Raw genomic sequence first — 1,088,253 nt, 5'->3', positions numbered from 1 at the left:
TACCTCTAGCTATTACAGGAAAGTAAGGCTATATGTGTCCTCCTACATAACCGCACCACCTCGTGGTGTGTTACAGTAAAAGCAAATCTAAAACAGTTATCTATATGACAAGTTTATTAGCAAGCAGGGCTTCTGGAAAGCTTGGAGAAGTTCTTTCTCTGCTCCTAAGTAACCCCACAAACACCTTGACTAAAAAGTTCACAGTGAAGCAGAAGCAGTGATACTCTGAAAGCAGAATTAAGAAACCTAATTGCTTGGTTGGATCAGGCCACAGTCATAAACGTGTGTGGAGTGCTGGAGGGGGAAGGTACAGGGGCAAGGAGATCTCTAGACCTGAGGTACTATAAGAAGTCATTATTTTGCAGGATCTGCCAGATTCTTACACCTCATTTCATGCATTTTGCCTCTAAAAGTCTAGACAACCACCTACTTTTCAGGCTGCGTTCATCAGTGAAAAATTACTAATATCCCTTATGCTGATGAACACTCTGGCGTATATTTAGATAAGTGTTTAAAGCATCTGCCTAGCCACCTGATTGAGGTGCTTCAAATACTAACTTACCCCCAGAACAAGATTGAAGTTAAATTACACAGCACACATGCATTACACAGTTTATATTTAAAGTATTTTAAAGTAAATTATTGCGTAATAAGTTAACAGTCAACAATAAATTCTCCCCATCTTTTGCATTACTTTTTTTAAAATCTGATTGAAATGGACTATTGGCCTCTATCTATTCTGTGCATTGAACACTTAAAGGCATGATGGGGCTGGGTTCCGTGGCTTACACTGTAATCCGAGCACTTTGAGAGGCCAAGGCAGGAGGATCACTCAAGGCCAGCAGTTCAAGACCAGCTTGGGCAGCATCGCAAGGCCCTCCCCCGCGCCCCCCATCTCTACTGTCAAAAGAAAAAAAAAAGCATGATGGAATAGCTATTGGATCAGGTTACAAAAAACAATTTTTAAAAATAAGCTAACATCTAAGAAACATCATTTTGCCTATACTCCCTCCCCCAAAATCCTGTTTTTACTCAGTGAACACCTAAGCCCACTCAGAAATGTTCTGGATTGTCATTTTCTCACATCCTTTAGCACCTCCTTAGTTTTGGGGAGGAGCTCTGAAGGCCTTGCAAGAAGTGGGAGAGAAAAGGACCAGCGTGTGAACAGTAGGGACAATTTTAAGTTTATTACAAATAAAACATTTTGTGACTAGTTCGTTGGTGAATCTCAATTGGGTTTTTATATTAGTAGGTTTGATTACAATTTTAGAGATCAAAAGTAATTTTAGAAACTAAAAATTTGGAGGCCGAGGTGGGCGGATCACCTGAGGTCGGGAGTTCGAGACCAGCCTGACCAACAAGGAGAAACCCTATCTCTACTAAAAAAAAAATTAGCCAAGCGTGGTGGTGCATGCCTGTAATCCCAGCTACTTGGGAGGCTGAGGCAGGAGAATAGCTTTAACCTGGGAGGTGGAGGTTGCAGTGAGCCGAGATCACGCCATTGCACTCCAGTCTGGGCAACAGAGCGAAATTCCCTCTCAAAAAAAAATAAAAATACAAAAATACAAAAATTAGCTGGGTATGGTGGTGCACGCCTGTAATCCCAGCTACTCTGGAGGCTGAGGCACGAGAATCTCTTGAACCCGGGATGTGGAGGTTGCAGTGAGCCAAGATTGTGCCACTGCACTCCAGCCCGGGCGACAGAGTGAGACTCTGTCTCGAAAAAAACTAATGCCAAGATAAGTTCAAAAGAAGTTTTAAAATTGCTGTTTAAAAATATACACAGGCCAGCCGCCGTGGCTTATGCCCCTAATCCCAAAACTTTAGGAGTCCAAAGTGGGAGGATCGCTTGAGCCCAGTAGTTTGAGACCAGCCTGGGTAACATACAGAGACCCCGTCTCTACAAAAATTAGAAAATTAGCCGGGCGTGATGGCGCATGTCTGTGGTCTTAATCACTTGAGAAGCTGAGGTGGAAGGATCACTTAAACCCAGAAGGTCGAGGCTACGGTGAGCTGTGATTGTGCCACTGCATTCCAGCCTGAGTGACAGAGCCAGACCCTATCTAAACAAACAACAACAACAAAAACCCTAAAAATTAAAGTATACACTAAAAAAGGACTGACAATCACTTTTGAATTACTGGATCTCTAAATACCTTGTAGAAGAGTAAAGGGAGAGGGTCAGAAGGCAAGGTGCTAATGTTAGAAGCAATAGAAAAATGAAGAGCCAGCATCTGGAGTTATACTTAGGTGGTTAAGTATCAGGTTTGCCAGTAATTAACCGTAGGAAGCTTGGTAAGTTAATTGTGTTCTCTGTATCTGGATATTTTCATTGCTAAGTGGGAGAATAACACTTATCTCATGGAGTTGTCTTTTTTATTATTATTTTTTGAGATGGGGTCTTGCTGTGTTGCCAGGCTGGAGTGCAGTGGCACGATCTCGGCTCACTGCAACCTCTGCCTCCCGGGTTCAAGCGATTAGCCTGCCTCAGCCTCCCAAGTAGCTGGGACTACAGGCGCACACCACCATGCCCAGCTAATTTTTTGTATTTTAATAAGATGGGGTTTCACCATGTCAGCCAGGCTGGTCTCGAACTCCTGACCTCGTGATCCGCGCACCTCGGCCTCCCAAAGTGTTGGGATTACAGGCGTGAGCCACCATGCCCGGCCCTCATGCCGGCGTGTCTTAATTATTAAGGTTGAATTAAATGAGTATAAAGTTTCTCAGTAATTTTTCAATAAATGTTAAAACTTTTGTGTTTAAGGCCAGGCATGGTGGCTCACGCCTGTAATCCCAGCACTTTGGGAGGCCGAGGCAGGTGGATCACCTGAGGCCAGGAGTTCGAGACCAGCCTGGTCAACATGGTAAAAGCCCCATCTCTACTAAAAATACGAAAATTAGCTGGGCGTGGTGGTGCACGTCTGTAGTCCCAGCTACTCGGGAGGCTGAGGCACGAGAATCGCTTGAACCTGGGACACAGAGGTTGCAGTGAGCCAAGATCGTGCCACTGCACTCCAGCCTGGGTGACAAGAGTGAAACTCCGTCTCAAAAAAAAAAAAACTTTTGCGTTTAGTTTGAGATACTTGTGGAAAACAGGGTCTCTGAAAGTCCAAAGAGTGGCAGGTATCTGCCCCTGTAAGTGGGATCTTCACTCTAATAGTGGCCTTAAATGTCATTAGTCTTTCTTTTTTTTTTTTAAGATGCCCATTCTAGGTAGTAGTATACTAAGCAAGCTAAATGGATATGAACTGTTTTCTTCAGGGCAGTATTGCAAGTTTAGAATTTGTAATCATTGAGTTGCTACCATATTACCATTTCACAATCACTTCCCTTTCCATCTCTCCCAAAATGTTTTCTTTCCAAAAAGAATTTTATTTTTATTTTCACATATTTGGAGGCTTTTTTGACATCCTTTGACACAATTAGAGTTACCTTGTTGGCTGCAAATATAGGGATGGTTAACTGCTTTTCCAGAAGTTAGTTGACACTGGCCAGCCTCCAGGATTTGCTACAGGAAGCTGGGGCAGTGAGAAGTTTCTAAAGCAGTTTCCAAGAGGACCGTGAAGCACATCTCGTTCCAGCTGTGTGTAATGATTCCTTCTCCTCCATAAGTGGAGCCGCCTTACCAGAAGGTGTTATCAAAAAAGAGATGGGGTCAGGCAGGGTGGCTCACACCCGTAATCCCAACACTCTAGGAGACCAAGGCAGGTGGATCACTTTAAGGTCAGGAGTTCCAGACCAGCCTGACCAACATGGTGAAACCGCATCTCTACTAAAAATACAAAAATTAGCGAGGTGTGGTGGCAAACATTTGTAATCCCAGCTACTCGGGAGGCCAAGGCAGGAGAATCGTTTGAACCTGAGAAGTGGAGGTTGCAGTGAGACGAGATTGCACCACTGCACTCCAGCCTGGGTGACCAAGCAAGGCCCTATCTCAACAACAACAACAACAACAACAACAAATGGATCAGGAAGGCGAGGATTTGGAGGCCCTTGTTGGATGTGAGGGTCAGGAAAGGCATCCTTCGGTGCTTCTCTTGCTAGTTCCAGAGTCATCCTTCCCCGTCAGAATGATTGGCAAGAATTTGTCTCACTCTGAGCTGCACCTGCCCTATACTGTCATTCATGTCATCAACTGACATGACCTCTGGCTGGTGGAGTATCAGTGTCCCAGGCTTTTGGGTTTGGGGAGGGTTGGAAAGTAAGTGGGAACCCAACATCAATGACTGACATGATTTTGCCATGGTAGGAACAGTGGAAATAAAAGGCCACTCTTGGTAACTTGTTCCCCTAGACTGTACATCCCACATTGACATATCTGAGGGCTCTTGTCAAAAGCCAACCCTGCCCCAGTATGTGGCAGCCAGAAGTGCCAGGAAGTTAAGACCTGGGAAGCAGCTTTCAATCAGTGACACACAGAGTCTGTAAATATGGTCCCTGCTCCTGCCTGGGGTTTGCTTACTCTTACATGTATACTTACACTTTTGCCTAGAGCTTCTTCACCAGATCAAGCATCTGTCCGTCACAGCGGTAGCTGGCTTTGTAACCCTTAATTTTTTGGCTACATTTCCTTACTGGGGTTCCCTTTGCCTCCCAGATAAACTACTTGTACTTACATCATCATCATAAGGTCAGCTTCCAGGAAAACCTGAACTGAGGACTATCAGTATAGTTTTATAAAACAAGTGGTATTTTATCTGTTAACAATAACATAGCTCAGAATTTTTAAAAAATGAATAAATTTAACTGGAAGAACTCTTAGTGTTCTGTCATTTTGTCACAGATATGCACCAGCCAGTGAATAATGTTTTCAGCATAATTTCAGTTAGTCTTGGATGTAAATTAACACTGGTGAGTGTGTGTTCACTTCCACATGGCCATAAGCCTGTTATCATCTATTTTCTTCCCTATCCTTTATGTTCTGGCTGATGGTTCTCAGCTGTTGAATCCTGTTCTCTTCCTTCATGCCTCTGTCCCAGATCCTTTTTAGTAAGATCTCCTTATTTTTTAAAAACACTACTTTTTCCTCTTCATAGTCCTGAAGTCTCTGGTGGTGTAATCACTCCTAACCACACAGCATTGCCTCTGTGCCGTGGCTACCAATATCTGGAAGAACTGGAGTGTCCAGTTTGCAGCATTTTCTGAAAATCTCAAAAAAATCCAATAGGCAGCCTTTCTAACAACATGATAAATTCAGAATACTATGCCAGTTCTTTTTAAAATAATTGCTATTCTTATACAAATTGCTAGTTGGGGGTGGGGGGTATATTTTTTCATATATTTTCATAGGGTTCAAATGGAAGTGGTAAGGAAATCTGAATAGCTAATGAAATAGCTGTGTTTTGTAAAAAGAAATGTAAAAGCTATTAAAATGTTACATTAAAATCCACTTGAGATGCCTAAAATGTACTCAGCAGCTCTTTGCATGTTGTAATTTTCATATCAAAATGCTTTATTTACATTGGAAGAGAAATTTCCATTACAAAACAAAAACTGACATGATCGATTATTTCAAAATAGTATTTTGTAGCTAATTTTTAAAAATTTGGAGCACTATTATAAACACAAAGATGACTCACAAGTTATCTCTTTTATAATATTTTAAGTACTCCAAATTTAAATATTTAAGTCTATGATATTGATATTTATTAAGGTAATGTTTTTAGGAGTGGAGATATAGGAAATACAAGGCCAAAAAATCTTAAAGGCCCACTTTCTCATGGAAAAATAATCTCTTGCTCAGGTTTTCTCAACAGGAGGGAATGAAATGGAAATGTACCAGAGTTTCAAAACTAGAAATGTACTAGAGATGGAAGCAGTATTCTTTACTAAAGGCATCAGCATTACTGTTAACTTCCAGGCTTCCTGCAAATAATGCGTGTTACCACTCTCTCCTTAACTTTTTGACTCTGTCCAGAGAAGGCTCATGTTTCCTTCAGGTCTCTCCTCTAGGTCAGGAGCATATCTAGGGACATCTGTGCTTCACTCAGTCTAGAAAACCTGGTTTTCATAGCCAAGCCACTGCTGTGAGCTCCTGGCCTCCAGTTTAGAAGGAAACCTGCTGTCCAAACTAAGATGCTGTCCTGACAGTTCCCAGCTTGCAGCTGCTGGTCCACGCTTATGTTCACCTGCCAAACTCCACTCCTGCTGTTTCTTCTCTGCTGTGACACCCTCCAAGGCTGCAACTTTCATCTGTAATGGATTCGTTTACACTTGGTCAAGGCTCTCGACAACAGTGGGACCAAAACCCAGAGGTTCACAGAAACTACAATAGTCGCCATGAGTCAGGCCAGTCTGCTCAGAGGATGGCCTGCAGGACTGCCCACAGCATTTGGAGGCCAGGCCTCAGCTGCATCTCTGAAGCCCAGGCAAAGGCGGCACTGGGGAAGGTGGAACACCAGCATTTCTACTGATGCTCTGGGGTCCTGCAGAACCCTGACTGTGCCACAGATCTTCTGTACCGTGTCCATTTCCATATAATCTAATAAATCCTTCTTACAAAGGAATCCTGAATTAGTCTGTTTTTTGGCACCAGGGAGAGAGAAAGGGAAGTCTGACATTTGGTTTAGGATTCAATCCCTAAAAACTGCCTAAAATGCTTGTATGCTGCCCTGCCCCAACTCGGGACTCAAATCATCAAACCCTGGTGGTTTTGTTTTCTAAACATTTCCCCAAAATCTGCCCATTCTGCTCAGCCCCCCTGCCACTGTGCCCATCCCAGCTGTGCCCATCTTTTACCTGTTCTGTTAGGGGTTGAATTGTGACCTCACCCGAACCTGCCTCGGAAAGATATGTTGAAGTCCTAAACCCGGGTACCTGTGAATGCTGACTGCATTTGGAAATAAGTTTTCTGCAGATGTAACTGAGTCAAGATGAGGTCATTAGGTTGGGTCTAATTATACAATTGGTACTTTTATAAGAAAAGTGGACAGAGACAAGGAGAGCATCATTGGGTGACAGATTCAGAGGCTGGAGGGATGCAGTTGCAAGCCAAGGAATGCCAGGGATCCACGGCCACCACCAGAAGCTGAGAAGTGGCAAGCAAGGGTTCTACCCAGAGCCTCAGAGGGAGCAGGGCCCTGCCAATGAAACAGGAAATGTCCCCTTGTCCCCCTTGCAGGGTGTGTGATGGGAGTGTGGCTCGCTTCTTCGGTGCCCCGCTGCTCAAAACCCCTAGGGGGAGCAGGCAGACAGGCAGGTTGTGGGGCTTCGACCCCACGGCAGTGGCTAGGGGTGAATGTTTACAGCTGAAGCCGCAGTGGGCATGTGCTACAGGGTGCTCTTTCAGTTTGGCGGCTTGTGTTAGCTCAATTAGACGCCCCTGCCTTATGGCAAGGACAGAGGTCTTTCTGTATCCTGGGTTCTTGCCTTGGTGTACCAGAGGAATCGGATCACACGTGGGCTTGGAGAATGAGTGCAAGGTTTTATTGAGTGGAAGTAGCTCTCAGCAGATTGGGAAGCCAGAAGGGAGATGGTTTTCCTCTGGAGTTAGGCTGCTTAGCAGCCTGGGCTCTCCTCCAACCACCCCAGCCAAACTCCGTGTCATTCCACAAGTCGATGGCCCGCTGGTGTGCTGGCGTCTGTCGTGTGCTCTTATGCCGGCGTGCTCCCCTTGATGGCTCCTCGACGTCCAGCCGCTTGTGTCTTCTTCCGCTGATGTGCTCCTCTGGATGTCCAGCCGCTTGTGTGCCTGCCTGCTAGGGTCTCAGGGTTTTTATAGGCAAAGGATGGGGGCGTGGTCGGCCAGGATGGTCTTAGGAAATGCAACATTTGGGTGCGAAGGCAGGAGTGCCTGTCTTCACCTAGGTCCATGGGCACAGGCCCAGGGGTGGAGACCTCGCCAGGGACCTGCCCTTCTCCTCCCAGCACCTCCCTGCCCACCTTCCGTATCACCAACACCATGAGTTTGGACTGTCAGCCTCCAGAACTGTGAGACAATAAACTTCTGTTTTCAGCCAAGCAGTTTGTGGTGCATTGTTACAACATCTCTAGAAAACTAAAGCAACAACTTTGAAGCTAGACTCTCTGCCTCCATCTACCCTCGAATCCATTTTCCACACAACCTTCTACCAGGCGAGTTTTCTATCATTTTCCATCACGGGTTCCCCATTGCAGACAGGTTCCATATTTACGTGATCTTTGCGACCCCACATGATGTGGCCCCAGTTCACTCCTCTGACTTATTGCATGCATTCAGTCTCGGGTCTTTGCTCCAACCCAACCTAACTGCTTGTAGCTCATGCCGTATGTTTCTCGCCCTTCTTTGCTGATGCTGTTCCTTCTGCATGGAATCCTTCAGATAGTCAGATCTGAACCTCAGTTGTATTTGTAAAGTGGTGATAATACTCTACCTCATAGAATGTTTGGAGAGCCAAATGAGATCTTGAATGTAAAGATCTTAGCACCATGCTTACCTCATAGTAAGTATTTGGTATTTATTAGCTAAATAAAAATATTAATCTTCCAATACTCAATTCACGTACCTTCAAGAAGCCAACCTTCCTCCCCAGAGTGCCAAGCTAGGTTAAGTACCCTTCCTCTTTTCTCATACTAACTTCTCGAATATGTCTCTATCACTGTACTTGCCACAGTCTATCACATTTGTATTCATGATTCCCTACTAGACTGAATTCATTGAGGGAAAGACTGTTTTATTCATCTCCATATAATATTCCCAAATGTCCATCATGGTGCCTGATATATATTAGGAACTTGATAATTGTTTTTAATGAATTGAATAAATGAAATTCTCAACTTTTGGCAGCTTTCAAATTAATGATTAACCCTTTATTCTTAAATATCTTTTTCTCCATTGGATTCTGTATCAGTCAAAGCTCAGTGGCAAAAAATAGAAACCAGCACAGTGTTTTCAAGCAGAGGAGGTTTTAAATGCTTTTTAAATTGTTGAAAGCGCTGAAAGAGCTTGCTCTAGATGGGCCTTCAGGAATGACTCCAAGATCACAGCAGATCTGACCCACCAGGGGAGCTGCTACTGCTCATACATCAGGAAGATGAGAATTCAGGAGGCTTCCCCTGGCTGGAACCCCTGACTTCAGCAACATCTTTGCCTTAACTGAGATCCAGAGGTCAGGAAGCTACCGCAACTGAACCTTGTGCTAGAGCCACACAAGCTAAACATGGATTTCCAGCCCTGCTCCTCTTGTTCCCCATGAAGCTAATGCCTGGATGCAGAACCTCTCTTCCCAAAGTCCAACAACTCCATGACCTTAGTTGCCAGCAGAAGTGACCAGAAGTGCTATCTACATCTTCTCTCGAGTCTCATTCAAAAGCATGTGATTCACAGAGTCTAAACCACGTCCACACTCTCCAGCTGCAAAGGAATCCAGGGAATATAGTTTTCAGCTCTCCAGCCTCTATAGTACAGAAAGACATTCCAGACGCAGGTGGAATGGATATTGAGCAAGTCATTGCACAGTACTTCACAGCTCCTGGGTCCTGCTGCTGTCCTGTCCTCCCCTTGCCTCAATTCTGTCTTCTTCACTTGAGCCTCCCTTCTCTTTCTAGCACTCTACTCCGTCCAATATAATTTGGCCCTTAACCATCTTCTCTTTCCCCCTAAACAGCCTTGCACAGCGAATGATCTCCTACTCCAATGCAGATAATCATGAACCCTAATTCCCAGCCCTGCCTGACCTCCCTGCTCAGGTTAAGGTGGTTCTGTTGGCCCACCTGCCTGTCAGGTGTAGCAACGGGCACACCCTGCTAGCACTTCCCACTCAATCTGAGATTCACCTTATCATTTACACCCCCAAAATCAACTCCACCTTTTGACATCCCCATCTTTCATCCCGCCACCATTTCACTCATCCATGCTTAAAACAACAGCAACCATTCTTTTTTAAATTTTCTATTGCACACGCAGTATCCAAGTTTCATGGTGAGGAAGCTTCTTCTGAACTGATTCTAGCCTGTTTTCTGCTGCTTCTTGCAGCAGCACACCACAGCTGAAACACCTCTTGCTTCAGAAGATTGAAACAGTCTCACAGGCAGATCACTTGAGGTCAGGAGTTCAAGACCAGCCCAGCCAACATGGAGAAACCCCATCTCTACTAAAAAAAAATACAAAAATTAGCTGGGCATGGTGGCAGACACCTGTAATCCCAGCTACTCAGGAGGCTGAGGTAGGAGAATCACTTAAACCTGGGAGGCAGAGGTTGCAGTAAGCCAAGATTGCACCACTGCACTCCAGCCTGGGTGACAGAGTGAGACTCTGTCTCAAACAAACAAAAAAGCAAACAAACAAAAAACAGCCTCAGCCAGGAGCAGTGGCTCAAGCCTGTAATCCCAGCACTTTGGGAGGCCAAGGCAGGTGGGTTTCTTGAGCTTAGCAGTTCAAAACCAGCCTGGAAAACATAGTAAGACCCTGTGTTGATGATAGCTAGATGACATAGATAGATAGATAGATACATAGATACACAGATAGATGATAGATTAGATAGATTAGACAGATGATAGATTAGATAGATGATAGATGATTGATAGATTAGATAGATAGGTGATAGATTAGATAGATAGGTGATAGATAGATGATAGATAGATGATAGACAGATAGATACTCAGCCTCGGTTGCCTTCTTGCTTTGAAGGCTCACTCAATTCAAACGCCACACAGGCCATCATGTAAGGAAAGCAACAGTGTCACTTAGACTTTGAGCTTTCCTCTGCCTAATTCCTGAGTTTTCCTGTTATAGGATCATGCATGAGTGATCCCCACTCAAATCCTCAAGACATGAGAAAGATCCACCCCCAAACTCCCAGTTCTACCTGGAAGTTTTCCTGATTATAATTTTCCTGTTATCTCCCTTCTGCCACCTCTCTTTCTCTATATCAATGGGAGAATATCAGAAATATGGGACAGAGACATCTGGAAGCCTGAACAAATACATACTCATATGTTGGGTCTCACTCTGTCACCCAGACTGGAGTGCAGTGCATAATCACAGCTCACTGCAGCCTTGACCTCCTGGGCTCAGGTGATCCTCCCACCTCAGCCTCACGGGTAGCTGGGACTATGGGCTTTGCTCCACCACACACAGCTAATTTTTTGTAATTTTTGTAGAGATGAAGTTTCACCATGTTGCCCAAGTTGTTCTCAAACTTCTGAACTCAAGCAATTCACCCACGTTGGCCACCCAAACTGCTGGGATTACAGACATGAGCCACTGCATCCAGCTGCTAGCCACTTCTTATGAAATATATTTTGAGACGGTGTCTCGCTCTGTTGCTCAGGCTGGAGTGCAGTGCCGCAATCAGCTCACTGCAGCCTTGAACTCCTGGCCTCAAACAATCCTCCTGCCTCTGTCTCCCAAAGTGCTGGGATTACAGGCATGAGTCACCACACACAATCTGATCTAACTCTTACCATCTAATGCATGGACCCTGCTCAAAACCTTTTGTTGTTTCCCCATAGCTTTCAGCTCATGGAGGCCTTTAAAAGGAGATTCATCGGTCGGGTGCGGTGGCTCACGCCTGTAATCCCAACACTTGGGGAAACCGATGCGGGCGGATCACAAGGTCAGGAGATCGAGGCCATCCTGGTCAACATGGTGAAACCCCGTCTCTACTGAAAATACAAAAATTAGCTGGGCATGGTGGCACATGCCTGTAATCCCAGCTACTCAGGAGGCTGAGGCAGGAGAATCGCTTGAACCAGGGAGTCGGAGGTTTCAGAGAGCCAAGATCACACCACTGCACTCCAGAGTGAGACTCCGTCTCAAAAACAAAACAAAACAAAGGAAACAAACAACAAAAACGGAGATCCATCAACCGATTTTGACTCAAGGTAGATGAATACTTGTGACCTAAAAAAAGGAAAAGGAAAATATTACATAACATCTAACACTTTTTTTTCATATTCAACAGAGACCCAAAAAATGCATGTAAAACTTTTGAATAGTTAGGTTTTTAATGTAAATCAGAGTTTCTTTCTCTTATGTGGAGATACGACTAATAAGAATGTTGTTAAGATTTATTTTATCTCTAAGCTTTGATGAATTTTGAAGCTTAGTGGTAACTGCCTTTGCAAATTTTTATCCTGGCCTAGGGAGTTCTAAAAAATTTCCTATATTCAATAGAGATACAATTATAATAGCTATCATTCGTTGTGTTTACTATGTGCTGGGCACTGTAGCTGTATATGCATAGCTCCTTTAATCCTATTGTGGTTATTATCCTCTGAGACTGAGAGAAGGAAAGAATTCTGTGAATGTTGCACAGCTCCTGAGTACATGGCCAGGGCTACAGCCCAGGTCTGTCTTCCTCCAGAGCCCAAGCTTACAACCACTGCTCCATCTGTGATGTGTCCTCCAAAATGAGTTCACTGAAATCCATGTGCTGTGCTGCATGTGAAGAGAATTATTGCTTTAGTTTAACAGTCAATTCTTGCAAAAAAAAGGAGCCAGCAGTTTTAATTAAACACAGAGAAACTGAACAAATAAGCAAATATATTGGAGATAATTGGAGTCAGGTTTCTCATTCTCAGGCAGTGTAGTTACAAATATGGAAAGAGGAAAGGCTAAAATAAACCCCATAGTGTTGAACTGGCTTTGCAGGTATTGATGTGAATGCACAGTTTCTAACAGATTTATGTGTGTACGTATGTGTATGCAAGCATTTATCTCTAAGCTCTGTCCACTGAGAGGGCCTAGAAGCAATGACAATCCCTAGTAATGAACATACCTAGGGCCTAGATATTGGTTACTGAGTATCATCCTCCACTAAAGGAACCAGGGCTCTTTGGAGAAATGGCTGATGATAGGCTGGGAGCAGGGAAAGTACAAGATTGATTTGGTACATCTTATGTCCCAGAAAGTAAGAAAATGCCCCCAAAATTACGAAAACCTGCCAAAATGACAAAGGAACCAGTCTAAAAGGCCTTCTAATGGCTAAATCTAGGACAAATTGAGCACCAAAATAATATTGATAGTCATAGATTGTGACTCATTGAATAAAAGACAATCTTTGAGGCCATACTGATATAAATTAATACATGAATTAAAAAGAAGGAAAAGATGTAATTCACAATTAAATTACAGGTAATAAAGACAGAAAGAATGATGGAGTTTTAAAACTACATTTTGCAATTACACTAATAATTGATTCAGGCAATAATCATCAATGAATTCCACAAATGAGTGAGTGAAAATCTGATGAGAAACAGCATGTGTATGTTGTCTTATAGTACCTTTCCACAAGATACCTAACCTTTATTTATTCAAAAAGTACAAAATACTTTTCAATTAACTTTAAAGTATTTATTCAAAAAGTACAAAATACTTATCAATTAACTTTAAAGTAGAGGAATTTGGCAGATATCATTTTAACCAATGGATAAATGTTAACCCTAGTCCTAGTCATGGGACAAAGACACACGTGTGCCTCCTCATACAATACACTGAGAAATCATGGCATTTTGGTGTTCCTGCCAAAAATGCATAACCTGAATTTGATGACAAGGAGACATCAGACAATCCCAAAGTAAAGAGCATTTTATAAAGTAACAGGCGTGTACTCTTCAAAAATGTTAAAGCTATGAAAGGTAAAGAAAGACAGACATTTCCAGATCAAAAGTGACTTCAGCAACAACAACAACATAAGATCTAATATGACATATACTCCTGGGTTGGCTCCTTTGCCTATAAAAGACAATATTGGAACAATAGGCAAAGCCAATGGGCGTCTGTGAATTAATTGGTAATGTATCAATGTTAATTTTTTGATAGTTGTACTCTCATTAGGTGGGATTCTGCTCCTGTTAGGAACTACAGACTGAAGTTTTTTTGTTTTTGTTGTTGTTGTTGTTGTCGAGACAGAGTTTTGCTCTTGTTGCCCAGGCTGGAGTGCAGTGGCGCGATCTTACTCACCACAACCTCTGCCTCCTGGGTTCAAGCAATTCTCCTGCCTCAGCCTCCCGAGTAGCTGGGATTATAGGCGCGTGCAACCACGCCCAGCTAATTTTGTATTTTTAGTACAGACAGGGTTTCTCCATGTTGGTCAGGCTGGTCTCGAACTACCGACCTCAGGTGATCTGCCCGCCTCAGCCTCCCAGAGCGCTGGGATTACAGGCGTGAGTCACTGCTCCTGGCCTTAATTTTACTTTAAGTTCTGGGATACATGTGCAGAATATGCAGGTTTGTTACATAGGTATACATAAGACTGAAGTATTAAGGGGTATCAAGGTATGTCTGTAATCCTCAAATAACTTAGGGGGGAATATATATAATATAACATAATATATAACATATGTATGTGTATATATGCACATGAGGTACACATAAAAAGTTAACAACTGGCAAATTTGTGTAAAGGATATTTGGGGATTCCTTGTGTTGTTCCTAATAATTTTTTTATGAATTTGAAGTTACTTCAAAATACAAAGGTTTTAAGAAACCATATGTAGACAACTTTGGGATGATCTCTGTTCCTTCTGCCTGCCATTAACACAAAAAATATAACAACAATTATGACAGTTTAAGGAATCTAGTCATAGCTGTGCCATAAACCAGAGCTATGACATTCAGCAGGTCAAACAGTAACAATGGTGTCTGTCTACTGAAGTCTTAGTCTTTGTGGAAACAGTGCCCAAATCAGTTTATAAACACTACACCATCCTCCCAACAGAGCCAGGAGGCTCAGGGAGCTAAGCACCTTACCCAGGGCCACACACATTTATTAAGGGGCGGTGGGAGGCTGTGAATTAAGGCCCATCTCATGCACTGCTCAGGCTAACTGCCACTCTGTTACACTAGTTTGTAAGAAGACCAAATTTCCCTAGATGACTGCTAATGCTGCTTTTGGCACGAAGATTCTATAAGATGTATTGTCAGGTTTCTTTTCTGGAGACTGTGATTCGTTTGGTATGGTGGCAAGGGAGGACTTGAGAGTCTATGTATTGTTGCTTAATTTTTTTTTTAGAGACAGAGTCTCGCTCTGTCGCCCAGGCACAATCAGAGCTCACTGCAGCCTCACAAGTAGCTGGGACCACAGGTGTGCACCACCACACTGGCAGATTTTTGTGTTTTTGTAGAGACAGGAGTCTCCCTGTGTTGCCCAGACTGGTCTCAAACTCCTGGCTCAAGAGATCCTCCCGCCTCGGCCTCCTAAAATTTTGGGATTACAGGCATGATCCACCACGTCTGGCCTGAGATTCTATATTTTAACAGTTGTCCCAGCTGATTCTTGGAATCAGGCCTCTCACTTGCTGTGGTCATGTGTGTGTGAAGCCTTGGCTAGGACTAATTTGTTGAGGTGACATATGAATCCCTCACCTGCTATTTTCTCTTAATCTGCATGTAGATGACCAGTGTCTTCTTCTTAGCTGTGTTTTGTCACACAGCAGCACTTCTAGTTCTAAAACATCGGCACTGCTATCTTAAGAGGGAACCAGGAAACGGTTTTCTTCATCACTTACATGCAGTGACCTCACATCCCTGCTTGCTTAGAACAGTCCCCAGTTATGCCTGCTCTCCTGCAACAAGTATTGATAGCATCCCCTTTTATTCTTCAAAGGGTCTCTGTTTGGATTATATCAGGCTGCTGCTACCCCCATCCTGATGCTAGCTGTACCCACCTCCCGGGGACAGCCTGTCTCCTATGCACCCTCCGATTTGTTTCCATCTCTAGTCAGCAGATCGCTGACTAGACCATGGCGAACTTTGTGCCCAAGACTTAAAAGAACCACCAGACCGTGAGAGCCATTTATAGTCTCACTAAACACCAGTACAGAACTGCCTGCACACTGAAGTAGCTTCACGCATTCTCTCCCTCTTAAAATCACATACACATCGATATTGCTCTTCATGTGAAATTTTCAAGCCCAGTTGCTTCCTTGTCAAAGACAGTGCATGTTTGTTTATGTAAAGCCGAAGCACCTTATACTGACGGCTTCTCTCTGTGTCATAATCATTTGACTGTGAAATATAATTCTCTGTAATCTTGCAGCTCAGACAGGTTCTCAGCCTGTGCCCTCATCCTCTCTTGATAATGACGTCATCACTCACCCTCCAGATGGAAGTGACAAGGGTTGTCATGACAAAACAAACAGGCTTTGCTGGCTGGCAGAGGCTTTTGTACGCGAGTGTGTATATCCTCTGAGTCTTTGGCTCTCATGGCTGATGAAATCGGCCAGTCTGACATCCTGGAAAGAACAATAAAATTAAAATGTCACAGGCAACATGTTGAGATGTTTTAAAAAATACATGAAGGCAAGAAGGCCAGGAAAACAAGGTCCATATTCATGTTTCTTGAGCCTGAGGAATCTAGATATTTAATTATATAACATTTTCTTCTAATTCAAGATACAAGTTTTACTGGTAACACTGAGCTCTGCCAAAGAATATGATTTTTCCTTCTGTTCCTCATCCTCATTTAATTTTTCTGTGAATCAAAATATGACAAGAACCATTTAAGTAAGCAGAGAGTCAATAATATAATGAATAATAACTACCATTTTTAAGGACTTACCCTGCACCAGACTCAGGGACTTTGTATGAATCATTTTAAATCCTTACAACCAATGGTAGCGTTAAGTATCATTATTCCTATGTTGGAGATGAAGAAATTGAGAATTGGAAGCAATTAAGGTAGGTTAGTGCCAGAGCTGGGATTTAAATCCATGTCTCCAAAGCCTGGGCTTTGGGCTTATTTTTGCAGAGAAAGGAGTCTCTACAAAAGACCCGGGCCCCAAAGCCTGGGTTCCATCTACCAAGCACAGTGGAAGGAGAGTACGCTCCATAGCTAATCCTCACTATTTGTGCTTGACATTTTAGGGATGGGTTGGAAAGAGAATGAAAAAAAAAATGATTTGGATACCAAGGGAGACGTACACTCCTGCATTCACCTCCGCCCTGAGATCACTTAATGAATAAAGCCAGCACAGAAAATCAGCAGGCATGGGCTATAAATATTAACTTTGTTCCTCATTTTGTTCTCTCATGCTGTTCCCATGGAGACATAGCTCCTCCATGTATCTGGAATTCAGGCTGCCCAGGGGACATGATCGAGAGCTGCGAGAGAGGCCCAGTGGAGAGACAAGCGCTGTGTAAAGCCTCCAAGCCCTGTCTGAGCAGACTCCTTCCTCTTCCTTCTCACTCTCTTTTTTCCCTTTCCTATTTTCATTAGAAACGGGACATCAACTGGATTTTGTAATGAGATATAGACTCAAAAAACTACTTCTCCATTTGCAAATATTTTCAAGGCGAAAAAGAAACCTCTACAGGGACCACCCATTTGTAGGCAGGGTGCAGCAGCCACAGCTCTCAGCAAGGCGATTCTCTCAGGGCTAGGACACATCCCTAATCTGGCAGACATCACTGATACCCATGGGGTCTAATTAGGCCTTCCACACCTATGCTTGGCACTTGCTTAATTAAAACATTTATGCTGCTATTTTAACACTGAGATATATTCGATTTCCCATAAGCAATAGGGATTTCCGGAAAACAGAAATCATCTTCAGATAAAACACTGTGATCCAGTGTGCCTCCAAATGCTGCCTAGCATTCTACCCCAAATGGGGGTTACTAATTTGGCCAGTCTGGCACTACTTTCTGCCTTATTTCTAAAGATAGATAATGGGGAAAAAAAGTTTTAAATGTAGGTCAGAAAAAACTTAGGCTCTCTCTCAAAAGGTCAATACTCAGAGTAGAAAAAACTTCCAATAGAAAATGCAATGGCTGTGCTGCTTGGGAGGCTGAGGCGGGAGGATCACTTAAGCCCAGGAGCTCCAGGCCAGCCTGGGCAACATAGTTAAGACTCCATCTCTACAACATTTTTTTTGTTTGTTTGTTTAAATTAGCCAAGCATGGTGGTGCACACCTGTGGTCCCAGCTACTTGGGAGGCTGAGGCGGGAGGATCACTGGAGTCCGGAGGTTGAGGTTCCAGTGAGCTGTGTTGGCTCCAGCCTGGGTGACAGAGTGAGACCCTATCTCAAAAAATTAATTAATTAACTAATTAATTAATTAAAGGGACTATATTTAGGATATTCTCTTCTAATATAATAAAGTGCCTGGCACAGAATAACAAAACAAAACTTGGCTCTCCTTCCCTCAGGGACGGTAACTTAACTTCTATGAGAAAGTTCCACCAACTTCATCTTTTAATATTGCAGCTCCACGGGCTTGAAAGTCTCCTCACCGCAAGCTGACTGAGCAATTCTGTGGAAAAACTGGCACACACTGTTCACTGTGAAGCTCTCTCCCTCTGCCAGATAACTCCTTCCAGGCCTCCCTCTGAGCCCTAATCCTATTCAAGTCCACAGAAAACAGGATTAAACAAAACACAGCCAGCAGAGACATCCTAACCTTCATTTTAACACTGGACATTTTCTGAACATAACCTATAATCTTTGTTAAGTACTGTATGCCCTCGAAATGGCTCCTCTGACACTGAGATTTATCCTCTCTGGAAATGTATAACAAAGGGTAGAATGAGAAAGAGAATATAAATGGACTAAGTCCGCTATCCAAGCTTTCAACCTAAATGAAAATCAATCAGGCCTCCACAATTACATCAGGTAACACTGGCTATGTTGAATCACGTGCTATGTAAACACGGATTTTTTTCAAAGACCAGAGCTGTACTATCTGGAGGTCTCATAGTACATTTTTTTTTTTTTTTTTTTGAGACAGGGTCTTGCTCTGTATCCCAGCCTGGAGTACAGTGGCATAATCTCAGCTCACTGTAGCCTCAACCTCTCGGGTTCAATATGGGTTTTGCTGCATTGCCCAGGCTGGTCTTGAACTCCTGGCCTCAGGCAATCCACCCACTTTGGCCTCCCAAAGTGCTGGGATTACAGGCTTGAGCCACCATGCCAGCCCTGTAAGACTTTTAAATACATGCATTATAGTTCTAGTCATTAAGAGGATCTCGAAGTACCAAAAGCCAATCCCGTACGGGCTCTAATAGTTCTCAGCAGTTCGGTAACGTGGTTTATTGTCAGCTGGAGTATGTTTTGCTTTCTGAGGGTTATTTCAAATGAAGAATCTGTGTCCTTTATTCCTGCAACCACGTCGTCATTATATGCTCTTCCTTCTTTTCACTCCTCTTTCTTGTACTTCTTGTCTTTCTCTTCTTCCTCCTCTTTTTCCTCATCTACCTCAAATTTTATTTTTTTATTTTTTTAGAGACTCAGTCTCATTCTGTCACCCAGGCTGGAGTGCAGCGGTGTGATCATGGCTCTTTGCAGCCTGGAACTCCTGGGCTCAAACGATCTCCCCGCTCCAGCCTCCCAAGTAGCTAAAGCTACAGGTACATGCCACCATGCCTAGCTATTTTTTTTAATTTTTATTTTTGTAGAGACGGCTGGCAGTGGGGTGGCAGCAGGGGTTAGGGAGATGTCTTTCCATCTTGCTCAGCCTGGTCTCCAACACCTGGGCTCAAGCTATCCTCCTGCCTTGGCCTCCTAAAGCACTGGGATTATAGCATGAGCCACTGCACCTGGCCTTTAGATTTTATTAAACTCCTTTATACCATGTAGTTAGTATTTATTGGTTGTAGTTTGTGGCATTGTACCATTTGCCCACTATTTATCCCTCCCTTTTTATACCCTCTCATAAATTAATACCTTGTTAAGACTCTCTGCAAGTTAATTAAAAACAATATGTTACATTAATATAAATGTTAAATCTTATTTCAGAAAGCAAAAGGCTTGCTTCATGGCATCTAACACAACTTAAAACATTTTCAGACTTTACTGCAAAAGCAATTTTTAAAAATCCAGAAAGAAAGTGAGCCTCTTATGGAGTGATTAAGACACAATACATTTCACCTCAAAAGAAAATTCAAGCTTTTGCTCACTAAGGACTTCAACATAAGGTTTAAAAACTTTAAATGTTTTGACAGTCAGGGAGTGATTTTATTAGGACGTGAAAAGCTTTTTCTTTTAATTCTCACTGGTGATTATCATTGCATCTGGAGCCAGTCACACAGATCCAAATGAGGCTAAAGCTGGAATCAGACTGGCAGAGACAAGCACCCTATAGGTTGCTGAAGCAGTAAGACTGCTGCTGCCACTAGGTCATGATTAAGAGGATCTGGAGTTCTGACCACACCACTTAACAAGCTCTCTGCTAACTTCTCTGTTCCTTAATTCTCATTTGAAAAATGACTATAGTAATAGTACCAACCTTCTAGTGTGAATAAGGACTAAGCAAGGTAAGATGTGGAAAACACTTACAATAGTTCTTGACATAAGTATTAGCTATTATTATTGTTGTTATTTCTACTCCTCTTACTATTATTAGAACAACAAAAGGAAGACTGAAGCCGTTATCCTCTGCCTAGGGACATAGTATTTGAATTTGTGGGAGTGTTTTGCAACGATCATTAGCTTGGGTAAAGAGTGCATACCTAATTGTCTTGCCTAGGATTTTATTTTATCTATTTATTTATTTTTTAGGGACCGGGTCTCACTATGTTGCGTAGGCTAGAATGCCTTGGCTATTCACAGGCATGGTCATAGCGCATTGCAGCCTCAAACCCTTGGCCTTAAGCGATCCTCCTGCTTCGGTCTCCCAAGTAGCTGGGACTACAGGTGCATGCCACTGTGCCTGGCTTTGCCTAGAATTTTAAAAGACAAAGTAATTTTTACCTTTTTGTATTGTGACATATAACGCAAATGCAGAAACGTAAGTAAAATATAAATTACAGTTTTGTTTTTAAATTACCACCTGAATTAATTAAGATAATGTAGATTTTAAATCTACATTAACATGGGCATTAACCCATGTTAATACCTCCTATGTCAGAGACAATTTCACTAGAACCTCAAAAAGTCTTCACATGCCCTTCCCAAAACACAAATTCCTGCCTCCTTAAAAGTTACCACTATTCTCTTTTTTTTTTTTTTCTGAGACAGAGTTTCACTCTTGTCACCCAGGCTGGAGTGCAATGGCATGATCTCGGCTCACTGCAACCTCCACCTCCCAGGTTCAAGCGATTCTCCTGCCTCAGCCTCCCGAGTAACTGGGATTACAGGCATGTGCCACCATGCCCCGCTAATTTTGTATTTTTAGTAGAGATGGAGTTTCTCCATGTTGGCCAGTCTGGTCTTGAACTCCTGACCTCAGGTGATCCACCCGCCTCGACCTCCCAAAGTGCTGGGATTACAGGTGTGAGCCACCGTGCCGGCCATTACCACTATTCTTACTTGTACTCTTTAAGCCTTTAACCTCAGTGTGCATGCCTAAACACTATGCTGTCTTTGTATAGCAAGTGTAAATGGAATTCTACAGTATGTATTTTTTGTGTCTGGTTTCTTTTGATCAATATTACATTTTTAAAATTTCACATTTATTTGTGATGCTCTGTTGTATTCCACAGTATGAATATACCACAATGGAGCTGGGGTGTAGTGGCAGGCAGATCACTTGAACTTAGGAGTTCAAGACAAGCCTGGGCAATATGGCAAAACCCCATCTCTACTAAAAATAGAAAAATTAGCTGGGTGTGGTGGCATGCGCCTGTAGTCCCAGCTACTTGGGGGGCTGAGGCGGGAGGATCGTTGGAACCCAGGAGGTCGAGGCTACAGTGAGCCGAGATCACACCACTGTACTCCAGCTGGGGTGACAAAGCGAGACCCTGTCTCAAAAGAAAAAAAAAAAGTATATATTATTTCTGCTCTTAATGGATATTTGTGTTGTTTCCAATTTGGGGTTATTGAAAATATTGCTGCTATACACATTCTTGAACACATGTGTCTGTGTACACACACATCTATATATTTATTTGAGAGACTGGATCTCACTCTGTTACCCACACCGGAGTGCAGTGATATGATCATAGCTCACTGCAGCCTTGAACTCCTGGGCTCAAGTGATCCTCCTGCCATCACTTTCTTAGTAGCAGTGTGTGCTACCATGCTGGCCAATTTTCTTTATTTTTTGTAGCAATGGTGTCTTGCTATGTTGCCCAAGTTGGTCTCAAACTCCTGATTTCAAGTGATCCTCTAGCCTTGGCCTCCCAAAGCACTGGACTTACAGGTGTGAGCCACCGGGCCCAATCAACTTACACATATCTTATATACCAGGAGTGGAACTGCTTGATGACAAGAATACAAATGTTCAAATTTAGTTGACAATGCCAAGGCATTTTCTAAGATATATTTACCAGTTTATATTCTAACCAGCAGTGATGAGATGTCCTGTTATTCCACATTCCCATCCCAGTCTTATTAAACTTTTTAATTTTGGCCATTTCAGTGGGTATACAGTGGCATCTCATTGCATTTCCTTGGTTACTGATGAGATGGAGCACTTTTTTATTTTTAATTGGCCATTTGGATATTCATGCCTCTTGCTAATTTTTCTTGGTTTTCACCCCACTTTTTTTTTTTTTTTTATATGTAACACATGGCCTTTACAATTTGGCCTTCCAACTTAGATTTCTTTCTTTTCTTTTCTTTTGAGATGGGGTCTTACTCTGTTGCCCGGGCTGGAGTGCAGTAATGTGATCACGACTCACTGCAGCCTCGACCTCCTAGACTCAAATAATCTTTCCACCTCAGCTTTCTGAGTAACTGGGACTACAGGCATGTGCCAGCATGCCTGGCTGTTTTTTTTTTAAATTATTTTTTAGACACAGGGTCTTGTTATATCTTCCAGGCTGGTCTTGAACTCCCAGTCTCAAGTGATGCTCCTGCCTCAACCTCCCAAAGTGCTGTGATTACAGATATGAGCCGCTGCACCTGCCCCCAACTTAGATTTCATATAAACAAAATTACGCTGCTTTTCTGTCCTAAACAATAGTGTTGCAACAAACAAATCCCTTCCACAGCTTTTCACTAGGTACTTGAAACAGGATTCCTCTTTAGACATAAGTGGGAAAAAAAAAAAAAACTCAATTCAAGCTGGGCGCAGTGGCTCACGCCTGTAATCCCAACATTTTGGGAGGCCGAGGCGGGTGGATCACCTGAGGTTGGGAGTTCGAGAACAGCCCAGCCAACATGGTGAAACCCTGTATCTACTAAAAATACAAAAATATTAGCCAGGCGTGGTGGCGGGCGCCTGTAATCCCAGCTACTCGGGAAGCTGAGGCAGGAGAATCACTTGAACCCCGGGAGGCAGAGGTTGCAGTAAGCTGAGATCACACCAATGCAATCCAGCCTGGGTGACAAGAGCGAGACTCCATCTCAAACAACAACAACAACAACAACAACAAAACTCCTCAGTTCATGCCCAGGAAAAAATGTTAACCCCCAAAGTTCAAATTCTCATCAGGTTTCAGCGGATTTTCAACACTAGAAACAGATGACTTCACATTTCTACAGAAGTTTCAGTGTTGACCAAGACACACGTTTCTCATTAGATTTTATTTTAATAGTTCTCAAAATTCTGTGACAGATTTTTTGCCAAGTCGTTTCCACTTATTTATTATTTTGAGACAGGGTCTTGCTCTGTCACCCAGGATGGATTGCAGTGGCACAATCATGGCTCACTGCAGCTTTGACTTCCCTGGGCTCAAGTGATTCTTCTGCCTCGGCCTCCCGAGTAGCTGGGACTACAAGCATGTGCTACCACACCTGACTAATTTTTATGTGTGTGTTTTATGTAGAGATGGGGTCTAGCTATGTTGCCCGGGATGGTTTCAAATTCCTGGGCTCAAGTGATCCGCCTACCTTGGCTTCCCAGAATGCTGGGATTACAGGTGTTAGCCACCATGCCCAACCTAAGTTGTTTCTATTTAAAAGGACTGATTTTAAAAACTAATAACTTAAAACTGACACACACACAAACACGCACACACACACACACACATTGTGTGGTGTGTGGTCTACAAAATATTCTCCTTTCTTTCTGAAGGTTTTACAGTGCATTTTTATCATTAACCAGTCTTTTACTATCAAGCTTAAATGGCCTATTGAGACAAACAGTTCTGAGACCATTCTTCCACCACTGATTAAGATTGGGGGCAGGTATGAGGGATACTATTCATTTAGCCTGCTGAGCTTTCCGGGCAGACTCAGTGACTTTGCCAGCTCTGGCAGGCTTCTTGGGCACTGCTTCGATGATACCCATAGCAACTGTGTGTCTCACATCATGAACAGCAAAACAACTCGGAGGAGAATAGTCACAGAAGCTCTCAGCACACGTGAGCTTGCTAGGAACCACATCAATGACGGCAGCATTAGCTGAGTTCAAGAATTTGGGGCCATCTTCCAGCTTCTTACCAGAACAGCAATCAGTCTCCTTTAAGCTCAGCAAACCTGAGATCATGCCACTCCAGCCTGGGTGACAGAGCAAGACTCTGTCTCAAAAAAAAAAAAAAATGGTTTTTACTGTGGATTTTTGTAAATAGCCTTTATCAGTTAAAGAAAATTCTTTTCTAGTTCCAGTCTCCTAAGAGTTTCTATGATGAATCGATGGTGCATTATTTTAACAGCCTGGAAGACACAGGGCTTGTACTCATAAAGATCTATGAAAGTAAAACAGAGGCCTGTGTAAGTATGTGAAAGAAGGTACCTTTTTACTTTGTCCTTAGTTGAAAATGGAATAGACTATAGATCACAAAATATCTATTCTTTTTTTTAGAGACAGGGTCTCACGCTGTTGCCTAGGCTGGAGTGTAGTGGTGCAGTCTTAGCTCACTGCAACTTTGACTCCTGGGCTGCAGCTAGGACTACCAGTGTGCACCACCACACCCACCTTATTTGTAAATGTTTTGTAGAGGCGGGGTCTTTCTATGCTGCCCAGATTCAAAATATCTATTTAAACTGAACAAGTTGAACAAAAGAGACTCCAGGTACCAGTTATCTGTTTTCCTGTTATAAAAATGACATTAAAAAGAACACAGTGTTTTTTAAAGCCTTCAAACTACAATATCTTGATAGGATTTTGGTTGTTTTTATCCTGATATTAATTTCCAGTAATGAGAATGGTGAAAGGAAATTAGAAAGCTAACCATGGCAAACAACAACACTACCATGTCTCCAAATCTCCAGAAGGTGGAGGCAGTGAGCCACTGAGATTTCAGACCAACAGGTTTTTCTGCCTTCAAAGGCCAGTAACCAACCTGAGTTGTGCGGAGAAGTTGGCCTATCTAGCCATTTTATCCTCTTTCAATTATTTAATGTGTAGCGCTCCCAGGCAGAAATAGTCCTCACTAAAGCAGTGTTTTGTAAGGGTGCTTCTTCCCTGGTTTTGATCTCACTGGTCTTCAATGCTTGGATACGGTCCACTCCATCCATGTAAATATAACAATATCTGCCGGGCATGTTGGCTCACACTTGTAATCCCAGCACTTTGGGAGGCTGAGGCAGGTGGATCATGAGGTCAGGAGTTTGAGACCAGCCTGGGCAATATGGTGAAACCCCGTCTCTACTAAAGTTACAAAAATTAGCCGGGCGTGGTGGTGCGCGCCTCTAGTCCCAGCTACTCAGGAGGCTGAGGCAGAAGAATCACTTGAACCTGGGAGGCGGAGGTTGCAGTCAGCCGAGATCGTGCCACTGCATTCCAGCCTGGGTGACAGAGTGAGACTCCATCTCCAAAATAAATAAATAAATAAATAAAAATATCTGGAAGGGCTCTTCACTTTGGACGAATGGCAACAGGCTTTATTTGAAACAACTAACCTCACACCATTGAATGAGTGAGTAAACGTGTAAGTGTATTGCTATACAATTGCCTCAGTCTGCTCAGGCTGCCATTACAGAATGCTATGGACTGGGTGGTTTAAATAATAGAAATTTATTTTCTCACAGTTCTGGAGGCTGGGAAGGCCAAGATCAAGGTGCCAACTGATTCAGTTCCTGATGAGGGCTCTCTTCCGGGCTTGCAGATGGCCCCCTTCTCACTGTGTCCTCACATGTTAGAGAGTGAAAGACAGTAAGCGCTCTGTGTTGTTTCTTATAAGGGTACCAATCCCATCATTAGTGCCACACCCTCATGACCCCATCTAACCCTAATTACCTCTCAAAGGCCCCATCTCAAAATACCCTCACATCAGGGTTTGGGGCTTCAACTTATGAATTTGGAGAGGGGAGCATAAGTGTTCAGTCTATAAAACAACAACTAACTGCAAAGATGTATAGTGGGTTGCTCAGGAAGGAGCTGGCAAAGCTCTTAGCTCTACTGAAGAGAATTGATGTATTTCTGGTCCAGTGGGGATTCTTTTCTTCCCTGATTCGCTGCTGTGCATCTGAGCCTTTTTCTGTCCTCTGCCATCTGTCCTGAACCTGGAGAATTCCTTTATCAAGTTTCTTATCCCTTATAACAAAAAGTTTTTAATCTTCCTTCTACCTAGTCTCAGATATCACTTTAAAGTAGAATTTTAATCACACTGTGGCTAAGTGGGTTTACTTATTCCAGAAACTTTGCAAAATCCAAACCACCTACTTTTCTTGTTTTTCTTGGTCAATAACTTTTATAGCTGTTGTTATGGCTCGTTTTTCACGGGCTATCAAAGTTCACTTAATTATAATCCTTGGTCATGACTCATTTTTTTTTTTCAGATGGAGTCTCGCTATATGGTCCAGGCTGGAGTGCAGTGGCATGATCTCAGCTTCACTGCAACCGCTGCCTCCTGGGTTCAAGTGATTCTCCTGCCTCAGCCTCCCAAGTAGCTAGGATTACAGGTATGTGCCACCACCCTCAGCTAATTTTTGTATTTTTAGTAGAGATAGGGGTTTCACCATGTTGGCCAGGCTGGTCTCGAACTCCTGGCCTCAACTGATCTGCTCACCTCGGCCTCCCAAAGTGCTGGAATTGCAGGCGTGAGCCACTGTGCCCGGCCAGCTCACTCTTATCATTGGCTTATGAATGTCCATTTCTTCCCCTCTCTCTCTCCTCATCCTTGTATTATTATTATATAATAAGCAACCATGAATCCATCTCTCATTATAAACACTAAGACTTTGACAATATCTTACATTTACTTATGTTCTTTCCTCTTCTCTTTTCTTGCCTTCCTGAGGTACCACAATCCAAAGACTAGCATTCATCAATCTGTTGCTTTCTTTCTATGCAGTTTCTTCACTCAACTATAGGAATTTCTAAAAAACATACTTTTCCATTTTATGAAAAGGATAGCATGCTTTATGTAAATATGCTGAGATTTTTTTAACTTCATATTGGTAAGATTCATCCATATTGTTGCATGTTGCTATATTTCATTCATTTTGGTTGCTTTATTCAAGACTGCAGTGAGCTGTGATAGTGCCACACCACTCCAGCCTGGGTGACAGAGACCCTGTCTCTAAAAAATAAATTTAAAAAATTCCCGTATATGTTTTATGTATGTTTTGCTAGAATTTTTTTCTAGGCTCCTAATAGTCTCTGAAGTATTACAAATGAGGTCTTCTTTCTAATTTCAATCTCTAGTTGTTTGTTGCTGGTGTTTGGAAATGCAACTGTCTTGCTAATTTGCTAACCTTTCCTATTTTGAATATATCACCTGTAAATTCTTTTTTTTTTGGTGGGGGAGGGGAGTAAGGGTAGGATGGAGTCTTGCTCTGTTGCCCAGGCTGGAGTGCAGTGGCACCATCATAGCTCATTGTAGCCTCAAACTCCTGGGCTCAAGAGATCCTCCTACCTCAACCTCCCCAGTAGTTGGGACTACAGGCATGAACCATCGCATTTGGTTAATTTTTAAGTTTTTTGTAGAGACGAGGTCTTGCTATGTTTCCCAGGTTTGTCTCAAACTCCAGGACTCAAGTGATCCTCCTTGATCCACCTGGATCCACCTCCAGGTCTCAAGTGATACTCTCGAAGTATTAGGGTTACAGGAGTGAGCCACCATACCTGGCCTATAAATTATCTTATTTGTTCTGTGTAAATAATAATGCCATCTATAAATAAAATGGTTTATCTTTATGATTCTAATTTTTTATTGCTATTGAGGAGTGGTAAGAGTGAACATCTCGTTTCATTTTTGCTTTAAAGAAGATATTTCTGGTGTTTTCCCATACAGAACGATGTTTGCTTAAAAGCTTTTTATAGACATTTTTATGAGGTTAAGGAAACTGGCTATATTTTTGATTTGTTAAAAGTTTGTATTATGAATTTATATTGGATTTTATCAGCATAAACTTGAGATCATCACAAATCTTCTCTTTTCTTAATCTGCTATTATGGTGAATTATATCTATAGTTTTTCTGATATTAAACTAACATATGGATCCCTGAGATAAACCCAATTGGGCAAGGGTATCACCTTCCCTGTGCATTGTTGAATTTAATTTCCTTTTTTTTTTTAAGGATTCTTGAATCTACATTTATGAGTAAAATGAGCCTATAGCTTTTTACTCTGATAATGTCTTTTCCTGGTTTGGTAACAAAGTTATGCTAACCTTTAAAAAGGACTGGGATGTATTCCCCTTTATAGTACAGCAATAAATACGTATTTGTGTATTACATATATGTTACTTCCAGTGTTCATGTTGACAATATTGTTATCAATTTGATTCTTGTCCCATTGTCTGTGATATGCTCTACTAGAGAATAAAGGAGGAAGAGCCCCTTCTCTAAGTGCCATCTGTCAGCCTTGGGGGTTTGTCCCAAAGTGCGGGGAGGTGACTATTCCAGGTAGTCATTCTCCACCTCAGCTACCACCCCTTCAGAGTTTGTGCAGTCGACTGATTTTACTCCTGAGGACTGATTTTACTCCTGCAGCAGCAGTTGGAGTCACTACAGGTGCGAGGCAGGCATTGACTGCCCAAGAAAAAGGAGGAGGAAAAGAGATTGTTCTCTTGGGTTCTTCTCTCTTTCCCTTCTCTATTTTTTCTCCATGTATTTATTTATCCTCTCCTCTCTTTCTTTCTCACTTTCCCTGAAAAGTAAATGCCTTTTGGATGATAACAATCTTTTCCTGACTGTGGTCTATCAGGAAGCATGCCGCATCTTCGAATCCTTTCAGGTTCTCTAAATGGAGCAATGCAAGGAGAATCCCCACCCAAGAGGGAGGGCAGGGGCAAGTTTCCTGACAGGCAGTCAGCTTTGTTTCACCATCTCCTCCTGGGTATCTCTGTTGAATCACCAATGCCACTTCCCTGTAGACTCTAGGGAAGCTTGACTCACCTACAGATACTGCACAAGTCCTTTAAACCTCTATTGTTATTAATTCCTTTTGTGTTTAGTCACTTTATTGGCTACTCCTACAATTTATAATAATAGTAATGATAATAGTAGTTGTGGAGGTAGTAGTACTAGTAATAGTGATAGTATTATCCCTATATTATTATTATTATTATTTTGAGACAGGGTCTTGCTCTGTTGCCGAGGCTGGAGTGCAGTGGTGCAGTCTCGGCTCACTGCAACCTCCGCCTCCTGGGTTCAAGCGATTTTCATGCCTCAGCTTCCCAAGTAGCTGGGATTACAGGTGCCTGCCACCATGCCCGGCTAATTTTTGTATTTTTAGAAGAGATGGGGTTTTACCATGTTGGCCAGGCTGTTCTCGAACGCCCACCTCAGTCTCCCGAAGTGCTGGGATTACAGGTGTGAGCCACTGTGCCAGGCTAGTATTACCCCTATATTATATTGAGGGGTTACTCTGTTCCATACACTATACTAAGTGTTTTACATGGATTATTTAATTCACATATATGTATGAATTTAGAACTTTTTGGATTTTAGTTAGGTAATATATTGCATATAATATATAGTATGGAACTCAATCAGCAGGGTCTAGGTAACAACTTGTAATCAAGTAAATGTGTATATCTGCAGTGAAATGTGTGACTATACTAAATTACATAGAGACTACAAGTAGCCTCAAATCATTTCAGATCAGGTCTGTGACCAAATGAATCCAGGTATGGTTGGGTTTTGGCACAAAAAGTCTTAGAAAGAAACTTGCAGTTTTTAGAGAATTTTCGATTTTGGATCCACAGGTAAGGAACTGTTGGACCTACAGCATAATTATTTCACAGATGATACAATTAAGACCACAAAAGAGCAGTAAAGATCAGGTGGTAGTAGTAGTAATCAATCAAGGTTTTTTCCTTTCCATGTGTGTAACCAGTTGTTCAGCACCATTCGTTCAAAAAGACGTTCTTTTCCCCATTTAGTTGTCTTGGTGACTGTATCATCTCCAGGCTGTTTATTCTGTGCATTGATCTGTCTGTCCTCACACCAACAGCACACCGTCATAACTACTGTGGTTTACAGTGAAATCTGAAATCAGGTGGCGGCAGTATGTTTTTCTTTTTGTTTTGGCTCTTCTAGATTCACTGCATTTTCATATAAGTGTTCAAATCAACTTGACAATTTCTATGAGAAATGTATTAGCTATTTTTGGATGATATGATGGTGTGCCTGGAAAACCCTAGAGAATTAATGATAAAATTAATTCAAACAATTGAACAGAGTAGCAGAATATAACAACAGTATGTAGAGATCAGTAACTTTCACATGCGCAGGCAGTAACCATCTAGAGATAGAATGACAGAGAAAATCCTCATTATAACAGCAACAAACAAGATAAAATATTAGGGATACATTTAATAAGAAATGTGCAAATCTATATGAGGAAAACTTTAAAACTCTGCTAAAAGAGACAGAATTAACTTTGACAAAAGAAAGGATATCTCATATTTTGATAGGATGGCTTACCATCATAAAGATGTCAGTTTTCCCTAAATTAATTAGTAAATTTAACTTAGTCTCCACCTCCACTTCAAATTCTAACTTTTTTTCATGAAGCTAGACAAGTTGATACTTAAATTCATATGAAAAAATAAACATGTAATAACAGAGAACACTAGCTGGGAGCTGTGGCTCATGCCTGTAATCCCAGCACTTTGGGAGGCCAAGGCGGGCAGATTGTCTGAGGTCAGGAGTTCGATAACAGTCTGGCCAACAAGATGAAACCCCATCTCTACTAAAAATACAAAAAAAATTAGCCGGGCATGGTGGCATGCACCTGTAATCCCAGCTACTCGGGAGGCTGAGGCAGGGGAATTGCTTGAACCAGGGAAGTGGAGGTTGCAGTGAGCCAAGATTGTGCCACTGTACTCCAGCCTGGGCGACAGAGCGAGACTCTGTCTCAAAAAAACAAAAACAAAAAAAAACAAAAATCAAAAACAAAAAACAAAAACAGAGAACACTAAAAAAGAAAATCTATGAGAAGGGATGAGCCCACTAGCCCTCCCAGACTGAAAACACACTATAAAACCTTTATAATTAAAACTATATGGTACTGGCACGTGAATATGCGGGGACACCAGTGGAGTAAAATAGATAGTCTAGAAGAATACCCAAGCTTATATGAAACTTTAGTACTGTAAATGATAAAGGCACCATTTCAAGTCACTGGGACCAAGAAGGAATTTTAATAAATGGTGTTAAAACAACTGGTTAGGCCAGGTGTGACGGCTCACACCTGTAATCCCAGCACTTTGGGAGGCCGAGGTGGAAGGATCACCTCAGGTCAGGAGTTTGAGACCAGCCTGACCAACAGCGAGAAACCCCCATCTCTACTAAAAATACAAAAAATTAGCCAGGCATGGTGGCACATGCCTGTAACCCCAGTTACTCAGGAGGCTGAAGCAGGAGAATCTCTTGAACCTGGGAGGTGGAGGCTGCAGTAAGCCGAGATGGCGCCACTGCACTCCAGCCTGGGCGACAAGAGCGAAACTCTGTCTCAAAAAAAAAAAAAAAAAAACAAAAATTAGCCAGGTGTGGTGGTGCATGCCTGTAATCCCAGCTACTCAGGAGGCTGAGGCAGGAGAAGCACTTGAACTGGGAGGTGGAGGTTGCCGTGAGCTGAGATTGCGCCATTGCTCTCCAGCCTGGGCAACAAGAGCAAAACTCTGTCTCAAAACAAACAAACAAACAAACTGGTTAACCATTTGGAAAAAGATAAAATTAATTTATATTTCACATATATAAGAATAAACTCCAAATGGATCAGAGATCTAAATGTAAAAAATGAAAAGATTTTTCATTTCATGGGTGTTATCTTTACCTTTGGTGTTGGGAAAGACTTTCTCACTGTGACTGAAAGTCCAGATGCAGTGAAAGAAAAACAGACAAACTTGATTACATAAAAATAAAAACTGGCCAGGTGCCATGACTCAGGCCTGTGATCCCAGCACTTTGGGAAGCTGAGGCAGGAGGATCACTTTTGCTACCCTGCACTCCAGCATGGATGACAGAGTGAGAACCTTCCAGAAAGAAGAAAGACAGAAAGAAAAGAAAAAAGAAAAAGAAAGAAAGAAAAGAAGAAAGAAAGAAAAAGAAGAAATAGAGAAAGAAAGAAGAGAAAGAGAGAGAGAAAGAAGAGAAAGAATAGAAAGAGAGAGAGAACGAAAGAGAGAAAGAATGAAAAGAAAGAAAGAGAGGAAGGGAGGGAGGGAGAGAGAAGGAGAGGAAAAAAAGAAAGGGTTGGGTGCAGTGGCTCACATCTGTAATCCCAACACTTTGGGAGGCCAAGGTGGGCAGATCGCTTGATCCCAGGAGTTCAAGACCAGCCTGGGCAATATGGTGAAACCTCGTCTCTACAAAAAATAAAAAATAAAAAAAAGAAGCCATTTGCATGGCAAAAATTCTGTAAGCAAAGTCAGGCTGATAAACTGGGAGGAAATATTTGCAATATATATCATAAAGGTCCAATATGCCTAATATATTAAAAACTTTTCTAGAAGTGAGAGAAAAAGACATAAAAAATATGAAGAGACAATCCATTAAAGGAAAGATATAACAACAGGCTGGGAGTGGTGGCTCACGCCTGTAATCCCAACATTTTGGGTTGGCAAGGTGGACAGACTGCTTGAATCCAGGAGTTCAAGAACAACTTGGGCAACATGGTGAAATTCCATCTCTACAAAAATTACAAAAATTAGCCAGGCATCGTGGTGCATGCCTGCAGTCCCAGCTACTCGGTGGGGGTGCTGAGGTAGGAGGATTGCTTGAGACCAGGAGATCCAAAAAAAAGATATAACAACAGTCCTTAAACATGTCACTTCTGTTTCTTTTCCTACTTCTCCTCCTCCTCTTCTTCCACCTCCTTTTCATTTTCCTTTTTTATTCATGGTCAGGAATGTCCAACTCACCTGGTCCTCTGCCATTGGTCCTGTGCCTTGCCTGGGGTGGTGAGAAGCTATATCCCTCTTCACTATATATTTTGATGTAGAAAAGATAAATTAATCTGCCATTTCATAATGACTCTTTTAGCAAGAATTTCACTAGGGGCAAAAGTGGCCTCTGCAGAGAACCTCTATTACATTAAATTTTAGCAGAATTTAAAGTATTTTACATATTCAGTGGAGAGCTATGGGCTTACTGCAAAAACAAAAGAAAGTATAGAAACAGTTCTAGATTTGAAATTCTCTAGGAAGGCAATGATCTGGAATCTTCTACATCAACATTTTTCCATGTTGCTTATAAAAATGGTCAGTCTTAAAAGGTATGCTGTCTCTCTCTGTCCTTTTAAGAGACAGGATCTTGCTCTGTTGCCCAGGCTAGAGTGCAGTGGCACAATCATAGCTGACAGTAACCTCCAACTCTTGGGCTTAAGCAATTCTCCCACCTCAGCCTCCCAAGTAGCTAGGACTACAGGTGTGTGCCACCTAATTTTTAAAATGTTTTGTAGAGATGGGGTCTTGCTATGTTGCCCAGGGTTGTCTTGAACTCCTGGCCTCAGTGATCCTCCTACCTCAGCCTCCCAAAGCACTGGGATTACAGGCATGAGCCACCGTGCCCAGCTGGTCTGCACTCTTAAAAATTATTTATCAGTATTTTGAATATCTATCTACATAGTTTTAACATCAAAAACTAATGTGAAGCCTACCTACTTATGCTGCTGGCCCACAAATCCACCATAATAGTAGAAAACAAATGGCTGCAATACACCTTTTCAGAATATGCCAAGTTTTTGGAGCTCCTAGCATTTTCCACTTAGGAAGAATTCAAGCCCTAAGATATATGAAGCAGTAAAACAGACTTCATTGAATGAAAGTTTAGTCTCAAAGACTATGTGTCAATGTGTGTTTGTAAGGGTACCTGTGTATGAAGTCCTGCATCTGTGTATGTGAAATGTAAGAAGTGGGCTGACCTACCAGACTTGATTTCAAAGCGGGGAGTGGGGGCAGAGGGGACTTGCAGATCTTTACTGTGGCTCGTTAGTGCCACAGGCCACTGCTTTTAAAAATATGTTGACTGTCAGTGGCTGAGGATGAGGAAAATGGGAAAGTCACTCGGAGATGGACAACAAATGAGCACCTAGTATGAAGTAGTAAGAAACCGTCAACTGAAGGTGCCAAGCAGAAGGCGGGGCCATTGTTGAAAAAAGGCAAAGAGGCACCTTAAAAATCAAATGTTTCTTTAAATAGAACTGGGATAATCAAAATTTCTCATCATTTTGGGAAAGTGAATGTTAAACGTAGTTTTGAAGTAAAAAGCAAAATAGGCAAGGAGAGGTAGATATTCTACTTCATTCTGATAAAAATTGGGGCATTTACTAGTGGGTAACAGTAGCTCACATAACTAAGGTCCTTGCATTGACCAAACAGCCCTAAAAATGGAGGGCCTGTGGTGACTTCCAAGCCCCAAAGGTTACAGTTGAGTGTAAGGCAGGGCCAGCATATTCTTTCTGCAAAAGGCCAGATAGTAAATATATCAGGCTTTTGCAGGCCATCTGTTCTCTATTACAGTTATTCAATTCTGCTGTCGTATGACAAAAGTAGACATGTGCTATACCTAAATGAATGAGCCTGGCTGTGTTCCAATAAAACTTTATTTACAAAAACAGGCTGCAGGCTAAATTTGGCTCATGGGCTATAGTTTGCCCACCCCTGGTTTAAGGCAACATTTAGCCTAGACTTAACCTTATATGTGAATATTACTTTTTTTGGAATTTTCTTTTTTTTGGGGATGGAGTCTTGCTCTGTCACCCAGGCTGGAGTGCAGTGGCACGATCTTGGCTCACTGCAACCTCCACCTCCTGGGTTCAAGCAATTTTCCTGCCTCAGCCTCCCGAGTAGCTAGGATTACAGACATGCACCACCATGCACTGCTAATTTTTTGTTTCCTTTTTGAGACGGAGTCTTGCTCTGTTGCCCAGGATGGAGTACAGTGGCATGATCTTGGCTTACTGCAACCTCTGCCTCCCAGGTTCAAGCGAGTCTCTTGCCTCAGCCTCCCAAGTAGCTGGGATTACGGGCATGCACCACCATACCCAGATAATTTTTGCATTTTTAGTAAAGATGGGGTTTCACCATGCTGGCCAGACTGGTCTGGAACTCCCAACCTCCGGTGATCTGCCCTCCTTGGCCTCTCAAAGTGCTGGGATTACAGGTATGAGCCACTGTGCCTTGCCTTTTCTGGAATTTTCAATATCCTTCACTTCATTCTAGTTCTAAAAATGTCTGATATCACAAGCATTATAACAAGCAGGCCATGCCTCCTTTCCAGAGTGCCCAGTCTACCTTGGGTTGTCACTAGATTTCAGAGCACATTATTCTCTGGGTAGTGGGAGAGGTTGAGCCCTTAAACAACAGAACTATTGAGTACTCAGTTGGCAAGGGCATTAAGGCAGTGCTCCATTTATTCCACTTACTTCACAGAGAACAAAGAGACATTGCTGTTGACAATGGTCAGTCAGAGGCAACTGTCTGCGGGCTGTTTGGTTTAGTTGGCTGTTGAATTTTCAACTTGAAGTGTGAGAGAGAGTGAAAAAGTCCTACCTGATCAGAAAGCAGAGCTGTCTTTCCAGGATGGAGTGCCACTTCACCTGTCTTCCCAGAATGAACTAAAATGACATTCTAAGCAGTGGGTTTTTACTGTAAAATCATTCCTAAAGCTGCATCAATTAGAATGAACTGGGATTTACGACATTTAACTGCATGGGCAGGCAAAAACTTCTCACCTGCTCTTCAAGCCACATGCCTCAGGTCTTTGAGGGTTTCTGGTTTGCTTTATTCTCAATCTCCTCCCACTGGCCACCTAATCTCTTGCCCATAACTCCTTAACTCCTTTTCAAACTCTGCTACTTTTCAAACTCAGTGTGTGGCCCACACGCTGCCTCTGCCCCTCCTTACTGGAGAACTTGCTGGTATAGATGTTTGCTTATGACACTACCTCTAAACCTTGGTGGATGCTGGGAATGACTTTCCCCTTTCCATGCTTCACTGGCTCCAAAGGAAAGAGGGGAGGGCTGTGGTTCCATGCAGATGTTGGGAGGGGAGAGGAGGAAGAGGATGGCAGGTGCTCAGATTTCAGCTCAATTCTTTCCATCAGTGGAATCCTCAAGGCCTCCCCACCTCATGTTGCATAGGGACACACAACTGCCATTGCAAATATTGTTTCCATTTTTCAGATTCATCATATTCCTCCTGTTAAAACGACCATGATCCTGTCAAATAACAGCCCTAGCCTATTGTGTGAAGGAACATTTGACTATTCTGCTTATTTACAATATAAGAGCCATTTAATCAACCAAGAAATGGGTCTATTACAGTGGTTCTTAAACTTGAATGTACATTACAGTCACCTGGAAGGTTTGTTAGAACATGGAATGCTGGGCCTTATTCCAGAATTTCTGATTCAATAGTTCTATGGCGGAGTCTGAGAACTTCTGTTGCTAACAAGTCCCCAGGTGATGCTGTTGCTGCAGCGTCATTTCCTCGAGGACCATTTCCTCGATTAGCATTACTGGGATGAACGGGAATACCCTTCCTCTCCTGGAAGAAGGAAGAAGGACTATCTCAGTTCAGCCTCTTGGTAGTAAGTCACTTTGAAAATGCTGTACAACTCATCAGTACGTTAAAACAACTGGCTTGAGTACCACTGTTATAAACCGTTTAGTGAAGGGAGGATACACATTATCAAATATACATATATACACATATATCACAGAGGCAAATACAATCACTTGGGCAGAATGCCAGCATTAGTATCTTTCCTGAGAGGCAATCAGATCTTTTTGAAGACCACCTCTTGAAAATCAAATATTTCCTTAAATAGAACTGGGAAATTCATTTGCTTAGTCCCTCATTTTTCCTGAAATATGCAATGACAAAGAGTGATGTTTCAATGAAATACAGATTATACCAGTTACTTGATGGGAGCCTGGGTTTCAACGAGATAATTTTCTATTATTTATCTGTCATAAGTGTATAATACTTCATTTCTTCAAATACCTCATTTATTCTTCAATAAATATTTGTTGATTGAAGAATGAATATTCAACATTATGAAAATGAATATAATCTTGTATAACACTGTCAACTAAGCAGGAAGAATGACATAGTCCCAGGAACCCCAAGTTGTTGAGGGCTGAATAACAAAGTAATAGGTGTTCAGAAGGAAGGGCGCAGTGGGGAGAGGTGTTACTTTGCCAAGGAGCTTCTGGCAGGGCCTCTATTGTGCCAGAATGTATAGCCAAAGGCTCAAATAGGGCCGAGCTCCAGCCTGCACCCTGCTCGCCTGCTCTTCGAGCCACAAGCCTAAGCGTGGGGATGCCTCAGCCTGAGGAAAGGGTAAGTTTGTCTCATCTTCTCAAAGACATCTGATGAGCTATTGGCAGCTCAACTTACCTGTGTCTTGATTTTTCCCTGGAGTCATCAGTCATGAGTCAGCCTGTGAACATTGGAAGGAGCAGAGGATAACTAGTTTTTTCACATGACATTGTATTTATGGAACCACACTGTGGATTTTCAAGTCTTTCTTGTCATTCCCCATGAGCAGAGGCCTAAGATCTTTTCTGAAAACTTTCTGTGAACATTGGGGGACAGCTTTACTTTGTAGATTCAGGGTCCTGGGAGGGCATAAAAAATTATCCCCATAGGAATCCTACCCTATTTAACAACTGAAGCCTGACATTCCAATTTAATTTAATATTTTTAGTCCAATTATGTTGAAATTAAAAAACTGTGAATGATTTTGCTGTTAGCACATTGCTTTTAGCATTCTGTTTATGTATGTCACAGAACTTAGTAAATATTACTGTACGGATTTACTTTGCTGAGCCATTTCCCTCAATATAAGATCTCTGGAAACAGGCTGACTGTCAGTTCAGGTTGATAGAATGAATTGCCATAGGCTGGGTGGCTTACAAACAAAATAAACATTTCTCACTGTTCTGGAGGCTGGCAAGTTGACATCGAGTGCCACCATGGTCCAGTTCTGGTGAGGGTCTTCTGGGTTGCAGGCTGACAACTTCTCCTTGTATCCTCAAGTGGCAGAAAGTCCAAGGAAGGGTAGTTTTGCCTCATCTTCTCAAAGACATCTGATGAGCTATTGGCAGCCCAACTTATCTGTGTCTTGATTTTTCTCCAGGAGTCATTAGTCATCAAGATAACTAATTTTTTCACACAACACCATTTATGTGGTTTCATAAATGCAGTGTTTTCTGCAGTGTTCTCTAGCGGGACAGAACTAATAGGATAGATGTATATATGAAGGGGAATTTATTAAGGAGAATTGACTCACAGGATCACAAGAGGAAGTCCCACAATAGGCCATCTGCAAGCTGAGGAACAAGGAAGCTGGTCCGAGTCCCAAAACCTTAAAAGCAGGGAAGCTGACAGTACAGCCTTCAGTCTGTGGCTGAAAGCCCAAGAGCCCCTGGCACACCACTGGTGTAAGTCCAAGAGTCCAAAAGCTGAAGAACTTGTAGTATGATGTTTGAGGGCAGGAAGCATCCAGCACGGGAGAAAGATGAAGGCCCGAAGACTCAGTGAGTCATCTCCTTCCACCTTCTTCTGCCTGCTTTTTCTAGCCTGGTTGGCAGCTGCTCAGATGGTGTCCATGCAGTTTGAGGGTGGGTCTGCCTCTCCCAGTCCCCTGACTCAAATGTTAATATCCCTTGGCAACACCCTCATAGACACACCCAGGAACAATACTTTACATCCTTTAATCCAATGAAGTTGACACTCATTAACCATCACAGTGCATTTTCAATAATTCTACCAAAAGCTAGGTAGTTCTCTGGGCTTTTCTTATAAGGGCACTAATACATTTATGAGTGCCCCACCCTTATGTCCTAATTACTACCCAGAGGCCCTGCCTCCAAATACCATCACATTGAGATTAGGTTCTCAACATAGGAATTTTGGGGGCAACACAAACATTCAGTCCATTGCAGGGGTCTTGTCATATTTTTGGCAGTCTCTTTTTCCCCAGTACTTAGTACAGTCCCTGTTACACAGTAGACCCTCAGCAAATGTTTACTGAATAAAACAACAAGGATACTATCCTATTATTTGTTCTGTGACTTCAGGAAAATTAAGACTTTATGTTCATAATCTTACAAAATTTATTCATTCTTAAGGAAGACTGAAGAATAATTTGATTTCTGATATTTCTGATCTGGATTCTAAATCCAAATCAGTTCTTTACATCGTCAGATCTACAAATATCATTTGGAATAAAAGTTCACAAAATTTTTTATGTCATCACCATCTGTTTCTTTAATTTGATTCCTTGTGTTTATTTTTCAAAAAACCCTAAGATTCTATTCTGGCAGATATTATTTTCATTGCTTTATTAACATTTTGGGCATTTGCTCTGGTACTATCAAAATAGGTCCTTGCGCCATATAGAGCAAATGACAGTTTACCCAGGACCATTTGCCAGTGTCTATTGCATCAAGATGTGTCCATGTTTATTGCAATAAATGTGATTAGAAATGTCTGCTACTCCTAGGTTAAGGATATTAAAAAGAGGTATGTCTCCTCCCTGATCTGTCCTCCTTTTGCCAGCTAGTACAAGGCAACAATGAGGCCACAGGAAGGGTTAATCTTTTTTTTTTTTTTTTTGAGATGGAATCTCACTCTGTCGCCCAGGCTGGAGTGCACTGGTACGATCTCAGCTCACTGCAACCTCCACCTCCCGAGTTCAAGCGATTCTTCTGCCTCAGCCTCCCAAGTAGCTGGGACTATAGGTGCATGCCACCACGCCCGACTAACTTTTGTATTTTTAGTAGAGATGGGGTTTCACCATATTGCCCAGGCTGGTCTCGAACTCCTGACCTTGTGATCCGCCCACCTCGGCCTCCCAAAGTGCTGGATTATATGCGTGAGCCACCGCACCTGGCCAGAAAGGGTTAATCTTATTTGTACCATGCATGGATTGTTTGGCACACTGAAGAATGCTCTGCATCCCTTCTCAGAATAACATTTTATTTATTATTTTTTAAATTTTAATTTTTATTGTTTTACAGACAGAGTCTCACTGTGTTTCTCAGGCTGGTCTCAAACTCCTGGTCTCAAGTAATCCTCCTGCCTCCGCCTCCTGCATGGTTGGGATTAGAGGCACAAGCCACCATGCCTGGCAAAATAATGTTTTAAAATGCATAAAACAAAATAATAGATTTATAAAGGAAACAAATTATAATGAATACAATTATAAAAACATTTAGAAAGTTAGTGATACGGGCTGGGCGCGGTGGCTCATGCCTGTAATCCCAGCACATTGGGAGGCCAAGGTGGGTGGATCACCTGAGGTCAGGAGTTTGGGACCAGCTTGGCCAACATGGCGAAACCTCGTCCCTACTAAAAATACAAAAAACATCAGCTGGGTGTAGTGGCGGGCGCCTGTAATCCTTGCTACTCAGGAGGCTGAGGTAGGGAGAATCACTTGAACCTGGGAGGCAAAGGCTGCAGTGAGCCAAGATTGTACTATTGCACTCCAGCCTGGGCAACAAGAGCCACAGTCTCTCAAAAAAAAAAAAAAAAAAAAAAAAAAGTAAGTTAGTGATACAATGATATATGTATACACTAGCTCTCTATTGATATATAATAAATTCTCTCCAACCTTAGTAGCTTAAAACATTTATTCTCTCACATTCCTGGGGGTCAGGAATCTGAGACCAGCTTAGCTGGGTGGTTGCGGCTCAGGGTATCTCACAAGGCTACAATCAAGATGCCAACTAAATAGGCAGTCATCTGGAGGCATTACCTGGGGAAAGGTCCACTTCCAAGCTCACTCAAATGGCTATTGGCAAGCTTCAGTTCTTTGTCATATTGACCTCTCCACAGACTCATGGAGTCACTCTCCACAACCTCTCAGTTATCTCAGGACATAGCAGTTCACTTCCCCTGTAGCAAGTGCTCGAAGAGAGGGTACAGAACATAGATTCAGTACACTTAATCTCAGAAATGACATCCCATCATTTCTGCCATATTCTGTTACTGGAAGGGGATTACACAAGGGTACGAATGCCAGGAAACCAGGATCACTGGGAGCTACCGTAAAGGTTAAGATAATATGCTTTTTAAAAAATACATTAAAGTAGAGGATCTAGAGGCGGGTATACAACTACTATAATTTTGAAAGCATTCCAAGTAGAAACGACTCTTTGAAAGATCTACAAAACAATTTTTTTTTTCTGCGACGGAGTCTCGCTGTGGCTCTGTTGCCCAGGCTGGAGTGCGGTGGTGCCATCTCAGCTCACTGCAAACTCTGCCTCCCGGGTTCAAGTGGTTCTTCTGCCTCAGCCTCCCGAGTAGCTGGGACTACAGGCATGCGCCACCACATCTGGCTAATTTTTGTATTTTTAGTAGAGACAGGATTTCACCATATTGGCCAGGCTGGTTTCCAACTCCTCACCTTGTGATCTGCCCGCCTTGGCCTCCCAAAGTGCTGGGATTACAGGCATGAGCCACCATGCCTGGCCTAACAGTAATGATTTTTTAAAAATCGGTGATTTTTATTTATTACAAAGTCATAAGTACTGGTAATACTTCTGTGGTTTTGCCTACATTCATAATTAAGGGAAATGATAAATTTCAGTTTGAAGTTAACAAGGATGTAATTTTTATTTTTTTATTTTTGAGACAGAGACTCTTTCTGTTGCCCAGGCTGGCGTGCAGTGGCACGATCTCGGCTCACTGCAACCTCTGCCTCCTGGGTTCAAGTGATTCTCCTACCTCAGCCTCCCGAGTAGTTGGGATTACAGGTGCCTGCCACCATTTCTGGCTATTTTAAAAATATTTTTAGTAGAGACGGAGTTTCACCATGTTGACCAGGCTGGTCTCAAATTCCTGACCTCAGGTAGTCCGCCCGCCTTGTCCTGCCAAAGTGCGGGGATTGCAGGCGTGAGCCACCACGCCCGGCCCCAACAGGGATGTAATTTTTCCCATACAAATATAGCGACATCTCTGGGAGGTTGGGAGAGGTGTGAGGGATACAAGACTACATACTGGGTACAGTGTACACTGCTTAGGTGATGGGTGCACTAAAATCTCAGAATTCACCATTGAAGAATTCATCCATGTAACCAAAAACCACCGGTACCCAAAAAACTATTGAATTAAAAACAACAACAACAACAACAACAACAAATTATAGTGACAGCTCTGAATTCTATCCACGGATTCTTTGGGAATTGGTAGACCCCTGAGTTCTATCCATGGAGTCACAAGATGGCTTAGGGCCCTGAATCACTGCATGGAGAAAATACTTACCAACCTAATTCAACTGTCTTGGACTGTTTGAGAAAAAGCTTCTATTGCATGTAAGTCATTATGTATTCTGGAGTCTATTTGTTACCACAGCCTAGTTTATACTATCTTTGCCAATATACATTTGCTAATTACTGTATTATTACTACTGTCTTCACTTTGTCCTTCAACATACATTTTTGAGTAAAATGTCAATTTCCCTTTGTGTTAAATTTCATATATGTATCTATTATTATAGAGCATCTCATACCACTAGCAAGTAATAAATTGTATTGAATATGTATCAAAGACATATGGAGACTAAATTATATTTTTCCAGGGAATTTTACTCTTTTTTTCTTCCAATTTTCAGTTTTATGCACCAGATGGTTGTCAGCTGGATCACTATGAATAAATTATAAATGGCCAATAACAATAAATATTTGTATAGTTCCTGCTCCTGAGCAATTTTTAAGCATGTGAATGAATTTGTTTTCAAACAGTAAGCATCTCATCATGGGGTGAATAGATCATCTCACATGCCATTGACAGAAATATCTCCCTGGAATATATAACAAAGAATGAATGTGTTTACGAAAAGCTACTGGATGGGCTTGTGTGGGTAGAAATTAACCTCATTACAGTACAAAGTTAAGCTTAATAATGTAGATTAAAAAATAATGGCACAAATACTAGAAACACAAAGTCAGGTCTGTGCTTTCACTATACTCTCTAAAATGGAACTTAAGAAATCAGCCAGTGGTGCTTTTAACATAATTAGCCAGACCCTAATATGACAAATAGAACTTTGAAAAATAACTGTCTTGCAAAGGATTAAGCCATTTTTAGATCTATCTATCACAGTTGGTTGGAATTCAGTGTAAAGTTTTCTTTTAAATGGAAGCAAACAATTTTATATATGTTTTTCTCTTGTTGAACCAAGTACTCCCCTTCATTGCTCGACAGAAGATTCATGCAGCTAAAAGAGGACTATAGAGCACTCTAGGAAAAAAAACCCCAAAATCCCACAAAAACAAATCTAAAAGATTCTCTCTGGAAGCAAATATTCTCCTAGCAGCAGTTTATAATTAGGCTTATCAAGATTGTGATTTAGTAATGGATATTTTATTATGTATATATGTATGTTTGTATTTTTTAGAGGTAGGTTCTCTCTCTGTCACCCAGGTTGGAGTACAGTGGCTCACACAGTTCAAATTCTGGGTGTAAGTAATCCTCCCTCTTCGGCTTCCTAAAGTGATGGGATTACAGGCATGAGACACCATACCCATCCTTATTCTTCTTGTTTATTAAATGAGAGCTTTTACGCTTGATTTGGAAGAACCATACACACACACACACACACACACACACACACACACACACACAAACTTGCTGGGCGAGGTGGCTCACGCTTGTAATCCCAGCACTTTGGGAGGCCGAGGTTGGCAAATCACCTGAGGTCAGGAATTTGAGAACAGCCCGGCCAACATGGTGAAACCCCGTCTCTACTAAAAATACAAAAATTTGCCAGGCGCGGTGGTGCATGCCTGTAATTCCAGCTACTTGGGGGGCAGAGGCAGGAGAATTGCTTGAACCTGGGAGGTGGAGGTTGCAGTGAGCTGAGATCGTGCCACTGCACTCCAGCCTGGGCAACAGGGCGAGACTCTGTCTCAAAAAACAAAAACAAAACCAAAAACAAAACCTCTCAGTTTTTAGGTCTTCATTATCTTACACAATTCAAATAAAATTCAATGGTCTACATTTTAAAAAGTTTTTTAATATTAATATTATGAAAGTAATTTTTATTGTAGAAATTTTAGAAAATACAGAAGAGCAAAGGAAGAAAATGTTTTAAAAATTGCCAATGATGTGGCCATTCAATATATACACAGAACAGTATCATTTTGAGGTTGATTCTTCTGTTTCTACATAGATAGATAAATTTTTAAATGAGATTTTTAAAATGACTTATTTATTTATTTTTAGAGATAGTCTCCCTATGTCACCCAGGCTGGAGTGCAACTTCAAGGGACCCTAAGCCAGAACCACCCAAATAATCACTCTCAGATTTCTGATCCACAGGAGCTGTGAGATAGTAAACATTAAGCTGGTAAATTTGGGGTCCTTCATTACGCAGCAGTAGACAACCAATACATTTGATTTCACTTATTTCCTACTTCATAGGCTGTTCTCAGTCTCCTTTATTGGCTCCGCCTCCTCTTTTAACAAATCTCTAAATGTTGGGATTCTTTAGGGTTCACTCCTAGGCTGTCTTCTCTTGTCTCCCTATATTTCTCATCCTGTGATTTTATCTTATTTTATTTTATTTTATTTTACAAAGGGTCTCGCTCTGTCACCCATGCTGGAGTGCAGTGGTGCAATCATGGCTCACTGCAGTCTCAACATCCTGGGCTCAAGAAATCCTCCTGCCTCAGCCTTCCAAGTAGATGGGACTACAGTTGTGCACCACCACACCCAGCCAATTTTTAAACTTTTAATAGAGACGGGGTCTCCCTATGTTGCTCAGGCTGGTCTTGAACTCCTAGGCTCAAGCCATCCTCCTGCCTTGGCATCCCAAATTGTTGGGATTACAGGTGTGAGCCAATGCGCCAAGCCTCATCCAATAATTCTAAATATAATCTTTTTGCTTTATCTCTTGGCTAGAACTCACCTCTGAACCACGGATGCACACATTTAACTTCACACCTTGCCTCTGTACTTAAAAGTTTCACACACATATCAAGCCTAATATATTCAAAATGGAATTCCTGATTTCCTTCCCTTTTCCCAATCTGTTTCATTCTTCCCTTCCCTATCATCCTCTCTAATCTTTCCAATTATTATAATGGTATCAGGCCGGGCGCTGTGGCTCACACCTGTAATCCCAGCACTTTGGGAGGCCGAGGCGGGTGGATCAAGAGGTCAAGACCATCCTGGCTAACATGGGGAAACCCAGTCTCTACTAAAAATACAAAAATTAGCCGGGCGTGGTGGTGTGCGCCTGTAGTCTCAGCTACTCGGGGGGCTGAGGCAGGAGAATCGCTTGAACCCGGGAAGCGGAGGTTGCAGTGAGCTGAGATCGTGCCACTGCACTCCAGCCTGGCGATAGTGGGAGACTCTGTCTCAAAAAAACCAAAAAACCAAAAAAACAGAAAAAAAAAATCACGGATCATGAGAGAAAAGCAAATAAAAACCACAATGAGATATCATCTCATACCAGTCAGAATGGCTACTCTTAAAAAGTCAAAAAAATACCAGATGCTGGTGAGGTTGTGAAGAAAAAGAAATTCGATATACTGTTGGTGAGAGTGTAAATTAGTTCAGCCATTGTGGAAGGCAGTGTGGCGATTCCTCAAAGATCTAAAAACAGAAATATTTGACCCAGGCAGGGCACAGTGGCTCACACCTGTAATCCCAGCACTCTGGGAGGCCGAGGTGGGTGGATCATGAGGTCAGGAGTTCAAGACCAATATGGTGAAACCCCATCTCTACTAAAAATACAAAAATTAGCCAGGCGTGGTGGTGCGCACCTATAGTCCCAGCTACTCAGGAGGCTGAGGCAGGAGAATCATTTGAACCTGGGAGGCAGAGATTGCAGTGAGCCGAGATGGCGCCACTGCACTCCAGCCTGGGCGACAGAGCGAGACTCTGTTTTTTTTTTAAAAAAAATTAAAATCAGCTTACTAATTTATCTCAGCATTCTTTTTGTATCTTTTTAGCAGTTTGGTCATTTGTTTACAACTTGTATTTCTTCTTGAGATAATGTTCTATTTTTCTGCAATGCCCATTTGTTAAATGGGCTCTTTTTTCCTCTGCTCTTTTCGGCGTTTGTATTTTAATAGGAAAAAAAATTTATTACAAAGAATGAATCCGTAATGGTGGAATTTCAGGTTTTGAAAATAAGAATGTGCATAAAACATCTAAATTCAAGAACCTCCTACTTTGTAGATTGGGAAAGCATCGCGTATCAAATGGATCTATTTCAAGGGAAGTCTGTATAACTTCCACTTACTAAAGGCTTTGTTCCAAAGGATCTCCTTTGTTACTACCTCATGTTATGTAAATAAAATCATAATCAGTTATATTGCCTCAAATAGATGACTTCATTTTCAACACATGTGCAATAGAATTGCAGAGGGAGGTCGAATATCCTAGCCTGCAATTTGGGGTATTTTGAATAAATGAATAACAGCATGTATTGGGAGCGCCCCGACTCCCAATACATGCAGAATAGCAGACGTGTATTGAGCCCTTAGTTTTTTTTTTTTTTTTAAATATAGTTCATTCACTCAACAAATATTTACTGAGAAACTGCGAATGCTTGGGACATCAGGGCACAACAAAAAGGCCAAAGATTTCTGTGTCCACATCCTGAGGTGGTAATGGGGTGAGGGACAGACTGTACAATAAAAAACCTACGATTCACTCCATGAAAATGTTGTCGTTTTTCTAGTTCAGCTGGTAAACTGGACTGTGAAGAAAGAATGCTCTAAGCACAGTGTTAAATTCACAACCAGGGCCCAATCCTAGTTTCGATTCACTCACTGACACCCTGGTTGCTAATTACAAGTCTGAAATCCATCAAGGTAGTTAACATCTCTAAACATCAAAGCAATAGCGGTTTTAGGCCCTAAGAAAGCGCAGCCCGGAGAAGTATTAATGCAAAATGTGCTACGGCTATTATTTAAATTCTATTCAAATCGAATGTGGCTTGCCTATTTATAATCTGACTTATAATTCTGGACAACCAAGCTACGTTGGGCTGTGTTCCTCGGCTGCCACAAATCATCGTCACAGGCTGAAAGCTCAACTGCTTCGTGCTCTTTATTTTTTCATGCCTATGCCAACGTTGCCGATGTGGTAAAGCTGTCATCACGCCGCCAGAAGGGCGGCCTTCTTTGGCGCGAGCAGCCTAAGAGGTTTCCGGCTGCTGCGGCTTGAGCTTCGATTTGATCAGACGCCACGAAAGGGATTTAGATCGTGGCCATTTTTCAACTAAGTGCGTCTGCCGAATTTAATAGCAAACCAAAAGCCACATTTTCTAATCTCCAGTTAGGCGTCCAAGAGGAAAAGTGGCGCTTGCTGGCTGAGGGAGCAGCGTGTCTGCAATTACAGCCACGTCTTGCCTCCTGGTCTTTTCCTCAGTGTGGGATTGTCTTTTTGTTTTTTGCCTGGTCTGAGCCGGCCCCACAGAAAGAACAGACCAGACGAGCTTACTGAGGTAAAACGCAGGGGCGGCGGTGAGGTCTAGGGGGTCTACTCAGAACGAGGCAGAGACACCAGCGAAAAGCGCCCTATGGCGAAGCTAACTCAGGCCTGACAAAACACCCACCCCACTCTACCGCCTCTCCGGCCAAGGCTGTCGCTACGGGCCAGAGGGCGGAGCCGTCACATCTTCGCGCGAGACCAGCCACGCGACTTCCCAGAAGGCCGCAGGCAACATCTTAATAGCAGCCAGGAAGCCGGACCGGAGCGGAAGGGTGGGCGGGGCTTGCCCGCATATTTAGCGGCACCCGAGGCCACGCCCCAGATCGGAAGTGACGGAGACGAGCTAGCGCGTCGAAGGTAGCTCTATGGTTTTCCTCGCGTTCTTGAGTCGGGAAATGGCCGCTGTGTGGTTGCAACGGAGATAAATCCCCGGAACCGCGATTCGGCGTGTCAGGTAGGCCTCGCGCTGTATTCAAGTTACTCAAGGGGCAGTGAAGACCGAGGACAGGCCATATTTTTGACTCTTTTGTGGGTGGTGTCGGGTTGGCGGCGAAAGGAGAACCAAGGAGACGTTGCGCCGTTATTTATGCGTTTTTTCGTTAGCTTCCCTCAGGTTTTCGAGGCACTACGGGCCGAAAAGGCCGGGCGGGGGCGCTGAGCAGTGCTAACGGCGGGCGCGCGCGTGTTTGCGAACCTGCCTCGAGACCCACAGCCCGCGCGGCCTCCCGTGCGCGTGCGCATATCTTCCTCTTCCACCCTTCCCCCATTTCTTCAGCCCGTACCTCTGCGCGCGCCCGACTGAACGCTCCGCGCACGCGCGCTCGTTCATTTTTTCTCTCCCCCGCCTTTGGCGCCGACGGCCGCTGGAGGTGCAACTTGTGTCCGCCTCTCATTGGCTGGGACTGCCACCTTTCTTCGTGGCCTGTGGGGTTTTGAGAAAATAACTGTGACCCGCAGCAAAGTGCGTTGAGTAGGTCTACCCCTTTTCGCGTGGTCTTTAAAACTGCCCTCCGGCTTCAGACCACCCGTCAGTTAATGCCTCGTTTTTGTGATGCTACTAGGTTTTAGTGCTCTGTTCTGCCTCTCGCTGCTGACCCTGGTTCTCTGGAGTTAATTTCGGTACCCCCGGCAACCTGCTGTTTTGAAGCGAGCGCGCGCTGTTGACTGGTGCTGGTTGCCTAGTTACGGTTCCCTAGCGAGAGGATTGGGTCTTAGCTGGTGGTTCTGAGCGTGGCCCTGCCCTATCCGGCTGAAAGTGCGGTTCTTCATGAGTACTAGCGAAGCCGAGTCTTTTCAAGTGATTCAGCCCATTTAGTCGTGTCAGAAATGTTGCAGCCACGATTGGTGGACAGCTGGTGTGAGAAATGGGTGGGAGTGGCGAATTGGACTTTGCCTTCATTTTAAATTCATGAGTTGGCTTGATTCGCATTTAAGATTTATTTCTTCAGAATCAAGCTGAAGTACCAGCAGCTACTTTGCTACCTCAGACTTTTTTAAAAAGCATTTTAGAACTGGAAAAAAATTAAGACTGAAGTTGAAAGCAAGTGTGGCTAACACTGACGAAAAAGGTGAGCTACTTCAGACTTGCACCTCACTGCAACAGCCTCTTAAATTTTTTGGTGTTACAAAGCAAAACAAAATTTCTTGTTCCTCTTGTGAATTCTCATTTCAGTTTGACTTTAGTTGGAATGGTTAGGATACTGTTCAGGCAGTAAATAACCTTTACGTAGGAAAAACTGCTGCAAGGCTTTTGTATTTTTGTTTGATCATGACCAATTCAGGATAGGTAATTTGATGGGAGGGAAAAAGTGGCCCCTCGGCGGGAGTTTGAGGCTGCTGTGAGCTGTGCTCGTCCCACTGCACTCCAGCGGGGGCAACAGAGCGAGACCTTGGTCACTTAAAAAAGGTAGCTCATGGTAAACAACCTTGGAGCACCTTCTCTTAGTGATTTCATATTTCAACCAGTACATTGTGGTGAATACTGAAATATCTTGTTTAATTCAGGTAATTAAAATGGTGGCAAAGGAAACTGTTTAGCCAGAGCCCTTCTTGACTTTGAGGAACAGTGGTAGTATAAGACTTGGTGACAGACGTGTAAAAAGTACTACTCACTGGTAGGCTCAGGTCTGGTTGATTGACTGATTCTTGAGACGGAATGTCGCTCTGTCGCCTAGGCAGGAGTGCAGTGGCCCAGTCTCGGCTCACTGCAACCTCCGTCTCCGGGTCCAAGCGATTCTCCTGCCTCAGCCTCCCGAGTAGCTGGGACTACAGGCGCCCGCCACCACACTGGGCTAATTTTTGTATTTTTAGTAGAGACGGAGTTTCACAATATTGGTCTCGAACTCCTGACCTCAGGTGATCCACTCGCCTGGCCCACCCAAAGTGCTGGGATTACAGGGATGAGCCCCTGCGCCTGGCCTCGGTTGAATTTATTAAACAACTTTTGTGGGCAGCAAGCTGTACGAGGTTAACTATGTGATGAGAAGACTTAGAAATGGAGAAAAGTTTTATCAGTTCTACATAGGACTTAGTTTGGGAGTTGCTGGAAACTACGTTGGAAATCAGTAGTTGCACACTAGCTGAATTCAGCTGTGTAATTTACAGTGATTTGTTATTTACCAAATAAGTAGAAGAGGGAATTAAGAAGCTAAAATCTCTGGGTACTTGTTTGATATGAATTTGTTAATTGTTTATACTCAGGTAATAAGTGTTACCTCAGTCATAACATTTAATATTTTATCTGACTGTCCCTAAGGCTGAAAACCAACGAATATACTAACACGAAGATAATACTAGATTATATTTGTGTAATATTTTAGAGTTTTCAAACACTTTAATTTTATTTATTTTTTTGAGACAGAGACTCGCTGTGTAGCCCGGGCTGGAGTGCAGTGGCGCCATCTCGGCTCACTGCAACCTCCGCTTCCCTGGTTCAAGCGATTCTCGTGTCTCAGCCTCCCAAGTAGCTGGGACTACAGGCGCCGGCCCGCCACCATGTCCTGCTAATTTTTTTTTTCTTTCTTGAGACACAGTCTTGCTCTGTCGCCAAGGCTGGTGTGCAGTGGCGTGATTTTGGCTGACTGCAACCTCTGCCTCCCAGGTTGAAGTGATTCTTGTGCTTCAGCCTCCCCAGTAGCTGGGATTACATGGGATTACAGGGGCACACCACAAAGGCCGGCTAGTTTTTCTGTTTTTGAGATGGAGTCTTGCTCTGTCACCCAGGCTGGAGTGCAGTGGCATGATCATGGCTCACTGCAACCTCCACCTCATGGGTTCAAGCGATTCTCCTGCCTCAGCCTCCAGAGTAACTGGGATTACAGGCGCCCGCCACCACGCCCGTCTAATTTTTATATTTTTAGTAGAGACGGGGTTTTGCCATGTTGGCCAGGCTGGTCTCGAACTCCTGACCTCGGGTGATCCGCCCGCCTCGCCCTCCCAAAGTGTTGGGATTACAGGTGTAAGCCACCGCACCCAGCCCATTTTATTAAGCATGTCTAGAAAGACTTCTAAATGATGCTGATTAATGCTGTATCAAAAATATTAGGTAACCTTACATGCAAGAATCATTTTAAGTAAACGTGGTTAGCTTGCAGAAAGGCTGCCTAAACAAGGGTTACCAATAATGATGGCTAATGCTAGATTGTATACCACGGGCCAAACATTAAACTAAGCTGTTTACATGCCTTACTTAGTTCATTTAACCCTGTACTTGTAAGGAAGTACCATTAGTAGTCTTTAAAACAACAACAACAAAAAAACACCTGCAGAATTTGAAGCTGACAGATTAAGGTAACTTGTTCAGTGTTGGGCAGCTAGTTAATGGCTGAGCCAGGAATTGAATCTAGTCTACTGGAATAATAGTCATGGGCTATATTTTTAGGATTTGAAAAGATGGAAATAGCATTACTTTGTTTACAACAATCTGGGGACCAAACTCCTTGAGCCTGCTAAAATGAAGACTGGGATCAAGTATGCTTGAAATAGTAATCTTAAAGAATTCATTTTGGGTGGCTTTGTCTTGGGTATTTTGTTGAACCCAGTTACTTTGCTCTGATCATTTTTTTTCTTTTTTTGAGACAGCCTCTCTCTTGCCCAGCCTGGAGTGCAGTGGTGCAATCTTGGCTCACTGCAACCTCCGCCTCCTGGGTTCAAGTGATTCTCCTGCCTCAGCCTCTGGAGTACCTGGGACTATGGGCGTGCACCACCACGCCTGGCTAATTTTTGTATTTTTAGTAGAGACGGGGTTTCACCATGTTGGCCAGGCTGGTCTCAAACTCCAAACCTCAGGATCCGCTCACCTCGGCCTCCCAAAGTGCTGGGATTACAGGCGTGAGCCACCATTCCTGGCCTGATAAATTGTTTTCTAGCTGGTTTCTGATCACTTATGTTCTAGCTGGTCATTATGTATTATTTCATGAAAGATAGGCTCTGTTTAGATATTTAAGAACCTTATTTTTAAAAATAAAACCTGCTTTATTTTATCCTGTGTTCCTCATTGGTTGGTCTGTCAATTGGCCAAAGATACATATGGCAATTCATTCCTTATTTCTGTATACAAGTGGGAATCTATTAACAAATGATCTTGGTTGTAATAAAGGGAAGATTAATTTGGCATTTTCAGTTTTGTATTTGGGTTTTGGAAACATCAAGCACCTTTTAGGGTATTGAAGAGAGAGCACCGGATTTGGAGTCAGGAGATTTCAGTCAAATTTTGGATTAACCATTTACACTCCGACTGTGGGCACGAAAAACGGCAAACACATCTTTTGTTTTCTCTCCCAAACTTGTCCTTCTCCCAGATGCTTGAATCTAAAACCTAGAATTTAAGGGCACTAGTGATTTTTCATTTTTCCTCACTCTCTGTACTTCACACCCCTAACAATCCATTAACAAGTCATTTTGACAAACCACATCTTGGATTTGCCTCTTTTTTTCATTGCTGTTTATTTTTTATATAGCAGCCATCTTAAAATGTAAATCAGATGAGTGACTCACCCAAGCAAAAACCCTGCAAGGGTTTCTCAACCGAGTAAAATCCTGATCCCTTTTGATGATCTACTAGATGCTATTTCATCTGGTCCATTCCTCCTCCTGCTGCCCTATTTCATACCCTCAACTCCTTGATCACGTTGTCTCAACCTTCTTATTGGTCTTTCTGTCCTGAATTTGCTAAGTTTGTGTCCTCTGCCTAGTATGCTCTTCCCTCTGTGAATCTTTGCAGTGTTCCCTGTCTTTAGGCCCAAATGTTACCTCCTTAAAGAGGGCCCAAGGATCCACCTAAGTAAGTAGTCCCCCTGCCCACCTCCTCTGCATGTTAGCTTGTACTTTTTCCCCCCCTCCAATGTGGCACTTGCCACTATTTGATTTTTTTCTTGTTTTCTGTCTTCCCCTCTCTGAAAGCTTCAAGAGAGTAGGGAGCTTAAGTCTTAACTTAAAATGCTGTATTCTCAACGTTAGAATAGTAGTGCCTGGCATGTAAGGCACTTATCTCAAGTTATCTGGAAAGTTTAGGGTTCTCTGTATTTGAAAGATGGGATTAATATGTAGCTCATGAGATTATCAGGATCAAATATGAGATTATTTTATTTACTTTAAGTCACCTAGCACAGTTCTTGGCACATGGTTGGTATTTAGATGTTTAGTTTACTATGATTTGTTGCTGATAACTGTTCTCGATTTGGTTTTTGGAAGGCAGGGACCACTTACATAGATATATTTCCTGTAGTAATTAGCATTGTGCTTTGTATATAGACTTTCATTTTTTAAAAATTAGTTGAACTAATCAGTCTTTGATACTGACTTATTTATTGTGTGTTACATTTTGTGTATTATTTGAGTTATTGGTGTGGATACTTGAATATATTTATAGATTGTGAATAGGAATGTATATCCACTGGTCTAACAGCCTGTATTCCCTGTTCTGTCAGTTTTTTATATCTAGTGTTTATTTTCTTTGAACTTCAAAATACCATGACGGAGTAAAGAGATCTGGCAGTTGGGTCTTCTCTGGATATATATATACACACACACACACACACACACATATATATATGTATATATATATAAATTAGCCTTTTGGAATTGTTTAGGGAAGTGTTAGCTAAAATGAGCCTTGTACCACTTCTAGGAGTGAATCAGTAGTAATGACTTTCCAGGTCAGAATAGTTTTATAACAGTACTCCAGTTTAGAAGATTGCCATTTTTTTCTCTGGCCACTTGGGGTTTTGATATTTTAAAAACTAAACTTATATGTCCTTTAGAAATCCTTTGTTTTTGTACCCAATCTTGCTTGGCTTTTTGACTTTGCTACTTTTTTAGTGTTTCCCTTAATAGGTTCCGATTCCTCCTTCCTAGGCTGAACCTCAAATCTCTCCCCAGTTGGAGGGCCATGGATATTTTACGAGACGCTATTCTTGATTCACCAGTTTAATGTTACCATTACTTCTTTGTATTTCCAGTCTCGTTTTATTTTTAAAATTGGATCTTGGTAAGAGTTACAGATTTCCATTTAAACTTGTTCATGAATTCTTTGAGTGCTGATGTATATTAATCTTGTATTCCTTAGTTTCTGTTCGCCTGGTGCTTTTGACTATCCTTTGCACATACTTGATGTGAATATACATAAAGCTAAACTTTTCAGTATTGGTAACTTGAATATTTTGTGCAAAGTTTATTTACAGATTAATGAAAAATTATTTTAGGAAGAATATTGACTTTCAGTAGATAAAAGTTTCATTGCTGACTGTTCTTTTATTTGAATGTAGATGTATCAAGATGCTTTTAGGCACAGAATTTAAAGTTACTATGATGGCTGTTAACGTGGATTTAAAAATCAGTTTCACATGAAACTAAATTGTGTGAAAGGAAGTACCGAAAGAGAATAAGTAGCAGGGCATTAAACTCATATTTTAGATGTTATAAAGTAGAGCATTATGAAAATTAACTACAGATTACCTTTTTTTTTTTTTTTTTTTTTTTTTTTTTGAGATGGGGTCTTGCTGTGTTGCCAAGGCTAGAGTGCGGTAGCTAGTCACAGGTGTGATCACAGTGCATTGCAGCGTCAAACTCCTGGGCTCAAGTGATCCTTCTGCATCAGCCTCCCAAGTAGCTGGGACTACAGGCTTGTGCTACCTTGCCCCGCTACCAAGATGGCATTATGTTAGCTACGTTGGAATTTTCTGATGGAACGACATATCATATGTTTTTTAAGGCTCAAATTACTAAAATTAGAATTCAAGTAGTTAAAAAGATGCTGTCAGTTTCATGATACGCTACTGCATTGTGGTTTACAAAAAAGTTGAATTTTAAGCTTTTACGGTTAAAAGTTTCCTATTTCCTGAATTAGTTTTTCCTTCCCTGAAATTGTAAGTGCGTTTATTAGAGTTTATGGGAGTGCCCATTATATGCATTGTAAATAATGGTTATTTAATTTAACATAAATCACAATAATGGTTTTTTTGTCTTTGCTAGGAATTCGAATTTAGAGTTTAATTTCTCAGAGCATTCTCTCCAGGAAGAATTTTTACAGTATCTCAAAGACTTCACTTGACTTCTTGATCCTGCATAAACCCAAGGTAAAAGAGCATTCATTTTTCTAGTTTTCACTTTTGACTTTTTTGAGGAAATGTCACTACTGAATTGATGATTCAGATGGAGCGATTAAAAATGATGTGGTCCGAAGCTTTGTTTTTTGTTTATTTTGGTGGCTTGTATGAAGTAAGTCAGATGTTAAGTTAGTTTTAGGAAAAAGGTTCTTTTTCTGTCTTCTTCCAGGTTGTGCTCCTGCTTTTTCTATTTCTATAAACACATCTACTAAAAGACTCAGGACATACAAGATAGACTGCTACTTAACCCATTTCCCTAATGTAAACAAGAGGAGATTCATAACTTGTTTCTCTCTACTGTAGTGTTTAGGTAATTCAAATTGATTGCTAATGTGTTAGATGTATTAAGTGAATTAAGTTCATCAACTCATTAAGTCCACTACAAGTCTGTGAAGTAGGTACTGTTATTTTCTTCGTTTTACAGTTGAGGAACAGGCTCAGAGAGCTTAAGGAATTTGAATTCATGTAGTTTAAATGCAGAGACCATGTTCTTAGCTTTTTCCCTGTTTTTGCAGTAGAGCAGAAGATATCAATCCATTTCTTTTGGACTGCTAACTATTTGATAGGCATGCTTTCTTTCCGTTAGTTTTTGAAGTTTCAGGTGTAGCTTAAAGCAAAACGCAAACCTTTAAAAATGAACTTGCTGCTTTAAAAAATGTCCAGGTTCTGGGGAATGCATTCATTTTATAGTTATTTATTAAATACCTGTTGTGCTCGTGTGCCACAAGCCCAGCTACATCCTGGTGACTGAAAAAGCCTACAGAATTCCTGAATCCTTTAACAGAAATTACCATCCAAAAAGCCTCAAGAGCAAAGAACAGAGATTCTGGAGATACAGCACAACACAGCATCTGTAGCTCTTAGTAAAATAGTGTTTTATTTACTGATTAGTACAATGAAAAAGGATGTTGTCTTATTGCTGGACTGGATCTCCAAAATCATTTGCAGCTCTGGTTTCTTTTTATAGTGTGTCTGATTATCTCAGAGTGGGATAAAAATAAATATCTTGAAGTAAATTCGATCAGAATGAATGTAAATTACGTATTTATATTCTTTTAAAAACTTTGGGAGGGACAGAATTTTGAAATCAGATGCAAGAGAATGTCACAGTTCCCAGTGGCCAAGATTCCTTCCTTTACAGGCTGTAAATGTGGTTTTTGCCAATTTCATTATGTTGTCAAAACTACAGTTGCTAAACCAAATTTGTGTTCTACAGGGTGTCAGATCTCCTTATGTTAATGCCAAATTTATTTCTTGTGTGTTGTGGAATTCTTACTTTGCCTTTTTGAACCCTGAACCTATGTTTTGTTTCTGTCTTTATGTATTTCTTGCTTACTTGGGATTGAGAAGAAGAGTGAGAGAAGACAAAGGTGGTAGTCTATTAGAGGATAGTTATGTTTTATTTTGAAATAAGCATTTATCTCAAACATCTTGAATTTGTTATTTATATTGCTTGATGAGGAACTATCCAAGTATTACCATTACTTCTTCTATAACGGAACTCATCTTAGTACCTCCAAATACTATTTTATTATACCGAACAAAGTCTAGGTAGGTAAAATAAGTGCCTTCAAAAATACTTGGTTGTAGGAGATACTATTTAAGTATTATGGGAATTGCAAGGTGTTAGAAGTTTAGTAAGTTGATTTTTATTGAAATGAATACTTTTTGAGTAAGTTAGTGTAAATTTGGAAATAGTTCTATGCAGCAAAAACAAGCTTGAGAGGCTAAGATATAATCTCATTAATCATTGAAAAGTTGAAAATGTGACATTTGGGATATGCATGCAGTGATTTGCTATATGTGTATGTTTTTTCAATCAGTAGATCTTATAAATCAATTAGTTTTGACAGTTACTGATTTCTGTACCCAATGAGGTCTAATTATAGCATTGGATACCATGTAGTGTTTAGAAAAGTTAAACTACTGGTGCCCAAGTTTTTTTTCTTGTAGTTCTAATAAATCTTTCTTGAAGTAATCCCTCCAATTCTTTTATCTTTTATTCTTTTTAAATCTTCTTAACAGAAAGCTTCAGGGTGAACTAGGCATTGTCACATAAGTCCACTTTATTCTGGAGTCATGAGTACTGAGAGCAGAGCCATGGCTCCAGCTGTTCAGAAACTTAGTGTCCTGTATTGTTCTAGGATACTATCTAGTACCACTCCAGACAGGATTGTGTATATGGAGTGGTCAGTTCAGTCTCATTTGCAAGGCCATAAAGCACTATGATAACAGCCTGGTAGGTTTATTTTTTGTTAGTATTGTGACACTTTATTTTATTTCAGTTGCCTTATCTGTAGTACCTTTATTATTTATCTTTCTTACAGGAGGGGTAGGCATTTGTATTGGGCGTGGAATAACACATAACATGCTGCTGCAGTCTCATTGCTTTTTCTGGCTTCTGCAGCTGCTGCCTTTTTGGATTGAGGCTCATAAGTGGGGCAGTCCGTAAAAATCTTCAGTTGTGTCTTTAATCGACAGTACCTGTCATGCAGGTGAAAACAGTTTTAGTCAGGGATAATTGACTTGTCTTCTGAATACTGATTTGAAAAGGATGGTGAATAATAGCCTTTGAGAAACTTGTAAAAATCAAATTTTATCTGAAAATAAGTAATAATGTAAAATTTTAAATATCATATTGTAATTTTAACCTTTTTTTGCCCTATCATTTGATTAGGAGAAAAGAAATGGGTCGCTCCAATTCTAGATCACATTCTTCAAGGTCAAAGTCTAGATCACAGTCTAGTTCTCGATCAAGATCAAGATCTCATTCTAGAAAGAAGCGATACAGGTGATTTAATGTGCTTTAAATTTTTTAAATAATTATATCAGTTAATACTTGTTGAATGAGTATCGTAAACACAGTGCTAAACCCCAAAATGTATTTTATTCTCAAAGAACCCTGTGAAATGGATCTATTGTTATCCTTATTGTAAGCGAGAAAATGAGAATGTCCAGGTAACAAGCTCTAGTAAATGGCAGAGCTTGGATTGAAATCCAGTTAGTCTGACTCCAGGTCTCAAATTTTACTGTATAATATATGGTAGGTTTCTTTGTATTTGTCCACAATGTTAAGAGATGAATTGGGTAATGCAAGAATTTGACAGTAAACAATCTCTGCATATTGTTTTATAGTTTCTCATTTCTGACTGTGAATCTTTGAATTCTAACAAAATAATTTTTTTTGTTAAAAAAATTAACAACTCTGGTTATTTTTGTTAAAATAGTAATACATACTTAGCATAGAAAACAGAAACCAGAAGTTGAAAATACAAATGACCATAATACCATTAAGAATTAATAGTAGTTGATGCTCATTCTGTTTCCCCCACCAGGCTTAACTTTATATTATGTATGTATTTAATTAATAGTATCTCACTGATAGTTTTTTGTAATCTTTTCCCCCATTTAACTATATATTATGCCATGCCATTAAATATTCTTTTACAATATCAATTTAAGTGCTTGCCTAGAGGTACTACAATTTGTTAATATGTCCTAATGCGTGTGATATATATAACACACGCACGTGTGTGTGTGTGTGTGTGTGTGTTTTGTGCCTTCATTTGTAAGGTCTTTAAGGTATTCTCTCAGTATTTACCTTAGGCTTTTTGATTGGAAACCATAAACTTTTGTACAGATGAGTTTTTTAAAAAAGTGTATTTTTACCTTTACTGTTTATTTACATGTTATATTCAACCAGAGTATTTAGAATGGTAGCATGGAATACTTTATTTTTCTTGCATTGATATTTATTTCATTTTTAGTTCTAGGTCTCGTTCCAGAACATATTCAAGGTCTCGTAGTAGAGATCGTATGTATTCTAGAGATTATCGTCGCGATTACAGAAATAATAGAGGAATGAGACGACCTTATGGGTACAGAGGAAGGGGTAGAGGGTATTATCAAGGAGGAGGAGGTAGATATCATCGAGGTGGTTATAGACCTGTCTGGAATAGAAGGCACTCTAGGAGTCCTAGACGAGGTCGTTCACGTTCCAGGAGTCCAAAAAGAAGATCCGTTTCTTCTCAAAGATCCAGAAGCAGATCTCGCCGGTCATATAGATCTTCTAGGTCTCCAAGATCATCCTCTTCTCGTTCTTCATCCCCATATAGCAAATCTCCTGTTTCTAAAAGACGAGGGTCTCAGGAAAAACAAACCAAAAAAGCTGAAGGGGAACCCCAAGAAGAGAGTCCGTTGAAAAGTAAATCACAGGAGGAACCGAAAGATACATTTGAACATGACCCATCTGAGTCTATCGATGAATTTAATAAGTCATCAGCCACATCCGGTGATATTTGGCCTGGCCTTTCAGCTTATGATAATAGTCCTAGATCACCCCATAGTCCTTCACCTATTGCTACACCACCTAGTCAGAGTTCATCTTGCTCTGATGCTCCCATGCTCAGTACAGTTCACTCTGCAAAAAATACTCCTTCTCAGCATTCACATTCCATTCAGCATAGTCCTGAAAGGTCTGGGTCTGGTTCTGTTGGAAATGGATCTAGTCGATACAGTCCTTCTCAGAATAGTCCAATTCATCACATCCCTTCACGAAGAAGTCCTGCAAAGACAATCGCACCACAGAATGCTCCAAGAGATGAGTCTAGGGGCCGGTCCTCATTTTATCCTGATGGTGGAGATCAGGAAACTGCAAAGACTGGGAAGTTCTTAAAAAGGTAAAAACTAAAATACAGAATCTAGATTATAATATTGTTTTTGTTCTTTGAATTCTGTTTGGAATTATAAACGTAAAATTGTGATATGTATTTAACTAGCGGTTTTTACTCCAAACCGCTAAATAAAATTGTGATATGTATTTAACTAGCGGTTTAACTCCAAATTGTTTTTACTCTTATCTGGTGAACTTTGGAAGCTAAGTGTTTTAATAAAAATTAATTTATCCAGCTACTCAGGAGGCTGAGGCGGGAGGATCTCTTGAGCCCAGGAGTTCAAGGCTGTGGTGAGCTATGATTGCGCCTACTGCACTCCAGCCTGGGCGATAGAGCAAGACCCTGTCTCTTTAAAAAGAATAAAAAAAACCTAATTTCTATTCCTCCTCTTAATTTTACCATTTTCGGTCCAGAATTAAAAATACAGATGAGGAGAAGTTGAGTAGCTTAGAGCATAACTAAATGATATATGTTGCTAATAACTGTAAACCTTTTAGAAATTAAGTTTCTTAAAGCATTGAAGGCTTATTTTGTTCTTTTCACTATTAGAATGTGACCTACATAAATAATGCAGCTATATTGCATGTTCTTAGGTGGCATAAACAGTCTGGCTGTCAATATTTAATGATTTCAGCCTGACTATACAAAAGGTAATGGTATTTCTCACTGACTAATGACATTTGAAACAGATACATTGTTTAAATTCTGATTTCAAGTGTTGCTGAAAGTTGCTAACAATGAAAATTGGTTGCTTCATGTATTGTGATTTGACTTAAAAGTGAGAAAATAGAGGAAACATGCTGTTTGTGGAATAGCACTGCACAATCTAGAATTTATGATTGAACTGATCATTAGTTTCTATGAAATAGTGCCAGAAATCATTATTTTTCTAGAGCAAGTTTATATGAACTGTTCTGTGATTTTCATAAAGTATTAAATTACTGCAGTGGTAATTAAATCCATTTGTGTGAACTCTTGTTTATATTAATAGATAATATTATCTGGAATTTTGGGGATAATTATCAATAGAATTCTAACAATGTATTAGTGGTTCTTAGCTTCAAAAATTAAATTTAGACAATCTCTAGAAGTTCGTGTTAGTGCAGAATTGTGGATTGTGACTAAATAGGACAGGTTTTTGTGATTGGCTTTGTGTTTTAAACTTCAGAAGTCAAATGTAAATTTATTTTAAAAGTTAGTACATAAGTTCTATATGGATGCTTTCAATGATTTTTAAAAGTGGAATCTGAAAAAGCACTTTTCAATAGGGTTATTTTCTCTCTTGCTGGTCCTGAGGGATTGGGCAACACATTTAAATATGGAAGCGATCTACAGTGAATGCAATCCAGAGTTACTATCCTCTTCTTTGCTTATTCGCAGGTTCACAGATGAAGAGTCTAGAGTATTCCTGCTTGATAGGGGTAATACCAGGGATAAAGAGGCTTCAAAAGAGAAAGGATCAGAGAAAGGGAGGGCAGAGGGAGAATGGGAAGATCAGGAAGCTCTAGATTACTTCAGTGATAAAGAGTCTGGAAAACAAAAGTTTAATGATTCAGAAGGGGATGACACAGAGGAGACAGAGGATTATAGACAGTTTAGGAAGTCAGTCCTCGCAGATCAGGGTAAAAGTTTTGCTACTGCATCTCACCGGAATACTGAGGAGGAAGGACTCAAGTACAAGTCCAAAGTTTCACTGAAAGGCAATAGAGAAAGTGATGGATTTAGAGAAGAAAAAAATTATAAACTTAAAGAGACTGGATATGTAGTGGAAAGGCCTAGCACTACAAAAGATAAGCACAAAGAAGAAGACAAAAATTCTGAAAGAATAACAGTAAAGAAAGAAACTCAGTCACCTGAGCAGGTAAAGTCTGAAAAGCTCAAAGACCTCTTTGATTACAGTCCCCCTCTACACAAGAATCTGGATGCACGAGAAAAGTCTACCTTCAGAGAGGAAAGCCCACTTAGGATCAAAATGATAGCGAGTGATTCTCACCGTCCTGAAGTCAAACTCAAAATGGCACCCGTTCCTCTTGATGATTCTAACAGGTAATTCCATATTGATGCCCAGTAAATAATCTGTGGGCAGTCAGTATTCCAGTTAATTATCTTAAACTTTCTGAACATACCATTTTTATATTTAAACCAATGGTATATTTTGTGTGTGTGTGTGTTATCAATATGTTCCAGACCTGCTTCCTTGACTAAAGACAGGCTGCTTGCTAGTACACTTGTCCATTCTGTCAAGAAGGAGCAAGAATTCCGATCCATCTTTGACCACATTAAGTTGCCACAGGCCAGCAAAAGCACTTCAGAGTCATTTATTCAACACATTGTGTCCTTGGTTCATCATGTTAAAGGTATGCTTAGTATGTTTAGTATCGTGAATTAAATTTCTCTTGCATGCAAATAAAAAAATGTGTAATTATGCTTAATAATTCATGTACCCCAGGGCTAGCAAATATACATCCAATATTATTAAAACTTGGAGAAGTAGTTTCATAGAAGAGAATCCCTAGTCTTGCTAGCATTGAAACTTATGAAGATAGTTAATAAAAAGTAATTGAAATGCTGGAGAAACCATATGCTAAAAATCTGTATCATGGTAGAACATGATGTAGATTTGTTGAATGCTAAAAGTGTTTTTTAAGTATGTCATTGTAATGTACTTGAAGTGCAGAAGGCTTACAGATAGTCTTTCATTGCATGCCTATGGCTTGTGATAATCTTGGCATAGATTTATAACAAAGACAGTATTGTTATTGAATATTTCTAAGAATTTCTTTTCAACTTTTAAAGAAATCTGAAATGGTGGAAAAACACTTTTTTTGCGCTTAATTTTTTATACATAAAAATCTTAAAATGATAAAACAAGAAAATTTATCAGGATTTTTAAAGGAAAAACGTTCAAGGAATTTAGAAGTATATTATATAAATACTGATTACATGAATAGTGACTAATTAGCATAATGATGACACTTCTTTAGGTCCTAAAGATAAGGTTGTTTATTTCAACTAAAGTAATGATTTTTTTTAAAAATTTTTACCAGTATGTAATTTTAGTTGCAGAGTTACTAATAATTTTCGAAGATTTTCAAGTATGTCTTTTGGGCAGTTAGGTTAAGTTTTGTTTTTGTTGTTTTGTTTCTGTGTTTAAAAAGCAACTTACTATGAGACATATTCTTTCTCAGGAACTTCAAAGACTGTTGGCCTTTAAAATTAATCCCCTCCCCGCTTTTAAAAAATCTGTCGTTTGACATGAGAACAGCTCACTGTAATAGATGAAACTTGCCTCTAGCAGTTCTTTATGCAGTTGATACATCAGAACAGTGAATAGTTAGATGAATTTCTTTTGGGCTGTAATTATTTAAACACGGTAACAAGACAGTTTTGCTATTTGGCTCTGAGTAGGTTTGTGAACCAGTTTATGACCATATTACTGTGGTACATAAAATATGAAACATTCTTTTTTTTTTAATTTTTTAATCTTTTTTGGCCTAGCTCCACATTTTACAATTTATTACTGAATTTTGAGATCAGGTTTTGATAAATTTTTTCCTTTTTCTTTTTTCTTTTTTTTTTTTTTAAAGAACTGTAGTGATGTTTCATAATTGGTATTGTGCAACCGATCTGAACAGCTCTTACTTTATATAGAGCTGAAAATGCCCAGTGATGTTTTCTTTTTCATTGTAACTAGGTCCTGGAATATGTTTTGAAATGGCAAAATCCATGTTTCAAAGTAAAATAGCTGTTGAAAGATACAGGCAAAGTTGAATCTTCTGTCTTCCTGGCAAAAATGGCATAAAAACTGAGTTGCTAGCTCAAATTCCTGGGTTTCATGGAATTATGATTGAGGCACTACCCTTGTAGTGGCCGTTTCAAGTTTTAATGATTGGTTATGAGACATGTGCTGGATATTGGGCGGTAAGTTGACAACAGATGTATGTTGACCTGTTAAGCAGATAGCTTGCTTCATAATGTGACATTTCATAGCTCATGACTTTATACGTCTTTCTATTTTACATTTACAACATATCTTGAACTGGTTTTAAAAATAATCAGTATTGATATTACTAGTTTGAAAATTGTTTAAAGAGAGACAAAACAGCAGTATCAAATTTGCTGTTGGGTTTGCCAAGATGCCAGATTTTTGGAGTAATTATTGAATGTTAATTGATTTAAAAATATTTTTCCAATTTGGGTGATAATATTCAGTGTTTTTATAAATCCATTTTTGTTGATATGGCAGCATATAGTCACTGATGAAATTTAATAGTTGACCCAAACAAGCTTTTTAGTTAACTCCATATTTTCCTGTTTTTTGTTTTCTGCAAATGATTACTTGAAGTAATGTCATTGGTTCATATTGGCAAGGTATTAGAGCATCCATAGATTATGTTCCTTTTTGTTTTGAGGAAGTAGTGTATTAATGAAGTGGAATTAGAGACTCTTGATTTAATCTATTAATTGCTCTTGGATTAGGTGTAGTATTGACAGGGACCTGTAAGCAACTTTCGAAACACTCTCCTGTTGAGGTACAAGAAATTGAAAGGGTAGGAGTTCCTTGTAACACTTGATTCTCTTTTGCTAGGTTTCTTATTTTTATTTTCTTTTCACCTGCTACATGCCCTTCTGTCACAAACAAATCTCTCTTAAAGTAAAGTTAACTAATCGGACAGTATTTCTTCTAAATCAACAGAGCAATACTTCAAGTCAGCTGCAATGACCCTAAACGAGCGGTTCACTTCGTATCAGAAAGCCACTGAAGAACATAGTACTCGGCAAAAGAGCCCTGAAATACACAGGTATGTATCCTGCTGAACTGGCATATAAAAACGTTGTTTTGATAGGAAGACACTGTTAAAACAAGATTGTATTGGAAGTTTGTTTTTGTCATTGATACAAGTATTATTCCTCATTTATACTTTAAATAAATATATTTCAAAGTCTTGAAAATTCTATAATTCTTGATTTTCAGCTTAGTTGAAACTGGTTGTTAGAACTTGGAATATTAACTCTTATTACTTTGCAGTATGGAATTAAATAGTTATCAATTAGTTTGGTTTTTGGGAGGGGCAGTGGAGGCCTAGAGTTACCTTCGAATTTCCAGTGAAATAAATGTTTGGTGAGAGAGAGAGAACGAAAGCATGAGCATTGAAGTCAGATAGTTGTGTTGAAATCCTGACTTTGTCTCTTCGTTGCATTGTGATGAACAACTTAATCTCTGGACGTAAGTTTTTTCATATACGAAATGTGGATAATCATGCCAGTTTTGCAGGGTGGCAGTGACAGTGATATTGGCTATGAAGTATCTGACTTGGTACTTTGTACACAGTTGGTGTGATTTTGGTGATGACTGCTAAAGAAGCACTGGGTAGTTGCAGCCAATACTGACTTAGAAAGGAAAGGCGCAGAATAAAACTAAAGGGCACTGAATATCTAAAAATACTGAAGACAGGAGCAAATAATCCTATTCATGTGTGTTTGTTGATGCTTAAAATCATATCCAGTTTAATCGAAACACATTTTTTCTATTTTTGATGGCTAAAATAAGTTTGATGTTTTAAAGGCCAGACTTCACTTCTATATAAAAATATCTGGTTGGAGCATTTTAATTCATTCTTTGTGAATATTTTTTCTTAATTGTGTATTATAAACTAAATTAATAGTCTTGGTGTGCTAAATTAGTTGATTGGGAGAGAAATAACTGTCTTAGGAAAATGGATAATCGTGTGGATGTTTTTGAACCAAAAAGTTAATAATATGACTAAAAATATATTTTATTTTACATTAAGGAGAATTGACATCTCACCAAGTACCCTGAGGAAGCATACCCGTTTAGCAGGGGAAGAGAGAGTTTTTAAAGAAGAAAATCAAAAGGTATGTTTTTGAATGTAATTTTTTTTCATGTTAAGTTCAGCTTAGTTAATGATATTGTACCAAATATAGTTTCTCAAGGCAAAATGTCTATAGATATCTTCTACTTTTAATTCATAACTATATTACGGTAGTGTACATACTGTTTCTTCCTGGAAGAAATTAAGGTGACACTATACTAAGTGTCTTAAATTTAAACCAAGAGTGTTTTTTCAAAACACTAATGAAAGGAAAAAAAATAGTCCTAAGAAAAGTGTAAAGAATCAGTGGGTAGACAAAGGGAAATTATAAAATCAAAGATACAAATTAGAATTTTGAGATGAGATTCATTAGCCAGAGTAAATATTTCTCGATTTGTGTGTCTAAATTAATATCTCTAGGTTCTTCACAGATAACAAGAAATAATCCCCATGCTACTGAGCATTTTTGATGTGGATTAAGAAATAAGCATTCTAAGAACTGGTTTACAAATGAACGTTTGGAACAAAGACTTGTCACTCTTGGAATGTTTGGGGATTGGGGGAATGTCTTTTAAACATGAGAGAGGAGCCTGTGAAAGATATTGAGGGGTCTTGGTGAGAATGGAATTCAGTGGTTAAGGGGTCTCCAATATACTCTTGACAATTCAAAATGACCTTTGCCAGGTAGACTAATCTATATCAGGCCATAAAATGTCTAGTAGTAGAAATGTGGGGAAAGGCAGAAAGGGAGCAACTGTTTTGAAGAGATTAGGGGACTTGGAAGTACTGCTTGGTTCCAATTCTGGTTGTCACTAAGTACTATCTACATGATATTTGGAAAATAACCTCTTGAACCTTGCTTTTCTAATTAGAAAAATGAGAATGCATCTGTTTTGCAGAGTTGTTGAATAATTGGGTTATTTTGAAAATAGGCATGTTTGTTACTAGAAGCTGTTATGGACAGTGGTAGTATACAAGTTTAATAGGGCATGCTATTAACTTACTAGATGTGGAATCTAGAGCTTACAAACAAGGTTTTTTTTTGTTCTGTTTTTTTTTGTTTGTTTGTTTTGCATGGGGCTTATTGATCTTGAAAGAACAGATTCTGAGTAGTGAATACTTTTTTTGGTTTTTAACTTAAATAATATCTTGGGTTCAAAGTTGTTAATTTAGTTTTCCCAACAGTTTAGTCTGTCCTCGTGCTCTGACAGTGAGTATCTTCTCTCCTCATTACATAGACCAGATTTTGATCCAGAGGAGAAAAAGTAGAGATAATTGATGAATAGACAAGAGGATATGCCATTGGTTTTTATCCTCCTGTCTGGATGAATAACACGTTAATATGTAATTATGTATATATCGTTTGTAATTTACAAAGTAGTTTCACTTACATTATCTTGTTACTTGTGGACTTGGTAATACCTAGGTGAATAGGAAGGTTTTTTTGCTCTTGATTAGATTTTTTTCTTTGTGACTCTGGGAGCAAATAGGTGAGTAGTTGATATCATTTGGAGATACGTACTTTCAGTTTTATGAATGCTTATGAATATTATAGCCAGACTTCCCAGAGTAAATACTACTTATTGTTGAATACTAGCAAGGATGTCCACATTGCTTAGCATCTTACTGATGTATAATTTCTCTTCATTCCTAGATGCCTCTTTCCATCTTCCTAAATTATATAGTATTTGAAAAAGCAATGGAACAAGAAGGAGGTGAATTGTGACCCAGTTAAACTAATGTCCGTTGCAATACCTGAATTGAGAAAGGGCAGTATATGGCCCAAGATACTGAGTACAGGATTGCGAATATCTTTCTGGCTTTGTTTCTACCCTTGTTCAACCAATTGGTTTCATTAATAATACTTTACGTGCATGTTATGGAAATTATAGAATTCTTACTTTTGAAGTTTTTTTTTTTTTATTGGGTTGGTCAGATTATTTGGGAAGAGCTTGATCATAATGAGGCTTAAGTAATGAGAACCAGTATGTTAGGATCTCTTTTATTTAGGTAGAAGGCTACATTACAACTACAGATTATAACATCTGTCATTGTTCAACTATTGAAAACAGCATTTGGAAGGATGAGGGATAATAAGGATGTGCTGAGTGGAAAAAATATTTGTATCATTTACTGTACAAAAATTTATTATAGATTGTTTTGGATAAAAACCTGCAAAATTCTCAAGATAATTAGCTTTTAATAATTTCCCCAGTCCCACTGCACTTTGTATACACAAATGTTTAGTAAAAATAGTCAAGTACATTTTTTAACAAAAACTAAGTGATAGTATCTTATATGATTCATTATTTTCTGATACTAAAATGCCAGTTTAGAAGCTGGCATAAAATTTAACTCTATAATATGTGTATATATATTTTTTCTATTTCTCCCCTGAAATCTGTATTTTATATCTGTCTTTTATAGGGAGATAAAAAATTAAGGTGTGACTCTGCTGACCTTCGGCATGACATTGATCGCCGTAGAAAAGAAAGAAGTAAAGAACGGGGAGATTCCAAGGGCTCCAGGGAATCCAGTGGATCAAGAAAGCAGGAAAAAACTCCAAAAGATTACAAGGAATACAAATCTTACAAAGATGACAGGTAATTGTTCAAACTGACTAAGATAGGTTTTAGCTTCTAATTAGCCTTTAATAATTGTCAGCTTAATTGCTTTCAATTTTGACTGTGTAATCGAATGTTTAAATTTAAACAATTAAAATTATTTGTTTTACAGCAAAAATGTATTTGTCTTTTACACGGCTTATGGTGGATGAGGACAAAAACTTTGGAATAGCAAGCTAACACTGAAAAAAAAAATGACAAATTAATGTGTCCTATTATCCAGGCTACATCAGGAGGTTGGACTTCAATGCAGTGCATTTCTAGAAACAGTTTGTGTAAGAACTTTGGTTCGTTATGCTTGATTCCGCACTTTTTCAACTCATAACACCCAGAGTACAAGAATTTTAAACTGATATCTAGTGGTTTAACATGGGAGAGATGGGGGGGAGGAAGGACTAGAAATAGCAATGTGTATTAGTCTTTCAAAATAATATTTCCTTGGAAACTGTTAGCAGTGGTAAGAGTTAACTACAGGTATGACCTTTTCGGGTGTTGCATTAAATCATGTAAATTTGATCATCATAGAGTCAAATAGGAACACAAAGTATTATAGATAATCTTTTTCCTTGCTATTCATTAGGTAAATGGTGGATTTTGTTTGTGTTATTAAATTTATGGCTGTTATTTGTAATGTCATATGCTTTTTATTTGCTATAATGGTACTATAGCCCAAACTATACCAACTATTTTCACCCAGGGTGTACAAACTGCAGTCATTTTGAAACTTGGCCTTAAGAACATCCTTACTTTTTCCTACTCTTCTCTTCCTTTCATTAAAGTAATAAAAGATATAAGTTAATTTAAAAATACTAAAGAACTGAACCTTATTCTTGACCTTTACAGACTACTATTTTCTAACTGGCAGGCCCTAGCATGTTTTTCATTATTGATGTAAAACACATATTGAAGGAGGATGGAAACAGACTGTGTCAAAGTTTAACACCCAATTATTTTATTTACATAATTTTATTAGGGGATAGTGTTGTTGACTTGAAAAATATCTCTTCTGTTGTAAGATTCAGCAGGGTCTTTATCTTTTTAAAAGTAGCACATTTTTTGTTTTCTTTATTTTGCAGTAAACATAAAAGAGAGCAAGATCATTCTCGATCTTCATCGTCTTCAGCATCGCCTTCTTCTCCCAGTTCTCGAGAAGAAAAGGAGAGTAAGAAGGAAAGAGAAGAAGAATTTAAAACTCACCATGAAATGAAAGAATACTCAGGCTTTGCAGGAGTTAGCCGACCACGAGGAACCTTTGTAAGTGAAAAAATTATCTTTGATTGTTTGGTAGGAGTTTATCTTAGAGTACTGTACATAAGAAAGGTCATACACATGATTTAGAGATTGTTATGTGTGTCATTATTCCTAAAGTCAGAGATAGTATTGAAACATGAAGTGGTGTTTGAAGTGCTGTCTTCATTTAGAAATGCCATTTTGAGATCTAGAAGCATCTGTATAAACTAGATACTTTTCTTGACTTCGAGATCAATAACTGTACCTAGTCCTTAAAGACCAAGAGTCAAGGAAAGTTACTGATTGGTAATAACATTTCTTTAATCACTTAGTTTTTGAAAAGGTACCTTAACGCCTTAATAAAACCCCTGTATGTTCATCTCTGTATTACAGTTACATTCATTTTGCCTGCTTTCTTCAAATCCTTGCTTATATGGGTATCAATCATAGAAATCATATAAATACTTCACATAGCATATACATTATCCCCATGTTTCCATAAGTCGTTATAATTATTAATATAATGACTTCATGGTAGTGCATCTTCTTGCCTGTTTAATTTCGAGATCCACACTCCTACCTTGAGCGAGTATCTAGTTGGGTTTTGGTGGAGTTCATTTATTAGATAATTTGGGAAAGAGAAGAGCTTTGCTTATATGGTGATAGGTATGGCTGAATACTTGGGGCTTCTATGATAATTCAAAGAAATTAGACAACGTTTGACTAGTAAAAAGGAAAAACAACTTGATTATTTAAAAATATTAGTTCAGTCCATGAAAGTACAGTATTCTAACACTTAGGTTGATCATTTCTTAACCTACTCAACTTTTAGTTGGCAGAAATTTTTTGCCTATGATATAAAATGGCCATCCTTTTCATCCTCAATGGCCATGAGATTTAGATAGGAAATTAGGGCATATGTTTTTTGTTACTGCAGTAAAATTAGAATTTGCATGTAACTAAATACCTTTTGATTGCATCACTAAACAACTTTGTTAATGTTAATCAGTTTCGAATTAGAGGCAGAGGAAGAGCCAGAGGAGTTTTTGCTGGGACAAATACTGGTCCAAACAACTCAAATACTACTTTTCAAAAGAGACCGAAGGAAGAGGAATGGGATCCAGAATATACCCCAAAGAGCAAGAAGTACTTCTTGGTGGGTGTTAGACATCTGTGTTTATTTGGTTTGCATTAATTTTCGAAGCATACTAGGTGAATAAATTTGAGTACAGATAACCACTACTATAAGAAGATTCACCGTTATGTGGGAAACCTTTTTTAAAATAATTACCCAGATGATTTGAAATTTTGAAAAATGTGGGTCCCTTTAGTCCTGTTCATACTTTCTTGATATTAAACATAGGCTGATCAGGGTAAGCAAAAAATACACCTGATTTGTTACCCACATTCAGAGAAAAACATTATATTATAGTTGAGCTTAATGTTTGTTTTATATCTGTCTATAAGACAGTTGTAGAAACTTCACATTAAGATGTACCTTCCATTATCATAGCTATTTGTTTAAATGAAAAGGAGAATAATTTTTTCAAAGTACGTGTAATTAAGAATTTTAGGGAGGCTGTCAACTTTCATTGGAGAAAAAAGATGATGAAAAATTACATTACAGAAAAGTTGCTGCTAGATACACTAATTTGGTGCTTCCTGTGGTAGAGGTGCTTTTCCCTCTGAAATAGTTTTTCAAGGATGAAGCTAGAGGTGGTAGGTCCTGAAGGATTCTCTAGATAAGGATGGGCATTTTCTGCTGTTTGGCATGGGGAAAAGGGTCCCTCCTGCATTATAGAGGTGGACAAGAATATACCGAAACTATTACCAGAAGTATTCATTTTTTTGTCATGGCTTTTCAGAGAATTTATGCTTCAGAGACTAGTTCTGAAAACTAGTTGCTTCCATGGAGGAAGATTGTATTGGACTTGAGGAATTGTTGACTTTTTCAGTTGGCTTTTTATGAGTATATTTGAATAAACCTGAATGTCCATGACATACCTACTTAGAGGTTATAGCTATAGTTTGAAGTGGATCTCTATTTTGTCTGGAAAAACAATATATATGTTTCAAAAATATATTTCCATTTGCCTCTTTTTTGGCATGTTAATGACCAAGAACCAAAAAAAAAAAGTTATAGAGTGCGTTATGCATAATGTTTTTTCAGTTTATGCTTCTTGAGTGTCTTGAATTGACATTCTGGAAAGTAAAAGGCATTTGATGTATAGAAAAATTTGAAAGATCCATCTACTTGGTTCAAGAATTTATGTATTAACAGACTCATGTTTATGCTAGGTACTAAGGATGGAAAGACAAGTAGGATGTGATTCTAATTTTTGACTTAGAGACTGCTAGTAGTAGAGAAACAAACATTCTAAATATATATGGTGGCTTTTCACTTTTCCCAAAGAAGAAATAGGTGGATTTTTGCAAAGGAGACAGTGATTAGGAGAGACTTTTGTAGAGGAACTTGACCTTAATTTTGAGGTTAAGAGGTAGGCAAGTGTACTGCACATAGCAGAAGGAGTGAAACAGCATGGTATAGATAACTCTAGTACTCAGATGGCTAGATGGTTGGTATAAGTGTGGGAAAATTGAGTACAAGGAGTCAGTGTGAAAGGTCTTAATACATTTAAGAAAATAGAGTTTTAAGCAGAGTTTACAAAAATCATGGGAGTTAAAAGTTAAGCAATTTGAGAGAATATAGTGTCTGAACTAAGGGGCTAGATTTGAGAAAGTAACATTTATGGGGACTTGAATTCAGGGAGTTGGTAGTGAGAGGAAGGAATCTAAATCTGTAGGAAAGAAGCTCCTTTCAAAAGATTAAGTTCTGTTCTGAACAGGTTGAATTTGAAGTGCCTGGGAGAAATGGAGCTGTCCAGTGGATAGTTGGTAATTCAAATTTAGAGAAACAAAAAAATCTAAGTGCTCTAATTTTATAGGTCACCATTAAAGCTGTGTTAAGATCACAGAAGAGACGAGATAAAGACCAGCATTTCAAAGGTGGGGTGAAAAGTGAGAGAGAGTAAAAATGCCAGAGAAGTAGACCAGGTATGATATATAGGTCAGAAGGTTGAGGGAATGAGGGGTGAATAAGTAGATAGTAATTGTTTAACACTTTTAACAATTTACAAATATTAAATTTAGGCCGTTTTTCTATGGCATTCTCTTGAGTCTGCTAACCCTTAACAAGTACATACTCATTTTGGGTTGGCGTTTACTTAGGCAGTAGTTTCATTAAGAACTGTCTTATTTTAAGAATTTAGCCACTTATAAGTAGCAGTAATATTTTTACATGTTGCTTTTCTGGGTTATATTTAAAAATCTTGGTCTCTATAAAACATAAACATTGATTTGCCACAGACTGATGATGCTCACTAGAATATCAAGCAAAATTACACACTTTTTCCTTATAAATCAGTTCCCAAAGTTAATTATTTTGGTTTTTACTTATGAGCCATTGAAATGGCAACTTTGGTTTTCACATGAATAGTTAAATTTAAAAGATTTTGTATCTTATATGTAAAGGAATGTTGAGGGAAAAGAAGGAAAAATACGATTCAGAAGAAAAGTCTAGAACTAGACATTCGTTCCCTTAGGTTCTTTCAGAACAATTGACCAGTTTAAGAGAGTTTGCACATTTGGATGAAACATTAATACTTAGTAACTAACAGGCCAGGCACGGTGGCTCACACCTGTAATCCCAGCACTTTGGGAGGCCGAGACAGGCGGATCATGAGGTCAGGAGTTCAAGAACAGCCTGGCCAGCATGTTGAAACCCTGTCTCTACAAAAAATACGAAAATTAGCTGAGCGTGGTGGTGCGTGCCTGTAGTCCCAGATACTCGGGAGGCTGAGGCAGGAGAATCGCTTGAACCCAAGTGGTGGAGGTTGCAGTGAGCCAAGGTTGCGCCATTATACTCCAGCCTGTGTGACAGAGTGAGAATCTGTCTCAAACAAATAAAAAAGCTTAGTAATAATAGATAACATTTGTTAAGCATCATGTACTATGCTAGGTGCTGTTCTGAGTGTTCTGTATGTATGAATACTTAAAAAAGCCTTTTGAGTTGGGGCCATTATTCTATTTTTGTGGATGGAAAAAACTGAGGTACAAAGGTGGAGTAGCTTAACCAGAGTTATGTGGCTAGTAGCAATGGGGTCAGGATTTATGCATTGGGCTCCAGAGTCAGGGTTCTGAAAGTCTTGTTTGTACTATTTGTTGTCCAATACTGAGTTATAGTAATCTTTGTTGCATTCTTTTTAAATTTTCCTATCTCTAAGCTTTGTTTTATGCAAAGGTGTGGTAATGTTTTCAGTAATAAAAATTCCAGGAAAGATACTAGTTTTAGTTAGAACCTGAAATTCTATGGAGGGGTGAGTGTGAAGAGTTGGAGCAAGTGGGAAAGTACTGAAGTAGGCAGGTTCTCAGTGTTGAGTTGCTGTCTTCAAAGGAAGAGAAAATCGCTGGTGGGGAAGGGGGTTCAGGATTGGAGTTTTGGTTATTATTCCTTTGAAACGTGATCCTTGTATGGAGAAGAGAAGATGATTCAGAAGGTCTTTGTTTCTAATACAGACTCCTTTGTTAACATGTTCTTAGCTGTGTATAAATATCTAACTTCTGGCCCTTTTTAATCTGAGATAATTAAAAATTAAACATTTTAATAATGAGATTGAAATCTTCGATATAAAACTTGAGTATTAAGAATATGTTTAGCATCAAAAATCTCAATTAAGTAGCTGCCAGGATGCCCTACGAAAGGCACAGTTTAATTGTTTAGGTGCTGTTGTGTTTACCAAGTTTCAGATGATTGTATATTAAAAGCAATGGCTAGTTTAACCCTAGTGTCTAGCTTTGCTCTTGGCTTTTCTATTTCTGCTAACTCTTAGCTACCTGGTGTGGTAATCATATACTGTCACCAAGATATCTGGGAAATGTGTTTTATGGGTGATGGTCACAAGGGGTGGAAGAAAGGGCTAGCTCTGTGACCTTGGGCAAGTTACTTAATTTCTCTGTGCCTCAGTTTGTTTATTTCTAAAATGAGGGCAGTAATAGTATCTTAGAGGGTTGTTGTGAGGATTAGTTGAATAAATACATGTGAAGTGTTCAGAACAGGGCCAGATCCATATTACACACTATAGAAACATCATTTTTGCCACCGTTTATTGAGTGCTTGCTTGTCAGACACTGGGCCGGGCACTTCCTGCTGATCTGTGTTCCCTCAAGGCACACATTATCAAAATGAAGTGAATTCTAGAGAGGTTGCCCAAAGTCACACAGTTTCTGATAAGATTTAAACCCATGCTTCTATTCCAAAACCTCTTCCCAGAATCCATGGTGTATTGTGTAAAAATCATAAAAAAACACAGCCTCTGGAGTTGGGTATGTTAGTGTGATAAGGGAGCATGAAATTATGTAGTGGAGTGGGCATTATTTTTAGTGGCAGACTATTTTAAAGTAGTTTATTTTGGGTTTGTAATAAACTCTGCCGTATTTAAATTTACACTTTTGATAGTTCCAAAATTCATTCATTATAGAGTCATGTACACCTCTACCTAGTAATCTTTCAGTGGTTTGGTAAAGATAGATTATTAGCAGTTGGTAAGTTCTCTTTCATATGGTCTGTTAGTTACCCATATAATTGAACTTTTCAAGTCATGAAGGGGGTTAATCAGTTAAATGAATATATCCAAAGGCACAGTCTTATGTTTTGGAAAAAAAATACTCATGCCATATTATGTAAAAAAAAGTTTTAGTGGCTTTTGGATGGTTACTCACTACTGGTACTCTATAGATTACACAACATTTTGTTTGCATTATACCCCTTTTCTAATAAAGGGGCATTTTGCTTTATTTCCCATTTTTGTGGGTGACAAAGTTAATAAGTTAGCTGTTAATTAAATTACATACAGGACTCCCTTGGCCTTTTGTATGAATATAATACCCATCTCTACTCATCTACAAAGTCAAGTACTTTTCAGTTTTGCAGATTGTTTTGCTTAATAGAACAATTTCATAATTTGGGGATCATCTGTATTTGAATACAATTAATGATTAAAGCTGGGATGTGATAACTGCAGTACTTTGATGAAGAAGAACTGAGTGAGGTGTTAATTCTAGGGACCATGTCATGATTTACCATTGAAATTCTCTAGCCCAGAACATCGATATGTACTATACATTGATCTAGATTTCAATCTCAGTAGATTTAAAATCTACTTTTATATGTAAAGTATAAAATTCATACCACCAGTTTCATTTTAGTGAATGTTATAATATTTTAATGATATTTTTATGACTTTCTGCTGCATCTTTATGACTAAGGTAATTTTGGGAAAAACTTAATTTTATCTCATTGCATTTGGTGTAATAATAAGTGGACTTGGATTGACATAATAAAAAAACAAAACTCAGGATTCTAAAAATCAGTGGTAATTTAGCAGTTGAGATCTTCCAAATGATTGTCTGGGTAACCTTCAGTGCTTGGGTTGCTAAGTAGTAAGATGTAGTTATTCTCTTGATGATGGAATATATTTTTGTTGAAAAATTCAGTTTTACTGGTTTTGTTTTATTGTGTTTTAGAGAATATTACCAATCTCATATACCCAATCTTCAGAAGATTAATACTGAGATTTATGATTGGAGAAATGATCATCTTTACAAGAAACATTTCATTGACAATTGTTTTTAACCTTTCTGTAGCATGACGACAGAGATGATGGTGTGGATTATTGGGCCAAAAGAGGAAGAGGTCGTGGTACTTTTCAACGTGGCAGAGGGCGCTTTAACTTCAAAAAATCAGGTAGCAGTCCTAAATGGACTCATGACAAATACCAAGGGGATGGGATTGTTGAAGATGAAGAAGAGACCATGGAAAATAATGAAGAAAAGAAGGACAGACGCAAGGAAGAAAAGGTATAAAATTTCAACTTGTGATTCTGACAGATTTTTTTTGATATAGGTTTGGTGGGTGAATTAGTTAATTATTTCATTTTTAGGAACAATTATTAATATGGTTCCTTTTCACTCTCCGCATCTTTTGTTAATCTTTAATTTTTTCTCTCTCTTTTAGGAATAATAAATATGAAGTAAGATTACAACAGAGCAGAACTTGCACCCACCATTTTTTTTACCTGATTTTTGTTTTCAAATAAGAATGTAAGCATTTTACTTAAATTTTACTGTTTGCAAGTAGTCTATAGAAATTTTGTTTTAAGTCTTCAAATATCTTGAGAAATAGTAGACTGTATGTTGAAAATTGTACTGAAATAAAGTAGAAAATTGTTACCTACCATATTTGTAACTATCAACTTTTAAAACTTAACGTTTTTGTTACATGCATTGTAATTCTGATTTGTCTATAAGATATGGTCAAGTACAGCTCTGTGAAAGTTCTGATTCTCTTCCTTCCCTGTTTGTCAATGTTTTATTCTGAAGTAAACGTTAGCTCTACATATAAATCCTGGAACAGAAATTGTTTATAGAGACTACACTAATTATTTTAACTGTATACATCTGTTTAATTTGAACACACTACATCGTAGGGTGACTGATTTTTGAAGTATACCACAGACAAAAAGTTGTTACTTTGGTAAACTAAGCTAGTTTAACACTTGAGCAAATGCTTAAGAAGGAATTTAAAAAAAAAAAAAAGCTTTGCCAATAGCTAAAAAGTACAAGCTATTAAAAATCAGATTGAAAAGTTTTGAGAAAATGTTATTTTTACTGAAAGCAAGCAGTGGCCTATAAAGAACATTCTTAGGAGCCTTTTCTATTTGCGTTCAAAACTGTGTGTTCTCTTTCTATTCCTATTTGATAGTTTGAGTCATGGTCTTAGATATTAGCTATTTGTGAGAGGAAACTGGTTTGTAACAATACTGCAAATAGAAACCCCATTTCTACTGAACATCCTAGTTTTAAACAGAAGAAAAACTGTAATCCTGGGGTTGGTATGTAGGAGGTTTATCCTGCAGAATAAGTTGATACATTAGTACCTGATCTCATATCTTACATATTTATTTGAGCTGAACATTAGTTTGTAGTGTAACTATTAGTAAAAATAGAGAAACACAGCATACTGTTCATTAATAGTATTTTTAAAAAATTGTTTTTCAAATGTCACCAATAAAAGTTTTGGCAGGAAGCTTGTTGCCGCATTGATCTAACCTTTTTCCCCCCCATTTCAGTTGCAGTTTTTGTAGAATGGGTTTTTCTTTTTCCTCTTAAGAGTTCTATTCTTCAGGTAGATAATTTTTCAAATGTGAATTATCTTTTGTGTCTATATTGATAGCTCTTAAAAGGAGTGAAAATCTAAAATAGTAAATTTCAATGTTAAGTCTGTCTGCTTTATGGGCATATATAAAAGTAGACACATTTCATTTGTTAATTTAGTTGTGTGTGTGTTAAAAGGAGCTAATGCTTATTCTGTTAATGTAAACTTTTGAAGATCTTAAGTGTATTGCTCTTTCATCTTAAACACTTTCGAGGATTTGCAGTGCGTCTAGCACCTAGATTACAGCCAGGAACATTGGTTAAGAACTGTTGGAAACAAAACTAAAAGCAAACTCAACATATGTGATGTTTATGGCCCTCAGATCCTTAGTATTGTGTGATTTTCCCCCGTTAACATGTCTTTCTAAAATTGTCTATTAAAGCAGAGGAAATACCTGCCAAAGGAAGTATGTATTGCATTAATCAGGGCATAACTAATATTCTCCTGTTCAGAATAATACTTATTTACGTGTGAAAGCAACATGGATGTGATTCCCAACACAGAATTTTCATGACCCTTTTATTGTATACAAATAAATACCATAACAGTTACTTGGTTAGACATCAAATCTGTGTGCATGACTGTGCTTATCCACTTAAGACAATAGGTAAAAGGGGATCTGAGAAATTATGTAATAGGGAGTGGGAATAAAGCTACTTAATTCCTGTGGGCAGGTTATATTTTAAGTTCAAATGCATTGCTTTAACCTTTGGTTACTTTTATTCTGTTAAACAAAATTGAGGAAAGAGTATTATACCAGAGTGTAGTAGACTAGGGTGATTGTAAGAACTCTGTAATAGAATGTCATTGTGGATGTTACCTTTTTCAGATCCAAGCATATAAAAAGTAGCCTGTATATTTTTTTAAAACACATCTTAACTCCACGCTTTACGATATTATAAAAGTTGAATGGTTCCTCTTGGTAAGGATATTTGCTTACAAGTGCTAGGAAATAACTCATTGATACCTGCGTTAACATACTTTGTTTTGCCTAGAGAGGGGCAATAAAAATGAACCAAAGGATATTTCCAGAAAGGATTAAGAAAGCTGTTTAAGAAGGCCATGACTCTTTAGGTGTGTATGTGTACCTTTCAGCATCCTAGGAATTTTTATACTAAAAGCAAAATTTTTTTCCAGTTACAGTCTTCTTCAAGGAATTACTATTGTTCCTTTTGTCACAGGTAAAATCAGTGTTGGGAATTATAATTTGAGAAAAATATTACCTAGTAACATTGAATGTAGATGGCTAAACGATTCTTACTCAGTGTGATGTATAATGATGCAACAGGGACCCTTGTAAATTGTCATACGCCAATAAAATGTCACAAGTAATAACTGCTGTTGTTTGTTTACCTGTGTCTATTTCACACATCTTATTTCTATGGCCTATTTTAGAATATCAGCGCATCTGTTAGGAAGATTACTGGTGTGGTAAGGCTTGATAAATGCTTTATAAACTCCCTCAAACCTTTCTTTACTGTTTTTTTGTTTTGTTTTGTTTTTGTTTCTGTTTTTGTTTTTTCCCTTGTCTCCCCTGGGAAAACAGGAAATTTTACAGTTGGTAAATCTAAGCCATTATTTTGAAATATAGGAATTCTGGATTTCCAGTTTAGTCCTCGTTTTCTTAGGTTAATCTGGGACCTTATCACCCATAATAATATGGTGATTACTTCTCTTTCTAAAAACATAGTAGCTAGTAAATAAGTAAAAAGAATTGTCTTTTCATTCACTTTAAGTAAGATGTGGTATAGTTCTTACCATGTGCCATCCTTTCAGTTTTAACAAAGCATTTTCACAGAAATTTGTGTGCTAAGACAAACTGACACATTTTGACTCATACAAATGGCAAATTAGTCCTTAAAAATTCTGTGAGAGAAATAACTCTGTGTGTACATATATATGCATGTAAAGTGTTGTGTAAGATCATTGGTAGCTTAATTATACTGGATAATTGTAATGTTATATACAAATTTCTTATATAAAAGTATGCTGCATTATTAACATTTATTTAACTTTTCTTATTTTTCTTTTTCTGGGTTTCAACTGGAATCCCATTGGTGGGGATGTACCTTAAGTTTCCTTGTGGAATAATAGACTTTCACATCCAGAAAGAGAAGTTCAGAGGCCTTTCTCAATTTACAGAGTTGAAGAGGAAAGGCAAATGGAGGAATAAACTTCATTGTCATTGGGATTAATTTGGCTAGACTCAATCTCTTGAGCCTTAAAATGAGAAAGTAATATCCGTTACATGTTTAGAGTTCTCAAATAGTTGATACTATTATTAAATGTTTCAAATTTTATTGGGGTAGATACTAAAAATTAGTATACTGTCCTAATGAAGTTTAAATGAACAAGTTTTACATTTCTTAGGATTCAGGAATATATGGAATCTAGTTGTATTTAATTGACTTGAGAGCCACAGAGATTGTGTTGATTTATGAGCTGAACTCCTATGGTTTTAGAAACATGCAGTAATGATTAACTTGTGTCAATGATGGTAATGAGACCAAACTTGTACATTTAATTAAGGGTACCAGTTCTTTTTATGTTACTAGACTATACCTTGGCCTTTAAAAATGAATCTCACTGAATAAAGAGAACAGGCATTATTAGGACAGCATTCCACCACAACTAGAAACATTCAAATAATGTGTCTTAATTGTAATCTGTATATAGGAAAATTTTTCCTATGGATATTTTTGGTGTTTTACCACAGTGAACTGATTTGTAGCACTTATGAAGTGCAGAAGGTAATATTCTTGAAAATAGAAAAAGGTTGGGTGAGCAGGCTTTAATGCCTTTCCCCCAAGAATATACATCGAATTTTTCTTAATCTTTTGGGGTTGGCCAGCTTCCAGTTAATAATGAGCTCTGCCTTTAATAAAAGTACATGATCATAGCTACACCGTATGTTTAGGTGGTGTGAAATGATTTATAATCACAGCATGAACTGTGTTTGCTTGGTACTGTCATAGTGATTACAAATTTCATGGAATGCGAAGAGCAACAATAAATAAAAAATACCACTCACCCTCCAGAATAGTGGATTATTTGCTACCTTATGAGTCCTTCACTATGGAAAATAATTTTTCAGTCTCGTTTGTACTAGAAGGGAAAACTAAACTTTCTGTTGAGTTCTCAGGATACTTGTAAGGTGGCCGTGAAAAAGAATGTTAAATGCACTTCGATTTATTTATTTATTTATTTATTGAGATGGAGTCTTACCCAGACTAGAGTGCAGTGGCTCGAGCTCGGCTCACTGCAACCTCCGCTTCCCAGGTGCAAGCGATTCTCCTACCTCAGCTTACTGAGTAGCTGGTATTACAGGTGTGCACCACCACACCCAGCTAATTTTTGTATTTTTAGTAGAGACGGGGTTTCACTATGTTGGCCAGGCTAGTCTAATTCTCGGCCTCCCAAAGTGCTGGGATTATAGGCGTGAGCCACTGTGCCTGGCCAGAATTTTTAAATCTTAATTTACTTCTCACATATCCAGCCTGCAGGATTAATTTATTTTTTATTTTTTACCTTACCAAAAGATTTCCCCACTCCAGAATTGTTTTTGGAAGAAGTTGAATATCATTACCAAATGTACTTTAAAAAAAGATAGGCCTGTGTGTGGTGGCTCACGCTTGTAATTCCAGCACTTTGGGAGGCTGAGACGGACAGATCACCCGAGGTCAGGAGTTCGAGACCAGCCTGGCCAACATGGCGAAACCCCACCTCTACTAAAAATACAAAAATTAGCTGGGCTGATGGCGCTTGCCTGTAATCCCAGCTACTCGGGAGGTTTAGGCACCACAATCACTTGAACCTGGGAGGTGGAGGCTGCTGAGCGGAGATGATGCCACTGCACTCCAGCCTGGGTGACAGAGCTAGGCTCTGTCTCAAAAAAAAAAAAAGATTACAGTAATTAACTGATTAATGTCAGCATACTATTCAAATGGCTTGAAGATACAGACTTGTAGAGTAATACCACCTCAGCATATAACTGAGGAATCAGATTTCTGAGTAATCGTGTTCAGATACTGCAGTAAGGGGATTTGTCAGCTGGGAGAAATGACTTTTAAAACTTAATTTGTACTTTTAATTGGAAAATGGGATGTAAAAGTCATGAAAGTCTGATAGAACTTGGAGTGAAAAATCGATAGCTGCTTATTTAAAAGGAAAAAATTAACAGTTCCATTCATGACTTACTGGAAAACTAAAACACATTGTTTTTGGAGTCCTTTCTAGATTTCAAAGTATACTTTTTTCCCTTGATATAACCTTAAGATAATCTTCCATATTTATATAAACATGAATATTTGTCCTTTACAAAAGATAAGGTTCAGTTAACAGAACTGAGTTATATAAAATGATTCTGGAATCTTAGCTTTTAGTATGTAAAGCTCTAGTTGAGGTGTGGGGAGGTCAGAGAATTGGGGGAAAAAAAGCATATGGCTTCTCATGTTACAGATTTAGCTGTCTGGCCCACTCAGGACAATATTACATCTTGATTTTGTTCTGTATTGTCAACTTGGGCAACACTTTAGGAAATAAGTATTTGGCTAGTCTGTCACTAAAGGAAAAAGATTCCGAGCTTGAATTGGCCAATAGTAGCTACATGAAAAAGGGAAATAAGGTGTATGCAATTTTCAGTGTCAAATGAAACCACTTCTGGGAAGCATAACTATTCCTGCTACCAAATATTGAGATACTTGTCCTTAGGTTTTCATTTAGATGTTGCTGTTCCTAGAATAAGTCTTCCTAGAATAGGAACAGGTTTTCAAATGAGTGTTTCTTGCAACATTTTTTTCTGGTGGCTGAGGGCATGATGCCAGAGTGTAACAGTAATAATAAGAGGCCTTAAAACCATCTTATCTGAATATGGTAGTGCTCCAGGTATTAGGAATATCTAGCAGAGTAATTGGATTAGGATGTATATTGTTAAAGCAACTGTTCACATGGATATAACTTGCAGTTTTAAAGTTCTATGTTTCACTAGTTAAGTATGAGCTAGGCACTAGAGCAGCAACAAGATAAGGCTCTGTCCTTTTCTCATTTTTATTCTTGCACTATAATATGTGAAAATATTTTCTTGCATTATATAATATATTCATAGGCTCTAGTTTTTGAATGAGCTAGCTCCAAATAATGGGGTATTAATATGCAAATCAGGATTCTTGTAATAACTCTTTGATACTTTTGAGGATCAAGTTCTCTGTCTCTCATTCAGAGTTCATCTATTTAGACTTGCCTCTTTCCTAAACACTGGGAAGCCTAAAAATTTTAGACACATGGTATGTTGACATTTTTTTAACATAATTTTTTGGTATCCTGGACAAATGTGAGTCCTGCACTGTGTTACACTGAGGGAATAAGTTGAAAATGAGATGTATTGATACAACAAAGCAGGTAAGGAGCAGATCCTTTATGGAGAAATTTCAAAAATAGTTCTCAAACAACACTGCCCAGTAATAAATTTCATATATATAACAGCAACAGTCTGTTTTGAATGTACCGTTTGCAGAAGCCCTATGATAGTCTCAGTCGCCATTAAGGAAAAGGACAGCAGAACTAAAGTTAAAATACCATAGTGGGTTGAAAAGTCAAGGTAAGTCCCACCTGGCTAAGTAATGTTTAGGAGTATCACTGCATAACAGAACAACACAATATCATAGTGTTAATCCTAAGTCATAAAAGATTAGTTGGAAATGTGTGGTTATATTTAATAAAAATTTTGATGAAAAAGCTTTAAAGTGTGACAGCTGTCTAAAGGGTTAAATATCCATCTGAGAAAATCTAATACCTCAGAATCCCCTGATAATGCCAACCCAGTGCTAAATTGTTTAAAACTCATCAAGGAATATGACTGCCTTACATAAGAGGGATTTTAGACAAAAATGGATCATCTCCTGAGCTAATAGAGTTTCTGGCATAAGGTATTATGTATAGTAGGATAAGGTGTAGGAGAAAAGTGTAAGTGATCAAACTAAACCTCTCAGTGCTAACTATTTTCTTTTTTTTTTTTTTCGCGACAGAGTCTAGCTCTGTCGCCAGGCTGGAGTGCAGTGGCACAATCTTGGCTCACTGCAACCTCCACCTCCCGGGTTCAAGTGATTCTCCTGCCTCAGCCTCCCAAATAACTGGGACTACAGGCGCTGGCCACCACGCCAGGCTAATTTTTATATTTTTAGTAGAGAAAGGGTTTCACCGTGTTGGCTAGGATGCTCTTGATCTCTTGACCTCATGATCCACCCGCCTCAGCCTTCCTAAGTGCTGGGATTACAGGCGTGAGCCACTGCGCCCGGCCTAATTATTCATTTTCAATGTCGAACTTTCCTCACATTATTTTAAATACCACTTTTATTCAAAATTTCCAAGCTTACCATTATACAAAGTTCTCTTGCCATTTTAAACCATTTGAATATTCCAGATATTCCAAAGGATAAAAGATAACAACCTATTGTTTAAAAGGAAGTAGAAAGGCAATACAGATTTCAGATGAAGCCCTGAAAGTAATTGGAACAGCCATAAAGAGTTTTCATGGTGCTGTCATATTTCAGGTTAGTGTGAAACATGTTCTAGCACTTCAAATCCAGCTTTTCACAGCTACTGTCTCTGGCTAAGTTTACAAAGGGGGGGGGAGGGAAGCAAAAATTAGTAAATAATAGTAAATAACATTGGTATGTGGAAGGAACAAGGATGGAAGTACTTTGTGAATGACAGGTTTTCAAACATTTTTATCTAGATGCTGGTAACTCTGAAATTTACCTCTTAAACTTCTCTCCTGAACTCCATTTTTTCTCTCCAACTCTTCCCTGGATAGTTCTGCTGGAACTTAAACACTCCAAACTGTCATCATCTGTACCCCGTCCTACTGCAAGCTTATGTTCTTTATCCATTAAGCTAGTTGGACATCCCTATAAAGTGTTCTGTCTTCTCTCCACTGCCGCCCCGCCATCCCCCCTCAACCCCCAATAATAGATGCTCATCACTATCCCTAGCTGCTGCATTGGTCTCCTAGCTTGGACTCTACCCATAAATTTCATCTTTATATTGCCATCTCTGGGATGTTTTTCAAGTGCAAAATTACAATCATTTTAAAACCAAAATTTACGCATTGATGTCTTCCTGTTGTCTGAACCTCAGTCATGATGAACTGTAGGAACTCCCTATGTACTGTTTTTGGCCACTTTGCCTTGTGCTACTCCTTGTTCACTTACCTATCTTAAAGTCTTACACCCTAGCAAAAAATTTCCAATTCCTCTTTTTGCTCTGGGGCCACTGAATGCAGCACATACCTTTAGGCTAGTAATTCATTCCATTTACATGTCTCCACCAGAATAAAATTTTAGCATTTAGTATTGTGCATGGCATACATACTGTAGTTATGTAATAAATGGTCCTTGAGTGTGTATAAATGAAAGAATGATAATTGCGTATTTATAAAGGCTTGATTTAATTTTATGGCTGCTGCTGCTGCTTGAAACAAATACAATCTGGGCTGTCTTAAAAATGTGCTGGGATTGCAGGCGTGAGCCACCGCTCCCAGCCAAGATAGGTTCTTGATTGCTGTGTTCAAATCCTTAAAAGGCTTTGCCAGAGAAGAGACATGTTCAAATCACATAGGATCAGGAGACTGGTATTTGATACTTGTCCGATCTCCTCATTTTAACATGTTACATATTTAAAGGACAGAAATCAGAGTCAGTAGGTAAAAAATCTTAGGGACATAGACTTACTAGCTCAATATAGTGAGCTAATTCAATATAATGAGCTAATACTTGACAACTAGATACTTTAAAAAGTGTTAACATGCAGCTTGTGAATAGCAAGTTTTCTACCTGGATCAAACTGGGGGAGGGGAACACAGGAAAACTCCAGAAAGCAAGCCACCATATTTTTGAACACTACTCAGAGACAACAGAAAAGCTAGCTTTGTGATGTCAGAAAAGCTTTCTTGGACCCTATCTCATTCTAAGAGTTCAGGAAAATCTAATTTCGTGTAAAAATGAGCAATGGAAAAAGATGTCCAATCACATAAAATGTTTTTGTCAAAATGGAATTATGAATGCTTTAGTAAACTGGAAGAAATATCTCTGAAGAATTTAGAAGAAAGTTGTCAGCAAAGCATTTATGGATGTAGTATTTGACCTGGGTCCTCCTTGCTACTTAAATCAGTTGGAATATTAACCTATGTTAATAGTGCAGCTGGAACAGTAGTGGTTCCGTTCTCATTCTGGAGGGATGTTTTCATTCTGGCCCTGTCTGTTTGCTGTTTGATAAGAGAGTGGGAAAGGGAGGGGGTTATAAAGTCGTGATTTATTCACAAGGGCAAAGGGAAGGACAAGGAACTTGAGAAAATTACTCCATCTAGGGTTTCTGATCCATCATCATCCTTGTTCTGCACTCAGCCGTATCCAGCTCTACTGGGCATATCACTATTATTGCTATCAATTGTTTTGCTAGTTGCTTAGTCCCAAATCATTATCATCTTTTCTGTCATTCCACATTTAGGTATTTTATTCAACAAATAGACTGAATGCCTATTATATACCAGACACTCTTCTAAAGCACTGGGGAAGAGCATGGATCAAAACAACTTCCTGTTCTCCTGGAGTCTACAATTTTGTTTGGTGGTAGTGGAAGCGTAACTAAATATATATGATAAGTGCTATAGAGAAAAGCAAATTAGGGTTAGAATGGAACGAGATGCCCCACTGGCCTGTAAGCTCCAGGAGGACGACGACCTGCCCTCTCATTAAGGTATTTTCCGTGCTTAGAATGGTGTCTGCTACGTAGTAGATATCTATTATTGGTTGAATGAATAAGTGATGTTGACCATAGATAAATTAGTTCAAAACTTAGATTTTCAAATTATGTCAGTAGCAGGCACACATCTTAAATTGTTATATCACTCCAGTGCACGTCTTGCTGAAATTCAGAAGAGGAAGCTATTTCGTATGAAGCCAATAACCTCAAATCAGAAATGAAAACTGGGATATCACCTGTCATATCACTTGCCATCCTCGGCTAAGCCAGGAGAGTGTCTGGCCCAATAATATTCGGTAGCCTGGATACGTAGGTGTATTTAGTGAACGAAAGAATGAATCCTAGCCACTGCAAAACTGCAAAACCCTCGGGGGTAGTGCTTGGCTTCTGCCAGTTCCACAAGTATTTTAATATTAGCTGAACAAATGAAATGACCAAAAAATAAATCGCGATTTTGTGTCAGATGAACTTGGGAAGGCGGATGCGCTTAGGGTCCGGCTGTAGCGAGTAAGACACTCCCTGCGAAGAGTTCTGTGGGGTACGAACTCCGGACTGTGAGTCCAGCTCACGAGTTTGTACCTAAAACCTTGCCCTGCGGGAGCGACGCTGTCCTAACGCGACCTGCCCTGCCCGTCAGCTCCTATTGGCTGACTCTCGGAAGACCCGCCTCTTGAGAAGGAAAAGCAGTCGCTTCCCGAATTGCCTGACATCATGCAATGACCAATCAGAAGCAGCGATCTTCAGTTTTGCCCAGTGAGGCTGGTTACGGGTCCTGGCCCGCGGAGTTTGATTTCGTCCTGGGATGCGGAAGTAGCAGTCCTGTCATGCGGAAGTAGCAGTCCGGTCCTAGGGACTAGCAGGTGGGTTGGTTGGGCGCAGGAGGACGGGGGCGCGCTTCCCATAACATTACCCTGGCTGAGCGTGAGGCTCCAGGGCTGGGCACCGGGTTGACCTCTTATTCCTCGCTGAGGGCATCGTTACCGCCTGTGGCTGCAAGCCGAGGCGCGCGGGTGGAAACTGGGTCGAGGTCTGGGTAGACGTCTGAGCGATCTGCACAAGGAGTGGCGCAGTCTGGAATTTGAGGATTCCTAATGCCCTCCGCTTGATGATCTGGTGATTCCCGGGGGCTCGGCTTCGGAGGAAGGTGAGCAAGGCTACCACGCTGTGTTTGGAGAGCACCAAGAAGCTTGTGACCAAAGCGAGGGACGCGATCCGCCTCTGGTCACGGCCTGTTACTAGATGGGTGACCAAGTCACGTCCCGTATCTGGAATTCATGCTTCTCATTTTAAAAGAGTGAGGAGGGATGGGCATTCCACATGGCTGGGGAGGCCTCACAATCATTGCTGAAGGCAAATGAGTAGCAAAGTCACATCTTACATGGTGGCAGGTAAGAGAGCTTGTGCAGGGGAACTCCTGTTTATAAAACCATCACATCTCATGAGACTTACTCACTACCACGAGCATAGTATGGGGGAAGCTGCCCCCATGATTCAGTTATCTTCACCTGGCCCCACCCTTGACACGTGAGGATATGTGTGTGAGAAGAGCTACTGTTTATTTTTTAAAAAACTGAGTCGTCCCTTGCCTGCTTTCAAGGGTTGGCTAAACTCACCCATCTGCTAAGATTCTCAGCCCAAAGCTTTCAGGAAAGAGCGAGCTTCGCTGTGGCATGTAACTTGAAGCCTTGCCTACTAAGTAGATGTCCAGTTTGTTGTTGATTGGTCTCTATTAACTAGGCCCCTTCTTGAGCTCAAACATCCTACGAGGTTTTAATGTAATCTAACGAATTAGTTGAAATTTCCTTTACAACCCTCTCTTTCCCCAAGACTTCCCCTTCCTTTTCTTTTCTTTGAATTAAAAGAATGCTGGCTAGGAGAAATTAGTTGACTGTGTCGTGTATCAAGAGGACTTTTCCAGGTTATGTAGTACAATTTGGCATTTATTTGTCAAGAGTAACATTTTCTAAAATTTTCCCCAAAGGCACCAAGAAACTGATAATGTTCCTTTGAATTGGCTTCTGTATTTGCTTCATCAATGTCTCTCATACTGAATATCTTAAGAGAGATGCTGGAATATTTTGGCGTTCCTGTAGAACAGGTAAATGTCGTTTTGGATTGGAATGGATCTGTTGTATTTGTTCTTGGGTTTCATTTTGAAAATGACTTATATGTAATCATTTGATTTAAGGCAAAATTGTTGCTTCTTTTTAGTTGGAACAAAGGTGAGTTTGTAATAGTATAGCTTTGATGGTTTGAGTTAGAAGAGGGATAAGATTATTGAGAACATATTTACCTGATAGGACAAATGCCAACAGAAGATACAAAGGAAGCAAAATATAGACATGACCTTCACAGAATTACATTTATTGCACAGATACATTAAAACTTCTATTCAAGGTAATTTATAAACAAGTTCAATATTTAAAGCTCAATAAATCCAGAATAAATCTAATGGAAAGAGGATGATTTAGGCCTGAGAATTATAAGCTGTATTAGTCTGTTCTCATGCTGCTAATAAAGACATACCGGAGACTGGGTAATTTATAAAGGAAAGAGGTTTAATTGACTCACAGTTCCACATGGCTGGGGAGGCCTCACAATCATTGCTGAAGGCAAATGAGTAGCAAAGTCACATCTTACATGTTGGCAGGCAAGAGAGCTTGTGCAGGGGAACTCCTGTTTATAAAACCATCACATCTCATGAGACTTATTCACTACCACGAGCATAGTATGGGGGAAGCTGCCCCCATGATTCAGTTATCTTCACCTGGCCCCACCCTTGACACGTGAGGATAATTACAATTCAAGGTGAGATTTGGGTGGGGACACAGCCAAACCATATCATAAGCAAATCAAATTTTATCTACTTGTTGAAAATCTGCTGTATCTAAGACAATATGCTTGTTTCTGCAGGTAATACAGAGGAGTAATACACGGTTGTATTCATAATGCTTAAAATATGAGGAATAAGAAACAATAAAGATAACTGTAATATGAGATTGTAAGGAAGACGGGTGGGGTGAATTAGAAGAAAGTAGTCAAGGATAATTTAAGATTTTTTTAAAGCAAAAGTAAGTTGAAGAATCATAGTACCATTATTATAAATGGGCATCTTAGTATGAGAAACTAGTTTGAATATGGAGATGAGGTGAGTCAGAGGTGATGTTAGAACATATAAGTAGAAATATCCTTCAGACAATTGGATATATATATGGTTTTAGTATGTAGGAAAGAAAAAGATTCAGTTTTGGGAGTTATCTGCTTTGTTTTGATATTTAAAGCCATGGACTTCGATAATGGCAAATGTCATTAGATGTGATTGAAACATTCTAAATATCAGTAATCGAGAGATTGAAGATAACAGCTGAACATTTGTTTATCACTATTAGGTTATTGGTGACCTTAAGAATTTCTGTAAGTGGAGAATGGGACTGTGTTGGAGTAGTTTGTAGAATATCAGGAAGGGAGGTGGGATCAGCAACCTTCTTTTGAAAAGTTTGCTTGTGAAAAGAAATTGAGAGAGGCCATCAGCCTGAAGGGGCCGCAGGATGGAATTTTTCTTTTTCTTTTAAAGTTAGAAGTAACTTCAGCATATTTGTCATCACTCTGGAAGAAACAGACAGGAAGAAATTTAAGATCCACATGAGAGAGGATTGAGCACCACCTTTGAGAAGGTAGTTGGGCAAGGGATCTAATTAAATAAGTCTTGGAAAGGAGAGAGACTGTCCTGCCTTAAAGAACAGAATGAAAGTGAGAGAGAGTGAAAAGAGATTTTTTTTTTAAGATGGAGTCTTGCTCTGTTGCCCAGGCTGGAGTGCAGTGGTGCAATCTTGGCTCACTGCAACCTCTGCTCCGAGGTTCAAGTGATTCTCCTGCCCCAGCCTCCCGCGTAGCTGGGATTACAGGAGCCTGCCACCAATGCCCAACTGATTTTTATATTTTTAGTAGAGATGGGGTTTTACCACGTTGACCAGGCTGGTCTTGAATTCCTAACCTCAAGTGATCCACCTGCCTTGGCCTTCCGAAGTGCTGGGATTACAGGCGTGAGCCCCTGCGCCTGGCCTGAAAAGAGATTTTGAATGGAGCTAAGTAAGAGAAGTGAAGTTGAGGTATGTCAAGTTGAAGTTCTCGGTTTTCTCAGTAAGAGCAGAGACAAGGTCACTTGCAGGTAATGAAGTGGTGGGATTTGAGAAGGGATTTCAGAGATTGGAGACTGCTCTGGGAAATGTGGTATAGAATGTAACATGTTATGAAGGGATTTCAGAATACCTGTGAGAACCCAGCTGAAGTCATCATGGAGCTGTAGTTTTTCTAAATATTGTCGTTTTGTGATTTTTTTTCCTAGCTAAGAGTAATTACAGTAGTGTATTCATTAGCAGTGTGGGAGCACATAATATCAAAAGAATGAACCATTTTTGAGTGGCATTGAACATATTACTGAAATAATTAACCAGAAAATCCATGCTTGGTAGGAAAATTAGTAAAGTCAAAATGTGGGTACTAGACCAGGAATAGAGGGAAGATGAAATAATAAGAATGGTGAAGATGGCCAGATGTGGTGGGTCGCCCCTGTAATCCCAGCACTTTGGGAGGCTGAGGCAGGCATATCACTTGAGCTCAGGTTTTCAAGACCAGCTTGGGCAACATGATGAAACCTCGTCTCTATAAAAAATATAAAAATTAACCAGGCATGGTTGTGTGCACCTGTGGTCCCAGCTACTCCAGAGGCTGAGGTAGGAGGATTGCTTGAGCCTGGGAGGTGGAGGTTGCAGTGAACCCTGATCATGCCCTGCACTCCAGCCTGGGTGACAGAGTGAGACCCCATCTCAAAAAAAAAAACCTCAAAAAGCAAACAACAACAACAACGAAAATGGTGAAGATGGCCAGGGGCAATGAAGGAATGAGAGGAAGGACAAGAGTTTATTAGGAGGGAAACTGCCGAGCAAGATAGGAAGGTATCATTTAAATTAACTAAGAGCTAACCCAACTCTTGGGTGACTGTATATGTCGTAGGTAGCCGTCATGGTAGCAAAGCCTCTATGCCTGTTGTTCTTAGCAGGGGTACGCAGATGAATGGTCTGTAGAACACTTTAAATATAAATGCTCAATCCTCCAAATATTCTACTAGTAATAGGTCTGGGATCTATATCCTCTAGGCTGTGCAATCCAGTATGATAGCCACTGGCCACATGTCACTTTTAAGTACTCAAAATATCTGAATTGAGATCTTCTATAGGTGTAACCTATATAAGGGATTTTGAAGACTGAGTGTGAAAAAAATGTAAAATAATCTTAGCAATTTAAAAATATTATCGGTTGAGCATCACTCAAAACCTGAAATCTGAAATGCTCCAAAATCCCAAACTTCTTGAGTGTCAGCATGACACCACAATGGGAAAATTTTACACCTGACCTCACATGATGGGTCACAATCAAAACGCAGGTGCACAACCCACAGTTTATTTAGCCTGCTGTTGTTGGTTGTTGCTGTTGTTTAACAGCTGAGACAGGCTGTTTATTGGTTGTTTTAACGAGGATGCTAATAGGAGGCTACCTGTATCAGTTGGGATCTTAGGAAAAATGTCCAATTTATTATGTCACATCTTTTGGCTGGTGGGGGAGAGTGGTTCCTGTGGCAATGGTTTACACTAATTTGGGAAGCCCACACTAAAGGATGAAGTATTATTTGAGCTATAGTAGCACATTATTACTTCTAATGCCTTTTCAAGAGCTGACTGCCAGCAGGTATATTTCACTTTATGTAAATAACTCTGAATTGTCTAGGACCTGATTTATTTATTCCCTTTTTTATTTCTCCTTTAAAGGAAACTACATAAGTATACTCCATATCACCTCGTTGCTTGATAATTTGAAATTGTCTGTTTTTGGTTGGGCCAAAAAGATGGGATTTGTAGCTGGGGGAGGGGATGCAATTTTTTTGAACAAAGTTTCTCCCAAGGTATTTGGACATTATCAGAAATAGAACAAAATGAATTGTGCTTTTTAAAAGATCTTCCTGGAATGTATATATGTTTACTACCATCTTTTTTTTAGACAAATACTCACAAAGTTCTATTCTTTGAAGAAAGGCTCTGCCATTCTATATTTCTTTTTAAAAATAAATGTTATTTTACAGGACTCCCTGTATTAAAAAAAAAAATGCCACTGCGTCTTTTTTACATCTCCTTTTTTCATACTTATATAAATATGCTTAATCAGAGTGCATTTTAATTCCTACTTTATGTTTAAAATAGGTTTTGCTGATTTGGGAAAATAAAGACTATGGATCAGCTAGGAGTATTGTTCGTATTATTGGGAAAATGCTTCCACTGGAACCTTGTCGAAGACCTAATTTTGAGGTAAGTCAGTCAACATAAATTGTTTAAGTACCAAGTACAAAATAATCCTAGGTACTCTTACAGGTATGGGGTAGAACAACAAAGGAAGAAACATTTCCTGCAAGCCAAAAACCTGTAGTTTACCCTTGGGAACAAGCCATTTCATATATGTTTTTGTGTTTTTGTTTATTTAAATACAATCATGCATCGTTTAATGATGGGGGGATACATTTTGAGAAAAGCGTTGTTTGGTGATTTTGTCATCGTGCAAACATCACAGAGTGTACTGGCACAAACCTAGATGGTATATGGCCTATTATGCACCCAGGCTATATGGTATGACCTGTTGCTTCTAGTCTGCAAACCTTTTCAGCATGTTACTTTACCGAATACTGTAGGCAGTTGTTACACAATGGTAAGTGTTTGTGTGTCTAAACATAGAAAAAGTACGGTAACAATGCAGTAAAAATTAGATAAAAAATGTTACGTCCGTATAGGGCACCTACCATGAATGGAAGATGGGAAGTTGCTCTGGGTGAGTCAGTGAGTGGTGAGTGAATTTGAAGCCCTAGGACATTACTGGACACTACTGTAGACTTTATAAACACTATACACTTAGGCTACACTAAATTTATACAAAAACCCTTTCTTCAATAATACATTAACCTTAGCTTACTGTAACTTTTTTATAAATGTTTTTATTTTGTAAAAATTTTTGACTCTTTTGTAATAATACTTATCTTAAAACACACATTGTACTGCTATACAAAATATTTTTATATCCTTATTCTATAAGCTTTTTATGATTTAAAAATTTTTAAATTTTTTATACTTTTAAAATTTTTTTGTTAAAACTAAGACACAAGCACACACGTTAGCCTAGGCCTACCCAGGGCAGAATCATCAAGATCACTGTCTTCTACCTCCACATCTTGTCCTACTGGAAGGACTTCAGTGGCAATAACATGCATGGAGCTCTCATCTCCTATAATAACAATACCTTCTCCTGGAATACCTCCTGAAGGACCTTCCTGAGGCTGTGGTATAGTTAACTTTTTTTTTTTTTTTTTTTTTTTAAGATAAGGTCTTGCTGTCGCCCAGGCCGAACGAAGTGCAGTCGCGTGATAACGGCTCACTGCAGCCTCAACCTCCTGGGCTCAAGTGATCCTCCCACCTCAGCCTCCTGAGTAGCTGGGACTACTTGGGAGGTGTGCACCACCACACCTGGCTGACTTTTTTTTGGTCTGGTAGAGACGGGATCTTGCTATGTTGCCCTGGCTGGTCTTGAACTCCTGGCCTTAATTGATCCTCCTGCCTTGGCCTCCCAAAGTGCTGGGATTACAGGAATGCACCACCATGCCCAGCCAACTTTTCTTTTTAAGTAGAAGGAATACACTCTAAAATAATAATAAAAAGTATAATATAGTAAATACTAGGTGATAGGAATATTTCAGTTTCATTATAATCTTATGTGACCCCATGTATATGCAGTCCATGATCGACCTAAATGTTACGTGGTACATGTCTGTAATGACATTCACAGATGGGCAAGTGTGAACAATAACTGAAGAGCTTAATTTTATTTTGCATTTTGTGATAGATGAAATTAACCAGGGGAGAGAATATTGCTTAGTGCTTAGACTTCAGCATAACATTTTCCCCAGTGTTCTTTCATGCTAACAGGTACATGTTTTTCTATTGAATATTCTTTTTCTTTCTTTTGGATTGTTAACTAATTTAATACCATGGGGCATGTGTCTTCTCCTGACTCCCTGCAGAGCTCTGACTATTTGTTTCTTTTTTTACTTTAGTTGATCCCGCTCTTGAACTCTGTAGACTCGGATAATTGTGGATCTATGGTTCCATCTTTTGCTGATATTTTGTATGTGGCAAATGATGAAGAAGCCAGTTATCTCAGATTTCGGTAATTTTATATGCTTACCTTGGGAAGTGGGCTATAAACTGAATTCTTGCATGTGTCGAAGCTTGTTAAGATTGATTGAGCTTTTTTGTTTTATCTTCAAACTGTGCTGTGCCCTACTGTATCTTCCTAATAAAGAAGACGGGCTGCTTTTCATTTTTTTAGCCAGTTGTTTTTTTTTTAGTGCACATTTAAACCTAACACCAGGCCTAGGAGGGAGTGGTTATTAAAGGGATATTAGAATCATATATTTAGCCAAAACTTATATACTGTTTACTGTGCACCAGGCAATGATGTTAAATGTATTTCAAAATTTGGATGTGTTACTCCTAGGGAGTATTACTTTACATGTTAGTATATTCAGATACAGGCTCTAAGCACATTAAGTGTCAATTATTTAAGTATTCTGGCTGATTTTATTATGTATCAACCTGGCACCAATTTTCAAATAGTTAAAATAACATACATTTCACCCTAACATAATCCTGAATGTAAGGCTCTTTATTAACTTATATAGAACTTCTAAATAAATTAACTTACCTGTGTTTAAAGTTAATAAGTAGAACAATTGCAGGTAATTATTTTGGTTTTATAATCTAAAAGCAAAGTTTGTTTTGTTCATTCCCTGGTCACTGACTGGTCCTCCATTGGAGGCTATGTTCTGTTTATATTGGGAATACAAAGCTAAATAAGATATTTTCCTTGTCCTCAGTGGTGACTCTAGAAACAATCATGGGGGATAGAGAGTAGGTTTTTTTTGTTTTTTTTTTTTGAGACAGAGTCTTACTCTGTCGACCAGGCTGGAGTGCAATGGCACGATCTTGGCTCACCGCAACCTCTGCCTCCCAGGCTCAAGTGATTCTCCTGCCTCAGCCTCCTGAGTAGCTGGGACTACAGGGGCATGTCATCACACCCGGCGAATTTTTAAAAATATTTTTAGTAGAGACAGGGTTTCGCCATTTTGACCAGGCTGGTCTCGAACTCCTGGCCTCAGGTGATTCACTGCCTCAGCCCCCAAAGTGTTGGGATTACAGGTGTGAGCCACTGTGCCCGGCCTGAGAGTAGCTTTTATTTTGTTTTATTGTTTTTTGATTTTCACGTAGGAGTGTAAGAGTTTATACCTCTTTTGATTGGAAATATATCTTCCCTCCATTTCATTTTTTTTTTTCACCCACAGAAATAGTATATGGAAAAATGAAGAAGAGAAAGTGGAAATTTTTCATCCTTTGCGACTAGTTCGGGATCCACTGTCACCTGCTGTAAGACAGAAAGAAACAGTGAAAAATGATCTGCCTGTAAATGAAGCTACAATTAGAAAAATAGCTGCCCTTGAAAATGAGCTGACTTTTCTTCGCTCTCAGATTGCAGCAATTGTGGAAATGCAGGAACTGAAAAATAGTACAAATTCTAGTAAGTAACACTAGGATTTTTGTTTCAGTTAGATGATACTCATGGTATAGCCTATACCAACCTGTACAGCATGATACTGTACTGAATATAGTACATATAGTAGCATACAGGAACATCTAGTATTTAAGTGAGTACAATTCTGAATAAGTACCATGAAAACATTAAATGTACATAAAAGGATGTTGAATATACAAAATTATTATATCTGATGTTTATTCAGGATAAATTAAGACACATTTGTAGTGAGGGGATGGCTTTGATTTAAAGAAGAACTAGCTTTACTATACTAGAAGATTGTATTTTTGTATTAAAAAGTCTGTTGTCTTCTAAGTAAGCTTTTTTTTTTTTTTTTTTTTTTTGAGACGCAGTCTTGCTCTGTCGCCCAGGCTGGAGTGCAGTGGCATGATCTTGGCTCACTGCAAGCTCCCCCTCCCGGGTTCACGCCATTCTCCTGCCTCAGCCTCTCGAGTAGCTGGGACTACAGGCGCCCGCCACCACGCTCGGCTAATTTTTTGTATTTTTAGTAGAGATGGGGTTTCACTGTGTTATCCAGGATGGTCTCGATCTGCTGACCTCATGATCTGCCCGCCTCGGCCTCCCAAAGTGCTGGGATTACAGGCGTGAGCCACCGCGCCTGGCCCTCAGTAAGCTTTTCTAACTCTTCATGAAAGCATTGGATATTAAAGAGGAAGAATGCATTGGTTTAAAAGAGGATATAGGTTTGAGGCATCATATGTTTATAGTTTTTAGTTATTGCTGCTACATTTCCACCAAGTTGAGGTGAGTCATGTTTTCCAGATGATTGTTTTATAAATTTATAGAGATACAACTTGCTTTAAACATATGCACACACATACACACAACATGTATGTATGCGTGTATAAAATGTAAAGCAATCTAGGTACTGAATGCTTTTCACAACAGATTTGGCTGTAAAGGGCTGTGTGTAAATATAATTGCTAAAAATTTTAAAATACATATGTATATATACAAATGCATAAATACACATATAATTTAAGATATTTATACAGTGTATATAACATTTACATATGAACACATTATATAATATACAATAACTTATATTTATACATAATAAATAAAATGATATATAACTATACACAGTTTTCTTAAGCAATCGTGTTTACCCACAGTCCTTTACGAGCAAATCTTAAAGTGGAAAAGTTAAATACTCAGTATCCATCTTAAGCTTTGCTTAGAAAATAATATGCTTATTTCTCCAATGTCATTATACAGTGAATACATCAATTTGTGTTTCTAACTACAAGTTGTTGATTTCTGTTTTAGCTTTTTTAAAATAGAGGATGAAGTTCAGAGTGTATGTGAATTACTGAAAAAACTCTTTTTTTTTTGTTTGTTTAAAATGCATTCTCCTCCCCGCTCCGCTCTTGGACCTGCACTGAAAATTCCTAACTGGATTAAAAATGAATTCACAATTTGACTTGACTCTTAAATTACTAAGCAGATGGGATTGACACTCTTTCCTTGCTACCATATCGCTACTAGCATTACAGAAATTGCTCCTGTTTTGGTTCTAATTAGTGTTGTTAATATATATTACGTTAGAGATAATTGTGCATGATTTTGTAATAAACCACTTTGTTTGTAGGTTCCTTTGGCTTGAGTGACGAGCACATTAGTTTGGGTCAGTTGTCATCGTCGCGGGCTGCCCATCCGAGTGTGGAGCCCGATCGGTTTCCAGGTTCAGTGCTTTCTCCTCCTCCTCCACCACCACCACTTCCTCCTCAGTCTTCATCTCTCCAGCCACCGTGTTTTCCTCCCATACAACCAGGATCTAATAATATTTGTGACTCGGATAATCCAGCAACTGAAATGAGCAAACAGAACCTGGCTGCTAATAAGACCAATTATAGTCATCATTCAAAAAGCCAGAGAAATAAAGATATTCCAAACATGTTGGACGTTCTAAAGGATATGAATAAGGTTAAGCTTCGTGCAATTGAGCGGTATGTTGTTGTAATTTGAAAAGTGAACTGAAATTTTGTCAATTTTATGTTTAGAAAAATTATTATGTGTATGAAAATTAACATATATGTCTTTTTTCTTATTCTTCCTCACCCCTGAATACTTCTCCCAGAGATAATGACATTCAATTATTTTTGACTATTTCTTCTTCTAGTCTCTTATCACCATATTTTTGAAACAACATACTTATTTGCTATTTCTTGATATTTTAATTATGTTGACTTCCAATTGTAGGATATTAGGAATATATTTTCTCAGATACTCTACCCAGGACACACACACACATCTTGCCACATCTTCCTGAAATAGTTAAACCACAATCTTTAGTTAAATGAGTATTCAGAATTAATATCCTTATTATAACAGTGAACATCCACAGTAAGCCATTTCTCATATTGTAACCCAGGCTGGAGGGCAGTGTTGAAATTACGGCTCACTGCAGCCTCGACCTCCTGGGCTCAAGTGATCCTCCCACCACAGCTTCCTTAGTAGCTGGGACTATAGGCATGTGCCACCATGCCTGGCTAATTTTTGTATTTTTTTGTAGAGATGGGGTTTCGCCATGTTGCCCAGGCTGGTCTCCTGAGCTCAAGCGATCTGCCCATGTTGGCCTCCCAAAGCGCTGGGATTACAGGTGTGAGCCACTGTGCCTGGCCCCATTTCATATATTTTGACTACATTTTATTTGTTGAATAATTTTTTTAGAGTTAATAATTGCCTCTCTGAGTTCCATTTGTGTGTGTGTGTATGTGTGTGTGTGTGTGGTGAAAAAACATAATGAGCTCTATTCTGTTAACAAATTTTTATGTGTATAATACAGTATCGTTAAGCACAATGTTGTACAACAGATCTCTAGAGCTTTTTCATCTGGCATAACTGAAATTTTATACTCACTGAACAGTAATCGTTTCCCTCTCCCCTCATCCCCTGGCAACTGCCATTCTTCTTTCTACTTCTATAGTTTGATTACTTTATTTTTTATTTTATCATATTAAAAAAATAGAGACAGGATTTCACTGTGTTGCCCAGGCTGGTCTTGAACTCGGCTCAAGTGATCCTCCTGCCTCGGTCTCTCAAAGTACTGGGATTACAGGCAAGAGCCACTGTGTCTGGCCCAGTTTGATTACTTTAGATGCCTCATATAAGTGAATCATGCAGCATTTATCTTTTTGTGACTGGCTTATTTCACTTAGCATGCTGTATATTGTATGTATATATCCCATTTTTTAATCCATTCATCTGTTGATAGACATTTAGTTTGCTTCCATGTCTTGTCTATTGTAAATAGCACTGCAATGAATGTGGGTGTGCAGATATCTCTTTGAGATACTGATTTCACTTCTTTTGGATAAGTACCCAGAAGTGGGATTGCTGGATCATAGGGTAGTTCTATTTCTAATTTTTGGATGACCCTCCATTTAGTTCTTGGTGATTCTCCTCGAGGATCCCTCTGTGCCTGAAGGATTTCCTTCGCTTACCTCTTGAGCATTCTTGCCCCCTTTTTTCTATGCTGCATCACTGATTTCCTAAATGTCATATCTTCCTATAGCTCCTGAGAAACATAAAGCGTAGATTAGTTTACTACTTTGCATGTCCAAAAATGTTCTTTTATTCTTTTTTTTTTTTTAGATGGAGTCTGGCTCTGTCGCCCGGGCTGGAGTGCAGTGGCATGATCTTGGCTCACTGCAGCTTCTGCCTCCTGGGTCTTGGTTCAAGCAATTCTTTTGCTGCAGCCTCCCGAGTAGCTGGGATTACAGGCACGTGCCACCATGCCCAGCTAATTTTTGTAGTTTTAGTAGAGACAAGGTTTCACCATGTTGGCCAGGCTGGTCATGAACTCCTGACCTTGTGATCTGCCGGCCTCGGCCTCCCAAAGTGCTGGGATTACAGGTGTGAGCCACCACACCTGGCCCACATTTTTAATTTTTAAGAGCTGTTTCTTTTTCTTCAAATGCTTCTTTTTAAAATCTTTTTGGTTTTGTTGGTCTTATCCCACTGACAGTATTAAAAGTGTAGGTTTGTTTTAAGTTTCCTCTGTTCTTGAATTACTGTATTTTTTGTGAGTTTCTTTTTTCCTTTTAGCTTTGATCTCTATCTTTAGTTTTGTAGCCTTGTGTAAGCATCTGGTGATTCTTATTTAAAATGAGGCAAGGAAAAGCTGATCGCATGTTCTTCGTGTGAGGTGGGCTTATCAACTTGGGAGCTTCACAGTTTAGTGATTAGGGAGAGGACCATTTTGTTGGCCACACCCCAGAGCTGTATGTCTTTTCTTTTGGGCTACAGGATTTTCCTTAGAAAGTTCTTCAATCTCCCTTGTGGTCAGGAGGGATGGGGATTACACAGCGGGTGCAAGCCAGGTCACTGGAGAGCTGAGTGGGGAAAGAGGAGCAAGAGAGAAGTGTCTTATTCAGCACACGCCCTGTGTTCAGCAGGGCGCCCACGCCCCACGCTCTCACTTTCATCAGCTTTCCAGCTTCCAGCATCTGGTTGCAATTCTTACCTCCTGTCTCCCCTTCTAATCTCTTTGTCCTTGTGGATATATAGATCTTTTTCATTTCTTTACTGTCATTTTTAGTAGGATTTCACAAGGGATTTGCCATGCTTACTTGGAAATCCCTCAGTGAGGTTTTCGGTGAGAAAATAGATATATTTTCTGTATGATAGTCCTAGGACAGATAAGTCAGTTCTGTTTTTAATGAGGTTGTGAGTTTGATCCTTGCAACGATGCAGAAGGGCTCATTTTAAGTGAAATCCTTGTGAAGAGGAAAGAGAAGGGAAACCAGTAACCACAAGAAGAGCATGAGGCAGCTTGTTGAGAAAAATCTCATGGCTGTAGGTGCATGCTTGGTCCCAACTAGATCTTGTACTTGTGTCATCGGGCTTAGTCAGTATCAAGCAGCAACTCTGTGACTGTTACCATCACTGGAAAAACAACTAAAAGGCCAGTAGCCTCTGCCTCCTGTCCCCCTATTCTCTCCTGAGTTGCCTCTACAGCTAACTTTGTTTTGTACATTGCTGGGGAATCAGATGAGCTCTCTCACCTCTTTACACCTACAGATTCCCCATGCAGATTCTCTGCCTTCCATCTTGCTGTTGGGAGCCAAGTGTCATCATTCATGGCCAGGCTCTTCCTTTGGTTACTGGTTTCCCTTCTCTTTCCTCTTCACAAGAATTTCACTTAAAATGAGCCCTTCTGCATCACTGAGTCTTCCTTCTTTACCTCATCCTTCTCCTCACACCTGAGTGCTTCCCACCTTCAAAACACATGTACTCTCAGCCATTGTTCTGTTGTTCTGCTCCCCTTTCTGATATGAATTCTTGAAGTCGTCTATAATTTGTTTCTGTCTATTGCTGCTGCCTTCTACCCATGAAAACTCCATTGAAAACTGCTTCACCAGTGATTCCATGTGGCTAAATCCACTGGTCTCTTAGCATTGCTCGTCTTACTTGACCTCTTGGCAGCATTTGATACAGCCTATGGTCCCCACCTCCTTGGAGCACTTTCTTTTGTTTTTGAGAGGGAGTCTCGCTCTGTTGCCAGGCTGGAGTGCAGTGGCGTGATCTCGGCTCACTGCAACCTCTGCCTCCTGGATTCAAGTGATTCTCCTGCCTCGGCCTCCCGAGTAGCTGGGACTACAGGCATGTGCCACCATGCCCAGCTAATTTTTGTATTTTTAGTAGAGATAGGGTTTCACCGTATTGGCCAGGATGGTCTTGATCTCTTGACCGCATGATCCGCCCACCTTGGCCTCCCAAAGTGCTGGGATTACAGGCATGAGCCACTGCGCCTAGCCTGGAGCACTTTCTTTACTTGGTTTCTGGGAAAGCATACCCCCAGGTTTCCTCTGACCTCATCAGCTATTCCTTCTTATTCCTTAAACTCTTCCCCCTGGGCCTGGTCTTTAAATGTTGAAATACCTGGTTCAGACCTCAGCCCCCTCTCTTCTCTGTCCATGCTGTTTCCTTTGGTGAGCTCACCTAGTCCTATGGCTGTAAATACCAGCTGTATGCTTATGACTCAAACGTTTATTTTTCTAGCCCTGACCTCTCCTCTTGAGCCCAGATGCACATACTGAAATGCCTACTTGACATCTTTATTTGCCTGTCTCACAGGTATCTCGTTTCACAGGTCCAAAACAGGACTTTTCCTTCCTACCTGTTCTTTTCCGCCACCTTGAAAACCTGTTCTTTCCCATGTCTTTTGCATCTTAGCAAATGGCAACATGATCACCCGGTTGCTTAAGATCTAGGAATCAGGCCAGGTGCGGTGGCTCACACCAGTAAACAGCACTTTGGGAGGCTGAGGTGGGCAGATCACTCGAGGTCAGGAGTTCGAGACCAGCCTGGCCAACATGGTGAAACCCAGTCTCTACTAAAAATACAAAAATTACCCTGACATGGTGGCGCACACCTGTAATCCCAGCTACTAGGAGGCTGAGGCAGGAGAATTAATTGTTTGAGCCCGGGAGGCGGAGGTTGCAGTGAGCCACTATACTCCAGCCTTGGTGACAAAGCGAGACTCTGTCTCAAAAAAAAACAAAAACAAATATCTAGGAATCATCCTTCATCTTTATTTTCCATTCTATCTCCCACCGTTCCCATCAGCACATAGCTCAATTCTGTGGACCTCTTGACCTCCACTGCCAACTCCCCAGGCTAAGCCCATTCTTATCTAGCTTAGACTTCCGCAGCAGCCTCCTCAGTGATCTGTTTTCATTCTTGCCTCCTTATTTATTCTGCAGATAGTGACCAGAAGTCAGATCAGGCCATTCTCCTGCTTCAGACTCTTCTGTGGGTTTCCGTTGTGCTTGAATCAGTTCTAGAGCCCTTGCTGTGTCCGCAGGTCCCTCCAGGAGCCAGCCCTCACTTCTCTTGCTGAGCTCCTCTCCTACGTCCCGTGTTTGCCCACTGCACTCCAGCTGCAGTTGCTTTCCTTTTTCCATTTCTCACACATGCCAAGCTCCTTCCTGATGCAGCCCCAGATGTTTACACTAAAACTGACCCCTTGTCATTTTCTTAAAGAGGATGTTGCTTCCTTAAAGAGGCTTTTTTTCTGATCATATCTCATCTAAAGTGCTTCTGTCCCTAATCACTATTACATTTCCCTATATTTTATTTTTTAATTTAGTTTTTTTTTTTTTTTTTTTGAGACAGGGTGTTGCTCTGTCACCCAGGCTGGAGTGTAGTGGTGTCACGACTTGCTGCAGGCTTGACCTCCTTGGCTTAAGTGATCCTCCTGCCTTAACCTCCCAAGTAGTTGCCTGGCTAATTTTTAAATTTTTTCTAGAGATGGGGTCTCGCTATGTTACCCAAGCTGCTCTCGAACTCCTAGGCTCAGGCAGTCCTCCCACCTTGGCCTCCTAAAGTGCTGGGATTATAGGCATGAGCTACCGTGCCCAGCTTCTGTTTTGTTTTATTCACAGCACTTATTACCATCCAAATGATCTTACTTGTATATTGATGACAATCTTGCTGTAAGAATTGGGAGCAGAATACTCCCAAAGCATAAAATGGAGTTGGATGTAGTAGTGGGCATTCAATGAAGATTAAATGAATGAACGACCAAACAAATGAACAATTTGTGTAATTTTTTTTTTTTTTGGCATGAACTCTCGTCCTTTTAAAAGTTCTTATTTATTTGAATTTTCCTACCCATTAGGAAATTAGAAAATTACAATAATAATCTTCAGCATAGTGACATCTGACAAATCTCAGGTCATAACAAGGTTATGGCACAGTCTCAAGTCACATGGGTTCTTGGTTTTCTGATTCTTCATTCATTGTGCCTTCCTTATTTCATTGCAAAAATTTCTTGAAGATTAGATTATTTTCAATCTCGTGAAGACTAATTAAATTGTAAGTTATTATGCTTGTATTCCTGCCATGTTTGTCAACAAGGAGCTAAAATTACATCCAAGTTTTAATAAATTCAATTTTTTTTAAAAAAAAAATAGGTCACCTGGCGGTAGACCCATTCATAAGAGGAAAAGACAGAATTCACATTGGGATCCAGTTTCTTTAATATCTCATGCACTTAAACAGAAATTTGCATTTCAAGAAGATGATTCTTTTGAGAAAGAGAATAGATCTTGGGAATCTTCCCCATTTTCTAGTCCAGAAACTTCCAGGGTAAGCTACACTAATGTAAAATTAATTTTTCAGTTTTTCTCAGATGTGTTGTTTATGTTACAGCTTTGTGTTCGAGTTCTCTTGAAGTAATTGTGCAGAATGGGCTATATAATTGTTTATTGATGCTGCTAATGTTTCTGGGGTTTTTTTTGTTGTTAATTTTATATGCTCATTTTCACTTTTAGCCTATCATGAGCTCTTTTGAAATAAAATACTTAATTTGAAAAATATTTGTGCATATGTTTATAATGACTTATCTTAGGTGCCAATTTGATGTTGCCATCTGCAGTATGAACTGGGTGTCTGACAGTTTGAGAGGGCCAGGGAAGAATGGTGCAATAGATTCCCCCTAACCATATGGAATGTGAATACGCCAAGATTTTTCTCTGTCAAATATACAGACTTTGGATATTTTGTTGAATATAATGTTAACTCTGCATGTAAAAAAGTGAATGGGATTATAGTTATCTTTAGTGACAGCACTTACTGGATGCCTAGGATGACAAACACTGGATTTTAAGCATTTGAGCCTTAAGATTACTCCTTACTTGAAGTCTCTTTTCTTAAATTTAGAAGTAATTCTAATTTTGGGGTGGTTTTCACATGTCTTAATTTAGTTGAGGTAGTATTAACACATAAGAATAAGCCTTGAGAATGACAGGAGTGTGGAAGAGGAACAGCATCTAAAGTCAGCTAGATAGCACTGAGGAAGGACAGACGTCAGCAGAGGAAGAGACTGGAAAACTCAGATGCATTGAGCCCTCCAAGAGTGTAACAGGGCCGGGCGTGGTCATCCCAGCACTTTGGGAGGCTGAGGTGGGCAGATCATGCATGAGGTCAGGAGTTTGAGACCAGCCTGACCAACACGGTGAAACCTCGTCTCTACTAAAAATACAAAAATTAGCCGGGCGTGGTGGCACGCATCTGTAATTAATTCCAGCTACTCAGGAGGCTGAGGCAGGAGAATTGCTTGAACCCGGGAGGTGGAGGTTGCAGTGAGCCAAGATTGTGCCACTGCACTCCAGCCTGGCGACAGAGCTAGAGTCTGTCTCAAAAAAAAAAAAGAAAAAGTGTAACAGAGTGGAGGGACTTGTCACACACACACATTGCCACTCCAGTGTGTGCAGCCTCTGTGCTCACCATTGTGTGTGTGTGTGTGTGTATATCTGATGTTTAGCATGTTGACTTAGAAAATTATATTCTTTTAACTATTTAAGAAGACACTTTAGAACTATTACTATAAAAATGCAAGTGTGTCTAAAATAAATGTTTAATTTTAACATTTGTAGAGCAGTTTGTAACTTGCAAAGTACCTTTTTTACTCATCTCACTAGATCTTCACAGCAGTAATCCCCTTTTCCCTGAAAATGTGAGGGAAATGATCCCTGTAGTGCCTATAATCCCATATCTAAGGGGCAGAGCAGAGACTAGAACTTGGTTTCTTAAAATTTGAGGATGTTTGAAAACCTGCATTTATGTAAGAAGTTCCCGTAGGTGGAACACACTGTTTCCCAGTGATAGTGGATAAACGAAGTGTTACTAGGTTGTCATTTACTGCTTGCTATTAGTTCAGTGTCTCTTAGCACTTTTTCCAGCCAATTACAAGTATTTTAGATAATCTTCTTTTTTTTTTTTTTTTTTTACATAGTTTTTAGCACTTAATTTCAGGCTGGGCACATAGGGACTCAAATTTTAGTTGCCTAAGAGCTCAGTCTGTGCCGCTGAGAGTGTCTCGTTCACTTTTGTCCTTGGCTCTGAGCGTAGTACCTGATACATAGCCAAATAACTATGTATTATAGTAATAAATACAGTAAATAAATATTGTGAATGAAACCTCAGAGGGTCATCTGGCCTTTGTCTTGCCATTCTTTTTTTTTTTTAACATTAGAATAATTTCTGTGTTAAATATTTGCTTTATTTCAGTTTGGACATCACATTTCACAGTCAGAAGGACAGCGAACTAAAGAAGAAATGGTCAACACAAAAGCTGTTGACCAAGGTATCAGCAACACAAGCCTTCTAAACTCAAGGATTTAAACTCAACTTAAGGTTGAGCTTTAAACTTCCAAAACTTCTTCCTGGATGATAAATTATTCTTAGAAACTGATTTGGACTGTTAAAGGCTAAAAGTAGATGTATTTAAAGACTTCTTGACACATTTTGCCTACACTTGCTATGTAAATATGTATGCCTGTCATTTTTGTTTCCTTTGTTCCTTTTTACGTTTATACTCTGTTCTTCTGTACATAGAGCTTAAAATAAACATTCCTTTTGAACTTGCTTGTGTTTTGTAGCAACTGAAATTCATGTTTTCTCACCACATAGTCTGACCTTTTTTTGTTGTTGTTTTTTGTGAGGATTTCCATAGGTAGAGTTTCTTGGATAATAGAAATGAAACATAAGTTTGCAACAGATATTTTGTCCCTCTTCTCCCACATACTAATGTGATATGGAAATTTACATGTTTCCCTGGACCCTTCAGACTGTGTGCAACAGCCAGGGAGCTGAGGTCACCATTGGAATGGACTCAGCCCCACCCATTTTGCCAAGCTCTTCACTTTCAGCAAAGCCCAGGTTTCCTACAGTTTTCTTGTTGTTGTGGCAGAGAGTTGCTTGCCTAGCCCCACCTCCATTCTCAACCCTTTCTCCTGGCCATATTCCAGTTAGGAGTGGCTGTGTGGCAGTTATGACCATGAAGAAAAGGGTTAGAATCACAGAGATGACATCACTGAGCTGTTGAACCAACATCAACAAGTCCTGTTTGCAGACTTCTTAAAGAAAGATATATGAGAAAAATATGCCCTGTGTGTTTTCTGTTACATGTAGCCAAAAGCATTTGTAATGATACAGCAAGTATAGTAGTGTAATTTTTTTTTTTTTTTTTTTAGAGATAAGGTCTCACTCTGTTGCTCAGGATGGGGTGAGTGGCTCAGTCATGGCTCACTGCAAGCTCAAATTCCTGGGTTCAAGCGATCTTCCTCCCTCAGCCTCTGAAGTAGCTGGAATATAAGTGTGTACCACCATCCTGGCTAATTTGTAGAGACAGGGTCTCACGTTGCCTAGGCTGGTCTTGAACTCCTGGCCTCAAGTGATCCTCCTGCCTTGGCCTCCCAAAGTGCTAGGATTATAAGCGTGAGTTGCTGCACCTGTCATAGTGTAGTTTCAATGCCTGCCTGTTATTTGTTATTCCTTCTGTGATTTTTTTTTTTTCTTGGAGACAGGGTCTTGCTCTGTTGCCCAGGCTGGAGTGCAGTGGTACAGTCATGGCTCACTGCAGCCTCCAATTCCTGGGCTTAAGTGATCCTCACACCTCAGCCTCCTGAGTAGCTGGGACTACAGGCACATGCCATCATGCCTGGCTACGTTTTGTATTTTTTGTAGAGACGGGGTTTCACCATGTTGCCCAGGCTAGTCTCAAATTCCTGGGTTTAAGTGATCCACCCGCCTCAGCCTCCCAAAGTGGTGGGATTACTGGCATGAGCCACTGCACCCAGTCTGTGATTGTTTTTGACATTTCTTATCTAGCTACCAATAGTTTTTGTTCTTGCTGTTGTTCCTGCCCCTCTTAAACGTTTTCCCCACCCTGACTTTTCTCATTATCCTTGTAATAAGAGTTTGTTTTCTCTTGAAATAACTTTTTTTATTTCCCAAGTAGGTAGGCTTGCATTTTCAGTGTTCTAGTTTCCTTGTTCAAAAATGTGTAATCAACAATCCTTCAACAACCAGCAGGAATCTTTGGAAGATACTATCCTCTGCCAAGTGAAGTATATTATTTCTTGACAAACCCCAAGTTGGCTTTTTGGTGGGCTTTTTTGCTCTTCGTTAGAATGGATTTCCTGCCTTCCCAAAGCACATTTCAACACCAGTGGTGCATTAGAATTGAGTTGACTTTATGCTTCCCTGTGTTTCGAAGTATAACTCCTGGTATCTGGGAGGACATGACCATATGCCCTAAAATCTGCAGCGGCCTAATTTTGGGCTCCCGGTAACTGTTGTGTTCACTTTAGAATTCTTGAGGATTGGGGATTCAGTTTAGGCCTTGCTTATGAGCCTATACATAAATGATCTCATGCCAAATGTTATAAAATCCAGATTTGATTACTTTAAAATTTGATGAAATTACTGTAAGTGCTGCAGCTTTCTCTTGCAAGTTATGTTAGTAGCTTCTTTTCCTGACTCTGAAACACTTCTCTCGCTTGCCCTGGAAGAGTCCCTTCTCCCACTTCCTCAAATGCCTTTGAGTGGGTTTCATTTCCCTCCAAACTGGGTGTTAGTTAGTGCCCTCAAACTAAGGTGTTTGAGCAAGGATGTTTCACAAAGCATTCTAATAGTATTTTATATTTGGAAAAATTTTAAAAAGGGTTTTATAATATAGACTGCAAGAAGTTAATGTTCAAAATCTTGACTGGTTGATATGCAGATGATAGTGGTTTTCAAAGCAGGGAGGGGAGACGTGACTACCTAGGAGTGTGTATCAAAATCTGGAGAGGACCCAGATTGGAAACAGTGGCATGGGCCCCCTGGGGATGGCGGATCAAAAGGTCATACTTTTACAATGACTATGTATTTGTGTTTTAATTATGAAATCTAAATAAAAATTTCCAACAGTCCATTAAGGTTCCTATAACAAAATACCATAAACAGAGGGGCTTATAAACAACAGAAATTTATTTCTCACAGTTCTGGAGGCTGGGAAGCCCAAGATCAAGGTGCTGGCAGATTTGGTGTCTGGGGTGGGCCTGCTTCCTGGTTCATAGAAGGACCAGCCATCTTCTTGCTGTGTCTTCACTTGGCTGAAGGGGTGAGAGAGCTCTCTGGGGTTTTTTACAAGGGCACTAATCGCAATCACGAGGACTCCGCCCTCTTGACCTAATCATCTCCCAAAAGCCTCACCTCCTAAATACGATCACCTTGGGAGTTAGGATTTCAACGTGTGAATTTTGGGGGAACAGAAACGTTCCATCCATTGGAATTAGGTTTGGGGAGAAACAGCCATTTACACGGAGGATAATTTAGATGGTAGCAATCAGGAAACAGCATTTTAAACAGGTTTTGCCAGATATAAAGCACACTCTCTTCTCAGATTGGAGAGGCTAAGTATACAATGGATTTATTTTAAATTGATCCTCTTCCCCTCAAAAAAACCAACCAACCAAACAAAAAACCCCACAAAACCCGAACAGGTCAAGAAGAGTGACGTGAGATTTTATATCAGAAAAGGGCTGTTGATTTGGTTTCTCTGGCAAACAGGCTCTGAGTAGAGATGAACGTGCGGGACATCTCTCTGGGCGTGTCCTCAGGATAATACTCAGGTGAGGGGGCAGCTGGGCTGTGATGCAATCTCAGCAGGGCCTCAGCAGAACCCCAGGGGCTCTGGAGTGGTCCCCCATCACTCTGGGAGTGCCGAGTCTCTGCACTTTCTCATTGACTAAGTACTGGGGGGCTTGACCTTGAACAAAGCAACCTTCTTGAGCTGAGGGCAGTTTTCAGAGAGGGTTGTCAGAGGACAACCTCTGTTGAGGACAGAACATGGTGGTGCATCACAGTCCACTACAGAGGACATGGATTCTAAAATTGTGGCAGAGCCGGACATAATAGCTTTGCCTTAAGTTCCAGAGCCTGTCTTGCATTGCAGTTAGCTTGAGTAGTACAAATTGTCCGGAATTTCCAGTACCTACTGCCTTGTTATCCTTTGACCAGACTAGTTCTTATATTTACCTTGTGGGAAATGCTTGCTTTTAAAAAATTGATGGTGGGGTTGGGTAGGAAAGCCTTCCTGTCTCTAAAGATCTATTCCTGTCAGCTCCCGAAGTGTCTGTGCCTGTGGCCTTGCTCGTGGGTCATTCCACGGTGACTTCTGCAGCTGCATGGGGGAAAACTAGGGCTGGGAAACCTATGGCTGGTTGATCACAGCTTTGCCCTTTCCTCTTCATGGAAATTCCTGTGTTTACAAGGACTCAGAGCATGAAGCAGTGATCGCATCATGGAAATGCATCGGGAGAACTGAGTTATCACTTCTCTGGGCCTCAAACTCCTCAACTGTAAAATGAGGAGGCCAAACGGAATGTGCTCCAAAGTCCAACGTACAACACTAACATTCTATGATTTACTTCTTCCAGGGAAAAAGACACAATCACAGCTCAGCTGGGTTGCAATTTCAGTTTTCTGCACTCTGTGTCCAATTTGGACACAGTGGGGAAGTGGTCTGTAGGTCCCAGAGAACTTGTGTTCCACTGTATTTAAGAATAAGCTGTAATTGACCTTTTAGGTGATAAAGCTCTCACTTTGGTTTTTTGTTTTTTGTTTGTTTTTGAGAAGGAGTAGTAGCTCTGTTCCTAGTGCTTGCCATGGACGTATATCAGCACTATGCAATGTAGGCTATTGTTATCTTCATTCTACAGATGAGGAGCTAGGCATAGAGAGAGACGATCTCCACCCCAGTAGATAACCCAGGTTCTCACAGCTGATTAAGTGGCAGAGCTGGAATTTTCATTTTTTTATTTTTCCCCTGAACCTGAGCCATTCTTCTGCCTCAACCTTCCAAGAAGCTGGGACTACAGGTGCGTGCCACTGTGCTGGCTTTAAGAGCTGGGATTTGAACCCAAGCAGATGGGTTTTCCAACCCACGTTTTAAGCTCCTAGTCAACAGTTCTCATCTTATACATTTGTTTATCTATTTATTTTAGATTTTGCTGTATCCTAGAAAGAATTTAAGGCAGTTTACAAGGATATGCATAGCATGGCAAAATAATGGAACAGGAAACTGAAAGAGCAAAAAGCCGTCAGGCTGCAGTTCTCCACATTTACCACGAGAGGACAGTATAACACCGAGAGCGCCCAGGCTGATGGCCCCCTGCTAACCTGTTACCACGTTCAGATGAATTTATAGAAATTACGGAAAAAGCGAGGTTAGATTTAGTATTAATTGCAAAAGTAGCTTACATTTAAGGACACTAAGGAATTATAATACAGCTATATCCTTGACAGGCCTGAGATTATTCACGTCATCAGGCCGATTCAACTGTTTTCCCAGCAAATAACATATTTTGTGAAATTCAATGATGAAAGCCAGGGATAGTATTGCTTAATTGTTAAACTTCAACACTGCAGTGGGATTCTCACAGGTTCTTTAGGTTAAGTACAACTATCGATTTCACTGCTACAAAACAGCCCAAGGCTTATTTTGAAAGACATGATTATAGTTTCTGCTTTTATAACTGGTAAAGATTGGTAAATTAGAATGGTGGAATGTTTATTAGGTATATCATAACTAATACATGCAAATAAGGGCTTCCAAAGATATTATATTCGTTTAAAAGATCGTTTAAAATACTCGTTTAAAAGACAAATGCCAAGGCAAATTATGCCAGGATGGCGCTTTGCAGACCAGAAGGTGAGTACTGCTTCTCGAGCCTGGGAGACCACATTTGAAGTGGGATGAAGTGGTGGTGGTGTCTGCTGGATCCCCAAGTGTCGTGGGGGGGACCTGGTGAGAGGTAACTGAGTCATGGGGGTGGGGTTTTCCCGTGCTGTTCTTGTGACAGTGAGTAAGTCTCATGTGATCTGCTGGTTTTATAAAGGGCAGTTTCCCTGGACCTACTCTCTTGCCTGCCACCATATAAGACATGCCTTTGCTCCTCCTTTGGCTTCCACCATGATTGTGAGGCCTCCCCAGCCATGTGGAACTGTGAGTCCATTAAACCTCTTCTTTTTAAAAATTTAATCTAATTTTATTTATTTATTTATCTATTTTATTTTACTTTAAGTTCGGGGATATATGTGCAGAAAGTGCAGGTTTGTCACATAGGTATACGTGTGCCATGGTGGTTTGCTGCACCTATGGACCCATCCTTCAAGTTCCCTCTTCTTTTTCCCCATCCCGCAACAGGCCCTGGTGTGTGTTGTTCTCCTACCTGTGTCCATGTGCTCTCATTGCTCAATTCCCACTTACGAGTGAGAATATGTGGTGTTTGGATTTCTGTTCCTGTGTTAGTTTGCTGAGGATGATGACTTCCAGCTTCTTCCAAGCTCCTGCAAATGACATGATCTTATTCCTTTTTATGGCTGCATAGTATTCCATGGTGTATATGGACCACATTTTCTTTATTCAGTCCGTCATTGATGGGCATTTGGGTTGGTTCCATGACTTTGCTATTGTAAATAGTGCTGCAATAAACATACATGTGCATGTGTTTTTATAGTAGAATGATTTATATTCCTTTGGGTATATACTCAGTAATGAGATTGCTGAGTCAAATGGTATTTCTGGTTCTATATCCTTGAGGAATCACTGTACTGTCTTCCACAATTGTTGAACTAATTTACATTCCCACCAACAGTGTAAAAGCATTCCTGTTTCTCCACAGCCTCGCCAGCATCTGTTTCTTGACTTTTTAATAATCACCATGCTGACTGGCGTGAGATTGTTATTTCATTGTGGTTTTGATTTGCATTTCTCTAATGATCAGTGATGTTGAGCTTTCTTTCATATGTTTGTTGGCTGTGTAAATGTCTTCTTTTGAGAAGTGTCTGTTCATATCCTTTGCCCACTTTTTGATGGGGTTGTTTGATTTTTTTCTTGTAAATTTGTTGAAGTTCCTTATAAATTCTGACTATTAGACCTTTGTCAGATAGGTAGATTGCAAAAATTTTCTCCCATTCTGTAGGTTGCCTGTTCACTCTGATGATAGTTTCTTTTGCTCTGCAGAAGCTCTTCAGTTTAATTAGAAACCGTTTGTCAATTTTGGCTTTTGTTGCAATTGCTTTCAGCGTTTTAGTCATGAAGTCTTTGCCCATGCCTATGTCCTGAATGGCATTGCCTAGGTTTTCTTCTAGGGTTTTTATGGTTTTGGGTTTTACATTTAAGTCTTTAATCCATCTTGAGTTAATTTTTGTATAAGGTGTAAGGAAGGGGTCCAGTTTCAGTTTTCTGCATATGGCTAACCAGTTTTCCCAGCACCATTTATTGAATAGGGAATCCTTTCCCCATTGCTTGTTTTTATCAAGTTTGTCGAAGATCAGATGGTTGGAGATGTGTGGTGTTATTTCTGAGGTCTCTGTTCTGTTCCATTGGTCTATATGTCTGTTTTGGGACGAGTACCATGCTGTTTTGGTTACTGTAGCCTTGTATACTTTGAAGGCAGGTAGTGTGATGCCTCTAGCTTTGTTCTTTTTGCTTAGGATTGTCTTGGGTATACAGGATCTTCTTTGATTCCATATGAAATTTAAAGTAGTTTTTTTGTTTGTTTGTTTTTTGTTTTTTTGAGGTGGAGTTTCGCCCTTGTTGCCCAAGCTAGAGTGGTGCAGTGGTGCGATCTTGGCTCACCTCAACCTCCACCTCCTGGGTTCAAGCAATTCTCCTGCCTCAGCCTCCCGAGTTACTGGGATTACAGGCATGTGCCACCATGCCTGGCTAATTTTGTATTTTTAGTAGAGATTGGGTTTCTCCATGTTGGTCAGGCTGGTCTGGAACTCCCGACTTCAGGTTATCCGCCTGCCTCGGCCTCCCAAAGTGCTGGGATTACAGGCGTGAGCTACCGCGCCTGGCCTAAAGTAGGTTTTTCTAATTCTGTGAAGAATGTCAATGGTAGTTTGATGGGAATAGCATTGAATCTATAAATTACTTCGGGCAGTATGGCCATTTTCACAATATTGATTATTCCTATCCATGAGGATAGAATTTTTTCCATTTGTGTCCTCTCTTATTTCCTTGAGCAGTGGTTTGGAAATAAGAGAGGACCTTGAAGAGGTCCTTCACATCCCTTGTAGCTGTATTCCTTGGTATTTTATTCTCTTTATAGCAATCGTGAATGGGAGTTCATTCATAATTTGGCTCTCTGCTTGCTTATTGTTGGTGTAAAGAAATGCTTGTGAGTTTTGGACAATGATTTTGTATCCTGAGGCTTTGCTGAAGTTGCTTATCAGCTTAAGGAGTTTTTGGGCTGAGATGATGGGGTTTTCTAAATATAAAATAATGTTGTCTGCAAACAGAGACAATTTGATTTCATCTTTCTTTTTTTTTTGAGATGGAGTCTCACTCTGTTGCCCAGGCTGGAGTGCAGTGGCATGATCTCGGCTCACTGCAATCTCCGCCTCCTGGGTTCAAGCAATTCTCTGCCTCAGACTCTTGAGTAGCTGGGATTACAGGTGCCTGCCACCATGGCTGGCTAATTTTTTTGTATTTTAGGTAGAGACAGGGTTTCACCATCTTGTTCAGGCTGTTCTTGAACTCCTGACCTCGTGATCCTCCTGCCACGGCCTCCCAAAGTGCTGAGATTACAGGCATGGGCCAACGTGCCCGGCCTGACTTCCTCTCTTCTTATCTGAGTACACTTTCTTTCTTTCTCTTGCCTGATTGCCCTGGGCAGAACTTCCAACACTATGTTGAATAGGAGTGGTGAGAGAGGGCATCCTTGTTTTGTACTGGTTTTCACAGGGAAAGCTTCCTGCTTTTGCCCATTCAATGTGATATTGGCTGTGGGTTTGTCATACATAGCTCTTATTATTTTGAGATATGTTCCATCAATACCTAGTTTATTGAGGGTTTTTAACATGAAGGGATGTTGAAGTTTATCAAAGGCCTTTTCTGCATCTATTGAGATAATCATGTGGTTTTTGTCTTTGGTTCTTTTTATGTGATGGATTACATTTATTGATTTGTGTATGTTGAACCAGCCTTGCATCCCAGGGATGAAGCCGGCTTGATCATGGTGGATAAGTTTTTTTGATGTGCTGCTGGATTTGGTTTGTCAGTGTTTTATTGAGGATTTTTGCATCAGTGTTCATCAGGGATATTGGTCTGAAGTTTTCTTTGTGTGTGTGTGTGTGTGTCTCTGCCAGGTTTTGATATCAGGATGACGCTGACCTCATAAAATGAGTTAGGGAGGAGTCCCTTCTTTTCAATTGTTTGGAATAGTTTCAGAAGGAATGGTATTGTCTCCTCTTTGTGCCTCTGGTAGAATTTGGCTGTGGTCATGGGCTTTTTTTGGTTGGTAGGCTATTAATTACTACCTCAATTTCAGAACTTGTTATTGGTCTATTTAGGGACTCGACTTCTTCCTGGTTTAGTCTTGGGAGTGTACGTGTCCAGGAATTTATCCATCTCTTCTAGATTTTCTAGTTTATTTGTGTAGAGGTGTTTATAGTATTCTCTGATGGTAGTTTGTATTTCTGTGGGATCAGTGGTGATATCCTCTTTATCATTAAAACTCTTTTTCTTTATATATTACTCAGTCTTGGGTGTGTCTTTATTAACAGTGTGAGAACTAATACAACTCATTTTAAAGAATTTACTCATTTTTCAGAATTCCTGGTAAGAGTGTTGTCAGTAAATCAGTCATAAGACTTTAAAATAATCAACATATGTTGTGACCGATATTGCCTGGATAGGTGTTTGGATCCAAGATTTAAAGTTAGTTTTAACAGATGATAGAGTAAAATTTGAAGAAAGATGAAAATATTTTTGACTATTTAAGTTAAAAGCAGGTTAGTTTTGACAAAAGCCATTGAAGTAGTGTGTAAAAAATACATGTGTTTTCCTATATTCTTCAAGAAGTAATGTACGTGGGACTTTTATACCCATCTGTTATTTTCTACTTGAACTGAATATTATGATCAAATTCAGTCACTAAAAAAGCAGATGGAAGGTAAAATATCACTGATGTTAATTTCTCTTTCATTAATGGCACATGCCTGCCATCAGGAATCTGTCTGCCTAAATTTTTAATACTGGTGATAATCAGTTTGAAATGAATGAAAACATTTTGTTGAATTCTGCTGATCTTTGACCATTTAATCTACCATATGCTGTGTTGAGCACTAGATTCATAGTGCTTAGGGCAAGTTTTTTCTGTAAGAATTCCAACTTTTGTTTCTTTCCACCTGATTTCAGATCTAGAGTTTTAGAAAAACATATTAAAATGATCTGTGCAAATCTACAACAAACTCAAACAAATCAGTAAGACAAAACCAAACAATCCCATCCAAAAGTGGGCTAAGGACATGAATAGACAATTCTCAAAAGAAGATATACAAATGGCCAAGAAACATTTGAAAAAATGCTCAACATCACTAATGGTCAGGGAAATGCAAATCAAAACCACAATGCGATACCACTCTACTCCTGCAAGAATGACCATAATCAAAAAATCAAAAAACAGTAGATGTTGGCATGGATGTGGTGAACAGGAAACACTTCTACACTGCTGGTCGAAATGTAAACTAGTACAGCCACTGTGGAAAGCATTGTGAAGATTCCTTGAAGAACTAAAAGTAGAACTACCATTTGATACAACAATCCCACTACTGGATATCTAGCCAGAGAAAAAGAAGTCATTATTCGAAAAAGATGCTTGCACACACATGTTTATAGCAGCACAATTCACAATTGCAAAATTGTGGGACAATCCAAATGCCCATCAATCAACAAGTGGATAAAGAAACCATGATATATACATATATAACTATATATATGTGATAATCATATCACATATATATATATATAACCATATATATGGAATACTATGCAGCCATAAAAAGGAATGAATTAACAGCATTTGCAGTGACCTGGATGAGATTGAGGACTATTATTCTAAGTGATGTAACTCAGGAATGGAAAACCAAGCAGCATATATTCTCACTGATATGTGGGAGCTAAGCTGTGAAGACTCAGAGGCATAAGCATGATACAATGGACTTTGCGGACTTGGGGAAAAGAGTGGGAAGGAGGCGAGGGTTAAAAGACTACAAATATGGTGCAGTGTATACTGCTCAGGAGATGGGTGCACCAAAATCTCACACATCACCATTAAAGAACTTACTCATGTAACCAGATACTACCTGTACCCCAATAACTTATGGAAAAATAAAAATTAAATTAAATTAAAAAAGAATGATCTGTGCATTTTATTAGAGTTGCTCATCTCTTTTTCCTCTGTCTGAAGTCACAGGTAGAAGTTGGAGTGAGTAGAAAGAGCATACTGAGCATGGGAGACTGGAGAGCTAGCCCCTGCAATGACCCTCATTTACTGAGTCACATTAGCCAAGTCTTTTAATGTCTTTTGGCCTCAATTTCCTTCTTTATACAATGCAGACTTTAGAAAAAAACCCTATGACTAAATACTTAGAGAATATAAAATGTGTGTATTTTTAAAAGATAACATTACTTACCTAGGCTCCTTTATGGTAGCTGCACAAATGACTAAGTATGTCGACCTTATTTTGTAAAGTAAACAAATCCAAGATGTCATGTTTATTCTTTATTTTATTTTGAAGCCTGAAATATTTTCTCTTGCCCAATTAATTCATAGAACATCAATGATCCCTCAAGACAATGAACCATGAAACATTTCTATTTCAGCATTGTGCCTGAAAAAAAGTATAATTATACTTTTTTTTTTTTTTTAGAGAGAGAGGGTCTTGCTCTGTCACTCAGGCTGGAGTGCAGTGGTACAATCATGGCTCATTGCAGCCTTGAACTCCAGGACTCAACCAATCCTCCTGCCTTAGCCTTCTGCGTAGCTGGCACTACAGGTGTGCACCACTATGCCTGGCTAATTTATTATTTTTGTAGAGACAGGTCTTGCTCTTCTGACCAGGCTGGTCTCAAATTTCTGGCCTCAAGTGATCCTCCCATCTCAGCCTCCCAAAGTGTTGGCATTAGAGGTGGGAGCCACCATGCCTAGTCTTGCTTTGTTCTCTTTGCTGGAAAATGAGGGGGAACATGAATTTCTGAATTTTGCTTTTATGAATTCATTGACACTGATCTGGTTTGGCTGTATCCCCACCCAAATCTCATCTTGAATTATAGTTCCCATAATGCCCACATGTCACGGGAGGGACCTGGTGGGAGGTAATTGAATCATGGGGTGGTTACCCTCATGCTGTTCTCATGATAATGAACGAATTCTCACAAGATCTGATGATTTTATAGGGGGCTTTTCCTCCCCTTTGCTGTCACTTCTCTCTCCTGCCACCCTGTGAAGAAGGAAGTGTTTACTTCCCCTTCCACCATGATTGTAAGTTTCCTGAGGCCTCCCAGCCATGCAGAACAGTGGGTCACTTAAACCTCTTCGCTTTATAAATTACCCAGTCTCAGATATGTCCTTATAGCAGTGTGAGAATGGACTAAGACAGACACTTACCATCACCATATACATACTTATGTGTGCAGGTGTAAGCTGTGTGTAGATAGAGAATTGTGTCTGCTTTATTCACAGGTGTGTCTCTGGCATTGAAACAAGGCCTGATTCCAAAATGCTTACTGTCTTCCAGGTACCATGCTAGAGAGAGAATAAAACACTTTTAAAGCTCACCCCAACTGCATCTCTTGCTTAGATTAGCTTATGATTATCACATGTTTTGCTAAAACCTTTCTTATTTGAGATATCACCAGTTGGTACAGGACCTAGCCAGTCTATTTTCTTATAATGTCCCCCTTCAAGACACTTAGCTAGTATATATTTTGAAGATGAAAAATAATCTTTACTTTGACTACGCAGCATTTTTCAGAAGTCCCTTACTCTTCGTAGAGATTTGTGGCATCCTTTCTGAAAATACTTAGTATTAAGACCTATGTAGTTCTTTTCTCTTTGACCTTGAGGACTGTAAGAATGCTGAATTTAAGTAAAAATGTTAAGATATTTCCTGAACATTTTAAAGACAAATTTATTCATATAATCGTGCTAATTCAAACTATAAGGCACCAAGCTCAACATAAGCCTGGAATGAGATAAAGATTCCAAAACAAACACCTCTTCTCAAAACAAGCAAACAATACAATGCATGCAAATTTATGTTACAATTATATAGGTAATATTCATTCATAACAGGAGTGAATTCCATTGTACACAGAATAATTTAGAGGATGTTTGGAATAGTATATCCATTTGGGAAGATGCAGAGAAGTTTGTATCCAGAGAAGTTTCACCAGGATGGCGAAGGAGTCAGGATATCGTGTTTTATAAGGAGGAGTTAATGCAATTTGATGTATTTAATTTGGAAGAGGATACTGATGGGGAACATGGTAGTTCTCTTCACATGGAGGGGGACTGATTTTATGTGTTGCTCAAGATGGAAGCTCTAGGTTCATGGCTGGAAGTCAAAGGATGGTAGATAGAGGCTCAGAGTCAAGAGGGCCTTCTAAAACCAGGAGCTGTTCATCCTGGAGTTGTATGCATTGTAAGGCCATGAGCTCCCTGCCATGGCCTCCCTTGGAGGTCCTTTCTGTCCAACAGCTCTAAATACGTGCTGGGTAGAGGAGATGGGCAGAATGATTGGGATTATGACTGTGGACCACTACCAGAGGGGCTTTGGCCATGACCTCATGGCTCTGTGACCTGGTTTAGATATTGAATTTCATTTAGAATATTCACTTACAATTGATTAACACCAATTTATTTATAGTAATAATAGTAAAGATAATGCACAGCAGTTTACCAATTAATATCATGAATATGCTTATATTCAATATGATGAAAAAGAAAGGTAAACTTAGAAAGAATATTTTTGCTGGGCACAGTGGCTCACGACTGTAATCCCAGCACTTTGGGAGGCCGAGGTGGGTGGATCACCTGAGGTCAGGAGTTCAAGACCAGCCTGGCCAACATGGTGAAACCCCGTCTCTACTAAAAATACAAAAATTAGCCGGGCGTGGTGGCACACACCTGTAATCCCAGTTACTTAGGAGGCTGAAGCAGGAGAATCGCTTGAACCCAGGAGGTGGAGGTTGTAGTGAGCTGAGATCCCACCACTGTACTCCAACCTGGGTCTAAAAAAAAAAAAAAAAGGAATATTTTTACCTAGAAAAATAAAAAAAAAGGGAAATATTCTGATTAAGGTGCATGGAATTTTTAGGACGCTATCGCTGAGTTTTCCACTCAATTTAATTTGAAGCCTACTTTGTTGCTGCATTTTGAAAGGTGACTTCAAGGAAATAACATCGTCCCTTTTTTAAAGCAACAACCTCTCTTTTAAAGATATTTTATTTATTTATTTATTTTTTTACTTTTAAGAGGCCTTAATTAAAGTAAAAGAGGAGTCAAATTAGCCTATTTTTCTTTAAGTTAGATTCTATTTATAAGTACATATGGGAATAAAATAAAAACAAGATGGTAATATATAGTTTTAAGTTTATTAACATTTGAATTTCTAATGTTATAAAATTATGTGGTATCCCAAAATTGTGTATTTTAGCCATCATATTTCTTGGGGATATTTTTCTGCGTTTTCTGAAACAGGATAAGCTTTTTTGCCCCTGATAAAATAATGTTATAGAATGCTTTAAAATCCCAGCGGCCTTTCACATCCATGATCTCATTTAATGCTCAGGATAACCTCAAAAGCTGAATATTGGTATTGTTCCCATCTTATTCGTGGAGATTCTGAGGCTTAGGAGGCGTAAGTGATGTGGAAAGTTGTGATCTGTTCAAGTATCAGGCTTGAGGCTCAGTGGTTCACTGTGAATCCTACATTCTGTGGGCGGAAGGATGAAGGAGGAACAGGAGTGGGGGAGAAGAGCAGAGGAGAAAGGATTGAACTGTGGTTTATAAAATACTGCATGCTCTTTGTTATCTACCTACTTAGCTATCACATGTGCTGTTTGAGGTAAGCAGCCTTATGACTGTCTAGTTATATACTCTACAGAACGAATATAATCGAGAAAGACCTGTTATTTCCGTTCTTGAGCCTTATTTTCTCCATCAGGATCAGTTATCTATGTGAGATGCATTGGTAGGGTAAGGTGTTTTCCAAAATGCTCCTTCCAGCCTGCCGGGGGTGGTGGCTCCCACCTGTAATCCCAGCACTTTGGAAGGCCCAGGTGAGTGGATCACCTGAGGTCAGGAGTTTGAGACCAGCCTGGCCAACATGGTGATACCCTGTCTCTACTAAAAATACAAAAATTAGCCTGGTGTGGTGGCACACACCTGTAATCCCAGCTACTCGGGAGGCTGAGGCAAGAGAATCATTAGAACCTGGGAGGCGGAGGTTGCAGTGAGCCAAGATTGCACCATTGCACTCCAGCCCGGGTGACAGAGTGAGACTCCGTCCTACGAGGAAATAAAAAATAACTCCTTCCTCCTCCTGCTGCCTATCCATCCCTCTCTCCTGCAGCTCATGCTGCTTTTTCACTTTTACCTGATCCCAGGAGTGAGGGGCTTGGACATGGTGGCAGAAAAAACCTAAGCACCCTGAGGATCTGATAAACGTGGAGGTTTCATTACTAATCTTTGCTGTCACTGTCTTCTGCAAGATTTCCAACTGCCTTTTAGAGCTGGAACATATTTGCTTCTTATTGCCTCTTTTTTTTTTTTCTTGTGACAAGGTCTTACTCTGTTGCTCAGGCTGGAGTGCAGTGGTACGATCTCAGCTCACTCAGCCCTATCCCCACCTTTAGAAGAAATACTTATTCTAGCTGCTAAGAGAAGACAATTTTCTTCATATTATTGTGATTGTAATCACATGGAACACACAGTTTGGCATTCTGCTCTTTCACTGACATTGTAATCTAAACATTTCCCTTGTTGCTACATAGCTTCCCCAACTTTTAATGATGACATGATATTGCACTGAAGACATATCCTCTTATGTTCTTATCCATTTCCCCAATTTTTTTTTTTTTTTTTTTTTTTTTTTTTGAGATGGAGTCTCGCTCTGTCGCCCAGGCTGGAGTGCAGTGGTGCAATCTCGGCTCACTGCAACCTCCGCCTCTTGGGTTTAAGCCATTCTGCTGCCTCAGCCTCCTGAGTAGCTGGGATTACAGGCATATGCCACCATACCCAGCTAATTTTTGTATTCCATTTCCCAAATTGTTGGACACTTAGTTTTTTTGTTTTACCTTTTCTAATTTTTTGCTTGTGACTGATTATTAATGAATATTTTATTTTTTGCTGGTTTATTCAAATTTTTCTTAAATTTGTTTTTTGTATTTTTTTTGAGACAGGGTCTCACTTTGTTGCCCAGGCTGGAGTGCAGTGGTATGATCTCAGCTTGCTGCTGCCCTGACCTCCTGGGCTCAAGCCTGTCCTGCCACCTCAGCCTCCCAAGCAGCTGGGACTACAGGTACATGCCTGGCTAATTTTTTGTATTTTTTTGTAGGGAAGGGATTTTGTCATGTGGCCCAGGCTAGGAATTTTTAACTTGAAATTTTAGTCTTTCTTAAAAGGTATGCTTGGTTTACACATACATGTAAAATGCAAACATAGCAAAGAGACTTATAAGTAAAAAGTACACCTTCCCACCCCCAGTTCTCCAGGTCTCCTCTTCAGAGGCAAATGTGGTCATCAGTTTCCCACAGGTCCTTCCAGAGATGGTCTGCGCAAACTCTGTGTGTGGGTGTGTGCGCACCACTTTCTTTTTTATTGCTGCTGCATGGTAATTCATTGCGAGGCTATGGGGCTGCACGGCTTGCAGTACAAGTGCCCTGCTTCCACTTGGAGGAAAGGGCACAGTTTTCTTCCCATCACAGTGCTATCCACTGATGAAGCCACGTGCCTCCAGGGTTGCAGGGAGTGGAAGGGAGAAGCCAGCTTTATAGACTAGTATCCTGTGTGGCCACATGGCAATGAGTTTAACTAGTTATCTGTTGATGGAAATGCGGATTATTTTCTGTATAAACTATAACCATGCACCAACAAATAACTGCCTACATGCACATGTGTATCTTAAATTCCCAGAGGTGCAACCGTGGCTAGAATGTGTGCAGTTGCGCACATTCACACTGATGACGTTAATGGCAGGGCTGGCTGGGGATGCAGAGTTGCCTGCTTCGAGGTATTCAAGTAGAGGGGACTCTTCTAGGAGCATTTGAATGACCATACAACATTGTCAGGCTCTGGACCCAGCTGGCCTGGTTTCATGGACCCTGGCAATGATTTAACCCTTTGGTTCTCAACTTTTTTTTTAATGTAGAAACTGGAAAAAATAGTAGCTCTCACTGCATAGGGTCATTGTGAGTTAATACATGCAAAGCTCCTAAACAATGCCTTGGGAAGTGCTTAGTAAAGGTTACCTACTCTCCCCTCTTTCTCTTGCTCCTCTTCTTCATCATCATTACTGTATGCTTGGACTTCTGGATAGACTCTCTGAAAACCTCAGTGAGGCCTGAGAAAGTTTCACATTTTAGGCCCTGCACCTCAGATCAGTGGGTTTCAGATGGAACTGACAGTTGTGGTCAGTTCTCACTTTGCTTCCCTGTATAACTTGCCACTGATTTGCTGCCAGAATTTGAGACCTCCTTGGACTTATGCTATTTATTTTCTCTAAAGGTGGAGTTCTTTACTGCCTCTTATGAAGACTGCAGCAATATGCATAGTTCCAGGTTTGTGTGTGTGTGTGTGTGTGTGTGTGTCTGCGGGGTTGGGGCATGGGGTGATTGCAGTTGCCTGCCCTGTCCTATGGAGAGCCCACAGCCAAGGTCCAGTTGCCAGGACCTTGCCAATGTACTGTGGCTGGCAAACAAGTGTTGGGAGGGAGGAGCAGGTGTCCCTTCTCACTGACTAATAGGCCGTGGCTCTAGACCCCACTTTCCATGTTCTAAAGGGGTTTTGGCAGCAATATTAACTCCCGAAGCTACTATATGAGTGCTGAATGTGTCAAAAATAGTGTGCCATTCCTTCTGAGCTTGAGAAAAATTTCTTTCCCTAAAGGCGATGACAATTTTCAGGGTTATAAGGAGAACATTTTCCATGTTATAAGGGCATTATTTGCAAATTAACACATCAGCATCGAGTCATGTAAATATAGTTCAATTAGCAGAAACGAGCCCCTGGAATCTGGTCCATGCTGTCCTCCACTTGGGAGACTGGTATGTTAGCTGAACCCTCCTTACAGCGCGGCTGCCAAGACTACTTGCTTGGGGCCCTGGATTTTTCCATGTATGTTTTGTTTATGTCACTTTCACAAAATCAGCATGTGTGTTTGAAGCAGTCAGATTTTCTAGAAGCTGTATACATATTATAGATAGCCTGTGAGTGTTCTGTGAAGTTAGAGAAGGTACACAGAGCTGTCTTTGGCCAAAGGGGTTTATTTCAACAGCTCTAAATTGCTCTCCCTGTCTGAGCTCATGTCTGGCTCAGAAGATAGATTGTGCCCTTTCTGTAGGACTTTTGCTTTTTGTTTTTTCCTTTTTCTTTTATAAGGAATGGGAGGGTAGGAGCTCTGTCTTCTTTTTTCTGCATCTCTCTGAGATGTGTGTGAGACAGAGGCAATATCATGACATTTCCCAATCAATTATTTACACAAATTTTTCTGGGTAACACAAAGTTAACATGGCCTCCATGGGGGCGTCATTACATTTCCCAATATATTTCCCAGTGTCCTAACTAGGGTCATTTTTGTGGTTTGCTTTTGGTTTCACTAGTCTTTTCATGAATGTATGTATTTATTCCCATCGTGATACATATCTACAGTGCAACCTTAGAAATGTGTTCTTGTTTTAAGAGTGAACCCGATGTCAGAACCCTATGGTTTTCTTGGTTTGCTGTCTATCTGGTAGGCATCTGAATGACCATTAATCTGGGGCAGGAAAAAATTTTACATGAGAAAATGTAAAAGAACAGTGATTTTTCCTGAAAGTCTTAAAAATATTACAAAACAAGGCTTTCCCACTGAGTGAAGCTCATGGTCACTCCAGCCTGTGTCCACTTTGCTATTGATAATAAAGGGTCCTTTTAGGTAATAATGGTAATAATAACTTATATTTATAAGCTCTTTATAAGTATTTTCATAAACGCAGCCTCGTTTGTCTTCTTAATTGCAGTATGAAGTTTTAGGTAGAACCATACAAATATGTGACACTTTTTGACTAAAAAAAGAGGCAACTTAAAAAGGTTCAACTAAATCATGGCGGGAGGTGAAGAAGGGACAGGTGCTAATGACCAACTCCATCTCCATACGGCAACTCAGAGACTCCATCTCCATACTGCAACTCAGAGAGTTAAGTGACACACTGAAGGCTGCATGCATTGTCCTGTGACAGCGTGGTCTGAAAGCTGGGCCTTGCTTCTGATTCCAGAGCTTCTGCTCCTACACAGGGCTCCCAACCACTATGTTGGTTTGCTTGAGATCACCAGCATGAAGCTCCCAGGCTACGGGACTTCCGATTTGAAAATGGGGACAGACCTGGGCAAACTGGGATGAGTTGGTGACCCTGCCCACTTGCTGTCACCCCAAGGGATACCTGGTGACCGAGGTTGCCATCCTCTTCCAGGGTTCCCCATAGATCTGCTGCTTGCTGACTTGTCTTCTCCCACAAGGGCCTGGAGCTGTAGCCTTGCCAGGATGCCTCCTTATTCCGCACGCTTCCTTAATTTCTATTTCTGTAGGGTGAGCCTTAATTCAGAGAGGCCTCCTGTTATAGCGGAAGGAGAGCTGAACTAGAAATAAGAACTCAAGACCCAGCTCCATGTTTGACTCTCTGTGGGATCTTGGGCAAGTAATTTACTAATGTCGAGTCCCAGTTTCCTTGGTCACAAAACGAGGATAATAATTCCTACCCCATCTACATGACAGGGTCATTTTGAGGTGCCAGTGAAATAACGTAGGTGAAAAACAAACAGAAAAAAGCAAACATAAAGAAATATGAACTTATTTATCAGTTTGGAATAAACTTTCTGCATAATTAGATTGGAGGCACCTGTCTAAAGTTTCTAGCCTCAGTGTCTGGATTTGCCTTTTCACCTCTCAGGCCTTTTGTATTCACCAGGTGCCCTGGCAGCTCATCCTGCCCCGGTGAAGCTGTCATTGTTGTTTAAGGAAAGCTCAGCTCTACATCTTGTCCTGATACGGCATCAAAGTCCCCTTTTATTATTATGTGGCAACTTCTATAGTTGCCTAAATATCATTATTACTAACTTGGTCTGATTTTCTTTTCTTTTCTTTTCTTTTTTGAGATGGAGTCTCGCTCTGTCACCCAGGCTGGGTGGAGTTCAGTGGCTTGATCTTGGTTCACTGCAACCTCCGCCTTCCCCGTTCAAGTGATTCTCCTGCCTCAGCCTTCTGAGTAGCTGGGATTACAGGCGTGTGACACCATCATACCCGGCTAATTTTTGTATTTTTAGTAGACACAGGGTTTCGCCATGTTGCCCAGGCTGGTCTTGAATTCCTGTCCTCAGGTGATTCATCCACCTCAACCTCCCAAAGTGCTGGGAGTACAGGTGTGAGCCACCACGCCTGGCCAACTCAGGCTAATTTTCTTGATTATGTGATAATGCATTGTCTCTTTTACACAAATGTGTTCCTTCAATATGGACCTTCCTCACAGAGATTTAGGATTTCTTCTGCTTGGATATTTCGTCTGTCATGCTACCCCATCCTCTGCCATGCTGGTCTGTGTTCTGGACTCTTAGATTTGCAGTCTGGCTGGATCACACGCCACGGCCCCCTCCTTCCACCAGCTGTGGAGACTTTCCATTCAATGAGGTCTCCCTGAAGATGGAGCATTCCAATTTTCCCCTTTAAGTGCTTGTATTACTATGGTAACAAAAATATTTTGATTGCTTTCTGTTTTCTTTATCTTTCAGTAGGCTTGCGGGCCAATTACATAGTCAACACCACTTCCCTCATGTCCTGACCACTCTAGGAGGACGTTTGCCCTTTGCCCTTAGTTAGGCATTCAAGATCCTATGTATTTGAACCTGTTGTAGCTTTTCAGCTGACCCTATAGTCCTGTTTATGATTACTTTCAGCTTCATCTTGTTGATGGACTCACCACCAGGTGAACACAATGGCAAGTTTTTGCCCTTACTTGTGGTAAGTCTACTTCCTACACTTTAGTGTAGATTTCTTCCTTCTCACTCACTGTCACTCTCATTTAGATGTTGATATGATTTGGCTGTGTCCCCAACCAAATCTCACCTTGAATTGTAATCCCTATAATTCCCACGTGTCAAGGGCAGGACCAGGTAGAGGTAATTGAATCATAGGGGCGGTTCCCCCCAAGCTGTTCTCGTGATAATGAGTAAGTCTCATGAGATCTGATGGTTTTATAAGTGTCTGGCGTTTCTCCTGTTTACACTTCTCTTTCCCGCTACCTTGTGAAGAAGGTGTTTGCTTCCCCTTCATCTTCCGCCATGATTGTAAATTTCCTGAGGCCTCCTCAGCCACAAGGAACTGTGAGTCAATTAAAACTTTTTATTTTACAAATTAAATTACCCAGTCTTGGGTATGTCTTTATTAGCAGTGTGAGAACAGACTAACACAGATCCTCTCTCAAAATCAGTTCTAAGGCCCCCATCCTCTGCGAAGTCTTTTTTGACTTAGACCAAGGCAAGACGTTTCTCTTCTGTGAGGTCTTCACTGAATGTTATTCTGCATGCCTTGTCTCTCAACCAGATAGTAGCTCCTGGAGGCAATGATTGTGTCCTGTTCTTAGTCTGCCAAACATTTCCTGGTGTGTGCTCACTTCCTCAGTGACACAGGCCCAAGGGCAGTCAAGAAATGCTTGCTTTATTCACTCAACAAACAGTTTAATAGCATTTTATAAAAATCCTTCTCACATTTATAAAATCATAGTTTTTTTTCTTTTTTTCTTTTTTTTCTTTCTCTCTGTCTTTTTTTTTTTTTTTTTGATAGAGACAGGGTTTCATCATGTTGCCCAGGCTGGTCTTGAACTCTTGGACTCAAGTGATCTTCCCACCTCGGCCTCCCAAACTGCTAGGATTACAGGTTTGAGCCACCACACTCGGCCTTTTAAAAAGTTAAATTTTTTAATTAATCATAGATATTTTTAAGTCTCCTCACATACTTTTCCTCATCAGTGCGAACCTTGCTTTCATTCTCACTACTCTGGAAATTTCTCTAGCTTCTAAAATGTAAAAACATCAACTTTAAGGAATAAAGCTCATAAAACCATTTACAGCCAGCCCATCTGGTTTCCATATATTAAATCATTTGCCCATGGGTTATTCATTCATTATTTTATTCAACAAACTTTTGTTAAGCACTGTGGTTTTAGGTGTTGAATTTAAAATAGCAAATGGATATTTTCAAGTTGCTCGAAGTCCAGTCGGAGAAACATACATATAATCAGTGATGAAGATACTAGGTAGGAAGTGCCCTGATAGAGGGCGCTATGATTGTCTAAAGGAGGATAGCCACATCAGACAGAGGTAGTTATTTGAATTGGAAAACTCAGAAAGGGTGGGTTGGAGGATGAGCATTCCCAGTGGAGGGAGCTTTTGTTGGAAGCCTCGTAGGTGGGAAATAGCAGGTGGGTTTGGAGACCTGCAGGTGTTTAGAATGATTGGAGCCTAAGACTGGGCGAATGGGGTGGCTGGCAAGAGGAGGGTGGGAAAGTGCATGAAGAGAAGGCTATAGAGATTGGCAGGGTTCAGATTATGAAGACTTAGGGTTCTAACCCAAGGAACTGGATTTCTGATTATATGGTTTGTCTCTGTGTCCCCACCTGAATCTCACCTTGAATTGTAATAATCCCCACATGTCTTGGGAGTGACCCGGTGGGAGGTAATTGAATCATGGGGGTAGGTTTTTCCCATGCTGTTCTCATAATAGTGAATAAGTTTCATGAGATCTGATGGTTTTATAAAAGGGAGTTCCCCTGCATACATTCCCTCTTGCCTTTGCTCTTCCTTCACCTTCCACCATGATTGTGAGGCCTCCCCGGTCATGTGGAACTGTGAGTGCATTAAACCTCTTTCCTTTATAAACTACCCGGTCTCAGGTATGTCTTTATTAGCGGCATAAGAATGGACTAATCCATCTGAAAAGCCACAAGGGGAATCATTAAGTGACTGCAAAAAGGTTAATTACGTTAGCATTTTAGAAAGACTCGCGTTGGCAGAATGAATTGTAATACAGTTAACTTTTGGACAACAGGGAGGTTGGGGTGCCACCCACACACAGTAAAAAATTCATGTATAATTTTTGACTCCCCAAAAGCTTAACTACTAATAGTCTACTGTTAAGTGGAAGCCTCACTGATAACCCTAACAGGGGGTCTCTCTCCATTGCCCAGGTTGGAGTGCAATGGTGTGATCATAGCACACTTCAGCCTCAAACTCCTGGGCTCAAGTGATCCTCCTGCCTCGGCCTCCTGGGTAGCTAAAACTGCAGGTATGCACCACCATGCCTGGCTGATTTTTAAATTTTTTTGTAGAGAGGATCTTGCTATGTTGGTCAGGCTGGTCTTGAACTCCTGGACTCAAGCAATCCTTTAGTCTCAGCCTCCCAAAGCATTAGGATTATAGTTGTGAACCACTGCATCTAGCCCAAAATTATTCTTATGTTTTGATAAGATATTATAGTCCCCTTAGTGAACAAATTTTAATTATTTGACTCAAGACTGCAGACTCCCTGGTCCTTGAATCCCTTTGAGTTTGGTTTAGGAAATGGCTCTTTCTCATTCTCCCTTCCATAAATTGTGCTAAGTCTTTGATGGCGATCCTTCCTCTACATGTTATTTACGTGATTGGAAAATGAATAGTTACAACTTTGAGATGTCAGAGTTCTTATAAGAAAAATAGGCATTTATACTTACAGTCAACAATAATATAGTGTACACTTAAATATTTGTTGAGAGTAGATCTCATGTAAAGTGAGTCTTAATTTTGAAACTAAACTCTGGTTGAATTGGTGCTCGTTGTTGGTAGTAGAATATCATATTGCCCTTTTGTTTCTAGAGAAGATTGCGTGATATACCCTGTCATTGTAGGAGGAAGAAGGCCTCTGCATATAACGTTAGCAGAGGATGTAGTTGCATTTGAAAATCTTCACTGAACCCTCTGGAATAATAAACAATAATTCCAGGAAGGCTTGGAAGCTTCAAAACACAAAGGTTAATTTCAGGGAAAAATTATTTTGTTTTTTAGCAAATTCTTGAATTCTAAGAATTGTCTCTTTCTTACATTAAGGGTTAATAAGAAATCACTGCATAAAGAGGATGCTGTCTAAGTGATCTCCTTTTCTTCATGCTCTCCATTGCTTTTGGGAGCCAACTCTGATCAGATGTAAGACAGCTTGAGTAGAACCTCTCTTTCTAGCTGTTTTCTGAGCCTCTTTTTCTTTCTCAACTGAGTGTGTCTGGGAACTGGGCATAGGACCTTGAACTTGGATTAAAATCTAGATGTTGCTTGATTTGTACCTTAACAAAGGGATTGCCTTGGTTTTCAATGTGTAATTGGAAGTGTTCATTAAAAATTACTTACCTTCGCCACCTCCTCCTCCTCCATATGGATCTCCATAGCCTGTTCCCCCACAGCCCTCTCTTCCACCATAATCTCCCCTGCCTTGGAAACCTCCTCTACCATCACCGCCTCCCCACTGCCCTTCTCCCCCTCCCCCACCACCTCCCTAACCTCCTCCACCACCCCCAGCCAACTCTTCCACCCCCACCCCCTCCTCTACCACCACCTCCACCACCTAGGTCCCCAACCACCATCACTTTCTTGTCTCTTTTGTCAAGGGGGCATTTCTGGGGGTGGTGGTTTAATTTCATTTGGCTGGCCTTCCCTGTCAGGCACCCTTCCCATCAGCACCTTATTAATGGCACATGGGGTCTTCTCCCAGCTGGCGCCGCTACTTGTCCTAATGATCTTGGATAGCAGTGTTTGCTTCTTTACAGACACATTAGACATAGTGTTCTAAATGACATACTTGAATATTGTCTTTGAAATAAACACCATGTTAGACTCCATGGTGATATTCTTGAATTGGGTTACTATGTAAGAACATTGTTTTTTCACTATCAGTTGATCTCTCAGATGAAGTGATTTTTTCCAGATTCTGTGTAATCTTGAGCATGTTGTCTTTTTTAAAAACAAAAAAAGAACAAATTATTTTTTTAAATGTAAATATTACCATCGAACTTGGAAAATGGAAAGTATTTTATTGTCATGATTGAATTTAGATTGCTACCTGTATTTTGTTCAGATTTGAGTCGTAGAAATGACCCCACCTGTAATGGATAGGAATATAGACCCTCGTCTCACCTGAAAAAAAAGATCACATACCTTTTAGTGCCCACTTTTGGTCTTTGCTGCTACCTTATCTTTTCCGTTATTGAAGAATGACCATTTGGTTAATTGAAGACAGATTTCTTTCCGTTTTTCAAACATACCAGGACTCTGTTTCATTCAGAAAACTGACATGTCTGATGGCCCTCCCTGTAACAGCAAGCTGCCTGGGCTCTCAGTTGACCTCTGGGGAGGTAGTATGAAGGGAGATTGAAAAATGCTAGCTACAGATCCTTATTACCACCTGCAGATTGCACACAGAATCTCTAACCATAGCAATGCTGAGCTTGGAGTCCCAGAGGGAGAAGCAGAGCAGGTTGTGTGCCAGTATTTCCTGGTCATCACTGTTCCCTCAAAGAGCCTAGACTCATCGCCCACTCCCAGCCCGTGCTTTCTGGGTATGGTGTCCTTCACCACTCCCTGGGTACCTGAGTGGAAGTTACTTCATTCCCACAACCTCCCCAAGACCACCACAGTCAATCCAGACCAAAGGTCACTTCTTCCAACAGCTAAGAGTTTCCCCTTTCTTTTAAGGCTTGGAAGTACATCTGGCAGGGCTATGTGAATCCCTGAGAGCCTCCTCCCATCTGCAGAGGGGGGATGGTGGGACTAATTCTGTTGGCAGTCTAGTGGCCAGCTTAACCCACTCTACCTCGCATCCCTGTAACCCTTGTTTACCACCTAAGAAGAATGATTCCTTCACTTATCTTCTCCCACATTCTCATGCTCCATGATATTTGGATCCTACCATTTCCTGTCACAATCCTCCTTCCTGACACTTCTATTATTTTCCCTGGAACTCCCAAACCAGGATATAAACACTCTTACAACCACTGTCTGCACTAGACATTCCTTTATCTGAAACTGTCCCCTGACAACATTGCCTTATGGAAGTCTTTCAAATGGAGGCTACCTTCTTATTACCAACTGTCCTTCATGTCAGTGTTGGGACATGGGATCAGCATGTTACTGCCACTTCTAGACCATTAGTCTTCTACCCTCAGTGAGGACTCAAGCCGAGAACACGTCTCCCTTGGGGTTCTTGCCGTGGGTGCTACCACCTCATGTCTGCGGCATCATTTGACATTTCATTCTTTCCACTTCAGTTACTGGAGAAGCTCCAGGCTTCTTCTCACTTCAAGTCCTGCCAATACCCTGTGTGACTTCAGTAACCAAGTGGATAACTCACCTACCACCACGTACTTTTGATTCCTTAACTATAATAAACTTCTCCATACTCCTGAAGCTGTCTGCCCCCAAAGCTCCTGGACCTGTCTTCACATCAAACCACTTCACCTCTAAAATAATACATTCAGACCTTCCACAGCCTTGGACCACACAAGCCTAACCTTCCAGCTCTCTCTGGTTCTTTCTTCTCAGCATGTCTTCTAAGGCTCTTTCATCTCTTGATTCTGCCTTTATCCAACAGCTTCTCATCTTTACTGCCTTTTCTACTCAGCTTAAATTACAACTACAATCAACTCCCTTGCCTTGCTGCTCTACTTTGTTTCCTCTGGGCAAGATCCAAACCTTGGAAGAATCTGACTTCTACCTTCTTATCTTCATCCGGGGGCTGAGAGCTGCTGGAGATGCCGCAGGATGTTTAAGATGGTTGTGGCTATCAATTCCCGACTTCTAGCATTGGTGCTCTACGTGATCATGTGAAGTTTCTTCAGTGAACTCTCTCTGCTATGCTCTTTCTTGAGTCAACACTCTCTCATATACAGATATGCTATTGATTTCCTCCCTTTTTTTCTCCCACTTTTGGCCCCCTTCACTCCAGCAGATGCCTGTGCATTGTACTGGACCCAGAATGTAGAGGTCACCAGATGAGAATTCTGCAACTTTTGCCACAAAATGCATGAACATAATTGTGTCCCACATGGCGTCATCTCCTTCCCACCTATCACAATGGTGGTGAGTCGACCTCATCTCCAAAGCCTCCTGCTCTCTGAGTCCCATCCTTATCAGGAACTGGTGCACCTATCATTTTCTATACCTTTAACTTTTCCTTATTATCTGCACAATTACCTACATATCTCCCTTGAGCGCTAATTTTTTTTCAGTCTCTTGATGTTTCTGGGAATATTTTTCATCCTCAGAAACACTTCAACTATTGTCCCTTGGTCAGGAACAGTTCTTCCCAGATTCCTCCCCTTGCCTCACTCTTCATTTATATCTTGACTTAGGCATCCCTTCCTCTGGGAGGGCTTCCTGACTTCTCCCATACCCTGTCATGGGTTAGGTTTCCCTTCTATGTGATCCCGCCTGCTCCTACTTCTGTTATTTCACTAATTATGATTTGCTATTATGAATTCTCCCTAGTTGCTCACTTTATTGTAAGCACAGAGAAGACATTTATCATTGCATCCCCAACACCTAACACAAACTTGGTGCTTCATGTATATTTGTTGCACAAATAATGAATGAATGAATGAACGAATGAATGAAAGTATCTGGGAAATCAATGATGAAATAGTGAAGAAGCTGAAAAGTAGAACAAGAATCATACTGTCATCTCCAGATGGCTGATGCCACTGGGATTTTAAAAAGTTTTTTTCCTGAGCCAGATCTGAATTAGTAAGGAAAAGATATGGAAGAGAGAAACAAAGATGTGTTTTGTTCCTCCTTCCATGAAACTTCTCCACACTTCCTCACTCTACCTCCAAATATGTAAAAACAACCACATCTCAAACCTGAAACGCTCTATCTCAATGCTGTCATTCAGGTGAAATCTGCAAGATATGATACACACACACACACACACACACACACACACACACACACACACACATAAACACACACAAATGCATGTAACACTGCTGAAGTCTGAATTGTTACCGGATTTTTATCAATGTTGATTTCCTGGTTGTAATATAGTTATTGTAATATAGTTATACAAGATGTTACCATTGGGGAAAATTGGGTAAAGTGGATGAAGAGTTCACAGGATCTCTCTATTTCTTTCTTTCTTTCTTTCTTTCTTTCTTTCTTTCTTTCTTTCTTTCTTTCTTTCTTTCTTTCTTTTTTTTTTTTTTGAGATAGGGTCTCACTCTCTTGCCCCAGGCAGGAGTGCAGTGGTGTGAAACAGCTCCCTGCAGCCTCAACCTTTGGGCTCAAGTGATCCTCCCATCTCAGCCTCCCAAGTAGCTGGGACTACAGGTGTGTGCCACTACACCCAGCTAATTAAATAAAAAATTTAATAGAGATGAGGTCTTGCTATGTTGCCCAGGCTGGTCTCAAACTCCTAGCCTCAAGTGATCCTCCTGCCTCGGCCTCCTAAAGTATTGGGATTACAGGCATCAGCAGCTGTGCTCAGCTTCTCTATTTCTTTTATTTTCATTTTGACCACTTACCCCCAAGTTCCAACTCTGTATTATTTCTTACGAGAACATTTAAATCTACAATTATCTCCAAATAAAAAGTTAAAGAAAAGAGTCTGACAGATGCGTATGGAGTGTGTGTGTGTGTGTGTGTGTATGTATGTGTGTATGTGTACCGGGGATGGGTAGGAGGTAAAGCATTGGGTGAGTGAGTGAGGAGTGTCTAGGTGTCCTCAGCTGAATACTGCCCCCTATAGTTGCTGTCCATCCAGAACCTCAGAATATGACCTTACTTGGCAATAGTCTTTGCAGATGTAATTAGTTAAGATGAAGCCATATGGGATTAGGGTGGGCCCTAGTCCCTGGCTCGTGTCCATGTAAGAAGGGAAAACAGACCCATGGGGACGAAGGCCTGTGATGATGGAGGCAAAGGTTGGAGTTATGCTGCCACCACTCAAGGACCGGCATGGATTTCTGGTGAGCTCTGGGAGCTAGAAGAAGGAAGGAAGGACTCTTCCCTGGTAGCTTCAGAGAGCTCAGAGACCTGCTGATACCTTGATTTCAGACTTCTAGCCTCCAGAACTGTGAGAGAATACATTTTTGTATTTGAAGCCACTCTGGTAATCTGTTAGGGCAGCCCTAGGAAACTCATACTCAGTGAGTAATTTGATTCATCTTGGTTATTCTTCCTTAAATGCTTATTTTCCCTCACAGGATACAGAATCAATATAAGCTTTCTCCTCTTGTCAGTTCTCCTCCATGCCTCCTATCTTCGTTGACAGTCTCATTTGAGTTAGAGTAAGAGTTGAGTAATCTCTTGCTGCAAATGGAACATAGATGGCACCAGCGTTGTTTCTGGCCAATGCCTGCTGTTCACAAGTGTCAATACAGTGCAAGGAACATATGACATCATCTCTAATGCTCACTATAAATTGTAAACTAGGCAGTAATGCCATTGTTTCTGAAATAAAATTAAGCCTCAGTGAACACTTCTTACAAGTCACCTGATTTATATGGACAAAGTTTGCCAATATCCTTGACATCTGGTCAGAGCCTTTACCAATAATATGTACAAAAATGTTTAAGTGTTCCTAGAACACTTAGCTCTGACTATACCAAGAAGAAACAGTGATGTCTAGTTAATTGCTTCTGGTTTGCTTGCTAACCCAAATGAAGCTTTATTGACATGTCACATACCTTTTAGATATTCAAGTCAGGTTACCCACCTCCCTCCACAATCCTAGGCCTTTCTCAGTGACACTTGTACATACCCCAACTCTCAGCAGAATGAGGTCCTGGCACGCAGCCCTTGCACTGTGGCCTGCCCACCCTGTTGAAGTCTCTTCTCATCTGATCCTCCTCAGAGGCTGGCACTGGTACCTGGGGACTTCACAGTCTGTGCAGTGATCAGACAATCACTGTGGGGATAGGGCCTGTGCCTGGCTGCCTGACATTTCTGCAGGTTGGTGGTGGGGCTGAACATTCACTAAATCATACTTGAGAACTGGAAATCTACTACTAAAAAAACATGGAGGCTGGGCATGGTGGCTCGGGCCTGTAATCCCAGCACTTTAGGAGACTGAGGAGGGTGGATCACTTGAGGTCAAGAGTTTGAGACCAGCCTGGCTAACATGGTAAAACCTCGTCTCTACTAAAAATACAAAAATTAGCTGGGCATGGTGGCATGTGTCTGTAATCCTAATCCCAGCTACTCAGGAGGCTGAGGCATGAGAATCACTTGAACCCGGGAGGAGGAGGTTGCAGTGAGCCGAGATTGCACCACTGCACTCCAGCCTGGGCAACAGAGTGAGACTCGGTCTCAAACAACAAAAAAGCCCACACTGATAAGAGAAAAAAAATCTCAAGCTTCCCGTTAGAGTTTAAGATAAAGCTCCAGATGCCAAAAGGTATTTTTTGATAAGCTATTTCTAAAATAACACATTTTTAATAACTAAAGTCAGTAGAGGCATCTCAGAAATATTTCAGAACGTTACATAACTCAAGTATTGAAAGATCAGAACTTTTTGTTGTCTCCATCTCAGTAAGGTTAATGCTTGAAAACTGATAATTACAGAGTATAATTCTCACTTATGCTGTTCTATAACACTATAGGTCTTTTGTTTTCATGGAGAAGTTTTTTTTTTTCAAATGTGGACTGAGACAGATGTTTCTGAGAAAATGAATTCATTGAAATGTAAAGTCTGACTCTCCTGTTAAAAAAAAAAAAGGCTCAACGTAAATTATAGCAGTGGGAAGAAGGAAGAAATAAATAATCCCCAAAACTGATCATACATTTTGGTCCATTAGGCTTACTTTGCTGACAACTTAAAAAATGCACATATAATTGCTTACTGGGAAGAAGAGTAGGAGTAGGTTATGTGTAATCTGAAGTGCTTTTAACAAGGATAAAATAAGAGACTCATCTGCCATTCCCTGTTCTTTTTTAAAGATGAGCACTGGGATTTGTCTCTGTCTCCTCTTGGATTGTGCATTACAATAGATTCATATTTGTCCCGCAAAGGAAGCAATTTAGTGGTGTTTCTGTAGGTTTCTTTTTCAGTTGGATAGAGAAAAATCTAGAGATCTTTGGATATCAAGTCCTTCAGAGAAATTATTTCTACTGTCACCACTCAGAAGAGTATGCTCATAAACTGAGAGGAGAAAAAACTATTGTTTTCCTAAACTATGTTCTTCAAAACGCTAAAGGTCTACCAAATAGCAACTGTGGACCTGAAAAAACAGCATCTGCATTCAAATTATTGGGACATTTATTGTTACAATTGGAGTTTACTTGTTTGGATTTAAATGTTAACATAATCTGATATGATTTCCAATTTGTCAGTCAAAAATGTGTTCTTTCATTTAAGACGTATTTATTCAGTATGTCCTGTGCTACGCTATGGAGAATAGTTTTTTTGTTTGATTTTTGAGACGGAGTTTTGCTCTGTCACCCAGGCTAGAATGCAGTGGTGTGGTCTCAGCTCACTGGAACCTCTGCCTCCTGGGTTCAAGCGATTCTCCTGCCTTAGCCTCCCAAGTAGCTGGGATTACAGGTGCCTACCACCAGGCCTGGCTAATTTTTGTATTTTTAGTGGAGTTGGGGTTTCACCATCTTGGTCAGGCTGGTCTTGAACTCCTGACCTCATGATCCACCTGCCTCGGCCTCCCGAAGTACTTGGATTACAGACATGAGCCACTGTGCCTGGCCAAGAGTAGTTTTTAAAAGGGTAGTTATCCCTGTTACCAAAGAGCTTACAAGTCAAGTTAAGAGGGGGATGAAGGGAGAAGATGATGGTTTTTGCTAATACTTAGTGCTTTCTCTGTGGCAGGCATCATTCAAAGGGCTTTCCATGCCTGAACTCTTTTTTTTTTTTTTTTAATTATACTTTAAGTTTTAGGGTACATGTGCACATTGTGCAGGTTAGTTACATATGTATACATGTGCCGTGCTGGTGCGCTGCACCCACTAACTCGTCATCTAGCATTAGGTATATCTCCCAATGCTATCCCTCCCCCCTCCCCCCACCCCACAACAGTCCCCAGAGTGTGATATTCCCCTTCCTGTGTCCGTGTGATCTCATTGTTCAGTTCCCACCTATGAGTGAGAATATGCGGTGTTTGGTTTTTTGTTCTTGCGATAGTTTACTGAGAATGATGATTTCCAATCTCATCCATGTCCCTACAAAGGACATGAACTCATCATTTTTTATGGCTGCATAGTATTCCATGCCTGAACTCTTAATCTTCAAAACCCTTATGAAATAGTTCATATTTTTATCACCATTTTACAGATGAAGAAACTGAGGCACAGAAAGTTTGAAAACTCTCCCAAGGTCAGATACCCACTAAGTGGTAAAGTCAAGCCACAAACTTGGGCAATTTAACCACCATGCCAAATTATACCTCAAATTGGGCAGAACACATACACATACATCATTAATGATAATACAAAACAGCTAACAATCACTAATGATAAAATGATAGATCATCCTGGGTTGCAATAGTTAAGGAAGATTTTTGTGATAAGAAATCAAAACTAGATCCAGACAATGTCATCTGTATCACCTTGTTGAAGATGTCCATTAGCACTTGAGAGTTCTGGGAAGCAGACAGGAGCAAAACCTACGCATTTAATCCGTTGTTTCTCAAAATTCTTTGACTATGAAGCCTTTTTTTTTTTTTTTCAGGAAACGCTTAACAAACATCTTTGAGCAAAACTTATGTATTAATCCATTGTTTCTCAAAATTCGTTGACTATGAAGCCATTTTTTCCCCCAGAGAACACTTAACAAATATCTTTGAGCAAAACCTATGTCTTTAATTCATCGTTTCTCATAATTCTTTGGCTACGAATCCATTTTTTTTTTTTCAGGGAACACTTAACAGACATCTTTGGGCACATACATTTTAATGCAATTTGGAAAATGTTAGTTTAGAATTGAGTTTTAAATTTAAAATTAAATTAAATTAAATTTTTGAGGCAAAGTCTTGTCACCCAGGCTGGAGTGCAGTGGCACAATCATAGATTACTGCAGCCTTGTTTGTACTCCTGGTCTGAAGCGATTCTCCCACCTCAGCCTCCCAAGTAGCTGGGACCGCCGCTGTGCTCCAGCATGCCTGGCTAATTTTCTAAAATGTTTAGTAGAGATGGGGTCTTCCTATGTTGCCCAGGGCCACCTACTTGCAGAGACTGCCTGGGAGTCTTCAGCCTCTATTGTCAGTGGCCAGAAAGGATCTGATGAAGAGGTGACAAGGGAAAGGGCTACCAGGAACTTTGATGGATAGGAATTGTAGGATTTGAATGGACTTCATGAAAACTTGACAGGTTATCAAGTTTTGCTTATTTAACTAATGCTTCTGTCTAGCCAGGGTTGTATTCTTGTCAACTCCAGGAAAGTCTTAGATTAACCAGATGGACTAGTTCTCTCTCGCTGAGCTGAGGAATATTTACTTTAAAACCATTAGAAATAGTCCCTTATTTGTCCTTGGTCTTATCAGTGTATCCTTAGCACCTCTGGGTCACTGTCTTTTTTCTTGAATCACATTTTAAAATAGTTTTTTTGTCCATAATACAAGGATTATTTTTATGACCGACCTGGCCACCTGTAGATAGAGTCACTGTCAGTCTCTCTTAATGCAACTTGTTTTCATTTGCACAAAAATTGGCACAATCTATAGAAAGTGAAAGATGCATCCTAACTTCCACTTTGTAGATATTTTTTCCTTAAGTGATGTAGGAATTTACATTTTTTGAGTACTCCCTTTTTGCTAGAAATTATGCTATATATTTTATGTATGTTATTTACTTTCATCCTCATGACCACCCAGGAGGTTGATGTTACTATCATTTTATGCATGAGGAGATGGAGGCTGAGAGAGATTAAATAAATCGCCTAGGGTTAGGTAGTTAATGATAATGAGGGATTTAAATTCTGGTCTGACTCCAAAGCCCACATTTTTTTTTAAAATTACTTTTTACAGCAAGAGACAGGGGTCTTGCTGTGTTGCTCATGCTGGTCTTGAACTCTTGGCCTCAAGTGATCCTCCCACCTTGGCCTACCAAAGTGCTAAGATACAGGGGTAAGCCACTGTACCCAGTCCAAAGCCTACACTTTATGTATTTTTAAATTTTTTTTGTAGAGATGGGGTCCAGGTTGCCCAGGTGGGTCTCAAATTCTGGGACTCAAGCAATCCTCTTGCGTCAGCCTCCCAAAGTGCTAGAATTACAGATGTGAGCCACTGTGCCCTGACAATGCTTTTAAAACCCTACTGCATTGCTTCCTTAAAAGGAAAGAAAATACTAAAGATTATATCAGCACTTTTAATATGAGAATTTGAATTTCAGGCAATGGAATCAATGATGCATCATTGCTTAGATGACTAAGACAAGCCAATCTTACATTTTCAAACCATTATCAGCTATAACTTAAACTTTTTTTTCTAATAATCTCTCTGGCTTAATTAGAAGTTTGACTTCCTAATGTGAAACCACCAACTCTTTACTGTGTTTTCTCCACTGTAAACTCTCCCCATTCTTATTCATGCAAGAACGGCTATTTGGCAAGTTGTTTGTAATTTAAGGGAGAACCTGTATCTATTGAGCATCTACCATGTACCAGCGAGCAGGCTTGATGCCTTTTTGTATGCCCTCTTTTAATTGCCACAACAATACTATAAAAAATATTGTCTTGAAATAATTTTTTTTTTTTGAGATGGAGTCTTGCTCTGTTGCCCAGGCTAGAGTACAGTGGCGCAAACTTGGCTCACTGCAACCTCTGCCTCCCAGATTCAAGTGATTCTCCTGCCTCAGCCTCCCAAGTAGCTGGGATTACAGGAGCCCACCACCACGCCTGGCTAATTTTGTATTTTTAGTAAAGATGGGGTTTCGCCATTTTGGCCAGGCTGGTCTCGAACTCCTGACGCCATGATCCACCCCCCACCTTGGCCTCCCAAAGTGCTGGGATTACAGGCATAAGACACCACACCCAGCTGTCTTGAAATAATTTTATAGCAGTTTTAGTAACTTCTGTCTAGTCAGAGGATAAGTTAGTGACAGAACTAGGATTGGGATCCATTTCTGTGTTGGAAGTGTATCTGCTTTCTATTGTGTTGTATGCCAGGAGGGAGCTTTAGCTGCATTTGAGCAATCATAGCTGTTCACAAATTCTCTAAGAAGTGTTCACAGGTAACACCAGTCTCTGGCACCAGTCTGAATGCTCCTGGAGGGACTGGGTCTTTTTAAATCCCAATATCTAGCACAATGTCTGGCACATAGTAGCTCCTCAATAAGTATTTCTTTAATTGAAATCTAACTGCTCATGTAGGCTTGGCCTATTTGACAGTGTTTCAGCTAGGTTCCCGTGTACATTTGAAAGCCATGCCTGACCTTTACATGAAATACTAGTGGGGCATCTCTTTTGATATTAGCTTTGTGTTATAGAACATCCACAAATGAAAAAGTAGCTTTGCATTCAAACATGGGAGTCATTAAGGAATCAGAGAGATTCTGAACACAGATCTTAATAAAATGAATATGGGAGAATACATAAAGATACAAGGAAACATTGGAAACATTGGCAGTGTTCTTCTTCTTCTCTATTTCCAGATGGATTTAGAATACCAGATTTAGAATAGAACAGTTCTGCCTGAACTGTTCTATTGTTCTTCATGGCCAGTAATCCTGAAGTGTGAGACCATATTTTTCACAAATAATTCTTGCCCTGAGTTGGCTATGTTTTTACAACTTAAAACATTGTACCTCATTCTCATTCATATGAGTTTGACAAATATGAGTCAGAAAAATATCAGGACTCTGGGGAAATGTAAAGCTGAATGGTGGCCCTGTTTCCCTAACTTGGCACTAACGAGCAGGTGATACCTTCATGGACATGGGCGTTTCTGTAGCCCCCAAAGTGGAATGAGTCACGTGGGCCATGTTTGCATCTGTGTTCTTTCCTCGAATGTTTCCTCTCCTGAGCAGTGGGATCCTTTTATTGAATCCAATTCATTGACTGGTAACATGTTACCTGGTGAGAATTAGGATATTTTCATCTTGTGATATTTTAAAGAAATTATCTTTATTTTTATTTGTTCATCTAGACATGCCAATGGCTACTTAGGCCACATTTTGAGCAAAACTCACAAGGTAGTTCTTTTTTTTTTTTTTTTTTTTTCAAACCTCACATGTGTATACAAAATGACACAGTTTAAAGGATTTGTTTAAAAGAACAAAGCATGAGAAATACAGTGAGATACAAGCTCATAACCAAACCTAAATAAGTAAGCAGATCTGATTCAACATGAGAAAAGATTACAAAACAAGACCTAGTTTTGTAGGAAGCACTATCTGAAGACAAAGTTGCAGGACACGCTGCAAGTCCCTTTGCGGGGAGCCATAAGCAGGGAGAAAGAACCTGGTTTCTACTTAGCCTAGCAGGGAGTTATGGGTAGGTCAGGGTTTCCTAAATAAGGTCCTGACAATTCATCACTGTTATTAAAAGGAAGAGCAGGTTTTTCCTATCAGGCCTGGCAGTGATATGTATTCTCTCTCTGTCTTAATTTAATCTTAACTTTACCGTCAGCTTACTACACACAGTCCTTTGATTCCGTTCTTCTCAAGCAATGAAAGAATTAAACTTGGCAAGTCAACTATTGATGGTCCATGGACAAGGAGAACAAGATTGTAAAGAAAAAATCTGTGGATGATCCAATAGCTGTGGGATTTTTTGTTTGTTTGTTTGTTTGAGATGGATTCTAGCTCTGTTGCCAGGCTGGAGTGCAGTGGTGCGATCTCAGCTCACTACAACCTCCACCTCCCAGGTTCAAGCGATTCTCCTGCCTCAGCTTCCTGAGTAGCTGGGATTGCAGGCGCGCACTGCCATGCCCAGCTAATTTTTGTATTTTTAGTAGAGACGGGGTTTCACCATGTTGGCCAGAATGGTCTCGATCTCCTGAACTTGTGATCTGCCCAACTTGGCCTCCCAAAGTGCTGGGATTACAGGCGTGAGCCACCGTACCCCGCCAGTGTTTTAACTAGTAATTGGACTCCTATTGAAATATTGCAAGACAGCCACTAATAGGCCAAAAAAAAAAAAAAGACATTTTCACATTCTTTTTCTTTTTACCAACAAATGAGGAACTCAAGAACTCCCCAGTTGAATGAGGGAGGCAGCTGCATCAAGTTTATGCCTCATTTTACTTCAGGTTTTTATTGTACTAGTGGCTACATCATGGGCTTACCCATTGGATATTTGGTAGTTTTTTCTCTGTGAGCTCTTCTTCAAGACCTAATTGTAACATAAACTATCAACTCAGAACTACTAAGAATACCTCCAATCTCATTTATTTAAATTATTATATAATTATAATTTGAACAAAGCCATTTTTTAGTCCCAAGGCAGAAACCCCATTAGCTAAAATAGTGTCTTCTTTCCTACCTCTACTTTTCTTGTCCCCAGCAATTGCCTTCCTTGATTTGACCTCATATACATTAAAAATAGACTGTTCAAAAGCCCTATGTGTACCATCAAACCAAAGTAAGACAGGTTTGGAAGTAGGAATACATCTGACATATTCTCTTTTGGAGCCTCACCAGGCTGAGAACTGCAGAATACTAAAGTGATAAAGAAAAATATATCAGTTCACAGTTTTACAGAAAAAAAAAAATACAAAGCTAGTGTTAACTTTCCACAACCTCCCTTCTTACCCACATCAATAATTTCAACTTACCATCCACCTATTTCATAAGATCTTCACACTTTCTTTAGCACCATCTGATAATCTCTCCTACTTCAATGAAAATACAACCAACTTTCCAAAATTTCCCCTGAACCTTAATTCTGCAAGCCTCAGTCTCCCTATAGGAACTTATTATAGGCTAATCAGTATTTCCTTTGTATGTTAGGAGAAAAATCTCTAAAACAGTTGCACTTAGGAAATAAGTGCTAGCTGTCATTCTATCAGCATGAGGATCAGGTTGATAGTGGCAGAAACAGTCATTCTCCCACTACCACATTGTTTAAAGTAAAAAGAAAGGGGCATCAACAATTTTCATCTAACATTAGTGACGCTGAAACTTCTAAAGAAAAGGTTCAATGCACAGCGTTTAGCAGCCTAGAGAAGAATGCTGTAACAAACTGATTTTACGGCCAGGTGTCTGCAGAAAAAATGGCAACGAAATTCCAAGGTGACACTCCAAGCTAGAGACATAATTAACTACAATGACCTGCCAGGAAGGTAAAGTCTGTTATAAAACTGAAATATTTTCTTTACTTAAATAATATGAACTTCAGCTAAACAGTTGGGTAGTTGTTCACATGAGATTAAGGAAAAAGAAAAATCCAGTTACTATTGACACTAAAGAAATGCACACCAACCAAACACCAAAAGTACTTTGGTACTATAGCCATAATAGACAAATGTGTGGCATGGGAGCAGGGAATTCCCTGATGGTTAGATGACAGGGTCATAGAAGGTTTTTGAGACCTGCTATGTCTCCTGTGAGGCTGACGCACCGCCATGATCTGTAACAAGAGTCACATAAACACAAGCTTAGCAGCTGGCTTGTTAAAACATCGCTGTGTTGAAAAGTGACTGATTCAGGCTTGTTGAAGGGTCTCATTAATCTGAGGAAACGATGCTTGGTGCCGTAGATTAAACACTATGGTCTCAAGCGGAATGCATGTGAAGTTTCCAAAATGTTTCCTCAAAGACTTTATTCAGTTTCGGTTTGTGACCTTAGCTGGAAAACATACAGATGAACATGGGAAGGCAGTTGAGAAAGACATCTATGAGGATTTAAGTCGGGCAGCTTTCAGAAGATGAAAGATGTTTAAAGTTAAGGCCTTTATCTGCAAACAATAGTATATTAATAAACTCTATACCATATTTACAAATGCATTCTCTTGTATTAAAACTAACAGTATTCTGTTCACAGTGCCATTGTTTATACAGGTAGCAATCCCATAATACTCATGTATTTTGGCATGGGAATCAGTAGCGTTTGGTATTTACAGAAAATGTACATGGGTGAATATAAACATGTCACAGAATCCATAAAAGACAGATTGGCTAATGGTGCAAAGGAATGAACTGTACAGCACCTTCCCTTCGGATTGGATAGGAAACGTGGTTTCTTAAACTGAGAAGATGCCAAGTCTCTGCCCCAAAGTGGCATAATAAAGTCAATAGCAAAACAATGAACCCCCTGTTCAAGTTTGGGTACATTGAATGACCTTAGTCCAAAGTTGCAGATCCATTGTCTAGTGCATAAAATATAAAAGTTAAAAAGATTTATTATTTTTATAATAATTATTATTATTAAAATAGAAGGTACTTTCTCTCACACTCTCATTTGTGCTCTTGCACTTAAGACCAATATCCTTGGCGTTGCAAATATGCTGGTGTGTCTGTCACGCAGATCAGCAGTCAGATGGCAAACGCTCAAACGCTCCGGACTTAGGAATTGCTGCCTGTTCCAGCGCGACCCGGAACAAGGCGGACACGGCAGGAGCACCTCATTCTTCCTCCTAGTCTTCTCCTGGAGCAGGGAGAGCCTGCCCGTGGGATCAGCTCCCACGTTACTGAATGGAGTTGCTCATTTCGGCAGCGAATGCTGAGGTGACAAATGGCTTCTGTACATTTGCGAAAAGGAGGGGAGGCAGGTAAGTGGGAGGAAGATGGCGTTCCAAAGAGCCCCAGGACAACACTCAGAAAGTGGCTGGGCTGCTGCGTGAGGGCCCCTCCACGCTGCTTCTGCCCTCTGGGGGCCCTGCCGGAGGAGAGCCGCGTCTAAGCTGGGCCGGCCCCTAGGGGCTGTCGCCTTCCTGCTCCTCGCTCTCAGTCCCTTGGCCTGCGTGGTCGTGGTCAGGCCCGCTGCCACTGCTGCCCCTGCTTCTGTGCTGCCTGGGCAACAGGCTCTTCCACTGGGCCTTGTTGTGTGCGAGGTGGCCCAGCATGTTCTCCGACAGGGTGCTGTTACCCGTGAAATGGGCCCATTCCCGGAAGAGCGGCTCCACGATGTAGCTCATGAAACCTAGAACAGGCAAGGCAAGGCTCAGCATCACAGCGTGGTGAAACCCGCTCCTTACTCCCTCCCAAGCATGACTGGGGACCCACCATGCCCGGCTAATTTTTGTATCTTTAGTAGAGATGGGGTTTCCCCATGTTGGCCAGGTTGGTCGAACTCCCGACCTCAAGTGATCCGCCCGCCTCGGCCTCCCAAAGTGCTGGGATTACGGGCCTGAGCCACTGTGCCCGGCCTTACTTAGGTTTTATTGTATTTCCTTGATGTGTACCAGTGAGGAGAAATGGCAAATGTTTTCAGCCTAATAAAAATTTCCAGCTCTGGGGCCAGAAGGGCAGGCAAGATAATGGTGGCTACCCTCAGCCTAGGAGCATAAGATGTGTCACTTTGGGCTTGTCCCTGAATGGCTTTGTGCCTCAGTTTCCTCACTTGCAAAAAGACGCTAAAGAGAATACTAAACTCGTAGGGTTGTTATGACAATTAAATGACTTAATGTATGTACAATGCTTAGAAAACTCTTGGCACATAGTAAACTCCCAGTGAATACTGGCTATTACTTGCAAAGGGAGAAAGACATATAAGTAAAAAATGTAAAAAAAAAAAAAAAAAAAAAAGTGTATGCTGGAGCTAAAGAAGGCAGGCGGAGAAGGGATGGAGAGGGCAAATGACACCAGAAAAGGACACCTCACGAATTTAGATCAGCTGCATAATTCATACCCTTACCCTGTGGGATATCTTTTTCAAGATGATCATTTTACAGTTCTGTCTTGCTTTCAGTTATGTGAAATAACTAAGTTTAAAGTTCACTCATTTTCAATACAGATTTTTACCTGTATGAAAGTCCCGCTTTAATGACTAGATAAGATTGTTTGATATGAGACTTCTTTGTTTGCATGTCTGTTCTCTTACATATTTAAGATTTGTTACTTTCTAATCGCGTTTTGCCGTGTTAATGTGCTTTTCATAATAAACATGACTTGTTTATTATGAAAAGATAGCTTTCAGTCTAAGAACTGTTGGAATCATCACAAACTTGGACTTATTTAGGTTTTGTTGTATTTCCTTGATGTGTAGCTGTGGGGAGAAAGGCAAATGTTTTTCAGCCTAACAAAAATTTCCAACACTAATCCTGTATGTTTACAGGCATGTGAATTACAAGGATAGGTTTGATTATCTTTCTGTTGGACAAACAGCAGACACTTGGCCTTTGAGAATGCCATAGAGATGGAAGAGGGATGCAGCAATACACACTGTTATTGTACATTTCTGCATTGTCTCATCTTATGTGAAATACGATTTAAATATTGTGAGATCATAGTAGAGAACCCGAACTGGAGGGGGAAAGTTAAACCAGTGACTTGATGTCTGTATTTGGAATTTTGGTAAGGTTGTACAGGGTGTCAGCGGATGAGGATTTCACGTTTTGCTTGCTGTTCTTGAATTTTCTTTACCTCCTCCACAATCTCCATATTTAATTTCTAATATCATTCGCCTTCAAAGAGATGAGATATTAGATATCTAAAAAGACGGTTTGCAAACTTATACTATTCTGAAGTTCAAAGTGTGAATATTTATCAAGTTTATCTCAGTATAAAAAAGTTACAAATCCAACATTTTAAAATCCAACTCGAAAAAAAGAAAAGCCTCATTTTCTTAAGTGACCCTGGCACTATATCTGTATTTATACTTTCAGATATAAAGACTTCTTATGCTAGGTAGGAAACTGATTTTAAAGTCTGAATAGACACCAAGAGGCAGTTTTTCAAATTAAGGAAGGCTTCCACATTATCAGATTTGGAAACCTGTTCCATCAGTGTGTTCTGCCAACCTCCCTTTTCTCAAGGGATGAGCTGACATTGCTGGGCTGTTGTCCTCCTGGAGGGATGGTGGGGTGGTGGGGGGTTGGGGGGAGGAAGGGGGAGTAGGGAGGAATGGTAGCCTCAGAGTAGACAAGGATTGAAGGAAAACCTCTTTCTCTTTAGCCTTCTATAGATTTCACCAATTAGAGCTTCATTTGTTTTAATACCTTTTTTGTTTTAATTAATTAATTTTTTAACAGATGGGGTCTCACCCTGTTGCCCAGGCTGGAGTGCAGTAGCGTGATCATGGCTCACTGCAGCCTTGACCCCTTGGGCTCAGGTGATCCTCCTGCCTCAGCCTTCTGAGTAGCTGGGACTACAGGCACATGCCACCACATCTAGCTAATTTTATTTTTTTGTATTTTTTGTGGAGATGGGGTTTTGCCTTGTTGTCCAGGCTGGTCTTGAATTCCTGGCCTCAAGGGATTTGCCTGCCTGAATCTCCCAAAGTGCTGGGATTATAGGCATGAGTCACCCCACCTGGCTAATATCTTCCTTTTACAATGTAGAATTTGGTAGAGAGAGGGAAGCGTGGAGTTGGGGAGGAGATATTAAGCCCTAGTTCCACTTGGGTAGATATAAATTACTTAAAAAGAAAAATCAGATCTAAGCCTGAGAGTAGATCTCAGAAAATTCTCATTTTGGATTGAGGCAGGAAAAACAGGGGAACATTTCAGTCAGAGAGGAATAAGGACGGAGGAAATAGCTGCATTACTTAAGACCCACTGGAAAAATCGTTGTCTTGGGGGCTAGAGCCTGTAGCATCCACCAAGTTCCGTGTATCTCTTTGGATTTTTCCGGTTTAGCCTGATCTGTCCCTGCCACCCCACTTCCCAACCCTCAACCTCTACGAGCTGGCAGATGTGGAGCAAAGGCAGAGAAAGATCTATGTACTAAGGATTGTTTTATAATCACCTTCCCTTTCTCTTTATCATTGGTATGCTGGTGTAGCATCCATAGGATTTCCCTATTCACTCAACCCCCAGCCCCTTTTTAAAAGAGGTATCTATGGTAACCACATTTTCCTGAGCTGAAAATCAGGACATATGATCTGACAAAATAAGTGTGTTCTCATGACAACAACAGGACAGAATCTCTGAAATCAGGTCTGTCTCACAAATCCAGGTTGTGTGCTGAACCACGTGAGTCCTTTTGTTTGGGGGGTGCAAAATGTCATTGACAGTTGCCTGGTAAATTTCTTTCCAGCTGGAGCTTAACACAGGGAGCCTCAGGATTAGGACTTTGGTTAGCATCTAATTTTGAATCACGTCTGCAGAACCTCCATGGCTAAGGCAATTGATAGGAGAGAATTGCCTCCCAGGAGGCTGAGGCTGCATTTCTGTTGCTGATATTCCCTTGCAAGCCACCCAGCAACTCTGTAATATCTTTTCTGGGTTCTATTTTTTTATGCCACCATCCCCAGCTCCCAGCTTGGGGGTGGAGGAATTGGTTTGATTGTGACAACTACATAACAATATTAAGGACAATTTGAAAAAAAAATGCTCAATAATCGAACATACCTATTTTAATAGTTGTATATTCCATTGAAATCTTTATAGCTAGATTTATTTTGTCCTTATTTCCTGAGGATGATTTTATGACTCCATTGTGGGACGGTGGATTAGATTTGACCTTCAGTGATATTATATAATTCTAACTTACCCTGGTTTTCTTAATTTTCAGCTTATGTTTTCAGATACCCTCTTCCCTACCAATGTCAAAGCATTAAACTTTGAGCCTTGCAAAGGTCTGTAGCACTGTGAATGCATTCAGCTGTCTGAAGTCTATAGGAACAGGTATAAAACATGAACTGGTACATGTCAGGGTCAGAGTTTATAAGGAAAAGAGTTAAAGTTCTGAGTTCGGATTCAATGGAAGGGAACTGCAAGGAAAAGAAAGACTTGCTTTAAAGGTGGGTGGACTTGATGGAGTGTCTTAAGGTGTGATAGAAAGTCTTACCGAAGCAAAAATATTTCCTCCGCTACAGTGCCTAAAATTTCCACAGTTTGATTTGCTTCTTGGTCTAATGCATAACTTAATTAGATAAAGCAATAATTATTTTGGATGCATTGGCATCATACTTCAACAGTTTCCCACCAGTGACACTTGAAAGAGAGTGTGGTTTTAGGAGAATAACCTGAAAATAAGTTTTGAAGGAAGGACTAGCGAAACTGGGAATCCCAGGATGCGGCGGGATAGCATGGCTCACAGGCTCTAGGCCTAGAGATTGGGTTCTTGGGAGCGAGCATTAGGGATGAGGGGTAGCGACCCAGATTGGAAGGGTCCTAAAGGCAGATTCTGCTGATTCCCACCTTCAAGCCCTGCAGAGAGTACGAATAGTTGATTCCTGTTACTTTTCTTCTACTCTTTTTGGTTTTGATTCTATTCTAAACTACCAAATTAAAATAATACAAGTTAGTTAAGGGCCTATAACAAAGCTTCGATCCTAGGTTTCATAAGTTCTCAATAGATAATTAGCTAGTAGGTTAATCATGATTAAAGTGTTAATTTGGACTCAGCCATTCAAAAGGATGTTGATTAAACCTCCAGTGCTGATCTTTTGAAAGCTGTGTTTAGATCTTTTCTTTGTCACTTTTGTGAGATGTGCCAAAGGTATTTATTTGGAATTAACACTGAATTCAACTCACCAATTTGTATACTAGGGATGGAATCTTTCTGTTGATTACAAAGAGGACTGATTTCCAGTTCAAATTTCTGTTCAAGTTCACCTAAGAAGAAAGAAAAAAAAAAAAACATTGGTAATCTAGAACTTATAAAATGAGTATTAATAATTTTAATGACCTTGTCGGAAGAAGTTATTCTGGGAATTACTGTTTCCTGACTTGTTATCCCTTAGGGACCCTTCAGCACCGACTTGCTCTGCCTTACTTCAGTAGTTTCCGTAAAAATTTAAAATACCACAGTGCCAGTGACCGTTCATAATGGCTTATTGCTAGTAGGTGTGCTCTGGGACTAGAATAAACTTTTGAACAAGACCTACAAAAACAAGAAAACAAATGAGAAATTTCCTCACATGAAATAAAAGTTATGGCTTTAAGTGACAGGTTAAGAAAACAGGTTTTGTCCTTCCTTCTCCCTCCTCTACTTTCACACTGCCTGACCCTAGTCTTGTTTCACCTGAGGACAACCAGGAACAGTAAGTAGGTAGGAAATGAGGTAGAAGGACTAGAAAGATCTCATCCGAGTAGCACCTCAGTCTGTAACCACAAAATTAATCAGAATTTCCCATTCTGATTCCTTAGAATTTTACCCAATGCAACTGAAGGTGAAAAAAAGTATAAAGGTCAGAATGGTATTTCTTTTTTTCTTTTTGAGACAGAGTCTCATTCTGTCACCCAGGCTTGAGTGCAGTGGCATGATCTTGGCTCACTGCAGCCTCAAACTCCTAGGCTCAAACAACCCTTCTGCTTTAGCCTCCCAAGTAACTTGGACTACAGGCATGCGCCACCACACCCGGCTAATGTATATTTTTAAATTTTTATTTTTAGTAGAGATGAGGTCTCGCTATGTTGTCCAGACTAGTCTTAATCTCCTGAGCTCAAGCAATCCTCCTGCCTCCATCTTCCAAACTGTTGGGATTACAGGTGTGAGCCTCTGCACCCAGCTCAAAATGTTTTTTTTAATGCCTTTGTCAGCTATCAGGCTGGTGCAAATGTAATTGTGTTTTTTTTTTTGCCGTTACTTTCCATGGCAAAACCCGCAATTACATTTGCATCAACCTAATAGAAGATCAAAGGAGAAATGCACTGTACAAAACTTTATTGAAATACTTCATCAGTCCTTCCTGAGCATAACAAATTGAGTAATTTTTGTGTTGGAAAAAACAATCTGGTTAATGAGTGGAAGGTTCAGTTATGAATCTACTCTGCTAAAGTAGAAGAGATAAAAACACAACATTTATATAGTGATTACCGTGTGCCAGGCACGTTCTAAGCATTTTACATATGTTAATAAAAAATTGTCATTGTTTTTTGGTAAGAGGCAGGCTCTTACTCTGTCACCCAGGCTAGAGTGCAGTGGTGTCATCATAGCTCACTGCACCCTTGAACGCTTGAGCTCAAGGGATCCTCCTGCTTCAGCCTCCTGAGTAGCTGGGACTACAGGCATGTACCACCACTCTTGGCTAATATTGTTTTGTTCATTGTTTTTAAAAACAGAGATAGGAGCTCTCTACGTTGCCTAGGCTGGTCTCAAACTCCTGGCTTCAAGCAATCCTCCTGCTTCAGCCTCCCAAAGCATTGGGATTACAGGTGTGAGCCCCCCTCCCAGGCATATGTTAATTAATTTAATCCAAATAACAACCTTATTATAATCCCCATTTTACAGATGAAGAAATTAAGACACAGGGAGGGTTAAGTATGCTGACCCAGTATGTTGCTAGTAGGTCACACCACTAGTAAAGTGGGGAGCCTGGATTCCAGCATAGGAAGTTTGGCTTCAAAGTGTCTGCACTTAACCATTGAGCTGAAGCCCTACAGAGGCCGCAGTTCTGTCATTTTAAGACTGTAGTCTGCCTCCTGGGGTCTCTTGTCCCTGGTAATCCTCAAGGCTGAAGTGAGGAAATCATTCGGGCTTAACCTGAGTGGTTCGGGGCAGTCTGGCCACCCTAACTCTTCAACTCCAGATGATCATAGCCTTCTGAGGGCAGGGCCAGGACACCATATAATATTAAGACAAACTCTCCTAAAGCCAGTTTCACTCCTCACCTCCGTATTTCTGTTAATAGTGATTTTTCAGTCAAGTGTGACACTTTGGAGGAGTTGTCTTTGACTTCTCCCTTCCCTTCACCCTCCATCTCATCTGAGCCTGGCTGGGGACCCTGCAAGGGTCCCTGCTTGTTTCTTCCTCTTAAATCTTGTTTCACATCCTGTTTCTCCCTCTTAGAATAACTTTTTTTGCCCCCTTTCACTCTGCTTTAACCTGGTCTGGTGTGTTGATAATTTATTCTTAGTTGTTGCTTCTTAGCTAGTTTTCTTCCTCCAATTCTTCTTCCACTTCAACTATATATATTGCCCTAAATGTACTTCCTGAGATAACTCCCATTGTCATGTTCTCTATTGTAGCCTGGTGCCCAGGGGCCTCCACAATTCTCTCGTTCTTATCTTCTATGAGACTGAGCTGGTCTACAAGGCAGGGGGCATCCCGGCCTCAGTGGTTTCCATTCCATTCTATCTAGACCAGCGCTGTCTAATGGGATTTGCTGCAATGATGGCGATGTTGTCTACATTGCCCACTGTGGCAGCCCCTTGAAATATGATCAAGACTGAGGAACTCTATTGTTTATTAACTTTTAATTTAAATTTAACCAGTCACATGTGTCTTGTTACCATATTGGAAAGTATAGAACAATGCACATCACTCAAAACTGAGCTCAGATTCTACCTTTCAAGGTACTGGATCTTCTCCTGTGACCACTATCATTAGAGGTTTTCCAGTTAGATCATTTATTCATTCACTTATTCAACACGTTTATGTTTCAGACACTTTGCTAACCAATGTAGAGAATATAAAGGGGAAATTTGCATAGTTTCTTTCCTCTGGAAACTATACTAATTAGTACTTTGAGAGTACAAAGCATAGACTACCTGTAGTTCTTTGTATTCTTCATAATATCTCCAGTGGGGCTTTGCACATAGGACAATCAGTTTTGCTGAGGATTAGACAAGGCTGGAAGCAGATGTTCAATAAAATGTTCTAGGAAACTAGGTTGGGATGATATCAATCTGTAGTTACAAGAGGACAAAGTCTAATTTTTTAAGGTTTTTTCAGGGAGAGGAGGGAGGTATATGGTATTTGGAATCCTAATCTCTGTTCTGAGAATGAAACAGTTTTTCTAATTCATGGGGTCTTGTTTTCCTTGCCCCCTTGTCCTCAACCTTGATTTTAAGGGTTTTCCTTTGCTTAACATCATGAATCACGTTAAAGGTACTTTGTCCAGGACAGTTAGTAGTCTGTGGAAGCCTGCCTGCCAGGAGCAGGCTGGAATGAGCTGAGATGAGTCCAAATCTTAAACTGAAAGATTAATCAAAATGACACAAGTCATCCTTATAGAATTAAAAAAATAATAATTCAGTAGAGAGGACAGGCAGTTTGGATGACCAGGGAATCTACTCTTTTTTTTTTTTTTTTTTTTTTGAGACAGAGTCTCGCTCTGTCACCCAGGCTGGAGTGCAGTGGCGTGACCTTGGCTCACTGCAAGCTCTGCCTCCCGGGTTCACGCCATTCTCCTGCTCAGCCTCCCAAGTAACTGGGACTACAGGTGCCCGCCACCATGCCGGGCTAATTTTTTTTGTATTTTTAGTAGAGACGGGGTTTCACCGTGTTAGCCGGGATGATCTCTATCTCCTGACCTCATGATCCGCCCGCCTTGGCCTCCCAAAGTGTTGGGATTACAGGTGTGAGCCACCATGCCCAGCCTATAATCTTCTCTTAAAACAAGCAGAATTTCTACTAGACCATAAAGCTATTAAATAAAAAGGACTAGATATACTTTCTATTCTTCCTCTGCCAGGAAACATGCCAGAGGAAGGTACATGGAAGCCTGCCTTTAGAGATCAGTGTTACAAATGTTCTAGGTTTTTCCATCTTATAATGCATGCATATATTACTAGGACAATAAGCAGTTTTGAGAAAAGAGGTTTTTTTTTTTTTTTTTTTTTTTTTTGGAGATGGAGTCTTGCTCTGTCGCCCAGGCTGGAGTGTAGTGGCGCCATCTTGGCTCACTGCAACCTCCGCCTCCTGGGTTCAAGCAATTCTTTTGCTTCAGCCTCCCGAGTAGCTGGGACTACAGGTTGTGCCGCCACGCCCGGCTGATTTTTGTATTTTGATTAGAGACTGAGTTTCACCATTTGGCCAGGCTGGTTTCAAGTTCCTGACCTCAGGTGATCCACCTGCCTAAGCCTCCCAAAGTGCTGGGATTACAGGCATGAGCCACTGCACCAGGCCCAAGAAAAGAGATCTTATAGGTTACATTTCTTGGTTGATACCATTTACTGTACTTAGTTGACAACTTTGATTTACTGGCACTATGGGCCTTACTATCTACATAAGTGACATGGTCCTGCCCCAAGGTGCTCAGAATCCAAATAAGGTGCAAGATGAGAAAATAAAAGGTTTACACTGCAGTCGATGCTGACTTGTGTACTTTAATCATGCTGGGCATGATTGAGTCAAAACCAAGTGGGCTAGAGTAGACTCTTTCCTCTGTTTCATTGTTTGATTTGCAAGGACAGAGATCTTAGCCCCTCTCTCACTATGCTATTTCAATATTTAACATATCAAACAGTAAAGAAAATATTGATTATATCTAATTTAAAGCCCCCTAGCTGCAATTTCATCATATTTCCTTTTGTTTTACCTTCCTTGGAGATTTTATTTAGGGGCAACTAGAGCTGAGATTTTGATTTCTAACCACTTTTACTCAATTCAAGTGAAATTATATACAGAATTGTAGGAGTTACATGAGTACTTTTATTCTGAGAGAAAGATACAGTGAGCAGAGCCTTCTGGCCCCACATGAGCTCAATCAATTCTTCTGTCTTTGGGGCCATCACGATGTCATTGACACATCTTTCAATGGTGCCTTCTCCAAAAGGCTCACTGTTGCTATTTGACCTCCCCACAGAGCTGGTATGTGGGACACTTCAAGCTTTATTTGTTCTCAGCCTCTCAAACCTGATTCTGTCACTAGCATGAGGGCACTGTTGATGCCTGAACAAACATCCTGCACATTGAAACCCAGCCTGAAGAAACAAGGCTGTATTTAAAGGTTGATACCCCACCCAACATCAAGATCCTGCTTGCTAATTCATTGCTTTATTTCTGAATGAGGTTAATCTTTTAAAAATTATACCCTAATTCAGGGCCATTTGTCTTCTCACAGCAAAATCCTTCTACCTCACTGTTGAAACTATATTTGAAAGGAAGAACTCACTTTTTGGTCAGCTGTGTCCAATTTCATTTTTTTTTTTTTTTTTTTAAGAAAGCAAGGAGAAGGAATACAAAAGGAGTCTAAGTCCTTCTGTCAGAGTGGAAAACATTGACCTCAAATGACATTTAGCCTTTAGGCTGCACTCAGCTCATTAAAATGAAGGTCAAAGTCAAAATCAAACTATCCCACACATTCTTATATCCACAGAGGAGAGCCATTTATAATCAATGTCCCACTTTTGCTCATTTTTATTTTGCCTCATTACTACCTGTTTCTGTAGTAAGTCAATACATCAATGTTATTTATTTTTAACTTTTTCCAAAAAAGGGTTGGATGAGTTCCAAGAGAGTAAAAGAGAAAGGTTAGGATAACAAGAGTTGATGAGAGAACAAATGTCATGATAGATCAGCCATTTCCTGTTTTATTAGGATAAATGCCTAAAAGAAGACAGGGCAATGAAATCTCAGCTGTTGGATCACTACTAACCTTGCCTGTAGAATTCTTCACAGACCCTTTCACTCCACTGCTTGCTCATCTCCCAGATTCTACAAGGATTGCAAATGTCAGCACACTTCAAGGCGATCTGAGAAATGACAGGGCAGGGAGAGATTGTGAGAGGATGTTCTTTCAGTTGCAAAAGCACCCCAAGCCAAAGAGGCTATCAAGCTGTTCAGTCTGCTCACAGTACCAGGCCCATATTTACAGAGTACCTCCCTGACATGCCTCTTCAGGAAACTGCACTTATTCACCATGATACAAAGCCTGCATTGAGAATGCTGGCTTTATAGCAGTGAGGAGAGAAGAGCCACAGTCCAAGGACATGGAGCTTGCTGGAAGAGACCTGGGTGGGCAGGCCAAGGAAAGCCATGGCCTGGCTCCTTCTGTAGCTCCACCTCCTGCATGCAGGGAGGTTGCAGGGTCCCTGGCCAGGCTCAAGTGAGGTCATCTGGACCTCACTCTCACAGTAGCCACACTGACAAACTCCATACATCACTTAAATTATGCGTGCTGGCATTTATGTCTGCATGTGTAAGCTCAGACTGCCAGTCAGGGAATGAAGTCGTATCAAAGCCAGGAATGCTTTGTTTGCACAGCTAAATTAGGGCCTTCTTGACTTGCCTCACACTGGTCTGGATCTGAGATGCCAGCTTTTTGTCAGTAATGATGACCCTATGAGGGTTACCTTGAATTCCCAGAGAAGCAGATTCTCCCTTTTAACCACCACCTGCTACCAAGAGACCAGCAGTGTCCATTGGTTTGACCCAATTCCTTGGCATCACAGAACAGATAGCAATGTTGGGGTCTGGAAGAGCCTTGGATCATATCAACTTGCAAATTTAGTTGTTTATATTTATTTCCTGGTTAGTGGGGGTACCAGTACATGTTGAAGTAGAGGTAAGTGTCAGAGACGCCTCCTCCAGCCTCTGCCTTAAGGAATGCATTTGAGTTAGCAAGGCTTTCTTTCGAAATGTAAGTGTTCAAGGCCAAATCTTTCAGCTATTCACAACTTGGCTTTAGTCACTCAAATCAGACACCTGGTTGATCCTTGTGGCATTCAGGGACTAGAAGCCTAGTTTGGAAAGAAATAAGGAAGGATTCATAGTTCTACAGCTGGGAGTAGGGTATTTCCTGGCAAAGATGGAGCACTTTGGACAGCTACAAAGGGTAGCATGAAAGCCTGGAACAAAAAAGACTGCACGATTTCATCTCCAGGTGTAGCTCCATCTCATCTATCTAGATGAGACTAGGTCCATTCACTATGTTTTTTGCACCAAAAGAAAAGAAGGAAGACAAGAGAAAATGGAAGATCAAGAAAGAAGGTTCTGGTTTGGATACCAGGTCACATTTTTATTTGTGACATCCACTCTGCCCTGATGTAATTTGTCATGTCACAAATGACTTCTTGCCATGGAGTAAAACAGAAAGGAATGGACTTGATCCAATGTAATTCAATTCAGTTCAATTTTATTTTTTGCTGCCTAAAAATAAGACCAGATAAAAATGTTTAAGACTCAGATGAAAATAGAAGTTTAGGTAGTAAAAGGAAATAAAGCAGGTTAAATACGTTTAAGATAAAGGGAGGTCACTTGTTTTCCAATTTTTGTATGTACTATAGTTAATATAATATGCTTTTGTGTTTCAGAAACAGTCTTTTAAAATTGTGTGGGTATCGCAGTAGCTGATTTTATACCAAGCCACAAAATGCGGTAGACCTTTACTGCATCCAGCGGGATTACTCTGTGATAAATCAGTTACTGAACAAGAAAAATGAGATATTATCAACTTGTTGACCTAAAACCCAGATTTTGCTTAGTTGGGAACCACTTATAACTTTCGTGCATTTCAAAGCCTTTACTAAAATAGGTCACTGCTCTAACTCATACCATCGGAGATAACTCCTCAAATGTGCTAAAATTACTGATCATGGCCCTGAGTGGATTTTTGTTGTTGTTGTTTTGTGTTTCTTTAGAGACAGGATCTCACTCTGTCACCCAGGCTGGAGTGCAGTGGTGCAGTCATAGCTCACTGTTGCCTTGAACTCATGGACTCAAGTGATCCCCATGCCTCAGCCTCCCAAGTAGCTGGGACTACAGATGTGAGCCACCACACCCAGCCCAGCTGAGTGTTTTTACTCAGCAAAAAGAATGGCTTTTATTGTTTTGTTTACCTGAAGCATAAAGTGCCTGTCCTGTGCATCCTGCAGTCTTAAGTCTTTATTGTGGAGGTGAGCTTTCAATCTGGTCAAAAATTCATTCTGCCTGTTGATGTCTGTTGCCAAGATCAAGGAGCCCAGCTGCTGTTCAATATCCTGTCTGCATCCACAAGAATGAAAGAGAAAAACACACACAAAGCAAATCCCTTTGATGAGGGTGATTGATTTTATCATCATCAGGTGGCTTGTAATCTAATTTCTGCCTTTGATTCTGTTTATTACACAATGTGCCAGTCCTTCACTGCCTGAGAGCAAGTCTCCCACCCACCAGTTCCGTCCTTGGACAGGAAGCATGCCAAGAACTGTATAAAGTGATTGAAACCTTGAAAAACAAAGTTGTGGTAGTGTAGACATTTCTATGGCTGAAAAAATCTGAAAGCCAAATAGAAATGCATGTTTTAGGGAGGACACAAAAGACTTGCAGAATCATGAGATTGGTGGTGTGTTTTTAGAGTTCAAACATGAAGATGCGCACGGAGAGAGAAAAGGGCATAACAATAGTAATAAAAATGAAGACAATAATAGTAAATGGTACCATGGGATGGAAAGATCCATCAACGGAACACAATACATAGGCCAGGAAGAGATTCTGGAACTTCAAACACAAAAACTAATGAAGGCACTGTTACAAACCAGTGGGCAAGAGATATATTAGTCAACAAATGGTATAGAGAAAATGGGATATCTTAGAAAGATAAAGCAAGTTAGAGCTTTCCCTCACATATAAAAAGTAATAAAGGAACAATCCATAAATATTTGTAAAATTTACCTTTAAAAATGAAATATATTTAAGTAGAATGCATAGGGAATACATATATAATTTAATGAATAAATAGAAAATGAACACCCCTTGTAACCACCACTCAGGTCAAGAGCACTGCCTGCCAGTACCCCAGAGGTCAAGTTGCCTATCTCATCACATCCCTTTTCCTTTCAAGCCTGGAAGTAACCACTTTCTTGCTCTTTGTTTTAACAATTTTCTTGTTACTTATGATTTTACCACCTGTGAGTGCATCTATAAACCACGCCAATTTAATTTTAACTGCTTTTGAACTTTAAGTTATATGGTATGTATCAGTGACTGACTTCTTTAGCTAAACATTATGTTTTTGAAATTCCTTCATGATGTGTAGGCTATAGTTGATCCTTTTTTGTTACAGTGTATGCCACTGTATAAAATTCCATTGATAATGAAATCCATTCCATTATCCATCCTACTTTTCATGGTCACTTGAGTTTTTTCTAGTGTTTGGCTACTATGAAAAAAGCAACAGTAAATATTCTTATATACCTCTAGTTATGCATGTGCAGAAGTCTCCCTAGGGTCTATATTCGGGAATGCAATAATTGGATGACAGGGTATGTTTATCTTCAATTTACTAGATAATGCCAATTATTTTCAAAATGATGGTATAAATTTTTGCTCCCAGCAGTAGCGGATGAGATTCTCATTATTCTACATTCTTACCCTTTACATTTTTAGCCAGTTTGATGGGCATGTCATGCAACTCACTGTAGTTTTAATATGAATTTTGTTTACTAATGAGGCTAGACATATTTTCATGTCTTTATTGGCCATTTGTACTTCTTTTGTGAAGTTTCTACTCTAGTTTTTGTCTACTCTATTAAGTTGTCTTCCTTTTTCTTATTGATTCTGAGGTTCTTTACATATTTTAAATACTGGTCCTTTGTCAGCTACATGTTGCAAATATTGTGTCTGTGGTTTGTCTTTTAGCTGTCTTTATGATGTCTATTGATGAAGTGTCAATTTTTATCATTTTAATTTTATTTTTAAATTTATAAATAGAGATGGGGGTTTCACTATGTTGACCAGGCTGGTCTCGAACTCCTGGCCTCAAGTGATCCTCCCATCTCCACCTCCCAAAGTGCTAGGATTACAGGCATGAACCACAGTCCCACCAGGAAGTCTTAATTTTTAATGTAGCTTAATCTATAAATCTTTTTATTTATGGCTAGTTTTTTTTCCTCTTTAAGAAACTTTTCCCAACTCTGGTGAAAAATTTCCCTACATCATATTCTAAAAGCTTTATAGTTTCACCACAAACATTTTTGTTTTTAAGCCATACATACATCTTTAATCCAGTTCTGAACGTAAAAAATTATATAAAACAGAAAATTCACAAGAGAAATACAAAATATCTCATAAAATAAAGTGATATTAAATATTCTTAGTATAGCAGAAAGCAAATTAAAACCACAATGTGATATTATTTCTCCCATTTTTATTGGTGAGGATTGAAAGTAACTGCTAAGTAATTTGCTGAATTATTGAAAGATTGTAATACCCAATGCTGTCAATAGTATGAGAAAAATGGTTCCCCTCATTCTTTGTTAGGGAGTATAAATTAGTACAATGTTTCTGGAGGGTAATTTAGGAATTAGTGGAAAAAGCATTTGATGAACATAAATAATCTGACCAACAGTCCATCTACAAATTAACATTAACATGTTAGTAAAGATATAATTAGTAAAGATATGTTACAAGGATGCTTATTCTATTGTTATTTACAATAATGAAGCATTCCATGGGGGAAAAAAATCACAAAAATTTATGAGATTAGTTAAATAAACCATGGTACACTCATACTGTGCAATTATGAAGTACAGTGTACAGCTATAGTAATTGACATTGAAAAATGTCATCTTTTTAATGCTAAAAACAAAATGCAAAGCATGTAAAGCATGATCTCTATGGTCACAGAAAATAAACTGAAAAGATCTATAATGGGATTATGGTTGATATTTTAATTTATACTTCTCAAAATTATATGAATTCTTTGAAGATATGAATACTTATTAAATTTATAATTGGAAAATAAAATTATTTTAATTAGGTGAAATGTTTCATGAATCAAAAGGCAAACTAAAAACTTCAAGTAATATTTACCACATATAACAAATGGTTACTGTAGTTAATATACAAAGAGTTCTAACAAATGAATAACACTGATAGGAAAATAGGAAGAGACCAAATATAAAAATATGTTCTCTAAAGAAATAGCAATGATCAGCAAATATATGAAAAATTTCAATCTTGGTTGTAAGTAAAGGATGCATACTAATTTAATGAAAACCACTTTACATATATATTTGTGTATATACATACATATATGTCAAATTTGCAAATATTTTAAAAAGATAAAAATAAACTCAATTTTGGTGATGGTACATTGGTACATTTTCTTATAATCCATCAGCTGGAATACAGGTAGATACAGCCTTTTAGAAGAACAATTGGATAATATACAAGAAACTTAAAAATTCAGACCTTTCTGACCAATAATTTTTTTTTTTAATTTTTCTTTTTTTTTTATTTTTTTTTATTTTTTATTTATTTATTTATTTATTTTTATTTTTTATTTTTTTATTATTTATTTTTTTATTTTATTTTTATTTTTTATTATACTTTAAGTTTTAGGGTACATGTGCACATTGTGCAGGTTAGTTACATATGTATACATGTGCCATGCTGGTGCGCTGCACCCACTAACTCGTCATCTAGCATTAGGTATATCTCCCAATGCTATCCCTCCCCCCTCCCCCCTCCCCACCACAGTCCCCAGAGTATGATATTCCCCTTCCTGTGTCCATGTGATCTCATTGTTCAATTCCCACCTATGAGTGAGAATATGCGGTGTTTGGTTTTTTGTTCTTGCAATAGTTTACTGAGACTGATGGTTTCCAATTTCATCCATGTCCCTACAAAGGATATGAACTCATCATTTTTTATGGCTGCATAGTATTCCATGGTGTATATGTGCCACATTTTCTTAATCCAGTCTATCATTGTTGGACATTTGGGTTGGTTCCAAGTCTTTGCTATTGTGAATAATGCCGCAATAAACATACGTGTGCATGTGTCTTTATAGCAGCATGATTTATAGTCATTTGGGTATATACCCAGTAATGGGATGGCTGGGTCAAATGGTATTTCTAGTTCTAGATCCCTGAGGAATCGCCACACTGACTTCCACAATGGTTGAACTAGTTTACAGTCCCACCAACAGTGTAAAATTATTCCTATTTCTCCACATCCTCTCCAGCACCTGTTGTTTCCTGACTTTTTAATGATCACCATTCTAACTGGGGTGAGATGATATCTCATAGTGGTTTTGATAGGCATGGGCAAGGACTTCATGTCCAAAACACCAAAAGCAATGGCAACAAAAGACAAAATTGACAAATGGGATCTAATTAAACTAAAGAGCTTCTGCACAGCAAAAGAAACTACCATCAGAGTGAATAGGCAACCTACAACATGGGAGAAAATTTTCGCAACCTACTCATCTGACAAAGGGCTAATATCCAGAATCTACAGTGAACTCAAACAAATTTACAAGAAAAAAACAAACAACCCCATCAAAAAGTGGGCGAAAGACATGAACAGGCACTTCTCAAAAGAAGACATTTATGCAGCCAAAAAACACATGAAAAAATGCTCATCATCACTGACCAATAATTTTTATCTACAAATACTTCCTGAGAAAACAGAGTATCAAAGTTTGGGATATTGGGAACCATTTGAATTCCAAATGAAAGGCAGTAGTGGTATACAATAATGCCATATGGCTGACAAAATCATTTTAATTTAACAGGTTTAATGATTTGGAAAAAAGTCTTTATTGTAAATAAAAAATTTCAGGACGTAAACTGTAAAATAAGTTCCCCAAATAACCATATTTTGTTAAAATAAGTTTGTATTGAAAAAAAGACTAAAAGAAAATAAACTAGCCAGGTTAACATGAACTATACCTGGATGGCAGGATTACTAGCAGTTTCAGTTTTCTCTTTCATATCAAGCTGAAGCATATGAAAGTGCTAAAAGTCTCCTGTTTTTGGCCCTTAAAAAGAGCAACTTCACATAGTTCAAACTAACACTTTCCTGAATTTTCCTTACTTTCTATAATTAACCTGCCCTACTTTTAAAATCAGAAAAATGACATTAAAGCATTTACTTGTGATAGAAGGAATAATAATGATTATGATAATGGCTTTTGTAATAAAGTTTTCACATATATTATTGTATAACAATTATTCTTCTGGCAAAAACAATTTATAACACTGTGTTCCACAAAGTCACATAAAAATATATTTTTCATTGGAATCCATAGATGTGAAATGAATATTTTAGGAAAGAAATATTAATTGAGTAACAAACAGGATGAATGCAGGTACTGACCAGGAGAAGCCTGGTCACCCCAGAGTCCTTTCCCATTTCCCTTGCATTTTCTTCTTTCCTGTCCTCACTATTCTTCCTTTCCTTCTCCTTCTTTCTTCTTTGTCTCTCTCCTTACCTCCTCTTTTCTTCTTCTCACTTGATCTTTTGCTCTAGTTTTTAGTTCTTTTTGCATTTAATTCTTTCAATCTTTGCAATTTATTATTCTAGTAAGAGGCATACGTTTTTATTCCATGCACGAGAACTGGTTTTATTTAGTTCCAGGGAATAAAAATGTATCAGAACTGAAATTCCTCCTGCAAATTTCACATTCCTCTGGGTGCTAGGAAACAGCATGAGATCAAATCAGAGGGCCAGGAATCAATCCACAACCCAGAGTATACTGCTTGTTCAGTTGGGAGACACCACTTGGTCCTTGACCTCAAGTTATGTGCTTGTCTTGAAGAAGGGTACAGCAATCTATGTACTCTTTTCACCTAGATTTCTTGGGTTCTGCACGTGTTCATTAAACAGATCAGAATTAATGGTGGCCTTGGAAGACAGTATTAGCAGCTAACTTGGGGCCACCAGGAAAATGAAACAATGGCCTCAGATTTAGTGGGACTCAGCCTACATACCATGGCTATCAAATAGTGAACCAGAAAACGAGTGTCTCCCCTTCTGTTTAAAGTGCAAGAGACATAAGGTAAATTAATTGGTGAAAAAAATGCTAGGGCCATGTCAATTATTTAGCAAAAGACATTTTAGAAAAGAATTTCTGACTTCTATTTTTGCTGAGACTAGCAATTACAAAATATACTTTTTTGAACTCTAGCTTTAGAATGCCTGGGTTCCTTCTTGATAAATATTTACTATTTGGAGCTACATGGAAGGACAATTTTGCTAAACTAAAGGTCGGGAATTTGGCAAAGTCGAGCACTGATACTGAAGCGTGTGAAAACTGAGAGCTGTTTATTATCCCTTTTCCTGACTGTAGGTCATTGACTCTGCAAGGCCCTTTCAAAGCACACAGAGAGATTTTGGTTTCTGGGTTGCTGTAACTGACACCAAATCTCCTCTGATAGACAGCTCAGTGCAGGCAGGAAGCACAGCCGGGGGGCTCTCTGCCATTCACGCAAAAGGTCCCAAGCCTGCCCTAGAGAAAGTGGCTTATCTTTACTGCATGCACATCAGTATGTTTCATCTCGGCAGCACTTACGTCATTTCCTTTGGCAAGTGAGCAAGAAGCCTTGATTCTCGAAGCATGCCAATTGTAGATCGCCAGTGGTGATTCTCCAGCACAGACATATTCTAGAAAGAAAGAAAATAAGAGATATAAATGAGAGGGAAGCCACATACTGATCTTTCATGCTGAACACAGCTCCACAGACGCTAGCATTTTCCCTCCAGTTTGTACTTGATGACCCAGAGGCAGACCAGGAAAAAAAAAAAAACCCAAAAGATAAAACAACCATGAGGTCTAGTCTCAAGGCTGTGATGATGGGAGAACAGCAGGGCCCGTGGCTGACCCTCTGCTGCAGGGTTGAATGAGGATCTATTTCCAGCATCATTCACTCCTGCCTCTGCCCCTCTTTCAGTAGCTCAATCAGGCCACGCTAAATGTAAGAAAGAAAGTGAAGCAGTGACAGCTTTCTACATATGGCTAGCCAGTTTTCCCAGCACCATTTATTAAATAGGGAATCCTTTCCCCATTGCTTGTTTTTCTCAGGTTTGTCAAAGATCAGATAGTTGTAGATATGTGGCGTTATTTCTGAGGGCTCTGTTCTGTTCCATTGATCTATATCTCTGTTTTGGTACCAGTACCATGCTGTTTTGGTTACTGTAGCCTTGTAGTATAGTTTGAAGTCAGGTAGCATGATGCCTCCAGCTTTGTTCTTTTGGCTTAGGATTGACTTGGCGATGCGGGCTCTTTTTTGGTTCCATGTGAACTTTAAAGTATTTTTTTCCAATTCTGTGAAGAAAGTCATTGGTAGCTTGATGGGGATGGCATTGAATCTATAAATTACCTTGGGAAGTATGGCCATTTTCATGATATTGATTCTTCCTACCCATGAACATGGAATGTTCTTCCATTTGTTTGTATCCTCTTTTATTTCATTGAGCAGTGGTTTGTAGTTCTCCTTGAAGAGGTCCTTCCGTCCCTTGTAAGTTGGATTCCTAGGTATTTTATTTGCTTTGAAGCAATTGTGAATGGGAGTTCACTCATGATTTGGCTCTCTGTTTGTCTGTTATTGGTGTATAAGAATGCTTGTGATTTTTCCCTTCCTTACACCTTATACAAAAATTAATTCAAGATGGATTAAAGACTTAAATGTTAGACCTAAAACCATAAAAACCCTAGAAGAAAACCTAGGCAATACCATTCAGGACATAGGCGTGGGCAAAGACTTCATGTCTAAAACACCAAAAGCAATGGCAACAAAAGCCAAAATTGACAAATGGGATCTAATTCAACTAAAGAGCTTCTGCACAGCAAAAGAAACTACCATCAGAGTGAACAGGCAACCTACAAAATGGGAGAAAATTTTCACAACCTACTCATCTGACAAAGGACTAATATCCAGAATCTACAATGAACTCAAACAAATTTACAAGAAAAAAACAACCCCATCAAAAAGTGGGCGAAGGACATGAACAGACACGTCTCAAAAGAAGACATTTATGCAGCCAAAAAACACATGAATAAATGCTCACCATCACTGGCCATCAGAGAAATGCAAATCAAAACCACAATGAGATACCATCTCACACCAGTTAGAATGGCAATCATTAAAAAGTCAGGAAACAACAGGTGCTGGAGAGGGTGTGGAGAAATAGGAACACTTTTACACTGTTGGTGGGACTGTAAACTAGTTCAACCATTGTGGAAGTCAGTGTGGCCATTCCTCAGGGATCTAGAACTAGAAATACCATTTGACCCAGCCATCCCATTACTGGGTATATACCCAAAGGACTACAAATCATGCTGCTATAAAGACACATGCACACGTATGTTTATAGCAGCACTATTCACAATAGCAAAGTCTTGGAACCAACCCAAATGTCCAACAATGATAGACTGGATTAAGAAAATGTGGCACATATACACCATGGAATACTATGCAGCCATAAAAAATGATGAGTTCATGTCCTTTGTCGGGACATGGATGAAATTGGAAATCATCATTCTCAGTAAACTATCGCAAGAACAAAAAACCAAACACCGCATATTCTCACTCATAGGGGGGAATTGAACAATGAGAACACATGGACACAGGAAGGGGAACATCACACACCGGGGCCTGTTGTGGGGTCGGAGGAGGGGGGAGGGATAGCTTTAGGAGATATACCTGATGCTAAATGACGAGTTAATGGGTGCAGCACACCAGCATGGCACATGTATACATATGTAACTAACCTGCACATTGTGCACATGTACCCTAAAACTTAAAGTATAATAATAATAATAATAAAAAAATGAAGCAGTGAAATAGGTAGTAATGGATACCATGGCACTATAGTCATAACATAATCCAAGATTATACTAGCAAACTGAATGGAGGCAAGCCTCACAATCTCTGGTCTAATCTACTTCACTGACCATCATTTCTCAACGCTGATAAGAACCTCCTAAGCCCAAACCACCAGGGTAGCTGGTGACACATTCAGACTCCTGAGTTGCAGTCATTATGGTTCTGATTTGATAGGCTCGTGGTAATAATTTCATATGTACACTAAGGTTTGAGAACCATTATCTTGCAGGCTGCTCTGCCGGTAATCTTTGTGACCAGCACCTTGGCATTTAGCTGATTAAATCTGTGAGTTGGAATCTACAATTGCTTCCTTGCTCAATTATCTTAACATTCCTGTCCTTGAGGGAACCTGTGTTATATTCAATCTCTCCCTTGACCTGTTATTTTAAATATGCTTTTTATCTGAACAATTAACCACTTAAATGATGAATATTTCTTATACTCGATTGTGTTTTGTTCTAATTAGGAAACATTATGTCTGTACCATTGACTTCATAGATACAGAATAGAACTCCTCTTGACCTCAGGCAATATTTTGTTTATTCAGTCTCCATTTGGTTTCAAGAGTAGTTATAATCTTACAAAACATATAAAAGGATAGTTGCTATGGTTTGAATGTCTCCTCCAAAACACACATTGAAACTTAATCCACAATGTGACAGTATTGAGAGGTGGGGCCTTTAAGAGGTGATTGGATTGTGGAGTAATCTATTAATGGATTAATGGATTAATGGGTTATCATGGAAGATAAACTGGTAGCTTTATAAGAGAGGAAGAGAGAAGAGCTAACACTTGTGCATGCTCAGCCCCCTCTCTGTGATGCCATGAGATGCCTCAGGACTCCATACAGAGTTTCCACTAGTAAGAAGACTCTCACCAAGGTACAGCCCCCTCTATCTTGACTTTCTCAGCTTCCATAACTGTAAGAAATAAATTTTGCTTCCTTGTAAATTACTCAGTTTCAGGTATTCTGTTATAAGCAACAGAAAATGGACTAAGACAATAACATTCAATAAAAAGTGAGAGACACTGTATAATTTCATGTATATGAGGTACCTAGAGTAGCCACAGTCTTAGAGACAGAAAGTAGAATGGGTGGTTGCCAGGGACTAAGGGGAGGGAGGAACAGGGAATTATTGTTTAATGGGCACAGGGTTTAGTTTTACAAGATGAAAAGAGTTCTAGAGTTGGGTAGTGGTGATGATTGCACATTATGAATGTGCTTAATACCACTGAATTGTACACTTCAAAATGGTTAAGATGGTAAATTTTATATTACATGTATTTTACCACAGTTAAACAAAAAGTAAGGGAAAAGAAGCAAGGAAAATAATATGGTGACGAAATGGAGTCAGAAGTGCGGCTAAAAACCATCCCATTATATTATGCCCCTACTGTATCTGAGCCACCCATACGATGTTCAACTTTTTCAGCAAATGAGGAAGGAGAATCTCTTGTTAGTGACACAATCAATGCTCCATTAGGAAAACACAAGTCAGGAAAGCTGCAACTATTCTTGATTCTAAAACTATTCTTGATTCTAAAACCACACACTCATTTATCTCCAAGACTTTGTTATGAGGTAAGTTTCATGAGGCTGAGTCTCATATCCATCTTCTGTAGAGTCTGTCCTATTGCTATTTATTTCACTAATTGCCAAGGAGTCATTATTCTTTATTTACCACTTGACCATGTTTGAAGCAGTAATGAAATTTTGTTACTTTTATCAACTGGTCTATTATTTCCTTTTGGGCATGAGCCACACACAACAAAAGAGAAGGCTGATTGAAAATCACATGCTAGACTAATTTGTTTTGATTGTAAAGATTTAGGAGAGAAGAGTGATAGATTAGTGTGATGTAACAGATGTTCAATCCTGTGATGACATTTAATTCAGTCGCTCATGTGTTCACTTGCAAGACTAATTCAAGTAGATGTGGACATGAGTGCCCTCCCATGAGTTTTTCAAGGGCCAGAAAGCTGTAACAAGATCTGATGATAAATGACACCATATCCCCATGTAGTGGAACAAAAATGTCTGGAAGATGGCCTTAAGCATGGTGATGTATGCCAGCCTGACTTAACATCTTCATTAATAATCTTCCTGAAGACAGAATAAAAGGATACTTAGGAAATTTGCTGGTGAAACTGTATTTGGAGATGAGCACCAGGGAAATGCTAGAAAATTGGGTTAGCTTGGAAGCTGGTACAGATTAAAAGACAATAGAGTAGATGATTGCAAACACAGCCTTTGTGGAAGAGTCATTATGCATGAAAGCATGTTTTGGCCAGAACCGCGGTGGAAATAGGGGCACCATGGTGGATTCCAGAGACTAAGAAAAGAAGAACAGCATAGAGAGGAGAGACTAACATTTATCAAACACCAACTCTGTGCCAGGCACTTTCCATGCCCTCATCTAAATCTCACATAGCCCTCCACTATTTTGATCATGAATTCATAGGTCATAAAGAACTCAGGTTTCTTAGGGAGGCCACAGAGCTAGTGAGTAGCTGAGGAAGGCCTCACTTATGCCTGCAGACTCAAACCTAAGCTCTGCATACAGCCCTTGCTGCCTCCCAAGAATTTTCTCTGTGCTACCACATCCAAGCATCAGAAGCCTGAAATTTACAAGCTGATAAATACCTGGAATTATACTGAATTTGCCAAAATTACCTATAGTTGTTGCTCAAAAAAAACTAAGGTTGATTGTTCTAATTAGATGTTAGTTTCTAAACCCACATTGGAATTCTTGCATTTACCTCTGAATCTGGTTCTATTGCTAAAAATCTTGTGGTTTGAATAATGATTGAATAGATTTAGGTCGTCTTGGGGGAGAACTCATTGTTCACTCTCAACCCTCATCTGCAATCAGTGTCTGAATCCTTTTGGTTTTTCCTACATAGTGTCACTTGTGCCCATTCATTCCTTTCATAGAAGCCACCCTATTTCAGAGTTTTACCATCCTTTTTCATTGTTTTTCTTCAAGTCATCCTCCTTACAGCTGCCAGAATGTGACCTGTTTATTTGACAAAATTTTCTATATTCTCCCTAATCACTGGTTGAAACAAAAATATTTATCAATCACCCACTAATATGCCAGGTTCTGTGGTGTGCACTGGGGATCCAAGGATAAATAAGACAAAATCTCTGCTCTCAAGGAGCTTGCTGGCCTGTGGTATGATCATGCTATCCACCTGCCCCAGCGCTCTGTTCCAAACCCCACAACGGATCCCTGTAAGACAAATTAAGTAGAATTCCTTAGCTTGACGTTCAATGCTTTATGAAATTGTCCCAAATATCACTTTGTTCCTAAATGTTTGAGATAACTCAATACCTTTACCTCTCCTTTCCAACAAAGCTCTTATAGTCCAAATAAATATCATGTTAGCAAGACTATAACTTACATAAATATTAAATTATTAATATATGATGGTGTCCTTTCCTTTTGCTAACCCTAATACCTTCCAAGGTGGTTTATTATCTGCAAACACCTCTTTCTCTATGTTCACTTATCAAACCAGCCCCTGTCTTTCAAAGTTCACTTCAAATACTCCACAAGGCCATCTGCAATCATTCCAGGCAAAGGCAAATGTGCTTTCTTCTGAGTCTTATACTCATTTTGAATTTTTCTCTGGCATTCCGGAAGTCCTGTGTCCTATTAAACTCAGTCCCATTGATGTGTATTAGAGTTCTTTATCTTTTACTACATTATAAGCTAGGTATGAGTAGGCAGCCAACCTTGTTCCTTTTGTATCCACTCAAATCTATGCCTCACACAGAGTTTCTATAAATTTGCTAAGTAAGAGAACAAATTACTTGATTTCATTCAACAAATATATTGAGCACTTACTATGTTCTAGGCACTGTGATATGTGCTTGGAATACATCAGTGAACAAAACAGACAAGAAACTAGTGGTGGTAGAGATGGTATATTAGTCCGTTTTCATGCTACTGATAAAGACATACCCGAGACTGGGCAATTTACCAAAGAAAGAGGTTCAATGGACTTACAGTTCCACATGGCTGGGGAAGCCTTACAATCATGGTGGAAGGCAAGGAGGAGCAAGTCACATCTTACATGGATGGTAGCAGGTGAAGAGAGAGAGCTTGTGCAGGAAACCTCCCCTTTATGAAACCATCAGATCTTGTGAGACTTATTATCACCAGAAGGGCATGGGAAAGACCTGCCCCCATGATTCAGTTACCTCCCACTGTTCCCTCCCATGACACAGAATTTAACATGAGATTTGGGTGGGGACACAGCCAAACCATATCAGATGGGGAGAGACAGGCAATAAACAATAAACATAATAAATACTTTCATGCTGGAAAGAGTTGGATAGCATGTTAGAAGATAGTAAATGCATGGAGAGAAGAGCAGAATAGTGGGCATCTGAGAGTCCCCACTTTCAGATATAGTCAGGGCTGGTAAGGTAGTCATGGGGAAATGTGAGATTTGAGCAAAAGCTTGAAGGCAGGAGGGAGTTAGTCATTCCTGCCTGGGGAAGAGCATTCTAAAGAGAACAGCTGGAGCAAAGGCCTCAAGGGAGGAGCTAACAGCTGTGAGGTCAATGCACAGCGAGAGAGGGGAAGTATGAAGACATGAAGTCAGTGAGGTCATGAGACACCAGACCAGGCACAGCCTTCTGGCAATTACAAACATTTTGGTTTTTACTTTGAGAGAAATAAGGAGCCACTGCAAGGGTTTGGGAGGAGTAAAATTATATGACTTACATTGAAATAAGGCCACTTTTGGTGTATGTTGACAACAGACTTTGGTAGGGGTAAGGGGAGAAACAGGTTGAAATGGTTTGTATCTGTGTCCCCAGCCAAATCTCATGTTCAATTGTAATCCCCAATAGTGGAGGTGAGGCCTGGTGGGAGGGGATTGGATTATGAGTGTGGTTTCTCATGAATGATTTGGCACCATCCCCTTGATGCTGTTCTTGTGGTAGTGAGTTCTTATGAGATCTGCTTGTTTAAAAGTGTGTAGCACCTTGCCCTCACTCTCTCTCTTGCTCCTGCTCTAGCCGTGTGAGGTGCCTACTCCCTTTGCCATCTGCCATGACTGTAAATTTCCTAAGGTCTCCCCAGAAGCCAAGCAGATGCCAGCATCATGCTTCCTGTACATCTTGTGGAACAATAAGCCAATTAAACCTCTTTATAAATTATCCAGTTGCAGGTATTTCTTTATAGCAATGTGAGAAGGGACTAATATACAAGTGGAAGGCTGTTTGGGACAATAGCACTCATCCAGGTAAGAGGTGATGGAGATGTGGATGGGGGAGGAAGCATCAGAGGTGGTTGATTTCTGGGTCTGCAGGATGATTCCATTGTTTCTGGTATGAGCACAGAAGGATGGAGTGCCCATTAACCGTGACGGGAAAGCTGCAGTGGAGCAGGTGTAGAGTTCAGTGTGGGACGTGTGGAGTTTGAGGTGCCATTAGACACATGGCAGCACAGTGGGGATATCAAATAACCTAAGCAGTAACAACAATAAAGGGAAAACACAATGGTCATGTAAGTGCTGTAGTAATTGGTGGGTTAGAGGAAGAATGTTACACAAAGGGAAGGATCACACCAAGTCATCATTTTGATGGCCTTAGGTTTAAGATTAAGCATCACGTATGACAGAGACTCCTGTTTGTTCATCCCATTTATCTGATTTCCTTTCTTCCTTACTCACAGAACCTCAGTTTTTAAATGGGCTTATGGCTATTCAGAAGAAAGACAGCATTTCTCAGCCTCCTTTACAACTAGGTGGGATCATTTGATGAAGTTCTGATCTACTAAATGTTAGCAGAAGTGTTGCGTGGGATTTCCAGGAAGGTTGTTTAAACCAAAGGTGGAGTCATCTGAGAGAGGCTTCTTTTGCTTTTCCCCATTCTATCTTCTCACTGGAATGCAGCAGGAATGGTTTGACCTCCAGCAGATACCTTGGGTGAGGAGGACAAGTGCCCTACCAAGAGATGACAGATTGTAGAACTAAAAGGATCCTGGGTCTCTAATGATTTTGTGGAGCTATTGTGCCTTCCTTGGACTTCCAACTGCCCAACTTTTATGAAGGTTAGGAATAAACTTCTATCTTGTTTAAATCACAAATACACCAAGTTGATTTAAAGTTAATTTGTCTTCCATGTCATCCTGAAAGAGCTAATGAGAGAGGGCCTTTTCAATGTCTTGATTTATAATAAGGCTTGGTTTGGGCATAGGAAACGATAATAAAGGGTTACATAACTCCAAAAAAGAGTGAGGAGAATCTCCTTAATAAAGTTGGAAACACACATACACACACACACGACCTTATCTACTTATTTCTGAGACAAATCATTGATCTGCTTGGAAAGCCTTTCTTGGTTCTCTCAACAGAACTGACAGCTTCCTCTTCCAGACCTTCTACACCCACAGGAAACTTCTATCCTAGTGTCTACAACACCTTGTAACAACTTTGTTCACTGGCCTTGCTCCCACATGTCAGTGGTCTGCTCATTCAGTGAATTTTGAAAAACTATACTTTCCTCACACTTTTCAGAGTTGATATCTAAACTTTCAAAAATCATAAATATAAGTGGTTACAAAAGATGTAATGTCCAGTGTATTAGTGAATGTTGGTAGTTTAATATAAACTTACTATATCACTCTTCTGGGTATTAAATGTGTCTAAGGGAACCTAATAACAATGGCATTTAATGCCCATTCAGCACCCATTGAAAAAAATCCACATGAATAATTTAACTTATTATTTAAGTCAGAAATATTAAATTCTTTTCCCTCTAGAGTTTGTATTTTCATTCTATTTCTCTGTAGATTTTTATTTTAATGTAATATAATTTTATATGTGAAAATCTTTTATTGTCATCCTATCATATTTCTCTGCAATGAAAGTCTAAATTGAAATTTGATTTTAAAAAAATTTCCTAACATCAGGCTCTAAGTACTAAATATTTTTCCAGCTTGAGTTTATAGTATAATCCTTATCAGAAACTCATTGGTCAAAACACACGTTTATTGCAAATTTGGAAAGAATAATTATGCTCAAGAATAATAATTTATTGGCCATGTGTCTGTTTATGAGATGGATGGGGGAGTTATCATATCTCAGTTACAGGAGACTTCCTTTAATATTTTTAATTGCTCTTGATATGGTTTGGCTGTGTCCCCATCCAAATCTCATCTTGAATTGTAGTTTCTATAATCCATACATGTGACAGGAGGGACCCGGTGAGAGGTAATTGAATCATGGTGGTGGTCCCCCAACCTGTTCTCATGATAGTGAGTGAGTTCTCATGAGATCTGATGGCTTTATAAGGGGCTTTATCCCCTTGGCTTGGCACTTCTCCTTCCTGCCACCATGTGAAGAAGGATGTGTTTGCCTCCCCTTCTGCTATGATGGTAAGTTTCCTGAGGCCTCCCCAGCACTGTAGAACTGTGAGTCAATTAAACCTCTTTCCTTTATAAATTACCCAGTCTGGGGTATGTCCTTATAGCAACATGAGAATGGACTAATACAGTACTGAGATTTGGGTGCTGCCATAAAGATACCTGAAAATGTGGAAATGACTTTGGAACTGGGGAACAGGCAGATGTTAGAACAGTTTGGAGGGCTCAGAAGAAGACAGGAAATGTGGGAAAGTTTGGAACTTCCTAGAGACTTGTTGTATGGCTTTGCCCAAAATGCTGATAGTGATATGGACAATAAAGTCTAGGCTTAGGTGCTCTCATATGAAGATGAAGAACTTGTTGGGAACTGGAATAAAAGTGACTCTTGCTATGCTTTAGCAAAGAGACTGGTGGCATTTTGCCCCTGTTCTAGAGATCAGTGGAACTTTGAACTTGAGAGAGATGATTTAGGGTATCTGATAGAAGAAATTCCTAAATGGCAAAGCATTCAAAGGGAAGCAGAGCATAAAAGTTTGGAAAATGTGTAGGCTGATGATGTAATAGAAAAGAAAAACCCATTTTCTGGGGAGAAATTCAAGCCAGCTGCAGAAATTTGCATAAGTAACAAGCCAAATGTTAATCACCAAGACAATGGGGTAAATGTCTCCAAGGCATGTCTAAGACCTCCATGGCAGCCTGAACCATCACAGGCCTGGGGGCCTAGGGAGGTAAAAATGGTTTCCTGGGCCAGGGCCTAGGGCCCCCCAGCTCTGTGCAGCCTTGGGACATGGCGCCGTGCATCCCAGCTGTTTCAGCTCCAGCCGTGGCTAAAAGGGGCCAAAGTGTAGCTCAGGCCATTGCTTCAGAAGGTGCAACCCCAAGCCTTAGTGACTTCCACATGGCGTTGAGTTTGTGGGTGCACAGAAGTCAAGAATTGAGGTTTGAGAACCTCCACCTAGATTTCAAAGGATGTACAGAAATGCCTGTATGTCCAGGCATGAGTTTCTGTAGGGGCAGAACCCTCATGGAAAACCTCTGCTAGGGCAGTGCAGAAGAGAAATGTAGGATTGGAGCTCCCACACAGAGTCCCCACTGGTACACTGTCTAGTGGAGCTGTGAGAAGAGGGCCACTGTCTTCCAGACCCCAGAATGGTAGATCCACCTATAGCTTGCACCTGTGTACCTGGAAAAGCCACAGACACTCAATGCCATCCCATGAAAGCAGCTGGGAAGGGGGTTGTACCCTGCAAGGCCACAGGAATGGAGCTGCCCAAGGCATGGGAGCCCAGCATCAGGTGTGACCTAGATGTGAGACACAGAGTCAAAGGAGATCATTTTGAAACTTGAAGGTTTAATGACTGCCCTATTGGATTTTGGACTTGCATGGGGCCTGTAACCCTTTTGTTTTGGCCAATTTCTCCCATTTGGAATGGGTGTATTTACCCAATGCCTGTGACCCCATTGTATCTAGGAAGTAACTAACTTGCTTTGATTTTACAGGCTCCTAGGTAAAAGGGACTTGCTTTATCTCAGATGAGACTATGGACTTGGACTTCTGGGTTAATGCTGGAATGAGTTAAAACTTTGGGGAATGTTGAAAGGCATGACTGTGTTTTGAAATGTGAGGACATGAGATTTGGGAGGGGCCGGGGCAGAATGATATGTGGCTATGTTCCTATCCAATTCTCAACTTGAATTGTAGTTCCCATAATCCCTACATGTGATGGGAGGGGCCTGATGGGAGGTAACTGAATCATGGGGGTGGTCCCCCATGCTGTTCTCATGATAGTGCATGAGTTCTCATTACATCTGATGGTTTTATAAGGGGTTTTTTTTTTCCTTTTGCTCAGCACTTCTCCTTCCTGTCACCATGTGAAGGACGTGTTTGCTTACCCTTCTGCTATGATTGCAAGCTTCCTGAGGCCTCCCCAGCCCTGCAGAACTGTGAGTCAATTAAACCTCTCTCCTTTTTAAATTACCCAGTCTCAGATGTGTCCTTATAGCAGCGTTGAGTATGGACTAATATAGTTCCTTGCTATTTTTATACCTAGGTCAGTATGAAATATAACTTAGAATGAGTCAGACATGTGTCTGTCTTTTGTAAAGTGGAAATAGGGTGACTGTGAAAGTTAAGTGGAAAAGTGGAACTGGCTTCACTGCCCCGCAAGCACATTCCAGGCAAGTCAGTTTAAGGACCTAAAAATGGATTCTGTTAACACTATTTATGCCTGTGTACCCCTTGGAAAGTCTTCACATATCCCCATGGGCACACATACCCTGTGTGAAAACTGTGGCCCTACATGACTGCTATTGAGGGCAGGGAGCGTATCGTATTCATCTTTGTGCCATGGTATGGGGCACAGTGCCACTTAAATAGGTAAATATTTGTTGAATGGGTACTGAGTAATTGATACCCCAAACCCCAAAGTTCAGTAGCTGCAAAAGTTAAAAGAACTGTTAAAAGAAAAAGAGTCCTATTTGAATTTTTGGTCAATATCTGATAGAAGCCAGATTTAGGATCTTCTGTAGTGAAATCCTTAGACTTACGTAAAATCCAAAGAAATTTGAAAATTATTACTGCAATTGGTTCCCTGCCACTACTCATTCGCAGACAACCAAGATTAGGTAAATGACTCAAGAAATAACATGTATCAGCTTGCATTTGTCAATTCCAAGATGCAATGAGAAGATCATTCCAAGAATTTTTAATCATTGCTACTTCTGCATGGTGTACTCTCTGTGTATTCTTAGTAAGACTGCAATAATAAGCAGGAGAAGCTATTAAATATTCCCTGGACATCAGAACTGTTCTGGGTATTGAGGATATCACAGTGAATGAGTTAGGTGACCAAAAATGTACTATCTGTCTGGGAAGTGGACATCTAATCAGGCAATAGCGATTCGAGTGACACATACTGTGATAAGGGAAGTAAGAGAGTACTGGAAAATCTCATAGGAGGGGCTTGTAAGATGGATTTTTTAGAGAAAAAGAAGACTTTCATGAGGGAAATATGTCCAAATTTAGATCAAAAGGATGAGCAAGTAAGAGAGGAATCAGAGAGTACAGACAACATACTCTATTGTATATTATATTTGAGTAAAATATACCATGGAATACTACATTTTATTCAAATAGGCAGAAGGAAGAGCATGGGTGTGAAGATCTGTAAGCAAGAGGGATACTTTATATCTTTATCTTGTTTTGTTTTTATCTATGAATTATCACTTTCTAATAGAGGACATATTTTACTTATTTTCTGTTTCCCTTAGAAAAAAGCAGACTTTTTAATTTGTTTTGTTCATCTTCTATACTCCTGCACCTAGCATGTATTCAGCACTCCGTATGTATCTGCTGAATGGATAAAGAATTGAGTGATATGTTTGGGAAACTGGAAGTTCAGCCTCAATGCATAGAAGCCTGGGAGGGGAATGGTGGGAATTGAGGCTGGAAGGACTGGCAGGGGTCAGATCAGAACGGGGATGGTAAATTGTGTTAAGTCATTTGGACTCAATCCTGAGGCATGGTAGGGTTTTAAGCAGGAATCGATGTGGTCAGATTTGAGTTTCAGGAAACTCTTTCTGTCTTCATAGTGGAAAAAGGGCTGAAACCAGGCAAGGCTGAGAGTAGGTGGATGAGAGGATGATGCTGGTGTGCCCTGAACCTAGGGGAGAGGCAAAGGGTGGCGAGCAGGCTTGCATACACTGGGGTTTCTTAGTGAATTGCCAGAGATAAGAATGCTGTATCCTCCCTAGCAAGAAGCAGCTCTACTCCTACAGACTCATCTTTCACAGAGGCTCAGTGACTCGTATCAACCAAAGGTAGACTGAGAAAAAGAAGAAAAGCATCAGAAATGGTCATGGAGATCTAAACATGTGGTGAGAGGATACCATTTAATATCCTTTGAAACCCTAACCGGTTCTAGAATACCACATCAGGTACCATGTCTGTCTATCTTTAAGAAGTATCGGTTCAGTAATTTCATATTATCCTGATGACAATGTGTTCTAGTGGCTCAAACCCTTCCTACTTGCAGTTTTAAGAGTAATCTTCATCTTAAAGTTGAAGGAGTAAGCATCTACCTTTGTGACAACAAAACCTATTAGAACTTTAATTTGAAAAAAACAAAACCCTTCCAACTTCTAAGGCAAAACCTTCGTTTCCCTTTGTGCCTGAATTATCAAGTATTTTTCACCCTAAAAACAAAACAATCCCTTTGTTTGCTAATAGCGCACCTGGTCTTTAATACACCACCAACACAGGTTTTCAAATTAAGTCAAGAGGGTATTTGGCAAACAGAATCTGGCAGAGCAGAGTTGCTATCATACAAGGCAGATTTAAACTGTTTTTTTCCTCTATTTATTGGACACTTTCTTTGATTAAAATACTTCAAATGATGATGATAAACTGAATCTGGGGTACCAGGAACCAGAGTTAATTGAACATTTTAAATCCGGAGGATACAGAAAGAAAAACAACAGGAATATTGTCTGTGTTTTCATTTTTAATTGCTCATGAAACAAGGTGCAAGACTTTAGGAGATAATGGAGGCTGCTGAGTTCTTCCCTAACAAGCCAATGGTCTCCTTGGTAACACTATGAGAGCCCCAGCCTAGGAGGTCTCAGTGGAATAGAAGCTCCTTGAGCCCTAAACAAGACCTTGGCCCTTGAAGAAACGATAGCACTGCCTTGTTTAATGCCTGTTTGAAGATGTCTTTCTCTTGTTTGTTCTGCATCTGCCCAAGATATCTGAGAGCAGGGAGCGGGGATGCCAATTGCTGTCTGCAGGGAAGGCTGGGGTTCAGACTGGGGATGGCAGAAACTTTATGGAACAGAAAGTCAAATTTGAGGCTCCTTTTATAATTTTAGCACTACTTTCCAAAAACACCTTTCATACTGTAGAAATTGTGAGCTTATGTTAGTCTTTGCAGAGTTTGTTTGAGGAGGGGCGGGGGGTCATAGGACCACGTGGAAGGAATATTCCTCCTGGCTGGGTCAACTTCATGTTTGCGATTCAGACTCATTAAGAATAAAAAGTGGTTCAAAATGCTGACCCCCCTCTAAGTGCTTGTGATAAATGACTAAGAAAACTGATTATAAACTTCTGCAAGACATTATAGAATGTAATAAATATAATGTTTATGGGACAATTTTTTAAAGTCATTATTTTAAGGATGCTGTGTCATGAGTAAATGATAGAGTCCATGTTGTTGGACTCTATTGAAAGGAGTTGAATTTAAAATTGAACTGAAAGTTATTCCTTTACAATTTATAATCACCAACGTTGTATGTAACTTAATGCTTACTTTGCACAGTTGCTAAGCCCACCATTAAATTCGTGTGTGTGGGGTTGGAGGGTGAAGGAACAGAAAGTAAATTCTTGGTTCTATTTCTCACATGCTGTTTTTCCTCCCAGTCCACCCCGGACACCTGGACTGCTTCCAGTCTGATGAGAGAGGTGCCAAGTAGAAGTGCCTTCAGTGCCTCCACGTTGAACTTGGTTGGCAGTTCAGCGAGTGAGTCTGGCCCAGAGAACAGACCATGGGAGGGAGCCCTCTGACCTGGCCTTCACTCCAGCTGCCCTGCTCTCTCTTTATCTCAGGGCAGAATAACAGGCTGGATGTTATGCAATGATCCTCTTATTTATTAGAACTAAAAGAGCACAGCCAACAGAAGGAGGGAGAGGAAGCCCTCTTCCATTTTATCTCATTTATAGTAAGTCTGGATTGTGGCAAAGTCACGCACAGGGTGTTCCCCAAGCCACATAATTCCTGGCACATCCTCTCTACGGTATTCTTGTTGACCAAATGTGCATGTGCGCATGCATAATTTTTGTGCATATATGTACATATATTTTTTTCATTCATTACCATGGTTCTTAACGTTTTCAGAATCTGCAACTTATTTTAAAATTTGATAAGAGTAACTTATAGACCCTCTCCCTAGAAAAATGTGCATGCAAACATCCTATGAAAATTTGCAAATAGCTCCCTGAAAGCCCATTTGTGTCTCAGCAAACAGGCCCTTGAGAGGCTAAAAGGCTACATTTCCGAAGATTTTTAAATACCATGTGTCGTTAATGGGTTTGCTCAGCTTATATATTATGTAACGTGATTTTTTCCTTTGATATTGAAAACTTGAAGATTTCTGCCAGTTCCTCATCTATAACTTAATGCAGAGTAAAGATTTCTTGATCCAGGTCATGTCCTGTACAACTAATCTGAAGTTACTACAAAAGCGAGCGTATGCACTGAATCATGATATGTAAAAGACACTGATCAGAGACGGAGCTGTAGATGGCGGGACCATACTCAGCTAAAGGCCACCGGACATTCCATTTTCAGTTATTCTGGAGTTGTGGAATTTAATCCCAAAAGTACATCAGCTCATCCTGACTCTAATGCCCTCTTTTCATCTCAGCTATTAATGTTACTCACACTTTAAGGCCCAGTTTATAGCATTCTTTTTCTATGTTCTTTTTTTTCCCGCTGCAACTATCTGCAGAATCAGTTTCTCTTTCCCCCCATCTTCCCATCACATTTGTTTGTAGCTAAACACTTTAAAGTATCTATCAAGCCTCTCACACTTTAGATCACTTATCTTTTCTTTCCTTTTCTTTTTCTTTGAGACGGAGTCTCCCTCTGTTGCCCAGGCTGGAGTGCAGTGGCGCCATCTTGGCTCACTTCACCTTCTGCCTCCAGGGTTCAAGTGATTCTCCTGTCTCAGCCTCCCAAGTAGCTGGGATTACAAGCATGTGCCACGACGCCCAGCTAATTTTTGTATTTTTAGTAGAGACGGGGTTTCACCGTGTTGGCCAGGCTGTCCAACTACTGACCTCAAGTGATCCGCCTGCCTCAGCCTCCCAAAGTGCTGGGATTACAGGTGTGAGCCACTGCGCCTGGCCTCGATCACTTTCTAGAACCCTCTTGTCTGCCTTACTACAATAGGAGCATTGTAGGAGAGCTGTTAGTTTCTTGTACACGGTAGGTGATCAATATGAATTTCAGAGGCAGGATGCATAGTTCTTAGGCACTTTGGCTCTGGAAACCAAAAAGTTGAGTTCTAATTCCAGTTCTATTAATTGTCTGTTTATTTTCAGGAAAAACACTTAAATTTCCCAAGTATCAATTCTTCTTTCTGTGGAAAATAGGTATGATAATAGTACTCACCTCACTGGGCTATTGTGAAGATTAATAATATACTACATCAAAGGCATTTGGCACAGTGTTTGGGTCATAGTAAGTGTTGAATAAAGGTTAGTTAAACAGTTTGTTGAAATGAACTTTTTAAAAGAAATTTTTTTCATCTTTTTGATGTTCCTTAGTATAGTTAATAGTGATGGTATATAGCCAAAAATAAAGGGATCACAATTTTTTGACAAAATTGAAGTTTCCTATTATTTTCAAGTCCTTTTAAACAATTTTTACTTTCAGTATTTACAAGCACCAATTTGGCTAAGAAAAGTTTCAGCTTTTTTTCTAGCCAGCTATAGGACACTGAAGATATCTGTATGGTACTATGTGATATTGCTTTGCCTTTAACTTTGTCCCTAAATCTTAAAAGACATGGATCTATAGCCTCCAAGAGATCCTAAGACCAGTTGAACAGGTGACTGATATAGGTAGTATCCTGAATGTGGTCCCTAGACCTATACCCCAATTTCTCCCTAGTCATAATCAAAGAGATCCTTCTCGGTCGGGCATGGTAGCTCATGCCTGTAGTCCCAGGTGGCTCATGCCAGTAATCCTAGTGTTTTGGTAGGCTGAGGTGGGATGATCACTTGAGGCCAGGAGTTCGAGACTAGCCTGGGCAACATAGTGAGACCTTGTCCCTACGAAAAACAGAATTAGTCAGGTGTGGCAGCACGTGCCTGTAGTCTGAGCTACTAGGGAGGCTGAGGTGGAGGGATTGTTTGAGAGCTCAGGAATTCCAGGCTGCAGTGAGCTATGATTGCACTATTGCACTCCAGTCTGGGTGAGAAAGCAAGACCCTGTTTCTGAAAACACACACACACACACACACACACGGATCATTCTCTCTTCTCTTTCCTTACAGGGACAAGGCCAGAGAATTAGAGAATAAATTTACTGATGGGAAAAGAAGAACAGCAGCTCACTTTATTTTAGTAAGGTCTTTGGATACAAAGAACAGCACAAGTATTTACTCTTTAGAGATTTTAAAAAACAATTGTATCGACATGAGCTAATTCCTCAAACCTCTTTCAAACTTGGATTAAGTTTGCTTGGATTTTGCTCATTTTGAGCATCTGAGTTTGAACAAATTTTTGAGGGCAGAGATTATGTTTCATTCGTCTTTGAACTTCTAGGACCCTAAAACAAGGCTTTCTCCATGGGCAAGATTCAGGCTTGAGCACCGGGCCTAAGGCGATTGACCATACTGTGGCTGGCTCCAGGTTGGGCTCCCTTACCTGATATAGGTTTGCAAGATGGTGGTTAGTTTTTATCAAAAATGGCTGGTTCACCCCTGGGTGGTCCACATCGTGTGCTGCTGCAGCCAGCAGTCCAAGCATGATGTCCAGAGGCGTGAGGAAGCTGGCGAGCTGTTAAAAAAACAAATTGGGAGATTGATTGGTGTATTTTCACAAATAGGCTCATAATCATTTTGGCTAAATCAAACACAATGAATCATCATGGCATTGTTTAAGCCTATCAGCCAGACCTTTACCCTTTGAAGCATTAAATGAGGTGATAGTCACATGAAATCACAGGCAAAAAGGAAAGGACTGTGTGGAAAATATTGGGTAAACTCAAATTGTGTAGATTATTCTGGTATCTCCTTCTTCCTATTCCACTCTGTTTTGTTTTGTTGTTGTGATGGCATTGCTGGTTGGCAACAGTGCTGTTGGGTGGATAGGGAGAAGACAGGGCCTGAAATCAGCCTTGCTCCTAGAGAAATGTGTAAATGAAGAAAAAAGTTGGTCACGTGATGGACCTACTTAAAAATCATTTGTGTATTTCAACTGTCTAATATATCTTTGCCACTTTGAAAGAAGTGGGCTGACTTGCAAGATCTGCATTTTTTTCAATGTGTAATAAATAGTGGGAGAATGTATGAGAATCTGTGATTTTCTGGTTAGCTAGGAAAATAAGCAGAGACATGGGAATCCAATACTAACTTTAAAAATACAACTGTATGACATAGTACAATGTTTAGACTACTTGGGAATTAAAAAGCAGAGCCATTAATGTCCTTGGGATATGTTGCAGGGATGAGGCACCCACCCAGCTTTGCCCTGAGAGTGCCTGTTTGACATCTGAATATTTAGTTGTTGCTGTCAAAGCATCCGCATATGTAGGGGGATGTTAAAAACAGATTGAACTCAACAGTCTTAGAATATAATTTTCCAGAAACCTTAAGAAAACTCATCCTGTACCTTGTACCAACAGACTTTCAGTCTAAGGACTGCCTGAATGTTGAGTATTGAGCATTATTACAATGTTTTTAATTTTTAACTTTGGATTGGTTTATTGCATCAGAACGTGCTTGCTAAGAGGTCTTTGACATTCACAAGTTTTCTTGGGCCCTGAATCAGGATATCCAGTTGGCTCAGTAGGAAATAGAACATCAGACTTGAGGAGCTTTGATTCCATTTGTTGATCAAAACTCATGCAGTAGGAGACTTTTCCCAACAAAGTTCAATGCTGGTGCTGTTTGTGGCAAAGATCTAAGGCATGGAGCTAGTTCTATGGACTGTTGAAGATAGCTAAGATGTAGATTGCCATAGAGAGGAAGTTTTTTTTTTTTTGTCCAAATGCAGCCTCAAAAATATACAAAATATGAAAGAAAACCTCAGATGAGTCCCATCCTTTTTCGTGAACATTGTAAGATTTTCAGAGCTGATACTGGAACCTTAATATCAATAATTTGTGTTCACATTGTTAATGACACATAACATAGTTACTCAGATATGTTGGGTAACTTGGGCCTAGCAGGTAGTTTCCTTGGCATTTCCACGTGGCTGAGGAGGCAGCTGGGTCTTGTCTTACCTTTGCCTCTTTCAGGTAGCAGTGCATGGCCTGGGTGACGTCGGCTGCATGAACAGCATTGTGATACGGGTTTTGGCTGTGGTAATCTTCTTGAACCATGACTGGGAGGTAAACAGATAACTCAATCAACTAAAACCCAAATAGGAGTGGTATACTAGCTTAGACTTACTGTGGGTGCTTTTTGCTTAAAAATATCAGCGCCTCCAAAATGTGCAGCATAGAGATGCTTTAAAAATAAACGTGGTTTGCAAGCTTGGCAGTTCTGCTAGGCTGTTTTTAGCAGAGAGCAGAGATGGACAGCAGAGGGGAGAAAGGCCAAAGGGATTTGTGAAGCATTGGGATTTCTCACCTCCTTCATAAATTCCCCCTTTCTGACATTCATAAAGGCTGTCATTCATAGGAAAAATAAATACGTAGGAAAAGGACAACTTTATCTCACACTATAGTTTAATTGAGTTTCTGCTGTTTATAAATAATATGCCACAAATAAGGTTTCCTTCAAAGAGCCCAAGTAGCATCAGAATACTGATATCCAAAGACTGGTTTAACACTTGAATAACAAATACCAATGAAAGCAAATCCGGGCCTCTTAGGGCAGAGATTCAGGGTATTGCCTTGATCCAACTGTGGACTTCTTGGATTTATTTCTACCTTATTCAAGTTAGAGTATCATCTTTCATGCTCCTGCAGTCTAATGCAAGGCTTAGAGTACTCTTGGAACCAAGTAGAGACACAGGCAAGGCGATTTTGGTTTGCTATTTATGGAAGACGCTAACCTGCTTCAGCTCATAACCAAGGCGATGCTTAGGATGCAATATATTCAGTGTGTATAGACTGTCCTGATTTGCAAGTGTGGCCAGATTCTCTCAGCCCATTGCTATGAATCTGGCTCTGGATTACAGTGTTAATTCTGTTGTCAAGTCTTTGTATTCTTTACATATTTTCTGGGTAGATACACGTGTCCAAAGTATCTATATCTGTATCTCCCTTTTCAGACAAATCAAAATTATTTGGCCCTATGCATGGCCATTTCTTTGCTCAATCAATTAAAATACAACCAGCTTGAGGTTATTTGGATTTCTGGAAATTAGCCATGTTGTGGCTGGTTTCAAATATTTCTGTTGTGTTGCCCATACTTTTTATTCAGCAGGTATATTTTACAATTATATTTAAACCCTCTATCACTTTAATGTCTGTATTGGGCAAGTTACTTAACTGCAAGTTCCCTCAGTTTCCTCCTCTGTAAAATGGGGATAGCAATAGCTCTGAGCTCAAAGTGGAGTAAGGATTAAATGTGTTTATTAATATATGCAGGTCCTTGGAAGAGCTTCCAGCAGATGTAAGCACCGTAGAAACCTGGTTGTGGCTCCCATTATTATTGTCACGCCTGTTATTTTCTTCTGATGGCATTAAGTCAGCCTCCAAGATCAAAGTACAGCCACGTGGCAAGTCAAAAAGAAGCCAGAAACATGTAAATGGCAGAGGAAAGTCATTTGGTGATTAGAAATGTCCCCTGAAAAATTCACTGGCAGATAAATAAGAATATGCACAAATTTAAATAAGAACTGAGGCTGCCTTTTGATACAGAGTAATGATGGAGTTGAGTGGAAAGATGGTGGACTCCCAAGTCGACAGAGCTAGGCTTGGGCTCATATCCTGCCACTCACTAGCTGTTGGCCTTGGGCAAGTAATGAAACCTCTTTGTACCTCTCCTAAACTATGGGACAAATGGTGATAATAACATCCTACTTGCAGATTTGTTTAAATGGTTAGAAATAACTTGCCAAAAGTACTCTGCTCATAGTGGGCACTACATAAATGGTAGTTATTATTATTTTTTAAAAAGCCTGTTGAAAATTTTCAACAACTCATGTCCTGATTAAAATTATTTGAGGCGCATGCTGCTGGAGGTTTGTTAATATGTCAGCAGACCAGTATCTTCTTTGAAAACAATATGTTCCTGATGGTTTTCTTTATATATAATTTATTATAAACATAACTACACTTGACCCTTGAGAACATGGGTTTAAACCACGTGAGTCCACTTGTACTCAGATTCTTTCTGCCTTGGCCACCCTGAGACAGGAAGACCAACCCCTCCTCTTCCTTCTCTTCCTCAGCCTACTCAGTGTGAAGATGACAAGGATGAAGAGCTTTATGATGATCCACATCCACTTGATGAATAGGAAATACATTTTCTCTTCCCTGTCATTTATTTATTTATTTATTTATTTTTAAGACAGAGTCTTGCACTGTCGCCCAGGCTGGAGTGCAGTGGCGCAATCTCGGCTCACTGCAACCTCCACCTCCCGGGTTCAAGTGATTCTCCCTGCCTCAGCCTCCCAAGTAGCTGGGATTACAGGCACCTGCCAACAAGCCTGGCTAATTTTTTTTGGTATTTTTAGTAGAGACAGGGTTTCACTATGCTGGCCAGGCTGGTCTCGAACTCCTGACCTTGTGATATGCCCGCCTCCCAAAGTGCTAGGATTCCCTGTAATTTTTAAAAGAACATTTTCTTTTCTCTATCTTACTTTATTATAAGAATACAATACATAATACAAAGAACATAAAAAGTATGTGTTAATTAACTGTTTATTATTGGTAAGGCTTCCACTCAACAGTAGTAAGCTATTAGTAGTTAGGTTTTTGAGAGTCAAAAGCTATACACAGATTTTTTGACTACACAGGGGGTTAGCACCCCTAACCCCCAAGTTGTTCGGGATCAACTGTAATCAAGTAAACAACTTTTAAATGATTTAGGATGAACAAGCCATATTTTAAAAGTAAGATGAGATCATTTAAGATTAATTGGAGGTCTGCATCTATCATCCTATGGTTCTTACCGCTTTATATTAAAGAGTATTACGCATTGCCATTATTCAAGAGAATGGGGCTAGAAATGTGAAAAAAAGGACTTACCTAAAAATCGGTGTAAGGTCACCATATCTAACTTGAAATGGTGAATGAGTCCATGCGTATTGAAGAGGTGGCACAACAGTGTTACCAGGCTGTTTCCTGCAGGAAAACAGTCACTTCCTTTAACTCATTTTGATCACCACTAAAATATCAAGATTGACAATAAGATCTAAAGTCTCTGTAATAAAGTTTCTGTGATAGAATATTTTTTCCCCTTTAGAAGTGAAATTATTCAAGTATAGAGCATATTATTACTATGATCTGATCCTAGGTTTTTTCTTATTGTACAAGTAAAATTAGCTCAGACCTTCTCCCTTCACCAAAGACAATGAAGACATTAAGAGTTAGAAAGAATCTGCCTACTGAGGTGTCAGGGATACATACACATACACACACACACACATGTGTATATGTGTATTTTTTTAAAGACAGAGCTTATGGCCACTTGAAATGTTCCTTAATTCACTTCCAATTGACTATTCCATTTACAGGTGTATCTAAACCACCATATTGCTTGATAGTCATAGCCTATTCTTCCTATGGAAAATCACTCAAGAGGAGATCTGACTATGAGCTATTTTAGAATTCAAGTCAGCAGAGATGCAAAATTGAAGCTGTAATGACTTGTAAGCATTCAAGAAATATTGTTTATTTAGGAATAATGATTTTGAATTTTAAAAGCACAGACAATGAGGCCAATGGAACAGAATAGAGAACCCAGAAATAAATTCATGCTTCTGCAGCCAACTAATGTTTGACAAAGGCACCAAAAACACATTGGGGAAAGGATAGTCTCTTCAATAAATGGTGCTGGGAAAGTGGGATATCCACATGCAGAAGAATTAAATTAGACCCTCATCTCTCACCATATACAAAAATCAACACTAAATGAATTTAAGACCTATACATAGACCTGAAACTATGAAACTACTGGAAGAAAACATACAGGAAATGAAATCAGTTAGGTGGAAATACAATTTATTTTCCCCTGTCGATTTTGTGGCTACTTATAAATCAATTTCAGCATTTCTTAGATATGTGTGGTATATACTTCATATGCTTGTGAGGCTCTTTGACTTCTCCTTTGAACTAGTTGTAGCGTCTTACTGGATCTCTAATTAATTGAGTTAAAGAAAATCTCTGTCATGTGGTCATTTCATATGTCTATGAGGGTCATGATTATATTCTCTTTTAAACAAATACTATTGAACAAGTTCTTTTGTTCACAGGTAACTTAGTTTACCAGTACCCGTTTCTCAGTTGATTTGAACAAAATGACATGCAAAATTATGGGATTCTTCTCTCCATGATCTAGTTTTCTTTCCACACGGTAAAGGTCCATTTCGTGGTCTTAAGCTATATTTCTCTCAACTGCATATTGTTTGCCAAGTAATAGAATGATGAGAAAACCACATATAATGACTTAAAAGAGACCTATCAACATCAGCATTAAATGTGATGTCTTTCATTGGCTCTCAAAGCTCATCAGCATTTGTTTAATGGCCAGATAAAAATGTAATAGGTTTTTTATTATTTTCTTAAGGAAGGTCTTTATAGGCACAAAAACTTAAGAAGTGACACCAGTGAAGATGTTTACTTTTCCCTTTGGCTGCAGCCTAAGCTTTTATATTCTTTCCTCAGCAATTGTTTTCTTCTGATGATGTCAAACACATTTGAGCAATACCCGCAACAGGGCAGACTTAGCTCACTTAATAAAACTGCATAAGCACCCTGCCCTGTAAAAGTCAGGGCTGATCAGATGTGCTTTTGTTTCTAGCTTTCATCAACTAACAATGAACTCCCTACTTCTGGATGTGGCCAAAATATTCTGCAAGAAAAGAATCTAATCTGTGGTTTCTAAATTCCTCTGGGATGATCAAGGTCACAAGGAAACTGTCTTAAGATTCTAAGGTCAAATTCAGTCCTTATTCTTCATCTGAGTTGATTTTCCCTTACCCCGGTCCTTCTTCAGTAGCTGTAGGTTTATGAAAATGGGGAAAGAAGGAAAAAGGAATAGCAGTGTTTAAAAATAAATTTTGTTTTTCATGAAATTAATCCCACTTTATGGTGTATATTTTAGTGAGAATTCTTTTGGGTAACTTACCATTTGTCAAGCGATCAAACAAGAAAATGTCAAAATCCCACATTCCCACTTTGGAGAGCATATGCTGAAAAGGCAAACAAAAAACAGCACGCAAATGAATCACACTGGAGACTCAAACATTTACTTTGGGATATAGTGGATTAAACAATTAAAAGTTGAAAATCCTAGCATACTACCATCTAGTGCAAATGAATGGTTTCCCTATGTCCTACAATAAAATCCAAATGCCTCAGTGTGACACAAAAAAGACCGTCACAACACATCAGAACAATGAAGGGATATTAGGTTATTTTTGAGGTTTAGATTGCGTGAGACTTTTACCTAACTCACACAATATTAAAGACAGCCCTAGGACTTGGCCTGTGATAGCTGGACTTCCAGCCCTCTGTCCTTTCCACATCTCACACCACCTTTCTTGAGAGGTGGCTGCTTAGAGGAGAGACACCGCCAAGAGTGCTCTGTCAGTGACATTCCAGGGCTGGGGAAGTTAAGGCTTGTTCTCCTCTCAACAAACAAGCAAACATTCAAAAATTTCCCAATCTCAGACCTTAAGCTGTTAGGAATGATTTTTTTATCCTTTTGGAGGCCTAATATTGGGAATTAGCTCTTTTGACATTACTTGCTGTTCATTTTCTAATGGCATATATTAGTTGCCTGCCTGCCTGCCTTCCTTCCTTCCTTCCCTCCCTCCCACCCTCCTCTCTCCCTTTCCTTTCCTTTCCTCCTTTTTCCTTTCCTTCTTTCTTTCCTTTCCTTCTTTCTTTCATTTCTTTCTTTCTTTTCTTTTCTTTTCTTTCCTTCTTTCTTTTCTTTCCTTCTTTCTTTCTGAGACCTGGTCTCACTCTGTACCCCAGGCTGGAGTACAGTAGCATCATCATACCTCATTGCAGCCTCAACCTCCTGAGCTTAAGCAATCCTGCTGCCTCGGCCTCTCAAAGTACTGGGATTTACAGGCATGAGGCACTGTGCTTTGCCAGTGGTATATATTTCATAATAGTATATAAATAGTATAATATCACTTAGCATGCAAGCTGTAAAATCTATCTTCGACTTCTGTTTAAACTGGAGCATTTATTGCTGAAATTTAAATTCCTTTGGCAGTTTGGGGTAGACATAACCTGAACACTTTTTTCAGATGGTCACACATTAATTTCCACCCTCAGTCAGATCAGTGTATTACAAAAGTAATTGTAGAGTTATTAAAATGTATTCAAATGAATTAAAAATTATGAAAAGGAAAATGCAGTGCATCAATAGCCTAAAGTAGAATTAAGAGCTGATAGTGATTGGGTTATTTTTTAGTGTAGCTGTTACAATGAGCTAATTTAATAAATTAAAAAATTTAGTTATTCCCTCATTAGTAATCTGCCGGTCCAAAATTTTGCTTTACTTAGTATCGTGCAAATATGTTTTGTACCTTTATAAAAATGAAAATGGCTAGTATGTGTTAGGCATGGGTATATTAAGCACATAAACATGGTTTACTTCGTGCACCTCATAAGGGGGATGTTTCTGTTAATTTCATTTTCTATTAGAGGAACAAGTCCAGATGTATGGAATAATGAGCTCAGGGTCACAGAGCTCCTCAGAGGCAGAGTAGGACTCCAACACCAGTGCTATCAGCTGAGGCACATGCTCTTGGCCACTGGCCTGCTGTGAGGAGATGGGGCAGTCAGCTTACCCTTGCTTGTCCAAGGTAGTCTTCATCCAGCAGGTGCAGAGGGGCTTGTGGTATAATTCCACGAAGCAGCCTTGATGCATGGAAGTATCTTTGAAAGCTTAATAGTCTTTTCACCTTTTTCTTGGTGCCAATCTCCCCTGAGTATGTTGTACCTGTGGAAAGTCATCAAGTCAAGAAATTTATATATTTAAAAGAGAGCCAATTTTCTCCACTCTGTAAAAATAAATGTATTAAAAGAAGAGAAATTTAAAAGATGCTTTCTATACTTTTAAAAATATGGTCTATTGAACTCTACATTTGAAATGTTTCATGAACATACCTGATATTTGTTTTTTTTTTTAATTTTTACTTATTTATTTTTTGAGACTGGGTCTCACACTGTCATCCAGTCTGGAGTGCAGTGGTGCAATCTTGGCTCACTTCAACCTCTGCTTCCTGGGCTCAAGTGATCCTCCCACCTCAGCCTCCTGAGTAGATGGTACTACAGGCATGTGCCACCATGCCTAGCTAATATTTATATTTTTTGTAGGGACAAGTTTTTGCCATGTTGCCCAGGCTCATCTTGAACTCCTGAGCTCAAGCTATGTGCCCACCTTGGCCTCCCAAAGTGCTGGGATTATAGGAGAGAGCCACTGCACCCGGCCTAACTAATATTTCTTATATATTACATTTACTAAAATGTCAAGGTGTTTCAGAATGTAATTTTGGAAGGCCATGAAATATATGAATTAAGAATTTCATTTTCTTGTTAATGATGCTGGTATGCTAAGTGAAATTCACACACTTCTGCCTGCATTTGAAATGAGCAGTTATTCTTTTTCTACTATAGCAGAATTGAGACTCAAACATTTAGGCCAAGTTCTCATCCCACACTCTCACTTGTATGATGAATTTTTCCACCTGAATTAGAAGGGTTGTAAATACACCAGTTTACACACGAGGAAATGGTTTCTAATATTCCAGGAACATCATTGGCAAAGGAATCAATAATCTTGCACAAAAAGTGACCTGGATGCCCCTGACAAGAAGCAGAGAGTGTTTACTTTCTAATGGTGTATTCTCTCTTACTGGTTGCCATAAAAATCTAATCTTGCCAGTAGAGATATTTTAATACTCATTTCACATGTGCCTTTCAAAACTTGAGTGTTGACATCACAGTGATTGTCCAGAAATACCCCAAACACATTATTTGAATGTCTGTCAAGATATTTCTTATCTCAGCTGAAATTATATGAATCACTCTAAGGCCACATTAGTGACGTCTGCTGCCAATTTTGAATGTAGAGTCAGTTTAACAGTCTAGTAGAAAATATACGGCTCATATGTAAAGTAATTTTGGCTTCTGTCCTACCTTCTCCCATCTCCCCCTTTCCTCTGTGGAACTCAAAAATCACAACAGATGGCAGAGGCAGAGGAAACAATGGGTGCTCCCGGATGGCAGTGAGTGACCAAAATCAGTTTGTTATTTAGGCTGCATTATGCTTGCAAAGGCATAATTCAAGGGCAGGCTATAGGTGGACCAGGTCTGGAGTGGTTCAGTTTTACACATGTTGTATTTAGACATCTATCAGAGATTCAGGTGAAGATGCTAAGTAGAAATAAATGGATATAAAATCCAGAGCTTGAGGGAGAAGACTGGGCTTGAGATAAAAACTTGAAAGTTGTCAGATGACATTACCTAGGGAGTAAGTATAGATACAGATGAGAAAAGGATCAAAAAGTCCTGAGTTCTAGACTCTACCTTGACTTTAGATGGGTTTAGAGAAAAGTAGGGAAAATTAAAGAGGACTGGGAAGTATTCCATGAGGACAGAGGAAAGCCAAGAGAGCATCATTTCCTAGAAGCTTCATGAAGATTGTATTGCTGGGAGGAAGATGCGATCATTAAAATTAAATGCTGCTAATGGGTCAGGTACCATGAAGACTGAGAGTTGGCCATGAACTATTCACAGTACTTGAGCACATTTTATTGTGTGCCTAGAAGCAGCAACACTCTAGAAGTGCCTAGAAGTAGCAACGAGCACTTCTAGCACCCAGATTCTGGTTTTTAAATATGACTTTTTGCTAATAGGAACCAGATTTATCTTGGTGAAATGGCCAATTCTAGGGCAGGGATGGAAAATGTATCAGATGAACTGTAGCATCTTGTTATACTAGAGAATAAGGGGGAGCTCAAAAAATGATGGAATCATTTAAAAATGACAGAAGTGACAACATCAAGGGATCTCTCTGAGAAAATACGGGAAATTTGAGTCTCAAAATGAATAATGAAAGAATGGATTATAAACCATTGGCTGAAGTAAGAACCAATGAGTTCATACAGGTGATAAGGTAAATAAGTAAAATAAGGAAAAGTGAAATCTCTTCCTTGTAGAATGTGCCAACTGATAAATGTAGAAGAAATAATAGAGCTGGAAAATTACCATTTTGCAGCCAATATGGTAATGACTGATTCAGGCCAGAATCATTAATGGATACTAAAATTATTAAATGAAAGTTTAAAAAGCAATGGGGTAATTACCCAATATCAAAGCATTTACCCACAGAAGACTTATTAATTGGAGAAGAAAAAAATGGGTAGTTTTTAGTGGAAAAATGTGGAGGGGGCATCATCTTCCCTAAGTAATCCAAGTTAATGCCACCAGAAACTGACATCATGCTCTTCCTAATGTAATGCACTGAGGATACAACCTCACACATATTGTGTTCCTGCCCCAAATGCACATCTGATTCTAATAAAGAGGAAACATTAGAAAAAATTGTTGAAGGACACTTCACAAAACAATCAGCCTGTGCTCTCTTAAAAAATGTCAATATCATGAAAGACAAAGACAGCCTTAGGTATTGTTTCATAATAATGAATACCAGAGACAGTGCACTAAATGCAATGCATGACCCTTAACTGGATTCTGTATCAGAAAAAATGTCATAAATGACATTATTAGCACAATTTTGGATATGGATTTATGCATGAGACAGTATTTATAAATATTTTAATACTCATTTCACATGTGCCTTTCAAAACTTGAATGTTGACATCACAGTGATTGTCCAGAAATACCCCAAACACACTGTTTGAATGTCTGATAATTGAAGTGTGGTTACAAAAGAATGCCTTCATTCTTAGAAAATACATGCTGAAATATTTAGTGATAAAGTAGCATATGTACAATAAAGTGTTAAGCAAAAATGTATGCAGTAAGGCAAAGATTGCAAAATATAACAAATGGTGCATATGGAGAAAGAGTATATGAGTATTCTTGCAGATTTTTGATAAATTGAAGTTATTTTATGATAAAAAGTTTAAGAAGAGAAAAAATGTGAAGAAGAAGTTTGAAACAATATCAAGTGTAGACCACTCTTTTAAGGAGTTTTGCTACATAGGAAAGTAAAGAAATGTAGTGATAGCTCTATATAGAATGAAATCAATTATTCAATAAATAAATTATTCCTATGTTATGTATAAGGAAAATCTAAAAGAAAATATAGATGATCTTTTCCTTTTTTTCATATTCTATAAAATTCCCCCATCTCAAAATACTAAAAGAAAATGTCTTATGTAGCTGAGAGTATACCTATATTTATATAATAAACTCAGAAGCAAGTAAAATAGCCCTGAATGATGGAAATATGCCACAAATGTAGCAAATTGAAATGATGGATTACTTCTTAAACTTCCCTTTAGTTTTCCAAGTAGTGTAGCACTTTAGGAAGATTCATAGTTAAGATAATGACATTGAAATTAAGTGACATATCCTAAGTGTAGATGATAGGAAATAATGGTTACTATTCACTAACTTTGACTAAAATATTACTAAACTAATGATGCCATGAGCTGGAGATACTAAGTTTAGATCTGTTTTTATCTTTACAACAAAGAAGAAAACAGCATGATTCCTTACCTATTTTTTTTCACCTAGAGTCAAATGAATAATAGTAACATTAGTTCAGCAACATGACAGAATGCAGACCTCTTTGGATCTTTATTTAAATTTTTGATATATTGTTTCTCATGACTTTTTTTGGTTTTAATTTTGATTTTTAAAAATATTACATTAAGATATGATACATTGTGATCACCAAGTTATTTGGTATTCCCCTAAATTTTAAGTAAGGCTAGTGCCTCATTCCCCTGACTCTAGCCTGTCTTGCATTTTTTTTTTAAATAAAAAAAATATAATAGACATGGGGGTATCACTGTGTTGCCAGGGCTGATGATCCTGGGCTTAAGTGATCCTCCTGCCTAGGCCTACCATAAATATTGGGATTATAAGTGTGAGCTACCATACTGGGCCAGTCTTTGAAACATAAACTCAGATGGTGTTTAAAAAACCCCAGTAATTAAATACTTTACAGACAAGCAAATGCTGAGAGATTTTGTCACCACCAGGCCTGCCCTAAAAGAGCTCCTGAAGGAAGCACTAAACATGGAAAGGAACAACCAGTACCAGCCACTGCAAAAACATGCCAAATTGTAAAGACCATTGAGGGCAGGAAGAAACTGCATCAACTAACCGGCAAAATGACCAGCTAACATCATAATGACAGGATCAAATTCACACATAACAATATTAACCTTAAATGTAAATAGGCTAAATGCTCCAATTAAAAGACACAGACTGGCAAATTGGATAAAGAGTCAAGACCCATCAGTGTGCTGTATTCAGGAAACCCATCTCATGTGCAGAGACACACATAGGCTCAAAATAAAGGGATGGAGGAAGATCTACCAAGAAAATGGAAAACAAAAAAAGGCAGGGGTTGCAATCCTAGTCTCTGATAAAACAGACTTTAAACCAACAAAGATCAAAAGAGACAAAGAAAGCCATTACATAATGGTAAAGGGATCAATTCAACAAGAAGAGCTAACTATCCTAAATATATATGCACCCAATACAGGAGCACCCAGATTCATAAAGCAAGTCCTGAGTGACCTACAAAGAGACTTAGGCTCCCACACAATAATAATGGGAGACTTTAACACCCCACTGTCAACATTAGATCAGCGAGACAGAAAGTTAACAAGGATATCCAGGAACTGAACTCAGCTCTGCACCAAGAGGACCTAATAGACATCTACAGAACTCTCCATCCCAAATCAACAGAATATACATTCTTCTCAGCACCACACCACACCTATTCCAAAATTGACCACATACTTGGAAGTAAAGCACTCCTCAGCAAATGTAAAAGAACAGAAATTATAACAAACTGTCTCTCAGACCACAGTGCAATCAAACTAGAACTCAGGATTAAGAAACTCACTCAAAACCGCTCAACTACATGGAAACTGAACAACCTGCTCCTGAATGACTACTGGGTACGTAACGAAATGAAGGCAGAAATAAAGATGTTCTTTGAAACCAGTGAGAACAAAGACACAACACACCAGAATCTCTGGGACACAGTCAAAGCAGTGTGTAGAGGGAAATTTATAGCACTAAATGCCCACAAGAGAAAGCAGAAAAGATCTAAAACTGATACCCTAACATCACAATTAAAAGAACTAGAGAAGCAAGAGCAAACACACACAAAAGCTAGCAGAAGGCAAGAAATAACTAAGATCAGAGCAGAACTGAAGGAAACAGAGATACAAAAAACCCTTCAAAAAATCAATGAATCCAGAAGCTGGTTTTTTGAAAAGATCAACAAAATTGATAGACTGCTAGCAAGACTAATAAGAAAAGAGAGAAGAATCAAATAGACACAATCAAAAAATGATAAAGGGGATATCAGCACCGATCCCACAGAAATACAAACTACCATCAGAGAATACTATAAACACCTGTATGCAAATAAACTAGAAAATCTAGAAGAAATGGATAAATTCCTCGACACATACACCCTCTCAAGACTAAACCAGGAAGAAGTTGAATCTCTGAATAGACCAATAACAGGATCTGAAATTGAGGCAATAATTAATAGCTTACAAACCAAAAAAAGTCCAGGACCAGATGGATTCACAGCCAAATTCTACCACAGGTACGAGGAGGAGCTGGTACCATTCCTTCTGAAACTATTCCAATCAATAGAAAAAGAGGGAATCCTCCCTAACTCATTTTATGAGGCCAGCATCATCCTGATACCAAAGCCTGGCAGAAACACAACAAAAAAAGAGAATTTTAGACCAATATCCCTGATGAACATCAATGCAAATATCCTCAATAAAATACTGGCAAACCCAATCCAGCAGCACATCAAAAAGCTTCTCCACCATGATCAAGTGGGCTTCATCCCTGGGATGCAAGGCTGGTTCAACATACGCAAATCAATAAAGGTAATCCAGCATATAAACAGAACCAAAGACAAAAACTACATGATTATCTCAATAGATGCAGAAAAGGCCTTTGACAAAATTCAACAACTCTTCATGCTAAAAACTCTCAATAAATTAGGTATTGATGGGACGTATCTTAAAATAATAAGAGCTATCTATGACAAACCCACAGCTAATATCATACTGAATGGGCAAAAACTGGAAGCATTTCCTTTGAAAACTGGCACAATACAGGGATGCCCTCTCTCACCACTCCTATTCAACATAGTGTTGGAAGTTCTGGCCAGGACAATCAGGCAGGAGAAGGAAATAAAGGGTATTCAATTAGGAAAAGAGGAAGTCAAATTGTCCCTCTTTGCAGATGACATGATTGTATATCTAGAAAACCCCATTGTCTCAGCCCAAAGTCTCCTTAAGCTGATAGGCAACTTCAGCAAAGTCTCAGGATACAAAATCATTGAGCAAAAATCACAAGCATTCTTATACACCAATAACAGACAAACAGCCACATCATGAGTGAACTCCCATTCACAATTGCTTCAAAGAGAACAAAATACCTAGGAATCCAACTTACAAGGGATGTGAAGGACCTCTTCAAGGAGAACTACAAACCAAAATAAAAGAGGATACAAACAATGGAAGAACATTCCATGCTCTAGGGTAGGAAGAATCAATATCGTGAAAATGGCCATACTGCCCAAGGTAATTTATAGATTCAATGCCATCGCCATCAAGCTATCAATGACTTTCTTCATAGAATTGGAAAAAACTACTTTAAAGTTCATATGGAACCAAAAAAGAGCCTGCATTACCAAGTCAATCCTAAGCCAAAAGAACAAAGCTGGAGGCATCATGCTACCTGACTTCAAACTATACTGCAAGGCTACAGTAACCAAAACAGCAAGGTACTGGTACCAAAACAGAGATACAGACCAATGGAACAGAACAGAGCCCTCAGAAATAATGCTGCATATCTACAACTCTCTGGTCTTTGACAAACCTGACAAAAACAAGAAATGGGGAAACGATTCCCTATTTAATAAATGCTACTGGGAAAAGTGGCTAGCCATATGTAGAAAGCTGAAACTGGATCCCTTCCTTATACCTCATACAAAAATCAATTCAAGATAGATTAAAGACTTAAATGTTAGACTTAAAACCATAAAAACCCTAGAAGAAAACCTAGGCAATACCATTCAGGACATAGGCATGGGAAGGACTTCATGTCTAAAACACCAAAAGCAATGGCAACAAAAGCCAAAATTGACCAATGGGATCCAATTAAACTAAAGAGCTTCTGCACAACAAAAGAAACTACCATCAGAGTGAACAGGCAACCTACAGAATGGGAGAAAATTTTTGCAATCTACTCATCTGACAAAGGGCTAATATCCAGAATCTACAATGAACTCCAACAAATTTACAAGAAAAAAACAAACAACCCCATCAACAAGTGGGCGAAGGATATGAACAGACACTTCTCAAAAGAAGACATTTATGCAGCCAAAAGACACGTGAAAAAATGCTCATCATCACTGGCCATCAGAGAAATGCAAATCAAAACCACAATGAGATACCATCTCACACCAGTTAGAATGGTGATCGTTAAAAGTCAGGAAACAACAGGTACTGGAGAGGATGTGGAGAAATAGGAACACTTTTACACTGTTGGTGGGACTGTAAACTAGTTCAACCATTGTGGAAGTCAGTGTGGCGATTCCTCAAGGATCTAGAACTAGAAATACCATTTGACCCAGCCATCCCATTACTGGGTATATACCCAAAGGATTATAAATCATGCTGCTCTAAAGACACATGCACACGTATGTTTACTGCAGCACTATTCACAATAGCAAAGACTTGGAACCAACCCAAATGTCCAACAATGATCGACTGGATTAAGAAAATGTGGCACATATACACCACGGAATACTATGCAGCCATAAAAAATGATGAGTTCATGTCCTTTGTAGGGACATGGATGAAGCTGGAAGCCATCATTCTCAGCAAACTATTGCAAGGACAAAAAACCAAACACTGCATGTTCTCACTCATAGGTGGGAATTGAACAACGAGAACACATGGACACAGGAGGGCGAACATCACACACTGGGGCCTGTTGTGGCGTCGGGGGAAGGGGGAGGGATAGCATTAGGAGATATGCCTAATGTTAAATGATGAGTTAATGGGTGCAGCACACCAACATGGCACATGTATACATATGTAACAAACCTGCACATCGTGCACATGTACCCTAAAACTTAAAGTGTAATAAAAAACAGCCAAAAAAATCCAGTAATTAAATAAAGCTAGCCAACAAATCTTTTCATAGTTAATTTTCTATGATGCCTTGTAGGTTAAAACATGTAGCATATAATGTCTTTCCCCATAAAAATGTTCAAAGTTTTTGAATGAATTGGTCATCATGATGTGTATTCTTTATTTGTGTACTTTCAAACCTGCCCTCTCAGATGGGCAAGTAGATATCTGACAAGTTGCAGTGTTAACTGGTGGCCAATATTTTCTGAAATAGCAAGGCAGGCCATGACTACTCCATTTAACTTCTCTCTGGGTTATCCTTTAATTAGCAAGCAAATGATTCAGAAGCAATGCTACATAGCCATTTGCGAAAACAATAGCACTTAACTTTCTTATTTGAGGACATACATAAAGCTAACCAGAAAAAAAGTCCTCAAGGTAGCTTTCTAAAGGGGAAGAACGTGCAACAATCCAAGAAAAAATAAGTTTATTTAAACTAACATTAATAACTTATCGAGTGTTATTTAGGGAGCAATTTGTGTTTTGTGAGATAAAGAAAAACGAAGATATAAGAAGCTGAAGATGGCAGGAAAAAAACTCATATAACAATCTGAATAAAGCATCCTCTGTATAATAGTACAAGGTCCTGGTTTTTGAAGTATTTAAATGTGTTAATCAATTATTGATAAAGATCTGATATATGTGTTTCCAAAAGGACTCCCAGTGCATAGCTACCATATTTACTTTGATAATGTATTGATATGTATTTGATATGATATGATAATGTATTTGATATGTATTTCTGGGTAGAAACGTAAATGATGAGCTAAGCTAAATCTTACAGATAGCTCGCTAAATTCCTCTTGTAAAAATCTGGGGAATGTTAACAGTGTGCCTGGTAATAAAATGCTAGGTTTATTTAAGACCCTTATACAATTTTACAAATCATTACTTAAAGGCATTTACAGTTATCCTAATGCACCTTTGTTTGGATTTTATTGTTTTATGGTTTCCAAATTCTCATTTGGAATAGTTATAAAAAGGTGTTCCAGAATGTTTCATTGCCTAATCCATGTGAGCATTGACCCGAACTGTGAAATTCATTTTCTGTTCACTTTTCTTTTGTAAATATCACAGATATCTACATATTAACACATTTTTGCACTACTTTGGTGCTAATTTTAGGAATACAAAGTTTGTATTGGCACTGCTGGTACAGTAATTTTTAAATTTTACAAGTTGGGGTTGGCTTAAATGCAAAAATATGTTAATAAAAATTATTTTCATTTATGAGTACCTTCTTTATGGAATAGTCTCTGTATAGGGGCTGATTAATTTTGGTACCAGGAGAAACCTTAAATCTAGAATAAATATCTGAGATTTAAGAAAGCTGTAAATATATCCATATTATAAGGCTGTTTCTGTCAACTGTATATCTGGTTCCCTGAAATAGGTCTATGTCAACTGTTTCCAGAAGTCGAGTAGTGACTAACTGGTGCAGAAGTAGCTCAGGTGATACTGAGAACAAAGAAAGCCTTTGTGTTGAAGTGAGCAGAGCTGACTGTTAAGCACCCATGGAGATCCAACTACATAAACCTAATATTAGCACTTTCGAGCATCAGTCCAACTGAACCTCTTAATAATGTGTTATTAAGCCCTACTTTGATAATTATTGAGCTAGTAATTCTAATAAAATTTCTTGCTTGGTTAGTGGCTATTCATAGGCTTTGTTTATCTTCCTTTTTTAGGAATTTTTTTTTTAAGTGACAGTCTTGCTATGCTGCCCAGGCTGGAGTGTGGTGGCTATTCACAGGTGTGCAATCATAGTGTACTACAACCTCAAACTCCTGCCCTAAAAACAGTCCTCCTGCCTCAGCCTCCAGGGTAGCTGGGATTATACATATGTACCACTACACCCAACTGTTACAGGATTTTTCATATGTCTTGTACTACAGTTATTGGTGAACAACTATTACACCCCAAAGTCAGAAACCATTTAATCAACCTTTCTGACCCTTGGTATCTAGTGTATAATAATCTTACATGTAATGGAAACAGTAAAAATTTGTTGATTAAATTTGAATAAATTCTCTTCATTTACAGAAATATCACTGTTAAATGCTCTTTTTGAACAATAAGCCAATTTGTTAAGTGGAGATGCTAAAACTTATACATACACATTGTAATCATTTTCTGAGTCAACCTCAAAATGGAGTTCCAGGGTCCAGGCCCTCTTGCCACTGCCACTGTCCTTTGCTTTTTTTTTTTCATTATTTATTTTATTTTCACTTCTTATAATTGTTTTATTTTTAATTTTTGTGGGTACATAGTAGGTATATACATATTTATGGGGTACATGAGGTGTTTTGATAACGGGCATGCAATGTGTAATATGACATCATGGAAAATGGGGTATCAATACCTTCAACCATTCATCCTTTCTGTTACAAAGAATCCAGTTATACTCTTTTAGTTATTTTTTCAATGTACAATTATTATTGACCCTAGTCACCCTCTTTGTCCTTTGCTTGTTTTGACTTTTGCTGTAACACTCAGTTGTGCCTCGTATGGTTGCAAAGTTCACTCTTATTCACATATCTGACTTTCTTATTATGCTGTAAGGTTTTGGAGACCAGATTTCTGTTAAATTTTCTTTGAATTTCCACAAAGTCCTGCAGGTTGTAGGTGTGAAATACATGTTGATGGAATTAAATTACTTTCCTGATGTGTGTGCTCTCATCTAAGTTCAAGAATGCTGAACTCTGGAGAAATCAGGGTGAAATTCTAGTTTTCAATATGCAGCTTTAAAAAACAGGAGAAACTGTTAATTAGTTTGACAGTGTCCTGAAGCAGAAGTAGCAGATTTACAGCACAGCTCTTTCACTCTTTCACACATTCTACTAGTTCAGGGTTCAGGATCCCTGTAAAATTAAAAGGTTAGTGTTGTCTAGGATGACAATTTTCTTGAAAGCATACATGAGGATTTTAAGATTGAAGTAACCTAGCCTAAGATGCAGTTGCCCTGTAAAAATAATTTTTATATAGACTACTTTAAGAAATTAAAAAAAATTTAAAGAGGTTGTGTGTAGAAAACAGTGTTGAGTCATTTCCAGAACTTACAGTATGGACTTTGACGACGTGCTAAGGATGTCATTCTCTGGATGAGACCAGTGCTCCCTTCAATGTATTAAACACTTTGATTCACTTTCACGTGCTTTTAGCAAATTTCATAACTTAGACTTGGTTGTAATGACTTCAGTATTCAAATCATCCCTTTCACAGTTTAGCATCTCTAGACATTAAAGTTTCATTTATTCATAAAATAGCTGCCAGAAAACCTTTTAAAATAAAATACTATGACTCCCCCAGTCTTTCAGAAATCACCAGTGGTCATAAGAGGCCATATTTGCTTATTTCTTACTGTGTCTATTCTCAGTGGTCGGAAAATGATGGGTAGAAACTGATGACAACAAAATATATTATTTGGCCCTTAACATCATCAAGTGTGGAGATTTCCTCACATGGGTGGACCTATTTTTAAGACAAAGTCATTATAAATGACTTTGAAATTCTGAGCAACTTAAGATAAAAACAAATTTCTTAACATTTAGGGCATTTGCTAGGCTTAGTTTTTAATAGAAAAGAAGATGAGTTGTAACTATTAGAAAACAAAAACACATACAACAAAACATCTACAACAATAATAAAACCACCAAAAAGAGGAAAAAAGTAAGAAAGGGAGAAAAAACCTAAACCAAAATAAAGCAAACCATCATCTTAAAATTTAATTTGAAGTTGGAAAATCTGTTTGAGCTTAAAGGAACTCAAAAGTTATTTTAAGTTCTCCAAACTCAGGTCTTGAATAGAATGTATTAAAGCCTTATGTCATTAGCTCTTCTGTGTACAAAAAATACTCACGACTTCTTGATGGCTGTCACTAGAAGAAGAGCTTTGTTTCAACATTGCCACCAAGTGGGAGGAGGAGGGGGAGGAATAGGAAAGTCTTCTTTAAGGCAGAGTGAAATTGTTTCTCTCACTCTCCTTTTTAACATGCTTATTTTTTTTCAATTGCCATTTTTCCTTTATGTTCTTGACAGTGAAGGGAAAACCAACATGGCTGATTTGAGTCATGGAATAGAATGAGCTCCTTCCTAGCTGACTGTCTGCATCCCTGCTGCATGGCTTGTAGGTGTTCAAGAGGATCAAATGCTTGTCTCCTTAACCATGCAACACACGGATTTTTGGCAAAATCTGCCGTTTTTAGTCAATTTTTTTTTTTTTTTTTTTTTTTTTGCCTACCATAAACTCCATCCCAACGAATGGGTTGAATCTCTGACATCCGGGGTTCAGGGTTGGTTGGAAAACTATTGTTTCCTTTTTGTAAGGAGGGGAAAAAAGGCTTTAAAAGTAAGCTCTTAAGCTTCTCTGGGCAATCGAAACATTTTTCAAAATCCCAGTTTGAATGAAATTTAAATGAATTAGTAAGAAGCAGATCAAGTTTCCTCAGTCCTAAAGAAGAAATACATGCCAGGCGCAATGTGGTTTTATTGAACCCTCCGCTTCTCAGAGTTTGAAATGTTATAGCAAATCCAGAGTTTTGAGGGCAACGGTTTGTGGTGAGCAAATTGAAGTGACCAAACTTTCAGTTGATTCTAAGTCTCCAGAGGTTAAAAACTGCTGCATTAACTCTCTAGTTCTCAGCATACATTTAAAGCAAGTGTGGTCTTTTATCTGGGAGATATGTTTGGACTGTCAAATTTGACTGCAAAAGTTCCAGATGTGTGCCATAACGTACTACAACTGCTTCTCTCCTTTCAGTCTCTCTGCTAGTTTACTCCCTGTCCCAGGATATTGGATTAACCCCTCTGAGGGCCTTTAGTCATCCCTTTCAATCTATCTCACCTACCACCAACGGATTTGTTCCTCAGGCACAACTCCTACCATGTCAGCCCCCTGCTCCAAGTCCTTCAATGGCCCCCACAATGTCTCCTTAATTTATATTATTTATTCTGACATTCGTGGCCCTCCACAATATGAGGCCAACTTACTTTTCCATTTTTATCTCCCAAAAGTACCCTGCAGATAAACAGATCTCTGCTTTTGCTGTTTTTATGCCACATCCCCCAGAGTTTTCTGTTTCTATCTGGATTCCCACATTCCTTCTCAATTGAATATTCTCCCCACCTGTTGAAATGCCATCTGTCCTTCGGCAGCCCACCTCAAGTATTTCCTCCTGGGCTCCTGGTCAGAGGCATTCGGCTCTCCTCCTAGTATTGCAGTAACTTAGCTCACTTGCTATGTGGCAGATGCTGCACACTGCTGTAAACCCTGTTAGGCTAGGACCATGTCTTACCTATTATTATTATGGTGCCTAGCTTACCGAAAAGGTGTTTACCGAAAGAAGGAATGAAGGAATGAGATGACTATTTATTGAAGTGTAAGCTGTTCTTCTGTCTATTGTAGTACATTATCTGGCTCATGATAGGTGCTACCGTGTAATTGTTGAATTGAAGTAATTGTCCAGAACAAGCAAGATTCATTCATCTAACACATCAGATAACAGGGATGATCCCCTGTGTAGAAGAACTTGAACCTCTATTTCTTTTCTGAATTTGTTGGATTTTCCTAAATGATTATAAGTGCATCTTTAGAATGATGGTAGATTAGTACTAACTTTACTCATCGGTAGAGGCCTAGATAGAAACTTTGATCTCTAAAAACTTCCAGAAAGAAAACCTTTATGCTTTTTTTTTTTTGGCAGCCCCTTCTTGTTTTATTATTATTATTATTATTATACTTTAAGTTTTAGGGTACATGTGCACAATGTGCAGGTTAGTTACATATGTATACATGTGCCATGCTGCTTTATGCTTTATTCTTTAGAAAGGGAAAGCACTGGAAGCTAATTCCTTTTTCTTTATGGGTTACAAAGGCTGCTTGAATTATATTTCACTGGAGTGGATTCTGTGATTTAATTATGTGTTTTTTATATGTGGTTGGAATATAACTCTTTAAATGTAAATATCCTTAGTTCCTCAGAGAACTTGAGAAATTTACCTGTGCATTGAGATTTCTCTCTTAGCGCCCACGGCGCTCTATGGATTGTAGTGGCACCTTAGGACTAATCATGTCTGTATTCTTGGTGCAGGACACTCTTAAGGAAGCAGGTTTCATTAAGACATTAACAGGGCATGGAAAGCTATATATTTTCACATTGAAATAGTTCAGAGAAAAGAAAGAATTGTTTTAGATGACTACTGCAGTGTCCACCTGCATGTCTGAATCGTTCCCAAAGACATATCTCATGTATTTCATCTAGAACAAACACACTGGGTCTCCTATTCCATGTATTCAATCCATACGAGGCTAGGGTTTGCAGCTGGGGTGATGGAACCAAAATATTGAGCACCTACTAGGTAATTTACATTTGTGATCCAATTAATTTTCATAAAAGTAGGTATTGTGAAGTTGATATTAAAATAGGTACATCTTACAGATGAAGAAATGAGTTTGGAAAGGTTTAATAATTTACCCAAAGTCATGCAATGGATAAGTAACAGAGCAGGGATGGAACCTGGGTCTTTCTGACCTTGAAGATGATGCTCTGCTCATTATATCCTGCTCTTTACAGGAAAGGGCAAAGAGTGGAGACATAAGGCAGTCTAGCAGAGGACCCTATTTTCTCTGGGGTATAGGGATCCAAAATGATGTATCAGCACCCAAAGGATTTTAAGTTTTGGTACTTTAAAAAAAAGGTATAGTAAAGTAGCCAAACTCATAGATGCAGAAAGTAGAATGGTGGTTGCTAGGGGCTGGGGGAAGTGGAAATGGGAAATCACTGTTCAAGGGGTATGGAGTTTCAGTCATGCAAGATGAAAAAATTGTAGAGGTCGGCTGTACAACATTGTACTTACAGTTAACAAGACTGTACTATATACTTAAAAATTTGCTAAGATGGTAGATCTCATATTATGAGTTATTTACCACATAAAAAGTATAGTAAAATAAAACCAATAAGAGGACATTTCTTATTCATTCTTTCTAACCGTGTAATTCATAAATACAAGTGTTTAAAAATCAATAAAGTTGTAAAGGCTGAAAATTAAACTTGGTATCAGTGAACAAGAGAGTGAGAAATACTGTAATGCTAATATTGAAAGACAACTTGTAAAATAACTAGAAAACAACTAGAGAAATAACTTCATAGCAAAGGTTGGAAGCGATTCTATGTATGTGTGACTTTCCTATTTCTCTCACTAAATGTATAAATGAAGTATTAAGGAATAAATAATCACTTGTGGGTTTTAAAATTGAAAACACATGTCTCACTTGACACTGACTTAATGTGATTTGATTATTATGTTATTATACAAAGAAATTCACAGACATTGGTTAGTGCCCCAAGCTTTGGAAAAGACAAACATTTTTGTTGTGTACATAGAGTGGAGCAGCAGCTTGTGGGGAAGGGAAAGAGTGGGAGTTACTTGGGCAAACAGGCGGCTCAAAAAAAAAAAAAAAAAAAAAACAAACCTGCCAGGATGCACAGGGATGCACACAGGCCTTGTGTTTAACCCTTTGGAGCCAAGCCTTATAGTCTCCTGAAATTTTACCTGAAGGGACATCTGTTGATAGAGTCATGGTGTCAGGGCATAATCCAAAACCTTTCCTTGCTGCTTAACATGGCCCATGGGCATTGTTTTCTTCTTTCCTTCCCTCCAGAAAACACATATGTCTTTTATGTGTTTTCTAAATATCTCTACCTACCTTGATACTTTTGCATAATGTTTTAATTAGGAATGGCTATAATATATAATATTTTTGGTAGTTGTCAAATGAACTGGAAGCAGTTGAGGAATGAATTGGCTATTTGTTTTTTGTAGTCTGATGAACGCTGGGAAGCCTCCACCAATAAATATCCATTGAACACCTGCTCTATGCAAGGCATTGTGGTACCTGAATATACAGAATGGATATGGTTTGGCTGTGTCCTCACCCAAATCTCATCTTGAATTGTAGCTCCCATAATTCCCACATGTTGTGGGAGGGACCCGGTGGGAGAGTTTTCCCCATACTGTTCTCATGGTAATAAATAAGTCTCATGAGATCTGATGGTCTGATAAGGGGGAACCCCTTTCACTTGGCTCTCACTTCTCTTTTGTCACTGCCATGTAAGACATGCCTTTCATCTCCCACCATGATTGTGAGGTCTCCCCAGCCATGTAGAACTGAGTCCATTAAACCTCTTTTTCTTTATAAATTACCCAGTCTCGGGTATGTCTTTATCAGTAGCATGAAAACGGACTCATACAAGAAGATTCAAGTGAGTGTTTCTGCCCTCAACTACCCAGAGGAAGGTGATGGGATTGGCTCTTTATCCCCTTCACTACTTATGTTTCCACTTCAGCTGTGGCAGGCAAGGAAGGTTTTAGTATAAAAGTGCCTAGAAATTAAAATACTGTATAAAGCAAAAAATATGAGCAAGAAAAAGAAAGATTATTTTTCTAGCGAGTGCTCTGCTCTCAAGAAAGTGATGCTCTACTTTGCCGCTCACACTTGATGGAGTCAGAAGCCTTTCTTTCCACATGGCATAGAGGCAAGATGGCACCTGGTGTATATGTAGGGGGTGTGGTCAGGTAGAGAGGGTGAGGAGACAGAGCAGTAGAAAAGGAATGAGGAAGGGAGATCAAGAGAGAAGAGACATTCAAGCACCCATCGGAGGAGGTTTCTGTACCAGTGAAAGGTAGTCTGAGAAGAAATGTAAGAAGTTTTTGGCGCCACCCTCTGAATCCCATATGGGCTTGAGAGTTGTGCTCCATGAGACTGTATCCTTTCTGGTAGTGGACTGGGTCCTGCACACCCTTCCAGATGAGGTAAAGCATCATGGCAGGGATGGAGTGGTCGGTCAGAAAAATGTTTTTATTCTTACGACTATGGAAACTATAGAGCTCTGAGAACAAGCTTACATACACCTATATTGGAAAAAATATGAATATACACATACCGTGCTAAAGCCACAGAGAATCCCACTCAGGTGGGACCTGTGGAGATGCAACTGGCAGGGGATGAAAGTGAGGGGGCATAGAAATGCACAAAAAAGGATGTGCACTGTTGGCACTGAGGTTTCTCTTGCCTTCTCTCATCCTAGGTTAACACTGGATTGCTCAGAATGAAGAGTTTAATTGCTGTGTCTGAAGGAGGGGACAGAGAGAAGCAGAAGGTGGAGACCTAGCATTTTAGAATAAATTTAGCTGAGTACTTTTAGAATGGCCAAAGAGAAGAACTATCCTCAATTGTCTCAACAGCTCACCCTTCCCTTCCTTTCCTTCCCCTTCTCCAAACATTAACTGAGGGTTTACTTTGGCTCAGACACTGGGCTGGGTGCTGATGATGCAAAGATGAGGAAGTTACAGCTTCTGTTCCTGGAGAGTTTCCTGTCAAGAGCGGGAGCTCACTCCTGTCCTTCCATAGCAGCAACAGCCAAAAACAGTGGCCTTCGGGTGGGGAGTGGGGAGGGGTGTGGTTGGAGGAAATCTCTGCCCTCTCCTGGGACTTCCAGCTGCCCTTCTAGTGGGCAAGTAGTGTGGCTGGATAACTAAGCAGTGCCCTCATGGGGTTGGGACCTCCAGGAGCAGCTATGGTGCCATGACAGTATTCTCCATTCTCTCTGTATATGTCTCATCTCCACATAGATGAGACTTAGCACCATCCTGTTGCTGTACACGGAGTCTCTGCTACAGGTGCTGCCAAGCTAGGCAGAGCCTGCAGACTGTGATGAAATGGAATAAGAAACTATTTCTGAGAAAAGGATACTTGGCCTAGAATGAGGTTCAAGGATTGGTTCTTCCACTTATCAGTCTTTTAGGTAAAAGATTGAAATGAATCTACATGGTATATGCCCAATAAAGATTGGTAGAGTGTGTAAGGACAGCTCCAGTCAGAATGCAAATGTCACTCAGAAAGAGTTAATGAATCTACATGGTATATGCCCAATAAAGATTGGTAGAGTGTGTAAGGACAGCTCCAGTCAGAATGCAAATGTCACTCAGAAAGAGTTAATGAATCAATGAATGCCTTAGCTTGAATTAGTTTGCAATTAGGTAGGCAATGCTGGATGGATAAGTTCTGATGGAAGGGGGCAGAAGGAACAGTCTAAAGCTTGGTGTTCTATCTCAGAAGGGAAGTCATGGGGTGGTGGCTTTGGGGGGAGCAGAAAGGTGGGACAAAGGGACAGAGAGAGGAGAAAGAAGGTGATTGGGTGGAAAGTCTTCCTAGTCTTTTCCCCATGGTGGCTAGTGTTTTGTGCTGGGCTCCAAAGCAACCCCACCCTAATTATATTCAGCAAAGCAGTTCTTCAGCCATATATGCGTTATCATATTTACTTATCTTTCTCACCCACTAAACTGTTAGTTCCTTGAGGGCAGGGCCTATGCCTTATTTACCTATAATCCCTAGTGCTTAGCTCAATGGTGTGAGTAAGGAAGGGGTAAAAGTCAAAGGAAAACTTAATCCACTTGGTAATTTTGCCCAGGGGTGGGGGGGTCCCAGTTCTCACAACAAAATAACCAGAGCTGATAATACCTATCATTATTCCAGGTTTATAAGCAGAGAAACAGAGTACCAAAAGATTAAGACACTCAGTAAAACACGTGTAACAAGTAGAAGAACAGGCATTCAAACAGCTCCCATGCTTCTCATTAACTGATATTGTTTCTTTGTCTCATGCATTAGAATTAATTTAAAAAATTAGATTCCATCTTGAGCTGAAGCAACTGTTTTGAGCTTTCCATCTTTGCAAATAAAGCCCTGTGGGCTATTGTTGATTGTCAGCTTTCTGTTAAGGGGAATGATGTCAAAGCATCACTCTGGTAAATTGAATAGGGCATACTTGATTTGCACACGGGTGCTAAGCTAGCTTTCCCAATGAGTGGAAATAAGTGTCTTTCTCAAAATGCCAGGCCCTAGCTCTTGGTAAAAAGCAAGACCTGCCCGACATTTTCAGTGTCCTAGAGAACACCCCTCTCAGTAATGACAAGTGGCAGTCTGCCCTCTTGATGACCTGATTGGGTTGACAGATTTCACACTGTTTAAGAATGAGGAGTGAGGAGTGTGCTATTTGGAGCCCATCCAGAATCATTCTTCAAAGTGTCAGAAAGATCACAGCAGAGCAAAAAGTTCAGAAGTTAAGCTAAGTTTAAGGTCTTTCATCCTGGAAAGTTTTCATTAATGTGTTTTTTTCTCTTTTGCGTTCACCCCAGTGAATGCTGCAGTTGCAAATTTCTCAGCATGACTTGGTCAAAACCCCCTCAACATTATGCCAAGAATCTGCTTTTAAAACTGTGCTGTTAAAATTTGCAGCCCTGAGAGGCTTAATTTTTAAAGTATCTGGTTTTCAGTAACCAGATTTCTAATTATATCGAATTTCAGACTTTTCAGGAGCCCCTAACTCTTGAGTGTTTTTCTTAAGAGCAACCAAACTTTCTGAAATTTATTTTAACAATATTTATTTTTACCAACTTTAAGCCAAAAGAGAAACTTTGTGGTTAATAACAAGCCATAAACAATAACACTTCTGTAATAATAGTAGACTATTACTGATAATAGCCTTAGAAGCCATCATCTCTTATGTTTAAGACACTTTGGAACCAAAAGCTATCACTGATAAATAAAAAGCCCAAAGGGACTTAATGACTACATGTCAGATAGTAATAGATAGCTTAAAATAAAAAGAAATCTTTGAGTGCTATTGGGATTTATGAGTTCAATGTGGGAGGCATTACCTCCTAGGAGGCATTGGGGAAATGTTGGGGGGGCATTCTTGGCTGTCAAATGATAGAAATGGCCAGAACAGAATTTAATGGAAGGGAGCCAGGGATGTGGGTTGTCACAAAGTATATGGGGCTCTTCTACACAACAGAGGATTGTCCTGTATCACCTTCAATTTTTCAATGGCTGGTCAGGTATTCATATGGGTGAAAAGCCTGTTTATAATGATCTGAACCTAGAACCTAACCCCATTTCTCTGATAGGTAAGCTCAAAGTTTTGTTTTCTTTAAAATCATTAATTTTTGTGGGTACATAGTAGGTATGTATATATTTATGGAGATCACAAAGTATTCTTTTGTACAATTTTTAAAAATTTTTTTATTTCCATAGGTTATTGGGGAACAGGTGGTATTTGGTTACATGAGTAATTTCTTTAGTGGTGATTTGGGAGATTTTGGCACCCATCTCCTGAGCAGTATACATTGAACTCAATTTGTAATCTTTTATCCCTCAACCTCTTCCCATCCTTTCCCCGAGTCCCCAGAGTCCACTGTGGCATTCTTACGCCTTTGCATCCTCATAGCTTAGCTCTCACTTATGAGTGAGAACATACGATGTTTGGTTTTCCATTCCTGAGTAACTTCACTTAGAATAATTGCCTCCAATCCCATCCAGTTTGCTGCAAATGCCATTAATTCATTCCTTTTTATGGCTGAGTGGTATTCCATCATTTATATATACCACAGTTTCTTTATCCATTCATCGATTGATGGGCATTTGGGTTGGTTCCACATTTTTGCAGTTGCAAATGGTGCTGCTATAAACATACGTGTGCAAATATCTTTTTCATATAATAACTTATTTTCCTCTGGGTAGATACCCAGGAGTGGGATTGCTGGATCAAATGGTCATTCTACTTTTAGTTCTCTAAGGAATCTCCACACTGTTTTCCATAGTGGTTGTTCTCTTGTACAGTTTTTATACAAGTATTCCCTTTTCAGAAATGTAACTACTATGCAAACTAAGGAAAGAATGTTGTTTTTGGGGGGTTGTGGGTGAGAGGAGGGAGTGGTGGACATGACTTTCCCAGAAGTTGTTCGCCTTCTTAGGAAATTACCAGTGGCAAGACTGCTTATGATAGTTGACTGCATTTCCAACATAATACACCTGCATCGATCTGCACTGGACTGTCACATTCACAGGGATTCTGCATGTGGGTGTAATATAGACCATATCCTTAGGCCTTCAAGGGTGATTATGCCCAAGCATTTACTTATTGAAAACATTATTTGTCATAAGTTGCTTTTCTTGTATTTCTTGTGTATTAAAAGCTAGGGCCTTATTATGATTTTTTTTTAACTTATGACAATAAGTAGGCTGTAGATTTCCTTTCAAGAGGGTAAAGGATCTATCAGGGTAGTAAAGATTATAAAATGTACTATAAAAAGGAGGCATTGGGTCTGAGAGGGTTAGAAGTCTTTCTGCTGGGTAAAAACGCCCCGGGAAGGCTGTTGTGTAATGGGTTCCTGTCTGAAGCCTGGGAACACCTTTACAAGAAGAATGGAGTATTTGCTCTGAGTCTCACTGCTCCAAGTAGAAACTAAGGTCAGAGTTTCCTCAATTTCAGTCATGCTCTTGCCTTTAGTAGGATTTTTACCATATCTGCCTATACCACTACTTACATAATATCTTTTTTAAAAAATCAAATAAATTCATTTTTACCTATATATATATATATATATGTATTCTTTATTTATTTATTTTTTTTTAGGGACAGGATCTTTGCCCTGTCTCCCAGGTTGGAGTGCACTGGAGCAATTGTATCATAGCTCGCTGTAGCCTTGACCTCCTGGATTTAAGTGATCTTCCCACCTCAGCCTCCTGAGTAGCTGGAACTACATGTGTGCACCACCATGCCTGACTAATTTTTTAATTTTTTAAAGAGATGTCTTTTCCCAGGCTGATCTCAAACTCCTGCCCTCAAGCGATCCTCCTGCCTTGGCCTCCCACAGTGCTAATTCACGAGTGTGAGTGACCATGCCCGGGCCCTTACTTACATATAACTTATATAAAATTAGTATCAATAAAAAACAGATTTGACGTGCTAATTACATTTTCTCTAGTACATGTTAAAATATACATGTAACGATTATAGTAAAAGATAAAAGGTTGTTTCTGTAACAAAAATATCGCCTGTGTTCCCATACCACGCTTTGGGAAATGGTGCTATAAAGGATTAAAGATTTGGAAAATATGACTTAAGGATAAAAGATGATCTAGTCACACCCTATAATTTTCTTTGTTTAGAAAAGACAAATTCTCCTTTTACTAAAATCCTCAATATTGTACTTTAAATATTTGTTTTATCACAAATACAAATAATTTGATATGTATGTAATATCACACCCATTCCACATATTGATAATCTTCACGAATATGCTGTTTACTAAACTCTTCTTGGAAAAACTTCACATAATAGGGCAAACTCTCCAGCCACTGTTGTCAGCATGTTATATATAATTTAACTTTAGTAAAAATAAAATATGCCATCCATAGCAACAAGTCATTTTGAATAAATGCCTTCAATATTTATTAATTCAACAAATATCTGTCAAGATCCTGCTATGTGAAAAGCATTGTTGTGAAAAGCATTGTTCTGGGGACTAGGATATAGCAATGAACAAAATAAAGTCCTTTTCCTTGTGGAACTTATATTTTATTCACATAATATGAAAAGGGAGCTAATTTGATTTCCATTAGTCCTAAGAAGGAAATAGCTGAGGGCACAGCATTACTCTCCATATGGACTAGATGACTGAAACTTGGCATCAGGGGATGTGGACACTTGATACTGTCATTTGACATTGTTTTATATAGCAAAGTGATTTTAATGTTCTTTCATTTGCATCGCTTTTCTAACAATATACTATTTTGTCGATGCTTTGCTTATATTTCTCAGTCCCATTTAAAATTGGGTTGCACAATTTTTTAAAAAATATTTTTCATCTTTTTAAAATTTTTATTGCTGTCATTTTTCTTCCCAGTGTATAAAATTGCACTCCACAATTTGGGCAGAATTTTAAAATTTTTAAATTCTTCCACCTAAGTTTTTATTTTTTATATATAATTTAAATTGCCCTGAATTCACCTTTGAGTCACACTTTTTCATTTTTCATGCCATTAATATTACTGATAAATGGTTACCAGGGCCTCTTAATTAGTATTTAAAGGAGTATAAGTATTCATTTTCTTAACCTTCTCTACTTAAGACACTTAAAAACTCATAACAAAGGGTGATTTAAGTTGGTGAGAACTGTTCAATAGAAAGTTCAAAAATAAGAGACTCACTCTTGTCATAAGACTATGGTGACGTGTCTTAATTTCTAGAGAGTGGGTGTTTCTTATACATCCAGCTATTAATGTTAGATAAAATTAATCTATTGTATTACTCTATTAGTCATTTCCAAACAGCTGAAATAAAAACCCACTGATTTATTTTCAAAATCTCAGGTGGTACCACTGGCCTTAATTGGCTCAGCAAATGGAAATTGCAACAATAAGAAAGCTAAACTCTTCACAGAGATTGTTTTGAAGCTCCAGTTAATAATTGCTGTCTAAAGTAATTGACTCTGAAACATTCTAAGATTCTGAGAAGTCATGAGTCACTGGGGAAGAGTTAAGTTATGCCTCAAATAGCTTTTGTGTTAGGAGTTTTTGATTATGCTATAATTCTTTCAAAACAGGTTATCCTTGTTTGGCAATTCCCAGCGAAGAGACCATTTGACCAACTAGAACTTGCTTGTCTTTTAATATATTAGGCAGCACTTATCTTTGAAGACATTTCCTTCTGAGATGTTATAATCTATTTGCCTGTAAAAATGATTTTCTATGTGAACGTTGAGATAGTTTGGCAGTGATATGAAGAACACTGTTGACATTTTGGAGACCTAATATTTCCTCTAAAAGAATAATTATTGTTATAATCAAGAGGGATAATTGTGATAGAGAAAATAAGAGAAGAGGTCTTTTACTTTATAGAGTTGGTATCTTCCAGCTCATCACAGCCTTGAACTCCTGGGCTCAAATGCTCCCACATCAGCCCCCCGAGTAGCTAGGACTACAGGCACGCGTCATCGCACACCCAGCTAATTGTTTTATTTTTATTTTTTGTAGAGATAGTCTTGCTCTGTTGCCCAGACTGGTTTTGAACTCCTGGCCTCAAGTGATCCTCTTGCTTCAGCCTCCCAAAGTGCTGGGATTACAGGCCTTAGCCACCGCACCTAGATGGAGAAGAGGCCTTTCAAATGAAAGAACTTTGTTCACTTTCCACTGTAAGAGCTAAGCAATTAGAAGAGCACCTGACACATAGGTGCTCAGTAAATACGTATGGAGTGAATAAATGAATGAATAAGAATATCCCAGCAGTCTTAGTGTGTCTGGAGGCTTGCCTGAAGAGCATCCATCTCAGCAGGGAGGGTGATGGGAGCTGCCTGCAGAGAGATACAGAGGATAATCTCTAGAGTCTTCCGTGAAGCTTTGCAACCCGACTATGCTCCCATACAGCTACTGAACCTCTCTACTTCCTTAGTGCTTCTGTTGCCCCTTGTGTCACTTGAGGATAATAATTTACAGAATCTACACATTTTTGAGAGGAATAAATAATGTTATACATATAAAGTGCTTAGCACATAGAACACTTTCAATAGATACCAGCTAATTTTAGAATTCCAATATACAATTATAGATTGTACACCAATAATGGATTGAGATCCTGGGCTTTCTATGCAACAATTTTGAAATATAATTGACTACTGAGATGAGTTTTTGAGGTTTTTATAAAGCATATTGTAAAAGCACTCTTGATCTTAGGCATAGAAGGTTGGGTTAGGGGATTGAAGAGGGAATGTGTTTTCACTGTATACCCAGGAAAAACTGACTCTTTCTTTGTAACTTAGTTTTAATATTAAGCAGGAGCAACCACTTGCTATATAAGATATGAGGGAAAGAAAATGCATTTGTCTATACTCACAAGCCCTAAGTGAAATCTCCATTTAAAAAAGTTTAAATTATAGCTGGGCGTGGTGGCTCACGCCTGTAATCCCAGCACTTTGGGAGGCCGAGACAGGCGGATCATGGGGTCAGGAGATCCAGACCATCCTGGCTAACACGGTGAAACCCCATCTCTACTAAAAATACAAAAAATTAGCCGGGCGTGGTGGCGGGCGCCTGTAGTCCCAGCTACTCAGGAGGCTGAGGCAGGAGAATGGCGTGAACCCAGGAAGCGGAGCTTGCAGTGAGCCTAGATCGCACCACTGCGCTCCAGCCTGGGCGACAGAGCAAGACTCCGTCTCAAAAAAAAAAAAAAAAAAAAGATTATAAATTGGCATTCAAGACCATCACTGTTCTGGTTCTAACCAACCCTTAACATTTAGTAAGGGTTTCAGCCTAATTTTACATCAATTCTGATTACCGTCCCTCCAACTATGCAATACCCTTTCAGTACTACACATTCACCGCAGAATCTGAGGTGCTCACCCTTTAAATGTATCCAGCATTTTCCCATACCTGGTCTTTTTTTTGAATGCCCTTTAAAAAAACTTCTACTTACAAAAATCCAGTCATTGTCCAAATGCCAATGCCAACCTTTCCACAAGGTCCTTCACTAGAATGTCCAGTGCTTTCTCCATTAGAACCTCGTGACACTTGCCAATTTAGCTGGTGTTCTAGTGAGTTCTGTATCAGCCCTTTCCCAAAATGTTTTGTTCATCCTTTATTTCTTATAGCACTTATGGCCTGGTACACAGTAGTTGCTCAATAAATGTGAATAGTGTAATCTAGTTTACCCTTTCTCCTTTTTTTAAAAAGGGATGATCTTAGGTCTTCCAAGGAGGACTTTCTAAAAATATATTTTTAGCTTTCTGGTCTTTTCCAAGAATTCTCTCCAAAACAGAAAATAAAGCTAATGTGGTAGAACATGAAATGAAAGAATGGGAAAAGAAGATGGGAGATGGGGAATTCTTTTCCTTACATATAAAGAATTGTCAAAAAATGGTAGGTAGGAGAGGGAAGGGGATACTGGGCTTCTACTTGCCTAATTTCTTGGCATCTCTTGGGAGAAAAGATTAGAATTATAGGATCCAGAATCACAGGAAAGCAAGGAGGGGACATCTCCCAACCCCTGCCTAGAAGTGAACTAGCTGCAGTCACAGCTGGCTTCAGGTGATGAATGACCAGTAGTGGATGATCATGTGGATGGGGTGGCTGTGCCAGGGCCCAGACACCGAGGGACAGGGAAAACTTGTTTCCACTGCTAGACCTTCCTTATAGATGTTATTACCCACAGAGCACAAATGAGTTCAGGAAGGAGAGGGGAGTCAGACACAAGGTTATAATTTTTCTTGTTTTTCAGTTTGCATTGCTAAGGGAGATGTGGACATGTAGGGGAGGGTGGGAATAGTGGTAGGCTTGTCTATACTAGCCCAAACTGAGGAGGGGAAAGCTGAAAACAATGGTAAAGACTTAGATGACCAAGGCTGAGCCAGGCGACCACACTGCTGATGGAATTTCCCTGTGATGCTTTTGATGACATTGACTGCTGGTGGCCAGGTGGAGCACAGAACTATCTCTCTGGGCTATACTGACATATAGTGCCACAAAAGCAAGACCACCAAGCTCTGGTGGCCCCTCGGGCTGCCCCATCTCTACTGTTCGCTACCTGGCTTGCTACTTCATGGAGAAACGAGAAGTTGTTAGATGGGAAATTCCTTACTTTTCTGCTATGAAACCTACCAAACCCCCTGCGTTGCATCCCTTCTTTCCTTCTTCTCACCTGCTGTTAGGAGAGTTGCCTCCTTTTCTCAGGCCAGTCATCCCCTCCCATCTTCTCAGGACACTTTATTCTCAGTTATGATTTTTCGGGTCTATTCCATGGTTCTTTCTCAACTAGATCCTTCTCACCATGATTTCAGCTTGCTTCAATGTCTTGTGAAAAACAAAACAAAACAACCTTCCCTAGCCTCACTTTTCCAGCCATCAGTCTCTCTACCAATTTATTAACAACCACATGTTGGAAAGCGATGCTGCAGGCATTGTAGGGGGAGCTCAGTAAATACCTGTCAGAAAAAAGATAAAACTATAGAATGGAAAACTGAAAAGGGTTAATAGGCCATTCTCTACTTCACTATAAGTCAGGTACTTTATATTGTTATGTGTCCTATGCCCTTCTTAAATGGGAATACTAATATCTGTAATAATAAAATAATTGATACCATGGCAGGTATTACACTAGCACTCTAAGCACGCTTACTCACTACTTCCCACAATAACCCGTGAGATGTGCACTTGTGAATCGTCTTTTCTAGCCTGGAGGAATCAGAGGACCAGGGGTCAGTAGATCAAAGTCCTGTAGCAACTGCTACTGGAATCTAAACCCAGGCAGCCGGCTCTGGAGCCAACACCAACCACCTTCAAGGGGAATCCTGGTGTTTTATTTTCTCTTTTTGCAAGTGGTAAAAGTTATTTTATATCTTGAAGGTAAGGCTTATATAAGGAAGCCTTATATGGTTGAGTGGAAAGACAGAATGTAAGAAGAGCCAAACCCTGGTTAACTCTTTCATAGCTTTGCAATGAATCACTTGGCCTGTTTTTTGTTTTTGTTTGCTTATAAAATGAAAAACTGGGCTCAATGATTTTTTGAGTGTCTTCATTTAAAAGCTTTGCAAAGTGTAAAGTGCTGTTCAAATGTGAATAAGAACTTTGATTTTGTGCTCTTTGGAATAAATTTCACTTTAAAATGACAAGCAAAGTAGCTTACATAGCTTTTGAGAAACACCCAACTTCACAATTTCCAACCAATTTTCCAATTTAGGCCTGTTAAATAATGTTTTCTGGCCTATGGCTGCAATTTCATTTTCTGCATCTTGATATTCCTTTGGAAGAAAAATAAAGGTTCTTTTTCTGGCGGACATTGAAATTTTAAAAAATAAAATCTCATTTTTTTCTGATTATAAAAGGAATACATGCTTCCAGTAGGAAAAAAATAGAAAAACAGAAGAACAATAATCATCTAGAAAGAACCCTTGTTCAGATTTTGGCATATTTTAATAAACATAACTGAGATCTTCTTTTTGGATATAGACTTTTCTATTCCGCTTTTTATCTAATATGTTATAAACATTTTGAGAAATTGTTTCTTTCAGCAATTCATGGTTTGCACGACAGGAAATAACCAACTCACCCTTGAGAAAAATTAAAGCAACTGGTGGCAGCTACAAATCTGACTTTAATTTGTCACAATAGCGATTCCATTTCCTTCTTCTTTGGGGGCAGCTTACAAGTATCCTCAGTTGTCACCACCACGCCCTTCTCTTTCTTATCAAAGAACACAAGGTCAGGCGATGAAATGTGCAGTCTGTCATTTGGCATCTTCCACCAGAGTGGCAGGAATATTAGAAAATACAGTAGAAATATTGCAAAATCTGATTTTTTAGATGTTTAATCTCATATTTTCTCATTCAGTTATAGGAATATTTGTTCAATGATACTGAAGCCATTTAATACCAAAAGGAAATAATCTAAATGTACTATAAAAAGAAAATTTTCATAAGTTATAAAAAATATTTAAAAGGAATAATTGGCATATATATGTTCATTGTAAAAGGAGTATACTGCATCATATATTGCCTTTGAATATTAAAATGCATATATAAAAAAGGATTATACTTTACTATGGTTAAAAGCTTGTGCTCTGCGATTATATATTTGGGGTTTAAATTCTGGCTTACAAGCTGGGTGACCTTGGTTGAGTTATTTCTCCTCTTTCAGTCTCAGTTTCCTCATCTGTAATAGTAGTGGCTACTTTATAGGGTGTTTGTGGGGATTAAATGAGTCTAACTGTGCAAAGCATAGATATAATTTGTATGCCATAATTGACATATATAGTGGTTCCCAAATATTCCTGGAAGGCCCAGAGCCAGGCTTGTTGCTTCAGGTTGCCTGAGGCTGTTTTGAAAATATCCTGGCCTCTACCTCCAGAAATTCAGGTTCAATGACTTTGCAGTTACAATGTGATGATGCTTTCTGGGAGATGTAGTGGAAGTGCAGAGAGAATGATGAGTTCACTCCTTTGGGAGGATTGAAGAAGGCTTCACAAAGGACATAATGATGGGGCCAGGGCTTGAAGGGTGAACAGATGCTTCCTAGGAGAAGTGGTGGCTGGAGAGGGAGGTACTTAGCAGAGAGAGAAGGGACATCCAAAACTCAACTGTATTTATTATGGACCTATTATAAGCAAGGCAGGCTTCTGGACACATTTATCTCATTTACTCCTCATCACAACCCAATCAAATTAAAATCTTGCATGTATGTGAACATTAAGTAGTTTGGGCATCTTTTTCAAGCTCACAGTATAAGTAGGATTCAAACCCAGGTCTAACTTCAAAGCTCATGGTCTTTCTGTGGGCTCCCTCTATTGATGATGACTTAGTGAGCTTGGAGCTCTGGGTGGGGCAACCATGGTAGAAGAGGCAGAGAGGCAGCCGTGGTTTGGTTGTGAAGGGACTCATTTTTATTTTTAGTATTCACAGCAATCCTCCTGTGCTTCCAGGCTTCCAAGAGACCTACAGCCTGGGGACCTTGCCTAAGAGGGATGCACACCTGGCCTTGTACACCCTGTGCCTGGGGTTAAGCACCTCTCAGACTAGAGCTGTTATGGTGGCTGTTGTTAGATATAGTGGCATTGGCCACCTTCTTCTTGGGACTTTCCTCCATAACTTCTGCCCTTCTTCCTCATGTTACTTAAAAGTAATAAACCACCCAGATGCCCCAAGGCAACTTGGTCTGCTAGTTAGAAAGAAAACAAGGTCTTTTTGATCTTGTGTGTGAACCCTGAGATCTCAGTTTGAAAACATACAAAAGATATTAAGGCTGGGGCCATGTTCTGGTTTTTCATACATACAGTAGAATGGGGACCACAGTGAATCCCTTAGATATTCTGAAACTTTGAAAGTGGGATGGCAATGAAAAAAATAGCCCTGCATTTGGTTTATTAATGAGGTCACAGAGATAGGCTCTGCCTGTTTCTGGGTAGGAGGTTGAATTTAATTTTATTGAACAAACAAGTCATTTTAGCTCAGTGACTCATAGGTAACTTCAGTAAAAAAAACTTAATTTACTTCTGCTTCCCTCTATATTTTAATGTCTCCAGAAATCCAAAGAAGCCACTATGCTGAAAATACTTTGAGTGGGTTAGAGTTTCGCTCAAGGAAGTGCTGTAGTAGAAAATGGCCATTTCTCTGTGCTGTGTTCAGGTGAGTTAGCAAATCCACTGGGATCTGACACAAGTCACTTTTGTACTCAATAGAATCCATCATGAGGGAGTGAGGTGGTGCCTGAACTCTAATGTCTAAATAGTTTCTCACAGAGGAAAATTTAGAGTTTCTCACTAAAGGAAACTCATTTCTTTGTGGGATTTCTCATGGACAGTCTTGTAATGCTTTTCAAAATCAAGCTTATTATAAACTAAAAATACAGGGGCCCCTGAACAAAAGTAGTTGGTTGACTTCATGACGCCTGTTCTGGCCAGATGGCTCATGAATGATTATGATTCCCAAGTGGAATTTCCAAAATAGACATCTCCTCTGCACTTTAGTCCATTATTTCTAGCTTTCTTCCGGACATTTCCACTCGATTCTCCTGCAAACTCAACCTGTCTCAGTGGAGCTTACCATCTTTCCCCTAACTCATCCTCTAACTTTTCTGACTGTTGATCTCAGCTCCAGTCTTTCAGATGGCCAGACCAACTCTGGCTCTCCCAATATTCAGTATCCTCAAGTTTTATGTCTTCTTTTATATGAAATCTGTGGATTTACACTATCATCTCTACAGCCATCACAGTCTGCAGCCCGATTACATTTCTTTGGATTCATTGAAACTGTGTCTCCTACATATGGATGTTAGTTAATTTTCTCAAACACTGTTTTATCCGGTTCACCTTTTTCGCAAAATTCTCTAGAGATCCTCTGCTTGATGAGACAAGTTTGAATTCTTTATCTTGGCATTCCAAGCCTTTCTCTCTAGTTAATGAACTTTATTTGCTACTTTTTGGACCTTCTTCCTACTTAATGACGTTATGTCCTCATACGTAGGTCAGTCTCCCTTATAGGCAACTCCTTAATCAGTCAACACTGTCTTATCTTTCAGTGTTTAGCACAAGACCATAGAGCCTTCTTCTGCTCAGGGTACTTCAGTAATCTCTGCCTTCTCTTGTCTCTGATTATTGTTACTTATTTTAGAATTAGATCATTTACTCTGTTGTATGGTACTTGGTGTAATGTTTATTTTCCTTGTCTATGTAATGAGATTGTTTGCTCTTTGAGGGTAGCAGAATATCTCATAGTTTCCTTTCTAGCCCTCAGAATTTTCTGCCCAGATATAGCGTATAGCAGGTTTCTCCCCCATCTCCCCGGTCCTTGTTGACTTAAAAGGAATTGTTCAGATATTTTTGTTTGGTGTCTCTGGTAGACCCCAGTCCCACTGCTGTCTGAGACAGAAGGTAGCCATCATACAAAAGGCTATCTCAGTCCTGTGGCGGTTGGTGTGGCTCAGAGCACCTGGGTTTCATGGCCTTCTTGGCATAGAGTAGGTGTTGTTTGTTGAATGAATAAATGAATGAAAACCCAGAGGAAGTACTGGACTCCCTAACTCAGTTTTCTATTTTTCATCCTTCAGATAAAAAGTAATCCATTAAATGATGTCAGACAGGTTAACAGAAGGCAATGGCTGTTTTCACTTTTAGATGTAGAAGGTGAAAATGGTTTCTTTTTGAATATGTTTTTTCTCAGACATATGTTGTATAATTTTTCCTGACTTCTCTGCTTGGATCCCACTAGAATACCTTGTCTTTCAATAACACTTTTATCTAGTTGAGCAAACTTGTTGACAATGTTTTCCTGGTTTCTTAAGTCTTAAAGCATATTTTATAATGGCCCTAATAGTTGGCCTTAGCATACAGCCCTCTTTTATTTCACTGTTGCTTCCATAATCTGCTTGTGTTTTAACTTCTCCCAGGAAGACTTCCTTAATTTCCAAGACAGAGTTAATTATTCCCTTCTTGAACTCCTCTGAATCCCGTAGATGCATATATTTCTCATATTATGTATGCTGTTATTATACAGGCATGTATTATTTGGTGTATCACACCACATCAGAATGTATTTGTAAATAAATTGTAGATACAGTAGCTTATGCTACTGTAAATCCCTCAAGGGCAGTGGCCATGTCTCTTTCATCTTTGTATCTCCAGCACTGGTACAATGCCTACCATAGGAGGTGCTCCGTCGAGGGGCAGTAATAGGGAGAGTCGGGACATCGCCAACTCTGTCTTCTGCAAGCTAGTGGGCATTTCAGTGGTTAACCATCCTGCTGCCCTGGCACTTCCGCAGCTGAAGTGCTGGGAGCTTGCTGCCAGAAGCCCTGAGCGCACCATCATGGAGCAAGATCCAGCTGAGCCAGAAAGCACCACTACCACAGCCAGTGCCTTGCCTTTCTTCTAGAGGAAGGTAAATATTGAACTTTGAAATTGTAGGGTGTTACCTTGGCACTCACAAGTGTGAGGAGAAGTCTGAACAAGTCCCAGCGGACACCTCCCTTCTCCGCTTGGGGAACACAGGGCTGGGGGTGGGATAGCATCTTCTCAGCATGACTGAATTCAAATCATCCAATGACATTTTAGTTCAGATTCTTTGCATTTTGTGTAGTTCTTATAGGTGACGGGAAAAGGTATCTGTAAGGTTACTAAAAGGCTGTAACTGTCTGCCAAGAATTCTCTCATAGGAAATGGAGTCTGGAAGGAAACTGTCCCTCCATCTTTAAGATGGGGCTATCACTTAGGGCCAGATGATTTCCAGCATACTGAGTGGCTTTTGTTCAACAGTCCTTCATCGAGAGTGTGTTTTATATGTCAAAGAGAGTGTGTTTTATATGTCAAAGAAAGAATGGCTGCAGGGTATAATATGTTTTAGATGGCAGCTTTAAAAAAATATTTGAGTCTCTGGGTCACTTCTTCATAGAAAGGTTAAAAAATATATATGTTTGTATATATTGGTTCCATTTGGGAAATAATAAGTAAAGGGAAATATTTTTGTAGCTCTACTAAAATGACCTCATGCTTGTGCAGTTAAGACGACCCTGACAGGAGAGTCAAGTCTGAAGGAATAGCGCTTTAAAGATCAAGATTAGCACATTAACAGGCAGGAAAAGCCAAATAGCCAATTAACCTACTACTGCAAAGCCCAGAGGCTGGTCTGGAGCTCTGGGTTCTCTGTGGCAGTGGATACTTGGTGCCCTAAAACCTCAGGCTGAAGCTGTTTCTTTTCCTCAAGCTCCACAGTCCCTGAGCATGTTTTCTTTGTATGTCACTTCCTCTGCTGAGCCGGTGTGGAAATCACTTTGTGTTGCTCTGAGATGGTTGCCACGGGAACATCTCAACCTAGTCATTATCTACTCAGGCTGCTGATTATATTAAATCAGGAGACAGAGCTGTAGACGGGGCTGCTGGAGCCGCCTGCTCTGCAGAAGGTTGTAATTGCTTCTGCAACTCTCCCCTCTGGGTCCACAAGTCTCAGAACACTCTTCTCTACATTTTTTCCTCCTTTGTTTCCCCCCTACAAACAGAATTAGTAAATGAAATAAATCTATAGGAAATCGACATTGGGAGAATACAGCCGTTACTTTTCCGTCACTCCAGTTCTCTGTGTTAGGACATCATCTGGAATAAAAACAATTGTCCCCCTTTTCTCTCTGTTCTGGCTCTCTATGCTTAGGTGTAAAGATAACAGTCTTTAAAGATCTATCTTTCCTATGTCCCACACAAACAGTGCTGAGGCCACAGTTTCCTGCTATTTATCCAGAGAAGCTTCAAGAAGTTCATAGAGATGACTCTCTTCTAAATTGTGTAAAATAGAAACAGGAAATGAAATTAGCTTTTAATGAGTGTTATGTATTTCTATTGATCTAGATGAATCTCTTATGAAAATGATTTTCTAATCTTTATTCCTGGAATGCATATGATATGGTATTATTATTTTTAACTAACAAAATTGCACATATTTATGGTATACAACATATTTCAAGATCTATATGTATATATACACACACACATTGTGGAATGGCTAAGTAAAGCTAAATAACTTATGCATTACCTCACATACTTATTTTTTGTGATGAGATCATTTAAAACCTACTCTGTTAGCAATTTTCAAATATACGTTTGTTATTAACTATAGTCACAATATTATACAATAGATCTTTTAAACTTATTCCTGCATGTGATCTTTGAGAAGCATTAAATTGAAATACTCTTTTTTGGGAAAACCTATATAAGCAGTTGGCCTTGTAATTTAGTGTCCAAATCAGGACACTCTGGGAATGAAAGATGGCACTATTAATAAATACTCCTGAACAACAGGTGCAAACTAGGACTATGCCAGGCAAACCAAGAGTCACCTTATATGCAGAAAACAGGTACATGAAATTGGTAGTACTGTGTTTCCCTCTGCCCCAAACATGTGCTTCCCCTCCCCGCAAAAATAATCTCTTCCAGAAGAATGTGCAAGTAGAAATTATAATTTTAAATTGGAATTTAAAATCTGCATCAATAACGGAGGTTCCCTCTCTGTTTATTCTTCTGTTCATAAAAATTTAGTCAATGTGAGTCCATTCTTGAAAGTAAAGTGATGGCACTGGAAATTGAACAGAAAAAAAAAAAGACATTAACAAAGATAAACACACTGGACTGAATGTGCTTGTGGCTTTGTCAAAAAGCTCTCTTGAATCTGTTTAAAAAAATCTAAGTTAAGGATTGGCAACCTTGTTCTGTAAAGGGCCATAGGGTGAGTATTTTGGGGTTTGTGGGGGGCGGTTTGTAGACCACACGGTTTCTGTGCAACTACTTTGCCACTGTTTCAGTGACAGCATTCATAGATGTCATATAAACAAATGGGCATAGCAATATCCCAGTAAAATTTTATTTACCAAAACAGGCAGGAGGAGGGGACAGATTTGGTGTGTGGACAGTCATTTGTCCACTTCTGTTCTAGTTATCCATTTTAACGCCTAGAAACTTTGTTCTGGTTGAAGACAAGTAATTTTAGATTTTAATTCTGATGTCCTCTGCCCTCCTGTGACAAACTGGGGCTGTGACTAATGGGACCAATGGGGAAATGCACGGGCCTCACTATTTAGTATATATTTCTGCTCTTGCGTGCTCCAGTGATTCAATGCATATACTGAGGTGGGTGGGGGAGGGACACCCACCCAGCGACACTTTGGAAAGGGGATGGCAGTTGTGTGGGTTTCACTAACATTTTGGAAGAAAGGCTGCAGGGATGCAGAGCTGGGGAGTGACGGCTATGGTGATTTGGTTTTTCCTATAAATGGTTTAAAAAAATCCTAGATTAGATTTTACTGTGGGAGAGAGAACAAAACTGCAAGCACCCGAGGAAAATGAAGTTTGGGGTCTGTGCCCACACTGGGAAAAACTTGACTCAAAATTAAGGTAAGTGATCTAAAGAATCACTTTAAACTAGTTCAGCTCTTACAGTGTAGAATAAGAATGAGCTGGTAAAAAGAAAAGTTCTACGAGAAAATCCCCAAATGTCCCAAGATGTTTCCCTTTAGGCATAAAGCACACACTAGCAACTCAGGCAAACCACAACAAGGATGTGAATGATATTAAAGAGAATTAAATAGACAGTATATGAAGTAGTAGGAGATATGACATATATACCTTATGTGACTGTGCATAACACAGATGTTCATACATCTCTGCTCCACGGTGACAAGCTGTTGTAATTGCAAACTAAGTTAGGAACCGTGGAGGGCGACCACAGTAATGTTATCTGTTCTACTTTCAACTCACCAACGGGGTCTTTGGTGCATTATACCAAGAGGTAAATCGTATCACAAAGGAAAATCTTAGAGGCCTTCATTCCTACCCGTGTTGTTCAGTTAAACACAGGGGATGATTTACATTCATAGTTATTTAATATAATGTTTTCGAGGAGACCCTTTAATAATTGGTAAGTTAACTATAGTTAGTAAATGATCAATAGCAATTGATTGTCTTTAGGATCTGATAGTCTATTTAGGGATAAAGAGAAGACTGTCTTTAGGATCTTATAGTCTTTTTGGGGTGTGTTTGATACATTAAAAAAACTGAAGACCACCTATAAAGGAAAATATGCTAAAGGAAAATTAATATTGCATCTGCAATATGTTACAGAGTAAGAGACATGGGTGAAAGAGTTATCCGGAATGGAATGCTGAGGAGACCCTAAAGGGAATTTCAGGGTGGATGGCCAGCACTGTCACTCGATGAGTGGAGGGTTGTGAGTACCAGGTGGGGTGAAATGGGGGTAGAGGGGCAGGCAGCATCCAGGGTCAGGGAAATGAGGCTGGGGTTGAGCCCAGGTGCTCAGAAGTCCTGGAGGATCTCCAGCAGAGGGAAGACAGGATAGCAGCTGCTGGCAGATGATCTCTTACATGGTGAACAATATGACACTGAATTATTATCTGCAATGAGTTTCTCTTTAAATGTTATTTATTTTTGCAGTTGTTTTTCAGATTACAAAAGTAAAAGAGGCAAATTGTAAAAAAAAAAAAGTGTTGCAGAATCCTATGATGTAGATAATTAAATATTCCACTGTCCCACCTGCAAACATAACCACCATTAGCAGTAAAGTTGCTTATTAACACTGGGATTAAGGTTTTAAAATAATGAAACTTTGGAATTATAAACAGAAATATCCCCTTATTTTCCTGATTCCTTTGTGGTTCATATTAGAAACCATGAACTAACACTCATCTACTATTGAAAAGAGGGCTTTCGGTTGTTTTCTCCCTCCGACTTTCAAAATGGGATGCCGTTGGAGCGTTCTGGTCTATATGAAACAGTGAAATGGAACCCCTTGCTCATCCTTGTCCTGCTTGGAGAAACCACATGCCTAGGACCTGGAAATCCACTCAGTCTAGAGACTGTCAAAGGTGTAACTTCCGTGGGTAGCTGGAACAGCCCATTCAGGGTATAAGGAAAGGTCAGAGAGACCAATAGAGCTCCCGCAGGCCGTATCCCATATTGCATTGGTCTAATGGCTCAATTCGGTCTTCCAAAAAGCATTTTTGAGGGTCTGGGTAGGGAAGGTTATCTCTAGTGTGGAAAGAATTACTCCAAGTCTCTGTGTCCCTGAAAGTGCTAAAAAAACAGACATTGCACATTGATATGGGAGATTAACAAGCCAGGAGAAATACAAACATGCCACCTACTATTGGCCTCTCAAGGATCGAAGGATCAGAAATAACAAGTTCTAATTTCTCCTAGTAATTTCCAGGGGTTGAAGTAAATCAAATTGCCTCTTTAGCTGAGCTTATTTATGTCAAAGGAAAGTAATATTCTTTGGGTATAATCTAGCACTTTGAAATTTATAGATGGGAAGTGATATGAGAACCAAACACTGAAAACCTTGGAGCGAATTGTGAAATTTATCCACTTGCTCTTCCACCTCCCCCACAAGTCTACAGTGAAGGATGATTATGATCGTTATAAGGCATGAAATCTGGAGGGATGACTGGTCACTGGTTTGGGTTTGCAAAGAAACCTAAGATTAAGAAAATTGTGGACCAAAGGTTGAGCAAAACTATTGATGAGGAGCAGTTTAGGGAGGGGAAGGTAGAAGTCAATGAACTTGTAAGATTCAAGGGAGAAAGCAGCAAGTGCTTTGGATTTTGCCCTGGTGAAGAGTTTTACCAGGAAGGCAAGAATAGACCTCAAGGATTTATATTAGACAAAGAAGTGAGAATTCCATAACAGGTAGGTTACTAAGGGCAACTGTAGAAGAGGTTTCCCTGTGGGGTTTTAAAAACAAAATGGAATCTCACCTAGTCTATCTCTGGCTGAAGGTAGAGAGAATGTGCTGGAAAATGAAAATAGTAGCTTCCCTGTATAGGGCATCACAGTTTTTGAGACTTACACTTTTTATACAAAAAATTTTATTCTTTTTGAGACACGCTGGAAGGCAGTGGTGCGATCCTGGCTCACTGCAGCCTTGACCTCCTGGGATCAAGCTATTCTCTCACCTCAGCCCCCAAATAAGTAGCTGGGACTACAGGCTGCGCCACCATACCCAGCTAATTTTTTGATTTTTTGTAGAGATAAGGTCTCACTCTGTTGCCCAACTCCTGGGCTGAAGCAATCCTCCCACCTTGGCCTCCCGAAGCGCTGGGATTACAGGCGTGAGCCACCATGCCTGACCAGAGATTTATACTTTTAAAGCTGACCTGATCTCATTTGACCCTCAGTGGAGCTCTGAGAGGCAGGGCAGGGCCAGAATTACTTCACTTGTGAGGAAATTCAAAGACAAAGGGTTAAGTTCTAGTTGGCAGAAGAGAGATTCAGGAAGGAAGGCAGACCCCAGAAGGTTTTGAAGTTCAGAGGGAAATGAGGATTTTTTTTTTTCTTTTTGAAGAAAACGTTTGTTCCTTTCCAGGTACACTTGATTACTCACTGTTAAGTAGGCGGAAGTCAATGAATGGGTAGGAGCCACGGCGTTCAGCAGGAACCCCCGTCTGACCCCTTAGTCGTATATCTCCTAGAAAACAGAAAATCCAAACAAAGGCTTGAAAACATTGCCACGTGCATTCACTTTTCCCCTGTAAATCCTCAATGAAACCAACCCCAGATGTCAGGAGAAAAATGGTTCCCATTCACCATACTGAAGAGAGTGCTATGTGGAAAGGGATATTTAATACTGAGTGTAATGAGGTTGGCAATACACTAACAAGGAATACAGGTCTCTTGTATGTGCTTAGAAGATGGGTCTGTGAAAATCACAGCAACTTACAAAGTTCCATAAAAAGACAAAAGTCTTTTTATGCTTCCCAGGGCCACAGAGACAAAGACTCTGAATCCAGAAGGACAAATGGGTGTTGCATTGTAGCTTTCATTCTTAAAAGTGTTAATCACCCAGACTATAATTTTTCTTTGTTCCAACACAATTGTTTTCTGACTGGCATCCACCTTTCTTTTTTCCAGATTGTATCATTAATGTGCTTTAGAATCGGCTCACAGGCAAGCCTTGCTCCAGACACTCGGCCACTCTTGCACACAGGACAGTCTGTAGAGTTTCTAGTACTTATTTATTTGTAGGTTTCCTTTATATGTATATATATATATTTCTTTCTTTTTTTTTTTTTTTTTTTGATATGGAGTCTCGCTTTGTTGCCAGGTTGGAGTGCAGTTGCACGATCTTGGCTCACTGCAACCTCTGACTCCCGAGTTCAAGCGATTCTCCTGCCTGAGCCTCCCGAGTAGCTGGGACTACAGGCACACGCCACCATGCCTAGCTAATTTTTGTATTTTTAGTAGAGACGGGGTATCACCATGTTGGCCAGGATGGTCTTGATCTTTTGACCTTGTGATCCACCCACCTCGGCCTCCCAAAGTTCTGGGATTACAGGCGTGAGCCACCACGCCTGGCTGGTTTCCTTTAATATTTAATATCTGTGTTCGTTTTCCTTTTTAGTATGTGTCCTGCCTTTCTCATCAGGGGAGGTAATGGAGTAGAGTGGAAAGAGCATGGACTTTAGAACACGGTAGGCCTTGGAGAAATCTGGCCCAGACGCTTGCTACTTGTGTGATCTTGGCAGATTTATTTCTCTGAGCCTCAGACGCCTCATTTATAAAATAAAGTTAAGACCCACTTCGAAGTGTCCTTGTCAGAGAACCTAAAATAATACTCACTGCCTGGCAATAAATGCTGGTTTGCTTCCTTCTAAACTCCTGCAAAGCAGGGATCATGCATATCATGTTATTTACATTTCTCCATAATAGCACTTTGAATGCTGTCTGGTACTTAGTGGATTCTAAGTGAATGTTCTCTGTTGACAAGAGTAGAAATAAAGACCAAATTCACCAGTTATTATATATAATATGGAATCAGAGGAGAGGTAGAAATACGTGAGACATAATGTGTCTCTGGAAGAACTGAATCAGGGAAGGTTTCAATTCCAGTAGTAATGGGTACACTCCCATAAATCACCTTTTTCCCGAAGTAAGGTGGCACTGGGGCCCCAGCCTGGGAGCCGAAAGGAAGAACAGTCCTCTCTCCTTCCTTTCCTAATTCCTGGAGGAACTCAGGGCCTGGGTGAGATCCCCATCAGCTGCAACTCATGCAACTGATATGCTTAAAATGTCCCTCATAGATGGGCCTTGAGTGTACTTGGGGTTGTAAAGTGCAAGCCATGAGCTCTTGGGCTGTTCTCTGCTTTGAATTTTACATTGGTGCCTTCTTCAATGCTTTGTATAATGTGATATTACATTGCCATATTGATATGAAAGAATATTGTAATTTATGGATAAATGTTATAAACCAAAGTGAGAGGAAGAGGAATAGATAGAAAAGTACTTTTATAGGTCTGAATATAAACTTACATCAATGAGGGTAAAGCTGTCAGCTTTAAAAAAAATGTACTTATGTATTTTAATATGGGGTGGCTGGTCAATAAAGGAAAGCTACCGAGAAAAGTTGAAGTGTTTTTCTCTCCTCGGCAGTTGTCTTGAACACCCTATGTTTACAAAGCACTTTCACAACATGACAGTATACTTATCTTCTTGGTTTTTCTCATTGGACCTTCATAATAACCCTGTGAGGAGAGACACCTTTATTCTCTTTACTTTATAAGTCAGAAAATAGAGGCTCAGAGAAGAATGGTTGTGAAGGACTACTATTCGCTCTGTAGTCCCAGTTAAGGGCACAAGCCCCTTAAAGTCCTGATATAGTAAATATTTATGGACTTTAATTGAGCTGCCTAAGTTTATGGTGCTTTCAGCTTATAGTCAGTGGGGTAGCACTTAAATCTAGGCTGTTAGACTTCATAGGCAGAGCTCTTTCCACAATACCATTGTTTTCTAACCTTATGATTAGAAACACACACCTTAGGGAGTGTGTAGACCTGGTTTTTAAAATGAAAAAAGAAATGAAAATCTTAGATCCTCACATAAAAGTAGTTGTAGTTTTAATATCAATTGAGAAAATACAGCATGTTAAAATGATAGACTCACTGACTTTAAATAAATTTATGTTTTATAATGGTAAGAAGGGAGACATATACAGTAAAAATGATGTATGGAGGAGACTGTATAGATTTTATCTACAAAGCTGGCTGGGCTTGTGGATTTGTTGACCTGTTGCTGTAATCTCATGGGCTCCTTCCAGCACTTTCACGCTCACCTTTTGGAAATCACTTCTCCATTAGTATTTTCTTCTCAGTATTACCAAAGAGTTCCTCTTGACTTTGTAGCCATGAGGCTACCATTTCCCCAGAAAGTGTCTGTGTAATATTGATGAAGTTTTTAATGCCTGTGACAGGATTTCTTCCTGGTCTTCACCTGACAATCTAGGGCAGAGGAGGCCCATTATTATGTAAAGTTTTAGATTTAGGGAAACTGAGGAAGAGTACCCTGTGGCCAAATGGATGAAGGGAGGGCAATACACTGGGAACTTGGGGGCTCCTGTACTGAGAGGACGAACATTTTGCCATCTTGGGTAACCCTGGATGAATCAGTAATCACTCTGAAGTCCAGTTGTCTAATATTTAAATTGCATAAATCATAGCAATTTTGTCTACATCACAGAGTTGTTGTAAGGAAATTATAAGGTATGTGAAAATAATATGGTAGATAACATTCATTGAATACTTATACTGTGCTGAGGATTTTACATGTATTATCTCACATCATCAACCCAACAACCCAAAGTAGCTGTTGTTATTATTATTATTTGACCATTTTGCAGATGAGGAAACAAAGCTAATGGAAATTTGATAATTTGTTCAGACTCATAGAGCTAGTAAGTGCAGAGCTTATGCTTAAACTCAGAACCGACTTGAAACCTCATGTTCTTAACCACTTTCCTATATTATCAAGACGAAAAATTGGTTAAACAGGTCAGCATTAACTTTTTCTTACGTAATGTATGCTTTGATTGCTGTTTGCCGATAAACCAAATGTACAGTCATGATGATTTGTGGAAAAAGAATACCAGGAGAATCCCACTCCCTTGATGAGTTCACGGTTCAATCAAAGAGCATTTCAGTGGAAATGGGCTGTACAAGCAAGACAACCAAATCCTGTCCTGGATCAACAAGGAATCTATTACTTTCAAGTAAGAAAGCAATTATTAAAAATATTCTTCAGCAGAACTGAAATTAGCTGGCAACAAATTTTCACACTGCACCCTACTTTGGGAAGAAGAGACAAGTAACAATGGAGCTAGGTGAGAGCAAAGATACCTAAACAAGCAAACAAACCCAAACAAATCGGCAATAACAACAAATAAGGAAACCATACCTGGAAGATTCCATTTCAGTGCTGACACTGTCCATAACTACACTGCACTTTGAGAAGCTGATTCCTCATAAACCTAACAATGCCCCTTTGGTGTAGTAAATAATCATTTTCAAAAGGATGAAATCATGTTAAAAATACCAGTAAGGCAGGAGGCAGGACAATTGTAAGTATGCTAACAATGCATCTGAGAAATTTCACAACATGAAAACAGTTCAATACAAACACACCAGACATTCCCAATCTGAAGCATTCTATGTAATGGAAGCGCTCATGTAGTAAGATTTATGTGTTAATGGTATATTTCTAATATAGAAAGTTTTCTTTCCTTCTCCCTGCTTTAAGGAGCCTGTTCTGATATTAAATTGCTTTAATACGCTGGTGGGAAGAGAGAATTAATTCAGTAACAACAGTCCTCAGAGGAGCAGAGGCTACTGGGCTGTTTTCCGAGGGACAGAACAAGCGGTGTCCTGCCTAGCTGCTTTTCCTGGCCCAGGGTCTCAGGCAATCATCTATTTACCTAAGGCCTTATATCCAAGCTAAACAATTATTTTGACTATTCATTGAGTCCTTGTTTAACTTAAGCAACTTGTTTTTTTCTTCTGGCATATGAAAGGTGCTGTGGAAGCTGGTAGGAAGCGTTGACAGCCTAGAGTCATGTCCCCAGTCTGTTCTTATTGTGTTCCAAAAGGAAACAAACAGCAGGGGCACTCTGATTTTGAAAGGGCTGCTGCTTTTTTTTTGCCCCTTCAGGCTGACAACATCCCATGTCATCCCCTGTACTGAAGGCTGCAAACAGGCTCAGAGCTGAGCTGAATTGCCCCAGGAGCCACGACCTGACCGGACGACAGCCCCTCACCCTCCCTGAGGACAGGGCTCCGGAATGGACCTCTTGCTTACTTGGCCTCTCACGCTGCCTCTGGTTAATAAAAGCTTGTGCTAGGAAGCAGATGTCTATGTAGCCTCTTATGTAACTGGCAAAGAGGGTGGAGACTCTGACAGCGATGACAACTTACAGTGGCTGAAACACAGGCCATGTGACAAGAACCAGACTCTGGCCCCTGTCGTGGTATGTCAAGGTCATTTCAGGGTGAGGAAAAGGTGTCAGGGACAGAGCAGTAGCTACTGGGCTTCCATGGCATCTGAGATGAATGAAGAAGATAGTGACATTCTTGGTATAAACAGGTTGCACGGAATATGGGATAGAGATTCATAGCAGGGGCATCACTGAGGAACCAGGAAGATGAGATAGTGCTGGTATCAGAAAGATGAAGCCGCAAAGCAGCCCAAATATGGTGGGAAAGAAGCAGCTCTCATGAAAGGTATTCCTTTGAGCTTGCTGAGCACATTACTAATTCATGTCACTGCCACCACTTGCAAAATAAAGACAGAGAAAACCCAGATCCCAAATCTCAGACAACTTTCACCATACTGCACATCTCAGCTAGAAGCTTTGTTTATTTCAGCTGACTACTCTCCAAATTAACTAAGTGAACGATTTCTCCTAAGATGTTTATCTGGCCTAAAAGAGAGGAGGAAGGTTGTGCAATTTAATCACTCCATAGATTTATGGGATAGCACAAGCAGCCAGTTCAGATAACTTAGGCAGAGATTATTGTTCCGAGTACCATGATCTTACAGGAGGGAGCCAAGATGGCTGATTAGACCCAAATTTCCCCTGTGGGGGTTCAATCTTCCACTTTCTTGAGTGACACTGGGCCTGCCTGGTCACTAAGGACTATGTGCTGAACTGGCTAAGTAGGAGGCTTCCTGTCCATTGTTCTGTTTCACTAGCTGTGTGTTCCTGGGCTGTCGGTGAGAGAGCTTTGTATGTAGGAAAGAGGCAAACCAGGAGTTAGTCGTCCAGAAACCACATTTTTCGCAAAAGGAATGAAACACAATTTTCTTTGCATGTGAAAAAAGTTCTTTCTTCTCTTCTTAAAAATCTTGATTTGTATATAAAAATCAGAGAAAAGGGAAATTTCACTAAGTTAGAGTCGCCAAACAATACTGCACCACTTTGCATCTTTAGCTTAGAATGATGACTTTCTGACAAATGTGCATTTTGGAACTTGAATGCTGAAAAGTGAATATGTAAATAGTAGTGTGTTTGTTTTCTAAAGAAGGTAAGGCAGGTTTTAGACTAGTGTCAACAAGAGCTATCCTCATTTTTCAGCTTGATAGTTTTTCAGAGGGAAAATGAGAAAAAAGTAAGCTTCAATCACCAGGAACATAGGAGTCTCATAAAAAAAGATATTGAACAAGAAGCAGTGGGAATGCCCAAGGAGAATTTCAAAAGCTGTAAAAGACCTTAAAAGAACACAAAGACATGTCTTCTTATAAAGGTTGGGTAGAAGGAGAACAACTTGAGGAGTCAACTTGGGGACTATGAAATCTGGGTCTGCCTTCAGTAATGAAAACACGGATGGGTGTAAGATTACGCATCATTCACGTATTTCTGGGATAATACTTTTAATCTCCAGAATTTCCACCAAGCAAAGTTCGTTGTTTTTTAGAAATGCATTATATATAAATTGCTTAGCACAGTGCCTGGCACATAGTTGGTATTCAAAAACCAGTAGCTATTGTTCTTACTTAGTTACCATTCTTCCGATAGATATTCTGTGTTCCTTCCCGAACCCCCACCCACCCCCTACCAGCTCCTTAATTGTTGGTATTTTTAGGAGGATTTTCTAAATGTCAGGATCTGTTTGAAGGGCTTTATGTGTATGAGCACCTTTAGTCCTTGTGACAAGCCCCAGGCATAGGTGTGTGCATCATCCCCACTGTCCTGAGGAGCACAGAGAGCTTATAAAGTGACTAAATTGGGATTCCAGGTGCCCTCGGGAGCCCTCGCTCTCTAAAGCACTCCTGCACGTGGCCAGCATCTCCATTCTCCACAACAGAGACCAGGAACAACTACGCATGATGTACTTCATAGGTCCCTTCAGTCTTCTCAGGCTATGTTTCTTCTCTCTCTGCTGGACATGACAGGGTTAATAAAAGTGAGCACCAAAACCATGTCCTGAGGAAAACCGAACATTTATCCTGGTGTTTCTTCACAGCAACATTATAAGCCCAGGACAACAGGTGTGCTGTGGACCACAGCTCGGGACCCATGAACCCCTAGTGGTGCAGGTTAGACTACAGGAAGATGTAGACTCCACTGGAGTGTGTAGGTATCTTGCAGTTTGGTAGAACATTTAGATATGGGAGTCAGCAAAGGGGCCAGTTTTTGGGCAGGCTGAGGGGATCCTAAACTAATTCAGTTCATTTCAACAAATGCTTATGCAAAACATTACACAAAATGTTGAAAAGTAGGCGAAGACAGAAATAGAAACTACCATTGGAGAATACTACAAACACTTCTACACAAATAAACTAGAAAACCTGGAAGAAATGGATAGATTCGTGGACACATACACCCTCCCAAGACTAAAGCAGGAAGAAGTGGAATCTCTGAATAGACCAATAACAGGTTCTGAAATTGAGGCAATAATGAATAGCCTACCAACCAAAAAAAGTCCAGGACCAGATGAATTCACAGCCGAATTCTACCAGAGGTACGAAGAGGAGCTGGCAACATTCGTTCTGAAACTATTCCAATCAATAGAAAAAGAGGAAATGCTCTCTAACTCATTTTATGAGGCCAGCATCATCCTGATAGCAAAGCCTGGCAGAGACACAACAAAAAAAGAGAATTTTAGACCGATATCCCTGATGAACATTGATGCAAAAATCCTAAATAAAATACTGGCAAATCAAATCCAGCAGCACATCAAAAAGCTTATCCACCACGATCAGGTCGACTTCATTCCTGGGATGCAAGGCTGGTTCAACTTACGCAAATCAATAAATGTAATCCATTACATCGACAGAACCAACGACAAAAACCACATGATTATCTCAATAGATGCAGAAAAGGCCTTAGACAAAATTCAGCCTTTCATGCTAAAAACTCTCAATAAACTATGTATTGATGGAACGCATCTCAAAATAATAAGAGCTGTTTATGACAATCCCTCAGCCAGTATCATACTGAATGGGCAAACCTGGAAGCATTCCCTTTGAAAACCAGCACAAGACAAGGATGCCCTCTCTCACCACTCCTATTCAACATAGTATTGGAAGTTCTGGCCAGGGCAATCAGGCAAGAGAAAGAAATAAAGGTATTCTATTAGGAAAAGAGGAAGTCAAATTGTCTCTGTTTGCAGATGACATGATAGCATATTTAGAAAACCCCACAGTCTCAGCCCAAAATCTCCTTAAGCTGATAAGCAACTTCAGCAAAGTCTCAGGATACAAAATCAATGTGCAAAAATCACAAGCATTCCATACACCACTAACAGACAAACAGAGAACTAAATCATGAACTCCCATTCACAATTACTACAAAGAGAATAAAATACCCAGGAATCCAACTTACAAGGGATGTGAAGGACCTCTTCAAGGAGAATTACAAACCACTGCTCAACGAAATAAAAGAGGACACAAATAAATGGAAAAACATTCCATGCTCATGGATAGGAAGAATCAATATCGTGAAAATGGCCATACTGCCCAAGGTAATTTATAGATTCAATGCTATCCCCATCAAGCTACCACTGACTTTCTTCACAGAATTGGAAAAAATTACTTCAATTTCATATGGAACCAACAAGGAGCCTGCATAGCCAAGACAATCCTAAGCAAAGAGAACAAAGCTGGGGGCATCACGTTACCTGACTGCAAACTATACTACAAGGCTACAGTAACCAAAACGGCATGGTACTGGTACTGAAACAGATACATAGACCAATGGAACAGAACAGAGGCCTCAGAAATAACACCACACATCTACAACCATCTGATCTTTGACAAACCTGACAAAAACAAGCAATTGGGAAAGGATTCCCTATTTAATAAATAGTGCTGGGAAAACTGGCTAGCCATATGTAGAAAGCTGAAACTGGATCCCTTCCTTATACCTTATACAAAAATTAACTCAAAATGGATTAAAGACTTAAATGTAAGGCCTGAAACCACAAAAACCCTAGAGGAAAACCTAGGCAATACCATTCAGGACACATGCATGGGCAAAGACTTCATGACTAAAACACCAAAAGCAATGGCAAAAAAAGCCAAAATAGACAAATGGGATCTAATTAAACTAAAGAGCTTCTGCACAGCAAAAGAAACTATCATCAGAGTGAACAGGCAACCTACAGAATGGGAGAAAATTTTTGCAATCTATCCATCTAACAAAGGGCTAATATCCAGAATCTACAAAGAACTTAAACAAATTTACAAGAAAAAAAAACAACCCCATCAAAAAGTGGACAAAGGATATGAACAGACACTTCTCAAAAGAAGACATTTATGCAGCCAACAGACATATGAAAAAATGCTCATCATCACTGGTCATCAGAGAAATGCAAATCAAAACCACAATGAGATACCATCTCATGCCAGTTAGAATGGCAATCATTAAAAAGTCAGGAAACAACAGATGCTGGAGAGGATGTGGAGAAATAGGAATGCTTTTACACTGTTGGTGGGAATGTAAACTAGTTCAACCATTGTGGAGGACAGTGTGGCGATTCCTCAAGGATCTAGAACTAGAAATACCATTTGACCCATCAATCCCATTACTGGGTATATACCCAAAGGATTATAAATCATGCTGCTATAAAGACACATGCACAGGTATGTTAATTGCAGCACTATTCACAATAGCAAAGACTTGGAACCAACCCAAATGTCCATCAATAATAGACTGGATAAAGAAAATGTGGCACATATATGCCATGGAATACTATGTAGCCATAAAAAAAGGATAAGTTCATGTACTTTGCAGGGACATGGATGAAGCTGGAAACCATCATTCTCAGCAAAATATCACAAGGACAGAAAACCATACACTGCATGTTTTCACTCATAACTGGGAGTTAAATGATGAGAACACATGGACACAGGGAGGGGAACATCACACACTGAGGCCTGTTGGGGGGGTGGGGGGCTGGGGAAGGGATAGTGTTAGGAGAAATACCTAATGTAAATGACGAATTAATGGGTGCAGCAAACCAACAATGTACGTGTATACCTATGTAACAAACCTGCACGTTGTGCTCATGTACCCTAGAACTTTAAGAATAATAATAATAAAAAAAAAGAAAAGTAGGTGAGGAAAAGGGAAATGCAAAGGTTCATAAGATGTCCTCTTGGCACTCAGATAATTAACAATCCAGAAGACAGTCACATAAGTGAGTTGATATGGTATAAGCTAGGAGAAGTCTCACTTGTAATGATACTGAAATATTTGGGTTTGGGTTCCTCTCTCAGAAGCATTGTGAGGCTTTATGATTTTATATGGATAAGTAACTTGGAAATATCTGGGTTTAAATGGCTCCCTAGCAATCCCATAAAGTGTTCTTATTAGAATTGAAAGAAAATCATTTACTGTTAAATTTTAAAACTAAATATAATTTTTACATTTAAAAGTCCTTCTTCTAGATTGATGATCAAAGATTTACTTAGACTCTTACACTGTGTCTCCAGTAAGCAGATTTCTCTGAGTATAGGCCAACAATTTAAATTAATAACGCTCTTTTCAGAAACTAATGTTATTAGGAAAAGATATTCTTCTGATCTGATGAGTGTACTACCTCTCCATTTTGAGTGTCCATTTTCTTTGTAGTCTACTCTCTCTTCTTCCTTTCCTTTCTTTGCCTTCTTCCTCTCTCTCCTTCCCCACTTCTCTTCCTGTATGTGTGTGTGTGTGTGTGTGTGTGTGTGTGTGTGTATATATATATATATATATATTTCCCCCCCCCCCAGGAACTAAAGAGAGTTATATTGTGTTATAAAAGTAACAATGTTCTTCTTCACTTTGCCAGGGAGGTTGCTGTGAGGTTCCCTTAAGGGGTGATGTTTGATCTGAGAGCTGGTAAATGAACAGGAGTTAATTTAAGGTGAACATATGTTGTCTTGTCTGGCATAATTAGTTATAGTGCCACCTTCACACTCAAAAGTATTCTGCTTTAGAACATACCTTGCATGGTCACCCTGAGTGCAGGAATCTAGGCTGTGGGGGCTTATTCAGAGGACCTGTGGCAGGAAGATGGCTTATCGGAGAGATCATAACAAAGCCAAGTGTGACATAGCAAGGAGAACAAGGTCGGCGGGATGAGACACGGTGCAAAATGAGGCTGGAGAAGTGTTAGTACTTTGTAGGATAGGCTCTAAAAGATGACTTTAACAGACTTAGGATGATTAAAGAAAACACTTAGGATGACTTAAGAGAATTCCTGAGAGAATTAGAAAGTCATGAAATGATTTTAATAGAAGGATAATGTGTTCAGATTTGTGTATTAAAAACAACTTTGGGTGCAGTATGGAGAAAGGAATGGAAGGGTAAAGAATGACTAGGTAGGAAATCATTTTAAGAGTCCAGGTGAGAAAAGATGGTAGTTTGTAGGGTGCTGATGCTGGGAGAGGGAAGTGAATAGGTTTTAGAGATGTGTAGGAGGTAAAACTGACATGGTAAGAAATTTCATATAAGGGCTGAGGGAGAGGTAAGTATCAAGGATCATTCCTAGATTTCTGGTTTGCATAACTGGATGACTGATTGTGCTAGTCACAGAAAAAGGGAATTCTAGAAGGACCCAGTTTGTGGAAAGAAATACATGCCCTCAAGAGATTTCAAAGCAAAAATGTCAAGTAACCAGTTGGACATACGGGTCTGGGGCTTAGGGGGAATTTCTGGGATGGAGATACAAATTTATAAATCAAATAAAACTATGGGTCATCATGAAGTTGCCTAGGAAATGAGCGAGAAGTGAATAGGGTCTAGCATCCAGCCTTGAGTATCTGTAACATTTAATCACTTGTTGGAGGAGGAGGAGTCTGTAAAGGAGAAGTGGGAGTCAGAGATAGGAGGAAAACCAGAATTGTGTCATGGAAGAGAGTGCTTCAAGAGCAAGGGAGTGGTTTCCAGATGGATTTTGTGGAAGAAGCACAACTGAAATTGCGATTGAACAAAGTCCATTGGATTTAGTTGAGTGACTGAAGTGAGTGAGTGAGAGAGAGACACAGAGAGAGAGAGAGAGAGAGAGAGAGAGAGAGAAGCATAGTCCTTTGGGCATCACATGGAGTTGGGGAACAAGGAAGGTTTTATTAAGGAGCTGATACTTAAATGGATCTTGAATGATAAGTAAAATTTCAAAAAGCAGCACTTTATTGTATTGGCTTGCAATTGGTCAACTATGATCACTGAAATGACATTCTTAGAAAATTATGCTGATCTTAAGAATAACAGTAATTTCTAAAAATGTTATTAATAATAAAATATAATTTGAAAACTGAGGCTAGAATAGTCTATGTCATGAAAATACCTGTAAATTTTTGCAAAATGTAGTGATAACCTGTCTAACCACTTCCTATCTTTAAATATACTCCAAGAAAAAAAGTACAATGAGAAACACTGCCAAAAAAAAAAAAAAAGCATTCATTGGGAAGGAAAAGATGGGCACACTGATGAGAATAAATGTAACTAGTAAGATAAAATACCAAGTAGATCCCAATATCACGGATAATTTCTTGTTTTTTTGAACTTTGAATAATTTGAGAGAAGCATTTTTATGTATTGTTTGTTTTTATGTGCTTCTGAACTTCCTGATTCTGGCCGGGAACAAGGACAAACTTGCCAAATACTGCAAGAAAAGATGTTGCTGATCACGGATAGGAAATACTCCAAGTCCCAGGAGATAGTCTGTTCTTAGGAGACTTCCACACCAAGTCTGCTGACCAGAGAAGGACCACTCAACCACCACACTCTCCGCTGGAGCCCACTCAGCACCAGGAAGTATTTGGGAGTTCTTCATTCCAGACATCTGTGCCAACATGGCACTTGGGATTCTTTTAAACTCCAAGTGTTGTTCATTTTTTGTTTGTTTTTCAGGAAGGAAACAGATGGCAAAACCTAGACTTGGTAGGGAAGTGATTGAATTGATTATATTATACCCATGTTATAGAATGCAGTTATTAAACACAGTAACATATATTTCTATAGTAATAGCAAGCATTTATTGAACCTTGAGTGTGTGCTAGGTAATAGTTTAAAATACTTTTCTTGAATTAACTCATGTAATCGTCTCAGCTCCCTTAGATCAGTGCTATTATCAATATCATCCTCTGAGAGACAAAGCTGTTAAATTACTTTGCCCAGATGACATGGCCAGTGAGTATGGAGACAGACCGGAAATTAAGGTGACTAGCTCCACAGCCTGTGCCCTTAACTAATGTGGTGCAATCTCTGTTTAAAGATGTCTTGAGCTGACAGCCATGATCTATTGTTAAGGGAAGATGAGTATTATTAATACATAGTATTTTGAAATCGTATCACAAAGAAGTCAATGGCATGAAAAGTGATCCATTCCCTCTGTGACCTTGGTAAGTCCTACCCATTCTGGGCCTCATCCGATCCTCTGTTTCTTTAAGTAGGGATCTGCTCTGTATACCTCACAGAGGGTAGGAATCAATGAAATCACATGGGTAAAACTGGATAAAACTGCTTTGCCAATCACTTTGTAATAAAATTTTATTTTTAAGAGTATTCTTATTGATATTACCATATAAATATAGAACATATGTATTACATAAATACGATATTGCATATTATACTTTATATAGCATATAAATCATATTATTGATACTGTTATAAAAATCTAGGTCAGTGTTAAAGTGTGTTTAAAGGGAAGAACATTATTTGATAAGCAATTAAACATTATGTGAATTAAAGGGTATTATCAAATTTGGGAAACATGCAGGTTTATCAAAATTATTTTTTTTAATTGTAGAATTTCTCAGACCCTTCAGTATGTTAATGTGTACTGAATAGCCAAGAAAGTGAGATCATATAGCATTTCTCAAATACATTCATCTATGAAACGTGTTTTCCAAGTTTCTGCTGAGATGACTGTTTTGGGGAAAATAATTAGGTAGATACTGCTGTATGTGGAGCGTGTGTGTGTAAAATACTTAGAGATCCCCTAGCTCCATTCTCTGGTATCATCACCCTTTGCATCCTTGTCTGCATGACTAGGTCTATACCTGTGGTTCTAATTTCTTTTTTGGACTGTAGACCAACTGGATGTTTATTCATTTATTCCACAAACATGTTTTTGTTTGCCTACTATGTGCCAGGCTCTGTTCTAGATTCTCGGAATATAGCAGTGAACAAAACAGATAAAACGTGCCTGCCCCTGTGGGACTGAGATTCTAGTGGGGAAGACAGACAATAAACAAAGTCAATAAGTAAATTGCCCTCTATAGGGAAATAATGTAAGTGCTATGGGGAGAAATAAGCAGGGAAGGGATGAGGGAGTGCTGGGTGGACTCCACTGTGCAGGGGTGGGGTAGGTCTGCAGTTTCAACAGGGCAGGACCTCAGAAGGCCACACTGAGGTGACATGGAGCAAAGACTTGAATGAAATGTGGGAGAAGCCAGGAGACTATCTGGGAGGAGCATTTCAGGCTCAGGGAACAGCAAATCCAGGACAACAAGGAACATGCCTGGTACTTTCTGGAAACAGCAAGGGGGCCAACATGGTGGAGCAGGGAGAGTGAGGTGCAGGAGTGTGAGGGGATGAGGGCAAGGAGTTAACAAGTGTGAAGAAGGTGGTAGTAGGTCTGAACATGTTCCTCTAAAATTCATGTTGAAACTTAATCCCCAATAGGTGATATTAAGAACTGAGGCCTTTTGGGAAGTGATTAAGTCTTGAGGGCTCTGCCCTCCGTGAATGGAACTATAAAAAAGGTTGAAGGGAGCTGGCTTGCCCCTTGCACCACAAGAGGACACATAGAAGGTGCTGTCTTGTGAGGCAGAGAGCATGCCCTCCCCAGACAGAGAACCTGTTGGCACCTTGATCTTGGACTTCCCAGCCTCTAGAACCACAGGTAAGAAATTTCTCTTGTTTATGAATTACCCAGTCTAAGGTATTTGGCTATAGCAGTCTGAAGGGACTAGACTAAGAAAGGAGGAGAGTGGCAGATAGTTTAGAGACTTAGAGTGAAACAGAAGACAGGAGAATTTTGAATGAGAAAGTGACATGATCTAAGGTTTTTCAAGGATTGCACTGGCTGCTCTGTTGAGAGCAGACTGTTGGGGCACTTTATACATTAAATAGATCCCCAAACAAATGTTTTATCTTTCCCTGTAAACCAGGTCCTGCATTGCATTTCCCATTCCACTTGTGGCAAGTCCTGTTACTGTGCCCCCTTCTCTCTCTGCTCACGGCTCCCAGAGATGGCTTTCTCACTCAGTGGTGTAGACACTCTCCTAGGGCCTATGTGTTCATGGGCCTCTCTGGAAAAGGGAACTAAGCCACCATAAATATTCTCCTGGCTGCACAGAGAAGGCAGAAAATGGATCATGGCACATGGCCATGGGTCTGTTCATTCACACAAGTTTACCATCGATTTTATAAGTATATAACATACAAATACATGTATTTTAGGGAGAGGTGTATTTTGGAGTATTTTATCTATAAAATTAATTAAGCTGGACTGTGCTAGATACATCCTTGGAAGAAAGACCTTGCAGCATATATTCTTGAAATTTGGAAAGGACTATTTGGGAAGCATATAAAATTCAGACAACATTGCCCATGGGCAGAAATAGTCCCTGAAACCTGCCCTTCTGTGACTGGGCCTCACTAACTCACGATAGGATTGACTGGGTCATATATTAATTTGCCAAGTCAGACCTCCACTGTGCATTAAACATACCCCTGACAGGCAGCATTGTTTGTTTTCACAGCCATCATACTGGGTAATTAAACTGAAGTGGAGATACTTTACAGAGATCATTTGATGTGTTTTTTCCCAGCTTGACTGAGGTATAATTGACAGATGAAAATTATATCTGTTTATGGTATACGACATGATGTTTTGATGAATGTATACCTTGTGAAATGATTACCACCATGAAGCTAATAAATGCATCCATCACCTCACATAGAAATCTTGTGTGTGTGCTTGTGTGTTGAGAACATTTAGGGTCTACTCTTTTAGTAATATTCAAGTATACAGTACCTCATTATTGACTATAGTCACCATTCTGTACAATAGAGTTCCTGAATTTATTTATCCTGTCTGAGACTTTGTACCCCTTGAGCAACATCTCCCCATTTCACTCTGAGTTTTGTTTTGTTTTGTTTTGTTTTGTTTTTGAGACAGTCTCGCTCTTGTTGTCCAGGCTGGAGTGCAGTGGCACGATCTCAGCTCACTGCAACCTCCGCCTCCTGGGATCAAGCGATTCTCCTGCCTCAGCCTCCCGAGTAGCTGGGACTACAGGTGCCCACCACCACGCCCAGCTAATTTTTGTGTTTTTGGTAGAGTTGTGGTTTCACCATGTTGGCCAGGCTGGTCTCGAACTCCTGAACTCAGGTGATCCACCTGCCTCAGCTTCCCAAAGTGCTGGGATTACAGGCATGAGCCATCGTACCCGGCCTTCACTCTGAGTTTTTAAAAAACTGAATCTGCCATTTCTCCCTCTTTGAAAATTTAGACAATTTTTGCCTTTTTCCAGTTTTCTGACACTTTTCTCACTCTTCATAATTCCACTAGATTATTGACAGGAGTTTTGCAAACATATCTGCAAATATCCCTTTTTTGTGATAATTGAACCCAGAGAAGTAGTTCTTCATGTCCAAACCCAATTACATGATTTTAATGTTTGAATTTGAGAATTGGAACTGAAAAACTATTACATATATATTGAAAAATTATTTTGGAGATGATAAACAGCAATGTCCATTCTTAGTCAATGTTCACTGAATACCTATTCTAAGTCTGTTATACTCATGTATTATTATATTGGAGATTACTATGACTGTGAGCAATATAAAGTAATGACAGTAATTTTTATGCTACAGGATGATAATCAGGGGGACAATTTCTTTTAGTACGAATTGCTTAGTTTCTCATAAGTGATATGCTGCTGCTTATGGCTTTACTCCTATATGTATAATTGTAACTGTTGAATGGATTTATGTGTAGTATATAATGTCTTCTACATAGAGCACAAACTTGAGACTCTGTATTGCTTTTTACTTCAAACATTCAAGATTCTACCATCTGTATCTTTCCATGGCTCCCACACATTAAAAAAAAAATATTTGATTCCCAGTCTTGGCTGTCCCAGGCCTGCCTGGCCACCCAGGAGGCTGAGGGAATTGAATATTTCAGCACTGGAGATTCATTCACAGCACATTGGTTGCAAAATTCTAAGCTACACAATTAAGACAATACTACCTGCAAATAAACCTCAAGCATCACTTATCCTATGTTTGATTTTTTAGAACATATACTTCTTGAGGTTAACACACTTCATAGAATCAATGTTCAGAGAATCTTACTACTCATCAACAGCAGTTAAGTAAGGTGAGATGTGGGTCATGGAAACTTTATAGTAAGAGTTAGTAGAAAAAGGGAACCATTATTTAAAACACATGTTTATATTTCTCTGGTCTGACGTGCAGCGACTTAGAAAAAGATAAGCTTTTGCCCACCTTTAACCTTCTAATCACAGGATTCTGCAGTTGTTAACTTGTTATCAGAACATTTTCTTTACTTTTTTTCATTATATTTGAAACTGGCCAGGAATTTCCCCCTCAGCCCAGCATGGGAGGAAAAAAGAAATTAGGCTAACATTCTACTCTCCTTCATAACCATCTGTGATCAGTTGTTTTCAATTAGATATTCTGATTTAATTGGGCAGGAGTGAATCTGGGCATATTTTTTACAGTTTCCCTGGTGACTTCAATGGGGAGATGTTGAGAACCACTGATGGCTATCTCACTTTGTAACCGAACCCACATGTTAAAGGTCTCACCCAAAGCACAAAATAGAGAGGACACATGAGGCAAAAGCAAATAGGGCAGAAAGCAAATATTTATAATATGCATCATCTTTGGTCATTTGTGAATTGTGTCCTGTTGGAATTTGGACACTTTGGCTAGGGGAATGGATTAGCATTGCTCTGGTGTGTTAGGGGAGGCTCTGTGAAATGAATTGACTTGTAGAGTATTTTGAAATGAAAAATGTAGTGATAGAGTATGAACTTCTTAGAGGTTGGCATAAAGAAATAGGTGGTACAGTGGTTTGTTTGGTGAGAGATAATTTGGGAGGCAGAGGAGTGGGAGACAGAGACAGGGAGGTTAGGGCATCTGTGGTGAAAACTTCTTGGCCCTCCTAGAAGACTTGGTTGTTTAACAAAACCCAAGGCACTCTGCATATAACCTGGTTCAAACTAAGAGGGTAACTGGCACACTTTTCTTGAATTGCCCAAACCAGAGCTGAGAAAGGACTTTGACAACAATGTGTACTCACACTCAAAGCAAAATAACAAAAATAATAAAATGTACTACTGTTGAAAAATATTTATCAATGACATTAAGAGCACAATAAGATGTATGTTCATTTCATATTATTTACTACAGGGAAGGCACAATGCAAGTTCTGAAAAAGAAAAAACCAGGTCATGATACAAAGCCTATTTTAATAGCATCTGGGAAGCCATTTCATATCCCAACAATCCCTTCAACTAAAAGCACAAATTCTCTAAATTCCTAAATGAGAAACTTTACATTTGCAGTGTTCCTTTGACAATAACTGATCACCAACTTTATGGAAGACATCTTCCTGGGTCTTTTCTGGACCTTTTAGCATGGCTTTCTCCCCAGATCGTGATGCTCCACAGTTCAGCCTTTCTCATAGCCACGTGAAGGAACCCAAGCTACCCCACCCAATGGAAGGAGATGATCCCTGATTGTATCTCTGATGATAAAAAAGAACAGTCACTTGTGAGTCATTCAAAGCTAACACTAATACAGCACTTTTTGAGTTAGTGAAAAAAAACCCACAACAATCTCATTTGGTGTCTTTCGGTATCTCAGAGGGCCTACACAATCGCTAGTAATCACCGTGTGTATCACTAAGATGATAGATGCTTTGGAAAGACAGATGGCTATAGGAAAGATTACATTCCTGTGGTGGGGCAGAATATGGTAGCTCCTACAAAATAGCTAAAAGTGCCTTCTCTGAACACTAGACACAGAAAATAAGGAAGGAGAAAAAGACACACACAAAGAAGTGAATATTTAAAATGTAAGTTTTTGAGGGCAAGAGTTCTGCCTAATTATGACCAATAACTGTCATAAATTTGAAATTTTCAAAAATATTTTGCCATTTTACTTTATCCAAGTGTATGTTTTTCCACTTGGGAATATGCCCTATATAAAGATGCATAAAATGTTCACTTTGGCAAACTCATTTCCATTCATTTCTTGTTTTTCAACATTCAGAAAATCTACAACAGTGTCAATATAACATTCTGATTATGTTTTTCAACTTTCCCATTCATTTACTTGGTTTTATGCAAAAATAATATTCAAAAGATGGCCCCAAAGAAAATACGCTGAGTACCAGGGTCATCAAATGAACAATTGCTTCTTTCTCTGAGATGGGAGCTGGAGAAATGGACCAAATTGCAGGAGGTAGAAGCACTTGTTTGTAGTCTTCTCTTTTCTCCATTTTTAATAGCATGGAACCATTTATTTATTGACTGCTTGAAATAAATTCAAATAGAAGAACTTTGTAAATGCTGTAGTCTCTGGAATGACCTACCTGGTGCCAATCTTTTTTGTTATTTATGAGAGGGCCTCACAGAGCTTGAAAGTCTCCTCTTTTTATCCAGAGGTTAGTGTTGTTATGAGCTAAAGCCCTTTTGTCTAGAAGAGGCGCTGAACAATAATTCACAAGCTCACAGTTCTCCTAGGACTGAGGTGGGACCTTATCATGTCTCACATTTAAATGGGCTTCAAATGTAATAGAAAATGAGGTACTGAAGTTCTGTGAAGAGTTTTTCTTGTGTTTTGCGGTTTCTAGGTGAGCAAGAATATCTGATAGTTCCCCGTGTTTCTTTTTTTTTTGGCGGGGGAAAGGCATACAGGCTGGGGATGGGAACCTGAGGAAGAGGATCCACTTCTGGAGTATTTATTGCTCCTTCAATTTACTTGGCTTCCCCCTCCACCCCCTGCCAAATTTTATTACCTCACATTTTAAAATGACAGCTTTATTGAGATATAATTTACATACCACACAATTCACCCATTTAAAGTGTACGATTCAATGGCTTTTACTATATTCCCAGAATACGTGCAACCATCACCACAGTCAATTTTAGAGCATTTTCATCACTATAAAAAGGAACCCTGTACCTTTTAGTTGTCACTTTCCTATCCCCCCAGCCTACTGTCCTTAGTCCTAAGCCCTAAGCAACTGCTATTCTACCTTCTATCTCCACAGATTTCCCGTTTCTGGACATATCCATAAATGCAAACAATACAATATATGGTCTTTTGTCCACTTGACTTCTAATCCTATTCTGCCTTATGATATTGGTGGTAATGCTGTCTTCAAAAGTTTGAAGACTTTTAATGTGTCCCTGCTTTTTCTCCTTCTAGGCCTGTGTTCTCCTGGATTCAGGGGCATCCAGCTTAGTGCATCACTTACAGCACACCTTCAATGAGTGTTTGTAAATTTATGAACTAATTGTTGATGTTCTGCAGAGGTTGTCTATAATATTTCCGTAAGGAATATCCCACAGCTCCACTCCCCCCTTGTGGGGCTGCCTCTTCTCTTTCTCTGCCCGCCCCGGTATAGTAATATTATAACCTGCTACAACTCAGATCTTTACTTCCTGTGCTGAGTTCTGATGACATCAATCTCCATCTGCTCCTAGCTCCATCCTGTGCAATGTTTCAGGAATGCTCCTTAGCTGCAGTCTACTTACTAGGTTTAAAGATGTCCCTGGTAAAAGAGACACTCAGAGTGACATTGAACTTTAGTCTTGTAGCACTGGTATACTGCCGATGGGATGGATGGTCCCACAGATTTGCCACTGATTGTCCACTCTTCCTTATGTGATTTAGAGAAAAAGGCTTTCTCCCACTGGTATTGACTTGTTGAAACCATGGATAATATATATTTTTTTGCTTATTTATTTTATTTATTTAAATTTCCAAGATAGATAGTTCTAAGAGCAAGAATGTTCCCAATTTCAATTCTAGAACATAACTCTGCTTGCCACATGGCTACGTTGCATTACAACCCCTAAACCAGAATGCGAGAACAACACTGCCCTCAAAGTAGGACTATGTATACACATATATTTCTCAAACTAGGAATATGTAGATATGAGGCGTATTCTTTTTCACCTTCCTTCTAGAGAAGCCGATGCTGTTTAATTAGAAAGCTTTGCATGCCTTAGCATACTGAAAAGTAGGAGGATGAAGTTACTGCTTTCTAATTGCTTATCTAGGTTAATGATTTTAGGTCTCAAAAACCTGTTTATAGAAAGCCAAAGTGAAAGTTAACTAGGCCACATTTTTATGGTATTAACTTAATTTCCAAGTCAGAATAAATTTTGGGGGAAAATGTCTCTTGCTCTTCTTACTTTGTGATAATAAAATTTAGGGAACAACTTTTTTTTTCTTTCTTTGCTTGGAAGTAAAAAAGTTTCTTAGGGATATATATTTTTAATTTTTTATTCTTATATTTTTCTTATGTCTGTCATTGTGCAGGTATTTTGAGGTACTATTTTTTATTAGCCAAAACTTCTGGTTCCCAGATAGAGAGCTTTAGAAAATGGACTGGTCCATATCAGATGGTGAATTAGTCACCCTCTGAAATTCACTTGGATGTGTTCATGTTTGCTCCATTAATCGACATAAGATGCCCAGCCATGCCACAATCAACAATTAAACCATAAAATTATTTGTTATAACAATGTAAAGTGAAAGAGAAAGATGTTTCTCTCCTCAGTATACTGTCTTTCTCATTCTAACCAACCTATGAAGGAAGAATGGGTAGATAAAGAATAGTTTACAAGTAATGGCAGATAGAACTTTGACACATAAAAACAACAAGGGCCCTTTTCTAGTTGGCTTGTGAAGGCGCTCTCTCCCCCAGAATCTGGCGCACGATGCCCACAGTTTGGGTGGTGATTGGCACGTTCTGGTGCCAATGGGAATAACAGCTGGCTTCTCAATATTCTTCCGAAGCAGCTGCTCCGTCTATCTTGGCACCGTACACACACTGCTTTACTTACTGACATTCTCAAGCTGTTGCTGAATGTCTCTAATAACAGTATTTTCCATTTTATGTTTTTTCTTCTGAGTAAAATGTCTGCATCATTAATCCTTAGCCAAAGGAGATGTAACTAAAATTCACCCTCAGAGAAAATGCACGCTCATAGTCAGATTGGTGTCGAGGTTTTTGAAAATTATTTTGGATGTGTTGATGGGGGAAAGAGAAACTGGATTCCCACATATACCACTATTGGGATGTTTGTCTTTTTGAAAAGTTTTAGTATGGGGCCAAAGTGGCTTAAGAGTAGGAGAGTGAAGGAAAAACAGCAGATAGAATAAGGGAATATTTAAAAACCATTAACAAGGGGGTTCCCTCATTCAGCTTGGAGCCCCCCTCCCTCTGTCTCTGTACAGGGGGAGCCTCTTCCTTCTTTCTTGCCTATTTTCCACTCCTTAAATCCCCCCCCCCAAAAATAAAATAAATAAAAGCCATTAAGAAAAGCATTAGATACTGAATGGACAAGTAGCTTCACAATGGAACTGGAAAGGGATACTGATATAAGAGTAGATGCAAAAGAAAAGTTATCAACTGCTCAGGATGACACTGAGTACTAGAATATTCGCCAAGCACAGGAGTTAAAACTCCAGTTACCCAGACACGCAATCCAACTACAGAAAACAGAATAATGGAAAGAATTCTCCTTTGACAAAGAGGCATTTTGGTGGGAACTATTAGAAAGTACTGCAGAATAACTATCTGTTGGACAAAGGTTAAAAATACCTATGCAAGAAAGAAGCACAGCCTGGAGAAATTGTAAAACTTGGCCAATAAAGCAAAACCATAAGAGTATGATGGGCAAACATTCTAAGGATGAGTAATCCAAAGAACCCACAAAGCTCAGTGCTTAATAATGACCCTAAGGTGTAATGAATTGTAAAATACTGCTTGAGCCTGAAGTGTTGTTGGCCTGTGCTCCTCAGTCACACTCTCATCTCCCTGTGGCCTAGTCAGTTACGGTACCACGGAGCCAGGGATTAATGTGGGGGCAATGACTTCCCGGTATTGGAAGTGGAGCTGTCCTGGACAATGGGTGAGAGCTTCGTAAATTCCCTGCACTTTTCAGTATTGACTTTTCTTTCCACTACTTTGCCTCCACTCTTTGCCTTCAGTGCTGCATCCCCAGATAGCCAGAAACCTACTGATGAAAGTCAAGATTTCCATATCTGCCTGTGGATGTTAACTGATTCCATCAACCAAAAGTCAGCCAGTCACAGAGCTGTTTCTCTGAACACTCAGCCCCCTCCGGCACATTAGAATAGCAAGACAAACTGGGCTACCAGGCTTAAAAGCTTTGCCTTTGCTTTTCACAAATCCCCACACATTTCAAAACAGATTAATACCAGGACAGCACTTTGGCATAAAGATGCAAAGTCAAGACACAAAATAGAATATCCTGACTCATTTTCTATGTGAAGTTTCTAGCAAAAACATATATATATATATATATATATATATATATTTTTTTTTTCCCCTGCCTTGAGCATTGAGTGATTCGGCAGGAAACATTGGTAGACCCATTTTTCTTTTCCTGTCTCAGAACTGGGAAGTGAAGTCAGACTGTGCAATAAAATGCTGATGACAAAAAGATCCTGTAACTCTGGTGAGCCAGTTACCACTTTAAGACCCGCTTAAATGTATCTAATACAATAGCACATTTTGGAAAAGTTCGGTGAGGCTCGACTAGGATGGGAAAAACCCTGGAACGTTCATCCCAGAGTGTGCCTGTTCCATTCCACCCAGCTCTCCTGCAAGTGGCAGATGCCCCAGGGGCCAGCCATCGGCTAGGAGTCGAGACCTAGAGGGAAAGAGGGATGAAGGGGATAGGTGGAGGAGATGGGTGTTTTGAAGAAAAAAAAGAGGTCATGGAGAATTTCTGGAGTGATTTTTTTTTCACCACCTTGAAATTGAAATGAAATGAACCCCCTGCAAATTATTTGGAACCAATTCCATTCTGAGACCTGATTTACTAAAGCACAATAAAAAGGTATCCTTAAAGGGAGAACATAAAGATAAGTACCTTTTAGATGCCTTGATCTAAGATAAGATTCCCTTATCCAGTTCAAATACAGTAGGATTCCAACAATTATGAGATGGCATCTGGCAATTTGCCTTTTACACCTAATACTTATAATAAGAACACTATACTTACAAAATGTTTCACAACTACCTGTATTAGCTAAGCCATAATTGACCCTTCTGACAGAGACTGCTAGTGTTTATCTTGAATCACAGAAACACAAAGTTTTTCCCAACTATGTGGCATATTAATCATTGAGGTAATAGTGTTGATCTATTTTTACTGCTACTGGGCTGTGTAAAATTTCCCTTCCCTACTCTTTTCTTTCCTTCCTTTCATCCCCTTCCCTTTCTAGAGATTCTATTCCTAGAGTCCAAGCTGAATATATATTTCTGGCACAGTTCTGCAGATATTTCAGATGAAAGCAGATTTCAGTTTGCATTAACTAGTAATTTTCCAAGGTATCAATTGATTAGAGATGGCATAAATTTGGCCATCCTGTGTCAGGGAAAGCTAGTCGGTTGCATGGAGGTTTATCTAACTTTAGCGAATTGGGATATTTGGGTTTGGAACCCTATCTCAGAGGGTTGTGGGGCTTCTTGATTTCATATGGATAAATAATTTGGAGAGTTAGGGATTGAAATGATCGAAATGATTTCCTATAGACCTTACACAATGTCCCAGTTGGTAGTTAGTTGAAAGAGGAATATTTAATTTTGAAGTCAAAATTGTTACATAGAAAAGTCCTTTGCATGTAGAACTTTAATTGAAGGATGACTCACTCTTACATCAAGTCTTTATAAGCAAATTTCAGTGAGTACAGGCAAACAATTTAAATTTACAACAATGCTAATTTCAGAAATCATTTGTTGCTGATATTAGGGAGCTATGTCTCTTGTATCTGATGAGCTTATGGCTTTCTGAAAAAAAAGAAAAATATCAATGTGGGAGGAGAGAGAGAGAGGGGAAGAAGGAGCAGAGAGAGGAGGCCCCAAAGAAAATGGTTAGTGAAGGAGAGCCAATCATAATTCAGCTGTTCCAAGCCAACCAAAGCATCTGGTTTCTTTAATTTAGTACACTTCATACTAAAAGGCCAGTTTGTTTACACTGTATATTTTAAGTTATTCAAAATATCTTTTCCAAACCATTGGGTTTGCAACTTCAGGGGAGGCTTTCAAATGTGGCTGGGAAGTATCCCCAGGTCAGTATCACATGGCATGAATAATATGGAAAAGAGAAAAGCTACAGACATTTTAAGGGTAGTTAGCATGCCATTTCAGACACTTCTGTTACGTCTTTCTGAGAGAATTGAAAATGCCCCAATTCACCCTCTAAAATGAGTAGAAAAGCCATTTTTTTTCTACATAGGTGGGCATAGATGCAAGTAGTCATGCGCACATGCTCAGGTACTTGAGGAGGTCTCCAAAGGCAGCCCCATACTATGTTCCAGGAATACCACCTATATTTTAACTGAAACAGTGAACTGAGAATGCACAAAGGTATCAAATCCAAGAAGAACTTATTTGGAACCCTTCTGGAAGGAATATCAGGGTTCCACTCTCAGTCTTCCGACTGTTCTCTCACAGACCCTCTCTCAGTGAGTTCATCACTGATAGGCCTCAGTTATCAATTCTAAGTGATAGCTAAGCAGGGGCCTTCTAACACTGTCCTCCAAGCCACCTTTCTCACCCAGACTCCAGTCCTGGATTTCCAAATATTTCAAAATACTTTTACCTGGCTGTCCCACTGTCACCTGGATGTCTAAAACAGAATTCAACCTTTTAAACCAATTCCTCTTCAATCTTTATATTTATGTAATTGATGCCATCCTTTTCCTGGTCAAAAGAGGTGGACATCTGGGAGTTAATTTCAACTATTTTTTTCTCGTCTCACATCGCCCTCTGTTGTAGAAAACAAGTCTTTTACTGTTTGTTTTCCAACATTCTTTAAATTTGAAATTTGTATCTTCTTTCCACTCCCATTGCTCTCACTTCATTTGATACTTGAATTACCCAATAACTTCCGGTATGATTTTCCTGTATGTGAGATTGAAAAGCATATACCTAAAGGCAAATATCAGAAACACTCCGGAATGTTGTAAGTAAACAGAAGGGACTTTGCTCTATCTAGAAGAGACCCATACAAGAAAACTCATTCATAGCCGAGGCATTTGGCAAGCTATTACACTCACAATGCAACTGCAAGGCAGGTTCTTACCCATTTATCTTTTTTGTGGTCCAGGCTAACTGCATGACTGGCCCTCAGCTGAACATCACAGCCTTTCCCATGTCTGTTAATATTTGGCAAATCTCGCTGTCCTCTCCAGATGATTAGGTGATCAGATTATTAATCTTACTCTTAAGGTCAGATAGAATAACAGAAGTTTAGAGAGAGACAGGTTTGCTCCCATTTCTCCAGTCTCTCCAACAGGGACTGTTTGACCTCCTCAAGTGCCGTAACTGCAGCAACGTATGGAGCAACAGCGACAGCAATGCCCAATGGGATAGGCAACTGAAAAACAGGAGGCAACAGCTCCATGGTGAGAGGTTGGTCATGAGCACCTAAGGCCTGTGTGTGACACCTCTGTGGCCTGTGTAATTCCCATTGACATCAATTCCACATTATGGATGCGTCAGGACCACAGGAAAGAACCTTACATTGCTTCACAAAGTTACTCTCGCTCAAAGCCGTAAATAAATGCTTCTCAGAGTGTGGGCCTCCCACCAGTAGTACTAGAAATTGCACTAATAGAAAGGCAAATTCATGGGCCCTACCCTGACTGACTCAGTGAGTCATGAACTTTGGGGACAGGGCTCAGGAAGCTGTAGTTTGACCACCTCTCCAAGTTATTCCTATTTATGCTCTACTTTGAGGACCACTGCTGAAATGTATGATCATAACCAGGTGTAAGCAAACAAACAAATAAAAACATAAATGTACAAAGAATATGGACTAATGAAGAAGTTTGAATGTGGGTTCTATCTCTTCTTGTATTTGCAGTGCTCAGCACAGAATAAATCCCAGTAAACACTGTTGACTAAATAACTGAAAGGGTCTCATTTAGGTTGATGCCAAAATTCAAATTATTTTACCTAGTGAATGATATCTTAGATTTCTTTGCCTATCTGTTTGTTTTGAAAGAGTCAGCGAAGTCTAGAAAACAGAACACTAATGCGAGAGGCAAGGCTTTCTAGAATAATGAGAATCAGTTGTGAGGCTCATAGGAAAGTTTGTCCTCTTTTTCCTGTCTTAGAAATGTTTGTGTGTATGTCAGAGGCCAGAGTAGATATTCTGTTAATAACCACCATCCCCCCCCCCAACAAACAAATCTTAAAATACTAGTTTATTTTTTAATCACTCAATTGCCCTTAGAAGCCACTGTAGTCTCCCTCTATTTATCCAATTGGTCATCAGATCTTGAAAATTTTGCCTCAATATTTATTGGATTCCTCTCATTGGGTCCTTTCTAGATCTTCAGTAGTCCCCTAGTTTCTCCCCGAGGCACTGTTGTCACATCTACAACGGTGTTTCTCTCTCCTCATGTGTGTTCACTTTCAGTCCATCTCCCAAAATCATACTGCAGTAATCTCTCTGAAATGATGACCCTCTCCCGTCATTCCATGTTAAAAACCCTTCTATGACTATATCACCTTCAGGGTGAAATAAAGGGCCTCTCCTCATCTGACTCTGTCCAATTCTCCAGCCTTATTTCTTGCCACTATGCTGTGCCAACTTCATTGATTTGTTTGTCCCTCCACAAACATTATGCTGGGATATTTCTATCTACCTTCACTGTGTGGCTAATTTAGAGCTATGTTTCGAGACTCAGTTCAAGTATCTTCTCCTGAAGGAAGCTTTCCCAGACCACATTCCCCTCGCCCCTTTTGCAATGGGTGCCCTTCCTCCATGCAGCTCTCCATCCTAGCATTCATCGCCATATCTTGCTTCTCTTTTTCCTTAGAGCTCCTTAAGGACAGGAGCCATTTCTTATTAATGCTTGTCAACATAGCACTTGGCTCTGTCCCTAGTACATAGCAGCTGCTCAATTAATGTTTATTGAGCAAATAAATGAACGAATTGAAAATAAAACCAGTAGTTCTTCCAAAGTCTGCCCCTTAGGATAGAGAGTGGATAGATCTCCATGTCGAATGGGTATCTACTGAACAAAAATGGCTCATAAGCAGAGATATGACAGTTTACAACAAGTGAGAAATGATTCCACATCTTCCTACGAACTTCAGACTGAACCATTTTGGGGACCCACAGAAATTGAAAATCTCTTCTCATGCTGTTAGTTTCTTTTTCTCATATTTCCACATTCCTCCTAGGACTGGAGGAAGACATGCTGAAAGGAAACCTCTGAAGGGCATTATTGAGAAAGTTAAAATTTAAGTGGAAGAAGGAAGAATAAGAAATTGTGAGAATGTTTGTTCTCATTGCCAAACTTTCAGCCTCCAGGGATTTAAAGCTGGGGGTAGGGGACTTGTGTGAGTTTGGAGAGCCTGTAACTTTAGGTGCTTATTCAAATTGAACATAAATTCTAAGAAATTGGAAGTTTATCTTCTCAAATTATTGGAACAAGCTTGGAATTTAATTTTGCGTCCTGTTCTCTAGAGACACAGGGAACCCAAAAGGGGGAGAGGGTTATTTATTTGCTCAGCTTGAGAGCATAACACTGGACACATGGAGGTTTTTTCTTCATTTATTTTTTCCCCTCTCCTCGTGATAGCGTAAGATCTAGAGGAACTGCAGGTGGGTGGTTGGTTTGGATCCAGTTCCCAGACCTTGTTGCTCTTTAATTGTCCTTGTTTTATTTATTTTCTGATATTTGGAGTGATTTTCCCAGGCTGACGTAGGATGGGTCCCAATCTACAAAGGAGGATCCACCCTCAAACTCTCACACTCATTCTCAGTGAGCAAGAGCTGTCATGTCCCAAGGAAGCTCAGGGTTAAGGGGAGTGTCATTCTGGTCACCAGAATAGCTGGAAGCCATACCCTTTGAGAAGTCACTGGAAACAGTGGGAAAGTCTTTTTTTTTTTTTTTTTTTTTTTTTGTCTTCCTAATCCAAATGGCTGGTCTCTTCAGTTGCGACTTCCGGCTGCTCAAGTTGGGATTTAGCCCTATAGAATGTTGGCCACAGTCAAAGATAAAAGTGCTTGGAAAACTCAGGTGTATAAATAAAACCTCAGTCTTTAAGTGGTCTGTGTGTAAAGAACACCTGGTTCCAACTCAGCACTGTCCAGCAGAAGTTTCTGTGATGATGAAACCATTCTGTATTGTCTAATACAGTAGCCACCAGCCATATGTTACTCTGGAGCCATTGAAATGTTATTAGTGCACCTCAGGAACTGAATTTTAAATTTTATTCAATTTTTGTTAATTCAAGTTTAGCCACACATGACTAGGGCTACTGTATGGAACAACACAGTTTGAAGGTACAGTCTTAATGTGTAAAATAGATATATTAAGCCTATAAAGTGATGGTTTTTCAAACGGAGAACAAAGCCAGAGTACTGCCATGCTTGATGGAAGTTTATCTCATTGTTTAAGGGTACAGGGGGTCACTGACTTAGGAAGGTTTGATTTACAGTTTTTTGACTTTATGATGATGTGAAAGTGATACATATTCAATACACTCCTCAATTTACAATGGGCTTACACCCAGATAAACCCATTGTAAGTTGAAGATTTCAACTTAGAATGGATTATTGGGAATGCAGTGGCATCATAAATTGAGGAGCATCTGTATATAATTCTTCAGGTTGGACAACAGTATGAGGGGTATAACCCCAATTTTATAATCCCATTATAAAATTGCATGTGTGGCCATACAGAGCTGTCTGGAAAGATATTAATAAAATAGAGTTTCCCTGGGTGACAGAATTTGGGCTACTTTTTATTTAGACTTTTCTGGTTTATTTAAAATACTTGTAATAAGTGCATATAGATTTTTTTAAATTATAAGGCTATTTTATGAGTGTATAGTGCATATCTTTCAACATTATTAAGTTTAAAATGTATATGTACTTTCTAAATATAAATTCTACCCCTTATGACCTACACCACCCCAAATAAGGATATTTAGGAGACGGCAGGTTTTTGCACATAAAGATGTGTACCTTCTGCTGATCAAAAAATCCAAAGAGCTTTTTTCCTCTCTTTTGTCTCTTTTACATACTACCTTTTTTTTTTTTTTCAGGATTTTTAAACATTTTCACCACCATGTGCAATCTAATATACCTTTTTGGTATCATTTTTCTGGAACTAGTATGCTAGATATTGAAGTCTACTTTAACATGGAGGTTTTTAAAGGAATTAACTAGACAGAGACTAGAATGGATCTAGCAGGAGTAGAAGGGGAAGAAGGCAATGTCTGATCATCAAAATGGTCAGATAGGCACTTTTGCCCTTTAAGTCAAATGGGTTGTGAAGGCTGAATGGTCTTAGTTAAATGTTGGAAAGTCACTCCAAGAATACGAGTATTCATCAAATACCTATCCAAAGATGAGTGTAGCTCACATTCAGCTCTCATTGACATGGGAATTCTTTTTCCTGATGAATGAGTCCTTTGAACACTGCCTTTTTCAGTGGAAAGCCCTATCTTCCTTGTAGCTGACTCACAACTCTTTGCCCAATATTTCTGCAGAAGAGGGCCATGTGTCAGTGCTAAGATGTCAGCCTCATGTGATCTTTCTTCCCTCGATTTATCACTTGGCATCCTGGCACACTCAGCTCACATGTGGCTTGGCGCTAGATTTACATTCAACTGAACTGAACATTCCCTCCAGCAGCTAACCTCAATTCACCCTGGGATGAGATTAGAATCAGGAAGCCTGGCCAGGTTTGAATCAGCAGTGGTGACTCCATAGAATTTCAAACGATCATGGAAACAAATATGCATCTACATGAGCTGGATTGGGCTTCCAAACATATTCACATTCGTTACCAAGTTGCTTAGCTTTTCCATAAACAACAAAAGAAAGTATGTCATACATTTGAAAAATTAAAATCCAGGGTTGATAGAACCCTTTTAACACATATTAGTGCAGGAATATTATACAATACCATAATAATTTTAAAAATTTACATTTGTAAAATTCTGCTTTTTGGAAGACCTTGAAGCCTTTAAGATTAATATTCATTAAGAATACCTTTGCATTTTAAAATACATGCTGAAGTATGTGCTTCACATGGGTTAATTAACCTTATATTTGAAATTTAATTTTAGTTTTTATCTAAGTAATACTGTACATAGTTTAAAAAGCCAACTAACACTCTAAGGCTTACAATGATCCAAAACATTTCCCTTTTTTCACCACCTTTCCCTACACCCACAACTTCCCAATCATTCCAATTTAGGGTTAAATCACATTCATTATTATAGTCTTCATAATTCACAGCTAAGCCACCTTGGATACTATGTTTACATTTTCTTTATTTATTGAAAAAAACCACACATCTTTATGTTTTTAGCTTGCTCACTCTTCTGTGTGTTTGAAATAATGGTAAAATACAATAATATTGTCAAGCACAATAGATCGGAGATTTTTCTTCTCAGGACTATTCTGCTTATAGGTCTACTTCCTATAGCTATTTGTCATTGTCCTCCTGGTCCTTCTCTTTTCTTCTCTCCTGTGCTAGATGCTCTCTCTTCCTATCCCTCCCTCTCTTCCCACCCCCACCTCCCACTTCTCTGTTTATATCCTGATTTTGGCGGAACACATCCTCCAGGCTCCCTGGCACAGGGTACATAAGAAGAAAGAAATTGACATCTTGCATACCCGCATATGGTGTATTCTTACCTTCACTTATTGTCAGGGGTCGAGAGAGACATTTTGTTCAGGGACCCCCAAATGTCAATAACCTTAGTTTTTTCCCCTGGGTGACCACTTTCCATGGAGAAAGGCTTTAGGTGCTGTCGTTTAGTACACATCTTTGCCTTCATTCCCATGACCTTAGAATAGTGCATCATTCCTTCCCCAGGTGTTCCCATTGCCATTGTCCAGAATAGCATACTTTCAACATTATGGAGTGCATTATTAAGTTCAGAAGCTCCCTGACTCAGCCTCCTCAGAGAATACATCTTAGTCTTCTGCCAGGGTGAAAGGGACTATCTGATTGGATGTGTGGGGTGGGGGAAGAGATCTGGGCATCTAACTGCAACTCATAAAGACTTCGAACCAATTCTTTTATTTGAGCATTCTCCCAGTTCTCTTGTTTCCTGTCTTTACATTTCCTTGCTGCCTTCAATTCCTGAGGCTTTCTAAGTTTTGGGGGCACATATTAGCTTATTTTTATTTTTTTGAGACAGAGTTTTGCTCTGTTGCCCAGCCTAGAGTGTAATGGTGCAATCTTGGCTCACTGCAACCTCCGCCTCCTGGGTTCAAGCAATTCTCCTGCCTCAGCCTCCCAAGTAGCTGGGATTACAGACAACTGCCATGATGCTTGGCTAATTTTTGTATTTTTAGTAGAGATGGGGTTTCACCAAGTTGGCCAGGCTGGTCTCGAACTCCTGACCTCTCAAGTGATCCACCTGCATTGGCCTCCCAAAGTGCTGGGATTACAGGCATGAGCCACCATGCCCGGCTGCATCAGTTTATTTTGGTTAGGCTTCTCTCTTCTGCAGGCACTTAGTGGTACCAAGAAGTAAATATAACTCAGTCACTATACATCTATCCACTTTCCATCCTCCCATTGTACCTCTGGCTGATTGACGTTTCCTTTTCCACTCTTTATTCTTGTGAGTTCATTCATTTTTTATTGTTATTCTATCAAAGGCTTTGGGGATAAGCAGGTATATTCAACCTACCACATTTATCTGCCGTATAAAAAATGGAGACAAAACATGTCATCCTTGCAAAGATGTAGAAGTCAAGTCACAGAAAATAAGATACATAATCAAGATCCTAGGTAAAGGAGTAATGTCGTTAGGGCTAGATTTTGCTTTCTGTGCCTTGACTAGCCGTCCCTCCTCTTGAGGCATTGTTCTGTAAGGACTTGTTATGTAACCCAGGTCGTTCTTCTTAGCAGTGAGTACCCTTCTCAGGGATCACTCAAATAAGAGGGACTCCAAGAAGAAGGAAAGAATAAAAGGGAAGGGGAAACAAGGGAGAAGAGATGGCCATGAAACAGTATGCATTGAAGGCACTCTGAATTGCAATATGCAACCACACTTCACCCAGAACTAAGTTTTTAAATGATAAAGCAGTGCCAGGGCAAATTAGAGCACACAAACCCCCTACAGCTGAGGTAGACAATGGGACAGCTAGGATCCTTGGTATCAAGTGTGGGAGACTGAGGAGCATCATATTCCTGAGTGTGTTCCAGCGATTGTGCTATTTCTACAACATCTCATTCATTACGTACAAAGAGAAGTCATCAACAGCTCCAAGGAATACAGTTCAGCATGTTTTCCTTTTTGTGAGAATCTGCAGTGGGTTGGGGACGCTTTGCCTAGCACTTTGAAATCTTAGTACATTAGTAATAATTTATATAGTATTAGAGCTGTCAGAGAACATCAAGATAATTTTCAGATGCCCCTTTTTCCTTTAATGCTTTGAAATATTCGAGTCTAAAAGTGTCTGAAATATGCTCTTGCTATGTCAGAAGGAAAGCACCCAGGAGAAGACAGTAGGTAAAGCACCCAGAAAGACAGACTGAGACGGTGGCTTGAGAACACTTTATTCATTAACAAAAATCTTGATTGATTTTGTGAATTTGTTTCAGAATGTTTTCCTTACTAGAGGAAACAATTGAATGATCTTGCATAGAGAAAAGAAATCCAGATTCCCTTAAATTATTTTTTGTACCATATGATGCAGAAATTTCACTTCTAGGTATATATTCAGAAGAAAAGAAATCAGTATATTGAAAAGCTCCCTGCACTCCCACGTGCACAGCAGCACTATTCACAACAGCCAAGATACGGAAGCAACTTAAGAGTTCACCAGCAGATGAATGGATAAAGAAAATGTGGGACACATACACAATGGAGTACTATTCAGCCATAAAAATGAATGAGATCCAGTCATTTGCAACAATATGGATTCACTCGGAGGTCATTAGATTAAATGAAGTAAGCTAGGCACAGAAAGATCAACTTTACATATTCTCACCTATTTGTCAGTGCTAAAAAGGAAGCAATTGAGCTCATGGAGATAGGGAGTAGAATGATGGTTACCAAATGCTGGGAAGTGTAGTGGGAAGGGGGAATGGTTAATTGGTACAAAAATATAATTAGATAGAGTGAATAAGATCTAGTATTTGATAGCACAATAGGGTGACTTCAGTCAACAAAATTTATCACACATTTAAAAATAACTTAAAAAGTATAATTGGATTGCTTGTAACACAAAGAAAGAAATAAATGCTTGATGTGATAGATATCCCATTTACCTTGATGTGATTATGATGCATTGTATGCCTGTATCAAAATATCTCATATATCCATAAATATATACCCTTACTATGTGCCCACAAAAATTAAAAATTAAAAAACCCTTAAACAACAAAAAAACCCCAAATCCCCCCTGCCTTTTTTTTTTTTTTTGAGACAAGGTCTCTCTGTCACCCAGGATAGAGTGCAGTGGTGCGATCTTGGCTCACTGCAACATCCACCTCCTGGGTTCAAATGATTCTTTTACCTCAAGTAATTCTTTTACCCAAGTAGCTGGGATTACAGGTGTGTGCCACCGTGCCCAGTTCATTTTTTTGTATTTTTAGTAGAGACAGGGTTTCACCATGTTGGCCAGGCTGGCCAAATTCCTTTTTGTCATAGGAACGAGATAGGCATAAATTCTCCACGAAGGAATTATTTCTATTGGAAAGAATATGGGAACTACATTTTTTTATTTGCTTCAGATATGGGACTTTTGGTGAAATTTCAGTTTTCTGCGCATTGTACTTACACAACAAGTTTTTAGAAATCACGCTGTAATTCTCAACTGAGAGATACGTATCATGATCAACCTTTGCCACTTATACTCTGATACATGTGGTGGTGTATTTCCAGATTTTTACTATATGTGGCTGTAAAAATGCTGTTATGGGCTAGAGTGTGTCCCCTGCCAAATTCGTATGTTAAAATCCTAACCCAAGCACCTCAGAATGTGACCTATATGGAGATGGGGTCTTTTAAAAGGCAGTTAAGTTAGATGAGGACACTGGAGTAGGCCCTAATCCATTATGACTAGTGCCCTTGTATGAAGAGAAAATTAGGACACAGGCCCAGAGGGAAGACCATAGAAGTGACATCTACAAGCCGAGGGGAGAGGCCTCAGAAGAAACCAACTCCACAGATGCCTTGATCCTGGACTTTCAGCCTGTAAGACTGTGAGAAAATCAGCTTCTGTTGTTTAAGCCATTGAGTTTATGGTGCTGTGTTATGACAGCCTTAGCTGATTAAGACATATGCCCGTAATTTTATGACTCAGTAAAGAAAATATTCACTTTTACTTAATTAACCCAATCATGTTCTTTACACACAAAGAAGGAGTCTTTCAGATCTGTTACCCCAGGACCTGTCACAATGCATGGCGTACGGAGGCACTCTGTGCACACGTTGAGTTTATGGACTGTCCCTGAATGTCATTCAGATGGAGGACTTTGCTTGTGGCCCTAGTTGTGTGATATGAACAGACTTCAGCATGGCCATCCCTGCCGACACCACCACCTCAGATATTCCATCAACGCTCCTTAGCCCCGAGAGCAGGCCAAAAAGACAAAGAACATGGTCTCCAAGCAGCCCAGCCCCAAGCAACACGACTCCCTGGGGTTTCTCCAAAAAGAGAAGGGTGCGTTGAGTGGCTCTTAGCTGTTCCTACCAGGATATACAGGTGAGCCAAGAAAAACCACATGGCTAGCTTTATCAGGAGCTGCTGACAGGCCTGAAAGATCCAAAACGGACACCTGACCCATGTGGCTGTTGTCAGAACACTATCCACCATGGCAACCGGGCCAGTTTCCATCGCACATGTGTCCCGCAGCTCCACCGAAAAGGATCAAGAAAGTCAGGATTCTAAATACCAACAGCATCACTCTGTCAAAACCACCCTTGCAACCTTTCTCAGAAAAGGAAATGTAATGACAAGATGAAAGTTAGCCAGAACGGCCATGTCCAGAAAAGCTCTCAGTAGTACAGCAATCTGTCCGAAATACTCTAACCTACAAGGTGGCCACGGTCTCTTCAGAGGGTCATGGAGCTCTGCAAAGCTTGTCTTAAAACTGATTAAGGTAAAATAGTTATTAGAAGACATCTTTTTCTTTCTTAAGATCAATAGAAAAATAAACAGGGCTGGGCAAGGTGGCTTACACCCAGAATCCCAGCACTTTAGTAGGCCAGGACAGGAGGATCGCTTGAGCCCAGGAGTTCAAGAGCAGCCTGGGCAACACAGCAAGAACTCATCTCTACTTAAAAAACAAAATTAAAGTATCAGCTATGCCATGAGCTATCTAACCAGGTGCCCCTCTCCCACCATTTCCTCTCACTGTACCCTGTTTAGGTCCTTCACAGAACTTAGGACAATTTCGATTTGTCTTTCTCTCTCCTCGCCTCCCCGCCTATTTATTTTCTGTTTTCCCCATTAAGGGCAGGAACTGTGTTTATTGTATTTGCCATTATATATTCAAGACAAATTATGATGCCTGCTACATAATAAATGCTCAATAAATATTTGTAGAATGACTGACTGAATGAAAAAAATGTTAAAGGGGACTGAGGGAAGAAGCTAAAATATATTTAGTTTTTGTGCTGTGTACCTTTTAAGGCACTGTTGTAGGGTCACCTCATTTAATTCTTAAAACATAATAGATGCTTAATAAATATTTTTAGAATGACTAACTGAAGGAAAAAAATGTTAATGGAAACCAAGGAAAAAAGCTAAAATACATTTACTTGTTACTGCACTGTGTACCTTGTAAGGCATTGTTATATGATCATGTCATTTAATCCTTAAAACATTAGAATGCTGCACTCATTTATTAATTTATTGAGTGGAGTCTTGCTCAGTTGCCCAGGCTGGAGTGCAGTGGTGTGATCATAGCTCAGTGAAGCCTCGAACTTTTGGCCTCAAGCGATCCTCCCACCTTAGCCTCCCTAGTAGCTGGGACTACAGGCGTGCACCACTACACTTGGCTAGAGTGATATAATTTTAACATAATTTTTCCAGTAAGAAAACTGACATCCAGAGAAGTTTATAATTTCTTGGTGTTTCTGTAATTGTGAAATGAACTATCTCTCTGTTGCCTTTCTAGCACTTTGAAAATAAAATTCTCAATACTTCAGAATTAAACTTATGTATACACACGTGTGTGTGTGTTTCCAGTTTACTTTTCCTCTTGTCCAACCTTTCTGATGTGTTAGTGATTCTGAACTTTGTGCAATGCTGAGGTGAAGGCTGAGGTTGGCTACAGAGACGATGGCAGCTGAGCTACAAGGCAGTCTCTGTAATTTTGTTTTCACTGGTTATTTTCAATATATTTATTAGGTTGTTAAACTGAACCATCTTGACTGGCCCCAGCCAAGTTTCTTACAGTGGAAATGGCACATTAACTATGCAGCTGTCATGAGAGAAGTCAGTACTCTTAGGTGAGTGCCTGTAACTGAAATATGGATGGGCAAGTCAAGAGTGGGTCGAAGGTTCAACATGCTCTTTTCCAAACCTCTCTGGTTTGGAAATCTAACTCGAAACCTCCTGGAGTCAAGGCTTCTGATGAGATTCCTGGAGCTTCTTGGTCCAGGCGTGGGTTTGGAATACTTGGGAAAGGGCCGACCACAGGGATCTCAGGGCTCCTCATGCTGGCTCTGTTTGGAAGTGCTGAGCTGCATGAAAAGTAGGGCACTTGATGGGGTGGTGGAGATTTTTCAAAACCTCAACAGGAATTTCAATTGTTCATTTGGGCAAGAGTTTGGGTTTGGTTCCTACGTAAGCCCAAGTAGTTTGTTTTATACTGACTTTAGATTTTTTTGATTCAAATCTTTGCTGTTATTATCATGTAAGAAAATCAATCTATTATGGTATTTTAGTTAGTTTGGTCGTAATAAAAAAGTCAATATGTTGCAAATTATTAACAATACATTTAAAGAATGCCATTCTAAATGAGAGTGTGTTTTCTAGTATCTTAATGTATTAAAAAATTTTCAATGTTTTTTAAATTAAATGAATTAAATCATGAAAGAAGGACTAAAATGCTATTCTATCTGGATCAATGCCATTAACTAACCTTTTAAAATAAAAAAGCAGATTAGAGAACACTTAATATTTTTTCAACAATATTATTATTCATGAGACTTGATTATGCTAATATTATTTGAGAATGACATATTATAGTCATATAAAATGTGAAAAATATAGGCCTGAAAACAAATTGGATGGGTATTTATAAAGATTAATAAATATTCTAACTGGATATCATTGTGAAATTATAAATAATTTGCCTTAATATCATTGACGGATTCTAACCCAAAAGAATTCAAATATATTGGATTTTCTCTCCTGTTCAATTGGAATTCAAGGACTTAATCCACTTTTAATTACACTGTTCCTGTTGTTGCATCAAAAGGTATGTTTATCAACTGGTTTTGAGTTTAAGTAGCTGTTTCTTAAAATTCATTTTAAATCTTCTGTTTTTTTTTTATATAGGCTTTCATACTTTAAGATACAGTGCAGTTGAATACAGTTGAATATAGTTGAGTTGAGCTATTCAACTGATCAGCTCCCTGCAACTTAATATGTATGCTGAGAAAGAGTTGACTCTTGGGGGAATTTCTAATTTTTTGATATTTATCAGTTTAATATACTTAAAGTTTTGGGGTCTTTTGTGCTCATTTGAATTCAGATTTCTGTTTGCATAACACTTTAATGATGACTCGGATTAGAGATAGTTTCATTGATCAATAGACAGAAAAAGAGATTTGCCATCTTTTAAACTGATTCTTTAAGCACTTCATTTACCATTCTGAATTTTTTAACATTAATTTTTGTGATATTTTTACCAAGGCAATTCATCTCTGCTCTATTTTCTGATGAAGATATTGTGATTTTAACAGTAATTTAAAACAAACAAAAATTGAAGATAATTTTTCACATTTTATAACTGTATATTATAGAACTAAGTGTTTAAAAAAGCTGAAAATGACTCATTTAAAAGACCTAGTTTGTTTTAATTGGCTAGATATTAATTTCAAAAATTTAAAATAGGCAATAACTGTATTCTTGAATGCCTTAAAAACTCTGCACATTTATATAATCAAATGCTTTTTAAAGAATATTAGCCTTGCTTTTCTGAGACAGTTTTGAACTGTACAATTTCAAGGACTGAATTGAAGGGGAAACCATTAGGACTTGTTGATGGAGGATGCATTCACTACTGATTATTTTCTAATTCCTCCATGGATTTGATCAGTGTAGCCTCACATGTACATATTTACTTATGCACGTGCTTGTGAATGGTTTAAAGATGATTCACTGCATGCTGAGAGTGTTTTCTCCTCATGATTTGTCCCCGCTTGCTTACTGCTTCCAGCTCCTCAGCCTTTAAAGCGAAAGCACATTTTAAAGTTATTTCAAAATTATTTCTTTCTCCTTTGCTATGGGCAGTGTAAACCCTAAATAAAATTCTAAGCCCCCCAACCAACTGAATTGATCCCTCCTCTGGGCCAAGGGCATTCTAACGTAAACCTGAAACACTAGTTCAGGCTATGAGGGGAAGGGGTGGTTGGACATGCCTCATTATACCTTCCTCCCTTAGGAATTCACGCACAGGTGACCAGCACTGACATTAAAACAGAGACCTTAAGACTGACAAAACAGATGCTTTGTCGCAATAAGATACTAACATGAGATAGCAGGCCCTGAAAGAAATCGAAGTATTTTACCCCAAAACAGATTGCTTTGACATATATTTGACCCTTTCTATGTATTTTTTCTGATCCAGGAGAGAATCAACTAAAGAGTCTGGCACCTTTTAAAGTGTGATTAAGAAACATTTACAATCTATTCTCTCTGAAGCCTGCTACCCAGAGGCTTCATCTGTGTAATAAGAATCTTGAAAGCCGGGCACGGTGGCTCACGCCTGTAATCCCAGCACTTTGGGAGGCCGAGGTGGGTGGATCACAAGGTCAAGAGATTGAGACCATTCTGGCTAACACAGTGAAACCCCGTCTCTACTAAAAACACAAGAAAATTAGCCGGGCGTGGTGGCGGGCGCCTGTAGTCCCAGCTACTCTTGAGGCTGAGGCAGGAGAATGGTGTGAACCCGGGAGGCGGAGCTTGCAGTCAGCCGAGATCGCGCCACTGCACTCCAGCCTGGGAGACAGAGCGAGACTCCGTCTCAAAAAAAAAAGGAATCTTGGTCTCCACAACCCCTTCTCTTAACCCAGGCACTCCCTTCTATTGATTCCAGGTCTTTAGATTTTTCAACCAATTGCCTATCAGAAAATCTTTGAATCCACTAATGACCTGGCACGCCGCCCCCACTCCCAGCCCCAACTCTCCTAGTTGTCTTGCCTTTCCGGACTGAACCAATGTACATCTTTCATGTACTGTTGGATGTCTTATGTTAAAATGCTCAAAACCAAGCTGTAGCCTGACCACCTTGGGCACATGTTCTCAGGCCCTCCTGGGCCTGTGTCACGGGCCGTTGGTCACTCATATTTGGCTCGGACTAACTCTCTTCAAATATTTTACAGAGTCGAACTCTTTTTCGTCGACGGCAGCTAACAATTGAACTGTTTGGGGGATTAAAACATGAATCACAAACATTCCTTTCAGGTGGCATTTCATTTTTTTCTTCTGAAGGAAATCAAGAACCAGAAATTCAGTTTCTTCTAAATTAATTAGATCATTGTTTGCTGCTTTTCCTCTTCCTGACCTTCTCTTTTCATTGATTCTGGAAGGGAAGTGTGTGTTCCACTCATCTCAAAGGAATGCTTGCAATTTGGCGGTAGATTATGCAAACTCCAATTAGCGATCCACAAGGTGTTGAAAAAACAGGGCCTGATGTGTGGGAAATACTGGCAGCTCACTTCCAGCACTTGAAAAACACCTTCCTTGCTTAGATGTGAAGCCACATCTATATCAACATTAAATGCTGGTCAAAAATCACACTTACAATAGTTGAAATAGAATACAAAACCAAAGCAAACCAAAAAAGTTAAAAAGAAAAAGTCAAACACTTTAATTCTAGTTATGCTTCCGGCATAGAAGTCTCTAGATATTGCTAGTCAAGTCTTAATTAGAATGTCCTATGTAGTTTTAGGTTTTATGTTAAATTCTAACACATTTCATGCCTTCATTTCAATTAAAAATATTTACACTGGGCTTTGGGTATACAGGTCTTCATAAAGTCTAGTAGGGATTTGAAAGTGGGCAATGGAAATCAGCAAAGGCAGATGATTAGGGCTGAGAAACAGAAATAAATTCAATGAGGTCTCACTTAGAATTGGGATTATTTGGTTTGGAGAAAAATGGGTAAATTGTTCATTTGAAGATGCTTTAAGCTGAAAATTTTACATGCGTGCCTCATCTTATTATCTAGAACATTTCTGTGAATGAAGGAGAAAGGTACATTCCCAATGTGTGGAGGAATTCCTACAGAGAAAAAACGTGGTTGTTGTGTTGGGTGCAATGGCTCACACCTGTAATTCCAGCATTTTGGGAAGCTGAGGTGGGAGGATTGCTTGAAGTAGGGAATTTGAGACCTGGGCAACATGGCAAGACCCTATCTCTATAAAAAATATTAAATTAGCTGGGTGTGGTCGCACACACCTGTGGTTCCATCTACTTGGGAGGCTGAGATGGGAGGATCACTTGCGGCCAGGAGTTCTAGGCTGCAGTGAGCTACCGTCTATTGTGCCACTGTGCTCCAGCCTGGGTGACACCGTGAGGCCTCATCTCAAAAAAAAAAAAAAAATGGTTATGGTTATCCAAAGGAATACTCAGGGAGTCATTGATAAGGATGTAACCAGTATTCATAATTCCCTAGCTTCAGCTTTGTGCTCTGTCTCTCCATTTCTTCTGCTTCTGTTCTTCGGTTGCTAAGTGATATTCAACTTTTTTTCTTTTTAAAGAGTATTTATCATGAGACTTTGTATAACAGGACATATTGCATACCTGAAGATTTTTTTAAAATCCTAAAAAGGATTTTTAGTAAAAACTTTAAATATCTGTTTTCATAACTGGTTTGCACCTGCATAGTGAAAGAGCTGAACATCTATTCTTTTGCAGTTGCCCAGGCTATGCCTATTTCATTAACTTATTCAAAGATCCAAAGTGCCACATTCATGTTCTCTAAGGGCTTTGAATCTCTCATATTTATGGGTGCTATAACAAGAAAATGATGGCTTTGTAAAGGAGCATCAATAACGTTTCATTTCTGTTCAGTATTTGGTTCGGAGTCATCCCACCTCTCCTATCTACTCTGAGACCATGCATGTTGCCTTCTAAAAGGACCAAACCAAACCCAAACAGCAAACATGGAATCCAAGGTGCACGTCTGCTCTAAGGGTTATTGAGTCATCCTGGGGGAGTCACATTTCCCAGCATTAAGTATAATATTATGGGCAAGGCCTTTGTGCTGTTGTGCAATGGAAACAGGAATTGCTGTATTGCCTCGCAGGTACAAGAGTCTTTCCTTCTGAACAGCTATTAAGTCAGACTGGCTAAAAATAAGGAAAGAGCCACATATAGACATGCCTGGATAAAACTTAAAACAAACAAAAAAAGCCTTTATGGAAATCACTGGATTGTGAGCTTTGAGGAAGCCGTTGGCAGTGGTGTGTAAAATTGGTGACCTTGTTGTAAACCACCAGTTAGAACTCTGAAGATCACAGAGGGAAATACTATTTTCACATTGTTACTAAGAACTGATAAAAAATAAAGAGCATATCTTAGTGGTTAAAATCTGAAATATTAACTGTTCCATAATAGCTGCTATTCTAGAAATCTGATCTTTCTGAAATTTATGCCTAATCAGACTTTGAAAAATCCAGAATAAACTAAACTATTTAGATGAAAACGTTACATAATCACCATGTAATAGAATCTGAGACACTGAACTCTATAATTTAATATTAATTGATATACGGTTGTATACCCTGAATTTCTTGTTTGCTGTTGGGTTTGGTTTGGTTTTTTGGAAAGCAACATGTATGGCTTCAGGGTATATGGAAGGGGTGAGCCGATTTTAAACAGAATCCTACAATGCTTCTGAAATTGAAGTTAAAGCAGCAATATTCCTGGCACCCTGGGATTCAATTAGATGCTTTGTGATGCCTTCTCACTCCCTGGCTACAGAGTATACCATTAACTACAATAGAAGTTTATGAAATAGCCAAATCAAGCCCAAAGTCTCTTTTTAAATTAGCAAGACACTCATAATCATTAGTATGGCTTCTCAGATGAGGAAAAAAGGATGACAATTTCAGTTTTTTTATATTATTCTAGCCCTGTGATTTAGCCTCAAAGGTGGTTTTGTGAAGCAAACGTCTAATTTGATAAGCTGATTTGTAAATAATTGTATAGGAGAAATGGTTAATAACATAATTTTATGGCATCTTCAAAGCAAACTGAGAAAACCCTACAAGCAAACCGAGAAATACGAGCTGTAGTGTTTTGTTTCTAGGTAGCTGCTGTCAAGTCCTGCTAGTCCCAGAGAGGTTCAAGTAGATGCCTCTTCCTTGACTTTTAGGCATACATGAAATTGTGCTCTGGCAATGATTAGATATAAATGCATTTGCACACACAGACAAATGCCACCCTCGTAAACCTACAAATTGTTGGACTCTGTTACTTGCATTTGTTTATTCATTCATTCACAATGAATATTTATTGAGCATCTCTATCAAGTGCCAGGCATAGAGCAGTAACAAATACTGTTTCTGCTCTTGGGGGGCTTACAGTGTTTTGAGAGGAAAGCAGAAATGAAACATAATTATGAATGTCATGAAGGAGAATGAAGGGTAGGTGCCTAACTTCCTAATCGGGACATCAGGAAAGGCCCTCCAGAAAGAGTGACAATTAAGCTAAAGACAACGAAAACCATGCTTTATGGGCCACAGGAATTGACTTGCTTTCAGAAGGAAGGGAAATGGATGGAGCTGATTGTCTTACCTCTGTTGTAAAGTTCTTGGTGAAGGTTTCAAAGATGAAGGTGGAGAAAACGAAAAGAGACAGCTGAGAGAGGGGTCAGAACCAGGCAAGGGGACGAATGAGAGTGAACCTGAGACACTCAAGCTTTAAGGAGGGGAACTGTCTCCATGAAGGCCCCACATTTGAGAACACTGGGTAACAGCCTAAGTGGTCTCCTACGGATTCCTTCTTTTGAGCAGCTTGTTCCTAGCCTGGCATTCAATGAACTTGCCACCAACAGAGAAGCAGGTGGGTAGCTTTTGCATTTATGAGATTAAAAAACTGAAGTTTTTATTTTTGCCTACTGTTTGGTAATTTTTGGCTCCTTGCGCACAGAGAGAAAATAATCATAAGTAATTTGGCTTGTTTTTCTTCTCTCAAAGCATTTGTTTGGCCTGTTTGTGCTTTTCCTTTATAGGTGTAATGTTAATACAGCTGCACTCTCAGAGAAATTTTAAATACTAATAGTCTTCCATTGCACGCTAAAACAAATCCCAGAGTAAAAAGCTGTTCAATTAAGAAGTTGTGAATATTTTCATAGTTTTATCACATGTTAATAAAATCCAAAGCCAGATGATACTCCACACATTGCATTAAAAAGAATTATATTTTTCAGTCAACATTATTAATTATGTAGTAAAAAAAAAACTTTAATGAGAAGCTACCTTGGACTGGACAAATGGGTGTTGGAGGGGAATTTATTATGTTAGCCAGGAAGATATGGAATATTGAAAAATAACTATAGCATAAGCTAGAAGATGCTATGGGTGATGGGGTAGGGCTGATTCTTGAAGGATAAGGGAATTTGGAAATGAGAGGGTTGGATATGAGGTTTTGAATGTCTAGGGAGGACAATTTTGAGTAAACGTTCAGAGGCAGAAGTAACAGTGAATATGAGAAACACGAACTGTGCGGTTTCGTTGGTGTGCAGGGAAAGTGAGGCGGAGAAGTGGAAAGTATGGGCGGGGCTGCCTTATGGCCTGCCGTGGATGCTAAGTTAGCTGGGAGCCACTGGAAGATTTCCCAGAGAATAGCATAAGCAGAGCTGCGCCTTGGAAAGAGTAACTTGTAATAAGATGGGTTCATCTTTAAGCCATGCTGAAAGCAGGGAACACAGGTAGGGGACTACTGCAGTAGTCTAGGTGCAAAATGAGGAGGTCCTGACTTACCAAGGTGGTGGAAGAAATGGTCAGAAGGATACGGATGGGAAAAATATTAATGAGTATACATAGTTCCTTTGATTTTTGTGAGATATTTGTGGTTTACTTTTAACTTCAAGATATCCCATTGTGGTTTTAAAATGGTATGTATCTAAGGGCTTTATCAGCCACTGAGCCAGAGTCTCCATGGGTCTGGTTAATCAGATGCTGTTCATTAAAGTAACTCCACATGCTCTTCCAGGTCACTGCCTACAATTTTGCAAGCCCTTGCGATAATATTTACCCATATTTACTTGAGACTCAGATTCACATATTGCTATTTTAGAACCTTGTTTTTTGTAGGCAGGGTCACTAATACTAGTCTAATTTTGCAGAAAAGCCTGATCAAAGTTATACTAGCAAATATTCAATTAAAGGTTCTCATCACTATTTATTGTTGTCTCTCAATCTGTCTCAGTTTTGAAGATTCAAACCCATACTAATATCTTGAGAATCTAGAATGACAGCAGAAAATCTAAACATGGGTCAGTGTTAACAGTCTCTGCTCTCCTTGCTTCCTTTTCCTGTCTACTCTGCTCCACAAGAATCTGAGATGGGCTAGAATCAACTGCTAGATTCTAGTGCATGCCTAGAGCAATCTCAGCCTTAAGTTCAATCTGGGGCCTTGGAAACTACTCCAGATTCACTCCAGAGAGCAATTTGGTCCTTTAGGTCAGGTCACAGGCGAACTGGGCATTGGAGCTGGAAAGGATGTGGTGGTGAGAGGAAGGGATCTTTCAGGACCCTAGAGTTGCTCTTCTCGTGCCTGTAATGATCTTCTTCCATCTTGTTTACTTGGCACCTCAGTGATCCTGACATCTGTCCTGACATTTTGATGCTTCTTTTTACCTATCCACAAGTAAGATAAAAGGGTACAAACTTTCAGCTGTAAGATGAATATATTCTGGAGACTGAATGTACAGCATGGTGGCTATAGTTAATAATAATGCATTATGTCACCTGTACTCCCAAAACTATTGAAATAACAATAAATTTAAAAAATGTATTCTATACTTGGAATTCTCTAAGAGCTTAGATATTAAATATTCCTACCACCACCCACCACCACACAAACACAAAAAGGTAACTATGTGAGGTGATGGATATATTAATTAGCTTCATTGTGGTAATTATTTCATAATGTGTACATATATTAAAACATCATGTTGTCTACTTTAAACATATACAATTTTTATTTGTCAATTATATCTCAATAAAGGTGGAAAAAATTTTTAAAAAAGGATAATAGTACTGTATTTACCTTACGAGGATGGCGTGAGGATTGCCTGCAAAGCATTAGAACATGGTTTAGTTCACAACCACTCCAGTATACCCTTAGAGGTGGTTAGGCCTCCACGCACTGGCGATCCCACAGAGCTTTGCTCGGCTCGATCACAGTAAGCATCACATGCTATTTTACTGTTTCAATTTCTGTCTTATCCCTAGATCGCACGCTCCATAAGGACTGGCACAGTAATGCTAATATCCCATGTTTGAGTTCTGGCAATGTACCAGGAATTGTACTAACTTAAAAATGAGAGGACTGAGGTCTTGAGAGGTTAGTTTGCCAAAAATCACATATGTAGCAAGAGCCAGATCAAGATTCAGCACTGGGTATAGAGTTGCATTCTCAATCTCCACTTGCACTATCTTAGTCTTTGTAATCCCTCTATCCCCTCACTTCGAACTGTCACTGCCCTACCCAGCATGGTACTATGCCCAGCATTGATTCAATGCTTATTTAATACTTGATGAATGGGTTTGATGGCTTCTACTCTATGAGTGGTTGAGTTTGGACACATATGACCTCCGCAGGGTACTAAGTAGCTGAAGGCAGTGAGGGGTATTGTTGTCCCAATTTTTACATCTGAATTTCATGTTTGGCAGGCAATACTGCCCTTATTTCTTATATGGGGGTGGGAGAGAGGAAGAGGAATCATTAAAAGTTAATTGCCCAAGAATTCCTGATCCAGACTTGTCCTTTGACCTCTTCACCCACAACAAATCTCCTTGAACTGTGCCAAATTTCTTTGATTCTTTTCTTTGTGAGTATTCAAATCTATATTTAATTTTAAAGAAAGTGTTTAATTCATCAATAAGAATTCCAAACTATGTATCTAGTCAACTAAATGTAACGGTGTGAATATTTTGTTAAGAATTGGACAAGTGAAGACAATATATCAGCCAGATGAGAGGAAAAAGAATTCAAACACATACACACAGAAACACACACACATGCAGAACTTTTTATGATCTCTGACGCCTGCAAACAATGCCATTGACACTAATATTGATTCATTTGAAAATAAAACTGTTTGCTGTGCTACTAGATAATAACAATTTATTTTAAAGTAACATAAAACAGAGGGTGCCAGCCAACTTCATAGTATTTGCCTTATTCATTTACCTTCATGCATTCAATAAATAATTATTGAGCATCTATTACACAACAGTCACTATGCATGGCACAATGTTCCAGAAAATAGTATGACAATTCTCCTACTGATGCCTTCACTGAGAGAGCAGCCAATACAACTCCAAGGACTTCTTTTTTAAAAAGAAGTGGAATATATCAAATGAAGCAAATGAAGTGAAAAGAACTCTAGGCTTAGAATCAGGAGGAGAGGATTAGAATCTCAGCTTGGTCACATAGTGATATAACCTTGAATTTACTCAGCACAGACAGTGGCAGATATTGTACAAAGCCTTCTTATTTAGGTTTTTACTAGCTATGTGATCTGGGACAAGTCATTTATGTGGCTTGAGCCTCAATTTCCCATTTGTAAAGTGGAGTACTAATTCTGTGTCTACCTCACAGGGTTGTTATAAGAATTAAGGAGCTAATCTAAATAAATGATTTTTGTACATCCTAAATTGCTGTCTCATGGAAGTTATTATAATAACTCTGTTGTTTATATTACCACAATTTAGATTTTCTTGTAATTTACACCTTTTCTCTGATTTATGGCATTTTTACTCAGCTAATAAAATGATTTTAGGTTCTTACTTACATACTTCTCATGCATACTACTGTTTATACATTTGAATTTTAATATAATGTTTCCTTAAAGTGGGCAGAAAAGAAGAAAGGGCAGAGGAGACAACTGGAGGAGAAAGTACAAGGAGAGGAAAAAATAACAAATCAAATGGGAGCCAAAAGAATCACTCCCTTTCCCCATAAGGTCAGGAACAGGGTGAAGGTCTGGGATTATGACCTAGATTTAGAAATCATCCTTATTCAGGAAAAATGCTCTGCAAAATAATGATTAGCTAAAGAAGAAGGAGGGATATATTAGCTATTAATTTTTATAAACTAGATTTAAAATAATTATCCATTTTCATTCTGATATATGTGTCTTCCAATTTTTCAAGATTAACATTCCACATTAGAATACATGGGTTTGAATTTTAGTTAGTTCTTCATGCCTGGTTCCTCAATTCCAAACTGGGTTGAAAATTCTCAAAGGGAAGGGCTGTAATTTGTATGTCTTCCTATCCCTCTCCAAGCTTGGCAGAGTTCAGGTGGATCAGGAATGATTAATTTATGGCAAATACTTCCTATAAAGTGATGTTCAATGTTCCAACCACCACCTTCACTATTTTCTTAATTAAGATGTAGGATGATTAGCCTTTTACTTATGGAAGCAATCCATTTATTTCAACTGTGAGGAGGTAAGAGTTAAAATTTTGAATGTGAAATAGTCATGAAAACTGAGCAGCATGATTTTGGGGAGATTAATCGAGTAGACTTTGGGATAGTATTCAAGCAGCTACTACGTTCTTGGAGTTCGCATAATTAAAACTTATAAATTTATGCCTAGCATCTAGGCTTTTCCCGCTCAACTGCAGCAAAGCCACCACCCCTCCTTGCCAAAGTTGTCATTCTGAGCTTAAATCAAATGCGGGCTCTGTTTCAAGTGACTGTGCCTTCCTGGCAGGGTTCCACCACAGCTCAGATCTCCACAGCATCCAGTTTGTCTGGCTCTGGTGCACAAAGAAGGAAAGTTTACATCGGCATAGCAAGTAGGAAGATTGCCTTTTGATTCTCCATCCAGGGATTTGATTAATTTTGTATAATTGCATTGAGGACATATTAAGCAATTGGGGTCAGAGATGAAGTCTGCATTCATTCTTCCATGTTTTCTCTGCCTCAGAAACAAGTCACTCAACCCATTTATGCCTAGTGTTCCATTATTGGAAGACTAACCTTGTGGGAGTTATTTATATCCTATTGCTCAAGGTCATCACCAAGGTCTGATTTTTTACAAAAATAAATTGCAATCTCTGGCATAAATGGGTTAACTCCTAAACTGTAAAGTTGCTGTTAGTTAGACCACCCCTGGCCCAAAGCACAGGTCAACTTGACCTGTCAACACACTTCATGCCAAACAACTGTTCAGACTGACTCATTCATAATTCATGCATCTGAAAAGACATAATCATGGATTATGTGTATTTAAGTTGCTGACTCTCTAATCCTATTTCTGCTATTTCCATAGCAGAACCTAAAAGGCTTACTTTCTATTAAACTATTCGTTATATAAATCACTTTTTCCCCCCCAAATCAGTGTCCTCAATGGTTGAGTAGTTATTTAAAGTAAATGACTTTGGTTCTAGTAGTCATTTAGTTCTAGTAAATGGACATGGTATACTATTTTCCCCCCTGAATTCTGTAAAATACCACCCATTAAAATCTCTCTTCCTCATCCCCTCTCTTACATTTTCCCCAAATCCACATGTTTGACAGCACAGAAGGATACCAGTTAACATGTGTGTTGATAAAAGATGAGGTTTATAAGCCTCCTGAATCTACCATTGCTTAAAACATTGGAATATAATAAACTAGGGCTGCTAATGAATAGCACATCCAAAACTCAGATAATTCTTACTAGTCTTATTACCTTAAAATAAATTAACCAGGTATTCTTTTTTCTTAATTCCCTTTGGTTATTGTTTCTGCTTTGCTACTGAATTCCCGGGAAATAGACACTGGAGGTGGGATGGGGACATAGCTTTTGTCCAGTGAGCATGCTGGGAATTCTGAATACTTTCAGGCTCCTTGGGACATTTGTGGGTGAGCAGATGTTACATGTTTTCAGGGTGTCCTTTATTTCCAATTGAAGATTATCCAAACTCTGAAATCTCATGAGGATATCTAATGGTTTTTCTTGAACATAACTGGAAGACCTTGACCCCTGCCAATTTCATTAGGAGATAAACTATTACTGTATGTTGATCTCTTTACAAAACCCCTGATTTTTGAGATCCCCCCTATCTGGTGCTTTGGAAAGATCTGCCACTTGTCAAGAGTGATCAGTCTTGATTCCTAAAAAGCAGTGGTTGGAATTCTAATGGCAACGTGTTATAGATTGTCTTTTTGCATTATTAAATTGTGAGCAGAGGCGGGCGCAGTGCCTCATGCCTGTAATCCCAGCACTTTGAAAGGTCGAGGCAGAAGGATTACCTGAGGTCAGGAGTTCGAGACCAGCCTGGAAAACATGGTGAAACCCCGTCTCTACTAAAAATAAAAAAATTAGCCAGGCGAGGTGGTGCACGCCTGTGACCCCAGCTACTTGGGAGGCTGAGGCAGGAGAAGTGCTTGAACCTGGGAGGCGGAGGTCGCTGTGAGCTGAGATGGCACCACTGCACTCCAGCCTGGGTGACAGAACAAGACTCCGTCTCAAACAAAAAACTGTGAGCAGATATCATCCCAACAAAATGGTGATCTAGAATCTAGATTCAAGTAAAAGCTTTGTGATGACATGGGTTTTTGACTTAAGTGGCCATTCATACCATGAATAATTGACAACTCAAAAATAAGAACACAAACTTCTCCTTTTAACTAAGGATTTAGTTGACAACCAAATACTGGCAAATTCAAGATTGTGTGTACAAAATTACTTTTGCATGTAATTTGACCCAACCAAACTTTAAACTCTGCATCTCCACCCTAAACCATTCAGAACATTTTGGTAATTGTATGATTAGAGGTATTAGGCTTTCATTGTATACTTTGATGTATAATGGGTGAGAGTTTGATTAAAAAATAGAAGGATACTTTCAAGATTTACCATGGGAATTGCAAATATAATTAAGCCAAAAGTCTGTTCTATGACTTTTCTTTCCACTATTTATGACTCAGAGTAATGAACCATGGATGAGGGAATGTGAATTGAGTTAGTGCTTCCTGATCTTCAAGGATAAGCTAAAAAAGCAACTTAATATTTCTGGGTAATCAGTAGAAATGAGAATAGTGTGGGATAATAACCATTAGCATGTACATCACTTAGCTTATTATGTACCAGCAGTGTGCTAGTTCTTTGTGTGGATTAACTGATTTAACCTTCACAATCGCACCACAATGCAGTTTCTTTGGTTATTTCCATCTTACAAATGAGAAAACCGAGGTCCAAAGAGTTTAGTAAAGATACAGGGCCATTGGGCTCCAGAGCTCATCTTTTAACCATGATAATGAATTAAAGAGAAGTATGCCTAAGGATAGGGCCAAAGGGGAGGGGCTTAGGGAAATAGAAGGCTATTAATTTTTCATAAGATTAACAAAAAAGAATACAAACCAGAACCACAAACATAAAAAAGATGGAGTCAGCCAAGCGCAGTGGCTCATGCCTGTAATCCCAGCACTTTGGGAGGCCGAGGCAGGTGGATCACCTGAAGTCTGGAGTTTGAGACCAGCCTGGCCAACATGGCAAAACCCCATCTCTACTAAAAATACAAAAATTAGCTGGGTGTGGTGGCAGGTGCCTGTAATCCCAGCTATTGGGGAGGCTGTGGCAGGAGAATCGATTGAACCCAGGAGGCGGAGGTTGCAGTGAGCCAAGATCACGCCATTGCACTCCAGCCTGGGCAACAAGGGCAAAACTCTTGTCAAAAAAAAAAAAAAAAAAAAAAGGATTCTATCTGCAAAGGAGTTCAGAATTGAAGGCTTACTGAAAAGTGTGCCTCTAACTTTTCAGCTTTGTAAGGCAATTGCCAAAAAGCAAGAACTGCAGAAAGAACTTGACAATTTTTAAGATGGCCCAAGAAGCCTTTAAAACACATTAATATAACTAGAAGTCATATCACCGTTATAAATAAACAGTTCACCTGTGTATGCACATATCTTGGCTGGCCCTTAATTAAAGCTTGGTTTCCAATGAAGGGGCAAAGTTATTCAACATGGTTAGTGTGGGAAAGACTGATGATGTATAGCAACTGTCGACCTAGACCTTGGTGAGCTGTCAGGAATAGGAGCAGCTCACCTCTAAGAAGTTAAGACACACAATACAGAACATGTCTTTCTAGTGCCATCCAGATTCCTCCTCCTCCTTCTACGTTTCCCCTCATTCTCTGTGCCACCTCTGGCATTATCTAGCTCCCGTCTTCTTTTTCCTTTCTGAACTCCATTGTTCTTTTAAAAAGCCGGTGTTACTTTGGAAATTATACTTTCTGGAATCTTTTAGTCTTCCACTCTTCTCCTTCCTTATCTTGCAGGATCATTGTCCAGTGTCTTACTAATACAAAGAAAGAACCTTGTTCTTTGTACAAAGGAGCAAGAACCTTGTTTCGTTTCTGCTGTTAATCTGGTTCCTTTAGACCCCACCCCCTTGCCCATGCCACATGGGCAGCCCTCCTCTGTAAGTTTCTTTGGAAGTGGTCTCAGAAACAATGTCTGGACTGCAGATCTAGGTACACTTAGCACCCAGCTGCTCCTCACTTTTGTACTGAATAGGAATGGATCCACTTGTTTTCATATTTACTGTGCTGCTTTCAGTGTAATATTTATCTTTTAATCTAAACATGCACATTCTTTCCAGTCTTTCTGGATCTTTGGGAAATACTAAAAGGATTTTCACTGAGAAGAATGTTGGGCAAAGTGTGTGAAATGGGTTCAAATAAAATGAAAAATGTATTCAGATATTTACTCTGAACTTTTAACACAACATGAATTTTTGAGTCTCTCCATCTACATGTGTTCCTACACTGAGGGAATACCAATGAAGTAAAAGACTCAGTGCTGGTACTCAAGGTAGAGAGCAAAAAGTTTTATTAAAAAGTAGAAGTAAAGAATACTTTCAAGGTTTACTACTGGAAAGGCAAATCCACATGTTTTACAGCACAGAAGTTAGAGTACATCATCTCCCTGCCCTTCTCACTCCCCACACGTTAAACATGTTCTGCTAATTCCACCATGGGCATATCTACCATTATAATCTTTAAAATGGAAAGAGAAAAATTAAGAAGCAGTGCTCCCTTTTAGATAGTAGAAATGTTTTTAGATTGGCCTTTGGTCTGTGCCAGACATTTGGCTCTAATTCTATACACATATGTAGAGATGAGCCACCTGGACAGTTTTACAGACCCTCACAATGAAAGACAGTTCCACAGTGATATGGTTTGGCTCTCACCTTGAATTGTCATAGTCCCTATGTGTTTTGGGAGGGACCTGGTGGGAGGTAATTGAATCATGGGGGCAGGTATTTCCTGTGCTCTTCTCGTGACAGTGAATAAGTATCATGGGATCTGATGGTTTTATAAAGGGTAGTTCCCCTGCACACACTCTCTTTTGCCTGCCGTCATGTAAGATGTCCCTTTGCTTTTCCTTCATCTTCCACCACGATTGTGAGGCCTCCCTAGCCATGTGAAAATGTGAGTCCATCCTCTTCAAGGAGAACTACAAACCACTGCTCAAGGAAATAAAAGAGGATACAAACAAATGGAAGAACATTCCATGCTCATGGGTAGGAAGAATCAATATCGTGAAAATGGCCATACTGCCCAAGGTAATTTATAGATTCAATGTCATCCCCATTGAGCTACCAATGACTTTCTTCACAGAATTGGAAAAAACTACTTTAAAGTTCATATGGAACCAAAAAAGGGCTCGCATTGCCAAGTCAATCCTAAGCCAAATGAACAAAGCTGGAGGCATCATGCTACCTGACTTCAAACTATACTACAAGGCTACAGTAACCAAAACAGCATGGTACTGTTACCAAAACAGAGATATAGACCAATGAAACAGAACAGAGTCCTCAGAAATAATGCCACATATCTACAACTATCTGATCGTTGACAAACCTGACAAAAACAAGAAATGGGGAAACAATTCCCTATTTAATAAATGGTGCTGGGAAAACTGGCTAGCCATATGTAGAAAGCTGAAACTGGATCCCTTCCTTACACCTTATACAAAAATTAATTCAAGATAGATTAAAGACTTAAATGTTAGACCTAAAACCATAAAAACCCTAGAAGAAACCTAGGCAATACCATTCAGGACATAAGCACGGGCAAGGACTTCATGTCTAAAACACCAAAAGCAATGGCAACAAAAGCCAAAATTGACAAATGGGATCTAATTAAACTAAAGAGCTTCTGCACAGCAAAAGAAACTACCATCAGAGTGAACAGGCAACCTACAGAATGGGAGAAAATTTTTGCAATCTACTCATCTGACAAAGGGCTAATATCCAGAATCTACAATGAACTCCAACAAATTTACAAGAAAAAAACAAGCCCATCAAAAAGTGGGCAAAGGATATGAACAGACACTTCTCAAAAGAAGACATTTATGCAGCCAAAAAACACATGAAAAAATGCTCATTATCACTGGCCATCAGAGAAATGCAAATCAAAACCACAATGAGATACCATCTCACACCAGTTAGAATGGTGATCATTAAAAAGGCAGGAAACAACAGGTGCTGGAGAGGATGTGGAGAAATAGGAATACTTTTACACTGTTGGTGGGACTGTAAACTAGCTCAACCATTGTGGAAGTCAGTGTGGTGATTCCTCAGGGATCTAGAACTAGAATTACCATTTGACCCAGACATCCCGTTATTGGGTATATACCCAAAGGATTATAAATCATGCTGCTCTAAAGACACATGCACACGTATGTTTATTGCGGCACTATTCACAATAGCAAAGACTTGGAACCAACCCAAATGTCCAACAATGATAGACAGGATTAAGAAAATGTGGCACATATACACCATGGAATACTATGCAGCCATAAAAAATGATGAGTTCATGTCCTTTGTAGGGACATGGATGAAGCTGGAAACCATCATTCTCAGCAAACTATTGCAAGGACAAAAAACCAAACACCGCATGTTCTCACTCATAGGTGGGAATTGAACAATGAGAACACATGGACACAGGAAGGGGAACATCACACACCGGGGCCTGTTGTGGGGTGGGGGGAGGGGGGAGGGGGGAGGGATAGCATTAAGAGATATACCTAATGCTAAATGATGAGTTAATGGGTGCAGCACACCAGCATGGCACATGTATACATATGTAACAAACCTGCACATTGTGCACATGTACCCTAAAACTTGAAGTATAATTTTTAAAAAAAGGTGAGTCCATTAAACCTCTTTCCTTTATAAATTACCCAGTCTCAAGTATGTCTTTATTAGCATAGAGACCATTCAGTGGAGCCAATGGGATAGGACCCAGCTTGTGCCTTGGGACTGGTCTGACATAAGGGATCAAGAATATGTCCGCAATTGCGGGGAATGAGGATGGAAGAGTGTAGTCATATGAGGGAAGTGCCAGGTTAAAAACCAGGTAGAAGACTCAGGATCCACCTATGAGTTAGTTAGAGCACCTTACCAATGTGTATATAATTGAAGCCAAATGCCTGGCACAGACCAAAAGCAAATACAAAAACACTTCTGCTATCTAAAAGGAAGCATTGCTTCTTAATTTTTCTCTTTCCATTTTAAAGATTATAATGGCAGGTATGCCCATGATGGGATTAGCAGCATGGGTTCGGCATGCTGTGGGTGGGGTGGCTGTACCCTAACTTTATACACCCACAAGAACTGAGCTCTGGGTGGAGACTTGCACTTTTCCCACATGGCTGCACTCTTCCATGGGGAGCCAATGGGATGGGCCCCAGTTGGAACTCCTCAGTTCTTTATGGAACCGTCTTTCACTACAAGAGCCTGCAAAACTCTCCCCAGCTGGTTCACCTCTTCCCATTTACTTCAACTCTTCAGGAGGACATTCTCCAGTACCAGACTGACAGTCCTCATCAAAAACTGCTCCACATACCCGAAGCCAGGAAAAATATCTTTCTTCCCAGCAAATCTTCTTGGAGATAATGAATGTAGTAATCATTTTTGCTTCCCCTTTGCCCTGTCTGCTAGGAAGTTCTGATCCCAGTTTTGCTCAACTGCTTTGCGTAACTCTTCTCTTTCCTCCTACGTTTTATATATGGCTTTATCTCTCATCCTGACAGAATGGTTTTATGTGCTTGTGTACTTACATTTTATTGTAAGCTTCATATAAGCTTACAAGTCTTTTTGGAAATAGGTAGATATTGTGCAAAGAAGTTTTTATCTTCAGGCTTTTTTTTTACTTTAAATGTACATGTAATGTAATATCTATTTAAATCTTTATTTAAATTCCTACTTCATCCCTCTGAACAGCCCATACATGTGCCTCTGCTTATTACGTAATGGTCAAGTTCCATGGTCCTGGTTCTGAAGTTAGGAAAATGTCTCGAAGGGGAGTGTATTCCTCAATATCATTTATATCTAACCAGCCCATAAGTATATTGTTGTGGTGGGCAATGGAGGTGGTGGTAGCGAACGAAAGGTGGAAATAATGAAGAATGAAGGAGTTACTAAATACTTTGGATATGGTAAGAAATCTTTTAGCATATTATCAAAGACATTACATGGCCGTAGATGAGTTGCCCAGACTGGAAAAGTTAAACTTCAGGAAGCAAACTCCCTTTGAGATGAACCAGGCTTGGTTTTCCTTTGTTTTATTAACACTCGGCCCCATCCAGGGTTTACAATGCATCCAGCAAGCTGAATTGGTTACAGGACCAATTTAGAAGCTCTGCGTAATGTCTTTGAACACCTTAATGTTGACATAAAATCCATAATTCACAATTTCAGGATATGCTTCTTGCGGGGAAGAGAGGAGAGCCTCCTCGCAGGGGCTAAACAACAATGCGAGAGTTCAAAAGGGTTGAAGATGCACTGTGGGTATTTGGATTGGCACTCAAGAACTCGCGGATGCTCGCGATTGCTTATCTGACTTATCTAAACTGCTGACGTCAAAAGAATTAGGCTAGAAATCTTATGATTACAGCTTTTCTTGTGATCTTTTCTGGTATTTCCTGTTTCCTGTGAGGCCAAATATACTTCGAGAGAGGGTTATTTTATGGCATTTCACTGTTTCTGCCTCAGCTAGATCTAAAGGTACGAGAGCATGGAGTAAAGATAATTAAGAATAACATCAGAAATCTCTGCCCGCCCCCACTCCCCTCACTCACTGACATTTCTTTATAAGCAACAAAAAAAATTTCTGCAATGGTTCAGAGTAGGATCTTATTTTTAATGGAACAAGGTCTATTGCTGATTTAAAAGAAGAAGCCACTTCAATTGTATTTCTAACTATTGCCTTATTTGGGTAGTCATAAACAGACAGGCTCTGAACGGCATTAGCAGGCAGCCTGGGAAGCGTCTGAGAAGAGGAGGAGGAGGAGGAGGAGGAGGAGGAGAAAGTTTCAGAGGATAAAGGAGGAAAAATGGTCATCAAAGATTACACTGTTCCTTCGGGGCTACAAACACCTTATAGAAGCAGGAAAGAAAAACAAATGGTGGGAGTTAGGCCTGTCCAGTTTATAAAATCTTGCCTAAATGTAGCTAAATCTTCAACTTGCTTTCTGAGTACAGGCCCTGAATCATGGTCACCACTACTTTTGCAAAGAGAGCCTGAGGAACTGAAAGGCTGATCCTCAGTAGCTTATGGGCACATGTACCACAGACCCAAGCCTCAATAGCCACTTACACTGGCCCTGCTTGAAATTCTACCTCCAGGCAACAATGCAGAAGGCAGCAGAACTCCTGAAAAGGACCACAGTAACATTTTATTTATAATGGTTAAGCAACTACCAGCTACCACCTCTATCTATCTCTCTTACATATAACTTTGTTAATTCGCAATCCTGGTGAAATTCTCACCTTTGGCATTTTTTTTTTTAATTTTCTGGTGAACGTCTATCTCTTTAGTACATTGCAGGCAATGTAGATGGGAAAATTCACAGAGAAGGCTTGGGACTTGCCTAGACAATTTCTAATCTAAGTTTGGAAACAAGAAAAAGGTGTGTATACATATCACATGTAGGTTTACATGTAAACATCTAACTCTTGCTCATGGAAAGATGGACACTACACACTTATATAGTGCCATCACGCATCATGGAGACGTTAAGTATTTGGGAGTGAAAAGGACAGAAAATTGGATTTAGAGAGATTATCATGTTAGAGAAGCCTTGGCTGGAGTTGAGCGGCTTCAGGGTTAGACCATGACCAGCAGCGTGGCTGAGTCAATGGCATGGCTGGATGTCAAGGGACCTTGAGTTGGCCCTTGTGCAGTCAATAACTAGCTCTGTGCCCCACATATGTTGTGTAACTTCTGTGGAGTCTCAGCTTTCTCACCATAAAAAAAAAAAATGCAGTGATTTAACTAGATCCTCTCAAAGACCCATTTTCATTAAAAAATTCAACTGAAAGTACCCTTTACTGTTCCATTTAAAGATTTTCAATGGTTCTACAAGAGTTAAGATTTCTTGTCCATATGCAGTCTGGTCCCACTAATGTCTTTTTCTGTTTCCCACTCTTCTTCACTCCTAATGCTGTGCCAAGCCAATTTGACTAATCTCCATTCTCAATCATTTCCTGTGCTTCTTTGCCTTTGTACCTATGTTCACGTTTATTCCCTCACCAAATTTCTCACATCTTGTTGAGATCTTAACCATCCTGAAGACATAGCTGTAATGATCAGTCCATCACAGAACCTTCCTGGGTCAACCAACAAAGAGTCAGTTAATGCCCAATCCTCATGGAGTACTGATCACACTTGGTTTGTTTTTGAGGATGTGACTTTAACACACTACATTATAAGATACATAAAAAACCATATTTTTCTTATATGTTTTCTCATCCATCCAGTGGCATCTAGTGTGGGAAGAACTGTTTGCTTAGAAAAACATGGAGGGCCAGTGTGGTGGCTCACAGCTGTAATCCCAGCACTTTGGGAGGCAGAGGCAGGAGGATCCCCTGAGGCCAGGAACTCAAGACCAGCCTGGGCAACGTAGCAAGACCATGTCTCTACAAAAATAAAAAAATTAGCTGGGTGTGGTGGTGTGCATCCATAGTCCCAGCTACTTGGGAGGCAGAGGAGGAAGGATTGCTTGAGCCTAGGAGTTCAAAGCTGCAGTGAGCTGTGATTGAGCCACTGCACTCCAGCCTGGGTGACAGAGCAAGACCTCATTTCAAAAACAAACAAACAAACAAAACAGGCAATCTAAGTACTGGAAGAAATGTGAGTTGGCAATGTAAGAAGGATAGACTGTTCTGAGACTATGGCGACAACCTGTGTTCTGCATTTGGGGAAGAGATGAACATGACTGGAACAGCATGTCTAGATGGAAGGGTATATAAATCCTTCATGATAGGATGATACCATGTGTCAAGGGCTTTGGCTTGATTATTTCTATATTATTTCTTGTGGCTTTGTGTAAAATACTATAGCACTTGGGAAATTTGGTTTGTAAGTTGAAGAGAAAATATTCAGCATCTCAAAATTTTCAACATCTTACAAATATGGTCAGTGAATGCCACTATGGTTATACATATTCGTTAGTATGCTCACCCTAACTCCACCTCTTCACCAGCCACTGTTGCTAGAATGATCTTTCTAAAATGTAAAATTTATCATATCACTTCCCACTAAAATTGTCTGAAGTTTTCTTATCCCTATAGGATAAACTCCTCAGAAAGACAGATGAGGCCATTGGCAACCTGACCCCCAGCCTATCTTTCTAGTCTTATCCTAGCCCTCCCCTGATTCATTTTATACCCCATAACTTGGCCTTCCCTGGAATTTCTTGCATTTGGTCCTGTGTTGAGTGTAATGGCACAATCTCGGCTCACTGCAACCTCTACCTCCTGGGTTCGAGGATTCTCCTGCCTCAGCCTCCCGAGTAGCTGGGTTACAGGCACCCGCCACCACGCCTGTAATTTTTGTATTTTTAGTAGAGACAGAGTTTCACCATGTTGGCCAGGCTGGTCTTGAACTCCTGACCTCAGGTGATCCACCTGCCTCGGCCTCCCAAAGTGCTGATATTATAGCCGTGAGCCACCACGCCCAGCCCATCATCTCCTTTCTTGACACCTCCTTTACCACCACCATACAGGCAGAATTAATCACTCTCTTATGTGTTGGCAATTGGCACAGACTTTGTGTATGTACATTTAGTATATCATATATCACATCTATCTATCTATCTATCTATCTATCTATCTATCTATCTATCTATGTATCCATCCATCCACCCATCCATCCATCTACCTCAACATTCTTGGTTCATGAATATTTATTTTCTAAGGAATGAAGAAACTAAGTGGCACATGATAGGCACTAAACAAACTTAGTTGAATAAACACTTTTGATTTGTCCTCTACGTTCCCATAGAGTATTATTTCTACTTTATTGTAAAGCATATGCCATTCTGCCTTGATATCAGTGAGTTGTTTCTGTATCTGTCTCTTCTAATAGGTCATAATGTCCTTTATTCTGTCCCAGACAGAAAGCACAATGCTATGCACTGAGTAAAGAAAACTAGAAATTTGAATCTTTCATTTCCCTTTCTGAATATCTTAAATAAATAACCAGTAAATAGAAGTCTCAATTTCTTCTATTTCTAAGTTGGAAATAACACCTATTTGGTTGATGCTTACTGTTTGGCATAAGAAGTTCAGTATTTGTATGTAACATTGAAACATCATTTTCCATTTTGTGACCTCCTAGTATGTTTCCGACAATTTTTGGAGGATTTGAGACATTTTCAAAAATTTTTCAAAACAAAATTTGTTGTAGTCCAATTTTGTCTATTTACATTCCCTCCCCATTTTCTTTCTAGGGGATAAGGGCCAAAGAAAGGAGGAGAAGAGCTCTCAGAATTTCCAATTAGCACATTTAAGCAGTGAAAATGTATCAGACCTGACCAGAATACAATACATTGTATGATTAGGACCACAATTCCAATTAGTGGCAGATACAAAACCTCAGCTCTCAATGTGAAAACCCACCAGAAAGGTGAGATTTGTACACATCTTTTTTCATGTATTACAGTCATTTGGTCAAACTTTTCAGTGTCAACATTTTGAGATGGTTGTGGAAATGTATGTATTTATTTTAAGAGAGAGACAGAGAAAGAGTGGTAGTAGAGAGGGTAGAAGAATCAGGTCTAGCTGATGCTTCTAGTTACATGGGAATGTAACTCAGACAAATCATATTGAATACGCAATGCTCAAGGATAGGGCCTAGCACATAGTAACTTAACCAGTGTGTGATAGAGATAATGTTTTTTGATGTATGTCCGTGGGCCATTTTCTTTTCTTTTGCACTCTCTTATGCATATCCTCTGCTTCCACCCCTCTAGAGGCATACGTGGAAGATCATTTGGAATATTATAGCAAGAATGAGAAGAAAAGAAGGGAGTTGATATTCATTGTTTGGCCTTCAGAGTAACAGGTTTTTGGGTTTTGTTTTGTGTGTGAGTTTGCAGAAGGACAATAATCTTAAGAGCTTGTCTTTGTGGAAAGATGAAAGGATTTTCTTTATTCTTTTATTAGATCCCTTTAATATATTAAGAGGTGGGTCTATAGATATGGGCACATTGAGGCTTCCTTCTGCTGGGAGGAAAGAGGATATGGCACAGGGTAAGGTCATGTCAAAGAGACAGTTGCAAAGTCTACTCCTGATACCCTGGGGAATTGCAGGGAAGCGTCACAGGCAGAGCCCAGTGGCACATGAACATGCCTTTGCTTCTCCCTCTGAGGTTGGCACCTCTCAGGTGTGTGCAGGAGAAACATTGGATAGGTACGTGGGAACCCAAGGCACATATTCACCCAGATGCCAACTTGGAGAGGAGCAAAGAGTGGCAAGGTGTTTATTCAAAAGAAGTAATCGAGAAGAGACTGACCACCATGGTGCTAATTAACAAGTTTAAATTTCCCTATTCCCCATCAGGGTGGGCTCAAGAGGATAATTTTCTTGGTTGAAGAAGAGACTCAGGCTACGTTTCATCACATATTTGAGTGCGCAAATTTGAAATCTCTGTTACAAATGTTTTAAACAGTGACTGTTTCCTTCTCACTTCTGTATGTATTTTTTATTACATTTCTTATATTTGAATGTTTCTTTGTAGTGACCTTACCTGACTTCCTTTTCCTGGGTGCTCTAGGCCTGCCTGTCTGCCTGTCCCTTCTTCTTTTCTTTCTAAATTATTTTCTTCAGCAAACTATCGACTTCTTTGAATGCACGACTGTCACAGATCCTCTAAATGTACATGTCCTGCAGGTTTTCTGAAGTGCTTGTCACTTACGTTTATAGATTTATGTGAAATATTTGGGTGTCATCCAAAAAGATTTGGAGAAGGAAGCAAGAAAGACAATCTTTCTTTAGCTTTGGCTTTAATTCCAGAGGTTAAGAAACATTAAAATTCTAATTATTGCATGATATGTGTCTTATTACCCTTAGTTATTTAATTTTCCTTTTCGATACCTTTACGGAAGATTTACGTTCAGTCCCATCATAGCTCTAGCTCTGATTTTATTTTACAATTTTCTGGCTCCTGTACCTTTCAATTTCTACTACCACATTCATGCAACTGCGACTCGGTCTCTCTTGAAATTTGTCCTTCTTTTCTCTCTAGTGATTCTATTTTTCTGTAGTAAGCTTGGCCCCTTGGACCCAAGGCTTTCCACAACTAAATCCTGCTTTGTCTTTGTCAGCCATGCCTTCCAACTGCATACAAGGCTGACAAGTTTTCTCCTGTCACTCATGATGAGAATTGTGACCTACTCACTGGAGTACTCCCTCAGCATTTATGTTACAGCCGATGAAGTAACAAAATGCTCAGGACAGTAACTTGGTTTATAAGCTCTAAAATATATGTCCTGTGGATTTTTTAGGTAAGAAGAAGTGCTTAGAAGGGGCCTCTAATAATTTTATAATTTCAGGAAATTTAAGACAAGTTCAAAGATACAAAACTCATTTCTTGGGGTGGTCTTTTGGCATTTTAGAGATTGAAGTCAATTCCAAAGAGAAATATATGGAAAGGCAGACAGGGATAAACAGGAAAATGAAGTATAAAGTTCACACTGTGTGTATATCAAGACTACAGCATTGCATTAAATCACAAATTCCGTGAGCTCTGCTTACTATTTCTGATATGATGAGATGTACCTAGTATGTATTATCAAGAGTACTGAAAATTAAAGAGTGGAAAAAGTCAGATAGAAGACAGTACACAGTTTCAGTTACTTTCGTGAGTTAAAAAAAAAAAACTTGAAACTTTCGGGCTTTTCACAATAAAGCTACTAATTTTTTTTTTTTTGGAATTGGTCTGATGCAAAAGTCAATGCTTTTCTGTCCAGTTGAACCAGCCTTGTTTAATTTTTTTTTAAAGGGAAAGAAAAGAAAAAAGAAACTGTTTGCAGAGAACGAGCAGAGATCTTGGGAATACCATCCTCCATTGAGAGCCAGCCCCTCAGAAGCTCATTTGTAGGGCTGGGTAAACACACACCTTCTGCACTCTATTTTTGAAAGTATGTTCAGGAGTCTACAGACTGTTATCTGTAGAAGAAGCCACTTTTGAAATTTTGGTTTATGTAAAGTGTTCCAAAATGCATGAACAGAGTAATTATTTTAAAAGTCTATAAATGCATGCATTTGCTCTAAAATTTTGTAATTATCAGTAGATTACAAGTTCTCTATAGGAAGAGAGAGCTGTCTCATATTAGTTTTGCACTTATACCTTTTTTAATAGTTCTGAACTTCACTCTTGTGTATTCTTTTATTTTAAAAGCTATAATGACTAATCCTGATCTTCTGCTGGAATATGTTTAAATAGGATTCCATTAAAAACAAGAGCTAGAATTCATGTTTCTTGAGTAATCTGTCCCTAAAAAGATGTTCATTCATGCATCTGATGGCAATTTGTAAGCTATTTTATTCCTTCTGATAATTTTATTTTTTCACATATCAAAATGTATTGAGTGGCTGACATGCAACAGATCTTAGGGAAAACATGAAAAAAACAGAATGTTCTCCAGACTCTCAAAGAGCTGGAATCTAGAAGGAGAGGAAGAAATGTACACTAATTGTAACAAAATTAAGTGATTTGCCTGTTAAATAAATACAAAGAAAGTTCTGTGGAACTTCAGAAGAGAAAGGCATATTTTCCTTCAGTAATCTCAGGAGGGATTCATGAAGGGGCTAGCATACGAGCGGGATGTTAAGTAAGGAATGGGATAAATTAGGGACATGGAGCAAAGTCATTTTAAGCATTGAGAACAATGAGCAGAAAACAAGTAGGATGCTGTGGGAGGTTTGTCTTGTCTGGGTGGAATATGAGTACTCAGAGGGCAATAATGACAAATAAGACTGGAAAAATGAGTTCGTGCCAGATGGAGAACTTTGAATGCAGGAGGAAAGAATTTGGATTTTCTCTGTAGACACTAGAGAATTATTAAAGGATTTTGAAGAAGGGTTGAGACATATCTTGATTTTTCTTTTAACACTGTTGATCTAAATCACAGAATAGAATGACAATGGATAGAGAGAGTTGAAGGCTATCGCAAGATTATAGACAAAACAACATGAGATTTGACCAAGGGCCATGCAACTGAACAGAGAAAAGATAATGAATGAGAGAAGTTGTTGAGAAAAATAACACCAACACCAGTAATTATGAGAGTATACATTTACTGAGAGTGTGGTGGAACTTAGGTTCTATTCTAGGCACTTTTTTTTTTTTTTTGCTATTATGTCATTTAATCCCGACAACAACCTTAAGCAAAGGTGCTATTATTAATTCTCTTTTTACATAAGAAGAAACTGAGGCACCGAGAGGTGAAGTACCCACCCAGGGTCACACAGTTCAGTAATGGAGATGCAGAATTTAAAACTTTTAAGATCTCAACATTGCAACCACACTCTGGCACCCTTAGCCTCTCTTATGGACTTAGAACTAGTGGGAATTGGGGAGCTGGAGTTAGCAGTTTTGAACCTTTCATGAGTCATTCATGAAAATAAGTCAGGTGAAGGAGAAGGTTTAGTTCAAAGTGAGATGATGTACTCCAGTATTGACTCAATTTGCATTCACATTTAAGAGATGCATTAAATTATTAATGATTATTATCCAGCATCACTACAGAGTGAAAACAGGCTGCTAAAAGCAGTTTTAGAAAAATGTTATGAATTAATACTTATCTGCCATTGAGACTAATTGATTCCTTGCTCAAAGCAATTTGTCCTGCTTTGAATGAAATCATTAGAACCGATGAGTATTTGAAAGTGTGTATAAATTTTTACAAGTGTTTTTGAATTTTACCAGTTTTACAGCCAGTAGTTTGAGTTGACAGGTTTAAACTAACAAGTGCTTGTTTTCACACTGTAGTTGTAGACAGAGCTCTGATTCATAAATCCATAATTGTTCTTTCATTAAGCTTTTGATTCATCTCTGAGTCCCTGGTGCCTAGCACAGTGCCTGGTATACACTAAGCATCCCATAAATGCTTCTTGATTATAATGATCGAAATGTTCATTCTTCAACATATTTGATTTATATTGTGCTTGATACTTGAGACATTTTGAAATAGTAGTTTAAATGTTAATTTGAATTGTAGAGTACTGGAATCAGAGAATGGTTCTGGAGATTTTCTTCTCTGAAATAATTTGATATTCAGGTCTGAGCATAAAGAAAATTTCTGATTTTGTATTCTCCTTGAAAGGCAGGAGACGTTACAATGGCTATGGGGAAGATGGATTTCTTTCTTTGAGCGATTTGTGTGTATTTATATTTTCCTAGAACCAAAGCTTATTGAAATGGGAACGAGTTTAATAAATAAGTAAACTATAATGCAAAATTTAGCCCAGAGACACCGAAATGAAAGGTAAGTTTCCCAGTTGCAGAGTTTGCGGTTATTTGGTTGAATTCCAAAATCTAATTATTTATTCAACTAAGAACAAGTCCTGCTAAGCGATATCTAGTCTTAAACAGGTTGCTGACTAGAATTATAATTAGCATCATATTTGTCCTCACAGCATCTGAGAAGCTACTTAATTATTTTCTATCCTCATCCCTCTCCCCACTCCCCACATGGGTGCATGCTGTCACTGCAATGGTGTAAGCTGACTTTCTATTGATAATAGTTGGGGATCTTTCCCTGGATATTTGCAATACTTGAAGCTTGGATATAAGACTAAAGCCCACAGAATAAGTAGAAAATGTATACGAGACACAATCCTTTGACTTGTTCTGCATGGTAATACTATTTTTCTGGTTTGACCAAGGTTTATATCACATCATGAGTTCTCATTTTGCCCCATCTACATGTAATCAATAAAGCTGTCTTGGTTTAAATTTAAATTTCTATTGCCCAGCATGTACCCTGACCACATGAGTTCTGTGGACCAGAGTTGGGCAATCGAAATGCTGGTCTGGTTCTGATACAGTTTCAATGTGTGATCCCGGATGCCTTATTGAGTCTCTCTGAACTATTTACCTCATCTCCAAAATACAGGGGTTAACTAGATAATTAGATAATCCTTTGTTTGCTTCATAAAGGGAAAAAGATGTGAGTATTAACACAATTAAATAATTGGGTACAGTTCAAAGAACAGAGTTGACACTTGGACCTCAAGCATGCTGATAACTTCCAGAGCCCCTTGCTAGGGTGAACAGTGCCTTGGCCAATGCCCAGCTTTGGGGGCACTCCCAGATGCATAGATCTAACATGTGAAGGTGACAAGCTCCTCTTCCTTCCTTCTATCATCTCCCATTCCCTCCTACAGTCTATTGCTTTGGACAGCCACCCAACAGTCGGCAGAGCATGCCAGTCTGAAGATGGTGGAAGACGTTTCTATGTATCACCTTCTCTCTGGCACTCCCCCACTTTCTCCAGGGGACTGTTCTTTCCATTCCATACTCCCAATTCAGCGTATTTCACCTTAAAATCTCTCACGAACACATATTTATGTTCCCATTTTTTTTTATTCTCTCCTTTTATTACCTTAGCCAAATCTCAGAACATTTTTCTACTTCACTTGTGAGAAACAAAGTTCCAGTCTTGTTGAAGAAGTGTGCGTAAAAATAATGATGCCCTTTGCTAAGGAAAAGAAACACTGGGACTTTTAAGGTTCCATTAAACACATTAAGAGCCAATGACACCATCTTTAAAGTCCTCTAAAGTAACTGTTGGTTTGATTCAGAATTTCTGCAATTTCATGGTTTAAAAAAAGTTAAATCAATTCATTATCACAAGCAGTCAAAATATACACAGAAAGTTATAACATTTAATTTTCCTGTTTTTAGTTACTAGCACAGCAAAAATATGTGTGCTATAAATGTAAAATGTTAAGTAACTACAGGTAAAGATAGCAAAGAGGAGGGAATAGATTACCACTGGGGGAGACAGGAGGCCGCTGGAGATCAGGAAAGGCATTTTAAAGAGAGAGATGCTTGACCTGGGCTTTGTTGTTTGAATAGAAAATTTTCAGTTGACTGAGCCAAGGAAGAAACATTTCAAGCATAAAGCAAGGCTCACCTGATGCATAGTCAGTTGCTTAAAAGGATTATGAAAGTATAAATTGAGGAGACTGAGGCAAGGATGAAATGACAGAGAGAGAGAGCGAGAGAGCACCATGTGTCTTGCTGTTTTTTGAAGAGCTGTCTATCATAAACCTCTGCCTCTGTGCAGGAACTGAAAACAGCTTAAATCACCACTTTCTAAAAACAAACAAAAAAATGCCAGAAGTTTTGAAATAGTCTGTAAGTGTTCCTGAGGGCCCCATTGTTGTGCTGCTGTGGTGAAAATGATGCAGCTGAAGACACCTGATGCTCAGAGGAAATGCAGCATCAGGGATAGGATGAGTAAGGAAGAAGGTAAGAGACAGTTTGGAAAGTGAAGCCACTCATCTTTGGGGTTGCATCCTATGACCTGCTGCTGCATAGATGGATGATGATGAAAAGGTTTTATGCCCATTCCAGTAAGGATGAGCCCTCATCTCCCTGAGAGTGAGGAGGCACAGGAGGAAGGACAGGAGGCAAACACACATCCTTTGGAAAGGTGTTATAAAGCCTGTCTCCACACAGGCAGGCAACCTCAACAGCAGACCAGGGTGCAGCTTCCCTGGGAATCCAAGTGGCTTCAGAGACAGTTTCCACTGAATGTGAGGCAGTGGTAGAGAGGTATAGTAAGACTCAACAAGCTCTGCTTCATCATGTCCAGAAAAGTATGCCTTTTAAGTAATAAGAAGCTACAGGAGTTCTGCTCTTTCTCCAGGGTATAGCTTTTTCAGGAATTAGATGCTCACTAATAGAGAATATAAATAATAATGTACACCTATCTCCACAGACATGCTAACAACTATTGAATTAGATAGTTTTATCAAAGGGTGCAGTTTGTAATAAGAATTTTAATCATTTAATTGACTGAAACAAACCTAAAGTGCTAAGAGTTGAAGTGTCAGAGTAAAATTTTCTGCCCAGGTGGGTTTTTCCATTTTTCTTACCCTACTCACATGCAACACTGGTTTAGCGTTACCTCATTTCATCTGACCAAGACCCATCTCCCTGGGCATCCTTCTCCCAATTGCCACATAAACCTCAGTTTTATTCGTTTCCCTCACTTTCCTATGTACTCAAGGACTCATTGTTTACTGGAGACCAACCCTGTTTTTTTCTCCCTTTTAAATCTTTTCTTTTCCCAGAGTATTAACTTCTTAATAATATTCTTTACAGATTATTAAGTCATAACTTTAAAAAAGTTCCTGGCATAAATCATTAAAATCAAAACTAGCCAGATTTTTATTTCCTACTCTGTTTCCACGAGAAAGGGAGAGGTAATTTTTGATGTATCTTTTCCATCTACCCCATCCCTCACCGCCAATGGCACGCCAGGATTCCACTGCATAGGGCTAGCCAAGACTTCAGATGCATAAACACACACTCATGTTCTTTCTTCTGAAGTGAACCCACCACTTTCCAAATATCTAGCAACATATTCCTCAAAGAAAGAGAGTGCCCTGTAGTCAGCTGTGGCTTTCTTAGTTTACGAAGCCCCTTGGGATCCTTCCCAGGCATGCTGGGTGTCTTGGTGGTGGTTGTATCCACTGTCAGAAACACAGTAAAGTTCTCCACAACCGTCCCAAACACAGCACATTCTTATGACAAGACAAAGTCCCTGGGAATCATTATTTCCACATTTGTGAGTGAGTTGATATCAATAAAGGTGTTTATATTGCTGACATTTGCCAAAGGGGAAACGAAGTCAAGAAAGTTTACCAACTTGCCCAGGATATAAAAAGCTTGCATGCCAAACTCAGTGCTGGGAACATAATACATGCTGTAAATGGCATAGCTAAAAATTGGAAAATGTATTTTACTTTATAGAAAGAATGATAAAAAGCCACCCAAGGAGAATATTCTCCTAGGGATATCTCTAACTTGTTGACAAGAAATGTTAGAGTCAGGATGGCCATTAAAGAGCATCCAATTCCACCCCCTCCTTGGTGGGGACTGAAACTCAGGAAATTTGGCTTGTGCAAGCCCAAAGGGCAAGCATTTGTCAAGCTGAGTCCGGGACCCAGGTTTCTTGATTTCCAGTCAAATGCTCATCCTACTAAATCACTCTTAATTTCAAGATGCATTTCTATCATACAGCAGACATTTGGAAGTCACAGCCCTCGGACCTGATGCTACACAGTTCATTTTCCTCCCTATGGCTTGGACCCTCCAAAGAAAGGGAGTTAGTTATCAGACTTGGTCCTGTGACCTATTACACCCCATGGTCAATTTACCTGGAAAGCTGCGGAGAGCATCTTCATTGTCCAGAATGCCTCTCTGTTTGGTCGCCTGCAGCTCACTTTTGGATTTCCAAACCAGCTTTACCATCCTGATCATCTCTGGCAAGTCCCAGGGCAGCGGCCCCTGCTGGCACCCCGGCCGGCTTCCCGGGGAGGAGGGCAGCACACCTTCTGGGCCTGTCCACCTCCTGCCTAGCTCTGCTGGGTGGAAATAGCGCTCTAGCACAGGCATTCTGTCTTGTGCCCCAGAAGAGGAGGTAGTGGTGGTGGTGGTGGTGCTGCTGCTGCTGCTGTTGCTGCTGCTGCTGTTTCTGCTTCTGCTGCTGCTGCTGCTGCTGCTGCTACCACAGGAGAAATTCTTCCCAGGCAGGGAAAAGCGAACCCCCGTAAGATCCTCTCCAGCTTCGGAAAGACAAGCCTCCTCCAGCCTGGCACAACCTCCCTGTCTCTTCAGGCCCTCCACAAACACTGCCGACGAGAGCGATTCACTTCCCTAGGTTTCTCACTGGTGAGAAACTGTTACTGTACTCCTTCCTTAGAGATAGAATGCATTTTTTTTCCCCTCCTCTCTCTGGCACTGAGTTCACAGCACTTAATTAATCCCAGGCTACAGCTGGAACGACAGCAGGGAGAAAAAAAAAGCCATCGAGGTTCTAGCATTTGCTTTTCCTCTTCTTTCTTCTGATTTATTTGTTCTCAGTTCTCTTTTGGTGCTTGTCAAAGTTTGTTGACTCTTAGCTCTTTGTCGGCTTAGCTCTTAAGGACTTCAGGCAAAGAAGTGGGGCTTCCCCTTTGCTAACCTCACAGAGGGGTTCCCTCCTTGCTGGAGGCCAGTTATCTGGAGGTGTCAGGTGAGGAGTCACCCCTGTGGTACAGGCTCAGGCCTGCAAGCCCCAAGGAGTTCTCAAAAAAACAGAGGAAGCTGAGAGTCTGCAGAGCCAATCTGCAGCTGCTTCTCTCTGGAGGGCCTGATGGGGGTTGGGGGGCACCTTGCCCAGTCACCAAGACCAGTGCTGGGATGGGCTTGGTTGATCCTCAGTGCCTCAGTTTGATCACTCTCGCTCCTTCTCCACATCCCTCCCCCTTGTGTCATTTGGTTCTCAGCAAACCTATCTGGGTTATGACCTATTAGTCAAATCCCTTCATAACCTCAGCTGCCCTTCAGCTGGAAGGGAAATAACATTGAATCACATTCCACAGTTAACTCCGAAAGATGCGAATTCGGGAAGCATCAAGATCCTCATGCATATGGGCAGTGGCCTGCATAGCCTGGATATGTGGCTCAGGCTCGTTCAAAACCCATTTTCAAAGGAACAAGCATTTTAAAGGATGTTCACAGGGGACATAAATGGCAGTGAAAGAAAGAAAAGAATGTTAACAATTCACCTTCTGGAGGGAGAGCACTGTTGACTTATTATGTGGGCCACTGACTACTGTGTCCCCGACCTGAGAGTGGTTGAATCGAGGGCAACCTCAACTGTGGGCCATGCTTCTTGTTCCTAGTCTCAGAGATGGAGGCGCTAACCCTGAAAGTAAGAACCAATTCAACAAAAGGCGATGCCCCCTGTAGCTTATGTGAAAGGCCTTGGACAGAAACGAAAGTAGGGTAGTATTGTATTTGGCACTTTTGCCAGCAAATTGGGTTTGTAGGAACAATTTGAACTTGTACATTCAAGTGAATAGCCCCTGTTTTCTTGGAGAACATTGTAACAATCCCATCTTCCTCTCTTCACGTCTCCACATTGCAAAGTGCTTTATTTTGCTTGGCATGCCATTTTGCTGGTGTATAATCTGTTGCTTCTGCTCTACATTCCTTTCAAGGCTGGTTTATCACACAATTATTTGATATTTCTTCATGGGAGAGAGGAGGAAACTTGGGGAAGAGGAGAAAGATCGTTGTAGAGTGTGTTTTATTTTCATTACTCCCACCTCATTTCTTTTTAAAGTTGAAACCAGCAAAGACAACTGTAATTTTATTGTTGTTTTATTATTTCTCTAAATCCATGGTTAATAAGTTTAGTTTTCCATACTGGATTAAGTGAATTTTCTTTTTTCTGGATGGAAAAGCATACTGGCAAACCTACTCTCCTTCCTAACAGGTGAAGAAGGGTCAAGAGGGTATAAAACAATAATAAAGACATTGAAGACACTGCTTTTGGTGAATTTTGTTATTAAAATATTGATCTAGCAGCTCTTTCTATAACAACCAGATATACATACAACACAATTAGGGAATAATCAGTGGTTTACTTGATTAGAAAGATGTGCTCTTCCTTATTCCCTCTCTGATAAGAGATGAAAGGATTTCACCATCAGTTCAACACTTCCACCACTTTGACAGCCCGTCCAGTCCTTATCTTACCCTTCCATCAGGCTGGGGGCATCAAGACTCTCTAGGATTGAGATGATTTTATTTAATAATCACATGTAGACTGTTTGCTTTATTATCATATTTCCTGAATAATGTCTTAAACTCACTCCTCAGTCACAAACTTCCTTGACATAACAACTGAAGAGTTTCCTAAGTGTTTGACTATTTTTATTTTTGTTCAGTTATTTTGCAATAGTACTTAGCATCAGGATATCCTGACCCTTGGAACAAAGGGGTTAAGAACAAAGAAAACAAATATGTGATATAATATATCACATACACTAATGTACTAAGAACACAACACTTCATTGTTCATTTCTTCAAGAATGACTTTTTAAAAAAATCCAAGGATATACATTTCCATTGTATCCTCTGTACTATTTTACCTAGTTCCTTGTAAAAATATCTTAGAGAAATTACAAAATGTTGGATCACTGAGCACGAATACTTCCTAGTGGAGATGAGTCAGGGCCAAGCAATCACCATTTCACATTTTCATTCCCAAGGAGGAACCTACTTCATCTGAAGGTTTGAAAACTGGAAATATTTGCACAATTTAAAAAAAGTTCCCCCAATATGGGATTATTTTCATCCTGGAGTATAAGGGCAAAAATACCACAAGAAAGGTCATTCTCATGGTATTTCTGGCTCACATAGAAACAGGAAGTACAGGAAATCTTGCGAGAAAGCTTGGCTCGGAAATTTTTGGCTCAACTGCAGGTTCAAGAGATTGGGACAAACTGATGCGAGTCTAGTACTTGCTGGACTAAAACCTCTCTACCATGTGAATTATCTGAAAGGTGGTTTTGGTACATTTCGTAGCTAACATCTCATAGGCTGAGATCTCTTTTGTTTTTCAGATAGTTACTTTAGAAGAACATGCCTGTAAACCTATAATTTTCACTACTCAGTGGACATCATTCATCTTGATATGGTATCTGCAGCCAGAAGTTTGGATCACTGAGGGTGGGGAAAGGGTGGGGTTGTTATGTGATCAAAGGAATCATGGAACAGAGAAGACCCATCTAGGTAACTTGTGAGGATTCTTACACATGTTAATATCAGTAATTAATGGGTTGCAGACAGGACATTTTAAGATAGATTTTCAAAATAACCAAGTTCTTTTTCAGGCATTGTGAATCAACCCAAAATAATGGGAACTAACAAAGTCAAAACAGCTTGTTCCAATGGACAATGGACACCTAATTGTATCAAAAAGACTTTGCTGTTCCTGGAAGTACTGCTACTTGTTGAGGGTGTGACGGCTTCATGGCTTCGAGGTTACTTTGAGGAGCTGGGGTGCTGGCTGTGCGGGCCCTGAGGGCCCAGGGTCCCTGAGGGGTGGTTGAAGTGCACTCCAATGCATCTGGAGGTGATGTTCTTACTGACAATGAGCAGGTGACTGGGTTGGAGAGGGATATCATGATGGCTGCACGGAAGGGACTGGACCCATATAATATACTACCCCCAAAGGCAGCTTCAGGTACCAAAGAGGACCTTAATTTAGCCCCCCTCCTTCACCAGCAGTGGGCAGCATCTGTGAAGAGAATAGTGCCATCATCTGGTTTTGGCTGGACAAAGGTGAGCCCCGGTGATGCCCTGACTGGAAATTATTACAAGCTGCCCCACCAGTGGACCCACTGAGCCCCTGCACTAAGTTACTCAAAATGTGCTAAAAAGTTTCTTCTTTTCGATAAAAACTAGCCATTGCACTGGCTCCTTCTTCCAAAAACTAAAAATAAAAAGACTTTGCTTTGTGGTTGGAGCTATAAAAGAATGGATAACCCCGATACTAAAGTATACAACCAAGAAAAGTGTTAAATATATAGTTGATTTAGAACCTGGATTATGTTGAAGAATTTTTGGTGTTCTGAGGGCTATGTAAAAATCTTGTAGACTATGGGTGCTCCAGTCACTAGGCAGATAAGCATTTATTATACATGATTTGTAAAATAAGGCATTTATAATGTTAAATATTTCTAACAATTCTAGAGAATGTACCTTTCAAAAAAATGGAAACTTAGAAACATATATCCCTTGTCATTTTCTTTCACTTTGAATCTATTAATAGATTCTTACAAAACAAAAAGTTTAATAAAAATTTTCTCACTCAGATATTTTGGAATTGTTTTATACCCTTATTGACCCTTATCTGTGGCCTATCTTTTAGAAAAAAATGCAAACTATGGAGGGAGTTTATTTATTTTGTCCTGAACTTTCCTCTCCATCAGTTCAAGTATGGATGTGTAAACACACACACACACATGCACACACACGACCACTCTGCTTTTACAAATGCGATTCAAAAAAAAATTCAAAATGAGCAGGGAAGTAAAAACAGGTCTTTCAACTTGGTTCTATACAGTCTAAGTAGAAGAACTGCAAACAATTTAGGAGACATAGAAATGTGATAACTCTGGCCTTAGCTAATCTCAAGAAATAATGCCAGCAAGTAGGAAAAACGACTTAGTCTACAGACCGACCCTACAAGGCAGCACATATTTCCATTGTCATGGGGAAAGGGAGAAAGCATGTGGGGAGAGATGAGGAAAGACAGGTGGGGCGAAGTAGGAGGAGTGTCTAAACCATACCCAATCATTCTCTTGTTCACTCTGCAAATGAATATTAACTGTGGGAGCAACAGCAGAAGGGAAGACCTTCTGTGCTAGCCTTTGGGTCCTTTTTCAGGTACTGGGGACCTGCCCGGCCTCTTGTGCCTTAATTCTGGTTTTCAGTGTGAGTGACCTCTCCCTCCTTTACTTATTCATTTATTTTTGTATGTTTTAAGAGAGAAACTAGGATTTCAGCTAACATCACACTCTATCCTGTTAGCTGTTAAAGATCTTAACTAATGCTAAGTTTACTGTCTCTGTGAATTTTCCAACAAAAATGGGTCCAGTGAGACAAAAGGTTGAGAACAACATGGCAGGAAGACTTGATTTTCTCTACTCAGCTCCTGCCTGCTGATGAATACAGCCTCTTATTCTGTCCCACTACTGAACATCTGATACTTCGGTGTGTGCCCCTGGCACCCTCTGACTATAGCCTTTCTAGGATTTCAGGACTTATTTCTGATTGTGAAAGATCACAGTGGTGGTAGAGTACACTTTTCAGAATTTCACATTCCAGTCTGTCAACTTCTTAGAAAACAGCTACAACAAGGAAATCTCTAAAGTCACTCTCTAAGACTACTTATCTGAGAGTTACAAAAACTGGGTTTTGATCTATACTCACCACTGAGCTTTGCCCCAAATTTGGGGCCTTATCTATAAATGGGTATGATGGCAACAAACATTTTATCCATCACACTGGGATCTTGAAAGGATTAAATAAGACTAGAATGTCAGTTATTTTTAAACTGCAATGTGCTATAAAAATTTAATATTGTTATTTTTAAGCTATATGATATCACAGTTGACAAGTTCATTAAACACAAATTTTGGCTATCCTTCCCTGGGATCTGTTAGAAAGCTGGAAAGTCAAGCCCTTCAACCCTTGAAGTAGGTCTCACTTCGGAAATTTGGGTTCCCCAGCGAGAATGCAGGAGTAAAGGAAATCAAAGGCAGGGCTGTTGGATATAGGGTACTGGGGAGTGACCTGTGGCAGAAGACAGTAAGAGATTTGATGGTAGCAAGGTTCTTAAGGTAGGCCTGGTGAAAGTATGAATGAGAATAGACAGATACAGAACAATGTATGTGGCTCATAAGATAAATATTCTTTGTAAGTGCATTTTGGAGGGATAAAAGCCCAGGAATCATGTCTAGGGTCTCATCCTGCATGATCTTTACCATGTATTATTTAGTGCTCTAGTTAATGCTGTATAGGTTCTCTTAACAGGGAATTTTGTTTTTAGTCCAAAGTGACTAAACACAAAATGTGTTTGATGTTCATGAGCTGTGCAGCTTTGTGTCATATGCTGTGGTAGTGAACATGTGTCTTCAGGCCCCCTACTGGCCTCATTTCCCTAGACAAACTGATGAGGGCCTCAATGTTTTGTTTGGAGTCTTTATTTCTCAAACATTTTTATAACTTTGATTGCTCCTAACTCATCTCTGTTTAATTTGTAAGTGTGCTTAAAAGAAATGTAGTGTGCAGAATCAAATGTGATGTTTAAAAAGTGGCCTGTACAAAGTCTGAAATATGTTAATTTTTTTTAAATAAGTGAGATGCATAAATTTTGAACGCTCCCAAGAATTTGACCAGGTTAAGAAGATCTCAGGGAGACTGGAGGAGAGATTATCCAGACATACTCAAAAAACTGCTGGAAAATGCCTGAGTGAGGGTTCTTTCCTCTTAATCTAATAAAAATAAACTAGACCACTAATAAGATAGAGAAAGATTTTTTATATAAATGACATAACAAAAGGAAAGTGAGAAAATGATGAGGAATCAAGCCTTCTAACAAGATTTCTTTTTGTCCTTGACATTCATTTAGGTTCATATTTATGTAGTTCAAAGTCAATTTGGAAGAAGGAAATTTCAACTGTTCCACATGTATTGTGTGTGATCCTGCTGCCTCTTTCACTTAATTTTTATTTCCCCTCTTTCACTTATTACCTCCTGGTAATTATGAATTACATAGAACGGCTATGCCAAATGGTATCTCCTAGAGGCTATTCTAGATCAAGGCTTCTCAAATATTAATGTGCATTTGAATAACCTGGGGATCCCATTAAAATGCAGATTTCTGATTCCAGAAGTCTGGCTGGGACCTGAGACTCTGCATTTTTAACAGGTTTCCTGGGGATGTCAAGGTTGTTGGTCGTGACCACACCCTGAATAGCAAGGCTAGAGTATAACCATGTGGCAAGGATTTTATGCCTGTTCCGTATTAGTTATTTATGAAAGAAAATGCAGCAACCATCCCAGTCTTTCCAGATACACCTATTAGGACTTCTAAAAACAATCATGCTGGCGCAGGCCAAATACTCTCAATGGAAAGAAGCAACCAGAACTGCTATGTAAGAACAAAGGCTGTATCCGGGGACATTGAACCATAGCTTGTCAATTTTGTTTTATTCTTTTTTTCCCCTTATGGGTTAACTTTAAAGATAAGGTTGACTATCAACTATAAGCCCATGCAATAAATATATGTGATGGAATCTTAAAGAATTTCATAAACAAATACTATTTTTGACAGTCTTTTCTCATCAAATGTCAAATGCAATTTAGTTAGGCCAGTTTCTCCATGACTCCTTCTTTCCAGCATTTTGTTGCACCCCTCCTGCTATTTTCAGAATGGTTGGAATACAGGCAAGGCTCTGAGTCTTTGATCTCCATCATCAGGGATACTTTCAGCAAGACCTGCTCTTTCATTTGGTTTATTAAAGATTTATGTAAAGTAGTCTTTCCATGAAGCCTGGTAATCTTTCCCACTGTGATATTCCAGGCATGAGTGAATGGTGACCAGATGATTCCTCAAAGAAATAAAGATGGAAAAAAAAGGAAGCAGGCATTCATGGTGCTGTAGCCAGTGGCTAATGGTGCTGCTGATTCAGAGAAATCTACAGCAATGTCAGTCTCAGCGAAACACACACACACAACACATGCACACACACACATGCACACACAGCACAAAAGTTGAATCAAGTGAACTTTGCAATAAGCTGCATTCTTTAACAGGTTTCACCTGGAATTCATGCACCCTAGGCACAGTATTCATGGGAAAATGATGCCAGAAGCAAGAGACATGTGAAATCAGCTGGAAGACCAGGGTAACTAAGAGCATGGGTCTAGAACATTACCAGATTTCTACGATTAAAAATTTGTACAGTTAACTAAACAAGAACGCTTAGAATAAATGAAAGCATCTGCTGGTAATTGGAAACACAGTTCACTGTATTATTTTTTCCATTGTCTTTCCTGATTCTTTCTAAGGCTAAGTGCTTTGCCATGGTTATGAACACCAATATTTCCTGATATATATAATCCAGGGGAGTAACTAAATAATGAGAAAGTTGGAAGATATTGCATTAAAAACTAGTATACAGAGTGTTTTATTATTTCTGGTAATTTTAGGAGTTGTTTTCCCCGGTAATGGCAGGAGAATTTAGAGTGAAAATTAAAGGGGTGGCCATTTAACATGTAGTATGTATACAACACATTCTTTGCATGGTACAGTACAGGGATTCCTACTGGACCCTTTTTGTTTGATATGCAGTGTTGCTGGAAGAATTATTGCACCGCAATCAAGGGAAAAAAGCCCAGCACACTAGAATATTTGACGACTTTGACCTGTGTCTAAGATCTTTACTATCAAAAGATTCTCTAAGAATTTCACTTTGGTAATTTTTTTTCATCCCACATTGAAATTTTAACTACATTTTTCTCCTTCTATTTTGAAAATTACTTTAAAATGATTGCATATCTTTCTCTTTATAGGATATGGATACTAACTGATCCTGCTCTATTTGCTTATTTGGACCTCTGGGTCTATCTACTCTTTGTCCTCCGTGATCTTCCTGGACCTATTTTGTGGTCTGCTGATAAGATTTCTTGTATTCTGTGTTTTCTGAGACATCTTTGCATTTGACGTTAACATTCTTTTGTCCACTTAGGTGCAAGGTAATATACATCTGTCTTTGACTTGCATATGTTCATATACCTTGCAGATTTTATGTTTGTGCGTCTCAATTAGAATATCAAGGGTCAACTTCAAGCCACAGATAACTGGGCTTTTAATAAATGCCTTTTAAATGCTGTTATTACTTTTTTTTCCTGCTTTCATACTTTGAGGAGGCAATTGATGAGGCTACTATTAAATTGTGTTTTTCAAGTCTCTCGTTAATCATTGAAAACTTCAGTTAAGTCTTATTTACCTTTAAAAGTTATGATATTCTGGATTGAACATAATTTATAATCATGTCATTTTCAAACATGTAACATGAAAAGTAATGGCAATATTAATACTAATTTGATGCAAAGATAATTATTACTTATAAAAATAGTTCAAATCCCTTTCTTGGGCATTCAGCACTTTCAAAAATAGGCTCCCACTCACCTAGTCCTGTAAACACATTCAAATTTACATTGAATACGCAAAATTTCTGTGGAAGTCATATTGTTGCACAAACATGTCAGATGCGTCTGACATTATGTATAGTAGGCAGAATAATGGCCTTCCAAAGGTGCCCACATCCTAGTCCTCGGAACCTGTGAATATGTTACGTTACATGGCAAAGGAGATTAAGGTAGTAGATGAAGTTAAGGTTGCTAATCAGCCATCATTAAAATACAGAGAATATCTGGATTATCTGGATGAGACCAAAATAATTTCACAAGTGTCCTTACATGTGGAAGAGGGAGGCAGAAGAGTCAGCGTCAGAGTGATGTGATGTGAGAAAGATTCAGCTAGCTGGTCATTGGTGACTTTGAAGATGGAAAGGGGCCTTGCGCCAAGGAATGGGAGGAGACTCTCAAAGATAAAAAAGGCAGGAAAACAGATTATCCCTTAGAGCCTCCAGAAAGAAATACAGACCTGTAGACACCTTGACTTTACCTCCAGAACTGTAAGATAATGAATTTGTGTTGTTTTAAGCCCCTAAATTTGTGGTGATTTGTTATAACAGCAATAGGAAACGAATATATTATGTTACTGCTCACGTGGTCCTTCTTCTTGGGAAAGATTTTTCCACTTCTCTAATCCAAATAAAATTCCATGTTTTTTCATGAAGTCTTTGTGCCCCACCTTAAAGCTGACTCTTCTATTTAAACAAAGCAGGACCTCTTATCCATTTTGGTCATCTGGGACGTAACTTCACTTACGTCACGACTTGCCTTTGATGCTCTGGCCTGTCTTTATTTTGGATTGCAGAGGCTGTTGAACCATACTTCTTAACTTAACATCTCAGTGCTGCGCCCTTAATTCATTCATTAATTCATTTAACATGCATTTATTGAGTGGTGAATTGTGCCTGCCCTACGCTAAGTGCTTGATATACAAAAACATGCTCCCTTCTCTTAAAATTGTTTACAAGTTTGGTGGAGAGACAGACACATATACAACTAACTATAAAGCATGGTGAACTATAGTGCTGTAATATAAATATAGATGCAATAGATCCAAGTTAGTTTTTGTTATTAAAAATGACAGGCTGGGCGTGGTGGCTCACACTTGTAATCCCAGCACTTTGGGAGGCTGAGGCAGCTGGATCACCTGAGGTCAGGAGTTCAAGACCAGCCTGGGTAACATGGTGAAACCCCATCTCTACTAAAAATATAAAAATTAGCCGGGCATGGTGGTGCGTGCCTGCAGTCCCATCTACTCAGGAGGCTGAGGCAGGAGAATTGCTTGAACCCGGGAGGTGGAGGTTGCAGTGAGCCAAGATAGCACCACTGTACTCCAGCCTGGGTGACAGAGCAAGACTCTGTCTCAAAATAAATAAATAAATAAATATTAAAAAATGATAACCAATTTTTTTCATTCTTTTTTTATGTCTTGACAACTAAAACAATGTCTTAGAAATTTTTACTTCACACTTTAAAAAATAGAAATTATATAGTATAGAATTTGTTCATAGCTAGGAAAACATGGGTGGTTAATTAGGTTTTTGCTGATTATTTTTTATTTGATAGAATTTTTAAAGGCTTAGCTCTAATGATTGTCAGACTTCAAGAACATTCTTACTACTTTCCTCAGGTGAGTTGTTACTGTGTTCCTAGCAAACTGGGAGCTTAAGAAAAGTGTTTTATTACCACAAAGCAAAGAAAGAGGAATCACATAATGTGAGAGTTTAAAGGGACTTCAGAGATAGACTATTTCCATTAGATCACATCTTAAGTTAGCTTGGGCTGCTATAACAAAGTGCCATAGACTGGATGGCTTCGACAACAGAAGTTCATTTCTCACAGTTCCAGAGGCTGGGAAGTTTGAGGTTGGGGCACCAGCATGGTCAGATTCTGGTGAGGGCCCTCTTCCTAGCTACCAGGTGGTTGCCTTCCTGCTGTATCCTCACATGGTGGGGAGAGGGAGAGAAAGCAAGCTCTCTGGTGTCTCTTTCTATAAAGGTGCTAATCCAATTACGAAGGCTCTACCATTATATCCATATTAGTTCCCATAGGTCCCACCTCCAAATACCATCACATTGGGAGTTAGGGTATCAACACATATGAATTTTGAAGGGACACATTCAGTGAATAGTAGATTATTTTCTAATTTTGCTAATAATGAAGGATGATCCAGAAAACAGAAGCTTCAGATTCCCACAGACCTGAGCCCAAGCACTTCCTTTGAATGCTTATGTACCAGATACAGCACTAAGCATTTCATATGCAATTCCTTATTGAATCCTGACAAGAATCCCCCAAAAGGTAGGCATTATCATGATCTCCTATGAAAGTAATTTGTTCAGGGTGCAGATACTATCAGGCTTTAGAAGGGTGATAAGCACACCTTCTTAGCACTCTGCTGTACTGCCTGTGTGGTTGGGATGTTGTATAAAGCAGTAGAAACTCTGCTTGATTTACAGCTTATCATCATATCTGGCTGCTAAACATTTAAGTCCGATGAATTGAAGAAAAGGAAGAATAATTACCACACCCCAGCACCTTTTTCTATAGCTGTTCTTCATGGCAGGATTACATCTCATATTTCTCAAGCCAAAGTCACATCTTCACTGCCACCAGGGTCATGACTGTGACCAGCAGGGTGGATTTTAGATCTTTGCCACAACCTTTATCAAAAACAGTGCTGAAAAAAGTCTTCATCTCTCATCGTGACCAGAGAGGAAGAACATGTTGCACGTGGTTCACATGAACATTTTAAAAAATTAAATGAACATCTGATCTCCCTTCAGTAATGGGGTGGTTTCTTCAAATCAGATGCTAAGCCACTAAGGTGACTTTATTTCTTACGAAAAGGGGCTAGCAATGGAGGGTTATCAGAGTAGTCTTTACCTTGTTATGTAAACAAAATTGCAGCAGCAACTCCGCTGTCTCTGACCTCGATTCTTGGGTCTGAAGAACTAGAGAATGATGATGTGACATTGGTGAATGGAGCTCACAGATCTACCCAAGACATTGGACAGCTATTTTCCTTTTGGAGCCATTTAGCAAGGCTGCTTACAATATCACAGTGCCAGCTGCATCTGTGCTTTCTAAACAGCTTGGCCAGAAATGGAAAAGAAAAAAAAAAAGAGCTTTAAATGTTTCCGAGTGTTGAGGAAATGACTTGGGTCACTTTCTGCATGGACAACAGATATTCAAGTCTGGCCCTAGGCTGATTTCTGTCCTGGGGTAGTAGATGCAGAGATGAAGCTGACGACAGACTTGTGTCTGGTGGATCAGACATCTCTTCTATTTCCATGTGGTAAATCTGGTTACCTAGTCATGTGTATTTATAGTTCTACTAGGGCAATGTAAACCTAAAAATTCCATATCACCCTTATATAGCTCCTTCTTTTCAAAGGTGTTGCAGAGTGATAGAAAGGCTAGGTTCCCGTGTAATATCCCTAAGGGAAGGAAAGTCTAAACCCTCAGGCAAATCATTCTGACATTTAGGATCTTCAACTACTTTTTGCATTCCTCGTTTCTGTCCCTAATAATAATTTATTAATAAGCCCATGTACTTATTTGAATAAGTATCTAATAGTAGATACTCTAAATCTTTGACCTACTAAACCTAGTGAAGTCCAATGATTCCATTTGTTTTTCTACACTTCTGAAACACATTATAATCAATGCATTTTATTTTATTTAGCATTTTACACGGAAATTTGGTATATTCTGTATTGCATTTTTAAGATATTATAAGAGTGCAGGTATTCATTTCTTTGATATCTTCCTTAAAGCACCGCCCAAAGTGGTCTCAATCACAGTGCATGCTGAATTAGCACTATTGTTTCTATGGTAAAAATATGGAGAGAGTTCTGTGTGGGATTGCCACAGCATTTTTGGGAAACCTCAAAAGGGATATTTGGTGTTGCAAAATCAAGTACTCTTTTTTGACTTAAACCATATTCTGGTTTTCTTGAAATTATTGAAGGGTTAGAACTTTTCCCCCATTAACATGGTTGGTAAAGTCACGTTTCCCCCAAGAGCACAAACGTGCACATAAAACAGATTGGTCGTAGAAAACAGATTGGTCATAGAAATCAGCTTGTGGTTTCAGAAATTTACCCAGTTGTTGCAACTTTCTTATCTCTAACCTGTTGGTCAAACCTCCCACTTCCATCTTCCAGTTGGCATTTCTTGGGGGCTTTTTGTCTAGAACCTTTGGAGGCAGAGTTTTTCAGAAACAAAATACAACAAAACAAAACTGCTTTTATTCTCGAATTGAACTAGGGTGTTGCATAATATTAGACTGAGTTCTTAGGACAACTGAGAGGATGAAATGCAAGCATACATGACAAGCATCTCTAACAAGGCCAGGCACAAAGTAGGCATTCCATGAAATCCAGCCACTAACATCACCTCCAAAGTATCTGCTCCCTTCTCTGTGGAGCTGGCATTGGTAACCCCTTCAGTCTTAGGTGCCATCAGTGGAACCAGCAGCCATGAGACAAGGGTGATAGATAAAGGGAAACACATAGTAAAGGTGAAAAGAAAGGAAAAATAAAGGATATATGTTTGGTGGGAAGTGGTCAGGAGATGAAAGAAAAAGATGATAAAGATAACATAAAAACTAAAGAGGAAAAAAAAGTACAGATTTCCGCTAGCAATGATGCTAAAGGTGAATTCTAGTCCCTGGAGGCGATCGGCTGCTGGGCCCTTTACCTCACTATTGATCTGCTGCCATTTCTTTTCCTCATGTTTCAACTTTTAACATGTGTTTCAGTTCATCTGCAAAATTCTCCAGATCCATTTCTATAAAACATGGATGAACATTATTTTTTTCTAGTGTGATCTAAATATATAATCAACAGTGAATATCCAATTAGTTTCTCCCTAAATCTCTAGAAACCCATTATAACAGAATTATTCCTAGAGGAGGTTTTTTTTTTTAAATGTCATCCTTTCTTAGATCACCATCAAAGGATGTGGTTACTGAATTATCAAGGGCTTTCTTGGTAAGGCATTGTCACCTGTAAGTCAATCCTTAATGGCATTGCAAAAAGCCTGCTCCTGGTCGCTAAATAGATAATGCTCTCTGGGAAGCTCCTTACCTTTTCAGGCCTTAAGAACATCATTTTGGGCACGAAAGTAGTGATTTTCTTCTTTTAGGTCTTTGTGGCCTAAAAAACTAAAGCAACTCCTGAAAGTCTTACATATATAGATATATCTATTTATATCTATATTGATATCTATATCTGTATCTATCTATTTCTATAGCTATAGATATTTATTTTTTTGCCATGAGGCTCCTATAATGAAGTTTCCTGTAAGAGTGATGGCTGACTTTGGCACTGAAAGAGACTGTAGAGACTGATAGAGTCAAAAAATAGCTAGCTTTCTTCCTCACTTTCAGAAAATCAGGATGGAGAAAGAAAGATGCTCTGCTCGAAGGGCAGAAGGGAGCCATCATTATGGAGTCACTCTGAATTATCTGCTCCTCAGCCTCTCTGTTGAGGAGTGAAGAAAGAGTGTGATACAGTTAATGTGATATGGGACTGGGGACAACTTCAGAGATTTGGTGGCCCCTTTGCTACATGAAAGCTTTAGATAAAATGATCCAAGGTACTGGCTTCTTTTCAGGGTCCCGCCTGGTTAGTAAAGGCAAGATTCCAGCTTGGGGTTGTAGAATGTCTCTGGGCTTGTCACACCTTGTCTATGTCCTGCTCGTCCTGGGATCTTCTGCACTAAGAGATGAGCCTGGGCCAAGAGTGATGTTACTGCTATAACTATTAATCAGAGCAGGTTATCCATTGGTGCAGTAAATACTCATTTAAGGAATAAGTGACTGTGTACCCAAGTGGCCTCATGGGCATCTAAAATTACTTTGGGAAACAGCTGGGGTCTCACAGTGCCTGATGGAGACTCAGCCAGTGTGGAACTGCACTAACAAATAGATAATTGGGAAAAAGGGTTTTAGAGTCCCTTGGCAGAGGGGTAAAATGGAAGAGTGAGCTGATTTTTTTTTTCTGAGACCCTTCTGTTTCTCTCTCTCCCTTTCTTCCTCTTTCTGGTTTCCATCTCTAATCTCGAAGACTTAATAGAAACATTGCTTTGTAGTTTCTCCCACCCTCTCAGCCAGTGCTTCCTGGCAAGGTAAGTGAATCTGATCCAGAAGGAGCTGGGTCCCACCCTTCCAAGACCATGGGCTAACTCTGGAAGAAGGGATACCATTTTGTGCACAGACACAAACAGCTGCTGTACAAAGCTCCTTGCCTGCACTTCTGGGGCAGGGCCAGCCTTCTGATAGCTGAAGGGCAATGGCTCCCACTTGCACAGTGAGTATCACTGCAAACTGTCAGGACAGTGGGAAAAAAGGAATCAATCTGGCTCTTCAGGCACAAAGATGAGAAAAATCAATGGTAGAGCTCAAAGGATGGAACTGCTGGGTGCAAAGGGTTACTACACATTAACATATCAACCTCCACAGAAGCAATAATAAATAGGTGTCCCCAAATGGAAAAAAGATGAGGTCCTTGACCCTAGATGACAAATATTTATCAGGCGAATTCTGAGCACAAGAATTTATTCTCCTTGTACTTGGGGATGTTAAAGGAAGGCAAATGAATTTAACATCATTAAGCATCCAACACTAAGCACCGTCTATGGGCCAGTCATGGTCTAAGCATGTAACAAAGTTTTGAACAAGTCAGACTTCACATATTAGTGAGAATTAGGAAGTAAACATGTTGAAAAGCACACAAAAACATTAACCAGAAAATTCTCAAACAAAAATTTAATTAATAATTAACAAAATAGTGGCTAAGAAACTAATTTAATTGTATGGTCAAAATGGAGCTCTTGAAGTAAGTGACGTTTCAGCTGAAAATTAAGGACAACAAGAAGGCAACCAGGCAGAGATTTGGCGGAAGAGGACTTGAGGCAGAAAAAGCAACCCATGGGAAGACCCAAAAGCAAGAACTAGCTGCTATGTCTAAAGAAATAAAGAAGGCCAGTGACAAACAAAGGAAGGCAGTGACAGAGACTCAGTGACCAAGGGAAAAGGTGGCATGAGATGAGATTCCAGGCCAGACAATGCTGGGCTATGTAGATTAGAGAATGATCTTGGAAGTCTCTCCAAGTGTGATGACAAGCCATTACAATGGCAGAATTACATTCTGAAAATGACTACATTTTCAGAAGAAGAGTGATGTGATCTAATATATAATAGTTTTCATAAGACCACACTGGTAGCTCTGTGGAGAAGAAATTGCATAGGAACAAGAATAGAAGCAGAAATTAATCAGGAGGCTAATACAATTCAAGAAAGAAGAAATGATGTATTGGCTAGGGCGGTAGCTGTGAGACTGAAGGAAAAATAAACAGTTTCAGGATTTTTTTTTTTTTTTTTGAGACAGAGTTTTGCTCTTGTCACCCAGACTGGAGTGCAGTGGTGCAATCTCAGCTCACTGCAACCTCCACCTCCTGGGTTCAAGCAATTCTCCAGCCTCAGCCCCCCAAGTAGCTGGGATTACAGGCATGCACCACCATGCCCAGACAGTTTTGTATTTTTAGTACAGATGGGGGTCTCATCATGTTGGCCAGGCTGGTCTCGAACTCCCGACCTCAGGTGATCCACCTGCCTCAGCCTCCCAAAGTGCTGGGATTACAGGCGTGAGCCACTGCACCCAGCTAGGAAATATTTTGCAGGTAGGATTTTTAGAACAAACAAATGGATCGGCATGTGAAGGAAAAAGAGCAGCGGCTCTTGTGTTATTTGCTGGGATAGTAAGAAATATACTTAGATATATTTAATCAGGCATTTGATTAGATATTTTAAGTTTGGAATGATGAGATACCTAAGTTGATGTCAAGTAGGTAGTCTGAGTATAGAGTACAGGGGAAAAGCCAGTCCTTGGTTATGAATTTGGAAAATTACTGGCATACAAAAGGTATTTAAACATAAGAAAACAAAACATTGTGCCAGATCAATCTTATCTCATCCACCCTAAATCAACCCTTAGGAAACTAGGTACAATAGGTGCCAAGGAAAAATAGATCAGAAAGATGTAGCTCTTGCACTTGTAGGAACTATTAATAGAGGGAGAGGCAGGCCATAATACTATTGTTATCATGCAATGGTAAAATGCATTATTACTATTGCACAATACTATTGTTATAATGCAATGGTAAAATGGAGGTAGGCATAAATATAAAGAAAGCTATGTTATAGAACAAGTACTTATGCCCGAAAGTGTCTGGGACAGCAGAGACAAGAGGTGACCTGAAAGATAATTATTTCACTAGAATAATTTTCTGTGAGTCCCTTGCTCTTAATATAGGTGCTTATTTAGAGACCATAGCAAACAGATGGAGTTTGTTGTAGAAGTGTTATATGGACAACAGAAAATTCAATCTTCAATGGCTTGTTTGATCTTGGCCAGTGCAATAACCGCTCTGGGACATGGCATGCTCCTCTGTGAAAAGAGAGGCTTGAATTTAATCAGCAGTCTCCTGTCTCAGAGAGATGGTATGGTAAGAAAGGAGATCCATAAGAATATATTTTTCAATATATTTAAAGGCTATATTATATTATCATGCATATTTCAATATATTTAGTGGTATAACATATGCATATGTAAATATTTATAAATGTATATGTAGATACACACATATATAAAAAGCCTAGTAGAAATGAAATCTTTAGCTTTAATAAGATTATGCAGATTGCCAAAAAAGTCAAATTCTTTAATTATATCAAGTCAGCCAGAAGGTGGAGCAAGATGGCAGAATGGGGCTCTCTAGTGATTGTCTCCCTCGTCCACCAGAAACATCCATTTGAACAACTATCCACACACAAAAATACCTTCACAAGAGCTAAGAAAACCAGGCATGAGGTCACAGTACCTGGTTATGGCACAATAAGAAGAGACACACTGAAGAGGGTAATTATATCAACTCAGTGATATTGTTATGCCTTACCAAGCAGAATCTCTGATTGGGTGAAAAAACAGGAAAAACAAAATAATTACAGTTGACCCTTGAATAACATAGGTTCGAACTGTATAGGTCCACTTATAAGTAGATTTTCTTCTGTCTCTTCTTGCTACCCTGAGACAACAGATTTCCCCCTTCCTCTTCCTCTCTCTCCTTAGCCTACTCAACTTGAAGATGACAAAGATGAAAACCTTTATGATTATCCACTTCCACTTAATGTATAGTAAATATGTTTTCTCTTCCTTATGATTTTCTTAATAACACTTTCCTTTCTCTACTTACTTTATTGTAAGAATACAGTAAATGATACATAAAACACACAAAATACATGTTACTTGACTGTTGATGCTATCAGTAAGGCTTCTGGTCAAAATAGGCTATTAGTAGTTAAGATCTGGGGGACTCAAAAGTTATACACAGATTTTCCACTATGCAGAGGCTGGTTCTCCTAACCCCCTCATTATTCAAGGATCAACTGTATTGCCAAGCTAATGCAGTTCTGTAGACAAGATATTTCAAACCATGGAGTATATAGGGGACAAAATGACAAAAAGCATATTTGGTGGTGCCTGTTTTGTGTATCTGTAGCTTGCATATTTATAGTGTCGATGCCAGCCCTGATAGGTATGCTTTGACAGTTTGATGGCCATTTCTTTTTCCTTCTTTTTTTTTTTCAGCTGTACTAGCTGTTCAACTTCTTTATTAGTTATTTTCATTACTTATAAAGTTAAAATTACATATATTCAATGAATTAATTTCAATGAATTAACTTATATGAAATAATGCAATTCTTGCAAAGCACCCTGTAATTTACTACAAGAAAACTGGCTAACGGCCCTTAACTTTATTAATCTTGCTTGGTTGAACAATTTATTCCCAAAGAATCATTTATTAATCTCAGAGGAAGATCAATTTTAATAAGTACTTTGCATTTCTGCAGTATTTACTTCCAGGATTATATGTTAAATAAGCCACTTAGTAATTTGCATATTGTCTCTATGAAATCAGTACAAGCAGAGACTGCCTTTTAATAAAATAGAGTCTGAGCTGGGTGGGTGGCCATGAGACATTTCTGGGCTTAGTGGGGGAGAGAGGGAAGGGGGAAGCCCAGTCATACACTGCTGAACATGGGAGATGCTTGGCCACAAAAATCAGTTAAAACACAGGCTAAGCCCATATTTAGGAGATCAACGAAGCAAGATCACCAAAGTTTCTTGAAATAAGGATTTGGCTTTTGACACACACACAAACACACACACGTATATGTATAGATATGTATATATGTATAGATAATATATAAATATATTTAACAAAAGGCAAATTGTACACATATTTATTATCTTTCCATAAATGTGGAAATAAATATATTTAAAAAACATAAGAACTTTGTTGGACCTCTTAACAGTAATTTAAGAGTTTGTATTATTTTGTTTTGAGTTACTTGTGGTGAGGAGGTACCATGTTCTTTTCACTGCTTAGACTGTTCCAAGATTTTCCTTTAACTTTGAATGTCACGATGGCCCAGACACATGCCAAGTGTTGGCCTTCTTTTCCTGACTAAGTTGGGTTCAGGATTGTTTGTGATGTTGAGGAGTCGATCTCATTTTGAATTGGGTTAGCTCTAATGCTCAGGTGTTAAGTCCACTGGATCATATTTCTGTATCTATCCAAGACCATCCAGGAAGTCAACTCAAAAAGGAAAATCAGTCTGTCTTTCAGGTGCAGTGTGGTTTTGCCTGACTCTTAATTTATGGGCTGCCCAAAGATGAGACAGGTCTCTGGGGATAGGGCTGTATCTCTCTGACTGATTTTGGATTTAGTGATCTGCTACTTGGGACTGAAGGTATTCTGCTTCGATCCTGCCAATCGTTCCATCCTGCCAATCATGCTGAAATTGGGATTCCTGTGAGATTCAAATGATTTGTCCCAAGATGCATGGAAACTATAGATAAAATCCAAAAGACAGCTATGACTTTTTAAATCCCAAATTACTGTTTGACGCTATTGAAATTTTCCCTGGCTACCTTATCCACTACCATCATAGTCCCCAACTTCCCAGGGCTATGGAACTGATGTTGTAAGTAAATGTAAGTTGAAATATAACATTAGTCAACAATGCTTCATGTAGGAATGCTTAGGGTATGTGTGTATGTTTGTGTATTTCCAGAAGAATGTGTTAATTTCCTTCTTGATCATATTTAGATTAAAATCCTCTTAAAATTTACATTGAAAATTGCTGACTCCTTAAGCCAAGCAAGAACTCATTTCCTAGGCTAACTAGAGATGCTTGAATGATTCATTGTATGCCTAATATAATACCCATCTTTGGTATAACTTCAGTCACCCAATTCAAAAAGTTATATATGATAGAAAAAAGACCAACAAAGCCAGAGTTTAAAGTTTACGTGGTTAAGTTTTCAGGTTTGCCATCATTCTCAGCAAACTATTGCAAGGACAAAAAACCAAACACCGTATGTTCTCACTCATAGGTGGGAATTGAACAATGAGAACACATGGACACAAGAAGGGGAACATCACACACCGGGGCCTGTCGTGGGGTCGGGGGAGGGGGAGGGATAGTATTAGGAGATATACCTAATGTAAATGACGAGTTAATGGGTGCAGCACACCAACATGGCATATGTATACATATGTAACAAACCTGCACGTTGTGCACATGTACCCTAGAACTTAAAGTATAATAAAAAAAAAGTTTTCAGGTTTGCTGAAAAAATTAGTTTTATCACTAATTTTATTTCGCTAGTAGTTTCAATAGAAGAGGTGTTCTATTTAAGTGATTCTTCTCTTTCACTAATACTTCCTATTTAAGTTACTGAACTTAAAAAATAATATTTGGATGAAATTTCTAGTTCTATGAATGTGTAATATACTCCTGTTTAATAATCTAAATGACCTTATGATGATATCAATTACTGTACTTCAAGGACTATTTGAGGGTTTCAGGCTATTTGCTGCTATGCTAAATGGCTCCAGGCTACTATGGCTTTCAAAGCTTTTGTGTCAGCATTTGGCAGGTTTTCAGGTCACTTTTACTGTTTTCAAGGCAATTCACTGTAGCAACTGTCCCTACCTTCAATTCAACTGCTTTGAATCTTCTAGAAGCTGCAAAGGCAGATAACCAAGCTGGTTAACAGTGTCTTTGAACTGCATTATTCTTGTAAATAAATAGGCTTAGAGTTAATTTCTAAACATAGCTGAGAAATTAAATTAGGTGTATCTAAGAGAATTTCTCTTAGAATGCGCAGATGAGTAGAACAGCCATTTTTTTTTTTCTCCCAGAAGTCCTTCTGCCTTTCCAGTTCTGTTGCAGGTGGTTGAACTTGTCCGAGGCCTGCCCACCCCGTACTTAGGGAGAGGTGTGGCATGCTGCAGCAGTGAGACCAGGAGCTCCGGAGCAGATCTCAGCTGGAATTCTGGCTCTGTCATAGTCCTGCTGTGCAACATTGGGCTAGTTACTTTGCCTCCCAAGACTTAGTTTTGACAACTGGAAAATGAGAATGAAAATAAAACCTCTCCAGAGTTGTAGCGAGGATAAAGTGAGGTGTGTGGTATAACAATAGCTAATATTTATCGAGCGCTTATTAGGTGCCAGGTACGTAGTTAGCACTCATATAAACATTAGGTCCTTCAGACGTACCTGGCTTTGTGCCCTTACTAGTTGAACTTCACACAATCAGTCTGCTGAAGTCCACACACAATATTCAAATGCCATAGAAAAGAAGGTAGAAGAGAATGAATCAGAAAGAACCTACCATGTACAGATACTAGGTTGGACATTTTCCTTGTATCATCTAATCATCTCAGCAATGCTTCGAAATAGGACCTATTATCCTTATTGCACAGATGAGAAAAATAAAGACCCAGATAGGTTGTTTTTATACTTTCCTACATATTAGAGGGAGCCGTGAGATGAATAGAACAAATTTAGCACAATTGAGAAACTCAATCCTGTAAGAGTGAATTATAACACTAACATTAACAATCTAGTTAATTCCTTGTTTAGTAAATCATCAAAGAAGTTTTTCTTTTATAGAGTTAAAATAACAAAGTGAAAAACATCATCTTTTCCACACATTAAAAATAAAGATATCAAATTCATTTTATTCTGTTTGACATAGATGTTCTCGTAGATCCTTGCATGAGTTAAAGGCTAAATTACTTTTTTTCAATCATAATACATACTGAGGCTTGTTTTTGCTGCCAAAACTGTTCTTTGGTTTAGAAAATTTCCCCTAGGTCATTTAGAAGTATTCCCAGAAAAGATGAAAATGCCAAAAACCTGGTCAAATTTTTTTTCAAGTATTGCACCAAGAATGGAAGGAATCCGGGAATCAAGAATGTATATTTATCTGGTTGCAAGGAGAAGAGGGGTTATCTGAATGCCAGCGACTCAGCGTTTGTCACTTTCATATGTTGACAATTTCCCCCTCATTCTCTTGCTAACTTCATGTATTTTGTGGTCAATTTTCCAACCTTTCTCTTATTTTAAATGTTATTACTTATTCTCAGGCGGAAAAGGCTCTTGAGAAAAATTTCTTTTTGGGCTCCACCTTTTCAAAGGAAAGTGCAAATTAGTTGTAGCAAATTTGTAATTCTATTTCCATCTTTAAAAAGAGATATTATTCAGGCATTGGTCTGCTCTGTCACCTTGAATCAGAAAATGGCTCCATCTGGTTTATTTAGTTTTTGATAGCTCACACTTCAAAGAAAGGCAAGGGTTATATCCGCTGACAATTGTGTAAGCCTGCGCAAGCAAAAATAAAATTCTCCCCTGACCCCCGCAGTGATCAGTATGTATATCCTGAAGCAGGAGAAAGCTGATGACGTCTGTTGTGGTTTGCTGACTCCCAGCAGGCTTCATTCTGCAGGCTTGACTCAGGAAAAAGAATCCCACCAGCTTCAAGTGAATTCTGCCCAAGTAAAGATTACTAATACAAATATCATGGAATTGGCTCTGGTGCTGCTTTTGGGCTTAAAATTCTGTGTGCGTGTCTGTGTGCTTGCACACGCACACGCATATATGTGTATTTTAACTTCAACATCAATATTCAATGTAATTTTTCAGAATTCCTTGCAGCTCTCATAGGGTATTTAAGCTTTCAGGCAAAGTTCTGGCAGCAGCTCCTCACATGCAATTGGCCAGACGTTCCACTGATATCTGTGTGGACTCCCCAAGGTCAGATTCAGTTCTGAATTGATGGAAAAATAACAGAGGGCCAATGTGTTTCACGCATTGTCATTTCAAAGAGATGAGGCTTTGAATAGAGGTACAAATCACCAATATTTCATTTTATGTGTAATTTTTACTCTACCTACTTTCAAAAGAACCCCAGTTCTGTTTCTAGCCCTGCCTTGGTTATGCAACTGCTGTCTGCTTTGGCTGCCCCATCTGCAATATAGGGATAATAATACTGCCACCTATGTCATGTCATAGAGGTGCTTTAAAACTAATGAATAGAGAACTACAGGAGCCTCTAGCTCTTTGAAATATAACCAGCTTACAGCTTGCAAGCTATTTTCAACAGGGCTAAAAGTTCACACACTAGATATGTTAATAGTTCTACAAAAACTTGCAAATAAGAGTGTGTTCATAAATTAAATAATTCAAATTAACTTTAAAATGAGTGGAATATATATCATGTGTATACATGCACACAGAAACAGGAAATGCATATAAATGGTTGAAATATTTGTTAAAAAAATATCTTCATAGAAAAACTTAGAAAATTATATCACAAATACCCTGTACCAGTTAATATTGACAAAGATTATCACCTTAGTGGTATTGTGGGTGATTTTATTTTCATTGATATAGCTTTCCTCTATATTTCAAGTTTCCTAAAATGAACATGTCATTCTTGCAAAATTATGAAAATAATCTCAATAAATATCTTTTAAAAAACTAACTTGAAAGGGGGAAATTACTCAGGTAAAATTTAAATGGGGCTTTTAAGGAAAAATTCCTTTGAATTCTAAAAGAACAAGTTTGGGGTGAGACATAAATGAATTGGTCAAATTTAGTGCCAGTCCTAGAATACTTGGGTTTGAACTTAGTTTACAACAGGAAGAACCGCTCAGAGAAAACCTATCATTTAAGAAAATATTTAGTCCTTGCCCAGACCTAAAGTCTTTATATTTATCCACAAGTTTGTACAGTATGTCAGGAAGCAGTTACTTCTAGCCTTGTCTCTTCAATGTAGCACACTACTGTCAATAAATTTAATGCACACGAAAAGTACAAAAGGAAGATTCTGGCAGTCAAGTTAACCCTACTGTCCATTATTCCTGACATGCTGGTTTGCTTCGAGTTCTTCTCATCTGCTGAAAGCCCTATCAACTCCGGGTTTTCTCATGTCCTGTTCCACCTTCCTGGAACACTCCTTCACCAGGCTAATTCCTACACGTATCTTAGGTATGAGTTTGCTCTTATGTTCCAGAAATCACATCTTGGTCCCCAAGGCCAAGTTCAACGGCCTCCCATGTGCTACTGTGGCCACCCCACGTTCATTCCTAACAGCATGCTTATCTTGTCCACCACCTCTGGCCTGAAAGTCACTTGAGAGCGGAGATCCCTGTGCCTGGCACATAGTTTAGTGTGACTCATTGGATCGGGACTGCTGTGACTTCTCTCAGTTCCATAACTATTCCAGTCTACAGGATTTGGAAAGAAAGAGGAACACCATTGTCTTGGCCATTGTCAGCATGCCTGTGTTTTTCTTCCACAAAAGAACTGGTGAAAAGAGGGAGAAACTTTAAAGATTTATTATGAGGAAATTTTGATTTAGCTTATTGCATAACTTATTTAGTAAAATTCGTTATTCATAAAAAAATACCTTGGCCTGTCTTAGAGAAGTGACTACATACACATAGGAATTTTAAAATAAAAAAGATGAAAAAAGATTTTTTTTCCCCTCTGACTATTGTAATTCTCAAAGGCAAACACTTGTGTTAGTTCTACACATGTTACATCAAAGATAACATGATTTCTCCTTCTTCTTTGAAAAATACCCTGCATCTGTAAACCATTAGCTTTCGTCTGGTGTTCTTGTTATATTGGATGAAATCCTTGAATGTTTCATGTCTCCATTTTTCTAACTGTAGAATGGGGCTAATTCTGCTCTCCACAGTGAAAGATAACAGAAAAAAGTTCATGTTTGAATACAGATGTTTGCTATTAATTAAAAGGGGGGAAATTACCTTCATATTAGAGTTTATTGTCAGAACATTCTCTTTAACTAAAGGAATTATATTCTTCTTTTCCTTATATGTTTGACTACCTCTTCCTGTATGTAGGCTTTAACACTTCCCTTCCTCATTTCTCAGCTAAAATGACTGAGCTGCCGAAAACCTTGCTGCTCTCCTGTTCTCCTGATAGTGAGGGAGTTCTCAGGAGATCTGGTTGTTTGGTAAGTGTCTGACATTTCCCCTGCTCACTCTTTCTCCTGCCATGTAAGAGAATGGATTCTATAAGCACTCACAGGGAAATAGAAAAGACATTAAACACGTATTCCTCATTCCTTAACTTTTCCATATCATGACTGCAACTATTTGTGAATGGTTGTATTAGTAAAATGAGTAAGTTAGGACAAAGGAAGCAGTGACTTAAGCCAGTCCAGCTCCATAACTCTAGGCTGAGTCAGCATGTCGATTTTTTGCAGGAATCTTGATTTCTCCTCTTACCCAGACATTGCTGATAGAGTAGGATCTAAAATTCACAGTGCGGGGGCCAGAAACAGACCAAGAGATAGCAAACCAGCAGAGACACCTCAAGAAAGGGAGCCTAGGAAGAAGGGAGCCCGGAGGCCTAATTTTGCTGTGAGTGGTTCCTCCTGAGCATTCAAAGGGGGGGAAGGGAGCTTGTAGGCAGGGGCTGGGAAGGGAGTGGGTGCTCTGTCTGGGGAGGGGTGCTGAGAGACAGGAGGGAGGCAGCATAGTTTGAGCCAGGGCAAGTAGAACAAGGAAGTTAAAGGGGTTGTTCAGGAGCCTTTTTGTATATTTCACTTGTAATTACATTGCCACAAATGTGTTCTTGACTTAGAATCGATCTTCTACCTCGTGAGAAAGACATATACAAAACAAAGATCCTCAAGTTTCACCCAGGGGAGATGTACAAACTATATTCTAAATCATTATCATTTTCCAAGAACTTCAAGTCCCCAAATCCAATAAAACTTATACTCTGAAACTTCTTCTCCTTTTTTTTTGTTTTAAGTAAAAATCTGACCACAGATACCTGCACATCCTATGATTCCAAGTGCAGCCACTCTGGATAATGTCAGCGATGAGGCTCTAATTGAAGCTGTTTCATCAGGTTAACAACTATGCATAGTGCCTGCCCCATGTTAGTTCAGGCACTTAGAAATATACACACACTGGGATGCTTCCCTGCACTGATTAGTCCACATTAAACCTCTGGTTAGCCAACACCGACAAGTTGGGGTAAAATGTGAGAACATTACTTAAGAGGCCAAGATCCACATTTGGACACAAGTATATTGCAATCATGCAAAAGAGATATTCCAAGGCCAGGCAGCCCAAGTAACCATTCATAATAAAAGATCTGTTTAAAAATGAAAATTATATTTTCTATAACTTTGGCTATATGATCCAATAGATTCTATAATGTTTCAAATAATGATAAATGGGCTCAAGATGACCTAAAGTCAGTCTTACTCTGCAAAGAAAGATGCTCCACGTTTTATATTCACTTGAGAAGGGAGGTGACTAAATCTTGGGAACCTTTGAGTATTGCCATTTGGATAAGAGAGAAGCCTGATACCCTGCTCTCTTGATACTCTGATACCCTGATCTCTGCTATAAAGAAAGGGAAAGGAAAATAAAGTCTTTTGAGGTTTGTTTGTTTTTTTTTTTTAATGGGGAGAAAGGGGGAGTTAGAAGTGAAAACCCATTATTAAGAATCTCTTTTTTCATCCAACATCTGAAAAAGTAAAACAAACAAATGAACCCCAGCTTGTGTCTATGTCTGAGGTGTGAGTAAAATGTAAATCTCCAAGGCTGAGGGTCTTGGTAATGTCAACAGTTGACTAGAGAGCATGCAATTTCCCACACGGCATGAAGTATAATCCCAGGTGAATGAACCTCCCTTGCAGTAATTCTGGGAGCACCCGGTGCAGCCTTTCAACAGCCCATCAGAACTCAGACTTGTTTCTCTGTCCTGACCTTGTTCTAACCCTGGAACCAGGACTATGGTTCTTTTTCCTTAATCTCTAATTTTGACCTCTGATATGGTTTGGCTCTGTGTTCCCACCCAAATCTCATCTCAAATTGTAATCCCCATGTGTCAAGGGAGGGACCCAGTGGTTGCAGTGAGCTGAGATCACGCCATTGCACTCCAGCCTTGGTGCCAGAGCGAGACTCTGTCTCACAGAAAAAGAAAAAAAAAAGCAAAAATACATCTAAAAGGGCAGCAAACCCTGTTTCTACTAAAAATGCAAAAATTAGCCAGGTGTTGTTGCATGTGCTTGTAATCCCAGCTACTCGGGAAGCTGAGGCAGGAGAATCGCTTGAACCCAGGAGACGGAGGTTGCAGTGAGCAGAGACTGCACCACTGCACTCCAGCCTGAGTAACAGGAGTGAAACTCCATCTCAAAAAACAAAACCAAAAAAAAAAAAAAAAAAAAAAGAAGGGAATAATGGGATGACATCCAATGACTAGCCATACCCCTGCAGGTTAGAATTCCTAAAACCTGGTATAGATTGTTTCAAAGTATTGGCTTTAAACAGCAAACACCAAACATAGTCTCAGACCACAGCGCAATAAGAGTAGAATACAATAAAAAACATTGCTCAAAACCATGCAATTACATGGAAATTAAACAACATGCTCTTGAATGACTTTTGGATAAGTAAGACAGAATCAAGAAGTTCTTTGAAACAAATGAGAACAAAGATATGACATGGCAGTGTTTCAGAGGGAAATTCATACCACTAAATGCCCACATAGAAAAGTTAGAAAGATCTCAAATTAACAACGTAATACCACAACTGAAAGAATTAGAGAAGCAAGAAGAAATCAACCCCAAAGCTAGCAGAAGACAAATAATCGAAATCAGAGCTGAGCTGAAAGTAGTCAAGGAATGAAAAACCATTCAAAAGATCAATGATTCCAGGAGTTAGTTTTTTGAAAATATTAATGATAGGCTGCTAGCTAGACTAATGAAGAAGAAAAGAGAGATGACACAAATAAACACAATTTATTCAGTTAGGAAAAGAGGAAGTCAAATTGTCCCTGTTTGCAGATGACATGATTGTGTATCTAGAAAACCCCATCGTCTTAGCCCAAAATCTCCTTAAGCTGATAGGCAATTTCAGCAAAGTCTCAGGATACAAAAGCAATGTGCAAAAATCACAAGGATTCTTATACACCAATAACAGACAAACAGAGCCAAATCATGAGTGAACTCCCATTCACAATTGCTTCAAAGAGAATAAAATACCTAGGAATCCAACTTACAAGGGTCGTGAAGGACCTCTTCAAGGAGAACTACAAACCACTGCTCAAGGAAATAAAAGAGGATACAAACAAATGGAAGAACATTCCATGCTCATGGGTAGGAAGAATCAATATTGTGAAAATGGCCATACTGCCCAAGGTAATTTATAGATTCAATGCCATCCCCATCAAGCTACCAATGACTTTCTTCACAGAATTGGAAAAAACTGCTTTAAAGTTCATATGGAATCAAAAAAGAGCCCACATTGCCAAGTCAATCCTAAGCCAAAAGAACAAAGCTGGAGGCATCACGCTACCTGACTTCAAACTATACTACAAGGCTACAGTAACCAAAACAGCATGGTACTGGTACCAAAACAGAGGTATAGACCAATGGAACAGAATAGAGCCCTCAGAAATAATGCCGCGTATCTACAACCATCTGATCTTTGACAAACCTGACAAAAACAAGAACCGGGGGAAGGATTCCCTATTTAATAAATGGTGCTGGGAAAACTGGCTAGCCATATGTAGAAAGCTGAAACTGGATCCCTTCCTTACACCTTATACAAAAATCAATTCAAGATGGATTAAAGACTTAAATGTTAGACCTAAAACCATAAAAACCCTAGAAGAAAACCTAGGCATTACCATTCAGGACATAGGCATGGGCAAGGACTTCATGTCTAAAACACCAAAAGCAATGGCAACAAAAGCCAAAACTGACAAATGGGATCTAATTAAACTAAAGAGCTTCTGCACAGCAAAAGAAACTACCATCGGACTGAACAGGCAACCTACAGAATGGGAGAAAATTTTTGCAATCTACTCATCTGACAAAGGGCTGATATCCAGAATCTACAATGAACTCCAACAAATTTACAAGAAAAAAACAAAGAACCCCATTGAAATGTGGGTGAAGGACATGAACAGACACTTCTCAAAAGAAGACATTTATGCAGCCAAAAAACACATGAAAAAATGCTTATCATCACTGGCCATCAGAGAAATGCGAATCAAAACCACAATGAGATACCATCTCACACCAGTTAGAATGGCAATCATTAAAAAGTCAGGAAACAACAGGTGCTGGAGAGGATGTGGAGAAATAGGAACACTTTTACACTGTTGGTGGGACTGTAAACTAGTTCAACCATTGTGGAAGTCAGTGTGGCGATTCCTCAGGGATCTAGAACTTGAAATACCATTTGACCCAGCCATCCCATTACTGGGTATATACCCAAAGGATTATAAAACATGCTGCTATAAAGACATATGCACATGTATGTTTATCGTGGCACTATTCACAATAGCAAAGACTTGGAACCAACCCAAATGTCCAACAATGATAGACTGGATTAAGAAAATGTGGCACATATACACCATGGAATACTATGCAGCCATAAAACATGATGAGTTCATGTCCTTTGTAGGGACATGGATGAAGCTGGAAACCATCATTCTCAGCAAACTATTGCAAGGACAAAAAACCAAACACCGCACGTTCTCACTCATAGGTGGGAATTGAACAATGAGAACACATGGACACAGGAAGGGGAACATCACACTCTGGGGCCTGTTGTGGGGTGTGGGGAGCGGGGAGGGATAGCATTAGGAGATATGCCAAATGTTAAATAACGAGTCACTGGGTGCAGCACACCAACATGGCACATGTATACATATGTAACTAACCTGCACGTCATGCACATGTACCCTACAACTTAAAGTATAATAAAAAAAGAAGAAATGACAAAGAGGATGCTACCATTGACCCCACAGAAATAAAAATATCCATCAGAAACTACTATGAACACCTCTATGCACACAAACTAGAAAACCCAGAAGAGATGAATAAATTGCTGGACATATACACCCTCCCAAGACTGAACCAGGAAGAAATTGATTTTTTTTTTTTTTCACCAAGAAAGGGACATTTATTGAGTACCTCATATGACACAGTGCTAAAAGTCTGATCTTCCACATAGACTTGTCAGCTACATGTCATCCTCATTTTACAGAAAGGGGAACCAAGATTAGGAGAGACTAAGTAACTTATTGAGGGTGTCACAACTAGTTCCTTCCTGTATGTTATACCAATAATAAACTGGGAAAAAATTGAGGAGGAGGGACTCTTCCCTAACTCATTCTATGAGGCCCATTTCATCCTGATACCAAAACCTGACAAAGGCACAACAAAAAAAGAAAACGTCAGGCCAATATCCTTGATGAACATTGATGTAAAAATCCTCAACAAAATAGTTCAAACTGAATCCAGCAGCACATCAAAAGGCTAATCCATCATAATCAAGTAGGCTTCATCTCCAGGATGCAAAGTTTGTTCAACATATACAAATCCATAAATGTGATGCATTACATAAACAGAACTAAAGACAAAAGCCACATGACTATCTCAATAGATGCAGAAAAGGCTTTTGATAAAATCCAACATCCCTTTATGTTAAAAACTCCCAATAAACTATGTATTGAAGGAACATGCCTTAATATAATTAGAACCATCTATGACAGACCATTAGCCAATATTACACTGAATAGGGAAAAGCTGGAATCATTCCTCTTGAAAACTGACAGAAGACAAGAATGCCCTCTTTCCCTACTTCTATTCAACATAGTATTGAAAGTCCTGGCCATAGCAATCAGGTAAGAGAAAGAAATAAGGCATCCAAATAGGAAAAGAGGAAGTCAAACTATTCCTGTTTGCAGACAACATGATTCTATATCTAGGAAAACCCATAGTCTCAGCCCAAAAGCTCCTTCAGCTGATAAACAACTTCAGCAAAATCTCAGGATACAAAATCAATGTACAAAAATCACCAGCTTTTCTATACACTAACAATAGCTAAGCTGAGAGCCAAATTAGGAAGGCAATCCCATTCACAATTGCCACAAAGAGAATAAAATACCCAGGAATACAGCTAACAGGGGGAGGTAAAATATCTCTACAATGCTAATTACAAAACACTGCTCAAAGAAACTAGATATGACAAACAAATGGAAAAAAATTCCATTCTCATGGGTAGGAAGAATCAATATCATTGAAATGGCCATGCTTCCCAAAGAAATTTACAAATTCAATATTATTTCTATCAAACTACAAATGACATTCTTCACAGAACCAGAAAAAATGATTTAAAAATTCATATGGAACCAAAAAAGAGCCCAGATAGCCAAGGCTATCCTTTTTTATTTTTTTTTCTTATTATTATACTTTAAGTTTTAGGGTACATGTGCACAATGTGCAGGTTAGTTACATATGTATACATGTGCCATGCTGGTGTGCTGCACCCATTAACTCGTCATTTAGCATTAGGTATATCTCCTAATGCTATCCTTCCCCCCTCCCCCCACCCCACAACAGGCCCCAGAGTGTGATGTTCCCCTTCCTGTGTCCATGTGTTCTCATTGTTCAATTCCCACCTATGAGTGAGAACATGCGGTGTTTGGTTTTTTGTCCTTGCGATAGTTTACTGAGAATGATGATTTCCAATTTCATCCATGTCCCCACAAAGGACATGAACTCATCATTTTTTATGGCTGCATAGTATTCCATGGTGTACATGTGCCACATTTTCTTAATCCAGTCTATCATTGTTGGACATTTGGGTTGGTTCCAAGTCTTTGCTATTGTGAATAGTGCCGCAATAAACATACATGTGCATGTGTCTTTATAGCAGTATGATTTATAGTCCTTTGGGTATATACCCAGTAATGGGATTGCTGTGTCAAATGGTATTTCTAGTTCTAGATCCCTGAGGAATCGCCACACTGACTTCCACAATGGTTGAACTAGTTTACAGTCCCACCAACAGTGTAAAAGTGTTCCTATTTCTCCACATCCTCTCCAGCACCTGTTGTTTCCTGACTTTTTAATGATTGCCATTCTAACTGGTGTGAGATGGTGTCTCATTGTGGTTTTGATTTGCATTTCTCTGATGGCCAGTGAAGGTGAGCATTTTTTCATGTGTTTTTTGGCTGCATAAATGTCTTCTTTTGAGAAGTGTCTGTTCGTGTCCTTCGCCCACTTTTCAATGGGGTTGTTTTTTTCTTGTAAATTTGTTGGAGTTCATTGTAGATTCTGGATATTAGCCCTTTGTCAGATGAGTAGGTTGTGAAAATTTTCTCCCATTTTGTAGGTTGCCTGTTCACTCTGATGGTAGTTTCTTTTGCTGTGCAGAAGCTCTTTAGTTTAATTAGATCCCATTTGTCAGTTTTGGCTTTTGTTGCCATTGCTTTTGGTGTTTTAGACATGAAGTCCTTGCCCATGCCTATGTCCTGAATGGTAATGCCTAGGTTTTCTTCTAGGGTTTTTATGGTTTTAGGTCTAATGTTTAAGTCTTTAATCCATGTTGAATTAATTTTTGTATAAGGTGTAAGGAAGGGATCCAGTTTCAGCTTTCTACATATGGCTAGCCAGTTTTCCCAGCACCATTTATTAAATAGGGAATCCTTTCCCCATTGCTTGTTTTTCTCAGGTTTGTCAAAGATCAGATAGTTGTAGATATGTGGTGTTATTTCTGAGGGCTCTGTTCTGTTCCATTGGTCTATACCTCTGTTTTGGTACCAGTACCATGCTGTTTTGGTTACTGTAGCCTTGTAGTATAGTTTGAAGTCAGGTAGCGTGATGACTCCAGCTTTGTTCTTTTGGCTTAGGATTGACTTGGCGATGCGGGCTCTTTTTTGGTTCCATATGAACTTTAAAGCAGTTTTTTCCGATTCTGTGAAGAAAGTCATTGGTAGCTTGATGGGGATGGCATTGAATCTATAAATTACCTTGGGCAGTATGGCCATTTTCACGATATTGATTCTTCTTACCCATGAGCATGGAATGATCTTCGATTTGTTTGTATCCTCTTTTATTTCCTTGAGCAGTGGTTTGTAGTTCTCCTTGAAGAGGTCCTTCACGACCCTTGTAAGTTGGATTCCTAGGTATTTTATTCTCTTTGAAGCAATTGTGCATGGGAATTCAGTCATGATTTGGCTCTCTGTTTGTCTGTTATTGGTGTATAAGAATGCTTGTGATTTTTGTACATTGATTTTGTATCCTGAGACTTTGCTGAAGTTGCTTATCAGCTTAAGGAGATTTTGGGCTGAGACAATGGGGTTTTCTAGATATACAATCATGTCATCTGCAAACAGGGACAATTTGACTTCCTCTTTTCCTGATTGAATACCCTTTATTTCCTTCTCCTGCCTAATTGTCCTGGCCAGAACTTCCAACACTATGTTAAATAGGAGTGGTAAGAGATGACATCCCTGTCTTGTGCCCGTTTTCAAAGGGAATGCTTCCAGTTTTTGCCCATTCAGTATGATATTAGCTGTGGGTTTGTCATAGATAGCTCTTACTATTTTGAGATATGTCCCATCAATACCTAATTTATTGAGAGTTTTTAGCATGAAGGGTTGTTGAATTTTGTCAAAGGCCTTTTCTGCATCTATTGAGATAATCATGTGGTTTTTGTCTTTGGTTCTGTTTATATGCTGGATTACATTTATTGATTTGTGTATATTGAACCAGCCTTGCATCCCAGGGATGAAGCCCACTTGATCATGGTGGATAAGCTTTTTGATGTGCTGCTGGATTCGGTTTGCCAGTATTTTACTGAGGATTTTTGCATCAATGTTCATCAAGGATATTGGTCTAAAATTCTCTTTTTTGGTTGTGTCTCTGCCCTGCTTTGGTATCAGGATGATGCTGGCCTTATAAAATGAGTTAGGGAGGATTCCCTCTTTTTCTATTGATTGGAATAGTTTCAGAAGGAATGGTACCAGTTCCTCCTTGTACCTCTGGTAGAATTCGGCTGTGAATCCATCTGGTCCTGGACTCTTTTTGGTTGGTAAGCTATTGATTATTGCCACAATTTCAGATCCTATTATTTGTCTATTCAGAGATTCAATTTCTTCCTGGTTTAGTCTTGGGAGGGTGTATGTGTCCAGGAATTTATCCATTTCTTCTAGATTTTCTAGTTTATTTGCATAGAGGTGTTTGTAGTATTCTCTGATGGTAGTTTGTACTTCTGTGGGATCGGTGGTGATATCCCCTTTATCATTTTTTATTGCATCTATTTGATTCTTCTCTCTTTTCTTCTTTATTAGTCTTGCTAGCAGTCTATCGATTTTGTTGATCCTTTCAAAAAACCAGCTCCTGGATTCATTAATTTTTTGAAGGGTTTTTTTGTGTCTCTATTTCCTTCAGTTCTGCTCTGATTTTAGTTATTTCTTGCCTTCTGCTAGCTTTTGAATGTGTTTGCTCTTGCTTTTCTAGTTATTTTAATTGTGATGTTAGGGTGTCAATTTTGGATCTTTCCTGCTTTCTCTTGTGGGCATTTAGTGCTATAAATTTCCCTCTACACACTGCTTTGAATGCGTCCCAGAGATTCTGGTATGTTGTGTCTTTGTTCTCGTTGGTTTCAAAGGACATCTTTATTTCTGCCTTCATTTCGTTATGTACCCAGTAGTCATTCAGGAGCAGGTTGTTCAGTTTCCACGTAGTTGAGTGGTTTTGAGTGAGTTTCTTAATCCTGAGTTCTAGTTTGATTGCACTGTGGTCTGAGAGACAGTTTGTTATAATTTCTGTTCTTTTACATTTGCTGAGGAGAGCTTTAGTTCCAACTATGTGGTCAATTTTGGAATAGGTGTGGTGTGGTGCTGAAAAAAATGTATATTCTGTTGATTTGGGGTGGAGAGTTCTGTAGATGTCTATTAGGTCCACTTGGTGCAGAGCTGAGTTCAATTCCTGGGTATCCTTGTTGACTTTCTGTCTCGTTGATCTGTCTAATGTTGACAGTGGGGTGTTAAAGTCTCCCATTATTATGGTGTGGGAGTCTAAGTCTCTTTGTAGGTCACTCAGGACTTGCTTTATGAATCTGGGTGCTCCTGTATTGGGTGCATATATATTTAGGATAGTTAGCTCTTCTTGTTGAATTGATCCCTTTACCATTATGTAATGGCCTTCTTTGTCTCTTTTGATCTTTTTTGGTTTCAAGTCTGTTTTATCAGAGACTAGGATTGCAACCCCTGCTTTTTTTTGTTTTTCATTTGCTTGGTAGATCTTCCTCCATCCTTTTATTTTGATCCTATGTGTGTCTCTGCACGTGAGATGGGTTTCCTGAGTACAGCACACTGATGGGTCTTGACTCCTTATCCAATTTGCCAGTCTGTGTCTTTTAATTGGAGCATTTAGTCCATTTACATTTAAAGTTAATATTGCTATGTGTGAATTTGATCCTGTCATTATGATGTTAGCTGGTTATTTTACTCATTAGTTGATGCAGTTTCTTCCTAGCCTTGATGGTCTTTACAATTTGGCATGATTTTGCAGTGGCTGGTACCAGTTGTTCCTTTCCATGTTTAGTGCTTCCTTCAGGAGCTCTTTTAGGGCAGGCCTGGTGGTGACAAAATCTCTCAGCATTTGCTTGTCTGTGAAGTATTTTATTTCTCCTTCACTTACAAAGCTTAGTTTGGCTGGATATGAAATTCTGGGTTGAAAATTCTTTTCTTTAAGAATGTCGAATATTGGCCCCCACTCTCTTCTGGCTGGTAGAGTTTCTGCCGAGAGATCCACTGTTAGTCTGATGGGCTTCCCTTTGTGGGTAACCCGACCTTTCTCTCTGGCTGCCCTTAACATTTTTTCCTTCATTTCATCTTTGGTGAATCTGACAATTATGTGTCTTGGAGTTGCTCTTCTCGAGGAGTATCTTTGTGGCATTCTCTGTATTTCCTGAATCTGAATTTTGGCCTGCTTTGCTAGATTGGGGAAGTTCTCCTGGATAATATCCTGCAGAGTGTTTTCCAACTTGGTTCCATTCTCCCCGTCACTTTCAGGTACACCAGTCAGATGTAGATTTGGTCTTTTCACATAGTCCCATATTTCTTGGAGGCTTTGTTCATTTCTTTTTATTCTTTTTTCTCTAAACTTCTCTTCTCACTTCATTTCATTCATTTCATCTTCCATCACTGATACCCTTTCTTCCAATTGATCGCATCGGCTCCTGAGGCTTCTGCATTCTTCACGTAGTTCTCGAGCCTTGGCTTTCAGCTCCATCAGCTCCTTTAAGCACTTCTCTGTATTGGTTATTCTAGTTATACATTTGTCTAAATTTTTTTCAAAGTTTTCATCTTCTGTGCCTTTGGTTTGAATTTCATCCTGTAGCCCAGAGTAGTTTGATCGTCTGAAGCATTCTTCTCTCAACTCGTCAAAGTCATTCTCCGTCCAGCTTTGTTCCATTGCTGGTGAGGAACTGCATTCCTTTGGAGGAGGAGAGGCACTCTGCTTTTTAGAGTTTCCAGTTTTTCTGCTCTGTTTTCTCCCCATCTTTGTGGTTTTATCTACTTTTGGTCTTTGATGATGGTGATGTACAGATGGGTTTTTGGTGTGGATGTCCTTTCTATTTGTTAGTTGACCTTCTAACAGATAGGACCCTCAGCTGCAGGTCTGTTGGAGTTTGCTAGAGGTCCACTCCAGACGCTGTTTGCCTGGATATCAGCAGCGGTGGCTGCAGAACAGCTGATTTTCGTGAACCACGAATGCTGCTGTCTGATTGTTCCTCTGGAAGTTTTGTCTCAGAGGAGTACCCGGCTGTGTGAGGTGTCAGTCTGCCCCTACTGAGGGGTGCCTCCCAGTTAGGCTGCTCAGGGGTCAGGGGTCAGGGACCCACTTGAGGAGGCAGTCTGCCGGTTCTCAGATCTCCAGCTGCGTGTTGGGACAACCACTGCTCTCTTCAAAGCTGTCAGACAGGGACATTTAAGTCTGCAGAGGTTACTGCTGTCTTTTTGTTTGTCTGTGCCCTGACCCCAGAGGTGGAGCCTACAGAGGCAGGCAGGCCTCCTTAGCTAAGGCAATCCTAAGCAAAAAGAACAAAGCTAGAGGCATCACGTTACTTGACTTCAAACTATGTTACAGGGCTACAGTAACCAAAACAGCATGGTACTAGTACAAAAAAACAGATACATAGATACATGGAACAAAACAGAAAGCCCAGAAATAAGGCCATACACCTATAGCCATCTGATCTTCAACCATCTGACAAAAACAAGACAGGAGAAAAGACTCACTATTCAATAAATGGTGCTGGGATAGCTGGCTAGCCATGTGCAGAAGATTAAAACTGGACTACTTTCTTATACTATATACAAAAATCAACTCAATATGGATGAAAGGCTTAAACATAAAACCCAAAACTATAAAAACCATGGAAGACAACCGAAGCAATACCATTCTGGACACAGGAACGGGCAAAGTTTTCATGACAAAGACACCAAAAGCAATTGCAACAAAAGCAAAAATTGACAAATGGGATCTGATTAAACTTAAGAGCTTTATCACAGAAAAAGAAGCTATCAACAGATTGAACAGACAACCTACAGAATGGGAGAAAACTATGCAAACTATGCATCTGACAAAGGTCTAAAATCCAGCATATATAAGGAACTTAAACAAATTTACAAGAAAATAAACAACAACAAACAACTTCATTAAAAAGTAGGCAAATGACATGAACACTTTTCTAAAGACATACATGTGGCCAAAAAGCTTAAAATCACTGATCATTAGAGAAATGCAAATCAAAGCCACAATGAGATACCATCTTACACTAGTCAGAATGGCTATTATTAAAAAGTCAAAAAATAACATATGCTGGTGAGGTTGCAGAGAAAAGGGAACACTTATACACTGTTGGTGGGAATGTAAATTAGTTCAGCCTTTATGGAAAGCACTGTGGCAATTCCTCAAAGGGCTAAAATCAGAACTACTATTCGGCCCAGCAATCTCATTACTGGCTATATACCCAGAGCAATGTAAATCATTTTATTATAAAGACACATGCATGCATATGTTCATTGCAACACTATTCACAATAGCAAAGACATGGAATAAACCTAAATGCCTGTCAGTGACAGACTAGATAAGGAAAATGTTGTATATATACATAATGGAATACTATGCAGCCATAAAAAAGAATGAGTTCATGTCTTTTGTGGAAACATGGATGGAACTGGAGGCCATTATCCTTAGCAAACTAACACAGGAACAGAAAACCAAATACCACATGTTCTTACTTATAAGAGGGAGGTAAATAGAACTCATGAACTCAAAGAAGGGAACAACAGACACTGGGGCCTACTTGAGGGTGGAAGGTGAGAGGAGGGAGAGAAGAAAAAAAAGTATCTATTGGGTATTAGGTTTAGTACCTGGGTGACAAAATAATCTGTACAGTAAACCCTTGTGACATGTTTATCTGTGTTACAAACCAGCACATGTACCCCAGAACCTAAAATAAAAGTTACAAGAAAAAAAGGTAAACAAAGGTTCTATAGCTTATGAAGCCTGTGATTTTTCTCAATGTTATCTGATGATTTGTGACAGTTTTCAGAAATATCTCTTAGGATATACAATATCTATGTCCTTCCCAAACTAGACTGAACCACAGACAACTTATTGACTGAAGTTCTCTGATTCCTCTAGGTCTGAGGAGACATTTCTTCTCTCTTTGCCTAGGAGGCTGTGGCAGAGAAAAGGTGATAAATTCACTGTTCTATTCCTCTTTCTCAGCATATATTATATTATATTAGCAAAATTAGTTTTCCCAACCTCCCTTGCAAATTTTCTCCCTTGTAGTAAATTTGAGAGCCATATTGCTTTCTCTCACTCTCTCCCTTCCTCCTTCTTTCCTCTCTCTCTTTTTCTTTCTTTCACCATTTAAGTCAGTGATGGAAAAAGAATGAAAATTGTAATGTCTCAGTATCACTTTAAGGAGTGTTTTTTGTTTGTTTGTTTGTTTGTTTTGAGATGGAGTCTTGCCCTGTCACCCAGGCTGGAGTGCAGTGGCGCCATCTCGGCTCACTGCAAGCTCTGCCTCCCGGGTTCATGCCATTCTCCTGCCTCAAACTCCCGAGTAGCTGAGACTACAGGCACCCACCACCACGCCCGGCTAATTTTTTGTATTTTTAGTAGAGACGGGGTTTCACCGTGTTAGCCAGGATGGTCTCCATCTCCTGACCTCATGATCCGCCCGCCTCGGCCTCCCAAAGTGCTGGGATTACAGGCGTGAGCCACCACGCCTGGCCAGGAGTTTTAATTATGTTTGCCAATTTTAAGGCAAGGTTGAAAAATAATTCAAGATAAATATCACATTACTTAAATAAACCAAGACATATTTTTATAAGATAAATAATCTGCATTATATATGTTTCTACTTAGTCGACAGGAACCAAGGAGAACAATGTGTTATACCATAGTCTACACAAAAAACTGTGTAAAAAACTATTCAGAAAACTGAATTCCAACAGGTGGCAGAAAGAATAATAGTGAACCTCTATTTTCACTATGTAAATAAGTATTTTTTACTTGGAAAAACTATAAAAATCTCTCTTTTTCTCCTCCAAAAAATATAATTATGTAATTATATTGGACTTTTAAAATAAAAAGTGATTTCAAATACATTACATCAGTTAATTATAGGAGTCTTAGAAGGTAAAATGGCCATATTCTATCAATACACTGCATTAGAGACTTGCCTAACATAAAATTTACAATGGTAGAGTAGCTTGGAAAATAAGTTTCCTGACTCCATTTCCATTAGTGTATGTTTGTTTGTTTTGTAAAATGTACTAAATGATCCTTATAGTAAGTGAGGAGTAAAAAGGCAGTATTAAAAAGAAAATGACCATATAATAACCTCCCACCCACTGACGATTGCTAATACTCTGTTATCTTTCGAGTCTTATCCCTACATATATATTACATAGTTGATATTGTATCATTTATACCATCTTGTGTTCTCCTTCTCCATTTAACATTGTAAGAAAAACAGTTCTCCTTTTCTTAAAAACTTTTTGCAAATATAGTGTTTAATGATGTTTCAACATATGCTTCTATGATAATTAAATTCATCTCTTTTCTATTCATAGGCATGCAGATTGTTATTAAATGCTTGGTGCTCATAAATAATGCTGCAGAAACATCTCTGTATAAAGAGCTTTTTCCAACATTTTAGATTTTTTTCACTACTAGATTCCTAGTAGTGAAATTTCAGAAAAAGAATAAATGCATATGAGTTCTTTTTACTATAGAAACTGCTTTCTATGGCTTTTTTTTTTTTTTTTTTTTTTGAGACAGGGTCTCATTCTGTCAGCTAGGCTGGAGTGCAGTGGCATGATCATGGCTCATTGCAGCCTTGACCTTCCAGGCTCAAGCTATCCTCCCCACTCAGCCTCCCTAGTAGTTGGGACTACAGGTGCATGCCACCATACCTGGCTAATTTTTGGATTTTTTGTTGAGACAGGGCCTCACCATATTGCTTAGGTCTTGAACCCCTGGGCTCAAGCAATCTGCCCATCTTGGCCTCCCAAAGTGCTGGGATTTCAGGGTTGAGCCATTGTGCCCAGCCTGCTTCTTGAAATTACCACATGGTCAATAAAAAATAAAACAACAACAAAAAAACTGAGAATAAAGTCACAGATTTGAAGTGAATGATGGCCTCCAGCTTCCATCGGGACTGGGCTATTAAAGGATAGTTCAGAGGAGTGGATGATGGTCTCAGTGTTTCTTATCAGATTTAAAAGTTGATCACAGTAGCATATCTCCAATGGACTATACTCAAATTTAATGTGACTAATCTTCACAGCATCCTTGTGCTCTAAGTGGGGATTGCTATTTCTCGGAAGGAGAAAATATCAAACAGTATATTTGCTGTTATCTACCCTGGATCCTTCATATTTACTCACACAAGTGCTGTGCATACTGGAAAAGAAGTAGGGTAACTAGATGGATTTTTCTTCTCAGTATTGGATCAAAACAACAAGACTAAGATAAAAGACTACAGGTGGACCAAATGAACATATTTCTGCTGTTTAGCATTTGACACAGGGACAGAGAATGAGTTAAAAAGAGAAAAGGATACTTCTCTCAGCAACAAAGCTAGATTGTCTAAATGGATTAATGTGAGAAAAACTTACAAAACAGTCCTCCTTGTCCTATATTGATAAAAATCTGTGCTTTTGCCTCTGTTATTTTCTTGCCTTTTGTAAGGATAGAAAACTAATACGGTATTATGTTACTTCTTAGTGGTAGGGAGTCTATACAATATGTAAGTTAAAGGGAATCTAAATCTATCACATATTAGTAGTTGAATCATTTGGTGAATCAGTGAATTTCTGATTGAAGTTAATTTTTAGCTCAAACATATTTGTGATCTATATAACAGCAAGTATCCTTGCTTGATTTGTTTGAATAAACAAATCTAGAAACCTGAAAAAACCAGTTTGAAAGACATTCTTGTTTACAAATGGACCAATAATTATGCCAAAATATAAAGTCATAATTTTGAAATTAGAAAATTCTATGCTATTATTCTCAATATACTTATTTAGGTTTGCCTATTTGACACTAGGAAATTGATGTTCTCTTGGTAAAGATCCTGTGTCTAGGCATGTATCACCATCAAGTAAAGGTTTTATTTTAGTCAATGGTAAACTTTTCATGAGATTTGATCTAACTTTGAGAAATAAAAATAAAAAACACCAACTCTCCTTCTCTGTGTGTGTGCATGTGTGTATCCATTTATTTAAAGAAAGCTGAGAAATTTATGGTGTTAATTAACAATTAAATTATAAAACAATTCCTATATAATAGGCTTTTAAAGAAAAAACCTCTTTATGTTTATGTTAATTCTCTTCATTAATTTTATTTTAATGTAGTTCCAATTATTCCATTGACAAATAAGTTTAGACTATTTATAATTCACTCAGATTGTCTTGTTGTAAAATGTCTTTAGTTAATGGATATGGGCAAGGCTTTGAGCTGGTATCCATGGGCTGGTAAGAATGTCTCTCAGACTAATCAGCTAAGCAGAGCAGAGGAAGATAACCTGTTTTGCACATAACATATAGGTATGCTGGTCACTTTTAAGAATTTCACCACAATGGTCTTTTTCTAACACTAGGGAATAGTTTTCTATTCTCCTCAGAAGAGACCAACTTCCCATTTGTCCACACTGGCTTTCATTTTCTGCTGTTACCCGTGAATCGACTCATACTCATCAGTGTCTTCACTGGCTGATTAAGCATGAGTCAGAAATTTGTTCTGCCAACAACAACAAAAAATACTATTTTTATCTCTTTCAGATGTAAACCTTTAAAAAATATATTTTTTAGAATCTTTAATGTTTTCAAGATAGTGGGATTCAGACACATTTCTATTGATACACACCATGCTTCCTTTTCCTGGATTTGTCAGAGGAAGTTGCATGTCTGTGGCTGGATTTAGACGGATTAGTACGGACTGAGTAGCAGTGGTACATATGTATGGAGCCTGGGGCCGGGGGAGGGTTAAGGTTTGGGACATGAACTTGGTGGCCAGAGGGCTGGGAGGCCTGGAGGATTTGTGTGACCAAAGGCCCGGGCCAAAGGGTTCCAGGGCAGCATGAAGGGACTTGGCCTCACTGATAAGAGGATGCAGAGTTGGGAGGGGACATGAAAAAGCAGGATGGATAGGTCTCATTCTGAATAATCTTTGATTATGGGGAAGCCAGTGCTTACTATTGATGAAAGTGCTGTTTTAGGAAGATTTGAGAGCATGAGGAAAGATAAAAACTGAGCCCTATGACTATGACTAACTCTGTTTTAGATCCTTTGAATTGCTGATAGCACTCACTGTTTCTATGCCACATTTTCTGTAGTAATATTTTTTAAAATGAGAGCTTTAGTACATGCTAATATAATAATTCTTAGCATTCTCGAATTGTTTAATACGTATTTGTAGTTATTATGAGGAGTTGCTATCTTATTCTTTACTCTCAACAATGCCAAACCTGTGCTAGATCCTCAATAAGTGCTTGTTGAATATAATTGAATAAATGAGATTCATTAGTCTTCTAATATAATAAAGACAGGGTTCTTGAGTTTAAAAAGTCTCTTCCAATCGGATTTTGAGTGTATTATAGGCTCTATTGTATCCATGACTTCTATAAATTGTGGAGACATTTCAGTTGGCTTTAATGGCTTTCTAACTCTGAATCCATTTATACATGTGCTTTGCTGCAAAAGATTAATTAATAATTAAATATTTCCTTACTCTAGGTAGGATGGAGTCAAATGTATCTTTGGTGAAATAGAAGCTTCAGATAAAATTTGTGTAACTCAGCCCTGTTGAGGAGCACCATACTATTTTTTTCCCCTCTAGTAATATAACTGTGAATGATACATTCATCTTTTCATTTTTGTATGAAGTGTAAAATAACTCATCCACTTTAACAAATGTGCTTATTCTGAAGTGTTTCCTCAATGGAATTCACAAGACACAATTAGGCCAATGTCCTCTCCTTCCCACCTCCCTTCTTAATATACATAAAACACACACACACACACACACACACACACACACACACAGATCCAATACAAGAAGAGGCAACTTGAGTTCTTAGTATAATTTCTAGGAGTTTACTTCTGCAGGAGATTAAAGGAAGGGGTAGTTTAAAAACAGAACCGAGAAACTGGGATCCCTCTTAGATTTCTGGAAGCTGTTTTTCAGGCTGCTGTTGTTTATTACTTTGCTTACTCAAGTTAATTATACCTCTCCTCCTATGTCTCTTTGGAGAGACCCGAGTTTTTATAAGGGCTGGTCCATGTCCACTTGACTGGTGAAGGAAAGAAAGCATGCTTTTTATTTCCACCAGTACTTGTCTTATGAAAGATAGGAAACTCAAAGTTAAGCTTGAAATCTCTACCTCTACCTTGGTCACTTTGTTAATCTGCCCGAATTTTGAGGTTCAATCTGCCTTAATGCTCACCATTAATTCAGCCCATCAGTTAACCATAAACCATTTAATAATGTCCCACAGGAATTCCTGAGTAGACACAAGTTTCTGGCTTGCTTTGAAATTATACAAAGCCTCCTCATAGAAATGGTTAGGACTGTCAACAGACATGCTCTTTTTACCTAGTTTAAGGGAGAAAAAGGCTGCTTCTGTGCCAGCTTATAACAGTCTTGCCGCCTTCTCAGCTGTATCAGTGGCGCTCAACCCTGGCTGAACATTAGAGTCACCTGGGGAGCTTTCAAAAATATCAGCGCTTGAGCCTGATGCTAGAATCACTGCATGATGAGACTGGAGCATCTGAATTTTAAAAATCTCCCCAGGTAATTCCAAGGGTTAGCCAGGCTTGAAAACGATGGAGTTAAGAACCAAGAAGACACTCCTCTGAAAGATGAAATAGGTGATACCTTCAACTCTATTGCGGAATGCTAAGATGTTGGCTAAGGCTGAACTTTTGATGTTTATCTTTAGAGCCACATTCAGGATAGCCTTCACCTCTCACCAGTTGAGTCCACCTATCAGAGTTGTCTCCATTTTTTTCATGCCACCTACAGAAATGTGACCTGGCCCAATGTAGCAGGGGTTGACCAGACTGCAGAGGAAGGGGAGTTCAGCTCACGATGAGGATGGAGAAGGTAACAACTGGGCGTGGTGATAGGAGCATTTGGACCACTAAAGGGTTTCACAACTCACTGTGTGACATTGGGCAAGTCACTGAATTTTCTCCAACCATATTCTCCAGCCAAGTAAATAAGAAGTCATTACCCTACACTTACTTCACAGGGCTGTTGGGAGGGGCACACGAGATTGTGTACTTGAAAGCACTTTATAAACTGTAAAGTTTCATGCTTCATAGAAATTACTATTCCCATTTATGGAACAGAGTTACTTTGAAGTTTATTAAGTGTGTTCTTTCCATGGACCAAACACTGGGAAATAATATTTTAATATCCGTAGATGAAACATAAATGGACATGTAGCACATATTTTGAGTCACATTTTCCTTCATTTGCTATCATTTATCCTGAATATAAACCATCTGCAAACTCTAGCTACAGGGAACAATTAAGTAAAAAGGAAAGCTAATCTGTTTATTCTAATACATAAAAGCTTGGAAAAAAAATTTGAAGTATCATCACAGGTGTTATTAAGTGTTTACTGCCCAAGACCCTGTGTTAGGCACTGTGCAGTGCCGGCTTGATTTGAACTTTAACATATTATAAGCTAAAAATAACCTGAAATGCAAATTAATGATATATATTTGAAACCTGAAATGAAACAGAAATGTTACCTCAAACAGAATACTTAGAAAGTGGAATATATCTAAGAGACTGCTATGGTGAAAATATCTAGAACAAGCTAGTCCCATCCGTGGCCCAAGGGCTGCATGCAGCCCAGGACAGCTTTGAATGTGGCCCAATACTTATTAGTAAATTTTCTTAAAACATTATGAGATTTTTGCGATTTTTTTTTTTTTTTAGCTCATCAGGTATCATTAGTATTAGTGTATTTTATGTGTGGCCCAAGACAATCCTTCTTCTTTCAGCGTGGCCCAGGGAAGCCAAAAGGTTGGACACCCCGGTCTAATGTTTGTGGAAAGGAATGAAGGGGCAGCCACCTTTGACCTTTGATTTCTCATAGTGATAATGAAGAGGAATAAACTATGGATATAATAACATTTGATTAACATATATTTCAGCAAGGAAGCTCTTTTGTGGATTAAGCAACAACGAAAACCAAAACAAACCAAAAACCTTCAAGAATCATATGAAAGAGAACAGTTTGATTTTGTACCCACAGGAAAATCATCTATCTTCATGCATGTCTCCTCGATCAACATGCATGTTGAAGGTAACTCAAGGCATAGGCATAAAGTCTTGAAAGCTCACAGCCTCTTTTTTCTCTCTGCAGCTCTCTGATGGCCCTCATCATTCTTTCTGCCTTCAGCTGGTTTTGTCTTGTCTGATATCACACTTAAAAAGCAATTTTTTATGCATGACTAAAAAGCATTTGAAGAAAAATTACCTCATTATATTATTAGTATATTGTTAACCTAATATTAACATATAAATATATAACAATACTAATCTAATTGTGGACCCAAAGGCTTTCTCCCAGCAGAAGGAATTGCAGCCATCAGCAAGCAGGAAGTAGCCACTTGAGAACAATTTGCTGGTATTGGCGAATGTGAGTTGTAGGGAGGAGAAATGAAGAAGAGTAAGAGAACTATCTTTTTCTTTCTTTTTTTTAAATTTTGTTTTAATTGACAAACAAAAATTGTATATATTTGTGGTGTACAATGTGATGTTCTGAAATATGTATTAATTGTGGAAGGACCAATCAACCTAATTAATCAACACATGCATTACTGTCAGAGGCATTTGAACCAGAGCAACTCCATCTTGAGTAGGGGCTGGGAAAAAGACCTGATAAGCTGCATTCCCAGGAGGTTAGGCATTCTTAGTTACAGGATGAGATAGGATGTTGGCACGAGATACAGGTCAAAAACCTTGCTGACAAAACAGGGTGCAGTAAAGAAGCCAGACAAAACCCACCAAACCAAGATGGCGGTAAGAGTGACGTCTGGTCGTCTCACTGCTACACTCCCACCAGTGCCATGACAGTTTACAAATGTCATGGCAACATAAGCAAGTTACTCTATATGGTCTAAAAAGGGGAGGAACCCTCAGTTCCAGGAATTGCCCACCCCTTTCCCAGAAAACTCATGAATAATCCACCCCTATTTAGCATATAATTAAGAAATAACCATAAAAGTGGGCAACTAGCAGCCTTCAGGGCTGCGTTGCCCATGAAGTAGCCATTCTTTAGTCCTTTACTTTCCTAATAAACTTACTGTCACTTAGCTCTATGGACTTGCCCCAAATTCATTCTTGCATAAGATCCAAGAACCCTCTCTTGGGGTCTGGATTGGGACCCCTTTCTGGTAACATTACCTCACATACTTATCACTTATTTGTGGTGAGAACATTTTAAATCTGCTTTTTAAAGCAATTTTCAAACATACCATATGTCGTCATTAACCATAGTCACCATGTTGCACAATATATCTCCAGAAAAAACAGCTGCTATTTCTATACGTCTAACTTCAACTCCTGGCTAGCAGGATGCTGCCAGCCAGGTTGTAGGAGGTTCTGTTTCATGAGCTGTTGGGAGCAGAGGGGAAAAAGAGCCTCGAAAACCCTCACCACTTGTTTCCCAGAGAACCCAAAGCTCATGGTCTTCAAAATTAAGTACTCATCAGAATCACCTGAAGGATTTTCAAAACAGATTGCTGGCCGGTCATAGTAGCTCACGCCTGTAATCCCAGCACTTTGGGGGAATGAGGCAGGCAGATCACCCAAAGTCAGGAGTTCGTGACCAGCCAGGCCAACATGGTGAAACCCCGTCTCTACTAAAAATACCAAAATTAGCTGGGTGTGGTGGCAGGCACCTGTAATCCCAGCTACTTGGTAGGCTGAGGCAGAAGAATTGCTTGAGCCCAGGAGGTGGAGGTTGCAGTGAGCCGAGATGGTGCCATTGCACTCCAGCCTGGGCGACAGAGCGAGACTCTGTCTCAAAAAAAAAAAAAAAAAAAAAAAACCCCAAAATCAAAACAGATTGCTGAGTCCCAATTCCAGAGTTTCTTACCATAGTCTGCAACAATGCATTCCCCACATAATCCATATTATCCACATATTTGCTTTAGATATTCTTTGTTTTGGACCCATAAGGGTTCCATAAAAGCAAACTTTCTACTAATAAAATCTATAACTACATTTGAGACATAATCAATATTCAAATTGAATTTGAATTTCATATATTCATAAACATCTGTTGCTCATGCAATAACAAAACAGCAAACAGAACCAAGAAAATAGAGAGAAACCAGAAACCCACCAAGTGGGCAGTTAACTCCTGAAAAACCAACATAAACCATTGTAATTAAACCAATTCTCTAGAATGAATTTGATTGATATGTTTTCATATATTTCATCAACTGAGTTAATATTTCCCTGAAAATAATTTTGCATTCATTTGATTGCATAAATTTATTATTATTATTATTATTATTATTATTTTGGAGACAGAGTTTCGCTCTTGTTGCCTAGCCTGGAGTGCAATGGCACCATCTCAGCTCACCACAACCCCCGCCTCCCGGGTTCAAGCTATTCTCCTGCCTCAGCCTCCTGAGTAGCTGGGATTACAGACATGCACCACCACACCCAGCTAATTTTTGTATTTTTAGTAGAAACAGGGTTTCTCCATGTTGGTCTGGCTGGTCTCGAACTACCGACCTCAGGTAATCCACCTGCCTTTGCCTTCCAAATGTTGGGATTACAGGCATGAGCCATCGCGCTCGGCCCTGATAACGTACATTTTTATTGAGGACCTCCTGGTAGCAAGCACCATGAAGGACAAGCAATATAGTGACGGATAAAATAGATACTGTCCTGCCCTTATCATCTCATTTTCTAGTAAGTTTAGTCAACCATTGTATCCACAAGTGTTTTAACACGTTCCTTCTAATTGATATATTTTAGGTTGTTTGTATTTTCAGTTGGTTTAATTACAAAGAACTTAATTTTCAGAAGAGAAGGCAAATTAATCTGAAACACATATCATTGTTAGGAGAAAATGAATTTTTATATATTCCCAACATAAAAAAAGAGACAGTGGACTATAGTGTAGAAACTGATGACATAAAAGCAAGATTATGTAAGGGTTATATTTCCTTAGTGATGGCAGATAATTAACAGACAGATCGATTTTATTTTTGATTGAGATTAAGTTTCCTTGCAACAAGCTTACCAACTATTTATTGGGTAATAAACATCCATCAGTCTGTCTTTTCTATAAAAGAGATACAGCCATGCGATAAACAAAATGTAGGCCCCTAAACAAAACAAAGCAACAGTGACAACAAAACTCTTATCTCACGATTTCCCTGAGGTGAGATTTTCCTAGTTATCAATTCATTACTAAATTTATAATTCCTTTTACCCACTTGATCAGAACACTTCCATTTCCTTTGAATGCTTCATCTTAACTGTATCTCTAAGGAAGAAGAACACATTTTCTATCTCCCTTTTTACCCTTCATTCAACACAAAAATAATATTATAGATTACTTCGGTCTTTATATTCTCTCTTCTATACCTATACAAATCATTTAAAGATTGATTATTATTAAACAGTGGGCTCTTAAAATGTAACATCTTAGAGTCAGAATGTGGAGAAATCTAGTTTCAAATTCTGTCTAATTTAAATATTTCCATTAGAGTGTCTCTGAAAGAGGATTGCCTGCCTAAATGAGCTCAGTGCTAAAGAGCTTACTAATTTACAGTTTTGAGGAGCTTTCTTTACTGGGAAGTTCTACCTTCTATTTTTCCAAAATCTACCTCCTTCTAACTTTCACTAATTCCACACGCTGGGACCACAGAGACGTCAAATCCTTCTACAAGCAATTCTCCAAGTATCCACAAATAATATTTGTGGGTTGTGTTCCCTCTTAGTTCTTTCTTAATGATAAGGAACTGTGGTTTCTCTAACTTCAATTAGTTCTATGATATGGTTTCTAGAACACTGCCCAATTAATTTATTTCCTCTAAATACCGTTCTGCTTTTAATTTTCTCACATGATATACAGAGCTCAGACTGGACACAAAATTACAGGGCATAGTCTCCCTTGGGGCTCTGTGTAATTCACAAATGTGATAGGCATGTATTAGGAACTGAATATTTTTGTCTCCCTTTGCCCCACCTAAATTCATATGTTGAATTCCCAACCTCCAGTGTGTTGGTATTTGGAGATAGGGTCATTGGGAGGTGATTATATATGTGTGTGTGTGTATGTGTGTGTGTGTGTCTTTATTATTTGCTTCCTGCTCAGCAAATGTTCATCTTCTCATGTATTTATTAGTGAATAAAAGCAAAAAGATGAGCAACACTGTTTAGAGAAATGTAAAGGCCCTGCTTAGTAAAAGTGTCTTATTCTTTCTTCTTCAGAAGAAAGAAGTGGGAGTACTTCCTGCAACCAGGGGCTCCTTCTCGTTGGTGTGATCACGAGCACACTCTGCTCTCTGCTTTTGGGACAGATAGACATCTCCAGGAATAAGTGGGACCTGTCTTATGTGACTTAACTCAAGTGCTATTCTGAAGGGAAGAAGGCTCAGTTCTGGTGGCCTCCATTTGAGATACCACAATCACAAATGGAATGAACACGAGGCCAGTGTTTGCATCTAATTTTGCAATAACTGTAGAGAGAAACCCCCTAGTCAGCAAATCCAGGAGCCCTTCATCTCCCAAGTCAGATACTTGGGAGCAGGGGCCACTCCTACTCAATACAGAGTCCAGAGGGTTGGTGCTCTCAACTCCTATGAACTGGCATCACCTTATTCTTGCTGTCAGCCCAGAGACATTCCCTGAGACTCTGAACAGCTTTCGCCTGAGCTGAGAAGATTATCCCAAATCATTTAAAAAGTGCCAAATTCTGTTCTTTATTGTCTGCTCCTCAAGGCATGTCATCTATTGCAGCAAGACCTGTCTCAAAGTTAAGGATCACTTTGTTGTTTGGAAGGCAAGTTGTAGTTACTTGCAAAGATAATTTATTTTGGATAAAGGTATTACTTTACAGATATGAGGTCTATACACACCCTCCTTTAATAACAGAAAGCTAGAAAGTTGACAGGATCAGAATAGCTCTCTCTTTGAAGAGGCTTCAAGGCTATCTGCAGGTGAAAAATGTACAAACAACAATCAGGTCTTCCCTTCTCACTTCTTCTGCTCCACAAGTCTAAACCTAAGACGGCACTGGTCACACAATGGTAATATTTCAGTCTCTTCTCAAAACATTGTGATCCATTTCATCAGATTCTTGGTCTGTGATAGATCAAAGCTTTGGGAAGAGAAAATGGACTTATCCTAATCATAAAACTCCTTTCTGAAAGAAAACTTGTTGAAGAAAGTAACACTAATACAGGTTCATCCCATAAAGGAGATTCAGAAAACGTATGAAGAATTGTGACTGTTTCCTTATCTTTTCTCACACCTGCATTTTTCAGACTTGGCAGACAGAGCTGTCCAGGACAGATTTAGTATCGAAATGTGAACAGAATACCCGTGTCATCTTGCTGGGATCCATCGAGCTAGGATGTCCACACTGAAAACATAACCACATTTTAACTTTCTAACCACTATTCTGTTCCAGTTCTGTAGATTCTTAAAGCTGGATTGAGTCTCCTTAGAATGCAGTTTTTTAAAATCTTGCTTAATTGCATGGCTACTACACTTTCCTAAATGTTTTCCCTTAAATAAACAATATTAGTAGTTGCTTTAAAGGCTGCCATTTTGCAATGTACAGAAAGAGCATTTTTGCTTGTTTAGACATTTTCACATAATCCACTCAGAGGAGAGGGCTAAAACAAAATGTCATCACTTCAGTTACTGAAATTACTCTCATTTCAAAGATGTTTTGGTAAACAAGTCAATGTGCCTCACACTCACTATCAACGAGCCTTACCCACATATACTCAAAAAAAGGCAAGTTTTGTGTTCTTTGCAGATTCAGTAATGTGATAGTTCTAGTGAATACGAGCAGACGCTGAACAGAACTCTGATTCCAGGGTCTCTAGTGAGCAATATGAGTGCCTTCTATAAAACACAGGCTGAACCTCTGCTGGAGGAGTAACAGCATTATAATTGGCTCCCATGGGTTTTATTAGCAGCGGGCCGGGAGCAGAGTGGAGAGCACCGCCCGGTGCCTGAGCAACCAGCCTCACAAATACCTGGCTGTAGGGATCTGGAGACAGAAAACACGTTGTCAAGGTCTCAGTGGCACAGTATACGGCCACCCTGGTTGGGACTATCAAAGTGCCTGCTTCTCTAAGCTCTGTATTTGGTAGTACATCAAAGAAAGTTCTAGATGCTCTGAATTTGAAATGCTTGGAATTAAGCCAGGCTTGAACTAGCTGAACAGTAACTTGCTTTGTTTTTCCTACATTCCAAATCCTTCTAAAGGATAGAAATACTTTTGGGTATTCCAAACTATGAATATCTGTCACCTTTTGTGTGTATGCCAGAAATGTGGCTAGATGACAGAAAGTTGTTCACAGTATAGAATTTGGATGCAGCAGCTTTGTCAAAGTGGAGTCTATGTCCAAAGAAATTGTTCCCTTTGCAGATGAGAAAAATAATGCTTGGACTTATCTTTTTGCTCCTCCTCAGCCTCCTCTTCACACTCATTTTCATTATTCTACTCATGTAGAAAAAATGATGGAAAACTTTGGACCTCCAAAGAAACAACATTTCTAGAATAGTCTGGAAACCTCTAGTTACCTTGTCCTATCCAACCTCAGAAAGCTGCATCCCAGGGGCCTGTGGAGCTCCCAAGAGCTCTGTTCAGCTCAGCTGTGAGGGCAGATGGCACTACAGGACAATCATGGTTGAATAAGGAAACAGCTATTTGGAGAGTTTTTTTTCCCCCAGTGGCATTTACCCCTGAACTTTTGGAAACACAGCAGCATGACAGTCCTTTTCTTAGGATAATAGTCACAAAGAGAGAAATGCAAACATAAAGTGTAAAGACTGGTGCTCAGACTGGGTCAGCCTAGTTGCAAAAGAGCAAGTGAAAAGAAGACTTTAACTTCATTCCATTATTTCTGAGGGTATGGCAACAGTTCTAGAAAGTTCTTCACAGTTCTTCCCATTCTCTCTCCCATGTAGACTTTGCTTGCATTTTTTTGTTTGTTTCTGTTCTCTTTTCCTCAGGGCTGGTGAAGATTGAGTAGAGCTGGGCAGGTGGGATCAGAAAAGTGTAGCAACAGCTCTAAGCTCTGAGCTCTCCCCGTGTGCAGACTCTGTATACACGTCCCCCACCTGATCTCAGTGTACCTCACAGCAACCATTTCTATGTTGCGGGTGACAAACCCAAACAACACAAGTAAGGAAGTTTTATCATCACAATTCAAGTTCATATGTGATTCCAGGATCCAGGTTTGCAACCACTGCAGTAAGAAATTGTCTTTTTTCTTCTCATTTTTCTCATATTAAACCCCAGTCTAAGTCTTATTTTCTACACAAAATTAGGTATTTTTCCTGGAATAGACCTGGATTGGGTGTGTAGGAGAGCCATCATGTGCCACGTGAGACATTGCTGGCCATCATCCAGGTGACTCCTTTAATTGGTAAATTAATATGCACATTTGGCAAGCAATTTCTGTAACTAGAGGAATTAACTACTCAAATTGAAAATGTCTATCTCTCTGAGATTAGATGGCAATACTTTGAAAAATTATTAGTAGAATTATGAGCTGGCAAATTCTAGGTTAGCATTAGCCTGGATGCATGCTATTGCCTGAATGACACTAGCTTAAAAACAAACAAAAAAACAAAACAATTGGGAGACTATGATTTACTTTCAGGTCTTCCGACGAATAACTTTGATGTCTTAGGCAGAGACTCCAATATGCGTCACTCCTAACCTCAAGCTGACTGTTTTATCAACAGCTCTGGCTGATGAAAAATCTTCCTGCAACTGTTGTATTCTTATTCAAAGCATTCCTCTTTCCCCATTCCAGCTGGTCTAATAGGTGGATGAAAGAATTGCCAGATACACACTGCAGGAGCATCAGGTCCTGAAGAAAGATGGACCACATTTATTTGCTTCATTTTTATTCCTTCAGAATTTGCAGTAAATTGAGGAAGTCTATTTTGTAAGAGGTTACTAATGATGGGAATACATGCTCCCAGCTTGGTGTGCAAACACACACATATGGGAAATGAAGAAACCTGAGTAAACATAGGGCCTTGCTGGAAGCAGCTATCATCTTCCTTTCATGCCACTGGGTACAAGAGGCAACAAAATCTTGTAGCATTTTCAAATGGATTCTAGGTGTTTATATAGAAGATCAATACATTTTTGTCTTTAGAAATCAATGAATCCTTCTTACATAGACTGCAGAGAATCACTTTCTTGGGAAGGCTTAGAGAAATGCCTATAGGATACTGGGGGAGTATTTTCAATAAATGCTCACATATGAGACACAAAAAGACGGTTCCTATTTAGGAAACTTTAGTGCTATAACCAACTTATTTCAATTGAATTTTAAAAAACCTTTATAGGCTTTAAGACAAATGTAATAATTGGGACACTTCTTATACCCTGCACAACACTAAGGATTCAGGTACCCGATACTGCCCATCTGTACTCCTCTGTTGGCTGAGTGTTTATCTAATGTAGGTAGTTTTCTTTATGAAAATACTCAACTGATATTACACACAACAAAATGTAATTTTGAATGTAGACGATTAATTTCACATATATTACCTGAATGATTTTAGCTAGGACATGGACAGGTCTCTTTGGTCACTGCCCTTGGTTCTGAAGTCAGTTCAGCCCATGGTAGGGGTGAACTCAGCCCACTGCTGAGTCAACAAGAAGTCAGTCAGTGTGGCAACCAGTATCCACGGTTTCTCCAGACCCCAAAGCACAATTGGGTAGCACTGTGTGTGTCTTAAATTTTTTGTCTACCTACCACAATGATTGAAATTCCCTCATTAGAGATTCATTTCTTTAGCCATATGGCATTTTTATTTTTGTAAATAGGAAATACACCAATATTTCATAAATACTTTTGATTGAATACTCATGCATTAGACTACCATTAATGGTGCTCATCAGATCACTTTTTTCCATGAAAACTAGATGAGGACAAAACAGAGACTGGGAGTTCTTCTGAGGTTGGTGGTTAGAAGAGTCTAAGGGAGAAGTCTTTAGAGGACATGAGGGTCCACTCAGAGAAGACAAGCACATTTGAAGAAACCTCACTCTGTGACAGGGTGTGATGAGTATCCAGGAGCCAGAAGAATGGCATAAAAAGGCCACGTGTTGCATTTGGCACAGAAAAAAAATGGCTTCATGATCTCTGGGAATTGCCACAAACCATCTTCTAGAACTTTGCTACATGTGATTCATAGACCAGTAGCAGTAGTATTAACTGGGGGCTTATTAACAATGTAGAATCTTGGGCTTCATCCCAGACTTCATCAGATTTTATATTTAAAGCAGATGACCAGTGATGTATATGCATGTCAAAGTTTAAGAAACACAGGTCACTAAGATTCCTCTGGGTCATGATGTAATACATAGACTGCCCCTTCCTTAGCAGTTCCTGATTGAACAAGGGATGCGCACCAGATCCAAGCTGGGCCAGATTGGCCCAGGGAGAAACTGCCCAGGGAGAAACACAGATTCTCTCCCTGTGTTTGGAAGTTGAGACAGAGAGAAGAAAGTAGCAGAAAGAGAGAGAGAGCTAACATGTGAACCTGAGAGTCAGAGAAAGCCTGTCTGGGGAGAGAGAAAAAAAAAAAGCAGATGTTCAGAGAAGCAGAAACAGGCTCTCGTTCTTACTTCCAGTTCCCTTCCAAGTCTCAGCAAGAGATTTACTAAACCTGAGTTCTACAAAGCGGTAGGTCCTTATAATACATCCCCTCCTTATGCTTAAGCCAATTTGGCAATATGCTTGATACATGAAACTAAGAGTTCTTAACAAACATGGGTGGCAAGAGTATGACATGGACCTAGAAAGGGGGGGGGGGTCAGGCTAAGTATAGTCATGTGCTGTGTAAGACCGTGTGGGTCAATGACAAACTGCATGTACAATGATGGTCCCATAGGATTATAATAGAGCTGAAAAGTTCCTATCGTCTAGTGACTTCATAGTCATTGTAACCATTGTAGCACAGTGCATTGCACTGTTTATGGTGATGCTGGTGTAAACAAACCTACTTCTCTGCCAGGCATATGAAAGTATAGCATGTACAATTTTGTACAGCACATGATATTTGATAATGAGAATAAACAACTATGTTATTGGTGTATGTATTTACCATATTATACTTTATTTTAGAGTATACTCCTACTTCTGAAAAAAAAAGAGTTAATTGTAAAACATCCTCAGGCAGGTCCTTCAGGAGGTATCCAGAAGAAGGCATTGTTATAGTAGGAGATGGCAGCCCCATGTGTGTTATTGCCCCTGAAGACCTTCCTGTGGGGAAAATGTGGAGGTGGAAGACAGTGATATTGATCATCTTGACCCTAGGCCTACCCAGGGTCAAGATGATCAACATCACTGTGTGCATTTGTGTCTCGGTTTTTTTTTTTTGAAATTGAAAAGTAGTAATTTTATTTGATATTTTTGTTAGATAACAAAAGAAACCAAAATACCAATAGTCTGTTTAATAGTCTGTTTTTATTATTATTATTATACTTTAAGTTTTAGGGTACATGTGCACAATGTACAGGTTAGTTACATATGTGTACATGTGCCATGCTGGTGCGCTGCACCCACTAACTCGTCATCTAGCATTAGGTATATCTCCCAATGCTATCCCTCCCCCCTCCCCCCACCCCACAACAGTCCCCACAGTGTGATGTTCCCCTTCCTGTGTCCATGTGTTCTCATTGTTCAATTCCCACCTATGAGTGAGAATATTCGGTGTTTGGTTTTTTGTTCTTGCAATAGTTTACTGAGAATGATGATTTCCACTTTCATCCATGTCCCCACAAAGGACATGAACTCATCATTTTTTATGGCTGCATAGTATTCCACGGTGTATATGTGCCACATTTTCTTAATCCAGTCTATCATTGTTGGACATTTGGGTTGGTTCCAAGTCTTTGCTATTGTGAATAATGCCGCAATAAACATACGTGTGCATGTGTCTTCATAGCAGCATGATTTATAGTCCTTTGGGTATATACCCAGTAATGGGATGGCTGGGTCAAATGGTATTTCTAGTTCTAGATCCCTGAGGAATCGCCACACTGACTTCCACAATGGTTGAACTAGTTTACAGTCCCACCAACAGTGTAAAAGTGTTCCTATTTCTCCACATCCTCTCCAGCACCTGTTGTTTCCTGACTTTTTAATGATTGCCATTCTAACTGGTGTGAGATGGTATCTCATTGTGGTTTTGATTTGCATTTCTCTGATGGCCAGTGATGGTGAGCATTTTTTCATGTGTTTTTTGGATGCATAAATGTCGTCTTTTGAGAAGTGTCTGTTCATGTCCTTCGCCCACTCTTTGATGGGGTTGTTTCTTGTAAATTTGTTGGAGTTCATTGTAGATTCTGGATATTAGCCCTTTGTCAGATGAGTAGGTTGTGAAAATTTTCTCCCATTTTGTAGGTTGCCTGTTCACTCTGATGGTAGTTTCTTTTGCTGTGCAGAAGCTCTTTAGTTTAATTAGATCCCATTTGTCAGTTTTGGCTCTTGTTGCCATTGCTTTTGGTGTTTTAGACATGAAGTCCTTACCCATGCCTATGTCCTGAATGGTAATGCCTAGGTTTTCTTCTAGGGTTTTTATGGTTTTAGGTCTAACGTTTAAGTCTTTAATCCATCTTGAATTGATTTTTGTATAAGGTGTAAGGAAGGGATCCAGTTTCAGCTTTCTACATATGGCTAGCCAGTTTTCCCAGCACCATTTATTAAATAGGGAATCCTTTCCTCATTGCTTGTTTTTCTCAGGTTTGTCAAAGATCAGATAGTTGTAGATACGCGGCGTTATTTCTGAGGGCTCTGTTCTGTTCCATTGATCTATATCTCTGTTTTGGTACCAGTACCATGCTGTTTTGGTTACTGTAGCCTTGTAGTATAGTTTGAAGTCAGGTAGCATGATGCCTCCAGCTTTGTTCTTTTGGCTTAGGATTGACTTGGCGATGTGGGCTCTTTTTTGGTTCCATATGAACTTTAAAGTAGTTTTTTCCAATTCTGTGAAGAAAGTCATTGGTAGCTTGATGGGGATGGCATTGAATCTATAAATTACCTTGGGCAATATGGCCATTTTCACGATATTGATTCTTCCTACCCATGAGCATAGAATGTTCTTCCATTTGTTTGTATCCTCTTTTATTTCCTTGAGCAGTGGTTTGTAGTTCTCCTTGAAGAGGTCCTTCACATCCCTTGTAAGTTGGATTCCTAGGTATTTTATTCTCTTTGAAGCAATTGTGAATGGGAGTTCACTCATGATTTGGCTCTCTGTTTGTCTGTTGTTGGTGTATAAGAATGCTTGTGATTTTTACACATACACTCTCCCAAGACTAAACCAGGAAGAAGTTGAATCTCTGAATAGACCAATAACAGGATCTGAAATTTTGGCAATAATCAATAGCTTACCAACCAAAAAGAGTCCAGGACCAGATGGATTCACAGCCGAATTCTACCAGAGGTACAAGGAGGAACTGGTACCATTCCTTCTGAAACTATTCCAATCAATAGAAAAAGAGGGAATCCTCCCTAACTCATTTTATGAGGCCAGCATCATCCTGATACCAAAGCCGGGCAGAGATACAACCACAAAAGGGAATTTTAGACCAATATCCTTGATGAACATTGATGCAAAAATCCTCAATAAAATACTGGCAAACCGAATCCAGCAGCACATCAAAAAGCTTATCCACCATGATCAAGTGGGCTTCATCCCTGGGATGCAAGGCTGGTTCAATATACACAAATCAATAAATGTAATCCAGCATATAAACAGAACCAAAGACAAAAACCACATGATTATCTCAATAGATGCAGAAAAGGCCTTTGACAAAATTCAACAACCCTTCATGCTAAAAACTCTCAATAAATTAGGTATTGTTGGGACATATCTCAAAATAATAAGAGCTATCTGTGACAGACCCACAGCCAATATCATACTGAATGGGCAAAAACTGGAAGCATTCCCTTGAAATCTGGCACAAGACAGGGATGCCCTCTCTCACCACTCCTATTCAACATAGTGTTGGAAGTTCTGGCCAGGGCAATTAGGCAGGAGAAGGAAATAAAGGGTATTCAATCAGGAAAAGAGGAAGTCAAATTGTCCCTGTTTGCAGAAGACATGATTGTATATCTAGAAAACCCCATTGTCTCAGCCCAAAATCTCCTTAAGCTGATAAGCAACTTCAGCAAAGTCTCAGGATACAAAATCAATGTGTCTCGGTTTTTAACACAAGTTTCAAAAGTTAAAAAAATTGAAAATAGAAAAAAGCTTATAAAATAAGGGTATAAGGAATTTTTTTGTACAGTTGTATGTTTGTGTTTTCAGCTAAGTGTTATTATAAAGGAGTAAAAAAGTATTATAAGAGTAAAAAAATTATAAAAGAGCAATAAGTTCATAAAGTAAAAAAATTATTGTAAGCTACGGTTAATTTATTCTTGAAGAAATAATTTCTTATCAAGTTAGTGTAGCCTAAGTGTACAGTGTTTACAAAGACTACAGAAGTGTACAGTAACATTCTCGGTCTTCATATTCACTCACCACTCACTCACTCACTCACTCACTCATCCACAGCAATTTCCAGTCCTGCAAGCTCCATTTACGGTAAGTGCCCTAGAAATGTGTAACATTTTAAAATCTTTTGTATCATCTTTTTACTGTACCTTTTCTATGTTTAGATACACAAATTCTGTCCACTATATTACAATTGCCTACAGTATTCAGCAGAGTAATATACTGTACAGGTTTGTAGCCTAGGAGCAATAGGCTAGACCACATAGCCTGGGTGCGTAGTAGGCTATACCATCCAGGTTTGTGTAAGTGTGCTCTTTGATGTTTACACTATGATGAAATAGGCTAGTGATGCATTTCTCAGAATGTATCCGCACAGTTAAGTGATGCATTACTGTACAGGTTTGCCTGCTTTAGCCCAGGTAGACATAAATTATAATATACTCATTATGTGTATATTACAGTATACACATGTATATACTTCTTAACTCATGAATTACAGTATTGTTCTCAATCTGTTGGAGTTATTAGGCTGGTGCAAAAGTAATTGCGGTTTTGCCATTACTTTCATGGCAAAAACCACAATTACTTTTGCCCCCACCTAATAGCTTTTATGCTAGGCCCATGCAATTTCACTTTAAGTCAGGGACACTTTGAAGATGGTCATCTGAATTAGCCAATGTTTTTAATAATAACCCACCCCCTTTCTCTCATTTTCTCCTTTCCTACCTCAGCCTCTTTATTGCTCCTGTTCTTGGCCTAGGCAGCTCTTAGGGATAATAAATTGGTCTCGGTCCCCACCTTGGCCCAATGAAAGTGAGGTCTGTAGGTTAAAAGATCCATCTCCTCCTTTGACAAGGGTATGGAAGCTACTCCACTCGTACTTTCTCTTTGGTGACTTGAGGGAGATCATAACCCTCAAGGTCAGCATGCCTTGGAGGCAGTGTCCTTAATGCCAAGAGAAAGCAGACTGTTTGAGTAGTTTTCTGCTTTGGGCCCTGGAGTCTATTCAAGTTTCATGGGTGGAGCTGGGACCGAATCTGAATCCAAGCTGATGGCAAAATGATCCTGGCCCCTCATCAAATGTTTTCAATCCCATTTCTCTGGAGGTGAACCATATCTCCACCCATCCTCCATGATCAGGTCTGGATCCCTAGATCTATGATCGTGTAGACATCATTAGCGCCCTCAGCCTCTCAGAAGCCCCTGCCCATCTACTCCAATGGTTGGCCATTACTGTTGTCTTAACCTGAAGCAGGAGGATTCTACCTCTTTGGACCAGATGATATAGATTGTTGGCTTCTTGCTATAAAGGGCCAATGCTTCTGCTTGGCTGGTCTCATCTCACTTCCTCCCTCCCTGTGTTGACCAGGATATTGCTAGTCAGACAAACTGACTTCAAGCTCTCTCAGAATACACAGAATTCAGAGGATGGATTTCTATTTCCCCATATCTGGACAGATGTATAGAGGTCCTACACTAGGTAAAGCCATCAATGCCCATTCTCTGCTGCCTGGATGTGGGGACCTCTAGATAATGAATGGGATAAAAAGTGTGTGGTTTTAGAAAGTGAAATAGCCTAGGTGAACCAGCAGGAAGCCCAAACCAATAAAATGTCAAGGCTGACATCCCCAAAGTTATTATCATACTATTTGCAGATCAGACTGCTTGTAAAGAATTTGACTGCCAAGGCAAATAACAATAATAATGAAAATAGCTCTAAGCAAAGGGATATCACAGGGCCTCTGAGACATTTCTTGGCATTTGCTATGATTTAAAAGATGGCTTAAGCTGTCTTCCCCATTTTACTTTTTAAGTGGTCAAGATGTAGTTTATGGAATCATTTAGAGAGAGGTATAACAAATGAATTCTAAAGACCTAAGGAAGAAAAAATGGAAAGCTGTCCTTCATCTTCTTTGAGGTCTGTTTTACTTACTCCCGCTCTGCCCTGTAAACAGGTGTATTATCACTGCAGCCCTTCCCCAGGTAGAGGTGTGGAATCAAGCAGCTCCCAGCAGCGCCATTGGGGAAACAGTACAATTGACCCTTGAGGGCCTTTATGGGGGCTGAGAACTTATTGTGATGACCAGAGGACCTTTGCTGCTCTCTCTGTTCCTGCTCCTTCCTCAAGTGGCCCAGGAAAGCAAAAGTTGAACTGTGGAGAATGCTGCTTGAGGAATAGAGTGTAAAAGTTCAGAAGGGATTCATCTGAAACATTTGATAAGAATTTTTCTAAGGGATTACATAGTTCCCTGCCTTCTAAGAGTTTGCCAAACTCATTTTTAACTAGTTTGATTATCTGGGATCTAGTAAGTGGGCTGTTTTCAGGGTCCCACTCTACACAGGTTTCTGTGGTATCTGCTGCAGGTCTGGATTCTGGAACGCCACCATTTCTGGGTTCCCTGAGGCTAGACTTTGCTTTTCTGTAAAGAATCACCTAGGAGTTTCCAAGGTTCCAAATCCTGCATTCTGGTTGGAGGATTTGTCTCCAACTCCATGGCCTGGTTGGAGACATCCTCTCCAGCTCACTGTAAGGTCTCACTGCTGTGAGTGGTTCTAGTCCACGTTAATTTACCAACTGTCCCAGTCCTGACTGTGACACCAAATATGGCACCTAAGGTATCCCCATTGGGGGAGTGAGTATATCACTTCTATTTTTATAGCTGCCAAATATATAATTTTTAGTCTTAAATCTCATTGAGAATCTACCCAAAATGTCTTACGTTGTTTTAATTTGGAAGTTTTGCTGTTCTCTTAAGCCCAGAACATTGAAAATAGAATCCTTTTCTTTACTTTCCCAACTTCCTTATTTCAGCCAGAGGCCCTGCAGTGCTCTACAAGGCTGTAGAGCACTGTTCCTTGGAGAACAGCTTAGAGAGCTGTTCCTTGGAGAAACCCAAATATGCACACATTCTTGTCTATGATGATCTTGAGTTACATACTCCTCTGTCCAAAGGCAGTAGGGAAAGGGCTGGATTTGGGAGCCCAAGATTTTCTTTGAAGGACCTGCTCCTCACTTTCCTCAAAGCTCATATCCTTCCTAGTGGAAGGGAGGTACTGCTTATGATATCCTTCTGGTTGTGAGAGGTCAGAGAGGAAAAGCTGCTGAGGGAAGTGCAGGAGAATATTTTGGCACTTTCTTCCCCACTGAGAACCCCTAAAGTGTAAGTTGCAAAGTAGTGGCCTGGTGAACTTGCTGCATTGTATTTAAAAGAAAGAAATCTGTATTAGTTGCCAACATTTATAAATCAGTATATTTTACACAGACATCTGAATTTCCAGGTTTTCTTGGGAAAAAAAAAAAAAAAAAAAAAACGACTGGAGTTGGCCACACAGAGCCTGCATTCCCTCATGACATTTTGTGGCAGTGGCAGAGCAGCAGCTGCTGCTCTAGTTGGGGGCACATACTCTCCAGGGGCCTCAGCACCATCACTGTCTCTTGTATTGAACCCAGTTGGCTTCACTCACTCTTGCACCTCACCCTTTTGGCTCCTGGAGGCATTTGAGTGTGTGATCTCCAGAAGAAGCTCCAGAGAGGAGTTTTGGAGACTTGCAAATTCACCCTTAGAAACCACCAGCACCATCTCAGAAACTGTAAGCACTTGACATGCTGACAGAATTGAAGTGATTTTGAACCTTTGGATCAGAAAAGGTGACACCAGGAGGACTCCAGATTTGCAAGATCATGATGATTGTGTAGCTGTAAAGATAGCTATAATATCTTGACTTAAAGTACGAGAGGTGTCTGTCACATATTCCTGACTATGAGAATATACCTTCTGGGGTGTAACTGCCTAGATATAATCAGGCATGCTGCCAAGAAATGATCAGCCTGGAAAAGAGAGTCAGAGAATTGCACATGCAACACTAACTACTTCCAAGTTTTTTCTGTTTGCCATTTGGGAAGAAATCATTTACTTTCTTTTCTTTCACCAGAAATTGCTACATCTAGTAAGACTTCAATCTTTGAATATAAATCATTAAAATTTTCCACTGTAATTGGCTGATTATTTCTCAGGGTCAGTGTCTCAGGGAACATAACACCCATATGATGAAAATAAGAAAAGTGTAGTATTTTGTAGAGAGGATTGAATTTTATATATATACATATATATATATACACACACACATACACACATTTATAAGATACATATATAGACACACAGAGAGATTTGGTTAATTGGAATGAGAGGATATTGATAGCACTTAAAATATTACAGGGTTATTTTGAGATTTAACAAAATAATGTATGGGAATCACATAACAGTGTCCAGTCTATGTTATCTATTGTCATAGATGACCAGTTACTAGTTAGTGTATAACAGGTGGTTAGCCTTGCTCTAGGCATCTGAAAAGAACATCTTTTGAACACTGCATTACCAAGATGTTAGGAATGGTTTAGTCTTGTTCATTGATTCATGTCATTCTTCAGTTTATAAAGTCTGAATATCAGCAGAGGGAACAGAGGACCCCTAGTACATGGAGACTGAATTGTCTTCCTGCTCTTATGAGTGGGGGCATGAATAGCAAGGCAGCACATGCAGCTGATGGTGACTCAGTCTGGAAATAACTCTCCACTGGCCAACTAAAGTGTCACCATTCAAATGGGCATCTTCTAACAAAACATAATTTTTTACAGAAAAGAGGACAATATGAAATAGATTAAACTCTAAAACATATACAAATGGCCAACAGGTAAATTTTTTTTAAATGCTCAGTGTCACTAATTATTAGGAAAACACAAATCAATACCACAATGAGTGATCACCTTATACCTGTCAGGATGGCTCTTATGAGAAAAAAGGCAACAAGTGTTGGTGAGGATGTGGAGAAACTGGAACCCTTGTGTACTATTGATGGGAAGGCACAATGGTGAGATGCTATGGAAAACAGTATGGAGGTTACTCAAAACATTAAAAATAGAACTATAATACTATCCTGCAACCCCATTACTAAGTATTTATTTAAAAGAACAGAAGTCAGGACCTCGAAGAGATATTAGCACCTCTATGTTCATTGCAGCACTATTCAAATAGCCAAGATATGGAAACAACCTAAGATCCATCAACAGATGAATGGAAAAATAAAATATGGTAGACGCATACAATGGAATACTATTCTGCCTTCAAAAGGAAATTCTGCAATTTGTGACAACACGGATGAACCTGGAGGACGTTATGCTAAGTGAAATAAGCCAGTCACAGAAAGACAAATACTGTATGACTCCATTTATATGCAGTATCTAAACTAGTCAAATTCATAGAATCAAATAGTAGAATACCGGTGGTTTCCATGGTGTATGGGGAAGGGAAAATCAGGAATCACTCATCAGCTGGCTTAAAGTTTCAGTTATGCAAGATGAATGAGCTCTAGATATCTGCTGTAAAACATTGCACCAGTAGTCAATAATGCTGTATATACACTCAAACATTTGTTAAAAGGGCAGATCTCCTGTTAAGTGGTCTTACCACAATGAGGTAAAATTAAAATAGAATATGTTACAAAAATACAAAATGATACATATAAACAAGCCCCCAAACATTGTGGGGGTGGAAGACTGTTTTTTAAAAAGTATTTCTGAATCGTTCTCTCCTCACACCCACTCCCAACCCACCTTAGCTGTGCCAAGAACATTGCAGCTGTCATCTATCTGTCTTGGGTTTTCTTTTAGTCCATTATCAATGGTCATAAAAACCTCTTGGCTTATTTCCAGGAGCTGCAAAATTTGATGTAACAGTGGTAGCTAAGATGGTTCATTTCTGACCAACGGAATATTGATTTAGAGCAGACACTGAAGTTATTATTTTTAAAATAAAAATTTCTGCAAAAAAATACTTCCCATCTGAACAATTCTGAGAACCATAGTGTGATGTGTGCAGCAGGAAGAGGGAGGTAGATTAGCAAATAAACACACTAACTTCAAAGGTTTCCATCTTGTTTTCATATAACCTAAATGAGATTAGATGACTTATGATTTATGCTACCACAATCTTCTGTTCCTTCCCACTTTAAATAAAAGTATGGTTATAATTAAAATCACATGAACTTGGATTTTTTAGCTTCTAAAAAATAAGATGGATGACTTGACAGTTGCCAAAACAGACTCTCAAGCATTCTTGTAACATCAAAGCTCATGACCCATGAGTTGCATGTCTGGAGCAGACACATCCCTGTTTTTTGGGTTTTTTTTTTTTTTTTTTTTTTGAGAACAGTTTAGCTTTAGTTGCCCAGGCTGGAGTGTAATGGTGCAATCTCGGCTCACCGCAACCTCTGCCTCCCAGGTTCAAGCAATTCTCCTGCCTCAGCCTCCCGAGCAGCTGGGATTACAGGTGGGCACCACCACACCCAGCTAATTGTGTATTTTCAGTAGAGATGGGGTAGCTCCATGTTGGTAAGGCTGGTCTTGAACTCCCAACCTCAGGTGATCTGCCTGCCTCTGCCTCCCAAAGTGCTGGGATTACAGGCATGAGCCACCGTGCCCGGCACATCCCTGTTTACTATAGCGTTATGCACATTATTATCTATTATGGCTGGAACAATAACACCAGCTGCAGCAACAATGAGAAAACAGCTGCCACAACTAAATTTACATAAGGTTTCATACTTTGTAAGGTACTTTCACATGTATTTCTATTTTATTTGGACTTCACAGCAGCCCGGTGGATAGGTGCCATGGGTAGTTTATCTCCAATGAGGAAACTGAGGGTCAAAGAGTTTAAGACACTTGCTTAACCATATGCAATGAGTAAGTGGCAGAGTTAGAACTCATACCAATGTCTTTTGAATTCTAGTCCAATGAATTTTTTATTTTAACACTCCAATTCAGTAATGTCACTACTTTTTGGGTTCAAAATAAAATTTTTATTCTACACCATCTGTTCCTATATCACAGCTTTCACACATGCTCACATGCTGCTCTCTCTCTCTGGAAAGCTCCTTCCCCTGATCATTAAAATTGACTCCTTCTCTGACAGGGTCTGCCTAAAAGAGCAATCTCTCTTTCCCGCTACTATATTAGGACGCTAGGGCTGCTGTAACAAAGCACCATAAACTAAGTGGCTTAAACAACATACATTTATTTTCTCACAGTTCTGGAAGGCTAGAAGTCTAAGATCAAGATATTGGTAGGGTTGGTTCCTTCTGAGGGTTCCTTCAGAGAAGCATCTGTTTCAGGCCTTTCTCTTTGGCTTGTCGATGACTGCCTTCATGTTTGCGTGAAGATGTCTATATGTGTGTCTGTGTATCCAAATTTCCCCTGTTTATAAGGATATCAGTCATATTGCATTAGGGTCCATTCTAATTATCTCACTTTAACTTGATTACCTCTGTAAAGACGGCTAGCTCTAGAAAAGATCACATTCTGAGGTACGGGGGAATAGGACTTCAGAATGGGAATCTTGGCAGGACACAACTCAATCCATACCCCCACCTGCTCTGCTGCCATGCCATCCACTATCCCTTACCCTCCTCTTCCCATCTCAGCTGATGACATCACCATTATTCAGTTGCTTAAGCCAAGGATGCATGCTTCCCTCTTTTCTTCTGTTTACTACCTCAATTCATTGGCAAATATTATCAGCTCTACCTTCAAAATATTGCCTGGATCCAAACGTCTCGCTGCCCCACTACAGTCTCTCTAGGCCAAAACCACTAATTTCCAGCCCTGACGAATGTCGTAGTTCTTTCCCAGTGCCCATGTAGAATCTATTTTCCATACAAAAGCAAATGTGATCTCTAAAAATATAAGTTATGCCACTCCTTGTTCAGAACACTGCACATATAATAGAATGAAATCTAAACTCTCCATTATGGATTAGGAACTGGCTCTTCACAATGTATACTGGGGACTGGCATTATCAGCATCAGTGGGAACTTGTTAAATAGACCTAATCTTAGGCCCCATTTCAGACTTCCTGAATCAAAATCAGCATTTTAGCAATATGCCCAGGTGATTTGCATGCATGTTAAAGTTTCAGAAGCACTGGCCTAGAGGACCCCATATAATTTTGCCCCACTGGGGTCTTTGAACTCATCTCCTCCTACTGCTTCTCCTCTTGTTCATCCCATTCCACACTCTGGCCTTCCTCTTGTTCCACCTATTGCCCTCTCTGCCTGGAATGCCTTCTTAGACCAGCCTCTCCACAAAAGCTACCCACCTGCCACCACCATGTCACTCCCTGTCCCCTTATCCTGCTTTGCTTTTCTCCATAGTCTGTATCACGACCTGAAATGATTTAAATATGTGTTTGCCTGACTTTATTTATCTCTACCAATGAAGTGTAAACTTTATGAGACCCAAGGGATTTTGTTTATTTTCATCACTGCTATTTCCACCCAGGTAAAGAAGAATGGCTGGCACATACTAGATACTCAATAAATATTTACAGAAACAATAAATTGCTGGATTTTTGATATGAGAAAGGTCACTTTTTTTGCACTGACTCAGTCATTATTTTCTCTCGTAAAACACTCTTGTCAACTGTTGGCTATAGCATGGCACTTCACTAGTTCAACACCATCTCCATCATTTCCCCACCTGGGTTATTTTCTCTTTCCTATCATCTCATTTCCTTCCTTCATCTCTGAACAGCCATGGGGTCCTTTTCCATTATACAGTACATTAAAAATGACTCAGACGCCGATGATAGTTTCTTTTGCTGTGCAGAAGCTCTTTAATTAGGTCCCATTTGTCAATTTTCGCTTTTGATGTTTTCATCATGAAATCTTTGCCTGTACCTATGTCCTGAATGGTATTGCCTAGATTCTCTTCTAGGGTTTTTATAGTTTTGGGATTTACATTTAAGTCTTTAACTTAATCTTGAGTTAATTTTTGTATAAGTTGTAAGGAAGGGGTCCAGTTTCAGTTTTCTGTATATGGCTAGCCAGTTCTCCCAGCACCATTAATAAATAGGGAATCCTCTCCCCTTTGCTTGTTTTTTTCAGGTTTATTGAAGATCAGATGGTTGTAGATGTGTGGTTATAAAAACAATGGCTCAGAATGATCAACAAACAATTCTGACTAAACTTTCCAAAGCAACATGAAATCATATATGCTTAATAATGATTTCATTGTATGGCAGGTACTGGATGGAGCTTCTGAACTTGACTTTCTTGAAATCAAAGAAAATTTTAAAGGTCCAACCTTACTGTAAAATTTTGTCAGTAAACTCAACACAAATGATGGCAACATTTCAAGATTTGCTTACAAGCTAGTGACCTTATCTCTTGATCTATGAGACCTTTTGCTCTCTAATGAGCCAAGGAAGATCCTGAAATATGATTTCATGCTAACAAGCTCTGATTCATTCCTCATTATAGAGAAGTTTCTTTCAAAGCTATCCCTAGAAAAATGCATATTTTAATATGTGAAATGTATATTACAAAGCTATTTTATTATTTTTTAAATTTTTATTCATTTTAAGTTCCACGATACAGGTGCAGGATGTGCAGGTTTGTTACATAGGTAAACGTGTACCATGGTGGTTTGCTGCACCTATCAACCCATCATTTAGGTATTAAGTCCAGCATACATTAGCTGTTTATCCTGATGATCTCCCTTCCACCCAACCCTCCCACTCCACACCATCCACCACAGGCCCCAGTGTGTGTTGTTCCCCTCGATGTGTCCATGTATTCTCATTGTTCAGCTGCCATTTATAAGTGAGAACATTCAGTGTTTGGTTTTCTGTTCCTGTGTTAGTTTGCTGGGTATAATGGCTCCCAGCTCCATCCATGTCCCTGCAAAGGCCATGATTTCATTCTGTTTTATGGCTGCATAGTATTCCATGGTGTATATGTACCACATTTTCTTTATCCTGGCTATCATTGACTGACATTTGGGTTGATTTCATCTTTGCTATTGTGAATGGTGCTGCAATGAACTTATGTGTGCATGTGTTTTTATAATAGAATGATTTATGTTCATTTGGTTATATACCCAGTAATGGGATTGCTGGGTCAAATATGGTATTTCTGGTTCTAGGTCTTTGAGGAATCACCACACTGTCTTCCTCAATGGCTGAACTAATTTACATTCCCACCAACCGTGTAAATACATTCCTATTTCTCCACAGCCTCACCAGCATCTGTTGTTTCCTGACTTTTTAATAATCACTGTTCTGAGATGGTAGCTCATTGTGGTTTTGATTTGCATTACTATTATGATCAGTGATGTCAAGCTATTTTTCATTTGTTTGTTGGCTGCATAAATATCTTCTTTTGAGAAGTGTCTGTTCATGTCATTTGCCCACTTTCTTAATTTTTTTCTTGCAAATTTGTTTAAGTTCCTTGTAGATTCTAGATGTTAGAATTGTCAGAAGGATAGATTGCAAAAATTTTCTCTCATTCTGTAGGTTGCCTGTTCACTATGATGATAGTTTTTTTTGCTGTGGAGAAGTTCTTTCATTTAATTAGGTCCCATTGGTCACTTTTTGCTTCTGTTGCAATTGCTTTTGACATTTTCATCATGAAATCTTTGCCCGTGCCTATGTCCTGAATGGTATTGCCTAGACTTTCTTCTAGGGTTTTTATCATTTTCGGTTTTACATTTAAGTCTTTAATCTATCTTGAGTTAATTTTTGCATAAGGTATAAGGAAGGGGTTCAGTTTGAATTTTCTGCATATGGCTAGCCAGTTCTCCCAACAAAGCTATTTTAACTAGAGATGCTTGCGTCATTTGTTTCAATATGAATTTAAATCTGTTTCAGTGTTGCCAAAAAGCAAACCTTTCTTCAATAGCCACAGTACCCTTGCCAAGGCTTCCAAAGAGATGAAGAGAATGCTTCTACATTGACTTTCTCTGTTCTCAGCTACCTTGGCTTGGGGATTCACAGTCTTGGTTGGCCTTCAGGTCCTGCCCAAGTGTGCTGGCCCCTTGTGGATATCTATTATGTGCTCTTGCCCATGACCTCTTTAGTCTTCTCCTTATATGAGTATTCATTCGGTCATGAGCTTTCCTACAGTGTCAGCATGTATTTTGGAGAAAGCAGATAAGCCAAACCATTTAGTATCCTACAAAATTAAGCATCCCTCATTCTTATGAAGGACAGTTATGGACATAGACCCTAAAGAATTCATCAGGAAATTGACTCCAGGAATATTTGCTTGGCAAGTCTGCTTTTGGTGCCTGAGAGCAGATTGGTGCCTGATCCAAGGTCACAGATTTCAGGACTGTCTCCTTCATAGCGATAGCTTCAGGACTGCTTTTGGTGCCTGATCCAAGGTCACAGATTTCAGGACTGTCTCCTTCATAGCAATAGCTTAGTATTTTGAAAGCTGAAGTTCTGGTGCTAGCAATTCTATTCAATTAGTCATTTTTCACTAAAGGCTCACTAAAGAAAAATGTGGTTCACTCAACTACCATGGTTTCTTGATAGAAAGTGATCATACCCTTTACAAGCCTGATATTGGCATAGACAGTTGATTTTTTTTCCTGTGTCCTTTACTCATATTATGTTATTTCATTCAAACTCATAAGCAATGCAGTTAAAGTTGGGGTTACATAGCGGGTTGTTGGACATGTTTGAAGGATGGGGAATTTGAGACAGAGAGAGATTATGGTGTACAATCTGGGGAAGGAGCCAGGACATAAAATCAGGTCTCCAGACTGTCAATTGAATCTACCCATTATAGACTTTTCTGAGCCTATCAATGCTTTGACCAGGATGAGCATGAAACAACTCATAGAGGAAGCCCAGGTTCCAGGCTGATGTGTGTACCTGAATATCCATGAGTTTTTAAAACAATGCCACTGCAGGGAAAGGGCCAGTCCTGTTTCATTCTCTTGCAGAGCAGAGGGGGCTGACTGTATAATGCTAGAAAACAGAACACAGGAGATGGGGCCACACTCATTTCTTCCTATCCTTACTACCAAACGTAGTTCTAGGATTACAGTAGATGCTCAATAATTGCTGGCCAAACTGAGTGGACAATTATATTTTGTGTTTTGGGTCTCCTTTTCACTGAGGTACCTTATAAATTCTGTATAGATGTGCCTTTCTTTAAAAATTCACACAAATTTTTCCTTGGAGGTAAAATTAAAGGGGATGGGAGTAGAGAAATGCTGGTATTCTCACTTTCTCACTGAATAAATCAAAGAGAGGGTATTTGGGTCAGTCCATGGTTCTCAGACAAAACGGGCATCAGAGAGGCCAAAGCCTGATGTCTGTGATGAACCAATCTCTCATGCCCAGGGCTGCCACATCGCAACCCTAGGGAGCACTACTCATTCTAGCCTAGGTCAATGGCACCACTAATGTCAGTGGACAACTTTCTGAGAATGCAGAGTCCCTGCTCTGTCATAAAGAGACTCTGGAGCCTGCTTAACTCTGCTAGCATTTGTAAACACCTACCTTAAAGATCATGGAAAAAGGAGAGGCTTCTCTTTCCTTTGTTTTTTAGTAAAACTAGTTTCCTGAGTAAGCCATTAACTATGATACCAAGCTATTCTTTAAGAAAGGTAGAGAGTCAAAGAGAGAAAAACAGAAGCGGAGGTAGCCCCCTTCATTAAAACTAGAAAAAAGCCACTCTAAAGACAAATCAAGTACGGCAAGAATTCCCCAAGGAGGGGAGTTTTCTAAGGATGAGATTGCCCATCACTTTTCCTTTCTAAGTCCTAACTCCTTTAAAGTGGTATGTCCTCTAGTTGAACTTTCTATGTTAGACGAACATTAATTATCATATTACTTATCTGGAGCATATATAACATAGGGCTTTAAATCTCTTTATTGTTATTACCCTAAACATATCCTTTCAGTGCTTGTTTAAGGACAGTGGCAATATACTGCAGGCACTTTTTCCTTATTTTGTTCATTTTCAAAATCAACCTAAGATATCCAGTATTTTAAAAAGGAAGTCAGATTCCGTGACACCAGTGTTCAAAAATTTCCTCTGGCTCCTCATCTCATGCAGAATAAATCTACAGTCCTCATGAGGACTCCTCAATTCTGCCTCCCATGACCTCTTCTCTCCTAATCCTCATTCCTTGGTGATATGGTTTGGCTGTGTCTTCACTCAAATCTCATTTTGAACTGTAGCTCCCACAATTCCCATGTGTCATGGGAGGGACCCAGTGGGAGGTAACCGAATCATGAGGGCAGGTCTTTCCCATGCTGTTCTCATAATAGTGAATAAGTCTCATAAGATCTGATGGTTTTATAAAGGGGAGTTTCCCTGCACAAGTTCTCTCTTGCCTGCCACCATGTAAGATGTGCCTTTTGCCTTCTGCCATGATTGTGAGGCCTCCCCAGCCATGTGGAACTGTGGGCCCATTAAACCTCTTTTTCTTTATAAATTACTCAGTCTTGGGTATGTCTTTATCAGCAGCTTGAGAACAGATTAATATACTCAGCTTTAGCCACACTTGTTCCTTTCTGTTCCTTGGGTTCTCCAGGCTCACTCCTGCTCCAGGCCTTTGGCAGGTGCTGTGCCTTCTACCTAGGACAGTTGCTGCAGATCCTGAGCAGATCCTGCTGCTCCTGAACAAGCAGATCCTTGCTCACCTTCTCAAATCAGCACCCTCACCTCCACCTCTACCACTGTTACTCCATTTCTCACAGATACTTCTGCTTTATTTTATAGTCCATCATCTTCTAAAACAATGCAATGTCTTATTCATTTATTCATTTATTTATTTATGAGATGGAGTTTTACTCTTTTTGCCCAGGCTGGAGTGCAATTGCAAAATCTCAGCTCACTGCAACCTCCACCTCCCAGGTTCAAGTGATTCTCCTGCCTCAGCCTCCCAAGTAGCTGGGATTATAGGCGCATGCCACCACACTCAGCTAATTTTGCATTTTTAGTAGAGATGGGGTTTTGCCATGTTGGCCAGGCTGGTCTCAAACTCCTGAGCTCAGGTGATCCACCCACCTCGGGCTCCCAAAGTGCTGGGATTACAGGCATGAGCCACTGTGCCACTGCACCCAGCCTGCAGTATCTAATTTAATTTTTTATACTGTTTACTGTCCATTTACTGCACCCCCACATCCTACTAGAATCTAAGCTCCTGGGACAGAAGTTTGGTCTGTTTTATTCACTACTGTTTTTCTGGTGCCTAGAAGGGTGCACCTATTTGGTTGGAACTCATTGTCTACTTTTACTGGACAAATCCATCATTATCAGATCATATAGCTATAGAATATTATATACGCTCTAGATTATCCAGGCTCAGAGTATAAGCAAAATATTATACAAATCAACTTTTTCCTTATCATTACTTTATAATTGTACATTAGAAATCCTAGTATATGACTGTTACTTGACACTGCTCTTTGGAGTCACAATGATTATGGGTACAATAAAGACACTATATACTTTTGGGAAGCCACTGATTTTCCCTCCAGTATGATGATTTACTTTAAAAATGAACCCAGAGGGACGGGCATGGTGGCTTATGCCTCTAATCCCAGCACTTCAGAAGGCTGAGGCAGGCAGATCACCTGAGGTCAGGAGTTCAAGACCAGCCTGGCCAATATGGTGAAACCCTGTCTCTACTGAAAATATAAAAATTCGCCGAGTGTGGTGGTGTGCACCTGTAGTCCCAGCTACTCAGGAGGCTGAGGCAGGAGACTCACTTGAACCCTGGTGGCGGAGGTGGCAATGAGCCGAGATTGCACCACTGACTCCAGCTTGGGCAACAGAGCAAGACTCCGTCTCAAAAAAAAAAAAAAGAAAGAAAAGAAAAAGCTTTTTATTTTAAAAACAAGTGGTCACAACACATTCTAATTTTTCAATGAGAGAACAATGAACTAGATGATAGAGCCTGAACAAAGACTTGCCTGTCTCTCTGTCCTCGGGAAATTTCTACAACAGGATGCTGTCCCTGAACAACCTTTCAGGGCCTCTTTAGAGCTCACTGGACCTCAGCTGCACACTGCTCTCAGCTTTTTCCCCCATTTCTTTTTATCCCCTTTTAGAGAAAAAACAGAAGCAGAGGTAGCCCCCTTCATTAAAAATAGAAAAAAGTCACTCTAAAGACAAATCAAGTATAAAAAGAATTCCCCGAGGAGGGAAGTGTTCTAAGGATGAGATTGCCAATCACCTTTCCTTTCTATGTTTTTTTTAAAAAGTTACCAACAGGTTATTTCTTTCTCATGTTTATTTTTTCTATTATGAAAGTAATACATGTTGATGGTAGAAAAGCTGTAAAATGCAGGAAAAAATACGACAAATCAAATCAAATTAAAATTTTTCTTACCACTTAAGGTTCTATACACACATGCACATATACATAACCATTCATCTTTGGAAAATCATACTGTATTTGTAGTTCTTTATAGAGTTTTGTATCAGCAGCATCTTCATATATTTGAGGCAGACTTTAGGACACTTAGAGTTATATAGCATTTCTCTCCGTTTCTTCTCTGAACAGTGAAAGTAAACTAACTGGTTGCACAAAATAACTGTACCTTTATTCCCTCAGACAAAACTGTGCTTTTTGGGTCCAATTTGAGAAGAAAGGAAGAAAATAGAGATCTTGAACTTGGAAATGTGCAATTGCCTTTTGTTTGTCTCTTAGCTTAATGAAAACTGCAAATTCCCCTGGCATAATTGAAACATGTATTGATAACATCTTGAGGGTGTCTCTGAGGCAGAGGCAGGCTGTGTCTCTACGTGTATATGTGCACGTGCATGCATGTGTACTAGTGTGGCTGTGTTACATGTTTCGATTTTGAGAACCTCAGAAAGTTCCACAGTGTTTTGCTCCACATTACTTGATATCATTTGTGCAATGAGCTCTCACCCATCCCTACTGCAACAGACTCTTAGTGTGTTGGTTCTGGAAGGCTTCCATTTGCCGCAGAACCACAAACCTCAGTTACTTGACTTTCCTATTGTTTTGCAACTTCTGTGCTATGTCATGGGCTGGATGTCAATGGGTGGCATGTTGATCTATGATACAAGGTACTGGATTTTTGGGTCACATGCCCTCTGCAAAAGGATGGCTGATCTCAGGAATTCCATTTGTTTGGGGTCAGGTGACTTTGTGAGAGAGGTTTAATAAAAGCCCTGACTCAACTCTAAGATGCAGCAACTGGTGTAGTGGTTACCTTAAGGCACAGTTGAAGTCACAACCACCTCTCTATTTATGCATATTCCACCATGGGAGTCAGTTATCAAAACCTTTACACTTGGGAGATGTAGGTTTTAGTAATGCAAACAAACAATAAGAAACACCCTTTGTACTCTTAGAAATCAGAGAAATAACCTAAAATCTCTTTTATTAGACAAATGAATGCCCACATTTTATTGAACACTTGGAAAATATAAAGAGACAAAAAAAGGGAAATAAAAAATATGCATGATTTTACCACCTGGGAGCAAAAACGCTTCTTGAAATTTTTTATTGGAAATTTATAATTCTCGCATTCAACTCAATTCTGATACTAGCTAAAGGTGACCCTCCCCACCTGCACATACCCAATACTGAGAGAAACTGATAAAAAAGGCCAATTGAAAACACTGCTGTTTCATTCCTAGAGCAAGGATGTATAAAGTCCATGAAAACAACACATGAAGGTTAAGTTTAGAAATGCTAGGCTATATGATTACATAGTAAAGGACTAAACTATTGATTTTTCCAAATATGATGCCTTAACTATTATTTTTTAAGTCTTTTAAGTCTTGGGATTTTTTAGGGCAAAATTGAGAGGAAGGTAAAGCAATTTCCCATATACCCCACATACCACACATCACAAACTTTCCTATTGTCAACCTCCCCCATCAGAGTGGTCCATTTGTTATAATTGATGAACCTTCATTGACACATCATTATCACCCCAAATCCACAGTTTACATCACAGTTCACTCTTGATGTTGCATGTTCTATAGACAAATGTATCTACCATTACAGTATCATACAGAATATTTTAACTGCCATACACATCTTCTGTGTTCCTCCTATTCAGCCCTCACTCCCTTAATCATAACTTTTCATATTATAACTTTAGATCTGTAAAATATAGTTAGTTGTATATTTTGTTGAGAAAGAAAAAATGAAAATTAATTAGGTCGACAGAAAACAGTTTTTATTTATGAACCAGGGTTTTGTTTATAGTTCCCTGTGGGTGAGTAAGCACTTACTAGGATCATTTGTGGGACATTTATTTTCAAGTGTTCAACAAAGAATAACTATTAATTCAGTTTATGCAACAAACTTCATCAACTCTTTAATGCTCATGGATAATCAGCAAATAAAATTTACTCATTTTATTACTACCATCATCAACCTGATGGTAACACCTGATGATTTGTTTACTTAAATGATAATCATGATCTTCATTACAGGCTATTACATAAACTGTTTTTATTGAGTCAAATGATGAATTATGCATTCTAACTTTTACTTAAGTTAATCATTGAGTGTTAAATTATTTGTGGGACTTTTGTACACAGCTGGTAGGAGGATAAATTGGTATAGCCAGTTTGGAAAACTTTTTGGCAGAATAAAGCTGAACTACACACACACACACACACACATACACACACACACACACACACACACACACACACACATATACACTCTATGACCCAACAATTGCAATTTGCAATTATAGGTAGATACTTAAAAGAATGTGTGTAATTTTTTGCACAAAAAGACATGTATAAGAATATTTAGACACTATAGTGGTAATCAGCAATCTCTTTCTGTGAAGGGACACATAGCAAATATGTTAGGTATTGGGGATCAGATGGTCTCTATCATGACCAAACTCTACCATTTTGTAGCATGAAAACAGCCATAGGCAATATGTAAATGAATGGACATGGCTGTGTTCTAATCAAACAGGCGACAGGTCAGGTTTAGCCCAAGAGCTGTGACTTGCTGACTTCTGTTCTATAGCAAAAGAAACAAATAAGAATGAACTACATCTATATGCAACAGCATGCATGAATCTCATAGACAGTGTTGAGTGAAAGAAGGCAGACTGGACAAAGAATATACTCTTTAATTTCATCTATATAAATTTCAAAATTAGGGAATGGTGATAGAATTCAGTGCATCAGAATGGAATCTTTGGGAGGTAATGTCTAGGAGGCGGTATGAGGGAAACTATCTGTTTTGATCCATGTGGTTTTGTACAGATACATTAACTTTGTAAAAATTCATTGAGCTGCACTTAAAAACTAGACATTTCTCAGAATTTAAGCTGTATTTCAATTAAAAAGTTAAAAACCCCACTTTAAATCAAAATAAACCAATAGCTAAATAAATGAATAGCAGGAGAATTAGAGGTGCCAGTAAGTATATAAACTACCATTTCAATTGTTGAGGCACATCAGGCTACTGGTAAATATAAGCTTACACATGTGTATGCACATTGTTGGTTCATACTTACTAATGTTAAATACAGTAATTGAAAATTTTCTCTCTTAAAGATGCTAACATTTGAAACTGATCTTCTAAGAAACTTTTCCATAGGAAAGTAAACAAAATAAACATGGCAGTCACATGTTTTGTTATTAGTCAAACACTTCTCCATTTTCAACGGTACAGTTGCTACAAGGGAAAAAATCCTTTATTTATTGTTATGTCCTAGAAATTTACACAAATTTGTACGGTCACATGTTGGAGACCTGTCCGTCAAAATTCTAGAATCCTAGGAAGTAGACCAGTCTGGGAGAAGAAGTTATCATCTACCTCTTACTTCAACTGCAACCTTTAAGTCCCATGAAAGCAATATTTGAAAGAACTAAGCCCCTTCAGATATTCAGAGATTTGCTTAAGACTCTGTTATGAAGGTCAAGGTGAGAGAATCACTTGAGCCCAGGAGTTAAAGACCAACCTGGGCAAGATGGTGAAACCCCATCTGTACAAAAAATTTAAAAATTAGCCAGGGTGGTGGTGCACACCTATAGTCCCAGGTACTTGAGAGGGTCAGGTGAAAGGATTGCTTAAGCCCAGGAATTCCAGGAGGCAGTGAGCTCTGATCACACCACTGCACTTCAGCCTGGGCAACAAACTGAGACTCTGCCTCCAAAAATGTAAACTTTTTTTTTTTAAGAAAAGACTCTGTGATATTCCAAATGTCTGTTAAATTATACAAAACATGATCATAGTCATTCATATACTGTTACCCAGAGTCCTCTTGGCATTTCATTAGTCAACCATCTTGTAAACATGATTCATGAGGGAAGATTTTTCCTGACACAAAGAGTGAAATAGCAGACAAAATAAGGTACCTTTCCGTAGACTGCCTGGTGTAATTAATTATTAACAAACCCATTCTATAAACAATGCAGTAATTCAGGAATATGATGCTAATTTTTTTCCTCAGAAACAAGGAAAATGTATTTTTGAGTTCAATATATACTTCCAAGATGTTCAATTTCTTTTTTAAATACTTGATTTTCTAAAAGAAGAGAAAATATTAAAATGCCTTTTTCAGAAATTTACATTTCGACATAAATTTTAGAAAGCAGCTTGACATAGTAACTCTTTTCTTATATTTACTATTCATATTCCCAAACTCTCAGATTTGTAGTATATGATTATCATTGAAAAAATGAGGATGGTGCTATTCACCAACTTCATGGAATTCTATATCCTATTAGCATTTCTGGCACTATTTTCTTATATTTCAGAATGTCAGGTCCTTGTTTAGAATGATGTCTTCAATTTTTCTATTGTGTCACAAAGAACTAGAGCTCCCAGAATCCCAGAATTTAGGTAAAGCTAAAATGGCAATGTACAAGATTTCATGTTAACTATCTCCTTAAATTACAAGTCAGAAAATGTAAAAAATGTTGACTACAAATCAAATTAGGCTCATATGTGGTTGGGTACCTTGAAGTAGGCAAAAAAATTCTACACATTTGGTTTTCATTTGTAAATATCCTTAGATTTGCCTTTAAGGTTTTTATAGTAAGAAATAATCAGTAAGCTTGATAGTGTTCATGCTAGAGTCACAAAAACATGCATTATTCAGTAAGAGGGGAAAATGTTGGGTTTATGAAAACTGAGCTTTCTGTACCATCAGCTAGCTACTTCTTTAGAATGGATCTCCTGGTAAGAAAACAAAATATATTTTGGCAATTAGATATGAAAAAGAAATGCTACAGTTCAAAGATAGCAATTGATATAATGAGAACAAGTATTTATTTATTTACTTCAAAATCTGTTCCTGTGCATCCTTTGTAATACACGTAATTTGTCTCATTCTGAAAATTTCTATATTTTGTGAATATTTATAATTTATAAATATTAGAAAACCTCACATATTTATAGTTGCTAAGACAGGTGGTTTGAGATTGGCAGGTTGAGATCTCATAAACCTATATTAATAATTTGTTTAAAAAATATGAATTTACAATGAAATATAACTATAATCTATACTCCTTCCAATAGAAAGCCTAACATTGTTTTGGGGTCAAAATTAAAAATGACATTGTCTCTGGAACATTTTAAAAAGTACAGTTTGATGTATACAAAGATTCCTAGATGGACTCATCTTGAAAGCAAGAAGTTTTGAATCAAATTTAGAGAAGCGGAAAATGAACCAGAATTAGAGAGGATGAGGAAGAGGCAGTTTTCTTAACTCTTATTGAGACAGAGTCTTGCTCTGTCACCCAGGCTGGAGTGCAGTGGCGCGATCTAGGCTCACTGCAACCTCTGTCTCCTGGGCTCAAGTGATTTTCGTGTCTCAACCTCCTGAGTAGCTGGGATTACAGGCACATGCCACCACACCTGGCTAGTTTTTTGTATTTTAGTAGAGATGGGGTTTTGCCATGTTGGCCAGGCTGGTCTTGAACTCCTGAGCTCAGGGTATCCGCCCACCTCAGCCTCCCAAAGTGCTGGGATTATAGGCGTGAACCACTGTTCTGGCTGGAAGAGGCAGTTTTGATGTGATTGGACAGGGGTGGGCCCAGCTCAGGGGACATTTGTACTCCCAGAGCTCAAATGGCTTAGCACCTTTGGTCTCCTTCACAAAGTGGGAGGTGGATGTAGAGGCATCCCCTTTTAGGCCAAGACAGGTCAAAAAATAACCTTCTGGAGTCACCATGGGTGGTGGGAGAATGTTAGGGGTGAATATATAACCTTAGACATTTTGTCTACCTTCATCAGGAATTATTTTTTGTGTTTTCTTGGAATTCTAGGCCGACACTGGGTGCTAGAAAATTAAATCAGAGACCTATTACCCGGAATGTGCAGGCTCACTGGGGAAGTGGAGAAGCAACTTCACATGTACAATACCAGGGAGAGGGATTTGTGAATTGGGGTCAAGGCATCCCCTTGCAGATTACCTTGGCTGGCCATAGGGAAAAGACCGGGAAGCAGTTAAGGAGAATAAAGGGAAGGGTCTTTATGAGCATGGGACAGTTACTCTTTTGAAATGAGTGTTAAGAACACATAGTTTGTCTCTTCTGTATTTTTTAATTTTAAAGAATAGGCCTGGATATTTACAGTGTCCAATTCAGCTGGGTCCTCAAAACTGTTCCACATTTTTTAAAACACCTCTATTCAGTTTTTTTATATTTCTTGTAACATTAGTTTTGAATTAACCTAGTTCTGTATGCTTGCATTCACCTGCTCCTCTCCTTAAGCTCATCAGAACACCATATTTCCTTCTTAAAAAGAAGGGAAGCAATCAGATGGAAACTCTCCCAGCTCTGCCTGGCCGCACCCAGGCACACCTGTCTCCATCTCCATGCTTCCTCGCCCACGGGGACCATCTTCTCACAATCGCAGGTTTAAGGCTCACAACTACTCCATTTCTCTTCATAAAACTTCAGCCAGTTCTTCTCCTCTTTCCTCTCACCATCAAAACATTCTCAAATCCTTCCTATCCTGAGAAACCCTTCCTGACGGCAGACTTTGAGAGGTACTGTCATATCCCCCACCAGCCTTTCTGACTTTTCTTTTCGTTCCTTCCTTCCTTTCCTTCCTTCCTTCTGTCTTTCTTTTCTTTCTTTCTTTTCTTCTTTCTTTCTTTCTTTCTTTCTTTCTTTCTTTCTTTCTTTCTTTCTTTCTTTCTTTCTTTCTTTTCTTCCTTTCTTTCTCTTTCTTTCCTTTCTCTCTTTCTCTTTCTTTCTTTTCTTTTCTTTTTGAGAGGGTCTTGCTCTGTCACCCAGACTGGAGTGTGCAGTGGTGCCATCATGGTTCACTGCAGCCTTGACCTCCTGGGCTCAATGCATCCTCCCACCTCAGCCTCCTGAGTAGCTGAGACTATAGGCACGTGCCATCACCTCAAGGCTAATTTTTGTATTTTTTGTAGAGATGGAGTCTTGCTATGTTTCCCAGGCTAGTTTTGAATTCTTGGGCTCAAGTGATCTGCCTGCCTTGGCCTCCCAAAGTGCTGAGATTACAGGCATGAGCCACTGCACCCAGCCCTCTCAGACCAATTTCTTGACAGAGGAGTGCCCTCAGCTCCCTGTGGCCTGGCTCCACACTACCCACCTCACCCCACCTTCTGCTGCTGATGCTCTTGCTGTTGTTACCTTCAGGTTGCTAAGTCCAAGCAACACTTTTTAGTCTTTATCTCATTTGACCTCTACAGTATTTTACATTTGTATTATGCCCCACCTTTTGAAACTCTCTCCTCTTGGCTAAGATGGCTAAGATACAATTCTCTCCTTTTCCTTTATCTTTCTGCCCACTCTATTTTAGTCTCCTACCTAGTTAGGGTTCCACAGGCTCCTTTTGAACCTGCCCAACCCTTTTGGGGATGCTTCTGGGCATTCCAAAGCACAACCTCATCTCACTCCTCACCTTTCCCTGGGTGATCTCATTTCTGTTACGTCGCCACCGCCACTGACTTGCAGAGCCCTCCTTCTGAGGTGTGCTGCAGTGGAAAGTTCCTTGGGCATCTCAAATTTACCGTGTCTAAAATTTAACTTCTCCCCACCCCATGCAAATTCAATTCTCTTGGACTCTTCTTTGCAGGACAGGGCAGTATCTCGATCTGTTTAATAACATTTCATACACTCAACCCATTGTAGAGGTCTATCACCCTCTTGAAAAGTTTCCTGTATTTTGCACCTTCTGTTCTCTCTGACACTGTCTCAATTCAGGTAGGACTCATCATTTCTCACCTGATAGACACCACTGTTCCCTAAACTAGTCTTTCTTCAGCGATATCCTCCTCCTGTGCATTCTCCACTCTAACAGATGATCTCCTAAAGTGTGTATCTCACCTTGTAGCTCCTCTGCTTAAACATCTTTCAATGGTTATTTGTCCTATTATAAGGCTCTTCATAATCTCTCCTGCCTTCCTGTCCACACTCCATTGTCTTATCTCATTCCTCTTATTCTATTTTCCAGGCATAAAGACTTTCTTACAGTTTTTAATTGGTCACATTAAGCTGCCGGTACCTGTTGCTCTTAGAAATACCAACAACACCTTTCCCAATGGGCTGTCCTCAGTGCAAGCTCCAGGGCTGTCTGGAGCTTCTCTTTGACACTCAGCTCCTTACCATGTCTTGCACAAGACCTTTCCTGATGCCACTCCACCCTTCCCCTTCCCGTAAGACCTGGGCTCTCCTGATTGTGGTTTATCATGCTATGTTGTCATTTTTTATGTGGTTGTCCCTGTGTCACTAGATTGGGAGCTTGCTGAGGATAGAATTTCAATATCTTTGCATCCCTACTCTGGCACACAATGTGTATCTATGAAGTGTTTGTTGATTGAACATGTTTTCTGAAGTGTAGCTTTGTGTAAGGCTGATAGGTCTCATTGAATTCCCTTTTTCTACCTTCAGACAGAAAATGAAGCTAATTCAATACAAGACTGACATTTCTATCACTTTTGGGCTTGACAACTTCAGTTCTGATAGTTTGGACTTCGCTCGTGTTGTTATTCTGCAGCTAGCTCTCATCTGAGCCCTGGCTTCCAGCTGCATTCAAAAATGAGGTGTTCTGTTGCTGTGGAAATGCTGCAACCTTCCACAGAAAGCAACCTTCAAGCTAGGAAACTTGTTTTTCTTACACAAAGCAATATTGACTTCCAAAATTTTAAAAGGCAGTAGGATAATGTAGAATGCCTTTTAAACCATAACCCTCAAGGTGAAAAAATTTTCTGTATATTCCCATAAACAGGAGAAGACAAAATAATGGGCCTCTTCCTGTATTCTCAGCACAATGCTCCATCTGCCCAAGAATATACTCTGTGGCAATAGGGATTCTACCTTGCTCATAATTATATCAACTTTCAGAGTACTCCTAGCAGAGGGTTGGGCATACAGCAGTGCTCAATGAATGCATGTTAATCTTCCTCTTAGGATAGTTCCTCATTGCCTATTTGAAGGGAACCACTTTTTCTTATCTTGTAACCTGGAGTAGTGTGCTTGGGAAGCCACCAGTTAGTTCATGTAGGAGCTGACCCATGGCCTTGGCTATGTTAGCAGAGAGTTTTAAATACTAGGCCAACCGATCTTTGACACACTCGAGAGATGCACTCCGGATGACTGCTGTTCTCACAAACACATCAGCATGTATCCATTCAGCAAATAGTGAGTTCCTCTTAGGGGCTGGGCAGCTAGATGTTCCAGATGCTGGATACTCAACAGTGAATGAAATGGAGTCCTTACTTCTGTGATAATCACATTCTGCGTGTATGGGTGTGTTGCAGGGCAAGGCTGGGAAACAGTGATGGACAAATAGAAAATATGTCCTTTAGTGATAAGTGCAATGAAAAGTGAAACAAGACAGGGCCTTGGGTGAGTGATGGGGAATGATGCTTCCACCATCCTCCCTTGGGAATATCCAGGTTCAATTTACCCTCTTTGGGCAGAGTAAGAAAATATCATTTAGCAATTTTGTTGTCTGAGCACGCATATAGAGAGAGTGAATTGATGAATCCAAGTGACAGCAATGAAGAGCTTTGAAAGTGTAAGTTGAAATTAATTCAAATTCCTGAGGCATTCTAACTTTAATAAATCAAAATCGAGCAACTTGAAAACTTCTGTCTTTCAACACAGACTTTACTTGTTAAGTCAAGTGCAAGCAAAATAATCTTTACAATAATATTTCTTTCATAACCTATGAGGATGTTCATTACTAAATTGCCAACATGCACTTGAAAATATCTATTCACTTGAACCAAATTGAGATCGTTTAATATTTAAAATCTGCAATACTGTCAGTTTGCTATAAAAATACTACTAATATAAAATGAAGTGCAAGGACTTAGAAAAAAATTGAGTATTAATAAAAATAATACTTATATTTATAGTACTTCTAAAAGTTCGCTGAATGTTTTAATATTTATTGTCATGTAATCCTCAATAGCCATAATAAGGTAGACAATAATATTGTTATTATTGCTTATTATTCAGTTTTAGAGAAGAGTAAACAGGTCTACAACCCCTAAATGACATGCCTCTGCTCACACAGTTATTAGCTGGTACCAGGTCTTTCAATGCCCTGTTCTTTCTACCAACACCACAGTGGCCTACTTTGATACCAAATCTTATTTTGCCTTAAAACAGATTGTGTATTATTTTTTTAAGAAACAGTATATAGGTCTCATAAGTGTCCACATGCAAAAACCAAAAGCTGAAGCAAGTGATAAGAGCAAAATATAGATATAAAATAACTCCCAACTTTATTAGCTGACAAAGTTCCAAAAAAGCGAAAAAAATCATTTTTCTCTACTGTCACAGATGAAAATATTATCTTGTTGCTTAATAAAATACTATAATATTTGATATCAAGAGGAAAAATAGAATTAACATGTTTTTTAAAAAAATCAAACCAGAATTCAGGTCGTCAGATACGCATTGGGTTAAATATGCATTGGTTTAAAATTCTTTAATTTCACAAGTAGCTGATGAATGGCTGTACTTAATACTACCCAGTACCTAGGAGCTTATAGAGTATTCTCTGATATGCTATAACTAAATCGAAAAGACTCTCTAACTAAATAAAAGAGACCAGAACTCTCTTTTATCTGGTACTTCTGTCCTTTTTAGGGCCAATGATGACAGTAAAGCTCTCTATAATCAGGTCTCAAGTTTCTTTTCAATTTATTCTTTCATCTACCTCGTGGCCTGAAACACTGCCCCAGAAACACTCCCCAGTTTATCTCTGAGCTTTTGAGAGTGGTCTTGCATCGATCTAGAGTGCTGCCACGTTCTCAACTTTCATATCTAAATAGATGAGTCTTCACATCCCTGCTATATGCACTCTATCCATGTTTTGAAGTCCAGTGTAGTTTATCTTTATTTCTTCTGTAGCCTTTATCAGTCGAGTTGGTGTTGCATACATTGGGCTTCAGGACCTGAATCTCTTGCTGAACAATAAACCCTCTAAGGGCAGACTCTATGCCCCACTGGTCTTTGGATTCTCAACGCTAAGCACACGACCTTGTAGGTGCTTGATGCACACCCGATTAATTAAAATTAGATGAAGGTCTCGTTCTACCCTGGAGGCACCATGCAATTTTGAAGAATATATTTAATATTTTAAAAATTGTCCTTATATTAATATATTTTAGCTTTTTGATTGCTTTTCTAAACACCATTGGTATCATCAGTAATTATTTTTATTAGCTTATTTATATTTGCTTATTATCAATTTTTATATTTTTAATTATTTATCATTTATGCATCAACTTATTGATGCATACACAATATTTAGGGCAGACATCATAACAGGCTTCTCCTCATATAACATCTCATTCTCTCACCAGAAAAACCCCTGGGCTAGGAAGGACAGATGTTTTTATTTCCACTTTGCAGGAAAACTATGAATTGAATCCTAGAGAGATGAAGCAACTTCTATGAGTACACAGTTAATTTTTTCAGAGCTAGTGCTACAAAGCAAGTCCCTCTATGCCTATGTTGAGTGTTAATAAAATATTGATTTTCTGGTGTTCTGTTGTTCTGAAGATTAGCAATCATTTAAATCATTTATAACAATTTTCACCCAAAAAACTGACTAATATGAATACTCCCTTCTAAGTTATGGCAGGTAAGAAAGTGCTTATTGTACATTCTAATAGTCATGATACTCATCAGCATGAAAGAAATCATACATGAGACAAAAACAGGGCCAATGAAAAAAATTTCAAATTAAAAAAAATTAAACCTTGATAAAGAGGATGGAGAAATTGAGCCAACAAAATATCATAAATTAAAAATTAAGGCTTATAATTTGAAAAAATCCCATTCTAATAATAAGAAAAAGAGGAGATACAAAGAAGCACTAAATCTGATCAGCAATTTCTTCTTGAAAGTTTCTTTTCTCATGATTTATCGTTTCACAGAGCAAGGTTCACAAATGAACTGAGAAGTGAACCAACATTGATCATTTTACATAATTTCTTTAAATATTCTGGGCTCTTTTTGCCCAACAGTTTTCATTATGCTTTTGAAAAGTAAACTCTGTTTTGTAACTTGCCATACTTCATGCATTGATTATACAATGAGAGATAATGTCTCTTCCACTTCCTCTTTCTTTTAGTATCTGTTCATGAGACCTGAAGAAGGTAAAAGTCTTGCTATACAGTTGTATATCCATTGATATAATTATATAAACTTCTGAGGCCAATTTGAACTTGAGTGAAATCTTATGGCTAAATTTATAAAAAGGAAGGTGGAGAGGGAAGGACAGGGAGGCAGAAGCTCTACACACATTTCCCTAAGCCTGAAGGAAAAAAGAAAGCAACATATATTACAATTTGGTGTTTAACTTGATCATCCACATTTGCTCTCTCTGAACAATTGTAAGGAATAAATAGTTAACACTCCGTGTAGTCAGCTCTGCAGTACACCTGTATTTACCTTCAATCCAACATGAGCTATTCTCCTGAAGCCAGAAATAATTCCCTGCAAGACTCATACATGACAGTAGTTTGGTTCCATTTAAAGCTGCATTGAATCCGGCGCACCAGAGTAACTCAAGGTGAATTTTACACTTATGTCTCATTTAACGGAATGAGTCAGAAGTGTGATTTTCCATAAGAATGGCATATTCATGGAAGTCGTGAGGTAGACAACACAAAGCATAAAAACAGTACTTTTCAGAATGATCTGGGGACTCGCCAATGGAAGAGAAGGAAATGCAAATGGAGTCCCTGGCTAGTGACCCTTCTCCAGATTCCACCCCAACTGTGCTGAAACCAGCACACAGCTAGGATCCAGCAGGCACCCAAACCTGGAGTGTGAGTGGGTAGAGAGGGAGGTTTCCAGGGGAGTGAGCCAAGGGCTTGACCAGTTAAAGATGAGGATGTCTCAGGTTGGCCCCCATCAGGGATCTGAATATTGAGGTGGCCCCATATATTTGGTTTTCTCATTTAGAAATTTTGATTTATTCATAAAATGTTATAAAATTACCTACAAAAATAAAAACTACACTTATGGTTGGCAGTGCTTATAAAACACAATAGTCCTTTACAATATCAGAGACTCCTTATACTTTCTTGTGTGAGATGTAAAGTTTTCTCCAAAAACGCTTTAGGAAATCATGAGAACATTATCTGAGATTCCTTTTGAAGATAGCAACAAACTAATTAATACCTTAGACAGTGGCGAAGAGGTGCTTTTTGTGTTAATAAAGATATTCTTTCTTGAAGAAATACAAGATGTGGTCTCAGTTTTAGGGACTTACGTGCTCATAACTTGATTTCTCTTGTTTATTTTAAGTGAATAAACCATTAAACTTTACTTCTTTCTTTTATCATCTAGGATCATTTTGCTGTGAAGTGGCAGTCCTTGGGCTTCAGGTGGATGTATGTTAATGGTGGGGTTGATCCATGTGTATTGATATCCATAATGATTTTATTTTGGTATTCTTCCATCTAAGATTTCAAAGGACTTCATAAGTGTCTGAATTAAAAGTTGCGGCAATTCTCTTAAAAAATCTAAGCCTTCTTAAATATAAGCTCCTCAAGGGCACAATTTTCACTAAGTGAGCAACTCATACTCACTAAGCATAATATTATCTTTGAACAGTCATTAATTATTTACTGTCTATCTTAAAGGTAAAATGTATACTTGTTATTCCTATGTGTCCTGAAACTAATAAAAACTTCCATTCTCACAGTTCCTTTTATTATTTAGTTCTGTATTACGAAAAAAAGGGAAATCTAACAAACTAATGAAATCTACAAGGTTAATAACCAGTAGCAGCTTAATTAAAACCCTTCTATTGCCAGAGATATCTATATTTTGAAAGATAGGGCTTCTCTTAATTTACTTAGAATAAATGATCTAATTATGTAAGGTGTTTGGGATGGATTTCACCTGCCACATATTAAGTGCTCAATTAACTGTAATTATTATGACAGTGGTAGCAACATAAAACTGATTTATATAAATGCATTTCTAATTTTAGAATTTTGTGCAATCTGGCAGATTCATTAGAGACATATTTGGCGGTCAGGATTGTTTTCTGGCAGCTATATAAACCATACCATATAATCTAGAAGAGATGGAAAGATAATTGATCTTACTTTAAGTGAATTCAAATCTATAGGCAGTAGTAGAAAGTCTCTTGCTGTTCTCCTAGCTATAAACTAATCAAGCAACTTACGTGGAAGACAGGACACAGAAACATTCAGTCAAAATAGATGATGCATTCATGTGCTTAAAATTATCATGAGTTAAACATTGATTCAAGTTACTAGACCAGGTGAAAGCTACAATCAAATAATATTTCAGTGGTAGTAAGGTACCTGCAGTATTCAACCATTTCCCTCAATTTCCTTATTTATAAAATGAAGATAACAATAGCACCAACCTCATCTTGTTATTGTGGAAAATTAAATGAGTTAATTGTTGAATAGATTATTTGATGTGATGGTAAAACAGTTTCCCAAATCCAAAATTGGGACACATGGCTTAACAAAGGATTTTTTTTTCTGCTTCCATCTGTACCTGTTTTGTCTGTCTGTCTGTCTGTTTGTCTGTCTGTCTATCTATCTATCTATCTATCTATCTATCTATCTATCTATCTAGTACCTGAAATATTAGAACTTTGGAGACATTTTCATTTCACACTTTCAAGGGGAAGGAATATTGGATATTTGAAATGGGTGTATGGATGCAATGCTATATTCTTCGTTCATGTGCTTCTAGTAAAACGTTCATTTTTCAATGAATGTATTACTATATAGCCACCATCTTAATTAAAATAAAAACATAGAACTGCAAAGAGAGATTTAAAAATTAGTAAAGAATTTAAGAAAGATTAGAAGGCTAGAAAAATATGATGTCTGGTTTTTGTTTGTTTCTTAAGTCGTGTACCACCTTTGATTATTTGTTACATGATTATTTTGAATTATAAATTACCAAGATCTTTGCCTGCCTCTATTTAACTTGCTGTCTGCTTTTCACCAATAATCTAGACTGTCAATATATGAAGTGGGCAGAGTAACTAGAAAATGCTAAAATGAATAATTTTTTTCTTTGCTTATTAATATAGTTCAAGGTTAGAATCTACAAAGGTAAAAATTTGGTGAAAATAAAATTTAGAAATTATCTGTATTTATCCATGCTACTGTTTACTTCTATTACTATAATGAATTGCAACTTTATTGGACATAGTTTAGTGGCTTAAATAAGATCTAAACACTAGACCTAAAATTTTACTGTTTAGAAACTTTCATATCATGATTTGGACCATTTCTCACTTTGAGGTTAAGTGCATCACTTATATTCTCTATAATTGTTTCTAACCTATAAAATGAGGAAAATAATACCAACTTCATTACCTAACAGTATATATTAAAAGAGTTTGTCAAAGGCATTGATGATATATCATCCTACAAGAACAAATGATTATTCATTACAAAGTTGTTATTTTGTTACAAATGCTGTGTCGATAATAGTTGTGCTGACTTCAGATTACAGTAGTTCAAATATACATTTCTTCCAGAAATTCTAAGTGAGGGTTTTGTACTGTGATGTAAGGACTTAATAATTTACTTGTCTATCTTATCATCCATCTTTGGTTTAGGAATTACAACGTGGTTCTTACCTTTTCATCATAGCTGCCTGAATACAAACCACCTAATTCTATGTTATGCTGATGATCCAAGAAAATTTTTGAAAGACTCAGAAGCATGGTCCTTGACTGGCTGACAATTAAGAAAATCAGAACCTTTTCTCATCATCAAGTGTTACACATATAAATGTGTTATAGCTGTCTGTATAACCATAAAAGAACCTATCAGCCTCTTCAAAACAGAATGAGAGACAGCCAAAAAGGCAACAGAATGATAACTCCACATGACATCAACATGCTTAATATATTTAAAATGAGAAGCCTTCTTACCCAGCATGCAAACACATTTGGCATTCTGATCGGGGTTCTCAAACAAGATTTCGCCACACCTCTGAAATAGAAAGATAGCCACGGTTATTTTAAGATTTCATATCAAGATTCCCAAGACAATATATCCATGTGACCTGACATTACCATAACATTATTCTACTTTTGTTTTCATTGGTTACCTGAGTCTAGGGACTTATGTCATGAGCAGAGACATGCCTGGTAGTAAAATATTTGAGAGATAAGTTGAATAGATTGTTTCTGCATGCCTTATGCCCCTGCATAGGGCAGATTCTATGTGCTCCCATGTGAAGTCACGGCTAGAGATGCATTTGGTTTGAAACAGTTTCTATTTCAGTGGAAGATATGCAATCTATTAGGCCCAATAATCTGCGGCTAATTATTCTCAAAATTGGTCCTTATTCATCTCCCATATTATTCTACACTACCCACTCTGCAAAGCACAGATACTATCAAACATAAAGCTAGGTGGCCTATACTTTATCTCTCTGAACTTGGAAGGAAAAACAAGTAGATAAATAATGAAAAACTGGCATTCCTAATGCTTTTCCTGAACTCACAGACTCACGGAAATATCAACTTTCTTATCTATATCTTAGTTTTAACTTGCTTGTTAAAACTTTTGTGCAAGGCAAATTCCTGCAGAGATACAATCAGTTATTTAAGAACAGGCCACAGTTGTATGATGAGTATACTGACAAAGCATTAGTACTTGAATATATACATAAATCTTTCAAATCAGTGAGAACATAACAAATCTAATAGAAAAATGGATAAAGTACATGAGCAAGCAATTCATAGACGAGGAAAAATCTGAATGGTCAATAAACATAGAAAACATATTTAACCATAGCTGTGATCAGAAGCAAGCAAATTAAAGATAAAATGAGGTTTATTTTCAACTCATCGATTTCACAAAATTTAGAAGTCTGGCAATAACAAGTGTTTTCAAGACTGTAGAGAAATGGATACTCTCACACATTGCGGGATGGAATATAAAATGATACAATTGCTTTAGAAAATTATTTGCAAAATCCAGCAAAGATGAAATGTTCATACCCTATGACATAGCAAGTTGTCTTCTAGATTTATAAGTAGAGAAATTTCATATACAACTTTAATGTCTTGGTACAAAACAGACAAATAAGTATTATTCATAAGTGGAATACTACACAACAGTTAAAATGAATTAGCGCTACATATACTGTAAAACATATATATATAATATGTATATATGAAATATATAATATTAAAAATCTGGAATATTCAAATAATATAAAATATATAATATGCCAATTATATAAGGCATATATAATGTTTAAAACATAAAAGTATAATGTTAAGCCAAAAACAATTGTCCATATTTTATGAAGTTGAAAATATCTGAAAATAGTACATATTATTTATGGATACATTAATTTATAGAAAAAGCAAAAAACATGCAATGAATAATGAAGCATCAAATTTAGGGTAGGGGGAGGAAATGCTGAGAAATGAAATGTTGGAGGGCACACTGGGGCTATCAATTTTTTCTATAATGGTGTGTCCCTTAAATTATTCTCTGAATGTTTTCCTTCATTTCAAACATTTTGAAATAAGAATTGTCCTCATATTCACAACTCTGAATATAAAAATGGCCCTTTGTACAATACATCTCTGCACCTGTCTTCCTTGAGAGGCCATTTGGTAGCAGACTGGACTGTCTTCATCAATAACTTGTTCTCACTACATATTTCCTTTGCCCTTAAGGAGACCGAAGATGAGCTACATTCACTCATTTTCCTCTTTCTTTTACAGTTCACAACTTGGTTAATTCCATTCCCATCAATCTTTGTTGTATCTATACATTATGTAAGACAAAGTAATTTAGGGGGAAAAAATTCCTGGATGTGAGAATTCATGTTCTTCACATCTGATTATGACATCCTCTGGTACAAAGAGGGGCAAGTTGAGAGGAGAAAGGATGATGCTGTTACATTCAAATCAATCCATTTTTTTAAGATGGCCTACATTATATGGAGGAGATGGACAGTTGGTTCAGTGATGTGAAAAGAAAGAAAGCTGCTTTTGTGAGTCAAGAGGCTGGACCGTGGAGGAAGGAGGTTGGATACAGCTTAAGGTTGCAAAAGAGCATTGAGTTCTCAATGGAGATCCTAGATCTTGAGCTTTCTTCCCAGCTACTCTGCTCACCTCGTGTCATATTTATCATTTCACCTAATCTCGTCATGCTTCATTTCTTCATAAGTAACATGGGGATGCCAATGTATGCCACCAAGTCAGGTCAGAGAAGCAAATGTGAGGATTAACGACCCATGGAGTCTGATCATACTATTTGTTCCTATTTTGTTGTTTTGGAAGACATTAAACCTTTTCAAATTACTAGGATGCATTTTCTGCATTACCTGTATTTTAAAGTGATATTTTTTGACCTGAAAGTATTAATATTTTTAAATGAAGGATCAGAGGTTTCCTAAACGTTCTAAACTTCTAGGCAAAACAAAGTGCTAGGAAGCTCTATCAATTCACATTCTGAGTCCTACAAGGAAATAACTCCAGGACCCTAGGGTCCTCCCCTGCCATTTGCTATGGAAAAAGTCCAGACATGTGTTGTGAAGGAAGAGCTTTTCTACTTTCCTTGCAGGGCCTCTAGGGGCAGGGGTTGATGGGTTGAGGTTGCATAACTTCTCTTTGCTATCATAGCCCAAGGGCAGCCTTATATGTGCCACTCAACAGGCACATTGGTGTGAATAGGGGCACAGGAGCTGGGGTCTTGCTCTCTTTCTTGGCCATAAACAAATTCAGGAGGAGTTTTTGAAACTCCTGTGAAGCATGCATTCCTTAACAGTCATGGCCTGCCTGGGTTCACTGGCTAGACAAGCTCATCACCAAATAGCAAGAACAGGTGTGGTGGCCCTTCCAATGACAATGAGGTGGTCCTCTTCCTTGTCTTCACCTCCCTGGAGGTCTGGGAAATTGCTGAGGCACCTTTAACTGCTCTTTAATTGCCCTGTTTTGTAAAGTTACCCGATGATGGTAACAGATTTGAAAGCAATACCTGAGGGAATCTGATTGTTCTCAGGGCTTGAAAAAAACCAGTTTCTTTCTAGTGCTTTTTCCTATTGATGCCAGTGTTTATCCAGCCTTCACTGCCAGGCTCCTGCTTGCTGTGCAACCCAGGGCAATGACCCAGTTTATGAGATTAACTGGGCTAAGCCACAGGGTCTACGTTTCAGAAAACTGCAGGATCTGTCCTGGGGGAACGTCTTGTGCCCTGCTGGGTTATCGGGTGCTGCAACCCTCCTCCTTCTATGCTCTAGTCAAGCTTGCTGGGAGTCCCCATGCAAGCACCCTGCGGCCAGGTGACCCTGACTTTGTACCTGGTGCTGCTCACCAGGATTCTGCCTAATTCTCAGGATCCAATCTTTCCTTAGGGATTCTATCTTTGTCTTGTCTTCTGTGCCTGAAATATTGAGACCAACTTGCCTTGTTTGTGCCCATCTCTCCCAGCCAACACTGCCTTCAGATAATAGGGCATAGTTATTGAAGAACTCATCCAAGGGGCTGGATCTCTGCTAGCAACAGAGGGATCCTGCTGGCACATGATCTCCTTCCATAGCACAGAGGATATGAATTCATGTGTGTAATGTCCATTGTTGCCCTCAGAGACCATCAAGAGTCAAACTATGTTCATTGTTAGTGTTCCTAACATGCCTCATTATTGTAATCCTGCTGCCTTGTTCATACCAGGGCCTTCATAAATCTTTGTGGATTAGGTAGACTAAATATTTGTGGACTTGCTAACATTTGCGCCCACATAATGGGCTAAGCCTTGTACTAAGTGCTGTGCCTCTACTTTTCACACTCACATTGTACTCTTTTAGCAGAGTAGAAAATTGAGGCACAGGCAGTACCACTCACTATGGAATACTCTTCTCCAATGATGGATAGAATAAATGTTGACAGCTTACTGGATGTTTGACTGAGATATATGGATTCTCAAATATTGGCTACTTTTGACCTGCTCATTGCCTTGGCCAAATAGACTATCTTTACTTTTATCCCCTTCTCTCACCCACTAACCACTGGCTGTTTGCAAGAATTGCCATCTAGTAGAGCACAGGCTTTGGATCAGACTGATCAAAATTCAAATCCTGTCGCTGCCTCTTCTTATCACTGTACTATCATGGGCATTTAGTTTTGCAAATCTGCCTTCTTATCTGTAAAACAGGGTAATATAATCTACATCACGGTATCATTGGAAGCTTAGTTTTTACTTCATTATGCACAAGAATGTACTGATTTAAATTATTGTCGATAAGATTGTAAAACAAAAATAAAAATTAACAAATTTAACTGATCCAGTAAAATTCTATTTTAATTCCCATATTAGTTTTTAGGATTGAAAATGAAGAAATTCTTCTAATTTTAAAAGTCACAATATTTCACAAGTTGGTTGCTAATTTTTATTTATTAAGAATTTTCCACATTAAATCTAAAATTGGACTTTTATTCAGGAAGGGAAAGATGAATGCTATAAAATATTGCATCTATTATTCACAATAGCCAAGGCATGGGGCCAACTAAGTGTTCATCAACAGTTGAATGGCTAAAGAAAATGTGACTGATATATATATACACACACACACAAAATGGAATATTATTAACTCTTGAAAAAAGAAGGAAATCCTGTCATTTGTGATAAGATGGATGAATCTGGAGGACATTATGTTAAATGAAATAAGCCAGGTACAGAAAGACAAATACTGTATGATCTCACTTCTATGTTGAATTCAAAAAAATTGAATTTGTAGAAGCAGAGGGCAGAATAATAGTTACCAGGAGCTTGGGATGTTGTGAGGTTAGAGGGTGAAATTGAAGAAATATTGGTAAAATATTACAAAATTTTACATAGGAGGGATAAGTTCAGGAAATCTATTGTACAACACGGCAACTATAGTAATAACAATGTATTGTATATTTGCAAATTGCTAAGAGAGTAGATTTTAGGTATTCTCACCACAAAACATTAAGTATGTGAGGTAAGGCATATGTTGATTAGCTTGATTTAGCCATTCCACAATGTACACATATCTCAAAGCATCATGTTGTACACAATAGATATATATAATTTTAATTTGCCACTTAAACATAATAAAAATTACTGCACCTATCCTTACATTAAGACAATTTTTAAATTAAAATAATATAATTTCCATGAACTAAATATGTTCTAGCAAAATGTGCACAAAATATATTTCTCTTAAGTAAACTGAATTTTATCATCACTTTCACCATACATTTAGTTATAAAAAAATTGATGTTAGGAGTCATTTTTTAAATCACCCTTAAGTATTAAATGAACCTCTTTTCCTTAAAGAAAAATTATATCCAATTGATAATATTAAAATACTGATAATAGTCCCACATCACATTCAACAGGAGTTATTAAAAACAGTGAAAAGCTCATGTTTTTGTTCTCATTGTTCAATCGACAGCACTTCCAGCTTTCTTAAACCAGTTAATGTTTTTTCTGCTTCAGATAAGCTTTCATATATCTTTTTATTTTTCTGAGTAGTTACTATAACTTGAATTTATTATTCTCTCAGCAGACCTCCAGCAACTAATCTTTTTAGAGAATGTGTCTTGATATCTTCAGAACAGTGGAAACATTAGCAAACAAATAAAACCAAAGACAGAAATCCTTGATGCTTGGAGGTTTGCCTGAGTGTCAGCTGAGAAGATAACAGTTTTCTGCAAGTAGGTAATATTAAATGTTATCAGAAAGAAATTAATAGGCTATGGTTATTATTTTCTTCTCACATTTATAATTGTTTTTTAGCAGAAAGCAATTTAATAAAGGGAATTAGATGTTTATGAAATTATTGGAGGATTAGGCTATATAGGCTAGACCTCCAGAAATGACACTCAAAACAACACTGTGAAATTGACTCACCAAGCTGGGAGTTTACTAGGCCAGTGGGCCACAATTGGGAAAGTGGAAAACTAGGAAGCATCACTGAGTTGTTGACTTCAAGAACACAGCACTGTGGCAGTGATCCAGGGTTTAGAAATTTATTGGTGCAATTGCCTCTTGATACCCATGAAGCTGGGAACTAAACACTGAATGCTATTGCAGACATGCAGAAAAACTCACCCACTCCATGACTGTGCTAGATAGCATGTTAAAACAAAATAAACCAGAACAAAAAGAACCCCTGACATATGACTAGAGTCATTTTTTGGGGAAAAAAAAAATCAAACCTAAGCTTCTTGAGCTGAAAAAGTATTAACCATGGTCAGTCTCTGGGGAAGTTTTTGAAGTTTAGTGGAAAGTAAAGTACATCTTGTCTGTCCCAAGAGTGGCAAAGGGAATCTGGAGTAGGCATAGCTTAAGCACAGGCTGCTTTCACCCCCACCCTCACTTCCTTTCTATTTACTTCGATTCTGCAAGTTTGCCATATAATACATGAATTTCCCAAATGAGGTTTTAGGTAAACAAGGCAAATGCCTGTATGCTGATATATCTTTTGGAATTGCATCTATTTTATTTGCTTACCACTGAATCCCTAAATGTCTAGGACAATGATTAATGCATAATGGGCACTCCCAATGTTAATTAAATGAATGAATGAATAATTCCTTACCGTAATTCTGTGGGCTATTCTGAAGTTTTCTGGGGTAGCATGAGAAGAGATTATTTTTCCAGGACATTTCTGCATACACACCAGTAAGCACTGCCACAGATGCAGCTGCATGATGTGCAGCTACAATGGGCTGATGAAGGGCGAAACCTGACATTGAGATGACATTTCCAAACATCTGGGTCACTTCTCATCTCACACTTTTCCCCAACGAAGAACTGAATGGTACTAATCAAAGACAGATCCCTAGAAGATAGGCCTGGAGAGAAAGTAGTTTAGGTCTGTAGAGCATAAAAAGATATCTCCTGTTAAGAGACTGAACTCCCTGACAGTGCCTGGAAGTTTGGATCTCCATTAATGTCTATCAAGTGAGTGAATGAATAAGTGAACAGTCAGCAAGGCATTGCTGAGTGCCTACTCTGTGCTAACAGTGTATCATGAGTGTGGATACAAAATGAAATGAGATTCAGGCCAGGTCTTTTCCTTAAGAAGTTTGTAGCCTACTCTGAAGTCAGAACATAGAAGGCTATGGGCACTTTCAATGCTGGGTACCCACCCCTGACTGGGGTTACTGGAGAAGGCTTTGAAAGACATGACTGCAGGCCTGAGTCTGGAGCATAGAAAAGAGTTATCTGGTAAAAGAGAGGACTCCTCTAGGCATAGGTAGCTGTCTGGGCAAAGTCCAGAACCTTGGTTAAGATCTTGAAAGCAGCTGCCAAGGATGGGAGCAAAACTGCTGGGGATGAAAGCAGAGAGCTTAATCAAAGTGGTCGTCACGGAGGGGATTGGAGAAAAATTGGGGTCAATAGTGATTTAAAAAAAAATCTTTATGGACTGGACTGGAGAGGCTTGGTTTGCTTTCGAAGAACCAGGATGCTTAATGAATTACTTTAGCATTGTATCAAATAATTACACTATAGCTATCTCTGTATTATAGCTCTTAATTGGCTCCAGATGTCTCTCACCAGTGATATCGGCTGCCATCATTTTGCCCATTTGAGGTAGAAGTTACCCCAAAGAGGATACCAAGCTGAAGTGTTTCTTAGTCCTTTTTCTTGAATTATCTTATAGAATGGCTATGACCAAAAGAATCCCCCCAGCCACTCAGTTGAAACCTCAGTGAGGCTGATTTCTCCTACTGCTGAAGCCATTAGCACCTAGTGTTGAGAACACCCCAGCTCCCAGAAGATACATTTTCAGGGTCTCCTACGTGACAGTGGCCCAGGTCCACATCATTTTATGCAGAGTCCTGTCTACCATGTGGGTGGCATAGTCAGGCCTCAATCTCTACACACTGTGGCAGCCCTCAGCACTCCGGTGCCAGAGGATGGCAGATTTGGAACTGGGGCTGATTTCAGCTCGAGCTCATGTTTTCCTTTTTAAGCTTTTCCAGTGAAAGAGCAGATTTCTATCCCATTGCAGGCTGTTAAAACGTCAGAGACTAATAAGTTTTCAACAATCTGTCAGTGCAGATCTCCAGCAACAACCTGGCACTGCTTTCAAATCAGGGCCTCATCGTCCAGCCCAACCTCAGCCAGTCAAAATAAGAGACACACCAGCAAAAGAAAAAAAAGAAAAAAGATAATCACCTCGAGCTGAGCAGAAAATCTACACAAATCCATTGTTGCCAACAATCAACAGCAAATCTGTGGGCTACGTAACCTGAGGTGACCCTTCCAGAAGAGCCATCCCTTATAAACCTCTAATTAGGTATGGTTAGGAGTGACTTGAAAGATATTAATGCTATTGCTATTGGAAAATGAGCTTACCAGCTTTTAACAGCTTTGTTTTCTTCTTCAGTCAAAGAACAGAATGTTAGCTCAATGGCGTATGCTTTCTATTAGAGCAGTGCCAGCAGCAGCGGTCTCCAGAGAGTCTCTCAGCATTTTATTACATACCCCTATTTTTAAATGTTTAAAAACTACTTATTATGAACCAAAACTTGGAAAACCTGCTTTCAGCCCAAGAGTAATTTTTATTTTTATTTTTTTAGTTATTAAGCAAACTTCCAAAATGCAAAACTGTGTTTTCTGTCATTTTATCCCTAGACAGTAGAGGGCAATAGAAAGGCTATATGGCTAAGATCTCCTCGTATCCCTGCAGGGAGATCCTGAGGTCAGATGGCGTGGTGCAGGCTCAGAGTCATTGCATCTTACGTTGCACTCTCCAAGTCATGCAGCATTGTCTCCATGCGTCGTGGTTAGTCCTGATTCGAATAGCACACATCGAAATGCACATTGAAGACAGCCTCTTTCATTGTGCAAAATGACTATAGCCTCTGCACAAGCTCCATTTTAGAAAAACCTGTACCTGCGAAGGCTGATGGCATGGAGTACAGTGCGGACTCTGGTGCACCCAGTTATAGGAACTGACTAGGCATCTCAGTTCAAGGTACTTTGGGAATAATTCTGGTATGTGCTCTGGGAATTTTCCTGTAGCAGACTCAAATACATATGCCACAAATTTTGATACACAGTTCAAAAATGTCAGAAGTTTGCAATGCTATTTCATCTTTTACTTATTGTCTCAGAATCCCAAGGGTTGACACCTAGCCACACTTTGTTTTCAAAAAGATAGCTGTGAAGGCAAACAACTAAAGCCAAACACATTTCACTTATATATAGTCATTTTTAAAAGGTGAAGTCCATAGACACTTTGTGTTGGAGAAAACAGGAGGCAATATAGAAAAAAAAAAAAAAGAAAACAGATTGGTGGACATAATGGAAAGAACTGAGTATATCGGGGTTCAAATCCCAAACCTATTCCTCAACAGCTGTGTGATCTTAGTCAGAGTTGACTTTTCCTTTCAAAACTCATTGTAGAGTAGAGGGAGTAACAATGCTCACTCCTCTACAGAAATGTAATATACGTGAAACCATCTTATATACCCTAAAACCATAATGGGGCCTGCTGTGTATCTGGTTTTGCGGAAGGAAGAAGGTAAAAGCAGAATAGAGTCATTTGGTGGTAGTGTGTACAAGATACAAAGCACAGTTCTACCATGTAAATCATGGGGTTTTATGACGGGAAGATTTTGCTCCTCCCATGATGGAGAGCCCTGGTCCTTCAGAGGTTAGCCTGCAGGACCAGAGGTCTACAGAGCAGAGGTCATTGGGGCAGGAAGGAGGCAGTGACCCTGTCTGATGTGCCCTTATCTTTGGCATTGAGGAAGCGGGAAGAACCCACCTAGATTTGGGAAAAAGCGGTCCCTTCTAGGTGATCAGCCAAACTGGCTACATCCTGATGGGTTGTGGAAAACTTTCTGAATAATGTATTCTGATTAAGTAGGGGAGAGAGAAACTAGTATTAAACAAGTCTTCAGTGGAGGTTGGAGGTGCAAGATAAGCTGGGAGGGTGTTTGCTCTAAGAATGAGAAACTGTGGATGCAAAACTCTAAAGGCAATTGAGGAAATGAAGGAAATGAATAATAGCTAGAAGGGAATGGGATTCAGATAACCAGGAGAACTGGAGAGTGGAGAGACGCAAGGCTGGGGAAGTTGGCAGGGGCCAGATCAGGAAGGGCCCTGCAGGACTCCATTTAGTGATTGGACACAAGCCTAGATGCTGCAGGCCGTGGATCTGGAAGAAGGCCCCGCAGCTCACAGGCCATCTGTTCAAGGCAATAGAGAGATCCCAAAAGGGTTTAGGAAGTTTCTGTAACATGAGTACCACACGCAGCAGCCACGTTTGCTGACCAATGTCGCTCCTCACCACACTGAACAGGACCCTTAGGTGGAAAAGGGTTCTGCTAAGTGGGGTACCACCTTGTTAGTGAGTGTCTAATGACATACTCCCAATTACGTCTAACACTTTTAGTTGTGTCAATCAGCCAAGTTGGAAAATGCCACCAGAGGCCCTCCTCACTCCGACTCCCTTCTTAGTAGTGTCTCACACAGTGTGTTCATAATCAGATAGATTTCTTTAGATTTAGTATACTCCATATGGTCTTTATGAAGCATAGATCATAGAAATGAGAACATGGCTTGTCAAAATTCCAAGTCTAGCATGACTGTATTATGAAGAATGTGGCCTTCTGAATCATGCAGAGAGTGAGCGTTGAGAATGCACTGAAAGTGGTAATGAACAGTCAGGCCTCTGGATCCTGGAAGGTGGAGGAACCAGGGTCCTGGAACAAATGCCCTCTCTTCACCCTTTTAAGGACGTCTCCCTCTCAGAAACTGCTGGAAGAGCATGCTGCACTTCAAGAAAATAATTCCTTGACTTGACTCTCACCTTCAGAGGGAGATTTGAACCAGAAAAGGACCCTATGTTCCTGCCCCTGAGCCTGATACAATGTGCAGCAAGGCCTCAGTCTGTGTTGCTGCTGCCCCTGGACAGACGACACTGTGAGCTGCTGGGACGAGCGCCTTTTTGTCTGACTGTGTGTTGCCAACAAATATGTACTCACACTTGTTAAACTCCAGCCATCTGGTCGATGTGTCCAAGCTTTAGGCATTCGTTTTCCTGATTTAGACTGCAATTGTCAAGCTACTTTATAAGACCCTACAGATAGCAAAAGGTTAATAGATAATATCAGCAATATCTCCAGATATTTGCCTGTCTGATGTCCAGATCTCCAGACATCATGATTCAGAGATGCATGGGCTCTCATCCAGCCTTTAACTGAATGAATATTTACTCAGGACAAACGAGTACTTATAATGTGCTCCTTGCAGCTCAGTGTAGCAATGCTCCTGTACATAAACCAACAATTAAATGTAATCCTACACAGTTGTAGTTCAAAAAGAAATTCAAACCAGTCCTTGGAATTAAATAACCTCACTGCTAGAGAAAATGACTTCCAGAACATGAAGCCCAACATGCAAACGCAGAGCCTCTGAGCCACAAAGGAACAAACACTTTTGCATAGGGAGAAGGGCTTGTTGTTTAACTACTTGTGAGGTCAAAGATCCAGATGTTCCCATAGACAATCAAAAAACTATTACTGGTCAAATTGTATTGACCATTTCCACATGGACAGCGCTGAGACATGCATTTGGCCTCAGAAAGGAAATTTCCTTAAATTCTACTGGCAATCAATGGCAATCCCAAGCTAGAGCTAGAAAATCCAATATTTTGGAGAAATGACTGACAGGTTTTTTAAGCTGCAAGTGAAAATGAAATTATGTGTATTTTGCTAACAGTCATACACTGCTTTGGTACAGTTTACTAAACTCCACAACAGACTTTGGCAAGATCAATATTTGAAAGACACCTCTTCAAGGTTCTCCCTCACTTCCTGAAGGTAGAGGCTGTCTAATTCATTGCTGCTTCCAGCACTAGGATCAATATCCATCACATCATAGATTCTCAATAAATATTGCTTAGCTGAAAGAATGAATACATAATTTGGGGCAAAAATACACTGAATCCATTTATTACTGCAATTAAAATCCGTGAGATGAAAATCCTTAAAGAGAAGAATATGTGAATAAAGTTATACTTAAATTAGTTCAGATTACAAGTTTTGATGCCATTACTCCACTAAGAAGTTAGCATCTGAGGCCATGCAGTGAATCTATTACAGATGCTTTAGGTGGAGTCAAACCTGAAGGCAAAGATTTCTCCATTCTTTCAGTGTTGAAATATCTTTCAATGTTTTTGAAAGATGTTTTTCCTGGAGAGCAAGAATCATGAATATATATATAAAATTCTCTGTCTCATATATATATTTATATATAAATATATACTTCATCTCTCTCTATATAAAATATATATTTAAATATATATTATATATTTAAATATATTTATATATATTATATATATTTAAATATATTTATATATATTATATATATTTAAATATATTTATATATTTATATATTATATATATAAATATATTTATATATTTAAATAAATATATAAATATATATATTTAATATATTTAAATATATTAAATATATATATTTAATATATTTAAATATATATTAAATATATATATTTAATATATTTAATATATATTTAAATATATATATTTAATATATTTAAATATATATTAAATATATATATTTAAATATATATTAAATATATATATTTAAATATATATTAAATATATATTTATATATTTAAATATTTTTTATATATTTAAAATATATATATATTTAAAATATATATATATTTAAAAATATATATATTTAAAATATATATATATTTAAAATATATATATATTTAAAATATATATATAAAAATATATATTTAAAAAATATATATATTTTAAATATATATATATTTAAAAAATATATATATAAAATATATATATTTAAAAATATATATATATATATATATATATATATATATTTTTTTTTTTTTCCAGACAGAGTTTCACTCTTGTCTCCAGACTGGAGTGCAATGGTGCAATCTCGGCTAACTGCAACCTCTACCTCCTGGGTTCAAGCAATTCTCCTGCCTCAGCCTCCCAAGTAGCTGGTATTACAGGCACCCACCACCATGCCCAGCTAATATTTGTATTTTTTTTAGTAGGCACAGAGTTTCACCATGTTGGCCAGACTGGTCTCGAACTCCTGACCTCAGGTGATCCGCCTGCCTTGGCCTCCCAAAGTGCTGGGATTACAGACGTGAGCCACCGCACCGGGCCCGAATATATATATATTTTAAACAGCAGCTTTTTTCACTGACAAATATTACCAAAATTAAATAAATAAATAAAATTTGTTTTAAATCTCCTTGGTCAGAGTACATATCCTGTAAATGGAGGTAATACCTATATTCTATCTCATTAGTACAGGGTTAAGGAGTTAAACTACCAAAGTGTTTCAAATGTCCAAGAAGCAAAATTATATAAAGGTCACTTGGGGATTATTTGAAGTAGTAGGTGTCATGTTATTCATGGTTTGCAGTTTTCATTCAAATTACTTTATTGCTTCAAGACCCTCTGTAGGCTTCTTTATAAGGAGAGATAATTATTGACATGAGTTTTAATTTTTATTAGTACTTATGCTCCAGTATGGGTATCTACTGGAGTAACTAAAATGCAAATACCAAATAGAGGTGAGTACCAACAGAGGTATAGGAAAGAAATAGTTCTTTATTTTTTGTGGACTGTGAAATCAATCCCAAATCATTGGGTTGCCTTTAAATTATTAAAGACTGACCAGGGGCATATTTGGTCCTCTTAGATCCTAAAATTTATAAAATATAAAGGGAGGACTCTTAAGAAAAGGAATACAAATGAATGGTCACAAAAATAAGAATGGAGTCTTAGAATGTGTCAATGAAATTGAGAAATCTTGAAGATCATACTTCATTAGCTTCCTAGTAAATCTGCCTGTGAAACTGACATTGCAATATGACATATATTCATCATTTAACAATGATTATCATTTAACTGATAGTTAGCAAACTAGGAGATTTTTGCTTATTTGAATTTTTTTAACCTTGTAATTTATAACTGTTATCTCTATGTATTCTTAGCAAACCAAAAAATAAATTGAACACAATAATAGCAAATAGCTTTCGAAATAATGCAACACATATAGACCAATTTTATTAAACCTACCAGCTTATTTAAGGGCAAGAGTTATATCTTAGCTTTGAATCCTGCTGTCTACAGAATGTTTGGCTTAAAGCAGGTGCCCAGTAAATGCTCTTTAATTCATGGCCAAATGAAGAAAATATCACCAAGTAACATGATCACTAGTTAAACAAATTGTATTAAACTCAAACATGTCAACACAAGCATACTTGGAGATCACTGACAGGTATGAAATTTTTAAGGGGTGTATCTTGTGCAGGTATGTGTGTGTACACACAAAGTAAACACATATATATGTATACATGCATATTTATACACAGATACATATGACATATGTTACATAACTGTGCTTTGTAGTGCACTATGTTTAGTGATTAGGACCCCAGGTTCTTGCGTGGAGTCTAGTAACAGTGAGTTTGAATCCCAACTCCACTGTATCCTAGCTCTTTGACCTTGGAAATGACCTTATTCTAACCCTCTGTGCTTTCACCAAAAACCATGGAGACAGAGCTCTTAAGAGATCAAATGAGATAACACACAGAAGGTTTTCAGCACAGTGCCCAGAACACAGGGAGTGCATACTCCATGCCATCTATGACTAACAGACCCTGAAATTCTGGCCCTCGTCAGGTAAAACAGATGAAGAAGGAAAAACCTGACTTTCCACTTTGGATATTGTGCTATCTTGCTCTCCAATCAAAGGGAAGCTTTACTCTTCCCTTTGTCCTACAAGCTCATGTCTCCAAATCATTAAGGAAGTGTAAACAAGTGGAGCCAGAGAACGTGGGCTTTGGGTCCAACAGCTGCTGCATGGCACTTCCCAGTCCGGTGACCATAGGAGACTTTCTGAACCTGCTTCCTTGTTTCCGGAATGTGAAGAAAACTTTCTGCCTCACAGGTTGTCCTGGGGTTAGATATGATCAGGAAAGCTCCTGGCTCAATAGTACGATTTCATGAATGTGTGCATCTATATATTTATCTATCTCTTTCTCCATTTTTTAAAACTTCAATGTTTGCCTCCCCTTCTCCATATGTTCAGATTATCCCTATTATTCAAGGTCTAGCTGAAATGGTGATTTTTTTTTAAACTTATTTTTAATTTGTGTGGGTAAATAGTAGGTGTATACATCTATTGGGTGTATGAGATGTTTGGATACAGGCATGCCATGTGAAATAAGCACATCATGAGAAAGGGGTATTCATCCCCTCAAGCATTTATCTATTGAGTTGCAAACAATCCAATTACACTCTTTAAGTTATTTAAAAATGTATAGTTAAGTAATTATTGATTATAGTCACCCTGTTGTGCTATCAAATAGTAGGGCTGATTCATTCTTTCTATTTTTTTTATATCTGAAATGGCAATCTTTTATGACACTTTCCTGGTTGTTTTAGAGCCTAAGTTAACATTCTTCTTTCCTGAATTTCCTATAAATTTTTTAAGCCACTTTCTACTTTACATTTTTTTCTTTGTCTATTAAGCCACGAGGTCCTTAGGGCCTGAATCCAGGTCTACTTTATTTATATTAATATATTCGGCTCTGCTTTTGGAATAGTGTATATACGTGTGTGTGTGTGTGTGTGTGGTAACAAAAAAGTTTTAAAAATCTTGCTCCCCACTCCCGCCACCTCATTGTACAAAGATTTTTAGTTCAATGTACATTTCTGTTTGTGTGCATGTTTGTACACAGATTACCATTCCCCATACACATGTACACACATGTATATTGCCAAGGGTATTAAACCTAAAGTCTTAAAGCCTCAAAATGTTCCAAAAAATGATGTATTGTGCACCGTGCTATCATTGTGGAATTATGTTCTTCATGTTGAAAAATCTCTCATTTATTTTCAAGTTGTTAAGAGAGGAGACATTCCCTTGTAACACTTCCCATAATATATTCCATTGTTTTTATTTCTGGGAAAAAATTTTTATCATTGTTACTCATTTATTATAAATGAAAATATTAAACCTTTGGAATCAAGAAACTAATATTCAGTTGTTTTCTTGGCCTGCCACCATTCATACCTTCACTTTAACTGAGGCCAACATTCTTTCAGAGCCCTTTGTTAGTGAAACATTTCTTCATCTAAATCCCAAGAGTAATTTTTATTTTCAAAAACATGACCTTGCTATTAAATAACATTCTCAGTGTCATCTATACAAACAGATCATACATAATTCATGTGCTATCACTCGCATTGGATAATCAAAGGATATTATTTTACAGAGATCACTTAGGTGAAATTGAGGAATAAAGGAGTAAAATTATGGAATGGATTCACGTAAAGGTTTAAAATCAAGATCTGGTCTTGAGTATCTCTAACTATTCATTGGGCATATGTGTTAGTTATAGGAAATCATTACTAGTCTTTATCTTCAAATTTGAACCTGTATGTGGTTTTTACTTTCTAAAAAGGAAAGCAAACCTCTTTTGTGACCTTTAAAGTGGAAAACCTTTAAGGTAAGGCAAATTTCACAAAAGATAAAATATCAGCCAACCTATTAACATCTGATGTTTCAAATATGTGGTTAGGTTAGTTGGCAAGAATACTTCTTCATAAGGAAACTATTTTGATTATCAGAATAATAAAGTCAAAGGGCTCTGGCAAAAGATACTTTTGAAAAATGAACTATTATGCAAACTTTCAATGACACATAGAACTCCAAGTAGCCTCAGAAATCTTATGGCAAATCATGAAAGTATATTGTAGTCTTGGTCACCCATGTACCATTAAGATATACGGAAGCTGAATATCTTGAAAATAATTTTTATAGCATTGTTGATTATTCTTATTTTCCAGCTCAGCTGCACAACCCAGCATCCTAGGGTCTCACTTGATTTAATCCTTTCTCTCATTGCCTGCCTCCTCCACTTCCCTCCAAACTCCAAACAACTGAATGCATTGCTGAGTCCTTTTACTTCTACTTCTCAAATCCATTTGGCTTTCCTTATTCTACCATGGGTCCTCAGTCCTCACTGCATTCTCATCTTATGCTTAGATTTCTGCACAGCTGCCCCAGGGACCCTCTTTTCCTAGTATTGCCTCACTCCATTCTAATTGTCACATAGCAGCCAGAGTGATCTACTACTGCCTGAGTCAGTCACATCCCTGCTCCACAACCTTCCATGGTGATATAGTTTGGCTCTGTGTCCCCACCCAAATCTCATTTTGTAGCTCCCATAATTCCCTTCTGTTGTGGGAGGGACCCAGTGGGAGATAACTGAATCATGGGGGCGGGTCTTTTCCGTGCTGTTCTCATGATAGTAAGTCTCACGAGATCTGATGGCTTTATAAGGCAGAGTTTCCCTACACAAGCTCTCTCTTTGCCTGCTGCCATCCATGTAAGAGGTGACTTGCTCCTTCTTGCCTTCTACCATGATTGTGAGGCCTCCCCAGCCACATGGAACTGTAAGTCATTAAATCTCTTTCTTTTGTAATTTGCCCAGTCTCGGGTATGTCTTTATTAGCAGTGTGAAAACAGACTAATACACCTGACTACTCTTTTCCCTCAAAATAACCCAGAATTCCTAGTCTGGCACACAAGGCCTTCAGCTCTGACTCTTGCTCCCTAATCACACACTGCTCTAGGTTTACCGAGCTACTTTCTAGTGCCCATTATTCCTCCTTACATCTGAGCCCCTGCACTTCTCTTAGGAGCTTCCCCTTATCTGCCCTTCAGGTTACAGCTCTGGTATCACCTGGTCCTCCTGGAGGCCTTCATGAACCTCCACTGTTCTGTCAAATGCCTCTTCTAAGTGCCCTCGTAGCACCATCTGTTGAGGCATCAATCCCACAGATGGAATTTCCTAGTATCAAATCAGGGAAGGCCTCTAACTTCTTTTCAGTGTTGTCCATTAGAAATATAAAGCAAGTCATATATGTACTTTTAAGTTTTCTAGTAGCTGCATTATAAAAAGGAAAAGAAAACAGGAAAAAACTAAAACAACCCCAGTGAAGTTAATTTAGTAATATATTTCATGTAACCTAAGATATCTAAGATATTATCATTTTAGCATTAATTTAAAAATGAAGTATTTTACTTTTTTGGACTAAGTCTTTGAAATCTGCAGTATATTTTATACTTATAGCAAAACTCAATTCTAACAAGCTACATTTCAAGTGCTCCATACCACGGTTAGACAGCATAGTTATAGACAAAACTCTTACAGGAAATAATAAGTGCTTGTTTGTTTTATTTTGCATTTCCCGTACGCTCATTGTAAGTTTTAAGTATTCTTGAATCATTTTTGTAAAAAAAAAAAAAATGATGTAACAAGACTCTGAAATTAGAAACAAGTCACCTTTTAAAACTGGAAACTTGGAAAGAAAATTTTACCATGTATTGAACAAAAACAATGACTTGATATACTGGATTCTTTCACTGTTATTTACCACACCAACACTGTGCAAAACAAAAGTAGCATGCAGAAGGGCCTTCCACATAGCACTTGGTAATTGCATTGAGTGTTATTAGGTATAAAAATAACCCAGTTCTTACTGCATTTTAGGCTGTGAAAATTTTGCATAGTAGGTCTATACTTTCTGTTATTTATTTTAGGTTCAGAGGGTACATGTGCAGGTTTGTTACATGGGTAAATTGCATGATGCTGAGGTTTGGTATACTAATGATCCTGTTACCCAGGTAGTGAGCATAGTACCTGATAGGTAGTTTTTCAACCCACACTGCCTCTCCCACCCTCCCACTTCAAGCAGTCCCCAGTGTTTATTATTGTTCCCATCTTTGTATCCATGCGTATTAAATGTTTAGCTCCCACTCATAATTGAGAACATGTGGTATTTGGTTTTCTGTTTCTGTGTTAGTTCACTTAGGATAATGGCCTTTAGCTTTGTTCATGTTACTGTAAAGGACATGATTTTGCCCCTTTTTATGGCTAAGTAGTATTCCATGGTGTATATGTATGTATGTGTGTGTGTGTGTGTATATATGTATATATGGGGGTGTGTGTGTGTGTATGTGTGTGTGTGTGTGTGTGTATATATATTTATACACATTTTCTTTATTCAGTCTGCCATTGATGGACATCTAGGTTGATTCTGTATCTTTGCTATTGTGAATAGTGTTGCAATGAACATATGAGTGTATGTGCCTTTTTGGTAGAAAGATTTACTTTCCTTTGTGTAGATACCCAGTAGTGAGATTGCTGGGTCAAATGGTAGTTCTGCTTTTAGCTCTTTGAAGAACTGTCACATTGCTTTCCACAGTAGCTAAACTAATTTACATTCCCACCAGCAGTGTGTAAGTGCTCCCTTTTCTCTGCAACCTTGCCAACATCTGTTGTTTTTTTAACTTTTTAATAACAATGGGCATTCTGACTGGTGTGAGATGGTATCTCATGGTGGTTTTGATTTGCATTTCTCTAATGATTACTGATGATGAGCATTTTTTCATATATTTGCTGGCTGCATGTATGTCTTCTTTTGAGAAGTGTCTGCTCATGACTGATGCCCAATTTTTAATGGGATTATTGGTTTCTTGTTTGTTGTTTAAGTTCCTTACAGATTCTGGATACTAGACCTTTGTTGGGTGCATAATTTGGGAATATATTCTCCCATTTTGTAGGCTGTTAGTTTACTCTGTTCATAGTTTATTTTGCTGTGCAAAAACTCTTTAGTTTAATTAGGTCCCACCTGTCAATTTTTGCTTTTGTTGTCATTGCTTTTGGGGACTTAGTCATAAATTCTTTGCTGAGGCCAATGTAATGCCAGAATGGTATTTTCTAGGTTTTCTTCTACAGTTTTTTTAGTTTCAGGTATTATCATTTACAATAGCCACAAAAAGAATAAAATTCCTAGGAATATAGCTAACTAAGAAGGCGAAAAATCTCTTCAATGAGAATTATAAAATGCTTCCGAAAGAAATCAGAGAAGAGACAAACAAATGGAAAAACATTCCATACCCACGGACAGGAAGAATTAATATCATTAAAATGGCCATACTGCCCAAAGAGTTTATAGATTCAATGCTATTCCTATCAAACTACCAACATCATTTTTCATAGAATTAAAAGAAACTATTCTAAAAGTCATAGAGAAACAAAAAAGAGCCTGAGTCACCCAAGTAATCCTAAGAAAAAAAGAACAAAGCTGGAGGCCTCACACTACCTGAACTTCAAACTATACTACAAGGCTACAGTAACCAATCAACATGGTACTGGTACAAAAACAGACACATAGACCAATGGGACAGAATAGAGAACCCAGACATAAAGTTAAATGATTTTAAAACAAAGCATAGGGAGCATAAAAATAAGGTTATCAGATTAATTTAGCATACATGTTACAGAAAAAAATGGAAGCAATGACAAAATGTATTGTTTGTGAAGAAGAAACGCATTTTCTCCAGGAACAGCTCATTAAACTGTATGCTAACAAGTATGTTAGATGAATAGGCTGCTATTGAAGAAACAATTAGAATTATGGTGCTATAACCTAAGAATATTTAATAAGAACATGAATTCAACATACTCCATTAATTCAAACAGCTACATTAATTCAAAGAATTCATAAAGATTATGCGGAATCTTTATGAGTCAACATTTTGAGAGTATCACTACTGCTGATTTTTCTTCTTCGTTCAGTAGGTTTATGCAGGAAAAGATAAGGAAAATTTATTAAGCACTTGCCGCACAGTAGAAGTCGTTAGGTTGGTTTGGATGGGGTTCAGGACATGCCACCCCAAAATGTGGTACATCGTGACATTTGAGAAAGCAGTAGAAACAGGAAGGCCTTTCTGACCACCACCCTCTACCCCTGCTCTTCTCTCCTGAAGGAGGTCATAAAACCTAGGAGGGATTTTCTGATCTTCACGGGAAGCAGGTCATATGACCCTCTTTGAAAAGTGCTCTCCCTATACCCAGGGTATAGGAGCCAAAGACACAGAGATACCAAGAAGAATGTGAACACACAGGTTTTGCTAAGCCCCCCCCCCAGTTCAGTACCATTAGACCACACCCTTTGTCCTCTAATCATATTTCCTTGTGACCGCCCACTCTTCCTCAAGCCTTTCATAAAAAATACAGAGGTTTGCCGGGCGTGGTGGCTCACGCCTGTAATCCCAGCACTTTGGGAGGCCAAGGCGGGCAGATCACGAGGTCAGGAGATTGAGACCATCCTGGCTAACACGGTGAAACCCTGTCTCTACCAAAAATACAAAAAAATTAGCTGGGCGTGGTGGCGGGTGCCTGTAGTCCCAGCTGCTCGGGAGGCTGAGGCAGGAGAATGGCGTGAACCCAGGAGGCGGAGCTTGCAGTGAGCCGAGATTGCCCCACTGCACTGCAGCCTGGGCGACAGAGTGAAACTCCACCACCGCCCCCCGAAAAAAAAAAAAAAAAAACAAACAGAAGCATGCCTCATTATTCAGGCTTCATTTCCTAAAGAAGTCTACAGTATCATGTAAAACTTATATAATCAATTTATATTCTTTTCTTTTGTTAATCTGTCTTCTATTATAGTGGCCTCAGCCATGAACCTAGCGATGGGTGAGGGAAATCCACTGCTTCTCACCTACAATTTTCAACACACAAACAAACAAAAGGGCAAAACATTTTTTTAAAAAAATTATGTAGTTTGTGTAAAATGAATATCAGGGAAAAAATAGTCAGGCTAGTGCCTTTCAGAAACACTATTTTTGAAAAGCTATTTGGGTGGCATAGGAGAACATAAGCTGTTAAGATCTTTCAAGCAAGGCGTTAAGATCATTCTAATTGTAAATGTTATTAAACCAGGGCTTTTGCTTTTTTGTTGTCTTTTAAGAATTATTTAAACAATATGCGCAGTATTCATTTCAGAATTTTTTTTTTCATGCTGAAGTCCCTTGGGTGTTTTGTGGCAAGGTACTGGCAAAAATTCGTTTTCACTGAATTTCATCTAGTGAAATAGTTCTCAAAAAACTGATTTCACTAGTTTGCATGTCTTGCTGATTTTTTGTAGTAAACAGAAGAAGCTCAGTTTTGCAATGTAAGATCACATTGTAGTCACCCTTAAAATTTTAAATAATGTGTCAGCAATGAAATAAATTTGACTGAAAGCTAAAGTGACTATCTAGCTGAGATAGAGAGTGAGGTATGCCCTTTTTGGATAATGTGAGGGATTTCAACTGACAAGTTGAACATCTTATAATGTTATAACATTCCCCAGTGTTCACTCAAGATCTAAACTGCCTGAGGACCCTGTTACTGACTCTTTCCAAGTTGAACCCTTGGCAGTTAGGGAACATAATGTTTGTTGGGTATTTTTAATGATTTATTTTTTAAATATTAAATTTTCTACTTCTTTTCTTTCAGCTTCTGTTTCAGTTTAATTGAATAATATCTTGAGACAGGTTGGCATACAAACTATTAAAAATGTTCATCATTTTCAGCTACTTATTCATATGAAACAAGATTTTCCCCATTTTACAAAAAAAACCACCCAAATATAGAAATACAGTGTGTGCTGACTTTGATATAAAACTATATCCATCACCCAGCCTTCAAATGTTTGTGTTTTTAGAACAGCCTCTTTTTTTTGTTGTTGGTATTTTAAAAACCAACCTACCCACTCAACCTAACCACTTCTACTATATGACAAACACTTAATAAATTTTCCTTGTATTTTCCTATGCTACTCACTGATTGACTTTGTAAGTAAATATTATACTTTTACATTTAAACTATATAGTACTATAATACTTTGATCTCTTTCATTTATTGGAAATTGTGCATAAGATTCTGCCACTCAAAAAAAAAAAAGAAAAACAAAAATACTTAGAGGTGACATCCCACAAAAAAAAAAAAAGAGAGAGAGAGAGAGATTCCACTACTCAGAGTTTGAAATTCACTGTTCTAAGCAAGCATTATGTGGTAGAACAATTTCTGGTCCTGCTACCAGAAGACCTGAGTTTGGTTTCAGATACACCAAGTAGATGGTATGACTTTGGACAAGTCACCTTGCTTTTCAGGCTCTCGGACTGCTCACCTATACACAGGGCAGGTTATGGCATTCTGGGGAAATTGAGGAAGCTAGGATGGAGCTGGAACAGAGAGAATCTAGAGGGAGCAGAATGTGGGGCCACCCTCAAAGCTCTACCATATGGTACAATATCCTTTGGATAGACTATATCTATTTCTCTACATCAGAACAATTAAATTGTTTCCAATTTTTTAGGTCATAAGGAGCATTGTGATGAATGTATTTTTACGTGTTTTTTAGGTTAGGAAATTTTTCTGGAATAAGAATTATTGAATGAAAGAATAATAACTTTAGTTTTTTTCTAAATACTTTCTGTAAAACACATGTCTAGAAAATTTATTCAAATTTTGGCCGGAATTGAATGAGATTGACTGTGCACCTTCCTATCACTAATTGTTTTTACATTTAAAAAAATTTGTCAACTTGATAAGCAAGAATGTATTTATTATTGCTTTCATTAGATTTCTTAGATTACTAGTGAAGTTTAATATATGTTTGTGTCCATCATTTCTCTGAATTTCTTTTACTGTGTACTGCTAACCATCTCAGTTGTTATTTTTCTACTGTTGGTAAAAACTGGTTGGTAATAGTAATTGTTTCATAAAATTTCTTTGATTATAAAGGATATTAATTCATTGTCATATTTTACAAGTATATTGTCAAGTTTGTCACTTGTGTTTTAATTTTATAAAATTTCCATGTATAATTTCTACATTTTTATGTTGTCAAGTTTGACATTTGCTCTCTCATTCATGACTTTTATACCTTGAAACTCCTTCTGTGTGGTAAGACCACTATATGTGTTCATTTCTTTCTATTTTATATTGTTCTTAATACAAACAGCTATTCATCTACTTTTTTATGTTTTATCTGAGATTGGTATAACCTAGTTTTTCTAAAAAGTCAGTTCTGCCTATACCATTTGTTGAATGACCCATCAGTTTCCCATTGTTTGTGAAGCTTTACTAATCATACACTAAACATTTCATATATAATACAAATCACTTAGTGTCAATTTTACATACTTTTAATATTCTATGAAATGTGATATTTATACAAAGATCTCTATATACCTTACAGATTAATTTTAGTTATCAGATATTTTTATAAAGTAATACTGCATCTGTGTAATAGCTCTAAGGCAAGTCATGCATCTTCTTGGTGTCTCCGTGCCTAGTGCAGAGTTTGCCATACAGTAGGCACTCAGTATATAGCTACGGAATTGCATGAGCCTTTTTCAAGAGAAATATTCTATTTTGTGTGACAAAAGAAGGGACATAAAGTAGACTACATAGATCATGTTGGCTACTTCAGTTTCTTTCTCTTCTTCTTCTTTTTAAATAAACACTAATAAAACAGGATTGATATCTCTTGAAAGTTCTAGTGAAGCAAGGAGGTTTTCCAGAAGGTGGTTGGATCCCTTTATTAAAAGCATCTGTGCCACGGCCACTGGCAGAAGCCCAAACATCCTGAAGTGGATGGCTCTGGGAAATCAGAAAGATAGAACACAGCCAAATTCTAAGATGGAACAAATCGTAAAGTCATACTGCATCTTAATTTGATGACCCATGGGAAAGGTTTTTCTGCCTCATCAAGTCTATAAAGCAAGGTATTTATGGTTTTCTTGTGCATTTAATAGGTAACAAGAGTAATGTATAATGATGCTATTACACTGACTTAACATAGACTGTTTCTTAAGGTATTCTGTTGTTAATTTTACTACTTTCATTTTCTCCATGTGTGATTGATTTTGCATTCATTGTTTCATAATATATATCCATCTTCAGTGAAGCATTCCGAAAGCAGAAGAAAGCAAGCACTTAGGGAATATTCACATTAAAGAAGTCATGTAACTCAAAAGATGAAAAATGCCATGTATCTCCTCTCCAATATGGTAATTAACAGCTGAAAGTCAACTCTGGATCATCTGTATAGTGGGGCAGTAAAAGGCATATAAAATCATAAATAAACTCAGACTGGTTTTTGTTTTGGAATGGTTCCTGTACTTCCATATGAATAAGAGAGTGACTCACCCCCTTGGGAATTCACAGTACATCAAACCAAATTAGGAAGCCAGGCAGCTGTGACCTGGTTTTGTAAGGGCCAAGAAAACTACAGAGTTTCACTACTGAACCTAGTAACTCAAAATGATTCCCTGGTTCCCATGCCATTTGATACATGGGTGTACCTTACTGAGTCATATAAAATGCCACTCTGGGCTTGTGTTTTCTCTTACCTTACCCAGAGTTGTATGTGAGGAAATAAAGGCTTGAGAGATCTTGAGGTGGCAGTTTACAGGAGGGTAAAAGGAAACAGGAGTTAGAATAAACAATGTTAGTAACAACTTGGATGCAAGATTGACCTTATGCAATCTCTAAGGTAAATCCCCAAGATTTATTTTATATAACTACAGTAAAAATAACCCTCATGAATTGAGTTCTAATACTAATGCTCATTTCAGGTACATTGAATTGAAGGAGGGAGAGAGTTCTAAACTGCTTGTTCTCAGTCTGCTCCAGTAAGTTTTATTTTTCATTGTTTTGGGGATGCTTTTGGGAAGGATAGGAGGAGTGGTGAGTCTTAGAGGTTGGGATGAAAGTATAAGGTGTATTTTTTTATAGTAGAAAGGGATGTGGAGAACAGGGTAGAAAGAGACTCTGATTGTATTAATTTAGGATCTGATAATATTCGTCCAAATTTGATACACTCACAACCTACCCAATAGCTATGACTTTTTGGTACCTGGTTTAATTTTCTGTGAAGGTATTAGAATAAAAATTAGGAGATATATTCTATTTATTTATTTTCATTGGCAAATCAGCCTTGTTTCTTAAAGAAAATGGAAACCTGTTTTTATAAAGAATTACTGAAGTAGTTTTCCTTGAAAAAAAAAATCTTCAGAATGTCCAGATGATGGATATATTATGCTATGAAAATTTTAATATAGGGGAACATCTCATAATGGAAACAGCTTAATAAGCAGGGAATTTCCATGCACTGATTTCTGTAGAAACTCTAGTATTATTTTTATTCCTTGTTTGGTTACAAGCAATGTTCTCCTGGCTTTTGTTCAGGGTAAAGCTTACAAAACTGCCTGTTGGGTTCTTTCATCGTTATTGTTGCCACTGGAAGGGCTTTTACCACCACTTTTGAACTCTACAGCCTCCTGAATATATCTGTCCATCTAAGAAAAGGATTAAATTCAAGATAACCCTTGTCATCTGCATGCTGCCACATGGTTAGGATGAAGACTGACACACGAGACAAGTGATGATAAGTTGGAAATAGCCTGTTATCCAAGAAACGACAGTTATTTTCTTATTTTATACTCAAAGAAGTGTGGGACTAAACCAAAATATTGTCGTCTACACTCACTGACTTTAATAGGCGATCCTCCTCGGGGCCTGACCACCCCCAAGCTCTTTCTGTCTTACCCTCTATTATTCTTTCAACAAAGCTTGAAAATGAATAAGGAACTTTGCTGGCACCTCCCAAGAGAAAAAGAATTCACCAGTGGCCACTACCAACACCACATTGTTTATCAGAACATAAAGTTCGGTTGAAATCCCGCAGTGACGTCATCCCCCAGCACTTACTGATGAAGCTAGGGACAATTCCAAGACATTTTCAATGGGATTGGATACTCTGCGCAGGAAATGGTCAACCAGCTTGTACTTCAAAGACTTTTCCTCTACTTAGGTTGTGCTTAGCTCTTAAAAGAAGTGGAAAGGAACCTAAATCACAGACTCAGGCTAAGTTGATTCTTAAAAAGATTCCAAGAGAACTTCATATGCTGTGGTTATTTTTCTGTGGGTTGATAACTTGATGTAATTACTGGCATTTAGGTGACTCTTTTTCTGAAACATCGTTAGACTCATGGAGACTTTGCTCTAGGAATGGAAAAACATTCAGTATCATATGGGTGACACAAAAATAGTCCAGAGAGACTGGTCTTTTAGGAGGTGGAGCTGCAAATGGTTTGAAAAGCAAATTGCCCACATTGATGGGGAGGGTCATGTATACCTAGGTGTTGAAAACTAGGATCAAAGGAATAACTTCTCAAAAGACTAAGAGATCAGAAATTTAGGATACATGTATTTAGATGGAAAAAGAAGCATGGAGAGGACTTGACATGCTATATGCCAGCCTAGGTGTTAAATATTTAAACTTTTTCTCATTCTATAATCTATGTGTTCTCTATTCTAATTGGAAATGATATGAAGCAGATATAGGCACATTTTCTATTTATAGAAATGCATTATGATCTTGAATTCTGTTTTGCCAATGAAATTTTTGGATGACACGACAAATATTCTTATAAAATTATTAAAGAAAATGACTAAGCTAAAATTAGTGAAGGCTCATGATCACTTTTTAAAAAATCTGAATGTTTCAACATTATCTAGGATACTTAAGACAAGAATATAACCTTTTAGGGTCAGGAGACCTAGGTTTAAGTTTGGTTTTCTTATTTATAAAATAAGGATAGCAATATTTACTTTAAAGATTTCTTGTGAAGGCTAAATGAGCTAATTTTAAAGAGTTCTCTAAACAGTAGTGGTAGTAATGATAATAATAATAAAAACAACAGATGAGGCAGAGTTTCTTCAGTGCTTACAATGTGAGGGGCACTGTTCTGTCCTGTATTAACTCCTTTAATTTTCGCAACTCCTTCGTGGATCAGATACTATCCTAACAACCCTTTAACATATAAAGTCAATCATAGAAAGGTTAAATAATTTTCTCAAAGTCATTTGGTTAGTAAATGGCAGGATCAGAATTTAAACTCTCCTCTATTTTGTGCTGCTTCTGCCCATGCAGTTCATACTGAAACACTAGGAAAAAGAAAATATAGTATGCTTTGCCTAAAGACCACCTATGTAATAAATATGACACAAGTATTCTAATAAGGATTATGTAGTCATAGTAGGGATGTACTACTGTCATGTTGAGAGAAAATCTATATGTGATTGTAGGGACTAATAGAGCAATTCACAGTGAGGACATGATTAAGTGTAGAAATTTTTCATAACATTTTATTGGGTGGCAGTATCTTAAATATTTCTTTTTTCTTAGCAAAGTTCTTCAAGAAGTCATAATAAGCCACAGAGTCACATTGGTAACATCTGGAAGACTGGTTCCCTAGGTAAGCCTCCTAAAAGGCCTCTTGTTACGTCAAAACGAATAAAGGGTTCATTATCTGCTGCCCTTATTTTTCCATTGAAACTGAAAACTTTCAAAAAAGGAGGCGTTCGGTAGCACAAGTGGAAAGATTGGCTTGGATTGTTCTCTCTGCCTATTATAGCCAGAGGAGTTCTTTTGTTTTGAGAAGACATTTATGATTCTTTCCACAAGCTGAACACACATTTACCCGGGAGAGTAACTCCCATACTCAGTTGAACTGAAAAAGTGATATAATAATATTTTGATACTTTCATATTTCCCTTTATTAGGAATAACAATTTGGGGAGTTTTTAAAATGAATACATAAGGCAGTTAGCTTTAAAATTTTCCCATAATACCGCAGAGGAAATAAACACAACACAAAACAATTCCCATGTGAAAACATACTAGCCAACTTATAGTGATAATCTGATTGGAAACACTTTGTTCATTATAAAATGTTAGATACTATATTTCAAACATGAGAGAAATCTGATAGTAATCCCTGTCCACACATAAATGGAATGCCTTAAAATGCCATAAGATATTGTATTTCCACCTTAAACACCTGTGTGGCATAAGTCATCCACAGGAGCTATCTTTTATAATAAAAAAGTAAACTTGCTTTAAATAAAATTGAAATTCCAAATATTTTTTAATTTATTTAAAATTTATTTATTTAATTTATTTAATGGACTTTCATCTTACAGGAGGGGATACGCTGTCTTTTGCAAATACTTTCACTCTGCTTCATAGCTGCACATATTCTAGTAGTGGTACAGAAACAAAACTGGAATTCTGGTTTCAGAGTTGACAACAGATGTGAAAGATAAAGAAAATGTCTTAGGCCTAGTATACTTATGTTTTTTTAGATTCATAAATAATGATATGGGTAGCTTCCATTCCCAGCCACAACAAAATAATCAGTAATGATGAATTCATCCAGCCATAAACTATTACAAAACTGAACAAAATGTTTGAAGCAACTGTTTCAGATGTTGGAAAACATTCAGAGCAGAATTATGGTTCCTAGGAGAAAGGAATACCATGATAAGAGCCCTCCAGTTGCCCCAGCTCTCTGTCTAGGCACAGGGAGGAGGAGCCAAAGCAGAACCCAGGGATCTTGCTGACCTGAGGAGGAACACACTTTGAGTTTGAGGCTAGAATTTTGAACCAGCCACCCAGAGAGAAGAGAACTAGAAACTGCATAGAGAAGAAAGACCAGAAATCTGCATAAAGGTTCTTTTAAGACTTGGACAAATATTAACCTCCTCGTTCATGTCCAGGGAAAAACTACAAGGTACAACAATGTAGCTCTATTGGGGAGCTGTGAGTGAAATGAAGATGCCAGGGCCGCAAAGAGCTGGGAGTCACAAGAGTTCTGGCCAACCAAAGGAGAGCGGGCTCACCGACACCTTGGGCATGCAGCTGAGATCTCCAATCACCATACTTTAAGAGGGAGGCCACTTTAGCCCTGCAGACTATGTCCTGGCAAAGCTTATTCACAGGCCTTAAAGGAAGCAACTGATTCATAAGTAAATTAACTTCCTACCAGGGCAAAATCCAACAATTGTTAAAGGAAGACAACAAAATCCAGATTCTCCAGTTAGGATTCACAGTATCCAGCATATCAAAAAATTTTACTGGATGTGCAAAGGAAATGAAAAATTTAACTAACAACAACAACAACAAAAAACAAAAACAACAAATCAATAGAGGCAGACTTGAAATGACAATGTTGAAATTAGCAGATGAAGCCTTTAAAATAGCTATTAACAGCACATTTAAGGATTCCAAAGAAATATAATGGGTAAACAGATAACAAATCTTAGTAGAAAACTGGAAACTGTAAAAGACAACCACATGAAACTTTTAGAATTAAAAAATATAATATCCTACGTTAAAAACTCATTGGGTAGGGCTTAACAGCAGACGTGACGCTGCAGAAGAAAAAATAAGTGACGTGGAAAATTTGGAAAAAAAATAACCTATGCAAACAAAGAATAAGAAAAGGTTGAAAAAAATCCCTGCAGACTTTTTGTAAAAATCTACAAATTAATTTTAAGATGCACATGGAAATGCAAAGGACTTACAATTGCCAAAACCATCTTGAAAGGAAACCTAATGTTGGAAACTGTTTGATTTTACAACCTGCTATAAAGCTGCAATCATCGTAATAATGTAGTATTACTTTACCATGCACACACACAAAATTTTATGTATTGTAGACCTAAATTAAGTGAAAACTACAAAGAAGGAAACATAGATTATCTTTGCAACCTTGAGTTAAGCAAAGATTTCTTACATAGAACACAGAAAGGATGAACTATAAGTATTTTTTGATAAATTCAACTGCCAAATTAAAACATCTGCTCATCAGATACAAGATATGAATTACATTAAATATGTATTATAAATTATATTAAAAATATATTATAAACCATGAAGATATATTATACTTCTCTCAAGCCATGCATAGGAAGAAAACATTCTGAATATATATCTGACAATGAAATTGTATGTAGAATATATTTTTTAAAACTACAAGCCAGTCAATTAACTACAGTTAGTAACAAACAGATACCCAATAAAAAAGGGCAAAACAGGCTGGGTGCGGTGGCTCACGCCTGTAATCCCAGCACTTTGGGAGGCTGAGGCAGGTGGATCATGGGATCAAGAGATCGAGACCATCCTGGCCAACATGGTGAAACCCCATCTCTACTAAAAATACAAAAATTAGCCAGGTGTGGTGGCAGTCACCTGTATTCCCAGCTACTCGGGAGGCTGAGGCAGGAGAATCACTTGAACCCAGGAGGCAGAGGGTGCAGTGAGCCGAGATTGCACCATTGCACTGCGACCTGGGCAACAGAGCAAAACTCCATCTCAAAAAAAAAAGAAAGAAAAGAAAAGAAAAAAAGGGCAAAAGACTTGAGTAGATACACTTCACAAAGGAATAAATACAAATGGGCAATAAGCGCATGATTACTCATCAGAAAAATATAAATTAAAACCACCACACACCCATTAGAATGGCTAAACTTAACACAACAACAACAACAACAACAACAACAGCAACAACAACAACAAAACAGGAGAAACTGTGGCAGCATGTGGAGTAACTGAAACTCTTATGCATTGTGGGTGGAAATGCAAAATGGGAAAGTCACTGGGAAAAACAGCTTGGTGACCTTTTATAAAGATAAAATTTACCTACTTTATGACTGTGTAGTTCTGCCCCAGCTACTTATTCAAGAGAAATAAAACATGCCTTCACAAAAATCCTTGTACAAAAATGTTTATAGTAGCTTTATTCATAGTAGACAAAAACTGAGAACAACTAAGTGCCTATCAACAGGAGAATGGCTAAACAAATTGTGGTTCATCCATCCAAAGGGAAGCTCCTTAGCAATGAAAGGTAATGCACAGCAGTCCCAGGCTGCAGCTCAGATGACCATCAGACTGTATCAGGCTGAGAAAAGGAGCCAGCCCACAGACAGACGCACATTCCGTATAATTCTACATGGATGAAGTTCTTCAACAGGTGAAACTAATCTATGGTGGAAAAAATCGTGACAGTGGTTGTTTGTGATGGAGGAAATTGACTGGACAGAGCATAGGGCGATTTCCGGGGGCCTGGCATGGGTCTATACCTGGACGTGGTGTGTGTTACATAAGGGGTGCGCACTTGCCAAAACTAAACCAACTTTGACACATGAGAACATTGTACAGTATACGAATTATACCCCCCAAAAGGTCTATTAAAGGTGTTTGCAAGAAAATGCAAATTAAACCCACAATGAGATACACCTGTTAGACTTGCCTACAGGAATAGCTAAAATTAAAAAGATTGACAACATCAAATACTGGCAAAGATGTGGATTATCTGGAAGTGTCATATGTTGCTGGCAAGAATGCAAAGTCTTACAAGGAGTTTGAAAAACAATTTGGCAGTTTTATATAAAGGTAAACATACACCCACCCTCTGACCCAGCAATTCCACTCCAAAGAATTTATTGAAGAGAAGTGAAAACATACATCCACACGAAGACCTACGTGCTGTTTTGGCCACTTTATATGTGACAGACAAAACTCCAAATGTCCATCAACTGGGGAATAGGCAGTTAAATTTTGGTATACACACATTAGAATAATAATCAGCAATGAAAAAGAATACTGATGAATGCAACAATAGGAATAAATCCTTTTTTTTTTTTAATGGAGTCTCGCTCTGTAGCCCAGGCTGGAGTGCAGTAGTACAATATTGGCTCACTGCAACCTCCACCTCCTGCGTTCAAGTGATTCTCCTGCTTTAGCCTCCAAAGTAGCTGGGATTAAAGGCACCTGCCACCACACCTGGCTAATTTTTGTACTTTTAGTAGAGATGAGCTTTCACCATGTTGGTCAGGCTGGTCTCGAACTCCTGACCTCGTGATCTGCCCACCTCGGCCTCCCAAAGTGCTGGGATTACAGGCGTGAGCCACCACGCCAGGCCAGGAATGAGTCTTAAAAGCATTATAAAAAGGGAAATAAGCCAGTCCAAAAAGCTATCTGCTGTATGATTCCATGACTTGGGAAGGCAGATCTATAGGGACAGAAAGCAGTTCACGTCAGTGCTGGGAAGTGGGGTGGGGCAGGGGTTGACAAAAAATGAGCACAGGGAACTTTCTAAAGTGATAGAAATGTTCTAGATTCTGCTTGTGTTCTATATGCAGTTGTATATGCTTGTCAAAACTCAAGGAATTTAAAAGGACAAATGTTAATGTATATAAATTATATGTCAATGAAAAGGTAAATAATTTAAATATCCAACATCAGTTTTTCTTTCTAAAGTGGCAACTACATATCAACACTGTTTAGAATACATGCCTGTGGAAGGTTGAGGCATGAGGAGGAAGAAGTGACAAGGCTTAAAGCCACAGACAATAAGAAACTCAAAATCCTCTGGCTTCAACCCCGTGCCAGTGAGGCCAGTGAGATCTCAGACTCACTCAACGCTATACTCCACTCAATTCATTTCTGGAAAACGTATGTCAATCACTATGTCAGTGATGTGTGGGTTACAGAAAAAAAGTGGCATAGTTGTTTTTACTCAGGAATTTACGGTCTTAGGAAAATGACAAGCTCATCATTCTCATACTGGGAATGATAACAATGAAGTAACATTTTATATCTGTTCTGGTGCTTCAAATGGTGTAAAGTTCTGCCATATAAAAATAATGCATATTCTTTCAAAGAACAGCTTTTTAAAAATTACATCAAAGGTGATAACAAAAAACTAGGGTTTTATTAAAGAAAGCATAATTGTTTTAATTTTAAAGACAAATTATCTGGCAACTCTTGCCAGTACGTGTTAAACGAAAAGGAAACTCTTTTTTTCTTTTACTTTTGAAGAACTCTTTTTGAATCAAGGTACCTACTAAAAGGTGGGACAGGCATTGGTAGGATGTTAATATGAGAGGTCATTTCAAATGGAAGACTGGCAAGATCAAAGCCAGGAGGCATAGGTGTTATGCACTAAAGAGTGACCGCAGTAGTGGACGCTGGATTCCAGTCAAGCTATGTTTTCATACTAACATGATGAAAAAATAAAGGAGTGGGTCAAAAGGTCCAGCAGGAACCCTGGGCCTTAGCAAGCAGGTGAGGTGGCAGCACCAGGCTGGGCATCTTTCATGGTGGTTAGCAGCACAGGCCCTGGACTGGAATGGCCTGAGTTAAAATCCAGACATTACCAGCTGTGTGACATTGGGTAAGTTATCAATGATCTGGGAGACTTAATTTTTTATATCTGGACTATGTGGGGTGGTAGGAGGAGGAAGTGCAAAATCAATACTCAATTTATAAAGTTGTTTTGTAGATTAAAAAGATAATTATGTGAAGTTCTTATTACAAAGTTCCTGGTACACCTAAAGCATTCAATAGATGTTTGTCATTATTAACAATGCAAAGAGAATGGGATTTAGAGTCAGAAGACATGGGTTCAAGGGTAGAGTGAGCAAGTTCCCTGCTTTGCCCAGGATGTTCTCATTTCTAGCACTGAAAGTCCTGAGTGCTGGAAACCCCAGCCCAGGGCAGACAGGATGGTTGATCCCCTAAATTCTGGCACTACCGACTGTGTGATCTTGGGCAAGCTCCTTAAATTTGGGCCTCATTCTTTATCTGTAAAATGGGAATGATAAAAATAGATATCTATCATGATGAAATGAAATAATGCCTGTGATGAAATCTATGTAAATTAAAAGCTATTTTCAGATATTAATTATTGTTACTAATAGCCCAACTGTCACTATTCTCCTAAAGACCCATGTTTATTTTTTCCTCTCAGCTGTTGCTCATTTTATTTTCCTTTTCTGGAATGTCCTTCACTTTTCCATTCATTCAGCCAGTGATCTCTCCTGCTTGTTCTCTCAGTTTCTTCTTTCAGTTATATTCTTCCTTTAAATCCCCAACATTTAGAAATATAGTCCCTTGGTATCCATGGAGGATTTGTTCCAGAACCCCTGCAGATACCATAATCTGCAGATGCTCAAGTCCCTAATATAAAATGGCATAGTATTTGCATATAATCTATGCACATCCTCCTGGATACTTTAAATCATCTTTAGATTACTTATAATACCTAATAAAAAGTAAATGCTATGCTATGTATGTAAATAGTTGTTATACTCTATTGAGTTTTAAATTTGTATTTTTTTATTGTTGTATTTTTCATTTTTTTCTAATATTTTCATTTTGCCATGGTTGAATCTGCTGATGTGGAACCCAGGGATACAGAGAGAGAACTGTACTAGGTAGGAGATTCTTCCAGTGATGCCAAACTCTTAATGTATAGCAAGTCTTTGCTTATGCTGGTCACAGTGTTGCATGCATGGACATTTACATGTGTTAACGTGTGTGTGGTGGAAAGTGAGGGCTATGTTGGACAAATATAAGCACTTTTACACTATTTACTTTTGGAAATCTCTTCCAGATAGGAAATTCTATAGCTCTAGAACTCTTGGCTTCTTTTCAAAAATATTCCATGTGTACTTTGGGCTCACAGTGGCCACTTGTCCTGCTATTCAATATAAATATTATGTATACTACAAATGCAAGGCACATATATGAAAATTTAAAAATTTCTAGCAGCTAAATATTTCTAGCAGTCAAAAATATTATACAATTTTTCATGAGATATTTTACTTTTTTTGTACTAGCTCTTTGAAGTCTTGTAGTACATCTCAATTCAGAGCTTCACAGCAAGAGTTCAAAATCTACAAGAGACCTGTAGTTACCATATTGGATAGTGCAGATTTGGACTTTTGTGGTTTTCTGCATAGGTTCACAGTGCCTGACCCCTAATAATTAGACCATGTCTTCTCATACACAGCAAACACAAAAACACATAGATAGCATGGTGAAAAATCATATTCAAACACGGACTTAGGAAACTGACATAATAAAACAGCAGAATGTTTCTGGGTCAACTCAAGGATTTGCATCTAAAGTCTACCATAAACTTTTGTAAATTGTTTATATCACGTTGGTTTAAAAGTTTGTTCGAAGATGGACAAACTATTTGTTGAGTGTTGAGAAAATCCTATTCTTGGTTATAGAAAAAGAGGACTTCAGTTTCCCCTGGGGAGAAGAAATATATGATGTGTGGTGGCCAAGGTCATCCAGTTGGTCACTGAAGAAAATTCACCAACCATCCAAAATAAGGGCAGTTAGGGTTTGCTTATATTTTTCCCTGAACAGCTGTGGGTGTGGAGATTTAATGGATCACCTAGAATTTTCCTGCCACAGCTAATGATTCATAGGGACAGCTTATGAGTTAATTAGAGCTCTCCCAGCCTTCTTGTAAATAAAGACTATGTTTAATGAGATGTTCATTGTAATTACTGAATCCCTTTTTATAGCCGAATGTTTTTGCTTTTTAATTCTTACATTTTAAATATTTTTCCTCCTGTGAAAGATTTATGTACACAGGGTAGAGCCTTGTGTTATCAACTGCATAATTATTGCCCCACCAATCTGTTTTTTAAACTCCTTCTTAGTCATGCTTCTGAGACCAGAATGTAGGTTAATTATGCAGAATGATGGTCAGATATTTTCTAAGAATATGGGGTTACTCTTGGGGAAATTTTCATTAATATTCTCATAAAATAATCTCCTTGGCTGTGTGGAGATAATGCAATAAAAAAAGTTTTAAAATTGCCAGGGGTTAGATGCGGGGGCAGGGGGTGGTGAAGGTAGTGGGTGGAGCTGGGGTTGTGGGAGGGATGAGTGGCTGGAACACAGAAGATTTTTAGGGCAGTGAAAATACTCCATATGGCACTATAAAGAAGGATTGATATCATTATACATTTTTCCAAACTCATAGAATGTACAACACCAAAAGTGAACCCTAAGGGACTCTATGGACTTAGGATGATAATGATGTGTCATTGTAGATGCATCAACTGTAGCAAACTTTGGTGGGGGATGTGGATAATGGAGGAGGCTATGCCTGTGTGGGGGCAAGTGGCTTATGGGGAATATATCTTCCTCCAAATTTTGCTGTGAACCTAAAACTGCTGTAAAAAAGAAAGTCTTTAAAAGTGAAAAACAAAACAAAACAAAAAACAAACAATTAGTGAGTAGTTACTTGTATAACCTCGGTGTTACTGACAGTTCTAAAGTGCTGACTGTGATACTGGCTTCTAGAGGAGTGGGACCTGTGGATACCAAGATTGTCCCAACACCATCTAAGCACAGATATTGGTAAGTGAGGAGTTGGATCCCCCTTGGATGTTGTAGTGGGTAAGCTTTGAGGTTCATACTCTTTGAGTTTCACGCCCTCCCTGGTGAACTTAGCTGTGTTCACAAATGACTGTATATTGGTAACAGCTATATCGCATGTCAGACATCATTCCTAAATTTCAAACTCATATTTCAAGTGTCCTTATTGGATATCCTCACCTGTTCCCACAGACACTACAAAAGCAATACACCTGTCAGGATTTTAGGTAGCAAGCAACAGGAACAGTCTCTTGCAAATGTAAGCAGTAGAGGGCGCCATTACAAGACTAACTGGCTCATAGTGCTGGAGAATTAGATGTGAGCTCTTCAGCATAGAGCTAGTCCCAAGATCACACCTGCGTTTGCCGAGGATCCCAGTCTATGGCTGCTGACCTTGCAATGCTGTACCTTGCACTTTTGTCTCCACCAGCATTGGGCTCTGGGCCCCACCCTATCACCAGGCCACTTTTGCGTAGACACTTTGATCTTCCCGCAGCAACTCCAGAAAGCAGTTAAAAATTCTACTTGGTGAAATATAAAATAAAATTAAAAATATAAAAATAACATATATGATTATTATGAACTATCATACAAAGAGAATATTTATTTATTTATTTATTTATTTATTTATTTATTTATTTTTGGAGACAGGGTCTCACTCTGTGGCCCAGGCTGGAGTGCAGTGGCATGATCTCGGCTCACTGCAACCTCCACCTTCCCAGTTCAAGCGATTCTCGTGCCTCAGCCTCTGGAGAAGCTGGGATTATAGGCGCACACCACCACTCCCAGCTAATTTTTGTAGTTTTGGAATTTCACCACATTAGCCAGGCTGGTCTCAAACTCTTGGCCTCAAGTGATACGTCCACCTCGGCCTCCCATAGTGCTGGGATTATAGGAAGAATATATAACTATTAATGCACAATTTAAAGAATGATCAGAGAGTACCCATGTTCCCATCTTCAGGGCACGAAAGAAGATATGACAGCACCACACCTCTGAGATCCCTTCTGTTTCTCTACACACTCGCATTCCTCTTCATCTATCCAGAGGAAATGACCACTCCGAAATTTTTTTTCTTTTTAAAATTTCACAGTAATTTAACAACAATTTTACATGCCCCACAACAATTCAAAACACAAAGTCATTTATATTAAAAGTTAAGGAACATAACTGAATTCTCAAATATTGTCATAACTAACATAAGATCCAAAGTTCACTTTGATAACTTAATGCTTTAACTAACAAAATCCACTTATCTTGATCATGCATAGATTAGTTTATAATAATTGAAAAAGGCAAATATTTCTAGGTACTGGAGATACCAGGTAAACTTGTGGTAAATTCTCTGTGATTTCGTTCATACTATAACAGACTTTTCTACTTGATGCTGGTGTTTTTTTGACCATTCAGAAAATTTATCTTATTCTATTTCTTTTCTTTCTCACTAGACCCACCTACATAGGTATTCCCCAAGCAGCATATTATTGTATGTTGCCTGAACTTTTTGCAAATGGAAACAAATTGGATACTTGTGCTTCCTTCTTTCAAACTTAGATTTTCAAGTTTCCTCCATTTTGAGATATAGCTCTATTTTATTCATTTTGCCTGTGGTATTGTACTCTAATGTGTGAATATAATACAATGTACTTATCCTTTCCCCTCTTGGTAGACATTTCAGTTGCTTCCAGTGTTTCATTTTTGTTTTTTTTTTAACATATTCTTATACATGTTTTTATACAGATACATGTAAATGTTTCTTTAGGTAAATATCTAGGAGTAAACTTACTGAATTGTAAAATAGGTGATGACAATAGTTTCTAAGGAAATTGGACCAATTTACACTCCTAAAAGCAGATGATAGGCGGGGTGCGGTGTCTCACGCCTGTAATCCCAGCTCTTTAGGAGGTCAAGGTGGGAGGATCACCTGAGGTTGGGATACGAGACCAGCCTGACCGATATGGAGAAACCCCGGTCTCTCCTAAAAAAAAAATATAAAATTAGTCAGGCGTGGTGGCACATGCCTGTAATCCCAGCAGCTCGGGAGGTTGAGGCAGGAGAATTGCTTGAACCCAGGAGGTGTAGGTTGCAGTGAGCCAAGATCACACCACTGCAGTTCAGCCTGGGTGACAAGAGCAAAACTCCATCTCAAGAAGAAAAAAAAAAAGCAGTTGACAAACCTTCTTGTTTCTTCATAATACTCCACAAAATATTATCTAACTTTCAAATTTCTGCCAATTTGGTAAATATGAAATAATATCTCCTAAGAACTTAATTTTGCATTCCTGAGATTTTCAGTTACAGCATCTTCCCAAATGTTTGGGGGCCATCTTCTATTTCCTTTGATATGACATGTCTTTTCAATCTTTTGCCCATTTCCTCCCTATAGGAGGAATGAATATCTTCTTTATAACAAGTCTATCCAAGAGCAGGATATATCTGTCTTTATTAAGGTTTTCTTCAAAGTTTTTCAAAACTGTTTATTCAATAAGTTTTATAATTTTATCTATAAGAGTATTACATGTATTTTTAGGAATATTATTCTGTACTTTATATCCTTGTACTAAGCTGTAAATGTAAATTAAAATTACATTGTCTAACTACTTTTTCTAGGCATATAGAAACAGTTAATGTTGTACATTCAATTTTTAACCAGCACATTTCTAATATTCTCTTATTAATTATAGTAATTTGAGATTTGCAGGCCTGAGCATAGCAGAGTAGCTTGTATTGGACTAATTCTCCTCTGATAACAACTATAGAAACTAGACAAAATATAAACAAATAATTGACTAAAAGCACCGCTGAGCAACCAAAGCAAGCAGAAACTGGAAGAGGCCTGATCCGTGAAAACTAAGCTCTGTAATTCTTTGGGGTGCCAGGGGAGAGAATCCAAGTAGAAAGGCACAATTTTACTGGCTTAAGGAAACAGAGGTCAGAGTTTAGGGCTGCTAGAAGAGTTGGAAATGGAAGGTATTCTCAAAGAAGAGCCAGGTGGAAGGAATGTCAAAATCTCTCTACCAAGTCTTCTTAAATTGTTGGCTGACTCCTAAATCCTGCATGTGCAGGGAGGGTCTCCAGGAATTTTATAAAAAGCAGCAGCAGAAAGCTGTAGCTAGGAGGCCAAATGAGAGCTGAGCAGAGATTTCAGCAGAGATTTCCTGATGTAGGAACAGAGTTTGCAGTTCACCAAGGACCAGCATTCATCAGTTGCTTTCCTCTGACCTTGCCATGTCATTTCAGAGATTTTCATGAGCTGGGAAGAATAGGTAGGTGGGCAATTAGGGATCAATTTAGCTGGTTAAGTTTGGTTAACTACCAACTATATAATATGAAAGGTAAAAATGCATTTAGACTCAAACGATTTCTCATTAACCACCTTTCCACAATGACATCCTGGGAAAAGCCTAGAGGATTAAAAAAAAAAAAAAAAACAAAAAAAAAACCTCATTAACATTTGAGTCAAAAGAAGAAATGTAAATGTTTCTGCTATGAAAAGTATTTGTATGAGTCATTACATCAGGACACTATATAAGTACGTTCATACCATTTAGTCAAGCAAGTGCTTGCAGAGAATTTATATATAATCCAGAACTTCAAGTCTCTCTTACTTTAATTTGAAGAATAAAATCCAACAAAAATAACAAAATAGGGAAGACATTTCTAGCGTCTTCCTCTTATATGATATAATCATCTATAATCTCTATTCTTGGTAGGTGAGATTGGGTGGGCAAGAGCTGTAAGTTCTGTTATCAGAATATCCATTTGGGAATGGTGTAAAATGATGACTGTTCAGAAGACTGAGACCTCGACTGATGGGATAATAGCTAAATATCAAACAGCAGGACAAAGGGAGAGCTTGCAGTTTCCCTGACTTTGTAAAATCATAGCCAGTAGATCTATAAGTAGTTCAACGGGTAAAGATTTTGCTTGTTTTGTAAAGAATCTGAAACTTTTAAAATAAACTTTAAGATATCACAAATCATTCTGGCTTTCTCGTTAACCATTTATACAATAAGTTCTCTAAAATGCTTCTTTTTCAAGCTTTTTACTGTCCTAACATGGGCCTTATCCACTGACCCTGACTAAAATATCCTGAGTCTCCACCATAGGCCTGCTCTGCAGAGTTCCCTAACTCATGTCATTGTGGGCACACTTCCTGAACCGTCACTTCCAAGCAGCCAGAAAGAGAAGGTTGTACTTTTGAAACAGCAGCGTCCAATTGAAAAAACCGGGCTGAAGTTTTCTGAACATATGGGACTCTTCTTTATAATTTGAACAAAGAAGAGGAGGAAAATTATAGGGTCACCGCAGCACAGGGCAGGAGAGCTCCCTTCTGTCCTTCTGCTTCTCCTCAAACAATCCAGCAAAACGATGCCTGCGAACACCACTCCAAAAGTGACTGGCACGCATTCCAGCTGCTCGCCACACAATCAGTCCTTTCTGTCCAGAAAAAGGCCTGGGATTCATGCTGGCTTTTGCGTAGTGCGTTTAGCGTCATGCTGGCCCACTCCCCACGCCCTCGCACCCACACAGAGAAAGAAAGAGAAACATGGCAAGACGGGCTGTGCTCGGCTGACTGTTAGGAAGGCATTCAGGTACTAGGCTTCCAAGATGTTCGGCCATGTTCAAGCTCAGCTTTAGTGACATATTGCATATCTGCAATATTTTTATAAATTACAATAATCCAAAAATAAGACAGGAATATGAATTCTCTGAAAGAGGCAACGTGATGATGATAGTGAAAGGAGACCGTATTGGATGTTTTAAGCATTTAGCCACAACTAAGTTAAAAGACTTTGGAATCTGGTTAGTGTTTCTCTTTTGTCACTTCCCTCCCGCTCAATTTTCTTATCAACCATTAAAAATGTATTCATTGCCTAACCATGTATGAGTATGTATGTATGTGTATATACACACACACACACACACACACGCATGTATGTATGCATCATAACACATTGAGAATTACATCAGTCTAAAAAACGGGACTATTTTACCAAAAAATAAAATAAAATTCAGGTCAATTTACTAAATGCAACATCTTACTTGGAAAAAACTCTCAAATATGTTAGTGGCACTTGGTTGATTTTTTAGTTCTTTTATTTTCAATCAACTGTATTTGCTACACTGATACTATAATGTGGTCAGTACTGGCCACATAATTTGCAGATTCTACTGCAAAATAAAAATGCAAGGCCCCTTGTTCAGAAGTTATTAATGATTTCAAGATGGTGGCAGCAAAACGTTAAACCAACCAAACATGAACCTTTCTGAGTATGGGACCCTGTGCAACTGCACAGATTCCATGCCCATGAACCACCCCTGAATGTGACTTCCAGGAATCCTAAAAGTTCTGTCACCCAGCTTTACAAAGAGCAAATCAATTTTACTTCTGCAGAAGGTAAATGAACTCTATGAGGTTAATGAACAGCAGTGAGTCATATCTTGTGTTACTCATGCAGGATGGATAGGAATGGCCAGTCTCTGATCAGGTATACACAGATCTCTTCAGAGACCCTGTATATCCCCATGAAGGAGAGTCAAGTTAAGAAATGCATTAAAATTTTGTCGATGCTATGATTAAAAGGAAGACTATGTCCCTACACATGTCAAAGTTATTTTACATCATAACGTTTGATATAATATAGTTAATATCATACTATTAGAAGACCATGAGATGGTTGGAAAGAGAATTTATTGAGACCCCCTTGAATGACAGTTGGTTAGAAATGTAATCAGAATGCCCATTTGGAAATGGAGAAAGGATGGACTGGGGTAATCTGTTGTCTATAAGTGTTTCTGGGTTTTCAAGGGGTTGTGGTGGCGTGAAGGTAATGGAATTTGCAAGAGCAAGTACATAAGCAAAGTGGGCGCTGTGTTAGGGTGAGAGAATCTCTGGGTGATCCCCATTTTTCATATGTATAATCAGGCTCATCCAGCAACAAGCAGAAAGCTGCCATCAGGCTAGTAAATGATGCTCTGGGGTCTTGGGAGCATTGGTTTCTAATTCCAGGTGGAGATATTTACTTATTCTGACTTGCCACAAGGTCAGGTGCTTGCCCCACTTTGCAATAATTTAGTCTTTGGCAAAGCAAATATTCTGGCCTTAAAAGCCTTGAAAAAGTCCAGTTTAAACATACAATTTCTTGCCCATTCCCTGTGGCATTTGAATATAAATAAGACATTTGATGTGATGGGGACAAACTCTGAAAGGAGAACAATTTAAATCCAAACTGCCTCTTACTTAGTTGGTATTATTTTTTAGGAAAAGCATTCTATTCAAATAAAAAAGGGAAAAATAAAGCAACTCTAAATCTATATTGCATTTTGCTTTGGAAAAATGAAAAGTACTTTCTTACAGATTTCTCATATATTTTACCTTCTAATGTTTACAGAATGGTCCTTCTAGGGCATCCTATAGAGGATGCCAGTTTTCATTTCTGTACATGCTCATGAAAAACTATGCAAGTTCATGCAAAAGTTTTCTATTAATTTCTCTAAAAATACAAGATTTTGTACATAAAATACTGAACTCATTTATTACCACTTTAAAAAGGAATTTAATGTTTTGATGCTATTTTAATTCTAATGTGTGCGCTATTCATTGGAATTATGTCCCAAATTGTTCATGGACCTCTTTGGCCCTGAACTTGAAGGCAGTCCTTCCAGCACAGTTTGGGCAATGCAGACTAAAAGTAGAATACTATAGGAGAAGCTCTGAAATGTAGGAATTTGCTTTGGTTGACATCACCCCTAAACAATTTTTAGAGCTTCCCCAATATTAGGAGAAACTTTGTGTGCCCCTCATTCTAGCTCAGACACTAAACTGAGTATTTCACTTGCACATACTCCTGGAAGCAGCATATTGGAGTACAGGAAGTGTAGGTGGTAGAAACACACAGATGGGTTAGAACTCAAGCCTTTACCAAGCCTTACCAGCTGTGCGATCTTTAGCAAGTGATAACCTCCCTACAATTCAGTTTCTTCATCCATAAAATGCCACTGATACAACCTTTGCTTATACAGTTTTTGCAAAGACGAAATAGATGTGAGGTGTCAAGTACAGTGTTTGGGCCAGTTTAGGTGCAAAGAAAATCTGAATTCCCTCCCTTATCTTTGCCCTTTGTTTCCATGTCATTATTCCACATTACCTAGTAACTGACTCTACTCAGAGCCTAGAATAATTAGGCATCATTAAATGCTTTTTGATTAGACGAATAAATTATTCTCTAGATAGCATTGTGGTTAGGAATACAGATATTGAAACCAGACTGCCTGGTTTGGAATCTAAATACCACTTACTCAGTGCTGTGACTTTATGAAAATTATTTAACCTCTCTCATCCTGTTTTCTAATCAGTAGAATGAGGAGAATAACAACATCAACTTTACAGGGTTGCTGTGATAATTGAGCCAGTATGTGCCTATTATATACTAACAGCTACATTTCTATTAGCTATTTTTCTTCTTCTAGTCATAGTAACACAACTATTTGACTTATTTGTGAAAAGCTGAGCTAACAAAACACCAGTTATATCTGCTTGTCAGGTAAGTCCTTTAAATACTTCCAAGGGTTAAGCAATAAGCCAATGATATACAACATCAATTGCAGGATTGAAGAACAAATCTAGGATCAAAATAAGAAAAAGTAGATATATTTTTCCAGTTGTCCATCTGATGATCATTGATCAACCTTCTATATTGAAATTAAGCAGAGGCCACAGCAAGAGGAAATATTGCTTAGAGACTGCTCAAGAATCTCAAACATTCTGTGTTTCAGATAACTATGGACTCTTTTATTTGATGTGTAAAAAGGAGATTTTGCTTTATTTTCCACATTATGTCTATTGCTGACTCAGGGCACAAAGAAGAACAAATTGTGTAATTTGAGTTGAGAGCAATCATTTTTGCAGTTGTTCTTTAAAAAAAGAAAAAAAAAAACCTTCACATAATGAGCCAAAACTTGCCTAGAGATCTGTGTGCTCTGCTTCCATTGACGTCACTTGGAAGTTGTGTGGGTAGAAATTGGCTGACTTCCTCCAGCATGTCTTTTTGAAAGTTGAACATATTGAAAAAATGCACCCTTCTTATCCCAAACTACAGTATGGAGAAGAACATCATAAACAAATTTTCTGTTTACATTCAAATGAACAACTATAAAATTCTGAGAGCCACATTTGCAAAGTAAACCCTCTTAGTGTCCGGTAAGAGGAAGGATGTCCTCTCTATTTGAAAAGAGAATCGTAGGGTGTTACAGCTGAAAGGGCTTTAACGATGATATCGTTCAACCAGATATGGAAGCTGAAACTTAGAGATTCAGGAACACTCCCAAGGTCAGACAGGGCCCAAGGCTGGATTAGAATGTAGGCATTCTGCTTTCTAGTTCATTGCTCAGCTCAGGACAACGGGATGTGTAATAATCATTGTGTCTGCACACTTCTCTCTCATTATATAAATCTCAAGCACTGAGGCAACTGTCCATGAAAACTAGGAATTCTGTGTACAGTAAAACTACCAATTGCTGTAAGTACAGTAAATAAGCATAGTGCGCTGGAATTGAATAGATTGTGGACACAATTGGAAACTCATAAAGTGCTTCTGCATACAGCTGCTCCCTGGGGTGTGCTGACGGGTCAATTTGGAGCTTGACTTGTCCACCCAGAGCTTTCTCAGCTCAATGTGCTCTTCCAATCGCTGAGAGGCTACCTCTTGGAGACAGGAAGAAGAGAGTACCCCAATTCCATCTCAGCTCCCACCCCTTTCAGGTTTATTCTTGCAAAAAAAGGTCTGTACTCATTCAGTCATCTGCTATGAGCTGGGCTGTGGCTTTCCACCTATTGAAAACATTTTCAAATTCAAATATTTTAATAAAGTACCACTGTCTTTATTAAAATATGAGTAATTACAATTTCCCCCACCAAGATCCCATATACACTATAGTCAATAGTGAATAGATGAATCATATAGGAGAATGCCTAGATTTATTATGCTCCTGAGTATACATTGTTACTTATTATTTAGCTAGTTTGTAAATTTAAATCCATAGGAGAAGCCCAAGTATGAATGTAGAGTTTTTCTATTTCTGCTCTGCTTCATTCTGCTTCTTCCTAAAGAGAAGAATTCTTTATAGGTAGAAGGTCATCCCCTCTGTGGCCAGCCAGCTCAAAAACCTTAGCAGTGGTTGCGACTTTAATTTCTTCGTTTAACGTTTGTGATGGTCACATTTCTAGCAGTTCTATAAGTGGAAGTCCAAGGTGGCATTCAAAACTCTTTGGGGAAAACACTTGGTAAAATTTTTAGAAGGGCCAACAGCATTCAAATTTATGGATCAAAGAACCAGATATTGAGAATAAAAGATATCGCACCAATCTAGCATAACTACTCCAGTTGAATGCTACCTAGACACTGGACAGGGGGCTAGGAGAATGTGCCACGATCAACGCTGAAATAACTGAGAGCTCTGAGGCCAATCACATATTCTGTTAATTGGAAATACTGAGTATGTCAGTCTATCCTATATGTGAGAATTTTGAAAAAAAAATACAGAATAAGGAAATTATCCTAAGGACACGTAGGAAAAAAAAATTACTGTCATGGCTAAAATAAGATATTTAATATTTGGCTCCTGAAATAGGCAGCAAGTAGACATGCCTTTCATGACACAGGAGCAGAAAGACATGAAAGAAATGGAAAAAACAAAAAAAAAAAATCAGGATGAAAACCAAGCAAGAATTGGGTAAAATAGGGTAGAATTGAAAGAAATCTGTAAGTGCAATAGACTTATCTGAATTATCATTGGAAATAATGAGGGTCAGAATTAATACTATAGAAAACTGGATCAAAGACCTAGAGAAAACATTGGGAAATCTTTAGGAATGTAGCTAAAAAGGACAAAAAGAGTTGAGAACAAGGATGTAAAATATAGCAGATATAAAAGAACATATAAAAAACCCACTTAAAGTTTACCAGTATTCCTAAAGAAGTATACCTATTTAAGGAGCAATGACAAAAACATAGCTAAAGAAATATTTTTTGCACTAAAAAGATTCACATGCTAAGGTTAAACATGCTCACTGTGCCCCCAAGATATTAAATTTTAATAAAAAAGAGAAGACTTCATGCTAACAAACTACCTCTCAGGGGTTTTCCCTTTTTAAAAGATAATGTTTTTTAAAAAAACCAGAACACACGGGGGAAAAGTTAGCTACAAAGGAACCATGTCAGACTAACTTTAGACAGTTTGTTTACAACATTAATTTCTTGAGGTCAGATAGAGAAATAACTAGAATTTGAAGTTTAAAAGGGTGTTAACAAAGAATTGTATACAACACAGAATTCCAGAAGTTATATAAGGAAGTAACTAGAATTTTGACATTAAAGGATGTTAACAAAAAATCATATACCCAGACAGTTGCCGTCCATGGCATATGTGAAGACAATAGAAAGTTTTATCATATGTGCAATGACTTTGAAAATATACTACCCATGGGTGTTTCTTTAAAAGCTTCCAAAAAGATCTATATTTAAAATTAGAGAAATCCAAGACTACCATAAACAAAATTAGAAATCCAAAAACAAATTATTATATTTGTATACTTCTTTCATAAATAAGAATTACTATTTATACAGGAAGCTACACATACAAATAAATATAACTATCTCAATGGAAAACAGACAAGTATATAAACAGGGAATATGGAAAAAGACACACATTTTTAATAAGCCACTTTAGAACATGTTTACTCATACAAGTAATCACAGAAAAACTAATTTAAGCAAAATTATTTAATACCAGTTTTTAACTTATCTAACTGCAAGTTTACATATAGATCTCATATGTATCTATATCTATATTATATATACATAATAATCTATATATAGACATATATAACCTTGCAATTGGATAAGATACATATAAGTATACATAAACACACACAGATACATATGTATAGACATTACCCAGGTTTCAGGAAAAATGGCTGTCTTATTATTATTAAGATGAACATTGTAGAACTCTTCTGACATGATGTATTAGTCTGTTCTCATGCTGCTAATAAAGACTTACCCGAGACTGGGTAATTTATAAAGGAAAGAGGTTTAATTGACTCACAGTTCCACATAGCTGGGGAGGCCTCACAATCATGGCAGAAGGTGAATGAGGAGCAAAGTCACATCTTACATGATGGCAGGAGAGAGAACTGTGCAGGGGAACTCCCATTTATAAAACCACCAGATATCAGGAGACTTATTCACTACCATGAGAACAGCATGGGGGAATCCACCCCCATGATTCAATTATCTCCACCTGGCGCCCCCCTCAACACATGGGGATTATTACAATTCAAGGTGAGATTTGGGTGGGGACACAGCCAAACCATATCATATGTAATTTGGTAACATGTATCAAAAATCTTGAAAAGGTTTAATACATTTGCCACTAGAGTTTTACTTCTAGCATTTATTCCCTAGGAAAGAATAATAATTTGTCCCTAAATTTATCTATAATAATGTTAATGCTAGGGTTCTTCATAATGCATGCAACTTAGATGTCCAATGATAGGAGACAGATTAAATTTTGTACACAAATTTATGGCCATGCTATTTATGCTTTATAGAAAATTTTGGTTAAATGTCTGTATTTTTTAAAGAAAGTATATAATTTAAAATTTTGCGAAAAGTTATTTTCTCTTTTCAAAATGACCAAAATTGATCTATGTTCTATGGGTGGTAGAATTATGAGATATTAATTATATGTGCTGAGTAATTTCTAAATATTCTATAATGACATATATGACTGCATTCTTTAAGATTAGAAAAACAGCATTCAAACAAAATATTCTGTCTCTGGGGGGCATGATTATAGGTCACTATTTTCTTATGTTTTATAATTTATTTTCCAAAATTTTCACAGGTACTTTTATAAAAAATAAAGAAAAATTTGTGTTTTTTCCAAAGAATTCAGTTAGGTGACCAAACATGTATTTATTACTTCATCAACTAGTTATTAAAGTGTGTAATAAATTTCTTCTGGGGTTTACATGAAGTCTGTTAGCAGACAATGAAAACTACAATCTGCAATTAGTGTAGTTTTTAACCTAGTATATATTACTTTCTTCCTCCTTGCAAACAAAATGCCAGTTTTGATCTGGGCAGCAATGTGCCTAGCTGCAAGTAAGCCATGTTTTTAAAACCCTCTTCCAGCTATGAGTGACCATGTGACACAGTTCGAATCAGTAAAACATCAGAAGTGGTCTATAAAGGCTTTTGCTTTTCCTAATATAAGGATCAGACATGGTTTATTAAGCCTCCTTCCCTTCTTCATGCCTTAAACCTGGATGTGATGTCTGGAACGGCAGCAGCTGTCTTGCAGCGCAAGAAGCTCAAGGAAAAGACCAACAGACTTGCAGAGATGCTGGCCCTGACATGATCCAGCTACCGAATCAGGGCTGGTGGCCACTGGCTTTAGATCCCCATGACAGGAATGAGCCCTTACATGTTTAAGCCACTGTGAACAAATACTGGTAAGTCATGGTACTGAATGGCTTCTGACTTTGTTTTATTTGTCAGGAAGCATTACTAAATTTAGTGCCTAAATTGAAGTAGGTGGTTCATTTCAAATGCCTATTAATACCTACTTTTCTTTTTAGGCTGTCTCCTTTCAATATTTATTCTTAATTGTCTAGCCTTATATTGTTTAATTTTGTTAGAATCTTAAAGCCTTCCTCAAGTTGGTGAGATCCACCTGCTGAGTAAATTCTCATTTTTCTCTGTTGTTATCAGCTCCCTGGCTACCTTTCTCTTCTGTATAGTTCAGTTCACCTTCATGGGTGTCTTTAACATGACATGAAAATAGGGCCATTCACTCTGCTGTCTGCAGTAGGCAAGGAGCTTTGAAAGACAAGCACACTAATGAAAGTAGAAGACATTGACCCTACTCTCAAAAAAATGTGAAAGTTAGTTGAGAAGATTAAACACACACTGTCCCTCCTTCCTCCGCCTACACACATACACACACACACACACACACACACACACACACACACACAAACCCTGACACAATGGGAAGGCACTTCTGAAGTTTCAGATGAATTCCATTCAACAAGCACCCTCAGAGTTTGTGCTTATGCCAAGCATTGTGCATGGTTTTGGAGATGTGAAAGTAACAAAGACAGGTTTCTTACCTTGGAAGGCTACTGTGTAGGTGGGAACACACCTAAAGTTGATCATTGTGGCAGTGGACTACTGAAAGTGATCTGATGAAGATGGCTTAGGGTGCTGTGTGTATGAGAGAGGTATCAGAGAGTCTTTCTTGAGGAAACCACATCTGGAAAGAGGAGGAGGTGCTAAGCTTGATTGGAGAGTGGTATTTCAGGCAGAGGAAAGAGCATAAATAAACACACTGAAGAGATGGGGGATGGTGGACAACAAGTATTTAACTATTGCCTCCACAAGGAGGGTCAGAGATGGAGCTGGAAGGAAGGAGCTGGAAGGAAGGAGCAGTGGAATCGTGGAAGGCTTTGGAAAGCATACTGAAGATCTGTTGGGTAGTCTAAGGTTTGGTGCGTTGAACGTTGACTTGGGAGCCAGACTGATTTGGTTTGATTCTCAGCTATACCATCATTTTTTGCAGGCTTAGGCTAATTTTTTTAACCTCTCTGCGTCTCCTTTTTTTCACCTGTAAAATGGGGACAGTAACATACACTTTACAGTTGCAACAATATAAGTTGCAAGGATCACAGCAAATATATGTAAAACACCTAACACATGAGCAGGCATACAGTGGCTACCCAATAAATGGTAGCAAAGTTTTGAAGCAGAAGATTAGCCTGGTCAGATAGGAACGGGTGCAGAAAAATAGATCAAGGCCGTGGGTGCTGGTGCTAAAGTTATGAGGTGTTACAGAGTGCTTAGGAAGGCATTGGTCAGGCCAATCCTAGGCAACTATGGGTTGGAGTAGTTATCTTGGGAACCAAGGGAGGTTCTTTTCTTTTCTGGCAGAGACCCAGTCCTCAACCTGTTCGTGTATGAACAAGTTCATAGGAACCAAGGCTCATACGTGTTAGCTCTACCTCCAGCCCTAATCCACCTTGCTACTTGTGCTTTTCACTAGATTGAGTTCATCAGTACAAGGAGAATAGGCTGTTCTCTCCCCACTTTTTCATATACCTGTTGTTTGGCATGTTCTAGGCTCAACTTCTCCAGAATTGTCCTCTATTTGTTTGACAGTTAAACTTCTTGTAAATAGCATTGAGTTTGCAGCTAGTCACACAAAATATACCAAATGCAGAAAAGGATGTATAGAAAATTGTGAGGCATTCTCAAGACACCATTCACAGAAAATACGAAGATTGGTACAACTAAAGAAGAAGGAACCCTTGGGGCAGATTTCAGGAGACCCTAGGGTGAGCTAGGGAGTGTGATGGAATCAGTGGTGGTGGAGGAGGAAGTACAAATACAAGGCTGTCTCTTTTATTGCCCAAATCCTCCTTGTATTCTTTTCCCTTTCTGCCTTTTTTCCCTTTGCCCCTCCAAGAACACTCAAGCTAAAGGCTTAGCAAGCCCTGTCTGTACTACACAACAGAAGCCTTTATTTACAAGTAGAAAGCTCTGCTTGGTCCTTTTAAGTGTTTTCATGGACCTTATTTCCATCCCCAGGTTGCAGTGAGTCTACTTTTTAGCCAATATTTCTGAAATGTTTTTGCCTGCAAGCACATTTAATTCTCATCTTTGCTGAAACTCCTACAGGCCGACCAGCACTGAACTTACATTGGAAAAAGGACTTTTTGGTGGGGATGTAAAGAAGGAGCGTACTAGTTTACTGAATTACTCATAGACCCGGCAATGTTGGCAGCTATCAGAAAGAGGTCAGGGCACCAGGTCTCTTTCCAGTCTACAAGCAGATCTTTCTCTCCCCGTTCCAGGTTATCACAGTATCTCACACTTGGCAGTGATTTCATTTGGCGTGTTAGAAATAAACAGGGGTTTATTTTCCAGGGCTTGATAAACAACATTGACTTTGAAAATGAAGTCCTTAACTTTTGCTGCTCACTATCATTATTCATGGATGCCCAATTACTTATGGATTTCTTTATGAATGACAAAGTTCTTTTGTTACATGTGCCTTCTAAAAGCCAATGGGCAATGTACATCTCAAAAAAGTTGTATCTAACTCCTTTTTTTTTTTTTATTTCATCACATGATTATCTTTATTGGACAAACAGGATTTGCCTGCCTTCTCTGATTTGACTGCTTATATATAACTCTATTTATAGAAATTTATTATTAATAAATTCTAATTGTAATCCTATCTTAAACCCTTTTTAGCACATTTAGTATAAAGGCATTTGATCAAATTATCCAATATTTAAAATTGAAATATGATTCTTTCTGTGAGAAAAATTTCCTTAAATAAAACTCTAAAATTAATTTTTAGTTTTTGCAGGCAAGATTGAAATTTTATTTCACAGAGTAGAAATTATGACTGAACCCACCTGGGTAAACATGTTCCCATATTTAGTGGGACCCGTCTTGTACTGATGTGTCCAGATGTTTCATTTTCAATTTAAATAACATGTTCAAGATGTACTGTACATTTCAACGTAGCTGGGTGGAAAGTTAAACATCAGCCACGCAACCCCTTTGGACAGGTTAATTGTGCAGAGCTCATTGGAATAATGCAATTTGGCATGTGTGCCTTGGATGGAGAGAATGTGGGAGGCTATTGTCCTTGGGGTCTCCTCTCTCCTTTTGTCTCCATTTGCCTCATGTTTCTCTCTTAGAACAGAACGCTCTTGTTTCCTTGGAGCCCTTACCCCAAATCACCTATTAAGAAAAATAGGAACAGGTTATAATTCTTGTTATTACGGCTTTCCTGAGACGGAAAAGTGTTTGGCTAATTTCCCCACTCCTTGGAATTCTCCTTATTTGAATTCACTTGAAGGCGGGAGTTAAAGTATCTTTCACGTAGGTTTTTAAATATATATTTGAATTCACTCTATAGTTCTTAACATTTACAAAACAGTGTCAATTAAAAGAAAAATAATATAAAATGCTATGTTTGAGATAGAATCACATAATAAACTAGTAACTAGTTTAAAACATCTAACAAATAAGCCTTCCCAAACTCTATTTGGTACAGAAATAAAGCATATAGATGTGGTTAACATTTTAACCTAGAAACATTTAAAAATACCAAGATGATTTTGGGAATAAAACTTTTATGGTAGGTTTTGTTACTGATATTTTAGTAATTTCCTTAACTGGCATCACCTTAGTGGCCTATTCAATTAATTTTTGGAAGTGGGTGGAATATAAACTATGCATGAATATATAAATGGATCAAGTTTTTAACTGGAATAAATGCTTTTGGTGACAGGTTAAAAGATCTACTTTAAATCAGCTTATAATATCTATTTTTAAAAGACTTCAAAACTTGAAATTAAATGTTCTCTTTTCACTTCAATGACGATGGTGTAATTATTCTTGGGATTAAGAAGATATTGTCATTATTAATTTCTATATAAGAGATTATCAATTCAGAGAGTCTATAATTAGATACCCGCTATGTGCTTATCATAGCAGGAGACACAGGATGATTAAGAGAGGCTCCTTTATAGCAGCATGATTTATAGTCCTTTGGGTATATACCCAGTAATGGGATGGCTGGGTCAAATGGTATTTCTAGTTCTAGATCCCTGAGGAATCACCACACTGACTTCCACAATGGTTGAACTAGTTTACAGTCCCACCAACAGTGTAAAAGTGTTCCTATTTCTCCACATCCTCTCCAGCACCTGCTATTCACATTAGCAAAGACTTGGAACCAACCCAAATGTCCAACAATGATAGACTGGATTAAGAAAATGTGGCACATATACACCATGGAATACTATGCAGCCATAAAAAATGATGAGTTCATGTCCTTTGTAGGGACATGGATGAAGCTGGAAACCATCATTCTCAGCAAACTATCTCAAGGAACAAAAAACAAACACCGCATGTTCTCACTCATAGGTGGGAATTGAACAATGAGAACACATGGACACAGGAAGGGGAACATCACACGCTGGGGCCTGTTGTGGGGTGGGGGGAGGGGGGAGGGACAGCATTAGGAGATATACCTAATGTTAAATGACAAGTTAATGGGTGCAGCACACCAACATGGCACATGTATACATATGTAACAAACCTGCACGTTGTGCACATGTACCCTAGAACTTAAAGTATAATTTTAAAAAAGAGGCTCCTATCCCTATAGGTATTTACAATTTGGTAGAAATCTAAAAGAAGACAGAACAAGAAAAGTGCACAAATGAGCTCTAAAATCAATGCCATGTGGATTCAAAAAGAGGCAAGATTATGGGTAGAAGAGAATAAGGAAGACTTTCTGGAGCATAAGTTCAACAGTGAACATGGAAACAAAGCATATGTCTCATTTATACAGCTTCAGCTTGGTCCATTGCAAATACACTGTACCTAAGGCATAGGCATCTTTACTAAAGATACTGAGAAATATTCAACTTATTGTAATTCACATGAAGATGGCTAGCTGAACATTTCAAATCGTCTCTTCTATATATGAGCTTCGATGCTGACCCATAATAAGTAACAACTCATGTTAGATGTCAATCAATTTTAGCATTCTTTCTTATTTCCAGTTATCAGCAAATGGTATTTGAATAATATGGAAGAGGTGAGCTATTATAATATATTCCTATTACCCGATACTATGTATGTACTGATGGAAGTAATTATTTAATGACTAGAACTGCTTCATTTCCTTTCATATGCTTCACTAGAAAGTATAGGAAATATCTCCTCAGAATAGAACTCAGATTATAGGACCTTAGAAATCATATGGTCATATGGTTCAAATAACTTTTTGATGCATTAGCTATACAAATAATGCATTATGCTAGTACTGTGAGTCAAGATTTATTAACAATGCCACTTGGGAAGGTACTTGAAGTCACAGGATCAACTGTATCTGCTTGTTTTGTTAGTCTGGATTAGTTGATTCTCACGTTTCTGAAAGCCGATATAATTAAGCTGCTCTCAGCAAGTCTAGGATAAGCCAAAGATATATTTCATAGAAGCCCAAAGAAAGAGGGCAGGAATATAAAGTAATGAGACTTATTTCTACAAATACCACTCAAAAGCCCCTGAAAGTGACTCATATTTAACTTCCAAAACTCAGTGTATTCACTCAATAAGCATTTGAGAACTCACTAGGTACATAGTAAACAATAATATCAGAAAAGAGGAAAATCAATTCAAATCCATATGGATATAATTAAATTCCTAGTATTCATTTTTTAATTCAATTTCTTGGGTACCAACTATAGACCATGTGCTCTTCTAGCTGTGGACTGGAGTGGGAGGGGTGGGCAGGAGTAATTATGATAATAAACAAAACTAGCATGCTCTCTTCCTTCCTCAAGCTTACAGTCCAGCTATGCTACAGACAGCAGATGACACAAGGTAAATATGACAGAATCCTTTCAAAAGAGTTTGCAATCTACTGGAAAGGTAGCAGATACATAATGACAAGGTAGAACATGCTTTCTCTTCTTAACCAGAATTATCATCAAAATCACTTGGAAGGCTTTTTCAAAATTCATATGCCTAGGTTACATTCCACACCCAAATGAATGAAAATGGCTGGCAGTGGAGCCTGAGAATGCACATTTTGAAACACTGTGTTCAGATGATTCTGGCGTGGCCCACTGGTTAGGAGCTCCGCGTTTAGAAGGTGTTTGAATTTCTCGCCTCACTTTTGCTCTGACTTCATTATAATGCATCCATAATTTTCCCAATGCTCCTGAAGGTTGCCTTGTTTTCCCAAGGATTATTAATGAGACCTGTGGATGGAATTCTTAACAGATGGTAGGGAGAGATGAAACTATCTGGCCATTTCAACATCTGGCAAATACATTCTTCCTTTAGCCCTAATGATCTATGATTTTATATGCAGTCATCAACACAAAGATTTTCATTTTAATGATTCTCACTCTTTCAGATTCTTTTTCTAATCATTTTTGTTACTCTTTGGGTTCTCATCTTGAAATTAAATGTATGGCTTCTGCTTTGAAGCCTAATTTTCCAAACAGAATATTATAGTTCAGATCTTGTCAGAAATATTAAAGTATGTCTCTGCTGTTTGGCTCATGCCGAGGGAAAAATCTATTGCGCCTGTAAATGCAGCCTCACTTGAAGAATGTGTCCCTTTAAAGCTGAGGCATGTTTAAGATGCATATGTAATCCAGACCTGTTTGCAGCAGAAACCCTTTTAATCCTAAGAAGCATGTTAAACAAGAGCTTTTTTGGAACATGGCTTATGGATGCAGGAAAAGAAAATATGCCTTTCTTTTATACAGTTAACTGTTCGAAAATAACATGTGAATAAACACTTCAACTTTTAGTAGTTTCTTGAAGATGGGGATACTCATGGGTAGAGCAGCCTCGGTAGAGCAAAAACAACTCTAATATCAGAGTCCTATATGGACCATGCTCGTTTTCCCATTAGCAGTTTCTGCATTTCCTCCCTGGACCTCGAAGAGTATCTTTTTGCTTTCCTAAACTTAGTGCAACTTGCCTTGCATCAACAAAATAGGTGAGTTTATAGTGACTGCCTCTTTTGATCTCTTGCCACATTCTTCTCCTTCTCCTCATTTTGGTGGATGTATAATGATCTCAGGGAAGATGGTGCCGACTCCTGGGAGAGTTTATGATGTATTCTCAAAAATGCCAATCATACCCACTGCGTGCTGAGTTACCATCACAGTCAAGCTGCACCTTTGAAACTGTGCACATATTCCTTATGTTTTATCTCCAGTAGGACAAATGCTGCCAAACATGAATGATTTACATTCACCGGAGTGAAACAAATCAATAGCAGCACTCTGGTCCACAACTTTGACCAGTCTGAATGCACCAACAATCTGCATGTGGCTCTAAGTACTATAGGAAATACCTAGAACCTGTCTGATAAACTTATGGTGTTAAAACAATCAGAGAGTAAAGAATAATTTTCTAAGGAAATTCTTCGCTTGTCCACCATATCCCAACATTATGTTTCTTCAGAAATCTCTAATAATGGAAATTCATTTTTTAAAATGTTATTGTTTTATCAGTTTGTAAATTGTTGTGAATCATGTATCATACGAAGTAGAAAATAATTATATACATCAAACAATTGATACAGTCATGTCCCTGCCCAATTCACACACTGAGACTGATATAAAAAGTAGCACCATCCGGGTGTGGTGGCTCATGCCTGTAATCCCAGTACTTTGGGAGGCTGAGGTGGGCGGATAACCTGAGGTCAGGAGTTCGAGACCAGCCTGACCAACATGGTGAAACCCCGTCTCTACTAAAAATACAAAAATTAGCTGGGCATGGTGGTGGGTGCCTGTAATCCCAACTACTCAGGAGTCTGAGGCAGGAGAATCGCTTTAACCCAGGAGGCAGAGGTTGCAGTGAGCTGAGATCGCGTCATTGCACTCCTGGGTGACAGAGTGAGACTCCATCTCAAAAAAAAAAAAAAAAAATGGTAGCACCGTCTGGGTGCGGTGGCTCACGTTTGTAATCCCAGCACTTTGGGAGGCTGAGGTGGGTGGATAACCTGAGGTCAGGAGTTCGAGACCAGCCTGACCAACAAGGCAAAACCCCGTCTCTACTAAAAATACAAAAATTAGCTGGGCATGGTGGTGGGTGCCTGTAATCCCAACTACTCAGGAGGCTGAGGCAGGAGAATCACTTGAACCCAGGAGGCGGAGGTTACAGTGAGCCGAGATTGCGTCATTGCACTCCTGGATGACAGAGTGAGACTCCATCTCAAAAAAACAAAACAAAACAAAAAAATGGTAGCACCATTCGGGTGCGGTGGCTCACACCTGTAATCCCAGCACTTTGGGAGGCCAAGGCAGGCGGATCACTTGAGGTCAGAAGCCTGGGTGACGGAGTAAGACTCTGTCAAAAAAAAAAAAAAATTGTTCAGCTGGAGACAGCTGGACATGGTGGATCTAGAGAGCCAGGGTTTTCCCAGGTCAGGTTGAAGGTGGTTCAGTGAGAGCCTGAGTCACATTAGACCTATACTCTAACATAGGCCTGGGGTATCTGTTGGTGGGTCATTGTATTCAAACCTCAGGATTCCTTTAGAATTTAAGAGAATTTAAAGATGTCCTCAAGAATCTATTAACTGGGCATGACCCCTGGAAGATCAACCTGCTGAGTAAAAGATTCCATTTATATTATTAGGCAAACTTTAGAACTGAATTTCTGCTCAAAACTGAAGTTAGGGATGAATCATTGGGAAAATCATCTAGACTAGATATTTAGTAAAATTCACTTGTAACTTATAGAAATCACACAACTTTAGATATATTTATAGTATTTCTTACTGTTTTATTTCTGCTTGTTTTCCTTAAGGGTATGTGCTTATGGTAGATTATATTAATCACATTTATCTTCTGGACACCAGAATTATATAATTAGAAAAAATATTTATAAACACAGAAAACCAAAACTACTACACCTACTGTTGACATTAGTTGTTCTTCTTGGATCTATATTTCTAAATAGTCCAGAACAGTGATGTTTATTTTATACCTATAATATTTATTTTTTATACTACTTATTTTTTATAATATTTATTTTTTAAACTAGTACACCTACTGTCGACATTAGTTGTTCTTCTTGGATCTATATTTCTAAATAGTCCAGAACAGTGATGTTTATTTTATACCTATATTTTATAGCTATAATAAGTATAAATAAAATAACAAGAACCTATTCTAAGGTGTTATACATGCACACCTATTTAAGGTGTTATGCATGCACACACACACACGTGTGTGTATTTCAGCTTTATTGGAGCTCAGAAATGTCAGTTACTTTATCTGAGGTCCCAAAGATAATTATCCAGTAGCATAGCTCTAAGTCCTTGGAAGCAGCAGAACATAATGGTTAGGTACCTAGATTTGCCGTTAGATCTGGGTTCAATAACTAATTGAAGGTCACACTAATTGTGTGACCTTGAGCAGGTTACTTAGTCCTCTTTTTTACTAAGTAGTCCTCTTCTTGTAAAGAGGTTAGTCAGTGTCTGTAAGCCTCAGTTTATAAAAGTCTTTAAAACGAAACTCACTGAGGTCATAGAGGTATCATAGCAATTATGTGGGATAATATAGGCAAAAGCACTCAATGCAGCAGTTCACAGGTAGTAAGAATTTGTTAAATGTCAATAGTACTATAGTTGGAGATAATTAAGAGATGACATAGCAAGATGAAAGATGATGTAAATAATCACAAAGATATGTCCAGGGAAATAGTAAGCGCAGTAGAACAAAGAGTTGGGGAGTAGTAGGGAGTAAATGTCAAAAGGTAAATCATGATCGGATTACAGGGGAATCTAAACATCGGGCTGAAAGATTGAGTTGGCTGCTAGAAACAATGAGAATTCATTCAGAAAAGGGCACATGAGATTTATTTTTTGTTTAAAGGTTTAGATTTGACAACACCAAGGTAACTGCCACAAATTATGCTTATTTAGACCAACTAAGTAAACTTGCTCCAAATGTAGATAATTGAGAGGGTGTAGATTTGCATAGCCAATTAAGCCTTTTCAATAAAATAAAGCCCCTAATTAATATATTCTCTGTAAATACTGGGTAACTACTAAGGACAAATCTTTGCTTAATAATTTTGAAAGCAGAATACAGTACACAACATTTAAATAAATATCAAACTTAAGTGTATATTTAGTATCTTTGTCAATATTGTGTTCACCATCATTACTTAGTCTAACTGGTACATTCACTTTTCTGATTTAAGCATATCCTTTCATATTCTCTTAATTATTTTTATGGTAGGGTTACAGGTTAGGGAAAATTATTTTAAGTCTGTACAGTTAATCTGCAGAGCAATTATAAAGTACTGAAAGCAAGACTCATTGTTATATCTCCAGCCTCTAACAAAAGGTCTTACACAGTATAAATGCTCAGCAAATCTTTGCAAATATTAACTATGGATTCAACAAAGAACTAGTATCCAGAAGCCACAGGAACTCAAACAAATCAGCAAGAAGAAAAACAAATAATCCCATCAAAAAGTGGGCAAAGGACATGAATAGCCATTTCTCAACAGATTTACGAACAGCCAACAAACATATGAAAAAATGCTCAACATCACTGATCATCAGGGAAATGAAAATTAAAACCACAATGAGATACCACCTTACTCCTGCAAGAAGACTATTATTAAAAAGACAAAAAACAACAGATGTTGGTGTGATGTGGTGAAAAGGGAACACTTTTATACTGCTGGTGGGAATGTAAATTAGTACAACCACTATGGAAAACAATATGGAGGATCCTTAAAGAACTCAAAGTAGAACTACCATTCAATCCAACGATCCCACTACTGGGTATCTACCCAAAGGAAAAGAAGTCATTATACAAAAAAGACACATGCACGAGCATGTTTACAGCAGCACAATTTGCAATTGCAAACATATGGAACCAACCTAAGTACCCATCAACCAATGAGTGAATAAAGAAAATGTAGTATATATACACTATGGAACACTACTAGGCCATAAAGGATGAAATAATGTCTTCTGCAGCAACTTGGATGGAACTGGAGGCCACTATTCTAAGTGAAGTAGCTCAGGAATGGAAGAGCAAATATCATATAATCTCACTTATAAGTGTGAGCTAAGCTATGAGGACACAAAGACATAAGTGTGATGTTTGAACTTTGGGGACTCGGTAGGTTGAGAGGGGAGTGAGGGATAAAAGACTATATATTGAGTACAGTGTATGCTGCTCAGGTGACAGGTGCACTAAAATCTTAGAAATCACTACTAAAGAACTTATCCATGTAACCAAAAACCACTTATACCCAAAAACTACTGAAATAAAAAAAATTGCAAATATGTCTTAAGGGAAAAAAGGTAGGAAAAAGATGATAAAGGGAAGGAAATATTGCTGTAACATGTTGTTATCATCCTGCAGAGGTCCTTGGCTTCTTGCACACCTGCATGATAAAGGTGCTATTGATTCACAACCCTACACTCAGGAAAAGTTTCATTACAACTATGATATAAGGACACCTTACGGTGTCCTTAAAAGCACTCAACGGTATCTTAGTATTTTTCACTCTTCAGTCAGCTGCCATTTGACTACTGCTGTTTACTGTCCTGATTGAAGCAAAGCCATTGTATGTTTCAGAAAATGTGACGGGGGTTGATATTAGGTTAGGCAAGAAACTAGCAGCAAACTAAATTGAGTCAAGTTGTATGTTTTGCTCAAAGCTGACAGAAATCTCCACAGCAGTAAGGATCCTCTATTATAGACTAAGTTTTTACACATGATCAAAATGTGCCTGCATGCCTGTGAATTAACAGGGGTCCGCCAGAGCATCTTGTCTTAACAGTTATGAGAAACAACTGATTTGACTCAGCTTTGCTTTTCCATCTCACATGTTTTCTCAGCATTGCTTGGTATCACAATGTGCAAGGTATGTAGGTTCTTTCTTCTAGTCATCACATATGATCATTACAATTCTATTTTGTGCTCTTTTCAACCAGTCTTTCCAGCAGCTAGCTAGTTCTTTTCTTTCAGTAACCTCTTTACTTTTGCTTGTTTGTTTGTTTTCCCCTTCTTCAAAGCTTAATTTCTTGGAATGGGGTTACACTTAATAGCAGAATGTGTGTATTTTTCATTTGTAATAGACATTGCTTCTCCAAAGGACTCTCTTATTTTTCTGAATATTTACAAAGATTTAAAGAGAACTGTTTATAAATGGAGATCAGCACTGGTTTTCTGACATGTTGATGTGGGAAAAGCGGTATTTCAAACATTTGAGTGTAGAATGGACTGATGATGCCCGAGAGATCATTGGAAAGGTGCACACCATTATGGAGATGCAGCCCTGGGCCACGGTAGTGGCAGTGAGATAAAAAAAAAAAAACAAAAAAAAAAACAAGCAACAACAAAAAACAAACAAACAAACAACAAAACCCTCCCCACATTTTCAAGGCATCATGATGACAGGCTTTATGAGGCATCATGATAACAGGCTTTATGAAACATCATGAATATTTGGCTCTAAGAGTAGGGGGAAGTGAGAAATTGAGAGATATCAAATATTACTAAAATCTAGACTCTGAAATAGAGAAGAATAGAAATATGATGGCAGAACTAGAAAACCAGGAGGAGAGTGGAGGGTTGGATCTGGGCTTCAGAAGACCCTGAATCAGGTTCTACACAAGTTAAGTGACGGCATGGAAATCCCCCTGGCTTTTCCATGAGTTGATGTGGGCTCTGCCACTGACAAGCTGTGAGATCTTAGAGCAGACGTTTAATTTAATGGGTGTAATATCCTCATCTGTAGAATGCTAACTAGGTTAACTGGTCACTATAGTCCCTTCTAACTCAAAATTCCTGTAATTTTACTAATTTGACTCATAGGCAGACAGCTTGGAGAAAGACAGTGAAAGACAAAGACTGGATTTGAGTTCAGGGATCACGAAAAGAGCAGTGGAAGGAGACAAGAAGAAAGATACACATGATACAATCTCAGTGTTCAATAAATATCTATTGAATAATCAATAAAATTAGAAATATAGGTGTCCCCAAGAACAAGAGAAGAGAGTTCTATAAATACTACTGACTGTCAATGCTATTAAATGCCATAGTCAATAGAGAATAAGACCAGCAAGTGTTATGGGATTTGGTGTACAGGATGCTAGTGACCTTAAGAAAGTACTGGGACCAGGATAGAGATTTCGAGGACATGAAGTCAAAAAGCCATAGAAAGGACTTCTGTGATATCGAATCAGGAAAATTCTGAAAATTCTGCTGGAAAGACTGGTTGAAAAGAGCACAAAATAGAATTGTAATGATCATATGTGATGACTAGAAGAAAGAACCTACATACCTTGCACATTGTGATACCAAGTACTGCACACTAGCTGATTGCGCCACTGGAGCATGCTTTAAATTCTGAAAATTCTGACAAGTCAATACATACTAAGTGGTTACTAGTAGAATCTACTTTTAAAAAAATGAATTTGGAATATTTAATTTCACCCATTATTTAAGCAAAATATGAAGCTAACATAGACCCATTAAATATATAGCAATATTTATTTATCCCACAGGGACAGTATTGGCAAGCAAACTCTGCAGATGTGTGGGATATGAGCTGCTATAATTCAAATGGCAGGAATTTATTTATACATACTAAGCTTCAGAGATTATTTTACATGAAACATTTATAAAATATAGTCATATTCAGTGTATTAAATGAGTCCTTCCTACCAAACGCAAAACAAAGCTGAAACCCAGATGACTTTGCCGATGGGGAAATCAACCATGCAAATTTAGTCATGTCCATTTAACCCAGCAAGGCTGGGCAGAATCTGAGAATTAATAGAAGCCAGCTCCTTTCACTGGTGATCTGAGTACATCACAGTGAGGGACCCCAGCAGGAAAGAGCTTCGGCATGGTAAGGGAGGCCCTGAAACAAATGCTTTAGATGTCAGTGCAGGACATTCAGTGACCTGGAAATATGAGGTCTGTCTTTATTTTGACCCAAATTGAAAGCCCAAAGAGTGTAGACCAAAGACAGAGGACACAGCCTAGTTCAGTGCCAGCCACATGTGAGCACTTGATGAAAGTTCTTTGAATAAAGCAGGTTTCTTGTTGATCTCATTGACAACATTTATTTACTGTAATTGTCTTGTTGACTAAAGCACCGTCTATTGCAGACTCATATTTTAAGCAATAAACATCATCGTATTTTGCAGACACACTTAGAAATTACTTTTCATAGAAATTTACTTTCTTTTCCTAGGACTTGATGGCCTAGGAGAATTAACATAGCTTGTTAATAAATATTAGACATTGAGAGACAGTCCTCACTTAACTTTGCTGAATTGTTATTATTTAAGCAGCAGAAAACATAAGCAAATGTGAGCTGGGCAGGCTTGAAGGCCTTCTCATGAGGGCTCAGTGTCACCTTGTTAAACAGAGCTGTTAGGATACCTAGTGTATGTCCAATTGAGCCACATGTTTAACAGGCTTTAGGGGGATTTTCCATATATAGAATACACATTAGTACTTTAGTGGTGGACATAAATTGTGTATGACTAAGCCGTTCCTCAAGATCAGTGACAAGATTTAAAGAGAAAACTTGACCAAATGGAGTGTATTAGTAAAAAGAAACCATGAACTCAAGGCACCTGGACACCCTGATACCTGAAGAATGCCTGGAGTAATTGAGGATATGTAGTCTGAAAAAGAGGAGATTTGTGTTTTGATGTTTCAATGTCTACCTTATGAAAAAAGAGATTATATTTGTTCTCTTTTGTACCAATGGTGAAAAACAGAAATGGATTTCAGCTCTTTGTAATAGAAAACTTTATAATAACTGGAACCATAAAACTACCGGCCATCTAGTGAAATATTCAGGTCTCCACTGGTCATTGAAAGTGTTCAAATAGGGGAAGACAATCTGTTATTCTCAGCATAACAGATATAGTTAACAAAATAGAAATTACAAGTCAAGTGTGGTAAGGAGCCTGCCTTCTGAAGTTGTAGAGCTCACACAGCACAAAAATTGCTTTAAAAAACTGCATAGACACTCTATCATCATCACCTTTATTTTCTTTGAGAAGTGAAAATTGCTATACATGGAAATCTCAACGGAAAAAGTCCTGTAATCCATCTGTTCAGTCTGTGAAGTGTATTTATTTATTGAATAAGGTTTAAATTGAGGAAATACTTAAGGGGAAGGTGGCAGAAAGATTGATGAATGGAAAGGGAGAAAGTGAGAATGTTCAAACTGAGAAAAACAGTGTGGAATATGATTTGATATTGAAGGGAAACAACAAAGGGGAGAGCCAGGAAGCAGGAAAAACACAGAGGGAGAGAAAGTTGGAAATAATTTTTACTTAGTTGAAGACTTTTTTATTTTTTTATGTGAGGTTCATAGTATATTTTAGCGCTGTGAGTAACTCAGGGAAACAGAAAATAATTTAATCGAAGTCTTTGTTCTCAGAGGGGGTCACACCACATGGTAATAAATGAGAATTTGGTGGGCTGTGGATATCCAATAGGAAAATTCACCACAAATTTTATACCTAACAGGCTTTGAGTAATTCCCTTAGATAAATCAGGCCAGCTGCTCCTGCCAGCCTTCCTTCTCATCCCAAGCCTAATAACTTCTTGCAAATTTAAATCTAAATTGAAGAATGGTGCCAAAACATATTATGAAAAATATGGCAAAAGAATTTCACCTCTACTAAATAAAGACTACACCTCAACCCAGTCTACAAATTCAACACGCATGTGGGAAGATGGAAGAGGTTGAGGTAGACAGGTATTTCTCAAGTTTGTTTCCAACACATTTTCAAGTCTGTTTTTTTTTAAATAATGTGTAACAAATATAATTGTACAGTTATTTCAGTTATACAATGCAGTAACCTCGACTGCCTTCTTCTAGAGTATTTTGAGTTCTTCTAAAATAAAATCCCATGTAATGTAGAGAAAGAGAGGAAATAATCTAGAGAGATGTTAGTGACTTCAAATGGATTCAATTCTGATGTCTGTACAAGTTGCCTTATCTACAGTACACTTTGGCTTGGGTTTATTAGCTTCTATTCCCTTAAGTCTTCAGGCTTACAGCTGCTCTAGATTAACAGGTCATTGCAGTAGGTGTTTGTTATTAAAAAACATATTGCAGGACCTGCCTATTAGCATGCAGACTCCAACACTGACCTTACTATTTCTTTTCTTTTTTTTTTTTTTTGAGACAGAGTCTTGCTCTGTCACCAGGCTGGAGTGCAGTGGCACGATCTCAGCTCACTGCAACGTCTGCCTCCCAGGTTCAAGTGATTCTCCTGCCTCAGCCTCCTGAGTAGCTGGGACTACAGGCATGCACCACCACACCCAGCTGTTTTTTTTTTTTTTTTTGTATTTTTAGTAGAGATGGGATTTTGCCATGTTGGCCAGGATGGTCTCGATCTCTTGACCTTGTGATCCACCCACTTCAGCCTCCCAAAGTGATGGGATTACAGCTGTGAGCCACCGTGCCTGGCCCCTTACTGTTTCTTTATACATCATTGTGATTCCAACAGATTCTGAGTCTCAAAGATATGCTCCCATGTAGCCTCATACAACAGCATAGGGCACTTGCATGTTCCAAAAAACTTAAATGCAATAAAAGCAAATGGTGCCTACCCTCCCCATGGGGTCTCTGTATTTCCCAGGCTCTGAAATACACTGACGGAGAGAAATGTGCAAACTTCACACCTGGTCCGAGATTTACCCTGAGATGACTCTTGCCTAGAAAAGAAAAAGAGTTTTCTCTTCAGCATCTCTGGGATTAGAACTATTGGCAAACTTATAATTTTCTTTCCTCACTTACTGAGCTCTAGTATTATCTTGATTGCAAACAAAGCATCCAGACAACTTCCCATTTCCTCCTTGCTTCACCCCGTGAACACAACTGCTTCTCTTCAGCAACCCCAAATGGAAATTATTCAGGTCAGTACTTTGAAATCCCCTTTGCTGAAAGATTTCTTTTGCATAGCAATCTTGGCTTTAACTTCCTCTGCCTCTCTCAACTTCAGGGCCCAGTGGAAGATCAGCTCCAAATTCTCTTTTTCTTAAGTCCCAGGACAGGGGAATGAAGACAAATTTACTTCTTTATATTCATGGTGTTGCTTTCAAGCGTTGCTTTCAATCCTGTTTTACTTTCAATTTTTCTACTGCCAATCTGAGGCCTCCTCCCAGCCATCAGACTATGTCTGTGATGTTTTCCTTAGTTCTACACATACAACTTACCATACCCTTGCCTGAGATTTTCCTTCCCTAACTGCTTAAAAAGTGCCTCTTGACTCCACCCATCTAAACATATGATGTTTGGCTTGAAGTCGGTATTTCATAAGTGTTTGTTGGATGAATAAACTCATGAGACCTCAAGTTATACACCAACATTCCTGTTCCCAAAGTACATGGCCCCAAGCGGAGACTTCCCTGAGTTGATTTTCTGTTTAGTGGATTATCTGTAGTCCACTGCTTTCTCCCTTTGATCTTCCCTCTGAATCCTGTTTTACTGTCAGGCAACTGAAGCCAAACAGGCTCAGGCTGAGCATGTATAGGAGGGGTGAATGTCAGCAATGTCAGGATGTGGTTTGTGGGGTGATGTTTTACGATGCGTATGAAAACAAGAGTGATTTTTCCAGAGCATCTGCCTTCATGGCTTGCTCACTTTTCTGCTCTACTACATTAACATTTAAAACATCAAGACTTGGGGGTTGTCCTTATTTAATTTGGGGGTAGATATTTATAGTTTTGCATAATTATGTACATACATAATTTTATTTAGATTTATATCATTCCCAATGTCTAAGAGTTCTTTGTATCAGCAAGCATCAATACAATCTATAAGATTACAACTTAAGGAAGTTCTACATGGAGTTAGTATGAATACTTGTTGATTGCCACAGGGGCACTGAGGACCCTTTTCCTAAGCTCTGACCATAAGCACAAGATCTATCCTACATTGTTTTGTCTGGTCTTCATATCATTCTTAGGCTGTTTCATTCATATATAGTTTGCCTCTCCAACTGTATTTCCTTAAGGACAGGGATTATGTCTTTAAAAAGTATTTTTCTTGCATCAACATTTAGCAAATTATGGTCATTACAGTTGTCTACAAATGCTACTGAGACGAGTATTGGTTAAATATTTCTAAAAGTACACTTAAGAAAAAAAAAACCACTTTTTGTAGGTCCTGCAGAGTATGCCGTGGCTAATGAAGTGGCACTGTTTTTGCCAGTCTTACAGTATCAGTATATAAACAGACCTTGAGTTCTAGGCCTGGCTTTCTCGCTGATCAGTTCTGAATATTATTATTTACTATATTTGTTGATGTTTTGACTGGTTGGAGTTTTTCTTTTAAAAAAGATACACAAGTTTAGAGACTTGTTATCTGTTCCCTTGTTTGTTTGTAGAGGGGAAAAGGTCTATTTACTTCATTCCTTCTAGAGAACAAAATATTTTATATTTAATGTGATACTCTTTGAAGCAATACAAGGCTTCTTATTCATCTCTGTCCCTTTCCCCTCATGCCATGGTATATCCAATTCATGGGAGGCGTCCAATAACTGCATAAAATCTTTTTATAATTAATAATTATAGAAGGCTTTTTAAATGTGTGATTTGAAAAATGAGAAACCATGAAGTCAAAAATGGATGAAATTGGTTTCATAAAATTTTACATGGGTAAAAAGTCGCAATAAACAAATTCAAAAAATGAAATATAAACTTCAAAAAATATACTCAATATATATGACAAAGGGCTAGTGTTCATAATATAAAGCTGTTACAAATCAAATAAAAAAAGGGGGCAGGCCCATAAAAATACGTACATGTGAATATCAATTGCCAGGAATATATAAAATGTTTTGCCTTCACTAATAATTAAGATAAAACAAATTAAGTGATCTATCACTATTGACTCATCACATCATCAAAGAATCAAATGACTGATGTTTATAGATTTTTGGTAAGGATAGAAAAGAAGATACCCTCCCAAGCTGTGGGTGAGAATAAAGAATGCTAAAAGCAATTTAGGCGGATTTCACAAATATCACTTAAAGTTTAAATGTGCTAAAAGTTTTGATCCCTGCCATCTAGTACTAGGAATTTATACCAAAGATATACAAGCATAAGTATGAAAGAATAGGTAAAATAATGTTTATTGCATTCTTTGTAATAGCGACATCTGTAGACAAATATCTATATTAATTTGGAGAAATACATTTTACAAAGTAAAGTGGACCTACATTTATGGTTATGGAAAAGTTGTCAAAGTTATTTTGAATATTAAGGCAAGTTGTGATGGCATATTTAGTATTATTTTATAAAGTTAAAGTATACATTAAAATATTTTGAAAGTTTGGTTCTAACAACATGAGCACTGACGTAAGCAGACCTCTTTCCCACTATAAACATACTGTTTAAAAAAAAAGACTGATAAAATATGTAATAAAAATGTAAATGATTTATTAAACAAATATCAAAGAAAATAAAATTTCTAAGAACCATAGCAAAGAAGTAACTTAAATTCAGTGTTATGGTCATGAGAGAAACGTGGCAACTAACAGGATATTGCGGCAGATGATGAAAGTTCTCTGTCCATACCCCTTGGGCCTTTTAGGGTATTCCCTTTGACTTGGAACTGCCAGGATTTCCTTCTCTATAAATTAGGGCTTCCTTTCCCCAGAACTCTGGAAAGCTGCTCTAATTGCATGTGGCACGTTGGAGATGTCAAAGACTATCTCCCGCTTCTGCTCTAGTAACCCTCAACCAATGACTCCCCAGATACGGTGTATAAATATACGAGCTCCTTCAGCCCTCTGGGTGGCTTAATTCTGAAGCACGTGTTTTACACTCTTTCCCGTTTCCCACTTTAATCATCCACTGACGTTGCTGGCTTAAAAACAGTCTATTGATTTCCTTTGTCTCCCTGCCCCTCCCTTTTTTTGTTTTGTTTTGTTTTGTTTTCCTGGAGGTCTGTGTACCTCCCAAAGAATATGGAATGCCCTTGAGTCTCAGGATCTGCTTCTGAGTGAACCAAATCTAAGAAAGATATTAATGACTTCTGAGACCTCTGGTATAGAGTTAGGGTTTTATTGTCCAATTAGAAGCCAAAGTGAAGGAACTGGAACCTAGAGCTTTGCATTAGCATGACCCTGGGCTGCCCCTCAGGGAAAGGAGAAATAAAAGGTCATCATTCCAGGGAAGTGACAAGCCAATTTCTTTCTGTCATCCCAGGATGGGAAAAAGGAAACAAATAGCAACCCACATAAAAAATTGAAAGCCCAAATCTGAAACTGACATCTGAATGGTACAGGATATCTAAGGTGAAAAAAAAAAAAAAAAGGAATGTGTAAACTGGTTCTAGAATGGCAAAATTTCTGGGAAACTATTTGGAAGCAATCCCAAAACATGACAGGAAAAAGAAGTAAATAATAAAACTAAAAAATAAAGGAAATCCATCAAGAAGGAGTCAGCAGACAGAAGTATCAGAACACAAGTTAATGGAACAATGTCAAGGAATCCACAAAACAAGCAGGTTGCAGATTACTGGAGATAAAGGAAAAGATCAAAATTATAGAGAAAGAATGGACACTGAAATAGAATTCGGTAGATTTTTTTTTAAAGAACAAATGTATCTTCTAGAAATGAGATATATGGTAATTAAAGATGAAAATGCAAATATGAAGCAAAAGTATTTTAGACCCAGTTCAATAAAATACTGAACTGGAAGAGAAATCTAAGGACATTTTCACAATGAAGTATAGTGAAATAAATATATGGCAAATATGAAAGGGTGGTTTAGAAATGAATGATAGATGGGAATTTTTTTTTTTTTTTTTTTTTGACAGAGTCTCTCACTGTCACCCAGGCTGGAGTGCAGTGGCGCAATCTCAGCTCACTGCAACCTCCACCTCCCAGGTTCAAGCGATTCTCCTGCCTCAGCCTCCTGAGTAGGTGGGATTACAGGTGCCCACCACCATGACCAGCTAATTTTTTGTATTTTTAGTAGAGACGGGGGTCTCACCATGTTGGCCAGGCTGGTCTTGAACTCCTGACCTCGTGATTTACCTGCCTCAGCCTCCCAAAGTGCTGGGATTACAGGCTTCAGCCACCACGCCCAGCCCAGAATGAGGATATTGAACATATCTATCGACTATATAAGTTCAAGAAAGTGAGAAAAGGCAGGAGATGCCATTTTCCAAGAAAGCATGGCTGAAATTTCACCAGCTATGATGAAATATATGAAATGTAGGAGAAGAAATGCAAGATTATAAGGTAGGAAAAATAAAAGTAAATCTAGACACTTTAGTGAAGCTATAGAACATGAAAGACAAGTGTGGTGGCCCTCAGCTCTCCTCTTAAAGGGGAGCTGCTACCAGGCGTGCAGTTAGTTGACAGCCGACAGCCTCAGATCCACAGGTGTGTGCGGAGGCCACTCTCTCCCCAGACTGCTCCACTTCTGTGCTAGGCATGGTGGGGTACTACAGCTGAGGCCTTCCTGCTTAATGCCAAACTCTTCTCACAGCCATTTCTACTTAGCAGGTCCCCAGGAGCCTGGCTGCACTGCTACTTGAGCCTTTTCCTACCCCATATTCCTTTCTTCTCCCTCCCCTTTTATCGGGTCACACCTGCCCTGAGGTCTGAAGGCTGTCTCTATCTATTCCTTTCCCGTTCTGCTCTGTCCTTCACAGGCACTTTCCTCCCCAAATCTCTTGTTTCTAATTTTGTCTTGGTGTGTCCTCTGCAGAAGACCTGAACCACCACAGAGAGAAAACCTTAAAAGCAACCAGAAATAACAGATGACCGCAAAGTCACACCAATTAGCCTCACAAAAGAATTTTTGTTGGCAACAATAGAGACCAAATGGCAAGTGAATATCGTCCTCAAAGTGCTCAGAAAAAATAACGAAAACCTAGAGAATTCTAGATCCTGTTAAATTATCATTCAAGAACAAAGGTTAAATAAGGATACGTTTTAGTCTAAACACTGAAAATATTTACCACTTACATACCCTTCAAGATTGAATGTGAACCTGAAAAGTAAAAATGAATTCATGAAGGAATGTTGAGCAATATTGGGAAACACATGAGGAAATTTAGATAAGCATTTGCTATAAAAATTTAAAAAGATAATAGTTCAGGGTTTCAAAACAAAGTAGAGCTCAGATACATATAACAATAACAGTTCTAGGGATGGACATGATCTCATTTAAGATGATTTCAGTAAGTTTCTTATATTTTTCTAGGGTATGATAGGGATATTAAATACATGTAAATTTATTTATATTGTTATTCTAGTATAAAATGCTAAAAATGTGAGTGTGTCTGCTGAAACCACAAAAAATGAAATGTCTAATCTCTAAACCAATAAGAGAAAATATATTTAAAACCTCAATCCATCTAGTTGAAAGCAGAAAAAAGCAAAGAAGTAACAAAAAAAGGATGACTAGCAAAACAAAGTTAGATTTGAATAAATAAATAATTCTTACTACATATATGGATTTAGCTTGACAGTTAAAAGAAAGTGATTGCATTAAAAACTAAATTCAGTTATATATTGTTTTAAAAAGACACACCAAGAATATGCACTCACAGAAATGTTGAAAGTAAGAGGATAAAAAAGATCTATCAGGAAAACTGTAACCAAAAGAGAACTGGAATAGAAGCTTTTAATATTAGAATATTATTAATATTTTAATAAATGGAATAGACTTCATAGCAGAAATAAAAGTAACAATTACCAGGAAGATTATCCCTCTGAATTTACATTTATCTACCAGGCAAACTTCAAAGTATACAAAGCAAAAATTGACAGAATTACAAGGAGAAATTTACAAATCTATAAACATAGCAGGAAATTTTAATTTACCTATTACAGTCACTGACCCAGAAGGCAAATAAGTAAGGGAATAGACTATTCCCAGTGTAAGCAAATGGACAATTTTGACAACACAGTTAACAAGTTTGCTCTGATGACTACATATAATCACTGTTTCCAAAAATTACAGAAAATATGTTCATTTCTACATGGATTTTTAAAAATAAAAATTAGTGACTTAAGCTACAAAGCAAACCTCAAAGATATCTAGGAATCATTTTACATAAGCAGCATTCCCTTAATACAATGCATTAAATTTGGAAATCAATAATAAAAGACAGCAATCTCCTTTCCACTTGTCACACTTAAGAAATCTAAAGTAACCACTTCAAATAATTACTGAGTAGAAATAAAATTGTAGACATTATAAAATATTTAGAAATGGACCACAGTGAATATGCCCTCTTTCAAAGGTTGTGATGTTCAGCTAAAAAGGCATTTGGAGGGAAATTTATAGTTTGCAAGGCATAAATTAGAAAGAAAGTAAGAAGAAAACTCAGCAACAGAGTAAGCCACAAATCAGTAGAAGAAAGAAAACCATTAGACCAAGGATAGAAATTAATGAAGCAGACAGAGAGATAACAGAGAGACTCACGACATCAGATGCATTCCCACCTCCAGGCATTTGCACTTGCTGTGTCCTCTGCTGTGAACATTCTTTCCCCAGGTATCTGCATGGTTTACTCCCTCAATTCCTTCAAGTCTCAGAAGTTATCTGCTCAGTGAGACCTCCCAAGCACCTTCTTAAAAATTTCATGCCCATCCTCCCACATTCCCTAGCATTTTCTCTGCTCTTCTTTTTTCTATAGCAATCATCAGCAACCATCATCTTTTACATATGGATTGAATTTATTATGATCTATTTTGCTTACTCCTGAATCTGCAGGTGCCTAGAACAACATCTAGCTTAGTAGTTCCCAATAAATATTTGTTGAATGAATAAATGAATTAATGAATAGATGGCCATCTATGTGGTGGATACATGGATGTCTGTCATATTATTTCTGATAGTTTTCTTATATTTGAAATATTTGCAATTAAAAATTTAAACTTTTTAATATAAAAACATTGTCTATGTCTGTGAATATAAACCAAAGTTTATATTGATTATAAGTTAAAAATTATCAATATTTACATTTTCTTATTTGCCTATCTACTTACAACATGTTTATGTTGCTATTGCAATCACAATGAAGATAAAAATAATGCCCTCCAAAATCAATCATATATGCCTACCTCATATATTCAGTAAATTCTACTATTGTCTCCAAGCACCCATTATTTTCCAGAATTCATAAAACTACCAGAACTACATCATACTATATTAAAGATCTATATAAAAGATAATTCAATAATCCTTCAAAAACAATTTAGCCAAAACCTCCAAAATAAAACTACTCACAAGACACCGTATTATTTCAGTGAAAAAAATTTTGTGCATATTTGTGGACTCAAATATTGAGTTTGCAAAACCTGGAAACAAAGCAGACACTTGAAGATATTGGGAAGGCATCTTTACCCCCATTCATAGATATTTGTGTCTGTCGTGTCATTTTGTGTTTGCGAATGGTTTAGAAATTCAGGTGTGTTCTTGACAGGAGAAATTTAGAAACTTGTGGTAGAGAAGAGTGAAAGGAGTTAAACAACAATTGCCACTTATTGACAGATCACTAGATTTGTTTCGCTCTCAGCTCACTCACCCAGCTTCAAAATCAGGAACCTTCATTGTATGGAGCAATCGTACACATGGACCGTCCATGTATACAAAAATTATTTGTTACATAGAACGTTTCTATTTACAGAATGAAGTATAAACTGAGAAAAATCATCCCTAAGTTCAAGATAATTTTAATCTGCTGATTATGAAGTTTTCAAAAACAGAACATAAGAGAAAGATTTGGATGTGGAGAAATGAGAAATAAAGCACATTCACTCATTCACACACACTCACTACTATATAAATGAGTAGTATTAAATAAGGTTATGTTTTCCAAAGTTCACATGTATACTGAATGCATTTTATTATATATTAACTTATCAAAAAGTTGATTAAGTGGGCAGAAAAGTAAATTTTCAGACAAAATTTCCATAATAGACTTTGGTTAATGTGTCTACATAGTCCTTGATAGTCTTTATCCAACAGACTCACTTCAAACATAGAATGAGTTCACCTTGTGAGACTTTGTTAGGTAGGGAGGGTCCACAATGTTGGGTTTTCTTCTGTGTGGTCTTGAAGCAAAGAGCATTAATCAGACAGTATAGAAAGGAAACACTGATTCCTAACCAATTTTTAATATACTGTGAACACTTGCATTTGACATACTGCATTCTTTGGAGAAGCTATACAAACTGCAAAGCTCAAATATATCTTTTCTGTATGATTTTTTTTGCAGTGTCTTATGTGAAATTGAAAATATTTTTAAAAAGACAATTGCAGTGTTAGTGTATTGTGGATGATACTCTACAAGAAAATCCTGAGCAATGTTGGGAAGTCATTGGTAAAATTATGAAAATCTTAAACAGGAATTCTCCCTGCTTAGTACACTGAATGATGCTGTGAGAATAAATAAGAGTTTATAATGAAATTCTAGATTACTTTCTGGAGGCAAATTACCAGGATGCTACTGGCTATATTTACATAAGATAACTTGCTAAAGAAACTGAACTCTTTGCTGCAAGCACCAAGCCTTTAAAAAGGCTGGAATTAGATCATTTTTGACAACTCACTGAGGCATCTGTTAGGAAAAATTGGAAGAGCTAATGAGAAACTAGGTGACCTAATCACAATGTTATGAATAAAATTTCTCCCGCATTGCTTGAATTTGTTGTTTTCTTTTAAATCTCATTTCTGTTATTATTGCTCCACATTATTAAAGTTCTGCCATTCATAGTTTCCTAAGAATCATTAATTAAAATTAAAAACCAAGAGATGATATGAGGCTACAAGACAATAATAATAAACAATAGTTAATAGTTAATAGTTACTTAGATCTTTCCACCATCCACATGGTCACACATGAATGTGTATATTATATGTGTGTGTGTGTGTGTGTGTGTGTGTGTGTATACACCTATCCTTACGACAACATTGAAAGTGATTATTGTAGCCAATATAAAATGAAAGAAAACTGAGGCATGGAACAGTTAGTGACTTCCTTCAGGCCATAGCACAGGTAGCTGTCAAAGCTAAGAGTAGATTTCCAGTTTCCTGTCTTTCTCCAGAATTCTTTTTCTCAATTCAACATTTATGTTTTCTACAGTCATTGACTACTTTACCTATGTGAGTAACTGGCCACAGAAGTGCCTTCCCTAGCTCCTCCCACCCGACCCAATAGGCAACTCTCTGTCCTTGCTTTGCTGAGCCCAAATAAGAGGAGAAGAAAATGTCTTTCTGGTATCTTAAGGAATCTAAGCAAATATTTCTGTAAGCCCTGTTGCTTCTGCTGTTTGGGATCTATGTGGTCTTTGTACTTTGATTTCACATCCTTGTGGGTTACACAGGCTTCTGTGGGCTGACTGGGAATCAAATGATAATGAATAGTACAGTGTCCATGGAAACATTCTTTTTCAGTTCTAATCATCTTTGTAAATTGAAGATGCCCATCTCTTCATGTAAAGGAAAATATATAATAATGACACAATTTAAAACAATTGATCTATCATTAGGGGCCACATATAACTGTGATTGCACTAAAAACATCTCAGAGTAAATAGAGAGCAGCAGATTCCTACCACAGCTTCTTTGTGCTACTCTCAAGTATAAATGGAAAATTCCTGTCATCAGGGTCCAAACTGGAAGCCTCAGCCCCTTACCAGTAAGAATGTCTAAAGAGGCTTTCATGTCTACAGAAGCTTCTGTAGCATGAGCTCTTCGGGCAGGGCTCCAATAATATAGGCAGCACTATGGGAAAACCAGATGTGGATGCATTTGAATCATTTCCTGCTCCTCCTCCTTTCCCAACCTCCCCACGCTTCTGGGAGTCTTCATTCTCCACCCTCTTCCTCTTTACATTGTCTTCCTAGGTGAGCTCATCCAGTTCCAAGGCTTTAAATAGCATATATATTGATAAATTTAAATTCAGTTTTCATCTCTCTTCTGAATTCCAGACTTTTCATCTCTGTTTCACTGATAGGCCTCTCAAGCTGAATGTGTCCTAAACACAACTCTTATTTCCTGCATCTCCCCTCCTCCAAACTGATCCTCCCTCGTTCTTCCCTAATTCAGTGAATGGTACCACCTAGTGATGTAGGCCAAAAATCTATAATCAATTGTTCTCAAATTTAGTTTATTTAGGTGATATGTACTTGTGAAATGTACATTTCACAAGTACATATCACCTAAATAAATAGGGGTAGTACTTACTACTGAACTCAGTTCTAAGCCTGTGTGCACACACACACATACACATTTAATCCTTATGGCAATCCTCTAAGGTAGGCACTATTAGCACCCTCCACCAGTTTTACCAATGCAGAAACTGAGAAGAGGCTATTTGACCAAGGTTACAAAGCTGATAGGGGGCAGAGCCAGAACATGCCACCAAGGAGCCCAGCTCCAGAATCTGGAATCACAGCATTGTGTATTGCTGCCTCTTCTTTTCATCCAATCCACCATTTGGTCCTATATTCCTATAGTAAATACCCAAATCTGAACACTGTCCACCACTCTAGTGTTTCAGCTTACTCCAGGCCATCGTCATCTCCCACCTTGCCTACAACACCCATCAGCTGCTTATGATGTCGTCCCTAGCCTAGGCTGACAACCCATTCTCCACACTGGAGTCAGAGTGCTCCTTTTAAAGCATGAATCACTTGGTCTCTCCTCCCTGTCTACATGGTTTCAGTGGCTTCTCATTTACTGTGAGAAGAGTACAATTTCCACCAGACCCTGTGAATATCTGCATGCCCTGTGCCTCACCTTCCCATGCCTGCTCATCTCCTTCCATCCCATCACCTCATTTTGCTCCAAAAGCACTGCCCTTTCTGTCTTTCAGACATCAAAACATGTTTTCTTCTCAGGACTTCGCTCTTGCTCTCTCCTCTGCCGGGATCACTCTTTTTCCAGGTTTGGCTGTCTCTTTCTCAATCATTTCAGCAGAGAAAAGCCTCCATTGGGCTCTCTTCTGGCTATGGAGCCAAGTCTCCACAGCCAGCAACCTGTTGTCTCATTACTTTGTCTTACTTTCTTCGTAGATTTAGCAATCTCTGAAATTAACTGTCACAACTACTAGTCTATGTAGTAATTGTCAGTCATCTCTGACTGGAATGCAAGCTTCATGGGGATGGGAACTTTGTTTTTTTCTACTTATTTCCAGTCCCTAGACCATACTAGGGCCCCAAATACCTGATGGTTGAATGAATAAATCTAGGCTCTCCCACTTAAAAGTACTGACTTTATGCTAATTAAGTAATGAGAGTCTGAGTTTGTTCTTCAAGATGGGGACAATTTTATCCATATATTAGAGATTTTCTGAGATTATTTGAGAGATTTAAGCAGGAATCAGAATTTTTCTCAAGACTTCATAAATATACTATGCAGTAATAGTATATGTACTAAATATATATATATATTTATACTAAAATTTGGGGCTGATTAATAGTTTGTCACATGTGCAAATTACAGATAGTTTCACACCACCGAAAGAAGTCTATATCCACCCCAATCCTAAAATCTAAGGAAACTACTTATAATTTTAGATTCTATTAATTAAAAGACTAACATCATATACCAGTCATCTGGTTTTATGCCCTCATATGTGTACAAGTATACATACACACACATGATTGGGCCATATGAAATTGGTGATATTTACTTTTTTGGCCAAAAGATGATCATTTCAATGGCTTGATATAATATATGTATATTTATACACACACATATGTACACAGCCTTCAGCAGTAGGAAACACAGAATCATGTGATGATTTATCTGAGACTGTCATAGTCAAAAAACAATTGAGCCAGTGTACTTAAGGTTCGGACATACTAAACAAGACAATGTAAAATATTGTGCCTAAAATTCAATTTCAGTTAAGCAGGAGTAAGAATCATTTTTAATGAATAGTGCACAGGCACCATCAGAACTGTGTTCATTACACACACAAGTACTCCCCAAGGCTGGGCGCGGTGGCTCACACCTGTAATCTCAGTACTTTTGGGAGGCCCAGGCGGGCAGATCACCTGAGATCAGAAGTTCAAGACCAGCCTGGCCAACAGGGCAAAATCCTGTCTCTACTAAAAATACAAAAATTACCTGTGCATGGTGACGCCTGCCTGTAGTCTCAGCTACTTAGGAGGCTGAGGCAGGAGAATCACTTGAACTCAGGAGGCGGAGGTTGCAGTGAGCCAAGATAGTGCCACTGCACCCCAGCCAGACTGGGTGACAGAGCGAGACTCTGTCTCAAAAAAAAAAAAAGTTTATCTCCCCAATTGATGTTTCCACCATCATCCTGATAAAACACAGGCACTGGAGTGGGGGTGATGGTGATAGTAAAAATATTTAACCATTAGCTCGACCAGAGGTGAATGATTGATATGGCCATGCTGGCATCTACCTGTGGAACAATGGCCCAAGACAAGGACAAAAACTCAGAGAACCCTCTGCCATGTAGAATTTGAAACTCATCTTGGTAGTGCCAAAGAACTTATCCTAGCCTGAAAATTTAATTAGAAAAAAAAAAAGCTATGTTATGAGACCTCTTTGGAGATAAATGACATAATTTGGGATTCACTTCATAGTTAGAAAATAAATGTCATCTTGCTTACTCAAGATTGTATGAATAACCTAAATGCAGGTCAAATTTATCAGACTTATAAATTTTTTTTAATTCAACACATAAAATGAGCTTTGAAAAATTTATTTGTGGATTCCTTAGATTACCTTTTTGTATTACTTTAAAGAAGAAACACTGTAAATGTTTGCTGTATTAAAGAGAACAACTCATACACCTTTTCACAGAAAGTAGCAATTAAAAACTGTATCTTAGTGCTATTGTCTACTTCTGCAGCTCCAGTTTGTGATAACTCTTTGTTATTACTTTAAAATATGCCAAAGTTAAAAATATTTTCTCAGTTAAGAAAATTCATGGAGTAACACATTAAAATGTACTTAGTCCTTCGGCTTAAATATTAAGTCACTTTTCCTTAGCTTCTACTGTTACCTGTAAGGTATAATATTATCAACGGAGAAGAGTAACGTTTCATAAAACTTACCATTTAAGAGGGGAACAGTGCACACTGGGGCCTACTGGAGGGCAGAGGGTGGGAGGAGGGAGAGGGATCAGGAAAATAACTAATGGGTACTAGGCTTAATACTTGGGTGATGAAATAATCTGTACAGCAAATCCCCATGACACACGTTTCCCTACATAACAAACCTGCACATCCTGCACATGTACCCCTGACCTTAAAATAAAAGTTAAAAAAAATTTTTAAACCTTACCATGTATTAACATGTTTTCAATTTAATGTTTTAGCATACATTTAGTAACATATATTATTAAAATTGTTGAACATTGAGTCTCTCAAAAATTTTAATTTTCTAATTTCTGTTTTGAAAAGGAACAAAAATACTGCATAATGTTACAAAAACTAGAAATATGTATCTTTTTATAAAGAAAATTTGTCCTATTGAAAAAGTTATAGCAAACACAGTTTTAAAACTGTTTACTATTTCTCTTCTACACACATATACTTTCAAGTTACTTGTAAATTGCTCATAAATTATTAATGATTGGACTCTAGGCTAAGGACTTAGCATATTTTACATTTATTAGCTGTAACTTCAAGTTCACCTGTGCTCGAAAGATCCCCCACACAGGAAAAACCTGCTATACAAAAATAAAGTATTGGGAAAACACAAGCACCCAAGAAAAGCTGACAAACCGCCAGAGGCAACAGATAAATACAGAACACCAAAGACCTAGTTTTACATAACTAGACCAGAATTTTACCGTAGCATAGCTAAGCTTACTCTAGGGTTTATATTATTTGCAATCATCTAAATAATTTATTTGCTATTTCCACAGGACATGGCTAGTGTCCTGGAAATAATCTTTTATGTGTTTACAACACGTATGCACTATCATTTTCATTCTGAGACATTAGCTTGTACAGAACTGTAAACTGTGAAACAATTTAGATAATGAAGAAAGTTGCTATGAGCTAATTTTAGCTAATTTATATCAGCGACTATACAAGAAAACACTAACTTCTATGCACGAAAGCCATAAATCAGGAGCTCAATAGTGTAGTTTGCCAAATATATTTGATGGAAAATGTGAGCTACTGATGAAAGGCAGAATCTGTAACAAGTAGTTCTTTGACCTAAGATCTCCCTAGCCTATTAGCAACCTCAGAATGATACTTTGTTAAAGTACTACTGGCAAGTAACAATTACAAACTAACGTTATTACTCTGATGAGATTGTAATGCTTTTGTAAAGAAATGTTCGCATAATATTATAATGGCCACAATGAAATATGGAAGGTGAACATATTATTATTTACTTAGTTTATGATTTTGATAAATACTTCTCATTTTAAAATTTATTTCTTAATTGTACAAAAGGGTAGGTGAGTACATGTAGATGTGGGTACAAATAAAACATGAATTTTTATGAATATATTAAAAAATTCTAAACAATTTTAGATAGAGATTGAGGTGAATGGTGGTGGTGAGAGGAAGAGGAAGATTTTTACTTTTCATTTTATGCCCTTCTGAACAGTTGGAATTTTCTAATGTGTGTTCTACTTTTGTTTTTTAAAGTTAATGATTAAAATAAATCTGCTAAATTGAAAATAAAATAAGATACAATTTGTTTCAAATACAAGATAAAATACAGCAAAGTAATAAAAATTTTTGAATATTTACTTCTAGTCCATATTGGAGTCTTTTAATACTATATGTGTTTTCCTCACTATGCACTATTCACTACTCCTCACTACCCTTACTCTCTTTCCCTATCTTTTGAAGAAAACAATAATAGATAAAAATGAATAGCTGCAGACTTCTTATTAAGTGCCAACCACTTTCAATCACCTCATATATATTAATTCAATGTGAAATCAGATTAAGACAAGATTGTTATTACCACTGGTAACTGCTGAAGCAAACGTAGATCCTATCTAGAGACAGATAACATCACACTAGGCCTCAAGTAATTTCTCTCTGTCTCTCTCTCTCCCTCTACACACATACACACACACACACACACACACAATGCCTAGTGCTTCATTAAAAATAACCAGGTATATGAAAACCAGCCACTTTGATTCAACCAGCAGCAGCAGCAGACAATAGCTATAAACACTCAAGAGATCAAAATAAAAGCAACAAAAGTTTTATAATGATTTGCAGAATATGTTTAAGGATATGAGAGGCAAGATTGAGCATTTTGACAGAAAGCTAGAAATGACCAAAAATCCCTAAAAATTTTAAGACCGAAGAATATCATAACTTAAGAAATTGTTTTATGGGATAAATGACAGATTAGATACAGATGAAGAAAGACTTAGGGAAATAAAAATATTGGTCTAAAGAAAATCTTCAAAATGAAGAACAAAGAGATTGAAGGTAAGTAATGGGAGTAGGAACATTCAAAACTCGAACATACATGTAACTGGAGTCCCATTAAGAAGAGCTAGAGAATGATGGTTTCCAGCTTCATCTATGTCCCTACAAAGGACATGAACTCATCATTTTTTATGGCTGCATAGTATTCCATGGTGTACATGTGCCACATTTTCTTAATCCAGTCTATCATTGTTCGTCTACTGCAAGGACAAAAAAACAAACATTGCATGTTCTCACTCACAGTTGGGAATTGAACAATGAGAACACTTGGATGCAGGAGGGGGGACATCACACACCAGGGCCTGTTGTGGGGTGGGGGGAGGGGGGAGGGATAGCATTGGGAGATACACCTAATGTAAATGACGAGTTAATGGGTGCAGCACACCAACATGGCACATGTATACATACGTAACAAACCTGCACGTTGTGCACATGTACCCTAGAACTTAAAGTATAATAATAATAATAAAAAAAGAAAGGCTAGAGAGAATGGGGCAGAAGCAATATTGAAAGAGATAATTAATGAAAATTTTCCAAAATTGTTAAACAATATCACGACACACATTTAAGAAACCATACAAGCCCTAATTGGGATAAATGCAGAGAAAACCATACCTAAGTAATCATGGCAAAACAAGCAATCAAACATGAAAATAGTGCTACAAACAGAGGAAATGGACAGATTGCTTTTAAAAGACTATTTTCTGACTTATCAACAGAAACAATAAAAGTGATAAGACAATACAATAATATTTTAAAGTAAGGAGGAGGGGGATTACAATCTATAATTTTATTACCAGCAAAAGTACACATCAGAAACAAAGGTAAAATAAAGCCATTTCATACAAAACCAAAATCTAAACAAAATCATCACTGCACTAAAGGAAATCCCACATGTGACCTCAGAGATGCAGGAAAGAATGAAGAAGATGTGTAATTGTAAGAAACCATAATAATATATAATTATTCAAAGATTTATGTTATATAAAGTTAAATACCTAACAATAGCATATAATTTAGGAGGGATACAAAAGTAGTTAAGGCATTCCAAAGTTCTCAAATTTGCCACAAAGGAATAAAAGTACTAATATGCATTATGCTTGTATTAGGTCATAGATGCATCCTGTAACCGCAATAGTCACCAGTAAAACAATGTAAAATAATGTAAAAGTAACAAGCTAAAGCTAATGGAAAGGGGGCAGTGCAATTACAAAGATATTTAATTCATAATTAGGAAAGTGAGGAGAGAAAAAGAAATATTGAACAAGAAGAATAAATAAATTGTACTTAGTAAGTCAGCATATTTGAACCCAAATATATCACTGCTTCCATTAATTATAAAAGGATTAAATATTCACTGAAAAGGCAAATATAGTCAGACTGAACGATAAAAGAAAATTTACTTATTTGCTGCTTGTAAACAGACACACCTAAAACATAAACATATAGACAATTTAAAACTAAAAGAATAAAAAATGATAAGGCATGCAACCACTAAGCAATGGAAAGCTAGCTTTATAGATTTTAGTATCAGCCCAAGGAGAATTGAAGGCAAAAAAAAAAAAAAAAAATTGGAAGGGATGTTTTACTATGGTAAAATTTCAATTCGCCAGGAAGTTACAACAGTTCTAAAATTGTTTATAAGGAATTCTCAACCTTTTTTCCATTATCATCCTCCTCCCTTATGGAGCCATTATAGATATTTCTTTCCCTAATCACACTCCCCCCAGGCAAGGAAATTTTAATGCCAACTTGACTGAATATCTGTTTATGTGCTGAACCTTTTTAGGTCACAAACCATTATGATGTCTAAGGGTTTTGGCTCCCCAAGAACTAAGTATTGCCCCTACTGTGAAGGCAGCATATAACAGCACAGTATCAAAATTCTAGTTTAAATTTTATAAAATTGCTGATATTCAACCTTGATCTAAAAAATGGCAATTTTACATTGTTCAATATAATATATAAGCAAATGATGGCAAAATAAAGGAAAATAATTCTCAATCATGAGGAAGTTTTTTAATATACCTCTTTCAGTAATAGAAGCAAAGAAAATCAATAAAGATACAAAAGATTTCAATGATATGATGAATAAATCTTCTAACTGACATCTATAGAGCACTATACCTAACAATTGCAGAATACATTTACTTCAAGCACATGTAATACGTTTAGAAAAGCTGACTATATATTCGGTTATACATTCAAGTTTCAAAAAATTCAAAGATCTTAATGGTATGACTTGTAAGCACAGTAGAATTATACTAGGAAACAAAGACAAAAAGAGAACTAGGACATCCCAATTTGTTTGCAAATTAATAAATATACTTCTAAATAATTCACAGGTGAAAAACAAATTATAATTGAAATTGTCTTGAATTAACTGCTAATAGAAACAGTAAATTTTAAAACCTAGGGGAGACAGCTGAAACTGTGAAAAATAAATTTGCTTCTTTAAATGTATATATTCAAAAAGAAGAAACACTGAAAAATAATCAACAACAACAACAAATCCATGAGAAATTACTAAAACTGACAATGAAAATAGAAAATCTGAATAGCCCATAAAAATAAATGGAATTAAAACTGTAACTAAAAACTTGTCCACAAAATATTTCAGACCCAGATGGACTTATGTGCAATTTCTATCCAATATTTGAGGAAAAAAAATAATATAAACTTACAAAACTGTCACAGAACATTTTTACTAGGGTAATATTTCCTAACTAATTTAATAAAGTCAATGGAACCTTGATAAGGCCATAACAAAAAAGGATAATTTTAGGTTAATGGTTTTCATCAACGTAGTTTCAAAATCCTAAAAATTATTAGCAATTCAGAAACAGAGTAATGAGTGATATTGAAAATGAGCATAACATAACATGACCAAGTTACATTTATCCTAGGATTTCAGTTTGTTTTGAAATTATAAAATCAATCACCTATAAACAGAATAAAAGGGAAAAGTCATACGAAAAGTATTTTAAAGAACATTTAATAAGAAATGCTTAGCAAACTAGGAATAAAAGGAAACTTTCAAATGTTATAGAAAATATCAAACTTAGTGGTAGAATGTTGAAAGCTTTCTTTCTGAGACTGGAAACAAGATAATATTGCCACGATTACCCCTTCAACAATATACTGAAAATCCTATCCAGTACAATAAAACAAAGTTATCAGCATTTAAAAGGAAAATTGGTGACCACCAGTATTCTTGGATGCTCTGATTACCTCTATGGAAAAGCAAAATAATCCATAGATAATGTATGGAATTTGTGAGTTTTGCAAGGTTGCTGATAATTAATTGATATACAGAAGTTGATTGTTTCTCTATGTATCAGTAACAAAAAGTTAAAAATAGAAATAGAAGAGATGCCACTTGGAATACCATCAAAATACTAAGTGCCCAGTAATATGTCTAGCAAGGAATATGTAAAATGACCAAAAGCTAGCCAGAAGATATTACTGACAGAAATTAACAAACACCTAAATAAATAGAAGGATACATTATGTTTATGAATTAGAAGACTCAGAAAAGATGCCAGTCTTCCCAAATTGATCTATATCCCAACAGTATTTTGTTTTAGGGAAGAATCTTAATTCTAAAATTATTATGAAAATGTAAAGAATCAAAAATGATAAAAACAATTTTGAGAAGAATAAAACATGAGATTTTACCAATGGAAAAAATGTTTGTAATATATATAACAATCAAAGGTATCAAATATGTTTATAATATATACATAAGTATATATAATATCCTATAAATATACAAAATAAATTTATCAGAGACTTGACAAAAAAGATATTTACATGGCCAATATACATGTGAAAAGGTGCTCAGACCATTAGTAAACAGGGAAGTGAAAATTAAAACCAAGGTAAGCTACCAGTGAGGAAGTAGAGTAACTGAACATGTATTGTTGGTGGGGGCGTAAATTATTTTAACCACTTTGAGCAATTTTGAATTTTTTACTAAATTTGGACATAAACATTCCCTGTGGCCCAGCAACTTTATTCCTAGGTATAACCTCAACAGATATACCTGTACATGTGCACCAAAAGACAGGCCTGTGAATACTCAGGCCAGCATTATTCATAATGTTAAAAACTGGATACAATTAAAATGCTTTCTACAGTAGAATGGTAAATACCGTGTATTCAGATAATTAAACATCATGCGACAATGAAAATGAACAAAATACAATGATAGGCAACAACCTATCTAGTCTTCGGATATAACACTGCATGAAAGAATGGAAGAGGCATGATGGGTTTCCTCAGGTGCCAAACATGTAATAATGTTCTATTTCTTGACTCTCTTGACTTCTATGTAGGGGTTCAATGGTGCATAATTATATGTTAGATAATTTTCTGTTATGTGTGCTATAGTTTAATTCAGAAAGTAAAAAAAAAATTTTAAACAAGATTTATCTTAAATGTTTAAAGCACCAACAACATTGTAAACAAAATAATTCCATGAAATAATTTCTAAAACTTGAAAGCAAATAATACCAGTTGATACACTAACATTAAGTTTTACTCTTCCATACTCTGTTCTAAGCATTTTACAAATAAAAAGTCATTCCATTCTCTCAAGAATTCTCTCAAGAAGCAGATATTAGAAACACCTTAATCTAACAAATAAGCAGAGCGAGGCCTAGAGAGATTAAGTAACTTCTTCATGGTCACAGAGCTAATAAATAAACCATACTGAACGTCACCAAATTATGCACTGTTGATCAATGCACTCTACTGCCTCTCAGAGCAAAATTTCTGAAGTTTAAAGTATCAGATTAATCCATTTAATCCATTTAAATCCATTTAAAATGAAATAATGCTGTTTTTCTATATATTTGAACTTTTGTATAAAAATATAGTGGGTAGATTAACATTTTCAAAACAGACATTTTTTATATTTTGTGTATTTTAAAAATGTTTCCTAACTCATTCTTAGAATGATTAAGGATGGAGTTTAAGCATATAAAAACAATTAAAAACTGTCAGCAAAAAGCTGAAGTTGAATTTCAACTATTAGCTGCAATTTATCTGAGTCTCAATTTCCTTGCCTTTAAAGTGGGCATAACAAATCCCCATCTAACAGGAATGTTCTAGAAAGTTACAGGACATTTGTATTATGAACTGAGTAACTACTTACATAGGAAAGCCAGAAATTTTGGAACCTAAAGGTTTACATTTACATTTTAGACACCTGAAATCTAAAAATGTTAAATAACTTGCCAACAGTATCATTCTTAGCATCTGGAACTTGAACTCGGGGCTTTAGGTTACAAGTTCAATGCTCCTGGAAAAAAAAATGGAATCCTCATTTTTTTTTCCTGCTTTTCATTTTCTCCTTTCACACAAAATAAGCAAATTGAATTTTAAATTATTACTCATTATTGCCATTTAATCCAATAGATGTATTTGATTATTTGGTTTCTAAAGATTTACATTAAAGGAGACAATATATTTTAAATAGGCTGTATTCTCCAACTCAATGTTTTGATTTTTTTTTTGTATTACTACTACATACAAAGCTCTTACATGCATTTTGTCAAGTTTAAGAAGGGCCTCTCTCATGCACCCACACATGGGCACTTGGGGCAACATATTCAGTGAAAAAGAGAACAATATTTCTCAATTATTTTATTTATAAGCCATTGAACTATATTTCTAATACTTAGTGATTTTTAATAATTAAAAGAGATTTATAGGGAAAAGTTTAGAATGTTAGTCTTTGTCATTCCAAACTGCTATCACACAAATTCCTGTTTTATGTTTATTCCTTTTGTATTATTTTAACTTAAAGATTATTTTTTACTCCAAACACAATAATGAAGATCTAGAAAAACAGAAAATAAAAACTACTAAATATGGAAAATGAGCAATACCTACACTTTTCCGAATGAAGCTAAAAACCCAATTGAAATTAGGTTTTTATTTAATTGGAAAAGCATGAACACTCATCTTAAGAACATGGAAACACACTATATTTCTATCACATAGAAAATAACTTTTTTCTTAGATTTAATGACCTTTTCTAAATCAAGGCATTCTTTAGACCTCTGTATTACTGCAGCATCTCCTTTTACAAGAATGCTTTCTACACTTTTGTGAATGACTGAGTTCTTTCATCTAACTGGACCCAGCTGGCAAGTGGCATAATGAGAAAGGGAAATGAAGGTCTTTTTTTTTTCTCTCTCTCCTGGAAAACCAAGAAATGTATAAATCATATCCAAACAGAAGAAGCCTTACTTGCTTGCATAACTGCACAAGCTGTACATCTTAATATAATGTTTTCTACTGTTTTATGAATAACTGATATTATAGTATAATTTTCCTTTAAAAGTCTATGATATGTGATTTCCTTAAACACGGTTTGAATAAATACTAATTTTGCATGTATAGTTAATGTGAAAAATTAAACTGAACTGATCAATTCTAAAACAAAATTTAGTCAAGATGTTCAAACCAGTAAAATATGTATGGTAAAATATGTTTATTGTTTATGGAGAAAGATCTCAAATAATTGGGCGTTTAACAGGCCAAAGTTTCTTGGACCCAGATCAAAGGAACTTTGAGCTTGACCAAGCCCCTCATTTTATACATGAGAAAGCTGGTGCCCAGAGGGCTGATTGGCCCAAAGTTACTCAAACAAGAGTGATGGGCTCCCTATCTTCTGGCTTCCAGGATTCTTACTTCCAGGGAATTCTCTGCTCCCTAGCCATGTCAAAGGTACATGGGAGAAATTTAGTAAGGGTCAAAGAAAGAAATTAATGAAGAAATTTTAAAGCAAAACAGAACTCAGGCTGGACGTGGTGGCTTACACCTGCAATACCAGCACTTTGGGAAGCCAAGGCGGGTGGATCACTTGAGGTCAGGAGTTTGAGACGAGCCTGGCCAACATGGTGAAATCCCATCTCTACTAAAAACACAAAAATTAGCCAGGTGTGGTGGTGCATGCCTGTAATCTCAGCTACTTGGGAGGGTGAGGCAGGAGAATCGCTTGACTCTGAGAGGTGGAGGTTGCAGTGAGACAAGATCGTGCCACTTCACTCCACCCTGGGCAACAGAGCAGGACTCTGTCTCAAAAACAAACAAAAAAATAGTAATTAAATTAAATAAAATGAAAAACATAAAATAAAATAGAACTCTTTCTTCTTTTACCTTCAAATTTTTCTGGTCACTTTAAAATATCACACAATAAATAAATGTCAGTAACTTTTTCCCTTTATAAATATAATGCATTTATGGAGGGGAAAGTTGAACAATTCTAAAGTATATACAAGAAAAGTAAGCCTTGTTCCTATCCCATACTCCAAGTTCTCCAAGGCATTGTTTGTTAAGTTTTTAATTCAAATTTCCAGAAATTTTTAATAAGTATATATGAATGTGTCTATGTATTTATACAACTGTTAATGTAGCTTCCCCCCTCCACTTAATACATCTGAAAAATCATTCCAGATTTTTGCACGTAGAGGTACTTCATTCTTTTACATGACTGTATGGTGTTCTATTGTATGATTTTGCAATAATTTTTCAATAATTCACCTATTATTGGGCTCAAGTTGTTTCTGATATTGTTTAGGTTACAAACAATGCAAAAATAAACAATTCTATATGTTCTTAGACAAAGATTTGCTAGAGTCAAAGAGAATGTAAAACACTGACCGTTTGGTACCTTCAGGTATCAAATTTTGACCAATCCAGGCATATGGTAGCCTCTCCATGTCTATGCCTGGACCTATGGAAACATACTCCTCACACCATACTAGTCCTGGACCCCACCCCCGCACCAGAGCAAAAGAAGATTCTTAGAGATTAAGTATATTTAAGTCATGTATAAACTTCATTTTTGAACAGAATCCTTTTTTGAGCACGTCTAAAGCAATGGGAATAATTTTCATCTTGTAGAAAGAATATTTTATATACTTCCTATTTATATGTGAATTATGACTATGTAGAACACAGAAGGTATTAATAAGAAAAAAATCTCAGCAGGAAATTTAATGAAAAACTATATGAATTCACCAACCACTAGGAAAAAAAAGTAAGTATTACTCCAAACTTTACACAAGGAAAACTCCTCAAAACCTCATTACCAATCTATTTTTCCCTTCTTTCCTTAACAGATTCAAGAAAGAAAGAGAAAGAGAGAGAGGAAAGGAGGGAGAATGAAAAGGAAGGAAGAAAGGAAGGAAGGGAGGAAAGGAGGGAGGGAGGGAGGGAGGAAAAGGAGTAAGAGAGGGCAGAAGGAAAGAAGGAAGGGAGGGAGGGAAGAAAGGAAGAGAGGAGGGAGGAAGGGCAGAAAGGAAGGAACTTTAAATGCATCACAAAGTTTCTTTACTGATATATTGACTGTGGCTATTATTTTCATACTTCTATACTGTATACACATAAATATGTAAACCATTCATGAAAGGATTTAAGGTTTTAAAATGTTGGGATATTTATACAGTAGTATCAAGAATTATATATTGCTTAATAGATGTCTGTGTGTTTTCTGTTACGTTGTTTTTAGGTTTATCCAAAACTACAAAACCAGCTCCCTATTCTCCATGCTTGAGGTGTTAAATGTAAACTCTCACTCAGAGCAGACACCAGCTGGAATGCTCTGAGCCACACAGAATCCCAGAAATGTCTCGATTGAGGTGATTGAACTGCATCAAATCCCATCACTAGTAAGGGGCAGCAACCCTGTACCAGCAGGGCAAGGTCTCAGAGCAGATACTCAATGGACAATCAATTCACCAAAACTTTCTTCTGAAGGTTCCCTCAACTTAGTTATCAACAGGTTTTCATTTATTCTCTAAAGAAGTCAGAATTAATATTGAGAAGATATTAAGTGAAGTAATATAGAAAATCCAGGACAGTGATTGGCATTTAGGAAAAAGACGTTTGTCTTGTAATATTAAAGTTCCTAGCTACAATTTTCACAAAGCATGCCTCTTTGCTTTCTCTAGGAGTGTCACAGCCACAGAGGGGCACATCAACCTGATACAAGAGAAATAGAGCGGGGAGAGGTGACTGTCTCAGGGGAGTGATAGTCTTTCTGGGGAGGAATTCTCAAACCCCAGTCCTTGTTTTGTTTTTGCTTTTCCTTGGCAATGAGATTATCTTGGAGGTAAAATTGTGTAAATGTGGACAACTGAGTAAAGGCAAACTACACAGAGAGTAGTGGAAATAAGGAATGGGAGAGGTGGAAAAGTAAAAGTAAACACATGCTAATGATTCAGTGTTAATTTTGTCAGGTTAAATCACAGAATTTGGAAAGAAAAAGGGCATCCAACAGCCTTAAAGATGAAGAAACGGAGGCTCCAGAGTTGAAGAAATGTGTCTTCACTCCCACAAGTAATCTTGAAGTTCCGAGCCACCATGAGAGTTTTCCTGACACTGAGGTAATTTCCTACCATGTTGACACCACCTTGCGCCAGTGTTCAAGACCATCACAGCTATGAACCTTGTTGGCTTGTTTCAGATGCCTGCTGGGACCTCGGCTGCCCACAGTGCTCTCTAAAGACTCCAGCTTTCTATAACTCCTACAGTTTTAAGTTCAAGGAATGATGAAGATGATGCCAATGTACGGATTTGATTTACCAAATCAGGCCTGTACAGCAGCTGAATCAACCTATGGGAAAATTTTGGCTCTCTTTAACATTCTAATTTTTAAGAACACCATTGCAAATACATGATTTCCAAAATAATAACAATGCACTTAATTAATCACATTATAGATCATCATATAAAAATAAATACCTAAATAGAAATACAATTTATTTTTTTCTTAAATTCCAAATTGCATAGAGCTGCCTCCTCTGCAGTTTTCCATCACTGCCTCCCTCTCAAACTTCTCCTTTTATTCTTTCATTTCTTTGTACAGACTCCAGTCATTTGTTTAAATATTCATACTCAACCAGAATACGTTTCCTAATGTGGGAATCATTGCTTATTCACAGGCACAGCCCTTGACATCCTGAAAACATGTAGTAATGATTTTTGGAATAAAGGTTTGACACTTCTACATTTACATGTAAATGGAGTTAAAAAATTCTAGGTTGAGAATAAGAATACTATAAAAATTTTGATCTAAAATGGATGTTAGAGATAACCCAGCGCAACCAGTTGCTCTTACAATTGAGGAAACTGAGGTCAAGAATGAGTGAGTGGCTCAGAGTCATCCAGCTCATTAGAGCCTGAATGAACCACCTTGGTTCACTACCTCTGTTCACCGCCCTTTCTAGTGCACTTCATGAAATCACTCTCTAAGTACACATCAACTCATTTAGATACTTAAATGATTCTTGAGAAAGTAGAAAGTGTAAATGCCTTGACCACACATAAGAACTTTGACATATTTCACTCTCTGTATTCAAATTTCTAACAATGCCTGGTACATAATAGGTATTCAGTTGATTTGGGTTTCTACATCCCTTTTCTCCTTCTCTTCTTCAAGTTTGCATGTAAACCACATTAAAGACTGCTAATATATAAAGTAGGCACCATCTCATGAATCAAAGTGGGGATTCCTAGAGCCACTGAGGATGTCTGTAGAAGCCAGTGGTGCTGATCCCACAGCTACTCTCCTGTGGACAGTGGAAGTGCTCCCCGAAGTACATTCTTAGGGGAAATGGGGCTGCCGCCATGAGGAGGTGCCAATAGAGATTAGAGATGGTCTTTGTGCTGTGAGAGAGACCTGACATTTCCAAATGCCAAGTCCTTTCTTCCTCAGCCAAATGTACCCCCTAGAACATAGATACCTATTTAGCTGTAGATTTTTGAGGGGATACAGAGCTGAATCCATAAGACAGTGGATTATTTAGATAAGAATTTCTGTAGATAGAGAGTTTCCAATCAATTATGTACCCCAACAATGTGAGGTCAACTACTTAGACTACCTCTTAGCTTCTACATTTAGATGTTTCAAAGTCTGTTCTGATCCTTAAATTTGACACTTCTCTTTAATATAAACAAAGCCCTTTTAGTATTCTTTGGGATTAGCTTACCACTTAATAAATTCCTTCCAACACTATCTTCTGCGAGTCAACAAACAGCTTCCTCCTGTGATTTGGGCCTGGCTAACAAGAAGTTAGACTTCAGACGAATAATTACTAGGCTAAGGCATTTTCCAGGTGGTACATTCCCACTTTGAGGAAACTTGGTCATTTTACTTTTGCATTTAAGATGTCCTTTGGCTGAAAATAAAGTGTCAGTGTTTGAAATGTCCTTCTCTGTATCATTGACTTGATTTTTAGATAATATTTTAGGCTGGACTGACACCAAAAGTGCTTTTCAAAAACACATGAAAAGACCAAAATTATTTAAATAATTTACAATATATGAAAGGTAGTAAATTCTAGGCAAACATTTTAACTAGGTTTTTATGGAGAACTGACAGTGAGTAGCTTTGTGCTGAACCCTGTGTAAGGCATTAAAAGATGCACTCGTGTAATTATTTTCCCTAAATTAATGCCTGTCCCTGACACATCTTAGACTTTTCCACCCTTGCCCTAAATAACTTAATTCAAAAAAAAAAAAATTCTCCCAGCTAATTTGCTGACATATAGTCACCACTGATTTTGTCACATGTTGTTCAAGAGAGTGAGTACATTCTGAAATTAGACAGCTTACAGTGTCAGGTAAAAATTCTTCCAAGGCAGAGACAGTTTTTGGAGTTGCAACTAGTTAACTGTGGGCTTCTACTTGAGACAAAAGTGACTTCATTTTATTGGAGAAAATGTCAATCAAGACGTAACTACTGACACCCGTCTTTGTTTCACCAGCCAGTAATAAAAGATAAAGCAGAGGAAATGGAGGAGCTGCAGTTATGCGTTTGCAACACACAAAGTCCTTGTTTTCCCACTAGGCGCTGCAGAAAAGCAATTGTCCATTCACGGCACATCCTCTGCATTTCAGAGCTAATATTTTTGCAGTTCTTAACTTAGTACATTCCAGTCTTATGCAGTTGATTTTTTTAACCCTTTGAAATACACCTCATGTTTGAAATCGTGCTTAATATTACTGCTAACATGACCCAGTTTTAAAGCTTTCAGGTTCTCAATGTTGAGAATAGAAACTTGAAGAAAATCGGTTAGAAATTTTGGAACAGGGTAAGGATTTCAAATAATCCTGTCTTATTTGCTATTGCATAACTTTGAGAAGGGTAATAGGGAAATCCATGGTAACCATATATTACTTAAATTGCTGTTACAAAAACTGACTCTTTGGATAGGAATGATTTTTAGCAGGGATCCCCCTTAACACATAATAATGTGCCACTGAAAACAACATTAGCCCTGTATTGAATTGCCGATCTTCCTGCAGCATTTAGTGTGTTTACTGTATATGAATGCCTATGCCTGTCTCTGGTGCAAAGAGGTTTACTCTTATTGCAATAGTCACTCTGGCTAGAGCACATGAAGAACAGAATTTTTAAATGATTAATTAGTCCCCAGGCTCAATCACTTAAGCCCCTAATTGAATATCTGACTCCATTTTCAACTATTGTAGGAAAAGATAATTAGCAAATTTGCAGTGGTAATAAAGAAGTTTTACTTTCCTTTATAAATAATAATATCTAAATTTCTGGTCATGTAACTTAGTACTTGCATCTCTCCTGGACTTCTGAATCCAAAACATTTTTTGAAAAATGCAACAAGGTGATGAAGGATTTTTCTTCAGAGTTCATTTTTCGGACATCTTCTATTGATTTTTTTCTACCTTCAGTCTCACTATCAGCTCCTTCCCTTCTTGCCACTAATTTCTTCATCTTGAAGTCTGCTATCAACCAACATGAAAAACTCAAGAAAAAACTAATTTCCTTCTTCCCTGTTCCACAAACCTTACCAATCCCTTTACCAGCATTTTCCTATCCTGTCCCACCAAAAATGAAAATTACCCAACTCCAAGATTTATGTTGGAGAAAAAAAATATTGCATTCTTTTTTTTTTTTTTTTAAAGACCACCTCAGTGTGGGCTCAAAGTGCAGTGAAAATGCCGGAGTCTCATTACACTGGTTGGAATGAAACCCTGCTGCCCTTAAACGGTTAATTCAGGGTAAGTGATAATGTTTAGTCAGTTCGCCTAGAAAAAGGAAGGAAATTCAAAAGCTGGTTGCTGTAGTAACAATCACAGACAAAAAAAATATATATGTACAGGTTCATTTTAAATAAAAATCCTGCCATCTCTCTGTGACTCTATTCTCTCAAGAAAACTGAGCTTGCCGCTTAAATTTGTTGTACATACCTCAACCATTAAACAAGACATTTAACCATAGTGGCAGTTCTGTGACCTTTGAATGCCGTGAAATCTCTGAGCGGTGCTGCTTGTTCATGAAGACTTGTGCTGCAGAATCCAGCAACTTCATCCAGGATTAGGAATATAATTAAGTAACAAAAAAAAAAAAGAAAAAGAAAAAAAGAAAAAAAAGGAAAAGAAATAAAGAAACACAAAAGCACACAAGGAGATCGAGAAGGAAGGAAGGTAGAAAGAGAGACTCTCCCTGGGTGAGTAACACCACTTTTCTCCCAGACAAGTGCTGGGACAGAGCCGAGCCTGCTGCAGTGCCCAGACCAACTGACTGGCTGGGTGAGCAGCCGCCGGCCTGCTAGGCTGGGAGGTGCTGTCAGTTGCCACAGGCAAGGAAAAGCAGAGACCAATCGGCTTCAACTCTGGCAGCTTACTGGAGTGGAGCCTTTTCTGTTTATGTTTCCTCATTTCAAGAGTGACGTCAAAGGGTTTAGTTTTTCCTCTGCATGTGCTATTAATTTTAAAGTACTGTACTATGGGAAGAATGTGTGTGTGCCTGTGGTCAGCCTGGGCACCCCACTCTCAGGAGAGCCCAAGAAACATTTTCTATATTTGGGAATACATTTAAAGAATTTAAAATACCTTGTGGTGAGGTGTATAAAAACAAAAGCAAAACGAAACAAAAATTAAATATAAAACCCTGAGCTAAATCATAGCAGCAAGATGTAGATTTTTTCCATCTGTGAGTGTATGTGCTCCATGCTCACTTGGCAGCTGTTGCTTATTTTTTTTTACCTAATTCATTTTTACTCTTACCTAAAAATGAGTTGTTAATTAAACTTGATAGCCATAGAGGCAGAATCGTGCAAATGCACCGGTGAACAAAATGATGTGCAATGAAACATAGAACTCCTGCGTCAGTTTGTGCCATGGGTCCCTGCATTTCCTCCAGCTTCCGTGGTGAAGCCTTAGGCTTGTTCCTGCCAGGGAGATGCCTCCTGATGCCAGCAGGAGTCATTCAAGAAGCAAGGCTATGGTGATGCCATGCAGGTGTGCCTGGGGCCTCAGCTTGTTCTTTCCCAAAGAGCATGAAGGTCCAGTTATTTAGGGATACTTCCTTTACCAGGGACCCCAGCTTATCCCTGGGTTACACTTCCCACTCTGGAAAAATCCCCATAGTTGCCATCTGTTGTTTCTGCCTCCCCTACATCCTCCTCCTTTTCCCCATCCCCATCCTAAATTCTGCTAACAGACCTTTTTTGGGGGGGCGGGGGGCAGAACTTTCCTTCCTCTATCTTCTATGCATTTCATGGACTTTGCCCCCAGCCCCATTCCCACGACAGAGCCACAAGGGGGCATGGGACCCACAGGGGCCAATCAGATTTCTCCATTGCTCCGAGGCAGACTGTGTTTTAGGGGTGGGCGCAACACTAAAGAATGTCCACATTCCTTTTTCAAATACTAATATCGTTTCTTTGATAAAGAAAGTATTTATGTATCCCTAAGAGCCTAGGCACTAGGATTAAGCATCCCTGTAGTTGTTGGGGTTTATCTTTGGTGTTGAAGCTACAATAGTGAACAAAACAGACGGTTCTTTGCCCCCATGGAGTCTACATTTTGGAGAAGCAGGGAAATTGTCAAAGAAAAATAAGTAAACGTATAATGTCAGTTGGTAATGAGGGCTTCAAAATAAGGTAAGGAGAATGAGGTGTGTGTGTACACGTGCATGTGTGTGTGTGTGGTGTGTGTTTGCTATTTTAGGAAAGATGATCAGGGCAGCCCTCTGATAAAGCAACTTGGAGCGGAGGCCCAAATGATGGGACATAGCAGGTACTGTGTGCCTCTACCTTCCATGCAGATGAAGCCATGGAAAGTTCCCACAACACATGAGTGCTTGGCAGAGCCAAGGAACAGGAAGGGAAATAGAGTGGCTGGAAGAGAGTGAGCAAAGGGAAGAAATAAGTTTCAGAAGGTATGTCTGGGACAAGATCAGGACATGTCTTACAGGCCATGCACACGACTTAGATTTTATTCCAAGGTGAAAACCTACCTATCAGAGTGTTTTGAACTGAGGAATGTCTATGATTCGACATGAATTCTGAAGAGATTTCTCTCTTTTCTCTGTGGAAGATAGACTCCTAGGGAGCAAGAGTAGAGGCAGAGAGACCAATAAATGAGGCCACTGTGCTAACCTAAGTGAGAGCACATCATGGCTCGGACTTGGGTGAGAGCAGTGGAGAAGGTGGGAGGGCCAGATTTTGGAAGGGGGCCTGTGTATTTGCAGACAGCGTTGGCAGTATTTGAAGATGAGAGGTGTGAGAAAGAGAGGAATCAAGAGTAATTTCCAGGTTCCTGGCTTGGGCAAACTGGACTAGAGTTGCCATTTACTGACATGGGGAAGCCTGGGAGAAGAGCCTGGTTTTGAGGTGAAATAAAGAACAGTTCTGGACCTTCACTGAACAGCAACAGATATTTGATTGTGTACTCTGTACCAGGCACTGTTCTAGGTGCTGGGGAGAACGCAGTGAAAACATATAACACACATACACACCCTCCAACACGTAGTTCTTTGACCCCACGAAACTTAGATTCTTCTGATAGGAGAATGGCCATAACAACAAATAAAAAATTTATATAGGATATCGGGTGGTAATACTGTTGTGAAGAAGAAACAGGAGAGGGAAGGGTCACTAGTCAGATAGAGGCTTGCAATTTTAAAGTGAGTATGCAGAGAAGGTGCCACTGCAAAGGTGATGTTGGACACAAAGGCAAGTTGATGAGGGAGGCATAGGGAGAGCATTTTAAACAAGAGGACATTAAGTGCAAGGCTCTGGGGACTGGAGTATTTGGCTGGTAAGTAGTAGGATGTGGCAATGGGTGCAGAGGTGACAGATCAAGGAGAGTTTTCTAGGTCATTGTAAGGACTTTGGCTTCCTGTCTGCATGAAACAGGGCTTTAAGGACAGGAATGAGGCAATCTGACTTACTTTTTGACAGGATCGCTCTGGCAACCATGTGGAGGTCAAGGTAGAAGAGAGTCTAATAAAGGATATATTGCAATAAACAAGCCAGACATCCTAGTGGTGTCTACCACGATGCTTTGGTGGAGGTGGCTAGAAGTGGTTTACTTCCAATTATATGTTGGTGTTAAGGACAATAAGACTTGTTAAATGGATTGGGTGCTAAGTATAAAGGAGGGAGATTAGTGAGAGGAGCCAATGACATCTCCAAATTTGGGGTTCCATCAAGTAGAAGAACAGAGCTAGCACTGACCAAGAGATGGCGGGAGAAGCAGGTTTTGTGGGGAAGATGAAGTTTGATATTGAATTTGTTAACCTTGCCTGTAAGATATCTACATGGAGATGTTGACTAGGCAGTGGAATATATAAGCATGCAGTTTAGGGTACAGTTCTGGGCTGTAGATATAAATTTGGAAGTCATTGTATACCTGTAGAACTTAAAGCCATGAAACTAGATACAATTACCAAGGGAATGAATGCAGATGGAAGAGCTGCAGGCAGTCCACGATTATGCTGTCAAGAATATAAAGAAGGACTAGCAAGGGAGGCTGACAAGGAGCCTCCAGAAAGTATAAGAAAAACCAAGAGAGGATGGTGCCTTAGAAGGTAAATTAACTATTTCAATGATCAGCTGTGTAAAATGACACTTAAATGAAGATTGAAAATTGACCCTTAAACTTAGAATGTGTAATCATTTGTGTCTTTAACAAAAGAAGGTTGAGTGTAGTAGAAAGTTGAAAGGTTAAGAAAAACGAAAGAAGAATTGGGAACAGAGAGTATAGGCAATTATTTCAAGGTGTTTTGCCCCAAAGAGAGCAGAGAAATGGAGCAGTCATTGAAAGGGAATATCAGCATGTTGTACACTGATGGAAAAAAATGCAGTTAAGGGGAATAATTGGTGATGCGGAAAAGAGGGAGCAAATTGCTGGGGCACAAATCAAATTTGTGGTAGGCTACATGCCCTCCAGATATGTCCACACTCTAATTCCTGGAACATGGGGACATGTTAAATTGCATGGCAAAAGGGACTTTGCAGATTTAATTGAGGTTCTGAATCTTCAAGTAGGGAGATTTTATCCTGGGTTATCTGAGTGTGCCCAATCTAATCACATGAACCCTTAAAAGCAGAGAGATTTTTCTGGCTGGAAGCAGAAGAGAGATGCAGCAGAAGTCATAGAAATTCCAAGTTTGAGAAGAATTCACACAATGCTGCTGTCTCTGAGTTGTGAGCCCGTGTGCAAGGATGCAAAAGAGGTCTCTACTAGCAAAGAGTGAACCCCCAACTAACAGCTAGCAAGAAAATAGCCACCTAAGTCCTACAACTGCAAGGAACTGGATTTGCCAACAACTTGAATGAACTTGGAAACAGAGTCTTCCCTGGAACCTCCATAAAATAATACAGCCCTGCTGACACCTTGTTTTCTTGCCTTGTGAGATTTTAAGCAAAGTACCTAGCCAAACCCACCTAGAGAAACAGGGACTAATATATTTTGTGTTAGTTTGTTTCAGCAGTGATATATAACTAGCAGAGTTATTGGCTTTGGAAAAGAGTGTGGATGTTTCATCCATAGACATAGAAGGCAAAACAGAGTAAATGGTACAGGTGTTGGTAGGCGGGTTGCAATGGCGGTGCAACCATCACTGTATGTGAACATTCTCTGTGACTTCTAATTTCTCAGTGAAATAACAATTGTCTAAGAGAGGGGAGGGGGAGGTGATGGAGGTTTGAGGAAAGGAGATATAAAATGTCATCCACCAGAGTAAAGAGCCTAAATTACCAAAGAAATATAGTATGATGGCCAAGAGTACTAGGGCCTATTTGAGTTTGGTTGTCATTAACTAAGGTGATGCTAGATAGCATGTTACCTTTGCAATATTTATGATACATCCAAATATGAATCTTATGTAGGCAGCTTATATAGCATTCTGGAGCACCATGGACAGATGAAATAGTATTGAAAGCTGTGGGAGGGCATGAGATCACTTAGGAAATGAGAATAGACCCAAGGCTAAACTCTGTTTAGGTAATGGGAAATTGAGAAGGATCCAGCAAAGGAGATCAAGAAGGAGTGCCCTGAAGGCAGATGCACAGCCAAGATAATGGTCTCTCAGAAATGAAGTTCAAACAGTTGGTGCTATGGATTAAATTATGCCTCCTCCCTAAGTCATATGTTGAAGTCCTTACCTCCAATGTATTTGGAGATAGGTTTATAAGGAGACAACTGACGTAAACGAGGTCAAAAGGGTGAGTTCCTAATCTGATGGGGCTGATGCCCTCCTAAGAGGAGGAAGAGACACAAGAGGTCTCTCTCTTTCCACCATGTGAGGACACAGATAGAAGGTGGCTGTCTGCAAACCAGGAGAAGAGCCCTCACCAGATACCACCCTGCTGCCATCTTATTCTTGGACTTCCATTCTCCAGAACTGTGAGAAAATAAATCTCTGTTGTTTAAGACACTCAGTCTGTGGTATTTTGTTATGACAGCCCAAGCCGACTAATACAGTCAGTTATGATAGTCAATGGATTTTCTTTTTTGTCTGAGGTTAAGTTGGCTTTCTGTTGCTCGTCATAGGAAGTGTCCTAACAAATTCAGTGTCCAGTGTCCCTGTTTCCTAGAGGCAACTGCTGACTGTGTTCTCCCATGATACAAATACTTCACCATTTGCAGATCGAGAAAACTTTAAGGATATACCTACACCTGTATCGATATGCATGTCCATGTCCATGTCTATGTCTATGTCTTTCCCAGTATCTATCTAATTATCTCCACCAAACACAGTAATATTAATCTAAGACTACTAGGTTTAAAACACTCACTCATCTGCAGAGGTACTATTATTTAATAAATACTTCAAAGTATTCTTTGAAGCACAGCATTTGAAATGACCCCACTTTCTGTAATTTATTAGTTATAATCTAAAAGGAGTAACTTTTTTATTTTCACTTTCATCCTAAATCTTCTTCTTAAATAGCCCATGATCCATCACTCATAGAAATGACCATTTTTAGTCATTTTCTTTCCTTTGCAATTCAACTGTCTATATTCTCTTTTCAAAAAAATATTTTTTTTTTTTAGAGAGAGGGTCTTGCTATGTTGCCCAGGCTGGTCTTGAACTCCTGGCCTCAAGCAATCCTGCTGCCTTGGTCTCCCAAAGTGCTGGAATTACAGGTGTGAGCCACTGTTCCTGGCCAAAACCATTTTCTTTTATTTCCTTTTTTTTTAGACAGGGCCTCACTCTGCTGCCCAGGCTGGAGTGCAGTGGTGTGATCATAGCTCATTGCATCCTGGGCTCAAACAATCCTTTTGTCTTGGCTTTCCGAGTAGATGAGACTGCAGGCATGTGCCACCATCATGGCTGACAGTCTCTTTTTAACAATCAGTTCTTGCAAGAACGAGTAGTGTAAGAACTTATTACTGCAAAGACGTCACAAAACTATTCTTGAGATCTGCTGCCATGATCCAAACACCTCCCACTAGGCCCCACCTCTAACATTGGGGATTAAATTTCAACATGCGATGTGGAGGGAACAAATATCTAAACTATATCAGGCATGGAAGATGATAAGTTCACTTTTGAACCTAACATCAAAGTGAAGATGGATATGTGGCTATGAAACTTAGCAAAACAAAACAAAACAAACTTGGGCTAGAAGAACAGTTTTGAGTAGCATCATATTGGTGAAATTAAGCTACATTAGCTCATGAAGTGTGCTTAGAGTGAGGAGAGAAGAGGTTCTGGGGGAAAATTGAAGGGAATACCAGTATTGAAAGGAGGAGAAGCCTATTAAAAAATCGAGAACTGGCAACATATGAGGATAAAAAGAAGGATGTGGTATCACAGTATACAAGGAAAACGATGTAAAATATAGTCAGCAATGTTAAATCTGCTTAGAGAAAAATAGAAGACATCTTTTATAGCAATTAAATAGCTGTACATTGTAAAGTATTGCAATATTGGTGTAGGTATCTATAAATTTTAAAAAATGGAACAGAAAAAAGTCTAAAAGTGAATCATCATGTATATAAAAATTTAGTAAAAGATAAAGTTGATATTTTAATGAGTGGAGAAGAAATGGACTAGTTAGTAAATGATGTTAGAACAAGGCTAGCCATCTGCAAAATATAACATCCAACCAAGTTAAACTTAGATTCATTCCAAAATCCATTATACAAATATAAATTGCAATTAAAGACTTAAACATGAAAAACCAAAACTGTCAAATTGTCAGAAAATATTTGATTGGATATACCAATGATCAAAAGCAAAAGACCTTCCTATAAAAGACACAAAAGCAAAGGCCACAAAGAAAATGTGCAAAGTAGCTAACGTCAAAATCATAGTCTCCTGTAAGATCAAATATATTATAGAGTAAAAAGACAAAGGATCAATGGAAAGAAATCTGAACCTGTATAAAAATAATAAGATACACAATTGTACATTAATATATCTCCATTAGATTTATAAAACTTAGAGAGTCTGGCTATAAAAAATGTGGATGAGAATATGGGGCCAAGGGAACTACTGTACATTGCAGGTGGGAATGGAAACTGGTCCAAGTCTATAACCTCTTATCTAAAACCTTTGGGACCAGGGTTTTAGAGTTCAGACTTTGTGAGATTTCTGAAGGGTAGTACAGAGTTTCAAAATTCAGGATTTTTAAGGCTTCAAAAGATTATACAGACTTAATCTCTAACATCCTCAGTGGGGGCTGGGGCAGTTCATCATTCATGCTCTCAGCCCCTCCTCCGAGTACAGTGCTCTTCTCAAACCTAGTCCTAGACCTGACCCTCTGGCATGTGCCACCCATCCAAGTCTATCTAGCAACTTGTCATTTCTGCCAACTGATGCTGTATCTTATACCAACTTCTTTCCACTTCATTATAACCCTATTGTCCATCTGAATTCTCCTCCCTGTTGGCAATAAGATAGTGATACAGTCAGAGCACATTTTAATCCCTTTGAAAATAGAACTGGGCTGGGTATGGTGGCTCACACCTGTAATCTCAGCACTCTTGGAGTGCTGAGGCAGGAGGATCACTTGAGCCCAGGAGTTTGGGATCAGTCTGGGTGACATAGCAAGAATCTGTCTCCACAAAAAATAAAAATAAATTAGCTGAGCATGGTGGCATGTGCCTGTGGTCCCAGGTACTTGTGAAGCTGAGTCAGGAAAGTTGAGGCTGCAGTGAACTGTGATTGAACCACTGCACTTCAGCCTGAGTGACAGAGTAAGACCCTGTCTCAAAAAAAAAAAAAAAAAGAATTGTTACTCATTTACCAAAAAGTCATTCCATAACGATAATGTAAATAATGTTCACAAATATTTATTGGCTACTGTGATTCGTAACTTATGTCATTAACAACCAAATACATTAAGAATGAATGGCTTAAAATTTGATTAGCAAAAGCTATTCAGCCCTACTACTGCATTTTTCTCCTATGTATTTACAGTGCTTTGCATTTCAAATTATTTCTCTTTTCCTTCTACCACCTACTCATTTTTCATGAAAACTGTTTTCCAGATCAACAGACTATCTTACGACCATGTCTCCAACGGGCTAATTTAACTCAGAATCATGGCAAAGTGTCCAATAGAAAGAACAATTGGAAAACAAGAAGAAAAAAACTTCTTCTAAACTTTGCTATTTAATGCTTATCATCAAATATTCTCCATCAGGGCAAATTTGTAAATCACAACCTGGCTTTGGTTACCCCCTTCATCTTGTGTAACTGAGCTCCCCGCTAGCCTGCAGGCTTCAGAAGCTATCTGCAGCCCTCCCCTGCCCTCCACTCAGCCACTGTGAGCATGCCTTCTTGAAGCAGTGCCTTCTGGCATTTTTCCAACCCCATCTTCCACCCATTTTCTGGGTTCATTTTCTATTCCTTTACCCTCTGCTCTTCAAGGTGAGAGCTGTCATCATATCATCAACAAATCTTTAGAAATGCCTATTCTGAACATAGCAGTTATCTGATAACCTAATTCATGCTGAAGTTTTTATAGGAGAAAAAAAGTTTGCGTTGTGACTCCTCTGGCTATTTACTCGCAAACTGGAATTTTCTAATCTAGAGATGTGCCATGTTATAGGCTGAATCATGTCCCTCCCTCAACCAAAAAATGCATATGTTGAAGTCTTAAACCCCAGTGTCTCAGAATGTGACTGTATTTGGAGATAGGGTCTTTAAAGACATAATTAAATAAGGTAAAATGAGGTTATGCAGGTGGGCCGTAACCCGATATGACTGGTGCATTTATAAGAGATTAGGACACAGTCAGTCACAGAAGGAAGGGTGAAGACAGAAAAAAAGACAGCCGTCTATAAGCCCAGGAGAGAGGCCTCAGAAGAAATCAATCCTGTTGACATCTTAATCTTGGATTCCTAGCCTCCAGAACTGTGAGGAAATAAATTTCTGTTATTTAAGCCACTCATCTGGGGTATTTTGTTATGGCTGCACCAACAAACTAATACATGCCACAACATAGACTCTGAGGCAGACGCTCTGGGGAAAGGTTTCTTCTTCAGAACACAACAGGTAAAGGGTCTCATGTAGCCTACTACTCGTGTGTTCTTTTTATTATAACGAAGTATATTTTGTATTTTCTTATTGGTTACATTTTTTGTATTGCTAGAAGTTTTGCTTTCTACAGTATAGAAATTACAATAAAAGTCCACATTTAAAAAATAAGTTAATGATTAACCACTTTCCTTACAATATTATATCAGGATTCCTTTAAATAGCATTTACTCTTAGCGCATTTAAATAGAGATTCCATTTACAAAGGTTTTCGTTTTATGCATTTTAAAATGTTTGAGAGTTTTGAGTGCTTATAATATTGATCAACATTAAGAAAATGTATCAGTGCTAAAGTTAAAATTCATATCAAAAATTAGAGTTTGCTTATTAACTTTGCAGGAGGCTCTAAAATAGCAAGCTGTATGCAGCATTTAAAACCTGAATTCCAGGCCGAGCAGGCAGATCACGAGGTCAGGAGATCGAGACCATCCTGGCTAACATGGTGAAACCCTGTCTCTACTAAAAACACAAAAAATTAGCCGGGCGAGGTGGCGGGCACCTGTAGACCCAGCTACTCGGGAGGCTGAGGCAGGAGAATGGCGAGAACCCCGGTGGGCAGAGCCTGCAGTGAGCCGAGATCGCACCACTGTACTCCAACCTGGGCGACAGTGAGACTCCGTCTCAAAAAACAAAACAAAACAAAACCTGAATTCCACTTAACAGAAGTTTAACTCACACATTGTTTTTTAGGAGTCTTCTAGTGAGTAGGGAAATACTTTACCTGTATTTTCAGAAAGCACATACATAGCCATCCAAATACTTCTTAAGAATTCAGTAACAGGCCACTATTAGATAGTAAGCTTTTTGAGGCCACTGGACCAAACTTAAAAAGCTGTGCAGTGTGTTCCCAACACCTAGCACAGTACCTGGCATGTAATAGACCATCAATATATAGTTGTCTAATGACTGAATTGATGAGGAAAAGAGATTGCTGGAGAAGTTATGTGTAAGTCAAACATGTAATTCAAAGAGACTAAAAGGGGGTCCTTACAACAACATACCCAATAACCCAGCAGTTAAACCGGGCAGATTATGTGAACTCAAGGGAAAGAAAATGGACACTTTATTGAATGATCAAGACATGAGGCTTTTCTTTTGCAAAAGGAAAAAGATTTTGATAGGCAGGGCAGTAAAACAGATGCTGCACCTAGCATTAAAGAAGAGCTAGAAGACATTATGTCTCAGAGAGGGTGCTAGCAGCAGGAACTTCCCTCATTATATTTCTTTTGGGGACCTTGGAAGAACAATTAAAATATACGCAGAGCTGGTGTAGTTGGGTGTAGACAGTAAAATGAAAAATAGGAGCTTCTAGTTATAGCAAACCAAATACTTATTTACCAACACTCCCTGAGAAACAGATACTTAGCAGAGACAGTTTATTTACCTCAGATCTCTCATCTTAACGTTCTGAAATGGCTTTAACCAATCATTTAAGAAATAGAACAAACATCTGCATCTTGTGCTTCATGTCTAGGTTGATGACCAACTTTAAATATTATCCGGTCCACCTAGAAACGATTGAGATTTTACCGCTTACACTACAGAATCCTTCTGGCAAAGACCACAGAGCTGTGGGGTGACTTTTCTCTTCGGACTCACAATCACATTGTGGCAACCTGGAACACATGCTTAAAGAGAGAAGCAAGGGGCCATGCCTGGGTATAGTGTGGATCTGCCATGTTGGCTACAACTGATGTGTTTTGTAACACTTAAAATGAAATGTTTGAGTTAAATTATGTTAAACGAATCACATGTAAAGTTAATTTTGTAACTTGAAAACTATTTCAAATGTTTAGCGTACATACACGTGCAGCATTTAAAGTGTCTCAGATGGTACTTTCACCTTATTTATTGAGGTAGACATCGTCAACAAGAAAATGTTCTTGATTCTCAGAACTAAAGAATAACTAGGAATACGTTTCAGCAAGAGGTTGGAAGCGTGGATGCATTTTTCTCTAGCGTTGCCTATTTTTTCCCCCAGTGTCTCCCATGCCTGCTTGTTGTCATGCCACAAACCAACCCCACATTTCCCATGCTGCAGGATTTCCAATCAATCCTGACTTTACCACCTTCTCCGGGTTTGCTAGAGAGTAAAGGAGCACTCACATTGCACTTGTGCTGACCAGTGAATATGTAGCAGGGGTAAGAAACTATCTAGTTTCTTAACTCATAAAACTGATCCAAACATATCATTCCCTGAGTCCAATTAGAACAGTGTTAAGCTTTTAATTCTTTCATTTTTCACCATTTTCTAGACACCCAGGCTCACTCCCCAAGGCTATGCCAGCACTCTCTCACCCAATTCTACTGATAGTAAAGAAAGCAAAGTTACTTTTAGTTGGCTTCTCTATGGTTTACCCTTGAATTAAGGCAGAATTGCAGCACAGTGAATATCTACCCTGCCCAGGGGTGCACCTCCCCTGACTCACAGAAGTCGCCATGAACTTCCCGTTCCTGGTCATAACCTACGTCAACTTCGTTGAATGGGTTCTTGTTTCCAAATCCTTCCTCACTCTTTCTTCCTCTGAACGCACTCTTTTCTTATTGCGGTGGCAGCTCTTTTACCCCTGATTAAATCAACATGCTGTCAAACACTCGCTTCTCTTAGTTGTTTCCCTGTGTCCCCAGCTTTGCCTCATTTCTGGTCAACAGCCTGCAAGGTTGTTATGATCTTATTCAATTTCTGGGAATCTTTCTTGTTTATCATTCAACTATAAAATAAGTCTCAGGAAAATTCCATCTTCTGTTTGACAACATTTTGTTTTTTACCAAAGCAGAGGATATAATCTAAATCTGTGACAGGAACATTTTCTCGTATTTTCATAGGTAACATTATAAATTTAAGGAAAGCCAGAATGCTAAAGGTTGTCAACATTCCTACATGGAAATAAATTGTCACATATCTATCATCCTTTCTTGTATATTTTGTATCCTTCATTGTACAAATCATGGTTCCCTGCACATGATAGGTATCCAGTTAATTATTCTATACTTTTCTCAAACACTTTCTCTCTGCTAATCCTAAGCATAACATCAGCTTAGATAGCTAGCCTTTTGTATCTGCAGAGAAAATGTAACTTCAGCATGTACCGCATTGGTTTCCACGGATACCAAATTTCTGTGAATGGCACTTAGAGTGAAAAAATCTATAGAGGGAAGTCAAATTTTGCTCATTCTTTTGGTTCAGGTCCTTCTCTTCTTGACCCTCTTTTCTCTTGTACTTTCCGTCCCAGGCCATGTAGTACAAAAATCCTGATACACATGATGGCAATAGAACACCCTTGCGTTAAGATCACAGGACATTGTGTTTGTATCTTTCTGACTACTCGGTGAACATCAAACCATGAAAACTGAAGCTGCTACAGGAAATGGGTAGGTAAAAGCCTAAATCCATTTTGACAAATTCTAACTAGGGATCCCACAGTAATGCGGCGGGCGGGGGGTGGGGTGGAGCAGTTTCTAGAGCAATTTTACAATTCTCAAAAGCTAAATTGAAACCATAAGACTTCACAGAGCAATAAAATTGTCAAGTTCTTTATTTTTGGTTGGAACTTTATTAACTTAGCAAGTTACTGTTTACTACATTGTGCTGTTGAATGCTCTAGTGACTTGTTACTTTTATTGTTAAGTAAGAACAGAAAACACTCATTACTGTAGTAAAAGGGGATATATTTGTGTGATAGGAAGAGAAACCTGAGTAGGGGGTAAAAATTAATGCAGGATGCAGTCTGCTTTGCAGATGAAATCTCTCAAAATTGTCTGCATTGACAAAAAAAATACAGAATCATTGATGATTTTTAAAAATTGAAAATAAACTTAATGCATTATTTATCTGTTTGTTGGTTTGCATGTTTTATTTTAACACCTACACTTGCTCCAAGAGCAAGAGACACACTGAAGTTAATTTCTGATATGTTTTCATTGTGGCTATTCGCTTGTTCTGAACCTAAGAAGGGAAAGGAGATCTCAGACCACTGGGTGAGAAATCAGATAGGACTGCCTTGTTCAAAGACCCCCATACCAAGAAATTGAGGGGCAGGAGCATGGTTACCCAAGAGACTAAAACTAAAAATGGCAAGGAGGCGAGTACTTCCCAGAGGCCATGGGACTGCTGCAGCCGTGGCCTGAGCGTGGCATAAAGGCTACTCCTTAGCCCCACTAGCACCCAGCACGAAGTCAGTGGAGACCTTCTGGAAGGGCTGTACTGGCTCTCAGAAAGGAAAGGCAGCCTACTGGGGACTGCAGTCTTTAGGGATCAGTTAGGATTGTGCTATGGCCAAAAATAGGGTTTAAGACCAACTATAGCCTTCATTATCAGACTTTTTTTTTCCTTTTTCTCACTAAAATACATGCCAAGTTTGGGATATAAAGAATTTTTTTCCATTAAAAAGGAAGCATCTCCTTATTCAGAAATCATGCTACCAACAGTGACAGATAACTGCAGGTGAGATTGGCTAAAAATTCCTCCCTGCAGACGGCTGTCAGAATCAAGCTCCCTCCCACATTGCGGGGGTGGTAGAGGGAGCAGAAAGGAATTTGGGGGAATATTCTTGTTTATGCTACCCCCTTTGGCATTCTGAAACAACTCTAACAAATACCTCTTTCCCTTTCCAAGTTAGGCAAAAACAGAAGTCCAAATGTTTTTTATTCAGTAGTAGGTCAGCACCAGGTATGTCTGAGCAAGGTACAGACTGTGTTCCTGATCCAAAATTTAAAGCTGCAAGAAGACTTTCTCAAAAGATAGCAAAAATGTATAAAGAAAACTGAAGAAGCCACCAGCCTGGGCATATCCTGCCTTCAATATTAACACACCCAGGAAATGTACAAGGACGTGACGCTACTCACCACAATGATGAGAACATTTGTTGAGAAGGAAGAGTTTATGAATTGGATGATATCGAGTAATTATATCCTGGAAAATATCTGTCAACTCACATAAGAACAATTTAAAGAAACACTCAAAAAATTATACTAGGACAAACAGCAAAACATTATTCACTTCAGTGAAAATGTCAGTGTATATTCCTCAAACTGAAGGATAACAACTTTGCTTTACTCCTGCAGACAGAAGGTGATGCCACAGTTTTCTGTTCCGTTATAAACAAGATAATTTTGTTCTATTACTTTTTAACAAAAATCTTCATTTTCATACCAATCAGCTTTCAAGGATATAACAAAGGTGGACTTCTCCTGTTTTTACCTTTACCAGTCCCCACCCCCAAATCTTTGGTCTACTTCTCCATTGTCTCCACAGTAGAAAATCAGATGGGTGAGAGTGAGGAGGATTCATAAGATGCTCCTCCAAGGAAGGCTCATGTTTTATATTTCTTTGTAAGCCCCATTGCTTCACTTTATTGTTTGGCAGTTATAGGTACTTGGAAAATGTTTGTAAAAAGCTCAATGGATGGGCTGAGGGATGCATGAATGAATACATATTTATTCATATAAATAATTCATTCATACTCATGAATGAAATGTTTCTATTTATTCGTATGCAATACATATGAATAAGTATATAATTCATATATTATTTAAATAATATATATAATTCATATATTATTTAAATAATATATATTTTTATATAATTCATATATTATTTACATAATATATATTTTTATATAATTCATATATTTACATTATATTTATATATAATTCATTCATATTCATATGAATGAATATATACTTACATATATAATCCTTCTAGTGTCACTTACAGGGAAAGAACATATTGCCTCAATGTTTATTAGAACTCTTGTTAATACCTGTAGATGTCAGGTCAATTGTACCATGTAAAGGGGAAAGGAAGGGAATGGCATTTTGTACACACTAAGAGCATGTCCTGTGCTGGTGTTTTCATGTGTGATCATAGTCCTCATAATAACTCTATGAGATAGTAGGATCATTATCTGCCTTTTATTGATAAGCAGATACAGTCCCAGAGAGTTTACTAACCTGTCCAAAATCACTTGAGTTAGAGCTAGAATTTAAGCTCAAGTGCTGCTTTCTCCAAACAGCATAACTTTTCCTCTCTTTCTTCTCTAAACACAAAAGCAAATTATGAAGTTTAAATCACTAATAAATCAGGTCTAAGAGGTCTGGTCATTATTTATTGAGCATTCATTGTGTACAACGTGCACTTAGACTACGAAAGAGCACAAGAAAGATAAATGTCTACCACCTTTTTCAATGGGCCGCTTAGACATGATATCAGTAATCTGATTCCTACAGATCAGGGCTACAGTTTGAATGAATCCTCTCCAAAATTCGGATGTAGCCAATGTGATGGTTTAAGAGGTGAGACCTTTAAGTGGTGGTTAGACCAGGGGTACTTTTTCCGCCTAAACGGGATCAGGTGCCCTCATAAAAAAGGCTTCACCCAGCATTTGAGGAGCTTGCCCTTCTACCTTAGTGTCACTTCCCTCTGGAGGAGGCAGCCACAAGGTGTCATCCTGGAAGCAGAGAACAGCCCTCACAAGGCACCCAAACCTGCTGGTGCCTTAACCTTGGACTTCCCAGACTCCAGAACCATGAGAAAATTTATTTCTGTTCTTTACAAATTACCCAGTCTCAGGTATTTTGCTATATATTTTGTCCCAGTACAAATGGACTAAGACAATACAATATTCTGGGTGTAAGAGAAACTGTAAAAATAATTTTAACACTTCAAATATCTTTTGAAGTAGTCAAAAGCAATATATTTTGAAACTCATGGTAATTTTCTCCCCTCAGATTTAGTGCTAAAATAATATTTTTATCAATGTAATCATTATTATTAAGCTAATTTTGTAACCAACTAATTTTCAGAGGCTAAAAAGTCATTAAAATTAATTAAATTTTCTTTGAGAAGGTTAAATAAAAAGTTTGCCTCAGGAGGCTGAGGCAGGAGAATGGCGTGAACCCGGGAGGCGGAGCTTGCAGTGAGCCGAGATCGCGCCACTGCACTCCAGCCTGGGCGACAGAGCGAGACTCCATCTCAAAAAAAAAAAAAAAAAAAAAAAAAAGAAAAAGAAAAAGTTTGCCAGACGTCTAAATTTCTGTCCCAATCACTAGAGGTACTTAGATACTGATGTTTCCCAGTTTCCTTCTTACTCAGAATCCAGAGACAATCAGCATTATTGAGCTGTAAGGAATGGTATCCTGTTAGCCATTTGTTCTAATTCTACCCTCTAGCAGTCAGGGAAACGTGGAAAATCATAGAATCAGGGGGATTCCTAGAGCACAATCTCCAAGAATGTTTCGGCGGCATATGAAGAGGGTATATTTGTCAGGGATCCTGCCCACCACCCCCCCGCCCCCCGCCAATAGTCATCTATCATTCTGAGAGGGAAAATACTCAGCTAAATAAACAGCACTTCTGGATAGAGTTTTGCCCTGAACCTCTCCCTTCTTTCCCCATTTTTGGTCCCAAGCCTCTCTAACATCTCCCTTTCTCTGCCTGGATGGGAACAAGCTTAAAGCTGTTTGGGAGCTGAGCTTGCAAACCCGGCGCTGCTCGGTCAGATCAGAGACATTAATACTCACCTCAACGGGGTTCACAGGGAGACACAGAGGGTCAGATATTCCTAGTTCAGGGGGAAGTGCCACTCCTAGATACCATGCAGGGAAGAGAGTGGAGGAACTAGACAGAACTGGCCCACCTCTTCATGGGGAGCTGAGCAGTCTCTGGAGGTGGGGATGACGCTTCTCAGATGCTCACCACAAAATAAACAGGCATCCCACAACTATGATCCACCTGAGCCTCTAGGTTGTGTGCTGCTCAGGTGTGGATAATAAGGGAAGGAAAAGCCTCCCAGATGAAACAACTCTTCCTCCAATAACCTTCACCTGTGCTGTGGCCCAGGCCGGGCTGAGGAACAGAGGTTGTAGGAAAACCACTTCCTTCTGGCCCTTATGGGGCCACCAACTCAGAAGGCTTTGTCCTAAGTTACTAATTGTCGGGGTCCAGCCAACCCTTCCTTAAAGGGAAAGCACAAGGAAGACATTGTTCTAAGTTAGACTTTGCATTAGAAGAAAACATTCTACAGCAAAACCATGGCCACGGCTGGACTTTCTCCAGGGTCTGAGATGCTGTGTTGATGCATTTGTTCCTCTCTGGTTTTGGGGAACTTTGAATCTCCCTCAATCCTGTCAAGAAAAAGTCCCAGCACGATATGAGATGCACAGTGTCCTGGCTGTGAGTGAGGAGATGTCCTCTTGTCTGCCTCTCCAAATGGAGGGAAATTGTCACAGGGAAGTTTTCTAAAGAAAACCTAAGGAGGACGGGGCGGGGGGACGGGGGACTTTAATTTTTCAGGACTTATTCTTCTGAACTTCTGATTTTTTTTTCACAAGAAGCATGCCTTGTTCTGCAAATAATAATGAAAAGAAAGTCTAGAAGGAATGGGTTAACTTCACCACATCACATAAAACCATTATTATAAATGAGCTTAAAGATATTAAATATAATGCATGGGTTTTATGGCATGCTGAGGGAAGTGGTATAGTTTAATTGAGGATTTCCTGTGCTGTCTGGAGCTGAGAATAAAGGACTGTATTGTGACCTCTCTTCCCCTCTTTTCCCTTTCCTCCAGAGCCTAATATATCAATCAAATAAAATTAGTGTAATTAGGAAGTCAATTAAAGACAGAGGGGTGCTTCCTTGAAATTTCTCTAATGAAAAGCTAGGTGCTATTGTAAAGCAAACAAATGTATCTATTTATGGAAGTTAAGTGAATATGATCATTGTAGTTTTAAGGAACTCAGATAATTGAGATTCAGATTGTTCCAAATACAAATGGGTTCTTGGAGAATGAACGCTAACTTTTATAAAAGATAATCAATATTTCCTCTTAAGACTGGTAACTTTGTGACTTCCAGAGTTGTCACTTTTTTTTTTCCTTTATGATGCCTGCTTCCATCTCATCCCTTAGCTCAGCTCACCTGCTTCCTGCCTTGGAGGGCAGGGGTTGGTAGTGGGTGACCACTGATGGGGTTGGAAAGTTGCGTTCCTTTGATATCAGCCCAGGATAGTGTAGAGCTCTCCTTGGGCTGGATCAAGTTTTTCTCCTTTAAGCCTATGGTAAGTTCTGAGCTGCCAGCTCTCCTCCAGCTGGGTAGAGAGCAATTTTAAGGGAGTAGCGGGAACTGCAGGAGGTTGAGCAGTGAATGGGAGTGGAGGAAATGGATAGAGTCAGGGAGGACTACTTCTTATGTACTCTTGGCTGTGGAGGAGAGAAGAGGGGGCAAGGGCAGCTTGAGAGACTGCCAACTCCCAAGCAGGCTACTTTAGGCTGGGGATAAGTTTAATATGTTTATAATCTGAGAGAATCAGCCAGGGAAGATGGGGATCTATATAGTTTTATGTTCATTCCAAATTTCCATTGAATTATTTTAGATCATAAGATACTTGATCTGTTATTTATTGTCAGTTTATTTTAAGAACTGAACATCTTTTGAAAATGACAGAATGAGTCCAGTGAGTGGGAGCTACCATGAGCCTCACTACCAGTACTGCAGGGCTGGGGTCTCTATGGGCAAAAAAGGAAGACAGAGCCTGGCAGTCCCTCAGTGGCCAGAACACCACGAAACTTAGCTGGCGACTTTGAATGTGATTTCAAAGCATTTTAAAATAATAATGTCCTTTTTCACGTGCCTTTCCTTTTTTACTATTCAGTCCACATAGGGTACTTTCAAAAATGCTCACGTTTTTCTTAGAACATGACTCAGGTATTGTCCTTTTCTGAAACAAATAAAGCAACATAAAGCTTCTTTACCAAATTTAAAGTTCTTGTTTTCCAATCACTGCTCTAAATAGATCACCATTATGAAATGGTTAAGTGTGACAGAATTAGTGTTAATTTCCTAACTGCCAATATACCAATTTTAAGCGAGTTTGTACTGAGTGCTAACCAGTTGCTAAGGGATTTCCAACCCGTGATGCCAGCTGGCTCACTTTGATTAACAAGAAATGGCCTTGATGTCCTTGCAAGAGATACTAGCTAGAAAGAATTAGATCCTTGCCTTGTGTCAGGCTCTGGGCTAAGTGCTTAGTCTAAGCTCATTTCGCTCTATGAAGTATCACACGATCACCATGCCCTTTTTATGAGGCAGGAATCAGAGGCTTAGAGAGGCTGTGAAACTCAAATCGCAGGGCTGTCTGGTAAGTAGCAGAGCAGGACCCAAACCCAGGCATGGCTGGCCACAAAGCATGGGCTCTTATCCATTAAGCTGTAGCTCTTGCCTCCTACAGGAGAAATAAAAAAGAGAAAGCACCAAAGGTCATGCTGTACAGCAGCAGAGTTGAGCCTGTTCTAGCAGGTCTCCTTTGGGATAATAACCATACCAGTAAAGCCGCACTTGATTATCTAAGGACATTCTGGCCCAGCCTGCCTGGGACTACTTAGATCTGCTGAAACCTGCTATTCATGTAACCTGATTGCCAAAATGCTTTTCCTTTTTCCTTTTCCTCTAAAGCTTCACCTCGCAAGCAACCAAATGCAGCTAATCCAGAAAAATGAGATCTGTGTTCTTTCCCAAGTCTGATTGTTTCAGTCTATTACTTCAAAATCTTAATAACCTTTTCCAAGTCCTATTTCATACCCTAAATGACTAATAACCAGGTTACCTAACTCATATACTAAAATATTTCCTTCTTAATCTTTAGTGGTGGGGTTAGAACTGGGTTGACTTTATCATGTCTTTTCACTATGGTTGCTTGATAAAAATTTAGAACTGCTTCTTGATTAAGTTGACCATGGCTCTCCTCTTGAATTCTATATACCCAGTAAGAGATCAGTGTCTGCCACTTAACAGGCATTCAGTGAAGATTTTTTGAATGAATGAACAAAGTATATTAGATAAGCTTTGGTACAACAGCCCATTCCAGCTACAATGATCTGAAACAATCATGCACTGATATATGCCAGAACTCTACAAAATCTATTTTTTCCCCTTGGAAGAAATAGAAGTGTCAATTGCCTTAAATCATTTTTAATGTCATAAAATAGATAGGGACAAGAAATTTTTGCATATTCTGGCGGAGCTGTGAAAATGCAATTTTTAGCCTTTTGCTACCAGATTGGCTCTTGCTGAAAACATTCTCACAGTCTCCAGTCTTCACGTGCTTCTTCGTGCTGTCAGGCACAGAACAACTTTTTTATGAAAACACAACATTTCCCAGGGAGTATTCCCAGAAAGTCTAAAAAACTTTAAAGGGACACCCTAAATCTTAACGTTCTGATGGTTTCACAACTCTTACACGGCTTCCAAGTTCCCCTGTCCCTAATTTGTTCTGGTAGGTTTTTGTTTGTTTTCATTCAGAGGGTTTTCTCAACTAGGCTCTGTAGCTCGTGTCAGCAAAGAGAGAGTCAAAAATATCCTTAGTGTGTGCCAACCAAGTGGTAACCACACTCAAGTAAAATACAGCAGCTCTACTGGCTTGTAATTCCATAGGATCAAGGCAGATTACTTGTAGACTAACAGAAGAATTTATAAGATAATTCTATTCTAGGTAGGAAAAGTATGAGTTCAGTTATCTTAAGTCTTGCACATATTAGCAAAGAAAGAACAAGAACGAAACAGGACTTGGTGGGTTTTGCTTCTGGCTGCTCCTGGCCATTTCTGTGAGACATGTCTTATGAAAATAGCATTGGCAAAAACATACCCACAAATATGTTTTGAGAAATAAGCTATAGAGCATGTATACACTATGACACATAATTACTATGTGGGAAAGCCAAACTCCACTGAGAATGTTTTGCATTTACAACGTAAGGGGTCGTCCTGTACCTCTCTCTGCCGCCTGCCAACTACATCCACCCCCACTGCCTTCCCACTGTGTAACCCTTCACTTTGGCAATGTTGGATTGCATCCACCCATCAGATCGGTAAAAAATTAGCCATATGAGTCATTCATTTACTAACTCAACAACTATTGATTGAACCTTTACTATGTGAGGATACTGCCTTGTGCCATGTCCGCTGAGAACAAGACCCTCCATGATGGCGCCCCAAGGCCATGTGAACCTATGTGGAAATAAACCCAGTAGAGCACAGAGCAGTGCAAGATCAGATGCCCAGCACAGGGTGCGACACTCCTTCTCAAAGGCAAGTTGGGTAAACAAAGAATGTGGTCCATGATTAAAAGTACAATGTAAGATTTCCTAGGCCTTATCGTTTCACTCTGTTTGTGCCTCTGTTGCTTCCTTTTTATTTCTCCTCAATAATGAACATTTAAAAAAATGTTTAAAGATAAGTCAAAAGAGAGCTGTTGACTGGCCTTCTGTGCAGCAAGGCAGGGAAACCAGATTAACTGTGTTCAGTCTTGCAGCCACATGTGAAAACAAGCTACCGAGAAAGAGCCCATATGGAGAAAGCTCTGAGAAGAGCCTGTAACATTGGGGGTAAGAGGTGATGGGGAACTGGCCTGGACCTCTGTTTCTGTAAGTACATCAGCAGAAAGGTCTGTTCACTTACTCAACACTTAGGTCTTCCTTCTGAATGTTCAAAATGACCCTTTATAATGAATTTTTCCTTTCTTAGCAAGATGTCTTAAAGAATGGGTATTTGACTTTTGAATGAATTCTGAAAAATGGAATACTTAAGAGGAAATTTCTCTATCATATCAAAGTTGATCAACATGCCTTCTGTGTGACAGGCACTGTGTTAGAGACAGGACAGAGAACTCAGGATGCTGGCTCTGCCTGCAAGAAGCTTACCTTCAAGATGGGAAGGCCGGTGGGCAACCAGCACATACATATGATGTGACTCTGATGTCTTCATTTTTATGCCCTGAATAGTTCTCAAATTCAAGTTTTGAAGACAAATTACTTTATGATGTGAGAGCAAAAAGAATGTTTTCTTTAAATGATACATATATTGGTAGTTTGTTATATTTTGAAATTTCTTGAATTATCATTTTTCTGAGAAATTTATGATCCATTTCTCACATTTTCTTGGTGTGGGGCATGATGGAGGAGGGTCTTTCATTTTGGAAATGTTTTTGCTAAAGAGTTAAGAAACGGAGGTTGAGAAACTTCAGGCTGGCTTCTTAGCTCCTGACTGCATCTTTTAAAGAGAGAAATGAGCCTGCATACATTAATTTTCAATGGGAAAGGACAGTTTGGCACAGAAGGGAGAAGAGGACAACCCAGGTGTCCTGGAAAAAGTAGGACCAAGAAAAAGGGAACAGGATAAGGTGGTATGAATAGACTTTCTATGAATACAAATTGAGATTTCAGTCACTCGTGGGACTTGGTACCAGGCATCTTATGTTTTTGTTATTGTTTGTTTTGTTTTGTTTTTTCTTATGCGAAATTCTTATGCATTTGGGGAAGCTGGGTGACGAGTACATAGGTACTCTTTTGATAATTTTTGTAACATTTTAGTAAGCCTAAAACTATCCCAAAATAAAACTAAAAAATACAGACAAGTAATAAGTTCAAACAGAAACTAGTGGAGCCAAGATCCGAATCTAAATCTGTGTAACTCTCAAACTCTTTATCTTAGCCATTATATTATTCTATCACTCTTTTTATATGATTAAGTGATTCTATTCCCATGTGTTCTTCATTAACAATGTTTTCTACCTGGAGCTCTATTTCCTGGGGACCAAACCTGTAATCATGAACTCCAATTATTTTTATGACTGAGTTGCCTATTTGGGATCTCCTGCCGTCACTTATGACTGATGCTAATTGACGAACCTCTTCAAAGTAATTTCCCTAAATCTTGGACATAGTATTAGTTATCTTATTATACAACAAATTTCCCGTACATTTAGTAGCTTAAAAATGTAAACATTTTATTATCTCTGTGGGTTAGGAATTCAGGAGTGGCTTGGCTGGGTAGCTCTGGCTCATGGTCTCTCATAAGATTGCATTCAAGATGTTGACCAATCATCTCAAGGTTTAACTGGGACTGGGGGATCCATTTCAAGATGGCTCACTTACATAGCTGGCAAGTTGGTGTTGGCTGTTGAAGGTGACCTCGGTTTCTCTCCACATAGGCCTCTCTCCAGGTTCTTTGCCTGTCTGCATGACCTGGAGGTTAACTTCTCCAAGAACAAGTGATCCATGAGAAAGAAGGCCAGTTGAAACTATCTAAGACCTAGTCTCAAAAGTTATATAACATCACTTCTCTCATATTTTATTTGTTAGAAACAAGTCACTAAGTCAAGTCCATAGTCAAAAGGAGAAGGAATTAGATCTGACCTAATGAAAAGAGAATCAGTGTCAAAGAATTTGCAACATATTTTTTAAAACCACCATACCTGTGTTGTGGTCAATGCTACATATCCTAACTATACATCATGCCATGGACATGTCTGGCTACAGCTTAATATTTCTAATTACTGCTCCTGGAAATAATCTGTCCTAAGATTTATTTCCTTATTCATACCTAGGACTTTGTTAAATCTTCTGAATCTTCTGTATAGAATAGAAGATGAAATGATGGAAAACCCAAGCAATACTTGCTTAGGACAAGTGGGCATTTGTTGGCTCATGCAACCCAAAGAACTCTAGGACAATTAAATCCCAGGATGGGTAGTAATTCAGAGAAATAAGTGGCACCAGGAGCTTGAACACTGACAAGACTATACCTTTGTGTCCTGTCTGTGCTCTTCTTGGTATGTCAATTGCAGTCTTTCTCACTTCAGAGAAGTTTTGTATACATGACAGAAACTATAGCTCCTGGCACTTCCAAAATTTACATTCCACAGTCTGACATAAGAGAGAGTCCAGATGAGGGTCAGCCTCCTGAACATGGTAGCTAGCTCCTGGGGTTTCCACAAGTTGGCCTTCAGAAGAAAATGGTGCCCTGGAGGAGTGAGGAGAGTGATGGAAAGAAAAACACAAGAGTCCTATAAAGGGTTTCTAGAAAAAGTACCAAGAGTGATAAGTATAAATACTGAAGGTAGAAACAGCATTTTATTTTCATGCATTTCTCCATATTCCGTTTAAAATTAAAATAGTGATAAAAACAGCCTTTATATGGAAACTGCACACATTTTTTGGTGACTTTCTTCTGTGTGGGTACCCACGGTAATAGTTGGCATTAATATTGATATATTTTAATTAGAAAAACATGGCCAGTAGATATGTTCTAAGTTTTTATTTGAATTCTAGAAGAAGCATTTAAGAACTGGCTCTAGTCTTTTCTTGGTTACAAAATAGAATTCACCCCCTTAGGTCTTTTGGTAACACAGAAGACACATTTGCAATATTTTCATCCATGACAGGTGGACACATTTCCCAGAAGGGCAATAGACAAACTGGTAGGACCCAATTCCAAGAAGTAAAAACCATCAAACTTTTGCAAAACAACAGTTCTGCTAATAGTTGTGCATGGTGTGTGTGTGTGTGTGTTTGTGTATGTGTGTGTGTGAGAGAGAGAGAGACTGACAGAGAAACAGAATACTTAGAGAAGCAATGCTAGAAAATTGTATATACACCAATATGCCTATTTCTTTTTGTATTTTAAATAGTCTAATATGACCAAACAGTTTGACCAAAAAAGTCTAAGATTGCTAGTTCTATAAATAAGTCTTTAAAGAAATACACACAGGCACATATTATGTACTTTACATTTTCTTTATAAAATATATTTTATAAAATGCACAAATACTATGTACTTTCTTTATGAAAAGTATATTTACTTTAGACATTTGACTTTGGCAGGCATTTTCTTCAGTTCCCGTCATGGCCTGGTTCATAAAATTTGCCTCTCTAAGATAGTTACTGGTCACCCTTGAAAAGAGTAGTAGTTGTTTTTTAAAAATCCTCCTTTTGTCAACTCATCGCAGCAAACAACTTTTTCTCACTCGCAACTCTCAAACAAGCTTCACACATTCCCTCCTTTGTCCTGACCTCTCCGTAGGTTCTCCAATGATTGCATTCACATTCAAATGCTACTCTGGGTGCATTCTATTTTGCAATGACATCTCAGCTTCTATTTCTTGTCAACGCTTCTGGTAAAGCAATAGTTCTCCCTTACACATGTCTTCTCAGCAGAATCTACTCTGACAGCCCACATACCCTGCTGCCTGCTTCCTGGCTCCCTCCTTGGAGTGACTGGTGTGTACAAGACAGACAGAGCTTCATTCAGCACATCCCATTCCATTCTGTGGTCCAGTGCTTGCCAGCTCCCATGGGACCTTAGAGTGGCTGATTGCTCTTCCCTCCTCCCTACAAATTTACATTCCTGCCTTCCCCCAACTTCAACTGGAATCTTAAATAGTAAAACTATTCATTGATCTGTGAGCTTGGAAATAATAGATTAGAAGGGAAGAAACATTAACACAAAGCAGAAGTATCCTGAATGCATCATGCTCCTCAGAAAGGTCACTTTTAGCCATTGGACTATACTATGTCAATGTTGTAGTCCCTGGTATCCAAGGAACAAGTCCACTTTAAGAATGGAGTAAGAACCATAGGTCTAGCTGTCCAATTTCCTTTTTCTTACCCTATGCAGAATTGTCTCTTAGAGCCTTTAAGATGTTACAAGGTCCATCTTTTCTAGCCCTTTGCCTTTATTAGCACAAAGAGCCCAGAGCAAATCTGTAGCCATGGTGCCATAAAGACAGTGCACTGAGAACGCTGGCCCATCAGTAAGAAGAGAAGACTCCCATCCTGAAGTCAGGGGCCTTTAATTCCACTTAAAAAAAATTGGACAGGCGCGGTGGCTCACGCCTGCAATCCCAGCACTTTGGGAGGCCGAGGCGGGCAGATCACGAGGTCAGGAGATCCAGACCATCCTGGCTAACACGGCAAAACCCCGTCTCTACTAAAAATACAAAAAATTAGCCAGGCGTGGTGGCGGGCACCTGTAGTCCAAGCTACTTGGGAGGCTGAGGCAGGAGAATGGCGTGAACCTGGGAGGCGGAGCTTACAGTGAGCCAAGATCGTGCCACTGCACTCCAGCCTGGGCGACAGAGGGAGACTCCGTCTAAAAAAAAAATCTACCCAGGGTGGAATCAGGTCTCCCAAATAGCAGCAGTCCCAACCAAATTGTCTCTTGGGTACATTTTCAAGGGTAAGACAGACAAGGCCAGGCCCAACACCTTAGTTCATATTCAGTGGTGTCAAGGGATTCAGCTGCAGGTTTCTCCACTGGTTGCCTGAGGTTGGGGATTGTAATCAACTGCTTCACAAAACTGGCCTTGACGTGCTTAATGGAAGGGGATAAAGGCAGACTTTGCTGGTCACTTCCTGGAATTGTTGGTCAAACTGGAGGGTGTATTTGAAGACCCTGAATAGTATGATGTTGCTGACTGCTGGATTCTGAGCCATTTCCGACTGGCTCAGTAATAGAGCCATATGCTCTGGTCAAAAATTTAACATAAATAAAATTTCTCATTCATTCACATATTTATTTATTTATTTATTTACTTTTAGATGGAGTCTTGCTCTGTCACCAGGCTGCAGTGCAGTGGCACGATCTCGGCTCACTGCAAACTCCGCCTCCCAGGTTCAAGTGATTCCCCTGCATCAGCCTCTGGAGTAGCTGGGACTACAGGCGCCCACCACCAAGTCGGCTAATTTTTGTATTTTAGTGGAAACGGGGTTTCCCCATATTGGCCAGGATGATCTCGATTTCCTGACCTTGTGATCCACCTGCCTCGGCCTCCCAAAGTGCTGGGATTACAGGTGTGAGCCACCACACCTGGCCCCATTCACTTATTTTAAAAAAAATGTATTGAATCAATACCAAGCGCCCTGCACTGTGCCCCAGGATGGCTTAATCATTGCATTCAGACTAGCCCTCCTGGATAGAAGCAGCTCTTGTCACTCCCTGAATTCTTCTGTCAGTTCTTTCAGATCAAGGGCTCATTGTGTTCTTCTGATTGCTTCTGCCTAGCGGTCTGCTCAGAGTCTGGGGTCTTCTCCTTGGCAGCCCACCTTGATGCCAACAAAATATAAAAGACAATTTGGGCCAAAACTAAGAATAACATGGCAAAGAGAACTCCCCTTCAAAAAATATTTTTGGTCTGGCCAGACACCAAACAGATTTACTGACCAGTCAAATGACAAACTTGTTCCTTCTGCTCTAACTACTCAACAAGCCTAAGGTACAGTTTTTCACCTTTGGAAAGTCTGGAAACTTTGTTGACCTGTGATTGAAAATATGGAAATATAAGTCTGTGTCCTTCCAAAGGCCAGTTCTGGGTGATGAATGCCTTTCTGTGGACCTACCAAATAGAAGACTTTAAAAAATGTTAAGACTTTTTTTTCACACGGTGTTGCCTCAGTAAGGTCATTCAAGTCCTCTTCATCCATTTAACCTTCAGGTTTTAATACCCCATGCTAATATGCAACCATTTCTCTTTCTAAAGCCACCAAACACTCATCAGTGAGATAGTTTCAGTGAAAACATGTTCATAGTTATTGTCAACAGATCCATTTATGGAACTGCCCAAGACACTTAGATAAAATGAATCAAAGAAAAAAAATGTGTTTTCATGATTTCAAGGAGGTTAGAATGCTAGATTGAAAACACCCACAAGGACATAGAGTGTTTGGTCCTCTCTCTTAAGGGGCCCTCAGGGTTTGGCTTAAGAGGCTGGAACAGGGGATTGTTCTAAAGCTGTGAAAACTGGGAATCTCTAGAGTGTTGAGCCTGAACCAGAGTCCCCTGAGAGCTCCAGAAGATGGGACCAGGATTACTGAAATTAACTGATACATTCATGGTGCAGAATGGATGCAGAAACTGGGGGCCATAACAAAAGAGCAGGAGCCAAACAAAAGGAGAATGAATGGCCACTTAATCAGAGTAAAGCGAAGAGGGCTGTCTGTGCCATAAATGATGCTAAAGTATACAGGGTTTGGTTTCACATGTACAGGTTGCATTAATTTACTGATCAAGGCATCCACCTGTGTTCCAGGCTCTTGTCTTGGTACTGAAGTTATAATATGAAACACTTTAGATTCACAGACTGCCCAGGAGGCAGTGACAAATGTCATTGGTGGTGTGAGGAGGCAGAATGCTGTGAGAGCCTGTGGGAGCTTCCCCAAACCTAGATTTTGCTGGATGAGGAAAGTTTCTCAAAAGAGAAGTTACCCGTGCTGAGACCAGAAAAGCTAGCCTAGTATGCAGATGGGCCAGACTGGATAAAAGTCATAGGATGGGTGGACATTAATTGCCCAGAATCGAAGGAAGGATTTGTTTTGATCTTTTTCCACTAAATGTCAGAGTTACCAAACACCCACCTTTAAAAATTATGGTATTTTTAAATAATATGATTACACACTAAAGTAGGACAGAAACTTCTGAACTGGTCATGCCAGAATAGGAGGAACTAGGTTGATGAAAATTCTATTAGTTTATTTTAAGGATCTAGGTCTCACTCTGCTGCCCAGGCTGGAGTGCAGTGGCACGATCCTGGCTTATTGCTGCCTTGGACTTCTGGGCTCAAACAATCCTCATATCTCAGCCTCTTGAATATCTGAGATTACAGAAGCATGCCGCCACACCTGGCTAATTATTTCATTTTTTACTTTTTAACAGGCACGGTCTTGCTATGTTGCCCAGGCTGGTCTTGAACTCCTGGCCTCAAGTGATCCTCCTGCCTCAGCTTCCCAAGTTGCTAGGATTGCAGGTATGAGCCACCACACCTGGCTAATTTTGTTAATTAGTTTGAGTTGATACTCAATAACATAACATACACTTTAATATGTAGTAAACTCCAAATCCTTTAAGTATCTGCCAGCATGTTGATAAATCAGTTAAATAGGTGTTGGGCTTTCACAGTTTATCTGTGATATGCTCTGTTACCCAAGATGTTACTTGAATATAGTTTTGAAGATTATTTATAATGATAACTAAAATTTATAGATTATAGACCACATGTGCAAGACACCGTTGTGTTTCCCATGTATAAATAACACAATGAGAATGAGCATAATAACAAGAACATATTTAACTACTTACTATGTTCTAAGGGTAGGGGAGTAGGAAAAAGAACTACAGCCTGAAGATGTCCAAAAGCCTCATGGGAAAGAGGCATAGGATAGAATCTAGAGCACTTGTGGGACCTGGAACTTTTGGAAACAGAGTAATTTTGGAAGTAGGAGAAACTCAACAAGTAGGAAGTAGTTTCGGTTTGTTTATTTTTGTTATTTCAGGTACATTTCACTTCATCTCAGCACAACTTTGACATTCATGATGCTAAAGGATGGTGTAATACTAGCCACAGAATGCCGAGGCCTCCTCTAAGACTGTGCTAAATGACTAAGGACAGTTTCCAGGATTTATGGCTATGGAATAAGCCTGAATCTTTCCATAGATGATTCCTGATATTGGTAATGTCTAAGGCTGGATGTAGATTTGGTGGCTAGGGCCCAGCAATACAGATTTACATTGACTCACAAATCCTCTTGAAAATGGAAGAGTTGATAGATTTAAAAAAAGGAGAGAGTGTAGGGGGAAAAAAACACAATTGGAAGGATAATTGTGTTTCAGGTGATGCTGGTGGGTCTATTTTCCTCAATGGTTTTATAACTTCAGCATGCATAAGAAGCACCTAAGGAGGGGAGGAGTACTTATTCAAAATGTATTTTTCTAGCTCGCACTTCCAGAGAATCTGATTCTGTTGGCAGTGGGTAGGGAGTGGGGACCAGGAATCTTTTGAACACCCACGTTACGGGATGCAGAAAGTTTAACAAAGACCATACTTTGAGAAACACTTTAAAAGTCTTAGGAAAAAAATAGAAAGAGAAAATAGTCAACACAAAACCTAACAAGGACAGGAGAAACCAAGAATCCAGTCAATAAGAGCCCAATAACAATTATATTACAAAATCATACAATGAATGATGTACTACAATGAGCAATTATGACTTCTTATTGAGTTACTGTTTATTCTCCACCCATTTCCATTAAAATGGCTAGGAAGGAAAAGGTAATATAAATGCTTGATAGAATAAAACATACCATCTATTTCGAGAGAAGCTATCTGGGCAAGGGGAAAGAGTGATGGAAAATACATCGCCTGTTGCCAGTATGAATGGCATAGGCCTTACTGGACTCCGGGACTGCTTTAATTGCTTACTTATAAGGCTACATTACTGAACAATTTCATAGCTTCCAGGAGCCTGGGTTTCATCTCAGGTGTGTGAGTCTGACTGGATCAAGCCTGATAGAGTAAGAAACACACAAGAAAATGCATCACCGTTGATAAAACTTCATGTTTGAGGAGAAGGAAGATAATAAAGAATTAACTTTGAGGAACACAAATGAGAGAATATCTGTTTTGCTTTTTTTATTACTAGAAATATTAAATCCAAGAATAGCTTTTGAGTGCAAATAAAGTAAGATGAATTATTAGCAGTATTTAAAACATCAAATATGATAAAGATAATGAGCATAATTATTTAATCACTTAACTTTTTAGAGCCTTTCAATACCTATAGCCTTTCCAGCACTGAATCAAACATGTAAAGAGTTAACTGCCCTGAGGAGCACATAAAAGGAATTTAAATGACCTAGTAAAACGAACAAAAGGTAAAGCATGACTTGCTCAGTACATCTTAATCTAGCACACTATATCATTCTTTAACCTTAAAATTGTTTTTTAAATTAACATCCCAAATATATATCCTGTTATATGTTCTGTGAAGAAAGCTGCATATATATAATATTTTTTCAGTAGCGTCCTCTTGGATTAATTCACCAAAACATACCATCTAGTTGAACAAAATTCCTTAGGAAGTATAACCAAGCGTACTTGGTTGAAATGAAGAGGAAATTTATGAAACTATCTTAGAATGAAAAAAAAATAGACATCAGAAAACTGTTGCCTTTTTAAAGCATCATTTCCCCCTGTAATCCAAAATTCCTTTTCTGCTTTCTGCTCCACAATCCCATGGGCCACTGAGCGGGCGGCAGGAGCCATAATCACGGGCAGCACAAGCCAGACAGAGGGTCAGGACAAATGTGAGGCCAGCATCAGCCAATGGAGGGGCTGGACCCTCTCCTGGGAGGAGCTGCCCTCCGCAGTGAAGATCAGCAGAGACTTGGCATGAAGGCCAGATCCTTGTGAGAGAAGTGGATGTCAAGGAAAAAGCTCAAAGGGACATGGAAATAGAAACCTTTGCTGCCATTGCTTTTTATTTAAATAGTAAATACTCAAAAAATTGAAAACAAAACAAACAAAAAACAAAATATCCCCCCCAAAAAAGACAAACCACCACTGACAGAACACACATGGTGGAAAGTCCAGGATGACCTGTATCTTAGGTCAAATTATTTTTTTAAAAGGGTTTTATGTAAATAAAGTAATAATGAAAATGCTTAGCTGGATAGTACTAGGCACACATGGTTTATGATAGAACAGACAGAGCAAAGTTGTGTAGGAGTTAAATACAACAAAACTTGCCCACCACTGAGTTGAAATAACCAAGTAGAAGGGTTGGGCATGGTTTGGGGGTACAGAGAATAGTACTCCAGGGTCCACTCACCCCCAAACCTAGTTGCAAAACCTACTATTAGTGGCAAGTGACAGGGGCAGGGATGGTCAGGAGAAATGTGAGGACTTTTCCCTCAACAGCATATTGGCTACTAATGTTATGTAATTTCCTTTTACTGACCACAGAATTGCTGGTCATTAGAGCTTTTAGGCGCTACGCATTGTTGTTATCATGTGTTACCATACACAATAGAATTTACCACAAATGTGGCAATGGAACTTTAAAAAGCAAAATCCTAGGCAAATACTATGATTTGTGGAGCAATAGTTCAACAGGAGGAAGATGTGTGACTTTCTATGGGAATCTGCAGGAAGTGTGGGATCATGATGATGATTAAGGGTATTTAAAATGTACCTTTGAGTAGAGAAATTCAAAATAAAGAATAATAAATCAAAATACCGTGGCATGGCACTCTAGCCTGAGCGACAGAGCAGGACTCCATCTCAGAAACTACAACAAAAAATACCATATGCAAACATTTTAAATCATTTCACGTAAAAGTACTTACGTACCAATACTTTTGTTTTCTCCTTGCAACTCTGGGTACATGTGTGAATTATGTGAAAGTTTCATTTCATATTTACTGTATCTTCTTTCTCCCTTCACTCTTTAAATATCCAGGTTATATGAACTGCATCCTCCTCTTCTCAACACATGGATTAAATAAAACTTCCCTTCCAAAAAGGGATCTGAAAGTTAAACCACACTAGGGTGTGATTGACAACAATCTTGATAGTGCACTTTTCAAAATATTGGCAAGTTAAGTTTCAGAAGGCTTAAATCAAAAGATTGATTCAAAAATGCTATGAAGCAAAGAATTCTTGGATAATTTCTCCTGAATCTCTGGATACAGTCCTTGTTGGCTTCTCCTCGCTGCCTCAGGTATCACCATGACAGCATAATTTCCCATTTTTCCATATTAAAATACCAATATGCTTGGGAGAGAACATTTAGTTTGCCTTATTAGCTAATAAAACACCATTTGAATATATATGATCCTTTCCTCTCTGAAAATTAATCAAAAATGGATCTGTTAGGAAACAAGATGGTGACATAAGCTTAAGGGGGAGAGAAGTTCATTTCTTGAGATTATTATACACCAAACACATGCTCTATGTGTGCAGTGCAATGTTATTTAATCTTCTTAAGGGGCATGATGTAAGCAGTTCTTCCATTTTATAAATGAGAACATTGAGGTTCAGGGAGGTAAATTTAATTGTTGAAGCTTACAAGTGACTGAGACTCAACCAAAAGATACATGGATGCAGAGGTCTTGCTATTTTTAGGGAAATCTGAAGGCTGCAAACATAAGTGCCCCACTTGGACTCTGGCAAAGCTGGCCCCGCCACCTGCTCTGAAGACTGGACAAGGAGCAGATCTCAATTTCTGGCTCCCAGCAAGTATTTTCTCCACTAGACCACACAGAAGGCTCCAATGCCAACAGTCAGGACCAGGGTTTGGTTCTTTTGCCCAGCAGCCTAAGCTAATCTCCATGAGTCAAGCCAGACCTTTCATTCTGGTTTGGGACAACCAGGGCTAAGAGTCAACCTGCATGGTGCCTCTTGTGGAAATAGTAGGGGAAAGAAAGTATCCGGAATTTGGTTCTCTGTTCCAACATCCTTTTTAAAGTGCCAATTAATCCTTCAAGGGAGTTGTCTTTACATGTGGTGTTGAGGCATGGGGGTGTGATGCACTTGTGTGAGGCACAGACTCACATAGACAGTAAGTCCCCACCAGCCATGAGCTCACAGTCCTGTGTTGGGGGTTTTCTGAACCACCTCAGCATGGCACTTTGGCATGCTGAGTGCTTTAAACCGAAGGACATTGGAAGGGTCTCAGAATCAAAGTCTGTCTCTGACTTTCTCCTGCCTTTCTTTTTCCTGTTCCCCAAGGCAGGCCATAGAAACTAGAATTCCTCTTTCCCAAGGTGGGTCATAGAAACTAGAAATATTGCTCTAAACTTTCTGTGTAGGAGCTGGCCACAAGGAAGCCATCTGACCTACCTTGCTTGAAAGCAGGTCATAAGACCCTCATTCCAGAGGGGTCCTGCTGCATACCCAGGAGAAAGAAATACCACACAAAGAGGCCAAGAAGAATCTGAACAGTCAGGCCTTGCTGGGTTTCCCCTGCAACCTATCACCATTAGATCACAACCTTTGGTCCAATCACATTTCTACACGGCTGTCCATTCTTCATTGATCCTAAGCAAAAAAATAGACAGTTTTCCCTGGGTCTTTAGGTCTTCATTTCTGAAGCCTCCCATGTCATATAAAACTTTGATTAAAGAAATGTGTTATGCTTTTCTCATGTTAACCTGTTTTTTGTTATAGGAGTGTTGGCTGTGACCCTTATGATGGGATGAAAAGGTACCACGCATTTTCCATCCCAAAACCTGGAAAGAACTGTAGTTGGTGAGACCAGAAAATCTCACAAAAAGCAGGAAGAGGGAGGATTAAGGCTGAAACATTTTAAATAAGCCATTGTGCATCAATTAAAATAAGTGAAAGTCTAGAAAACATCCATTTTTCATTTGTGGGTGTGACAAATCTAGTCCAAAATGTATTCCCATGAATCAATTTCTTCAATCCATCTATTGTTACCAAACAATTTAATCATGTTCAGTTTTTATGAAGTACAAATGAAAGGCAAACAAGAGATTGTCCTAAACAAGACAGTTCTCATAATTGTCTTTGAAGCCAACACTTTATCCCAGTTAAGATGACATTGGGGTCCCAGATGACTGTTACTTAAGGGATGATTTTCTCTCTAACTCTGCATTCTGAGGAATTCTACATAAATTTCCATTACTTTAAAGAATCTGTACTTCTATTATCCTTGTGACTCAAAGGAAACTGACAGACCAGGATGATACCATTGCCATTTTTTTCCCCCAGTGGGATCTTATATTGCTCCTATAAATTTATGTAAGCCTGCAATATTTTACATATACTAACGATTCTGTGTTACATTTGCGTAGATGTTCTTTCACAATTTGTTACCTTTAACACCGGTAATTTTAATGTAATCAATGTTTTAATGTTTTAGTAATATTTCCAATGATTTCTGAGTTAAAATCCTACCCAAAGATAAGCTAAATATTTATCTATATATAGATATAGATAAATTTATAAATTATTTTCTGTAATTTGTGTGTGTGTGTGTGTGTGTGTGTGTGTGTGTGTGTGTGTGTATGTTTAGCATTTCACTCTTAAATAGAATTGGAATTTATTTTGTGGTTAAAGTGAGGATATAAAGTAATTTTTTAAACAAATAATTAGCAATTGTTTAAACACTGTTTACTGAATGATTAACTCACCTTTCACATTGTGATGCCAATTTTTATCATATCACTGTATATGATAAGATTTGTTTCTGGGTTATGAGGACTAAGCTCTGATTTTTTTATGTTACCCAAATTCCTACCTAAGGGGTCTAGGGAGTCATGCCCTACAAACCATAAGTTCTCATCAGATGGATTTTATTTGACCCTATATTTTGTGACTTACTTTTCAATCTGATTCTGGCATAACATTATAAGATGAGGAAAAAATATTTAACCACAAAATATATTTCCTTGCCATACCTTGAAATTGCCCTGCAAAGTCTCTTGTGGGAAAAATCCACATTCTGTAGAGAATCCCCTTTCCCCTTTGTTTTCCTTCCTTTCTTTCCAGATCCAGAAGACAATCAGCTAAGAGCCAGGCATCCTTTTAAGTCTGGTAAGAAACAATTTACAACCTGTTCTTTCTGAAGTCTGCTATCTGAGAGCTTCCTCTGCACAATAAAACTTGGTCTCTGCAATCCTTTATTTTTAACGTGAACATTCATTTCTATCCATCCCAAGTCTTAGACAAGCTCAACCAATTGTCAACCAGAAAATGTTTAAATTTACCTGTAGCCTGAAAGCCTCCCACTTTGAGTTGTCCCACCTTTCTGGACCAAACCAATGTATTTCTTAAATGTATTTGATTGGTGTCACATGCCTTCCTAAAATATATAAAACCAAGCTGTACCCCAGCCACCTTGGACGCATGTTCTCAGGACCTCCTGAGGGCTGTGTCATGGGCCATCGTCACTCATATTTGGCTCAGAATAAATCTCTTCAAATATTGTACGGAGTTTAACTCTTTTCATCAACAGTTACATATTTTTCCCACTGGTTTTTCTGAATCTTCTTATATATTAATTCAAAAATATGAAGTATTATTAAGTATAAAAAGCCATGTTAACCTTTATTACTTGTTTCCTGGGTTTTATGGTTTTTTTCTCCATAAAAATAAAAATTTGCTTTGCATATTACTTGATTTTTTCATGCAACACCTAAAAACAATATATTCAATACAATATTAAGAATATATAACATTTGTTTAGAGTTTGTATATGCCAGGCACCATTCAAAGTGTAAACCAAAAATAAAATTCTGAGCCCCCCAACCTACTAACTGAATGGACCCCATCCTCTCAGTCAAAGGGATTTCGGAGAAATCTAAAAAACTAGTTCTGACCATGATGGGAAGGAGGTTTGAATGTGCCTTGTTATACTCTCCTTCCTTTGGAATTCAGGCACAATCGACTCACATTAACATTAAAACAGAGATCTTAAGACTGAGAAAACAGACTCTTTGTAGCAATAAGATACCAATTTCCAACCTGACTCTAGTGCAGCATCACGTGACAGATGGCAGTCCCTGAAAGAAATCAAAGTATTTTACCCCAAAATATATTTCTTTGACATATTTTGAAATGGCCCTGCAAAGCTATCTCTTGTGGGAAGAATTTACACTTTGTAGAGAATCCCCTTCCCTTTCCAGGTCTTTTCCTGATCCTTGAGTGATTTAATTAAGAGTTTGGCACATTTTAAGATCTGATAAGATACATTTACCATGATCACTGTCTTTGAAGCTTGCTACCTGGAGGCTTCATCTATATAACAAGAACCTTGACTTCCATAGCCCCCCTTGTCTTAACCCCAAGCATTTCTTTCTGCTGACTTTAACTCTTTAGATTAGGAGTGTCCAATCATTTGGCTTCCCTGGGCCACACTGGAAGAATTGTCTTGGGCCACACATAAAATACACTAACACCAACGATAGCTGATGAGCTTAAAAAAAAAATTACAAAAAAATTTCATAATGTTTTAAGTGTATGAATTTGTATTGGGCTGCATTAAAAGCTGTCCTGGGCTGCATGTGGCCTGCAGGCTGCAGGTTGGACAAGCTTGCTTTAGATAACTTAACTCTTTCAACAAATTGCCAATCAGGAAATCTTTGAATTTACCTATGACCTGGAAGTCACACTCCCCCGCCCCCCTAGATGTCCTGCCTTTCCAGGCCGAACCAATGTGAATCTTATATGTATTATGTTTTTGCCTGTAATTTCTGTCTCCCTAAAGTGTATACAATCAAGCTGTAACCCAACCACCTTGGGCACATATTCTCAGGAATTCCTGAGGCTTTGTCACAGATCATGGTCCTCACATTTGGCTCAGAATAAATATCTTCAAATATTTTATAGAGTTTGGCTTTTTTGGTCAACGAAAATGTCTTATATCAACTTGGCTGGATCATGGTGCCCATATATGTAATGACATTATTCTGGTTGTTACTTTGAGGGTGTTTTTGAGATTAACATTTAAATTGGTGGACTGTGAGCAAAATAAATTGCCCTCCATAATTATTCAATCAGTTGAAGGCCTTAACAGAACAAAAGATGAACCTTCCCTGGAGCAAGAGATAATTCTGCCAGCAAATGACCTTTGGACTTGAGCTGCAACACTGGCTTTTCCCTGGGTCTCCAGGCGCCAGTCCACCCTGCAGATTTTGGACTGGCCAGCCACCGTAACGTGTGCCAATTCCTTAACATAAATCTCTGTGTGTGTGTGTGTTTGTGTGTGTGTATCTCTGTCACACACACATATATAGAACATATCCAATATTTTATATATATGTTTTTTTCCCTCTAGACAACCATGACATACATAAGGTTAAGTAATTTGCTCATCACAACATCCCCAAGGGGAAGGTATACAATTATCATTTTTATTTTACAGATGAGGACACTGAAGTCCAGAAAACTTAAATAGCTTGTCCAAGGTCATTTAACCAGTACATGACAGGATGAAGATTCAAACTCATAGCCCACAATTTTAACAATACAAATATACTTTTTAAGATCAATGAAACAGACTTTTAAAAATCCTAGGATAATAAATTGTAATTCCTCATTTTCTTTAACACTTTTTTCATGGAGATCAAAATATTTTAGAGCAAACATTGTCAAACAGGCCCTTGACAAGCAAGCACTAAGAAGTCATTTGCCCTTCTCACTCTCATTTCCTTATGAGTAGAGTTTTTCCATAGCTATATGAAATATTGAGAGCAGCAGGAGGCAGCCAAATGCCTAAGCATGTAGGGGCGGGTCCCCAGCGAAATCCCACGTCCAAGCCAAAGACAGTTTAAAGCCTGAAAGCCAAGCTACAAGTTAACTCCTCGAACCAGATTGAGAACCCGCTTTCCTGTTTGGTGTGCTTTCCTCTGATTGATCTCCACCCTTCACCCATTTTACACATACCTACCCTTTCCTAATTGATTTTCTACAATGTCGTGCCCACCTTTGAGTGGCATCTTTGCTTTGACCTTTTTTGCATACTCACAAACCAGTCAGCACACACTCCCTATTCTGAGCCCTTAAAAAGCCCTGGGCTCGGTTATATTGAGAACTCTCCTGCCTTTGGATAGTGGGACCATCCCCATCCCCTTCCTGAAAAAGCTGTTTCATCACTCAATAAAATTTCCTGCCTTGCTCACTCTAAGAGTGCCCAGGTGCCTACTTCTTCCTGGTCATGAGACAAGAACCCAGACCTAGCTGAGCTAAGGAGCAAGAAATCTGGCATCAATATGACGACATCATTGCACTGATGTTAACAGGTAGTATGTTTGTTTTTGTTAATTTTAAATGAATTAGTAAATAAATTTTTAAAAACTCTCAAGTTTAACTTTTAATACAATAAATACATATTGATATTATCTACATGAACAAAAGCCCTTTGGGGTCCTAAATAATGTATGAATTTTAAAGGGATACTGAGACCAAGAAGTTTGAGAATTGTTTTAGAGGCATTACAAAACTTAGGATACTTTTGTGAAATAAATACTGTTATTAATTTAGCAGATGCATTTTCACAGTTTTTATAGAATTCTTTAAATCTTCTCATACTCAAATCTGGATAAGTGAGGGAAAAAAACTTAAGCTTAAAACTAATCTTCAGTAATATCCTGGATGCTATTATATTTTTCAGCTTTTAATGTTTTTACTTGGCCATCATCAGAATAATTTTGGGCTCTGAGTCTATAGTGCAGTCATATTTTTTTTTCCCGATTTTATCCGATACCAACTGGATAAACATTATATTCTTAAAATGGTGAATAAAAGACTAACAAAACATTTTGCTGACTTTCTCAAATGTTAAATATCAGGCATTTGTGAGAGGGCCCACTAAAAATGTATGTGGTGGAGAAAGATCTGCCTGCAGGCGCCTGGGCACACAGTGACTCTGCACTTTCTGGTCCAGTTTCCTGTGGCTGCCTAGGGCAGTCCACATCCCCTGGGCATTCTCCCAAGGGTGGGGCAGCAGCCATCACAACCTAATACCACTTTCGTAAGTAGTTTGAAGGGGCAGCAGCAAAGCTCAGGCAGAATGAATTGAGCCTGACCGTCCTCAGATCATTATCCTGAAGATGTGGCCTGGCTTAGCTCCAGTGCAGACAATAGGAGGGCGTTCAGAATGCTCATCTTCCCCTCCATATTTGGCAAATGTGTGTTCTCTCAGTCCACTAGGGAATATGCAGCAGCAAGCCACTAACTCAGTGTTATCAGATGAGTCAATGAGATGGAAAAGAGGAATCCCGGACTGATTCCTCTCTCTCACCACTGTTTCTGAAGAGTCTTGTTCTAACAAAATCAATAAGACCAACATTCCTTATGTCCCTATGGAACACTGCAGTTTACAAAATACACTCACTTTCATGATCCCTCAAGGACACTGTGAAGTAGACCAGGTAGGTACTGTCATCCTTATTTTAAAGATCAGAAAACTGAGAATCCAAAGTGTCGAGCAATTGACTCGAGGTCACAGGGAGCATGACCCTCACCAGGCCTGGAGGCCAGCTTGTGTTTTCAGTCCCACATCAGGCCTCTGACTCTACAGAGGGCACACACAGAACGCTTCCTCATTATACATGATTATTATTTAACCGCAGGGATGTTTTTGCACAATGCTATTTTAAGGAAGGTAGAGACAAAAAGAAGAAAGTGAAGGCTGAAAGGAAGAGAAAACATATTAGGGGAAATACTCATTTTTTAATAGAATTCATGAGAACATTGTCAACTCCCAGAGATTAAAAAAAAAGAATACTGGATATGCACCAAAGTCATCACTGGAAACAGGTATGAAAACACCTGTTGACACCAGTTTTCTTTATAAGTGGCAGTGGTCAAAATGGATCAGGGTGCTGCGGAGATCCCAAGTTTGGGAGGGGGGGTCCTTCAGCATTCATCAGAGTGCTCTCTGCAAGTCTGTGAACGTGCAGAGGCAGGAGCCTGGGGTCCAGAGCTCCTGCTGAACCCAGAATGGCCTTTCAGTAGGATGTGCTAGAGTCTCTTTAGCCATTAATTACTTTTACAGCTGCTGCTCTAAAAACAGAAGGGATAAAAATTGCACTGTTTGTTCCATTGAAAGTGCAAAAAGGGATAGCCAAAAGAAATCCATGGACTCTGCCTTGCAAATGAATCAAATAAACTTTCCCTTTAATGTGTTTCTGCTTATCTGAAAATCACTTATAAGAGAGGAGTAACAAAATAACAAAGTGGCAACATTTTTTTAAAACTTCAAAACCATGAATGAGGTTATAAGTAAAGTACTGATGGCCCAGTGAGTGTGAAGTTAATAAGCCTGTCACCCCTGCACGCTGTCTAGTCTTGGGTATCTGGGATATTCTTTTTACCCAGGCATGTGACCATGCTTCTGTCTTGGTGGAAGAGAGCTTATAACAGAAATTAAAATAACTTTATTAACAAAATTAAAATATATTCATCTTCACGTTTTTTTGTGGGTTGAGACTTGTATTTGCTACATGCATATGGACTTGCACATCTACTCTGAACACCACTACAGTTCTGCACAGTGATCTTTGTTAGTTATTTCTACCTTGGTTCCCATTCTCTATCACTTAGTTTCTGTTTCTTCACTTACCAGCACTAACTTTTTACAGCTGCAGTTTCAAGGCAAATCTCTCATTCTTCCCTCTGAGGGGCATTTATTTGTATAACCATTGCAGTTTCCAATTACTCCACTGAGTAAGTGCCACTTAAGATTCTCATCAGCCTGTTGTTACCATTATTCCAATGCAGTAGCAACCATGAATGCCAGATTTGAAAAACATATTTGAAACTAGGAAAAACATAGTGGAAAAAATTAAATGTGATACCTACTCTTTGAGTAATTCCCTCGTGTGTGTTTTTCAAATGAAGAGTTGATTAATGATAATATGAAAAACACTCCTGAAGCAAGCGTATCAATTACTGTCTTTAAATTAATGAGCTCTAGGTACTTTTCTTTCTGATTGACATAGCCCCTTTTAAAAATTTCCATCTCTTTAATTGAGCATAAAACTATAATTGTTTTTTACAGTCTCTTTATGGGGTGTGCCATAATACACTGACATTCTGTACAGGAGTTTATACCTTGAAACAATTATATGTTTATATCCTGGATAAAAAATTAAGTTATTGAATATGATTCAAGATTTTCTAAATCATACCAAATTCTTCTTCACAGGAAATATGTCATATCCATGTTTTAGTGTAGTGTGTGGTAACAGTCTTTGGATCACATGTCACATAAATAGTACCACAGTAGCATTTGTATTTGACAAGTAAGTTATAGCTATAAATAAGCCATTATATGGAGGAGAATATCAAACTTTTCTTTACTTCTTTAACCAATTAGCAGATTTTAAGAAAGGAATTTAGAATTCATTATCATACCTTTATCAGTAGTGATGAAGGGTGTGGGCTCTGGAGATGAGAATCAGGGGAGTAAATATTAGCCTTGCGACTTTTGGCTTGTAGAGAGGAAAAACTTTTCCTATGCTCTCTTATCTTCTGTAGTTGGGGCCTGTGAATTAAATTAATAGAAGACAGATTAACAGAAGAAAAGCATTCAAAATTTACTGGATGTTAATCTTTGTACATGTACATGGGCTTTAAAGAAACAGAAGGAAACAGCCCAAAGAAGTGACTAGACTTGGCCTTATACACCATTTTAACGTTTTAACGAAGAGTGATAAATTATGGAGAAGTGACTACACAAAAGAAAGGGGCTTGGCTTTCTAGGAGTGGCAAATTGTGGGAAGGTAAATATATGGGGGAAATTAACTGCTAGATAAAGGTTATGTAGTAAGGTTTGTCTACACAGACTTATTTAGGTGCTGTCTCCATTTCCAGTGCTACAGTTTGTTATCCCTTTCCTGATATGGAAGGTGGGGAAATACTTTCACAAGAAAGCTTTATGCCCTATGTTTAGGCAGATAGGGGAGGGAAAAGAGCTCTTCTTGTGTCTGCTTTTTCTCAACTGCCTTCAACTTAAAATAATTATTATGCCAAAGTGGCATATTTTGGCGTGACATATTCTAATCCCCTTCAGATGTTATGACTGTCAGCAAGTTCTTATACTCCTCCAAGCCTCAGCCTCCTCCTGAGCAAATGAAGACAATAATGGTATCTATTTCTTAGGGTTGTTATGGGCATTCAATAGATAATACATATGAGCAGCTCAGCACAGAAGTAGGTACATAATAAGTGTTCAATAAAGGAGAGCTATCATTCTTATTTTTATCTCCAGAATCTGTTTTTTGCTTTCACCTATAGAGATATAGACAGTGCATGCATACCAACTCTGCCCATTAATTAGCATATATATATATATATATATATATATATATATGTATATGTATTTAAGAAGTGGAGGAATGAGAAAAAACAATATCAGGATCATTTAGTCTTAAGCGTAAAGTGTTAAGGAGGATTTAAACAGCAATGTTTAAGCTGAAGATAAAAAAGGGAGGAGGTTTAAATTAAGGAATAAAAATATTTAGGTTCAGATTAAATAATTTATCAAATACAACTCCTTAGTTATGGGTGTGTGTATGTAATTAGATCTCCTCATCATCTACTCTTAAAACCAGACTTATCGCTTTTACTCTCCACTCCAATCACCCACCAGGTCATGCTGATGTTAACTGGCTCATGCCCATCACTTCTTTTTAGTTCCCAATGTTACCTCCTAGGCTGAGTTTTCATCTTGTTAAACCTAGATTAATGTAATACCTTCTAAACAGTCTCTTAATCTTTTAATATCTTCCTTATTCTATTCAATCCTGTGTTCTGCCAACCAATTACTATTCCTCAAAAACCACTTTGTTTAATCTCTCTGAATTCTGACTGCCTACATAGTAAGATTCTAATTCTTTGGTTTAGCTTTCAAGATTCTATTCAATCCAACTTAAACTACCTTTTTTGTTCCATTCCCCTCCCCTCCCCATCCACTCTAGTTAAAGGGATGTGGACTAGAATGGGAATAAGGACACAGACTCCAGAGCAGACTGCCTGCATGAACTCCAGGTCCCCACCAGCCAGTTCTAAACTAAAAGTTCAGATATTCTGAACCGTGGAACAAACATGATGTGGCCTGCTGAAGTGGAAATGTGGACTTTGGGGATGTGAGACCGAAATCACTCATAGATAAGGGTCCTTCCTAAATCTACAGAGTGGGCAACAAACCTAATTCACTTGTTAAAATAATCATTGAGATGGAAATTGCAAACGTTCTGACTCTGGAGAGACAGAGGGTGACTGGCAGGCAAAGGAGAAATCTCAGGCTTCAGTAATGAGAATTTTTCATGAGTCGCCTAATCAAGCTCATGAGATCTGGAGAGTCTATGAGGAAAGGGTTCAGTGATAGAGAAAGCCGGAGATGATGAGGCTGGGAGAGTAAGCTTCTCTTACCATTGTTCTCTATTCTCCCTACTCCCATATTCTTCCAGTGGGACAAAGTGCCCCAAAGTATAAGTCAGTGTGTCCCAAGGGGTCTGGAGTTTATGTATCTGAACATGGCAGAGGGCCTTGCTAAACTGGTGAGTATCAGAGTTGGGTGGGTGCTAGTGTCACAGGTGTGACAAGTCATCCAGGTTGGATTTGGGCATCAGTCAGAGGACACGGAGGAAAACAGAGAGTTTGGATAGATTCCCACACCTGTGGGAGATCAGCTCCCCACTATTTCCTTGAAGCCCAAGACGTCATTAATTCCTAGCTTTTTGTGGCTCCAAAGCAATTTGCCCATGCACTGGCTTTCTGAATGGTGTTTGGACTATCACCTACGCAGAATCTTCCATTTTTCCTGGATGATATTTATCCTCATGTTTTTATGTCACCAAATGTTCTTTGGAATAATAACTGTAACATTTTTTGAGTCCCTGCTATATTCTAGAGCCTTTAAAATCTTTATATTCACCATCAGCCCTGCTTTATTAATATAGAAACTAAGCCTATGTAGGTTAAGTGGTACAGCCAGGACCCTAACCCAAGTCCGTCTGTGTCCAGAGCACAAATTATTGTAGCTTTCTTCATAAAAATCTGTAAATTTCTTATCTCTCTCTCTTTCTCTTTTAACCCACAGGTTTGACCTTTCTCTCATCCCCAGCAAAGTTCTGAATGCGGGTTCTGACTCTGAGCTGAAGGCATACTTCATGAAGTTTCCTGCTGCCCTTTCACTACACAGCTGGACTTGGAGGCAAACTTGGAGATAAAAATATAGTTCCCATGCTACCCCTTATAAAGATTTAAGAGAAAGTATAGAAAGAAAGGCAAAGCTAATTACTCAATATGCATCTGTTAGTTTTAATGCAATAAAAGAGTCAGTCCCATAATATAGCAAAGGTTACACTTAAAACTTAAATGCAAGATATTAGAAAGTACTTCATAAGAAATTAATGCTGTACTATTAAGGCCTTTAAACCAAGCAGTCAATGCATCAACAAATCTTTATAGGGAAACTATTATGTGGCAGACAAGGTTAGGTGGCTGCAATATGTCTGCCTTGGTTGATGAGTTTCATCTTTCCTATTGAGCGGCCTATAAACATGGCAGCATTCCTATGTCCAGGTTACCTATTATAAAATCTTAAATGAATTATGTTAAAAATCATGCTAGCAGTACCAATGAATTTTTTAGAGACAATGCTTTATTGGATTCATTTCTTTTTTTCCAACTATTTTGTCTGGAAAGATGGGATTTTTTAAATGTATAATGACATTTTGGCTAATAATTATAGTTTAGAACTTCATTCTTTCCGTCAAGAACTGTTATTTGAGTGCTGGATCAAATGGCTTTTCTACAGATCTCGTTCCTTCAGATCTACGTAACTAAAGCTCTGTTTAAAAAACAAACTAAAATTCACATGCTAGTGCTGTTACAGAAGTTTTATCAGACTGGCAGTCCAAGTGGTTAAAATTCCTTGTAACGGGTATCAGTTTGAAAAGATTCTTGACTGGGTGTAGTGACTTATGGCTGTAATTCCAGTGCTTTTGAAGGCCAAGGCAGGAGGCTTGCTTGAGGCCAGGAGTTTAAGACCAGCCTGGGCAACATAAGTAGACCCTGTACTTGCAAAAAAAAAAAAAAAATTAATAAATAAATTAACCAGGAGTGCTAATGTGTGCCTGTAATCCTAGCTACTTGGGAGACTGAGGCAGGAAGATTGCTTGAGCCCAGGAGTTTGAGGCTGCGGTGAGCTGTGATTGCACCACTACACTGCAGCCTAGGTGACAGAGTGAGACCCTGTCTCTAATACATAAATAAATAAAAACAAAGATTCTTAATACCCTTTACCTTTTTCATTAGGAAATATTTTATTAGGAAATTTATTAGGAAATATTTCATTAGTGAAGGAAAGTCTCACTTTTTAAACTTGACTTTGACCAACACTCTGTTCTCATGACTTATGTCCCTTTAATACCGAAATCATTTGCCTAGCTAATTGGGCCTGCGCCAGTGTGTACTGTTAGATCCCATGGAACGTTGCCCTGACAGGTGTTCTATTTGTCAGGCAGGGCTTTCCTTGGCTTCCCTTTTATCATTTCTTCTTCCTCCTTCTTCAAGAGACTTATGACTCTCTGTCATAAGCTCTCAGTTATAGAACAGAGCTATACATAAAACGTGCATATACACAAATGGGTAAGGAGTATACCTGCACTAAATAATTCTTTCTCTCTAAAACTCAATAACAACTGGCCTCTTGTTTGAAAAACATCAGGACTCTCGCACTAAAGACCAGGCAGCCATCCAGCTGTGCCCAGTTGCTATTTTTTGGTATCCATTCTAAGAAGTTATCATTTTCATGAGAATGAAAATGTTGTACCACAGAAATTTTAACTTTGGAAAGCAACTCTTTGGAGTTCTAATTTCTCGTAGGGCAATATTTTTCAGGCTTGTTGGGTTTCTGTGTTTGAACATCTGAGTTCTCACTTTTAGAGGCTTGTGCTTCCTAGCACTCTATCCTATTACACCTATGCCAGGACTTGGTAGCTAAAGTATAAGCTGAAATAATTATGTCGTTAATTCATGCTAAAACCTGTCTTACTCCATTTAGCAAGTTTTATTTTGATATATCCATACAATCACTTCAAATCACTACTTCATTTTGGCAATGCTAAATTGTTTATACAATGCTACTGTTCATGCTCATCCTGCAGAACAGCTAGTGAAGTATGTCTGTAACCATATGGCTTGTTGTTATCACATCATTATACCTCATTTAATAACAGTTCCTAATATATTGGGTATTGCACAAAAGACACTCAAATTTTTTTTTTGTAAGTAAGTACTGTTAACAAGGCAAGCTTCTGTCAGTAGGTTACGCTAATATTCAATTTGTATCATATTTAGATAACATCTTGAATGTGTAATTATTTCTATTTGACTCAATGGCCTAGGTTGCTGATGAGAACCCAAGCTTTGAGAATCAGAGATTGGTTCATTCTTATTAAGTAAAACAATGCATTATTTATTTTAGAGTTAATCCAAACTGACATTTTTATGACTGCTATGGACAAAATGTTTGTATCTCCCCAAAATTCATATGTTGAAGCCCTAATCCCCTGTGTGGTTGTTTGGAGATGAGACCTCTAAGGAAGAAATTAAGGTTAAGCGAGGTCATAATGGTGACAGGCTCTCATCAAACAGGATTAGTGTCCTTATAAAAAGGGACATCAGAGACCATTGTACTGGCACATTCTCCATGTCCAGCCCCTAAACCAATCCTGCTCACAACTTGATCTTGGACTTCCAGCCTCTGAAAGTCCAGCAAAGACAAGTGAGCATTTATAGACAAGAAGCAAGTTGGGGCAGTGGATGGAAAATTACTAAGAGGAAACATGAGGAGTAAGAAGGGATTCTGGTTAAATCAGCTTAACAGGATTCTTGCTGAAGTCAGGCCAGAGTAATCAGATATCACCTGGGAGGTGGTGGGAGATAAGGAATTTGGTCTAATATTGACAATGATCAGATATGAAGGGTGAGAGATTCTGGTTAAACAAATTTGACAGAAATTTTGCTAAAATTGGGCAATGCAAAAACAGACATGGAAACCCACAGTTCAGGGCCTGGGATTGTCTCTCACAGGGTTGCAAAAATAATCCTCTATGTTTTCTTCAAGAGGTTTTAGAATTTTATCTTTTACATTCAGGACTATGATCTTTCTTGAATTAATTTTTATGAATGGTGCAGAGTTTGAGGTGCAACTTTTTTCTTATAAGTAGTCATTTTTTACAGAACCTTTTGTCAAAAAGACTTTTCTTCCCCCTATTAACTTATGTTGATGACTCATTTAAAAAATGATCAAGTGACTGGGTAAATGTGGTTCAGTTTCTGGACTCACTAACGCTTTTGTTCAACTATTAATCTATCTTTACATCATATCATGCCATCTTGATTATAATAAGTTTTGAAATCAAGTGATGTAAGTACTACAAAGTATTTTTCTATTTCAAGATAATTTTGGCTATTCTGAGTAGTCGGTCTTTTCTTTTCTTTCTTTTTTTGAGATAGAGTCTCACTCTGTTACCCAGGCTGGAGCGCAGTGGCATGATCTTGGCTCACTGCAATCTCCGCCTCCCAGGTTCAAGCGATTCTCTTGCCTCAGCCTCCCGAGTAGCTGGGATTACAGGCACGTGCTACCACGCCCGGCTAATTTTTTTTTGTATTTTTAGTAGAGTTGGGGTTTTGCCATGTTGGCCAGGCTTGTCTTGAACTCCTGACCTCAGGTGATCCACCTGCCTCAGCCTCCCAAAGTGCTGGGAATACTGGCATGAGCCACTGTGCCCAGCCTTGGTCTTTTCATATACATGTTAAAATCATCTTGTCAATTTCTACCAAAATAAAAATACACCTAAGATTTTGTTTGGGAATACTTTGACTCTACAGATCAATTTAGAAAAAAAAAATGCATCTTAAAAATATTGAGTCTTCAAATCCATGAAAATGGTATATATTTCTATTTATTTAAATATTCTTTAATTTCTTCCAGCAATGTTTTTTATTCTCAGCATACAGATCTTAGACATATTTTATTTAAGTTTTCCAAGTATTTTGTGTCCATTGATACTATTTTAAATTGTATTGGATTTTTTATTTAGTTTTCCCATTCTTTGCTAGTGTATAGAAATTCAATAGTTATTTTAATGTTAACCTATGTCTGTGGCATTGTTAAAATCATGTATGAGCTCTAGTAGTATATTTTTTAGATATTTATAGTTTCTACCATACACAACCATGTTATGTTTGAATAAAGACAGTACACTTTTTTTCTTTCCAACATTTATGTTTTTAATTTATTTTATTTCCTGGTTTTATAGCACTGATTAAAACACAAAAAAATATATTTTTGCCTGTTGTAATCCTTGGGTAAAGTTTTATCTGGAGGAAGAGATAAGGTCAGATATCCACTAGTTTAAACGGTGTGGCTAAGAGTTTGGCTGAATGATTCTCAATTAAAAGGAACATGACTGGTGACTTGGTGATAATGAGGTCTGGAAAGATGTATGTGAATCTTGGCATAGATCACATCAGGCATAGATCATGAAGATATTTGTGTCCGATATCAAGGCTCACCAAAGAGCCACTTCAGATGAATAAGTGGGCATAGTGGTCCATTCTATGGACATAAATGAACTTGTTTCTGCAGCTACATCTATCTTTGTCCGATTGGCTCATAAACAAAGTGGTCATGGGCAGCAGTGAAGGAAGCTATGCGTGGGCTAAGCAATGTTCACTTCCACTCATCAAAGCTGATCTGACAACTGCCACTGCTGAGTGCCCAACCTGCTACCTGAGATGGATACTGAGCCCCCAGGAGGATCAGCTTGTGACTTGGTAGCAAGTAGGTTAATTATTTCTAACATAAAAGGGGGAATGCTTTGTTCTCATTGCAATGGAAACTCATTCTAGATATGCATTTGCCTTTTCTGCCTACAATGCTTCTGCCAAAATCACCCTCTGTGGATTTACAAAATGCCCTACTCACCAACATGGTATTCCACACAGCATTGCTTCTAACCAGGAAACTCATTCTACAGCTAACAAAATGCAGCAATGGCCCTGTGAACATGGACGTCACTTGTATTATTATGTTCTCCATCACTCTGAAGCAGCTGGTCTGATAGAATGGCCTTTTGAAGACTAAATTATGGTGCCAGATGCATGGCAACACTTTGTAGGGCTTGAGTAATGTCATCCAAAATAGAGCATATGCTCTGAATCTGTGTCCAATTTGTAGTGTTTTTCTCTCATTACACAGATCTGGGAATCAAGAAGTGGAAATGAAAGTGAATGGCTTATCTCCTTGCTTACCCCTAATCCATTACTAACAAAATTATTGCTTCTTATCTATGCAACCTTGGCTCATCTTGTCTAGAGGTCTTAGTTCTCAAGAGAGGAATGCTTCCACCAGGGGACATAGCAATGGTTCTATTACATGAAAATTTGACGCTGTCATATGACCACTTAGGGATTCTCATGGTGGTAAATCAATGGGCAGAGAAGGGGAGGTTATACTGACTGCAATGACTGATTTTGACCATCAAGAGGAAATTAAGTTTTGACTGCACTATTGTGGTAAGGAGGAATGTGTTTGTAATTCACAAAATATCTTGGGACACATCTTAATACTTCCATGCTCTGTGATGAGTCAAAGAAAAACTACAGCAAAGCTGCAAATGGCTGGGCCATTAGCAGTTTATCTCACTTCAGGGATGAAGGCTTGTTTTACCCCATTAGGCAAAGAATTATGACCAGGCAAAGTGCTTACTGAAGACAAAGGGAATAGGAGTGGGTAGTAGAAGACTGAAGTAACAAATATTAACTGAAATCATGTCACCAGCTGCAGAAATGAACACCATAATATTTGAGAATTTCTTTCTTATTTTTATATGAAGATATTTATACATTTTTTTCTCCATCCAACTATCTTTTCCCTCCCTCCATCTCCCTAACATATAACATAGGAAGTATTAATAGTAACTGAGCTTATATTTCAGTATTTAAGTTATAATATATCTTAGGGGGAGTGTGATTCGATTAGAAGAAAAATAAACATTAACCAAAATTGAATAAAGGGATTTTGTATCATCTTTTCAGAGAGTTTTAGCATGTTTTTAGTTATATATCAGTATTTTAGTATATATCAGTATTGTGCTATGCAAAAAGATAATTTTACTACTGTCTTCATTTAGAAGTTAAGTATTGTTGAAAGATGTATATGGGAGTGCCAAGTTGTAAGGGGGTGGACTGTGGCAACAGTTCAGTATAGCTAAACTGGAATGTTTCTCAGGAATCCTTTCACTGTATCATTCTAGTTTACGATGGGTCACAACAGAAACTTGTGTGAGATTGGGAAGGTAGAAGTGAAGTAACAGCTGGTCTTTAACACTGCGAAGGTTGGCACGGGGCGAGGTACTGTTGTAGCTCATGCATACTGTTACTGATCTACTGGTTTACCTCACTGGTAATGGGGAGCAAAACCTGGGCTTAGTTTTTCTAACCAGAAATACTTTGTTAGATCTTTGAATCCCAGGCCAAGTCATGTATAGTTTCACAGGGAAGAGTGCCAGCTTTGTTTTCAGTTCACTTACATTATCAAGATTGGAGGGAGTGGGACAAATACATGTTCCTATTTGTTCTCGTGGGTTCTAGTTTTGCCTTATAGATTTCACTTTTCCCCCACAAGTTCCCTCAGGGCTCACTCTTGGATCCCCCTTAATTAATGTCTATATTTCCTTGGTGACTTTAGTCCTAATGTTAGCACAGAGTTGATAGCCTTATATAGACCACTTAAGAAGCTTCTACAATTGCCTAAGGTCTAATCCTCAAAATAAATCCCTGACTGTACATCACTTATAGTCGTTCCACTTACCTGATGGAACCCTAATTAATAGGCCCTGGTATGGTCTTCTTTGTGTTATTCCTGCTTAGGTATTGTTTAACTTCTTAAATCTGCTTGCAATTCTACCATAAGTTACTGAGAATCCATTACTATTTTTCAGCTGTTTTTTCTTTCTGTGCTTCAGTTTGGGTAATTTCCAAATTGCTCTATTTTCAAGTTTACTGATAGTTTTTTCTGCAGTATTTAATCTGCTGATAAGCTTATTTGGTGAATTTTAAATTTCTGGTTATCTCTAGTATTTCTTATTATAGTTTGTTTCCCACTTGAGATTTTCTATTTTTCGTTGTCTTCTCTCTTTAAATTCCTGAATATTTTTATAGTAGTTATTTTAAAGACAAGTCTATTAATTTCATTATCTGTGTCATTTCTGGGTCTGTTCTTATTGAGTGACTGACTATTATTCTGGCAATGGATCATGTTTTCCTGCTTCTTTGCATGACTGGTCATTTTAAAATTATACATTAAACATTATGGATACTTCATTGTTGACTGGATTTCTATCATCTTCCTTAATAAGAGTGTTAAGTTTTTTTCCCACAGGCAGTTAACTTACTTGTAGATGAGCTTGATACTTTCAAGTCTTGTTGTTAAGGTAGGTCAAGAATAACCTTTCTTGTAGGACTAGATTAGCCCTACTTCTAAGGTATGGCCTGTGTGGAGTTTCTACTTGTCTTAGTCCATTTGTGTCGCTTGTCTTAGTTCATTTGTGTTGTTATAAATGAATACTAGGAACTAGGTATTTGTAAAGAAAAAAGGTTTATTTGGATCATAATTCTGCTGGCTGGAAGATTTAGTATCTGATGAAAGTCTCAGGCTGCTTCCATTAATGGCAGAAGGTGAAGGGGAGCTGGCATGTGCAGATATCACACGGTGAGAGAGGAAGCAAGAGAGAGAGAGAGAGGAGGGAGGTACCAGGCTCTTTTAAATAAGCAGCTCTCACGGGAACTAATAGAATTAGAACTCACTCACCTTGCCCCCAGGGAATGCATTAATCTATTTAGTGGAGATCAGCCCCCACGATCCAAACACTTCCCATTAGGCCCCACCTCTAACATTGAGGATCAAATTTTAACATGAGGTTTGGAGGGGACAAAGCTCCAAACTATAGCAATATTGTACCTACAGTGTTTAGTAAGGTGCTTTCACTTTGGCAAGTCAGAATGCAAATATCTCCACACTCTGTCTAGCTCTGAGAGCTCAACTCACAGTTCTTCTGTGTTTGTTCTCTTCCTAATAGTTATACTTTGTCCTGCCTCAGAGAGTTTCAATCTGAATATAAACAGCTTGCTATTCAAAGACTCAAAGGGACCTCTATGCAGATTTTTGGAACTCCTCCTCTGCTCAGCTCGCTTCTCTCTTGATCCTGCAATACAAATTCCAGTCACCTCACTGGCCCTGAATTCTAATCTCTGTCTCCGCTGCTCTGTGGCACTGCTGTGTTGGTTTGGGCACCATCTCTGAACCACAGCCTAGGAAGTGACACCAGGCAGAAAGCTGGTACAATTACAGGACTCATCTCATGTTTTTGCCCTTCTTTCAGGGATCATAGTCACGTGGTGCCTTTTGCTGAATGTCTAAAAGCAGTGATTTCACACATTTTGTCCTCTTTTACAATGGCTTGTGACAGAAGGCCTACCATGATGTGAGTTCCTTCCTCATGGCTGGAAGCAGAATTTATCTCTGTACTCTTATTTAACCCTGACAAACAAATCTACTTACATATATTATGTTAACATGAAACCAAATGGAATAAAGTTTACATCAAGCAAAATCACTTAAAATTTTCTTCTCACTGCCCCCCTATTCCTCACCTTATACTGCTGAGGATTTGATAATTATCTTAAAAGCAAAATCATTTGAATGCTTAGACATTTGCATGTAAGTTTTTATTTTGTTCCTTTTGTTCAGGTTAGCGGTTGTCAAAATTTACTGTGCATAATCATTACTATACAAAACAATGAGCCCCTACTTGATGGGCTATGTAAAGGTTATTCTAGGATAGTTTTGGCTATACACTAATTCACCTAATGCCTTGAAATTCAATTTTAGCCTCAATGTAGAAAGGTGAATCTATTATATTTCTTTTGTGGATATTAGGGCTATTTTATTGCATTCTAATTTGTTTATCTGTTAAAACTTTCAAATGCAACTCAGTCTTGTAGAAAGGAGATTGTGTGACCTAGAAGGGGAAAAAACCCCACAAATAGAAAGCTAGAACCAAAATAGAGGCCTTAGGTAGAAAGGAAAACATAATCTAGGTCTTAATTTCTCTTCTAGTCTATATTGCAAAAAAGATAGGGGGTGTTAAGCAGTCTTCTACATATGCCGGAAAAAAATGAGTAATGTTTTATTTTGGACACGCCAATCTGGATATATTTGTATCCTTAATTTTCCTATTGCTGTTTCTCAATAAATTTTTTTTTGACTATTCGAATCTCCAGGCAGCTTTTTAATTTTAGACTTTACAGAAAAAGTACAAATACAGCACAAAGAATTATCCTATACTTTCATTTAGATTCCCAAATTAATATTTTATCAGATTTTCTTTGTGTGTGTGTGTGCGTGTGTGTGTATGTGTGTATGAGTGATTTTTCTGACTTGTTTGAGAATAAGTTGCCGACATAAAGAGCCTTTATCCCTAAATACTTGAGTGCCAATTTTTAAAAACAAGCACATTTTGGAGTCAACTTTGAAGTTTGGGGATTTTCATATGTTGAAAAAGGATGATATTTTTATTTAGTTAAATGTAGCCATATGATAAATGCCAACTCTGGGCACAGTGATGCTTAAACAAAAGACGGAAGACTCAGAGCGATAAAGGCCACTCAACTTGTTTTCTGACTTCATGCTAGACAAGGCACTCTCGAAGTACCATAAGCCTAATCTGATGCTGCAATTGTCTCACTGGGATCTTTTTTCCCTGTGTCTGAATTCCAGTGTGTGTGAGATAGCACTGCATAGCATAGTGATTTAAAGTGTGGGCTTAGAAGTTAAAATGGCTTTGGGAACTTGGACAAATAATGTGACATCTCTGTGCCATCAATTTTTTCATCTCTAAAATGGTGAGAAGAATAGTTTCTGCTTCAAAGGATTAAATGAGCTAGTCAATATAAATCACTTAGCTAGACAGGGCAAATACTGAGAAATATGAGCTATCACTGTTCTGGACATGAATATATGGGAGTTTGTATGTGTGCAACTCCCATCTTCTCTGGCTTTTGGCAGTGCCATATCATTAGGAGATGTCCTTGCCTCTCAGCTGTATGTCAATGCCCATGTCTGGTGGTTTTGTGTCAATACCTAGATGCATTCTCCCAAATATGCTCATTTGAAAATTTAACATCCGTTAGCAGAGAAGCACTGTATTTTAAAATGCTCTGTTTGGGATACAGTAGAAGCATCTGATTGGAAATATGCCAAGTCCTCTGTCATAGGCCCATAATCAACAGCTGGCATTCTTGGCTAAATATTTGTGATGATGTTAATGTGAAGTCTTTTAGCGTTTAATAAACAAATAAAAAGATATGAATAAATTTGACTTACAGAAGTGAATTTTTCTAAGTAATAAAAACACGAATTTCAATATTATTTTCTGAAATACACACTAATCCTTGAGTTGACACATCGTGCACTGAAGTTTATAGAGTGTAGCTTTATTTCATTCTTCTCTGCTGGAAAGAACATTTGGATATGCTTATTGTTATGCCTTTGGGAAAAATATTTGTCTTCGAATCATGTAAGATTAGAATTTTTACATCGAGTGATTGTAATCTCAGCTAGTTTTATTTGCTTATTAGTTCTGAGAGAAAGGTAATTCTATTTTTAATGGGTTTAGAAGAATTATTTTTGTATACACAATCTTTTTTACTGTTTTAAAAATAATTTTATACTTTTTATAATTCCAGAAACTCGACTGCCATGAAACATTGGGCTCTAAAGGAGAAACAACAAAAGATACAAAGAGACTGTGGTACATTTTGTCATTTATATTAATTCAAAGGGAAATTGTTTCATATGGTTCTGAAACACTAACAATGCAATTAATTCACCAGAAACAGAAAAAAAGTCTTTGTCTTGCTACCATACTCAATCAGATTGAATAAAGAAATAGAAGGCAAATTTGCTAAAGCAAATTTCTCTTGTCTTTGTGTTGGCAGAAGTCTGTAGTCCCCTTGCTCTGCATGTTCAACAAATGTTAATAGCACCTGGGATAATTACAGAATTCCCTATTTTTATTACATCCAAAACATGAGTTACATTAATGAGAATATTTGGTGGAGTTTCGTAGTCCGAATAATTAGTCAACAAAGTTCAAGTTATAAAGAATTTCTATTAATGAATAATTAAGCATTAGTTAGCAGGGTGATAGATGTTCTTCAAAATATGTTATTTTGAGAGAACAAATAAATAGGTTAAAACATGCTAATATTTTATTTTGCTTCTACTATAATTCAGGACAGGTAAGCACTGCAAACCAAAACCCAAATTTCTGGCTATAAATTTGATATTTAAAAATAAATTATCTGGCTCATGCTTGTAATCCCAGCACTTTGGGAGGTCAAGGTGGGCGGATCACGAGGTCAGGAATTCGAGACCAGCCTGACCAGCATGGTGAAACCCTGTCTCTACCAAAAACACAAAAAAATTAGCTGGGCTTGGTGGTGTGCCCCTGTAATCCCAGCTACTCAGGAGGCTGAGGCAGGAGAATTGCTTGAACCGGGAGGTGAAGGTTGCAGTGAGCTGAGATTACGCCACTGCACTCCAGCCTGGGCGACAGAGCGAGACTCTGTCTCAAAAAGAAAAAAAAATTACTGATTTCTAAATTTTGTTATTTTAATAAAATAACTCTCCTGAAAATATATATGTATGTATGTGTTTTGAAAAAAAATTACCATAGGTGGGATTACATTCCAGTCTTATTGAATATAATTATTATATCCATCTCTTGTAGCCAGAAATAGAAACAAATGCATGATATATGACCTTATGAACCAGGCAAAATATTTACCATTGAGAAGTATGCAAACCATATATTTAATTGCTCTGTGATGACAGTACATTGTGGGGAAATTCCTGTTTGTGGGTAAAATAGATAATACTCCATGAATAGATAGGCTTCAGAGCATACAGACTTTCTCTCTACGTTGACACACCTAATTAGTGTAGACCACTATTTCAACCTACAGAATTGGTTTGATAGTGTGAGTGGCCTCTGCATTTTACTACATTCAAAAAGGGTGTGGCGAAAAACCTGAGCTTTTTGTATCTTTAACTACAGTTAAAACAGGTCAACTTTTTACACATGTGATGACAAAGAGAAAACAAACTAAAATAACTGGGATATAATTTGTCTACTTAATTTTAGAAATAAAGGGGCTTATAAAATGCATTTGTTAGTTGGGACTCTTTTTTCCCAGGAAATTGTATCAAGAACATATATTGCAGTACCTAGCATTCGGTTGGTATTTTACATTTTTCAGACTTTCAAAATGTACAACTACATTTAATTTTTATGACAACTTTTGGAGGGAATGATGATATATATTGTTAGCCAGGTTTTATAGATGAGTAAACTGAGGCATCAAGAGGTTAAGCATCTTGCTCTTGATAACTCTGAGATGCGTAGAGCAAGGGCCGGAATTGGGTGTTCTGGCTTCTGGTCCAGGGCTCATTCTCCTATTAACTATGTTTCCAATATGTTAGACATAGGCAAAGGCTGCCACACTTTGTGCATATAAAAATAATAAGTCCATCCTAATTTAATATTATATCTTTTCAATGTCAACAAAGTATAAGTTTGTGTGAGAAAGGAAAAGGCACATGCATAGGTGGAATTTTTTTTGCTGCTGGATTTAGGGTTCTGGTTTGGCCATTAGCGTTTTGCCATGAGTAATGTTACTTAAATCGTATATATTCAATAAAAAGGAATAAAAGGATGTTTGTTTCTATATAAATTAATGAAATTATTATTTTAAAAACAAAACAAGGGGTATTTATTATGTATCTTCCAGTTTGTTACATTTTGATATTAAAGACATATTCCAACTATTCTATCACAAAATGTTTTTTAAACTTCCTTGAAAATTGCTTTCCTGCTTAATTTTTCAGCCACTCCTTGAAATCAGAACCAAGCCACATGACCAAAAACTAAAAACTAAAAAAATACATAATCCATATTGTTCACTCTATTTGTTTCCAGCTGGTTTTTTAGCTTGCAAAATTCAGAATTGCATTTAAAAGTAAACAATTTCCTGACACCGAAGAAACATAAAAGACATAATCTAACGAAACAATACAAACAGAAAAATTGATGACATAAAAACATTGTGGTCAATGGAGGCATCTCTAGAATAAAAATGCTACTTTCCAGGTGACTATCTAAAAGAGATATATTAACTGGAACATTTAAATCTCCTATCATAAATTATTAAAAGCAATTGCATTTTGCCTAAAGTTACATCTTACAGAATAGTCTCTTACAAAAACATCCTTCCTACTTTACATTTTAAACACATTAAAATGTACAATGATTTCAGAAAATCATCATTTCCTTTTTTTCTTCTTCTTTTACGATTCGATTATGTCTTCTGACTCCTATATCCAATCCCATGTAGACACTGAAAACAAATCAGTGTAACTAGCACATGCTCATTTTAGTCCCTCATCTTCTATCTGGTGACAATAATAATAATAATTAATAATATTAATCACTATGTGCCACTGACTACAAGGCGTGAGGTACGTTAGGTGTACTTTTCATATTTAATCCTTCTACACTTTGGAAACTGTATGTTTATAGATGAGAAGCCAGAGTACTAGAAAAATTAAATAAATTTCTGAAGACACAATTGTTTAGTACCAGAGCATGGATCTGAGCCTAGCTGACCTAACTCATGAGCCACTTTAATAACCACCATGTTATTTACAGTTTCTCAGCTCAGATGTGCAGGTCCCTGGACAGCCTCCTTCCCCTGTTCCCTCCCTCACAGGCTGGCTATCATTTTACTCTATTCCCATAACACCTGAAATCCCTTTTATTAACACACTAAACTCCCTGCATTTTAAATTAATTGAGTTAGAATCAAGGAATATACAATGTAAAAAGCCCATCTCTCCCTCAGCCCTTGAACACTTTCAGTTAAAGGTGCATTTCTAGGAACTTCCTCACATATAGCATAAGTAAATCAGTATTTCCAGTGTTGAAAAATTATTCCAGAAGACATATGCTCCTTCAAAATTCTTGTTTCAGAATTCATGAAAAACATTTCAGAATTACAAATGTTTATAGAATGTGCTAGAGTAAAAAGCTTAATGTGTGGAGGAGAAAAGTTTCATTCTGGTAACTATTTCCTAAACCACCCATAGATTCTGTACCACACTGACGTTTGCTGGATGTGTTAGTTTCTTTCTTTTCTTTCTTTCTATTTTTTTTTTTTTTTTTAATTTGAGACAGAGTCTCACTCTGTTGACTAGGCTGGAGTCCTGCCTCAGCCTCCCAAGTACCTGGGATTACAGGCACCACCATGCCCGGCTAATTTTTGTATTTTTAGTAGAGATGAAGTTTCACCACGTTGGCCAGGCTGGTCTTGAACTCCTGACCTCGTGATCCACCCACCTCAGCCTCCCAAAGTGCTGGGATTACAGGCATGAGCCACTGTGACTGGCCAGTTTATTTCTTAAATTAGCAAAGAATAATGTTATTTAGCTTGAGCACTGTGATGGTTAATTTTATGTGTCAACTCACAGTACTCAGATATTTGGTCAAACAGAGTTTAAATGTTTCTGTGAAGGTATTTCTTAGATCAAGTTACCATTTACATCAATAGAGCGCAGTAAAGCAGATTACCCACCCTAATGTACGTGGGCCTCATCTAATCACTTGAAGGCCTTAAAAGAAAAATACTGAGAATGATGGTTTGCTGAGAATGATGGTTTCCAGCTTCATCCATGTCCCTACAAAGGACATGAACTCATCATTTTTTATGGCTACCATCATTCTCAGCAAACTATTGCAAGGACAAAAAACCAAACACCACATGTTCTCACTCATAGGTGGGAATTGAACAATGAGAACACATGGATACAGGAAGGGGAACATCACACACCGGGGTCTGTTGTGGGGTGGGGGGAGCGGGGAGGGAGAACATTAGGAGATATACCTAATGTAAATGACGAGTTAATGGGTGCAGCACACCGACATGGCACATGTATACATACGTAACAAACCTGCACATTGTGCACATGTACCCTAAAACTTAACGTATAAAGAAAAAAAAGAAAAAGAAAAATACTGAAGTCCCCTAATGAAATGGGGATTCTGCCTTCAGACTGCATTCAGAATGGAGCTGCAGCATTAACACTTCCCTAGGTCTTCAGCCTGCAGCCTGTCCTGCAGATTTTGGTCTCGCCAGCCCCGGCAATTTTATGAGCCATTCCTTCATTTCTTAAAATCTCTCTCTCTTTGTTTGTGTGTAAATAGCATGTAAATAACATATACATACTATATACATGTGTAAATAACACATATATATGTACAAAGGTATTACTTGGTTTTGGATTTAAAATTATTATAAAATCCACCAATTGTTTATATTTTAAAGGGAATTGTGTTTTGCTGTGGAAGAAAAATTGACTCATAACTATATAAAGTCTACTCCAAATTAATTTGTGTTCAAAGAGGCTATTTTTCATAGTCCATTTTGTTTTTATAATAACAATTTTTCTAGAGGAACACGAGAGTAGGGGTGCATCTCAGTGTGCTGGAGGACTAGGACATTGAAGTGTAGATGGCAACCACTGGAGGAGAGCATACGAGTTGCTTTCACAAAATATGCCTCACAATCGTTGCAGCTCAGGGGAAAGATCACTGTGGTCAAGAGTGGTGTGTTATGAGTCTACTTTTTTTCTTTTAACCGAAGCTAAAATGTTGACAAGTGCCCCCTTGTTGATTGTTTTGGATACATTATTCCTCCAAAGTACAGATACTTGTTTTATTGATCAAAATGAATGACAGCCTTATTCCTAGCAGTTAATAAGCTGAACATGCTGAACAATTACACAAACAAATTTAAAAGAACAGGCTGTAGAATATTTGCATCTTGTAAAAAATGATTTAATAATAAATAAGAAAAGAAATAAACTAAAGAATCTCAGGAAATTTTGATTTGGGATTCTACAAATAAGAATTTCTTAAAATTTGGAAGTTAAAGTTTTATTTTTTACTAAAACTAAAAATAATTTTGACAGATTTTTTAAAAACCTGAAGGACAGCTGATTTTTTAAAAAAAGTAAGAAAAAGTGTCTTAAAAAAAGGCAACATTTTGCTTTGGATAACTTCTATTTTTTTTATAAAAGTGGAGTAGAAATAGGCTCACAGAATTTGAGAACTTATAAGAACCTCAGACTATTTATTCCCAAACTTTATACAGAGGAAGAGTAAACTCCTTGAGCTAAGTAACTTCCCAGTTCATCAACTGACTTCTGACAAATGCGGAATTAAGACTCAGACCTTCCAGAGTCCAATCCACATTACTGCCACCTCCCCAGTCAACTGGGATCTCATGCTTGTGTTGTTTCTCTCTAGTTCTTCTCTTGGATTCTTCTTTGTGTGGTCTTGAGTATCATCCTACTGTTATCATGCTGGAGACAGAGAGGAATGAAGCTCACTTATGAACCCGAAGTCTTAATGTTTGGGAAAGAAATTTAGAAAAAGCCTTAAAATGTCTCTACCATTTAACTGCACTGCATATACACGTGGATTAAGCCAAACCCATTGAGAAGCATATTGAAACAGAATAGTATCAGGAATAAATACATAGCTAATATTTTGGAAGACCAAGCATAAAGAAGTTAGAAATTTTCCAGATTGTTATTGAATAACCTGGTTCATGCTATATGTTATTTTTCTCCTTAGCAGATATGTGTGTGGGGGTGTGTGTGTGTACAAGACACAAGAAAACGGCAAAGTTCGTACTATTGTAGAAATAACTGAGATTATATGATAGGCACTTCTGGATTTTCCAACTTCCACTAACATTAAAAAAATGACTTCATCCCTTACCATTTAAGTTAAACATTCATTACTGAGAAGTCAAAACGATTTTTGTTTATATCTAGTGGGAATAAAAAAGCCACACACACAACAGACAAAAATCCTGGCAGTCATGGCGCTTGCATTATTTCCGGGTTGGCAAAATTGATTTTCTGGGAAATATGTCTATACTGCATAACGAATTAATGCAAAAAACCTTAGTTTCATAATGGCCATTTTCTCTAACTGGCAGGTCCCCTAGCAGACCTAGTGAGCAAATATTCAGGGGGTAAGAAATAAAACAAACTCCATCCTGTCCATATAAACATGCACATTGATTTCTAAACATGTAACAGAAGAGGCTGAATTTCAGAAATGTCACACCAAAACAGAAATTTAAGCATTAACAATTGATAAATGGTATTGAAAAAATGCTTGCTCTTCCTATACAGTACTTACAAAATAGAGTCTGTGCATGTGGTCCCTCATCCAGAAATACCAGAAAGTAAAAGGTCTGATATTTCCAGATGTTGTGTGAGGTTAAATCTTGTCTCAGTAAAAGAGATAATGAACACGGGCATTGCCTGCAACAATCTCAACTGGACACAGAAATGGAAAAGTGAATGACTGCGCTCTTTCCAACTGACTCTGTCATTTGGCTGAATATTTGGGGATATTTTTAAGGTCTTTTTCCAGGAGACTGCCTCTACAATAAAAAAAAGATTCAAAACATTGAATGAAATGAAAATTGAAGATAAATCTAGTCGGCTTAGAAATGTGCTACAATAAAGGACAAAAATGAAAGAGACCATTTCTCTGATGTTTATTATCTGGCCTCATTTGGGGGCTTTAATCTCTGATATTTATACTCATACATGTTCTTTCCTCCCTTTTCTGCTTACTCATCTTAAACGATTGTAATCTCTCAATAAGAACTAAAAAGTCAGAGAGGAGCAGAGGGGCGATGTCGCCCACTTTAAACCAGGACCACCCAAGCTCCTTAAGAAAGATAAGAATCCAGCCTCATCATCACGATGTTCACAGAAAGCCACATAAATTTTCTTTGCAACCTATAAGAACTCACTAAAGTGGGAAAGTAAACTTTGTAGTTAGCCTAAATTTCCAATTCTATTTATGGAGGCAGAAAACAGCTAGTTCTCATGCTTCACATAAAAACTAAATCACTCTTCTAGCTTCTAGCTAAATAGTCTTGCTTTCTTCAAACTTTATTATGGAATATTTTAGAAATGCCAAAATGTAAAATAGTACTGTAATAAACACCCCTAACACTTGGTATAAAAATATTAATCATTATAAACATAATAAAATATTTCTGTGTTTTTCTCTCTCTGGATATTCTACTCCTCTTTTCCTCCCCAACATAAACACCATTCTGATTTCATGTTTATTGTTTACATGCATGTTTTATTCTTATATTGGTATGTACCCAATAATAAGATTTAATATGCTGTCAATTTTTTTCTCTCAATATAATGTTTTGGAGATATTTGTCATTGAGCCAAATTGCTCTCCAAAGTGGTAGAACCAATTCATACAATCATATCCTTCTTTACGTATTTTTTAAAAAAATTTCCAGGTGTCTAATACCATTTGTATTAAACAGGAAAGGATAGGGAATAAGAACTGATAAACAATAAATCCTTTTTCCCTTTTATCTTTTCTTTCTTGATTTAACTAATTTTGGAATGGTGATGGTAGAAAGGTGACTAGGGAGTGGTAGCCATTCTTAGTGAATACTTCAGTTTCCTGTTGACTTGGTGCTTATATTAGTTATAATTTTGTCTCAGTATCAAAATAAAACAAAACAAAATCAAACAATGACCAAGAATCTTATAATTGAAAGTTATAATGAGATTTCATTTGCTTTATTATTCTGTATTTAGATTATGTATCTTAGAATAACAGAATAATGGTATTTGAGTCTATTGTACCTGGCTACTTGAATCTCCACATATTAGCGATGTGAAGCTAAAGGATGGCACTTCAGTGTTCCATCTGGGAGAAGCACTTGAACCACTCAAGAAGACACAGGATAAATTTGTATTCCTGATTATTTCAGCATTAAGCAATCAGTGCTATCTATAATTTCCAATTTACATCTTACTTAATTCCCTTATTCCATGGTTCTTAAACTGGTTCATTCTTTCTTGATAGGTTACTATCTGAATCAGCCTAAATTCAAAAGATAGTCAAATATATTTTCTAAATTTTGAACACACTGTTTATGATGTGTTCATTGAATAGTTCTTAAGATCTATCTTTATATTTTCATGTTGCTCACATGCAAGAAAATCAGTACCATCTCATATCTTTTAAACAGGATTTTTGACCTGATATTTAGTATGATCATTTGGAATTTTCATAAGAAAGTATTACTCTATCCTTGGAAACTTTTATTCCTAGTATAGAAACAGAGTAAAATTAAAGTAGCTTTGGGTACACTTGCACATTTGGAAGCATTTAGCTATTTTTAAAAATCTCAAACATGGAGGCTGATGTATCTCTAATTTTTTGCTTTTTTGGCTCTATGATAAATGGCCCCACTCCATCACTAGCCATGAAAAGCATTATGTTCTAATGTTTGTCTTGTATTTGGGTTGCTTCTGAGCTACTCATCAAAACCTTGACGTTGTGGTTTTAATATAATTTTCATAGAAACATTAAGAACAGATGTATGAACCAATCAAAAGGCAGAAAATATGTAAATATGGTAATTAAATCCGCATAAATAAAAGAGTAGTATGCATTTTTTTCTGATTACCACAAAGAAACATAAAATTATTATTTACTCATTGGTATAGAAATATGTTCTGAAATAAAACAAAAGTAACATGCCTATATTTTTTACAGCTTTACATAATTCAGTGGCATTAATTTCCATCAATGGAAATTATTATAGTTTAACTATGTGGTAACTTTTTTGTAAAATGGAATCAGTATCAATTTATTTTACATCTAATTCAATACAAAAATGGTTCCAATGTCATGAATTACATTTCAAATGTTAAAACATATATATCTATATGTATATATACACACACATATATACACACATACATATATATGCCTGAATATAATTTGTCTGGATAATACGATAAATTCTTTGGGTACATTTGCATCAAATATGCAGTTAGAAAACATTTTTGGATGCTCTATAAGGAGGCATTAATTTTGATATTTTTTGCTTCTACTCCACATCACAATTTCAAAGAATCTTAGAAGAGTCTAAGATTTAGTTTGACTACCTATTTTAGAGATTTGACAGTAAGACAGTTGCACAATTAGTTGAGAACAGAAAAATAAAATTTTAGTTTACAGATGTCTGGTTCTTTGGTACCTCCTACATAGTACCTGTGAAGGGGAACCAAATAAAATTCTAATGATTGAGTTTTACTCTTTGATCACAATTCTAATAAGATCTTCGGTCCCAGATCTAATCGCTTCTTATTGATTATTGTTTGACAGTTGTGAGTTTTCCAATTTTTTTTCTTTTCTTTTTTTTTGAAGACGGAGTCTCACTTTGTCTCCCAGGCTGGAGTGCAGTGGCTTAATCTTGGCTCGTTGCAACTTCCACCTCCCAAGTTCAGGTGATTCTTGTGCCTCAGTCTCTCAAGTAACTAGGACTACAGGCATGCACCATCAAGCCTGGCTAATTTTTGTATTTTTAGTAGAGACAGGGTTTCACCATATTGGCCAGGCTGGTCTTGAAATCCTGACCTCAAGTGATCCACCCACCTCAGCCTCCCTTCCAAAGTGCTGAGATTACAGGCATGAGCCACTGCACCTGGCCCATTTTTCTTCTGTTACATGAAATAAGTCGTTTTATAGCCTTCTAGCTTGTATTCAGTTCAGTAATCATTCTTATTTTAGCTCCCCTGTCTATAATGTCTTTTTTCTCTTTATGTTATTAAGATATCTTATATTATTAGTTTTCAAAAAAAATTAAAATATTCCCTGATGTATCACATCCAGAGAATTTTTCAGTTCAAATTTTTTATTTTTTTTTACTTAAATTATTTTAAGTTCAGGAGTACATGTGTAGATTTGTTATAAAGGTAAACTTGTGTCATGGGGGTTTGTCATACAGATTATTCAGTAATCCAGGTATTAAGCCTAGTACTTATTAGTTATTTTTCCTTATCGTCTCCTTCCTTCTACCCTCTACCCTCCTGTAGGCCCTGTGTTTGTTGTTCCTCACTATGTGTCCATCTGTTTTCATTATTCAGCTCCTACTTGTAAGTGAGAATATGCACTGTTGGTTTTCTACTCCTGAGTTAGCTTGCTATGGATAGTGGCCTCCAGCTTTCTCCATGTTTCTGCAAAGGACATGATCTCATTCTTTTTTATGGCCACATAGTATTCTATGGTATATATGTACCATATTTTCTCTATCCAATCTACCATTAATGGGCATTTAAACAGGATTTGCTATTGTAATAGAGAGTCCTTTCCCCATTGTTTGTTTTTGTCAGCTTTGTCAAAGGTCAGATGGTTTTAGGCATATGGCATTATTTCTGGGCCCTCTATTCAGTTCCATTGCTTTATCTGTTTTTGTACCAGTACTATGCTGTTTTGGTTACTGTAGCCCTGTAGCATAGTTTGAAGTCTGGTAACATGAAGCCCCCAGCTTTTTTTTTTTTTTTTTGCCTTAGCTATTTGGGCTTTTTTTCAGTTCCATATGACTTTTAAAATAGTTTTCATTAGTTCTGTGAAGAATGTCCTTGGTAGTTTGATGGGAATAGCATTGAATCTATAAATTGCTTTGGGTAGCATGACCATTTTAATGATATTGATTCTTTCTATACATAAGCATGGAATGTTTTTCCATTTGTTTGTGTCATCTCTGATTTCTTTGAGCAGTGTTTTCTAGTTCTCATTGTAGAGCTCTTTCACCTCCCTGGTTAGCTATAGTCATAGGTATTTTTTTATTTTCATGGCAACTGTGAATGGGATTGCATTCCAGATTTGGCCCTCTGCATAATGGTGGTTGGTGTATAGGCATACTAGTGATTTTTACATGTTAATTTTGTATCGTGAGAATTCGCTGAAATTGTTTATGATCTTAAGGAGCTTTTGGGCCAAGTCTATGGGGTTTTCTAGATATAGAATTATGTCATCTGTGAACAGGAATATTTTGACTTCTTGTCTTCCTATTTGGATGCCCTTTGTTTCTTTCTCTTGCCTGATTGCTCTGGCCAGGACTTCCAATGCTATGTTGAATAGGAATAGTGACAGAAAGCATGCTTCTCTAGTGCTGGTTTTCAAGGGGAATGCTTCCAGCTATTGGCCATTCAGTATGATGTTGGCTGTGGGTTTGTCATAGATGGCTCTTATTATTAAGAGCTTTAAACATGAAGGAGTGTTGAATTTTATCAAAAGCCTTTTCTGCATCTATTGAGATGATCACATGGTTTTTGTCTTTAGTTCTGTTTATGTGATGAATCACATTTATTGATTCACATAAGTTGACTAAACCTTATCCCAGAGATAAAGCCTACTTGATTTTAGTTGATATTGTTTTTGATGCGCAGCCAGATTTAGTTAGTTAAGTATTTTCTTGAAGATTTTTGCATTAATATTCATCAGGGATATTGGCCTGAAGTTTTCTCTTTTTGTTGTGTCTCTGCAAGGTTTTGGTATCAGGATGATCGTAGCCTCATAGAATGAGTTAGGGAGGAGTCCCCCCTCAATTTTTGGAATAGTTTCAGCGGGAATGGTGCCAGCTTTTCTTTGTACATCTGCTAGAATTCAGCTGTGAATCTGTCTGGTCCTGAGATTTTTGGATTGATATGCTACTTACTACTGATTAAATTTCAAAGCTCATTATTTGTCTGTTCAGGGATTCAGTTTCTTCTTGGTTCACTCTTGGAAGGGTATATATATCCAGGAATTTATTAATTTCTTCTGGATTTTCTAGTTTGTGTCCATAGAGGTGTTCATAATATTCTCTGTTGGTTATTTGTATTTCTGTCGGGTCAGTGGTAATATTCCCTTTGTTGTTTCTGATTGTATTTGTTTGGATCTTCTCTTGTTTCTTTTTTATTAGTCTAGCTAGTGATCTATTTTATTAATATTTTTTAAAAACAACATACTGGATTTGTTGATCTTTTGAATGGTTTTTCATGTCTCCATCTCTGATTTTGGTTATTTCTTGTCTTCTGCTATATTTGGGATTGGCTTGCTCTTGGTTTTCTAGTTTTTTTCATTGTGATATTAGGTTGTTAAGTTGAGATCTTTCTAACTTTTTGATTAAGCTTTTAGTGCTATAAATTTCCCTCTTAACGCTTCCTTAACTGTGTCCAGAGATTTTGATGTGTTGTATATTTGTTCTCATTAGTTCCAAAGAACTTTTTGATTTCTGCCTTAATTGAATTATTTACCCAGAAGTCATTCAGGAGCAGGTTATTCAATTTCAATTTAATTGTATGCTTTTGAGTAAATTTCTTAGTCATGATTTCTAATTTGATTGCACTGTGGTCCAAGAGAGTAGTTGTTATGATTTCAGTTCTTTTGCATTTGCTGAGGAGTGATTTATGTCTCATTATGTGGTTAATTTTGGAGTATGTGCCATGTGGTGATAAGAAGAATGCATATTCTTTTGTTTTTGAGTGGAGAGTTTTGTGGATGTCTCTCAGGCCCATTTGATCCAGTGCTGAGTTGTTAATTTTCTGTCTCGATGTATCTGTTGAATACTGTCAATGTGGTGTTGATGCCTTCCACTAATATTGTGTGGTTATCTAAGTCTCTTTGTAGGTATCTAAGAACTTGCTTTATGAATCTGGGTGCTCCTCTGTTAGGGGAATATATATTTAGGATAGTTAGGTCTTCTTGTTTAATTGAACCCTTTACCATTATGTAATGTCTTTGTCTTTTTTTTAATCTTCGTTTAAAGTCTGTTTTGTCCGAAATTAGAATTCCAACCTCTGCTTTTTACTGTTTATCATTTACTTGGTAGACTTTTTCCATCCCTTTATTTTGAGTCTATGGGTGTCACTGCATGTGAGATGGGTCTCTTAAAGACAGCATACCATTGAGTCTTGTGTTTTTATCCAGCTTGCCACTCTGTGCCTTTTAATTGGGGCATTTAGCCCATTTACATTCACAGTTGGTATGGATATGTGTGGATTTGATCCTGTCATCGTGATATTTGCTGGTTATTATGCAGACTTGTTTGTATGGTTGCTTTACAGTGTCATTGGTCTGTGTACTTAAGTGTGTTTTTGTAGTGGCTGATTAGTCTTTCAAATTTAATGCTTCCTTTGGAAGCTCTTGTAAGGCAGGTCTGGTATTAACGAATTCCCTCAGTATTTGCTTGTCTGAAAAGGGATCTTATTTCTCCTTTGCTTATGAAGCTTAGTTTGGCTGGATAGGAAATTCTTGGTTGGAATTTCTTTTTTTTTAATGTTGAATATTGGCCTCCAATCTCTTCTGTCTTGTTGGGTCTCTGCTAAAAAATCCACTATTGGTCTGATGGACTTCCCTTTGTAGGTGACCTGACCTGATCTTTCTCTCACCCTGCCTTTAACATTTTTTCTTTCATTTTGACCTTGGAGAATCTGATAATTATGAAGATTTTCTTGTGAAGTAACTTACTGGGGTTCTCCACATTTCCTGAATTTGAATGTTGGCCTCTTTAGCTAGATTGGGGAAGTTCTCATGACTGAAATCTTGAAATGTGTTTTCCAATTTGATTCTCTTCTCCCCATCTCTTTCAGGGACACCAATGAGTCATAGATTTGGCCTCTACATAATGCCATATTTCTTGGAGGTTTTGTTTATGTGTCTTTATTCTTTTTTCTGTATTCTTGCCTGATTGTCTTATTTTTAGAAAGCCAGTCTTCAAGCTCTGAGATTCTTCGTCAGCTTGGTCTATTCTGCTATTAATACTTGTGATTGCATTATGAAATTCTTGCAGTGCATTTTTCCACTCTATCAGGTTGTTTAAGTTCTTTTTAATATTGGCTATTTTGTTTGTCAGCTTCTGTATTGTTTCATTGTGATTTTAGCTTCCTTGGATTTGGTTTCAATGTACTCCTGCATCTTAATGATCTTTGTTCCTATCCATATTCTTAATTCTATTTCTGTCATCTTGGCCATCTCAGCACAGTTCAGAACCCTTGCTGGAGAGGTAGTGTGGTTGTTTGGAGGAAAGAAGGCACTCTGGCTCTTTGTTGTTAGGCTTCTTGTGCTGGTTCTTTCTCATGTTTCTGGACTGGTGTTCCTTCAATCTTTGAAGTTGCTGTCCTTTAGATTTTTTTATTTTATCCTATTTGATGGCATTGAGGGTTTGCTTGTGGTATAAGGTGGGTCCAGTCTACTGGATTCATTTTTGGAAGATTTTAGGGGACCAACAGTCATCTCCCAACTCCTAGACTGTGTGCTCTACCTCTGGAGGATTTGTAACAGGCCCTAACTTTGTTCTCTGGTTCCTTGAGGTTAGGAATCCACTGCATGGGGCAGGGGTGCCTAAGTGCTTGTCGGCCACTGTTGATTGCATTCTGATACATGCTGCCAGACAAAGCATTTCATAGGGTGATGGCAGTGCGATCCATTCTCATTCATATGTGCCAGCAGCAGTGGCAGTGTGGTGGGGTGCACACCCGTCGGCTGTCGCAGGATGCTAGTGGATGTTGGGGTGCCTGCCTTCATGCAGGTGTTCACAGCAGTGGCAAAGGTGGTATGATTGGTGTGGGCAGGGGGCATCCTGTTGGTGACTGTATGCATGGTTGCATTGTTGGTGGTGTTAGCACAGAGGAGGGGCACTGGCAGGCACAGGTCTTTGTGTACCCTCTGTGGCCGCTCAGGGCAGGGGAGGGTCTATTGTTCTGTGTGCCTAGTTTCACTCCCAGTGTTGGTGCAGGGGTGGGGCTAGTGGGCTCTGTGCTTGCCAAGGCTCCAACTTCAATGGCAGTATGGTGGGTGAGGGAAGGCAGAGTGCACTCCTGCTGGCAGGGTCCACACATCCATGCGCCCTGGTAGGGCAGGGAAGGCAAAGTGTCCCCCCACCACACATGGTGACAAAGCAATGTGGGGGTGGCCATGGACCCTGGGGAAGCTGCAGTGGGAAGGGGGAGTGGGCGGACTGGTGTATGGCAGTGAGGACTGCCCTACTGAAGCTGTCCACTGTTCAGGAATGATCTACCAGTGCAGAAGCTATGATGCAGGCCCCCAGGGCACCAGAGGCTGCAATGCAAACAGGTGCAGCCAGGCTGGGAACCCAGAAGAAACCAGTGGAACAAGGGGTGCTCAGGTCACACCACCCCATCTGAAGGGCAAGACAACACTGCAGAATTTTGTTCCAACAGTTCCCCTAGGGCTAAAGTCTCCTATGGGAGCAAGTTGATCCTGGGGGGATGGGCACCCCTGGCCCTACTCTACTACAAATGCTCCTACAGCAAGCCCTGTAGGCTCTGCATCAGCTGGCCTGCTGCCCCTACCACTTCTCTAAGCAGCTCTCCCTGTCAACTCAAGTGTCCCTAGTGGTTGAGGGGTTTCCTCTTGCTGGGATTCCAGAGGCTCATGGCTAGAGTGAGTTGTTTGCTGCCAGTTCAACTCGCCCATTCCCCTGGAGTAATTGGGGGCCAAGAATGAGTCCTGGTGTGCAGAAGCCCCATACATGGTTCCCAGCTTCTTCCCCTTCAGCCCAGTTTCTGTGTTTTTTTCTCCATTCACTGTCAGTGCCTTCCCTCTGAAGATCTTTTAGGAGTGTGCCAGTCATCCCAGTCCCTCAGTGGCAGCAGTTCTACCTGGCTGCATCTAGTGGGCCATCTTGCCCAAATCCAGACATTTTTTACTTTAGAAATTTCATGATTCTACTTTTATACCTTTCATTTCTTTTAAAGCCAAATAACATTTTTCCATAATAATTTTTCCCAGTTGGCAAAAATGTCTGTCATTTGATAAAAGAATCTTTAAAAATATGCTTATGGTTGCATTATATTTTGTTTTGTTGTTTATGTATTTGTTTTGCAAATTGGAATTTCTACCTATTAGAGACAGAAAATCTGCCTGTGGTTCCTGGCTCCTACTCTTATTATTCATTTGAATGGACAATTTAATGTAAGTTCTTGGTATGCAAAATAAGTCCACAAAAATCCCACCCTGGTGTACTGATTCACTAAAATAATGCGCATGAAAATGTTTTGTGCAATAACTAGATAAATGCAGACTATTTATTTTTCATTAGCCATTTAATAAAATATTTATAAGAAATAGCTTTCTGTAGAACTTTTTTTACTTGTAGTATTCAGAGCCTGGTTGCTAGCTATCTAACCATTAAGGGGCTGTCTAAATATTAATATTCACATTTCATGCATTGTCATGGGGAAAATGCACATAAAAGAAAGTAAGTATTTCCCGAATACAACATTCTTTCCATTGGCACACTTTAAATCTGTATGTAACTATCTTGAGTCTTTTCGCAGCTTGAAAAACTTGAAGCATTGTCTTTGGGTCCAAAGAATACCAAATCTTTCCTGGGGAGTGCTACAAGAGGAAGATTTCTTGCCACTTGAGAAGGTTCTTCAACACATGCAGCTATTTCTCCAACTGGAAGAACTTCCAGATGCTCTTTCAATATTACAGACTAACTGGTGAAACTCTGCAGTCTAGGAAGAGGAGTGACATTGATGGTTTTTTGTTTGTTCCATGGTTCTTAGATATAAGGTATGTATCTTCAATTTCAAGTAAGAGAAAATGCATATTCAACTTGTTTACACAGGATAAGGATATATATTATCTCATATCCAGGACCCAGATTTTTTCCATTGATATTTTCTACCATTGTCAGCGAGCTCATTTGTCCCACGGGTGGTGTTATAAGCTGAATTCCCTCTCCCTAAAATTCATATGTTGAAGCCCTAACCTCCAGTACCTCAGACTATAACTATTCAGAGATAGAGCCTTTAAAGAGATGATGAAGTTGAAAGGAGGTCATTAGAATGGGTTTTACTTCAATCTAACTGGTATCCTTATAAAAAGAGGAAATTTGGACACCCAAGAAGAGACAACAGGTGCACACGTGCACCAGGAAAAGACCATGTGAGAACACAATAAGAGTCAAGGCGAGAGCCCTCAGGAGAAACAACCCTGCCAACACTTTGATCTTAGACTTCCAGCCTTCAGAACTGTGAGCAAATAAATTTCTGTTATTTAAGCCACACAGTCCATGGTACATTGTTATGGCAGCCCTAATAAACTGATACAGATAGCTCTCCCAAGGGTTGCAAGACAGCTACCGCAGCTCACGTTACATCCACATGGAAGCACAAAGATGCCGTTACTTCTAGCACCTTTGTCTTAAAAAGAAGGAAACCTTTCCAAAAAGCAAAAAAAAACCTGCTCTCATATTCCCATGTTGGTCATGGGACCCAATTCTGGGTCAGTGGGGCAGGGTTGGCAGATGAGGATGAGACTACCTATCATAACTGGTTTGTCCCAACTAATATTTGCCCCTGAGGCAAGGATAGGGTCACCTCTCCCCAAGTAACATGAGGCATAGGTGGATACCTGTAGAAAATTGAGATTCTTTAGTAAGTTAGAAAAAGGAATGTTGATTTAGAGTAAGCAGTATCTGTTGCTGACATACTACTATATTCCAAACCAAAGTCACCACAATTTGCAATGCAGTATAGTGATTGTAACCGTTTTTACTACCCCTTATGATGGCTTTTTAAAATCTTGAGGTCTCAGTGCTCATTTTATCATTATAAGAGAGGGTGTTACTCCTAATTTAGACTCCATTAGAGGAATATTATTTGTCAGTGTTCTACTTAACCTTAAAGGACCAGGGACAAAGATGATGGGTGTACTTTTACATTCTAGCAAAAGAATGGAATACAGCTTTCTGAAACAAAGTGAGGCAGTGGGTAAATAACATTTGAGAGGGAATGTCTAAGGTCTTCAAGTTATTTTAAACAAACTGTATTGTGTGCCTTCAAGTAATTTAAAAGCATATATTTACTGACACATAATCTATTTGCTAATTCCAATCTCTTTTATTCATCCTAGCACATGCAGTATCTACAAGGACCTCTTAGTCCATAGATTTATCTAGTTCTCAGTTATTGTACTAGGTTGAAAGTATTAATTTTTATTCTTTTCAAACGAATTTTATTTTGGTCAAGCTATTTAGATTTTACTTGTTAATTTCCTTTGTCCATTCTTCCTCCATTTTTTTCCCTTAAAAAACAATTCGCACCTCAACATCCCAAAAAGAAGATTCAATTTTAACACTTTAAAATGTGATCTCAGAGGCCGAGATAAATGCTATACTAAACCCAGAATTATGTGGTTGGTTCTTTCTGGATGGGAGTAGTTGGTGTTAACTTACCAACTACTATTTGCTAAAGTAGTTTTAGTCTAAGATACCACATTTTCTTTACAAAGTATATATATAACCAGTTCCTCATTGCATTCCCAAGGGAAGAGAAGAGAAATACAACTGAATTATGCAAGACTTTCTAAATCAAACAGAACAAGTATTCATATCAACAAAGAAAATTATTAAGGATGAATTTATTTTTATTTTCATTTTTATTTTTATTGAGATGAAGTTTTGCTCTGTTGCCCGGGCTGGAGTGTAGTGGTACAATCTTGGCTCACTGTAACCTCTGCCTCCTGGTTCAAGTGATTATCCTGCTTCAGTCTCCCAAGTAGCTGGAACTACAGGCACATGCCACCACCCCCGGGTAATTTTTTGGATTTTTACTAGAGACGGGGTTTCGCTATGTTGGCCAGGCTGGTCTTGAACTCCTGACCTCAAGTGATCCACCTGCCTCGACTTCCCAAAGTGCTGGGACTACAGGCTTGAGCCACCACGCCTGGCCAAGGTTGAATTTATATGTGAAAGAAAGAAGCATTTCTCCTTGGGCAACTAAAAGGTGTTTAATATCACATAATTTTTACATAATGTATATCATGCTGATTTGTAACTGAAAACAAAACTACACCATTTCCCCTCAATCCCTTGAAGGAGCTCTGAAGTGGAAACATGATCCAAACTCTTAAATCCTTTTCTGAAATTGTACCCTGAAATAGCTTTTCATTTTTACTCTATGTCTTATATTTTTATATTAGTAAAAGGTTCCCTCATTATACCCACAAAAAGTTTAATTGAAAGTTTGGAAGAAATTTGAAGTAAATTTGTCTTATAACATTCTTTTCAAGCAAATAAGTAAAAGAAATTTTTCTTTTCTGGTTTAGGTTTATTAGGGCCTGCTGCAAAGTTCAATTTAGCACAAAATAAACACATTTCCTTCAATACTGCTGCTGCTATTTACATATCATTTTATTTGTAATCTTTAACATACTACTTATAAAGGTTTACCAACTTTAAATTTTAAACAGCTCAGATAATATTTAATACATTGCAGTTTATAATTTTCAAAGCATTTGGAATTCCTTTTCTTGTTTCATCTACATTAAAAAGAAGTAGTGGAATAAACATGTATTACTAGAACAATTTTGGGGGAAAATAACAGGTCTATAAAGGTTACTATTTACCCAAAGTTTCACAGCTAATAGATAGATGACTAGACTAGGCCATGACTAGACTTCAATTTCTCCAATTTCTCATTCAAAAATCATATTTAGTTTTTAAAAAGTAAAACACAAATAAATAAGATTATAAAACTACAATTCCAAAATCAGATTCACTAATATCCTTACCCAGGAATAAGTCTTAATCATTGTGTACAGAGCTTTCCACCTAGAATGTAGAATAAATTGTATTTAGTTAGTAAATAAACCTATAATTAGCCTCTTCTTAGAAAGTTCATGGAGACATAGTTGTGCATTTTGCCTCCGAGTTTTTTTATTCCTTAATATTTCCTCTTCTCTGTCTTACTTTAGAAACTAGAAAAAGAAGAAGGCTACTGTGAGAAGAACATAGGCTTTTGAGTCAGAAGTTTGAGAACAAATGCAAAAGCAAGTTTTACCACTTATTAATGTGAAAGTTAAAAAATACATATAGATGCACCCTTTGAGCCATCTCCTATTTGTAAAATGACTGAGATAATATACTGATTAAGCACCAACTACGTGCCAGGCACTGTTCTAGGTGTCTGAGATACATTAGTGAACAAAACAGACAAATACCTTTATTCATATGAAGCTTATATTCTGGTAAGGTGGTGAGAAGAGGCAGATAATAATCTATTAATGTCTGACATATAAGTAAATTTTCTAATATGTGAGAGGGTAATAAGTGCCATGAGGGGGAAAAAAAGACAGAAGTAGTGGAACTTCACTTCTAGACATGAATGAAAAAACTGGCACCAAATTAGCCCTACCACAATAAACACCTATAAAATTAGACAAGATATGTGAGTCAACTGTTTTTGGGCAATGGAACTCGGGCAAGAGAGGACTGTGACCCCTAGAGAAAGACAACTCACAAGATTAATTACATCACTTCCCTGAATCTCTGTTATAAACAATTTCCCAATTGCTGCACAGAGAACAGGGGTCCCAGCATAGCTTAACAGTCTAACTGAACTAAGGAGGCAGAATTCAGAGGGTAGGGCTGCTGAAATAGCTAGAGTCTGTGAAATATGGCATCGGAAAAATAAGGAGATTGCAGAGAGTGGTCCTCAAGGTGTATGTGGAGGTCTTCTGCTGGTTTATGAATAAGGGCTGGACTTGTACCTGCAACCAGGCAGGACCATCCGAGGCTTACAATTATACCAAACCCTACATGAGTTAAAAACAAATGAATTCCTTGTTAAAATAAGAATCCACATTCTTTGGAGAAAACTAACAAAATCCAGAATCTTTAAGATATATGATTGCCAATATTCAGTGTTCAATACATAACTCCTTAGTCATACAAAGAAGCAGTGCTCCACAGTCAAGAAAAAAAAAAAGAAAAAAAATAGATAACAAACCCAAGATGGCCAAAAAAATGGACTTAATAGAAAAAGACTTTAATGCTGCTTTTATAAATATGGTCAAAAATTAAAGAAAAATCTGATCTTAATGAGTGAACACATAGGGAGTTTCCACAGAAAAATGGAAACTATAAAAAAATCATATGGAGATTCTATAAATAAAAAATCTAGTAATTGAAATACAAATAAATTTTATTAGATGGGGCCAGAAGATTGAAGATGGCAGCAAAAAAAAAAAAAAAAGAGTCAGGAACATTGAAAATCAATCAATAGAATTTATTCAATGTAAGTAATGAGGTTAAAAAGATTAAAGAAAAATGAACAGTATTTCAGGGGTCTGTTGAACAATATCAATGGTGTAAAATACATTTATTTGAGTCCCTGAGAAAAAGAGAGTGTGAATGAGACAGAAAAATATATATTTGAAGAAATAGTGGCTTAAAATATTCCAAATTTGATGAAATTACAACTTACTTAAGAATAAGTGTAAAGAGATCTATAGTTATGCCCATAATAGTCAAAATCCTAAAAAACAAAAATGAAAAAAAAAAATCTTGAAAGCAGACAGAGGAAAAAAAAACCCCACATTACCTATAGGGAAAAAAAGATAAATTTATTACACATTTTAAAAAAATGCAGGCCAAAAAACAATGATGTAAGATATGAAAGCTTGAAAGAAAATACTGGCAATAGAGAATTCAATATCCAGCGAGAATTTTCTTCAGAAATAAGGGTAAAATAAAGACGTTTTCAGAATAAAACCCGAGTAAATTTTCCACCAGCAAATGCCATGACCAGAAATTCTAAAGGGAAAACCATGAGGCCAAAGGGAAGTTATGCCCCAAGAAAATTTGGATCGGCAGGAAGGAATGAAATACACCAGAAATAGTAAATAAATGAGTAAATACAAAAGACTAGGTTTATTTTCTTTTCAAAAAGTACTTAAAATGTAATTTATGTTTAAAGCAAAAATAATATTAGAAGCAGAAATTTATATGTATATAGAAATAAAAGCTACGATAGCATTTGCACAAAGAATTAGGAGACAAGTATTGGATTTATACCATTGCAAGGTCATTATATTTGTGAAGTGGAAAGTATATATTGGGAAGTGGAAAGTAGAAAGGTTAAAGTCAAACGTATTGTGTTATATGTTGAAGTTTTAAAAGGTACAATATTAATTCTAAATTAATTCTGGTAAGTTAAGGATGCATACAGTTAGCCATAGAGAAACCATTTAAAATACAATAAAAGAGATATAGTTAGGAAACTACTAGAGAAAGTAAAAACTGAGTATTAAAAAATGTTGATAAACCGAAAAGAAGGTATGTTAGGAGCAAGATAGGAATTCAACCATATCAGTAATTACGTTAAAACTAAATAAACTAATACCCATCAACTGACAGAGATTTTCATACTGGACCAAAAAAAAAAAGGTGCCAAAAATATATGCTGGGGTAAAATAAAGTCTCTTCAATAGATGCTGGGAAAACTAGATATTCACATGCGGAAGAAAGAAAGCAGACTCCTGTCTCTTGCCATATGTAAAAAATCAAATCAAACTAGATTAAGGACTTAAATCTAAGACCTCAGACTATGAAACTACTACAAGAAAACATTGGGGGAAATCTCCAGGACATTGGTCTGGCCAAAAATTTCTTGAGCAGTATCTCCCAACCATAGGCAACAAAAACACAAATAAACAAATTGGTTCACAAGGAGTTAAAAAGCTTCTGAACAGCAAAGGAAATAACCAACAAAGTGAAGAGACAACCCAGAGGATTGGAGAAAATATTTGCAAACTATCCATCTGACAAGGAATTAATAACCAGATATATAAGGAGCTCAAACAACTCTATAGGAAAAAGTCTAATAATTGAATCCATAAATGGGCAAAAGATTTGAGTAGACATTTCTCAAAAGAAGACATACAAATGGCAAACAGGCATATGAAAAGTGCTCAACATCATTGATCATCAGAGAAATGCAAATCAAAAACTACAATGAAACATCATCTCATCTCAGTTAAAATGGCTTATACCCAAAATACAGGCAATAACAAATGCTGGTGAGAATGTGGAGAAAAGGGAAACCTTATACTCTCTTGATGGGAATGTAAATTAGTACAACCACTATGGAAAACAGTTTGGAGATTCCTCAAAAAGATAAAAATAGAGCTACTATATGATCCAGCAATCCCACTGCTGGGTATATATACCCAAAAGAATAGAAATCAGTATATCGAAGAGATATCTGCACTCCCATGTTTGTTGCAGCACTGTTTACAATAGCTAAGATTTGGAAGTAATCTAAGGGTCCATCAACAGATAATGGATAAAGAAAATGTAGATTGTAGCACTATTCACAATAGCTAAGATATGGAAGCAACGTAAATGTCCATCAACAGATGAATGCATAAAGAAAATGTGGTACATATACACAATGGAGTCTGATTCAGCCATAAAGAAGAATGAAATCCTGTCATTTGCAACAACATGGATGGAACTGGAGATGGTTAAGTGAAATAAGCCAGGCACAGAAAGATAAACATCACATGTTCTCACTTATTTGTGGGATCTAAAAATCAAAACAATTGAACTAATGGAAATAGAGAGTAGAAGGATGGTTACCAGAGGCTGAGAAGGGTGGTGGGGAATGAAGGTGAGACGGGGATGGTTAATGGGTACAAAAAAATAGAAAGAATGAGTAAGACATACTATTTGATGGCAGAATAGGGTGACTATAGTCAATGATAATTTAATCGTACATTTAAAAATGACTAAGAGTGTAATTGGATTGTTTGTAACACAAAGGATAAATGCTTGAGGATTTGTGGATGGATACCTCATTGTCCACGATGTACTTATTTCACATTGCATGCCTGTATCAAAACATCTCATGTACCCCATAAATATACACACCTACTATGTACCAACAAAAATCAAAAATAAAAAATTTAAAATCAAAGAAACAAAACCCTAATGTGCCATGTAAAAGGTGTATTTTTAATATAAAGGCAGAGGTAGGTTAGAAATAAACAGGTAGGAAAGCTACACTATACAAAGAGTAAACATAAGGAAGGTGGAGGAGCTATGTTCTTCACACATAACAATATTAACTTTAAACGTAAATGGACTAATTGCTCCAATTAAAAGACACAGACTGGCAAATTGGATAAAGAGTCAAGACCCATCAGTATACTGTATTCAGGAAACCCATCTCACTTGCAGAGACACACATAGGCTCAAAATAAAAGGATGGAGGAAGATCCACCAAGCAAAAGGAATACAAAAAATGACAAAATAAAGATGTTCTTTGAAACCAACAAGAACAAAGACACAACATACCAGAATCTCTGGGACGCATTCAAAGCAGTGTGTAGAGGGAAATTTATAGCACTACATGCCCACAAGAGAAAGCAGGAAAGATCCAAAATTGACACCCTAACATCACAATTAAAAGAACTAGAAAAGCAAGAGCAAACACATTCAAAAGCTAGCAGAAGGCAAGAAATAACTAAAATCAGAGCAGAACTGAAGGAAATAGAGACACAAAAAAATCCTTCAAAAAATTAATGAATCCAGGAGCTGGTTTTTTGAAAGGATCAATAAAATTGATAAACCACTAGCAAGACTAATAAAGAAAAAAAGAGAGAAGAATCAAATAGACACAACAAAAAATGATAAAGGGGATATCACCACCGATCCCACAGAAATACAAACTACCATCGGAGAATACTATAAACACCTCTACGCAAATAAACTAGAAAATCTAGAAGAAATGCACAAATTCCTCGACACATACACTCTCCCAAGACTAAACCAGGAAGAAGTTGAATCTCTGAATAGACCAATAACAGAATCTGAAATTGTGGCAATAATCAATAGCTTACCAACCAAAAAGAGTCCAGGACCAGATGGATTCACAGCCAAATTCTACCAGAGGTACAAGGAGGAACTGGTACCATTCCTTCTGAAACTATTCCAATCAATAGAAAAAGAGGGAATCCTCCCTAACTCATTTTATGAGGCCAGCATCATCCTGATACCAAAGCCGGGCAGAGACACAACCAAAAAAGAGAATTTTAGACCAATATCCTTGATGAACATTGATGCAAAAATCCTCAATAAAATACCGGCAAACCGAATCCAGCAGCACATCAAAAAGCTTATCCACCATGATCAAGTGGGCTTTATCCCTGGGATGCAAGGCTGGCTCAACATACGCAAATCAATGAATGTAATCCAGCATATAAACAGAACCAAAGACAAAAACCACATGATTATCTCAATAGATGCAGAAAAGCCCTTTGACAAAATTCAACAATGCTTCATCCTAAAAACTCTCAATAAATTAGGTATTGATGGGACGTATTTCAAAATAATAAGAGCTATCTATGACAGACCCACAGCCAATATCATACTGAATGGGCAAAAACTGGAAGCATTCCCTTTGAAAATTGGCACAAGACAGGGATGCCCTCTCTCACCACTCCTATTCAACATAGTGTTGGAAATTCTGGCCAGGGCAATTAGGCAGGAGAAGGAAATAAAGGGAATTCAATTAGGAAAAGAGGAAGTCAAATTGTCCCTCTTTGCAGATGACATGATTGTATATCTAGAAAACCCCATTGTCTCAGCCAAAATCTCCTTAAGCTGATAAGCAACTTCAGCAAAGTCTCAGGATACAAAATCAATGTACAAAAATCACAAGCATTCTTATACACCAATAACAGACAAACAGAGAGCCAAATCATGAGTGAACTCCCATTCACAATTGTTTCAAAGAGAATAAAATACCTAGGAATCCAACTTACAAGAGATGTGAAGGACCTCTTCAAGGAGAACTACAAACCACTGCTCAAGGAAATAAAAGAGGATACAAACAAATGGAAGAACATTCCATGCTCATGGGTAGGAAGAATCAATATCGTGAAAATGGCCATACTGCCCAAGGTAATTTATAGATTCAATGCCATCCCCATCAAGCTACCAATAACTTTCTTCATAGAATTGGAAAAAACTACTTTGAAGTTCATATGGAACCAAAAAAGAGCCCGCATCGCCAAGTCAATCCTAAGCCAAAAGAACAAAGCTGGAGCCATCACATTACCTGACTTCAAACTATACTACAAGGCTACAGTAACCAAAACAGCATGGTACTGGTACCAAAACAGAGATATAGATCAATGGAACAGAACAGAGCCCTCAGAAATAACGCCACATATCTACAACTATCTGATCTTTGACAAACATGAGAAAAACAAGCAATGGGGAAAGGATTCCCTATTTAATAAATGATGCTGGGAAAACTGGCTAGCCATATGTAGAAAGCTGAAACTGGATCCCTTCCTTACACCTTATACAAAAATCAATTCAAGATGGATTAAAGACTTAAACATTAGACCTAAAACCATAAAAACCCTAGAAGAAAACCTAGGCATTACCATTCAGGACATAGGCATGGGTAAGGACTTCATGTCTAAAACACCAAAAGCAATGGCAACTAGAGCCAAAACTGACAAATGGGATCTAATTAAACTAAAGAGCTTCTGCACAGCAAAAGAAACTGCCATCAGAGTGAACAGGCAACCTACAAAATGGGAGAAAATTTTCGCAACCTACTCATCTGACAAAGGGCTGATATCCAGAATCTACAATGAACTCAAACAAATTTACAAGAAAAAAAAACCCCATCAAAAAGTGGGCAACGGACATGAACAGACACTTCTCAAAAGAAGACATTTATGCAGCCAAAAAACACATGAAAAAATGCTCACCATCACTGGCCATCAGAGAAATGCAAATCAAAACCACAATGAGATGCCATCTCACACCACTTAGAATGGCAATCATTAAAAAGTCAGGAAACAACAGGTGCTGGAAAGGATGTGGAGAAATAGGAACACTTTTACACTGTTGGTGGGACTGTAAACTAGTTCAACCATTGTGGAAGTCAGTGTGGCAATTCCTCAGGGATCTAGAACTAGAAATACCATTTGACCCAGCCATCCCATTACTGGGTATATACCCAAAGGACTATAAATCATGCTGCTATAAAGACACATGCACACGTATGTTTATTGTGGCATTATTCACAATAGCAAAGACTTGGAACCAACCCAAATGTCCAACAATGATAGACTGGATTAAGAAAATGTGGCACATATACACCATGGAATACTATGCAGCCATAAAAAATGATGAGTTTGTGTCCTTTGTAGGGACATGGATGAAATTGGAAATCATCATTCTCAGTAAACTATCCCAAGAACAAAAAACCAAACACTGCATGTTCTCACTCATAGATGGGAATTGAACAATGAGAACACATGGACACAGGAAGGGGAACATCACACTCTGGGGACTGTTGTGGGATGGGGGGAGAGGGGAGGAATAGCATTGGGAGATATACCTAACGCTAGATGATGAGTTGGTGGGTGCAGCACACCAGCATGGCACATGTATACATACGTAACTAACCTGCACATTGTGCACATGTACCCTAAAACTTAAAGTATAATAATAATAAATTAAAAAAATAAAAAAAAATCTAAATAATCAAAACTTACAAGAGAAAATAGAAAGCCTATTAAGAAACTGAATTTGTAGTAAGTCCTATCATAATGATGAAACTTAAAGGCACAGATTTTTTCATTTGCTAACTCAATCATAACTCAAGACATTATGGAAGAGTTGGTAGCAATCCTATACAAACATTTTCAGAAACAAGACAAGGACAGAACGTTTCAGAACTCATTTTACAAGGTTCTAATATCAAAACCAGACATAAATAGCACAAGAGATGAAATTACAGATTAAAGTCCCTTATGAGTCTTGAAGCAAAAATCCTTAACAAAATTTTAGCAAATTAAATCCCATAATATGTAAAAATCATAATACATCATAACTTAGTAAGCTTTATACCAAGAAAGCAAGATGAGGCTAACAAAAGAAATTCAATGTATTCATCATATTAAGAGAAAAATGGGGGAAAATGATATATCATGATAGATTCAGACAAAATTGAAAACCATAAAACACTATGGATAGAAACTAAAGAAGATATAAGTAAATTGAGAGAGGTCTACGTTGTTCATGGATTAGAAGACCTGATATTGTTAAGATGTTTATTCTCCCTAGGTTGATCTACAAATTTAACTTAATTCTGGTCAAATTTCCAGAAGACTTTTGTAAAAATTGACATAATAATTCAAAAATTTACTTGGAAATGTGAAGGACCAGAACAGAGAAATAATTTTGAAAAAGAAAACAAAGTTGGCAGTTTCAATATGTAGTAAAAAAGTACATTAATCAACACAGTGTGGTAAAGTTAAATATAAGCACATAGATCAATGGAATAGAAAGTCCTGAAGTAGACTCACACATAATGGCCAATTGATAATTTGCATGGGCAGCAATGCAATCTCATAAGGAAAGGATACTTCTTTCAATAAATGATATTGAAGCAACTGGATATTTGTATAAGAAGAATAATAAGGTCAGGCGCAGTGGCTCATGCCTGTAATGGAGGCTGAGGCAGGTGGATCACAAGGTCAAGAGATCAAGCCCATTCTTGCTAGCATGGTGAAACCCCATCTCTGCCAAAAATACAAAAAAAAAAAAAAAAGTAGCCGGGCTTGGTGGCAGGTGCCTGTAGTCCCAACTACTTGGGAGGCTGAGGCAGGAGAATGGTGGGAGGCTGAGGCAGGAGAATGGTGTAAACCTGGGAGGCAGGAGAATGGCATGAACCTGGGAGGCGGAGCTTGCAATGAGCTGAGATTGCGCCACTGCACTCCAGCCTGGGTGACAAAGTGAGACTCCATCTCAAAAAAAAAAAAAAGAAGAAGAAGAAAAATGAAACATAATGCTTATCTAACACCATGCAAAACAATTAATTTAAAATGTAATAATAAACCTGATTATTAAAGCTAAAACTATAACATTTCTAGAGGAAAACAAAAAAAATCTTTTAGTCTTGATATATGCAGAGTTTTTTTTTTAGATAAGACACAAACAATACTAATCATAAAGGAAAAATTGAACTTTTTTAAAATAAAAACTTTCTGGTCTTCAAAGACACTGTCAAAAAATAAAAAGCCAGCTGTTGACTAGGAGAAAACATTGGAATACATGTATATGATAAAACACATATATGAAATAAAAGAGAAAATATTGGAACACATATATATGATAAAAGACACATATATACAATGAATAAATAAAGAACTATTATAACTCAATAATAAGACAACCCAATTTTAAAACAGACAAAAGAATATACATAAATGGCTAATAATACATAAAAAGATGCTCAACATCATTAGATATTAGGGAAAACTAAAAACCACAATGAGATACCACTATACTCCCACTAGAATGGTTAAAATTAGAAAGCCTAATAATACCAAACTTTTAGTGAATGATATGGTTTGGCCCTATGTCCCCACCCAAATCTCATCTTGAATTGTACTCCCATAATTCTCATGGGTTGTGGGAGGGACCCAGTGGGAGATACTTGAATCATGGGGGCCATTTCCCCATACTGTTCTCATGGTAGTGAATAAGTCATACGAGATCTGATGGGTTTATCAGGGGTTTCTGCTTTTGCATCTTTCTCATTTTCTTTTATCACCACCATGTAAGAAGTGCCTTTCACCTTCTGCCATGACTCTGAGGCCTCCCCAGCCATGTGGAATTGTAAGTTCAATTAAACCCCTTTTTCTTCCCAGTCTTATGTATATCTTTATCAGCAGTGTGAAAATGGATTAATACAGTAAATTGGTAACAGTAGAGTGGAGTGTTGCTGAAAAGATATCTGAAAATGTGGAAGCAACTTTGGAACTGGGTAACAGGCAGAGTTTGGAACAGTTTGGAGGGCTCATAAGAAAACAGGAAAATGTGGGAAAGCTTGGAACCTCCTAGAGATTTATTGAATGGCTTTAACAGAAATGCTGATAGTGATATTAATGATAATGTCCAGGCTGAGGTGGTCTCAGATGGAGATGAGGAACTTGTTGGGAATTGGAGGAAAGGTAACTCTTGTTATGTTTTACAAAGAGACTCTTAGTATTTTGCCCCTGCCCTAGAGATTTGTGGAACTTTGAACTTGAGAGAGATGATTTAGGGTATCTGGCAGAAGAAATTTCTAAGCAGCAAAGCATTCAAGAGGTGACTCGGGTGCTGATAAACGCATTCCATTTTAAAACAGAGCACAAAAGTTTGGAAAATTTGCAGCCTGACAATGGAGCAGAAAAGAAAAGAAAAAGACCAATTTTTTGAGGAGAAATTCAAGCTGGCTGCAGAAATTTGCATAAGTAACAAGGATGTTAATCACCAAGACAATGGAGAAAATGTCTCCAGGGCATGTCATAGGTCTTCATGGCAGCCCCTCCCATCACAGACCTGGAAGCCTAGGAGGAAAAAATGGTTTCATGGACCAGGCCCAGGGTCCTCATGTGGTGTGCAGCCTAGGGACTTGGTGCCATGTGTCCCAGCTACTCCAGCCATTGCTAAAAGAGACCAAGGTACAGCTTAGCCCATGGTTTCAGAGGGTGCAAGCCCCAAGCCTTGGCAGCTTCCACATGGTACTGTGCCTGAGAGTGCACAGAAGTCAAGAATTGAGGTTTGGGAAACTCCACCTAGATTTCAGAAGATGTATGGAAACACCTGGATGCCCAGGCAAAAGTTTGCTGCAAGAGTGGGGCCCTCATGGAGAACTCTGCTAGGGCAATGTTGGAGGGAAATGTGGGATCAGAGCCCCTACACAGATTCCCTACTGGGGTACTGTCCAGTGGAGCTGTGAGAAGAGGGCCACTGTCCTCCAGACCCCAGAATCGTAGATCCACCAACAGCTTGTGCCATGTGCCTGGAAAAGCTGCAGACACTCAATGCCAGCACATGAAAGCAGCCAGGAGGGGCGTTATACTCTGCAAAGCTTCAGGGGTGGAGATGCCCAAGACTATGGGAATCTACCTCTTGCATCAGCGTGACTTGGATGTGAGACATGGAATCAAAGGAGATCATTTTGGAGCTTTAGAATTTGACTGCCCTGCTGGATTTTGGACTTGCATGGAGCCTGTAATCCCTTTGTTTTGGCCAATTTCTACCATTTAGGATGGCTGTATTTACCCATTACCTGTACCCCCATTGTATCTAGGAAGTAACTAGCTTGCTTTTGATGTTACAGGCTCATAGGTGGAAGGGACTTGCCTTGTCCCAGACGAGACTTTGGACTGTGGACTTTTGGGTTACTGCTGAATTGAGTTTAGACTTTGAGGGACTGTTGGGAAGGTATAATTGGTTTCAAAATGTGACGATATGAGATTTGGAGGGGCCAGGGGTGGAATGATATGGTTTGGCTCTGTGTCCCCACCCAAATCTCATTTTGAATTATACTCCCATAATTCCCATGTGTTGTGGGAAGGACCAGAATTTGAATCATGTGGGCGGCTTCCCCCATGCTATCCTCATGGTAGTGAATAAGTCTCATGAGATCTGATGGGTTTATCAGGGGTTTCTGCTTTTGCATCTTCCTCATTTTCTCTTGCCACCATCATGTAAGAAGCACCTTTCACCTCCCGCCATGACTCTGAGGCCTCCCCAGCAACGTGTAACTGTAAGTCCAATTAAACCTCTTTTTCTTCCCAGTCTCAGGTATGTCTTTATCAGCAGTGGGAAAACGGACTCACAGTGAGCTTCTGAAACTTCTACATTGCTGATGGGAGTGTAAAATACTGCAGATATGTTTAAAACACATTGCAGTTTCATATTCATATAAAATTAAACATATAGGTACCATATTAAGTTACTAACTGGCAGGTATTTGCCCAAGAGAAAAGTTACAAATATCCATTTTAAAAAAACTTGTACATGAGGTCAGGTGCAGTGGCTCACGCCTGTAATCCCAGCACTTTGGGAGGCCAAGGCAGGTGGATCACCTGAGGTTAGGAGTTAGAGACCACCCTGGCCGACATGGTGAAACCCCATCTCTACTAAAAATACAAAAATTAGCCAGGCGTGGTGGTAGGCACCTGTAATCCCAGCTACTTGGGAAGCTGAGACAGGAGAATCGCTTGAACCCGGGAGGCAGAGGTTGTAGTGAGCCAAGATCCGAGATCACGCCACTGCACTTCAGCTTGGGCAACAAAGAGAGAAACTCCATCTAAAAAAACAAAACAAAACAAAACAAACACAAACACAAACACAAACAAAAAACAACAACTTGTACATGAATACTCATGGCATCTTTGTTCATAGTAGCCAAGCTGGGTACAACTCAAATGTCATTAATGGGTGAACGGTTAAAGAAACTGTCATATATTCAGACAGTGAAATACTATTCAGCAGTAAAAAAGAATACATTACTTCCTTTTGCAAAAACATAGATGAACCTCACAGACATCGAATTGAATAAAAGAAGCCAGACACAAAAGAGTACATATCATGAGATTCAATTTTTCATGAATACATAGAATGGGCAAAACTATACTACTGCAACAAAAGGAGATTCTCATCTCTGGAGTGGCAGCTGAATGGGGGAGATTAACTACAAAAGGGCATGAGGGAATTTCCTGGGGAAATGGAAGTATTTTATATTTTGATTTGAGTAATGAATGTACAGAAGTATATATTTATTGAGTCATCAACCCGTGCGTGTGAAATGTGTGGATTTTATTGTATGTAGATTATGCCTAAATAAAGTTGATTTTTAAAAAATGGAGTAGGGTAAGGAGGATTTATTTTGGTAAACACTTATAGACTGTCCACAGGCTTCAGTTACTATTTAGATAGAGAGAGAATCAAATAAGAGTCATCTCTCACCCAATTGTCTAGTGGAGGATGCAAGAAAGCAAAGGGATGACTTCAGAAGATTGCCGTGAAGATTGACAAAGATACAGACACTGGCAAATCTGCCTCACTAGAGAAGCTTCCTAGAATAAAATTGAACTTTCACTTGTTGAATTCCGGTACTGTCCGTGAGGAGGAGATGTTCGCCTTTCAAGATTTGAATGGATCATCCAGTAGAACAGTGTTGGGGTTGACTTGAATGAGCAAAATAGGACAAAATCCTCTTCCTCAAAGGATCTCACTGTTGTGTCACAGAGAGATAACCATGAAATTTCAGCTCAAGGTGATTTCTGTTATAGAAATATACGCAGAAATCATTAAGAGATGGGAAGATTAATCCTATAGGGGACAGCTGAGAGGAGGCAGGCCAAGGTAGAATTCATTTATTTTATTTTACTTTTTTAGAGACAGGGTCTTGCTATGTGGCCCAGGCTGGTCTCAAATGCCTGGGCTCAAATGATCGTCCCATCTCAGCCTCCCCAGTAGCTGAGATTACAGGAGCGAGTCACAGCACCTGGCCAAAAGAATTCATAAAGAAGCTATCTCAACAAATTCTGAAGGATGAATACGAGTTTCCAAAGGACCAAAAAGCAAGCACATTCTTGGGGGAGGAAAATCCCCCTCCAAAGGCAGGTTATTATGAAGACCAAATGAGCAAATTTGAAGGTAACCCCAATAACACCTAGCATATACTAGGCACTGAAGTAGAGTGCTGTTTTAATGGAAAAGGTTTTCTCCCACTAAACTGTGAAATCCTTGAGAGCAGGGGTTTTTTCTTCTGTTGTTTAATCTCTTTAGGTGATTCTAGCTCTAATATTAGGCAGTAACTCTGATAAATGTGGACATTTAGTTCTTACAGAAGGAGCAATGCTATTATTCATATCACACTAATAATATTATCAAGTGTTTACATACTCCTTGCTAAATTTCAGGTATGTATTTAACCAACTACAGAACAAATGTAAGATCCAAACTAAACAGCAAAATATCTGGAGGCTTACTTAGTATTAGAAAGATCTGTTATAATGTAAGCTTTGTCCAAAAATATCAATTTATGTTAATGGTATATGCCTAAATTCAGATTTTTGACAGATATAGATTTGGCAAAAAGATATAGAAAGCTCTAATCTCCTAGCATCTAAGATTAAATGTCTAATAATAGTCTTCAAGAGAAAAATGTTCAAGGTATACATTTTAAATTATCCTCTTCTTTTTTAGAGCAATACAGTTTCATAAGTTATCATTTTAGATGTTCTAAATAGCTGCACTTTCTGTGTTAGTACATTACCAACAGGACTTGCCCAAGATAAGTGATTGGGTTTAGCCAATGTAGGCTTAAGAAAAATAATTCCACTGATAGCCTACATAAAACCATAGAATATTTTATGTTCCATGTTACAGAAAAGAGTAATGAGTTCTATGTTTGAATGTTTACCCGAGTGTGGTGCCAGGTGCCTGTAGTCCCAGCTGCTCAGGAGGCTGGGGCAGGAGAATCGCTTGAACCTGGGAGGTAGAGGTTTCAGTGAGCCGAGATCACACCGCTGCACTCCAGCCTGGGCAACAGAGCGAAACTCTGCCTCAAAATAAATTAATAAATTAATTAATTAAAATTAAAATTAAAAGAATGAATGTGTGGCAAAGTGACCCTGTGCTTCATGGACCCTGTGTCTCCTTGGAAAAATCTAAGAAATGATTCCAGCTCAATAGGCATTCGTGAACATTAAATGTTATACCATTTTTAAGTCACTAGGACAAAGGCTGGCACACAGTATAACTCCATTCATGTTTACTCTTTTCTTTCTGGAAAAAAAATTAAAAAATTTTATTTATCTATTTTTGCTTAAATAGTTGCTTTAAAAGCTGGCTTGCATAAGGAAGTAATTCACCTATAAATGGAAACTCATTTAAAATGGAAAAAGAAACAAATAATCATTTACTTAGTAAAAGTCCTTAACACTTTGAATCCCAACCTCCTGAAAAAAGTTTGATTTTATTCCTAAATTTTGAGCTCAAAAACAAAGAACAGAAGTTATTTATAAATAAAAAGCATTAATTGATGACCTTTGGTGAGATCAACAGATTAAAATGCTCAGAATTACTCAGAGACTTAACTGTTTCCCAAACTCCACAATGCAAAAAGATCTATATTTTCTCTCCTTTAGAAAAGAGAGAGAAAAAAACATACATACAGAGAAATAGAGTACAGCATGTATATGACTTTAACTCTGGAAATGGAAACTAAAATCCACTGACTTAAGTTTTTTGTCTTCTGATCTTGATGATAGCACCATCTCTTTGTGTTTTAAATATATATATATTTAAAGTAATTATGCTCCTAAGAAAACCTTTACATCAAAATGCATGTATTTTTATGGTTTATCTTCTATATTTTAATCTAAAACTTCTTTTTTTCACCCAATATTTCATGGATATGCTTTGGTGCCCATACATCCTAATCTCACTCTTTGCATTTAATGAATAAACTAAAACCTATTTAAATAATGACAGATATGTTTCATTTTATTTTTTAGAAAACAACATACTGCAATTAATATTAAATATATACATATATCTTTACACATTTTTTAAAGTATTTCTTTAGATTAAATTCCTGAACAGTGAATTGTTAGGCCAGAAGAGGTACACATTTTCATACTTAATAGGTACTGACAAATTGCCTTCTAGAGATAGTATTTGAAAAAAAAGTTATTGGTAGCATGGCACTATATGGAAGTTGATTATCTTTGGCTTGGCTTTTTTCCTCTTAGTTGAAGATATATAGATACAGATATACAAATAGATGTACACAAATATACATATATATACACATATACACATACAAACTAAAGCATGCATATGCATATATGTTCATATTCTCTAATATGTACTACATGTACTGGAATATATATTGATTTGTATGTGTATACATAGATATGTATGTGCATGTGTGTATAAAATCTCCAAATCTTTCCATTAGAATAGATTCTGCATTCACTTATATATAATTATGAGTCTCTCTTTTGACTGGGAATCTTAAAGATTTCAAACTGTTTTTCTTTATTATGACAGCTTGTATTTAATTGGACAAGGACATTTGAGATGTGGAGGAAACAGGGTGGAAAAGATGCTTCATATAAAAAACATGCTTTTCAAAACTGTTAAAAACATAAAATACCACTGGAATTCTACTAGCCAACAGCTATGTGTATCATCTGGGGACTGGGGCCAGGCTGGTGTATTAGTCTCCTATTGCTGCTGAAACAGATTTCCACAAATTTAGTGGCTTCAAGTAACCCAAGTTTATTTTTTTGTTGGAAACACCCACAACTCCTGTTTGTTGCTGTCTGTGAATGCTTTTCAGCCATTCTTGTATTTCCAGCCCTCTGAATAGCCATCTTGAAATATGCTAGGATTACAGGAGTGAGCCACTGTACCGAGCCATCGACAAACCAGTAGGTTATACTTGTATGACCTACTGGTTTGTCACAAAGGCATATTAAAACAACCAAATAGCTACTAAAATACTTAGTTGCTCTCTTAATTCCCCTAAAAGCAGAACCTGAGAAGAGACCTTGTGTATGTACAGGTAGTTTATTTTGGGAAGAAATCCCAGGGAATAGAAGTGAGAGAAGGGAAGTTTGAGACAGAGAAGGAAGGAAAACCACTCCAAGGCTACAAATGTTGAACACAGCCCTGCCTGTAAACTCTAAGGAAGCATGTAGACAAAGCCACAGAACTGCCTGCCTGAGACAAGGAGTTCTCAAGAGAGGAAAATTTATCAATCAGTTACTGTCCTACATTAGTCAATGGTCACCCATCCAAGTATGTTAAGTATGTCTTTGCCCTTCCATTTTGCACCTGTGTGAGAATGTCTGGGCAAGTCAGGGTTCTCTAGGGGTACAGAACCAATGCAATACATATATATATATATAATATATGTGTATGTGTATGTATATATATGTGTATATACACACACACACATATATATATGGGAGTTTATTAAGTATTAACTCACACAATCACAAGGTCCCACAATAGGCCGTCTGCAGGCTGAAGAGCAAGAAGAGCCAGTCCGAGTTCCCAAACTGACGAACTTGGAGTCCGATGTTCGAGGGCAGGAGGCATCCAGCATGGGAGAAGGACATAGGCTGGGGGGCTAGGCCAGTCTTTCCTTTCACATTTTTCTGCCTGTTTATATTCTAGCTGGACTGGCAGCTGATTAGATTGTGACCACACGGGTTAAGGTTGGGTCTGCCTTTTCCAGCCCACTGACTCAAATGTTAATCTCCTTTGGCAACACCCTCACAGACACACCTAGGATCAATACTTTGTATCCTTCAGTCCAATCAAGTTGGCACGCAGTATTAACCATCATAGCAAGTTTACAGGAGACACACAGGTAGTGGCAGAGGAACCCCAAGGTTGGAAAAAAGAGATGCTCTGTGCAGCTGAGACAAGGGACTGTCAAGCCTCACCTGAGTAAAGGTGGTGGCTGCAGTGACAGAGGGTGTGAGCCAAGGAATAAAAAATTAAAAGATGTCCTACACAATTTCTTTCCCATATTGAGTTTCCAGCAAATTCAAAGACAAATCAGAAAAACCTAATGAAGACAGGTAGGAAACTTGTAGACTGATTTGACATACGCTTAGGGCTGTTTTGGAATTAGATGACTGCTCACAACACATACAGAAAGTGCAGGCAGCCATGACATTTGATTGTTTAAAAAAATATTTCTGTTGTAAAAGTGTTGCTTTTTATCCAACAGTTGCCATCATAACTGACACAGACTCTGTCCTCTCTCACAGAAGAAATAGTCTTAGCCAGAATCTCTCCCTTGGCACCTTTTACTTACTGTGTCATCAGTGGCAAGATTTCCCTTGGTGTGTATTTGAACAGAGTTTGGGCCTTTGAGTTCACAGGAACCCTCAACATGAGAACTTAAGAAAAATCAGCTAGAAAAAATCCTCAGAGTTATAACAAATCTGCTCAGAGCTAAATCAAACATCCCTAAGAAGTTTAATTCCATTTAAAGACAGAGCTAGAAAATATCACATTATACAGAAAGTCAGGCCAAATTCTAGGTCTTTAAAAATATTTGTCACTTTGGGAGGCCGAGCCGGGCAGATCACGAGGTCAGGAGATCGAGACCATCCTGGTTAACACGGTGAAACCCCATCTCTACTAAAATACAAAAAATTAGCCAGGCGTGGTGGCAGGCGCCTGTGGTTCCAGCTACTCAGGAGGCTGAGGCAGGAGAATGGCGTGAACCTGGGAGGCGGAGCTTGCAGTGAGCCAAGATTGCACCACTGCACTCCAGCCTGGGTGACACAGCGAGACTCCATCTCAAAAAAAAAAAAATTGTATAGAGTATAAAATTGCATTGTGTCTTGCACGTGTAGAATGACCCCTGATTGTATAATAAAAGAAATTAATATTTTTCTTTGTATTTGAATTTACATGGTGATTTCTATTTACAATATTGAATCCTAAATACTTCCTACACAAGTTGCATATAAGGGTTATTTTTCTGTTAGAGGCTGGGGTAATTATTTCTATTGGTAACTCTGCCTCTTCCCAACAATTTTCTTTTTCTCGCCCTCTGCCATCCAAACTCATAAGCCAAAGCTGGTTTTAGGTTTTTCTGTGAAACACTTTGGCGAACTCGTGTAAGTCTGGTTCCTGTACACAGGTGAGGTGCTCGGGATCTACCTGTGGGTTGATCGATTGATTAATGGAGAGTATTCACAGCAGAGTGACTACAGTTCTGCCACCCTCCTCGCTGTGTGCTTAATCTCCCCAGCAGTGTTATGTAACACAAACCTTGCTGCAGCCCCAGTGGACACATGTCCCAGAAGCTCTCTGCTGGGCACCCTGCCTTGAGATTTGGCATCGAGATCTATATGTAGGTGATGATAGAATCTGTAGGACTCATCAAGATTTCTTCAAAGTTTCTGGCTTTTTGAGGTCAAAGTTATTTGTATGACAGCATCAAGTTTAACATTTCTCTGTTTTCACACTGTAACACTTAAGAAAACATTTCTACTTTGACCCCTCCAACAAAATTCCATTTTTCTTTGGAATTCCCTCGTTCTGCTGCCAGACTAAATTAGATACTTCTGAAAACATTGATTAATAGTGCATATTTTTCTTCTTGTTTTCAAATTGTCCATCAGAGTAGCTGATACATTCCTTTAGTTAACTTTTCTGGTGGTCACTCACACTCCCTGCAATATTTTAATATGGATAAGCAATGAACTTATGAACCCTGAGCATACCTGAGATGAATGTAAACTTGTTATAACAGGAAGCTTTCTGAGTGAATTTGGAATGTTTTGCTCAAATAATTGGCCTTGGATTAGATTCCATCTGAGCAAACAACATTCCTTTAGTGATCATCCCTCTTATCTCTTTCACCTGGCTCTTCCTAGTTGAAAGAACAACTCCAGGCCTTCCCAGATGTAAAGAACACTCAGTCATGCTTCCCAGGATTCCATCCTTAGCCAGGATTCAGCCTGATACTTCCTTCTTTCCTCCTTTAATCCGAACAACTACAGCCTCAGGAGACCAAGAGGCATTTCTGTCTCTGTCCCAGGGACATGGGACTCCTGTTACATGGACCAACTCAATACAACCTCCCCATCTGGGGAAGAGAAGCAAATCAATGTGTACTTACTGATGTACAGAAAATCATTATTAGTTCCAAAGATTTAGAGCATGAATGGAAAATGACTCACAACTCATAGTCAAAGGAAGCATTATGCTTAGTTGATAGCACGAAGAATAAAATGGAATAGTTCAGGAAGGCATTCTGAGCAGCTTCTGAAGACCATTTTATTCATAACTCAGGGTATTCCAAACAGCAGAGTCTATTTATCTATCTTTCCAAGAGGGATGCCTTTTAGCTCCAGTACTGGTGTAAATGATGGCATCTTTGTCCTATTTATTTTAATGAAAGATGGTTAGTGTTTCACTAGCAGGGAATATGTTGTCTGATAGTCTTTCTGATGTTAATGTTTCTTTTTTTCTTTTTACTAATTTCTAAGAATTTTTTAAATTAAAGAATAGTTTTTGACTTTTATTAAATGTTTCATGCTTTTTAACATATATTGAGATCATCATATAGTTCTGTTTTTATTTGTGCTAGGAAAGCTAATGGTGTCTATATGTAGATTTGCTGTCAACATATCTACCATCTCACATACTTTTTTGTGACAAGAGCTGCTAAAATATACTTGCTTAACAAAAATCTTTAATACAATACAATTTTGTTAACTTTAGTCCTTATGTTACACGTTAGATCTCAACTTCTTTATCCTACGTATCTGCTATTTTGTACCCTTTGACCTATAATCTTCCCATTTCCTCTCTCCTCTGCCCACCATGGTAGCCACTGTTTCATCTTCTATCTCTGTGTATTTGAGCTCTCTGTTTTCGTTTAATTCCACATACAAGTGAGATCATGCAATATTTTCCTTTCTGTGTTTGGCTTACTTCACTTAGCTTAACATCCCCCAGGTCCATTCATGTTGTGGTAAATATGCCTCACATTGTCTTTATCCATTCATCCATTGATGGCCATTTAGATTGTTTCCATATCTCAGCTATTGTGAATAATGCTGCAATGAACATGGGAGTGCAGATGTCTTTCTGAGGTAGTGATTTCATCTCCTTCGGGTATACTCAAAGAGGGATTTCTGGGTCATATGGTCGCTCTATTTTAAATTTCTTTAAGAACCTCCATACCGTTTCCCATAATGGCTGTACCAATCTACATTCCTCCTATCAGTGTACTAGGGTTCCTTTTTCTCCACACCCACACCAACATTTATCTTTTGACCTTTTGATAATAGCTATCCTTAAGGATACGGGGTGATATCTCACAGTGGTTTTAATTTGCATTTCCTTCATGATTAGTGATGTTGCACACTTTTTCATTTACTCGCGGGCCATTTTTATGTCTTCTTTGGAGAAATGTCTAGTCAGGTCCTTTGCCCACTTTTAAATCAAGTTATTTGTTTTTCTTCTATTGAGGTTGTAAGAGTTCTTTATAAATTTTAGATATTAACTGTTTATCAGATTTTTGGTTTGCAAGGACCTTTTTCCCAGTTTGGTGTTTATATATTCTTGATATAATTCCTTTATCCAATATGTGATTTGCAAATATTTTCTCCCAGTCAGCGGCTTTTCTTTTCATTCTCTTAATAGTTCCTTTCAAATAACATAAGTTTTTAATTTTTAGAAAGTCCAATCTATTTCTTTTTTCTTGTATGGACTACATTTTTTGTGTCCTAATTAAGAAATCTCCTATGTTTTCTTTTAGAATATTAATAGTTTTGTCAAAATTGAAAAGTTTGGACCATTATTTCTTCAAATATATTTTTAGTTTGTTACTCTCCATGCTTCATTTTTTATAGTTTCTATGATTTATGTCTGCTTATCTTATTTTCTGCAAAGTCTAATTTGCCATTAATCCCATAAATGTTATTTTTAATAATTAGTCATTGTAGTTTTTCACTGTAGAAGTTCAATTTAGATCCTTAGGTTTTTCACATGTCTGTATAACATGTGAAATCTTCCTGTTATTTTTGGAATATATGGAATTTAGTTATAATAATTGTTTTAATGTCTTTGTCTACTAATTTTATCATCAGTGTCATTCTGGGTTGGTATCAATTGATTTTTCTCCTAATTGTGGGTTGGATTCTCCTGCTTTTTTGCAGGCATGGTAATTTTTTTTATTGGATGCTAGATCTGGTCAATTTTGCCTCTTTGGGTGCTATATGTTTCTGTATTTCTATAAATATTCTTGAGCTTTGTTCTGAGATTTAAAGAAGTTACTTACCAAATGTTTGAGCCATTTAGGTTCTGCTTTAAAGCATTGTTAGGTGGGGTCACAGCAGTGTTTAGTTTAAGGCTAATCTTTCCCCATCACTAAGGAAAAACACTTCTAGGTACTTTAACCAGTGCTCCGTGTATGAAGGCTTTCTCCTCTGGCTGATGGGAAGAGGAGCAATTCCTGACCCTGTGAGATCTTCAAGAACTGTTTCCTTCAGTCATTCAGAATGGTTCTTTCTGTGGCCTGGGGTACTTTCCTCACACCCATACCTTGATCGGCGCTCAGCTGAAAACTCAGAGGAGGCTCTGGAGTTTCCTCTTTCTGCTACTGTCTCCTTTCTAAGACTCTGTCCTGACCACTCTAGCCACCTTGGCCCACGTGGACTTCCAGCTTTGTCTCAAGTCAGGGAGATCACTGACCTTCACGTAGGTTTTCTCTTTCTGCTCTGTGGGAAGGAAATTCTCTTCAGGAAGTAACTTGGAGCCATCATAGGACTTCTTTAGTTAATGTCTCAATCCACAGGGATCACTATCAATTATGGGTTGAATTGTGTCCCCTAAAATTCTTTTGTTGCAGTTCTAACCCCTATAGTTCACAATGTGACCTTATTTAGAAATAGGATTGTTGCAGTACTAATTAGTTCAGTTAAAACAAGGTCATACTAGAGTAGCTTGGGCTTCTAATCCAATATGATGGATGTTCTTTAAAAAAAAAAAAAGAGAGACATTTGGAGACAGACGCATACAGAGAACATCATATGAAGATGAAAGCAGAGATCAGAGTGATGCTCCTAGAAATCAGTGAGCACCAAAGATTGCCAGCAAAGCACCAAAGGCTAGGTGAGAGGCATCGGGCAGAGTCTTTCTCACAGTCCTCAGAGGAAGCAACCTTGCCGACAACCTGATCTTGGATTTCTAGTCTCCAGAAATGGGAGATAACACATTTTTGTTACTTAAGCCACCAATTTTGTGGTATTTTGACATAGCAGCCCTACCAAACTAAAACACTGGTCTTCACTGGCTGATGTCCAGTGTCTTGAAAGCCATTGTTTCTTTTTTTTTTTTTTTCTGTTTTTTCAATTGTTTCAGGTTGGACAGTAAATCCAGTGCTTATTAGTCACTCTTAGAAAGAAGTGGAAGCCTGAAAATACTTTTAAATCTTATTTATTAGTATTTTGAGGTTTTGAATATATATTTATATTTCTAAACCACTGTTCACAAGGCAGGAACACATTAATTGTGATAATAAATATATAGAGGAATCTCCTGAATGAAAAAACTTTTTCAAACTAGGCATACACACACACACACACACACACACACACACACAGAAAGAGAGAGAGAGAGAGAAAATTCTGATTATCCTCACAGGTATTGGAATGTCCTCTTTTGCTCTCTATGTCAGATTTTGGCCTCAGATTTATGTTGGTTTTATAAGACACATTATATAACTTTCTGTAATTTTTAATATTCTAAAAACAAATGGCAAATAAATTTTCAGTTTCTTAAACATGAAATAAATCACTGGTAAATCCTAGGACTAGTTTTTGAAGTAATTATTTGAAATATTAAAAAATTTTTCTTCACGGACATTGTTAGATTTTTGTTTCCTATTTCTTCTTGCTTTTATTTGGTAATTTATACTACCTCCAAAATTGTTCATTTCAGTAAATTTTTTCTATAATGACAAAGACCTAATATAAATTATTATATTCCAAATTTAGTATACTGTGATCATTAATTTTAGTGTGTCTGGTGGTGCCCAGATATTTTATAAACATTATTCTGGATGTAAGCAAAAAGAACAAAACTGGAGGAATCACATTACTTGATTTCCAATTATACTATAGAGCTATAGTGAGCAAAACAGTATTGTACTGGCATAAAGTCAGACACATAGACCAATGGAACAGAATAGACAACCCAGAAATAAATTCATATACCTTCAGTGAACCCAATTTTGACACAGATGCCAAGAACATACACTGGTGAAAGAACATTCTCTTTAATAAATGGTGCTGGGAAAACTGGATATCCATAGGCAAAAGAATTAAACTAGACCCCTATCTCTCACCATATACAAAAGTCAAATCAAAATGGATTAAAGACTTAAATCTGAGACTTCAAACTATGAAATTCCTACAAGAAAATGTAGGGGAATATCTCCAGAACATTGTTCTGGGCAAAGATTTCTTGAGTAATACACCACAAGCATAGGCAACCACAGCAAAAAATGGACAAATGAGATCACATCAAGTTAAAAAGCTTCTGCACAGCAAATGTAACAAACAACAAAGTGAAGAGACAACCCACAGAATGAGAGAAAATATCTGCAAACTTTCCATCTGACAAGGGAGTAATCACCAAAATATATAAGGAGCTCAAGCAACTCTATAGGAAAAAGTTTAATAATCTGATTTAAAATGGGCTAAAGATCTGAATAGACAATTCTCAAAAGAAGACATACAAATGGCAAACAGGTACATTAAAAGGTGCTCAAAATCACTGATCATCAGAGAAATGCGATCAAAACTACAATGAGATGTCATTTCATGCCAGTTTTAAAATGGCTTTTATTTCAAAGTCAGGCAATAACAAATGCTGATGAGGATGTGGAGAAAAGGGAACATTTAGATGCTGTTGGTGGGAATGTACATGAGTGCAGCCACTATGGAAAAAAGTATGGAGGTTCCTCAAAAAAACTAAAATAAAACTGCCATATGATTCAGCAATCCTGCGGCTGGGTAAATACCCAAAAGAAAGGAAATCAGTTTATCGAAGAGATATCTGCACTCCCACATAGATTGTAGCACTATTCATAACATTAGCACTATTCATAAGATATGGAAGCAACCTAAATGTCCATCAACAGATGAATGGATAAGAAAATGTGGTACATATACTCAAGGGAGTGCTGCTCAGCCACAAAAAAGAGTGAAATCCTGTCATTTGCAACAATATGGATGGAACTGGAGGTCATTATGTTAAGTGAAATAAGCCAGGCACAGAATGACAAACATCACACGTTTTCACTTATTTGTGGGAGCTGAAAAATAAAACAATTAAACTCATGGAGATAGAGAACAGAATGATGGTTATCAGAGGCTGAGAGTGGTGGGTGGAGTGGGGATGGTTAATGGGTACAAAAATATAATTAGATAGAATGAATAAGCTCTAGTATTTGATAGCACAACAGGGTGACTACAGTCAATAATAATTTGTAAATAACACATTTAAAAATAACTATTATTGGATTGTCTACAACACAAAGAAAGGATAAATGCTTGAGGTGATGGATACCCCATTTACCCGATGTGATTATTATGCATTCTATGCTGGTATCAAAATATTCCATATGCTCTATAAATATATACACTTACTATGTACCTGCAAAAATTAAAAATAATAAGAAACAAAAACAAATGAAAAGCATTATTCTGGGCATGTCTGTGAAGGTGTTTCTGGACAAGATATATATTTGTATATGTGCTGCCTAAGCAAGCACTGGTTAAGACATATATTTTAATCCGTAGACTAAGTAAAACAGATGGCCCTTCTCAATGTGGGTGGGCCTCAACCAATCCATTGAAGGCCTGAATAGAACATAAGGCAAGGTAAGAGAAAATTTGCCCTCTCTGCCTCACTGATCAGGCTGGGACATCAATCTTCTCTTGCTCTTGGACTGGAACTTACAACATCAATTTTCTTGGTTCTCAGGCCTTTGGACTCAGACTAGAACTATAGCACTGCCTCTCCTGGGTCTCCAGCTTACCAGCTGCAGATCCTGGGACTTCTCACCCTTCATAATTGCATGAGCCAATTTCTAATTTCTTATAATAAATCTCTTTTGACAGACACACACACAGAGACAGACATACACACATACACAGTCATGCATCACATAATGACATTTAGGTCAGCAGCAGACTGCATATAGGACAGTGGTCCCATAAGATTATAAGATTGTATTTTTACTATGCCTTTTCTGCATTGAGATATACAACTATTTAGCATTGTGTTACAATTGCCCACAGGGTTTGGTAAAGTAACATGTTGTACAGATTTATAGTTTAGAAGCAATAGGCTATACCATATAGTCTAGGTGTGTAGTAGGCTATACCATCTAGGTTTGTGTAAGCGCTCTCTATGATCTTCAAACAAGGACACCATCTAACAATGCCTTTCTCAGAACATATCCCCATCATTAAGTAATGCATGACTCTATATACTATTGCTTATGTTTTTCTATGGAGTCCTGATTAATCTAATATATATAATTTGATTTTTTTTCTTTTTTGTAATTTTTCAGAAATGGAGCACAGACAGCATGATGGAATATGGAAAATATGAAGGTGGAGGGGCAGAGACCAGACTAAGAAAATAATTAAGACTTGGTAAGAAATTTTGCCTTTATTCTAAGAGAAAATGGAAACCATCGGAGAGTTTTAAGAAGATGAATGAATGATGAGGTTTACGATTTGGAAAAGTCATTCTGGCTACAGTATGGAGAGCAGATTAAAGTATGATAAGAGTGATAAAAGTAGACTAACACTTCAGGTAAGAGATCAAAGTATTAATATTTTTTATTAAAGTAGTTGTGGTAGTACTAGATATAAAGAGGAATATAAAAGGTATTTTATATATATACATTTTTTAAAATTTTACTTTAAGTTCTGGGATACATGTGTTGAACGTGCAGGTTTGTTACATAGGTATACATGTGCTGTGGTGGTTTGCTGCACCTATCAACCCGTCATCTAGATTTTAAGCACCGCATGCATTTGGTATTTGTCCTAATGCTCTCCCTCCCCCTTCCCCCGACCCACCAACAGGTCCTGGGTTTGTGATGTTCCCCTTCCATTTATGTGGCCAACAAACATATGAAAAAAAGCTCATCATCACTGGTCATTAGAGAAATGCAAATCAAAACCACAATGAGATACCATCTCACTCCAGTTAGAATGGCAATGATTAAAAAGTTATGAAAGGTATTTAAAAGTAATAATAATAAAGGCTCATGAGAAATCGAGGTAAGCCAGAAGTGAGGATGAGGGAGAGGGTGGCACCCATGATATTATTTACCATATTTTTATAATAGAAAAAGTCATTTATTTAACAAAATAAGGGATTGGATTACTATTTCATAGGATAAATAAGTCTCTTACTTAAGGTCACAAATAAATTTAGTATCTTATGGTCACACAGCTAGTAAGTGGTAGAACAGTGACTTGAACCCAGAAATTTATGTCCCAGAGACTGTACTCTTAACCACTACACTATGCCACTTTCCATAAACAGAACACTATTAAATCATTAAAGAGGCAAGTATACATTTAGTCATCTGGTTTAATGCTCACAGTACACTGTTAACCAGAATAAAGACTTTTTAAAGTTTACAACAATTATTTTATAATACTATACCATTTAATAAAAATATACTAAATTTTTCAGAAAATATGTAGGGAAAATGTCTACATTGATCTACACCAAACAAGAATAAAGTATGCAGAAAGTTATTTGCATTAGTTTAAGCTAAATGTAGTGCAATTAACAAATAAGTTCCAAGTCTCAGTAACTCACAAAAACAAAGGTTTATATTTCACTACATTGTATGGGTACATATTGACTGAGGTTCTGCTCCAGGTGCACTTTATTTTGAGATCAAGGCTGAAGTCGCAGCCTCTATCTGTGATGTGCTAGCCTACAGAAAGATAGGACAAAAAAGTTGGAGATCTCAAAGATCTGCTTAAAGAGCAACATGTTATGTCTACTTACATTTCATTGGCCAAACGAGCTGTGTTGCCAAGCCTGAAGTCAATGGGGCAGCAAGTATTATTTTAGGGCTCAGAAAGGAAAGGGTAGAGAAAGACTCAATAAAAGTAAGCAACATATTAATAATAATAGAATTGACAAAACAATTGCTAGGATTGTCTGACTAATCTGGAGTGTGTTCCTTTGTCTTGGACCCAATTTTTATAGATTGAACCATGAAGGTAAATAGCATCTTAAAGGACATGAACATTATTAAGCTTCTCTTGTTGACTGACTTAATGAAGATCAATTGGCAAAAAGGTGAATTATATGCATTGCAAATATACATTATTATTATAAATTATATATAAACATTGTAAGCGATAATGGAGAAAAATTAAAAATCACAATAGGATGAAATAAACTTTCAAAATGTCTTAAAAAGTAAATGGTAGGTTTAAAAAGTGAAAAATGCACACTATAAAGGGTGTGTTACCTCTTTAAAAGATGTAAAAAATACAGGGCCAGATCTTAGGATGTTCCAAGGTTAACAATGGTTTAAATGTGGTTAAGAGTACAAAAACATACAGCAAAAATGTAGACATATTATCCACTGAAATAGCCACATAGAATGTTGCTAGTATAATTCAAAGGAGTTGTTCATTAGAAATATTTCATACTGAAACTGCAAAGGGTTTGAAATAATTTATGACACACAGAAAACTATCACACGGTCTTCCGCAAGAATTATGCAAAAAAATCATAACTCGTATGTCTAAAAATACTTTCACTAGATTGTTATCATGCATCAAAATTACCCAACCCTTGATCTTACCTACCAATTGTTTTCAAATTTATATCAATATTTAAATATTCAAGAAGATAGAAAGATTTACTTGTGTTTTAGGAAAAATAGCATGACCTATGAAAATAGTAAGAGATGACTTGGGCTATCAGAGAGATTTCCGATACAGTGATGAGTAGATTCATGTGTTAACCAGGCAGTCAAAGCTACAATACACACTGACATTATGAGAGATGATCTGATATGAGATGTATGTGTGTGTGTATATATACATACCAGATAATATATAACATATATATTATACATATATAACATATATATTACACATACATAACATATATATACATACACACACACACACACACACACACACACTGAGATACACATAATACAAGCAGAGGACCAAACTGTGCAAAGCTGATTGTTAAAATTCAAGAAGAAAGATTATCATGGGCTGGGCTTTTTCACAAAACCCCCAAAACTGACCATATATTTGTCTCCTGTGACTACAGGGGCAACTTCTCCACTGTTCAGACTATAAAATGTGAGGTAACCTCCTATTTCTCCTTCCCATGAGTTTCCAAATCTAGTTTATCCTATTTCTGAGCAAGTTTCTCTTTGGTAAAAGGCTCCTGACTCATATTTTCACTAGCTTAGTTCAGACACTCATTGCCTCTTTCTTGCCTGGACAATTGTGTCTTTATCCAATTCTGGTTCTCCGTTCTCTAGTCCAGCCCTCTCCAATTAAGCCTATACTTTGCTGCCAGAGATGCCATTCTAAAATTTATCTGATTATGTAACTCGTGTCCTTAAAAACCTTTCCTGGGTCCAGACTGCATATAGAAGGAATTCAAATCTTCTCAGTTTAGTGTTCAAGGCTCTCCACAATCTGGCTCGAGGCTATGTTCGTAATTTATCTGTTACTAAATCCTGCCTCACTCCTACACCCTCAACTTCAACCACATGAGAAATCTCACCTTTCACTCCCACAGTCTCATTCCCTGGGCCTCTACGTAGGCTGTCCTATTGCAATGCTCTTGCCCAGGTGCCCACCTGTCACAGTCCTTCTCACCTGCAAAGGTCTTCTCAGATTGCAAAGAGCTTCAAATCATATCTCCTTCAAATGGTTTCCTAGATTGACCACTAGGGCTCTTTCTTCCCACCTCATACCAATGGAAAAAAACATTTAAGCTTCTGTAATATTTTTACGATAGCTTCAGTTTTTAAAGTTACAGTCATATTTATCCCTTCAAACATGTTGTTAGTTGTTATAGCTCTCAGTGTACATAACAAAGCATTTTGCACAGATCATGTTCTCAATAAATGTTTACCAAGGTGAAAATATGGGAAATAAGGCTATGGACTCTAGAGACAGAATACTTTGGTTCAAAACTCAGTTCTTAATAGCAGTGTGACTTTGTGCCCCAGTTTCTCTATCTGTAAAATAAGAATAACAATAATAGAACCTACATCATAGATTGTTGTGAAGAAATGAGTTAATATATGTAAAGCACTTAGAATGGTCCTTGAAAATAGTGTTATTTCAGTGCTAATTACTATTATAATAATAGAAAATCTTTCAACAGGATTGATGGAGAGTCCTCGTTCATTTATTTTATCTTTCAGTTTTTAAGCTTTGGTTTCTTTCTAAACACAGAAGTCAGCAATACCAACCCTGCTTATATCACACGGTTTGGGGAGGATTTGAAGTCAGCAATACCAACCCTGCTTATATTACAGGGTTTGGGGAGGATTTGATGTATATGAAAGTCAATTTTAAACCATCTACTGAGATACAAATGCAAATTTTCATTTCCTATATATTAAATGGAAAACAAAATAGCCATGGTTAAAAAGAAATATGAGAATTAGTGTCAGATCATTAGCTATTTGATCAGGGCAATTCAAAGCTATATATGCCATGCTTTGTGTTTTAGGCATGCCTTGTGTTTCATATATAAGCTAATATACCTATTAAGAATTGGAAATTAAATCAGATACGGCTAAGTGCAAGTTTAATACAAATGGTGCCCAGGTCTTGTATTGTGATGAATGCGTTCTCGACCTGTAAAGAGAACATAATTTGAGATCTAGTTAATTAAAGGGAAAAATGCTACACATATAAGCTTCTAGCACGTGAAGAAAAGTTTGAAGCAACAATTACAATAAGTCATAAAATATACATGTGCCTAATGATCAGCATCCTCAAGAGATATAAATATGAATGCCAAAGGCACTGAGTTTTTAGACAGTACCAGGGTCAGGATATGAATTTCTCCTAAAGCTCATTCAGCATGGGCTGAATTACAGTGCCTGGTAAGCATAGGACACAAATGCATTTGCACTACTTGTCATGAGATAGTAATTTGATGCCACTAAAATGAGTTACAGGTCATGTTCAAGTTTAGTGTGACTTAAAAAACAAACAAACAAACAATTAAGCATTGCTGGTTGCTGCGATTGAAAGAATAACCCTATCACTCAAAGAAGATGAAAGAGGAGTAATTTTATTTTCTTAAGATACCAAAATAATGGCCGTGCACAAATATTTGGAGACTCCTTGACCTATTGAAGAGTACTGGGAACAGCAAACTTTTTAAAAAGCTATGTGCGAATAAGGATAATAAGAAAAAAATAGCCCTCCTGCTTGAAGAAGATGTTATTCAATAACAGAGAGAAAGTAAAGCCACTCAATTTTGATTTTGCTTCTTTCTTCTCTCCCAAGGAGATTCATCTTCAAATTGAAAAGGGTAGAACAAATGTGGTTAGAAAGGATTTGAAGCACAGCAGAGTAAAAGCTACAGTAAACATATGTAACAAACCTGCACGTTGTGCACATGTACCCTAAAACTTAAAGTATAGTAATAATAAAATTTAAAAAAATACAAAAAAAAAAAGCTACAGTAAAGGAAAATCTGATTGCCTTCGAGCATTTAAAGTCCCAGGGAGGTAGATTTCAATTAACATGAGGTAAAATTTCTAACAATTAGTGTTGTCTAAAAGTGGAATGGACTATCTTTTTAGCACAGGTAAATATTCATGCGCAAGATAGACAACTAGAAAAACTACATCTTATCAGAGATAGATTTTGAGCTCTTATTTTGTCAAGCATGTTGAAATAAATGGCCTCTATGTATCCTCATGTTTAAAAGTCTACGATTTTATGTAGGAAGGTAAAGTTTTTAACAAAGTGTTAATTGATAGGTTCTGTACGCCTTTTGTCAATGGGTTCTCTTTCAGAATTTTCTTACCCAAATCAAGCATAGATATGGCAATTAGACAGGATATTATGAATTCTCCTGTGGACTTATCCAGCCTCCTAGCATAGCTTTCAAAAGAATATCAAGTTCTAACTGGGTTCAGTTACATTCTAACTGTGGCCTTGGGAAAGTCAGACATTTGGGGTCACCATTTCCATAGTACTTTTCAGGTATACGCTTTTTGTAAGAAACTAATAAAATAATATGCACGAGGTTGCTATGGAAACTGTCCTGTAAGCTTTTCAACATCAGTATATCTGGCCTTCTTACTGAGCTCTTAACCTACATTATTGCTTCATATCAGTATAATGGAAACAATTCTACTTTGACCACTGGTTTAATTTTAGAAAGACAACCTACAAATTATCAGAGAAGTCTAATGATATCTGGTTTTAATAGTGAGGCAAAAGTATAATGAAATTAAGTAATGTCAAAGTCAACAGAATTGTATTATATTTATAAAGAGAATGTTTTAACGGAAAGATTGTTTATTATATAAAATTGGATATTGTTGTATTTTGGTATTTATCTTGAGGTAGTTTATTAATAACTCTAGGCTAAGCTTATATAAAACAGACTCTAAAAATGTATAATACCTCATACCTTACAGAAAAATATTTATATCTCTGATGAATGTTCTGACACCCTCAAAATGAGGCTTCCAAAGTTTGTATAGTTGTTTCCACCACAATCAGTTGAAGGAAGAAAGTTGCAGGAAAGAGAACATGTAGGGTGCATTTTATGAGCCAGGCCTGGAAATAACATATATCTCTTCTGCTTACATTTCACTGACTAGAACTCAGTCACGTGGCTGCACCTTACTGCAAGGGAGACTTGGAAATGTGGCATAACTGTGTGCTAATTAAGAAGAGGAAATATGTTTTGATGACTAACTAGTATCCTCTTCCATCATTTTACACAGTTTCCAAATAAGCAGATTTTTTTTCTATAAAAAAGATACTTCTTTAAAAGGTCTCATATCATAATATTGAATCAATACAGGAATTTTTAAAGTCATGATGAAAAGGTGGGTAAATGGTGATTTAAACAAGAACAATTATGGTAAAAGGAGAATCTAATAACAGAAGTAGATGTGTTTCAAGCTGAAGCATATGCTGTCTTTAGATGGAAGCAGATACCAGCATCATTTGAAAAAGTCAAATATTTTATCAAAATGTAATTTAATCCAGGATTTTAAAAAACAATCTTCCTTATTTTACAGTTTATATTAGAGAATTTCTTTCCAACATGCAGTTGTTTTTCTTTTACTTTACATATACCAAGTTTCTGAATTCCAAGACCATTTATAAAATGTAAAGATAATTTTTTTACTTTACTTAATGCTGCCTTTTTACCAGAAATAGTGTTTTATCTTGTAATTCCATGAAAGTTCTACTCATTATAAATTAATAAACTAATCTTTGTCAGCATTGTATACATCTTACGTAAAATATGGTTTCAATGGGCATTTTTCAATGCATACACAACATTATTTTCTCCTACGATAAAGGGAAAACAAAAAAGCTTACCCAAATTCATATGTCTCATATTCCCTAAAATATTAGCATACATTAACCCTCCTTCTGCTCTTCATCCTATCGTTGGAATATAATTTCCCACCGTCTTGAAAATTTAATTTCATTCTGAGATAAATAACTACTGTTCAGGATGCTGAGGTTTTCCATCTTCCTTCTTGTTGCCAGATTTGCTTAGCAAATATACTACATCATTAATTTTTGTGTTATTAAAGTATAGTTATACATTAGTTCCCCCTCCCCATCTGCGCTTTCACTTTCTGTGGTTTTAGTTACCTTCAGTCAACCAGAGTCTGAAAAAGTAAATGGAAAATTCCAGAAATAAACAGTTCATACGTTTTTCCATTGCATGCCATTCTGAGTTGTGTAATGAAACCTCATGCCATCTCACTGCATCCTGCCTGGGACATGATTCCTCCCTTTGTCCAGTGGATCCACGCCATGTACACCACACACCGGTTAGTCACTTAGTAGTTGTCTCAGTTATCAGATTAAAAAGTCATAGTATCTATGGAGAGTGAGGTACTCTCTGTGGTTTCAGGCATCCACAGGAGTCTTGGCACGTATACTCTGCAGATAAGAGGGGACTACTGTACATACTTTGAATCACGCCAGAAGGAAAACAAAATACTCTCTTTTGAATAATCCAAAAATTGAGCACAGCTGAAAACTGTGCTGAACAAGAAAATACATTGCTTCAGGAACCTTGACAATCCCTTAAAAATCAAAGAAGACTGAATAACCATAAGAATATTAGAGAGAGTTCTGAAGTTGGAGAAAGAACTCCCTAGAAAAATAAATAATGAAAATGACCTTAAACATGTGTTTCATTAAAAATGAAGTATTGAGGAACATAGAGGCAGTAAGAATAATAAAAAAATTAGCTTAGAAGCCAGATATAAGAAAGAAGAGAGCACTTTCCTAGGTAGGAAAGTGATGCCAGAATTTTGTCTCTTAGGCTTTCCTTCATCCCATTTTCTTAAACTACCTCCTGCTTTTTTTTTTCTCTCTGAGTAACATGTGTCATGATCTAATTCCCTCTCTCCTCTCCGTCTTATTTTTCTTGCCAAAAGCTGAAGTGGAAAGTTTCCTTCAGAAGTTTCAGGTTCCATGTGCTCCATAATGTCATGGTTAAGGTTCTAACCCTCTGTGTACCAACCATAAACTTTGCCTGAAAACATAACCTTGACAGGTGCTTAGTTAATACTGAGAAGGGAAGAATCCTACTGACTCTGTCTGGTGCCCTTCTAACAAAGTTAATGACTTGAGCAGAGAAAAACATCACCCTGTACACCATACTCCCTAGAAAGATACAGGAGTGAGGAAAGAGAGTGCTGAATTATCTTAGGGAAAAGAGCCTTCTAAGAATAGGGAAAGAGAAAAGGGCTATTTGGAGAGGGACAGATAATTGACAAGGGAACAAGATGAAGGAGCCAAAGGCAAAATGAACATAACATATATTTTTTTAAAATGGTGCCAAGCAGCTTTTCTGAGTGTGTTGAACAATGTGTTTATTGTTTCATTTTATTTTCTATATGTATCTTTTGATCCCAAAATGCATACACATCATTAAAATTCATACAAAATATACTTACAATTTTAAGTGGATAAGCTATTTCCATGGCTAGAGTTTTTATACACCAAATAATTACTAAATATTTAACAGCCCACATTTCCCTCTTTAGTTGGCCCACCCTGCCACATGGGGATGGTCTGACTGTAAAATGAATGAGCTCACCATTCTTTTCTACTTGCTCAATAAGAAACATTTATTTCACATCATCTGATGGGCAGCTGACTTCTTTAGTAGGTGCTTTCTCTTGTTAAAATGCTATCTGTAACTGTGTGCCTGATTTATAAGTCAATTTGTTGTAAGAGGCTTCCTAAGTGCTTATTGTTCAGATTTGCAAAGGCATCTTTTCTCAAAAGCAGGCACCATAAATGCCAGACTAGCTTGCAAGAATCAATTAGCCCAGAGTATAGCTCAAATTCGGTTTAAAAAAGCCTAGTTTAAGTCCTCGGGTAGCAAAAAGACACTTGTCTTGGGTGAAGATAGAAAGAAGGCAGAAATGAAGTAACAATGAGCTTGCTCTGCGTGTGTGTGTGCGTGTGTGTGTGTGTGCGCGCGCGTGTGTGATTCTTATTCTCATTCTCACTCTTTCTCTCTCCCATCCTAATCAAAATCCACCTAAGGCAGAATTTCGATACAAACGCTTGTCTGTCACTACCCCATGTCTTTTCCTATGCTGCAATGCTAGTCTTTTTCTGCTACCCAAAGACTTTTATAGCAACATCTTTTTACCACCCCATTCTCTGTGTTCTCCCTTTCCCTCAAGTTAATCTCATTCTTTCAGTGAATGCCCTAAGGTAGGAATTAAAAGAAATCAAAGGCTTAAAATAGTTTGTATTAATTTACAAATGACTCTATGTTACAAATGGTAAAATTGCAAATACCATCAGTAAAGTCAACTGTAACAGAATAAATGTAAACAAACATATTTATAAATATTAATATAACTTATAATTTCTAATGTTAATATAACATATTTGTAAATATAAATTATAACAAAGAGTTACAGTTGACTTTACTGATGGTATTTGCAATTTTAAAAGAGAATGATTATTGATATGGTTTGGCTGTGTCCCCACCCAAATCTCACCTTGAATTGTAACTCCCACAATTCCCACATGTCATGGAAGGAACCCGGTGGGAGGTGATTGAATTATGGGGGAAGGTCTTTCCTTCACTGTTCTCATGATAGTGAATGAGTCTCATGAGATCTGATAGCTTTAAAAATGGGAGTTTCCCTACACAACCTCTCTCTTTGCCTGCCGCCATCCACGTAAGATGTGACTTGCTCCTCCTTGCCTTCCACCATGATTATGAGGCCTCCCCAGCCATATGGAACTGTAAGTCCATTAAACCTCTGATTTCTTCCCAGTCTCAGGTATGCCTTTATCAGCAGCATGAAAACAAACTAATATAATTATTAGTTGAAAAGGTTTATCAATTTGAGAAATTTCAACTGAAAACAGAAACTTCAAAATTTCTAAGCATTTTCAAGAAGACATTAATCTCACCTTAGAACTGGAAGGAAAGCCTCTATCAGGATGGGCCTATGGACAGAATGCGGGTAACCTAATAGTGGTCCTTTGAAAATATATGGAGTTAATAGATAAACAGTAGTTTTAATTGCTTTAATATAAATACCTATATGCTCTGGAAGCCTTTTTTATTGGCACTTTATAATAGAGGGGAAAGAAATAAGAGTTAAAGAGGTTTTCTTCTAGGACAGTAATATTTCTTTTTTTTTTTTCTTTGAGATGAAGTCTCGCTCTGCCGCCTAGGCTGGAGTGCAGTGGCATGATCTCAGCTCACAGTAACCTCTGCCTCCCGGATTCAAGTGTTTCTCCTGACTCAGCCTCATGAGCAGCTGGGATTACAGGTGCACAACACCACGCCTGGCTAATTTTTGTATTTTTAATAGAGACAGGGTTTTGCTATGTTGGCCATGCTGCTCTTGAACTCCTGACCTCAGGTGATCCACCCACTTCGGCCTCCCAAAGTGCTAGGATTACAGGCTTGAGCCACTAAGGACAGTAATATTTCTGCTCAAAAGGAAGAACTAGAGTTCAGGGAAAAATATAATCAATGAGATTGATCTTCTAGCCTTAGAGATGGTTGCTTACCTTTTCAAGGAAATGTTTACAGAACTTCTAGAACAGGCTAAATATAAAAGGAAATAATATGATGAGACAGACTAAAGTAAGTTGACTGAAAGCTAGATTGATTTTAGGTCTCAGGCTTAAGGTTCAGCATTGATCATAACCATATGCAATTATAATTATGGCCTGTCCCATTTGATTTTTGAAACTATATTTCTTGCTTCCAGACCTCTATTTCTGTAGGTTTTTTTTTTTTTTTCAATAAAAGGCACATCTGTGTTAAGGAACTGATGAGTATTAGCTTCTCTGGGAAATACATATTGTAATAGGAGCTAAAGTGGTCAACCAAAGTGATAAATTTCTAACAGTAGAATTCTAGGACTCATGGTGTTTGACCCACTCAGTGTGGTGGCACCTAAAATCATCTCACCTAGGTGGCTTCATATTTTATCCACTAGGAGAATATCCAGGCTGTAGCATTGACCATTTTTATAGCATAATTTGGGTCAGTTACCAACCATGCATGCTGTAGCTATGTTATGCCATTTGCCAAGGCCTTCTGGCTTTAATAACTTCAACTAATTAACCCCTATTTGGTGTTAGACATATCCTTTCATGTTGATTCTCTGGAGTGCAAGAACAATAAAACTCAGTCAATATGGAAAATTTCTCTACTCTGTGTTTGTCTTGGTCTGTTGAGGCTGCTACAACAAAATATCCCAGACTAGGTAATTTATCAACAACAGAAATTATTTCTCACAGTTCTGGAGTCTGGGAAGTCCAAGATCAAGGAGCCAGCAGATTCACTGTCTGGGGAGGGCTTGTTGCTCATAAATAGCAGCTTCTATGTGTCTTCACAGAGTGGAAGGGGTGAGGCAACTCCCTTCAACTGTCCATAAGGGCACTAATCCCATTCGACAGCAAAGCCTTTATGACTTAATTGCTTCCCAAAGGCCCTATCTCTTAATACTATCATGTTGGGAATTAAGTTCTAATGCATAAATTTGTGAGGACATCCATATTCAGACCATAGCAGCAGTCTTTGTAGTTTACTTTCAAATGTCTGCCTCCCTAAATGTAAACATGAACCTAATGTCATTTATTCCTAACAGCATAACTAATTAGTTATATATTCATTTCACTTGTACTTAAAATATGATTAATCTGGTAGATTTTAATTAAGGAAAATTCATCTCGCACTTGCAAATTCCATTGATTGCTGGAAATGTCAGCTCACGCATCTCTGCTGCCACAAAAACTTTAAGACTCTTAGAATACTTTCAATTCTTGTGTAAGGAGCAAGCTTATTTCCTTGTTACATTTTTCTACTCTTAGTAGATTCTCTTCTCCAATGACTTAGATTTCACAGAACCCTGAATCAGGGATATAAGGTAAAAACCATAGTACTTGCCATCACAGTTCAGTATAAGTTTATTACACTCACTGATTTGTTTATTTTAGTAATTATCAGCAAAGTTCTGGAAAATTGCATTTTGTTATCTAATATTAAGCAAAGAGAAGAAAATTAGTATCACTCTTTTTTAGGAGATTATTTCATGAAATTTAAATCAACAAACAATTTCTACATCTTACCATCATGATTTTCTTTTCCTGCTAGGGAATCTGTTTTTTTGTGGAACAGAAGTAGAACTACATTTCAAGCCTCAACTAGTTCAAGTCAATTCTAAAAACACGGAGCACTTATTATGTGTAAGGTACTATGCAATACCCTGCAGGGGATTCAAAGACAAATAAGATAAAATCCCTGCAGCCAAAGAATTTACCATCTACCAGAGAGAACTAGAAAAGCACAAAAATAATAAAGCACACAACTGACTGCAGAGAGCCATTTGGCTTAATGGAAAAAGCATAGCTTTTATATCCAAACACAGCTACTTTCAAACCTGGCTCTGACATTTATTAATAGTGTACCTTTGCATAAAATACATAAACATTTTGAATGTAGTTTTCTTCTTCTGAAAAACAGAGACGCCAATAACTGCCTTAAAATCCTATTGCAAGGTTTTGGGAGGTAATAAGTGTAAAGTGCCAAGCAAACAGATGTTCCAGGTGAGCTTCCCTGTAAAGCAGATGTAGGAAGTTTACTAGGGTGGGCTCTCAGGATTGACAGCTGTAGGGGGAAGGAAAGAACCATGATCAGACAGAGGGAGAAGGTGGGTCATGAAGAAGTTTTAAGAAAGCCCACAACTAATTGCAGAGTGAAATCTGAAGCTGGATGGCCCTGTAGCATTCTCTCAAATTGGGGTAAAGGGGATAGGATTTTAGAGTCCTATAACTACAGTCACTAGATGCAGACTTCCTGTGGGAAGGGCATGTGACCTTGGAAGAGGCAACTCTCTCCAGTGGCAGCTTTGCTCAGTGAAGGGCAGTTGCTGGATTGGAGAACTGGGTCTCAACACGGGGAGGTCAGCCTTCAGTCCTCCAGCAGCAGGTGAATGAGAGCCTACGTCTTAATAGTTGAGGGTAGAGAAGAGAGGAGGAGGAACCTGGGCAACATATCATGTAGTCCATTTGGATATAAATTATAAACAAAATGCACACATATGAAAATTTTGAAAAGATAGAAAAGTAGAACTTTAAAAAAATTCATATCAACCACAATCTCACAAAACCATTAATAGCATTTTAAATCTGTCTTTCTAATATTTTCTAAGCACATTTATTTTCCTCTGAAATAATGATATTATGCTGGAAAAATTGTTGTATGTCCTGTTTTATTTTTCATATTGTGAACATTTTCCCATGTAAATAAATATTCTTTTATAAAATGATTTTGGTTTTGTTGTCTTCTATTATAGATATGCTAAGGTTTGCTGAGCCAAAACTAGATTATTGGACACAGGTTTTTACAGGTTTTTTTTACTTTTACAAAAACATGTTGTAATGAGCAATATTGCACATATCTTTGACTATTTCCTTAGGAAAAATTCATGGAAATGGAAATTGCTGCACCATGGACTAATTGCATATTTAAGGCTTTGATACATGTTGCCAAATTATGCTCTAGAAATTCCTATCAATAATGTTTGAAACTTTCTCTTCCCTCACCTTGCCAAGATTGGGAATTATCGTTCTTTTTAATCTGTGCCAATTTTAAAGACAGTTTTTATTATTAATGAATACAAAAGCAATGAGAGTAGCAGAAATCAGACAGTGTCTCTGAAGATTCAAAAGTGGAAGAGATTACATCAAACCAGGAGGAATGAGAAAAGACTTCCAAGAAAAGGAGAGAGATGATATAGTTCTTAAGTAATGGACAAGAGTTCAACAAATAAAAGTGGAAGGAATCCCAGGTAGAGAAAACCTCAGGAACAAAGGCAATATTATGAAGCAGTTAACAGTTTGATTACAGTGGAGGAGAAAAATACGACTGAAAGTAAAATGAGACCATAATGTAGCCCCAGAAATGGTAAACAGAGTTCAAATTTGCCCAATAATCAATAGTGACCTGACTTTCCTGTTAATAAGCATTTGAAAGCTATGATTAGGTTGATCCGTTTGTTCAAGAAACCTTTATTCACCACCCATAACCTGCCAAGCACGAAAATCATTGTTGGGAGCATATAGAAATCCCTGTCATCCTCAAATGCATGGGAAGAAAGCCTATAGAAAGAGGTCACAACAACAGTATGTTCACAGAGTGGGAGAATGAAAAGCTAGATAAGAAGCAATGAGAGTGTAATAGGAAAAAACAAAAACAAAAAACAGGACAGGGAAATGCCATGGACAGCAATGGAGGAGTATTGACATAGGTGCAGGGATCAATAACGACAAGTAACGCAGAGAAATTGAGAATGATTAAAACTGAGAAAAAATTATGCAATTAGGCAATTCAGGTATCATCAGCAACATTTTAAAGAATACTTTTTCTAAAGCATCAGGAAAGAAAGCCATATTGCAAGGGAATAAAGCAGGTGGTATGAAAATGGAGGAAACAGACTCTCCAAACTGGTCATTCAAAAAATGGACAGTTTAAGAAATTAGAGTGTCAGGATTAGATCAAGAGAGAGGATTGATGTTAAAGGAATGTTTTCTTTTTCAGTTAAATCTTAAGTATCTAGGAATAAATTTAACAATGACAAGAGGGTTAAATCTTTGTGGATTCAATGATACAGCATTCCTGATGGGCATAAAAGAACACTGGAATAGGTGGAGAGGTTAAGATGTGTGTAGGTGAGAAAATCCACACTTTTAAAGATGTGAATTTCCTCTAAACTAATGCATGAATTCAACACAATATCAAACCAAAGTCTCAACAAGATTTTTCGTGGAACTTTACAAGTCTATTCTAAAAGTTACACAGAGAAGTAAGTTACAAGAGAATATAAGAAATTTGTGGCTGCTTTGCCTATTCTTTCATTCCTCTGCTTTCTTAATAAACTTGCTATCACTTAAAAAAAAGAAATTTGTGAAAAATAAGTAAATGGGAGAACTTGTTCCACCAGATATCAAAACATTTAATAAAACTATAGTAATAGTGTAGCATTGGTGCCATATTAGGTAAATTGTCCAATCAAATAGAATAAACTCACATATAATGGGTATTGGTCTATGAGAGGGGTAGCACTGGAAATAAATAAAAGATGGACTATTAATTAGGACAAAATTAAAATTAGATTTTTTACATCATAGTATACAGAAAAAATAATTTTGGAAAGTTTAAAAAGTAGAGCAAAAAAATTTTAAATCTTTAAAAGCATCAGGAAAAGATTTAGTTTAGACAGACATGGTGGCGCATGCCTGTAATCCCAGCTACTTGGGAGGTTGAGGCATGAGAATAGCTTGAACCCATGAGGTAGAAGTTGCAGTGACCCAAGATTGCACCACTGCACTCCAGCGTGGGTGACAGAGTGAGACTCTGTCTCAAAGAAAAAAGAAGAAAGAAGAAACAAAGAGAGAAAGAGAAGAGAGAAAAAGAGAGAGAGAAAGGAAGAAAGAAGGGAAGGAAAAAGGAAGGAAGAAAGGAAAAAGAAAGAAAGAAAGAGAGAGAGAAAGAAAGAAAGAAGAGAAAGAAAGAAAGAAAAAGAAAGAAAAAGAGAAAAGAAGGAAAGAAAGAAAAGAAAAGAGGTCTAATATTAGTTCATGACCCCAGGATAAGGAAGGCCCTGCTAACTAGGATAAAAACCCAAAAATGGTAGTGTAAAAAAAATAGATAACCTTGATTATATTAAAATAATTAAAAAATATAAAAAATACATATTCATGGTTGAAACACAAGTGAAAGACTAATAAAATTGTGTTATATAATAACAAATGAAGAATTAGCACCCAGAATGTATAAAAATTCCTATCACTCACTGAGAAAGAAATAAACAGAAATTAGTTCAGTAGTCAATTCACATAAATGAAAGGCAAACAAACAACAAATATGAAAAACATGCTTAGCCACATGAGTCATGATAGAAAAAAATACTATACCAGTTTAAAGAGTAAGATATTATTTTTTACCCAATAGGTTCCCCAAAATTTAAAAGATGGATGATACAAAAAACAGACAAGATAGAGAATGCTTTTTCAGCATCAATTGAAATGATCATATGGTTTTTGTTTTTCATTCTGTTGATATGATGTAGCCCATTGATTGAGTTGTATATGTTGAACCACCCTTGTAAGTTCCAGTTCCCAATCACTTATTTCTCTAATGGAACAAGAGTTTTATTGAACAAAGATTATTTTTCTCAGTGTGGTTTTCATACCAGCAGCATCAGTATCACTCGGAACCCGTTAAAATGCAGATCCTCAGGCCCCATCTCAGACCTACAGAATCAGAAACTCTGGAGGGTACGATCTACACTTGTGTTTCAACAAGTGATTCTAATGTATGCCAAAGCTTGAGTGCCACTGGATTGGAAAATCAGAGGAGCAATAAGGACCTGAAGTAGAAAAGAAGGATAACTAATTGATCAGTAAACTTAAGAAAATGAATGGAGCAGTAAAACAAAACTTTGTGGAAGAAAAAAAGGAAATGTTAGAATTTAGGATGTTAGCAATAAAGTAATCTTGACTGATGATTAGATTTAAATTATGGCTATAAACATAGTGGCTAAATTGGAATGGAGATGGAAATCGTGGTTTTTGTAACGATCATAGGGGTAAGCCAGAGAAGGAAAACCAAGAAAACCAAGAGTAGTGTTGAAGTCACTGGGTTGGCAAAAAGAATGACGAATAGGCACATGCTTCAGTATTGAAGTTATGGAGAAATGTGGAGCGTTCCATAGATATCAGCTAACTGTGACAATGAAAGATGGGTATTCTGTTGTTGGATGGTATTTACTTAGAAAAGTCTGGAATATTTAACGATGGGGTGGAGCAGGGTATTAATGAAGAGCATGAGAGCACATCTCCACAGATCACAAGTCTATAGAAAAGAGACAAGAGCCTACCATTAGAAAGTTTTTGCACTATTCTATAATAGCACTTTATTTCACACATTTTGCTTATTTTGTATCTATTGAACATCAGTAGTGGGGAACTACATTTAACATATAATGAAACACATTAACCAAACATATGCCTTCTCTCATACATTGCTTCTGATTCCCTGTATCTTAGATTTTTCAATAGTTACATGTTTAGGAGAAAATTGTTTTTTTGTTTTTTGTTTTTAAGCTGAAAAGTTGAATTATTTTCACTATTAAGTCTTGGCCTGCAAAACATAGTGAAATTACCAGAAGTATCTTCAAGGAACCCCTTCTTCTTCCATATGTTGTAGATCCTTGATTTTTGTCTTTCTTTTTGTTTTTTGAGACAGAGTTTTGTTCTTGTTGCCCAGGCTGGAGTACATTGGCTTCACTGCAACCTCCGTCTCCTGGGTTCCAGCAATTTTCCTGCCTCAGCCTCCCTGGTAACTGGGATTATAGGTGCCTGCCACCATGCCCGGCTACTTTTTGTATTTTTAGTAGAGATGGGATTTCACCATGTTGACTAGGCTGGCCTTGAACTCCTGACCTCAGGTAATCTGCCTGCCTCGGCCTCCCAAAGTGCTGGGATTACAGGCGTAAGCCACCACACCTGGCCCTGTCTTTCTATTCCTATGTAAGTGGCCTCATCAGAATCCTCTAATAAGAATCCTTATTATTGACTTGGAGGAGGCTAATATTCTTCCCACTCTTCCTAGTTCTTAAAAAGATGTCTTTTGGAACAATGCTCTTTATCCTTAAGAGTTGACAGTTCATAATGAAAACTTCAGTAGTCTATATGGTAGAACTTGATCAATCACCAAATGAGAAGCAGTGAGTGAGTTGCAGCAAGGGGGTCGCACCCCTCTCCTATCAATGGGTTAGTGAACAGGACATTCCAATGTATAAAACTCCACAAAATGTCACAGTTCTAGATAAAGTTCTCCCAAATCAAAAATTGGCTGCAGCTGATTGTAAAGAACTTTTTTAAAAGGGAGAACCACCACATGGCTTCTTTGGCCAGAGAATATGGAGGCAAGCTTCCAATGTTCACCATGAACCAGTGTGTGTAATGACTGCAACGATCAACCCTGAAATTAAAAAGTAAATAAGCAAAACATTTTATAGGGTCAAACTCAAAAGGACTGTACTGTTCTCTGGACAGAAATAAGCCTGCAGGCTGCTATTTTAAAAGAACCACAAATTCTGCATCTGTCCCAAATGGGAAATAAGAATTTTATTGAATAATAAATTAAAAATGAATCCACTTCTTTTTAACTTATAACTTAGTAAGTACTTATGATGTGGTCTTTGTAACCAGAGTGCAATTCTTCAGTTAATGAATGAAAGAAGTGTGTGTAAGTTTATGTGCACAATTATCCAAAATGAAAGTGTAAAGGCAAAATGAAAGAAAACTTAATTTTTGAATAAATGACAAACCAATGCCCTTCAGGGTTTCAAATGGCTGGGTGATGTTGACATTTTTTCCATAAGATTTTTAGGCTTGTTAGGCAAAGAAGCACAGAGCAGCTTTTAGCCCCTCTCTATCTCCATTCACAAGAGGAAAATGTAAGTCCATTTATAAAGGTCATTTTCAGGTTACGCTGCTTTTGATCAAAGACCATGTGAAGACTTACAGAGTAAGACGTCAGTGTTATATGGTGATTTAAGTAGGGATCAAAAGAAAGCAAAGTTGAATGTTTATTCAGTAGGTAATGTTTCAAAATGTATTTCATAATGAGGATTTTTAACAGAAACACGTCATTACGCTAGTCAACTTTAATGTGAAAATTTGAGTCTTAATTTTGAATAATTCAGGATGTATTAGAGAGTTTTGGTAGTAAGATACCGTTCTTATCAAACAAAAAATAACTTACCTTTTCTGCTGTCATTTCAAGTGGATACTAATTTTATTTACTCCCATAAATATTCTGGCTTTAACCCAAATGCTTTCACTGTGAATGGCCCATGAGCCAAAACAGTTTATATATGCACAATCTTTGAAATGAGGAGCCTAGAGACACCGACTTTAAATTGTCATAAACAAGATTTAGAACAGGTTGCTGCAAAGTACTTTTGCTTAGGTCTTGAGGATCATAGAGCACTTTGAGAATTTTGTGAAAGATGTGGATCCCCTTCCATCAGCAACAATATATACAAACACATACAAATTATTCCACAGGGTACACAGACTCTTTGACACCCATTTATGGGCATTCGAGGAGCCCAAATACTCCAGGTTAATAATTCTACAATCTACAATCTGTTTATGTAGATTGTTCTACATAAATATTCTAATATTTTTCACACAGATAATCTGTCTTATTTATGTTCAGAACAATCTACTGAACAATCTATACTCATTGTAGAAAATTTGGGAAATATTAAAAAGCACAAATAAAAATATTAAGTCACCAGATCTCATAACCCACAAATAAACCTGCTTTAGATTTTGATCAATATTCTTTCAGTCTCTTTTCCAAGTGTTAATATATTTTTCCACAAATAGAATAATATTGCTTATAGTATTTGACAATAGCTTTTTAGTTCAAATATTGTGATCATAGTCCCATGATATCTGTATTAGTCTTGTTTTCATGCTGCTGATAAAGACATATCTAAGACTGGGAAAGTTACAAAAGAGGTTTAATGGACTTACAGTTTCACGTGGGTTGGGAGGCTTCACAATCATGGCAGAAGGCAAGGAGAAGCAAGTCACATCTTACATGGATGGCAGCAGGCAAAAAAAAAAAAAAGCTTGTGCAGGGATTTAAAACCATCAGATCTTGTGAGACATATTCACTATCATGAGAATAGAACAGGAAAGACCTGCCCCTATGATTCAATTACCTCCCACCTGGTCCCTCCCAAAACATGTGGGAACTCAAGATGAGATTTCAGTGAAGACAAAGCCAAACCTTATCATTCCACCCCTGGCCCCTCCCAAATCTCATGTCCTCACATTTCAAAAACCAATCATGCCTTCCCAACAGTCCCCCAAAGTCTTAACTCATTTCAGCATTAACTAAAAAGTCCACAGTCCAAAGTCTCATCTGAGACAAAGCAAGACCCTTCTGCCTATGATCCTTTAAAATCAAAAGCAAGTTAGTTACTTTCTAGATACAATGGGGGTACAGGCATTGGGTAAATACAGCCATTTCAAATGGAAGAAATTTGCCAAAACGAAGGGATTACAGGCCCCGTGAAAGTCCAAAATCCAGCAGGGCAGTCAAATATTAAAGTTTCAGAATGAGCTCCTTTGACTTCATGTCTCACATCCAGGTCACACTGATGTAAGAGGTGGGTTCCTGTCTTGGGCAGCTCTAGCCCTGTGGCTTTGCAGGGTACAGCCTCCCTCCTGGCTGCTTTCATGGGCTGGGGTTGAGTATCTGCAGCTTTTCCAGGTGCACGGTGCAAGCTGTCAGTGAATCTACCATTCTGGGGTCTGGAGGATGGTGGCCCTCGTGTCACAGCTCCACTAGGCAGTGCCCCAGTAGGGATTCTGGGTGGGGCCTCCAACCAAACATTTCCCTTCCACACTGCCCTAGCAGAAGTTCTCCATGAGGGCCCTGCCCCTGCAGCAAACTTCTGCCTGGACATCCAGGCATTTCATACATCTGAAATCTAGGTGGAGATTCCCAAACCTCAGTTCTTGACTTCTATGCACTCACAGGCTCAACATCACATGGAAGCTGCCAAGGCTTGGGGCTTGCACCTCTGAAGTCGTGGCCTGAGCTCTACATTGGCCCCTTTCAGGCATGGCTGGAATGGCTAGGAAGCAGGGCACCAAGTTCCTAGGCTGCACACAACATGGGAACACTGGGCCCAGCCCACAGAACCACTTTTCCCTCCTAGGCCTTCGGGCCTGTAATGGGAGGGGCTGCTGTGAAGACCTCTGACATGCCCTGGAGATATTTTCCTCGTTGTCTTGGGGATTTACATTCAGGTCCTCATTACTTAAGCACATTTCTGCAGCCAGCTTGAATTTCTCCTCAAAAAATGGGATTTTCTTCTCTGTCACATTGTCAGGCTGCAAATTTTTCATGCTTTTATGCTCTGCTTCCCTTATAAAACTGAATGCTTTTAACAGCACCCAAGTCACCTCTTGACTGCTTTGCTGCTTAGAAATTTCTTCTACCAGATACCCTAAATCATCTGTCTCAAGTTCAAATTTCCACAAATCTCTAGGGCAGGGGCAAAATGCCACCAGTCTCTTTGCTAAAACATAACAAGAGTCACTTTTGCTCCAGTTCCCAACAAGTTCCTCATCTCCATCTGGACCACCTCAGCCTGGACGTTATTGTCCATATCGCTATCAGCATTTCTGTCTAAGCCATTCAACAAGTTTCCAGGGAGTTCCAAACTTTCCCACATTTTCCCATCTTCTTCTGAGCCCCCAAACTGTTCCAACCTCTGCCTGTTACTCAGTTTTAAAGTCCCTTCCATATTTTTGGGTATCTTTTCAGCAGCACCCCATCTACTGGTACCAATGTACTGTATTAGCCTGTTTTCACACTGCTGATAAAGACGTACTAGAGACTGGGCAATTTACAAAAGAAAGAGGTTTAACGGACTAGAGTTCCACATGGCTGGGTAGGCCTCATGATCAGGGTAGAAGGCAAGAAGAAGCAAGTCACATCTCACACGGATGGCAGCAGGCAAAAAAGAAAGCTTGCGCACGGAAACTCCCCTTTTTAAAACCATCAGATCTTGCGAGATTTATTTACTATTACTAGAACAGCATGGGAAGACTTGCCCCCATGATTCAATTTCCTCCAACCAGGTCCCTCTCACAACATATGGGAACTCAAGATGAGATTTGGGTGGGGACACAGCCAAACCATATCACTATCCAACAGTCAATGACACCATGTTTTATTGAAATGTAGGAATTTAACCAAGCTTTTATTGTGAAATATTTTTGCTATTTCTAATTTCTTATTCTATAATTACTACTGCTGTGGAAATAAATTTTTGTATAATCCATGTTTATTTACCATAATCACTTTAAATTATCCTACATCTTTTAAAATTACCTTGTCCAAAATCGCTAACATATTGACCATTGAGTTTTAATCAAAGTGTTTGTTATAAGCTCATGAAATATTGTGTAAATGTAGGAAAGTAAAGTAACTAAATTTGTCTGCAGTAATTTTAATTTAAGGACTTAATAATCAAGATATAGTATAAATTTGGTAGATAATTCTTATAGGTCACTTTGGTGGGTGGGAGGGCAGGCTGTTGGAGTGATTTAGTTTGCTTTGATTTGCTGTGGTATGTTTGGATTTTGAATTTTCTAATTATTTATCTATAGGTTCTAATTGAGGGGAGTTCAAACTCTATACAAGTTCAACTCTCTGTGATGCTGAGAAAATAGATGTTAAAGGGTTTGTTTTTCTTTACCACTTTTCATACTCTCCATATTTCCAGCCTGGTTTATCTTTTCTAACCTGTAATTTCCTTAATTTTTTAAAATAAGGTATTATGAAGTAATAGAAAGGATAACAGACAGGAAGATGAGAGTCCTGACTTAGAGTGAGCCTGAGAGGAATTCTAAGGGCTCTCTCAGTACTGAAAATCTTTTATACCAGCTGGAAAGGAAATGAAAATGCTAAGAGATGACCTGGTTGCTTCTGGATACAAGGTATATGAGGTATTTTCTTCCTCTTTACATTGTATATTCTTTCTACATTTTTAAATGAACTTGTATTAAATTGATAATAAGAAAAGCACAAGCAAAATACTAAAGTGTACCCTATGATCCTACTCAGCAATAGTAATCTCAAGTTCACCTGGTCTTTCAGTCCTAATGTTTCCTAGTGGTTTGTTGCCCCAAACAATAGGGTTGCCTTCCAGAAAACTAACACTGTAGACTCTTACAAACAAGCAGAATCAAGAGATCAAATATCTACTCCCAGCTTCAAATTCCCAAGATGGAACTAACTGGGAACCATTAAGTAAACACAATACGTCCATCCTTTCTTCACTCTATGAGCATTTAAGTCTGAATGAAGATGTATAAGAGATGCCAGTGATGAAACTGAAAACTCCTGAACATAAGAAGGGAATACAATTTCTCTTGGGGGTCAAAGGAGGCTCTTTGGAAGAAATGGCATTCAAGTGAGGCCTGAAGTGGGAAGAGAAGCGTATTAGTCCATTTTCATACTGCTATGAAGAAATACCTGAGACTGGGTAATGTATAAAGAAAAGGGGATTTCATGGACTCACAGTTCCACATGGTTGGAGAGGCCTCACAATCATGGCAGAAGGTGAAGGAGGAGTAAAGTCATGTCTTACATGGCTGTAGACAAGAGAGCTTGTGCAGGCAAACTGCCCTTTATAAAACCATCAGATCTTGTGAGACTCACTCATTATCATGAGACCAGCATAGTGGAAACCACCCCCATGATTTAATTACCTCCACCTGCTCCTGCCCTTGACACATGGGGATTATTAAAATTCAAGGTGAGATTTGGGTGGGGACACAGAGCCAAACTATGTCATTTCCCACTTGGCCCCTCCCAAATCTCTTGTCCTCACATTTCAAAACACAATCATGCCCTTCCAACAGTCCCCCACAATCTTAGCTCATTCCAGCATTAACCCAAAAGTCCAAGTCCAAAGTCTCATCTGAGACAAGGCAAGTCCTTTCTGCCTATGAACCTGCAAAATCAAAAGCAAGTTAGTTACTTCCTAGACACAATGGGGGTGCAGGCATTGGGTAAATACACCCTTTCCAAATGGGAGAAACTGGCCAAAACAAAGGGGTGACAGGCCCCATGCAAGTCCTAGATCCAACAGGGCAGTCATTAAACCTTACATTTCCAACATGATCACCTTTGACTCCATGTCTCACATCCAGATCAAGCTGATACAAGAGGTGGGCTCCCACAGCCTTTGGCAAGGAGTCAGCAAGACTAGCTAGATGGTTTAGGAAACATTTAGTCATGTAGCATTCAAATTATCTCTGACCTCAGGTTGACCCAAGTTAATTATTTATAAAGAACTGATTTGCCTTACGATACAGCTCTGAGATGTATTAGTCATAATGAGTCAAGAGGTCTTAGCTTCGGAGCATTCTTTCATTCTACAGTTGCTGGGCTTTAAAACAGTATGCTCTACCAGGACACTCGCTTACCCAAACCCCAAGCAGCCACATCCTCACTGACTTGGTGCTGGGACATTGTGAGATCAAATCAGAAATCTCCTACATTAACTGACAGTCAAAATCTGTCAGCCTAATGCTCTGTATCCAGCCCAGCACACCCACTCCTATGCTGCAGGTTCTAATAAATATCTGGAGTCAGGGAGGGGAAAAGGGGATTTGGATGATGATGTTCTGTAGGAAAAACAAAATATGTCAAATACTCATATCTGTTGAGTATTCTCATATCAAAGAATTTAGGAATGCCTTTATAGAGCTTTATAAAACAAATAAGTTGTTATGTATGAGACATATATATAAACATTGACTAGGAAATGATCTGTAATCTTTTATATGCTCTCTCTCCAAATGAAAACATATTATTCACCATAGATCACAGAGGTCCATCACAAACAACCCAATGTTAAGTAATCAAAGGTTACAATGAAAAATCCATGAGTCTACTGTACATACTGTAAAAAGCAGGTGTGTCCTAATTTTTCCTTCACTAAAAACTATTTAGTAAGCATTTTCCTGCATCAGTCATATTCTAAAAATTCTATCATGTGGTTTTATCTCATTTAATTTTCAATTATTCTATTATTGTACATAATGATTTATTCCTAATTTTCATTTATAAATAAAAAATTAAAATTGGATCTTGTGCAAAAGTCTTGGGATATTTTAATTTTTTATTTGGGTTAGATTCATATTGAGTCAAAATCTGTGACTTTTTAAAAGCTACCTTTTGGGAAATGATGTGCCAACTTCTAGCTGCCATGTAAAAAACAGACACGTTACTATGATCTTGAATTCGGTATTATTATAAACATTTCTTTTTTTTTTTTTTTTCGAGATGGAGTCTTGCTCTGTCACCCAGGCTACAGTGCGATGGTGTGATCTCCGCTCGCTGCAACCTCAGCCTCCCAGGTTCAAGCAATTCTCCTGCATCACCCTCCTGAGTAGCTGGGATTACAGGCACCCACCACCACACCCGGCTAATTTTTGTAATTTTTAATTGAGGCGGGGTTTCACCATGTTGTTCAGGCTGGTCTTGACCTCCTGACCTCGTGATCTGCCCACCTTAGCCTCCTAAAGTGCTGGGATGACAGGCTTGGGACACCATGCCCAGCCAGAATTTCTTATATTAATAGAGAAAAACAGTACTTTAGTGTCTATATTTTGCTTACTAGTGAGCATATTTTCCACTTTTCATTGGTCTTTTGTATTTCTACTTTGTGTCTCTTTTTGCCTTTTCAATTCTCATTTTGTAAATTTGTATTTCCTTTTATTATAATTTATAGATATTTGTCTATTTCATGTTTTTCTCAAATAACCAGTTTTTTAAAGTTATACTTTAAGTATTGGGATATATGTGCAGAATGTGCAGGTTTGTAACATAGGTATACACGTGCCATGGTGGTTTGCTGCACCCAACAACCCGTCATCTACATTAGGTATTTCTCCTAATGCAATTCCTTCCCTAGCTCCCCACCCCACCGACAGGCCCCAGTGTGTGATGTTCCACTCCCTGTGTCCATGTGTTCTCATTGTTCAACTCCCACTTATGAGTGAGAATATGCGGTGTTTAGTTTTCTGTTCCTGTGTTAGTTTGCTGAGAATGATGGTTTCCAGCTTCATTCACGTCCCTGCAAAGGATAGGAACTCATCCTTTTTTATGGCTACATTGTATTCCAAGGTGTACATGTGCCACATTTTCTTTATCCAGTCCATCATTGATGGGCATTGGGTTGGTTCCAAGTCTTTACTATTGTGAGTGGTGCTGCAATAAACATACATGTGCATATGTCTTTACAGTAGAATGATTTATAATCCTTTGGGTATATACCCAGTAATGGGATTGCTGGGTCAAATGGTATTTCTGGTTCTAGATCCTTGAGGAATCACCACACTGTCTTCCACAATGGTTGAACTAATTTACACTCCCAACAACAGTGTAAAAGCATTCCTTTTTCTCCACGTCCTCTCCAGTATCTGTTGTTTCCTGACTTTTTAATGATCGCCATTCTAACTGGTGTGAGATGGTATCTCATTGTGGTTTTGATTTGCATTTCTCTAATGACCAGTGTTGACGAGTTTTTTTTCATATGTTTGTTGGCTGCATAAATGTCTTCTTTTGAGAAGTGTGTGTTCATATCCTTCACCCACTTTTTGATGGAGTTGTTTTTTCTTGTAAATTTGTTTAAGTTCTTCGTAGATTCTGGATATTAGCCCTCTGTCAGGTGGATAGATTGCAAAAATTTTCTCCCATTCTGTAGGTTGCCTGTTCACTCTGATGATAGTTTCTTTTGCTGTGCAGAAGCTCTTTAGTTTAATTAGATCCCATTTGTCAATTTTGGCTTTTGTTGCCATTGCTTTTGGTGTTTTAGTCATGAAGTCTTTGCCCATGCCTATGTCCTGAATGGTATTGCATAGATTTTCTTCTAGAGCTTTTATGGCTTTAGGTCTTATGTTTAAGTCTTTAATCCATCTTGAGTTAATTTTTGTATAAAGTGCAAGGAAGAAGTACTGGCTAGCCATTAGCCAGTATTCCCAACACCTTTTATTAAATAGGGAATCCTTTCCCCATTGCTTGTTTTTGTCAGATTTGTCAAAGATTAGATGGTGTAGATGTTTGGTGTTATTTCTGAGGCCTCTGTTCTGTTCCATTGGTTTATATATCTGTTTTGGTACCATGCTGTTTTGGTTACTGTAGCTTTGTAGTGTAGTTTGAAGTCAGGTAGCATGATGCCTCCAGCTTTGTTCTTTTTGCTTAGGATTGTCTTGGCTATATGGGCTCCTTTTTGGTTCCATATGGAATTTAAAGTAGTTTTTTTCTAATTCTGTGAAGAAAGTCAATGGTAGCTTGATAGGGATAGCATTGAATCTATAAATTACTTTGGGCAGTATGGCCATTTTCATGATATTGATTCTTCCTATCCATGAACATGGAATGTTTTTCCATTTGTTTTGTGTCCTCTCTTATTTCCTTGAACAGTAGTTTGTAGTTCTCCATTAAGAGGTCCTTCACATCCCTTGTAAGTTGTATTCCCAGGTATTTGTAGCAATTGTGAATGGGCATTCACTCATGATTTGGCTTTCTGTTTGTCTATTATTGGTGTATGGGAATGCTTGTGATTTTTGCACATTGATTTTGTATCCTGAGACTTTGCTGAAATTGCTTATCAGCTTAAGGAAATTTTGCTCTGAGATGATGGGGTTTTCTAAATATACAATCATGCCATCTATAAACACAGACAAATTGACTTCCTCTCTTCCTATTTAAATACCCTTTATTTCTTTCTCTTGCCTGATTGCCCTGGCCAGAACTTCCAATTCTATACTGAATAGGAGAGGTGAGAGAGGGTATCCTTGTATTGTGCCGGTTTTCAAATGGAATACTTCCAGCTTTTGCCCATTCCGTATAATATTGTCTGTGGGTTTGTCATAAATAGCTATTATTTTGAGATACACTCCATCACTACCAAGTTTATTGAGAGTCAAACAACCAGTTTTTAACCCTATACACTCTATTGCTTTTCTCCATAATTTATTTTTCTTCTTTTCTTTATCTTTCTTATCTCTTTAGCTTTGCTGATTCTTCAAACTTTTTGAGTATAAAGTTTAGTTCATGAAATATTAATTCTTTATTGCTTAATGACAAAATCACTAATGCTTGTAAATTTTTCAAATTACAATGTATCTATAGTCTATAAATTTTAGTGTTCTGAAACATATTGTTTTTTGAAAGACCAACTATAGTTTTTATTTCATTTTTGAAACAATAGTTTTTTTGTTTTTTGTTTTTTGTTTTTGAGATGGAGTTTCACTCTTGTTGCTCAAGCTGGAATGCAGTGGTGTGATCTCAGCTCACTTCAACCTCTGCCTCTCGGGTTCAAATGATTCTCCTGCCTCAGCCTCTCGAGTAGGTGGGATTACAGCTGTCCACCACTATGCCTGGCTAAGTTTTGTATTTTTATTAAAGACAGGGTTTCACCATGTTGGCCAGGCTGGTCTCGAACTCCTGGCCTCAAGTGATCCGCCCACCTCGGCCTCCCAAAGTGCTGGGATTATAGGCCTGAGCCACTGCACCCAGACACAATAGTTCTTTAAAAGAGTGATTTTTAAAAAATTTCTTAGACAAACTATTTTGTTTAAAAATTTATTAACTTCTAGATTTATTGCTTTATGGAAAGAAATATATGTATAATTTTTGATTTGGGGAATTTATTGAGATTGTATTTGGGGTGTTAATGGTGTTAATACTTGAGATGTCCAAGAGAAAATGATATATAACATTAATGTATTCATTATGGTATTCAAATAATTTGTGTCATTATTTATTCTTTATTATTTTAATTCTGTTAAAGGGTGAGGTAGAAGTGTTAAAATCTCCTAGAGAGTTTTGTTTCTCTTAATTTCCATGTATTTGTCTGATAGCTTGATGATATGCTACAATTCATAATTTATACCATTCTGAGCCATAACTTTTGATAACATAAAATGACCCTCTTTGTCTCATTTTAATGCTGTTGGCTTCATTTTACTTTGTCTGAAATTTATATTGCTCCAACTGCTTCCTGTTGATATTTGCCAAGTAAACATATCCTAAGCCTTCATTTTTAATCACGTAGGGGCCCAAAGCGGAGAGCAAGCCTACGACCACAGTCCCAGCAAGAGCTTTGCAGTCCTACAACCTGTTCTTCACATTCTGACTCTGTGACCAGTGTTTCATTAAGCAAGTTATTTAGCCTGTGTACGCCTCACTTTCCAAATCTGTAAAATCAGTGGAAATAAAAATAATTTGTATGAGAACAATTATTGGTAATATAATAAAGGGAATTTCTTAACCTGATAAAATTTGTAACAAATGTACTTAAAACTGAACTATTAGCAGTGTTCTTTTTAAAATCTGGAATAACACAAGAATGCCTTCTTGGCCGGGCGCGGTGGCTCACGCCTGTAATCCCAGCACTTTGGGAGGCCAAGGTGGGTGGATCACGAGGTCAGGAGATCGAGACCATCCTGGCTAACACGGTGAAACCCCGTCTCTACTAAAAATACAAAAAAGCATTAGCTGGGCGTGGTGGCGGGCGCCTGTAGTCCCAGCTACTCAGGAGGCTGAGGCAGGAGAATGGCGTGAACCCGGGAGGCGGAGCTTGCAGTGAGCCGAGATGGCGACGCCACTGCGCTCCAGCCTGAGCTACACAGGGAGACTCCGTCTCAAAAAAAAAAAAAAAAAAAAAAAAAAAAAGAATGCCTTCTTGCACTGCTTCTGCTCAACATTTAAATAGAAGTAATGGTCATCCAATAAGAATAGACTAGGAAGTAAAATTTATAAAAATTATAAAGAAATATGACAATTAGTTTTTGCAGAAAATGTAATTATATCTTTAGAAAAACCCAAAATAATCTACAAAATAATTATTAGAATTAATACAAGAGAGTTTTGGAAGATAGCTGGATATAAATCGGTATAGAAATTCATTACATCAATAGAAATCACCAGCAACAACAGAAAAATGAACTGTTGGAAACAATATAATTTGCCCTAATGAATTATATGAGACTTAGCAATCTGTTAAAAAAGTGAGCCTGATCTTTACAAATATAATTATAAGTTGTTATTGAAAGCCATTAAGAAGATTTAAAATAGATGTCATGGGGATCAAATAAAAACCACAGGGAGGGTTTCTTGAAGATGCTGTCCAGCATGAGCACTCTGTCTTACAGCTAGTATGTTTATTATATCAGGATGGTTGTGATTTCAATTAAATATTTAAAGTTTTTTATTTTATTTGTTCCTTGTAAGCAGCAAATAGTTGTTATCTCTTTGTTTTTTGGTTTTACTAGCTGTGAATTATTTACTATTTTATGCCAAACCGTTTAAACAAATGGAATTAGTTACTGTCCATAAACGTATTTAATAAAGTTCTAAAACCTGTAAACAATACCTTCTATTGCTTAAAAATACATATAAGCGTGCAATAAAAATGGAAAAAAAATGTAGGTTAGTGGTAACCCTATGTGGCAAGAAAGAAACAGCACAGAGAAATATACAGGAGAATGGGCAGAGTTTTCTTTTATAAGCTGTGGGTGGATGTGGTATTTATTATTTTACTCTTTTTTGCTGTTTTGAACACTCAACATACATCATAGTAAGTAAACTGGTCCTCATAATGGTTTATATACTTTTTTAAAGGTTGGGGAATTCCTTTTAACTATAAGCTAGTATGAGTCATCAATAATATACAATTTTTAAAAAACAAAGGCGTTTTTAGGCAGCACCAAGAAAAAGATTGCCTCAGTCAAGGATGACACTAGGAATTCTCTATTATTTATAGATTCTCTATTTTCTTCTGCTGGAATGTAGGTTTACAAGGGCAAAGATCTCTGACGTCTCAAGGTGTTATGTTGCTGCTTGGCATATGTCAGATGCTTAAAAATATTTGTTAATTGAAGAATGATTTCGTATGTGTGCACACAATTCAAGTATATTTTTCGTTGGATTCAATTTGCTAATACTTTGTTTAGGATTTCCTCATATAAATCATGTTGTGCCTTTCTCACTCTGTTTTCCGCTAGTGTTGGTATTAAGGTTATTTTGGCTTCCTAAAATCTGTTGGAGGAATAGTTCCTCTTTGTCTATTCTCTGGAATAATTTACATAAGATTGGAATGATGTGCCCTTCAACATCTGGTAGAAGTTGTCTTTTAATTATCTAGGATGTGTGTGTTTTGCAATGCGGAGGTTTACAGCAACAGCTATTACAAATTTCCCCCAAATTTCAATGGCTTACTACACCGAAGGTTTCTTTCTCATTCATCACTCAGCAGCCATTGGATGTGTGTCTAGCACCTTTCCTGGTTGACTCTTTTGCAGCTTTTTCTTTTGTAGGAATCCACCACATGAAATTTCTTTACCTTCAGCTGCAAATTAAAGGAAGCCAAAGATTTTAAGAAAGAAAGATTTTGGAGGATAGTCCTATAATTATCTTTTTCGCCCTCATTCCACTGACTAGTACCAAACTTGTAGCTTCAATCTAATGGCAAGGCAGATGTACTTCCGGGAAGAGGAAATAGCATTGGTAAGCATCCAATAATCTCTGCCCTGTAACTACTGTCAGTTGCCATATTCATTATAGTTCCATTTAGGTCTTCTATTTCTTCTTGAATCAATTCTGTAAGCTATAATTTTCTAGGATTTTTTTTCTCATTTTTAAAATATATTGCCACAAAGTTGTTTTTAGTATTAATTCTGAAAGAGTAAATTTGTTCTGTTTTTGTAGTTATGCTGCATATTTTATTCTTAATAGTTTATTTGTACCTTTCCTTTATTTCTTTTGCTCAAATTTACTATAGCTTTATCTATTTTATCAGCTTTCTCTATAAAACAGCTTTGACTTTGTGTTTCTCTCCTTTGTTACATACTAAATGAGTTTCTCTTCTTACATTTATTAATTCTTTCAACTTTCCCTGAGGTTTTTTTTTTCTGTTCTTTAAGAAAAATTCTTAATTTGTATGTTTATCTCATTAGTATTCACTTTTCTTCTTTCCTAATGCAAGTATTTAATACTCTAGCTCTGCCTCACAAATTTCAATATTGTGTCTAAAAAAGCATACGGTTCTGTTTCCTAAGTTCCATAATGATTTTTTTAACTCATAAATTAATTATAAATTTTTAACTTTAATTTCTGAATAGATTCATTTAAGTTATATTCTTGTTATTGATTACTAATTTGAGTTGATAAGGTAATTGAGTCTATATAATTTTTTGTCTATTGCAATCTATTTATGAATATAAATGGTAACACTTTATAAATGTTTAATGTGTAATTGAGAATAATATGTATTTTGTGATTTTGAGTTTAGCTTCTCTGTAGGTCTATTATATCAAGCTTGTTAACTATATTGTTCAAGTTACTTATTAATTTTTCTGCTTGAACTGCCATTCATTAAGAAGTATTAATACTTTCAAGTACAACAGTTGACTTATGAATTGCTCTTTGAAATTTGTCAAGATTTGCTTTGGGAATTTTCAAAGTACCGCATGTTATTAAGACGTGAAAGTTTGAAATGATTGTATATTTCTTTAGATTATACTTTCTTATCATTATGTAGTAATCCTCTTTAATACTACTAATATTTTTACTTTTAAATGTTTGATCTGCTTTTAATCTAGCTATACCAGCCACATGCTTTGTTAGTATTTTCTAAGTATAATTTTTCTATAACTTTGCCATTAGTCTTTCCATGTTCTTATACTTTAGGTATGTCACTTATAAAAAGCAACAGCTAGATTTTGATGTTTTTACTCAATTTGACAATCTATATTTTTTAACTAGTGAGTTGAATATATTTTTATTTTATCATTACTACTGATTTTTTGGAATGATTTATACTATCTTATTTTATTATTTCTATTTCATCCTGCTGGTCGAGTACTTCTCACATTGCATTGACTTTGACTTCACCTGTAGTCACATCTCTCTCTAACTGACTCTGTTTTATGTCTCTCTTTTCCACTTCTGAGACCCTTTTGGATCATACTGGGCCCAGGAGATAATCCACAATAATCTCCTTATTTTAAAGTCAGCTGATCAGCAACCTTAATTCCATCTGCAATGTAAATTCCCCTTTGTCAGGGAATGCTTATACATTCCTGGTGGGAATTTCAATTAGGTCAACTTCTATGAAAAACAATATGAAGATTTTTTAAAGAACTAAAAGTAGATCTACCATTTGATCCAGCAAATCCACCACTGGGTATCAACCCAAAGGAAAAGAAGCTATTATATAAAAAAGACACCTGAGTGCACATGTTAATTCCAGCACAATTCACAATTGCAAAGATAGAAAATCAACCTAAGTGCCCATCAATAGATGAGTGGATAAAGAAATATGGTGTATGTGCCATAAAATACTACTCAGCCATAAAAAAGAACGAATTAAGTGAATTAACTCAGAAACAGAAAACTAAATACTGCATGCTCTCACTTATATAAGTGGGAGTTAAGCTATGAGTATGTAAAGGCATACAGAGTGGTATCATGGACACTGGAGACTCAGAAGGAGGGAGAGTGGGATGGGCTCAGGGATGAAAAATGACCTATTGGGTACAATGTGTACTACTCAGGTGATAGGTACACTAAAAGCCCAACTTCACCACTATACAATTCATCCATATAACCAAACACCACTTGCACCCCTAAAGCTATTAACATTTTTAAAAAATTAATTAAGCAAATGAAAAAGGAGGGACTGCTTAGAGAAAAATAAGTAAATAAATTTCCCTTTGTCATATAACAACATTCGCAGATTCTGAGAATTAGGACATGGACATCCTTGGGGGTTCATTATTCTGCCTACCATGCTGTCTTATTTTTTTAACCTTCCAAGATTGTGCATATTATAACATGTTTGTTTAGCTGTGCCTACAGACTTACAGATTTCTTTGTTCCCTATTCTTGCATCTCAGACTTTTCCTCTGGAATTACTTTTCCTCTTTCAGAGAAATATCTGTTATAAGGTATCATTAGTGATAAACTTTCAGTTTGGATTTACTTGAAAATGTCTCAGTTTCTCCTTCAATCTTGAAAGTTGGTTTTCTAGGTATAAAAATCTAGTTTGACAATTTTCCTCTCTAGATTTGGAAAGTATTATTGGACCACTTTTGGCTTCCATTATTGTTATTGAGAAGTCAGCTCTTGGCCTAATTGCCATTCTTTTGCAGATAATCTTTCTCACTGTTTGCAATCTGACTTGTGTCTGTGATAGTCTGCATATATTACCATAATATTTCAATGTGATGTGTCTTGTGTGCATTTCTTTTAGTTTGTCCTATTGGGATTTGTTCTGCTTCCCGAATTGAAAATCAAAATCTTCACTGCCTCTTCTAAAGGCCTATTTTTTGAACTACTGAGACATTTATTACACCATATCCTTTATTATTTATGTCCTTTAATCTCTTTTTTTGGTTTTTATGTTTTAGTGTCTCTCTCCTATGCATATTGGGAAATATATTTAAATTTATATTATACTTCATTAATTCTCTCTTTAGCTGTATCTTTTCTGTTTATCCCACCCAATGGAAAATTCATTTCGACATTTTTGTTTTAATTTCTAGAAGATCTATTTGATTCTTACACATCTATATATCAGTCTTTTTTATTCTGGTTGAGCATCCCTAATCTAAAAATCTAAAATTCACAATGCTTCAAAATCTAAAACTTGTTGAGTGCCAACATAATGCCACAAGCAGAAAATTCCATTCCTAAGTATTTAAACTTTGTTTCAGGCAGAAAATTATTAAAAACATCACATAAAACTATCTTCAGACTATGTGTATAAGGCATATATAAAACATAAATGGGCAGGGCACAGTGGCTGATGCCTATAATCCCAGTACTTTGGGAGACCGAGGTGGGAGGTTAGCTTGAGCCCAGGAATTTGAGACCAGCTTGGGCAACATAGCAAGATCCTGTTTTTACAAAAAAAAAATTTTTTTTAATTATCTAGGCATGGCAGTGCATGCCTGTAGTCTCAGATACTCAGGAGGCCGAAGCAGGATGATTACTTGAGCCCAGAAATTTGAGGCTGCAGTGAGTTATGATCACGCCACATGGCACTCCAGCCTGGGTGAGACTGAGACTCTGTCTCTAAAAAAAAAATCAATAAAAATAAAACAATTTTCTAAAATGAATTTTTTGTTTAGACTTGGCTCCCATCCCCAAGATACCTCATTAAGTATACGCAAATATTCAGTATTGAAAACAATCCAAAATCCAAAACACTCTGGTCTTAAGCATTTTAAGTGAGGGATACTCGATCTATAGTACTCTTTTCCTTGCTAATGTTATTAAATCTCTGCATCACATATTTATATATTTGAAATATATTTAAATTTTGGATATAATAAGTCCAGTATCTGAAGTCCTTGTAGTCAAATTGTGCTTGAGCAAACAAGCTCAAGGTTGCTTATTCCTCAGAGTAAGCTTGCTTTTTTATTGCTAACTCATGTTTTTCGGGGCTTTATCTCTAAATCCTGCAAGGTCTTAGCAAGCCTATTTCTCCACTTCAGGTTTCCAAATTGCCCTACAAGGACAGGCCTGCAGTTATCAATTTTTGAAGGAGATTTTCACTCATCCAGACCCCCTGTGAAGAGAAATACATTTTCTTGTCTTCCGTGTTCCTAATCTATATTTTTTATTTGGGGGGTTTGTTTTGGTAATTCACCATTTCACTGGCTAAATATTAGGTTGGTGCAAAAGCAATTGTGGTTTTTGCCATTACTTTTGCACCAGTCTAATGTGTAGCTTTTGAAGAATTCTAGCTTTATACAGGGATATACTTCTTCACTTTGCACATGCCAAAGGCTTTGGCTCTTGGTCACATGGGCACCCATTTCAAATCCAAGACTCTAGTTTGCTAAGAGTGACTTATTTTCCCAGGACAGTTTTATGCATGGTGTGGGGTCATCTTTTTGGTTTCAAGATCCCCTTCTCATTCTCTCTATTTAGAAATTTACATTATTTTCACAAATTATTAACTGTGCATTTAAAAAGATGTTTGTCATAATTGTATCCAGCTTTTCTAATGTATTGTGTGGAAAGTTTTTAGACGATCTCATCTATCCTGTTGCTGGAAACAGAGGCCCCCTAATCTGTAATCTCCTATGACTGTTCTTGTACCATTGTTGTAGTATTTATCATATGCTGGCTTGTGCTATAATTACATCTTCATACATCTTTACATTCCTGTGCAGTTGTTAAGTTTCTTTAAAAGGAACAAAATAAAAATCAATGCTCTTCATTTATTTACTAATTTCAACTGTGAGCATGGAGAAGTGAATATTTGCATCTGTCTCTAAGAAGTTAAAATTTCTACATTTTATTATTGTATTCTTGGGCATTTTAGTAGAATTGTTCTGCTCCGTAATTCAAATGATGCCAGAGTACATATCTCTAAAGAAGAAATACTACCAAAGACGAGGTCAGGATGTGGAATAAGGCCACAAAAGGGAGAGCCCTTTATTCTTTCAAAATATTATTAAAATTTTATATGATACAAAAGTTTGAACAAAAAAGTTTGCTCTGATAGCCTGGAGGCAGGGGTGAAGGGTAGGATAAGCTTTATTACACATGCCCCACAGCCAAGCTGCAATCTAATTGCTATTTTTGTTCCTCTCTCACATAGAAATGTGATCATTATTCCATAAATATTTAAACATAATTATGTATACATATTTGTATGAAAGATGTGAGTTAATCACACACACTCTGCTTGTGCTCAGAATGGTTTTTTGCTTCAATGACAGAGTCCTCCTTTCTGATAGAACATACAAGACAATTGTCAGCATGTTTTAAGTGAACTAGAAAATGGGCAGGAATTTGCGGAACAACAGGGGTCCCTCAAATGACTGGGATTTAAGCCATTGGTGTCAGTGTATATAAGCCAAAACATTTTCCCCTCCTTAGCCCCAAAGTGTAAACACCCAGCTGGTAGGCACTTAGCCTGACAACTTCAGGAGAGTGGAGAAAGTGAATGTGAAATACACTCCCTCAGCACGGTTGCCAGGTTGCCCAAAAAACATGTTCATTCCTCTAATTCAAGGCATTGTCCATGTTTACTTGATGCGTAGCGTGTAGCAGAGAGATAAAAATATAAACAAAGCAACTCTTAACACACATGCAGGCTGGTCCTGAGAACCAAAAGCTTGATGCAAACTGGCAAGACTACCTTTATTAGCAAGCATAATTGGTTCATTTCAATATTCACGTATTTTCTATTACTCTTTCTGCGTTAACATTTTAGGATGTTTATATTTAAAAGATGGATATATTTCATTGCTTCTACGGAGCCTGTCATGATTTTTTATTTCTTGTAGGATTTTTATTCACAGCATTATCTTTCTATAGGAAACTCACAGTAAGAAACCCTTGACTTATGGTATGTTGAAGTACAATGCAGATTACATCAAATTTGCGGATAACCTTATATAAGAATGGATCACAGGAATCAAAAATTAAATGAGTTGCTGGAAACCTAGAAGTATTACTTAGGAATGAGGATTGAGGTTCCAATCCTCCTGCCAATTTCAAAGCCCTTTAGATGTGGAAAAGGCTTACTCTATCTACAGAAGAACATGAGAACATTACCAATGGGCTTTCTCCTCCTCAGCCAAGTTGTACCTCCTACAGCCACCTGCACTGTTGGGAATAAACTGAAACCTAGTGTGGGAAGGGGAGTAAGAAGAAGGCAAAGAGAGAAAAGCTTAAGAATGGGACATTTCATTTACTACAAAGCTCCTAAGGGAGAAGACGTTTCTTCTCCCTTCCATATGAAGAGAGAAAATATATTTTGTATTTTCCATATTTTTGTCCTTGTTATAATTAAAATGCAAATCTCAAAGCATTTATCAGCTAAAGGATTGTGAGACAACCAGGCTTAGAATTCTGTTACCATCTCACAACTCAGAATTCTTACCAGCTGAAAATTATTGGGACTTTCTGGAAATAAATATAAAAATCTTCTTATTAAATATGCCAACACCAAACCTCATATACATGGGCAGGCCATTGTATGAAGGATCATAACATCCTATGGATGCCACTCTGAGAAGCTCACAAGCTCCAGAGTTAGGCTGAATTGTGCCGGAATCCTGGCTCTGCCTTTTACTAACTGTAAAACCTTAGGCAAACCAGAGACTTGCTCTGCTATTTAACTTCTGATCTGTCAAATGGGAATAATGATGCCCGGAAGCATTAAGGTGTGGATGGAGAAAATGCACGTTATCCTCTGGCACATAGTATACAACAAGAAATGATAGATTTTATTGTTATGTTATATACCAAAGATTAACAAGTTACTCAAAGTGCTGAATGTTTTGATATTTGAAACTCATCCCCATTATGCAAGGGCCCAAACACCTAGAGCAGAGGTCCCCAACCCCAGGGCTGTGGACCTGTGCCAGTCCGTGGCCCGTTAGGAACTGGGCAATACAGTAGGAGGTGAGCGGCAGGTGAGCGTTCATTACCGCCTGAGCTCTGCCTCCTGTTATATCAGCAGTGGCATTAGATTCCCATAGGAGCGCAAACCCTATTGTGAACTGTGCATGCGAGGGATCTAGGTTGCATGCTTCTTATGAGAATCTAAATCATGCCTGATAATCTGAGGATTCAGGAATCTGAGAATCAGGAAGTTTCACCTCGAAACCATCCCCCTCTCCCTGCCCCATTGTGGAAAAATTGCCTTCCATCAAACGGGCCCCGGTGCCAAAAAGGTTAAAGACCTCTGATCTAGAGGGTTAAGCAAGCAACCTAAATTCCCAGTCTCCATCTTAGGGATTCTGAGTTAGTGGTCTGGGGTGGTGGCCAAAGCTCCACAGTTGTTCCAGCTGATAAACTAAGTTTGGGAACACCAGGATAATGAATCTACATGAAAAGTGAGTTTCAAAACTTGGTTTGCAGACACACAGAATTCTAGAAAGTGATCTGGGGTTATATGTTAAAGTTAAATCTTGATTAATTCTGTGAGAAAGGTAATTATATTAATCAAAGTGACTTAATTCCTCTCAAATGGCTCCTTTCTAATTAACCCTTTTTATTAATATAATTATTTTTCTCAGTTGTGATGGTCTGAAGACAAGCATACATGCTTCACTCTCACTTCATGAAAGCTATTCTCACCCTTTGAAATTCCAAGAGAATGGCATATAACCTAAGCCCATCACGAGTACTATATTATTAGTGTCTCGTATGACTTCCAAGCACAGTTACGATTGATGAGAATATCAATGTTAAGACATTATCAGTTGTTGTTAGAACTCCTGGAATGTTACTCCTGGGATTATGTTAGATCTAGATCTCTTTTTATATTTTCATCTCTCTATTTCTATTTCTCATAACCTTTCTCATCCCTCCTTGGTTAAAATGCCCCTTCTACTTTTATGTCCTGGATTTCCCAATTGCCATTTCCATTTAAAAGATCCCCATCTTTGGTCACAAATCTGGAATTAATAAAGCTCTTTTACTCTGAACATCTTAAAATGTTCTGCAGACATTAACATATCCACATACTCTAAATGGAATAAGTAATGGAAGAATGGATAATCACTCTGTTAGGAACAGATTCGGCTTTCATCCCAGGCCACAGTTGCCAAGATTGGATGTAAGAACCAAGTAGATCACATAAAAATTTGACTATATGTGCATCTACATGAAATGCCGAGTAATTACAATGGAAAAATTAAGTAAGTGTATACAAGAGAAGGAGTTTTATTTTAAATATCTAGATTCATCAAATTCTTAAAATTTGGAAGAGCATTCTTGGGCTCAAATTTTACGTTTCTGATTCCTAATCTTTTTCCAATAAAGAATTGTTTTGGAAAATTTGAGTAAGATCTGTTTAGCAGCTTTCAAATCTGCAGTGAGCCAAAACAAAAAGTGAAAAGGGGATGCAAGAGTGTGATTCAAAAGCATGTTTTTAAAAAAAAAAATTACATTTTGAGTGGAGATTATTTCTCCAAAGAAAATACCTTTATTTTTGAAAAGCAGAGAATTTTCTTTTAAAAGGTGAAATTTCAAGAGCGAAATCCCATATCTGAAAGCATGATGTATGATGCAATGATGCAGAATAACAATGCCTCTCTTATTCCAAATTGGCCTTGAGGAAAATGGAAGGTGTTTTTTTTTCAGGAGTGTTAGCATACATACCCATTTGCTATCAGCAAAGTATTGCTGTTGGTATAGACATGAATATGGATTAATAGTTGTATTAGGCTGTTCTGCATTGTTGTAGAGAAATGCCTGAGACTGGATAAGAAAAGAAGTTTAATGGCTCATGGTTCTGCAGGCTGCATCCTTCCTAAGATGATGCCAGCATCTGCTTCTGGGGAGGCCTCAGGAAGTTTTCATTCATGGTGGAAGGGAAAGTAGGAGCAAGCACTTCACATGGTGAAAGCAGGAGCAAGGTGGTGGGGAGAGAAGCCACACACTTTTAAACAACCAGATCTCATGAGAACACACTCACTATGGTGAGGAAAGCACCAAGGCATGAGGGATGCACTCTCAAGACCCAAACACCTCCCACCAGGCCCCCTGCCTGTCCACCCACCAAGGAGGATTACATCTCAACATGAGATTTGGAGGGGACATCCAAACCATATCAATAGTACATTATTATATCCAGTAGCAATTTCCAGGACGCCTTACAGCAAATAAATATTCCAGATGTACACCTGAGCAGTTTTCACTAAGCAAGAAAACATCTTGGATTATTTCTTTTAAAAAATGTTTTAAATTTTAATTTAAAGAACAAAATTGTGTCCTTTGTAGCAGCATGGATGCAGCTGGAAGCTGTTATCCTAAGCAAACTAATGCAGAAACAGAAAACCAAACATTGCATGTTCTCACTTATAAATGGGAGCTAAACCTTGGGGTCACACAGACATAAGCAAGGGAACCATAGACACCATTGTGGACTCCAAAAGGAGGGAGGGAGAGAGTGGGTCAAGGGCTGAAAAACTTTCTATTGGATCCTATGTTCACTATCTGGGTGACAGGATCTATAGAAGCCCAAACCTCAGCATTATGCAAAATACCCTTGTAACAAACCTGCACGTGTACCCCCTAAATCTAAAATAAAAATGGAATTTAATAAATAAATAAATAATAAAGCAATACACTAACACATACAACTATGCACTCAATATAAAGTCTACTTGACAATTACGTATAAATATCCAAAGATACTTGACTCCCTCTTTTGACTTTAATTCTCCTTCACTATAAAATGCCATAGGTTGGGAATTGTATGAGTTGTCCTATGGTTTGCGTTCTATCTAAGTCAGTGCTATCACAATTGATCAAGGTAACAAAAGGAAAAAATCAGATTTCATTTTTTTACTTTTAACCCAAGAAAGTACTTTTTAACAGATTGTCATATATTATCATTCAAACAAAATAGGAAAAACATATATTAATAGACATTTGCTCTTTTTTAAAATCACTCCTGATACTACCAGTTAAAGTATATGGGAAGTGGACCTAAGTCACTAGAAATATCACAGAAAGACTAGATACTCTTAGTTTTAAAAGACTACCCTATTTCTTTAATTTTTTTCCCTTGAAAATAATTGTGATATTAAAATAATTACAGAAAAGTACTTAGAATGGCAGAAAAAATCCACATTTTCACAATAATTGAAAATTGATAACAATTTCTTCACATCTGTATTGTTCCTTTCAATAAACACTGTAGATAAAGTCCTCTTTGCCACCTCCCTTCCCCACCCTTCCTAGAGGCAAGACCATCATGAGTTTGATGTGCACAGTCTGGTTCTCTGGGTTTCAGGGCTCCAAACCCACCCTGAAATTAGAACCTGAAGGCTACTGCTCCACCTGAATTGTGCAATTTGGGGTCCCATGCAAGTGATATGGGCCAGGCTCCAGCCCTTCATGGGTTATTCTTCCTCTACATCGATTGGAACTAATTCAACACCTCACCCCTGCCCACCTCCAGCCTTCCACTGGTGGCCCCACTGTGGTCCTCCACCTTGGCCAACACACCCTTAACTCCACCTCCTGAACAGGCACTGAAACCTCAGTCCCTTTTTTCCTAATTTGGTCCTCTTTGCCATTGGGCATGACACTTTAACCCCAACTCTGAGGGACTTTCTCTGTTCTAGCCCCTGGGAATTTCTCTCTCTCTCTCTCTCTCTCTCTCTCTCTCTCTCTCTCTCTCCTTGTTGAGTAGAATGGTTTATTTTTAACATTTGCAAAATTCACTGTCTATGATTTTTTCTGTTTTTGGTGTGTTGTAGGTGGTTTTCATATATCCTCCCACTTTATCCTTGACCCTAAAGCCCACTATTATCTAAAGAATTAGAATTTATTTAAAAAGAGAGAAACTAAAAATGAAGCAAAACGCCTTTTTATTTTTATTTTTTTATTTTTATTTTTTGAGATGGAGTCTCGCTCTGTTGCCCAGGCTGGAGTGCAGTGGCGCGATTTCGGCTCACTGCAAACTCTGCCTCCCAGGTTCATGCCATTCTCCTGCCTCAGCCTCTTGAGTAGCTGGGACTACAGGCGTGCGCCCAGTTTTTTTTTTTTTTTTTTTTTTTGTATTTTTAGTAAAGACGGGGTTTCACTGTGTTAGCCAGGATGGTCTCAATCTCCTGACCTCGTGATCTGCCCATCTCGGCCTCTCAAAGTGCTGAGATTACAGGCATGAGCCACCATGCCCGGCCCAAAATGCCTTTTTATAAAAAAAAATTGTACAACTATTAAGGATAACACCACTTATTTATCACACAAATACTTACAAAACACCTCCCACCCATCAGGACTTAGCTCTAGGCACTAGGGATATAGAAATGGATAAAACGGAAAACCAAGGAAAAAAACGTTGCTCATATTTTATTGGGGAAATATAAACAACAGATAAATAGAGATAGAAAAATAGATAGATGATAGGTAGATAGATAGATACATAGATACATAGGCAGATAATATAGAGAGAAAAGTAAAGTTAGAAAGAGAATTGGAGGGTACTGGGGTTGGAGGGAGCTTTGCAATTTCAGATAGGATAGTCAGGAAATTCCTCACTCCGAAGGTGGGGAAGAAGAGCTTGGCAAACTTCTGAGGGAAAATCATTTCAGGCAAAAGCAGCAGCAAGTGCAAAAGCCCTGAGACAGAAGTTTCCATGAATGTTAAAAAAAAAAATTAAGTGACCAGTGTGGCTGAAGTAGAGAGATTGGGTAGGAGAATAACAGCAGAGAAAAATAAAGAATTGCTATGAGACAGACCCTGTTAATCATTTGGGATCATTCTAAGAACTCTGGCTTTCACTGAGTGAGATAGAAAACCAGTAGAGAACTTTGGGCAGAAGAGGAACATCTGATTTCCATTTCACTCTGATCACTCTGGCCGCTCTTTTGAAAGTAGACAGTAAGAGGGAAAAAACAGAAACAGAGGGACTGAGCACTGAAACTGAGACCGCTGCTCTTGCATCATCTGGGCAGGAGATGATGGGGGCTGAACAAGACTCTTAGTGGTGAAAGTGGTTAAAAGATAGGTTTCAACATATTTTGAAGATAGAACCAACAAGATTCCTGATAGGTTGAATGTTGGATGTAAGAAAAAGAAATCAAGAATACAGTTTTTGACCTTAACAACTGAAAAAACAAGTGGAGTTGCCATGTTAGTGAGTTGGTAAAGACCACACAGGAGGAAGTTTGGTGAGAGAAATCAGGAGCTCGATCTGGATTTACTAATTTTGAATTGACTATTAGACAACCAAGAGGAGGTAGTCAAATATGAGTTGAGACTTCCAACTCTAGAGTTAATATATACATCAGAACTCTGTATAGATGGCATTTAAAATCAGAAGGCTGGATGATATGACAAAGGGTAATGTAGACAGAAAAGAAAAGCACTACAGAGATTGAGCCCTGGAACATGACAGCATTCAGAGATTAGAGGTGAGAAGAACTAATCAAAGAGGCTGAGTAGGAGTGGCCAGTGATGTAGTGTTCATTGCAACCTCCAACTCCCAAGTTCAGGTTTCTCCCTTGGATGTAGGGCAGAGTTCACTGTCCTGCATGAGTTCTTGGTTGCAAAGGGCCCTGAGAGCTTTGGGGAAGTAGAGAAGAGCTGGGTGTACTGGGGTTTGAGGACTGTGGGCCCAAGGGCCTTCTCAGCCCAACCTCCTGCAGCCTCCTAACCTCAAGCAGTGCAACTGAAGGACAGTTCCATCAACACACCAAGTTCTATGAGTCCCTGGCATTGGGCTGGTAACTTTGGTCACATTTTGCCACTAGAAAGTGAAGCTCAACAACTTTTCCTAGGTCAAAAGGTGGTATGTCTCAGTCTAGATTAAGCTCCAAATTTATCATTCCAAAGCCTTCTCCATTGAAATACGATTTTTAAAACTCCTGATGCAAAAGGGTAAAGAATAAGCATGTCGAAGATTTGCTCTCAAGTGACAATTAGACATTTTCAATAATGTCTATTGTATTTTGAGAGGTTATGAATTATCATTTGCTTAATTGAGACATCTTTTAGTACTCTACAATGTTCTAGGGAATGAGAGAGTGTTTTCTTGCAGAGAAACTTATTACTCATCCAGGAACCCAGAGCCTTACAGTGCCTGGCATTTAGGAAGTGTTAGTTTCTTGAATAGATGGGAAGATTGGAAAGATCTCAATCAATGAATCTGGTGATATGAAACCAGGGTTTCTGTTCTTGCTCTGCCAATTACCATTTTTCACTCTCTGTTATTTATTTCTGAGCCTCCATTCCACCTGCTGCGAATTAAGGATGAATTAGACAAAATGGTCCTTTCTAGTTTCAAAGTCTTATGACTTTCAGTATCACTTTGATTCTACATGCTGGTTGGATAATTTAAAGACCGTAGCTAGAACTTCAAGGATACAGATAATGAAGGTCTACTTGGTTGGGAGAATGACCAACACAAAAATCTTACTTATAACAAAAATTCTATCCAACATGACTGAGGTTAATTTGCAATCAGGATATTTACCCAAAGTGAATATTTGGGAGAACAGAGAAAGAGATCTATTTTTCCCCCTACCTTAAGTATTATCATTAGTTCAAGAATGAGGTTAAAGTGGGAGTGATGAGCATATAAAACCTCTAAAATGATTAAAATGTGATTCCAAATTAATATATTTTAAGCATTTATAGCTTTTTCCTCCTTGGGCTGTTTTTTTTGTGTGCGTGATGTCTATAATTTCCTTTGCCCCCAATTATGCAATATTTTTGTTTTATAATAATTATTTTGACTCATTTCTCTCATCCTCCTCCCCAATCCTACCCCAATCCCCAGAGGCCATCTGGCCACACATGCTGTTCTCTTCCAATCACTCTCTACCTATTATTTCTTTTCACTTTTTTTCCTCTAAGCAACATCTAAACTTACCTTCTTGATTTACCTGTTTATTATTTTCTCTCATGTCTCCCTTCACTTTAATGCAGTCTGCCAAAGCTCCGAGTCTTTTTGTGCATTTATTCTATCCCTGCTCTACCTTTATCACTGAGATAAGCACTTGCCCTTTAGAAGGAGTTACATAAATAATTAATTGAGTAAATGAATGAATGAATTTCTCAAGAGAAGTCTCCTGACTCATCTTTGTATTCTGGCATTGAGCACAGTAACTGATGCATGGTAAGGCACCCAATAAATGCTTGTAACCTAGAAGCATTTATTCCATATTAGAAAATAATCTTCAGGGTAATTTTGGATAAGGATAAACACATATGTTGAACCAAAGAAATAATAAAATGCTATTTTGAAAATGCTATTTTGAAACTTTTTCAAAATCCCTCTCTAGAAAAAAAATTGATTTTGTTTTTTCTTAGGTAGGGAAGAATTAAAAGAGAGAAATGTGAAATTCACATGATCAACTTTGCAATATAAACAACAAAAATAATACCATAATTTTATTTTATTAAAAAAATTGCATTGGTGGCTTTTCTTGAGTGTCGTTCTTCTAGGTCTTCAAAAATAATAACAACTTATATTTATTGAGCACAAACTACATGCAAAATACCAGTGGGCACTTTACATATATTATGTAGAATTATCTCATTTAATCCTAAAAACTCTTTAAAATAGATATCATTAACCTCAGTGTATAACTGAGAAAAGTAATGTGGCCAAGGTCACAGAAATTAGGTGAGCTTGGATTTTAACTCAGGTCCCTTTGTGCAACAGGTCATTCACCCTCACGCAAAGCTCAGGACTCAAAGAGTCAGATTCTCCAAATTCTGTACATTCCACCCAATGTGATTTCCATAGTTTTCCTTAAAAGGTATTCTGTTTCATCTCCCTACATCCAAGTAGATGAATGGTTAAACTGTGTGCAAGAAACTAAAGGAAAAATTCCAAAGAAGTAGCACACAACAGTATTTAATGGCAAACACTGTTTCTTCCTCTTTTACCCACTGTTTAAAAATCAGTGCAGGCTGGCATGGTGGCTCATGCCTGTAAACCTAGCACTTTGAGAGGCTGAGGCGTGTGGATCACTTGAGGTCAGGAATTCGAGACCAACCTGGCCAACAGGGCCAAACCCCATCTCTACTAAAAATACAAAAATTAGTTGGGCATCTGCCTATAGTCCCATCTACTCAGGAGGCTGAGGCATGAGAATTGCTTGAACCTGGGAGGCAGAGGTTGCAGTGAGCCGAAATTGTACCACTGCACTCCAGCCTGGGCAACAGGGTGAGACTCTGGCTCAAAAAAAATAAATAAATAGTTTTAAAAAGTGAAAATCAGTGCATTCAAGGACTGGACCCTCTCCCCTAGCTTTGGAAAGTCTTTCTGACCAATCCCACCTCTTTGCATAATTCCAGCTATTACCTATGTGCCATCAGTGACCCCCCCAAACCCTGATTCCAATTTTATAAGCCCTAAAGACATGCCCCAAATGAAACTTGGCATCCTCACTCATAAACTGCCACACCCCTATTTTTCACACTTTGGCCGATAGCATTGCTATACAATCAGTCACTGAAGCTAAAAACTTTAGTAGTTCTTGACTATTTCCTGTCCTTATAACATCCAATCAGTCACCAAACCTAACCCATTCCACTTCCTAAATGTCCCATTTATTCACTTAAAAATATAACAGATATTTACGGAGCACGCACTGCATGTCCAAAATGTTGCCCTGGTTGTTCTATCTGCCCTTTGCTGTATCCCCACCGTCCCTGCCCAAATCAAGGCCTTTCCCACCACTTCCTCCAATTGGTAAAATACCATCCTAGCTTGTGTGCAAGTTTCCAGTTTCCTGACCCACCCCATGCATATTTTCCACTATCAAAAGGATCATGTTCCTAAAATACAAGTCTAATATTACAACTATTGGCTTTAAAGCATCCTGTCTCCCTTGGAGTCCATAAGATTACATCTTAGAACAACACTCAAAGTCCATTACATTTTGGTTCCACCTTCCTTTCCTGGCTGTCTGCCTCCACCCACCTATGTTCAAGCTTCTTTAAAAGGTCACTAATCTTCAAACACACCACCCACCCACCTGCTTATTATTTTTTTTAATGTGGTGATCTCTGCCAGCAATTTCTTCTCATCTTCTTTTTGCCTCAGAATTTAAGGCAACTTCAAATATTAGCTTCACTGTAAAGGCTTCTCGGATGCTCCCAGGAAGACTGGGTCACTCTTTTCATTATGCTTTCAGAATGAATTGGGTATCACTATATCATTTATTACTGAGGGACTGAATATACAAACTGACATGAACTAATCCATGTATAAAAATAGAACTTTGACCATCAACCTCCAGAATCCTGTCCAGAAAGCCAATCTGTTAACTTCAATAAATAGTCCAGGAAGCCAGCCTGCTATAAGTCAGGCTGCTCTCTGTAGAAACAATATAGGAAGCTAAGCAAAAACTTCTGTAACAATCGGCTCAAAATGGCCAGGACTTGATTCATAACTGACAGCTTCCCCAATATCTGTCCCCACTCCAAACTTAGGACAAACCAGAGAAAGCCAAATATGCACCCCTAAGCAATCACAGAGGATGTTCTGCTTCTGGTTAGCCTACCTCCAACTTCCCCATGACAACAGCCTCCAGTCAGGGTATGATTGAAGCCTTCCCTTTATTTCTCACTATGAAGCTTCCCACTCCTCTGCCTGCCTTTGATTCTCTCCCAAAACACAAGTGACAGTGGCAGACTCCCCTTGCTATAGCAAACACTGAATAAATAATCCTTGCTTTTCTTCTTTAGTTGGTTTTGGTTTCTTTCCACTGTCTTTAACCAGGACCTGTCACATAAAATTGGTTAATGAATGATGTGTTTTTGTTATTGTTATAGTGGCTTTTGTTGGATGGCTACTTACTGCTACCACAGGATGCTTTTCCCAACAATCCAACTTTGTCATTATAAATTTGTTACTAATATTCCCTTATTATCTGGGTAAAATCTATAGGATAGTTAATGATGTCCCCTCTTTAATTCTTGACTGATAATTTTTTGCCTTCCCTTTTTTTCCTGTATCAGTTTTGCTAGATATTTACCAATATTACTGATGTTGTCAAAAACCCAGCTTGGGGTTTCATAAATTTTCTCAGTTTGTCTTGGGTTTTCTATTTTTGTTATCATTTTTATTCTCTTCCTTCTGCTTACTTTGGTTTAACTTTTCTTCTCTTTTCCAGCCTCTTGTGGTGGGAATTTAGACTCTAATAAATTTAGATCATTGATTGTTGATATTACTTCTTTTCTAATATAAGTATTTAGTTAGATGGTTTTGAGACTTGCTTTTAAGTTGTGCTTGGGCAGGGCTAGAGAAACCTTTCCTCTAGGAATGGGTTAGCCCACTACTGCAGAGTAGCCCTTCTGGATGGAGTCTTTACTGCATTCTCCAAGTAAAGAGGCTCAATGAGGGCTCTCCATGCTATCTGGTGGTAATGCAAATGATTCCGCAGTCTGTGTGAATTGTGGAAATACGCTCCTCTCATAACTCCACAGTTGTTCTTTGCCCAGCCTTGTAGCATTTCACGCTGTGCATTGTCTTGATATTTTTCAGACTCATGGGACCCACTGTGTATATTTCTCAAGCCCTTTTTCTGTGTAGCTCCCTACTCTGCAGATCTCTGCCTCACCATTTACAGACACCAGACTTCCTAAACTTCAAGTTCTGCCTCTTCAATTATATAAGACAACTTTTCCTTGCTTGGAATCTCCCTCTCTGCTCTGCAGTCTAGAATGTGCCTCCAGGCGGAAATCCTAGGCAATTGCAGTGCAGGGCTCACCTCACTTACTTCTCTTTCCCCCAAGATTCACAGTCCTTCTTGTGCTGCCTATTGTCCAATGTCTGAGGAGAAGTCTTCTTCATGTAATGTTAGAGTTGATCAAGACATGAGGGTAAATCCAGGCCCTTTAACTCCATGGCTGCAAGCCCTGTCCTCACTCTTGAATCCCTGTTCTTCATCTCCCACGCTTCCAGAAGGATCATTCGAAAATGTAAATTTTAGTGTGTCACTTCCCTGCTGAAAGTTTCCAATAATCCCACAGTGTGACGATGTTCATAGCCTTCAGGATAAATTTTAAACAGTAGCACGACATGCATGATATTTATACTTCGCACTCTTTCTTTCTCACCCTCTCTTTTAACAGGGACCCTCCTCCCAAGTTCCACCATTACCATAAACTTCAACTACGTTTCAGATTCTCATACTTCTTTTTGCATTGTACTTATGTGCTTCTCCAGTAATTTAGAATACTCTATACCTACTCTTAAACTAAAAATTCGGACTTATTTCAAGTATCAGTTCCACCAGGAAGGTATATCTGACTCCTGAATGCTACATTCAAAGTCCCTCCTATGTGTTTCCACAGAAGCCTGTGATATTGAACCAAAATACCTTTCACCCTGTCCCATGATTGTCTATTTTCTCTTAGACTTCCTCACAGGATTGCAACTTTCTTGATGGAAATGTTATTATCTCACTCATTTTCCTAGACCTGGTACCCACAGGTCTAGAAAATGCCGTGATGATCTAAATTTTGTATCCCCCAACCCAACAACAAAAAAAATTGTTTGTTGAAACCTAATTCCCAAGGCAATAGTTTTAAGAGGTGGGGCCTTTGGGAGGTGATTCGGTCATGGGGCTAGTACCTTTATGAAAGAGGACAAAGAAGTTTGTTTGTCCTTTACTATGTTAGGGTGCAGCAAGAAGATAACATCTGTGAAGTAGAGAATGAACCCTCTCCCGACACCAAATCTGCTGCTGCCTTGATCTTAGACTTACTGGGCTCCAGAAGTGTGAGCAATAAATTTCCGTTGTTTGTAAATTACCTAGTCTAAGGTATCTTGTTAGAGCAGCCTGAACAAACTTTGACACATGCCTCACAAATATCAAGTACTCAATAAATATCTGTCAAATAAATGAAAACATGAATGATTTTATCAATTAAAATAGGCATCTGGTTTTCAGGAGGCAGCCTAGTCTGATATTACAGAAGAAAAAACTGCACTAGAGTGGCAGTCAGCAAACATGTTCTCTAAAGGTTCAGACAGTAAGTATTACAGGCATTGCAGGCTACAGATGGTCTCTGTCCCATTTTTTTAACAACTCTTTGAAAATGTAAAATAGTTTTTAATTCACCAACTTGCTGTTCTAGACTTACACAGATCTGGGTACGAATGTTGACTTTTAATCATATTAGCCATGCAAAAATGGTCACTTACAAAAACTGCCATGTGGGAACGATAATATTTATCCTCCCACTGCTGTTGTAAGGAATGATTAAAATTATGTATACTAAGGGCAAAACATAGTGCTTGACATATAGTGACAATAACATCTAATGTTTTTTGAACACTTATGATGTGTCAAACACTGTCCCAAACTTTTTATATTATTATTTTTCACTGCAAAGCTATTTTTTATTTTATTTTAATTTATTATTGTTATTTTCCTCTTTTTTATTTGTATATAATCATGGGGTATAAATGAAATTTTGCTACACTGATATATTGCATTGTCCAAGCCTTTTATATTATTAAATCATAGTCACCAATACAACCATGTGATACAGGCACAGTTATTATCCCCATTTTAAAAATGAAAAGCAAAAGGCAGAAATTTTAAAACTTGTACAACGACAAGTAATAAATTGTAAAAGAGGCATACAAACCTAATTAATCTTATCTAATCTTTTTGTAATCAATCATTTATAAAGTAAAAATTATTTTGGGAAACACTTTAACCTTTCTTTCTTATGATTATACATGACAATACTTTCAGTTCCTATCAAATTCCTTCAAAGGTCCCTCCTAGTTCTTTAACGACAGGGAGAAGTAGCACTGTTTAGTAGAATGACCATTGATTATGTATGATTTTGCATACCTAGGTTCTAGCCAGCCATGCTGTAATTTTGAAAAAATTACTTTACTTGTATAAACTTCAATTTTCAGAAATCAGTATGTGTGTGATACATATAGCTTTTATTGATAAACATGAGTGGAATATATCTTAATAGAAAATAACATGGGTGTACCATTAGAAGCATTCTATTTAGAAGCATTAAATAGAAAGCTACTTAATCTACATTTACGGCTTTAATGCTAATCATGATCATTTTCATCCATTTCAATGAGAGTTTTTGTATTTAACAAATTAGAATATTTTGGTGAATTCTGGGGTAAACTCAGGACATCCTCAATTCTGAATTCAGTTTTGCATTACTCACAGTGGATCTCAGAATAAAGCTTATCAGATTCGTAAGCAAGTGTACATTTTCACAGACATAGGGTTCACCAAAGTTTGCCCAGATTTGGAAATATAATCAGAAATTGCCAGTTGGTTTCAGATAATATATCTTAAAAACTTCAGCAACTTTGTGTCATTAAATCAATCAATACATCTTGAAATAAATTCCATGTTTAGGCAGATGATTTGGGCACTTTATTAGGTTTGTACCACAAAAATATAAACAAAAACTTATTCATCCTCATAAAAGAATCTGTGAAATTCTAAAATTGGCTTCATTTGTACCAAAGGCCACAAAAATTTTTTGAAGTCTATAATTTCCTCGAAGCTCAGGGAGATTCACTAATAAATAATATGTGTAATACTCAATTAGCTTTTACATGTAATATGTAATGAATAATATATTTGTATAATATTATATATATTAATACATACTTCTAATTTGAGACTGAATGCAGTTTCTAGAACAAACAATTAACATTTTTTGGTGGTAATTGTCTTCTAGCTGCAAGTTAATTGTGTCTAATTATCTTATCACACCACTTGGAAAATATAGTTTGAGCCACTGAATTTCCTATAAGTTGGGTCACTCAATCTTTAAATTTTAAAAGTCCTTCCTGCTTAGAAGCAGTCTGATAAATCTAATCAGCATGCATACATGACCTCATTAGGACTAAACTCCATGCTTTCATCATTAAAATCATTTGCATATCAGAAATTCCCAGCATTGATCCCTGTCTCAATCCCATTGTAAAAAGGGGTTGACTAGTAAAATTCACTGAATAAACTCCACTGACAGATAAGCAAATGAGAGCAGAACATAAATTTTTTATTTAAAGCCCACTTTCCCATAATAAAATTGATACATGTTTATTGTAGAAATTTTGAGATGTAAAGTATAAACATAATAAAAGTAGCCTAAATAAACTACATGCCTATTATGATATGAATATTTTGATGTATATTTACATAGTGTCATATATTTCCACCCCAGGCTCATTTTGAAAATGTTGAAATAACCTTCTTTAAAAAAAAAAAAAAATCTTTCCATTGCAGATGCCGTACCTGACTCCAGCAAGTGACCTCAGCATTTCCATGTTTAGGCCAAGCTTTGCAGTTAGCTTCCAGAAATGTGTTTAGGTCTTAAGAGTTTATGCGTACTTGCTAATTCGTTTTTTTTTTAATGAATTTTTCTGCATTTCCCACCTGTATGGAGAGATGCTTCTGCAGTCTATCTCTGCAGTCCTTTCCCTTGATAACATTCTGTGAACTTGTTCTTTTTTATGGGATGTGCTCCAATTCCTCACATTTTTCACATATTTAAAATACCATATACTAACCAGGGTCGCAGTCTATTTTCACAATTGAGATATTTATAACATTCTTATGTCGGCATTTTTTAAATGTTAAATTCTTAGTTGCAGTTCAACTTGTATTTTTATTTCTTGTCATCACCCTGCCCACTTTCTAGTAGAGGTGTTAATGAGCAGGGAAACAGCGGGAAGACAGATGGAAGGAGACGCAAAGAACATAGATAGCATGCACAATGCATCACAGAGCAAAATATAATTTGATTTTTATTCCAAACTATCATAATTTGTATTTGCAATATGGGAACTTTATTCTCTTTTAGACTGGCTGGCTTTCTAATAGATTTGGCTCACTATAAGTACTATTTACATATTGATTAGACAAACTTTCATCATTGTTATTATAATTATAGCACTCATAAATGTCATTGAGAAATAGAATAAGCATATGCCTCTTTCCACATGGGCAAAACCATTAAATAATCCTGAAACAAATATATATATATTTAATACTATACACAAAATACAGCAGTATAAGTAGTTCACCAAATAATGGTCATCCACTTTCTCGGTGGTAATAAACCTCCACTCAGAGGTGGTAAACATCTTCCCTGTCCCATCATCAGCCACTGTCCTCTCCTTGCCCCACAGTCAGACCCACTTCATTCTCACCTTTCACCCATGCTTTGGCCCAGTTCCCAGGTCCCTACCTTAAACACTGGAGATGAATTATCTCCAAACCATCAGTGTGGGGCTCAGCATAATTTCACTCTTCTAGGTAGTCTTAGACTTTAGTCCTGATATCTAGATTTTTTCTTATTCTCGAGCCTCAATTCCCACCTTGCTTCCCATGCCAGACACCTACATTGCTATCTTCTTTCTGTGTATGGCTGAGTCCCTGTCTTGGAGATCTGCCTCCTGCCTTCTCTTCTCCAGGACCTCCCTTCCCTTAAAACCCACCTTGGTGGCTAAGACCCTATTTCATGCTTGTCAGCTTCCCTAAAGCTAATTGCTTGCTGTATTAGTCTGTTCTCACACTAATAAAGACATACCCAAGACTGGGTGATTTATAAAGAAAAGAGGTTTAATTGACTCACAGTTGCACATGGCTGGGGAGGCCTCACAATCATGGCGGAAGGGCAAGGGACGTATTACATGGCAGCAGGCAAGAGACAGTGTGTGCAGGGGAACTTCCCCTTATAAAACCATCAGATCTTGTGAGACTTATTCACTATCATGAGAATAGCACAAGAAAGACCCATTCCCATTATTCAATTACCTCCCACCAGGTCCCTCCCACAACACATGAGAATTGTGGGAGCTACAATTCAAGATGAGATTTGGGTGGGGATACAGCAAAACCATATTATTTGCCAAGAAAAAATATGATACGCCTCTGAAATTCTACACCACAGACCTGATTTCTCTAGTTATCCTATTCAGGACAATTGCCAAATATTAGAAAATAGCTTTCCCTGGTACTAATATAAAGAGGTATTCTCCTGACCAGAGTGTCCTTTCTGGCCTTGCAACCAGTTCCCAGTGGCTATTGGGGTTCTCACATCTGCTGCTAGGATGCACGGGAAGGACTGGGGAAGACATATTTGGGATTCCTGATATGCCACTCAGACACATATTAACAGGGACACACTGTTATTAAATATCATTACATGTCATTGACATAGCACCATTCCTCCTATTCTGAATCATAAATACATAAGTATGGAATTTGTAATAAGGCTCAAGAACCTAACCAATATTTAAGGTATTGTTTTAATGAAGTATCATTTTGAGTTCCAAATAACCAATTCAAAACTAACTTTAAGACACTTTCCAATTCTGCTTCACAGGGAGCCAAAATTATTTCAGAAGTGATAGCCGTGTGTATGTATTCTTGGGGAAAAGTGTAATTAAACATTACAAATGAAAGCAGTAGCCCCTATGTAGGCAGATATGAAATGGCTAATTTGATTTTGCCTTTTCAAATTGAAGCAAGTTATCTTATAGACCGTGTTAGTCTCAATTGTCCCATTAGGGCACCAAACCTAATCATCAGCAAAGGTTTCTAAGTAATGAGAATGAGGAAGAAAATTCTGGTTTAGCTTTCAGTCATCAAGATGGCATCTCTCCACTAAAAGTCATGGATGGTACTCAGTAATACTTATTATCTCTATTTCACAAATGAAGAAAACTGAGAATAAACTAGAAATATCTGAACCAGAAACAAAACAAACATGGTCAGTGCAGTATTTTATACTTCGGTAGAGTGTAAAGCATTAAAAGAACCAATTCAGTCAAATTTGAAATGTAAAAATCCAATTATGATGGTACTAAAAGAAACCTTAAGAGGATTCTTAATAACCCTAGGAGTGGGAAGACTTTCTAAGAATGATGCAAACCCAGAAACTATAAGAGAAAAAAACTGATAAATGTGACCACAGAAAAATATTTTTTAAAATTACTACATGGAAAAAGAAAAAGAAAACCAATAAAAAGTCAAAAACCAAATGGAAAAAACACACTTGAAAAAATACGTGCCACTCACACTCTAGATGAAGAGCTAATTTCTTTTAAAAAGAAATAGATTTGGAGGTACAAGGGCAGTTTTCTTACATAGATATATTGCATAGAGGTGATGTCTAGGGTTTTAGCATACCCATCACCCAAATAGCGTACATTGTACCGAGTAGGCAGTATTTTATCCCCACCTTTCAGAGTCTCCAATGTCTATTATTCCACTCTGTCTGTCCATGTATATCCATTCCTTAGAAGAGCTAATTTCTTTAATCCTAAGGAACTCCCACTAATCAGTAAGGAAAATAAAAACCCACCAACTCAATATAAAGACGGGTAAAGATTAAGAACAAATAATTCATAGTAAAGCAAATGCAGATGATTTTAAGCATATAAAAGGAGGCCCAACCTCATTCATAAAGGTAATAAAAATTAAAACTGCAACGGCAGACCATTTGTGCCTACAGAATTGGCAAATATCAAAAAGTGGGTAACCTATTGTATTGCCAATATGAAGAAACAGGCATTCATATTGTAGTGAGAGCAAAATGGTAAGCCCTTTTGGAGAGAAATTTGTCAATATCTGTCAATGTTACAAATGAAGAAGAATTCTACCCCTGTGTGAGAAATGATGAATGTGCAGAGATAGTCATTGCAGCTTTGTCCATAGTAACAAGAGACTGGAAACAACCTAATGTCGTCTGTCAATAGATGACTGCTTAAATAAATATAATGCAGTACTAGACAGACATTTAAAAAAAGATAAAGCAGGTCTATATGTGCTATTGTAGAAGTCCTTGAAGATATACTGTCCATTGAAAAAAGCCAAGAATAAAACAATGCATACAGTATTTTATTTGTGGGAAAGAAAAAATATGTGTGCATATATGTTTGTAAGTACATAGAATACTTTGTAAGGCTACATGAGAAATCAGTAAATCGAATTGCACTCGAATCAGAAAAAAAGAAAAGGAGGGAATCTTATTTTTGAACCAGAAACTTTTATACCTTTTAAATTTTGTGCCATGTGTATATATTAACTATTCTAAAAATAGGATAAAATCTGTTCAGCTATTATTGAGCAAAGGATCCAAATTACACAGGACACACAATTTGTCGCTATTATGCTATGGCTCAGAATAAATGGATAAATGAAGTAACATCTTTGATAAGTTTTTTCCAACAAGCCCTTTTCCTACTTGATCGTGATAATTTCTGAATGCTGGGATTTTATTACAGATGAGGCTGCTGTTTGCAGAATGAGATATTATCCAATATTCTGTCTCAGCCCATGTCTACACCTTGTGAAGTTCACCTATATGTATTGTGGTAGTTTTTAAAATGTCCATAAATACTTTGATACCATTTTTTCAAGAGGTTCAGCTTAAATCCTCTCACTTTAAATGTGGGCTGGACTTAATGACTTGCTTCTAATGAATAAAATACAGTAGAAATGACAGTATGTCACTTCCAAGACTAGGTCATAAAAACATTGCAGCTTCTGTCTTAGTCTGTCTCTCGGGTCTTTCACTCTGAGGGAAGCCAGTTCCATGGCATGAGGAAAGTTTCATGTGGAGAGGAACTGAAGCCTCCCACCAATAGCCCTATAAGTGAGCCATCTTGGAAGTGTAGCCTCCAGCCCCAGCTGAGCCTTCCAATGACAGTAGTCCCAGATGACATCTTGGCTGCAACTCCATAGGTCACCCTGAGCCAGAACCAAACTAGCTAAGCCATTTTCAGATTCCTGACTCTCAGAAATTGTGTGAGATAATACATATTTTCTGTTTTAAGCTGTGAAGTTTTAGTTTAGTGTATAGTTTAGTTTTGTGTATAATTAATTATACAGTAATGGATAGCTAATATACACATCTCCCATCTTTGCTTTACCACCCACCCACTCCCCAGAGAACAGATGCCTCTTGAAGCTCACCACACAGGCACTGCTTATTCTTCTATTTGGTCCATCTCCAGGGACAATGAGCTCAGGTAGCCTCTATAGCAATAAGTTGGGGGAGAAGAAGAGGTCAACAAAGGTGGTAGAATTGCTACAGGCGGAACAGGGAGAAAATGAGAGAAAAAGCATGTCAGTACACCCCTTACACATTACTCAAATTACTAAATAACTCAAAATACTAAATAACCTGCTGACTTGAACATATCTAGTTGGTTTCTTTCAGGATGCTTTTTACCATTTACTTCCCCAATTTCATTTCATCTTCCTCTCAACCCAGGTGGTACACACTCTGGCTTTTAGATAAGAGCTGGAAATGTGGGAGGATTCAGTGCTTATATAACATTGCAGCATCAATGAAGAAACAAGATGCTAGCATAACTAGCTATTTTCTAAAACTGCATCCTTTTTATAAATGTGCAAATTCTGTTTCAGTAAATTCCATCATACACATCCTGGGGCCCACAGTCAACAGAGCACGTAACATTCAACACTTTACCTTATATGGCCTTCATTTTCTCTCTCTCTCTCTCTCTCTCTCTCTCTCTCTCTCTCTGTGTCTCTCTCCTGAACTCACTCACCACCCCCACAATCCCATCCCATGACTTGGTATATTACTTCTGAAACTTCTTTTTCTCTCACTGGAATTACATTGTTAAAGATTAAGAAAGTCTTTGGCAAACAAAGAGAAAAAAATAAACAAATAGATCAATGGAGAAGCATAGAGAGCCCAGAAATAGACCCACCTACATACCACCAACTGAGTTCACCTCTCACTTTTGTCTGTGCCTCCACTAACTGACAGTGGTTGGCACACAAAAGGTGTTCAACAGGTGTTTAGTGAAGGAATAAATGAATGGATGGATGGATGGGTAGTGATACGGTTTGACTGTGTGTCCCCACCCAAATCTCCTCTTGAATTGTACTCCCATAATTCCCACGTGTTGTGGGAGGGACCTGGTGGGAGATAACTGAATCATGGGGGCAGTTTCCCCCATACTGTTCTTGTGGTCATGAATAAGTCTCACAAGATCAGATGGGCTTATCAGGGGTTTTTGCTTTTGCTTCTTCCTCATTTTTCTCTTGTTGCTGCCATGTAAGAAGTGCCTTTTGGGGCTGGGCATACTTGAACATGCCTGTAATCCCAGCACTTTGGGAGGCCGAGGTGAGTGGATCACCTGAGGTGAGGAGTTCGAGACCAGCCTGGCCAACATGGCGAAACCCTGTCTCTACTAAAAATACAAAAATTAACCAGGCATGGAGGCAGGAATCTGTAATCCCAGCTACTCGGGAGACTGAGGCAAGGGAATTGCTTGAACCCTGGAGGCAGAGGTTGCAGTGAGCCAAGATCGTGCCACTGCACTCCAGCCTGGGTGATAGAGTGAAACTCCATAAAAAAAAAAAAGGTGGCTTTTGCCTCCTATCATGATTCTGAGGCCTCCCCAGCCATGTGGAACTCTAAGTCCAATTAAACCTTTTTTTGTTCCCAGTTTCAGATATGTCTTTATCAGCACCGTGAAAACAAACTAATACAGATGAACAGATGAATGGTGAGGAATAAGAATTTGTCAGGGTTTCACAAAGGGCTAGACACCATGCTAGATTCCATATTAATATTTTTACACACACATTCTCAGCAAGAAGATAAGGAAATGAGTCTGAAAGAGGTACAGTAACGTGCTGAAGTTCACACATTAGTAAGTGGTAGATTTGGAATGACTTAAACCTGGGTCTGCAAAGTCCATGATTTTCCCATGTCAGCATGCTTTTAAAAAATTATACTGTACATAAAAATAATATATTTAACAGGACATTTTAAAACAGAAATATCCTGAGAAGAACAATTTAGGGAGCTACCAAACCTTAAAGGAAATGGTTTGCACTTAAATACATTTGCTTTGTGTCTATACACACCAGTAACCTACTGAACTACAATGTGGCCTCCTGAAAAACTTACCTGTTAGGATATTATACCTGGAAATAATTGGTATCTAGTTTATCTCTCACTACGAACTCATGTGGGCCTTGTAGCCAAGCATACACAGATTATTAGTTTTTAAATCAGAATTGCTTACCACAGACTGATTGTCTATAAGGCCATAAACCCTGTGCGAACTGTGAACAGAATGAGGCTGCAAGGAGAAAGCATTGCCTGGTCTCCAAGCCTGCAGAGCTAAGGTTTGTGCTCAGGATCTACAGCAGTGGTCTAAGAAGGAAGCCAGTGGGCATCTTTCTCTTTCAGATGCAAAAGCCTTTTAGTAGGGACAAGCTGGAGGTCCATGAAGCAGTGGTCAGCTGCACTACAATTTGCTTCTGAGATGACAAAGGACACAAAGTACAAACAAGGCAAGGTTGGAGAACTCAGGGAGAGGCATTGGGTGACCCCAGTGTTGTCGGGCGCCTGAACTAGGTTGTATAACGTCTTTGCTTGGAAGCCCTCAATCAAGCAGGACTTCTGAGGCCTACAACTGTAATTTCAAACCACAAAAGGAAGCAGAACCCTCTCAAACTTTTATTTTGCTGAGGAAGTGGATGATTTAAATAAGTCTGCTTGACACATGCCTATCTGATTTCCCAATTCCCTTAGGTTTCTTGCAAGTCAGCCATAAAAGCTATTCCCCACTTGTTCTGACAGGATTTATGCATTCTACATCTGGTATTCAGCAAGCATATTTTTCTTCCTTTTTCATTGAACTTCTGCCCATACACACATACAGGGTCTCATTTTAATAGCGGGATTATTCCCTGTGTATTTAAATACACAGGAAACAGGAAATCATCTAAAAGAACACAGTGATCTCATGGTTATATCACTTTTCCCCACAAGCCCATTTGGAATCAGAGACAAAGACAAGATTCTGGAGCTTATAGCTTAGAGTTACTCAACCTGAGAGACAGATTGACCTTAAGTTCCCTCTACTGGTTCTTAACATAGTACAAATTAAGAAAACGAAATAGTACATTTATTCCAAGAGACAGGAGGGAAAAGGATTTTTTCCCAAATAAACCTCTATTCAGATTTCAGAAATGTAAGAAGATTCTTTCATATAGTTGCTGACTGAGGGAACTGTCAGAGGGTCTAGGGAAAGCCTCTGCCTGGGTAGCAAGGGAAAGTTCCTAGGCATTTAAACATTGTGCACAGGTGGTCATAGATTCTTTCAAAGATGTGTGCAGAATGCAGAAACCTTAGCTCTGCAGGCTTGGGGACCAGTCAATACTTTCTCCCCACAGCCTCATCCTGTTTATGGCCTTGTAGACAATCAGTGTCTGTTAAGCAATTCTGATTTAAAAATTAGTAACGGTGTATGCCTGGCTACAACGCCTGCACTAATTTGTAGTGCTCATTCAAATATTGAGCACCAATATTTCTTGACCAAGTTTCATTTAATAATCACCAAAACCATATGAGATTGGTATTATTAGCCCCAATTACAGATGTGGAAATGAGTCTGGGCTTTTAACCACTCAATGCACTACAAGGCAGAGTATTTCTGCCAGTTAGAAATTCTCTCCAAGGGAGTCAGTTTCTTAGGATGCTCTCATTCTACAGCCCTAGAGAAAGGCTTGAAAATACACTCTTCTTACAGGACACTGCAAACAAAACTTTGCAGGCTCCATCACAGAACCCTACCAGAAGGGACCAAAGGTGCTCAAAGCCATGGCTCTGAGACATAGAAGATCTCAAAGTCCTTTCTTCATCAAAGAAGAAAGAAATTAGGTTCTGTGTACTCTAATATATTCTATTACTTTAAACATTGGCATCTCTTTTTGGTACATATGTCAACTCTCTGTTAACCTGGAACGTTTGATTAATCTGAATATGTTATTCCTCAATGATGCCAGAGAATAAAACATTTGTGAAAGCAGGATGCCCTCATTCTGCTGGACCAATGACTGTACTCCCAACTCTTTAGGAATTCCAAGTTTTCCTTCAATTTTGTTTAGCATCAGACATTTTGCTAGTGTTTATCCCACTTCCTTTTCTGTGAGTGTTCTCCTTTCCCACTTATCCAAACCCATCACAGTCCAAACCGGGTTCAGATCTTCCCCAAAGTCTCCATTATTGGCCACACATGTCTTTTAACTTCTTAAACATGCCCTCTCATCAGCCTATATAGCCTTGGAACTAGATTATTTTGCACCTATTCTGAAAACTTTGTAATTAATCTTGTCATTTTTTCCTGTGACAATCTTATTCTCCCTCACCTCCTGAAATCCTTTGCAGAGTGAAACAGCTATGTTGTGGGATCTTGAAGGTGCATGCACTTATACTTATGTAGATCAGTGGTGTGCTGGAACTGGCTTGTACCTGGTTGGAGAGCTAATTGTGGGCAGCGTGCTGAATGTCTCTTCCCAACTCCATTTTCAATGACATCACGTTGGTAGCTTGAATGTGGTCTTTGTGGGAACATTTATATCATGGAAATTAGCAAATACTACAAGCCAGGGCTTTGTTTTCCTCCTTTGGAGAACGAGTTTACCAGCACTGTGTCCTTGCTACTCAAAGTGTGGTTCACAGACCAGCAGCATGTACATCACTTGAGACCTTATTGGAAATATGAAGTCCAGCATCTCACTTAAAGCCTCCCAAATCAGATTTTTGCATTTTAACAATAGCCTGGGATGATTTTTATATTAAAATGCGAGAAGCAAGAAACTTTTAAAAAACTCCTGCAATCTAGAATTCATTCATTTTAGACTGTGCTCAGTAACTTTGTTACATTGATTGAAATCCACAGTGTGAAACTGTTTCAGTTGTCAAGGCTGCTTGCCAAGGGGCTGAGATATATTTGTCCTATTTTCATAATAATTACCATAAAATTCTGATTAATTTGTTTTTAAAAGTTTGAAGTGGGACAATGTCCCATAACTGGAAGAAATCTGTATTTTTAATATAAACTTAAAGACATACCAAACTAATAAGGGAAATCAAAAGGATTTTCAGGCACATAAAGATTTGGAGTGGAGAATCTTTTCTTCTTTCTACATACCATCTTGACGGACTTGTGGTGCCTAACATATTTACAAATCAAAAACATTTTAAAACTGTGGACTAATATCAAGAAAGCAGCTGTAGCATCTCTGTAGTAATTGCTTCTCCAGTGCAGTCAGTTGTAGTAGGGTGAAAAATCCACCAGTTTTATTTCTTTTTTTTTAAATAAATTTCTGGGTAAAACATGAAGAATAAGTTCAGAAGTGCAAATGAAACTTGCAATACCAAATTCCAATCTGCAGTAATATAAATTTATGGAAAGCTGGGTCAGTTGAATATTTGTCTGAAAAAAAGGCTAGATTATTAACAGAACATCATCTTTAGGGTGGGACTGTTTTGAGTTCAAATCCCAGCTCTGCCACTTACTAGCTGTGTGATCCTAGGACACTTTCTCTGTACCTTGATTCTTTACCTGTAAAATGGAAGTGTAAGAATATCACCTATCAAATCACATCTAGTAGTTTTAACAGCCACATTGCTGGTCACCTGTGGTTAACTGGTGACTCTGGAGCCAGAGTGCCTCATTTGAATCTTGGCCCAAACACTAAGTGTGTAACACTGGGAAATTTTCTCATCTGTAAGATGTGGCTAGAGTAAATAATTCAATCTATGTACAGTGCTTACAAGAGCCCCTGGCCCAAAGTACAAGGGCTCTGTAAGTACATTATCAAAGACTTCTATTAAAGTTTTTTTTAGGTTTTTAATAGTATCTATCTGCCATTATATAAATTAGCTTGGGTCAGAGCCGGTCTGCAGCTCTGTAATATCAACTAAAGAAAATGCAGATTCATGAATGTCTTAGGTAAATATTGAGAGCACTACAGCCTAAGGCAATGGTTCACAGTGTCTTCTGAGGAGCTTTAAAGAACACTGATAACTGGGTACTACCCCCAGAGACTGATGTAATTAGGCATCAGGCATCTAAAATGCTCCCCAGGTGATGCTGTTGTGTACCCAGGATTGAGGCAAAACTGATCGAGGGACGTGAATAAGCAGGCATGTAAACCAATGAAGAAACAAGAAGTGCAGTAATTTGGGAGAAGCAAATTGACAAGCTGTAATGACCTGGACATAACTGTTGCCTTTTTTGTTTCTAGGGTTGGCCTACTAGCTCTATAGGTCTGTTATCTTAAGGACGGATGGCGTGATCAAACTGGGGAGATGAGATATGTCTACCACCCACTGTTTAGACTCATCAAGGACTAATTTGACTAGGAAGTCAATTAATTATTTATAGTGAGTACTATCTCTTTCCAGGAAGAATACCTACTTGGGAAAACAAGTCAACATTAAAAAAACAAACAACAACAATAACAAAAACTGCTCAACAAACCTATGAAATCAGGAAAAGTCCCAAGAGCTGGAGGAGAAGTATAATATTGAAGGAGTAATACACTAGATTCTAGATTATATAATGATGGTTCTCACTCTATGCCACATGTTAGTATCACCTGGCAAGGGCCACACTGCAGACCAAGTAAATTAGAATACCTGTATCTTGCTTTTCAAAAATTTCTCGAATGGCTCCAAAGGGCAGCCAAGTTTGAAAAGTGATTAGATTATTTTTCCCACAATGATACCAAATTCCTCTATTTAATGTTCCAGTTCACTTGCTAACACATTTACACTAAAAGTACCTGATTGATATAGAAAATATGTTAACATGCCTTAATTCCTCCCCAATGTCTGCAAGTTTTATTTTTGATAAATATTCTTCCTGATCATTAGAATATAATTAATTATTGAATTTATGCAATTAACTAGTCATAATGGAAGTACCTTAAATATCAGAGTTGTGGAAAGTATTAGATCATGTACGTATAAAGACAGGAGTTATTTATTTGATGTTAGTTTGCATTTGCAGCACATATCTTACAGAGAAAAAGTAAACAAAGTCACAAGGTTTTATGACTCCTTTTATGACACCATATTGCAACTGTAAATTATCAGTGAATTCATATGGACAATTAGCTGTGTAGATTGACACCTAATGATAATGGAAATGTTTTTTCCTACAAAGAATTGGTGGAGAAAAGAGAGTTTCTGCATCTCCCTCTAGTTTATTACCAAGTGCAGTGAATTGCAAATAGTAAATACTCAGTAATGCTTTTAGAACTAAATTGCCTTAAAACCTTGCCTTCACAAAACTAAAACAACAACAAAACAGGTCTACAGTGTAAAGAATTGGGTTTTGCCTCTTGAATATATCATAAATGTTACACGCTCACATTATTTGAGTGATGCCAAGAATGTACATTTGGATTCAAGTTTTAGAGCATTCCATATTGTCCACAAGAGAGAACTTCCTTCTCTCAACTTCAATATTGGTGACTAAACTGTTACAAAATATTGAAATTACAGTTGACTCTTGAATAAGATGGGTTTGAACTGCACAGGTCTACTTATTCCCAGACTTTTTCCAAACAAAAGCAGATCAAAAATACTACATATATATACACATACATATATATACACATACATATATACATATATACATATATGTATGTGTATATATGTATATACTGTATATATGTATGCATATATACACATATATATGTATATATATACAGTATTTTTGATCTGCTTTTGTTTGGGGAAAGTCTCTGTGTGTGTATATATATACACATATGTGTGTGTATATGTATATATATACATATATGTATGTATGTACATATACACATATATACACACACATATACACATTTGACTTTTCATATACCTGGATTCTAAAGTCCCAATAGCAGGACTTAAGTATGCATGGATTTGGGTATATGTGGGTGGTCCTGGAACCAATCCTCTGTGGATATCAAGGGACCACTCTACAGCCTTCTAAAAGTTACCCCCTCTACTACCTGCTCCTCTCTTTGTTGCTTCTAGTCTTCCACGCCTGATTCATTGATTCAAGAGAATTCAGGCAAGTATTGGTGGAATCACAGGAGCCAAAGCAGTGACTTCCCATTCTCAGGTCCTCAACATTCTTGACTGTGTACCCATATTTACTGAGAATAAAAGTTATTGGGATTCCTCTTGCCACTGTAATTATTGCCCTTTTGAACACTTGCCTTGGTGACGGTATCTGCTTTCTCCTCTCATTTTCTGAAATTGCATAAATTGGTATAAATAACCTTACATGTATGCGCAAGGATAATTTATTTTTTCCCATTTTTATTTTCCCCATTTTTAGTTATGTGGAACTAAATAAACACCACCAAAATGAGAACAAACAGAAGCTATTGATTCAGAGCTTGCCATAGCAAGGGAGTCAGCCACCATCACCTGTATTTGACAAAGACTCAAAGACTGATGGGAATGGGAACGTTTTACAGTAGAAAAAAAAGGAAGGCTTCAGGGAAGCTGGAAGTGCACTAACTAGAAGTGGGGCATGCTAAGTGATTGTTTAGAGAAGGGTAACATATTTGGCTTTCTCTCCTTGGTCCTGAGTTGGAAGCAGAAGCCAAAAAAAAAAAAAAAAAGGAAAGCTGGCAGTCATTGACTAAGCCCGACCACTCTGGGCTGAAGGCTACAGAAGTGGGGTTTTGCTTCCTGGGCTGGTGGCCACAGAGATTGTGGGTCAGGGTTCTGTTGTCATAGGTGGTCTGGTCATAGTTCATTTGCATTTTCAGTCTCTCACTTAGAATTAGGAAACTCAGACAAAAAACTTCTTAAACCTGATTGGCAATTTGAGGCAAAATGACTACCTTTAGCTACTTGTGATTTTTGTGAAAATAGATAGATAGAAATTATAAATAGGAATATTATTTCTCATTTTCCTTTCTTCTTATCCAACCATTTCTTTTGCATTAATTTGTCTGGCATTAGCAAAGAGCAAGAAATGCCTTTGTGGACACTGATCTTCAGCCTTAAATAATTATATAATAAATATACTTTATACTATATTTGTCATATTTATTCTGTTATAATTTTATTTATTTTATAATATAGACTATATATAATAAACATATATATTTAGTAAAATGTGTTGGATCAAGCTCAGCCAAACCAATTAATTTCAGAATCTTGGGATGGGAAGAAAGAGTAGATTGGGAAAACTTAGAAATCTGTACTTTTATAAGCTCCTCAAGGTGAGTCTAATTTAGTAAAAGGTTGGAACCTTTGTTATAATTTAATGTCTTGCTTATTTTATTGTCTAAGAGTTTGAATGAAGCACTTTGGACCAAGATTCTTGATTTTTCAATTAGCATGGAGTATTTTTATTCATAGGAATCAGAAAGTCTCTTCATTTTAAAAACAAATATTGGAAAGGCCTAAATTTTACATTTGGAATAGAATCATAAATAACAGCAATGGAAATTTGGAAGGAAGCTTAAAACAGTAATCAGTTTGTCCTCGACTACCCCATCTTGAGGAAACAGGTGAAAAAAATTGGAGGGACCTCCAGTGAAGTTTTTAAAACCTTTCCCAGTAATACATTCTTTAGTGAAGAGAATTTAATTTTAAAAGGTTTATTTCTATCCAACTTATTTATTTATTTTCTTACCCAAAATTCTCTCAAGTTTAAAACGTTGTTTCAAACAAACATAAAATCTAATATCTAGGCAATTATTGAAAACAGGGGGAAAAATATTGATTTTATCTTTCCCTTAAGCAAGTCTGTTCTAAATAATAAAATATAAGCTTTTTAGAAGTGATGGTTTCCAAACTTCATTCTTTTTCTTTTGCTTATCAAGATTTAAGTATACAACACTCTCGCTAAAAAAAAAAAAAAAAAAAAAAGCAAACCGGGGCTCCAGGCACATAAGATCCTTTGCAGTGTGCCACTAGATAGCCAACAATAGGTGCCAGGCTTCCAAGAAGATGAGTTGGGTTAGAGTGTGGACTGAGAAAGCGTAAAAATATACAAGTGTGATGAACCAGCTAGTGGTAGGTTTTGGAGTCACTAGCTTTATTTTTACATTTAATCCATATTAGATTGTCAACTTTCAGAGTGGCCAGTATTCAACCTTTTGTATGTAGGATTAGTGGTGATAAGTGAGTGTCCAGAAAAAGAGGCTTAGTGGAAATTTATAATCAAACCATGACACAATAGGAAGTTGTTGAGTTTAGACAGCAACAAGGTGGTGATAAGATAACCAACACTACCACGTTTCCTTCTCATCTCAATAAAATATAGATTCCCCAGGAGAACTCTGGACAAATACATATACACACATATATATACACGCATATATAAACATACACACATACACACACTTTAGAAGACATATACATATATATTTGTCTTCTGAAGACATATACATATATATTTGTCTTCTGAAGACATATATGTTTCTAGATACATATATTCATGTTTCTACTTTAGAAGACATACATATTTGTAGACATATATATTTAGAAGGCATATATAGATATATAAAATATAGAAGACATACATATTTGTAGACATATATATTTAGAAGACATATATAGATATATAAAATATATATCTATATCTATATATATGTCTTCTAAAGTAGAAACATGAATAGAAAGGAGGCCTAAAGACAACAAAAGCCAAAATTGACAAATGGGATCTAATTAAACTAAAGAGCTTCTGCACAGCAAAAGAAACTATCACCAGAGTGAACAGGCAACCTACAGAATGGGAGAAAATTTTTGCAATCTATCCATCTGACAAAGGGCTAATATCCAGAATCTACAAATAACTTAAGAAATGTTACAAGGAAAAAAACAACTTCATCAAAAAGTGGGCAAAGGATATGAACAGACACTTCTCAAAAGAAGACATTTATGCAGCCAACAAACATATGACAAAAAGCTCATCATCACTGGTCATTAGAGAAATGCAAATCAAAACCACAATGAGATACCATCTCATGCCAGTTAGAATGGCATCATTAAAAAGTCAGGAAACAACAGATGCTGGAGAGGATGCGGAGAAATAGGAATGCTTTTACACTGTTGGTGGGAGTGTAAATTAGTTCAACCATTGTGGAAGACAGTGTGGTGATTCCTCAAGGATCCAGAACTAGAAATACCATTTGACCCAGCAATCCCATCACTGGGTATGTACCCAAAGGATTATAAATCATTCTGCTATAAAGACACATGCACACGTATGTTTATTGTGGCACTGTTAACAATAGCAAAGACTTGGAACCAACCCAAATGCCCATCAACGATAGATTGGATAAAGAAAATATGGCACATATACATCATGGAATACTATGCAGCCATAAAAAAGAATGAGTTCATGTCCTTTGCAGGGACATGGATGAAGCTGGAAACCATCATTCTCAGCAAACTAACACAGGAACAGAAAACCAAACATTGCATATTCTCACTCATAACTGGGAGTTGAACAATGAGAACACATGGACACTGGGAGTGGAACATCACACACCAGGGCCTGTGGGTGGGGTGGGGGGCTAAGGGAAGGATAGCATTAAGAGAAATACCTTATGTAGATGACGGGTTGATGGGTGCAGCAAACCACAATGGCACGTGTATGCCTATGTAACAAACCTGCACGTTCTGCACATGTATCCCAGAACTTAAAGTATAATTTAAAAAAAAATACAAAAATGTGTATTAGCATATTAAAGGTTTTGAAGGAAAAAAAAGGAGGCCTACAGAAATTTCACAGTAGTTTAAGACTACTCTTTTGACTTTGGTAAATTAATTAACTCTTCTTTATCTCAGTTTTCCCCATCTGCAAGGGAAGAATAATAATAGCAGCAACACCATAGGGTTATCTGGGTATTAGTCCATTTTCACAGTTATAAAGAATACCTGAGACTGGGTAATTCATGAAGGAAAGAGGTTTAATTGACTCACAGTTCAACATGGCTGGGGAGGCCTCAGGAAACTTACAATCATGGCAGAAGGGGAGGGAGAAGCAAGGCATGTCTTACATGGTGGCAGGAGAGAGAGAGTGCATAGGGGAAATCGCCACTTCTAAAACCATCAGATCTGGTAAGAACTCCCTGACTATCACAAGAACAGCATGGGGAAACCGCTCCCATAATCCAATCACCTCCCACCAGGTTCCTCCCATAACACGTGGGGAGGAAGAGATTTGGGTGGAGCCACAGAGCCAAATCATACCAACATATTAGATAATTATACGAACATAGCTTGGCATAAGACAATCATACAATAAGTGTTAGCTATTTTTTTATTAATGTAATATCCATCCAATAGATATAAAAATCTGGCTGGAACTGAAAAAAAATGCACTATGAATTTCTACCACGAAATTATGGGATTGGGGCAGGGAGCGGGAATGATATGCCCAAAGTACTTGAATTTCGAGTTAAATGTCATTCACATACACTTTTATGACTGGAAAGGATGTAACCTCACCTGAACTGTATTTTCTTTATAGACTCCGTTACTATAAAAAGACACCCCTTAAATTTCTACCAAATTACACATCTAGGACTCTTTAGAACGTATGTTTATTTTTAATTTGAAGGTGCCCTTGGGTGTTCCCATGTTCACAGGCAAAGCTAAAGACTTCAAAAGTGTTCAAGGATTGATTGGCTGGTTCAGTGTTGAAATGTAATTTGCATCCCATACCTTCCTAAACTCCCATGAACTGGAACTCAGAAACATTTCCCTGTGAAAGTAGCTCTCAGAAGTAGCTGTTTGTTTATTCATTTACTCAGGACCAAATACTAAGCAGACACCCACAAAAGTAGCCAATTTAGGAATCTCAGGAAACACATTTTCTAAGGTTGCATCTGTCATATTAATTTTATATTGCTTGACATAAAATCTCTCAGTTTTCCTTTAGTAACCTAGGATCTTATATGAAATCTCTCTGGCCTTATAAATTCATGAATCCTGAATAAAATGAGTAAGCAAAATTTAAACAAATCCTGTTTTCCTGGGTGCTTGGACCCTCGTAAATAAAGTCTAAAACATTTTAAATTACTCTATCCTAGTGTGTCTTTCTTTTCTGTTTTTCTTCCATTAGGAAGAATTTGTTGTGAGACCAGGTGAAGAAATTCAAGAAGCTTAAGAAATGGCCCCAAATTTCAAAGATTTTATAATTGCACAAGAAAACAAATAATAGCCATATAATAATTATAACAGAAAATGATTAAGTATCAAATGGATGTCAAAGGAGTTCATAGAAGACCCTTCCTAGGGGTTAATTTGGTCCCTGGAGGAAAAAAGCATTACCTTCAGTAACTCCTCAAGTCCTGGAAGAATGAGTGAATTTGCAAAAGGCAGAGAGCATTTGGGAGATTATTCAAAATGGAGAGAACGAGAGAAATAAGAACTACATATTCAGACAGTCAAGAAATAACAGGATAAGATGGAATTGAACACAACGTTTCCAGACATTTAGATATAGGGATTAAAAGCATTTTTGTTACATATTAAATATACAGCAGAACACAAAAGCAAGAAAGGAAATCTCCAAATGCTAGAACATAGAGCCAACATGACAATGTATCTGGAACTAAGGGAGATTACAGGTCTCAAAGTCTGGGATTTTCATGGCTATTCAAGGCCAGAAGCTGGCCAGGAAAATATGTTTATAGAAGGAATAAGAACTGGGCTTCCTGTGCAGAATCAGAACCCTAGAAAGCACTGCACTAACCGTGAAGGAACCAGATCATCTCTGCCTGCATAACCAAGATAACTGCTGGAAATGAGCCAATAGCCCCACCCTGTGGGTAAAATAGGAGTCTTCTAGAGATATGAGAACCCCAAGACTGAACAACATGTGGGAGTAGGAATAGACTCAGAATTCCAGGCTGAAAAACTAACACAAAAAATAATTCAGAATCAGTGTGTCTTGAAGGTGCTGACAGGAACACCAGTGGAAACCACCCCGGGTGGTTATCCGGATCTCTAGAAAAGATACTTCCTTCTGAAGTAAACTCGTAAGCAAAATAAAACAGAATTTAAAAAAATAGGACACTTAGCATCATGAAACACAGCTTACAGGACATGAGGAAAGAACAAGAATAGAACAACATGAAAGAGAGCTGACAATAAGTATGTTTACAGTGTTTAAAATATAAAGGAAGAAATGGCATCTGTAAAATAAAAACAGCAAGTTATGAAACAGGCTCTTAAAAGTCAAGTGTAAGTACAGTCATTAAATCTCTTTAGAAATCTAAGCAAATGGATTATACAAGACAAATCATGCTTGAAGATGAGTTAGAAGATGGAACAGAACATCTCTGTGACATGGAGGACAAAAATAAAGGAATGGAGGATATAAAACAGAAGTTAGGAATCATAAATGCTCTAGTATCTGCCTCAGAGAAATTCCAAAGACATAAATAAACAAACAGCAAATAAGCAATATGCTAAGATATAATGGTAGAGACTTTTCCAAAAATCTGAAGGTATAAATCCTCTGATAGAAAGCATTCACCAAAGGCTAAGAAGAATAAATAGAAATATGAGGGGAAAAGGTTTAAATAAAGCAAAAAAAAAATGTGAAAGATTAGTGTGTAATGCGGTTGAGAAAGTCAGTTGGGTCAGATTACAGAGGCTCTGGAAATCAGGATAAGGAGTTTTGACTGTATCTTGTAGGAAGTGAACACCATGAACAAATGCGTAGTGGAGTTGCTGCAAAAAAAAAAATGTAATGCATAGGACATGTGAAACAGGAATAATGCAGTGGTGTTTTCCATGAAAGAAAGAATTCTTATCCAAATTATTGTTTTATATCTTTACTATACTTCATGTTTCATATTTTATTTGTTTTAAATAGTCAAAAAGTATTTCCAAATACTCTGAAATGTTACTTTTAAGTATTATATTTATAAAGGCTGTGAAATTCTAAAGGTGTTAAAAAACAAAAAAATCAAAAATAATATAGACAAAAATCTTAAGGAGCCGTATAGTCTATATTCATAGACCAAAGCTTTTCAAATGAATAAAGCAGATAAAAATCTATTATTTTAATGATTTCCAGAAAGGAGGACACTCATTTCTTGTTTAACAACATGGTAGAGGGTCAAGTGCAGAGCCAAGGTCTGAGGAGATAGAGCTGATGAGCCAGTCCCTTTCCTGAAGGCAATTGCTGATTATCCAGTAGGGAGATAAACTAAATATCAATTAACACAAGACTGCGGGCAATGTGCTGTCAGAGGGGTACACATTCTTCATGACAGGAGCCCCAGAGGAGGACTTCTAACTAAACTACTGGAAGCTGGGGAGTCTTCTAAGATGTCATTATGCTGAAGCTGCAGCTGAGAAGTTGGTTTCACTAAACCAAAGGCCTTCTACACCTTCAGCACACTGCAAGCATGAGTTGTTGTTTATGGCTGAGGCACAAGGAACAAAAGGGAACATCCTGAAAAGGGGGCTGGAGAAAGGGAAGGGAAGGCCAAATCATGAAATGCTTTCTTGGGGCCATTCTTTAGAGTATAACTTTCTACAATTGGTGATAGGAAGTCAATAAATGCCCCAGAAGCCAACATCAGATTTGGATTTGTGTTCGAGAATGATCACTTTGGGAACCATGCGGAGGGTGGATGACAAAGGGACGAGACCAGAGGCAGCGAGACAGACCCCCAGGGAAGAAAAATACAACGATCCAAGCAGGAAATGATGAAAGCCTCAGCCTAAGGCTTTTTAACATTGGAGATGGAAAGGCAACTTTTTGTTTTTGTGGTGCAGAATTTTTTCTCCAATGAAATCTTATGTGAAACATTACAATATAAAATCAGTAACTGCAGAGCTGATGGAGGGAGAGGTGGAAGACGTGAGTCACTCTGCTCTGCACCAGCTCCTGGCATCCTGCAGCAGCCCCTGAGACCCCCCTAAGAAACACAGTTTGACAACCCCTGGACCAAAGAGATATATTTAAGATGTAGAATCAATGCTTCCACCCATTTTATTTAATAAACCCTTGTGGTGTCTAATAATCTGTAGTGTCAAGCTGTTCTTCGCTATCTAAAGTAAATCTCTGCAAGAGTTCATAAGAAGGCTTGTCTTATTTCTTTGGATGTCAAATAAATATTGCACTCGATAAATCTCTCAGTGTGTCTCTAGCCTCTGCAAGCATACATCAAAACCCAGTTAATTATAGACTTGTGGAAGCTGACCTTCTGACCCTCCATTTCTTGAATCCATCTGGGTGCGATGACTCTGGATCCAGACTGCACGAGCAATTCAACTTTTTAAACTCTCACCTAATCTTATTATACATTCTCTCCTTTGGGAGACTCATTCACCTACATGTTTTCAACCTCTGCCTATAACTGGGTGATGATGTCCAAATATCAATAGCTAGGCCTGACTCTATTTTGCACTCCTGACTTGCAGTTCCTAGTGGACATGTTTTTGGGGTTTTTGTTGTTGCTGTTGTTGTGGTTTTGTTTTGGTTTGTTTTGTTTTCGAGACAGAGCCTCGCTCTGTCGCCCAGGCTGGAGTGCAGCGGCATGATCTCAGCTCACTGCAACCTCCGCCTCCTGGGTTCAAGTGATTCTCCTGCCTCAGCCTCCCAAGTAGCTGGGACTACATGCATATGCCACCACGCCTGGCTAATTTTTTAATTTTAATACAGACGGGGTTTTACTGTGTTAGCCAGGATAGTCTAGATCTCCTGACCTCATGATCCGCCTGCCTTGGCCTCCTAAAGTGCTGGGATTACAGGCATGAAGCCACTGCGACCGGCCGTGGACATGTTTAATTAGGCTTCGCAGATAGCAGTGCTGGTCAAGATGAGCCTTATCTCTACCCCACACCTACTCTCTGCCAGTTTTGCTCACTGAGTATGCTGCCACCAGTGAGTACCCAGCAATCACCTTATGCCACTCCTCTCTCACCCCCACCAAATTGCCTCAGTCTCTGTGGCCTGACGTTTCTGCCATCTTAAAACCACTCAAAGCTGATGGTCTCCTCTCCTGCCTCCTGTGGCTTCCATCTAGCTACCTGAAATTACCATGGCAGAGACTGCAGTACTCACCAAGCACCCATCTGCTTCCCCCCCACCCCGTCTTCCAGCCTCCTGTGGTTAGGCAAAGCTACGGAATTGGCTGTGACTACAAAAAGAAATGGCATGTGTTACTTCCATTGTGAAGCATAAAGGAGCCACTGCAAACCCTTGCAGTTGTCTCTCCCCTGATGTGGTGACTAAAAAGGTCGTGTGTTGGAGATAGTGCAGTCAAAAGATGGCAGAGTCTGGTCCATGAGTGACACTGTGGAACAGACCCACCCCACCTCCCGCTGTCTTCTGTAGGGCATCCAGAAAGAGTGAGAGATACCCTCCTGTTGTGCTAAGCCACTGAAATGTAAGCATTGTTTGTTACTGCATCATAACCTAGCTTATGCTGACTAACCTACTTACTGAGTTGTCTCCTCTTCTTCAAGACAGCCTTGCTTCAGTATGCTACACCACCTCAGACACCACAGTCTCTGCCATGGTAATGGAAGCCGCAGGAGGCAGGAGAGGAGACCGTCAACTTTGAGTGGTTTTAAGATGGCTGAAACGACATTTTATCATGTCACAAATACTTCATCACATGTCTTGCACAAAACTCTTCAGTAGCCCCTCATGTTAGGCAAACCATAAACCTGGAAGTCTCTTGCAGGTCTATGAAGGGCTTGTGATGGTCTGCCACAGCTTGCCTTACAGCCTCACCTCCCAATGGCCCTCAGAGCATCCCCAGCACTCTCTCCCCAGGCCCAACTGTCTGCACATCCTGTAGGGAGCCTGTTTACTCACTTCTAGGTCCCAAAGCAGGCTGTGGCCTGTCTGTAACATTCTCTCCATCTTCACTCTCCTCTGTGGGCAAACTCCTGTCCCTCACACAGGACTGCAAGTCTCATCTCAGGTACATTTTATTTTACTATTTTATTTTATTGTGGTAAAAACACTTAACATGAGACTTACCACTTAACAAATTTTTAAACGGACAATACAGTGTTGTTGACTCTAGGTACAATGTTGTACAGCAAATCTCTAGAGCTCATTCATCTTGCTTGACTGGAGCCTTATGCCTGTTGATTCATAACTCTCTATTCCCCCCTCCTGCTATTCCCTGGCAAACACCATTTCATTCTTTGATTCTATGAATCTGACTATTTTGGATACTTCATATAAGTGGAATAATGCAGTATTGGTCTTTCTGTGACTGGCTTATTTCACTTAGCTTGATGTCCTCCAGGTTCATCATGTCGTTGCATATTATAGAATGTCCTTCTTTTTTAAGGCTGATAATATTTCAATGTATATATTGCATATTCTGTATCTATTCATCTGTCAATGGACATTTAGGTTATTTCTACATCTTGACTATTGCGAATAGTGCTGCTGATATCTTTTTAAGATCCTGGTTTCAACTCTTTTAGATAAATATCCAGAAGTGGAATAGCTGAATCATATATATGGAAGTTCTATTTTTAATTTTTTGAGGAATCTTCATAGTATTTTCTGTAGCAGCTTCACTATTTTGCATTTCCACCAACAGTGTGCCAGCATTCCTATTTCTCCACATCCTCATCAGCACATTTTGTCTTTTTTTTTTTTTTTATGGTATCCATCTAGACAGGTGTGAAGTAAAATTTCATGGTGGTTTTTATTTGCATTTTCCAAATGATTTGTAACATTGAGCACTTTTTCTTATACTTGTTGGCCATTTGTATCTTCTTTGGAGAAATGTCTATTCAAAACCTTAGCTCATTTTTAAATCAGGTCATGTGGTTTTTTGCTATTGAATTATAGAAGTTCTTTATATATTTTGGAGATTAGTCCTTTATCAGATAGATGGTTCATGGATATTTCTTTCATTTCATCAACTGCCTTTTCACTCCGTTGATTGTTTCCTTTGCTGCACAGGAGCTTTTTAGTTTGATGTAGTCTCATGTTGTTTTTGTTTTTGTTGATAGTGTTTTTCATGTTATATCCATGAAGTCATTGCCAAGACAAAGTCATAAAGTTTTTCCCTATGTTTTTCTTGGAGTTTTACAGTTTTGGGTCTTAGGTTTAAGTTTCTAATATATTTGATTTGATTTTTTATATAATAGAAAGGTACAATTTCATTCTTTTGTGTGTTTCCCAGTACCATTTGTTGAAGAGAAAAGCCTTTCTCCGTTGTGTATTCTTGGCACCCTTGTCAAAGATCAGTTGACCATATATGTGTGAATTTATTTCTGGGTTCTCCATTCTGTTCCACTGGGCAGTATGTCCATCTTTATGATAGTATATACTCTTAATTACTGCAGCATTGTAATGTAATTTGAAATCGAGAAGTGTGAGGCCTCCAACTTTGTCCTTCTTTCTTGGGATTGCTTTAGCTATTGGTGGTCATCAGTGGTCCCATATGAGTTTTGAAATTGTTTTTTTCTTTTTCTGTGAAAACAGAAAATTGGGATTTTGATAGGTATTTCACTGAATCTGTAGATTGCTTTGGATATTTTTCAGATACATTTTTTTAATGTGGATGCCATTCCTGACTCCAATAGGCAGAGGTAACTCCACCTAAAACCAAACTCCACAGTATTCTGTACTGAGCTCTAGAACATATCACATGAAAAGTCTCATAGTTCCTTTTTTTCTTCTGTTCCCTTCATTCTTTACTCCCCTGTCTTTTTGTCTATTCCATTGTTACCACTAGCTTCCAGCAACACAAAATGCATCATAGTGAATACCACAGAAAGAAACAACTAACAAAACAAATTAAAGACAAAAAGCAACACTAAAGCTTTTACTAACTGCATTTTACAAAATAATTCAAAAGGTTGCATTCTTTTCTTTTCAACTCAACTTATTGAAAATAGGAAATGTGCTTCTTGTAGATACAACAGAGTAATTCCATGTATATTAAGATATTGAGTTCATTTCTTTTTAATGATTGAGTATAATTATACAGGAGAAAGGACCTGCAGGAAAAGAGGAATTAAGTTCAAGTCTAAATTTGTATCTGACTATCATTGCTACTGATGTGCAGGCAAAGCCCAAGCAATTACCATTCCCTACATCTAAAATTAACGTCTTCAAAATTTTCATAATGATGTTTTAAGCTTGATAGTGTGGAATATTACTGGCTTTATTTTAACTTGAATGCTTTCTATTTTCTTAATTATCATGATTGTTTTTATTAAAGAAAAAAACTTAGTTTAATAAAATAAATTAAATTTTGTTAAATTTTGATCCATTACAAAAATATTTTATACTTTTTAATGAATATGCATAGAAAGTGTCACGTAAAAATTTTAAGAAATGGATTAATTTTTTGTATTGTTTCTGATTAAATGATTATGGAAACTATAACAAAGAAATCAATTCTTCCTCTGCTTTAATTTTCTGACCAGGCACTTCTAGGAATTCTTATATAGGGATTCTGAAAGTTGATTGCTTTCAGATAGAAAATGGAAAAGTCTCTGAAACCAAATGACTTTATAACTTGAAAAATGTTTAAAGACTCAAAGAGCTGTGATTTTTAAAATTTCTTCTCTTGTTTGGCTCCAAAGCAAATGCATACAAAACTTCCAAAATCTAAAGAAACAGGGAAAAGACCAATTTAGAAATTAAAATTGGTCGATGTCCATTAATCAGTCTAGAAATGAGCTGATAAGTGATAGGACTAGTTAAAATTAAATCATATCAGAATATGTGGAAAATTCTAAATTTTACTGTGGGGATGAAGTGGGGCAGGAAGTAGACTCAAATGGTAAAGTTGCCCTTAATTATTAGTTCTGCAATCTAAATGTGTCTATTTATTTTTGTAGACATCTATTCTTTCATTAAGCAGAAATTTATTGATCATCTGTATTATATAAAACATTGCATTAGTTGTCAGTTTAAGTAACACCCAATCTAGTTCCAGCTTAAATGTATAGGAACTGATGAAACTTTACAAATGCTTAAATTTTTGAATACTTTGACTAAGATCATGCAAAAATATGTATATATATATTTTGCACTATATATATAGTGCAAAATATGTATATATATTTTTTGCACTATATATAGTGCAAAATATGTATATATATTTTGCACTATATATAGTGCAAAATATATATAGTGCAAAAAAGATATATATTTTTTATATATATATATATATACCAGTAAAAAAGCTATGATGCCCAGTGATTCTATTTGCTGGGTGGGCATGATATTCCTTGTCCTCCACGTCTCATCCATTGAACTGTAATTTACAAACCTTCTCATTAGCTTGGACCATTTTGGCAAGGATTTGATTTGGCAGCTTCACATACAGCCTTTTTCTGCCCTTGAAAATATAATAGAGCACTCTGTAGCCATAACGTTACCAGCTTTCACAACCCACATGAAATACGCGAGTACAAATGTAAACAAGGTGGAAGGAGCTGGAAGGGCAGGGGAGTGAGTATTGGGAAGAGCGTATCCCTGGGTTTCCTCTGTTGTTCAGAAGCGCAGGCACAGGAAAGAGCCTCAGGCAGTGTGGAGACGGAGGGAGGGTGCCAGTTGGCCTCACAGTTCAAGTGTGGAGTCAGAGGGCTCGTGGAGATCTACATCCTCTGGAATCCCACAGCTCATTATGCAGTCCCCTCACGTGGCTTTCCTTATGCTCTGTTTTCCTCATTTCAGTGTGGAGGAAACCAACGCTAAAAATGTGTGCTGCATATCACATAAACTTTATTTCTTCCTGATTTATGCTCTTTTCTCTCTGAGGAAGATGGAATGTGGCTTGGTTCTCTGATTCATTTCCCTTAAACTCTCTGTTCTCTGCCAGGTTAACCCCGGGAAGGGTCATGACAGGTGCAGCTACACTGGTTCATGTTATTCTGTACCTTGTCACCTTCATTTCCCTTTTGAGTTGTGTTTTGTTGGTTCCACTTTAAATTATGAAATGGATTGCTCCCTGGAGTGCATGACATCATTAACTTTTAATGGATGTGACATGGAAATTAAATGCTTTTAAACCCTTCTGAAACAGTAGTCAGACAGATCCGTTACCACACTGAATCCATTTCTAGTAAAACATTTAATTTAAAAATTTGTAGCAATGTGTCAGTAAATGGCAGGCTTCCAGCTAGTTCTTGTGGAAACCACACATTTTGGGGGATAAAAAATGTGTGGACAGTAATACAAGATGCTCTTGTCAACCTGATCATCCTCCAGTTGTATACAACATACTCACATCTGGTTCTGGAGGATAGAAAACGGTATCTCTTTTCCTTTTTCATAGCTCTAACATCTGGCTAAGTATCTAGGGTACAGTGGGTGCCTAGTAAATGTTGACTGTAAGAATGAACTACTAAATGATTGAACATATAAATTTGAATACTCACTTATAGATGACTGAAATGATAAAAGATTCTCTTTTTTCATATTCTCAAGGTAAGCACTGTAAAATGATAAAGTGTTTTCTTCTTCCAGAGAATGAGAACACACAGTTGAATATTTGCCATCTCTCTGGTCTCTCTGGATAAAACCTCCTCTGGCTACCTCTCTGATTTAATCTCCTGCTGCTTCCACCCCAACCCCTTAACAGTTCCAGGTCCCCCCACCTCTATCCTGTTCCCTGTAAATATGCCAAAGACTTTCACACCCAGAGCCTTTGTCCTCCAGTTCTCCTGTCTGGGATGCCCTTCCTTCACTATCCCCCTGCCATGCTTCCTGGCATCAATGAGGGCTCTGGTCAAGCGTAACCTCAAAGACGTCATCTTTAATCATCCTAATTAAAAAGCACACTTTTCCGATCCTCTTCTTGCCAGTACTGTTGCCATGTGACATCATATATATTTATTTGCTTATTTTCTGCCCTTCCGCTAGGGTATTCACACCATGAGAACAAGAACTTGTCTATTTTCTTCATTGTGTATCCTCCCTCAGTGTCCAGAAGAGTGCCCGTCAATAAATATTTGGAAAATGAATAAACAAATTTAGAACATATTTGGCTAGCAAGAGGTTTAATTGGAAGGTAGAGCCTATGGTGGAAAGAAAATTAGCTTGGGGTGAAAAGGATTCAGTTCTATAATGTCACTTACTAATGGAGACCTTGGACAAATTATTTGACTTCACTAAGTCTCAGCTTCCCCCTCAATAAAAAAGGCATAGTAGCCTCTGTGTTGAGAAAACATAAGGAAACAGCAGCTTCAGAAATGATCAAGACAGAAACAGACAGCTACATACATTGATCATGAAGCTAAGGAGCATGCAGCCATGATTAGCTGGGGTTGAAGAATACTAGGTTAGTTGAAGAGTGACATTTCTAAAAGTCTGTATCTTATCTACAGTTTGGAATCTATTTCTCAGTTTCCTTCAAAGCAATTAATCATTATAGCAAATTAATTCAAATTGTCAATGAAAATTTAAAAATTGCAAAGACATTCAGAAAACTTCAAAAGGTCCTTGATTTCACTTAGAAACAAGAATTGCAGGACAAATTTTTCCCTTGCTGTCTCCCCTGAATCCCTTCTCCAATTCTCCTACACCTTTCCATGTATTCTGGAGGGGTTTCCAGTCAAGGACTTCCTTTTTCCACTAAGAAACTGGCTTGTGACCCTGGTTGGCCAGCTGGCATCATTTAATCTGGGACTGATTTAATCACTGGCAAAAAAGCAGGTTTCTTTCCTTCCATGATGACTATGCATTCAGTTAGCCTTATTTTTCACCACACGGAAAGGACCAGTTTAACTAGAAATGATGCCAACACAGAGAAGTAGAGTTTAGAGACAAAGAGAGAAAACGTCCTGATAACATCTAAACGTGTCTGAAGTTAGCTCCTCTACATTTTATACCTGGACTTTTCAAGGAATGTGAACCAACAAATTATCTTGTCTTTAAGTAAGCTAGTTTGAATTGTAAGAGGTCTAACAAATATAGGAGGATATGGGGAAACAGGAGAGAACAAGACAGGACTTGATCCAAAACACAGAAGCAAGAGGGTGAAAAAAATGTTGCACTAATCCCTGCATTTCATAAAAGAAAAGTTTTTCACACCTACCTACTCATATCCCAAGTCCCTATTTTCATCAGATTCTTACCTCCAACCCTGGCCAGGGGAACCCCAGTAGTAGCTTGGGGCTGAAGAAATCCCAAATTTCACTAACAGGTAAGGAGTGATGCGGGGATAGAGGTTCCAGCACCATTACTAGTCAGCAAGAAGGGAGTCATGTTCCTGTCACCCAGCTTGGACTCTCTCTATATTTATACACAGAATCACAAATACCTAAACAGATGGGTTCTGAAATACTATTAGTACAAGTCAATTGGGCTCAACAAGCAAACAGGATACTTATAAGCAAACAATTGAAACACTTCATTCCTAAATTGAAGATTGTTGATAATTTTTACCAGTATAAACGTGTGTATGAGTGTGCACGTGTGTGTGTGTGTGTGTGTGATGTATATGATTATTCATTCTTAGTTACAAAAGAGTAACACTTTTCAAAGTGTGGTACAGGGAACCCTGGGGGCCCCTGACACACCTTCAGAGGGCCCATAACAATTCTAAGACATTATTTGCCTTTTTCACTCTCATTTTTAGGGAGGGATATTATCCATGCATTTTAATTGAGATAAAATATACATGACATAAAATTTACCATTTTATTCATTTTAATTGTACAGTTCAGTGGCATCAAGTACATTCACACTGCTGTATAGCCATGTGATTGATTTTTGATATCAGCTTTACTGAGGTACAATTTATATAGGCTAAAGTTGACCAACTTTAGGTATACGTCTGGTGAGTTTTGATCAATGTATGTAGCTGTGCAATCACCACAACGACCAAGGTATAGGATATTTCCATCACCCCCCAAAGTTCATTTGTGCCCTTTATAGGTAACCCCTTCTTTCCTGGCTGTGAGTATCCACAGACCTGCTTTTTCTCACTATACTTACACGCTTTCTAGAATTTCACATAAAAGAATTATACAGTACGTATCTTTTAGGTCTGGCTTCTTTCACTTAACAGAAATGAAATTTATCCATGTTGTTATGTGTACCAGTATTTTGTTCTTTTTTTGTTACTGAATAGTATTCCATTGTATGGATGTACCACAGTTTGTTTATCCATTTATCTTCTATAAGACATTTGAGTTGTTTCCAGTTTGTGGCTAGAATGAAGCTTCTGGAACAATTGTTGTATAAAAATATGCTTTCATTTATCTTGGATGAATACCTAGAAGATGGATGACTGGGGCATATGGTAAATATATGTTTGACTTTATAAAGAACTGCTAAACTGTATTCCAAAATAACTGTTCCATTTTGTATTTCCACCATCAATGTGTGAGAATTACATATGGTCTACATCCTTCTCAACACTAACTAGTTTTTTTAATTTTTTAATTAATTTATGTTTTTAATTGACACATAAGAATTGTACATATTCGTGGGGCACATATTGATGTTTTGATATATACAATGTTTAGTGATCAGATCAGGGCAATTAGCATATCCATCATCTCAAACATTTATCACTTCTTTGTGTTGGAAACATTTAATATTCTCTCTTCTAGCTACTTCTAAATATATATTATGGTTAATTATAGTCATTCCACAGTGCTATCAAACATTAAAACTTATTCCTTCTTTCTAGCTGTAATCTTGTATACTTTAACAACTCTCTTCTTATCTCCCCTTTTCCCCTACACTTCCCAGCTTCTAGTAACCTCTCTTCTACTTTTTACTTCCAAGAACTTTTTTTGTTGTTCCCATATAGAAATGAGATCATGTGATGTTTAACTTTCTGTTTCTGGCCTATTTCATTTAATGTGATGTCCTCCAGTTCCAGCCATGTTGCCATGCATGACAAGATTTTATTCTTTTTAAAGGCTGAATAGTATTCCATTGTGTATATACCCCATTTTCTTAATTTATTCATCTGTTGTTGGACACTTGGATTGACTTTATATCTTGGCCATTGCGAATAGTGCTACAATAAACATGATGGTGCAGAAGTCTTTTCAATATAATAATTGTCTTTCCTTTCGATAAGTACCCAGTTGTGGGCTTGCTGAATCATATAGTAGTCCTATTTTGATTTATTAGAAGAACCTCCATACTGTTCTCCGTAGTGGCTGTACTAGTTTACATTCCCACCAACAGTGTGTAAGAAATCCCTTTCCTCCACATCCTGGCTGGCATTTGTCATTTTTTGTCTTTTTGATAACAGTCATCTTACCTGGGATGAGATGATATCTCATCGTAGTTCTAGTTTTGTTTCCCTGATGATTAGTGATGTTGAATACTTTTTCATGTATGTGTTTGTCATTTGTCTATCTTCTTTTGAAAATTATCTACTCAGATAGTTTGCCCATGTTTTAATTGGAGGTTTTTTGTTTGCCGTTGAGATCTTTGAGTTTCTTGCATATTCTGAATTTCAATCTCCTGTGAGATGAATAGTTTGAAAAAATATTCTCCCATTCTGTTGGTTGTCTCTTCACTCTGTTGATTGTTTACTTTGCTGTGCAGAAGCTTTTTAGTTTGAGACAATTCCATTTGTTTACTTTTGCTTTTGTCCCTTGTGCTTTAAAGGTCTTATTCACAAAATATTTTCCCAGACAAGCATCCTGAAGCATTTCCCCTGTTTTCTTCTAGCAGTTGTATAGTTTCAAGTTTTACATTTAGCTCTTAACCCATTTTGAGTTGGTTTTTGTATATAGTGAGAGACGGGGATCTGATTTTATTCTTCTGCATATGGATATCCAGTTTTTCCAGCACCATTTATTGAAAGAGTGTCTTTTTCCCAATGAATGTTCTTTGCACCTTTGTCAAAAATCAGTTGGCTTTGTATATGTCAATTAATTTCAGGGTTCTGGGTTCTGTTTCATTGGTCTATGTGTCTGTTTTTAATGCCAGTACTATGTTGCTTTGGTTACTATAGCTTTATAGTATATTTTGAAGTCTGGTAAATGTGATGCCTTCAGCTTTGTTATTTTTGCTTAGGATTGCTATGGCTATTCAGGGTATTTTGTGGTTCCATACAAATGTTAAGATTTTTTTTCTATTTCTTTGAAGACTATCATTGGTATTTTGATAGGGATTGCATTAAATATATAGATCACTTTGGACAGTATGGTCATTTTAACATATTAATTTTTCCAGTCTATGAATTTGGGATGATTTGGGATGTCTTTCCTTTTTTGAGTGCACTTCTTTAATTTCTTTCATCTGTGTTTTGTAGTTTTCCTTGCAGAAATCTTTCACCTCTTTGGTTAAATTTGTTCCTGGGTAATTTGTATTTGTAGCAATTGGAAATGAAATTACTCTCTTCATTTGTTTGTCAGCTAGTTAGTTGTTTACGTGTGAAACACTACTGATTTTTACATGTTGATTTTGTACCCTGCAACTTTACTGAATTTGTTTATCAATTCTAAGAGTTTTTTGGTACAGCCTTTAGGATTTTCTATATATAAGATCATGGCATCTGCAAACACAGGCAATATGACTTCTTCCTTTCCAATCTGGATGCCCTTAAATTCTGTCTCTTGCCTAATTGTTCTGGCTAGGACTTCTAGTGCTATACTGAATAAGAGTGGTAAGAGTGGCTTGTCTTGTTCCAGTTGTTCCCTGTCCAGTATGTTGTTAGCTATGGGTTTGTCACATATGGCCTTGATTGTATTGAGGTATTTTCCTTCTATTACCTAGTTTATTGAGAGTTTTTATCATGAAGAAATGTTGAATTTTATTAAATGCTCTTTTGGCATCTAATGAGATGATATATGGCTTTTGTTCCTCATTCTATTATTGTAATGGATCATGTTTATTGATTTGTGTATGTTGAACCATCCTTGCATCCCTGGGATAAATCCTACTACATCATGGTGTTTGAAATTTTTGTGTGCTGTTTGATTCAGTTTGCTAGTCTGTTGTTGAGGATTTTTACATGTATATTCATCGGGGTATTGGTCTGTAGTTTTCTTGTTTTGTTGTGTCCTCATCTGGTTTTGGTATCATGGTTATGCTGACCTCATAGAATGAGTTTGGAAGAATTCTCTCCACTTCAAATTTTTGGAATAGTTTGAGAACAATTGGTATTTGTTCTTTAAAAGTTTGGTAGACAGCATTGAAGCTCTCTGGTTCTGGGCGTGTCTTTATTGGGAGACTTTTTATTATGGATTCAATCTTGTTACCCATTATTGGTAAGTTTAAGTTTTCTCTGTCTTCTTGGTTCAATCTTGGTAGGTTGTATGTGTCCAGAAATTTATTCATTTTCTCTCTCTTTTCAAATTTAGTGGTATATAGTTATTCATAATAGTTTCTAATGATCGTTTGTATTTCTGTGGCATCAGTTGTGATGTCATTTTTTTCAGATCTGATTTCATTTATTTATTTGGATCTTCTCTCTTTTCTTAGTCTAGCTAATAGTTTGTCAATTTTGTTTATCTTTTCATAAAGCAACTTTTTGTTTCATTGAGTTTTTTTCTATTTGGTTAGTCTCGATTTTATTTATGCTCTGAACTTCATTATTTCTTTTTTTCTGCTAATTTTGAATTTAGTTTGTTCTTGCTTTTCTAATTCCTTGAGGTATACCATTAGGTTGTTTACTTGAAATCTTTCTTTTTTATGTAAAAATTTATTGCTATAAACTTGCCTCTTAATACTATGTTTGCTGTGCCCCATAGGTTTTGGTATGTTGTGTTTCTATTTTCGTTTGTTTCAAGGAATGTTTACATTTCCTTCTTAATTCCTTCCTTCACTCATTGGTTGGACAGGTGCTTTTTGTTTCATTTACATGTATTTGCACAGTTCCAAATGTCCCATGGTCCTCTTATTATTTATTTCTAGGTTTTTTTCATTGTGGTCAGATAAGATACTTGATACGATTTATTTTAAAAAAATTTTTTGAGATCACTTTTATTCTTTCACAAAGAATCAGTGGAGTTTTCCAGGGGCCTAATGAGGTGTAATAGCACAACAGTTAAATAAAGAAGTAATATGAGAATTTAGCTATCTCCTATCAAACTAGATGTTAATGAGATATTTTTCAAAAATGCCACTCTTTGAAAAATATAGTTATTTTCACAAGAGATATGTTATTGATATTTATATAAAATGGTTTATTATTATTTTAAAATGCGTAATACTTTTTTAAATTCTCTCAATTTTAATTTCTGAAATATTGATAGATATAACCTATAAAAATAAAATTTCTTTGAGGCCCTTAATAATTTTTAAGAGTGTAAAGGGCTCCTGAGACTAAAAAGTTTGAAAAGATTAATCAGCTTAAAATATACTTAGGCACATGTTGTAATAACTGAAAATTGCAAAAATTTGTTATCAAATCTAAATTCTATTTCTTAAAAGTCTGAAAACAGTGGTAATCCCCAGAAAGGAATTCTTATTATAATGTAGTAAAATGAATATTTGATATGATTTTACATTGATTTCAAAGTGTCTACAAGAGAAAATATTTATTTGCTACACAATGTTATCGTTAGTACACTTATACTCATCAAAAAAGACACTATGTTATCATTATCATTTCCCATTTGAGGAAGCCAGGCCTTTTTATTTGGTTGGTGCAAAAGTAATTGCAGGCCAGGCATGGTGGCTCACGCCTGTAATCTCAGCACTTTAGGAGGCTGAGGCAGGTGGATTACCTGAGGTCATGAGTTCAAGACCAGCCTGGCCAACGTGGTGAAATCCCGTCTCTACTGAAAATACAAAAATAAGCAGGGTGTGGTGGCGGGTGCCTGTAATTCCAGCTACTCAGGAGGCTGAGGCAGGAGAATCGCTTGAACCTGGGAGGTGGAGGTTTCAGTGAGCTGAGATCGTGCCATTGCACTCCAACCTGGGCAACAAGAGCGGAAACTCTGTCTCAAAAAAAAAAAAAAAAAAAAAGTTGCGGTAATCGAATCACAGTGTGCTCTAAAGTAGGTGTTGGCAAACTTTTTTTTAAAGGGTCAGATAATAGATATTTTCAGCTTTACAGGCCATGTGATCACTGTCTCAGCTGCCAACTCTGCCCTTATAGTATGATCGCTGCCAAAGGCAAAATGTAAACCAAGGAGTGTGATTGTGTTCCAAAAAAACTTGACTTATAAGCACCAATATTTGGATTTTACAGAATTCTCATGTGTAATGAAATATTATTCTTCTTTTGGTTTTAAACATGTAAATACATAAAGACTGTTCTTAGCTTGTAGGCAGTACAAAAACAGGTGGCAGGTTGGATTTAGTCTGCAGGCTATAGTTTGCTGACTCCTGTTCTAAAGTATGTTCTATAGAACTCTAATCATTTGAGACAAAGAATTTCCTGAGTAAATAAGCTTGAGAAATGTTGCAGTGGAGGTTCAAACTGTATATTATGATATAAAGCCTCTGTAATATCCTCCCCCAAAATTTCTTTTGTTTCACTGTTTATCATGCCAATGCATCACAGAAACTTTTTTTATTTTTTCAAATAATACCTGTTAATCATTCTTACATTACTGTTCCATGGAATTTATGTTGGGAATTATTACTCTTAAGGATTCCAGACTCAAATGCCTATAGATACTATGCATAACACCTCTGTATTATCTTCTCCATGTGAAAAAATAGCTGCTAACTGCTCACACCTGCCCAATAACATTGCCTTTTAATCATCCACAGGACAAACAAAATAACCAACAAAACATATCTTCTGTCTAGACACAGCCCTCAGATACCAATTTGCAACTGTTAGTATGTGGTATATTATAGGAAATGACATCACTGTTTCAAGATTCAATACAAAAAGGAAGGTATTTTCAACAGGTTGCTTCTCTTTACATGAATGATTCTGTATTATATGCAGCTGCATCCTCAGGGAATAATCAGAGAATAACATAACAAAGAGAAGGTACTGTAAGTTTGCTTTTGCTTTTGCCATTACATAGCTGATCCTATGTGATTTTCAGGATGATGTTTCCCAAATTTTGTACAAACGATTTCCCTCTGGAATCTTGTTAAAATGCAGATTCTGATTCTATGGATCTGGAGTGGGATCCGAAAGTCTGCCTTTCTAACAGGCTCCAGGTAATGCGGGTATCTGTGGATTCAGGTTCAGAAAGGGACTTTTTGCATTGCACAAATTCAGTGAAATTAAATGACCTACAGGATAGAACCTGCATGTTCACAAGATCCCCAGGGGACTCGTATGCATACACAAGTCTGAGAAACACTGCTCTAGAGCCAATTTCCATGAATGAATGTTCCCAATGCATTGAAGAATCCATCCAGCTTTACTAAAGAATTCTCTGGTAATAGTGAAATACAATCTGAAAGTCTTTGAATAAGTAAGGAAAGGAGAGAACAGAATTCCCTTCTAAGACTGTCTGTGGGCATTGCTTCACCTTGAAGAGCCTAGAAATGACTGATAAGTTAGCCTTGGCCTAACATCTACCAATGAATCCACATTCACATCCAGGAAACAAAAGGAAATGCAGAGCAAGAGTTTAGAGGTAAGTTATTTAAAAAACTGATTTCAGAGACTGGCAAAAAGAACTACATAATAGAGCCACAACATTTCATTTCAAAAATGCTAAGATTTGGTGACAATATTCTCATTGATGAAAACTGGTAGGATCACCGTAATGGGTAATCAGTTAAGCCACACCCTACACCCTGCAGCACATCCTTTAGCAGCTGACATGAAATGAATACGTTTTACTTCATTTTTCTAGTGAACTCATGACCTTCTTTGGGTGATGCCTCTCTTTATATCCCTCCAGAAGTGTTTGGTACTTATCATCTGGTCCACTATTTTAAGAGGGTCAACACACTTCAGATCCGAACAGTAGAGAACATATTTAATGGTCTGATCATTATCCTTGGTTGACCCTGAGCTGTTATTCTGCATGAGGTCGTAATTTAAAGGCTTGGTGCTCTCTCTCCCAACTAGAGATTATAAAATAGGGACACACACCCAGAATGGCTTATGGATATTATACATGGCAAATGTATATAAACCAGAAACCATATGAGGATACTTAATATTTATCAAATGAGCTCAAGAATATCAGATTTATGTTCTGAATAGAAGAATTGTAATTTGTGTGATTATTGTCCTAATTTTGGGGGTGACAACTGTAACAATCCTTGGACTCAGGAATGCAGTATCTTAAATTTTTTATTTTATTTGAGGGGAAGTAAAAGGGAGATTGAGAAGGGCATTATGTGTATAATCCAAGTATTAAAAATCATCAAGAAGTGTTTGGGACACCATGCTAAGGCACTGAGGGGAAAATGCGAAAACAAAACAGGTTTTTGTTGATAACACTGAAAGTTCAAGAGTGGAACCAAGAAGACTGAGCTCTTTAAAAGTGGTCACTTATGTTAAACAAAGGCACCTACTTGAATGGAAGAGAGCAGCACAATTACATTTGGCTCTGAGTCCAACCTGGCAGAGTGATGCCTTTAGAGGGCACTTGAGCCCTGGAAAGTGTTCCCTGGGCACTGCATGAAGGGAGGAACCTGGTACATTCCCTTTGTTCACAGACCTAGCTTCCTAAATCACCCAACTCTATTGCTACCTTTGTCTGTATTTCCCTTTTTTTTTTTCCATACTTTGGCTACAGGCCTAGCTTCCTCTCCAACCTCCCATCACAATTACGTTTTTATCCTTAAACTTAAGGCACATTCAATCTCTTCTGGCTATTACTCTGGCCACTCATGACAACAGTGTTACTTCATTTTTCCAGTGAACTCATGACCTTCTTTGGGTGATGCCTCTGTTCATATCACTCCAGAATTGTTTGGTACTTATCAGCTGGTCCACTTTTTTAAGCAGGGTAAACACACTTCAGATCTAATTAGAAGAGAATACATTTAATAGTCTGATTAATATCCTTGGTTGACCCTGAGCTTACGTTCCACATCTTTTCATGAATGTTTTCAGCTGTGTTTCTGTTCTCTCCAACACTAGATCCTTTCTTATTTGGGGGAAGATCTTCTTTTACTTTTTTAACTTTCACAAAAGTTAAAGTCCTATATTCACCAAAAACTTCCCAAATTTTGATGATTGAATGACTCTTAAGAAAGAAAAAATGTATATTGAATGCCATCCATGTGCCCAGATTGATAATAGTTGCATAGGCTTTATGACTTCAAAATATACTACAAAGCTATAGTAACCAAAACAGCACGGTACTGACACAAAAACAGACACAGAGACCAATGAAAAAGAATAGAGAACTCAGAAGTAAATCCAGACATGTACAACCAAATCATGTTTAACAAAGGCACCAAGAACATATAAGGGAAAGAACAGTCTCATCAATAAATGGTGCTAGTAAAACTAGATATCTAAATGCAAAAGAAATCAGAATTTTGAAATCAGATTTCTTTCTCTCATAATATATAAAAATAAAATCAAAATGGATTAAAGACTTAAATGTAAGACCTGAAGCTGTGAAACTACTAGAAAAAACATTGGGGAAAGGCTTCAGGACATTGGTCTGGGCAAGCATTTCTTGGGTAAGACCTCAAAAGCACAGGCAACAGAAGCAAAAATAGACAAACGGGATTATACCGAACTAAAAATTTTCTGCACGGAGAAGGAAACAATCAACAGAATAAAGAGACAATCTATAGAATGGGAGAAAATATTATCAAACTGTATGTCTGATATGGGGTTGATATCTAAAATATTTAAGGAACTCAACTCAGTAGCAAGAAAACAAATGACCTGATCAAAAAGTGGGCAAAGGACCTGAATGAACATTTCTCAAAAGAAGACATACAAATGGCCAACAGGTATAATAAAAAACGATCAACATCACTAATCATAAGGAAAATGCCTATCAAAACCACAATAAGATATTATCTCACCCCAGTTAAAATGGCTATTATTCATATCAAAAAGACAAATAATAACAAACGCAAGTGGGATGCAAAGAAAAGGGAACTCTCTTACACTGTTGGTAAGAATGCAAATTAGTACAGCCATTATAAAAAACAGTGTGATGTTTCTTCAAAAAATTCCAAATAGAAATACCATATGATCAAGCAACCCCACTACTGGGTATGTGTCCAAAGGAAATGAAATCAGTATGTCAAAGAAATATTTGCACTCTCATGTTTATTGGAGCACTATTCACAATAGCCAAGATATAAAATCATCCTAAGTGTCTATCAAAGGATGAATGGATAAAGAAAATGTGGTATATATACACAATTGAATAATATTTAGGCATAAAAATAATAAAATCTTGTCATTTGAGGCAGCATGAATGAGCATGATGGAACTCATGCTAAATGAAATAAAGCAGGCATAGAAAGACAAACATCACATTTTCACTTTACATGTGGGGGCTAAAAATTTTTTTAAGCCTTTCAGGATTAAAGATTACATTTTCAACCTTAATTACAAAATCCTGTATACACAAGAAAGTTTTTCCCTATTAGTCAATAATAATGTTTTGTACAATCTCACACAGCTTCAGCTTATTTTAAAGAGAAAGCCAGTTATTTCTTAGAAGAAGCAAAGCTTTATATGAATAAGTCAGCTCTAAATATGTGAATTAATAAAGATAGATTGCTAAGGCATATATTGCTCACTTACTGCTTTTGGTTTCTCCAAAACAGCATATTATGCATTTTTCAAAACCCACAGAATGTGCAACACTTAGAGTTAACCCTAATGTAAACTATAGAACAAAGCCAACTATGAAACTGTTTTCCCATTTCATTTGTAACCTAGTTGAATAGTGTCAGTTCTCCAACTTCACTCAATATTTTGTTGTCTATTTCAGGTTATTTGCCTCTCCACAGAAACTTTGGAATCAGTTTGTTGATCTCTGCAAAATAACTTGTCAGGATTTTAATTGGAATTTCATTGAATCTGTAGATCAATGTGGGAGGAAATGACATCTTAACAATATTGACTCTTCCTTGCATGGACACGAAATATCTCTTAATTTATCTCTTTTTTTTTTTTTTTTTTTTTGATGGAGTCTCGCTCTGTCACCCAGGCTGGAGTGCAATGGTGCGATCTCGGCTCACTGCAACCTCCACCTCCCGGGTTCAAGCTATTCTCGTGTCTCAGCCTCCCGAGTAGCTTGGATTACAGGCACACACCACCATGCCCAGCTAATTTTTGTATTTTCAGTAGAGACGGGGTTTCACCATGTTGGTCATGTTGGCCTTGAACTCCTGACCTCAGGTGATGCACCCGCCTCAGCCTCCCAAAGTGCTGGGATTACAGATGTGAGACATCGCACCCAGCCTTCTCTCCATTTATTTAGTTCCTTGATTTTTTTTTCCATCAGAGTTATGTAGTGTTTTTTCATATAGATCTTGTACATATTTTGTTGGATGTGTACTTAACTATTTCATTTTGGGGATGCACTAATCTGAATGGATTTTTGTCTTTAATTTCAAATTCCACTTTTTCATTTCTGGCATATGGAAAAGACATTAAATTTTGTATATTAACCTTGTGTCCTGCAATCTTGCTATAATCACATATCAGTTCCAGGAATTGTTTTGTTGATTTCTTCAGATTTTTTACCTCGACAATCATATTATCCATGAACAAAGACTGTTTTATTTATTTCTTCTAGATCGATATATCTTTTATTTCCTTTTCATGTCTTATTGTGTTAGCTAGGATTTCCAGTAAAATGTAAGAAGTGGTGAGAAGGAACATCCTTGTCTTGTTCCTGATCTGAGTAGAAAAGCTTTTAGTTTCTTGCCATTAAGTCTTATGTTAGTTGTAGGGGTTTTGTAGATGTTCTTTATCAGGATGAGGGAGTTCCCCTCTAAAATTCTAGCTGGGTTTTTATTACAAATAGGTGTTGTATTTTGACAAATGCTTTTTCTGCATCTCTTGATATAACCATGTCATTTTTCTTCCTTAGTCTGTAGATGTGATGGATTGCAGTAATTGATTTTCAAATTTGAGCCAACCTTGCATACCTGGGATAAATCCCACTTAGTCATGGAATATAATTATTTTTATACATTGCTTGATTCAGTCTGCTAATATTTTGTTGAGGACTTTTGTGTCTATATTCATAAGAAATATTGATCTTTTCTCATAATGTTTTTGTCTGATTTTGACATTATGGTGAAGCTGGCCTCATAGAATGAGTTAGTAAATATTCCATATGCCTCTATATTTTAGAAAAGACTGTAGAGAATTGATATAATTTGTTCCTTAAGTATTTGGTAGAATTTACTAGTGAACTGATCAGGGTCTCGTGGTTTCTGTTTTGGAAGGTTATTAATTATTAATTCCATTTCTTTAATAGATCTAGGCCTATCTGGATTGTCTATTTCTTCTTGTGTGAGTTTTATCAGATTTTATTTTTCAAGAAATTCATCTGTTTCCTCTAGGTTATCAAATTTGTGGGCACAGAATTATTCATAGTATTCCTTTATTATCCTTCCAATGTCCATGGGCTCTGAAGTAAAATCTCCTCCTTCCAAAAGTAGTAATTTGTGCCCTTCTTTTTCCTAGCCTGGCTAGAAGCTTATCGGTTTTGTTATCTTTTCAAAGAACCAGCTTTTGGTTTCAAAAATTTTCCCTATTGATTTCCTATTTCAATTTCTTTGATTTCTACTCTAATATTTATTGTTTCTTGTGCTTACTTTGGATTAATTTGCCCTTTCTCTAGTATTCTATGGTAAAAGCTTGCATGATTGATTTTAGATCTTTTTGCTTCCTAATATATGCATTCAATACTGCAGTAGTTTCCCCTTATCCACAGGCGCTATGTTCCAAGACTTCCAGTGGATGCCTGAAACCTTGGATAGTACCCAGCCTAAATGCTGTCAATCAGAACATGTTTCTATTTCTGTCTTCCAGCCACAAAATGTAATGCTTTTTTCATCTTAACTAGGCACTTACAGTGGCCATACTTTTGCAGTATGAGGTGTGACAACAAAACTAGCATGAATTTTTTTATCCTTCTTCACAATATCGTGGATAGAAGATTCATTTTTACCATAGATGTTAGCAAGTTCAGCATTTACTTTTTTTCTTTTCTTATTAAGTCAAGAATGTTCACCTTTTCACTTAAAGGAAGTACTTTATGGCTTCCTTCATATCTGAATTGCCAGCATTTCTACTTTCGTGCTTTGGAGCCATTAAGTAAAATAAGGGTTACTTGAACACAAGCACTGTCATATCACAATAGTCAATCTAATAACCAAGACTGCTCACGCCTGTATTCCCAACACTCCAGGAGGCTGAGGCAGGCAGATCACTTGAGGCCAGAAATTTGAGACCAGCCTGGCTCACACGGTGAAACCCCGCCTCTACCAAAAAATACGAAAGTTATCCAGGCATGGTGGCCTGCCTGTAATCCCAGCTACTCAGGGACAGTGGGGGGCTGGGGGGAGGGGGGCAGAGCTGAGGCAGGAGAATTACTTGAACACGGGAGGTAGAGATTGCAGTAAGCCAAGACAGTGCCACTGCACTCCAGCCTGTGTGACAGAGTGAGACCCTGTCTCAAAAAAAAAAAAAAAAAAATGCTACTAAATGACTAATGGCCAGGTAGTGAATGTATATAAGGTGAACAAAGGAGGATTTACATCTCATAGGGGATGAAGTGGGAAGGCAAGAGATTTTATCATGCTACTCAGAACAGTATTCAATTTAAAACTTAAGAATTGTTTATATTTGGAATTTTTCACTTAATATTTTCAGACTGTAGTTGACCACAGATAACTGAAACCACAAAAAGTAAAACTGCAAATGAGGACGTACTACTGTATACATTTCCCTTTAAGCATTTTAAAAACTTGTGGGATGTTTGCTGCATCCCACAAGTTTTCATAAGTTGTGTTTTCATTTTCATTTAGTTCAAAGTATTTAAAATTTTATCTTGAGATTTCTTCTTTGACCTATGTGTTACTTAGAAGTATGTTGTTTAATCTCTAAGTATGTGGGGATTTTCCAACTACCTGTTTTTGATTTCTAGTTTAATTTTATTGCAGTCTGAGAGAAGACATTGATTGTATGATTTCTATTCCTTCAAATTTGTTAAGGTATGTGTTTTTTGGCCCAGAATATGTTCTATACTGGTGAATGTTCCATGTAAGCTTGGAAGAATGTGTATTCTGCTGTTGTTAGATGAAGTAGTCAATAGATATCCATTATAACCAGTTGATTGATGGTGCTGTTGAGTTCAACTCTGTTGTTACTGATCTTCTTGCCTACTGGACCTGTCCATTTCTAATAGAGGGGTGTGTTAAAATCGCCAATAATAATACTGGATTTAACTATTTCTCCTTGCACTTGTATCAGTTTTTGCTTACATATTTTGACACTCTGTTGTTATGTGCACGTATTAGACTGTTCTAACACTACTGATAAAGACAGAGCTGAGACTGGGCAATTTACAGAAGAAAGAGGTTTAATGGACTTACAGTTCCACACGGCTGAGGAAGCCTCACAATCATGGTAGAAGGCAAGGAGGAGCAAGTCACATCTTACATGGATGGCAGCAGGCGAAAAGAGAAAGCTTGTGCAGGGAAACTCCCCTTATAATACCATCAGATCTTGTGAGAATTATTCACTACCATGAGAACAGCATGGGGAAGACCTGCCCCCATGATTCAATTACCTCCCACTGGGTCCCTCTCACAACATGTGGGAATTCAAGATGAGATTTGGGTGGCGACACAGAGCCAAACCATATCATTCCACCCTTGGCCCCTCCCAAATCTCATGTCCTCACATTTGAAAACCAGTAATGCCTTCCCAACAGTCCCCCAAAGTCTTAACTCACTTCAGTATTAACTCAGAAGTCCACAGTCCAATGTCTCATCTGAGACAAGGCAAGTCCCTTCTGCCTATGAGCCTGTAAAATCAAAAGCATGTTAGTTACTTTCTAGATACAATGGAGGTATAAGCATTGGGTAAATACAGCCATTCCAAATGGGAGAAATGGGCTAAAACAAAGGGGCTACAGGCCCCATGCAAGTCCAAAATCCAGTGGGGTGGTCAAATCTTAGAGCTCCAAAATGATCTCCTTTGACTCCATGGCTCACATCTAGGTCACACTGATACAAGAGGTGGGTTCCCATGGTCTTGGGCAGCTCTGCCCCTGTGGCTTTGCAGGGTACAGCCTCCCTCCCAGCTGCTTTCATGGTCTGGTATTGAATGTCTGTGGCTTTTCCAGACACATGGTGCAAGCCGTTGGTGGATCTACCATTCTGGGGTCTGGACGGTGGCCCTCTTCTCACAGCTACACTAGGTGGTGCCCCAGTAGGAACTCTGTGTGGGGGCTTCAACCCCACATTTCCCTTCCTCACTGCCCTAGAACAGATTCTTCATGAGAGCCCCGCTCATGGAGCTACAACTCAAGATAAGATTTGGATGGGGACACAACCAAATCATATCATGATGTTAAGAGAAACCCCACCACCACCTATAATTCTGTACCTTGTGAAATTATCTTTCAAAAGTGAAGAATTAAAAGAAAAGAAAATGTGAAAGAGAAATCAAGACTTTCTCAGCAAACAAAAATGGAGTGCATTTGTTGCTAGGAGTGCCTTGCAAAAACATTAAGAGAAGTTCTTCAGAGAGAAGAAAATGATATAGTTCAGAAACTCTCATCTATGAAAAGAGAAAAACAGCATCAAGAAGAAATAAGTGGAAGTAAAATGCAAACTTTTATTTTTTCTTATTCTTAATTGATCTAACATAGTAGTTTGCTTAAAAAATCTATATATTTTATTATGTATGCTTATGTGGGTACATATGTATAGATATAGATATATTTAAGCTTATGATACTTATGTATGCTTATGTATAAGTAAAATAAATGACAACAATAATATAAGGGATGGGAGAGAGAAGTTTGGAATATTTTATTACAAAGTACTGGTAATAATATGAAGTGGTGAAGTGTTATTTGAAATTGGACTTGGATTAGTTGTAAATGTATATTACAAACTAAAAGAATCACTTTAAAAAGTACAAAAAGAAGTGTAAGTGTTATGCTAAGAAAGGAGAGAAAATGAAATCATATAAAATGCTCACTTAAAACCACAAAAGGCAGAAACAGAAAAGAAGACAAAATAAGAACAAGGTAAATGAATAGAAAACATTAACAAATATGGTAGACATGAGTCCAGATCCATTGACAATCATCTTAAAACTCAATGGTCTAAATACACTGATTGAAATACATATATCAAAGTGGATCAAAAAAGAAGGCCAAACTATTGTTGTCTACAAAAAAACATCTTAAATATAAAGACATATATAGATTAAAAGAAAACGAGTGAAGATAATTATGCTAACACCAATCAAAAGAAAGCAGGAGTAGCTATGTAATTCCATACAAAGCAGATTTCAGAACAAGGAAAGTTATCAGGGATAAAGAGGGACATAACAAAATGATAAAAGGGTCAATACTCCATAAAGACATGACAATCCTTAATGCACTGATATAGTTTGGCTGTGTCTCAACCCAAATCTCATCTTGAATTCCATATGTTGTGGGAGGGATCTGGTGGGAGGTAACTGAATAATGGGGGCAGGTCTTTCCTGTGCTGTTCCCATAATAGTGAATAAGTCTCACAAGATCTGACCATATTATAAGGGGAGTTTCCCTGCACAAGCTCTGTCTTTTGCCTACTGCCATCCATGTAAGAGGTGACTTGCTCCTCCTTGCCTTCCACCATGATTGTGAGGCTTCCCCAGCCACATGGAACTGTAAGTTCATTAAACCTCTTTCTTTTATAAATTTCCCAGTCTTGGGTATGTCTTTATCAGCAGCATGAGAACAGACTAATACAGCAAATTGGTACCAGTAGAGTGGGATGCTCCTGAAAAGATACCCAAAAATATGGAAGTGACCTTGGAATTGGGTAACAGACAGAAGTTGGAATAGTTTGGACGACTGACAATGCAATAGGAAAGAAAATCCCATTTTCTGAGGAGAAATTCAAGCCAGCTGCAAAAATTCACATAAGTAATAATGAGTCAAATGTTAATCACCAAGACAATAGGGAAAATGTCTCCAGGGCATGTCAGAGACCTTTGCAGCAGAACCTCCCATCATAGGTCTAGAGTCTTAGGAGGAAAAAACGGTTTTGCGGGTGGAGCCCAGGGCCCCCATTCTGTGTGCATCCTAGGGACTTGGTGCCCTGTGTCCCAGCCATTCCAGCCATGGCTAAAAGGGGTCAAGGTATGGCTCAGGTCGTGGCTTCAGAGGGTGAAAGCCCCAAGCCCTGGCAGCTTCCACATGGTGTTCAGCCTGCGGGTGCACAGAAGTCAAGAATTGAGGTTTGGGAACCTCCGGTTAGATTTTAGAGGATGTATGGAAACTCCTGGATGTCCAGGAAGAAGTTTTCTGCAGGGATGATCCCTCATGAAGAACCTCTGCTAGGGAAGTGCAGAAGGAAAATGTGGGGTTGAAGCCCCCACAGAGTCCCCAGTGGGGCACTGCTTAAGGAAGCTGTGAGAAGAGGGCCACTGTCCTCCAGACCCCAGAATGGTAGATCCACTGACAGCTTGCACCATGTGCCTGGAGAAGCCACAGACACTCAACACTAGCCCATGAAAGCAGCTGGGAGGGAGCCTGTACCCTGTAGAGCTACGGGGGCAGAGCTTCCAAAGACCATGGGAACCCACATCTTGCATCAGTCTGACCTGGATGTGAGACATGAAGTCAAAGGAGATCATTTTGGAGCTTTAAAATTTGACTGTCCTGTTGGATTTCAGACTTGCATGGGGCCTTTGGCCCCTTCATTTTGGCCCATTTCTTCTATTTGGAATGGGTGTATCTATCTAATGCCTGTACCCTCGTTGTATCTAGGAAGTAACGAACTTACTTTTGATTTTACAGGCTCATAGGCAGAAGGGACTTGCCTTGTGTCAGATGAGACTATTGAGTTAATGCTGAAATGAGTTAAGACTTTAGGGGACCATTGAGGAGGCATGATTGGTTTTGAAATGTGAGAACATGAGATTTGGGATGAGCCAGGGGCAGAATTATATGATTTGGCTGTCCCCCCACCCAAATCTCATATCTTCAATTATAGCTGTCATAATTCCCCATGTGTCATGGGAGGGACCCCATAGGAGGTAACTGAATCATGGACACAGTTTTCCCCATACTGTTCTCATGGTAGTGAGTAAGTCTCACAAGATCTGATGGCTTTATAAGGGGAAACCCTTTTCACTTGGTTCTCATTTTCTCTTCTCTGCCACATGTAAGACATGACTTTTGCCTCCTACCATCACTGTGAGGCCTCCCTAGCCACATAGAATGTGAGTCAATTAAACCTATTTTTCTTTATAAATTACCCAGTCTTGGGTGTGTCTTTATCAGCAGCATGAAATGAACTAATACACACCATAAATAATTTACTCTACTCTCTTCATGCTTGCATACATTCCTGGATAAAATTGGATGTAATTCTCACTTTTGATTCTCTAAAGACAAGGTATTTTTTTCCTATGACTTCTTTCAAGAATTTGTCTTTGATTTCTGTAATTTGAATATGATATGCCTAGGTATAGGCTTTTTTTTGGTTTGGGTATTTTTTGTTTGTTTGTTTGTTTGTTTTTGTTTTTGTTTTGTTTTTTTTTTTGCATTTATCCTGCTTGGTATTCTCTCCGCTTCCTGGATCTGCGGTTTGATATCTGTCAGGAATTTGGGGAAAACTGTGTCCTTATTGCTTCAATTATTGCTTCTGTTTGCTCTTTCTCCTCCTGATATTTCCGTTACATGTATTCACACCTTTTGTAGTTTTATCACATTTCTTAGATATTCCATTTCATTGTTTTTGGTATTTTACTCTTTGCTTTTCAGTTTTGAAAGTTTCTACTGACATATCCTCAAGCTCACAGTTTTTTTTCTCGGCTATCTCCAGTCCACTAACGAGCTCACCAAAGTCATTCTTCATTTCTGTTACAAGGTTATTTATCTCTAGCATTTCTTTTTTTAGTATTTCTTTTTTATTCTGTCTTAGAATTTCCATCACTCTGCTTACATCATGCATCCATCCTTACATGTTCTCTATTTTGTCCAGTAGAGCCCTTAACACATCAATCATAATTTTTTAAAATTCCTAATCTGGTAACTGCAACATCCTGCTATATCCAACTCTGGGTCTGATGCTTACTTTTTTCAAACTGCACATTTTGCCTCTAAGTATGCTTTATAATTTCTTTGTTGAAAGGTGAACATGGACTGGATAAAAGGAATTGCAGTAAATAGGCCTTTAGTGATGTGGTGGGACAGTGTGGGTCAGGGTAGATTTCTTTAGTACTGTGATGAGCACTCAATGTTTTAGTGAGCCTGTGCCTCTGGACTGTGAAGTTTGTATGTGCTTCTCACTTTTCTCCCCTTTTAGGTAGAAGAGGATGGCTAGAGTGGGGTAGAGTTGAATATTCCTTTCCCTCAGTCAGTTGGGCTCTGAAAAACTCCAATAGGTTAGGCTCTGGTAAAAATAGTTTCTCCTGAGGGCAGGCCTTGTTAAGAAGAATGGCATGCTCTGGTGTACTTTTAAATGATTACTTTCCCCCTTCCCCTGACAGAAGCATGAGAGGATTTTTCTTCAATATCTACTGGGAGAATAGGGTCAATCTCTGAATGGTAAACTCATGAAGGTGTGTGGGTTCCCATATGACTGGGTTCCCATGGAGTTTTAACTCTTAGATTTCTCTACACTAAGGCTCTAAGAATTTGTCAATTAGAGTTTAGGTTTATATAGCCCAGCACTGGTTCCTGTGGAGGTTTCTGCTTGTGGGTTTCTTCTCCTTTAAGTTGTAATTCTCTGTATTCAGTCTCTCTAATTTTTAGGACAGTAGTTTGCCCTGTGACCTCACTTCTCTGATAGATCTGAGACAAGTTTTTATTTTCCAGGCCCTTTTCAGCTTTTTGTTTGTTGTTAGGATGCAGTAATGACTTCCAAACTCCTTACATGTTACAATGGAAACCAGAGAAGTTTTTAGTCTAGGTTTTTAAAGTAGAAGTAGGTCACTGATTGTAAACCTTTCTTCTTTTTAAACATAAGCATGTAAAGCTATAACTTTCCATGTAAGCACTTCTTTAGCCGCATCTCACCCATTTATAATGTTTTCTATTATCAATCAGTTCAAAAAATTTTCTAATCCCCAACATAATTTCTCATTTGACACATGGGTTATTTAAAAGGATATTGCTGAATTTCTAAATATTGGGGATTTTCTACTTACATTTGTTACTAATTTCCACTTTAATACTGTTGTGGTCACAAAATATACTATGTATCACTTCAATCTTTGATATTTGTTGAGATGTGTTTTTTGATGCAGCACATGTTGATCTTTATGAATGTTCCATGAGTACTTGAAATAATTTATATCTGCATTTGTTAATTAGATCGACTTGGTTAATAATGCTGTTCAAATCTTCTGTATATTTACTGATTATATTGTCTACTTAGACAAAGCGATGTTAACAGCACTATGTAAGTCAGGGTTCTCCAAAGAAACAGACACAATAGAAGATATAAATATCTATGTATTAAGACAATTATTTAAAGGAATTGGGTCATGTGATTTTAGGAGCTGTCGAGTCTGAAATCAATAGGATAGGCCATCAGGCTGGAAACTCAGGTAGGTGTTAGTGCTTCAATCTTTTTTTTTTCCTTTTTGAGACGGAGTCTCACTCTGTCGCCCAGGCTGGAGTGCAGTGGCGCCATCTCAGCTCATTGCAAGCTCCGCCTCCTGGGTTCACGCCATTCTCCTGCCTCAGCATCCCGAGTAGCTGGGACTACAGGCACCCGCCATGACGCCCGGCTAATTTTTTTGTATTTTTAGTAGAGACGGGGTTTCACCATGTTAGCCAGGATGGTCTCGATCTCCTGACCTCGTGATCCACCGGCCTCGGCCTCCCAAAGTGCTGGGATTAGGAGGAGGAGGAGATAATGACAATGTTAATAAGTTGGTTCTAGTGCAGTGTTTTTCTTGTCTTAATAGCATTTAACTCCCCTGTACACAACTGATTCTTTTTAAAGAAACAATTTGAAATGTAAGTCTGTATAAAATTTGTTTTTAAATTGTACAGTGTCTTTTTTTATATAGTTAACACACTATCCAATGTGTCTTTAGATAGCCCTGTCCAGGTAGTATTTTCAATAGCCACTAACCTTACCTGGCACAGTATGGGGGTTGTAAATTGGCATGGAAATTTAAACAGGTTCTTTCTGGTGCACTGCACAAATTAGTTATATGTGGAGATGGTAGTTCTTTCATCTTCAGTTGTCTCTGATGCAGTTTATACAAAATAATTGTTGTTTTGATAACTGAATACAACTCTATAATTGTAAAAAAAAAAAACAGTTGCAGCCATGTTGTTGACATTTTGAATGCTTCTAAGTAAATACAATTTGAAAATTATTTTGGCTTAAGCCAGTTATTTATTAACAGAAATTTATTATGTTAACCCATGGGTTTTAAGAATTATTGAAAATAAAGGAATTAAATTTTTAAAAGACAAGCTAAGCTTATTGTCTTTCTTTTTTCAAGAAAGGTTAGCTAACAAGTCATCTTTAGTTGTAAATAGGGAAAAACCACTCTTGCCATTCACCATGTACCACATACCATACCGTGTTTGCATTTTTTATAGTAGAATTTATGGGTTTGGGGGGGTTTTTGGTCATTTTTTGTTTTTGTTTTTTTTTTTAGATGGACTCTTGCTCTGTCACCCAGGCTGGAGTGTGGTGGCACAATCATAGCTCACTGCAGCCCCAAATTCCTAGGCTTAAGTGATCCTCTGCCTTAGCCTCCCGAGTAGTTGGGACTACAAGCAAGTTCTACCATATCTGGCTAATTTTTTTTTATTTTGTAGAGACAAGGTCTCACTATGTTGACCAGGCTGGTTTTCAACTCCTGGCCTCAAATGATCCTCCTTTCTCAGCCTCCTAAAATGTTGAGATTACATACTAATTACATAGTAGACATTTGTAATAAGAATTTTAAGTCTAATTGGATAAGGTTTTAAAAAACCAGAAGAAATTTTAATTTAAAAAAAAAAAAGAAAAACTAAAGTTTGCGCTACTCATACTATTGACTTACATTCAAGTTGATATCCTTAGTGGGAGGAGAACCACACAAAATGAGTGGGCTGATAAAATTAGCCAAAATAAACATATCCATAGAAAACTATCATTCTATCTCCAAAAGAGTATTAATAGTATTTTTAGTTTATTATGTCTGCAACTTACTGATCATGCTGATATACTGGAAGTTATAGCAATAATTTTTTGTCAAGGATTCTTTAAGACCCAAAAGCTATTGAGAAATCTTGGTCTAAGGAGAAGAAAAGAGAGCCGAAGATTGAAGCTTGAAGAAGTCCAGCGTTTCAGATCAGATGGAGGAGCACTGGCTGGTAAATGAAGAAGGAGAAGGAGCAACTGAAGAGGCAGTAGACAATCCAAAAGGATCTAGTATCATGGAAACCAAGTCAGTGGAGGATCTACTGGAGTGGCATGGTCAGCTTTGTTGTGCTTTGATAAGAGGGTAAGTGATAAGAAACTTATTAATGTTTGTCGAACTTAGCTTCAGGGAGATGATTGATAACTGGTTTAGCCCTTTCAGAGGAAGATTAATTAATGAATGAGAGCTAAGGAAGTGGAGCTGTTGAGTAAAGACAAGTGTTGCCTTGCGGTGCTACTTCTTATGCACAGGTAAAGAGGGAGAGGATTAGGGTGGTAACAGGAGGGGAAAATAGGATAAAGAGATGTTTATAAATTAAAAGACTTCCATATGTTTAAACGCTGATGAGGAAAATCCAGTAGAAAGAGAGAAGGAGAAGATATAGAAGAGAAGGAGGATGATAAAAACATGATAAGAAAGAAGTGGGCTTCTGATGTTGGTAAGAGGATTGGCCCAATGGCAAGGAGTGTCACCTCCAACCAAAATGGGAGGGGGAAACAATGGGTACAGAGGCAGGTAGGCTTGTCGTGAGGAAGGTACTTTAAGTTTAGCCTGCTTGGAATCCCATCATTTTAGTTTTTAATTCTGTGCCCTCTCCATTACATTACAATTCCTTGAATGTAAACTAAAACAAGAGGGTTTAAAATAACAGCATTTTGCATATTCATCTCTCCTTGCTTTCCTTTTTTATGCCTTCCACTACCTTGCCTGTGCTCCCCCTTCCCCAGTGGGACCAACAACAAGGAGCTCTCTTGTTTACTGAGTAGGGTCAATAATTCAAAGCCCTTTGTGGACTTGTATAATGGTGAACATTTTTGCCAGGAATCATACCATAATTGGGCTTTGAATAAGAACAGAGTCCATATGCCACTACTCTTTTCAGGCATTAAATCAAAAAGAACGAGGGAAAAAACTCTGAATTCAAGCACATAACATGTCACCTCTCCTACATCATGTCAGTGTATACTGTGAATGCTATGAAATTTAGGAGGTTTCTGGTAAGGAAAATTATTTGTGCTTTTGAAAGAGAGTAGGTAGAAATACGGGAAGTTAAAGATTAATTACTTCTTCCAAGCAGGAACAAAACTGGGCTACTGTTCAATTTCTCACTTCAGTTTTGATTCTAAATTAGCTTTAAAAATCACAACAAAATGGACAAATAAGTAATTCTTGATGATACGGCGCGGCGCAAGGATGAAGAAATCATTTATTACTTTGGATGCTTCATGCAGAAAACAAACTCTTCTAAATGAGACCTTGCATCAGGGAAATAACTTCATTATACTGAAATATTTTCATTGTATATTTCATTATATAGAAATATTTCTGATCTACAGAATTTTAGAATTCCATGGCCACAAAATTTTTAATGAAGTATAAAAATTTTTAGAGGCATTCTTTTTTTATACACCTAAAACCTTATATTAGATTGAAAGCTCTTTAAAGGGGACTTGTTTTTGAATAAGTTGAACTATATCAAATTTCTGACTTTTGAGTTAAAAAGGATAGAATACCCACAGTGGCATGGGGTTCAATTTAATACTAGAACCATGTAGCACATGATAGGCACTTGATAAATTATTTTTAAATGAACAAATAAACCTGAGAACTCAGGCATGTATTCTATTCTATGTGGAAAATGCATCCTAGAAAAGGACATCAATAGCAAGCCAACTTCAAACATTCAACAAAACAGCACATGATTGCAAATTAACTACTATACAAACACAAAAACTTATAATTATCAAATGAGTTCTTGACAGTTTCTGATAGCTTCAACAAAAATCAACTGTGGAGAGTCTAAAATTTACTCGGTTGGTATTCTAGAAATGCCAGCCTTGTAGAGGTCAATGAAACATTAGCCAAACGGGGAAACAAATCCACGCTGAAGGATGTAGGTCCAATTACTGAAAGTAACTTTTTTTCCCAATTTCATTTTCGTATATTAGGAAAACATCAGAAAAAGTTCATAAACTCTGAAAATAAACAAAATACAACTTTTCGCAATTATGTTGAATTTAAACTTGAATATTATCATAAACCTTCTGGAAACTTTTAGGTTGAGCACACTTAATAGAAGTTGCAATTTTCAAGTAATTTTGGAATTTAGACATTAAGACTAGTGCCCAATCTAAATTTCAGAGCAGTACAATATCTACAAACACACACAGCCCAATCCCTATCATATCCCCCTATTAGCACTTATCATTATTTAAAACAAATATGTATTTAATAAATAGGTGAATCTATTCATTTTGTAATTATATATTGAGCTCCTATCCTGTAAAAACAAGTATCTTTTGTTTCTTAGTCATAAATATTTTTAACAGATGATAGCTCTAATTCAGGATGCAGGAAATCTTCTTTTTCTTTTCATCTCACTAATGAAAACATAAACTGTTCTATGTGATAAAAGCCAGTTACACTAGTCATGTATTTTAATAAAGCCATCATAAATTACTAACTTTTAATAAAAAATTTTAAAAAGCCATGTGTGCCCATTTTTGCAGGCAATTCAATAATAAACACAGCTGTTGCACTGAGACGCCTCAGTAACTGCTCTAATTAGTCATTTTTGAATCTGTGCTCCCATAAAATATTTCTGGCACTGTGTGCTAAACATCGTACATGGCGCATCTCACTGAATTCTCACAAAAATCCTTTGTGATAGGAGCTAATATTGTCACCATTCCTTTACATAAGGAAACTGAAGCTCAGAAAGATGAAGTAACTCTCCCAGGGTGACATGACTAGCAAGAAATAAAACTGTAATTCATATCCACACCTCATCCAAATCCCTTGTCTTTAATTTCTATGTTTATATGGTCTCTCACTTGGGAATAAGAACTTCTTCCTTTTTCAAACACTTAATATTGCCCCACCATCACAAGAAGTCACCAGCATCAGGAGAGGTGGCAGGCCATCTTAGGGAGGCCACAGAAACTATGGTCCTCTTCCCATGCCCTACAAGAGAGATACACATTTAAATAATTTAAATATTTAAGGCTCACTCTACTTCTTAAAATATGCAGCTTTATACAGTGTTTAAGAACTTCAAAGGTAAACCTAAGTTCACGGCCCTGGTTAACAAATCATTCTCTCTGCTTCAGAGCTATGATCGACAGCAATTCCCTTTAACTGGAATGATTATACCCTTCCCTCCACTCAAAGCATAACTTTATGCTTTTTCTCTTGGACTCTCTTCAAGACTGTCCTTCTCAATGAAGTGATTCCTGAATGACCTTAACTGACCCCAGGGCAAAAAAAAAAATGTTTGCTTATTTCCACCAAGGGCACCCCATGCTCCGGAAGAGCTGGGTGTATCTTTGTTTCTCTCCCCTGCATAAGTCAGTATCAGTCCTGTCTACCTTATTACCCTGGTGCCCCAAAAGCAAAGATTCTACAGTGAGTGTGTTCTCAGTAGTTATGACTTAAATCCAGATTAAAATGCTACAGATGATTGTGTCATTCTGCTGAAAAGCAAAGTTCTGTTCACAGGGTCACCAAATCCTTTCCCGCTTTAGGTGTTTGCTATTACTGGCTGCCCCGCAGTCCTGTGCCACCTCCCAGACCAGGAAGCACATGCTGTTTCCTATCCCTCCTGCTACTCTGCAGGAAATGCTTGGCTTTGAGTAATCAGGGATGCATTGGCTGGAAATGCTAGTGGTGGAGACAGAGCGGAGGCTGACACCAAATCCAGACAGTGTAAGGACTTTTCCCTAGCCAGGTGTTTGACTTTCTACATTTCCTCCTGCTGTTCCGCCTCTAAGTCCTGTCTACACATAAATAGTCATCTAGTCCAGTTAGATGTGAAGTCTAAATACTAAGTGATATTAAGTATTTTTACTAGTAAAATACCCTGAATCATCATATTAAAATGATTTTCTGGTCCCAAATGCTGTTTACAATTCAATTCTAAATTGTTACTATCCGCCTAAAATCAGGAGGCATTTTGTAACTATCAAACAGCAAGAACGTTTCCATGGTTCCGTTAGGAAAAACAACATAAAATTCTAACTCACTTTAATTCTATATCCACCAACAGTAAACAAACTATTCACAGGAAGAAAACAAATTGCTTTTGAGTCACAGAGGAAAGAGTAAGAGAAAATTGCTAATATTTATTGTGTGTTTATTACTAGGTCAACTCAGATTCTCCAAGAAGCAGGCACCAAGACAGAATTAGATGTGAAAGAAATACACTCAGAGAAATGCTCTTGAAGGATAAAGACGCCAAGGAGCAAGAGGAACTGTAAAAACCTCCAGATCATGTTGCTGTTTTCAATAGTTCTTTATTTAGAACTAAATGAAATTGTCTGAGTTTTGACAATTATAATATTTTATTTCTGATTAATCAGAAAATAGTTTGCCATAAAAATTTATCACTTCTGATATTAGCACATACATTTGTTTTTATTGTAATTTCAAAACTAATGTCAAGACTGAGCAAATCATAAGATGGAAGCACCTGTGAGTGCCTGGGACCCTCAAGATCATCAAATCCAGCTTTCCCTGCAGAGATGGTCTTTCAACTTTTGCCTGAACATCATCCTTGTGAGGGAAATCGTTTCATCACAAAGCAATCCAGTTTACTACTGGAACACTGCAATTATTTGAAGGTTTGTCTTTTTATTTCTTTTTATGTAGACTTTAGGGAAAATCTTCCTACAGCCTTCCACCTAGAGCTATGAGAGGGGATACTGGAAGAAAGTTACTGAGTGCCCCCTTCTTCTCTGGCCTGGGCTAATGAACCCTAGTTCATCTCATGATTTCTTCTATACAATTGTTTCTACAATAATAACCACCTCAGTCAACTTCCTCTAGATCTCCTATAATTTTTTTAATATCCTTCAAAATATATGGCAACCATAACTTGATTGTCCAGCCAGATGAAGCGACTACACTGAATACAGTAGGATAATCTAGTCTCTGTATTTCTCCTAATGAATTAGATTTTTGGCATCACATGTCACAACATTGCTTCATATGAATTGGTACTTAAAAGAAAACTCGACGCCATAGAACTATAAAATTAAATCCAGGAAGAACCTCAGAGACGATCTTCTTCCAACATCCTCTTTCTCAGATAAGGAAATTAAGGTTTTAAAAGATCTTGTGCCAAAAGTCACACAGTTGACTTGTGGCAGTTAAGATTAAATTTTAAAACTCCTAATGCAATGTTTTGTTTTGTTTTATTTTCCTGCAAAGTGTGACTGAGCTTGTTCTCCCTACCCATCATCCACTTGTTTCTTAAGCTAAGTGCAAAATTTTACATTTATCCTTTTGTACATGCAATTTAGACTTTGTGAGCTCTCTGAATCACCAGCCATAGGAGTCTTTATAATGATTAGGTGAAGAGAATTCGAAAGTGGGCTAGTAAAATACCCTGAATCATCATATTAAAATGATTTTCTGATCCCAAATGCTGTTTAGTCCCACTTTTCTCCCAAGGGCAGCCCCTGTGTTCTGCTCTGACTGGGCCCGTTCTTTTGCCTTACCTACTTTCTTGATTTTGATAGCAAAACATCTGGATCTACTGGATAACACTGCTCACCAACACAGGTCATCTTTTTCTTTACCCAAGGCAAGTATGCCACCTTATAAAGGACTTTGCACTGGACATGATGGTTTACACCCTACTCGAGAGGCTGAAGTGGGAAGATCATTTGAGCCCAGGGGTTCAAGACTGCAGTAAGCTATACTTATTCCACTGCACTCCAGCCTGGGTGACAGAGTGAGATCCCCAATAATAATAACAAATAAATAATAAAGGAGTTTGCTTCTGTTGATCTCTGAGTCTTTAAATATGATTACCACTTACTCAAATATGATTACCACTTACTCATTCTCCTTAGCTGAGACCTTAGCTAGTGTTCTGACTAAACAGCTTATCCTAGCAATGGTTGATCATGTCATTTTACTAGCTCACTTTACCTCCCCAGACGGCAGATCCTCGTTCCCCAAGTAGAACCTGAGATTTTGGTGCCATTAATTCATAGGTTTTTCTCCACCTATTCATGTCCATCTACATTTACTCAATTATTTCTAGCACGTCTGCTATGTGTAAAGCACACATGAGCTTTCACTTTTTCATTTGGTGGCTTGTTTTGGCTCTTTAAACTTATAGTTAAAGCCTACTGATTTCTTCCCAGGTTTGAGTATTTCACCTTATTGTTAAAGTCTACCAATTTTTTCTAGTTAATGTACAAATGCACTTTAAATCCAAGGAAACCAATGCTCCGAAACCAAATGTAGCATGTATACATCTTAAATGTGTAAATTAGATATCTTTTGCCCTTAACTGGCAGGTATGGATTTATTGGTTTGCTAAGAATTTAATAGTACTCTTGCTATAGTTATTTGCTCTAAGATACTCACTGGAACCACAATTTAATAACATGGCCTACACAGCCAATATATTAAGTTGCTGTTATAGAGGACTCAGTCATTAACTCAGTAATTTCATTTTAGCTTCTCTGTGTTGGTGGTGGTGGTGTTATTTTAGCTTCTGTTCCTCCTTATATTCCTGGCCCCCACCAAAGATAACATGGAGATTAAATGATTCCATATTCTGTGCTAACTGTGGTCAGGAAGAAAAAAGAAAGCTATCTAGAGAGCACTCCCTCTCTCAATAGCTTCTCTTCCCTACCTGCCTATTGAGGCTTAGCAGGAGACAATGCCTTGGAGGAAGACTAAGTCATTTAAAGACTGTCATTAATTCCTGGTAACAAAATGAAATATGGCAAGTTACAATTTTATTAATATGAACTTTATTTTTCTTTCTCTCAATTATCCACTTATCCATCTATCCAAAAGCAAACAAGCAAACATATTTCAGAAGCCCCTCCTATGAGCTCAGCAGTTTGATCTAGTTAATTCAAGGGAACATTAGGGTGAGAAAATCTTTGAATGCTCTGAAATTTAACATAAATTCACATGAGAGGTATGAGAGTTTTAGACTTGGTTTCAGAAAAGAGAGATCCCCATGAAAACTTTGAATTGTTGGAGCATGATATAGTAATCCCAGCTCAACTCACTCTGCATTTGGTTGACATTGACTAGTACACCCTGATATATCCTAATACACCTACTGTAAATTCCTTAACTTGACTTAACTGATCTTCTAGATAGAAGCTTTGCTGCCCCCACACTGGTGCTCCCCAGGAATCATGAAAAAGAGTTCTAAAAGTTTAGGGGAAGTTAATCAAACATACCAAACACAGGAATTATAGAGGCACATGCCACTGGACTACTTCTGAAATTAGTAATCTGATTAATTATTAACTCCTTGCAACAACTCAAGGCAGTCTAGTACAGAGTAAAGAGCTAACCTACCAACATCTAAATCCTTCTCTGATTATTACAAGTTGTGTAACCATGTACACTTTTCTTAACATGTTTTGTCTCAGTTTACCTATAAAACAAAGATGTTAACAGTACTTATCAAGAAGGTTAAATAAATTAATACATGTAGAAAACTTAGTGTGTAGTAAGTGTTATAATTGTTAGGTATTATTTTCCTAATCTCAACCTTGTAATAATAAAATCTCAACCTTCCAATAATAAAAAGGATAACATAAACATATTCCATTATGTTTAAACTCCATACCATGTGAATCCTTAGTAGGAATTCCAATTGTCTTAGTCTGTTGTATGCTGCTCTAACAAAATACCTAAGACTGTGTAATTTATAAAAAAAGAAATGTATTTGGCTCATGAATGTATTTGGCTCAGGCTGGGAAGTCCAAAATCAAGGGGCTGTATCTTGTGAGGACCCTCTTGCTGTGTAATCCCATGGCAGAAGACAGGAAGGCAAAAGAGCATGACAGAGGGGGAAGAAGGGGACCAAATTTATCCATGTATCAGGAACTCACTCCTGTGACAACTGATTCACTGCTGCACTAATGGCATTAATCCATTCATGAGACCAGATGTGGTCTTATAACCTAACCATTTCTTAAAAGTCCCACCTCTCAAACCTATGGCATTGAGAATTAAGATTCCAACACATGAACTTTGGAGGACACATTCAAACCATAGCACTGATATACTGTCTACAGGCCTTTGTTTACCATTCTTTGACATATCTGACCACAGACCATACACACTGTGACAAACCAAAAGATTTTCTTCTGTTGGTGAAACTCTGTCATCGGGCCAGTGAAGGCATGAAATTGAGAGGTGAAGCTGCCTGGGCTTCTGGGTCAGCTGGAGACTTGGAGAACTTTTCTGCCTAGCGAAAGGATTGTAAACGCACCAATCAGCACTCTGTGTCTAGCTAAAGGATTGTAAATGAACCAATCAGCACTCTGTAAAAATGCACCAATCAGCTCTCTGTGTCTAGCTAAAGGTTTGTAAACGCACCAATCAGCACTCTGTAAAAACAGACCAATCAGCGCTCTGTAAAATGGACGAATCAGCAGGACATGGGCAGGGCCAAATAAGGGACTAAAAGCTGGCCACCTGAGCCAGCCCTGGCAACCCGCTGGGGTCCCCTTCCACACTGTGGAAGCTTTGTTCTTTCACTCTTTGCAATAAATCTTGCTGCTGTTCACTCTTTGGGTCTGCACTACCTTTATGAGCTGTAACATTCACTGCGAAGGTCTGCAGCTTCACTCCTGAAGCCAGCGAGATCACGAACCCACTGGGAGGGACAAACAACCCTGGACATGCCATCTTTAAGAGCTGTAACACTCACTGCAAAGGTCTGTGGCTTCACTCCTGAAGTCAGCAAGATCACGACCCACCCGGAGGAATGAACAAGTCTGGATGCGCCACCTTTAAGAGCTGTAACACTCACTGCAAAGGTCTGTGGCTTCACTCCTGAAGTCAGCAAGACCACAAACCCACCAGAAGGAAGAAACTCTGGACACATCTGAACATCTGAAGGAACGAACTCTGGACACACCATCTTTAAGAACTGTAACACTCACTGCAAGGGTCCATGGCTTCATTCTTGAAGTCAGCGAGACCAAGAACCCACTGGAAGGAACCAATTCCGGAAATAAAATGACTGAAGTAGCCATTACATGACCACGATATTTATTATTATATGTAAATAATTAAGTATATAAATGTCTCTTTTTTCAGGGTTCAAAACTAACTTCGGTGCTAAATGGAGAACTGAGACAATCATACAGGCTTGGCAGATTAGTGTAGGGCAAACAAGAGAGGGAAAAACATGGTTTGAATTAGCCTATGAATTGTTTCTATATCTTCTCTCACTTGAGCATGATTAAATAAACATTTGCATATTCACAATAGCAATTAGAAGAAAACATTTTAAACATGTTGCTTTAAACTAAAAAATCTAAAAACATGCAAACAACCATTCCAACCACTACCTTGAACCTACAAGTACTATTTTATCCTTCGGGATCCCAAGCAACACATAAATTTAAAGCAGAGAGCACACAAGAACCCCAGTAGAAAGGAAACAGCTGGTTAACAGCTGCATAGTGATACCATACGCCAGTTTTCGATGAAAAATAACACGTTTGATTAGAGCCTATAAGCTAAACCTCTTATCCCTGGTTATCTCGTGGCTAAACAAGGTTCTCTCATGTTTTATTCCCTTCACATTTGGGCCCCATCCTGCAGCCCTAGATTAAAGGCAAAGAAGAAACATGGATTTCAGTCACATTATCTGCTTTCTAAATCCAAATTCAAAACTATTATTCATTCAAAGTAAATATGCATAGCATATCATGAGAGAGAACATTTTGTTCAAGGAGACCCAAAGAAAGCATGTTAATTATAACTTGTATTCACGTAGCACCTAACTTAGGAGGAGTTCAAAGCAAATGCACGTGTGGAAAAGGTCAAACCCACCAGTGAAACAGGAAAGCCATGGAGCTTCTTTTCCATTCCATGTCATCCATATGAGGCGGGGTTTCCTTTTATGTCTAAGTTTAGACATCATCAGAAAAGTCAAACCACAAGAGAATGATGAAAATTGTGCTAAAATGTGGTTGATGTTTATGTTTTCTGTACCAACACAACCCTTTGGTGGAAAGTCTGAATCAGCTTCTCTGAGAACTTACTTATGATACATAATTAGAAGCGTTTACTCTTAAAAAAATTTTTAGCACTCAATAAAGCTCATCATATAGTCTGTATAAGCAGCATACAAGGTTATAGCACTATGGGAGTTAAGAAAATAAATGAAGCTTTGGTTCTGTGGTGGGAGAGGTCAATTATATCCACAGGTTGAAGGCAGTTGTTACTCAATAGGCAGAAATAAGGAAAAAAATTGAGACCTACATACAAGGAGAATAAAATGACATAAAACATGATAATGAAGAGAAAAAAGTGAGGGATATAAAGGGAGTGGTGAGTAGCCCCATACATCTAAAGATGGGTTAGAGTTAGAAAATTTATGACATGGGGAGTATTGTATAGGGCTTAAAAGTGAGGGTGTGAATCCCAGCTCTACCACATGGTTCTCTTGTGACCTTGAATAAGTTACATAAACTCTTCAAGCCTTTGTCTCCTCTTCATTAAAATGGAGTTAATAATATTACATAGCTCATATGGTTTCCACAAAGATTAAGTGAGATAATCCCTGTGATAATCACAAAGGGAGAAAGTAGGTTCTATTATTCATCTTTGTATGTTTGGAAGTAAGCACAGTGCTTGTTATATAGTAAGTGCTCAATAAATGTTAGCTTCCATGATGATTAAGAATTTTAAGATAAGAAAAGAAAGGTAGATCCAGAGCAACAAGACATTGGGCTATCACATTAAGGGACTTGGATTGTATATAATGATAAATGGAGAGACAATAGTAAAGTTTGTGATCAGAACATTGCTTAAGTTAATCTAGAAAATAAATTGTAAGGAGACTAGAGTTAGGACTACCACAGAGGAGGCTAAAGAGAGCCCAAGCTAGATGGGTGACTGTGCTTCTGGAAAGAGGAGAAAGAAGAAATATCTTGGAGGAAGCTTAGGAGCAACCCACAGGAAAGCCATAGAATATTTTCTTTAGCTGGGCGTGGCGACAAGCGCCTGTAGTCCCAGCTACTCGGGAGGCTGAGGCAGGAGAATTGCTTGAAACCCGGAAGCGGAGGTTGCAGTGAGCAGAGATCGCGCTACTGCACTCCAGCCTGGGCGACAGAGCGAGACTCCGTCTCTACAAAAAGAAAAGGAAAAGAAAGCCATAGAATATTTTCTACATCTTCATAAAAACAAAAGGGCTGAATTCATAAATGACTTAAGCTCAACATTAGACTGACCACTGGGACAATGAAACAAACTCTAAGACTCAAATATCCTGAAGATATAAATTCCAGATAAATTAGACATTTACTGGCAGGAAGTTAGAACTTTCATCTTAACGAAGAAAAATTCAGGAAAACAGACTATTTCTATGACTTAGACCTCAATCAAAGTCCCGAGGGAGATGTTTATTTAATAAAATAGTTAGGAGTGCTGACTGGGTAGCCAAACTGCCCGAGTTCAATTTCAGCACCGCCACTTTCTAGTTGTGTAGCAAGCTACTCAACCACTCCATACCTGTTTGCTCCTCTATACAATGCTCACCCCTGCTGGTATCTAATTAATAACAGTATTTATTTTTAAAGGTTTTTGTGAGGATTAATGATTTAATACACTTTAAACACTTAGAACTGTGCCAGGTACATAATTAACCATTGATAAATGTTAGCTTTTTTTTTTTTTTTTTTTTTTTTGAGATGGAGTCTCGCTCTGTCACCCAGGCTGGAGTCCAGTGGCGCGATCTCGAATCACTGCAACCTCCCCATCCCAGGTTCAAGCAATTCTTCTGCCTCACCCTCCCAAGTAGCTGGGACTACAGGTGCATGCCACCATGCCCAGCTAATTTTTTGTATTTTTTTTTTAGTAGAGAGGGGGTTTCACCGTGTTACCCAGGATGGTCTCGATCTCCTGACCTTGTGATCTGCCCACCTCAGCCTCCCAAAGTGCTGGGATTACAGGCGTGAGCCACCGTGCCCTGCCAAATGTTAACTATCTTAATTCCTGTGCTATTTTGATTTGATTTGGGCCAAGATTTACTGGTGGCATGTGGATCAATCCCAAATGCTACGCCACTTTCCCTGTGATTCACAATGATGACCCATACACCATGATATACCACTGCCCCTAATAAAACAGACTCATTTTTCACTTCCCCAATCTCCCACATACCAAAGATACAAGGTTTGACTATTTTGCACATAGTATGAAATGTTACTCTTCCTTGCATGCATCATGCATGTTCACATCATAAAGTGGAATGGCTCTAAAAACCAAGTGTTGTGGCTTCAGATGACTGATAACAGATGTTAAAACAAATTCCTGATTTAGGTTAAAAAATCTCAAATACTTTCAATATTTGTATGATTTTTTTAAAAGAGACATTTTTCAAATATGAGTTACAAAAACAAAATCCATATTCAAAGTACATTCTGTATAGGGATTTAAAAGAAAATTAGCCGGGCATGGTGGCTCATGCCTGTAATTCCAGCACTTTGGGAGGCCGAGATGAGAGGATCGCTTGGGCCTGGGAGTGTGAGACCAGCCTTGGCAAAACAGTGAGACCTTGTCTCTCCAAAAAAAAAAAAAAAAAATTAATTAGCTGAGTATAGTGGTGCATCTGTAGTCCTAGCTACTTGGGAGGCTGAGGTGGGAGGATCACTTGAGCCTGTGAGGTGGAGGTTGCAGCAAGCCAAGATTGAGCCATTGCATTTCAGCCTGGGCAACAGAGTGAGACCTTGTCTCAAAATAAATAAATAAAATAAAATAAACCAATTTTGTGTTATATTTTTAGAAAATGAGTTTAAAAATAATAAAAAGTCTTCTGTTTATCATCACAGAGTAGGCAATTTCTCCATAACTACTATGTAAAATATAAAATGTAGACAATGAACTCATAAAAAATAAAATAATTATACTGTTTATCACCACATAATTGCTATATAAAATTATGAAATATATATTAATTCAAGTGTCTTATTCTAACACACAAACTTTCTGTTGCACATAATGGGCCATTTCAAGCCTTTGATGTTTAATTACTATTTAATGATAGACTACTAATTCCAAACCAGTTCACAAGGTTGAAACTGTTTCTTGGATCAGTTCAGCATCCACTGCAATTTTAACTACCCTGAATTACTAATTTAGTATCATCATGGACATGCTAAATTAATTATTTCACTTAATATTGAGCATAAGCTAAGTGCATTGGAAATCCGCATTTCTTGATATCTGAAAGAAATAAGAAACTAAGAGCTACAGATTTTTAAAAGAGCATTCAGAAAACTTCAGAATGAATCAGTGCAAGTAATCACAAGTCTCTAATTTCTAGGCAATACTTTATTTCACTAAACATGGAATCTTTGAAATATTCCTTTAACACAGAATAGAGTTTTATGTATCCCAACTTGTCCCATACTGATCAGAAAGTGACAATCATGAATGCCTAAAGAAACCCTTTAAAAGTCAAGATGACCTTTCCAGAATGTACACTCCCATTTTGTGCATAATTATTCTACATGGCAAACAAAAAGACCATGATTATTTTATAAAACCACATCTGTCTAGATAAAGCAAACCATATTTTTATGTCACTCCATAATATTAAGCAACGTGATTAAGTATTCACATCTGTTATCCTTTTATTCTTCTCCTTTATCATCAGCTAAAAAGAAGACATGAAAGAAGTGAATTGATCTTTAACCAGAGGAAAAAGGAAAATACCCCACCTTTGGCTTATCAACACTGGCAACTGTTACCAAGCTCTGGGCTCAAAAGACCTAATAATTACCTTCAGGGTAAGGGACAGTAACAACATCCAAATTCCTCCCAACAGACCTTCCATGCAATTTATCTTATTGCCTCCTGGAAACAAGATGTGTATGTTAGGTTTGCAGTGTCAGTGTGATCCTTTCCATTCTTCAATGTGAGAAATAAACAGGTAGCAATATGTATCATGGCTAAAAACTCAGGCTTGTATTAGAATGCCGAGAGTTCAAATCTCAGCAACCCCACTTACAGAATGTATGATGCTGGGCAAACTATTTCTCTAAACTTCAGCTTTTTTATCTATAAAATAGGTCCACATAAAGGGTTTAGAACAAACCCTGGTACAATGTAAGTCCTCAATAAATAGTAAACAATAAAATTATTATCACAACTTAATTAAGAGTGACAGATACATTCTGCAGCAAAGGCATGAATGATGACTGTATTTGTGTGACTGGACAAGGGCTTTCTGTTTGTTACTTTCAGTCAGAGGAGACAGCATTAGAGAAATAAGTGAGGCCAGGATTCAGTTCTTAGAAGCATAGAATAAGCCCTATTTTGGCTCCCTTCTCCCATTAGAGACAGCCGCATTTTCTTGTGCAGCACAGCGCCTGCCACATCCCTGAGACACAATGGTGAAGGTGAAGGCCAGAGTCAACGAATTTGGCTATACTGGGTGCCTGGTCACTAGGGCTGCTTTTAACTCTGGTAAAGTGGATATTGTTGCCATCAATGACCCCTTCATTGACCTCAACTACCTGGCCTACATGCTCCAGTATGATTCCACCCATGGCAAGTTCCATGGCACCATCAAGGCTGAGAATGGGAAGCTTGTCATCAATGGAAATCCCATTACCATCTTCCAGGAGTAAGATCCCACCAAAATCAAATGGGGCGATGCTGGCACTGAGTACGTTGTGGAGTCCACCAGCATCTTCACCGCCATGGAGAAGGTTGGGGCTCATTTGCAGAGGGGAGCCAAAAGGGTCATGATCTTTGCCCCCTCTACTGAAGCCATCATGTTCATGATGAAAGTGAATTATGAGAAGTATGACAACAGCCTTAAGATCATCAGCAATGCCTCCCGTACCACCAACTGCTTAGCGCCCCTGGCCAAGGTCATCCATGACAACTCTGGTATTGTTGAAAGACTCATGATTACAGTCCATGTCATCACTACCACCCAGAAAACTGTGGATGGCCCTTGCAGGAAACTGCGGCCTGATGGCCACAGGGCTCTCCAGAACATCATACCTGCATCTACTAGCACTGTCAAGGCAATGGTCAAAGTCATCCCTGAGCTGAACAAGAAGCTCACTGGCATGGCCTCCCGTGTCCCCACTGCCAAGGTGTTGGTCGTGGACCCGACCTGCCATCTGGAAAACCTGCCAAATATGATGACATCAAGAAGATGATGAAGCAGGCTTCAGAGGACCCTATCAAGGGCATCCTGGGCTACACTGAGCACCAGATTGTCTCCTCCGACTTCAACAGTGACACACAGTCTTCCACCTTTGATGCTGGGGCTGGCATTACCCTCAACGACCACTTTGTCAAGCTCATTTCCTGGTATGACAATGAATTTGGCTACAGCAACAGGGTGGTGGACCTCATGGCCCACATGGCTTCCAAGGAATAAGGCCCCCGGACCACCAGCCCCAGCGAGAGTATAAGAGGAAGAGAGAGGCCCCCAGCTGCTGGGGAGTCCCTGCTGCACTCAGACCTCACAACACTGAGGATCTCCCCTCTTCACAATTTCCACACAGACCACCTGAAAAGGGAGGGGCCTAGGGAGCTCCACCTTGTCACGTCCTATTACTAAAGTCCCCTGTGCTCAGTCAAAAAAAAAAAAAAAAGAAAAAGGTCCTACTTTATTGAGCAGCCATTATTTTTTAAACCAGGCATGTAAATAATAAAAATAATTCAAGCAGTGAGGGTGGAGTATGCAGTCAATGAAGAAGAGACTGGTATGCTCAGTAAGAAATCAATTGTAATAGGCTGGGCACAACAGCTCATGCCTGTAATCTCAGCACTTTAGGAGGCCAAGGCAGGTGGATTACCTGAGGTCAGGAGTTCAAGACCAGCCTGGCCAACATGGTGAAACCCCGTCTCTACTAAAAATACAAAAATTAGCTGGGTGTGGTGGCAGGTGCCTGTAGTCCCAGCTACTCAGGAGGCTGAGGCAGGAGAATCGCTTGAACCTGGGAGGCAGAGGTTGCAGTGAGCTGAGATCGCGCCACTGCACGCCAGCCTGGGAGACAGCGAGACTCCGTCTCAAAAACAATAAATAAATAAATAAATAAATAAAAAGAAATCAATCATAATAATTTAAACTAGAGAAGCTTGGGACCTGAACTAAGGTAATGGAAGGAATTTACATTGCAAAAACCTTGATGCATCTCCAACATTCAAGTTGTTATTAGATTCTGGGTTTTTAGCCATAAGCCTGCAAGGAGGGTTGGTCTGTTTTATGGAGCAGGAAAAAAAGCATTGCCCATATTAAGGCTCATTTTAGCTAGAGTTTTTATCCTAAAGAGATAACCAAATATTAACTAATTTTATAATTAATTTAAGACCAGTACACAATAGTCGTTTATTAAATATGAATAACAAGACTAGGGCAATAAAGTGATGTTTTTGTTATGTATTCTGTAAAATTAGAATAATAATGGTACCCACCTTATCCTGTTATTGTAAGAATTAAATAAATTAATATATGTAGAATGTCAATACCTGACACATCCTAAGTAGTTTTAGTTGGTAATAATAGTAATGGTAGCAGTGTTGTTTAGAATATTATGAACCAGATAAGCCCATATCTAAATATTAGTTTTCTGACAACCTCAACTCTTCAGAAGTAAGAAAAAGGGCAGCAGGTTACCATAGATTTTATCTTAGCACTCCTTCCTTTAAGACCTTTGTTCTTTTTTTATTTAACATGTGATTCTTAGGAAGCTTCTAAATTATCCTACAACTTAGTAAACTTGACAGATTAAAGGAGTGCTAAACATGAAACCTAAGGGCCTGATACTTAGGAAATGGATAGGAAAGCTAAAAACCAAATGCCACAGGGAAAGAAACATTTGTTAGGTTCAGTTGCTTAGTGTACATTAATTCATTTAATCCTCATAACAGTTCTTGACGGTAGTGAGAATTCTATCCGTTTTCTAGATGGCAAGCCTGAGATGCTGAGCAACTAAGTAAGGAGCCCATATGTAAAGAGAGCCTTTGAACATAAGTCACTCTGCCTTAGAAAAAGACTCCATCACATTTCATAGGGTATCTTGCCAACAAGGACAAGATGTTTTGCTGAATAAATAAATAAATAATAAAGGCTGCATCATCCAACCAGATAAGGACATAAACAAGCATACTATTCTACTATCAGTCCTCACCAGAGGACTGTGGCCGTAAAAAGAGCTCAGAAATTTGTAAACAACTCCATTGGGCCCCTTTCCCAAGCTTCTCCCTCTGTGCTATCTCTTTCCTACTTACTGGTTCCTAGGAGCTCCTCTTTTCAGTCCTGCAGCCAAAAAGCTGGGGCTTTATTTACCCCCTTCTCTGCCACCTACTTCCTGCCGCTGCATCCACACTAAGTGGTGGGAGGATGGAGATAGAAAAACAGCAAGAAAGTTTGCTCTGCCATCTTGGGACCAGATTTCCTCAAATCAAAGTTCTCTTCCTTCAGAATTTAAAGCCTCTGAGAGCGTTCACTGCCACCACTGCCACTAACAAGAGGTCACTTTCATGCTCTTTGAGTCTGAACTAAATGGCGTCTGCAGCTGTGTGTCTATGACAAGGTGCTCTCTCAGGTGTCAGGCTGCCTTGAGTCTAAGCCAGAAGATACCAGAGGAAAAAATGAACAAATTCTGGTCTTCCCACTACATCTGCTATTATTTATTTTTTAGATTCCTCAAATATCTGCTTTATGTATTCTGTCCAGGATGCATAGTTTCATTCAGTGGGAGAGACAGAGTAAAATGTATTTTAAACAACTCTCATCCTATTTACCCCTATTCCAAAATATGGCAATAAAGAATTGTGCTTCCATTATGTCTCTTAGTGTTGTTAAATGATACTAAATTTTCATTTTAGAGAGCAGAAAAAATGTGAATATTCATCAAGTACAACCAGGTACAACAGTAATTAAACTATCCCCCCAAAATACTTCCTATGCAATAAATTATATATATATATTTTAGAGAGAGGATCTCACTCTGTTGCTTAGACTAGTCTCAAACTCCTGACCTCAAGTGATCCTCCTTCCTTGGCCTCCCAAAGTGCTGGGATTACAGGCGTGAACCACCACACCCAGCCCCTATACAATAAATATTTCATAAAGAATGAAGGGTGGACTATTTGGAGGTGGGAGGCAAATCATCAGGAGTTCATAATTAAATTCTTTTCAATTGTCAAAATTTAGTTCAATGGCTGTTAAAAAAATTACAATATTAGTGATTAACCTGTATACTTTGTCCTTATAAAATGTCAAGTTGTTATAGTTGTGTTATTAATTATTATTATTTTCTGATGCCTTGGTGATCCTCCTGAGAAATAAATTTCCAGATAATTTAATATGTGATTTCTGTGACATAAACATTTAGATTGCTGGAAATGGTAAATTGCTAAATGTCACCCAAGTTAAAAAAAAAATAGTTTAATGGTCAAAATATAGTATTTCACCTTGTTATATAATCAGTAATACTATAGTTATTTTCACAGTAGGACTTGTTAATGTAGTGAAATCCTCTAAACTGGTGACACTGATACATAAAATAATGTTAAAGTCACTGCTCGGTCAGTAAATGCTTCTAGGTGCCCCCTTCACCAACAAATAACAATGTTTGTTTGGTTTTGAGTCGTAGAGCAGGATATTTTGAGTTCTAGAGCAGGATTATGAGAAAGAGGCCGAGGAGATCTGCAGAAGATCCTCCTCATGTACATTTTCCAATTTAGGTAACAGGCAAGAAAGACTAAAATTTTCCTAGTGGAGAATCATCTGTTTTGACTTACACTTCACCCCCTCTCCCCTTATTGGTTGATAACACAAAATCCACGAGGCTGATATGCTGAACACCCAGTGGTTCACTGCCCAGACGGCCACTTTGGGATGAAGTCCTCATCTTACCCAGCTATTGAGAATGTCCACTGCCTTGCCCAAGGCATCCTATACCAAACTAAGGACTGGTCAATGGGAGTGGCAGGAGGAAGTTGTATTCAGAGATGTATTTCAATTCAAGAACACTCTGAGGGTCCTTCTGAGCTCCAGAGCTCCCCTTGGGATGGCTGGAGACCTTCCTGTTATTGCACCCGAGTTCAGCCTCTCCTGCTCAACCCCCTTCCCTTACTCCCTTTATTGTATTGTTGCTGACAACATTCCCCACTAAATCGCCTGCAAATAAACCTCTGTCTGTGGAGTCTGCTTCCCAAAATTGGTCTAGGACAGCTGAGCAAGGGAAAGGGGCAGGAAAGCACGTACAAGTTAACAACACTGTATATAAATTAGTTTTTCAGATCACTTTCTTACTTTGCAGAAAGAGATTAAGGCAACCAAAAGGTACTAAATCACATAAGAGAAGGCAGAGTGTGGGAGGAGACGTGAATCTTTTTACTCAGTGATTTAACTCCAAATGAAGTATGTAAGACAGTTAAGAGAAAACCCTATGATTATTTATTTTCAAAAATGTTCATCACATCATTATATATAACAGTGAAAAATATGAAAACAATCTAAATGTCTAAGAATGAGGAATTTATTAAATAGTGAAAACATCATATGATGAATTTTCCACTAACCATTAGATTATACATTATTAAGAGAAAAGTAGTAAATGAACTTATAAATGATCCCAAGTCCATTAAAAATTATTGTTTATAGACATGTATTTTTAAGATAACAATGATTTGCTGGCTATGAAAATATGGATGATTTTTATATTCTATATATTTTTCTGCTTTATAAATGTTTTTAATGAAACTGCATCATTTTATAACCAGAAAAACACAATTTTATTAAAAAGTTTCACCAAATATATACCTATACAAAATTCCTTGACTAATAAAAATTACTCAAATGGAAGGTAAAAATATGTGCTTTTATAAAGGATTATGTTTTCATATTTTTAATAGCTAAAGGCATAGAAACAATTAGGCAAGATAACACATTTTTAGAATATTCAATGATTGAAATTCATTATTGCACAACTTTATCAAGAGAAGATACCTCATTTTGCAAGGCTAAGTAGGAACTAACTTTATTTTGAAATTGAATCCTTCAAAAATGTGGTCTGTGTGCGTTTTTTAGTTCAAAAGATTCTTTGGTGGATAGAGATGTTTGAGATTCATGATTTTAAAATACAGAGGAATAAATATCCCAAGTAATCCATTACAAGACTATATTAGGAATATCAAAAGAAGATGAGCAGGGACTAACTACTTATGAAATTGTTCTTTATAAGATTGGATAAGCAAATATAAATAAATATACATTTAAAAGTTGTCCAAAGAAAGTATAAACTATCAATAAACAAAAAAGGTACAGAGATGAATGTGTATTCTTTGTACTCAGGACAAGAGAGTACAGGTGACAAAATATAAATAAATGATGAAAATCAAGTATTATACAGGATTTATGACGAACCGTCACTTAATAGATTCGAACTTACAAAGACAGTATATATGAGCACAATGCTACAAAGTGTGAAAGACACAGGGAAAAGAAAATTGCAAAATGTTATTCAACACAGCCAAATGAGTTTTGCCTGAAGTTTAATCAATGAAAAGACAAAAAATAATAGTGGATTTAAGAAAAAAAACAAATAATACAGTTGTATCTTAATATATAACTACTGTTGTTTTTACTAAGGAAATAAATTGGCACCCCCAAAATGGCAAGCAGAATCAAGAAGGGACAGAAAATAGAGTAATGGGGAGAAGGGACTGAGTCTCACTTCACTGAGACCCATAGATGCTGTAACACAACCAGTAACATTACTAATTCTATCAACCCTAACTAATTGTACATGATCTCAAGGTGATTCCAACAGTACAGGCAGGATAAATATTCATGGAAGTAACTGAGTCACACAGAGCAGACCTTTCCTCAGGAGTGGCAAAATGGACTGATTTTGGTTGGGAAGTGCTGAGAGACAATGAAGCGCCTCACACATAATCACAAATCCCACCTTGAAAAATGGAATTTTAAAACTACATTTTAGAACAATGGCAATACATTTGCATTTCTAATATTTTTTAAATTGGCTTAACTAGAAAAATTTGGCTCGTGGCTAAAAAATAATATAAAAGGTAGGCGAAGGGTTATGTCTTATCCAGTTTCACATAAAAGCAATTTAGCAATTTTGTAGAACACCACAGAGCATCAGCAGATTAAAGCCACTTTTACATCCATGATAACTTTGAGAAGTTAGTAAATCCAGATTAATGACAAAAATTGATTTTGATCACTAAAAATGTGTAGCTATTTCTAGGTTGTTTGTCACTTCTAAACTTTCAGTCCTCTCAATTTGCCTTCTATAGAGTGTTTTTTCTTTTTTTCTTCCAAAGTTTGCAAATATATAAATACTCATGAAATTATCTCCCATGCCAAGATACTAAAATAGGATATATAAAATAGGGTGACTGGCTGTTATTCAAAATTATTTATTATACACATTCAATGTGCCAGACACTTTTCTTGACACTGTGACTATGACAATGAACAAAGTAGATAATTTCTGCCCCCGTGGTGCTATGCTCATGGAGCTATGATGGGGTTGACAGACAATAAACACATAAGCAAGTGAAATACAGAGTATATTAGCTACTAAACAATGGTAAGAGGAAATAAGCATAAAAGAAAAATAGGGATTATCAGTAAGATTGACTTTTAGATTGGCAGACAAGGAAGTTGTACAAATGCATAGCTAAGTCTCAGCTCCAGAATTTTCTCTAGAACCTTAGGATGTAGTTAAAACTAAGAGTTATACAAAAACCAAGCCCTATGAGAGTCCAATCCTCGTGAAGGCCACATAAAGAGCTGCTTCATTTATACTCAGGGTGTTTTGCTTGAGCTTTCTGCTAATTGAAAATTAGCACGTATTCACTACCTGAATTCAAAATAGTCTACAAATCTATAGTAATCAAAATAGCATGGTACAGGCATAAAAACAGACACAACAAGTGGAACAGAATAGAGAGCCCAGAAATAAATCCAGGCTTTTCCAGCCAACTCATTTTCAACAAAAGTGCCAAGAACACACAGTGAGGAAAGGACAATCTCTTCAATAAATGGTGTTGGGAAAACTGAATATCCACATGCAAAAGAATGAAAATAGACTCTTCTCTCACACCATATACGAAAATCAACTCAAACTGGAGTAGAGACTTAAATGTAAAACCTGAAGCTATGAAACTACTGGAAGAAAACATAGGGGAAAAGCTCTATTACATTGGTCTGGGCAATGATTTTTTGGATATGACCCCCGAAGCACAGGCAATAAAAGCAAAAATAGACAAGCAGTATTACATCAAAGTAAAAAGCTTCTGCACAATAAAGTAAACAATCAACAGAGTGAAGAAACAACCAACGCAATGGGAGAAGATATTTGCAAACTATACACCTGATAAAGGGTTAATAGCCAAAATATTTAAGGGGCTCAAGTCAAGAAAACGAAAAACCCAATTTAAAAATGGGCAAAGGACCTAAATAAATATTTCTTAAAATAAGACATACAAATATCCAACTGGTATGTGAAAAAAATGCTCAACATCACTAACTATCAGGAAAATGCAAATTAAAATCACAATGAGAGATGATATCTTTATGGAGTGATATTGTTCTGCCTCTACACATGTCATTCCCATGCCTTGGTATCACAGGGACATTCACAAAAGGCAAGTGAAATTGTAATTACAACAACCCTTGCCCCCACTGAAATATCTGGTAATTGTGTTCTGCAGCAAACTGAAGTTTGGTAAATGTGTATAAGAAAATCCCATTAGAGTGTCTATTATCAAAAAGACAAAAGATAAGTGTTGGCCAGGATGTGAATGACCCACCTTGCACACTGTTGGTGGGAATAAAAATTAGTACAACCATTATGGAAAACAATATAGAAGTTTCTCAAAACAATTACAAATAGAACTACCATACAATCCAGCAATCCCACTAGTGGATATAATCATGTATATATCCAAAGGAAATGAAATCAGTATGTCAGAGTTATTTGTACTTTCATGTTCACTGCAGCATTATTCCTAATAGCCAAAAAAATGGAATCCACCTGACTCCATCAGTGAATGGATAAAGAAACTGTCATATAGAAACATAATGAAACACTATTCAGCCATAAAAAAAGAAGGAAATCCTGCCATTTTTAACAACATGGATGAACCTAAAGGACATTATGTTAAGTGAAATAAGCCAGGCACAAAAAGACAAATATATGATCTCCTTCATATGTGGAATGTAAAAAAATTAATCTCCTGGAACTAGAGAGTAGAGGAGTGGGGGCAGTTGCAGTTGCAGGTGGGGTGCTTGGGGTGACGTTGGTCAAAGGGTACAAGATTTCAGTTAAATAGAAGGAATAAATTGAAGAGTTCTATTGTACAACATTGTAAACCAGAGTTAATAACAATATATTGTATTCCTGCAAAATGCTCAGAGAGTGGATGTTAAGTGTCCTCACCACAAAAACATGATGATTATGTGAGGTAATGCGTATGTTAATTAGCTACATTCATTCATTTCACAATGCATATGCACTTCAAAACATCACATTGTACAGATGAAGATATACAATTTTGTCTGTCAATCTAAAAATAAAATAACAACTGTCTAGAAAAAAAAAATAGCAGAAGATGAAATATTTCCAAAATAGTCTCAGGGTAAGCCTGAAGTAATGGAAATGCCAGTTGCTGAGAGTATGCTCTGACATACAAGTGACTTAATTGTTTAGTTAGAAATGGATCAGCCAGACAGCATCAGATATTCCTCTGTGTGGTAATCTCCATTTACAATGAAATAAAATGTGGTCAAAGGAATGATTTAAGGATTAGAGGCTCACCGAGCCCTTCTTTACATAAAAATCCAATCGACTTCTTTGTGACAGCACACTAGGGAGAGTCTCTAAAAGTACACATTAGGTAGTAACCTTAAAACAGCAACCAGAAGCAGCTGACCAGATTAATCCACTGATAACTGCCCGACACCTGCCTGGAGGTCTGGATTTACAAGGTGAGTGCAAAAATGAAACTGATCATGAAATTATTTCAGCCTAGGCAGCGTGTTAATGGAATTTTTCCAAAATACACTTTGAAGGTTCTGTTAGAGAACAGAATGAAGAGTCCCAGAATATTTAATTGAGATTTTTAGTCCATCACTCATATCAAATTTTTATTTATTTATTTATTTATTTATTTATTGAGACGGAGTCTTGCTCTATCTCCCAGGCTGGAGTGCAGTGGCACAATCTCGGCTCACTGCAACTTCTGCCTCCTGGGTTTAAGCGTTTCTCCTGCCTCAGCCTACAGAGTAGCTTGGATTACAGGCACCCGCCACCATGCCTGGCTAATTTTTGTATTTTTGGTAGAGACGGGGTTTCACTGTGTTGGCCAGGCTGGTCTTGAACTCCTGACCGCAAGTGATCCACCCGCCTAGGCCTCCCAAAGTGCTAGGATTACAGGCGTGAGCCACCACACATGGCCCAAAAATTTTTATAATGCAAAAATTAAAAGAATGATTTTTGAAATTATATCATTCTATCATTATCAGCAAAATCATTGGAGGTGGATTTCCACTTTAAACAGGGTGATATATTGAATCTTTGCTTGATTATTCATCGCAAATGTTGTAATGTATTCTCTAATACATAATGGATGCTTTTAAGGAAGCAACTCTAGGCTGGGCACGGTGGCGCTTGCCTGTAATCCTAGAATTTTGGGAGGCCGAGGTGGGCGGATCACGAGGTCAGGAGTTCGAGACCAACCTGACCAATGTGATGAAACCCCGTCTCTACTCAAAATACAAAAATTAGCCGGGCATGGTGGCACACGCCTGTAATCCTAGCTACTCAGGAGGCGGAGGCAGTAGAATTGCTTGAACTCAGGAGGCGGAGGCAGTAGAATTGCTTGAACTCAGGAGGCGGAGGTTGCAGTGAGCCGAGATCACGCCACTGCACTCCAGCCTGGGTGACAGAGTGAAACTCGGTCTCGGATAAAAAAGAAAGCAATTCTAGGTTCCTTATAATGCAGTGACTCTTGGGTGTTATGGGAGTGAGATCCTACCACTGCCATCTAGAGAACATAGATACTAGGCCAGCACATAAACCCCTTGTAACGCAGGGTCATCACTTGCTTCTCTAGTAGGAAAATTATTCCGGACAGTGCTTCATTGCTGCTCCTCCAGAGTTAAAAATTATCCAAGGCTGGGCGCAGTGGCTCATGCCTGTAATCCCAGCACTTTGGAAGGCCGAGGCAGGCGGATCATCTGAGGTCGGGAGCTCGAGATCAGCCTGACCAACACGGCGAAACCCCGTCTCTACTAAAAATACCAAAATTAGTGGCGCGTAGTGGCTCACGCCTATAATCCCAGCCACTCAGGAGGGTGAGGCACGAGAATTGCTTGAACTTGGGAGGCGGAGGTTGCAGTGAGCCAAGATCATGCCATTGCACTCCAGCCTGGGCAACAGAGCAAGACTCAGTCTCAAAAAAAAAAAAAAAAAAAAAATCTGAAACTTTACTACTTGGCGGTAGATTAGAATGAATACATGAAATATATTTACATGGTATATAACTGTGTTTATTTTACAAATATTTTATGATATTACATCAATATTATATATGTTATAAAGTCAAGTATTTAAATATATTTCATCTTGACATGAAGACCAAACATGAATAATTGTTTAATTAACATAATTAATAGTATGTTACAATAGCATTATGTTGTGGATTTACCTAGATTTTTTACTATTCCCTGAACATAGTTTATGCTTTTCCACTGCTCTGCCTTTGTTCATGTCATCCCCATGCCCTGGTGTGACAGAAACATTCACAAAAGGCAAGTGAAATTGTAATTACAACAAACCTCATCCACATTCAAATATCTGATAATTGTGTCTTCCAACAAACTGAAATTTGGTAAATGTGCATAAGAAGACCGTGATCAGCACACTGCTAAGGCACATGTACACCTATGTAACAAACCTGCATGTTCTGCACATGTACCCCAGAACTTGAAGTAAAATTTTTAAAAAAAGAGAGAATATGAGACCACTTACTAAAGTTATAATTGCCATTTTAAAACAATTTATTGTCAGAATTTCTAAACGTTTTCTGCATAGTTACCTCATTTAATCTTTATAATACCCTTAAGATATAGGTTCTGTTTATATCCCCATTTCACAGATGAGGAAACTGAGGCATAAAAAATTTATCTTGCTCAAGGTCACATAGGAAGTGGTAAAGCCTGGAGTAATATCTAAGGATTTCGACTCCAGGGCTGTGCACTAACCACTGCGCTGTGTCACCTCTTTCATGTGGAGTATTCATCATCTCACAAATGCTGGAGCTGTTTTGAAGACATCAATTTTGCTACATTCTCAGTGGAAATTTTTACCATCCTACCCCATTCACCCTGCTACAGAGAAGAAAAACAACGCCTCCAGTGCAGGTGAAGAGGCACTGTGTCTACTGACTAAAATCCTTCATATGTTGAATAAGTCCTCTAAAAACACTTAATAATAAAATTTCATAAATGTTAGATAATACACATGAACCTTGTCTTACTGTATGCTGTTTTGTAAAAAAAGATACCTTCATCTTTTTTGCATTTTTATTATAAAATATTTTATGGGCAGAAACTCACAAAAAGAATGAAGAAAACAAATATCACCATTTCTCAATCCAGAGATAACCTAATTTAATGTCACAGGTTCTCTAATTCCATATATGATTTTACATAAATCAGAGATGTCAAAAATTATAAGCTCTCCATGCCACTTACAGATGACAAAAACATACTGGTAGATATATGAAAAAAAGTCACCAGGACACAATTTTTCATCAGCAATATTAGTAAAATAATGTATAATTCAATATTAGTAAAATTTGGCAGTATAAGGATTATTTTAAATTGATGAAAGAGTAAATTAGTACAACAATGTCATTAATAGGAATCTTTCCAATGGAAATTATTAGAGATGAATGCAATTACATATGCACCCAGATGCTCATTTCAGTGTTATTTTAAACAATGGCGAAGATTCGGAAATATCTTAAATGTTTTAAGTTCCTTAATAACAGAGGAAATGGTTAAATAAAATCTGCTGTGTGTATATATATTCACATAGAAAAATAACACAATTATTGTAATTTTTTATTCTTATTTATTTTGATATGACGAGATATGAAACAAAATTTGAGCCAGGACTCTTCTTAAAATGCCTGTTTTTCATAGACTCTCAGGCCCCTCAACTAATAGATCCTTGAAGGTTCAATGTGGGTTTTTGGACATGTCTCAATCCACAGAGAGGACATCCCATTTAGGGAAGCCTCAGGAACTTACACATTTTCCCCACCCGCTACCCCAATCCCAATAACTGTAATTGAACTGAGCAAATATTTTTAATGAACATACAGAATCTATAGAAATTTAGTGCACTTGAGAGGAATATAATATACACAAAGACCAATTTAAAATCAAGAATACCATTGAGATTTTTTGTAAACATAAAGAACATTTATGCTTGCAATGCTACAATGTTCAAATTATAGGTCTTTAATATAACTTTTAAAATTATAAATATATCATTTATTAAAACCTGCTAAAAAAGAAAAACACAGAAAGCAATTTGTATATATTCTCCACACCAATCTTGTAAAATTGCTAAATAAAACTTTCACACTATTCTGAGCACTTACTGGTTAGAGTTTGTCATTATTGGACATATTCATACATAGGGCTGCTGTTTAGAGATCAATCATTTCTAATAATGGCAGCTTCAGTGGAATCATTTTAAAATACCATCAATTATACACTACAACTTCTCTGGGTTGGAACATGTACAAACATAGAGAACCACACAGCCTGGTCAGATAAAAAGTACTTTAAAGAAGGAATAGAAGGAGGAGAAGCAGGACTAGGAGTTAGGCATACCATCTCTTGGGCAGATTGTTGAAACCCTCTGAGTGTCCATTTCCTAATCTGGCAAACAATGGTGCTGATATTTACTCAGCCTAGGTAACAGGATTGGTGTGATGACTGAAGCATTTTGTGCATTCTTACACCTACCAGGAGTTAATAATCACTAAAATAGAGCAGGAGTCTACTTTGAATCTGTTTCTTCATCTACACACTGTGGAGATGGAACAAATTAAAGGTTTTCGAAACTATTTTTGCAATAGAACTCATTTTTCACGCCAACTCACACAGAACATTGAAATACAAAACCTATGAAATTAGAGCTACAGTGGAGGATGTGGACATGGGAGCCAGGAGCCTCCTCCTCTTCCAACCACCGCCCTCAGTGGGCCCCAAGGTAATGCCATGGAACCCAAGAGGCTCTGCAGAGCACCCTCTGCAAACCACTAGTCTTGAATCCGCAAAACCTGTCATTTAAATTATGGATGTTTCAATAAAAATCAAAGAGTTCTTTATTACCTGCATGCCTGCTCCCACTCCAATAGTCTCTCATTGCTTTGAAAAATTAAATAAAATTACCTGCTGCTGCTTATGATGGCTGATTAAGCTCTAAATTAATTTTCTTACTGTGTATTCAAAAGCAGAAAAGATTTAGCAGATCCTCACAGTATATAAGCAAAATTATTTTTTAGAGAGTTTTATTTTTAGTATTCATTAGTTTGTTAAATGTCTGCATTAAAGAGGAAACGTTCTATATACCTTTGGTTGATAATGACTCTCATGCTAACAGGAGGGTCCTTCATTAAAGTCATGTGACAAATGAAAAGTATAATGAGAAACAGTAATATTTTCTGACTTCTAACAATGTTCCATTCATCAGTTCAGAATCACTTTTTTTATTAAGCATGAAAGAAAGTATGACAAATGTGTAATCCTTTCCAAACCAACCTTCTGTACCTCCAAAATGATTTTGCCATAAACTCTGAAATATTTCCTCCTTTTACAGAACCAAGCAAGCACTATTTTTACAGAAAGCATGGCTGGGTGTACATGTGTATATAAACAGCATAAAAGTATCCATGCCTTTCTTACTCATATTCTATTTTCTATACATTTGAGTTTCCCCTATTAATTTTATTGAGTTGTGTCTCTTTGCTCAAAAGGGAAACAGACATCATTTATGATATGACTAGAGAAGTCTTTCCTTTAAGACTCATAGCTATTTTCTACGGAATGTTTTGACTTTGTAACATAGAGTATTGTTACTCATACACTTTCCTTGAAACTAATTACAATTAAATTCTCAATATCACTTTTCAAAAATAGAAGTAGACTTTCTGTCTTTTAATGGTCATAAAAAGTGCCTGTTAATGCATGACACTACAAATAAAACATTAAAAAGCACAATAAGAAAATAAAAGCACCCATAATTTTCCACATAGAAATACCCTGATAAATACTTTTTCATATATTTAATGAACATACAACCATATATATTATTGAAACAAGCCCCTATCTTACATTTAATCATTATGGCATGGATTTCTTTCATGACAATAAATACAAGCATCATTATCTTAACAGTTGTATAGCAACCCATTGTGTGGATGTACCAACATTTATTTTTATCAATTTTATATTAATGGAACTTAGAAATTTTCCAAATGTTTACTATTATAAACAATCTAGTGATTAATATCATTGAACTCAGAGGTGATATTTAAAATATATAACAGGCTGAAATATCAATCAATCAATCAAAATTGATGTCAACTTTTTAAAAAAGTATAGCCTTACATGTGCAACTGTTACAGGATCTTTGGGGTGTCACTTTTCTGGCCAGAAACCTCTGTGGCCAGTGATGCCTTTGCCTTGAGTTTCACTCAGGCCCGCTGGGCTCATTCCGCCCACTTGGCCTGGCAGGATGCGCTCAGCTCACACTACCAGCCTGGATCCCACATCTGCCAAGGGAGACTGTGTGGAGCACAAGGGATATGTGAGTGAGCATGGGGTCCAGCCGCTGTGCAGTCAGACATGCCAGCTGCTGCAGCAAGGCAGGAAGCTCCAGGTGCCAGCACGAGAGTCGGCTCTCCACAAGGCTGCGGCTGGACCAGGTGCACCGAAAGCAGCTTCCGCAGCTGGCACCAGGGAACATGGTGATGCCCAGTAGCTTGGAAATGCCGGGAACCCAAAGAGGGAGTCACAGCCCTGGCTTGGGGAGCTCACAGGTCTGGGCTCTCTGAAAGGCTGCAGCTCTTCTTTCCTTCTCTTTGTTTGCAATGTGGTGAGCAATGGGGCATATCTCAGCCTCATTTGTGTTACAGCTCTTTTAGCCTCATTCAGTGGGTCCCGAGTTCTTGTCCTACACCTAAGAATGAGGTATGCAGCAAAGTGTAGGGTGAGCAAGATGAAGAGGAGGTTTACTGAGCAATAGAATGGCTCAGAGGAAACCCTCAGAGGGCAGCTCCTTTCCACAGCCAGGGTTTCCCCAAAGTGTGTTCAGCTTCTAGCAGAGAGGGTTGCTCCTTTCTGCTAGGCAAGTCATCCTGACAAGTATTCAAGGCAAGTCATCCTGACAAGTATTCAGGTATCAGCAGAGAAGGTAGCTCCTCTCTGCAGCTGGTCGTCCCATTGTCTGTGCAGCTCTCAGCAGAGAAGAGGCCCTAGAATGGGGTGCTCCTCTCTGCAGGCAGGTAGTCCCATCATCTCCCTGTCATCTCTCCTTCATCTCTGTGGCTCTCAGCAGAGAGGAGGCCCTAAAGTGGGTAGCTCCTCTCTGCAGGCAGGTCATCTCATTGTCTCTATAGCTCTCAGCAGAGAGGAGGCCCTAGAGTGTGTTGCTCCTCTATGCAGCTGGTCACCTCAATATCTGCTAAGCTTTGGCTAAGCCAAGGGTTTTTATGGGCCTCAGAGGGGAGGAAGTGTACACCAATTTGTCCATGGGTGGCCATGGGCAGGCCCGGAAAATGCACCACAAGTTTCCACTCCAGTCCGGCGGTACTGGCAGCCTAGTCCCCAGCCTTCAGGCTCTCTTTGAAGGCTGGGACCTCACCTGTGACCTGCCCCCTTCCATCCAGTAACCTGTCTACCTCAATCTGTCATTCAGGGCACCCAGGCTGTAGAAGCCAAGGGGTACCTGCAGGCCAGCACTGAGCTGCACTCAGCCTGCCTCAGCTTTCCTCCTATGCTCATCAGTGCCCAAAGTCTGGAGGGGGCTAAGGCGACCAGGGGCTGGCATGTCAGCACTGCCCCAAGTGTGCACACACCCAGCTGGGCTGTGACAGTGCCTGGGCTTGGCCCTATCTTTGCTCCAAGAAAGAAGCAGGTGCTAACAGCAGAGAGAAACCAGGCAGTGGGAACAGGTACTTCTGAGCCCGTAAGAACAGTGGGGGCCTTCTCAAGACCGCCAAAGAGTGCACAGATGCCTGGGTCTACAGCCACGGTTTGGGTAGCTGCAGCCACACTCTGGGGGATGGGGCTCCTGCCTGCTCCGTGGAGCAGGAGGCATGGGCCTGCAGCCACAGTTTGAGTGGCTGCAGCTATGCCCAGGAGGGTGAGCCTCCCGCCTGCTCCTGGGCCCAAAGAGCACAGGAATGCCCAGGTCTACTGCTGTGGCTTGGGCATCTTCAGTGGCACCCAGGGAGCTCCTGCCCCAACTCAGAAGGGGCAGGGCTCCCACTTGTTCCCAGTTCCCACCAGTTCCGTGAAGCATACAGCCAAAGCCACACCTCTCTGCTGCAGCCAGGATTGATGGCAGCCGCTGCTCCACATGGCCTCCTGCTGCCATGACAACTGGCTCTATATTAACCAGGTTTATACTTATACAACCTTTGCACATTTGCCTAATTATTTTCCTGTAGTAAATTCTTAAAAATGGAAGTATTGAGCCCAAAACACACACCTTTAATAAAATTTTGAAACACACACTCAAATTGTCACTCCAATTAGCCATTTAGACTCCCACCTTCAGCAGTGTGTGGGAGTACTCATTTCCTAACACTCTTGACGACACTGACTATTACAAGCAAGGTTTAAAAAAAAAACAAAAACAAAACACTTCTACTAACCAACGTGCAAAAGACGGCATCTGGTATATTGTATTAATGGCCCCAAATCTTTGCACTTGCTTGTGTCCATGTCCTTTATCATATGACTTTTTAGTTTGTCCTATTAAAAGACAAGATATATTTCCTTTCCCCTTGATTCTGAGTTTGGTCATGTAATTGCCATTTAGCCAATGGGATGTTAGCATATGTGACACAAGCAGCAGCTTAAGAAACACTTGTCCAGCTAGGCTTGCACTCTTGTACTTCTGCCATTTCCACAAGAAGGACATGCTTGGGCTGGCTCATTGGTCCCAGAAAAAGGATGAGAAATACATGGAGCCCTTGCAGAGTATGAAAGACAAATGGAGCAGGAATGCCCCAGCTAAATTGTCCCAGGCAAGCCCAACTTAGAGATAGGCCCCCAGCCTGCATACAGAAACAAGAGCAAGCTCAGTTAAGCTCATCCTAAAGCAGCCAACAAACCCTCAGACAATAAAAAGAAATGTAAATTATTACAACAGATAATTGCTGTTGTAACCATTGAGTTTTGGGAATGTTTGTTACACAAAAATAGCTAACTGATACAAGATCTCCATTAATTTCAGTGTATTTGGTTACTTTTCATGTTTTTTGTGCCTTTACATTTCTTTTATGGCTTCCCTGCTCATGCCACTGATCATTTTTGTTAGAATTGTAAACTTTATTATTGATTTGTAATAACTCCTATTAATGATGCATCTCATCTGTTATATACCCTGAAATATTTTCTTAGCATATTATTTGTATTTTATCCTTATATGCTGATTTTAGTGCAAAGATTATAAAATCATTCAGTTAAATCTATCAATATTTTTATTAACTTTGTCCTTGATCACCTACGTTGAAAGACCTTCCTCCCATCCCAAGATTTTAAAAATATTCACCTATATTTCCTTTTAGTACTTACATTGTTTCTGGGTTTACACTTAAATATTTATTATATCTGGAATATATTTTGGAGTAAAAATATGAAGTATAAAATTGAATGTTATTTTTAATAGCCAGTTATTCCAATACCATTTGCTGAATAATTCATCTTAATTCCACCAATTTTAAATAATATGTGCATCATGTACTAAATTCTCCCAAAATGCTTGCATTTGTTCCTATATATTGTGTGTCACTGAGTTATCAGTCTTTTTCTATGCAAGTGCTCCTGTGAGTTATTTTTTATCAGATAAACTTTATGAAATTTTAAATTTTAGTGAGGAAGTCTACACTGATTATTTGTTTTAATTCAAAAATTGTGTATGACATTTTAGAAATTTATTCTTGCAAATTAATTTTAAAAGCATTTGAGTTTTGAAAAAAATTCATTTGGATCTGATTTAGAGAAAATAGATATTTTATGATATTTAGTCTTCTTATCTAGAGATATGACATATATTCTAAATGATTCAGGTATTAGATATGACTATACCTAGGATCATCATGGCAGATGGGAGGCAGGACTAGATTGCAGCTTGGACTTGCATGGATACAGCAGCATGTGGAGGCTTGCATCGTGAGTTTTAGCTCCAGAATGACTGCAGGAATAAATCAGGAATCCCAAAAGGACCCACAGACCTTCTGAAGGAAACGGACTGCTCCTGCAGGACCCAGAAGTCACCCCACATACTGTGAGTGCCCAAACTGTGGAAGTGGGAAAGGGAGATCCTCCACCCCTAAACTCACACCCACACTGGGGAAACTAAAAGTCTAGTTTGTGGGAGAAGATTCCAACCTTAACTGGAGCTGAATCAATCTAGAGAGCCCAGTGAAATACAGGGGTAGAGGAAGCAGCAGGAAAGACCATGGGAGTGTCACAGGGATACTTTGGGAGGGGGTCCAGTGGCACGGGATAAATGCCACAGGGAGAAGGAAGTCTCCAGCTGAACTTCGTAACAATTTGAACCAGTTGAGAAGCCTCCTTTTCTTCTGCAGCTTGGAGGCAGGTAGTCTGGGACAAGCTCTCAGCTCTGCTTCCCCACTATCTGGAAACAGACCCAGTGCTCTATCAGGGGCAAAATGGGAGTGAGACTGGCCCTTCAGATTGCATGGGAGCTGGGTGAAGCCTATGACTGCCGGCTTTCCTCCACTTCCCTGACAACTTGCATGACTCAGCAGAGGCAGCCATAATTCTCCTAGGTACACAATTTCATTGACCTGGAAATCTCATCCGCATCCCCCACAGCAGCCACAGCAAGACCCGCCCAAGGAGAGTCTGAGCTCAGACATGCCTACCCTGCCCCCATCAGATGGTCCTTCACTACCCACCCTGGTAGCTGAAGACAAAGGGTATATACTCTTGGGAGCTCAAGGGCCTGGCCCACTGCCAGTTCCTCTCCATACTACTACAGCTGATGCTCTCTGGAAAGCACCACCTCCTGGCCTCAGAGGCCAACCAGCACAAAAACAGAGCATTAAACCATCAAAGCTAAGAACCCTCACAGAGTCTGTTTCACCCCCCTGCCACCTCCACCAGAACAGGTCCTGGTATCCACGGCTGTGAGACCCATAGACAGTTCACATCACAGGGCTCTGTGCAGACAACCCCCAGTACCAGCCCAGAGCCTGGAAGACATATTGGTGGCCAGACCCAGAAGAGAAATAACAATCTCTACAGCTCTGCTCAGGAAGCCACACCCATAGGTAAACCGGGAGAGTACTACATCCAGGGAACACCTCGTAGGACAAAAGAATCTGAAAACAGCCTTCAGCCCTAGACCTTCCCTCTGACAGAGGCTACCCAAATGAGAAAGAAACAGAAAAACAACTCTGGTAATGTGACAAAACAAGGCTCTTTAACATCCCCCAAAATCACACTAGCTCACCAGCAATGGATCCAAACTAAGAATAAATCCCTGATTTACCTGAAAAAGAATTCAGGAGGTTAGTTATTAAGCTAATCAGGGAGGCACCAGAGAAAGGCAAAGCCCAATGCAAGGAAATCCAAAAAACAATAAAAGAAGTGAAGGGAGAAATATTCAAGGAAATTTATAGCATGAAGAAAAAACAATAAAAACTTAAGGAAACATTGGATACACATATAGAAATGCAAAATGCTCTGGAAAGTCTCAGCAACAGAATTGAACAAGTAGAAAAAAAGAAATTCAGAGCTCAAAAGTCTTTGAATTAACCCAATCCAATAAAGACAAAGAAAAAAGAATAAGAAAATATTCTTATTCCAAGAAATCTGGGATTATGCTAAACAACCAAACCTAAGAATAATCACTGTTCCTGCAAAAGAAGAGAAATAAAAAATTTGTAAAATATATTTAGGGGAATAACAGAGGAAAACGGCCCAGCCTTGCTACAGACCCAGACATCCAAATAAAAGAAGCCACGAAAAGCACCCGGGAAATTTATTGCAAAAAAAAATCATCGCCTAGGCACATTGTCATCAGGTTATCTAAAGTTAAGGCAAAGGAAAGACTCTTAAGAGCTGTGAGGTAAAAGCACCATGTAACCAATAAAGGAAACCCTATCAGATTAACAGCAGATTTCTCAGCAGAAACCCTACAAGTTAGAAGGGATTGGGGCCCTGTCTTCAGCCTCCTCAAACAAAATAAGTATCAGCCCAGAATTTTGTGTCTAGTGAAATTAAGCATCATATATGAAGAAAAGATACAGTCTTTTTCAGACAAACAAATGCTAAGAGAATTTGCCACTACCAAGCCGGCACTATAAGAACTGCTAAAAGGATCTCTAAATTTTGAAACAAATCCTGGAAACACAACAAAACAGAACCTCTTTAAAGCATAAATCTCACAGGACCTATACAATAAAAATACAATTTAAAAAGCAAAAACAAAAACAAAAAACCAAGGTATACAGGCAACAAATAGCACGATGAATGGAATGGTAACTCACATCTCAATATTAACATTGAATGCAAATGGCCTAAATGCTCCACTTAAAAGATACAGAACTGTAGAATGGATAAGAATTCACCAACCAACTATCTGCTGCCTTCAAGAGACTCACCTAATACATAAGGACTCACATAAACTTAAAGTAAAGGGGTGGAACAAGTCGTTTCATGCAAATGGACACCAAAAGCGAGCAGAGGTAGCTATTCTTATATCAGACAAAACCAACTTTAAAGCAACAGCAGTGAAAAAATAGGCAAAGAGGGACATTATATAATGGTAAAAGGCCTTGTCCAACAGGAAAATATCACAATCCTAAACATATATGCACCTAACACTGGAGCTCCCAAATTTATAAAGCAATTACTAATAGACCTAAGAAATGAGATAGACAGCAACACAATAATAGTGGGGGACTTTAATACTCCACTGACAGCACTAGATAGGTCATCAAGACAGGAAGTCAACAAAGAAACAATGGATTTAAACCATATCTTGGAATGAATGGACTTAACAGATATATACAGAACATTTCATTCAACAACTGCAGAATACACATTCTATTCAACAGCACATGTGGCCTATTCAATAGGCCACAAAATGAGCCTCAATAAATTTAAGAAAATTGAAATTATATCAAGCACTCTCTCAGACTACAGCGGAATAAAACTGGAAATCAACTCCAAAAGGAACCTTCAAAACCATGTAAATACATGGAAATTAAATAACCTGGTCCTGAATGATCATTGGGTCAAAAATAAAATCACGATGGAAATTTAAAAATTCTTTGAACTGAATGACAATAGTGACACAATCTATCAAAATCTCTGAGATACAGCAAAGGCAGTGCTAAGAGGAAAGTTCATAGCCCTAAATGCCTACATCAAAAAGACTCAAAGAGCACAAACTGACATTTAAGGTCACACCTCAAGGAACTAGAGAAACAAGAACAAACCAAACCAAAACTCAGTAGAAGAAAGAAAATAACCAAGATCAGAGCAGAACTAAATGAAATTGAAACAAGAAAAATACAAAAGATAAATGAAACAAACAGCTGGTTCTTTGAAAAGATAAATAAAATTGATATATCATTAGCAAGATCAACCAAGAAAAGAAGAGAGAAAATCCAAATAACCTCAATAAGAAACAAAATGGGAGATATTACAACTGACACCACAGAAATACAAAAGATCATTCAAGGCTACTATGAGACACCTTTATGCACATAAATTTGAAAACCTAGAAGAGATGAATAAATTCCTAGAAAAATACAAACCTCCAAGGTTAAATCAGGAAGAAATAGATATCCTAAACAGTCCAATAACAAGCAGCAAGATTGAAATGGTAATTTAAAAATTACCAACAAAATAAAGTCCAGGGCCAGATGGATTCACAGCAGAATTCTACCAGACATTCAAAGAAGAATTGGTACCAATCCTATTGATGCTATTTCACAAGATAGAGAAAGAGGGAACCCTTTCTAATTCATTCTATGAAGCCAGCATCACCCTAATACCAAAACCAGGGAAGGACATAACCAAAAAAAGAAAGAAAGAAAAAAAAAAAAACTACAGACCCTGAAGATATCCCTGAAGAACACAGATGCTAAAATCCTTAACGAAATAGTAGCTAACCAAATCCAACAACATATCAAAAAGATAATCCACCATGATTAAGTGGGTTTTATACCAGGAACGCAGGGATAGTTTAACACATGCAAGTCAATAAATGTGATACACCACATAAACAGAATTAAAAACAAAAATCACATGATCATCTCAATAAATGCAGAAAAAGCATTTGACAAAATCCAGCATCCCTTTATGATTAAAATTCTTAAAACTCTCAGCAAAATCGGCATATAAGGGACATACCTCAATGTAATAAAACTATCTATGACAAACCCAGAGCCAACATAATACTGAATGGGGAAAAGTTGAAAGCATTTCCTCTCATAATTGGAACAAGTCAAGGATGCCCACTCCCACCACTCCTCTTCAACACACTACTGGAAGTCCTAGCCAGAGCAATCAGACAAGAGAAAGAAATAAAGGACATCCAAATTGGTAAACGGGAAGTCAAACTGTCACTGTTTGCTGATGATATGATCCTTTACCTTGAAAACCCTAAAGACTCCTCCAGAAAGGTCCTAGAACTGATCAAAGAATTCAGCAAAGTTTCTGGATACAAGATTAACATACACAAATCAGAAGCTCTCCTGTACACCAACAGCAACCAAGCAGAGAATCAAATCAAGAACTCAACCCCTTTTACAACAGCTGCAAAAAAAAAAAAAAAAAAAAAAAAAAACTTAGAAATATACTAACCAAGTGGTGAAAGACCTCTACAAGGAAAACTATAAAACGCTGCTGAAAAAATTCATAGATGACACAAACAAATGGAAACATATCACATGCTCATGGATAGGTAGAATCAATATTGTGAAAATGACCACACTGCCAAAAGCAATCGACAAATTTAACGCAACCCCTATCAAAATACCACCATCATTCTTTACAGAATTAGAAAAACTATTCTTTTTGGTTTTTTGTTTTGTTTTGTTTTGTTTTTTTGAGACAGAGTCTCATGGTTGTCACCAGGCTGGAGTGCAATGGTGTAATCTCAGCTCACTGCAACCTCTGGCGCCTGGGCTCAAGCTATTCTCCTGCCTCAGCCTCCCCAGTAGCTGGAATTACAGGTGCCCACCACCACACCTGGCTAATTTTTGTAATTTTAGTAGAGACAGGGTTTCGCCATGTTGGCCAGGCTGGTCTCGAACTCCTGACCTCAGGTGATCCCTCTGCCTCAGCCTCCCAAAGTGCTGGGATTGCAGGTGTGGGCCACTGCACCTGGCCAGAAAAAACTATCCTAAAATTCACATGGAACAAAAAAAGAGCCCACATAGCCAAAACAAGACTAAGCAAAAAGAACAAATCTAGAAGCATCACACTACCTGATTTCAAACTATACTATAAGACCATAGTCACCAAAGCAGCATGGCACTGGTATAAAAATAGGCACATAGACCAGTGGAATAGAATAGAGAACCCAGAAATAAACCCAAATACTTACAGCCAACTGACCTTCAACAAGGCAAACAAAAGCATACAGTGGGGAAAGGACACCCTTTTCAACAAATGGTGCTGGGATAATTGGCTAGCTACATGTAGGAGAATGAAATTGGATCCTCGTCTTTCACCTTATACAAAAATCAACACAGGATGAATTAAGGACTTAAGTATAACTATAAAACTATAAACTATAAAAATTCTAGAATATAACATCAGAAAAACCCTTCTAGACATTGGCTTAGGCAAAGATTTCATGATCAAGAACCCAAAAGCAAATACGATAAAAACAAAGATAAACATCTGGGACTTAATTAAACTAAAGAGCTTTTGCACAGCAAAAGGAACAGTCAGCAGAGTAAACAGACAACCCACAGAGTAGGAAAAAATCTTCACAACCTATACATTTGACAAAGGACTAATATCCAGAATCACAATGAATTCAAACAAATCAGCAAAAAAAGAAACAAACAATCCCACCAAAAAGTGGGCTAAGGAATGAATAGACAATTCTCAAAAGAAGATATGCAAATGGACAACAAACATAGGACAAAATGCCCAACATCACTAATGATCAGGGAAATGCAAATCAAAACTACAATGTGATACCACCTTACTCCTGCAAGAATGGCCATAATCAAAAAATCAAAAAACAATAGATGTTGGCATGGATGTGGTGATCAAGGAACACTTCTACACTGCTGGTGGGAATGTAAACCAGTACAACTGCTATAGAAAACAGTGTGGAGATTCTTTAAAGAGCTAAAAGTAGAACTACCATTTGATCCAGCAGTTCCTCTACTGGGTATCTACCCAGAGGAAAAGAAGTCATTATATGAAAAAGATACTTGCACACACATGTTTATAGCAGCACAATTCGCAATTGCAAAATCATGGAACGAACCTAAATTCCCATCAATCAACGAGTGGATAAAGAAACCGTGGTATATATATTTATACGATGGAATACTACTCATCCATCAAAAGGAATGAATTAACGGCATTTGCAGCAACCTGGATGAGATTGACGACTATTATTTTAGTGAAGTAACTCAGGAATAAAAAACCGAACATCGTATGTTCTCACTGCTATATAGGAGCTAAGCTATGAGGACGCAAAGGCATAAGAATGATACAATGGACTTTGGGGACTTGAGGGGAAAGGTAGGAGGGGAGAAGGGATAAAAGACTATCAATAGGGTGCAGTGTATACTGCTCGAGTGATGGGTGGACCAAAATCTCACAAATCACCACTGAAGAACTTACTCATGTAACTAAATACCACCTGTACCCCAATAACCTATGGAAAAATTAAACATATATTTAAAAATTATTCAAATATTATAATCTCATTATTAACATTTTGGAATTTTTAACTGTATAGGGCCTCTATATCTCTATTAAAATTTGTTCTTAGGCATTTTATAATTTTTGTTGCTACTACAAGAGGATGCTTTTTTATTAGAATTTCTAACAGGTCATTCTTTGTATGAGGAAGGCAATGATGTCATAACTAACCATTTTATAAACTGTGTTATTTATTCAGTAGATTTTTTTATTGATTCTCTTGAGTCAACAACTATATTATATTTGAGCAACTTCTCTCAAATAAAAAAATTATACATAGTTAAGACAAGAAAATATTTTTCTTTTAAAATATGGAATGCTTTATTTTGCATTGCATATATTCTCAAAATCTTTTATGCAGAAATTGCAAGCAGAGATCCGATCAAGGATTTTCAGCAACTTCTCAGTTGTAAATTTTCAAACTATTTTTCATGATGTTTATACCTATCCAAAATTGACAGAAGTTTTTTTTTATTTTATATATTTATATATTTATATATTTATATATTTATTTATTTATTTATTTATTTTTTGAGACAGGTCTTGCTCTGTTGCCCAGGCTGGAGTGCAGTGGCATAATCACAGCTCAGTATCGCCTTGAACTCCAGAGCCCAAGTGATCTTCCCACCTCAGTCTCCCAAGTAGCTGGGACTATAGGCATACACCACCAGCTATTTTTTTGTGTGTGCAGTTATTGTAGAGACGGGATTTTGCCATGTTGCCCAAGCTGGTTTAGAACTCCTGGGCTCAAGAGATCCATCTACCTCAGCTTCCCAAAGTGCTGGTATTACAGGTGTAAGCCACTGCACCTGGCCAAAAATTGAGAGGATTTTTTTATTTACAAGTAGATAAAGCTTTTGGTGACAAATTTTACAAATTCATGTAATTCTATTTTAGATAGTAAAACCCGCTGGCGAATAATGAAAAGCTCTTCTTTCAGAACCTTAATAATACTCTGTCTTCTCAATCAAGAGTTCTAGCCTATATAATCTGGTAAGATTTTTCCTCTAGTTGCTAGAGAATAACTTTAAAAATTCAGATCCACCCACTGTCCACCCACTGTCATCCCTAATGTTAAAAAGAGATGAGGGTTCAGGTTGCATAAACAATGTAAGTAAATGTGTAAAATATCTTCTAAGTCATATTTTTTGTTTCTTTCTAGTTGCTAATATAGTTTATAAATTAAGAAATACAATAATATATTTATACAATTCAAATGTTGTTATTTAACAAAAAACTATGAGTTTGTATGTTTGTGAAGTTAAACTTTAAGCCTTTAACAAACTAAATTTAAATAGTAATATAGAACAGAATGGAGGAAACTAATTTCTACTATTTTTTTCCCTGAACAGAATTAGAACTGTGTTTTCACCTTGACTATACATTGTCCATATGAGAAACATTATAATAAAAAATAGGTGAGCTATGTAAAAATCCATACTCTCTTTAGATAACTTTGTGTTCCTGAACTGTTCTATGTACAGAGAATTTCCATAATTGAATAATATACTTCATTGACTCCAGGGCATATTTAAAAATTTTTTAACATCTTTAAAATTAGATTAAGTCTTCTAATAATTAGTATCTCATTATTTAATTGGCAACATTTCTTATTTCTAAAGAGCTTCTGCAAAGCAAAAGAAACTATTAACAGAGTAAACATACAACTTACAGAATGGGAGAAAATATTCACAAACTATGCATCTGACAAAGGCCTATTAACAGAATCTATAGGGAACTTAAATCAACAAGCAAAAAAAAACCCCATTAAAAAATGGCAAAGGATATGAACAAACACTTCTTAAAGGAAGACATTCAAGTAGCCAACAAATACATGGAAAAATGCTCAGCACTACAAATCATCAGAGAAATGCAAATCAAAACCACAATAAGATACCATCTCACCCAGTTAGAATGGCTCTTATTAAAAAGTCAAAAAACAACATATGCTGGTGAGGCTGCAGAGAAAAGGGAACGCTCATATGCTCTTGGTAGGAATGCAAATTAGTCCAGTCACTGAGGAAAGTAGTCTGGAGATTTCTCAAAGAACTTAAAACAGAGCTACCATTCAATCCAACAATCCAATTATTAGGTATATACCCAAGGAAAAATATATCATTCTACCAAAAAGACACATGCAGTCATGTGTTAATTGCTGTGCTATTCACAATAGCAAAGACATGGAATCAACTCAGGTGCCCATCAGTGGTAGATTGGATAAAGAAAATGTGGTACATATACAAGATGTAATACTACACAGCCATAAAAAGGATGAAATCATGTCCTTTGCAGCAACATGAATGCAGCTGCAGGTCATAATCCTAAGCAAACAAATACAGACACAGAAAACCAAATACCGTGTTTTCTCGCTTATAAGTGGGAGCTAAACATTGAGTACACATGGACATAAATTTGGAAACAATCGAAAGTGTAGACTACTAGAGGTGGGAAGGGAGGAAGAGGAATGGGGTTTGAAAAGCTACCCATTGGGTAAAATGCTCACTATCTGAGCCACAGGATCCATACTCCAAACCTTAGCCTCATGCTATATGCCTGTATAATAAACCTGCACATATATCTAAAGTAAAATCTGAAAATTCTTAAAGAAAAAATTAATTGGTAGCAAGAGAGTATGTTCTCACTTATAAGTAGGAGCTAAACAATGTGTACACATGGACATAGAGTGTGGAATGATAGACAATGGAGACATGAAGGGTGGGGAGATGGGAGGGTGGGTGGATGATGGGAAATTACTTAGTGGATGCAATGTACATTATTCAGGTGATGGATATCCTAAAAGCCCTGACATCACCAGTATACAAGCCGGTATACAATCTATCCATGTAACAAAATTACACTTGTATCCCATATATTTATACAAAAAAACATTTTAAGAAAGATTCAATTAATAGCTATGAACCACAACCTTATGATTGTGCATACACTCAAAATTCCCACATCATTTCACTAAGTTCATACAATGATAGTGTTCTTTCCTGAATGCCCAGAATAGTGGTTTTTTACATCAGCATCTGCTATAAAAATATTAAGACTACAGAGGCACAGGAATTACAGCCTTAATGATTTGCATGGGATTCTAATCCTGTACACAATCAGGGCTGGTACTGCCTTCTAGCCAGACCAAACTCCCATCTGTGGATTATATGCATTACAATCACATGTTGTTTCTGTTAACATGCAGATTTCTGGACCCCGTGTTAGATACCATGAATCCAAATATATGGGTGTCTTGGCCTTTGTATTGGTAATTTCTAAAAGCTCTCTCTCCTTGCTATTCAAATTATGGTCCACAGACCAACAGCATTGATATAGTCTGGATATTTGTCCCTGCTCAAATCTCATGTTAAATTGTAATCCTCTATGTTGGAGGTAGAGTCTGGCGGGAGGTGTTTGGATCATGTGGGAAGATCCCTCATTGCTTGGTGCTGTCTTTATGATAGTGCTTTCTCACAAGATCTGGTCATTTAAAAGTGTGTGCCGTCCCCCTCCCCCACCATTCTCTATTGCTTGCTCCGGATTTTGCCATGTGATGCATCTGCTCCCTCTTTCACCTTCTGCCATGACTGAAAACTTCCCAAGGCCTCCTTAGAAAGCAGATGCCAGCATCATGCTTCCTGTAAAGCCTACATGATATAGTTTGAATATTTGTCCCTGCCCAAATCTCATGTTGAATTATAATCTACAGTGCTGGAGATGGAAACTGGTGGGAGATGTTTGAATCATGGGAGTGGATCCTTTATGGCTTGGTGATCTCTTCACGATAGTCAGTGTAAGTTCTTGTGAGATCTGCTCATTTCAAAGTGTGTGGCACCTTCCTACCTATTCTCTCTGTCACTTGCCCCTGCTTTCACCATGTGACCTGGCTGCTCCCCTTTCATCTTCCACCATGACTGTGAGCTTCCTGAGGCCTCCCTAGAAGCTAAGCAGATGCCAGTGCCATGTTTCTTCTAAAGCCTGCAGAACTATGAGCTAATTAAACCTCTTTTTAAAATAAATAAATAAATAAATTACCAAGTCTCAGGTATTTCTTTATAGCAGGGCAAGAATGGCCTAATAAAGAAAATTGTTACCAGGAGTGGAGTATTACTATAAAGATACCTGAAAATGTGGAAGCAACTTTGGAACTGAGTAACAGGCAGAGGTTGGAAGTGTTTGCAGGGCTCAGAAGAAGACAGGTAGATACGGGAAAGTTTGGAATTTCTGAGAGATTGGTTAAATGGTTGTGACCAAAATGCTTACAGAGATATGGACAGTGAAGGCCAGGCTGTCAAGGTCTCAGATGGAAAAGAGGAACTTAATTGGGAACTGTAGCAAAGCTCATGCATGTTATGCCCTAGCAAAGAGCTTCGCTGCATTCTGTTTATACTCTAGGGATCTGTGGAAGTTTGAACTAAAAAGTGATGGTTTAAGGTATCTGGAAGAGAAAATTTCTAAGCAGCAAAGTGTTCAAGATGTGGCCTGGTGGCTTCTAACAGCCTACACTCTGATGTGGGTGCAAAAAAATGACCTAAAGTTGGAATTTATATTAGGTTGGTGCAAAAGCAATTGCAGTTTTTGCAATTAAAAGTAATTGTTTTTGCAAACTGTGATTGTTTGGCATCAACCTAATATTTAAAAGGAAATCAGAGCATGAAAGTTTGAAAAATTTACAGCCTGGCCATGTGGCAGAGAAAGAAAAAGCTTTTTAGGGAGAATTCAAGCAGGCTATGGAGCAACCACTTGCTGGTTTAATTTGATGCAAAATTAAAAATTTGCATAATTAAAAGGGAACCAGGTGCTGATAACAAATACAACAAGAAAAAAGCCTCAAAGGCATTTCAGAGACCTTCACAGCAACCCCTCTCATCACAGGCCCAGAGACCTAGAAGGGAAGAACGGTTATGTGGGCCAGGCCCAGGGACCTGCTGCCCTGCACAGCCTTGGGACTCTGCTCCTTATATCCTGACTGCTCCAGCTCAGCTCCAGCTATGGCTCAAAGAGGCCCAGGTATAGCTCCAGCTGCCACTTTGGAGTATATAAGCCTTGGGGTGGCTCCCATGTGGTGTTAAGCCTGTAGATGTACAGAATGTGAGAGTGTGATGAACGCTTGGGAGCCTCTGTCTAGATTTCAGGGGATGCCTGAGAAAGCTTCCAGGCAGAAGCTTGCTCCAGGGGCAAAACACTCAGAGTAAACCTCTACTGGGGCAGTGCCAAAGGGGAAATGTGGGCTGGAGCCTTCAAACAAAGTCCCCACTAGGGCACTGCCTAGTGGATCTGTGAGAAGGAGGCCACCACCCTCCAGACCCAAGAATGGTAGCTCTACTAGCAGCTTGCACCCTCTGTCTAGAAAAGCTGCAAGTATTTAACAACCTGTGAGAACAACCCTGGGAGCTGAAACCTGCAAAGCCACAGGGGTGGAGCTGCCCAAGACCTTGGGAGCCCTCCACTTGCACCAGTGTGCCCTGGATGTGGAAAATGAAGTCAAAGGAGATTATTTTAGAGCTTTAAGATTTAACAACTGCCCTGCTGGGTTTCAAACTTTCATGGGACCTGTAGCCCCTTTCTTTTGGCCGATTTCTCCCTTTTGGAATGGGAATACTTGCCCAATGCCTATACTCCCATTGTATCTTGGAAGTAACTAACTTTTTTTTTATTTTACAAGCTCATAGGTGGAAGGGATTTGCCTTGTCTCAAGGCAAGACTTTGGACTTTGAGTTAATGTTGGAAAGAGTTAAGACTTGGAATGAGTTAATGTTGGAATGAGTTAAGACTTTAAGGGACTGTTGGGAAGGCATGATTGTATTTTGCAATGTAAGAATCACATGAGATTTGGGAGGTGCAGGGCAGGATATAGTTCAGATATTTGTGCCCAACCAAATCTCATGTTAAATTGTAATCCCCAGTGCTGGAGGTGGGGCGTGGTAGAAGGTGTTTCGATCATGGGGGCAGATCCCTCATGGTTCGGTGCTGTCTTTGTAATAGTGAGTTTTCATGGAATCTGGTTATTTTAAAGTGTGTGGCACCTCCCCTGGCCCACTCTCTCTCACTTGCTCCTGCTTTTGCCATGTGATGTGCCTGCTCCCCCTTCACCTTCTGCCATGATTGGAAGCTTCCTGAAGCCTCCCTAGAAGCTGAGCAAATGCCAGCATCATGCTTCCTGTAAAGCCCGCATAACTGGGAGCCAATTAAACCTCTTTTCTTCGTAAATTACCCAGTCTCAGGTATTTCTTTATAGCAATGAAAGAACAGGCTAATCAAGCATCAACATCACTTGTGAGTTTGTTATAAACGCAGACTCTCAGGTCCTACCCCAGAAGTCCTAAATCAAAATCTGCATTTTAACAAACTCCCTAGATGATTCACAAGCACACTAAGGTTTGGAAGCCCCATTCCAGGAGATTCTAATGTGCAGCCAGGGTTGAGGGTCATCACAATAAGCAATACATCTTCCCATTCTATAATTTAATAACAGAAATTATTGATTCTATGTAAGTTTGTTTTGCTTTACAAACAAATTTTTTTTGTTTTACTATTATTATACTTTAAGTTTTAGGGTACATGTGCACAATGTGCAGGTTAGTTACATAGTAAAAACAAATATTTTGCAGTAAAAGAGAACAAGAAAGATTCACCTTGCTCCTTAAGATAGAATTTTCCATAAAGAGATAAAGGGAGAAAGAAGTAGTTCCATAAAGTGGAACATCTCTCACTAAAATCTTAATTTCTTTCAGAATATTAAAAGATTTTGAGATTGGGAACAACTAATTGACTACATTCATTAGAATATTCCTTCAATTAACCTTATCAGGAGATATTTCTAAATGTTCTTGAATTACTAACAGATTTACAACTTAGATCACTTATCTCTGCTGTTTTAAGGTTTCAATTATCTTTCTCTTTTTCCACCAGTTACAACGAATTAAAGACATACAGTGTATTATATTATCCTTTCTGGCATCAAAAATAACACAAAATATTCTCAGGCTTTAGGAAAAGTACAGCTTAAAAAAATACTTCTAAAAGAAATAAAAGCAGCAGGTACAATTGAAGAATATTTTATATATTGGTTGTTTTCTCCATAAGCTGAAGAGTATTAATGAATGATGGATCGTTAAGCTAATGAGTTCTAATTTTTGTTTGTTTAGTTGGTTGGTTTTTGTTGTTGATCATTGAAGGGCAAAGTAAACTTGCAAGGTTACTTTGCTAAGCACCGGTATTTTAGGGGAGTTTTACCTAGTTCTATATCTGCAAAGATAAGCTGACCTATAACCTTTTGCATGATATGTAATTCTCCAGGACCTGTAAGAAAACCACAGAAACAACCACATTTATGCACATCAGCACCATAGCAAAACCACATGAGCTACAAGGTGGAAATAACAGCTTGGGCCAGTGCCACTGGAATGCACTTGTGATACAAACATCCAGAAGAGTGACCCTCCAATTAAAGCCCCATGAACAGCAAACAGCGTTTAACCTGTGTGTTATGCAGTGTGTTTTCTCTGTAACAAGTGCGAACAAGAAGCTGGTTTCCATGTCATCTCTTTTGTATTCTTTCTCCTCCAGGATTTCAATATAGGATTAACTATCAACTCAGCTGATAATTATCAGAATTAACCTATTAACTATCAAACTGGCCACAGCAGTACTAAGCTTCTCCAGGTCACTCACAGACTAGTCTCCTGTTTACTATGCAAGAAAGTCAATTCTGTTGCTTCTGCCATCTTTATGAGTAGTTAATAAAACCAGTCTTACCAAACAAACCAGTCTTACCATTTGTCTTGTGAGGTTGGTCTTGGAGCCTCACCAACAGAAGGGGGAATGCCAGGATATCTTTTGATTATTTTGTCTAGATAAAGCAATCTGTGATTCGTGCATTCTCTGCCTTGAACAGCCTGGTTCTAGGTTGTTGACTGCAGCTCTGTCAGTTCCCTGTATCTGGGATGCTCTTTCACTGATTTTACAGCAGTGGTCCCTGCTTGCCATTCCAGTCTTCTTGGATTACTCACTCCAAAGGAGCCCCCAAGTCCCTCCCTATCATCAGACTCTGCCTTATTGTCATCAGAGCACTCATCACTATCTAACATATTCCTCTTACATTTTGAATACTGTCTCTCTTTCCTCATGAGAATATTCACTCCACAAGAACAGTGATCTTTTCTGTCTTGTTACCAACTATATTCCCAGAATCAGAATAGAGTTTGGCTCATTTAAGGCTTTCGATAAATATTTACTGAATAAAAGAATGATCCATGATAGCCAAAGGAATCAAATGTTATGAATATCTAATAATCTGATGTGTCAAATATCAATATTAGTGTGCAATGAAAAACATGGGGACAGGCAGAATAATTTGTTTAAAATTAAAACCAGAACATTTGTAAATTATATCATATTAGCTCTAGATTAGAATAGGTTTATTTATCTTGTGTTGCTCCTTGTCATTTATTCCTCACAGTAAGAAAGAAGTACCTAAGGCCCCACCATTAGAATCTGACTCTATGGTTCTGATGCTTCAGGCCAAGGAGGAAAACACTGTATTTAAAATGCTTGAGGTAATTTTTTTCTTGCAAAATACTTACTGTTCCAAGCAAGTGGGTTTTCAAATAGAATAAGAAAAGCATTCTCGTATTTTTGGTGCTTACCTTATTGCTCTATAACCCTCTACAAGTGTATCTATTTCCAAATTTAAATAATATTTATTTGATTCCAAAACAAATGTATTCACTGCACAACCTTTCAGTCAAGGAGGTCTACAAATGTCAACTGTTAAGAATCTCTGTGGTAGTATTTTATGTTGTAGAAGTGTGAAATGTAGCCTCCCCAGAGAGAAACGATTTGGAAATAGATACACTTGTAGAGGGTTATAGAGCAATAAAGTAAGCAGCAAAAACAGGAAAATGCTTTTCTTATTTTATTTGAAAACTCACTTGCTTGGAACAGTAAGTATTTTGCAAGAATAGAAATACTGCAAGCGCATTAAATACAGTGTTTTCCTCCTTGGCCTGAAGCATTAGAAACACAGAGTCAGGTTCTAATGGTGGGGCCTTAGGTACTTCTTTCTTCCTGTGAGGAATAAATGACAAAGAGTAACACAAGATAAGAGAGAAACGATGTTGTTAAGACACAATTATAAATCAAGTGCCTATTCTACTTAGTTTAGGGATCAGAATCTCTGGCATAATATTTGATGTGGTCCATTTGGTCCAAGTATCCACAAATATCAGTACCTGAAAGTACTCTATAGGATAAATTAAGAAAACAGAACCAAAAATTCTGTTGAAGATGCTGAATCCACACTCTTAAAATTTTCTCCACTCAGTCATACTATCTAAACTCTAAGGAATATACAGTGGTGGTTTTTTTGGGTTTTTTTTTTTTTTTTTGAGACAGTGTCACGCTCTGTCACCCAGGCTGGAGTGCAGTGGTGCAAACTCGGCTCACTGCAACCTCCACCCCCTAGGTTCAAACTATTCTCCTGCCTCAGCTCCCAAGTAGCTGGGATTACAGGTGCACACCACCATGCCCAGTTAATTTTTTGTATTTTTAGTAGAGATGGGGTTTCGCCATGTTGGCCAGGCTGGTCTCAAACTCCTGACCTCATCATCCACCCACCTTGACCTCCCAAAGTGTTGGGATTACAGGTGTGAGCCACTGCACCCAGCCTACAGTAGGTTTTAATAAATTAACAGTTGCTCCTAACAGAGATGTGATGATGCTCCTCACAGAGATCCATCAGTTTGGAAAGGAAGTCTATGCAGTAATTAACATCTCAGACTCTGAAGTCAGATATCTCGGCCTGAATCTGGCCCTGCCCACCATTTGCTGTGGACCTTAAGCAAGCCACTTGGTCATTCTGCACATCACTTTTCTCAATGAGGAAAACAGTACCTACCTCATAGTGTTGTTGGAAAAATTAAATGTTCCCAAGGCATATAAACTGCTCAGCATTACCTGGTACATATCCAGAAAGAAATGTCAGCTGTTTTGTGACCAATATGCTCCAAATTTGTAGTTAACCTTTTAATCATATTGATTATAGCAGCAATATACTAAAAGTATTCTTTTGTGTCATGAGATCTACACATGTACTTCACAATTTCTCAGGGGTAGGTGGCTTCCAGATAGCCATTATTGTCAACTGAGGGATTAGTGCTGATGTCCTTTGGATCCTTTCTGTGCATCCCACTACCCCTTGTTGCTCTTGCCACACTTCATTTTTTCTCTCTCCATTCTAGTCTTTGATCCCTCATTTTCTGAATCATTAGGCGGTGAGTCTGTATCAGCTGATTGCTGTGGAAGGTTCTGAATCCTGTCTACACACTCAGCACCGTACTCCTATTCAATCTCTGCGATCTGCCCTCTCACTGTGGTCAGATCCCTCTGTTCCAGCCCTATTCTCTCTGTGAGATAAATGTGGCTTTCCATACACTGCAGTAATGGAAAGGGGATATGGTAGAATGAAACTTCTTTTGGTACTGCTACATTAAATAAGCAGAAGGCCATTAGCCTGAGGCTGTCTGTATACTTGAAGTTCCTACCTAAAGAACTGCAACCTGTAGGGCAATCTAATTTAGGAGTTAAAATAGCTGGATCTCACCCAATCACAAGCAGCAGAGCTTCAGCAAATGACAAGCAGCCAGTTATTCATACCATGTCCAAACAAGGCAAAAGCCTAGCTGTAACCAATTAAGGTATTTCTGTGCTTCCATGGTCTTCTGTCTATGAATACTCACTGCCCACATTGTAGAGCAGAGCTCTCTGAACGTCTTCTGGTTCTGAGTGCTGACCAATTCATGAATCAATCTTTGCTCAAATAAATGCTGTTAACTTTAGTAAGTCTAGAGCTTTTCTTGTTAACAGTAGAGACATTTCCTGACTGAAGTTAGAGCTGAAAACAAATCCTCCCTGCCCCCACTGTCCACAAAAGTGAGTAATAATATTTTCTGTGTAACTCATATAAGTGTCTATCTGCCCCAATATTAGGCATTGCCAGTGAATTCCTTCTTGCTTAATGTTATATAATCTGTGTGAGCACATATTCAAGATTATAAATAAGCATGAGCTCATGAGTAGCTTCCACAGTCATTGATGACTCACATGACCAAGAGGTAAGAATTTTGTCTTTCATATTTTAAGAGTTTGCAGAAAGACCGAGAAGTATTAATTTTATAGTATAATATTATTAGCTAAGAAAATATCAACAAGATAAATTTAAGTGTTTTAATCAACTATAACTTCTATTAGGATAAGGTTTATAATAGTAAATGTATAGTACCATTTCTATTAGGTTAAATGCAATAATAATAACCATAGTAATACTAGTCATAGATACTCATCATTGACTTTCAGTAGTGTTTTTGCCTTGATGATATTCCTCTAAAGCAATGCTTATAGTTTTCTGATTATAGAGGTAATACATATTTGTTGTAAAAAATTTTGTTACATGTATGAAAAATAGTACAAATAAGAAAACTGAAGTAACCTAAGTTTCCTAGTCTCTCTCTTAGTGTCTCTATCTAGAAAGCCACTGTCAATACTTCTAACTACAGGTCTGAATTATCAGGCTACAAATTTGAGAGTGGATATTTTCTTTGTTTTCTTGATCACTGAACTTATTTTTTGTCTCAAGCCTCTCTGGTGGTAAAAACATAATATTAGTCAATATATGGTGAATGTGGTTTATTCTAATTTTTTCTTCAGTGAAATCAGGGTTTTCCTACATACTTCCTTTTTTTCCAGGATTTTAGCTTCATCTCAGAGGTTTATGTAAGTCCAAGGCATCGAGAAAGATGTGGAGCATGTAGGTGCCCGGTCCTCCATCACCATAACCCAGGATGAGACTGATTGATGCCACTGCTGATGTCAACATGATACTGTCCTCTGACATGGCTGCCACAGAAAACTGCTGCCAAGGAAGTAGCTCTGAACTTTTCCCCATCCTTGTCCCATCCTTATATCCTTAGCTCAAGATACAATTGGGAAAATGAGTTTTTCTGTTTCAAATTCTGCCTCCTCAGGAATGTCCTTTCTAAACTAATCCTGAATGGAGCTGAACTTTTTCATAATTATTTTGGCCAGTTATAGCAGATGATGCCATATGATGCAGAGCCATCTGTAAAGCAGACTCACAGCCATACCTCCTCAGCCAACTAGTCATTGGGAATGTCCACAGGCCACAGGAGCAAACTGAAGGGTAATAAAGTGAAGGCACACTGGACATGTGAATGTCCTATTCAGGAAAGGTACTTTTGCCTTCAGGAACAATTGAGCCCTGTTGAGAATATCTACGTCCACTTAATGATGGAGCATAGTTAGCACGTCCCTGACCTTATGGCCAGATGGATCATATAGCACAGTTCATGATGGGCAGCTGTTTTTCAAAAGGGGAATACTATTTAGAATATTGTTTGTGTTCCTGAAAGAGTATCTCAACTTGAGTTACCATGCCTACAGAAGGCTGAAGGTATAGACTGAGACAGAGTGAGAGGCCAGAAAGAATGCAACAGGAAGGATGAAAAGCCATTATAAGAGGGTATTCTTGAAGCTATTTCTTCCGGAAAACGAGTGGTTCTTGAGAGAGAGAAAAATAGCTCTTAACTGATAAGAATAGCCTGGAACTACCAGCTAGACTTTGGTTTTGCTAAGAGGTGGCCTGGCATTCACAGCTAGTTCTCAACATTCTCCTGTTGGATGTGAACAATTTTCCTAGAACATCAACATCAACAAGGCCACACCACAACTGTAATGAATTAGAGCAAAAATACCACTTTGTAATCACATCTGAAAACAGATTAAAAACAACATTATCCAAACCACACAAATGACCAAGCGTCTCCTTAACCTTGCTAATATGATTCTTTATCAATTAGATTTACCCTCACTTTAGTCTTCTCACCTTGTAAAGATTTAAGACACCCAGTCAGAATTATCCTCACTTCCTGACAGCACCTAATCCACAACAAAGCCCTGCATTCTTGAACTCTCCTCAAAATACCTGGCATAGCTAAAAATCCTATACGTCCTTTTAACACCATCTTACAGAAATGTCCCAAAGATCCCTATGAGGGGAGTTCTCCCTTATTGCAATGAATCTTGAGCCGAACTTGTTCTGCCACAGATGTGTTCTTAGTGGTATTTGGCTGTAGTATATTAATGCACTGTTCTGTTGAGGGCTCCTGAGAAGTTTCCAGGTACCTCCCTGAATTTTCTATCAGAAGGAGGGAAACAGGAGAAGCATTTATCTATCTGCTTTCTTCCCCCAATTAGTCAAAAGTTTTCCTTGGGGGTATTAACTCACCCACACTTCTGAGCTGTGCATGGGTTCAGACCAACCAAGTTATTACCAGCTTCCTTGGTGATGGAGGAAACATGAGGCAGAAAGTGAAGTGAGACAAATTTCCATTCCAGCTGCATCTCAAATCAAAGATACCAGTCTCTTCTGCAATCCTCTTATAGGACTTGCCACAGCATTCGTATCTTCCATAGACACTTTAAGCAACATGGGAGCCAAACGGTTTAGCTGTTTACACTGCAGCCTGGGCCATCAGGAAAGCCCTCCCTTGTTCTGGGCCTTAATGGGGAAGCTTTTTAGGTCATTCAGTTAATAAATTAGGCAGCACACACCTATACATGGGATAAGTTGCCTACAAAATCTAAAAGATACCCTAAACATTGAAGGATGGACAAGGTTCAGCAAATCATTGCTGTAGAGCATGGTAGCTCACACCTGTAATCCCAACACTTTGGGAGGCCTAAGTGGGAGGATCTATTGGGGCCAGAAGTTTGAGACCAGCCTGAGCAACATAGTTGAAATCCAATCTCTAAAAAAAAAAATAAAAAATAAAAATAAATAAAAAATAAAAAATATTAATTAGCTGAGCATGGTGGCATGTGTCTGTAGTCCGAGCTACTCAGGAGGCTGAGGTGGCAGAATCACTTGAGCCCAGGAGTTCTAGGCTGCAGTGAGCTATGATTGTGCCCACTACACTTCAGCCTTGGTGATAAAGTGAGACCTCATCTCTTTAAAAAAATTAGTTACTCTAATAAAGATATCTATCTTTCTTGACCAAGGCTCCTAAATTCCAAAAAATTTAATTAAGTGTCAGGCTCCTGTATTTTCAGCAGTACATGTACTCTAAGGCACCTAGCACTCTCTTTCTTATTCTATCCAAGAATCTATATGGTATCTTCAATGTAACGGATGAGTATGATGTCCTATAAAATAGGGAGATGATCACTGCCCCAGGAGCTAACTGAATCAGTTAGTGAAAGACATGCTGCTGATTCTTCTGTTTTGAAATTTTTTTTTAAAGAGGAAACATTTGTAGGATTTCAATATGGAGATGGTAGTTGGAACAGTTGCTATTATTAGAGTGACTACTTGATTAATCTACCATCATCCTCCAAGATAGCCGTCTTTCATTCCGGTCAAACTACAGAGTTAAATGGGAATTTTAGAGGATTGCTATATCTATATATTTTATAATGGCATCTCTGTGATTGTTTTCTATTTACTACTTTGAGACAGGGAAGAATTTTAACAAATTTTGTGCAACACCTATACAAATATCCTTGAGAAAAATTAAATGATATACACAAATAGATAAGGCATACATGTTTATGAATTAGAAAACTGAAATTGTCAAAAGGTCAATTATATCCAAATTGGTCTGTAGATTCAATGCAATCCTAATCAATATTCTCACAGGCTTTTTTTGACATAAATTTTCAAGCTGATTCTAAAACTTATGTAGAAATGCAAAAGATTCAGCATAGCTGGGGGAAAAGTGGAAGATTTATACTTGTTAATCTCAAGACTTACTATAAAGATACAGTAATCAGGAGAATATGGTATCAACATAAGAATACATACATAGATCCATGGAACCAAACTGAGAATTCAGAATAGACCCACACATATATTGTCAATTGATTTTCAAGATAATCAAAGTGTCGAGATAATTCAACAGGGTTAAAAATAGTCTTTTCAACAAGTGATCTAGACCAACTGGATATCCATACGGTAAAAATGAAGTTTAATCTTTACCTTGCACCTTTTAAAAAATTAACTCAAAATGATGGATTACAGACTGTAATATAAATACTAAAACTATAAAACTTCTAAAGGCTAAAAATTTTTAAGGCTACAATAGCAAGTACATCTTTCCTATACAGTTGGTGGGACTATGAAATGACATCATCACCTTGCAAACAATTTGATAGTCTCCTAAAAAGTTAATAACATAATGAAATAGCAAAAATGAGTATATTTTCTAGAAGAATGGTGAAATATATCAAATTATTCGTGTTATATTACAGGTAGCAATTTTTTTTCATTCTTGAAATTCAGAAATAGGGAAATTTAAAAAAAGATTCAAGCATAGTTTTGAATGTGAAAGTGATCACTAATAGAATTGGACCTAAGCCTTACAGATGCCTTCTAATGCAGTAGGCAATTTATAAAAGCAAACAAAATATGCTCCATATAGCAACAGCAACACACATACACATACATAAACTAATAGTCCCTAAAATTTAGAATACGAAAGTATTGGCATAGAAAATGAAGCCTTAGACAATATAAAACAAAATGACAGGAGACAGACTAAATATATTTGTTATAACTAAATTCAAGTTGCTTAAATTCAATTCAAAAAGAGACGAACACAGAATAATTCAAAAAGTAGCATTCAAACTATTCCACCTTAGAAAAGGTATGTTAAATAAATATATTAGAAATATTACAAATGAAGAAAAAACAGCAGCTAATCAAGACAAAAATCAGGTAAAATAAATAAAAATAGCAATATTGATTTCAGGTAAAGTAAATTTCATGGTAAAAATACATTACAATAAAGAAAAATGTCAACATTTATAAAAAGGCATAATGAATAAAAAAAAAAGTTATGAATTTTCTGCCCTAAAGAACTTCCTTTAACATTTCTTGTACAGGTGTACTTTTGACAAATTTTCTCGAGAGTGTGTGTGTGTGTATGTGTGTGTGTGTGTGTGTGTGTGTAAAAAGGTCTTCCTTTTGCATTTGTTTGAAACATATATTCAATAGTACAAAATTCAAGTTTTTTTCTTTCAGAACTTTAAATTTGTCTTTTAGTTTGCACAGTTCCTGACAAGAAATCTGTGATAATTCTTTGTTCTTCCATATATAATAAGATTTTTCCCCCTCTGGCTTCTTCTCAAAATTTCTGTTTATAATCAAATTGGAATCATATTTGGCCATTTTTTGTTGAATATTTTTATGTCTCCCACCCCTTTATCTCCAATTAGATGTAATAACATGTTAGACTGTTTGATATTGTCCCACAGGTCACTGATGTTAGGTCCATTTGTCTTAATCATTTTTTTTTCTTTAGGCTTCATTTTGGATAGTTTCTACATCCTAAAGTTCACTGATCTTTTCTTCTACATTGTTTAATCAGCTGTTGACCCCATTCAATTGCATTTTCCCTTTCAGATACTGTGTTTTTCAGCTTTAGAAATTCCATTTAGGTTATTTATCTCCTTGTTACCTACCTTATTAAACATATCGAGCATATTTATAATCACTATTTTAACATCCTTATCTGCTGGTTTTATTATTTTTTTCATTTCTGGGTCTATTTTGTAGATTTTGTTTCTGTTTTTTATCTTACTAGAATCATATTCTTTTTTTTTTTTTTGTATGCCTGGTAGTTTTCTGTTGGATGCCATTCATTGTGATTTTTACGTTGTTCTTTACTGAGTTTTGTTGTATTCCTTAAAATAGCATTAGACTTTGCTCTGGCATGCAGTTAAGTTGCTTGGAACCAGTTAAATCATTCTGATGCTTGTTCTTAAGCTTTATTTGTGTGTGTTGAGAGCAGCCTTTAGCATAGAGCCAGTTTATCCCCACAACAAAGGTGACAGTTTTCTGAGCATTCTACCCAATACTCTTTGTATGACAAATTATTTCCACTTTAATGGTGAAAACATGAACTATTTCTAGCCAGTTTGAGCTCTGAAACTGTTCTCCTCACTCTATTTGTGGTGTTCCACCCACTCCAATCTCAGATAGTTTCTTCTCATGCATTATAGAGATCAGTATTCATCCAAAGACTTGTGGGAACCTCTTTGCAGATTTCTAGAGCTCTGTCTTTGTGCTGTTCCTTCCCCACTGGTAGACTGCTTGCAAATTCTAACAAATTTGGCCTTTGTGGGTTAGTTCCTCTTTTTCTTCAATTTAGCAGAATCTCTGGTCTCTGAATGCATCCTCCCTGTACTACCTGCTATGCCAAAAAAAAATATGCAATTTTAGAGCGCACTTTCTTTTTTTTTTTTCTTGAAGCAATCACAGGCCTATGATATCTTAGGCTCAAGGTTTAAAAACCAGATGTATATATCTTGGTTTTCTAGTTGCTTCTGGTAGAAAGTCCTTGTTACTCCATTTTCAATAGGAGTGGAAGGAACACATTTATCTCTAAAAAGTTTTAAAAACATGTTAATAAAACTCTTATTTGCCTTGATTTAATTTCAGTGGTAAAGTGTAAGAATAGCAACAAGTGCAATATTTGAAGGCCAAGGAAGTGAAATACATTGAGAAATGAGAACATGTTATACATGGTAAATCATCCCTTCAAAAATCCCAGTATCTAACAAATGGGTATGTTGAATCTAATTTTACTTATTTAAGGTAATAAAGACATTTCATATTATTGTTTTTTCTCTTTAGTCACATCACATTTTTCTTCAAACTCTGAGTGCATACTTATTAGAGAAAACCTTTCCTGAATCAGGAATAAGAACTAATTCAGAGATTTAAAATGAGAAATCCTTCCCTGATTATCTCTTCTCTCCTAGAAGGAGAATGAGATTTCTAGAAAGTCTCTTTTGTTCCATCTTCCTCATGGAATCAATTAACTGTTCTACCATGACAAAACAAAAGTCATTAATATAATACTACTATGCCCTGTCTGGCTTCCAGTGCTCCTCTTACATTAAAATTGCTTTCTAAAAGCATTGCATAATTTCTGCCTCTTTTAAGTAGGCTGACAATTTCACACTTGTGAATTAACCAGATTTAGACCCCAGAGACTTAAGTGCCTACATGTTCCCAAAGAGTCATTAAACTCAGCAGCATTTTTGCTCAGCGTAACTCATCCTTCTTGCCAAGTTCTTGATGAGTAACTCACTCTGCTGATCCATCACTGTATTTGTTCAAACATAAAAATTGCTTTGAGAGGTACTCAACTCTAAGTCTGTTCATGAAAATAGTGCCACAGCTGATGCTATAGCAATAACACCATGGGATGGCACTTACCCTCATCCCTTCATCACTGCTTTTTATTATGGCTTTTAATGTATTATAGCATTTCACTTTTCCCACAAAAGCCCCATGTGCACAGGGGGCCAATAACGTTTATCTGTCTACAATTGCAACAAATAGAAATTTAAAAACAGAAAAGGTATATTATAACCCTAATATATTTGTGCAAGTAAATATCATTTGAGTGTGCTTCAATAAATGACTGGAGTTATTAACAAAGAAATATGCTGACCAATTAAAAAAAGCTGGTTTTAAAGGATGAGTTAAATGCAACCACAACCACTCCTCAAACTCACAAACCTTTTTTAAATGTTGTGCAAATTATTACATTGGTTATCAAATTATTTCTTCAAAGTAAATGCCAATGTAAATTTCAGCTGAAGTGCGATGCACTAAATCATGAATTAGTCATAATTTTACCATAAGAGTTTTCAAATATTCAAGATGTTGCTTTTGAATATGTAAGGAAAATACATTTTAATAAGATACTAATTCATCTTCTTAATTACCATAAAGAAATTATATTGGAATTCAAGTTCCAAACTTATCATTGAAAATATACTTGAAATAATTTAAATGACTATAAATAATCAATCTGTCTTTGTTGTATAAAGTAGTAGTTCCCTGTCTCATTAGAATAGGTGAACCCGGTAGAGGGCTCACAGAGTCAATATTTTGTATTGTTGGATCATTTTTATTGACATACTATAAAGAGACTGGATTTTGAAATCAGGCAGCCCTTGGTTTGCATTACTGATACATTTACTTACTATGCTGAGAACAGTGCTTGGCATATAATTGAAGCTCAGTAAATATATGTTAAACAAGTAAAGGAATGAATTGGACAAGTAAGAAAACATTCTTTTCCAATAAATTAAAGGCAATATTCATTAATTCTCAGAGTAAGTATGATAGGTTTAAATATTAGAAATAATGCGGAAAAGAGCTCAGTAGTGTGCCTGACATTGTTAGTGCTCAAAAAAATGATTTTAAACATCCACTTGTTTTTGAACAAATATCTCAATTGCACCTACTATTCCCACAATCACCTCACCTCTCTTTTCACACCACTCTCATGCTACCAAGTGCCATTCAGTCTAAGCAAAGTTGCCTCAAACTTCAAATAGAAAAAGAACCCATCACATAGGAATGCCCTCACCATCTGCATCCAAAACTATAAATGTAGGCTCATACCTCTCCTTTGACTCCTTTCTCTGATCACAGTAGAGCATCTTTCTCTTTTCTCCTGACCACTCCTCTGCCAAGGTCCTATTTCTTCCTATCTTCTCAGGGACAATTTATTGTCAATCACTTATCTCTTCCCTCTCTCTTATATCTTCAATAAGTCGCTCCCACTTTGTGTTCTTTAAAATACACTCCCTCATATTAAATAAACTGTTTCTTGACATGGTTTCTCCCTTCTCTCTTGTTGTCATTATAGCCACACTTCTTGAAAGATTCGCTTCTCAGCTGCGCTCGGTGGCTCATGTCTGTAATCCCGGCACTCTGGGAGGCCGAGGCGGGTGGGTCACCTGAGGTCAGGAGCTCGAGACCAGCCTGGCCAACATGGTGAAACCCCGTCTCTACTAAAAATACAAAAATTAGCCGGGCATGGTGGTGGACGCCTGTAATCCCAGCTACTTGGGATGCTGAAGCCAAGGGAAAAAAAAAAAAGATTCATTTCAGGCACATTTGAGGAGCAGTTCCTCCAAAGTGTCATGGGCCTCTCTTCTTGAAAGGAATCTGAGAAGAGGAAAGCTGGTGGGATGCATGATGGTTGCGTCACTGCAGGTGGTTTTAGGGATGCCATGGGCACTCGTCCTCTCCTTTCATCGTTATTTACTCAGAATTCCACCAATCTTCAGCTGTCACCTCAGAAAGTCTTCAGGCTGACCTGGTGGTTTCACCCAAAACTTTGCTCTTGAGGAGCCTGAGCTCTTTCTAATCAGAGACTTTTCAGGTTAGGATTGCTGCACGTGCCCACTCACAGTTACACTGGGCAGCGCGGTACCCAGAGGACCACCTGGTTCCACATGAATTCCTTCCTGCTCCCATTGTGGGAAAGCAGTCTTGCCTTCTCTTGCCAACTGCCCCTGCCAAGATGGTGCCTCCTGTCCCCACTTTCTGGTCCTTGGACACAGGAAATTCAAAGTGGTCTGGCAGTAGCTGTAGCTTATAATTCAAGGAGACCTTTACTGTGTCTCTTTGCAAGAATGACTCCCTTTGGGGACATAGACTTTGTGATGGTTAATTTTATGTATCAGCCTGACTGGTCCACAGGGTGCCCAGATATATGGTTAAACATTATTCTGGGTGTGTCTGCGAGGGTCTTTCTGGATGAGATTAACATTTGAACCAGCAGACTGAGTAAAGCAGATTGCCCTCCCCAGTGTGGGTGGGCCTCACCCAATCTGTTGGTGGCCTAAGTAGAATACAAGGCAGTGTGAGGGAGAATTCACTCCCTCTGCCTATTTTTAGACTGCAACATCAGTATTTGCTGGCATTCAGACTGGAACTTGCACCACCAGCTCTCCTGGTTCTCAGGCCTTCAGACTTGGACTGAAACTATACCATTAATACCAGATCACCTGGGTCTTAAGCTTACTGACTACAGGTCATGGGACTTCTCAGCTTCCATAATTTTGTAAGCCAATTTCTTATAATAAATCAATCCCTCCATAGATAGATAGATAAGAGATATACAGAGATATATTCTTAATATATATGTCCTATATAGATTAAGACATATAGATTTGTATATTTTCATTTTTCATACTAATTGTTGTTTGTCAAGTTTAGTCTTCTATGCAGCCATCATTAATTTATTCCCAAACTTCCCACAGGACTTCAGATCTTCTCTCATCTCTCAATATGTTAAAATACAACTAAAAAATAAAAAAAACTTATTAAAAAAACCATATATATTTGTATATGTCCTTTATATAGTACATATATACTAAGAATATACATATAGGATATGTCTCTATACATATAAATATATATAGAGATATAAAAATATATATTCTCAATATATGTCCTATATATTAGGAAGTATATCATGTACTTTATGTATTTAATATGAAGGTATCATATAATGTATATATATTTAATATAATGTGTATATATAAAGTGTAAATATATAGGACTATATATTATATATAAAAATATATACTTCTAAATATATAGGACATATACATACTTCTAAATAGATAGAACATAATATTATATATATAAGTAAATAAATAGTATATATAAGTATATAAGAAGTATATATGTACTTCTAAATATATAGGACATATATTATATATAAAAATACACATACACACACACATCTTACCAGGCCCAGCACATTCCCCATGAAGCTGTACTGGGATTTGGCCCTCAGGAATGGAAGGGGTGTGTGTGTGTGTGTGTGTGTGTGTGTGTGTATCCTATTGGTTCTGTTTCTCTAGAGAACCCAAACTAGTACGACTTTCAATCATGCAGAGCCCAAAGTTGCAAGATGGAAAGTACAAAGGCCCCCAGCAGATCACTGGGATGGAGCTATTTCTGGTTCCACCTCCTTGGTACCCAGATCCATGTATTCGTCCTCCTGGGGTCACAATACAATATGAAGTTCTCCAGTCTAATGCATATACTACATCCTGAATAATGATACACCATCCTCACAGAGTATTGCCTCCTAACTAGGACTCTCACTGTGTCTTTAGAAAGTCATCCCAACCCTCTATGGAGCAGCTGCTTCTAAATGATGCAGTAGGTGATAGGACCAGTGAATCCCATGTCATAGCCCTACTCCCACACCTACATCACTGTGAAGTGAGTCCCCTGTCTGATGCTATGCTTTACAAGATTCCATGCCTATGAGACAAGTATTCTTTAAGCCCCCAGAAAACAGTGTTAGCTGAATCTCAGTGGGCAGGAAATCATACCCAGAATAGGTATCTATCCCAGAGTGGACGAACTGCTGGTCCATCCACCAGATAAGAGACCCAATTTGGTTGGTTTGCCACCAAGTGGCTATTTGGTCCCCTAGAGCAATAATGTCATATCAGGGCTCAGTGTTGATCTTGGTTAATGACAAACTGGATGTTCAGAGGCAGCAGTAGGTAGATTGACCTTGGTAAGTGGGAAAGTTCCCACTGTTGGGCCCATGTATATCTTTCATCTCTGCCACCATGATGACCACTATGTTATTATTCCTTTCCCATTAGTACCAGAGTGACCAATCATGAAGACTGGATAATGCCAAATGACCAAGTTATTTTGTCAATTTAGTTGTTCAGTGCCTCTTCCATGGTGTATGCTTTCTGGTAGGCATTAACATCTGATTTAAAGTCTTCACTCTTTGCCTGATTCCCTTAGCCTTTGTAATTCTTCTGATGTCTGGCATTTCCACTTCATTCAGACCATTGCTTTTTCCAGGTTTCAAAGGTCCATGCTGGCAACAAGTTTGTTCCATCACTTGGGGTCCTTGCCAGGACCCTATGTCCCAAGAAAGTACCCCCAAGTCAATAAATTTTGCTTATACAATTTCATTTCTCGGTCCCCTTGATCAAGCCTTTTGTATTAGTTCATTTGCATGCTACTGATATAGACATGCCTGAGACTGGGCAATTTACAAAAGAAAGAGGTTTAATTGAACTTACAGTTCCATGTGGCTGGAAAGGCCTCACAATCATGGTGGAAGGCAAGAAGAAGCAAGTCACATCTTACATGGATGGTGGCAGGCAAAGAGAGCTTGTGCAGAGAAACTCCTGTTTTTCAAACCATCAGATCTTGTGAGACCCATTCACTATCATGAGAACAGCATGGGAAAGACCCACCCCCATGATTCAATAGTCTCCCACCGGATCCCCCCAACAACCTGTGGAAATTATGGGAGCTACAAGATGAGATTTTGATGGGGACACAGAGCCAAACCATATAATCTCCTCAAAATCCAATCACTAATATACTCCCCTGGCTTCTGCTAGCTCATGCTAACTAGTTCCTGCTGTTCCTTTAGTACATGGTTTCTTTCCTTTCTTACCAGGCCCAGCACATTCCCCATGAAGCTGCACTAGGATTTGACCCTCAGGAATGGAGGCATTCCTGAGGCGGCGCTTGCCTGATTGGGAAGAGGCCTCTCCAGCATCTTCCAATAAGAGGAAGCAGTAGCCCTTGCTATGGAAAAAGGAGATGTCTCCGTAAGCTCTGAGGGTTCAGGGGATCTGTAGTGTCAAGACCCTTGGCCAGGCGCGGTGGCTCACGCCTGTAATCCCAGCACTTTGGGAGGCCGAGGCAGGCGGATCATGAGGTCAGGAGATGGAGACCATCCTGGTTAACATGGTGAAACCCCATCTCTACTAAAAATACAAAAAATTAGCCAAGCGTGGTGGCAGGTGCCTGTAGTCCCAGCTACTAGGGAGGCTGAGGCAGGAGAACGGCGTGAACCCAGGAGGAGGAGCTTGCAGTGAGCCGAGATCGCACCACTGCACTCCAGCCTGGGCGACAGAGCAAGACTCCGTCTCAAAAAAAAAAAATCTCAAGGACATTCTAGATGTCTCCATCGCATGTATCAGGGCTCCAGAACCTGCCTCAGCTGAGCATTTAAATGTTTCTGAGGCTTTGTGACTTTAACTATAAAATCCCGTGTCTGCTTCTCAGCTGTGTATGTTCTTCTACTGTGGAAGATAAGGACCTATTTGTGAACTACCAGCAGTCCCTCTGGCACTTACATTTAGCCTTTCACTATTTGTTAATCACTCTCAGTTTTTCATTATCCTTTGTAGGACATCAATATAACTTAGCAATCATCAGCCCTCTGGCTGTTTTCCCAAATCACCACAAGTGAGATTTAAGTAATTGAGCCTCCAACTGTACCAGGTTCCATTGACCTCATATTACTCTCAGGATGGGGTCCTCCTTACCACCATCAGGGCAAAGAGTAAGCCAATCCACATGTCCATCTTGGTGCCTGCTTTCTCAGACTCCTCTCAGGGCCCCGTTTTGAGAAGCAGGTGCCAAGATGAGATTGGATGTGCAAGAAATTTACTGGGGGGAATGTCTGTGAAGGATAAAGGGGGCCAGACCAGGATTAGGCAGGGATAACTGTTTGCAGATATGACCTTTTGAAAGGAGAGGGAAGGGAGGATTGGGTAGAAAAGCCCCAGACCACAGCACAGTTCTGAGAAAGTTGTAGCCAGGCCAGTGGAGAGGGGAGTCCCACACAAAAGTTGTTCATTGGTACTAGGACAGGACTAGGCCCTAATACCCCAGCCATGCTCAGTCATTGGCCGAGAACAACCTACGGGAAGCATGTTCTAAGCAGCTGTAGGAGCAGCAACTGAAGGCAATCCCCATGTGTCCTATAGCAGACTCTGTAAGGAGATCTGGGCTGCGCATCTTCATGGCCCACATTTGGTGGACTTTTTTTTTTAGTTAACTTTTATTTTAAGTTCAGGGGTACATGTGCAGATTTGTTATGTAGCTAAACTTGTGTCATAGGGGTTTCTTGTGCAGATTATTTTGTCACACAGGTATTAAGCCTAGTACCTATTAGCTTATTTTTTTATTTAACTTTTAGGTGTATTTTAACATATTGAGAGATGAGAGAAGATCTGAAGTCCTGTGGGAAGTTTGGGAATAAATAAATGATGGCTGCATAGAAGACTAAACTTGACAAACAACAATTAGTATGAAAAATGAAAAGCTGTACAAGAAAGAAATAGGATCATAATTCACTATGGCTCAGTGGTGAATTATGTTTGAATAATCATAATAGGCAGGGAATTTAACCAAGAAAAATGTACCAAACTGATTTCATCAAAAGCCGCATTGGAAGGATAGGAAAAGGAAAGTGTGAACAGAGAAGTGGGCAGTAGAAGAGACCAAAATTCATATCTTCTGTAATATGAAGTCATTAGATAATTTTATGAATTAAAATTGAAGAAATAATAGTATAAGATTATTTTAAAATATTACAGTAAACAATAAACATAACGACTACAATAATTGAAAGTATCTCCAGGGAACAGGAATCTGTGATGGGAAGGGTTTTAGCAGAGGACTGCTGGTTTTCTTTTTAAAGCTATGGTACTGTTGGAGTTTTTTAACTTTGTCAATGTTTGATTACAATATTAAAATTAAATTTTAAAAGGCAAATCAAGATTGTCCAATATTTAGTTGTACATCCTAATGAATGATACCAATTTTACGCAATTCTCAGGAATCCTGCTATTGCAGGAATATATTAATACTTAGGTTGTATATCTAGCTCATATTGATTAAAGGGACATGCTTTTACTCTCAGATTTCACTGGAAGTGTTTTAGCATGCAAAATTAAAAATATTACCTACCATGTCATTAAAATTTCAAGAGGAATGTTTTCAAGTCAGACAGTGGGGAGTTTTATGGGTTTTTAACTCACTTTCTGATAATACACACTTGGCTTGTGATTCACATGTGTCAGCTGTTATCAGCTGGCCATGTGCGTCACTGAGTTAGCTTTCTGGTATTATCTGTAGCCAAAGGAAACACAGAGGAAATCATTGCAGCAGCTCCACATATTTTAATCAGTTAGAAAAATCTGCTCCCCTACTGGTATTTTCACACATTCCCTCAACAGCAAGCCTATTCTATTATAGAAAAAAAGAAAAAGAAAAAGAAAACAAAAAAAATTGTAATGGATTCTGATAGCTGCTAATTCAGCCTTAAAAACAGAATTTGTATAAACTCAATAATTCTGGAAAACCTTCGAGTTTCAAAATGTGCATAGATCTTTTCCATAATAGTGTAACTTACACTTTTGCTCAGAACCAGTTCCATGGTCTTCCCCTCTTTCTCCCACACTTGATCCAGGGAAAGACTCATCTTCCTGTAGGAAAAATCAAGCCCCCCTACCCAACCCCCCAAAAAAACAGGTCTTGTGGAAATCAATTTTATTAAAAAATGGTAGGCAATATCCATCATCATATATAACATGAATAAGTTCCTGCATAACACAAGGTGCTAGAATTGTTCAATTTAGTTTTCTATATCAAATTACTCTGCAATCTGAGCCCTTGCTCACCTAGGTAGGAAAGCAGCTGATCAATATCAGTCATTGGTACATACTTACTCCCACTCCCTTCAAGGGAGGGACTTTACAAGGATCCTAGGGCTGACAAGGTCCAGAGAAAAAGGGTGGGGGAGGGCAGGTTCTTATTCCATTGTGGTTGCCATCTTACCGTTCCTCATTTGAGTGCAGAACTCAGCCTGAGCACAATTCTCTTCCCCCATCTTTGAGAACTGGTAACATAGCAGCCCATAGAGAATCAGAGATGGGTCTGTCCCAGGTCCCTTCAGTGAGACATCTTCTCAACTACAGGTGCCAAGACTGCAGCTTCAAAGTTTTACCTTTACAAATGCCCTCAGGACAATCTTCCGTGGGAATAATCAGCTCTTATTATTTTTTCTTTTTTCTGATAAGACTACTCCAATGGGGCGAGGAAGGGATTGTGTACAGGGATATTGCTCCTGTAAATTATTAATACCTTGCCCTGCCACACTTATTAAAATGCTTCCAGTTACTTGTTCAGTTTTTCTTAAGGTAATGAAAAGTAAGTGTATAAATGCTTATTTTCATGCCTGAAATAATTACAGTGATCCCTTGCCAACCATGGGGAGAAAAAGTTGCATGTGAAAAGTTCTGGGGCTGGCAGAATGGTTGGTTGACAATACTTCTTCGTGGAAAATAAAAGGTTTGACAGGAACAAAAAATTAAGGGCTAAATATATATAATACTTAAAAGCAGAGTAAATAAAAGTCTAGAATACGTCTTATCCAAAACAGGTCATATTTGTCATTGAAAACTTGTTCTGGCAGGAAGTCCTCTACCAGAGCACCTTTTGCATTTGTTCTAGAACTCATGTTGCTGTTCTGTGATCTGCTGGGGCATCCAGTTAAAAGGATAGAGAACCATTATCTACTGGCTTGAAATTTTATGTTTTGCATTTGCATTCTTTCTATACATAAACCCAAAGGCTCTGCCCTACACAGGTCTGGAAAGGCAACTGGGGGGCAGGTCCAAGATGGATGACTAGAAGCAGCCACAATCGGAGGCTTGCATCAAAAAGAAACAAAACAGCCTGCAAATCCTGTGCTGGCAACCGAGGTATCCAGGTTCTGTCATCAGCACTGACTAGGCAGCTGGCATGACCCACCAAGAGAAAGGAAGAGCAGTGTGGTTCTGCGGCCTACCTGAGACCCACAAGGGTCAGGGGAGCCCCCACCCACCAGCCAAGAAGGCAGTGAGCAAGCATGCTACTCAGCCTGGGAAACCATGCTTTTCCCATGGAACTGTGCAATGGAAGATCCCACTCATGAGCCCATGCCACCCAGGTCTAGGGTCCCAACCATGAAGCCACATAGATTTTCAACAGCCACTCAGCTAGAATCTGCCTAAGCCTGCAGAGTTATTGGGGGAAGGGGCGGCCAGCACCACAGCTGCGGCTTCCCGCTGTCTAAGCCATTTGAGCTCTTTGAGGGAGGGATGGCAGCCAACACTGGGACTGCTAGCTGCCTAACACACTAAGCCCCCAGGGCAAGGGAAGGGCAGCAGCCATCTCCATAGCTCCAGGTCATGCTTTTCCCCTGCTGGAGCCAGGGAGGCTGGATGGCTTGGTCCCAAGAGGTATCCCCCACAGCCCAACACACCGGCTGTGGCAGACTACAGCCAGAGTGCCTCTTCAGGTCTGACCCTGACCCATCCCTCCTCACTGGGTGGGGCCTCACTGCAGGAGCTCCAACAACTCCAGCCAGGGGCTCAGGGACAGAACCATAATCTCCCTGGGCCTAAGCCCCTAGCAGGAGGGGTGGCCATAGTCTCCATGAACCAGCAGACTTAGTGTTTCCTTCTGCTAGTTCTGAGGAATACAGGAAGCCCAGATGAGTGGGTTTCCCCCACATGGCAGCACACCAGCCCCCTACCAAGGGACAGCCAAAGTGCTTCATTAATTGGGTCCTGCATTCCATGCCACCTAACTGAGTGAGACCCTCCAACAAGGGTTGTCAGACACCCTGTACAGGAGCATTCCTACTGGAATCAGGTCAGTGCCCTTTGAGGTCAGAGATCCCAGAGGAAGGAGCAGGCACCCATCTTTGCTGTCCTCCAGCCTCCTCAAGTGACATCTCCAGGCATGGAAGTGAACCAGATGAATAGGGCCTGAAATGAACCCCAGCAAGCCACAGCAGCCCTACAGAAGAGGGACCTGACTATTGGAAGAAAAACAAACAAACAGAAAGCAAAACAACAGCATCAACCAAAAAAAATGTTCCCACAAAAACCTCACCCAAGGGTCAGCAGCCTCAAAGACTGAAACTAGACAAACTCAAGAAGATGAGAAAGAATCAGTGAGGCCAGGCAAGGTGGCTCATGCCTATAATCCCAGCACTTTGGTAGGCTGAGGTGGGTGGATCACCTGAGGTCAGGAGTCCGAGACCAGCCTGGCCAACATGGCAAAACCCCGTCTCTACTAAAAATACAAAACAATTAGCCGGGCATGATAGCATGTGCCTGTAATCCCAGCTACTCAGGAGGCAGAGGCAGGAGAATCACTTGAACCTGGAAGGCAGAGGTTGCAGTGAACCAAGATCATGCCACTGCACTCCAGCCTGGGCAACTGAGTGAGAGATTTTGTCTTTAAAAAAAAAAAAAAGGATCAAAAAAAAAAAAAAAAACTGAAAACCCAAAAGGCCAGAGCACCTCTTCTCCTCCAAATGATTGCAATACCTCTCCAGCAAGGGTGCAGAACTGCATGGAGGATGAGATGGATGAATTGACAGAAGTAGGCTTCAGAAGGTTGCTAACAACAAACTTCACTGAGGTAAAGGAGCATGTTTTAATCCAAAGAAAGAAGCTAAGAACCTTGATAAAAGGTTGCAGGAGCTGCTAACTAGAATAACCAGTTTAGAGAGGAACATAAATGACCTGATAGAGCTGAAAAACACAGCATGAGAACTTTATGAAACATACAAAAGTATCAATAGCCAAATCAATCAAGTGGAAGAAAGAATATCAGAGATTGAAGACCATTTGTTGAAATAAGACAGGCAGACAAGATTAGAGAAAAAAGAATGAAAAGGAATAAACAAAATCTCTAAGAAACAAGGGACTATGTAAAAAGACTGAACCTATGATTGATTGTAGTACCTGAAAGAGGCAGGGAGAATGGAACCAAGTTGGAAAACACACTTCAGAATATTATCCAGGAGAACTTCTGCAACCTAGCAAGACAGGCCAACATTCAATTTCAGGAAAAACAGAGAATACCACTAAGATACTCCACAAGAAGATCAACCCCAAGACACATAGTCATCAGATTCTCCAAAGTCAAAATGAAGGAAAATATGTTAAGGGCAGCCAGAGAGAAAGGCCAGGTCATCTACAAAGGGAAGCCCATAACACTAGCATGGATCTCTCAGCAGAAACCCTAGAAGCCAGAACAGATGGAGGGCCAATATTCAACATTCTTAAATAAAAGAATTTTCAACTCAGAATTTCCTATCCAGCCAAACCAAGTTTCAGAAGCAAAGGAGAAATAAAATTCTTTTCAGACAAGCAAATGCTGAGAGATTTCGTCACCACCAGGCCTGCCTTGCAAGAGCTCCTGAAAGAAGCACTAAACACAGAAAGGAAAAACTTGTACCAGCCATTGCAAAAACACACTAAAATATAAAGCCCAATGACACTATGAAGAAATCACAGCAACTAGTGTGCAGAATAACCAGCTAGCATCATGAGAACAGGATCAAATTTACACATAACAATATTAACCTTAAATGTAAATGGGCTAAATGGCCCATTTGAAAGACTCAGACTGGTAAACTGGATAAAGAGTTCAAGACCCATTAGTGTGCTGTATTCAAGAAACCCATCTCACATGCAAAGACATACATAGGCTCAAAATAAACGGATGGAGGAAAATGTACCAAGTAAAAGAAAAGCAAAAAAAAAAAGCAGAGGTTGCAATTCTAGTCTCTGATAAAACAGTCTTTAAACCAACAAAGATCAAAAAAGACAAAGAAGGGCATTACATAACGGTCAAGGGATCAATGCAACAGGAAGAGCTAACCATCCTAAATACATATGCACCCAATACAGGAGCACCCAGATCCATAAAATAAGTTCTCAGAGACCTACAAAGAGACTTAGACTCTCACACAATAAGAGTGGGAGACTTTAACACCCCACCGTCAATATTAGACATATCAACGAGACAGAAAACTAACAAGGATATTCAGGACTTGATCTCAGCTCTGCATCAAGTGGACCTGAGAGATATCTACAGAACTCTCCACCCCAAATCAACAGAATATACATTCTTCTCAGTGCCACATGGCACTTATTCTAAAATTGACCGCGTAATTGGAAGGAAAACACTCCCCAGCAAATGCAAAAATATTGAAATCATAAAAGTGAGAGGGACCTCACTCAAAAAGTCCTGTTAAGAACCTCACTCAAAACGACACAACTACATGGAAATTGAACAACCTGCTCCTGAATGACTCATGGGTAAATAATGAAATTAAGGCAGAAATCAGAAAATTCTTTGAAACCAATGGGAATAAAGAGACAACGTGCCAGAATCTCTGGGACACAGCTAAAGCTGGGTTAAGAGAGAAATTTATAGCACTAAATGACCATATCAGAAAGCTAGAAAGATCTCAAACTGACATCCTAACATCACAATTGAAAGAATTAGAGAAGCAAGAGCAAACAAATCCAAAAGCTGGCAGAAGACAAGAAATAACTAAGAGCAGAGCAGAACTGAAGGAGATAGAAACAAACAAACAAAAAAAACCCTTCAAAAAAACCAATGAATCCAAGAGTGGCTTTTTGAAAAAATTAACAAAATAGATAGACCACTAGCTAGACTAACAAAGAACAAAAAAGAGAAGAATCAAATAGACACAATAAAAAATGATAAAGGGGATATCACCACTGACCCCACATAAATACAAATTACCATCAGAGAATACTATAAACACCTCTACACAAATAAACTAGGAAATCTAGAAGAAATGGATAAATTCCTGGACACATACACCCTCCCAAGACTGAACCAGGAAGAAGTTGAATCCCTTAATAGGCCAATAACAAGTTCTGAAATTGAGGCAGTAATTAATAGCCTACCAACCAGAAAAGCCCAGGAACAGACAGATTCACAGCTGAATTCTACCAAAGGTAAAAAGAGGAGATGGTACCATTTCTACTGAAACTATTAACAATTGAAAAGAAGGGACTCATCCCTAACCCATTTTATGAGGCTGGCATCATCCTGATACCAAAACCTGGCAGAGACACAACAAAAAAAGAAACTTCACGCCAATATCCCTGATGAACATCAATGTAAAAATCCTCAATAAAATAATGAAAAACTGAATCCAGCAGCACATCAAAAAGCTTATCCACCACGATTAAGTCAGCTTCATCCCTGGGATGCAAGGCTGGTTCAAATACACAAATCAATAAACGTAATCCATCACATAAACAGAACTAATGACAAAAACTACATGATTATCTCAATAGACGCAGAAATGGCCTTCAATAAAATTCAACATCCCTTCATGTTAAAAACTTTCAATAAACTAGGTATTGATGGAATATATCTCAAAATAATAAGAACTATTTATGACAAACCACGGCCAATATCATACCAAATGGGCAAAAGCTGGAACCATTCCCTTTGAAAACCGGCACGAGACAAGGATACCCTCTCTCACCACTGCTATTCAACATAGAATTGGAAGTTCTGGCCAGGGAAATCAGGCAAGAGAAAGAAATAAAGTGTATTCAAATAGGAAGACAGGAAATCAAATTGTCTCTGTTTGCAGATGATATGATTCTATATTTAGAAAACCCCATCATTTCAGCCCCAAAACTCCTTAAGCTGATAAGCAACTTCAGTGAAGTCTCAGGATACAAAATCAATGTGCAAAAATGACAAGCATTTCTATACACCAACAATAGACAAGGAGAGAGCCAAATCATGAATGAACTCCCATTCACAATTGCTACAAAGAGAATAAAATTCCTAGGAATACTCCTAACAAGGGGAGTGAAGGACCTTTTCAAGGAGAACTATAAACCACTGCTCAACGAAATAAGAGAGGACACAAACAAATGGAAAAAAAATCTATCTTCATGGATAGGAAGAATAAATATCATGAAAATGGCCATACTGCCCAAAGTGATTTATACATTCAATGCTATTCTTATTAAACTATCATTGACATTGTTCAGAGAATTAGAAAAAAACTACTTTAAATTTCATATGGAACCAAAACAGAGCCCATATAGTCAAGACAATCCTAAGCAGAAAGAACAAAGCTGGAGGCATCACACTACCTGACTTCAAACTATACTACAAGGCTACAGTAACCAAAACAGCATGTTACTAGTACCAAAACAAACATATAGACCAATGAAACAGAACAGAGACCTCAGAAATAGCACTACACATCTACAGCCAACTGATCTTCAACAAACCTGACAAAAACAAGCAATGGGGAAGGCATTCCCTATTTCATAAATGGTGCTGGGAAAACTGGCTAGCCATATGCAGAAAACTGAAACTGGACTCCCCTTCCTCATACATTATACAAAAATTAACTCAAGATGGATTGAAGACTTAAATGTAAAATCCAAAACCATAAAAACCCTAGATGAAAACCTAGGCAATACTATTCAGGACATAGACATGGGTAAAGATTTCATCACATAAAAGCCAAAAGCAATTCCAACAAAAGCTAAAATTGACAAATGAGATCTAATTAAACTAAAGAGCTCCTGCACAGCAAAAGAAACTATCATCAGAGTGAGCAGGCAACCTACAGAATGGGAGAAAATTTTTGCAATCTACCCATCTGACAAAGGTCTAATATCCAGAATCTACAAGGAACTTAAACAAATTTACAAGAAAAAAAAAACAACCCCATCAAAAAGTGGGCAAAGGATATGAACAGACACTTCTCAAAAGAAGGCATTTATGCAGCCAACAAACATATGAAAAAAAGGTCAACATCACTGATGGTTAGAGAAATGCAAATCAAAACCACAGTGAGATACCATCTCACATCAGTCAGAATGGCAATTATTAAAATGTCAAGAAACAACAGATGATGGCGAGGCTGTGGAAAAATAGGAACGCTTTTACACTGTTGGTGGGAATGTGAATTAGATCAACCATTGTGGAAGACAGTGTGGTGATTCCTCAAGGATCTAGAACCAGAAATACCATTTGACCCAGCCATCCCATTACTGGGTATATACCCAAAGGAATATAAATCATTCTACTATAAAGATACATGCACACGTATGTTTATTGCAGCACTATTTATAATAGCAAAGACATGGAACCAACGCAAATACCCATCAGTGATAGACTGGATAAAGAAAATGTGGCACATATACACCATGGAATGCTATGCAGTCATAAAAAGGAATGAGATCATGTCCTTTGCAGGGACATGGGTAAAGCTGGAAGCCATCATCCTCAGCAAACTAACACGGGAACAGAAACCCAAACACCACGTGTTCTCACTCATAAATGGGAGTTGAACAGTGAGAACACATGGACACAGGGAGGGGAGCAACAAACACTGGGGCCTGTCATGGGAGAGGTGGAGAGGGAGAGCATCAGGACAAATACCTGATGCATGTGAGGCTTAAAACCTAGATGACGGGTTGACAGGTGCAGCAAACCACCATGGCACACATATACCCATGCAATAAACCTGCACATTCTGCACATGTATCCCAGAACTTAAAGTAAAATAAAAATTTTTTTAATGAAAGGCAATGGAAAAATAGTAATATATATAATATATATTTCACACACAGACACAGACATATATATACCTCTACAATGCTTGAAGTGGTAGGACTGTCACATTTCTTTATTTTTCTAAATCAAATACCTGACACTAAACTTCCACTCACCAAAGATGGCAATAATTACATCTTTTATTACTGGTCCTCCCTTATTCCCTTTTATAAAATGCTTATGCATTTTTATAAATTATCAAGGTGATTAAGAAGTATTATTTCCCCAGACTAGCCTCTCATACATTTGTTGAAAGGATAAAATTTAAAAGATCTTTTCTCTGCATGATCCCCAAGAGGCCTACCCCCAGGTCTAAAGAGGGAAGAGTAATTTGGGTGTGGGGGGGCACTCGTATTTTTTTGCTGCATAAGGGTCCTCCGAAGCACCTGTTAAGATGTGAATGTTTGGCATCTATCCCTGGAGAGTATGATTCAATAGGTCTGCGGCAGGGCCCAGACATTTGTATTTTGTGTGTTTATGGAGTTTAATAAGTAATTTTAATAGACAACTTTAGGAACAACTATAAAGGACTAAACTAAATCTTGTGTTTGTGAAAGATCTCAGATTTTTTCAATTGTTATAAAAATTTAAATCACTATTAATGAACTCTAGTGGTCCGAAAACTGTGGTTGTCAGATTACTGTAATTTTATGAAATGTATATTTTTTTTAGCCCTCCACTTGTTTTCATTATGGTAAAATACATATAATGTAAAATTTGCCATCTTAACCATTTTTAAGTATACAGTTTAGTGGCATTAAGCACATTCATATTACTGTGCAGCCATCACCATCTTCCATCTCTAGAACTTTTTAATCTTCCTGAGACTCCGTATCTATTAAACACTACTACCTTCCCATTCCCCCTTCCCCTGGACCTTGGCAACCACCATTGTATTTTCTATCTCTATGAATTTTGATTACTTTGAGTGCATGGAATTATACAGTATTTATTACATGGAATATAATTATGATTACATGGAATCATACAGTATTTATCATTTTGTGACTTGCTTATTTCACTCAGTATAATGTCCTCAGGGTTCATCCACGTTTTAGCATGTATCAGAATTTCCTCTCTTTTAAGACTGGGTTATATGCCACTGTATGTGTGTACCACACTTTGTTTATCCATTCATCTATCAGTGGACACTTGGGTTGCTTCCACCTTTTGGCTATTGTGAATAATGCTGCTATGAACATGGGTGTGCAAATATCTGTTCAAATCTCTGCTTTCAATTCTTTGGTGCATATACCTGGAAACTGAATTACTATAATGCTCACAATACTCTTAAGGAGATAGAAGAATGCCTATTTATTTTATCCTAAAATTCCTAAAACATAAATTTAATTCTGATTTTCTAAAGTGACAAATGTAAAACTGACCTTACATTTGTGAGTTTCTGCTCTACTTGCTCCTTCCACTCAGGTCTCCACATCTAAGTTTGTTTCTATTTCTTCCCATCTTCAACATGCTTTTCCGTGACAAGTACACCATCCCCATGACTTCAATCATTTCCTCTTCCTTGTGGTTTCCAATTTCACCATCAACAGTTGTTTCCTTCAATTCTTATTGCCTGATCAGCCATATCTTCATTAGTAGGTAAACTATCTCCCAGGAATGTTGTTCTCCCAGGAGAACCATTTTTTCTTCTCCTAGACCTTCGATGTGTCTGGTTCTATAGACTCTTTCTACAAAGGCTATAACTGCTTAAGTCACCCCTACCTTTAAGACCAAAAACGCTCAAGCCCCTGTCCCTTTTAATGGCCCACCAGACCTATTTCAACTGCAGAACACTGGCATGTGCAGGCACATGCACACATAGAGACTTGGCCTTTGCTCTAATTCACACACAGGAAGATGTGTTCTCCCTACACTTCCCTAAGTAGTAGAAACAGTAACCAGGAAAATGGTCCTAGTTCTCAACCCAGAGAGAAAAACAGGCCTTGAAGGAAAACACTGAAAACAAAAACAGGGCTATCTCATTTCCCTTGCCCCTACATTACCTAGATAACAAATGTAGTCCTAAACACCATTACTACCCGGGCAAATGAACTCACATGCAGACACACACACACACATACACCTTTCGTGGTAGCAGGCTGTCGCAGTCTCTCCTTCCTATCTCAACTGCAATAAGTCCTTGGCCAGCTCCTTTTGTGTCCTGCCTGCTGCCTATTGCAGAAGCAGTTGAATCACCTGCTCTAACTGACCAAGAGCCAAATGGTCTGAGGCTGTTTGAAGTCTCAGGACTTCCACGTACCAGACATTATTAAACATACTTCAAAAAAATCTACTGGAGTCCCCAAAGACAGACTATAGAATCAAAAGTTTCCTCCTCAGTAAACTGTGCCCAGAAATTAGTTGTTGGACTTTCCATGGCTCTAGAGCTGTGATGGGGGTAGGGACTGCACAGGGACTGCACAGTTCCGTCCAGATTAAGCTTCACATGAGCCTCTGTCTTCAGCTGACACATGCAAAACAAGTGCCCTTTGGAACAAAATAGTACATTTCTTATTAAAGTGGCAGGTGGTGGGGATTTTTTCTTTACACAGTCATAAGGAAATAGGAGAATAGGCCAAATTTTAAAACCAGAATCCAAAAAGTAGGAGAAAAACCCTAGATTTTTAAATAGGAACGCTTCTATACTTCACCGCACACCCAGATGAAATGGCTTCTTTCTCACACTCTCTGCACCTTTCCTGCTAAACTACACCAAAAAAAAAAAAGTCTTGAATTTCTTGCTCCGTGACTATATTTCCAAAGCAGCATTGACCCTATTCTGCCAAGGCATTAATTTAAAACAAAAGAAAACCAAAAAAACCCAGGAAGGTATTATTAAGTATTAAATCTATTAAATAGTTTATTGAAGAAATCATGTTTTGATGGTGGTGCAGTGAAACTGGCAGTTTTATACATTGCTAATTGCATTCTAAATATGTACAATCATTTCCAAAAGCAATTTAGCTATATGTATCAAGAACCATAAAAAATATGTTACCCTTTAACTTTGTAATCATGCTTCCTATTAATATAATCTAAATTGAGTAAAAAATTATTTTCTATGTGTATATATATGAATATATATTTATAGTAGTGATATTTTAATAGAAAATAAAAGAATATCCAACATAAGAGTAATGTTTAAGCAAGTTACACTACAAATATGTAAAGATTGTTGCTATTTCTACCTTTATAAATAAAGTTGTAAAAATGCAGCCAATGCAAAAAGGTACTTGAATTATACAACTACAACTATGTAAAAAATCTGCACAAGGGAAATACCTGTAAGGATGGACAGAAAAATGTACACAACAGTGTGTTAAGGTAGTCACACTGTGTTCTTCCTTATGTTTGAATAGTTTGTAACATTTTTGTATTATTTTTACAATGAAAGATATCTAACATGTATAAGTAATTGGCATCATGTGGCCATATAAAATCATTACTAAAACAGCTTTACAATGACTATCAAAATATTTACTCTAACACATAGAGTTTCTCTAATACGTTTTAGTTTGCTTTAAACGCATATATATTATTTTTCTCATTTGGAACTCATCTATGATGATTCTAAACGCTCTTAGAGTCTAAATGCAAAAACCTAATGCATTTACTCCATTTAGTCTGCTAAGCCAGCTATTTTATACATTTGAGACATCTGGTGCCCCACTGGATGTCTCAAATGTGTGCAAATACAACGGATTTCCAAGCTTACTCAATTTCTAACCATACATCTTGACAGAGGCTTGATACTAATGAAATGGTTCTGACTGTGTAATTTTCAACAGGGCCAAACGAAATCTTCACAAGCTATATAGCTGTGATGCTTTTATCTCTATATACATGTGAGAATAAATACCAACCAGCAATGGAAAACATGAAAAATTTAAAAAGAGTCTAGTGCAGAGGCTAGAGATTTAGTTTCACTGATCATGTTCCGGACAAAGAAATGTGAAAGATGTACACTGGTTGAGAAGCACTTGTATTTATTTGCAGATAATTTTTAAAATTAGTATCATTTCAGAACAAATGCATGCAATGTCTCATTCCTGTTTGCAGATATTGCTAATGAAAGCTGCATCCAGATCAGAGCATTACATAAGGACAGCAGATGAATCAAAGTTCCATGGGGTAGCAATTTAGGGAGAAGGGGAAAGAGTTGCAAAAGCATGGCAATATGAACTCCCTTTTATCACCTACTCCTTCCCCATCTCCTACCTGAGCTAAGGAGGAGCTCAGAGAGTGAGGAAAGTTCCCTATAGCCTGTGAGTGAGTTTCAAAGCTCTCTGGTCACCTTTCTCTTTTGTGAATGAGTTGTCACTCACAGAAAAAAAAAAGAAAAAAAAAAATAAGAAATGTTTGTGTCCAAAACATTTTGCAGGGGGAGTTTCAACAAGTTCCTGTCTCTTTCCTTTTTGCTAGTGAGAAGCTTGGTAGAGACCAGTTTGATATTTCCAGGCCTGCTGATGCCCTACCTTCCGTTCACACAGCCGTTGAATCACCAGGCCTCAGACAAAATGAGGAAGTGTTCTTTCTCCACGTCGTCTCAGCAGTAGTCACTGAATTTTTCTGCCACTTCAATCTGTATATTTTGTGGTTTTATGATGTTTAATATCATGGTTTTATCTAAAATCCTGTTGTTGATTGTTTCTAGAATTTTTCCAGGAGCTAATTTAAATTTGTTGTCAAAAGCTTCCCATCACTTGAAGTCAATACTGATCAATAATCACAGTTGGAAGGGACTTCACAAATAGCTAGCAGAAGACTCGTCATGTTACAGATAACAAATCTAAAGTCCGAAGAAGTCAGACAGCTGGCTTAGTTTCTGTAAGTTATAGTATCTAACTTAATAGGGTCACAGGATCTGAGAGTTAAAATTATCCTTACGTTAATCAATTTGATCAAATAAATATTTTAAGTTTCTGTAGAGCAAAGAGAAAAGAAACTCAAAGACAAAATCAAAAGGCAAAAACATTTCAAGAAATAATTTGCAACACAACAAAGGTTTATCTGCTATAATAAAGAGCTCTTTAAGTCAATAAGAAAAAGACCAACAGCCCAGTAAAAAATAATGGGCAAAACATTTAATTTAGCAACTTGCCATCATACTGGGAATTCCCTTTCCTGCTCCTCTGTGGTGAACCTCCTGTTCCCTGGATCCTCTTTCTTCCTTATTTCCAAGGAGTACATTCTCCAACAGGTTCCTGAGAAAGTTTTTAGACCAATTAGAAGAGAGGTAACTGTTTTAAGATCTTAGGGGTCTAAAAATATCTTTTTTATGTCATACATTTGATTGAGGGTTTTGCCGGGCACAGATTTCCATGCTTGAAAGAAATAATACACATAAATTGAAATATTATTTTTATGTCATTCTTAACCAAATTACTTATTAATGGGATCTGTTTAATGTTGGGCACTGCACAACTTCTCAAGCCTTGGACTTAGAATGAATACTGCCACCCTCATTTCCTGTTCCCAGATAATTTTCACAGGGTATTTACTTGCTTTTAATTGCATCAACTCAGATTTGCAAAGATAACATCATTGAAAGGAACATAGCTCAATCTAAAGACAGAACTATAAAATGAACTACTTCCATTTAGTATCTCAAAAAGTATCTAAAAGATATCAATGTCACTATATTTTTCTCAATAATTTTAAAATTCCAGGGGTTAGGGTTAGGGTTAAGGTTAGGGTTTGGGGTCAGGGTCAGGGTCAGAATTAGAGAAAATAAAGAAAAAAATTTTTTCAATTCCCATGGCACCCACCCTATGAATTTGCTCTTGTGCCCTAGGGCTGACCTCTGTGCAAGGTTTGAGAACATCAGCTCTGACCTTTAGGGAAAAAGCAAAGTTAGATCACTTTATTATGTATGTATAGTATGAGCACATGTATGTGTATATATATACTAAGTACACATATATGTATGAATGTGTGTGTATACACACACATGCAAATATCTGCCATTTATGTGTGCATGTGTGTATACACACTATATATACAAACATGTGTCACATAAATTTAAATACTTTAAAAATTACAGTCTTATATACATCAAAATGATGGTGATTATCTCTAAGTGGTAAACATTATGGGTGATTCTTACTTTCTTCTTTATGCTTTTTATGTTTACACTTCCCATGAGGTTCAATTTTATAACCAATGAAAGCAGTGAAGCTCCATTTTGAGCAAAAGCTCCATTTTGCTTAAAAATTAAGCACACAGACCCAAGTTCCAACTAGCTTCTTTTAATAAGGAAAGCAAGTTTGGAACTTATTCAAAAAAACAATTTTTCTGCTGAAGATGCATTTGAACCATTGTAAATAATCATATTAGACACAGATTAGGGTAAAATAGCACTATTCTATAGTTCAACTAAGAGCTGAGAAAAAGACTTTCTCTCATTCAAAGATCAGATATTTTTTAAAGCATGAGATCAAAGTAAAAACACTCTTAAAAAAGAAAAGAAATACAACCTCTTCCAAAAATAGATACAAGCCCACAACACATACCTCAAATGTATTGTCATGAAACTGATGAAAACTTTAAACTGTCCTCCTGGATAGGAGAACTTAATGAAAGAACCACCTCTGTAAATGCTAGAACTTAGGCAGAAATGGAAGGGGAAAATAAGACCATCACAAAAATGAATGTCACATTTAGATATTACGGAAAGGAGGACAGATAGAACAAATTCAAGGACCAGAAGAACAAGCTTGAGAATACTGTGCCAAACCAAAAGAGTTTAAAAGGACTAGAGAGGAAAGTAAAGCTATGGAAGGAAGACAGACAAAAGAAATGAAGTATACATTTATTTAGGGTCCATGAAACAGAAAACAATAAGACCCAGAAAGGTACTCAAAAATATAACTTAAAAATCATTTTGAAATAAATATTTGAATCTACAAATTCAAATGTCACATGATGTTTCAGCAAAAATGCATGAAAGCAATCAAACTGGTAATGTATCTTTTCTGGTGAATATATAAAATTTCAAAGATAAAGGAAGAATCTGGTCATCTATAAGGGAAAAAAATCAGATAAATTTCAACTTTCTGTCAAGTCTTCAGGGAAATGATTATGCACTTCAGAGATTTTTATAGTTCTCCAGGCATAAAGTTTTCCCCAGGCATAAAGTGTTCTCCAGGCATAAAGAGACAAACAGTAGACATTTTCAAACATGGATGAATTTAAGAACTATGGCCCCATGAAGACTTCTTAAAGAAACAAACTTCAACCATTCAATAAAAGGAAGAAGAAGCTATGGCAAAAGTGGAGGCAGTGAACATGAATCCATTTGAATGTAGAACTGCAGTGGCCGTGGCAGTGACAGGTCAGTCTGTGGACTCCATTGGCCATGCCATGTACAGAGGACTCATCCAAATAGGAAGGTGGTTGTGAGGGAGGGTGAGGGGTCAGGGGAAGAAGGGATAATTGTTGTTTAAAACAAGTAACTCATGTACAGTCTAAATAATGCTCTGTGTAGCTATGTTATGCTATTAAAAATACCTATTAGAAACCAAAGACTATATCTTTTAGAGAAAATAAATAGAAAGGTAATAAAAGAAAAAGAGATCACAGAGTAAAACATGGTGTACTGAAAAGCTAAGTTTGAAACAAAGCGGCATGGGAAAGTTGAAAGAATCAATAAAGACCTACCTGGCAAATACAAAATGAAGCAGGGTCAAGATAGTGATATCAGACAATGTGGAATTCAACTCACAAAGTGCAAAATATGACAAAGAGAGGTACTTTGGAACAATTCCTACAACCCACAATAAAAATCTAACAGTTATGAGTATTTGTGCACAAATAATAAAAAAATTCATAGAAACAAGAAATACAAAAAGAAACACAGAAACACAAGTAAATATGGGAGACGAAGTCATCTCTTCATGATACAGATTATGTAGAAGAAAAAATAATGAGCCAAATGACCTAATCAATAAGATAGATGCATTAATTTAAATCAAACTCAATGTACTTTTCAATTACACATTAAACATATTCAAAATTGACCATATGTCAAATCACAAAAAAAGAATAAATTCCTGAAAGTAAAAATCATGTAGATAACATCCTCTACTACAATAAATATAGAAATTAATCACAAAATTAGAAAAACAAAATATACTGCTACATGTAAGTTTCAATTTCTCTCTAACACAACTTTCGCATCAAAGGAAAAACTCTAAATCAAAATAGTAAGGCATCTAGGAAATACCAGTAGTTCAAATACCACATAATAGAAATAATAGGATATGGCTAGAGCAGAGAGAAATGTATGTATTTAAATACTTATATATCTAAATAATTAAGATTACAACTAAGTTTATAAGACATTTAAATTAAACAGTTGTAAAAAAACATAAAAGAAAGGAAACAAGAATTAAAACAAAAATAATGAAATAGAAAATAGCAGAACTAATAGAGAAATAGAAGAGTTCAGTCTTTGGAATAAAAAATACATTTCATAAACTATTAGCTAAGCTAATTAAGAAACCTAGAAGAAGGCATAAGCAACAAATAAAAATGGGTGGCAAGTTTTACAAGGTCTTGTACATAAAGATGTTCAGTGAATATTTGCTGAATGATTAAAGGAAATAATTAATGAAGCCACCTCAAGCCTGCAGTGAACTATAATTGCACCTGTGAATAGCCACTGCACTCTAGCCTGAGCAACATAGCAAGATCCATGTTTTTAAAAAAATAGTTCTATTCGATTTTAAATTTTTTCACATTACTATATTTCATTCAGTTCTAAGATTCACATTTTAATAATTCATTCAATTCTAAGTTTCACATTTTAATATCTTTGAAATTGAGGCTTATCTTGCTATTGATTGTATCTGACAACAACTGCGGATAAATTTGGTTATTTCTGGTGACATGACTGCATGACCACAATCCCTTCACATTTCCCTCAACAACTATTTCAAAACCATTTCAGGAAGAAATATGAATCCTGCTCGTTGACTGAGCATCTTCCATGGCCACCTTCTGATAAGCTAAAGACAGTGTCATCATCAAAACTTGGAGAACAGGTATCAATGATTTGGAAGAAAATCCAGAAGGCAATAGTATTGTTTTAGGAAGTGCCGTATGTTATCTCTTGGTTGGTACAGGCAAGAATATTGTGGAGAAAAACATGATATCAATGACTTTGCCTTGAAAAGTAAATTAGAAAATTCAGACATTGGATGTGAAGTCTCCAGAGACTATCTGCATTCCATGGTCTCCAGTTTGTTAGCTTGGTCTCTGTTGGAACATTTCTGATGTGTTAATGTGCCTCCTACAACAAGAACACCGAGTGGCTCTTCTATTCCTCCTCTCCTATTCTATAGCCCTTCTCTGACACTCAGCTCTGTGGCTGGCACTCTGCATCCTCTTAACAGACCCAAGAAACTGACGGCCTAAGCCCAGGATTTCCAAGTCTCACCAGGCTCTGTGTCTCCATAGCTGAGCTCCACTCTACTGGTGTAATAAATTACCATTTAATTGATGTTCTTATATCAAACTGTTTTCCAGAAATGTGATTGGGGGGTACCAGTCCTAGCCACACCTTCTCCATGATCTGGACTCCTCAATATTACACTAGATGAAATTCACTAGTCTTGTGAATTTATCAAGACATGATTCTTTGCTCCAGCAAACAGAACAACAGGAAGGAATCCACGTTTGACACACCCACACATCACGGGGGTGAAAAGAAAGCCCCCAAAAAAGATTAAAGCTATTTGGGTTTTCTAGTTCTAAGCACTGATACTTTGGATCATATTTTTTAGCATTTTAAACAGTAATCAAACATTAAGTTTTTAACATATATTTCAATTTATTTTGAGAAGTTGAAACCAAAATAATGGGCTATAAGGGCTGTAATTTTTATGGCAAACATCAAACAAATAATGAATAAAGCTGAACACTTCGGTAACAATGTGATTAGCATTTAATCATAAACTCCATCTGGAAGAAGTCCCAAATCTTAGCAATAAGCTAAGATTTATTAACAAGAGCTCTATGGAGGACAAATAAGTGTATATTAATAAAGCAATGGTAACTATTCTTTGATTATTACAGGAATTATTGTGCTGACATAGTGTCATTAAATACACTATCAATGTAGTCTATTTACTTCTTTCTATGTAGGAATTACTAATCTAATTCATATGTTTTTAGTGGGAGGGAAAAAAATTTGATGCAGCATTTTTGCATTTGAAATGTCTGTTATAGTTTAAAATGATCACACCTTTTGGCTCAACAATTCTATCCCTAAAAATATACCCAGCAAAAAAAAAAATACCCAGCAAAAAAAATTACTTACTGTACAAAGATATATGTTCAATGACATTCACTGTAATATTTCTTGTAAAAGTAAAAATTTAGAAATAACCCAAATGGCACTCAATAAGGGATTGGTTAAACAGATATAGCACATTCATTCAATGAAATACTAGGCAGTAAATAAAAAAGAATTAGTAGGTCTTTATGTTCTGACACGAAAAGGTGTCCAAAATGTCCAAAAGAAAACAAGGGATAATAACAGAACAGTATGTATGCTATGATTCACATTTTTATTAAAAATAGATATTCCATAGCTGGGCTCAGTGGAGCGTACTTGTAGTCCCAGCTGCGCGTGAGGCTGAGAGGCTGAGGTGGGGGGATTGTTTGAGGCCAGGAGTTCAAGGCTGCAGTGAACTATGATTGCACCTGTGAATAGCCAAACGGCACTCTAGCCTGGGCAAAGTAGCAAGACCCATATTTTTAAAAAAATAGTCCTTTTAGATATTTAAATATAGACATACTATTACTGATAAATTGGGTTATGAGCAGCATCATAAGTGAGCAGTATAATACCTATTTTGCTTTCTGTGTTTTACAATGTATTAGTGTTTTCTACATTTACATTATCATTAGAACAAGAAAAAACAAAGATTCGCAAATGTTTTAAGATTCTGTCCCATTTGCCTTCACTATAGCATTTTCCTATAACTGATGTCCCTGAGAAGAAAACTGGGCAATGTTGCCAGCATGGAACAATTCAGAAAATGTCACTGCTCTATGCAAACCCCCTGTTACAGGTGAAACTGTCTGCCTCTGACATATTCATATGTTGAAGTCCTTACCTCAGTATTTCATAATGTGACATTATTTGGAAATAAGGCTGTGGAAGCTATAATTAGTTAACATGAGGTCACTGGGGTGAGCCCTAATCCAATATAACTAGTGTCTATAGAAAAAAATGGGGAAATTTATACACAGACAACCACAAAGGGAAAACATCATATGAGATGAAGGCAGAGATAAGAGTGATGTTTCTACAAGGAACGCCAAAAATGATCAGTAAACAAGAAGAAGCTGGGTGAGAAGTATGGAATAGATTGCCTCTCACTGCCCTCAGAAAGAATTCTGCCTCCAGATGCAGAAGTTTCCAGACTTCAGACTTAAGATTGCAATATCAACTCTGACCTGAATCTCCAGCTTGCCCGTCATACAAATCTAGGACTTGCCAGCTCCCTCAATTGAAAACTAAATCTCTCTCATCTCTCTCTCTCTCTCTCTTTCCCTCCCTCCCCACCCTATTGATTCTGTTTACCTGGAGAACCCTATAATACACCTGCCTCCATTTCTAATGAATTTATTCAAACTCTGTAACTTTCCATTCAAGATCTCTCTCACCTGGCTCCAGGACCACCCTTTCCCTAGACATTCACTGGCCTATACAACCTAGCCAGGTAGAAATATACCATGCTTTGTCACCTTCGTATTTTTGTTTACACATTTATCTCCACTCAGCACATAAAACATCATAGTATGTGAAATTAGCAAGACAAATCATGAAACAATCATGGTCCTTTTGTGCTTTTAATAACCATAATATTGATTTCACAGAATTTTATCCTCTCCTTAAAAAGTTGGTAAGAACGTACCCTCTAAAAACGGTAGCCCTTTAAAATATGCCTTACATAGTATAAAAGAATTATCTAACTCTTCAGGAATCTCTCTTTCCCCCTTTTTCAACAGATGTCCATATGGCTCTTCTCAGTCTGCAAAAACCCTGCCAATCATCCTAACATACTCAGATCTTTCCTCCTTTCCTGATTACTTTATATCAGAGTCTCTCAACCTTGGAATTATTATTGACATTTTGGGCCAGATAACTATTTGCCAGGGGCTGGGGCTATCTTCTGCATTGTAGGATGTTTAGCTTCATCTCGCTTCTCACTAGATGCCAGTAGCATACCTTCCACCTTACCCACCTCACCAGTTTTGACAATCAAAAATATCTCCCAAAATTGCCAAATAGCCCCTAATGTGCAAAATAGCCCGATTGAGAACTGCTGATGAATATAGTAATCACACTTTCCCTTGGGCCATAATAACATCAAGGGCCTCATTCTGCATTGCCAGCAAAAAGCTGTCACCATCGTTTATTTCCCCTCCTTGCTTTTTCCACCAGGTGAATGACGGGAAAAACCAGTATCAGAAATATCAAGGAGATTTTATAAATAAATAGAATAGATTAATCTTCTTGTTCTTTGGTTGAGGAAGAATTATGCAGTATAGCTGTTATGTTAATACTGTTATGTCTTAGAGGAGGGAAACAATTATAAAAGATAAATGTATTTTTGTTGTATTATTTCACTGGTTATATGTTAAAGAAAATGAACTTAGTATGAAAATCGCTCTCCCTGAACTTCAAGAGCTCCATAATGAAACCCAGTGATTCACCCTTTCTCAGTGAAGAATGGACTTCATAATCAAATGAAGAAAAAGCAGTTCTTCAAAATGAACAATAATGCATTGCAGTGAAGCAAAATCCAGCACATGAAATGCAGATAACCTGCTCTAACACTTGCGTGCCATTGGCTGCTGGTGTGCAGCCAAAATTTAACTGTCACCCTTGGAAGAACTGAGGAGTGAAGTCAACTCTTGATTTTCCACACTAATGGAAACAAACGTGTCTGACCTAGAAGGTCATCAATCTCCAACCATGAACGCAAGTGGGTGAGAAATATTTTTATTTCATTCAATCTAATTTTTCTGTCAAACCCTGATGCTAGGGCAAGGGTAGGAGGTTGTGAACATTCTACTGCTCTCACAACACTGTCTGGGAATTTTGCCACTTCCCTGGGTTTCTGCCAAGAATGGGCCCTCCGCCCATTGGTCACAGGGAACGACAGAGGGAGGGATAGGAACACAGGCCCACGGGCCAAAGCCTGTGCCCCCTCCACATGCCTGCACCACTATGGCCCCCTCAATCTTGCTGCCCTTGCCACATTCCTCAGGACCTACCCTCCACGGTGTAGCCACACTTAAGCAGAAGTGGGAGCAGCCCCAGGAAGCTTCCTTCTAGGGCTGATCCAGCAGGGAATCCAGGTGGGATTGAGGGGACGCCTCTCCTTGGCCCCACAGAACCCGAGGGAGAAGCCTCCAGGGGCTCCAAGGTCCTTGATGGAACTAGGGCTCCCTCTTTGAAACCCATCCAAACGCACTGCCACCACATCCTCCCTGTTCGCTCTTTTCCCCTTCCTTTTCTATATAAACCCCTGGGAATCTTTTCCTCTCCAGAAGGCGAAAGCAACAGTCACCCTTGATGTTTCTCTTATATAATTTGGCTCTACCCAGAGACTCTCTATTGTCCTAAAGGAGTGAGCTTTTTGCCAGGAAGTTTCCTGAATTTGGGGAGTGTGGGGGAGTTGTTTCATTTGTTTTCTGTTGTCTACCATGTCATATCCTTTCCCTGAGATACTGAGTGGAAAGCAGCTTTGCTGCTTAAACAGCAAGGAGTGAGATTAATCAGTAGGAGGGAAAAGAGATGTATGTTTCTAAAAACATCATAATCAAAATATTGTAGGTGTATGTATTATTATTTGATTATGAGTCTATATTTGATAATGACTGATGTTCAGAAAATACAATCCAGACAGAATAATGAAACATTATTCATTACTAAACTTTTCTATTACTTCTACCCAAACACCTTCATGCATTTCATTTGAATTAAAAAATATGGTAGTGCTGCTATTATGTACATAGAAATTGAGAAGTCTATAGGCAATAAATCATATATTATGTGGGTAATTCCAATAAGAGGATATAAAAATCCTGAGTACTGCATTCTCCCAGTATTTATGCCAAGGGAAGACACAGATGTGTGCTGTTAAATGAAGATCCTAAACACTAATTGCATCTCCTGTATTCCTGATCTTCTAGGATTTCTACCAGAGCAGGACAAATTTGGGTCCTAGAAGGCACTATTAAGACAGATTTCCTATCTTCTGCCAGGCAACTGCTGTTGCCACCATAAGGCAATCATCTTGGGAACTCATTAATTCTGTTCCCTGTATACCTGGAGTAGGATTTCTTCCAAATGACTTTATCAGTTAAGTTTCTTTGGCTGTAAGCAACAAAGATCTTAAAATGCTAGCTAATTTAAGATTAAAGAAAATGTATTGATTGGCACAGCTGAAAATTCCAGAGTTGGAATGGTTTCAATCAAGCTTGATTACGACCTCATCCTTAGGGGCTGCCTGATGCTTCCTGACATCCTCAGTTTCTCACCTGAGGCAGCAGAAGAGCTAGCTAGCTAGCTAGAGCTAGCTTCCCAAGTAGTTCAAAGAAAAGACCAGACGTTTAAACCTGGGTCTTGTGCTGAACCACCCACTGTGATCATAGGACTCTAACCACAGCGATACTCTGAGGTGGAGGCTGGCAAATTTTTGCCATAGAGGACCAGATAGTAAATATTTATGGCTTTGCAGGCCACATGGTCTCTGTCACAACTACTGACCTCCACTATTGTAGAGCAAAAGTAGCCATGCATAAATGGATTAGCATGGCTAAGTTACAATAAAACTTTATTTATGGGCACTGAAATTTAGATATTATTATTTTGATTTTTGTTGAAGCCACATAAAATATAAAAATCATTCTTAGTTCACAGTATTTATAAAAATAGGTGGCATTTTCTTCAGTACACATTTTACTTGAAACACACAGAGTGAGGGAGAAATGGGTCCTTCAGAACAAAGTTAGGATAGTGAGTACCGAGCAAGCAACACAATGAGTGTTCACCCCAGCACCATCATGCTTCATAGTTTTAGATCATGAGGGCTCAGGAAACTCATAGAACTTCTCCTGAAGCTAGAAACCCAACAAACAGCCACTCCCAGCTCCTCAGTGCTGTTCATAACCCCTACCACTCACCTCTAGAGTTATCCAGGTGGCAGAGTCCATAAGAAAGCTGTCTACTTTCTTTGACATCCACAAAGCAAGAAGGTCACCAGCGAGGATAGCTGTGCATATTCTGCAGGTGGACCACGTGGTCAGTGCCCACTCCCAGTGTTACTGACACCAATAAACATTATGGTTTGGGATAATACACATATTCTTTCATTTATTCAGCAAGGAGCTAGTTCTTAATCACCACTTATTGTTCTAGGCACTTACTGTTCCTGTAGCAGAAAACCAAAGAGAAAAAGCCCTGCTCTCATGGAACTTATGAATGAATGAATGAAGAAAATAGAAAAATAAAGCAGTGACATGGGTTAGGAAGTGTTGGGTGTCACTTTTTTTTCATGAATTTTAATTTTTTTAATTTTTTTAATTTTTATTTTAGTTTTGGGGTACATGTGAAGGTTACATAGATATACATATGTCATAGGGGTTTGTTGTACATATTATTACACCACCCAGGTATTAAACAGAGTACCCAATAGTTATCTTTTCTTCTTCTCTTCCTCCTCCTATCCTCCCCCTTCAAGTAGACCCCAGTGTCTGTTGTTTCCTTCTGTGTATTCATAAGTTCTTATCATATAGCTCCCAGTTATAAGTGAGAATATGCAGTATTTGGTTTCCTGTTCCTGTGTTAGTTTGCTAACGACGACAGTCTCCAACTCCATCCATGTTCCCACAAAAGACATGATCTCATTCTTTTTTATGGCTGCATAATATTCCATGGTGCATATGTGCCACATTTCCTTTATCCAGTCAGTCACTGATGGGCACTTAGGTTTATTCCATGTCTTTGGTATTGTGAACAGTGAGACAATAAACATTTGCGTGCATGTGTCTTTATGGTAGAATGATTTATATTCCTCTGGGTATATACCCAGTAATGGGATTACTGGGTCAAATGGTAGTTCTGCTTTTAGCTCTTTGAGGAAATGCCATACTGCCTTCCACAATGGTTGAACTAATTTATACTCCCACCAACAGTGTAATAAAGTGTTCCCTTTTCTCCACAACCTCCCCTGCATCTGTTATTTTTTGACTTTTTAATAATAGCCATTCTGACTGATGTGAGATGGTATCTTATTGTGGTTTTCATTGCTTTTCTCTAATAATCAGTGATATTGAGCTTTTTCTCATATGCTTCTTGCCCATATGCATGTCTTCTTTTTAAAAGTGGTCACGTCCTTTGCCCACTTTTTGATAGGGTTGTTTTTTCTCTTGTAAATGTGTTTAAGTTCCTTATAGATGCTGGATATTAGACCTTTCTCAGATGCATAGTTTGTAAATATTTTCTCCCATTCTGTAGCTTGTCTGTTTACTTTGATGATAGTTTCTTTTGCTGTGCAGAAGTTCTTTAACCTAATTAGATCCCACTTGTCAACTTTTGCTTTTGTTGCAATTGCTTTTGGTGTCTTTGTTGTGAAATCTTCGCCCACTCCTAGGTCCAGGATAGTATTGTCTAGGTTGTCTTCCAGGGTTTTTATAGTTTGAGGTTTTACATTTAAGTCTTTAATCCGTTTTGAATTGATTTTAGGGTATAAGGAAGAGGTCCAGCTTCAATCTTCTGCATATGGCTAGCCAGTTATCCCAGCACCATTTATTGAAAAGGGAGTCTTTTCCCCATTGCTTATTTTTATCAGTTTTGTCGAAGATCAGTTGGTCATAGATATGCAGCCTTATTTCTGGGGTCTCCATTCTGTTCCATTGGTCTATTTGCCTGCTTTTGTACCAGTACCATGCTGTTTTGGTCACTGTAGCCTTGTAGAATAGTTTGAAGTCGGGTAACATGACGCCTCCTGCTTTGTTCTTTTTGCCTAGGATTGCCTTGGCTATTCGGGCTCTTTTTTTGGTTCCATATAAATTTTTAAATAATTTTGTTTAGCATTGTGAAAAATGAAGTTGGTAGTTTGATAGGAATAACATTGAATCTGGAAATTGCTTTGGGCAGTATAGCCATTTTAGAGATATTGCTTCTTCCTACCCATGAGCATGGGATGTTTATACATTTGTTTGTGTCTTCTCTGATTTATTTGAGAAGTGTTTTGTAATTCTCATTGTAGAGATCTTTTACTTCCCTGCTTATCTGTGCTCCTAGGTATTTTATTCTGTGTGTGTGGCAATTGTGAATGGGATTGCCTTTCTGATTTGAGTCTCAGTTTGGTTGATGTTGGTGTGTAGGAATGCTAGTGATTCTTGTACATTGATTTTGTATCCTGCAACTTTGTTGAAGTTGTTTTTCAGCTGAAGGAGCTTTTGGGCTGAGACTATGGAGTTTTCTAGATATCGAATCATACCTTCTGCAAACAGAGATACTTTGAATTCTCTTTCTATTCGAATGCCCTTCATTTCTTTCTCTTGCCTGATTGCTCTGACTAGGACTTCCAATACTATGTTGAATAGCAGTGGTGAGAAAAGGCATTCTTGTCTTGTGCCAGTTTTCAAGGGGAATGCTTCTAGCTTTTGCCTATTCACTATGATGTTTGTTGTGGGTTTGTCATAGATGGCTCTTATTATTTTGAAGCATGCTCCTTCAATACCTAGTTTTTGAGACTTGTTAACTTGAAGGGATGTTGAATTATTTCAAAAGTCTTTTCCACATCTATTGAGATAATCATGTAGTTTTTGTCTTTAGTTCTGTTTATGTGATGAATCACATTTATTCATGAACCAACACTGTCTCCCAGAGATGAAGCCTACTTGATCATGGTGGATTAACCTTTTCAGGTGCTGCTGGATTCGGTTTGCAAGTACTTTGTTGAGAATTTTTCCATCAATGTTCATCAAGGATATTGGCTTGAAGTTTTCTTTTTTGTTGTGTCTCTGCCAAATTTTGGTATCAAGATGATGCTGGCCTCATAGAATGAGTTGGGAAGAAGTCCCTCCTCAATTTTTTGGAATAGTTTCTGTAAGAATAATACCAGCTCTTCTTTATGTATCTGGTAGAATGCTACTATGAATCCATGAGATCCTGAGGCTTTTTTAGTTGGTAGGCTATTTATTACTGATTCAATTTCAGAGCTCATTATTGATCTATTCAGGGAATCTATTTCTTTCTGGCTCAGTCAGATGTCACTTTAAATCGAAATCGGTGGTCAAGGAAAGTCTTTCTGCAAAGATGACACTCAAACAAAGATTTAAAGGAGAAGAAGAATGAGCTCCCCAAAATATATAGGGAAGAGTATTTTAAGCAGAAAGACAAGCAAATGCAAAGGCCCTGGGGCAGAAGTGTGGACCAGTAAGAGGAGATGAAGTCAGAGGAGTAGGGGAGGGGACACAAATCACAAAGGGCCTTAGAGGCCATGGTACTGACCTTGACTTTCAGCCTGAGTAGAGGAGCCACAGAAGGGTTTTTGAGTAGAGAAGACAGAGTTTGATTCTCAAGTGATCATTTCTATTGTTTTGTTGAGAGTAGAGTTGTGAGGGGCAAGGGTGGAGGCAGGGAGACCAGTTTGGAGGCCTTTTTAATAAGCTAGATGCCTCAGCCGCCACTCTTGGGCAGAGAATATTCCACTGGGCCACAAATCTGTCTTCAAAACAACACACCTCCAAGTGCAGCCTATAATACACTAAAGTATCACATAGCTTTGAAGTACAAATGCAGGTAGGGTCAGCCCAGCTGTCCACTGACTCAAGCTGGCTCCTGTGTGAGTAGACATTATCAGGGGACCCCCACTCATATACACTAGCACTGCACAGAGGGAGTTGAGAGAACAGTGCTGTCTGTGACTTGTTACTTAATGTTGCTCTCAGCCTCTACGGTTGCAAACCCACTATTCCTTTCATTCTTGAATATGTCCACCCCATCCTTTGGCTCAAAAGTCTACTGTTAACATTGTATATATTGACTCAGTTTCCCCACTCAGCTGCCTTTCCCGCTCCTGCAACTGAGCAAGGTAAAACTACAGGAATCCTATTTATGTCAAGACGTAGCAGAGATATCACCAGTATACTGTCATTATGGATGAATATCCACTTTCTTACCCAACATACATATGCCCTGTTTGAGCTTAAATGCTCCACACAAACATGTAGGAACCAACTTTAGGCTTTTTTTCCTATTTTTGGCCTTGCAAAAGCCCCATACTCTTTGTGAAAAGAAGGGAAAAGTTCCACTCTCTCTACCAGCGTTTTCAAACCAAGATGTGACCACAAGTACAGCAGCACCACCTCAGGGCTACCCTGGGAAATGGGTATCTGAGGGCCTGGATGTGAAAGTTGTGTATCTGTCTTTTATATCCAAACACCCATAGGAGGCCAGAAGAGAGATCTGTTATCTTAGAATGAGTGGATTCCAAGATGATCCAAGGTGTTTGGTAAATCCTAGGGCTTATCATATGATGGCAGAAATTTATCCCGCATTTCCCTACCATATCTGCCCAAATAAATGGTTTCCCCTAAGAGGCCAAGTGTTTGACTGATGCTTTGCTTCATTTGTAGCCTTATAGGTGCTGCAGTTCCTGTTTCTGCTGACCAGCTGTTCACCTACCCTAACCCTCCCTGACCATAAGCCCATTTTTAAAAATAAACTGCACAGTAGTATCATGGAGACAATGGATAAAAAATACCAATGCTCATGCTTCTCCATAGCAAGTTAATCAAATTTCTGTGAGTGTGGCTAAGGCATTACTTGGGGTGATGGCAATGTGCAGACAGGATTGAGTGAAAACTCCATTCTTAGCCATCAAAACTAATGTCTTTATTCCTTAAGTGGAAACCATCCTCATTCAAGAAAATACTGGAAGAGAACAAAGCTAACTTTATCCCTGAACCTAATTCTACACAAAACTGATCCCAGACAAGGTGTGATGGTTAATATTGAGTGTCAACTTGATTGGATTGAGGGATGCAAAGTATTGTTCCCGGGTGTGTCTGTGAGGTTGTTGCCAAAGGAGATTAACATTTGAGTCAGTGGACTGGGAAAGGCAGACCCACCCTCAATCTGGGTGGGCACAATCTAATCAGCTGCCAGTGCAGCTAGAATAAAAGCAGACAGAAGAACATGAAGAGACTAGACTGGCCTAGCCTCCCAGCCTCCATCTTTCTTCTGTACTGGATGCTTCCTGCCCTCAAATATCAGAGTCAAATTTCTTCAGCTTTGGGATTTGGACTGGCTTTCTTGCGCCTCAGTTTTCAGACAGCCTGTTGTGGGACCTCACCCTGTGATTGTGTGAGTTAATACTCCTTAACAAACTCCCCTGATATATATACATCTATCCTATTCGTTCTGTCCCTCTAGAGAACCCTAATACACAAGGTCAGTTCTCCTAGCGGGAATGGGAGCTTTTGGACACCAAATTTTCCTTTGACATGTGGAGGTACTAGTTCCCTTTGCTTTTGCTCTGTAACACCAAAGCTAAGGCAAAACACAATCCAGCATCCCAACTCCCCCATCCCCTAAAAACTGATTCAATCCCTCTACCTGCTTCTTGACAAACAGCCTTGATGGCTTTGCATGTGTAATTCTCTCTTCTTGGAATAATAACTTCCCTGCATCCCACCTCAATTCATTCCCATCTCCATCTGACTGACTTTTGCTCAAGGTAACAAACCTTGATTATGAGATATGACCACCACCTATTTACTCCATAGCATCCCCCACTTCTTCCTATTATAGCACCTATCACACTGTATTATACTGTTTTTCATCAAGTCTATGCCACCATCAATTATAAAACACACTATTAGTTTATGTAACATCAAGGAACAAAAAAATCTGCCAGTAAAATTATTACACAGCCTTATCACTTAGAATTTTTATTTTATATGTATTGAAAGGGTTCTTTTAGTGTGATTCTGAGACATATCAAAGAGCCCATGGTTTGTTAGCATTTTTTATTCAATAAACTGATCGTTTTCATTTTTCTTCAATCAAAATACATGTCACAGGAAGTTAGGCAACTGCTGTTCAAACTCAGCAGGAAGTTTCTGATATTGAAGTTTGACACCTTAATGATAGTCCTGCATGAGTGAATTGGTCACATCAACTCCTTGTTGTTTTGAAATTTCTTTCATCTCTTCAAAGGCAATTTTTCATGACTTTCATTGAATTGCTTGGCATGTGACATAATTATTTCTCAGACTTTTGTGTCATATGAACCATTTAAAGACTTTAAAATGAAGATTCTGATTTTGTAAGTCTGGTGTGGCGCCTGAGATGCTCCAAATCTAACAACTTCTCAGGTAATGTTGATGCAGAGACTGTACCTGATCCAGAGACCACACTTGGTTGTAGCAAGGTGATAGACAATCCTTTGACACATAGCACAGTCACCACATTTTACACAACTTATTCAACATGTATTTTCCTTTCTTAGAACCCATAAAGCATTTATTAATTTGCAAGAAAATAAGAAATGAGAATCATCCTTCCAATGGTAAATATTTACCTCACTGACATTAAATATACATCCCGCTGCACTGTTTCTAGCCCTTCTTGCACATACCACAATTTTTTTCTAATACTGAATTATAAGGTAACATTTAAAGTATTTTAAATGGCAATTCACTCAACTCATGCATTATCAACAGCGCACATACCTCAATGAAGGGAAGACAAGATCAACAGCTATGACCAAGTTTGCACCCACACAAACCAAGACTGCTTATGACAGCAGCCTAGACATGGCATTTGCAAGATACCATCAATTGTAAGATGCAACCTGATTTCCAAGAGGTAAGACAGCTGGGGGTGGGGGTGCTATGCATGCCTTAGTACTGATGCAATACTGTAGTTGTCTGTGTTCTTATCTCTTTTCTTCAACTGTATTGTGAGTTACCTGAGTGCATGGACCAGAAAAGCCTTTGTCCTAAATACAGAACACAGTGTCAGGCACAAGGTAAGTATGTGGGTTGCAAATGCCAGCTTAATACTCTTCTGACAATGTAGTTTCAGCTGGACTAAAAGTCGGTGACTCACACTTATTCGTAACCCATACATATTTGAAATGTTCTCTGGCTGTGCCTACCCAGGGCTTAATGTGAGTAAACGGGAAAACCAATGTGCCTTGTCAGCTAACACAAGCCCAGAGTAGTGGAGTAGGAGGTGGTGGTATTTTAAAAGACTCATTGTATGATTCTTTGAGATTCTGATTACTATCATTTGCCTTTTGATGCATTGTGACTGGTCTATTCCTACCCTCCTGGCTAGCCTGTTTCATTTTTCCTTCTTTATTGCGTGATAGCTCAAGTCAAGTAGAAATTCATTATCTGTATAGTATTATTCATTTGGGCCTTCAAGTTCATGAGCATCTCTGATAAAAAGTATATGAGTCTCCTACCTCCAAAAAGACATGAGGAAAGAATTATGTTAGCATTTTACAAAAGCACTTCATGAAATAGTGTGTTCATTAACATAGAGGTTGTAAATATAAAAAATTATTGCTGAGGAAATAATGCAAAAATCTCAGTAACTGTAAACAACTAAATTTTAATTATCTGATATTTAACTCCCAAATCGTAACAGGACAGCTATTCAAATAAGAAAAGCCCTCCACTTAAAGTTATCTCATTAAAATAGAAATGGGCTTTTATAGTCCAAAAGCATAAGAATTTAAGGAAAGTCATTACATTTTAGGACTAGAAGGGATGATTCCAAAATCATCTTGTATAAATCCTTCATGTTCATAGGGTTGAGATCTTTCCAGGTTTTTCCATCCGTATAATTAAAATGTTATTTATAATTTTAACACTCTTTATTCACATGAAAACATAAAATTGTTCAAATGCTTGATTCACAATAACACTTCTCTTTTTATATATGATTAAATCACAATATTTTGAGTTAAATATTCCCCGTAGAGAAGGGAAGTGGAAAGATCATTAGAGAAGTCTTTGCCTATAACCTCTGCCCTATGTAATAGAACCTATTAAAAATGTAACATGTGACCCTTGCTAAGAAAATATATAGCCAATAATCTTACTAGTCAAGAATGCTAAAAGTGGCATTGTTTCTTCTGAGATTTGAGAGATGGAGAAATCAAGGTAAGATTCCCTTTTTATATTCAGGCAATATTTTTCTAAGGGGAAGAGAAAATTCTTCTAAGGATGGGCGAAAATATTCTCAAATTTTAAGCCGATTTTTCTCTAAAACATAATTTTAAATGTCTTGTTAAAAAATATTTATGTTTTCTGTGGAGAAAATAGAGATTGTTTCGAAAATATCAGCTTTGTTTTAAACCAAATTCTTTACAGGAATCTGCCTGCTTGAGTCTAAAAATCCTCCAAAGAAACAGATGTAGCAGCAATTTTCCATTAATGAGGGTACCTCTAGCATTTATTTATTAGATCTTCTCTAAGGAGATATTTACTGAGTGCAGGCCTCTTTTAGATGTCTATTCTATCATTCTGGTATGTGCAGAAAACTGGAATGTCAACCCAGGGCCTGAAAAGTGGTAATGTGCCTTTAAAGGGGTCTAAATTACAGCTAAAAGAGTTTAGTTATTGAGGTCAGAAGGTGCCTGGTTGTATTTCCTTTTCAAGTATAAATTGTGGTGAGAAATGCTCTGAAGTTCACGTGATGGATTTGAGCAACCCTAGATGGCTACAAACTTCCATAAGTAAGCTGCCTTGCCCATGACTAAGCCCTAATTCTTGATTACCTTCATGTCAAGTTGGAACAGACTGGGAAATAGAAAACCGGGAAACAGAAAATTTTTTGCAATTCCTTTGCAGGAAGGAGAAAAGGTCAGAAAAATCACACATCAAAAAAACCGGAGCTTTAGTGACCTCTTGTGGGATAATTTACTAGCAGCCCATAATAAAACACTTGCAGATTGAAATCTGAAACAGGTTTTCACTGCAGGTGCAGTACTCCTCTGGTGGGCCTACTGAGAGCCAATGGATTGTTACAACCTAGAAATGCTTATACATACATACAGTTATCAATAAAGTGTTGGCCAGACGTGGTGGCTCATGCCTGCAATCGCAGCACTTTGGGAGGCAGAGGCGGGCAGATGGCTTGAGCTCAGAAGTTCAAGACCAGCCTGGGCAAGGTGAAACCCTGTCTCTACTAAACTACAAAAATTAGCAGGGTATGGTGGCATACACCTGTAGTCCCAGCTACTTGGGAGGCTGAAGAAAGGGGATCACTTCATCCTGGGGGATAGAGGCTGCCGTGAGCTGTGATCCTGCCACTGCACTCAAGGCTTGGCGACAGTGAGACCTGGTCTCGAAAAATAAATAAATAAAAAATAAATAAAGCATTAATAGTTGCACTGGACTATATGTTCAAGAGAGCCTACCTATATAATAAACACACATCAGAAGTGATTTAAATGAAGAATTAAATATATTAAGACATTTAGAGCCTTTTATCCATAGGATAAGAAGGAATCTTCCAGCCACTCATCATATATTTAATGGTCCTCTGCAAGGAATAGAATCACAGGGGAATTTGGGAAGAAATTATGGATTAATCCTACCTAAACTACAGGCATAATGTAAGTGACTCAATAAATGACTTAATGGAAAATAAAAAAAAATCATCTTCATACTTAATAGTTAACATTAATATTGTTAGAGCTATAATGAATAATAAATTGGGACATCTTCTAGCTAGATTCCTAATATATTTACGGTTAATAGGATGAAGAACAAGGGCAGAATTTTTGGCCAAATGGACCAGGGTCCTCGCCACAGTGGTTTAGTGGTTGATGAGTCTACATACCTCAAGAATGACAACTGACTGAGGAGATAAAGTCATTGTGTCATACTTGGAAAAATATTTGAATAAATACTAGAGAAAAAAATAGGGCTGTATTTCACTATCAGATGAGAGGTAAAGTAGTGAGAAGATAATTGAATTATAGCATCAAGCAATCAGATCTACGGTTATAGTGGTTTAAGCACAGTCACTTGGACTTCCATAATGGACATTTCCTCAGAATGTCTTTACTTTCCATATACTCTGGAAGATCATTTTTCATAATTCCAAAGACATGTTCCTCTCGACAGTGTTTTCTTAATAAACAAATTGGTCTGTAATTCTTGTTTAGGAAATCTAATATATAACTAAAGTTCAGATAATTAATTCATTCCTCTTTGTTATTTTTTCTCCTTGAAATCCAGTTATGTAATCAGTCTCATGATTGTGAGTGTATTAGGCTAAAATCCGAAATTTGAGTATTTTAGGAGATAGGCAAATAGACATAAAGGCAATTGAATACATATTGCAAGGCTACAAACCAGGTTATCTAATAATATAGCTCTGTAGATAAATTTTCTTTTGCTTATAGTTGATTCTAAAGTAGATTATTTAAGAGATTGTGCCTTGATTGTAAGTCATAAAATAATATTTTCTGTGTTATAAGAATGGGAAGCTAGGGTCTGGTAATAAATTATGGCTAGGTTTTATAATTAAGATGTCAGAAGAATAATTTTGTAAGTTAGTAATTGCTTTTCTCTTGCTTGGAGCATTTATCTTGGTTTATATATTTTTAATATTCTGATACTGATGCTCATAAAGCATTTAAAATAATTTAAAATTTTTAATTATGTAAACTTCCAAAATTAAAAAAAACAGTAGATTTTACTGCCCAAACCTAATTATATTCATATTTGCATATTACCTTATACCTATTTTTTTTTTGATTAGCCCTTATCCAAAGATAGTCTTACATTTTCTTAGCTATAATTATGGAATTAGATGCATGCCACATTGAGCACTTTATTTCTATTTCCTACAGTCTTCATAAGCCTTACTGTAGAGATAAATAATATTTTATTTATCATATTGGTACAACATCACTAATCATTTACTTTATGATCACATAAGTTATTTGTAATTATTCGCTATTGAATATAATGCTGCAATAAACATCTCCATATAAAAGTTTTAGAGGGGCTTTATTGTTACCAATAATTTGTTCCAAATCTCTTTGAAATAGTGTAAGAGCTGTCAGGGTCACAGCAAAAAAAAGAGATGGCACACTCTTAAGGGTTTTGGCTATTATGATTTCATTTAATAAATGTTCCTAAGGTTTCTAATGTATCCCCAATAGTACTGTACTATTTACACCAGCAAATACTAAATTACTATCTATGTATTTAAGCAGGTATGACCTCCTATTACAATACAGAGACTTCTGTTACCCTTGGTTTCTGGAAAGTAAAAACTCTTAAATCCTGTTTCACACAATATCGCTGGGCCTCAGAGCAAGTCTCACTCAGGACTCATGGGGGCCCCTTCATTCCTGAACTCAGAGACCTTAACATGCCAAAAAGTCCTGCCCTTCTCAGCAGTTGTCAAATTATGAGAAAGGTTCAAGCCCCAGTGGCATTCATGTTTAACCTCCACACATTTTCTAGGTCCTTTTAATCTCTTTTAGTCTGCACAACTACCCTGTGAGAAATGCATTGCTATCCCTTGAATAGTGCGATATTAAAAATTAGATGTTAAGTAGTTCTCTCGAGGTCACAGCTATGAAGTGGCACAGTCAGGATGTAACCCAAGATCTTTCTCTTTAAAAAATCATGTTCCTTACACCACTTCACCCTGCTGTGTAACGCAGATGTCTAGTAAATCAGCATAAAATGTGTGAAGTTCCAACACAGTGCTGGTATACATTAGGTGTTCCCCAAATAATTACTTGCCATGATGTTTGTTTTTCTCCAATATGGAATTAACTTTGGTTATATATTCCATTTAACTCTATTCTGTTTAGTTTAACATTTGTTGAATGCCTACGGTGTGCTGGGTAGTATCCCAGGTACCAAGGCTGTAGAATGAGTGAGGCAAGGTGTTGGCCACTGAGGTGCTTCTGGCTACATCTGGGCAACAGGACTGCAATCAATGTGGTAAGTGTTGTGAAGAGAAGCATGGGGCACCTGGCAGTGGGCAGCACCTAGCAGTGGGCAGGTGAAGGTATACCCATTAAGGATTCAATCAGGGGAGTGATGTTATGGGATTTGCCTCTTATTCTTTTCTTCTTCTTTCTTCTTCTTTCTTCTTCTTCTTCCTCTTCTTCTTCCTCGTCCTCTTCTTCCTCTTCCTCCTCTTCTTCTTCCTCCTCTTCCTCTTCTTCCTCCTCTTCTTCTTCCTCCTCTTCCTCTTCCTCCTCTTCTTCCTCTTCTTCTTCCTCCTCTTCCTCTTCTTCCTCCTCCTCTTCCTCTTCTTCCTCCTCTTCCTCTTCTTCTTCCTCCTCTTCTTCCTCTTCTTCTTCCTCCTCTTCCTCTTCTTCTTCTTCTTTCTTCTGCTGCTGCTGCTTCTGCTTCTTCTGCTTCTTGTCCTTCTTCTTCATCTTCTTCTTCTCCTTTTTTCTTTGTCATCCCTCTGCTACAGGAGGATGTGCCCTTTAAATGGACAGCCATGATGGAAGAAAGGAGGATGGACTGTGAGTGCAAAGCCAGAAAAGATAAGGCAGACAAAGGAGGCCAAAACAATAATCAACATGAGTGAAGATGAATGCCTGAACTAGAGGAGTAACAGCAAAGCTAAAAAGTAGGAGGAAAAGCAGAGGAGCAATATTTAGAAGTGAAATCAGCAAGATGTAGTGACTAAATGAGGTGAGCACGAGTGAAGGCATTTCAAGTGACTCCAAGCGGTCTGGCTTTGGTTTCTAATGCATGCTGGCACCATCATGTGAGGAAGTATGTATAGTGGCAGGGGAACCTGGTGTAGAAAATTTTCAGTAATTGGAGTATGTTTATTTCACTAAGTTATGGTCCTTCCAAGTGGAAGCCTAAGTTGCTGGGCAGATCTGAGGTGTCAACTTATAGGTGATAATACATACTGTGAAATTAAATGAGAACCACATCCTGTCTGCCCCTATCTGAAGAAGTATATGCAGAGTAATAACAGCAATGGGCTGAAAAAAGACCTCCAAGAGTACCAGCATTTTGAATTATGCAAAGAAAAAAGATAGAAAAAGGGGACAAGGAAGCAATAGGCAGAGAGTTTCGATGACAGAAGAGGGCATTAATGAAATAAAGAGGTGGTTTCAAGAAATGGGTTAGTATGCTAAATAAATAAAATAAATGGATTTAAAAATAGGAAGATCAATTATGGTTAGCCAGATATTGTCAGGGCAGAGGATAGAGGAGGAAGCCCGATTTTAATAGGTGAATGAATGGGGAATTAAAGAAGTGGTGGTGGTCAAGTGCAGACTATTCTTTCTGAAAACAGCTGATAAAGGTTAGCTGATACAGACATGGCTAACATTAAAGGGGCACACAAATTCAAAGATTTTTTAAATGGGAGATCCATAAGCCTGAAGAAAAGACAGATGAAGAGAAGCAGAAAAGTTGAAGGCATATAAGAAAATTGGAGAACAGACAGAATAGTATCCTAATCAAGATCCTAACTGGAAGGCCTGGCCTTGGGAAGAAGGCAAGAGAGCTTTCACTGAGATTGGTGGGAGAGAGTCAAGGATGATTCTGGTTCAAAATTTGAGGGAAGGTATGGGTGTTTGAAAGTTTTCATTCTTCAACATCTCAATATTGTCAGTAGAATAAAAGGCCAAGGCACCAAGAAAAAGTTAAAAAGGATCTTAAGGGGGAATGGCAGGAATCTAAAGAAGTTCTTGGGAAGGGTGGCAAGAATTACTAACCAAGAACAAAGCATAGGACAGTCAAGCATTGATTAGACTCCAGCTAAGTTAAATATTATATTGGCCCCTAGCAAATACCAAGTGACCTTTTTCTGAGACTGTTCAACAGCCAAGGTATATGCATAGGAAAGTCCAAGGTTTCAGAGATTTGGGGGTGTTGGTACAAAAAAGTGGTTCCAGCAATAAGTTATAGGGTTCAAGCTGGGGAGGAATATAAACAAGAACAATGTGGTAGATAAACTGGGGTAACAGAGCCATGAGATAAGAGATGTCTGTGGTGTCAGAGAGACATCTATGGAGAGTAAGGTCTGAGGAGAGAGCTGGAAGTAAGAGGGCAGGACAATTGTAGGGAATAACAAAGTTCAGAGTATATCCACAGTTGCCAGGATTTTGTGGGGTGACAAAGGTATGTGAAAATCACTGGAGTTGGAGAGGTGGAAGAACCTTGAAGTCAGGGAAGATAATAACAGGATTTAGCAGAGGATGAAATTGTGACCCAGGTGTCAGAGTCTTGAATGGAGAAAGTGAGTGACCTAGAAGAATTGTTTTCCAAGGAGACTCAAGCATCTGTCATTACCAGGTAGTCAATGGAGCCCTCTTTTAATACACACAGGATGTGCCATGGGCTTACAAGGTGCGGCTGAAATATTTGGGGCAGTGGAGGGAGTACCATTCGTGTTGATCCAGAGAAGACAGAAAACCATAAGGGTAAGAGAGAATAATGTTTCAGAGGGATTTCTATTTTAGCCCATTATCCTAAGTGACCAGAATGGAAGGTCATTGAAATTAGTCTAAAATTTTTTTAAGGGAACTTTAGTATTAGATTTCAACACATGAACATTTGACTTGGAATGATCTAATTCATATCCATCAGGGAAGTCTGGAATGGCTCAGGCAAAGCTTGCCTTGGATTTTAGATTGGTAGAAATTACAATTTCACTATACTCCAGCCACATCATCCATCTTTACCTTCAAACTGGCCAAGTTCATGTCCTCCTCACCCGTCTAGTCTCAGCTGAAGTTTAACTTTGTGGTAGGGCTTTTTTCAACTACCTACACTAAAGTGGAAGCCACTGCTGTCATTCTGAATCTCACTACTGTTTTCTATTTTCTCAATCACCTCTGTTACTTCTTTGCTGTTTTCTTGCACTTGGATTTCACTTCATTCTACTCAATAAATATTTATTGAATGAATGTTTGTACTCTTTGGCAGCAAAAATATACCAAGAGATTTACAGACCATTTTGTTTATTTCAGAATAGCCATTGACTTTACGTGGCCAAATCATTAATAATAGAGTTAATCTAACATATTAGACGTTTAAGTACAATAAGCAAAAAACAAGTGAGTCAATCACGTTGACCCTATTTAACCCTTAAAAAGTAAAAAAAAAAAAATTATTGCTATATATCATAGTGCTATTATTACTACATTTTTATTAAATGTGAACACCAAACATTTATAGGTCTCTACTGTGCCCAAGGCAAGTAATGGAACATAAAGATTAAAAAAAGATGGTCTTTCCTATCAATGAAGAGTTAACAGGGAAGATGAGACATACTTGTACAAGAAAGATATAACTAAAATGATACTGAAGCAGAAGTTAAGTTAGATTACCCAGTTCAGGTCCCTGGTTCCCCACCTGGTAGCTGTTTGTCCTTAAGCATGATACTTTTCCTCGAAGCATCAGCTTCAGCAACATTTAAATAAGACTAATAATGATACATATTTCATAGGGTTCATGTGAAAATTAAATGACACTTAAAAAAAATGAAGTGCTTAGCAAAATACCAAACATATAACAAAGATTCACGGAATACCGACTGTTAGTGCTTATGGTCCAACTAAAGGATTCTTTGATTTAATTAACTGTTATGAAGGTCTCTTTATAACTTGTAAAGTTATAAAGTTATAAGTTTGTAAACTTGAAAAAATATTTTCTGGGATTACCTCTGATCATTACAACTCATTCCTATTTAACTAATTAGTTGTATTGGACAAATAGTAATGTACATCTAAACATCATGATATATGCCTCAATAAATAAGAAAATTAGTATTCATAAAATAACATTACTGAATAAAAAGTGATGAATATGGGAATGAGCAGCCCTCTGAACTAACTTCTCATCAGCCTAACTATCAGGAAAGTAGGGCTTTTAATGAAAATGGAGAATTGTTAATAAAACTGAGAACTTTTACTAATCTGTGGAAATTTAACCATAAGTTTTAACCACGAGAGTTAATCTCACTTATCTGCAGAAATATCTATCGTGTAATATTAGTTACACTTACTTGCTCCTGGCACTATTCAAAAACAAATGCTTTCCTCTACAAGGTAATTATCATTTGATCTATAAAATATGGACTTTAGCCATAAATATCTGGGTCAGAAAGTCTTGTAAAGCAAAATACTGTAGGAAATATGTTGGAATTATGTCAGAATTATCTAAGACTTGGATCATTTATTAGTTACTTGAGCAAGATTTCTTCCTGGAAAGTTATAGCCATATAGATTTTTATGTTCACAGATGTAACATTTGAAGTGTAAGATCAAAAGATTGGTATTTCTAAGTCAAACATGATCATACAGATATGTAAAATCACCAAAGAGATTTATCTGGTACATTCCACATTTCAGTCTGTTTTCTTACTAACACATATTTGAAAAATAAAACCCAAAAAGTCCTAGTTGTTCAAGCATGTGATTAAAATTCAACATTAAACGCTTTCTGAAAGAAATCTGATAGTGACACTGTTGGCCTGGTAATCTTATCCTATACACACATGACATGAGAAAAATTACCCCTGTGTTTATCTTCATTATAGTGAGGACATTAGAAAATGTAAATGTATGTTGTAACTACTAAAACTCTGGAACAACACATGTAATCTGAAAAGTCAAAGCTGATTTATTCCAGGCATCATTTAACAGAAATGACACATCAAAAAGTATTACATTATGAGATTTTTATTGCAAATAAGGTTCAAATATATTTTCAAAGGGAAGAGTTAGAAAAGTGAACATCTTTAAATGTCTTCAAGATTAATGGTAAGACATTCTGAATTGGCCATGTTACAGAATAGTGGAGGAATTATATAACTTACTTACAGTCTGCACATACAGATGCTATGGGTTTTAGAGACAGTTTTCATGTTGGCTATTTATTTAGACAGTGTTATATTCCCACAATAATAATGTTTTATTTCATCATCCTGTTTGAACCAGGTTTAAGCATGCAGCTGCAGCATGTTGAATTTTTAAGAAGCAAAGTCAGTCCAGTTTCATGAGTTTGGGCTTTTTATTCCATATTTGAATTTATTTTTCCTGGAAAGGAAAAATAGTTATAGCAGCACCTGGTATAGTTCCATGAACATAGTGGAGGCTTAATAAATATTTATCACTGTTGAAGTTAGAAGAAACACTGATTTGCACGCTGCATGATGTTGAATTAGGACCATATTGCTGCAAAAAGCATAAACACTGGGTGCGGCATCCGAATCTTAGACAATTTTTGAAAATGACTATTTTGCAGGAGGCCTAATCTGCCACAGAAAAAAATAAAATGTTACTTATAACTATTATTGAGATGCATTAAAATCTAAAGAACTGTTTAGAAAATCAGACTCTACAGAATGCTGGAAAGTGTTACTTTTTTGTATTGCGATCTGATTGGCCTCGGCAGGAGAGCCAGAAGAGAACCCCAACTGTAGATCTGTAGGAGAGAGAGAAGTAAGCCAAGACTGGTGGGGATAGGGGAGGTCTGAGGGATATGACTATAAGCTCCCCCAAGTCTCAGCATCTAACAGGACATACCAAACCTGAATCCAAACCAGATTAATGGTGACAGTCACCATCTCAAGCCAGGTGGGAGCATGGCACCAGGAACTGGTTATGTGGGAAATGTTATTATCCAACAGATGACAGTTTTATGTTCGGAATGGGAGAGGTTGTCTGGGTTGTAATAGGGCCTTAGCCAGTGGGCTGCAGAGGGGAGAAAATTGGGATAGGATCCAGATCCCCCAGAGAGAAGAGGTTGGCAAGACTAGTCAATTCGTAGGCCCAGACAATTTGGCTGGAGTTCAGGGCTAGAATCCGTTACCAGCAAAGAATAAAGTGCAAACAAAGAACAGAGGCAAGAATCTAGAAACACAGTGAGGTTAGGGTCGGGATTGAGGGGCTTACTATTTATTGGTGGCCACATAAATGTTTACATAGGGCTCCCTCAATAGCAGGCTTAGGGCGATGGATGAACTCCAGACTCTGTTTCTTGATAGAAATGGACCTCCTAACATCCCGTCAAGCCTAGGTCTCATTTGAGTAACAACTTGATGGTGCTGTGTTGTAGGTTGACATTATGTAGTACTGGCTGCTGGGCACGGCTATGCAAGAGTGGTCAGTTTGGGGCACTATTTTTTTATTCTGTAATAAGCTTAAATAAACCCAAAACTATATTAAAATTGACCATTTGTTTATATGCTAGATGTCAGCCCCACAAGGGGAATTTTTTCTTTTTTTTTTCGTGGACATATAACATGTACCTAGCTGACATATAGTTAGTATTTAACAGGTGTTTGTTGAATTGAAAATGAATTAATCAAATATATGCTAAACATTACCAAAGGGTTTGCAAAATTTTGATGTGATCCCCTAATTACACTGTATTTTAGTTTCTTTAATCACAATGATACTGCAATTCCAGATCAACAAAAGACAGAAACTGATCAAAGGGTTTTCCATACCTTTATTCCACTAAAACAGAAGATAAATATTATTTTATTTATCAAGAAACCAAAAGTAGGGGATTTTGACGATTGGTTAACTTTATGTGTCAAGTTGACTGAACCATGGCATACCCAGATAGTTGGTCAAACATTATACTGGATGAGTTTAACGTTGAAATTGATAGACTGAGCAAAGTACACTGCCCTTTCTAATGTTGTGGGCCTCATCCAAACAATTGATAGCCTAAATAGAACAAAAAGGCTGACAGTCTCATGAATAAGAGGGAATTCCTCCTGCGTAAATGCCTTCAAGTTGGGACATTGGGTTTTTTTTTCCCGCCTTTGAACTTTAATCAGCTTTTCCTGGTTCTTGGGCCTGCTAGCCGTTAGACTACACCGTCAGTTCTCCTGAGTCTCCAGCTTGCCAACTGCAGATATTGGAATTTGTCAGCCTCTGTAACTGCATGAGCTAATTCCTTATTATATACTTATATATACATTCTATTGGTTCTGTTCCTCTGGAGAACCCTTACTAATACAGGGAGTTGCAGCCCTGGTTAATTCAGTAGCTCAACAGCATCAAGGACAAGATTCTTGCCATTTTCTTATTCTGCTGTCTTTAGCATCTTGGCTTGCTGACTTACACTGGTTCTCCTCATGGCCTAAGTGCCTGTAGTAGCTCCAGGCATCACTTCCTCCGCCACACACATAAAGAGTCAGAATAAAGTTACTGTTTCTTCAAATATGTTTCTGTTTAAGAGCAGCCTTTCTGAAGCAACTCCAAGCTGGCTTCCCCTTATCTTTCATTGACCAGAAAGATCACATGACTCTTGTTAAACCAGTCTCTGAAAAGCAGAATAGAATCACCATGATTGGCTAAGAGTAACTAAATTTATCCCCTTGAACAAGGGATCTGATTCACTTTCCCTGAGCCAATGGCCACTAGCAGGTGAACAAGTGAACATGTTTTAACAGCCTGAAAGAAGAGGGAAATGGGCTTGAAAGCAAATACCTTCTTGCTATTCCTATCCTGCATTTAGCCCTCCCTTTGAATGAGGCAGGAATCTTGAATTTTCCTAGTGGTCCTGAGCCCCAAAACTGACTTTCCCAATAAGTAATGAGGAGGTTTAGGAACTTAGAGTCCACAACCAGGATCTCTACTTGCAGTTTCAGAACTGAAACACTCACTACATGTCTTAGGCCATTCCTGCTACTGCAACAAAATACTTTACACTGGGTAATTTATAAATAACAGAAAATTATTGCTTACAGTTTTAGAGGCTGGAAGGTCCAAGATCAAGGTCCCAGGAGACTGTGTCTGGTGAGGGTCTGTCTCTGCTTCCAAGATTATACCTGGTTGCTGCATCCTCACATGGAGGACTGGATGAACTCTGTTTCCCCATATGGTGGAAGGGATGGAAGGGATGAAGGAGATGAAAGGGGAGGCAGATCTCTGAAGTCTCTTGTGTAAGGGCATTAATTCCATTCACAAACCTGGAGCCCCCATGACCTAATCACCTCCCAGAGTCCCCACCTCCTAATACCATCACCTTGGTGATTAGGTTTCAACATACGAATTTTGGAGGGACACATACACTCAAACTATAGCACTCCCCCAGTACTCATCTGATTCCCTTCTTGGGAATTGACCACAGTTGAAGAAAGGGCCCTCATTCATCAACTTGCAGTTGGGTAGGGTTGGGAGACTGGTCTGTGCAGGAGCATAAAGGCACAGCCCCCTTTGCCTCTCAAAGCTGGGGTCATCCCAGCCCCAGTCTTCCCCATAGGATTAGTTGAGGTGTTTATTATGGCAGCGTTGTTATTCATTCTCTCCCTCCACCCAATTCTGTATTTTTTTACTCCGCTCTATCCCCATCTGTTCACTCCCACCCCAAGGATGGATCCCAAGAGCCTTCCTAAATAAATCTCCATATTCAAACCTTCTCCTTAGAGCCTGTTTTCTTGGAAATCCAACCTGAACAGGAGCAGACCACAGAGGGGCCTGACCTGCAGTTTATGTGACTATCAGGTAACTGCTCCCCTAGATGGAGACTACGATCTGACCCCTTCTCCAGGGCAGAAATTGTGGCCTGTGGTGAAATATATTACAAATTCTACTTGCTTTAATTGGTGTATAAAAGTTCAAATTTAGGCCCAAATTTCTCCCTAATCTAGCTACAGATCTATATATATACATACATATATATATATCTCTCTCAAAAAAGGACATGTAACAGATTTCTAAATAAAAGCTTCAAGCAAATAATTTGCAAATGTTATTATTCTCCCTTTGTGCTAATCTTTTATAAAAAGGCATAGCCACCTTTGCATAAGTCACTTTAAAAACAATAAAAAATACCGGGCGCGGTGGCTCACGCTTGTAATCCCAACACTTTGGGAGTCCAAGGCGGGCGGATCATGAGGTCAGGAGATCGAGACCATCCTGGCTAACATGGTGAAACCCCGTCTCTACTAAAAATACAAAAAATTAGCCGGGTGTGGTAGCAGGCGCCTGTAGTCCCAACTACTTGGGAGGCTGAGGCAGGAGAATGGCGTGAACCCGGGAGGCAGAGCTTGCAGTGAGCGGAGATCATGCCACTGCACTCCAGCCTGGGCAACAGAGTGAGACTCTGTCTCAAAATAATAATAATAATAATAATAATAATAATAAAATAAAAAATAGATTAGATCCATCTGCTACCACATGAAGGAAAAATTATTACTAGGCAATGTCTAGGATCTTAGGACTCACTTGGAGATTTTTCAGAGGATATCCCATAAATAACATCTATAATATGCAAGGCACGGTTTTGGAAATACAAAAATGAAAAAGGCATATTGCCTTAAGAAGTTTATACTCTAGTGGAGCAGACAGAGAAGTGAAAGGTGTAGCATGATAAATGCATGAGAGAGAAGGGTATTTCTAGGGGACCCAGCAGGTCACCTAATTCAGCCTAGGTAATAGAGAAGGTTTACCAGAAGTAAGGCAGTAGTGCACTTAGCAGAATTTATACTTTCAAGGAAGAGGAGAGTTCCCGGGAGAGAGAAAAACATATGCACAGGCCCAGAGATAAGAGATAAGGCCCAGGACTTATTCTAGAAACTGAAAGTATTACCATTATATTGCAACACTTAAACAGTGCCTGACAATGTTGAATGCTTAGTCAATATTTGCTAAGTAGATGAACAAATGAAGTAATTGCATCATTTGACACATCTAGTATAAGGCAGGACAGCCGTGAGAGATGATGTTGGAAAGATTACACAGGAATTAGGTAATGAAGCGTCTTCCTAATATGTCAAGTTAAAGGGTTCCTTATTCTGAAACATGAGAAATTTAAAAATTTAAGTATGGTGGCCATGATCAGAGTTGCTGACAACCATGCACACTATAGATTACAGAGGCATGATTGAGGGCAGGGAGTCTAGTAGGAGATCATCACAGTAATCCAGGGAAGACATACACTGTCGTGAAGGCTTGAGAAAGAGCAACAGAGATCAAGAAATAATAAAGATCAATGCATTCTGGAGATATTTAGAAAGCACTATGAACAAGACTTGGATAACAGTTTGGATTTGCATCCTTGGTGAGAAACAGACACCATTTGCTTTAAAAAATCTTGGGAATTTCATTGGACATTTTGTATCCACCATGCAGTGTGAGTTATCAGTTGTCAAGATGCTTTTAGGTGCCTTAATTGAACTTACCTCTGCAAGAAACTTTTTCACAAAGTTATTATAACCCCCAATATTGCTACATCTCCTTTGGTTTTCTTTGTTTTCCAATTTCTTTTGTTTCCTTGGTAACGCATGTAGTAAGGTAAAAGAAAAAAACGCTTCTAATGTCTATATTGTTCAGGGCTGTTGTTTCATTATGTGATACTTCAAAAAATAGCCTTTCACATCAAATTTTAAATTATTCAGAAGAAATAAAAGGTTAACATTACCAATGAGGAAACATATTCTGTACACTTTCCAATCTATATTCCTCAAGGGGAGGTGTAGCTGGACCAAAGTAGAGATACTTATAGATCTTCATCGTGCTCCTAAGAGTGACAGGCTGGGATATACAGAAGCAACAGCAAGGCCAGGCTGGCCACTCAATGTTTCACCTCCTTGTGAGGAGATTATTTCAGAAAGCAAAGAGATCAGGGGAGGGGAAAGATTAAAAGCTTTATTCTCGGCCAGGCGTGGGGGCTCACGCCTGTAATCCCAGCACTTTGTTGGCCTCCAAAGAAGTGATAAATTGGGAAGCTGAAGGGGGTGGATCACGAGGTCAGGAGTTCGAGACCAGCCTGACCAACATGGTGAAATCTCGTCTCTACTAACTATACAAAAAATTAGCCAGGCGTGGTGACATGCGCCTGTAATCCCAGCTACTCAGGAGGCTGAGGCAAGAGAATCGCTTGAACCCAGGAGGCAGAGGTTGCAGTGAGCCGAGATTGTGCCACTGCACTCCAGCCTGGGTGACAGAGTGAGACTCTGTCTCCAAAAAAAAAAAAAAAAGCTTTATTCTCTTCCAAATTTACCGCAGTTGTTCTGTTTCAATATGAGATCTTCTTATGATTAACATCAGCCCTCTATACTCAGTCTCAGGAATCTGCAAACTTAGTTTTTTGATACTCCTATACAGTGCCATTCATCAATAAATTTGGAATGGGGGCAGGAGATAATTTCAAAAACAGTATAATATTATCTAGGAGAATACAGCATCATTACATTATTCACATAAATTATCCACTTTTCTCATAGATGGGTTCACATTAAAATGAATGGTAATAGGAGGAATAAAAAAAATTCAATCCTAGCCCAAGGCAAATCTTATATCTGTTAATATTTTCAACCCCTTTTATTTAAAATGTTAATTCTAATTTGTGAAAAAATTTGTATTAAATGAAGTCGAAACATGTGGCATAGAAGGCATCAGGTGACGTCATCAAGCAGATGTGTGCTACATCTATGAAAAGCAGTCAGATCTATCCAGCAGCAGCTGACTGGACTCTATGGCATTTCTTCCAAGTGCCCTGTTTCCTGTGGTCTTGTCTGCCTTGCTGATTTTTATTATTTGAGCCCAGTGTCTTTTCTATTTGGCCCTTGGCAGTGCTTCTTCAATAGCATAGTAATTGCCCCTGAATCCACCACACTGCCACTCTCCCCTTACATTATATTTAAGGGCACCACAAGACCTCCAGGATTGACTGCTACACATCTTGGGCGTGACATTGGTATAGCCCATGCAGTACATGATACTAGGATCCATCAATGGCCATGGAAAATACACACAACAAGATTGGGCATGCAATCTAAGACTGGATTGTGGTGATGGTTATGTAATGTATAAACGTACTAAAAATCATTGAACTATACACTTAGAATTGGTGACTCTTGTAATATGTAAGTTTTACCTTAGTAAAGATTAAAATAAAAAGATTCATCAGGCAGTAGAAGTAGGTAGGACAAGTTTAGACTGACATTGATATACCCCTAAGTATAAATCAATACAGGGGGTTCTATCATCATGACAGGAGCTGACCACACAGAATCAATTTGTTGGAAGAAAGCACGAAGCCTGTTACATCAGTTCCCAGTCTTGGGAAGAACAGAAACTATTTAACCCAATAAAAGATAATGTTTTTGTTAGTGTTGGTGATTCATCATAGTTGACACTAAGATTCCAAGACCGGGTCCCAGCTGCTGAGAGAGCACTGCAACAAGGAATTTACATTTGTCAATTTGGGTTTTAAAATGTAAACCAACCCTATCTAATTTAAGGGCACAAAAAATAATTTATTGGAAAGGTATGGGGTCTTTCACAGAACTAAATAAAAAGCTAAACAATCAAGCATTAAGTAGAATACTACAGGAAACAGGACGACCCCAATAATCTGGTATTCAGGACTAATGAATAGTCTCTTTAAAGAGCTGCCAGCACACGCTAACCATCACTAACCATCTTAAACAGTTAATTACCATGTTCTGGGCTAGGTTCTATATTTAAGAAATCCCATTTCTTAAACAGTTAAGATGGTTAGTGATGGTTACTGTGATGGTAGCTCCCTAAAGATGGTTAACCATCACTAACGTCTTAACTGTTGAAGACCATTTCAGATTTAGTTTGCAGAGAAATAATGGATTGTTCTTGCTTAGGCCAAGTGTCAATGCCTTGGGTAGGGCTCTTTCACTGACATCCCCTGTAAGACCACATGCAATGGAAGAGGGTGAGGGGATTATTTTTCATATTAAAATGAACGTATTTTTACCAAACTAGAGGAAAGGGATGCTGGGCAGAAAACACACACACACACACACACACGTCCACTATGCTATTATCAATGCAGGCAATTTGAAGTTCTTTTTCTAGTTAGTGTGTCCATTAAAGGCAGGAACTTGGTAACTAAGCTAAGATTGGGAGAATTTCTGTAGTTTTACAGAAAAGAGGCTAGAAAGAACACAACAGGGGCTCAATTCTATAAGAGGTCTGAGATTACTAAAATAAATAAATAAATAAATTACAAGAGATTGGAGATAAAACAGAAGTTTAGCTTTATCAACAGGGTAAATAAGGCTTAAAGGAGGGAGATTCAGATGCGAGAAACACAAGTGGGAAAAAAAGGAGTAGCTATAACTCATAGAACAAAGCCCAGAACATGATAATTATTCTTGGACAGCAAGGGAACCCTAGGAATATTGAACCAGTGGTCAGCCCAAGAGTACCTTCTTCTGTTCTCTCTTGTTATTCTCTGCCATCCCACCCAAGTCTCACAGTTGGTCTAGGTCAGTTTAATCAAATCTTAATTTTGTTAGAATTAGCTCAGTACTTAGATATCAGCATTTATTAGCAGACCCAGTTGTGGTTTCTCCCCAAAATATTTTGAATTTTTCCAAGAAATCCCATTTCTTAAAATTTTGAGAACTGCTGATTAAAATAAAAACCTAGTGGGAGCGAGGCTTTGAGTTTCTAAGGCTTTGATGTTTTCTGAGTGGTATAGAAAGAATGAAAGTCAGTTAAGGTATACAGTAATTAGTTAGTGCCTACTCTGTGCAGAGTGCTGTGACAAATACTGAAAATACAAAGATGGAAGGTGCTATGCTTTGAATGTTTTTGTTCCCTCCAAAACTCACATTAAAACCTAATCCCTAATGCAACAGTGTTGGGAGGTGGAGCCTAATGGAAGGTGTTTGGGTCATGGGGACTCTGCCTTCATGAATGAATTAATGCCACTATAAAAAAGACTTTGGGGAATGGGTTCACTCTCTTCTGCTCTTCTGGCATGGATACAGAGTTTAAGGTGCCATCTTGGAAATGAAGACCAGGTCCTTACCAGACACCAAACCTGCTGTCACCTTGACCTTGGACTTTCCAGCCTCCAGAACCATGAGAAATAAATTTCTGTTTGTTATAAATTATCCAGTCTCAGATATTCTGTTACAACAGCACGAAACAACTAAGACAGATACCCATCAGCAGTGTCGTTAAGGTGCTTATCATAAAAAAGGGATATAAAATACCAGCATTCATTGTATATATAAATGTATTGTGGCATGTGTGTTCAAAGGCCATTAGAGCATAGCATAAGTATTAATACCTAGTCTACCCTGGGGAATCGAGAATTGAATCTCCTTCAAAGGAGAAATGGTATTTACAAGGAGACTTGAAGGAGAAATAGGATTTCGGCAAGTGGACAAGGAAATATGCATGATTATGAGAGCATATGGCATAACTCTCCTTTAAATATGAGAGAAACTGACATCTTGGAGGAGCTTTATAAAGTACAGTGTTTCTGGGGAGGAAATGGAAGAGGAATGATGAGGCTGGAAGGCTGACTGTAGATCACATATATCTGGTCATTGAGGCAAGTCATTAAAGAATTCTGAGCAGGAAAGTAACATGATAAAGAGCCTTGGAAAGCCATGAGAAAGATAAAGAAGGGTGAGACCTTCTGTTTCCAGGGACTTCTGCATCATCCAGGTAAGGCATGATGAGTGGCTGTGGAGAGAATGGAATGGATATCTAGTTGATAAAATGTACAGCAATTAATATAACAGTTAACGTTCGTAACATCTATCTGTCAGGCATTGACACTGTGCAGTGACTAGGAATCCAGGCTCTGAATCCAACTGCCTGAGTTCAAACATTATGTCTCCATCCATTACTAGCTATCATGGGCAACTTGCTCAGTTTCCCTGTATCTCAGTTTTCTTATCTATAATTAGAACCTACTTCATGGGACAGTGAGGATTATTCAGTATTCCCACAAAATACATGATCTTGTTCTTTTTTATGACTGCATAATATTCGTTTATATGTATGCACCATATTTTCTTTATCCAGTCTACCACTGATGGGCATTTAGGTTGATTCCATGTCTTTGCTATTGTGAATAGTGCTGCAATAAACATTTGCATGCATGTGTCTTTATGGCAGAATAATTTATATTCCTTTGGGTAGATATTCAATAATGGGATTGCTGGGCAGAATGGTAGTTCTGCTTTTAGGATTTTGAGGAATCGCCATACTGGTTTCCACAATCATTGAACTAATTTACACTCTCACCAACAGTGTATAAGTGTTCCCTTTCCTCCACAACCTTGCCAGCATCTTTTTTTTATTTTTATTTTTTAGTAATAGCCATTCTGACTGGTATGAGATGATATTGTGGTTTTCATTTGCACTTCTCTAATGATCGGTGATATCAAGCTTTTTTCATATGCTTGTTGGCCGCAAGTATGTCTTCTTTTTCAAAGTATCTGGTCATGTCCTTTGCTCACTTTTTAATAGGGTTGTTTTTCTCTTGTAATTTTGTTTAAGTTCCTTATAGATGCTGGATATTAGACCTTTGTAATATGCATAGTTTGCAAATATTTTCTCCCATTCTGTAGGTTGTCTGTTCACTCTGCTGATAGTTTTTTTTTTTTTTTGGCTGTGCAGAATCTCTTAAGCTTAACTAGATCCTATTTGTCAATTTTTGCTTGTGTTGCAATTGCTTTTGGTGTCTTCATGAAATTTTTGCTTGTTGCTCTGACCAGAGTGGTATTGCTTAGGATATCTTCCAGGGTTTTTATAGTTTTGGGTTTTACATTTAAGTATTTGATTCATCATGGGCTGAGTTTTTTACATGGTGTAAAGCAGGGGTCCAGTTTCAATCTTCTGTATATGGCTAGCCAGTTATCACAGCACCATTTACTGAAGAGGGAGCTTTTTCCCCATTGCTAGTTTTTGTCAGCTTTGTCAGAGATCATGTGGTTGTAGGTGTCTGGCATTATTTCTGGGCTCTCTATTCTGTTCCATTGGTCCATGTGTCTCTTTTTGTAAAAAAGTACCATGCTGTTTTGGTTACCGTAGTCCTGTAGTATAGTTTGAAGTCAAATACTGGGATGTCTCCAGCTTTGTTCTTTTTGCTTAGGGTTACCTTGGCTATTCAGACTCTTTTTTGGTTCCATATGAATTTTAAAATAGTTCTTTCTAGTTCTGTGAAAAATGTCATTGGTAGTTTGATAGAAATAACATTCAATCTGTAAATTGCTTTAGGCAGTATGGCCATTTTAATGATATTGATTCTTCCTATCCATAAGCATGTAATGTTTTTCCATTTGTCTGTGTCATCTCTGATTTCTTTGAGAAGTGTTTTGTGGCTCTCCCTGTAGAGATTTTCCATCTCCCTGGTTAGCTGCATTCCTTTATACCAACAACAGCCAAGCCTAGAGACAAATCAGAGAGGCAATCCCATTCACAATTGCCACAAAAACAGATAAAATATCTAGAAATAAGGCTAACAAGGGAAGTGAAAGGTCAAGTTTATTGGGAACATAAATTCTTCAGTCAGAGTAGTGAGAGCTGATATATAAAGTAATGGATAGAGCCAAAGGCCTTTTTAAGGAAGAATTTATAGTACTTGGTAATAGATAAACTATAGAAGGTAAATAAAAGACGAGAAGTAAACATGACTAAAAGATTTTGAATTTAGAGTGCAAAGTACGAGAAATACCAAACCTAAGGGGCAAAGATGTTTTTAAGGCATTGAATTAAGATTTTTTGATGGGTTGAATTTTGGGTAATGATGTAACGTTTAAGTGGAAATATCTAGTTGGCTGCTGGATATTAAAAGTTTTTGGAGTTGTTAAGTATCTTAGGAATTACTACAGTCCAATTGCCTTATTGCCTTAGCAAGAAAACTGAGATCTAGAAGGATAAATAATTTATCCACTATAACACAAGTAATTAATATAGAATAAAAACTCAAGCTTTTTTGCACCCAATCTAGTGCTCTTTTGACTATATTGTACTGCCTTCTCTAACTGCTTGGTTAGAGCAGAAGCAATGACAAAATTATAACTATGGGAGAAAACTGTAGTGGTAAAATATATTCGAGTCATGAGATCTGTGAGGTAGAAAGTTTGGAGCATATATAGCAAGCAATTTTCAATTTACATGCCAGCTCCAATAAATTGTTATGCCTGCTTAATATTGTATAGAAAATAATTTTGAACCTATATCCAGGCTTACCGAAAATGAATTATATAACCAATTAGTAATCACGGACAAGAGCAAGTTGGAGAAGTGGGCAGCATATATGCCACCTATTGCTATCACTGGTCAGAAAGTTGCAACCAGAAACATGGGAAAGAAGAGAACGTATTTGTAAAGATAACAGACAGCCAAATGTCATAATGGTCAGCCTTGCATACATTAATGACATTTTCTTTCTATTATTTTTTTCCTATCTTAAATGGAAGGTGTCAGATAAACTGCCGAATGCTTACTGTTACCCTGGAAACATGAAGGACTTGAATATTTGTGGAATCATGACAGAACAGGTTGAAAAATATTAAGAGGCGAGAGCTAGAGAGAGAGAGAGAGAGCAAGTGAGAGAGAGGAGAGATACATAAACTACTAATTAAATTAAGCTCTTTTACATAACCTAGCTTATTTGTTCTGTACTTTCCCAGACTTTAGCTTAATTTGATTTTATTCAGAGATTACCTAGTAAAAATTCTTTTGAACTAAACTATATATGTGAAAGTCAAGATTGTGGACTAACCACACACATTTATATTATTTTATTCCTAATAACCCAGTAAGTGGTTATAAAGGATACATACACACACACACATTCACATACACAATTATTATATATATTTACATATATACACACGTATTTTATATTTGTTGTTATATATATTTTATATGTATGTGTGTATGTGTGTATATATATTTGTTGTTATATATACTTTATATGTGTATGTGTGTGTGTGTTTCTCCATATATATGGAGAAAGAGAGAGAGAAAGAGCAAGAGAGAGAAATACACAAAATCAATAAAGAATAAAAAGGACAGAAAGCAGGCCATTAGCAAACAAGAAAGGTCATCAAATTTCCTAAAGAGATTAAGCAGTTAGAAGAGTGGTGTAGTGAGTTGAATGGTGGTAATCAAAGAGATATGTCCATGTCTTCATTCCTCAGCCTGTGAATGTTACCTTACTTGGAAAGAGTCTTGCAGATATCATTAAGTTAAGGGTCTTGAGGTGAGATCACTCTGGATTTTCTGGGCAGCCCTAAATTCAACAATAACTGTCCTTACTAACAGTGAGGCAGGGAGCAGATTACATAGACAAGGAGAAGGGCCTGTGAAGACAAAGGCGGAGATTTGGAGTGACACAGCTGCCAGCTGAGGAATGTCAACGGCAGCCAAAAGCTGGTCAAGGCAAGGAACATATTCCCTGCCGAGCCTCTGAAGGGAGGGCTGCACAGGTGTGGAGGCCAGAAGTCAAAAACTCTAGGCTGCTGACACCTTGATTTTTTTGACTTCTGGCCTCCAGACCTGTGAAAGAATACATTTCTATTGTTCCAAAGGCTGCTAAGTTTGTGGCAATGTGTTACAGGTAGCCACAAGAAATTAATGCAAATGGTTTCTATGGAAGCTGAGTAAATTGGCCTTGCAGAAATACAGAGAAGCTCAGAAAACATCAATTGGAAGCATATAGTAGAAAATGAAGGTATTAATTGAAAATTAGTGTTGGTTAAAATTGCCCCCCAACTCCCTTACCCCAAGAAGTGGGAACCCAGGGATTTACCACTCTAGCAAAAAGCGGGAAGATTCTTCTCTATACAAACTGCATGTTATGGACAAAAGCCGGGCAGTCAGTATGTTTGTTTCCCATCCAAACACCCTAAAGGAAAGTTGATCAATGGACAAGCCCAGCCCACAACCAATCAACTTTGCATTCCCTTATTTTTAACAAGTAACTAAGGAACCCTGGACACTTTTTAAAGGCTCCAGAATTAAAGAGAGGCCAGTAAAGATAAACCAAGATTAAAAAGTCCACTGAGAAAGTTGAAATGATTCAAGGATTTGAAGGAAACAGTCTATTTATTGAATATTTTCACAGATAGTTATGCCAGTTAATAATCTATTACCTTTCAATTCCAAACCCATCCTCTTTTCTCTAGTTGTGACAGTGGAACTTGTCTTTGCCGGCTGGTTCCATGTAGGCTCTGTTAATAGAGGTCACTGGGAAAAGAAACTGCAAGGTTGGACACTGAGGCCAGAATTGGAGGGGGTGTTTTTAATTTTATTTCAAACTACTTTATTGAGGTATGATTGATATATAAAAAGCTATACATATATAATGTATAAAACTCAGTGAGTCTGAGAATAAATATATACTTGTGAAACCATCACCACCATCAAGGCCATAAATATATTCATCACCTTGGAAAATTTCTTCTGCCCTCCACTCCTTTTTTTTTTGTTCTAAGGACACTTAACATAAGATCTACCCCCTTAGCAAATTTGTAGTATATAATACAGTGTTTTTAGCTATAGGCACTACGCTACACAGTAGATCTTCAGAACTTATTTATTTTGCATAACTGAAACTTTATGTTCTTTAATCATCACCTCCCCACTTCCCCCTTCCCCTAGTCCCTGGAAACCACTGTTCTAATCTTTGCTTTTATGAGTTTGACTATTTTAAATTCCATACATAAATGAGATCATATTTGTCTTTCTGTGTCTGGCTTATTTCACAGCATAATGCCCTCTAGGTCTATCCATGTTGTCACAAATGGCAGGATTTCCTTCTTTTTTAAGGCTGAGTAATATTCTATCGTATGTATAGACCACATTTTCTTTATCCATTCATCTTTCAGTAGACATTTAGGTTAACAACAAACCCTTGAACAACCAATAGGTCAAAGAAGACATCAAAAAAGAAATTTTAAAAACTTGAGACAAATGAAAATGAAAACACAGCATACCAAAACTTATGAGATGCTGCAAAATTAGTTTTAGGAGAGAAGTTTATAGAGATAAAGCCTGCTTTAATAATAATTTAGAATTTTGTCAAAGGCCTTTTCTGCATCTATTGAGATAATCATGTGGTTTTTGTCTTTGGTTCTGTTTATATGCTGGATTACATTTATTGATTTTCATATATTGAACCAGCCTTGCATCCCAGGGATGAAGCCCACTTGATCATGGTGGATAAGCTTTTCGATGTGCTGCTGGATTCGGTTTGCCAGTATTTTATTGAGGATTTTTGCATCAATGTCCTTCAAGGATATTGGTCTAAAATTCTCTTTTTTGGTTGTGTCTCTGCCTGGCTTTGGTATCAGGATGATGCTGGCTTCAAAAATGAGTTAGGGAGGATTCCCTCTTTTTCTATTGATTGGAATAGTTTCAGAAGGAATGGTACCAGTTCCTCCTTGTACCTCTGGTAGAATTCGGCTGTGAATCCATCTGGTCCTGGACTCCTTTTGGTTGGTAAGCTATTGATTATTGCCACAATTTCAGAGCCTGTTATTGGTCTATTCAGAGATTCAACTTCTTCCTGGTTTAGTCTTGGGAGGGTGTATGTGTCGAGGAATTTATCCATTTCTTCTAGATTTTCTAGTTTATTTGCATAGAGCTGTTTGTAGTATTCTCTGATGATAGTTTGTATTTCTGTGGGATCGGTGGTGATATCCCCTTTATCATTTTTTATTGCATCTATTTGATTCTTCTCTCTTTTTTTCTTTATTAGTCTTGCTAGCGGTCTATCAATTTTGTTGATCCTTTCGAAAAACCAGCTCCTGGATTCATTTATTTTTTGAAGGGTTTTTTTTTTTGTCTCTATTTCCTTCAGTTCCGCTCTGATTTTAGTTATTTCTTGCCTTCTGCTAGCTTTTGAATGTGTTTGCTCTTGCTTTCTAGTTCTTTTAATTGTGATGTTAGGGTGTCAATTTTGGATCTTTCCTGCTTTCTCTTGTGGGCATTTAGTGCTATAAATTTCCCTCTACACACTGCTTTGAATGTGTCCCAAAGATTCTGCTATGTTGTGTTTTTGTTCTCGTTGGTTTTAAAAGACATCTTTATTTCTGCCTTCATTTCGTTATGTACCCAGTAGTCATTCAGGAGCAGGTTGTTCAGTTTACATGTAGTTGAGCAGTTTGGAGTGAGTTTCTTAATCCTGAGTTCTAGTTTGATTGCCTGTGGTCTGAGAGACAGTTTCTTATAATTTCTGTTCTTTTACATTTGCTGAGGAGAGCTTTACTTCCAACTATGTGGTCAATTTTGGAATAGGTGTGGTGTGGTGCTGAAAAAAATGTATATTCTGCTGATTTGGGGTGGAGAGTTCTGTAGATGTCTATTAGGTCTGCTTGGTGCAGAGCTGAGTTCAATTCCTGGGAATCCTTGTCAACTTTCTGTCTCGTTGATCTGTCTAATGTTGACAGTGGGGTGTTAAAGTCTCCCACTATTATTGTGTGGGAGTCTAAGTCTCTTTGCAGGTCACTCAGGACTTGCTTTATGAATCTGGGTGCTTCTGTATTGGGTGCATATATATTCAGGAGAGTTAGCTCTTCTTGTTGAATTGATCCCTTTATCATTATGTAATGGCCTTCTTTGTCTCTTTTGATCTTTGTTGGTTTAAAGTCTGTTTTATCAGAGACTAGGATTGCTAAAAACTCTCAATAAATTAGGTATTGATGGGATGTATCTCAAAATAATAAGAGCTATCTATGACAAACCCACAGCCAATATCATACTGAATGGGCAAAAACTGGAAGCATTCCCTTTGAAAACTGGCACAAGACAGGGATGCCCTCTCTCACCACTCCTATTCAACATAGTGTTAGAAAATCTGGCCAGGGCAATTAGGCAGGAGAAGGAAATAAAGGGTATTCAATTAGGAAAAGAGGAAGTCAAATTGTCCCTGTTTGCAGACGACATGATTGTATATCTAGAAAACCCCATTGTCTCAGCCCAAAATCTCCTTAAGCTGATAAGCAACTTCAGCAAAGTCTCAGGATACAAAATCAATGTACGAAAATCACAAGCATTCTTATACACCAACAACAGACAAACAGAGAGCCAAATCATGAGTGAACTCCCATTCACAATTGCTTCAAAGAGAATAAAATACCTACGAATCCAACTTACAAGAGATGTGAAGGACCTCTTCAAGGAGAACTACAAACCACTGCTCAAGGAAATAAAAGAGGATACAAACAAATGGAAGAACATTCCATGCTCATGGGTAGGAAGAATCAATATAGTGAAAATGGCCATACTGCCCAACGTAATTTATAGATTCAATGCCATCCCCATCAAGCTACCAATGACTTTCTTCACAGAATTGGAAAAAACTACTTTAAAGTTCATATGGAACCAAAAAAGAGCCTGCATCGCCAAGTCAATCCTAAGCCAAAAGAACAAAGCTGGAGGCATCACGCTACCTGACTTCAAAGTATACTACAAGGCTACAGTAACCAAAACAGCATGGTACTGGTACCAAAACAGAGATATAGATCAATGGAACAGAATAGAGTCCTCAGAAATAATGCCACATATTTACAACTATCTGATCTTTGACAAACCTGAGAAAAACAAGCAATGAGGAAAGGATTCCCTATTTAATCAATGGTGCTGGGAAAACTGGCTAGCCATATGTAGAAAGATGAAACTGGATCCCTTCCTTACACCTTATACAAAAATTAATTCAAGATGGATTAAAGACTTAAATATTAGACCTAAAACCATAAAAACCCTAGAAGAAAACCTAGGCATTACCATTCAGGACACAGGCATGGGCAAGGACTTCATGTCTAAAACACCAAAAGCAATGGCAACAAAAGACAAAATTGACAAATGGGATCTAATTAAACTAAAGAGCTTCTGCACAGCAAAAGAAACTACCATCAGAGTGAACAGGCAACCTACAGAATGGGAGAAAATTTTCGCAACCTACTCATCTGACAAACGGCTAATATCCAGAATCTACAATGAACTCCAACAAATTTACAAGAAAAAAACAAACAACCCCATCAAAAAGTGGGCAAAGGATATGAACAGACACTTCTCAAAAGAAGACATTTATGCAGCCAAAAGACACATGAAAAAATGCTCATCATCACTGGCCATCAGAGAAATGCAAATCAAAACCACAATGAGACACCATCTCACACCAGTTAGAATGGCAATCATTAAAAAGTCAGGAAACAACAGGTGCTGGAGAGGATGTGGAGAAATAGGAACACTTTTACACTGTTGGTGGGACTGTAAACTAGTTCAACCATTGTGGAAGTCAGTGTGGCCATTCCTCAGGGATCTAGAACTAGAAATACCATTTGACCCAGCCATCCCATTACTGGGTATATACCCAAAGGACTATAAATCATGCTGCTATAAAGATACATTCACATGTATGTTTATTGCGGCACTATTCACAATAGCAAAGACTTGGAACCAACCCAAATGTCCAACAATGATAGACTGGATTAAGAAAATGTGGCACATATACACCATGGAATACTATGCAGCCATAAAAAATGATGAGTTCATGTCCTTTGTAGGGACATCATGGATAAAACTGGAAATCATCATTCTCAGTAAACTATCTCAAGGACAAAAAACCAAACACTGCATGTTCTCACTCATAGATGGGAATTGAACAATGAGAACACATGGACACAGGAAGGGGAACATCACACTCTGGGGACTGTTGTGGGGTGGGGGGAGGGGGGAGGGATACCATTAGGAGATACACCTAATGCTAAATGACAAGTTAATGGGTGCAGCACACCAGCATGGCACATGTATACATATGTAACTAACCTGCACATTGTGCACATGTACCCTAAAACTTAAAGTATAATAATAATAATAAATAATAATAATTTAGAAAAAAGATCTCAAATAAGCAATCTGACTTTACACCTCAAGAAACTAGAAAAAGAACAAACTAAGCCCAAAATTACTAGAAATTAGGAAACAATAAAGATTAGAGCAGAAACAAGTAAAATGGACACTAGAAAAGAAATAGAAATTATTAACAAAACTCAGAGTTGCTTATCTTTTGAAAAGATAAACAAAATTGACAAGACTTAAACTGAGGGAAAAAGTGAGAAGACTCAGATACATAAAATTGTAAATGAAAGAAGAGATATTAAAACTTAACACCACAGAAATACAAAGGATTCTAAGAGACTACTATGAACAATTAAATGCCAACAAATTGGATAAACTGGAAGACAGAGATAAATTCCTAGAAACATACAACCTACCTAGACTGAATTATGAAGAAATAGAAAATCTGACAGACCAATAATGAGTATGGGAATTGAATCGGTAATCAAGAGCCTCCTAACAACAACAACAAAAAGCGCAAAGCTCTTTCACTTCACTGGTAATTACTGTAACAGCAATTCTTGTCAAACTCTTCCAAAAAATTGAAGCTGAGGGAACACTTGCAAACTCATTCACAAGGCTAGCATTAGCATGATATCAAAACCAAACAAGGACATTACAAGAAAAGAAATGACAAGGCCCAAATCCCTGTTGAACATAGATGCAAAAATCCTCAACCAAAGACAAGCAAACCAAATTCCACAGCACATCCAAAGGATCATAAGCCATGATCAAGAGGCGATTTTTGTTCTGGTGTTCTTTTCCTCTTGTCAGGCATGCAAGGGTCCCTCCGGTGTTTCTCACAGCAGCAGAGGGGCATTCCTGTGGCAACCATGCCCACTCAGGCCTGAATCTCTGCCTCTGGGGATTCCAGTTTCCTTCCTTATTCAATTTTTCCTCAATCCTAGGAGTAGCAGGTACTTTTTGCAGCTACTACCTCGGTATATTTTACAGTTCTCTCTTAGTAGTTAATACATCCTTTACTTAGTTCACAGTTATCTTCCCTATCCAAATTATGGGTGTGGTCATTTTTGCTCTTTGACTGAACTCTAACACAATAGTCAAGAAAATACTGAATCTTTAAATTCTATAAAATTAAACATTAGAAATAAAACTCTCAGAAATTATAAATGTTATTGCTAAAGTAAATTTTTCAATATATGGTTAGAAGATTAAGTTTAAAAAAATCTCCCAGAGAATAGAAAAGCAGTTAGAGATGGAATAAAAGGTGAGATTAAGATGCAGAAGAGGGCGGGAGTGAAGGGAAGAATAAAGTTGTCAATATCTTCTTACGATGGGAGGTATCAAGAGATAATACATACAGGGCTCAAAAACAAAGGGGCAAGTATGTTATTTAAACATGCAAAGAGAAATTAAATGTAGTAATAGTAATAGTAACACTTGTTTAGTGCTTTAAATTTATTGACACATTTATCCTCACAATAATCCTCCAAGGAATTGACTATTATTATCCCCATTTTACACACGAGAAAAAAAAGAGGCTCAGAGAGCTTGAGTAACTTGCCTAAGATTATACAGCCAGCAAGTGGTGCAAGTAGGACTTGAGTCTGTGCTCTTATCTATTATACTGCTCTGCCTCTTTCTATGACTTTATTGGGAAGAGATGGATAGGGACAGTAGAAGGCAATGCTAATGAGTTAAATCATTGCCCATCTCTCTCCACAATAGATTAAGACAATATTTAAAACTGATGAATCAAGAAATAGTAGTAAGAGATGGGTAATCATCAGAAGAAACAAAAACAGAAGCTATTTAAGCCAATTTGGTCTCAGGAATAGTACTGTGGCAAGGAATAGGTGAAGCAGGGATTTGGAATTTTTCCTTGTAAGCCCTTTATTTATCTATTTATTATTATTATTATCATTATTATTATTATTATTATTATTATTATTATTTTGAGACAGGGTCTTGCTCCGTCACCCAGGCTAGAGTACAGTGGCACAATCTTGGCTCACTGCAACCTCTGCCTCCTGGGTTCAAGCGATCCTCCCACCTCAGCCTCCCGAGTAGCTGGGATTACAGACGCACACCACCACGCCCAGCTAACTTTTTGTATTTTTGTAGAGACGGGGTTTCACCATGTTGGCCAGGCTGGTCTTGAACTCCTGGCCTCAAGTGATCCGCCCGCTTTAGCCTCCCAAAGTGCTGGGATTACAGGCATGAGCCACTGTGCCCAGCCCCCTCCTGTATTATTAACATGTACTTTAATAATTTATTCTAAACATTTTAAAAGAAATAAAATTATAAATGATCTGAGTTAACAAGAGAAAAATGGAGCCATCCAGTTAAATTATACATTAAAGTTATGTCATTTTTTCTTTTTTACATTTTAAATACTAATTATACAATCAAATGTGATAAGAAGGAAATTCCTTTCTCATCTGTGACAGAGATATCTGACCTGAGTCCTTTAGAGAAGAAGACCTGGTAACTACCCACAACAGAGTTTGGGAGGCCCCTATTTTCACACTTGGTAAGAGATACGAAAGTGGTTTCCAATCTAGTAAAGAGATGCCATTTGAATAGTAAGATGAAAAGTTAAACATTAGCAGCCACAAAAGGTTTGAAACTCAAGACAGGAATGAGTGTCCAAAATGTGCTTTTTGTCCAACCAGAAGACCTCTTATCATAGATGAAAGATAAGCTCTCTGGAGGGTGGCCTTTAATGACAGGAAAGGGCTCTGAATTCTTGCATATTTTGCTAGACAGACTGGTGGTACCGGCACCATCCTGTATATTTATTAATCTAGAAACTCTATTTTCAAACCTGGTGTCAAATGCATCTCATCAACTATTATAAGTTCAAACCAACAGATTAAACAGTAAAGTAAATAGTTCAGGATAGCAAACTGGTGCACGGTAAAACAGCAATAAGACCTTACACACCCTTAAAATGAGGTCTTTCAGGCACAGGTAACGATACACATTGATATGCTGCCATCTAGTGCTCATTGCTTTAGACAACTGAATTAATCATACGCTGAAATGGATTTTTAAATTGTTACTATTTTTTAACTCTTCCCCTTAGTCTCTGCAGAAGTTACTGTTTTTCATGGGGCCTTCTGAGACCTAAACCAAAACATTTTCCTAATAAAATGGTATTTATACACAGCCAGTAAATCTACAGACAGCTTTATACATAATGGAAAGCTCAGTGGGTTCTACCTAACCCATGTATACAGGTTGATCGAGTTTTCGTGGCATGCCACCCACAGAAAGGGTATAAGGAAGGTTTAATTACTTCAGTAAGTCATCTGCTAAATTTGAGTAACAATCACTATTACAAAGCCATTACTATTATTCATAAAATTCCTTTCAACATGTATTAACAGTTGAGAGAGAAGGAATTCCTCTTTTCCCAATATGTCACAAAGATACTCTGAAAAAAACAAACAAACCTGAAAACCAGCTAGAAATGCTGACTAAATTGCATCATTGAATTCCTCGGGGGCCAAAGAGAAGAAAGAACTAAAACAAGAGTGGAAAGTAGGGGCTGAGGGCATTTTTACTAGAGGGGCACTTGCTGATGCCAGGAATGTAGTCTTAGAATGCAATGGCCTCCCAAAGCATAGGATTCAAGGCCTTGCTCAGTGTGAGAACTAAGATGTTTGCATAAAAGTGGAACCCTTAAAAGATAACAGCAGCAAAGAGAAACAAGGAAGTTTGTTTGTAGGGGCTAAAGTTCAGGTAGAGAAAAAAAAAATCTTCCCTCAAAATTATAACCATATCCTCTGTTTCATAGGATTTGGGTTCGAACCTATAGTAATCTGATAGGTTGGATATGGGGTATAAGAAAAGGAGAAAGGTCAAAGGTTATGATAAAAGAAAAACTTTAACCGAATTAAATTTAAAGGAATTTAATTGAGCAGTGAATGATTTGCAAATCGGACAGCCTTCCCAGACAGAGTAGGCTCGGAGACTCCAGCGCAGCCATGTGCTGGAAGATTTATGGACAGAAAAAGGAGTGAGGCACAGAAAATGGAAGTGAGGTACAGAACCAGCTGGATTGGTTACAGCTTTGTGTTTGCCTTATTTAAACATGGTTCGAATAGTTGATGACATTTGATTGGCCAAAACTTGGTGATTGGCCCAAGTGTAGGCTACATCTGGTTACACTTCTACTTGTTATAGTTTAAGATGTACAAAGAAACATTTAGGCTGAATTTAAAATATGTAAGGAGGTAGTTTTAGGCTAAGCTTGATTTAACAGTTACTCCAATGTATTTGGTGTTTGGCTTGAGTAACTGGAAGAATGGAGTTGTCATTGCTTGAGATGGAGAAAGTGGGGATTTGAGGAGGCAGATGAGGAATTCAGTGTTAGAAAAGTTAAGTTTGAGAATATGTCGGACATCTAAGTGGAGACATGTAATATACAGTTAGATTTATGAGTCTGAAGTTCAAGGAAGAATAATGGGCAGAAGGGATATATTTGGGAGTAGTCTACATGACAGTGGGACTATAGAACTGTAAGAAATCACTGAGTGAGTACGTGTAGATAGAGAAGTCCAGGAACATACCTCTGGGACATTCCAATATCAAGAGGTCAAGGTGATAAGCATGAACTAGTAAAGGAGCCCTGGAAAGAGGAAAAGCAGGAAAATGTGCAATCACCGGTTAGAAAATGTAATAAGAATTGGATGCATTCAAAATAGCACCAAAAATCTATAAAATGCTGAGGAATAAATAATAATATGAGAGACTTATAAGAAAAGTATCTTATTTTTTAAAAGCCACCATATCACCTTTTGACACTTTTACTATAATTGCTTAAAAACACTTTGGATTAGAAGTGATACAGCATAAAGCCATTAAAATGAATGGGGTAGATGTATGTTACTGACATAAAAAGCCTTTTAGAAATAATAATACTTGATAAAGGACAAAAACAAGATGACAGGACAAAAATCTATGGTAAGAAGTTATCTTTATAATTTAGTATATTTAGTATATGTTTGAATGGAAGTATGAAAGAATGTATAGAAGACTGATCAGTGATTAAAAACACGGCTGACTTTCGGTTACCACATTATAAATATCTGAACGATTGTTTGAAATTTTTCCACGTGCACATAAGAACATTACTAACAAAGTTAGAATTTCCAGTGATGATTAAGTGGTGATATATACAGCATCTCCTTCTTATCAGCATGGGATATGTTCCAAGATCCCCAGTGGATGTCTGAAACTGCAGGTAGTAGCAAAGCCTGTATTTACTATACTTGCATGCCTTTCTCAAAGTCAAATAAAACAGAGTCAAATTTCCACATTTCAAACATTTTATTTGGGAAATGAGAATTGCATTTCCAGGCAAACACACAGAATGGGTGGTCTTCAGTATGTCTGAAAAACAAAGATCAGGTTGGAGATTTTATAAAAAGGAAAAATGTTACCCATTGTTTTGGAAAGAAACAATGGGTAACATTTGGGGAGCTGGCGAGTTCTGATTGGCGAGTGATGGCAGTGGGTAAAACTAATCTTAGTGTCACAGCAGGTTATTTCATTAGCTATCAGATAAAACTGATTTCAGATTACAACAGGCAGTTTCAGTAGCTGGGCTTGTGGAAAATTTAATTCTTGGAGCAGACGTTATATGCCCCAAATGCTTTTTCCCCTGGGCCCTTCACTCTGATTTAGTTGGGTATAACAAGAATGACCCAATTTCTATAATCAACTTTCACACCTCTCATAAAGTTTAATTTATAAATTAGGCCCAGTAAGAGATTAACAGCAATAACTAATAACAATATAAAGTTTTTATAACAATATACTGTATTAATAGTTATTATGTAAATGTAATCTCTTATTTTCTCTCTCAAAATTTTCAAACCAAGCTTGTTGAGTGAAACCTCAGAAAGCAAAACCATGGTTAAGGGGGCACTATTGTAATAGCATGGAAATGAAATTGCAACATAATGTTCATTCAAGTAAGCAGAAATAAACATTTTACACACAACATGACCAAAATTAAAATACGCATGGAAAACAGACTGAAACGAAATTTGTCAAAAAAGTTAATTTAGATTCTCTTGGGTAGTGGTATTGAGTATTTTTTCCTTTTTTTCATGATTCTACATATTTCAAATTATCTATAATACATATATTCTTACTTTTATTTTTCCTGCTTATTATAAAAATTTCCAAACACACAAAGGAAAAAGTATAATGAAATACTAGGTACCTACCAGCCAGCTTCAACAACCATCAAAATTTAGATATACATGTGTCATTTCCTCTCATCTTTTAAAAAAATCTGGAATATTTTAAAGCAAATCCTGGACACCTTATCATTCTGTTCTGTGCACGTAAGTCATACTCTACATAACCACACCAACATTATTTTACCTAATGAAATTAATAAACATTTCTTAACATCTTCTAAATATTTAGCCCATAACAAAAAATCTGATTGCCTAAAACATGTTTTTCTATAGTTGGTTTATTTAAATCAGAATCCAAACAAGGCCCATTCATTCCATCTGTTATGGCTCCAGAACCCTCTCCAATAGTGTCATGGACTCAGTTATGCCCAAGTTCCAAATGCATATGTTGAAGTTCTAACCTTAAAGTATCTCAGAATGTGCCTGTATTTGAAGACAGAGTCTCTAAAGAGGTAATTAAGTTAAAAGGAGGTCATTAGGGTGAGCCCTAATCCAATATGACTCTGTCCTTATAAGAAGAGATTAAGATACGGGCAGGTACAGAGGGAAGTGCAGGTGAAGACACAGGGAGACAACAACCATCTACAAGCCAACAAGAGAGTCCTTAGAAGAAACCAACCCTGAAGACATCTTTATCTCAGTCTTCTAGCCCCCAGAATTGTGAGAAAATAAATTTCTGTGGTACTTTGTTATGGCTGCCCCAGCAAACTAATACAAGCAAACTAATACAGAAAACTAATACAAGCAGTAAAGCCAACATCTGTTCTGATTGGTAAATGCACATCCTGTAAGGGGTTTAAATATTTTGCATATCAGTCACATTTAGGCATTATATTATTCAAGAAATTCACTATTCATGTATTAAATGTGTCGAATACCCTAAATCTATTTTATTCCTAAACGGTTCAATTTATATACATACATATATATATACACACACACACACATATATATGTGTATATATATTTATACATATATGTGTATATATATTTATACATATATGTGTATATATATTTATACATATATGTGTATATATATTTATACATATGTGTATATATATTTATACATATATATGTGTATATATATTTATACATACATGTGTATATATATTTATACATACATGTGTGTATATATATTTATACATATGTGTGTATATATCTTTATACATATATGTGTGTATATATATATACACACAATTTTTTTCATGGATACTCAGCCAATTTTTAGAATTATTACCATACTACCACTCTTAATTGTTTGCCTCTCCTAGGATAGCGGAGTGCCCTTGGTCTTGCACTCTCGAGTAATGAGAGCTAAAGCAACATATCTGCTTTATTCAGTTTGAATGGGGCTCATTAATATGTTTAGTATATACTCAACTGCCTGCTGAACATCCCACTCCATACATCCCATTGCAACTGAACATCTTTTCCTCCATGCTTGCTCTTCCTGACTTTTTGTCGTTAACTGATTAGCCATTCTCCACCCAGTTACCTGAGCCAGAAACCTCGGCACCTTTCAAACTTCTTTTATAGTTTTAAAATAATTATAAACTTACAGAAAAATTGCAAGAATAGTATAAAGAACTTCTGCTTTCGCCCAAATTCCCTGTTAACATTTGCTTTATCATTTTCTTTATGTATATTATGTTTATATTTATTTACAGTATTTATGTATACTTTTTTCCTGAACCATTTGAATAGGTTGCAGATATGAAGCCTCATCACCTTTAATACTTCAATATGTATTTTCTAAAACCAAAAATATCTATGTCACTATAGTCATCAAAATCAGGAAATTAATATTGTTAAAATACTACCATCTAATCCAGAGACCCCATTCAAATTGTTAGTTGTCCCAATAATATCCTTATAGCAAAAGGATTCAATTCAGAATCATGTATTCCACTTAATTGTCATGTATCTTAATTCTCCTTCAATCTAAAAAAGTTCTTTAGTTGTTCCTTTGTCTTTCATGACCTTGATCTTTGAAGAGTACAGGTCTATTATTTTGTAGAATGTCCCTCAATTTGGGACATTTGGGTTGTCTGATTTTTTCCTCACGATTGATTCGGATTACACATTTTTGGCAGGAATGTCACAGAAGTGTATTCTAAGTGCCTCTAACCAGGAGATACACGATGCTGATTTGTCTCATGACTGCTGATGGTAACTTCGCTCACCAGTGCCAGATTTCTACACTGTCAAGTTTTCTAATTTTTCTCTGTGTAATTAATAAGTATTTGCTGGAGAGATACTTTGAGACTATATAAATATTATATGTCTCTTAATACTCTCACCCTCTAGTTTTAGCATACACTGATGATTCTAGTCTGAATCAACTGTTACTATCATGACTGCCAAATAATGATGTTTCTACATATAACACTGTCTACATTCATTACATTTAGTTGGCATTTTTATGTAAGGAAGAGCTTTTCTTTATCCTGATTTTTCAAAAAAATCATTTATTCATTTTAGTATGGGCTCAAATATTCCTATTTTATTTAGTGGACTATAATCCATTAACATTATATTGGTGCTCAGATTGACCCAGATGTGGCCAATGGTGGCTCCTTCAAGCTGGCTTCTGTGACCTTTTGATATGTTTCTTCATTCTGTATTAACTTCCTTAACTTCTGGTGCAACAAGAATTTTCCAGGCTCCTGTTCTAAAATCAACCATTTCTCCAAGGGACCCAGTTACTTTTAGTGAATAATACTGTTCAGAAACCAAGATCTAGGCACATGTGCTCATTGCTTCTAGCATACCATTACTCTGAAACCCTTTCAGCAGATAGAGCTAGGAAGAGCATAATAGATAGATATGCACACACATATACAGACATACTTTCCTCTATATTTATTTTTACATATAAACATATGTAAAACATATGTAAACATACATATGTAAACATATGTAAACATACATATAAACATATGTATATATTGAAAACTATAAGTTGACACTGACATATTCAATTCCAATTCAACATCACCACAAAGGTCACTGTGGAATTCTTCCTCTCTCAATTTGTAACGTCCTTCTCTGTCAGTGAGAAACCTGGCTCCCATTAGACCCAACATATTTATTTCCTCACTCCCCTTTCATGCTTGCCACCTCTTTACTTGCCAAGGGGAAGGCAAAACAGCTGGTCATCGTTTTTTATTATTTCTTATCATTCACTCTTCCATCCAATCAATCACTAAGTCCTGACATTTTTACCTCCTAAAAATTTCTCAAATTGGTCCATTTCTCTCCATTCTGATTTTTCTTAGCCTTGACCATACCACCTTTGTCTCTTACATGGCTTACAGCAACGGCATCTTAAATGGTATTCCCGGATCTAGATTTGCTTCCTTCCTGTCTGTTCTCCACCCTGCAGCCAGAGTTATCTTTATGATATTAAAATTTGAAAATTTCACTCCATAAAATTCTACAATGGTATTGCATTGACCAATACTGTCTGGGTCTCTTCATAGCTTGTTTAACTCTCTTGTTTTGTCTCCTCCAAAAGCCCCTAGTCTCATTCTCTACCTTTTAGTTAGCCAACTTGAACTTTTTTTTTTTTCTTCCAGTTCTTGTATTATACCAAACTTTCTTGTAGTGAACACTATACGCCACCTTCTTCTACCTGGAAACCCTTCCTAACCTGGACAACTCTACACATTATTTTGGTCTTTACTTAAATGTCACTTCTGCTATGAAATATTCCCTGACCTCCCCCACCCCACTGCACCTCTGCATGCTACTGTAAATGGAGAAGCAAGAGATGATAACAGGGTTACACATCCGCTAGTCTGGGGATTGTATTCTGAAACTAACACCCTACTAAGAATGAGCAGTCAGAGTTATAACTTCCCTTTGGAAAAGCAGGTACTTAAATGCAGTTGTGAGGACAGATGAAAAGTACATAAAACACCTACAATGCATACCTCCTAGAAGGAGCTCAATATATGTTATCCATTATTCATTCAACAAATGTTCATGAAATGCCAACTATTTCATAGACACTGTGGTAGATGCTGGGGATAGAGAAAATACAAAGTAAACTATGAAACTATAGAATGAGCATCCAAAGTCTAATATATAGAATGAGTATCCGAAGTCTAATAGGGAGTAGGAGTGTTTGAAGGAGTCAGTCAACCTGCTTAAGATTCAAAGGATGGACAACATTTGGCTGTGACATGCAGGAGTGTAAAAGGAGGAATTTTCAGGAAGAGAGGACAATATGTGTAAGGACGGGGCGTGAAAGGCTATGGATTGTTTTTCATGGTACACATAATTCAATGTTGCATAAAACTGCATGGTACACATGATTCAATATTGCATAAAATTGGAACAAGAAGCTAACGAGAGATGAAACTAGTCAGGGAGATGGAGCATCTTGTATTCTAGGCAAAGTAATCGTTTTCTCTTACAGATTGCCTTTCAAAAATTTTCAGCAGGAGAGTGCCATTATCCGATTTACATTTTTAGTCAGGTCATTCTGATAGCAGTGTGGAGAATTTAAGAGTCAAACTGGAGTCAGAGGACTGGTAAAGGGCCCATCTGAGGAAGTTAAAAAGAGAGAATGGATATGCTTTGGCATAAGATGCATTTAGGATACTCTACTGTTCTTACTAAAACACTGGGAGGATTGTGGTGGCTTACAGCAAGATAGAAATCTAGGAGAGTATGTTTAGAACGGAAAGTTGAACAGCTCAGTTCGGTACGCATTGGATTAGTAATCTTTCTCGTTGCTTCCTCACAGGATTTAGGGAAGCACAAGACATATAGTTTGTAAGGTGTGGCAATGTCAGTAAGAATGGAAAAGCTGGCCTCCATAAACTCTCACTGTACAAATGAAGCAACAGCTTACAGCGCGTGGCTGTAGGTACAGGAAATGGCCTGTATTCACGAGTGTATTCACGAGTCCACGAGTAGCGCATCTAGTATTTTTCCAGCCCTGGTGACTCAGAGCTGAAGATGGCGCCTGTGGCAGAAATCAGAAAAGTGGGAGGGAGCATTAGGTGTAGAAAAGGATGGCGTTTTAACTTTTGTTTTGTTTTCCACACACAGGGAGATAGCTCTAAAGGAACAGTGGATAATTTTTTCTTAAAATTTTGTCTGTAGTACAACTTCATTTTCCACGCCTTAAAACCATGTTTTCTTTTGTGGGCGCGATCGCGTGGGGAGTGACAAATCTGTTTCTTTGCCTCATTCATTCATTTTCTTATTCTGGGCGGCTTCCATGACAGCCTCCCCACTTTTCCTTTGCCCAGTCAGTTTTTCCCTGCGCTAGCTACAATTCTAAGGCGGAAAGAGCATTTTCGGAGGTGAGGGCGGGGAAAACTCAAGATTCTGTAGAGGCACCCGCGCATTTCCGGGTCCCTTACCGCTCCGAGTGGAGGAGACTGTTCCCGCTCGCATGGCCGGGGAGGCGGGAGCCCCCTAAGTTCCCTGAAGCTCGCGCCCGCCTGCGGCCTGAGGGCCCCCGGGCAGGCGCCGCACGGCCCCTCCTCCTGGAAGAAGGCGGTGGAGGCGCGGGGACCGGGCCGCGGTCTTCGCCTAGAGCGCGGGACGCATCGGTCGCCATGGGAACGGCGGCGTAGGCAGGCGCTGACGTCAGCAGGCGGCGCGCTGTCCGCACTGCGGCACAGAGCCGCGGCTTGCTCTCAGGACACGGGTCGCTGGCGGGTTAGGTGGCTGCGTGGCCGCCTCACTTCGCGCACGCGCCGCTAGGCTGGGGGAGTTGATTTGCACTGCTCCGGGTGTCGGCTCCGGCGGGACGGGCGGTTCTGCGTACCCCTCTCCGTGAGTACATCATGGGTGCGCTGGTGGCGGGAGCGCGGGCCGGGGTGCTCGGCCTGCCCGGCCCTCTCCTGGGCGGCGTGTCGGGGCTGCTGGAATCCGAGAGCGCGGAGGCTGATAGCGTAGTGACGGACGAGCGTGGGCCGGGTGTCCCGGGGGAATGCGATTTCTGAGAGTCCTCACCGTACTTTTGCGCTTCTTTCACTGGTCTCCGTGTCCCTGGAGAGTTGAGCATGGTGCTCTGATAGAGAATTCAATCTTTGCCTTTCCTACTCCCGATTCTTATTTAAATGCTTTTAAATCAGATGTGTACTGAGTGTGTTTATTTCCTTTTAGAGTGTCAACCTGGGGCTGAATCTTCAACCTGTCAAAGCCTTCTTAATTATGTCTGAGAAAAGGTGATCAATTTGTTATATTTATAAGAGCCAAATTATATTAATAGGGTTGTTTCGAGATGCATAAAAATAGAACAAAAATGTAGACCATTTAAGAATCCTTATCAAAGGTTGTGCTGCGTTTAGCATTCCTGTGAAAACATCTATTGTGAAAATAAAGCTTTTCCCTTTCTTTTGAGAAAGAGATGCCAACAATTTTTTCACCTGTTGCATTAACAGTTGCTGTTACTGCTTGGGCGTTAGGAGGAAGATTGCTTCTTATGAGTACTCTGGGAAATTTTTTAAAGAATGCTTGAAAGAAATTCAAATACCAAAAGTGTTTTTAAACCATACCTAGAATCTTGTTTGTGAAGAATAATATTTATGAAGTTAGAATCTTGTTTACTTATGAAGAATCTTGTTGATTTATTCATTGAATTTTGTATACAGGATTTTTGTTTGTCTTTTTTTCCCTTGCGATAACATTTGGTTAAGAAGCGAATTATCAAGCCTCTCAGTTTTTTCTCCCATTGATATTGAGCCACATATTGGCTGGTAATCAGGTTGCCTGTAAAATAAAATGAGATGAAATGTAATCCATTTAATTTTCCTGTGTAATATCTCTTAGACGCTCCTGTGAAAGGGTTTGTGAGGGAGAAGTTGTAAAATAATGGAATATATAAGAATCAGAGGTGTCTTTTAAAGTCCTATCTGATTTTTTGCAGAGGTTACTAATCAAATATTAGCCGTTAATTCTATCATGTTTGCTGTAGTACATATTAAGATTTAGAGATGGCTGAGCGCAGTGGGTCACGCCTGTAATCCTAGCACTTTGGGAGGCTAAAGTGGGTGGATCACTTGAGGTCAGGAGTTCAGTATCAGCCTGGCCAATGTTGGTGAAACCCCATCTCTACTAAAAATACAAAAATTAGCCGGGTGTGATGGCCCACACCTGTAGTCCCAGCTACCAGGGAGGCTGAGGCAGGTGAATTGCTTGAACCCAGGAGGCGGAGGCAGCAGTGAGCTGAGATTGTGCCACTGCACTCCAACCTGGGCAACAGAGCGAGACTCTGTCTCCAAAAAAAAAAAATTAGAGATGATTTCTGTACTGTATTTGCTGTGTTATCATTAAATAATATTAGTATTTATTAGTTTAGTTGTGTATTAAGCTGTTAATAGTAAATAAGTATATGATTTATGTATTTTATTTGTAATTATTTACTTATTTTTAATACAATAATAATGGACATAAAGTAATTTTATTGCAATGTACTGATTACTTTGCTTTTTGGTATTTTCTCTTCTCCTTACAATACTAAAATAGGTGCCATTTTAAATTCCCAGACAAGGAAAAACCAAGGATTAGAAATTAAGTAGCTTGCCCAAGGCCACACATCAGTAAGTGGTGACACTAGAGCTCAAGCCTGAGTCTTTTTTACTCGCTTTGCTTTTGCTTCTCTTCACTTTGCTTCTCTCTTCTTCTCCTCTCTTTTCTTTCATAGTGGCAGATACATAACTATAAGAGAGCATTGGCCTGGCCCTCCAAAGCTAGCAGTTTGGTGGGAGTTACAGAACATTTTACGAGGGTGAAAATTCAAGGTTGAGGTAGAGGGAGCTACAAAGATTAAGGCACCCTGGAAGCACAGAAGAGAAGTTCTTAAATGCCCTTCAAGGTGAGAATGCTCTCTAGAGAAGATATCATTTGCCTTTAAAGGATAGTGAGGAGTTTGTTAGAGAGACAAAGGAGGAGGAACGTTTTTCAGGGGAGGGGATATGTGTGTAATGATACAAAAGCAAGAGAGAACTTGGCACACGTGAAGGCCTGCAGGTAGTTTCACATGTCTGGAACACAGTGGATGTGTGAAGGGGACATTTCATAAATGGCCTTGGACCTCAATGGTAAGGACTTGATATTTTTTTCAATGTGCGTTTGGGAGCTAGTGAAGAATTTTAAGCGAAGAAACGACACCATCACATTTGAATTTTAGAAAATTACACTAGTTGCTGTGTAGATGATGATTTTTTTTTAAGGGAAAGGTGATAGCGGCGTGGAAACAATCTTAAAAAGCATAATCCTTCCACAGTGTTTTTGTCCCTCAGAGTTACTGTCTCATGTCACTGCCTTTGGGGGTGATGGGAAGACAGTTGGAAGAATTCTGTAAAGAATTGTCTACATGTCCCTTCTACAGGTGTCACCTTCCATTCATTCCTTAGCCCCAGCCTGCTAAGTTTCTGCCCCTCTATAAACAGCTTTGACACACGTGACTTCCTACTTGCAGATTCAGTGGACTTTCTTCAAAACCTCCAGCCCCTTTTGATGCCACACAGTATATAGGCAACATCTCCTTTAAAACTTGGGTTTGCTTCTGTAATGCTTCTATCTCCCAGTTTTTCACCTATCTCCCTGATTTTACTTTATATTGTAGGCTCACAGGATTCTCATTGGCTTTTTATTTTCTTGGAACTATCATATTTATAAATAACTCCCAAATCTTCAGCCTTTTGTCTCCCTGCTGGATTAGTAGATTGCCTAACAAACATAATATGATTATATACATACACATACACACGTGACAGTAATAACAATTGTTGTTTTTGAAGGGCTTGCCATGTGCTAGGCATTGTGCCTAGTATTTTATTTGCATATTCTCATTTAATCTTTATAAAAACACTGTGAGTGATTTACTCTTATTATTGTGAAAGATTAGGAAGTTGATATCCATAGAGGTGAATCTGCTGGCAGATAGAACTGGTATTTGGATCCAAGGATCTGAAAATGGAGCTGATGCTTGTAGCTGCTCAGTGCCCTTCAGATACCCAACTCAACATGACCCATACTAAGCTCAGTGACTGCACCCTAACAACCTGTTACAGTTATAGCTAACATTTATTGTTGCTTCTTCTGTCTACGGTACTGTTCTAAATCATTTAACCCTTACAACAACCCTTTGAGTCGGCACTGGTAGGGTGTTTTTATAGATGAGGAAACAAAAGTCACGCAAGTGACTATGGAAACTAATTCTAGGACATGGATTTTAAACTACTGCCCTGTACTGCATTATATTACAGTGTAATGATACTACTAATCTACTTATTCTAGTTCTAGAAACATGGGAATCATCTCCGATTCTTTCTCTTGCCTCTTCATTAGTTATTTAATCTTTCTAAAATATTACCTCACTCCATCACCTGGAGCGCACTGGTGCAGTCTTGGCTCCCTGCAACCTCCACATTTCAGGTTCAAGCGATTTTCCTGCCTCAGCCTCCCCAGTAGCTGGGATTACAGGCACCCACCACCACGCCTGACTAAGTTTTGTATTTTTGGTAGAGATGGGGTTTTACCATGTTGGCCAGACAGGACTCAAACTCCTGACCTCAAGTGATCCACCCGCCTTATCCTTCCCAAGTATTGGGATTACAGACATGAGCCACAGTGCACAGCAGGCTTTTTTTTGATGAATCATAGTCATAATATAGGTCAGCTTTTTCCTTGCCTACTAGATGACCGTCGAGTAGTATAAATATTAAATTTTTATTTGTTTTATGATTTTTCTACTTCCGTGCTCTCAGGTTTCAATTACTCATGCTGTCATTGCACTTGCCTTTGCAGCTTCTCTTTTCTAATTTAATATAGACTAGAAAGTAGAAGACTAGATTTATTAAATTTATAACTGCTAGAAGGAGTAAATACAGGCTCCCATCACTAAAGTATAGGAATTTTTACTCCATCGATTTAGTGATGTCTGTTTTGACTGGGTGCCACGTAGTTGTTGCCTAAGTTAACTGACATAGTTAGGTATGTTTACATAATCATTCTTTTCTTTTTAGAATTTCTTAGACATTTCTGCAAGAGGAACATGAATGTGGATGTCCAGGGAATTGGAGCATTAACCAATAATGCCTTGGGCCCAGTGGTGGCTCACGCCTGTAATCCCAACACTTTGGGAGGCTGAGTCGGGCAGATCATATGAGGTCAGGAGTTCAAGACCAGCCTGGCCAACATGATGAAACCCTGTCTCTACTAAAAATACAAAAATTAGCTGGGTGTGGTGGTGCACACCTGTAATCCCAGCTACTCGGGAGGCTGAGGCAGGAGAATCACTTGAACCTGGGAGGCGGAGGTTGCAGTGAGCCGAGATCACGCCACTGCACTCGACAAAGGGAGACTCCATCTCAAAAACAAACAAATCAATAATTCCTGAACCAGCTTTTTTTTTTAACACTCTTCAGTTTTAGTCTCAAAAACATGCATATTACGTTCTAAATGTTCTAATGTGAGAATATGTTCATTTTAGACATACACCGATTTTTTAATAAAATGGGCAATTTAGTAATATACATACTGAGTTGAACCATGGTTTTGAGTAGTTCTGACACACAGTAATACACATCCAGGTTTTATTAAAGAAAGATGGTGCAAATATTTGTACTATCCTTCTCCATTGTAGCAGAATTTTCAGTGGCAGACACAGAGGTATTTAAATTCACTGTGAGTGTGCTACCCACAAGCATGCTTTAATGTAATATTGAATGCTCTTAGGAAAGTCAATCCTGAGATGGAGTTTGGTTTCTTAAAAGTGCGTTGAAATGTTCATTAATGTATTAAAACACTTTAAAAAGTTTATTAAGATACCACATTAGATGTGCACTGCCTTCAAAATGTTTTTTTTGTTTCAAATATATAAATACTTTCTTCAGATATGATCTAGTTTGTTTCCCTTGATTTTAGAGCCCTAAACTGATTCAAATGTACCCAAGTCATTTGCATAAGATTGGGTTAAGGGAACATAGCTTTATTGGTATAAACTTAATGAAGTAGTGGACATACAATGGCATGATCTTGTGTGAAGAATGTTTTATAATTTTTATTTGGAAGTTCCATATTACAAATACATCTCCTTTGTTTTGATAGGATCCTGATTGAGTCAATGCTTTGCATTCTCAGTCCTCTGCATAAAGCTGAGAGATGCCTACAGGTAAGACTTCTATGAAATTTATGTATAAAATTTATATTTTATACATTTACTTTTAAGTTTGGTTTATTTTAAGGGATTCTTGAACAGATTAATGAATACAGTAGATGTCATTGACCAAATATACTACATTTAGAGATACTTATTGGTTTTGTATTCAGTTTTCTATTTAATGTTGTGATTAAGGTTAGTATGTATTTAATGGATGGTAGTTTGGGACTCAGATGGACAAGGTAAATAATGATTACAACATAGGGTTAGTTTTGATTCTTTATCGTCAAAATTGAATGTTTTACTCCACCACAAGCATTGGCAATCTTTTCTAAAAGGGCCAGCTAGTAAATATTTCAGGCTTAGTCTCTGCTATAACTGCTCAACTCTGTGTCTCTGTCTCTTTTAAAGCATGAAAGCAGTTATAACAATTCTTAATCAAATGGGTATGTCTGATTTCAATAAATCTTTACAAAAACAAGTGACTAGCCTGTAGGCCATAGTTTGCCGACACTTGCTGTAGAGCACCCATTCATTCAGCATTTATTAATTTAAAACATAATGACTATGTACACTATGTCAGACCTCATAATAGTAGCTGGGGATGTAGTTATGGGGGAAACAAAATATGTTTCTTTATATAGATATAAAAATAATTATACAATTTCCATTTGGGTTGAGTGCTGTGAAGGAAGAGAACAACCTGCTATGTGAGAAAAGGGAAAATTAGATGAGTTTGTCAGGAGGTGTTTTATTTACAGGCAGCATTTAAACAGACAGGTTAACACCAGCCAGGTGAGGAATTAGAGGAGGCTTGCCTCAGAAACAGCTTCATGTGGGAAGGAGCTTGCTGTGACGGAGGAGCTAAAGGAAGGGTATTATAGCTAGAACATAGGCATCTAAGGGAATATTTGTCTTGATATGAAGCCCTGGAGATAGATCAGGAGGTATGGAGCCCTGCAGGGCATATAAAAGACTTATTTTATCCTAAATGAATTGGGAAATTTTCAGGGGCTTAAGCATTATCTTCTTCATGTTTTAAAGGAAAAACCTGTTAATATTTGTGGAATACTGATTACAGGCTAGGCACACCTTAGCCATTTTTCACGCAAAATGATCTTTGGCATAAGATAATTGTGATTTTACAGATAAGGAAACTGAAGTTTAGAGATGTTAAGTAACTTGTCTAAAGCCACATAACACGTAACTAACAGTGGTAGATGCTACTGTTTATCAGAAATAAAAAGTTAACTTAGCAAAGGAGACTTTTAGAGTGAGTGGCCAAAAAGGTCAGAGGGATACAGGTGAATGTTGTGTCACTAAAGTCAAAATAAAAAATATTTTAAGAAGGAAAGATAGGTGAGTTTTTCTAATGTAGCTAGAGAACTCATGCCGATATTTACAAGAACTTATTTCTTAACATCCTAGTAGTGTAGGTTGGGTGTTATGTTAGAGTCGTTTACAAAATCACATGGCTGTATCTTTTGTAGCTGAGAGTGAAGCAAAAGTAAAAACCAAAGTTCGCTTTGAAGAATTGCTTAAGACCCACAGTGATCTAATGCATGAAAAGAAAAAACTGAAGAAAAAGCTTGTCAAGTCTGAAGAAAACATCTCAGTAAGTAAATGATCATTGGGTAATAGTGATTTACATATCTGCATAAAATGCAGATATGGCTGCATTTTATGTTAAAATTCTAAGGAATTTTGAAAATTAAAAACAGTAACACTATGTCATGGTCCATAACACGTGGTAAAAATAAAGTTTACATTAGAATCAACATCACTGTGGGAATATTGAGTTCATTCTTGAGTGCTGTCCTACAGGAAGAACACACACACAGTGGGGAAAATGACCAGAGATAGTGGGGAAACTCAAAACTAGCCATGATAACATTTTTGAAGAAAATATTTTAAACCCAGAATTGTGAAGAACTTAGGAAGTAGTATCTTAACTTCAGATATTGAATAGCTTGTGCTTATTTAAACTATTTCTGTGTGATTCTACCCAACAGAACCAGGAGAAATCAATGGCCATATGGTAATAATTATCCTTTTATGTTTGAGGCACACTTTGAAATGATAGAATCTTTGGCAGCACACTTGAAGGAATTAAAAATACAGTGCTCAAAGACTAAGCAGGTCAGCAACTAACTACAACCTGATCCCCTTGGAATCATAAAGAGTCTGTATTGGCATCCACAGTTAATGCACTATGCCCTCTTTATACCTATCTCCCTACTTGAGTTGCGCTTTTTACTACTTTGACCATTATCTCTTCTGTCCTCACAGAAAAAAATAAATAGGCTCTTGTGTAAATGGTACATAGTTTTTTGTTTTTTTTTTTTTTTTGGCAGGAGTTTTACCATGAGTTATAATCCTACATTTTGCTTGTAGTAAGATTTACCCCATTTTTTCTTAAGACCTGTTCATTTTAGTATTCTGTCTGGCAGCTATCAATGTAACAATATAAATTCTGAAGTGAGGCAAAAATAAGTAGTAAAATTGACCAAAATCCAGCTGCACATATGTGAGGGTTCATAGTGTATACACTGGTGTACGACTGCACAAAAATTTCGAACTACTGACAGAATGGGACAGATTAGCACTCCCATAGTGATTGCTGCTCTGAAATAGCATGTGCTTTTTCTGGTGGTACTAGTGCACAATATGGTAGGGAATAGTGACGTGGAGGGTGAAACATTGCTTATTGGTATATGCGCTCCCCTCAGATGGAGTGGTTTATATTGGGCAAAAGCAAAAAGAACCCTGGAAACAGTTGTCTGCAGAGATGTTTTATGCTCAGAGAAGAACCTCATATTGTCTCTTAGTATTAAAGAACTGGGAGTTGTGAGCCATGAACAAAATGCAATTTAGACCAAGGTTTAAATTAAATGGATAATCAGAATAGGCAGAGGCTATGTCCATTTACCTAAGGTCCAGTTTAAATGTTGAGGGGCACATAAGTGTGAGGTGACTAAGCATAATTTATCCAGCCTCTCTTTGCAAACACCAGCACTGAATAGGCTTCTTTTCTTTCAGAAATAAGTACACTAGGAACAAATATTTAGGAAGATATTTCGCAGCTCAAAAGAACAGGAATATTTCTAGAGGACTTAGAGGAGAACAAAATATTTTTGACATGATTAACTTTAGGAAGTAAAAGAGGAATAGCTGCTTTCATTTGCTAAATACCTGAATGCTTTCTATCTTTAGGCACTCTTCTAAACACTTTATATATATTTAGTCGTTTCATACAAACGACGAAATTACAGGGTTTTATTTCTGTACAGGAGAAAACTACATCAGAAGTTAAGTAACTTGCTGAAAGTTACATAGTAAATGGTAGAACCAGGATTCAAACACTGAGAGTGGGAGTGCAGAATCCACTGCCTTAACCACAACCCAATATTACCTATTTTAATGCAATTTGAAAAGATAGGACTTCTTCTTGAAAGAAGAACAGGGAATCCTATGTACAGAACAGGCTGAGATGAGAAATGGAGCAGTCTGAAATAAAATTAAGCGAGGAAAAAAGTCAAAATGGGGATTCATAATAATGGCAGGTTCATCTTATGTTCCAGTTATATATAAGGCACAATAATAAGAGTTTTACAAATATTATTTCTAAATCTCATGTTAATCATGCAAGATAGATATTGGGACTCTTTTTTTGCACATGAGAAATTTTATAAACAGACATGTTAGGTGATTTCCTTAAGTCATTTAGTCTAAAATAGGATAAGTGGGATTTAAGACCACAGTCTCTGCAATTTTAAAGTTCATGTTCTTCAGTTGCTTCCTTAAAACTATATCTCAGGCCTAAAATGATGGAATTGACACTACGGAAAAATCTAATCAGTGAAGTGGGAGACAAATTCGAGGTGGGAAGAAATGACCAAAACTAAAATGAAAGAAATAAATGATGAGGACATAGAAAGATATTTGACCCACAGATAAGTATTCCCAGACAGTACTAGTGGAGCAGAAACAATAATGAGCATGATGAAGAAACCTTCCTGAGATTTCTGAAGAGATGAGTCATCCTGCATTCCAGGCAAAATTTATGAGATGAGAACTATATCTAGAAAATTCTTTTGTTTGTATCTTAAGAGTCAAATAAATATTACAGACACCTAAACAGAAAAACATATAGTACATTTGAGACTTCTCTGTAAAAACACTAAATCCAAAAGACAATGGAGAAATATTTAGAGCACTGAGAGAACAATTGTAGCCTGAGGAATCTGGTCACCTAAGTTGTCAGTCATTTGTGATGGTAGTTGTAAACATATGTGCATTATTAGAGAAATATCAGTGTTCCCTCCCTGGAAAAAAAAAAAGATTTAAGATTTATTAAAGATGTAGTACCATTTCTAGATATGAATCAAAGTTAAGAATTTAAGAATAGAACATCTTAAGATCTTAGAGGAAGGGATGAAGAGAAGTTGGTTAAGGAGTACAAAAATATAGTTAGAAGGAATAAGTTCTAGTAGTCAGTATTACAGTAGGGAAATTACAGTTAATAATTTATTGTATATTTCAAAATAGCCAGAAGAGAAGATTTATGTTCCCAACATAAAAGATAAATGCTTGGAGTAATGGGTATCTCAGATGCTCTGATTTGATTATTATACACTGTATATGGTGTCAGAATATCACATGTACCCCCAAAATATGTACAACTATTATGTATCAGTTAAAAATTTTTTTAATGGGAAATTTATGATCTGAAAATACCATTGGATGAACTTTGAAATCAGTTAAATATGTAGAACTTTCTTAATTATTATATATGTCCAGAATAATTCCTGAAGATTTTACATTAGATGTATGTATATGATAATGTGAGAGAACAGAACCAAATTGTTTTCAAAGATTGAGCAAAGCATCCTAGCTTAGGAAGAAAAAGTCACGTAACCATTACTCTTGTCCCTAGCGTATAGTTAAAAGTTATTATTTCATCCTAGAGTTTGAAATAAATAAAACAAGTGATATATATATAAAATAGATTATTACACTTTCTAAGTTGTCAGAGTTAAAAAAATTGAGTTTTTTTAAAAGAATGTAATGAAATAAGAAATTTAAGAGCAAACTCAGTCATGACAATAAATGTAAATAGTTTAAGCTTCGTATTTTAAAAAGTGGGTTCAAAAATAGACTTTTAAAATATCAGGACCAGGCATGGTAGCTCATGCCTGTAATCCCAACACTCTGGAAATCCAAGGTGGGAGAATTGCTTGAGTGCAGGAGTTCAAGACTAGCCTGGGCAACATAATAAGATCCCGTCTCTCAAAAAATAAAAACTTACCTGGGCATGGTGGCATGCACCTGTAGTCCTAGCTACTCGGGAGGCTGAGGTGGGAGGATTGCTTGAGCCTGGGAAGTCGAGGCTGCAGTGAGCCATAATCATGCCATTGCATTCCAACCAGAGTGATAGAGGGAGATCCTATCTCAAAAATAATACTAATAATAAATAAAATATCAGGTATTTTACTTGCAAGATTCACACATTAAACAAAATGACATAAAGTTTAAAAGTAAAATTGTGCAAAAATATAGACAGTTGTCTATGTTTTTCTTCCTGAAAAGAAACTTATAGCTGTCTCATTTATGAATGTGCGTTAAGAGAACAAAAAACCCTATATAAATATATGAACACATTGAAATTAATCTTGTTAAAAGAATAATCTATCTCAGCCAGATAGTTCCCCCCAAGAACTCAAGAATAGCTTAATAATTGGATATCAGTCAATATTAAGATGTTAGTGCAAATAAATTGAATAAAACTATATAATATAAAAATAAGGAAAAAAGCTATCATATTTTAATTGGAAATAGGATAGTAATGGATTTTTTAGAACATTTTGGTGTTCATGTGTGTGAAAACCATACATGTGAGCAACAAACCTAGAGCATGCTGTGGGGTTCTAGGAAAATTCAAATCCACAATATACATGGTATATTATGTATGATTTCGATAGTTTTCCATGGGTCCCTTTGGAAAGGGAGACACCTAGCCTACAGGTTCTTCCTTTAAAATCAGGACCTGCAAGGGAAGATGTCTTTTCATCATAACTGTTTAGTAATCTTGAAGTAAATATGTTAAGGCATGAAGCATAAAGATATGATAGCTTTTTTTCAATAGGTATTTGTCCATATTTGTTGCATAGCAGGCACCATAATAAGTGCTTTACATGTATTAACTCATCTAATTCTCACATGCATCCTATAAAATCAGTATAAACTGAAGAACTGAGGCACAGAGGTTAAGAAATGTACCCAGGATCATATAACTAATAATAGTGAATCCAGGTCCTACTGATTCTATGGTGATGTGCCTGCCTTGGCCTCCCAAAATGCTAGGACTACAGGTGTGAGCCATAACAGGCTCCCTGTTATGCCAGTGTGTAGTGTACAGTGTGGGCAAATAATGTGACACTTAGTGAGGAGAACAAATGATCATTATTGATGGTTTGAATGCTAATATTAGAAAACCTATGTGAATCAACCTATGTGAAGAAAATAAGTATACAAAATTAAAGATTATAGCTAGAAACAATAAGAAAATATTGGAGAAAAATACAAAAATTAACAGATAGATATCACCTACATAGAAACTACAAAAGTCCTGAAAGATCTTAAAAGTAAATTTTCCAAAAGTACAGATTCAAATAGAAAAAATTTATTAGTAGATATTACACATAGTTTGCACTTTATATATACCAGTTGTTTCCAGATTAATTTTTAGGTTTAATCCAATTGTAATAGTTTCCAGTGGATGATTTCTTTAGTTGCAAAATTAGGCTAAAGTTAATGCAGAAAAATACAAAAGGAAGATTAACTGAAATATTTAAATATTTAAAACAAAAGGCCAGGCACAGTGGCTCACACTTGTAGTCCTAGCATTTTAAGAGGCCAAGGCAGGCAGATCACTTGAGGCCAGCAGTTCAAGACCAGCCTGGCCAACATGTTGAAACCTAGTCTCTACTAAAAATACAAAAAATTAGCCAGGCATGATGTTGTGTACCTGTAATCCCAGCTACTTGAGTGGCTGAGGCATGAGAATTGCTTGAACCCGGGAGGTGGAGGTTTCAGTGAGCCTAGATCATGCCACCTCACTCCAGCCTGGGCTACAAGAGCGAAACTCTCTCAAAAAAAAAAAGAAAGAAATTGTAAATATAATTAATAAATATTATTGTTAGGTTGCTTTAGCTTTTGAGGGAAGGAATTTTATCTCACAAACTAAAAATTACATTTCAGATAACTAACAAACTTAAATGTAAAAATCTAATAGGCAGATATTTCCATAAGAAATTAAAAATGGCTGGCTGGTTTAACATTCCAGTGTGGAAAGATACTCTGTTCTTAAAAGGGATAAAAGACCTCCCAAATAAAGACAGCATTTTCTGCCTGCACACAGAAGACTCAATAAGTATTTGTTGAATGAATGAATAAATCTAATGTATACGTTTTTTTTTTTGGTCAAAAACCAACTCACTGAGAAAAATATGTAATATTTTTATAGTCATAGCATTAATAGTCTTACATACAGCTAGTGATAATAATTGCTAATACTTATTGAGCAACTACATAATGTGGAATAAGAAGGACCTTCTGAGTATTTTATAATTATCCTATAATCCTTGGAATAAAATTATGAGTAAGTTTCATCCCTTTTGTTAACTTGTAAAGAAGTTGCATAAATTGATGTCATAAATATTAAGATAACAGCTAAGTGAGCAAAAGGAATGAAAAAATAAAACCAGATACAAGAGAAAATAACATTGACTAATAAAATGTAGTAATATTTTAAAAGAGATTCAGATTGGAATACCAAGATATTTTTGCTTATCAAAAAAGTATTTAAAAGTTTATTAGTAGTAAGGTAGCGAGCAAGGCTTTTTGGTAGGATGCTGGTAGAAAGGTAACAGTACAACATGTGACATGGTTTGGCTGTGTCCCCACCCAAATCTCATCTTGAATTGTAACTCCCACAATTCCCATGTGTCATGGGAGGAACTCAGTGGGAGGTAATTGAATCGTGGGAGCAGGTCTTTCCCATGCTGTTCTCATCATAGTGAATAAGTCTCACAAGATCTGATGGTTTTAAAAATGGGAGTTTCCCTGCACAAGCTCTCTCTTTGTCTGCCACCATCCATGTAAGATGTGACTTGCTCCACCTTGCCTTCCACCATGATTGTGAGGCCACAGCCATGTGGAACTTTAAGTCCATTAAACCTCTTTCATTTGTAAATTGCCCAGTCTCAGTTATGTCTTTATCAGCGGTGTGAAAATGGACTAATACACTGTCTTTGAAGTGGTTCAGGTTTTTCCAGCAGTATTCAATAGCCTGGTTATAATTATGGAAGTAAAGTTCACTAAATTTGAACAGTGCCTGCAGTTTTACCAGACAAGTGTATGGATAGGAAGTACATGAAAATGGCAGGTGATGATTGAAGTGATGGATTGTGGAATCAAAGCATCAGGAATTAGATAAGAGGGGCTTGATAAATAAAGAGAATATACTGGGCTCAGAGCATAATAAACCGCTTATTATTTTACACTGCTAAGTCTGGAGTGGTTTGATACTCAGCAATAGTAACTGGAACAAATAAATATAAATTGTTAAGAGTAAGCACTCAAATTGTAGCTATAATTATTTATGAAGTTGCGTATACATTCTTTTAAAAGGGGATAGTTGAGCCAAAATTTCCTCACTTTTATTGTGTATACCGTATTATCTTGATTTTATCCTCTCTCACTTTATTTTTATAATAGTTCTTTTGTAGAGGTGATAGCTTCTTCATCTTATGAATTACATTCTCTCAAACTTTTTGTTTTGTGCAGTGAATTGATTTTAAAAGGGTAGAAAATCTTCATGGTTTCCTAGGTATTAATAATATCTTTCATGTGTTCATTCACCTATATAAGTGCTGGCCTGGATTTAGCTTATAAATCTGTAATTACCTTGGCTGTGTCAAAAACAAGTTTAGAACCCCAATGTTTTCAGGGGGTAACTAAATTTAAAAAGCCTTAAATGGGCTGGGTGTGGTGGCTCACGCTTGTAATCCCAGCACTTTGGGAGGCCAAGGTGGGCTGATCACGAAGTCAGGAGTTCAAGACCAGCCTGGCCAACATAGTGAAACCCCGTCTCTACTAAAAATACAAAAAAATAAATTAGCCAGGTGTGGTGGCAGGCAGCTGTAGTCCCAGCTACTTGGGAGGCCGAGGCAGGAGAATCACTTGAAGCCGGGAGGTGGAGGTTGCAGTGAGCTGAGATCTCACCATTGCACTCCAGCTCAGGTGACAGAGTGAGACTCTGTCTCAAAAAAAAAAAAAAAAAAAAAAAAAGCCTTAAATGGATTATACTGGTTGAAGAAATTTAACTGTATCCCAGAGCAAAGCCCAGCAGTATTTAAAGGATTCCCAACAAAATCCAGCCACCAACAATATAAAGTTGATAATGTCAGATATTCAGTCAAATCTACCAGGCATTTAAAAAAAGAAAGATAACACGACCCATTACCAAAAGATAAGTCAATCAATAGAAACAGACTCTAGGAGAGGAATAGGAAAACATAAAAAAGATGTAAAAGAAAGAAATAGAACATATTTTCAAAGACCAAATTATACTTCTACAGATTAAAAAAATAAAAGTATTCAAAATTTTAAATTGACTGTATGCAATTAGCATACTGGACAGTGCATTAAAATGATCAGTAAATGTCAAGAAATAACAATATAAATTACTCAAATCAAACAAACAAAAAAAAGCAGTGGTGGGCTGGCATGGCCTGTCCAGGTTTATAAGAGCTAGTTGTTAAATATTAGGGAATTTTGTAAACTGGTTGTTAAACCATTAGTAACTTGAAATTGGCTATTTATGTGAATACTTACATCATGGAAGTTGGTAAACACTAGACTAGGCTTTTTGTTTATACTGCCCTATTCTTACTGGAGAGTTTAACAGCATACTACTAAAAAAGGCCTTTGGAATAGGAATTGGAGAGGAGGAGGAAGAGAACACCAATGACCTATAGGACAATATTAGGCATTTTAACTTACGTGTACTTGAAACCTGAGGAGTGGGGACAGAATACATTGGAAGAAATAATGACTAAAAACTTTGTAGACTGTGTGGAAACAATACACCCACAGATCAGAGAAGCTCAACAGGTCATAAACGAAGAAATATGAAAAAATCATACTACTGTTTCTGAAAATGAAGGATAAATTGGAAATCTTAAAAGTAGCCAAAGAAAATAAAGACATTTTATATAGGAGAATAATGACAGCAGACTTCTCATCAGAAACTATTCTAGCTAAAAGACAATGGAACAATATTTTAAAATACTGAATGAAAAAAAAATTGTCAACCTAAAATTCTCGGTCCTCAAAAAGTTATTATTTCGCCTTCATTTTTGCAAGATATGTCTCCTTGCAAAAATGAAGGCGAAATAAAAACTTTTTGAGGTGTACAAAAGCTGAAAGAATTTGTCAGTAAACCTGTAGTATAAAAAAGTGTTAAAAAAAAAAAAAAGGACAACAATACCAAGTGGAAATTTTGATTTACAAAAAAGAAGAGCACAACAAATAGTAAACGTGATATAGAAGGATTTTTCTCTTACTAAAAAATCTCTTTAAAATATGTTTTATAAAAGCAAGAATAATTAGGTTTTTTTAATAGGATTTATAATAAACGTTGAGTGTCCCTAATCTGAAATCCAAAATGGTCAAGAATCCAAAACATTTTGAGCATGAATATGCTCAAAGGAAATGGTCATTTGAGCATTTTGGATTTTGAATTTTAAATTAGGGATGTTGAACCAGTAAATATAATGCAGATATACAAAATCCAAAGAAATCTGAAACACTTTTTGTCTCAAGCATTTTGTGTAAGGGATATTCAACCTTTATTTGTAGAAGTAAATGATTTAACAACTGTCTTAGTTTTCTGTTGCTTATAACAGAATGCCAGAAACATAATTTATAAAGAAAAGGAATTTATTTCTTACGGGTTTTAAGGCTAAGAAGTCCAAGGTCAAGGATTCACATCTGATGAGAGCCTTTTTGCTGGTGAGGACTCTACAGTCCCAAGGCAGTGCAGAGCATCATATGCCAAGGGGGCTGAATGTGTTAGCTCAAGTCTGCCTCTTATAAAGCCACCAGCCCCACCGTTATGATGATCTAATCCAGCCGTCCCCAACCTTTTTGGCACCAGGGGCCAGTTTTGTGGAAGACAATTTTTCCATGGAGTGGGCCAGGGGGGATGGTTTCAGGATGAAAGTGTTCCATCTCAGATCATCAGGTATTAGTTAGATTCTCATAAGGAACGTGCAACCTAGGTCTCTTGCATGAGTCGTTTGTAATAGGGTTGTTGCTCCTATGAGAATCTAATGCTGCTGCTGGTCTGACAGGAGGTGGAGCTCAGCCAATAATGCTCTCACCCACCGCTCACTTCCTGCTGTGCGGCCTGATTTGTAAAAGGCCATGGACCAGTACTGGTCTGAGGCCTGGGGCATGAGGACCCCTGCCCTAATCTGTTAGCCCATTAATCCATAAATTGGTTAACCCATTGATGGATTAATCTGCTCACGAGGGCAAAGTCCTCATTACTCAATCACCACTAAAAGGCCCCAACTTTCAATACTGCCAAATTAAGGACTAAATTTTAACATGAGTTTGAGAGGACAAATGTTCAGACTGTAAGACCCACATAGCACAAAGTATGGGAGGAAATAAATAGAAGTATACTTTTGTGAGTTTCTTTCTTCTTTTTTTTTTTTTAAGACAGGGTCTTGCTCTGTCACTCAGGCTGGAGTGCAGTGGTGAGAGCACAGCTCACTGCAGCCTTGACCTCCTGGGCTTAAGCAATTCTCCCACCTCCACGCCCTCAGTAGCTTGGACTACAGGTGCACACCACCACATCTGGCTAATTTTTGTTTTTTTCTGTAGAGACAGGGTCTCACTGTATTGCCCAGGCTGGTCTTGAACTTCTGGGTCCATGTGATCCTCCTGCCTTGTGTTCCCAAAGTGCTGCGATTACAGGCGTAAGCCACCACGCCTGGCTGAATTTCTTAAAATGCATGTGAAGTGGCATTATTTAATGGTAGAAAATTGTATTAGTCTGCTCTCACTGCTATAAAGAGCTAACTGAGAGTGGGTAATTTATGAAGAAAAGAGATTTAGTCACCTCACAGTTCAGCACGCTGTATTGGAGGGGCATGGCTGGGGAGGCTTCCAGACACTACAATAATGGTGGAATGGGAAGCAGGCACAGTCTTCACATGGCCAGAGCTGGAGAGAGAGTGAGCAAAGGGAGAAGTGCTACACACTTTCAAACAACAGGATCTCAGGAGAACTCATGAGAACAGCAAGAGGGAAGTTGACACCTATGATTCAGTCACCTCCCACCTGGTGCCTCTTTCAACATGTGGTAATTCATCATGAGATTTGGGTAGATACACAGAGCCAAACCATATCATTCCACCCCTGGCCCCTCCCAAATCTCATGTCCTTCTCACATTTCAAAACACAATCATGCTGTCTCAACAGTTCCCCAAGTCTTAACTTATTTCAACATGAACCCAAAATTCCACAGTCCAAAATCTCATCTGACACAAGGCAAGTCTCTTCCATCTATGAGCCTGTAAAATAAAAAAAAGTTAGTTATTTCCAAGATACAATGTGGGGACAGGGATTGGGTAAATGCTCCCATTCCAAAAGTGAGAGATTGCCCAAAACAAAGGGGCTATAGGCCCCATGCAAGTCCAGAACCCAGCAGGGCAGTCATTAAATTTTAAAGCTCCAAAATAATCTCCTTTGACTCCATGTCTCACATCTAGACGACCCTGACTCAAGGGGGAGGCTCCCAAGGCCTTGGGCAGCTCTACCCTGTGGCTCTGCAGGGTACAGCCCCTGCAGCTGCTTTCACTGGCTGGCATTGAGTGCCTGTGGCTTTTCTGGGTGCATGGTGCAAACTATCTAGATCTACAATTCTGAGGTCTGGAGGACAGTGGCCCTCTTCTCACAGATCTACTAGGCAGTGCCCCAGTGGAGACTGTGTAGGGGCTGTAACCCCTCATTTCTCTTCTGCACTGCCCTAGTAGAGGTTCTCCATGAGGGTTCCACCCCTGCAGTGGACTTCTACCTGGACATCCAAGCATTTCTATACATCCTCTGTAATCTAGGCAGAGGTTTCTAAACCTCAACTCTTGCCTTCTGCACACCCACAGGCTCAATACCACACGGAAGCTGCCAAGACTTGGGGCTTTCACCCTCTAAATTAATAGCCTGAGCTGTATTTTGGCCTCTTTTAGCCACAGCTGGAGCCAGAGCAGCTGGGACACAGGGCCCCATGTCTCAAGGCTGCACAGAGCAGCGAGGCCCTGGGCCTGGCCCATGAAACCATTTTTTCCTCCTAGGCTTCCAGGCCTGTGATAGGAAGGGCTGCTGTGGAGGTCTCTGAAATGAACTGGAGGCATTTTCCCCATTGTCTGTGCTATTAACATTTGGCTTTTCTTTATTTGTGCACATTTCTGCAGCCTAGAATTCCTCCTCAGAAAACTGGTTTTTCTTTTTAACCTCTTGATCAGGCTGCAAATTTTCCAAACTTTCGTGCTCTGCTTCCCTTTTAAATATAAATTCCTCCTTCAAGTCATTTCTTTCTTTATGCAAATGAGCATAGTTTTTTAGCAGCAACTAGGCCACATCTGAACACTTTGCTGCTTATACATTTCTTTCACCAGATACCCTAAATCATCTCTCTCAGGTTCAGTGCTCCGCATATCTCTAGAGCAGGGGCACAGTGCCACCAGTCTCTGCTAAAGTATAGCAAGAGTGGCCTTTACTCCAGTTCCCAATAAGTTCTTCATCTCCATCTGAGACCTCGTCAGCCTGGCCATCTCTGTTCATATCAGTATCTGCATTTTGGTCATAACCATTCAACAAGTCTCTATGAAGTTCCAAACCTTCCTGTCTTCTTCTGAGCCCTTCAAACTGTTCCAACTTTTGCCTGTTACCCAGTTCCAAAGTCACTTCCACATTTTCAGGTATCTTTATAGCAATGCCCCACTTCTCTGGTACCAATTTTCATATTAGTCCGTTCTCACACTGCTCTAAAGAACTACCTGAGGCTCGGTGCTGTGGCTCATGCCTGTAATCCCAGCACTTTGGGAGGCCAAAGTGGGCAGATCACCTGAGGTCAGGTGTTTGAGACTAGCCTGGCCAACATGGTGAAACCCTCTCTGTACTAAAAATAAAAAAAAAAATTAGCCGGGTGTGGTGGCACATGCCTGTAGTCCCAGCTGCTCAGGAGGCTGAGGCAGGAGAACAACTTGAACCTGGGAGGCAGAGGCTGCAGTGAGCCAGGATCACACCACTGCATTCCAGCCTGGGCAACAGAGCGGAGACTGGGTAATTTATGAGAAAAGAGGTTTAATTACTCACAATTCAACAGGCTATACAGGAGGCATAGCTGGGGAGATCTCAGGAAATTTATATTCATGGTGGAAGGTGAAGGGGAAGCGGGCATGGACTTCACATGGCCAGAGCAGGAGAGAGAGAGAGAGTGCGAAGGAGGACGTGCTACACACTTTCAAACAATCAGATCTTGCAAGAACTCCATCACGAGAACAGCAAGGGGATATCCGTCCCCATGATTCAGTCACCTCCCACCAGGCCCCTCCTTCAACACATGGAAATTACAATTCAACATGAGATTTAGGTGGAGACACAGAGCCAAACCATATCAACAATGAGAAGCTAAATATGTGTATTATAAAACCTAGAGTCTTCATAAATTTGTTTTAAAAGGATAGCTAAAAAGCCAATAATGATATAATGGAATCACAAAAATCTGTTGAGAAAGATAGTTGGAAAAGAGGGCAAAGAGGGCCGGGCATGGTGGCTCACGCCTGTAATCCCAGCACTTTGGGAGGCCGAGGCGAGTGGATCACGAGGTCAGGAGATAGAGACCATCCTGGCTAACACGGTGAAACCCCGTCTCTACTAAAAATACAAAAAATTAGCCAGGCGTGGTGTTGGGCGCCTGTAGTCCCAGCTACTCCGGAGGCTGAGGCAGGAGAATGGCATGAACCCGGGAGGTGGAGCTTGGAGTGAGCTGAGATCACACCACTGCACTCCAGCCTGGGTGACAGAGCGAGACTCTGTCTCAAAAAAAAAAGAAAAAAAAAGAGGACAAAGAGACAAAAAACAAATAGGACAAACAGAAAGGAAATAATAGAATAGTATATTTAAACTCAGCAATATCAAGAATAATTTAAATGTGGATGGTCCAAGTGAAAAGTAGAAAGTGTCAGATTGGCAAATAAGACCCAACTATATGTTGACTATAAGAAACTTGCTTTCAATATAAGGGCATAGGTAGGTTAATATTTAAAGAATGGAAGCATATATCATGCTAACACTAGTAAAAAGAAAACTGGAGTTGTTATATTGATATCAAAGAAAGTATATTTTACAATAAAGAATATTGCCAAAGATGAAAAGGAATCTTTTTAATGATAAACGTGTCAGTATCAAGGATATAACTGACTGTGTATGAAACTCATAACAAAGCTTCAAAATATGCAAAGCAAAAACCTATAGAAATGAAATGAGAAATAGATAAATCAGCAATTACAGTTAGATATGTTAGTATCCTCTCTCAGAAATTGATATAACAAGTAGTCAAAAAATCAGTAAGAATGTAGATTTCAGTAACTGACAAATTTGAGTTGAGTTTTATGGGAACATTGTACCCAACAAACACAGAATACTCATTGTTTTCTAGTGCATATGGAATATTCACCGAGACAGACATCATTCTGGCCCATAAAACAAGTCTACATAGCTTTATTTTATATATAAAAATTAAATAAAAATTTTAAATGTAAAAGAAAATTTTAAAATAATACAAAATGTTTTCTTAGGCCACAACAGCATCAAATTAGAAATAGTTAACCAAAAGTTATCTGCAGTATCACCAAATATTTGGAAGTTCAATAAGACCCCAGATCAATGTATTGAAGAAGAAAACACAAAAGAATTAGAACATATTTTGAACTAACTAAAAATGAAATTACAGCATATCAAAATTTATGGATTGCTGCTGAAGCATTACTTAGAAGGAAACTTGTAGCATTACATTAAAAATGAGGAATGGTCTGAGATCCATCATTGAAGCTTTCACCTTAAAAAAGTGTGAAGAACAAATTAGACAAAATAAACACAGGATAGAAATAAGAAGAGTATAAATCAGTAAAATAGAAAACCTTCAGTAAATCCAAATGCAATTTTTTAAAAGAGTAATAAAATTGGTTATCATATGTGTTGGGGGTTTCCATGGCCACCCCCAGGCTTGATAATTCACTAGAGAGACTCACAGGACTCAAAAGCTGTTATACCCACACCATTTATTACTGCAAAAGGATACAGATTAAAATCAGCAAAGGGAAAAGGTGCATGGGACACAGCCCAGGAGAAACCAGGTGCAAGCTTTCAGGTGCACCCCCCAGTAGAGTTGCAAGGGACTCACTTAATTCCTCCAACAACATGTGACAAAATGTGCAATGTGTTGCCACCCAGGGAAGCTCAACCCAAGCCTTGATGTTCATGGTTTTGTGTAGAGGGCTATGTGGGCTTTGTGTAGAGGCAGAGCATTCAGTGCCTATGTCACCGACCTCAGCTGCTCAGACTCCAAACCCCCAAAGCAAAAACACATGTTCACCATAAATCACATTGCTAACATAAGCTTTCTGGCAAAACTGTTACAGTGTGGCCCAAGGCTTCAGGCATTTAGAAACACTCTTATCAAGCACAACATTTCAAGGACTGGTCCTAAAAATATGCCCTTCTTGGGATTTGCAGCTTTTTAGCAACCCAGGCTCATGAGTTAACTGTTTTCTGTACTACCTGTAACCAGGCTGATTGGGAAACAAGGAAAGAAGACGCAAATTGCCGATATCAGGATTGTAAGAGGGTATTCACTTTAGATGCTACAGACCTTAAAAGGATAATAAGAGTATTATGAGTAACTTTATGACAATAAATTTAGCAGTTTAGATGAAATGTGTAAATTACATGAAGGGCACAAACTACTGAAGCTCACTCAAAAAGAAATAGATAACTCGAACATTATGTATCTTTTAAAAAAACGGAATCTGTAGTTAAAAATCTTTTGTCAAAGGAAACTACTCCCAGGTGGCTTCATTAGTAACTTTTCTCAAACATTTGCTGAAAGAATAATGCCAATTCTATACAGACTCTTCCAGACTGTAAAATAAGAGGTGATCCTTGTCCACTCCTTTTTGTGGGCAATAATTACACAGCTGCCAAAACCAGACAAAGATTGCAAGAAAAATACATACCAAAATCCTTTTAAATATAGATGGCAAACATCTTCAACAAAATATTAGAAAATCAATCTTATAAAAAGGATAATACCCCATGTCTAGCTGGAGTTTATGTCAGGAATATACTGTCAGTTCAGTGTTAGAAAAACCATCCAATGTAATTCACCATATCCAAAGATTGAATTAGAAAACCATGAGATCATCTCAATAAATGGAGAAAAAAGACTTGACAACATTTATTACTCATTCTTAAACCAGCAATAGATGAGACTTGTCTAAGGTAATGAGTTATCTCAAGGGATTTTTCACAGTCAGTTACAGATTGAACTCCTTGTTCTACTCATACTCTCAGTACTGCATTTGACTAGTCTAAAAAAAAAAAAGAATAGACAGTAACTTCCTCAGCCTAATAAAGGGCATCTAAGAAATCTGCAGCTAGCATCATGCTTAATGGCACAAAACTGAATGCTTTTGCTCTAAGCTGAGGATGTGTCAGTCACTGTGTGTATTCACAGTTGTATTGGAGACCCTGACGAATGCGGTAATGCAATTTTTACAGGCATACAGATTGTAAAGGAAGAAGTAAACTGTGTATTCACAAATGACATAATCGTCTATGTTAATATCCCAAAAAAATCTACAAAAAAAGTGCTACTAGAAGTTACAGGTGGTTCTTATGATGGGATTATGTCCTTTTTAAACGGAAAGTATCGTAAGTTGAAAATATATTTAATACGCCTAAACAACCAAGCATCAGAGCTTGGCCTAGCCTACCTTAAGTGTGCTCAGAACATTTACATTAGCCTACAGTTGTGCAAAATTAATACCAAGCCCATTTTGTAATAAAGTGTTGAATATCTCACATAATTTATTAGATACTGTACTGAAAGTGAATAACAGAATAATTGTATAGATACTTGGAAGTATGGTTTCTACTGAATGTGTGTTTATGCACCATCATAAAATAAAAAAAATCGTACGTTGAACCGTCATAAATAGAACCATTGTGATTCAGGGACCGTCTGTATTAGGGAGCTTAGCAGAATATATGGTCAATATGTAAAAACCAATTGTATTTCTATACCAGTAATGAATCACTTGAAATTAAATTTTAAAATAATTTATAATAGAAAAAATGTGTAGCATTCAGGGATAAATTTATCAAAAATGTGCAAGAGCTGTACACTGAACCCCTCAAAGTGCTGAATATAAAGACCTAAGTAAATAGATATTCGTGTTCATGGATCAGAAGAATCAACATTGTCAAATGTCCGTGCTCTGACAAATGATCTGTTGACTTAAATTCAATCCTAATCAATGCCAGGAGACTTTTTTTTCTTTAAAATCTAAATGAGAAATAGACAAATCAGCAATTACAGTTAGATATGTCAGTATCCTCTCTCAGAAATTAATAGAAGAAGTAGTCAAAAAACCAGAAATTTATTGGGAACTGTAAACAACAGACCTAGAATAGCCAAAACAATTTTGAAAAAGAACAAAGTTGGAATTACACTTTCTGATTCAAAACTCATTATAAAGCAATAGTGATGAATACAATCTGGAATTGTCATAAAGATAGGCATATAAATCAGTAGAGCAGAATAGGGTATAGAAATAGATTCAAATATATATGTTCAATTGACTCTTAACAAAGTTGCCAAGGTAATTCACTAAAGGCAAGGATAATCTTTTCAACAAATGGTCCTGGAACAATCAGATATTCATATATAATAAACTTGGGATCATGTCATGTTTAAAAATTAACTAGAAGTGGATCAAAGACATATTTAAGAGCTAAAACTGTAGAACTTATAAGAGAAACATAGGATAATTGTAACCTTGGGTTGAGCAAAGATTTCTCGGGATACAAAAACATGAACCATAAAAGAAAAAAGGGCTAAATTGGACTTTGTGAAAATTGAAAGCATTGCTACAAAAATGAAAATATTTTATAGCTATAGGTTTAGATAAAATATTTTTAAATCACTATCTGATAAAATGTTGTATCTAGAATATTTTAAGAGCTCTTACAGCTCACTGATATGAAAACAAACAGCCTAATTAAAAAGGGCAAAAGATTTGGACACTTAACGAAAGGACAGCTATAGATAGCAAATAGACACATGTGAAGAGTCTTGCTGTCATAGTAATTAGGAAAATGCAGTTTAAAACAATACTGAGGTACTATTGCACACCTAATACAACAGCTACAAAACAAAAATTGACAGTATTAAGTGCAAACAAGGATGGTAAGTAACTGGAACTCTCTTAGAAATTGCTGATAAAAATGCGAAATAGTACAGCCAGTTTGAGAAGCTGTTTGGCAATTGTTTAATAAGTTAAATATCTGTTTACCATGTAGCACAGCAATTCCACTTCTGGGTATTTACCCAACAGAAATGAAAACATATCTAATACTAGCACAAAACTGGAAATAATTCACATCTATTAATTGGTGTATGGAGAAACAAAATGTGGCATATAACTGTACAATGGAATACTACTCCACAAAAAAGGAATAAACGGCTATGAATAAAGCAACATGGATGAATCCTAAAAGCTTTGTGCTGAATGAAGGAAACCAGACACAAAAGGCTATAGATGGTATAATTTCATTTATGTGAAAGTCTAGACAAGGCAAAGCTGTTGTGATACCAGATCAGTGGTTGAGTAGGGTCAGAGCATGGAGGGAAGGCATTGACTGTGTAACAGGACATGTAGAATGATGGAAATGTTCAATGTCATGATTATGGTGGTGGTCACATGACTGCATACATTTGCCAAAATTCATTTAATTATACAATTAAAATTGGCAAATTTTATTGATGTAAGCTATATCTTAATAAAGCTGATTTTAATAGCAGATAAACCAAAGCAAAAAAAACCTGAATCATTTAAAGAGGTAAAAAATTGGCAAAGGTATAATAGGAACATGAATGAACAAATGTATTTGGGACGTTTCAAAATTCAAACATAATTTGATCCATGAAACTGCTGAATTCCACAAAGGAGACTTTTTTTAAAAAAATAGTACAGTACAACTAGAAGTTAACAAAAGTTTATAATTTACAAACTACTTGGGAATTTATCCCATAAAGCTGTTAGAGGGAAAAAGGAAATCAAAACCACAAAATCAGGCTATTTAAAAAGTAATGAAAATGTCAGTATAATGCTATGAAAGGTAGAGATGCTACTGAAGATACTCTGGAAACTTCATTCACTGCTGTATTTAAAAAACAGAACTAAAGAAAAAGACAAATTAATAATAAAGTCATAAAATTAATGTTATTAGTGCAAAGGCTGACAGATCAGTGGTAAATAAACAAAAAACAGCCTTTTCTGATTAGTTTGCCTGGAGTTTCAATTTTAAAATTTTTTCCTTGAGACCATAAATCTTTCTTCTCTTTCTAATTCTTGATTAGCTCTTTTTCTAATTATTTCCTTCAGGAGTATCCTCACAATTTGTGTATATTGTTGCTACATTATTGGTACTCACTGAAAAAGTAGAAACAAAAATTTGCATATGCCCCATTTTAACATAATGGAAATTCAAGGTTATTGAGGTATGAATAAAAGTCATAAAAAACAAAAAGAAGATTCTGAAACAAATAGCAATTTTTTCAAATGTTATTTTATGTTCCAGGATACATGTGTAGGACTTGCAAGTTTGTTACATAGGTAACAAACCTCTCCACCCATCACCTAGGTATTAAGCCACACATGCATTAGCTATTTATCCTGATGCTCTCCCTCCCCCAAACTCCCTGACAGGCCCCAGTGTTTGTTGTTCCTCTCCCTGTGTCCATGTGTTCTCGGTGTTCAGCTCCCACGTACAAGTGATAACGTGCAGTGTTTGGTTTTCTGTTCCTGCGTTTTATCCATGTCCCTGCAAAGGACGTGATCTTGTTCCTTTTTATGGCTGCCTAGTATTCATTGGTATATATGAACCACATTTTCTTTATCCAGTCTATCATTGATGGGCATTTGGGTTGATTCCATGTCTTTGCTATTGTGAGTAGTGCTGCAGTGAACATACGCATGCATGTATCTTTATAATAGAATGACATATATTCCTTTGGGTATATACCCAGTAATTGGATTGCTTGGTCAAATAGCAATTCTGGTTCTAGGTCTTTGTGGAATCGCCACAGTGTCTTCCACAATGGTTGAACTAATTTACATTCCCACCAACAGTGTAAAAGCTTTCCTATTTCTCCATAGCTTCACCAGCATCTGTTGTTTCTTGACTTTTTAATAATTGCCATTCTGACTGGTGTGAGATGGTATCTCATTGTGGTTTTGATTTGCATTCTCTAACCATCAGTGATGTTGACCTTTTTATCATGTTTGTTGGCCCCATAAATGTCTTCTTTTAAGAAGTGTGTGTTCATATCCTTTGCCCACTTTTTTGTGGGGTCGTTTAGTTTTTTTCTCACAAATTTGTTTAAGTTCCTTATAGATTCTGGATATTAGACCTTTGTCAAATGGATAGATTACAAAAATTTTCTCCCATTCTGTAGGTTGTCTGTTCATTCTGATGACAGTTTCTTTTGCTGTGCAGAAGCTCTGTAGTTTAATTAGATCCTGTTTGTCAATTTTTGTTTTTATTGCAGTTGCTGTTGACATTTTTGTTATGAAATCTTTGCCTGTGCCTATGTCCTGAATGGTATTGCCTAGATTTTCTTCTAGGGTTTTCATAGTTTTGGGTTTTACATTTAAGTGTTTAAGTTATCTTGAGTTAATTTTTGTATAAGGTATAAGGAAGGGGTCCAGTTTCAATTTTCTGCATATGGCTAGACAGTTTTCCCAGCACCATTTATTAAATAGGGAATCCTTTCCCTATTGGTTGTTTTTGTCAGGTTTGTCAAATACAGGATGGTTGATGTGTAGTCTTATTTCTGAGATCTTATTTCTGTTCCATTGGTCTGTATGTCTGTTTTTGTTCCCGTACCATGCTGTTTTGGTTACTCCAGTATAGTTCGAAGTCAGGTAGTGTGATGCCTCCAGCTTTGTTCTTTTTGTTTAGGATTGTCTTGGCTATACAGGCTCTTTTTTTGTTCCATATGAATTTTAAAGTAGTTTTTTCTAATTCTGTGAAGAATGTCAATGGTAGTTTAATAAGAATAACATAGAATTTATAAATTACTTTGGGCAGTATGACTGTGGATTTGTCATAAATGGCTCTTATTTTGAGGTATGTTCCATAAGTACCTTGTTTATTGAGAGTTTTTAACATGAAGCAATGTTGAATTTTATTGAAGGCCTTTCCTGTGTCTATTCAGATAATCATATGGTTTTTGTCTTTAGTTCTGTTCATGTGATGAATTATGTTTATTGATTTGCGTATGTTGAACCAGCCTTGCATCCCGTGGATGAAGCCGACTTGATGGTGGTGGATAAGCTTTTTGATGTGCTGCTGGATTTGGTTGCAAGTATTTTATTGAGGATATTTGCATCAGTGTTCGTCAGGGATATTGGCCTTAACTGTTTTTTCTTTCTTTGTTGCGTCTCTGCCAGGTTTTGGTATCCGGATGATGCTGGCCTCATAAAATGAGTTAGGAAGTAGTCCCTCCTTTTCAATTATTTGGAATAGTTTCAGTAGAAATGGTTCCAGTTCTGTTGTGTACCTCTGGTAGAATTCAGCTGTAAATCCATCTGGTCCTGGGCTTTTTTTGCTTGTTTGTTTCTAGGCTGTTTATTACTGCCTCAATTTCAGAACTTGTTATTAGTCTCTTCAGGGATTCAACTTCTTCCTGCTTCAGTCTTGGGAGGGTGTATGTGTCCAGCAATTTATCCATCTTTTCTAGATTTTCTAGTTTATTTGCATAGAGTTGTTTATAGTATTCTCTGATGGTTGTCTGCATTTCTGTGGGGTCGATGGGGATATCCCCTTTATCATTTTTTATTGTGTCTATTTGATTCTTCTCTTAAGTGATTCTTGTGCCTCAGCCTCCCACGTAGCTGAGATTACAGGTGTGCACCGTCACGCCTGGCTAATTTTTGTATTTTTGATAGAGATAGGGCTTCACCATGTTGGCCAGGCTGATCTCGAACTCCTGACCTCATGTAATCCGCCTGCCTCGGCCTCCCAAACTGTTGGGATTACAGGCATGAGCCACCATGCCCAGCCTCATTGATTTTTTGAAGGGTTTTTTGTGTCTCTGTATCCTTTATTTCTGCTCTGATCTTGGTTATTTCTTGTCTTCTGCTAGCTTTGGGTTTTGTGTGTGTGTATTTTCTGGGGGTTTTTTTCCTTATTTATTTATTTTTACTGTTTTAAATTAAATATTGCTTCTAAAACAGAACATGTGAAAATAATTAGATTTGATTAGTGAATTTTTTTGGAGGCTGTGGCGCCATAATTTACCCTCAAAGAACAGATAGAATTTGGAAATATATTTTAGGTGAGCAAAAGAGTCTTAGAGTTGGTAAAATCTTAGATATGTATTGGGATACTAGTTCTTTCAGCATTTTTTAAATCACCTTTTTATATACATTGGATATTTTTTAACTACTTTTAAAATATGGGGAGTTTCAAAGATCAAACTCCAGTATGTATTGTTAAGTTTATTCATTTCTGGCACATTTCTTTATTTTGATTTTAGATTCATCTTGTAGCACCGAATGTTAACATGTAAGGTGCATACATTACAATGTGACATTCTGCATGACAAAATGAATCCAAAGTGTTAATCCAAAATGTTAATCTGAAGTTACATTCAGAGATTATTAATGAAATTCTGGAAGCATAAATTATGAGAGTACTCATCAAATGCTCTAAGATAGTATCACTATGTCCAGGTAAAAAAACTAAATAATCTTCCCAATAATTCCACATAGTTGAACATTAATTATTGGTTTTTCTTGATACAACTAATCTACGCTTAGCTGAAACTTTATTATGTCTTCCTTTTTAGCCTGACACTATTAGAAGCAATCTTCACTATATGAAAGAAACTACAAGTGATGATGTAAGTACTGCTAACACTAACAGCCTGAAGAAGAGCATGAGAGTCACTAAAAACAAATTGAGGAATACACAGTCAGCAATGGTTTTTGTCCATTCTGTTTTTCAACACATCAGTTAAACTTTTATTTCTATCATTCAGAATTTTATTTTAATATCAGCAGTTGGGTTTTCTTGCTCCAGTATGCTTTTGCATTTCTTTATTAATATTAACTATACTTTTTAAAAATTCTTACATATGATATGCATTTTCCTTTGGTGTTCATTTATTTATTGTATTTGATTTGGTGGCTTTCCTTCATTGTGCTACCTTCCTTTGGTGTTTGTTAATTTTCAGTTGTCAAGCCATCTTTACATTTGAGAATCTCTCTTCTCTTCCTTGTTAGTTGTTTTTAACATGGTCTGCCTCTGCAGTCTATGGGAATTATACCTACCTGAAGCATACTGCCCTTTCTCTCTTTGCTGGGATGCTTAATCCCATGGGTGAAAGTCAACACAAATGGAGGTGGGAAACAGAGCTGTTCATCCCAGCTCCTCGATTGGTCATCCTCTAGTTTATCTCCTCCTCCTCTTCCTTGTATTACTTGACTCTTATCCTTGTTTATTTTTTTCTATTAAAAATATATCTCATTTTAAATAATTTTAATTGGGGAAGGAGGTACAAGATTGTGCTTAGTCTGTCATTGGATTTAACTTAATATGTAATATTTAGCAGCATTTTAGTGATACACTTAGATTTACTGCAGGGTGATCTTAGAGCTGTAGACTTTTGCTTTTAGAGTGTAATTATGAAGCAAAATAAATGACCCATGTATATTTCCTATTGGGTAACCTGAAATGTCACATTCAGTGGCTCTTTTAGCAATTTCTCAAATATCTATTAGAGTGTAGATCATGAGGAAAATATGTATGAGGAAAATAGCATTTGAGATTTGAGCAATTAATTCACTTCTTATAGGTCCTTAAGTACTTTTTTCCCATGTCAATTAACTCATTTAATCTGAAGTTACATTCAGAGATTACTAATCAAATTCTGGAAGCATAAATTATGAGAGTACTCATATGCTCTAAAATAGTGTCACAATGTCCGGGTGAAAAACTAAATAATCCTCCCAATAATTCCACATTGTCAAATATTAATTGTTAGGTTTTTCTTTATATAACTAATCTATGTGTAACTGAAACTTTGTTATCATGTCTTCTTTTCCTAGCCCGACACTATTAGAAGCAATCTTCCCCATATTAAAGAAACTACAAGTGATGATGTAAGTGCTGCTAACACTAACAACCTGAAGAAGAGCATGAGAGTCACTAAAAACAAATTGAGGAACACACAGTCAGCAACTGAAAATCCTAATGGTGATGCTAGTGTAGAGGAAGACAAACAAGGAAAGCCAAATAAAAAGGTGATAAAGATGGTGCCCCAGTTGACTACACAAGACCTGAAACCGGAAACTCCTGAGAAGAAGGTTGATTCTACACACCAGAAAACACATACAAAGCCACAGCCAGGCGTTGATCATCAGAAAAGTGAGAAGGCAAATGAGGGAAGAGAAGAGAATGATTTAGAAGAGGATGAAGAATTGATGCAAGCATATCAGTGCCATGTAACTGAAGAAATGGCAAAGGAGATTAAGAAGAAAATAAGAAAGAAACTGAAAGAACAGTTGACTTACTTTCCCTCAGATACTTTATTCCATGATGACAAATTAAGCAGTGAAAAAAGGAAAAAGAAAAAGGAAGTTCCGGTCTTCTCTAAAGCTGAAACAAGGTATTTTTACATTGATAAATGTAAAATATCCTCTTAGAAAAACACTCTATTATTTTCAGGTTTTGAATATTATCTGTGGTTTAACAAAGAAAATTCTTAGGCTTTTATTTGGAGACATTGCCACTAAGATAAGAACAGCTAACTTTTACATAACACCTTACTATGTACTAGGTGCTTTACGAGAATTAACTCATTTATTTCTTATGACAATCTTATGAGGAAAAGTAATATTCTTCCTATCTTGCTGATGAGGAAACGGAAGTACAGAACTAGTAAGAGGCTGAGCCAGATCCTTGTCCCTACCCTGAACTACTCACTTAGATCTGCTTTCAAAGTAATAGAAACCTAATTACTTCCCCTTTTTTGAGTTACAAATACCTGTTTGGATATATAAATATAACTTTTTTTCTTATACAGATAACATTAGCTCATTGTAGAAAAACTATTCAAAGATAATCACTATTGGCAATTTGGTATTCCAATCTTTTTCTCTATATGATGCTTATATAGGTATGTACTTGTATATAGAGTGTGAGGTTAAGTGAACATACACATATTTATATGTTTTCTATTTGGAGAAAACAATAAGATAAAAATGCTTTTTAACTGCTATAATTAACTTTGTTCCCCCCTGCAGTTCTCCTCTAGAGAAACAACTTGAGGTGGGAACATTCTATATGTGACTATTCTTTGGCATTCAGCATCAATTTCCCCTAAAGCCCTCAGCCAAAAATAATTCCCCTCTTTTCAAAAGCTAGGTGACCGGTGGTAATAAAGATATGGCAAACCAAGTTGCTGCAGGGACATGATAGTATATATTAGTTATCTGTTGCTCCATTAAAAAGATGATCCCAGAATTTAGCAGCTTAAGACAACAAGCATTTACTGTCTCAGAGTTTCTGTGGGCCAGCAATCTGAGAGCGACTTCACTGGGTGTCTCTGTCAATCACAGGTTGCAATCAGGATGTTAGCTGGGACTGAAGTCACCTCAAGCCTTGACTGGGGGAGGATCTGTCAAGTGACATAGCTGTTAGAAGGCCTTAGAAGATCGAGTTCTAAGCTCATTCATGTGGTTGTTGGTAGGCCTCAGGTCCTGACTGGCTTTGGGCCCGGTATACCAGTTCCTTGCCACATGGACTGTCTCCATATGGTCTACACACAACATGGCCACTTGCTTCCCCAGACCAAGGGCTCTGAGAGAGTGAGAGCAAGACAGAAGTCACAGTCTTTTTGGAACCTAATCTTATAAGTGGCATTCATTACTTTTATCATATTCTGTCAGAAGTAAGTCACTAGTCCAGCCCACACACAAAAGAAAGGGGATTACACAAAGACATGAATATGAAGAGGTGGGGATCAGTAAGGTCCATCTTAGAGGCTTCCTACCATAGTATACTATAAATCTTCCTTCTCATAGCTACCACCTCTGTGGTAGACTGGTAAGCCATAGTCAATATGAAATAGGGTTAGCTCATGAATTTTTAATAACACGTGACAGTGGCATGCAAAGGGTAGCTGTTCTTAAAGAACAGGGTTTGGTGATGTGATCAAATAGAATGGCTTTCTGGAATGACTAATTTGAAATATTTCTCTAGTCTTACTTTCCTCAACCAATTTTTTTTGAAATATGACTAAAAATATTGGAAATTAATTTTTTATTATTTACATGCAGATTTTTTACTTGATACATTAAAGTGTTAGTAGGCTGGTTTTTCTTTAAACTCAGTATGCTTCTGGGTTGCTACTTCTTACCATTTACTAGTTCATGTGATATAGATTTTAATTTTAGTAATAGCCTTCTGAAAATTTAGTGACTCACCAAGGAATTAATTTTTACCTAGAAATCCCTGCCTGAGCAACATAGTGAAACTCCATCTCTACAAAAATTACAAAAATTAGCCAGGTATGGTGGCATGTGCCTGTAGTCTCAGCTATTTGGGAGGCAGAAGTGGGAGGATTGCTGGAGCCTGGGAGGTTGAGGCAGCAGTGAGCTATGATTGTACCACTGCACTCCAACTTGGGCGACAGCGCGAAACCCAGTCTTAAAAAAAAAAGAAAAGAAAAAAGAGAAATCAAAAGTTGTGCATGTGAAGCCTCTTGAAGACAGAACAAACCTAGAATACTTTTTATACCTTTAAATAAGGTAATTTAAAAATTGGTTGATAAATCATTTACTTGGCAGCAGGGTGGGCATGCTTTGATAAGTCCTATGTAAAGAGAGATCAATTGCTCATAAAATATTAATACAATTTCCCTTTCCCCTGGGGTTTAGAGCTCAGTTTTAGTTGAATCGTGTAACTCCTCACGAAGTATAAAATACCACCTATGATACCTATTTGACAGTTAACCATTTTAGTGTATAAGAAAATATATGCATCTCTCAAGAGACAATAATAGTGATTTTAGGATTATCTTTGCTCCTATTTACTGTTCACTCTGTTGCATCATGAATAATAATTATAATAATAATATATCTGTAATGGCTGATACTTGGATTATATTTGTAGTACATTGACCATCTCTGGTGACACAGTTGAAGGTGAACAAAAGAAAGAATCTTCAGTTAGATCAGTTTCTTCAGATTCTCATCAAGATGATGAAATAAGCTCAATGGAACAAAGCACAGAAGACAGCATGCAAGATGATACAAAACCTAAACCAAAAAAAACAAAAAAGAAGACTAAAGCAGGTTTGCTATACAAATTAAATGAAAAATTGTGTATGTTGGTAGAAATAACTTGATTCTAGGAATTTTAGCCCTTTAAAACTGATGGGTATACTTGAAAATAATTCAATATAGGATATTTGGTACTTGTTCTTGAATTCATCTAGATTAAAGCACACATGTATTTGTAGCTGTAGGTCTCTGATGAGTTTGTATCACTTGAGTCTTCTCTGATTTTTTTTTTTTTTTTTGAGATGGTGTCTTACTCTGTCTCCCAGGCTGGAATGCAGTGGCACGATCTCGGCTCATTGCAACCTCCACCTCCCAGGTTAAAGCGATTCTCCTGCCTCGGCCTCCTGAGTAGCTGGGATTGCAGATGCATGCCACCATACCCGGCTAATTTTTGTATTGTTAGTAGAGACGGGGTTTCACCATGTTGGCCAAGCTGGTCTCGAACTCATGACCTCAAGTGATCCACCTGCCTCAGCCTCCCAAAATGCTGGGGTTACAGGCATGAGCCACCATGCCTGACCTTCTCTGATTCTTGACATACTTTAAATTCAACTCTAAAATGATACTGACTTTGTAGTTGCTATTGTGGCATAGAGGATTTCTTCTTTAAACCATTGAGTTTACATCCTCTAAATGGTTAGGACTCAGTTGTTGAAAGCTATAAATGGTCAGCAGCCAATAAACATTTCTGATGTTAAGGCTGCATCCTGTCCAACATGGTATCCTCCCAATTCGTCAGCCTAATACCACTTCTCTTTCCTTTCTCAACTTTCTCTTTGCCTTGTTGATTTCTGTCTTCTTCTTTTCTTGTTTGTTTTCTCTTATTTTTCTTTACATGTTCTTTTCTACTCATACATCCTTTTTTAGTCTTTCAGTTTCCATTTGATTGGCCAAAAATTGGGATTAAAATGGGCAATTTTAGATTTTGTGGTACTTATTCATTAGAAGATGTAAGTGATGATGTTTTGTGGTTTCTATAATTAAAATTTTAAAATCTTTTGTTGAAGCATAATGTGTATATAGATATATGTAGAAAAGCACTAAGCAGTATACTTGTTTTATGTGTTTCTATATATATAAAGCACTAAGCAGTATACTCATATACGTATTTTTAAAGTTTTTTTCACAAACTGAACATACCTATAAAATCATTACCTAAATTTGGAAACAGAACATCATTAGCACCCAGAAAAATCACCTTCCCGTTAGTTGCCCTGTGGGAGTAACCACTACCTGGACATCTAACAGAGTTTATTTTTGCTTATTTTTATACTTTAATATGAATAGAATGATAAATACTATGCTCCTTGTGCCTGACTTTTTTTACTCAATGTTAATTTTGTAAGATTTATACTACTGTTGCTTGCATACAGTTGAGCTTATTCATTCTTAATTCTGTTTTTGTATTATTTAGATATCCATTGTGTGAATATACCACAGTTAATTTGCCTATTTTATTGATGGTCATTTGAGTTGTTTTAGGCAATTATAAGTAAAGCGGTAATTCACATTGCAGTCACGTATTTGGTAAGCACATGCATACCTTTATCTTGGGCATATTGTTAGGAGTAGAATTGCTGTCATAGATTATGTATATTTTTTGCTTTAATAATTACTTGCAGTTTTCCAAAGTTGGTTTACCAGTTGACACTAGCAGTGTTTGAGAGTTCCAGTCACTCCACATCTTTACCAACATGTAATACTGTTTTTTAACGTTTTAGTCATTCTTAGGAGTGACTAAATTTTCCTCATTCTTCAGGAATGTATAGTGATATTCATTTTGGTTTTAATTTTATTTCCATGGTAACTATTGAAGTTGAGTGTTTTCATGTTTATTAACTACTTAGATTTTGACATTTGTAAATATATTCAAGTTGTCTGCATTTTTTAAAACACAGAATTGTCTTTTTCTAATTGATTTGTAGTGATAGGTTTATATACCTCAATATGAGATTATTCTCAGATATAAATACCTACCCACATTTATATCGCAAATGTCGTCCTACTCTGGTTTGATTATTTCTCTCTCATTGGTGTCTTTTGAAAAACAGAAATTTTTGTATTGTCCAGTTTATCCATTTTTTTCCTTTGATGGTAAGTGCTGTGATTTAAGAAATCTTTCCTAAGTTCTGAAGATATTTTTCTAAAAGTTTTATTCTAAAAGTTTTATTTTAAAAGTTTTACTGTTTCTGTTTTACTTTCACATTTAGATATGCAGTTCATCAGGAATTGGTTTATGTTTATGATAGGAAGCAGTGATCAAGATATCCATGTGAATATATATTATGATTGACCCAGTACCGTTTACTGAAGAGAGTGTCTTTTTCCCTCTGTGTTGCAGTGTCACTTTTCCCATAAATAACATGACTGTGTTACGTGTGGATCAGTTTTTGTAGTCTCTATTCTTTTAAATTAGACAGTTTGTACCAACACTACCATGTCTAAATACTGTAGCTTTTTAATAGGTCTTGCTATTTAGTATTATACTCTAGCTTTTTCCTTCTTCATCTGCATTGTCTAGGCTATTCTTTACTTTGCATTTCTGTATGGATTTTAGAAGAGCTTCTCCATTCTCCCTCTTCCTTTTTACCCTCATTCTGTCTTGCAAGCTGTGATTTTGATCTAGACTGGGTGAATCTAAAGAGTCACAGCATAACAACTCTCTAAAGAGACTTGACATTTTTACACAGTATTGATTCTCAGGCTATATGAATTTGGTATGCACTTCCATTTATTTGCATCTTATTTAATATATCCCAGCAATATACATTTCAGCAGAATCTCTCCTTAGATTTATTCCTAGGATTTGATGTTTCTTAATGATATTATAAATGGCATTTAAAAAATTTTTGTTTTGTATTTGTTGCTGGTACATATATGTAGAAATGTATTTAAAATTTTTTAACATTGTATCCATTGATTTGCTAAATTCACTTATTGCAAGAGTTTATTTATTTATTTATTTTTGAGACAGGGTCTTGCCCTGTCACTCAGGCTGGAGTGCAGTGGCGTGATCTCGGCTCACTGCAACTTATACTTCCCAGGTTCAAGCGATCTTCCCACCTCAGTCTTCCAAGTAGCTGGGACTACAGGCATGCACCACCATTCTTGGCTAATTTTTGTAGAGACAAGGTCTCACTACATTTTCCAGGCTAGTCTCAAACTCCTGGGCTCAAGCAGTTCTCCCACCTCAGTCTCCCAGAGTGCTGGGATTACAGGTGTGAGCTATCGCGGCCCACAGAGTTTATTCTTACATTGTTTTGATTTTTCTACATATGCAATCATGTAATACGTTAATAACGATAGTTTTATGGCTTCTTTTTCAGTCCTTATGCCTTATCATTTTGCTTGCCTTGATACAAATCAAGATTTAATTTCTTTATTATCAATCTTTTTTTTTTTTTTTTTTTTTTTTACTTCTGTCAGCTATTTGATAGACTGTAGTTTTTGAGGGATGTGTCTATTTCATCCAAATTTTGCATTTCTATAGCATCTGAAAGGCTGTCCCATGTTTTCATTCATGGTATTGGCAGTTTGTTTTCTCTCAATTTCTTGATCAGCCTTAGGATTTTAAATTTATGAGTCTTTTCAAAAACCAACCTTTAGCTTTGATTTTCTCTATTGTACATTTATGTACTATTTTAGTGATTTTTTTTCTTGTAACTGTATTTTCCTTCTTTGTACTTATTTGGGTTTGATTTGCTACTTATTTCTAGCTTTAAAATTGGGTTTTATAAGAAATATTTCAGTCTTCTTTTATATGCATTTAAGACTAAATTTCCATTTAAGTACTACTTTACCTGCATCTCCAAAATTTTTAATATTGTGTATTTTTATTATTTAACACAAAATATTTTCTAATTTCCATTTTAATTGATCATTATTTAGAAGTATGTTGCTTAGTTTCAGGCAGCAGATGCTTTTCTAGTTACCTTTTATTGGTTTCTGTCTTCCATTGTTGTCAGATAACATATTATGAATGATTTCAATCCTCTGAGTTTATTGAGGCCTTTTTAATGACCATTTTATGGTCAGATTTGGTAAATATTCCATGCTCATTTGAAAAGGATGCAATTTCTAATGTTGAGTGCAGTGTCCTATGTATGTCAGTTAGGTCAAGTTTAATTGTGCTCAGTTCTTCTTATTAATTTTTTTGGTCTACTTATTCTGTCAGCTGTTGAGAGAGGTATTAACATTTCCATTCCGATTTTCAGTTTATTTTTCTTGTATCTCTTGTCAAGTTATCACTTTTATCATAATGCAGCGCCCTTCTTTATCTCTAATAATTCATAGCCCTAAATACGATGGGAGATCCAGTTTTGCCCTTCAGTGCTTTTCCACTTAGCCATTTAGTCTTCTGTCTCATGCCGCTTCAAAATTTGGCAAATTCTTTGAGCAGGAGACTGGCTATATGTTGGACATCCTTCAGGTATCCATTTTTGTCACTGTAGCCCCCAAGCATGCCAAAATATCCGCTGGTTTCTCTGTCCCTCAGTAGCAACCTTCTGCCAGAAATCACACCTGGATTATCAACCTAGAACTGTGACCAGAATTGGTAGATGACCCCAGATGAAAAGTTGCTCTTGGTCCTCAGTGTAAATTGACCACACCCTCCAGGGCTTCACCTTTGCCTGTTTTGTTTTGGTCCCCTTCCCCTGGCAGATCATGGTCTGCTAGCACCACAAGCCTGGGAGATTTCACTACCTCTCTAGCTTCTCTATAGCATCAGAATTCAGTTTTGTGAGAAAAATTGGTCATGTGTTTGAGGCTTCTCAAATCTCCAGTTTTATCATTTTAGTCCTGTGGAATCACTAAAAGTTTTGCTTATTTCTCATTCTCCTGGCAGTGACTTTCTGCCTAAGCCAAACTCTGATCTTCAGCTCACACCCTGAATCAGCAAATGTCCCCAGAGACAAAAACAGCTGCCAGTCCATCAGCTGACCTCTGACTGATTCTCCCTTTCTGGAATTTTAATCTGTCTACTATACCTTCTTTCTGTATTTTTCTGATGCCTTTAAAATTTAAAATAAGATATTTGTAAATTATTTGGCTCTTTCCAGTTGTTACCCAAAGTGTTTACCTGCTGCATCCTACTGCATCCTACCCAGAATTAGAAATTCTAGTTGTCATATATATTCTACTTAGAAAATACCTGGATAAAGTTACTTTTCTGACTTTGACTCTCTTTTTTTTCTTTTTGTGTTTCTCCTACTTATTAGGAAAAATATAAACAAGGATTTTTCACCTTATTTGTAATGTATTAGCAAATGTAGTATTTTACTTTCACACTATGGTTTGCTGTTGTCTGGCTTTTTCTTTCTTTCCCCTTGAAGTTCCTTTGAACACAGTGAAATCATCATAGATCTTAAAGATTAGGTTATATGTAAATACTACTATGGGAACAACTAATTATAACATTGATTTTTTTTTCCATGCGTGTAGTTGCAGATAATAACGAAGATGTTGATGGTGATGGTGTTCATGAAATAACAAGCCGAGATAGCCCGGTTTATCCCAAATGTTTGCTTGATGATGACCTTGTCTTGGGAGTTTACATTCACCGAACTGATAGACTTAAGTCAGATTTTATGATTTCTCACCCAATGGTAAAAATTCATGTGGTTGATGAGCATACTGGTCAATATGTCAAGAAAGATGATAGGTAATTTTTTTTAATTGCACAACTAATTCTTGAAACTGAAACTAGTAGAAGTCTTTTTTCTGCCATTGGTAGTTGAAAGTCAGTGGGAATAGAGTTATGGATTTGTATTAGAGAATGGTCTACTAGTTGTAGGTGTTCATCAGTCATTAACATTGATCAGAATGTTGTAGAAGAAATGGAGAACATCTAATTCAGTAATTACTTTTTTTCCGAGATGGAGTCTCGCTTTGTCGCCCAGGCTGGAATGCAGTGCTCAATCTCGGCTCACTGCAACCTCTGCCTCCCGGGTTCAAGCGATTCTACTGCCTCAGCCTCCCAAGTAGCTGGGATTACAGGCACTCGCCACCACTCCTGGCTAATTTTTGTATTTTTAGTGGAGGCGGGGTTTGGCCAGGCTGATCTCGAACTCCTGACCTCAGGCGATCTACCTGCCTCAGCCTCCCAAAGTGCTGGGATTACAGGCGTGACCCACCGTGCCTGGCTCAGTAATTACTTTTAAGTGGAAGGGAATAATTCATTTTAAGTGGTAGAGAGCTTCTGCCAGCTTAGTAGACATAATTTATGACATAAAGTTGCATTGTAAATATTTTATATTGCATTGTAAATGCTTTAATTTGTCTAACCTCATATTTTTCTTTTGAAAGTAATGTTATCTGGGCTTCAGGTAAGGTAAATGAATCTTGAATGTTTTTTCTAAGAGTACTTCTATAGCTAATGCATGCTTGAAATCCCAAATGAAAAGTACAATGAAATACACATTTATACTAGAATTTTTTTAAAAATTGTTTGGAAAGCCAGTGGGGAATGGAAACAGGAAGATTGTCCAAGAAAAGCCCATTCACCTATTCATTTGCGTTAGGGCACACAAAGAAAATATGACAACTCAAAGGGTTTACAGTCTTGTGCCTTTTTTATGTAAAGTCAATTTTATGTCTTTTTTTTTTTTTTTGAGACAATATCTCACTGCGTCTCACTGGCTGGAGTGCAGTGGTGCAATCACAGCTTACTACAGCCTCAACCTCCCCCGGCTCAGGTGATCCTCCCACCTCAGACTCCCACGTAGCTGGGACTGCAGACATGTGCCACCATGCCCAGCTAACTTTTTTTCTATTTTTTGTAGAAACGAGGTTTCATCATGTTACCCAGGCTGGTCCCAAACTCCTGAGCTCAAGCAGTCCACCTGCCTCAGCCTCCCAAAGTGCTAGGGTTACAGGCTTGAGCCGCTGTGCCTGGCAATGTCTATTTTATTATAAACTCTTATAAAATTCTGAAGGAGTTAGTTTATCCCAGCTTTATATGGCAAAGGTATAATCATACTTCTCACTTTATATTTCTATAATAAAATAATCATGTGAAACCGATTGACAGTAGACAAATGTAAGATGGACTATTACTTTTAAGTCTTATAAAATTTGTAAGTTTCTAGATGGACACTCAGAATAATTTTTCCTTTTGTATTATTATGACTATTCATTATTTCTGGTTGCCTCACCTTGTACACTATATATTTTTTTCTCACCTCAAAATTATGAAAATTGTGTTAATGGAAGTATCTCTTTTTGTACAGTGAACGGCCTGTTTCATCTTACTATGAAAAAGAGAATGTGGATTATATTCTTCCTATTATGACCCAGCCATATGATTTTAAACAGTTAAAATCAAGACTTCCAGAGTGGGAAGAACAAATTGTATTTAATGAAAATTTTCCCTATTTGCTTCGAGGCTCTGATGAGAGTCCTAAAGTCATCCTGTTCTTTGAGGTATGAATTGAATGGACCAATTCAAATTAAATGATAGTTAATATTTAATAGCACAAATGTAAGCTATTATTTTTAGTAGTCCAGTAAGGCAAAAAAAAAAGTTGTGTGAGAATTTAATCTCTAGGATTTAGTTTTCCAATGCTGTGGAATACAAGTGAGACGCCCTTTTATAAACAGTGATAGCATATTTGCTGAGTATTTACTATTTAACCATTTGGCCTACTTTGTATCATTTAATAATTACAACAGCCCTGTGACTGTTAACTGTAGTGAAGTGATGAATCCACTCGATATGAATGCATTTCTCCATTTTAAACCCATTTCACAAAGCATAAACTCATTTAACCATGTCAGACACCCTAAGAATATGTGTACCACCTGGATAAATAAAGATAAATGTACACAGATCAGTTAATTAATGCAATTTAATATGTAACCAAAAATGATGTAGAACTTATATGTGAAGGGTTAGTGGCGGGTCAGTGGAGTCAGGGAAAGCTTTATGGAATACATGGCTTTTGAGCTGACTAGTTGTTATTATATAATTTTCTTACTGAAAATGATAACAAGGTTTGGAATAAAAGTGATTTCCCCAAAGTTACTCGAATTTTAAGTTTAAAAAAAATGCGTTTGCAGATAGTTTGAACCTAGAATACCACATTTCTTTACTCTATCATGTGTTCTGTCTCCATAAGCAAAGGAAAATAGAGAAAGCCCCCTTCCAGTGTAAGCTAGATGGAGAAGTTTAGCATGGGAACAGCAGGGGACTTGGCATAACCAGTGCCGAAGATTCATTTTGTAGAATTACTTGTTTTTATGATCCTTGACTTTCAGGTTGTCTGTTTGTATTTATGATACAAATATTCCAATATTTACATTTGTGATTATGTTGTGTGTGATTTACATAAAGCTGTTATTGTTGAAAAATTGATATAATTTGTATCTTAAGGAATTTTTTGTCTTCAAACTTTGTCATTTGTTATAATTTTCTTCTGTATTCATTTTAGTATTAAGAGATAAAGAAGGATAGATTGTTGTATTATAAACGCTTTTGGTTGCTTCTTAAGTTTTAATGTAATATGTTATTGCCTATGCAACTGCTTTTTGATCTCAGTTTTTTAAGTGTTGAGGACAACTTGATAATGTCTCACAGTCTTTAAAACCATTATTTTACTCTTAGGTATTTATCTTAAGGAAAAAAATGACAAGTCCGTGAAGATGTGTGTGCAAGGATATTTATTTCAGCACTATTTATAATAGCAAAAATTTTAGGGAGATAAAATAACCTACATTTAGATCAGTAAGAGATTTGGTTAAATAAGTTATAATTTTTGTTAAATTTATGGTATTTGTGACAGAATAGTAGGCAGTCATTAACATTACGGTATTCATGTGTATGTATTGACATGAAGAGATATTCACTACATACTATATGAAAATAATTTGTGAAATAGCATTATTAGATTTGTAGTTCCACACATATGTTTAGGAATGCACAGAAAAAGATTTGGCCTGCAAACTAGATGTTAATGGTGACCATCTATGGGTCTGGATTACAAGTTGTTTTTACTTTGGATCTGTATATTTTTTATATTATGTTTTCACTGAGCATGTATTATATCTGTAAAAAAGATTTAGGTATCCAAAAAGCACAGATGATTGGAGTCTGTATCATTTCTTAAGCAGTCTTCTTTCTATAAAGATCTCATTTTCGCAGCTGAGCTTTTAATAAGCACCAGTAAGTTTGAAGTGATAGCCTTTGATAAATATCTAGAATATGATCTCTGTGGCAGGTTGGTTGCAAATCCATGAGCTTTAATGTCCAGACAGGATAGAGGAATGGAAGAAATCCTCTTGAGAAGCCTAATTATAACATACATCCAAAGAGAAAAACCCCAACTTCAGGAAGGTGATCCAAGACAAAGACCCAGAAATAGGGTTGTGAGTTTTTTAAACAAACAATCCTTTAAAGTCTGCTGTGATACATAAAAAAACAATGAAAGCTTAAGAATTCTATGCCTATTATATTTGTACCTAGGTTATATTTGAGGTGATTAACACTTTGCTTTGGATTTGAAATAAATCATAGTATTTATTAATGAAAGATAAAATAGTCAGAAAATGGACCCTCCCTAACTGAATGAGTTAACTTTAAGGTGAATGAAATGAGATAAAAATGTTTTTATTCCCTGTAAAGGTTAATGTTTTTAAGTACTATACAAATGATTTTTTAAAGTTTTAATAATGTACCATTAGAAAATATTAAATTTTAGGTAGCTTAGTCTTCTGTGAATTTATTTGCAGATTCTTGATTTCTTAAGCATGGATGAAATTAAGAATAATTCTGAGGTTCAAAACCAAGAATGTGGCTTTCGGAAAATTGCCTGGGCATTTCTTAAGGTATGTTTTTCATCCATTTTAAACACTTTAAAACTAGTCTTCAAATTTAGTTGGCTGCTTTCTCCCAAATCAGTTTGGTCTCATATAAGGAATTAGAATCTAAGGTAATGTTGTAGGGATGAAGAGTTACTAATTCAAGCTCAGGTTGTGCTCATTCAGATTCTTAAATATTTATTGATGGCCCAGTATGTGCCAGTTACACTATTTGGTTCTGAGGATGTAGCATTAAAAAAGACACAAACAGCCATGCCATTATTTATTCAGTTCAACAAATATTAAGACTTTTCTATGTGCCAGCTACTGTTGTCAGTGGACAAAGATGACAAATTCCTTGAACTCCTGGACTTCATATTCCAGCAACACAAACATAAAACAATTGATTTCACAATTTATCATTTAATTATAAATTTTTATAAATATCGTAAAGAGGTATGGGATGGATGATGAACTGTGGGGTCAGGGAAAACATTCCTGAGGAAGAGACACATTGCCACCGGTGGGGAAGAAATGGTCCATGGTAGAGGGTACAATATATGCAAAAACCCTGATATTTGAAGGAGCAGGGTTAATTCAGAAAATCAAAAGAAGGCCACCAAGATTGGAGGACAGAGACTAAGGGGAGAAGAATGGTGCATGAAGAGGTTGCTAAGGTCAATGGGATGTTAATTATGATGAGGTCTTCTCAGTCATTATAGCAAGAGGAAGCCATTATAGAATTTAAAGAGCAATGGGAAGCCACTATGGGATTTTAAACAAAAGAATAAAATAATCTGATTTGTGTTTTAGAAAGATATATACTCTGTTATGTGGAGAACAGATTCTAGAGGGAGCAAATGTAGATACTTGAAAATCACATTAGGAAATTCTTAACAGTAGTCTAGGTAAAAAATGTCTTTGTACATTTGTCTTTGACTAGGTGTCTCTGACTAGGATGTCTTTGACGAGATGTTTCAGCAAAGATGAAAGATTGATGTTTAAAAAAGGATATTTTAATTTTGTAATTATCTTTTCCTTCAAACATCAATTTAAATTATGAAAACTCTTGAGTAATTATTTTGTACCATCTTATAAAAACATTTTCATTTGTGAATCCATTCATTCAACAAATATGATCTATAAAATGTGAGACAGTCTGCTAAATTCAGTACATTCATAGATAAATTAGATATTGTATATAGCTGCCCTCCAATTTAATTTCTGTACAGACCTGTTACCTACATTATTATGTGCTATAGAACAGATGCTGTGAAAATCCAGTTGAGACATTTAATCCATATTGGAGGTTAGAGAGAGATTTTAGAAGTTTTATAGTCAAAGGGCTGAACAGCCACCAGGTTGGCTATGGTGAGTAAGTAATTTGAGAGTGGCCTTAGCAATCACCTGGTCCAGTGTGCTATCGATGATCACCCTTTTATAAATCTGTTATGCCTTTTTCCATACCACCTTCCATACTGATTTAGAGCAAAGAAAAAAAGCCATTAAAAAAAAAAAAAGCAAAAAACTCACTTTCACATAGTAAACAGTGCCATCGTGTGGTTTTATTAGAAACTGCATTTCTTTTATGCTAAGATTTGTGCAGACCTGCAGAATTTACTGTAAGTTGCACTTAGGAAGCAGTAACATATTTCAGGGCATTTCTACCTCTAAGTACTATATGGATTTTTATTTATTTATTCATCTTATGCCATTGGCAAAAATGGCAGTCAAGAATTCTTATCCCATCCCCACCCCCCAGAAAGAGTAAGGTATCCTATGTGCTTCACGTCTTCTAACACTTACCTGTCTTCTTCATTAGACTGTAAGCTTTTTAGAGTCACCAATGACTTCTTTTGGGTAAATATGTTGAACATTTTTAGTCCTTTTTTTACTAGATCTTTTTGCATTTAATATGTCACTCTCTTGAAACTCCATGCTATAATATCACCAGCTCCCAGCATATTAATGTCACATAGAAAGTGTTTGGTGAATATATACTGAGGGAATTAATCATTGATGATAGAGTGGCAAGGATAAAATTCATCTTCAAGAAAGTGGCATGACGGATGCAGTAGCTGACTCCTGTAATCCCAGCACGCTGGGAGGTGAGGTGGGCCGATCACTTGAGGTCAGGAGTTTGAGACCAACCTGGCCAATATGGTGAAACCCTGTCTCTACTAAAAATACAAAAATTTGCCAGATGTGGTGGTGTGCACCTGTAATCCCAGCTACTCGGGAGGCTGAGCGGGGAGGATTGCTTGGACACAGGGAGTGGAAGTTGTAGTGACCCGTGATTGCACCACTGCACTCCAGCCTGGGTGACAGAGTGAGACTCCATTTCAAAACAAAAAAAAAAAAGGGAAGTGGCATGAAGACAATTAAAATTTAAATCTTTTATTACCTATCCTGTTGGTACGAGGGATGTCTTGGATAATTGTTAAGTTATTACAGTAATTCAAATGAGACTTTATCCTAATTCTCAGCTATGCCTCAGATTCTCAGGTACTTTCAGTTCTTTTAGTACATATATGTGGCTATTCTTTTAAACTAAAAAGTAATAAAGCCTTATTTATCTGAGCTCTACATTATATAATTTATAACCATAATGGCAGGGTCTTGGCTGAATCTTAGTTGTTTACTCATGCTAAGCAACATATTAATGTAAACTAAATTGCCTGTTTAAATTAATCTATGGAAAGTATGATTTAGAAGCTGGGGAATATCTTTTTAAAATCACCGTGATAAGCTTTGGGGAGCTGTAGGAGAGTTTATGAAGGGAGTCTCGAGTGCTTATGATTTAATGACTGAACATATCTATTACTCAATTTGGAATGGTTCTTTACCCCTGTGTGTCATTTGACACTAATCACAATGTCACCCACTCAGCTTATAACCTCCATTGTCTTTACATTCTTTCCTAAAGGGGTAGGGGAAAAGATGGGCTATATTTTGCCATCTCTTTTTCCTTGTTGATGCATCATTCCTGAACTTATCATTCCTGAACAACGTTCTGAATTTTGCCTCTGCCACTAAAGCTTCTTCAACCAAATCACTAGTGATTTCTGTTTGCTAAATATATTGAACATTTTTTAGTTATTTTGTCACATCTATGCATTTAACATATCACACTCTTGAAACTCTGTTACCTTGGTTTTCTTGACACCATCCTCTCCTAATTTTTCTTATACCATTCTTTCAGTTTCCTTCATGGTCTTCTACCTACCTCCTTAATATCAGTCTTACTCATGGTTTCATCTTTAACCCACTTTTCTTGGAACCACTTTTCTCACCTGTGCTTCAGATTTGTAAATTCAGTCACCTGCTGGATATTTCAGCTTGGATGACTTATAGATATGTCAGATTCCTCCAAACTGAGTATCCGTGCTACTCTCTCTGCCACTTCAATTGGTGTTACCACCATCTGTCCATTCTCCCAGATTTACGAACTTAGAGTTACACTGTTTTGGTAGCTACAAGTCACATGGCTGTTTGAATTCAAATTAAATATAATTAAAAATTTACTTTCACATTTGTGCTAGCCATACTTCAAGTGCAGGGTAGCCACATGTGGATTCCGTATTGGTTAGCACAAATTGGTTAGAGTATTCCCATCATTATAGAAAGCTCTCTTGGACAATACTATCTTAGAGCCTTTCTTGCCTCTTTGTTTTTTTTTTACTTTCCAAGTTACGTAAGTCTACAAGTAACAGTTGTTAAATGTGTTCCCTGCACTCAGTGCCTATTCTTCTAATTTAAGATATTAAGTTACATGAGTCTACAAGTAACGGTTGTTAAATACCTTCCGGGCACTCAGTGCTTATTCTTCTAATTTAAGATACTTCATGTTTTGTGTGAACTGTTGCAAAGGGTTCAAACTATCTTTCTGCTCCTAATTTGTAGAGGACATAAAGGTTAGAAAGACGTTTCGTTTCCTATTTTGAGTCATGGTCTAATGAAAGAGAACGTATTCTGAGTTGGTAAGATTTTTATGTTTCTCATAAAAATCTCCATTTAGGGCCAGGCGTGGTGGCTCACACCTGTAATCCCAACACTTTGGGAGGCCGAGGTGGGCAGATCACCTGAGGCCAGGAGTTCAAGACCAGCCTGACCAACATGGCAAAACCTCTGACTATACTAAAAACACAAAAATCAACCAGGTGTGGTGGCATGCACCTGTAATCCTAGCTACTCGGGAGGCTGAGGCACAAGAATCACTTGAACCCAGAGGAGGTGGAAATTGCAGTGAGCCAAGATTTTGCCACTGCACTCCGGCCTGGATAACAGAGCGAGATTCTGCCCAAAAAAAGAGACAAAAACCTCCATTTAGTTAGCTTAAATATAAGTTTTGTTTAATAGGGTTTTAAAAATAGACCTTTGAAAGAAGATATACTAAAATACTGAAAAAAATGTAACGAATGGCTTGAATGAGTTTAATTATCTTGAAATGATTTTAACTTTTTAAAAATTTAAAACATAAAATTTTAACCATTAAAAATACTGATATTAAACAAATGGAAGATTTGTGTCTTGTGTAAATATACAGTTTAGTCTTTATCATAATTATTTCAAACGTGTATTGATCACTTCCTTTGTTCAGCGTGAAATCTGGCACAGTAATGTAAATGCTGTACCGACAGTCTGAAATTGTTGTACACGTGAAAAGAGAGCTATCAGGAAAATATTTTAAAAGCCATTTGGGCTACCTTTTGTCAAAAATGATCTGGAACTGTGCTTAACTAACTATTTAATGTTCTTTGCTTTTTAAAACTAAGAAATTTCAGCATGCCATATTAATCTTTTAAAAATGTTTCCGACTTTATGCTATTGCTTTATTGGATATATTTATTTTCAATGAAGGTAACATTTTATATGAATTCTTATTTTAAGCTTCTGGGAGCCAATGGAAATGCAAACATCAACTCAAAACTTCGCTTGCAGCTGTATTACCCACCTACTAAGCCTCGATCCCAATTAAATGTTGTTGAGGCATTTGAATGGTGGTCAAAATGTCCAAGAAATCATTACCCATCAACACTGTACGTAACTGTAAGAGGACTGAAAGTTCCAGACCGTGTAAGTTAATAGTACATATTAAGTGTATATCATCTAGTGTTGAAATTAAATGGTGACATAGCATGTTTTTCGTTTCTAAAAAGATAAGGCCTCTAATAATAATTTTAATAGATTTCTGGGGTTATATATTAAGCCTGTAATAGCTGATATTTAAAAGATGCTTAAATGAATTTTAAATGTGAAATGTGGCTTTTAGTATTAGGAAAAATGTTTTGTTATAATTTGATTTTCAAAAATTAAAGATAAAAGGTTGATTTAAAGCAGGAGTTGAAAAATAGTTTCTGTAAAGGGCCAGATAGTAAATATTTTAGGCTTTGGCCCTGTAGTTTCAGTCAGTTTTGCCTTTATAGTGTGAAAATAGCTACATAGACATATGTAGGCCATAACTGAACAAATGGGTGTGATGTGTTCCAATAAAAGTTTATTTACAAAAACAGGTAGTAGGCCAGATTTGGTGTGTGGGCTGCAGTTTGCAGACTCCTGATTTCTGGGCACATTTTTCACAATATTATTCAAATAATCAGTATGTAATGTTTCTACTGCTGCTGTTTTCCATAGATTAATATTATAAATAATCTTAGCAAAGAATTGGCCCTAAAATAAAAAAGTTTTGCTTTTGTCTAGTTTCTTGTAATTACGACATTAATTTTTCAGGTCATTTGCACGTTCTGTAGCTGATATGTACTGTCACCACAGGGCTGATTTGCATTGGTTTGGATGGAGTTAAATCTATTATTTGAGAAATGAGGATTTTTAAAACTTGAGATTTTTATGATACTAGTTTTGTGATATTAAAGCCAGAGATATGATAATATATCAGAGCCATGGCATAACTCATAAGTATTGGTGAAGAAGCAGAAACAAAGGATAGAGTTATTAAAATCATTTCATGTGACCTTTGTGGTCATATTTTTTCCTCCAAAATTTTTATGGCTTTTTGGTTACAGGACTGTAGTTTTAAGCAGCTTTTTTATTTTATTTAGAATAATGTACAAATAAAAGTAGAATTTTTTTCTGGATTACATTTTGAAAATATTTTCATATTATTTGTTTCAGTATTTTAAAAACTATATGCTAGAAAAAGAAAAAGGTGAACATGGTATATAAATTTTCATATTTTAATGCATATTTAGATAAAGCCATCTTACCGCTCTATGATGGCTCTTCAGGAGGAAAAAGGTAAACCAGTGCATTGTGAACGTCACCATGAGTCAAGCTCAGTAGACACAGAACCTGGATTAGAAGAGTCAAAGGAAGTAATAAAGTGGAAACGACTCCCTGGGCAGGTGAAGTGTTTGATAATAGTGGATTTATTTAGATGTTTACTTATTACCTTAAAAACTCCAATAACTCCTAGGATATCTAGCTTACTACTTAAAATGCTTGCTATTTATCCTTGTTTTTAACCACAATTTTGCCTTTCCATTAATTAATTTGACAAATAATAATAGAGTGCCTAGCATGTGTATATAAGCACTATCTTACATTCTTTGGGCACTTGGGCAATTGTATTAGCTTGGGCTGCTGTAACAAAATACCACTGACTGGGTGGCTTAAACAGCAGACATTTATTTCTCACAGTTCTGGAGGCTGAGAAGTCCAAGATCAAGATGCTAGCCAGCCTAGTTCCTGGTGAGGGTCCACTTTTTGACTTGGAGCCCGCCTCCTCTTCGCTATATTCTCACATGGTGGAGAGAGGGATCACCTTTCTCGCGTCTTTTCTTATAAGGGCACGAATCTGATTCATGAGCTTCTCACTCAGGACCAAATTACCTCCCAAAGACCCCCACGTCTAAATACTATCACATAGGGGATTACAGCTTTAACATACAGTTTTTGAGAGGACATAGCATTCAGTGCATAGCAAAGATCAAGGTGCTGACTGGGTTGATTTCTTCTGAGGCTTCTCCTTGGCTTACAGTTGGCTGCCCTCTTGCTGCCTCTTCACATGATCTTTGTGCCTGCACGCCCCTGTTGTCCCTCCCCCTATTGGATTAGGACCCTTCCATAATTATTTCATTTTAATGTAATTACCTTTTTAAAGACCGTATCTCCAAATACTGTTACATTCTGAGGTGTTAGGGGTTAGAGCTTTAGCATATTCATTTGGGTGACAAGGGGTGGGGGTGTGAGTGGGAGAAGAGAGGACACAATTCAGCCTATAACAGCAGTCAGATAACATAGATTTTTAGCCTGGTCAATGTAGCAAGACCCATTCTCTTTTTGTTTTTTTTGAGACGGAGACTTGCTCTGTCGCCCAGGCTAGAGTGCAGTGGTGCAATCTCGGCTCACTGCAAGCTCCGCCTCCCGGGTTCATGCCATTCTCCTGCCTCAGCCTCCGGAGTAGCTGGGACTACAGGCGTCTGCCACCATGCCCGGCTAATTTTTTGTATTTTTAGTAGAGATGGGGTTTCACCATGTTTGCCAGGATGGTCTCGATCTCCTGACCTCGTGATCCACCTGCCTCGGCCTCCCAAAGTACTGGGATTACAGGCGTGAGCCACCGTGCCCGGCCAGCAAGACCCATTCTTTTAAAAAAAATTTTTTTAATTAGGTGGGCATGGTGGCATGCACCTGTAGTCCCAGCTACTCGGGAGGCTGAGGAAGGAAGATTGATTGAACCCAGGAATTCAAGGCTGCAGTGAGCTATGATTGTGCCACTGCACTCAAGCCTGGATGACCGAATGAGATCCCATCTCTTTAAAAAAAAAGAATTAAAATTAAAAAAAAAAAATTTTATGTCTGTAAGATGTATATCTCTTAATGTTTATGGATTCATGAAATTCTTCACAGCACCTGGCTTCTTCCTGAATCACACTTTGATAGAGATATGTACATGTATATACTTCTGCCACAAGCTGAGCAGAATTTAAGCTTTTACTAAAGTGTTCTTACTAGATTAGCATTTTATGCAGTGGCAAGAAGCATTGCTGATACAATTTTGCAATGTTTTACTTGTTTTTATAAAGAATGGAGTGGTTTATTTTATGCATATGAGCTGCTACCAGATGAAATTTATCCAAAATCTTAATTTATTCAGACATCTAATGTAGAAATAAGAGCTTACTATTCTTACTTATTCATCTTCATTTTCTATATTTTACATCACATTTGACTTTCTTTTTGAGGCTGGTTTTACAGATACATTTTAAAATCACTTTGAGTTAGAATACTTTAAGCATAATATGGAGAGAATAACACTTAGATTATGCCCTTGGGGAACTTCCAAGTTAGGTGGGAAAAGAAAGCAGTTACAGTGTTGTTTATTTTCAGATATGCTTCAGAGAAGTCTTGATGAAATGAGGAAATGTAGGTATAAAGATGATTGTACAGATCAGCAGTTCTCAAAATGTAGTTTGGAGACCTCTGGGAGTTCTGAGTCCCTTTCAGGGGGTTCTCGAAGTCAACTTCTTTTCATAATGATTCTAAGGTGTTACTAGTCTCATTCAGATTCATTCTCTTACAAGTATGTACTAGCATTTTCTAGAGGCTAAATAACGTGATAATCACAAGAGAGCAGAGGCACTTACGAAAATCTAGATTTTATTCAGCTAGACATTTAAAGTTAGCAAGTTATTTTTATTTTATTTTTATGAAAACTCCAAATAGCCTCCAAAAAAATGTTCAAGAATGTAAAGCATCTCGAAACTAAAAACATTTGAGAATTGCAGATATGAAGACTGAACTACAATGGTGGAAGAAGGGCTCATTCAACAGTGGAGCTTGAGATAGACTAGGATGCTCAAGGTAGGGGTGAGTGAAGGAGGGACAAGGATGGGTATTTCATATGAAGGCAAAGTTGCAAATAAGTGGGAAAGGACCTGTTGTATTCATTACGCACTCAAAAGCTTAGCTGGTTGGAAACTAGAGTTTGTAAAAGAGGAGATAAAGTAGTGTACTGGATGAGGCCCACATTGTGGAGTGTCTCAAATGGTAGCCTAATACTTGATTGTGAGGGATATGAAGAATAATGGAAGGTTTTCGGGTGAGTGAGAAAAATAACAATTGTATTTGAGGATGAATTAATGCAGGCAGTGGCATGGGGAGATCTTGAAGTAGTAACATCAGAATTAGATGGCAGTCATTGATGTGTGAGGTGATGAGGGTCTAATGAATACGAGAGACAGAAAGTAGGAACCAGCATGATTTAGTGACTGACAAGGTAGTAAAGGAGGAGAAACAGTCAAGGCTTTTGAGGACCTTTATTGTTGTTATCAGACTTTCATTGAGTGTCTGTTCTGGATAGGGCACAGTGTCAAACCCTGAGAATACAAAGAACATGATAGTGGGTTCAATGTTTTCATTTTCAGCCTAGGTGATTGAGCACAGAGTTTTCCTTAATTACACTTCCTACTCTAGGAGCAGCAGCAAGTGGTTATAAAGCCTCCTGACATTTCTTTCAGTTTTTGTTCCCTTGTTACCCTCCTCTCCCTTTTCTTAATTATGTGGTTGGAGGATGCAGAGAAAAGATGGGTAACATGGAGTCTGGAGAATGCAGAGAAAGGATGGGGAGCATGGAGTCTGGTACATGATTGACACTTAACAAATTCTTTTGAATTTTTCACATTCCTAGTAGCTGGTCATAATGCTGTCTCCAGAGGAACTGCTAGATCTTGGTACTATTTGTGAAAAACCTGGTACCTGTCTAGAAAGCATGCCCTTGATGTAACAGTCTTTGAGTAGGTCCATTAAGCTAGGCTTGACCCTTTGAATAATCCCTCTTAGCCATATAGAGCTAATAATGGTTACTCTTAGCTAGTAATAGCTACTCATAGGGTGGCTGTGATGAATATATTCAAAGACATTTGTAATAAAGTACAACTTCCATGACATATAGTAAGAGCCCAGTATATGTTTACTTCAACTTTTTGAATTATAAGAAACAGAAGAACTAAGGCTCACTGAAGGTTGGAAGAGATAGAATTAGGATAAATAAACGTAACTGGTATTTTCTACAGTAGACATTAATACCCAGAAAATTTGGGCTTCATCTGGTAGAAGAGGGTGAAAACATTAAAATTTTGAAGAAATTGTAATAATGAATGAGAGACCAATAAGGGCCGATTGATTACTTTGAAAATACATTTTGGAAGGCAGCCACAAAGGGTGATTATTTTAAGATAGGCAAAGAGAGAATAAGCATTCATACATTCTGGCTTAAGCTAGGCCCCATAGGTACTTGTGGTCTTAAAAAAAGCTTGTGACTTTAACAAAAGTGACTTATTAGTGCTGTCATAGAATAAGGCTGTGACATACATTCTTTTAGTAGCTATATAGAAGCACTGTGGCAGTGATGGCTTTAGAGTATCAGATATTGAAATTTTTCTATTCATATTTAGGTGAATTAAGTACTACTTAAACATGAAGAACAAATCCACTTTAAAAATTTCATGGACACTGATTCTCTTTTTACAAAGTAATTTACTATGGTTTTTCACCATTCTGCATACTTGTTTTTCTCTTTCTCTGCATCATAAAAGGACTTAAAAGAACTACAGTAATTGAAATTAAAAACTAGCCTTTGCGTTTTAATGTTTGCTAATTTATATTTTTTAAATGTATGTTTTTTAGGCTTGCCGTATCCCAAACAAACACCTCTTCTCACTAAATGCAGGAGAACGAGGATGTTTTTGTCTTGATTTCTCCCACAATGGAAGAATATTAGCAGCAGCTTGTGCCAGCCGGGATGGATATCCAATTATTTGTGAGTAATAATCCTACCTGTTTAATCTGATTGTAGTCCACGTGGAGGACATTCTTTAGTTTTTTTTAAATTCATGGAAATCTTAACTTGAGTAATCCCCTGTACTACTAAATTAAAGAAAACGGATTTCTTCAAGCAAAGAAAGTTCTTTTGTAATAATTTTACACTTTTCTATACAGTAACTGTTTGGAAGTAGAATGAGATTGATCAAATGAAAGATGGTAAATTTATTTTTAAAACATGCAGGAGGATTTTTGTAAACATTTTGTATTTTAAATATAGAAATTTGGAAACAAGGATTAATAAATCTCATGGGGAGCATTAGTCCAATGTGGCTAGTTGATAGCAGTGATGATTTGAGTTACAAAAGCCTCCAGATTTGCTTCGTAGTGGAATACCAATAATTGACTCAAGAGTACCTAGATGAAAACTTCTCATTATGATAGAGAAGTCAGCAGAGAAGCCAAGCAATTATTTCTGTTGCTTTAGAGACATTCTAAAGTGAGCATTATCATACTGTTCTAGACTTAGAAGCATTAAATACTCTCTCCTTTACTTCTGACTCAATAATAAAACCAGCTTTCCTCTGCAGAAGTAGCCAGCTCCTTGTGGGCATCTGCCCTAAACACTAGATCTTATTGAACTTTCCTCAGCTTAACACAGTTTGCTATTACTTGGTTGATTCCCTTTTTTTTCATCAGGGACTCATAATTGACTTGATTGGCATTTATTAAGTAAATATTGCTCCCCATGAAATAGTAATAAATTTTAAAAATAAAAAATCACTTGTGTCGTTTGATTACCACTATGCTATTTTAAAAATTCACCAAAAACCCATATGTAGAGGGAAAAAAGGTTCTTAGGAAATGCTCCTAAGTTATTAATAGTAATTTATTTCTTTTGGATAGTGAAAGAATTATTTTATTCTGATTTTATGTTTTAAAAGCTTCTGTGATAAATATGTTACTTTATGCTTAAATAAACTTGCTTAAAATGCTATGTAGATTGAGATATTGCTTAAATCTCAAAAATAGAGGAGGAAGAGGAATCTTTGTCTTTGGTTTTTGACTATTTGATTATGATGTGTCTACTTGGAATTCCTTTAACTTGTTGAATATGCAGATCAGTGTTTTTCACAAATTAGAGATGTATTCAGTCATTATTTCTTGAAATGTTCTGTTTGGCCCTTTTCTCTTTCTTCTTCCGGGAGTCCCATTATGCCTGTGTTGGTACTCTTGGTGGTGTCCCACAAGTCTCTGAAACTTTTCTATTTTTCTTCATTCTTTTTCTGCTTTTTTCAGAGTGGATAATCTCAGTTGACCTGTTGTCAAATTTAGTAATTCTTTCAGTTTAGATCTGCTTTTGAGCCCCTCTAGTGAATTATTTATTTCAGTTATTGTACTTTTCAACTGTAAAATTTCTAGTTGGACTTTTTTTTTAATCATATCTATTTCTTTATTGATACTCTCTTTTTTGGTGGGAAATCCTTTTCACACTTTAATTCTTTAGATATAGTTTTCTTTAGATCTTTGAATATATTTATAATAGTGGATTGAAAGTCTTTGTTGAGAAAGCGCAGCGTCTGGGCTTCCTCAGTTTCTATGTGGATGACTTTTTTCCCCTGTGTATGGGCCACTCTTTCCTGTTTTTTCCATTTCTCATAATTTTGTATTGAAAACTGGATGTTTTAATAATGCAGTGTGGCAGCTCTGGAAATCAGATGCCCTCCTGTCTCCCCTCACACCCACCCAAGATTTATTATTTTTGCAGTTAGCTTTGTGATTTTGGACTAATTCTGTAGTCTTTACTGTCTGTCATGTGTTGCCATTGATGTCTGTGCTCGGTTAAGTTAGTGGTCAGACAGAGACCACCGTTGTGGTTAGACAGAGATTTTTAAATACTTGAGTGGATAGGTCTACTGGTCTTTGCCAAGAGACTCTGTGTGTGTTGGGGTATACCTTCAATGCTTCGGTACACAATCTACAGCTCTGCCTTAGCTTTACTTTCTGTTTGTCCTGAGCCTCCTCACGTCAGCCCGAGTGAGAAGTAAAGCCTGTCAGGTCTTTCTTGGTTGTACATATTCCCTTCACATACATGGATGGGAATCCTTCTAGATACCCAGGAATATTTTGGAGTTTATCAGTGTCCCCTATGGACATCTCATGCCCGGTTTTTTGTTTTGTTCTGTTTCATTTTGTTTTTTGTTTTTATTTCAAGTTCTTTGGTGAGCCTCTTCTTAGCCTCACTTGCAGCTGTGATATTAAATGATGCCACGGGTTGTTTTGACATGCACCTTAGGGTTAGGGCTGTCCTCCCAGAGCATGCTGTGAGCCAGGTCAAATAAAGGCAGGCCCTGACAGTGGATCTTTCCTGGAGGGCCAGACTGTCAAATAGTGAGAAGTCTTTGGGGATGGGGCTTTTAGGGAGCATCAGACCTGTTCTGCCCCAACCAGTCTCTTGATTTTTATTGGTTTTTAAGGCTCCTTTAAAGTTTGAGGCAGGAATGAGAACATAGCAAGTTAAAACACCGTAAAGCTCAATGTTCTTACCAAATTCAGCCATTTTTCTTAAATACTCTTCAAATTTTTGTAAGCTTTGCTTAATTTTCAGAGTTCTGAGAATGTTGATTTTTGACAGTTTTTGCCAGTGTTCTTGTTGCTTCTGTGGGGAGGAGATTTTTTCTAAGATTCTTACTTTGCTATTCCACAAGTACAGTAGTCCCTCTTTTTCCATAGGGTATATGTTCTAAGACCCTCAGTGGAAGCCTGAAACCTCAAGTAGTACTGAACCCGATTGCCATCAGTAGAAACACGTGTATGCTCATGCTTTCCACCCACAGATTTATATCTTTTCCATCTTAACAAAACACTTACCATGCACTAAAGGCCATTACTTTTGTCGTTTGAGGTGTGACAGCAAACCTAGCACAAACCTCTTTTTCGTTCTTCACAATTTCATGGATAGAAGATTTTTACTGTAGATCCTAGCAACCTCAACATATGATTTTTTTTCTTTCCTTTTTAAATCAAGAACTTTCACCTTTTCAGTCAAAGGAAGTACTTTATCATTTCCCTTTGGCATATGCCCATTGCCAACATTATTACTCTTGCACCTTGTGACCGTTAAGTAAAATAAGGGTTACTTGAACAAAAGCACTGGGTGACAACCAGTCTGATAACTGAGACAGCTACTAAGTTTCTGATAGACAGCATCTATAGCATGGATACATTGAACACAGGATAATTCACATGCTGGAGACATGGAGCTAAATGGCATGAGATTTCATAACACTATTTAGAATGATGTGCATTTTAAAACTTAGGAATTATTTATTTCTGGAATTTTCCATTTGATATTTTCAGACCATGGTTGACTGCGGGTAACTGAAACCACAGAAGGTGAAACTGCACATAAGGGGGGACTGCTGTTATTTCTGAACTGCTAAGTATTTTAAAGGGCAATTGATTTTTACCACTAGATGGAAGCAGAGACTTGGAAACTTTGTTTTTCCGTGTTACTATCTTAGATTTCATTGTATGTTTAAACATATAGTAAAATACCACAGTGCTTTGTGTGTCTGATTGAGTCATTGTTAATTCCCATACTATCCCTGATTACTATCCCTGTTCATTTTAGTATTAAAATTTACTTTTGACAATAGCACAATTTAAATTTCTCATTACTTCAAATAATTAAATTTTTGGTTGGCATTTAGTTGATTTTCAGGTGAAATAATAATGAAAGCCCAAATTATAGAATATAAGTGAATTGCAATGTAAATGTTATTATTCAACTGATATAAATTTATTATTAAAGATTCTTAGGGGATTTCTTTAAAGAGATGAAAATAATTGATAATTGTAGCAAAATTATAACTGAAAATTTTGCATGTGAATTTTTGTGTAAAGCAAAAGAAAAACTATTCTTAAGTAAATTTTGAAATTTTCTTTATGCTGCAAATGTCTTTGGTTATAATTTTGTTATAGACTGCTTATGTCTAAATAATATTAAATTATATATTTGTATATTATTGGATTAAGGATCTTCTGTCTGGAAACCTAATTTCTAAATATTTTCATTAGTATATGAAATTCCTTCTGGACGTTTCATGAGAGAATTGTGTGGCCACCTCAATATCATTTATGATCTTTCCTGGTCAAAAGATGATCACTACATCCTTACTTCATCATCTGATGGCACTGCCAGGTTAGTATCCTTGAGAAGTACTTATGTGCATGCTGTTTGCTGTCAAGGAAAGCAAAGAGAATATAAACTGATGTAACTACTCTTATGCTCCAGTCGTATTTTCCCAAGAAGGGACTGTCATAAATATGCATCATGCAGACTGATTCCATAAATTATAGTAACACTTTTTAAAGACATTTTTCTTAAACGTCTTTTATTTATGTAGTATATAATATTTCTAGTCCTCACCATCTTTAAATGATCATTATGTAAACTGATTAATGCTTTGAGATGGGGTTAGGGGTTATTAAACACCTGAGATTTTTCCTAGAGCGTAAGCTCTTGGTGGCAGGGATACTGTCTTCACTGTTTGCTGGATTTGCAGAGGGTAGAATCCAGTGGTGCTCAGTATATCACAGTAGAGGAAATAAATATGTACCTTATATTTTAAGAGTTTTATAGATTGGTTAAACATTTACATTTTTCAGAATGTCAATCTTAAAAATAATTTATCCCTTTTCAATTTAATAAGTATCACAATAAAACATTTTAAAAGCTAACTTTAAAAGTTTCATTTATACTTCTTTTAGTTGCTTGTTCTACCTTGAATGTGTTCTAAAAATACTGTTAGTTTTCAAGGTGCTTTTATATACATCACTTAATTTGATTCTTACAGCTATTAGGTAAGACATTATTCTCTCCACACACTACGAAACTGAACCATGTAAACAGTTGAGATCCATGCTGAATTCATTGTCATTTACTTCTGCCTTCTACTCTCTTAACACTTCGTATTACTTATAGTGTTCAGACCACTTCTAATACTGATCTTGCCAACCTCCTTTTCTGTATAAAATATCTAATCAAGATGTTATCATTATTGGTTAGTTTTCATTTAAATGAAAAAGATGAGAATTAGTAACAATTGACTTCCTTCTTGGTCATGCTGGGAACCTACTATTACTCCTTTTTCACAATATCCTCAAGAAACTATCTGATCTGTTCTTTTAGCACAGCCATTCTGTCCAATGCCAGGCCATACTAGAGAAAAATATGTAACTTTGCTGAGGGGTGACTTTGGATTTGTAAGTCTTAATGTCACCTAAGCTGTCATCTCTGCTGAGGAATCCTTTTACTTTACTCAGCTTCCTTTTCTTTTTCCTCTGGCAGCAGATCCAAACTTACCATGAACGTTCTCTACAGTAAATCACAGTCTTCCCACTTCATTAGATGACTATCTTCAATTTAGATGAAATTTAGTCAGACATGAACTTCGTATATTTCCCTCTGATTTCCCTCCTAATATCCATAGATATGTCCATTTTTAATCTCTGTCCATCTCTTTTAACAAAGAGGCACGTGGCTGACTTTTTAAAGGCTATTTGACCTGTACTTTTAATCTCAGTCCCTGAAAATTTGTATTACATCTACTAGTGTGATTAATATCTTTCTCTCTATTGATTGTGTCCTCTCATCTTAGAAATATGCTCAAATGGGCCGGACGCAGTGGCTTATGCCTGTAATCCCAGCACTTTGGGAAGCCGAGGTGGGCAGATCACTGGAGGTCAGGAGTTCGAGATCAGCCTGGCCAACATGGCGAAACCCTGTCTCTACTAAAAATACAAAAATAAGCCGGGTGTGGTGGTGTGCATCTGTAGTCCCAGCTACTTCAGAGGCTAAGGCAAGAGAATCACTTGAACTGGGAAGTGGAGGTTGCAGTGAGCTGAGATTGCGCCATTGCACTCCAGCCTGGGTGACAGATTGAGACTCCGCCTCAAAAAGAAAAAAGAAATATGCTCAAATTGCCTTATCTTAAAAACATCATTTTCAGTTCTTCCTGCCTTCTAGACTAGCCCATTATTTTTCTTTTTCTACACCATCAGGAGTATTCTACACATACTGTCTTTACTTCAGCCCAGTTATTCTGGCTTTCTTTCCCACCATGCTACATAAACTTCTTTCTTCAGAGGTTGGCAGTTTCTTGGTATTTTTAAATCCATTTGGACAGTTTAACTCCTGCTATGCTTGCCTTCACTGTAGTAATTGATTATTGACCAGTCTTGAAATATTTTGAATTCATAGTTTTCATTGACAACCTCTTCTCTTCTCTTTTTATTACTCTGACCAGTTCTATCCATTGTCTTTCTCTGATTTATTTTCCTCTGCCGATCGTCTATATGTTTTATCCCCAGGATCCTTTAGTTGATCATCTCCTGGTTTTATATGCTTATCCTAGTTTCTCTTACCTTTCCCAGCTTTGACTCTTGCTGATATGCTAATGACTTCTAGCGCACACCTTTTTATGAATTTGACTTCCTATTACACGTTTCCATTTGAATGGCCCATTGCCACCTCAAATCCAAAACCAAACTTACCCACCTCCTTAAATTTTGTTTTCCTCTTTTAATTCTCTTACATATATTTTAATGGCATCCTTATCCACCATCTCCCAAGCTGAAAACTCAGAGTAGTATTCATCTCTTCTTTCTTTCCCATCACTTCTTTCACATCTAACTAGCACTAACGTCTGCCAATTCTCCCTCCTAAAAGGCTCACAGTTTTGTCACATCCTCTCTATTGCATTTGCTTTAATTCAAGCCCTATTACTCTTTGCTTAAATTGTTGCTATTGACCTCAGTGTTCAGTCTCTAAGTCCTCTGTCTCTGCTGTGCTAAAATTATCTTTCCATAACTATCTTTCATAATGCCTTAATTTTTTAAAAGACTTTACCCATTGCCCATTGAAAAATTTTCCAGTTCCTTAGCATGGCCTAACAGGCATGTTCCTCATTGACCCAACATTCTCTTCTCATGCGCTTCCCTTGTACCCTTTGCTTTACCCACATAATCTTTTGAAACACCCTAGCATCTTATCTTCTTTGGCATCTTCCTGCCCTTTGAAACTTACCTACTTTTCCTATACTTAAATGACCTTCTCCTACCCTTCCTGAATAACTTATTCATTCAACAAAAATTAAGTGCCTTTTGTGAGCTCTCATAGGTTTGTAGTTATTATTTAAAATCCAGCCCAAATTCTATTATTTCTTGAAGCTATCTTGGGTTTCTGCACACAATATGTAGTATATTATACTAAAGCACACATTTTTTCCTTATTTATCTTTAAAACTGATACTAATTTAGGACCCTTTACATCATTAAAATAGTATTGTGAAAGCATTAACTGAGTGAAAAGAGAAGCATGTGGCTAGCATCAAAATGACAAGGAGAGTTTTGAAAGAGGTAAGGAATACTTGTAATAAAGGAGCTGTTGTCCAAAGAAAGAGAATTAGAATTGCAAATGGTCACAAGTGGCAGAAGTATGAATTTCTGTCCATGTCTTCTCCTTCTTTATTCCTAAGGATCTCTGACACATTATTGTTAGTGTCTCCTAAGTATTTCCCACTTGATTAGCTTTCTGCCATATGAGTTTATCCTAAATACCCTTCTTTAGTTATCCCTAGAATAATCTGTGTTTTTCTCAAATCAACAACTTCTAATACAGTCAGAGAGGCTTTTCCATATGTAATGGCTCCCACACAGGCCTATATGTGCCCACTATTCCCTTTTCTCAAACATACGGCTTAACTTTATGTTTTTTCTTTCCCAAATCTAGTAATTTTTGTGTGTGTTCATTCAGTCTTTACAAATTTGTGTTTCTTTGTTCTCTATGATCTAGTCTGATTTTTTTTCCCCAAACCCATTTATATATTTCTTTTAATCTCAGATTCTACCATGGCCTGGGTAACAGAAACCATCATTGATTCCAGTTCAGTTTTTACACAAAAAGCTTTACTTTTATTTTTTTAATATTATGTCTGTTTTAATTATATTGAGCTGTTTTGAAGATGTATTTGCTTCATTTCTGCCTGTTATATAGTATTTTAAATAATGCTACTAAGATTTATTACTGAACAACTGAGTTTTTCATCTTTTATCTTTTTAATATTTTCCCAAAATTAGTGGTTTTTTCTTTTAATAGGCATCATATTTCATATAAATATGCTTATTGAAAATACACTGTGGTAAAAATGCTTGTGCAATTGATTCATTCATGGGCTTTATTTTTACTCGAAAACATGTTCTTTCACTTCCTCTATTATTAGTTTGGATTCTTAGTAATTGAAGATCATATCCTATATTGTAAGCAGCTGCTGAGGAAACTCATAGAATATTTTTCTTGAATAGAAACTGTTTTTTTTTCTCTTATCAGTAATCTTGTAACAGACTCAATTTGCTTTAGTTTTCAAGCAGTAATTAAAAGGATGAATACAAATCCCATATTTAAAATTAATATGTTATTCTAATTTTGATAATTTAACAAAATATATTTAAAAATCCAATGCTTCACACTTATATAGCACCTGTATATTGGTAGATTTCACCTAGTTTTATACATTGTTAGAAATGCAGAGTATCTAAGAGGTTAACCCTTAAGGGTTTACTCATTTGTCAAGACTGTAGCAGTGATAATAATCTGAATTTTTTTTAGTTAGCCATTATTTAGAGGACAGGATAATGAGTGTTAAACAAAAAGAACGTGCTTAATGTAGGATAGTCTTTTCTATCAAAATGTCATAATTATTTTAATCTTATTTTACTTGAGAATTCAAAATATAATAATTTTAGCATCTCTTAAATCTTTGAGATCTTCATTTTTACTATCTAGGCTTTGAAATTACAAATATAAAAGTTAATAGACTATTCTATTCTCTAAACCCCCATTAATAAACACTTTGTAAAAGTGGTATACACAACCTAAATGGGAAATCATTAAAGTTTCTCCCTATATATTTTTTATGTATATTGTACTAAATGCAATATTTTACCAACTGTTCAATGTGTGTTTAACCAATAGCAAAATAGGTAGGTTTTAAAAAGTTATTAATTTTATAGTATAGATTACAATTAGTGGATATAATATGCTGGATAATAACTATAACAAATAACTTTGTCACATGTGAAAATTCCAGTCATCAAATATGAGATCGTCATTATATTTTCCATTGTTTTAAAACTTGGTTTACCATTGGTCATTGTCACTTGCTTGCTTAAGGTTCATTGGCTATGTTGGTTCTTAGAAAAACTGTTAAGAGAAACTTCTGCTTTTCAGAAGCAATATGTAACTTCTTATCCTTTTCCAGGATATGGAAAAATGAAATAAACAATACAAATGCTTTCAAAGTTTTACCTCATCCTTCTTTTGTTTACACGGCTAAATTCCATCCAGCTGTAAGAGAGCTAGTAGTTACAGGATGCTATGATTCCATGATACGGATATGGAAAGTTGAGATGAGAGAAGATTCTGCTATATTGGTCCGACAGTTTGACGTTCACAAAAGTTTTATCAACTCACTTTGTTTTGATACTGAAGGTATGTCAGAGACTATGAATGAAGACCAGCTATGTGAAGAATTTTTTTTTTACCAGAATAATAGTTATTTAGGCTTGAGAGGGTTATGTACTGATGATTGCGCATATTTAGGTTTATGCTTATTTTGCAGGTCATATGATAGATTTGACACTGAGGGACTTCTGTTTGTAATTTTTAAATTTTTAAATTCTTAAGTTTATTTAGATTCAATTAATCTTTGCTATAACAACCAGTCATGTGTCAAATTGCATAAATATATTTCTTTGAACTGGTGATTATCATTCTTACTTTTTTTTCAAGAACCTTAAAATTTGCAAACATATGGAAGGGAAATTTGCAATTATTTAAAGTTTTATCTTGATATAAGAATAATATGGTGGCCGGGCGTGGTGGCTCGTGCCTATAATCCCAGCACTTTGGGAGGCTGAGGGGTTGATCACAAGGTCAGGAGATCAAGACCATCCTGGCTAACACGGTGAAACACCATCTCTACTAAAAATACAAAAAATTAGCCGGGTGTGGTGGCATGCACCTGTAGTCCCAGCTACTTGGGAGACTGGGACAGGAGAATCGCTTGAACCCTGGAGGTAGAGGTTGCAGTAAGCTGAGATCGCGCCACTGCACTCCAGCCTGGGCGACAGAGCGAGACTCCATCTCAAAAAAAAGAATAATGTAGTATGTTTTAAAGATGTAAAACCTAAATCATTTTATTATCTGTAAGAATGAAGAAATTTATTGTATCTATTAAATAGTCACTTTTTACATAATTTCAGAGACTAGGCATGTAGGCTAGCGCTATAATTAATTGGTATGGGATCCAGATCAAAAGGATAATACTGCTGATTTACTCAGTTCAGCTGTAGGGATGTTAATAAATTTGGAACATATTCAGGAAAGACTCAGGATAGAAAGGTATCTGAAAACTAACTCTGTCATAATAGCAGTAGTTGAGATTATAAAAGAGACATAAAGACTTTCTTCAACTATTTGGCCATAAGATATCCAAATGTGCAAAAAAAAAAGGAAATTGGTCCATGTTACTCCAGTGAGTAGAGGTGGGCCAAAGCTGTAGAAGATAGATTTTCTTTGTTCAGAATTAGAAAGAATATTTTAATACAGGAAGCAGTTCACCAGTTGAATAGCTGTTTTATAAAATACTGAATTCACAGTTGCTGAACAGCCATCTGTTAGTGGTGGTGTTTGAGATATTCCTGAGTGGGTATGAAGTTGAACTTAATGGTCTCTGAGGTCTGTCAATTTTAAGATTATTTGACTCCAAAGAATTGATGTTAAACTGGAATACCTGTTATTTATTATTTTATTCATTTCTTGATCATTTAATGAGTTTCTGTTGAGTCTCGGGTATTATACTGACACTGCATATTAGAATATAGGTATTTTTCTAGGAATCCAAAACAGATTTATAGGTTAATAAAGATGAGAAATAATGTTACATGTCGGATGGTTCAAATTATTTGGCTTTGGAATATAAGCCATATACACATGTACTGAGAGGCTCATTTCCTTTTATAGTTAAATTCAGGTAAGTGAAAAAGGAAAGGAAGTCATCAAAAATAATTTAAAAGAGTAAAGAATTCATTTAAAGATAATTGGGGTTTGTTTGTGAGTTGCATTTTGATTTTTGGCTTTTTTAAACTGAAATACCTTTTAATAGCCCTTCAATTCTTTGACTGTTTTACTGGGGTATGGTTTCCCCCAATTTCCTATTATTTGTTTCTAACTCTGTGTGACATTCATAAGTGAGTGATCTTATTTTTTTAAATAGGTCATCATATGTATTCAGGAGACTGTACAGGGGTGATTGTTGTTTGGAATACCTATGTCAAGGTTAATGATTTGGAACATTCGGTGCGCCACTGGACTATAAATAAGGTATAAAATCATATTTTGTATTTTGGGATTTAATTAAAGAAGTTGGAAAAATCCAATCACATGACTTTAAGATAGGACGTCAGGACATTCTGTTCTCTCATTTCAAAAAATTAACAGTTTTTCTTAGTTATCAATAATTAATTAGCACACCCTCCTGATGGCTGACTGATGATATAACGACTTAGTGAAGATTTAAAATTTTGGCCAGGTGTTAATTTCACTTTTTTATACCCCATTTGCACTGTGGCATTCAGTAATCCATTGGGTGACATTTATGCTAAAATGACATGTATGTTATATTACCATCGATAAGTAATAATTTATATTTCCTATTATATCCTTTTTCCTTGGTCCAATTATATCTCTAAAAACAGTGTTCTCAGTATTTTATCAACACTGGTGTCTTTCAGAGTTATGCAGTTATTATGAAGATCTGTCATTTAATCACAATAATTGTTTCATTTGAAATTTGCTGAATAGAAACAAATGAATAAGTTCTTTCATTTGGGGGCTGGAGTGTTTTTAAGACAGCTTGTATGTTAAGCAATTTTGTTAGTGTACATTTTTTACTTTTTATTTAAAAATACAAATGAATGATTAAACTTGAATTTGTTCTATATAAATTGATTCAGTTTCTGCCTAACATATTATACCTTTTTCTTCAATTTTTCATAATTATGATAGTAGTTGAAAAAAGACACCCTAAGTGAAAAATAATTTCCATGAATTTTAGTTAAATCTGTTGAGTCTATCAGATCTGTTGAAAAAGCAGTTCATTCTGTTGTTAGAAATTCTTATCTAAATAAGAATAGAAACTTGAAAATTAATTCTACATGTGGTTTTGAATTTATAAAAATTGGAAGCTTCTTATATGATTTTAAACAAAAAATTTAATGTTACAAGATGTGTTTGTTGGAAGTGCTTCTTGTTTGGGACTGACCAAATTTTGGGAAAGTGAACATACTACAAAAACACATACTAATTAAATGTGCATTTGCACATTGCATAACAACACAAAAATACAATTCATCAGCTTGATTTTCAGCCCTAAACTGAAGTTACTCAGAATCCTTTTGCTAACAATTTTGAAGCATCCTATACAGTGGAATTGGAAATGATATTTTAAGATTAATTTTGTACCCCCAAAAAAGTTTAACATTAGACAAACTTTTCAGTAGTAGTATTTTTTTTTAAATCATTTTAGGAAATTAAAGAAACTGAGTTTAAGGGAATTCCAATAAGTTATTTGGAGATTCATCCCAATGGAAAACGTTTGTTAATCCATACCAAAGACAGTACTTTGAGAATTATGGATCTCCGGATGTAAGTATATTTCAGTGTTGACAGGATAAGTACTCACAGAGTAAGTAATGAATTAAATTATATTTATAAAATTCGGTAGTGGTTTTCAACTAAGCAGTGTCCCCACACTCACCAAGGAACATCTGGCAGTATCTGGAGATTTTTTTTTTTTTATGTTGCTTCTAGTATCTAATGAGTCGAGATAAAAAATATTGCTAAGCATCCTACAGCCCATAGGACAGCCCCCCTAAAACAATTATCCAGCCCAAAATGTGAGTAGTTCTGAGGCTGAAATGTAGTTAGTTGCTTTTATTTTCACAATTAAAAAAAAGAAACTTCTAACTTCAACAATGATATTGATTGATACTGATATTATCACTATGATACTGTTACAGCATTAGTATAATATGATATAACTACAGGAGAGGGCTTTTGATTTATATGTCCTTGTTTTTTTGTTTATTTCCAAATAATGGCAAATGTAGGGAAATATCCTTCCTGAAAAAGGTGGAAGCAGTGTTCTGGGAAAATCAACATGGACTTCTAGTGCACTTTTGTTTGATGTTAGAGATGATAATAATACCTACCTGGCACAAAGTGTATGCTGAAATGGTGCTTACTATTTTTTCGTGAGTGAAAAAATATGGAAGGCTATGTACCATATTTAGCAGATGGTTTAATAATATGTTTTATCTAATTTCTTTTCAGAGATCAAATATTCCTTGTATTATTTTAAAAATTCATCAGGTAGAAGAATATATGAGTATAAAAATTCTATCCATTAGTTTAGTAACCAGCTCAAATGCTACTTCCATAAAGTAGTCTCTCTTGCTCTATAGCTAGAATTAATTTCTCTTGTCCAAGTTTGAAAAGAACTCTTCTGTTTTTCTTTTGCAGTACGTTCTACATCCACCTTCTATTTTACGTTGACATGTTTCTCCTCTCTTGCTAAATTATAAACTCCCTGGGCTCTTGGGACTAGCTCTCCTTTATTCTGCATCCATTGGATTATAGAATGTCTCCCATATGACAGATTCTCAAAAAATGTTTGTTGAATGGAAATTAAGTATTTAAGAGAAAAGATTTTATACCACCAGTCATTTACGTGATTAAGACAGTTACATTTGTAAAATCTTTTTTGCTTGTAGATTAGTAGCAAGGAAGTTTGTAGGAGCAGCAAATTATCGGGAGAAGATTCATAGTACTTTGACTCCATGTGGGACTTTTCTGTTTGCTGGAAGTGAGGATGGTATAGTGTATGTTTGGAACCCAGAAACAGGTGAATATTTATTGAACTTTAAAAATCATTTGGGGGAGGTACAGGGGTTTGAAGAAGTGTGAAAATTCTACCATTTTATGGAATAATTTTCAAGGAAATTCTGATTTCAGGTTTTCAATTATGTTTTTTAAGATTAGAAAGCCTTTAAGGGAACTCAGCTACAGTCTAAACTTGTATTAAATTTTGTTCTCTATTGCTTTAATATCTTTATGGATTTAGAATTTCACATTATAATTCAAGGTTTGTTCTTTCATGGCCTATAATGAGACATTGCTGATCTTAGAAAAGCGTTTAATGGAGACTAACACAAAGTACAAAATGTTACAAGCTGAATTTGGAATATGATTAGGTAGACAAATTGTTAAACATCTATATTTTCATTAGTAACAGAAACATACCTGTGAAAGTTTTGATGTCTGAAACTTAAATAGCAAGTTGCCTGAATTACTGCAATTCAGTTTTTTTCCAATAAACAATTACATTGGGAAGCTCACTTGTGCCTCACCTTTGCTTTTCAAAAGAAAAGCTAAAGCTACATGAATGTTTTTAATAAGAAATTGAGAGAATTTCATAAAACTAACTTTAAAATTTCTTTAATGAACAGTATTTGATTTTTTCCTTGTTTTTTTTTTTTTTATTCTTTCTGTTAGGCATTTTGACTAGTCAGGTAACTTAGGTTTTTGTTTGATTGTTTGTTTCCTGTACCGTGTTTTGATGCTTTAGCATCAATTCAGTAACAACAAGTCTCACCTTCAATAAATGAATCTAGATTCTTTGCTTTTTGACTCCTGACTGATTTTCCTGGATTCCACAGATCTCTGCTTTAGACATCTTTTAGGCCATAGTCATAGGTATCTTTTAAGCAAATGGGTACCTCAAACAGCATCTGGGGAAAAAAAAAATGGAAAAGTTAATCCTTCACCAAAGCTCACCCAACTAGAGTTTCTTTAGTTTTAGAGTCCTGTAATTTCTCCTGTAGTTCTACCCAGAGTTCTCTGTCATTTGGAGTTTGCTTAGCTCTGTCCAGTCTCCAATCTTAGAGTCATATACCTCTCTACTTCCGTCTGTGCCCTTTGTCTTTATTTTGTGCCTTGAAAACCTCATTGAAGAGGTAGAAAGTAGAAGGAGGAGGGTCAGTGGAATGTAAAATAAAGATAATTTAATACATTGTTACTCAAACATTTTTAAATATTTGAGGTTTTCACATAAATAATGTGAGCATCTATAAATATTTTCTAATAAATGGCAGAATAATCTTGTAAGAAGATTTATCGATACAGATATGCTCTGATATACATTTTTGAATCTCTCTTTTTATTTAGGAGAACAAGTAGCCATGTATTCTGACTTGCCATTCAAGTCACCCATTCGAGACATTTCTTATCATCCATTTGAAAATATGGTTGCATTCTGTGCATTTGGGCAAAATGAGCCAATTCTTCTGTATATTTACGATTTCCATGGTAAGTCTACCACTTGATAAGTAAAGAATTTTTAGAGTAACCTTTACATTTAGACTAAACCAGGAATCTGTCTGGAATTTAAATGTTGACAAAAGTACACATAACAATTGTGCCCTTATGTTGGAATCACAGAAAGCTAGCCATAAGTTTCTTCGTAAATCAATTTAAGTAAATAGAATTCACCTAAAAATTATTTGGAATATGTTAACTAAATTTAAAAGGTAAATAAAACTTAGGGAATACAGATCTTTAATGTTTTCAGTTGACTATTGAGTTAATATTTTATCCTGTGTTGTTACTAAAGCACATAGTTTTAATAAATTGTAGTTTTGAGAGTTTCTTAACATAAAAAGTAGGCGGAAAGTCGTGTCAGTTAAAACATCACCTGGAATTAGAAATCTAATGTCTTTCGTGTCCGCAATTACACTGTTCTATCATTCTGAGAAATAATAAGGAAATAAAAAGTTTGGATACATTATTTTTCAGGGACAGTATGGTATTCTAAGAATTCTTTGGATATATGCTGGTTTTCATATATTTCTTTAATTTCTATCCTGAAATTATGATTCCACTCTTCTATATTATACTATTAGTGCTGTCATTCTCAAAATTGCATTTCTGTTTTCTTCATATATTCTTGTACAAAAATGAAAAGTCTTTGTTAGTTTCTTTGATTTGCTTATGGAAAGTTAAGTGTATTAAGTTAATATAGATTGAATTGATTAATGGTTGTGATAAATACTAAGTAATTAGGCAATTAAGTTAGAAATCTGAAGTTCTTGATCACAGTGTGGATTATATTATGCCTTCCAGGGTAAATTATGCTAGAAAATAATGTGTAAAATCAAAATTTAATCTTATTTTAAAGAATTTTATAGAGAAGAAATCATTTCTGCAACACATACTCAGATTTATAGAACACTATTAGTAATGGTAGAATTGCCAAGCAACACAGTACCATTTACTATTACAAGCAGACATTAGCAAAGATAAACACTGCCTGATTATAGGAAAAAATAGATGGATTCCTCAAATCATTCAATGTCCAAATCTGGTGTCTAGTTTCACCATGTATCCTGAAACAGTTCTCTCTTTGTACCCACTCTAAATCTTCACATAAATGAAGAGTTATACCAAAGTACTTTATATTTGGAGCTGTTATACAGGAAATAGGCAGCACAGTTATTTCCTCAGACTCTTAAGAGGTTTTACAGTAGTCTTCATTCAATTTCTAATTTGCTTTTTATGCCTTTGAAATTTTCACTACACATACACATTAAAGTTCCACTCTATCTTTTCTTAAAGTAATTTATTTTTTGTCACTGACAGGATTTTATCATCAGAGTAGCCCAGGATAGTTAGGTTTGCCAGTTTGGTTTTTAGGCAGTAAGCAAAGAAGTCCATTCTAGAGGCCTAGTAGGAGAAAGAGCTAAGCATTTTAGGAGTCTAAAAAAATGGGGTTTAGGCTCCATTCTGTTACTCTAGTGACCTTGCACAAGCTTCTTGCCTTCCTGAAGCTCCATTTTCTTATCTATGAAAAGGTACTACAGTACTAATACCTGTCCTACCTAAGAGAGGTATTTGTGAAGATACTATGAGACCATGACGGTGAAAGTACTAGGTAAATTGATAAGCACAATATTGAAACAAAAGATAAAATGGGTTGTTATGCCCATCCAACCAATATACGCTTGACTATATGTAAGAATTTCTGTTTTAATATGCTGATAAGCATCTCTATATGGAAAGCAGTTGAAGAGTTTTTTCTCCTCTCTTTTACTCTGTTGGTCAGTCTTTTATTTATTAAAGTATGTTTCTTTCCAGGTCAATTTATTAGAATATAAATGCATAAAATTAAAAACAATGTTATTTCCACACTATCTTAATGTGCAAGAGGAAGGATTTCCATGAGCATTTTAGAAATCTAAATATTCAAATAGTAGACACATTAAATTTAAATTATTTGTGCAATATATCACAAACACAATTTTTGATATGCAAACACACCTTTACAAACAAATTAAAACTAAAAAATGTTTCAACACATTTTCCCAACTCGTTGCTATTTTTAAAAAGAGGAAGCTTAGGAAGAAGTTAAGTAATCTTAAGCCATCTAAGATTGAGCAGAGTTCTTGTGAATGGTATAGATCCATAAGAAAAGTATCATATTTATTACCAACCTATTAGAGTTTTGTCTTATGTTTTATTTTTTAATACAGGAATATTTTGCTCATAATTTTTAGTTTGAAAATAAAGTTTACATATGGCTTTACATAAATATTTTAATAGTATAAAATTCAAAAAACACAAAAGACTTAAGGGATTTTTAAGTGGTGTTTAAAAAAAATTATCAGATAATTTTCCAGGAAAATGGAGCAAGCTTATTTTTTTTTATAAGCTAAACAAGTTGTGAATGAGACCACAGTGGTATCTAAATGTATCATCCATCTTTCAGTTCTAGCAAAATCTGTGAAGAGTTAGCAAGCATCTTTCCCTGGTAAACATATGTTCAGGTTGTGGTCTTTTGGGTCTTTCATTCTACTGACTTTTTGCTTTTTTTGGTAAGAAATACGATTTTTACTTTCAGAAGGCAGTTTTATTTGCCTGATGTTGAAAGGGTTAATCATCCAGTAATACAAAATTTAGTCACAGAGTACCACAAATAATGTACTTTTAGGATTCCCATAATAACAGAGTACTAGTCAGAGAAACGGCTTCTACTGAATTAAATTTATGAAGCTAGACTTCAGTTAATGTGTTATTAATCAATATTCACCTCAGTCTCTAGGATATTGTTCTAAATTTAATAATAATTTTAGTAAATACTTACATAGCATTTTCTTTGTTCCTGGTTCTGTTTTAAGCATTTTACCTTACATATATTTAAGTTTCTGCAATAATCTTATGACATAGGGGCTGTTATCCTCGCTTTACAGGAGCCATGGCTTTAAATCAATGCAGTTTGCTCCTGGAGTCCATGCTCTTATTTGCTACACTAAATTTCCTTTTCAGCAAATTTCTTGAAATACTAGTTTCTAAATGTCTAATAATCAAACCTTGTTTTTTCTACAGTACAGTTTTTTCTATGTTTCTCTGTGGAGTATGTGGTTTCCTTGTATTTTCTATACTTTGTAAGAAGCAAAGATGGAAGCTTGTTCATCTTTTTCCTACTAGTACCTACCCTGAATACTGACACATAATAAATATGCATGTAGTGTTTTCAGTGGAGTCAAGTCAGTGGAGTCAAGTCTGATTTGAGAAGTTCTCAGCATTGTTTGATAGTTCTAGGTAATGAGGCTGATTTTTCGCTAGGTGGCAATGTCTCCTCTGAACCAGAGTTAATACTGAGTTTATTAACCAGAGTATATTAACCAGAGTTAATAACAGAGTATCAACTCTGGTTCAGAGGAGACATAGTCGTAGTATCTTAGACCAGACAAATCTTTATTAAGCACCTATTGTGTGTCAAGTTGAGCTGTGTTATGAAACACAGGAATCAGACTCAGATTACCATTCTTTTTTCTAGTCCTTTGTACTTCCTAAGTAGTTGATTACATCTCTAAAAGAAATTTAAACCAAAAAGCAGTTTCTACTACTGACATGATTTTATTAACACAATTCATATTAATTAATGATAGCCTACGTTGTCATTGTTGACAAACTTATTTTTTATATTGTGGCACACTTTACCAGAGTTCAGGGCAACATGTACCTTTAGTTTCCTATAAAATTTGTTATTTAACTTGCTCATTGCCTAGAAGCGTGTGATATTTAGAACGCCATATGTCTAGCATAGTACCTGGCATGTTACTAATATGCAATAAATGAATAAATGTTGGCATTAACAATTACAAATCCTATAGAATAGCATTTTTTCCTTAAATTTTATAAAAATATATGCTGAGAGGCATCATCAGTAAATTTGGGGCTAATAACAGTGGTAGTAGTAGCTAACATTTATCAAGCATTTACTGTGTCTACCAATCTTATGAGCATTTTACATGTATTATCTCATACCATCCTTCTAAAACTCTTCATTGTAGGTCCCATTATTATCCTCATTTTGCAGATGATGAAACGGAGGCACAGAGAAAACAATAATTTTCCTAAAGTAACACAGTTGGTGTAAAGCCACCATTTTGTCTAAGCTGACTCCAGAGTCCATGTTCTCAGTGCATTAAGCTATCTGTCTTAGGCACTTATTTAGTCTTTGCATTTCCTGATCATGAAGTAAATTTAAAAAGTAGCTAAATATTCCTATGGTAAAATGTGTTGTTGGTTTTCAATTTCAACATTTAGGAGAACCCCTTAAGAAAGGAAGTTTGCTTATCTAGTATTATTAATAGTTCACTCCCTTAAAAATGTGGGGGGTGGCTGGGTGTGGTGGCTCACACCTGTAATCTCAACACTTTGGGAGGCTGAGGCAGGAGGATCGCTTGAGGCCAGGAGTTTGAGACCAGCCTGAGCAACATAGTGAGACCTCATCTCTACATACATACATGTATACATACATACATACATACATACATACATACATAAAAATAAAACTTTGAGGAGTAACGTAATTATGATGTAATAAGCCATTATGTTCTCAATATAGTTTAAAATACAAATATTCTTTAGTATATAGCATTAATTTTTTTTTTTTTCTTGAGACACAGTATCTGCTCTGTCACCCAAGCTGGAGTGCAGTAGCACAATCACAGCTCACTGCGGCCTCAACCTCCTGGGTTCAAGCAGTCCTCCCACCTCAGCCTCCCGAGTAGCTGGGACCACAGGATACTCGACTAATTTTGTGTGTGTATTTTTTGTAGAAACAGGGTTTTGCCATGTTAGAGACAATCCTAGGCCTGGTCTCAAGTGATCTGCCCACCTTGGCCTCCCAAAGTGCTGGGATTACAGGCATGAGCCACCATGCCTGGCCTCATTAAATTTTAATATAACTCCTTTTACAATATTTTTGAAATCAGATAATGTCTAGTAGAAATAAATTTAATATCCACAGTTTTATGTACAATATAGATACGATGTAGTGGTTTTCTATATTGGAGATAGCTATTTGTATGTATTCATTTGCAGTACCATGTACATACAATACATCTACAAATGTAGAAATACATTTGTTTTCTACGTTCTATATGGCATTCATTTGTAATACTTATGAATAGTTCAAAAGCACATTCAGATAACATAATTCTCATACTTATACAAGATTATGTCATTAAAATATACCTAATAGTAGGGCAGAATTTTAAATATTTATTTTTAGCCTGGTAGGAGAAATTAAAAGATAGAAATGCCACATTTTAAGACATGCCAAAACTACCTGTTTCTTGGTTATATGCTGAAGTACCTATTTTAATATTATTCACATAATAGGTACTTTGATATGAAAGTTTATATCATTCAAGAACTCAAGACATATGGAAAACTTAGTCAACTTGATAGTTTTGAGCATAAACCAGAGCCCTGAATTCCTCTTTAAGGCATTTTTTTTTAATGTTTACAGTGGTGTTTTTAATTGCACTAATGCATGAATGATATGATGTAAAATAGACAACAACAAAGACTGGAGTAAGAGAGCGCTGGCATTCTAGACGAAATACTACCACTCTGTATTTGACCCTGATCAAATAATTTACCTTTCTGCACTTGTTTTGTTCTGCTTGTAAAATTAGAATAGCATATATTCTATTTTATATCAATATTTTTATCAAAGGATAAAATGAAACTATAAAATGAGGCATGAAGCATAAATACAGGCATACCTCGTTTTACTGGTGTTTGCTTTATTATGCTTCATAGATATTGCGTTTTCTACAAATTGAAGGTTTGTGGCAATTCTATGTTAAGCCAGTTTATGGGCGCCATTTTTCCAACATTGTGTGCTCACTTTGTGTCTCTCTGTCACATTTTTGTAGCTCTCAAAATATTTCAGACCTTTTCATTATTATGTCTGTTATGGTGATCTGCGGTGAGTGCTTTTTGATGTTACATTGTAATTGCTTTGGGGCACCACAAACTGTACCCATATAAGATGGCGAACTTAATTGATAAATGTTTTAAGTGTTCTGACTGCCCCACCCACCAGCCATTCTCCCAATTCTCTCCCTCTCTTCAGGCCTCCCTATTCTCTGAGACACAGTATTGAAATTAAGCCAGTTAATAACCCTGCAGTGGCCTTTTAAGTATTCAAGTGAAAGGAAGAATTGTACATTTCTCATTATAAATAGAAAGGTAGAAGTGATTGAGGTCAGTAAGGAAGGCATGGGGAAAGCTGAGATAGGGCAAAGGCTAAGACTTTTGTGCCGTATAGTTAGCCAAGTTGTGAATGCAAAGTAAAAGTTCTTCATCAGTGAACACACAAATGACAGGAAAGTAAAACAGCCTTATTGCTGATATGGACAAAGTTTTAGTGATCTGGATAAAAGATGAAACCAGCCACAGTACCCCCTTATGCCAGAGCCTAATCTAGAGCAAGGCCTCTAACTCTCTTAAAGTCTATGAAGGCTGCGAGAGGTGAGGTAGCTGCAAGAGAAAAGTTTGAAACTAGCAGCGGCTCATTCATGAGGTTTAAGGAAGGTAACCATCTCCATAACATTAAAGTGCAAGGTGAAGCAACAAGTGATGATCTAGAAGCTGTAGCAAGTTATCCAGAAGATCTAGCTGAGATCATTGATGAAGGTGGCTACAGTAAACCACAGATTTTCAATGGAGATGAAGCAGCTTTCTAATGGAGGAAGATGCCCTCCAGTAGTTTCATAGCTAAAGAGGAGAAGACATGGATCAAGGAGTAATTTTGACTTTCACGTCTTAGTATTTAAGAAATACATTTCGTAAGTCCATAGCTGACATAGATAGTGATTCCTCTGATGAAGCTGGGCAAAGTACCTTGAAAACCTGGAAAGGATTCACCTTTCTAAATGCCAGTAAGAACATTCATGATTCATAAGAGGAGGTCAAAATATGGACACTAACAGAAGTTTGGAAGAAGTGTATTCCAACCCCCATGGATGACTCTGAGGGCTTCAAGACTTCAATGAAGGAAGTGACTGCAGATTTGGTGAAAATAGCAAGAGAACTAGAATTAGAAGTAGAGCCTGAAGATAAGAATGAATTACTGCAATCTCATGATTAAACTAGAATGGATGAGTTGTTTTTTATGGATGAGCAAAGAAAGTAGATTCTTGAGACAGCATCTACTCCTGGTGAAGACGCTGTGAACATTGTTGAGATGACAACAAAGATTTAGGAAATTCCGTATATTTAGTTGGTAGAGCAATGGCAAGGTTTGAGAGGACACAATTTCTGTGGGTAAAATGCTATCAAATAGCATCACAAGCTACAGAGAAATCTTTCGTGAAAGTAAGAGCCAATCAGTGCAGCAAATTTCATTGTTGTGTAAATTGCCACAGCCACCCCAGCCTTCAGCAACCACCCCATTTATCAGTCAGCACACCCTTTATTAACATTAAAGCAAGACCTTCCATCAGCAAAAAGATTATGATTAACTGAAGACATAGATGATTGTTAGCATTTTTTAGCAATAAAATAGTTTTTAAGGTAAATGCATTGATTTTTTAGACATAATGCTACACTTAATAGACTACAATATAGTGTAAACATAACTTTTATAAGCACTAGAAAATTAAAAACATATGACTTTCTTTATTGAGATATATGCTTTATTGCAGTAGTCTGAAACCAAACTCGCCATATCTCTGAGTAATGCCTGTGTTATTAGAGTTCATGAACTAGGCTGCAGTCGGGAAATTGTAGCTATTCTCTGTAGCAGGGTATGTATGACACATTTTCAGTTGGATAACATTCTGTGTGATGATTGATAATGGAATAGGAACCAACAAGAGCAGAATAGCATGTACTGCAGGGAATTTGCAGATAGTTGATTCAATTTTTATATCCAGCTAATCAATTTGCCAGATGCTGGTAGATGCTGTCTCATTTGGTTGACTGTGAGACTTGAATCTGCTACACATTACTCTATAGATTTTGAACAGTTTTATTAGTAATACTTCAAAGTTCTAATTGACTTACAAGGTATGTCAAGGAAATACAGAATTGCTAACAGGCCCTGAAACACAGGCTACCAGAATTGAAGTGTTAAGTCTATAGAACTTCTTGGATCCATCAACTCAGTATCTCAAGATTAGCTGAAGGAGGAACAAGTCAGGCCAGATAAAATACAAAAAAAAAAAAAATTATAAGTCCTGAACATTTACTGCAGATGTTAGAGAAGGAGAATGCTATATAACTGCTAAATGCTGGGAAACTAAATAAGTAGAACTACCAACTTATAGGGATGATATTATAACTGGAAATATAATAGTTTATAGCTAAAGAAATTAAGTATCCAGTAAGATGACCATATAAAGTAACAGGGCTATATATAATGAAATGTCTTGAACAAAGGAATTAAACGGTGAACCAAAGGGGAACCTTATTGTTAATATAATGTAAGAGAAAGAATATGTTGTGATTCCAGGTTCACTTCATTATAAAGTCAATAATGTAAGTACATAGATTGTAATAATAGCAAAGTTTGCCTTTGCTTCAAATGCAAAGGGCAGTGGATTAAAATATCTTATTTCCTCCGTCCTTCCTCCTGTAAAGATAAAAATCTCTTGAGAAAACCACATTATTTTTTCATAATTGTTTAACTCAAGAACATACACAAAAGCACCAAGCTTATTATATAAATCAAAGGATTTTCCATCATAAAAACATTTTAAGAATTTTTTAATTTTGTAAAATTTTGAATCCCAAATGATAGCCTATTAGAAGTAAATTTAGAAGGATTTTGATGGATATAACATTTCTTTAAGTAAATGTAGTTGCCATCTCTGTGCTCTCATCATCTGTGCATTCCTCTGCTATACCACTTAGCACCTTGCAGTAATTTATTCTCCTTCAGAAGGTCGAAACCTCAAGTGGGGCCAGTGTCTGTATTCCCAGAATCTGCTTAGTGCATGGTACATGACAGCTCTTCAAAAAGTGAGGAAAAGATGGGAGTGAGACTGTTAAAATTATGAGTTTTAAACATACCAGGTTAGAGTAGAGCTAAATTTTAAATATGCAAAGTTAAATTAACACAAAAAGTAATGACAAAGTGAAGAAATAGAGTTATTTAATTGCAAAATTATACTCCAACTGTGGCCTATGTCAAAGTGTTTTAGAAACCCCTGAAATGTTAAAAGCATAGAGCTTGAAGGAATATCAGAAGTCATGTATTAAATCCTATTAATATTTTACAATGAAATCTATATAGTCTGATACAAGTTGATGTATGTATTTGTGGAGGCTGGAGGAGGGGGAAGAGCACAAGAACTTCTGAACGGCTTCTGTTTCTACTATCTGAGAAACTAAGTCTTTATGAATATTTCTGCAGATTTTTTTGTGGCTGCCTTCACAGAACTAAAGGTGTTAAAGATAAAATAGGGTGTTTAATTTGACCCCTTGAATACCAATCAGTTGGCTTCTGTATAGAAAATTTCCTTTAGATGACAAAAACAAGTGTTCATAATTGTTTGTATTTATTTGTGTTATCCGCTTCCATTTGGGCCATTTTAATCCTTCTGAAAGGCATATTAATACCTGGAAAAATAAAGAGATAAATAATTAGGCTCTGCTTTTTGTTACTTTTTTTTCCAGTTAAAAATGTCATTTTTAAGAAAGAAAAATAATACATGTTTAGCATATTATAATACTTAGAAAATAGTTTGACAAAAAGTAAAATGAAAAATACTGAAATCTTACTAACCTATGTAACTGTTGCTTACGTAGGTGTATGTGCTTCTGGGTCATTTCTATGCATGTTCGCTCACTCAAATTAAAATGAAATCATGGTTGGTAGGTACACAATCTCAGAGAAAATGTAGGGAGTTAAAAAATGTCATTAAATAATTAACCCAGTTTTATTTTCCATTCATAGCAGCAAAACACAATTAAATGTTGAAAGGACAATTTTAAAAAGCAAATAAGACAAAGATCATGAAACATGATATGCATTTGTTTATTTATTTATTCCTGAACCCCACCTACTAATGTTAAACATTCCAAATTCCAGTTCATGGAGCACTTATTTTCTTTTACAGCTTTAAAGTTTCTCTTGTTCTGTAAGCAGTCTTTGAATAGTTGAGGGTAATAAGTGTTCTGATTGTTTTGGAGAAAAGTTCAAAATGTGTAATGAAAAATAATAGTCAAATCCACAACAATCTACAGAGAAATGGCTACACTTCTGTTTAAAAATAGTAATTAGTATTGAGGAATGTACATCACTAAAAGGGTGGAGTGTAAGCAGGTCCTCTCCCTTGATAATATCCTTTGGTACTCACTAGCAGGGAGAGAACACCAATTATTATTGAGCTGGTCTTCATTTAGAGTGCCTGAATGAAATAGTACATGAATATAAAGATCAAATACCTAATATTGTTTATATGCATCATCTCAGACTCATAGTTCGTGAAACCAAGGCCGATAACTTGAAAAAGTGGTCGTCCTTTTGTATATACTGTCTATATTGTTTTATAAATTATTTTTTCCAATGAATAATATGAGCAATTTTCCATTGTGATAATTACATTTCTATACATAATTTTAGTGGCTAAATTCCCTTTCATTAAATGAATACACCGTAGTTTAAACAACTGTTGTTGCACAATTATACTGTTATATCTTTTTCAACATTTAGATAGTGCTTCAGTACACACTAGCTACCCTTACATTCCTCAGGAAATAATGTCTTGAGGTACAATGGGTCAGTTAAACAGGCAAAAAAAAAAAAGGCACTTTCTAATTTGCATTTTTATTACTAATTAATTTTTAGTGAAGTTAAATATATTTTTATTGGACACATAGTTCTTTTGTGAATTTTCTTTAATGGTTCTTTGCCCATTTTTCTGTTCGATTATTAATTTTTAATGGATTTCATGGGAATTCTGCATAGTAAGATTAATTACCCCTTTCATTACAATTTTATCATTTGCTTTTTTTGGTGAATGGCTTTATTGAGGTATAATTGACATATTATAAACTGAACTATTTAAATGTACTATCTGATAAGTTTAGGCATTTATAAACCTGGGAGACTATTGCCTCAATCAAGATAATGAACATATTTCATCCCCAAAAGTTACTTTGTGCCCTTTTGTGTTCTGTTCCTTCCTCACCCTTATCCCAGGCAACCACTACAAATTAGTTTGCATTTTCCAGAATTGTATATAAGTGAAACTGTATATACCATGTACTCTTTTTTTATCTGGCTCCTTTCACTTATAATTACTTTGATAAATCTGTGTTTTAGCATTTATCAGTAATTTATTCTTTATATTGTTGGGTGTTGTTTAATTGTATGGCTATGCCACAGTTTGTTTATCCACTCACCTGTCAATGGACATTGGGGTTGTAACCAGGTTTTAGCTATTACAAATAAAGCTGCTCCAAATATTCACATACAAGTCTTTGTATGGACATATGCTTCATTTCTCTTTGACAAATTTCTAGGAGCAGAAGGGCTGGATCATATTGCAGATGTATGTTTGACTTCTTAAGAAGCTGCCAGACTATTTTCTAAAGTGGTTGTGCCGTTTAACATTTAACATTCCCACCATTAGTATATCAGTGTACTTGCCAACTTTGAAATGGCCAATCTTGGCAATCATTAAAAAGTCAGGAAACAACAGGTGCTGGAGAGGATGTGGAGAAATAGGAACACCTTTACACTGTTGGTGGGACTGCAAACTAGTTCAACCATTGTGGAAGTCAGTGTGGCAATTCCTCAGGGATCTAGAACTAGAAATACCATTTGACACAGCCATCCCATTACTGGGTATATACCCAAAGGACTATAAATCATGCTGCTATAAAGACACATGCACACGTATGTTTATTGCGGCACTATTCACAATAGCAAAGACTTGGAACCAACCCAAATGTCCAACAATGATAGACTGGATTAAGAAAATGTGGCACATATACACCATGGAATACTATGAAGCCATAAAAAATGATGAGTTCATGTTCTTTGTAGGGACATGGATGAGATTGGAAATCATCATTCTCAGTAAACTATCGCAAGGACAAAAAACCAAACACCACATGTTCTCACTCATAGATGGGAATTGAACAGTGAGAACACATGGACACAGGAAGGGGAACATCACACTGTGGGGCCTGTTGTGGGGTGGGGGGAGGGGGGAGGGATAGCATTAGGAGATATACCTAATGCTAAATGACGAGTTAATGGGTGCAGCACACCAGCCTGGCACATGTATACATATGTAACTAACCTGTACATTGTGCACATGTACCCTAAAACTTAAAGTATAATAATAATAAAATAAAAATAAATTTAAAAATTTAAAAAAAGAAATGGCCAATCTTTTGAATATTAGCCATTCTAATATACATGCAGTGCTATTTTATTGTGGTTTTAATTTGCTTTTCCCTAATGACTAATGATACTGAGCACCTTTTTTTGCATGCTTATTTGTCATCCATATAGCTTCTTCAGTAAATTGTCTTTTCAAATCTTTTCTCCATTTTTTAAACTGTCCTATTTGTTTTCTGATTATTGAGTTTTGAGATTTCTTTGTGTTTTGTGTATACAAGTATTTTATCAGGCATATGATTTGCAGCTATTTCCCCCCAGTCTGGTTTGTTTTCTAATTGTCTTAACAGTTTAAAGAACAGAAGTTTGAGATTTTGATGAAGTTCAAATTATCAGCTTGTTCTTTTATGCATTTTAGTGTTGTATCTAAGAAATCTTTGCCTAACCCAAGCTCACAAAGGTGTTCTCTGTTTTTTTCTAGAAGTCTTATAGCTTTGGGTTTTACATTTAGATCTATGGTTAATTTTGAGTTACTTTTGTACATGTTGTAAAGTATGGATCAAAGTTCATTTTTTTCACATATGAATATCCAACTATTCTAACACCATTTGTTGGAAAAACTGTCTTTTCTCCACTGAATGGCCTTTATACTTTGTCTATACACCCTGGGCACTCTATACTATTCTGTTGATCTGTTTATTTATCTTTATGCCAGTAGCAAACTATGTGGATTACTGTAGCTTTATAGGATTTGAAGTCAGGTATTCTTTTCTTTTTCAAAGTTGTTTTGGCTGTTCTAGGTAATATTCGTTTCCATGTCGATTTTAGAATTTATTTTACAATTTCTCCAAAAATAACCTGCTGGAATTTTGAGTGGGACTGCATTGAATCTACAGATCATTTGGGGAGAATTTACATCTTACCAATATTGAGTATGCCACCCCATGAACACAATGACAAATTGCTTTGTCAGTTTCTCTCAGCAGTATTTTTAGTTTTCAGTATACAGGTCTTTCACATCTTTCTCCTTTTTTTCCCCAAAGTATGTCACATTTTTTTATGCCATAGTAAATGGCATATTTTTTTTTAATTTCAATTTTTGGTTCTTAATTGCTTGTATATAGACATATAGATGATTTTTGTGTTTTGATCTCAATCCTACAACATTGCTAAAGTCAATTCTAGTGCCTTGTTTTTTTAGATTCCATTTAGAATTTTTACACAGATATGGAGCCAGGACCTCAGAGTGAGAACCTCCTTAAATTTTGCTGCCTGTGTGCCTCACTTGCCTTACTCCACTTTAGCTCTACCTAGACAATCATGTCTGCAAAGACAGTTTTTTTTTTCTTTTATACAGTTTGTCCATTTTTTGGTAGTTTCAAGCAGCAGAGTAAATCTAGTCCCTACTCCATTTTGGTCAGAAATGGAAGAACCCTATTACATCATTTCCTTTTTAATTTTTGTTGTGGTAGTTTATTTATATATTTAAGTCTTAAATATGATTTAAAAATCACATTAGCTCTGTCATCCAGTCTTCACTGGAATGCAGTGGCAGCCTCGACCTCCAGTCTCAAGCAATCCTCCCACCCACCTCAGCCTCCTCAGTAGCTGGAAACTACAGGCACATGGCACCCTGCCCGGTTAATTTTTCAATTTTTTATAGAGACAGGGTCTCATTATCTTGCCAGGGCTGGTCTCAAACTCCTAGGCTCAAGTGATCCTCCCACCTCAGCCTCCCAGAGTGCCAGGATTAAGGCATGAGACACTGTGCCTGGCAAGTTTTTTTATTTTAATGAAGACTCTTTAAATGTTCATGTTACAAAATCTGTTCATTGGTCCATAAGAATGTTGACAATTATTAACCTTTTCTGACTCATGTAATCCTTCGATGGATAACCTGATAAAAATTATGAATCTGCTTTCCAGAAATGCTTATATAAACACACTCACATTTCCATAGTAATTTCAGTAGTCCATAGACTCCCTGAAGGTTTATCCATTGATTCCATATTATGAATCCCTGTTTTGAGATTTATTTCTTTCATGTCATGTTTAGGAAGGCTTTCCATTTCAAGATTATGTAACTAAGGAAATACTTTTTTAAATGATGAGTTTATATATTTTTTCTCCTTTGTATATATAGACAGACATTTAAAATTTTTCAAGTTCATGTGTTTTAAATGATCAAATGAGGTAATGTATGTGATAGCACCCCAAAAAATACAAAGTGCAGCACAGATGCTACCATGCTCGTTATCATCATCATCATGATCAATCATCATCAGAACATTCACCCTTTGAGCCATCTTCGTCACTCTAGAGAATTAAATCCAAAATAAGAATGATGTTAAGAAACAAAGTTAGCTATGAAAGTAATTATTCTTGCATGATCTATAAGGGAGAACAGAGAACACTATAAATAGAGTTATCTCTTGTTATCTATAGAGGACTGGTTCCAGAACCCCTGGGGATACCAAAAATCTATGGATGCTAAAGTCACTTACATAAAATGTCATAGTTTTTGCATATAATCTGTGGACATCTTCTCTCATACTTGGAATCATCTATAGATTACTTACAATACCTAATATAGTATAAATGCTATGTAAATAGTTATCATACTGTATTTTTTATAGTATTGTTATTTTTTTCTGAATATTTTTTATCCATAGTTGGTTGAATTCATCGATAGGGAAGCCACAGATACAGTGGACCAACTGTATTCAGTATAAGAGAATGTGTAAAAAAAAAATTACAGTGCTTCATTAAATGAGATACTGTAAAACATTTAATAATTATAATTATGTCATTGTAGAAATGTAAGAAATACTTGCATTTAAATTGAGAAATGTTAAATTGTATTTACATTATGATATATAGAATGTGTGTAAAAATTAAGGGTACAGAAATATGAAAATAGTTGTTTTAGAGAGGCTTGTGAATAAATATTATTTTAGCATTTCCCTTAATTCTGTTATGCCTTTGATTTTTTAGTATTATTTTTCTATATACATATATTTAAAGTTAGTCTCCTATCCCAATTTACATGGCCTTCACAGCTCAATTATAATGCTGCCTGAAATGAAATTCTATTTCCTTCCTTATGATTTTATAGCATTGAATAATTTCAAATTTTGCTAGTTATGGTGTCTTCTTATTACCCAGTTTTTAAGATGTGTTATGCAGTTTCTGATTATTTGTTGAATGCTACAGTTTTAGGGCTTGATTATGCTTTTGCTATGATGATTTAACTAATTATGGATTCATTTCTTCAGTTGCCCAGCAGGAGGCTGAAATGTTCAAACGCTACAATGGAACATTTCCATTACCTGGAATACACCAAAGTCAAGATGCCCTATGTACCTGTCCAAAACTACCCCATCAAGGCTCTTTTCAGATTGATGAATTTGTCCACACTGAAAGTTCTTCAACGAAGATGCAGCTAGTAAAACAGAGGCTTGAAACTGTCACAGTAAGTTTATTTTATGCAGTTGAAACTTTAAAACTATTTCTATCCTGTTTTACATTGCCATGCCAATAAATATTCATTTAATGAAGTAAGTTAATTACTTAAAATTAGACCTTCCTATACTTTTATGATTCCTTTCAGGTACTTATTCCTAAAACCTTAATTGCAACAGACAACCTGAATTTAGGATAATCTATCATGCTGTTCTGACTTGATATCTCTGTAAAGGCTAGCCCAGCACCTAGTGATAAGGGAGGGCTCTGAACCAGATGACCACACCTAGGACTTAGCATATAGGTATGACTCCATCTCCTAGGAAAGAAAGGGAAACTGTGACTTTATCAGCCCAGCATGGTGGCGTACACCTGTCATCTCAGCCACTCAGGTGGCTGAGGCACAAGAATCACTTGAACCCGACAGGCAGAGGTTTCAGTGAGGCGAGATCCTGCCACTGCACTCCAGCCTGGGTGACAAAATGAGACTGTGTCCCCGCTTCCCCAAAAAAGGAAAGTAAGTAAAGGCAAAGCGTATTTTAAAATGCTTTGCTATAAGAAACAGAATATTTAGAGTGTGTTCTCAGTAAAATAGAAGAAAACAGAATTTCTATTAATGAAGAGATGAGAGTCCCAAGATTTTGATTTTAAAAAGACATCTAAGATAAAATGAATTTAAAGAAAATCAAAAGGTAAGCTTCAATTAATTCCACATTGCAAATGGTAAAAGAGAAAGTTGACACTTTAAAATACCAGATCAATAGTGTAGCGTAGAGAACTAATTTCAGAAGCACGCAAGAATACAGAAAAAAAGAGATAGGTGAAAACTATGGTTTAGAGTGTAGCTCTGGGGTCCAGCTGCTTAGGCATAGGAATGGCATAGGCTCCAACCTGTGCCAGCTTTTTGACTGGAGAAGTTTAAGTAAACCTAGTTTTCCTCATCTATAAAATGAGGTGGTTTTTGGTTGTTTTGTTTTGTTTTAATTTAGAGACAGGGTCTCACTTTGTAGCCCAGGTTGGAATGCAGTGGTGTGATCATTGCTCACTGCAGTCTCGAACGCCTGGGCTCAAGCAATTCTCCTGCCTCTGACTCTTGAGTAGCTGGGACTGTAGGCACACACCACCAGGCCCGGCTAATTAAAAAAAATTTTTTTTGTAGAGACAGGGTCTTGGTATGTAGCCCAGGCTAGTCTCCAACTCCTAGCCTCAAGCAGTCAGCAGTCCTCTTGCCTCAGCCTCCCAAAGTATTGGGATTTCGGGCATGAGCCATTATGGGGATTGTAGTATTTCTTACCTTACAGGATTTTTAAGATTCAGTAAGACCCTGAAAGTAAACCTCTTAACAGGGTGTCTGATACATAGTGCCACTGATAAATGTTAGTTATTATTGTTGATAATGAGAGAAGAGATGAATATGAGATAGATTGTGCATATAGTTGATCAGTGTTGTTAAAGAAGAGACCAGCATGTGTGAAAAGAGATAACAAAGATCAAATACAAAAGGCCTTCCTGTGCTAAAGTCCCAAATCTATAAAATGAAAGTATCTATTACCAGACCAATTAATGAAAAGATGCCAGTATCTTAGAAATATCCTAGTGAAATAGCTTGATTTTTAAAGATTTCTTAAAGAAAAATCATAGATATAATGGGGAGGAGAAAAAAAGACTGGTTATCTACATAGGAACTAAGCTATCTTCGAACTTCTCCATGAGAGCCAAAGTAATAATGAAGCTGAAATAATACTAGTAGTATAATTGAAATTCACTAAGATAGAAAGATAAATCAGTGGGGAAAGGAAGAATTGTTCCCTTGTATGGTGTTGGGAAACCTTGTTAACTATGAGTTAACTGAAAAATACAGTCCGTTTACATATATATCTTAGGTCACTCACCTAAATCCAATTCTCATTTACCAAGTAATTAAATATGAAAATCCAGATCTTTTTAAAAACTAGGGAAATACACTTGCAATTATTTCTCAAATGAATGAAAACATACTAATTTTAAAAGCAGTGGAAAATCCTCTCCCAAAATATTAATAGATTATTGACATAGAATTTTAAATTTCTCTGTTTAAAAATACAAGGATGTGTATATTTGTGTGTATATACAAAACATACAAACACACACATATATGTGCAACAAACACCAGCCTGGGGAAATGTTTACATAAAATGTATTAAAGAAACAGCCCTTTTAACATGCAAAAAATTAAACAGTAAAGAAAAATAGTAAATCTTTAACAAAGAAATGAGTAAAAGAAATAAACTGTTCTTCTAAAAGGAGGAGATAGAAATGTTTCATAGGCATATTTTAAAAGTTCTATCTCACTACTCATAAGAAAAGTACCACATAAACCAGGTATTTCCCATAAAATTGGAAAATAGATCATGAAAATGATGAGGAGGAAGATGCTTTGTTAAAGGTAGTGTAGCATTCTGTTAGTGAAAATTCCTAGAAAATTTTTCTCAAAGATAAATGGTCAAATGTAGTAAGAAGCCTAAGCATCCTGAGAAATATCTTTGACCATACTTCTAGTAGAATTAAGTGGAAGTCCTTTTATTAGAATTACTTTGAGCTCCTTGAAGACAGGGGCTGTGCACCCTTGTTCATTGTTTTATTCTTACCTTCTTTAATAAATGTTATCCCTTTTCTTGCTTCCTTGATAGATATCTTGATTAGTTTTAAACTATACAAGGAACTACATTGAGACAGCTTTAGTTCTGACTATGCTGTCTTCCTCTCTCCTTTTCTTTATAAAGTTAGAGACTTGAAGGTGTACCAGGATGCAGATTACATTCCATCTCTGGGTTTAGATTTAACCTAAACCCAGAATAAATATAGGAGTATAGAAAAATATATATATTTCTTAGTTAACTTTTAGAATATATAACTATAAATTAATAAATTTATTTCAATATTGCAGTTCTTTGTATTTTAACATTTTTAATATAATCAAATAATGCATGCTGTTCCAGATTTTAAAAGGAAGTCTGAATAGATACATTGAGCTTTAAAGATGAAGAGAAACATATTTCTTCACCAGGAAAAAAAAGAAAATGTGTTCCTTGTCTAAAAACTTGCATGGCAAAGTAACTTCATCTACAGGCATAAAAACAACTCACCAACAGATTTATAAAAACAAGTTTCCTACAGTCTATCCGTCTTTATTCTGTAAAACTTAACATCCTGGAATCACCTAAGTCTTGTAGCTTTTTTCTAATTTCATTTTATATACCTGTCATCCTCAGATAAATGAAAGGATGTAAGAACTAAAGAAAGTAGATGTAAAGGAAAAATAAAATCAGAATTTTTTTTTTTTTTTTGAGACGGAATCTCACTCTGTCGCCCAGGCTGGAGTACAGTGGCACGATCTCAGCTCACTGCAAGCTCTGCCTCCTGGGTTCACGCCATTCTCCTGCCTCAGCCTCCCGAGTAGCTGGGACTACAGGCGCCTGCCACCACGCCCGGCTAATTTTTTTTTATATTTTTAGTAGGCTTTTTGTATTTTTATTAGAGACGGGGTTTCACCGTGTTAGCCAGGATGGTCTCGATCTCCTGACCTTGTGATCCGCCCACCTCGGCCTTCCAAAGTGCTGGGATTACAGGCATGAGCCACTGTGCCTGGCAGAAAAATGTTTTTTAAGAAATGAAATCAAACGCAAGAGAGAAGCAAATTGATAACTTATTATAAAAAAATTTACTTTGAATTATTACCTTATTTAGCTTTTAGCATATCTTTTCTTTTTAAAATTATTTAGAGAATATGTCTGCTTTGATATTGAGGTAGATAGAAGCTGCATTTGGAAATGAAAGTTTTGCTTTGGTTTTTGAAAACCATTATTTTTCCTTTGTTGAGAGAATTCACTGAATTTATTTTTCTGATGCTATCTGCAATGTATTTTCTTTCAGAATGTACATAGTATGTATGGGAATAAAATCAAAGTGTCGTCTTTATTCCCATGGCAGCCTCATTCTGTATTTTGCAAACATTTAGGTTGACTGAATTCCCACCTTTTGTCATTATGCCTTTTCTCTTGTTTCTTGCCATTTATTTCAGTAGACCCCAAATTCCTTTTTTTATTTATTTTTTATTACAATAGGAATGTTTTTCTAATAAATTATGGTACAGGTTTAGGGTGTAATTTTTGTGGGGTATGTGTGAGTGAATTGCATAATAAATTCAGTTCAGCAGGTATATAATAGATGTTTAGGCATTAATGAGTAAAAGATACAAAAAATAGATAATTGTCGGTTATTGGGAGCATTACCATTTAGTCATAATATAAATCACTTAATTATTTCATAATTAGCATACTTGACTGCATGTTGCTGCCACAACAATACCTAACAGCATTCTGCAACCCAGGTAAGACTTCACGGGTATCTTGAGAGCATTGGTAAATCTCATTCTAAGTTTTCAGATCCAGAAATTTGATTTTATCAGTGCATCCAGGGTTGCTTAGAATCTGTAGTATCTATTAAGATTAATCAGTCCTAGAAAAAGTTGATTAATAAATGAGAATCCATGAAAATACACCTTGTAATATAATAAAAGGTAGACCATTCTGGCAGCCTGAACACTCAAGATCTCATCCTGTCTAAATTTAACCTGAAGCCCAGGCTAATGATCACAGAGTTGATTGCTAAGTAGAGCCATAGGAGTATGGATTGAATGGGTTTGAAAATGTTTTATGCCAATTTTGAAAAAAGATTAATTTTCTCTACCCCACAGGAGATACCACCGTATATATTGATTAATGATAACTAACATGTTTAATTATTAGTAATAATTGATATATTTCTGGCACTGTGCTAAAGGCTTTACATTTTATTGTATTTAATTCTCAAACCATCCTATAGGGTTGAGTATTATTCCCATTTTCCAGAAGAGGATTTTGAGGCTTACAGAGATCAAGCCACATAACCAAGATCACACAAGTAGTAAGCACTGGAGCTGGGATTCAGCCCAGGTAGTTGGACTCCCGTGTCCACAGTCAGTTTAACTGTCTCCTTTTAGTGACTGAATTACTGATATGCTTTAGATACAGTATCTGGCTCTTAGAAATTTATAGATAAAAAAATTAATAGGTATTCCAGATTTTGAGCAACTGTGGATGCACTGATAAAATCAAATTTCTGGATCTAAAAACTTAGAATGAGATATACCGATGTTCTCAAGGTACTGTCCACCTCTGAGGTCTTACCTAGGTTGCAGAATGCTTTTAGGTATTGCTGTGGCAGCAACATGCAGTCAAGTATGCTGATAAATAATTAAATGATTTATATTATGACTAAATGGTAATGCTCCCAATAACTGAGAAGTATCTATTTTTTTCAGTTCTTTTTTTTTCTAAACTCCATGTTGATTATGACCATTTTTCACTAGCACTGTACTAGGCTAATGCTATATGCTGGCTAACTCCTAATTGGACTGGACTTGAGTATTTTTTTTTCTTTTTCTTTTTCTTTTTCTTTTTTTTTTTTTTTTTTTTTGAGTTGGAGTCTCACTCTGTCGCCCAGGCTGGAGTGCAGTGGTGCAATCTTGGCTCACTACAACCTCCACCTCCCGGATTCAAGTGATTCTCCTGCCTCAGCCTCCCGAGTAGCTGGGACTACAGGTGCACGCCACAACGCCTAGCTGATTTTTGTATTTTTAGTAGAGATGGGGTTTCACTACGTTGGCCCAGGATGGTCTCGATCTCTTGACCTTGTAATCTGCCTGCCTCGGCCTCCCAAAGTGCTGGGATTACAAGGCGTGAGCCACCGTACCCGGCCAGACTTGAGTATTTTTACTCTCTCCTTAGCAGCAGATTGTCAAATTGTCCATAATACATCGACTTTTACTAGTTTCTCTTTCAAAATGATCTTTTCTTGGCCTTGTACCATGAATTGTACAGAGTTCCTTTCTGTAGCTCTTTCAATAATAGTCATATATTTTATCATTTAGTAGTATTTACTATTTAATATTAGATTTCATCTGATACAAATAATATGGGAATGATAGTTATGGCTATTTTTATTTATAGAGATAATTATATATTGCATTTAACTCAGCATGTGTCTTTTACACCTGTTAGTGTTCTAGTATAGAATTTTATTCTATTGATTGAAGAGCAAGTTTTTCTTGAGGCAGATAACCTGTGAGCCCTCGGGAGTCTCACAGTGCCATTTGTTTGGGCAAGTTAGATTTACCTGGAACATGTCATTAAGTCTCTTTCATTGGAAACAATGCAGAGTGACAACGGCAGGATAATGGATAAAGAAACTTCCAAATGCTGATTTAGGTTATTAGAAGATAAACATCTGAGTGTTTTGAAAACAGTCAATATTTAATGAAATTATGAATACTTCCTTATTTTATTGTGTTTCTTTTAGGAGGTGATACGTTCCTGTGCTGCAAAAGTAAGTAGTTTTTATTACCAGGAAGATAACTTTAAAGGTATAATGATGCTCCAAAGAACTGGAATGCACCATTCATAGAGTTTGGAACCTTTATAAAAGTTAATCTGATGTGTACTTTCATTATTGGAGCTCAGCTTTATCAAAGAATTACAATACTGGAACCTGATAATTTAGTAAGGGTGATCATTTAGCAAGTAGCTTCACATTTTTAAAGATTTAAGAATACTAAGTGATGGAGATACTTTCAGTAAAGGATCAACAACGTCATGTCATTCTCTGAGAAAAATTTTATATGATATTTAATTTGTATAAGACACCGGTCAATATAGTTCCAGTAGGTATATGCTGAGTAAACTGTATAAGCATTGAAATGCATGCAAGCTGTACATAAATGATTTATTGTACTGATAATGCTCTCCTTCATTTATAAGTCTTTCACATTTCTTTTCTCATTTAACTATACTGTATAATAATCCTGAGAGATGGATTAGATATAATTGTTATTCCAATTTTAGAAAGGAGGAGACTGAAGTTTATTCAGGTTGAGTGATTTGCCCAAGGTCCCAAGTTATTCCAAAAATGGTAGTGTACAAAAAGGCTCTCGATTAGTAAACAATTTCAACTAAATTGTATCTTATATGCTTTCAACACAGCAGCTTTCCTCTTTTACAAGCAAGGTTATTTTATGTGTAACTTTTAATTTAGGTGTTGGGAAAATAAGGAGTTGGAATGGCAACATGAGTTCATCCTTCCCTCTTCTGTCCACTCCCAAAATTCAGTTGAATAATTAGACGTCTATTCATTTAACAAATATAATTATATATCACAAAGAGAAGGTAAAACATCCAGAAGGAAAGAATTAGAATGTTAGTATATTTAGAGAGTGCTTCATATAATGTCAGTGCAATGGAATTTTTTTTTTTTTAATTCAGTGGGCACCTACTACCATTTGGTAGTAGGCACTTGGAATGCAATAGGCTATTGTCTCTTTCCTGATGGGGCATGTTAGGGAGGGAGGAACGTGTCAGAAAATACAAGACTTACCCCATCACTGAGCTGTCCAGCATCAGTCACAGAACCCATCACTTTTATACCTAATTATCACTAGTCAACAGGATATGGAATATAGACAAGGGGAAGGAAGACGAGGGGGGAAAAGAGAACAAGCTATATTCTGACTTGTACTGCAGATGTTCAGGAAACGTTCCTGATAGCAATGATTGGTGTAATGATTGTAGCTCCAAGATTACTAAACCTTCTGAAGTACTCATTGTGTATAAAATCGGAGGCAAAAATACAATTTATTTTCTGACTAGCAATTCAAAGCTATTTCTCTTTATTTAACAAATGTACTGCATACTCTTCTTTTGGAATGCTGTCTGAATGTCCAGAGAATAAAGTGTCCTGCACAGATTGAGCAAGGCTTTATGGAGAACAGCCTCTACTAATCTGGAAACTCCCCAAGGGTGAAGGATCATGCCATTCATCTTCATATCCCTAGTATTTAATAAAGGTAGAATAAATACTCATTGAAAAAATGATTAATTTGGAAATGAATCAGTGTCTGGAAAAATTAACCTTACTAGTATCTTCAGTTATTCTTTTTTTATAATAGTTTTATTGAGCTATAATTTATATACCGTAATGTCCACTCTTTTAAAATATACAGTTCACTGGTTTTTACCATATTCACAAAGTTTTGCAACCATCCCTACTATCTGATTTTAGAGTTTTTCATCACCCCTGAATGAAGCCCCATATCTCTTAGCAGTCATTCCCAATTCCTACACATACACACTCCAAATACAAACTCTTGGAACATACCCCAAATTCCTGGCAGCCATTAATATACTTTATAGATTTGGCTAATCTGAACATTTCATATAAATGGAGTCAGATGGTATGTAGTCATTTATAACTGACTTCTTTTACTCAAAATAACGTTTTCAGGATTCCTCTATTTGTAACATATATCAGTGAACAACACAGGGATTAGGGGGACCAACCACCTGTGCAGTCAAAAATTAATGTATAACTTTTGACTCCCCAAAAAAATAAGTACTCATCGCCTGCTGTTGACTGGAAGCCTTACTGATAATGTAAACAGTTAACACATATTTTATGTGTTATGTGTATTATATACTATATTCTTAAAGTAAGCCAGAGAACAGAAAATGTTATTAAGAAAATTAAAAGGAAGAGGATGTACATTTACTATTCATTAAGCAAAGTGAATCATCATAGAGGTCTTCCTTTGTCTTCACATTGAGTAGCCTGAGGAGGAAAATGAGGGTTTGGTCTTGCTATTTCACTGGGGGCAGAGGCAGAAGAGGTGGAGAAGTGGGAAGGCGAGGCAGGAGAGGCAGGCACACTTGGTGTAACTTACTGAAAAAAAATCCACCTATAGGTGGACCTGCACAGTTCAAACTCATGTTGTTCAAGGGTCAACTGCACTACTTTTTATTGCCAAATAAGATTTCATTGTATGAATAGGTTACGTATTGTTATATTTGATCAGTTTATGAACATTTGGGTTGTTTCTACTTTTTAGCTATTAAGATAATACTCCTACAAACATTGTGTGTATAAGTTTTGGTGTGGATATATATTCTCATTTCTATGGGATATGTATCTAGGAGTGGAACTGTTGGGTAATATGGTAACTATGTTTGACACTTTGAAGAACTCCCAAAACTTTTTCCAGAGCATGTGAACCATTTTCAAATTCCACCAGCAGTGTACGAATGAGGTTCCAGTTTCTTCTCATCCTCACCAACACTTGTATTCTCTTCTTTATAGCCATCCTAGTGGGTGAAAAGTGGTTATATCATAGTGATTTTGATTTGTGTTTTCTTTATGACTGATGATGTTGAGTATTTTTTATATGCCATTTGTACTTTTTTTTCTGGAGAAATGTCTGTTTAAATATTTCACCTGGTTTTAAAATTGGGATTTTTTGTCTTTTTATTGTTTACTTTTAAGTTCTTTATATATTCTAGATACAAGTGTCTTATGAGTTAGATGATTTGCAAATATTTTATCCCATATTGTGGATTGTCTTTTCACTTTCTTAATGATGTCTTTTGAAACAAAAAGGTTTTTTTATGAGGTTCAGTTTATTTTTTCTTTTGTCACTTGTGCTTTTTGTGTTGTAATAAAAAACCATTTTCTAGCCTTGTCACAAAGATTTACTCCTATGTTTTCTTCTTAAGATTTTTATAGTTTTAAATCTTACATTCAGGTCTGTGATTATTTTGCATTAATTTTTATATATGGTATGATGGATAGGTCCACTTTCATCCTATTGCATGAGGCTATCCAGTTGTCTCAGCACTACTTATTGAAAAGAGTGCTTTGCCCTTTGACTGGTGTTGGCACCCTTGTCAAAAGTCTTTAATCTTAACAACAGAGTATATTTATGCAGTTTATCATCTATTAGATCTAGGATAATAAATTTTTCCCAAGTGTCCGTTACATAAGTTTTTGCCCTTCTACAGTATTTTTATATTGTTGAAGGCTCACTTGTTTTTTCCATTAGCATTCTTTAAGCAAGTATTTATTGAGTATCTACCAAGTATTTTTCTAAGTGCTTGGAATGTTATAGTGAACAAGAACCTTTTATTGTAGAGAGACACATAATCTTAAAAGGAAACAAGGTAGTTTCAGATAATAAGTGATGTGAAGAAAATAAAATAGGTTCATGGGACAAAGAATGACTGGGAGGGGAAACTACTCTCAAGAGGATGGTCATAGAAGGCCTTGCTGAGAGAAACACTTAACAAGGAGCTAGTCATGTCCTGCAAAAATCCTCATCTAGGAAGAAAACTGGCATGCTCAAAGAGCAGAAAGAAGACCACTTTGCTTAAGTAGTGTAGTGAGCAAGCAAGGGGAAACAATTGTAAACCAAAAAGTATCTGAGACAGGTCTCAATCAATTTAGAAGTTTATTTTGCTGAGGTTAAGGATAGGACCCAGAAGAAAAAACAAGAATCACAGACACAGTCTGTGGGTCTGCCTTTCTCCAAAGATGATTTTGGGGGCTTCAATACTTAAAGGGAAAAAAACAGGCTGGAGGAGAAAAGAAGGGTATGGTCACATTACTGAATCCTCAAGTTGCAAGAGAAAAGGTGCATGTAGGGGGATAGTCAATTATGTATTCATCTCACACTCAGTAAATTGACACTTTTCAAAAGATAAGGTGAACATGAAAGCTACCTGCGGAGATATTTAACCTTTTATCTGTAGCTATCTGCTTATGAATAAAAAGAAAAGGAACTCTTTGAATGACTCAGCTTTCAGCTTAATTTTTTTCTTTTTGACATTAGATTATAAATTACCTCAGGGAGGAATAACACACACTCTCTTTTTCTGTCTCTTTAAATTTTACATAATAACTGCTTTCGCTTCTGATCTTTATGTATCTGTCCCTCCACACACCTCTGTAAGCTTCTTGAAGCCAGGAAACTTCATCTTTTTTTTTTTTTTTTGAAGTATTACATCACCTACCCTAGATGAATATAAATTCAGCCAAGTTGAAGTTTATTGAGTTACGTTTAGTGGAAGAGTGCTGTAAAGGTAAAGTGGTAATGTATATTGTAGTCGAATCCACCTCGGAACATATTATTCACTGAAAACATTTTTTTAAAGGTTCAGAAAATAGAGAATCCAGAGAAAATATTTTTTTAATTTTTCTGTTTAAAACGTATATTTGGATATTTTTGAGATTTGAGTAGAATAGTGTTTTTCAATTATTTGGAAAGATTTTTTTAAAAAATAATTTTTAAAAACATAATTATTTTTTCGTGGCATTCCAAAACTGGATAACTGCAAATTAAGATGAGAACTTACAAACACAAAAAGGAAACAACAGACACTGAGGTCTACTTGAGGGCAAAGGGTGGGAGGAGAGAGAGGAGCAGAAAAGATAACTATTGGGGACTGGACTTAATACCTGTGTGATGTAATAATCCATACAAGTCCCTGTGACACGAGTTTACCTGTGCAAGCTTCACATGCTCCCCTGGACCTAAAAGAAAAGTTTTTAAAAAAAGATTTATTATTTTGGCACTATTTGGAAGACTGGCTTAACTGGAAGAGTAGTACAAACTATAGTAATCTATATGTGGAGCGTGGTGAGCAATCTAGTATGAGTCCCAGCTTTCTGGCCTTCGCAAGTAGGTGGAGAATGATGGCTTTCCCTAAGAAAGTAAACAGTGGGGCAAAGGTTAGTTTAGTTTTGAACTTAATGATCAGGAGATGTGTTTTAGATTTAAGAAACATCAGCATTAGAAGGCAGATGAATTGATGAAAACAAATGTTTCTGCCCAGTGTAATTATGTGATGTGAAGGAAGAAGAGGAGCTCAGCAGATCTAACAAATAGCACTGATGAGGAATGGCTGGACATAGCAGGATAACCAAGAGAAGATGGCTCCCCAGAAACAAAGAGAGAAGGATAGAGGCCTAAGTGAATCTGCTGAATTTGATCATTTGAAGTCCAGGGTTACCATAAGTCCAATTTAGTTTTATCATGGAGACAAGCTTTGTTGTACCCGGTTGAAGACTGAAGGATTCAGATATATGGATTGCAGTTGTGTGCTGTTTTTCAAGGAGTTTAGCTTTTAACGAAGCTTAAGGAAGTAATGGAATCAGAGGGAGAGTTTTAGTTGGTTTGTTTCCTCTTTGTTTTTGTACTAAAATAGAAGAGTCTGTGCTTCTAACCTGCAGGGAAATAGCCAGTAGGAATTCGAAAGTAGAATTTTTCGTTTTGAAGGACGGTCTTCCCTGTCACCCAAGCTGAGTGCAGTAGCATCATCACAGCTCAATGCAGCCTCGACCTTCTGGACTTAAGCAGTTCTCCTGCCTCAGCCTCCTGGGTAGCTGAGACCACAGGTGTGCACTGTCACGCCCAGCTAATTTTTTATTTTTTTGTAGAGATGAGGTCTCACTGTGTTGCCCAGGCTGGTCTTGAACTCTTGGACTCAAGTGATCCTCCTGCCTCAGCCTCCCAAATTGCTGGGATTATAAGCATTAGTCGTTGGGCCTGGCCTGAAAGTAGAATTTGGAAGAGCTTTAAGGATAACCCTAAGGGGACTGAGGGATGAATCTTGAACAGAATGCTCCTCTTCCTCTAACCCTAGAAGTAAAGACATAAGGATAGGTGGGAGAGGTCCATTCTTTCATAAGTTTGGAAATGAGAAGTTCAGGGGTTCAAGACCAAATTTTCTCTGTGAAGCAAGGCAGTGAACTAAGAGAGAAAAGGAGGTAAAAGTTTTGAGAAAACCAAGGTGCATTGAGGTAAATTGCTTTACCCTAAGGAATATTGCTGGATAATTGGTTTGAGCCAGGACTAGATCTTAATTTTGAAATTGACATGAAAGTGTCATATCAGTAATCTGTGAACCACCAGTCCTTGGTACCTATCAGAGGGTCAAAAATCACGATTAAATATAACCAAAATACTTTATAGTGACTGATTCAAATTTGAATACTGGTTTTAGCTAATGTAGTAGTAATGAACTGGTTTGGGGGTAAGATTTTTCTGGTATCTTATTGCTGTAGAAATTTTTCTTTAACAGTTACAGTGTTTTCTTCCAAATCCTTCACTTCTCTGTCCTGGCTTGTAAAGAAAACATCTGAGGACTGAGGGGTCATATTTGAATTGCTCTTTATAATACCATAGACTACTCATTGCTTAGACTTTACTAAGCTAGAAATCACAAGAGCATAAGCTACTCTTAAAATTTATATTATGAGAATGTAAAAGATACCTGACTTCAAATATCTTGAACCTCACTTTGGCTCAAGTTTTCTGTTTAACTTTTTCTTTAATACTGGTATTTTAATTTTTACAACAGATACATGATTTGCAAAAAAAAAAAAAAACATCCTGGGTATTATTGGTTTCTTTTTTTCTAATGCCACCAGAACTGCCATCAGATTAAAATATTATCTGCATTACTATTCATATTAGTGGAAAAATATGACAGCTGTCTGGGAGAGAGAGATGAATTTGTGAACTTTTAAGTATACAGACAGCATTAACATTCTTTCGGTTATAATTTAAAACCAACTTGAGATATCATCACAGCTTGAAACTTTATAAACAATTCTTCAGGTGAATGTAGCGTGTTATCTAAAATTAGCTAAAAGGGTAGACTTGTAAGTATACATGGAAATGAGTACTATATATCTCCCAAAGGTTTGAAATTTTAACTAATCACTAAAAGAGAAACTAATTGTCAGCTTGCTTAATATTGTGCATTCAATTTCATGTTCAGAGCAGCAAGTTTTTTAACATGAAAATTAACCCCCGTCTAGAGAATTAGTATTTGCATATTTTGCTTGTCTGCTTATACCCTAAAAGAGTAGGCAAAACAGTTTTATGATTAACTTGGCAGAAGTTCCAGATGATTTTTTTTCTTTATTATGAATTTCATTAAATTTTTATGCTTTTAGTTTTCTCCAATATGGAGGTATTAAACTGACTTTGGCAGACTGTGGTTTTTGCATGAAGCAAACAGAAAAGGGTGTTGTGAAAAGAGGGTAGATTGGTGTAGGGTAGACTATCTTAACCAACCTTTCTGTTGTTGTAAAATTATTAAGCAATTCTTTTCCGCAGCACATATTTCAAAAATAGATATTGCTTCACTCTATTTAATGGTTATTATTATTTTTCTTCCTCTAAATGGAATAATAAATATGTACGAGCTTGCTTTGAAAATGATTTGAGTTCTAATTTCAAAACAAATATCTAATAATAACAGTAATAATTAACAGTTACCCCAAACTTTAGAAATTATCTGCTCTGTTACATTGCTGCTCTCATCACTTTATGGACATTTGAATAGTCTGTAAAAAACTATGTCAAGAAAGATCAGAATTATAAAAATGTTTAGGAAGAACATATAATTATAGATTACAGGTTTTTAAAAAAAACATTTTGTTTTAAAAGAATGGCAAGTCTTTCTGTTTGAACAGAGGCATTTAAGTATCCTATTTTAACTTTCCTGGTATTTTTTGTTTTTAACACAAATTTCTGAAGAAGAAGACTATAAATGGCTATTGTGTGTATCTATAGATATATCTATATCTATAGATATGGATATATGTAGGTGTGTGTGTGTGCAAAGATGTGTGTGTATATAGATATATCTTCATTTCTGCAGCATACACCTGTTTGTTTGCACCAGATTTTTAAATGCATTACTTGATTTTAAGATAAAAATTTTCAGGAAGTAAAACTGAGAAATGATTCCAAAAAGAAGCGAATTAAATAGTTAAGTGATAAATATGTTCTTTTCCATTTGAAAGCACAGAACTCTGAAAAATTGGCTACATCATCATATGACATCATAAATACCTAATTACCCTTACTTCTAGTGATGTTAATAATAACTAATATAACACCTTATTTGTATACTACTTTATGGTTTGCCCTTGCCAATATATTCTATTTAATCTATTTCTTATTTAATGTTCATTAGTGCTTTATGGTTAACATATGAATAGCACTTTATGATACCAGTTCATCATTATTGCTTTCCTGGCACATTCGCATTGAAGTATAGCTATTATTTTTCTTATCTCCATTTAAAGATGGAAAGTGAAGCTCAAAGATATTAAATGAGTTTGTTGTTTTAGGTATTGTATCACTATAACTGGTCAGTTTTGATCTGTATTTAATGGATTTTGATAGAATTTTTAAAGCTGGGTGATATTTTAGGACTGATGTGGTATTTGACCCCCCCAACTACTTTGGAAAAGACTTTTATTTTTTATTGAGATGACATAATAGTTTAGTTACTTTAAAACTATATTAACATATGATCTTAATTGACTTTTTCACTGAATTTGCTAACTCTGCTCTAAGAGAAAAACCTAAACTAAGATATACTGTTTATTATCACTGTTTAAAAGCAAAAAATAGAAAAAAAATTTACAAACATGTAAATAATGAATCAGATAAAGGGCATGTAACAAGAGCCCAGTATTGTCTTATACAGAACATCAAAAGGAAAATTTTAAATGCTTGCACAGTAGAAGTCCTCTGTATGGTTTTCATTATTTAAACAAAAAAATGGGAAAGGGGCTGTTTTAATATAGTAATATTTATATGCCATAAATTATCATTTTGTTTATTTACAGATTACATTTTTGAAGTGAATTAGGAATCAGACTGTCAATTTCTCCAAAATAGATCACATTTTATTGTGCTTTTTGAAAGTAATGAAAAAGATTAAATGATTGATTTGTTAATAATGAAAAAAAGATAGATTTTTTTTTCTGAAACGAATTCTGATTTACAAGATGAATTTGCCTATAAACATTTCAAGCTTTTTCAGTGAACTATTTATTTTCCTACAAGAGCTATAGTTAAAATGTTGTGTTTATTATGCATTTCATTTCTGTGAGGCTAGTGTGCACTCAGATAATCATACTAGGTTTTGTATGTTATAGAACATTGTATTTACTTACAGAAATGTTCCTTCTTATTTTAATGATATTTTTAAACAGTATCCTAAGAGTAAGGTGTTTTGATGCAATGGAAACTATTTCACATGGCAAGCTAGGTTACAGCTGTGTTATCTGTGTCACCATGATGTATATAAACATGAGTAGTACAGGTGTTTTCTGTGTATCTCTGAAAAGGAAGTACTTGCTGTTTCACTAAAATGCTAGGGAAATGTGAATATGAAACATTTTTACTCTTCCTTAATTGAACCAGTCAAGGAGTCATTTTTATTTCTTGCATTACTTTGCATAACTTAAGACCACTCTAAGTTATTAATAATGTCAAGTCCATGGTAAACTTTAGTAAGGCTGATTTATTTTCATATAGCTATGTTCTAATTACTATTACATTTTTTTCTTGATGAAAATGATTCCCTTTTGTAAACTTTACAAACTAACCATGTACATCATTACCACTCCTTTTGACCTATCATGTGTCCTGGTTTGTATAATAAGCAAATATTTCTCATCCAGTTTTTGCATTAGTAATCCAGGAAATTACACTGTAGTTTCTGATTTGTTTTCCTAATACAGGTCAACAAAAATCTCTCATTTACTTCACCACCAGCAGTTTCCTCACAACAGTCTAAGTTAAAGCAGTCAAACATTCTGACCGCTCAAGAGATTCTACATCAGTTTGGTTTCACTCAGACCGGTGAGCCCCTTTCTTACTTTGACAATTCTTTTAAATGTTCAGATGCTTGTTGTGTTGATGAATATCACTTATTTCTTTAGAAATAAAGCTCATAATGGTCGGTTTTTACACTTGACAAATTATATTCTAGCATCTCTTTTGTCCTTAAAATCATCAAGGTTATTTCAAAAGTAAGTTTGGAATTGGTAACAGTAGATACACTGAACCTATGTGCTATTAACAGATAATAATTTAAAACTAGCAAAACACGTGAGTTTTAAACCTGCATGATGTTAAATCTGATTCAGTTTCCCAATTAGATAAAGAACCCATCATAGATGGATAATCCCATGTTATAATTCATTTCAAGGAAAGCCAAGGTAAAATACATTTTGGCAGAAATAGGATGTAACCTGTAGTGATATCACATCCCATTAAAGGGCAAATTAACAAAATATGCAAAAAAGCTTGTTACATAACTATACTGAATCACTGAAGTGAACTATACAATTGTTTTGGCAAATGTTTTAAATGAGTTTCAATAAGGTTTTTAAAGGATATCAAAGGAAAAACATCTAAGTGAGAAATGTTTTTGTGGTATTGAAAGATGACTTTTTCTGTTCATTAGCTATATGTTTTTGACAGTATTTTTTCTATTACTGAATTCTTTTAGAAAGGTAAGAAAGCTGAAAATAACAATTATCTTTTACAAAAATTATATGAAAAAGAAAATTTGAGTATGAGAAGATCAGCATAATTTACTTAGAAATTTGAGGACAATATATACCACTTTTTTACCTTGAAAGTATTTGGAACTTACATATACAAGTTATTTTAATATTGCTGTATAGGTTACATGTTATAGTGAGAAAATGCTTGGATTCACAACTCTTATGCTCAACCCTGGCTGTGCCTTTTATAACCCTTATTACCTGCAAACCTTAGGCTCTTCATTTGAAAACTGAAAATGATATTTATATTATATATTGTTGAAGTTTAAATGAGATTGCACATATGAAAACACTATAAGCATAAGGTGCTATGTGAATATAACATATTTATATTGTAAACATGATGAATATGTGTAAGCTAACTTTGAACTACTTTGAAATCTAATTTCAAGTCACTATAATAATTAATAACAGTTATCTCAAACCTTAGAAATGTTTAATTTCTAGTGTTCCAGATATCTGCCAGAAACTAAAGTAATAGTGTTGGCTATTGTTATTTCCAGTGGAGCTGCGTCATGTACTACTTCTTTAGATTATTCTTTTCGCCCTAAATAGATACTTGGCTTGGCTTCAGACCTTGTCATTCTTATAACTAGGAGGGAGGGAACCTCTCTCCACCACTCTATCCCTACCAGCTGTCTGGGAACAAACTTTTCATTCCACAATTCAGGATTAAGAGCTTAGAAGGTAAATATCTGGTTGAGTTAATATATTGTTTAAAATTCATTTAAGCAGTATCTTATGTCTGTCTGCCAACAAGATATAGATAATACATACAATTTTTTTTTTCATTTTTTGTAAAGGGAAAGAGCAGAGGGAATAGGTAGGAAGGCCTTTGAAATGGGAAGAAGGATTACCACTGAGACAAATTAAAGGGAAAGAGGGATATGATAAAGGCAAGCCTTTCAGACTTCACAATTATATATAGGATTGGCTCCATTTCGCTTCAGTTTCCATGGCCATGTAGGCCATAAGAGGGATATTTATATCCCTGCACATACTATCTCAGAAGCATGACCATTAAGCCATTTGGTTACTAATATGTCTAACCTCATTTTAAGGCGTATCTTTCTTAGAAATGTCATTGAGATATCACTGAACAGAAAAATTGCAAAAGCATAATATGTGGTCCATCTCAAAATGGCCAAATTAATCTCTTTTATTAAGAAGCCAGTGTTTATGAAAAAAAATCCTGCCTTAGGAACCAGGTGAGCTAGTTTTCAGACCTAACTCTATTTCTAAACATGGAATCTTGAGCAGTTTCTTCAGGCCAGAATTTTCTCATCCCTCCAAATAAATGAGTTTCTGCTTTAAAAATTCTGTGATTCTATTCAGTGTTCAAATCAGTTTGTAAAGTGGATAAATAATTAAGTGTTGATTGTACGAATAATCTATTAGAATCTGAAATACATGACTACAAAAACAAATCATGTAAATAGAATGTTTAAAAATAAAAATCTCACTGAAAACCTATCTGAAATATACAAGTCACATCTGTCGATATTTGCCTTTGGACAGTATAAAAGAAAGCTATTTACACAGAGCTAGTAAGTATGAGCCCATTAGCGCTCATGCTAGGAGACTTAAGAGTAGGGGTTGATTTTATATATATGTAAGTGGGTTTACATGCTAGAGTGCTAGACTCTGCAGTGGGTTTATGTTCTGTTGTAACTTTTATTGATCTTTTTCAAGGTGAGTTCTAGGTAACGGAGACTGCTAGAAAAGTAAGCATTTCTCTCTTCTTTGATTTGTATTCCTCACAATTTCTAGAATGCTTCATTTATTCATTCTAAAATCATTTTAAGTGACCACCTTGTTTAAGGCCATCTATTTAGCATGTGGAGTAAATGTTACAGTCTCTGCCTTCAGGAACCTCTAGTCTGGCTAGGGAGACAAATAAGTATGCACCAAATTAAGTCAGAATGTGACAAATTCTGAAATCACAGTGTAAACAAAGTGTCACCAGAATAAAGAGGAATAGGAGAGCTAAAATATTCTCAAACTTTATGTGTTCCAGTGGAACTCTTGGTTTTTTTGCCCCAAAAACCCTTCCCTCCACCTCCACTTCCCCTACTACCAAGTTTTCCTAATCCCAGTATTCCACAGCACCATTCACCCAGTTGTTTAGAGATAACTAGGAGCCACTCGTGATTACTCCTTTTCTCTCGACTTCCCTCTTTCCCACTTGCCCATGCTGTATTTGGAGTTCAGCCAATCTTTCTCCCCAACTGCAAAATCCCATTGCAGTAGTCCCTGTACCTACTGCAGTAGCCCTGAATAAAGTCTTTCTTACTGTGCTTTAACAAGTATCATTGAATAATTTTTTTTAACAATACTTAGAAGAGAGCTTGGTATGGCTGGGGAGTGGTTTGAGTCTTGGTTTGACTGGAAAAGGTGAGATGAATGTGTTTAAGGCGAACTAAGTTTGCAGAGGTAGATTGGGTCAAATCATACCGCACTGAGGAATTCACATTTTATTCCCTAGATCAGGGGTCCTGACCCCCGACCCACACCCCTAGATGCACAGCAGGAGGTGAGTGGTGGAGCTGGGAGCATTACTGCATGAACTCCGCCTCCTGTCAGATCAGTGACATCATTAGATTCTACTGTGAACGGCGCACGTAGGGATCTAGGTTGTGAGCTCCTTATGAGAATCTAATGCCTGATCTGAGGTGGAATAGTTTCATCCCAAAACCATTCACCTTTCCTCATCCCCTGCCCCCCAGTCCATGGAAAAATTGTCTTCCATGAACCTGGTCCCTGGTGCCAAAAAGGTTGGGTACTGCTGCTCTAGGTAAAAGAATTATCCAAGGAATGAATATGAAAGGGATTCTAAAATGTATTTTTTTCTTTGAATACAGCTGGCATCTATGTGAGGAATAGGTTGTATCCAGAAAAGCTGGATACAGCTCCTATGAGATGCTTATTTTAGGAACTGTTCATTAAGCTATTAGTCTAAGTTCTTAACAAATCAGATAATCCTATAAAAATTAAAACTATAGCATCTTCCCTGAGTAATTTTTAGAAGAAAAAAATTATAATTTTAGCATTTTTTGTTTAATTTTAGGGCATAGCCCATCTAAATGCCTTACCATGTAGTAAACATCTTATATTGTGTCTCAAAACTGTTTCCATGCTTTTCTAGTGTAATGAAGAAAATCTATGAAACAATAACAGCAACTTGCATTTGTATGAAAATTTATAAAGTGCTTTCATATATATCCTTATTTGATCTTCAACAAAACTCTCTGAAAAGTAGAGTAAACATGAAAATCATAGGGAGTGAAATCATTTTAGAGCTTCTGGGACCTCAAAACTTTTATTACTCAATTTCTGTACAGTGAAACCGAGAATCAGAGAGGCTGACATGTTAGAATTCACATAGCTAGTGGCAGTCATGTCTAGCTCAGTACTTCTCATCCTCACCATACCAAACTGCCTATTCCTAGACGACGGTACATGTTTAGGGAGATGAAGTGGGCTCCCTGCTCACAGCCCTCAGGGAGACTGTCTAGAGCCACTCCTTCATTCGTTGTCCTGCCACATTGCTAAGTGGGCCCTCTGGCTATGAGTATTACCTTCTTTTTTTTACTAGCTTTAGAGTTCTAAGATATATTGCAAAGTAATAATATAAACAGTATAACTCTTTGGAAAAGGTGTGGTTTTTGAGACTGAGGTGTCAAGGAGGACATCCTATTTCCTGAGGATTAATGAACTTACATCTTTCTTTAACCTTTAAATATAATTATGTTTGTCAATTGTTAGACTTTTTTAAGGCTTGATTTCCAGTAATTATGGTATGTAGTCTCCAGTCCAAACAACAGGCTCTGTACAGAGAAGTTTTATTCTATGTTATTTTATCTGAATCAAGGTCACACTCAACCATCTCAAGAGTCCCTGCTATAGAAGAGGGGTGTCCAATCTTTTGGCTTCCCAGGGCCACATTGGAAGAAGACTTGTCTTGGGCCGCACATAAGATACGCTAATACTAATGATTGCTCATGAGTTTAAAAAAAATAAAATAAAATAAAAACACAAAAAACTCATAATATTTAAAGAAAGTTTATGAATTTATGTTGAGCCACATTCAAAGTCATCATGTGGCCCATGGGTTGGACAAGCTTGCTGTAAAACTAAGTTTTAAAATGTGGATTATTCAGTAATAAAAATCACTGTTACGGGTAGGTAGGGGAGAGAAATTAGCAGGAAGTGTTACTACTGGCAATGTGGTAGTTGTATCATCTTTGCATGTTTATATTTGAAGGACAGCATATTTCATTTTTATGGACTTTGTATATATTTTCACAGCATTGCTCTAAATTAAATTTAATTCATATTAAATCGATAAGTCGAGTCAAACAAAAGAAAATGAATCATTTTATTAATATGACTTTATTCATGCACTCTTCATATTATCTTTATTAATTGTAAACTTACAGTGTGGTGATAGGGATGACATGATTTTTTAAAACTATGAATAGCTTCTGCCTTCTCCAAATTTTATTTGTGTTCTCCGTTAGACCTTGTAAAACTATGTTAAACTTGATAACCAACCATTTAATCGAATGTTTTGCCATATCCTATTTTCCTTCACAGTGAAAATATTTGATTTAAACAAGATCATAAAATCATTCAGTGACTGTGGTATTGGTTAAGAGATCTGTCAAGCTAACTCTTGTGCTTCGACATGTTGAATAATATTTGAAGAACCGTATTTTTTTTTTTTTTTTTTTTTAGACAGAGTCTTGCTGTCACCCAGGCTGGTGCAGTGGCACGATCTCGGCTTACTGCAAGCTCTGCCTCCTGGGTTCACTCCATTCTCCTGCCTCAGCCTCCCGAGTAGCTGGGACTACAGGTGCCCGCCACCATGCCTGGCTAATTTTTTGTGTTTTTTAGTAGAGACAGGGTTTCACCATGTTAGCCAGGATGGTCTCGATATCCTGACCTCGTGATCCGCCCACCTTGGCCTCCCAAAGTGCTGGGATTACAGGTATGAGCCACTGCACGTGGCCGTATTTTTTGTTTTTTAACACGGAACCTCACTCTTGTCACCCAGGCTGGAGTGCAGTGGCGCGGTCTCAGCTCGCTGTAACCTCCACCTCCCGGATTCCAGTGATACTCGTGCCTCAGCCTCCTGAGTAGCTGGGATTGCAGGCGCCTGCCACCATGCCTAGCTAATTTTTGTATTTTTAGTAGAGACGGGGTTTCACCGTGTTGACCAGGCTGGTCTTGAACTCCTGACCTCAAGTGATCCGCCCATCTCAGCCTCCCAAAGTGCTGGGATTACAGGCATGAGCCACTGCATCTGGTCGAAGAACTGCATTTTTTCATTCATTTTGTGTGTCTTTGAAAGTACATACTTACATTCCCTTGACCAGCTCTTAAAATTGAGAGTTATTGTTCCAGTTAAATTTTTTATTGTTTTTAAGATTTTAGTATATTGAAGTTTTAATTTTTTATAGAGAAATGTAAAACTTTTTAGACAACTGAAATGTGAAATGAATCCTGGATCATAATTTCACCAGAGATTCTGTGATATTCTTGTATAAGCCATTGTAGAAGGTAGATTACATCTAAGCTGGAAGCATGATGATTCTTGTATTTCAAAGAAAAAACATTTTGGCAAAAATTAATAATTAGAATGACTCTCAATAAACACAGCTGATGGTATAAGGGGGTTTCCATTTTAAGGAAGGTAAAATGAGCTTCAAAGACTCTCATCTCATCAGAATTGGCAGAGCTTTCTGTTAGTATTACTTCATGAACTTTAAACTGTTAATTGAAAAAGAATGTTTGATTTAATTCTGGTTTCAGACTTTCAAAATTCCAGTGTTTCAGGTGGTACAATAGGTGAAAGGCATTAATTCACTATTGTAGATTAATAGGTAATCTACAAAATTAACTGATTTCTATAGGCAGATGCCCTTAAATGTCTTTTATGGTACTAAAAAGAATCAAAAATGTTTTTATTATGCAGTTTTTAACGACAAGAATTTGTTTTCCAGACAGTCACTTTGCTGAATTCAACACATGTATGTTATGGTGGAAAAAGCACTAGACTCAGGGTCAGCCAGCCAGAAGAACTGAGCCTGACCTGGGATCCCACCACTTCCTAACTGTTTTGTTAGGTAGTTCACTTTCTCTCTTCGGATAAATGTCTCCACGTTTCCTACTTCATAGAATTGTCAGAATCAACACAATACATTTAATACTTTGAAACTCATAAAATATTGGCAGAATAAACAGTATGAGGTTATGGGAGGCTTTTTTGATTTTTTTTTTAGTTTGAAATTATGCAGTTTGTTTTGTTGCCAAAAGAGTGGAAGATATCTTATTTTAAGATATAACTTAATAAAATTTGTTAAGTGATGATTATAGGAAAAGGAACATGTCAAAGAGACAAATAATGGATATAGTATTTTTAGAAGCATGCCAAAAAAGGCATTAAGATGAAGTAATTTCAAGAAGAAAGTTGTCAAGCATCTTAAACTTGAGTAATCCACTAGAACACTTAACTTTCCAAACTTTAGCTTTCTACACGAGTACCACCCTTAAGCCGTCTTTGGCATGTAATGAGATAACATTGAGATTTTAAGATGATTAAAATCAAAGTACTCTCTCATCTGTGTAATCTGGCCAAAATCTATAGGGCATGGGTTCGGTTGGGGGACAATCCTTTATTCCACAGACATTAAAATAGAACAAAAGCAACAACAGAACTCCATTTGCTAGCCTCTGTTTCTCTTAGAATTTGACCATCTCTAAGAACATAATCCCCAGAGGTATCAAAAAATCTTGAGATACTTCATATAATTCCATTTTGCAACCTGTAGTTTTTCCTCTCTTAAGAAAATGCTTTTCAGCGAGGTGCTGTGTCTCATGCCTGTAATCCCAGCACTTTTGGGAGGCTGAGGTGTAAGATCACTTGAGTGCAGGAGTTTGAGACCAGCTTGGGCAACATGACGAAGCTCTGTCTACAGAAAATACAAAATAGTTAGCCAGGTGTAGTGGCATGTGCCTATAGTCCCAGCTGCTCAAGAGGCTGAAATGGCAGGATCACTTGAGCCTGGAGGTCGAGACAGAGCAAGACCCTGTCTCAAAAAGAAAAAAGAAAAAAGGCCAGGTGGGGTGGCTCATGCCTTATGATCCCCTTGGGAGGCCGAGGTGGGCCAATCAGCTGAGGTCAGGAGTTCAAGACCAGCCTGGCCAACATGATGAAACCCTGTCTCTACTAAAATTACAAAAATTAGCCAGGTGTGGTGGTGGGCGCCTGTAATCCCAGCTACTCGGGAGGCTTAGACAGGTGAATCACTTGCACCTGGGAGGCGGAAGTTGCAGTGAGCTGAGACCATGCCATTGCACTCCAGCCTGGATGACAAGAGCAAAACTCCGTCTCAAAAAAAACAAAAAAAGAAAAGAAAAAACACTTTTCTAGGCCAGGCACGGTGGCTCACGCCTGTAATCCCAGCACTTTGGGAGGCCGAGGCAGGCGGATCACAAGGTCAGGAGATCGAGACCATCCTGGCTAACACGGTGAAACCCCGTCTCTACTCAAAATATAAAAAATTAGCTGGGCACGGTGGCAGGTGCCTGTAGTCCCAGCTACTTGGGAGGCTGAGGCAGGAGAATGGTGTGAACCCGGGAGGCGGAGCTTGCAGTGAGCCGAGATCATGCCACTGCACTCCAGCCTGGGCGAAAGAGCGAGACTCCGTCTCAAAAAAGAAAAAAAAAAACAAAACACTTTTCTATAGTAGATAACATCAAAATGGAAGAAAAGGTGCTTTTTTTTTTTTCACCAAAAATGTTTTGTTACAATTCTTTATTGACAGAAGCACTGATACGTGGAGGAATGAACTTCAGATTAGGAATTAACACCAAATTTCTAATTCAGCCTTTATCCTTCAGAAACCACTTGATGTATTCAGCTTCTGAACTGCTTATAGTAGGCCAGACGATATGTTTTGTGCTAGTTGTTCAGATTAAAAATTATACACCCTGCCTTCAAGAGTCAACAGTTTTTTGTTAGAAGTAGACAGTTACTCACTACAGTGTGATCAGTGTTCTCCCATTGGTAAATGCTATAACATCATAAAAATGGTAAAAATGTTGTGAATATATTAAAGCCTCAGACTTATGTGTCTGGGGTAAGTTAAGAAAGAATTTAAAGACACTGATTTCTGCCATTACACCTTCCTAAATCCATCAATGTTTCCTTGTTTTGTTTTTGTTTTTGTTTTTGTTTTGTGGCGGGCTGTTAATGCTGGGCATCCTTCACTTTCCAGGGATTTCACAGCCTGTTTAGCTTACGTATTGTACAAATGAATCTTCTGTTACTTCTCCTGGTTTTCAGTCAGCTTTTCCCCCATGCAAATATGCTGATTCCAGATTCACAGGTTTCATAGTCAGATAGCTTCTATATCTACTACAGCCCTCCAATAATGTTTTCAGACAGATGTTTCTAATCGTTTTCCATCTTCTATAAATTTGTTGAAATCTCTAATCTCTTCTTTTCAAGCTCAAAAGTGACCTTTTCATTGCTAATTCCAGTGGTCAATTCTTTGTTCTTATCTTACTTAACCTATCAGCAGCATTTGACACATTGGATCACTTCTAAATACATGGTTTCTGGGATACCACATTCTCTTGGTTTGCCTCTTATCTCATTAGGCACTCTTCATTCTCCTTTGCTAATTTTTCCTCTTTTCTTCCATGTCTTATAAGATGGTTTCACTGCAATTTGACCCTGTTTTATTCCCTATATAAGCCCACTCCCTTAGTGATCCCATGACTTTAAATAAAACTCATATGCCAGTGATTTTCAGATATTTATCTTCAACCCATACCTCTTTTCTGAACTCTAGATGTACACAATCCATTATGGTAGCTAGAGGCTGGTATAACATAGGAACTAAATTTTTAATTTTATTTCATTTTAATTAATTTACTTTTTTGGGAGGTGGGGGGGATGGTGTCTTGCTCTGTCACCCAGGCAGGAGTGCAGTGGCGCGATCTCGGATCACTGCAACCTCTGCCCCCCAGGTTCAAGTGATTCTCCTGCCTCAGCCTCCCAAGTAGCTGGTACTACAAGTACCTGCCACCATGCCCAACTAATTTTCTTATTTTTAGTAGAGGCGGGATTTCACCATGGTGGGCAGGCTGGTGTTGAACTCCTGACCTCAGGTGATCCGCCCACCTCAGCTTCCCAAAGTGCTGGGATTATAGGTGTGAGCTACCATGCCTGTCCAATTTACATTTTAAAAACCACATCTAGCCAGCAGGTACCATATGGGCCAGTGCAAGTTTATAAAATCCACTTCATTATCTGACTCCCAGCAAATCAGATGTTACAATATAAAGAATAGATTACCATTTAAAAAACTGAATGCAAGTAACACTTTTAATAATAAAACTTGCCTAATGTTGAAGATTTTGTGGTGGCATTTCATCATCATGATTTTGAAGATGTTATTAATAAGCAATTTTGATTAGCTTGAATAGGGACTCTAGAAGTGTCGTATTTTTCCTATTTAAATAAATACATGAGATTCTGGTAGCACTTAGCCGGAGGTCAGAGGCATTTGTATTTAGATCCATATTCTGTTGCTTAATGCTGTGACTTGAGCAAGTTATTATTTCATTTCAGAGACCTGTCATTTGAAAATAGAGGACAGGAAAATGTTTACTACAAGTGAAAGGTTTTAAATACCAAAATTTGTTTGTCTTACAGTGCAATAGGAATAATAGATTGTATCTTTATAACTATATTCAGAACTACTTTAATCATTGAACGTTTTTATTTTAAATTTATCTAACTTCCCACTAAATTTTAGAAAGGGAAAGCACTATGTTCTTAGAACTAAACCTAGTAAATGTCTTATGTTAAAATCTATATTTCTGTGGTACATATGTATTATTTCTAAATATAACTTTCAGGCATACTGTTGAAAACATTTCAATAAGTGGTTTTTATTATATAAAGTAGAAGACTTGAAAGGTTTCAGCTACTTTATCGGAACATAATTTATACCGTGGTGAAAGTAGTAAATGTTTTGCAACTCACTACTTTGCCTCTAGGGTAAAGGAAACTCAGTAATCAGTTTACTCAAAAGTGAGAATTGAAGGAAGAATTACAACAATGCCATATGGCTGCAACAGGTGAGATGAGAGGGTTGGTTATAAAGTAGCTAAATTATTTTGACCAGGCATAACTTCATTTTTTTATAGTTTGACGATATGACTACATTAATATAGTTTACTATAAACCATAAAATGCATTTTATAATTTTGTAATCTCAAATCGAAATGGACAGTTCAATTTTTAAGATAATTGGGCATACAAAATGATGTTGTTATAAAATATATTTCCAAATACTTAGATTTTAAAATAGGTTTTTCTATAACTTTTTTTTTTTCTGATAATACACTTAATACATGCCTTTGAAGAAAATGAGTATTCCATTCTGGCTGAGCAAGATGACTCACACCTGTAATCCCAACACTTTGCTTTGGGTATGAAAAATGGGTTCACACCATCTCATATTCTCTATACCATACCAATGTAATCCCGTCAGGTGATCACTTGACCCTAGGAGTTCATGACCAACCTGGGCCACACAGTGGGACCCTGTCTCTTTAAAAAAATGTTTTTTTAATTATCCAGGAGTGGTGGCACATGCCTGTGGTCCCACCTACTCAGAAGGCTGAGGCAGAGGGGAATTGATTGAACCCAGGAGGTTGAGGCTGCAGTGAACCATGATTGTGCCACTACATTCCAGCCTGGGTGACAGAGCAAGACCCTGTCTCAAAAAAAAAAAAGAAAAAAAAAAAGGGAGGGGGGAAGGAAGGAATCAATCAATCATAATTTTAAGCCATCTTTAGTTCTTCACTATTACAGTGTATATATTTATATATACAAAATGTTGGACACATTTCTGATAATGAAAAATATTTTAATTCACAAAATAAAAGGTCTTTTTCTCCAAATTAATCATATATACTTGTTTTCGCATATTTCACATCAGTGTTCATTTCAGCCATTATATTCTGTGATTCTGTGGTAAGTGATCCAATTTTTAAAAAATTATTATTATTTTATATATATATATATATATATATATTTTTTTTTTTTTTTTTTTTTTACTAATTTTGCTTAGGATGGGCACCGCCTGGAACCAAGCAAGCAGCTCTTCATGTTTCCTCCCCTGGGGGAAAAATGAAATAGCACTTGTATCACAAAAATAACAGTTTTTTTTATTTCCTTTGTAAATCCTTATGTCTCAAAGTAACTTTTTAAAAAATTAAATCTGTGACAAGAAATTTTTAGTTTTTAAACATTTTAGTTTGTGTCTACTGAAAGCTCTGGAAATTCAGAAGGAGGCTATCTAATTAAGCTCTCATTTACCCTTAGGTCATAATCTGCTAAAACTATACTCAGAATAGCCCTAAGGTTTCCCTTAGAGAAGTGAAGTGCATACTTTTGCATTTTGTGGTTTAGTCAGTTTGGTCTGGATAGTGAACAGTCTGTGATATCATAGAATTTACTGGTAATGTTTTCTGGAAATGAATATCCATCACTTATTGAAGATGTTAACTAACAATGGAAATTAGGTTTAGGAACCAGACCTTCTGGTAATGATAGAGACTTAGAGATAATGTTGATTTGTATTTTCTAGAATTTTAAATGCACATTTTTAAGAAGCCTTTTCCTTGAATGAAAAGTGAATGAAAATGTAAAGAATCACTGTGTTGTTCTTAGTCAGCAACTTGCCTACCAGTGTGAGAGCAAAGTTATTGAGAAATATGGAAAGTGACAAATGACTATATGCGTGACTGGTCATTTTTTTTAAAACAATGTAAGAGATTTTTGTGTTATAAATGGTTAATAAGTAAAAAGTGGAACATTGTTCTTATTTCAGACAATTTACTTTTTTCCTCAACTTTCTCTAAGAAAACATTCAACTGTAATTCGTAAGGAATAAAAGTTAAGAATGATTTCTAACTGGTTTCCATCCTTTTTTTGAGAAGAACCAGAAATAACACATTTTAATAGAAGTACTCTAATGAAAACTGTTATTCAGTTTAAAAAATAAAAACATTTTTAATATTTTCAAAAGTTAATTGAAGCAGTTCATCAAGCATTGTTTATGGAGAGCCTACTATGTAACAGAGACTCTGCCAAGCACTGCGAGAAATGGAAGATGAAAGCCCTCAGAGGCTTTCCAGTCTATTTGGGGAGTCCAGCAGGCAAAGAAATAGTTATAATATGATGGTGGTAAATTCAACAGGGCATGCGTATAAAACACTGTGGCAGCACAGAGGGGAGAGTAAGTCCGATTACATATATCATCCTTATAAAGTGCACTTAGTTTTATGGCCTTGTTTAGAAATTTATCTTGCCCATGCAGTATACAACAATATCATCTATTTTGGAGTTCTCTAAATGATAGCTTAGAACTCAGAATCTGGATTTCGTTGCTGGCCTTTTGTAAGGCTCATGTGTCACAAGTCATATAATGATCTTAGTATGCTTTCTTCAAATCTGCCTCCCAAGGATCTTACGGCATTCTGAGAATAAGTGAGTTTATGCTTAGTAGGACTCCAGTTTATTTCATATTAATGTCTATGTGGGTGCGTTTGTATTTCATATTAATGTCTATATGGGTGTTTGTATGTATATGTGTTATTGTGTATACTTGCCACTTTTTAAAAAGGAATCAAGTCTTTTACATCTCATTGCTGTTAAATTTGTCTGAGAAATATAGGGCATGAACAGGTGTTTTGTTTTGGCCAACTTAGAATCAGTGAAGCTTGTTTTTTGTGGGAGTCCACTTTTCCTTTTTTTTCCCCGCCTTCAGTAGTGACATTATGAGGCATAATGTTATCTCAGTCTTTTTAGTCTGATTTTGAAGTGAAGATTTAATGAAGAGTTGAAAGTAAAACACTTTAAAAGCTAATGTAAAAGGCAGATATAAATGCACATATAACAGGCAAATTAATGTGCTTAATGTTCACTGAACTACTGCAGGGAAAAAATAACATAATAAGTGTATTTTTAAAAATAACTTCTCTTTGCTTTGGATATGAAAATCTTTTTCTAAATCATCATGCTTATGTTCAAAGTTTAAATTTAAAAGTTTTCCCTAGAACTTAAAATGTCTCTTTTATGGAAAGACCTGGAAAAAATGGGTTCACACCATCTCACATTCTCAATACCATACCAATGTAATGGACCAAAAAATGTTTTCCACCATTAAATCCCTTCTTGTTTTAACTTTGTACTTTTTTTTGGGGGGGGGGTTATTTTACTTAAAAAGATGTTTAATTTGTACACATGCAGGTACTGGGAATGCAAGATCATTTATACATTCAGTAAGTACCCAGTGCATACTTACAGTGTCCCAGGCACTTTTATACATGCTCTGAACGTATCAGTGAACAAAATTGGTAAAACTCCACATCTTTGTGTAGCTTACCTTCTAGTGGAGAATGACATTAAGCAAATGTAGTCTGGTTATCCCTCAGTATCTGGGTAGTTGGTTTCACGACCCTTTGTAGATAGCAAGGTCCTTGGATGCTCAAGTCCCTAATATAAAAGGGACAGTATTTGGATATTGCCTGTGTACATCCTCCTATATACTTTAAATAATCTCTAGATTACTTATAATACCTAATACAATGTAAATGCTGTATAAATAGTTGTCCCGTATTGTATAGGGAATAATGACAAGAAAAAAGTCTATGTGTTCATTACAGATGCATTTCTTTTCTGAATAGTTTCAATCCATGGTTGGTTGAATGTGTGGATGCAGAACCCATGGATGCAGAGGGCTGTTAAATAAAAACATTATAATGACAAAGCAGGGAAGGGAGTTGCACCTGAGGAGTAGGGTTAGGTTGCTGTTTAAATGGAGTGGTCAAGGAAAGCTTCACAAAGTAGCTGAGAATTAAGCAAAATTCAGATGATGACAAAGAAGAAAGAGAGGGAGGGAGGGAGGAAGGAAGGAGGGAGGGAAGGAAGGAGGGAGGAAGAGGGGAAGGGGAGGAAGGGAGAGGGGGAAGGGGAGGGAGGGAGGGAGAAGGGGAAGGAGGGAGGGAGTTGGGGGAGGGAGGGAGGAAGGAAGGAAGGAAAGGGAAGGGAGCTTGGAAAAAAGGAAGCTAGGAAGGAAGGAAGCTAGGAAGCTGTAAGTTGTTTGGGAGAATAGCATCCCCATCCAAGATCCTGAAACAGGAATGTACTTGGTATGCATTTTGAACAGCAAAGAGGTCAGTATAGCTAGATTGGAGGGAACAAGGAGGAGAGTAGAAAACAGTAAGTTCAGAGAGGTAGCAGCAGGCCCAGATTGTACAGAACCTTGTAGGAATGAAGTGCAGAACTCAGCCCCATCCCTAGCACTGCTAGTATTCACTGGAAACCTATTTTTAAATAGGTAGGTAGATGGGATTGCATAGTTTGATATTTGCTGTAAGAGGAATGAACAAAGTGTACTAGAGAATGCAGATGATATAGTAACAAATTCTGTGTTAAAGAAGACAATAAGGCCTCATAGAGAAGACAGTATGTGAACTAATTGTAAGATGAGAAGAATCATAAAAGGTGTTAGGGCATTACAGCTAGGAAGGCCAGTTAAAAGGTGATTTAATAATTGAGATAGGAGAAGGGGGTTGAAGTAAGAGAGTGGAGATGTTAAATCATTAACATGGAGGTCTAGAATGTGAGTGAAGATAGAGAAGTAGAATTTGAGGGTGCCAGAGGCTTCTAATTTAGGTGAATGAGTGGATAGCAATCCATAAATGAAAATAGGAGATACAGGAATATTGAGAGGAAGATAATGAATTGTATTTTAGATATATTGAGTTTGAAATGCCTAAAAGATATTGTGGCATTTCTGAAACACGATATCTAATAGCTTGCTCAATCATTTGAACCTCATTTATTAAATATCCTACTATGAGTCAAGCCCTGTGCTAGGAACTATACAGTGTATTTTGGAATATAGGCTTAGAGTGTAAGTATAGATGAAGGAGTCATTGGTATATGTGTGGTATTTGAGCCCATGGGAGTTAATGAGATAAGCTGGAAGAGGCTATTTAGTGAAAAGAAACTAAGAACTATTAGGGGCGACTATGAGGTGGATAACTTGGATGTTTGTTACCCAGAAAGACAGTAAGGAAAAAAAGGAGGAAACAAGAAAATACAAGAAGCTTCTTTTGTTGTTGTATTTTTTTTAACTCTGCATTGTAATAACAAATCAGTAAAAAGGAAATACTGAAATTATAAATTTACCTTTCTTATCCTTGTTATATTTATACTTTTGATTTTCAGTCCATAATATATTGTTAAATCTATGTTAATCTATTGTTAATCTACTTTCAATCTATAACATTATTGTTAAAATAATGTTAAAGACAGATATTAAATTATATTTTAAGGATTGAACACACAGAATTGAAGTTTGTTGCCTTTGCCAGTGTAATAAATATGTGGCAGACTTTATTAGGAACACATCCTGCTAGCCTCAGATAGAATATATAGAGCATGTCACAAAGGATACGATTTGAACAGACTTCAATCCATATTAGAGTTTACTGAGGAAATTTATCAAATACTAAAAATTGTAGGCAACTCTTTATGGTTTTAGGTAGAAATTAGTATAGTTGGTATTTGATTATTGGTTAGCACAATTAAATTATTTGGGCATTAGTTTAGAAGTCTATTAAATCTGCTAACTTTATGTATTCATTTTATCAGTGAATTTTATTTTTGACTAATATTTGGGAATAAATAATACAGATTATTAAAGACTGGCATAGCCCAAGAAGGTCTTCCCAGAGATGTGAGTTGCAAATAACTAGTCCAAGATCACATATCTAACAATTGTCAGAGCCAGTCTTCTAATACATGCAGAATGGCCCCAGAGTCAGGGCATATTATACTAATAAATTATCCCTTGAAGTATGTTTTTTTCTAATTGTAAAGGAACAAATACTAATCATGGAGAATTATAAATAACTGATATCTCTGGTTGGGACAGTAATTTTCCCAGAAAACATTATTTTTCAATAAACATAGTAAATTTATTGAATAGAGCAGTCAACATGTAGAATATAAATATATAATATTTATTCATTCATGCATTAATTTTTTAGTTTTCTCTTATTTTTAGGAAGGTGATCTGATAAATCCAGAGTTGAGAAGGAGTGCTCTATTTGTTTTCTAATTGCTTTTAATAATGCTGAGACATTTTTAAAATAAGAACTCAGGCTGGGCTCAGTGGTTCATGCGCCTGGTACTTTGGGAGGTTGGGGCAGGAAGATTGCTTGAGGCCAGGAATTCAAGACAAGCCTAGGCAACATAGTGAGACCCCGTTACTACAAAAAAATTTAAAAAGTAGTTGAGTGTGGTGGTACATGCCTGTAGTCCCACTACTCGGGTGGCTGAGGTGGAAGGATCACTTGAGCCCAGGAGATCAAGGCTGCAGTGAGCCATGATTATGCCGCTGCACTCCATCCTGGGCAACCAAGCAAGACCCTGTATCATAAATAAATAAATAAATAAATAAATAACTCAAAACCAGATTACTCTGCTTATGTGGAATATTTTACAGTGTTCAAAACTGTTAAAGATTCGGTTGCCTACTGTAAGATAATCGTCTATTCAGGCAAAACTGTTGAAGATTCAGTTTGCCTACTGTAAGATAATTAAATGTCTATTCAGGGCCTATTATTCCCCAACTTTATTTTGAAATTTTTTTTAACCATTAAAAAATTGGAAAAATGTAAAATAAAACCCCTAAATTTGCATTTGCTTCTTCCTTCCCAAAACTTCATCATACATCTGCTAAAGTAAGGATATTTTACTGTCTAACCACAGTACCATTATCATACCTAAGAAAAATAACCAAGATTCTAATCTAATAAACAGTTCGTATTCAGATTTCCGTAATTGTGTCAAATAAGTCTCAAGCAGTTTTTTGTTTGCTTGCTTATTTTATTCAGCATCCAGTCCAGATTCATACTTAAATTGCTTGTCGTGTCATTAATATCAGTTAATCTAGAATCTTTCTTTGGTTGTTATGACATTGACTTTTGAGTCAAACTGGACCAACTTTTTTTTTTTTTTTTTTTGAGATGGAGTCTCGCTCTGTCACCCAGGCTGGATTGCAATGATGCGATCTCAGCTCACTGCAACCTTTGCCTCCCGGGTTCAGGTGATTCTCCTGCCTCAGCCTCCCGAGTAGCTGGGATTACAGGCGTGCGTCACCAAGCCCAGCTAATTTTTGTATTTTTAGTAGAGATGGGGTTTCACCATGTTGGTCAGGCTGGTCTCGAACTCCGGACCTCGTGATCTGCCCACCTTGGCCTCCCAAAGTGCTGGGATTATAGGCGTGAGCCACCGCGCCCGGCCTTCGACCCACTGTCTTATAAAATGTCCAACATTTTGAATGTATTTCATCCTGATTATATTCAGGCTAAACTTTTTTGGCAAAAATACTATAAAAAAATCTAAAAAGTACATGTAAATGGTTTGCATCATATCGGGTGCATATCATGTCAGCTTGTCCCACTTTTGGTGTTGTCAAGTTTAGTCCTTAATTAAGGTGGTGAACACCAGATCTCTTCATTGTAAAAATTAATTTTCTTTTCTTTGTAATTGTTGAATAATCTGTGGAATGATACTTTAAGGCCATGTGAATATCTTGTTCCCAACCTTCCTTTGTTCTTTGTGTGTGTTCCTTACTTAGTGGGCTTAGTAACCCTACTTAGTGATTTCAGTGTCCATTGATGATCCTAGCCTGAAATAATTATTGTAGTGGGCTGAGGATACAAAATGGTGTTTTCTAGTGCTGTTATCACCTTATTCTTCAGTCGAGTGTTTTCTTTGCCCCCACCACTGCGCCCCGCCCCGCCCCCCATTCCTGTCTTTCTTTCTATACGAGTACTATGGGTTTTTTTCATTCAATTTGTTGTACTACTTTTCTAACATTTTTTGAGTGTGGCTCAAATTGTCCCCAGTTTGGCGAAGGAGAGCCCATTCATTCCTGCTCTTATGTCCTTTGATATGAACCAGTTAGCCTTTGAGCACTTCTGTGCTTATAATGTCCTAAGTTCGTCTGGTACTATCCCTACCCCAGAGCTGGAATCAGTCATTTCTCCAAAGAACTCTGATACTATTAGTAGGTAATGCAATTTAGAAACTAAAATCTGGGACTAAGTACACTCATTGCTATTGGGGAATCATTCCTTCTAGATCCTTTCAGTGAACATAACTTGAAAATATATTTTTACAAAATCAAGTTTATATTGATATTCCCAGTTGTCTTTATTGTATATTTGTATGCTTTCGTTTGACATAATAGGGAGCCTTGTCATTTATCAATAATAAAGGCTACAAATATTTTTCCCATTTTGTCATTTGGCTTTTGACTTTGCAGTACAAATGTTGCAAAGTATGGATTCAATTTATTTTTCAAAATGTCCATCCACTTGTCCCCAACATATTGTCCCAACACCATGTATATGAAAACATCTCTTCTTCTTCATAAACCGTATGTACTTGAATCTTTTTCTAAACATTTTAATCTATTCTGTTCATCTACATGGCTACTCGTGTTAATATTGCATTATTTTAGTTACAGAGGCTTTTTATGATATATACTAATATTGAGTAGTGTTTATTTCCAGTGGTTGCTCGTTTTTTTCCCCTGGGGATTTTTTTAAGGTATTCTTACATGTTCTTCTATATGATTTTCAGAATCAACTTGTCTAGTGCTGGAAAAAAAAAACTTTTTAAAAATTAAAATCCTATTAAATTTATATATTGTCTTGGGGAGAGCTCACATTTATATGATGCTACATTGTCTTGTCACACAACATGGGATGTTCCAACTAGATACTCCTCGACTTATAATAGAGTTATAGCCCAGTAAACCCATAATATGTCAGAAAAGCATCCAAACCTACCAAACATCATACTTTAGCCTAGCCTGCCTTAAACATGCTCAGAACACTTACATTAGCATACAGTTGGGCCACATCATCTAAGACAAAGCCTATTTTATAATTAAGTGTTGAATATCTCATGTAATTTATTGAATATTCCACTGAAAGTGAAAAACTGAGTAGTTGTATGGGTACTCAAAGTATGCTTTCCACTGAAAGCATGTTACTTTCAAAGTATGGTAAAGTTGAAAAATTGTTAAGTCAGACCTTCATAAGTCAAGGGCCACCTGGACTTCTGTGTTTTTCAGAAGTATTTTAAGGTGTTCTTCATACTGTTTTACACATTTTTTGTTGTATTTATTCATATTATTATTTATATTGCCCTTATAAGTGAAATATTCTTTCATTATATCTTCTAATTTGTTTGAATATGTAAGAGAAATTGACTTTTGTATATTAAATTTTATATGATGCTGACTTTCCAGTTTATTAGTTCTGGTACTGATTGTGTTAATTTTAGCATTGATTCTTTTGGACTTACTAGATATAAAATTATATTATCTGCAAAACGTAGTTTACCTTCTTTTCCAGTTCTTAAGAAAGGCTTGCAGTCTCAGTACAGATAACTTCTTCACATTAAACTAGCAGAAAAGGGCCGAGCGCGGTGGCTCACGCCTGTAATCCCAGCACTTTGGGAGGCTGAGGCGGGTGGATCACGAGGTGAGGAGATCGAGACCAGCCTGGCTAACACACTGAGACCCCGTCTCTACTAAAAATACAAAAAATTAGCCAGGCGTGATGGCGGGCACCTGTAGTCCCAGCTACTCGGGAGGCTGAGGCAGGAGAATGGCGTGAACCTGGAGGTGGAGCTTGCAGTAAGCCGAGATTGCGCCATTGCACTCCAGCCTAGGCAACAGAGCAAGACTCCATCTCAAAAAATATATATATATATATATGTATATATAAACTAGCAGAAAAGATCTCTGCCTTCTGTAACTGTATTCTACTGGAATGTAATAAATTTCATGTTTTCATAGGCACAGATAATCAAACCATAATTCTATCTCTGTTCTATATAGAAAGATCCCCGGGGATTGCCAAAACTGACATAGGATGCATAGGTATCATATTGCCCGAAACAAGTAACTCTTAAGATGTCATGAAAGGGAGGTTAGAGCTTCTCCTGTTCCCAGAACAGTGCCTTGTGCTTAGCAAGTAGCTTGTAACCATTTGGTAATGACACATAAGATTGCTGGATATATGTTCTGTCTTCAAAACTTGGCACATGTTCCTGTCTGTTTTTGTTTTGCAGCATATCTGTTTGTCTTTGTTCTTCTTTCTTTGATCGTAGTCTTGAGTTAAAGGTTGGTAGGGTTTGGGAAAACTAAAAAATGTATGCTTGCAGCTGTTCAGATTAGGTACAGTGGAATAAAATGTCATGATCTGATTTTCTACAAAATAAATACTAAAAGTGTCTCCCAAGAAACATAAAATTTCTTTTATTATCTTCTCTAGACTGTATTAGCATCTGGGAAATTAGGGAAATGTTTAAGTATAGTCATGCATTGCTTAACAGTGGCGATACATTTTAAGAAATGCATAGTTAGGTGATTTTTTTCATTATGCAAATATCATAGCGTGTACTTACACAAACCTAGATAGTATAGCCTACTACCCCTAAGCTATATGATATGGCCAACTGTTCCTACACTACAAACCTGTACAGCATGTGACCATACCTAATGCCATAGGCAGTTGTAACACAATGGTAAAAATTGTGTATCTAAACATAGAAAAGGTACAGCAAAATGCAGTATTATAATCTTATGAGACCCTCATTGTATATGCGATCTGTCATTGACTAAAACATCATTACTCAGCACATGACTGTAATACATTTCAGTTTTGCACTAAGTTTAGGAACATTACCAAAGGGTAAATTAACGTTTTTTAAAACAGTCCTAGTACGTTAACTCAGGCATTCTGATGACTAATACACCTAACACTGCATTGTAGCATATGAATCTGGTGAATGTGGCATAGGAGAATAGATTCATTCAGTTAATATTTGAGTCAATTCTTGAAGACCTTCTGTATTTTAAGCATTTGGGTTAGGCACTGTGGATATGAAGATGAAAAAAATCAGGTCCCAACCACAGGGGCTAAACAAACACATAAATGGGTCTGAAGGGTTTGTGGCTTAGAGGTGTGGGTGTCAGTCCAGGTACTGCTGCTTTTAGTTATATGACCTTAGGAATGTTACCTACCTTCTAATTTACTTTCTGAAAGCCACTGTTTCCTTCCTTTAAAATAGGGTTATCTTGTTGTTTAGTAATTAACTTAAACTTTTGTGTGTATTTGACAAAGTCTCACCCTGTCACCTGGGCTGGAGTGCAGTGGTGCAACCATAGCTCACTGAAGCCTTGACCTCCCAGGCTCAACTCAAGCCACCCTCCCAAGTAGCTGGACCACACATGCACACCCACATCCAGCTATTTTTTTTTTCTTTTTCTTTTTCTTTTTTTTTTTTTTTTTTTTTTTCGGTAGAGACAGGGTCTCGCTATGTTGCCAGGGCTAGTCTCAGACTCCCGGGCTTAAACAATTCTGCCTCAGCCTCCCCAAGTGCTGGAATTACAGACATGAGCCACTGCACCTGGCAAGAAATCTTAATAGTTGTTTTTTGTTTGTTTTGGTTTAATTTAAAAGACTCTCTAATTCTTCCATTGTCATCAGTGTCACTACCAGTTCTAGTTTATTTCTTCTTCTTCAGGCTACTGAGGCTCTTGAAGAAAATTATTTTCTTTGCCTCTTCATGGTCTATTGCCCCAACTATACTGATGGAAGTCTGAGTTGTAGCAAAATCAAACCTGCCCAACTGATACCCCTCTGCTGGGGCACAGGAGTAAGGCTCTCTTCTCAAGTCTCATCAGTTGCAAGTTACAGCCATCTCCCAATGACTGGGACTGAATGCCAGTTCTTCCAGAAACCATTTCTTCCAGGTGTATAGACCCTTTTTAGGGTTATTATGATTCATAGGATCTGCTAGGCCCTTATTGTACTACAAACATTAAACTTACAGATATTGCCCATTTCCAAGGGGATTTATAGCTTCTGCTGGCTGAAAGCCCTCAATGAACTCTGAAAACTTAATTTTCTACTCACACCTTTGGAAAAAGCCTGCTTACCCTGCACAGATCCTTGCTCAACACCGAGTAGAACAAAGTCCTCCCACCCCAACCCTTTGCCTTGACATATTGGCACTGAGATCCCAGGAAAACTTCATTCTGATATATACTCCAGGGTTTGCTAGCCTTCTTGTCTTAGTCTTTGTAGATCTTTAGAAAGAAACTAAACTATATGACTTCAAATGTTAAAATCTCTAGAGTAGAAAGGATGTTCACATAGAAGATTAGTTGAAAAGATTATCATGAAGATAAAAGTTGTGAAGGTAAAGATGAGCTATAAAATTAAATAATAGAATAAAATTTCCCTGAGCAGAAGAATGATAAGACTCTGCAGGTCAAAGGGTTTATCAAGTCCCGGGAAAAGATTAATGATAACAAAGGCACTCAGCCGTACTCTAGTGAAATTCCTGATTTCCTAGGTAAAGGAAAAATATCACAAGCTTCTATAGAGGAGGAACAGGTTCTTTACATAGGAAAGAAAATCACATGAGCACCTGACATATCTAAAACACTAGAAGCTGGCTGATAGTGGAATAACATATAGGCAACCAAGATAAAGGGTTTCTTATCCAAAGGAAGGCATATTTGGATATACAAGGATTTAGAGAGTACTGTAGCCAAATGACAATTCAATGAAATAGAAATCTCAAGACAGAGGAAAACATTAGATTTTTCTGTTAGGCATAGAGGAAAAAATTAGGTGTTTTCTTACACTATATCATTTTGTTTCGTAAATTCACGCTTAGCACTTCTACAAATTCCCATGCATTTTTATCTCTTTAAACTTACCTATATAAAAAGAATAGAGAAATAAAAGCCTTCTAAAAGTTCAATCTTGATGTGGAGCAAGGAGATATTGGTATGTATAGTATCTTGGTTGGAGAGAGGTTTAGACATAAATTTATTTGGATAAATAATAAATGTATTTATTACTGTTAGAATCCAGAAGGGAACTAATAGCAGATTTTAAGTGTTGGTAAAATTGAAAACAAGAATTCAAGATCAACAGGCAAGAAAAAAAAGGAGTATCCACTGAAATAGACCGAAAACAAGAAAATTTTAAAAAGCAACCATATAAATAATTGGAAGTAGAGTTTTGCTTCTAATTAATATGTACATTGTAATGATCATCACTCTTACCATATTATTGGAAGACCTCACATAAACTAAAAAGCCATCAAAGAGATGTGGTCACAGAGAATTCTAAATAAAATAAATTGCAAAGAGAAATGAACCCTACTGCATAAAGAAGTAAAGACAAGCAGTCACTTAAATACATGGGAACATTTATTGAGATAGAAACCAGGCAAGCAGAGGAGCAAGCCTTCTATAATCAGAGCTACTGCTGAGGCAAGGAGAGATTAGCTGAACTTCTAAGGACTATGTGGACTGGCATGATAGATTGGAATCTGAAAGATCCCAAATGTCACTCAGTCCTCTCCACCTATCAGTTCTCCCCAAGAGGACTTTTGAAGCTTAAGCACTGACAGGAAACTGGGAGTAAGGCAGAGAGAGTTCCCATAATCTCTAGAAGTTTAAATCCTAAAGTCCCCCTAGAAGGAATAACTCATCTCATTTTGGGGAGAGTTATAGTAGGTGTATTGAAATTAACTAAGCAACAGCCCAGTCCCAACCCAAGTCAACTCCTGATTTGAAAAGAGATCTACCCCTCACCCTAGCTTTCTGAAAAAGGAAATGGTGAGCCTTTTCTGAGGGAAGACGTTTGCTATTTCAGTCTACTGATTACATATGTGTCTGGCAGTTCTAACCTATAATCAAATTCTGAGGCATGTGAATTAGCAGAAATAGATGACCCATAACAAAGAAAAAGAACAATGAATAAAAGGAATCCTACAGATAATCAAAATGTTGGCATTAGCAAGCAAGAATTTTAAAATATCTGTTACACGTATGTTAAATAACTTATGAGGAACCATGAGCAAAAGGAGTGCAAAGATGGAGAATTTCATGGAAGTCAGGATTTCCATTTCTCTTAAATGGAAATCCTAAAAAATAAATGAATTATAGTCTAGACCTGAAGATTATAACAGATAAAATGAAAATTCATTAGATGGACCTAACAACAGATAACAGCAGATAACAACAGATAGGACACCTTAAAAGAAAGGACCACTGAACTGGAGGGCAAAACAATAAAAATTGTACAGATTATTCAAATTGAAACAAAGATGAAGAGGAGGCATGGGAAGAAGAAAGAGTCATATCTGTGTCTCCCTGTGAAATGGATTAAACATGCAACTGGAATTGCAGAAGGAAAACAGAAAATATGGGTGAAGAAATATTTGAAGAAATAATGGGCTAGTAGTTTTCCTCTAATTAAAGACAACCTATAGACATAAAAAGCTTAGCAAGGAGAAGCAGTCATCAGCATTTAAAGCTTGTTTCATTTAAAGCTTGTTTCCATAACTGTGTTGATGCTGTCTCAAAATGGCAGATAGGAGGCAGGACTAACTTGCAGCTCCCACTTGGACGGACAGAGCAGTGCACAGAGAATCACATTGTGAACTTTTGCTCCAAGAACTACTACCAGAAAAGCCGAGATAATCCACAGACCTGTTAGAGGGGGCAGCTTGCTGCTACATGCTCTGTGAGACAGCTGAAAAACTTAGTGCCCAAAGAGTGAGAGAAGGAATGTCCACCCCTGAACACACATCCTCACTGGGGAACCTGAAGGTCCAGATCACCAGAAAAGGATTTGACCTTACCTGGAGCTGAGACAAATTTAGAGAGCCGAGTGAAATATAGGGGTAGAGGAAGCAGTGGGAAGAGCCCTGTGGGCACTCTTGGTCCTCAGGGAAGCCATTCCTGCATTCCTGACTGTCTTGCAGGAGTCCTTGGGGAGGGCTGCCAGTGGAATTGAAGAAAGACGACAAGGAGAAGGAAACTTCTAGCTGAAGTTTGTAACAATTTCAACTGAAGGCAAAGTTTCCTGGACAGAATCCAAAGGAGGGAGCAAATGAGGAGTGCAGATATGAGCACAGAATCCACAGCAGGTGGGAAGGTGCAAAACCTGAAAGCCCTGCTTGCTTTCTCAGAAGGGAGGCTTGTAGCCTGGGGCAAGTTCTCAACCCTGCTCACTGGCTGCCTGGAAATAAACTCTTTGCTACTGAGGGGTAGAGTGGGAACGAGAGTGGCATTTTGGGATGCATGGGAACTGGGTGAGGCCTGTAACTACTGCCTTTCCTTCACTTCCCTGGTGACCTATATGACACAGCAGAGGCAGCCATAATCCTCCTGGGAAAGTAACTCCATCAGCCTGAGAACCACATTCCCATCCCACACAGCAGTTGCAGCAAGCCCCGCCCAAAGAGAGTCTGAGTTCAGACATACCTAATCCTGCGGGCGCCCCCCACCACCACCGTGGTCTTTCTCTACCTGTCCTGGTACCTTAAGACAAAGGATATAATCTCTTGGGAGCTCTGTGGCCCTGCCCACCACCTAAGAAACCTGAATACTTATCCAGGTGACCCTAGGGCAAGCTTGTACCCTCCCTATTCTACCACAGCTTATGTTCTCTTGAAAGCACCACCTTCTGGCTGGAAACCATCCAACACAAAACCAGCACACTAAACAAAACTACAACCAAGGACCATCACAGAATCCACTTCACTCCCCTGCTACCTCCACCAGCGCAGGTGCTGGTATCCATGGCTGAGAGACCTGAAGACGGATCACATCACCAGACTCTGCAGAAACTCCTCAGTACCAACACGGAGCCTGGTGGCTCTGCTGGGTGGCTGGGCCCAGAAGAGAAACAACGATCACAGCTCTCAGGAAGCCCCATCCTCAGGGGAATGGGGAGAGCACCACATCAGGGGCATCCCGTGGGACAGAAGAATCTGAACAATAGTCCTTGAGCCACAGATCTTCCCCTCTGATATAATCTACCCAAATGAGAAGGAGCCAGAAAAACAATTCTGGTAATATGACAAAACAAGGCTCTTTAACACCCCCAAAAGATCACACTAGCTCACCAGCAATGGATCCAAACCAAGAAGAAATCTCTGAATTGCCAGAAAAAGAATTCTGAAGGTCAATTATTTAGCTACTCAAGGAGGCACCAGAGAAAGGTGAATACCAACTTAAAGAGATTTTTTAAATGATACAGGATATGGATGGAAAAATCTCCAGAGAAACAGCATAAAAAAAAAAAATCACAACTTCTGGAAATGAAGGACACACTTAGGGAAATGCAAAATACACTGGAAAGTCTTACCAGTAGACTCAAACAAGTAAAAGAAACAACATAAGAGCTGAAAGACAAGGCTTTCTAATTGACCCAAGCCGACAAAGACAAAGAAAAAAATTTTTTAATGAACAAAGCCTCTCAGAAGTTTGGTATTATGTTAAATGACCAAATCTAAGAATAATTGGTGTTCCTGGAAGAAGAGAAATCCAAAAGTTTGGAAAACATACTTGAGGGAATAATCTAGGGAAACTTCCCTGGTCTTGCTAGAGATACAGACATCCGAATATAAGAAGCTCAAAGAACACCTGGGAAATTCATCACAAAAAGATCATCACCTAATCACATCATCAGGTTATCTAAAGTCAAGATGAAGGAAAGAATCTTAAGAGCTGTGAGGCAAAAGCATCAGGTAACCTATAAAGGAAAATCTGTCAGATTAACAGCAGATTTCTTAGCAGAAATCCTAGAAGCTAGAAGGGATTGGGGTCCTATCTTTAGCCTCCTTAAACAAAACAATCAGCCAAGAATTTTGTATCCAGAGGAACTAAGCTTCATAAATGAAGGAACTCCAAAAGGAACCCTCAAAACCATGTAAATACATGGAAGTTAAATAAACAGATCCCAAATGATCATTGGGTCAACAATGAAATCAAGATGGAAATTTAAAAATTCTTTGAACTGGATGATAATAGTGATGCAACTTGTCAAAACTGCTGGGATACAGCAAAAGCAGTGCTAAGAGGAAAGTTCATAGCCGTAAATGCCTACAATCATCTGAAAGAGCACAGGCAGACAAACTAAGGTCACACCTCAAGGAACTAGAGAAACAAGAACAAACCAAACCCAAACCCAGCAGAAGAGAAAAAATAACAAAGATCAGAGCAGACCTAAATGAAACAACAAAAAAATACAAAAGATGAATGAAATGAAAAGCTGGTTCTTTGAAAAGATTAACAAAATCGATAGACCATTAGTGAGATTAACCAAGAAAAGAAGAGAGAAGATCCAAATAAGCTCAATTAGAAACGAAATGGGGGATATTACAACCAAACCACAGAAATACAAAAGATTGTTCAAGACTACTGTGAAAGCCTTTATGCATACAAATCAGAAAACCTAGAGGAGATAGATAAATTGCTGGAAATATACTATCCTTCTGGATAAAACAGCATAAAAATAGAAACTCTGAACAGACCAATAACAAGCACAAAGATTGAAATGGTAATAAAAAATTTGCCATCAAAAATAAGTTCAGGACTAGATGGATTCACAGCTGAATTCTATCAGACATTCAAAGAAGAATTGTTACCAATCCTCCTGACACTATTCCAAAAGATAGAGAACAAGGGAATCTTTCCTAAATCATTCTATGAATCCCGTATCACCGTAATACCAAAGCCAGGAAAGGACGTAACAAAAAAAAAAGAAAACCGCAGACCAATATCCCTGATTAACATAAATGCAAAAATCCTCAACAAAATACTAGCTAACCAAATCCAGTAGCATATCAAAAAGATAATGTGCCATGATCAAGCAGGGATGGTTTAACATATGCAAGTCAATAAGTGTGATACACAACTTAAACAGAATTAAAAATAAAAGTCATATGGTCATCTCAAGAGAAAAAGCATTTGACAAAATCCAGCGTCCTTTATGATTAAAACCCTCAGCAAAATTGATGTAGAAGGGACATACCTTAAGGTAATAAGAGCCATCTGTGACAAACCCACAGCCAACATTATACTGAACAGGGAAAAGTTGAAAGAACTCCCCCTGAGAACTGGAACAAGACAAGGATGCCCACTTTCACCACTTCTGTTCAACATAATACTGGAAGTCCTAGCCATAGCAGTCAGACAAGGGAAAGAAATAAAGGACATTCAAATCAGTAAAGAAGTCAAACTGTCACTGTTTGCCAATGATATGATTGTATACCTAGAAAACGCTAAAGACTCATCCAAAAAGCTCCTAGATCTGATAAATTAATTCAGTAGAGTTTCTGGATGCAAAATCAATGTACACAAATCAGTAGCACTGCTAAATAGCAACAGTGACCAAGCTGACAATCAAACCAAGAACTGAACCCCCTTTACAGTAGCTGCAAAACATAAAATAAAATACTTAGGAATGTACCTAACCAAGGAGGTGAAAGATCTCTACAAGGAAAAGTAAAAAACAGTGCTGAAAGAAATCACAGATGACACCAAAAAAAGATGGAAACACATCCCATGCTCATGGATGGGTAAAACCAATATTGTGAAAATGACCGTACTGCCAAAAGCAATAAAAAATTCAATGCAATTTCCATCAAAATACCACCATCATTTTTCGCAGAACTAGAAAACAATCCTAAAATTAATATGGAACCAAAGAAAGAGCCCATGTAGCGAAAGCAAGACTAAGCAAAAAGAACAAATCTGGAGGCATCACATTACCCAACTTCAAACTATATTATAAAGCTATAGTCACCGAAAGAGCATAGTACTGATATTAGACCAATGGAACAGAATAGAGAACCCAGAAATAAACCCACATACTTAACAGCCAACTGATCTTCGACAAAGCAAACAAAACATAGAGTGAGGAAAGGACACCCTGTTCAACAAATGGTGCTGGGATAATTGGCAAGCCACATGTAGAAGAATGAAACTGGATCCTCATCTCTCACTTTATACAAAAATCAACTCAAGATGGATGAAAGACTTAAATCTAAGACCCAGAATCATAAAAATTCTGGAAGATAATATCGGAAAAACACTACTAGACATTGGCTTAGGCAAAGACTTTATGATCAAGAACCCAAAAGCAATTGCAACAAAAACAAAGATAAATAGATGGAACTTAAACTAAAAGGCTTCTGCACAGCAAAAGAATCAGCAGAGTAAACAGAGAACCCACAGAGTGGGAGAAAATCTTCTCAAAGTATGCATCTGACAAAGGACTACTATCCAGAATCTACAAGGAACTCAAACAAATCAGCAAGAAAAAAAAAATCCCATCACAAAGTGGGCTAAGGACATGCATAGACAATTGACAGTTGTCAAAAGAAGATATACAAATGGCCAACAAGCATATGAAAAAATGCTCAGCATCACTAATGATCAGGGAACTGCAAGTCAAAACTGCAATGTGATGCCACCTTACTCCTGCAATAATGGCCATAATCAAAAAATAATAGATGTTGGTGTAAATGTGGTGAAAAGGGAACATCCCTGCATTGCTGGTGGGAATATGAACTAGTACAACCACTATGGAAGACAGTGTGGAGATTCCTTAAAGAACTATTAGGTTGGTGCAAAAGTTACTGCGGTTTTTGCCATTAGTTTCAATTAGCAAAATCTGCAATTACTTTTGCACCAACCTAAGAAAAGTAGCACTTTTGCTCCAGCAATCCCACTACCATCTACCCAGAGGGAAAAAAAAGTCACTGTACAAAAAAGATACTTGCACACACGTGTTTATATATAGCAGCACAATTTGCAATTGCAAAAATACGGAACCATCCCAAATGCCCATCAATCAACAAGTATATATATGTGTATATACACCACATTTTCTTTATACATATATATATATATACACACACTCACACCTACACACACACACCATGGAATACTACTTAGTCATAAAAAGGAATGGAATAATGGCATTCACAGCAACCTGGATAGAATTGGAGACTCTTATTCTAAGGACTTTGGGGACTTGGGGGAAAGGGTGGGACAGGGGTGAGGGATAGAAGAGTACACATTGGGTACAGTGTACACTGCTTGGGTGACAGATACACAAAATCTCATAAATCACCACTAAAGAACTTACCCATGTAACCAAACACCACTTGTTCCTCAAAGACCTATTGAAATAAAAAATAAAATCAAAAAAAATAAAATTTAAAAGCTTAGCAAAATCCAAAGATAACACACATACACGTATACATATATATAAATGAAACCATAGATACCTCCTAATTAAACTGAAGAAAATGAAAAATTTATATTCCTTTAGAGTATAAATATACACACGTGTGTGTGTGTGTGTGTGTGTGTGTGTGTGTGTGTGTGTATGAAACCATACCTAGGTACCTCCTGATTAAACTAAAAAGAAAATTACAAAAGCAGCCAGAGGGGAAAAGTGTTACGTTCAGGGAAATCATAATAAGAATGATGACTTCCTTCTCATAAGAAATAATGGAATGAAATCATTTTCTAAAAGAAAATGGCTATTAACCTAGATTTCAATACCCAGCAAAACATTCTTTGTAAATGAATCCCTACTAAAGATTTTTCAGGAAAAAACATAGTCACCAGCAGACTTACACTACAAAATAACAGGGGGTTAATGATCTCATGTGAAAGCCTGGATCTGTAAGAAGGGATAAAGATAAATATATCAGTTTAAAACAACAATACTGACAATATATTTTGGTGTTTATAACATATAGAAGTTAAATATAAGGCAGCAAAAGCATAAAGGGTGGTTGAATAAATGGGGTTAACACTGTTTTAAGTTGCTTATATTATTCTTGAAGTAGAAGAAATCCTAATTCAAGGTATAGTACAGTGGTATGTTGTAATCTCTACATTAGCCATCAAAAAATATGAAGAGATGTAACTAAAAAGCCATCAGAGGACATAAAATGGAAGAGTAAAACTATTTGACTATTGCGAAAGAATATAGAAAAAGAGGAAGAAAAGAACAAAAAGAAATGCAATAAGATAGCAAAATGCTAAACTTCAGCAAAGCCATATGAGTAATTGCATTAAATGTAAATAGTCAAATCATTGAAAGGCAGAGATTGTTAGACTGGACAACCTAGCAGTAATATTTATTGATAGATTGATTCTTTATTCTGCTGACAGACTGCTTTTATAATTTTTTTCATTTTTATTTGTTGATAGGTCGATTTATTCTATCTATATATTCCTGAGTTCATTCGGATATATGCAGATTTTAAAATATTTCATAATAACATCAACATTTTAACTATATTCCTACACAATTATGTTGAATGAACATAACATTTATAATTTAGAGTATAAACAATAGCATTTTTATTTATCTCATATGTCCCAGAAAGTAAGTATATTATTAGTCAGGGTTCTCCAGAGAAACAACCAGTAGGAAGACCATAGAGAGAGAAAGGTTTACTTTAAGGAATTGTCTCAAACATTGTGGGGGCTGGCAAGACCAAAATCTGCAGGCTAGGCCAACAGGAGGGAGACGTAGGAAAGAGTTGCAGTTCCAGTCTGAAGGCAGCCTGTTGGCAGAATCCCCTCGCTCTCAGGTGAGTTGTCATTTTCTTAAGGCCTTCATCTGATTGGATGAGGCCCACTTAACATCATGGAGGGCAGTGTGCTTTACTCAAAGCCTGTTGATTTAAATGTTAATTCCATCTAAAATCTTCAAAGAAATATCTAGAATAATGTTTGATCAAGTATCTGGGTACCATGGCCTAGCTAAGTAGACATATAATACTAACCATTATAGCATGCTACTTATTATGAGCTTTCAATTATTGTTATACATTAATAAAAGTGAAATGAGATACAAATACAGATTTTTAAGTAAAATTTACCTAAAATAGGAAGTTATTTTGATACTTTTTTCTAAAGTTTATTCCTTTCTATATATTTTTTACTGCAAGCTTGAACAAACATGCATGATTGTATTTCCAAATTATATTATTTATATATGTAATCTAAATTTAAAACTAAGATTATAACTTTGGATAATCCACTTTTTGAAATTCTAATTTTCAACACATTCTTATCCTAAAATGGAAACACTAAAATCTGTAGAGGTTTTTTTGTTTTTTTCTTGGTATTGTATAAACTGTATATATAGATTTTTGCCTGGTTTGCCTTGGTTTTTATTATTTTAAAGTTCCTTTTCTCCAATTAAAATTACTTTCTGTTTAGATAAGAATTTAAAAATCAGTAATCAGCCTAGGTCAATTTTATAACAGTCAGATTACAATAGTGAGAAGACGTGTGTAAGATGTTGTTAATTGCTGAACTCTGGCATGACCCCTCTCATTTGAAAGCCAGTTGCCATGCCACACTATTCTCAGTGTTTGCAGCTAGGATTGTGAGACTGTAGGGGCTGACAAAGTTGGGATTTCTCGATTTATTCTCTCTATATTTCTATATTGTTAAAATCTTACAATAGGAATCTACATTACTTATTTGCCTGCATGTTGTACCCTTTGAAAAAAAATTAACCCAAAACTGGTGTTACTCTATGAATAAGAGTGTCTTTCCATCAAAATTACCTTAAAGATTTTATTACACTTAAGATGAAACTCTGTTCATTTGCTCTGTGGTAATTCTTCAAAAAAGGATATCCATGTTTTTACTAGACTCTTATAGTCAGAAACTGTAATATATTCATCTTTTATCACTGAGTACCAAGAATAACCACTCAAAAATATTAGTCAATTGAATGAAGGTAGTATAGTGCTTTATACTTCACTGGCTAACAATAAATGTTACAAAAAATTAATGAAACAAAAACTGCATGTTTCATGATTCATTTTGAAAATACTCTTGCAAAGCGATAAAAAGTGATTGTTTGTGTTGATCTCACTTAATCCTTTACCGTACTTTAAGAAAAATGAGTCATATGCTTGTAGAAGAGAAACTAACATTTAAACTAGGAATTTTACTAATTGCTATTAACAGACATTGTAGTTCTTGCCTCTTGTCCTGCATATGACAGCCTTTAGCATTGTTTGAACAAACTATGTTAATATCCTAAATTACATGTTAGTTTGCTGGTGGACAGAAATTAGGAATTAAACAAGACCCACACTTGTGTTCATTTTTAACTTGAGTTAGACTTTGAACCAGTATCTTTACAGATGAGATCCCCTGTGTCACGTCCTGAAAGGGTGTTTATTACAAAGAAATGCAGTAGAGAACATTGGGAACAAAAAGATAAATCCACACATGATAAAAGAATATTTCTCAATATTAGCCATCTGTGTTATCATTTTAAAGAAGGGAATCAGGGGAACATTTTTCTTCAGATACTCGTGGTGATTGAATAAATAGAGTATGTCATAGTAGGAAGTCAGATGATCAAAGAGAAATTCAGATGGATTTATTTATTCTTTTGAGAAAATAAGACAGTAGTGATTCACTTCATAGCCCTTGTGATACTTCTTTTTAAAAACTTCATATCCTTGAATCAGAAATAAAACTTTCATGGAAGAAAAGCAGCAGAGCCCAGATAATGGTGTAATTTTTGAGTTGAGAGCAGGATATGGACACATCTTGCGCTATTGCTAGACATCACTTGAATGGGAAAAAAGGCTTAGCTAACCTTGAGTCAGTTTAGACCAACTGTTTCTGACCAAAGAATTCATGATACATCTTAAAAGGATCTTGCCTTCCAAGTGAGACTTTTTTCTTGGAAGCTGTGTGAGTCATAATAAATGTTTTTCCAATAAAATGGCATGAATATTTTCAACATAAAATGGACAGGCTTAATAACCAAATACTCACAATGTTTTCTTTCCACAGGGATTATCAGCATAGAAAGAAAGCCTTGTAACCATCAGGTAGATACAGCACCAACGGTAAGACAGTCTGTTGCTACGTTGTTAAAAGTGTTAAGAAACTACAAAATTATACTGGTTATAGTTACAGTGCCATTGTAGAAAACTCTTAAAACCTCCCTTTTGCCAAAAGTTATATCCCTGCAAGATTTGTTCATATTAATGTTGTTAACTTAGAAATAATTTATAGTTTTGATAATGTAATTAAGTATTTGTGCAAATTGATTTTTGCCCTTCTAAAAATGAATGTTATTTTGTGCACTAGCATCATTATTTAAAGTGAATGTTTTATAATAGTGAAAAAAGGCCATTATGCTTCATTTCTCTTATAGGTTACTTTGCTTTATTATTATAGAACTGAAGTCTTATCTTTTATCCTTCTTCTCAACAAAAGGCATTTAACAATTATAGCATCTATTCACTATATTTAAAAAGTTGTATTAATAGAAGGAAGATAATTATTAGATTTCCCTTTTAGTCTCTGAATATGATATTTGTGTGAAACATATATTAGTTGCTAGTTTGCAATTGAAAGACTCATAAGATGATATAGAGTACACTGTACATTCCCTAATCCTACTCTTATTTCTTATCCTTTGCATTCATAAGTCTTCCAAGTACTTCCTGTGATTCTCCATTTCCTATTGTGAGAAAGATTTGGTAATATAGGTTGAGTATCCCTTATCCAAAATGCTTAGGACCAGAAGTGTTTTGGATTTTGGTCTTTTTCAAATTTTGGAACATTTGTGTTACACTTCCTGCATCCCTGAGCCAAAAATTAGAAATCCAAAATGTCCCAGTGAACATTTTCTTTGAAAGTCATGTCAATGTTCATAAAGTTTCAGATTTTGGAGGATTTCATATTTCAGGTTTTTGGATTAGGGATAGTCAAACTGTACCAATTAAGAAAATAAAGATGGCCGGACACAGTGGCTCACGCCTGTAATCCCAGCACTTTGGGAGGCCAAGGCGGGCAGATCACAAGGTCAGGAGATTGAGACCATCCTGGCCAACATGGTGAAACCCCATCTCTACTAAAATACAAAAAATTATCTGGGCATGGTGGTGCATGCCTGTAGTCCCAGCTACTTGGGAGGCTGAGGCAGGGGAATCGCTTGAACCCAGGAGGTGAAGGTTGCTGTGAGCCGAGATTGCACCACTGCACTTCAGCCTGGCATCAGAGCAAGACTCCATCTCAAAAATAAATAAATAAAGGTAATATTAAAGTATTTGAATTGTGTTGATGATTAATATATGCCTCAGTAGCAAATTGACTCTATTTTTTATTTGTAATAAATCCCTATGATTGATTTAACATGTTTGATAACTTAATATGTGGGACTTCAGAAAAGACCAGTACATGAGGAATTAGCATAATCATTAAAAAGAACTTGACTGTAGTATGTATGTTTGAGTTATCCTTTAGTAAGTATGCTAAAAGAGTAGCCATAACATGATATAAATTTTATTCTTTAGTATTAAAAAATTAAAGAATGGCAATTAAGAAAAATTTATTTTAATATATTTGAATAATATATTCAGTCCTTTTTGATGTATTTTTATGAGGAAGGATTGGCTACTCTTCTCCTTCTGTGTCTCTACTACAAACTAAGGATGTTACTACCTCTCTCCCCAACAGCCCCTGGCTTTCCAACACTTAATCTTTGCCCTTTCTCCATAACCTCTAAATAGAATCATAAGTCTGTTCATTATTATTACCCAGTGCCCTCTGGTCCCAGACCAGGACAAGTAAAGTCTGATTTTCACAGAAATGTAATTTTATCTAATTTCCATCCTTGAACCTATATTCTCTTATTTTCTTTAAAGGGCTTAGGAGAAGAAAATGTTTAGGGAGGAAAAAAAGGAGTCTAAAAATTATCAAAGTGGAATATTTGTAGCCCCAAATTTTGTATTCTACTGACCCAAAAAAAGAAGAGATACCATGATTTAAGTATCTGTTAGAGCCTGAGAAAAAAACAGAAAGGGAGTGGGCCAGGATTTTAGAATAGCTGAGGCTGGGACCCTGAGTGACTTCTCGACCCCAGACCTAACCCTCAATTCCCAGCTTACTTCTTTACCCATTTTCACGCCCACATTCCCCTTGCTCCAAGTACTGCCATGAATGGCAGTTCTAGGAGAGTGGTATATGCTAGTTGCAGCCATTAAATGGGTGAGGGAAGTGAGCAAATGAGAATTTATCAGACCTCTTTTCAAGGGAAAGATATGTTTGTTTGTTTTTTTTTTTGAGACAGAGTCTCGCTCTGTTGCCCAGGCTGGAGTGCCGTGGCACAATCTCAGTTCACTGCAATGTCCATCTCCCGGGTTCAAGCAGTTCTCCTGCCTCAGCCTCCTAAGTAGCTGGGATTACAGGCGTCCACGACCACGCCCAGCTAATTTTTGTATTTTTAGTAGAGATGGGGTTTCACCGTGTAGGTCAGGCTGGCCTCAAACTCCTGACCTCGTGATCCGCCCACCTCGGCCTCCCAAAGTGCTGGGATTACAGGCATGAGCCACCGCGCCCAGCCGATATGTTTCTTAACATTCCAAGTTGGAATTCTAAATGAAGTTTTCAGTAAATATATGGTTATGGTCAATCAAACTTGAGTTTGATTCTATAGTACTATAATACAATCCAGTGTCCCTTCAGTAAATAAAGATCAGCCTGAGAACAAAACCACCTCTGTCCCTTTGTTCCATGTCACCTCTCACTCTCTTTTTAATTCACTTGTTTCCTTTTTGTTTTTCATTTACTACATGAACTTTGATTTTTTTGTTTGGGTTTTTTTTTTTTCTTTCTTTCTTACAAATAGTACCATATTTGTTTTTTTGAGATACCTTTAATAGAAAGTGAAAAAAATCTCCACATGATGTGACACCCCCTTCATCAAAAAGAATCAAACCTCTATTTTTAACTGTCTATAATCACTTAATTTTTTTGGCATGCTGAGCTCTTCATTTTGTTTATACCTCAGAGTACATTTTCTAGTTGTTCTTCAAGAATTAGAAAATGGGAAGTGAATTATCTGAGTCTGCATATTTTTAAATACTTGTCAATTGCCTTTACTATTAGACAGCTTGCCAAGATTTTTAATTACTTGAACTTAACCTTTTCTCCTCAAAACATTGTGGAAGTTGATTATCTTTGCATTCTGGCGTTTAGTATTGCAGAAGAGACACTGGACATCAGACTGCTAGTCATTCTCTTGTGTAAGGAACCTATGTGGCCTGCTCGTATATTATAGATATTGTTTTATTTTCTTTATACCTAATGTCCTAGGTCAGATTTGATGGTTAAATGTGTGGCTTTCTTTTCACTAATTTTTGTCCTGAATGATATTCATTCAGACACTGTACTATTGATAATAGAAAAAGTAAATAAGACATGAGATAATCATGATGTTAGATTATATGAAAAGACTTACATCATGCCACTTTAAGAATTAGTCCCTCTGCACCTGCTTATCGCCTATAGTAAGTTAAGGATAATATCAGCCCAGATTAATCAGAGGTTATTGTCTGAACCCTAAAAGGCAGGTGTAAAAGTTAGTTAATTGTTAAGTCAGCACAAGTTTGAGTCCTGTATTTACTTTAAATGAAGGACTTATTTGCAAATCAAAGGGAAATGGCAACTAGCATAAGGAAGTAGTCCCCCTGGAACATAGTTAAAACATATCTACCTTTCAGTATACAGTCATATGTGTGGCAAATCCCATAGCTTTTCATATTTTCTGGCAGAATTAATATACATGTAAAATACATTGAAACATGATAAGCCATACTGAATATATAATTTCTAGTGTCTTGAGGAGTACTGTTTTTGAATCTCTTCCAGTGAAAACTAATATGATAAAATTCAAATGACATCAGTATGGCCTATTCGAATGAATAACTTAAATTTTTGTAAAGCTCCTACATTCCAAACTTGTAACACTAATATTAATATTTTTAGTTTTTATTCAGTGACCCTGTAACCCCGGTAGAGAGAACAAAGCTTCTTTTAGCAAATGGATTTTGGGCAGTATATAAAATTACAGCTTGCATTTTCACAGAGGCCTACACATCTATCACAACAGGTTGAAATAAAATTCAGACTGTCTCATCAGGATTATACCAACTATGAAACGCTTGCCATGTGTCTTAAGTATTCCTTTAATTATTAGAATTTAAAGCATTCTAACCTGATTGGAAATTTAAATGTTGATTCATTATTCTTCATATTTATAAGACCAATTTTAAAAGCTATTAATTTATTCCTTCTGCAGTTACCTTTCTTCAAAGTTTTCTAAGGGCTGAATGAATTTTTGTCACATGGTATTTCATCAGTAGTAAACTTTAATATGCATTAGACTTATTTTGTTATTCTGAAATATTTCTGAGATGTTTGTAATGTTGTTTGCCATTAACACTAAACTTATTCATAAATGTACTGATCTGAATCATATAAATTAAATTTTATCCTGAATCTCTTGGATTATATAATATCTGTACTTACTCAACAGCTGTTGGGTTGTTATTGTTATTAGATTGTTATCATTGTTTAGCCCATTCTGTAGATTGACAAGATTGCTACCTATTGCAGTATTATACTTTTGTATACTTTATACATATATTCATGTAAAATATGGCTGTTTCATATTTTAACATAATATTTGGGACAGCTTGTATGTAGATACATGTATGAGTTTAAGTGAAATGTCCTTTATTCAAAGGAAGCACTTTATTTTCTACAATCTATTGCATTTTCCAAGAATTCATAGTATGTAAACTGGGGTGAATGGGCCCCTATAAAACTCATAAAATAGAACCCATGGCCAATCTCTTCCTGTAGGTAATTGCAGGGTGGAGAGGGAACTGATAAACTATAAGCTTTTATAACTTGTCATAAAAGAACTTGTTTTCACTTATCAATAAAGTAGCAATTCAAAGCAGTTCTATTGAAATTCAAATATAAATGCAAAATAGGTTCTCTTTAACAACCACTTGTAGTCTTCCGTAATATAACATGTTTAAGTATAAGCACATCAGTTTATTTCTCCAGACATTGTAAATTATGAAGCTTATGTTGATTTTTTTCCCATTAGCATACTCCACTGGCATTTATGTTTTTCTTAGACTTTTTTTCCTCCATTTCTCTTTTGGTTTTGCTAAATTTTTCTACCTGAAAAACTCTTAAAATTCTGAAAATTTTATATTACTGGAAGATATAATAGCAGCATAAATTGAATTTTCTAAATTATCAAGAAACATGAGGTATACAATATACGTAGGATAGTACCATACCTAGCACTGGTGAGGTATGGAAATACTATGGGAAAAGTAGAAATACCAAAAAAAAAAACCCACAAAACATGGTTTTATAGGTCTTTAGATATATGTATACACACACATATATATGTGTGTGTATATATATATTGTGTGTGTGTGTATATATATATATACACACACACACAATGTGTCTTTGAGTAGTTCTTGATGTCATTAGAAAAGTGACCTGTAAACAGCTAAATCCTAATATATGAAATGAATAAAAAATTCAGAGCAATAACGGAAGGGATGTCATGTTACTGAGGCAGTTTGTGCCCAAATATAGGAATATGGTGTAAGGCTTTGAGTGCTGTAGGAATTCCCAGCACTGGAGTGGTTTAGGAAGGCTGTTCAGAGTCGGCAAGTGCTAAACTAGATCTTGAAAGGATGGGATTTTTAAAAGAATGCGTTTTGCTAGACCAGAGTAACAGTGTGACCAAAGATTATAGAAGGACACACTGTGTACACACAGTTTATAGATGGGTAGAAAATTTGACTGCAGCAGTGTAGATGAGATAGTAGAAGATTGGAAAATGTGATTTGGGCATCATTTATAAAGATCATTGAATGTTAGGTTAACAGTTAAGACTATCTGTATAAGCAATAGTAAGGTATTTGATCATGAGAATAATATGATGAAGGGAGTAATGTTTTAAAAGGATTAAAACAAAAGCAGCTCATGAAATTGCAGGTGGTGGCGTTAGGAAGAAGGTAACTGAGCTGTGAAGCTACAGAAATCTACATTTGTGGTGATAAGGATTTAAATAAGGAGACTATCGGGATCAGTGTGGAAATAGAGATATGCTTATAAAAAGACTTGGAGATGAGAGCTGATGAAAGGGACTCAAAGGAAAAGTTGTAGTTAAAAAGGGAGATCCCATCATTGCAAGGCCCAGGCCTAGGTTGTGGGAAGTCATGTATTATAATTGCATGCAGGTTCTTCACAATGGATATCCAAAGGCCCCATCCAGGAAGGAGGCGCAGGTCCAGTCTTTAGAAAAAGCTGAGTCAGGAACCATTCTCCTCCTACCCGCCTTCTATTCCACCTATTCCACAGAGCTGTTTATCCAAAGCACAAATATGATCATGTATTTAAGATCCTGTGGTGTACCCCATCACCTGTCAGATGAAAACTTAGTTTTGCATGTCATTTGAAACCCTTCTGCTACTTTTCTAAACTTACCTCCAGTTTGTCCCAGTACTCACTCTGGCCACTCTGAGCTATTTGCAGTTCCTAAATATGCCTACGGTTTCTCACATTGAGAAGCAATGTTAGAAGTAAAGAACACTGATTCCAGAACCAAATTACCTGGTGTCAAGTCCTGATTCTTTGGCTGTGTTTGTCTTTAGTCACGTTTCTTTACCTCTCTGTGCTTCAGTTTGCTCATCTGTAAATGGGGATAATACCTACTTCATGGAATGTTATGAGGAATGAGTTTATGCAAATAGGACCTCACTCGATGTATTTGTATATACCAGCTGCTGAATATTATTTAATTACAGGAGATAGCCAGATATTAAGGACAAGAACATATTTCAAGCTTGAGAAGTAAAACTAGGTCAAGAATCAAAGGGAGCACCCAAGGAAGGATCCCAGTTAGGTCAAGGAGATCAGGAACAAGGAAACCTGATGAATGTTGCCTCCCACAGCTTGTTTGTGTCTTAGTCAATTTTCTTTCTTTCTTTTTTTTGTTTTTTTTTGTTTTTTGTTTTATTTATGTATGTATTTGTTTATTGCATATTGTGACTCTTCCCTGAAATCAATGCAGAAGTTCAGTTATGCCAGGACAGTAGGCATGAACTGGGACTATCTCGGGCAACCCTAAATATATGATCACCTTATTCATCAGTTCTGTAAGTCATGATAGCCAAAGTGATCTATAAGTCAGAATGGGATAACCTCCTGCTTTACACCCTCAGTAACTTCTCCTTATGTTTAGGATAAAACCCAAACCCTTTCCTAGGGCCTATGGGGCTTTGCATGATCTGCTGTCTGTCTGTCTCTTCAGCATCATCCTATGGTACTCTCTGTTCTGAGTTTCTTGAACACAACCAACCTTTCTCCCACTCACCCAAAGACCTTCGAACATTTGATCTCTCTGCCCCTGAATATACACAACCTGTTGCATAATAGGCCTTTTCTTGAGATCCCAGGTAAATGTTAACTTTTCAAAAGACCTTCCTTCACCCCCATTAGTCTTTATTATTACACTTTCTTTTTTTTCCTTAGCAGTTATCCCAATTTGGAATTTTTTATTTATTTTCTTATCTGGTCTTCCTCAACTGGATGTAAGTTCCATAACAGCATGGACTATGTCCATCTTACTCACCACTACTTATAGGCCTTCAGTAGATACTGCTTAAATGAATAAATGTATATATGATGAAACTATAAGAATAAGTAAGAACAGAGAGCCGGCCTAGATGTATGTTCATATTTTGAAAGCTGGAAGAAGAGCCCTCAAAGAAGACAAATGGTAGAAAGGGAGGCAGGAGATCAGGGATAATGTAGCATCTCGGAAACCAATGCAAGTATGGAAATGGAGTGTGTTTTTATGCTGTCTCTGGGAGAATGAGAACAGGGCCCAGAAAGGAAGCTGGATGGTCACACTAGGAGGCATGATGAATCAGAAGCAATTGAAGAGGCTCGTCATGAGAGGAGATGGAAAATAGAATAGCAATTAATTTAGCCCTGTGGATATGTTACTGACTTATTTCAGAAAAGAAAGCATTTTGCCAAAAGGACTGCCATGAGATAAACCTGTATAGAATGTGAAATAAAGATTTCTTTTTCCTTGTTCTGTGAAAGTGAAAAGTACAGTTTGGGTAATTATACAACAGTATTCCATTCAAAATAGATATTTCTCAGATGGAAGGAAAGATCCAGCAATATGAATGAGGCAGGAGAAAGATGCAAACTGGGTTTTAGCATTTGACAAAGGAGTAGAGTAGGTCAGTTGTGGCAAGGACTCTTGCCAAGGGACTTACTTTTCTAATTGCTAGAATGAGGAAAGTTGAAAAAATTGATCTTAAAGTCAACTTTTGGGTCTAAAGTTCTATGCATCTTTTTCAGCTGCTCTTATTGCTCAAAGACAATATATTAGAGCAGAAAAATGAAGCACATCTCTAGTGGTGATCGTTTGAATGCTCACTTATCATTTTATTTATTCTTAGGATTCAGTTAGAATTCACTTCCTTATGTTATAATGTGGCAGTTAACGCCCACCACCATTTTTGTTGAAAACTTCATGCCGCTTAATAAGTGGGCATAGGTTAGTTGTTGTCGGTAGATCAGAATCTAAGTCTCTTCACTATAGGGCCCAGTCTCTCCACCTTCATAAACTCAGTGCTTGATAAACAATGCTAAGCAGTGGGATGTGGGATCCAGATATCTGTGCAATTTAGCCAGCAGATGGGTTGGAGAACACGTGTAGTATATAGCGTGAAAGAGGGAGGGCACTGGTCAGGCTGCCTAGTGTTCTATTGAATGAACACCCAGTAATCTTTTTTCTTCATTTCATAAATTCTCAGTATTTTTTCTAATATAAGAAAAGGGGCAGGTGTGGTGGCGCATGCCTGCCAGCACTTTGAGAGGCTGAGGCGGGAGGATCGCTTGAGGCCAAGAGTTCAAGACTGGCCTGGACAACATAGCAAGAACCCATCTCTTAAAAACATTTTTTTTTAAATTAGCTAGGTGCAGTGCCACACACCTGTTGTCCCAGCCACTCTGGAGGCTGAGGCAGAAGGATCACTTGAGCCCAGGAGTTCAAGACTAGGTATTATTGGTTTCTATTATCTGGATATTTTGTTTGTTATTGAACATAACTCCTTGATGTTTTAAAGATATGTCGTTGAGACAAATCTTCTCATTATTTATATATTTGTGCCTCATACCATCCTTATATCTGGAAAGAAGATGATAATAGTGTCTGCCTTATTAATATTATTCTATTGTTTCAAGTACTAAATACTGTGTCTAACACACAGTAATCTCTCGGCCATTAGCTATTACTATTTAACCCTAACTGCAACGTTGTCCATTTCTTTTTACTGAATTTCATAGATTCATTTTTGACTCACTACCCTGCTTGTCAAAATTCTTTTGAATCTTGATTTTTTCAACTGTGTTAATAGCTGCCTTCCAAACTTTGTAGCATTAACAAGTTTTATAATGCCTCATACAAGTTTTCTTTATTCAAAAACATGAGAAAAATGTTAAACAGTGCACAAAATCAAAATGGCAACAATTTTTTTTCCTGCAGGCAATTTAAGTTTTTATTTTTAAGTAATTTTGCATGAGGAGTGTTACTACTTAATAGTAATTTCAGTGTTTATTGTGCTTTAACAAAGCATTTACTGCATGCCTTTAAAATAAGATATAGTGGTTACTTAAAATTTTCCTTTACCAAAAGGAAAATAAAATTTAACCACTCTAAGGAAGCAGTAATATAGTCACTAGCAGGAAGCAAACCTTGAGTTAACAGGCTATGAAATGAAGGAAACAATTATTTGGAAAAGAAAAAATTTAACACACATTATTACGGAGCATTACTTTCCTTTTGGGGAGAAATTTAATCAAAGGTTATCAACCTGCTAGTACCCTGGTTTTCCTGCCTAGATGGACGTCTACCATCTGCCACTACTAATGTTCCATAGATTGTTTTTTTACCATGATAAACATGTGAGTTCACCAAGTTTCATCTTCTTGTGATACTCTATCCTGTCATCTCAGTGTCCCCAGCAGTGAGATTAGTCTTTGACAGAGATAGCCACACGGCAGTCACTAACACAGACACCCTTGGTATAACTACATAATTGGGTCACAGATTAGCTAGATGCATAAAGATTAAGTAAAATAAATCCGTAGAGGGGGAAAAACCCTTCTTATTCTGTAGTTTAAATCAAACTTCATAAAGTTTTCTTGTCAGAATCTCTCTGGCTGGTACTATCTTATGGCAACATATGCAGACTTCTCTGGGAGTACTTTTTGGCTTCAGAGCTTATTTTACCAAATCTGAAAATAAATCCTGGTTTTCAGCAGAGGAATTCCAGTTAGTCGATCTGCATTTGATATAGAAAATATGATCACATTTATAGCTGTGGGTGTTCTACAGAAATATTTCACTACAAAACACCTTTCCTCTATGATAATTTGAAGAACTTTAGGAATTGAATAATAATTGTACCTAACACTTATTGGGCACCTACTATGCACTGTGCAAAGCAGATAATCTCACTTGAATGTCATAATAATTCTATGAGATAAATTATTATTGTCATCACCATTTGCCAAAGGGAAAACAGAAAAAAGGTCTTCGTCTTCTAGAACCATTTAGATTTAATGTGTTAATTCATTATGATAAATGAGCCAAAAATATTAACTCTCTAAAAGCAGAATCAGTTTATCTGAATAAACCATTAAACTCTAATGTCATTCAGTGGCACAAGGCAAATTTTGTGAAAATTGAGAGCAGTTTAGGTAGTATTAACAGCAGTTAACATGTATGAAACAATGTATATTTTTAAAAGCCCTGCTACATACTATATATTATCTCATCTGATCTTTGTAATATAACTGTAACTTTCAATGGGATTAGGCAGGGAGTGTGATAATGAAGGTTGGAGACAACAGGCACCACTGGAAAGGCTGACCAGAATGGCAGCTAAAAAGAACAGATGACCTTGATTTCCTCCTTCTTAATAAATCCACCATGGAAATTATCTAAGAAAGCCAATTTCTAAAACATTTCTTGGAAAACATTCCATCAGCCCACAAAGAAGTTTCAAACAGATAACGATCTGAGGCTAGTGGATAGAACCTTAGTCAATTTCCTGGGAAGAGGGGCACTTCAATTCTAATAGCTGTGGAGTGGGTTAAAGATGTGTAAGTAACAGAGTAATCTGGATGTGAGAAGGGGATCTTGGGGTTTGGTGGGAAGAAAGGGGCCCAGAAGCTGTGGTTTTTGAAGTGCACTGGCAGAGTCACCTGTGACCTTGAGAAAGGAAATTACAAACACCTGCTATACTTCAAACTAGGCTACCCACATGCCACAGACAGCTGCTTGAAGAAAAGGAGTGAAGGAATGAGGAGGTGATTGTTTGTATCCCCCAAGAATGAGGTGATGGGGCTGCTTCATCTCTTCCTTGAGACCTACTTGGTAAGCTCACTGTATACACTTAAGTTTCAGCTCATGTTCAAGCATGAATGACTGTCCAGCTCATATTCTAATCTTAATTCTTCTTTTCTTTCTCTTTTACTAGAAAAAAAATCTTTATAATCCATACTTAGACTGTTACCACTTGGTAATTTAAAGAACCTAAAAATAAGCACAGCTTGGCCAGGCATGATGGCTCACGCCTGTAATCCCAGCACTTTGGGATGCCGAGGTGGGCAGATCACGAGGTCAGGAGATGGAGACCAGCCTGGCTAACACACTGAGACCCCGTCTCTACTAAAAATAAAAATAAAAAAAATTAGCCGGGCATGGTGGCGAGCACCTGTAGTCCCAGCTACTCGTGAGGGTGAGGCAGGAAAATGGTGTGAACCCGGGAGGTGGAGCTTGCAGTGAGCCAAGATCGCGCCACTGCACTCCAGCCTGGGCGACAAAGTGAGACTCCGTCTCAAAAAATAAATAAATAAATAAAAATAAAATAAAAATAAAAATAAGCACAGCTCAGTAAAACTCCTGTCTTCCCCAGGACCTTCACTGGGCCTTTCACTTTAGTTTTCTGTCATTGGTACTACCAGCTGTTTGGTCTTATGAGCAATACTTTGGTGTAATATGTTAAGCTTAGCTAGTTCTCTTATATCCCACAGATGTTGCTTTCTCCTTTGATTATATTTCCACAGTCTCACCTCTTTTGTCCATTTCCATGGCCAGGATCAAGGTTGTCTTCTCTGACATGGAGAAATATGGTCTCCTTACGTGTATTTTTTCTTGCACTGTTGCTTTCTTCATCATAACCAACTACACTTCCTTTAACAATCATTTCCATGATGTTCTTTTTTTATAACAGCTTTATTTGGATATAATTCACATGGCATAAAATGCACCCTTTTAAAGTGTACCATTCAGTGGGTTTTAATATATTTATAGAGTTTTGCAGCCATCACCTCTATCTAATTTTAAAACATTCGTTGCCCCCCCAGAAGAAATCCCGTACTCATTAGCAATGATCCTTTCCATTTCTTCACCCCTAACAACTACTAATCAACTTTCCATCTCTATGGGTTTGCCTATTCTGGATATTTTATATAAACGCACTGTGTAGCCTTTTGTGTCTGTCTTTTTTCACTTACCATAATGTTTTCAAGGTTCATTCATGTTGTGGCATGTATCAGAATTTCATTCCTTTTGATGACCAAAAATATTATCAAGTATATGGATATGCTACATTTTTTATCCATTAATTCACTGATGGACATTTGGGTTGCTTCCATTTTTAGCTACCATGAATATTACTCTGAGCATTCATGTACAGGTTTTTGCATGGACGTAAGTTTTCCATTCTCTTGGGTGTATATATTTAGGAGTAGAATTGCCGCATCATATGGTAACTCTGTTTAACCTTCTGAGGAACTGTCAAAATGTTTTCCAAAGCAACTGAACCACTTTACGATCACACCAGACATGAATGAGTGTTGCAGTGTCCCCACATCCTAACTTGTTACTGATTTTGTATTATAGCTGTCCTAGTGGATAGGAAGTGACACCTCATGATTTTCATTTGCATTTCCCAGTGACGATAATGTGAGCATCTTCTGAAATGACATTTGTATGTTTTCTTTGGAGAAATGTCTAATTCAGATTCTTTGCTCATTTTCTAATTGGGGAGATTATAATTATGTTTTGTTATATAATTATGTATACTAGATTTTTTAATATAGTGTGTGTGTGTGTGTGTGTGTGTGAGAATCAGAGCTTATTTCACTAAACTGAGAAATAATTTTTGGTTTTCAGAAATGGAGTTGAAGTAGGCTTGCTCTGCCTATGGAGTAGCCATTCTTTATTCCTTTACTTTCCTAATAAACTTGCTTTCACTTTATGGATTCTCCTGTAATTCTAAAAAGAAAGAGAGAGAGAGAGAAAGGAAAGGAGAAAGGAAGGGAAAGAAAGAAAAGGAAAGAAAGAGAGAGAAAGAAAAAGAAAGAAAAGGAAAGGAAGGAAGAGAGAGGGAGGGAAGAAGGAAGGAAGAAAGGGAGGGAGGGAGGGAGGGAGGGTTTGAAGTTAACAAATCTATATTTGGTTTGGAAAATATGGTCACGTAGCTATAGGCATTCTGCAGAAAACATCATTCCTTGTTAATAGTCAAATAACTTAGGAATTTAATAATAATTATACCTAAATCTTATTGAGTACTTAATATGTACCAGGCATATAGTATATAAATATACCTATATAGTATATAAAAATAAACTGTAAAATTTTGTAAAATATATATAAATTTTTAATGTAAATATATTTATATTATTTGTAGCTAATTAAGTTAACCTGTTTATTATTGACTTGTAAGAGTTATTTGTATAGTCTGGATACACGTCTCTTACTAGATACATTTAGCCCTCCGTGTCTGTAGGTTCTGCATTCACAGATTCAGCCAACTACAAATGGAAAACATTTGAAAAAAAATAACAATTTGAAAATAAAAATAGTATAAACAAAAAATAGTATAACAACTATTTATATAGCATTTACATTGTATTAGGTATTATAAATCTGGAGATTAAAGTGTATGGGAGGATTGTGTAAGTTGTATGCAAATACTATTTTATATAAGGGACTTGAACATCCAGATTTTGTTATCCAAGGGGAATCCTGGAACCAATCCTCCAAGGGTACCGAAGGTTGACTGTATATGATTTGCAAATATTTTCTTCCATTCTGTAGGTTGTCTTTTCTCTTTCTTGATCATATCCTTTGACACACAAAATTTTTTAGATTTTGATAAAGTTTAGTTTACTTTTTTATTTTGTCACTTGTACCTATGATGTTATATCTAAGAAACCATTGCCTGATCTGAAGATTGACTCTCAGATTTTCTTATGAGGGTTTTATATATTTAGCTGTTACCTTTAAGGTCTGTAATCCAGTTTGACTTTATTTTTGTAGATGGTGTGAGTTAAGGATCCAACTTTATTCTTTTGCATTTAGCTGTTGTTGAAAAAAGTGGGGGTTTTTTGTTAGTTTGTTTTTTGGTGTTTTTTTTTTTCCTTTTAATGGTCTTGGCACCCTTGTTGAAAATCAGGTGACCAAAAATGTAAGAGTTTATATTTAGAGTCTGAATTTTTTTGCATTGATCCATACACACACCTATTCTATGGTCAGCATTACACGGTTTTAATTACTGTATCTGTAGAAGTTTTAAAATCAGGGTGTGTCCTTCAACCTTGTTCTTTTTCGAGATTGTTTTGGCTATTTTAGATCCCTTGCATTTCCATAGGAATCTTATGATCACCTTCTCAGCCTTTGCAAAATTTTTTATGGGAATTGCATTGAATTCATAGATTAAATTGTGAAAACATGAAGTCTTCCCAGTCTTTTAGCATGGATCCATTTATTTAGGTCTGTTTAAATTTTTTCAATGGTGTTTTGTGGTTTTCAGCATTTTTTTTGTTAAATTTATATGTATGCCATTGCAAATGGAATTGGTGTTATGTTCAGATTGTTCATTACTCAGGTAAAGATGTTTGTTGCTTGGGTATAGAAAGACAAGTGGTTTTTTGTATATTGGTCATGTATCCTGAGACCTTTTTGAATCTGTATATTCTAACAGGTTTTTCTGGGGTTTTTTTTTTTTTTTTTTAGATTTTGTTGGGGGGATCAGTTCTTTGAGATTGTCTGCATACTCTACTAATAGAGATAGTTTTACTTCTCCTTTCTGATCCGGGTGCCTTTTTTTTTTCTTGCCTAATTTTTCCAGTTAGAATCTCCAGTACAATGTTGAAGTGGTATGAATGTCCCTGTCTTTTTCCTAATCTTAGAAGGTAAACTGTCAGTCTTTTACCATTAATTATGAAATTAGCTATGCTGTTATGTGTGTGTGTGTGTGTGTGTGTGTGTGTGTGTGTAGCCTATATATAGCCTTTATAGGCTATATGTCAGGTTATTATATATTATCAGGTTGAGGACATTTCCTTGTGTTCTTACTTTGTTGAGTGTTTTTCTTAGGAAATGATGTTAAATTTTATTAAATGATTTTCCATATCTACTGAGTTTATTCTGTGGATCTTACCTTTAATACTATTAATATGGTCTGTTACATTGGTAGATTTTCATATGTTAAGCCAACCTGTCATTCCCTTGACAAATCCCACTTGTTATGATGTATAATATAATCTTTTTCATATGTTGATTCTGTTTATTGGTATATTTTTGAGAGTTTTGCATCAGTATTCATAAGGGACATTGATCTGTAATTTTCTTGTCTGGTTTTGGGATCATGGTAATACCGATCCCATGGAATGAATTAGAAAATGTTCATTTCTATCTTATTTTAGGGAAGTTTGTGAAGGATTGGTATTTGTTTAAACATTTGGTACAATTCACCAATGATGCATTCTGGGCAGTGTTTTGATTGCTGGTTTAATCTCTTTATTGGCCTATTCACATTTTCTCTCTTCTTCAGTCAGTTTTAAGTTGCATCTTTCTAGGATTTTTTTGTCCCTTTCATATAAGCTATTTGATTTGTTAACATACAATTGATAGTTCATTTCCTTATAATCCATTTCATTTCCCTAAAGTAGTTAATGATACTTCTTCTTTCGTTCCTGATTTTATTAATTTGGATCTTACCTTTTGTTTTTTCCACCCTGGCCAGTCTATTTGAAGTTCTGTCAATTTTCTTGATCTTTCGAAGAACCAATTTTTATTTCACTAATTTTCTCTACTCTTTTTCTATTTGTTGTTTTATTTATTTCCACTCTAAATTTTTTTCCCTCTGCTTCCTTTGGGTTTAATTTTTATTTAACAATTTTAAGGTACAGAGTAAAAATATTCACTTGATATCTTTTTTCTCTTAAGAAAAACATTTACAGCTATAAAATTTCATCAAATTACTGCTTTTTCTACACCCCATACATATTGGTATCGTGTTTTTCTTTTCATTTATTCTCTTGTAATTTCCCTGGGGTTTTATTTTTAGACCCAGTGGTTATTTGGAGTATGTTGTTTACGTTCCATACATTATGAAATTTTCTGTGAATGATTTCTTTTTCAGTTTATCATGGTTGGAGAACATACTTTCTGTGCTTTCAGGTTTTTAAAATTTATTTATTTAAATAAGTTTTATTTTGGGGCCTAACATATTGTCTCCTAGAGAATGTTTTGTGGACACTCGAGAAGAATATGTATTCTGCTTTTGTTAAGTGAAGCATCCTATAGACATCTATTACAGCATTGATTAAATCTTCTATTTTTATGTTGATCTTTATTTTGAGACTGTATCATGTACTTATGTGTTTATACTTTTTAAGTCTTCCTGATTGGTTGACCCTTTTATTATTATACAATGTCCTTCTTTGTCTCTAGTGAGTGAGTTTTTGTCTTAAAGTCTATTTTGCCTGATATTAGAATAGCCACTCCAGTTCTCTTTTGATTTCCATTTGCATGGTATGTCTTTTTCCATTTTTCAACAGTCTTGTGTCCTTAAATCTGAAGTGTTCTTGTACATAGCTTGTAATTGGATTATTTATTTTATCCATTCTGATAATCTCTGCTTTCTATTTGGAGTGTTTAATCTATTTACACTTAGTGAAATTACTGATAAGATAGGATGATGTCTACAATTTGGTTTTGGAGTTTTATGTGTCTGATATATTATTGTTGTTGTTTTTCCTTTGTTTCACCGTTACTCACTTTTGGGCATTAAATTAGTATTTTTTTACTATATAATTTTAATTTTCTTTTCCCTTTAGTATACTTTCTTGAGTTTTTTCAGTGTTTGCCCTTAGAATTACAATTAACATCTCAAAACAATCTAGTTTGGATTAATACCAAGTTAATTTCAGTAGTATATAAAAACTTTGCTCCAAGATAGTTCATTTCCCTTCTGCCTCCTTTGTGCTGTTTTTATACAAATTACATCTTTATACATTGTAAGCCCACCAACTTATTTTTATAACTATTTCTTTACAAAGTTTTTTTTAATTAGATGGAGAGAAAAGAATTACGAACAAAAACATATATATATATATGTGTGTGTATGTGTGTGTGTACTGGTTTTTATATTTTGTGTAGTTACCTTTATCAGTGTTCTTTATTCTTTAAATGGATTTTAGTTACTGTCAGTGCTCTTTCATTTCAGTCCAAAGGACTTCTGTTTTTCTTGAAGGGCAGGTCCACGAGCAACAAACTCTCTGAATTATCAGTTATCTTGCAATGTATTTATTTCACCTTTTTTTAAATTTATTTTTTCAGTAACCCAGGACACTGCTTATCCTTCCTTTTTTGTTGTTTGTTTTTGTTTTGGTTTTTGTTTTTTGAGACAGTGTCTCGCTCTGTCGCCCAGGATGGAGTGCACGGTGCGATCTCAGCTTACCGCAACCTCCACCTCCCAGGTTCAGGCAATTCGCCTGCCTCAGCCTCCTCAGTAGCTGAGATTACAGGCATGTGCCACCACGCCCAGCTAATTTTTTTGTACTTTTAGTAGATACAGGGTTTCACCGTGTTGGTCAGGCTGGTCTTGAACTCCTGACCTCATGATCCACCCGCCTCAGCCTCCCAAAGTTCTGGGATTACAGGCGTGAGCCACGGCACCTGGCCCCTTCCTTTTTTTCTTTTTTTAAAGGAGTGTTTTGCTGGATGGTTTGAACTCTTGGTTGAGTCTGCTTTCAACACAATATCAAAAGCATCATCCCGCTAACTTCTGGCCTTCACATTTTTTTGTGAGATATCTACTGTTAATCTTATTGAGAATCACTTCTGTGTGATGAGTTTTTTATTCTTGTTGCTTTTGAGATCCTATCTTTGGCCTTCAGTCATTTGACCATGATTTGTCTAGATATGGATCTTTTTTAATCTATTCTACCTGGAGTTGATTTAGCTTGTCAATGTGCAGATTAATGTTTTCCATCAACTTTGGGAAGTTTGGGGTCATTTTTCCCCTTTCTCTGACTCTTCTTCTGGGAGTCCTGTTATGCATATGTTGGTACATTTGATGGCATCCTATAATTCTCTGAGGCTCTGTTCATTTTTGTTCATTCTATTTTCCTTCTGTTCCTCAGACTAAATCATCTCAATTTACTTATCTTCAAGTTTACTGATTCTTCTGCCAGTTTATACCTACTATTGGGTCCCTCTAGTGAATATTGTTCTTTTCAACTGCAGAATTTCACTTGTTTTTTAAAATTATATCTCTATATTGATTTTTTGTTTGTTTGTTTGGTGAGGTACATGTATACTTTCTCTTAATTCTTTAGACAAGGTTTCCTTTAGGTCTTTGAACATACTTATAATAGTATTTAAAATATTTGTCTAGTAAGTCCAACATCTGGGCTTTCTCAGAAGCAATTCTGTTAACTATTTTGCCTCCCATATGGAGACATACTTTCCTCTTTCCTTGCATGTTTCGTAATTTTTTGATAAGAGGATATTTGAGATTATATAATGTGGCAAACTGGAAATTAATTTCTCTAGTCCTAACTCATATCACCACCTAAGGCAGGTGCAGTGTTAAACAGTTACCATTAATTGCTTTTGACAAATGCCCTAGGGATATAATCATTCACAGCATGCTGTGAGTCACATCTTAAAAAGATGAGCCCTGGGACGTGGTGGTGGGCATCTGTAATCCCAGCTACTTGGGAGGCTGAGGCAGGAGAATCACTTGAACCCAGTAGGCAGAGGTTGCAGTGAGCCGAGATTGCACCACTGCGCTCCAGTCTGGGCGACAGAGTGAGACTCTGGGTCTCAAAAAAAAAAAAAAAAAAAAGGAAAGATGAGCTCTGGGAATGGAGCTTTTCAGGGAGCTGCTACACAGGTCATAAAGTGACATTTCTTTGCGATTGGGTTTTGGAGGTGCTCCAGACCCATTCTGCCCTGTCTAGTAACTGCTAGGCTGCTAGTTTTCACAGCAGCCATAGTTGTGAGATTGTTGACTTGTAAGGATACCACGGAGTTGGCAAGGGGATGATAAGAGTAGAGAAAATTAAAATTCCACAAAGCTTGCTGTTTTTACTGTTATTTGGCTGTTATTCTTAAAATCACACTCTTGAGATTATTGCAAGCCTTTAGTTAGTTTTCAGAGTTCTGATAAAGTTGATTTTGACAGTTAATCCCAGTGTTCTTGCATTGATGGAGGAGCCCATTTCACTGCTTCACTGTTCTGGAAGTGATTCCCCTTTACTCATTTATCCTTAAGCTCAGAGTTTTCCATTTGTTTCTGAAGATTCTATTTGCTACTTTCTATTTAGCCATTGAAAATGCTTTTTGATAAGTTTTAGAGTCCCCTAATCAACTGTCTACATTTCCTTATGTATCACAATTAGAATTATATGCTAACGTGCTAACGCAGGGATATTTCTCTTTTCTTTTTCTTTTTTTTTTTTTTTTTTTTGAGATGGAGTTTCACCCTTGTCACCCAGGCTGGAGTTCAGTGGTGCAATCTCAGCTCACTGCAACCTCCGCCTCCCAGGTTCAAGTGATTCTCCTGCCTCAGCTTCCTGAGTAGCTGGGATTACAGGTGTGCGCCACCATGCCGGCTAATTTTTTTTGTATTATTAGTAGAGACAGGGCTTCACCACGTTGGCCAGGCTGGTCTCGAACTCCTGACCTCAGGTGATCCACCCACCTCGGCCTCCCAAAGTGCTGGGATTACAGGCGTGAGCCACCGCGCCCAGCCAGGGATGTTTTCTACTATGCTTCTTCATTATCCTTTCTCTTATTATATCCTTATCTTCTTCCCCATAAACCAAATGCTCATATGCATGTACGCAAACTTCTCCTAGAATATTTGGATTGACTTTGGAATTAGATAAGCCTCGGTATTTTAGTAAAATAAGCAGTTAATTACTGATGTCTGGCTATCCTCTTTCTCATTTAATTTTAGTACTCAAGATTTTTTCACAGCCTTTTTTTTTTTTTTTTGAGACAGAATCTCACTCTGTAACCCAGGCTGGAGTGCAGTGGCAACATCATCACGGCTCACTGCAGCCTTGACCTCCTGGGTTCAAGCAGTCCTCCTACCTCAGCCTCCTGAGTAGCTGGGACTGCAGATGCACACCACCACACCTAGCTGATTTTTTTTAATTTTTTTGTAGAGATAGGGGTCTCACTTTGTTGCCCAGGTTGGTCTCAAACTCCTGGGCTCAGGTGATCCTCCCTCCTTGACCTCCCAAAGTGCTGAGATTACAGGCATGAGCCACTGCACTTGGCCTCTTCACAGCCTTTCCACAGTAACTTTCTTCTGTCATTTTAGTAATTTCCTGCACCCTAAATACCAACTTCAGTAATCAAATGGACAGAAATGTTAATGTATACATGTGTATGTATGTTAATATATACATACATGTGTATGTGGTACATGTATGCTGCCACCTTGGTCTAATTTCAATTTCCCATGTAGCTTGCTTGTTTGGTGGCCTCAACAAATTGTGAGTGAGAAATTAGTATGAAGAAAAGTACTTTGTTGATCTTCTTCAGGTGTCTTCATTATTAATAAAGAAATGCCAAGTCTTTAAGACCCTTTTTTTTTGGCATAATTTTAAGGAAAGTGACAAGCAGTGAACCAAGCAGGTTTGTGTTCCCATGGTTCCATGAGGGCTTATAATGTAAGTCTAGTGATTAAGAAGAGCATAGACGTGGGAGAAAAGCTGACTTGCTTACATCTCTATTCTGCTAAACTGTGTAACTTAAAAATAACAATGAGTTTATAGTTAAGGAAACTAAGGCATGATAAATACTAAATGGGGTAGTTATGAATATATGTGTATGTATGTGTGTATATGTGCACACACATATATGTATAGTATAAAATGGTTAACACCTTCCTGACACATAGCAAGCATTAAGTAAATGGTAGATACCTATATTCCTAAATATATCTAGACAGATACACAGGCATGTCTATAATGTATCAGATGATTAATAGTAACAGTAAATGAACATCAATGCTGAGAGAAAACCCAACTGAGGTCTGTATGATTGTTTTAGAGGTCTGTATGATTGTTTTAGAGCTAATGAGTTCTAAAACCTTGGTTGAATAAAATTAAAGCATCTAAATGAGATGTTTAAGAAACAGAATACCTCATAAGATACAGGAGATTATTATAAAGGTAGGGTCTCACTTTGTCATCCAGGCTGGAGTGCAGTGGCATGATCTCAGCTCACTGCAGCCTCGACTTCCAGGGCTCAAGCTATCCTCCTGCCTCAGCCTCCCAAGTAGCTGGGACTACAGGCATGCATCACCATGCCTGGTTAATTTTTGTATTTTTAGTAGAGACAGGGTTTCACCATGTTGTCTAAGGCTTGTCTCGAACTCCTGGACTCAAGCGATCCGCCCACCTCAGCCTCCCAGAGTGCTGGGATTTACAAGTGTGAGCCACCGCCCCCAGCCCAGACTACACTAAATTTATTTAAAAATTAATTGTGCTGTGACATTATGACAGCTATAATGTAAGAAGGCAATAGGAATTTTTCAGCTCCATTATCATATGGGACCACTGTCATATATGCAGTACGTCATTGACTGAAATGTTATTATGTAGTGTATGTCTGTATTTATAAATATGGAATTTCTTTTTTTTTTTTTAGACGGAGTTTCGCTCTAGTCATCCAGGGTGCAGTGCAGTGGTGCGATCTTGGCTCACTACAACCTCTGCCTCCTGGATTCAAGCAATTCTCCTGCCTCAGCCTCCTGAGTAGCTGGGACTACAGGCGTGCTCCACCACGCCCAGCTAATTTTTCTATTTTTAGTAGAGATGGGGTTTCACCATGTTGGCCAGGCTGGTCTCGAACTCCTGACCTCAGGTGATCCACCCACCTAGGTTGGGATTACAGGCGTGAGCCACCACGCCGGTTCTGTGTATATATTTCTAAAATGTTTTATAACTAATGAAACTGTATCTGTAAATCATGAGTAGGATGTTATTTACAAATACTTGGATTTATTCTCATTTAAAAATATTGTCTGTGTCTATTACTAGTAATTTTACATTTGCTTACAGCTTACAGTTCATTAAGAGAATTTAAAATAATTCATTATACTTTTCTGAAATAATTCATGCACAAATTATTATTTTAATATTATATGTCTGCATGCACCTTGGTACTATTTATTAGCAACATAAAAGTAGAAAAACAGAAGAGTAACTTGTACAAATGTTAGAGGTACCCTTTTTTTTGAAAAGGAATACCAAACCAAATACAATGTAACATCCCAAAAAATGGAAGCTCTCTGAGAGTGGTTTTTTTTTTTAATTTCTTTTATTCATTATTCTCTCCTTAGCCTGTAAGAGATTTGATAATAGGTAACCTGATGATTGTTGTTGGATGAACAGATTCAATTTTTAAAGTTTGTCTATTTTTCTATTTTAAAATTTGGCTAATCTTTAAGAGATTGTAAGGAAACCTAAAAATTATATACTATACTCCTAGTTGCAGTTTGAGCGTAAGATTGTTGAAAAAAAAATGACAAAGTAGATGTTAAATTGACCAAATCTGGAGCTAGTGAGCATTTCAGTGTGACATGTGGGAAACTAAGCAAGATAAGTAAAGCTAATAACTCAGAAAGCAAGAGTAGGTTAATTTCTTAAGTTTGGCCAGTAACATTCTAAGATTCGACTTTATATTTTAAATTATCTTTCTTACCCATTCGGTTACTACTTGATATGTGCAGAAATAAGTATATATGTCTTATAAAGTAGACCAGTAAAATAAAGTATTAACTAAACGTTAGGTACATCAGAATTGCTGAAAGACTTGCTAAAACACAGATTACTGGGCCATCCCCAGAATTTATGATGCACTTGATTTGGAATAGGGCCCAAGAATTTACATTTCTAACAAGTTTCCAGGTGATGTTGCTGCTGCAGGTCTGGGGAATACGTTTTGAGAACCCTAATCTAAATCAGTGATTCATAATTTTCTTTTTATAGTGAGCAGATTATCCCTCCCAAGAAAGAAAATGAAAATACACTATGATTTTTTCTTCTCTTAACAAATCTGTAGTCCAATGTATAAAGGTCTGCAGAATTCTCTTGATTTATTTTTAGGGAATAGCCAATAAAAAGATGTTATTTTAGAAACTTTTTCAATGTAATACCGATTATTTCTTATAATAAAGTATGTGAATTGTGATTCGCAGTAAGAAAAGGTTTAATTCATACCAATTGTCTTAGTCTGTTTGGGCTGCTATAACAAAATACCATAGACCGAGTGACTTATAAATGACTGAAGTTTATTTCTCACATTTCTGGAGACTGGGAAGTCCAAGCTCAAGGGACTGGCAGATTTGATGTCTGATGAGGGCTCATTTCCTGGTTCATAGATGACATCATCATGCTGTGTCTTCACAAGTGGAAAGGGCAGGGAAGCTCTCTGGAGTTTCTTTTGTAAGGGCTTTAATTCCATTCCTGCCTTCATGACCTAATCACCTCCCAAAGGCCCCATCATCACATCGATGATTAAGTTTCAACATATGAATTTGAGGGGCACAAACATTCAGATGATATCACCATCATATAAAAATGAGCTTTCACATGTAAAGTAGCTTTATTTTTGAAGCCCAAAGGTCAAGTTCAGTCTAACTTGGAAAGTCATCCCTATTTGTCAAAGAATAAGAAAAGTATTTCCAAATGGTGAATTCAGAGGAAATGCTTTATCATTATTGTTGTCTAATATTACTAAGAGGCTTTTCCTATATATTATTGCAGCAATCAGACAAAAGCTTTTTCAGTTAATGTGTGATCACAAACAATAAAGCTATGATGTTATCCAATAAATTAATATTTTCAATTTACCTTAAAATCTATGAATGCTGTTCTTTTGATATAATTGAGTACTTAGTTTGGTAAAATTTTAAAGCTGGAAGGTATACCACATATCATCTTGTCTAGACCTCTTATTTTACAGATATATAATCTGAGTACTTAAACCTTGGAGGCCTACACAGGACTGGAAACTCATTCTCTTGATTTCTAGTTTGGTATTCTTTCCAACACCTTTAGTCATTATTTTATCAGAAGATATTTGGAATTAAATGCTTTCAAATGCTTGTTTGAAGTGTTTCAGTTTCACTTATCGTTGCATTATACAGCAAGATAGGAACAGATCATTTATCTGATACAGAGGCAATAAACTGTGTGCAATTATTTACTTTCTTTATCTCTGTTTTCTTAATCTATTATTATCCAGATAAGATCAGTTAAAAATAATAGGACCTTGATTTCTTTTTTATAAATATCTTTAGGGTTGTCCCTGGATATAATGGTAAGGGACTGTATGTTTCTACCACATGATGCTAGAAATAGGGCTATATGTTTCTTTATTCCTCTTATGAAATAAAATATAGTCCTAGTGTCACTATTAGTAAAGGAAGCATTTGAATATTTAATAATGTGCTTCTGTACAATTCAGGATTTATTGTTAAATTTGGTTTTCTACAAATATTTTTTATCTTTGACATTATTGAGAAATGAGACTTTCTTAAAGCGTATTTTATTTCACTTTTTAAATAATTACTAAAATATTACTTTATATTTGGCTCTATATTAAATGGTAATAATTGTACCAGTAATCCTAAGGAGTACCCTGAAGTCTTTGGCTGAGTGCTGATCTGCACATGTGTGGAGCAAAACTTCGTAAGAAAAGGACCATCAGAGAGTAGAAGACACAACAACAGGATGGCAAAAATTCGCATTTCTGATAGCCAGAATGATAAACCTTCTGTCAGAAGACAACATTATAATACATTTAAAGATCTTAATTGGCTTATTTGCCAGAATGGGGCAGCATTTCATTCCATAAAATAGAATATATGTTCCAGTGAGCTGAGCAAAAGAAGTTGGTTTTATAGACAGAGAAGGAATGGGGGGAGAAACAAAGAATAAAGAGCAGATTGGTTTTTTAAAGTTCCTTTCCTTGTATATCAGGAAAAGGAAAACAGAATAACAGAAAAATAACTGGTTAACTTCAGGTTACTTTTTGTTGTCAAGATTAAAACAGAGGGAGCTTCATTACCATACTGGTTGGAAATTTAAACTGGCCTGTTTGGGAAATTGGCTCTCTTTCTCTCCCAATTTCTTGGAAGGTGAATTAACAAGTTAGTTTTGGTTTGATGACATAGAACTTCAGCACGAGTGACTTCATTTTGATTGTTAGTCTGGTCTGTTGGGGCCTAGTTCAGGAGCTTAGTCCAATGGCTTGTAATTTTTATTCAATATTCAATATACCTGGGGCATCAGGTAGAATCATCAGGAAGGTCACACCTTGATAGTGGGGTTAATTTAGCCCTAGAGTAAAGTCTTCTCTGAATATGCTCTATCAAAACCTAAACCTGGGCCAGGAGCGGTGGCTTACGCCTGTAATCCCAACACTTTGGAAGCCGAGGCAGGCAGAGGTCAGGAGATCGAGACCAGCCTGACCAATGTGGTGAAACCCCATCTCTACTAAAAATACAAAAATTAGCTGGGCATAGTGGCGCACGCCTGTAATCCCAGCTACTCAGGAGGCTGAGGCAGGAAAATCGCTTGAACCCGGGAGACGGAGGTTGCAGTGAGCCAAGACTGCACCACTGCACTCCAGCCTGGGTGACAGAGTGAGACTCCGTCTGAAAAAAAAAAAAAAAAAAACCTAAACCTGAAAACGGATATCAAGTAATTGCATGCCAGACCAAGGTCCAACACTCTTTAAAGAAATAGAAGAAAATCCAGCACTCACCAAAGTAAAAATCGTGTCTATTAGTTTCCTAGGGCTGTTGTAGCAAACTACCACAAACTTGGTGGCTTAAAACCTAAGACATTTATTCACTCACAGTTCTGGAAGCCCGGAGTCTGAAATCAGGTTAGTCAAGGAGAAAGCATAAAGAAGGTGGTGGGATCCAGATGCCACATTGCCTTATTAGACTGGCACAGAGAAGTTCCCAAATGATTATGGGCCCAATTGAAGTAGGGCTGAAGGAAAAAGTGCTCAAGCGTGTGAATTTATTCAGTGCTTAGCTTGTCGAATGACTTGGAGGTATTACGAACATCAATTATTGGATTGCATTGTGGATAAAACTGTAAGGAACAGCTATGCTGCTGAACTCTGCTGGTTGGTGTTCCCTCAGTACACTGGTTTCATTGACCAGGCGTCACTGAGAATTCTTCAGAGACCACTATAATAATATTTAATCCCTTGAAAGATAATACAGAAAGGAATTCCCCTAATGTCTTACAACAGCCTGGCAGACTCTGCCTAAATCAAGAAATGGTGTTTCCAGCAGTGCTGGAGAAGACTGAAAATAGTGTGTCAAAAAAACAAAACTTGCCAATCCAGTGACACTGAGACCATGATTATGCCCAAGCAACCCCTCAAGCTTTGAGAAAAAGAACTCTATTTCAAATATGTGAACAGTGGTCAAAATTTGACCACGTGGATTTTGTGAAACATCTCTTTTTCTAGTCCTGTCATTACCAAGATGGACATATTAGCTCATGTCTTTAAACTTCTGTCACAGAAAGATTTCTTAATTACTCTGTCAGCTCAAGATTTGAGTCATATTGCTGAAGATATTCTCCTACATGCCAAACCACAGGGTGCAAGAAATGGTATGTTATAAAAGACACTCATCAAAAGAATGGTGAAGAAAGATATTTCTATAGTGATGCCTGACTGAACAAGGAGAAAATAGACTGTTACTTCAGAACAAACCTCTGGATAGTACTGTGCCACCTAACTGCTTTATAGAACTTTAATTTATTATAAAATATTGAAATAATAAAATCTAATTGGACATAGGGAAGTTATGATTTACTCACAATCCACTGCCAAATTAACACAAGCAAAGAAGTTTACTACATACAATATGATGATCAGAAGACAGTAAGTGATCTTCATATGAGAAGTTCACAGCACATTGGATAAAAATGCTGAAATACAAGCAGATTCCCGTGAGCCACGTTGTTTTTGTCCTTCAGTGTGTTAAGGGAATAATCCTAACTGAATGGTTAGATTCGGCTGCCGGCATGTGGACAGATGATAGCATGTGAAACCACCCTGATTCCTCATTGCGTAGCAATTCTGTACAGTCATACCTTGAAGATATTGCCGGTTTGGTTCCAGACCACTGCAATAAGGTGAATATCACAGTGAAACAAGCCACACAAATTTGGGGGTTTCTCAGTACATAGAAAACTATGTTTACTGTAGTCTATTAAGTATGTAGTAGCACCATGTCTAAATGATCAGTGTACATACGTTAATGAAAAAAATACTTGATTGCTAAAAAATACCAATGATCATCTCAGCCTTCAGCAAGTCATCTTTTTACTGGAGGCAGGTCTTGCCTCAGTGTTGATGGCAGCTGACTGACCAGACTGGTGGTTGCTGAAGGTTGTGGTGACTGTGGCAATTTCTTAAAATTAGACAAAAATGAAATTTGCCACATCGATTGACTCTTCTTTTCACAAAAGATTTCTCTGTAGCATGTAGTGCTGTCTGATAGCATTTTACCCAAAGTAAAACTTTGAGAATTGGATTCAGTACTCTCAAACCCTGCTGCTGCTTTATCAACTAAATTTATGTGATATTCTAAATCCTCTGTTATTTCAGCAAGAGTCACAGCATCTTCACGAGGAGTAGATTCCATCTGAAGAAACCACTTTCTTTGTTCATCCATAAGAAAGAACTCTTTATCCATTGGTTTTATCATGAGATTGCAGCAATTCAATCACGTGTTCAGGCTCCACTTCTAATTCTAGTTTTCTTGCTGTTTCCACCAAATCTCCAGTTACTTCCTCCACTGAAGTCTTAAAACCCTCAGAGTCATCCATGAGGGTCAGAATAAACCTTCCACACCCCTGTTAATGTTGACAATTGGATGTCCTCCTATGAATCACAAATCTTCTTAATGTCATCTAGAATAGTGCATCCTTTCCAGAAGGTTTTCAACTTACTTGCTCCTATTCATCAGAGGAATCACTGTCTATGTCAGCTATGGACTTAAGAAATACATTTCTTAAATAACAAAACCTGAAAGTCAAAACTACTCCTTGATCCATGGGCTGCAGAATGGTTGTTGTGGTAGCTGGCATGAAAATAACATTTATCTCCTTGTGCATCTCCATCAGAGCTCTTTGGTAGACCAGTGAGAAGTAATATTTTGAAAGGAATCTTTTTTTCTGAGCAGAAGGTCACAAAGCAGTAGGGCTTAAAATCTTCATTAAACTGTGCTGTAGATGGATGGGCTATCATCTAGATTTGTTCTTCCATTTATAGAGGAGAGACAGAGTAGATTTCACATAATTCTTAAGGGCTCTGGGATTTTTGAAATGGCAAATGAACACTGGCTTCAACTTGAAGTCACCAGCTGTATTAGTTCCTAACAGGAGAGTCAGCCTGTTCTTTGAAGCTTTTAAGCCAGTCATTGACTTCTCCTCTCTAGCTATGAAAGTCATAGACGGCATCTTCTTCCAATATAAGTCTGTTTAAATCTCCATTGAGAAAATCTATTCTTTAGTATAGCCACCTTCATTAGTGATCTTACCTAGAGCTGGATAACTTGCTGCAGCTTGTACCTCAGCACTTGCAGCTTCACCTTGCACTTTTATGTTACGGAGATGGCTTCTTTCTTCACACTTCATGAAGCAACCTCTGCTAGCTTCCAACTTTTCTTCTGTAGCTTCCTCACCTTTCTCAGCCTTCATAGAATTGAAGAGAGTTAAGGCTTTGCTCTGAATTGGACTTTGGCTTAAGAGAATGTTGTGGCTTGTTTGATCTTCTATCCAGACCACTAAAACTTCCATATCAGCAATAAGGCTGTTTTGCTTTCTTATCATTCATGTGTTCACTGGAGTAGCACTTTTAATTTCCTTCAAGAACTTTTCCTTTGTATTCATAACTTGACTGTTTGGCACAAAATGCCAGTTTTTTGCTTCTATCAGCTTTCTACATCCCTTCCTCACTAAACTTAATCATTTCTAGTTTTTTATTTAAAATGAAGGACTTGCAACTCTTTTTTCGTTTGAACACTTAGGGGCCATTATAGAGTTATTAATTGGCCTAATTTCAATACCATTATATCTCAGGGAATAGGAAGCCCAAGGAGAAGGGGAGAGAGACCTGGTGGTAGGGGGTAAGAGGGTGGAGGTTGGTTGGTGAAGCAATCAAAACATACACAACATTTATCAATTAAGTTATTGTCTTCTATGGCTATGGTTTATGGCACCCCAAAAGAATTACATTGGTAGCATCAAAGATTACCTATCATAGATCACCATAACAGATATAATAATAAAGGAAAAATTTGAACTGTTGTAAGAATTACCAGAATATGACACACAGACACAAGTAAGCACATGCTGTTGGAAAAAAATGGCCTTGATAGACTTGCTCAATGCAGGGTTGCCACAAACCTTCAGTCGGCAAAAAAAATGCAGTATCTACATGTTTGGGAAAAACTTTCCAACCATGTTTTCACTGTGTTCTCACACCACAATTAACACAGAAGACTTCCATGAGCAGCTAGATGTACTCCAATTCAATTCTAGTACCCTCTACTTGAAGACAGTGTCAGATCCCACAGGTTGAGGGCTCAGTCCCCAAGACTGCCCCCCACCCCAGGCACCATTCACAAGTACAGGCTTCCAGAACTTTTGACCAACCGGCTTCAAGTTGGGGTTCCCACAACCCCCTCTTCCAGTTCACTTAATTTGCTGGAGTAACTCATGGAACTCAGGGAAACACTTACTTATATTTACTGATTTATTACAAGGCATGTTACAAAGGAAACAGATGAAGAGATACGTAGAGCGACCTATGAAGGAAGGAGGGGAAGCTTCTGTGACCTCCCTGGGGCATGACTCTCCTGGAACCTCCATTTGTTCAGCTATTTGGAAGCTCTGCTAACCCAGTCCTCTTAGGTTTTTGTGGAAGCTCCGTGACATCAGCATTCCTTCCTCCAGGGTAGAGGGGGGAAGGACCCTCTGATTGCTCATAAGACCTACAGTCAGAAAGGTAGGGGGTGGTGATTAGAGCCCTACCTTGGGGCAGGTAAAAGGAGAGCAGAAGGAGATCAGAGACATTCTGTTTTCTGAGGCCTGCCCCTAAGGCCTAACATACCCACCATTAAACCAAAAAACTGTAACAAGGGATATGGGAGTTATGAACCAGGACCTGCAAACAGAAACATAATACATATTATAACACCACACTGTGAAATACAATAAAATGAGGTCTGCGTGTACTTGAATGTCAACAATGGTATTACGATGACATGCTCCAATTTCTTTGCTTTAGAGAACGTAGCCTCACCAGTCATCACCCTCCCAAGGATGCTGGTTGTAGAGTTTTATGACAAAGACATTTCTACATCCAGAGATGACAGCTTAATAGTGTGGAAAACGGTTCTGTAAGTTGCTGAGGACCTGAAATGGATACAAGTGAGGCATTACACATTTGTAGTTTTAGGCTGGGGTGGTAGTAAGTGGTTCATCTGACACCATCAGGTTTAAAAGTGTACTAGCCTGCTAGGGCTGCCCTAACAAAATACCACAGACTGGGTGGTTTTGCAGAAATTTATTTTCTCAGTGTGATATGTATATGTATGTCGACTGCTACTCATCCATTTTAAAAAGTATGAAATAATGTATTTTGCAGCAACCTGTATGGGAATGGGACCATTATCCTAAGTGAAGTAATTCACGAACAAAAAACCAAATACTACGTGTTCTCACTTAAAAGTAGGAGCTAAGCTACACAAAGGCATACAGAGAGGTATAATGGACATTGGAGAGTCAGAAGAGTGGAAGGAGGGTGGGAGAGGGATGAAGAATGAAAAATTACCTGTCGGGGGCCAGGTGCAGTGGTTCACGTCTGTAATCCCAGCACTTTGGGAGGCCAAGGCAGGCGGATCACCTGAGGTCAGGAGTTTGAGACCAGCCTGGCCAACGTGGTGAAACCCCATCTCTACCTCAAATACAAAAATTGGCTGAGCATGGTGGCGGGTGCCTGTAATCCCAGCTACTCGGGAGGCCAAGGCAGGAGAATAGCTTGAACCCGGGAGGCAGAGGTTGCAGTGAGCCGAGATGGCGCCACTGCACTCCAGCCTGGGCAAGAGAGCAAGACTCTGTCTCAAAAAAAAAAAAAAATTACCTGTGGGGTACAGTGTATACTATTTACATGACAGGTACACTGAAAGCCCAGACTTCACCACTGTACAATTCATCCATGTAACCAGAAACCACTTGTACCCCTAAAGCTATTGAAATAATTTTTTTTAAAAAAGAAGAAGAAGAAATTTATTTTCTCACAATTCTGGAGGCTAGAAGACCAAGATCAAGGTGCTAGCACAGTCGGTTTCTCCTACTGCCTCTCCTGTTGGCTTGCAGATGGCCACTTTCTCACTGTATCTTCCTCTTATAAAAGTGCCAGTCCTGTTAATCCAGGCCCCACCCCTATGATTTCATTTAACATGAATTACCTCCGTAAAGGCCATGTCTTCAAATACATTCACATTGGGAGCTAGGACTTCAACCTATGAATTTTGAGTGACGCAATTCAGTCCATAGCAGTCACAGAATGCAGAACATGTTTACAGGTACTAGTGGGCCATGCAAAATTGATGTGTGTATTTGGTTCTGTAAGAGAATAATCAGTAGGTACTGTAATAGAAAAGGTGTAATGTGGGCTCTCATAGGCTTTTTGGACCCCTGTGCCTCTGAAGGGATTCTTTTATCAAGACACCCCTGTGTGTAAAATTCAGGAAAATTTTTCAGACTTCACTTGATAAGCTTCAGACTTTCCGAGGTTCACACAGTGACACAGCCTGATGTAGGATTTCGTAAGTGATTCTGTTGCCTAAGCTGAATCCTTCCCAGCAGCCACCTAGGGCTCCAGACAAATAAGCATACATTAATCTCATCTTTGCATGAGACTCATTAAAGTTGTGTTTTGTACCACACCCAGGATAAGGAACAACAGGAACAAACCATCACAGAGTTTCCTGGAACTAGGGGAAAAGAAAGAAAGAAGGGAAGGAAGGAAAGAGATTGAGACTGGGTTTAAGTCTTGATTCTATCACTTACTAGTTTACTTGACTTTAGAGAAGTTCCTAAATTTCTCTGGACATCAAATACCTCTTTTGTAAAATGGAAATAAGGATACATGGCCTGACCAAGTTGTCATAAGGATTAAGCAGAATAACACCTAAACAGCTAGCATGGTATCCAGAACATGGTGAGCACTCAGCACATTTTAATTAGCTTTCCTCTCCTATGATAGTACCAGGTAAGAGACTGAAAGAGAAATTTGGAGAACAAAGAGAAAAGTTAAAGTTCTGCTTGTATGTAAGTGACTTAACATCAGTATACTAAAATTATAACTTGTGGCCGGACGCAGTGGCTCACGCCTGTAATCCCAGCACTTTGGGAGGCCAAGGCGAGCGGATCACCTGAGGTCAGGAGTTCGAAACCAACCTGACCAACATGGAGAAACCCCGTCTCTACTAAAAATACAAAAATTAGCCAGGCGCAGTGGTGGGCGCCTGTAATCCCAACTACTCGGGAGGATGAGGCAGGAGAATCGCTTGAACCTGGGTGGCGGAGGTTGCAGTGAGCGTAGATCACACCAGTGCACTCCAGCCTGGGCGACAGAGCCAGACTCCATCTCAAAAAAAAAAAACTTGTAACTTGTAAACCTTAAATAACACCCTGCATCGCATGTTGTAAATTAGATACTATGCTAAGCTGTACAATAGGCATTGCATTTGAGCCAGTTGAATTAAATTATCATTACTGCCCTTATATGGTGACAGCAGTTAAGTCAAAACTCATTCGTTAGAATTGCCTGATGTGTTAGTAAATATTGTTAAATGGATTAAAAGGTATCAGAAACAGTTATGTGAACTGTAATGGAATCCTCTGGTTAAAACCTTTCTGTGCCTTTCCATTGGCCATATTATTGAGTCTGAACTTTTTCAACATGCATGATCTGAGCCCTGCTTACTCCATGAGCCTCAGCTTCTCCTAACCTTCTATCTCAGCTCTCACGTCTAATGCCGGGTTCCCACCACATGGGACTCTTAGGTTTCTCTTCCCTGGACTCTCACGTGCTGTGCACACTGAGACATGCTATAAATAAATAAATATATATATATATATACACTATATATGTAATTTTCCATTACATATGTAGTTGTATAACCTATACATTTTCAGATACTGTTTAAGTAGAGGGGAAAACAGCATAAATGTATTATTTAGTATAGATGTTATTATGTCCTACTTTATACAGTGTATCAGATCTAAATCTAAAATGAATTGAGGTCTTCCTGCCTTTAACTACTATAAGGGATTTTTTTCTTCTTCTTTTTTTTTTAGAGACAAGGTCTTCCTGCGTCACCCAGGCTGAAGTGTAGTGGTGCAGTCATAGCTCACTGCAGCCTCCAAACCCTGGGGCTCAAGTGATCCTCCCACCTCAGCCTCCTGAGTGCTAGGACTGCAGGCACACACTACCACAGCCAACTAATTTTTTTTTGTTTTTTTATATAGAGATGGAGGTCTGGCTTTGTTGCTCAGGTTGATCTCTAACTCTTGGCTTCAAGCAGTCCTCCTGCCTCGGCCTCCCAAAGTGCTGAGATTACAGGCATGAGCCACCATGCCCAGCCAAGGATTTTTAAATGCCTGTGCAGCCACTGCCATATCATTTTGACTTGGGTTTTCAAAAGAAGAGGAAGTCAAATATAATGATTATTGTAACACAAAGAAGAGGATTCTCATGAAAAGGCTTTCCTCTTAAATTCATATCAAGTAAAAATAACTTATATGGATACTTTTTAAAGATAGAAAGCTTAAGTTGTTGATATAAAACATCAAAAAATATGTATGTGTGTAGAGAAATTTATCTCAAAAAAAGACATTAACAGTAAACCAAGCAATACAATCAGATTGTTCCATTGAGTTTTTCCTTTTTGTAAAACTGTAGACCTTCTGAAGAATTTTTTTCAGATGCATCTGCTTAGCACAGAGAATGAGACATAAAGGTAGTATAAAACAATTCTAAAAAAGTAAATGGTGTGTGAGCTTTTTTTTATTTGCTTCACAAGTAATTTACTTTAAAAAAATTAACATCTGCTATTTTGAAGCTAATCTTAGTGTATTGAATGCTCGTAACCATTTCTCAATCCCACAGTCTTTTATCTTGCTTCTCCTGCTGTGTTCCCACCACCCTTCATCCCATTAGCAAACCTTGAGACAGCCTCACACTTACCAAAGTACTGCTTTGGTTTCAGCTGCTCTTCTGCAAGAGGAAGTGAATGTTGGGGGTTTTCTCTGTGGTACAGTTGTGATAAAGCTGTGGTGGTCTTATCTCTCTCTTAGGTAGTGGCTCTTTATGACTACACAGCGAATCGATCAGATGAACTAACCATCCATCGCGGAGACATTATCCGAGTGTTTTTCAAAGATAATGAAGACTGGTGGTATGGCAGCATAGGAAAGGGACAGGAAGGTTATTTTCCAGCTAATCATGTGGCTAGTGAAAGTAAGTTTTATGCTCCCTTCCTGGTTTACTAGTATGGTATAACTGATAGTCCAAGATTTTATCATTTTCTAGTCTTTAATTTACTGTCTTTGTAACCTTTGCATATGTTTACCAATGGGTATTGTTTTTCATTCTCATGATGTAAAAAAATAAAAAGAGGAGGCACTAGTACATTAGAAGCTGCTCCATTCTGAGATTGGAATGTTTGTTTCATGGACTTCTTACCCTCGGGGACCCTGCCCCTCTAGCTACCAGCTTTCTTATTCAACTCATTTGACCCTGCCACCTGCCTCATGCACAGTTCTGTCAGTTCTTCTCTAGCCACAGTGACTCCTCAGCTGACTGGCATCTTAAGAGCTTCTAGTTCCCCAACTGCATTCTTTTACTTTGTATACCTCAGTCCTATCTGGTTACCTGTGAAAACAAAACTACAATAAGTTGTTTCATTCTCAAGTAAATTTAGCCCTCATTTATGGGGGAAAAAATGAGCTAGAGCTGAAAATATGTAAGCACAAAGTTGATAAATGACAATTATTTAAAAGTTATGTGCACGTGTTGACAAAGCCTAGAACTTACCATGTGATGTGACAAGACTGTATGAACCTTTCTTGTATTTTAATTTCTACTTCGTGTTTTAATAATGGTTTTTGTTCAATAAATAATAGCTTAAAAATGAAAAAAAAAAAGAGCTAGGGAAGAAAATCTAAATATGAGTTTCTGAAAGCTGTAGATTCACCACTAGGCCTTGAGAGGTGAAAACAGAACTAACGCAGAGAGCCTGAAAACAAAAATAATAATAACTTAAAACTGTCATTAAAGGGGAGAAGTACAGTAGTGCTTCTTGAGAAGAATGCATTCTATCCACAATTAACTTGATAGCATGCTAGGAAAAGCACAACACTCAGGGGTCAGGAAAACTGACTTCTAACCTCAGCTCAACATCTTACACTCATACGCCCCAGTTACCTTCTGTAAAATGAAGGAATTAAATGATATTATCTGTAAGCTTTTCTTCTGTAAGCACAAAAATTCTGGTTCTGATTCAAAATGTAGTATAGGCGGGCCAGGCACTGTGGCTCACGCCTGTAATCCCAGCACTTTGGGAGGCCGAGGCAGGCAGATCACTTTAGGTCAGGAGTTCGAGACCAGCCTGGCCAACATGGCAAAACCTTGTCTCTACTAACAATACAAAAAATGAGCTAGGCGTGGTGGTGGGCACCTATAATCCCAGCTACTTGGGAGGCTGAGGCGGGAGAATCGCGTGAACCCGGGAGGCAGAGGTTGCAGTGAGCCAAGATCATGCCACTGCACTCCAGCCCAGCAACAGAGCAAAACTGTCTCAAAAAAAAGAAAAAAAAAATTGTAGTATAGGCAGCCTTGAAATTGAGAACAATCTGTGTTTTGAATATTTAAGTCTTTTGTTTCTGCAAAGAAATAATTATTATAAATTGGTTTTCAGGCTAGTCCATGAAACTGTTTAACCCAAAACTATGACTAAACAAAAATATTATTGATTCTAACTTAAGTTTTCAATTTTGACAGCCAAAGAGATGAAGGAATGGAAGAATTTCCTTCGTGATTACCGGATGCTGGGCTAAGCCTAGATAAAATTATCTGTCTTTGGCACCTTCCCACGACCTTGTCTTCAGCCAGGTCCTTCCCATTGCTCCCCTCCCCAGTCTCTCAAGTGCCCTAAGTCCCATTGCAGCTCCCTTCTTCAGTTTATCTGCCACAGTCAGCAGACTCCTCCCCTAAAAAGTTCTATGTGTCTCAAAAATTGTACCACTTCTCACTCTCATAAAATTCTTAATGTCTTCTGTGTAGCTGTTTTAGTTACCTTCTTGTAAGTAGTGAATGACATATAACTTTTTTTTTTCTTTCTTTCTTTCTTTTTCTGAGACAGGGCCTCACTTTGTCACCCAGGCTAGAGTGCAGTGATGCAGTCACGGCTCACTGCAGCCTTGACCTCCCGGGCTCAAGCAGTCCTCCCATCTCAGCCTCCTGAGTAGCTGGAACTACAGGCGCATGCTACCATGCCCAGCTGATTTTGACACATAACTCTTAAACTCTGTTAGAGGTATATTTTTGTGTTTAGAAGAGGTTGTGTAATGGAAAAAACATAAGGCCATATGAAAGGAAGAAATTTTAGGGCAAGTTAATTCCCATGTAGGTATAAGACAGCATATAAGTTCCATAAGCTCAGCACTTCTAACTTCCAGATCATCTAAAATAGCCAAGTTCCTTCTTCTCATCGTTGGGTCTCCCACAGGGTCAACAGCTGAGGTTAAACAGGAGTAGCTTCTGTTTAAATCAAGCTTTTTAAATCAAGAGCTGCTGGCACAATGGTAGTCACTCTGGAGTATGCCTCATTTTAACGAAATATTACAATCCATTACTCTTTTCATGTACAAATGGAAATATTTTTTAAATTTTCTCACTTGTGTATCTCTAGGCAGGGTGGGATTAAGTGCTTTAATTTGAGAATCTAGTTTACAAAAATAACCTCTTAGGCTTGCAGATCTTGAGAGATATAGATATTTGAGCTACAGTGAATTAAAAAGCTAATGAGGCCAGATGCAGCAGCTCATACCTGTAATCCCAACACTTCAGGAGGCTGAAGAGGGAGGATCACTTGACGCCAAGAGTTTGAGACCAGCCTGGGCAATATAACAAGACTCCATCTCCACAAAAGATAAATTTTTTTTAAAAGCTAATAAAATTTGTTCTTCTTCCATGATGATCAAAGCCAGACCTCTGAAGCATATTGCAGTGATGAGTTGATGGCTACATACAGAAATAAATTCTTTGTCTCAATGATGACCGTCTTTCAACTGCCATAATTCCTTATTGTATCCCAGAATAATTTATGTTTTCTTTTGGCATCAGTCACTGCTTTAAAAAGCCTTGTATAGACCAGAACAAACAAACAAAAAAAACTTAGAAAAATCTGCAACTGTAATGATTGAACTCTCATACTTCATTAGGGGTTATTTCCCTTTCCCTTTTATCCTTTTTTTACCTGAATTTAACAAAAAACTCAATTGCCCAGTTTTAACATTAGAGAAAAAAATGACTGTCAGTAGCATATTCTAGTCTAAAAATAGTAGGAAGAATTGTCCTTGATCTTTATCTGAAGCCAACTATGCAAAGTGAATTATCTAAGGGAGTATAAGAGCAGAATCTAAGGAAGTATACAAGCAGATACTCTAAGAGAGCCTGTCCTCTAAGAGAACAACACAATAAAAGTTCGTACTCCCACTGTTACAAGGAACTTACTCTCTTTGTATCTTAAGGCACTGAAAAGAACAACATGATCAGCTTCCCCCATCACATCTAACACCCTTAAAATATGAGATAAACCCAATAATAAAATCACTCCACGTACAAAGACAATTAGTATATCTCATAATCTTAGTTGTACAATTTTGATCAAGTATATTTCAGCAATTTCTTTCAGTTCAGAGATGTTCTTAACCAAAATATATTTTTGTTTTAACCCTTTAAAATTTGCACATAGCTCTTTAGATTCAATACCCTATGTAGATTCAATAGATTATATAGAATATTGGATTATAAGAATCTTAAATTCAACACTGTATATAGATTCAATATCATATATAGTCCTAACTCCATGCTTATTGATTTCATATCGTCTTCCCAAATTATCATTTCCTTTTTTTTGAGACAGAGTCTCGCCCTGTCTCCCAGGCTGGAGTGCAGTGGCGCTGTCTTGGCTCACTGCAACCTCCACCTCTCAGGTTCAAACAATTCCCATGCCTCAGCCTCCCAAAGCTGGGACTACAGGTGCACGCCACCATGCCCAGCTAATTATTATATTTTTGGGTAGGGATGGGGTTTCACCATATTGGCCAGGCTGGTCTCAAACTCTTGGCCTCAAGGGATCTGCCCACCTCGGCCTCCCAAAGTGTCGGCATGAGCTACTGCGCCCTGCCCCCAAATTAGTTTTTCTGCGTACCTCTGACTGGTAAAATCCTACCTAGTCTTCAGAGTCTGATACACCTACCACTTCTTCCATTAAGCATTTTCCATCCCCACATCAGAGTTTGTCTTTGTAATTATTTCACTTTCAAATAATGTCACATTTATTTTATGGTTACTTGTAAACATGTCTTTCTCTGACCAGACTGTAAGCTCCTTGCTAATGAAGACTATCTTTTGATGATCTCCATATGTTCTCCAACAGTTCCTAGCAGATATCCTGGCATTTAGCAGGTCCCTGGTAAATGTGTATTGAGATAAAATAAAATAAGCATCTGTCTGACCAGATAATAAGTGAAAATGACACCTTATGCATTTCTGAAATCCAGATGATTAAAATTTTCCAATCATAGTTCTTTTGATAACTAATGAGTAAAATTGCAAATTGCCGTAACAAGTAAGTTTTAGGTATCTTATTGGTACACCAAGGAATTGAATATCGATTTCTTTAATTTCATATTTGCCCCTACCATCGTTGTTTTTCCCCCATGGAGCAGTGCTCCTCAATTTGATTACATGAATTCCTTTTTCCAATTTCAGCACTGTATCAAGAACTGCCTCCTGAGATAAAGGAGCGATCCCCTCCTTTAAGCCCTGAGGAAAAAACTAAAATAGAAAAATCTCCAGCCCCTCAAAAGGTAAATGTTTTTAAGCATACGTATTGCATATGTACTTTGATTTTCACTCTCTCTGGATAAAATATTACTTTATTTTTTATGCTTATTATCCTTCATTGTTCACATTATTTTTTATGTCTTGGTACAAACATCATTATGAAACACATAAGGCAAACATTATAGCCATTTTCCAGATAAGGAAACTGAGGAGGCCCAGAGAGGTTAAAGTAGACTCCAAGTCACAGCCTAAGTGATGGGACAAGGACCCAAAGTAGAACTTGTGGCTTTAGGTGTGCTGTTTCTACTCTGCACTTATTTCTTTAACTGTGATACTGACAGTGTCATCAGCCCCACCTGAGAGGTAAACATTTATGCTAGAGCTCACTGGAGTTCACAAAATTAAGAAGTTCTGTCTTTCTGGAGCATTCCTTTTACTTGCAAATAATTTAAAATGTTTTTACGTTAAAATGAATGTGGATGTATTCAGCCAGAGTAGCCAGAGTAATGTCATGTATTTTAGTCTGTGTCATCAGACCCTTCAGGGATATTAATCAGTATTCTTCTGATGTTAGCAGTACTTTGGTAGAAAGGTTTAATAAGCACTGTACTATCATGTATATTGCTTACTAAACTTGTTTTATTATATTAAATTAGCTCTTCCCTTACACTGAATAACCTCACTGCTTCTTGATTCCATGAACCAACATAGATTTTTTTTACAAATACATTTCATGTACATATCATTACAGTGTCAAAATAAAGTTTTTTGACAGTTGAACCTGACGTATATCGTTCAGTCAGTCAGCATGTTTTATTGAATGCCTTCATCCATGCGCTCTATTAATCCCCACTGAAACAGGAGTTTCAGGAGTAGGCAAGGCACTTGCCCTTAAGTTGCTTACAGGCTGGTGCACACACCTGCAAGCAAGCAAGTCCAGTAGACTCTGGTAGAAACTATAATGCAGATATGTACACAGCATATTGGGAACACATACAAAGAAAGCCTCTTAAGTATACCCTGGGGGAGTCCATGAAGAGTTCCCAAGGAGGAAATACTTGACCTGAGGCATCTAGGATGCAAAAATATGTGTTAGGTCAGTGAAGTTAGAAAAAACTTTCCAGCAGAGGGAATAACGTGAGTAAGTTATGGGATGGTATGATTATGTCTGGGCATAAGTTCTAATAGAGAGAAGGACAGGAGAAATCAGGAACCAGGCCACAGAAGAGCGTAGCATACTCTGCTAAAACACTTAAATTTTATACTCCTGATGAAGGGGATCCCCTGAAGGACGTAATTCAGGGAATGACATGAACAGATTTGCATGTTAGAAAGGTCATTCTAGTGCAGCAGAATAGTTGCTGAATTTGAGGTAGCTAAGGACCTAGCACAAGGAAATTAGGTTTCCATGGAAATAAAATACAAAAACCTGAACTAGTGGGGATGGAGGTCAGGGGACATAAGCTGTAATTGACAGGATTTTATGATTGATTGGATTTTATTAGTGAAGTTGGAATCTAGGATTTTGCTAAGGGTCTTAGACAACTGAATAAATAGTGGTGCCATAGAAGTAATGAAATAAATAAGAAAGATTTGGGAAGACAGGGAAAAGGAATCACCATTCCTTGCAGAGTAAGATATGATAAGCTCAGTTTTAGATATCTTAATTTGTTAGTAGTATCTGTAGTGCTCCCAGATAGAAATATTCACTGGGAGCCAGAAATGCAGGATTGGAATTTGAGAGAATGTAGAGCTTCAAAATCAAACGAGAATTAGTGTGTTAGTTCTATTATATCAGTAAGTGGAAGCTTGTAATGAAGGCAGAGCCCAGAAAGTATGTCATAGAGCTATAAGAGGAGAAGGCCAAGGACAGAACCTAATTAAACACTAGTATTAAGGGACAGTCAAAGGAAGAGAAAATTAAGAAAGAATAAAGGAAAAGGAAAAAAAGAAAATAAACAGAAAAAAAGTGCCCTGGAAGCCAGAAGAGGTAGAGAGGTTCAAGAAGAGTATAGTTGGAAACAGCCAGGCAGTTAGGTTGTCGAAGCATTTGGTCATCAAGAGGACCCTGGTAGCTTTGTACCAGTATCAATAGAGTGGCAAGGACTGAAGAGCAGAGTAAAGGTGGAATGAGGCCTCAGCATGTGAACTCTCATGGAAGCCATTCTCAAAGTTTCACTTTGAAGAATAAAAAAAGATTCCTCAGTGGCTAAAGGGAGGTCTGGTGTCCATGAATGATTTTTTAAATAATGGACAGATGTAAAATTATATATTAAGGAGACAAAGCCAATAGACAGGTTCAGGTTGAAGATAGATAAAGGACACCAAGGACACAGTGGATCTTGGAGGAAGCAGGAAGTACTTTATTGGAAAGACAGGTTGACAGATCAGTCTTGCTCCAAGCAGAGGGTTCTCAAGTGAGAGTGATTGTGCCTTCCAGGAGTCATTTAGCAATGTTTGGAGATGGTTTTTGTTTTCTCAACTACAAGGTGGGGGATAATACTGGTGGGCAGAGGTCATGGATGTTGCTCAGTATCCTAGAATGCAGAGGACAGCTCCCCTCAACAAAGAATTCTCTGGCCAAAAATGTCAACAGGATGGAGCTTAGAGCAGTGCCCCTCTAAACAGGTAAGTGTGGATAGGGATGCAGATAAGTTAATAAAGGGTTGAAGTCTAGAAATTAAAGATATTTTTATGTTCTCCAAAACAAAAAGCAAGTTCATTTCTAATGCGAGTGACAAAGGAGTGAGATAGGCGCACAAGAAGAATAATAACCATCTGAGTAAGGAAAATAGGGGCTCATTTAGGACCTATAAAAAGATTTCTTAGTAGTTCTGGGAGCTGCTCTTTTGGATACCATAAGAATGGAGGTGGCATAAATCTACAGTTGGATTTTTTTTTCTTCAGTAGTCTCTTCTCAGCATCTAGGGCATAGCAGTAGAGAAGGCAGATTTGGTTTAATATATAATTGGAGTTGTGAATGTGAAAGGAACACAAGAGGTTAAGAGACTTGATAGCATTGGTAAGAATTACCAGAGTGATGCACCATAGAGGATTATCCAGTTGGAAAGGACGTAGAATCAGAAGATTGGCAGAGTTAGAAAGCACATTCTCCTCTACAAGGTTACAGCAAGCTACCGGGGCCCAGGTAGAGGCATAGCGTCACACGGAAAAGGAGTCACCAAGCTAGAACTATAGAGTTCAAGGCCATAAACTCTTTTGCTTATTTAGTATCTCAGATGTCAAGCAGCTCAGGTTATGATAAATTCATAAAGTATGTATAAAAGCTGAAGTGAAATTGAGGAACATGTTATTAGAGTTGAACTGGTCAAGGAACTAGGACCCAGAGTGTTGGACAGGTTGTACTCTTGAACATTAAGATTCCAGGATGATAGCAAGAGTTAGGATGAAGAGGAAACTGATGAACAAAGAGCTGACATCCTTAATTCTTAGGTTAGAACAAAGGTCTCAACTTTGGCTTCACATTGAAATCACCAAACCAGTTAAAAAACTAGATATGGATAACAATCTCCACCCCTTCAAATACATTTAGTTGGTGAAATAGGACGTAGGCAAGAGCAGATTTCAAAAGCTTTCCAGGTAATTTTAATGTGCAGCCAATATTGACAGCCATTGTGTTAGAATGACCACAAGGTCTGCAGATTACAGATGCAAAGATAAGCAGGAGATGTAATAGCCAGGTGTCAGAGCACCCAAGGAAAAGTGCTTTGGCATTGCAATACCCTAAAATCAGCAGTAGGGAACTAAGAGGAGGCCATTGTTAACTCCTGGCTCTCATGGTTCATGAGAGAACCATGAACTATGTGAGAATGAGTAGCCTGTGCTGTAAGGAACTGAAAGAAAAATGGTTTCTTGGTAAAACATCAGTTTCAAATAAGCAAGGATATATGGTGATGGTTGCCTACAACAATGTAAGGACTGTAAGGGATACAGTCAAGAGGATTGGCAGGAATTTGATTATGGGCAAATGTTACAAGTGTAATATTACCCATTGTTTGTAATTCAGCAGCAGATTTAAGAATTTAGGAAAATGCTTGTCTTAGTTGTGTCTGCTGTAACAAATGTAGACTGGGTGGCTTAAATAACAAAATTTTTTTCTCACACTTCTGGAAGCTGGAAAGTTCATGATCAATGTGCTGGCAGATCCAGGGTCTGGTGAAAGTCTCCTCCCTGGTTTGCAACCTCACTTATCCTCACTGGGCAGAGAGCAGAGAGAGGAAGCAAGCTTTTTTATGTCTCTCATTATAAAAGCACCAATACCATTTATGAGGGCTCTGCCCTCAAGACCTAATTACCTCCCAAATACCTCCTAACAACCATCTTGTTGAGAGTTAGGATTTTAACACATGAATTTGGGGGTTACACAAACATGAGGTCCATAACATAAACATAAGGTTAACACAAACATAACACAAACCTGAGGTCTAAATTTACAACATAAAAACCTTTAATGCAGTGGAAGCATTTATAACATTGGTGTACAGAGTTGCTGTGACAGCTAACAATACTTTTCGTCTATATTAAAAACTGTGTGATGCTATGAAAGATACAGTCTTTACTCTTTGTGATTTTTCTCATGTCCCTGACTCTGCAACATGGTAACCTTTGAAACTGAGGTGACCTGACCCACCCCCCTTAGTATGTTTCTATTACCCTTGAGTTAACATTGACTCTGCCAGAGGAAATATAAAGAACTCTGTCAGTGTCTTACCTGTGAAGTTGGTATTGCCCCTTCCTCTTCCTGATGTGCCTGTGTTCTTATGGATAGGGACCTCCTACTTGTTTCCAAAACTTCCCAGTTCTCACTGTCTGTGCAGGTGGACTCACTGCATCATAGTCTTAGTTTAGACTGTAGTTGATTTTTCAAATTTCCTATGACTTTTGCCCCTCATAGAGTGATCTCCATGCTTCAAACATACCTTCATATTCATATTGCAGCAGACCAGTTCTTCAGATACCATCGTCAGTCACCCTTGAGGTCTACTTCAGGCTAATCCCACTGATGCCCAAACCTTAATTCTAATAGATTTAAGGAATTTAGAGTCATGTAAAGGAGTGGCAGAGGATAAAACTCCATTTGGGCAAGGGAGTAGGAATGTTCTCATGGAGGATATGGAACTCAAATTAGGCTTTAAAGCTTAAGATGCGTGGATTTCTTTTGTTGAAGAACATGATTTGATCTTCTCTATCTGAATCCACGTGTTAGAGTAGAATCCTGCATATATTTTTTTCCCTTAGGAATGTGCTATGTGTGTAAGACAGTATTTTACTTCCCAGTGAGAGAAGGTATAACAAATGATCTATGTTTATGTAAAAAGAAGCCCCTAAGAAATATAATGTTGCCTCGAGTAATTAAAATGATTTGAGTGCACTCTGAGTCATGGAACTAACAGCCAACTTTTGAGAAACGTGTAACTGAGCTTCTTAGCACCTGGCTAGTTGCATTTCTTAAATTTAGCTCCTTTACTAAAATATATATGGTTTGATTTTATCAAGACCTTACCTTATAAACCTCCCACAGAGTCTATCAGATATTTAATTTCATGTTCAAGTCTTATTATTATTATCACATTTTTTTTAAAGAAAGAACATGAAAAGTAGTCTCCGATAAAGTGACTAAAATTGTGGGGCATTTCTAAGTTCATAGAATTACAGAACTAGTGACATGGAAAGGACCTTAGAGAACATCCTTGGTGATTCTGATCAACTCCTTCATTCTACAGGAAATTGAGATCCGGGAAGCTATAAGAAGTTCGTTTAAAATGATGCTGCTAATTAGGAGCATGGCCTCCATATTCTCAGGCCAGTGCCCATTTTCCTCCACCACCTAGTTAGCAACACACACATACAGTTGGTACCTGCACAGTTAGCCAGGTTCTGTATCACACGGTTTTTTACATCCCTGGTTGTTTTTTGGTTTGTTTGTTTTTGTTTTCTTTGTTTGGTTGCTTGGTTGGTTGGTTGGTTTTTGTTGTTGTTGTTGTTGTTGTTTTGAAACAGTCTCACTCTATTGCCAAGCTGAAGTACAGTGGTGAGATCTCAGCTCACTGCAACCTCCACCTCCCAAGTTCAAGCAATTCTCATGCCTCAGCCTCCCAAGTAGCTGAGATTACAGGCGTGCACCACCATGCCTGGCTAATTTTTGTATTTTTAAGTAGAGACAGGGTTTTGCTAGTTTGGCCAGGCTGGCCTCGAACTCCTGACCTCAAATGATCCGCCTGCCTCAGCCTCCCAAACTGCTGGGATTATAGGCATGAGCCACCGTGCCCAGCCCACATCCCTGTTTGGTGTTTGTTTCATTGTACCCTTCTTCATGTGTAAGTTTTAAGAATTGTACTCTATATTTTTAATGAAAAAAGGAAACAAACCTCAATCATTTTCTTTCCTTTTTAAAATTATTTCTTTTCAAGCTATAGAATAAGAAGCAAAATTATACCTCTTAATAGCTTGGCAGCTGCTGCATCTTACATGTTCTTCCAAGTGGAACACACCTGCTCTGTTGCTAATTGTGCCAGGTACCTTCCAGCATTTCATCTGGTTCATTGAAATGTTAGTGGGTGATGGCAGCATTTGTTGCTGGCTCTTTACTGGAGGAGGAGGGGACGAGATGAGTTAATCATCCCGAAACAAATCAGTAACAACTTATACCACAGGGGAGTGGGAGCAGGAAAATGTTTTCCTCCAAGTTCATTCCAGAACATTTTTACCAAGGTGTGCTACAAATTGCATCTAACAGAAAAGAGAATATAAGTATTATCAGGAAGGAGAGAAACTCAGAAGCTTTGAAAACGAGTAGTGCTGACAAACTTTGTTCTATTTTTTGTGTTTTGGACTTTTTTTGCTTTTTAGCCTTTTTATTTTTGCTAGCCTAAGCATTAACCTTTATGATCCATTTATTTGGGGAGGAAAGTTATTACTAAAATTTTTTTTAATTACTAGAGTCGTTCTTCTATAAAAAATAACATGTTCATAGTTTTAAAATTTTAACCAGTAAAGGATAGTATAAAACGAAAAATGAGTCTTCTGTCCTGCTAATATTTATGCTCATTCTGTTTCTTACATATGCTTACAAAAATGTTCTTGCATATATAAATACACGTCTTTGTCTATTTTTTATGTTTATGAAACTAGGATCATACTTAAGATTCTGCTTTTTCTTTTTTCAATATATCTTTGACATCTTTTTTTCTTTTTTTTGAGGCGGGGTCTTGCCCTGTCACCCAGGTTGGAGTGCAGTGATGGGATTCCAACTCACTGCAACCTCTGCCTTCCCAGTTCAAGTGATTCTCCTGCCTCAGTCTCCCGAGTGGCTTGGACTACAGGTGTGGGCCACCACGCCCTGCTAATGTTTGTACTTTTAGTAGAGATGGGGTTTCACCATGCTGGCCAGGCTGATCTCAAACTCCTAGCCTCAAGTGATCTGCGCGCCTCAGCCTCCCAAAGTGCTGCGATGACAAGTGTGAGCCACCACTCCTGGCCTCTTTTCTTATTAGCAGAGACAATCCTATTTTTTAACCATTTTTAGGTACCAAAATACCCAGTTTTCTTTTTTTAATTCCTAAAATCTGTTTTTTTAATTCCTGAAAATGCTGTTTTCTTTTTTCTTTATTTCTAAAAAACAAAACCCAAAGTAGGAAAGTACTATTTACCTTCTATTAGTGTTTCAACATTAATACAGTCAAGTATGTTTTTATATAAATGCTAGATGTACAGTAATAAGTATGCACAGAAATGTTAGATTATTTTTGAAGATGTGGAGAAACTACTGTTATTTTTGCTTATATTCTTCTCTAAAAATTCACTAAATGAATAACAGTTATTGGTTTTGCTATTCAAGATAATTATAAAAATATCTATTATGGCTAATCTTCACATGAGCAGAGGAATGTCTTAATAATTTTCATTATTTTATTAAGCATGTAGAGTCAATAAGAGCATGCTGGCTTAATTCCAAAGGACAGACTATTCTAAACCAAAGTGTACACTCTGGTTATTTTCAGGAACAGCTGCTTTCTTGCCTAGTTCAAAACAAGAACAGAGAACCCAAAAGCATTAGATAACTTCATGGTAGTTCCTCTTCCAGCCAAACACACATACACGCAAAATTTTACATTGGTAAATCTGTCAGCCTCTCAGAAAAATGGTAGGCAATAAATATATTGCCCTCAATGTGCATGTGTTTTTCTTAGTCTTCAAAGTATCTAATAATAGTGCTGTATAACACTATTTTCAAATATCACTTTATAGAGAAAATTTTTTTCCATTTACTGATCCCTGTACCAGGAATGAATCTGAATTATTGTTAATCATAGGAATAATATGATTTATTATTATATTAAGTCCAACAACAAATTTATAATAGACAGTGCAGATTTTTGTTATGGTGAAACAGGTTTTCCAAATAGCCAGTAGTTAGTTAATATACACTAAATCATTGGAAATATGGTCATAATTGTTGCTTCTTTTCTATTGCTAAAGAATAATATCAATTTGTATTTTTTTACTTTAGTAATTCTGTTCAAAGAAAATACAGTGATTTATTTCTATTATATTTAATAAAATTAATTTATGCTTGGATTTGCTTTAAACTTTTTGTAATATTTGAAGTTTTCTTACTTTATCTGAAGAGAACTGAATCAAAACTAACTTTGTATATATCAAGGATAGTGATGAAACTGACCTGAAGCCTTACCTTATAAGTAAGTTAAAACTAACATGCGGGCGGGCGCGGTGGCTCACGTCTGTAATCCCAGCACTTTGGGAGGCCAAGGCAGGTGGATCACCTGAGGTCGGGAGTTCGAGACCAACCTGACCAACATGGAGAAACCCCCGTCTCTACTAAAAATACAAAATTAGCTGGGTGTGGTGGCTCATGCCTGTAATCCCAGCTACTCGGAGGCTGAGGCAGGAGAATCACTTGATCTCAGGAGGCATAGGTTGCAGTGAGCTGAGATCACGCCACTGCACTCCTGGCTGGGCAACAAGAGTGAAACTCCGTCTCAAAAAAAAAAATCTAAAGTGCTTATTTGTGTCCCATGAAGAATTTCAATGCAGATAGCACTAATATGTTTTTTCTTTCCCCATAATTTGTTTCAATAACTTATAACACCTATTTTGAGAAAAAAGTATTAATTTCATATAAATGTTATTTACATTTGAATAATATGTGTTATTCTGGAGTCTAGAGAGATAAGTGTCCCATAAAGAAGGTGGGTGGTATCCCAGTGATGTAACAGCAAAGCCTGTGTGAGTTACCTTTACCTCACACCCATAGATTCCGCTCCCAACAACAGAGTCCTGAAATGACCTACGCAGAGGAATCTCAAAGCCTCAAGAAATTAATAGGGACTCTCTCCTACTCCGAAAGGAACTTATAAGGCCTTTATTCTCTTGAAGGTCTGGCAACTTGTTTGACTGCTTCTTTTCCACCTATGCCTCTGCCATTGTATTTGATATATGTACCTCAGCCCCTACTGTGTCTCTTCTCCCACAACAGCCCTGTTTCTTGCCACTTTGGGCAAATGCTCTCCATATTTCCAGGACCCTCTTAACTCTCTTCAAGGTGAGACCCTGCAGGCTGCTTATCTTCTCAGTTTATCCAGCCTGAAGGCAGGACCTAGATAATTGCCAGTGGTTCTGAAATGAAAGGAACGTGAGAGAATCCCCCTGTAGTTTAACTTCAAAACAAGGTTTAGGGAATGTGTCATTTCCTCGATATCTTCCTAAATTCTCGTTAATTAAAAGTTTCACAGAATAACCTAGGGATGAATTGCTTTTCTGTTTAGCAACCCACTCCTTATTTAGCTGATTTGAGTCTCTGAGCTTAGTCTCTGCCACATCTCATTTTCTTACACAGATCTTCCATTAAATGTTAGTTTAGAGAATACTATAAATTCTCAAATTCTAAGGCTTGTTTTTATCAGGTAACATATTTGCTCTTCATGATGTTTTTTCAAAGGTTCAGCAGGGCACAGTGGCTCATGCTTTTAATCCCAGCATTTTGGGAGGCCAGGGTGGATGGATCGCTTGAGCTCAGGAGTTCGAGACCAGCCTGGGCAACATGGTGAAACCCCATCTCTATAAAACGTACAAAAATTATCCAGGCATGGTAGTGTGCATCTGTAGTCCCAGCTGCTTGGGAGGCTGAGGTGGGAGGATCGCTTCAGCCTGAGAGGATGAGGCTGCAGTGAACAGTGATCGTGCTACTGCACTCAAGTCTGGGCAACAGATCAAGACTCTGTGTCACAAAAAAAAAAGTGGAGGATTAACCTAAATATCAGTAACATCCCTCTAAAAGTCTGTTACAGATCTAAAATGTGAAAGATGTTATTGAGAGAACTTCCCACCAATCATTTCTAGTCATAAATTGTCCTTTAGACAGTGGCCAAATTGACTAGTATCAGTCGTTGTGTCTTCTGACTTGACAAGCAGCATGACCTTTTTTTGGAAGTTCTCCGTCACCCTAACTCTGCTGTCCTCTTGTTTTGTCAACCATTCTATTCCAGGGTTTCTCAACCTCGGCACTGTTGGCATTTGGGGCTGTATAATTCTTTGTTGTTGGGAATATGCTGTGCATTATAACATGGTTAGTGCCATTGTTGGCCTCTGTCCACTAGATGCACCTCTTCCCATTTGTGACAATCAAAAATGTCTTTCAGACACGGCCAGATTTCCCCAGGGGTCAAAATCACCCCTCACTCTCCAGTTGAGAACCACTGCTATATTTTAATTTTTATGTATAATATATATAAATTACAATATAAATATTGTAATTAAAGGAAAAAACACTTATAAGTATTAAAGGAATTACATATTATAAATATTGTAATTAAAGGAAAAAACACTTATAAGTAAAATAAAAAGCTTTTCATTTTAAGATCCTGTAATGAAATTTTGCTTACATTATTCCATTAACTGCCAGTATATGAGTAGTTGTATATGAGCTGTAGACTACCCTACTTAAAAACAAGCTGTAGACTACCCTACTTAAAAACAAGAATTTTACATAAAGATTATATCCAGCTTTGTGAGACTCAAAGTGATGAGTATATATAAAATGTCTAATAATTAAATTTAGATATCTATTGACTAATGTTAATTTCCTTTGCTTCAGAAGTTAACCATATGCTAATCTTTTCATAAACTATGGAAAATCAACTGTATGCTATTATTTTTATAATTACTTAGCAATCACAATAATGGGTCATATTGGTCTCTCATTTTAATATGGTTCCCCTTTAGGTACATAAAAAGGGAAGAACTTTTTCTTATTTAAGTGTGTCTTTTATTCAGACAAGCCATGCATACAATAAAAGATGTTTCAACATGTTGGAACAAATTTGCTTTTATTACCCTTTTATTTGAATTTTTTTGTACTTAATGAATCTGTTCTCTTTTTACCTCTCTTACCGCTTCCCCATTGCTATAGGCGTTTTTAAGCAGCCACCTCTTACACACCACTATATTTGGGTGACCTGGTTTGGGAAGAACTATTCCCTAGTGATAAGAGATTAGGAAATAGTTTAGTCCCAAAAGAGGAAGTGGGTAACCCAAATGACCCTTCAGTTTGCAGGAATTCTAAGAAAGGGAGTGCATTCTGGTGCTTCTTGCTTCCGTGGTTGTCTGCAATCAGTTTTCATTCTTCTCAAACCGGACCTCTCAGACCACTAGGAAATAAAAGCAAGATTATTTAGCAATATGATGCCAGATGCATCAGTAGCACTTGGAGTGTTTCACTTGTCTCACCAATCCCCAGGCCTGGTGGGGGGACATTTAGTTGTCCATTTCTTTCACTAGTGCCCAGGATTGGTGGGGGCACAACAAGTTGCCCATTTTTGTCACTTCTACTCTGGTATTTAACCATAGCTTTTGTAAAAATTATAGTATTGTATTGACACTGTCTCTTCATGAGATTTGTGATTACTTTCCTCAGCGAGGCCCGTGGTCTTGGTCATCTTTTTTGTTCTTCCCTACTGATTCTACCCCATTCTCTACAGCAGCAGGTCAGAAAAGAATGTCCACGTTTCTCACTCAAGCTGCTGATTTCTTACTCCAAGTTGACTTGGTCTTCTGCTTTCTTGAAGAGAGGCCATATAATATGAATCCCCTCATGTTTTCATCCCTACTTTCTCTATATTTCTGTAATTTTACCCTCCTGCAGCTGTTTTCGGGTATCAGAGAAGGAACTGCTTTTCCTTTCTATGGCAGACCTCTCCAGTTGTGCTTTTGGTCATTTTCCTTTCTCACATTCTTCTGGTCCTTATTCAATCAGTGATCCCCATCCCCACTCACCTACCAGCATTGGCATTTTTATTTATTCGTTTAACACATACTTTGAGTGCCTGCTGGTTTTCTGTGCACTGTAGTAGAAGACAGTCTGGATGGTATAATGGTCAATAAAACAAAAATAGTCCTTGCACTTATGGAACTTACAGTCTAACAGGTGAAAGTAACTTTAATCAGAGAGTCACAAAATGAAACATAAAAGCAATAAAAGGACAGTGAAGGGAAACTATGAGACCATGTGGTGAGAAGTGGATGAATTAGGTTTTAAGGGGAGCTGGGTGGGTGGGAGGATTCGTTTGAGGCATTAGAAACAGCATGTGCAAAAGCCTACTGTGGCCAGAAATGTTTCATCATGGCTGCAGCTTAGGATGCAAGGTTGAAAGCAGAAAAAGCTAGACCTGAACAAGTGGACAGGATTGAGGAGGTCCTTGGCTGGCATGTTAAGGAGGTGAATTTTATCCTGAAGGTAGTAAGGAGCCATCAAAGTATTTAAAGCAAGGGGATGACATGATCATATTGGTTGTTTCAAAAGCTCCTTCTAGAAGCTCTGAAAGACTGGGAAAAGCCTACTGAAAGAAATAAGACCAGAAGGGGCTGTTGCAATAATTCAAGCCAAAAATAATAAGGAGCTAGGAATTGGTGACTAAATCCATGTGAAGGAAAAGAAATCTGACTTTCTAATTGAAACATCTCAGTGTTTAAGAATGTAGGAAGGACTTCAATTTGAGACATGTAAAGTTCATAGCACCTGCAACAAACAATTGCAGATACCTTGCAGACATCTATGAGGCTCAAGAGAGATTTGCTGAAAACTCATATTTGCAAGATAGTTTTGATTAAAATTTATGAATCCAAGTATGTTTTCAGAAAAATTGCTATATTTAAACTTGCTTTGCTGAAAACTAACCATTGCTAAGTTGTTACATTCTGAAGAAAACTTGATATCTGAATCCACGGGAATAGAGGAGTGTCAAGAATGAAAATGACAAAGGGTAGAAGACAGGGCCTTAAGGAATGCCATTTTTTTTTAGAGTGAATTGAAGGGAATGAACTTGGGAAGGATATTTCTGTGTAACAGCCACTGCCTGGTATATAGCCTTCTGGTCTCTGCTGATAACAGTATCCATTCTCCCATTCTTCAGTCTTCATTGCACCTTTTACCTGCCTCCTGAAGATACTTTCCTAAAATAGAAAACAAATCATGTGACTTACCAGTGCATAAATCTTAGTTGGCTCCATATTTGTCTATAAAGTCCAAATCTCGTAAGTTTTTATCTAGGTCTTACCCCTCAAAGGTTAAATAGATGTTCTCACCTATTTTGCCTTATCTTCCAAAACACCCTCCTAATTATGCTGCCCCACAGATAAGTATTTGTTATTATTTTTAATTGGCGCAATTAGTATCCAAAACTACAAACCGTGATCAGGATGGTCTTCACTTTTTGGAGATGGAATCTCGCTCTGTCTCACAGGTTGGAGTGCCGTGGCACAATCTTGACTCACTGCAACCTCCGCCTCCTGGGTTCAAGCAATTCTCCTACCTCAGCCTCCCGAGTAACTGGGATTACAGGTGCCCGCCACCACACCCGGCTAATTTTTGCATTTTTAGTAGAGACCAGGGTTTCACTATGTTGGCCAGGCTGGTCTTGGACTCCTGACCTTGTGATCTGCCTGCCTTGGCCTCCCAAAGTGCTGGGATTACAGGTGTGAGCCACCACACCCGGCAGTCTTCACTTTTTGTTACAGTATGCTTCTAGAAACTGCATCTTAATACAGAAGAATTTTTTCCCTTAAGGAAGAGCATTATAATTGGAGGATTTAACATCAAGTAAACCAGATACATTATCAGTAATTCTGAAATCAGGCCGGGCCCAGTGGCTCATGCCCCTAATTCTAGCACTTTGGGAAGCTGGGGCAGGAGGATTGCTTGAGGCCAGGAGTTTAAGGCTAACCTGGACAATATAGTGAAACCTCATCTCTACTAAAAAATCAAAAAAATTAGACATGATGGCATACACCTGTAGTCCCAGCTACTCAAGAGACTGAGGCCACAGGTTGGCCTGAGCCCACGGGTTGGCCTGAGCCCAGGAGGTCAAGGCCATAGTGAGCTATGATCATGCCACTGCACTCCAGCCTGAGTGACAGAGCGAGATCCTGTCTCAAATTAGAAAGTAAGTGAATAAACAAATATATACATACATACATTCTAAAGTCAAAGAAAACTTCAAACTTATGTGAATATTTAAAATCCTAAAATTGTGCTCCTGGAAACAGAGTTGTAGCAATAAAAGAAACCTTTCTAGTCTTGTTTAGAGCTTGTATACTCCAGTAGTTTGTAAACTGTCATTTACAGAGCCGTATTCCTCAGGGATCTGGGGGCATAGGGTTGGGAAGCAGGGGGTGCCAGGCCATGCAAACCTAGTTTCGCCCAGAGTAATTCTTCTTTCACATATTTATACATGCACCTTTTGAATAAAATTGTATTGAAAATAGTTTTGCCATTAAATCAGTTTGAAAAACACTAGTATAACCTTCAGACTACTTCTATAACCTTGGTAACTCTGGGCCTCCAATTCCTGGTCTGTAAAATAAGAGAATGGTGCTATGATGCTTATGTTTTTATTTTGAACCCTCACCTACTTTCAAGTGAAAAAAAAAAAAGACCCCAAGAGAGGCTAAGCGGTTTACCCAGGCCACACAGAGTTAATGACAGAACCAAGACAAGAATTGAACCACCAACTTTAGTTGTTTTTCCTCTCTCGCATCCTTTTTTTAAAAACTCCTACAAAGTAGATATAAACAAACTATGAAATTATATGGAAAAGGTATATCTATCATGAGGTATATAAGCCGCATGTAAAAATAGAACTATACTGTATCATAAATTTGCCTTATTTAAATCTCGTGTGCTAGATGTAACATACATTAATTGAACATTAACCTAATTTTATATTCATTCTTCAAGTTTATAAAAATATTTGGGGGAATTGTTTGCATAGCCCCTTTCTCTTTTGCAAAGCTATCTATGAGTTGTTTTCTTCCTTATAAATTTCCACATAATCAGTGGAAGCATTTAATCATTCCATTAATCATTTATTTTATGTTAACTATCATTGCATTTAAATTTAAAAGCATCACTAACAAGTTGTGAGGGTTTGGAAAGCACAAGTCTCTAGATTCTGGTCCTTTCACTCGTCACTTTTGCTTTGCTCGTTTTTCCTCGCTTCATCCCCTCCTCTCTATATCAGTGATATCCATGAAGAGGAAACAAAGTCATAAAACAACTTTCTAACAAGTGTGTGTGGAAAGAAGGGCAGTCATGTTCTTTGGCCTTGTCGATGGTGGGGGGTATTTGCGGGCTGATTGAACACCAGCCTTGGGGGCTTTTTTGTTTAAAGGTAAAATAAAACAAAACAGCTCACAGAGACACCTCCTTCTTCCCCCTGCTTCTGCCTCCATGAGTAACTACCTATATGACGTGCTGCTGCTGAGACCAAGGAATGAGTGAGTAAAGGTGTTTAGAAGTCAAATATTGGTCCTAGTTAAGTAAGTGTCCTTTTCAAGTAAGTGGTAAACTTTGTAATGTGGACCCCCTTTTAACTTAGGAGTCATATAATTTGAACACAGGCTAAGCTGCCTCTGCATCATTAAAAAGGATTTGGGTATGCCAGTGATAGGAATACACAGTAGAAAAGATGGCAGGGACCATGTTTAACATACCTAAGAGAAACTTTCTGAGGATATCACAGCATCCATTTCACATGAACAGACTTAGCAGAATTGGCAAGACCTGCACATGGCAACATATTATTCATTTTTCAGGATAACAAAAAATAATTAAAAGTAACACTGCCTTAACACTGGTATATAGTTCAGTATGACTTCTCTCCCCTCAACCTCTGGAATAGGTTCAGATTGATGAGAATTTCTGATTAGAGCCCTTAATGTTGAGTTTTTTGAAAAGTTTTATCAAGTTTCATATATACCTATATTGATGGTAAGTTGCTGGTCTTGCCATGGGCAAAGAGAGAAAAATGATACTGTGACCTTGTAAAGAATAGCTGGACATGGAGGCGCACACCTGTAATCCCAGCAACTCAGAAGGCTGAGGCGGGAGGATTGCTTGAGCCCAGGAGTTCAAGGCTGCAGTGAGCTACGATCATGCCACTGTACACTGTACATGCCACTGTACAGCCTGAGCAGCAAAGCATGACCCAATCTCTTAAAAAAAAGAAAAGAATAAAACATTTCACATTTAATTTGATTGCTGTGTTTAGAATTTATTTCACAAGTCTGGAAAGAAACAGGATAATTTCTGTTATGATGGTGCTTTCTGAGGTTTTGATGATTTTCTTTGCTTATTGCTCTATTGGATGAGGGCAGTCTGAATTAGTAGTTGAATCTGAAATTTCCCGTGTGTATGTACTTTTTTCCCAAACACGTTTTAACTGAGTCAGAGCAATTCCACTGGTGGAGAAAAATTAAGATGCCATGGGTTCTTTTGTTGTTCTACCAAATGGGTCACCTGTTGCAACACTCACCTTTCACCACAAAGTCTCCTTGCTCTTTAATTCTTGTTTTTATTATGCTTGACTTAAAGCTCTACAGCTAGCAGTAATAATCATATAATTATGGTCCAGAAAAGCATAATATCCTCTTGAAATCTGTAAGAAAAGTAATGCTTGTTTAAAGATAGTGCCAAATCTTGCTGAAGAATGATCTTGCAGAAATCTGATTGTGAAGAAGGAAATCTAAAAAGGCCAAACAGGCTTCAGTAGAGATAACACCAGGAAAGCAGTTACTCAAACAAGACTGAAAGAGAAGGTTGTATTCCTTTTCTTTCATTTCATTTTGTTTTTATGTTTTCTGGATTACTGAAATAATTAGGAACATATGGTATATCTGTTTCATTTGTATATTATTGAACTTCAACATAGTAACAATTTGTATTTTCTTTGTGAGTGTTAAACGAATCCTTTCCATAATGTGATTATCTCTAAAAAAAATTGCAATTCATTTTATAGCAACATTAGGTTGATTTATAGATTATATATCATATCAAACTCAATTTCCCACAGTATACTTTAATATGAAGTTAATGTTTCAGATTCTAAAGGAAGTATCCAATGCTCAGGGTATAATTTGGTACCCTTGAAAGTGCTTATTGTTTTTCTCACGAAGGTGCCATTAATAAAACAAGATATACTGAACACATTTTGTAGATTTAAAGAGCTTTGAAATTCAAACTCTTGCATACAGATCAATGCGTATTACTATGAAAATATACTATAAAGAATATGAAGGAAAGATGCAGGCTAAAAGATATATTTAGAGCTTAAGTAATATACCACATTGTATTGGGAGATTAATTTAAACTGATTCACAACTGATTTTTTTTTTTTTTTTTTTTTTTTTTTTTTTTTGGTCACATACCTGAAAGCTGACTTTACTTATAAAGAGTGTTTAAACTCTCTGGAGAACTACTTCCTTGGTTTTTCATGGGAGCAAATATATTGTCCTGATAGACAATATATGTTCAGGACAGGCATAGATATTCCTGTTCAGAACAGGCATATTCTCTCCCCATTCAGGAAGTTGGTGGGTTTTCAGCATGTGAATATTGACTGTGTTGTCTTTTCTCATTTTTTACTTACTACTTGTTTTTCCTCTTCTTCCACAGCAATCAATCAATAAGAACAAGTCCCAGGACTTCAGACTAGGCTCAGAATCTATGACACAGTAAGCAACTTCTTCAAAATAATTTGCAGTGATAAATGGTTGGGGTTTTCTTTTAAGGATAATTTCTCCATTTCTTATTTTTATAACATTATCAAACTATAAGTTAAATTTCAGATAGTTGCTTTTAAAGGAGTTTAGCTTGCTTACGATTTTTTTTTCTTTTTTTTTTTTTTGGAGACAGAGTCTTGCTGTGTCACCCAGGCTGGAGTGCCGTGGCACAATCTCAGCTCACTGCAAACTCCACCTCCTGGGCTCAAGCAATTCTCCTGCCTCAGCCTCCCAAGTAGCTGGGATTACAGGCACACACCTCCGCACCCAGCTAATTTTTGTATTTTTAGTAGAGACGGTTTCACCATGTTGGCCAGGCTGGTCTTGAACTCCTGACCTCAGGTGATACACCTGCCTCGGCCTCCCAAAGTACTGGAATTACAGGCATGAGCCACCGTGCCCGGCTGTTTAAACGATGAATATTTTAATAGTTGGACTCTGAGAATGTGTATTATTACAAAGTTATAAGAAATCCTATTAAACTAGTATCACACAAAACTTTAGAGGACCTATTTTGTCATTTATTTTTATTTGAGTACTATTTTGAAATAACATTAACTGAAAACAAGTGAATGATGTGTTAAAAGTAAAATTATGAATGCTTTTTTGAAGCATTAAGAAAAAAGCTAATAAGCAGAACATTGTCATTATATATTTTCTATAAATGCCTAATGTATTCGGGTAATTTATTTTGAAGTATTTATTTTAAAAGAACTCTGGAAAGTTTTTATATTTTTAATTAGTACTTGCTGTGTCACTTAATGTACCCATCAAAAGTCACTCTTTTGCCTCAAAAAAAAATTTTACATCAAAACATTCCCAAAATATTTCTCAATTTTTATCATTTTCAGTTATCTTTTGGACCTAACATTATGTCCAAACTTTATATTCAAATTACATTACTAACAAAATATAACGGAAGTGTGACAGCATTGAACAGCTTAGCTATCATACCCTCCCATCCCATCACCACCACCCCCACGTACATTGCTGGGTGCTAGCTTACTCACACATGCACACAGACAATCCCTGCTGAGCTTCCTTGGGGAAAATATTTGTTCAAGTTAACCCTGCTATATGCTTTGGCAATTTGAAGAATAATATGTCTCTTCCAGTACAAAAATTCTGATTCAGATGACAGTTATTTACAGGAATTGTCTAATAAAATCATGCAGCATTTAACAAGACAGTATTTCATTGTACAGATGAAAGACAAATGTAATTTTTAAGAGTCACAGAATCATGATCTAGAAGATACCTTAGAAATTCTTTCTATAATCTCTCCAGGTTTTATAGTTTCTTGTTTTACTGTTATCAGTCAGATATGTTTTTAGTTCCAGTCTCTGGACATTTAAAATTTTACATAATAGTAGATAAACAGTCACTGACCCTAAGGAGCGTATACTCAACAACAAAATACACTAGAAACAATAAGCACAGACTGTTTCAACAACCAAAAAAAAATGACCATGTTTAACACATCATGGGAACAGTGCTCTTGGTGTCTTTGAACATATTTCATAAAAATTTTTAGAACTTTTTACTTAATATTACGCAAATGAAAAAATGTCTCCTACATACTCCTCACTCGGTCTACATTTCATACCAGTTTTCACGAGATACAGAGATCCATGTCATGCCCTCCAGATTAAAGTTCAATAAAACCTCACAAACATCTCAGCTTCTAAAGGATGTCAGTATAGCTCAGCTTCTCTTTTTGAAGATGCTTCTGAAAATAAAAATTTTCATGAGAAGTTCAGATATGTCTAAATGCCCAAGTTCATCTAAAGCTTTTGGACTTTCCCTACTTACAATTTCTTAGAAGTAAGGATGAATTAAGATAGATTTCTCATGACTTGAAAACTGTAGGCGAGTTGATGGTGGAAACACTAGAGCCCAGCACGTACAAAGAAGTCATTTCTTTGATTTACCTAAATGAGTTTCTTGTACCCAAGTAAATGGACAGAGGCTAATTTTTTGTTTCTTTGCAGCCCTGCCTTTCAGTTTGTAACTTTTGCTTATTAGTTGGTTGACCAATATATGTAAATGAGCCACATAGACAGCCTCTTATTTCTTTCCACTTGAATTTCTTGTCTTGTTTTTTTGTTTTTTGTTTTTTTTGAGAAATGTCAGTCACTTCTGTGCAAGCAATTTATACACATTTTAGTAAAGTTACATTCTCTTTTTTAAGGTATCTAGAAGAAACTTCTACTGGTTAATTTAACAAAAGTATTTTCCTGAAAATCTTAAACTTCTACATTTTGTACTGCATGCTCTGTGATGTTCTTCATATATTATCTGCTGCCTAAGTCAGAGTTGATAATGAGGCTGCTATAAATATGCTGTCATCCTTAACAAGTAGTATTAATGTTCCATAGTTAACTAATATAGCCTGTATTGAATTTGTTGGGTTTTTTTTAACATAGCAACCTTTATTTCATTAACAGCTTTGTTCAGAGAGAGGTTAATTCATATAGTTAATCATATTAAAGTCTTTTACTTATAAACCCTGAAATCTGAACTAAATGAATGAAATCTCTTCTTAATATGGTGCGGCTATAAATGTCAATTCCAAGCATCCTGTCACTCCACTGTATATTTTTTTCCATCTTTATAATAACCATTCCAGGCTCTTTCATTTCTCTTTATGAGGAGGTAGTTTATAGTCCACATTTTTTTTTCTAAAATAATCCTGCTACTTGCCACTTTTCTTCTAAATTTTTACTTTTATTATCCGTTTTCTGCCTTTTTTTAACCCTCATCCTACCCCCAATTTCTAAAATTAAAGGCATTTATTGTCATGTGTGTGACCTCACAGTGTGCCCAGCAGTGAGCTAGATGCATTGAGAGATATTAAAGAAGCATTACAGGTCAGATGAGGAAATAGAAATAACAAGCATTTAGAAGGCAACCAATTATATAATTAGGTGCAAAATGATGTGATGCAAAGTGTAATTACAGAAGAGAGCTGAATGAGAAGGCAGGAGGAATATGCATAGCTAGAGAAGGCCTCTAGATAAAGGTAAGGCTTGAGTTTTTGTCTGCCTCGTGGGAGGGCATTTGGATGTGATGTGGGAAAGAACTAGTCTAAAGGAGCATACGGCTATGAAGAGAGGGGAGAGAGTGGGAGGAGACTGACTGATTAGTGTCTTGGAGTTGGGGAATTGCAGTGGGAGAAAAAAACAGGATAGAGATTGTGGCTCTAGAAGAATGCAATGTGAGTGTTTTGAGGGCATCTGATGATTGGAAGGTGGGACTAGGAGACATGTCTTGCTGTATTTGCCCAGCATTTTACATGAGCTTGAGCAAACATTATTTGTCTGTATCAAGAATTTGGTCTTGTCCTAGACCTCGATGCTACTGCCATAAAGAGGAAGGGTTAGGATTAGCCTTTCAAGGTATCAGTAGTTCATTTGTGAGCATCAGTCCAATTGGGAAAATGTGATCATCTGCTCTCTCTTCTAGGTGCTATACTAGGTACTGAAATGCAGTGATGAATGATATGATACACAACTTGTACATTGTGGAAGTGCCCAGTGTGGCAAGGAAGACAGACACGTAATAGTCATTTGCTAAATATAGATTTGCTGAGCACCTACAGTGTCACACACAGTGTTCTAGGCACTGAGGTTACAGCAGTAAACAGATAAAAAATCCCTGCTATAAGGAGCTAACATTTTATTTACCTATATGCAAAATAAGTAAAATGTCTAATTATACCAGATGTGTGCTACAGTATGGAGAAAAATAAAGCATGGGTAGGGGAAAGGAAAGGAGACATGAAGGTTGCAGTTGTAAATCGGAGCATGAGAGAAGGCCTGAGAAAAGTGGAAGGAGGCAGGGAATTGAGTAATGTGAGTATGTAGAAGACAAGTGCAGTGGGCCCTGAAGCAGAAGCATACCTGTTACCCTCAAAGAAAAGTAAGGAAATTAGGCTTTTTAGAGTAGAGTAAGCAAGTGGGAGAGATTGGATAAAATCAGAGACAGTAACAAGACCTTATATACTATTATAAGACTTCTGGCTTTTACACCAAGTGAAGTAGGAAGCCATTAAACACAGGAAGTGACCTAACAATTTAACAGAATCCCTCTGACATTTAAGATAAGAATAGACATTAATGGACAAGGGTTGGATCAGAGAGACCAGTTAAAATAATATTGAAATTATCCAGGTGAGACTTGGTGGTGGTGCCTCGGAAAAAAGTGGGAGCCATGAAGTTAGTGAAAAGAGGTCAGATTTTATGTATGCATATATATTTCTAACTTATAAAGAGATACACTTGATATAAAATAAATCGCGGCCAGGCGCGGTGGCTCACGCCTGTAATCCTAGCACTTTGGGAGGCCAAGGCAAACGGATCATCTGAGGTCAGGAGTTCGAGACCAGCCTGGCCAACATGGTGAAACTTTGTCTCTACTAAAAATACAAAAAATTAGCCAGACATGGTGGCAGGCGCCTAGAATCCCAGCTCCTCAGGAGGCTGAGGCAGGAGAATCGCTTGAACCTGGGAGGTGGAGATTGCAGTGAGCCGAGATCGTGCCACTGCACTCCAGCCCGGGAGGCAGAGTGAGACTCCATCTCAAAAAAATAAAATGAAATAAAATAAAATAAAATAAACGGTTTAAGTTTCGACATGGGTAAATACCCATGAACCATCACCACAATTAAGGTAATGAGCATACCCATCTCTCCAAGACTTCTGATGCTCTTTTGTAATTTTGCCCTCCTACATCTTTCTTCCCTTCCCTGAGCCACATCCCCTGATAATCACTGATCTACTTTCTCTCACTGTCTAGAGTTTTAAATACCACAGTTTGTTTATTCATGTACCTTTGTTGATGGACCTTTGAATCATTTCCACTTTGCGGCTACTACAAATAAAGTTAATGTCAACATTTATGTACAAGTTTTTGTGGCTACTACAAATAAAGCTAATATCAACATTTATATACAAGTCTTTGTATGAACATAGGGGGTTTTTTTGTTTGTTTAACATCATATCACTGAAAGAGGCATTGAAGAAGGTTATGCTTTCATTTTTCTTGGGTGACATCTTGGAGTAGAATGGCTGGATTATATAGTTGGTTTATGCTTAACTTTTTAAGAAACTGCCAAATTGTTTTCCATACGATTGTACCTTTTTACAGTCCTACCAACATGTATGAGTTCTGCTTCCTCACCAATACGTAATATGGTCAGTCCTTCTAATTTAGCCATTCCAATACATGTAGAGATATATCACTGTGGTTTGATTTTGCATATCCCCAACAACTAATGATGTTAAGCATCCTTTGATGTGCTTACCTTCCATGCATACATCTTCCTTGGTGAAATTTCTGTTCAAATCTTTTGCTCATTTGTAATAGGTTATTTGTTTTATTAAATTTTAAGAGTCATTTATATATTCTAAATATGTTCTTTATCAACTATGTGATTTTCAAATATTTTTCCTAATCTGTGTTTTGCCTTTTTATTCTTTTAGCAGTGACGTTTGAAGAGCAAACTGTTTTTTACTTTGTTGAAGTTCCATTTACCAAATTTTTTCTTTTACAAATCATGCTTTAGTATAATATCTAAGAAACCTCTGCCAACCCAAAGCCACTAAAGTTTTCTCTTATATTTTCTTGTAGAAGTTTTATAATTTTTTATTTAAGACTATGAACTGTTTTCAGTTAGTTTGTATGTGTGACGTGATGTGAGTTTTGGATCAGAGTTTATTTATTTTCTTTTTTTTCTTTTTCTTTTTTTTTTTTTTTTTTTTTTTTTGCATTTGGAGATCCTGTTGTTCTAGCATCATTTGTTGAAAAACAACTCTGTCTCAACTGAATGGCCTTTGCACTTTTGCTAAAATCAGCTCTTAATATATATGTGGGTCTGTTTATGGTCTATCTATTATTTTTCTATTTCTCTTTCGGTTTTTTTTTGGGGGGGGTTGTTTGTTTGTTTGTTTGTTTTGAGGCAGAGTCTCCCTTTGTCATCCAGGCTGGAGTGCAATGGTGTGATCTTGGCTCACTGCAACCTCTGCCTCCAGGGTTCAAGCAGTTCTCCTGCCTCAGCCACCCAAGTAGCGTACACCACTACACAAGCTAATGTTGGGTTTTTTGTTTTGTTTTGTTTTGAGATGAAGTCTTGCACTGTCACCCGGGCTGGAGTGCAATGGCACGATCTCGGCTCACTGCAACCTCCGCCTCCCGGGTTCACGTGATTCTCCTGCCCCAGCCTCCTGAGTAGCTGGGATTACAGGTGCACACCACCACACCCAGCTAATTTATTGTATTTTTAGTAGAGATGGGGTTTCACTATGTTGGCCAGGCTGGTCTCAAACTCCTGGCCTCAAGTGATCCACCCGCCTCAGCCTCCCCAAGTGCTGGGATTACAGGTGTGAGCCAAGGCACCCAGCCAATTATTTTTCTATTCCTCTGTCTTTATGCTACTACCACATTATTTTAATTACTGAGTAGTTTTGTAGTATGTCTTGAAATCAGGTAATATTAGTCCTCCAACTTTGTCCTTTTCAAAGTTGGTTTGGCTATTTAATATTTAGGGTTCTTTCCATTTCCACATGAATTTTAGAATTAGCTTATCAATTTCTATAGCATATTCCAATTGATATTGCATTTAATCCAAATACTAATTTGGGGAGAATTGACATTTTAACAATATTCAATCATCTGAGTCATTAACATGATATATCTTTGCATTTATTTACAACTTCTTTAATTTCTCTTGGTAACGATTTTTAGTTTTCAATGTGTAGGTCTTGGACATACAGTGTATAGGTCTTTGGTTGATTTATTCCTACATGTTTCATATGTAAATGGTATTGTTTTTAAGTTTCAATTTACAGGTATTTGTCGCTAGTTTATAGAAATACTACTGATTATTGTATGTTGATCTTGTTTTATGCCAACCTACTAAACTCACTTGTTAGTTGTAATAGCTTTTAGTGGATTCCACGAGATATTCTATGTAGACAGACAATCATGCAAATAAAAGACAGTTTTCTTTCTTCACAATCTGGGCGCCTTTTCTTTCTTTCTTTTTCTTTTTTTTTTTTTTTTTTGCCCTGTTAACACTGGGTAGAACCTCTAATACAATGTTGAATAAAACTAGTCAGAATAGACATTCTTGTCTTGTTCCTGATCATGTGGGAAATGAATAGGAGCATTTGATCTTTTACAATGAAGTATGATGTTATTCTAGGTTTTTTATAAATGCCCTTTATTAGGTAGTTTCCCTTTCCTAAGAGTTTTTGTCAGGAATAGATGTTTGATTTCTCAAACATGTTTTTGCATTAGTTAAGTAATCTATGGTTTTTGTTTTTAAATTTCTTAATATGGTGAGTTACACTGATATTCAAATGTTAAACCAACTTCGCGTTCCTCGGATAAAACCTACTTAGTGGTGTGTTATCCTTTTTATAAAGGATAGCGCTTGTTGAATTTGATGTGCTAAAATTTCCTTTAGAACTTCTTGCATTTTGTTCATAAGAAATATGGGTCTGTAATTTTTTTGTAACATCTTAAGCTGATTTTGATGAGGAGATAATGCTGGCTTCATGGAACAAGTTGGGAAGTATTCCCACCTCTTCAATTTTCTAGAATAGTTTTTGTAGATTTAGTATTACTTCCTCCTTGTGTAATTTCTATTTCTTTATTCATATTCTCTATTTCATGAGACATTGCTCATACATTAGTTCTTTATACATGTTTCCTTTAGTTCTTTGAACACATTTTTAATTACGGATTTTAAGTCTTTGTCTAGTAAGGCCAGTGTCTGGGCTTCCTTGGGAACAGTTCTGTTCATTGCTAGTGGGAATAAACACTGTTCCGGGCCTCAAGTGATTTTCCCAGATGTGTGCACTCATCAGTTCACTGCTGGATACTTGAGGGGGACCTTTTGCAGATCTTCATCGTCTGTGGCTCAGTATCTTGAAAATTGTTGTTTCATGTGTTTTGTTCAGGTTTGTTGTTGTTGTTTTGTTGTTGTTGTTTTAGACAAGAGGTAAATGTGGTTCCTCCTACTCTATCGGGGCTACAAGCAAAGGTCTAGATGTACTATGTATTTTCAAGGTAGCTTTTTGATAGATTGTATATAGATTGTGAGAGATAAAAGAAGAAAGAGGATCACTACAGTCTGATCTTCCTAGAGTGGGCTTTAGTGGTCAGAGAAAGCCAAAGATGAAGACAGAATTTAAGACCATATAGACAAGACAGAGTAAACAAGAAGAATAGGGCCTAGAAGTCAGGAGCTAAGGCACAAAAGTATGGCAGTGCCTGGGATACCCTCAAACCAGCAAGTATCCATGAGGTCTTTTGTGTGTGTGTGTGTGTGTGTGTGTGTGTGTGTGTGTGTGTGTGTGTGTAATTAGCTGCCCAGATATTTACATATTTCACCTAAAAGAAATACAGATTTCTGACTTCTTGAAAATAATCCAGAGTTCTGGACCACAGCTCTACATTCTTTGATGACATCCATCAATGAGCTGAGATAGACTGCCTCCTTTAGATGAGTCATCCATTCTCCAGTTTGCCACAGTCCATTGTATCGTTGTCTCTGCTGTATTATCTTTGGCTTGCTTCCCTTATTCACCTTATCAGTCTAGAATATAGATTCCTTGGAAATAAGGCCAAAAGGGTACACTTCAGAAAGATTAAAATTGTGTGCTATCAGTGCTTTTTTTCAGAACTTAACCTTTCCTTTGTTCTTTTATCATTCTATCTAAATTTACTGTCCTTTCTTCTTTGTAATTTCTGACCTTTTCATTCTCAGTCATCTGACTTCATTTCACTTACTTACACATTTCTTCATTAGTCTGTTCAGGGTGCCACAGAGAATACCACAGACTTCATTGCTTAAACTACAGAAACTTATTTTCACACAGTTCTGGGGGCTAGAAGTCCCAAGATCAAGGTGCCAGCAGGATTGGTTTCCCGTGAGGCCTCTCTTCCTGGCTTGGAGGTGGCTGCCTTCTCGTTGTGTCCTCACATGGCCTCTTCTCTGTGCAAAAAGAGCACGCTCTGGTTTCATCTTTCCGTCTTCTAAGGACTCTAGTCTTATTAGATTAGAACCCCACTCTTCTGACCCCATTTAACCTTACTTATCTCCCTAGAAGCCCCTGTCTCCAAATGCAGTTACATTAGGAGTTCAGGTGTCAACATGTGAATTTTGGGGAAATATCATTTGGTTCACAAGAATCTCTTTTCAGTCCTATTTAATACCTGATTTTGAAATTCTTGTATCTTTTTCAAGCTCCTCTGTGGTGTTTCTCACCATTCCTAGACAACTTAGAAGATACTCTGTTCCATTCTTCAGTTTTCCTTTTTTTTCATTGTTTTTGTGTTTTCTTTCTCCTAATATAAAGTGCATTACTACACACTCATCCACAAAACATTTGTTTTATATTTTGCTATTGCCATTGAATCATTTGGAAAGCTACATTGTTCATTCCACAGATCAGGATGTTACAGCTTTCTTATATATAAATTTCCTTCATTTCTTTTCTTGTCATGAATGAATGTCCTATACTTTTGTGTGTGTGTGTGTGTGTGTGTGTGTGTGTGTGTGTGTGTTTGTGTGTGTTTCCACCTAAGTTGATAGAACTTTCTGATTTTTCCCAGGCATCTAAAATTTTTCTGAGACAGATTAAATTTATTTTATTCTGTAAGTCCACAGATAATAGTTTAAGATTTTGAAATTTATTTTATTCTTGTCCCTTTATCATGGCTAAGAAGGAGCCCAACCAGCCAAAGGTTTGTCTGTTTACGTTATTTTAAGCAATTCCTTGTCTCTCACCCCCGTGTATACTCATTAGTTCTGCCGGATGTTTTTCTCTGTCATATCCTCACATTTATCCCCATTTTTGTTTCCACTGCCACGGCCCTAGATCAAAGCCTCATCTGAGCTTTTAGCTCAGCTCTCTTTTACTGGCTCCTTGTTTCTGATCTTTCCCTCCTATAGTTCTGAAATGAGAAAAGAACAGAGCCATGAGGACCAAGGACACATAATGGATACACGGATGAGGAAGAACAAGCAAGCAGGCAGAAAAGTCACTCTAATAGAGGTAAGGGGAAAACCAGTAGAAAGTTGCGCTATGTTGTCAACAGGAAAAGATTTAGGAAAGCATGGTCAGCAAGGACAAATACCCGAGAGAGGCAAGTAAAATAAGGACTGACAAGTCCCATTTGGGATCTGTAACCGGGAGGCCATTTGCGACCTTGGAGAAGATAGTTTTGATGGAGAAACCTGGAAGCATAAATCAGATTGTCTCCAGCCCAAAGGGAAAAAGACTGTAAGAATAGTCTTATTCTCTTTAGAAGCTGGAATTTAAAGGAAAGAAAAAGCTAGGCAGTAACTAGTGGAAAACACAGGGTATAGACAAGATCTTTATAAAGAGTGGAATGACAAGAATATTTACAAACTGAGAGGAAAGAGCCACTTGAGAAGGAGCCATCTGCGGTGTCGGAGCAGAGTGATAGTCCCTGGGGGCCTAAGGAACTCCAGAGGATTACAGCTCAAGAGTGGGCCACTTTTTCCACCGAGATACGCCAGTGGGAAAATGTGTTTGGATGGTAGGGGTTGGGGTATAGGAAAGGCCTGCCAGAAGGCCTTTTCTCTATTAAGTAGAAGTGAAGTTTCTGTTGAAAGTGAAATGTTACAAAGCTGTTCATGTCCACGTTTATAAATTTGTCATTTTATAGGAACTAGAGTCAAAATTTTCATATTTTTATTTTTCCATTGTAGAAAACTAAAATCTAATTGTACAGAAGCATATAGATGAATAGTTATGTAATCATGGGCTAAGGAATTATTTTTAACCTTGATACCAGAATTGGAAAACATTATAAAACAGATTTTTAAATAATGGAAACTTTAAAATTATGCAGGTCAAAAAGAAAAAAAGTCATAGAATTTTTAAATGAACAATAACCTGGGATGGAAGAGATTTACCCATGGAAGAGTAATACTCTTTTTTTTTGTTGTTTTTTTTTTTTGAGACGTCTTGCTCTGTCACCCAGCCTAGAATGCAGTGGTGCAATCTCAGCTCACTGCAATCTCCACCTCCCGGGTTCAAGTGATTCTCCTGCCTCAGCCTCCCGAGTAGCTGGGACTACAGGCACGTGTCACCACACCCAGCTAATTTTTGTATTTTAATAGAGTCAGGGTTTTGCCATGTTTCCCAGGCTGGTCTTGAACTCCTGACCTCAAGCCATCCACCTGCCTCAGCCTCCCAAAGTGCTGGGATTACAGGTGTGAGCCACCGCACCTGGCCAGGAGTAATACCCTTAACAAATAAAAAGCTCTAAGAGGAGCTTTTTCAACAAGAAAAAAAATACACCAGTAGAAAAACGGGACAAAGATATACACAGGACATTCTTAAAGGATTCTTAAAGGGATAAATATAAATGGCAACAGACATATGAAAAATGTTTACCATCCATTGATCAAATTAATGAAAATTAAAACAATAAAATGAGATGGTATTTTACCCTTTCAAAATGACAAGTTTCAAACTTATGATACATACCTAGTATTGATGAGAAAATGGGATGTGGATTCCCACTTACACTGCTGGTAATGCTATAAGATTGATCCATTCTTTGTGAAGTATAATTAGGTAATATGTTAGGGTTTGTTTTTTTGTTTTGTTTTGTTTTCCAAATGTGCATCTCTTTGACCTGACAGTTCAACTTCAAGGAATCTCTTATAGGAAAGTATTCAAGTATACATGGAGAGATTTAGTTAAAAGGCTACTCCTTCGAGCAGTGTTTTTAAAATAAAGGGTTGATTAAAATATGAAATATTTATATAACAGAATATCATATGGTTATTCATCATATTATGGAAGCATTTTTATGGACATGAAAAGATGTTTATGATTTTTAAGTAAAAAATGATTATAAAATAGTTTATATAATATACATCAAAAGATGAATAATTATCTGAGTAGTAAGATTATGGTAATTTTTTTCTTCTATTTTAACTTTGTGCATTTTCTAATTTATCTACTTACTGTATATTTACTACTTGATCATTTCTTTCAAAATGAATGTAATTTTTAGAAATTTTCTAATACAGCGTGTTGTTTCTACATTTAAAGAAACCAAGGTTTCAAAGTTACAGCTAAAAAGTACCTGAACTAGGAATTAATCTTCTTGCCCCAAGTTCAGGGCTGTTTCTCTTACACATTGCTTTGTATATTAACTCTGATTAGATGGCCAGTGCTTCCAGTCAGGGGCTATTATTTAATACATACTCACATTTTTTTCCTCCCCTGCACTTAGCCTGGTGTCTTGCCACAGAAGTAAACCTTCAGGAAAGATCTATTGGATTGAATGTCTTGTGGGGTAAGGTCCAGGTTTTTTTGTTGTGTTTTGTTTTTTTGAGAGGGAGTCTTGCTGTGTTGCCCAGGCTGGACTGCAATGGTGTGATCTCGGCTCACTGTAACCTCCACCTCCTGGATTCAAGTGATTCTCCTGCCTCAGCCTCCCGAGTAGCTGGGATTACAGGCACCCACCACCACACCTGGCTAATTTTTGTATTTTAGTAGAGATGGGGTTTCACCATGTTGGCCAGGCTGGTCTCGAACTCCTGACCTCAAGTGATCACCCGCCTCAGCCTCCCAAAATGCTGGGATGACAGGCATGAGCCACCATGCCCAGCCACGGCCCAGTATTTTTATGAATCTTATTCCCCAGACATAACATACACACAAACACTAACCTAGTTTCATACTTGTTTTCATAAGCTTGCTAAGAAGAATGTTTCTTTCTCTTTTCATCACAAGAGCCTTTAAAAAGGGCTTTGCTTCGTTACTTTCTTCCTCTGTTAGATTACAGAGATACTTTATGAGAAGATAGAGAAGGAATGGCTTTGCATTTATTCTTGTCTTTTGGTTAGATGTCTTGTCCTCCCTCTTTCAGCACATCCCTGCTGTCTCCTAGCTTTCAGGTCCTTTTGCTGTTAGCATTCATCAAGCCAGTGTGCCACTCTTGATTTTCCTGCCATCGTCAGGAGGGAGCCACCAGTGTCCGAAGGGTGCACATGACCATCTTTATTCTGTCTCTTTTCTCCCTTTTATGGGCCATCTTTGTCATTCTCTATCCAGTGTGTTTCTTCCTCTTCTGAGTCTGAATCATTTCCCTCAAAGATGTTATCTTTGCTGCCTACTTTAGATTTTTCGAGTTGAATTTCTCTTTGGGTTCTTCTCCTGAAGGTCCTTCTGGCTTCTCTGTTTACTTCTCACAGTGCAGTCACCACCTGATTGATTTCACTTGTCCTACATCTTCTGCACGTGCAGGATCCATCTCACTAATTTCCAGCTGTTCTTCTCCCCTCTCCCCCTTCCCTTTTCTGTTTTTCTTCTTCTTTTTTGTCCTCCCACTACCATGAACTCTTCCTCTCACTTTGTTTTGCCTTATTCTTCCTGTAAGATCCTTTACCCTCCTCACTGCCTTTTGCAGAAGTTTATATGTCTCTGTGTGACTTTAGCCCAGCCTTCATTGAAACTACTTTCTTTTCCATTTTTATCAGATCCTAATTTGGTGAAAGTTTTACGTACTTTTTCTGTATATGTACAGGGAGACTTTTTTTGCCCCTAGTGGTATTATACCTTGGCATGTCGTATTCTGTCCCATTTTTATACTCAACTTCATGTGCATTCATGAGCTTCACTAGAACATATTTTTGGGCTTCTATATATGATACAAGCTTACCTGGAGTAGCTCTGTTTAACAAATTTAAAATCAAGAAACATCAAGTGATAAAGAATTTTTGCCCCTCATGTGTAAATGTGTTTTATATGAAAAGATAGTGCGACCATTGATTTAAGATTGGGCCTGTTCCTTAAAGCACAGGTGTCCCCTACACCTCCTGTGCCCCCAGGGAAAGCCCTTCAGGAATGGTTAGCCATTGCCCTTTCTTGCCACAGTGTGCCAGCTGTCACTTTTCTCAGGAGTGGTCGATGGAGTTGACTGCTACCTTAACCAGATTTGCCATCGTTCTGAAACTGCCGTGTGTTTTCTAAGGACAACCAGGTGTTAAGCCTTTCTCTTTAGAAGAAGGACAGTAACCTTTTTGTGTAAGTCCAGAACTTATCAATGCTGTATGAATGATTGCATTAAAAAATGTTAGGTTTAGCCCCACTAGTTTATCTCACACTAGTTGTAGTGCAAATACTACATGTTGTCTAAGGAAGCAACTTCTTGTTTCATCTGCATATTGGTTCTTGATTTTTATGAATTGTATAATTTGTTTTACATCAAAGCCACATCTAGATGCTTATTTGTTACTATCTTGGTCAAAAATGAGACAACCCATTTTTTAATTGATTTGAAAAATGTCATAACCTAAATATATAAAAGTAGGCATAGCCATAGACTAGATGAAAGAATGCTATTTAATAAAATTATCTATATCCTTCCGAATCACTAACCCTGAATATCATCCATGAGGACTTTTTTTCCCATTGAATGAAGAATTTCATATACTCTGATTGCCTGCTCTTCATTTCTGGAAGTTACTTATGGTTTGGAGTTTTTAGTGTCTATATTTGGGGATTTTATTTCTTTCTTGCTTACATTAACCTGTCAATGCAGGAGCAGGCCTTAAACAATTGCCAATGATACAAAAAGATGCTAACAATGTTTGAGAGGCAAACTAGAAGATAGGAAATTAGTATTTTGGTCTTTTTTAGTTGTGTTTGTATGTGTTTGTGTTTTACACAGTGTCCTTTATTACCTGTGCTGTTGCCTGAGCACACTAAGATTTGGTTGTAGTCAGAAGACATTATTCAAGTTTATTTAGTACATTTTGTGTATTTTTCTTTCCAGTAAAGAATTGAAGAAAAGTTAAGAGATGCCCAAATGCACAGAGGTGAAAATGACAAACCAAATGGAATTTCTCTTCAGAGTTCAGAATTTTCAGATACTAAGGAGGAAGAAAGGATCCACTACTTCTTGTTCTTATGAATGACTCTAGAAAAATCAGAATCAAGTTGTGGGTGGAAAAATCAATGTGGCCTTTGAGTTCAGTTGTTATAAACCATTGTGATTGTTGTTGGTCAAAGTATTGGTACTTATATTGTTAGTAATTGCATCATAATTACATTACCAGTGTTGGAAAACTAATGAAGAAAACACTGTAATTGCTACTCAGCAAATGTGAGTAAAAGGTGTTTGCGTTGTTAGGATGTCTGTTAAGTAATCATTTAATATTATTATATTGGTAATGTGGTTGTATGTGTGATGCTATGCCCAGAATATGAAGTATCTGTTTTTGAAATTCACTTTATTTAAAAGATAAGCAGCTGACTGGGCACGGTGCCTCATGCCTGTAATCCTAGCACCTTGGGAGGCTGAGGCAGGTGGATCACCTAAGGTCAGGAGTTCAACACCAGCCTGACCAACATGGTGAAACCCCATCTCTACTAAAAATACAAAAATCAGCCGGGTCTCATGGCAGGCACCTGTAATCCCATCTACTGAGGCAGGAGAATTGCTTGACCCAGGAGGCAGAGGTTGCAGTGAGCCAAGATCACGCCATTGCACTCCAGCCTGGGGGACAGAGCAAGACTCTATCTCCAAAAAACAAAAAAGATAAGCAGCTTTAGAATATGGCGCATTCAAAATGGTCTCAGTAACAAAGACATTAAAAGAAAACAATTTACTTTCTAATTAAAATTTTGTGTTTCTTAAGAACAAATCATATAGGTAACTTCATAGACCTAAATTAAAAGTGATTTTTGGCTGGACTGGCAACAGTGTTCCCAATGTCTTTACTTTTTAAAAAAGGCATTTCATATTTAAGCACATACCTATTTTGTAGACTTACATTGTTTAATATTTATTTTAATCTTAATATTTTTACATTATTATCTTGCATTATTTTTTTCTAAGTTCCAGAATAATAGTGTCATTATTATAGACTATATGTTTTGAAGTTTGATATTATAATGGGATATTCATTTTTTGTTCTTTTCTTGACTCCTTTCTCAACTGTGTGGTAAGGTCTGCTGATAAAATATTTAACCCCAAGAAAGTGAAAACTAATATAAAATTAGAAAGACCTGTCCAAATTAGACAGTCAATTCCATTAAAATAAGAAGTGAGAAAAACAATGTTGGGCATTGAGGTGTAAATTTTGCCCAGATGTATACCCAGTGTGAAATATCTTCTAATAAAAATATATTTGGCTCTTATCCCTGCACATGCAGAGGTATAAAAATTGGTAAACATGTCCCGCTGTGTAGAACTTTTAAAAAAAAGGCATTTTTGAAAGTGTTGAGTGGCACTGATAACTGGTGAAGCCTACAGCCATCCGCCCAAAAGTCTGTTCTGATGGCACTGAGTTTTCATTGTTCTGGATGTATAAGTCTGTGTGTCAGGTACAGCTGGGCCCAGCCAGCTTGAGTCACTCTTGTACAAGCTTGTTTTTTTCTGTCTTGTGAATGCACTTGATAATTTAAAAATAAAAATATCTGTTTCTCTGCAGTTTCAGCTAATAATTTTGAGATATGTGTTGATTTTCTGATTGAATCACCAAGAACTTCAACAGGTTTAGAAATAAGATGAATGAAAAATATGTCAGGGGGAGCTAAGCATTTGCTAAGCTCTTGATGTTTATATGAAAAATAAAGGGTTGTTTTTATATTGCAACTACTAAAGACAAAAAAAGCAGTTGAAGCAAACACCAGGAAAATTTGGCTCTACTGAAAGCCCAGTCCTTTTCCCCTTTGTCTCGCTGACAAAGTAAGACTAGGGTTATGTTCATGAATAGATTAATAAAAGATCTTTCTTTACCACACAATCTGAGATGAGATGGGGTGGGGGAGATCATGACAGTGCCCTCCAAGCAATAGATCCAGCTGATAATCAAGCAGAAAATCAGACACCAGAATCCATTTGATGATGTACGGCATTAAACATTTCCTTATAACAAATTGGGTTTGTTTTATCTTTATTCTGAAAGTATTGAATTTTATCCCATGTCATCTCTTTTCTCCAAACAAGTAACAATTTGACACAGTCTTCTTCTATATCTAAATAATATTTTTAAACCATTGTTAGAAATGCACTGCCCAGTTATTGATCCAACTCTGTCTTGAAGATTAATGTTTCTTCAGTATTGAAATGATACTATGTATAGGACTTGGAAAGCTAGAATAAAAATCAAGTTTTTAAAAGATTTAAAACATGAAATATTTTACACAGTGAATGCAAATTTATGTTTAAAATGCATATTTTAAATGAAATCAGTGCTTTTAAATGGCTAATGCTTAGTACTTCTGAAATCTTGTGCAGGGTTTCTATCACATACAAATGAATACTTGACCTTCATATTATCTTTAAATTATAGAAGAATTTAAAGAAAGAAAGATGTCTTTAGGAAGCTCGGCAAGACTATATTTGAGAAATAACTTACCATTTTATAGCTTCATGTGACATGTTGTCACTTTAGTCATATATTTAGCCACAAATATTTTTAAGAGGAAGATCTAGAAACTATAACAAAAGTTTGTGACCTTACACTTCTATATGTATTCAAATGATTTCCATCTGATGGCCATATCTGTTTAGTGAATTATGGAAACACTTTTAAGCAATCCAAATGTTTTAAGCTATATATTTGTTCATTTCTATTTAATTGAACTGTACCGAAAATAGTCCCCAAATCCTCACTTTATTATGTACATGACCTCATTTACTCTTCACATCAAATCCATGAGATAGATAAAATCTTCCCTGCTCTACAACTAAGGAAACCAAGTTCTGAAGGTTAAGTAACTTCTTCAACTGCACAACTGCAGCCACTGCTAGTTGCAAATGGAGATATCAGACTCCACTGGGTGATCTGTAAAGTACTGGATCTCAGTTGCTGTGGAGAGGAAAATGCTGATATTTGGACATGACAACACACACAAGAGTAAGGAAGCAGTTGGCATGTGCCTATGACCACACTCAGGGACTAGAAACATCTCAAATGTTTGTCATTCAACAGTGACCTAAATAAAATAAAATATATCTGAGTGAACTTTTTTTAAAAAAAACTGATCATTTGTTTGTCATAATTATTTTAGTAAATCTTTACTCCATACTATAATTATGTTTCCTTAAGAAACAGATTCTATAGAATCAAACTAATTACATGTACAGTAACATTTTATTCAAGAAACCGAAAAGGCGCCATTCCAGTCATATATGAGAGAATAAAAACATCAAGAAGCATGTCAATCAAAAGGCTGTGTTGACTGGAGAACTCATTCTATGGATGGACACAATTATATGCAGGAGAATTGAATGTCAGCATCATTTAGGGTTAACAATGGACTAACTAGGCAAAAGCAGACAGCTACTCTCTGCCGAGGCCCAGGAAGCAAACTTGGTAATGAGGCACTTCATTCTTCATATCCTTCTGCTCTAATTATTGTGAATAGGAAATACTTTAAGCTAAGGCGGGAACTGGGTAACAAAAACATTTGTTTTGTAAACACGAAGAATGCTATTTTTCTAATGATCCCCTTCAAATCTACATCAAGCATATGTTGTGAGCAGTGTGTTTTCTAAAGTTGCTCTTCTAACACCTCAAATTCATACTGATTATGGATGGGTTATTTTCGTCTCGAAAAGCTAGGGAGGCTAATGCTGCTAAGAATCAACAATTTTAGTTTCTCCTCAATCTAAAAAAGGGATATGTACACCACACATAATTCATGTTCTACCTCTTATCACTTAGGTCAAAATGCTCCAATATATACTTCAGTGTTATTTCTAAAAGTACTAAACAATATGATTTGTACTCACTGCAGTTCATTTCTTCATAAAAATGATTTGAGCCCAATGAAAGAATAGAAGAAAATTTAAGAATGGTTTCCTTATAAAACATGTATGTAAGTAAACTCAAATATTGCCAATCAAAGGATGATTTCTTAACATTGCTTGGAGTGGAGATGTTAGTGAAGATAAGAAAAAAATAGTCTGAAAGGAGGAAAAAGCAAGAAGTTGAGGAACATAACTTGCTGCCAGAGCAAAAATAAGCAACTGAAGCTTGCGCAAAGCGGTCACAAGACTAAAGGAAGAAGGTTCCCTGGAGAAAAGTTTGGTAGCTTCAGTTTGGTTTTTTGATGTTTTCAGCTGAGAATCAGTAGTTAAGGTGTTTTTTTTTGGTCTTAAATTTGTTCACAGGGCCATTCTGTATAAATGCTCCACATAACTTTTCCTGAACTATGATTCTTTAATAAAAGTTAAGCACAGTAATGTGTTTAACCATCCCTGCCTATTATACAAAAGTTAATGTTCAGACGTGTCTACTGAAGCTACTTTTAGCAACTAAATATTTCCATGGTGGTAAAGAAATATCAGTAAAATCTATGCACTTTAAGCACATCGAATTCTTATACTTATCATGTGTGCAGGCAGAGTGCATAATAAACTAGTCTATAGCAGCTGTAAATTTCTGAGGATTTATCTAACCACAAATACATTGAAATGGGGAAATGGGTCTATATTAAACTATGCAAGATGCTGCTGGAGCGTTGCCATTTCTGCAACATCCTGTAATTAATTTATCATGACAGGTCTGGCAAACTGAAACATCCAATACACTTGCGACAGACTGTTATACTATAGTTGTTAGAGATCCTGTAGTTACATTAAGTGAAGGTAGATTTTTTTTTTTTTGCCTTCATACATGAATATAGGGCTGTTAATATTTAGAGTACCCTGTAGCCAAGGACAGATTGTAATTTTTGAATTTCAAAATAACAATATATAGAATATGGAAAATATCCCAGACTGAAATCATGAGTTCAGTCTTTTCTCTGCCATGTGTGGTCTTTTCCTGAAGAGGGACAGTCCTGGGAAGGGGAACGATACAGTTTGGTCAGCGCTTCCCATGCATGTGTCCCTCGGGCTAGATAGGATGGATTCTCTCCTGGAAGATTTGAAGATCAGTTCTCTCTTGGTTGTCTCTCAAACACATTCTTTTCCTGTAAGCCAAGCTCACAAGACCAGCTTCTGTGTGCCAGCCTCTTCTGGAAGCTGCAGTCCTGCCATTTGCAAACTTAAAGTACAAATGATACAGAAATTATTCCTGCTCCAACCCCATCCAATCCAGAGAAAGAAGAAAATGTAAAGCTTGTGGGGTTTTTGGCCAAAATAGATCCTGTCTAACAATATGTTATTTGTTGGTTCATATCAGTGTGAAAGACAGAGCCACTCTTGACTTGATGTGTGTAATTTGATGCAGGTGAAATAGTGACTGACGCTAAGGATGGAGCTATGTAGTAAACGAGGCTTCTTGCTCCAGGAGTGAAGTGAAGATACTTCCCATGAAAAGTGAGATCTATATTGTATGACGGTCCACAGCCTTGCCCATTTCCTAGAGAAGATCAGTTTCTCAGTCTACAAACAAGTGGAGTCAAGGGGGTCTGAGAACCTTAAATCTGGACATTTCAGTGAGAAGGAAAAGATGTTGGGGAAAGGTCCCAGGGATGGTGAATGAGTCCTGCTCAGTGGGAAAGAGGTGAGAAGCTGGGCAAGGGGCCTCAGGTGGTCCCAGCCTGCTTACTGCAGGTTAACTGTAAACACTTGACTAGTTGTGTGTTCTTTGTATTTTCTTTCTTTATCCTTACTATTGGAAACAGATCCTGTCTCGGAAGACCTAAGAGGTTTGTTGCTTGGGATTAAGTTTTAAAAGAAAAGCATCCAGCAGATCCCCAAACTGAGTAGCTCAAGGGAAACGTGAATGAGAGACCATGGAGGAGAAGCTTGTGTGCCCTCCTGCTTCCTCCACCGGAAGGTCCCCTTCCAGAGCTATTCCATGTCACCGTTGGGAAATCAGGTGGAGGGTGTGCCCAAAAACATGAGAACGAAGACCCTTCTTTCACACAAGTGACTTGTCCAGGACCACAGACACCAGTGGCAGCACCCTGCCTCCTCCTGCCAACTCCCGCTGTTTAGGGAACATTCTCACCTAAGCGGCATCATCAAATCCTAATGCTGAAAAGTCCTGTATTTTCTCAACCTCCTACACAACTAAAACTGAATATCCCTCATAGAACACGGTCTATGTTCTGATAAATCCCACTTTAAAACCAGGTTATTATAGGCCGGGCACGATGGCTCACGCCTGTAATCTCAGCACTTTGGGAGGCCGAGGCGGGCGGATCACGAGGTCAGGAGTTCGAGACCAGTCTGGCCAACATAGTGAAACCCCGTCTCTACTAAAAATACTCAAAAAATTAGCCGGGCGTGGTGGTGTGCGCCTGTAATCCCAGCTACTCGGGAGGCTGAGGCAGGAGAATCATGTGAACCCAGGAGGCGGAGGTTGCAGTGAGCCAAGATCGCGCCAGTGCACTCCAGCCTGGGCGACAGAATGAGACTCTGTCTCAGAAAAAAGAAAAAAGAAAATTTAAAAAATAAAAATAAAAAATAAAACCAGGTTATTACAAATGATGAGTTTGAATAAATGAGGGTAAAAGTAGGTAAAAAATGTAAACAAGGTGGCATCAGAGAGTCAGGAGAAATGACATTTCTATGCACACATGGCGGGAGGATGTTAGGTTTTTTATTTTTATTTTTATTTTACTTTAAGTTCCGGGATACATGTGCAGAACATGCAGGTTTGTTACATAGGTATACGTGTGCCATGGTGGTTTGCGGCACCCATCAACCTGTCATCTAGGTGTTAAGCCCCACATACATTAGCTATTTGCCCTGATGCTCTCCCTCCTCTCGCCCTCCCCACCATTTATTTTCATTTTTTGACTATACTGACAACTGGATACAGATAGTGTGACTAATTCTATTTACCTACCAGTAGCTGGAATTAAGGACTACTTTCCTAAATATATTTTTATAATTTAGGATCCTCAATAATTTTAACACTTAAATATGTGTTTTAATGTATGTGTATGTCAAAGAATGTGTACACATTCACTTACTCAACAGCTTAATTGCTGAATGCCCGTTTGTTGACAGACACTTGAACCAGGAGCCTTGGCTCTTCTACTCTGTTTCACCTTGAAATTGTCACATATTTATTATGGCTGCTGTCACCCTACAGAGGCTGTCAGAGGAACTCCATACTCTACCAAACTTGAGCCTCATTAACAATCTTTAGTAGACAAAAAAAGCATTATTCTCCCACTTTTAAAAACCAGTTACAAAGAAGTCAAATGACTAGACCAACAACCATTGATCAGAACCCAGGTGCCCTCTGCCCAGTGCTATGTTTTTCCAAACAGGAAAATTCTTTACTGACATCGGAGAAATGTGGAAATAAATTATAAGACAAGCCAATCTGTGCTCCCTGTGTAAGACACAACTATGAATTAGTAAGGCTAATTTAGATATATGTTTTTTGGAATCAACTATGGTCTCTTCCTGTAGTCATTTATGTTTGTGTTTTTGCTGCAATTCTCTGTTTGTGTACTTTATTTTTGTGCAAGAATCTAAAATATGAAATCCCAACACAGGTCAAATAAGAGAATTTTTAAAAATATTTTTATTTCAATAGCTTTTGGAGTACGAGTGGTTTTTGGTTACATGGATTAATTATATAGTGGTGAAGTCTGAGATTTTAGTGTACCCATCACCCAAGGAGTGTACGTTGTACCCTATATATAGTTTTTTATCCCACACCCCTCCTCCCACCTTCCCCCTTCTGAGTCTCCAAAGACAATATATCACTGTATGTCCTTATGTCCTCATAGCTTAGCTCCCACTTTTAAGTGAGAACGTATGGTATTTGGTTTTCCATCCCTGAATTACTTCACTTAGAATCGTGGCCTTCAGCACTATCCAAGTTGCTGCAAAAGACATTATTTTGTCCCTTTTTATGACTGAGTAGTATTCCATGGTGTATACATGCCACATTTTCTTTTTTTGTTGTTTTTTTTGTATTGTTTTTGAGACAGTTTCACTCTTGTTGCCCAAGCTGGAATGCAATGGCACAATCTCGGCTCAGTGCAACCTCCGCCTCCCTGATTCAAGCGATTCTTCTACCTCAGCCTCCAGAGTAGCTGGGATTACAGGCGCCTGCCACCATGCCTGGCTAATTTTTTTTTTTTTTTTTTTTTTTTGAATTTTTAGTAGAGACAAGGTTTCACCATGTTGGCCAGGCTGGTCTCGAACTCGACCTCAGGTGATTCACCCACCTTGGCCTCCCAAAGTGCTGAGATGACAGGTGTGAGCCACCGCGCCCAGCCCAACATGCCACATTTTCTTTATCCGCTCATTGGTTGATGGCCACTTAGGTTGGTTCCATATCTTTGAAGCTGTGAATTGTGCTGCAATAAACATGTGTGTGCATGTGTTTTTTCATTTAATTACTTGTTTTCCTTTGGGTAGATAGCCAGTAGTGGGGTTGATGGTAGATCTACATTTAGTTCTTTAAGGAATCTCCATATTGTTATCCATACAGGTTGTACTAATTTACATTCCCACCAGCAGTGTAAAACCTTTTCACCACATCCACGCCAACATCTATTGTTTTCTGACTTTAATGATGGCCATTCTTATCGCTTCTCAGCCTTTTGGCTAAGATCAAGTGTAATAATAGCCATTCTTGCAGGAGTAAGGTGATATCTCATTGTGGTTTTAATTTACATTTCCCTGATGTTTAGTGATGTTGAGCATTTATTTATGTTTCCCGGCAATTTGTATATCTTCTTTTGAGAAATGTCTATTTATGTCATTTGCCTACTTTTTGATGGGATTTTTTTTTCTTGCTGATTTGTTTGAGTTCCTTATAGATTCTGGATACTAGTCCTTCGTTAGGTGCATAATTTGCAAATATTTCCTCCCATTCTGTGCATTGTTTGTTTACTCTGATGATTATTTCTTTTGCTGTGCAGAAGCTTTTTAATTTAATCAGGTCCTATTTATTTTTGTTTTGCTGAATTTGCTTTTGGGGTTTGAGTCATGAATTCTTTGCTTAGGCCAATGTCCAGAAGAGTTTTTCCAACATTATCTTCTATAATTTTTATGGTTTCAGGTCTTAGATTTAAATCTTTGATCCACCTTGAGTAGATTTTTGTATAAGGTGAGAGATATGGATCCAGTTTCATTCTTCTACACGTGGCTATCCAGTTTTTCCAGCATCATTTATGAAATAGGGTGTCCTTTCCACAGTTTATGTTTTTGTATCAAGTAAGAGCATTTAAATTTTATGTTTTGTAAATGGGAAAAAGAGATATGCAGAAAAGACCAGAATTCCTTTTTCAAAACCTTTTTATGAGCCAAACAAAACACAATCATTTAATGCATTGTATATTCAAATCCAATAGTTATTGTTCAAATGCAAATAAATTGTGTTTTCTATTAAGGGGTAATATATTTCCGTTTGACCTAAAGCTTCATTAGATCAACTCACCAGGCTGGAAGTACCACAGACCACTTCATGAAATGCAAGCCTGACCACACCACAGCCTCCTTAAAACTCCACACTGAAGCCCCATCCATTATCCTAAATCCATTGAGATCTTCCTGTTTGCCTAGAATAATTCCTATACATCTATCTTTGTGCCCTCTGATACCACAAATGAAATTCAGTCACCTTGGAAGTGACAGAAAAATTAAGAAACTTGGTTGATACCTGTAAAAGTCCAAGTATCGTTTACAGCCATACCACCCTGAACGCACCCAATCTCAGCTGAAAAAGTACAAGCAGCTCAGCAGTGTGGACAAAAGCCTCCAGGATCCACTCCTGTGGCTTTTCCAGGTTCATTGGCTTGCTGTGGAAGTCCTCTGCTCACATGGCAGCAGGACCATACTACTTCCCTCCGATGACCATTGACACTCCAAGCCTTTGAGTTCTTGCTACTTGAAAACAGTTTTTTCCCAGTGCCTTTCCTGGGTATTACCATTCTGGTTTCATCTCAAATGTCACATGCACTAAGATTCCTTTCCTGATCTGTTAACGTTGGGTGAGTTACCTCCCAGTGTTCTCATTATGCCCTACACCTAATGCCTATCAAGACGTTAGCACAGAACATTGAAACTGACATACCTATAGATTGTGAGCTCACGAAAGTTAGAAATGCTATCATGCACATCTTTGTATGCATGACGCCAGCCACTGACTTGGCACACAGTAGGAGGCTGAAAATGCTGTTCGGACCTGGGCGTGGATCACAATAGAAAGGCTGAAATAACAATCTACTAATATTCTCCATCTATCAATCAACATGTATTATTCAATATATCTTTTCTGCCTGAGACAATTCTTATAATTGCTCAGTATCACAGAATGTTCTCAAATGGAATATAATCTTTTAAAAATTCTAAATGCCCAGCAAGAATAGGGAATTTATGGAGAAATCTAAAAATATTTCATTAGTCATTCTACCATAGCTTCCCGTGGTCACAGCTGTCTTCTTTCTTTTTTCATTCTCTCTTCCCTATATCACACTCTCTTTTTTTCTCATTTCTGGCTCCCTTTTTTCTTCTTCTCTGCCTGACTTCAGCCAGTAGCATTCAATGAACTCAAAATTTAACCATTAACACGACTACTGATCACTGTCTCAGTCTGCTCCTGATGCTGGGGAATCCCAGATGGCAGTCCCTTCCACGCTGTGAACTTGGAGACCTTCACTCATGCCTGAAGTGCATGCTGAGTAACTTTTTATTTACATAAAGACACAATCTTAAAATGCGGGATGTAATCTTCCTTTTATGTCTTTAACTTTTTTTATTGAGGCAAATTAGCCAGAAGATTAAATCTGTTTTGCATCATATTTTGCATTCTCATTCATTTGTGGATAAATAGCCTTCAAAAGACTTCTAAAAATTTGTATATCTAAACATTGTTGCCTGTGAATCTGATATCTCAGTCACTTTTTTCTTTACAATTTCAATAGTTATCTGAGAGAAAAGATTCCTAGATTCATAAACAAAAGTCCAGAGCATCACTGTGGCTGAGTCTGATCATCCAACGATAAGGATTCACAGTTCCTTGGGTTAGTCTTTGTGCCATTAAGTGAACCTAGTCCTTTGCATCACCCATATTTTTATAATCTAAAAAAAAAATCTAAAAGCTTCAAACAACTCTTTGTTCGACAAGCAAGCCCAATATCCAGCCCAGCCAGCAGTGTTGACATTAGAAGTTTTGGCCAGATGTAGTGGCTCACACCTGTAATCCCAACACTTTGGGCGGCAGAGGCAGGCAGATCACAAGGTCAGGAGTTCGAGACCAGCCTGACCAACGTGGTGAAACCCCATCTCTACCAAAAATACAAAAATTAGCCAGGCATGGTGGCATGCACCTGTAGTCCCAGCTACTCAGGAGGCTGAGGCAGGAGAATCATTGAACCCAGGAGGCAGAGGTTACCGTGAGATCACGCCACTGCACTCCAGCCTGGGCGACAGAGCGAAACTCCATCTAAAAAAAAAAAAAAAAAAAAAAGTTTCAAGAGCACCCTGATGACCACGAGGCAGAGGTGTAGAAGTCACGCTTACACTGACTGGCTGGAGGAAAGACATGGAACTCAACGTCCTCTGGCACTGGTTTAGTTCAGCCTCATCTGCGCATGGTCAGGGCACTGTCAGTCGGGTTTCTATGTGACTGACAGCAATGCTGCTGAACACCTTTAATTTACTCTTGATGTGCTTTCAACTTTTGAGTTTATACTCCTTCTGAGGATTTGTGTAACTATACTTCTAAGTATAAATGTTAGTCTGGTCAGCTCCTTAAGAATGGAGGCCATTGTGGGTAACCTCACTATGGCACCCACTCTGTCTACACAGCCAGAGAAATGTAATTTTGGCATTTATCATATTAAATAAATCACTCTTAGCCAAGCGTGGTGGTTCTCGCCTGTAATCCCAGCACTTTGGGAGGCCGAGGCAGGCGGATTACTTGAGGCTAGGAATTCGAGACCAGCCTGGCCAACATGGCAAAACCCCGTCTCTACTAAAAATACAAAAATCAGCCAGGTGCAGTGGTGAGCATCTGTCATCCCAGCTACTCGGGAGGCTGAGGCAGGAGAATTGCTTAAACCCAGGAGGTGGAGGTTGCAGTGAGCCGAGACCGCACCACTGCATTCCAGCCTGGGCAACAGAGGGTGACTCTGTCTCAAAAAATATATAAAATAAAATAAAATAAAATAAAATAAATAAATTACTCTTAGTGATACCACATCACTCTGCTCAAAAATTTATTTAACCGCTTTAGTAGGCTGCAGCTATTAAGTTCACAAAATAATTGCCATTATTCCAATTTACTTTGTTCTATGTACAGAGTCATAATTTATCAGGAAAAGAAAAAGTGTTTATTGTTATAATTATTCATAATTATAGACTAATTTTAATAATAGCTAGCATCTGCTGAGCACACACTAGGTAAACTAGGATTCTTGTTAGGAAATGTGCACTATCTCATTCAATATTCAGAATAAACTTACAAGGTAGATATTACTACTTCCATTTGAAAACAAAACAAAAACCCTAAAGCTCAGAAAGGTTAAACAGTGTGTCTGAGATCACACAGCTTTTAAGTTGGGGTGTCAGGATCAGATTTCTGGGATGTCTGACTCCAAAATTCCCCTCTTAATCATTAGGTTACTGCCCTTGAGTGTGCCAAACTATACACTGTATTTCTTTTAAAATGAACTAGCTTCTTTTAAATGCTTCTTCCACTCACAGTTGACAAAAAGTAACTTTTTATTATTAAAAAATGAGTAAGATCCAGACCAGGCTACACAACATAGTGAGACCTCGTCTCCACAAAAAATAAGAAATAAAATAGCCAGGTTGGTGGCAGACACCTGTAGTTCCAGATTCTTGGGAGGCTGAGGTGGGAGGATTGCTTGAGCCCAGGAGAATAAGGCTGAAGTGAACCATGATCGCACCACTGCACCCCAGCCTGGGTAACAGTGAGACCCTGTCTCTAAAAAAAAAAAAAGAAAGAAAGAAAAAGAAAAACAGTGAAGGAAGCTAAACATTTAGTATTTTCCAAATTTCTAATACCTTTTACAAAACAATCTTCAACAAAATAGGTTGATCAAAATGATCTCAAGGTTGCATATTGCTCTGGAAATATTTATATATTTACATCAACCTTTAACATTTAGGCCAGGCACAGTGGCTCATGCCTGTAATCCTAACAGTTTGGGAGGCCAAAGCGGGCTGATCGCTTAAGCCCAGGAGTTTGAGACCAGCCTGGGCAACATGGTGAAACCCCGTCTCTACAAAAAAATACAAAAAAATTAGCCAGGCATAGTGGCATGTGCCTGTGGTCCCAGCTACTTGGGAGGCTGAAATGGGAGGATCGCTTGGAGCCTAGAAGGTTGAGGCTGCCGTGAGCTGTGATTGTGCTACTGTACTCCAGCCTGGGTAACAAAGAAAAAAACAAAAACAAAAAAACCTTTAACGTTTAAGTAAACTTTTTTTTTTCGAAATTTATGTGATACAGAGAAGTTATCCTAGTCCAAAAAGAATGGTGAATAGAAGACCATCCCCAATGCGTTCCACACCCTTGTAAGAATTATGACTATTAGGGTTGCTTTGGGATGAAAGGAGAGGTCCTTGTGGAAGATCTTCCTTCTTGGCATGTTCCCTCACTGTCCTAAGGAGACGGAGATGGCCCTTTGTCACTTGCAGCCCTTGTTGCACCATAAACAGCCTCATCGTAGGTGTTAATTTGCTGTCTGTCACATGATAATGTGTTTTCACATCTATTCCCAGTGCTTACCTTAGTGCTGGCACATAGTAGGCACATTCAATAAATAAAGAGCAGAGGCAGATCGAGGCCCACAGGCTTATTTTCTATCTATCAATAACCGATCTGAGGAGGAATCGTATGGAGGGATATTAACATATGGAAAATATGCAGTAGGATCACATCATCCCACATTGGCCCTGTGTCTATTTCTATTTCCTAGAGGAAATCTATTTCCACTCCTCCCTGCTTTCCACCTCCCTCCTCTCTTAGCCTATACCCCCGCCCCTCTGCCCTGGGCTCAGCTGCAAGGTGTCTTTTTAATTCTTACATTCTCTTTATTTACATCAAAATTGTTTGCAGAGCCCCACACCTTCTGGCTTCCAGCTGGTAGAAGGTGCAAACAAAAGCAAGACAAACACACACTGCATCTGTACCTTGAAACAGCCTCAATTCCAGGTGGTTGAAGGGACTCCCTGGGGCACCTGGAATTCAGGTGGGGCCAGAGCAGTGTTTCAAGTCAAGCCTGCCTGTAATTCCCCTTTCCTCTTTGCTGCCAGGCAGTGGAGAGCTGGGCGTACAGAGCCGATTGCTCAAGCTCTCTCAGGTGTGTGTATCTGGGTGTGTGCAGCAATGAAGGGCAGGCCAGTGCCCCGAAACTTAGCCCTTGGCTTCACCAAGGCGGCTGTGAGCCAACGTCAGGTTTCTGCGTCTGTTTCCTAAAAATCATATTCCTCCTGGACTAAAGGGGAAAATTCTTCTTCCTGTGGTTGTTCTTCTGAACTGTGGTACCAAATCTCTAGAGCCTGCCTTTTGGGAACTGAAGCAGGTAGTGAGGAATTCCTGCTCCAGCCATTCTGAGGCCAGGGAGGGGGCCCCGCCCCCGCTTCCTCCACAATATGTTCCAGTTTTCCCTGTCACTGATTGCTCCTGGTTACCTTGTGGTGCCAATGGATGTAAAGGCATGTCAACACTGCCGTTACAAGCTTTTCTTGTCAATGATTCATAACATTAGGACAAATAATCATCTGGCCTTAATCCTGGCAGGCAGAAAAAGTACAGCAGAGTTAACAGGAAGGTAACGTATGCAAGTAGTTGAGTATTTGCTAATTATTTCCTGACCCAGAGAACCCAATAGACTGTAGCAACAATTTTTCACCCTGTGGTGTTTAAACTTTCATAAGTAGAAAATGGACCTGGATCAGAAAGAAGGGAGATGGGCTTTAAAAAGAGAGTCTTTTGGTGTCTGACTTGAGTACCTTTTTTTTTTTTTTGAGTCAGTCTCGCTCTGTTGCCCAGGCTGCAGAACAGTGGTGCGATCTCCACTCACTGCAACCTCCGCCTCCTGGGTTCGAGCAATTCTCCTGCCTCAGCCTCCTGAGTAGCTGGGATTACAGGTGCGCACCACCACGCCCAGCTAATTGTTCTTGTTTTTGTTTTTGGTTTGTATTTTTAGTAGAGATGGGGTTTCACTATGTTGGTCAGGCTGGTCTCAAACTCCTGACCTCAGGTGATCCGCCTGCCTCGGACTCCCAAAGTGCTTGGATTACAGGTGTCAGCCACTGCACTGGAGCTGACTTCAGTTTCTTTTGGCCAAAAAAATGAAGAAAGCTTTATGAAACCTTGTACAAGGTGTCCTGTTTTCCTCTTAATTCTTCCAAAATTCTTTTCTTTAAAGTTCAGTTTTAAACATTGGCAAATCAAGGAAGAAGGAAGCCCATTTCCTTATGGCACAGCTCAATACTCAATAAGAGATACAGGATGAAAACCAAGAATCTTCATTCCCAGCTCTATAGGAAAAAAATTTACACGATTTATGCAAAACTTCAAAGGAAGCCCCTCCCTCCACACACCTCCCATTTGTGTGGGTGTTTCCTTCATCCCCCTACCACCAGTGTGGGTTTTTAGGTGAGCATAATTGTGCTTTTGTCTTGGACTTGGCTCACCCCACTACACTCAACTCCCAGAGCCCCTGGCCTGGAGCCCAGGGTGGGGCTTTGCCCTCAGTACTGTAAACAATCATAATTACCTTTACAAACTTAAAAAAAAAATTTTCAAGGCCAAGAATATAGAGCATACTATAACCCCTTGTGCATGAATCTGTTAGAATGTGCGTGGTGTCTCCCTCATAAAATGGCCAAAGGGAAAAGAAAATCAGCAGCTCTCAGTGTCCCCGTGGGCCTCTCTGGGCCTGGGAGTTCTCTGCTTCCAGCTTGTAGTGGTGACAGCAGTACAAGTGAAAGGGATAAATATTGAAGCAGAACTTAAAGAGATCTTCTTACCATTCATGCAGCTTCTGTGAATTGGATGGAAGCAGAGGCATGGTGCAGATATGCCTACCCTAGACTCCGACGGGGAGGAGGTGCATCTCCTGACCTCGGCTTGTAGCATGTCTGAGGCTACTCCTTACAGTATCTCTGTCTGGTTGACAGCACCTATTGTTCTGATGAAGTTGACCTGCATCCAAGCGTCTGCCTCATTTGGATTACCACCATGGTGCCAAGGCTATGATTCCCACATAATCCTGGTAGTTTATTTCATGCACAATCACTAACAGGTGTGATCTATGTCTAAGATCAAAACAATTCATGAAAATTCAAAATTTTTAAATTCAATCACTTTTGGCCACACAGTTTCATCAAGATTCATACAAAAGGTTTGATTTATCAATGAGATGGATTGCTTTCCAGGCCACAGAGTTCCTTTGATTATTTTACTGCCAGGTTAACAGGTGTGAGTATGGAGACCTGAACATCTAGACAGATGCCTTCAACCTAGCATGGACTCATTTCAAAGGCCATGTCAAAGCCAAAGACATAGAATGGGGAGCTCCCTGGCTGGGCAAGTGTGATAATTTTACTAAGCCTCTTTAAGGAAGTATCAGAGTTGTGTACATGTCATTTTTTCCATTCAGAAGCCAAAACACTGCTCCATGGCTGTGAGTTATTGAGCTCATGCTCTGTGCTTGTGTTACGGTATGTTTCGGGCATGTTCATCATCAAGAATGGTCATCTGTAGCGTTCCTTGTGCTGAGAGAAGGTGATTTACAATGCAGCTACCAGAATGAGAAGCCATGGGATCCACACTACTAACACTTCATTAACAAGCTCTTGGTTGGGCACTGTGGCTCACACCTGTAATCCCAACACATTGAGAAGCCAAGACAAGAGGATCGCTTGAGGTCAGGAGTTCGAAGCCAGCCTGGGCAATATACAGAGACCCCCATCCCTACAAAAGTTAAATTACAAATAAAGTAAATTAGCTGGGCATGGTGGTACATGCCTGTAGTCCCAGCTACTCAGGGGGGCTGAGGTGGCAGGGTCACTTGAGCTCGGGAGGTCAGGGCTGCAGTGAGCCCTGATTGCATCACTGCAGTCTAGCCTGGGCAACACAGCAAGACCCTGTCTCTAAAAAAAGTAATACATATATTTTTAAAGCAAGCTCTTTGCCTTGCCTCAGGACCCTGCTGAGGAGCACCTCCGCCCCCACCCCAACAGCTCTGGGGCCTTCCCTTGAAGGGCTAGCTTATAATCACCAGTTACCAACTTCCCTTCTCTCCCTAGGAGGGCTCAGTGTTTAGGAGGTTATTCCTCCCTTGTGCTTAGCTTCTTTCCAAATGTTTAACTCTTGTGATGGTCCTGAGAGCTATTCCTGCAGTACTCACAGTTTTTGCTTCTTCCTTTAATAAAGATTGCCCACATCCCAGTGTAATCTCCCAATTCATTCCTCCATCAACGCTCCCTCAAAACCGCCAGAGAGAGAGCATTCTCCCTATAGTCCTGTCTGTCTGGTCTCCACACAAATGCAACCACTTGGGTGGGGGACTCCCCAGTGGCAAATGTCCTTGCACACGACTATAAAAAGTAACCCAGGTGAGATGCAATGGGAGTCCTGGGGGAAACACAACCGAACCAGCTCAGGACCAGTGAAGCTGCCCAGTTCTCTGTCTTTGGAGGTTTTTAAACTAGGCCGCACGATGTTGTCTCCTCTCTACTGCTTGTCTACCATCTAAAATAATTTGTTTAATGGTAATCCAAAAAAAAAAAAAAAGCTGAGGGCATAAAGGGATTGGTTTTCTGGGACAGGTAGCTTAAGACTTAACACCCAGAGAGTTCAACTTGTAACGCATCCCATTCCAGAGGCACATTCGTCACATGCCATCTCCATCTATCTATTGATTAAAAAAATAAGACATGCCCCAGCCTGGGTTTCAAAGCTGGAGAGACCTAGCAATATTTTTTTTTAAACTTTTTCTCTGACATCGTGTCATTCCTTCTTTTGTTGCAGGTGGCATTAGTTCGAAGTACAGTTCCCATGCCTTTGGGCTGAATTGCTTAGAACCTACAGAGGGGTATGAACTGTTTTCTAAACCATGAGACTGGTCTCTTTGGCTCATCTAGGCAAAAAAAGGGTTAAGTCCTCTGGGTAAAACATTGTCAATCACTAGTGGCTGCCACCAAGATGAAAAACAAGCTGCACCTGTACACAGGCAATTTAAGAGATTCTGGTCAGCTATTTTTCTCTGGTGCTTTGTTCTGCCAGCTGCCTCTGTGCTTTGGATGCAGGTGGAAGCATGGACTTTGCTATCTATAAAAAAATTTAATGGTGAAGATCAACTTCCGCTTCACCTCCCCAGGGATCAAAGTTTTGGGGCTTTTTTTTTTTCTTTTTCCTGAAAGACTGGTAGAGCAACGCCTAGACAATGGGTAAGTTGTTGAGGCTCCCCTTCTCCCCACACAAGTAGCAGGAGATCTTTGACAGATTCTATTTTTTTTTCTTCCCAATTTGAAGGAAATAAAGGAAACGTGGAGATGCATGTCAAGCATTTGCCAAAAGGAGGGCTGGAGAATGACAGCTGGGAGCCTGGGTCGCCATCGCAGCCTGCTGCACATAGGGCAGGTGGCAACGACGTGGATAGGACAGGCTCTCTGCCTGCGAGTGTGAGACACACACTTACTATACAGCATCCTCTGTGGAAGGGAGGGTGTCATACAAGTTATATACATGGCCAGATGACTTTCCATGACACAACGGATGACCATTAAGGTGTGTAGGAAGGAAAGAAGCTTAAAAACCCGATGCTCTGGCTTAACAAGAAGCTCTAAGTAAATGTGCCTCACCAATGACATTATCAAAGTTTTTGAACTCACTCAACAAATGAGTACAAAAAGATGTATCATCTATCATGTACCAGGCACTACATTAGTTATTGGACTAATGGTGACTGTTATGGGCTGAATTACATGTTCTCTGAAATTCATATATTGAAGCCCTAACCCTTAGAACCTCAGAATGTGACCGTATCTGGAGATAGGACCTTTAGAAACATGATTAAGGCCTGGGCGCAGTGGCTCAGCACTTAGGGAGGCCAAGGCAAGAGGATGACTTGAGGCCAGGAGTTTAAAACCAGCCTAGGCAACACAGTGAGACCCTGTCTCTGCAAAAAATTTAAAAATTAGCCAGATGTGGTGATGCACACCTGTAGTCCCAGCTACTCAGGAGGTTGGAGTGGGAAGATCACTTGTGCCCAGGAGTTCAAGGTTGCAGTGAGCCATAGTTGCACCACTGCACTCCAGTCTGGGTGACAGAGCGAGACCATGTCTCTAAAATAATTAAAAAAATAATAAAATTTTTAAGGCTATTAAGTTAAAATAAGGTTGTTAGCATGGGCCCTAATCCAACTGACTGGTGTCCTTTTAAGAAGAGGAAATTTTACAGACAAAAACACTCAAAGGCTCATGCACTGAGGAAAGACCATGTGAGGACACAGAAAGAAGGCGGCCACCTACAAGCCAAGGAGAGAGGCCTCAGCACAAACCAAACCTGCCAACACCTTGATCTTGGCCTTCCAGCCCCCAGAACTATGAGAACTGTGAGAAAATAAATTTCTGTTGCTTAGGCCACTTAGTGTGTGATATTTTATATGGTAGCCCTAGCAAACCAATAGAACAGTGAACAAGGCAAGGTCCTTGTTCTTGCTGAACTTAAAATCTATTAAGGAATTCAAAATCTCGTGCCCACTTAAGCAAAGGAGAAAGGGAGGTAACTAGAGACACTTGTAAACACTACTGAGACAGCCAGAGTTAGTAAGAGAAGCAGGCCCGGGACTTCCAGCTAATCTTTGGACGTATTTCATTACGGGGCATGTGGCCATTACCCAGGATATTTGAATCAAGGGTTAAACAGTATTATCAATCTGCTTCAACAAGAGAAAGCAAGAAATCCTGCACTGATCATGTGAGGGGGAGGGAGGAAATCTAGCAGATCTCACCTAAAAGGGCAAATGGAAAAGAACTGTGTGGCTCAATGCACATCACAAATGCGTGGGCTTCAACATGACCACTAGAGGCAAAGGAAATTTGTATATTTTTATAATCGCCACACAGGTGCTTATTTTAGATTGTTTTCTTGAAAGTTGTTAGTTATTTCTTTTTAACCTCACTACCCTATAGACTGACTCCCTCAAAGGAGGCGTAACATAAGATAAAAATATAGAAGTTTCTATTTGGAGCTCAACAGGTTAAAACAGAGCTGAAAATAGCTCCTAGGCATGTCTTAGGGTTGGCTGACTATTTAATCCTCTGATATGTAAGAGAAATTGATGTGTTCTCCTCTGAATAGCCACTGTATCTGTCATGAAGCTTACTGTCCTTGGGATTTTTCAGCATGGTCATTGGGGGAGCTGAGCTTTGTGTTCCCAAAGAAAAATACGAAGCTCTTCTACGCCTACCAGATAAACTGTGATGAAGTGTGTAATTCCTGTTGTGTGGCTGGTATGCTCCATGCATGATTCAGATATTGAGATTCTGTCCAGACAGGCGAGGACCCCTGCGCGTGTAGGCATGGAGGTGGGTAGGGTCTCCAGTCAAGGGAGAAGCCACTTATTGGAACAGTTATAAAAGTTCCACCAAACTCTGGAGGGAGGTGTGGAGGCCTCAGGCAGGAACCCGGGATGAGCCCTGAATGGAAAGGCCCTATGCTAGCGGCAGGGTTCAAATCTTTTCCTTGAGTTGCCAGATAAAATACAAGACTCCCAGTCAAATTTGAATTTCAGATAAACAGTAAATCATTTTTAAGATACATATGCCTCGTGCCACATTTGGAACTTGCAATATTTGGGACATACTTATATCAAAGAATTCTGTGTTATTTACATGAAATTCAAATTTAACTGAGTGCCCTATACTTTGATTTGTTGAATCCGGTGATCTTTTCTTAATGGCAAATACCCGTTTCAGTGTGGAAGGGAAGTAAGATTTGTTCCCTATTTGTGAAGATGGGCCTAGGGCTGAGTCAGGTTGTCTGAAAAACTGTACTCATCTTTTGGGGTTCTTTCTGCATAGCATGGAGCACCAAAGCCAGAAAATTATAGAAAGATGAGGAATACCAGACAGCAGAAACCTAACCGCTTTTATTCCTCATGCATGCTCTTGGCTTAGTCGTGTTTTCCACTCCCTTCGCAGCTAAAGAAGGCTTCCTAAATTCCCGGGCCATCTCAGCTGTGCTAAGGTGGCAAACCTAAGGAAAGCCTCCCAGACGGGAAGGACTAGCTGGCCTCACTTTGGTGGGAGCATTAAAGTGAATCGTAGTTCCCCAGGGAACAGCAAGGTTGAAATAAAAAAGACAAAGTCAGAGTCATTTGGCCAGACAGTCCTTCCCACCTGGAAGGCTCTGGGACTTGTCTTATGGAAGGAGGAAAATACTTCTCCCAAGTATGAAGAAATCATCCAAAATGCAAAGGCTCCCTGTTCCCGCAGTAGCCGGCCCCCTCCACCTTCAGCCCAGGGATTCCTTAATTCATCAACCAGTATTTACAGAGGACTTGCCATGTGCCAAATGCTGTGTCGCTGCTGGAAACACAACAACGAAGAGGCATCACCTTCACCCCAAAGAGCTTCTGTCTCCCGGCAGATCCCGATGCTGCTCTTTGTAGACTCAGCCCGGGCCTGGGCCTTGCCACCCAGCTCCCCCTCCATTGCCTCACAGAGACTCATTCAGTGACTGCCCATTACCTATCAGCATGGAGAACGGCTATGGCCTGCATGTTTATGTACCCTGCAGATTCACATGTTGAAATCCTAACCCCTAGGGCGATGATATTAGGGAGCAGGGTCTTTAGGAGGTGATTAGGTCATAAGGGTGGAGCTCCCATGAATAGGATGAGTGCCCTTATAAAAGAGGCTCAAGAGAGAACCCTCACTCCTTCCACCACATTTGTATACCATTAGAAGACACCGTCTAGGAACCAGGAAGCAGGCCCCCACCAAACAATAAATCTGCCGGCACCCAGCTTCCAGAATGGGTAGGAAAAAAAGTCTGTATTTCTAAGTTGCCCAGCCTATGGTACTTTAGCCTGAATAGACTAAGAGAGGAAGAAGGTGTTCATCACAGACATTTGTCCTGGGCTCGGGTTCTCCTTTAGTAACTTGTCATATAAACCTGGGGCTCTTTCCTTTCATTCTAGCTGATTACACACAGGACAGGTCAATGTTCCCCCACACTTAGACCATACGTGATGCTGGAATGGGGGTCCTGGCATATTGAACTTGAGTGGCCGTGTCAGGCAGCACCTACTCCCTGCACCTCTATCACACTGCCCTGTTTCACTGTTCCGGCTGCACACATACCTGACACTGTTCCCTTTGTTTGTGTTGTGTTTGTTTGTCACATCTCTCTGAATTAGATTGAAAACATCATGAAAGAAGCCATCTCAGCTTTCATTCACCATTGTTTCTCCCAAGGCTGCAATAGGACCTGACACAGGACACACTTAATAAGCATGCATTTAATGAATGAATAAGCAAGCAAATAACCAAATTACTTGTCCCAGGCAACCAATGTGTGAAATACACAGGGTGGATCTCATGCATTGGAACAGAGCTGCATGTGGGAGATCAGGGAATGGCATCTTCCAAAGACGACGAGCACGTGCTCTGTTTTCTCACGGAGATATCTGGTACTGCATCTGTCGTCCTTATCGCGGTCACCCACACAGGAACCTGGGAACCAACTTAGCCTCTTCCTTCTCTCCTTCTATATGAAGGGTATTGTTACCCAGTATTGTTACTTCCATCTCCACCACGGTAGAGCTAGCAGACTGGCCCTTCACCTCTGTCACCTCCTCCAAGTGTATTAGTCAGGGTTCTCCCAGGAAACAGAACCAAAGAGGAGAGATAGAGATAGGGATAGAGACAATAGAGACAGAAACAGAAATAGAAATAGAGATAAAGATTTACTTTCAGGAACTGGCTCATACAATGGTGGGAACCGGCAGTTTGCAGGGCAGACTGGAAATTCCAGCAAGAGCTGATGTTGTCTTGAGCCAGAAGGCAGTCTGGAGGCAGAGTTCCTTCCTCTTAGGAGTGAGGGGAACCTCGGTTTTTCTATGGAAGGTTTCGACTGATTAGATGAGGCCACTCACACTAGGGAGGGTCATCTGCTTTACTCAGAGATTTAAATGTCAGTGACATCTAAAAAATAACAGCCAGCATGGTAGCTCATACCTGTAATACTTTGAGAGGTCGAGGCTGGAGGACTGTTTGAGGCCAGGAGTTCAAGACCAGCCTAGGCAACATAGCGAGACCCCTGTCTCTACAAAAAATGAAGAAACTAGGTGATTGTGGTGACTCACACCTGTAGTCCTAGCTACTTGGGAGGGTGAGGCAGGAGGATTGCCTGAGCCCAGGAGTTCCAGGCTGCAGTGAGTTATGATAGGGACATGGCACTCAAGCCTGGGTGACAGAGAGAGACTGTTTCCAAAAAAGTTTGTTATTTTTCTTACAAAATAAAATATTTATTTAAAATGCCTCACAGCAACATCTGGACTGGTGTTTGACCAAACAGCTGGATTCTACAGCCCTAGCCAAGTTGACAGGGATGGTTCTCGTAGATGGTGCTACCTTCTTCATCCCAGCCTCTTCCAAGGTGCCGTCAGTACCACAGAGGATGAAAAGCTAAAAACGGTATTTCTAAGACTCCCTTGTAACTGGGGTTCTTAACAGGGCCAGGTCTAGGATGAGGCAAGCAAGGCACCCCAGGCACAAAATTTAACGGGCATCAAAAAACTCAGTAATCAAGATAAACACACTTTTTTTTTTTTTTTTGAGATGGCGTCTCACTCTGCTGCCCAGGCTGGAGGGCAGTGGCGTGATCTCAGCTCACTGCAAGCTCCGCCTCCCAGGTTCACGCCATTCTCCTGCCTCAGCCTCCCGGGTAGCTGGGACTACAGGGGCCTGCAACTACACCCGGCTAATTTTTTGTATTTTTTTTAGTAGAGACAGGGTTTCACCGTGTTAGCCAGGACGGTCTCGATCTCCTGACCTCGTGATCCGCCCGCCTCGGCCTCCCAAAGTGCTGGGATTACAGGCGTGAGCCACCGCGCCTGGCCAAGATAAATACTCTTAATGCAGTATTTTGAAAAATTAAAAAGCAGCCAGGTGCAGTGGCTTGCACCTGTAGTCCCAGCAGTCTGGGAGATGGAGGCAGGCAGATTGCTTGAACTCAGTTCTTGAGTTCAAGACCAGCCTGGGCAACATGGTGAAACCCTGTCTTTATTTAAAAAAAAAAAAAACAAAATAATTAGCTGGGAATGATGGTGTGTGCCTGTAGTCCCAGCTACTTGACAGGCTGAGGTGGGAGAATCACCTGAGGTCCGGAAGTTAAGGCTGCAGTGAGCCATGATTGAGTCACTGCACTCCAGCCTGGATGACAGAGCCAGACCCTGTCAAAATAAATAAATAAATAAATAAATAAAAATAAAAAATAAAAAGTAACGCAGTATTACTGACATTTCCTTTCGCCTCTGACTCCAGTATGGCTTGGCAGGGCAGGGTTCTTAATGGAATTAAGATCCCCCATAAGAAGCACTCGTGTGGAATCTGAAGGGCAGGATGAAGCGGAAGAGATCTTTCTCTGCTGGTTTCTGCTGGCAAGCACAGTGGTGCTCCTGTGTCCAGTCACTGCTGCAATGGGGGCTGCAAGGCAGGGGCTGGGCTCTACACATTTTGCTGTTGCAGATGGAGCAGCCTAGCATAGCTCTCCAGCTAGTACTTGCAGTGACCGCAGTACCTGCCACAGCTAGGGTGGGTCTTTCAGAAATCTACTGTGCTAAAAGTGGTCTCTTGATACCCTACTACTGTTGAGTCAGGGGTGCAATTCCCAGGAGGGCCATTCTGCAATGTTGTTCATTCCTAGAGGTCAGCCCAGAGCCCGTTTCTCTTGCCCTCCTAAAGAAGTGTAAAAACACCTAATTTCCTACATTACATCCCTTTCTGGTTGACATCCCTAGAGAGATCTCTGTTGACCAGTGTCATCACGTCTCTCATGTTCATCCCATCCTTTCAAGCCCCACCGTCCTGCTCTTATTCAGATCCCTTTTAATCTCTCCCCTCCTCTCTGTGACATGGCTTCCAGATGACTATACACTCACCCTCTTTACACCTTTTTTTTTTTTCATTCTCCACACCCAGATAGAATCTCTTCTTCTTCTTCCCTTGTGGCTTCCACTCTATCATGTAGATTCACCCTGTTTCCAAGGATTTAGATAACATTAATGTACCCTGTAGAAAGTCCAGTGTCAAAAATCCAATATGGAAAGTTTACAGAACTTCTTTAAATGCTCAGAGAGCTTACATTCATTTCCCACCATTTATCTCCAGCGAATTCTTCATTTCTTGATTTCCCACATTCTCCATTTTCTCACGAGGCATTTTTGTGTGTAGAAGACCTGACTAAATAGTTTGGGGCAAAGCAACCTCTTTTTTTAAAAGTCTTACATCTTCTCTGCCTTCATGCACTCTCACTTGTTTACTGTCCCTCTTCTCTCTCAGAAAGAACAACATCCCGCAATTTTCTGATTTTCTAGTGTGCTTCATTTCTTCCACCTTCTCCTTATGGGCCTTCTCCTAGTTTTCCGCATGCAATTGGCCAATCAATATTTTCTTCCTGTAAAATGACATTATGTCCCTCAGAAGGCTTCTGCTAGAGCTCAGTTTGGGAACATGAGCTGGCAAGAGCTAAGTTACTCTAAAGAATTGGATCAAGGTATTAAGAGTTCATGAAAACAATCTGGGAGAAGAGGTGAGAAAGACATGGGCAAGGAGAGGAGCCAGGAGCGTGGGTAGAAGCCAGGACATTTTATGAGGTGGTCAGGCCATTGAGAATTCCCAGGGAGGTGATAGAAGAACTTTCAACAACAACAACAACAAAAAAGTCTGATGTTCAATTAAAGTGCTGTAGAGGGATAACTGTGTTGTGTTTAGGTGCATGGGCTCTGGGTCATTGATTGCGTTCTGGGTCATTGATTGTGGTTTTTGTTTGTTTGTTTGTTTGAGACGGAATCTCACTCTACCGCCCAGGCTAGAGTGAGATGAAGCAATCTCAGCTCACTGCAACCTACACCTCCCGGGTTTGAGTGATCCTCCCACCTCAGCCTAGCTAGTAGCTATGACTATAGGCATTTGCCACCATGCCCGACTAATTTTTGTATTTTTAAGACATACGGGGTTTCACTACATTAACCAGGCTGGTCTTGAACTCCTGACTTCAAATGATCCGCCTGCCTTGGCCTCCCAAAGTGCTGGGATTACAGGCATAAGTCACTGCCTGACTTGACTGTGTTCAAAATTCATCTCTATCATTAACTTGCTCTGTGATTAGCAAGCTGCTCAATCTCTTAAGCTTCATTTCTTTTTTGTAAAACAGGATAATAACTGTTAAAAAGAAAAAGCCTATTTCTACTGATTATTGAAGGATTAAATAATATGTGAAAACCTCCTGGCAAAAGAAATCAATTTCCTGGAAGTGTTAGCTATGATGATGACTTAAACAATGACACTGAGCAGATGCTGTTACTTCTGCTGTGTAAACTGCCATTGTCTCTCCAAACTTCCATTAAAACTCTGTAGGCGTATAAAAAATACGTAAAATATTAAAATAATTGTATTCCCTGTTCTGGATGAGGCAAGGATGAAGGGCACGTGAATTCACAAGGGCAAGTGAATTCGTAGCAGCAGAAGCGATTGCTCCTTGGCACAACATGCAAGCTTGTTGAGGAGGAGCGGAAATCTGGGAGAGAGACTTTCCCGAGACTGGGGATGGAGGACTGAGCCAACTGCACCCAGATCTGAAAGAGTAGGGAGAATGCTGGTGATAACTGAGTTCACGGTCCTTTAAGCAGCCATCAGATGGCTACTGCAGAGCCAACAGCCTCTCCCTCCCCACATCATGGCAGGCATGCAGTGTTGAGAAGGATTCTGAAACCATGTCCCAGTTCAATCTGAGCTTGGATGACCTAACTGATTAAGGACCCTGACATGACTCAGAAGTGTTCTATGTCGGGGGTCAGCAAATGATGGCCCCAGGGCCAAATCCAGGCCACAACCTGTTTTTGTGTGACCCACAAGCTAAGAATGCTTTTTCCATTTTCAAATGCTTGCAGGAAAATTTAATGAGAATATTATTTCATGACACATGAAAACAATATAAAATGCAAACTGTACTGGTCATAAAATTTTGAAATTGATCAATTTTAAAAGGTGTGGGAAAAAATGGTTTTGCTCTTGTTATACAAGTAACTACATAATATCCTTGATTGTATTTCTTGGCCCAGAAAGCCTGAAATATTTACTATCTTGCTCTTTACAGAGAAAGGCCAACCAACTTTGTTTCATGTTATGCAAAGGAGTCATCGCAAGATGTCTTCTCAACCTTATGGGTGCACTCTCTATTTTAAACTTGATTTTATCCTATACGAATTGTGGGTTGGAGCCCAAAGAGGTCTATGAATTGATTTCTCTTCTTTTGATAGAAAAATCCTTTTTAAAATTATCCCTTAGTGACAAGGACATTAGTAAGTCAATAAGGTAAGCCTGATTGATTGACTTTTTTTCTTTTATCAAATACTAAAAATGAGTCAGTAAGTAGCTCTCATTGTCTCCTCCTTTAGAGACCAAAGGATAAGACAGGCCCACAGCCATGCTAATGATGTCACTTTCATAGTGTTTCTTCTGTTTGCATGGTGACTGTCAAGTTCTATTTTGCCTAATTTTTATTTTTTTATTAAAAAATTTTTTCTTCTCTGCCCACGACCACCCACCTCCCTTCTGTGACTAATTGCAGACACCTGCTTTCTCAGTAAGATGTGGGGTTTGGGCATAATTTATCTGCTAGAGTTTGGAGAAGTACCCTCAAGCCCATGGCCTTGCCCGTGGTCCCCAGCCCTGGGAAGCGGGACACCTCCCCTTCTCCTCCCAGTGGACTCCTCTGGTGCCTCTCCTCCAGAAAAGCTAGGTGAACTTTGAATTTTTTCAATGTAATAATTTCCCCCATAATTACATTATAATATCAATGGAGCTTATCTCATTGCAGATTGATCTTCAATTGGCACCGACTCTTAAAACTTTCTCTTTCTCAGCCCCACCCTCTGTCAAGTACTGCAGTTAATGACATGACGAAGAGGATGAAATGCGTCAGAGCTTTACTGGAGTTGCGTTTTAAAAAGAAGCCCACGAAGATCCTTTCAGGGGAGAGAAAATTCCTTTGCAAAGTGAATAATAATACTGTAGTTATATGTTCTGCCAATTTTGGTTTTCTTCAGAGGAAACAGAAACAGTGTTACTCCTTTTCTGAAAACTTCTTTCCTGAAGTTTACTATTTACTCATCCAGCAACCATTTACTTGATTTTGCCTAATTGGTTTTACAGAAGCAATAAAGCTTTTTGTGAGGAGTCAAACAATAGAGTTATAAAGAAAATCACCCTTCCTCTCCTTCCTCTAATCTCGCTCACTGGGTCAATCAAGCATTTCTTCCATATGTTTCTCTACATTCAGATAGGCAAAAGCAAATGTAAAGAGTTATTTTTCTACTTTTACAAAAAATAAGGGTACACTGTGAATACCACCCTGAAATTATCATCAATATGTGTGGAGCTAACTCATTCTTGGTAGTTGCCTGCTATTCCACTATTCCATTGTACAGCTGTTGAGGTCCCTGCTGATAGACTTTTTTTTTTTTTTTTTTTTTTTTGAGACAGAGTCTCTCTCTGTTGCCCAGGCTGGAGTGCAGTGGTGCAATCTTGGCTCACTGCAACCTCTACCTCCCGGGTTCAAGTGATTCTCCTGTCTGAACCTCCTGAGTAGCTAGGACTACAGGCACATGCCACCACACCTAGCTAATTTTTTTTGTATTTTTAGTAGCGATAGGGTTTCACCAAGTTGACCAGGCTCGAACTCCTGGCCTCTAGTGATCTGCCTGCTTTGGCCTCCCAAAGTGCTGGGATTACAGGCGTGAGCCACCACACCCCGCCCCTGATAGACTTTCAATTTGATAAAGATTTACTTTGTACCAAATACATACTAGACACTTCAACAGATTGTGGGGAGAGAAAAATGAACAACTCATCACCTTTCATGACACCAAGGTCCTGTGGGGAAGATAAAATAAATGATTGCACGTGGACACTAAGTGTGACAATGTGGTGTGCACAATTGCACAGCGAAGGCACAGAGAACTTGGAGGGGGATTCAGTCAACTGGCGACGAGTCCAACACACAGGAGGGAGGGTGCAGGCACAGGGAACAGCGCATGCAAAGCCAGGGAGGCTGCAGGAGCTGGTCATGCTCAGGAAACTGGCTGAAGCACTGTGCCCGTGCAGGCACTGCTAAAATGCCCAGAGGGGTAGGTGGGCACAGAAGTCAGTGGGTTCGTATACCAAACTAGAGAGTCAGGACTCGTCCAGAGGGCTGAGAGTAAAGAAGGGACATGCAAGTGTTTAAAGCAAGGTGTATTAGTCCATTCTCATGCTGCCAATAAAGACATACCTGAGACTGGATAATTTATAAAGGAAAGAGGTTTAATGGACTTACAGTTCCACATGGCTGGGGAGGCCTCACAATCATGGTGGAAGATGAAGGAAGAGCAAAGGGAGGTCTTACAAAGGGCGGCCAGCAAGTGAGAGCGTGTGCAGGGGTGGGGTTGTGTCCAGGGAAACTCTCATTTATAAAACCATCAGATCTTGTGAGAATTATTCACTGTCATGAGAACAGCACAGGAAAGACCTGCCCCCATGATTCAATAACCTCCCACCAGGTCCTTCCCGCAATGCGTGGAAATTATGGGAGCTACAATTCAAGATGAGATTTGGGTGGGGTCACAGCCAAACCATACCACAGGGCAATCAGATCCTGTTTTTAGAGGATATCTGGAGGGCATCTGGAAATGAAACTTGTGAGGAAAGCATTATCTAATCACGGGAGGATGCTGGACCAAGGCGGGGCAGTGAGGGAAGAATGAAGGGGAGGTGGTAACGGGAACTAGCCTTCTGAGGTGAACCCAGTAATACTTGTGGGCAGACTGAGAGGAGTGGTGAAGCAAAAGGACTTCTAGGTTGGCAATCAGGTGTACCCAATGAAGGACACGCAGGAGGAGGGCAGATGTGCCCAAGAGAGGTGAAGACTTGTGTTTTGCACATGTGGAGTTTGAATTGCCTGTGGAACATCTTGGGCTCTTTGAATATTTTTCAGATGTGAGGTGATGATGGCCTTTCTAAAGTACCTTCCTTTCATTCTGTGATAGGTTTATCCCCTTCACAGAGAAAATGGAATACAGTGATGCAGTAGGGTTCTAATCATGACTACTATCTCAGGAGATGGGAGCAACACAGCAGCCAAGGACTCTGCTACAGGGGCAGTGCCTCTGAGTGAGTTCACAGGGGCCTCCTCCCACTGACAAACTAAAACCATGACCGTCTATGTAGATCAGTAAGTATATGACATCCTTCCTTAGGGCTGAGGCCATATCAGAGGGTGTGGCTAGAGAGTGGAGGTGGGGAGGATCCCATCAGTTAAGCACTTGTGTACAGGTCCCAACAGCAGCAGCTCTGGGAGCAGCCTGTCCCTAGTGAGCATCTCTTGGAGAGTGACCAGTGTCACTAATGACCTCCTTATTGCCTAATCCAGCATGCATTATCATTCCACATCTTCATTCAGTAAACACTGTGGAACACTCCCCTCTGTGCCAAGCATACTGAACTGCCAGAGACATCATAATGAGCAAGACTTGCTTTCAAGGTGCTCTCGGACCAGTTGGGAAGTCTGAAAGTGACAACCCCCAAATCCCCTTACTGCAAGATGACTGCTTCCAGACTGATAGGTACAAAGTATAGCAGTGTGACAAAAGGAAAAGTTACATTGGTGTTACATGGAGCAAAAGGTGGAAAAAATTCTCCTGGGATAAGCAGGAGTCCATCTACAAGATGGCCTAGGCTCTCATTAGCATATTCTGCCAGAGGTATTTGAAACAAAGTGACTCCATCTTGAATAGGGGCTGCGTAAAATGAAGATGAGACCTGCTGGGCTATATTCCCAGGAGTTTAAGCGTTTTTAGTCACATGATGAGATAAGAAGTTGGCGGGACTGGTATCATAAGATACAGGTCAGTCATAAAGACCCTACTGATAAAACAGGATGCAGTAAAGAAGCCGGCCAAAACCCACCAAAACCAAGAATACCATGAAAGTGACCTGGGTCGTCGTTACTGCTCGTTTCATGCTAATTATAATGCATTAGCATGCTAAAAGACACTCCCACCAGTGCCATCACAGTTTACAGATGCCATGGCAACATCTGGAACTTAGTCTATATGTCTTAAATAGGGGAGGAACCCTCAGTTGGGGGGGAATCTCCACCCCTTTCCCAGAAAACTCAAGAATAATCTGTCATTTGTTTAGCATATGATCAAAAAACAACCATAAAATAGCCAACCAGCAGCCTTTGGGGCTGCTCTGCCTGTGGGATAGCCATCCTTTGTTTCTTTACTTCTCTAATAAACCTGCTTTCACTTTATTCTGTGGACTCGCCCAGAATTCTCTCTTGTGCAAGATCCAAAAACTCTCTCTTGGGGTCTCGGTAGGGACCCCCTTTCCAGTAACACTTCCACAGAGAAGAAGGCCCTGGTTCCCAGACACCGTCAGGGGATCAGCTGTAGCAGAATCATCTGGAGAGTTTTGAGAATCAGTTCCGGCAAGAAAGATATTTGCAATTTTAAAAATCTGACACTGTAGAGAAAATGAAAGAATTTGTTTTCAGAGAATGCTTTCTTTAGGAAATGCATGCTAATATTGTTTCTTAGATACAAGGCTCAGAGGGGCTTGGCTGGAGGGGGAGCTTGATGCCAAAAGTGCAAAGCTGCTCTGCAAAACAAAGGGTGGTGGTCAGAATGTGGGGAAGATGCCTTCAACTTGGGCATCATCTGGGTGGTTCCCAGAGGAAGGCGGAGATGATTTTTGGGTTAGAGAGAAAGGGAAAGACCTTGAAACTGGAGTACAGGACAGGAGATAAGAGGGGAAGAAGGGGCAGGGGGCGGATAAGGTCAGGGCATCAGGACAGCAATGGCCAGGCGCTAACTTGTCTAATGGTGGGAAGGGCCAAGTCACGCAGGAACAGTGGTGTCTGGTATGGAATATTATGTTGTTTCCTATTGCTGTCTTTCATCATTAGGTCATTAGTTAAGCTTTATACCACTGCTCAGTGTCAGCATTAGTTAAGCTTTATACCTTAAGGTCTTCAGTTAAGTTTTATACCAGGTTATTAGTTAAGCATTATGCCACTGCTCAGTGACAGCCTGGTGGTGGGGATGTCCTGGGGAAAGAAGAGGGTAAATTGATACAAAGACAGATATCGAGACCTCTAAACTGATCAAGGAAAAAGTTGAGGACAGGAGGTCTCAGCTGGTGTAACAGGAAAAAGAAAAAATCAAGGACAATTGAACTATCACTCCCCTCCTTTAACCCAGGATTCCTCAGAGGCAATTCAGGAGGAAAATGGAATTCCTCTGGAAATAGACATCATGGAAGCTTGAGTTCTTTTGTGTGGCTGGAAGTATGTCTCTGATTCTGAAAAGGTGAAAGACTTGAAAAGTAAACTACAAACACAGATTTTCTTTCTGTGTCCTGTCTGTCCCTGAGAATTCTGTTTGTGACGGTTTGGGGTGCGGCTGTGTCCAGGTGGCTCTGATGTGCGGTCAGGATTGAGGACCACTGCCATAAGTCATGGAGCCACAGGAATTTCAAGGAGACAGTTTTTGTTTGAGAATGCTCACTTTGGTGGCAGGGTGGTGGCAGGCTGATGAGGCACAGAGGGAGGCTGGGTCTTGAGAACTGATGGAGCCTGCCATATGGGGCCCTCCCGAGGAGGCTTCCTGTGTGTGCAAGGTGCCACAGCCCCGCCATCCAGCAATGTATGACTTACCGCTCTCTTCCTCTGAGTGCACATTCTCCATAGCAGCAGAATGACAGTCACTTGTCATTCCACTACCTGATCTGGAGGAAAAGAAAAACCAGCGGTGTTTGTCTTTACTCAGGATGCCATCTCTGGAAGACAGGGACTGAGCCAAGGGACTGGACGTAGGATTTGACTCCCAGCTTTGGAATCCTGCTAACTTCTAGTTTCCACATCTCATCAGAAAGTCAGGAAGTGGCTAAAGCAAATACTGCCTTTCGCATTAGACCTAAGTGCAGCTGGAGCTTCAAAGGAGAAGCTTAGTTTCCTTCCCCAGTTGGAATGCTCCAATATTTCCCTACTTTTCAATAAAATGCTGAAAAGAAATTCCAGTGCTGCTGTGCTTACAAAGGCAATATTTAAAACGTGTACTTCATTAAAGTTGAGAATAGACAAACCCCTTTAGGGGCTTTCTTCCCTTAGAAATGCATCCTGCGTTCTCATTTTGAGGGACAAAATGTAACAACTACTGGGCATAATAAAAAGAATTGCCTCTAAACCTACACAGCCTTCACTCCCCACACCTCCCTTTTGAATGTAAATGTGGGCAATACCAGGAAATGAGCCGGGCACAATATTTGCGCTAGGTCCTCATATCTCCACTCTGTCTATTTGGAGTCTTAGGTAAACATGCCCCCAGCCAGAGAGCCAGCCCTGTGTGAACCCTGCAGCCTCTTCAATAAAGCACCTCCTCGAAATCCTGATTCACATCTCTCAAATCCATTGTAATCCTTCACAGTCAGAAAACAAAAGCCACTGTACTGAGCTTAAAACAGTAAGTGCCTTACACTGAAAATGCCTTTAATATCTAACTCTACCAAACATCGGGAGAGAATGCCTATTTCAGGAGTCATCTCACTTGTTCATGGGCATTTAATGCATAAATCTCAAGTATATGGTATGTTATTATATGAAATGTATACAGTGTAGGTCATGCACATAGGAATGTAGTACTGTTACTAGTATATAATCCTTCTGCTGTAGTGCGAAGTAACATAAGTCCTGCATACAAATGCACGCCTCACAATACAGAGTGTTACACATCATGCTAACATGTGTACTATTCATAACTCTATACCATTCGAAATGCTAATTGTCACTTTTTTTCAAAGTCCAAGCATTTGTTTTGGAAGAATAAGGCCAAAGCTCACATTGTTCTAACTGTATGGCCAGCTGCTGGCTTTACCACAATGAGACGCATTGTTGGGTAAATGGAGTCCCTCAGGTGAATATAATTATGCAAATCCTTCCCTAACTACCAGCACTCTCTTGGCCCTCCCCGCTGGCCGCTCATCACTGGCAACACTGTCAGATTGCATTACCGGAGGCCTCACTTGTTTGCTGGGAGTATCCTCCCCACATTCTCCGGAAAAGAACCTGCTGCTGGCCCTGCCCCCGTAAGGCCTGTGGGCCCACTCGGGACCTCACCAGAAGACCAAGCTTTTTTCACCAGCTGACACATTTCTTCACTATATCTCAAGCACTGGAAAACATACCTTTTAATTCCCTAAGGCGGTGTCTACCCCTTGTTCAAGGCAGGCCTGCACAGAGATGTTTCTAACGCCAGAGGCAAGAGAGATGGAATGAATGAGGCTCCTTCACGGAAGCCCCTGGAAATGATGTAGACACATGGTCAAGTATCATTCACACACACACACACACACACACACGCGCGCACACACACACACTTCTTCATTCACTCCAGAACAGTCTTAAGCGGTTATGCAATCACGCACTTTAGCATCCCTCATCCACAGACATGGGAACACGGGTGACATTACTTATTTATTGACATAACTATAGACATACTTAGAAATAGGGAACCTGGGCAAAAAAACTCTTCTTGAAAGTCCCCACCCCATTTAATTTACATGAGTCACTCGTGTGTGGGTCATTTTTTCCCACATTTTTGGTGATTTCCCACAGTCACCAAAATAGAACTCCGCCTAGAGTGAGCCCTGCATAAATGTGAACGAAACACTGTACTTAAACTAACTTTTGTTTACCTTCTAGAAGCAGCTCAACAAAATAAGAAACTTACCTTAGTTATTGTCAGGCCTCTGAGCCCAAGCCTATCTCCCTTCGCTGACTCTCTTTTCGGACTCCTCCCGCCTGCACCCAGGTGAAATAAATAGCCTTGTTGCTCACACAAAGCCTATTTGGTGGTCTCTTCAAACAGACGTGCGTGACAGTTATCCTCTGTATTATTAGTGAATAATACTTCATTTCTCAACATTTTGTAAATTGCACTTTGCGGTTTATCCCATTGACAAGAGAGTTTGAATGAAAAGTAAAATATCAAGACAGTGAACCAAACAATACTTCTCTGAAGAAAATAAAGTAGCCAAAAGAGGTTAAAAACACAGAACCGTGAATACAAAATCCATTTACTTTAACTCTAACTCAGCCTTGAGAGCAAGATGATTCCTGAAGAATGAGATATTTTAAATCCCAACACTATAAAATCTGTAAAAACGTCAGGGAAGGTATGAGTGAGACTAAGCCTTGGTTAGCAGAAGGAAAGGAGAGGAAAGAGATCAAACCTACTGGAAAAGAAATTTCTTCTTTCAGAGCTGAGCCCAGGCACGATGGAGGTAAGAAGGAAGGAGACCCACTTGTTCCTTTCTTTGCACAAAAGCTGTTCAATTATTGTGGGATGGAATCAGAGGAAATGGGAAGGTCTGTGGGAGGAAGTGAATAGGGTGCTTTGTCTTTTTAAGCTTTTTCTGGATCCTGCAGTTCTACTTTAAAAAAAGAAAAAGGGATCTGGACCCTGGTAATAAAATACAGTTTTGCATAACCTTTCATCTTAATTCAAGAGCCCCTAGGTTTAGGTGTACAAAGTAAGAATAAATTTATGTATTGCAACCGACCGCAACTCTACTCAAGATTTGTAAAAGATTGTCTATCTACTGTAGGAAACATAGAACAGACTTTCTAACTAAACTCTTTCCTCACATCCTGATTATAATATTTACATTTTTTCATTATTTCTAGCTATTGTTTAGTTCGCTCTATCGGCAATACACTGTGCCAGGCGTTTGACTCATGGGAACATCTTTATTCTTCAAAACAATCACATCAGGTGGAATTATTATTATTATTATTATTATTATTATTATTTTTATTGAGATGGAGTTTCGCCCTTGTTGCCCAGGCTGGAGTGCAATGGCATGATCTTGGCTCACTGCAACCTCTGCCTCCCGGGTTCAAGCGATTCTCCTGCCTCAGCCTCCTGAGTAGCTGGGATTTACAGGCATGCGCCACTACGCCCGGCTAATTTTGTATTTTTAGTAGAGACGGGGTTTCTCCATGTTGGTCAGGCTGGTCTCGAACTCCTGACCTCAGGTGATCCGCCCACCTCAGCCTCCCAAAGTGCTGGGATTACAGGCGTAAGCCCCCACTCCGGCTAGGTGGAATTATTATCTCCATTTTACCGAAGAGGACACTGAGGCCCATCTACATTGAGAAAGGAACATGAACAAGAAAGTATATGGGTCTGCTACAAAGCAGGCCCCACAGTGGAACAGATCTTGAGGTCTCCTGCCCTTCATGGCCTCTTCTCTGATACTCTCCTGTGGAATGATGGCCTGAGTAACCTCACATAAGGAGTTTGGAGACTGGAAGGCCCAAGTCAGCTGTCAAGTTCCCCAGTAAAAGCAGATACTCATCAGCCACCAGGAAAGGCTGCCAAGACATCACAGGCACATACTGTGGTCGCTCCTGGGAAACTGAACTTCTTTTGTCTAAAATACAAATTGTATCCATATGAACCTAAAGATTTCTAAATTTCTGAATTTTCTTTAGTATCATGATTCCATTTGGAAATTGTTCTCATTTCTTGGAAGCACCTGCATGTTGTGAGATGTTTACATTATGGGAGAAGAGGGGAAAATTTAAATACAGTAGTCCACCTGTTACTGGGGGTCCTCGCTCCCAGAGTTCCCAAGATAGTGGCGGGCCACTTCCAAGATGGTGGAAGCCTCTTGTTCTCTGACCTGGGGCTCTTGGCCTCAGGGATTCCAAGGAATGGAATCTTGGGCCATGCGGTGAGTGTTATAGCTCTATTAGAAGACGTGGGTCACGGAAGAGAACTGTGGAACCCAGCGACTAGTGTTCAGCTCAATTAGGACGAACCTGGGCACTTAGCCATGCAGGAACAATGGCGAGCCATTAGCCCAAGCGGGAGCCGCAATGGGCGCCTCCCTGGATCAGGAACGCAGGGGAAACCCTGCTGGATCCAGAGGGGTGGAAGTCAGTGGTGGGTCTGCGACAGCAGCAAACAGCAGTGGTGGACGGCAAGGAAAAGCTCAGCTCGAGCTGTAACAAACACGAACCAGAAGAGTGTGCAGTTGCAAGATTTAATAGAGTGAAAACCGAGCTCCCATAAAATGCGAGGGGACCCAAAGGGGATTGCCGTTGCTGGCTCGAATGCCTGGGTTTATATCCCGATCATTGTCCCTCCCCCTGTGCTCTGAGGCAATAGATGATTGGCTATTTCTTTACCTCCTGTTTTAGCCTAATTAGCATTTTAGTGAGCTCTCTTTACTACCTGATTGGTCGGGTGTGAGCTAAGTTGCAAGCCCCGTTTTTAAAGGTGGATGCGGTCACCTTCTCAGCTAGGCTTAGGGATTCTTAGTCGGCCAGCTGGTCCTGTCTCTCACACCCTTATCCTTGGTGGATTATGTCCCAAGCCCCACAGTGTGTGGCTGAAACCCTGGATAGCATAAACCCTGTATATACTCTGTTTCTTTTTATATATACATACCCATGAGAAAGTCTAACGTATAAATTAGGCATATTAAGAGATTAACAATAACTAATAATAAAATAGAACAATTATAACAATAGACTGTAATAAAAGTTATGTGAATGTGGTCTCTCTCTCAAAACATCTTATTGTGAATACTGAACCTCAAAAAGTGAAACTGTGGATAACGGGACTACTGTAATGCAGGCAAATATTTTCTAAAAAATATTGCCTCAGTGAGGCAGATAAAGAATTGTGTCTGATAATCTACATAAAAAACAAAATTTTGCGTCTTTTTGACTGATTGGGTTGTAAGGGAGAAAACCCAATCTTTTTCTCACCCATCACTAGGTCCATGGCTGAGGTACCTATCAGAGGCATTTGAACTAGAGCAAGTCTGTCTTGAACAAGAGCTGGGTAAAATGAGGCTGAGGCCTACTGGGCTGCATTCCCAGATGATTAGGCATTCTAAGTCACAGGATGAGATACGAGGTCAGCACAAGATACAGGTCATAAAAACCTTGCTGATAAAATAGGTTGCAGTAAAGAAGCCAGCCAAGACCCACCAAAATCAAGATGGCGACGAGAGTGACCTCTGGTCGTCTGCTACACTCCCACCAGTGCCATGACAGTTTACAAATGCCATGGCAACGTCAGGAAGTTACCCTATATGGTCTAAAAAAGGGAGGCATGAATAATCCACCCCTTGTTTAGCATATTATCAAGAAATAACCATAAAAATGGGCAACCAGCGGCCCTCTGGTCTGCTCTATCTGCGGAGTAGCCATTCTTCTATTCCTCCACTTTCTTAATAAACTTGCTTTCACTTTATGGACTTGCCCTGAATTCTTTCTTGCGCAAGATCCAACAACCCTCTCTTGGCATCTGGATCCAGACCCCTTTACCCTAACCTACCTATAACAAAAGACAGATTAACAAGAAAAAGAGCAGACAGATTTATTTAATACCACAACCCAAACAAATGTTTTCTCCTGCTGGCCTGAATTGAGAAAGGAGGTTCTAGGAGAAATTTTTACCCCGTCTTTTTTTTTTTTTTTCTGGGAGACAGAGTCTTGCTCTGTCGCCCAGGCTGGAGGGCAGTGGCTCACTGCAACCTCCACCTCCCAGGTTCAGGAGATTCTCATGCCTCAGCCTCCCAGATAGCTGGGATTACAGGTGTGAGCCACCATGCCCAGCTAATTTTGTATTTCTAGTAGAGACGGGGTTTCACCATGTTGGCTAGGCTGGTCTTGAACTCCTGACCTCAGGTGATCCACTTGCCTTGGCCTCCCAAAGTGCTAGGATTACATGGGTGAGCCACCGCACCCGGCCTTACCTCCTGTCTTGACTGGGCATTATAGACAGAGATGCAGAGAGCTGACCTAGGTGAGAATTCCTACCTTCTGTTGGCTTTTTGTCGGTTGTCTCAGGATCTTTTCTGCAGGCTTCAGAGGGAGTGTGATGTCTCCATTGCCCCACGCTGGGCACCAGAAACTGTAGAGGAGAAAAGTAATATCTTTTCATCATATTAAGATTCAAGGCTGAGGCCCTACACAGAAGACAGATTAACAAGAGAAAAGCATATGAATTTATTTAATGTAAGTTTTATGTGACACGGGAGGCTTCAGAAATAAAGACCCAAGGAGACAAGGAAACCTGTGTATTTTCATGTTAAGTTTGAAGAAGTGGATCCTTGTGGAGAAGAGAGATTGGACAAAAGGGGTATGATCAAATGGTGATAAACTGGGGGGAACTTAGCAAGGGCTGTTTGTTCAGATTCTTCTCCATATCCTTGTGTCTTCAGAGACAAGGACATTCTTTCCCTATGGGATAGAACAGCATCCCTGGAATGAGAGTGTTATGACCTGCTACAGAAAGAAGAGTGTGGGGAAGGTGAGGGAGGCTTTCCTGCTTCTGCTGTTTTCTCAAGTGCCAAGCAAGGTACCGTATCTAGGAGAGCATGTCCTGAACCCTGTCATTGTATTATACGTAAGTTTTAAATGATCTGTGGCCTCAGCACAATATTCAGAGTGTCAGGATTCTTGTCTTGTTCCAGTTTATTGCTCACATCAGTGTCTACAAGGGAGTCAATTCTTTTTTTCTTTTTTCTTAAATAATGTCTTGCTCTGTCACCCAGGCTGGAATGCAGTGGCCCAATCACGGCTCACCTGGGCCAACCTGGGCTCAAGTGATCCTCCTACCTCAGTCTCCCAAGTAGCTGGGATCACAGGTGTGAACCATTGTATCCAGCTGATTTCTTTATTTTTTTGTAGAGATGGGGTCTCCCTGTGCTGCCTAGGCTGGTCTCAAACTCCTATACTCAAGCAATCCTCCTGCCTCAGCCTCCCAAAGTGCTGGGATTACAGGCATCAGCTGCTGCGCCCAGCTGGAGTCAATTATTTACCAAGACCCAAATTATATTAGCTATACAATATAGAACAGTAAACAAGCTGTCAGTCTGAAGCCAGAACTGTACTAGAAGTATTTTAAAGGCCCGTATTCCTTATATAAAACGCAGATTGCCGTAACACTTTGCTAACTAACAACCACAGCTTCCTCCAAGTGTCCCTTCCCAGCATCTCCACCGCAGGGCCAGTGGAATTCTGAAAGACGCGCAGCTGAATGCCGTCCTAGAAACTAAATTGTACCCTGCTTTTCAGATGTTCTAAAACCATCAGTGTCAGCACTGGAAAAGAAAAAACAAAAAACATTAACCCAAATTCACCTCTCAACTTTAAAGATTCTAATAATCTGTCAAAAGACAGTTTTGCAACCTGAGAAGTAGGGGCAGGAAATGGAGATCCTTTTTTACTTGTAGTCTTGGGCTTAGGTATTGAAAGGAAATAGGCACTTGGAGCTTTTCACAGTTGAGGAGGCCAAAGCAGGTACAGCTGAAAATCTGCTGTCTCTTCCACCTGAAACTGTCAGCTCAGAAACACTGCTGCCCATTGATTCCAAGCCAGGGCAGTGGTTTCTAGGGTTGTTAGAGGGGATTTTCTTGGCTGCCAGGCTGACAGCAACACAGAGCTTAGAAATGACAACTGAACAATAGGAAAATTCCACCATGTTGGTATTAATCATTACAAAGGAAAGCCTGTTCCCTGATGCCAACAGCAAAAACCTAGAGCAGGGAGTGAGTCCCTTTGCTCCCCTCCTTCTGACCAAATTCAGGCACCAAAGCAATCAAACAAGGGTAAGGTAGATAGGAAGAGGGAGAAAGCCTGTTCAAAGGCCAAATTATCCTATTTTCTTCGAAAAAGTACCTTTGTAACTACGGTGAAGTGCATTGTTATCAGATAAAGGCCCGCGTAGCAGCCTGTACAACTGAGTGACTGATAGTTTATTATTTGATGGTGGTGATTAATGCAACAAAGTGCCAATAAGTGACTCAATCCTCAATCCCTAGTCAGAAGATTTTATCAGGTGCTTGCTAAAAGCTTGCACAGAAATATGAATAATCGTTTACCTGAATAATATTCTTCCATGTGTATGTAGAAAGGGGATGTGTTTCAGCATCTCCTGGCTTAAATGAATACGTAAATAGATCTATTTTATTTATTTATTTATTGAGATGGAGTCTCACTCTATCACCAAGGCTGGAGTGCAGTGGCTCAGTCTTGGCTCACTGCAGCCTCCGCTGCCCAGGTTCAAGTGATCCTCCTGTCTCAGCCTCCCGAGTAGCTGGGACTACAGGCACATGCCACCACATCTGGCTAATTTTTGTATTTTTAGTAGAGTTGGGGTTTCACCATGTTGGCCAGGTTTGTCTCGAACTCCTTACCCAAGTGATCCACCTGCCTCGGCCTCCCAGAGGGCTGGGATTACAGTCATGAGCCACTGTGCCTGACCAGGTCTATTTCTTTTAATTTTCCTATGTTTTCTTTGTCATCCATATTCCAGCAATGTGCAGGGTCAATGAAAAGCTGCTCGTCTCCTTGTGAACACTGAAGAGTGGGTCCTGTCTGCTGGCCTGGAGGTGTTGGGGTTTGCATTAGTTTCCTTCTCATCGTCTATGATTTGTTACTATTGTTAGGGATATAAAGTAACAGTAAAGAAAATTTGGAAGATGGACTCACTAAATCCCAACTATTTTCCCTTTTGAAAATTTCCATCTAATATTAGTTCTTAGGCATTCTCATTTGTTTACATGGTAGCTCATTTCATATGTGCATAATGATAGACCCTGTGTTCCTTTACTGAACATTTCACAGTGGCCATTTTACCTCCTTTTTGTAGGCTACTAGATAGATAGATAGATAGATAGATAGATAGATATAATTTTTAAAACATAGATTGGTTCTTGCTCTACCACCCAGGCAGGAGTAGGAATGTAGTGGCATGATCACTGCTCACTGTAGCCTCATCCTCCCTAGCTCAAGCCATCCTCCTGCCTCAGCCTCATGAGGAGTTGGGACTACAATTGTACACCACTGAGCATGGCTAATTTTTTAAATTTTTTTTGTAGAGATGAGGTCTTGCTATGTTGGCCAGGCTGGTCTCGAACTCCTGGGCTCAAACAATCCTCCTGTATCAGCTTCCCAAAGTGCTGAGATTACAGATGTAAGCCACTGCACCTGGTCGTATTTCAAATGGCTTCATTGTACCATAATTTAATTAATGTTTTATTGTTGAATATATAGCTTGTTTTCTTCCTTTCTTCCAACTTCTTAACTTCAAATCCTGTCTTCTTCCTTTCTTCCTGTGCTAAATCCTACCTCTTCTTATTTATTTTGGCATTTTTATACCAAGTTTCCAGAAGTGGAATTATTGTCTCAAGGCAAATAAACATTTTTACTGTTCTTTATATAATATTGTTAAATTGTTTTCCAAAATATTTGTAGCAATTCACACTGCCAGCAACAGAAGATGAGAGTAACAAATTCCACACCCTCTTTTAACAGTTTGAATTGCCAAAAAATCCTCACACTTCAACACATATATTTTTAGTGAGGTTCATAATTTAAGTCTTTTATTTACTAATTATGCTTCTTTTGTTGAAATATTCGTTGATCTACTAGGATCTCTGTGTTTTTCTTACCAGCTTGTGTAACTGTTTTAAATAGTAAAGAATTGCTGTACTACTAGGATCTCTGTGTTTTTCTTACCAGCTTGTATAACTGTTTTAAATAGTAAAGAATTGCTGTATTTAACATTTTTGCTATATTCAGTTTTCACAGCCTCTTGTATGACTTTCTACTTTGGTTAAGGAAGATTTTTTTTTTGAGATGTAAATGCTTTCAACATTTCTTTTCCTTCCTTCCTTCCTTTCTTCCTTCCTTCCTTCCTTCCTTCCTTCCTTCCTTCCTTCCTTCCTTCCTCCCTCCCTTCCTCCCTTCCTCCCTCCCTCCCTTCCTCCCTTCCTTCCTCTCTTTCTTTCTTTCTTCTTCTTTTTTTTTTTTCAGAGTCTGGCTCATTGCCCAGGCTGGAGTGCAGTGGTGCAATCTGTGCTTACTGCAACCTCCGCCTCCCAGGTTCAAGCAATTCTCCTGCCTCAGCCTCCCGAGTAGCTGGGATTGCAGGTGCACGCCACCACACCCAGCTAATTTTTGTGTTTTCAGTAGAGACATTATTTCACCATGTTGGCCAGGCTGGTCTCGAACTCCTTACCTCAAGTGATCCACCCACCTCAGCCTCCCAAAGTGCTGGGATTAAAAGGCATGAGCCATTGCACCAGGCCTCAACATTTCTTTTTTTTTTTTTTCTCGCTCTGTCACCAGGCTGGAGTGCAATGGCACAATCTCAGCTCACTGCAACCTCTGCCTTCCAGGTTCAAGCGAATCTCCTGCCTCAGCCTCCTGAATAACTGAGATTATAGGCGCATGCCACCATGCCTGGCTAATTTTTGTATTTTTAGTAGAGATGGGATTTTACCACATTGGCCAGGCTGGTCTTGAACACCTGACCTCAAGATCCTCCCACCTCGGCCTCCCAAAGTGCTAGGATTACAGGTGTGAACCACCATGCCCAGCTCATTTCTTTAGCTAAATTTATTGACTTTTGGCATTGTGACTTCATCTTCCAAAGTTAATAAAGTAATCCAGTGATTAGATATTTGATAAATATTCAACTTTTTCTATAAATTAAAATAATATTTAGTTTTTTTTACTATATCATGTAGGATATGATACAAGTATAAATGGATTTTTTACTCCAATTACTAACCACTAACCACTGTTCCTTTCTTTCCTGGTCATTTTATGCAGCCTCCCTTATGATATACTAAATTCTTATAAACACAGAGCTATCTCAACCCAGTGCTACATACGCATTTAGTGTCGCTTTGGCATATGCTCCCTTTTAGGGCAGTGCTGGCTTTCTTCTTCGTCTTTTTCTTTTCTAGAATATTCTTTGATATTTAACATATTCCTTCTTTTAAATGAAATTTGAAATTATATCATCCACTTTAAAGCATCATGTTGGGTTTTGGTGGTATTGCTTTAAACCTGAGAAATTATTTCTTGTGCTACCTTGGATAAAGTAACAAACGATGACTGGAATATTTTAGCAATGGATATTGTGAGCCAAGCTGGACTACACGAATTTTCGCTCAGAACAGCCTGAGGCAGATATGAAAGGAGAGGCCAATATACATCATAGCCAATAAGAGGATTGTAGATCCATATCAGAGAGAAATGTCAAGAATCAGGTCCAAGGGGAGTGAGTCAAGCCTTGAAAGGTACAAAGACTATTAAGACATTTAAAACCAAGGAGCAAGAATAGACCAGAAAACAGGTGCTACGTGGCCATTGGTGCATAAGCAAACCCTTGGTTCTTCCTCCTGGAACTTTTCTACAACTCCATTGACTTTCCCTTCATCTTAGCAGTATTGTCCTGTGCCTGGCTATCATTTTTGTAAACTGGAAATAAGCTTTTCTGATCCATTGTAAACTGTCCTCATGAATGAAATCCAAGCATCTCTGAGCTTTCTCCAGTCTTCAATGTGATCTCAGTGTTTAATGAATTCTGTAAAAATCTCCAGCAAATTGAGAATGCCTCTTTCCTTGCAGCTGCCTCATTCTGTATTTTTTAATAGGTTGAAGAAACATTTGCTTTATAATATTCTGTAATATTGTGTTTCAAAAATGTGTACTCTTGGAATCAGCTGTAAATCATAATATATACCTTTAATAATTTTCCAACTTCAAGATTGCTTTTTTAAAAAAATAAAGAAGACATGATGCTCTCTTAACACTAAACACTGTTTTCTAAGACTAAAATATTTTCAACAAAAAATTTCAGGTATATTCTATTTTCTTCAGTCGAGATCAAGATAGCAGAGAACAGCCAGATAAGTTCCCCATAAATCTGTCTTTACTCAAACGCTGCTATGAGTTCAAACACATTTTATTTATGAATGGTTTTTGAAATTCTCCAGTGCTTTTTATTTCTATTAGAAACTCTTTTTACAAATGACATCTCCATGAGTAAATATTTAAAAGAACAAGTGTCATAAAGACCTGAATGTTGCATCCATTATAATACTGTATTCCAATGTTAGATCTCAAGACCAAGACTCCTTGAAACTTCAGTGTTATCTGCAGAATTCTGGTTTGAAAGTGCTTTCATGTTCTTAATCTTTTAGAAGTATTTTTAGTAGACAATTATATTTTACCTGTCTATCACATTCCTTTGGAGGAACTTCTTCTCCTAGTTTTAGCCATGAGATCCAATGGTAGCAGCCATCATTTATGTCACCCCACATTCTTGGCCACATCGCTGTTCAAGAAGAGAGACCTTGAATCAACAGAGGATACATGGAATTCCAAGGCACTTGAAAAAGCCTCGTGTAACAGACACTCTTGGTTCTTTGTGCCACTCCACTGGCGTACCCATTTCTGCATGCCTGTGCTCTTGGCTCTATGTGCTTTTTGTCTAGGAGCTCACATCTGTGACTCTTTTCTGAGGTCTAGCCTAGGCTACTGAAGATGCTTTGCCTTTATACGTTGCCTGCAGGCAAGTGCAAAGAGTCAGAAGCACTTGAAATTCATGCTCCCTGGGGTGGCCTTTAGCCAATGCCTGACTGCTTTGGGAGTTTAAAGCCCAGGAAGCTTGTCTGGTGTCTGGATAACTCAGAGCATCATTTATACACTACAGTGACCTTGCAGGATAAAGCTAAGTCTGGAATTTTCCTGAAATCATACCCTTGCTTGGCTTCTTCCCCATTCCCTGTCCTGTTCCCTGTACTTCCCCCGAGCCCCCTACCTCCCATTTCCTTTCTCTTAGAGCACTTTCATTATATTAGTTTGGTGCAAAAGTAATTGCCAGTTTTGTCATTACTTTTAATGGCAAAAAACCCCAGTTACTTTTGCACAAACCTAATACACATCACACTCGCACACACAGCCTCATGGCAGGGTCTGCTTCTAGGGAATCTGACCCAAGCAGCATGGACTCAGGCTGGGCCAGTAAGGGAGTGTCTTTCCCTGAGATGTTCATACTTGGAGCTGGGAGGTAGCAAGCTTATCAGGATGTGAGTCTGAAGCTGCTGGTGGCTTGAGAGAATGAAGCTGACCCACAGAAGAAGCAGAAACAACACTGATGCTATTGTAGTCTCTGCCTCCAGCTGCCTTTGAGGCTATCCCCACTCCTACCTTCTGAAGATGTGGCTGAGATAGTTAAGTTAGGTTCCTGTCATTTGCATCCAAGAAAACCGTAACTAAAGGGGTCAAGACTAAAGAGTTCTCAAATCCTAAAGACCCTTTTCGTGGAGAAAAGCACAGTTATACATAACTTTGTATGCAATCGCAGGGGTACACAGTCCCATTCCTTATAGTTTAGCTCAACTATATTAGCATCTTACATACACTTACAATTTTATAAGCATTAAATACTTCTGGGTTGCCCATGACTTTTCCTGACAACAGAGTTTGCCTTGCTAATCTCTTAGACGTTTTTGAGAAAAACAATAAACAGGACTTCTGTTTGGGTTTTTTCCCCAAGTAAACACAGTCACCATCACAGAAATCACAACTGATCAAGTCAATAAATAAGGAAGTTAAAAAAAAAGTATGTGCAAGCAGAGTACATATTCAAAACTGTGCAAATGGCCAAAATGGCCGGGCACAGTGGCTCACGCCTGCAATCCCAGCACTTTGGGAGGCCGAGGTGGGCGGATCACTTGAGGTCAGGAGTTTGAGACCAGCCTGCCCAACATGGTGAAATGCCGTCTCTACTAAAAGTACAAAATTTAGTTGGGTGTGGTGGCGCACGCCTGGAATCCCAGCTACTCGGGAGGCTGAGGCAGGGGAACTGCTTGAACCCGGGAGGTGGAGGTTGCAGTGAGCAGAGATGGCGCCATTGCACTCCAGCCTGGGGGACAAGAGCAAAACTCCATCTAAAAAAAAAAAAAAAGCAAATATTCACATGAATAGAAAATGTATGAAGACAAGGAGGCAGGAAAGATGTATCACTGGACCATTGGACTATCATCTCACATTCTTTTTTTTTTAAATTATTTTTTGTAGAAACGGGGTCTCACTATGTTTACCAGGCTGGTCATGACCTCCTGGCCTCAAACGATCCTCCCACCTCAGCCTCCCAGAATGCTGGGATTACAAGCATGAGCCACTGTGTCTGGCCTATCATCTCACACTGAGCAACATGGAAGTCACTGTAGTACATCTTTGATTGGGAAAAAATATTTACACTATTGTAAGATCAATAGAACTATGACTTAAATCCCACAATTCCCCTAGAGTTTATGAATTTTGTCATTTTTTCATGTGTCCAAGTGAAAAAACAACAATTCTCTCAGCACAGTTGGGAAAGCTCCTGTCTTCTCCCTGCCCTGCCCCCTTCAGCACCCTGACCCCACCCCCCACACAGTACATTATGTCAGAAAGATTAAATGGCTTAACACCACCAGGCCCAAAATGACAGAGTCATGTTCAAGGCCTACATTTCTTTTTTTCTTCCTTTCTTTTTTTAGAGATGGGGTCTTGCTTTGTTGCCCAGGCTGGAGTACAGTGGCACAATCATAGCTCACTACCACCTGGAACTCCTGGGCTCAAGCAATCCTCCTGCCTTGGCCTCCCAAAGTGCTGGGATTACAAGCATGAGCTGCTGCACCTGGCCCCACATTTCTGAGTGCTAATTCACTTCTCAGATGCACCTCACATTGTTTTCCCTGAGCCTTCTGAAGCTCCCCTTCTATCATCAAGAAACCCTCATGGTGCTGAGCATGGCAGCTCATACCTATAATTCCAGCACTCTGGGAGGCTGAGGCAGGAGAATCTCTTGAGGGCAGGAGTTTGAGACCCACCTAGGTAACATAGCGAGAGCCTGTCTCTACAAAAAATAAAAAATTAGCTGGGTGAGGCAGCACGTGCCTATCATCCCAGCTACTCCAAAGGCTGAGATGGGAGGATTGCTTGAGTCCAGGAGTTTGAGCCTGCAGTGAGCCATGATTGTACCACTGCACTCCAGCCTGGGCAACAGAGTAAGACCCTGTCTCGAAACAAAATGAAACAAAACCAACCATGGGTTTGGGTTTCAGACCAGCCTGAAGCTAAGCCTGCTCACGGTGCTCTCGGGACATTTGCCTTCATCTCGCTGCATCTAGAGCAAACAGGAAGGTGTTAGGAGAGGCAGGAAGGCGGGGTTTCCATCAGCATCAGGCAGGAGGGGACAAAGGAGTTTTTCATGCCTGGCAGAATCCTCACTCTAAGATGGTAGGAACATACAGTTACAGCTATATATCCCTTTGGGAAACTTTTTGGGAAGTAGGAAGATCTACCTCCATCTAACTGTGGTATTTTCTGCTTTATGAAAAGCAGAGATATGTGCTTTTCATGTAGCTTTATGAATGTAATCTTCTATCCTGTGACAGAAAAAGAAAGAGAAAGGAAGAAAGAGGGAGAGAGAAGGAAGGAAAGAAAGAAGAAAATGAAGGAAGGAACGAAGAAAGGAAGGAAGAAGGAAGAAGGGAGGGAAGGAGGGAAAGGAGGGAGGGAAGAAGGGAGGAAGGCAGGCAGGAAGGAAGGAAGGGAGGAGAACTTGATATTTGATAACTGTGTTTGTGAGCATCTTTCTGGTCATCCTATCATCTTCTCATTTTGACGGGCACATGTCAAACTTCAGTGCTGCCTGATCTCTTTCCCTTCACTGAGACTTGATTTTATCTGGTGACAGTTTTCCTTTTAACCAGTTATCAGGAGTAGGCGGCTTGTATTCCCTTTCCCCTTTAAACTTCATACCTTTAAACTTCATAGTCACACATGTTGCTACATAACATATTACCACAGACTTAGCCACTTAAAACAACCCTCCTTTATGAGCTCACAGGGATGTGGTCCACAGGCTAGGAGGAGAGGGCTGGGTCCTTAGGGTCTCACAGGGTCAAAATGGAGGCAGATGCTGGATGGCGCGCTTATCTGGACGTCCTGGAGAAGAAGAATCAGCTTTCGACCTCCTTCAGGCTGTTGACAGAATTCAGATCCTGTGGCTGGTGAGGACGGAGGACCCCCTTCCTTGCTGGCTGGCAGGTGGGAGTGACTCTCAGCTCTAGGGGCTTCTCTGTTCCTTGCATGAGGACCCCTATATCCTCAAAGCCAGTAATAGGCGTG

At 38.1% G+C, this 1,088,253-nt stretch overlaps 4 protein-coding genes, 2 long non-coding RNA genes, 1 other non-coding gene and 1 pseudogene across 59 annotated transcripts; 5 read left to right on the top strand and 3 right to left on the bottom strand.

The window, feature by feature from the left end:
• The first annotated feature begins 47,076 nt into the window (after positions 1–47,076).
• BCLAF1 (BCL2 associated transcription factor 1) lies at positions 47,077–79,111 on the top strand. Of its 11 annotated transcripts, none has more exons than XR_010157783.1 (14): positions 47,077–47,993; positions 55,010–55,113; positions 57,821–57,934; positions 58,911–59,822; positions 61,197–61,862; positions 62,004–62,173; positions 64,513–64,618; positions 65,609–65,693; positions 68,078–68,253; positions 68,387–68,549; positions 69,351–69,528; positions 70,514–70,660; positions 76,207–76,419; positions 76,577–79,111. XR_010157783.1 is itself a non-coding variant. In XM_518759.9 (13 exons), exons 3-13 carry the CDS (start codon positions 57,831–57,833, stop codon positions 76,580–76,582), a joined length of 2,763 nt encoding a protein of 920 aa, XP_518759.5. In that variant the 5' UTR covers positions 47,077–47,993; positions 55,010–55,113; positions 57,821–57,830; the 3' UTR covers positions 76,583–79,111. The 11 variants fall into 11 exon arrangements, 8 of the variants coding, with proteins under 8 accessions (XP_518759.5, XP_009450340.3, XP_001170928.3 ...); XR_010157785.1 differs by having other exon boundaries at positions 47,837–47,993; positions 58,917–59,822; XR_010157784.1 differs by lacking the exon at positions 70,514–70,660.
• Positions 79,112–84,043: 4,932 nt separating this feature from the next.
• On the top strand, positions 84,044–106,615 carry MTFR2 (mitochondrial fission regulator 2). Of its 10 annotated transcripts, none has more exons than XM_063812661.1 (10): positions 84,044–84,324; positions 86,279–86,527; positions 86,685–87,393; positions 88,515–88,631; positions 92,788–92,892; positions 94,683–94,795; positions 95,970–96,202; positions 97,830–98,187; positions 104,161–104,335; positions 106,259–106,615. In XM_063812661.1, exons 4-10 carry the CDS (start codon positions 88,569–88,571, stop codon positions 106,370–106,372), a joined length of 1,161 nt encoding a protein of 386 aa, XP_063668731.1. In that variant the 5' UTR covers positions 84,044–84,324; positions 86,279–86,527; positions 86,685–87,393; positions 88,515–88,568; the 3' UTR covers positions 106,373–106,615. The 10 variants fall into 10 exon arrangements, with proteins under 10 accessions (XP_063668731.1, XP_001171008.2, XP_063668733.1 ...); XM_063812663.1 differs by lacking the exon at positions 84,044–84,324 and adding an exon at positions 90,108–90,207 and having other exon boundaries at positions 85,953–86,527; XM_063812662.1 differs by lacking the exons at positions 84,044–84,324; positions 86,279–86,527 and adding an exon at positions 90,108–90,207 and having other exon boundaries at positions 87,349–87,921.
• Positions 106,616–142,182: 35,567 nt separating this feature from the next.
• PDE7B (phosphodiesterase 7B) lies at positions 142,183–828,949 on the bottom strand. 3 transcript variants are annotated; one of them, XM_063812658.1, is made up of 19 exons: positions 828,759–828,949; positions 690,846–691,008; positions 663,187–663,322; positions 645,890–646,004; positions 562,397–562,436; positions 536,761–537,035; positions 529,173–529,302; positions 391,746–391,806; positions 230,323–230,406; positions 191,468–191,619; positions 189,787–189,850; positions 187,686–187,781; positions 184,767–184,867; positions 183,188–183,319; positions 165,067–165,158; positions 158,627–158,771; positions 156,445–156,541; positions 150,656–150,736; positions 142,183–146,157 (listed from the first exon to the last, which is right to left on the bottom strand). In XM_063812658.1, the coding sequence occupies exons 6-19, from the start codon at positions 536,781–536,783 to the stop codon at positions 145,931–145,933; spliced, it is 1,485 nt and encodes a 494-aa protein (XP_063668728.1). In that variant the 5' UTR covers positions 536,784–537,035; positions 562,397–562,436; positions 645,890–646,004; positions 663,187–663,322; positions 690,846–691,008; positions 828,759–828,949; the 3' UTR covers positions 142,183–145,930. The 3 variants fall into 3 exon arrangements, with proteins under 3 accessions (XP_063668728.1, XP_003311552.1, XP_001157383.2); XM_003311504.6 differs by lacking the exons at positions 529,173–529,302; positions 536,761–537,035; positions 562,397–562,436; ... (2 more) ...; positions 690,846–691,008; positions 828,759–828,949 and adding an exon at positions 487,093–487,520; XM_001157383.8 differs by lacking the exons at positions 391,746–391,806; positions 529,173–529,302; positions 536,761–537,035; ... (3 more) ...; positions 690,846–691,008; positions 828,759–828,949 and adding an exon at positions 300,599–303,250.
• LOC129144412 (uncharacterized) lies at positions 416,043–420,871 on the top strand. The gene is made up of 3 exons (XR_008548843.1): positions 416,043–417,245; positions 417,328–417,384; positions 418,029–420,871. It is a non-coding gene; the product is annotated as an uncharacterized LOC129144412 (long non-coding RNA).
• Positions 509,562–521,437, bottom strand: LOC129144411 (uncharacterized). The gene is made up of 3 exons (XR_008548842.1): positions 521,133–521,437; positions 519,642–519,818; positions 509,562–511,483 (listed from the first exon to the last, which is right to left on the bottom strand). It is a non-coding gene; the product is annotated as an uncharacterized LOC129144411 (long non-coding RNA).
• Positions 706,492–707,595, top strand: LOC747520 (glyceraldehyde-3-phosphate dehydrogenase-like; annotated as a pseudogene).
• Positions 828,950–828,991: 42 nt separating the features above from the next.
• Positions 828,992–1,046,522, top strand: AHI1 (Abelson helper integration site 1). 32 transcript variants are annotated; one of them, XM_054686930.2, is made up of 31 exons: positions 828,992–829,176; positions 829,510–829,571; positions 830,872–830,945; positions 831,050–831,220; positions 834,460–834,523; positions 836,002–836,126; positions 858,783–858,836; positions 860,044–860,603; positions 863,111–863,292; positions 868,723–868,942; positions 870,510–870,702; positions 873,007–873,102; positions 877,966–878,151; positions 879,285–879,437; positions 883,723–883,855; positions 887,938–888,061; positions 893,181–893,410; positions 895,197–895,303; positions 896,508–896,626; positions 897,754–897,884; positions 899,207–899,347; positions 914,969–915,165; positions 921,534–921,560; positions 931,605–931,725; positions 966,290–966,345; positions 1,001,138–1,001,300; positions 1,005,840–1,005,937; positions 1,023,901–1,023,959; positions 1,033,740–1,033,760; positions 1,033,969–1,034,071; positions 1,038,840–1,040,498. In XM_054686930.2, exons 5-31 carry the CDS (start codon positions 834,514–834,516, stop codon positions 1,038,840–1,038,842), a joined length of 3,612 nt encoding a protein of 1,203 aa, XP_054542905.1. In that variant the 5' UTR covers positions 828,992–829,176; positions 829,510–829,571; positions 830,872–830,945; positions 831,050–831,220; positions 834,460–834,513; the 3' UTR covers positions 1,038,843–1,040,498. The 32 variants fall into 32 exon arrangements, 26 of the variants coding, with proteins under 26 accessions (XP_054542905.1, XP_054542903.1, XP_527511.3 ...); XM_054686932.2 differs by lacking the exon at positions 830,872–830,945 and having other exon boundaries at positions 828,995–829,176; XM_054686928.2 differs by lacking the exons at positions 830,872–830,945; positions 831,050–831,220 and having other exon boundaries at positions 828,993–829,176.
• A 38,400-nt stretch (positions 1,046,523–1,084,922) lies between these two features.
• MIR548A-2 (microRNA mir-548a-2) lies at positions 1,084,923–1,085,018 on the bottom strand. The gene has a single exon (NR_035879.1). It is a non-coding gene; the product is annotated as a microRNA mir-548a-2 (primary transcript).
• Positions 1,085,019–1,088,253: the final 3,235 nt, after the last annotated feature.

Source organism: Pan troglodytes, chromosome 5, assembly GCF_028858775.2.
Source record: "Pan troglodytes isolate AG18354 chromosome 5, NHGRI_mPanTro3-v2.0_pri, whole genome shotgun sequence".
Classification (NCBI taxonomy): domain Eukaryota; kingdom Metazoa; phylum Chordata; class Mammalia; order Primates; family Hominidae; genus Pan; species Pan troglodytes.
This window is presented reverse-complemented; position numbering and strand designations above follow the sequence as displayed.

What these genes read in the sequence shown, in the direction of transcription:
- BCLAF1 (XM_518759.9), top strand. Translation starts at nt 57,831, where the DNA reads ATGGGTCGCTCCAATTCTAGATCACATTCTTCAAGGTCAAAGTCTAGA. An exon ending in AAATCTTACAAAGATGACAG is followed by an intron (nt 68,254 to 69,350) that starts GTAATTGTTCAA and finishes TTTATTTTGCAG; the next exon opens with TAAACATAAAAGAGAGCAAG. An exon ending in GCCGACCACGAGGAACCTTT is followed by an intron (nt 69,529 to 70,513) that starts GTAAGTGAAAAA and finishes AATGTTAATCAG; the next exon opens with TTTCGAATTAGAGGCAGAGG.
- MTFR2 (XM_063812661.1), top strand. Translation starts at nt 88,569, where the DNA reads ATGTCTCTCATACTGAATATCTTAAGAGAGATGCTGGAATATTTTGGC. An exon ending in TTGGCGTTCCTGTAGAACAG is followed by an intron (nt 88,632 to 92,787) that starts GTAAATGTCGTT and finishes TGTTTAAAATAG; the next exon opens with GTTTTGCTGATTTGGGAAAA. An exon ending in AAGCTTCGTGCAATTGAGCG is followed by an intron (nt 98,188 to 104,160) that starts GTATGTTGTTGT and finishes AAAAAAAAATAG; the next exon opens with GTCACCTGGCGGTAGACCCA.
- PDE7B (XM_001157383.8), bottom strand. Translation starts at nt 300,836, where the DNA reads ATGCCTGTGCTAGAGCGCTATTTCCACCCAGCAGAGCTAGGCAGGAGG. An exon ending in TGACTTCCGCCTACTTAACA is followed by an intron (nt 191,620 to 230,322) that starts GTGAGTAATCAA and finishes GACTTTCCACAG; the next exon opens with GTACAACATACTCAGGGGAG. An exon ending in ACAGGCACTTTATGCTTCAG is followed by an intron (nt 156,542 to 158,626) that starts GTAAACAAAACA and finishes GTCATTTCTCAG; the next exon opens with ATCGCCTTGAAGTGTGCTGA.
- AHI1 (XM_054686930.2), top strand. An exon ending in AGAATTATGGATCTCCGGAT is followed by an intron (nt 896,627 to 897,753) that starts GTAAGTATATTT and finishes TTTTGCTTGTAG; the next exon opens with ATTAGTAGCAAGGAAGTTTG. An exon ending in AGGAGCCCAACCAGCCAAAG is followed by an intron (nt 1,033,761 to 1,033,968) that starts GTTTGTCTGTTT and finishes TCCCTCCTATAG; the next exon opens with TTCTGAAATGAGAAAAGAAC.